At 43.0% G+C, this 1,130,879-nt stretch overlaps 29 protein-coding genes and 4 long non-coding RNA genes across 55 annotated transcripts; 20 read left to right on the top strand and 13 right to left on the bottom strand.

Annotated features, from left to right (window-relative positions):
* The first annotated feature begins 30,563 nt into the window (after positions 1–30,563).
* Positions 30,564–76,014, top strand: MAST1 (microtubule associated serine/threonine kinase 1). Its single transcript, XM_063293007.1, has 26 exons — positions 30,564–30,571; positions 31,457–31,545; positions 32,668–32,743; positions 35,251–35,329; positions 36,623–36,783; positions 41,489–41,564; positions 42,181–42,390; positions 42,700–42,801; positions 47,495–47,627; positions 51,793–51,860; positions 56,052–56,137; positions 58,103–58,311; positions 62,068–62,206; positions 62,303–62,435; positions 63,055–63,220; positions 63,788–63,889; positions 64,218–64,340; positions 65,388–65,497; positions 66,841–67,004; positions 67,800–68,065; positions 70,519–70,725; positions 71,914–72,143; positions 72,321–72,443; positions 72,545–72,681; positions 72,824–73,011; positions 74,649–76,014. Exons 1-26 carry the CDS (start codon positions 30,564–30,566, stop codon positions 75,749–75,751), a joined length of 4,488 nt encoding a protein of 1,495 aa, XP_063149077.1. The 3' UTR covers positions 75,752–76,014.
* A 9,980-nt stretch (positions 76,015–85,994) lies between these two features.
* Positions 85,995–99,741, bottom strand: LOC134490944 (nuclear factor interleukin-3-regulated protein-like). The gene is made up of 2 exons (XM_063294331.1): positions 99,476–99,741; positions 85,995–88,353 (listed from the first exon to the last, which is right to left on the bottom strand). The coding sequence occupies exon 2, from the start codon at positions 87,883–87,885 to the stop codon at positions 86,548–86,550; it is 1,338 nt and encodes a 445-aa protein (XP_063150401.1). The 5' UTR covers positions 87,886–88,353; positions 99,476–99,741; the 3' UTR covers positions 85,995–86,547.
* A 14,167-nt stretch (positions 99,742–113,908) lies between these two features.
* On the bottom strand, positions 113,909–123,113 carry LOC134490945 (uncharacterized). 3 transcript variants are annotated; one of them, XM_063294332.1, is made up of 2 exons: positions 122,991–123,113; positions 113,909–116,420 (listed from the first exon to the last, which is right to left on the bottom strand). In XM_063294332.1, exons 1-2 carry the CDS (start codon positions 123,079–123,081, stop codon positions 115,321–115,323), a joined length of 1,191 nt encoding a protein of 396 aa, XP_063150402.1. In that variant the 5' UTR covers positions 123,082–123,113; the 3' UTR covers positions 113,909–115,320. The 3 variants fall into 3 exon arrangements, with proteins under 3 accessions (XP_063150402.1, XP_063150404.1, XP_063150403.1); XM_063294334.1 differs by having other exon boundaries at positions 122,911–123,024; XM_063294333.1 differs by lacking the exon at positions 122,991–123,113 and adding an exon at positions 120,674–120,763.
* A 143-nt stretch (positions 123,114–123,256) lies between these two features.
* Positions 123,257–124,554, top strand: LOC134490947 (uncharacterized). 2 transcript variants are annotated; one of them, XR_010067261.1, is made up of 3 exons: positions 123,257–123,385; positions 123,556–123,648; positions 124,344–124,554. It is a non-coding gene; the product is annotated as an uncharacterized LOC134490947 (long non-coding RNA). The 2 variants fall into 2 exon arrangements; XR_010067262.1 differs by having other exon boundaries at positions 123,311–123,420.
* A 7,053-nt stretch (positions 124,555–131,607) lies between these two features.
* On the top strand, positions 131,608–153,605 carry LOC134490948 (surfeit locus protein 4-like). 2 transcript variants are annotated; one of them, XM_063294335.1, is made up of 6 exons: positions 131,608–131,760; positions 144,784–144,970; positions 148,537–148,613; positions 150,965–151,008; positions 152,262–152,448; positions 153,135–153,605. In XM_063294335.1, the coding sequence occupies exons 1-6, from the start codon at positions 131,710–131,712 to the stop codon at positions 153,399–153,401; spliced, it is 813 nt and encodes a 270-aa protein (XP_063150405.1). In that variant the 5' UTR covers positions 131,608–131,709; the 3' UTR covers positions 153,402–153,605. The 2 variants fall into 2 exon arrangements, with proteins under 2 accessions (XP_063150405.1, XP_063150406.1); XM_063294336.1 differs by lacking the exon at positions 131,608–131,760 and adding an exon at positions 132,178–132,229.
* An 8,463-nt stretch (positions 153,606–162,068) lies between these two features.
* YJU2B (YJU2 splicing factor homolog B) lies at positions 162,069–170,348 on the top strand. Of its 2 annotated transcripts, none has more exons than XM_063294337.1 (10): positions 162,069–162,134; positions 163,206–163,242; positions 163,741–163,794; positions 165,786–165,868; positions 166,066–166,121; positions 166,918–166,978; positions 167,559–167,701; positions 167,778–167,950; positions 168,752–168,890; positions 169,656–170,348. In XM_063294337.1, exons 2-10 carry the CDS (start codon positions 163,240–163,242, stop codon positions 170,057–170,059), a joined length of 1,116 nt encoding a protein of 371 aa, XP_063150407.1. In that variant the 5' UTR covers positions 162,069–162,134; positions 163,206–163,239; the 3' UTR covers positions 170,060–170,348. The 2 variants fall into 2 exon arrangements, with proteins under 2 accessions (XP_063150407.1, XP_063150409.1); XM_063294339.1 differs by having other exon boundaries at positions 162,086–162,141.
* Positions 170,349–176,528: 6,180 nt separating this feature from the next.
* Positions 176,529–180,700, top strand: C2H19orf53 (chromosome 2 C19orf53 homolog). The gene is made up of 4 exons (XM_063294340.1): positions 176,529–176,730; positions 178,186–178,241; positions 179,266–179,808; positions 179,929–180,700. Exons 1-3 carry the CDS (start codon positions 176,643–176,645, stop codon positions 179,404–179,406), a joined length of 285 nt encoding a protein of 94 aa, XP_063150410.1. The 5' UTR covers positions 176,529–176,642; the 3' UTR covers positions 179,407–179,808; positions 179,929–180,700.
* A 14,382-nt stretch (positions 180,701–195,082) lies between these two features.
* On the top strand, positions 195,083–227,026 carry ZSWIM4 (zinc finger SWIM-type containing 4). Its single transcript, XM_063294341.1, has 14 exons — positions 195,083–195,439; positions 202,305–202,506; positions 214,448–214,804; positions 216,292–216,440; positions 217,134–217,284; positions 218,541–218,720; positions 219,248–219,562; positions 220,044–220,181; positions 220,828–221,082; positions 221,809–221,944; positions 222,302–222,459; positions 222,631–222,794; positions 224,130–224,211; positions 224,411–227,026. The coding sequence occupies exons 1-14, from the start codon at positions 195,263–195,265 to the stop codon at positions 225,295–225,297; spliced, it is 3,351 nt and encodes a 1,116-aa protein (XP_063150411.1). The 5' UTR covers positions 195,083–195,262; the 3' UTR covers positions 225,298–227,026.
* A 171,692-nt stretch (positions 227,027–398,718) lies between these two features.
* LOC134490952 (cofilin-2-like) lies at positions 398,719–399,949 on the top strand. The gene has a single exon (XM_063294342.1). The coding sequence runs from the start codon at positions 398,798–398,800 to the stop codon at positions 399,296–399,298; it is 501 nt and encodes a 166-aa protein (XP_063150412.1). The 5' UTR covers positions 398,719–398,797; the 3' UTR covers positions 399,299–399,949.
* A 74,298-nt stretch (positions 399,950–474,247) lies between these two features.
* On the top strand, positions 474,248–475,036 carry NANOS3 (nanos C2HC-type zinc finger 3). Its single transcript, XM_063293008.1, has one exon. It carries the CDS (start codon positions 474,446–474,448, stop codon positions 475,034–475,036), a length of 591 nt encoding a protein of 196 aa, XP_063149078.1. The 5' UTR covers positions 474,248–474,445.
* Positions 475,037–485,962: 10,926 nt separating this feature from the next.
* LOC134490129 (uncharacterized) lies at positions 485,963–488,937 on the bottom strand. Its single transcript, XM_063293009.1, has 3 exons — positions 487,222–488,937; positions 486,202–486,326; positions 485,963–485,981 (listed from the first exon to the last, which is right to left on the bottom strand). The coding sequence occupies exons 1-3, from the start codon at positions 488,863–488,865 to the stop codon at positions 485,963–485,965; spliced, it is 1,788 nt and encodes a 595-aa protein (XP_063149079.1). The 5' UTR covers positions 488,866–488,937.
* Positions 488,938–499,973: 11,036 nt separating this feature from the next.
* On the top strand, positions 499,974–556,198 carry CC2D1A (coiled-coil and C2 domain containing 1A). Its single transcript, XM_063294344.1, has 30 exons — positions 499,974–500,195; positions 501,664–501,780; positions 505,846–505,978; positions 507,156–507,265; positions 508,815–508,883; positions 511,590–511,727; positions 512,403–512,769; positions 517,949–518,073; positions 519,082–519,154; positions 520,489–520,602; positions 522,157–522,287; positions 523,357–523,429; positions 524,762–524,877; positions 529,260–529,398; positions 533,317–533,489; positions 534,776–534,898; positions 538,176–538,234; positions 539,713–539,829; positions 542,140–542,213; positions 543,132–543,190; positions 543,849–543,900; positions 545,628–545,727; positions 546,550–546,640; positions 547,951–548,082; positions 548,968–549,023; positions 550,955–551,021; positions 552,918–553,044; positions 553,172–553,248; positions 553,438–553,485; positions 554,274–556,198. The coding sequence occupies exons 2-30, from the start codon at positions 501,715–501,717 to the stop codon at positions 554,292–554,294; spliced, it is 3,030 nt and encodes a 1,009-aa protein (XP_063150414.1). The 5' UTR covers positions 499,974–500,195; positions 501,664–501,714; the 3' UTR covers positions 554,295–556,198.
* Positions 556,169–574,303, bottom strand: PODNL1 (podocan like 1). Its single transcript, XM_063294343.1, has 11 exons — positions 573,778–574,303; positions 572,041–572,298; positions 571,781–571,874; positions 571,125–571,189; positions 561,805–561,914; positions 561,166–561,322; positions 560,253–560,368; positions 559,449–560,106; positions 558,865–559,013; positions 558,389–558,557; positions 556,169–557,189 (listed from the first exon to the last, which is right to left on the bottom strand). Exons 1-10 carry the CDS (start codon positions 573,778–573,780, stop codon positions 558,407–558,409), a joined length of 1,761 nt encoding a protein of 586 aa, XP_063150413.1. The 5' UTR covers positions 573,781–574,303; the 3' UTR covers positions 556,169–557,189; positions 558,389–558,406.
* Positions 574,304–574,923: 620 nt separating this feature from the next.
* Positions 574,924–588,685, bottom strand: LOC134490968 (uncharacterized). Its single transcript, XR_010067265.1, has 2 exons — positions 588,556–588,685; positions 574,924–575,091 (listed from the first exon to the last, which is right to left on the bottom strand). It is a non-coding gene; the product is annotated as an uncharacterized LOC134490968 (long non-coding RNA).
* DCAF15 (DDB1 and CUL4 associated factor 15) lies at positions 588,665–613,387 on the top strand. The gene is made up of 13 exons (XM_063294363.1): positions 588,665–588,837; positions 595,997–596,094; positions 596,234–596,369; positions 598,858–598,964; positions 599,534–599,670; positions 600,170–600,340; positions 603,595–604,179; positions 607,361–607,452; positions 608,867–608,995; positions 611,219–611,304; positions 611,695–611,799; positions 612,195–612,310; positions 612,719–613,387. Exons 1-13 carry the CDS (start codon positions 588,721–588,723, stop codon positions 612,772–612,774), a joined length of 1,935 nt encoding a protein of 644 aa, XP_063150433.1. The 5' UTR covers positions 588,665–588,720; the 3' UTR covers positions 612,775–613,387.
* Positions 613,388–618,896: 5,509 nt separating this feature from the next.
* On the bottom strand, positions 618,897–677,723 carry RFX1 (regulatory factor X1). 4 transcript variants are annotated; one of them, XM_063294355.1, is made up of 22 exons: positions 677,500–677,615; positions 674,808–674,921; positions 668,286–668,621; positions 655,246–655,355; positions 650,952–651,035; positions 647,780–647,872; positions 642,912–643,007; positions 637,431–637,526; positions 635,440–635,534; positions 634,472–634,889; positions 629,996–630,177; positions 628,764–628,883; positions 628,227–628,342; positions 626,928–627,046; positions 625,680–625,789; positions 625,178–625,329; positions 624,769–624,866; positions 623,587–623,736; positions 622,378–622,586; positions 622,100–622,253; positions 621,457–621,502; positions 618,897–619,167 (listed from the first exon to the last, which is right to left on the bottom strand). In XM_063294355.1, the coding sequence occupies exons 3-22, from the start codon at positions 668,575–668,577 to the stop codon at positions 619,001–619,003; spliced, it is 2,907 nt and encodes a 968-aa protein (XP_063150425.1). In that variant the 5' UTR covers positions 668,578–668,621; positions 674,808–674,921; positions 677,500–677,615; the 3' UTR covers positions 618,897–619,000. The 4 variants fall into 4 exon arrangements, with proteins under 4 accessions (XP_063150425.1, XP_063150428.1, XP_063150426.1 ...); XM_063294358.1 differs by lacking the exon at positions 674,808–674,921 and having other exon boundaries at positions 677,500–677,723; XM_063294356.1 differs by lacking the exon at positions 647,780–647,872.
* On the bottom strand, positions 636,833–929,006 carry KHSRP (KH-type splicing regulatory protein). Of its 4 annotated transcripts, none has more exons than XM_063294360.1 (20): positions 928,731–929,006; positions 921,733–921,829; positions 920,372–920,410; positions 920,051–920,096; positions 919,413–919,462; positions 918,231–918,302; positions 916,275–916,332; positions 915,444–915,615; positions 915,179–915,277; positions 912,280–912,378; positions 911,783–911,885; positions 910,988–911,088; positions 909,206–909,347; positions 908,967–909,127; positions 908,766–908,881; positions 907,629–907,717; positions 907,295–907,492; positions 906,431–906,508; positions 906,085–906,242; positions 904,133–904,882 (listed from the first exon to the last, which is right to left on the bottom strand). In XM_063294360.1, the coding sequence occupies exons 1-20, from the start codon at positions 928,932–928,934 to the stop codon at positions 904,874–904,876; spliced, it is 2,091 nt and encodes a 696-aa protein (XP_063150430.1). In that variant the 5' UTR covers positions 928,935–929,006; the 3' UTR covers positions 904,133–904,873. The 4 variants fall into 4 exon arrangements, with proteins under 4 accessions (XP_063150432.1, XP_063150430.1, XP_063150429.1 ...); XM_063294359.1 differs by having other exon boundaries at positions 907,295–907,483; positions 907,608–907,717; XM_063294361.1 differs by lacking the exon at positions 919,413–919,462 and having other exon boundaries at positions 907,295–907,483; positions 907,608–907,717; positions 928,731–928,749.
* RLN3 (relaxin 3) lies at positions 693,067–696,283 on the top strand. Its single transcript, XM_063296639.1, has 2 exons — positions 693,067–693,518; positions 696,001–696,283. Exons 1-2 carry the CDS (start codon positions 693,359–693,361, stop codon positions 696,255–696,257), a joined length of 417 nt encoding a protein of 138 aa, XP_063152709.1. The 5' UTR covers positions 693,067–693,358; the 3' UTR covers positions 696,258–696,283.
* On the top strand, positions 704,013–734,778 carry IL27RA (interleukin 27 receptor subunit alpha). 2 transcript variants are annotated; one of them, XM_063294345.1, is made up of 15 exons: positions 704,013–704,044; positions 706,409–706,537; positions 712,274–712,421; positions 713,261–713,427; positions 714,182–714,336; positions 714,749–714,896; positions 715,361–715,440; positions 717,974–718,169; positions 720,553–720,753; positions 721,544–721,645; positions 727,262–727,426; positions 729,459–729,587; positions 732,496–732,586; positions 732,709–732,823; positions 733,840–734,778. In XM_063294345.1, exons 2-15 carry the CDS (start codon positions 706,462–706,464, stop codon positions 734,044–734,046), a joined length of 1,980 nt encoding a protein of 659 aa, XP_063150415.1. In that variant the 5' UTR covers positions 704,013–704,044; positions 706,409–706,461; the 3' UTR covers positions 734,047–734,778. The 2 variants fall into 2 exon arrangements, with proteins under 2 accessions (XP_063150415.1, XP_063150417.1); XM_063294347.1 differs by lacking the exons at positions 704,013–704,044; positions 706,409–706,537 and adding an exon at positions 711,810–711,893.
* Positions 741,820–774,024, bottom strand: PALM3 (paralemmin 3). 3 transcript variants are annotated; one of them, XM_063294349.1, is made up of 8 exons: positions 773,835–774,024; positions 760,177–760,228; positions 755,706–755,786; positions 754,901–755,025; positions 752,204–752,309; positions 750,184–750,214; positions 749,007–749,114; positions 741,820–745,471 (listed from the first exon to the last, which is right to left on the bottom strand). In XM_063294349.1, exons 2-8 carry the CDS (start codon positions 760,219–760,221, stop codon positions 743,082–743,084), a joined length of 2,886 nt encoding a protein of 961 aa, XP_063150419.1. In that variant the 5' UTR covers positions 760,222–760,228; positions 773,835–774,024; the 3' UTR covers positions 741,820–743,081. The 3 variants fall into 3 exon arrangements, with proteins under 3 accessions (XP_063150419.1, XP_063150418.1, XP_063150420.1); XM_063294348.1 differs by lacking the exon at positions 773,835–774,024 and adding an exon at positions 765,671–765,795; XM_063294350.1 differs by lacking the exons at positions 749,007–749,114; positions 773,835–774,024 and adding an exon at positions 765,671–765,795.
* MISP3 (MISP family member 3) lies at positions 785,334–797,129 on the top strand. The gene is made up of 4 exons (XM_063294351.1): positions 785,334–785,407; positions 787,543–790,130; positions 792,388–792,470; positions 796,151–797,129. Exons 2-4 carry the CDS (start codon positions 787,571–787,573, stop codon positions 796,244–796,246), a joined length of 2,739 nt encoding a protein of 912 aa, XP_063150421.1. The 5' UTR covers positions 785,334–785,407; positions 787,543–787,570; the 3' UTR covers positions 796,247–797,129.
* CLPP (caseinolytic mitochondrial matrix peptidase proteolytic subunit) lies at positions 811,043–817,111 on the top strand. The gene is made up of 7 exons (XM_063294352.1): positions 811,043–811,133; positions 812,153–812,254; positions 812,947–813,018; positions 813,644–813,740; positions 815,709–815,896; positions 816,096–816,201; positions 816,669–817,111. The coding sequence occupies exons 1-7, from the start codon at positions 811,116–811,118 to the stop codon at positions 816,836–816,838; spliced, it is 753 nt and encodes a 250-aa protein (XP_063150422.1). The 5' UTR covers positions 811,043–811,115; the 3' UTR covers positions 816,839–817,111.
* Positions 821,127–840,551, top strand: LOC134492429 (afadin- and alpha-actinin-binding protein B-like). Its single transcript, XM_063296598.1, has 13 exons — positions 821,127–821,193; positions 822,510–822,685; positions 824,896–825,111; positions 827,592–827,702; positions 829,497–829,632; positions 830,185–830,260; positions 832,038–832,188; positions 832,297–832,381; positions 833,828–833,967; positions 835,467–835,640; positions 836,758–836,884; positions 839,252–839,423; positions 840,096–840,551. Exons 1-13 carry the CDS (start codon positions 821,127–821,129, stop codon positions 840,223–840,225), a joined length of 1,761 nt encoding a protein of 586 aa, XP_063152668.1. The 3' UTR covers positions 840,226–840,551.
* LOC134492431 (alpha-ketoglutarate-dependent dioxygenase alkB homolog 7, mitochondrial-like) lies at positions 841,701–849,274 on the top strand. Its single transcript, XM_063296600.1, has 4 exons — positions 841,701–841,976; positions 844,388–844,561; positions 846,287–846,411; positions 847,674–849,274. The coding sequence occupies exons 1-4, from the start codon at positions 841,701–841,703 to the stop codon at positions 847,807–847,809; spliced, it is 711 nt and encodes a 236-aa protein (XP_063152670.1). The 3' UTR covers positions 847,810–849,274.
* LOC134490960 (alpha-ketoglutarate-dependent dioxygenase alkB homolog 7, mitochondrial-like) lies at positions 855,643–864,462 on the top strand. 2 transcript variants are annotated; one of them, XM_063294353.1, is made up of 4 exons: positions 855,643–855,969; positions 858,374–858,547; positions 860,281–860,405; positions 861,668–864,462. In XM_063294353.1, the coding sequence occupies exons 1-4, from the start codon at positions 855,664–855,666 to the stop codon at positions 861,801–861,803; spliced, it is 741 nt and encodes a 246-aa protein (XP_063150423.1). In that variant the 5' UTR covers positions 855,643–855,663; the 3' UTR covers positions 861,804–864,462. The 2 variants fall into 2 exon arrangements, with proteins under 2 accessions (XP_063150423.1, XP_063150424.1); XM_063294354.1 differs by having other exon boundaries at positions 855,643–855,939.
* Positions 877,108–891,422, bottom strand: GTF2F1 (general transcription factor IIF subunit 1). Of its 2 annotated transcripts, XM_063294365.1 has the most exons (14): positions 891,277–891,422; positions 890,726–890,786; positions 889,815–889,861; positions 887,014–887,086; positions 885,743–885,936; positions 885,318–885,488; positions 884,492–884,673; positions 883,015–883,159; positions 882,706–882,767; positions 882,016–882,135; positions 881,337–881,410; positions 880,403–880,541; positions 879,364–879,496; positions 877,108–877,628 (listed from the first exon to the last, which is right to left on the bottom strand). In XM_063294365.1, the coding sequence occupies exons 2-14, from the start codon at positions 890,735–890,737 to the stop codon at positions 877,424–877,426; spliced, it is 1,557 nt and encodes a 518-aa protein (XP_063150435.1). In that variant the 5' UTR covers positions 890,738–890,786; positions 891,277–891,422; the 3' UTR covers positions 877,108–877,423. The 2 variants fall into 2 exon arrangements, with proteins under 2 accessions (XP_063150435.1, XP_063150434.1); XM_063294364.1 differs by lacking the exon at positions 891,277–891,422 and having other exon boundaries at positions 890,726–890,908.
* On the top strand, positions 891,976–902,816 carry LOC134490967 (adenylate kinase isoenzyme 1-like). Of its 4 annotated transcripts, none has more exons than XM_063294368.1 (6): positions 891,976–892,469; positions 895,265–895,429; positions 897,799–897,998; positions 900,100–900,213; positions 901,212–901,406; positions 902,684–902,816. In XM_063294368.1, exons 3-6 carry the CDS (start codon positions 897,828–897,830, stop codon positions 902,771–902,773), a joined length of 570 nt encoding a protein of 189 aa, XP_063150438.1. In that variant the 5' UTR covers positions 891,976–892,469; positions 895,265–895,429; positions 897,799–897,827; the 3' UTR covers positions 902,774–902,816. The 4 variants fall into 4 exon arrangements, with proteins under 4 accessions (XP_063150438.1, XP_063150439.1, XP_063150436.1 ...); XM_063294369.1 differs by lacking the exon at positions 891,976–892,469 and adding an exon at positions 893,145–893,194; XM_063294366.1 differs by lacking the exon at positions 891,976–892,469 and having other exon boundaries at positions 894,146–895,429.
* Positions 929,007–938,401: 9,395 nt separating the features above from the next.
* On the bottom strand, positions 938,402–970,038 carry LOC134490969 (mitochondrial adenyl nucleotide antiporter SLC25A23-like). Its single transcript, XM_063294371.1, has 10 exons — positions 969,603–970,038; positions 962,371–962,497; positions 952,522–952,609; positions 951,848–951,959; positions 944,763–944,921; positions 944,196–944,348; positions 943,162–943,269; positions 939,873–940,040; positions 939,484–939,634; positions 938,402–938,818 (listed from the first exon to the last, which is right to left on the bottom strand). Exons 1-10 carry the CDS (start codon positions 969,798–969,800, stop codon positions 938,634–938,636), a joined length of 1,449 nt encoding a protein of 482 aa, XP_063150441.1. The 5' UTR covers positions 969,801–970,038; the 3' UTR covers positions 938,402–938,633.
* Positions 970,039–983,399: 13,361 nt separating this feature from the next.
* CRB3 (crumbs cell polarity complex component 3) lies at positions 983,400–1,000,112 on the top strand. The gene is made up of 4 exons (XM_063294372.1): positions 983,400–983,509; positions 994,362–994,605; positions 997,685–997,752; positions 999,105–1,000,112. Exons 2-4 carry the CDS (start codon positions 994,530–994,532, stop codon positions 999,306–999,308), a joined length of 348 nt encoding a protein of 115 aa, XP_063150442.1. The 5' UTR covers positions 983,400–983,509; positions 994,362–994,529; the 3' UTR covers positions 999,309–1,000,112.
* A 2,408-nt stretch (positions 1,000,113–1,002,520) lies between these two features.
* Positions 1,002,521–1,038,445, bottom strand: DENND1C (DENN domain containing 1C). Of its 4 annotated transcripts, XM_063294375.1 has the most exons (23): positions 1,038,292–1,038,445; positions 1,036,486–1,036,550; positions 1,033,144–1,033,187; positions 1,029,051–1,029,100; positions 1,026,630–1,026,749; positions 1,025,236–1,025,305; positions 1,025,030–1,025,110; positions 1,023,250–1,023,339; positions 1,021,742–1,021,792; positions 1,018,471–1,018,581; positions 1,017,734–1,017,834; positions 1,017,113–1,017,158; positions 1,015,319–1,015,420; positions 1,014,149–1,014,274; positions 1,012,878–1,012,979; positions 1,011,479–1,011,566; positions 1,011,175–1,011,215; positions 1,008,755–1,008,826; positions 1,008,164–1,008,214; positions 1,007,331–1,007,468; positions 1,005,248–1,005,303; positions 1,003,354–1,003,564; positions 1,002,521–1,003,254 (listed from the first exon to the last, which is right to left on the bottom strand). In XM_063294375.1, the coding sequence occupies exons 1-23, from the start codon at positions 1,038,306–1,038,308 to the stop codon at positions 1,002,673–1,002,675; spliced, it is 2,415 nt and encodes an 804-aa protein (XP_063150445.1). In that variant the 5' UTR covers positions 1,038,309–1,038,445; the 3' UTR covers positions 1,002,521–1,002,672. The 4 variants fall into 4 exon arrangements, 3 of the variants coding, with proteins under 3 accessions (XP_063150445.1, XP_063150446.1, XP_063150444.1); XM_063294376.1 differs by lacking the exon at positions 1,025,030–1,025,110; XM_063294374.1 differs by lacking the exon at positions 1,038,292–1,038,445 and having other exon boundaries at positions 1,036,486–1,036,570.
* Positions 1,004,693–1,005,878, top strand: LOC134490975 (uncharacterized). The gene is made up of 2 exons (XR_010067267.1): positions 1,004,693–1,004,796; positions 1,005,050–1,005,878. It is a non-coding gene; the product is annotated as an uncharacterized LOC134490975 (long non-coding RNA).
* A 32,181-nt stretch (positions 1,038,446–1,070,626) lies between the features above and the next one.
* Positions 1,070,627–1,073,968, bottom strand: LOC134492470 (uncharacterized). Its single transcript, XR_010067443.1, has 4 exons — positions 1,073,864–1,073,968; positions 1,073,677–1,073,750; positions 1,073,399–1,073,471; positions 1,070,627–1,070,697 (listed from the first exon to the last, which is right to left on the bottom strand). It is a non-coding gene; the product is annotated as an uncharacterized LOC134492470 (long non-coding RNA).
* Positions 1,073,969–1,090,093: 16,125 nt separating this feature from the next.
* Positions 1,090,094–1,106,865, bottom strand: TUBB4A (tubulin beta 4A class IVa). The gene is made up of 4 exons (XM_063294373.1): positions 1,106,677–1,106,865; positions 1,093,927–1,094,035; positions 1,093,273–1,093,383; positions 1,090,094–1,091,791 (listed from the first exon to the last, which is right to left on the bottom strand). The coding sequence occupies exons 1-4, from the start codon at positions 1,106,731–1,106,733 to the stop codon at positions 1,090,734–1,090,736; spliced, it is 1,335 nt and encodes a 444-aa protein (XP_063150443.1). The 5' UTR covers positions 1,106,734–1,106,865; the 3' UTR covers positions 1,090,094–1,090,733.
* Positions 1,106,866–1,130,879: the final 24,014 nt, after the last annotated feature.

Raw genomic sequence — 1,130,879 nt, forward strand, 5'->3', positions numbered from 1 at the left:
TTTCAAGTTGAGCCTATGACCCTGGAACTCCTGGGGTTGGGGTGGGGGTCTTCTTTCCAAATACCTGTTTAGTATCCAAGCTCAGACAAGACCAGCTAGATGTAATCACTTGCTGAAAGCAGGCATGGCCTCAGTGGCTCCTTATAAATCTATGATTCTACCTCTTATTGTCTCCTACCCATCTGTGTCCCATCCTTTGCATTAAGGTTTGCCATGGGAGGGAGAGTGGAGTGGCAAGTGAATGTATTACAGTGACATCCCATCGTATAGCTCTCTAACTGCAAATTCTGTAGAGAAAGAGGGGACCTCTTGCTTATTTAAGTCCACCTAGTTTGCCCTTCCAGTGTCTAAAGGTATTGTTTCTTTCTGTCAGTGCCTCAAATTGCTTCTGTAAAACAGGATTATCATTATCTCTGATACTGAAAATTCCAGCTTCTTGTGAGATGTATGAGTTGACAGTACCTGCTGGGAATTCTGGTACTTTTAATCCTAATTCATCTGGAGGGCACCAGGTTCAGGATGTGTCAAGGAGCAAATCATGGGGAGCCAAGGAAGCGTAATGTTGCATGCTTGCTCTGAATTCTTAGAGAATGCTGCTTTTTCATTTCTATGCAGTCTCAGTCTGAAAAAAAATATGGGGGACTGCAGAATATATGCCCAAACATGTTTCAATACTAGGATTCAGTGACTCCACAACGTTGCCTTCATCTCGCTCAGAGACTGCCATATAGGCAGGCCACAGCAATTATCAAAAGTATTTATGAATAATAGAATAACAAGCATACCACCCTTAAATCTCCAGATGGAGTTGGCTCTAGCCAGTGGTTGGACAACCTGAATTGTCTTTTTGGTAGTAAAAAGTGCCTTGGAAATTGGAAGATTTTGTTGCCACCAGATAACTGTATATTTTGTGTGTATGTGTATCTAGGGCAGAGTTTGGAGACATCCCCAGGCTGGATCCATTTTTATTCCCTATTTCTTGAATACGTTCTTATACCAAATGAACACTGTCAATATATGCAAGAATGATATTTCTCCATATTCATCCTCCTCTGCTTCCTGACAAAAATAAACACATTTCTAGTAGATAGAAGGTTCATTTACAATGCACAGATAGCAAGATTCAAGGGTTTTTTCCCCATATGCAGCACAAGTGATATCACTGCATATTTTAAAAAAAAAGGGGGGGGAGAAAAAGATGATGCATGCATATGAAAAGGAGATCCAAGAAAAGAAGAATTTTGCCAGTTGAGCAAAGTGTTTAGAAAAAGCATTTTTAAGTGGATATAAAACATTGTTGAATGTTGGTAACCAAGCATCCCTTTTAATCAATCCGTACCTTAGAAGATAAATTTACTATTTCTAGGCTTTTGTTTTCAAGGAATCTTTGGGAGATGTTGATGAAAAAGGTCAAACTGATTTGAATGTTGGATAAGGGAGACCCAGATCAAAATGTTTGCTTAATTGGTGACTTTGTGCTAAATCCTGTTGTTGCCTAATCTACTCTACTTTTCAGATTGCTTTTAGGATAAAATGGCGGAAACCTTGTATACCCCTTTGAGTTCCTGAGAGAAATGGTGGGATATAAATATAAAGTTCTGCTTTTCTCTTATTATCCATTTGAACATTGGAAGGCCTTGGAATTTAAAAAACATCTTAAAGAGTAAAAGTCATAGCCAAGGAAAGCATCCATTTGATAAAATCTACACGTATCTCAGGATTATTAAAATGATAATTCTAGTTAGTTCTTCTCAGTTCTGATACTACACCAAACCATAGTTGGCACAGAAACTATTGTTTAAAGGTTGCAAATAACTGTTCAATTCTTGTTTGTTGACCAGTTACAAACCATGTTGTGTCCCCTTAGTTTAGCCAGATGGATGAGCTGAGACTTTGATGACAAAAGTAATGTTCTGGACTAGACAGGTTATATTTTATCCAAAAATTCAATTTAGGGATTTTTTCCCCTGAAAGACAGGACAAATTATTCACATGGTAGTGATACGTAAAGCATTCATGCCTTAAAAGGCATGGGGTTGCAGTGCTGATCAGGATATAGTACATAGATTGAACTTCGTGTCTGAAAAGAAACTCCTGGGTGCAAGCAGCTTGCCAATTGCCTATTTAGATATTATGCTCAGTGCTCAGAATTGGGGATAGGGCTGTATTGGACTCACGGGGAGGGGGGTACTGCAGTGCATACTTGTGTTTCTTACATTAAGTTGGGATTGTACTGGACAGAATACACCAATTCAAGAAGTCTTTTTCCAGCCCAAGGAAGAGTCTTGCTTGCTGTTTGTTTGGTAATTTGGTTTGGTTTCAGCAAAATATATCATTGTCCCTGATTATTATTGTGCTTTGCTCACCCTCTTTATCCTGGGAGCAGCGTCTGTGGGGTGGGGTGTCAAAATCAGCAAAATGGCAGGTGGAGTATCATGACACAAGCCCTGTCCCTCTTGAACATATGTGTGACACTCATAGAAAAGGGGCCAGGTTTCCCTTGTGACATTCCATCCACCGTCCTGCCAATTTTAGTCCCCCCTGTTGTGAAGAACCACAGAGTTGATCTTGGAGGAGGAATGCAAAGGCTGTTAGCAAAACATGTATTAAGCCAGGAAGACAAGAAAAGGGCATTTAGAGTTGCCCCTTGAAGTTGGGGAAATGCTGCAAGGCTTTCACGATTCTGTTACTAGTTCTCTACACCCATGGATGCTGTTGAAGATAGGGATTGTACTCCTTGAGGACTACAAGCAACAATTTTTTTCCTTAACTTTGCATGTATATATTCTCCCAATTCAAGAGGAAGAACTGGTCCAACAACAATTCTTCAGAATGCTACTTATTGTGCTCAAACATTGCTTCTGTTCCATTTTATTTATTAAGTAACAAATGTACTTAAAAATGAGAGGCAGGGGGAAATGAGGCTGAATATGTAGGAGTAGGTCCTTAAATAAACATTGGTAAAATTGAGTGTTGTATTAACTTGTTGAAAAGCTCCTTATGCTGTTTATTTTCCCTCTGTTCTTGTGTTTGCATGTCTTTATTGTCTTTAATGTATTGTGATGATTTAACAATGTTTTCAATTATCAATGACCAAGGAAAGATCTAATCTCTAATTAGAATTTCTTTTGATGGTCACTAAAAAGGACCACCATACTAAAGATAAGACATATTTAATGGTGCATGAACAGATTTTTAGTCACTCCTGGGTCTGCAGGTTGCAAATGAGGAAGTATCATCAACCACTGATGTGGATGTGTTTGAAGATTGAAGGAAGCCAGGCACATGATATGGTTGCATTGTTCCATTATCAGTCTGTTGATGCTGGAGTTTCTAGTATACTAGAAGATGATTTGAAATGGCAGTGGTTCATTATAGAAGAGGAGGAGGAGGAAGTTGTTATATAATAATAGACAAGATGCAAAGCCTCTGCAAATCTAATTCAGACATCCTACCAGCTTAACAGTTACCCACCACTTATCAAACACTGGAGTAGCTATCCAGTGAATTGTGTTTGCACATAGTAGATAGCTATCTGTATAAAGAGAGCGAGAGAGCGCGCGAGTGTGAGTGTGTACCGGCTTAGGAAAACACTTCAGGCTTATTCCCTTACAAACTTCTTGCTGTAGGACCTCTAGTAAGGTTCCTTGAACCATGCTTGCTAGACCATTTTACAGTACTTCTCCAAGGGAAGCATATTTATTTGGCCTGACTCACACTATACAAAGCCTAATGAGTCATTGAATGAGAAAGAAGAGGTGAGCCAGTACAGTAATGGCCTCATAATGCACACTGTCTTGTGAACATCAGATTAATAATAATGAACGACTTAAACATCTCCCCTCCCTCATTCCATTTGTCTTGGAATTTCCCAGCTTCACTGTACAGAATTCAGCTTTGCTTGCTTTGCCGATAATGTATTTTTCCCAATCCATATTTTGTTAGGTGGATCATGATTTGAGTTAACACTGTTGCAAATGACAAAGTTGTGTTAGCCAAGACTAACAAAGTTGGTGCACTCTCTATACAAGTTGTATTATTATTATTATTATTATTATTTGATTTTTATTCCACCTTTTTTATATATAACTCAAGCCTTCCTGACTGAATGGGGATGCTAACCTTGTCCAAATGCCTGTATAGCCAAAGTCACTGGGGCTACTGTCTTACACCCACTTTCCTGGGTATAAATCATGTTGAGTTTAGTGGGATGTTTTTTCAAATAGACAGTTACACAATAATAAGAAAGGTAAATGGTATCAAACAAAAAGCTGTCTAATCCAAGTGCAAGTGAAAGAATTATACAAAAGGTGAGCAAGGGAAGTCTTTGGAAATGCCTACCAACAGTGAATAGTTGGACAGCAAACTAAGCAAAGATGCAGATTGTCACAGTCTGATATGGTAAGATTCATAGTAGTTGTATTTTGTTCGTTTATTTATTTATTGTATTTTTCCACCACCCATCTCGAAAATGACTCTGTATGTGAACTATATCATAACTGCAATTTAATTTAATTGCATTTGTTCCTTCCATGCCCTTATTTCCAGGTGTAGTTACTTTAATATTTCTCAGATGTTCTCCAAATATTTTTAAAACTGAAGTAAACATCTATAGACAGACTACCTAAATAATTCAGCTTGTTATTTGGGAATATTATTTATTTATCTTTCATCAACATTTGTATGCCTACTCAAGCAACTCTAGTATTTTTTAGGAGTGTATGTGATGTATCCAGCCCAGAAAGCATCTCCTGTAAATGCCCATTGCAGGGCATGTTGGGGCACAGTGGTCAAAAGACCTTTGTGTATCTCAACATCCTCTACATTACCAGTCCTTGAGAGGCTGGACTTTGCAACTCCTGATTTTTTCTCTTTACTGTATGCAATAATGGTAAGAAGTCCAGAACTACAGCTTTGTCACTGGAACAACGTCCTCAAAGCAGAATCATCAGGCTTTCATCAAAAAAAGCAGCCTTTGCAGTATATTTATCCCATCGTCATAATCAATGAAGATGAGATAAATAGGAAAAAGGAGGACCATCATATCTGGGCTGCAAAATTCCCTGTGTCCATTAGATGGCAATATATAGTAGGCTGATCAGTCACCCATAAATACAGTAGGAGTTGCCTGGAGATGTCTTTGAGCTCACAGTGGATGGGCTCATATTATGCTGAGCTATAATATGATTTGTTTGGTTTTGGCTTAATGGGATATGTAACTGAGCTAGTTCCTTCACCATGTTACTATGTGCTGACTATTGTGCACATCTGGCACCAATGAAGGTAAGCTACAGTTTGTGGGGAGCAAACTTCTGGGCTGTTTTTCCCAGCCACCAGAAAGGTGACTAGTCCAAGGTTCCTGGTTTATCTGTTTACTATTTTTGTAAACTCCCCCCCCCCCCATATATACATCTAAGCAGCAGCAGCAGTGTAGACATGTTTCCACATCTGTGTTGATTCTGGAGGTGAAAACAAATGGGGAGAATTGGTTTGTGGCTGGAGCAGCCCTATTTGGGTGCTGTTCTATCCTCCCTTTCTGGGCATGCAGGCCAACAGGAGAGTTAATTCCAAATTAAGCATCTCTTCTAGATCCTGATAATACAGAGAACAGTAAGCAAACCTATAACAAATTTTGAGTAAAAGCTACAGTTTCAGTACTCGATCAGATTTTGCCCAAGATCAAGTTACATATGATGCATTAAGTAAAAAATAACCCAGCATAGAGGCTCATGCAAGTGTGGCCATTCTGTTTTATTTAAAAATATACAGGTTTGGGTGGTTGTTATTTAAGATAAATAACAACTACCCAAACCTGTATATTTTTAAAGTGGTGATTTCTACTTTTTCCTCCCCACCCCTTGAAGGAAATACCCCATGGTTTTGTAACTTGGGCAAGAGGATGTAAAGCATCCCTCACACACCGATTCTCTATTTCCTCTTGTGTGTACAGTATATGCACTGCTACACAAACTATGTTAAGCCATCTAGGTCAGATGCTGCCAAAAGTCTTTTTCCTGAACAGGGTTCTGCTTCTCTTTCTCCTGCCCTTAAGTCTGCAGAGAAAGAGTTTGTGCTGGACTTAACAGGCTTTGCCATTGTGACTCACAGGCTGTGTTCATACCACATGCTAAACCTTAAACTCAACCAGTGTTGCTGTGCATGCTATGCCTAGGCAATAAACCATGTTTTGGCTTATCCTGATTGCCTGGTTCACAGAACACACTAAGACATTAGTTGGATTTCCCAAAGCGCTCTCAACTACCTCAACCTCATTCTAGCCTGGCCCAAGAGAGAATCCAGCATTTCACTGTAGCTTGAAATGAGTCCCTCTTTTGGGGAGATGGGCGGTAATAACATTTGAATAATAAATAAATAAAATAAAATGTCCCCTGCTTGACAAAAAGTAGCAGCCTAAAATAGCCTTTCTGATTCCGTGTCCTCCAAATGCTTTGGATTACAACTCCCATCACCCCAAGCAACAGAGGGCATAATGAGAGTTGTAGTCTGGAGGGTAGTAGGTTGGGGAAGAATAAGAAAAATGTTCCTGCTCTCATTTGAAAATGAAAAGATAAAACCACAGTGTAGCGTGCCTGCATTCAAGAGGGTGGAGCTGGAGGCTTCTGCGTACTGCTAAAAGCTGAATTTGGGCTGGGAGAGGATATGAAGGAGGAACTTGAACATTCAGAACCCCTTTGCTTCCTACAGGCTGGACACCTCAGCAAGCTAGTCCACAAGCCTCTCTAAACCTCCAAACCCCATGGCTGCATGATGGGGATAATAGTCTACATTGGCACTGAGAGGCGTTTGTTTTTTTAAATGACCTTTGTCTTGATTTGTTTTTTTATTATAATTTTTATTGAAGGTTTTAATAGCAATAGTAAAAGCAAATGCAAACTAAACTCAGAGATAGAAGAGATAGAAAATAAAAAGTGAAGAAAAAGAAAAGAAAGAAAAAGAAGATAAAAAAAGAAATATATAAAGAAGTGACTTCCGATCTTCATCACAAATATAAACAAAGTTAATAACTCTTCACCCCCTATAATGTTACAAACAAATACCTCTTCCCATAACCCATGCCTTGTATATGCAAATCCATAAATCATCAACTTCTAGTATCAGCAAAAAGTCTGTAAAGGGTTACCAGAACTTTATAGAAACATCTTATTTTAACCTTGGTTAAACCAACTTTATATTCCTTCCTTTTACTTCTGACAATCTTGATCTTTAATTCATTCCGATGTTGTCGCAGGATTTGGTCTCTCTCCAATTTTTCTTTTTCCCATCCCAAAGGCTTCTTCAAGGCTTTAGCAAGCCTCTTTTGTAAATCCAGTAAAAAGTCATTGTCCAAATCACTGCTTTATCATTTGTATTTCCACTTTGATTTTCAAAGCTTTAACCAACTTCTTTTGTATATCCAGTAGAAAGTCCATATCTGGGTCATTCTCTTGGCTTGTCATTTGTGTTCGCACTTTAGCTACCTTCTCTGTCTTACAATTCACACTTTTTTCATTATCCAGTATTTATGGTTCTAATACTTCTACATCAGGCAACATTTGTTTCATATCTATCATTCCTTCATTAATATCTTTTGGGCATAGTCTGTCCATAGAATTCAGAAATCATCATTGCTGATACCGTAGCTGCTAATTTCTGGCCCCATTCTTCGAAAATCTGAAGTATTTAAAGTGTTATAACATTTTGTGTCATTTTGTAAATCCCCATACTAGCCAAAAACCAAACGCAAGTTTACACTGCTTTTTCTTTTCCTTCTCTGCCTGGAATCTTTAGTCCTCTCTTGTGTCCAATTTCTGAAATCATAAAGTCTCAAATCTCTGATATGACTTAAGATAGACAAAACAATATGGTTCCCACGAAAAGCTGTTTATTTTATACAATTATTTCCAGAATCTTATAGTAAAAGTCTCAATATTCCAAACTGTCTGGACCCTTAATTTGTTTATAGCTTTTTTGGATCAAAGTCTTATTTAGTTTTTGCCATTTACTTCCAATTCTTTAAATTCTTAAACTTAATGGTTAATTTTTCTTTTGTTCAAGAATGAAGATAAACTCACCAGGTGGCTTTTCAAATTTGTCATTCTAAAGATCTCTAATAGCCTTAAGACAATTAAACAGACAATTTCCAGAAGTGATTAGAAAGTGAGGTTAGCAAAAATAGTGTCCTTTAAAATACTCCGCTGTGGTTGTGAACATGATAGCTGATCCCTTCGTCTCCTGGCACTCAAATCTGCAGGAGACCGCTGTCTTGCAGTCTCCTTGTGAGGAGCAGCTGTCTGGAGCACATGTGGGCAATCTCCCATCCTCTCCTTATCTGGAGAGGTTCCAAAGGACCGATAGTTCTTCGGTCTTTAACGCGATCATTGTCTCTGCTCTTTCGGAGATGTCCTTAGTTCACCATGCCTTCCCCTGAAGTCTCATCTTGATTTGTGTGTTTCTGCTTTGTGTAGTCCAATTGCAGCTACACCAAGAGCCTTGTTTTTACTATTACCTTTTGTCTCCGGGAGAAAATAAAAACCTTATAGAAGAACTACTGTAGGTGGGTTTGTCATTTAGCCATTGAATTGTTGGATCAGAAGAAGGCACTGGATGTGTTTGCGGATTCTGGGTAGGACAGATGAGGCCAAGTGGGCAGAGCCAAGCTGGGCACGTAGGTGAGATGTGGATTTTCTGTTGTGTTTTTTTCCCCTCAGTTTCGGGAGTAGGTCCTTTGCTTTTTAACCACAGCACCTCTATTTTGCGGCCTACACTACATATTGTATGAGTTTTACGCCTCAAAATGGTGGGAAATCACTTTCAGCCAAAGTGGTGAGCTCAAAATATCGAATTTGCATATGGCTGCGTATTACACACCTTTGCTCTATTTTGTGTCTGAGGTTACAAAAATTCTGAAAGTTGCAGTCCGTTGTTCAAGGAAGGCTGACCTACCAAAACATGGAAGAGGGGGCTTCATAATAAGAGATGAGTGATAATTGCTAGTTGGTTTCATTATCAAAGGAAAGTACTCATTTTTGCCCTTAAAAACAATTAGAAGTGACTCTCAATAGGGAGAAGTAAACCACTCGGTAATGGCTGCAGAAATACCAATATCAGGATAATGGAGAACTCTGAACTAGTGGCAGTTACATTATTTCCCGCTGCCAGTGAGCAGAAGCCTTCCTGAAAGCACCATGGAATTAAAAATAAAAAAATAAAGCCAACTAACCAAGGAGGTGCAAGGACTCCACCTCAGACCTGTTTTGGAGGTAATAAGTGTCTGATTCCTGGAAATTGCTTATATAGGGCAGAATTACACAATGTTTTCTGGGATGGGGGTTTTCAGAAAGTAAGGGGGGAGGGTCCAGACAAACATTAAATTTGATTGTATTTAATTTGGAATTCAGCTGAATTAAAATTATAGGTAATAGGATTGCAGTCCCACATGTATTAATGGATTTTCATTTGCAATCCCATGAAAAATGACCATATTGTAATGCTTTTGGCAGTTTCTGAAACTTCGTCCAAGGCCGTATGAAGCTTTGGGACACTGGATACCAGGCAGAGGCAACAGAGTCCATTCTGTGCCTCAGGAGCCGTCTTCCTTTGCCTTCCCCAGTGTGCGGCTTTCCAGACACGTTTTCAACTCCTATCATTCCTAGGCAGGGTTGCTTTAAAGAGGTGGCTCGTTTGCAGGCACTTTCCTTTTAGGAAAGATTTTAAATCTCCCTCCCTCCCTCCCTCCCTCCCTCCCTCCCTCCCTCCCTCTCTCTCTGCTTCTCATACACACCCATAGGGTTTTTGATAACTAGTCTGGGCTCTGTATGTACAAAAAATATATAATAAAATAGATTTTTGAGTCCTGCTCTGCTTATTGTAATTATTTATATGACATTTTCTCATCCCCTCAGAAAAATAAACAAGGGAGATTTCAAAAGTGCCTTCCCTTTGGACCCCTCAGGTTAACACAACAATAAATGCTAGTTTCTTTCATACTATATCTCATTATAGACAACCAAAAATGCAATATAAGCATTTTAGCAATTTCCCAGGAATTAAATGTGGCTGTCTGCTGAGACACTAGAAGTAGCCCAAGAAAGAAGGAAAGCAAAAGGCAACAGTGATAGGGGGAGATATGCCCAATTAAATGCAAAATTCCAGAGGTTAGCCAGAAGAGATAAGGAATTATTTTTAAACAAGCAATGTGCGGAAGTGGAAGAAGACAATAGAATAGGAAGGACAAGAGACCTCTTCCAGAAAATTAGAAACATTGGAGGTAAATTCCAGGCAAAAATGGGTATGATCAAAAACAAAGATGGCAAGGACCTAACAGAAGAAGAAGAGATCAAGAAAAGGTGGCAAGAATATACAGAAGACCTGTATAGGAAGGATAACAATATCGGGGATAGCTTTGACGGTGTGGTCAGTGAGCTAGAGCCAGACATCCTGAAGAGCGAGGTTGAATGGGCCTTAAGAAGCATTGCTAATAACAAGGCAGCAGGAGACGACGGCATCCCAGCTGAACTGTTCAAAATCTTGCAAGATGATGCTGTCAAGGTAATGCATGCTATATGCCAGCAAATTTGGAAAACACAAGAATGGCCATCAGACTGGAAAAAATCAACTTATATCCCCATACCAAAAAAGGGAAACACTAAAGACTGTTCAAACTATCGAACAGTGGCACTCATTTCACATGCCAGTAAGGTAATGCTCAAGATCCTGCAAGGTAGACTTCAGCAGTTCATGGAGCGAGAATTGCCAGATGTACAAGCTGGGTTTAGAAAAGGCAGAGGAACTAGGGACCAAATTGCCAATATCCGATGGATAATGGAAAAAGCCAGGGAGTTTCAGAAAAACATCTATTTCTGTTTTATCGACTATTCTAAAGCCTTTGACTGTGTGGACCATAACAAATTGTGGCAAGTTCTTAGTGGTATGGGGATACCAAGTCATCTTGTCTGCCTCCTGAAGAATCTGTATAACGACCAAGTAGCAACAGTAAGAACAGACCACGGAACAACGGACTGGTTTAAGATTGGGAAAGGAGTACGGCAGGGCTGTATACTCTCACCCTACCTATTCAACTTGTATGCAGAACACATCATGCGACAAGCTGGGCTTGAGGAATCCAAGGCTGGAGTTAAAATTGCTGGAAGAAACATTAACAATCTCAGATATGCAGATGATACCACTTTGATGGCTGAAAGCGAAGAGGAACTGAGGAGCCTTATGATGAAGGTGAAAGAAGAAAGTGCAAAAGCTGGCTTGCAGCTAAACCTCAAAAAAACCAAGATTATGGCAACCAGCTTGATTGATAACTGGCAAATAGAGGGAGAAAATGTAGAAGCAGTGAAAGACTTTGTATTCCTAGGTGCGAAGATTACTGCAGATGCTGACTGCAGTCAGGAAATCAGAAGACGCTTAATCCTTGGGAGAAGAGCAATGACAAATCTCGATAAAATAGTTAAGAGCAGAGACATCACACTGACAACAAAGGTCCACATCGTTAAAGCAATGGTATTCCCCGTAGTAACATATGGCTGCGAGAGCTGGACCATAAGGAAGGCTGAGAGAAGGAAGATTGATGCTTTGGAACTGTGGTGTTGGAGGAAAATTCTGAGAGTGCCTTGGACTGCAAGAAGATCAAACCAGTCCATCCTCCAGGAAATAAAGCCAGACTGCTCACTTGAGGGAATGGTATTAAAGGCAAAACTGAAATACTTTGGCCACATAATGAGAAGACAGGACACCCTGGAGAAGATGCTGATGCTAGGGAGAGTGGAAGGCAAAAGAAAGAGGGGCCGACCAAGGGCAAGGTGGATGGATGATATTCTAGAGGTGACGGACTCGTCCCTGGGGGAGCTGGGGGTGACGACGACCGACAGGAAGCTCTGGCGTGGGCTGGTCCATGAAGTCACGAAGAGTCGGAAGCGACTAAACGAATAAACAACAACAACAATTTGAAGGAGGGGAGGCTGGGTATAAGGGTATACAATAGTTCTATCCAAAATGTCCAGGATTAGTGAGTGCCATTGGAATCCAAGCTTTAAAACCGTAGTAATAAATAGACTATTTGACGATTGTACTGGATTTTACAAGTATGTGTTCTGGCATGTGGTCAATATGGAAAATCCAATATCTCTGTCAAAGTAAATTTATATACACACACACACACACATACGCACACACACACACATATACTGTGTGTGTGTGTGTGTGTGTGTGTGTAGATATATAACACTGTTGTACCCAGAGAATCAAAGTACTTTTTGTGTTTTAAAGAAACCTAGTCTCTGGATACAGCCTGGGTCCTATATGCCAACTTCTGAATGCTTAAGCTTTTCTAGAATTCCTCCTCCTATTCCTTGTTCTTGGACTTTTTCTACTTCCTAGAAGGAAGTTCTGGCTCTGCTCCTTTTTCATTTCCATGTGTGACACTGCCTGAATAGCCTTTTCTTACCTGTCTACCATCCTAAAAACAGGTTTGTATTCTGTGGTAATAATTATAATTAAAATTCTGCCCCCATGATAATCTGAACACCCAGGGGAAGAAGTTTCAATGTGGGCACACAGTATAAAGTCAGTTCATTTGCCTAATTTCCATTGTTTGTATAATTTATTCTGGGTTTTTTGTTGTTGTTGTTCATATTACATAACATCATTTATTCAAGACAAGGAGATAAATGTATGGAGGATTTGAGTGCCTCACCGTTGGACTGCAGGAACTGTATTTAGTCACTGCGTGTCTGCTGAATTCTCAGAAACTAAAGTAATTGCTAATAATCACTTTAGCTCCTGAGATTTCAGCAGACTTGCAGTGACTAAATACTTATAACTTCCTAACCATGAGAGGTAGAATTGTGTCTACCCCACAAGGGTCGTAACTGAGGAAATTGAATTAAGTGCAAATCATCATCATTGTCTTTTCTTTTTTTTCTCTGCTCCTGAAATCATAACAAATGTGCATCCTTGCCTCAATCTTCTGAAAACCTCTCTTGTATCATCACAGATTCAGCTGTTTTGTCTTAGCTGCTGCTCTAAACCTACTGGATTTCCTCACCCTCCTTTTGCACCTTGGACTGTGGGCAATTGCTAGTGGAATCTAGTCTGTCTCTGTGTCTCCGACCCGCCTTTATGGTTAACTTGGTTAACTTGGTATAACCGCCCAACCAGAGATGAGTGATGATAAAAATTTAATAAAGAAATACACAAATAAAACAGCGTTCTCAAATGAAGTTGTTGAAGAAAAGAACTGTTGACTAGCTACAGTGACCCGCTGCCTGCAGAACAGCTGGCTTCCATATAAGCAATCCCTTTTCCTTATATTGGTATGAACCGGAATACCCGCTTGATGACAAGGCCATTCAAGAAAAGGGAAAGACTGATGTTGTTTACTGTTTTTCTTCATAGAGAATAGGATGTGAAAACGAGCAGTTTTCCCTACCCTGGCTCTTAGTTTGGAGCAGTAACTAATGGAGATTTTTCGTTTTTGCTTTTGTTTTCCAGAAGGACCTCCCTTTGCCCAGAAAAAGCAGCAGGTAAGTAAAGGATTTTGTATTGATAAGAACATTCCAGAGTGAGAATTATTATAGCCTTGTTGTTACCCCCATCCTGGTAAGGGGGACTGTATTGGGATCTGTGCTGTCTCCCTAACTTAAAGAGTTTATTTAAACTTATGACTCCTGTGGTGGCAAAACCTTCCCATCGCAATGCTTTATGTGCACACAGTGTTTAAAAGCTGCTTACTGCGTGCATGATCCTCTTTTCAGGCTTCACATCCTTGGCAGAAGCTGTATCTCAGCTTTCCCTAATCTGACATCCTCTTGGCTGTGCTGGCTGAGAATTGTGAGAGTGGCAGTCCCAATGCATCTGGAAAGCACCAGTTGGGGACAATTCTTGTCTACACTTGGCTTGGTGAAGAACACAATATGGAACTTTTAAGCATGGAGCACAACTGAAGGAGACTTTTAGCAGATTCAGCAAAGGAGCTGTTCTAATGTTAGTCCTTAAAAGCCTCTTTACAACTAACATTCGGTATTTCTGCTGTTATTATTGGTTATTCTTTTGTTTTCCTCCCAGCCTGCCCGTATCCTACTTTAATAGACGGACTCTGTTATTAAACCCGGTTTGAATACTTACTCTGCGCTGGGGACAAAGGACCTTTTTTCTGAATTAAAGAGCATATTCACCTACCTTTGAATTTACAGAACGTTATAGTGAAATGAAAGTTGCTGCCTGTTTATCCTGCCTCTTTTGTGTCTGTTCTGAGTCACTGCGGAATTATGTTATACCATGTATGTATGGTAGCCAAAGAGATTGGTTGAGTCCTCTGCCTTACCCTTTAACAAGATATTACTTGCTGGCAGGAACACCACCAACTACTATACTAGGAAGGGGGTAGGTCTGAAAGCAAAGGTCTGTCAGTCTGCCTGCCCTTCCTCATAAGGCTGTGGCCACTAACCGCTTCTTGAGGGCAGGAACGCATGATGCCGTTTTCTGTGTGCGCCCAGGCAACGAGGGAGACAACCTTCATCTGTCTTTGCCCCCTTGGAACAAAAACAATGTTTTCCAGCTTGTGCCAGCACAGGTAGTGCTGTCTCGTTTGCCTATGCTATAATAAAGTCACATGCATGAGATGGGCAGCTATAGAAATTCAATAAATAAATAAATAGGCTAAGTGCACAGTGGCAGAAATGACTCCGCCTCTCTGGTTACTGATCAGGGTCCAACACAGCCATTTTGTCTTGGGTTGCTGGGCTGCCTGCTCCCTTCTGAAGGACCTTGACTGGCGAACATCTGGCTTGGCTTGGCTTGGCTAATTTCATCCATGGACCAGTGAAACACTAGATTTTTTTTTTTTTTAGAAGTTCATTGGGAGGCTCATACGAAAGGCCAAACAGTGGAGACCACGTGTCCATAAAGACCCACCCACAGAAAGGAAAGCAGCTGGTTCTTGCTTTCCCAGCATGGCTGTGGGAGGGTGAAGAATCCTCCAATCAGAGGCCATGGTCAGAAGATCTGGACAAAAGACCAGACCATAAGCTGAGGAAATCTGAAAAGAGATGTCTTAAGGCAGCTCCATTTGCACATGGGAGTCAAGCAACTTAAGGCTGCAGTGCAGAAGAGCCTTAGATTCCACTCAACATAACACATAAATCATGAACAAAACTGAGTTGCTGATACTGTTCTTGGGGGATAGTACTTATATTTAGGATTTCTCTCCTTTCCTTTTTCTATGTAGTCACCAGTTGCTGACATGCAGATTTCTGTGTGTTCTGTTTTAGAGACGAAAAGGAGTGTGTGTTGGTCCTGGCATTTCATTATCACACTACTTCAGACTGTTATGGTGTTTTTCTGTTAGGCTGTTTCAGGCTCTACAACATTACAGACCAAGTAACTTTCTTAAAGTTTCACATGCTGCTAAGTCCAGCTCTTTAGCGAGCAAATAGCAAAACAGCAGTAGAAGAGTGTAACACTGGGAGACAATAAAAAAAAGGGGGGGAGGGATGCTATTTTAACTGCAGTATAACTGAGTTAAACCTGTCTCACTCATGGGCTGTGATGAGGTGAAGGAATGATACTACCTTGGTTAAATGCAATTGCGGACATAGCCAGTCTTTTTTCAAATATTTTGGAATATCTTTTTTCCTGCATAGCAACAAGGTTTCACGGAAATCCATTCATGGAATAATATATAGGTGCCTAAGGCCAGGCTTCTGTCTTCACTCTTCTAAGTAGCCTGTAGTCAATCCCCTCACACACATTTTTTGCCATTTTATCAGCAGCTGTGTTTGTATTCCTTAAGAGCAAGGTTTTTTCAGCAGATTCCAGTTGCTCAGTCTGTGCTTAACAGGTAAGCAGTATGCAGCAGTCTCAGAAGGAATAACTAAGGCAACGGACTAGAAACCAGGAGACGGTGAGTTCTAGTCCTGCCTTAGGCATGAGAGCCGGCTGGGTGACCTTGGGCCAGTCACTCCCCCTCAGCCCAACTCACCTCACAGGGTTGCTGTTGTGGGGAAAATAGGAGGCGGAAGGAGTATTAGGTATGTTCGCTGCCTTGAGTTATTTATAAAAATAATAAAGGCGGGATAAAAAATAATAATCCCACCGAATGGTTCTGTTAAAATATTCTGTTTCACTTCTTTATTGTAAGGATATTGTGGGATATACTCCCCTTTTACTTCTGTGGTCAAATGCTCTGAGGTAAATGAGGTGCTCTTTAAAAATAAACTGTTTAATTTAAAAACTAACATGCTGTATCCAGTGTTGGAATTAATGCAAAGTGAACTACCAAAAGAATTTATATGATCCCTTAATATTGTTTGCCCTTTAGCTTTTTGATCATTACTGTTGCCTTTCCTCCATACATGGAGAAATAAATAGAAGAGATGCATAGATAAAAGTGCTATTCTGAAATTCCTCACCCATATAGATTATTTAGCAAAAATTCATCAGAACCTGGTAGTTTGCAGATGTGTTTGAACTGCAACTTTCAGAATTGAAGAAGGCCATGCCAGCTGGGAATTCTGGAAGTGATAATTCTAAACATCTATAGGATGCTAGATGAGAAAAGGCTGCACAAGAGGGAAATTCTGTGGAATTTGTATTTGACTAGTAATCAACTTGCAAAATGGAGAAAATGGGCAGTATGTAGTTAAGGTGGTTCTTACTTATCGTTGTATGCTCTCACCTATTCTTAACCTGATGTTTCCAGCTTTGTGTGTGTTGTGTAGGTTGCTATGCATGCAAGTAAATCTGAAATGAAGGTACAGCAGATAAGAATTGGCTATTGATATCACAAGGACACCTATGGTTTCCCAAAAAAGTGAGGGATTATTCTTCTTAATTTGTTTCTGAAGGGATCTGAGTAGACTTCTCATAAAATGAAAGCCTTGGGTTTGCTCAACATGATCTGTCACCCTTTTCTCTGTTCCAGCTTTCTAGCAGCATCTCTTTTACACAGACTGGCACAGCAGTTCAGGAGAAAATGAGCAGACCAAACTGACCTTATATGTAGGAGATTATTATATAAGATTCCAGAGTACAGTTTTTCACTTTCATTCATATACATGTATGGAAACACCAACTTGTCAGCAGAGACAAAAACATTCAGATGGAGCCACATCTTTTAACAGTATGCCCTAATATTGCCTTGTATTTATTCAAGCAGAGCCACCATGCCCTTCATTGAATCCACTTTACAATGGCTGATTATTATTAGGCAGCCCTTTTTTTGTGACCAGCCATATTAGGCACAAAACTTTTCTCCAATTTTTTATTGCAACCCTTTGCTAGACTGGAACTGAGCTAACAGAGGCTAGAAAATGACAGTTTTCCCCCTTCCTACGCCACAACACACTGTTTGCATTTCAGTTGCATTACAAAGTCAACGTGCCTTTTGCACAAAACTGGATGCCAGTGCTGTGTTTAGTGCATGTTTTTTGCTGCATTTCCCAGCAGTGTTCTGGTTTAAAATGACACTGAGATGAAGTCAAGAGCATTGAATAGAGCAGAAGTGAAGAGCAGAGGTGTTAGGGATAGGTGACCAATGATAGTAAAGGCAGGGAAAGCCAAAGGCAAGGTTTTAGTGTTTCTGAGATTTTGATTCAAGCTTCTGACTCCTTTCCAAGTACTTCTGACCTTGAGGGCTAGATAGCAGCTTTTCAAAAATGGAGGAATTTCCCCAACATGCTTTAGGATGCAATAGCATTGAATGTGGTCCATATGTATGAAATAGCAAAATAGAGTAAGCCAACCTTAAGGCATCATACCTTTAAGAAAGCTTTCTTCATTCATGCAGGAATAAGAATGTGTTAATATTATTACCTTAACATGGAATTACTTTAATATGGAATGCTTATGTGGACATGCATATGCTGGGTTCTTAATAGTGTGGCACATACTTGTATTTCTTTGGTAATACTCTTATATTTGTTATGTTAGCAGGTGTTTTTACATATATCTCTTAAGAAGATTTTCTATGCATTTATGTATTTTTCCCTTTCTGACAACTACAGAAGAGGATGTTATTGGAGGCTGGTATACATATATCAGTGTGTATGGATTTTATTCACTGCCTTCTAGAGTAGGACAGGTATGAATAGTTCACAGCTGGTTCACAGATTTTGTTCTGGATTTGAAGACTTCAACCAGACTTTGTGCAGCAGTAAGAATGGATTCAAAATCTGTGTGTGTTGTGGTACTGTTTATAGTTATGGGAATGAACCAGCAGGAATTGTTGGCCTAAGGCACTCTGCTCACCAACCTCACTATGATGAGGAATTAGAAAATAGAAGGCATTTGTTCTAGTTGTTTTCATTACACACAGACTTTCCATCTGCATGGAAATTTTGTTGTGGGGCTCCTTCATGCAGGTCCCTCTAGATGCTTACCAAAAAGCCATGTTGCTGTCTGGAGGATTATGCCACAAGTCCCCATCCCGGCTGAATGTCTGAATCAGCTTTATGGTGTATTTATTATTGAATTTATTGGTTAGATTTATATCACATCTTTTCTCCAAGAGCTCAAGGGGACATCCATCACATCCTACGAACAGGACCTTCGCAAAATAGGTTGACAGTGTAACAGTGATTATCTTAAGTAATCCAATGAGTTTCCACAAATGAGGGTGAAACTGAACGCAAATCTTCCTGATCCTAATTCAGCATCTTAACCATTACATCACACTCTACTACTCTTAGATAAAAGACAACATTTACTTTTTCTCTCACACTATAAATGGGGGGGAAGCAAAGAAATTTGTTTCTTGCTCACCATTTGCCCAATTAGGAATGAGAACCTGCAGTGAAAAGATGGGAGTGGGTAGGGCAGAGAGGTGCAAAGAAGAATTTGCTCAGTCAAGGTACTGCAGTCATCATAATTGAAACCTACTTGTGGTAGTTCTTTGCTCAGGCGGACAAAGCCTTGGACTGATTTGCCACATGCAGGAATCCCTTTTTGTATTTCAGTTCCCAGCCTATAGATTATTTGCAGTGGGATGAAAAATTACAGCTTCTGCAATCCAGGATAGAAATACTAATCTAAGTTACTGGGTAAATGTATTTCTGAAGTGCTAGTCAATACTGTACTCTCAAATAGCCTTCCCCCAACCCAATGCCCTTCAGATGTGATGGGACTTCAACTTCCAGAACATCCAGACTGCATGACTTTGGGGAATTGTCTCAGTGTATTGAAGAGCTACAAGCCAGCAAGAGAACCCTGCTTTAGTTTATTAGTACAAAATACAAAACACCTTTAAGGTAGAGTCAGAATCTGAACCCAGGGCTTCCTTCAGAGCTCAGGTTTTTTAGCCACTGCTTGACTTCACTCATTATTGGACAGTTGCCATAGTCAACTGCATGGGGAAAAGTAGCTGTGAACAGTGCCTCCTTGGGGTCAGCACTGGGAGTGAGGGGACATACAAATTTAATAAATTCTTATAAATTCTTCTTCTTATTATTATTGGTCTGATCCCAAGCACTGGATTATCATCCACCTCCAGATGATTTTGTTGAGTCTCCCTGAAAATAATGGATCCTCCTTGGAACTACTGTAAGCAGCTTGCATTGGCCAAAAGAATCCCCATCTAGTGACAGGTATACCATTTCCCAGGTTTAGCATTAACATGCAGATCAGTTGTTTTGGTTAGTTGAATCAGCTTCTACCCACATTGGGCAGCTTGAAATCCTAAAATTAAGCAACCAGTTGTGTTCCAACTTTGGGTAATGTGCCATTTTTTTTTCCTGACAACACCTACAGCATCCCATATAGTCAGGCATCTTGTGCATATCTAGAGATGTCCGTAAGCAATCTTTGGATTTTTACAGCTCAGAACCAATTTGCATTCCAAGAAGTGATATATACAGATGTAGTTAAAAAGTAGTATATGGTTTTGTAGAAAAGTGGCATGCTATTCATGCAAAGCAGGTCCTTGACTGGAAGGAATAATGCATGAACCGATCATACACTAGTCTTTGTACCCATCAGCAAACGTGTGTACACAATCCACACCCATATGCAGAGCAGAGGCACTTTCAGTGAGTGTTCCAGCACACATTGCCACTCATACAGCGCCGCCCCCTCACGCCTCCCCCTCCTCTCCCTCTCCATGTGCCCCTCCCTGCACTCCCTCTATTTCTCTGCTCCTCTCTTCCCCCCTCCATTGCAGTTCTCCTTTCTTCTTCCAAAGGGAAGGCTCCTCACACACCCCCACACCTCCGCCCCTGCCCCTGTGGGGCTGAGAAGCAGCTGCAGCAGCAGAGAGCCCTCCCAGACTCACCACTATGGCCCCCCTGGGGGATGATGTCTGAGTCCTTGTGGACAGCGCTCTCCAATTTCTCTATGCCCGATTTCCTTGACAGCAGTATGTTTCGCCGCACAAAAAGGTAAAAAAGGTACCGAGGGGGATAGGAATGTTTGCCTCCCCATCCCTCCATCTTCTTTCCTTCTCCATCCATTGATAGCCCCTCCCCAGTCTCCCCTCTGTTTCTGTTCCTCCATCCTCGCTGCCTCTGTGCTTCCTTCCCCACCCCTCCTCCTCTCTCCATCTCTCTCTCTTTCTTTATTTCCCTCCCTTTACTCCTGCTTCATCCTCATTTTTCTTCCTTGAAATTCCCAGGCTCTGGGGCTATTTGTGTCTGCGAGGGTGGTGGGGTGTGATCCCCCCCCCCAAATCCTGGCCAGGCAGCTCAGGATCCCTGGGGAGGTGGCCCCAGGGGTGGGGCTGCAGTGGCTGGCGGGGGATGTGGCGCAGTTCATGGAGTGGGGGGTGGGGGAAGGACTTGTGAAGATTAGGATGCCATGGCAACAGCCAGCCAATGTATATGAATGGCAGCCCAGCCTACGGAGGAGTGCTGTGTTCTTCCTCTTGCTCTGTCCTTCTCGCCACCTGTCTGCCAGATTCAAGCCCGGGGTGCCCCAGCATCTGAATCATTTGCTCTGTGACCTGCTCGGGGCTGCTGGACAGCCAGATGGATGCCTGAGGATGGTGGGGAGACTGGGGGAATGGGGCTGGGGGGAGGGTGAGAGTAGAAGTGAAGGAGAGGCTGAACTGTCAAAAGACGCAGAGCCAAGGCATTTTCCCCTTGATTCAGAAAGATAGGTGCCTAGAGGCTGAAAGGAAGGGGGTCAGGTGGGGCAGGGATTTGGGCCTCTGCCCTTCATCATGTTTGTGCTATCACAGCTGGCACATAGGAATCTGAAATAGATTCTGATCTTGGAGATGACTGTATGAAAAACAATTTAAAGCGACATAAAAAACTCTTCCCTCTCCCATCTATCACTGCAATTGATAAGTCACTGTACAGCAATAATACTGTTCCCACTGGGATGGGAGGGCAGTGGTGCGTAAAGCATAGCAATGGATGCAGATACTATGCCTATAATATGCACTATGCACCTAATACAACACAGTTGCAGGATTGCTGGTCTGGAGAACTGCTTTCTTATTTCTGCATTTCTGTAAGTGTTATGGCACTGCTAGTGTTTACATTTAGTTCTCTCTGCTGTGCTAAAATACTAGAAATACACATATTTTCACCAGACAGGCTCAGTTTGAGCTGGGTGAGCTGCGTGTTTCAGCGATCTCTCTATAGAGAGTAGGTTCTTTGTTTAAACATTGGTAATTAGAAGGAGAGATTTGGGATTGATAGCTCAACAGAAAGATGAGATGGGAAAGTGGACATATACAGGAGATACACATGTCCTGAAGAATGCAGGGGTATAATTAATATAGACGTGTATGATATAACTCAGCCTAGTGGTCTACAATAATCCTTTGCATAGAACTACAACAGTAGAAGACACTAACAGCAAGTTTAGGCTCTCTTTAAGCACAGAATTGCTGGGAGCCTTAAACAGTACTGTGTTTGCAGCAGAAGTGAGATAAACCGGAGAGGAGGCAGGGAAATACCTTCTGCCCTATTGCTCCATCTATAGGAAAGCTGTGTTCTTCAATAACCTTATTGAAGAATATTCCTAATTTGTAAATTGACTGAAATTGTTATTTATTTCTCACATTTTTATCCCTTTCTTTCTCCAAGGAATTCTGGGCAGCATATGTAAGAATTACCCCATGTTATTTCACAATAGGTTGATGAGTTAGTTTAGGCTGAGAACTGGAAGACTGCTCCCTGGTCACCCAGTAGACTTAATAATCAAGCAGGAATCCTATTGTACTTTAGGTACTGGGCTTGACAAAATGTTTTCAGAAAACAGATCCTGTTACTTTCCAAATCTTGGTTATGATTTCCTTAAGTGTTTGGAACAGGGTTTCTCAACCAGGGTTCCATGGAATCCTGGGGTTCCACGAGAGGTCTCTAGGGGTTCCCTGGGAGATCAGGATTTATGTAAAAAATTATTTCAAATTTGGGCCACTTCACAAGAAAGAGGTAAGTTTCATTCTTTATTTTCAGTTTAAGAACACTGTTAATGCATATATCCAGGCCTGCATATGAAACGAATACAATAATTTTGTAACTTCTGGCCTCTGTTTGAACCTGAATGTGCAGGGGTTCACTGAGGCCTGAAAAATATTTCTTTTTTTATAGAACTTTATCATTTTCAAAATATAATTAAGATACAAAAAAAAGAAGATAGAATAGATAGAGAACAGAACTAAAGAAAAAAGAACAAACATAAAAGCGTTAATAGAAGGAAAACAGAAACGGAAAGTGACTTCTGACTTTCTCTGATACAGATATAGGTCAGTTTACAAGTCTAATCTCTTACATTAGTTAACTTACCATAACATTATTTCTATTACTACAAACCATTTAATCTCTAAAACCCAAAGTCAAAACATCATTTTCTTCTATTACAAGCAAGTACTCCAAAAGTGGTTGCCAAGTTAATATAAATGTAGAAATAGAGTGTTCTCTTATTAAAGCTGTTAATTTAGCCATTCGAGCCAAATCCATTAATTTAACAATCCAATCTTCAGTCGTAGGTATTTGTGGATCTTTCCATTGTTGTGCATATAACGGTCTTGTAGCCATGATCATATGTAACAGCAAAACTCCATGTTGTTTCTCTAATTCCTTTTCCATCAATCCCAAAAGAAAGAGTTCTGGTTTTCTTTGTATATTTACTTTAAGAATCTTTTGAATAATAATACATATTTGATCCCAGAATTTTTTAGTCTTCTCACAAGTCCACCAAAGATGGTAAAAGGTTCCTTCACCCTGTAAACATTTCCAACAGACATTAGTTATACCATTATACATTTTTGACAACTTATCAGGAGTTAAATACCAATGGTACATCATCTTACAGAAGTTTTCTTTCAAATTATAATTCAGCATAAATTTCAGACCTTTCATCCACATATTCTCTCATTGATCCAACGTGATATTATATCCAAAATTCTTAGCCCATTTAGTCATGCAATCTTTGACTTGTTCATCTTCCATATTCATCTGTAACAAAATCTTACACATCTTAGTAATAACATGATCATCATTTATACAAAGGTCCATTTCAAACTGAGTTATTTCATTAACAAATTTATAGTTCTTTTTGTCTAATTTAAAACATTCTACAAATTGCATATAAGTGAACCAATAACATGTAAATCCATCCAACTCTAACATTTCCCTTGCTTTAGTTTTTGGTTCACCCTTCTCAAACTTTAACAGGTCTTTATATTTTAACCAACTTATAGCTCCCACATTTTCTCTTCTAACAAATGCTTCCTGAGGTAACAGCCATAAAGGTACATTTGGAAATAGCCTTACCTTATATTTGTTCCAGATTCGCAGTATGGCATGCCTGATAAAGTGATTTTTAAAATCCTTATTAACTTTAACTTTGTTGTACCATAAATAAGCATGCCACCCAAATCTTAAATCATGCCCTTCAAGCTGTAGTAATTTCTTGTTCTCCAAGGTGATCCATTCCTTCATCCAAAGCAAACAACAGGCATCAAAGTACAATTTCAAGTTAGGCAGACCCAAACCTCCTTGATCTTTGGCATCTTGTAACAGTTGTATTTAGTTCTTGGTTTCTTGCCTTGCCAAATAAATTTGGAAATATCTTTCTGCCATTCTTTAAATGGTAAATCTGTTGACAAAATTGGTAAAGTCTGGAAAAGAAACAACATCCTAGACAAAACATTAATTTTAATCACAGATTTCTTCCCAAAAGAGACAATTGCAATTTCCCCCATCTTATCAGGTCTTTTTTCACATCAGTCCAAATTTTAATGTAATTATTTTGAAATAATATACTATTTTTAATTGACAAAATTACCCCCAGATATCTAACCTTTTTTTCAATCTAAAATCCCTTCCTACCCATCAATAAATATTGATTGGACAGGGTCATATTTTTAGTTAACATTTTTGGCCTGAAAAATATTTCAAGGGTTCCTCCAGGGTCAAAAGGTTGAGAAAGGCTGGTTTGGAGAAATATCTGCAGATTAAAGGCTAGCCCAGATTTGATAATTGCAGCCACATTCCTGGATCATTACTCTAGTCTTCTTCAACTTGGTTTCCCTCTAGATATGTTGGATCTAGTGTGGCACACATCCAGAACAGATGCTTTCTACCTTGTGCAGCACAGCATCTCTCTGCTATTCACTAAAGCAGCCTGACTTTTTTCAGCTTTCTCTGAAAGCCTGAAAAGAAGTGCAGCTCCTTTAATGAGCATCAACATCTTTTATTTAGGCTGAAAAGAGTTGTGCTTGTTCTTGCAAGAGGCCTGGACCACTTCTTCCTAATCATTTTCAAAGTCGACACAGCCCTGGTTGGATCAACCCCTATGCTCCCTAGCCAGCATGTTTCCTGGGCACCAGGACGAGAAGAGCTGAAGATACAGTAGCTTTTATGCAGTCAGGTTTTACTCCCATGTGAAAGGGTAGGCATACCATAATTGGGCTGTAAAGCAGCAAAGAATTATAGAAAGCCACCTCCCTAGGGGTCATCTGGAATTTTACAGTCCAGATATGGTTTGCCTATAAATTATTACCCAATACTTCATTATCCTACATATTCTAGTCCTGTAAATGAGCATGAAATAGAAATAGGGAGTAAAAAGCAATTTGGGAGTAAAAGTTCTAGAAGCAGCAGTATGAAGGAGAAGGGACTTCCAATTCACATGTCCCCTTTGTTAAAAAACTCATCCCACTGCTCTTTTGTATATGCACGGCCTGCCACTAGAGTAAGCCAGCTGCACCCTTTATAAAGCACTATGAAAACTCTGAATGTGAATTGTAAACATGTAATCATATTTTACTTCTGGATATGCAAAGAAAAGAGTCCTCTCTTCAAAGAAAAGGGAACCACTGTTTTGTCCCATGTGCTCACTTTATTCCTTTATACATATGTACAGTATGCCATATTTTTATGATAACTCCTTTCAGGTCAGCTTAGAAGGTTCAACAGAAAATTAAATAAAATAAAAACCAACGGTTATGTAATCAGTAAAAATAATTTATGACATTCTCTTGCAATAAGGTTCTAGCATGGGACTTCTGGAGACCGAGGCTTTTTCTCTTCCATCACATTTAGCATTTCACTTCCCATTGCCTTGCTTCTGCATTTGGTGGAATGTGTGAATGAGCCATTGCACTGAAGATGAACTTTCCATATTATTCCCAACTTAATCCGTCTTTCTCGGAGACAGCTATGAATCATAGAGTGATCAGAAATCACATAATGATTCATCCTATGGTATGTAAATAAAGTCTTAAGAAATTAGGTAAGGAATCACTTAATTCACCCAGCCTGACTAATGTTTCTTCTATGAAGTGTCTGGTAGCACCTTTTCAGACTAGGAAATTTATTAAAAGGCATAAGTTTTTGTGAGCTGCAACTCACTTCATAACGTGCATGGAGAGGCTCCTCCTACAGTGTCTTCTATGAAGCATGTAAGTTCGTATGAGAGCTTCTATAAGATGGATATCTCAGTTAATCAAAAGTTACATGTGAGTCTCCTATTTTTGGAAGCTCGACTGAAATAAAACCCCAAGAGTTATATGGAAATGGCTTTCCTTCACTTTCTTCCAAATGCCATTTTCTAAAACTTCCCAATCTGGCCCACAGCCCTGGGATTTCTTGGTAGTCTAGAGCTACAAAATGTACTATCAGCACTTGAACTAGGCCCCCAAATAGACCGAATTCACAAATGAAATATTAAGCAGTTAATAGTAATGATCTTTGGTTAGACTATCAAGACTTTGCTCTTTAAAAAGAAATTTCACTCCTGCATGGTTAAAATATTACCAGACCCAGCTCTCTTTCTGAGAGGATGAATTATTTCTGAGTTTTGGCGATTTCAGCAACCAGCGCATATGGGAGTTATCAAGCTTTTGGATAGCTTTCCTGTAACCTCAGGTTGCAGAAGATGAAACAGGGTAAGAGTGTCCAAGCTTCATTTCTTTCAGACACAAGAGGTCTACAGTATGCATATAAGCAGTTTTAACTATAGAATTCAGATTTGGAATTAGATTATCTGCAGAAACAAATATGTAGTTTGGGGTTTTTCTTCGATTCAGAAATGTCGACAGATGTCTAGCAGTTATAGTCTTTCTTCAGTTAGATTAGCATAGTTTCAGTTATCAGAGCCTTAATAATCTGAGATAGATACCAGCTAGCTACATGTTAGTATTGTATGAACCAGCCAGGCTAGGGTGTGAGTTGTTGCCTTATCACTGTCTCTCTGGATGGGTATGCACAAACTTGGGCTAAAATGTGATTGGCCAGTTTATGGCTCACCCACTCAGTGTGGTGGGTTGAGTGGATCCAGTCAGTATGAGCTTCCTTTGAAGATGGTCCAAAAGCTGAACTGGTGCAGAATGCAGCTCTCAGGTTGTTAAAGGGGCAGCTACATGGGATTCTACAAGACAAGTCCTCAAAGCAGAGGTTCTTCACCTTTTTGTACCATGAACCCATTTGAGAGTTTAATAAAAGTACAGATCCCTTCTCAGAAAAATATGTTTAAATGCATAAAATAAAATAGCAAACATAAAATTGTAATTTTTTCCCAGCCAAGTTCACAACCCCCCTGAAATCTATCCATGGACCCTCAGAAGGTCTGTGGACCCCAGATTAAGAACCCCTGCCTTAAAGCAGTAAGCAACTAGGTTAAATTCAGGTTGTTGATATTGCTGTACAAATTCCTGAAGAATTTGACCCTACGTAATATCAATGGCTCTGTCTATTGATATTTACCAAGGAGCTCCTGGTTTCAGTTCTACCGGTTGGAATAGCCACAGTATGGTTGTGCAGAATAGGGCCTTCTCTGTGGTCATGTCTTGATTATGATTATAGAATTTCCTCCTAGGGAAAGTCTGTTTGCCTGCCCTATTGTCAAGATTTTAGATGACACCCATTCACCAGGGTGTTTGGGAGGTAATATTACCCAAGGACCAAATTCTCTTTGAATTGATGCCAACTGCTCTACAGTATTGTATGGTTGACTAATGGCAGGGCCAGCACAACATCTCTATTATCCCCAAACACTCTGTCTAACCTAAAGGCAAACATACCCTGAGAAACTTGAAGGAGAGGGAAAAAATCCATAGATAGCTTTAGATGAGTAATGGTCAATGGGCATGAAGATCTTCATAGATGGGCAAAAAACCCTACAACTGAGCTATAGATACAATAATATATGTCATCTTATTGAAGATAATTTTTCAGATTTAGAGATGCATAATCACAGATGATCATTTTGTTGCTTGTGGTGGAATGAAGTCCAATCCATAGGGAAAGTCTCCTACAAGGCCTTGGCTGAGATGAATGTGGGTTGAAAAAGCAAGAGCAATCTTGGGTATGCTCTGGCACCAGGCGTGTTTGCTTCTGCAGGGCTTGTTCAAAGGACCTTTGTGTCATTCTCTCTCCTTTGGTTACCACAATCCGCTATCTCTGATGGTTGGGAGAATTCAGGATAGGACAAAAAGCTATGAAAAATGGTGTGTGTGTGTGTGTGTGTGTGTGGTTTACCTGTTCCTTAACCATTTTCCTTTTGCTCAGCTTCCTGCTGCTCTCCAGGAGTCTGGGTTTTAATACCTATAATCAGAATCCAGTATGCTGTCTGCAAATCATGAGAGCTGACTTCTAATACCATTAAGTAATTTAGAGTGAAAAGTTTGTATAGATCATACACCTGGAGTGTTTACAGCTTCAGCTAATAAAAACTGCTGTTGAGTAGGATTCCATAAATCTCCCGTTAATCATGACCATTCTTACAGACATTCGTAACTGGTCACCTTCACTTTACCCCTGCAGAAAAGTCCTTTCCTCGCTCTTGCCTCTCAATTAATTGAAAAGGATGAAAGGCAGGCTGAGTCTTTTCTCATTTGCAGCAAAATTTGGAGAAGCTAAGAAAAAAGAAGAAGAAAGATTTGTCTTTTTGTCCTACCTCAGTGCAAATAAAATGTGTCTGCCTTCCCCCAGCCCTGAACATTCCATGCTTGCCCAAGGACTCAAAAAAGGAAGAGGGAGTTGGTGGAAATTATGTCTGGCTATGACTTGATTTTTCAGTAGTATCATTTGACATAAAGCAACAGAGTTTGGATGCTCATCAGTTCTTTTTTTCAGGGCCCATTCCTCTGTGTGAAAGTCTGCCCAACCCAAGTCTGACTTAAACAGAGAGAAAGCATCAGGGGCTTTGGGGTCGCCTAGCAGTAGTGAACACCACAGCAAGAGGCAGAGAACCTACCAAATTTGTATGGTCTGTCTCCCTGCTATGGGGAGAGGGATTACACTTCTGTTCTAATAATATATAAATTTGAACTTATACACATACATGGCTATACATAAACCTCTCCCAATATGAATCTATTATTTTCTGTGCTGTATTCTAGTTCTGTAGTTAACTTTGATCATGTACTATGTAGCAGATTTAAAAAAAAACAAAACCTGTCTTTTTGGCTTGCATCCGTGTTAACTATTTGAAAGGATTCATCACCAGTAATAGAACACTATTAATCTTCCTCAGTAGTGTCCTCAAAATGCATTAAACTAAAACCCTCAGAGGAATCTGAGAGTTGTAATTTGACATATCTGAAGGATATCAGTGTTCCCAAATTCAGTTCTGAAAATGATTTCAAGTAACGAAGTTAGAAAAAGAGAGCAGCTATGGAGCCGACAATGCACATAATAACCTTTGGAAAGAGTGTCTTATGCTGATTTGAAACTTGGATTGATGAAATGTGTTCACTCTCCACCTATTTAATGAAAAATAATTTTTAAGAAGACTGAAACCCACAGTTCAGAATGAGAGTGTATATGTGCAAAAGGTTCTGGATTTATTTACAAAGATTAAAAGTTAGCAGGCAAAAGAAGACACCATGTTTGAGGCCTTGGGAAGTTCTGCCAGTTACAAGAGACAATATTATATGGATAAATAGTATGATTCTGTATAAAGCAGCTTCATATGAATTGCGTCTTCTTCTTTATTAAGTCAGACTTCGAGAGGACTTTAAAAGTAAAGTTCTAAATTATCCCCCCTAATGCTTTTGGATATGTTGGACAAGCTACCATGATCCTAACTATGCTGGCTGAGAAGTCATGGGTACTGGTCCAGCATATCTCAAGGGCATCAAGTTGGGGAAACTCTGCTACTGCCATCTGGAAAATATTATTTAGAGTGCTCTAGTGGTAAATCACTCATGGTATTCAGAAACAAGTCTTGTGAATCATTCAAAATTGCCATGTTTATGATGCCACAAGTTTTCTTACACCAGGCTCCTCTTCGTTTCATACTTGATGTGCTTTCCCTTATTGGCTAATATATAGATAAATAGCTGTAGTGGGTGGGCAAAATTGTAAGTAATGAATCTGGGAGAAGTGGCATGCAAGAAGTCTAGGCTGACAGTTATGGTAGACCTTAAATGAATGGAGAATTGAATTACAGTCATTCACCAAGGATTATTGGCAGTAACACCGCATCCTGATATTGTTTAAGAAAGTAGGAAAAGCATTTAGGAGACAAATGGGGGGAATTTGAGCAATTAAATATGTCCATTTTTATTTCCTTGAGTCTGATTAGAATATAGTTTTATGACATGTACCCTCTCCCCTCTTTCCCGTCATAGGACTGGCTTTCAGTAGAGTAATATAGTAGAGCAAACCACATTGACGTTCCTGAGAGCAATTTGAGCAAGTTCATCCCCCTCTTTTTTTGGTAGCATGTACTCACCTGCCCTTTTCCTGTTCAGGTTGTTCATATTTTGTCAGCGTGGAATTTCAACATGTAGTAGATACCAAGACGGCTACACATCAGCAAATAATAGTTCACAGTAAATATCCAGGCAGTCTTTGAACTGCCATGCAGCCTGAGGATCTGACAGCAGTAGACTTGGGCAGACATCCAGCCCTGTCTACAGCTAGTAACCTACACCATAGTGCTTATACAATACTGAACAAGAGCTGGCAGCATAATGTCAAGACCCAACCACTTGCACCTGAGGAGCTATAAGGCAATCCTAGATGGTCCTTGTCAAGATGCACATCTAAATGGTGCCATCCCAAATTACCTATATGTTCTGACCGAGGATCTTTGTTTTGAATGCTTTGGTTATTGTATATTTTGCATTGTACAATATCACAGTTACTCACAGTCTCATCATGGCGGTGTAAAGAGTGGGGAATTGAGTCTTCTGCGCCATGGGTGGAAGGCACTGTTAAGTGACTTTAGGGAGGGAAAATAAGGCTGTTAATCACACTTACAGATGTTATTTATTGATTATTTAAAAATTATGTTCTGCTCTGCTCTGCTACTGAGAATGGTAGCCAGTGCCCTCCTGTTTGTCTTTCAAGGGAAAAAAGGCTGAAAATCTGGTAGTCATAATTGTCAAGAATGGATCCAAAATTTCTAGATTTAAATATTATGCGTGAGAGAGAGCAAGAAAGAGAGAGTCCAGTATTTAGAATTCCAGCTGGAAGCCAGGTTGAAGGAGTAAGAGAACTCAGTAAATCTTTCCTCTTTTGTAGCATCTGTTGATAAGCCCACCCCCATCTGTAATGGTCTCCCATTGCTATAGGTTTGCATCATGCATCAAGTTGGTTCCATGACAGTATCCCTTCTTTCTGTAGTTTTCTTGAGAAATAAAACCTGATGAACAAAAATGGCCTGATCCCAGAAGGAGTCCATGCTTCACTTATACAGAGGAGAGGTCTCTGCTTCAGTCCTCGGCTTCTCCAGTTCAGTTAGGAGGGCTGGGGAGATTGTCAGCTTGAGACCTAGTAGTCAAAACAGGCAACACTGTGTAAGACAGATCAGTGATCTGACTCAGTGGAACAATCCAACTTCATATTTCATTGCTGAGCCAATAATAAAGTGGGAGATTGCAAATGGTAACCATCTACTACGGTATGGAGTAGTCCATCAAGCCGAGCAGGAGATAATTAATTGGCCAAATTTTCCATCTGTGGTCTTCTAAGGAGCTGCTGCCTGGTTGGCATTCTTTATTCATGCACACCCTGATTTAGGCCTTTCTTCTTTCCTGCTCTTTGTACAGCTGCCGAACCAGTAACAGAAAAAGCCTGATCCTGACAAGTACATCACCAACGCTGCCACGACCTCACTCTCCACTCCCAGGTCATATTGGTGAGTTAGGCCCTTGGCCTGTCTGTCCCCTCCTTCTTCCAAGAATTCCAGCCTTGAAGAGCCTCCTGCAAAATTGTGCATGAGCCACAAGAAAACCCTTGGCATTTTAAGTCCTGCTTTTCTGTTCTTGCCTAGGCAAGAGCCTATTCTTTAAATAAGCCACCTGTTAGACTGAGAAAGAATATCTTGTATCCCAATTGTTAATGTCCATACCCAGAATTCATTCAATGTCCTTGTTCGTTTGTTTTTTTTAATCAAGGGCATCTCTCTTTCTCTTTTAATCTTTGCTCTATCCTTCATTTTTAAAATGTGGAATTTCTTCTCACTCCCAGAAATGATCAAAATGGGGCAGGGGGAGGAGGCTGTTTCATATCTAGTTTTATGCTGTAGCTGTTTGCCACAGTGAGGCAATATGTCCACACAAATCCAGAGAGAATTTATGCTCACTCGCACCTTATTCATCCTTACGAGTTTATCTGTGTATTTAGCAACAAGCATGACATTGACTCCAAAGCAGTCCTATTAGATTGATTCAAAGCAGTTTTGGTCTTAAGTAGTGCATCCATCTTTCTGTAATTCTCTACATCCAACCCTGTAATTCCTCCTTTGTTTTTTCATTATTTTATGTATCCAGGGCATCTGCCTTTTTATCCCATGTATATGTTTACAGCTGAGAATACTGTAAAACCATCTTGTCCATCCTTCTAACTCTCTGAAACTGTTGTCTGTCCACTGGCCTGACTTTCCATCTTTCCTCTAATTAGTTGCTAATCAGCCATTTGACACTAGATCATCAATCCATTGCTATCTGTTTGGTCCATTGGTTTGTGTATCCATCCATCCATCCATCCACCCACCCACCCACCCACCCACCCATCCAATGTTCTGTTTCTTGGCTTCCTTCTGTCTTCTATTTTCATATTTAACTTGCTTCTCTATGCCCTTTTCCATTTTGCTAGCTGATTGTTAGAGTTGCTGTGATAATCTTGATTGATTTTGTAGGCCCTTTCTAGAATATGCTGGCTCCTGGAAATAGATTTGATTTGGTCACAGTCCATTAGCAGTCTCATAAAGCAACTTGTTGATTTCATTTTGTGTATTCCTACCCTGTCCTGTCTGCAGGTAGCAGCCCTCTTGACAGTCCTCGGAATTTCTCCCCCAACACACCAGCCCACTTTTCCTTCGCTTCTTCCCGCAGGTAAGAGGAGCCCTCCATCTCTGGCCTCAAGCATAACATGAATTGCATAGAAGCTCCACTGGGCATCCAGACTCCTTTACCCATCAGCTGCTGGCAGTCCACAAAAACTGACTGTAATCCTAATTATTCCCTTTATAGGAAAGAGACTAATGCCAGAATTAGAGTGAGGAAGAATCTAGCTGCTGACCTGCTTCTGGAAGAGAACAAGAAAAGCTAATCTTTTTATTACACACACACACACACAAACAAAACTCCTATATTCTTTTTATCTGCAGTCTTAGGTACAGTATTTGCCTCTTTCCCTCTAATGACCACCACTTCTTTTGGTGATGCCTGGTCTCTATGAGGCACAGTTCAAGCCTGCCCTTGGTAATACAGGAATTAGATGATCCTCATCCGCAGTCTTTCCATATGTAGGTCATCTGAGTGAGGTCCAGTGACTGCAGAGGGAAAGAGTATCCACTTGGGGTAGAGATCAGTTATTCAAGGAAGCTGACCTACTGGGAGCAAGTTGTCATGTTTTGTTCTTGATTCACTCAGCTTCCTGGCTTACCCCAACAAGCCCTCTTGTAGGTTTTGAAGGAGAATGCAGGATTTTGGCTATTATTCTAGTGTTGATCTATTAGGCCATGCCGTCAGGGACATTTGAGGTTATGGAAGAACTTCCCATCTGCTCCCTGCACTCCATCTGCTCTCTGCTCTTTTTATAGACAGTCACATACCACTTCTCCTGCCCACCTCCACCCACAAAACCAAAGGAACAGACTGTGAGCTTCCATCATGCCCTTAGCAAAAATATTTAGTAAATCCGTTCTGGGTTGTTTACGTATTTTTGCTCTGCAGTTTTTTTGCATTGCACCTAAAGGCATGAGTGCTTTTATAACTTAAATTGCTTTATATTTGTGAAACCTACAGTATGCTTGATAAAGTAATCAAATTAGATGGAAGAGGTTGGAATTATATAATTGCAGTCTGGTACTCTATGAATTATTGATGTATTTAATTGATAGTAAAAAGGGGGAAGTATAACATTACAGTCATTATTATGTCACAAGGAATATTTCTGAGAGACAGTATTCTGCATTTCTGGGTGCTTGCATAAAAATACTTGAGCCACATGAATGTCTTTCAGCAGGAAAGAACAAGTCGTATGTGCTTCTTACCACATATACTTTTTCCTGGATAGATAGATTTTTACATATATTATCTTAACTGGCCTTTTATGGACTGCGTGAGGATGATGTGCTCACACTGGACAATAGGCAGCCTGTTCAATGTACAGGACTTGTAAGATTGGAAATCAGCTTTGCAGGCAAATTCCAGAAGCTTTGGGGCAAAAGTTCAAGTCATTGTACAGAAAGATTGTCCATACATAGCCATTCAGGAGTAAAATAGTTTTTCAAGGAGACATGAGATCAACATGTAGATATATTGCTGAATAATCAGTGACAAAGACACAGGGCTGGGCACAGAGTATAGCTCTGGTGGGCCATGATGAACAAATATCCCTGGAGAGAGGTGTGGGAAGCCATGCTGGAATATAAGAAGAAGAATATTGGATCTTTAGCATTTCCAATCTAGTACTTTTCAGTTGGCTGGGAGTGTCATCCTACTTGATCAGTATGGCCAATGCCAACTCATCTGGAAGCATCATTTTAGGGAAGGCTGTTTTAACCACTACTCTGCAATCTTGAAGACATATAAGCAGACTTGCATATCTTTTTCCAGGTGAGGATATAATATAGGATCATGGAGCTCATTCATCATATTATGGTTAAAATGTGAGTGGCATCTGATATTGTCATCCATTCTTAACCCTCCCGTAGCTTCCCTGTGCTGCATTTGTCTTCTTTCTTACTGCATAAAATCTGTTTTATCGCACTCTCCACTGCTGTCGATGGCCTTGGCATTAGTCTTACACGTTTTAAAACAGCTGCTAGTTTTGATATGACCAAGATTCACTGGGCAAGTAAACCTTTATCATAGCTGAGCATTTACTCAGTTTAACATCTGTGGTGGGTGTAGCTTCTAACTGGCTTTTTTCTAAATCTAGGGTTTCCTAGACTGAAAGCAGTTAGGGTTAAACTAGCCTTTGTAACATAAAGAAACTCTTAAAGGGCCCAGAATTTTCATAGAAACTAAATTTGACTACTCTTGCAGTCATTATTTATTTACAGTAAGCAACATTTCTAGAAGAACCAACAAATAAGACACAACTGACTGAAATGTATTTATGACAAGATTGTTTTTCTAATCAGAACTGATTAGACCCACTTAAAGTTTATATTCAGTGGCATCTGCAGCACCACAGTGACATTAAGATAATGATACATGTGACGACGATATCTGTGTGAAAAGCTGCAGTTACGTACTTGCATCCCAGTGTCTGATGGGAGTACATAAATTGCAGATTTACCCGATAATGTTGTCATACACATTATGTGATTTGCCCCCACCCCACCCCATCTTGAGGACTCCCAATTTTATAGTCATCCTGTTATTTTCAGGGCAGATGGCCGGCGTTGGTCTTTGGCTTCCCTACCATCATCTGGATATGGAACCAACACTCCAAGTTCTACAGTATCAGTAAGATGAAAAACTATTTGGATAAAAGGGCTCTTTTATAGGCCAATATTTGAAATGCTGACAGACACTATGCCCAGAGAAATGCTGTATGTGTGCAGAAGGAATTGTTAAAACCAGTCCACTGATTACCAGAGGACAACAGCTCACACAAACAGGTCCATCAAGAAAGTTTTATATGCAGTGTACCCTGCGTACATACAAGTCGTCAAAAGGGACAGGGAAAGAGAATGATTCAGTCTGTGTTGCTGTGGCACGTTAGTGGACTTCTGGGGAAAATGTTTACATAATGTTAAGCTCTCTGAGTTAATGGGTGAGATAATGGAACACAGGAAACAGATTGGATCCATCTGTGAACGTTCCTCCTAATTCCATAGAGCTGGCTGCAGTCACATGTGTACTCTATAATGCTGTATATGCACGGGTCATTGTATGTAATGCCATGTGAGCTTCTTGGTTGCAGATCAACGTGAGGAGTTGTAACTCTGTGGCAGATCATGTGGGTAGCATGCCAGTCACCCCACTTTAATCTCTTGTCATTGCTAAGGAGAAGTGGGCTTCCCGCCAAAAATGCGAAGAAGAGTGCTGTTGGTTAGTATGAACAGCACTGAACTGCATAGGCCAGTAGTCTGACTTCAATGTAAAGAGCTCTAGATTGACTGCGGCAACCCATGTATGTTCAGGTAGTCCTCGCTTAATGACCATTCGTTTAGTGGTGGTTCAGACTTATGAAGGTTCTGAAAAACCGACTTATGACCAGTCCTCACACTTATGACTGTCACAGCATCCCCACGGTCACATGGTCATAACTTGGGTGCTTGGCAACCGGTTCACATTTTTGGCTGTCGCAGCATCCTGTGGTCACATGATCACCATTTTTGACCTTCCTGGCTGGCTTCTGGCAAGCAAAATCAATGGGGAAATGTGATTTGCTTAATGTGGTTTGCTTAATGGCCGTGGTGATTTGCTTAATGGCCACAGCAAAGAAGGTCATAAAATTGGGTTGGATTCACTTAATGACTGCTGTACTTAGCAGCTGAAATTCCAGTCCCAAATGTGGTCATTAAGCAAGGACTACTTGTAATTAGCAGTCAGATTATATTTGGCTTTTTGCCATGTGTTGTGGGGTGCATTGGAAAGCTGAGCATCTCATATAGAGGAACTGGAGACATCCCAGAAACAGTTGTACTTCAGTGTCAGATTTGGAGTGACACCCAAAAATAGATGATAGAGCTGCTGCATCTCAGCATTGGTGAGTGGTCATATGGCCAACTCTGTCTCTTCTGTTCCTCACAGTCATCCTGTTCCTCCCAAGAGCGCCTTCACCAGCTGCCTTATCAACCAACTGTGGATGAGCTGCATTTCCTGTCCAAGCATTTTGGCAGCACTGAGAGTATAACTGATGATGATGGGGGGCGGCGGTCTCCTGCAGTGCGGCCCCGGTCCCGGAGCCTCAGGTAAGGATGGGGCAGCCATGAAAGCCCTAAATAGCAATACCTTGTTTGTTAGGTCTGTGTGCATCACACATTCCACCTTTACTCAGTACTTTTCCTAGGAAGAGCAGCAACAAATATGCTGGAATGGCCATTCTTGTTGATTTGGTTTAGAAAATTCAGAAGACTCTGGATTTGATTCTGCCTGTCATTTTTAATGTTTATATTATAAATTTATTTATTTATTTATTTGTCGAATTTTATTACCACCCATCTCCCCACCAAAGGAGGGATTCTGGGCAGTTTACAGAAACAGGATTTAAAATTCAATATCAATATAAATACAATAACAAATAGACAATAAAAATATAAATATGATAAAATCCAGATGGTTAAAAGTTGTGTTTCAGTCCATGAGTATACAAGATCATCCTAGGGTGCTAGCCATCCCCATGAATTGCTGTTCCCCATCCTGCTCCAGGCATGATGGCAAAACCAGGTTTTTAGCTTTTTGCGGAAGTCCAAGAGAGAGGGGGCTTGTCTCACCTCTGGGGGAAGAATGTTCCAGAGGGTGGGAGCTACTGCAGAGAAGACCCACTTCCTGGACACCGTCAGATGGAATTCCTTTATGGATGGGGTCCATAATATGCCCTCTCTGCATGACTGGGTGGGACGGGTCGATGTGATGGGGATGAGATGGTCCCTCAGGTAACCTGGCCCCATGCCATGTAGGGCTTTAAAGGTAATAACCAACACCTTGAATTGGACCCAGAAGGAGACTGGTACCCAGTGCAGCTCGTGCAGCAAAGGTGTTGCATGAGCCCACCTTGGGCACTTAAAATAGCCCGCATGGCTGCATTCTGGGCCAGTTGTAGCTTCCAGATATTCTTCAAGGGTAGCCCCATGTAAAGCACATTACAATAGTCTATATGGGAGATGACCAGGGCATGAGTGACTGTTCGAAGGGCCTCTCGATCCAGGAAAGGGTGTAACTGGCACACAACACCAAGTTGAGCAAAGGCCGTCCTGGCCATGACTGCCACCTGCTCTTCGAGCAGGAGTTGTGAGTGCAGGAGGACCCCCAGGTTATGCACTGGGTCTGTCTGGGGCAGTGCAACCCCATCCAGAACCAAGGATGACAATTTCCCAGATACCAAGGAGCCATTAATCCACAGCCACTCCGTCTTACTAGGGTTCAGCCGAAGCCTGTTGGTCCCCACAGCCCCCAGGCACCTGGAGAGGGTGGTCACGGCATCACTTACTTCACCCAGGATGGCGATGTATAATTGAGTATCATCAGCATACTGATGATACCTCATCCCATGGTGATGGATGATCTCGCCCAGCGGTTTCATGTAGATGTTGAATAGGAGAGGAAAGAGAACTGAATCCTGTGGCACCCCACAAAGAACGGACTGAGGGTCCAATCTCTCGCTCCCTATCACCACCGATTGGGACCGGCCCTGGAGGAAGGAGGTGAACCAGTGCAGAACTACACTGCCCACCCCCAACTCCCTGAGCTGACTCAAAAGGATACCATGGTCAACAGTATCAAAAGCTGCTGAGAGGTCAAGAAGAGCCAGGATGGATGCACTGCCACCATCCCATTCCCATCAGAGATCATCCGTAAGTGCGACCAATGCTGTTTCCATTCCATAACTGGGCCTGAAACCTGACTGAAAGGGGTCTAGATAATCCGTTTCATCCAGAATTCTCTGGAGCTATAATGCCACCACTTTCTCAACCACCTTCCCCAAAAAGGGGAGGTGGGAGACTGGGCAAAAATTGTCCAGGATAGTAGGGTCCAGCGATGGTTTTTTGAGGAGGGGTCATACCAGTGCCTCCTTAAAGGCCACTGGAAACATCCCCTCTCTCAAAGATGTATTTACCATAGTCTGGACCCAACCACATGTCACCTCCCAAGCTGCCTTCACTAGCCAGGAGGGACATGGATCTAATTGGCAAGTGGTGGAATTTACAGTCTGGAGGATCCTGTCTGCTTCCTTGGGCCCAACAGGATCAAACTTTTCCCAGATAATTGGGTAAGTCCGTTCCCTGGGCATCTCCCCAGACCCTGTCTCATGCTTCAAGTCCAATGTGAAACGGATCCGAGTGATTTTATCCTGCAGATGCCCAGAAAACTCCTCAGCCTGGCCCTGTAGGTAGAGTTCTGGCCCCCACTTTCCCCAGAAGGGATTGGGTGATCTTAAACAGGGCTACCGGGCAGCATTCCGCGGATGCAATAAGGGCGGAGAAATACTGACATTTTGCCGCTCTTACCGCCACAAGATAGGCCTTCACAGCGGCTGTAGCTTGTGTTTGGTTGGATTTGGTCTTTGTCTTCCTCCAGCGGTGCTACAGACATCTCTTAATCCTCTTCAAAACCCTCAGCTCCTTCGTAAACCACAGGGAGTGTTGTGTTTGATGGGACAAGAGACGCTGCACAGCATGATCCTGTCCAAGGCCCTGGCCGCCTCCTCTATTCCAGGCCACAGCCAGGGCCTCCACTGGACCATGCAGCAGCTTCTCGGGGATAACCCCCAGCTCCCTCTGAAACCCAGCCGGGTCCATCAGTTGCCAGGGTGGACCAATCGAATGGGTCCTGCCTCCCTGCAGAGGGGGGCGGCATAGGAGAATCTCAAGATCACCAGGGCATGATCCGACCATGACAACGGGGATAGGTGTAACTCTCCCCTCAGATAATGTTGCCACTGCTCTGACAAGAAAACTAAATCCGGTGTGAGACCACTGTCTCAAATTGGGTCTTGAATAATCTGAGACAGGCCCATGGTGGCCATGAACTCCCAAGCTGCCTCCGAGGCATGCCCCAGGGAAGGCAGATTGAAGTCCCCCAGAACCATAAGCCTGGGGAACTCCACCACCAACCCTGAGATGGCCTCCAGCAGCTCAGGCAGGGAGGTTGCTATGCAGCAGGGAGGCTGGTACAGTAGCAACGCTCCCAACTGTTCTCGGGAACCCAACTTGAAAAACAGGGTCTCACAACTGGTCACTCGTGGAGCAGGGCTCCTGAAGGCCAGTAGAGATTCCCGGATGACAACCGCCACCCCACCTCCCCTGCCCTGTGGTCTTGGCTCGTGCCATAAATGTAAAATAAGTGACTACCATCTGTATACTTTATGAGATACAGAGAAGATCTGCTTTTTAACTTTTTTCCTCTGCATGAAAAACCATTTTCTTTTTCTGTATGATGTGTCTTCTTTTTACTGTCCTTTCTCAACCCTGCATGACTCCAAGCCAAAGTTTTTGAAACAAACTACTCCTGGAATCCTATAACAACTTTATGTATTTAAGAGAGTTAGCTGATGTCTACCACAGTTTTACAAATTGAAACAGTCGGAGATGCTTCTTTGCTACCAGACCTGAAGTTTACAGGGCCTCTTTGAAGTCGGTTACTTTTAGCTGTGCTGTCCTGAGCCCTAAAATAGCATCATCCAAAACATGTATGATCTACTTTTGAAAAGGCAAAATGATAGTTTTAAGGAATGAACTCTGTTTTCTGAAAGAGAAAATGGAATGGAACGTAATAGAACATGCCATATCTTTATCACAAAATAATTACAGAAATATCACTTGTACCAATAAATATGAAATATTCAGATTTTATAAAGACACGGCCTTATGTACACTTAACTGAGAGGAAATCCCTTGTCTTACTTCTGAGAAGATATGCATAGGATTGCACCAACGATTTGCCATTCAGATAAGAGTCAATCTGGAAGCCTGAAGGAAAAGTTAAATTAACTATATTCAAAGGTTCTTGCAGTGTAATTAATGGAATAAAACCTGTAATCAAAGGGCTCTGTCTCCCTTTCTACCAGCCTTCCCCAATTTATTGCCTTCCAGATGTGTTGGACTACAATTGCCAGAATTCCATGCTGGCTGGGAATCCTGGGGGTTGTAGTTTCATGCATCTGAAGAACAATAGGTTGGGAAAGGATGCCATACTGTTTCCAAAGTGGTGGCAGTATTTTTATATTGCTTCCTATATTACTATGCACAGTCTTAAATCAAAGGTTAAACTTTCAGAACAGAAGAAGGATCTCATTTTTCAGGTTTCACTTTTTATTACAACCATACAGGCTGTAGAGGGTGACAGGAACATAAGACGAGATTACCATTGCATGCTTTTCCATCACAGCTTGTTGCTTATTGTCGGCCCTTGATTTTGTTGGTGTGTAATGAATGCTGGTTGTGGAAGTACAGTACACTAAGAGTAGGCAGACTTTGGTATTGTGGGATCTACTTCGCTTTTTTTTCTAGATTGAGGAGGTGACTCCAGATGCAAAATACTGGCTCATTAGGGTGGGTATGCACTTAGGATAAGCACATGTTTAGCCAGAAATTTGTTTTCAGTCCTCACAACAATGTTGCACAAAAAGGCATTCCTTGGGTCATCCTTCCCTTCCACATACACGGTTTCCTTTTTTTCCAACCACCTAATGTCAGAAGGCAGGGTCGTCTTCTTGCACTGCTATTATTAAATAGTTCAGAGGGAGAAACCTTCATCACATGTTGCAATTTACATAGATATCTTTTAGTACACACCTATTTGCCTTCTGCCAACCTCTGCAATACAGTATTTACCACTCCACTGAATAATGTAAAATAAACACAGCATGAGATTTTCAGACAGAATTGAGGGAATGGAAAGTGTAAAGAAATGGAGAAGATTATCACCAAGGACTGATTCATGATTTTTCTTTTGCAGCCCGGGCCGGTCTCCATCCTCCTATGACAACGAGATAGTAATGATGAATCATGTTTATAAGGAACGATTCCCCAAGGTAAGGGTTGAGTAGGAAAGAGCCTAATCATTGCCTGAGGCTGGAACTGTTTTACATGGAAAAAACGCAATGGCCAAGCTAGAGGCAGAAAGATTGGGTCCATCCCCACCTTCTTCTTTTTGACATTTAAATGAATTTGACAGTGAACAGAATCACTTTATGTTGTCTCTTTTTCTCCTGAATATTTCAATACTCCAAGCAAACATATTGAAGAATTGAGGAGGGAGACAAAGGGTACCAGAGTTAGAGGACAACAGGTTCATTGATATTAGAATAGAGTGGGCACATATTTATTTAAGGAAACAGCTCTAATTTCCTGAGTAATTCCCTTAAAGAGGACAGTATAAAAGAATGGCTTGTATGACCCAGATCGATCTCTCTCTCTCTCTCTCTCTCTCTCTCTCTCTCTCTCTCTCTCTCTCTCTCGCTCTCGCTCTCTCTCAATCTCTCTCTCTCTCTTTGATAATCCAGACAGTGTGGTTAATGTAATGCAAAGTTTGGGGGTAAAGATCCCCAGATTCCTTACTGTGCTTCAAAAAAGAATGGGGCCTAGTCTAGGGTATTGGGACTGTCCTTTTTTACCTTATGCAAGAGCCTCAGTTTCTTACCCCAACAGGCCACAGCGCAGATGGAAGAGAAGTTGCGAGATTTCATCAAGTCCTATGAGCCAGACAGTGTGTTGCCCTTGGCTGATGGGGCACTCAGTTTCATTCACCACCAGGTCATTGAATTGGCACGAGACTGTTTAGCCAAGTCCCAGGATGGCCTCATCACTACTGTCTACTTCTATGAGTTGCAAGAGAACATGGAGAAGTTATTGAAAGATGTGAGTGTAAGCAGCCCAGGGAATAGGCAGGATATGCATACAAATATCAGAATATGAATAAAAGTTACAGGCAGCTTCATTCAAAAGGGGTCTGAGAAATCAAGTGGGCTTGGAGTAGCTTTTGTAAGGAAAATTAGATTTAAGTGGGAGAAGTCAAAAAGGTGGCTTGCATGATGTGCCTAGTGAGCTGGTGGAATTAGAGGTTCCAAGTAATAATGAGGTCATTATTTGGTGGGTGCTATGGTCTTTCATGGTGGCAATTTCAGGCTAATTCCTCCACTAATGAGCCATCTCTTCTGTTGCTTGTAGGCTTATGAACGCTCCGAGAGTGAAGAGGTGACCTTTGTCACTCAGTTGGTGAAGAAGCTACTCATTATCATCTCCCGTCCAGCTCGCCTACTAGAATGCCTGGTGAGGCATAGAAGGATGGAGTGTGTGCATATGTGTGCTTGTGCTTAGGAACTGGCAGAAAGACCCACAGTGTGTACCCCTGTTGTCTGTAGATCTTTCCATATGAACACACCATAAGCATATCTTAGTGATTACGTAACATTCCACTCAGGGAAGATCAGGACATAATTAACAGGTATGGAAACGGCAGTATTGCTTTGGGTTAGGGAGAAGATTGCTATGATTTTGGTCTTCCTTTCTCCTTGTTTGTGTTTATTTCATTAGGCCTTATAGATTGCTTCTCATGTTGTGGTAGTTGCTGGGGGCTGCACATGCACACACCTATTCTCATGTGCACAGACACAAAAGTAGATGGAGAGACATGTGTACACAAAGCAGCTACCTCCTGCAGTTATCTTGGCTGCACTGAATTCACAGGAGAGGGGTGGGTGAAGACCCCTCCTTCTCCTAGCGACTGAGATGGTAAGGGAGGTAGATTATAGCTCACCCAGTCCTGCTGTCTTCCATGCCATTCATGCGTGTGCATGAATTCTCCTGGTCTTCGTTTGGAACAGATATAGATCAAAACATGGTTCTGGGCAGAAGTGGTTTGTGGGGGATAAGAGCAGGAAAAAGCCAAGGCTTCGTGTACGGACATCGGCAGCAGCTTTTGCAGCTGAGAGAAAGAACAGAAAGAAGGGATGGGAAAACACTAGGAGCACTGGGTGAGGCCACTGAGGTACGACATTTAGGAAGCCTTTACTACTGAGACCACTACAATAAAGAAGAGGTACAGAAGCTAGTATTTCAGCACCAGCTGAGTGGAGGACAAGAGGGAAAAGTGCTGGGAAGATGACAAAGTAGGTAGGCTGGCACCCAGGCCATGAGGAAGAAGAGGAAACGGGGGTAACATCACCAGCCTTGACCTATTTGCTGTATAATGTCGTTTCAAAGATCCATTCAGTTTTTTTTTTCCCCGTCAAAAGCAGAACCACCAAAATGTTCTGGCTTTTGTTTTTGCTGAACTGGCTGACCAGAAACAGTTGATAGAATGTAGAGAATGCGTTGCTTTATTTTGGCTTTGAAACAAAACATGTTTTCTGTTTCATGCACCCCCTCTTTTCTGGCTTCTGTATTCAAAGGATCCTTTGATTTCTGGACCTTATTGGAACAGAGTCTTTTGGAAAATTGGCAGTAGCTACAGCAGAAATAAATAGGAAAAGTTAGGCAGGTGAGGTGAAGGCCCGGGGAACTACTACCAAAGAACTACAGAAATGCAGCAGAGGTATCGAGCAACTAGAGTAGCAAAGAGCCACCAATGGCGTATATTTGAAATGTTCACAAAGTGATAGGTGGGGAACTGTCCAGCTGGAGACCACCATCATTCTGCAGTCAAATTTTGCTTAAAACACAACAGTGGTAAATTTACAGTTTGAAAGATTTCTTACCACTTATAAAACATTACACTTTCACACATAAAATGCAGAAGATATTTGAAAATAAGCTGGACTGTAAAATGGGAACACAGCGTTGAATACTTTCTTACAGATTTTGTTGTCAGACAGAAGGGCATTCTTTTCTTATTAAAAAAATGGAATGTGCAGAAAAGGATTTAAAATACAACAACCAAATAACCAGACAGGAGGGATATAATTTAGTAATTCAGTTGACTGGAAAGCTTTTTCTTATTTAGGGCCATTTTCCATTCCAGTGAATCCCAGGACATGCCAGTCTTCTTTGCTCCTAGCATGTATCTGATCCATGGTAGAACTTAAAGGCTAACCCATTAGAAGGCACCAAGTTGGTGAGAGCTGCGCTCAAAAACTATTTATGTGACAGAAAATGAAAAAGACAGCATTAAGGGTCTTTTTAAAAGCAGTTAAATCAGTCCAAGGATCTGGAAATAATTAAAGGTGGTAAGTGGAAGGACACATGTCTAATGCAGATGTTTGTGTATTTAGCTCTTTGTAACACCTAAGCTGTAGCAGCCTGCTTTCGGTACTTTTGACAGGCAGGTCTGGTAATTTCATTGCTGCAAAATGTAAGAGTTAAGTTTCTAACCAGTACATGACGTTTTAACTGTATTACTCCAAAGTGAAAAGATGTGCAGTGGATACTAATTGTCTTGCAAGACCAATCTTAGGCCTTAACTGTTAAAGCTTTGAACAAGTTAGGGACTAGCTGTTTGAGGAACCCACCCTGACTGGTTATTGTTCCTAGAGGCTCATTCATTTGGTCTGCGTGAAAGGCTTCTTCCAATCTCCAAATGTGGAATGTCTTTCTTTAAAGATGAGACTGGTCCCCACTCTCTTGGTTTATTAAAGACGAATTTTTTTATCTGGCCTTTGAAATTACTAACAATTGGTTTAATATGGAAGATTGGGGAGTATTATTTTAAACTTGCAGTATGATTGTGTTTATAAAAATTGGGTGTAAAATAGTGCTGGTGATACTTGTGGAATGACAGTATTACCCTCAATAAATAAATCCAGTACACTGATAAATAAACAGCTTATGGGGCATTCCCCATTTTAAAGAAGTGGCTTTGCTGTTTGTCTAAACGGGACTTTCAGCAGAGACCTCTTTGGATAGTGCACCATACTATTCATTGGTGGGACTTAGGGATTTAATTATTGGTGAGACTTTGGATTTTGCCCTAGGCACCAAAACTTTTATCCCAAGTCCCCCGGAGGCAGTGGAGATTTCTTTCAGCTGGAATTAAACCAGTTGCCATGCGGAGAACAGGCAAACAGCCTGTTGTTGCTTCATATATCCCTTTAAATCTGGTACTGAAAACCGGTTCTTTGCTGAGCATGAGTGAGCCTCCACCTAGTTCAAGAATTCCTTCTATCTCCCAATCAGGGCTCTGCCCTTTATCACTGGAGGGCACAGATCATCAACTGGCCTCCATCTGTTTAGACTAGCTTTGAAGGTGCCTGAGTGTTACCCTGACAACACAACAGCCAATCACAGGACACAGTTCCTCAACTGGCCAGTTGCTGCACTGCATTGGCCAGGCTGACGCAATATTTGTTGTGCTGCTCAGAAGCATGGAAGCACCAGAATGGCCAAAGAAGGCTCCTGTTTATGCCCCCCTTTCCTCCAATCTGGAATGAGAAAAAAAAAGCTTGTGTTTCAAACATGGGTTTCAAAAGAATGATGACAGAATATGGTTTTCCCTTTAAACAAAATTAAAATGCTTAGCTGTGTTTGTTCAGCTTCTCTGCCCTTTTTTCCTTTTCACCCAAGTCAGATTATAAATGGAGCTGTAAAGAGGCTGTTTAATTCCTCAAAGCAATCTTCCCCAATGTAATCCCTTCTAGACATATCAGTTACAAATCCAGCCAGCCACAACATGGCAGCAGGACATGATGGGAGTTGTAGTCCAGCTCATCCAAAGAGTGCCAGGTTGGGGAATGCTGTTCTACGGTGCCACGTGTTGGGATAGACAGTCGTAACCGTGTATTCGGCGCCAGGGCTAATTGACAGCTCACTAGCAAAGGGACTCAGAATCTTGTATCCACCAATGACCAGGCAAACGTTTCGGGAAATCCCACAGGCAAGGCCTTCCCTCACTGTTTCTTTTCCACAGCCAGCATTTTGAGGAATATTCCCTCTAAAATGGAGACTCCATTTAGTAATTTTGTAGATTTCCTCCACTGTTGTTGACTTGAGGTCACAATCTTGCTCACAAGTCCTTGTAGCTCATCTCCTGTGATTCAGCTACACAAATGTTTCAACAGTTGAAATCAAAACTTCAGTAACAGCGACTCAACATTAAATTTCACTGATCGCCTTTAACACATAAATTCCCTAACGATCAACAGTGTAAACACATTGGCATCTCAGCTGGAATATACTTGGTATCAAAGAACAGAGCCAGTGGATCCTTTAGCATTTAGCCGCCATGTTGTCTGTATATTATCTACAGTACTGAAGGCCGTAAGCTTCTTCATGCCAGTTGCTGAGACGTGTGTGGCATCTAGTTGTTTGGATTCCATACAAATGTCGTGTTTTCTGAAAATGCGTATCACAGCAGCCAAGTTCTGTGGTCTGCAAAGCCCCGTCTTTTCCTAGACCTCTGTTCCCAAATTGGTATCCTGCCAATTCCCTTGCTTCATATAGATAATGTGAGGGCAAGAGGTGGCACTATGGGAAATGCAGAGCCTGGGAACAGACAAGACGGTTATGAAAATGCAGTGCGACTGCCATCAATAGCCAAATGGACTGTAAGTAACCTGATAGAACATAGCAGCTCTAGCAACTATTCCACTTGATTCTCACTTTTTTCCCCCCTGGGGGCTTCCATTTCGATTTTACTATGAAATTGCCCAACCTCACTCACAGAATTTCACAAGCTGTTCAGCCAATAACCTCCATGTGTAATCACCCATATTTTCCCATTCCGATTTTCATCTTGTTTTCTCTCCAGAAAAAAAACCCTTAAGGAGGAAAAAAAAGGTAGAATAGCTGCAAGATGCCTTTTTGTCTGGTGTACTGAGAATCCTCCATTTAAAAATGCTATGAGGGTAATGTTAGCCTGAGGGACAATGGCTGTTTCAGTCCCTGGGCCTGGTGAGTCCAGTCACCTTTGCTCAAGTCCATGTTTTTAGCATTACATCTCCCTAGCGTGCTCTCTTGTGGTTCCCTGAAACCAATTTCTTCTTTGCTAATCTCCATCCTAACTCTGACCTGCTCTGCTTCCTGTCTCTAGGAATTTAATCCTGAGGAGTTTTACCACTTGCTGGAAGCAGCTGAGGACCATGCCAAAGAGGGACATCTGGTGAAGACAGATATTCCTCGTTACATCATTAGCCAGCTGGGACTCACTCGAGACCCATTTCCAGGTAATGCCACCAAAACTATCTGCCATCCAGGCAGCCTCATCCCTGTATATGTACCCAAGTCACAGTATCTGTCAAATGTCAAGTGATCCTACTTGTGTGTCATTCTTGCATGTATTAGCATGGTCATCTCATAACTCCTTTGGATATGTGGCAATTTGTCATGCTGACTTTTCAATTTAATATTACATGGATTCCACACAGCACAAATTTGTTCTTTTTCCTCAATAAGATTCTTTATTCTTGGGCCACTTTTGTTCCTTCTGCAGCTTTCAGAGAAATCTGTCTGAAGTTCAACTGCCTATTCTACTTAGTGGGTTTGTTGTTGTTGTTAGTTGCCATCGAGTCATTTATGACTCATGGCGACCCTATGTATAACAGAGTGAAATGCTGTTTGGTCTTGCGCCATATGCCTGACTGTTCCAATGTTTGCATCCGTTGTTGCAGTAATTGTATTGATCCATCACATTGAATGTCTTCCTCTTTTCTGCTGGCCCTCGACTTTACCAAACAGGATGTCCTTTTCAAGCAATCGGTCTTTTCTGACAATGTGCCCAAAGTATGAGAGTCTAAGCCTAGTTATCTTCACCTCTAGGGAACATTCTGGCTGTATTTCTTCTAAAACTGATTTGTTTGTTCTTCTGGCAGCCCATGGTATTTTCAGTAATCTTCACCAACACCACAATTCGAATGCATCAATTCTTCTATCTTCCTTTTTTAACCTCCAACTTTCACAGGCATATGTGGCAATTGAGAAGACCATGGCATGAGTCAGACGCACCTTTATTTTTAAAATGACATCTTTACTTCTGAAAACTTTAGATAGGTATTTGATGGCAGATTTTCCCAGTGCAATACGTTGTTTGATTTCTTGATTACTCCTTCCCTTGGCATTGATTGTTGATCTGAGTAGTCTGAAATTGTTGACAACTTCAATTTCTTCTCCATTTATTGTGACATTGTTTATTGGTCCATTTGTGAGTATCTTTGTCTTCTTCACATTCAGGTGTAGTCCGTATTGCTGACTACAATCTTTGATCTTCATCAACAAGGACCAAGTCTTCTTCATTTCCAGCAACCAAAGTTGTATCATCTGCATATTGCAGGTTGTTAATGAGTCTTCCACCAATTCTGATACCCTGTTCTTCTTTGTACATTCCTGCTTCTCGAATTATTTGTTCAGCGTACACTTTGAATAAGTAGGGTGAAAGTACACAACCTTGCCGTACACCTTTTCCATTTTTGAACCACTCAGTATCATTGTTTTCTGTTCTAACGACTGCCTCTTGATCCGTGTACAGGTTCCGCATGAGTACAATTAAGTGCTGTGGAATTCCCATTCCTTGTAATATTAACCATAACTTATTATGGTCCACACAGTCAAACGCCTTTGTGTAATCAATGAAACAGAGGTAAACATCTTTCCAGTATTCTTTACATTCAGCCAAGATCCATCTGACATCAGCAATGATATCTCTCATACTGTGTCCTCTTCTAAATCCAGCTTGGACTTCTGGTAGTTCTCTGTCGATGTAAGGCTGCAAACATTGTTGAATTATTTTCAGCAAAATTTTGCTAGCATGTGAAATCAGCAAAATTGTTTGATAATTTCCACATTCTGTTTGATCTCCTTTCTTTGGAATGGGCATGAATGCGGATCTCGTCCAGTCAGTTGGCCAGGTCGTTGTCTTCCAGACTTCTTGACATAGAAGAGTAAGTAAGTGCTTCCACTGTTGCATCTGATAGTTGAATATCTCAATTGGTAATCCATCAGTTCCTGGAGCCTTGGTTTTCGCCAATGCCTTCAGTGTAGCTTGAACTTCTTCCTTCAGTACCGATGGTTCTTGATCATATTCTACCTCCTGAAATAGCTGAACATCGACTAACTCTTTTTTATACAGTGATTCTGTATATTCCTTCCATCTTCTCTTAATACTACCCGCGTCATTTAATGTATTGCCCATAGAATCTTTAAGGATAGCAACTCGGGGCTTGAATTTTCTCTTCAGCTCTTTCAGCTTGAGAAATGCTGATCGTGTTCTTCCTCTTTGATTTTCTAACTCTAGGTCTTTGCATATTTCTTCATAATATTTGTCCTTATCTTTTCGAGCTGCCCTTTGAAATTTTCTATTTAGCTCTCTTACTTCACTCTTTCTTCCATTAGCTTTAGCTACTCTGTGTTTAAGAGCAAGTTCCAGATTCTCATCTGACATCCATTTGGATCTTTTCCTTCTTTCCTTCTTTTTTAATGATCTTTCACTTTCGTCACATATTATGTTCTTAATGTCTTCCCACAACCCTTCTGGTCTTCGGTCATCAGTGTTTAGTGCATCGAATCGGTTTTTGAGGTGATCTCTAAATTCAGGTGGGATGTTTTCTAGATCATACTCTGGCACTCTTGGACTTGCTTTGATTTTCTTTAGCTTCAGCTTGAACTTAGTGGGTAGGATATAAATAAATCAACACAGTTTAGTTTCACTTCAGAGAGTGGAAAAAGAGATTGGCCAGGATAACCTCTAGGCATATTTCTAAGATCTGAACAAAGAAGTCAAACTTGTTAAGGAGTTACTAAGAATTTATTAAGAAGTCTCCCATAGAAAGGAGAAGGTAAATTGAGGTCTACTAGCAAGTCTCTGGGTCACCATCTTGTATTTAGTGATTGCTGGGATTCTTCTGAAAAATGCTGAAGTAGATGGACTTACGATAGAAACATTTTTTTGAAGATGAAAAACCAGAGAAGCTGATAGTGAAGCCTTAATTATTAAGAAATCCCAAACATGCAGACTTCTTTGTTAAAATTTAAAGTTCGTATGTCCACTATCAGGACAAAAGGAAAATCAGCCTACCTAGTTGTTGAAGTCTGGTTATGATAGGGGATTGGAATCTTTTACATGGCAAAAAGACTTTTCAGAAGACTCTAGGATGATGCTGGATGAACAGCGAATCTTTTCTCATCTTGACTCCAACCCCCAGTTTTCACTGTTAAAGCAAACCTTATCTTGCAGCATCAATTGTTCCTCCAGTGCTTATACATAAAACAGGGTGGCTTAATGAAATTCAGAACCCCCTTGTCATTCTTTCCTCAATTGTAGCTAAATATAGACAATGTAGCCATTAAAAATTGTATGGAAAAACACTGTCATAACATTTCCCAATTTTACTCCTTTCAGACTTTTACCAAACGGAATAGCTTTCTAGTTTTTGTGTGTTGAATTGGGCTGAACTATCTAAAAGTTGATACCTTGATTCCATGACATCCAGGAATGTGAAACTACTACAGGTGGCAGATTCCAAAGGCGGGGTTATATCGCTTGCTTCATCTGAGTAAACCAAAAAACAAACTGCCCACAGGGTGAAGGATTTTGGAATGGCTTCTGTTTTTATTTTTAGGACCTTTGCTGCAGGCATCTGGGCTCTGGATTTGATCAGACTGATGTGCCAAAGGGGGTTGTTAACCCCTTTCCTTCAAGTTGGCCTCCCATTCAAAACTGGCCCTCCATTTCTATTTTTCTCTCAATGGGGGAAACATTGCATGGATTCATCATGTGTGGTTGATCCTGAAACAGGATTGATAATTGTTCAGAGTAGCCTAACTAGGAATCATGCTCTGGATTTCCAGACAAGTAATAATGGAATTCACATGCACATTCTGGAAAGTGGTAGATCAAAGGCCCCAGGTGCTAGAAGGTCTGCTGCGTGTCTCTTCATTGGGATGATTTATTTGTTACTGCTTCAGCTTGAAAATATACATTTTCAGACTGGCAAGGTAGCATATGCTTGTCTGCATCCAGTGTTAAATGTGTGCATATACACATGTGTATTTCTCTAAACAGGATTTCATGAGTGTATTTATATTGCATTGTGAGTGTGAGTAAAATTGCCAGTATGTGCACATCTGCATAAAGAGGTTTTGGCATATCTGCTGTGTGTTGAGCTGCATGCAGATGTGCTTGCAAGTGCATGGTTGAATCTTCTGATTTGCCATTGGAGCACATGGAGCTTTCATATATACCCATCTATACCACATGCATGTGCCTCTGTGTATATGCATGGCTCTGTGTGTGTCTAGGTTTCACCCTTTCTGTGCTTTCATAAATGACAATGGGGTTGCTAAAGCCTTGTTCCCTTGGCTCTCCCTTTGGCTCTTCCCAAACCTTGTTGTCGTCAGATGTGCTGTATGTGGAGGAACACGATAGTGGAGGATCCAACACACCTGAGACAGAGGAGTTCACCGAGGTCAGTATATGGGTCAGCTCTGCCAACCCCATCCTAGCTCTGTGCCACTCTCCCAGTTTTCCTCCACACGGGGACTCCCACAGACACACCTTCATTGCCTTTTGTTCGCCATGCTATACAGATGCCCACTTGGTTGATATTGGAGCAGAGGAGAAAGCGAGCCTGCTGTTGCTACTAGGCCTCAGGTGAACATCTCATTTGTGCAAGAAGAAAGAGAAACTTTCATAATAAGCTGAGATGATGTCAAAATGTGTGACGATGTAATACACAAAAGCTGCATTGATGCGAGAACATAAGTTATGGCACATGTCATAATTTGCACATGTCATAATTTGCCTCTTCTTGTCCCTTGTTCAGAACTACCAGTTTTTGAAATTCAGGATTCTATCTAAGGTTGTGTACTGTTTCTACTGGCAGCAACTAGAAATAAATTAGACATTAATTGTATAAATGCTATTAGTTGGCGGGGGGTGGTGTTACTTAAATAGCAGCACCTCTTCTGTGATCTCCAGAGTACTGTGTTGCTTTGGGTACTGGGGAAGTGGTAGTGTGTTGTTAAATCATTATGTGTTGTATTTTTCATATGTTCATTTAATATTGCGTTTAACTTTCCAAGGTGGGACTTTTTCACAATATTTGTTTATTTATTATTTATTTAATTTTATATCCTGCTTTTATTATTTTTATAAATGACTCAGGGCAGCGAACATACCTAATACTCCTTCCTCCTCCTATATTCCCCAAAACAACCACCCTGTGAGGTGGGTTGGGCTGAGAGAGAGGCACTGGCCAAAAGTCACCCAGCCGGCTCTCATGCCTAAGGTGGGACTAGAACTCACAGTCTCCTGGTTTCTAGCCCGTTGCCTTAACCACTAGACCACACTGGCTCCATGCTTGCATATCTCCTATGTAAATTAATATTTATTCATATGAGAGAGCCGACATCAATTGCATTTCTCTACAGAAGTAAATCCTCCTGAGTTTCATGCAGAGAATGCCCTAGATATATTAATTAAGATACAATTAATATTGTTTCTAAATCAGAGGCCTAATTTCAAAGAGCTGCCTAAGCTAGGCTTGGCTTGTGGAAGAGATTTGCACTAACACATTACCTTTTCCTACTTTTTCCCCTTGGGCAACTAATATGCTGTCTATCCAGTAAATTACCATATTGCAAGTTTCCCTCAGTTTCAACAGCTGTCTTTACAGGTATTGCTTGGGATGAGGAGCAAGTGTTAACTGAAATACTTGCATCCAAACCTCTCGTGGACTTGTTAAATGTTATTTCAAGCTCTTTAGACCTTAGCTTGGTTGTTGTTGTTGTTGTTGTTGTTGTTTTTTGAGATGTTGAAGAATGTTTGAGGTTATGTGCAATGTAGCAAACAAATGCCAGCTTTCCTTCTTAAAATGCAAGTCCATCTTTAATATTTTTTAAATAAAAAGTGAAATAAAATGTGCCCTTAACTTGGATTTCCACTAGTTAATCAACTAAGAATTAAGTTGATCAATCTACTAGCTAAATAAAATAAAACTTGCAGGCCTATTTATGATTTTCATATCACACAAGTTAAAGTTTAAAGCAGATTAAAGTTTGTGCAAACTGCAGAAACCTGATCACCTTTGTTCCATAATGATCAAAGCAGATCCAAGGATGGCAACCCAAATAGGCATTTAAGATGGCAGCAATTTAAAGCAGATGTGGGTTGCCTGCATGCAGCTGTCTAACCGCATTTTTGTGGCACCCCCCCCCCCCCAAGATTGCATTTATGCAATTTTATGGCTAACTCCCTTGTCTAAAGTAGATATTCTGCCTCTCTGGAGGAGTTACTATATCTATTTTTTACTTTAATAAAAATCTGAACCCTATATCTCGGTCATGTTCCCTATAGCTTTTGAGGGGAGGAGTTAAGAAATAAAGAATTTAAAATAATGACTCTCACCCTCAAAAAAGTTGCCTATTTCTGCATTAAAGGGTGTAAGTGAGGCTTAGGCCAAGGTTTCTCAACCTTAGCAACTTTAAGATGTGTGGACTTCAATTCCCAGAATTGGCTGGGGGAATGCTGGGAGTTGAAGTCCACACATCTCAGAATTGCTAAGGTTGAGAAACCCTGCTATAGGCTATTGGTAAGCTGTACTTTTTGATTCTTTACAGTGCAGCTGAAGATGTTGGAAAGCTACTCTTGGTCCTTATGACAAGTTGGCTTTATATCTGGGCTAGCTCTGCTCAGTGGCGACAGCAGCAGCAATTGTTAGGAATGGGTGAGAAAAAGGGAAGAGAAGGAAGATCCACTTGTGGAAGAGAGGAGGACTATGAAAGGGAGGAGTGGCATGGGTGGCCTAGGGACAAGAAGAGGGAGGCCCAGGCACTGCTGGAAGAATGGGAATGAGGCAAGTGGCTTATGAGTAGGGCTGATGGAAAAGTAAACCGCCCAGTCCCCCATGAGGGGGAGATGGGCGGTGAATAAATTTATAAATAAATAAAAAAGAGGGGAAGGTAAGAAGGAAAAATGACCATAGGATTGGACAAGAAACAAAACAGACAATTAGAAGGGAGATGGATTGTGTATGGGTCCTGCACATGTGAGGGAAAAGGAATACCCAGAGTCCCCTTTTCAGGAGAGATGGGCAGTGATAGAAATTTGATTGATTGATAGTTAGATAGATAGATAGATAGATAGATAGATAGATAGATAGATAGATAGATACAGGTAGTCCTTGCTTAACAACTATTCATTTAGTGATGGTTCAGACTTACAACAGTGCTGGAAAGATCGACTTACGACTGGTCCTCATACTTAATGGCCATCACAGTGTTCCCTGCGGTCACATGACCACAATTTGTGCACTTGGCAAATGGTTCACATTTATGACTGTCGCAGCATCCTGTGGTCATGTGATTGCCATCTTCGACCTTCCTGGCCAGGTCCTGGCAAGCAGATCAATGGAGAACCACGTGATTCACTTAACGACTGCATGGATTGCTTAATGATTGCTGCAAAAAAGGTTGTAAAATCGGGTTGGATTTGCTTCATGACTGCTTCACTTGGCAACCGAAATTCCAGTCCCGATTATGGTCATTAAGTGAGGACTACCTGTAGGCTGAAGGTGGAAGAAAAGTGGTAGAAGATCCAGGATGTCAATCTTAGTTGTTGTTTAGTGCGGGGGGTACATTGTTCCTGAATCTTACTAGTTCCCAGGCTAGAACTGTTTCCCTTGCTTGATCTCTCCCATATCACAGTCTGTTAATTATTCAGTGATGGCATATTTGTTTTGGACAGAAAAGGCTGAATAGAGAGACATTGAGGGAACCTCTTCCACCTCCACTTCCCTCTTGGAAATTCATCAAATGCATGATTCTTTCAGAAGCACTGGAAAGCTAATTAGCTGCTCTTTGGAAATGGAGTTAAACTGGCAGATGGCATGAGGTTTTCAGTGTAGTTTTCAGTTTATTAAATTTGAATTTATTTAAATAAATATATTTACACTTGGTTTTTAAACCACAGTGAATCAGCTGAAGTCTTTAATATGCAAGCATATTAGAATGTAAATAAATGGTACAGTAGCAAGGATCATAAATAATAATAAACAATAAAAACTAGCAATCCAAAACTACAGTTCCAGAAATAATAGAAGAATACTTAGGTTTTCACAATTTTCCTGAAGACTTGCAAAGATGAACTCTCAGTAGAAGTTTAAAACTTTACGTAGAATCAAGAATAATTTCTGCCTTTGTCCCTCCTACTTCGTCCTAGTTATACTTTTTTGGAGTGGGGTCTCTACTCATAGTTGGGCCACTGAAAGATCTACTGTGGTTTGCAGCTTGGAAAAGGTTGTGCAGCTTTGCTCTAAAGTTTCCCGTTCTTTACTGGTGAGGATGTGATCAACATGTATGTGACTTGTAGCTCTTTATGGAAGAACAGAGATTCTGCCCAAATAAAAGTTTCTTACTGGGACTTCATTGCTGTTGCTTAACTATGCATTTCATTTGTGCACTTGACTCTTCTTTAGGTTTGATATTTCTGCATTTATAAATGAAACGACCACTATTTCTGAATGACAGAATTCAGATTCAAACGCTGTGTTAGCCTGTGTGTAAAAAGCATCCTAAAAGGGTAAAGTTCTGTTAGAACTGAATTCATGTTTCCATATGGACCATCTGTGGCCTCACACCCAGAATGCTTAATATTGCAGAGTCGTGGGACTACTCCAAAGCCAAAGAAGCCACCAGGAGAAGGAGACTTCGAAACTATTAAACTTATAAGCAATGGGGCATATGGGTGAGTGCACTTACTTAGCCTCAGGCTCCTTGGATCCGTCAGCGGCAGGAAAGGATCTCTGCTTCTGGGTCAGCTCCATAGCTGCAAGTCAAGTCTGCTTCAAATGCTTGCTTGGGCCAGTCATTCTGTTCCCACAGTGGAGATGTAGCTCAGGTGCTCCTGTCCACATTCACAGCAGATGGAACATAAATTAGGACAGCAGTTCAAAGAGACTATGAAAATAGATTATGGTTTTAAAAAAAGTTTAACGTTTGGATTATTTTAGCCTGATGCTGAAGAGACAGTGTAGATACCAGACAAGCCTGTCTGAGGAAGACTTTCCTCAAGGAGGCGCTAGCTTCGCTGGGACTCTATGGGCAATTGGAGGAGACCCTCTGAAGACAGTCAGTGAACATGTGGGAGAAGGTATTCTTTCAAATATCAAGATCTCAAATACAGGATAATTCTGGATTCTGACTTCCCACTGAGAAATGCAGGTAGTCCTTGACTTACAACCATTCATTTAGCAACCTTTCGAAGTTACAACGGCACTGGAAAAAGTGACTTGCGATTGGTCCTCGCGTGACCGGCGCAACATCCCTGTGGTCATGTGATCAAAATTCAGGCGCTTGGCAACCAGCATGTATTTATGACAGTTGCAGCATCCCGGGGTCATGTGATCGCCATTTGCAACCTTCCCAGCTGGCTTCTGACAAGCAAAGTCAGTGGGGGAAGTCGGATTCATTTAACGAACATGTGATTCACTTAACCACTGCAAAAAAGGTTGTAAAATCAAGCATGACTCACTTAACAGCTGCCTCGCTTAGCAACGGAAGTTCTGGTCCCAATTGTGGTCATAAGTCAAGAACTATCTGTTAGCCCCAAATGCTTTTTCTATCTTAAAATATGCTACAGTGAGGTACACTGGACATATGAGCACATTTAACTTCTTCCTGTACAAAGCTTTGTGTAAATGTTAGTTTTCTAGCCAACTAAAAAAGGAGATGAATTCTAATAAGTATGAAGTATCTAGCATCTTTCTTTAAAGAATATGAAAATTAAGGTAGTTTAGGGAAGGGTTGTGGCATGTTGACTCCAAGATTTTGCATTTCTTATTTGTGGCAGGGGAGGGGGTGTTTCCAACTGCCTTTAAGGAGGCGCTGGTACACCCCCTCCTCAAGAAACCATCGCTGGACCATACTGTACTAGACAATTTTCATCCAGTCTCCCACCTCCCCTTCTTGGGGAAGGTAGTTGAGAAAGTGGTGGCGTTGCAGCTCCAGAGGTATATTTTCAAGCTGTCCTTGTTATCTCCCATATAGACTATTGCAATGCGCTCTACATGGGGCTACCCTTGAAGAGTATCCGGAAGCTACAGCTGGTCCAGAATGCAGCTGAGCGGGCTATCTTTGGTGTCCCTAGAAGGGCACATGTAACACCTTTACTGCGTGAGCTCCATTGGGTTCCAGTTTGCTTCCAGGTCCAATTCAAGGTGTTGGTTATCACCTTTAAAGCCCTACATGGCATGGGGCCAAGCTACCCGGGGGACCGCCTCTTCCCCATTACATCAACCTGTCCCACCCGATCATGCAGAGAAGGCAAGTTGCAGACCCCGTCGGTAAAAGAACTCCTGGCCTTCCGGAAGAACTTGAAGACCTGGCTCTGCCACCTGGCTTGGAGCAGGGAGGGGGAGTCGTCATCCTTGGGGATGGCTAGTGCCCTAGAGTGCTCATCACATACAGTGACTGCATTAGATCTGCCATTTGGATCTTATTTATAATTATTATTTATTTGTAACTTGTATTTTTAGATATTGTATTGTATATTTATTATTGATCGATTATTTTGTTGTAAACCACCCAGAGTCCTTCTGGTGGGAGGAGATGGGTGGTGACAAATTGGATAAATCGATAAATAATATACAGACTTTTGGGGCAGAATTTAAAAACGCCTCTTGCTGGCCTCTGCTTCCTTCTTCTCTCTCAGAGCTGTGTATTTGGTGCGGCACAAAGAGACCCGCCAGCGCTTTGCCATGAAGAAGATTAATAAGCAGAACCTCATCCTGCGCAATCAGATCCAACAAGCCTTTGTGGAACGCGACATTCTGACTTTTGCAGAGAATCCTTTTGTGGTCAGCATGTTCTGCTCTTTTGAAACTAAGCGGTACCTCTGCATGGTCATGGAGTACGTTGAAGGTATGCAGCCTCAGAGTTTGGAAGCATGGTGCCTGTGAGATGCATGGTCTTTATGATATTGGTCTCATGTGGTAGTCCATGGGGATCAGTTGTATTGATATGCCCTAGATTCAGGTCATTTGCAGCTTTATCCAAACCGAACTCTCCAAATATAGTCAGCTTCTGTATTCTCTCTCTGATTTGGACATAGGCTGTACTGATTGGGGCATTATGGGTGAAGTTAGTATCTTTGGAAGCAGCTGATTTGAACAGGCTGCATTAGGATGCTGGATTTTATAAAGAAAATATGTTTAACAGGACATTATTTGTAAGAATTCCTAAAGAATATAACAAATATCTTACTAAATATAATAGTGAGTGTGTCAATAAATAGATTACCTACAAAAATGATAGCTGGGAGGTGGGCATAACTCAGTAGTTAAGTACATGTCTTACATGCAGAAGAATTCATGTTCAATCCCTGAAATACCCAGGTAAGGTGAGGGAAGATTTCTGCCTGCAACCCTTAAGAGCAACTGCCCATCTGGATAGACGCTCTTGAGCTAGCTTATCTAATGTATTATCTTATGTAATGTATTGGAAGTTATGGCCATTGCAGTTGTCTCTCTCTCAACCCAGGGCATGTCTGGAAAACATCTGAAAATGCATATTGCTGTTACTTTCAAATAAGCAGATTAGTTGAAAACTCAGTTATAATCTACCAGGAGTTATATAACGGCAGTGAACTTGATACTGCTTTGTAACTAACCAATTTAAGGCAGTAAAATGTATTACAAGGATACACAATTTCTGCAAACAAAAAGGGTGTGCCAGGGTATTGTGTGGCATATCAGGAGAGGAGCTTTAAGAGTTTCAAAGAGTGAAATGCGTACTTTAATCAACTGCAAACCATTTTTCCTCTTAACCCATCCCCTGACCTCAAAAAAATGCAAAAAAGGTGTCACACCAGACAGGCTTTGAAGATCACAAAGGGGATGCTGATGTGGCCACTGGACTGCACTTTTTGCCATGCTGATTTATTATTCATTTTAATACATTCAGAATGATTTTTAATTTAAGAAATCACAGCACACCATCCACCAATTTGTTTTTCCATTAGCAAAATTGGTGCTTTCCATTAGGCAGGAAAAAGAATCATTGGAGCAAGAGGACTGACCTACCTAAACATAAACAGGCAAAGGAAGGTAGGACAGAATTCCTGCTCCCTGCAGGGGATGGAGGGGAAAAAAACAGATTTCCCTTCCTATGGAAGGAGCAAACACCGAAACAGGAACCCAAACAGGTACAGCTGATTGTGCTGAGTTTATTCTGATAATTTATTCTTTTCCTGAAGAGTCAGCATGACAGCAAATACATTTCATAGTGTCACAAGTTCACACCAGCCTTTTAAGTTCTGCATTAAAATTTGTATACGAGATTTGCAGGAAGCACTGCCAAGAATAATGATTAGCAAATCATATTAAGCATAAAATAACATGCATCTCCCATTAACCAAATAATCATAGGTCAAGCTTTGACAAGAAGGAGCTTTCCCAATGGTTGCAGTTAATCCTGTTGGTATCGCTTTCTAAGTCTAGTGTTTCAATTTCTCACTCGAGAGAAAGAATCCGCTGTTAGGGTTCTTTTTTTTTAAAACCAGAATACTTGTGCAGTTAGAAATTAAGATGGATTGTAGCAGACATTATGACTGTGGCCTTCACAAGAGAGTCTGGCATCCTGTACTCTTCTTGCAATGAAGAAATTGTGGTTTGAGATCTGGAGATCACGTAGGCCATTAATGCTGAATATACAGCAAAGGATTTCAGTCCATAAGCATTATCTTACAAACTGTGTCTAAATAAGATAATAAAAGAGGCCAGAGGACAAAAAGAACAGGTGATGAGAGATAAAAAAGAGAAAGATGAGTTTAATTGTTAAAAGCAACAATTAACAATAATTACATCTAAAACAGGAAAAACTAACTGGGCTATTACATCACAAAGGAAGAAAAGAAATATAAAAGGAAGATAAGGACTGCAGAGAACTGAATTAATTACTTCCATCTCTCTTCCCTCTAGAAGATATAGGGCAGAAAACTACCTGCACTGATACTTTCAGAAAGTAAGTCTGAGGCATGGACCTAAATAGGGTAGACAACATAGAAAGCTCTGCACCTCTCTACTTAATTTTCAAAGAACTCAAACATGAAACTGATGATCTTGTGTCAAAAAAAAATATATTCCATAAATTCCCACAGGTTTTCATAGCAGAGGGTGGAAAAGTAGCCAGTGGAAAAAATCTGGGTGGACGGACATCTGGGGAATTTCAAGCCAGTTAGGTTAATGTAAATCACAGATAAATTGCTGGAAGGCATGGTGAAGGATATAATTGTCAAGCATGTAGAAAGGCAAGTTCTACTGAAGAAGAATTAGAATGGCTGGGGAATATCAGCAAGCACGTTATCAAGTAGATATTGTTTATTTAGACTTTCAGAAAATGTTTGACAAAGATTTCTGAGCAGATTGAATAATTATGGAGTAAAAGTTGAATCCCCTTAAGGTTTAGTAACTGGCTGAAGGACAGAAAAACTGTGTGTGCCCAATGCATTTATATTTGGTATTGGTGCTTGCAACTTGTTCGTAAATTGCTGATGAAAGCAAAGTGGCAAGTTTGCTCATAATGTTGGATTATTTAGGTTGGCAAATTAGGAAAAGGAACATTCAAATGAAAAATGCAGAAAATATGCAAATATAAAATGATGCCTGTTGGTAGTAAAAACTCCAATTTCAATAATAGGGACCAAGTCAGAGTGCAGTTTTTAGCTCTATGACTGGGTTTGCATAACCTGTATGTAGCAGCTAATAATGTAGATCTTCATACAGGTTGTTGTTAAATTATGAATTCTGTTCTACAAAATAAAGTGATGGCTGTTAACCTGGATAGCTTAAAAAGCCTATTCATGGGTGTAAGGCCTTATATGGCATAGATCTAAGTTGCCTGGAGGCCGTCTACTCCCATGCAGTTGGTCCTATGTTTTCAGAGGGGCTTTTTCAGGCCTTGCCTCCAGAAAGTTTACAACTGAGAGTCAAGCCAGTTTTTTCTATGGCAAGGCAATTGGAGTCAAGGTTGTTTCCCCCATATTACAGTTCAATAGGGGGCACAAAATGTACTTTTCATCCAAGCCTGTTTGAGGTTTTGATGCTCTTGACTGTGGAATTTTTAATATTTCTGCTTTTATAAGCCACCCAGAAGCATACAGGAGTGGACAGAATATAAATTTGTAAAATTTTACAAATTTTGGTAGATAGGTAGGAAGGTAAATATGTAGGTAGGTTGTGATTGGACAGATTCATGGAAACTATCAGCTTCTACTTACCATGATGGTATGACCCCTAGAATTCTGGCTCACCATAATAAACCAGTATGCACCAGTAACCAAGCTTTCTCAGAAATTCTGGCTTAGCATGCCTTCTGAATGAGGCTGTTATGTCCCATTTTTAGATAACATCAGATAGCATACCCCTGAATATCAGATGCTGATAGACAGAGATGCCTGAAGAAGCTGTTATATATACTCCTGTTTTGTTTGTGAGTTTCCTATAGGCATCTGATTGACCAATGTAGATATAGAATGCTAACAACAGTCTCCAGCATCACACTGCTTACGTTCTTAAGACTGCAAGTTTCAATCAAAGGACTGGAGAGATTAGTAGTCTACTCTCTAAATAGAACAACACCCTCGCCATCTCCCTAACCATTTCACCTTCCTCCTAGCAGGTGGGGATTGTGCAACCTTGTTGAAGAACATTGGGGCTCTGCCTGTAGAAATGGCCCGCATGTACTTTGCTGAGACTGTCCTGGCCCTGGAGTACCTGCATAACTATGGCATCGTCCATCGTGACCTCAAGCCTGACAAGTATGAAGTTAAAAGACAAGGCCTGTCTTTAGTTATATTTAGGAAGTGGCTTTGGTTGGCTCTGTCTGATGTTTGTCCCTCTGGCTTTCTCCACAGCCTACTTATCACTTCCATGGGACATATCAAGTTGACAGACTTTGGTCTTTCCAAGATGGGGCTGATGAGCCTCACCACAAACCTGTATGAAGGTCATATTGAGAAGGATGCCAGGGAGTTTCTAGACAAACAGGTGGAACCCTGATTAAGTCTGTGTGTGATGGTGCGCTGCATATATATTAAGAGTGAAGAAGAGAAAGGCAAATATTCAAAATACACAGCTAAAGCTGTGAGACAATTCTGTGAAAATAGTGCTGCACTATGTTGCAATGAATCTGGTAAATTTTCCATTCAGGTTTTTTTTTTCCAGATTCCAGCTCTTAGGGCATGTTTTTTCATACAAAATACAGAAATAAGGAAAATTTATAAAGTATTGCACAGTCATGATGCCACTTGAATAACTCCCAGGGAGACAAGACATGAGATAATACAAAGTGATATTACAACTGACAGCAAACTTTTTCATTTGTTTTTAATATCTGGTGGGGAGTTTAAATCGAAACTAGCTGCCACGCTGCATGTTTAATGATAAGGGAAAGCCTTGGTTTATTGCTTCATGCTAACAAATCAGTGCCTCTGCACTTAACAAAAAACACAATATAAAATTGTTGTGTTGTATGTGAGGGAGAACATTATAGTGGCTCCCATACTTAACTGAACCAAAAGACAGTATGCACTACACATTGGTGAGATATCTGGCACTCGGTGGACCAGTGTCTCCGATAGCTGAATGAAGACAGGTGTCTTAACAGGTGTGTGGGACCCCTGAATACATCGCACCTGAAGTGATCCTTCGCCAAGGCTACGGGAAGCCGGTGGACTGGTGGGCCATGGGCATCATCCTCTACGAATTCCTGGTGGGCTGTGTGCCATTCTTTGGAGATACTCCTGAAGAGCTGTTTGGCCAGGTTATCACTGGTACGTTGGGGCGAATATTGCTCCCCGTAGGGACTCGTTGGCTACGTACTTTAGAATTGGTTCCACGTTTGCAGCATCTAGCCTACCTTGGCTGATGAAAAGTTGACCAGGGTCAGTGCTAGTAAATACTTGAAGGGGAAACCACCAGGGAATCCCTAGGTGGATTTTAGACTAAACGGACGAGTCGAAAAAAGGGAGGGGGCAGAGGACATACAGACTGCTACTTTACTGCTGTGAAGAAGACCACGTGGAAATTTCCATGAAGTCGCAAGGAGTTGAGCTCATCTCAGAGGAGACTTTGAGCAATGAAATGGGGGAGGCAGAGGATCATGAAACCGAGAGGGAAGCACTGTATAGAACTGATGTTTTGGGGCACAGCAACGCTATGGTTTGCTCCTGCTATCCCATATACTTGAAATACAAATCAATTACGTCGTTTAAGTTGCAGCCACGGTAGGAGGAGCTATTTTGATGACCCCCGTATTTTGGACACTTTTTGACCTGATCTGCTTTCCCAAGCCGCCACTATCAGGTTGCAACAGCCTGTCTCTGCTTCCTTGCCTTCAGATGACATCTTGTGGCCAGAAGGGGAGGAGGCGCTCCCATCAGACGCTCAGCATCTGATCTCCTGCCTCCTGCAAACCAATCCTCTTCTCCGCCTGGGAGCAGGTAAGGTCAGACAAGAAAGTTGGTGAGGTGTGGGTTCAGTGTGTTCCAGCTCATAATGGGAGAGGTGGTTTTTCTTCCTCTAAAATGTTACAACCTTAGACATCAAAGAGCTGACAACTATGGCCTTAGCATGTATTTGGCCATATCGACTAGCTGTTCAGGATGAATCCCCAGCTCGCCCATCCCTTTTCCCCATAAACCATCTCTGGCAACAAAATGCAAATTTCTAAGCTAAGCGTTAACTGCTTGGTGCTTCCTTTATTCTCAGGGTGATTTTTAATCTCGTCCAGTAGAGGGCAGCAAGACCCTGTTTTTTTCTTTTACACAGGTGGTGCCTATGAAGTGAAGCAGCATGCATTTTTCAAAGATCTAGACTGGAATGGGCTTCTGAGGCAGAAAGCAGAGTTCATCCCTCATCTGGAATCTGAGGAAGACACCAGCTATTTTGACAGCAAGTGTTAACCTTGCCTTCTTCCCCTCCCTGACCCTGGATATTTTGGTTAACAGTCTGAGCGAGGCTGAAGCCAGTGCTCCAGCTATCCCTGGCCAGACACCTCTAAGTCAGGACTGTTCACCTCTTTGCTTTTATAGAAAGATCCCAAGTAATTCTGTGTTTTTGTTTCCTCTCTTGATGCAAGTAGCAGCTGTGAGTGAGCAATACTCATCAGGACCACAGCAAGGGACGAAAGGGCAATGTAGCTTAGTGGGAGGATTCTTGTTGGCCAAGCAGAATAGCTAGCTGATATTTCCAGGTAAGGCAGGGGAATGTCTTAGTACAGTGCTTCTCAACCTTGGCATGCTGGCTGTGGAATTCTGGGAGTTGAAGTCCAGACAGCTTAAAGTTGCCAAGGTTGAAAAGCACTGTCCGAGAGAGCTACTGGCATTCGGTGTCGCCAGTGCTGAACCAAGAGCCAGTGCTCTGGCACAGTGGAAGGACATTGCCCTTGTTGCTAGAGAAGGTTTAAAGGATGTCTCTCTCTGATATTTGATGCTGACTCTCTTGTGAAAACAAGATCTGTGAAATTCTGAGAGGAGAAATGTTACTTTTATTGTTCTTGTAGCCTAACTGGTTGCAAGGCATTAAAAGAGAACTATTCCTAGGCATGTGGGAAAGGATACTTTATACAGAGATTTTTTTCACCTGAGGCTGCCTCCCTGTTAGTTGTAGCAGGAGTGTTCTCCTGGGCACAGGAGAATACTCCTTGTCCCCCTTTGGGGGAATTAGATCTGCCATTATTTGGATTGCCTTATGTTTTATATTTAGATTTACTGATACTGATATTTACTGATTATTGATATTATTTATGGTTTTATCGAATTTTAAACTTGTGAACCGCCCAGGGTCCTCCGTGTGGGGGAGATGGGCGGTGATAAAAATATGATAGAGAGAGAGAGAAAGCAAGCAAGCAAGCCAGCCAGCCGAAATATTGAGTAATGTCCCAGAAGTTACATTACCTGGATCTCCATGAGCCTTGCGAGCCCTTCTTTCTCTGTTTAGCCCGCTCTGATCGTTACCACCACATTAACTCCTATGATGATGATGATACAACTGAAGATGAACCCGTGGAGATACGCCAGTTTTCATCTTGTTCTCCCAGATTCAGCAAGGTAAAGCCCTTACATACTGCGGTTCTTACTGAGAGCCGGTCTGGTGTTGAGGGTAAAGTGTTGGCCTGGAAACCAGGAGACGGAGAGTTCTAGCCCTCCCTTAGGCATGAGAGCCGGCTGGGTGAACTTCAGGCCAGTCGCTCTGTCTCAGCCCAACCAGGGGTGGTGGTTGTGGGTAAATTAGGAGGAGGGAGCATTTTGTATGCCCCCTGAACAAAATAAAGGTGGGATAAAAATCTAATAAGTAAGTTTGATTTGCAACATCTTTGCGCCAATGCTATGGAGTACATATAGGGAGCTGGGATAGGCATTCTGTCACCCTCCCAGTGGTTTGGAGCACAACCTGGAGAATGCCAGGTTCATAGCATCACTGAGTTAGAAAAAGCGTTAGGGCAACCAGAGTTTGCTATTTGCTTTGTATGAGCCATGAGATGCGTGAAGAGGTTACAAACAGTTCCCGGTAAATCCAAACCAGGAACTATAATTAGCGGCTTCCAACAAGCCAAGATAAGGAAGCTAACTTTGAACCATAATTCCATAGCCTCATATCCTTGTCTGTTCACCTGGCATTAACCATCTTTTCTGGTTTTAAAGAGCGTATTTGCATATTTTAAGTTAATAAATAAACCTCAACTTCTGAAGCCAAGATTGATTCATCCATTGGTCCAGTGCTAAAATGTGCAGACACTTGAATAATTGTGTGAAATGGTTGAATGCTTCTGCTGCTTCTATTATTAGCCTGCCCTGTCCAAAAGACCACTTGTCTTTGGGGGCATTGTACAAGGTTGAACTGAGACAGATTATGTCTGGAATCTGCATCATGAATAAGCAGATATTTAGTATTGCGATGTTACAAAGAGGGCTAAGGAAGCATGGATTGGGGATAGTCGTCAACAATCCAATGCTAGTTTTTCACTCATACATAAGTTGCCAGATGTCTGTGTTTTCTTACTTACACATTTGCTGAGATAATGTGTGTCTGAGGGGAGTCCAGTTTTAGGAGATGATTAACAGGGGAGGGGAGCTTAATTTCTCTGGTCCTGGCCAATTCTCTACATGACCTCTTCCTGAGATAATTTTTTTCCTCCTTGTTAGATGGAAAGAGTGGTTTGGAATGGACTGAGAAGCAAGTGGAGAATTGGCCAACAGGAAGAGGGTGAAGAAGAAAGGACCATCATTAATTCTTGTGGGGGGGAGAGGGTCATTGTTCCCATCTTGGGAATAGAGCTGAATTTGGATGGGACGGGACTGTGGCTGGATTGTGTCATATATCTTCCACTAATATTTCTCATTAGACTGGTCCAGCCCATTTCTTCCCTTTCTTCTTTGCCTTCCTGCTCCAGGTGTACAGCAGTATGGAGCACCTCTCCCAGCATGAGCAAAAGACTCCAGGTGTCACCAAGCGGGACCAGAGCAACAAACACAAGGACGACAGGCTTAGCAAACGGGAAAGCCTCGGCAGCTTCACGCTTCGAGACAAGAACTGGCGCACCAATTCTCCAGAAATGTGAGTCTCACCTAGGCTGTTCTGCAGGGACAGTCCCTTTCCCAGGCCTAGAGGAGGATATTTAGGGACTGGCTGCGGGGAGGGAAGACCAGTGTGGCATTGAGGGGCTCCTTGGGAGAACTAGGAGCTGGCTGTTGCTAGTCAGCAACGAGGGATGGGAGGTCTCTTTCCGAACATTAATATCCTGGTGATGTGGCAGTGGAAACTAGCACTATTGGCACTGAGGAAATGGATTATATACCTAGCATAATCGGCAGAAACTCAGTCTATTTGTGTGTTTGTGTGTGTGTGTATGTGTGTGTGTGAGAGAGAGAGAAACATGAGAGGTCTGAAAAGTGCTGCTTTTCATTTGTAGTCTTCTCATATTTTCTTATCTCAAAAAAATTGATCGAAGAAGGAAAAAGAATTCAATCAAAATGCCTTTTGAATAGTAGAAATAGAAGCTATCTGTCCAGATGAAACCCAGATGGCTTTTCAAGAAAAAAAAAACTAATAATAAAGTTTATTAGTACTACATTTTGTTTATTAAGAGGGAAGGTCATATTTAAAAAGCTCTTGTTTATTCTTATAGTATTGACTCTGAAGAGAGGAGGAGGAAGGGGGGGGCGAGGAGGAGGGTTCCAGCCTCAGTGATTACAATTTGTTGTCATTGACTAAGGCAAGACCAGTTCATGTTTCGGTGAGCCAGTCCTGATGAAGCTTGTGGACTTCAGTTAACCCTGACAGTGTTTTTTGTAACAGCCCTCAGCCCAAACACGGAGAGGCTAAGCCAGTTTGCTTGCCCCTGTCCTGCAGGAAGCAACTCTCAGCCTCGGAGTCATCATACACTGAGAGTGATTCCAGTCCCCCACTGGGGGCCCGCCGGCGCTTTTCAGCCCTGATGGACACCAACCGTTTTGCTGTGCCATTAGAAAGTGACAACGAGATTCTTGGCAAGGGACCGTTGAAGGCTCCTGCAGAAAACGGATCTGTAGGACCCACACCTCAGTCTGAGGGCAAGGAGACCAAGGAAGGAGCAGGAGATGTTGGACAGTGTCCTGCTCCTGTGGAGGCTGAGGCAGGTGAGTACAGGCCGAGGCAAGGTAGGTAGCCTTTTGCAGAAAGCCCCAGTGCTGATAGGCTAAGAAAAGATGCCACGGTCAAAGGTTTCCTACTTTTGTTGCAAGACTCTGCACTACGGCTTAAACCCGTTTTTGGTCCATCATCATTCTTTTCACCTCTCTTTCCCAGGACAAAAATCCCTCTCCCTTCCACACTCTAGTGAGGAGTAGCGTTCTTGGTCAAAGTGACCTCCTTTCACTTGAAGTACTGGACGGCGCACCACCTGAGCCACCTTTGATGGTTTCCAAGCCCTCGAGCTTCATTTCAGAATACACCTCAAATGTCTATTCAGAGTCTGGCAGGCTTTCCAGTAGATACTGCATCCTAAATGCCCAGATGCCAGCAGGTGTGGAGATCCAACGGTTGGTTTCCCAGCATAGGCATCTGTCTGGAGGGAATGGTAATTTTCCAAAATGCCTGCCGCAGGGTTTGGCTTGAGAAAATGCATACTTTTGCCCTGCCTCCCACTCCCCTGGCAGCACAGCTGTTGTGGGAGTGCATGTTCAAGCAATGTATCTGAGTGGTGGCAATGGATATAACATTTGGCCTTTACTGTGATGCCTAAGGCAGGAAGCATGCTCACGTGCACAGATACAGCCAGAGATGGAAGATTTTGAATGCCCTAAGACCTTCACTTTCCTTCAGAGAGGGATGGCTGTGAGTGGACAATGCCTTCAAACCTCAGTGGCACTGAGGGACACAACATTTCCTTTTACAACTGCATATTTATGTATGTGTGAAAACCTTCATGCTGCTTTTCTTCCGCAGAAGTAAGAGAGCACCCTTCCCGTATTTGCAGGCCTAAAATAACAGTGTCCTCTCCCTGCAACAGTGTTCCCACATCCATTTTATTTTTTTAAATTCCAGTCATGTGTGTTTCCCTTTAGCACAGGGTTCCTCAACCTTGGCAACTCTAAGCTGTGCAGACTTCAACTCCCAGAATTCTGGGAGTTGAAGTCTTCACAGCTTAGAGTTGCCAAGGTTGAGGAACCCTTCATTAGCAGACTCCATTTTTGTGATTTAGTTTTAGGGACCCTGTACCCTTCCCAAACTTTATTTACAATATGGTGGCAATTTATTATGCATAGCCAAGTTTCATACCATTGACCAAAGGTTGGAATTACGTGTTGTGATCCAGTGCTGCTAAGAGAGAGACAGGCCCGCAACTAGGGTCTGTGTCACCCGGGGCAAACATGGATTCCGTGCTCATTTTGGCAACCCCCTCCCCCAGTTGCGGCCCTGGAGAGAGAGGTCTTAATGTGGAAAAGGAGATCCAGGAAACTGTGCTCAGTGAGAAACTCTGCACAGAACAAGCATGGTTTTTGCCTCCTGTCTGAACAGCAAGCCTACTCTCCATCATGCCCAGCTTTTGGTGCCTCACCTGGCTCCTCCACAGCAACAGACTGCTGAGTTGTAAGTGTTCAGTGGCTCCAAAACATCATGTGATTTTTGGAAGCTGCCATTATTTCCTGTTCTGAATTTGGAGTCCCCTGAGGGGGGTAGTTTGCAAGCTGGGTTTTTCCAGCCCATTAAACTCCAGTTCTACTTTACAAGTGCCCTGGGAACTGATGTATAGGTGGTTCTGCTGCTGTGGAACAGAGCCAGTTGTGAGGCCCAACCGCTTCACAACATCCTGTGGTGATTTTATTGAGTCCCTTGTGGAGAAGGGGGATAAGCAGGACCCCATCCCATCCCTTTGCATGCTATCTAAGAGGTCAGCTTATTGAATAGGAAGAAGACAAGGTTTGTAAGAGTTTTGCAGCCCAAGCGTCTAACTGCACGGCTTTAGCTCTGTGGCAACCTAGTTTGCACAACAGCACCTTCTTTCAGTCCATGAGACTGTACTGTCTGTCATGAAGAGCATCCTTGGGAGTTTAGCAATAGCAGCACCAAGGAGGCGGAAGAGCACATTTCAATGTTTAAAGATCAGCAATCATTTGTCATTCCTTTTTCATAACACTCCTATTAGTATGTGGACCAGAAACCTAAGCCTGAACCTTTCAAGTTTCACGATGGTGCAGGGAAGGCCCCGGTGTACATGCACACACACCAACACAAACACAGTCATATCATGATCTCATCTTTGTACTGCATTCTGCTACATGCTGGGTTATATTTCCCAGAATGCTTTGATGATGCTGGCTGGGAATTGTGAAACATCACATCTGGACGGCACCAGATTGATGAAGGCTATTGTTGTGGGAAGGTTTTGATGAGCAGGATTATCCTGGGTGTTGGTTCATTTCCCAGTCATACGAAGAACAGAGGTGGATCTGTAGTCCTCTCAATATCCTCTGTGGGGTGGTGGTGATGGCGGGCAGTTCCTGTGGTGGTGCCCTGTGGCTCTTGTTTGGAGGTGGGGGTCCCCTGAGTGTGGTCCTGTGATCATCCCTCTCTCTCCCCTCCCCAATAGGCGATAAATCAAAAGCGGGTGAGCTACAGCCCCCCAAAGAGCTGGACCCATCTGCCCCCAGAGCTACCAATGACTTGGTGCTGCGTCGGGCCCGGCACCAACAGCTCTCAGGGGACACCGCCACGGCTGAGAAGCGCAGCTCCCGCACAGGGGGCAAGGTCATCAAATCTGCCTCAGCTACTGCATTGTCGGTCATAATCCCCACAGGTACGCCCCTCCTCCTCTTCACCCCTCCCCCTGCACACACTCCCCGACCCCTGGAAGTGGCATCCTCCCTTGAGCCCGACTCGCCCACACATATACCCTCCACTTGCCTTCCGTCTCTGCAGCACCAGGCTGTTCACCACACAGACCACTGACCTGAGACCACCCTCCCTTGCGCTGTGTCCTTCATGTCCCTTCACCCTCCTAAGCACCAAACTCCTCTAGACTCCCCAGTCCCTTGGTAGAGAGATTCTCTTTCCCCATTCTAATAGGGAGTGATACTGAATCTGTCTTCACAGAGTCCCCATAATGGCTGTCTTGTGGCTTTGCATGCTCTACTTTCCCCCTTTGGTTCTTCTAGCATAGTTGCTGGGCTGTGTGTATTCTGCAAAAAGTCTGTCACAATAGAAGCGGGATTCTGCAACTCTTTGTACAGTTGATGCAGATGAAGCAGGTTTGCTTGATAGAAGGTTCTTTGCGTGGCTGATATTTCGCCCTTCAAATCCTCTGCTTCTGTTACTTATGAGAAGAGGTAACTAAGCCGAGGGAGGCACCCAAAGCCCCCTCCCCTGACCAGGGGCAAGGGTCTGATTCAGTCATACCCACTGAGACCTCACTTGGCGCACGTGCAGTTGTATCTCCCGAGTCGTCAAGGGCTAATAATTGGAAAGCTGACCTTTGTGCCAGGGTAGCATATGTGCAGCTTGAACTTGCACCCTACACGCAGCCCTTGTAGTTGCCTGTATGTGTCAGTAGTTAATACTGTGTGCTTAAAAGGGACCAGAAACATCCCTATGGTGCATCGCTTGGGGGGAACATTTCCCTTTCCAGCTAGAAAAACACATCCTGGATTTTGTTCACCTCTGGAGCCTGCGAAAACACTTGGCCCTGTCTCGCTAAACCCTTTCCATGACCAGCCCTCGAGGTTACCTGCCCTCAAGTAGCCCCTCAGGGTTCCAGATTCTGCACTGCTCCCTTGCCAGGAAGTCCTACGGGCTGACAGAAAGTAATAGGAGAGAAAAGTTAGGCTGGTGCTGAGCCCCGCAAGAAACTGGTCTCCAGTTACTACAGCAGGGAAGGCTGGGAGCAAGAATGCTCTTCTTCTGCAAGAGCCCCATGGCGTGCTTGTCCTCTGTAACCATGGAAGGCATCTTCCTTACCTTTTAATTCTCTCTTTCTCTCTCCTTGCAGTGGAGCAGCACAGCAGCTCACCACTGGCCAGCCCAATGTCTCCCCGATCACTCTCCTCTAATCCTTCATCCCGAGATTCCTCCCCATCCCGAGACTATTCTCCTGCTGTCACCAGCCTGCGCTCCCCTATCACTATCCAGCGGTCAGGGAAGAAGTACGGCTTCACGCTGCGGGCCATCCGGGTGTATATGGGAGATAGTGATGTCTATAGTGTGCATCACATTGTCTGGGTAAGAGGGCATTCTGGATTGGCGAGATTTAAGAGCATGAACAAGAAACAGTCCTATACCTAATGAGAGAGACCTTAGCGGCAAGGACTCTCCTTTCCAAGCCACGAACCCACTGTCTTGTGAATAAATGGGACGTGGCAGTCTTGGGAGACCCTCTCTTGTTTTTTGCCTCGGCAGCATGTGGAGGAAGGGGGTCCAGCCCATGAGGCAGGTCTGTGTGCAGGTGACCTCATCACGCATGTCAACGGAGAGCCAGTGCATGGGCTGGTGCACACTGAGGTGGTGGAACTCATCCTGAAGGTAAGCAGAAGTGTGGCAGGAAATGTGGTAAGTCTCTCATGGAACTGAGACCCTGTGCTGCTGTTACTGCCCCACCCCCAGCTTACCTTTCTCCTCCCTAGAGTGGAAACAAGGTGATGGTGACTACTACACCCTTTGAGAACACCTCCATCCGGATTGGGCCAGCCCGCAAGAGCAGCTACAAGTCCAAGATGGCGAGAAGAAACAAGAGAAGCACCAGCAAAGAAGGGCAGGAGAGGTGAGATGCACAGAGGGGATGGGAGGGCAGTACAGGAACAAGCAAGGTACATTAAAGATAGCTCGATCCCCTACATGCTCATAGGGATTTGGGGTTCATCTAATACAGTTCCCTGCTCAGTGTAATTTCTTCCTTCTGGCAGTAAGAAGCGCAGCTCCCTGTTTCGCAAGATCACCAAGCAGTCAAATTTGCTGCACACCAGCCGTAGTTTATCGTCCTTGAATCGCTCCCTGTCCTCCAGCGATAGCTTGCCGGGCTCACCCACCCATGGCTTGGGGGCCCGTTCACCCACCCAGAGCCTGCGCTCCACTCCGGACTCTGCATACCTAGGTAAGAGATTAGGACAGTTCTGGTTGGTAGTGGTGGGGTTGGGATGGGAAGGTAGGATAATGAGAAATGTTTATGACGGATTGACACCTTTACATGCTGGGAGTGTTTTTCTTGGCCTTTGAAGAAGACTTAAGACATAGCTGGGGTGACTGGCTTCATTTCTCATCAAGCTTTATTTTCATAAAAAAGGGTGACATTCCTAGTTCAAGGGTGGGAAACCTGGAATCCAAAGATTGCTGAATTGCAACTTCTAGGATCTTCCCCACCGGCCATAATGGCTAGCATTTGCAAGTCGGCATTACCTGAAGAGCCACCAGTGCCTCACTCCCCACCCCTGAAAGGTTCTGATTTCTGTAAAGCACTCTTTTCCATTTGCCAAGTTGGAATGCCCATGGTGGTCCTCGTACCCAATCCCATGCATCAAGTGTCAGTAAGTTTGATAGAGATCGCTAGGTTCTACTTGCAATTTCCACTTAAAGAGATCATGAAAACTGAGGCTGTGCAATACTTTGGATTTGATTCTGAAAAGTTGCTTCAGAGCCCCAACAAAAGCTGTATGAGTTAATCCAGGGCTTCTCAACCAGGGTTCCGTAAGAGGTCACTAAGGTTTCCCTGGAATATCACAATTTATTTAAAAAATTATTTCAAATTCGGGTAACTTCACATTAAAGAGGTAAGTTTCATTCTTGATTTTTAGTTTAAGAACACTGTTAATGACTGTAATATAGGCCTACGCATGAAACTATATACAAAATATAATAATTTTGTAACATCTGGCCTATATTTGAGCCTGAATGTTCAGGGGTTCCCCCAGGCCTGAAAAATATTTCAAGGGTTCCTCTAGGGTCAAAAAGTTGAGAAAGGCTGAGTTAATCACTCTCACCCAGCCATGTTTTTCCAGCAGTATCCAAACAAATGTGCACAGGAAAACTACAAGCAGGGTACGATGGCTGTCCTAAAGCCTGAGGGTTAGTAATGCTGTACCCATCAATTTCTAGCTTTTTTAAAGGTTAAAAATAAAAAAATGCCCAAAATCTTATAAGAATTAGTGTTCTCTCATTAAATCTTGTGTAATTTTGGCCATTTACTTGTTTTTTAATACCATTTTAAAAAATGGGGGGAGGCACCTGCAAGATGCCATGAAATCATCCTTGCTGATCTCTGTCCTAGCCTCTGGTTGCATGCCACAAATAGTCAGGCATAGGAGGCAACGTGAGTGGTCTGTCATCCAGATCGGTAGTTCTTAAACTACCTGATTACCTCTTTTCCCAGTCTCAAATAATGTCCTTACCCCCACAAAAAAATCAGACTCTCTTGTTTTACACAAGTGTCTTGGCATCAGCAGTCCCAAACCGGATCCTCAACTCACAAACAAGCAATTACAAATTACTCCGTTACCTCCAAGATAGGCCCAAATTACCCCCATTTTAAGAACCACTGATCTAGATTAGTGTTAAAATGTAAGTGTGAGTAACTCCACAAGGGATGTGCCCTGATCAACGTTCACGTGAGCCTGTTAGATGAAGTCCTGTGTCATTTCCTTGCAGGGGAACCCACAGCACCGCTTCCTGGTTCTCTAAGCAGAGTGAGAACGCTGCATGGTACACCTCACCTTTCCTCTCTTTATCCCTTCATAGGTGCCTCTTCCCAGAGCAGTTCCCCAGCCTCCAGTACACCCAATTCACCGGCCACCACGTCCCACCACATGCGACCCAGCACTCTGCATGGCCTGTCTCCCAAACTGCATCGCCAGTACCGTTCTGCCCGTTGCAAGTCAGCTGGAAACATTCCCCTCTCACCTCTGGCACATACGCCCTCCCCTACACAGTCCTCACCCCCACCACTCCCTGGCCATACCGTGGGCAGCTCCAACACCACCCAGAGCTTCCCTGCAAAGCTTCATTCTTCGCCACCGGTGGTTCGGCCCCGCCCCAAGAGCGCAGAGCCCCCTCGCTCACCACTTCTGAAGCGGGTGCAGTCGGCAGAGAAACTGGGCTCTCTCCTCAGCGCAGAGAAGAAGGTGGTGGTGAGAAAACACAGCCTGGAGGTGGTGCATTCTGAGTACCGCAAAGACTTCTACGGGGAGCCCGGCCTTCACAGCCTCGCGGAGTCAGACGGGGAGAGCCCCAGTGAATCCGGCACTCTGAAGCCCCTGGCTACCCGGCGCCTGGGCCGGCAGGAATCCCCCCTTAGCTTTGGGGTGGGAGATGGAGAGGTGGCTTCAGAGGCCAGCGCAAAAGCCCGGGGTCCAGAGGCTGTGCTTGGGGAGTGCAGGAGGAGCCAAGCTGTGCAGACTGAGGAGGCATTTTCAGGGGCCAACCGAGCCCTCACTAAAGCCCTGAGCCCTGTTCAAGAGCACGAGCAAGGCAGGAAAGGCAGCATGGAGGCAGATGTGGCCCCGCGGGGCCCTGTCCCCATCGTGTTGGAGCCGAAAGAGAACCAAGACCCTGGCCCTCCTGGAAAGCCCGCTGCGCTGCCTGCCCCAGACAAGACTGGCTCGCCCAAGGAGAAATGGATCTTGGAGGTGGTGGAAGAGCACACCACCTTGGGAACCTGTGCGAAGACGCCCAGCTGCCTCTGCCCAGAGGGAACCAAGAACGGACTGAAGCGAGGTTCAGCTGAAACAAAGGGGAAACGGGGGAAAGAAGAGCTGCCTGTATTGGCATCAGGGAGCAAGTGTGCAGGAGATGCCCCCCGGCCCCCACCTCCTACTCTGGAGAAGAAGGGGGCTGCCCACTGAAGTAGAGAAAAGTTGCTTTTCTCGCACTCCTGGCCCCCAGGACCACACTGGCAGAACACCCTTGTCCTTTCTGCCTTCCAGCCTTAATGGTGATGGCAGTGGTAACGTAGCAGCAGAAATCTATGCCCATCAGAGCCGGAAGGGGGAAGTCCTTAAGCTCTCTGTGAATAGGAAGGGCAGAGGCCACAGAGCCTCCCCTTTCCCTCAGCCATCCCCTTGTGAATGGCATGTCTACTCTTAAGCCTTGTAAAGTACCTATACATATCTCTCACTATATATATTATATTATAATATTTATATAAATATAAATACAAATATATAAATATATATATATATATATATATATATATACACACACGAGCAAAACTATACATGAAATGGTTAATACTGTGATCACTCCCTTCCCCAACCCCGCACCCATTGTACTGTGCTTCAGGCTGTCCCTTGAAATCTGTATAATTAAAAGAATGGATGTTTAGGAAAAGATACTAGAACTGGAATACGGAACACCAGGCAATGTTTGAATGCAGAAAGTTTTGTTTCTTCACAAAATGCAAAAAGTCTGATTAAAATCCTTGTGGCATCTGAATCTGAGGGCAAGGATGCATGCAAAGGGGAATGTCCAACATTGTGCAGATTTGTCACTGACTGATTGGGATTGGGGTATGGTAGTCAAGAGAGTTGACAGCAGAGGTCTTGGGGCATTGTCAGGGTAGCATTAAAGGAGCTGCAAGTAAGCAGCTCCAGTGTTCACATCCAAAGTTCTCCCACCCACATAACACCTGCTCAAACAAGTCTCCTGTCTGTCTGCTTTAGGTGAGGCTGATTCTTGACTCTATTATTTTGCTTTTCTAATTTCAGTGATAAATTATTGGATTTTATATGCTCCTCAGACGTGAGCAATTTGAATAACAAAATATCAGGCAAAGTAAGTGGCTCATCCTTCAGTTGTGGGGCTGTAAATCTGTTTCACCCTAAACAAGAGCTGATTTTTATTTATGCCTAAATGAAACAAAGCTTGTCTCAAGCTGTCAAAAAGGCAGAGACTACCTATCATGAAGACACGGTGATTTAGTACCCTGAAGCGGTGGATTTGAAGCATAAAAAATATTGAAGGGGAACAGTTCTGATCTAAGGGCATGATCTTTGGGAAGTTTCTCTATGCAAGTTCAATGGAAATGGGATTTGCTCTGGATAATTCTTCAGCGGGGTGGGTGGGGGGTGATGGATTGTGGAAGGGAGATGTCATTTGGAGGTTCTGTATTAGGCATCCAAACTATCTTTGGTTGTCCTTTTGCAGAGAAATGGATGAAACCTCAAACTGCCCCTAGTGGTTTTTGGAAGAGAAATCATGTTTTCACTTTAATATTCTTGCCTCTGGTGGTTACCCAGCACAACATCCCAAGCCATTGGTTTTTTGTGGACAGGCTTTACTCTCCTCTTAATGAGCTCACTCAGTTTCACTCTCAGCTTAACAGACCCATGATGCAAGTGGCTTCTCAGACTGTGATTTTTGGGTTCTGACAGAAGGCTTAACAGACATTGATTGAAGAGAATGCTGCAATCTGAACTGGTAAATCTGGAAGTGCATTTTGAGCTCATTTCGAAGAGGTGCAGGAACAGGTCTCAAAGTCCTGTTTCTATTCCCCTCTCCCTGTTCTTTGGAAAAGGTTGAAATAGCTTACACTGGATACCTGGTGGCCTTCCAGGACTATCAGAAGTAGGAAGAAAACAGACATAGCCTCTGAATTGGCATATAGGGCAGCCTCTGTGTGTGTCCCTTTAGGACAGTGTTTCTCAGCCTTGGCAACCTTAAGATGGGTGGACCAACTCCAAGAATTCCCCATCCAGCCATGCTGACTGGGGAATTTTGGGAGTCGAAGTCCATCCATCTTAAAGTTGCCAAGGCTGAGAAACACTGCTTTAGGATGTAGAACTACCATGGCACTCCTAAAATGACAGGAGCAAGCACTAGGTGGTAGATACATGCATCATGTACCACTAGGTTGCAATAAAGGGATCCTATAAACTTAGGGTGGGTGTTTGACCACATTGGTCAAAATGCATGACATTCGCCATCCTGCCCACTCATGAATTTGTATCATTGGTATTTGGGCAAAGATGTCATTATGCATGATGGTGCTGTAAATTAGCAATGCCATGTTTAAGTGTACAGCTATGATCTCAAATCAGGTCTGCAGCTAACAGATTGTTTATCCATAAGTGGTTTGCAGACACCAGTTCTGATGGAATGGAGTCCAGCCAACGGAGTCCGGTGAATAAGAAAAATAGCCTGTGTTCTCCTTGGTTTCTCTCTGTTCATCCTGAGGCTTGGTTGCTTTGCAGAAAGAAGTTAAAGTCCCAAACTTGGCAACCCAGATTTGGAGCACCCAGATGATCTAGGAGCTCCATATCCATTAGGATTATACCCAAAGTGGTCTTAATGGTAATAGCACTGCTGCACAGATGCAGCCCCTGCCTGGTGTAGCTGCTCGTCTCCCTTCCCCCCCCCCCCAATGCTCTCTCAGTCCAGTGAGCCCTGGAAGGAGAGGTACTCTATGCAAATATCAGCTAAATGATACAAGTCTATTTTCCCCTCCCCCTTTGGCTCTCCTCAGTTCCTTTCCTGTTGTCCTGCACCACCATCTCTTCATTCACCTTCCTTCATTCATCCTGATAGCACACTCCTGTATGAGTCTCTAAGAGCCCCTGCCACCTCCATGCCTCTTCAGTCGTTCCACAAAGCCAAATGCAGTCCCATGGAGCTACCTTGCCTGCCTGGAGCTACACAGCATGGTTTGTAAAGCACCTGGCAAGGTTCATGACAGTTAGATTTTATTTGACCCTAATATCACAGCTGTCCCATACAAATCACTTCCCAGAGAGCTGACCCAGTACTTAGGTGTCAGGTTTGCTCCAAGCAAGTCTGCAATGCAGCATAGAAGGCGTTGAAAAGAAGTGGTGCAGAACTCCTAAATTGCCTGGCAGGTGGGGGGGTCAGGAAGCAAATATGTGGGCGGGGAAAGCATTTTATTTGCAAAGTTCACTTTCCTCCCAAATCCAGAGCTGTGGAGCAAAGCAATTAGAAAGACAGAAGGAAACCTCCACCAGGGCTAGAGCTCCTACCTTGCAGGGAAAGTACTGTATGTATTTGAAAGGTCTCCCTCCCTCTCGGATTTAATGCTTGAGTGCTCAGTGAAAGACCCTGGCTGTCCTGTCATCTGTCTGTACTGTGAATAAAGGCATCCACCCTACCTCCCATCCGAAGGAGCTAGGAAGTGACTGCCACGTGACCTACCTGCAAAGTATTTCTTCTGGACCATCATAACTGTCTCTGGGCTTACGCAGGCAGAAGCATTGTCATGTTAATAAACCAACCTGTACAGCATGTTTGGCTTTTGCCTTCTCTAATCACTGACGGCTTGGGTTTGGAAGGGGCACGGCTGACGGAAAAGCAGATGGTTCAGATCAAAGAGTGCCTGCCCCACCCTTATTTTCCTAAAATCCAGGGACTGGGCAAAACCAGGGTGTGGAAGGAATTAGGCTTGAAGGAAGAGTTGCCCCAGCCAGCTTTGACTGAAGGGGCATTCTCCCTTCCACGTGCTGCCCAAGTCACATGGCTCCTCCAGATAGTTTTCCTGCTCCACCCTTCAGCCTCTTCCCTCCAGCAGCCTGAGCCTGGTGTTGCGTAAGAGCAAGGGCATTGTGCCAGAAGGTTACTGTTACAAACGAGGCTGCTACTGTGCATGTGAGACTCCTCTGACCCGGTGCTCTGTGCCAAGACAACAAAACTGGGACAGAGTTAACCCTATTGGGCCATTCTATCACTGAATGGTTTGAGTGTCCGGCTGGGGCTGCTAGTTCAGCATGGCCAGCAAACTGACTCACTAGACAGTAAAGGAATTCTTGGGTTATCTGACGTGGTTATCACAGGTCCCCAGTCCAGTTGAACGGCTTCTGTCCCGACAAGCAGGAACCACGCTGAGACGAGGAATAACTCTCTAGTGTTTTATTACTGCTACAGTAGACAGAAAATCCTACCAAATTGAAGAAGCGTGAGAAAACCCAGACAGATAAACCCCAAAAGTCAAGGCGGGTCTGTTCTGTGTCTCTTTGAATGACAGCTCAAATCTCTCTACTACGCATACGTTTTCCCCCCTGGATAGGGGCCCCCTCCTGCTCACCATCAGTGCTCATGACAGCTTCATTGGTCACATTGGTGACTCTAGACCTGATTGATTGATTGATTGATTGATTGATTGATGAGGCCTTATTCTCCTCAGTTTTAGATTTAATTAGAACAAATATTCAATATCTGCCAGCCTGAGTCATGCCATCACATGCTGTGGCATCTGAATGACCATGTCTCCCCTCTACTAAGTCTGAACCATCTGAAGTTCTCCCCTGTGCATCTTGGGGTGGAGCACTGGAATAAAGGGAGTTATTAAGGCCTATTTCCCAAACTCACAAAGCAAGCCAGAAACAGCTAATAACTGGTCCACCCCCATACACATCTCTTGATAAACCCAAACACGCCATCTGAGGAATGATGAATGCAGGCTACTGTTCAGAATGTTATTGAGACATGGGGCATGATAAGGGATTTAACTGGCATAAGCCTTGATTAAAATGCATGGGAATCGTGCAAAAGAAGGAAGAGGCAGCATGGCTTGTGCAGGAGAACTTCACCGTAAATGATAATCCCATGTGAGTGAACGAGCAGCTGAAAGTCAATCTGAAATGCTGACAAACATGCTTTTTGGGAAAGTGACAAACTGATACTGGACATGGTGGTACACGTAGCTATTCCAACAAGATGAATGGAGACTGTCAGGTCATAATTTTATATAAAGAGTCCCTTTTGGGGGAGATGGGCAGTAATTAAATTTGAAAATAAATAAATTAATTAAATTTGATCGGCAAAAGGAACTTGAAACTGTTAAGCTCAAATTTTAACAGACCAAAAGTTTTAGTTTGCTCAAAAGAGAGCTAGCTTCCTGTCTCCCTAATTGGAGGTGTCAGAAATTGGCAACACCTTCATTTTGTCAACTTTATAGCTGTTCAATCTACACCATGCTGGCTGGGAGTTCTAAAACTTACTTCCCATAATCTGAAGAGCAATAGGTTGGGAATGGTTGACCTGCCAAGATGTCAGGAGCTCACAGGAGGTATTTGGGGGGCGGAGAGTACATGGCATACTAAGGTTGAGTAGATCCAAAAATGGCACCTTTTTCTCTCACATGTGTTTGTTCTGACATCCTCTTTTCTTTCTCCCTGTCCTCACATAGCAGGCTACTAGGCAAGGGTCTGATCACTGTTGCTAGAAATCTGAAGTGACCACAAAGGGCTTTTGATATTAGGCAAAGGGACAGCTCTGACCCCTAGAGCTGCAAGTTGTCTGTCTCTGGCTTTTTTTTTTTCTTTTTTCTTTTCCTGTTCAATTGCATCTGATTCTCGGAGACTGCTTGGACAAGTCTCTGCAGTTTTCTTGGCAAGGTTTTTCGTAAGTGGTTTGCCCTTGCGTTCTCCCTAGGGCTGAGGGGGAGTGACTGGCCCAGGATCACCCAGCTGGCTTGATGCCTAAGGGGGGACTAGAACTCCCAGTCTCCCAGTTTCTAGCCTGGTGCCTTAACTACTACACCAAACTGGCTTCCACCTCTGGCTTAAACCTGTTCTTTATTCTACAAACACAAGCCAGCCCTCAATCTCTTGCAGAGCATGAACGCATGAGTAGAATGAGGCAATGCCTAATGACAGTTTCCACAGAGGTGCTGGTTAAGCCCAGGTTCACCAGCCATGAGGAGGTGCGGCTGCCTTTCTTGAGACACCCATTTACAAGCCCATGGAAATTGTGCTGTCACCACCTGCCTGACTTCTGTGGTGACTCGGCAATGTCTGGAAGGCCATGGCTTTGAAGGAGAAAAGGTGACCAGGCAGTCACCTGGATCCCAGCAGTCATTGATGATGATCTCATCTAGTTACTGGGTTGTTTTCTCTTGGTTGAGGGAGATTCTGGCAGCTAACGCCTCCTGGCCCAGTTTACTAACACACTTATCCCAAGGGCAAAGAGGCACTGGACTATTTTAACTATTACAGTAATCACAAAGTCTTTACCTTCACACAGCACATCCCCATGAAATGGTAGCAGAACTGTTTTGTGCCCATCTTCCTGGTTTTGTGAGTTTCAGGGTTTACAGACAAGAGGTGTGGATCTGTGTGGATCCCTCCCCTGCTTCAGCTTCAAGGCAAATACTGCAATGGAGATGGAGTTGAAGCAACATTTCATCACATACTCATTTTTTTTCCTGCCCCACAATCATCTCGTGGGCCTGTTTACACTGCTGGATTGGCACTACAAGAAATGGGTCACATGCAATTGAACTGAGTGGACCTTGCATACTTTCTTGACCGGGGAGTGTGATGGCAAACTCCCTGCATTACAAGCAAGCTCCAGTGATATGCCCAGAGCCCTGGCAGAGTGGACCACACTCATCCAGTTTAGCATTTCTAACCGTTTCCTCTTTGGATGTCATGAACAGGGCACAATGCAACAGCTCTACACCACTCATTCCAAACAGTTGATATTAAGAGAGAGATATTAAGAGATACCACTATATAGATTATTCCAACTAGAGCTAGTAGCATCTGACACATATACATATACTGAATTATCTAAAGGTATTTTTCAAAGCCAAGACAATGGTCATCAAGGAAAGCTTGGGAACTATCTGTGAGCTGAAGAGTGCATTGTTACATGTGTAGATTTTATCACTGTCTCATTCTGAATTGCAAGCTACCTTTAGAATTAGACCAGCATCATAATTTTTTAATAAATGTGTTAGAGATGACCAGGATGAATCAGTCCATCAAGGCAATGCAAACGAACAAAAAAAGACACCCTAGTTTCAAAGATGGGAACCACTGCAACTGAAAGAGGTGATAATGAGGATAGTTACATGACCTTTCCTTTTTCTCCTGTTTAAACACATGTGGAAAACCTGCACTTGGCAGACTTTTGTTGTGCAGGATTCCTAGGTCTTTGGAGTATTTCAAAAACATCTCCAGCATGATAATGTTAAATTGAAATCTAGGGGAATAATGCTTGATATATTTATTTAATCAAGAAAAGGAAGATTTAAGTAGCTTCCAATTTTAAATTAGTAGCAGGAAACTGTCCAAAAGGACCTGTCAAAAGGTCTTTTTCCCAGTTCTTACTCAGATGCTAACTACTCTGGGAAGCTGTGTTACTCCAGGTCTGATTATCTATCCATCCAGCTTGTATTGTTTGACTAGTAGCCGTTCTCTGAGATTCATAACTTTCCTATGGCATTGCTTCATTGCAGTCATTGGGAATTTAAACCAGCCTTACCCATCCTGTGTAGGAATTATGGAAGTTGAAAGGGGCATCCTGTTGGAGAAGGCTGGCTTGGGGCAATCGCATTCCTATTTGGCTGTATGTCTTTAATAACATGGTTATTAAACCACTTTAATGTTTCCAAGGTGGATGAAGGTTACTGGCCAATGCTATAGCTAACAATGGGAGTGTACTGTACTATATACTGCCACCATTAAGAAATTCAGGATCTCAGCTGCAAAGGGATGAGGGGAGTACATTTTTGAAAATCATATTAAATCCAACCTCTAAATGTATGCCCCATTTGCTGAAGGATTTTTTTAAAAAGACTCATTCCAGTCTTGAGCATTTTATAGCTTTACAAATTAAATGTATGAAACTTTTTATTTTTTTATTTAAAAGATTTGTACAACCACCCATCTTAAGAAACATAACTCTGTGCAGCTCACAACAACAATAAAAACCATAAAACAATAAAAGCAATACAAACAAAACCTGGCGCCTCAGCCATCCTTCTCCGATGTATCCCGCAACCATCCCCAGGTGCCAACCTCACCCCAACCCAGTGCTCAGGAAAAAGCCAACTAAAAGGGCAGGGGGGGGGGCTGCCAGATCCCAGGGGACGGGTGTTCCACAGAGCTGGGGCTGCTACAAAAAAAACACGCTTCCTGGGTCCTCCTGGATGGCAGCATTTAAGGAAGGGACCTGGAACGTGACTCCCCTATCCAATCTGGTGGGACGAGCAGATACCACTCGCAAATAATTTGGGCCCATGCCATATTACCAGGCTTTAAAGGTGATAACCAGCACCTTGAATTGCACCAGAAAGGAAATGGGAGCCAGTGCAACTTGCACAACAACGTTATATGGGCAAACCATATAATATGCATGCACCCAACACTGCATGCACCGCAGCACTCTAGAGCAGTTGCAACTTCCAGGTGGTCTTCAAGGGCAGCCCCATGTACAGTGCATTGCAGTAATCCAGCCAGGAAATGACCAAGGCATGAGTGACGGTACACTTTCATCCGTGCAAGAGGAACACTGCCACCTCCCAAATATCTGTAGTAGGCTGGTAATGAAAAGAACAAGTTGGCACCTCTGCTTGACTTCCGTTACATCGTCCTCTTTTGAACTCTCCGGATTCCTGCAGTGCCCTTGGAATTTGATACTGCCAAAGCAGCATGCTCCCCTAGCAGTCAGTGCAGAGCAATATAAAAAAAACCAGGGCTCGCCACACCCCCTCTTGGTTCACCCATTCTCTGCTCTCTCTCCAGCGCCAGCTGCTGCTGTTACCATGGCAACACAGGCTAGGCTCTGTGGAGGGGCTGGATTCCCGATACAACTGCTGGCTCTCGGCCAGCCTGAGCTGTGGGTGTGCGTGCGCAAGTGGGGGTGGGGGGAACTAGTGACCTACTTTAGATGACACGCTTTTCCTTCCCCCGGGTAATCCTGGATAATCCTACCCTCACCCAGAGATTCAACCAGAGGAGGAAGTCCAGCTCTGGACAAGAGGCTAATAGCCTTGTCAGAGATGCAGAAAACCAGGTGATGGGTAAGGATTCAAAATAGAGGACAGCATAACTCCATCTATCGCTCAAGCTGTCCAAAACAACTAGCAATCCATATGATGAAGAAATCAAAAACTCTAGTCCAGAGATAATCTTAACATTTTGTCCCTACCCTGTCTCCTTGAAACAGAATTGATATGAAAACCGCTAAATCACGATGCCTTACACATCATTCACCGCTGGCAAATCCTCCAGTAAACTCTTAACAAGATTAAAGGGTGTCTGTTAAAGCTGAATGTTTGGTAAATGAGTCAGGCACTTTTTTGAACTTTTAAATAAGTAATAGGCTTTCCTGAGCCCCTAAACACACAAGCTTCCTTTATTGATAACAATAAATATCCATTTTGTGGGCAAACATCATCTAGACCGATTTGCCAAAAACAGGCCTCTCAGAGTTTTAGGGCATAGTCCAAGGCTTGGATCCAGCAGATTTTGCCAGTTAACCCCAATGTCCACTAAGCAGAGGTCCATTAAATCAAGCATTTACTGTACTAAATACAAATCACACTTTCCAGTGCTCTATTACCAGAATCCTTTCCCTCAAATTAAGACATCCCCTCTAAGAAAATAAAATGCACATTAGGAACCACACAAGTCAAAGCATAGCTCCACCCTTGACCTGACCCCTCATCAACCTATCAAATGTCCAATACTTGTAGTCTTAAATATTTCACATCCACATGGGAGAAAGATGCAATTCCCCCAATGGTAAGGAAACGATTAAAACTGTAAGTCAACTGTGCTATACAACCAGGGAAGACTTGGAATCCTGAACTCAAATAAACCAAAGCAACTGTATTGCTATTTACTGGCACAAGATGCACGAAACATGTTGTCCTGGTATTGACAGAATTACATTAGCCATCAATTGTTATGGTACTAAAGCTTGACCTTTTAAATTCTACACAACCTGAAAGGGTAACTTCCTTGCACCCTGACCTCTTCAGATGCTACTTTCTGGTTGAGGTGAAATCAAAATTTTCCAGAAGCTCAGTGAAAAGAGCACATTGCTAGACCCTTCTTGGTTGGTTTCAAACCCAAATTAAGATTTCCATATATTTATGAAGAATAATTTGTGGCCTGATGCTGATATTATATATAACTTCTAGGAATGCCACTTCAAATCATTGCTATTTTATTAATTCAGTGGCTATTTTCAGTATAATTTCTGTGGTTTTATTCTCCTTTGTGAAACTCTTGGATGGAAAGGCATAATGCAAATGTACATTGGTTGCCTTTGCAAGAGACAGGTACCCACCTCTTACTCTCTTTGTCAATCTTCCTCCACTCCCAAGTAACAGTCAGCAATATCTAAGCATTTCTCAACATTTTTCTGTAGGTTTATTTTAGTAATTAAAAACACACACAGCTTGGTTTGGCCAAGCAATTTCTGACAGAGAAAATACAGTCACTGACAATCCATTTAGGCATCTCTATTGTGGGTATCCAAGAACCTCAGCATCAGTGCAGGATGGATTGGATGCCAACTTTTGGATGTTCTCTTATCTATCACGATTCCAGAATTGCTGTCAAGTTAGAATACCACTAAGCATTTGCCCAGCAAAACACATCTCATCTACACACTGAATTCTGGAGCCTAGAAAGCAGGGGTCCCATCACCCACTACACCTTAGTAATTCCACAGTCTTTTTCTGAGGGAGCCCCACCCTACCCCCCATGTTCAACCGACCTGTCCTCTTTTGCCATCTCATGATCCCTATTCCCCCAGATTCTGAAGCCAGCGGGTCCCAGTCAGTTATGGCCCTCTTCTCCAATGCTCATCTGGCCATGTAGAATTCCTTTCTTGTACCAAAGCCCAGTTCCGTTTCTTCTTCTTCCTTCCCAAATCTTTATCCATACTGAGGTCTTCTTCAAGTGGGCCTGGGGCCATCATCATGACAAGCATCCTCCCACCTGCTGACATGGTCCTTTGAGACTGAGTTATCTGAGGGGAGCCCTGAGCCATGACACAAAAGTCTTTCCAGGTTGCCACTGGAGGTGGGGGGCTCATTCAGAAACAAGGCTTGCCGCACCAAGACTGACATCTCCTCGTGTCGGTCACTGTCCCAGTCTGAGGCCGCTGGGGCTTCCTGGCAGCAGCCGGTTGGAGCAGGGCTAGAACTGGGGAACGATTCATGAACTCCACTGCTGTGCGCTCTGCATTTGAGCCGAAGCTTGTGCGGGAGAGCTGCGGTCTTCACATCGGGATGGGCATCCAATGGCATGGGGAAGGGAGCAGAGGAACATCCCCAAGTGGGTTCTTCACCTTCCTCACTGGAGTAACCCTCAAACGGAGACCTAGGCTCTTCGACTTTCCTCACATGCTCCCCCTCCAAATACGTGGTGGGAGCACTATAGTGCTGGGTCTTTGAGCAGCACCCTGAGTGCGTCCGGAGCTCCCCTGGTGGGCAGTGGGGGTCATGCCCCCCGCAGCGGCTTTTGGAAGCCTTGCTCACACAGCCTTCTGCCTGCTCTGCCTCTTCAGGAAGCAAGGGCTGGGGAGGGGCCACTGCAGTAAAGCCATTGGCACTGAAGAGGATAACACTGCGGGGAACCGAGCCCTTGGGCTCTGGGTAAGGCTGCAAGGGGGCATCCCCGTAAACACGATGGATGGCCTGGGCCTCCTCAAGCGTCTGGGGTAGAGGGCTGTCCCGGGATGAGCCGTCAGACAGGTCAGAGAGAGAGTCCCGGGGGGAATACTTGGCTACCGATGCACTTACGCTATCCCGGCTTGACTGCTCCGTTTCAGACGAGTCCTCAGAGGGTGGGGCTCGGGACAGGGGACTGGAATACAAACCGCTGTTGCCAACACCGTACAAGTGTGCTGGGGCATTGGCACTGGCAGTGCTCAGCTGCTGGCTCTTCTCCATGAAGGCAGTCGTGCTGATGAGGCCAAAGCGCAGTTTTAGCTGCAGCAGCTCTGTTTTCAGCCGCACGTTCTCCTCATTGAGTGCCAGCAGCCTGTTCTCCAGGACCAGGTCATTGAACCGCCGCTTCTCCCGGGAACGCTTAGCAGCCTCGTTGTTCTTCCGACGCTTCTCCCAGTAGCTGGCATCCTTCTTCTCATCAGAGATGAACTCTCGCTTTCGCCTACAGTTGGCATTTGGCTTGCTCTTCAGGGTTCGGGCTCGCTGAATAATGCTGTTGTGGTGGAACTCAGGAAAGTTCCCGGCCACACATAATGTGGGGGAGTTGAGGCTCTCCATCATGGGGTGGGAGGGGGCAAAATGTCCAGATGCCCTTTGTCTGTCGCTGGAATATTTCCCTCAGAACTGTGGCTGCTGTTGCTCCTGCTGCCCCACAGGATGCTTCTTCCCAGCTATGCCCCCAAAACGGTTACCAAGCTGTGTTGCCAGGGGAGCTACATCCACTATGGCTGTGAGCTGTCCTCCAGTTGCTACAGTCGGATGGGATCTGGGCTCCCATCAATGGAAAATGAATTGTCCAATACGAGGAGACCATCTTCCAAACCCTGGCCGAAAAGGGACTGTCTCCAGATTCCTTGGGATGGTTTTGCCGTCCTCAACCTTCAGTTCAGTAAAACCAGAGTGGCTTTGCTGCCAAAATCCTGCAGACAACAGGAGCCGGGATGTGGCTGGACAGAGAGTCCAGGGAAGAGTCCAGGGAAGAGAGTCAACAGCAACTGCCGGGTCAGGCCCAGAAGGCAACAGAAACGCCTAGGGAGGAAGGATATAAAAAGCGGGTGTTACACTTCTGCCTTGTGCTGTCACACACCTCAGGGTCTGTTTACATAATCCAGCAGGTTCAGACAGCATCCCCACAGCCCTTGGGTTACATGGGCCACACCCCACATTCCAGCTCCCCTCAGAAAGACATGTGTGGCTGCCTCCAGTGGGGGGAGGGGTACCCTGCTCCCCAAAGCAGAACTACATCCAGCTGTAATTTCTGCTTGGCACCCAAAATGTATGCCCCACATTGTCCCACCCCCCAGACCCAAAGCATGCCACACCCCAGAGATGCTGCACCCACGTTGTGATCTCTGCCAAACATACAAGAGAAAAACTACTTTTCTAATTGGCATACACCAAGGAAAGACAAAGGAACCACATTTGACCTTTTCCAGAGGTCTCCCACACAGAGTGACACTCATTATATCCTCTTAAGGTCCAACTCTCCTCTTTCAAGCCCATCTTTCCCCTCCGAGATGTCTGCACACAGACATGCCCATATGGACAACGCCTCTCTGATATACCCAAAATGTGCCATTTACTCCCATTTCATTCACAAATGTACTCTCTCGCTCTCCCCCTCACACGCATACACAGAAAGAAAGAGAGAGAGAGAAAGGGAAGGAGAAAGGGAGAGAGAAAGAGAGAGAAAGACAGCCCCTCACTTCTCAAAACATGGGGAAGAAGGGAAGGAAGAAGAGCGGAGGGAGATTACAATAAGTGGATCCAGATCGGGATTTTTAACCTTGAAGCCGACAGATCCAAGGCAGACAATCTTCCAGCCCCCTTTTGACTGCTGAGGAATAGGCCAGCGAGCCAGACCGGTTGTGCAAAGAACACTCTCCCAACCTTCTTGCCACCATGACACATAGATAGGAATGCTGAAGCTCTCCTTCCCGAGAAGGAAAGGCCATGTGTACAAAGTGGCACGCACGCTCCCCCATGATGATGGCACCCCCCTTTCTTTTCACTGCATGTGATCTACGCGCACCAGGCACAGGCAGCAGGAATATAGGTCAGTAAACACTGAATATTTATCAAGCTAGGCAGTCAAAACAGGTCTGATGATTATGGATTGCACAACATTTCCAGAAAAGAGAGAGAGAGGCACAGCGCCAACAACCTACTGGCCTACAAACTGTTTCTTTACAAAGAAATAATAGCAGCAGGGAGGCAGAGAAGACAATATTGGGGACCAATGGGAGAAAATACTGCTAACAATTGAGGCCCCACCCGCGCAGCCTTCTTGATAACTAATCTGTTCCCTGATCAGCCTTCACTAACCTAGCCAACTTAGTGTAAGGGCTAAAATTGCTCCAATTTCCAGCCAGATTCAGCAGTCTCGGTATCTTTTATGGTGCCAGGATTTCTACAGAGAAAGCCATGAATGCACTGTCACTTGCATTATAGAGCAAGTGTAAATATTTTGTGAGTTTTTGTAAAAAATACAAATTTGCCACTTGTAATTACCTGGGTGGAATTAAAATACACGTACAGAGAGAAAATATTAATCTTCATGTTGATATTCGTGTTTTATCCAAGCATCTTCATATACCAAGCATTTCTTTTTTCAAACCTGGACATTTCTTCTACAAGCTATCCCCCCCTGTCCTTGCTCCCCACCTTACAAAAGTTCTTTCATGAACAAAAGAATGCAGCACAAAGCCACAAGGCCCACTGCATGCATTCCAGATAGAAAAGTACATTTACGCAGCAATTCCTACTACTGCCATACCAAACAACCAACTAGACAGAGAAAATGCAGATCTTCAGAGAGCAAAGATCAAAGGGAAGGATGGACTGATATGATAGAACCCCTCACTAAAAGTGGGGATCAAATCTTAGAGTCTGTCAGAGTGGGCAGCTATAACAATTTTAACTAGTAATAATCACTACTACTGCTACTACTGCTACTACTATACGTATGTACAGGAGAACCACAAGATTCTCAGTGTTACACTGGAAATTCACAGACCTCAGAAGATGCTGGTCAACTCTCCCAATGATTGCCCCGCAAAGTGGGAGGCAATACTGATTGTAGAATGTCACCATAAGAACCATTCCCACATATATAAGTGTGAGGATGAGAAAAAGTGGTTCTGTTCTCATCACAGTCATTACATTCTTTACCACAAAAAGATGGTTGATCAACATGGGAGAAGAGTCAGGATTTCCAGTCTGCTTGGCCTTTTTTACTTTACCTTTTACCTTATTTTATTTTGTCTCTCCTCCCAACTCCATCATCTGGTGCTGAATCAAAAGCGTGCAACTGCTATCATTTTGTGCTGTGGTGCACCGAGTTACCTGCCTGCCTAATTCTCTTTGATGCAATTGTCCTGGGCCTGACTGAGAAGAGCAACATCCTCCCTCCAGCTCCACATATTATTTCCTTGCCTTGACCCAGAATGAGAGTTTTCTGGCTAAGCCCAAATCCCACACCCTGATCTGCCTGCAGGGCCCGGCCTCGTGTCTCGGACGGCACATGGAACTTCTACTAAGCTGGATTGGGTGTGTGCAACCGGGATCCTGCAAGCTTGGGCATGAAGAGGAAGCTGACCTACTTCTCCGTTTGCGTCACTGCCTTGGGGCAGTAGGTCTGATAGCCTGCAAAGGAGGTCAGAGAGAAGGACTGCCGCTCACTTTGAGCCCTTGGCTTAGGAGGAGCTGGATCTTACCAATTTGATGCAGTGTAAGAACAAAAATAAAGTTGTATTGTTACATAATAGCAGCAATCAAAAGCAAAGCAAAAGATAAGAGTGCATCAGAACTGGTACCAAGTGCTTTGCATTCACAAAAATGTCACGGGCAGTCTTTCAAATTAAAGAGTACAGTATAACCTTTGGGGAGGCTGCTGAGTCTTGAACATTTTCACTTTAAAAGTCAAGTTCTGTTTGGGGATTTCCTCTAATAAAGGCAGAATGGGCCGAAGTTGTTGGGCACAAAGGAAAGTAATACAAGCATGCAGTAAAATTAACAGTGCAGTAAAGTTCTGTAAATCAAATCTGACTGTAAGCAGAAAAGCACACAGGACAGGACCGATTATCAAAGCAACAAGCCCATACATCCAAAACTACATGCATGTTAGGTTTACAGAACACATTAGACCAGCTTACATGGGACAAGGTAGTTTGTGATTCAACATGTTGTAGGAATCCGGTGTTTATTATAGCTGTCATGATAAACTATAACATGATTTATTAGTTTGGGCACAGCATGATATGTGAATACAGCAACTGTGCTTTGCTGGCCCAGATTTAACTGAGTGTGTTGTGAGAAGTGAGAATGCAGCCGTAATGGCTGTAAGGACTACACAAGCATCTGGGATTAATAGGTACTGGGGCACTGGAAGGCTCTGGCCACCTTTCTTGGATACAGCCTGACACCATCACAGGAAGTCAGAACTGAACTTTTAAACTTGCCTCTATAATGCCATTTCTTTGGCAAAGAATATCAGCTAGATTTGTGCTGGGAAAAACTCCTGTTCAATTCCTACCCATCAACCCTCTCTTTTCAAGGCCCTGAAGCAAAGCCAGTCAAAGAGAGCACTTTCTTTCCTGAACAACTGGTAACCCTAATCAGTCTTTTGGATGCTGGGCTGCCCACACAGAGGATCTAACTTGGTCGAGGGATGCCATCCTCATTATTACAGGTAACTTCCAGAAGGAAGCTCTGTTTGTATGCTGCAGGAAAAAAATAGCCTTTGGTGCTTCAGAAACAAACAGATTTATTACGACATAAGCTTTCCAAATCCAGATCCCACTTTATTAGCTGCCTGATGTATTATTTGTGGATGGTATGCACACCCACCCACACCCACCCATCCACCCCCTCTTAAGATTCTTCAAATCTGTTTAGAGAAGCTGCCCAGATTCCCACAGTCAACTTCACTGTCCCTTCACTATCCCAGTCCCCAGCAACCACCTGGCTCCCAGAACCTAACTGGGTAATAAGTTTCTGAACCAGACCAGGTTCAGAACCAGTGCTGCGATGGCAGTGCTAATATTCCTATGGGTTTGTTTGGAACAGATTTCAAGATACTCAGTTAATCCCAAAATCCCCTGTAAAGGGCAAGCCACTGCTTCCTCCTGGAGGGATGCTTCGCTTTGCTTTGCTCTGCAGATTCCTTCCCTTGACTTGCACCTTCCAAACTATAACTCCCCCACCCCTGCCGTCCCAGGTTCCCTCCCTGCAGGGCTTCCTACACAACTGCTTCGTGATGTAATAGCTGTTGCAGATCGTGTCTCCACTTTCCAAGCAAGAATGTTCTGTTCCTGTCAGGTCTGGAGCTGAGCCACCACCGTTCAGCTGCCTGCTCCCCATTGCTTTCCACATCTACTCTACATTCTGCATAATCAATTCCATAATCCATATTGCTGAGTTGCCATTTTCCCCAGGGTGGGGGGCACCTTCTGGCAAGCAGCTCAGCAGGCAGAAATTTAGCTAACGCAGGTTAAAATGCTGTGATGAGAGGACGGCCCAGCTGAATGTTTGCCATTCCAGTAGTCTGTCCCAAGTCTCAGTCAGGAAAAAACCAAAAACCTTCCGTATGGGGTGGGGAGCAATAGGAGGAACTCTCCAATCTGTGTTGAACAACAGAGGGTTTCCAATGGTCCTGTGGGCAATGGAAAAAGTGACAGGATGCCTCAGGACTAAGTGCCTAGAAAGCTAGGCAGAAATATCAAGATGCCAACCTGGAGATTTATTCTCAGAAAGTGGTGGACAGCCAATCTGGCCTGCAGAAGTAAAGCAAGTGTACAGCTTGCTGGTAAAGGTCAAGTGACTCAAAAGGTAGCGATTGTTAGGGAAGCTCATCCCCAGGCAAAAGTTAAACATTATAGGAAGCACCCTGCAAGCATTAGAAATGGGTCAGAAAATCTAGGCAGATTGAGCATGAGTGATCTAAAGAGTCTGGATGACAACTTTTTGTTGTTGTTGTTTATTCGTTTAGTCGCTTCCGACTCTTCGTGACTTCGTGGACCAACCCACGCCAGAGCTTCCTGTCGGTCGTCAACAACCCCAGCTCCCCCAGGGACGAGTCCGTCACCTCTAAAATATCATCCATCCACCTTGCCCTTGGTCGGCCCCTCTTCCTTTTGCCCTCCACTCTCCCTAGCATCAGCATCTTCTCCAGGGTGTCCTGTCTTCTCATTATGTGGTCAAAGTATTTCAGTGTTGCCTTTAATATCGTTCCCTCAAGTGGGCAGTCTGGCTTTATTTCCTGGAGGATGGACTGGTTTGATCTTCTTGCAGTCCAAGGCACTCTCAGAATTTTCCTCCAACACCACAGTTCAAAAGCATCGATCTTCCTTCTCTCAGCCTTCCTTATGGTCCAGCTCTCGCAGCCATATGTTACTACGGGGAACAACATTGCTTTAACGATGCGGGCCTTTGTTGTCAGTGTGATGTCTCTGCTCTTAACTATTTTATCGAGATTTGTCATTGCTCTTCTTCCAAGGATTAAGCGTCTTCTGATTTCCTGACTGCAGTCAGCATCTGCAGTAATCTTCGCACCTAGGAATACAAAGTCTTTCACTGCTTCTACATTTTCTCCCTCTATTTGCCAGTTATCAATCAAGGATGACAACTAGATGGCAGTAAGAATTAAAGCAGGGCAAGCCACGGTGTATAAACAGAGAGCAAGGCCCACTCCCTCTTCGCACTGAAGATGTTGCCTAGTCTGGCAATGAAACGTCTGCAAGAAAACGACAAGGCTCAGAGAGCACCAAGGACTCCACAGAATTAAAGTTTTATCTATCTCATTTCTGCCACCTAGTGATTGCCTAGATTTTTGCAACCCAGATCTGGTAGCCCTAAAGGAGCTGCTGTTAAGACTTGGGCCTCTGTGTTTCAGTTGACCATAATCATCCTAACCAAGCCACCTTGTTCTGACCTAGTTATATTTTTCCCTTACATTTAGCACCCAGGGACCATAACAATAACATAGTGATGTCAACCAGATTGGTGGCCTGTATTTCTTTCTTTCTTTTTTAATAGAAGGGGTATCTGAAGGGATTATGGTTCAAGCTACGTAAAATCTATCCAAATGGTTAATGTATCTCCTTTCTCTGATTTCTCTCTGCTATTCGGCAGTGCAACCCCAGGGAAATATAGGTCAGCACAGCAGAGCTTTGTGGGCAACAAGCACCCTACAGGTCATGAAATCTCTCCCTACCCCCCCACCCCCACCTGCAATATACATGACACACATTCACATCTCAGTGTCAAATTCCATCCTTCTTGAGCCTCCTTTCGACAGTGGCCCTGCCCAACTTTCCAGAAAAAGCCTGAACAAATGACGTAGGACAATGAATGGCCCAGAGCCAGCTACTCCCAAATTTGGTAACACCTTTTTCATTCTGCACACAGTAGAAAGTAACCACTCCTGTTATGATTGTGACATTTTTTTCATTCCCCATTGAAGCTCATCTTAGTAGTAGAACTCCTAAGACCACGGCTCTACGTAGCTTTGATTCTATCCATGCCAATAACGCCCAAGTGAATTGAACTGCAATGTGTTTTCAGGCTTCAGTTTACACGTTTCCGACAGCATCCTGACACATGGACCTGAGCAGGGAAACCTTTCTGAAATGGAGATGAACCACTGCAGAAAGCTTTCCCTACTTATTTTCTATGGGTTCAGCTGTTGTTTAACAATAAAAGAGTAGACAGGGTTGCCAACTAATCAAAGGGAAAAATAGCTTGGCTCCCTGTTTTGCCTTTTAAAAACAGTTTGCTCTGCACAAAATCATCAGGCAGTTTTGCACACACGGAGTGAACCCTTGTTGCTTGCTGTGGCTGGAACTCAAGTTGCTGTTAAATGCATTTAATTAGAGGGCTGATTTTAAAAAAAAACCATACGAATTACCCAACCTGCTATCTAATGCCAACCAAGCTTCTAGAATTTAGATTTCACAACTGTCTTTGCCACTACCACCTCCCATTGGATGCCTTCAACTCAGCCCCTTGTTTTTGCAAAATCTTGGCCAGCTAAGCTGAGTTAAGCATCCTGAAGCAGGCAGAGAGTTTCTAAAGCAAAAATTGCTCAACCCTCTACAATCATTCTGTACTACACATTAGCATGTATCTACACCCTTACACAGACTGTCTGTGAAATATGCATCAGGCAGTGTGGGGTAGTGGTGAAGATGTGGGTCTAGGAGCAAGAAGACCCAAGTTCTAGTCCATCCTCAGCCTTGGAAACTCACTTGGTGACTCTGGGTCACTTTCTCTCAGCCCAGCCTACCTCCCATGGTGCTTATAGTGGAGCAAAATAAAATGAGGGAATGCTTTGTACATTATCTTGTCCTCCTGAACGAAAGGAAGTATAGAATAAATAAATGCCCCCATGGGTTTATTTACTGATTCCCTGAAGAACTTTTGTGGGATGTCTTGAACCCAGGTCGAGTTAGAAGTTTCACACAGCTACTGAAATGTCTTGTAATGTCACCTTAATGCTTGTCTCTATGGAGCAACTGGGGCATCAGTGCTTAGTGCACGGGAAGGGAGATAAGGAACATCTATACAAGGAATGAAGAGGAGGGCCCTAGATCTCTTTTTCCCTGATTTTCATTTTGGAAGATAAATAATGAAAGCTAATAAAAGAGAATGGGGGCTAAAGATGGGCAGAACAAGAGGTTTCATCTAGAGCAGGGTTTCTCAACCAGGGTTCCATGGAACCCTAGGATTCCATGAGAGGTCACTAGGGGTTCCCTGGGAGATCACAATTTATTTAAGAAATGATTTCAAATTTGGGCAACTTCACATTAAAGAGGTGTCATACTTTGCTTTTAGCTTAAGAACATGGTTACTGCATATATACAGGCCTACACATGAAATACATATAATAATATTGTAGCTTGTGGCCTATATTTGAGCCTGAATGTGCAGGGGTTCCCCAAGGCCTGAAAAATATTTCAAGGGTTCCTCCAGGGTCAAAAGGTTGAGAATGGTTGTTCTAGAAGTTTGATAGCCAAACACCTGCCTGATTCCTATGTCTGCACAGAAAGCAGGTGAAAGGAAACAAGTATTACCTATCAAATGGATTATATGGAATCATAGCCCCTCCTATTCTATGCTTTGCCTCCAACCACAGTATCACAGGTTCCATTCAGCAGCGTGGATGTTTCTTGCCAGCCCCGCCTCTCCAGCAAAGCCTTCCATTCCATTCCACTTCACCCAGGATCCATGATCAAGAAACCTGATTAGCTGACTAACTGTGGGCATAGACTGGGAAGTCCTGGGTTTAAATTCTGCTCATCCATAAAGCATACACTGAGTTCAAGCCAGGTGTAATGGTACGTGGGAAAGACTTGGGAGACGGGGTGACAAAATGCTGCCTAGGGAATGGTCAGATAAGAGAGGGCATAGCCTGCAGCTGGAGAGTGGGTGGGACAAGAGGCTCAGAAGGGACTCTCCCTAGTTTCTCTGGCTGTAAAGCAGACGGTGGGAGAATTGTGCTTCAGACTTGCAAGATTCTGTTAATATAGCCTTATAATAAAGTCGAATTATCTCATCTAGTTGTGTTTCCTGTCTGGTCTACCTGGGAAGGCTGATACCAGGCACTCCCCAAACTACCTTCAAAGGCTCTGGCGAAGATAAAATTGGTGGTGGGATGGGGGAAGTGCTGCAAGCATTGCCCTGAGCATCTTGAAAAAAGGGTAGTATATACTGTAAATCTGATAAATAATATTCGCATGCTTAGAAGTCAGATTGCCAAAAGCATGATTGAAAGAGGGATTTTTGTGTCCTTGAAATATGTCCATCTTAAGATCAACTGGATGGGATCAGTAATATGGATCTGAGAAGTGCAGGTTATTCTACATTAATATGGTAACCACATCTACCAAGTTCACCCAACCCCTTGTGTGTATTTATCCAGCTGAATTTATGAACTCTAGAGCTTGCATATGACTCTGCAGATAGCAGTGTTCACAGCAGATGGTGATGACACCACATGATGACATAGGTGCAATGCTGTTATAGTGCAAAGGCCTTTACTGATTTGTCTCCCTGGCCTGATGTGGGTATGTCGGATGCAGCATCCTCACACAGACATACCATCATTTGCGCTCACCACACACTGGGGACTACCTCGTATAAAGACATTTAATTAATTTGTGACTCACTATAGTGCGTGAATCCAGAAAATGAGTTAAGCCTTGTTGCAAGCCTATTGTGTTTACTTTTGTAGAGGAGGAGGATTTTATGTTTGATTTGCTCAGTGATTCTGTTCATCCAAAATCAGTTAGTTGCACACTACATATTAGACCTATCAGTGTTTCAAATATTTCTGAGTAACACATCATTTTTCTTCAGACTGGATGGTAAAGATAAGTTTTAAAAGGACATGTAAAAGCAGTTTAAATTTAGAAACATTAAGTGTTATACAAAACATAAAAATACATTAAAATGTTCTTGTGTCCCTTTTAGAAAGGAAGAAATGTGTCGCATTAGAGGTGGACTTAATTCTATACAACAGAATAGAAACAATTTGGTGTTCTTCTGTACGCAACACCCCCTCTTCCCCAACCTGGCACCCTCTCTCCAATTATATTGGATTACAACCCTCATCCCTCCTGCCTGACAGACATGAACTGGGAACAGGACAGCAGGAGACCCAGTGTGTGCCTAAAGGGTTGGACTAGAACCAGGTCATGGAAGCCTACCGACTCTTAGCCGAGCCTATCTCACAGGGTAGTTGTTATAGGAATAAAAATGGAGGAAAGATGGGGCATAAATTTAACAAACCAGTGGAGCTGTAGTAGCATATCTGGAAAAGATCAGGTTGAACAAGAATGTTGTACTTTTGCCTGCACTGACAGATTTTGGATTTTTAAAAAAACTTTTGAAAGTATATGCGATGTACCCTGAGTGGGATAGTTGAACCCTTCATTTACTCTCTTTCATTTTTATCCCCTGAGAAGCAGAGTCGGGATTTCCTAACCAGTCAAACAGTAAGCAAGCTCTGTTAGGCAATCCTCCTCATTGTGCATTTCTAGATCATAACAAATTCCACCTACTTCATTGATCTTTGCAAGAATCATCGTAATCAGAAGGAACCAGAGGCCCACCAGAAAGTGGTCAGTGGCCTATAGAGATACCATTGGACCTTCTCTCCCTTGCCCAGCCTATCCGAGGCTACAAGGTTTTGTTTACTTGCATGGCCACAGGCACCCATTATGGAGTGAGGGGTGAAACCTTGCTGGGCCAACCAGTCACTGGATTACAAACTTCCTGTTCCTTATTTCCTTTCCTATGGTCAGGCAGAGAATTTCATTTAGTGAAGAAAGGGAGGAACACTTTCTGGCCTTGTTCCTGCCTTTCTGGTCATACCTCATGCCAAGCTAAATGTGTGTATCCTTGATAATGTGGCAGAGGATCTCTAACATGCTCAGAGGCAATCCGACATGCTGAGGCTGCGAATCCCAAAGCCAAGAGCAGGTTTAAGGGTCTCTGTTAATAAGCCTCTGAGCCCCAGCATATTCAGATCGCCTTGTCAAGGCAAGCCAAGGTACATGTCACTGTTCCCCTGTCGCTCTTCTGAGCAAGTCAAGGGCTCCGTCTTGAAGGCGCCGCCCCCGCCCCCCAGTTCCCGAACCTCCTCAGCTTGGCTGCCTCGCACAATACCACGACACACTCTCGCCCCATCCTAAAAAATGTAGGTCAGTCTGGAAGGGAGGGGAAGAGCTGAAACGTATATGTTGTTCTGTGCAAGAAGAGATTTAAGGGAGGGGGAACCGCACCTCGGGCCCACCCAACAAGGTCTCCTACACAGGGCCCCTCGGCCCCTCCTCCTCCCTCCGCCGCGCAGCACCGCCGTCCTTTCCAAGCGCGGGTCTGCTGGCGCGGAACTTCCCCGACTCAGCCGGGCGCGTTCAAGGGCTACTCTGAACGGGGCTGGAGGGAGGGACCAGAAGCCCAGCAGAGGAACAGCGCCGCATGCCTACTGCCCGCCATGTACCTTGCCCGCAAACAAAGCAGACCCGCGCTCGTCGACAACTCCAGCGCGCGGAACAAACCGGCCTCTCCCGGGAGACCCCAAAGCCGGGGGGCTGCAGTGGGGGAAGGGCGGGGGCAGAGGGGCCGCCGCAAGGCGTCCGCGTGAAATCACCTCTTCCAGGCGCGCCTCGGCCACCTCTCTAGAGAAGAAGCCGCCTCTCCAGCGGCAGAAAGGAGTCGCCGGGCTGGCCTCGCCTTGCCGCCGCGCGTCTTTCGCGAGCTTTGCTGCCGCTGCTGCCGCCGCCGCCGCCGTCGCCGCCCTACTTCTTTCCCCAGGCGAATGTGTGTTAGTAGGTCAGCCGGTTGCATAAGCGCTGCTAAGCGCCTCCGTCACGCTCCCGAAGTCGCCGCACAAAACAAATCGAGGGGAGGAGCGGGGAGAGGCGAGGCGGGCGAGCGGGCGAACGAGGGAGGCTGGGCCGGAGCCAGAGGAGCGAGCGGAGAGCCACGCGGGAGGCGCTGTCGCGGCTGCTGCTGGGGAAGGGACGGAGCCAGCCAGCCGCTCCCTCCTCTCTTCTCCCGCTCGCGTTCAACTCTGGGAAAGAGGCTGACCGTCGCTCTGGTCCCAAAGCCGCGCGGAAAACAAGCGCGTCCGCACCGAGTCCGACCGGCCGCTGCGCTGCTCGCAGGTTCTTTCTCCAAGGAGCTTCCAAGTTACCCGCCTCCGTTCTGACCCGACCTGCTGACGTGTAGCGAGGGCGAGGGCTTGAGCGAAGGGGGAACGGCTCCCTGTCCGGCCGGGCCCTCGGGGGCTCCGCGGTGCCAAGGCTCGCCAGGAGCAGCCAGCGCCGAAGCTGAAGGCCGGACCTCGCCGCTTGCGCGAGAAGAACAATAGCTTAAATCAAGGCCTCCGGCACTAAGCGAGGCAGGCGACATTTCCTACCGGCTAAAAAAGAGGAGGAGCGAGGGCAGCCAGGGAGAGCGCTGAGCTGAGCCTGGAGTCCCGATACCCCCATACCTAGAAAGATCCCCTGGGCTTTGTCCTCTACTTTAACAATCATAACTTTCAGGGCTTAATCCTGATGTTGAAATGCTGAGGCACCCAGTCCATCCATCCCAGCTTTGGAAAAAGGTTGTGCTAGCCAAGGCAGGGGGTCCGAATCAGCTGGAAAACGTCGGGAAACGGAAGAGACGCAACTGCATTTAGTTAAGAAAAGCGCTTCTTTCTGTCTCCCCCATTTTGAACTCAGGAAGAGGGTCCCTGAACTTCCATGACCTTCAGCCCCCACTCCAAATGGGCACAGCACTGTACCCATGTATCATGTACAACTAACCCGATCCCGGTATTACGGGAGTGTGGGGGAGAGAATAGAGCACCATGCGCTGTCTTGGAGAGCCAGCGAAGGTAGAGGGGAAGGAGGTGAGGTGACAGAAGCACCAATATGCTCCCTTCCTTCCTCTGCAGCCTTGGGGAGTTGCTTCGTGAGTTTTAAATCTCAGCTGGTGGGTGGAAAGTGCCTCCCAGTCTGTCTGCGACAGAAGCCATATGCTTCCTCTCAGTGCTGCACACAATTTCAGAACCCCTGTTCCCTTGATCCTGAAAAATAAAAATTGAGCTAGGCTCATAGACGTGCCCAAACTTGAAGAGGCTGTGATAACTTCTGTGTGCTGGCAAAGGTACATTTAATTATATATGCAGACATGCACAGATATGAACTGGCTATGAAGACGTATGTGTGTCTATAGTTTGTTGTTACAGGATATGCACTATGTAACAATAGAGAAATCCCACCCACCCCCTTCCAAGGGGAATAGGGGAAATCATACAAAGTCCCATACAGGGAGCGTTAATGTAACATTTGTATCTCTCTGCTCCAAGAGGTTAAGGGAAGGTGGACTGTATATACCATTCTGATAGATAGTTAGATGGAAACTGAAATTGCTCATTAATGGGAATTCTAAAAGTTATTTCAGCTGAGCAGAGGTTGTGGTTCATGGGACATAGCACTTAGCTGTATCCAATTGCCTTTAACAAATACAGCATATTAAGAACATTTGTTGTGATTATACTATAAAGCTCTACATTTTTTCTCTCTAAAAGCCATCTTGTTTGATATTTTTAAAAACCACGCTTTGGTATAAATTATCCTTCCAAGATTGTTTACGTGGATCTGTAAGATAACGTACAGTAAGAATAAACAGAATTATCAGTACTGTATTAAAAATTAAAGCAGCGCATAGAGCAATATATCAGATAAGCCAATTAGCAAAACTTTGCAGTAGGTAAAAAGCTACTGCTCATCCAGAGCCAATTTGGGAGGCCTTTAGAGTCCATCATGAAGGAGGAGGGACAAAGGCTTCCCTTGACAACAGAGTTGTGGACCCAGTGGATTGGCAGCTTCCTCTCTCCTGCCCCTGAAACTTCCTGTTTGTGAGTCCCCCCTCTGCCCCTCCCTGTTTGCTGAGGGTACTATTTTAGTCAAGTTTTCGAGGGGTGTAATTGGGGAAACGATGGAGCTGATGACCCTCATGGGAGAAAAGTAAAAAAAGGCGCTTAGGAACAACCCCGTGAGTGGGTCAAAGCTTCTCCCCCAGGGTGGTGGGTAAGCAGTAATATATTTCTGAGCTCCGGAAGTCTGGTTTTGCAGGAAAGGATTGGAGAACGTTTTCTGTCTACTTCTTTGGGGTGCAGTGAGAGAGCAGCAAAAAACAACATCTAAAGTCAGGCATGGCTCTGCTCTTCACTCTAGTAGCACTTTATAAACTAATGACTTGGTCCTGGAGTATCTTGAGGTATAATTGAATGTGATCTGAAACATGGGGGGGGGGGGTAGTTTCCTGCCACCTAAACAATGCACCATTCCCTAATTGCAGAGGACGGCCTTATGCTTCCCACAGTTGTTACCCATTTATTGTAGGAAACCCAAGCCTTTCAGATGAGCACATCGGTGACCAAAATCTCACTGCATTCTAACATCTCCCCATGCTCATCAGCATTCCAATTCCAGTACAGTATTTGTATCACTGTATTTGTGGGCCTTGGGATAGTGAGGCCAGAGCTGTGTGGAATATGTTGTATGCACATAATGGACACATTTTGCACAATGTGTGTGTTGCCTAATGTGTGTGTTTCATCTTTGCAGTGGCTGGAATTCAGAGTTTTAACAGTGAGTATGTTATGCTGAGAGCCAGTCTAGTGCAGTGGTTAAGACAGGCTGGAAACCGGGAGACTGAGAGTTCTAGTCCCTCCTTAGGCACAAAGCTGGCTGGGTGACCTTGGGCCAGTCACTCCCTCTCAGCCCTGGGAAGGAGGCAATGGCAAACCACCTCTGAAAAACCTGCCAAGAAAACTGCAGGGACTTGTCCAGGCAGTCTCTGAGAATTGGACACGATTGAACAACAACAACAAAAATTGTTATTTAGAGGTGGGCTAGCTTGTGTTTATCAATGGGTATAGCACAAATATGCATAAGGGAAACCAAAAAATCTGGAAATGTTATGATGCAGAACTGCATTTTCAAGAAACACTTTGTGAATTTTTTAAAAATTGCATTTTTAGGGGCCTCATGGATCCTTTGCAGAAATGTTGTGGACTGCAGGCAGAGACCAAGATCATAATGGAAAGCAGTGTAACAACAAAATCCTAAATGGCAAAATCCTATGCAATTTAGGATTTTTTCTAAAATGAAGACCAAAACATATTAGGAAACAGTAAAACAGGTGACATAAAAGTTGCAGTAAATTTGATAAATGTCCAGAGACTTGTCAGCTAAAAATAAGAAAGTGCTCTGCTTGTCTGAATTCAAAAGGATTAGGAAAAGGATTAGGAGAGGAGTTATTAGGTCAGGTCACTGGCCAGGCAGGAGAGGCAGTGCAGAAGCAAAGCCCTTGGGATCCTGTTTCTGTTTCTTCCAGCGGAATCTCTCCTATGCAGGGACGTTGTTACATTTACTATCTAGAAGCCAGACTGGCAAAATGTTGTAGCAGGTCTTTCATGAGACAGGCAGAGAATATTTATTAAGTATTTAGCATGGGTGAATGGCATTCACTGCATATATGGGGAATCTTTCATATATGATTTCCCAGTTACCATGCATGTTACTAAGTGTATGCATTTTGTGTACTAAGTGTTTCATAAACAAACAATTATTTTAAGAAAAGACCCATGAAATTGTTCTTGAGCCAGAAAAATAAATCAAAATGAGCCCCAGGCAGGGCACCCACAAACTTGTCATCTGTCCAAAAAATCCATCCTTAACCCACCATCCAAGGAAAAATAAGGAAGCTGCAGAACAGAATGGCTACTAAAATGGAACATACTTCCTTTCCTCTTTCATAAGTCAATCCTTGGTGCTGGGGTCAGAATATCCAAATTATGCCCCTGCACAGTAGTAAAATAACGTAATGGAAATAATTGGCCATTTGTGATCTTTAAATGGCACCCCAGGATCTGCTGCCTCAGCCCAACTAACCATAATTCAGGCCGTGGAGGAAACTGAGGCAGACCTTGCTCTTCCCATGGTTGTGAATCTTAGTAATCATTGGGTGGAAGTGCAAAGACACAGCAAACTTGGTGCTTACTCAGCAGTTGGGTAAAACTATTTCTGTAAGATTCTTGTTCCATTTTTCCATGGATTTTTACAGGGGTGGGTTGGTATTTTCTGTCAAAATGGACTCCATCCTTCCTTGTGAAGAAGCAAGACTTAACAAACACCACTTGTGTGGGAGATTTGCGTTGGAAAAACACACCCTTGGCCACCCTTCTGCTGTGTGGCCTCGTCCAGTCCTACCTCTGCATTAGTGCCCTTGGATGCTTCTCATACCATCCTGCACCTGGGCACTCCCATTCTAGTACTTCCCCCTTCCCATTGTCCCCCTCCTGCCCCCCATGGCTCCCCAGCTTTCTCATCTTCCTCCAAGATGGCCACCAACCCTCACCAACACCCCTACTCTGGCTACATTTCGCCCTTACCTACTGTTGAGGAATGACCATCTTCCTTTCTGGTTTTCAGGAAAACAAGATAAAATAATCCCATCTCTACGGTCATATTATAATACTCTTCTTAGAGTTATCACTTAATGAGCTTATAAAAGACTGTTCTAGTAATTCACCTCCTCCTAGGTACATGCAACTCCTAAACTGGTAAACCAACCAGTTTCCCTTCCCTTTCTCCATTGTCTATTCTGTCCTGGGCAGATTATCTGCCAACATTTCATGTAACATTTTAATTGCTAAAGAAATGGTGTCAAGCAGAAAGGGTTGACAGAAATGACCTCTATGAGAAAAAAGGCGATTAATTTGGGGTGGGTGGGAGTCCTGTGGGAAAACACATAGATTTACACCACAGAATTAACCTGTTAAAGCAGCAAGGATGGAGAATCAATGGACTTTTGACTAATGCCATGTTGACCTTGGCTTACTTTCACCTTCCACCACTGCCATCATGCAGGGGATCAGTCCAGAGCTGCCTGTCTCTTCCCCACAGCCTCAGCTCTGCTAAAAGTAGGGCTGCCAGATCTAGGGTGCAAAAATCTGGATGATCACAGGATGGCAGTAAAGAGTCACGAGGTTTCTGCATCTCTCTTACTCTATGAAAGAGAAAAGGCAATGTCGGTAAACAGGGATTTCGAGAGAGACTGGGCAAGTCGCCATCTACTTTTGGCTCTGGCTCTGTGCTCAGCTTCTTTCAGCCCCACCCACCATGCCCTTCTTGGAAAAAATGCTTGCTCACCCTCCTTTGATGATGAGAAGAACCATAATGCAAAGTGAAAGTCAACAGAGAGGAGTCAGCAACCTCAGCAAACTGCCGTCTCAGGATTAGGGCTGGCTGAAGGACTTTGGGATAAAATGGAGGGCCTGGCAATGCAAGGTGTGGTGATGTGGGCTCCTTTGGAGGGCACCAGACAGCTGTGTCCTCCCACACCTTATTTCCTACTCTCCCCTCCCCCTTGTCCACTCCCTGGCCACTTTGTTTTGCCCAATGGGAAGGGCAGCTCTGCTGCAGTTCCATGGGGCAGTGCTGACCTTGGCACCAGCATAGCTGATACAATACAGGCTTGGGAGCAAAGAATGGAAACGGAGCTCAGAGAGTCCAGAGGCAGGGTGTGTAACCAAGGGGGGAGCAGCCAACAGTTAAGAAAGAAGAGTCAAGTCAAGTCAAGTCAAGTCCATCTGGTTCCTTCTGAATGATTCTGCAGTGAGTGTGTTGGAGTTTCTCAATTCTGGCAACTTTAAGATGTGTGGGCTTCAACTCCCAGAATTCCCCAGCCAGCATGCTGAGACATGAAACATGAGAAACACTAGAGTAAGTCATTTGCTTCCAGAAACAAAGTGCCCCTGAATTTTTAAACTTTCACTGCTTGGAGAGCACATTTATTCTCAGAAGCCACTACATAAAAGATTGCTGTGTAGTCTCTTGTTTTCTTCTTCTGTAGCAGCAGAATGTTTAACTTAATTTCTACTTTTTTTTTTTACATCTCAACTTCTGTGTTGAAGATGTAACTCGGTGGCTTTGCTGCAATTGGTTAGCGCAGTGCTTCCCAAATTTTTTCCTTCATTACCCAAAACCGCTTATCAGAAAGTCCTTTTTGCCCAATGTAGGTAAAACACTTTAGGTCAATTTAAATGTCCCTGTTGTGACTGGGTCATGGGTTCGTGTGTCGTTACCCAGACAAAAACCACTTTTACCCAATTTTGGGTAATTCACTCAGGTTTTGGAAGCACTGGGTTAGAGGAACAAGGATCATAGAAACAACAAGAGGCACCTGGCCTGAATAAGCCCTAGTACAAGTTGCTCATGGTGGTTTTATCTATTATATTTGAATCATGCTTTTTTTTTCCTATACTGAAGGCAAGCATTACATCACTTTATTTTAGTAAGGATCTTGGATGTCCAGGTCTTGGTAACTTAACCATATTCTGATGGTCCCAGTGGACTAGAGAGGTTTAGAAAGTGGGAACCTGAGAGATCAGATAAAAATGGGGAGGAATAAAGGAACCGATGGAAGGATAGCCAAGGGGAAAGGAATTTTCAGGGAAAGAATGGGATGGGATGAGCAAAATAAAGCCAAAGTGAGGGGCGGCTTTATTATCAGGGGTGTCCACAGGATAGGATCAAAAAGTCAAGATGACAACTGCAACAGTATGATCAAAACTCTGTCCACTCATAAAAAACTGGCAGAGCTTTGATCACACTGTTGCAGTTGCCATCTTGACTTTTTTGACCCTGCCCTACAGCCTTCCATCCTTCCAAGATCGGTAAAATGAGTACCCAGCTTGCTGGGGAAGGTGATGACTGGGGAAGGCAATGGCAGACCACCCCGCAAAAGTGGCGTCCCCCCCAAAGGGTCAGACATGACTCGGTGCTTGCACAGGGGACCTTTCACCATTTTTTTTTCATGCCCTGCAGACACCCATTTATTGTGACTGTGTAATGCAGAGGACCTGGCATTTCACAGGATATAATAGGACAGGGGTTTGCCCTGATGAGACTGCAAAATAAATTTCAGTCAAGGGGACACAACTGAAGAAATGGAGGAAATGTGCACAAAGCAGAAGAACAGAGAGCAGGCTTTTTGACCCTGAGACTTCCAGATGTGTCACGCTACAATGTCCATTATCCTTGGCCTTGCACATCTGGAGGATATCACATCCTTGGAGGCATGTATGGTTCGTTGTGTTCCCAATGGTGAGTAGAAGTCAGAGAAAGAAGCACCCATGCTGGGCAGGCAGAAGTATTCTTGCGCCCCCTTCTGGAAATTGTCAGCATGGCAACTTTTCTGAAAACTAGTGAGTAAGTACTGTAGTTTAGGCCACTTCACTATCTACTATTAATAAGCCATAGACCTTATCCTTCCAAAGAAATATGTTATTCCAAACAGTGAAGGGAAATGGAGCCCATTTAAAAATGTAAATTAAGAAGTTGCTTTGAGTTTTTATAGCCAGGGATACAGACATTCAAACTTACTCAGTTACATAAGTTTGTCACTCTAGCAATTTGCCACTTTCCTGGGAAAGCGAACATTCCTGGTTCTTTCACCTCTGCAAAAATTATACAGTAAAAGAAGAGAGCTGATTACAGGTTACACTTCTGACCAAGGAGACAGAAGTCACATTTGAAGAGGTTAGATTAGTCTTTAATCCAGAGACCCTTAGGAAGACTTCCACATGCCCTAGCTAGCATGGAAACTGAAGTCTAATACTTGCAGAAAATACCCAGTTGGAGAAGGTGTGGCTGGATTTCTGGACTGCAACAAGAGAGGTGCACATTTCAGAAATGATGGGGCCCTCTTCACAGAGCAGAGACAGCACATAGCATGATGGTCTGTTCTAAGCTGCATTACAGTGCTGCCAGTGCACACTTCTAATGTGTCATTGTTCTCTTTGTCTGTGTGTGTAGACCTATACTCTTTCCAGTATTAAAAAAGTCCGTTTTCTCATCCATTTTCAGTATTTCAACATGTAATTGTGCGTCTGTGCGTGCACAAGTCATTAACAATCTATTTTAATCCCTTTGCATGTTTTTTTCATTCCTATATCTGATACTAAGGTGGGCAGTCAAATGACACCTCGAATTACAGGTAAGTATGGCCTGGGAGAACAAAATGAAGCAGGACATAGGCTGATAGAATTTTGCCAAGACAATTTGCTCTGCATAACAAACACTCTCTTCCAACAACCTAAGAGACGGCTTTATACATGCACTTCCCCAGATGGACAACACCGAAATCAGATTGACTACATCCTTTGCAGTCAAAGGTGGCGGACATCTGTACAGTCGGTAAAAACAAGGCCTGGAGCTGACTGTAGTTCAGATCACGAACTTCTTCTTGCACAATTTAGGATCAGACTAAAGAGATTACGGAAGACCCACAGATCAGCTAGATATGAGCTCACTAATATTCCTAAGGAATATGCAGTGGAGGTGAGGAATCGATTTAAGGGACTGGACTTAGTAGATAGGGTCCCGGAAGAATTATGGACAGAAGTTGGCAGCATTGTTCAGGAGGTGGCAACAAAATACATCCCAAAGAAAGAGAAAACCAAGAAGGCAAAATGGCTGTCTGCTGAGACACTAGAAGTAGCCCAAGAAAGAAGGAAAGCAAAAGGCAACAGTGATAGGGGGAGATATGCCCAATTAAATGCAAAATTCCAGAGGTTAGCCAGAAGAGATAAGGAATTATTTTTAAACAAGCAATGCGCAGAAGTGGAAGAAGACAATAGAATAGGAAGGACAAGAGACCTCTTCCAGAAAATTAGAAACATCAGAGGTAAATTCCAGGCAAAAATGGGTATGATCAAAAACAAAGATGGCAAGGACCTAACAGAAGAAGAAGAGATCAAGAAAAGGTGGCAAGAATATACAGAAGACCTGTATAGGAAGGATAACAATATCGGGGATAGCTTTGACGGTGTGGTCAGTGAGCTAGAGCCAGACATCCTGAAGAGTGAGGTTGAATGGGCCTTAAGAAGCATTGCTAATAACAAGGCAGCAGGAGACGACAGCATCCCAGCTGAACTGTTCAAAATCTTGCAAGATGATGCTGTCAAGGTAATGCATGCTATATGCCAGCAAATTTGGAAAACACAAGAATGGCCATCAGATTGGAAAAAATCAACTTATATCCCCATACCAAAAAAGGGAAACACTAAAGAATGTTCAAACTATCGAACAGTGGCACTCATTTCACATGCCAGTAAGGTAATGCTCAAGATCCTGCAAGGTAGACTTCAGCAGTTCATGGAGCGAGAATTGCCAGATGTACAAGCTGGGTTTAGAAAAGGCAGAGGAACTAGGGACCAAATTGCCAATATCCGCTGGATAATGGAAAAAGCCAGGGAGTTTCAGAAAAACATCTATTTCTGTTTTATTGACTATTCTAAAGCCTTTGACTGTGTGGACCATAACAAATTGTGGCAAGTTCTTAGCAGTATGGGGATACCAAGTCATCTTGTATGCCTCCTGAAGAATCTGTATAACGACCAAGTAGCAACAGTAAGAACAGACCACGGAACAACGGACTGGTTTAAGATTGGGAAAGGAGTACGGCAGGGCTGTATACTCTCACCCTACCTATTCAACTTGTATGCAGAACACATCATGCGACAAGCTGGGCTTGAGGAATCCAAGGCTGGAGTTAAAATCTCTGGAAGAAACATTAACAATCTCAGATATGCAGATGATACCACTTTGATGGCTGAAAGTGAAGAGGAACTGAGGAGCCTTATGATGAAGGTGAAAGAAGAAAGTGCAAAAGCTGGCTTGCAGCTAAACCTCAAAAAAACCAAGATTATGGCAACTAGCTTGATTGATAACTGGCAAATAGAGGGAGAAAATGTAGAAGCAGTGAAAGACTTTGTATTCCTAGGTGCGAAGATTACTGCAGATGCTGACTGCAGTCAGGAAATCAGAAGACGCTTAATCCTTGGGAGAAGAGCAATGACAAATCTCGATAAAATAGTTAAGAGCAGAGACATCACACTGACAACAAAGGCCCGCATAGTTAAAGCAATGGTGTTCCCTGTAGTAACATATGGCTGCGAGAGCTGGAGCTGGACCATAAGGAAGGCTGAGCGAAGGAAGATCGATGCTTTGGAACTGTGGTGTTGGAGGAAAATTCTGAGAGTGCCTTGGACTGCAAGAAGATCCAACCAGTCCATCCTCCAGGAAATAAAGCCAGACTGCTCACTTGAGGGAATGATATTAAAGGCCAGACTGAAATACTTTGGCCACATAATGAGAAGACAGGACACCCTGGAGAAGATGCTGATGCTAGGGAGAGTGGAAGGCAAAAGGAAGAGGGGTCGACCAAGGGCAAGATGGATGGATGATATTCTAGAGGTGACGGACTCGTCCCTGGGGGAGCTGGGGGTGTTGACGACCGACAGGAAGCTCTGGCGTGGGCTGGTCCATGAAGTCACGAAGAGTCGGAAGCGACTAAACGAATAAACAACAAATATCTGATACTAGCTTTAATGCCTATAATGTGCATTCATTCTACTTGGCTGATTCGTGTTTATTTGGAGCTTAACTGATTTATTGTGTTATGTTATACAATATATTATTGTTTTTTTTTCTACGAAGTTGTAAGTATCAAAAAGAAAGTGTGTATCATGAATGGGTGTGCGTATGTGTGTGTGTGTCCATAAATGGGTATTGATATGCAAATGAGGCAACATGGTATGGGCACACCCATTTTTGCTTTGGCCCCTCTCATTACTGACATGTTGCTGAAAAGAGTTCGCCACATCCATCAAGTACCATGGTTCCTTGAAAGATCACTCATTCACTATGGCTGTCCTGAAGCAGCTGATAGTCACTTCCTTTCTTCCTTGCCTTACTGTTTATCCTTCTGCCATAATCCAGGAGTTTGCAGTCATTTTTGAGCTGAAGACTATACTTGTAATTTGAGTAGACAGCCTGAAGTTTCCCTCCAAAAAACAGGAATTGTAAGAAAAACTACATTTGATTTTAACAAATGCATTAAACATAATTACTTTCCAAGCAATTGTTTATTTTATTTTATTTATTTTATTTTTATCCCATCTTTATTATTTTTATAAATAAGTCAAGGTGGGGAACATACCGAATACTCCTTCCTCCTGTTTTCCCCACAACCACCACCCTGTGAGGTGAGTTGGGCTGAGAGAGAGGGACTGGCCCAAGGTCACCCAGCCGGCTTTCATGCCTAAGGTGGGACTAGAACTCTCGGTCTCCTGGTTTCTAGCCTGTTGCCTTAACCAGACCAAACTGGCTCTCTTAAATTAATGTTTTTTTCCTGTCTGTGACAGCATATTATGGTCCAGAACTGTCCACCATCCTGTGATGTACTTACTCAAACTTATATCCTATTCTGAGAGAGGTAGAAATAGCACCTTTTTCATAGAAGTGGCTTTCTCATAGGAAAAAAGGCTGCTGCTGGTAAGGGGGAAGAGAGATCTGGAGAGGTTTGAAATAATTGGTCGGGATTCTGGCAAGAAGGAGAAAAGGTAGCTGGTGATTCTGAGATAGACTAGGTAGTCCTGCACTGCTAAAGATTGGTTTATTCCAGGGAAGGGTCCAGAAAAGACATCTGAAGTGATCCAGAGGGGCTTCAAAACCCCTGAACATGCGCACTGATGGACATTTCGTTCTGACACAGATGGCTTAATGGAAAGCAGAAGCAGGAAAATTATGACCTGCTACCCCAAGAGGGACTGCCAGCCAGCCTACTTAACCTTCTTACTTAACTCTAAGTAGGAAAATGTCAAGTCTCACAGCAGGTAATTTAAAAAGAGCAATGCACACATTTAGTTAACACTGTACATTAAACATATATTCAGTAGAGTGATGTTATTGTTGTTAGTTGCCATCGAGTCCTTTACGACTCATGGTGACCCTACGTATAACAGAACGAAACTGTCATGACCTCGTTGCAAGGCACAAAGAGCCTCACAACGTAGATCATGATCATTAAGAAATAGAGGAAGGAGATAATCAAACTAGGGATTAACACAAGCACCCAAAAGCACCCACACCCATGGACCCATAGACGGCTGAAAAGGAGGACATCAGAAGAACGGAGATAAGCCGCACCTGGTGCCCTGGAGGACCCAACCGACGCCGGGGGACAAAGGAAGACACCGGGAAAACGCCCAGGCAGCCATCAAGGGTCCCATCAAGAGGGATCGGGACAATGCCGGGTGGGAGAGCCTGGGGCAATACAAGCGGGTATAAAAGGGGCACCTCTGCACCACCACCCCCGTTCCCGTTTTTCGTTCTGTCAGCTATCATTCCAATAAACCAGAAATCCTTAATACCCATTAAGTGAGTCTGTGTCTTATTGCGAAGCGAGGCTGGCCCTGACAGAAACGCTGTTCGGTCTTGCACCATATGCCTGACTGTTCCAAAGTTTGCATCCATTGTTGCGGTAATTGTATCGATCCATTGCACTGTCTTCCTCTTTTCCGCTGGCCCTCGACTTTACCAAACAGGATGTCCTTTTTAAGCGATTGGTCTTTCCTGATGATGTGCCCAAAGTATGAGGGTCTAAGCCTAGTTATCTTCGCCTTTAGGGAACATTCTGGTTGTATTTCTTGTAAAACTGATTGGTTTGTTCTTCTGGCAGTCCGTGGTATTTTCAGTAATCTTTGCCAACACCACAATTTGAATGCATCAATTCTTCTATCTTCCTTTTTTAGTAGAGTGATAGTTCATTTTAAAATGCTTGGAGGAGGATATATAAATTAAGACTTTGCTTTATTGTGTTCTTGGTACTTCACCAACGTTTATCAGGAAGGTTATAGAAAGGCAGAAAATAGGGGAAAAGAAAACCTGCTTATTTAGGGGCTGCAATGAAATATTGTCTAAATTATTTTATATGCTTGAGATTGAAACTAGTAACTTGCCTTATCTGGCTAATAAAAACAGAAAAAAATCACAAGAAGGTACTATGCGCTGGCTATAGGATCAACTCCTGTGAATTCACAAAGACCTCTTGATATATATAGTGTCACTTTATACAAATCACAATTTAGCAGCAGTTGGGGAACGGTGCTGCAGAGACATCCAAAGCTCTGGGAGACATAGTTGTAGATTCCTGTCTTGAGACCTTGACCTGCCAGAACAATTGCGTAGAAAACTCTTGATCTGTAGGACATTGGTAGCCCCCAACCAGCACATTTTATCAAGAGATAAGCTTTCGTGAGCTATAGCCTACGTCACCATCACTACTCTTTCTCCCCCCAGCCTCATTCCCTCTTCAAACCCTGCATCAGTTTAACCAGTCCATGCATCTGATGAAGTGCCCTGTAGTCCATGAGACCTTATGCCTTTTGATAAAATGTGTTAGCTGGAATAGCAGCTCCCAGATTTTTTTCCGGTGTTTTGACCACTACAGACTAACACAGCTCCTTCTGCATCAGAAAGCTAAAAAATATGCAACTCCCCCCAGTCAGTCCTTCCATTGCCATCCAGTTCCCTTGGACTACAAGACCCATAACTTCCAGCCAGCACCACCTTTTTCTGTAGCTAGGGAGCTGCCATTACTTTATGGGGATAAAATAGTTTCCCAAGTGAAAATGGAGTCAAGGATTTTCTTGCTCTCAAGGGAAGCTCACTTTTTAACTGGGCTAGATTGGAGATAAGAAAACACCTTGGCTTGGCTATAGTAAGAAGCAGCAGCTTTGTGTTGTTCACTCATGGGCTATTCCCATCCCCAAAGCAAATCCTCCGAAGCTCATTTTTTGTTGGTCTTAAAGGTAAAAGCCAAAAGAAGAAGGTGGGAGAAAAGACTTTTCAGTACTGAAATTGGGTAGAGGGAGAGACTTGCCCCTCCCCATCATGGTCGGATTCAAAATAGGCTTTTAAACAGAGGCTTCTGGTAAACAGAAGCATGACCAGTGGCATACAATAATAAATATGTTTAAAGCATATTTTTCATTCTTCCAGACAGAAGATTCCTAGTACTACAGTCAGAAGCTATTAGGTAGATTTTCATCTTTTTACCCTTCAAGGTTATTCTCTAGGAGAAAAATGATGGAAGAAGCCACAGGAAGGTTACAAAAGTGTTAGTGCTGTGCTGAAAATACAGTACTCATGTCTCAAAAAGGAATACATGTTGAGGATACAGTAATCCATGTGTTTATTAAATCACTGAAACAACAAACATCAAAAACAGACAACTAATCAACTGTTCTTCAGCTGAGTATTTGCAATGTCAAGTTTTCATACTGAAACAGTCAAATATGAATAAAGAAAAGTATGTTGGAACACATGCAGAGTACCTTTAGCATGTTCTCAAACCTCAAGGATAGTCAGGGGGCTTGGTTTCCAGGCACATCTGAAATACTGGGAAAGGCAGTTCAAGACATGAGAAATCCAGAGTCTTTGCCCTAGATCAATTTGCTAACTGATTTCACTGTGTTTACCCATCTTGACAGCTGATGAGCCTGGCTAGAGCATCTGTGTGCTCATCATAATTACTTCAACTTTCCCACCTACAGAAACCAAACAGGTATGGGGAGAAGGAAGCTATAAAAGGCAGCCTGGAATTGACTTGGGCTGAGGAAATACACAGGAACAATTTTATAATGGTTGTCTCCTAGAAGCTCAGATCAGTTAGATGACCACTAATTTTTAAAGGGAATACATAGCTTCATGGAAGATCAGGCTTAGGGTTACAAGATCCAGGATGCAAAAATCCAGGCCATCACTAAATGGCTCTTTGCTGCCATCCAGTGGTCATTCAGAGTTTTGCAGACCATTTAAGGTAGCCATAATCAGACTGTCAATGGTTATTAGTCTTAAGGACTATGCAGGGGATGTGTACCTTGTGTAACAGCTGCTGGGGAGCAACAATGAAGAGCTTTTGCCCTCAGATCTAAGTTTCTAGCTTCCAAAATGCATCCTGGTGGCTGCTGAATTCAATGATCCCTTGGCCTGATCCAGGAAATGCCTACTTTTCAGAGAAGGAAGCATTTATCTAACTGAGGTTCATCTGGGTTAGCAACATCTTTCTTAGGCATGGAAAACAGGACAGTTCCCAAAGACTGACACATTGCTGAGCCCCATCAGTCTTTCCTTCCAGGATGCTAGCAGTAGCTGTGCCCCATTCACCCCACCAAAACTGAACCAAGCATTCCCATGCTAGGTGGTCTCCCATAATTACATGATGGGAAATTCATGTAGATGTTCCTTGAATGTAGAATTTTGGAAAACCACTGGAAAGAGCAAGAAAGGGCACACAGTTAAAAGGAGGAGAGTTTTTCTTAATACAAACCTTTACAAAAAAAATAAACTCATGGGGCTAAATGTATGCAAATAGAGACACGTAAGGCACTGAAAGGTGGGATACAGAAAAAATAAAGATACTAGATTTGGGCTGCATAATTCTTGATTACCTCATGTGGCAGCAAAGAAATGCATAAAAAGTTAGCTCTTTCCTACCATGTAGTGGTAATTCAGATTTTTGCAGCCAATATCTGGTAGCCCTAGGAAAGAAGAGAAGTGACCACCTTCTATCCTTGCTTCCCTCCCTTCAGCTCATCTTGATGAGGATTTGTTCAGAGAACAGTTTTTTCAGTTGGGCCACTTCAGCTGAAAGTGAGGCCAGCTGATTCTGCAGGGAACTATTCTCTGCCTGGTACCCAAGTTCTTGGGGAAGAGGCAGCCGGTCCCCAGGGACTTCTGTTTCACAACCACCCTCAAATGCCAGGATACCTGCAGAACCCCCTATGGCTGGCTGCTCCTTCTGTGTCACCAGCCCCCTCCAGGTTCCTCCTGGTGGAGAAGGTGGGCATTGTCCAGATTGTTCTCCAACTATCTCCTCTGACCCTACTGCCATTTTGAAGCGCAGCTTGTGGGGAAGGCCTTTGATGCTCTCCCCAGAGTCGTAATGGCCAACACGGCCCAGATCAGCTCCATCAGCTGGAGCATCAGGCACTAGGCAGCGCCCCTCATACATGGTTCCTTCCTCTGTCCTGTCACGGTCCTCAAAAAAGACAGGGCTACCCAGGTTGGAGCTGCCGGGGGTGGAGAAGCCAGAGTCCTCAGAGCTGGTAGCTGTCTCTGGACGGAAGGTGCAAGGGCAGCGGGTTGGCTCAGGAGCCACGGGGAAGTGCTGGGGTACAGTGACTGACCGATGGAGTTCACTGGCAAGCGCAAGTGCTGGCTGTGAAGCTTCTCCTGGATCCCGGATCAAGCCAAAGCGGAACTTGAGGGCCAGGAGTTCTGCCTTAAGGCGGGCATTCTCCTCCAGCAGTGCCAAAACCCGTCCTTCCAGGGCTAAGTCGCTGACCCGCCGTTTCTCTCGAGAGCGTTTGGCTGCTTCATTGTTCTTCTTCCTCTTATCCCAGTAACCATCATCCTTCTTCTCATCTGGAGTGAATTCTCGCTTGCGTCGGGCCATGGTTGAGGGCACCCCTTGATCTTTCTGCTGTGGCCCCAGGCTGCCGGCTGTCCTGAGCAGAGAATGGTTTAACAAGCCATTGACTGAGAGCAGTGACACAGTCTCCTCTGCAAAACAAGACACAGCAGTCCGGAGCTCACACACAGGAGCAGAATTTGGAGGTGGTGATAGAAGCTTTGATGGAGGCTGGGCTGGAGGTTCCTCCAAAGGCAGGTCCATCTCCCCAAAGTCTGCAGGATAAGAGGAAGGAAAGGAAATCAGGGCATGTTACAACTGGATTTCCTCAATGAACCCACTTGGGGAATGCTAGCAAGGCCAAAGAGAAGGAAGGACATGCATACACCTAACCTGTTGTTTGGTGGCCAAGTTGCTAGAGATCTCTGTAGCTCTGAATCTTGCGTATATGGGTGCTCCCACAGCTTCAAGGCCCCAATCCATAAGACCACTCACTACAGGAGATTCAGAAAACCCTAACTATTTGTTGCTCTCTGGTGGCTGTTTTGCAGCCCAGATTTGATATTGCTACCCACTATGGAAAGATACAGTCCCATAACATTCCTCTTAGCTGCACTAAATTAACTGAGCACAAAATCACAGCAAAATATAACATTTCTAGAAGATTGCTATGCTTCCATATATCTGGAAGACAGAGAGACACAGTTTAAAATGTTAATATTTATTAGTCATTCCTAAGCTGTTTTTAACTGCAGAGTCCATATTCATTTATCCTCAGAATAGTCATGTAATGAGATAACTTACTATTTATGACTCATCTACAGATGGGCACCACTACCCCCAAGTCCTACAGTGCTGTCTCATGGGTGAGGGGGGGTCCTGGGAGGGATGAGAATGTCAGAAATGTAAGCCCAGAGTACATATTCCCAGCAGGGTGATCCAAGGTGTGAAGGTCATCCCAGCTGCACAGCTAAAGCAAACAGGCACCTATATTGAGCAGCAGCGATATAGGAGGATGCTGGAGGCAAATGATCATTTAAGTGACAACGGAGAAGGCATCAATTCATACTGGGTGAGAGAAGGCAATGGTTAACCACTACTGTACTTTTACCAAGAAAACCATATGGATAGAAACTATTAAACAATTGATGACACAGAGCCAGAGGATGGGCCCTTCAAGTCGGATGGCACTCAACATGCTACTGAGGAAAAGCTGAGGATCTTTCAGAGTACTAATGGTATTTATGAAGTGGCTAGCTTAAAACCTTTGCTGATGTGGCTATGCAGGAAAAGAAAATCCAAAGCTGCAAAGACAGAATTACAGTGGGAACATGGAATGTAAGAAGCATGAACAGGGGGAAGCTGAAAGATTAAATGAAATTACTACAACTTAACATTTTAAGCATCAGCGAACTGAGATGGGCTGGGATTAGACACTTTACTCACACTGCTCATTACTTAGGACATGAAAAATAAGATCACACTGCTTATTACTTAGGACATGAAAAAGAAGGAACGGAGTTGCTTTTATAGTCAGGAAGGGCATAGCAAGAACAGTACTTGGCTACAATGCATTCAATTACTGAATAATATCAATTAGACTTTGTGGACAACCCTTTGATATGATGATTATCCAGATTTATGCTCCAACCATTGATGCAAAAGAAGAGGTTGATGAGCTTTATGATTAAGTTAAATTTGAAACTGACAGAATGTGCAAGCAAGATGCGCTGCTTGTGATTGGGGATTGGAATGCCAAGGTTGGAAATATTGAGAAAAATGTAGTTGGACTGTATGGCTTAAGAAACCAGAATGAAGCAGTAGAACGACTTATCCATTTCTGCCATTCCAATGATTTCTTCATAGCTAACACTGTCTTCAAGCTGGACTGAAAGATGAGTAGGGTTTTAAAATTGGAGGAAAAAACATCAATAATCTGTACTATGCTGAAATCATCATCATCATCATCATCATCATCATCATCATCATCATCTATTAAATGTATATGCCACCTGACTCCCAGCAACTCTGGGTGGTTTACAATTGTTAAACCATTAAAAACAAAGAACAATAGGGAAAAAACCCACAAAAACAAGAGAAAGAACAATAATGGCAAAGAAATAAACACAGAGAGGAACAGAAAGGGGCATCAGTCATTCTCTCCAAAGGCCCAGGTGAAGAGCCAGGTCTTTAAGGCCCTTTGAAACACCAGCAGGAGGGAAGCTGTTCAAATCTTGGGGGCGGGGGGGAGGAACTCATGATCCTGATAGCCAAAAATGCAAAGGAACTGCAAGATCAAATTAATGACAACAAGCACAACCAGCCTCAGAACTGACAATGAAGATATTGAAGTGGTATATAGAAGAAGAAGAGAATATCTGAAGCTCATGTTTGAACTGTAGGTTCTTGGTGCTCTCTGAGCTTGGTTGTTTGCTTGCAGATTTTTCATTACCCAACTAGGTAGAAAAAGAGGATGACCAGCAGCAAGATGGATGGATTCAGTTACAGTGGCGATGGGTGCACTATTGAAAGACCTGAAGAGCCAAGTGAGGGACAGATCATCATGGAGAGATTCTAATAAATCTATTAGTTCTACTAGAAGAAACACCTGAAAATAAGATTAGGAAGTTGTCTATATGCAAAACAGGTCAATCCTTCATGGTCAGTATCAGGGAAATAATCCTGTTTAGGTTATGTTGTGATACGCCGGAATAGTTTTAGCTGGAGGTGATCACTCTGCCCTATACTTGATTATTCCTGGATTCTAGTGACCTGATGAATCTGAAAAAAGCTACTAACTCAAGTAGATGACATTTTCCAACCATCTCTCAGAGTAGCTGACTAGTAATGCATATACTTGCCTTGCCTTAAATACTTACATTTTATTTTATTGTAACTCCAAAATAATTTCATGTTCTACCAGATACACTATGCAAAATACATTTGGCTGGCCTAAGGCTACCTACTGACAGTGGGGATTTTTTTAGACTGCCTACTGTGGGGATTTTTTAAAAAAAAGAAAGATTCTTCAACAGATTAAAAAAAACCAAAATTCAAACAGTAACTGTAATACAACTAATGAGCATCACAATTAAAGCTGTGATCAGATGGAGCATATTCCATAAATAAAACTTAGTTCATGAATGAAGGATAGGGTCTTCAGCACTGCAAACCACAGTGGCACTTTAAACATATGTAAAACACACTAGAAAAATATGTGGCAAAACAGGGAGCAACCCCAGTATAGATTCTACTGTTTACAATCAGCCCAGGTTCTAATGGCAATTAGAAGCTAAGTTGATCTTCAGCCCTACCTCTTTTGAGACCTATCTTCTCCTCACTTTTAGAAATGAGCCAGAGAACTCAAATAAACCATTTCCTTGGTCTGCATTCCAGGCTCGATTGTAACTAGGACACGCTACCATCTCTCCCACCCATAGCTCTCCCATTACCCAGTTTATCTGGAACATGCCAGCCCAAGAACAAGACTAGACATGCTATCCTCTCAGCAGAGACAGGCTGGGCAAAAATCCAGTTCAGTTAACAAAATCACCAGAAATATCTCAGCAACTTTGCCCTCCCACTGCCATCCATACTAATACTTACTGCTGTTATGGGCTGTTCCATGTGGCAGAGTTGAAGTATTTATCCACAAAGCCTTGAACTGGTAGATTTGCAGAGCATAGCTCATAGCCATGATAAGCTGCAAGATGTTCCATGTACGGCGAGGCTACCCATGCAAGTGATTTATAGCTTCATTCAAAGATTGATATGATGATATATTGCTAATGCAATGGCTAGATGATGCTATAAATCATTAACTAAGGGGTCTTCTTGACAGCTGAATTAGTGATATTTACCAGTTCTTTTGCTGGAAGAAAACTATACCAGCATAAAAATCACTGCTGCCACTGGCTACCTCTAGCCTGCTTCAGGAACGATGCCAACAAATGTGTTACCCTTATTTGCAGTCTACAGGGAACATCTGAAGCCAATGGATTCCCCAGTTTTGTTCCCATTCTGAGGGGATCAGTTTGGAGACCAGGTGAGTATTGGGAGAAAGCCATATATGAAAGAACTGGATTCTTCTGTTGCCCAGAATGGCCTTGGAAAACAGTGCCTGGGCCTCAAGACAGGAGCGCCTGCACTAGCTTAAAAATGACAATACTACCGTAGCCTGATCCCATCTCCTCCGGCAGGCTGATTGTGACACCAAGCAAATACCTGGAGATGTAGTTTGCACTCACAGCTAAAATACATCTGGCTTGCTTATAAAGGAAAATGCTACTTTAACACCAGAGCAGCTAAAAACAACAACTTTAACCTGCCATGTACTGTAAGTATGGGTTTGGAATGAGATGAAGGTGACATCATGAGGAAATGGTAATTGGTGGGGCACATCTGGGCCATGGTTGGGTGCAAGTGGGAAAAGGCCAGATGTGCACGTAATATGAAGGAAAAATCCATATTCCTCTTGTGAACATTAATTCTTCTCTTTTTCATGCCCTGCTTGTTGACTGCTGCTTACCCCAAGTCAGTGGAATCTGTGTCATAGGCAACCATTTCTGCAGGGTATAGCTGAGGCCAGTAACCTGTCTAGATAACGATCTGTTGGGCATTAGAGAAGAGAAAAAGGCATTTTGAGCCTTATGAAAAATGGGGGGAATCTTGATTTTCAGGCTGCCTGTGCTGCAGCTCTTGAAGGACAAGCACCATTTCAAGACAGCTACATCTTACCCTGAAGCTAAGTCTTCCTCTGAAAAGAAGACACGCAGACCCAACAAGTAACTACAGTTGTAAAAGGGTGGCTTTTCTATCATTTGGGAAGACAGGGAGTGTGAAATACTTCCACTGGATTAGCCAAAGATGTTCTCCAACATCTGCTCTAACAACATCTAGAACCACAGCAGCAGCACGGACTCTGCACCTGCTCAGAGACATGCTCTGTACTCAAAGCATCAAGTTCTGCAGAAGGTCCAGTGTTTCAGAATAATTTCAGAGCAAAGACAACATCCTTCCGTCTCCTCCAATGTAGGTCTTCCGCAGAGAACGAACGGAGTAGCTACAGAGTGCTGGTTTCCCATGGAGGTTTGAGTATGCATCTAGGTAAGTGGAAGAGAACTCCACAAAAATACACATTCTTGATCAATCCAAGGGATTTTACAGGCACGACGTTGCATTAAATCATACACTGATTCTTTAGTATTTCTTAAAATTTACAGCCCTCCCATTACCACCTGTAGACACTGTATGAGAAGAGCTGTGCTAGTCTATGGTGACAAAAGATCAGGAGTCTGGTAGCACATCTTCTGACTTGCAAAGGTTATTAAAAGACATGAGCTTTTATAAGCTGCAGCTCACTTCATCAGATGCTTGGAGTGGCTAGCCTGATGTAAGACTTCAGTGTGGATGTAAGTTTAGCAACTTCTCACTCAGTACAGTACATCGAAAGGTTTCAGGCAATCTCAGAAGGTCTCAACAAACGCGATGGGTTTTTAACACACTACAATTATTAACTGATAAGGTACTGGTAATCTGTCTCACATGTAGCCTGCAGCTGCGTAATCCATCTGTCTTCCCCCTCCCCCCCCTCCCCACCACTTTATGTCACCACCTGGACAGTTTGTGAAATCACAACATTCCACACACATCACATAAACATATTAAAATACCATATAAGCACATGTTAGCCTTCAGAATTCGTATTATTAAAATAATAGGATATTGTTTAAAACATATCCATCCTCCCAAATTTTCCAAGCAAAGGCTATTTTTTTTTAAAAAACTGCATGGTATAAAATAAAGAGCATGCATTGCGTTAATAAACAGCATACAATATTGTATACCAGAATCATCAGTGTGTAGCTGCACTGACCCAGGACCTCCAAACATCCTTAATTAAAAAAAAAAAAGGAAATAACCAGCTGGGCTTAAACTTGTCTGACAGCTAGCTCATCTTCCAATTCTGCCAAATCCTCTCATCCCCATGACAGATGGGAGAAAACGTTGCTCAGCCATTCAGAGGTAGAAGGGAAGTGCGCTCTGCACATGCTCAAAGGCATGCTCTGTCTCTAACGAGATGGGGTGCTCCAAGACTTGAATGGAGAGAGATCCAGAAATGCATTTCCAGGTCAGGAGCCATTGGGGTGGCCTCTTCCGCAAGGCCAGCGCCTCCTCCGAGCCCGTCCTCTTTCTTTGTTCCCTCGGCAGATCGACGGGGAGAAACCCGAAGCGGGCAGGCCCTGGGATGGAGAGGGACCGCTTGCGCTCTCGCACAGCTAATAAGGGGTTAACTGGGCGCTTCCTTATAAGGCAGGGAGGCAGCGAAGGGAGACCGGGAGGAGAGGAGGTGGGTGGACATAATGAAAAGGGGCAAAGAGGAAGGAGATCATAAAGATACGAACAAAAGCGCAGAGCAATACCGCTCGCCATTGGGAAAGTATTCTGTAATTACGCGCAGAAAGTGTTTTGCTGATCCACTTCCCAACAGAAACAACCCATATCCTGCACTACAGTATCTCCGCATACAACGTCATTTTAACCAAAGTTGTAACTGTTCGTAGCAACGGATCCTCTGAGAGACAGAATACAACCCTACCCACCCATGCCTGAGATCCTCTGGAACAGGAAGAGAGGGAATCAAACAGGAGAGCGATAGGCAACTCTAACACAGCACTTTACGGTAATGGACGCTAGATGTGAAACTATACTCCCCACCTAAACTTACAAGAAAATCGAAATTATGCCACTTTTAACTCAATAAACCTGCTTTCGCCCCTGGCACAAGACAGTCCAAAGTCGTCTGCGGCCAGGCCTGCGTCTCCCTTCCGCCCCGGTGGCGTCACCTCGCTCGCCTGGAGGACGTCCGCTCCGCAGTCTGGACAACAGCGGCCGCAGCGGCAGCTCCGGTGGTTGATAGGCGCCTCCCCAGCGCATCAGAGACGCCCTCGCTGAGCTCAGTTCAAACGAGGACGCCGCCTTACCCGAGTTAACTCCGGCGGCCGGCCAGCTAAGGTCGGCGAAGAGGGAAAGAAGCCGCGAGTAGCAGGCACAGCCGGCGAGCCAGGCTGGTGGCGCAGCTAGTGTTTAACCCTGGGCTGTCTTACGGCCTCCGGCTGCTGCGAAGGAACCTTTTCCTCCGTCCCGTCGGCCGACTTCAACCTTGGCGGGATCCGCTTCAGTTTTTGCTAGAAGCCCGGGATAAAAGCCGGCGCGCGCCGTCCAGAGGCACAGCTAAGCAGTAAGAAGCCGGTGCCTCCTCCAGCTCGGGAATCTGTGAGGACTATCCGCTTTCAAATCATCCAGCTCGGGTTTTCCCCTCCCCTCCCCTCCCCTCCCCTCCCCTCCCCTCCCCGTTCACAAGGGTCAAAGGATCTTTTTTTAGATGTTGATTTTTTGTTTTAAACGCAGCGCAATGGATCAGAAACCCTTGGGAATCTATAGGGAATCCTCTGGTCATCCACCAACTAAGTCCTGTACACCTTCTGCCACCTTGCTTCACAGGTCTGTGTCTGCATTTATATTGGAATTTTTCCTCCTCTGATGCCAAAAAGTATTATATGGCAATACACAGTACTTTGCCACGGAAAAGGATAACATATTTAAAAAGTCAGTAAAAGTTTGTCAAAAAGAAAAGAAAGGATGATGCAACCTGGATTGACTGATTATGTGCCATCAAGTCATTTTAAACTCCTAGCGCCCACAGATGGATTTTCTCCGTGATGATCTGTCCTTAATCTGGTCCTTCGGGTCTTCCAATGGCACACCCTTCGCCACTGTAACTGAATCCATCCACCTTGCTGCTGGCTGTCTCCGTCTTCTCTTTCTTTCCACCTTTCCCAGCGTTAGAGCCCTTTCCAGAGAGCTGGGTCTTCGCATAATGTGTCTGAAGTAGAATAATTTGAGCCTGGTTTATTTGCCACCGTCTCCATTCAGCTTTGCTGGCTGGGGAATTCTGGGAGTCGAAGTCCACCCCTCTTCAAGTTGTCAAGATCGAGGAATGCTGCTCTAGTTTGTCATTTGAGCCCCCTGCTCTAAAATCTGGACATCGCTGCACCATGAGGCAATACGACAGATGTTTCCAGATTATATTAAGCTGTCAGTGTGCCTGGCTTTACAGTATACAGAGCATCCTCTCTGATCTAAAGAAGCTTACAACTTCGGTGCATGGAAAAAAGAGGCTTTGTATTGGCCTTCAGGTTTGGGGAGAACGTTCTGGATGTAAAAGACAGCAAGGAAGAAGAGTGGAGGATTAAGAAAGCGATGTAGCGCCAATGCTTAATAAATGCTCCTCCACCTTTCGTTCACGGCATCTGTGCTTTCTGGGTGGGGTCATGTGTTGGTTTCAATGTTGTATGATACCCTCAGGAAACCTACCTTTTTCCTCCCACCCCATCCTTGAGTTGTAAGAACTCATGAAGAAGTGCTTAAGTGCTTTACTTCTCCTTGGGTGAGAACACACTGGATATTTTGGGACCTTTGTAAAAATATGCTTTATCTCCAGATATGCATGCAGGATCTAGAAGGAGAACCTCTGTATGGTACAATTTCAGGCAATCAGAAACATTGTCCTCAGTGTAGCAGAAGACAGCTAGCTAGCAGCGGTGACACGAGTTAAACCGCTATCGTGCCTAGATGTGCTCTTATATGATACAGTGTATTTTGTGACTGGCAATAGCATGGTCTAGTTGTTGGAAAGGGGCTTCCCTTTGCTTCACTGTCAATCATGAAGATCACGTGTAGAACGTGCCGCAGCGGGGAACATTTTGCAAGAACATCTGAGTATTCTTCTAAGAAATCTTTATAACAATCAAGACAACAGTATAAGAACTAAATTTGGAAACAAACAGGAGGGCTTAGAATAGGAAAGAAGGGGGTATATTATCCTTGTATACAGGAAATATAAGATTGGAAAGGTTGACAGCTGGAATAAAAAATGGGAGAGGAAAACAATTCGAAAGGTGCAGAAAGGACCACTTTGTTGGCTGAAAGTAATGAAAACTTAAAAGTTAATTATGAATGGAAGGTAAAAAATCCAGGATGTCGATTACGGAAAAGACAAAACAAATGTCAGTCTACAATTTGTTTTCCTGGGCTTACATGGGGGGACCTGCAGGGAGGTCAAAACAGTCAAGATGGCAGTCGCAGCATGTTATCAAAGCCCCACCCCTTTTGTACACATTGCATAAAAAGGGTGGGTCATGTTAAAAAAGGGTGGGGCATTGGATGGTTGTGGCTGCCATCTTGAATTTTTCGACCCCCTCCCTGCGGGCACTCCTGGGCTCAAGAATAGATGAACAATATGGTGGAGAAATAAAGAGATTAGTGTCAGGGAGGAGGGCAACGACAAATTTAGGCAAGATGATGAATTATAAAACCACTCCTGTAGGCATGGATCTGATCAACCTTTTGACAAATCTGGTTCTTTCCACTGATTCTCTTCTGTGTACCTACCTTCCCACGGTCAGTCCTTTTCTTGTACCCCATCCCCTCTTCCACCCTGAGAATTCTGGCAGCTTCCTATTAGGTAATAATTTACTCTCACTTTCTAAGAAACTAGACTTGACAGGAGCAAGGTGAAGTGAAAGAGGCAAATAAGGTGGAACAAGTGTAGGGGGTGTTAAAATCACAATTATTTACGGTAGCTGGTCCACAATACACTGCAGAAATCTTACATGACTGCATCTCTTTTTCTTTCATCTTTTTGTTGAAATGTGCTGAGATAAGTAAATCCTATCTGTTACACCTTTGCTCAGTGGTTGCCTGGCCAGCTCCCTGCCTCATTTTATTTCATTTTATTCATTAAATTATTTTCCTTTAAAGTATGGGAAGCTGGCCTGCTGCAAAGCAAAACATCAGCTTTCATTGTTTTCAGTAATGCCTCTTGGCTTTACATGGATCACACAGACATTGTTAGCAATTGAACATTGTAAATGCCTGCAGTCTGGAAATGCCTGTTTGGTCTGGAAATGTGTCCACCTGCTAAAAAGAGAGAGAAAGAGAGGTACCCTGGGGTAATGGACAGCATAATCGAAAGGTCTGGGGGTGTGATGTGGTGCAGTGTGGTGGCGATTCAGATCTCCAGTTATGCTTTTTATTAAATTGATAGTTTATAATATCTACCATAGCGGCCTTATATTGAATGTGCAACTCTACCTACAGCAGCCATTTTTAGAGAGCACCACAACAGGCTCTCAAAATTGCACAGTTGGGCAGCTTGCTTATCCTTGTTTCAGTTTACATATCCTGTCTGCTTGGGAAATGGTGGTAATCCACTTGCAGGGGCAGTGGGGAGCCACTATTGTGAATTCATTCAACTCAGGTATGACATATCATTGTGGAGTCACACTACCTTGTTCATAACATATTCATTCCAGGCAATGCCATCTTCCACTTGCAACCCTCACTTTTATTTCTGTTGCTTTTTTCATTGTGGTACATCTGTTAAGGATGGGCTAGTGGGAAGGGTGGATTTGTTTTTATTTTTGTTTTTATTGATTGTTATGAGCCGTCTAGGATCATTATATGAGACAGGCAGCCATGTATAGTAAGTGCAATAAATAAATTATGAAGTAGCTAGTTTTACAATGACTTTTGACTGGTAGTGCTAGAAATGTTCAGAAAGCAGTTTCTGAAAGTGAAATACATGGGAACCTTGAAAAGATGTTTTCTGTTGTGCAGTATTACAGCATGAGTCCAACCTGTGAACTCAAATAACCCAAAGGAGAACACAAAGAATGGAGCTGCAGATATACTGTAAGGTGTACAGTACAGTAAATGCATAGGTATCCTCAAAACCTACCTGTATGCCCAAGCTTATATTTGTTTTGGCAATACTATTCCAGTGAAACAAAGATTTTGATTCTGCCTTACTCTTGCCCTAGTTACATAAATACTCCTGATCTAGGATGAGATAAGGACAAATGTTTTTGCCAGGTGGAAGGTACTTCAAACAGATGGGCAAAATGCCATAGCAGTGTGCAGGTGCACTTGATGTAATCTTCCTCTTTCCCAGCATTTTTCTGCAAACACGCTCCATGGATTACACAAGGCTTCATTGCTGTTATATAAGGGACTGGCATCAAACCAGGATACCTTGTGCTATAGCCCAGATCATTTGATATCAGCTGGGAAACATCAACAAACACAACAGGGATGGTGATATAGGGAGAAAACAGAGCCAATAGTGTGTAACTTGACATTATCCAGGAATAACAAATACAAAGGTGCCATGCCATCAGGCTGAATATACATGCTTAAGAACACTTGGTTCCCCTCATTCTCTTACCTGACTTGTGAATGGGTAGCTGAAATTTCACTCTAAAAAATTCGGTGAATTTCCAGCCATACTCTCAGGGATGTCTCCATCCACAGAAAGAATTATGAATGTGAAACAAGGAACTATATAATTCTGAAGATGTACTTGATATTAGTTAGGGAGAATCCTGCTTTTGAATTGCAGAGCAGGGAGCCAAGCATGGAATGTGGATGTAGCTGGTTGGGGCAAGGGCAGCCTTAAGGATAAGTAAGGACAACCTAGTCAGTCTGAGCATATCCATCTGACTTCCTTTTTTTCTTTTTTCTTTTTTGTGGCTGCTCTACATTCCACTGAAATGCACTAAAAGTGCCCCAAAGAGCAGAGAGAAAGCTAGTGTGTTCCTTTCCTCTCAAAATGCCTTATGCCACTCTAGGAAAGAGAAAAAGTAGAAAGGCAGAGGGAGGAAGAATGATGAAAGATACACTATACACACACTATAAAGATAATACACACACACGTTCACCCTCTTTACTTGTCTTTTAAAACATAAGAAAGAAAAGACAGGGAGGGTGAACATGTGTGTGTATAGTGGGCTGGGGGTCACAACAGTGCATTTGTTTTGTAACATGCATCAGCATAGAACTCAATGTTCCCAGACAGTTATTTATAGTGTTTGCCACTTCTTACAGCCTGTCCCTACTCCCTGCACTGGGATTAGCTGCTCGTAGCCAATCTAGCTGGGGAGGGGAGAATTTGGATTGCTGGATTCCCCTGTAGGCCTGGAAAGGGGATAGAATGTAGTGCTGTGCAAGATGCTAAAGATGCAGGTGTCTCACAGTTTTATAGACCTAGGCTCTAGTTTTGCAGCTAACAGAATAATCATACTTTCCCCAGTAGTGCAGCTATATATAAGGAGCATCTTAAAACAGTTTTAAAATCCACCTAGAATATATTTATGGATTACAAGAAGAAGTGGAGCTACCCAGAGAGAAGCAAGCTAAGCTAAATCTTCAGTGACTAGGCATGGCCTAACAGTGATTCTAATGATTGACTTTCTTTTGTATAGCTGTGGCTTTCCCCTTTGTTTAAGTACTGTAAAAAGACACGTGCTTCATTTTGAGCAATGCAAAAGCAGAAAAATCTGCATGTTTGTTTGTTCTTCCTTCCTTCTGGCATCACACAATTTTTATTTGCAAAATCATATAATCCTAATGTCAGTGCTGTGTAACCATGTCCTCTAGAGGGCCTTCATTCAGCATTTCTGCCACAGAAATCAATTAAAAATTACCCTGTATTATTACATATGGAATTTAAATTCTGAATTCTAATGTCAGCTTATTTACTTACCCTTTACAAATGGGAAAATGGGAAAACTGTTGAGGAAGGGGCAAAGTCCTCCCAATCCTAGATAAAGTGAAATTTGAACACCACATGAACCAAGCCCAAAATGCAGTACTTTCCCTTCTGTTAGAGAAGAAAAGAAATAACACAGATGTACTGTATTTAAGGAATCACAGAATACTGTAGGTTGAAAGACCCTCTTAGAGAATTTGCTTTAGAATCAAAGCTACTGTGTGTCAATGTATTGTATACCCCAAGAGATCTCTTCAATATACAACCCTTTTCCTGCCCATTATTTCAACAATTTGCTAGTTAAGAGGTTTGTTCTGTGTCTTAGTGTGTATGTGCTATTTTATATGGTAGTGGCAACTGTCAAGAGTATTTGTCAAAAGATATTATGAGGTCACATAAAAGTAGTTGGTTTAACTAGTTATTTTTATTACATACATCTTTTATAGTGCTAAATTGGAAATAAATCTTTTGCCATGTTAGTGTAGGTTATGTTTTACCAAGGACCACATAATTCTATTATGTCCTACTTGTGAACTGAGTAGAAGTCATTTGCTAACCATGAATTGCAGTAGTCTAACCATGATCCATAATATATAGATAACCAAAGCTCTGTGGTTAAAATTTGTTCATATATTAATTTAAAGATGTGTTAGAGAAAAATAAATAAAAAATAGCCAAGTATGAATAGATATAAATTAATACAAAATTTGATCAGGAGATTGGAATATATGTGTTTGCATCTCTGAGGGCAGCCATATGGAAGAGTTAGCTTCGTCTATAGCCAGAAAGAGCAAAAGTAACATGGATATATCATGCTTTTTGTACTTTTCATAAATTGAAGCCTATATACAACATCTCTTTGTGTTGTGTGTGTATATTCGTTTCTTTCAAGCATGCTTTGACACTCCCATGTTGTATGCAGCAAAACATTTTGCTACCGGAGCAGAAACATCAAGTGCTATCCACTTTCTGAAAGTGATGATGAATTACAAATTACAGTATTTTGACACCTCACACCTTTTCATCTACCTTGAAATAAAATATGATATGAACAAATAACTAACAGTTTGAGTTTTTCAAATACTCTCCACTTTGACAGCTTAATAATTTTGTCTGATGTTATTTAGTTATTTATTCAGAGCATTTAGATAGCCACCCAACTCAAATAGTTTGACTCTGGATGACATACAAATATCATTAACCAACAAAGACAAAACACAATGGAAAATTAGGTACTGCATGTTCGGGATACTATATCTTATTTATAAAAATAATAAAGGTAGGATTAAAAAATATAAAAAAAAATAACACATCACATTAGAAACCAACTAAAACAATAAAATGATGACAAGGACTAAAATACACTGTAACTCATCCAATTGGGACTCTACTCATCTTGAACCAAATGCCTGGGTAAAAAGCCAGGTCATGGCTGCTTTTCTGAAGGCATGGAGGGTCAGGACCAACCATATATTGGGGGAAGATTGTTCTTCGACCTTCCTTCCTTCCTTCCTTCCTTCCTTCCTTCCTTCTCTATTTACTCATCTGGCATTCCAAATCATAATCTTCCATATGCCTTACTGTAGTCATCATCAGATGGGTTCATAGATACTGACTTGCACCACCCAACATGGTCAATCAAGGCTTTCACATAACACTTTTTAGTAAGACAGAGAAGATATAGACTTGAATCCGTATGCTAAGGAGAACTAATCATTTTGAGCATATTGGGGGCAATATGCTACAAGTGCAAACCAATGCTCATTTTTGTCCTAAGCATGCTCATGCTATTCTGTGCAAGCATATACCACCATCACTCAGGATCTGAGACTACTTTGCAGGCAAATACAGACTGCTTACATCTCACCAAGTAGGAAGCATGCGCAGAGTGCTGACACACCCTCAGGATATGGTTTTAATATGCCATATGAATGTGGTGATTGACATTATGTAGAAATTTATTCTGCCCTAAGGATACAGCATCAAAAGTACTAAGGATACTGCATTAAAAGTGCTAACTCTTGTCATTTCCTCAGCAAATTATGGGGGGAGTGGCCTTGTACATGTGGTACTACTCTTCCATTACTTTGGCTCTGCTGGCTCTTGAGAAATACTCTGGGTTCTGAGGAGAGGCCAAAGCACCCATTTTGCACTGTTGCCATGGCAACGGGCACAGGGGTCGATAGAAATGAAGAGTCAGCCGGACGTGAGGGTACGATTTCTCACCCTACCACGGGAACGTTGCTCTATCCGCTGCCATATCCTTATGGAACGTTCTCCTCCCCACCCCCCGAAGTAAGGTTAGTTCCATCCCTGCTATAGGTCCGGAAGTCCCTCAAGACCTGGTTATGTCGCCAGGCCTGGGGGTCCCAGGGAACCGGAGACCTCCTTAGATGGCTCCATTGTGGTTGAGCTTTTCATTCTGTGTGGTTGTATATTTTAAATTTTTGATAATATTTTTATTCTTAATAATGACTTTTTATATTTTTATGACTGTTTTTATGTATTTGTATTTGCATGTATTTGTTTTATTGATTGTTGTATGCCGCTCAGAGTCGCTTTTTGCGAGATGGGCGGCCATATAAATGTGATAAATAAGTATCTGTGAGGAAATCCCTGCGTACTCTGCACCGATTGATTGGGTTAGCATTGGAGATGGGAATCCCGCTTAATTTTAGCTCCGGACTTCCCGGACAGGTTGAGTGTTACCGTAAATCCATGCGAGGCACTCTCAATCTGCAGTTTACCTATGTCTATCGTACGGCAACAACCAATCTGGTCTTGTCTCGGTGGGAACGGAGGCTCAAATCCACGTGACCCGTGGGGCGGGGACAAGCAGGTCCTGGTTGTGATTGGTTGGGCGCTGCCCCTCCCACTTTCTCGCGGAGCCCCTCAGCTAAGAGACCGAAAGCAATCGAGCCCGCGTGGGTACCTGGGTCGCGCCTTGGCTCACAATGGCGCCTAACGGCGATTTAATGGGGGCCGCCGAAGATGTTGCTGATCAGGTGAGAATTTCCCCCTTCCGATTTTGAATGGTCTGGCCTGATACTCTCCCATGAATGAGCCCATGAGGGGAACCGTACCACCTTTCTTGAGGATAGGAGGGATATGGTGCAGCATTCCCATTTCCCATACCCCTCCCCATTGCTTCTTGCCTGCGGCGAGACTGACGGGCCGCGGGGTACCGTGCTTGCCGGGAACGGAGGTGCAGACCCTTTCTGGGTGTAGGAAAATATAACTGGCTCTGCCTCCAAGGAGAGCAAACGCGATCTTGGCTATTGGGGCGTGAACCCCAACCCCTCGCTGATGGGTCCTCCCTCTTGAGTCTCCTGCCTGATTTTCGGGAGGAGGAAGACTGAACTTTCTCTCCACACCTCTTTCCCGCCTCCCGCTGCCATCCTGGAGTAACAGGTCGTAATTTCTTCTGATGAGGCAGATGTAGGTATGGAGCTTCTGGATCACCTACCAGAAAGGGTGAGAAAAAGCTCACCCTGTCATGATTGAATCCTACTAGTGCTCTGTTGCGTGAGCTGCACGGGCTCCCAGTTTCCTTCCTGGTGCAATTCGAGGTGCTGCTTATCACCTTTAAAGCCCTATGTAGCATGGGAGCAGGTTATTTACTCCCTGAGAGTATCTGCCTGTCCTACCAGGTTGGATAGGGTAGGCATGCTCCAGGTCCTTTCCCTGAAATCTTGCCACCTAGTGGGACCTCGGATGTGTGCCTTTTCCATGGCTGCCCCTGCATTATGGAACACCCTCCCCCCAGTGTTTTGGCAGGCCCCCACCCTTTTAGCCTTCTGGGAGGCCATCGAGACCTGGCTTTTTACCCAGGCGCTGGGACAGAATGAGCATATCTGGAGCTGATTGTGGGGCATCCTAAGGCGGTGACTGAGGTGCAGGGTTTTTGTTTTTTGGGTATATGATTTTATAGTTATTGGGTTTTATTGTTGTGAGCCTCTCAGAGTTGTGTTTGAGGTGGGCAGCCATACAAATCTGTTAAATAAATAAAAATAAATAAAATTATTCCATAATGAACAGATTTCAAAGTGTGTTAGGCACATTATCTTGATTGTCTTATAACTGCAGTGTAAGGTAGAGCATTGATATGGTATGGTGCAAAGGGGACCTGAAAAGAATTGCTGCCTGCCTAAAGCTGCTCAGTGAATGGACAACAGAGGTGAGACTTTCTAGCTTGCACCTCACCCAACTCTGCTATCCAGCTGTTTTGGTGACTCCTTGACAGCTCTTGTGGTCTTGCCTATGCATTTGTCCTAGAGAGAGAGTATTACTTTTAAGAGAGATTTTGCAAGGCATGCAGTCCATGCCTTATTTAGGCAATCTGTATCAGTTGGTTATGGAATTCAGGGTTGGAACTGATAATGTCAAAAGGTTGCAATCTTTTGCTCAGGAGTAAAAAACTTGCCTCTGGTTCTGTGCCACTTAGGAACTACAGGGCATCTTAAGCTAAAGCAACATATCCTTATATATTGTTCATCTTGACTTCTACCTTTTTTCATGGCATTCAGGTTATGAGAGAGAGCCAGTTTGGTGTAGCAGCTAAGGCATCAGGCTAGAAACTGGGAGACTGTGAGTCTACTCCTGCCTTAGGCATGAAGTCAGCTGGTTGACCTTGGGCCAGTCACTCTCTCAGACCTAGGAAGGAGGCAATGGCAAACCACTTCCAAAATCTTGCCAAGAAAACTGCAGGGACTAGTCCAGGCAGTCACCAGGAGTCAACACTGACTTGAAGGCACACACATACACATGTTATGAGTGTATCAAAGGAGCTGCTGCCACGAGGCTGGGTTCAAGCTGCACCAGGGTTATTTATCCTTGTCTCTTGTATGTGGGCAATACTGAATCCATCTGTGCAGAAGTAATTCCATATACCACAATTGCAGGTAATTTCATAAACCTAATTTTCAGTGTGTGTTCAGAGGCAAGCACCCACTGTGCTTTTCCACACTTTAATTACAGTGGGCATAGGAGAGTAAATTGCATATGTAAGCATGGAGTGGGATGCTCATTTACATCAGTGATTATGAATATGAAGCCAGGCAAGATGGTTTCAGTTCTTCCAGATGGATCTGCAACTAAAGAATGCAATTTTAATGTTTATATAAATGTGTGTATTTTAAATTAGATCTGTCAATCAATTGTCAGGTATATTTTTTAAGATATCATTAAAGAACTTTGATAAGAGCCAGTTTGGTCTAATGGTTAAGGTGCTGGGCTAGAATCCAGGAGACTGTGAGTTCTAATCTCACCTCAGGCCTGAAAGCCGGCTGGGTGACCTTGGGCCAGTCACCCTCTCTCAGCCCAACCCACCTCACAGGGTTGCTGTTGTGGGGAAAATAGGAGGAGGAAGGAGTATTCGGTATGTTCGCTGCCTTGAGTTATTTATAAAAATAATAATAAAGGTGGGATAAAAATAAAATTAAAAAAAATTCTATAGTGGAAGAGTTGTTCTCTTAATCTTTGGGGTAAACTTAACCAAACATATGTTTGGAAGAAAGGCACATTTATTTAACAAGAGGAACAAAACATGCTATGTCCTGCCTTGATGTCTTCTGGCAATCAGCACATTTTGGATATGAAAGATTACAATTTTTCTGTGTTATTTTCAAAACATATAATTTTATTGTAAACTGCCCAGAGTCCCTCTTTTGGGGCAGATGGGCGGTAACAAAATTTGAATAAATTAAATAAAGAGGCCTCTCTTTAAACAAACAAGCATACATGATATTAGTGCAAGACCAGTATATAAGTACAGTATGCACATGATCCATATTGACACTCCATGTTGAATTCACTGTGTCTGAATTGACTGATGCATAAATTGATATTCTTCCTAAAATAATGGATGCTAATGGGTCTTAACTATTATTATTATTATTAGATTTTTATCCCTTTTAAAAATATATTTTGGTCAACTCAAGGCAGTGAAGATACCTAATACTCCTGCCTCCTATTTTCCCCACAACAATAGTCCTGTGAGGTAGGTTGGGCTGAGAGAGAATAACTGGCCCAAAGTCACCCAGCTGGTTTTCATACCTAAGCAAGGCCTGGAACTCACAGTCTTCTGGTTTCCAGGCCAGCACCTTAACCACCACACCAAACTGGCTCTAGATGGGATATTAGCACAATAATTTATAACTTTGAAGTCTAGAAATGTTGACTTACACATTTAATTACAAATAACTGGAATGGTTAGTTTAAATGTCATGTAAAAAAAAGGCCAAAACTGATAAATATCAGCTGCCTCTAATGAGTTTAGTTACTCAGCAAGACTGGAAGGCAAGCATGAATTACATTCCTTCCATATTTATTGTAACTTCTGAAGTTGCTTTAAGAGGACAACTTAGGGCAGTTCATAATTGAATTATGACTTTGATTTAATTGATCAATTATATTTGCATGAGTTCTTTGTATTAATACTTCCATAAATAGTGTTGGGATCCATTTTGTTCAAAGCATTCATTCCTTCTTGAGAGAGAAGCAGGTCTAAGACTATAATAAAGTCTATATAGTGAAAAGCAGGAATGCTTTATCTAAAGTTGCATTTACCACCCAAATTGGGCTAAAAATAATTTCAAATACAAGCCATTTATTCAAAAATATGTTTTAAATCAGTTCATCTAACTAAATGTTGCAGTCATACTACCACTCCATATATTGCTATCAAGTGCAGATATCCAAGAGATCTGAATAAAATGGTATGCTGGCAGAGGGTAAGTAGGACCAGATGCCTAACAAGCTTACTTATTCTTACAGTAAGCCTTTATAGAGGGAGGTAACAGAACATTTAATATTTTAGGGGATTTCATGGCTGCAAAGGAGGTGAGGCCACGTCACAATAGTGAGTGAGGGAAATGGACGGTGTATGTTTCTAACTATAATGTGCCTAATGTAGAGTTTATATTATAATTTCCCATTTCAAGATGGCAGGAAACTGTTCTTAGTTTTGAACAATCATGGTCAGAAAAAGCTTGGAGGGCTGCAAAATGGGGACTATATGTGGCTCTAGAGCTGCATATTTCCCACCTCTGCGTTAAAATGGCAAGTGCAGAGAGTATGTTATACCTCTGCATGCCCACTCAGTGTTGGCCAGAAAATATGTTATACCTTCATCCTGAAAGGGTAAAAAGCAGTCCTCTTTGCTATTAAAATGGATACAGGGGTACTTTGGCTTTATAGGCTAGAATTGTGTAGGGTTTGTTCTCTGAGTTTAATCTTTGACCACCCAAGAACAACAATGTGTGTAGTTGTCACATCAGTACTGAAGAAGGAAAAGCAAAGGAATTGAGCATTCTATTTGTTTCTATCTATCTACCTACCTGCCTACCTACCTACCTCATGTGTATGCTGCACACCTCACAAGGCTCTGAGCCCGTTTCTCATTCCCATGTCAAATTTCATGCGTCATAATTCTAAAGATAATTCTCTTAAAGAGCTCATAGTTTTCAAATATTATATACAGCAGTCAAAGGAACAAAATATGAAGTGTGTATGGAGATGTCAGTTGAAATTGAGCTGAATAACAACGTAGAGGTAAACATGCTGAGAAGAGCAATTCTCAGTGATCTAGAAGTAGAAACTGTTTTCTAGCTTTTTAGCTTTTTCTTTTAAAGCAGTTATGGATGATCCAACTTTGAAACCTTGAATCTTTAAAAACAATCAGTGATACCAGTGTAGGAATTGCATGATTTAAAATGGAAACCCAAATGCAATTCCTGTATCTGCTCTGTGAATTCAGCCTTTAATATATAGTCATAAATGTTGAAGTTTCCCTTGCTTACCAGGCAGATTTGTTTATAGCCTGACCCAAAATCTTGGGAACTCAGTAAAAAGGCAAACCAACAAATACAGTACATTACTAGCAGTATAGTACTGCTGACTAATAACTGAGCCAAAATAGGTTCTTTCTGGATTCTGGATAGGAGCCCGTAAGTGACATAACTGGTTTTAGAGGAATCACAGATAAGTGAATATATTCAGTCCTTTGATCACACACAGAAGATCACTGTTTAAAGTAGATAATTGGTTTCTAGGGAAACAGGTTTTTAAATAAAACAATATCTGGTAGAGTAACCTCTTTGCAATCTGATTATTGGCTAGTGTAATGTTGTATACTCATACAATTATAAATGCTGGCTCTTTTGTCCACACAGTCTCTTTTTGCTTGATTAGGGTTGTTAAAATAAACAACTTACCTTGAATCAGAAGTACAGCTAGATTAAAACAAAATTGTCTGACTTGAAAGCACAGCTAAACATATTATTTGTTGAGAAAGAAAGACTTCCTACAGTAGAAGAACAAGTGGTTCATTGATTAGAATGAAGAATTACAAGTAAATCTTTATGATTTATGCTCATCAAAGCAGATGATAAATACTACGCACAAAGATATTTACAGTACTATTAAAAACTATATTCTACACTTGAGTTAATTCTCATATTATGGGTAATTATTGAAGAAAACTTGAGATTCTTCTTGGAACAAAGCAGACCATGTTGATCAGTAACTGGAAGTAGCTCATCTGAAAGCACTGAATTTAGAAACCGATGAAAAAAGACTAAGAAGTTTGATTGTTAATTGGACAGCCATCTATTCCACAGGTCAAGCTTGCAGGAACTATATTCTTTTTGTATTGGTATGTGCATGTCTACCAACAGGATCTAAGAACAATATAATGCTCAGTAGTAGAGCTAATTAAGTATTGCATCTTGTGACTTATATACTGAAGTAACCTGCATATACAACTACAAATCTATATCTGAGTTACTACATATTAGGGATACTAATTCAATATTCTAAACCAGCAGGCAGAATTGCATTTAGCTCCAAATAAAGGCAGTCGGTTAGTGCTCATGTTTTGTAGGGGGGAAATACTGCGACAGGATGAGAAGGAAATAGCAAAAATCAGCTATGGCAGAGAGTACTGTTTTTTAATTGCCAATTTTAGTTGTGATCATTAAGATGAAACTCCATAGATATGAGAGTGCCTGACTCCCATAGCATCTGCCTGGCTGATCCAATCTGGCAGGGTTGGGGCACTCCAGGTTCCTTCCATTAAACAATGCCATCTATTGGCACCCCAGCAGTGCACCTTGTCTGTAGCAACATCTGCCCTCTGGAATGAACCCCCCCCCCAAGATTTGAACGGCCCCCACCCTACTGATATTTCTAAGGGCCCTGAAGTCCTGGCTCTTCACCCAGGCTTTGGTTAATTTTTTTTTCTTTGTTCCCACCGCAATTTGTAATCTCTGCCATCATTTTTGTTTTGTGTTGTCTTCTTGTTTTAAATGTTTGTAACACTTTTTAACCACCCGGTGTCTCTAGGAGTCAGGCAGCATATAAATTTAATGTTTAAAAATGTCATCTTGCTGATTGTGTGAAAATGAGCCAAAACACCATCAGTAGATTTTGATCTTGCTTCTATCCATTCCTACTCTATTACATCACCTCATTTTATGTATACATTTTAGAAGGGACAAAAAAATATTCAGGTGGGATGAAAAGAATAAACAGCAGCTGGTGGATTAACTATCGTTTGTTTCATTCAACTCTGACAGTTGAGGTGTAATTGTTGGAATTATCAGGGGTCAACTCAGCACTGTCTCACAAGCATAATAAGGGGGTATCTCTAGTAGACATCTCTATTGTGCTTGTGGGACATCACATGGGTCACCTAGTTTCCACTTCCTCCTCCTCCTTGGACTTAGGGATTAACAATCTCCATTACCCTTCTGGCAGACCTGCAAACAGGTTGTAACGGTTGCCTAATCCCAAATACTCAGTCTCACAAGCTCGGGCTTAAAGATAACTGATTTATTAAGGGAATAGTATGCAAATACAGAGAAAGCTGAGAATGAGCAAAAGCGCGCCAACTACAAACTTAAAAGCCTTGCCTGTGAGCAAGTTCCACCCCATCCCTCGTCAGGACGCTCCCCCTCCCAGGTGCTAGGAGCCGTTAGACGCGCCTGGGAAAGTAACCTTGAGCAGGAGCGCAAACCCAAACATACATTCCAAGCCCTCAAAACAACGGAGGGCGAGGGAATGGAAAAATCCGGGTGAAGGAACACGGAACAGAAGATGACATGTGAAACGTTACAATGTTAACAGCACATTGAAATGGGTAACATGACATATTGCCCCCCCAAATGAAGGCTATGGAGCAGGTTTGTCAGGATAGGCAGAGTGAAATTGGGCTACCAAACGAGGGGAAAGCACGTCTGGAGCAGCAACCCATTCAGGATGAGGGAAATGTTTCCAGCGGACGAGGTATTGCAAAGCGGAGCGCTGGCGTCGGGAGTCCAGGATGGATGTCACCTCGAAGTGTTGCTGGTTGTCAATCATGAGCGGAGGTGGCGGAATGGGTTGGGGATGCCAGCGGTCCGACGGCAGGTAGGGCTTGAGTAAACTACAATGGAAAACAGGATATAAACGTTTAAGGTTGTGAGGCAAAGCAAGTTTAAACGTAACAGGGTTAATTTGGGCGATAATTGGAAAAGGTCCCACGAACTTAGGGCCAAGTTTCTTGGAGGGCTGTGGGGATTTGAGAAACTTAGTTGATAGGTAGACTTTGTCTCCGACAGTAAAAGATGGCTCTGGGGAACGCTTTGCATCGGCATGGCGTTTATAAGTAGCCTGGGCATGGAGGAGCGCTTGTTGAATGTTAAGCCATGAGTGCTTGAGAGAGTCAGCCCAGTCAGTAAGGGAAGCTGGCAGCGGTTGTGGATGGGGAAGTTCAGGAATAGGAACAAAATCTCGCCCAAAAACTGTTTTAAAAGGAACTTGACCAGTGCTTTGATGAACGGCATTGTTGTAGGCGACCTCTGCAAATGGGAGTAGGTCGACCCAATTGTCCTGTTGGTAGTTAACAAAAGCCCTGAGATATTGTTCCAGTGTAGAGTTAACCGCCTCTGTAGATCCGTCCGTTTCCGGATGCCACGCGGTGGAAAGTGACTGTTTGGTGCCCAGAAGTTTCAAAAATGCCCGCCAGAATTGTGACGTAAATTGTGTGCCTCTGTCACTCACCAAACGGGCGGGGATACCGTGGAGGCGGTACACGTGGATGAGGAAGAGGCGGGCCAGCTGTTGTGCGGTGGGGATAGAAGCGCATGGGATGAAGTGAGCTTGCTTGGAGAAAAAGTCTTTGACCACCCAAATGACAGTTTTGCGTTGACTAGGGGGTAGATCAACGATAAAGTCCATGGAAATGTCCTGCCAGGGGACAGATGGGGTGGCGACGGGTTGAAGGAGACCTTGAGGTTTGCCTGTTTTGCGCTTTGTTGCTGCACACACAGGGCAAGCAGTAACATATGCTTTTAGGTCTTTGAGTAAGGTTGGCCACCAGAATTGTCGGCGAACAAGGTGAAGAGTTTTTAAATAGCCAAAATGTCCAGCCAGCTTGTCATCGTGGCAGCGCTGGAGTATGGTTTTTCGCATAGCATCGGGTACATAAAGGCGATCGTTGTGCCAGGCGAGATCGTCAGTGAACGTTAGATTGTCTCTATTGGTTTGTAACCAAGTATCTGTTTTAAGGTGGAAAAGCAACTGTTGTTGCAAATCAGATGGAATTGACAAGCGCGGCAAGTGGCTGGACGGCAGAGCGGCTGGAGGTTGCGTTGATTGCGCTCGGGTCTGGCTGCGAGTCACCGCTGCCAAACTTAATTGTTTATCGGTCCAGACAGTGCCTTGAACCGTTGGCCCTGGGCCAGCATCTTGGGGTCTGCGGGAGAGTGCATCAGCCAAAAAGTTTTTCTTGCCTGGTATGAATTTAAGGGTGAAGTCAAAGCGGCTGAAAAACTCAGCCCAGCGCAGTTGTTTGGGACTGAGTTTTCGACTGGTGCTTAGAGCTTCCAGGTTTTTATGATCAGTCCAGACTTCAAAAGGGTTGGAAGTGCCCTCCAATAGGTGTCGCCACGTTTCCAAAGCCGTTTTTACAGCAAAAGCCTCTTTTTCCCAAACGTGCCATCTCCTCTCAGTTTCAGTGAATTTGCGAGAGAGGTAAGCACAGGGTTTTAAGGTGCCAGAGTGGTCAGATTGTAACAAGATTGCTCCTATGGAGAAATCAGAAGCATCTACTTGTACCACGAAGGGTTTAGAGGGGTCCGGATGCTGTAAAATTGGCTCTGTGGTAAAGATTTGTTTGAGCGCTTCGAACGCCTGCTGACAGGCTGGAGTCCATTTAAGGAGCGTGCCTGGGTTCTTTGAACGTCGCGTATCCCCCTGTCCTTTGGTTTTTAACAGTTCAGTAAGGGGGAGGGCAATTTCAGCAAAATTTTGGGCGAATGCCCGATAAAAATTAGCGAACCCAAGGAAACTTTGTAATTGTCTCCTGGTACGGGGAGGCTCCCATGCCACAATAGCTTCTACTTTTGCAGGGTCCATTTCAATGCCCTTAGCTGAAATTCGATAGCCTAGGTAATCAATTTGTGACTGATGAAAGGCACATTTTGACAGTTTAGCGTACAACTCTGCTTTTTTCAATTTAGCCAGTACCCGACGCACCAAGTGGATATGTTCTGACATGGTTTCAGTATAAATCAATACATCATCCAAATATACCAGTACCCCCTTAAATAGGTGGTCATGCAAGACCTCATTGATTAGTTGCATAAAAACCCCAGGTGCTCCGGATAAACCAAATGGTAAGACTTTGTATTGGAAAGCCCCAAGAGGACAGTTAAATGCTGTTTTCCACTCATCCCCTTCCCTTATGCGAATACGAAAATAAGCTTCTCTCAAATCCAGTTTTGAGAAGATTTTGCCTCTGGCCAGATGTGATAACATATCCTTGATCAGGGGCAAAGGATATTTATTTAATATTGAGACCGCATTGAGCCCGCGGAAATCGGTACAAAGCCGTAATGACCCATCCTTTTTTGGCCTGAATAGGACAGGGGCTCCTACCGGGGAATTAGCAGGCTCAATGAAACCCCTAGCCAGGTTTTTGTCAATGAACTCCCTTAGCATAGTGAGCTCTTTGGGAGACATGGGGTATATTTTTGGGTGAGGCAATTTTACGTTTGGTAAGAATTCAATGGAACAGTCCGTTTTTCGGTGGGGTGGCAAGCGATCTTCCTTTTCCCCAAATACCTCAGCAAAATCCTGATACTGATTGGGTAATCCCTCAAGAGGTTGAAGCATTTGCACAGTAGTATACGCTACCCCTGCACCCTCCATGTCTTCCAGTAGGTCCTTTTCGGGTACTTTGTAAAATCCATCCGCAAAAGTCACAGTTCTATGTAGCCAGTTGATAAAAGGGTTTTGTTGCACAAACCAGGGCATCCCCAAGATAACCAGAGGACCCCCCACTGGAGCTACAACAAATGGCAGCTTTTCCTGATGGGAGCCCATCTGCAAGGCTACCAGTCCCGTGGAATGATTGACTGCTTTCCCTCCCGCCATAGTTCCATCCAATTGGGTGAAGATCATAGGTCTTGGCAAAGGAAACGTGGGCAGTTCCAGAGCCGCTACGACATCAGGGTGCATAAGGGAACGGGAGCAGCCCGAGTCTAGCATGGCCCAAACTTCCACAGTTTTGGTTTTTGAGCCCAGTTTAACTTTAACAGTCAGTGTGGGGAAATTTCCACTCACCGAATTGTGGTTACGCCCGGTTTCTTCCACCTGCCCTAGGGCGCCCTTCAGGGCAGGTGGTAGGCTTTTCCCGCCGGCTGCTCGAATTGCAACTCTTCTTCCTCTTCTCCGAAGGGTAGTTCTGGGGGGTCCAGTTCTGCGACGGCCGCTTTCAGTTTCCGCGGTAGAGTAGGCGCAGGCGACTTTATTGCAGGTTTCGTCTGTCGTTCCTCTGGACGACGTCTGGGGCACGATGTGGCTCGATGCCCTTCTTTCCCACATCTCAGGCACTGACCTTTGGAGAATCGTTGTTCCCTTTCTTCTTCCCAGGTTTTCGGTTTGGGGCGGCTGGCCAGCCCAGATGTGCGCGCTCCTCTAGCAAGACGAGATTGTCTAAGCTCTTTGGTATGGGCATAGGTTTGCAGGGCATTTTCTGCGCTGCCCGCCAATTGAATCCACCTGTACAGCATTTTAGGATCATCTCTTCTTAGTGCCCAGCGAAGGATTTCTGGTTCTAGCCCCTGCTTAAACATTTCAATTAAAGTTGGCTCAGACCAGTCTTCTACTTTCCCTGACAAAGCTTTAAATTCCAGCGCATAATTGGCAACTGAGAGGGACCCTTGGTAGAGTTTCCTCAGGGCGTTTTTAGCTGTTTCTTGGGCTAGAGGGTCTTCGAAATGCTGTTTAAGTGCCCACAAAAAGTCATCGAAGTCCTCTAACTCAGTTGCCTCAGCCTGGCACAGTTGTACATACCAATCAGCTGCCCTTCCTCTCAGTTTGTTGGCAATGAAATTGATTTTGCCATGTTCTGACCGAAAGTTCCGGCCCCAATCTTCCATATAATGCTTGGCATTAGTGATAAAGAAGGAGAGCGTAGTGGGATCCCCATCGAACTTCACCCCAAATGGTGGGAAGTTTCTTGCCGGCTCAGCTGGCTGTGGCGGTTCCGCGAATGTCAGCGTACGCCGAGCCCCCATGGGTGGCCGATCCCTAGGAGGTCTTGCCTCTCGCCCCCCCACCTGACGGGCTGATCGAGTCTTGCTTCTCCCCCTGGATGGCAGAGTGCTATGCCTGGGGTACTGTGACGGCTCTTCCTCCCAATCCTCCGGGGTGGGCTCTGCATCTCTGGGGAGATCCTTAAGGATTGTCACTATTAGATCCATTTTGTCCTCCAACGCCCTCATACGAGCAGGAGTGACCGGTTCTTCCAGGGGTTGGTTGGTTACCATCACCCTCGGTGACAGGGGAATTTCGGGCTCCCAGGATAGTTGTGGAGACCCCCTCCCCGGTGCTCTTTCCATTACAATTTTATGTTCACTCCTGAGGCTCTCCTGCATGGATATCAGCAATTCATCTAATTGGGCATCCCGCAGCTCCCGACGTGCTGCTCTTTGCGCTCTCGAGGTTAGAGCTGGCCAGATCCTTGCCGCCTCCCGCTCTTCCTCGCTTCCATCACTTGCGCGAAGCTGATGTTCGGTCATCGCTAGCGTTCCCTCTTATCCAGCGATTGGATGGGGCTAGCGGAAAATGGTTGAAATGATTCTCAGCTTTATGTAACGGTTGCCTAATCCCAAATACTCAGTCTCACAAGCTCGGGCTTAAAGATAACTGATTTATTAAGGGAATAGTATGCAAATACAGAGAAAGCTGAGAATGAGCAAAAGCGCGCCAACTACAAACTTAAAAGCCTTGCCTGTGAGCAAGTTCCGCCCCATCCCTCGTCAGGACGCTCCCCCTCCCAGGTGCTAGGAGCCGTTAGACGCGCCTGGGAAAGTAACCTTGAGCAGGAGCGCAAACCCAAACATACATTCCAAGCCCTCAAAACAACGGAGGGCGAGGGAATGGAAAAATCCGGGTGAAGGAACACGGAACAGAAGATGACATGTGAAACGTTACAATGTTAACAGCACATTGAAATGGGTAACATGACACAGGTGGTGCTGCATGCAGCTCCTCCTCCTACCATCTCGCCTGCACGCAGACTTTCTATTCCACATAGAAAGTGTCTAGAAAGAACCAGTGACGATTAAGTGGTTTCTACTATGAATCTACCTGTATCCAGATCTACTGAATAAGAGTAAGCTATCTCTATTTTTCTTCATCTAACTACTATGTGAAGGCTGAATTTATTTCTGAACGCAATTAAGCTTAATGTGCAAGTTCCTCTTTTGGTTCACGCTTCTACTCTGCAAGATTGCTGTTTGCTGCTTGGAGTTTTTATTAACCTTTAAAAACTCAATCAGTAATGACCTTCTCTGACCCTAATACTAAGTGATGACAATGCATCAAGAGTAAAACTGTATTTTCTGCATGTATAAATTAGGCAAGTGTGACTGCTTTTTAATGCTTAAACATCCAAAGATCCCTTGGCCAACTTTGTTGTTAAAATTGACTTCTGTTTTTGCGGCTCTCTAAAGCTGTTACCCTCTCCCCTGTTTTTCTAGTTCTTGCGTGTGACAAAGCACTACCTACCTCATCTGGCTCACCTCTGCCTGATCAGCACATTTTTGGAAGATGGCATCAGGATGTGGTTCCAGTGGAATGAGCAACGGGAGTACATCAACATGTCTTGGGGAAGCGGTGTGCTTTTAGCCACACTTTTTGTGTTAATCAATATGTGTGGACAGCTGGGTAAGAATTCCTCTTTTGGGAGTTAGGAAGAGGACCGACAGTGATGTGGTATCCTCCATAGATTTGATGCAGAAATTGGGGCCGTGTTTGTTTTTTTGACTTTTTTAGGATGTGATTTGCTTGTGCCTAAGAACATCACTCTGAATGTAAACTAGACTGTTCTTTCTTATTCTTGGTGAATTTTGATGTCTGTCTTTGTGAGAACTTGATGAAGCCATAAGGCCTGAGATAATTGTAGCTGGAAATTATAGTTATTTAGAATAGTGGGTTTACCCTCCCCCCCACACCTTCAGGCTGCATTTAGAAAAACTCAAGTTTGCTAAAATGAATCAGGGTTTTAATAGAATATTTACACAAGTCATATAAAATATTTGAAAACCACTGGGGTAGTGGATAGAGTGTTGGACATAAAAAAACCCATGAGGTAAATAACTTCTGTATTTTATTTCCTTGGTGCATTTCTTCTACTGTTACCAAAATTACGTTTTTCTGTCTTAGCTGAGCATGTGCTTGTCCTAGCTAGAAAATTTGTTCCTATGCATATAGGTAGTCCTCACTTAACAACCCTAATTGGGGCCAGAATTTCCATTGCTAAGCAAAGCAGTCGTTAAGCGAAACATCACATGACTGCACCACTTAGCAATGGCAGTTCCAGTAGTCCCAGTTGCGGTTGCTGGGCCAGGACTGAACCATTGTTAGGCAAAGATGCTTCTCCTGCCCTGCCGCACTCAGCTGTGCTTCAACTCTGCCCATCTGCCTAGCTCCCATCATCTCTGGCCACCCTGCATTCTGCTGGCTACCCCTGCCATCCCAGCTTACCTTCTCCATCTTCCTCCTCCTTGGTGTGGGGGCTCTGTCGGCACTGGGCTTGCCACCCCTGCTACCACCCCAGCCACCAGGCTCCTGACAGGCCTGCCCCACTTCAGCAGTCTCAACCCACTGCACATTCCCAAGCAGGCCTGGTCTGCTTGTCAGGGCTCCACACACTAGATGTGGCTCGCTTCCTCCCTCCTCCTGTAAAGCCTTGCGAAGGGACAGCAGCTTCCAATGCGCTGAAGCCTGCTGGCCAGTTCTCCAGAAGCTTTTCTGGCACGCACTCTGCAGCTCACATTGGAAGTGCTCCTGTAGAACCAGCCAGCGGGCTTCAGCGAGGGGCAGAGGTGAGCCCAGTGCCGACAGAGGCTACCCGCAGGCCATCTGCTCTCTCAGACAGCAGCACAGCATGAAGCTGCAGCCGCCCCAGCCCAGCCACACAGTGTGAAACCCCAGCCCCAGCCGCCCTCACCGCCCTGCACTCCAAGACCTCTGCTGCCCTGTGCTCCACCACCACCACAGCTGACCTTCTCCATCTTCTTGCTCCCTCTGCTGATGAGGCGCGCCCAGCCTGGCCCTTCATGAGGCAGCTGCTGGCCATGCCTTCTTCCTGAGGTCTTGCAAGGAAACCACCGTGTGCCACCTTGGGAAGAAGGCCTTGTGTGGCCAGCAGCTGCCTCATGAAGGGCCAGGCTGGGTGTGCTTTGTCAGCAGTGGGAGCAAGAAGGTGGCAAAGGTCAGCTGGGGTGGTGGAGCACAGGGTGGCAGAGCCAGCAGAGAGCAGGGCAGCAGAGGTGGCAGAGTGCAGGTCAGCCAAAAGGGCAGAGATGAGTGGGGAGATGGGTTGGGGGACTTGAAGCACCCCTGCACTCGTAAGTGTGGGCAGCCTGCCAAGCATGCGAATTTTGATCAAGTGACTGCAGTGGTGCTGCAACGGTGGTAACTTTGGGGACCGGGTGTAACTGCCATTCATTCAGCGCTGCCATAACTTTGAACAAACGAATGAATGATTGTTAAGCAAGGACTACCTGTATACATGCTCAGTACCACTGAGTGAATTAACACTTATTCCAAAATATCAGAACAAAACTGCAGTCTTTAACTTAACTCAGATCTGTACTCCAGTATGAAGCTTACTGCAGAAAGTTGGATTAACTTAAGTTATCTTGAATTTCTTGGAAGAAGAGTAGGTTAAAAAAATAATGCAGGTTTGTTTCAAGGTTAATAAAATAAGGATAACTCCATGTTTATTCTCTTTCACTGGAGAAAGAGTAGAATATTATATGTTATGGTATAATTACAATCCAGAAAAAGTTGTTATTATTTTTCTTCATAAATTGTTATGCTACCCTGTCAAAAAGACTCCTGGTTACACCAGTAAAATGCAAGAAAACCACAAATGTTACTATATTCCTCACATACCCATTAAAATCCATATCACCTTATTAAAACATCTATCAACAATATAATGTTATATTCAATTTTAGGTGAAAAAGCTAAATAATCTTATGCTCATTAACATTGACCCTTTAAATCTTAATTAATATTGATATAACATTTCTATCTATTTTTATCTTTAATGGTCTGTTATCTAAACATTAGAGTGTTAATCTTTAAACAATACTGTACAAATACCACTGTATTGAAATAATGTAATGTAGTATGTATGTTTCACAACAATATAATAAAAATATTATTTGTCAAAAAGGAAAAAAACAATGCAAATCCACCAACAAAAATTAAAAAGCAGGATTGAAAAAGGTGACCCAAGCAGCACCTAAACTGGAGTATGAGAAAACTTACTTATTGCAATTTTAATACAAAGGCTTTCAGAGCCAATTTCAAATTTAAAATATAAAAGTAAAATGCAGAACACAAAACTAAAAATGCAGCTCCGTCAGAAAAAGGCCTTTATTGGGTAATTTTTTTAGCCAGAAAAAAAAAAAAGGAAAAAATGTGATCTTAAAAAGACAGTAAAAGGGGTCAAAATTCCCTTTAATCAAATGCAACTCTGGGTAACTGTATCCATGCCCTTTTTGAACAAAAATGTAGGAGTGGTTTGCCATTGCCTTCTAAGATGTTTTTCCTACTGTAGCCAACATCTCTAATGCTCTCCTTCCCATTGCTAATCAGAGTCAGCCTGATTAGTACTTAAGTACTGGCACTGCGGGTTAAACCACCGAGCTGCTGAGCTTGCCGATCGGAAGGTCGGCGGTTCGAATCCGCGTGACAGGGTGAGCTCCCGTTGCTAGTCCCAGCTCCTGCCAACCTAGCAGTTCGAAAACATGCCAATGTGAGTAGATTAATGGGTACTGCTTTGGCGGGCAGGTAACAGCATTCCATTCAGTCACGCTGGCCATACGACCACGGAAGTGTCTGCGGACAAACGCCGGCTCTTCGGCTTTGAAACGGAGATGAGCACCGCCCCCTAGAGTCGGACACGACTGGACTTAATGTCAAGGGAAACCTTTACCTTTACTTTACTGATTATGTAGCTTTCTAGATTATTCAAGAAGGTAGGAGAAGTCATAAAGGGCCCCCTGATGAGCTTAAGGTTTGTGTGTATCTGTTGTCCTTACTTCATGCAATAGATGGTCCCTGATCCATGTAAAAATAGAGAAGACATATAAATTATTAATAAAATGACTTAAGGCTAAATATTGGAAAGAACCATGAGAGAGATAGTTTCTGTGTTTTACTTTCTTGGTGCATTTTTTCCCCTATTACCAAAGTTACTCTTTTTTCTGTTTTAGCTGGGTGTGTGCTTGTCCTAGCAAGAAAGTTTGTTCCTTATGCATGCTTTGGCCTATTTGGAATTATTTTTATGCAGGTAAGTTGGAGACAGTACATAACAATATCCAAATCCCACAGCCAGAATGTATGCGGCAATTCATTCAAAGGATTTAGATCTTTAGGGGAAGAAGTCTACATTTCATAATCATATTAGAGTTTAATGTATACAGGAATCATGCAGACTTCCTTATGTGTTGCAAAAGTTGATCATATTATGGCTATCAGTATACTTATTGCACAGAAACAAAGTTACCAATTAACATTGGTTAATACATATTAAATGATCATCCAACAATGTTTTTCCCCTATAGCTTCTATTTTGCGGGGGGGAGGGTGTATGCAGAATGTTTTTTTTTTCCATGAATCTTGTGATTATCACCACATTATTCCAAGTTGTTCTACTTTCACCACAGATTTATAATGTGAGGAATAATAAAATAATGTCAGATATATCGTGCAGAGCAGTATGCTGCTGTGGGCTGGAGATTACTTTGCTAGTCCTCATGAGTACACTGCTCAAAAAGAAGGGAAGAAAAGGATTTCTAAGTGGTGGAAATACGAGGCCATTGATTTTGCAAAGGAGAGCATAGGGGCGCAGTGCTTGTGTGCTAAGTCCAAATGTGTAAGATAAAAACAGAAGGGCTCACTTGTACAATAGCGGTAGCTGGAAACAGCAGTCTCTAAAGATGGTACCACCTGTGGTTGCTTTTGTGAACAGAGCATTCTGTTCTTACCCTGCACACATTTGATCTCGCCTAGCATTAAGATGATTCTTGCTATCCCCTGTGCTGCTGCATTCTTTGTCCCATGAAAATCTACCACAATACAGTAAATCCCTTTAAGATACCTTCAGGCTCTTTGTTATTCACAGATTATCATAGCTGTCTTTTTGGAATTCCTCACACCTTGATACTACTGTAGTTTTTTGCACTGTAGTCTTAAATTTCCCAGAAAAGCACTTCAAACATTTCAAATTGTTATTTGAAAGCATCTGAATTCTTATATAAAACCAAGATCATGTACTGGGATATATTTTAAAATTGTTGCTGAAACATGACATAGAGACAGAACAAATAAAAACTATCATAAAATGGATGCAAAATTTGAGAGAAGTAATTATGGTGGACCAATAGGAACAGCTATGGAAAAAAAAAATTACTCCAAGCTACAATTTAAGGGAAAACTGGTATAAAATATTCTACAGATGGTATATAACACTATGATTGCCAAGATAGATAAAGCACAAAACAACAAATGTTGGAAATGTCATAATAAAGAACATATTACAACATGTAAAGGTCATACAAAAAAATCTCAAAAAGTATCGGAAAGAAATATGCTAAAAAAAACCCCACAGATGTTTCTGCTAGGCATAATCCCAGAAAACATAAATGAAAATGATTTAAGATACATGCTGACCACAGCAAGTATAAACCTAGCACAACACTGGAAAACAGATATCTTGCCTAAGATTGGTTAAGACTTGCTTAAGACTAGGAGACTAAAATTGGAGAATATGCTGCAGTGGCAAAATTGACATTATATATCCATAATACAAGTTTAAGTTCAAGCAAGAATGGCTCCCTTACATACAATATCACAGAGCAAGGCAGATTTAGATGTCTGGAATACCTTTTTAGGACTTAAACAGAAACTAAAAACAATCACTAATGCTTGATATATAAAGTTCAAATATCTAAATGATGGCTTGTGGTTGGGGATACAAAGGGAAGGGGGGTTGTAATCCACTTTTTCATTATGATTTTTTTACATTTTAAATGTCTTTTTTGTATCATCTTTTTTTCCTTTTTTCTACCTCCTTTGCATTCCAATATTTGTTTTCATACTCTCTGTATTTCAACATTTTAATAATAAATACATTTAAAAATGGATTTCATAGAAAAGAAAGAAATGTAGTTTAATGGTGAAGGTGTTGGAGCAGCAGTTTGGGTACACAGGTTCTACTGTCCAAATCCAGATGGAGGAATTAAACCATGATTAGCTGCCACTTCTCTTCTCCAGGCTTAAGGCTACAAATTGGGACTCTCCCACTCAGTTGCCTCAGGATTCAGGATTATTTAAGGAGCTCCCCCAACTGCTTTTGAATGAGCTGCAGTGCTTCTAATCATTTAAAAAATGGGGCAATGCCACTTTATTAGTTATCCCAAGGATGACTGAGATCCCGGCCGAAGATGAAAGAGCCAAGCCTAAATCACAGATAGGTTGTATGAATGTGTCCAGATAGCATGCATACTGATACTTTAACAAAGAAAAATGGTGCCTACTCCAAAGGTGAATTCCAGAAACTGGCAATAATTGTGGCAATTCAGCCAAAAAGGTGATAGTGTCCGCATAGTTACTATCTCCCAGCATGTGTTTGTTTTTCAGACAATTGTTTACAGTATTTTATGGGACCTCAAGTTCTTAATGAGGTAAGTAAAGCCCTAAGACACTATGTGTTCTGTCTTCACAAGGAAAACCCGGTTAGATATTTTGGCAAAGATTCCTCATCCCTGTATTCATATAAAGCAAGGGTGCTAATCTTAATTGAAACGTTCTGTGCTTTTTTAAATTCATGCCTGAGAAAAGCCCTGTTGCTAGAATGGTGATGGAAACAATTACTCTGAAATGAGCGGGAGGGGAAGCTGGATCGTCTAGCCCCAGGACAGCAGTTTAGTGATACACAGCTCAGGGACAGAGTAGACCTTGATAATGCCATGTATCTATCTGCTCTGTGATTTCTGCTCTTCAAAAGATTTCCTCTAGATGCTCCTAGCCGAATTCTGTTTCAGTCTCCTTCATTTAGCACTCTTGAATTAAGTTTGTCTCTACATCAGCCCTGCCTATTGAAAAAATCTCAGCTAACCCTGAGAAATAAAGCACACAGAGTATCTGCAAGTGGACTCTTTTACCTTTAACCCTTGAACACTTTGAGGAGGCTGTTGACCAAACTTGTGAAAGGTCATATGTTATGCCTTCACTGGATCCCTGTTCTGTCTTTTATTGTGGTGACTGATCCAAATGAATCAGTCTGAGTCACTTGTAAGCCAGGCTGGCAGGATTGTTGCTAACCAGAGCAATCTGATGTGAGAGCCCTTTGCCACAAGACTTCAGCACCATCATAATAAATGGCCAGGGCAATTCAGGAACATCAGGATGCTGCCATCCTTCCATGGAAGTGTAGTGATCCATCAGAGGAGCTCGCTATAAAAGAGTTTCCCCACTGCTTGGCTAAATTAAGTCAGTGGTTGCCAGAAGAGTATATATTTCTTCCCTCCTTGGATTTCTATGGTCAGGAAGTAGGAGATTCCCATAATGCTTCAGCACAGTTCAAAGTGAATGGGCATCTATCAAGCAGTAAGGAAAAAAAGTGCTAGACCTTCTTGTCCAGCTTTCAAGAAATACTTGCGTATTAAATATGTGATCGCTTTGCTAATTCCCAGAATGGAATTCTTAGCGGTAATATCACGCAGGCCAGAATTATGCGTGTTCCTTAGAGATATATGCTGTATAGAAAAGAACATCAAATGCATCACAGTAAATATTGAGAGGCTGGAACGTAATAAGAGGTTACTAGGGAAAGTCTGGGTGCCAGATATTACTCTGCTACAAAACATGCCATTTAATATTTCTATTCTGGCCTGCAGAATGATACTGGGTTTCTCCCCCCCCCCCTTGTTTGTAGGAATTTGGCTCTTGGGGGTGGATTGCTTTTGTTACTTGCAGAATCTCGCTCTGAGGGGAAATCTATGTTTGCTGGAGTCCCTACTGTGGACGATATCTCACCACGGCAGTACATGCAACTTGGCGGCCGGTTACTCCTTGTTCTCATGTTCATGACACTTCTGCATTTTGAACTCAGTGCTTTCACTGTGAGTGGCATGTCATTTTGTTTATTTTCTGTCTAAGGAATTGTCAGGTATTCACTAGTACAAGCATGAATTAATCTCAAGGGTCTTTCAGTTTTAAAGAAGCCTCCCAGCCAGTGCATTGCAACTGCTGATTGGGTTTGTAACTCCAGGCTGCTGCGATTCCAGGAATAATAAAGGTCAGGAACAGGAGACTCTTCTAGAATTTAAACTCCATACTATGACTCTTTTGCTAAAATATCATTAGCATTCATTATTTCTTTCCAAGGACCATGTGTATTTTATAGTTACCATCATGCTTTGCTGCTGGTACAGAATTTCAGAATCTCATAAAAATAATGAAACAAGTATTAATATTTATGGCTGTAAAATGTATTTTGAAGCATCTAATTTTCAAAATGAATAGGTTTAGAAGCACTGCCTAACACTCTGCTGTTCTTAACATTTGCAGCAAGACTATAGGAAACCATATTAAATAAACGAATATATGTCCATTTGTATAATGTAGAACTATAAGAAGTCACAGAATTTATTTTTCATTTTCATTTTGTCTTGCTTTTTTGTACACTCTGGGCAATCTGAAATCCTGGAGATGTATCTTTGGTACATTTTTGGTCTGGAGAAAACTTGCCATTGAGGCAAGAAGCTGTAATGAGCTAATGTACTGCATTTGTCCTTTCCCTCCCCAGATTTTCCAAGACGTTTTTGGTATGGCTCTTACCATTTTAGTAGCCATTGGCTTCAAGACCAAGCTTGCTGCTCTTACTCTGGTCATCTGGCTTTTTATCATCAACCTGATCCAGAATGCCTTCTGGCACATCCCCAACTACATGCCCCTTCATGATTTCCTCAAATATGACTTTTTCCAGACCATGTCTGTCATAGGTGGCCTGCTGCTTGTTGTGGCCTTGGGACCTGGGGGGGTTTCCATGGATGAGCACAAGAAGAAATGGTGAAGATGGACTGTATAGGATTCAGTGGGAGGAAGGGGAGGGTTGGGAGGAAGAGGGGAGGGTGGATAAACTACTGCTTTTACAACCTGTGTAATCTTCTTTGACTCTCTTAAGGTTTATCATAGTTCACAGTTGCCTTATCAGGGTAGGAAAGCTTTTGTTTTCCACCCTGTCTGAGATATGTAAATTAAAATCAAATTATATATGTATATATTGATCTGATGGTTTTAAAAATTTCATCCTTCAAAATCCCACGGCTTTCTGAAACATTGGTTTTTTAATCTTTTGATGGAAGAGATCTGATGTAAGAAAAAGTAAAGAATAACAAAAAAGAAAGAAAAAGAAAGGTATCTAAAGACGCGATTTCCGATCTTCGCAGCAGCTACAAACATAGCAATTACCATCTCCACCCTCCCATAAGGCATATCATAGTTCCCCTCTTCCCATAAACAAGCCAACAACGCTAAATAATTAAATAATAAAAGAGAATACCTATTTCATTTTGGGTAATCAACTTTGTGTGAAGCACAGAAGCAGAGTAAGAAATACAGGTAGTCTTCAGTTAATGACTGCCTTGTTCAGCAATTGAACGTAATGATGGCACTGAAAAAGTAGATTTGTGACCGGTCCTTGAACTTACAGCCATCACAGTATCCCCATGGTCATGTGATTGTGATTCAGGCACTTGGCAACTGGCACGTATTTATGACAGTCACAGCATCCCGCAGTCACGTGATCACCATTTGCAAACTTCACAGTCCACTTCAGACAAGCAAAGTTAATGAGGAAGCCAGCAGTAAGTTGCAAGTCGCAGTCACATGACATCGCACTTAACAACCACAACAGAACTAATGTAAGTCAGGTGTGGTCACATGACATTTTACTTACCTGTGTTGCATGGTGACCGAGTTGCCGTTCCCAATTGCGGTCATTAATTGAGGACTACCAAGAAATTAGGCATGAGATAAGAAGGTATAGCTAAATTTCATTTATACCATTCCTCTCTATATCTTTCTATCCTTGTTCCAACCATGTCCTCACACCAATTCATTTATTGCCTTTTGTTCCTTCTACTTTCCATCTTTTTTTTTTTTCAAATCTCATCAATTCCATCCAAACACAACTTTCTTAGTGTTCCCCTTACTCTCGGGTGATTCACTCTTTCTTCATATATTTGAATAAGGCAACACCCTTAAAAAACAGAGCCTACAAAAAAGAAAGAAGGAAGACAAGAAGAGAGCCAGTTTGGTCTAGTGTTTAAGGCAACAGGCTAGAAACCAGGAGACCGAGAGTTCTAGTCCCGCCTTAGGCATGAAAGCCAGCTGGGTGACCTTGGGCCAGTCCCTCTCTCTCAGCCCAACCCACCTCACAGGGTTGTTGTTGTGGGGAAAAGAAGAGGAGGAAGGAGTATTAGGTAAGTTCGCCACCTTGAGTTATTTATAAAAATAATAAAGGTGGGATAGAATATAAATAAAGATCTTGGTTATTGGAGAGCAGGGAAATGAAATTTCCCTCTCAGCATTCTGCCTTCCACTGCTTATCACTTGTGTGTAAACCAACTGGAAATTAACCTAGCTTAAGAAATTCCTTTCTGGATTTCAGCCCCTTCTTCTGCTTGGGCCACAGTGATAGCCAGGTGTTCTGTCTGGACCATAGCTAATGTGGCCCCTGGTTGGTGGTTTTTTTCTCCCATTGATGCCAGGAAAGTAAAGGCCAATTTGAACAGTTTTGCTGTTCTTGTCACTTAGGCTAGAAGGGGAAATGTGGCAGAACTCTTCTCAGTTTCACCCCATGAAGAGAAAAAAAACAAGGAATTGCTCAGCATTTTTCATTGCTGACCCTGTTCAAAAAAATAAAAGCACAAGCATTCCACCTGTTAAATTCCCCCCCACTGCCAACACTGGTCCAACCTTTTATGGCAGGTAGCCCCATCCTGTACAAAATGGTCCTGAAAGCAGAGAATGGGCATTGGGGTAGAGGTGGGGTTGGATCCAGATCAGACAAACGGAATGGAGGCCTTTGCGTAAGATGCGATAAAGTGCAGCAGGCAGACTGGACTATCCTGCTTGAGCCAACGGAGTAGGAAAGAAACAGCACTGGATGCAGAGCAAGGAAACGCAGGTGGAGGTCCCCTTCCCGGCAGGCTAGGGGCAGGCTGAGGAGGACATCCATTCCTGCCCTCCCATCCGTGTGCTAAGGCAAGCTGGAAATGTGCATCAGCTCTCATTCAAGTGAAAAACCAATTTTTAAAACAGCAAAGACAAGGGAATAGGAAACCCATAAAGGATAAGTCAAATGGGCATCTCTGGAGAGGGCATGCCACATCATGGTGCCGTATTTGAAAAAGCCATGCCTCTCAAAGCCACCTGGCAGGGGTATAAAATAGGAGCTCCTAATGTAGATCTAAATATAAGCAGCAGCATCTGAAAAAATAAATTGTTACATTTCTTTGTATTTTGAACAGGGACAGAAGTTGCCCTTGTCGGGTCACACCTGTATTAGTAGCCTAACTCTGTTTCGCAATCATTTAATCCTATCGCATTTGGAGTTATGGAAACAGATTACCCCTACACAGGAACAGAGTTGATAAACTGAGAAACTTCTAATAATGCAGAAGCCTTTCCCTGCCCTGCTAACTTTCTTTTTTACATTCCACACCTGTGCTCTGCCCTCTTGCATGTAGCTGCCATAGGAGCTGTCAAACCAGTTTGATGTTCTTACAACAAGGCTTCTGTAAGAGGCCACGACCTACCATCCTCACTGTGTGTTCCTTAGAAGTCATGGGTTACAGGACTGACCTGTCAACAGTGTGCTCACCTTCAGAGGAGCTTTCCCTAATCCAAGTATGTGAGAGATTATACCGTATTATTCAGGTGTCTCTTCAGCCAGGGAAAATAAAAAGTGGAGCAAGTGATTTTTATTGTCTTTGGATTTGAGCTAAAAGTTGAAGCAATAATGGAATGATAACATTTAAATTGCGGGACCCTCCTGAAACAGCCCCAGCGCCACTTTAAATTGTGGAGAAAGCAAAACATATGAAATAATTCAAAGAGAGGCACTTAAACTTTTATATCTATTGTGCCATCTGTTATTTTAATTCTGTTTTCTGAAAACAGATGGGAGACTGCATGACTATGCTTGCATTTGCTGCATTAGGTTATCATGTAATCACGTATTATTGAATAAATTACCAATGGTTGATTCACCTTAACTCAGAAAACATGGTTTACAAATGCTGTGTTCATACACTATGGTAATCCAAATCAAACTACAGTCTTGGCTAGGAGTGATATATCTGCGCTGCAAAACTTTGGAATGCACAAAATGGCAGCAAAGGGATATGGAAATATCTTTGCTGCCACCTAGTGGCTGTACAGATTTTTGCAACCCAGATAAGGTGTGCCTGATGTCAGCATAATGTATGAACCCAGCTTGTGGACTGTGGACAGCCATACAAATGAAAATCTCTATTTGAAGTCAATTAATATGCAAAGTTGAGTCAAAAGCTGATGCAAGGTACCTTCACCCTGACTTCTGTTGTCCTGTTGCCAAGAAGTTTTACAATAATTCAGTGACCTTATTTCTCTGACTTTAAGGCTGGGAGTACTAGTATAAAGCAACAAGCAGCATTTTCTGTAACTCTCTTTTTTGGTTCTAAACAGACATCTCAGTGTGGAAGTGCATACAAATCATTCTGAAAATGTAAACAAAAAGCAGACAGACATTCCTTTTTGTTGAAATGATCTGAAATAATCAAATGCTGTACTCAAAACAAAGCAGGATTCTGGGATTGTTATTTTGAGAGTGAAAAGTAGTGGCCATTTGCTGAAAGGAAGAGAGAAGCCAGTTGAGGAAGATAAAAGATACTATTCAATGTATTAATAATAAGCATTTTTGAAAATTATGCTTCAATATTCCAAATCTCATCATTGGCTTTCAGTAGTGTAACCTAGTGTAAGCCTTTAAAATGCTACAGAATAAGTAGAAACTCCATCCTCACAAACTTTCTGCTGCCTTCTCAATGATGAACCAGTGCCTGGTTGAATTTTTGTGTGATGTACAAACATAGAAGGTCAAAATCTGTCCTATCCCATTCTGGAGGACAGGACATGGACTAATGGATTCAAATTACAGGAAGGCAGATTCTGACCAAATGTTAGGGAAAAAATCCAAATAGTAGGAGCAGTTTGATAATGGAACTAATTACCCAGACTTTTTTTTTCAAGTAAATGACCAATTGCATCCATAGTATTGCTACAAAAAGGGTCCTGTATATTACATACCTGTGTTTTAAAGTCCAGCTGGTATTGAAATTCAGCACATTCAGCTTTTGTCATCACTGCTTTCTCCAAAGTTGATCTTCTTCCAATGTGGCATTTCAAAGGAAGACCCTACCAAAAAAACAGTATAAGAAACCAGTGGTGAAGATGGTTGTAAATAATCTTATGAAGCTTTTCTATCTTGTTTTATAGAATTTTTTTTTACAAAGCACTAAAACAAAAAGGAAGCCTTTAACACTGTATTAGTTAAATACATTACATATTTCTACACTTTTGTCATATATTTGTGAGCATCTATCAGCTACAACTGGAAGCAAGCAATATATCCAGAGTATTATTAAACCTCTTGCCCCTTGGTTTGCTCATTGTTTTATCAGGGAATGAAGGTTTTTGTCAATTTTTCAAAACTGCTTTTTTTCCAAAGAGCAATTTTTAAAGATGTCCCAAGCCACCAGATTTGTTTCTATACTATTCTGGTCTGCAGCTATCTTTTTGGTGCTACCTAGAGCCCTTAATTAATTTTTCCAGTGGGTGAGAAGAAGTGCAATGAATGTGACAGAAAGGGAAATCACTATTGCAAGTAAAAGTTTTGCATGTTTTGTTTCCTTTTTTAGGTGCAGACTAATATTTGCTTTTTATTCTTTCCAACCTAACGGAATGTCAGGAAAAATTATATAAAGAAGACTGATGCTCTGTCTGTCTGCTTGTCAGCAGAATAACTCTCTGGAACAGAATGGAACCATATTTGGTGGGGTGGGAGAAGATGGCAAAGGAAAGAGCAGGGTCAGAAATGGGCCTGATCCAGCTTAGGATGGATGGAAAACATCTCCATGGGAGAGACAGTTGGGCAGAGTCTCAGAATGCTGCCAGCTCCTCCATTCTAAGCCCCCGCCATGTCCCTTCTGGTCATGTGACCCAGAGTGAAGCACATGCAATCTGCCTTAGGCTTCCCAGCGCACATATACATACATAGATGCAACATGGAGAGCAGACACACACACATGCAACACATACGCATCTACCTTGATTTGATACATTCACCTGCATACCCATATGTATGCACCTGCCCTGTAGACCCTCACATGCACACACAAAGGCAACATGTTTTTTCACTGTACAGAATAAGTTCTCTTGGGGCCGTTGCTGGTAAAGGAGCTGAAGAGAATTCCTGAAGCTGTGCTCTGCAGGCTTTCTCTAGCTTGTTTATCTGAGAGCACCACATAGTGGCAATAAGGCATGCCGTACAGAATCTTCAAGGGAGATAACTAGTTTGTTTGCATCGGAACTGACAAAGAGGTCTGCTAAACTCTGGCCTACCAGAGCATATCTAAATGCAAGCTTACGTTGCTTGAGAAGTATAACTGAAATGGTTTTCCACAAACGCTATTGCGAATCCTAACTGATGAGCGCTGAGCACTTTTTGCTGTCCCTCTCAAAGTTCTCATTTTTTTAAAAATACCATTTGCACAAAAGGAAACAATCTTACATGCATCATTCATAAACTATTCAGTTCTTCTCACATTCATGCTTTGTTTATATTGAGTCAGCTTAGGTAAAGGTAAAGGTTTCCCTTGACGTAAAGTCCAGTCGTGTCCGACTCTAGGGGGCGGTGCTCATCTCCGTTTCAAGCCGAAGAGCCGATGTTTGTCCGTAGACACTTCCTCCGTGGTCATATGGCCGGCATGACGACACGGAACGCCGTTACCTTCCCGCCGAAGCGGTACCAATTAATCTACTCACATTTGCATGTTTTCGAACTGCTTGGTGTGCAGGAGCTGGGACGAGCAATGGGAGCTCACCCCGCCGCGCGGTTTTGAACCGCCGACCTTCCGATCGACAGCTCAGCGGTTTAACCCGCAGCGCCACCGCGTCCCTGAGTCAGCTTACTTTAAAAGAAAAACATATTGTTAATTAAATATATAGAATAACATACACAGATCAAATTTCTAAACAGTCCTCCAGTTAAGGTATCCAGTAACAAAACAGGAGACAAGCATGGAAACAAAATTTCTCCAGATCATTATATAACTGACAGAGATGTAACTGTATGTCCATCCTCAGAATATCAATCCTTTTTATTATCATAAAGCTTGGTAAAGTCCTTTGTCCTCACCTTTGATATATAATTCAAAAGAGCAAAAGCATTTATATTTTAACTGGAGATCTTGTCCACTCAGCATTTTTTTATAAGAATTTATGTTGCAACTCCAGAAGTGACAAAAATTGAGTCCTATCAATACATCTTAAGTATAGACTCCTCACTGCAGCCATACTCTCCAAAAAAGACTGCTGTTTTCAAGTTCGGACGTTCACATATTGTTGATTAGTGTGATCATAAGAATCAAATTGGAGATAGTGTGCTATTGCTGTGGAAACAATAATTTCTAAGGTGAGCTGGGAAAGGGAAACAACTATTAACCACATAATATAAAATATTCCCTGTAACACTCTATGGAAGCAAAAGTTGGACTTTGAAGAAGCAGGATAGGAAGAGTATTGATGCTTTTGAACTTTGGTGTTAGAGAAGACTCCTGAGAATACCACGGACAGCCAAGAAGACAAACAAATGGATCATTGAACAAATCAACCCAGAGTTCTCACTCGAGGCACAAATGACGGGGCTTAAATTATCCTACTTCGGACACATTATGTGAAGACCCAGCTATCTGGAAAAGGCTCCAGTGCTTGGAAAGGTGGAAGGAAAGAGAAGAGGATGGCCAGCAGTAACGTGGATGGACTCAGTTACAGTGGTAATGGATGTGGCATTGTAAGACCTGAAGGACCAGGTTAGGGAAAGACAATCATCAAGAAAATCTATGTGGTTGCTAAGAGTCGACAACAACTTGATAGCACATAATCAATAATCATAAAATGCTTCCAAAAATTAGGAACAACATTGAAACTTTAACCCTATTTGTATTCTTATTATCCAAAGCAAGCAACATTATCTGCATCTCACTAGGATTCTTGGCTTAGGCCAAGTCTGAAATTTGACAAAAAAAAAAATCTTCAGCAGACATCTTCTGAAATCCTGCATTAGCTGTTTTCACAAAGGTTAAAATATTTTTTTAAAGCAGTATCACATGAAAACTGGGTGATATGAGGCACAAAAATAATCAGATGTCAATTATTTAAATAAAGAATTCCCCTGGGAAACAAGACTTTTTGCTAGATGTCTGTAACTATTATTTGAACAGGGGTTTTTTTTAATGTTATTTTCAATAAAACATTGCCTTACCCACAAAACCTATTTTGACAAGTCCTAAACCCACTTGCCTGATGCAGCCAGGGTTAGACGGCCTGAGTCGGAAGAAAGACTCTCTAAACTCAATGGGAGAGCCAGTTTGGTGTAGTAGTTAAGGCACCAGGCTAGAAACCGGGAGACCATGAGTTCTAATCCCGCTTTAGGCATGAAACCAGCTGGGTGAGCTTGGGCCAGTCACTCTCCCGGCCCTGGGAAGAAGGCAAGAAGGCATTTCCGAAATCTTGCCAAGAAAACCGCAGGGAATAGTCCCGGCAGCTGCCAGGAGACTCTAATGCACCAAAAAAAAGAAGAAGTCCAAACGGGGTTATTCTCCAACGAAATGCACGCAGGAGGGTAGCTATAAACACAGCTGGATAATAAACGTTCTTCAACTAGAGCTTCGGGTTCGTTTGAAAGAGGAAGAAGAGAGCAACGTTCCGAATTGCTCTACGTGCTTCTTCCTAGAAGTGCGCCTTCCCCAACTCTCCCTCCTGATGTGTTTGACTACAGTTCCCACCATCCCAGAGAGGCTCTTCGAGCCTGCCACTGCCTTCTTGTTGCCCAAAGCATTCAAAGGAACCGCCTGCCTCCCTCCCCGGCCAAGCACCCTGCTCGCCCTTGTCGGCAGAAGCGACCTACGAAAGCCACTCTGGCTGGGACCAGCCACGCGGAAGCCGGCATCGGCGCCGGATCAGGAGTCAAGCTGGCCTGGCGCGACTTGATGATACAATCCGAAAGAGGCGGAGCAAAGAAGAGCAAGCGAAGCGAGAGGGAGGTTCGTGGGGCAACCTCGCGTAGCCCACCCAGCCGTTCCCCTGTGATTACCCCCGTCGCCTCGGTAAGGGCATATTCGGCTAGTATCCCGACAGCTTCGTCTCCATTCCTGACCAGTCCTTACTGGTCATCGCCCCACTCTTTCGGGACGGACAGAATAAAGATCTTTCCCTGGGCAGTAGGCGTCTTATTATTGCTGGGCGTGTAGACCCCGCATCTGGGTGCTACAAATGGGGTACGAGGTTGCTCACTCCCCACTCCCCTGATGACTCTTGAAGAGGGGTGTGCCTTGCTTGTGAGAAGGGGACTGCTTGGTGGGTGTGTCTGTTGGAGCTTTTCCCAAACTGATGTCCTTCGTCCTCTGCATTACAGTTCCCATCGTTACCAGCCAACTGGAGATGTTGGGAGTTGTATTCCGAGACTTCTGGAGTGCCTGAAGTAAGAGGTGATGGATAGACTGTATGGCAGGATTTGCAGCAACACAGTGTGCTTCAGCAAGTCAGTTAAAAGTGTAGGGGGCTGCATTTGTGCCACCAGCTACACTGGTTTATTTTAACCTTACTTGGCTTTTTTGTGATTGTGAAATTATTTATAAGCCTTTTCCTAATAACATACTAGTATTATGCTAATGTGTAAATCTATAATAGGTGACCACATTTTGGAAACTGTTAAGGAGTTGGAACAACCTTCCACAACCTGGTGCTTCCAAATTATGTTGGATATCAACTTCCATCATCTGCTCGCACAACAATTGCTAATTGAGAATTGTGGGGGTTAGTGTCCAACACATCTGGAGGCCATGGATGTGAATTGGCTTTATGGTACACTGTCCTGAAGAACTGTGTGCTAGTAGTATTATATGGTACTGTAAATGCATACATAGATCTCATATGCTTAATTTTGGTATAGGATGACAGATAAAGCCTAAGGCTTCATAAAAGATGTGAGCTTTGAAAGGCAGTTCTGCTCTGGGTCATGGAGAATTGGACTGTTCTTGGAGGTTTGGGGTTTTTTAACCTATGATAGCTTAATAGTTTAAAGGAAAGTGTTATATTCAGAAACGGTGTATGTTTAAATATTAAATATAGGAAGCCAACAACAGGAGAGGGCAGTCAATTTCATTCCCTACTTTTAGCATTTTAGAGGCATCTTGGTAACCATGGCTGTAAATTAGACAAATTAATTCAGATCCAGTAGGTTTCTTAAGTTTTTATGAAACCTTTATCAGATCAATTGTCAGAATTTTTTTTTTAAAAAAGGTTCATTGTTGCATATTTAGACTGTCTGTTGTGAAGCAGTAGTAAAGGAAAGACAAACCTTTCACGATGTTCAGAGGCATACTATTATTTTATGTATTTGTTACTTTACATGTTCTCTATTGAAATTGTGGCATCAAAAGCAGGTTCTTCAGCTGAGACTAGCTGGCTGTGGCTTGGATGCTACAAAAGCTGATGTTTGTTTCCATTTCAAGGAAATCCTAGAAATAACATTCTTTTCTTTTTCTCCAAGACTATCACTCTTGCCTGGCTAAATCACTGTCACCATGGTAAGTGGTTGCAGGATTTTGCAACAAACCCACAACTGCAATTTCCCATCATTCTTGAACCTCTGGGGATAAGTGGAACTCCTTTTGCAACAGATGTAGTTACAGTCTATCTTAATAGCAGCATTTATCCATTTATCCAACCCCACATGAAAGTCTTGTTTCTTACAATCAGGACCTCTGCAGAAGTTTGGCTTTGCTACAAAAGCATTGGTAGCCATGGTGCTCTTGAGGCTGATCTCTGTGTTGTCAAATATGGGCTAGTCCTTAACTTGCAAAAGTCCTTAGAAGCCTATGGCCTCTTTTGTCAAACATTACGATGACTATAAATGAAATGCTTCCCATTAGAGGACTGCTTCCCATTTGGTGGTAATTTGGGGATTGAATCTGTAGTGGTAGCATTTGTATAAACTAGCCTACCTCTGTTTGGAGAATGTTTATGCCCTTCAAATTGCTCAATTTGCTATCAAACAACATGACTCTGTCTTTGGTTTCTTACAGGGGGAAAGAAAAGGAGTCAATAAGTATTACCCACCTGATTTCAATCCAGCCAAGGTAAGAGGTCCATCTGGAATCTTCAAGTAGCTCAAGATTTCCAGGTGGGGACAGCTTGGGATGTTGGATCACAACAAGGAATTTATATAGGCAGGGCTTACACAGGATAACTTCCTATTGGATGGTATACCTACAAGTTAAAGTATAGAGTCAGTATTTGAATGGTGTCGGAAGACTTCAATAAGTTAAAATAGAATTAAATTTAAGGGTTAAAATTTCTGGATTCTGCTTTCATGTATAGGCTTCTTTGTATAATTGAAATACAGGAGTCATTTAAGGTTTGTTATCTGGAGATATCTTGTTATCTTGAGATAACAAACCTCATCTGTGTAGGTAGAAAAGGAATTTCAGGGTGTTTTGGCCATGTTGTTTGTGAGATCCGTCAGAGGCTATTGTGTTTCTCTTTGGAAGAGTGAGCACTATCTCTTACAAGAAATAGACCCCTTATTTGCATTTACATAGTCAACAAGGAGGTGGAAAGAGTATGAAGAAAAGCTCTTTCCTTGACAGGGACAGCCTATCTGCTTCAGCTTCTAATTTGTCCCTTAATCAGCCCAAGTGCAGTGCAAGTAACTAAAGAGGTTTTAACTCCAGGATAACTGAATATTCTATATCTGATTTATTTAATGGTCCCCTCTCATATCAGTGCCTTTTTTCCTAAATTCATACTAATATGTGGGAATCTGGAACAAAGAACTCTTCTCCACAGAAAGAAGATGAACAAAATTAGATTCTTAGGGATTCTTTCACTGTGATTGTTGTTACTTCAATTTATATCCCACTTTTCATAGAATTAAAATCCATGTGCTAAAATTAGGTTTCCTGGTGACCAAGAGTATCTCTGCCTTGTTTTGTTTTAATTTCAGCTTGTTATCAAATTTAGGCAACAGTCAAGGAATCAACTGTTGACTTAGGGCAAGAAGATAGCAGGGAGCAAAGCTACTTGGTATTAGCATCAAATTAATGGCATCCAATTCCATCTCTAGATGATTTCTCTTAATATTTTCATGAAGATATTAAACAGTGTAGGAGACAAATAAACCTAGCATCAAACATTAATTCTTTGCATGGTATCTTCTGGACTGAACTGGACAGGAAGGCCCAAAAGCATTGCAGAACAGTGCCCCAAAGTCCAGTCTTGCGAGTGGTCCAGAAGGATGCCATGGTTAGTTTTACTGAAAGCAGCTAGGAAGTCCAAGGGAACAAGGAGGGCTGCATTCTTCCCATCAGGTTCCTGACATGGGTCATCCACCAAGATGATCAAAGAAGTCTCAGTGTCATATTCTGGCCAAACATTCATCTGAAATAGTTCAAGTATTCAGTATTGCAACACTACCATCTTCTTGTTCACCTTTGCCAGAAAAAACAGTATTTTTTTTTCATTGTTTCAGTTAAGTAACAGAGGCAGAAGGAAAAATATACAAGTGTGTTCAGATCCATCAGAACCCTTGGGCGAATCTTTTGATTGGTCTACAGTCTCTGCTAACACTTGTGTCAAGCCATGTAGACCTTCTGGAGTTATCCCAAAAGCTCCTGCTAAGAAATTAGGAAGATAGCATTATTTACTTGTTTAAAACATTTGAATACTTCTTTCCATTTGAAAAATCTCAAAGCAGTAGTAACACTGTATTTCCAGAGAGTTCCCTGAGATGACCTTAACCTTTGTAACCAAGCCATCAGTGAGCAGGAAGATAAAGTGGAATTATCAGATTATGCAGATTTCCCACATTGGCAGCCAGTTCAAGTATTTGAGTACAAGCTAGAAGAAAGCCTTTGGGAAATTTGGGAACAGTAAATTTTTATAATCCAGGTATGTGGTTGATTTCCAGCTAGAAGTTAAGCAAAAAAAAAAATGTTTTTGTTTCTTTTTGTTCTCATACCACGGCCAACAACTCTGAGGCTTGTTAATTGTCACCAGATATAGGTGGAAAGAATCATGAACGTAACATCTATGTACAAGAAGCTTAACATCCACCTTATTCCTCTTGCAGCATGGCTCCCTTAACAAATACCGCAACAGCCATCCACTGCGGGAAAGAGCTCGTAAACTCTCCCAGGGCATCCTCATCATCAGGTAAGGCCACCTAAACACATCTCTACTTAGAGCAGGAACTCTTGGGTTGCTGGAGTCAAGAAATGCTGACTATGTCCTAGACGTGGCAAGGGGGCATTGGAAACTGCTTCCTTCCCATTCTGATAGGGTTTGTTCTCCCTCTAAGTGAAGTTTTGAATGCTTCTGCAACATGCATAGAAATTTCACTTATTTTCTAGGTTTGAGATGCCCTATAACATCTGGTGTGATGGCTGCCAGAATCATATTGGGATGGGTAAGTGTGGATACATCCTTCAAACAGTTTGGCATAGTAGGTAGTGATTGGGAGTTACATTCAGCAGGATTCAAAAAGGAGCTGGAAAAAAGGAGCAACAATTACATGCAGGAAAGAAAGCCGCTGCCTGTTTGACCTCCATTTAGTTACTCTAATGCCTCCCTTTTTATCAGCTTTTTGGCTGATAGATTTGATTATTATTCAGATAAGTGCATATCCCTTTTCTTATGTTACTTCAGAAAGAAATCCAAAAAGAAAGTTTAGATATTTATCTAGAGTGAATTGGGTGGCATACAGGCTTATGTAATAAGAAAGCAGTAACAGTCATAATACTAAATATAACATGACAAACATAATATATAAATAAATAAAATATAAATATAACATAACATAACATAACAAGAGGAATATAATTCAAGGGCTTGGAGTTTTGAACTCAGTTCTGGGTTGGTGGACTTAGCCTTCCTGAAGCTTGTTCTGGCCAAAAGTGTTGGCTTACAACTTCCTATATCCTCTGGACAGCATGGAATGGGGCACACTAGCTCAGGATCTTGGGGATTGGGGTTGACCTGTCAGAGTGTTTCCAAATTTAAGGACTTGTTCCTGGGGATCAGACAGTCCCTAAAGTCCTCAGTTGTGGTAAAATGTTTTAAAGGCTGGATATGGTGGTTTAAAACACATCAATGATGATTTGTTAGTAACTGCAGACTTCTAAGGTTAGTATGTGATCAGGAAATACCTTGTAGGCATGTGCAGTACACAGGTGAGATGTCCTTTCTTCACCTTGTTTCTGCAGGTGTTCGCTACAATGCAGAGAAGAAGAAAGTTGGTAATTACTATACCACTCCTATCTTCAGGTGGGTGCTCTGAAGAGACTATTGTCATTAATCATTTGGTGGACAGTGACCTAGTGGGCAGCTGGAGAGGATCAATCCAGCAGGTGGAAAAGGCTGCTGGTCAGGCTATATGTGTTCTGTGCTTGCATATCTCACCTAACTTTTCCAGTGATAATCCAAGAATAGCACATTCTTATGACCTAGCTAACTTAGGCAGCTCTGCATGGCTTGCTTTGTGGTACATAAATCCACATCTACTAGCCATACAATAAGCACAAAGCCCCATCCCAGAACCAAAGCTTGCTCAGTCTCTATCTAGCAACCAAGCTGTCACAAGGCACTGCTGAAATATACTTTGAGGCCATTCCCAGAACCACAATTTCTTAAAAAGTTGAGTTCTGGCTGCTGAATTCTGTCTTTTAGATTGAGTGGTCAGTAACCCAGAGCACAGACAGATCTCCTTGGATAATTGGGCTTGCATGGGAAGAGAGAGAAGTTTGGTGTGAACGCAGAAGGGTGGCTTTCTGGGTTTCTGGCATTCATAGCCTCAGACCCTGGTGTCCTCCTTCCCCTTCTTGCTACATTGCATTTGGCTTTACAGGTTCCGTATGAAGTGCCACCTTTGCCCCAACCACATTGAGATGCAGACCGACCCTGCCAGTTGTGACTATGTCATTGTCAGTGGTGCCCGGCGCAAGGAAGAACGCTGGGATGCCGAAGCTAGTGAGCAGATAGTGGCCACAGGTGAGCTTTGGGGACAGGAGCATCCTTGAGCATTCCCTTAGCTGGGCCTGGCTTGATGCGTGTGTCTGATTCTTAGCCCACGAGGAGAAGCAGAAGCTAGAGACAGATGCTATGTATCGGCTGGAACACGGCACACAGGATCAGAGCAAGCTTCAGCGAGCTCTCCCTACCCTCCAGAATATTCAGGAGGCTCAGAGTGCCTGGAAGGATGATTTCGCGCTCAACAGCCTTCTTCGGCGGAAATTCAGGGTAAATGATGGGAAGTTACAGCAGAGGGAGGGGGAAGGATTCCTTTGAATAATCTTAGACTGATGTTTCTAAAGCTTAGTAAATGAGAATAGAAGAATTGCAACAGCATTCCTAGCTGCGGGGAAAACAGGAGGAGGAAGGAGTAATAGGGATGTTCTCTGCCTTGAATTATTTATAAAAATAATAAAGGTAGGATAGAAAATAAAATGAATAAATAATACATTTTTATTTAAAAAGAACTTGATAAACTTTTCAACTTCGTCATTTCCCATTATGATTGTACATCTTATTAAAAAAAAAGAAAAATTCCTTTCTGTGTACATATCTGCTTTCCTCCCTTTCTCCCGTCTTATCTCTATCCTGTTTCTCCTTTTAAAATCCTTTTAAAAACCACATTTTTATTTTCTATGGATCTTAGGAGCATTTTTTTCTTTGTAATAGAAGTATTTTCAATCTCAAGTTAGCAAGAGCATGTTATATTATATTATCCTGTTATATAAGCCACTAATATAACAGTACCAACTTTTATACAGAACCACAGGTAATCAAGCAAAAGACTGAAAAGGAAAAGCTTGGAATAAAGGCTGTGGGCTTGTTCTTACTTTAGTTTCTCTTAAGCTTCTTCAGGATAGCTAGGCTCTGTGGAGGTATTAAAAAAGGTGTTGCTTTCTTCTTGTGTTGGATTTTTCAGCTTTCTCTTTGGCTTCTGCTTTGTCTGCCCCAGCTTAGTTTTCTCCAGCTTCATGGCAGTGGTGGGTGTGCATCATGCATTGTGCTTCTGTCCTCTCTCCCGTCTCATAGGAAGAGAAGAAAGTTCTGCAAGAGGAAGAGAAGAAAGACCTCGCTTTGCAGACAAGAGCAAACCTGAGCATCCCGCTTGTGCAGGAGGCTGAAGAAGATCGGCATCTGGCAACACTCCTGAAGTACCAGAGCCTTGGCTGTGCGTGAAGGGGCTTTTGCAGGGGGAAGGATGTGGGGCTCAAGGAGGGGACTTCCTCACGCAAGAGTATGTCCTTGACAAAGCGTCACATTTTGTTGGCTGCACCAAAGAAGGAGTTTCTTTTAAGAGATGGGTTTGGGTTGCTGCCCCCACCTTTATCCCAGGACAGATAGAGATCCTTTCTCAGCCAAAAGGCCAGTTTTGCCTTGGGCCCACAGGGGACTGTGCTTCTTGTCTTCTTAATCTCCTTCATTATATCAGAGTAAAATAAATGCTAATTTTAAGAAGACATGTAGAGTATTTTGCTGGTGAATTGATTCCATGCCTTTGCTGCTGGGAGTGTACATTTTTAGTAACTGCAGAATTTCTGTCATCTTCCTCCCCTCTTGCAATGATTATTTTTAAGACTTCTCCCCATAGAGTTGGAAAACAGCTCACCCTATAACCCCAATATGGAAATACTGTTACTAGCACAGTGAGCTGGGCTTCTTAACTAGACTTGTCTTAAGTCCTAATAGTTCCAGCAAAATATTTTTGCACTCACTGGCAAGATGCAGCCTTGGAGATAAAGCATACACCTGATATGCAGAAGTGCACATGCTCTGTTCTGCAGGAGCTCAGTTAAGAGAGTTTTAAGTAGAAGGGGATGCAAAAGATCTCTGCTGGAAGCTGAAAGATCAGTACCAGTTTAGTGCACAGTTTGGTTTTTACTGTGTTGCATGCAGTCCTATTTTCTGTCATTGTAGCATGCTTACCTCTTTTCAGCCTACGAAGACAAACAGAAACAAAAACGCAATGAGATTGTGGATCGCCCATGGTTCTCATCCACACAGCTCTCAAGTCCCAAAACCAGTGACACCCTGAAAAAGCTGGCATTTGTTGGGAAATCTCCACCTGGCAAGTCCCCTGTGCCTCTGAACAGCCTGGGTGTTGTGTGTCGGAAACCCAGGGACACCAAGCGAGCTTCCAGTGAAGGGGAGGGCAATGCTTCTGATGCCACAGCACAAATCAACAGGCAGGACAGTGGTGCAAGCAAAGCACTCCTTGACTCTTCCACTACGCCTTCAGGGGGCTTTCAGAAGACTGAGGGAAGCCCCCCCTCCAGTTTTGCCGCTTCTCTGGTTGCAGATTATTCAGACTCTGCATCTGGTTCGGAAGCTGAATTATGAACCAAGTTTACGGGTAGGGAGAAAATGTGGCCGGAAATGGTGTGCAAATCAGTGTCTTTCCCCCCCCCCCAAACAAACAAAACTACTCTTTGCCGTTGGTACACCTAGCAGTTGGGATGCCCGAATAGAAGTGTACGTGAGCATGTGTGTGTCTGTACGAGAGAGCATTACCGGGCAAATTACATTTTGCTGTCTTTTCTTACATCGTCTGTACTTGTTCCCCAATTCTTTAAACATAAGCTCATTGTTTTGTGCCAAATATCATAAAATAAACAGCACTATCTCCTTAGCCTTTCTTCTTTGTTGTGCCTAAAATACAGCAGTTATATAGTACTAATTATAGGTACTGTGTGCCTGGAAGGGGAAAAGAAAGATAAAATGAAGGATCATCTAGATCAATGTTCCTTATGTAATGGTTGCCTATTCTAAAACACTATCAGACTCATGAGCAGGATCACAAAGAGATCTGATTTATTAAAGAATAGTGTGCAGGATCACAAAGAAAGCTGAGAATGGTAAAAGTGCGCCAAATGCAAACTAAAACCCCTTGGTGTAAATGAGATCCCTCGCCCTGTAGAATCTTCCCAAGTTCACAATCCCAGGTGCTCCTAACGGTTTCTGATGGTCTGCGGGAAAAGGCCTTGAACAGAGAACATAACCCAAACACACTCCATTGTAATGAACACACAGCAGCTCCCTCCCAAACAGAAACGCACGTCAGCGCCATGGCATGTGAAACGTTACGATGTATACTGTACATTGGAACAGTGAACATGACATACTGCCCCCCCAAAAGAAAGAAAACACTAAGCAGCAGCCTTCAAAGGGTAAGCAAGGTGGAAACAGCGAACTAAATCAGGAGCATTAACATAGCAAGCAGACACCCATTCAGGATGAGGAAAGTGTTTCCATCGGACCAGATACTGGAGGGTGCCTCAAAGCTTGCGAGAATCAACAACCTCCTTGACCTCAAAGTGCTGTTGGCCGTCAATCATGATCGGAGCAGGAGGAGGAGGTTGGGGATGCCAGTGGGAGGAGTGGTGGACAGGCTTGAGCAAGCTGCAATGGAAAACAGGGTGCAAGTGTTTCAAATTGTGAGGCAGGTCCAATTTAACAGTAACTGGATTGATAAGACCAACAATAGGGAAAGGACCAATGAACTTGGGAACAAGTTTTTTAGAGGGTTGTGGTGACTTGATAAATTTGGTAGATAGATACACCTGATCCCCAATCTTGAGGTTGTGTTGCAAGGAACAATGCTTATCGGCTTGAAACTTGTAAGCAGCCTGGGCATCAGCCAAAGCTTGTTGAATCACCGGCCAGGAATCAGCCAGTTTAACAGCCCAGTCAGAGGCAGAACATGTTTGGGAAGGGGGTTGTGGCAGTTCAGGGATGGGAACAAAGTCGTGACCAGAAACCACACGAAAAGGGGTTTGCCCGGTACTCTGATGGACAGCATTGTTGTAAGCCACTTCAGCAAAAGGGAGTAACTCCACCCAATCATCCTGATGGTAGTTAATGTACGCTCTAAGAAATTGTTCAAGAGTGGAGTTCAAAATCTCAGTAGAACCGTCAGTCTCAGGATGGGAAGACGTGGATAGCGCTTGTTTGGTGCCAATCAATTTTAAAAATGATTTCCAAAACTGGGAAGTAAACTGTGTCCCACGCTCACTGACCAAACGGGAGGGGCTACCATGGAGGCGGTAGATGTGGATGAGAAATAGGTGCGCCAATTGCGGGGCTGACGGGATGGATGCACATGGAATGAAATGTGCTTGTTTGGAAAAAAAGTCTTTTACAACCCAAATAACAGTTTTCTTCTGACTGGGAGGAAGATCCACAATAAAACCCATAGTAATCTCGTCCCAGGGATGGGACGGGCTGGCCACGGGCTGTAGAAGCCCCTGCGGTTTCCCCTCCTTACGTTTTGACATTGCACAAACAGGACAGGAAGCCACATAGTCTTTTACATCGCGTCTCAAGGTAGGCCACCAGAATTGACAATGAACCAAATGTAATGTTTTGACAAAACCAAAGTGCCCAGCAAGTTTATCATGATGGGAACGCTGTAAAATCTCAGCTCTTAAAGTTGAAAACAAATGAGCTAACATGTCCTTCATGAGCGGAAGAGGGTACTTGTTGAAAATTGAGATGGAATTTAACCCTCGATAGTCCGTACAGAGTCGAAGCGTGCCATCTTTCTTTTCCTGGAATAGCACAGGGGTCCCAACTGGGGAATTTGCAGGTTCAATAATCCCCCTTGACAGACTTTTGTCAATAAAGTCCCGTAATGCCTCAAGCTCCTTCTGAGTCATTAGATAAATTTTTGGCTTGGGAAATTGAGCATTGGGAACCAGCTCTATTGCACAGTCAGTTTTCCAATGGGGGGGGGGGGTAGCTGATCTGCTTCCATTTCCCCAAAAACGTCTGCAAAGTCTTGGTATCGATTGGGCAAGCCTTCTAAATGTGCCAAGTTAGGGCATGGCGTGGCAGCCGCAGCCCTTCCAACCCCCACACGTGCAGCTCTCTCCGCTGTAGGAACTTGGTAAAACCCATCTTTAAATGTCACAGTTCTGTGTTCCCAGTTTATATATGGGCTTTGATAGGTCAACCAGGGGATCCCCCGAATTACCAAGGGATTGCCAACAGGTGCTACTATGAATTTTAAAGTCTCACGGTGGCTGCCCATTTACATTGCAACAGTTCCAGTGAAATGGGTTGCCGGGCCTCCCCCCGCTGTTGAACCATCCAACTGTGTGAAGATCAAAGGCTGCTGGAGGGGGAAGCTAGGCAGGTCCAAAGCAGCAACCAGATCAGGGTGAATTAAACACCTGGAACACCCAGAGTCAACCAAAGCCCAGACCTCTGTAGTTTTTGTGTGGGAGCCCAATTTCACTTTTACTGCTAAAGTGGGACAGTCAGCACTCACCATAGCATCCTCACGCCCATCCTCCACATGCCCGCAGGCGCTCTTAATGGCAGGTGGCTGGCGTTTCCCACCGGCTCCTAGAGTCGTCTTCAGCCTCTCCCGAGAAGTAGAATACTTCCTCAGCATCAGCTGCGCCCTTGGCTGCTGTCATCCGCCGTGAGGGGGCGCGATTTGGCCGGCGGCTTGCCTGCTCAATCTCCAGCCTTGGCTTTTGGGCAATCAGCTGCTCGATGCCCTTCCTTTCCACATCGGAGACACTGACCCCTCACGTAGCACCGATCTCTCTCCTCATCCCAGGCTCTATAGCCTGGCCGGGCAGCAGTCGCAGCACTTTGGGGTTCCCTCATGGTGGCTGGTGGTTTTTCAAGTCTTCTGGTTTGCATGAAAGTATGCTGAGCATGCTCAGCCTTGCTGGCCAGACAGATTCATTCGTACAATGACTCTGGGTTGTCCCTACACAACACCCACCGTAGGACGTCCCGGTTGAGTCCCTCTTTAAACTGTTCTATTAAGGTTGACTGAGACCAGTTGGGGATTTTCCCAGCTAGAGCCTTAAACTCCAGGGCATAATCAGCTACAGACAGTTAGCCCTGGGTAAGATCCTTCAGCGCCTTCTTAGCTCTTGCCTTGGCCAGAGGATCCTCAAAATGCAGCTTTAATGCCCACATGAAGTCCTCGAAATAATCAAGTGCAGGGGAGTCAGCCTCACTTAACTGAACATACCAGTCAGCCGCTCGACCCTTCAACTTGGTGGCAATGGCAGTTATCTTAGCCTCTTCAGAAGGGAAGTATGCTCCAAACTGCCTCATGTAACTTTTAGCATTAGTTAGAAAGAAAGATAACTTGGTTGGATCCCCATCAAACTTGACAGAAAAGTCTCTCACCCCCACTCCTCTTGGAGTGGAATCGGCGGCTGCTTGGGCCCCAGGTTACAGTAGCTCTCCCTCTGGGGTGGGGACACTGGTGGTCGAGCCCTGCGGGGTGGAGATTCATCCTGGAGCCGTCTCCGGCCCTGCTCCGCTGGCGGTCCGGATGGGAGGATAGGGGATGGTTGCATGAAGCTGGGATCTCCTCCGCGCCTCCCCTGTACCCCCAATGACAGAGACAGGTTTCTTAGCATGTACTCCATCGATTCTATTTTGGCCTCCATCACTCTTAGCCTTTCAGGGGTTTGAGATTCCTCCCTCCCTCGCATGTTAGGCTGTCTCTCTGTTGATACCGTGGTAGATTCTACGTCTGGGGTCAGCGGGAACCGATACTTCCAGGACACCTGGGACGTCCCTGGCTGGGGTTTTCCCACTTCATCCCAGGTGATCAACTCTGCGGGCAATTCGCTGGGTGCCGGTTGCTCTGGTTCTCCCCCATCGTCAGATTCCTCCACCTCAGGGCTGGAACTTGATTCCTCCCGGAAATCTGAAGGTTCTGGGGTGAGGCTCAGTTCTCCGCTCTTGACCGTCGACTCGGGCATCAAGCTAGCCATCTCCTCAAGTCCCCTGGTCGTGAGCTTGGACTCGGCCATCGTTAACTATTTTCCCTCACAAGAAACTAATCTTGGTAGGAGCTAACGGTACAACTTTGGTGATTCTCAGCTTTATGTAAGGATTGCCTATTCTAGAACACCATCAGACTCATGAGCAGGATCACAAAGAGATCTGATTTATTAAAGAATAGTGTGCAGGATCACAAAGAAAGCTGAGAATGGAAAAAGCGCGCCAAATGCAAACTAAAAACCCTCGGTGCAAATGAAATCCCTCCCCCCTTAGAATCTTCTCAAGTTCACAATCCCAGGTACTCCTAACGGCTTCTGATGGTCCGCAGGAAAAGTCCTTGAGCAGAGCACATAACCCAAACACATTCCATTGTAATGAGCACAGATACAGAGCTTGGCACAAGGTTTCACAGCAGCTCCCTCCCAAACAGAAACGCACGTCAGCGCCATGGCATGTGAAACGTTACGATGTATATTCTACATTGAAACAGTGAACATGACACCTTAAACTTTTTGCTCTCAGCTTTTGTTTGTACTGGTTGATAAATATAACCAATATTTACCGTATTAAAAATTAAAATTGACAAATTTGTAGAATATTGAATCATGTAAAAATAACAATATTAAACCCATTATTAACATAAAATATTTTTCATGAAAAAACCTGTAACAAATAAAAAGTAATAATGAGAAGAGTGATGTTTCAAATTTTTGCAAAATCTTCAATATCTGGCAAATATTTTCGATTTTGCAAACCCCTGAGAGCGTCTTGGGGGATCTCCAGGGGTCCTCAGACCACACTTTAAGGACCACTGATCTAGATCATCTCAAGATCCTTAAAATCCATGTTGTTGGTGGATGAAAGTAGGTATCTGGGCAGGGAGACCTGGTGAAGCAGCTAATAATCTGAGATCTCTCCACGTTTTATGCCATGAAATGTATAATCTCTAGCTGAATCACAGTTTCTTGGTGTTAGGCATATGTACTCATGTCCATGGATTTGTGCCTCAACAAAAACTTGTAATTTTTATTCCTACACTTGTTCTAATTAAAATATAGAAGCCACGGTTCACTGAATGCTGCCTTAACAGGTTATGTTTCCCAGTCTGCAATGTACAAGTTATAGCATGCTCTGTTTTCTTTAATAGGTCTCTGCTATATCCTTGAAGTTGTGAGAGAGACTAACTGCTGAGGGCGCACGCTAAAGCTTGTTGTGTAATCAATGGCCATTTCTTAGAGTGTATCCTCGCAATTTACTAAATGAAAAAAAGTTCACATTACGGCTTAATGTAATGATTGGGTTCAAATAGCAAACTTATTTGGTTTTAGCATAGTCATTATTTGCAAAGAAGTAATGCTTCCTGCATCTGAGCCACTTGATCATTTTATAGAAGGGGTATAAATCTAATTGATTTTGTCTGCTTGTTGAATGTTTTTTTTCTTCTTGATCAGCAGACAGTCCTGCACTGCAGGCAGAGCTATCTCCAGGAGGATGGGAGAACTGAGGCACCAAAGTCGCACTGTCGCTGGAAGAGGATTAGATAGTTAGTACAGCCATGGAATTAATCATGTCAGACCAGAAGACAAGAACTTTCATAAAGAGCAATGTTAGTTAGTGTTGACACTTTATTATTTCAACCTTGCCAAGAGGCTTAAATTCGGTGGTGCTGCGACAAGGCTTTCCACCTAGAAAGCAGAGAGGCTGCCCAGAAATTGAACTCAATTCATGTAAAAAACAAACAAGCCTGCCATTTCTCCGGGAGAAGTGACAGGGCCAAGGAAACTAAAGTAACTACTGTAGTAACCTGGTTACTAGCCACGGGGTCTAATGCCACGCTTCTGGGAACAGAGGCAAATCGCGTCTCCCACAATCCAACTGTTGTCCTATCCTGCTTGTGGGTTATCCGTGAGCAAAGGGTCGGTCGTTGTGGCCCACCAGCGGTTGTTTTTGATGCCGCCGAGAGCGACACCCTCCCAAGCCTCCAATCAAAAAGGGAGCGTCAACGCAAACACCGTCGTCGCTTTAGCTCCCAACTTCGCGGCTGCGCCTAGGCAGCTGAGCCCTTTGGCGGCGGCGCTTTCTATCCCGGCAGCTCCTGGGCAGTTCCGGCTCTGCTTCTCCGCTGCGTTCTCGGGGGCGGAAGGTGAAGAGCTGGCTGGGATCGATGGCGCAGGGCAAGCAGAAGTTCAAGGCGCGCAAGGCGGCTGCTGCGGGGAAGAAGGCGCCGGCTGCCCGGGGACCTCGCAAAGGAGGTACAGCTGGGAAAAGGCGTCGCGGGCTGGACTCGTAGCGCCACCCTTGCTTCGCCAGTAAAACGAAGCCGACTAGGAGCCACCCATCTTTCTTTTGGTTCGTAGGAAGAGAGGGCCTTTTATAGGCTCCGGTTAAACAGGGAAGTTCTACCTAGAATAAGGGTGGCATAGAGTTTCAGAGGGTTTCACTTGTTGTACGTATTTCACTTTTATTGCAGCATCCTATAGCCATGGCTGTGGTGATACAAACCTCTGTCTGCGTTAGCAAGGTTGCCACCACGGCCCTAGTCGAATGAAGCTATAGGTCACTGGGGTCGCCTCATATTTGTGGCGAGCTTGGTAGCACAGAGTTTTGGCTACAAGCTCTGTGCCGATCTTTAGAAAGACTTTTTATTTCCCTGAGGCTTCAATCCAAGAATCCCTTGGGAGTGAAGCTTATGCACAAAAGCTGCTGTTGGCAAAACAGAGGGGCTGATTGAAGTGGTTTAACCCTGACTCATGGATGATAGACCCCACTTTGAGACATGCTTTAGTGCAGTGTTTCTCAAACTTGGGCAACTTTAAGATGTGTGGACTTCAACTCCCAGAATCCCCCAGCCAGAAGTCCACACATCTTAAAGTTGCCCAAGTTTGAGAAACACTGCACTAAAGTCCACATATCTTAAAGTTGCCCAAGTTTGAGATACACTGCTTTAGTGCATCAAAAGCAATGCATCTTACAGGGGCAGGTTGTGGATGATGCCCTCATGCTTCAGATCCCTGCAGTTGTGGGTTCAGGTCCCTGCAGCTGTGAAGCTCCCTGAATGGTCTTTGGGCTGCCTGCTGTCTCTGAGTCTCATCTACCTTAGAGGTTGCCCTGAAGGGGGACGTGGGGGCAGCATCACGCACAGTGCTTGAAGCTGTTTAAGGGTAACACAAATAAAAACAAAGTATTACCTGTACAGGTAAAGAACTGAAGCAGAGAGGTAGCTTGCTTACTCAGCATTAGCAGTTACTTAATGTCTAACTAGGGATTTGAAACCAGCTTTGTTTAGTGCAACTTTGCATGATCCTTAAGGCTGTTGTGGAAGACTTCTGAACACAACCTTTGCAAACACTATTTTCCAATTATGCATTTGGTTTTTAAAAAATTGTTTGAACAGTATCAGTGGTTGGGTAGCACACGGTGTGCTCAAGACCTTTTTCAGAGTGGCAATGAGGACATGTGTTGGACAGATTCCACCCTAGACACCAGCCGCTCCTCCAATCTGGTGCCTTCCAGATGTGGTTGGATTCCTTCACAGCCTGCTATCATGCAGGCTCCAAAATATGGGAAATAGCCCACCATATGTGGAGGGCACCATGTTGGGGAAATGTAATGAATATAATAATAAAAATAAGTCTAATGTAGTTTTTTCGTGAGAGATTAATGCAAGAACAAAACATAATTTAACTGGTATTGGGTTCCTCTCACAGGTCGTGTAATTGCTCCCAAGAAAACACGTGTGATCCAGCAGCAGAAACTGAAAAAGGTGTGCTGTCTCTCATTCTCCATGTTTAAACATGCACCAGTGGCCCTGTGCCAACCACTAATTGCCTTCAATGCACAGTTTGTTTTTACTACAAGTCTGTGTATGTGGCGTAATTCATAGTTGTATCCCTTTCTGAACATGGATAGTTTAGCCAGTTACCTATGATCTGGTGACTATTGCACAAGTGTAGCCCATGGAAGATGGTTCAGAAATTGTGGTGCATACAAAATCTGGCTGCAGAGTTTTTAAGTAGACAGCTGACTGTGAAGATGTTTTGCCTGAACTGATAGAACTTCACTAACATTGCCTGTTTGTTTCTCAGTACAATTGAAAGTGCTGGCATTGACTTCTATGGCCCTCTAGAGATATTGAAAAGGGATATCTATTCCCATAGTACCTTGCATAGATGTTAAGAACATATGCTGATGCTCCTGTAGGCCCTCCTGGTAGGTGCAGACTAGGCTCTCAATATATTGGTTCCTGAGGCCAAATGGTACTTTCTGGCTGGCCTCTATTCAAAATGCATACTTCCCAACCCCAGCAAATACAAATTTGTTGCTGTTGCTGTTGTGTAATACCTAAGGTCAGCTGCACAAAGTAGCTCCCTCACTCTGCATAAATGGCAGAGCTAGATTTGATGATGGGTGAGGGGTTTTTCCACTCAAGTACATCATCTACAAAACTTCCTGGGAATATCACCTGGTGCTTTCCTCCTCTTAAATTTTTGATGCTAGGAAAACCTTTTCAAAAAACAAACCCCTGGAAATATAGGTATTTTTGAATTCAGATTGCTGTTTTCCTCTTTGTTTAATGTAATTTTATGCTGACTGGGTGTGTGTTTTATGAAGGATAACATAACCAGATAACACAAAAAGATCCTGTTTCTTAGGGAGGTGAAAAGTACCTCTGTACTATCCTAGCAAGTCACTTGAACACTTTTAGGATTAAGCAATTACTGCTTAATTGTCATAAGTAGCACAACTGTCATTCTATAAATGGAGCCTTTCTCTTTCTCTCTCTGCAGAATCTGGAGGTTGCCATCCGTAAGAAGATTGAGCATGAGGTGGTAATGAAGGCCGATGCTAAGTTACCCAAGAAACTTAGCGTGCTGAAGGCCCCCAAAGCAGAAACAAAGAAAGATGCAGGCCACTCCAGCCGGTCTTAGCAATGTTTCATGCATTGAAATTGGCAATTGTGGCTTGCAATACCCTTCAGTTTGACTGTGTCCATAGTATCTGCCATTTTGTTAGGTGGTCATCCAGAATGCTGCATGTTTCAGTTGGTGGAGACGAGTTTTTTCCTACATGAGAAACCACCTGGCTTGCTCCTGGCCTGATACTGTATTTGTGGCTAATACAATAGGTATTAGGTCATTTTCAAACCTGCCTTACTCTAGTTTAAGTCTCAACAATTTTCCTGCTTTGTTTTTGGATTTACGATTTCAGTGAAAGCTGCTTTGTTTTCATTCTAGTATGACCTGGGCCAGATTTGCAACTGGCTTAATTGTGTTAGATCAGCAAGGAAGATCTCATGTAAGTATCCAGTGGGGGAGCATAATAACTCCTGGGTTCTTGCCTGATGATTACCTGTTGATGTTCACATCTGCTTTAGTATAGGGTTAGGCAATATGCTGCTCTCCATCGGTTTCTGAATGGCGCTTGCTAGCGTGACAAATAGGTACTAGGAGGAATAAAGTTCACACCAAAGAAAGGCCACTAGATTACCTTCCCTTGCTAGAAATAAAACCCATGTCTATCCGTATGATCTAAATTCTGCAAAACTGAGGTCTAGTCAGATTGTTTTATACATATTTAGAATTGACATATGGGCTATTGTGGAACCACAGAATTCAGTGTGTTTGCATCAGATGTGGATCTGCATCCCTACATTCTGTTTTGAATCAAGAGGCAGAAATGGCAGTCTTGAGCTTACAGTTCTCAATTGTTTGAATGTTAGCCATCCTGGAAAGTAGCTTGGCTTACTGTGAGCTACTGTGTAGCTTGGCTTACTGTGAACTACAGCTACTATGCTGTGAGCTCTCTTGCCCTTTGCCTCTACCTGCTGCCCTCTGATAAGTATAACACGCTAGTGATACTTTTTTGTTTGCTGATTCTTGTCCTTTTTATCCTTATCTCAGCCCTCATCTGCTTATTGCACTTGAATATGATGATATTGCAATTGAATATTTGATATGTTGACGTCATCACACATTTGACATCATTTGCCCCTACCTGCAGATATCCATATTAGTTCAAGAGTGCAAGCTGTTAATGTTTCTATATATTTTACCCCACTTTAAAGTAGCCTGGGGAACAACCCTGAACTATGGTGTATTTTCTAATCAGCAATCCAAAACCTATTTTTAAAGAAGTTTAATTGCTGCAAATGTTTGCTTATAACTAAGCTGTGTCTTTGTATTACATTTTAAAAAATAAATAATCTAAGAAGTACATTCTTAATTAGGTGCATTTATTTGGACTATTCTATCACTTATTCTGTTCTTTGACTATAATGCTTACCAAATTAAAATTACTTAAAGAATGTATAATTCTCCTAAAGTGATACATAAATCTCCTAAAATATTCTGCTTGTGCACTTTCTGGATATTGGCCATTGCAGGCAATCATTTGCTGGATCAAAAAAAGGGGGGGTTGTTTTTTTGTTTCCTGAGCAAATAGGACACGAGCAAAACAAAAATACTTTAAAGCCCTACTGAAGAAAAATGCTTCAGTGCATAGGACTGTTTTTGCACTGTGCTTGAAGGTGAAATTATTCCAAGAACAATCCCACCCTTCCCCTCTAGATTGAAGTTTGGAATGGAGGAAAACAGGAAAGTTTATCAATGTGCCTCTTAGTCCTTTGGAACTGCCGCTTGATATCTTAGCAGCACCCATTAGAATTCTAGTCTGGCCCTTTTCTCATGCAGATTTTCGTCAGTTTATATATATATATATATATATATATAGAGAGAGAGAGAGAGAGAGAGAGTGAGTGAGTTGGGCTTGGGGATAAGTATGTTCCCTTCTCCCACTCCCCCCCCACCCCCGATTTTCATAAAGAAGGAATATAGAGAAAAAAACAAAAGATTGAATGAATGGGGGATGTTCCTTGAGCACAGGATGTTGGAAGAAAGGAGGGAGGGGACAGAAAACCCGGAATTGGTATGGGGACATGGAATGCCATGATTATACCTCTTCACACAAACACTTAGCACCCCAATTTTATTTGCCGAATCCCATCTTATACTATAAGCAGTACTGCAATACTGTACAGATTGCTTTAAAAAACCCCCACACAGAAATAGAATTTTGTGGATGATGGTTATAATGTCGGGGGTTTTTATATTCCCTTGCATTTGAGGCTTATGTAATTCTAATAAAAAGTGGAGCGGGACTTTGAAATGAGAGAGGAAATAAGTGAAAACCCAATTTTAGTCTGGAGATAATCAAGATTTTGTCAATAAGGTAATGGTCAATATTTGTGCATTGTAGGGAAAGGAGGAATTTATATGTGATGGTTAATGTAGCACACCCAATCTTCTCAAGGCATACAGCATCCTTACTGACCTGACCCTCTGCTGTTGCCTGGAGACCAGTGGAACATGGGATAAGAAACTATACACATCAAAAAAGAGTGCATATGCAAAAAAAGGAATGGAACTATTTTCCCCTGCTTTTGATTAAGATGCTAAGACAAGAGGGTGTCAGAACCTTCCATCCAGGCGAGACTGGATTGCCCCATCAACTCCCGGGAAGCCTGATCAATCCCATCAAGAAGAAAGGAACTCTCAGAGGCAGAAATGTTTTTTTCAAAAACAATGTTTTGAGGCTCAGCAGAAGCCAGTTTTGAAAGCTGGAGCAGGGAAGTGTGTATAAATTAGCCTTCTCCATCCTGCTGGCTGGGCAATCCTGGGAGTTGAAGTCCACGCATCTTAAGGTTGCCAAGTTTGAAAAACACTGCTCTAAATCTTTTGGGCCATGATGGCTGGGAATTTTGGAAGTTGAAGTCCAGCTCATCTGAAAAGCACTAGTTGGGGGAAGCTATCTCAATCAACTTTTCCCAACATAGTGTCCTCAAGATGTGTCTCTACCGTCCTTAAATAGAAAATCTGCAATTCAACACATCTGACAAACTAGGTTGAAGAGGTTGGAGCAGCAAATACGAGGTAAAACAGTTGCTTCAAGATTTGCTTCTGGCAGCAAAGACATATATTGAGTTCCTTCTGAACCTTCAATACACGCTTTTACACAGAGCATGCTGCGTATACAACCACCAAACTGGAAGGAGAATTGCTTTGGTAGGGAATCTTTTGGGATACATATCTTTAATATCCCATGACTTCAGAAACAGTAGTGAAAGCGGACCTGCTGATGTACTTTGGAAGAAAAGAAATACTCTTTTCACTACTCTGTCCTACACTGGAAAACAAACGCCTGAAATACAAGCAAGTTCTTGCTGTAGTATGTTGGAATGAATGTTAGTCTATCCTGTGCAAACAGTTTTCAACTAGAATTCTAAAGGATTGTGAAATAAATAGCTGAAGATTGGCCAATTCAAATTCAGAAGCACATCCAGAGAAGCAGGAGTCCTAGCAGGTCACTTTATTTGTCTGCTCCAGGATTTTCTACTCGCCTTAGTAGCAATTGTCCAGGTTTTGGGGCAGTAGAGGTCTTTTTGAATGCCTAATCAAAATCTAGGATTAAATCTCGATCTTTCTGCAGGCCAAGGTATAGCTCTTTGCTTTTACTCCCATAGGATATGTAGAGATAGAAATTCCCCTTTGCTAAGGAGCCACCTGATTGTACACCTAATTGGACGAGATATAGGTAGGGCAGAGGCTTGGGCAGGGATTCAACATAGAGCCTCCTGAAGAAACTGCTAATTCAAATGTGTTTCAGTGTTGGGAATGAGTCAATGCTCCCACTTAATTGCAGAGAGGGGCAGAACTAACCATTCTACGCAGGCCCAAGAAAGAGAACAGACCTCAGCAGAACATCATGCAAAGATAATTGGGCATCTTTCTCTGCAAAAAGTTGCTCTGTGATTACAAAATAATTTACTGTAGACTAGCAACACAATTTGGAAGTTATTGCCCTAGTTTCTGGTGGCTGAAGACTGCTAAGCTTTTCTCAGAAATGACCAGAAGAGGTCAGTGTTGGAGACAGAATACTGGGGTTTGCAGAACATCATTCTGAAAGTTTGTAGGCATTTTTGATGAAATGAAAAGGAATCGCAATCTCTTTCCTTGAAGTTGTGTTATGCATTTTTGTCAGAAGGGTTAACAGATTAATTTACTGAAGCATGGGAGAATCTCTGGCAGAGGACTCACCTTTCCCTAGGTCCTACTGAAATAAAATCATTGGCAAGTTGGAAGAGGCTGTGCAGGCTATCAAGTCCAATTCTAGATGCAGTTGGTAGCAGTTTTCCTGTACCATAAATAGGTTCCTCTGTGTCCTGCACCCTGGAACAATCAAGAATGAGTCTTAACCTTCTCTTGCTTGACATCCCTTCAGTGTTCTTGTGTCCCCTCAATCTCCTCTTCATGCTAAACGTTCTCCATTTTTTCAATCTGCCTTCAAAGGACTTAGTTTCTAGTCCCCTAATCAACCTTAATGTGTTTCTCTGAATCCAGGCAGGAGGGAATTAATTCTGCTTCATTTTTTAAATGAACCATCTCCTCATTAAAACCAATGGGAAGACAGATCCCAGTCCCAGGGGTAGTATAGTTTTTTTCTTCATTGTTGGGAATGGTGATGGGATGGCCCTTCTCTTTTCTAAGTGCTCTTCCATGAAAATAAGTAGCCCAGAGTCCCTCCTTGTGGGGGAGATGGGCGGCGATAAATTTGATAAATAAATAAATAAATAAGTTGTCTTCTCTGCTGATAGAGCAGCACTTTTTCAATCTACTGTATTGGAACAGGCTGCAGCATTGAAATCATTGAAATCTTACAAAGCAATCCTATACATGTCCACTTAGAAGTACATCCTACTGAGTCCTACTTCCATCCTAATTCTTGGAGAAATGTATATATGGTTTCAATCTACATTCCTGTTTGACCACATCAGGAAATCCCTTCAGAGGTATCAGTTGTTTGAACCAAAGATAATTGTTGGCAGTTTCCTCTTTTAGGCTGCTATCCTGTTTTCCTTCCATTTGTGGAAGCTAGAAAGAACCTCTCACTCAGGCCTGGTCTATCACCTATTCATAGGTTAATAAGATGTGTGGGCCTTCCCAGTTGGAGAGAGAACAATGCCACATCAGTAAGGTAGAATGGAAAATCCTTGACTGACAAAGAGCTTCCAAAAGGATTTATTTAAATGGGGAAAGAGACAATAATGGCAAATAATATGCAGGGTGAGAAGTGCTTGTCTGATAAGGCAATTGCTATGTAGCTGGAGGAAAAAACCCTAAAATATGCCTTTGCAATGTGCATAGCATCTATGGAAGATGTACGGGGAGAGTAACACAACTGGAAAAGATTCTCGAAAAATGATATGCACCTACATGCACCTACAACTTCAGCACAGACACCTTCCTTATGCCTTCTGGTTCTTATCACAGAACCAGAACAATTTCAACACATACAATGCAACTTCTTACTCACAGCTATTAAGTTTGCTCTTATACATTCATGTCCTGGCTATTTAATATTATTAATTAGCACAATTTATGTTATTTTGTTTGTGATTATTATATATGATATGTGGTTAAGGATTGTTGGATTAGGACCAGGGAGACCCAGGTTCAAATCCACTCTCAGCCACAGAAGGTCATAGGGTGAAAGGCAGGATACCAACCAACCAACCAACCAAATAATAGAATATAAGAGAAAATCTTATATTGGATCTGGAAAATCATCTAGTTCAAGTGCAGGAATCCACTACTTCAGCATCCCTGACAGATGACCATTCAGCTTCTGTTAAACACTTCTATTGAGGAACAGACCACCACCTCCTGAGGCAGTCTGTTCCATTATTAAACAGCTCTAGTAGTCAGAAAATCCTTCCTGATGTCCAACCAAAATCTCTCCCCTTATAATTTAACCACTTTTTTTTGTCTTGTTTTCTGGAATAATGCTGGACAATCCTGCCTTACCATCTACCTGACAGCCCTTCAGATGGTTCAAGACAGCTATCATGTCTTCCTGCAGTTTTCTATTCTCCAGAGTGAACATACCCAATACTTCCAAACATTTCTAATTTCCTTTTCTTCCTGGTCCCTTACCATCTTGGCTGTGCTCCTCTGGACCCGCTTTAGTTTGTCAATGTCCTCTCCAAAATGCAATATTCTAGACATGGTCTGACCAACACCACATGGAGAGGGACAATGATCTTGATCAACACTTTACTTCCACAGATGCAACCTAGGATTTGGGGGGTGGGGGCAGGTAATGCTGCCCGGTATGGTTTGCTGCCCTATTCTATACTCATACCTTTGAAGGTTCCTATGCAAGTAACGGACTCTATATTTGTCCCTGTTGAAATTCATCTCGCTGGCTTCTGTCTTTTCTTCCAGCTGGTCAAAATCCTCTTGAATCTTGATAGTGTCTTCTAAGGTGTTTGCTATCCCCTTTGTGTCATCTGGAAATCTGATAATCATATTTTCTAACCACTCATCCAGGTCATGGAATCCTAGACTTGGATGGGGCTACAGTAACTATCTCACACCTGCATATTATCTGGAGGTATACCTGTAAGTTTCAAGCCTGGTTCAGTTACGATTGTCAAAAGGCCAGGAGAGGTCTGAACCAATTTTTCAGATTAAAAAAATCACACTTCTTATTGCACCTCAAAGTTATTAAGACTGAAACAGTTGCTCCATTTAAAAAGAAGGAAGCCTCAAGAGAATCATGGCAGCAACTGATAGCAGCTGCTCATTCAAAGCATCCTGCTATTTTCTGGAGCCTGGTAGCTCTGTCTTCTAAATAACACTTTGTGTCCCTCCTCTCATATATCAGCTGGTGTTTAGGAAGAACATTTTGCTACCTTTAACATTATTAAATTTTAATAATTATGAAATGAATTAAATTTGGTTAATAAATAAACAAAAAAAATCCTTGTAGGCCCAGAGAGAGGCCCTCTTTCTAGATCTGGAGTTAGATATGACCTCTTTAACTGCATGGCCCCCAGGTTCATGTTCCAAAATCAAAGGTCTACTGAAAAAATCCAAACCAAGGAAGGCTCCACGTCTGAATTATATGACTTAAGAAATTATAAACAGGAATTTGAACTGGTGGACATCTGCACTGCCTTCCTTATTCATGGCCATAGATAATCCCACCAAGATTCCGAAGGATTGAGGCTTGGCTATTATAATTCCAATTTATAAGACAGGCAAAAAAGATGACTCTGCCAACTTCTTGTTGAGCTAAGCCAGGACTATATATACTAAACATCTGCAGGTTGAATTCCTAGATTGGCTTGAATCTGAATCTATCCTGAGAGATGGACTGTCAGGATTCAGGGCAGGCAGATCTATACTACACACTATAGTGATATAGCATCTGGAAAAAAAGTATTCCATCCAGCATGGTTCATCCCGAGCCATGGCTTTGACTTTAAGTTTGCATTTGATTCAATCTCCAGGACTAAACTGTAGCACAAATTTAAGGATTCAAACATTAATAAACGGATACTTAAAATGCATGAGGATACAAGAATGAAAGTCAGATGTAATGCTCAAGGACTTCTAAACTGGCCCAATATGATGTTGTTGTTATTTTATCCCAATACACACACGTACACATACACAGTACATATACATATTCTATCTATCTCAAGGCAGCAAACATACCTAATACGCCTGCCTTCTATTTCCCCTACAACAACAACCCTGTGAGGTGGATTGGGCTGAGAGAGAGCGCGATATTAATTTTCTATTACATGCTGACAATGTAATAGTTTTCTCCCTGTGTGCCTTTCTATCAGCCTTAAAAGAGCCTTGTCTGCTCTTGTACTTCTCTGCATTAATAATGGGGACCTAGCCATAAATAAATAAGATTGTCGCATTTTCCAAACTTGCAAAAAGTCACAGAACTAGCAAAAAGGAGGGCGTACCATCAAGCACGTCAAATATTTAAATACAGGGATGGTTTTCCAAGCCTCTGGAGCCCAAAATGCCTGTCAGGGTTATGTATCCCAAGGCCACAGAGATCAGCCTCAGCCATACAAGTCTTCTGTTTTAATTGAAGTTCATTCCAGTCACTGTTATTTACAGCTGAGTCTTTCCCTCAGTTATTGTATGGGGCTCAAATAGAACCATATAGCAAGATGGCAAGGTTAGAGAAAGTTCAATTCAAATTCTTGAGAAATATTTTCCAGGTCCCTTGCTGTTGTCCCAGATACAGTGCTTTGTCAAGAAGTAGGAATCACTAATGTCAAATCTGGCCTCTTCATTATCTTTAATAAATTTTAAATTTTGGTTGAAATTATCACATAGCCCAGCTGGATTGGCCACTAACTATGGTAGACAATTCTGACTCCACCTGGGGAAAAAAAACATTTCTAGGAAATTACATTTCTATAGCTTTTCCTGGGATGCTTTTTTGCCGTTGGGGTTACAGCAAGCCAACTTGTAATGGCAAATAAGTCCACTGTATAAAACCCTTCAGATATCTCAAGACTGCTAGGATATGTCCTGTTAGTCTATTTTTTCTGTAAGTTAAATAAGTCCAGACCCTTTAACTCTTCCTCGTACATCTTAGTTTCCAGACACCTCATCGCCTTGGTAGCCCTCCTCTGAACTTGCTCCAATTTGTCCCTATCCTTTTTGAATTGTGGTTCCCAGAACTGAACACAGCACTCTAAATGAAGTCTGACCAGAGCACAGTAGAGGGGAAAAATTACTTCTGATTCTGTTCCTGTTAATGCACCCCAAGATAGTTATTTGCCTTTTTAGTACCTGCATCGCACTGCTGACTCATGTTTAATATGTGGTTGACAAGGACACCCAGATCTGTTTCACTTGTACTACTGCTAAGCCATGTCTCTCCCACCCTATACAGGAGCCTCACATTTCTGCTATCTAGATGCAGAGCTTCCTGTTAAATTCCACCCTGTCCATTTCAGCCCACTGCTCAAGCCTGTCTAGATCTTTCTGAATCTTCTCTCTTTCATCTAAAATATTAGCATCCCTTCTAGCACTGTATCATCTGCAGACTCTACAATTGTCTCAACTTCCTTATCTAAGTCATTGATAAAAGTGTAGAACAGAGCCCTGTGGCGACCCACCCAATACTTCCCTCCAAGCTGAAGTGGAGTCATTTTAATGAGCATTCTTTGGATATGGTCGTTCAGCCAACTCTGAGTCCATCTAACACAGTATAAACCAGCCCATATTTTGCATTTTATGAAGGAAGAAATCATGGGACACTCTCTCAAAAGCTTTGCTGAGGTCCAAGTACACTATGACTACAGCATTCCCCTGACTGATTTACTAGCGAAGGGAGAGGGAAGTTAGTCTGGCATGATTAATTTGGAACAACCCATGCTGTTAACTGTAGCCTGCCTATCCAAGTGCTCACAAACAAGATGTTCGGTCATCTGTTCAAAGTCCTTGCCTAGTATAGATATCAAGCTGACAGGTTGTAGTTTCCCAGGTCCTCCTCCTCCTGCTTTTTGAAGATGGGGATGGCATTTGCTCTTCTTCAATGTTCTGGGTCCTTACCAGTCCTCCAGGAATCTCAAAAGTAGTTCAGAGTAGTTCTGTGACCACCTTTACTTGTTCCTTCACTAGGATGTAATCCATCTGGATCTAGGGACTTGAATTCATTTAAATTAGCCCTTACTGTCTCCTTGTCTGTCCTAAGATGCAGTTTCCTCCTTCCCGGGGTAGCATAAGTATGACCAGCTAGGGATCCATTTCCCTTCTGATAAAAGACAGACAGAAAACAGGAGTTAAGTAGTTCTGCGTTCTCAGCATCACCCATCACTTCTTTCTTCCTGATTGGACCAATGCTATCTTTGGCTTTCTTTTTACTTCTGGCTCACTCAAATGGGGACAAATAGGGAGCAAGTTGTTTGTTATTTTTAGTATCTCTTGTAATCTTCAACTCATTCTGAGCTGTAGCTTCTCTTATAATTTCTACAGTTTCTGGAAACTACCTTGTATCCTTCTTTGATGATGTTCCCCTCCTTCCATGTCCCATTTTCTGTTCAGCATTTTAAAGAGCTCTGCATGTATCATCACTGGCCTCTTTAGAGTTCTCCAATTTTTCTTTCCTGTGGGGATTGCTTGCGATTGCACCTTCAGTATCTAGAACTTCCCATCCTTCGTACGCACTTTCTCCTTAAGGATTTGAAGCCATCAGCTCTGACCTACCTTCTCTTGGAGGTCGCCAAAACCTGCTCTTCTGAAGTCCAGCACATAGGTCTGATCCACCTCAGTTCCTCCTCCTCTGGCTATCACAAATTCAAGGATAATATTATTAATTTTCCCCAAGATGTCAGCCACCCTCCATTCTTCACCAATTCATCCCTGTTGATGTGGATAGCAGACCTTCTTGTTCCTTCTTCCACCTTCTAATAAATGAAGTTGTCAGCAAAAGAGGACAAGAATTTGTTAGACCTTTGACTCTTTGCAGAGTTAAATTCCCAGCAGATGGCAGAATAACTGAAATCTCTGATTATCACTATTGTGTGCCTCTTTGCAAGACGGGTCATCTGATGCAGAAATGCCTCATCTGTATCTTCTGCTGCCCAGACAGTCTATAATTAACTCTCACAGTGGTATCACATTTATTTCTCTCTCCTTTTATTCTTACCCAAGTTCTATCAGCAGGATTTCCATGCTCCATTCCTGAATGTCTATGCAAGTATTTTTTCTTTACTTACAGTACAACATCCCCACCCTTTCCTGTGTTGTGTCCCAATCTTATGTATCATCCCACCAACTTCCAGAGATGCCTGTCACATCCTCTTTGTCTTCCTGAGTTAGGATCTCTAGTTTCTCCTTTTTCTTTCCAATATTCTGTGCATATGTGTAGAAAGATTTGAGGTTTGGAGTATGATCTACTGGTGTCTTTGCTGTAGTGTCCTGTGAAAATCTGAGTCCCCATCCTGGCTTCCTGCTTCTCCCTTTGTGGTTCACTTTCTTGGCCACATATTTGATTCTCGGCTTCTGCTAACCTCCTTTTTCCCCAGTCAGCCTCATCACCATTTGCACAGCCAATTGTTGACTTCTGTTTTCTCTTCCTGTGTCATGGTCCTCAACTGGAAAGATTGATGAAAAAAATACCTGTCTCCTAGTTCCTTTACTTTCCTCCTCCAAGGCCTCATCATTTCCAAAGATTCTTTCAAGGTTTCTTTTGGCCATATCCTTTACCTCCACATGGATCAAGAAAAAAATGGTAGATCATGGTGGGTTTAATAGTCTTAACTTCTCTGTCACATCCTATATATGGGCATCTGGTACATACAGTACCGATAAAACACACCTCTTGCAACATCATACTAGGTCTGCACACACTGCTTAAGTGGGACTCATCTATCACCTTGACACACCTCTTCTTTCTCAGGGCGCCTTTGGATTTCTTGGTTCTGCGAGGGCCCAAGCAATGTTCTGTGGCACTGTTTGCTCATGTGGCTGTCAATCATCCTCTAGAGCGGTGTTTCTCAACATTAGCAACTTTAAGCTGTGTGGACTTCAACTCCCAGAATTCCCCAGCTGGCTGGGGAATTCTGGGAGCTGAAGTCCACACAGCTTAAAATTGCTAACGTTGAGAAACACTGCTCTAGAAGGAAAGCCTGGCACTGATGTGTAAGTTCGACCTGCCTCAAAGGCCTCCTGATCTTGCTTCTTTGGGTCACATGCTTCCACATATTTGCCTCTGCCAAAGTGCTTTCCCCAGCTTTTCTCTGGAGTCCTCTTCACTTCTCTGCCCTTCCAAGAAAGCTTCAGCTGTCCTGTCCAGAACCCATCTTACCTGATGCATTTCAGTGCATCATCTCTCCTCTCAAGTTCCTTCCCATTTTCTTCCAATAATGGAATAAGCTTGCCCTTGCAGGGGGTGAAGTTTGGGTCCTCTTCGGGCAGGAAGACAAACAGTGTGCACACTTGGCAGGTCACCAGAATGCTTCCAGATTGTTTGGAGCCTTTCCTGCCAACTTCCGTAGGCAGAAAAAAATGCAGAAAAAGGTCAAAAAAGAAAGTGCCTCCCCCTTGACTTCCCTTGCTGAACTCCTATCTGCTCCTCCATTATTTAAAAATAAGTTGCTGACAAACCCCTCAGGGGCCTTATTAGGCAGATTTTTTGAAAGATAAAGGGATTAGGTTAGGAGAGCCAGTTTGGTCTAGTGGTTGAGGCATCAGGCTAGAAACCGTGCGTTCTAGTTCCACCTTAGGCATAAAGCCATCTGGGTGACCTTGGGCCAGTCACTCTCTCTCAGCCCTAGGAAGGAGGCAATGGCAAACCACTTCTGAAAAAAAACCCTGCCAAGAAAACTGCAAGGACTTTGTCCAGGCAGTTGCCAGGAGTCAAAACTGATTCAAAGGCATAAAAACAACAACAACAACAACAGGCTTAGGTTACAGAATCTTGGAAACTGGGTATGTGTATTTTAGCACCCCTTTTATCAGTAAGCACATTAAGGTGGAGGCCCCTGATTCCTCTAATCCTCTTTCTAACTGCCTCTGGGTGCAAGAGGAGCTGTTGGTCCCTTCTGCCTGATGATAATGAAGAATGCAGAGAAATTCCTGACCTACAGTATTTTGCAAACCACCATTCCTGTTCCAGGCTCCAAAAGTCCTATTACATACAGATGGACAGTACTGGGCCCATAATGATATGTCACTTAACTCTTCCTTCCAGCTTGACACAGAGCCATTGATGTCCACTCCTTGGGTACAATTATTTAATCAGCTCTGTATCCATTTAATAGTAACATTGCCCAGGCTACATTTTGCCATCTTCTCTTCTAGGATTGCATTTTGTTCCATTTCTTTTCCAAGGAATGTAAAGCTAACCATCTTGTTATGCAGAATGAGATAACTGCATCCTAGCTGTAAAAAGAGTAGCTAATTTTTTTTTTAAGTAAATAAGTAAGTAAGTAAGTGTGACCAGTTGGGTCTGGGTGGGCATTATTTATTTGAATGTTGCTGCAGGTAAAACATTTCTTGATTATAACAAACTGCACAGTAAGGAAATTGTCTTTTCCTTAATACAATAGTTTTCTGTTTAACATAGGACAGCATGTCAAAGTACAATATAGTGACCTCTATTAGTGATTGGAATTTGACCAAATCATTCTTTCAGTAAGTAGATCAGTTTCCAGACTGATCTCTGTTTGAGCCTTTGGAATTATGCACCCAAATCCATTTAACAGTAGACATGAAGAATGTCCCTCTTTCTGTCCCACCCAATATCATAATAAAATACCTTTTTTTGTCCCAAAACAACAGAAAAAAAAATACCCTGATCTCACACATGGGCAATCCTGATGATTTCCGCAAGGCATTGACAGTTCATGAATTTATGGTGCAAATGGGCAATGGGCACCCCCTGAAATAACACATAACTCCAGCTCCTGTCAGCCCAGCTCTTCTTAGCCAGCAACACCAGTGGTGAAACTTAATTCAAACTACAGTTAAGGAATATGCAGAGTATACATTCTCCACCCCTGGTTAGCAGCAGAAGATTTAAATAAGGGCTCTCTAGCCTAGGGCAGTAATCAAATGAATCCTGAAGAGTGATCCTGCGACTGGGATGGAACACCGCAATCATTTGACTGATTAACACACAATATTAGGAACCAGTCAGATGACTGCTCACAGGATCTCTGACTGAAGCACTAAATTCTGCAGTTCTACTCATTAATTTGTACAAAACTGGGAACTCTAGATAGTTCACTTTATGAGTCCTAGGGTCATCCATCTGAGTTGTGAAAAAGGCAGTCTCTACTTGAGATTTCATCACAGCCATTAACTCAAAAGCATCCTGGGGTAAACCACACTCTCTTACAGGAGTCACACAATTTATTTGGCAGCACACAAAGCCAAACCTAAACAAGCCACGTTCTGTCTTAACATGCAGCATGAATCCACCCTCTGTCTCAGCCTGTTTACATCTGCAGCAAAATCCACCTCACTTGGCTGTTCCAAGGAATGATAAGGTATGTGAGGTGTTATAAAAATGGTAAGTATTTTCTAGTGAAGTAGCCAGAACAAGAAAGTTTTCCAGCACCTTAAAGATGAATGAATTAAATATAAGCTTTCCTGGAGGGAAATCCAATTCATCAAATACATCAGGGTGTTAGTCTAAGTTAGCAGGTATGTGTCTGTACACACACATATAGAGAAAAGATATTAAGTAGTGAAGTCAAGGGGGAATGAAATGCCAAAAAGATATTTTGACAATGATGCTAAAATGTGAATGTATGCAAAATAAGTTCAGCGACCACTCACAAAGTGGTTTTGAAGAAATTGTAAACATCCTGGCATTGGTAAGCTAATCAACACCTTTAGCAGGATACCAGACCACACTGAACCTCTTGGTGTATTGAAATTCAGCAGTTTCGTGTTGATGTCTCCTTCTGAAGTCCCTTTTCCAGGAATGGCCACTTTTTAGGTCAATTACAGTTTGAAAGGCTATAATGATTCCCAGTGGAGTCTATATGTGTTTTTTGCTCTTTCTCATGTCAGGTTTGTGTCTTTTTTTTTTTTGCATAAAGATTCACTTATTCATCAACCTTTATGTAAGTCAGCCATAAAATGCCTGCATTGGGCATTTTACAAAATAAAATTAAAACCAATTTTTGACAATACAAGAAAGTTCCCACATTAAATAAAACAATCACAAAATATTTCCTTTTTTAAAAGATCTAATTTTCAAAAGCTTGGCAGATGAAACTTAGTGAACTGAAGTCTGAGTCTGCATGGACTCTGGCAGTTCATAAATAAAGGAAACAAATGAATACACAAATAATATCCTGTGGGATTCTGATTGATATTGCTCAAGTGTGAGTTTTGACTTATTTTTTCATGGGCCCACACTGTGTTTTATATTTCAGCATGTAGATCATTGCAGAAAAGGCACTGTGAATAATGCCAAATTCCCCTTTTGCTACTGCAGCACAGCCTATTCACCTGGCCTATTAGAATCAAAGGGATATTTGAACAAACATTTGTTGGATTGGGTTGAGAAGGAAGGGGATCGATCGCAGTGCTCCAGAGTATGCAGGCAGGAGAAGGGATCACTGTATCCTAAGCAAACTTTGTTCAGAGGACTATTACCTTCAGCGGAGTTTGCTTCTGAGGAATGAATGCATTTCCACCGCGCTCTTAAATTTTCTCGGCATCAGGCTGTCGGTGTAATTTCACTCTCTGTAACAGCCCAACTGACATTTTTTCCCCCTTACGTTCAGTATAAGTCTTCTTTATTTTGTTTTCACCGAATTTTTTTTTAAATACAATAACCACATCAACTCAGCCCCAGACCCTCTTCTTCTAGGTTCCGAGGGGGGCCCGGCAAAGATGAACCCTGGGGAAGTGACGGGCGGGGACGATTGGGTAGAGAGACAGCATGAGCCGGAATGCGGTTCAACCCCCAGCTCGCTACATTGTTGCCATTCCCAGCCGGCATCACAATGTTGTGAATGGAAGGATCGCGGCGTAGGCCCCGCCCACGTAGAACCCTATCTGAAGGGCCTTGGTCTCCTGTCTTGCCCGATTGGCTGGGGGGCCTCCCGACCTTTGATTGACATCTTTTTTTCCAGACAGATCCTATTCTCTTTTTTTTAAAGCCCCACAACATGGGGGCGTGCATTGTTCCTCCTTGATTGGCAACCGAGCTCGGCCAATCTACACAAGTCTCTCCCGTGCAAACTAGCCAATAGAAAGCGGGTGAAGAGAAAAGGGTGGTCCGGGGAACCAGCAGCCGTCGAGCTCATTGTTGTGGGAGCTCCTTAAAGGGGCCGTATCCGCCGCCCACAGAAAGAGAAACGACCAACTGACCGGGCTGGGCCCGGGCCGCCGCTGGTGGGTTTACGGGAAGGTGCTCAGGAGAGGCCGGGGATCGGCCGGGCCTATGGAGCTTCCGCCCGCTAAGCGCAGGTGCGGCGCCCCTGGGGAGCAGCCCGAGCCGGGACCGGGACCGGGCGCCGCCACCTCCTCCTCCCCCCCTTCCGCTTCCACCTCTTCTGCCGTCGAGACGCTTCTGGACCTGAGCGCCCGGCGGGTGGCCGAAACTTGGGCCTTCGAGCAGGTGAGAGGAAGGACAGATCCCCACGGGGCAGCGCGCCACTCTTTGCTTCCCCTCCTGGCCACCCTTGACGTTCCGCGGCCGTGATGCCGGCTGGACCTTGGGAAGGAGCGACAGCCCCGGAGAGTCTCTTTAAACCGCCTCCTCCGTCGCCGCCTCTTTCGGAGGGAGCTGCTGGGGCGCAAAGCTGCCTGCAAGTCTTATCTTCCCCCGAAGTCCAAGTGGGGCTGCTGGAGGGTGAGGGAGAGGAGCCACTCTGCACGCCCTCAGGAGACCGTCCCCGTCCTGCGGTTGAACTCCTTTTGAAAGGCTTTTCTTTTCCTTTTTTCTTCATCAGCCGAGGGCTGGCGTTGGAAGACCGCTTCTTCCAGGGCTAAGCTAGAAATGCCAGCTTCTAAAATTGCTCCTGGAGCAGCCCCCCTGACAATAGGCCGACGTGCACAACGTTATGTGGAAAAGCTTTACCTGCTGACTTGGGCACATCCAAGATGCTGTTAGAAACATAGGAACAGGAAAAGCCGGGTTTCTTTCTTTCCTTGGTTGGTTGATACCTTGAACAAAGCCTAGCCTAATCTATCTCTTTTTCTCTACTTTTTCTTCTATTCTTTGTGCCCCCCCCCAATTTTCTTCAACAACTGTCCTGTTTCTTCTTTAGCTGTAGGCAAAGCCACTTTCTCATTCTTTCTCTTCACCTGCACCATTTCTGTTGCCAAACTGTTACAGCTCTACATACTTCATTTTACCTTCTCTGCAGTCTTGCAGCATCCTCTCCTTGAGGTCAAGTTCTAATTGTGTTTGAGATAATTTCTTTCTTTCTGGGACTCTTCCTTCTCAAAGAGCCTTTGCAAGGGAAGGGGGCAGGTGGTTTATCCAGAATGTGGTAGGTCTTGTGTTTGTTAAATGACAAATACTTGATTTCTCCATTTCTTTCCAGATTGATAACTTTTTTCCCCCTTGGAACCCCTCTTGTTTAATGGCTTGCTTGCTATTGGACAACTTGAGGGGCCACTCCTATTCTCCCACATTTCTTGGTCTGATTCTTACTAAATGTGACTTCTGAAGTCTCTTGACGGACTGGATTACAGTGGGAGAAGATGCTTTAAATGAATATCTTTTGGTTTTCCTAACTTGCCTATATGTTCAGTTCAACTTTTATTTGTGTTTTCCCCCCCCTGTTCTCCAGAAGTTTTCTTAGCTTTTCTTTCCTGTACCAGGCTGTCCCTTCACAAGCTGATGCCCTTATGCTCTTTGATCTGGAGGAAGTGCTTGTGATAACTATTTTTCCCCCAAGGCTTTTTCTGGAACAAAGCATGAGAAGCAGGAGATAGTTGAAACTAAGTAGACATGATGTAGCTGAGAGATCTAGGGCTAGTCCCGACAAAACCCAAGTGAAAGTGAAATCTCGATACTCTTGCAGGTGGGTGGGGAGAAGTTTGGCTTGCTCCATGGGCATTTCTCTCTTTACACTCTCTGCCGCCTTCTTGAAATTGGACAGAGTCATGCTTACCCATTATTCTTGGATGTCAAAATTTGGTTATTTCTTTCCATCAAGCAAAGCATTCTTTGTAAGCAGCTACGGTTCATTCAGGGAGACACCAGAGCATGATTTCCGTGTTGGGCTGGGGAACTAGTCAAACAAGAGTCACTTGTCACTGACATCAGCAGATGAAACTTCCCAAGTCATAGCATGTGCACACCTGAAATGAGAGAGAATGCAGATGATATCTGGTTTGGAAAGTGTTGTTGTTACTATTATTTAGCCTGGGAAAGATTCCATCACGGGATTTAAAAAGAAGTTTCACCGGGGCAAAGTTTCACTGCTTTGCTTTAAAAAACCCGTGACAGTTCTGATAGTAAGGTAGATTTTACTCATCTGAGGATTCAGGTTGCATGATGGTTTTTAAGCAGTTTGGCATAACTTTCCATCTCCAGCAAAGTGTGTGTTTACAGTGAGAACAGAAACATGACTTTTTTTCTTTTTGTCCCACACTCCCATTGCACCATCGGTTTCTCCACGAGACAGGAGAACTTTATGACTCATAATAAATGGGGCTGGGGAAGAGAATTAGGAAGGTGATGAAAGCTGTGACCTCTGTATACTTTTCTCAATTTGGAAGTGCAATTTTTATTTTGAGTAGAGTGGTTGAGTATATTACTGAATCAGAAACTCCTTAAAAAAACCACCTTTTTAACCTGGTACCTCATCCTAAGTTAGTTAGGAGGATTGTCATTATAATTGCAACACCTTTGACTTGAATCTGGCAAAGTAATAGCCATTGTCTTTGTCTGGATCCTCACTCAAGTGGTATGCCTGTGTCTGGCTTTTTCTACCGCAGATATGGAACTTATATGATGGAAGATTCTTCCATTTAAGACCATTTCTTATATAAAGAACATTACAGATTTATAAGCAAGCTGCTTGTAATCTCTGACATTTCTAGGGGAAAAAAATGAAGTGATGTTTTGTCCTAAGAGGACCTACTAGCACTCTAAAGAGAGCTGGGTGAACTCATTTGCACCCTGGTTCAGTGAGAAGTCAGCCTTGGTATGTGCTTATTTGTGCCCATCTCAATGAAACCACAAAATCTCTGCAATGTTTCTTTTATGATATTCTCTATTCCTGTGGTAGCAAAAGGGGAAGTAATCTTACTGTATAAGGGATGCAGTTATATTGGCTGTGGTGCAGTTTAGGGCACAGAATGTGACCTTGATAAATCATGAGTTGAAATCAATAGGGATGTTCTCTTGCTCAGACCCAACGAAAGGCATGGCCACTGCTTTCATGACATTCTTGTTCATTTCATTGGGGTTTATGCAGAAGATCTTCTAATTTGGTAGCATTGATTGTACCTCCAAATTAGTGGGATATAATTCCATGTCCCTTTTCCAACTGAGGCAAGAAAATGTAGTTGAGATTTAGATTTTCTATCTTCTTCTTGTCATTAATATTAAATATGTGACACCATTTGTTCAATCTGGCAGTGCTCTGTGTAGAAAGGATGTGCTCCCTTTCCTTCTCAGAAGACACAGAACCTGGGCATTGTATAATATCAGAATGTAATTAAAGGATAACCTGAATGACAGAAATGGATCAAATATTGGGAAGTCTAAAGCTAGTTCTAACTCTACCTTGTACATTATTCTTAGAGAGATTATGTAAAATATAGTTCTGCAGAAGCATTGGAAGAAAATGGTTTTTCTTAGCTCTAGTGGGCAGGTTGTTTGCTTCCAGTATTAGCACAGAGGATGAGGGTAGCACTAGGAGAACAGAGTGTTAGCTGAGGAAGTTGCATGCAGAAGAATGAAAGAAGGCTGCTGGCAAAGCCTGATTCTAGAAGGATGGAGTCATAGCAGAATATTTCAGCACCAGGATAAGATGTGAAGGTTTGGTTAAGACATCAGACGTCTGAACTGATTGAAAAGGAAGGAATTCAGTAAGCCAAGGTGATTGCATGGAGGGGACTGCTGAAAGGCAGTGACATATTGAGGCTGGATGTGTGCCTTATAGGTGACGTGATATTCCAGAGAATCCAGTTTTTACACGGATTGAATTCATCAAGTACAGCCTAAGAGACTTGGCAAACTTTTGTCCTATAAGGGCATTTCTCTCTATCAAAGATTCAGTTTATAGAAATGTGACAGAAGCCTATAGAAAACTGTGTTTTGAAATTAGATGGAGAATTTTTGCTGGTAGACAAATGGCCACCCTTCCTCTGTTAAGGGTGACAAGGACAGTGATACTCATCCATGATCCCTCTCCTTGTGTGTTGGGCCTGTACGCCTGCCAGAGCTTTCAAACACCTGAACAGGACTCAGGTGAGAAAATAAAGCAATCCATTTAGCACATTTGCATACAGAATCTGGTTTTCTTCATTGTTCTAAGCATTAATGTGGTTTGAGTGTGATGTCAGCCCTATAAGGTAGGCCAGACCAAGAGATTTTCTCAGATTAGTTTATTGGAATGGACTCAAGCCCTGCTTGTCTGATCATTGCCTTGGTAGCAGTTCTTCCTCCTTTCATCAAGGCCATTTCCTATGCTCTCTATGTGTTTTTGGTGTGTTGTGTTGTGTGAATCCAGCCATTGCTGTTTGTAAACTGGGGGTTGTGGCCTACTCTGCTACATGAATCCAGCCAATCTGGTTTATTCAACAAACAGTCCTTAAGCAAATCATGACTTAGCAGAATGTATGGTCTGAGCTAGTCTGTGATTGTCTAAATCATCCTTCTCCAACCTGGTCTGCAACTCCCATAATATCTTCTAGCCAGCATGCTATCTAGGAACTAAGATGTCCTGGGTAAGCTTCTCTCCTTGTTGCTGTCACCACCTTGTAACTAATACAAGGCCCTGTGTGCATGGCTGTCCTTGGAGCAAAGCAAGCAAAAGCTGCAAATTCTTTTATTCTCCAACTTGCTTCAAGTGGGTAGAATCTTTCTACAGGTTCTTATGAAGAAGGAGCAATGCCAGAGGCCTCCAGAGTCTAATGGTTGTCTGTTGCATATGAACCTGGCTGAACGAGAAGTGAAAGCCTGAGGAAATGAGATGAGAATTGAGAAAAGTGTGATGGAGAGACAGTGTTCAAAGACTCTCACGGGCCTAAAGTGCAAAAACGAGTGATGTAGTACAAAATGTAGTAACTTGAATCCAATGTGGCAGAATGAAATTGTACATGGAAGGAAAAGTAGGGAAGTTGTAGGGAATAATGAAAAAATGGAGGAGTAAACTGGGTAAAGTATTCAAAAGTTCTAGATCCATCTACAATAAGACTATTTCCCTATCCTTGTGTTTGTAATCCTCTGGCCTTTTTTCAGTGCGTGCTATTTCCCGCTCTGCCCTCCTTTCTGTTGCCCTTTTTGTAAGTGTCTTTGCAACACCAATGACCCCTGTTATTTCTAAGGATTGCATTCCTCCAGCAAATCATATCCTGGTTAGGTTGTGCAGCATCCTTTCTGGAAAAAGATGTCAGCTCTACCCACTACTTGTAAATTCAGGGAATGGAAAATCAGTACAGGAACCATGTGGGCATTCTTCTACCCCCAGGAGGAGGCTATCACTTTCCAAAGCCTACTGAGGGAAGTGGTTCAGGGGCCAAGGAGTGGGAGATCAATTTCCAACTACAGTATTTAAGTTACTTTAAATATCAAAATGTCTAAACCAACCAGAGCTATTATCACAAGGAGAAGCTGAACCTAACAGGGGCCTTGACTTCCCAGACTGGGAGATGAGCGTGGACAGGGAAAGTCCCAGGCTTCATTTTTCTGTCGTCTCCCTTCTCTATCCCGGCAGTCGTGCTGCTTTGGAGAGGCTGGGGTGCCACTGCTGAGACAGGCTTAGTCCAGACCTCAGCAGGACTCCTTTTTTACCTCCTGAGCAACCAGCTGTTCTCTAGCCACTGTGTGGGTTTTATGTTTCTTGCCCATAGTGGAGGTTACTTAGCTGTTTGCATTCCTCTTTCAGCCCTGCGACAGGCTTGTGGTTTCCAGTATCCCTCCCCATTTCCCGTCATATTCTCTCCCTCTTCCCACACAACCTGAAGTAAAAGTAGCTCAATATTTGGCCCTTCTTCTCAGAAGAGTGGGAGGGAAGGAAGGGTTGAATTGCAAATCCCACTTGGCTACACACTTGATTGGATGCTGAAGTCTAGCAATTCAGTGTGGTTTGTTAATCATATGCCAGAGTGGCAAAATATGGCATAATGCATAGAAAAGAAACCTGTTTTGACCTTATCTTATAGAAATCTGTTCTTTTAGCCACTTTGGAGGCTTCTGTGGAAAGAGAGTGCAAGTTTATCTTGGGGCTGAAGTATTTATCTCCAATCCGAGGATGCCTTGCAAGAGCACTGCCTGGCCTGTCCCCATAAGGACAACCCCGAGAAATGCTGCTCTTTGTTTTTCTAGCCCATGCTTGTATGTTTTCTCCAAAGTATTCATGATGGTTATGACAGTCAAAGGCAGTACTGATCAAAGTAAAGTGAAAAAAAAATCAAAGTTAATATAGCAAAGAAATCCATCATGAAAAGTTCTGGAATGGGGGAGCAGTGCTATAACTTGGCACCTGAAAGCAACTGTTTTGATGATCCGTTGAAGGAAATACCACAATTCAAGTAGCCTTACAGAAAAGGTCTGATCCCAGTTGATGCATCTGATGTGTGGCTGTGAACAGCTGACAGGTTCATCACTCAGGACAGGAGATGACACTCTATCTACCACCACACTTTACTTTTTTGGTTTCTAAAGGCATTACTGTGGGACGCGGTGGCGCTGCGGGTTAAACCACTGAGCTGCCGATCGGAAGGTCGGCGGTTCGAAACCGTGTGGCGGGGTGAGCTCCCGTTGCTAGTCCCAGCTCCTGCTCACCTAGCAGTTCGAAAACATGCAAATATGAGTAGATCAATAGGTACCGCTTCGGCGGGAAGGTAACGGCGTTCCGTGTAGTCATGCTGGCCACATGACCCGGAAGTGTCTATGACAACGCCGGCTCTAACGGCTTAGAAACGGAGATGAGCACCGCCCCCTAGAGTCGGACACGACTGGACTTTACGTCAAGGGAAACCTTTACCTTTAAAGGCATTACTGGAGATGGAACCAGAGTTGGCAGGGACAAATATTTAAGCCTGTGCTTAATTGTTTTGTGAGTTCTTGGTATTTGGTTTGCCCCTTAATTCTGTGAAACAGAGTAATGGTTTTGCTTCCAAATTTTGGTGAGGACATCTGAGAGCTGCTCTGTTGCTACTCAAGATAGGGTTGAGGAATTGTATATGGCCCAAAGGTTCTTTACCTTGGATTCAGGGCAAGAGCGAGCCTCAGATCCCTGCTCATAGCAGCTTAGAACTTCTAATGGTGTCCCTTCCTTCTTCACCCTCTTGTACAGGTTGAAGAACGTTTTTCCCGTGTCCCAGAACCTGTACAGAAACGCATTGTGTTCTGGTCCTTCCCACGGAGTGAACGGGAAATATGCATGTACTCTTCTCTTGGCTACCATCCCCCCGAGGGTGAGCGAGACTCACGCGTGCCCTTTAACCGTGGCTTGAATTTGCTACAGTCAGGTGCTGTTGACCGGGTCCTCCAAGTAGGTAAGTAACTTAATTTTGTTTTGTTTTGTTTTGTTTTAAATCACAATTACACACTGAATTATGGGTACACATGTGGCTGTGCTAAAGGAATTGATAAGCTTCCAAGCAATTGAGTAAGAGGACTTAGTCTGTAATGACTTTTTAAAAGACATCCATGTTTTTCTTGATTGTTTTGTAAACCATTATGCACCTGAATTGGTTTTTTAGTATACAGTTAGAATAAATAAATAAAGGTAAATAAAAACATTTGGTAGTTCCAATGGCTGTGTGTACCTAAATGAACTTGGTTAGATTTTTAATTGCATGTAGTCAGGTATAAAAATTGTATTTCTTTTATGATAATTCAAGAAGGAAGTCCATCATCACAGTTTATGTGTCCAAAATAACAGAGCAGCCAAACACCATATTTGCTTTTGTGAGATCAGAAGAGCAGATTGCTGTACTTCTGTTGTACTGTCATTCTTGAAGTATTATATATAGGGGTAATGACTAAGGCTATAGGGAGTTGAAATCCCAAACCCTTGGATGTTATGATGAAAATAATCTTATTTATTTTATTGAATGTTCTTTTGGATATTCTTTAATTCAGCGAGGGGTCAAGGTGCTTTATAATAAAGCCATGCAATAAAAAAATCCCCTACAACTTGCATGTTACTTGGCAGTCTGACAGAAGAGTCTTAAAAATCAGAAAGAAGCAATCAGAAAGCATCACTGAAGGTTTAGGAAGAACCAACCATCTTTTAAAGGCCCAAAATTGGGAAGTTAATGCTTTCTCACTTAGAAGGGAATCATTCAGCCTGGCTATTGCTACATAGGACCTGAATTTCTTCTAACCTATAAGATGATGGTATAGCTGCTGCTTCTTGCACTAGCTGTACAAGGGCAACCCCTCGTAAAGCATCTGCCTTTGTAGCTGTTTATTCACCTCTATCAACTTCCACAGCCTCTTTGATGTCAGTTGAAAAAAAAGAGGGATGTCATTACTTGTATATACAGCCTATATAAATGCTGATTTATTATTCAGGCTGGGAATACTTGACTAACTTTGGTTGATCTTGAAAAAGCTAAGCAGAATTGCCTTGGATGGGAGACCACTAAGAAATCTGATAGCTGTAGACTATTCTGGGAAGTCACAAAGTATCCTGGAGGAAGACAGTGGCAAACTACTTTTCATTCTGTTACCAAGTAAACTACTTGGATATGTCTGTTAAACTTGAATTTGAGAGAGATTAATTAAATTACAGTGTATGAATCCAGCCAGTTGCTGCTTATCCAGCAAATTCTGATTAAGCCAGTGCTTCCCAAACCTGGGCAAATTACCCAAAATTGGGTTAAAGTGTTTTTTCTTTGGTTAACGACACATGAACCCAATCATAACAGGGACATTTAAATTGACTTAAAGCATTTTACCTACTTTGGGTAAAAAGGACTTTCTGGTAAGTGGTTTTGGGTAATGAAGGAAAAAGTTTGAGAAGCAATGGATTAAGCAAATCATGGCTTAATGCTATGCATGAACGTAGCATTTGAGTTTTCAGATGTGCAATGCCTCAGAACTGGAGAGTGGCGTGCACTTTCTCTATACTGAATAGCCATGTGCACTGACTAATGAAATTGTTCTGGAAAATTATGAAGAAATACTGAACAAGTAATAAGCCTCGCTTGTGCCCCAGTTAATGTGCATAGTAGCTCATGGAAATGTCCAACTGAAGCTGTGCATAGCTCTTGCTCCTGAGCTTGGAAGACTAAACATGGAAGGTTGCCCCCTTCCCTGCCCTGCCTGCTCGCCCAATATCTGCTGCCATGCAGTTCTGAGGAACCATCTAGGTCAGTCTTCTTTGAATAAGAGCAGAATTCCTCATGTTGCCAAATACCACATTTTATCCTTGTGCAGTTAATGTGTGTAATTGCATACAGAGTTTTGATAAGGGAATACACTCATTTTGTTTGGCAAATAAATTTCTTTACTTTCATTATTGGCTGAAGATCCTTTAGGATTGTTGCTGTTTATTGGACCCTTTATGAAAGATTACAGGACAAATGATTATTTGTGTTAGGTAATTGGCCTTCTGCTGGGGGAGAAGGGATCTCTGTCCATCAAGAAAATATTTTTCATTCTCTCTCATGTTACAGAGGTTTCTTTAAGCAATTTCTAGTGTTTTGACTGCAGAAGACTGTAGCTCCACAGGTATTAACAATAAATAGAGCTTGCTTCTGGATATCTCTCAGCTACCCTCTTGTTTATAGACTTCTGTAAGTGAGCTCTGTAGGATGGGCTCCTATAAACAGCCAAAATACCCACCTACACTGTAGAACAAAGGGTCTTTGCTTTCCTCCTTATTCTTTCTATATATTAAAGCAAGTTGGAGCACAAATGTTGCTGAGGCTGCCTACTGCCATAATGATGGAAGTTCATTTGGGAATTTCTTATAACCCCCTCAGCTGACCTCTGCTTTTCGATCCAAGAATCTAAAGCAGGAACGTACAACCTGAGGACTCCAGAGCCAGATGTCAGCCCTAAAAGCTTTAGGCTGCCTGAGGTTCCCTAAAGTAGTTTTTAAATTATAATTTGAATGTGAAGGAACATGATTAAATACTGTGCACCGTTGGAGAGTACTTACATTAACTACAACTTTAATTACATGTCAGTGAGGTCAAATCTAGTATTTGTTGTGGCCCTTTCCATTACGTTTTGAGTGCAGGTCCTGCCTTGTTGCTCAAGAACCAAAAGTAGTCTTCATCCAGAAAAAGTTACACTTTTATAGTCCAGAGATACCATGTTCCTCTCTGAAAAACGGTTTGCTGGACAGTTATTTATTTTTCAAATATCACAATTGGTTTTAAAAAGGGTTGTAGCTCACTCCTATGCATGCCTACTCAAAACTCCCACTGTGTTCAAAAGAGCGTACTCCCAACTAAAGAGATCTAAAAACGCAGTCTGATTTTTTAAAAAATGTCTTCGTGAAGCATAGAGTAAATCAGGGTTAGTATACTAATGAGTGCGTTCCTTTTACTGCATGGTAGTAATTCTGGTACGTGGTATGTGGTATCCCCTCCAGCCCACATAGAGTTCTTGGGAACATGTTATCCAGCTCTTTCCTGTGGCCCTTCCAAATGCTTACGGACTCTGTGGGTCACGAGGTTTTCACTGAGGCATCTTTCCTCTGAGACCTCGTACTGCAAAGCAGCTGCCTGTTTTTGTCTGTATGTCACTTGCCTGAATATAGGAGGAAATATGGAAGTAGCCCTTCTTAGCTGATTAACACAGGTTGTCTAAACAGCTGTAGGCCACATAGAGCTGAGATTAATATTAATATCTACACTGGTTTCTGTTCGCCTTGTGTTAGCTTGGACTTTTCCTATCCTCTAGTTCCTTATTCTCGAGTACACGCTTGAGCTATTCCCTGGAATTCCCAGATTGTGTATGAACTAGTCCCTGAAATTCCTCTTTGGAGATTAGACCTATTCTACGTGTCTTGCTCTGAGAGCATGAACACCTCTGGCATTCTCAATACTTATGTTTTCAGAAGTGCTTGGAAGTGCCGCAGAGATTTTGCTAGGAGATGCCTTGTATGGTGGGTGATGTGCTAGCAAATGCTTCAAAGCTCTTGTGTTCACTTTTTTTTTTTTTTTTGGTGCCTTTGATTCAGGCTTGACTCCTGGTGACTGCCTGGACAAGTCGCTGCAGTTTCCTTGGCAAGATTTAGGAAGTGGTTTGCCCTTGCCTTCTTTCCAGGGCTGAGAGAGAGTGACTGGCCCAAGGTCGCTCAACCGGCTTTGTGCCTAAGGGGGGACTAGAACTCACGGTCTTCTGGTTTCTAGCCTGGTGCCTTCACCACTACACCAAACTGGCTCTTTTTATTTACATTAATAACTATTAAAATTGCATGTGCTTTAATAGGTGAATGTTGTGTTCTGTAACAAAATGGAAGAAGATAATCCTATAGATAATATAACATTTGGATTGGCTCAGTTTTTCCCATAAAACATGTTAACAGCAACCATCCTCTCAGCGGATTTATAGCTGTTGCACGTCACTGAATCTCTTTTCCTTTTTGCTTCAGTTTGAACTCATTATATCCTACCTGCTTAAGCGACAGTCACTTATCTCTACTTCCCGTATAAGCAAGCAAGCAGATTTTTAAGCATCCTATGGAGTGTTAGAGTCCCAAATTCTAGCCATCCATCTATCCATGTGCTGCAGAACCAATTGCAAGAACAGATTGCTCTATGGGGTAAGGGCACAGGTTCCTAGTCTTGGATGGCTAGCACCTGATTGTAGAGTTGCATTCCCCTCTCTTTCTTGTCCCCTCCGCCCTTCGAAGCTGACACCAAGTCTTTTTCCACTAGTAAAAAGAAAGGCCAGCATTGTATGTCTTCTTCACTGCAACACTCCATAAATTGTTCAGAGCTATGGGAAACTACTAGGGCCTAAGAGATAGCATTGTGTCTTGAAATCCAAGGTCATATTCTAGTACTGTTATAAATGTTCAAAACTTGTTCAACAAAGAGTATTTTGTGGAAAGCTGATGAAGTGGCTTAGAGTGGGAGCTGCATAGCAGGAAATCCCCAGTTCCTCTTGCACTGCAGCCGTAAACTTGCTTAGTGGCTTTAAGCAGTCCATTTTTCTCTTGTGCTCACCCACCCTTGTACAACAGGAAGCTGATACTGCCTACTTTAGGGTGATTGTAGGGATTACTGAGTTAATACATCCAGCACATTGAAGACTTGAAATGTACTTCATCAATATGATATATTATGTAGAAATCAGCATACAGATTGTTTGAAGACTCATCCTATGCCCTAGGATCTTGGTGTTCTTGCTGTGGTGCATTCTGTATGAGTTTACTCAGGAGTTAGCTCCACAGGTCTCATGGGCAGCTTTGGCAATTAAGTGTTTTAAGATAACTGTGTTAGCCTTAGTTTACCCAATGAGGTTTGGTGGGTAGCTCTGGCTCTGTAAAGGCTAAGGAGTTTTTCCGCAGCTTGGCTCTCTGTACTTTCTGTACATTCCAGTAGATATAGTCAGAAGAAAAAAGAGAGAGACTGGCTGTATCAGAAAAAAGGCTGATACAGTCCAGCATTTGATTCAAGACTAGTTGCTGTTGGTAGCTCTAACCTCCATCCATTTGTCTAGTTCTAGTTTGAGACCATATGATTGGCCAACACGGCCAACACTGGTTAGGAATTATGAGAAGGGGAGACCCAACCTATCTGAAGAACACAGAGTTACGTAAGAAACATCTAAAACATATTTGACCTTCTCTCCTACTTGGTGCTGGTTATAACCAAGCCATGAAATGAAGAATTGGGTAAAATAATAGTTACACAAAGGGTTTATGCATATGCTGGATTCAGTTAAAAATAAATTGCTAAATTCTCAAGCTAGATGTAATCCCAGTAACACGATAGAGAACAAAATCTGCTCAAATTAACCAGTATCTACATTGTCTGAGGAGGGAGGGAGAAACAGGGTGGTGGTGAGGAAATTCAGCATTTGAAACTCTGTTCATGATGACTGGTAATGAGAGACGTTGAAATTATAAGGTTGGGACATTTGGTAAAGGTTTTGGGGTACCCTTCTACCAGAGTTCGGAGTCTTTTACTTTTGCTGATGGGAGACAGATATCCACTTCTCCAGTGAAACTGGCTTAAAATAATATCAAGACAGGCAAAAGGAAACAGATCCCTATGTAACAGAAATTCAGTAAGATGATAGAAATTTCCAGGAGTGATCCTCAGCCTTCAATTTTCTTGAAAGCCCATGGTAGAATTACACATTTTATTTATTTATTTAATTTTCTATCCCGCCTTTATTACTTCTATAAATAACTCAAGGTGGTGAACATACCTAATACTCCTCCTTCCTCCTATTTTCCCCACAACAACCACCCTGTGAGGTGAGTTGGGCTGAGGGGGAGTGACTGGCCCAAGGTCACCCAGCCGGCTTTCATGCCTCAGGTGGGACTAGAACTCACGGTCTCCTGGTTTCTAGCCCAGCGCCTTCACCACTAGAGCAAACTGGCTCTCCTGAATGGAACCTTCATGGTCAGAGGCAGTGTGCAATTGAAGATCAAGGGCTGCCTTATTCTGCAGTTGACACCAACTTTTGGTTGCTTTCTGTGTCTGGTTGCCCATTGAAAGGCAGCTCCCTGTTTGAGTGACAGCTCAGCTGCAACTGCTCACTGACTGCAAATCTACTTCCATGCCTGCTTCATTTAATTGCACGTTATATCAAACTCTACAGAGCTCAAAACAGTAAATCAGTACTTTTAAGTGGACACAGTTTATACCTCTAGGTAAGAGTTGCTGAATATTATATTGGCTTGTATGAATCATTCTTAATCCTGGCCAAAAGATTAGCTTGCCTCTTGAGTGGAAGAGGAAACAAAATAAAGGATGTACAGCATTTGAATTCAGTGCAAGAACTCCTCTGAGAGATGCTCAGAAAGCCTTCTAATCTCTAGGCTAGCTTTAAGCCTTGCAGATTTGGTATTTCCAAAGTACTGGTAACAGCTTTGCAAAGTAATGAGAAAATGGCTGGATTCCTCTTGGACTGCACTATTCATTCTACAACAGCAAGTCAGCATTTCTTATGTCACTTAACAGGACCTCAGCAGATGGTTTTTGTTCCCTGATCTGACTGCTTTATGGCAATGATTGACAATGTAGTGTCAGGCCAGGGGCCTGCCAAATTTGACGTATTCTCTTTTGCGTTTGATTGACATATGAGCCCTTTGGTTTGATCCCATCTATCTTAAAAGTTTGAACCTGTCATTCACTGGCCTTCAGTAGGAGGCATGCTGGAGCCATCGCACAATCCCATTGTAAAAGCAAGTGCGTTTTACCAAATATTTTGCAGGCGGATTTCCGGATCACCTAAGCCAGGGCACCAAATGGAATTGGCTGAAGACAGACTCTTCCAGAATTTAAATCTAATTTGCAATAAATAGTTCCCTGCCATAAATATAGTAGTCAAAGCAGTTTCATAACACCTCCCCTGTTAATTCTCAGATTCTGGACAGCTGCACTTTAGCTCCCAGGTCTTTTACCCATCAGAAGCTATGATGTATGGTGGAAAAAGTGCCTAGTGGTGTAATCAGCAATGACCCTTCCAGTTCGCAGACTGGTGAAAGAGTTGGCGCACGCTTGCCTATTCCCAATTGGGGCTTCAGAAAGTTCACAGTGTCAAGAGAAATGCAGTCTAGTGAATTTTATGAAGGGACCATTAAGGACCGGATGCAAAACGTTTCAGTGTATGAAGTCTTACTTTTCAGTTTTTACCTAAGGAAAGAATAGCTTCTGCAGCTGACCAGATTGGGTGTTTCAGTTGCAGGTTGCAAGCTAGTATTGTCTATATTTAGCCTATCATCAAAAAAAGCAAGAATCAGATAGTATATTGTTAAAGGATAATTGGTAGGGCAAAGTAATTTGCTCTTCTTTCACTTCTACCAGTGACAAATTCATGGCAGCTTACTCTATTGTACATACTTCATTTTTTTCATGTTAAATAGAGTAAATTTCCTTTAAGAAAGGTTGATATTTGGCAATAGTAAAAAAGGTTGTTGTTGTTCAGCTGTTTCTGGCTCTTTGGGTCCTGACAAGATAATTTCTCTGGCACAGTCGTTCAGTGTTTCTTTGAACTCTTCTAAGCTCAAATGTGTGTCATCAGTGCTTGTATCTAGCCACCTTGTCTTCTGTCAGTCATGATTTCAACTGCCATGCATTTTTTTAAGCATCAGGACCTTCTCCAGTGACTCTAGTCTTTGCATTACTGTATGCATTCAAGTTATTTAAGCTTTAGCTTCACGATTCATGATTCTTTTTTTTAATCTATTTAGTGGTGTCCAATTCTTGGAGACCGCCTGGACAAGCCCCTGCAGTTTTCTTGGCAAGGTTTTTCAGAAGTGGTTTGCCCTTGCCTCCTTCCTAGGACTGAGAGAGAGTGACTGGCCCAAGGTCCCCCAGCTGGCTTCATGCCCAAGTCAGGACTAGAACTCATGGTCTTCTGGTTTCTAGCCCGGTGCCTTAACCACTACATCAGACTGGCTCTCAGCTTCATGATACAAGCATTCAAAATGAGGGAACAGCTAGTTTTGCAGGGCTGCTTGCATGTTAAATGTTTTGAATAAACTCTGTGCTTTTGAAACAGATCAAAACATATTTTCTTTTTGGAAAAAACCCCCCTAAAAGTTAAAATGTTAAAGGCTGTTATTCTGAAGTTGGGCCTGTTTTGGCATAGCAGGACTTGCTTAGGGTTAGCTTCAAATATGCCCAAGGGGTCCTGAATGCAGTTCATTGAAACAAGCTGGAGCCGTGTCATCTACACATGGTTACTGATGCTCCAATGACACAGAATAAATATGGATCATGCTAATATATTATGGTGCTGTAAATGTTGCCGCTTGTAAGGGGAACAGGAAGAAAAGGTAATGTTTTGCTCTAGTACCAAAACCTAACAGCTGTAAGTATACTTGAGAAAATTCTAGTTTTTAATATGTAGTTGAAAATGGGGGTTTGATTTCTGGAGAGTTATATTTTCATTTTCATTTTTTCAATTTTATTTTATTTCGGTCATAGACCAGCATACGAGTTATATTTTCTTTGCCCCCAATTGTAGAAAGTTAGATTTATTTCATCTGTAGTATATACAGCCTACACAGTCCATTCCACATTTGAACATTTTACACAATGCTTCCACAAATTATTACAGTACATAGCGGATCTCTTTCTAAACTGAAACTGAACATAAATGTGCAAAAATTGAAATGATGTAGTCCCCAACTCTTGTACTAAATGATTACATAATCTGGTTCTAGATCCATTATTTTGATTATTTTGTAGCTTCCCTACCTGCAAAGAACACTGTAGGAATGTATACAGAGAGTTCCATGAGCTTATAGCTGACTCCCCCCCCCCACCATGTGGATATGGTATAACCCTGAATAATAAGCCTCTTGTCACAGCTTACTGCATCAGTTTTTCATGCTTAGAGATAATCTTGTTAAGGCCCCTGGTGCCAGTGGGATGTGCCCTTTCGTCTTAAACATTCCACTGTCTTTAAAAGCAACAGTAAAACCCTGTAACTTTACGGCAGCGATTTTTAAGGCAGAATGAACACTCATTATTTGGACTTTTAGTTGTTGGTACAATTGCTAAGAATCTGAATGTGCACATTTAAATGCCTTTTTAAAAATATAACCAAGTTTTAAAAAGTATGAGCTCTGAGTAATTAAAATACATAATTCTCCAAACATCTCTATAATGTGTTTCTCTTACACCAAATAATACAATCAGTCTCTTAATTAGAGCGAACACTGCAATGCCCTATTTGTTTAACAGCAGAGCTAGATCCTAATACTACAAAAACTTAAAAACTTGTTTTCCTTTAGTGATGTGCTCAGTAAATAATAAGAGCTTGATGATGAGAATTGGACTGTTTTATGAGCAATTGAACAGTCATTATGTTTCTCCATTAACTTTAAAATCTATTTCCTGTTTCCAGTTCTGGGCCTCAGTGCCGAGTATGCAGACTTAGTCAAGTGCCATCTACTTGTTGGTTGTTTTTACTGTATAATCTGATATCCCCCAAACAGAGAGAAGTAAAAAACGATAGCTGGAGAGGTAGGACCAGATGCAAAATGGTGGCCCAAAGATGGGAATAATTATTTCATAGAATTGAACACCACTGCATGTTTAACAACTCCCAAGTTTCTGGTCTAAATTTATTAATTTCATTTTAGTTAATACTTTTTTTGTGGTATCATTATCTTAGCTTCCTTTGAATCATTATTCTTTAGCTTAACCTTTCCTATAAGTATACTAGTTAGCTCTTGGCACCTGCTCTGGCTGAAATTCTTTTTCTTTGAAAACGAGTGACCAGCACTACACTCCTGATGAGCTCTTGCGAGAAGCTATACAGAAATATGAATGCTTCCTGAAGCTTCCTGAACGTCCTCCCACCTTGGGTAGCCAAGAATGACATATCCATACTTTGCAATTACATGACACTGTTTGCTCATAGTCATTGTGTGACTGAGCAGGATTCATTTCTTTCTTCATCTATTATTTTCATATGACCAGTTCTTTGCTAATCATTTAAAATGTGGTAGTTCCAGAATATGTGGGTTTCATTCCATTTCTTTCATTCTGCTTGATGAAATAATCCATTCACCTTCCTTATCCCAACTCTAGAGGAAAAGAAAGGCCTATAACTTTCTGTCCTCCAGGTTTCATTACATAGTGTATTTTTCACCAATAAAATATTAGTCAAATAGGCCCCAAGACTGGTCCTTTAAAAACTCAGTTGGGGATGTACCTCTTCAGCCCAGACATTTCTTGTCCTATGCAGCTTCTTCACTACTTTCTGTTGTTCCTTTGACCCAATGTTCTTCTGATGTGATAGGAAACAAATACAGGTGTGTTAGTTGAGAATGATGGAAGCTGAAATTCAGGACATATTTTGGGTCTTGAATTGGAGACACAGCAGTAGGAGAGTATATCTGATGAACAGGACAACATTTGGAATTGTAAACTAATACAAGCTTTTTATTGGTCAAATGAGTCTATTCCTAAGCTTATCAATCTTAAAGGAAGTATTATTCAGGAGAAAAGATGCTAGGGTCCAGTCCTTTATATACTTAAGTAAGGTTAATAGAAATCATGAGTAATGGCATTTCATTTTGCAGTTTTAGTGCAAGAACCTTTTGGGAATATGCTATCTTTGTATTTGAAAACAGAAGTAATATGTCCAAAGATCATTCACATAAAGATCATTTATGTGAATACTGCACCAAAGATTTACATATTTTTAGCACAACATGGGCTGTTTTAGCAAGCGTGTCATAGGCAAATTACCAAAACAGTGCATGTGATCTCTGGTATAGTAGTCAGATCTGTCCTAGGGACATATGCCCCAACTTGGAACGTTTGTGTACACCCTAGATTTTGTTTTTTCCTCCTAGTGTGGTATATTGTATCATGCCTAGACTGTGCTAGGATGAAAGTAATTTTGCAAAGCCGTGGATCTGCATTTTTCATTTCCACGATGAGGGGGTTGGTTACGCTTGACTACCTCAGATGTACCTTTTCCTCTGGAAGTTCCCTTTTCTATTTATAGTAACTCCAAATATAGCCAGTGACTCTCCTGCCCCAGAGGTGAGGGCAAGTCTCACCTGGGTGTAGGTCCAGATCAGGCAGTTAATGTGAGTCACCCATATCAAGCTGGCAGTACTAGCAGAGGATCCTTTCTATGGAGTGACACAGCAGGGTTGGGGGTGTGGCCTTGTGCCCAACTGGTTTGGTGAGGGTGTCCGTTTTCATCATATATGACTCATCCGCTTGGTCAGTACAATACAGCAGCCCCTCCTGTGGCCCTGTTCTGAGCCTTCTGCCTCCACCCCTTTTATTTGGGTGTGTGCCACTTACCCAGTACCCCTTCCAAAAGTACTGAGCTGGATGTACATTGGAGAGCAGCTCTGAACAAGCTCCCAGTTTGGGAGGGATATGATTTTGTCTTCTTCGGGGAGGGTTGATGTGCTTCACTCTAAAGCCCACACCTAGATAACCCGCCGGATTGGCAATACTATCTCAGTAGGACTTGTATTATGATTGAGCTATTTCCAAAACTGTCTGGTTCCCTTGTGGGTCAGATTCCTGGTCAGTCTTCCAGTTTCTGTTCACTGCAGAGTTGTTGTTAATACTTCTGTGGATGACTCTCCCAGTATGGGCAGTGGGTCAGCTTTTGTGGCATTACTTCAGGGTCCTAAGATGTGACACCCTAATTACACCTCAGAATCCGATCCATGTGTGCCCACTCTACTAGTAAAAGTGATCACGGTTGCCATTCGTTCATGCCAGCCTTCTAGACTTGTTTGGACTTTTGCTCCAGGTGGTCAAATTGTAGACTCACTGCTGGTGTTTGTCTTTCTTCCTGAATGCACAGGTTTCCACCTGAGTGGTATTGTGACAGAACCGCCAGGCCCCAGTGAGCCAGAGCACAGTTACCATGTCTCCATCAGTTTTGACCGCTGCAAAATCACGTCAGTGAGCTGTGCCTGTGACAATCGGGACATCTTCTACTGTGCCCATGTGGTGGCCCTGTCCCTACACCGCATCCGGCACGCCCACCAGGTGGAGCTGCGCCTGCCTATCTCGGAGACGTTGTCCCAGATGAACCGGGATCAGCTACAGAAGTTTGTGCAGTACCTGATCAGTGCCCACCACACAGAAGTGCTGCCAACAGCTCAAAGGCTTGCTGATGAGATTCTTCTGCTTGGCTCTGAAATTAACCGAGTGCATGGTATGAAGCTGGGCTGGCCTTGGATCCTGGGGAGAGGCAGAGAATGGCTGTAGTTTGGGGCTCTGGCAGCCGGCCTCCATTACTTGTTCCCAGCCCTGTTTTATCAGACTGCAATGGAGGAGGGAAACCCAGAACCCATTGCCAGGCTTCCTAATTGACGGCTGAATAAAAGCCCCAAATCTCATTCTTTACGGCCACCTTGGGTACCCTCCAAGTGTGCTGCAGTTTAACTCCAATCAATCCTAGCCAGAGGTGGCTGGGAATTCCAGATTGTGTCTAGGTCCCAGTATACTGGGAGGGCACCAGGTTGGGGAAGCAATAAATAAATGGGCAAAGTGTCTTAGTTACAAACAAATACATGTGTATCATAGTATAACAATACCATACTGCCATTAGTAGAACAGTGTGATACAAGGTCAACCTGCCATCACATTCTAGTATCATCAGATCATTATTCAGACGTCCACTGAAAAAGGTCCGCAGATGGCTTCTTATATGGCTCCAGTTATTGTAGCTCTTGCTGTTCCCTCTCTGGGCTTTTGCAAGTTCCAACTTTTATGATAAGCAAATTTCATTCAACTGCACAGGGAATGGATCTTTGATTGGTTCCATTCCATCCATAATAAACTTCTTAAAATGTATATAATCTGTCCTTTGAGATAATCATGTGCTGGTATTGCAAACATCGTCTCTTAATAATGAAAGTTTAAAGACTGATTACTATGCCCCCCTCTCCATGGAGGCATAATAATCATACATTATTATTATGGCATAGTAATTGACGTAAAGTCCAGTCGTGTCCGACTCTAGGGGGCGGTGCTCATCTCCGTTTCAAAGCCTTGGAGCCGGCGTTGTCCATAGGACACTTCCGGGTCATGTGGCCAGCATGACTCACGGAACGCCGTTACCTTCCCGCCGAAGCGGTACCAATTAATCTACTCACGTTTGCATGTTTTCGAACTGCTTGGTGTGCAGAAGCTGGGACGAGCAACGGGAGCTCACCCCGCCGCGCGGTTTCGAACCGCCGACCTTCCGATCGACAGCTCAGCGGTTTAACCCGCAGCGCCACCGCGTCCCACATGGCATAGTAATAGACACCTTAAAAATAATTTACTTTAAAAATAATCCAGAAGACGTTCATCAGAACTCATGTGAACACAGCACCTTTCTGTGATTTGTTAGAGACTGTCCTTTTTCAGGCTACTCTTCAAGTGTAAAAATGGTGCTGCTGCCTTAATCATAATAAATTGATTCTGTAAAACAGTAGCATCTTTTTGTCAGTCTCCCGTAGAAACCTGAAAAATGTGGGCTTAATGAATAACAGATGTCTGAAGCACTTCTTCTGAATCATTTTGAAAGTACTTGCTGTGTTTAGTATCTAGGCAGAAGGTTAGGCCTAGTTAATTTCTACAAAAGTATAATGCCCTCAAGGTTAGGGTTAAGATTAGGAGTATGTAGCAGCTAATACTTTGGCCATCTCCTCCTAGGAGCTCCAGATCCCACAGCTGGTGCAGGCATTGAGGATGCAAACTGTTGGCACCTGGACGAGGAGCAGATCCAAGAACAAGTGAAGCAGCTACTGTCCAATGGGGGTTATTATGGAGCAAGCAAGCAGCTTCAGTCCATGTTCAACAAGGTAAAGGCTGACGTCCATCTGTTACAGAGCCTGCCATCTGTCACTCATCTGTTAGTGGAGCTATGTCACCGTTCTTCCCCATTACCGTGGAGGAAGGATTTTCCCTTTCTCACTGTGGAGATAACCACCACCCTGTCAACAGGAAAGTGATTCCATTCAAAGACCATTTTGTGTAAACTGGGGCTTTATCCTTCAGGGCTGGTGGGAAAGGCCCTCTTCTAGGTTTGTGCTATGGCAGAGCTGCCTGCAGATGCTGGGTTGAGGATGCTTGCAGAGTTGGAGTGAAGAGGCAGCCTGCACTAGGAGGTGATCTGAAAGCTGTCCTATACATATGTAGGCAACATTTACTACATGCTTTAAAATGTAAGGCTTTTAAGTACTAAAGTATCTTGCCTTCAGTGCAATCAGAAGGGGAAGTCGAGCTCCATTTGTAGATGGAAGGTGGGATTTCCACAGTGTTTCATGGCTTTATGGCCTTTTCTAATGTGGTCCCTCCAGATGTGTCAGATTATGACTCCCGTCACCTTTGGCAGCATGACCATGTTTTCTGGAGATGCTAGGAGTTTCACATCTGGAAGGCAGTAGATTGGGGGAAATTGATTTGCTATTTTGACAGGCAACGAAGTTTGGTTGTTGGGTTTTGGGGGGGGGCTGTCCCTCTCCTCTCCAGTTGTCACTTCTGTTTTTCTCCAGGTGCGGGAAATGCTACGAATGCGGGATTCCAATGGGGCACGGATGCTTATCCTGATGACAGAGCAGTTTCTGCAGGATCCCCGTCTGGCGCTCTGGCGGCAGCAGGGAGCAGGCATGACTGACAAGTGCCGGCAGCTCTGGGATGAACTTGGTAGGTGAAGGGCTTGCCTGAAAGAGTGGATGGCCAGGGCTTTTCGTGACATTAGGTGAATTCTGGATGCTGGTGCAGAAATGAAGCTTTCTTCTTTTAAAATGCAAGTTTGGAGGAGAAGTTTGAAAACATGAGGCCAGAGCCTGAAGAAAAGAAAAGCTAGTTGCCCCTAGATAGATGATGTTTAACTCCCCTGTCACATGTTTTGTTTTTCTTGTTCTTTTTTTAAAAGAACATTACTGACTAATTCTACAAACCATTTAAGCTTTTAAAAGTTTATTTATTTTTTCTTAATTGTAGACTTGTGAGAAAGTTACAGGGAATGAGTGTGTACAGTATGACACTTGATGGGCTCTTGACCTGAGAAATTGCCTTAGCTAGACAGGAAGATTGGAGACAAATGTCAAAATGGATAACCTTCAGGATCGTCCTAACATGAGGGTGATGGGAGGGTGCAGGCTTTCCATCACACAATAATTAATGGTGGTGTTATCAGTCTTAAAAACTGGTCCATAGTGAAGTGCGAGCTTTATAGCCAGATTTTTTTTAACAAAACCCTATTCCAGTAGTTCCTGTGCCATGAAACCCAAAGCCTATCGTTCTATATCACTATGTGGGATAGAGCGGAAAAAGCAGGTCATTCCTTAGCTGTGCTAGATCTAAACCACTAGCCTGTGGACAGAATTTTGTCCTGTCCAAGAGGCTGATTTCTAACTTGCCCTTCTTTAGAGAGAGAAAGTGTGTGTATGCGAGAGAGACAAAGAGAGATTCATATCCTGCTTTTCCTCCAGGAATTAAAGGTGGGATATATAATGCTCCCTCCTCCTATTTACCCCACAACAATTCTGTAAGATAGGCTGGGCTGAGAGAGAGTGACTGGAGTCATCCAGTGAGCTGTTAGGGCTGAAGATGGACTTGAACCAGGTTTCCCCATCCTAGTCCAGCAGCTAAACCATTACATCATTACAGTATGTGTTCTTTCCTTTCTTGTTAGCTTCCTGCATCTTTGCTCTGAGTCCTGCTGCCACTCGTTTACTAAATAGTATGCTATGCTGCTATTTCATGCATGTATGCCTTTCTTCCATGCTGGAGCTCTTCTATGGGGCTCCCCCCCAGGACGTTGGCCTGTCCACGGTCTGCTTAGCTTCCACACCACTGTCATTTCATTTGACTTTGGACTGTAATTTTTGGCTCCCCATCTGACTTTATGCCCGTATGCTCACCTGGATATTTGTTACATCCTTTTTGTGTCTTAGGTGCATTGTGGGTGTGTGTGGTTCTGAGCCCACATTGTAAGCTGGAAGAGCGGGCTGTTTGGCTGCAGCTTCTTAAGAAGTGGAATAAGCTGGATATCTGTCCATTGGAGGAGGGTAACTACTCCTGTGACAGTGTTGGCACGAACAGCAGCTTGTCAACTAACCCGAATCGCAGCACAGGTAGGAAAGTCACACTGGAATTCCTTAGTGGGGAAAGCCTTCAATGCCACCTCAGTCACACTCAGCAGGTGGCCGCAGTCAGGGTTGTCATCTGCAATTCTTCTGAGATAAAGCTTGTAAAACGCTGCATAGTCAGTAATCAGTCTTGAAGGAAGAAGACAAAAAACCTGATATTCTTCTGATGGCAAGATTCCATAATTTTTTACTATTAAAAGCTTAGTTTTACTTTTTCTTTTTAAAGATTTACAGAATCAGGTGAACTTGGGATATAGTTGCAATAATAATAATAATTATAACCATTATTATTAACTATATTTTTGCTTGTGTGTGCGTGTGTGTGTGTATTTTTTTCTTGTTTCAAGTTTTTTTCCTTTGCGTGTATGGTAAATTGCTTATTCTTGCTTTCTATTATTCTACGTATGTATATCTGTTTGAAAATGGATCAATAAAGGTATTTGGGTTTTGGAGGGGAAAAAAGATTCCATAGTTTTTCCAACTTCTGCTCTAACTGGTTTCTTCCTTGGCAGCCACTGTCCGGCAGACAGTCTTTGGGCGCGCTATCAAGGCTGCTGAGCTTCGCTGGGGGGACTGCCACCTGCAGAAGATCTTGAGCAGTGATTGCTACGGTGTCTCTTTGAAGAGCGGCGGTGACAAGCTGGGCTTTGACCCCCAAGGCCATCCACTCTGGCTGGGCGATGCCTTTCCCATGGCCTGTGCACGGGTGGATGCCTTGCGCTCCCATGGCTACCCACGTGAGGCCTTGCGCCTGGCGGTGGCTGTTGTCAATGCCATGCGCTTGCAGCGACGTCATCAGCTGGACAGCTACAAGCAGCAGAAGAAAGGCAAGGGTGGCAGGCAAAGAAAGGGGTGGGGTGGGTGGGCAGGGAGGCCAGTTTAAGTCAGGAAGCTTGGTAGCCTAATACCAGATCCCAGCATCTCCAGTAAAGGGTTTTTGGACAGAAGTCCCTGGAGCCTGGGCAAGCACAGAGCTATCCCTGGGCATGTGCAGGTACCTCAGTCCAAGGTCAGGTTTCAAAGGAGAGCACAGGGGGTGAGTGGACATAACTTGTTTAAAGCCCTCTGCTTCTTTAAATAAACAGCGGGAAGAAAGAATGGTGCCTAGTAGGTCTGAGCAGTGGGTGCTGGGGTTTTCTGCCTTTGTTTCATACATCGTTTCTCTAGTGATCATAGATGCATTTGTGTGGTTTTTTTCATTGGCTTTGCAGTGTGTAGAATTGTTTTCAGATGCCCAAATGGGGCTGGTGAAATCACAACATGAGGGTTGACTTCTGAAGAATCATTCCCCGCTTTTTTCCTCCTCAGAGCTCCTGCACAAAGGCACAACCAGCATTACCAACTTGGAAGGATGGGTTGGGCACCCTCTGGACCCCATTGGTTGTCTCTGTCGTACCTTTCTGGAGGCCTGTCGAATGGATGATGAGGGGCTGGTCCTTTTCCCAGGTATTGTGGGATATGTACATGTGGGGGGGACAAGGAGACCAAGTGTGGGGGTGAAATAGCCAATCCTTCCCTAGAGCTCTGCTCTGCTTGTCTTGCAGTCCTAGCCTACACATCTGTCAGCCTTCCAAGTAGACCAGACAGGAAACACGACCAGATGAGCCAATTCTACTTTATTGTAAGGCTACATTAACAGAATCTTGCAAGTCTGAAAGTACAAATCTCCTGCTCTCCCTATTTACCGCCTGATCAGCTAGGGCGGTCCCTTTCTAAGTTTCTTTCTCTCTCTGTTACTCAGTTGTGGGCTCCTCCCCCTTTTATCTGGTCATTCTCTAGGCAGCATCTCTTCCCCGTCTTCCAAGGTCATTCTCACATTCCACTGCAGATTTTCAGGGACCACAATGGTTTCCTTATAAGGGACTGCTTTCACCTGTGGGAAATGGTTCAGACCTTGCTGGAGTGAGGAGGGGTGATTGTCGGATGAGAAAGGGTCCTTGCGTATATGGAGGTGCATCTGTGCAGGAGCTTCTCACTTGCGTGAGTTGTGGTTCCAGGGAAGAGAATGTCCACACTTAAGATAAGCTGGTGAGCTATTGCTGTTTGATTCCTGTCCTTCCTCAGCTGTTCTCTCCGTGTTGTCCCTCTCCAGATTCTCCAGCAGAGCCCAAGAAGGCCCTCTATCAGCACATCCCAGTGCCCTCAAGCCCTGGCGAGTCATACTACATGCTGGCCCTGGAGGTGGCCCTGCTGGGGTTGGGGCAGCAGCGGTCCATGCCAGAGGGCCTTTACGCACAGGACAAGGTGGTGCGCAGCGAGGAGCAACTCATTGGGCTCCTAGATGAGATGGAGCTGGACGAGCGGCTGGTTCCTGTGCTCCGCAAGCAAGCGGCCTTGCTGCTGGATGGTTAGTGAAGTAGGCTTGGGCTCTGCTGCCCCCGTATCCTGAAGATGAGATGCCCATGGCCGTGTCTCTAAAGGCAGGAATAGATGCACTGTGGGAGGAGGATGAGCCTTTTTTTGTCCAGAGGAACTAGATACAGTGAAGCGACTCGGTAAATGAGTTACCAGAGGAAAGGCAAAATGAGTTCCTTCTGCAAACAACTTGAGACTGCTCTGAAATGGACACCCAAGTTACCCCAGTACACTGGAGGCAGCATCTTCCTACTCTCTGTATGCAGTATCAGCACAGTCTAAGCCATCTTGCTTCTGATTTAGTGTTAAAATGGCAAGCTGTGCTTGTATTAAACTTCTGCCCACAGGGCCTGAACCTGGGCCTGGTTACAGCAGGGTGGTACAATTGATGTCAGTGGGCCAAGGCCAGTTTTTGAAAAGCTGGCAGAAAGAGGAGTTTGATGGTTAAGGGTGTACTGGCTTCTTCAAGAGCCTTCTGCACAAACAGGCTTCTGGGATGCTGTTTCTGTGGGGATGGGGGGGACTTGGGGGATGGGGGACAGAACGACTTGGAATACCAACAGGTCAAAGCCACTGTCAACCAGTTCATCATCTGTGTAGAGGTTATTATTCACCTTGCCTAGTTCCTCTTCTCCTACGGAGCAGGCATCTCGTTGAATGCTTTGAGCTGGGTTGTAAGACTGTCGCTGTTAATCAGCTATGTATCTGTTCCTCCTAGGAGGGCCTTTCAGTGGATTCGGCGAGGTGGTGTTCCGAGAGAGTGTTCCCATGCACACTTTTGCCCGTTACCTCTTCACTGCCATGCTGCCCTATGATCCCGAGTTGGCTTACCGTTTGGCATTGAGAGCCATGAGGTATTCATATCCCCTCCTCTTCTTCCGCTGTGCTTTTGTTTCCTCTGCTCTTTTTGCTGTATATTGACTGATTTTCTATGCCTTCTACCACTATATGCCTTCCTCCTCCAGGTTGCTGTTTCCAGCTTCTGCTTAATGCTGCAGATCAGAGCCCCAAAAGCCACGTTTGCTTGGCAAAGAATTTCTTCTGTGGGCCATCTCCTGTTTCTGATTCCCCTCCCCTTCTCATTAACTATTTGTCCATGGATCTGCTTGAAGCTAATCTTCCCTTACTGGGGCCTGCTCATTCCATCTGCTGGTTAATGTATTTTTCTAGAACAGTGGCAGCATGACTTGTCTCCTTCCCATTCTCCCCAGGCTTCCTGTATTGGAGACAGTGTTACCAGCTAATGACATCTTGCACCAGAATCCCCTGGACTCCATGATGGCCAATCGCTTCCCCCGCTGGTTCACCCTTGGCCACCTAGAGACTCGGCAGTGTGAGCTAGCATCGGCTATGCTTACAGCTGCTAAAGGTAGATCTGGTCCTGGAGGAGAGGAGAAGTCAGTGATCTGGGACTCAACTTCTTCCCCTCTGAAAGCAGAAATGGGTTGTTACTCAGGATAGCAAGGGGGAAGACTGGGTCCTGCCTTTAGCCCCAAGGAAGGCATCTCATACTGTGGACTTTTATTATGACTCCTTGCAGGTGACCCCAACTGGCTGCGCATGGTCCTGGGCTCCATCCAGCAGAACATTCATTCCCCAGCCCTGCTGTTCAAACTGGCCCAGGACGCCTGCAAGACTGCCACGCCAGCCAACACGCCTCCAGATACCACCTTACTTAATATCTCCCTGGAGCTTGGCCTGCAGGTGAGGGTACACCTGAACAAATTATGCCTCTGATTCTTTGGGAGGAGTTCCTCAGTGCTACTTGGGTGTTGTTTGGGAAGGATGGTAGTCCAAAACATCTGGAGGACACATTTGGGGAAGGCTGCAGTAGGAGATCTGTAACAAAAAACTTAATCTGTACTCTTTTGTTAGAATCATTCTTGATTAAAGATCTGACACGATTCTGTAATAGATTCCGAATAATGTAGCAATGTATCTCTCTGGCTAGTGACTTATTCGTACCAACTATTTTCTCTTTGCTCAGTTAATTTATTTTCCCCTTCCATGCCTGCTGAAACCATGCTCCTACCAGGATGAATCAGACATTTCCATATTCTTAAGCGGTGTTAGTGTTTATGGTTTTATAAATAATTATAAATATTTATTAATTATTAATTATTAATTGTATTTTTAGAAATAGATGTCATGCTTTCTCTGATGTTTTGTTAACAGATGTTTCCTCCTCAAACTTGTTTTATGTATTCTCCATTTATTGATCTGATCATCACTGTGCCCCCCAATGAAACATTCGGATAAATTGAACAAACTCCCTTGTATTGAGGCGGAGTAGAGGGTTTGCCTGAGAGTGCTGGCTGGGGTTTTTCTGATGTTGTGTTTTCAGGGGAAGAAGAAAGTAGGACGAGCCAGGGGATCATAGCTGGGCTGCTCTATTTTTCTGGATGTGTCAAGCTTGGGTGTTCAGTGCTTGTCATCTCTGCCCTGCTATAAATCTTCAACTGTTTCAGCTGGGCATGTATTGGCAGGTGGTGAGAAATCCAGATACGAGTATCTGCTCCTCCCAGAAACATGCAATAAGCTAGGGTACAATCTGTTCATGCCTTTTTGAAACAGATGGGAAGAGAATTTCTAGGTGCCTCTTAAGGCCTTCGTTCTTAATGGATTCTGGCTTCTACCTTATGATAAGTAGTGGTTATTGAAATGGATCCCTGGCAGCTTGATTGTTGCTGTGACTTTCCTGGGACTTTCCAGTTCTCCTGTGTTGATCTACTTGCTTGGCACTCAGGTGAAGCACAATGCTTCAGTGTATCTATGCTCATCTTTCTCCTGGGAGCAGACATACCATTTCTTAGCAGGCAAGGCATGATACAGCCATTCATTCATCGCTCCTTCCAGATTACACCTTAGAGCAAGGAAGTTGTTTCACCTGAGGGACATCCATGGACACAGATGCTGGGTTGCACAAGCAGCAAACTGTTTGGGCCCTGTGCAGAAGGGACATGTATGGTAGTGTGTGGCTCCCAATATGCCTTGTTTTTTCCTTGTCATTTTGCCCATTTTCCACTGCTTCTCCCATAGGTGATGCGCATGACACTCAACACAATGACCTGGCGTCGTAGGGAAATGGTTCGTTGGTTGGTCAGCTGTGCAACTGAGATAGGTGAGTAAATGGGAATACTGGGCATGTGCTCATTCTGGGGTCTTTTGAGGCTTCCCAGAACTTTAGGATGGGTCTGGCTCTTTTCTGCTTTCCTCCGCATAAGTCCCATGCTGGCTTTTGGTTTTCCCCTTTGGAATGTGTGGAGTACTTGGGGACCTTGTGGCTAACCCCAGTTTTTTCCCACTTTCCCTGCTTTTAGGAGTCCAGGCCCTGATGAACATTATGCAGAATTGGTACACGCTCTTCACACCTATTGAGGCCACAACTATTGTGGCGGTGACTGGGACCACACATGCCACACTGCTGAGGCTGAGCCTGAGTACAGGGCAACGGGATGAGCTGTGCAGTTGCGCCCGGACACTGGCACTGCAGTGTGCCATGAAGGACCCACAAAACTGTGCCTTGCCAGCCCTGACACTATGTGAGAAGAACCACGCGGCCTTTGAGGCAGCCTACCAGATTGTGCTAGATTCGGCAGCCTCGGCTGGCATGGGCCACTCCCACCTCTTCACCATAGCCCGGTATATGGAGCACCGTGGGCTGCCTGTTCGTGCCTACAAGTTGGCTACCCTGGCCTTCTCGCACCTCAGCATCGCTTTCAACCAGGACACCCATCCTGCACTCAATGATGTCCTCTGGGCCTGCTCCCTTAGCCAGTCCCTGGGGAAGGACGAGCTGGCCGCCATTGTCCCGCTTGTCATCAAGAGTGTGCAGTGTGCCCCCATGCTCTCTGACATCTTGCACCGTTGGAGCCTTCCTCCCCCAGGCCTTGCTTCAATGGGTGGAGGGCGCCGTGGGGCCGGAAGCACGGGTACTGGTGGGAAGCTGTTTGCCATGGACAAAGCCCCGCTTTGCCAGCTGCTGGAAGCAGCCATGGCTGCCTACATCAGCACCACCCATTCACGCCTCACCCACATCAGCCCTCGGCACTATGGCGAATTCATTGAGTTCTTGGGGAAAGCCCGCGAGACTTTCCTGATGGCGCACGAAGGGCACCTACGCTTTAACCAATTCCTTGACAACCTCAAACAAACCTACAAGGGCAAGAAGAAACTTATGTTGCTTGTACGGGAACGCTTTGGCTAGGGGGCACTTTGGGGAAAACATGCTTTGACTAAGGGGGAGCAATCAAAGGGACATCTCTTCCCCTTGATCAGAAGCACTTTGGCTTGGAGGGTGGGGCAGAAAGATCGGTTTTCCCTGGAGCACGAGTGTTCTGGATACGTGGCTGGGCAGAGCCTGAATTTGCTGCCTGCATTCAGAAACTCTTTGTCTGTGAGAGCTCTCCTCCCGTCCCCAGAAGTAGAATTGAGCAGGTGGGGCTGGGCTTCAGGCTGGGGCCTCAGAAGTGAGGGGAGGGGGGTCTGCAATTCTGGTGCTGGGCACAGACTCTTACTAAGAGTCAAAGGTCTCTCTCGTTCTTTCACTGGCCCTGTCAGTAGTGCAGGAAGGATCTGAGCCTGAACTTGAGTTGTAAGATTTCCAATTTCAGTATTAACTATATAATTCCCCACCTTTGTTGAAGGCTCTGGGCCCAGTGTGGCCTTGCAGATGGTGGGCATCAAAGACCTGTGAAATTTCACAGCTGCTGTTCTGATCTTATATTTCAAATGCGATAGTGGTGGAGGTTTGACTTAGGTGTGCAAGTTAGGGGGAGATGGGTAGGGTCATACCTCCTCTTTCCTCGTTAAATCTGCTTCTCTATCCCCTCCCTCCTTTCTCTATGGCCCCACACTTCTGTGTATCTTTAGTAACAAATTCTGCTTGTTTAGAAGTGGCTGGGAGCCTAGAATACCTTTACAGGACTGGGGTGTTACCCAAGGCCCTGTTGCCTCTTTGCACCCTTAGTGTTCAAGCAGCTGGTACAAAGTCCCTCATGCCTGAGAATTCCTCAGACAAGACTAGTGAATAGCTGGGACTATTTCCTGCTGGGAGAATTGGCAGTGGAGTTACTATTCGACTTCTAGCACAGATGGGATACATTCTAGGGTTTATCTGGTTGAATTCCACAAAGCGGGTAGACAGACTAGATGTGCTCAGCCAGGCACTTCTTATTTTTCACAGAATGGTACCTTTGGAAGAGACCAGAAAAGCACCAGTCCTCAGCATGGACTCAGTTGCACATTACATTCCTTCCTTTCCCCCAAACTGTCATGTTAATCCACATAATAGCAACTACAATCAATGACTCCAAACCAAGTGACTCAGTCATTCAGTCTTCTGTTCTGACTATACAGATGGAGACCTTTCTGCTCTCACAGATTATCCCAGGCACACCTCCTGACCACCCATACGTCCTCTCACAAATCTGTCAGTATTTCAGCTTTATCTCAACTGTGCTCAGGGGTCACAGACTGGCTCCAGACCCTGGCTTGCATTGCGGGTGGGGGGGGACCAAGGACATTCAAAGGGGCTAGTGTCCTACTCTGTAGCTGTCCCTCTTCAGCTTTGTTTCCAGTTAACGCCCCTCAGACTCCTACAACTGAAGGATTCCTACTCTCTGTCTTCTCCAGCATAGACCTCCGGAGTTGCTGGTAGATAGGCAGTTCATACCTCAAAACGTCTCCCCTCTTTCAGGCCAAGACAATGGCACATGAGACATTTTGCCACTCTTGAGTAACTCTGCCAGGCTATCCAAGAAGTGCACCTTCTGCGTTCCTTGGAAGTGCCGAGGATCTTGAAGTTGCATCTTTTGGAGTGCTGTCTGCATAGTTGGCATCCCTGAAATGTTGCTGCGTCAGGCAACTGGCTGGGCTGCTAATGTAGCTGGCCTGCCTCTTCATAAGTGACCGATGTTCCCCTTGGAGTGGGCGGGGGGGGGGGAGAGTTCGAAGTGGCCACTAGCAGGGTGCTCTGTATTTCCACAAACATCCTGCTCCAAAATCCCACTTTTTTTCTGCTGGATAAAACCTACTCAGGAACAAACCACAACAAGCTCATGCTACTAATTAGATTATTGTGAAGACAAGATTATGTTTAAAAAGTTAATATATATCTATATCTATATCTATATCTATATGAAGAGGCAAGGGGTGCAGGAGGCTCTCCTTTCTGTGTGCGTGGGACCGGGGCTGCGTCCTGTGCTCAGCACCTCTCAGTCCTTAGTGTTGGTGGAGATGTTGGTGTGTTGCACAGCTCCACTTTGGAGCCAGCTAGTCAGTTAGTTGAAAAAAGGGGGGTGGGGGTGGGGGGAGGTTATTTCTTTGTTTTCCTGTATTAAAAAAAAATCCTGTAATTTTGTAATTTTTTTCTATTTATTGAATCATTTATTGTATTATTTTGTAAAAGTTTAACATAAACAGCAACTTTTTTTTTTTTTGGCTTGTCCTTTGGACATGCGGTGTGGGCTTCGTTTCTGTTTCTTTCGCTGCAGGGAGCACAGAAATTACCTGCTCACCTAGGTCAGCCCATGTGAAATTTCTTCAGCTCAGCCAGCAAATGGGTGGTGAAAACACAGGCTGGATATACTGGGTTATGCAATAACTCTTGCTTGAAAACCCATGACTGCACAGTATGTTAAAATTGTGTATTTGAGATAAGGAAGGTCCCCCACCCCCACCCCCACCCCCGAGAAATAAGTACAGTGTCTACGCAGCCTTTTCTTCTACTGATACTGTAGACCAGGGTTCCTCAACCTCGGCAACTCTAAGCTGTGTGGATTTCAACTCCCAGAATGGGAGTTGAACTTCTGGGAGTTGAAATCCGCACAGCTTAGAGTTGCCGAGGTTGAGGAACCCGGAACCCTGCTGTAGACTTAATGTGGAACTGTCAGAACAGAGTCGATTTTGATGACTTTTAGCACTCTGGGACCTTGGACTAGTGCTGCAGCACACCCTGGTCACAAGACAACTCTCCAGAGTGCAGGGGACAAAGTGCAAGGCGATCTATACTGAGAAGGAGAGGCTTTCTGCCCCCCGTCTCAAGGTGCTGTGTGGGACAGAAAGTCCAGGTGAAATCCATCCAGGCTCATGCAGTCTACTCCACAGGTAATTTCTCCACGGGCCACCTTCAGTTGAATGGGACCTGCTGAAGAGAGCTCTGCTTTGGGTCCTTTCAGTGAAGCTTTTCCAGGAGAGAATGCCCGTTGATCTCTTTTTCAGATTAGTTACAGATTAGTTGCCTGCCTTCCTGCTGAGTTTCCCCTGAACACACACTTCTACCTGGCAGAATCATTTCACTAAGGCAGCAGCAGCTCTTTTAGGACGATTGGCAGAAATGTAGCATCAGTGTAACCGGGCACCCCCAGAGAGAGATGTTTAAAAGGTTCGTCTCCTTCCTGAACTTGCTGAGCCAGATGGACATCTTTTAGAAAGATGTTCCAGAACCTCAGCAGAAAAGATCCTGTCTGCTTTCCATCTGCTGGGTTTGCAAGTGATATTTTTTATTACTTGTTTAAATGCTTTGTTTGCGTCAGCCCTCCACACCCTGTAATACAATTAAGAAAAAGTTATTAGGAGGTTAAAATGGTAAGGCATGAGTGAATGTATACAAAAGGATCTTCTAATTTAAACTTTGGACCCCACAATTTTGGGTGTCTACCTTTGCATCATAGGCAGCTTAAACCTACAGTGATCAAGTCTTGTGTTCTGAAGACATGCTCTGGGTTCCAAGTGAAGAGCCAGATTTATGGCTGAGAAGCTATTTTCTGCTGAGCTGGAAAGTTCTGTTCCCTCATTTGAGGTTGTGATAGGACAGTTCTCACCATTTCCCCCTCCCCACCTATGAGGCAGAGATCTGTCCCCCACACCCAGCTCTCAAACTTCTATCTTGAGGTCTGTCCTTGAAGGATCTGGCAACCACGGATCACCCTCTAAAAGCAAAATAGGTGGTAGGAACTTCCCTTAAGAATTTTAACTGCTACCGATGGATCACTGCCATGATCACAGGGGGGAACTGGCCACAAGGGCACCAGCACCTCTTTAAAGGCAGTCCTCCAACACAGGGCTACTGCCATTTTTGTTTTCCACAATGCCCCTGATAACATTGTTTCAGGATGCTGAAAAAATTAAAAGGCCCATCAGATTGCTTCCAAATGCCATCCAGGAAGCCCACCTGGGTGAGGCCAAGCAGAAGCCACTTTGCCAAGGGTCCCTTAGACCTGCCCCTGTGGGTCCTTTTCCAGTTTGGTGGGACCATGATGTCTTCTCTGTTAAGTCTCCCCACCAGAGCTTCTCATGGAACAGACTGGTTTCATTGGTTAAGTAACTACCTCAGTGTAGTGGTTGCCTATTCTAAAGCACTATCAGACTCATGAGCAGGAATTCAAAGATATCTGATTTATTAAAGAATAGTATGCAGGATCACAGAGAAAGCTGAGAATGATTAAAGTGCGCCAAATTCAAACTGAAAAACCCTCGGTGCAAATGAAACCCCTCCCCCCGTAGAATCTTCTCAAGTTCACAATCCCAGGTGCTCCTAACGGTCTCTGATGGTCTGCGGGAAAAGGCCTTGAACAGAGAAAATAATTCCAAACACATTCCATTGTAATGATTCCATATACAGAGCTTGGTACAAGGTCTCACAGCAGCTCCCTCCCAAAGAGAAACACGCGTCAGCGCCATGGCATGTGAAACGTTACGACATACAACCTACATTGAATCAGTGAACATGACACTCAAGACGATTTTTGGCTCCTTTGGAAATGGGTTGGGGTGAAGTCTCTGTCAATTCTGCAATGGTGTCCAGACACTACAAACTCTTTGTTTCTAGTAATACTTTTGAGTGAAACTCAGCAATATCGGTTTGGGTATTTACTTTGAAGTTGCATGGTCCTCAGTCACAGTGGTATAGCAGGTAATGATTAGCACCCAGGTTTAATTATTAGGTGGACCCAGAAGCTGCTTGGGCAGAGAAAGCAAGCAGTTGGATAAGAATGAATCAGCTATTTTAATAAAACATTCCTTTAAATTCATTTTTGAATGGCTGTTTGGATACTTCCAAGCAAATGCTGCCTGATTAAATGCACTGGTGATATCTAATAGCCATATGTTCCTAAACAGTAATGCACATCAGTTTTTATATGTTGGCTGCTATGCCCCATATGCCATCAATTGAAAAAACCAATTTACTATTTTAAATCAAACAAACAAAATATTAATAACATCCCCCAGAGCATGATCCAACCACAATAAAAACAAGCAAAAATTAGTAACAGTTAAAATTAGATGAAAGCTATGAAGTCAATATACAATAGGATATTGTATTCACGGTCACAGTAAAATCAACACCCTAAACCTATAAACCTGGTATCTCTGCCGTCTAGCTTTGCAGTGATGTTTATAATCAAACAGACCTGCCATCTAATTTTACTAACCACCATTCTCAGTATCTCACAACTGCTTCTATCAATTGGTTTGCTTTATTTATTAAACCAAATCAAATCTTCAACTCAAAATATGTGGAGCTGGAGGGGAAAGGGGGAAGAGAATTCCATTATGTCATGAGTGCCGTTGAGCTAAAGTCATCAGCGCAATGGCACTCATGACAATGACAAGGAAATAGGTGAAGGGGGACAAGTTAAGTAGCCATCAACCCACAACGACTAACGGCTAACAGACAATAGATAAACGGATCACGGAGCCACCCAAGCCATCAGCGGCAATGCAACGGGGATCGCCCAGCTGAAAGCAATCAGCAGAAGATTGAAAAACCTGAGGATGGGCGATCCTGGAAACCCTCAACCAATGGCAGGGCAACACATGGGACAAAGGGGGGTGACGTGACCGAGAGCGAGGGGGCGCTGACCGGCGCGGGGTATTTAAACCCCGCACCGGCGCGCTCCTGTCACTCTCAGCTTTTTTCTACCAACGTTGTACCTAACCTGAAATAAACCAGAACCTGCTTTGCAAACCAGCGTCTGAATGTTAGTCAGAGGTAGGCAGCGCATGACATAAAGCTGAGAGTCATAAACTCAGCCTCGCCGAGCCCCACCGGACGACAACGAGCCGAGGGAGGAGTAGACGGCGAGAAGACCAGCAAGATGAGGCCGGAACGGCGCGGGCAAGGAGGGCGAGCCGCGCGGCAAGAGACAGAGGAGGACCGACCGAGGCCAGAGGCACCGCGGACTCCCGGAGCCATGGACGCCCACCCCACCCGACCCGAGCCTCAGCTCCAACCCCAAGGGGAGATGGCGACGGAGGCAACCCGACCGCGGGAGGGAGCAGCACGACTTCCGAAACCAGCGGAGGACCCCGCGCCCCACATCGCACCCCAGCAACGGGCGTGGAGCGACAGCCCCACGGTGCTCAACACGGAGGAGGACGACGGAGACACCCATCAGACGGAGGAGGAAGCGGACTCGCGGCGGAGGGACGATGAACCCCACCGGCAACCCACCCCCGAGGACGCGCCAACGGAACCGGCCCCAGCGGCGGCGCGGGCTGTGGACGAGGAGGCACGAGCTGAACTCGCGGCCATGCGGGCTCAGCTGACGGAACTCCGGACCATGCTCCAGGCGCTTATGCCCCCCACGCCACCCAACGACGTCCCCGCACAAGCCCACACCCCGAGCGAAGCACCGAACCCACACGGGCCAGCGGAGAGCCAGCAGACGGCACAGGCGGCCGACACCACACCCCAGGAAGCGAGAGGCGGGGCCGCACAAAACGCCCGGGCCCCAAAGGACTTCCCCATCTTCTTCGATGGGACCCCCTCAAAACTCTCGTTTTTCGTCACCAACGCTAGGGAGTTCATGGGGAGGCACGGACACTCCTATGACTCCGAGGCCGACAAGATCGCCGCCGTGGCGATCAAACTCCAAGACAGGGCGGCGGACTGGTACGTCCAACTGTACGAGTCCAGCTCCCCCGCCCTCGCCACCTTCCCTGCTTTCATCAACGAGATGAAAAACTACTTCGAAGACCCCCTAGCTAAAGTACGGGCGAAAAGCGCACTCCAGAGACTTAAACAGGGCACACGCACGGTCCCTGACTACGCCCTGGAGTTCAAAGCCCTCGCGGGAAAGGTCTGCGACTGGTCTGAGACCACCCTGCTGGAAATCTTCAAAAGGGGGCTCAACCGCGACGTTCTCCAATGGGCCCTCTACCGCGACGACCCAGAAACGTTACACGGGTGGATCCACCTCGCGGGGAGAGCCGAACACGCGCACCGCACCTTCCTTATGACAACCACGGAAGACACAAACTATGTCGGGAAAAAGGTACCCGCACCACACGGGGGGATGGCCGGCCCCATATACCCAAAAAAGAGGTTCAACCGGGAGCCCTGCGGGAGGTGTGGCAAATTAGGGCACAAGACGGCGGATTGCTTCGCCAACCGACCGCCGACCAGCGCGCCCAAGCCCGCCCCGAAAATTAGCCCCAAACCACCCAACCCGGGGCCGCCCCCTCACCGCCGAATGACCGTGGCCACAGCGACACCGGAAGAGGGCTGGGACGCGTACTGGGGGGAAGAGGACAATACCGACCCCGACCAGCCGGCGGGAAATGCTCCCCGCCTGCTCTGAGACGCGTGGCGAGGCAGGCGGCGGGACAGCAACGCGAACCACCTCAAAGAAACGACAAAAGCTCCGTAATATTGGCAGCAATTCAACTCTCTGCCGGCAACGGAGCCACCACGGCCGCGGCACTAGTGGACTCGGGGTGCTCAAAAAACCTTATCCACCCCGACCTAGTCGCCAAACTCGAACTCCGCTGCTTCCCCCTCCCCACGCCGCTGGCATTCCACCAGCTGGACGGCTCCACAGCGGGGGGGAAACCAGCCACGCTACAAACCGAGCCGGTCACCCTGCAAATGGGCACTCACACCGAGCGCACATCGTTCGTAGTCACGCCCATCGGACGGCCCATTGCAGTCCTAGGGATGCCATGGCTCGCGAAAAACAACCCGCGGATCAACTGGGCGACCCGCACCTTCACATTCGGCGACGGCGAGTATCGAGCACCAGTACCAGCTGGCAAAAGCAACCCCACGGTAGGACGAGCGGAGGCGACCACACAAGACACCGCCGCTACCACTGCAGACCTACCGGAGCAATACGCCGACTTCTCCGAGGTCTTCGGAGAAGCAGAGGCAGACCAACTACCCCCCCACCGCAAGACGGATTGCCGAATCGACCTACTGCCCGACGTCCCCCTACCTAGACCAAAGATCTATTCGATGACCCCGAAGGAGATGGCAACCCTCCGGGAGTTCATCGATAAAAACCTAGACAGGGGATTTATAGAGCCAGCATGCTCACCGGTCGGAGTCCCCGTCTTATTCCGCGAGAAGAAAGACGGGACCCTACGGCTCTGTACCGACTACCGGGGCCTAAACGCGGCTTCCCTGTCCAACAAATACCCCTTACCCCTGGTGAAGGACATGCTCGCCCACCTGTCCACGGGCAAAGTCTTTTCCAAATTGGACCTGCGCGAGGCGTACTATCGCATCCGAATCAGGGAGGGGGACGAATGGAAGACGGCGTTCAACTGCCCCCTAGGCGCTTTCCAGTACAAGGTACTGCCCTTCGGACTTGCGGGGGCCCCTGGGGTGTTCATGCAGCTCATCAATGAGGTACTGCATGAACATCTGTTTAAAGGGGTCCTGGTCTACATCGACGACGTCCTCATTTACACAAAAACATACGAGGAACACGTAACCTTAGTCAGGCAAGTCCTCGACAAGCTCAGAAGGGCGCAGCTCTATGCAAAGCCCACAAAGTGCGAGTTTCACAAAGAGCGCCTAGACTATTTGGGGTATCGAATCTCCGGGGACGGCATCGAAATGGACCCCGCAAAAGTCGAAGCGGTACTAAACTGGGAGCGGCCCCGCAACAGACGGCAACTGCAGAGCTTCCTGGGATTCGCGAATTTCTACAGGTCCTTCGCCCGGGGGTTCGCTGAGATAGCCCTCCCCTTAACGGACCTCCTCAAAACCAAAGGGGTGGGGGACACCAGACGCGCCAAGAACCCAGGCACAGTGCTGAATTGGACTCCCGCGTGCCAGACCGCATTCGACAAGCTGAAAGCGCTGTTCACGACGGAGCCAATCCTCGCGCACCCGGACCCAGAACGGCCGTTCGTGGTCCAAGCCGACGCCTCAGACTTCTCCCTGGGAGCCATCCTGCTACAAAAAGACTCCACGGGGCTCCTGAAGCCATGCGCCTACCTGTCAAGGAAGTTCTCCGAGACAGAGAGGCGATGGCACGTCTGGGAGAAAGAAGCCTTCGCGGTGAAATCGGCACTAGAAACATGGCGTCACCTACTCGAGGGAGCCACCCAACCATTCGAGGTCTGGACGGACCACCGGAACCTCGAGGCCCTACGAACGCCTAGACGCCTTAGTCCAAAACAGGTCCGATGGGCACAATTCTTCAGCCGCTTTGATTTCCAGCTGAAGTTCATGCCGGGCAAGAAGAACTTCCTGGCCGACGCCCTCTCCCGGCTGCCCCAAGACGAAGAGCCCGCCCCAGACACCATTGGGACGGTCCTATCCGCCTCGCAACTGGGGATGGCCGTGACCACCCGAAGCGGCGCACGGAGGCAGCTCGACGCTACGGCGCAGCCGACGGCGGGACAACCGGCGACGGAACGAAGGCAACCGCAACTACCAGGGGGAATGCGCACGGACCTCGCCGCCGCCCTCAAAACCGACCCCTGGTTCCTGGCAAACCCCGGCAAGGTAACAATGGCGCAAGACCTAGCATGGGGGGAAGGCAGAATCTACGTCCCGGACTCGCAACGCCAGGCGATCCTGCATAGGTCACACGACGCCAAGCAAGCGGGACACTTTGGGTTCCTCAAGACCCTACACCTAACACGGCGGCAATTCTGGTGGCCCGCGCTCAGGCGAGACGTAAAAACCTACGTGGCGTCCTGCCCAACGTGCGCTAGGGCCAAACGGGCACCAGGCAAACCCGCGGGGCTACTGCAACGGGTGGCAGAATCCTCCCGCCCATGGGAGGAAATCTCTATGGATTTTATAGTGGACCTCCCACCCAGCCAGAAGAAAACGGCCATTTGGGTGGTGAAGGACTACTTCTCAAAGCAGGCCCACTTCATCCCCTGCACGTCAGTCCCATCCTCACAACAACTAGCCAAACTCTTCCTCATCCACGTGTACAGGCTACACGGATGTCCCGCACGTGTGGTGACCGACAGGGGCACACAGTTCACCTCCAAATTCTGGCGGGCCTTCTTGAAGCTGACGGGGACCCAACAGGCCCTGTCTACGGCTTGGCATCCGCAGACGGACGGAGCCACTGAGGTTCTTAATGCCACCTTAGAGCAATTTATACGATCCTATACGAACTACCACCAGGACGACTGGGCTGAACTGCTCCCGTTCGCCGAAGTCGCATACAACAACGCCGTCCACACGAGCACGGGAAAAACCCCGTTCGAAGTAGTCTCGGGGCGCGACTTCGTCCCCATACCGGAGCTACCTCAACCCCCGGAACCCCAGGTGGACGCCAGCGACTGGGGACGGAAGATCGCGGAAGCATGGCCAGTAATCACGGCGGCGCTGAAGGAGGCACAGGCTGCTTACAAAGAGCAGGCCGACAAGCACCGGCGCCAACAACCGACGTTCCAGGCGGGGGATATGGCCTATCTCTCCACCAAGTTCCTAAAGTCAACCCAACCCTCGAAAAAACTGGGGCCTAAGTACATCGGGCCGTTCCGAGTCACGCAAATAGTGAACCCGGTAGCAATACGCCTGGACCTGCCACACAACCTCCGGAGACTCCACCCGGTGTTCCATACCAGCCTCCTAAAACCGGCGACCACCTCCCGATGGCACCCAAGCACGCCACAGCCCGCACCGCTAATGATCGACGGGCAACACCACTTCGAGATCAGGGACATCCTCGACTCCCGTAAGCAACGAGGAACTCTACACTATCTGGTCAGGTGGAAACACTTCCCCCACCCGGAATGGGTGGCGGCGCACAACGTTAACGCGCCTGACCTGACCAGAGCATTTCACCGGGCATACCCCGACAAACCGCAATCAAGGTCAGCAAAACCAACCCCCCCCCCGCAGGCCTCCCCCCGCCTCCCGTGCCCCAAGGGAAAGGGCCCCCCCCAAGCCCGCGACTTGGGTGGACCTTCCCCCCCCCGGGACTCACTCCCCCCGCCCCGGGCCCACGGGGTGGTGACAAACGATCGCCAGCACCCTCCCCCCGCCCCCCGGCCGCGGGGGAGTGGCAAGCAAGTCAACAGGGCAACCTGGGGGCAACGCCCAGGAGACACAACAAAAGCGACGCACTCTAAATAAGAAAAGAAGGGCCCTACCTGGAGCTGAGCAGCACCCGACCAGCCACGCCTCTCGCCTCGCCGAACTGAGCCAAACAAACAGGGTGTGGTTGGAGCATGCGCACGCCAGGTCAGAACCCGAGCATGCGCACCATGGACACACCCTGGGAAGGCACGTGGTAGAGGGAGGAGCAAAGGGAGGGGCGACAACTACTCCGGCGGGAACTTTGAAAAAAAAAAAAAAAAAAAAAAATGTGGCGTTTTGACAGCTCCATGGGGAAAACCCAGAAACCCGGGGGAGAACACTATTCGGAAAGGGGGCAGTATGTCATGAGTGCCGTTGAGCTAAAGTCATCAGCGCAATGGCACTCATGACAATGACAAGGAAATAGGTGAAGGGGGACAAGTTAAGTAGCCATCAACCCACAACGACTAACGGCTAACAGACAATAGATAAACGGATCACGGAGCCACCCAAGCCATCAGCGGCAATGCAACGGGGATCGCCCAGCTGAAAGCAATCAGCAGAAGATTGAAAAACCTGAGGATGGGCGATCCTGGAAACCCTCAACCAATGGCAGGGCAACACATGGGACAAAGGGGGGTGACGTGACCGAGAGCGAGGGGGCGCTGACCGGCGCGGGGTATTTAAACCCCGCACCGGCGCGCTCCTGTCACTCTCAGCTTTTTTCTACCAACGTTGTACCTAACCTGAAATAAACCAGAACCTGCTTTGCAAACCAGCGTCTGAATGTTATTCAGAGGTAGGCAGCGCATGACACATTATCAGTTACCAAATTAAAAAGTTCCCAAAGAGATTCAGTCAGTAATATTTGGGCTTGTGCAATGTTAGAGATCTTTCAAACAACCCTTGTTCCCTTGCTTTTGCTAAGAACATTCAACAGTCTTGTTCTGTGAGTTGACATTCACGGTAGCTGCTTCCAGATGGAGAACTCCTAACCTTTTCTATCTATTCTGCAGCTCTTCGTTTTTCTCTCAACAGATTTTTCAGCTTTAGAAAAAAGGTAGAAGGGTCATAAATGGAAAATGACTTGGACTATTTTCTGTCAAGACTAACTTACGCAGTAACCTTGTCTCCTTCATGGTGTTATTAGAGGTCCAGAACACTCCCCCCTCCCCTTTACACCATATAAAATTGAGATGTTTAGGTCAAACAGATTTGCCTATGTTTCTCATTCTTTTTCTTGGATTTATCCACCAAAATGACCATCCCAAATTAGCTTACAAACACACAGCTAGTGTTGATTTTATTCCAAAGATTTACATGGTCTTTCCTGGAAAACAGGTTGAAGGAAAACAAGCCACTGAGTTGGTGTCTCCTTCCTCTGAACCAAATCAATCAAGTATCTCCAAAGCTGAACACTTAGACCAAAGTTTCTCAACCGTGGCAACTTTAAGATGTGTGGAATTCAACTCCCAGAATTCCCTAGCCAGCAAGCTGGTTGGGGAATTCCGGGAGTTGAAGTCCACACATCTTAAGGTTGCTAAGGTTGCGAAACATTGACTTAGACTAATGAACTCTTCAGCTCATCACTTCTCACATCTGCCATTCTCCCCAGCCAAAATGAAAAATCAGGCTCCTGCAGCCTTCCACAATCCTTAATGTTACTTTTTCCTTGGTCCACCTAGAAAGATGCCTGGGGATGAAGGACTAAGAGAAATTGTGGGGGTATGGAGGATGAGTGAGTACAGCACGTGGGATGAGTATATTTGCAAACTACTGATGCTTTGGGGGAGGGTTGTTCAAACTGTGTCCCTTGGAACCATGATAGGGTTCTGTGAGACATTAAAGGTAAAAGAAAAAATGTTCATTTAAAGGCAGCCAATTCCCTATCAATACAGTTTTCCCACTTGATCAGAGATTCTGATTTGTTTTTAACTAAAAAAGATTTTGCAGTCTGAAAAAGTTTGAAAACCCTTGCTTTCAGGTGTATGAGAAAAGTTGCTTTGGACAAAGATTTATTGTAGAATCACCATGGCTCATTCATTGGCTTGGGGTGTGAGGTTCACACATTATTGTCATCTGTTTATAATCTTCTGGTGTTGCTTTTTCTTTTTCTCTTCCTGAGACAACTTTAGTCAGAAGGCATCTTGGGCTATCACCAAAAGGCACTATGTAGCTATTCTACCTCTTCTTTATTTAACTATGGAGGGCATAGTTAAATAAAGCACAAATAAAAGCTTTATTTAAAAGCATCCTGTTTTTGGAGAAGGATACATAACTTAGACAACATTTACAGTTGCTCTTAATATGACTCTTCCATTTTTTTTTTTAAAAAAGTGGCATGCTTTGACAAGAGGCGTTGACCAATCAGGCAGGCAGATCCAGTGGATCTTAATCCAGTGTCAGTGAATCTTTTTCAGCAGCCCAATTTAAAAAACAACAACAGAACAGTACAATTAACTTTTGCATGTTAAAGTTTAAAACAGAGAAAATAAAAATGGTACAGTTGACATAACTCACATTGAGGATGCCATATTGTGCTGTCTCTCTAATACAGAATATAGAGCTTCTGAGTTATGCACATGCACGTAGGAAAGGCTACTGATGATAGAGGAGCAAAGGCAACAATGAATGAACAGAAACTGACACACCTTCTACATGGTGCAAATTAAATGCAACATCTTCCTGCAATTTGAATCCATACTTAACTATTTTTGTGCCACTGTTTACAGGTTCAAAATACGAAAACAATGAATATGGCAGGTGTGGACATTAGGACATCCTCTCAGTACTTTGTAACACCTCCTTTGGCAAAAGTAAGGGTTTCCAACATTTCCTGTAGGCCTGCTAAAAATCTGTTTTGGTTTTAGATATTTCTCCCATTCTTACTTGCAGAACTCTTTTAGCTCAGAAATATTCTTAAGTCTCCTTGCACTGTGTGCTTGAGATCTCCCCACAGATTTTCCGTAACATTCAACTCTGGAGACTCTGAAGGCCATTCCAAAACCTTCTTCCTTATTTCCTATAAATATTTTACGACTGATTTGGAAATACAGTTTGGACTGTTACTTTACTGGAATATTCAACCTCTTTCCAGCTGAATTTTCTTCATATTCAGTTTTCTTACTCTGAATCTGCAACTAGCTGCACATAGAGTAAGTAGCCATTCAGATTTGATGAAAAGTGATGGGTTTAACGCTGAATCGTGGAGAGATTTTGTCAGCTTCTGTTCATTTAGGGATTCACTGAAAAACACAATTTGATGGGGGGAAAGGAGAGATAAACTTTTGCATACAGTTATACATTTGAGAGGTAGAAAAGCAATTTAAATCCCAAGTTAGTTAGTTCATCTCCCATTGCAGTTCCATTCCAAACTATTTAAAAAAAAATTTTTAAACCACGATATGCACACGTTAGGCAACCCTTTTGTTCTCCCATAAATATGTTCTGCTTCCTTCTGAGATTTGTACCTAGCTAGCTTTCTGGCATGGGTGCTCCTTAACCAATAGGTGAGGCCAGCTGGTCAGTCTGGATGCCAAATGCTCCTCTAGTTGCTCCGTGGCACCACATGTGGCTCATGCCCTGATCTGCCAACTCAGGCTTGACTGGAGCTCGTAGTTCCATCTGGAAATGTTTGCATGGCCGTATCTTCCCTGAAGGCAGCTCTCATTGGATGACACATACAATGATTCACTGAACTGGGGAGGAAAAGATGGAGGGAAGAAGATACACGCTTGACTGGAGAGAGGATTATCCTGGCAGGATCAGGCCATGTAAGGAAATGCTATGGCTTCCCATCAGGACAGAAGAAACGTGGTTTTCCTATAAGCCCTCCTATTCCAGTGAAAACCTACACAGACTGTGGCCTGATGAGAACTTAGTCAGATCTTCCCACATTAAGCAAGACAGAGATTCCCCACCCCGACTGCCGGATGATATGGCTGTGAGGTTCCTTTGCAGGCCAGCCTAAATGCAGAAGCAGGAGGCCACTTGGGAAATGGGCTACTAAATGCCTTGCAACACTGCTGAAGAATGCTGACCATGTTGTCAGCAGCTGCATGAAGGAAAATGCCTTGGGTCCAAGACTTCTGCTGGGGCTGGAAATGCAATTCATCCCCCAATGCCTATTTTAAAGACTATTTTAAAGAACCCTTGAAAGGGTTCAAGACTGCCACGCCACAAAGCCTTGCTTTCTACCACTTTCTCCCTGAGAGTAGTCTCCTCAGCTGCCCAGCAGAGATTGACCTCCGACCACCTCATTTGGGGGAGAAGCCAAAAGTGAAAGTAAAACTACATCCCCATTAACGTGGTCCACTCCAGGACTGTCACCCCAGTGTACTCCAGTTCCCAGCCTGAGGAAAAGTGTAATTCCATTCTGGCAGAGCCAGTTTTGCTTTCATTTCAGATCTTCCCCATCTGTTTGATGAAGGATCTCGTATTCCTGTCTTCTCCACCAACTTTGAAAACAGAATGTCTGACAAAGGAAAACGCAAAGGGCACTTTCATGCATCAGGCTTAATTTAATTTAATTTAATTATGGGATTTTGAAGCTGCCCAACAAAAAGACTCTTTTTAAAACAATACCTAAAGAAACATTTTCAAATCTCATTTGTTCTGTCTCTTGAACTGCCTCAACCATAGTATTTTAAGCTTCTAAAATATTCCCGTCCCACACAGAGACTGTGTTTTCATCCTGTACATCCAGTTTCATGAGTCATGAAAGGCATTTTTCTATTCTAAAACTGAAATTATATTTTCTGTTTCTGAAATTACATCATGGCCCACGCTGAAATTTCTGAAATTACTACTATGGGACCAAAATACTCAGAGAGATTTCCATTCTGCTATTTTTGTTTAAGATGTCCTCTCCTCTGAAGATCAAATTCACAACATTTAAGATTTTTTCCCGTTGATGTTTTGATATTTGTTTTTATTCTAATGGACTAACATAGTTTTGCAAATATTTTTATAAACAGACCAATTCATTTAAAACCCTGACTTTAACTTATTTTCACTGCACAATCATGAATTATCTCCTGAAAGTCAATTTATCTTGCTTCAAAGACAAAATTATGTCACTCTCTCTGGCTGATCTTGGGATCAATGATCCTGAATATTGCGGTGCCTTTCCCTTCCAAGTGCCAATCCTGCCTATATACAAAAAACTTCAGGACCAGTAATTCTTGGGGAACACATCATACTGGGAAGCACCAATCTCTCTAGGAATTTATAGTAATTTTCTTGCAACATGGACAATTGTTATGCATTCAAGTGCATAATCACCAGACTTCTAGTCTGCAAATGAATTCAGCTGCCTGTGCTTAAACCCACCCTAGTCTGGGCTTTCTAAACACAGAATACATTTGCTAAGTGTATTCAGCCAAAGGCATGTATAAAATATGTTGGATATGATATTAAACCATGCATGGGCATGCTTCCTTCTCTGTGGTTAAAGGGCATATTAATACTTATGTGATATGCTGAAAACTACTGCACACTAAAAAAAATGAGTGGAGCCAATCCTCCACCCAATTGAAAATCAAGTCTTTTCCGACTAACAAATGTTATGACAAGGCTTCATCAAATGCATAGAGCCACACTCCTTCAAGATTGTTAAATTAGAATGCTCAAGTCTATGTATCTATCTATCTAAAGTTGAGGAGAATTTGCTTTCAGCAATTTATTTAATACCCTGGGCTATTTTGTCTTTAATTGGGCCACTTGAACAGAAGACAACACTTGGTGGAGGGGTGCTAGTGGCTGTTCCGAATGGTTTGCCATGAAATTCAGCAGCAAATCACACAATGTGGGGGCAGATTAGGGTCCCGGGGCAGCACCAAAGTCTATGAAGTGGGGGGGATAGTTGTGCCAGTCATATGCCTACCCGTTCACTGCATACTCGGGTCTCTCGGAGCAGTTAGTTGCGCGTGGATTTCGAGAGAGTAGTCTAGGCACTTATAACATCCCCCACCCCACCCCGCGCGTCGTTTAATTGCAAGAGTTTTGGTCTCAAACCCCAGGTCCAAATTTCACTCCATCTACCCTCCAGAAACGGCCTGGGGTTAGCCAGCAACTCCCTCTTCAGGACAGGGCTCGATTTCCTTCAAGGCTGATTGGCTCTGGCAATTCTCAACAAGTTGAGGAAACGTTTGCAGCGGTTTCCCAAGTCTTCCCGAAACACGCTGTGCAATCATTTCCTCCGATCGGAAGGAGGAAGGAGTCTAGGCTGGGCTCCCCTCATCCTCGTCGGGCTCCAATTAAGCGTCTGCACTCGGTCACCCCGGGGCTGCCGCCGCCGCTGCTGCTGCTGGGGCGACAGAGAAAGCGGAGGAGGAGGGAGAGCATTTATCACGGCCACGAGCATTTCAGGCCTTTGTTTCTTCCGACGTAGACACTGCAAGCTACGTGGAACCGGAGCTTTACGTTTTGGTAGTTCGCGTCAACTTGGCAAAGCGACCCGGAGGTCCCAGACTAGAAGGGTCATGGAATCATCGTGAGAAGGAGTCCGACCACTACGCTTTCCCCCTCCTCGGATTTTTTAAAACCAGAGCTTCTTGTTAAACTTCCCCCCACGCTCTCCCCAGGCCGCACAGCGCCAGATGCGGGGCTACGCTAGAGTGACCCTTTGTGTCTTGGCAGAAGTGGCGGGGTTCGCCCACCAGAGGGCGCTGCTCCCACACAAATTCCCAGCCATTGCGCTACGTGCGGCTGGCGCTGCTTTCGCCCGCGGCTGTCCCAGAGCAGCCGCGTTGCTCTTCCGCAGCCCACGCTTTGGGCTCGTCTCATCCGCCGCTGGGGCGGGGCAGCCGGAATTGCACGCAAGCGGGGCGGGAGGTGGACTGTTATTGTTACAGAAGCCGCTCCGGGGCGGGGTTGAGGAGGAGGGAGTCCCCTGGCTGCGCGGGGCTAAGGCCAGAGCGGGGCTGAGCTCTCTATTCCGACGCTGTCCATGATCAGTCCGGCAGGAAAAACCTTTTCGGTTCAGAGCAGCCGGACGTATAGGAGAAAACACCTTGGCTTTCGGAGGCTGCCAATAAGACTTGTCTTCCTCCTTGGCCCCCAGCAGGCGGCTTCCTTCATTTTTGCAACGCAGGGCACCGGAGCAGAGAATGAGCGCGCGGGGGGTGGGGTGGGGGGTGGTGGGGTGGCAAGGTTTGCAGCGTCTGTGCAGCTGCTCCTTCCTACTGCAAGAGATGCAGGCCAGGCTGGGCTCCCCCTCCCCTTCCTCTTCCTCTTAGATTCTTCCCGAGAGATCAGAAGTGCAGCCGCTTCCCCCGCCACGGCCTACCTTTCCCTGTCAGGCTAATCCGCTGATGGCTGCCTGGGCTTTCTCATTGCTCCTGGGCAATGGGCCTCTCGGGAGAGGGCGGGGCAATGCTCTACTACAGTATTCTGCCTTTCCTCTGCAGGCCTGGGGACAGCAGAGCCACAAAGCGCCCTTTTCAGAAGTGTCTCAACCTTTGTGAGCGCAGGGCTTCTCTGGCCAGTGTGTCGTGACCAGTGGATTGAGTGGGAGTGCCTCCGAATGCCATGTTCTACAGCCCCTGCGTGGAGTCAGCACGGCCCCTCTTCCCATTGCAGTCCGCCTGTGGTAGGAAGTGGTTTGCAGCAGAAAGCAGGCAGAGAAGTAGGGGGGGCTTAATTTTTCTCCTGGCTACTTTCCAAAGCTGTTTGCTTTGTAAACGTGGGCCTGAAAGACAGGAGGCGGAAGGGGAAGTTGCATGGGAAGGAGTAAGCACTCCCCTCCTTTTAACAGGCCTCACAAGTAGAAAAATGAGATAAACATATTTTAAATAAATAATAGAATAATGTCTCCTAACCCTCTCAGATTATTTGCAACAAAGGGACTACTTTGCTTGGCCTTTGTGTAGGAGGTGTTGACCTATCAACTGGGTTTTCCATATTGGGAGAAGTCTGTGTAGGTGTTAGCTGAGAAATACCATTTATGCCTCATTCCTAAAATGGCACTGCTTACCGTTGAAGCTTGCTTTGGATGTCTTGCCCTTTGAGCTCTAAACTTTGCTCCCAGTCCATCCCTTCAGAGTATCATTCCAGAGAGTTGCATTTTGGAATGGGGAGAGGGAATTTCCTAAGAAGTCATTCCCATCATCCCTGACCAAAGACAGTTTCCACCATTTTCTGGAGAAAGTGATGAGGATTCACTTGGTATGAAATCAACATGAATGTGTATGTTGATATATGGAGCTGATATGTTGTTGATGAGCAGAGGGTCAAGCTAATCACCTGATCAGCTTTGTTGACTTCTTTTTAACCTATGGAGAAGTGTGGAGCCTTGGTGGATTGGGATGGATCTGGATTCAAACCCTGCTCAACAGTGTCAGCATAGGTAAACCAGCCTAGCTTCATGCAGGCCTTGTAATAACTAGATCACTGATCGATAAATTCAAATTCTAGAGCATGGATTATGGTGGGTAAGAGGGTACTGAAAGGTGCCCCAAGCATGTCTCTGCTCCCCCAGTGCTGCCACCTGGTTCCCAGAAAAACATGTACCCATCCAAGCTTTTATTGTGAAATCACCCTGCCTCGTTCATGGAATTTTATCAGGCCTCTAGATGACTTTCTCTTCCATTTGTAACCCTCTTCTTTCACCTTTCCCTTTCGCTACCAATAGCCATCTAGGAGAAAGGGCAGAATTGCTGCACATATATGGGGTCCCTCTGTCTGGAAGCCCCCTGTGTATCTGTCTTTAAAGGCTCATGCCTGCAAACTTGCTCTTTTCTGGCCTGTGTTCTTGGGCCAGGTCTTTCACCCACTTCGGCATAGGGCTGAGCTGCCCAAGCCAGCAGTTTTGTTTGAATGCTGGGCATCATTCCAGAGCCTGTTTTGATCAGGAGGAGCTCAGCTCAGCCTAGGAATTTGCATGGGAGAAACGAGTGCTCCAAGAGGTATGCAAAGTGCCTGGTCTCCCCCTGGCTGTTTGGTAGCAAGGTGTCATTTGGGGTTTGATGCCATACTTCTAGATGGACTTAACTCCAGGCAGCAGTTCTCTCTCCTCACAGGCCTCGTGCGCTTGGGGAAATGACAGCTGTTGGGGCAGAGATTTCCTTCCTGAGGCTGTGAAACCCCTCAAGGTCCCAGATCCTGTTGCTCTGCTCTGATCTCCAGCCCCTTCTGTCAAAAGCCCCATTTCCTCTCCCCACCCCATGTTCTGGCAGCTTTCTGCTCAGGCTGCTATAGTGAGAGCAGCTAGATTCAGCTTAGAGAGTGGAGGGAACCGCTTACAGGAGAGCTCCATTTTCCACAGGCCTATTTATAGACAAGCATACATCAAAAGACACAGGACAGACAAGAATTTCTGGCGAGGAGGTGTTGTATCAGCTGCTGGGCGGATACCTGTCCTTCCCCCTTCCATGGAATTACAACTACTAAACAGGGGCAGCCTGCTGCCCACATCATGAGAGACAAGCATGTGGCTGGGAGTCCAGGATGCTTTGACAATCGATTTGGGGATTGTATTCACAACACCTCTGCTCAGGGAAGGCTGCCTTAAAGTTGGATTCCTGGTGCAAAAAGCCTCAAGCTGGTGTACCAGCTGCAAGCTGGTGGATTCCTGGTGCAGAAAGCTTTCCCCCCGTTTCTTCTGCAGCGGAATTGTTTGCATACCTCCTTTCAGTATCAAGGGGTTAATGTGTCAGGGAAATCATCCTGATGTGCTTGGGCTTCTTTTCCTCTTAAACAGATTTTGTATTCAATCAACAGCAAAGGAAGAGATGACAGGAAAGCACAGGAGGGATCCAAATGGAAGATGTAAATTAAAAAAACAAAACAAGTGGAAGATGTTTTGTTTGAAACCTGCAAAATTCCAGGGAGATTGTCTGGGAGCATCTTCTGATTTCTGAACTGGGAGAGAGAGAGTAGTGGTTAAGGCACCAGGCCAGAAACCGGGAGACCGTGAGTTCTAGTTCTGCCTTAGGCACAAAGCCGGCTGGGTGACCTTGGGCCAGTCACTCCCTCTCAGCCCTAGGAAGGAGGCAAGGGCAAACCACTTCTGAAAAACCTTGCCAAGAAAACTGCAGGGACTCATCCAGGCAGTCACCAGGAGTTAAGACTGACTTGAAGGTGTGCGTGTGCGCTTGCACACACACAGATTTAGGGCTCCTTCCATTCTGTTTGCCTGGGGTCCCTCTTGAGAGTAGGAAATAGCTGGTTTTCATTCATTCCACAAATACCAGAAGGTGTGATTAGAGGGAACTGGGGTAAAGAACCATGAATAAAACAGAAGATTCTATTACCTTGTGATTTCAACAAGAAAAATATTCCCCATCCTCTCCCACCTGAGGATGCTTTCAGGCCACTTGCCTGAATTTGTCAGTGGAGAAAGGGCAGGGGCAGAGGAGTTTCTGAGTCCCATCTGGGACAGAACCAAGACCCAGGAGTGGTCTTGGCTCATAGGCTAAGAGGAGCCCAGCATCACTAAATTGTGAATGTTCCTTGGGCTGGCTGAAAGCTGAAGTGCCTGTGAAGAACTTCCTTGATCTAAATAGGCAGGACAACCTCTTCCCACTGTGTTTTTATCCTTAATGTTCCCCAGCCCACCATTCTTCTGTCCTGCCAGGCTATTTAACTCCACCTAAAGGTGGTGAGTGTGGATGAGGGAAGGGCACCTGGCTTACTGACTGATCCATTTCTGCATTCACATTCCAGCCTCACCACCATTCACACCTACGGGAAAGGGTGTGGAAAGAGGGTGCTGACTCTGATATGACTCAGAGGGATGGGAACTTTGGCACCACTCCTCCCCCCTAATCCCTTAATTGCAGATGAAGCCTGGACTTGCAGCCAAAGAGCATGGGGCAGCTGTGGGGCGGAAAGGGGAGTTTTCGCAGATCACTCTGGGTCTTTGTGGAAGGTGATTTTGCTTTCTCCTGAATAATGGCTTTTGGTTAAGGTTGCCCTAATGAGGGAAAAAAGGAGTCTGGTCACCTCCTATAAAAAGCTGAAATCTTCTGTGTTGGGTGGAACTTAATGGTAACTCCATGGACATCTCCATATTGTTTTCTTGGTAACAAAAAAGCAGTGGCTGGCCATTGTTTTCTTTCAGGATTTCTTGTTGGTCTCCCATCCAAGAACTAAGGAGGTCCAACCCTGCTTAGCCTCATGGAAATCCAGCAAGGTCAGCTAGGAACTGTTGCCTGCTGTGAACTGCAGTCTAGCTTGCAGAGAGAGATAGGGGGCACTTTTCACAGCAAGGGGATCATAGGTCTGTTTGGGGAACAAATCATTGTTTAAATGCTGCAGCAGGTCTAAAAGGTAGCAGCATTTACAATTGCCCACTTTTTTACTTGCTTTGTTCCTGTGCATTTAACACAGCAGAAAAACTACCAAGGGATGCTGAATTCTCTCAGTTTAACTCTTTCCCCAAAGCTCCCACCCAAACATGATTTCCATTTTTTTTAAATATTCCATAGGCTTAAAAGCAAATATGTGTTCCTTTTTTTAAAAGAGAAGCCAAACCTTCAGGATCCTGTGGCTATACCAGATTCCTCCATTGGCTGAGGGGCTGTGTCCTACCCCAGCAATCCCGCTGCATGATTTTAGATTTCAGGGAGTCACCCAAATCCATCCACCCCCCTCCCCCCAATTGTATTAGAATATCAGATATACACTTTCTAGATCCTCTTTCATCTCCAGGTAAACCTCTTCTTTTTATTCCACAGATGAAAATGAAAAGCCCATAGTGGGAAGCGATTTGTCCACTATTGTTTATTTGCGGTAGTGCACACAAGTTTTTAATTACCTGAAGAAACCCAGCACAGAGATGAGTCAGGAGCAGTCAGGATTTGCCAGGGAAGGTGTGGGAGTTTTCCCAGCTCTGATTTTCCCACCCTCGTTCTTCCAGAGGATTGGAGTGGAGCCCCTGTTCCCTGTCCCCCGCTCAGCCAGGCTGTGGTAGAGGAAAAAAACAGGAGATACAGGCCAATGTAGGCTGGGGAAGATGGGGCCAGTCTCTTGGGTGGTTGTGTGTGGAGAAGCCTGTCAGTCCCTGTGTTTTCAGTTGCATGTGAAGGGCCTGGGCAGTGGCCTCCCACGGGCAGGTGGGGGGAAGACACTCTGCTGTGCTGGGCCCAGCGTTGGGGTCCTGGCGAAACCTGGGCAGGACTCCTGTTCCTGCTGAACTGAGCCAGTTTTTCCAAAGCAACTGAGTATCAGCTCAGTAGGCACGGGAGGCTTGGGCCCCATGGAGGAAGCAGGGAGCTGGGGGGCCCGGGCCCAGTCTCTCTCTCTTCATTGCAGCCATGCAGGAACTCTCGGCCATCTTGAATCTCAGAGAGGGACCATGTTTCTGTTTTCCTTTCTGCTCAGGTAGTTCTCCTGGGATCCCCTCTTGCTGAAGTTCATTGGCAGGACAGGATGCGCAGAGGAGGAGAGCAAGGACTCCAAACGGCGGAACTTAGCCACTGTGAACACGGCTGAACCAAATGCTGTTCACAAGTGAGCTAAGCCCTACCCTATGCAGTCTGAGGAATTCCCCCCCCACACCTGCTCAGTTATTCCCCTGTACACGCACACACTTGTCTGAAGGCTTGCCGCGACTCCTTGCGCTCTCCAGGCTGAGTTCCCCTGGCAAGTGACATCCTGAGCCTCAGTTTATGGAGTTTCCATCCGGATGAAGGAGCGTGCCAACAGTTGGAAATCCCTGGCAATGTGATTCTGAACATCAGGGTGAAATCACATCACCAGGAACCCCAGCGGGCAGCAGCAGCAGCAGGAGTGCCTTGGGGAACCCCACTGGCAGCACTATAGAAAGGAAAAGGAAAAGGAGATTAGGATGGGATGGGTGTTGTGTCTGGCATCCCTCAAATTAGCAGCATTTGCAGCTTGCGAGAGGACAAGAGAGGCTTTCATTTTGTACATCCCATCTCTCAGGAAGTCAGTCACCTGTAAGGAGAGGAGAAGGAAATTGTGCAATGCCCAGACTGAATGGCCACCTGTCGTTCAAAAGAATCCACCCAGATGCCTGAGGCACCAACCAATGGGAAAGAAGGCCATTTGGCAGACCACCACAGTTCCTTGAACAACACCCCTATCCAGATACACATTTGAAAATAGCTTTACATCTATGCTGCAAAAAAGTGTACTTTGAGGTGACTACTTAGACCAGTGTTTCTCAACCTTGGCAACTTTAAGATATGTGGACTTCAACTCCCAAAATTCCCCAGCCAGCAAGGAGTTGAAGTCCACGTATCTTAAAGTTGCCAAGGTTGAGAAACACTGACCTAGATTAAGTTCCAGATTAGGTTAAAAGTGTTCCTGCGGCTTGGTTTGTTTTTAAACAAAATATTATACAGCCAATAGAGTTTTTGTTGTTTATTCATTCAGTCGCTTCCGACTCTTTGTGACTTCATGGACCAGCCCACGCCAGAGGTTCCTGTCGGTCGTCACCACCCCCAGCTCCCCCAGGGATGAGTCCGTCACCTCTAGAATATCATCCATCCATCTTCTGCCAATACAGTTGGGGCAAGGGAATCAGGATAGGTACTAGGTGGTTAGAAGGGAATTCAGCACTTCATTTCTATACAGCAATCTGGACAACAGTGTTGGGGGCTCCCATTAATGTCAGGGAGACGGTTTTCACCCAAACCACCACATGGCAGAAAAGGGTTCTGCCTCCTTCCTGTTCATATTATCTCAATCCTGATGCATGCTTCCATACATCCTGGCTACTTCTTGTTTAAGAAACAGCTACATGCTATAAAGCTTGCCTGCCTTGATTGGTTGCTGTTAGCCCTAGATTGAAGAAGACCACAAAGGTACAAGCCATACTAGAAGCTGATGTTGATAGACTGTGACCTGGGATGCACTCCCTGAAACAACACCCAACCCTCCCTAGAGGTCATACTAATCTGAGAGGGAAAGGGTGCATACACACATGTGGGTAAACATGGGCTGGTTCACCTTACAGTGGTTGAGAAAGTTACTATCAGAGCAGTTTGGGCTTGTTGGCGGGAGGCTAAATTACATATTGGGCAACAAGAGAGGATCAGAGATGGGTTCTCTGTGCCCCAGAGCCAGGTGGAGAGCCCACAGACCAGCTGCGGAGAAAGCAGCAGTGCTAATAAACTAGCAGGGAGGGCTTGTTCAAGAGACTTTGGCCATCTCTGAAAAGTGGAAGGAGCCCATCAGCAGCACCCCACCAGTGGAATTGCCACCACCTTGGCCCAGTTTTCCTTTCTCTCTCTTTCAAGGTAAAGGTGGAGTGATGATAACAGCAGAATGTCACATTCAAATTGATCAACTCCTTGATTTGCATGTGTGACGGATCTGCAAGGGTTGGTTCCCAGACTGATTCAGGTTCTGGAAACCACTATGTAAACAAGCTTCCCCATTATCAGTAAAGACACCTGCCTTGTCCCTGGATTATAGGCAGCTGTTAGAAAGAATATCAGAAGGCCTCCACCTTATGTACACGGGGATGTATTAGTTCTAAATGGAAATGGTTCTGTTGCTGACATTCTTGTAACTCCACCCCTTTCATCTCAACACCATCCTGCTGCAGAGAACTCTGAGGATCTTGCTTGGAAAAGAATCACCATTAGTTTAGGCAGCCTGACAAACCCACCAGAAAGAACTCTCTGTTGTCCCTGACGTAAGCTCAAAATACAATAATTTTGATGGAGGCAGTCCATGCTTTCAGCAGAGAGCCATCAGACTCTTACACGTAGGCAAAAGGGATGGTAAGCCGGCCTCCCTGAAACATAATTATAGCATTTCTAAGGCTTTTGATCCCAGAGTACAGTTTTTCCTGGATTGCGGAACATCCCTTCTTTTACTAAACATGATGGATATAAATAGGACTTTTCAATCCGCCCTCTTTGTTTTGGCCACTACCTGTCTCTGCCAGCATAGTCAACAATGAAGTCTATGGGAGTTACAGTCCAATGGTCAATATATTGCCCACTCTAAATATGAGAGTGGGTATGTGGCTTATATGGAGATGTTTTCTATTTCGGGAGTAAACAAAAAGTAGATTATAACTTACTGTCATGATTTGCAATAGGTCTCCAAACATTTCAGTGATTGGCATAGTAAGTTTGCATGCACGAAGTAAAATCTCTATCCCCACTCCTGGTTAATTTACACCAGTATTTCTCAACCTCGGCAACTTTAAGATATGTGGACTTCAACTCCCAGAATTTCCCAGCCAGCCATGGTAGTTGAAGTCCACACATCTTAAAGTTGCCGAGGTTGAGAAACTCTGATTTACACCTACTGCTTTGCTTTCAGCCTTGGTGCTTCTAATAGGCATGTGCAATGCTCCCAATTCAATTTGGAGGAAGTGTTTCAGAAGATGTGGCTGCTTTAACAGGCTGCATGCAGGGGCCGTGCTCACCTTCCCAGGTTCTCTAAAGCACCTCTTCTGAATTGAATCTGAAGCATCCCAGGGACCTAATTCCTGACCTGGAGAAGAAGAATATTAACTGGATGCCTCTGAATCCCAGTCTGCTGTAATGCAGCTGTGTCTCCAGAATCTTTCTCTGCTTTCTCTAGGTGGAGAAGATACTTGGCTCTATCAGCTGGATCCTTATTTGGATCTCCTTTCAGCCATTATTTTCACATGGACATGAAGGATGGATTTCTTGGTTATACTGAAAAGGTAAGTAGATGCCATAGGGCTGCACCGTAGGAGGACTGTCTGATTTAGAGAAATACGAGAAGTGAAAGCAGTAGGGGTCTTGGAATTGCCTGGGAAGTAGGCTGAGTAGGAACGTGGCTCACCTGGATACCGTTATCCCCACTAGGATCAAACCCATGCAATTCCACTTGAATGATAATCATTTCTAAAAGTAAATCTGTGGTATTAGCATTTTTGCACATCTGTCCCCTTTTTGGCTAATTCATAAATATTAAAATGCTAACATACAGGTGAGAGAGAAAGAGAAAATAAATGAATGAACAGATGAATGAATAAATGGTGCAACAGACTTTCTTCTTCAAGGTAAGCCAACATGACAATTTAAGAATAGTAATTACTTTTTTTTGTAATTTCCAAACTTGTTTTGCAAGGTTTTGCAAAGTGATGCACCTCGTGCTTTGAACACCCTGCAGCTGTCTCTGAATGCTAAATATTGTAAATCCAGGTGAATTCAATGGGACATATATCTTTGCAAGCCTGACATCACTGTTACATCCATGCCACTTAGACAAGATGGTCCACATTCTAATGTTCCACAAAAATCCTGATGCAATTCAACACTGTGGGAGGGAACACTGTGAGGAAATTGACATCTCCTTGATGTTCTTGGGGGAGCACCAAGGCTGTGCCATCTGCTCCAGTAAAGCCCACTTGAGAATAGTAGGGGGTTGGGGAGGAAGAGAGTCATCAAAGAAGATGGGTGGGGGGGGGGGAATGGGGGCCTCCAGGTCTCTCAGAGCGCTTCCTCAACCCTCCTTGATCCTCAGCAGTAGTGCTAAACAACACAGCAGGAGAGGTTAGTAAGTGAAATGAGACTCACCCGAGGTGGGGCAGGTTCAGGCTTTGTAATACTTTGCCAGGACTGCTCCTATGCCCAGTTTCTCAGTAGAAGAGGGAAGGTGAGCAAATGCCCAGTCCCTTCTTCCCTTGCAAATTTGTTTCCAAAACTGTGGGAGGCTAGCACAGGAATTGGGGAGGTGGCCCTGCCTCACTCCAGCCTAACCGGATAGTGGGTCAAGGGCAAGCAGCATATTCCTGATCAGTTAAAAGCAACCCTAAAAATAGAGGCTTGAAAAGCACCAAGACTGTGTGGCAGCTCCGGAAACTCGCTTCCTAGCTGGGTGGGGCTCAGCGCATTTACCAGCTCGAAGGTTTCCTCCAGGCCTCCCCCTGCTGCTGCTGCTGCTGCTGCTTCATTCTGTGCAAGGAAGTGTCCCCTTGGATCATCATCTCCGGCTTGGCAGAGAGAAAAGTGCTTTCTGGACAACCCCCCCCCCCAACTGGTTGAGCAAAGCTTGTGTATCGGGGGAGCAATCTGTTGAGCAGAGTGTGTGGAGAGAATGCCATGGATTGTGAAAATGTCAGTATTTACGAAGTGCTCCAGGTGAGGCTATAGAAGGGAGCAATGCTGGAGGAGGCACTGAGTGTGTTTTCATTGCTCCAGCTGAACTAGAAAACTTCTGGACCAAAACCTTTGTGATATTTGAGCTAGTTGAGGCCAGGAGAACAAAGGTGGTTACAAAACCACAGTCTCTTCAAAGTTGCAGTGTTCTTGTTCCAGCATAATTTCCCATCATATCCCTGCCTGGGACTTCCCCTCTTTGATTCTATTACCAATACACCCACTGGTTTAAGAGAGGGCACAATCTACTTAAAATACACAGTGCGCTCTCTGGAATGAGCAGGCAGTGTCTGATTCTGCCCCCACTTCCAAGGCAGAGCTGCTTGCCTCTGATGGAGCCCAGAATTACACAAATACTTTATTTTCTAATTCTCAGGCACTTTGGCTGTGCGTCAAGAGAATTCCACCATTAGGACCTCTCTCTCCAATCCAGTCTGCAAATCTTTGGGCTGCATCTGGCCGTGGGCAGATGGAATCTGGTTGTGTGCGTGCGCGCGCACTATCCTGATGTAATGTCCTCTTCCAAGGTTTTTAAATACAATCCACCATATAGGAATAGTAACTAGAGCAGTGTTTCTCAACCTTGGCAGCTTTAAGATGTGTGGACTTCAATTCCCAGAATTTCTCAGCCAGCATGCTGAGCATCAAACCATGGATCACCATTTTCAACTGGTGCCCTCCAGATGTGTTGGACCACTTGTAGAATATCAGCCAGCATGGCTGATACATCTGAAAGACACCTGTCTGGAGAAGGCTAGCTCAGAGATCACCTGATGCTCAGCTAACTACCTAATGAATCAACTGATGCTCAGCTAACCCCTAATGAATAAATGGCTGTTCATAAAGGCAGAAGATCTATCACAACCCAGCCCATTAGGTTTCAGAGTCTGAGAACTACAATGCTATGGCATAATGGCTAAGTGCTAATTTAGGATGCTCCTGGAACAGACTTAGGAGGCAGGCTTACCCAAGCCATTCACATAGCCTCTTTAAGGTGCCTTAACAACAAGAAGTGTTATAGTGTGTGTTGTAGCTTGTTGTATTTTAAATACCCCCTTGCAGTGCCAGCAGCTTCTCCAACTCATCTCAGTCAAGTCTAGACGTGCTGGGTAGCAAGCAGCTATCAAGACTGGGGAAAAACAGGCAGAAGCCGAGGCTGCTTTACTTCTTTCTGCATGGATATTTTGAAAGGGCACAGCATGGATCTCCAGGTTACAGCCTGCAAGTCCTACAGCTATGAGGTTTCCATTCCAAGTATTTCATATCACTATAATTCTTCTTCAAAAGCACCTTTTGCAGAGGGGAGGGATTCAATTGAAAGGCAGAAAGTCCTTTGCTCAAAACCAAAAATAGCTAATCCATTAATTTTTCTGGAATTCAAAATTTGGTAATATTTCTACATGTTGGAGTAATGTTCCAAGTGTGAGTCTTGTCTCTTTCTCTGATACTTTGTGCTCCTGCAGGACTCTATTTCATCTCCATCCCTTGTGAGCAACTGAAAGGGCATCCTGCACTTGAACCAATCTCCAGACAGCTCAGCCTTCTCCCCACATGGTATGCTTGAGAGGTGGACAAGTCCTGTTATCCCCATCTGCTCGATGGGGGATCCACTTGATCTTAAGAGCTCCAGGTTGATGGAAGATTCTCTTGCTGACAGTGGTGGAGTCCTCACTGCCTACTTTGGCTTGGTCTGCACATCGAATTGGGCTGTTCCTGGCTGACGGAGCCTCGCATTCTGTCCCTTCCGAGCATGCAGAAAGCTGGAAGCCCACTGTAGCTCTGAGATATGTCAACACTGCATTTGCAAAACTGTCAGGGCGAGTAGCTAAGGCAAGGCAAACTTCTGAATACCTTAAACATTACAAGGGGAAAAAGTAACACCATCTCATTGTGTGGGGGAATATTCTATAAAGGAAAAGATTATTCTTGTTTTGTGCACAATGGCCTTTGACAAGGCCTCTGGGATAGGTCTGAAGACAGGAAGAGCTGCCCATAAATAATACAATCTTTTCCAAGCACTTTTTTTTCTTCCCCCACCCTTTTCTATGGCAATGAAAGCTATCCCATCACAGGGCTCACTCTCCAAGAAGTCTAAAATGTATTATTTATGTTTGAAAAGCAGTGAAAGTGTGGGGCAGACTGGAACATTATGATGTGATGTCGAACAATTCCTTTTCCCAAGCACTTTTAAAACAAGAAGCTCAATCTTGAAGAGCATGCATTGTTCAGGGTGGGGGAATGAAAGTCTCCAAATAAATTTGAGGTTTCTTATTTGTACAGCTTTGTTATGTACTGTCTCTCACATTTTAGGAGGGAAAATAGGGAAGAATGGGAGCATCTTTGAGGTGGGTGGGGGAGTATCAGGAAAGTCACCAAGGCAGCCATAACTGTGTGGTCAGAGTCCTGGCCTTTTTTATGGTCAGGACTTTGATCTTGCCGTTACAGTCTCCATCTTGCCTTCAATTGTGCATATTTTAATGCTTACATGTTTTAATTATTTTATTTTCTGAGAATTGGTCTCATGTGGCTCCAGACCCTGGGAATGAACTTCACCAAGCTAGAAAAATACTTTTCACACAAAGAGCATTTGTGCAAATGGTTTTTAAAAAGGAATCAGCGGACAGGGGGTGGGAGGGGGTGGCAGAATCCAGATCAGGACTGCCACAGGGAGCAAAATGGTGAAATCTCCACTTCTAAATCCTTTTCCCTCTCCACCCACCCACCCCCCATTTAGTTTTTATAAACCTTGTACACAATTGCTAAGGATAAGCGTTGCTGTTTTCTGGAACAGCTGCACAGTCTCTTGATTTTCAGGTATTGGTCTGGGGAATTCTGAAAGCTATAGGCCCATACCAAATGAAGGGGCTAAGACTGAGGAATCTTGACTTAAACGTATGCTTTCTCTAGACATGGTACAGTTTCTCCATAAAAGCCATGCTGCTTCTGCAGACTTTGGAAAGGTAGCAGAAATGAGAAGAATGATGCCTCTCATAACATAGACTAATTGTTTTCTTTAAAAAAATAAAAGGCAAAACGCAGTCCCCAAGTCTTCTGCAAACTCAGGGCAGAGGAGTGACTTATCCAGGACAAATATCAGAGAATCAGGATCGACCCCTGGGGATATCACAATAAAGTCACATAATCACGTTAATTTCAGTCACATTGGCCCTCTTGGTACAGCCAAGAGATGTGGGCAAAGCCATGAATGATCCAATATAAGATTCCACTGCAGTAAACTTGGTCATTTTTTAAACTTTTTTTCCAGTTGAAATTGTCCCTGCAAACTGCTATTTAGTCTGAGGTTGAGGGATTAGATAGCTTGAAAAATACGGTTTTTGTTTTAAGGTTGGGAGACTTGATTTGTTGGCATCCTGACTCAATCCTAGGGCTACTGGATCCCAGGAAGACTTCCCCAGTCTCTCTCTCTCTCTCTCCTGGGTTCAATTCTCAGAAGCCCTAGCCAGCATCACCACTAGCCATCCTGATTTAGAATATGAGAGAAGTCCAGCCTATTGGGACAATACAGTTTGGGGAGGGTTGATTTGGGAGAAAGACGCTTTCAGACCTACTCACTAATACACAGTCCAATTTCAAGAAATGAGAAATTATTTTGTACAACCCAAAGGTATGATATCAAAAAGTTACTGCTACTTGTTGCAAGGAAATAGATATAGGTAGCCCTACAAGTTTGGGAGTCAGATTTAGGCAAGCAATTGGATGATGCAATGTGGCAATCCATATAGAGGCCTGGGAAATTCTTATCTGCTTCAGTGCAGGAATTATATCTTAAGCTCTTACATCACTGGCATTTAACCACTTTAAGAATCTCAATATAACTGCTCTACAAGGTGCTAGAGGTCATAATAAGAAACTTTCTTCTATCTTTGGTGGGAGTGCAATAAAAAAGGAATCCCTTAACAAAATTATACCAATAACCAAACAAAGGACTGAATCCTGACCATCTTTAGGCTTATTACATATATTTGGTGGAAGGAATAAAAAGTTATAAAGCAAGAAGTGCATTGTTCACTTGCTTTTAGCAGCAAAACTACCCATTGCTGGAAATACCTGTATCTGGATACTCCTTCGCTTAAAAAATGGTTCAGTAAGATTTGTCCAATTGTACTGCTTGAGAAGGTCTCTGATAAAAATTACATGCTTAAAAAGCAAGATGGGAAATCATAATTAAATTGAGATTGGCAGGATTTTATAAATGACAAAATATTCATTTCGAATATTCAGAATGTACGAAAAACTTAATCTGCTTACTATAGAATTGTGTAATGTAGACATTATTTTATGTAATGTATTATGATGAAGCTATTTTGTACAATGTATTATTATAAGCAACTTTTTAAATAATGACTGTTTTAAATTTTAATGACTGTTTTTATGTGTTTATTGTTTTTAATTAATTGTTGTATGTTGCCCAGAGTCACTTTTTGTGAGATGGGCAACTATATAAATTTGATAAATAAATGAACAAACTTTATAACAACAAATTAAAAAATGTCTTGTCAAACTACCCTTGGCTGATTAAGCCACAATGGCTGGGTCATACATAATCCTGAGCCATAAAAGAGTTCACAAATTGCAGTGGTTGGACTCATACTTGATACTAAGCAAAACCAAACAAACTACAATATGGCAATTTGTGAACCCAACTAGAGAGTAGTGCAGAGAGGTGGTTGCTGGTGATGGACCGAAAATGCTGGAATGGTCCCGTGTGCAACAGAGAGTACCTAAGCCAGCCTTCTGGAATCTGGCCCGCTCCAGAATGTCACGGACTGAAACTTCTAGCCGAGTTGCCAGTGTGAGTTCCCTGGGGTCATTTTAAAAGAGACAGCAGAGAAGCAACGTTCAATCCTAGAAATTTCCTTCAAAAGGATAAAAACAGTTTTGGCATCCCTGCACCTTTCCTAATGCAGGTTGCTTTAGAGTTGCAATGAGGGCAAAAGATGAGGAAGATTGTGGACAAATGAGCCTGAATTCAGAAATGACAACAGCAACAAAGGTAGCTGGGAAACACCCCATTGCGTTGTGCATTTCAGCTGTTTCAAAGCAGTGTCGTCATGTCCTAGGGGGTTTCTAGAAGAAGAGACCCTAGCTCTACTAATCCAAAGATCCCCTCTGAGCAGCTATGGAATATGTTTTCTGCCCCTTCCTCCCCCTTGACCCCAACCAACTTTCCATAGATGAAGCAGCTGAATATAAAACTACCTGAAGCCAGCATTAAGGGCAGCTTTGTTAAATTTAAGAATTAAGGGCAGCTTTGTTAAATTTAAGAATTGTCATGTAGACAAAATAATGGGTAGAACGTACTCTCTAATTTACCTCTACTGTCTGCAAAGCATCACGGCAAAGAGATCTTCACCCCCCTCTCCTCACTATCTCCCACAATGAGCATCTTTAGAGGAAAAGCATTTTGTATCTGATTAGTACATTTCAGAAGTTAAGCAGGGATGCACCTGATTAGTACTGGGATGGGGGATCACCTGGGAGTCCCACTGTTGTTGGCTAGACCAGGAAGTCAGAAAAATATCCCAAAAGGTAAGAGCGAATGGTGTCCCTAATGGGCCCACGGGTGCTGTTACAGGCATTGGTCACGAGTTGAGCTCAACTCAAGGGATCTTTACATTTTTACTTGATGGTAGCCCTTCCACCTTGAAAGCCTCTATTATCCCAGCCAGAAGAGCTGGAAAGAATCTAACCCCAAAGCCTAGAACTAGCAATCAAATAATTTCAGTTTCAACCATTCAGTCATGTCCGGCTCTTGGTGACTTTACGGACAAGAGTTCTCCATGCAGCCCTACCAAGCATGGCTTCTTTCAATTGTTGGATATTCATCTTGGCATCTGTTTTGATGGTGTCGAGCCAGCGTATTCTTGGCCTGCCCCTTCTTGTTCTGCTAACAATTCCTAGCATCACCGACTTCTTTAGTGACATTGCACATGTGACACGGCCAAAGTAAGTCAGCCGTAGTCTTACCATTTTGGCTTCTAATGATGTGTCTGGTTTTATATGGCCCAGCACTTCTCTGGCGGTTACTCTAGCTGTCCATGGTAAACATAACAAACTACGCCAGCACCACAATTCAAATGCGTCAGTTCTTTGGTCGTCCATTCTTATTGTCTAACTCTCACACCCACACATCATTATGGGAAAGACTGTTGCTCTGACCAGTCTGCCTTTTGTATTTAGGGTGGCATCATTGCTCTCCCAGATCTTATTCATGCTGGCCATTGCAGTGCAGCCTGAAGTTATCCTGCGTTCGATTTCAGGTGTGGATTTGCCATCGTGAATAATCAAATAAGGGCCCAAAAGTATTGCTAATCCAAAACCAACAATTATGGGAGTAGCTGGCCAGTCATTTTTCCTCAGTCTTGTGAGCTCATGAATTAAGCAGAATGGGGCTTGATCGTAACTTAGATAAAAGGCTTCCTGTAGGGCTGTAGGCTAGAGAGGGGGCTTAAAAAAAAAGACAATGGCAAACTGCTTCCAACAAAACTTCAAGGTCGCCAAGTGTTAAAATGGACTCCAAGGAGCCTTTAGGCTCAGTTCAGCGAGGGCACCTTTCCCCCTTTCAGAGGCTGCAGGGCTTCCAGCTATTGTGCTGCTCCACGTCCTACTACAAGGGACCGAAAGTCGGGGTTCCCCTGGGATGGCACATGTATTCCCTGGAGTCCCCAAGACTTTCTTTATCAACAGAAGGCTTTGACTGCTGATCCAGCTAAGTTGGATTGCCTTCAGTGCAAGCACAGACACACTGTGGTCTTCTCCTTCTGGGCAACTGGAGGTGCTAACTGGAGCAGGTCAGGAAATTTACTTTATATTGCAACGTGCTACTATTGCTGGCTATATAATACAAATAGCAATTTGTCTCTCAGCTGAGACGGTATTAAAAGGTCAGCTGGGAAAGTTGCTAAAGTGGATACTAAAGAAGAGACCCCACCAGCACGCTCCACACACGTAAGAGGGTAGTGTCAGGTAGAAAGCTATGTGGTATGAGAAAAACACGGGCTCCCTGGATGTGACATGGGAAACGGATTTGAACGAAACCCCAGGTGCGGCTTTCCTAGCCCCAAGGACTTCCCCTCCCTCCAGCTGCTTCACCACCAGTGAAAAAGACAAGTTCCCCCTCTTGAGGTCTGGGGCACCTATTTATCTCAGCTGCCCAGAAGCAGTTCTTCCCATACAGTCCTGACAGCTATGCTGGCCTGCCTCCCTGTCCGCCCATTGCCTTTTTTTCCACACCAAGGTAGGTTTGACAGAGGGGAGACAGTACTGGGAAAGGTTTGTGATCTACCTGCTACCCCTTTGAAAAACCAGCATGCCATCCCCGCTTGCCAGCATGATGGGACAAGCCAGGTTGAACAGGCCTGTAATGGTTATGTATATAACAGCAACAGAAAAGGGGAACCCAGCATGACAGTTGAACAGCTATCAGCATCTGAAGCAAATGTTCCAATGTGCACAGGGCCTGTTTTCTAAAAAGGAGAACTGAGTGTTCATTCAACTTCCTTGGGTAGTTTTCATCATGCCTTCTGAGTAAAAAGCAGCATTTACTTCTACCTGGCAAACGCCAGTGGCAAGCCTTAACTAACGCCTGGGAATTTGCACGGGTGGAATCCTTCGGAAATGCTTGAGGAAGGCGTGGCCCGTAGTTTTGGGAAGGGGTCGACCACTGCCGGCTCCAACGCCGGCCCTCTGCGGACAAGGCAAAGGTGGAGAGATGGGTGCAGAAGCCACCCCTCTCTCCACCTTTGCAACCCACCACCGAGCCGCCACTGGTCCCCATCTCTCATTTTTAAACGCTCACGTCGCCAGCCCAGCCCTACCCTCCTCCTCGCCCCGGTTCGCAACTTGGAGGCGACCGCGGCATCAACTGGGGGACGAGCAGCCTCCTCGCCACCTCCCCGGATCGCGCACAAAGAGCTGGCAGATCAAAGCGGGCGGCTGCTCGGCTTCTGTTTGCTCTTGAAGGTTACCGACGAGAGTCACGAGGGTGGAGGGTTGAGTCATTGTGGATAAATAGGGAAACCGCGTCCATCCGGGAAAGGGAGAGAGAGAGAGAGATGGGGCGTTTGTGCGAGCGAGCAGAGACTTCTCGATCTCTTTCGCTGGAGGTTGCAGAGTCGTCTCCGCTCTGCTCCCCTCCCCTCCGCGTCCAGTCTCCTCGCCTCCTCAGTTCAGGGTGCTGGGCCGGAGCCACGAGCCTCTGCGGCCTTGCCTAAGAAGCATTCCCCAGGTGCAGCCTTGTCTCTGCTCCTGGCAACTGTGCGGGGCTCGTTCGGCGGAAGGCTGGGGAAACACTGCTGGGTCGCGAGCGCGAGATCAAAGAAGGCCAAACCCTGCTAAAATTGCGATTGTAAGAGAAGAGAGCCTCGATGGGGCAGGCAGACACCCCACCCCCAGTTAACCATCGAAGGAAGCCTGGCTCTTGAGACACATTTTCTTTATACCCAAGTTCTGAAGGGTGATGCCATTTGTAGCCTGGAAATAGGCCTGCAACACTTTGCCCACTGTGGTTCTACAAGTGTTTTTGTGGTGCTTCAGAAACCTGCAAAATCTGTTTAGCTTAGAATTCAAAGTGCACCATCAGACATATTGCTTATTCTTTCATCCTGTCTTCAGCATGCTGAAAGAACCATTTTCCTTGCCAACCAGTTTAGTCGGCACATTTTCTCCTGAAGCACAGTTTGAGTTTAAGGGTTTAATTATTGTAATAATCTGGAGCAAGGAACCTGCTCTCAGTCACACTGTGACTGGCAGATCCTGTCTCAGAGATGGGCAGCTTGTGAGATTTCAGATGTGCTCCTGAAAGCCATTACTTTTTCTTTGTGGACTTGGGAACCAGAAAAGACTTGGGAAGAGAGAAATTCCCAGAGCTGGAAGTGTAGCCAAGTAGGGTTTGCAGTTCCCTTCTCTGAGATCAGGTAAGACATCCTCCATCTTTTCTGGTCCTGTGCTAGGTAACAGTTCCCAGAGTGTCAAGATTTCTTGGGTTCATGCATCCCAAATCAGACCCAGTTTTTCCTTCCCATATTTGACAGAAGCAGTGACTAAGAACTGGACTTGTTTCTTCTTGTTTTTCTTTGGCAGGATAGCTTTGGGGTCTTGTTCCTGCCCCCGTTCCAAGGGCTGGCCCAAACGGGGAAGTGGGCCCCTGATGCCTGCAGTATGGAGAAACTCCAGATCGGATTGTGTTTGGAAAGACCCAGGTTACAAACAACAACGCTTGCTTAATGAAGAGGAGTAAGACTGGTTTCTGACACTGCCAGTTAGAGCAGAAAATACTGGTTGCTTGTCTGCATGACCTGATTTGGTATCAGGCAACTTCACCTACTTGAATGGATTCTCAAGAGCAGCCCTAGGTAAGTCTAGATAAGGTATGGGCCCTGCCCTGTTTAGGCCCTGAAACCTTTTTGCTTACCATTTCTTGTATGCTGATAATGGAGCGGTCTAAGTAAAATAAGCCGCAACTGGTGGCGCGATGCATGCTATTCAGGAAATACATTCAGGGTTCTTTCAGGTCTTGGCACATGGACTAGCCTCAGCCCTATCTAACCAAGCATGACATCAAACTGGCCACAGTCCTGCAGCCTCTTCCTTCATTAGCATACCGAAAAAAGAGAGCTGGGACTTGAGCAGTGGAAGTGGCATTGTATATTTATCTTTATTTCTTTGCATACACATGGCTTGGGTTATCACTGCCAGATGTACTCATGGGCCAGCCCTTGCCCTCTAGTAGCCTCCGGTTCTCAAAAGTGCTTTGCTAAAACTCATTTCAGATTGGTGGATACCCACTGCCCGGGGGGGGGGCGGAGTGGGGGGAGAGCTGGGCTTGCTTCTGGCCTCTGCCCCAAACACTGCAGATGACGGGTTGCTTCCTGCATTTTTGCAGGGTTCAAGGAGCACTGATGAGAGAACCTACCTGGAAAAACAGTGATAAAGCTAGAAATTTACATGACTCTTCCAAATTCATGGCCAGAATCAACAGATGCACCTATTACCATCCCTTCCCTCATACAGTATTTATATTATTTGCTTTGACTGATCTTGGAAAGCTAAGCAGGTTGAGGCCTGGTTAATAGTGGATTGGAGACCACCAGTAAATGCCAGGGTTGTGGCTAGATTGAAAATTGAAAACACATCCCAGGAGAATGTCACGGCAAACCCTGTTGTTGTCAAAAAGAAGTGTCCATAAACTCACCAGAAGCTGAGCTGGACTTCAGGATGATTTTACTTTACCTTCCACCAAACTGAACTACAGTACCTTTAACAAATTCCATCTCCTCTGCAGGTATAAATATTGCCACTGGGTGGGGCTCTGACAGCTTGGACAACTATAAACCTTAAGAGAAGGGAGGAACTGGAGCCTGCAAGTGTTATGGTCTGTTACTATGGCTGAACTACAGTAAGAACAAGTGGCTGCTCAGTGCCATTCCCTCGGTTCTAAACCCCACCCAGGGGCTAAGAGTTGCAGGTGACTTGCAAGGGAGGGAATGGGTTGTCCAAATATTGATGCACAGCCAGCTTGGGGTGCAGTTTCAGTAGTGTAAATCCAGGGCACTTCTGTCAGATTCTTCTTATGCTTCTGGCCAGGACGAAATGGTTGCTTGCAATGGGGAAGGAAGTTGCTTGCAATGGGGAAGGAAGGCAACTCAGAGATATGCCTTAGAGGATCCCAAGTGGAGGAGGTATTAGGGTGCGACTTTGGGAGCTTTGTGAATGGCACAGGTAACGTGGTTTGTGGTGCATCTGAACAAGAGCTGAAAGTGCCATGTGCACAGATGTGGCACAGAAATAGCCTGATGTCTGCTTCTACTGAGCTGTTGGCGGCCTGCTCCTTGTGCAGCAGGTCAAGTCAAACCAGAGAGGGGGAAACTGGTAGGAGACTGGTTCCATGTGTAGCACACATTAAAATAGCACTGTTTCACACTTCAGACTGGCCCTGAGATCTGCTTGTAAAGGAAAGCAAAAAATTGGCTGCCTTCTTCCCCAAACAGCTGCCTTCCAGGTGTTGTGGACTACCTTGCTTTTGTTAGTGTATAAACGGAATTTCTGGAGAGGCAGTGTGGTGGTGGTGGTGGGTAGAGCTCTGGATGGGAACTTAATGGAACATTATGGATTAGCCTCCCTTTGGAAGTAAGGCTGGCCCCCCGGGTGATGGCTGAATCTGGTAAAGACTGAATTATTCTGAAAGATCTTTCATGGCTGAGTGTCATCTCTGAAAGTGAAATTGCCACAATTATTTAATTATGATTTTTATTGTTTGTGTTACGTGATTGATTTCTCTTGGGCATTTCAATTGTTCATAGGTTTTTGTTACTGTAAGCTCGGTTGAATATGAATGGATTCAGTGGCATACACATTTAATACAGAAACAAACATACTTAAAAGCCTTTAGGTTCAATCCTGCATGAGCCATGAAGCTCAGTGGGAGACCACAGGCCAGCCACTTCCTTTCAGGTTAAATCCACCTTGCAAAGCTATGTGATAGTACTATTCTGAAGTTCTTAAGAGTGCTGATCTCCAGTCCTGAAGCTTCTAGATGTGTTAGCCTATAAATCCCACACTACCTATAGGTCCAATAAAATTATGGGGCACCAGGTTAGAAAATACTATCTTAATCAATCCCCCATCTCCTCCAAGAATTCTGGCTGACATAAAATCAAAGCTTTATGTGGACCTTTGGTTTAGAATGTGATCCATCTAACCAGTAGGCAGTGTCCTCTCAGCTCAGTGCTTGGTTCCTAAATAACGATAGAAAATCTGATTCCCACTTTCGACACCAACTGCTTTGAGCTGTTCAAAGACTTCAGGATCTCCCAGCTGAGAAAATTCACAGACTCAGGGAAAGGAATGATGAGGAACAAGAGCGCATATCACAAGTCTTATCTAATTCTGACTTATGTATTTTTGCTTATAAAGTGAAACAACAATCTCCAATTACATCAAATGTCAGGCAAGCAGCTTTGTAAGGGGAGAAATAGGGCTGGCTGAGAATCAACTGTTATGAAACAAATGAAGTGAGAGGCCAGCATACCTGAGCAGCAGAAGACAATCTGTCTGGACATTCATTTTATACATATAACAGATAAATTAATGGAAGACTGAAATATGGCCCATAGAAATCAACACATGTGTTAAAAGAGTGTGTCTAGGCCAATGTGATTTTACCCTTCTGGAACCAAATTAGGTTTTTTTGCGAGGGGCCTGCTCTGACATGCCATTGGAATCCTGTCTGAATATCACAGGCAATTAAATCCAATCTTCAAACCTGAATAGGAGTTCTAAGCAGCCATTATTCTGAGAAAATCCCTTTAAAAAAGCTTCCTTCGCATGCTTCCGTATGTCACAATAGCACACATCATTACTGTAACTATACTTCCAGAAAATATGATTGATGCCCCTGTGTTTGGAACACCCAGCTCTAGATGGGCTCTTAATTTGAAGTACAGTATGACATACTGGCTTCTTGAACAAGTTAAAGGTGCCAGACATGTAAGATCATGTCTTTTAATGAAATGTGCTTATCCCTAGAACCCAAGGCTTGCCCAAGGGAGTTGATTTAGCAGTATGGCTCAGGACAAGTTTTTCCCCTCCCACGTAATGTTCAATTGTGTAGTGGAATTCACTGCCACAAAATATGGCTATGATGGTTGTTGGCTTGGAGGAGGAAATGATGTTGGACTAATTTGGTCTAAAATGGCAGGGAAATCTTTATATACCCGATTCTCTCCTTGTAATTACTAGCTCAGACTAAAATGCTAGATTTCACTCAGTACTGAATCTCCAGATCTGAGACTTCAAAAGGAGATTGGCAACTTTTTGAATGTAAATGCCTGCATAGAAGCAGAGATAGAATATTAATCTACTTCTGGCTAAGGTGTTTGTTTTAGCCCTTGGATTCTAGGTGAGGGTTTGCCTGATAATAACAAAAGGAAACAGTCTTCAATTATAGAAAATGAGAGATTTTTGAAGAAGTGTTCCAGTCTAGACGTCTTTCTGACATGCTGACTTTTTCTGTGCAGGAGAAACTCCATTATGCGTTAACCCATGCTTGTAAAACCCAGACACAAATTATCATTTCACTGACAGACTAGGCTTGCCTTCAAGTAGGAGGGCAGAACAGGGTATTATTCTTGGCGCATGTACAAACAAGCTTACCACTCCATTAATGCATGACTTCATCTTTCAAAAGAAAGATTTTTATTCCATGGTTTCTATAACTAGATGCATAAATGAAGTGCCTTGATCTGATTATACATGCAGGACCGTATTCTGGAATCCGGTGGCTGAATTTGTATGGTCTCAGTTTTAATTGCATGGCAACAAGTAGTGAAGTTTCCTAGGTCTTCAGAGTAAGATTTGCCATACCTTCTCCAATTTTACAGTTAAAGTATCTGAACATTTTCAATGCAATATTCTCTGCCAGCATCTGTACCTAGAGCTATATTGTGGTAATTGCAGGCACACAGAGCTACGGGCAGTCAGTACAAAATGGTGGTTGCCATCTGGAGCAAATTAAATGTGCCAACATCTTCAGTGCCCTGCTGAGATTTCAAGAAAACGCATGTCCCAAGATTTCATTGTTGGTATTGCAAGGAAGTGAAATGTGGCTCCAGACATATCCTTACTTCAAAGTAAGTGCTATTGTTGCCAATGCCCCTTTTTTCCAGGTGAGTGACCATTACCGTTACTGCCTTAATTGCACTTTAAATTTTCTTTCTTTGAATGAGACTTGCTGAATAAGACAGCATATGCTCAAATATGAAGCATGGAACACCCACATATATTGCAAAAATAGACAAAATCCATAAGAATGTGGAGGTAATTTCCTTTCTTTCAGACAACTGCCTCTGCTTCTGAGTTTGACATTAAAAAATGCCTGGTTCTTTCTGGCTCTTGTTTCTATCTTCAGAGCAAAATCTCAGGAAGAAGCTTGGATTAAATGTAGAAAAAGAATGGGAGCAAATTTAAATTCTTCTTGCTCTTATATAAATAGTGTTGTTGCAGTGCCTTAGTCATGTCACTATACTTTATTTTCAGTACATCTTTCACTTCTGGGACCAATTCATGCAATCACATTGCGTCTCAGTTATCTGAAGTACGTGTCTCGTATACACATACACACACACACATTGTGTGTGTGTGTGTGTGTGTGTGTGTATGCTCAATCATGTCCCATTCTCGGACACTGCCTGGACAAGTCCCTGCAGTTTTCTTGGCAAGGTTTTACAGAAGTGGTTTGCCATCCCATCCTTCCTAGCTCTGAGAGAGACTGGCTGGCTTTGTGCCTAAGGTGGGGCTAGAATTCACGGTCTCCCGGTTTCTAGCCTGATGCCTTAACCACTACACTAAAATGGCTCTCATTTGTCATACAAGACTACAAACTTTCTAAAGTTGATTAAGATGCTATAAAATAGATACACGTTTGGTATCCATGAGAAACACCTCAAATGACATTTTGATGGCTTGGCAGGTACACCAGAGAATCATACTGTGTTAATAAACAGCAAACTCCACTGCAAACATACTGTTGTTTGCATCAACTTAAGCATCATGGCTTCCTCCCCAAAATCTTGGGAACTGGGGGGAAGGGGCAGCTAAAAATTCATGTTTAAAATCCTGGACTACATTTCGCAGATTCTGGACTATATTTTCCATTTTCTTCCTTGGGAAGAAGGAACAATCATTTAATATATATATACCAACAAAAGATCCTAACACTGATTATTTAAATCGGGTGTTCCAGACAAGATTTTTATGTAAAATTATTCTGCTTGGTTCACATAATTTTATGCGGAGTACAGGTGTCATCATCTTATCATCCATTTGTAATCCTTCCACAGCTTCTTGCATCTAGCACATCCATTAAAGGGTGGGGGAGAGGGAGCAGAATAGCTGCACAATGTGCTACAATGGGTATTACTATAAGCCAACTATGTGGAAGTGCCATCTAGTTTATGCAGTAATGTTTGAAAACCAGCTGGCTGGTGCAGTGGTTGTGATGTTGAGCTTGAATGAGGACAGTCTAGATAATGGTCTTCGCCTAACTTAGGTACCAGATAGGTGGTAGTGGACAAGTCGCTCTGCTCCTCCAAAACCACACTGAAGAACTGAGGTTGAAATGTCTCTCTATCCTCTTGGAAGGAGAGCAGAATTGGAATTCGAGAAATTCAGAGTGGTTTGCCAGAAATGTAATTCATCCTCTATTGTGCCTGTGCTTTTTTTACATTTTTAATAATGATTGTTTTTATATATTTATTGTTTTAATTAAGTGTTGTACGCCACCCAAAGTCACTTTTTGTGAGATGGGTGGCCATATAAATTTGATAAACAAACAAACAAACAAATTCAGGTAGGAATGGAAAGAAGTAGCCTATATCTGAATCGCTGAATTGGCCTGCCCTTCACTGCTGAATTAAACTGGACAGCAGACAGAGCACAGCCATTTATCCAGTACTAGCCCAGGCCAGGCAGAGAGATATCTGGCATGTCCTAGAGCCTGAAGGTGCTTCAAATGCTATTTCTGCAGCCCCCTAGAGCCCTTGGTACTTAAGTCTGCTGCTTTTTTGAGATAGGGAACATCTTACCTTACCACATCTCTGGCATAAGCATAAAACTGGCTTAACACAGTTAATAATAATAATAATAATTCCACCAACATCCACCAAACAAGGATTGAAGTCCAAAAAAAGCTCTTGTCGATGGGTGCATGACCACTTTATCTATTTTGTATAGTCATCTTACCACAGATAGCCCCTGACCACCAAGAGGTTATCAACCCCTGGCCTGGATCTAGGGAGAGCCCTCTAAGAGAAGCCAACGCTAATATCTTAGATGTTGTTTCCCATGAAATGGAATCAGCTTAATTATTTGTTCTACTTATATCCCTTCTTCCCATTTCCTAAAAGTGCTATAATGAATATTCAAATGATCTCCTCCTCAAAACAAGGTTTAGCTTCAATACTTATGTAGACTTGGCAATTGCAGACTATTCACAGGTCCTTGAGTTAATGGCTACACCTCATAGCAAAAAAGAGCATGAAACTTTGAAGTATTTTCTGAATTGACTGGTCTTGCAAATTATACTTTTGCCATCCTCCCCAACACCCTGTCCAAACAGGTAAGGAGACTTAATATCCCACAAAAAATAATACTGAACCCAACTCTACTTAGGATTTCTGAAACTGAGTTCTCTCAAGTTTTATCCCACCTTCCCCACTGTCCCTTCATAAAGAATATTTTTCCAGTTGCCAAATCCTCCTCAAATACAGCTTGCATTTCCAGCTCCAAATCCTTGTCAATCATAAACACTCTGTAATTCCACAGATATGACTTGGTTCCAGAGAAACTGGCTTGATTTTTGTCTTGTGAACATCACTAAGTCCCATCCTCCATAGTGACATCAATGTATCCATAGTAACTACTGACGACTGTTCTTCAAAGTGGAAGGGCGGAAGGAGATCAAACAATATGTGGCTTAACAATGAATAAGCTTGGCAATACAAACGCACCATGAATTGGTGCCCTGGAGGAAATTGAAAACATTTTGTTGTTTACTGGCCTTCTGAGAGAAACTGGAATAGGTGAGGTGCAGAGGGTGACAGGAAGATAAAGCACACTTTTGGTGTCACCTAAGTAACTCAGTTCATCAGAGGTCATCTTTAGGTAAAGGTAAAGTCTCCTGTGAATTGTGCCCAACTCCCAGTGACTACATATACACATATTGCCAAAATGCAGCAGGTGACCCTCAGATGTGATCAATTTCTATGAAGTGTCTCAGCTCATGGTAGAAGTTACAAGTTCCAGTAAGTATTTTGCATTGAAAGTTCTGGAGGTGGGAGTCTACATAGACAGCTGGATATGTAAGAAGAATGAGAGCAGAGTGTGCCATTGATACAGATGGGGGTGGGTGGGTTGTGTACTGAAGACTTTTCTTCCTGACAAAGTGTTAAGGAAAGGAGGGATTATTCTAAACAAATACAACTTGCCAATCTTGACCTAAACTTTCCCATTGGACACCACTGCCTACTTTGCCTTGAAAACCCCCAAAACCAGAGCTGCCAAAGACATTATTGGGCAATGGTTAAAGTTTCCTTTTCTGATCAGGCTGCAAATTTGGATGATAAACTAGACAAGATGCTTCTCATATGACAAGATGGAGTAGTTGTTTCAGCTACCAACTTGTTCAAAAGAGTGTCAGATGAGCAATCAGGCACATCTAATATATAATCCCACATGAATTTTTTTAATTCCTAGGTCTCATTGCAATAAATTGGAACTCTGTGACCCTAGGATATTTTACCATACATGGTGAAAATAGGAGCAGTAGGATTATGGGGGCAAGGCTGAATGTTTGCACTTCTCCTTTCAAGTGAATAAGGCAGGAATAGGATTACTTTTATGATGATGTTCAGTGTGATGAGCCACTTCAGAGATTTAGGATTTGAATGCCTAGGAGTCACAACTGAGGGTGGTACATTTTTTAAAACATACCTTGATGTGTTGAGCATCTTGAAAGAGATTTCTTTTCCTGATTTAAAGAAGCCACAATGCTTAAATATTGAGCATTCTGGAGGGGAAAGAATGGCTGTAAAGCTACTAGAAGTTTATGAAGAACAAAAGTCATTTTCAGCGTTTAAGATGCAGATTGTAAAAGTGTTAATTTTTAAAAGTAAATCTCCCTCCTTTTCTGCCACTCATCTGCCGTCACAAATATCTCACTATTTAGTGATTCCCTATATGCTGGGATCACTTAGGTGACATTCAGGAAGGTGCAACAATTAATGGTGCTAGACATTATATGCTGTCTACCTGCTTACCCACATACTTACTTACTTAAAGGGAATAATCTACACTAAAACAGTTTACTCCCTGGAGCGCCAGCTGAAATTACCCATAAACCAAAGTGGAGAAACTTTTGTGTAGCTTTGTGAGAAACCAATTACAGAAGTGGAAAGAACTAGTGATGAGTGAACTCTCCTTTGCTTTGTTCAAAATGACTTTCAGTTGAGCCTTTGGAAAATGCTTTCCAAGTCACCTCCTAGTTTGCTATGGTGTGAGGATATAATGCATAGTATTATATTTATTGTTCCCTCAGAAATGTAGTTTGGCTTCACCCACTCATAACAGGCCTTGCTCTCTACCAATTGAGAAACGAGAGAACAACTCAGATCTCAATACAGGCTGGATAGGGTGTGTGCCAGCATTAAAAATAGTCAAGCAAATTGACCCAAATGAAGAATGCCGCCTCAAAAAAAGCTGTGAACCGCACAAATGCATACCAAAACAGATCACTGATCGTTTGGGTGAGATCACCAAGAAGCACTTCCAGCAGCACCCAACGCATATTGCTGAATCTGCAAAATGAATCTGACTAGGCCTTGAACGTTTTCTTGGGTGCTTACTGGGATAATAAGTGTTTCTCCAACACTTTTGGAAATATTCCTCAGCTTAACCATATAGGCTTTCCTCAGGTTAGAGTTTATTCTTATATGTAAATCTGAACACGAGAAGTCAGGACAGCAAGGGATGAGAGCACTTTTGCCTCAGCACCCTTGCCCCAAGGGAGAGAGAATGTTTTCCTGGGTGGGGAGCCTTTTCTATTAAGAACTGCATTCCAGCAGTAGGTGGGTCCGAAGACAGTAATGGGCAGGGTCACCTCTTTCATTCTTTTCTCCAGTCTGTTTTCCTTTTTGCCACCTTTTCAAATAGCACCTTCTCTCTCTCTCTCTCTCTCTCTGTCCTCCCTTTCCTCCTCCACCTCTTCCGCATGCCCTGTCCACTAATTTACCATAAAAGGGAGAGCTTGTTTTGCCAGAAATCTGATCATGGTCTCAGATAGAGACCTTGTGAAATTAGGCCAATTGCATGCTGTGATCCCAGGTAGTCCACCGCTAAATGATTTGCTCTTCCTGTATAATCTTCTTAGGGGAAATAGCATTATTTTTTGATGTCTAAACTTCACTGAAATGAACAGGAGTTACAGAGTGCCGTATCGGCTTACATTGTAAGTAAATGCATTCCTTTCTTCGATTTCTATGATCCTGGTTCTAGCATGTTGTTTCATACTTCCAACTGATCTGCCACCTCATCTCCTTCTCCCAAATACAGTTCTTCTACAAAACCTTGCCTGACCAGTAGTTGTTTTAAGTTTTTCTCCACTGCTGAATGGTCTCTTCTTTCCTGAGCCTCACAATCTTTGGGCCATTTCATTGTATACCTCTGGTACCAGTTCCTAAACAAGTGGGAAGCCAGGAGCCTGGAGTCTAGAAGTATTATTCAGCTTCATTTCTTGATCTGGGTAGTTGCCGATGCTACTGGGCAGCATGTTCCAGCATATTTTCTTTTTGGCTAATTGTTTCGTGCTTATGTGGTACAAAGTCTTGTAAAAACAAGTTACGAATGAAGTCATCTTTGGTCCAGCAATGCTTTTGGCTAGGGGTTTCATTATATTTGATATAACACACACTGACTCTGTCCTTAGATGCTCCTGAGTTGCCAGGTTAGAATGTGGGGTGGGTGGGGATAAGTATTTACCTTTAGGCATACCACTGAAGCAGGAAATGGAGTGGCAGCAGCTGCTTCCTCCTTTTCCCTTTTAGCCCTTCTGCCTGCTCACTTCCAACCACAATAGGAATAATAGGAAGGAAAGGCAGCAGTGGTCGCTGCAACCTGGGAGTGCCAGGCCATCTCTGGAAATTGGAGGTGGGAGCACAATGAATCACTGAACCTGCAGTTCCCCGCACTGCCTGCCTTGAATGTTTCCAGGATGGTAATGGAGTTGGAGCAATGGACCCATATGCCAACCTTGGCCAATGCGTGATTGCACTATCTTTGGCAGCATGGCCTCATCTGCCAGCTGTTCTGATATGTCTGTCGAGCATTAGAGGGGACAGAGATGAGTTAAAAGGAACGTGAGATTTAAAAAAGGAATCGGAGGTCCTGAGGAGAAGAGGAAAAAAGTTGAAATTGCAAATGTTCAGGGCAGGAGAGGAAGGCCTGTTCAATTCATTATTAAGGGCATAGCAGAAAAGGCTGCCCTATTTTCCAAACCAGCACCCACCCAGCTGAGACCGGGCAGGATTCAAAGCAATTTCTGCTTTGGGGATGTTCAGATCTTGCATGCTCTGCTTCATGGTAATGGATCCAGCTGGCATTTTGCTTCCCACGCCTGCCCTAGGCTGTCTGGCACACAATAGGGGTTTTGTATTACAGCTGTATATGGGAAGGGGGGCTACGGCATTACATTAAAAAGGGACGTAAAGATCAAGGGTGAGCCAGAGCCCGGGAATTAGGAATGGGGAATTATGATAGGAGAGAATGGCATATATTACTGGTAGTATTAATTTTTAACAGAACTAGAAGTCAGCTTAAGAACATACAGGAAGAATGTCGGTGTGGCGTATTGTGGCCCATTCAGGCCATTTTGTCTCCTGAGAATAAAGTCAAAATGGAAATGGTTCCAATGTAACAGGAAGGTCTCCTGAGTTGGACCATAAGCAACAGTTGCCCTGACCTACAACTAAAGATTATGATAACAATTAGTTAGCAGGGATTAGTGCATGTGTGTGTGTATGTATTATGTGTGCTTTGAGAGAGAGAGAGAAAGATTATTTTTTTCCCTTGAATTTATTGACAACGGGCATCAAGATGTCCAAGGCTTTTTTGCATTCCACATTGGAAAATGGACAGAACTACCTAATAGAAATGTATTTGTTGGGGGGTAGATTTAATGGCTGTTTCTTGTCTTGAAGCCTTTAATATATGGTAAAATTGCTATGCAACCTAAAGATACATTGAAAAGAATATCTATGTAATGCTTTATCATGTTACTGCCGTGTCTCACTCGTGTGACATATGGTGCACTAGTCACCTCAACTGTGCTCATGCTACTTCTACTTTGGTCTTCTGATATTTTTCAGACCACTTTTATTATTCTTTTATTTATTGTGGTTTCCAAGCAGTATTGATGTGGGGGTGTGCTAACTTTGAATCCTTTCTGCCAGTAAGCAGAAAAGTTTTTTTTTTAATATTACCATCATGGCAGTGTGGTGGGCTAGCATTATTTCTCTCCTTTACAAAATTATTAGCAGAAAATAATAATAAGAATAATGAAAAGAGTGATTAAAAACCCAAAGTAAAGACATAAAATAGCATTCACCGCGAACACTATAATGAATGTATTAATTGCATTTTCTGATACTGTATTATTTTCTGTCTAAAATAATAATGAGTTTTGAAGGCATAAATGCCTGCAGAGATTGAGCTTCCCTTCCATTTTTATGAGGGAGAAACATGCAGTCTGAGAAAAGATGGTAGAAAAGCAGAAAAATGGAAAATGACAATGATGGGGTGCTTCATGAAAGGATACTTTAGTCCTAGCTCCTTCATGGAATGTTATGGTGGTCCACAGACGTCAACCCCCATTTGTAATTCTCTCATGCCTCCCCACTACCTTCATCTTTTTTCTTACCACAGGAAATTCATTAAGGAGGAGCAATAGAATTGCTTCACAGTGTCTTGATTATAGCTCTAGAAGTCCCCTTTTGGGAGACACTATAGATGATGGTGTCACATGGATGCCCAGTATAAAAGTGAGTGAACAAAGAATGTAATTCTGCATAAAATCCTTAGTATGGGGTGTGTGCATGCAGAAGTGAAAGTGTGGATGCATGTACTACATGCATGCATGCATGCATAGATATATTTCTTCAGCCTTCCATGCTTCTATTACTCCTGTCTCTGTACTTTTCCATTCTATTCATTCCCAGCATTCTTTTCCTTCGAAACCATTCCCTTAGACCTAATCTTGCCTCACCAGTTCTCTGGATGAATCACTTTTGTTGTCTTGGACATCCTCGATAATGTAGGCTCACTAAACTCTCAGACACATTCTCCTTCTATTCCTACATCCACTTATTTTAAAGACCAGAAACTCGCTGCCTCCCTCACATCCCTGCGACTGACACAAGAGCAGCCGCTGCCCAGACTTTATCACAAATTCCTTTAGCATGAGGGATGGAGCATAGATAAGAGTTTTTAGCATACAGCTTAGGTGGGGTGTTTTTGTTTGTTTGTTTGTTTGTAATTAATTTTTTAAGAATTAACTGGAATTGAAAATCAGCATGAGTTTTGTAAGCTAGGCTGCCATATTTTAAAACATCACTGAACTCATTATTCTCCAGAAATATGGCATATCTAGGAACAAACCTGGGAGAAGAATATCCCAGCAAATGAACGGGGAGTAAATTTGGAATTGTTTTGTCTAAATAGTTGGTTATCTTCCCAATTTCACTATTTGGTGTGGTCATCTGTGACCTACTTTACAGGACAATCCCCTATTTGAAGGTGTTCTCAGATTGAAGGTGCCCTCAGTTTCTCAATTTGTAATAACATACATTAATTTCATAGAAATCAGTGTCCTTTTTTGTGATCATGCACAAATGGTCATCCTATCTCACTTTTTCTATTCTTATTCTATCAATGTTCTGTGCTTAAAAACTAAATCTCTCTTCATCTGTTTCCCTCACCTTTGTTCAAAAAACCCAAGTAGAAAGTCTTTGACAGTTATAACCCAATCATCTAAACAAAATGAAGGCTTAAAATAACTCCATAAAATGACAACTGCTGAAGTTCGACAGTTAGTCCAGGATTTCAGCATACAATGTCCTTTGTGATAGAAGCAACAAAGAAAGCCCTTTTCAATGTTGGATGAGTTTAAGAACTGTGGACAGAGTTCCTGGATGTTATTATGAAAATGTCATAATTCAGAACAGAAATGTGTTGAATTTGCATTTGCAGAGAGGATGTTGAAGTAATTATATTGTTTGTTGTTTGCCCAGTGGTTTCCCGAAGCGTATCTCCACTCAACCAGATAGTTCGTTAGTTCTCCTTGAGTTGGCCCAGGAATAAATACTTTGCAGCCTGGTCTGTGTAACAACCAGATTCTGATTTTGTCTCTACAACAGGTAAGTTATAAGTACTGCATTTCATGGCTCTCTTGCTGCTTTGTCTTTCTGGGCCAAATTGTATATTTGGCAATGGCCCTATGCCATAATATCAAATTAGACAAAATTTAATTTCATGATTGCCTTTAACTTTAAAAAAAAAAAAGCTATGGGTAAGATCAGGATTTAGACAACTGCATGTGAGAATGGTTCTTTCAAACTTCTCCCTTCTGTTACAGTCCTAATAAAAATTCTCCTCCAGAGCTGCTATTTTCCCAAGTGGGAAGTTGCTAAACTGGGTAGGATAACAAGTTCAGTGAGGATCAATTTTCAGTAGGACTATTAAGTAAGGCAGAAAGCAGAACTTTGTCCAATTGTGATTAGATTCCCTTTCAGGTTTTATTTTGTTTTTAAAATTGGCCTGCCAGTTGCAGCTATATATTCAGTAGCTTCTCAAATTTGCTCCTTTAAAAAATAGCTCCCTTTCTGCCAAAAAGCTGAAGTGAGCAGGTTTCATTTCATGTGCAGATTTGGAAGAAGATGCTGAACTTTTCTTTTTATTAATGTTTTCTGTCAATCCATTTTTAAGAATTTTAGGCTTCAAGTTAAGAAATAGGGTCAGTTGGAGGGGAAAAAAAACATCCTGGGAGAAAGAATTCTTGGCTAGGGGGTTATATGAAACTCAACACTCCATCTCCATTCATGGCTTGTCTGCTCGAAATCATATTTACTAGATGCTTTGTGCTTTACAGCTCTTTGGTGGGGACCAGTGTCCCCCCAAACGCAAACCTGAATAGGTCATTCTGAACCATAATAGGACATTCTGCCTGACACTCAACCTCTTACAAGGGTTGCTCACAACATTTTCCTCCAGTCTGATGGGACATCATCCTTGGTTCCTTGCCCCCGCACGCAAGTGTTGACTGAGCTCAAACCAGAACTTGCAGTAATATTCCACTTGTAAAGGGTCTTTTTTTCCAAAAAATGTCACATTAACATGATCACGCATAATATAAAAATGGTGGAACTCTATCTTTCAGATCATCCAGAATGCAGATCATTCCTGGATTTTTAAAAGACATGTCTTTGTTGCTTTTGTCAATATAAGTATACATGAACAGAAAACAAAAGCCACCTAACTGCCAGAAAGAATGGATTTAAATTAATAAACATTAATACATTTATTAGAGCCATTTTGGTGTAACGGTTAAGGCACCAAGCTAGAAAGCGGGAGACCGTGAGTTCTAGTCCTGCCTTAGACACAAAGCCAGCTGGGTGACCTTGGGCCAGTCCCTCTCTCTCGGCCCTAGGAAGGAGGCAATGGCAAGCCACTTCTGAAAAACCTTGCCAAGAAAACTGCAAGGACTTGTCCAGGCAGTCTCTGAGAATCACACACAATTGAACGGATTAAAAAAATGCATTTATTAATAAATTAAATTAATAAATCAAAATGGTGTATAGAACTTCTGTGCCAAGTTAAGATCTGATGTGATGGTCTTGAATCCAGTTCTGTGAATCCCAATTTGAGATTTTTGCATCAGAGAAGAGTGTAACCCCCTTTCTTGCAGGCCCCTCTGTAGGCCTGAGTGCTATCCTCAGACTAACAGTATCCAGATCATGAGAAGAAAAGTGGCACCCTCCAGATTCCCAGAATTCCTATCTGGCATAGCCTTTAGGATCTGGATACTATAGCCCTAACATCTCTATAGCACCCAAGGTCAGGGAAATTTTTCACATACTGTCACTTCAGACATTTTTCTCTCCCTAAACTGGCCTATTCCGCCCAGCTTTATGTGTACTATCCATTCATTTAGATGTTTGCCTACAGTTAAGAAAATTGACTAGTGCTTACAGATCCTCCTCCTCACCTGAGACCAGCTTCTGAATCCTCCAATTTTGGCTTCTATCAATGGGCTGACAGAGAAGAGGGATTGCTAATGAGCCCTGTGTCATTTACATCACCAAAACAGTGGGAGAGTCAGCTTTGATTGGGTACCATTTTTGGAAGTCTGCTTCTTTTTCTTTTCAGAAAACCATCCATGAAATGTGGTGCTATTTTTAGAAGAAAGTTCTAGGCAGCAGATTAAAATGTTTGTCTCCCGTTGCATTAAAGGCAATGTATTTTGTTTTAGAAACCCACTTTTCCAGTCCTCCTCCTATATGTATTTCTTCTATCCTGCCATCTAATCAGTGGTTACATGGAGGATTGCCTTTTCTGGCACAGTAGTGAGCCTGGTGAATGCTCACACTTCAACATGTGCTGAGATGGATCTCAGATTGCCATTTCCTTGTCCAGTCCTCACTTGGCAAGTTTTCCAGATTACTCTTAAATCACAATTGCCATGTTGGCGCATCCACAAGACCTGCCTATCAGGCGATAAGGAGTCAACTCAACTCACTTTGGGTTTGCAACGTAAGACTATCATATAATAAAAACATTCCCATGAATGGGCTTCTTGTTTTCTTAATGGGGTGCATCAGACACGTGGGTTTGCATTTCCACACAATCATGCAAATCCAATCCCTGCTTTGAATCTTTCAGACAAACAAATAATTGTAATTGCAATGTGCCATTTTATGTGTGACTCATATAATACAGCCACTGAAATGGCAGGAATTAAAAGTGCTGCCATTAGAGCAGTTCTTCCCAAACTTTTTCCTTCATTATCCAAAAACGCTTATCAGAAAGTCCTTTATACCCAATGTAGGTAAAACACTTTAAGTCAGTTTAATGGGTTTGTGTGTTGTTACCCAAAGAAAAACCACTTTTATCCAATTTTGGGTAATTTACCCAGTTTGGGAAGAACTGCATTAGACTATATATCAAGGGGTTCCCAAATGCCCAGATGGGAGATATTTTCTCTGTGCTGAACTGTACGTAAAAGATTTAGCGTAAGAATTTGTTATTTTTGGCCTTCTAACCTTTGGCCTTTTTAGATTTTTCTTCTCATTGAGAAAGGATGATTAGTCCCATTATTAAAATGCAGAATGCTGAAATTTATAATTATTTATAATTATATAGTTATATAGATATATAAATATAAATTACTTGCTTATTTAGAAGACTGTTTTTGTTGTACCGTTTTATTGTTTTATTGTATTTTAATTAATGTTTTATTCCTATTTTATGTAAACCGCCCAGAGTCGCTCTCCGAGAGATGGGCGGGGAATAAATTTGGCATATAAATATAAATAAATACAAAATTATGTAAGCCCCTTGACTGCCATTTTATTTTAATTATTTTAAATATTTTTCAGAGATTCTCACCAGTGAGAAAAACAGAGAAACAGAACAAAAGGTGAAATATCTGGTGGGGGGGGATTAAGAACAGCCTGTCATAAACACATAGGAGTATTATTAAGTAATTATTATTAATTATTATTAAGACAGGCAGTAGGACAAAGGAAGGGAACCTGCCCTGGAAAACGGTAGCTCAGCGTTCTGTCCCCCCACCTCCAGTAAAGTGAGTCGGCCTTGCAGACGGTTTAACATGGTAACCTCGTACTGTCTACTTTAATGGGCATTCTGGTTTGTTTGTTTTCAACCCAAAGTAATTATTCTGGGAGACCTTTTACATGAAAATCACGAGCCGCATGCTTAACTTAAATTGTTTCTCCTCCGTCCGATATCCCTAATAGCTGGATTATCTGAAAACTGAACTGTGCTCTCTGGACTGTTCAGGACCAGTAAGATAAATGGTGCTCTAGATTTCCCAGGGTACAGCTGTCTGTATGTGCACATTTATCAGTCCTGACCAAAGACCACATTCTCTGGGAATCAGTTTGCGGCACCCAGGATTTAATTAAATTTCTAAAAGCACTCGTAGCTGGGGCTGACCAGAGAAGTCAGAAGAGAAAATGCATATGCTTAACTAATCTCTGCTTATTGCTAAAAAATCATGTCCAGTGTATTATATACAAATCGATAAGTTTGTGTTCTAGTCCAGCTTTTTGTTGGATGGAAACAAAGGAATTCATTGAAAATTTCCTAAGAAGTTACTGTAACAAGAACTTGCAGTATACAGAACATACCATATACATAATAATATACAGAAGTATCTGCTCAGGATTCACCCCCATTAGAATTCATGGTTGATTTCCTTTGTGTCCGTATTAAAAAGGAACAGGAAAACTACAAATCACTTCGGAAGCACAGAATGTTTTGAATCAGTGAAATGAAAGAAGAAGAAATGAGAGCAGAAGTGGTAGTACTGTATACGAAGTATTACAAATTCTGCTTCAGCTGTTGGGACTGCCCATGAGGCACAGGAAATTGAGTTTCTCTTTCGTGATCAAGATGATGGCAGCCACATTACCTCCAAGAGAAACTAAGTGGAACAAGGTACAACAGCGAAGGAAAACCTATTGATATTCTTTTCCTCTTGCCCCGTGGTGGATCATAAGATTTCACCAAGATATCTTATATCTTATATCCTGCCAACCTAGCAGTTCGAAAACATGCAAATGTGAGTAGATTAATAGGTACCGCTTCGGCGGGCAGGTAACAGCGTTCCGTGTAGTCATGGAACGGAGGAAGTGTCTACGGACAAACGCCGGCTCTTCGGCTTTGAAACGGAGATGAGCACTGGCCCCTAGGGTCGGACACGACTGGACTTAATGTCAAGGAAACCTTTACCTTTATCTTATCTTAGCAAGATAAGTTGCTAAGTAGGGACTATTAATGCGCAAAAAGTTTGCTCTGGAATATGTAATACAATTATTTAAGCTGGGACATGGCAGCTGAATAAACACCATCAACATGTGTTTTCTCAAAAAGGTAGCAATGAGCAAAGGGCGGGTGAGTTTAACATCCATTCATAGACCAGACTGGATGCCTTAGCAGACTGGAGCATAAACTCGGGAAGATGCGGATAGTCTTTACTCACCCCTAGTATAAATACTGCATGTAAAATTCTGAACACAATTTTGTATAAGTTGCATTCTTCAGTGCCATGCAAAGCAGGAATTAATGGGAAGTGGGATGGGAGAGACCGCTGTCCAAGGCAGGGCAGTGGTGATTCATCCACACTCTCACTGGGCGCCAAAGCCAGTGGAAAATACCAGCTCTGCCACACCCAAGGCTTGCATTCAGACCATTAGGCTACATTCTCTTTAGAGGGTTTACATATGAGGTGCGAGTCATCCCCAAATGTGGCTGAGGCAGAAAATCCAACTGGGACCACTCAGGTGGCTGTACCCATACTGCAGTGGGCTTCTGAGCCCTGAAGCTGCTATGATACTCTAAAGCTGCTATTCGTTTCAACTGGACTTTCGGGAAAACACTTTTATTTCCCACCGAGGCTAGCTTTTCACTCTTCCACTGTAGGGTCATTTTTACGGTTGCCAGTACCAGCCTTAATTCCAATTTAACCTGGGTCTCTGCAGTGCATGTCATTTCTGTAGCTAAGATCTCAGATGATCATTCACATTCCTCTAGAAGGATTCTGATACCCTTTTGCTGTGTTCTTTGTTTTACTGCCTGCTTTTCGTTGCTTCGGCGAATCTGGGCACTTCAGCAGTAAAAAGGCACATGAATTTGAGAATGGTGTATTAAAAGCATTGGCTCTGTCTGCCTACTGGATCAGCTTTGAAACCTAATCTGAAGTTCTGGGTAGGGGTTCCTTTCTCCCCTAGGCTAAACACAGGAGGGGAGACGGTTCTAAATAAAATTAAATATCCATGTTGGAAGGCAATTTTTCTCTTAAAAAGCTGCATTAAAAGATTGTGTGAAAGGAAGGAAAGAGCACACACAAGTGCAGGTAAATTGCCTTGCCTGGCGGATGTAATGATAATTGTGATTTATCGACCAATATTTTGCCAGCGCTACTAGCCACTGTGGTCTCTTGGTTCAACACCGAACTCTTGGAGCTGAAGCATGCCCAGGCAGTTTATCTTTTGATCCCTCCAAACAAAATAAGATGGGGGGTTGTTACTAGGCAAAGCCAAAGGGCAAAGGAAAGGCAAGTTTTCATAGGGAAAGGTATGTTCTCCCACATGGAAAATACTTATTTTTTGCTTTTCAAAGAGATTTTGGGTGACCTGGAGAACAGAATGGAACCACTACTGATCTTGGGCTCCCCATGCTGTCTGGCGCTGAATAGTCCTCATTCCTTCCCCACGCCCCCATTTGTACACTTTATCATGGGCTACACACACAAACACAGAGACTCCCAAACAGTCTTGGCCTGGGCTGTTTAGATACAGTGTGTTACAACAATTTGCAAATAGGGATGTATGAAAATTGGACTCTCAAAGAGAAAAACTAAATGGTGTAATAATACCATGCCCAACTTTATTCCTGCACAAATGCAAGCTAGCTTTTACAGACTCGTGCACTGGGATGCAAACACTGGGCAAAATCTGACCCCATAAGACAGCCTTTTTTTTTTCAACTAAAGGAAAATTGATGTGGATTTTCCTCTTTCATTTGAGACATTGGGAAATGTGAAATATTACACAATTTAATCATCATCATCATCTCAAACATTTACTTTTCATTCAGTTACAGCAATATACTAGAAATATGCCAAACATCTGTGAAAACACTATGACTTCTTCCCCCTATTTTAGTTTAATATTGTAAATGAAATTAGTTTGGATATAACGCTTGTACTGTAATAGCTCCTTTGTAAATTATTTTGTCTTTATATAGACAAATTACATTCTCTGAATTTCAAATCTGAAAAATCAAAAGGAGGAAAAAGCCAAATTTATTCACATTCTGTTCATTCCATTGATTAAAATCTTCCCTCACCAATTAAAATGAGCCGTAACAGTTAAGCTGCTGGAAACCTCATCTGATTAAACTATTAATTAACCTAAACAAAGCTGGCAACTGATGTCTAGCCATCCTTTCTCAGCCCTAAAACCTTGAGATGCCACTTCACAATTCACAAAGCTATCTTTTTTGTCATGGTTATTCCAACATTATCCCTGTATCTTGCTAGTAGGTTATATGAAATGCAAAAGGGAGAGCCATAATCACAAAGTCCATGCAGTGTTTTATGATTTTAGATAATTAATCATTTATCAGTGTTACTATTACATATTACGATGAGGTGAGTATGGGGAAGGAATTCATAGAGGATAGCAATCTCAGCTCTTACAAAACAAACATCTCTTTATATGTTAACTGTGGCAAACATCAAAGTAGACTTGGTTAAAATAACCAGAGAGGACTTTTCTTCAGTGATAGAGGTTGAGAATTGACAAGAATAATAGTGACCAGCCAACTCAGATGCCGTTACAGGTCCTTATTTTTCCACAGTTGTACAATTTAGCAATGGGCCTTAGAAGCCATATGGCAAGGGCATTACTGTTTTGGTACCTTTCCTATTCTCAAGCTTAAGCAGGGTCTTTACAACTGCTGCAGGATTCAGATCCTGAAGAAATTAGAGGATTTGACCTGTCAAGTTTTTGTACCATTTCAGAAAGGATGGTGCTCCTATTGGAAGTGGCGAAAGATTAAATGGTATCTGAACATCAAGAAAGAAGCCCCCATCTTCGTATCTTCTAAAGAAATTTAATTCCTCATCATGACCTTCATTGAGCACAGGCTGCTCAGATCCTCCCATGCTCAAAAGTTTCCATGAGGATGGTACATGTTCACCCATTGATTATTTTTTTCCCTGTCCAGGATGTGAATCCTAGATTTCCACCATATCCAATCACTGGAAAGTGACAGGGCTGTAAGAAATGAAGTGGCGGCGAGACTCTAGGGGTGCAAATTAGCAGTAAATTAGCATTTGCACCAGAACAGAAAAGAACTCCAAGTGCTCAGAGGCAAAGTATTCATGACACAGAATCATGATCAGATCTGAAATCTCTTTAAAACACCAGACATAAACAGCCTTCATTGGGGTTTTCCATTGGGGAGGCCTCAGCAGCTTTTGGAGCACCCACTATTGGGCAAAAAAAACATTTCAACACCTATTTTCCCACCACAGTTGCCCCAAAGATGGTGATCATATGACTGAGATAAGCTTAAGAAACCTTTTGGGAGATCAGGCCTGGCTTTCCTGCATCATTTTTATTTTGGCCCTTTGAGGAAAGAATAAAGGAAGGTCCTAATAAACAGAAATAGCCTTTTCATGAAGTAAAGCAGAGTTGCAACTCAAATCTGACATGAATGAGACACATTTTCTGTAAGCGTAAATTAAATAATTTAAATCATGCTTATGAAGAAAGCCTTAGTGGCTCTGCCCCACAGAAATCAGCGGTTTGGCGGGGGCTGCTTAGGTTCTCCATCTCAAGCACTAAAATGTCTTGGGTGGACCGTAATGCTGAAAAGTTGCAGGGTCTTGACATGAGCTGAGAAAGATGAAGTTCAGCTTGCCCTGCTGCACAATGCCGCTGTCAACCCCTGGATATGCCAGCAATGCCACAAGTCTCCTATCAGTAAGCCTCTCTGGGCTTCAAGAATGGAAAATATGAGAGGGAGTGGCGCTGAAATTTGCAAAGAACTGTCGTTCCCAGCAGAAGCAATTTTGTGCAGAAAACAGAGAAGCGAATCTACAAGGAAAGAATGAATCATTCTCCCAACGGGTGTGAGCCAGGCGGAGTGTGATTGGTGCCATTTGAGGGTACCCCTCGCTGGAAGTGCCCCCACCCAAAACTGATGCCTCATCATGTTCCAATTGTCCTTATATAACTTAGCTGTGGGCGGTTACACAACCTCACAGGAGACTCAACAGAGGGGAAGCCATTCAAGATTCCCAGCCAAAGATACGTCTCCCTTTCCTCCGTGTGCCTTTGTTTACCAGATTCATCAGGAAAACTGAATTCTTTATGTATCAACTGCCACTTGAAGACTACTGTTTCCACATGCGTTTTCTGGCCTGGATACCATTTCAACCTGAACACGCTTTTCACAGTATCCCGATTCCTCTCCTTCCGACATCCCACCATATACCGAGGCTGGAGAAATGAGCTATTATTATGGAGGGAAATGCTGTCCCTAAAGGAGAACCAACAGAGTGCAGAATGAAGGCTCTCCCCGCCAGCTGGCTCAGAATCACCACCATCACCACCACCACCACCATCCCTTTCCTTTTGAAAAGGAAAATTGTATTATGCCAATAGAGATTTCTACTTCAACAGAAACTTCCTCAAGGATCTTCAACTCTGCCTGCTTGCTCTGGAGGGGTACCCCTTGCTTACCGAAATCAAGAAGCTGGGGAGTTTATCTTAAAAGTGGGGAGTTGCCCCTTTTCCGCCCCAGTTGCTGCAACTGACAGTGTGGGGTGAAGCAAATGCATGTGTGTGCCTAACTGGGAGAGTAGCAGCGCTTGCTAAATCCCTTTTTCCACCTGGAGGAGAAACCTGCTAGGGCTTCCGTGAGAACTGAAAGAGCAAGAATCCAGTTTAACCAACTTTTCTGTTCCTTCCGCTTACTCTACAGTGGAGAGGGGGTTAGGCGTTGATCTCAACTGCACCAACCTCAGCCAGAGGTAGACTCCCTGCCTGTGCCAGCAAGTCCTGATTTGGACCCCACTCTCTTGGATCCCTCTCCCTGCCCACCATAAACCAGTTGCTCCTGATTTACAGCCCTTCACAAAAGGGAATGATTGATAACCCAAGGCCCCTCTGTTATGAAATCAAACATCAGCTAGGGAGATGTATTGCCACCCTGGGAGAACTTCTAAACTACATCCAGTACATGCTGAGATACCAGACTTGCAGCCAAAGAGCCAAGTTGCAAAACACAGAGAAAAGTACCAAAAAAAGTTATCGCTTACCTAGCCCTCAGGACATGCTGTGCAGAAAGGACTCAGCCCGCAGGCCTCTTGCTGTATAATTCCACCTTGAAAGAGAGAAGGGAAGAAAGGGCAAGGAAAGAGAGAGTGTGCGCGCGCGTGCGGTGTTTGTGTCCAGCTGCCAAGAATCTGAGCTGGGAACTTACCACGTAAAGTCACTGACTTTTAGTCAAACAAGGGAAATCCTTTTTAAAACCTTGGCCCCGCCCAGGCCAGTAATTATGAGGCAGACAGACGGAGGAGGGGCCTTCTTACTGTAATGTGTGGAGTCAGAATGACACCCTTTCATGTCTGCAAACTGCAGACAACCTTCCCGCTCCTGAGTATTTGGGGCCGAGGCAGTCGGTATTTAGGGAGTCAACATGATTATGGGTTAGGAGCGGGGGGGGGGGGAGTCAAGGTTATTCTGGGACAAAAGAGAGTTGCTGAGCTCCGGAGTGGATTCCTCAAACACGCCACACGTTTGGTCTGGAGCTGGATTCTTATCCGAATTGCTGTACTGTGAAGTTTTTCATTTATGACTGGTTCAATTTTTGTTGTTTTGAAACTTAGAAATCGAGATTTTTTTTTCCGGAGTGGAATGTTGTTTTTGTAGCTTTCCTTTCAGGCCCAGCAAGTCTTAAGAAAGAGGAAATGTACACCTGGCCTTCAGGCTGCTGGAAGAAATTTACATACCATGAGTGTCCTGCTTTATATGTTGCCCAGCACGTAAAAAAACCCAGATTTCAGAAGGAGACAGGGTCTAACTGGAAGGCTTGGTTTCTCTGTGTAAGAATGTGTATATCTATATCTTTTTTTATTAAGAATCCTTCAGTCATTCCAGATTTTAGAGGCCACAGACTGAGCAACAGGCGTGCTTCCTCTGTTACAATTAGATTAATTAAATTAATTAATACAATTAAATTTAATTAATACAATTAAAATTCCTTTTTTGAACAGTGTACCTGATTAGTATGTATTTTTTAATTTGATGACCATAAGCAGTTTGAGTACATTGTCCATATGTACCTTCTCCTGACTCACTTAATTTGTTACAGTTGTTTGTTTTCTGTTAATAGCAACATCTGGTCAACCTGAATTTTCAGTCCAAACAATATCAATTGTCAATATGGTTTGACTGGGAGAACTGAATTCAAACGAGGGATGCTTTTCCTGCTGGACCAACAAAAGGCTTACACGTTTGCCTTCCAGTCTTCCGCTGCTTCCGGATGAACAAAACCAGCCAGGCTTTACTGGTGTTTTACTGCTTGTGCCTTTTTCAAGTGCAAGTTTTCTGGGCTTTTAAGATGCAGGGTGTGATCTGGCACTAATTATGGGCACAGCCCCGCCTCTGATTCATTTCAAATGAAGTTCATGCAAAACTTGTTCTCGCTGGATTATGTACGCCTTTGATATTTGCTTTATCACTTCAGAAAATCTATTGGTTAAAATGAACTTCCCTTGGATGAAGCTACTGGCACCTACTTTCTTGCCAAATATAAGCAAGAAAATATTTTGAGATCTTTCAGGTTCATGAGTCAGATCTGAATATTTCTGGGCAACAATCTCAGAGGAAAAACTACAACATTTGACCTGAAGTATCAATTGAACATTTCGGGTTAGATTTGAAAAACTGGAACCAAAAGCACAAATGTGAAGTCTTGATCTGAATCAGTGACAATGCACATGGCTATTTTTATATTAGCAGGTACTAAACAAATGACAGGTTCTGTTGGCACAAGAATGTGTATTTTACTCCAGTCTTCCCAGCTTCTCAACAGAAAGTTGAAAGTTTTCCAAGGAGTAGGTTCATCTTCTTGAGAAACTCAAAAGAACAAAATATTCCACAAAAACAAAACATTGGATTGTTTTAGCTTCATCACCTCCTTAAACAAACAAAAAGTGTCCTGAGCTTTCCTTTATATAAGTTTTTAGTGTAAGGATGGTCCCTTCATTGCTGTATCACTTCTAGGAAGAATAAAAGCTGTACTTAATGAAATTGCCAAGTACTTATGCACTGACAAGGCCTCAAAGGAATACAAGAGCACCCTCAAAGGACTCACAAGCATCAGTGATCCATCATCCCCAACTCCTTACACTTGATTCTGGAGATCCTCTATGGTTCTTGAGTGACCAGAAGTAAAAAAAAGGGTAAAGACTCAAACTTAGCAATTTCCTAAATTCCAGGTATGTTTGCCTCCATACTTTTAAAAGAATTGCACGGAGACAATTTTGTGTAGCAGGTCCTCAAGGGAACATCACTGACAGTGTTCTCTGACCACTACTGGATGTCCAGAGCAGCTGGGTAGGGTAGAGGAGAAAGAAAGAAGTAATGGATGTTCAGAGTAAGATAATATTTTAAACATCATTGTCTCTTTATTTTTAATTAATAAGAGCAGAGGCAGTACTTCAATTTCCCCTAGGTCAGCCTAACCACCTTGACGCATAACAGAGCTCTCTGTAGCAAATTCTGGGAAGTCTTAATTGAAAGGCCAAGAATCTCTTGCACATCATTCTCTGCAATTCCCAAGATTCTTTAAGGCAAGCCATGATTCTCTTAGTAATGACTATGATATGAGATTTAAAACAAAACAAAACAAAAAGTTCATCGCAAATCCTGTATCTTCTCTATTATCCTTATTCTTTCTATGGTTAAGTACCGCCACTGAATTGTGTCTGAATATCTTAAATTCAGGGGCAAAATGTGCTCCCAAAGACACCTTTAGAAAAAGCTTCAATTGTTTCAAAATGCACACAAAATGTAATTGATCCTGCAGAGCAAGGAAGCAGATATAGCTGGGACTGATGCCTCTGTCTCTCATGTGCACACACACACACACACACGTACATAATCACTGTCATACAGCATTTCTGATTCTGTGTGGACTCTGTGTGGAGATAAAGTGGCAGGAAAGGCTCTGTCCAAGGCTGAACCATTTGCAAAAGTCTGGCGGCTTTGCCACCTTATAGGGACTACCTTTCCATGTAGCGTTTAATACAGTACACAGCCTCATCGTTACAGGCAACTGTTATCTAGTACAGTAGCATAATTTGGGGGGGGGGGAGGTAAGAAACATGTCCTGGCTTGTGAAGACCAATACAAATGGGGCAAGTCAATTTCATCCTTAACATGATGTGCTTTGCTTTTTGCTTCCCCTCTCAACCTATGGGGGTCTTTGAAAGTTACAAAGCAACATGCATGTCCCAGATGGCTTAACTCTGAAAGGATAATTCATCTGCTTTAAGGATACTCTTCCTTAAGCAGAGCTCTGCTCCTGGCGCAAAATGTCTGGCAATAGCCAGGCTTTGAAAACAAGCTTTCAAAGTAGTCCTCCAGTCTGCCTGCCTGTACAAAGCACACCTTCTGCCTTGCCGTTGCAAAACAGAGAAGCCAACCTAGTATCCCCAAACAAAATGGGTTAGGGTCCAGTACCCCCATCCTTTCCTGCAGCTCACCCCACCTTCACCTGCTCTTCCACATGTGGGCATTTAGAACGACAAAGTTGTTTGTGCCAGCTTCTATTGCTATCAATGGAGCTGCTCAGGGTCTGGTTTTCCATTCCACAGAAGCTCTGCCCTTGCCTTATTTTTCCATGTTGAATCATGAGGGCAGGAAATTCCAATTTTTAAAAAAAGAAAAAGCAAACAATTTATTTTTTTGATGGCTGCACCTAGTAGTTCTATAGCAAATCCAGAATGGGAAGATACCCTTATTGGTTATGGTGTGTCCAGATGGTCCTTTTTTGTTACCTCTAATCACATCACACATGAACATATGTTATACATGTAAGAAATGAAAAAAAACTTTGCTGGAAATTTGTGCAGAAAATCTCTGGGTGTTTATGGTGATGATGCCTTAGAGAAGTCATGAAGGATATTGCTACCAAGGTTGATGCTATACTTTTCATAATACCTACAAAAATATATGATGTACTACTTTATAATACTTATAATTCTGCAGAAATTTAAGACAAAATTCCCATCATCCCCATGATTACCATGCTAGCTGGGGAAAATGGAAGTTATAGTACAACTCACCTGGTGGTTGCCAAGTTGAAGAATACTGGATTAGGAGAACCTGTCCTATTACATGTAAATCTCTGCCCATTTGTCCTCTTCAACTATCTTTATACAAAGGTTTTGCACCAATTCAGAATCACTTCTGTTCTGTCTGATCTTACGACATTTATTTTTCATTCTGAGCATGTTTAACTGAAGTAGGAGCAAACTGGTTTTCCCACCGGAATCATTGCAGCTCTGCGGTGCTTATGGGCAAGGCTGGCTCTGAGCTAAGGCTGAGTAGGCACCAGCCTAGGGGCGCCATTTAGGGGGTTCCAAAATTCAAAAGACTTCCAAAAGCCACAATTAAAAAAACGCAAAAACAGTAATGGCATACTCTGTGAGGCAGGGTGCCCACTCAAGGGTTAAATATAATTTCGCAGAATTGTTGCCATATGACAACAATGGGTGCTGATATAATTAAAACTGCTTACTGTGTAAATTGGGTAAAAATGTCTAAGAAAAGATAAAAATGTCTGAGGCTGAAAATCATGAGTAAAGCTCAAAAACTCAAAGAAAAAAAGGAACAAGGGGGCACCTTTTTGAAATTCCTAACAAAATCGGAAAATGAGCCAAACCACAGGGGGTGCCAGAATATGACTTTGCCTAGGGCGCCCAAATGTCTAGAACTGGCCCTGCTTATGGGAAATCTATTTTCCCACTGATTGTATTTTCCCACTTACTCTATTTCCAGGCTCCAGGACTCTATTCCTCACATTCAGGCAATCTTCAGCATCCGGGGTGTGGTGCCTATTTGTAAGTATTGTACAAATAATTTCTAAATAATAAATACATAAATTTCTAAATAAATAAAGTACTGAATCAATCTCTCTCCCCCTCCCCACTTTCTGGCCAGCACAGAAACAGGCAACCATGGTTACATCTATTGGGTAAATATATTTGTTGCAAAGTTGCTAGTATGTAATCAATTCATTATTATGGTTTTAAGAGACTTTTAAATTCAGGGGAAGGAATGGAAGCTTTGCAGCCAGGAAGTTTCTCTCATCAACCAGCAAAAGGTGTTCTGCATTCTGAAATGAGGGGAGTTTTGTTACTCCAATGTGAGTGATGGCTAAGAATGAGGCAGGGACTGAATGTCCTCTTTTGCACTGGTATTCCATTGATCAGCAGGAGGGAGCGCTGATTCTCTCATGGCGTTGTAAGCATTTCAAGGTCAGCCACAGTGAAGACAGGCACATACCTAACTTCAGATTGCCTTGAGAGGGATCAGGGGCGGGGAAGTGATGAGGTTAGGAAATGCACAAATATCCACCAGATCAGGAAGGGAAGGTGTGGAAGCCATAGTGCCAAGTCGATGGAGGAAGGCTTAGCAATTCCCTACCTGAACGCTGCTTTTGATCCTATTTAGACTGCTCCCCACCATTCTTCTCTTTTGACATGGGGGGACATATAAAAATAAAAACAGCTTCCCAGTTATGTCTCATTTGGGCCAAAGAGTGAGGGGCTGGAGGTAGACCTGCTATTACCAAGAAATGTTTTTGTATTTTCAAACAAACAGGAACTGTTGTGTGGATTAGTAGAAATGGTTCTCCTGCCTTCATCCATCCCAGTGATCTCATTCCCAGTGGCATCCCTGAAAAATAAAGGCCACAGTTGCTGAACTCCCATCCCTCCATTGTCTGTCTGTGTCCTTTCCCAGCATAAGATCGAGGGCAAACCCAGGAATTCCTTCCTCTGTGTGTTTTTGTCAGGCCAGTGGTCCCCAGCTTGCGTCAACTCTGACTGAGCTCAGATTTCCTTCACTGCGATAAGCATAAGCGGGCTGTGCACACACAGAGAGATACACACACCCTCCCCATGGCAACGCTACACACACAGACATTAAACAGTGTTTTACTTCGGAAGTCAGCAAAGCCACGGGACGTCACTGTGGTTGCTGCAGTTATGCGAGGCCTATAATATAACACTTAATTCAGGACAGGTTCCCTGGAGGGGAGTGGCAAAAGCTATTTTGTTTTCTCCCTGCTAAATACAAATCTCTGTAATCTGAGCAACCTTTCTGGCTGCTGCCTCCCCCTCAGCTCCAAATCCCTGAATGGCTGTTTTTTTTTTTGTCCTTTCCTTAGCAACAAACAGTGTTATTGATTCTGGGATATCCCCTGCCCCTTTTTTTCATCCCCCAGATGAAAAAAAGATGGTGTAGTTTTAATTCTTTGAATTTTCATAGAAACCTCACACAACCTGACAACTAGTGAATGAGTCCCCCATCATTTTTTCTTGTTCTCCCCACCCCGCCACCCCCCCAATGCTATGGTTTCAATTCTCTGGCTTTTTGTTTAGAAAAACTTCACACAAGGACTATAGCTCCTAGCAAAATCCATTCTCATTGTAAAGAGCTTTGCTTTGGAGTGTAGGAGAAGAAACAAAGTTTTAGCAGACAGGGTGTGCATTATCCTACTACAGGTAGTCCTCGTTTAGCGACCACAATAGGTACCTGCAACTCAGTTGTTAAACGAAGCAGTCTCTAAGTGGGATGTGTGTGGCATTAGTGTCATTTGACCCCATTTCCATGCCCTGAAACTCATTTATAGATTTGTATCTGCCAAGTGAGAATAAGAATTCATACATGTGATGATCGACTTTCCTCCAGATATGTACGGATGAAAGCTCTGAAAATTCCCATCCATCATAAGAATCCTAGTCTCAGAGTATCTTGGAAAAGATTGGGTTTGGGGAAAGTTAGTTTGCTATAGCTTATCTCATAATGAATTGTTGCTTTAGCCAATGGCATCATCATTACTGATGCATCATCATTATTAATATGAGTAACGCTGACATCCATGTTATAAAGATATCATGGAATAATGCAAGTCATGCTCTGTAAAGATTGGTTGTTTGTAGTAAGTTTTGCATTTGTTATATGAACAGTCAGGAATGTAGTTATCCCATTAATTCTTAAGGACTGATTACATATCACATGTTAGCACATGTTAGCCAAATTCCAATGCTGTTTTGTTGGAAAAGGAAAACTATTTGAAGAAGAAAGAATTCAGAGGAACATTGCAAACTGGGAGAGAGGGAAGGGCATTAATCCCTCTCCCCAGGTACAGTTGCTTTGCTCTAAATTAGGGGAACACACCTTTTCAGGGACAAGGCCAAGCTTGGCCTTTGAGAGGCAGCATTCCAAAAATGATGGGGTCAAAGGAAAAAACATGAGACTAAGTTAAAAACATTTAATTAATTTTGAAACTAATTAAAATTTAATTAAACTAATTAATTAAATGATTGCTCCCCATATATTTAACAATCCCCCCCTCCCTAATCACACAGACAATTATAATTTGGTAGCAGCTTTGGTAACCTTCTGGAAGCTTTGCCCTAAATTTTGTGGTTACAGTTAGTCCTTGCTCTCTAGCTCCAGTAGCTTTTCCCCCAAAGGCATTTCAAAAATACATCTGCTGTCTTATCTAGCATATAGTTTATTTACCTTTAAAAAATCTCAGTTTTCTACGTAAAATACCTAGTGCAAGTGGCTAGTTAACCCTACATAAGCAGTGGTAGCCTGATAGAGGCCATAAGTCACATTATAAACTGAGTTTTGGGGAAAAAAATGTTATTTCTGCTCCTTAAATGACAAGCATTGTCTTTTGTTTTCTGGAGGATGGGGCCCAGTGCAACAGTTTGGCAGTCTTTTGTCACTGAGACAGAGAAACTTTTTTTAAATTGCAGTTTATTCCTACCCATCAGAAAAGAAGAGATCACATCAAGGTCTCTCCTGTCACGGACAGATCTCTGGGCCAAAATCTTGGCTCAAAAGGAATCCGATTTTCTAGGCCAGGGGTTTTCAATTTTTTTTCAGGTCATAGAACCTGTTAGTTAAAAAAATATACCTGGAACCCCTGATCATGAGGCAAAGCTCTAGCGGGAGAAAACTGGCTGTGTTTGAATGAACGTTTTTTTCCCCCTTTCCCCTTTCCCCCCAGTCTCTATGGAACACCACTGAATTCTCATAGACACCCAGGGTTCTGCAAAACAGCTTGAAAAACGGCTTTAGATTGAATGGAGAAATGTACAGAGTGGTGATTTTGGATGATTTGGCAATGGCCTTCAGCACTCTGGTCTTCACAGATGTGTTGACATTGCAACTCTCAGAATTACGGTTGGGTGTGTGAGGGGATGGACATCAAATTAATTGATTTTACAAGGGTCTTGGAGAAATTCATGGAGAATAAGGGTATCAGCTACTACTAATCTTGATGGCTAAGTGCTGCCCCCAGAATCAAAGGCAGCATATTTTCATTGCCAGCTACTCCCCAGCTTTACTGGGGAGCCAAGAGGAGTCAGGCTGCTGCTCTCCTGTCCATGCCTGTGAGCTTCCTGGAGGCACATGGTTGGGTAATGTATGATTCAGAATAGTGGATTTGATGGGCTTTTAGCTTGATCCAGCAGGTCTTCTTTTCTGTAATTTAATTTTTCTGAATTGTCATAATTAACATCACATCTTGTTTGACCTGGAGAGGTAATTAAAGGCAAGTTTAGAGAAAAGTACTAAACTGTATTTGACCTGTAAAGGGCTTGATTCACCTGGCAATAAAATCTCAGTTAACATATTTTTAAACGTTTGCATATTTTGCTTACTACTTTTTTTCTGAAGCCCTGTATCATTTGTCTGTGATGGCTTAAGTCTGGATAAGGACTAGGTCTCTGAAATCAATTAACACTAATCTAGTCTAGCTTCTGGAGAGCCAGTTTGGTGTGGGCTAGAAACCCAGAGGCCGGGAGTTCTAGTCCCACCTTGGGCACGAAGCCAGTCACTCTCTCTCAGCCCTAAGGAGGAGGCAATGGCAAACCACTTCTGAAAAACCTTGCCAAGAAAACTGCATGGACATGTCCAGGCAGCCTCTGAGAATGGAAATAAGGGGTCAACAGCCCTGTTCATTTGTAAAGCTTCTAGGATAACTGGCAAGGTCAAGTGTGCCAGTCCCACCTCCCAGCACCCTCTGATTTCCCTGTGTGGATCAGGGAGGCCTGCAGGGGACTTTTGCTCACATCTGTTTGGATACAGATTGAAGGACCCATCATATCCCAGAACTGGCCCTAGGAAAACACATTTTAATCCTCATTTCATCCAGAAAGTTCACTAGGTGATTTTGGGATAGTCTGTACCTTGCGATCAAACAAAAAAGCAACTTTCCAATTGAGTAAATAAACAAATAAATGGGTGGATGGTCATCAAGTTTTCCAAGTGGGTAAACGGTTCTATTAATACTTCAGAATGCTGGTAGATCCTCACCAGCTTGATTTCCCTGTTCAATAAAGTAAAGTTGGGAACACAGGAGAGGAAGGCAGCCTTTCCCCATTTGCACCTAATCATGACCTGGCAGCATCTTTTCTGCCTATACCCCCATGTTGCCTTCTTCTCCTTCCCCGCAGCCCATGAATGGGAAAGCATTTAGATGGTACAGGTAGGAAAGTAAGTATTTTCCTCTTGTTCTAATTCCCTCCAAGGACAGCCCCAAGGTTGTAAAATTGTTTGACTTGGTTGCTCATTATCTTGAAGGAACGTGAGGTGACTGCAGTGACTTGAAACAGAGGCAATAAAGACAGGATAAGAGTTGGCAATGGGGACAGCCCATTTCGTGCTGATAGTTTGCCGCCAACTCGGACATAGTGGGGAGCACTCTTACTCAATAGTAGGGAAGGACCTTGAAGATCATTGGAGACGGAACAGCCTTTGTACTCCTCCTCTTCTGCTCGTGGACATTCTGTCTGTTAATCTCAAGAACTTGCAACACCAGTTGAAAATCTGCCTTGACTGAACATTTCTAACTCCCAACCCTGGGAGAGGGGCCACTTACTCATCAGAAAAGTGGGAAATGTTTCACCAAAAAAGATAATAAATGTGTCTTCAGATTTGCAGTAAATATGAACCTGCTAATTTTATGCAGAGATGTAAATTTATTATAAATATTTGCTCTAGTTTAAATAGAATATTATTCATTTCACTCTAGGAGGAAGAACTTTGCTCAGGTGACCCATGTGCCTGCTCAGGTTAGGGCTGTCAGGCCAGTTACTCAAGGCATTTTTTCCCAATTTTTTCATGTTTTATTTTTGACAAACTGCATATTATAAATTTTAAAAGAATAAAGGAAGAAAATAATGCAAAGACAAGTTTAAAAGAATATAAAATTACAAGATACAAAAATAACTATAAACAGTAAAATACGGGTGCATAGTCAACAAATCTAAAATATCATATGACTAATAATATTCTAATACATTATTTATAAAAGCTTATAACTATTAGACATTTCATACCCATTTTCTAATCAAAACATTTAAATGTACTTGGTTAACACAATTGGGGTCATCAAAAAAAAGGAGAAAGAGAGGAAGACTATGGGTGATAAACAATACATTAAAACAATAGTGTAAATTATGTGTAGAACACATATGTCAAATTAAAATATCAACTCTAAAACCCAAATTTTGGATGTGGCACAATTCTATATCTAAAATTATAGTTTAAAAATGAGTTCCAAATAGAATTAAATTCTATATCAGATTTAAGTATGAAGTTATTCTAGATATTAAGTATGAAGTTATTCTAGACATTACTTTTTAAAGTATGAAGTTACTCTAGATATTGAAGCATACTTCCACAATTTGGTTAACCATAGAAGGGACCAAAGATCTTTTTCAATACAAAAAATCAAAAAGTCCTTGCCACTATTAACAATATACAATGCCAATTCAGTATATTTTGAAGGAGTGTATGGTTAAGTGAACTTTTTATTAATTTTATTGATATTTTTATTAATCACAGGGTGAATGGGATTACAACTTTCAAAATTTCTTCCATTCTGTGATGGAACATTTTCTTTATTGCTGACCTTTACAACTTTGCCACCATGTGTGGAAAAGGGATCCATTCTGTTCATTACATTTCCAGTATTTTTTTGAAAAGGAATTACTCATTTTAGCAATCAAGAGTGTAATGATGTACCATCAGTAAAACATCTTAAACCAGTTCTCTCTGAGCACAATATCTGAGGTCAGTTTACTTTCCTTTTTCCATTGAAATTCTCACTGTTCTATTTCTATAACTATATTCAAATTCTGCATCCATTTAGTTATACAATCCTTGTCTTGTTCAGGTTCTGAGTTGTATTTCACTAATACATTATAAAGTATGCCTAACAAATGTTCAATATTATGTGTTATAAGATTTTCAGATGCAACCAAGTTTCTCAATATTCCCCCTTGTTTTCATAATCCTTTTGTTGTTGTTCTGCTTATTTGATTGTATTGGAACAATTAAATGTAGAAGAGCACTTTGTGGAGACTTGAAAGATCTTAACTTTGTCCTATTTACAGTACAGTATTGAAATCTGAACAAAATTTTGCTCTCTTCACTGGGCAACTTTCTTAGTGCCTTCATATTTGTAGTAGTAGACATTCAATAGCTCGAGGCATTGTTGATGGGTAAGTAACTCTGCTTGTATTTCCCTTCTTATGGTACTTTAACTTGTATGTGGCCATATCTCTTAAATGTCAGTGTTGACAGGATGGGAGAGATCAAGTCCAAGGCTATTAGTGTGTGTGGTATATCAGGATTCCTCACTCTTGCACTTTCTTTTTAACATCTACATGAGACAATTGAGTGTGGTCATCCATCTATCTGAGGTCAGGTATTGTCAATATGTGGATGGTACCCAATTGTACATTTTGACCCCAGATTGTACAGGTGATACTGTCAGTTTTGAGTGTCTGGAGGCTTTGGGGGCCTGGATGAAGAGGAGTAGTCTCAAGCTCAACCCTGATAAGACTGAGTGCCTGTGGGTTTTTGGTCAACCCATGTTTCATCTTTAGTCCTGAATGGGATTGCACTGGTACACAATTTGGGGGTCTTCTTGATCTCACAGTTCCTCTTTGCGGAGCAGGTGGTTTCATGCAAATCCATCTTATGTGTCAATTGTCCCTTAATCTGGACTGCGAGGCTCTTCAGACAGTCACATGTGCCCTAGTGACCTCATGAATGGACTGTTGCAATGTACTCTACATGAGGCTTCCCTCAAAAGCCACTTAGAAGCTGCAGCTTGTCCAGAATGCAGCAGTAGAGCCAATTACGAGCATGCCTCATCATGCCCATATAATATCTTTGCTCTATGAGCTGCATGGGTTACCAGTAGACTTCTGGGTACAGTTCAAAGTGCTGTTTATCACCAATAAAGTTTTCATGGCTTAGAGCCTGGTTATCTAAAGGACCATTTGGCTTCTGTAGTTTTTGCCCAGCCTGTAACGCTGGACAGAATTAGCATGCTCCATGGTCCATCCATTAAGCAATGTCACCTGACAGTTTCTAGGAAGTGTGCCTTCTCTATCAAAAATTTGCCTACTGGAATACCATCTCTCCTGAATAATGTCTGGCTCCCCAATTGGCCATGTTTAAAAGAGAGCTGAAAACTTGGCTCTTCCCCCAGGCCTTGGAATAGAGTGAGTGGCTGGTCCTGTGTGTTTTATTGTTTTTTAAGGTTGTTTTTCAGTCAGAGATCTCAGTTTTTAATTGTACAAGGGTTAAATGAAAAGTTATGCCTCTATCTCCACAGATTTAGTTTAAATAGAGACTTTTTAATAAATGGAATAGGAAAATAATCCTTAAAAGGAGCTCTCGTTACTTGCATTTACTTCTCCACATGAATGCTACTATTTGCTGCACATTTCTGCCAACAATAGACAAGCTTCTTAAAGCCATCACAAAGGAACTCCACACTCCATCTCATCAATCAGGTCCTGACAGTTACCTCTTGTTTGAGTCGAACAGATGCCCACAAAGGTATTCCTTCAATTTTGAGAAAAGATGGAAGTCACATGGCCCAAGTCTGGATTGTATGGGGTAAGATCCTACTTTGCAGTTGCCTTTTGGGTGGCTCATAAGGTGTGAGAGTTAGACCTCGCCAACTATAATCCTTTTTTCTAGTCCATCCTTTACTTTCATCAGCACATGCCCAAATTAGGTGAGTTCTTGCTTCAAGGTTACGGTCAACCTTTACTTAGTCCAGGAGTGAGTGACTGATTCTTCCTGCAACTCACGCTATTCTTCATAAGACAATTGGTAACTGTGTCCAAATCCATAATTCAGAGGTGTCTATCTTTCACTCTATCTCAGAGTCCAGCTTTTACAGATCTGCATCACCACTGGAAAGGCTGTTGCATTAACTATTCTGATTTATGTTGATGGTAAAAGAAAATGAGATGATCTGTTTTCATGTCTTCATTATCAGCTATCATTTCACTAAGCATTCAGGCTAATATTACCTGTTGTCTTAATATTTAACATTAACTCAGATATGTTTGCTTTCCATTTTTATTTTCATAGTGGAATGTTCTGAGTCTCCTTTACTTTCAGTTAATAAAGTAAAATATCATCTGCACATCTCAGATTGTTAATGTTTCAACCTTCAGTTTTATTCTAGCTTTCATTGCTTCCAATCATGCCATTTTTATAATATAATCACTGTATATGTGAAATAATCTATATATAATATGCATCCTCGTCTCATTCTCTTCTATTTCAAATTCCTCTGTTTCTCCAAATGCAATTTTCATAGTTGGTTTTTGAGCACATAAGTGACTAATAACTCAGAATGTCTAGAGCAGTGTTTCTCAACCCTGGCAACTTTAAGATGTGTGGACTTCAACTCCCAGAATTCCCCAGCCAGCAGAGTTGAAGTCCACACATCTTAAAGTTGCCAAGGTTGAGAAACACTGCTCTAGGGGAAGAGATAATTTCTAAGGGATTGGAATTAAATGGAAGTGGTAGGCTTCCACTTGGTGAGAGCTTTTGCTGCTAGCTCTGTTCCCACGTCTATTAGGCTCCATTTTGCCCTAAGCTACCAGAGATCCTGGATGCCCTCTGATTCTACCTGAGCCATTTCCTTTCTCTGGCACTTGACCCAGCTTAATCTCCCAGATTGCTCTCCCTGAAACTCAGAGTTGAGACTGTGGAAATAAGGCTGACAATTGTACAAGCTTTCTGCAAGAGATTAATTCAGAGCTTTTCACTCTTTCTCTTCTTTTCTTGCATAAGATGTACATCAAGGTCGTATCATTGCCAAGCTCATGGAAAGAGCCAGCTCAAGTTCTTGAAAGTGTCTGTTTCAGCCTAAGAGTATGGCGTGTGCTTGAAGCTCTCCCATGAAAATCAGTTGAATCGGTTGAGGAGTATTTCATACTGGCAGCGGCATGTCTCCACTTTCTGAACATTCTGAAGTTCACCGTTTTGGGGTTTTTTACCCATCACTCTTTCTTTCCTGTAAGGAATGGCATGAGGAAAGCGTCTAGGAAATTTTTCTCATTATAAAAGAATGTCCGTATCCAGTGGAATGGGGCTAAAACCAATCAAAGGAGTTAATTTTAACCAGAACATGAGTAATCTTAGCCTCAAGGAGTTGGGAAGACCAAAACTAGGGTATCAGTGACCCAGGAAATATTGGGTCTGTGCTTCTTGGGAAGGAGGACAGGCATTTTTCTTCTTTGGTATGCTGGTTCAATTAAAAATCAATGATGTTACTGCTATTATTTATTTTGTTAGTTAGTTAGTTATTTGTTCATACACTTCCTAGTTTTATATCCTGCCTTTTCTCCAGGATTTCAACAACAGTGGTAGAGAGTATTCCTTCTGCTATTTTTTTCCTCTCACTGCAGCATCCTTGTGAAGTAGGTTGGGCTAGAAAGAGAGTGACTAGTTCCAAATAACCCTGTGAGCTTCCATGGCTGAGGGTGGGCTTGAACCTGAGTCTCCATGGTCCCAGCCCAGCACCTTCGCCACTTCATCGCATATGAAAATCCCCCCTTTGGTGCTGCAGGAAGGCATGATAGGAAGCTCTGCCATGGTGGAAGTGCTTCTACAGGTGGCAACTCTAGGGTAGAGGGTGACTTTTTGGTGCCAGGAGACCTGGCATGGAAAGGCCTGATTCCTCTCCTCCTTCCCCATTGCCCCTGCCATCCATATGATGGCTTTTTGGCACAGGGGGACAGTGCTGACCCTGACCTAACCTCAGGTGGCCAATAGGAGTAGGGCAGACCCCTGCCTCTAAACTTTCCTTGGAAAGATTTCCACAGATTGACCACTCAGCAGAATTAGAAAAATACTTTTGCAATACAGCAATAAAGAATGGGCTGGGATTGCCTTTGTAGTGGGCCAGGATGGTTTGAGGGAGATGTTGTCCATTCATGTTCTCAGCAATGGGTGGGGTGATGGTCATCTTTGTGGTGGGGCAGCAGGATGTGTAGATGGGCCCTCTGTTTCATAGACACACAATATATCTACCATCTATTGTTTCCTTTATTAGTTTGGGCTCTTACATTCCAGCTTGTGATCTTCCATCAGTCATGGAGGTCAGCAGATGAGCCCACAAATACTGATCTCTGCCACCCATCATAGATTTTGTCAATCACGACACTTTTAGGAAGATAGAGAAGGCATAGACTAGGTTATTAATCATGCTCATGTCTCACGCAGCATTTCTTGCTAAAAGTATCAGTATCAGTCAGTGATGGCATTTTTTTCCAGTATACCATAAGAACAACCAAAGCTCAGATTTACCCCAGTTATTAGTAAAGAATTATCAAAGTATCCAATGTCAGCTAGGATCTCTAATCTAGAAACTATCTTGCTAACCAACATAGTATTGTCTGCATTCCACCAGCCCAGAGGTACATGCAGTATACCATCAGACACCCAAGCAAGTGTCTGCAGCAGGGGTAATAACAAGCAAGATGGTGGTCACAACATCATGATCAAAGGTTCTGCCCCTTTTGTACCTGTACAAAGGCTGAATGCATTTACAAAGGGGCAGGGTTCCAATTAAAATGTCATGACCACCATCTTGCCTCTTTTGATCTCCCTCTCCCGCAAATACCAGGGCAGTCAAGGTACTTCATCAGGACAGAACTAAGTATTCCTACAAAGGCCACAACAAGTGAATGAAGGCAACATCTCTGCCTAATATATGGTACTTATAGGTCATTTAGCTTAATGCTGGGAACTGTTGATAGACCTGGTATTTCATATGTCAGAGTGCAGCATAAGCAAAAGGATGGCCCACAAAATAGATTGGTTTCCTTGTAACCACCTCCTTACAGTCATGCCAGCCACTGGAAGAAGGATCAAACTTTTTAGAACTAACAGTCTATATGGGAAAAACAATATTTGAGGGAGAACAAAATATGATGTGGCCTGTGAACAAGAGGCTACAGATGTAACAGGGCCCAGTCTTTCTGTTAATCAAAGGGAGGCAGCTGCCCCAGAGAACAGATTCTGGGTGTTTGAAAGAGCAGTAAATGGCTAGTTATTTAATTTGTTACTTTTGTACATAGATCCAAGAAGGAAGATGCGGAAATTCCCAAGCCTGAGATTTCGAAATGCATTTAAAGAAATGCGCAATTTGACCTAAATAGCATTTCCGGAGAGTTTTGAAGATGAGTTAGAGAGATGAATATTTTCCAAGGTTGACTGTACACACAAACATTGTTATTGCCTCTGGTGAGACAGATTTGGTAAGGTTATGAAAAAAAAACAGTCCAAACTTGCAAAACCTGTTTCTCAAATACAGAAGTGGAATGAGTGTAGACACACTGTAAGCCACAATTCCCCATTCAAACCGCTTTCAACTCCCTGGAGAAAGGAAAACAAACATTACAGTTGGCCTCTAATCTTTCTCTTCACTTCAAGCACCTGCAGAAAGGTCTACGCATCCCAGGAACGTGGTTGAAGGTTGGGGTGTTTTTGCCTTTTGGTTTCTAAACTTTTTGGAGCTTGTCTTCTTTCATGTTCTTTTTTTTTCCCTGAAGCCAGAAGAAGAAAAATAGGGAGAAAGGCTGGCTGGGTATTCTGAGAACAAAGGAAAGGCCAGCTTTGTTTGCCCATCAGATTCTGTAAGTTCTAGCAGAAGGACTTTGCCAGCAGAAGGACTGACTGGCTGGCTGGCTGGGGGTGGGGGGTGGGGTGTGTGTGGAGAAACACATGTGAGAGAGAAGAGTTTCACATGGTTGTGACTCACTCCTCCAGAGGCATGCTGCTCCAGACAGTTTCCCCGTTTGGTTTTTGTTTGGTTCTTCTGTGCAGAGTTGCCAGCTTTTGCTCTCCAATCAGAGAAGCTGGACAGAACTTGTCACTCACACAGGGGAATCATTTCAGCTTCAGTGTGTAAGACTGGAGGGACCTTAATTTCTAAAAAATATGCCTGGTCAGATGGGTGACAGACAAGGCTTGCAGAGGCTTCCAGGTTCTACCTAGACATCACAGACTATGCAGCCAGTCCAGCTGTGTCCCTTCCCCAAATACTTGGGGGGGGGGGTCCCAAAGGCTCCCTTGCTGTTGCTCCTCTGACGATAAAAGCTGAAGGTAAAAATCAAAGAAGATTTTTGGAAAAGCCAAAGCAGAGGAAACCTCATTCTCTCTTAAGTGCCTCCAACAGTTGTAGCATATACATTTGGAATTAGTTAAAGCACAGTGCGTGCCTTCTTCTGATCTGAGATGTACACACAGTCTTCAGATACACAGGCACAAACCCACAGCAATCAAAGCACATGACACTGTTTGTTGCCTGTGGGTTTCCAACCTTCTCACATGCACATGGTACGCTTCCAAATGTTGGATACTGCAATTCTTCCAGCCACATTCATTCATTCACATGTGAAGCAGGGACAGACCAAAGCCATATTTTTACATCAAAAAGCTTGTGTACTAATCTCTATACCACCTTACACCTGTGGGCCATAGAACTCCAGCTTAACTACAATGTCAAAAGTGAGCCAGGGTTCGGGAAAAAGAAAGGTGAAGCAATGAAAGCAAAGGAAACAGGGAGGAAGGGAAGAAGACATCTTCTCCAGCACCTACATGCAACTTGGGAAATAAAAACCAGACTCATAGATGGGCCTTTATCTCTGCTGGCCATCACAGGATTCTTTCTGATTCTTTTCTTTACATCACAGGTTCATTCAATGACTGCAAATCTGGAGTTTCCATGGAATTAGAACATATACTTTACAGCAAACCTCCACCTAGTACCCTCCATGGGGCAGGAAGGCTGGTCTAGGAGATCTGCAATCTCCAAATGGGTTTGAAGTTGTTAGTACAGTTGTTTTCATTCATGCTGATTCCAGAATGCTGAGAGAATGCTTGAGATAGTTGGCTTCTGAGATAGAAACACCCCCGCACTTCACACTAAAAATGTAATTTAAAAAAAATGCTAGCAACCCCATTCTCCCCTCCCCCAAGTTGTATTGTTATGATGAAAAGTTTGTTTGTTTGTTTATTTCTCAAATTTATACTACTGCCCATCTGCCCCCAGAGGGGGACTCTGAGCAGTTTACAATAAGTTAGTCAATTAAAAATTAAAAACAATAATCATAATAAAACATAAAATAGAACACAATACAATATAAAAATGAAAATAGAAGATAAAAAACCAGATGGCTACAAAAGATCGTAAATATAAGGAGAGGTGCCAGCCATCCCCAAGAATGACTACCTCCACCCCAGGCATAGTGGCAGAGCCAGGTCTTCAGGGACTTCCAGAAGGTCAGGAGGGATGGGGCTAGCCTGACCTCCAGTGGCAGAATGCTCCAGAGGGTGGGTGCCACTGCAGAGAAGGCCCGCTTCCTGGACCCCGCCAGGTGGAGTTCTTTTAACTGATGGGGTCCGTAACATGCCCTCTCTGCATGATCGGGTGGGATGGGTTGATCTGATGGGGATGAGACAGTCCCTCAGGTACCCTGGACACATGCCACTTAGGGCTTTAAAGGTGATAACCAACACCTTGAATTGGACCCAGAAGCAAACTGGTACCCAATGCAGCTTGCGTGGCAAGGGTGTCACATGCGCCCATCTTGGGGCGCCAAGTATTGCCTGCACGGCCGCACTCTGGACCAGCTGTAGCTTCCGAATACTCTTCAAGGGTAGCCCCACGTACAGCGCATTGCAGTAGTCTATGTGGGAGATAACAAGGGCATGAGTGACTGTTTGAAGGGCCTCCCGATCCAGGAAAGGGCGTAACCTGTGCACACCACTAAGTTGTGCAAAGGCCCTCCTGGCCATGACTGCCACCTGCTCTTTAAGCAGGAGTCGTGAGTCCAGAAGGACCCCCAAGATACGCACTGGGTCTGTCTGGGGCAGTGCAGCCCCATCCAGAACTAAAGATGACAGTTTCCCGGATACGGAAGAGCCATTAACCCACAGCCACTCCGTCTTACCAGAGTTCAGCTGAAGCCTGTTGTTCCCCATCCAGACCCCCACAGCCCCCAGGCACCGAGAGAGGGCAGTCACAGCATCACTTACCTCACCCGGGATGGAGATGTAATTGGGAATCATCAGCCTACTGATGATACCTCATCCCGTGGTGACAGATCTCACCCAGCGGTTTCATGTAGATGTTGAATAGGAGAGGAGAGAGAACCGAACCCTGTGGCACCCCACAAAGGAGGGGCCGAGGGTTGGACCTCTCACTCCCTATCAACACTGATTGGGACTGGCCCTGGTGGAAGGAGGTGAACCAGCACAAAACCACACCGCCCACCCCCAACTCCCTGAGCTGCCCCAAAAGGATACCATGGTCAATGGTATTGAAAGCCACTGAGAGGTCAAGAAGAGTGAGGATGGATGCACTGCCCCCATCCCGCTCCCACCAGAGATCATCCATAAGTGCGACCAATGCTGTTTCTGTCCCATATCTGGGCCTGAAACCTGACTGAAAGGGGTCTAGATAATCCATTTCCTCCAGCATCCTCTGGAGCTGCATTGCCACCACTTTCTCAACCACCTTTCCTCAAAAGGGATGGTGGGAGACAGGAAGAAAATTGTCTAACACAGTAGGGTCCAGTGATGGTTTCTTGAGGGGGTGCACCAGCGCCTCCTTAAAGGCAGCCGGGAACACTCCCTCTCCCAAGGATGTATTAACAATTGCCTGGGCTTAACCACATGTCACCTCCCAGGCTGTCTTCACCAGCCAAGAGGGGCATGACAAGTGGTGGCATTGACAGTCTGGAGGATTCTGTCCACTTGCTTGGGTCCAACAGGATCAAACTTCCCAGATAACTGGGTAAGTACATTCCCTTTGCATCTCCTCGGACTGTGCCTCATGCTTGGAGTCCAACTTAGAATGGATCCGAGTGATTTTATCCTGCAGATGCTCAGAAAACTCCTCCGCACAGCCCTGTAGGTGGGTCACTGGGCCCACCTTCCCCAAAAGGGAATGAGTGATCTTAAACAGGGCCGCCAGACGGCATTCTGTGGATGCAATAAGAGCAGAGAAATATTGACATTTCGCCGCTCTTACCACCACAAGGTAGGCCTTAATAGCGGCTGTAGCTTGTGTTTGGTCAGATTCGGTCTTTGTTTTCCTCCAGCGGCGCCCTAGACATCAACCATCTTCAAAACCCTCAACTCCTCCATAAACCACGGGGAGTGTCAGGTTGGATGGGGCAAGAGAGGCTGCAAGGCGCAATCCTGTCCAAGGCTCCGCCCTCCTCCCTATTCTAGACTGCGGCCAGGACCTCGGCTGGACCCTGCAGTAGATCCTTGGGTATAACCCCCAGCCTCTTCTGAAAACCCACTGGGTCCATCAGTCGCTGGGGGTGGACCAATTGAATGGGTCCTGCCTCCCTGTGGAGTGGGCAGTATAAGAGAATCTCAGGGCCACCAGGATGTGATCTGACCATGACAATGGGGACAGATGTAACTCTCCCCTCAGATCACATTGCCCCTGCTCTGACAAGAAAACCAAGTCTGGTGTGAGGCCACTGTCCCGAGTCGGGTCCTGAATAATTGAGACAGGCCCATAGCTGCCATGGTGGCCATGAACTCCCAAGCCGCTTCTGAGGCATGTCCCAGGGATGGCAAATTGAAGTTCCCCAGAACCATAAGTCTGGGGAACTCCACCACCAGCCCTGAGACAGCCTCCAGAAACTCAGGCAAGGAGGTTGCTACGCAGCAGGGAGGCTGGTACAGTAGAAACACTCCCAACTGTTCTTGGGAACCCAACTTGAAAAACAGGGTCTCACAACTGACCACTTGTGGAACAGTGCACCTGAAGGCCACTAGAGACTCTTGGATGACAACAGCCACCCTGCCTCCCCTGCCCTGGGGTCTCGGCTGGTGCCATACCTGAAACCCAGCCGGACACATCTCCAAAAGGGGTACCCCTCCTTCCAGGCCCAGCCAGTCTTGGTGATACATGCCAGGTCTGCCCCACTCTCTGTGATCGAATCACATATGAGGGGGCCTTGTTGTTGACTGACCTGGCGTTAACAAGCACAAGCTGGAGACCAGGGCCCTCAAGGATCTGCTGTCCAGGGTCTGGGTATGAACCCAGAGGGCCGGAACATGCCACTGGTAACAAACACTGAGGGTGTCTTCCCCTAAGCTGCTCATCCTCTGGTTCCCATCATAGCATCCCTGGCCCATCATCATCTCAATAGTATAACCCACCCTACATCCACCAGAGTTTCCAGGCCCAGGTGCCTCCAATCCTAGACTTCCAGAGTCCTTGGACTGAAATAAGGCTCCCCTCCCCCATGCACGCATCCTTCCACACAATCATTCAAACGCAGGGGATGGCAGGTCCCCCAGCGCACCAGCTCCTGCTCTCGGTGCTGTTAGGGCCTAACCATCACCCCCGCACTCCCTGTGCCCCCACTCTACCTCTCTCACTGGTCAACGGAGGCACCACAGCCACTCCTACCTACCTCCTGCCTCTCACTCAGGGGTGGGTACTCTTCCATACTACCATAATATCCTGGACTCCCCCTGCATCTCTCACACCCAGGAGGGAGTGCCACACTCACACTGGAGGGACCCCAATAGCATTCCACCACCTCTGGCTAGGTTGGGGGGGATGACCATCACTCCACTCCAACCTCGCTGCTCCTCACTGCTGGGGCCTCCCGCAACATGGCCCACCACACTGGCTGGGTCACCTGTGCTGCTGGAATCTGCAGACTCCACTCCTCATTCATGGGATGCTGAGGTGGGGCCCGAAACCATAAAAAGTCACCCCCCCACCAAGATCTTCAACTAGTGGGCTCTGACAGAGGGTCCCAGGGTCCCCAAGGCTCATTGTCCCCCTGCCGCTGAGCACCACCTTGCTGGTTACACCCCAGTTCCCCCACTGTAGTCCACTGCACAATAGGGGACTCGTGCTGCCGGTCGGCCCCCAGTGTCCAATGTCCTCTTCCAGGGGTGCATCCGCCACCAAGGCTGGCCTGCACTGGGACCCACTGCGCCGCCAAGGCTACTCCACCACTCGAGTCCAATGTCCCATCAAACTGACCCGCTGTGCCGCCGAAATCCTCCGCGTCATCGAACCCACTCTGCTGTGCTGGGATTCGTCGTGTCGCCAAAGCCAGCTCCCACACTGAGGGCTCTCCATCCCGCCAAACTGCCAAGCCAGAGGCCCACCACTCCACCAGCCGCCCGCCACCAACAGCTTGTGCCACCGGGCCAAAGACCCGAAAAACACCAGGCCCACCAGGCCCACCACTCCGCACCACCAAAGGCTGCCAGATCCCGCCAAATCTTCTGCGCCGCAAGCCTGCCAGAGGCTGCCACAAACTGCCACTCTGTCTGGTGGCTCCATCCGTCTCCAACACTGGCAGAAGATATTAGAAGCCGGGAAACCCTCCAGGGCTCACAAAACCCTCTAGGGCTCACAAGAATTCTCCCCAAAGCCCCAACTAATAACATGGGGTCTGGGGTCAGGGCTCAAAGGAGACTAGGATCCTCCCCTCTCGGACCAGCGGTCAGAGCAGCGGTCGGTGTCTGTTCCCCCAGTCGCCATCTTGAAAATTTATATGAGGGATGGGACTTTGCAAGCAAAGAAGTACTTTACAAGAAGAAGTTCTCAAACCATCTTGACATAATTCCTTTGTTCTATTTAAAAACTTCTGAAGGTGAAACAACAGTATATTGGGAGTTTTGCATCTGAGACCTTCTTTCAATATCTCTAATCATGGTTGCAGGCATTTGGTAGTGGGGATGAGGTGAGATAAACGCATCTATTTGGGGGGAGCATGAATCAAGGTAAGCTGGATGTGGTCAAACATGAAATGGCAAGATTGAACATCGACATCTTGGGAATCAGCAAACTACAATGGACGGGAATGGGCGAATTTAATTTAGGTGACCATTCTATCTACTACTGTGGGCAAGAATCCCTTAGAAGAAAGGGAGAAGCCCTCATAGTCAATAAAAGAGTGGGAAAAGCAGTACTGGGGTACAACCTCAGAAATGACAATGATCTCAGTTCGAATCCAACACAAACCACTCAACATCACAGTAATCCAAGTCTGTGCCCCAACCATTGATGCCAAAGAAGCTGAAGTTGACTGGTTCTATGAAGACCTACAGCATCTTCTAGAACTAACAACAAAAAAAGATGTCCTTTTTATCATAGGGAATTGGAATGCTAAAGTAGGAAGTCAAGAAATAACCAGAATAACAGGCAAGTTCGGCTTTGGAGTACAAAATGAAGCAGGGCAAAGGCTAATAGAGTTTTGTCAAGAGAACACGCTGGTCATAGCAAACACTCTTTTCCAACAACACAAGAAGCAACCCTACACATGGACATCACCAGATGGTCAATACCTAAATCAGATTATGTACTTTGCAGCCAAAGATGGAGAAGCTCTATACAGTCAGTAAAAACAAGACCTGGAGCTGACTGTGGCTCAGATCATGAGCTTCTTATTGCAAAATTTAGGCTTAAATTGAAGAATGTAGGGAAAACCACTAGACCATTCAGGTATGACCTAAATCATATCCCTTACGAAGATACAGTGGAGGTGATGAATAGATTTAAGGGACTAGATCTGGTAGACAGAGTGCCTGAAGAACTATGGACGGAGGTTTGTAACATTGTGTAGGAGGCAGCAGCTAAAACCATCCCAAAGAAAAAGAAATGCAAGAAAGCAAAGTGGCTGTCTGATGAGGCTTTACAAATAGCTGAGGAAAGAAGGAAAGCAAAAAGCAAGGGAGAAAGGGAAAGATATAACCAACTGAATGCAGATTTCCAGACAATAGCAAGGAGAGAGAAGAAGGCCTTCTTAGATGAACAATGCAAAGAAATTGAGGAAAACAATAGAATGGTGAAGACTAGAGATCTCTTCAAGAAAACTGGAGATCAAGGGAAGGTTTTGTGCTAAGATGGGCATGATAAAGAACAAAAAAGGTAGGGACCTAACAGAAGCAGAAGAGATTAAGAAGAGGTGGCAAGAACATACAGAAGAACTATACAAGAAAGATCTTAATGTCCCTGATAACCATGATGGTGTGGTCACTGACCTTAAGCCGGACATCCTAGCGAGTGAAGTCAAGTGGGCCTTAGGAAGCATTACTAACAACAAAGCTAGCAGAGATGACAGTATTCCAGCTGAGCTATTTAAAATCCTAAAAGATGATGCTGTGAAAGTGCTGCACTCAACATGCCAACAAATTTGGAAAACTCAACAGTCGTCACAGGATTGGAAAAGGTCAGTTTACATTCCAATTCCAAAGAAGGGCAATGCCAAAGAATGTTCAAACTACCGCACAATTGTGCTCATTTCACATGCTAGCAAGGTTATGCTCAAAATCCTACAAGCTAGACTTCAGCGATATATGAACCAAGAAATACCAGAAGTTCAAGCTGGGTTTTGAAGAGGCAAAGGAACTAGAGATCAAATTGCCAACATTTGCTGGATCATGGAGAAAGCAAAAGAGTTCCAGAAAAACATCTACTTCTGCTTCATGGACTACGCTAAAGCCTTTGATTGTGTACATCACAACAAACTGTGGCAAATTCTTAAAGAGATGGGAGTACTATGAAGACCTACAGCACCTTACCTGTCTCCTGAGAAACCTGTATGCGGGTCAGGAAGCAACAGTTAGAACTGGACATGGAACAATCGATTGGTTCAAAATTGGGAAAGGAGTATGACAAGGCTGTATTTTTCACCCTGCTTATTTAACTTATATGCAGAGTACATCATGAGAAATGCTGGGCTGGATGAATCACAAGCCGGAATTAAGATTGCCGGGAAAAATATCAACAACCTCAGATACGCGGACGATACCACCCTAAATGGCAGAAAGTAAAGATGAACTAGAGCCTCTTGATGAGGGTGAAAGAAGAGAGTGCAAAATCTGGCTTGAAATTCAACATTAAAAAAACTAAGATCATGGCATCTGATCCCATCGCTTCCTGGCAAATAGAAGGGGAAGAAATGGAAGCAGTGACAGATTTTATTTCCTTGGGCTCTAAGATCACCGCAGACGGTGACTGCAGCCATGAAATTAAAAGATGCTTGCTCCTTGGGAGGAAAGCTATGGCAACCTAGACAGCATATGAAAAAGACATCACGTTGCCAACAAAGATCCATATAATCAAAGCTATGGTTTTCCCAGTAGTGATGTATGGCTGTGAGAGCTGGACCATAAGAAAAGCTGAGCGCTGAAGAATTGATGCTTTCAAACTGTGGTGCTGGAGAAGAATCTTAAGAGTCCCTTGGACTGCAAGGAGGTCAAATCAGTCAATCCTACAGGAAATCAACCCTGACTGTTCATTGGAAGAACAGATACTGAAGCTGAAGCTCAAATTCTTTGGCCACCTAATGTGAAAGAGAGGACTCACTGGAAAAGACCCTGATGCTAGGAAAGACTGAAGGCAAAAGGAGAAGGGGACAGCAGAGGATGAGATGGTTAGATAGCATCACCAATGCAATGAACATGAATTTGAATAAACTCCGGGACGCAGTGGAGGACAGGAAGGCCTGGCGTGCTATGGTCCATGGGGTCACGAAGGGTCGGACACGACTTAACGACTGAACAACAACTATCTATGAGTGAGGTGACGGAATGACTTAAGGCTTATTTGAGCAAAGAAGGAAGGGGTGAGATGGAAGAGTTTGCTAATGAGGACATCAAAACATAAAAGTTCCATTCAGTCTTTGGGATCTTCCCCACTTGTACCTAACCAGCCACGAACATATTCCAGCAACCTCCATTTTTTTGCTCAGTGCCTATGAAGTCTTTGTTTCACCCTTAAGATGTCCTTAGCTATTTCAGTACTAGTAGTATTTCCTCCTTCAGCAAAGGATCGTTACCTTGTCGTGGTGCTGGAGCTTGAGCACCTCAATGATGCCATGAGCTAAACCGTGAAGGGCCACCCAAGACGGGAAGGTCATGACAGAGAGGTCAGACTAAATGCGATCCCTGGGGAAGGTAATGGCAACCCACCTCAGTATTCTTGCCGTGAAAACTAAATGGATCAGTACAACCAGAGATATGTCGGTATACCATCGGAAGATGAGACCCCCAGGTCGGAAGATGGTCAAAATGCTACTGGGGAGGAACAGAGGATGAGCTCAACTAGCCCCAGACGTGATGACGCAGCTAGCTCAAAGCCGAAAGGACGGCTAGCGGCCGACGGTGCTGGTGGTGAACGGCGAATCCGATGTTCTAAGGATCAACACACCATCGGAACCTGGAATGTAAGATCTATGAGCCAGGGCAAATTGGATGTGGTTATTGGTGAGATGTCAAGATTAAAGATAGACATTCTGGGCGTCAGTGAACTGAAATGGACTGGAATGGGCCACTTCACATCAAATGACCACCAGATCTACTACTGCGGACAAGAGGACCACAGAAGAAATGGAGTAGCCTTCATAATTAATAGTAAAGTGGCTAAAGCAGTGCTTGGATACAACCCAAAAAATGATAGAATGATCTCAATTCGAATTCAGGGCAAGCCATCTAACATCACAGTGATCCAAATATACGCCCCAACCACAGATGCTGAAGAAGCTGAAGTAGAGCAGTTCTATGAGGATCTGCAGCACCTACTGGACAACACGCCTAAAAGAGATGTTATTTTCATCACGGGAGACTGGAATGCTAAGGTGGGCAGTCAAATAACACCTCGAATTACAGGTAAGTATGGCCTGGGAGAACAAAACGAAGCAGGACACAGGCTGATAGAATTTTGCCAAGACAATTCACTCTGCATAACAAACACTCTCTTCCAACAACCTAAGAGACGGCTTTATACATGGACTTCACCAGATGGACAACACCGAAATCAGATTGATTACATCCTTTGCAGCCAAAGGTGGCGGACATCTGTACAGTCGGTAAAAACAAGGCCTGGAGCTGACTGTAGTTCAGATCATGAACTTCTTCTTGCACAATTTAGGATCAGACTAAAGAGATTAGGGAAGACCCACAGATCAGCTAGATATGAGCTCACTAATATTCCTAAGGAATATGCAGTGGAGGTGAAGAATCGATTTAAGGGACTGGACTTAGTAGATAGGGTCCCGGAAGAACTCTGGACAGAAGTTGGCAGCATTGTTCAGGAGGCGGCAACAAAATACATCCCAAAGAAAGAGAAAACCAAGAAGGCAAAATGGCTGTCTGCTGAGACACTAGAAGTAGCCCAAGAAAGAAGGAAAGCAAAAGGCAACAGTGATAGGGGGAGATATGCCCAATTAAATGCAAAATTCCAGAGGTTAGCCAGAAGAGATAAGGAATTATTTTTAAACAAGCAATGCGCGGAAGTGGAAGAAGACAATAGAATAGGAAGGACAAGAGACCTCTTCCAGAAAATTAGAAACATTGGAGGTAAATTCCAGGCCAAAATGGGTATGATCAAAAACAAAGATGGCAAGGACCTAACAGAAGAAGAAGAGATCAAGAGAAGGTGGCAAGAATATACAGAAAACCTGTATAGGAAGGATAACAATATCGGGGATAGCTTTGACAGTGTGGTCGGTGAGCTAGAGCCAGACATCCTGAAGAGTGAGGTTGAGTGGGCCTTAAGAAGCATTGCTAATAACAAGGCAACAGGAGACGACGGCATCCCAGCTGAACTGTTCAAAATCTTGCAAGATGATGCTGTCAAGGTAATGCATGCTATATGCCAGCAAATTTGGAAAACACAAGAATGGCCATCAGACTGGAAAAAATCAACTTATATCCCCATACCAAAAAAGGGAAACACTAAAGAATGTTCAAACTATCGAACAGTGGCACTCATTTCACATGCCAGTAAGGTAATGCTCAAGATCCTGCAAGGTAGACTTCAGCAGTTCATGGAGCGAGAATTGCCAGACGTACAAGCTGGGTTTAGAAAAGGCAGAGGAACTAGAGACCAAATTGCCAATATCCACTGGATAATGGAAAAAGCCAGGGAGTTTCAGAAAAACATCTATTTCTGTTTTATTGACTATTCTAAAGCCTTTGACTGTGTGGACCATAACAAATTGTGGCAAGTTCTTAGTGGTATGGGGATACCAAGTCATCTTGTATGCCTCCTGAAGAATCTGTATAACGACCAAGTAGCAACAGTAAGAACAGACCACGGAACAACAGACTGGTTTAAGATTGGGAAAGGAGTACGGCAGGGCTGTATACTCTCACCCTACCTATTCAACTTGTATGCAGAACACATCATGCGACAAGCTGGCCTTGAGGAATCCAAGGCTGGAGTTAAAATCTCTGGAAGAAACATTAACAATCTCAGATATGCAGATGATACCACTTTGATGGCTGAAAGTGAAGAGGAACTGAGGAGCCTTATGATGAAGGTGAAAGAAGAAAGTGCAAAAGCTGGCTTGCAGCTAAACCTCAAAAAAACCAAGATTATGGCAACCAGCTTGATTGATAACTGGCAAATAGAGGGAGAAAATGTAGAAGCAGTGAAAGACTTTGTATTCCTAGGTGCAAAGATTACTGCAGATGCTGACTGCAGTCAGGAAATCAGAAGACGCTTAATCCTTGGAAGAAGAGCAATGACAAATCTCGATAAAATAGTTAAGAGCAGAGACATCACACTGACAACAAAGGCCCGCATAGTTAAAGCAATGGTGTTCCCTGTAGTAACATATGGCTGCGAGAGCTGGACCATAAGGAAGGCTGAGCGAAGGAAGATCGATGCTTTTGAACTGTGGTGTTGGAGGAAAATTCTGAGAGTGCCTTGGACTGCAAGAAGATCCAACCAGTCCATCCTCCAGGAAATAAAGCCAGACTGCTCACTTGAGGGAATGATATTAAAGGCAAAACTGAAATACTTTGGCCACATAATGAGAAGACAGGACACCCTGGAGAAGATGCTGATGCTAGGGAGAGTGGAAGGCAAAAGGAAGAGGGGCCGACCAAAGGCAAGATGGATGGATGATATTCTAGAGGTGACGGACTCGTCCCTGGGGGAGCTGGGGGTGTTGACGACCGACAGGAAGCTCTGGCGTGGGCTGGTCCATGAAGTCACGAAGAGTCGGAAGCGACTAAACGAATAAACAACAAAAAAGTGTTTCCTCCCATAAGCAAGCAACAAGCCATGGTGGTTTTAAGGTAGGCACAATCTGACCATTTGGTCAATGACACAGTCAAGTGATTCCTGGGATGGAATCAGCCTGGCAGCTATTGTCTACTCTAGGCTGGTGCAAAGACACCACTTCCCCTCTGGTCTTTGGGTACTGTCTTACAAGGACATTCTAGTTTGGGCAGTGGGAAAGTCTGGATCTTTCAAATCAGGCTTTCCCCCTTTTCCAAGCCAGTTAACCTCTGGCTTGGAGATCTAGCTTTGAAAAAGAGATCTGCTCATCAGTTTTGGGAGCTCTCCTGTGTTGAAAAGAAGCCCCACTAATAGCTGACTGGCTCTAGGAGACTGCATGGTGAAGCAGGAGACCCAGCCCTCTCCCATTGGCTGCCTCTTAGCCAGACTTCTTCTGAACATATTGTGCAAAATATGGAAAGGTGGGAGCCAGTTTCTAGAGAGGACTAAACCTATTGGTCTAGACATCTTTGAAAACTTGGCTCCTCTCCAGCCTCATTGCCATCCCTTGTTAAGGAGAGTAATTGGTGGGTGTTTTCCCTCCAGCTGGTGATGTTTGCTGGGAAGAGAAGAAATTAAAGCCAAAAAAATCTACCGATAGCTTTACTATACTTTCCCAATACACAATAAATAATAATACCATTATTTGGCAGAAATCTAGAACATTTGCCATAGAGGCAGGTTAAGGATCAATAGCAGGGCAGCAAATTTTACAATGGTATAACTTCCTGCTGGTTCAAGGACTAGTGGACAGTATGGAACAGCCCTCAATACTGCAGGAAAAATTTCAGCTTTGCTTCCATTTCAAATAAACTGAGCCAGATCCAGAAAAAAGTTGATTAAACTCTCCAGACAAACTGACATTGTGCAATCTGGCAAATCCAGAATCAGCTTCAGAATGGCTCCGAATTATCATGTGACGGTGTACTTAATTCCAACATTCTGAGGATGCATATGTCTGTTTCATGTTATATCCTCAGAAATGCATTTTGCAAGAAATATGAGTGTACATTTTGAAATTAAACACCGAATCAGCCAGTATTAGATTGTGTCCAATTTGCAAAACAGTTGGTTTATCACTGCTTAATGGGCTGCAAGAACCAGTCATCTGATTGGTGAGTACAATGCAGACGTTGGCTTTATTTAAAGAGAAGTATTGTCCTTGAAGTTTGTCTAATCAAACCTGTGTGTGTGTTCAAGAAGGGCTGTTAATTTAAAGCCTGGGACCCCAGAGCATCCCTTTTAGGCCTGCATTGTTGAATCTGAGGTTTCCATGAGTAGAGCTACCAGTATGAGTATACTTGCAATAGGCTACTTGATGCAGCCTGCGGAAGGGTAGAAGGGTAGTTGATAGTTCTCTCTGAGGGCTCAAGAAACAGCAGAGATTTTGTCTCAGGTGGACAGGGGAAAGCAAGATATGAGTACAATAGGAAATCATTTTTTATTGGAACTGGATTTTGGAAGAAGGCAGATTTTCCACTTTCTGCAGAGAATCCAGTGATTACATCACCCTAATCTGATGGCGGGTTGCTGGGATTCCTTGCCTTATCCTCGACTTTATATGGCAGGAACACTCTCTCTTCCTCTGATGGAAATGGAATTTCTCCATTGCTTGGAAGAGAAGGAACATGAGCAGTGTAGAATAGTCTCCTCCTTTGACACACAGGAATGAGTTGCTGGAAAGTCGGGGGATTAGTTATAGCTTCTGGGAAGGGCATGCTATGTGCATGGAAAGGCATGTATTGAATCAGTTCTCCAGTCATAATGTAAGCAAGAATCCTAGCTAGCAAGTATAAATAGAGTGTTAGGTGGGCCATGATTACCACTGAGAAGTGTGGCAGCCCAGTTCTGCTTCCTGGAAACAAAAATGGCATTCTGGGCCTCATTGCTGGCCAATAACCTCTCATCAAGGCAGATCAAACTTGTAAGTTTCAAGAAATGAGGTATGGGGAGGGAAAAAGGGAGACAGGCACATCCCTAATCCACACCAGCCTTTCATAAACTGGCATGTGTCAACATGTATGCATACTCACAGTTCTTCCCAAATTCTGGTTTCATTTTCTTGTCACTCCCCATCTTGTAACCTCTCCATCTTGCAAGGCTGAAGATGGGAGGTGGATTAGTCTCATTGGCATGACCATGCTGCTGAAGATGCTAGCAGGACCTGGAACAATCATGGCCTAATTTAGTGACATCCTCTGATTATGTGGTGAATATCCCTTTTACATGGTTTGGGCTGTGGGCCTCCATTATGAGTCAGCACTGATTTAGATTCCTTGTTTGCCTTGCTATAAATACAGGCTTGTAAAAAACTGTTCTCTTGTGAGCTGCCTCGTTATTCTTTCCTTGGCAGAGTCTCGGGATCTTTGGTTTGAGGCCATACATTACACTTTCAAACAGAAGAAACCTGGATCACTGATGATAGAGTAAGTGTTTGGAATCCATAGACTGTTTGTGTCTCTGATAAGTGAGCAAATGGTATAGATGTGGAGAGGGTGATTTACTAACTCTGAAGTGCTATGGTAAGCAATGAGGCTTGTGAGATGCAGCATTTGGGACATTCTCCTAATTTCCTTTCCAAGCCTTGGAAGGAGAACAGGGCCTTTGGGTTTGTAGTGGGTATATATTTTCAAGGCAGATAAATTCCACTTGTGGCTCATGCTTAGTGAAAAGCTTGGGAACAGCTGGTCCAGTGAAGAGTAGGAGGGAAACCAAGGATCAGAACTTCTAAGTTTGGAATATATAATGTGCTAGTTGCCAGATCAGCTCTCTGTGACTCTTATCTTTCAGACAACATATAGCCTCTTAGATGGCATGACAGAAGCCAGCAAGCCCATGAGCCAGACTAAAAAGGGCTCCTTCTATCACAAAACTTTTCTCTTACGCCCCAGCAGCAGGATCAAAAAATGCCCAAGTGCATAGTGACCGACCAGGTCCAAGCTTTCTTGGATGAGGTGCCTTTCCATCAGATTTTAGGCCTGGTTGTGCAGATTGGCTTTGATCTAAGTTGAATTGTCAGTTCTGATTTGACAATTCAATCTGATGCAGAAAATTAAGTCAATTCAGTTTCATGTTTTGATTTGAAATGTTAAATCAGGCCAATCTGATTTTCTGAATCAGTTAAAAGAAGGCTTTTTTCATATGCAAAAGCCCTTATGAATTATTATATCAATTCGGAGGTCTCCAGTTTTGATTTGATATTAATCATTGATCCAGTTTGAAAAATTGATTCAACAAAACTTGTTTCAAAACAAATCATTGGACCTAAACTTTGCACAGTGCTACTGGTTATAACATTGAAAACAGCCTGAAACAGCCATCAGCTGTAAGATCATTTCTATCAGGAGAATAGCCGCAGCTCACAAACACTGAGGCCTCTGAATAAAACTGGATAGTCAGAAAAGGTGCTACCAGATTCCTTCCTGTTTTCTGCTATCTTAGACTAACACGTCTCTTCTCCTACAGTGCCTTCTATCAGGAGAGAATGCAGGTAGTCCAGTTCTGTGGACTCTCCTGGATTTCTTGAAAACTTTCAGGGCCATCTGCCACAGGATCCTGGAGTTCAGGGTTGGTAGGACTACTTGCCCTGCTTCCAAATGGCTGCTTTCAAAAACGATGCTGGGAGATTTGTGATCCACTTTAGGTCTCCCTTGAACTCCGTTGCCTGCTTGCAATACCTTTGAATCCCAACAACTAATTATGAGTTGGGATAGAAATGGACCCCAAGAACGAGATGGAGTGAAGAGAGCTGCTGGACTAGTGAAACACTGACATCTTCCTCCTCCTGTGAAATGCTGGTTTTTATTTTTGCTTTCCTTTTTACAAGTTCACAGGTGGAATAATCTTAACCAAATGAAATTGACAAGAGTTCTACCAGTTTCTCTTTGTAGCCTAAGCAACCAGAAGAACAGTAAAAGATTAGCTCTTCTTCCATTATGTTCACACATTCACTGATAGAATGATAAAAGAGTGGACTGTCCTGTCAATTGATAATAACAGTAGGAACAATATTCAATAACAACAACAATAATAATAATAATAATAATAATAATAATAATTTTCTGTGCCTTCAAGTCAGTGTTTACTTCTGGTGACTGCCTGGACTAGTTCCCGCAGTTTTCTTGGCAAGGTTTTTCAGAAGTGGTTTGCCCTTTCCTCCTTCCCAGGGCTGAGAGGGAGTGACTGGCCCAAGGTCCCCCAGCTGGCTTCATGCCTAAGGTGGGACTAGAACTCACGGTCTCCTGTTTTTTTAGTCTGGTGCCTTAATCACTACGCCAAACTGGCAACCAGCTAGAGTTCTAGTCCCGCCTGAGGCATGACAGCAGGCTGGGTGACCTTGGGCCAGTCCCTCTCTCTCAGCCCAACTCACCTCACAGGGTTGTTGTTGTGGGGAAAATAGGAGGAGGAAGGAGTATTAGGTATGTTCCCCGCCTTGAGTTATTTATAAAAAAAATAATAAAGGCAGGATAGAAAACAGACAAATAATAATAATCTAATAATAGTATGTGGCCTCTAGCCTCCAAAATATATGTAATTTCTTGTACTGATTTCATATTTCTGTTCTATGTTGTAAACAGAAGTGCCTTTAAAAATGATGCTGAAAATTCAATTAAAGCAAAATATTGCTTTCTGAAGTTTTATTATAACCGCATAGTTTGACAACTGTGGATCTTGCTATGTGATTGAACACCTCACCCTATGTGTACTTAACCCTGCCTATCCAGAAAAGCCCTTGTTCAACTGCCCTCAAAAGGAAGGGCATTTTTAGTGATGGCCCCCGTTCTGGAACAATCTTTCTAGGTAAGGAAGTTTGCCTTGCACCAAAATTGCTATAATGGACATAAATTGCAGCTACCTAAATTCTATTTAAATACAAATATACATACATACATGTTGTCTGAGGGTAAGTTCTGCATGCAGAGCAGTGGAACAGTCTGTGGAAGCTCTGGGTTCTCAATCTCAGGAGGCTTTTGAGAAAAGGCTGTATAGCCCCCTCTCTTGGATTGTTTAACTGGCTTTCCTGTGCATTGCAGAGGGTTGGGCTAGATGATTCTTGTGATCCCAGCATAAAATTTTTGTGCCAGGCTACTTTTTTGTTTTTATATTTTAGCTTATAAGGTTTAGCTTTGGCTCCTGTATCTGGTTATAGTTTATTGTGCTGTGTCGATATATGTCTATTTAGTTTATATTGTGCATGATGTTACTTTTACTGTGCTTGTTTTTAATGGTATAATGATGTTAAGGTTATATTTTAAGTTGTTCTGCATGAAATCTATCCTATGTGGTGGTTAATACATACAATAAAGACATGTATAAACAACAGCCCAATAAGAGTAGTCGGAAGGGGAATGAATATAGAAAAAATGAAGCCATATATCCCCTCCCCACAGAGATCTTCACTGTCCATCAGTCCATCACTGGGAACCACGAATGTGACAGCCTGACATTCCCAACAGACATCACCAGCATGTAATCAGCTGTATGTTTTAAAATACAGCTACTGCTGTAGCTCGGAGTTTAGAAAGATTAAGGAAGCAATGGACCTCTGCAGTAACAGTCTTGAGATTCTCTCAGATCTGAGTTTAAAATTTGGAATTATTTATAAATAGAACCAATGGTAACATGGCTTCTCCTTTTTAGGGAACAATGGATCATCTCTCTGACAATGTTCCACATATTTGTTCTTTGCATGTAAGGCTACACAATCATTCCAGATTCCACGGTTTTAGCCAGCTTGCCTTGGTTCTGATTGCAAACATCAGAACAGCCAAGGGCTAGAGACTTAGGAGATTCTGAAGAGTTCAGTGGCAAAATGTCAGTTTGAATCACTTTCCCCACATTCTTCTTATCCTTTTTATCTTTTCATTCTCATAGAAAATGCTCAAGGATTCTCTGCACTAATTTTTCCCATCAAAGTCAATAGCCCAGTAAATAGGAATGTGTAAGAAACTAGAGATGTACAAAATATACAGTAAGGTTCTGGGTACAGGACATTCCAATGTTCTCCAGAACATTTCATTTCTCCTCTGCACCAGCTGATCCAGCTTTTCCAAGGGTGGTCAAGCAATTTTGCAAAAGGCAATCCTCCAAATTTGTAATAGTTATAGTCTCCCAGATATGGCCAGCCTGTTGGAATATCATGTTGAGGACACTGCAAACTGCTTCCATTTCAAAGGGCTAACTTTTGGAAAACTGCTGGACCACCATTGGAATGTCTAGATTGGTGGGGTCCAGAGGAGAAATGAATTATTCCAGACTTCTCTGGAATATTCCATCCCTGGAAGCTAGGTTTTGCAGATTCCTAGAGAAAACACTAAACACTGTGTGTGTGTGTCTGTGTTATATTTTAACTGATTAGTTGAATGAAGATCCAGATACCTGATTGTTTCAAATACTAAACCATATTATATGGGTTCCCCTCCATCTGTGAGGCCCAGGACAACTGAATCCTTTTCTCCATTGGTCACTCACATACAAAGGACCACGCCAGGGTCCCCCAGAGCATGAATTCTTCAAAAGATGGTTAATGTTCCAAATAAGGGACAGCTGCTCTCAGGAATCTGTCGGTGCTTTTTAGTTTACTGTGAAGCTCGTAACTGGGGTGTGTGGGAGGCACTGCCATTAATAAGGACACAAACGCTCACTGTTTTTTCTTGGAGTCCAACTCCAGTAAAATGTGAAACATGCCTTAGACCACCAGGATGCTGTTCACAAGCTTGAGGAGAGGGGACAGGAATAATCAGCCTTATACTTGGACACCCAGAGGTCCTTTATTGGTTGAACCTTCATCAGAAGAGGAAGGAAATGTTCTTGGAAGAGCCGTCAGTATTTATGGCCTGCCTTTTCACAGGCTGTTGCCAGTAAAACAGAAGGAGCCCCATAAATTGGTGTCTACTGCTAATAGAGGATGGAAGAAAAAAGAGTGTGGATATTTCCCATGAATTTCTATGTGAGCCAAAGACCTCCCTTTACTGTTCTTTCTTATTTATCTTCAGCATAATATAACAGAAACAGAATCAGTTTCTAGCTTCTGTGCATGTGCCCAAACGTACATATGCTTGCCTCCCTAAACAGGAAGGATTGTTCATGTCTTAGAGATTCTTGCTCAATTATGGAAGGATAATTATGTTATAGCAAAATGTTCCATCCAATCCATTTAGGATGTATAACTTCAAGGAGAATTTTCTTCTGCAGAGTGAACCATGTTGCCTCTCCCTACTGTTACCCTACTTCACATCAATCTTCCCAACCTGGTGCCTGATGCAGTTGTTTGACTACAACTTCCATCACTTACAGCCAGCAGTATGAGAATTATGAAAGTTGTAGTTCAAAACCTTTGTCAGGCACTAGTTTGGAAAAAGCTTCTTTAAGCAGATGAGTTTATTGGATATTAAAAAGCAAAGTGAGTCTTGCTCAAATCATGCATCCACATATGGTCCATACTTTCTTTGTCCTAATGTGGCTGATTTTGTCATATTGCATCATACAGTTCTACTAATACCTGGGTAACAGTTTACATGCTGCTTGCAACTTTATCCAATTTAACATTTACTCAGGGCCTTTGAAAGGCCCACGGCTGGCAAACAGGAGCAGAGTGGGGCTCATGATGTCACAAGCTCTCAGCCAGTGAGGGCAAGGCACAGTTGGCTTCTTTCCCAAGCATTCACAATCAGTCTCCCTCAAGCTCTAAATTGGAAAGAAGACTTCTGTGTATGAACAAAACAAAGCAAATATATTCCCATCAGCCTTCCAATAGGTTTGGAAGCCTTCTTCATTGTATTATGTCCCTTTGAAATACAGAAAATTTTGTTGTTGCTAACTTGTTCCACTGATGAGCTTGAGACAAGGGCACCCAACTTTATCTGGACTGGAGTTCTTGGGTAGAATGCATCATAAATTGGTGATGATTCAGTGCCATTGTAAGTGATGAAATTGATTGCAACACCCATTTCCATTTAGGGATTAGTAAATTCATGTACCTCTGAATGGTGGCTGGAAGTTTTTGAACTATATGTTTATTTGCTTGTTAATTAAAATCTTACTTGTTTCAGTATGTTGTAAGCTGCTTGGAGGCTTTGGAAATGGAATGGCATATAAATTGAAATGAATAAAAATATATGTACATCCACAGGAAAGTCGTTGAATGTGTCATCCCCTCTGTGGGAGTACCTCAGGCAACATACAATAATTTATTAAGAGTGTTTATCACAAGGCCATTATCTGCATTTCATATTCAAGGGGAGTTGGCAACCTATACGCTGCCAATAGCATCAAGTTAGATGTTGGAGGGCAAATTTATGAGAATGCCCAGTTGCCTATGCCATGGGGGAACATAGAACATCATGCTTGGTCTCCCTGAAGCCTCTGAATTTACAGTATAAGAACAGAGCTATATAGGCTTGTTTTGTCCTGGCAAATCAGGCGTGTGCATCTTCCCTCTGCCATCCTCCTTTCTGAAGCCAATGCAGAAGATTGCATCATAGCTGGGACATCTATGCACATCCTAAAACAAAAAAATGGAGAATTGGGCATTCAACAAACATTTTATTTCCTATCAGATTTTCTGCTCAATCATACTACAGCCCAGCTTGAGATCTTCACTTTATATTTGACAAGTCATGTGAAAGAAGTCAAGATATATGGTGGTTGCCCCCATTTATGTTTGTAGGGGCAGGAGCCTTGCTGTTCTTATCAGTAACCCCAAGGCTGATGAAATGCCATTACTTTGCCCCATTTCCTTACTGCATTAGAGAAAAATAATGTTAACAAGGTGAGGTCCACAGATAAAAGACAAGTACACATCCTGATTTCTGAGGAATGAGACATGGAAACAATTATCAATTTGTCTTTTGGCTGCATCACCTCATGTGAATAGAATGTGTTCTGGGTTAATACCAAATCAGAGATCATACTTTTGTGCAAGGGAGGAGTCATCTGTTCTCCTGCATTCCACCACCTAGACTTGCTTGGAGCCTTTCGTTCTGTAGAAGTTAGAAACCTCCAGGCAAGGGGATGGATTATTCAACTAAAATTTTGACTAAGGAACCAGGATTTCCTCTGTACTTGGTACTTTTCCTCCTGTGATCTAAGCAGTGGCCCAAAAAATCCAGTTTACATTTCATCCACTCACTGACAGAATGCTGAGTTTATATAGTTATATTTATTTATTTATCTAATTTGTCCCCACCCATCTCCTCCCATTGGGGGACTCTGGGCGGTTTACAACAATCAATTAAAAACAACAACCATAAAATACACAGTATAAAAATACAGTAATAAATAACACAAATAAAGGTAAAAATAAAGAATCCAGGTGGCAAAAGAATCTAAAACAGTCCAAGTGTGGGAGGAGTGGTCTATAGCAACCATCCCCATGTAAATCTATTGCCCTCTCCACCCCAAGCGAGGCGGCAGAACCAGGTCTTCAGACTCCTCCGAAAGGCCAGTCTCACCTCCGGGGGCAGCATGTTCCACAGGATGGGAGCTACTGCAGAGAAGGCAGTATGACTAAAAACAAACAACGTCAGGCAAACAAAAAGGGATTGCCAGGATGCTACAGGCAAATGCATGATTAAGGATGCTTCCACTTCCTTACTGAGAAATAGCCACACTTTGTTCACTCACTTATCCACACTATGCTGTTGTCAAAGTCCTCCTCTCCTCTCTTCTCCTCTCTTCTCCTCTTCTCTCCTCTCTTCTCCAGAAAAGTGTCTCTTTTTTAATTAAACCACAACATTTTTACAGGGGTAAAGGCACTTCTACATGGAGGTTTCTCATAGCTCCCAAAGCAAGGCTCAACCCCTTGCAAGCCCATGCTGTTGTTGCTATTGAGCAGATGAGCCTGTTCAGATGCAGCTTCAGAGTCATAATTTATTTCCCAAGTTTCAGCAGGTGACGCTGGAATTCTGCAGAAGCTTGGGGGTGGTGGGATTTCCACTGTTGGGAACCCTGTCCTTATCCTGCCCTCCAGGATGTCTAGATGGAGGGAGCAGAGCCCGGGGTTCTCCATTGGTCAGCTGGAGGGAGCATGACTGGCTTATGAGGAATTCCCAGTGATTGTTGCAATAATAGTCATGGGGTACTGTGAGAATGGTTTGAGGGCTGCGTGAGGTGTTTGGAGAATAGCAATAGTGGTTGTATAGAAATGCCTTAGTGAAGGGGGGAGAGAAAGGAAATGTATTAATTGGGCAAGCCCTCTGTACCTCTTTCTTATTACCTTTCCTGGCTATACCATTTAAGCCAGAGATGGGCAACTTGTGACCAAAGGCTTCATGCAGCCCCTCGGTACATTGTTCGTAGCCTCCAGCACCCTGAGAGCATGCCACCCTGAGAGAATTTGGTGGCAAAATGGCCAATTTTCAACAAATTGTGTTTTCAGCTTTTTTCCAAATCAAGTATGGAAAAGTAAAAGGGACACTTCTGGGAGGCTTCCATTCCTACCCTTAAACCATTCTTAAACCCCAAAACTGCACCACCATAATTTGGTCATTTTGCCGCTGCAAATTGGAAGCTTGATGTGGGGCCATTTGTACTTTTTATAGGGCTTTAAGTTTGGGAATGGAGAGGCCTCACAGTCTCATTCTCAGCAAGGAAGCAGGAAAAAGGGGCTGACAAATTTCTGCCCACCCGTTCCAGAGACATTACTGCAATCTCAGGCACCTGTTCTAAACATTTTGACCTCTCATCCCTTGCTATCCCCTGATATAAGCCAACATATTTATTTATTTATTTGATATTTTGATGTGTGTGTATGTATGCTTTTTGCTTTTTACTTGAAACTGATTAAAATATTCACAGAATAATAATTTAATTAACAGTAGTAATTAGGCAGCACAGTAACAAACTGCAACCCTGGAGCACCTTAAAAGGAAGGGCAGGTTTATACCACCAAAGCCCATTTACTCTTCCTTTTTTCTAGTGATCAGGAAACAGTAGGGAACAAGGTAAAATAAGCAGGAAATTTTTAATGCACAGCACAATAGCATATGCTGTCTTTTGCCTGATGACATTATAGAGATTCCCCATTTCTGGGCTGAACCCAAGAACTTCTGCAATTTTCACCTGTAGCACCATTTCCTTTTATCGCTTCTTTCAGCTGTAGGGAAGAGAAAAGTGAATCAGAAAGTGATTCAAGTCTGTTCAGGGAGCTTAGGACATTTTATCACTGCAGCCTTCAGCTGCTTGATTTCTGCACGTAAGGCAGATTTCAACCCTTTCCTCTGCTTTGGCCACACTGATAATCTGGTCTTCTGTCCGGACCCCCGCTTGGTAGAATCCACTGCTTCTTTATCCTTCTTGGACCAGTAAAGACAAGAAAGAAAATACCCTTTTACACTCTTCCTGTCCTTGGGCTAAAAGGAGCAAGGGGCAAATGTCATTTTCACCTGGTTAAAACAAGTTGTCCATTCTTTCACTGTTCCGGGGGGACAGTGACCAGTGGGGAGTGGGTGTTCCTGCCACCAATTGCAGTGGAGGTCTTTGTCTACAATCAAATGAAGCCCAGCAAGAGAACTAAACTGCAACACTTGAGCTGACCCAAGTCGGAAAACACTACTTTTGACAAGGGGAGGCTGGCAGAGAATAACATTCTGCATTCCTTCTCGTAATTCAGAAATGCACAGCCCTATCCAAGAGATTACCACCCTGGTTAATGGACAATGTAAAGTGCAAAAGGTAGGTTTCCTTCAGAAAACTGACATCTGGGCCAAATCAGGAGAACAGACAGATACATAAGTTTGCAGGAAAGAAATATAAGCAGGCAATGTAGGATGCAAACAAGGGATTTTAGTTGATTATTAATAATGTTATTAAGACTAATAATATTTTTTAAATGTATCGGGAGCTAGGGATGTAGTTAAACAATGGAGTGAAGGAATCCTAAAGGAGAATACAAACACTGCAAAACAAGCTGTTTTGCTTTTCCCTTCACTACAGAAAATGTAGAGCAGGTACCCATTTCTGAGCTGATATTTTCAAGACAGAGTGGTAGAACTGAGCCAAAGAAAGGTGACAACAGATGAAATTTTGAAACCTTATTAACCAAATTAAAAACCATTTACCAGAACCAGATGATGGCCATCCAAACATTTTTAAGGAAATCAGATGTGAAATTGCTGATTTGCTAACTAAAAGATGTAGTATGTCCTAGCATTAGCCTCTACACCAGAAAGTAACCAACTTAACCCCAATTTAAAATAAAGAAAAAACATCTGGGGATAATCCCATTAGTCTATTTTAGGTAAAATAGTGGAAAGCAATATTTAAACTAAAAGGATCAAACATATAATAGGAAAAGCTTTGCTGTAGAAATATCAGAATGGATCCTGCAAAACTAATTCCTGCTATACTTTTTTTTTTATGTTCTCTGAAATCGTAAGCCATGGATAGAAGAGATGATGTACTATTTCCTTGGACTTTTAGAAAGGTTTTGACAAAATGCTCCAAATGCGCCGAAGTTCCCAGAGCAGATTTAGCACTTTTAGGACAAGATGAGAAGCCCGCTTCAGATTCAGTAGCTGCTGGCTAAAAAACAGGAAGCAACTGTAGGAATGCATGAACAGTTTTCCCAGAGTATAATGTAGGCGCTAAGTCTCCCAAAATTCTGCATTGGACCTTGTGTTTTTTTTAACCTGCATGAAAATGATCTGTGCTGAGAACAAACAACTCAGGGCAGAAGAAACTTAAAAGGCATAGGCTGAGAATGAGACTTCATTTCCTCCTGGAGAAGCAAGCGCATGTGTGCACAACAAACCCCGCTGATTGGCAGGCAGCCTTGTTCTAACAACTCCAAAAGCAAGAGATGCCCTTTCTAGGTAATTACTCTTACCAGATGCCAGGATCTTTGGGGCTGGCATGGTACCCAGCCCTCCCACACACCCAGACGGGACGCATTCCAAAGGACTGAGTCAGCAAGGCTCTGTGTGTGTGTGTGTGTGTGTGTGTGTGTGCACGCGCGCGCATGTGCAGGGGGAATTGCATGGAGGGGTTGTTGTTTTGACTATTATGGGATGTGGCTGAGCAGCCCTTTAGAAGATACAGCCTCTGAGACTTTGAAACTTTGTCACTCAGAAGCTGGTGACTGAATCTCTCTCTCTCTCTCTCTCCCTCATTTAGAGTAATCCATGTCCTGTCCTAGTGCTTTACAGACCATCAATGCAGGTCTGTGGTGACAACTGTCACCACACAGCTCTCCAAAACATACCAGCAGAGGGCATCTTCCAATGATAACAGCAGTAGTCTATGTCATACAGTAACTAATGGGTAATGTTTCTGCGCTCACTACTCTATTAGATTTATCTGATTTTCTGTCCCCCAACCTGAGAGACAGGCACTGCTTTTCCTTCTACCATAAAAAAGTCTTTTGTTCATTAAAATCCAATGTGAGCTCATCTTTACCTTAATCTCCCAATAAAAACACCTGTACAGAAGTTGTGTAGTGTGCAAAATCACTTAAATTGATTAGTCAATTGAAACAGAAAGTGATCAATAAAAACATCTTTAATTAGCAGGCTTAACAACCCTAAGCCATTGCAAAATATATTATAGGGAGCTGGAGAGAAACACTGACTTTTGCCTAAGCATTTTCTAGCCATCAAATCCAGAAAAACATACTCAGAAATAAATTGTAATACCCATACAAATTCATATCATCTGATTTAAAGTGGTGAGTACTATGATGGAATTACCACAATTTGGTTATAGAAAAGCAGTGCTTCAGGGCCCTGTACAGTTGATTAAAGTCCATTTTTAAAAATTTATTAGGAAGGTGCTGTGGTGGCTCAGTGGTTAAGACGCTGAGTCAGAGGACCATTAAGGTCGGCAGCTCGGCAATTTGAAATCCGAGAGCGCGAGCTGCATAATGGAGTGAGCTCCTGTCAACTTGTCCCAACTCCTGCTAACCTAGCAGTTCGAAAGCATGCAAATGCAAGTAGATAAATAGGCACCACTTCGGTGGGAAACATAACAGGGACATGAAAGGAGCCCCCTTGGGTGTCCCCTGGGCAACAGTGACATTACTGGCAAATCCTTTCAATACGACACGAAAAAAAAAATATTAGGAAGGGACTGAGACTCCGACCAGCAAAGGCATTCACAAGTCATACTAAACTTGACTGAAATCTATTCTTTCCTGAGTCAACATTACTGAGCCCAAAGCTCAACTGCATGACATCTTCAAGATTGCTACCCGTTGGATCCTTCTAACAGGCAAATTAGGGTATGTCCTTACAGAAACTTTCTCTGTTCAGGTCACAGCAATGCAGTAAGCAACCCTATCTTTTATAAAAAGAAAAATGTGCAGGCATATGTACGTACAATTCCAAATTGCAGGTGGGATAATACATATTTCTCTTCCTCCCTCTCTCACTGGTTTATAGTGTGTTGGTAGAAAGTGTTTTCTGGCCATAAGCCCATTAGTGAATCAAGGAATTCAGCAATGATCTAATACAGTAATTTTCTGTGCTAGGCATAACAGTAGGGCAAGAACTCAGAACTTCTGATCTTTCTAACTTCCTCCCTCCTACATACTGTTCTGTTAACCACACCTTAACAAAGTGACCAGAGCTAGATGGCATCACTGGAAATCTGTAAATGTTGGTAATTAAGATGAGGCCTTATCTGCCATGTTATCCCAGGTTTGCACTGCAACATCTCTAGGGCAATGTCAGGAATCCTCTAAGCTCCTTTTACACAGTTGTTTGGTGTGGCAACATGTCTTTGGATGGTGTTGTTGGTTTGTTGGTGTGAACAAAGATGTATGCCTGAGAGAGGGAAGGAGGGAGAGATTGCAAACCCTCTGCTGCTTCCAGATTGGACCCAAGCCAGAAACATCCCATGTTAGTTTAACCCACACCCTCCCGGATTTGTGTGGGAAAATGGGATGTTTTAATCAAGTTTCTGATCCAAGACCTTATTCACTGGTGTCAATGTTTTCCTTTTTTATCTTAGCAGTTTGACTCCAGTAATATGCCTGGATTCTCTCTGATCCTCAGCACAATATGTGCGATACCACTCAGTCCTGGTAATTCCATCACAGCAAAATAAAAGCAGGCAGATCAGAACTGTAGCATACATATAGTAACAGACATTGACAAGTATTTTTTTGGTCCCCAAGAATCATCAGAGTGAGAGGGCCCAGGATGCATCTGAGACATAAATATGGTTCATTCACTCACTCACTGAGCTTGTGTGCAACCCATTTCTGAAGACTGGGTACCTATGACCCCCAAATCTGAAATACATATAAAAATAAAGAGGAAAAAAGAAATGGAAACACAGTGCACCCATGAACCCCACCTTCCATTACAACACACCTTCTGTGCATGATGGAGCAGGTAGGTCTTTACAATTTCCCCAAAGTCCAAAAGGAAGAAAGCTAGCCAAATCTCTGCTGGGAAGGACTTCCAAAGAGTTGGGGTAGCTACTGAAAACAGCTACTTCAGAGGCCCCACAGATGACACTCCCACAGGGATGGGACCTGGAGGGAGTTGGTCCCTGCTCCAGGACCATATATAGCCTTGAGGGTAACAACCAGCATGCTGAGTCACACCTGGAAGCCAACTGCCAACTAATAAGGCTCCAAAGCAGGAGGATCGCCCAAGTAATCAGGACATACCCATCACTGCCCAGGCTGCTGTAGTCTCCAAGTGTTCTTCAAGAGCAGCCCCATGTAGAGAGTGCTACTATAGTGCAAGCAGGAGGAAATGGAAGGTATTTCTGGCTTTCTGCAAGTTCTGTGTAACACACAGCAGTTGGACAGTACTATAAAAGCTGGGTTTGTTGGCATCGCAAGAAGCCCATCACCCCTTCAACTTGTCCTCCCAGCAAATGATATTCAGAGGCACATCATACCTGGCTGTGGAATTTTCATTTAGCTATCATGACAGATAGCAGCTTCCAGGTTTCTGGCTCAGGAATCAAAATATGTCTTTCCAGAGCCCACTATGGTAATAGCCATAATCACATCTTGGGGCAACAAAGCCTTAAATAACCTGATGCATATTTACCTAGAAGTAAGCTCTATTTCAGCCAGTAGGACTTCCTTTTGAATAAGCAGGCTTAGGGTGTAAATGTTAATTATTCAGTAACAGGATGTTCTGCAGTCTTCTGACAATACACGTAATTCTGTCTCTCAAAATTCCAGGGCACACCAGCAGGATATGTAGGACCCCCTACATCCCCCAGATTCTGTTGCCTACCAGCAATATATCTCTGCATTGACATCATTCTCTGCTTTGTTGAGCTATCTTCTCTGTATATGAGAACTGTGTGTGAGAGAGAAAAATACAGAGAAAGATAATGTTTGCTTGTTGATTTCATATGGTCTTGTCCACATACTTTGAAAGTAATTTTAAATTATGGGACTCAACTGAGATAGGATGGGATGGAAGTCACTGCAATTTAATAGTTTAAATAAATAAACTAATTAAAAGGAATAATACTCATTTTTGCATGTCTGTGAAACTAACAGAAAGAGGAAGGATGTAATAGTTTTGAATGATGGTAGTCTGATCTTGTGGAGTTGATGAATACATGCAGGAAAGTGAAAGTGTAGCTTTAGTCTTGAATGAAAAGGCTAAAATGTATGTAAAGAATGAAATGGTGTCTTAACTACTGTGGGTGCAAATGAAAGTAGGAATTTATAGGTTGATGAATTATGCATCACTGAATGGAGATAATGGAAGAACTAGAGATGAATTCTGGGGAACATTCTGAATGAAATCTGTCCAAGGGGAAAATATTGGATATTTATTTAAATATTATCTATTCACAAGTGCTTTTATGCTGCTCTAATTAAATAAAAAACTAATCCAAGAATGCAGTCTAAAAGAGGATATAAAGTTTTAAGATTAAAAACACAGAGAAAAAGCAGTGATTTTGATGGAAATACAAAGTTGTTTTTAGAAGTGGGTGAAAGGGCTAAACATGGAGCTGCAAAGAAAGGGAATTAAATTAAAAATGAAAGTGATAAAATGATTTGCGATGAGACTAAGCTGAGGAAATGATGGAAGAAGTATTTTTCAGATTTGTACAGGAATGATAGTAATATCTCAACAAGTGGAATTGAAATGAATGATATAAAATTAGTGTCAAAGAAACAATTGATGAAAAGGAAGTCATAAATCCGGTGAGAATATATTTAAAAAATAGCAAGGCTGCAGATATAGATGGTGTAATTGGAGAAATATGCCTGGCAATTAGAAGAATACTATTAGTGTTTCCCTATACAAAGGGAAGTGTTGCAAGAATTAAAGCTACTGGGGGATTATTTTGTTAAATGAACCTAGGAAGATGTTTGGCAGAATTCTGATTGAAAGGGTGCAAGAAGTGACAATAATAAAAAATTGGGAAGTGCAGTGAGGGAGTGTCCAGACCAGATTTTTGATCTTCATAAAGCCATTGAGAATTGTATGAATGTGAGAAAGTATATTGCACATTTCTTGATTTAGAGAAAGCATACAACGAAGTGAATAGGTTGGAATTATGGAATGCGTTGCAGGAAAATGGAGTTGAAAGTTGGTTGTTGAATGTTGTATATGATGGCATATGATGAAAGTATTGGTATATGATTGATACATGATGAAAATAAAGCATGAATGTAACAAATGGAATTCTTGATGAATGGTTCAACACTGAATAGGAAATAAGGCAAAGCAGCACGATGGCCTCTTGATTCTTTAAGGTACACCTGTCGTTTATAGATAAGTGTACATGGAATGCTTGAATGTACCATTGGAAGACCTGAAGCCAGGTTAGGGACAGAATGCCATGGAGAAAATCTATCTATGTAATCGCTAAAAGTCGGTAATGGCTTGATGGCGCATAATCAATTGATCAATATGGAATGCTTATGTTGATGTCAGAATTGCATTGGTTAAGGACAGGAATATAGCTTTGTATGCAGACAATGCTGTGCTGTTGGTTGAGAATGACGGAATTGCAGTGAATGTTGTATAGATTGTATAATGCATTGAAGAGTACCCTAATGTCTTGCAATACTTATGATATGAACTGTATTTTGATCTTTCACTATTAGTGAGATCCTAGTGTAATTAGCCAAGTTTATGGATCTACTTTGAAGAAAGTTACTTCTACTAGCCCTTCTACAGAGTGGGGCCTTTTCCCTTTAATTAGATTTATAAGAAACTGGGTTAAGTGGGACTGATTGGCTATTGATAGCCCAACCCATTAAATCTGAAATTGCTTCTTGGACCTGATTTTAAAATTACTGTAGGTTCATTATCTTTCTGCCCCTTTCGTGTGTTTTTAAATTTAAACCATAATTTAAGCCTGTGCATTGAATACCACATGAATTCCAAGGTCTAGCTTGTAAATATATTAACAAGATTTTTTTCTCTAGTCAAGTTGGTTTATGAAATTCATCCAGGATGTCCTTTATTTCCCCTTTCATTTAATTTGGTGCTAGAACCGTTGGCCTCTTTTATTAGACAACTGAAGGATATTTGGGGTATAAATATCCTTTGAACTAAAGACAAATTGGTACTATATGCAAATGCAATTTTAAGTCTGGTTGATTAATCATCATTGTTTTCTAACAACATTGTGAATATTATATAAGAGTTTGGTAAACTATCAGGTTATCCAATTAACTGGAATAAGTCCAATAAACTTTCAACAGGATCTAAAGTACTGTATGTGTGGAAATTTGTAAACAGATATATAATGTATTGTTTGAATTGTTTAAATATATCAAAATAATTATTCCCAGAGAATAACACAGTTGAAAATTCCTATGATCTGTGCAGAAAGATAAATGTTGTTGAAATGAATACTACATCAAAATTGATATATATTGTTATTAGATTGTTAATATCTCCTAAGTGTTTTAAGCAGATTGGTAAATTATTCAGACATTTTTATGGAATGGCAGAATGGGAGCTTTAATTTTCCTGAATTTCAACTTCATCATCAGGGCTATGTTTTGACATTTATTTATTTGTGGAATTCTTTGTAGAATTTTTCATAAAAAACCTTATGGCCACAACTAGAAACTTATTATTTGACCACTTAGTATTTTGGCAGGAACCTGGTTTCCCTTTTAGACAAAGTTCTATTGTTTTTCCAGGCTGCAGGACACATTTTGGAAGTTTAAATTTGATCCTTGAACACATGAAAATTTGAAACTTTGGGATAATTCTAATTTGAAAATTGCAGGTCAGTGGAGTATTTGGGCAGATGATGTTATTTACTTTAGATCAGCTATTGCTAATGTCTTACAGAGCATTTGATGAACAGCCAAAATAATTGGGTTACTTAAAACTGCTGAATGGCAGTATATCCAATTAAAGCTTCTTTTGAACTCACAGTTTGGACCTGATGCACTAGCAGCTTCTAAAATTCCTAATTTACTCTCATTATTAAAAAGTGTTTTGGAAGATTTCAATCCTACTGGTCAAAATAAACCTACAGTGGAAGCAAATTATCAAGACAGATATTGGTAATTTGCAAGAAATTTGGAATAAAGAGTTGAAGTAGCCAGTTTTATTAAATTATTTAATCAATTATTAAATCAATGGTCTCTTGTTTTAGAGAATGTTAAAAATGTTTCTGATGATCTTAAAATGAGACAATTCACCAAGAAATTATTTTTTCAAGTTTTTTGGATGCTTCAATAGATGCTTAAGGAAGGCTGAATTTTTATCACTGGGGAAAAGGGGACTTCGACACACATTATTTGACCTGTTTTATGGTTGTCCCATTTTACTTTAATATTCATATTATTGTTTATTTGATTTGGGGTAGAGAAATAAGTTTTAAAGATATTACTGTTTTGTTGAATAAGTACCAAAAGCGTGGAATTTATCAATTTATGAAGAACTTTGGATTTATCAAGCATGGGTTGTAGCCAAAGAGATAGTTTTCCTTTGCTGGGAACATATTGCTACTTTGGGGTTGAAATCTGGATTGAAGAGATGTGTTCACTCACTGCTTTTGAATTGGCTTTTTATCAATATAATGAAAGGTAGACCAGTGTTGTTTTATGTAGTCAAGGTTCAGGTTATGGCTTCAAATCTGAGTTCAGTATGTGTGTGTGTGTGCATGTGTCTATGTGTTTTCTTTTTATTAGGGGTGTGTGTGTGTGTATGTATATATACATACACTTATTTGTTTAATAGATTTATTTCATTGAAGAGCTCAGCACACGAAGTCCACCTGTTTTTCCCCACAACAACAAGGCAGTGAGGTAGGCTGGGCTGAGAAACTAACTGGCCCTAAGTCTCCAGTGAGCTTCTATGACTGAGGGTGGATTTGAACCTGGGTCTTCCCAGATCATGTCATATATGTTGTGTAACAGACAATTTTAGAAAGTAAGAGAGGTGGTGCCACTTTTCTTTCTTCTTTCAAAATCCTTCTCAAAGCTTATCTTTTCTGTAAAGACTTCAGAATGACTCCTTGTCCCATGTCCTACAGAGGAGTTGACAGTAAGGGATCTACAGATATCAAACTGCTCACAATATCCTGATGGTGTTAATGAAATTCCCAAAGGAAATAAAAATTAATTTCAATTTTTTTAAAAAAATGGCTGAAATTTGGTGAATTTTCCAAATTTCGTGAGATACAGAGGTTCTCACATGAAGGCTCATGAACTGATCAGTGGGAATACCAATACCTCTTATAATTATTTATTTCATTTATTTGTTTAAACAATGTATACAGCCGTCTACCTCTCTTGGCTTCCTAGCCCAAACCCCTGGGGGAACAGCCAGGTATTTAATGCCTCACAAGGGCCAAGAGGGTCAGGGCCATCTAGATTTTGGGGAGGGGGGGATGCGCTCCCCTGCTAGAACCTTCCAGCAAGCTCAGACAGGGAAAGTATGGTGCCTAGGTCCACAAGAGGACACTGCTGGATAAATAGGACCTGGAGCATGCCCACCCTGCTGGTTCTGGTGGGATGTGCCGATAGAATCGAGGACAAACCGTCCCACAAATAATTACTAAGGTTTCTCTTGCTGATCCCATGAAGTTTGGGTGAGATAAATCTTGCAATCTTGCAAGATCTCTGGGGCTTTTTGGTTTTGCATCTGGCACTTGAAAAAGTTGCCAACTTCCAAGCACCTGTAATTAATCTTAAACATTCCCTTAAGGTGAAACACCCACAGTTTGCTTTCCTGGTTGCCCTGCACTTTCTTTCCCTGTTGTTTTGTTGATGAGGATTGGGCAACGTTTAGCAGCTAAACCCATATAGTGAAAGCTGAGCACCATAACAGGTGAGATGGTGACTCAGTCATCGCTCATGAGTGGGTAGGGACCGGACTTTCAGGTGTGTGTTCATTTTTTTTTTTAAACTGGCAGCTTACATGCTGTTTTGTTTCCTGCCAAAAATCGGTAAAATGTTGTACCTCCCTTGCTTGGATGACAAAACTTAACAGTGCAGTTTCTGGGATGGCACAAAAGAGGCTTGAGGTGCCATCACAAAAAAGTGCTTGGGTGTAGGGATTTGTAGAGAGGATCCAGCGTTATTTCCTCAATTTTTAAAGAAAGAAGTTTCAAAAAAACCAACTGAGAGTTTAAAGCAGACTGTTCTTAACCCTTCCCCATTTAATTAATTACATTAATTAAGAGAATTACTGTAACTTAATTTTTTCCCACTCAATCTTTCTCTGCTCCAGGTCTCTCTCTTTCTCCGGCCATATTAACGTGCAACCCATCTGTCCTTTTGCTGGCAGAAATATTTGGAGGCCTAAAAGTTGGTGTCCTGATTCTGAGCCCTGCTTTACCCAGTGAAGCCTGGTGGCCTGCACTGTCCTTACAGTTTTAAAGCAGGATAAATTAAGAAAAGCAATTGGTGGATTTCCTCCGGCATTGTTTCCCCACCCACTGAGCATCACCTGTGGGTGGGAGAAACAACTGCCAGTCACTCTCCCTAATCGGGGCAGGGCTGGGGAAGAAGGCAGGATTTGATGGATGGCTACACCCGTCAAAGCAAGAGGTCCTCCTGCGTTACCAGAGTGCTCCTGCATACCTCATTGATCGGTGCGTTTGATTGACAGCAGGGGGACAGCCCCTTCCTACTTCACCTTCCAACCACTCCCCCCTCCCGATTCTGTCAGCTGCTTTCCACGGAATTTTTAAAGTTGGGTTTAGTGCTCTTTTGCAACAGCACTGAGCCCATTTTTAAAAGTAGCCTGAGAAGCAGCTGACAGGTGCTTGGCAGGCCATGCAGGGAAGCAGGAGCTCTACCAGTTCAACCCACTTCCCCTTACAGGGCCGTCAGCTGTTTTTCAGGCTGGCTGATGAGCACTGGTAGGTCAAGACAGACTTTTTTGGTCTGTCAGGTCCCCAATTCAAGTCGAAGCAGAGAGAGTGGTGCCAACTCTTTATCTGTCAGGCCTACCATCACACAGAGCTAATCTGGGTAATCAGAGACTTGGTAAGTAAATCATAATAGTATTCATTAATAATTAAATTCAGTACTAATTGCTGGCAATGTCAGGTGGGGGCTTTGAACCTGAAACAGCAGAGAGGGAGAGCGCCACCTGTCTTTCACAAGCTTCGCCATGCAGGGCCTTCCCCTCTGCTGCGCCAGTAGTTGGGTGATCCAGGTCTCCACGCCAGGGAGTGGCTCGGAGACCTGCTGCGTCCAGGGGACAGCCTGGTTGGAAAGATCCGATTCCATCCCAAATGGCCATGGAGGACAGGGCCCAGCAACCCCAGGGAAGGGCCATGTCCACGGTGGTCCAAACCGGCCAATAGACGCTAGGCAGAGTTCACCCCCTAGCAGCCTCAGCCATACCGTAAATGATGCATCCTGGACAGCGTCCACGGCAAGCATTGTGTCAAGAGAAGAGGGAATCCGCTGCTGGAGCAACCGAAGTCTACATTAAGCGGCTCCTGCTCTCACAGTTCTTGGCTGAGGATGAGACAAAGGCGATATCAACCAAGGTATGTTTTTTATTGGGTCACGTTTGTGCCACAGTTAGAGGGGCACGATGAAGAGTTCTTTCTCTTACACATGCACAAACGTGCACACACCAATTCCGTCTGCAAAGCTTCAAACATCTCATTGCTAAATTGGTTACTACATTCGGGGCAAACTGAGGACAAGCCTTTTTCTTCATCAATTCATCCTGATAGGAAAGTGGCCACCCAGGCTGTAGTCAGGGTGCCCTGAAGCATGAATCCCATTTAGTAAAGATTTGGCAGGGTGGAGCCTGAGATCTGTGAGTGCTGGGGAAGAAGGGAAGAAAAGCATCTTTCCCTACTCCCCGAGAGCCACTATCTGCCAAGCTGGGCTTGGCGGAATCCGAAGGACAAGCGGAAGTGGAAGGAGGTTGTTGCTTTGGAACAACTAAATCCCACTCCATTTTCTGCTATTATCCCGTTGCTTCCTGTGGCTTCTATTGCAAGCAGCCTTTACTCATCTAAGCTGGTTATTGTTCTATGAACAGCGTCATGGAATTCCTTGTTTCAGCCTAAGACCTGATAATACAATAGCATCCTATAATTATAATAAGGACTTCTAGGGCAGGTCTACATACCAGTCTCCCCAAACTTGTACATTAAGCTATCCATGGTCTCCCCCAAGGAGTACTGGGATGAGTAGAAGAATTTTCTGTGACCATTATCTTCTAGTGCAGAGCAGGTACTTCTATAGCATTTTGGCATGTTTCTAGCTAGAAACAGCTCATAACTTGAAACCAGAACACCCAACTTTCTATTGCTGAGCAAAACAAGTTGGATTCAGAGTAGGCTGACCATATTTCCTTGAGATAAAAACGGGACATTGGGTTGGCAAAATGGGGCAGGGCTGGGCGATGGGCTGGATCAGCAGGCAGGAACTTCTCGGGCTGGAAATCTTTGGATTCCTTTGTTTGCAAGAGGCAAGGCTGGGCTGGAGAGTCTAGTGAATGGTTGTCCCTGACAAGCCGTTCCTCCTCTGGGTGTGCTTCTATGTTCTTTTCTTCCCGCCGTTTCAAGGCAGGAGCCAATCGGCTCGCCCTTTGATCACTGCCTATCAGCTGATCCTGTTTTTTCCTTTTTAGGTTTCCCGCCGGGTTGAGCTCTGCTGCTTTTTTCCCGCTGTTTCTGCTGAGCTCCCCCTCCTTCCACTCAAAGTCAGACTACATTCTGACAGGTTCACAGGAACTTTCAAATTTTTAAGTAAGGTTTTTAAGAAAATGGGACAAAATGGGCATTTATATTAAAACGACAGGACAGTCTGGAAATGTTAAAAAAAATGGGACTGTCCCATTCAAATTCAGAGTCATTTGCCAGGGGAGCTCTTCAGCAGAAAGGGGGCCATCAGGGTGAAGGTCCTGTTTTTAACCCTACCCTGATCTGGCCCTGACCCAGAGATCTGTTCATAAAGAGATCTCTTCTCATGAGGGAGGGGAATCTTCTGTTTTACTCGAGTGAAGACTTAGTGGGAGCTTGTAAAAGCTTTGGGATCTGGGGTGATGAAAACAACTAATGTAACTGCCAAGTAATTACTGTCACTGTTATCTACTATGATCAAGGGCACTTCCTTGCAGACAGCCCTTTTTAGAAGGTCATGCCTAACCCAGATTTGGTTTTTCTAGACTAATTCCTCCTTGGGATATGATGTGAAAGAACAAGGCAGGCCTGGAAAAAGGAGAAAGAAGGCAGCTCCACCTCACATGCTTCTGGTGCCCAAGGGCAGATCTGGGGGAGCCCTCACTTTCTGCCCTAGCATGTTCTGGATTAAACAAATAAGCGGGACTCTGGCCAAAAGAAAAGCAGCTTGTCAGTTGCCACCCTTTAATTATAGGAAGGTGAAAGAACAAAAGCGTCGCTCTTTTATGGGATCAGACGGGTTTTTGCACGCACCAAACCAAGCTGTGGTTGCTCAACTGAGAAACAAAGAGTAGCCCAAGGAAGTCAGTGTTCTGGTGGCATCTTCAGCCTGGGCTGAATTAAGATAGCCACCGCCAGGATAGGTTGGCTTTGGGTGCTGAGGAGCCTCTTGATTTACTTGTGAGGAAGGAGACCCATGAGATGCACCGTCTCAAAGGACTGAGCTTTTCACACAGGTTTATTTCAGTTGCTAAGACATCCAGTGCCTGGAGAGTCAGAGCAACAGTCAGAGCAACAGCAATTACTGATGTACACCAAGAAGGTTGGTTGGAAGTGAAGCTAATCGTTTATTTATTTATTTACATGATATGTTTATTGCCTAAATTTGCTAGGACTCTAGGTAGTAGACAACCCCAAATTAGTAAAATTTTGGCTCCATGCTCCAATGGCTCTACACTGATTTCCAGAAAAGCCAAGTTTTTACAAGCTTTCCAAAGGCCATGAGAACTGGAGCTACCTCACCTCAGGGGGAAGGAGAGGAGCATCCGCAGAGAATGCCTGCTAAAGCCCCTGCCTGTTGGACCTCACAATGTGAGGGAATCCTCAGTAGGCACTCCTGGGTCATGCAAATATGAGGTATAATTCCAGGTGTTGATTGTTATCTACAAAGCTTTATATGGCTCAGAGGGTCTGGACATTTTTTTTCCTTTCGAGTAAGATGACTCCTGGGAACTACAAGGACAAGTCCATCCAGTTTTTTAGGCAGCATTTTCAGAACTTGTTTGTTCTTGCCTTCCTTCTAGGGCTGAGAGGAAGTAACTGGCCAAGGTCACCTAATTGGCTTTGGTGCCTAAGAGGGAACTCAGATTTCCTGCTCTTAGTCCACCACTTTAACCACTAGATCAGGGGTTCTTAACTCTTTTATTTTACAAACCCCTTTGAGAGTCTGGTGAACCTATGGATTTCTCAGAAAAATGTATTTGTGTGTGTGTATGTATGTACTATATGTATGTATGTACAGTGTGTGTGTGTGTGTATATATACAGTGTGTGTATGTATGTATGTTTGTGTGTGTGTATATATATATATATATACAGTATATACACACACACACACAGTGTGTGTGTGTATAGTGTTAGAAAGGAAACCAATTCAATCTCAATAGTTTTATTCAAAATGGATTTTGCATCTATTTAATCATACAATCTTTGACCTATTAGGTTCTGAATCATATTTCACTAATAGATTATAAATTGTACCCAGTAAATGATCAGTATTACAAGTTTTAAAAATTTCAAATTCACTCAAATTTCTCAGTATTTCCTCCCCCTTGTTTCCTCAATTCTTTTGTGGCTGTGCTATTTATTTGAGAATATCCCAGCTCCTGCTCACCTAGCAGTTCAAAAACATGCCAATGTGAGTAGATCAATAGGTACCGCTTCGGCGGGAAGGTAACGGCGTTCCGTGTTGTCATGCTGGCCACATGACCCGGAAGTGTCTACGGACAACGCCGGCTCCAAGGCTTAGAAACGGAGATGAGCACCGCCCCCTAGAGTTGGACACGACTGGACTTTACGTCAAGGGAAACCCTGTTTCCTCAATTCTTTTGTTGCTGTGCTATTTATTTGAGAATATTGGAACCAACTGAGTGTGGAAGAGCATTGTGTGACAAAAGACTCAAGAGTTCTTAGTCCTGTTAATAACAGTCTTATAATCTAAACAGATTATTGTCTCCCCATTGAGCAAATCACCAATCCTTTAATGGCTGCCTCCCCCAACTAAATTCTGCCCACATGATCCAGACCAACAGGGAGTACCTATCAGGAGGAACGATGTGGGAGAGAGGCACAGAGGTGGGCATTCTCACTGGCTGCTCCCCCACTCTGGAATGGCAAGAGTGGCCCCCACTGTTGAGGCCATCTGGAGAGTAGCTAAAACCAAGCCTCTGGGGATTAAGCAGCTAGAGGAAGATCCATGCCATTACTGTCTGTTATTGTTTATGCCTTGCATTACATTGTTCCTTGTACTGCATTGTACACCTCTGAAGCCACTGGAGTGAGGCAGTCTACAAATCTTGTTGTTGTTTATTCGTTTAGTCGCTTCTGACTCTTCGTGACTTCATGGACCAGCCCACGCCAGAGCTTCCTGTCAGTCGTCAACACCCCCAGCTCCCCCAGGGAGGAGTCTGTCACCTCTAGAATATCATCCATCCACCTTGCCCTTGGTCGGCCCCTCTTCCTTTTGCCCTCCACTCTCCCTAGCATCAGCATCTTCTCCAGGGTGTCCTGTCTTCTCATTATGTGGCCAAAGTATTTCAGTTTTGCCTTTAATACCGTTCCCTCAAGTGAGCAGTCTGGCTTTATTTCCTGGAGGATGGACTGGTTTGATCTTCTGGCAGTCCAAGGCACTCTCAGAATTTTCCTCCAACACCACAGTTCAAAAGCATCGATCTTCCTTCACTCAGCCTTCCTTATGGTCCAGCTCTCACAGCCATATGTTACTACAGGGAACACCATTGCTTTAACTATGCGGACCTTTGTTGTCAGTGTGATGTCTCTGCTCTTAACTATTTTATCGAGATTGGTCATTGCTCTTCTCCCAAGGATTAAGCGTCTTCTGATTTCCTGACTGCAGTCAGCATCTGCAGTAATCTTTGCACCTAGGAATACAAAGTCTTTCACTGCTTCTACATTTTCTCCCTCTATTTGCCAGTTATCAATCAAGCTGGTTGCCATAATCTGGGTTTTTTTGAGGTTTAGCTGCAAGCCAGCTTTTGCACTTTCTTCTTTCACCTTCATCATAAGGCTCCTCAGTTCCTCTTCGCTTTCAGCCATCAAAGTGGTATCATCTGCATATCTGAGATTGTTAATGTTTCTTCCAGCAATTTTAACTCCAGCCTTGGATTCCTCAAGCCCAGCATGTCGCATGATGTGTTCTGCATACAAGTTGAATAGGTAGGGTGAGAGTATACAGCCCTGCCGTACTCCTTTCCCAATCTTAAACCAGTCCGTTGTTCCGTGGTCTGTTCTTACTGTTGCTACTTTGTCGTTATACAGATTCTTCAGGAGGCAGACAAGATGACTTGGTATCCCCATACCACTAAGAACCTGCCACAATTTGTTATGGTCCACACAGTCAAAGGCTTTAGAATAGTCAATAAAACAGAAATAGAAGTTTTTCTGAAACTCCCTGGCTTTTTCCATTATCCAGCGGATATTGGCAATTTGGTCCCTAGTTCCTCTGCCTTTTCTAAACCGAGCTTGTACATCTGGCAATTCTTGCTCCATGAACTGCTAAAGTCTACCTTGCAGGATCTTGAGCATTACCTTACTGGCATGTGAAATGAGTGCCACTGTTCGATAGTTTGAACATTCTTTAGTGTTTCCCTTTTTTGGTATGGGGATATAAGTTGATTTTTTCCAGTCTGATGGCCATTCTTGTGTTTTCCAAATTTGCTGGCATATAGCATGCATTACCTTGACAGCAACATCTTGCAAGATTTTGAACAGTTCAGCTGGGATGCTGTCGTCTCCTGCTGCCTTGTTATTAGCAATGCTTCTTAAGGCCCATTCAACCTCACTCTTCAGGATGTCTGGCTCTAGTTCACTGACCACGCCATCAAAGCTATCCCCGATATTGTTATCCTTCCTATAAAGGTCTTCCGTATATTCTTGCCACCTTTTCTTGATCTCTTCTTCTTCTGTTAGGTCCTTGCCATCTTTGTTTTTGATCATACCCATTTTTGCCTGGAATTTACCTCCAATGTTTCTAATTTTCTGGAAGAGGTCTCTTGTCCTTCCTATTCTATTGTCTTCTTCCACTTCCGCACATTGCTTGTTTAAAAATAATTCCTTATCTCTTCTGGCTAACCTCTGGAATTTTGCATTTAATTGGGCATATCTCCCCCTATCACTGTTGCCTTTTGCTTTCCTTCTTTCTTGGGCTACTTCTAGTGTCTCAGCAGACAGCCATTTTGCCTTCTTGGTTTTCTCTTTCTTTGGGATGTATTTTGTTGCTGCCTCTTGGACAATGTTGTGGACTTCTGTCCATAGTTCTTCTGGGACCCTATCTACTAAGTCCAGTCCCTTAAATCGATTCTTCACCTCCACTGCATATTCCTTAGGAATATTAGTGAGCTCATATCTAGCTGATCTGTGGGTCTTCCCTAATCTCTTTAGTCTGATCCTAAATTGTGCAAGAAGACGTTCGTGATCTGAACTACAGTCAGCTCCAGGTCTTGTTTTTACCGACTGTATAGATGTCCACCACCTTTGGCTGCAAAGGATGTAGTCAATCTGGTTTTGGTGTTGTCCATCTGGGGAAGTCCATGTATAAAGCCGTCTCTTAGGTTGCTGGAAGAGAGTGTTTGTTATGCACATTGAGTTGTCTTGGCAAAATTCTATCAGCCTATGTCCTGCTTCGTTTTGTTGTCCCAGGCCATGCTTACCTGTAATTCCAGGTGTCATTTGACTGCCCACCTTAGCATTCCAGTCTCCCGTGATGAAAATAACATCTCTTTTAGGCGTGTTGTCCAGTAGGTGCTGCAGATCCTCATAGAACTGCTCTACTTCAGCTTCTTCAGCATCTGTGGTTGGGGCGTATATTTGGATCACTGTGATGTTAGATGGCTTGCCCTGAATTCGAATTGAGATCATTCTATCGTTTTTTGGATTGTATCCAAGCACTGCTTTAGCCACTCTACTATTAATTATGAAGGCTACTCCATTTCTTCTGTGATCCTCTTGTCCACAGTAGTAGATTTGGTGGTCATTTGATGTGAAGTGGCCCATTCCAGTCCATTTCAGTTCACTGACGTCCAGAATGTCTGTCTTTAATCTTGACATCTCACCAATAACCACATCCAATTTGCCCTGGCTCATAGATCTTACATTCCAGGTTCCAATGGTGTGTTGATCCTTAGAACATCGGATTCACCGTTCACCACCAGCACCGTCAGCCGCTAGCCGTCCTTTCGGCTTTGAGCTAGCTGCGTCATCACCTCTGGGGCTAGTTGAACTCATCCTCTGTTCCTCCCCAGTAGCATTTTGACCATCTTCCGACCTGGGGGTCTCATCTTCCGATGGTATACCGACATATCTCTGGTTGTACTGATCCATTGAGTTTTCACAGCAAGAATCCTCGGGTGGGTTGCCATTACCTTCCCCAGGGATCGCATTTAGTCTGACCTCTCTGTCATGACCTTCCCGTCTTGGGTGGCCCTTCACGGTTTAGCTCATGGCATCATTGAGGTGCTCAAGCTCCAGCACCACGACAAGGTAACGATCCTTTGCTGAAGCTACAAATCTTACCTGTAAATAAAAATAAAATGGAGCACACAGGATCAACATGGGAGAAGCAGTCTTCTAGATACCCACTCCCAAGCCAAATAGAGCTTTATAGGAAACAACCTGCACCTTGAACCGCTCTGAGAAAAATATAACTAACAAGCACAGCTCCTGCAGCAGAGATGGGACATGGCAGTACTGAGTCTGCCTCTAAACAGACAGGCCCTGCATTTTGCACCAGCTGAAATTTCCAAATGGCCTTCAGGGGCATCCCCGTGTACAGAGAATTAAACTTGTGTCCTTTGCTGTCTGCATTTCTGAGGCTTGCCGAAATGGGCCCTGCTGGTCTCCTCCCTGCTGTGTCACCATCACACCTGCTGGAAAATGGTACAGGAGCTCAGCGTCAGTTAGCTGACTCCAAGATGCAGAAGGATCCCATCTTAGCCTGGGATGTTTTCGGGGCCTGGGTAGAATTAGAATACTTAGCATGCATTCTTTTTTCACTGAATACAGTTTTACGTTTTATAACAGTTTTGCGATGCTTCATATCAGTCACCAATAACCACATATCAGGAGTGATAAAGGTACACAAGGCAGAAGTCCAGTTAAAGGAAATACTAACAAGAGCCAGGGTGATACAGAAGAAGTTTGAATGCCATCAGTTGAGCATTTTTCTGGGTGAGTCTAAAGGCACAATTAGCAAAAATGGAGGTGCTCTAACCCAGTTATGTTATATCTCCCTACTTTGTCACTATTGCTTTTTTCCTAGGAATAGCTGTCAAAGACTTTGGTTATGGTAGTATGAGCTGCCTTTATTTGGGATGCCATACTGGGGATGTGCAAAACATTTGGAAACAGAGGCTTTGCAACATGCAGGAAAGCAAATGAAGGACATCTTTTCAAACTGCTAAAGTAGACCTTTGCAATGCTGATAGAGCTGCTGGGCAAGCTGCTTTGGAAGTGTGCACATACCTGTGGAGACAATCAAGAGTGTGGGTAGCAAGTCTGGGATGCAAAAATCCAGATGCCAGCAAAGGGATATAGGAAGAAAAAGTTTTTTAATGATATAGTATACAAAATAAGGAAAAATAAGTGAGAAAAAGATCCCAATGGGCAATTTAGTCTAAAATTGGGTTCTAGGTCTGGAAAGGTTGCTCATATAATCAATCTCATGCACCTAAATGCAGGCATATAAGCAATAAGTCACTATGCCTAACCTGTCATTCTATATCAATGTTTCTCAACCTCGACAGCTTTAAGATGGGTGGACTTCAACTTCCAGAATTCCCCAGCCAGTCTTGCCGGCTGGGGAATTCTGGGAATTGAAGTCCACCCATCTTAAAGCTGCCAAGGCTGAGAAACACTGTTGTATATGCTGTGGTTAAATCATAGGAATTCTTCTGGGGTTTTTTAGATGCAGATTTTCCAGCTTGGCACACTCCAGATGTGTTGGACTATAACTATCTGACTTCTACCAGGTTGAGAAAGCCGTTTTTAGTGTCTCTTGAACAAAAGCACCCACATTGTTCTGGAAGACAGGTTATTGTGTAGGAATAGCAGAGGAAGCCATGAAACAGCGATCCTTGTCAGAAAGATGGCCCAAGTTACATCTTCATCCAGAAACTGTTAAAGAGTTGAATTCAGATCCCCCAACTGCCAGTTCTAAGCCTTTTACAGTGGTGGAGAGCCCCATGATACATCCCTGCTCCCCGTCCACTGCAAAAATGGAGCCTCTCTTCTGTTTCCATTTTGTCAATATACACGGGTCCTTTGGCTCTGTCTGCAAAGTATTTCAGCCCCAGCAGGTAGCCACCAGACATCAGAGGTGATGAAGCAAGCTTGTTCAGCCATCTAATCAGGCAGACTGGCAGAAACTAGAGATAGTCCTGAGATAATGTCATGGTGACTATCCTGAAAACAGACTTACAAAAGTGCAACACAAAGGAACACAGAGCCTTTTGGAGGCTTTCCGTAGAAGAACCAAATGATGGAGTCCAGGGAGCTGATGCCTGAATGCCTCCCTAGAAATAAGGAATAAACATCTTTTCACAGTAAAAACATTAGAAGGGTTTTGGTGTGTATATATCTCCCAACTTATCCCTACAACTATCCTGTAAGGGCATGACACTACTTTTTAAGACTTCTCAGTAATATAATTAGATAGTAGAAGCCCTTCCTTTAGCACAACATTCTTTAGCCTGTAGGCATCAAAGGATACACAACATATCAGCAGTAACTAACAGTACATTCCATTTGGCGATATTTCCTTTTCAGTTTTAGATAATCACGCACGTTTGCAAGGTAGTACATGAAAAGGCTGGCATTAGAAAGGGCAGCAAGCCAGGCAGTGGCTCTCTTAGTCTTACTATTTGTCATTGGTTTTGTCTGCAACCCTACATTCTTTGACCCCTCCAGGCACTAAGATACTTATCACCTGCCTAGACAGGGTTTAAAAGAATAATCAAGAGAGAGACCTATGACAGAATCTGTGACACTCCCTCTGCCTGTTCTGATTGCCAGTTTTTCTGGGCAACAGTCCTGTGTTTGAATGGCATTCCTCCTAAGGGAGCCCTGTTCCTATTGCTACTGGAATACTACAACTGAGGAAGTGATGCACACGGACATGAAAACATAGCTATGCCAAGGCCCTGCAAATCCAAGACTGGCTTCTAGAAGGAAGTGGCTTCGGTGGGAAGGATACGTCATTCCAAGCATCCACCATGGCGTGTTGGAACAACTATTGACTCCATGCAGCAACCCCAAGTAAAGTCTTTCAAGATGTGCCCTAAAGTTGCCCCAACACATGTTGGTGCCATGGTGGAAAATCCAAGCCAAGGGATATTTCTGTGGGGTGGGGGTATAAGTGGGTTTTGTATTTGGGGTTATTTTTGTAAACCGCCTGGAGTCACTGTGACTTAGTTGGGCAGCCATATAAATCTCTTAAATAAATAAATCTCACACCAGTTCACTCAAGACAGCCTGCACCAAATCTGTGGATCTTACCCTGCTTGATGGGACCCTGAATAATGTGGAATACCTGGAGTAGGGCTTAAAGTTCTGAAGAGGGATGGGACTCATTAGAGGCTGGGTGGCTGCTTTTTCTCCACATAGGAGGGATTGAATGTCTCCCATCTCATGATTAGATTTGAGGAAGATGCCCCATCATCCAGATCTGAAGTTGGAAGAACTTTTTTTCTAATGGGCTTTCCTTGTGTGCTGTTTTAGAAAGAGAGGCCACCCATTCCTTTTTGTTAAAGCAGCTGGATTAGAGGCCCAGTCCAGGGCCTAGCAGCAGCAGCAGCATTTACAGAAGTGGGAAATACGTAGCCCTGAACTACAATTCTCACAAGCCCCTGGCACCATAGCCAGTTATGTGGGATGCTGGGTATTGTTCAGCAACAGCTAGACTGTCAGATTTTCCCTGAAGTCTGCTATATCTGCAAATGGCTGGGACCAGGTAGGTGTTGTATAGGTCCAGAAGGTCAAATACAAATTGCTTCAAAACTGTACACTCCAGGGAGTTTCCCTTCACAAATGTCTCTGGAACAAACCAGTTTCACTCTTGTGGATTTCCAAGGGGCTTGAACAGGAAACATAATTAACCCAGAGGACTGTGCTACATGGCTCAGATCTGTCTGCTGCTCTCGATGGCGCCCGAAATCTGCTGCCTGAGGTGACTGACTTACTTACATCCTGGCAGGGTTGCCTCAAAGCCTATCTAATCCTTGCAAACCACAGGACAAATGTGTTGATTCCTTGCATCTGAGCAACAGAACTGCAGCATCTGAGCAAGTGGCAAGAATGGTTTGACAGAACATCCTGCAAGGTGATGCTCCCTCCTGCAAGACAGAGCTGGCTGAGCTTCTGGCTGCTATCAAGAGACCAAAATGCATCTTGGGAACATGTGGGCAGGACCCCTGGAATCTCCCCCCAGCCCTTCAGTATGCTTTCTGGAGCAAAATCCATGCTGCCCATCTGCAGTGTTTAATGGAGCAAGCTGGCAAGCTGCCAATGGAAGGGAAGTTCTGGTGTGTGCTATTAAAGGGATTAAAACTAATTCCTTAATATAAGCAGCCATATATGGTCAACTAGGCAATAATAGGCTGTGGAATGAACCACACACGCCCAGAAGCACAGGGAGTCCCCTCTGCCTAGAATGCATTGTTGATTTCCTGGTGCGAGGGGCAGGCCCTCCGTCTCAACAGCCAGCCATGCCCAAGGCACAGCCCTCCATGCCGAGGGCAAAGGATGGGGGCTCTGGGCCCAAAGGGGAGCCCTCATTTGCTTTGTCACTGTGGGGTTCGGGGAAGCTACCACCCTCTTCCTCTCCACCTCTCTCCATTTTGTTTGCTGTTGCCCAGCAACCCAGTGTTTGTTCATACTCCAAAAGGCTGCCGCGTGGGGGTGACTCATACAGCAGCATGAGTCATAGGGAACAGAACTGTCTCGCCTGGCCGGCAGCCAAGCTCAGGCCTTGCCAGTCCGTGGCTCAGCCTGTGCAGCTTCCCGCCGCTGCTCTGGGCTGTGTCTTCTGCTTGCATTTTCTCAGCAAACTTGGGTCCTCCGCCTTTGTGTTTTGCGTTTGTAATGCTTGGAATCCACACTGTGGAGGATAGAAAGTTCCTCACCATTATTCGCCTAGGTTTTTCAGGCAGCTATGCAGATGCCTGCCCTGAACTAATGGTACACCTAGAGATAATTCAGCAGGTTACCATAGTTTTCCGAGGGTAGTAATTCTGGAATAAGTTCAGAATACTCCTCCAGGGAAGAGAGTGTCTGCTGCATCTCCACGCAACTTGCTGTCCCCTTCCCTACAGTCTCAATGGGTAATTCTGCTGTAGCTCTGCATGTGACGCCTGTCACTTTGCATTAACTGTCCATAAAACCTGTGCATGGCCGTTTTTGTTTGTACTTTTAAATCTAGCAGGAAGCTCCTCACTGGCCCAGTTTCCACAGTAGGCCTAAACCAGACAACCACAAATCCAGTCCTTTGGCTGAAGTGGAGAGGTTTGGTTATTCAGTGACTCTTTTTCCAACTCTTTTTCTTGGAAGACCCAGTAAGCAAAGCAGGGTAAATGACTCTGTTTGGTTCCCACATTCCAGCTAACTGGGTGGTTAGTTTAGCCCTATACAAAATGTGATTGGTTTGGGGCTCAGTCTAAGCTCCTGAAGATTACTGACTGGGTCAGCTGACCTCTTTTTGGTGTTTTCCCACAAAACACTATCTTCCCCATCACCCCAGTTAGGCACATTGTCAGAGCAAGCTCACAAAATCTAATGGCAGAATTGCCCCAATTTACTTAACATCCCCGTGAGCTTCCATAGCTAATCCTCATACCATTAATTATAGTACAACACAAATCCAACAGAATGAACTGTAGTCCACAAAAGCTTATGTGGTAATAAATTAAACATCTTTAAAGGGCCACCGTTCTTTTTTTATTCGAAATGAGACAGACTGCCTTTGGGTATTTTCATTTTCTGTTACCTTCCTATCTCCCTTTTCTTTTCCTCCTTTTATTTCTGACTGTGACCTACGCACCTACCCAACTGGGCACAGAGCTTTACAGGGGTCTCTTAAAAGGTCCTTCTTCCATCATCTGGAGATTTGTAATCCTTTCATTTAGTGAGCTACAAAATGGAAGGACCTGATATTCCAGAGGAGAGAACAAGGACATTTTTCAAGAACTAATTATTGGAGGCTTGATGAGTACTAATAGGATACAGTTTTGTGGAAAGCTGCATCGACTCAGAGGGGTAAGGATCACTGGGCTGTATAGTTTGGATGCTACTACCACATTTCAAGAAATATTTATGCCAGCTGCAAATTTGGAAAGTTCTACTCTGCGTGGCCCCGGATTGTGAAAAGCTTATTATTCTGGCTCAAATAACAAAATAAAGAATTAAATGTAAAATATATACAGTATATAGTACTGGACATGCTCACTGTGTAAGAAAAAATTGTGACAGCTGCATGATGCCAATCTTCAACTATGTGAAATGTCCTGTCTTGTTTTCATCTGCCATTGCTGTACAGAAAACCACTTGGGGTCACATCCTTCCATTGTCCTTTCTTGCCAGATTTGTCAATTTGTGGCAAATTAGTTTTCAAGAAATTAATCTACATGATCAGAAAATGAGAAACGAAGTGAAACAAATGCTGTCAGACTCTTGCGGTTTTTTTATATACAGAACAGATTTGAGTCTCAGATGCCTGTTCATGTCTTCAGTATTCTGACAACTCATTCTACTAAAGCAACATTGTTTAAGGGTGTATTTGTCTATGCTACAGATTTGATCTCATTTAAACAATCATTCTCTGTTTCTAAAGAATATTGGGTACTGCAGTTTTGTGCCAAAAGGTCAACTTGGCATTTCTAGTAAAGAATCCCATGCTTTCCCTCAAACTACTGTTATATTATTCAAATCAAAATGCAAAAGGAAATGAAAGCAAATTAAATAGGCTTACCAGATGTGGCTGCAAAAATCCAGGTGACTAGATGGCAAATTTCGTATCTTTTTTTATTATTATTTATTTATTTATTTATTTAAAGCTTTATTAATTTTTCAAGGTATAATTAAAATACAAAATATAGAGTACAGAGCAGATAGAATACAAAACTAAAAAGAAACAAGAAAAACTAAAACAGTACAAGAATAGAAAATATAAAACATAGATGACTTCCAACCTTCTTCAACACAGATATAAAAGCATATTATAAAAAGTTAATCTCTTACTATTAACTTTTTATAATATGCTTTTATATCTGTTACATTTTGCAACATTATTTCTGTAAAATCAAACAACTTGATGATCAAAACCCAAAATCAAAACTTCATTTGGCAATTTTAGTAACTCCATGTAGCCATCAGCTGGTCATCTGGATTTTTGCAGCCCAGATCTGGTAACCCTATTTCCCTTTCCCTTTCCCTAACTTAAAGCTACCGCTGACTATGTGGGAATAGAAACCAACAATCGTTGCTATGGTATTCAAGGTGCAACTAAGAGGCTATCTATTGTGAATTCCCCAGCTTCAGGAGTATTACAAAATACAATAGGCAGGACTTGTAAGAAAGACTTTTAAAAAAAAAATTATATGCACTGGAATGTTGAAAAGTCTCAATAGCCTAGTTGGGAAGAGGAGGAGGAGGAGGCCAAATGAATCAGCCTGAAGAAACACAAGAAAACATTGGACTGCAATGATTTGAAACATTATGACCTGGATTGATAACCAAACAGATGGCATTTCCAAAGGATCAAAGAAATGAAAGGGACCTTAAAAAGTTGGAGGCAATGAGGATGTGACCTACTTTATACAGATACACTCATTGCATTTAGGACCCTTCAGCCCTCCTCAAGTAATTCATTTCCCGTTAAGCCACATGGCATAGCTCCTCCTACTGGCCAAATGCTGGAGCTGCAGCACTCTCAAGGGAAGGATGGAAGGAGGACCACATTCATGCCCAGGACGAGAGAACAAAAGGGAATAGGGGGGTAGAGGTTTGCCCAGGCTAACCTTATGTGAATTGTGTTTTTATGTCTACATGTGGGGAGAAAAAAAATCCAACTGTTTCAAAATCCCTCATGGAAATTTGCAACGAGAAAGAAAAAAAGTCACATGAGCCTTTGCTCTGGGATTGCAAAATCTTCCTCTCCTTTGAATGTTACTCTCTGAAGGAATTCTTCGTGGGGAGAAAAAGGTGTCAGGTCTGGATCTGTACTGTACAGCTTTTTGATACAGTGTTGGATTACAGCCTCAAGTAATCTAAAAAATGTGAGCCAGGTTATCATCAATCCCCAGGTATTAAATTCACAGCAAAGGCACCCTGCTTTCAATGTCAGTTCTTAGGCAGTAGAAACATAATCCACTGCACTGAAATTAAATTGGGCATTTTGCAGTCCACTTGACTACTTTCAGTAAAGGTAAAGGTTTCCCTTGACGTAAAGTCCAGTCGTGTCCGACTCTAGGGGGCGGTGCTCATCTCCGTTTCAAAGCCTTGGAGCCGGCGTTGTCCATAGGACACTTCCGGGTCATGTGGCCGGCATGACTCACGGAACGCCGTTACCTTCCCGCCGAAGCGGTACCAATTAATCTACTCACATTTGCATGTTTTCGAACTGCTTGGTGTGCAGGAGCTGGGACGAGCAACGGGAGCTCACCCCGCCGCGCGGTTTCGAACCGCCGACCTTCCGATCGGCAGCTCAGCGGTTTAACCCGCAGCGCCACCGCGTCCCTTTCGCGTCCCTTCCGCGACTACTTTCAAGTAACAATTAAATTCAAATATATTAATGTATCAGGACAGTAAGAATGAAGAAAGAGGGTTATCCTGATCATTGGGATTAACCTCCACTCCCTCTGCAGACGTTTTACAGGGCTTTCTGCACAAGTCCTCTTTCTGCCCTAGCAAAATCAGTGGATTTGAGAGTAGGATTCCAGACTCTCAGCCCTGGGCATATATGTCTTCTGTCTTCCATTCTTCCCTTGAGTGCTGCAGCTCCAGCATTTGGCCAGTAGGAGGAGCTATGCCATGTGGCTTAACTGGAAGTGAATTACATATTTGAGGAGGGCTGAAGGGTCCTAAATGAATTGAGTGTGTCTGTATACAGTATATGACATCCTCACTGCTTCCAACCTTCTAAGGTCCCTTCCACCTCTATGATCCTTTGGAAATGCCATCTGTCTGGTTTTCAATCCAGATAATCTTGATCTGTTGGAAAAGTACTATCCCACTACCTTGAAAATAAGCATTATTTATCAGCAATGTAGAATTCCCTTCTCTGTTGCCGCTCACCTATCCCATGAAACAGGTTCTGCACTGCAAAAGCTTTTGCCACATTTGTAGCAGTAATTCTACATATACCTACTGTAATCAAACATATTCCCACGTTGAGGATCAATCTGTTAAAAGTAGAGTCCCTGTAGCAAGGTGTTTATCACTCCAAGAAATTTTCATCCCCTTCCATCTGAGTTCCAGGGAGTCTGGATGGAGCTGTTCCCCCCAGGGAAAAAGAAAAAGTTCCATTCTGGGCAGGTAGCCTAAGCCTCCGCCATCTCTCTTTTGGAATGGGGAGATGCCCCCCTCCTTCCCCATATCTTTGGAATCAGAACAGGAGGACTAGATTTTTAAGCAAATGACTCCAGTTTCCCATTTTTACCCAGAGTGATCTTAGAATGCCTGGGGCTATTACAAATCTCTCTCTGGGCTAACAGTGAATACAGGATGTTTATTTTAGCCAATAGAACAACATGAGTTATTTCAGGCATAAGATAGCTGAAGTTAAAGGCAGCCTAGATCTACATACAAGAGGTACCAGTCATTAATTGACAAACAGACAAGAAAGAAAGAAATGGAAAATGTGAGCAAAAGTAAAGCTACATAGTTAAGCAAAGCAGAACTGATGCATCTGTCTAGCTTTTCCTGCCAACTTTACCCTGTTGGTTCCAGTTCTGCCAGGACTTTTAAATAGAGGACCCAAGTCCCAGGCCAATCCAAGAAATCTGCTTCAACAGTCCTAGCAATTCTGAGTTCCTACAAGCAATATTAACAGGGGGAAGAGAAAGATCTAGTTGCTTCTCTCAGGCCAAATCCATCCTGCCACCTCTCACAGGAAGAAGATAGTGGCTAGATATTTAGCATCGCCAGCTAGCCTACAAAGGGGGCTGATCTCGGAAAAACCAGCAGAGTTGGACTCTGTATTCAGATGGTAATTCAAGGGCTTCAGGCTAGATTATGAAGTCAAAAAAAATTCCCAGAAAGCTGTGCAAACCATCGTCATATTGCTATTTATTTATATATTGAACTTCTATGTCATCTTTCTGTTGATTCCAACAAAGTGGCTTACAATAAAAACAATAAAATAAACAATAACAACAATACATAGCATAAAACTGAACACAACTACAATTAACATTAAATTGTCAGTGATATAATTAACGAGTAAAAGCTTGGCAAAAGAGATGGATTTTTATCTAAATCCTGGGAGAGCAGAGGAGAAGCACACCTCCTTGGGGAACATTCCATTATCTCTGAGGAAAGGCCCTTCCCCATGTAGGGGATATTTGAGCTCCTGGCAGTGGGAACATCTTCAGAAGGGACTCTCCTACTGATATAAATAATTGGATAGGTTCACAGAGGGAGGAACAGTCCTGAAAACAATCAGGCCCTAAAGCATTTAGGGCTTTAACTATAACACCAGTATCTCAAATTGTTCTCAGCAAGCAACTGGTAGCCAGTGCAGTTCTAGTGCAGGACACTAATATATTTCTGATTGTACCAGCATGGGCATCTGCTGGGAAGGGGAGGCAAATAATGACCCATACATTGTGATGCAAATGGCTTGAATTACATATTTATGCCGTATCTTACGATGCAATACAAAATTCCACCTTCTGAGCAACGATGTCATGACACACACATGATGATCCTTCTGACATCATTGTGGATTGCTGTCAGTACCACTGGTCAGCAGGAGTGAAGCTTGACTTAAAGGAGATTTTATCAGTTTATCCTTGGTTAGTTGACAGATTTACTATAGCAAAATATTGGAAAACTAAAGGACATCTTTCTTTGGATTAATGGTATTTAAAAGTGTGGGAAGTAGCCCTGACTGAAAAATTAATATAATAACAGAGCCTTAAAATTATTTAGCTAAGGATTGTTTTACTCACAGTTAGTTTCCATTTTTCATTTATATTAACAAATAATTCCTAATAAATTACTCCATCTACATAGATGTCTTTTTGGACAGAAACTTTGGATAAGGATGTTTAAAATTCTGTATCTCTCCTTAAGGTACATATCCATACTCCCAGTATTTACTCTGTTTAGGTTTTTATGTTCTTTATTATACTGTCTTTATTTTTAATATTTTATTGATATACTATTTACATAAAAATAAACATTAAAAGTACTGGAAAAAAATTACAAAACCTAAACAGCACAAAGTAGTAGAATGGAACTTCATTTACAATAGTAAAAGTAGTATAAAAATAATAACTGTGCAAAACCACTGAAAATGTTATCAGTAAAGGGCATGAGGACAGATTAATCTTGACAGACTGTTAACGGATAAGAATAAAACAAATTTGGCAGCTGGGCTATTCATGTGCTTTTTAAAAACAAGGAATATATCTGCTGTATGACAAAGGGATCCAATAGGAGTTTTTCTTATTATTTTTCCTGGTCCTAGACAAGGCATAGAAAGCAAAGAGCAGCATCCAGTGATTGCCGTGATGAAAGATTGCTCTATTTAAGGTCTTTACAGCATATGATCAGTCCTTTGGATTTTTGCTTGTTTGTTGCATTTCTGTACATCTGGGTCCAGGTCTGGAACCTGATGCAGATGTTTCCACTGAGGAATCACATGCCCTTAAGAAGCAGACCTCAATGACCATAAGGCTGCCGCAAGCTGAGGATTGAGAGAACATTTTAGGCAGGTCCTGAAGGCAGCTCCACATCTGGCTATGCAGAACTTAAGACATGTGTTACCATGACCAGATTTGTTATCTCCAACCATTAGCAAAGCTGGTGCATCGCCAATTTCTGGCTCGAAACTGAGATGGCTACAGCTGTCATTTGGGCATTCAGAAAATGTTTGGTCAAGGAACGTCTTCAGATGGCCTTTGGGGTTCACGGAGCAGAGCACTTAAAGATCACTTTTAATGATGAAAGATTTGGCAGTGTTTTTACAGCATACTAACTAAATAAACAGTTTTGCTTAATTCTGTGCTCATGCCAGCCTTCCCTAATCTATTATGTTTGATTTGGAATTGCTAGGGCTTATGGGAATTGAAGTCAAACCCATCAGGAGGCAATTTAAATCAGATTAGAGAAACTTACTTGTCCAGTCTAAATTCTGGCTTCTTTCTGACTCACTCACAAGTCATTTCAGTCCACTTGTCCAGCTTCCTGTGGAAGTTTGTTATTGTTTTCAGGCCTTTTCCTTTGTTTGGAAATTATTTTGGGTAAAATGATCAATCTGGGACGAATCTCATAACAAGCTTCCCACTGCATCTCAGAATCTAAATGGAGACGGGCTTTTCCCAGAGTATCTTTCCATTGTGGCAGGGAGAACTGGAGGAAAGAGGTGAAGGGAGGGAGGGGGCTGCATGGGTGAAGCAGCTGATCAAAGCCATGAGATGTGGCCAATGAGTCACTGTCTGAGAAAGCCCTGGGCGAAAGTTGAGCCAGAAGAGAAAAGGGACCACATGGCCTTTGTAGGGCTGAATTTGACTTCCCAGATGAGAAGAAAAACATCCTGATTTCACACACATCTCTCTTTTTGCATACTTTGCCAGCCCATTCTGTTGTGTTGTTTCTCAGGCCAGCCCCTCTTCCAGAAGAACAGTCTTGAGTATTTCTATGCCTTCGATATCAAGAATTCTTGAAGTCTGACATGTATTACGGGGTAGATAAGCACCTGCTTCTTCCCTGTCACCTCCCCCAGTTTACTTGCAGCAACTGAATTCCCCTAATGGAAGACATGATGGGGAAGGATGGCTGGTAAATGAGTCAGAACCAGTTGATGTGCCAATGAGTCACCAGCTGGGTGTGTAATGGCGACAGGATTCCCGCTCTACACATACAAAGGCTCTTTGATACAGCTTGCACAAGGTCACTGCCTCCCTTCTTGTTTCAAAGCACTCCTCCCTTCTCATCGCTTCTTGACTGCCCTGTTCTTGATATTGGAGCTGCCAAACTAGCAGAATGCTGGCAATCACAGTAAGAATGCCTACACTGTGCTCACCCTCATCTGCCCAAATTGCAATTGATTAAGAGATTGGGTACCATTTAAATGCACAGGATCATGCAGATTAAATGCAGCCAGAAGGAAGACAGCTTTGCCTGACTAACCACTACATCCCGCTCCCAACCTGGCTACCTCCGAATTTTGTCAAACTGCAATACTCGGTATTCCTAGGGTGCTGGAAACTTCCAGCATTGCAGTCCTAGCTTTTTTGGAGGGTACCACTGAAGCCATTAGTGGACAGCTAGGACCACTGAATGGAGCAGAGCTTAACACAGCGAAAGATGAGCACAGAATTTTTTTTTAATCTAAAATAGCATTAATGAGCACGTTAGAGAAATATAGGTTATTGATCTTACATACTTAGCCCACCCAAGCATAAAGAATTACACACTTAGACAAAGTAGGTTCAAAAGTAAGTAAACAAAGTCTTACTGATTTTATATGGTCCAGTTAGATCCATTCAGAAAAATTATCCTTGTTTCTTCTTTCTTTTCCATAAACTGAATTGACCCTCAGCCCTCATTGCTGCTGAAGGGTGCATGCAGAAAGGGGGAACCTCCTTATTCAGGGCCCATTGCATGTGGCCCAAGATGGAAGGAACAGCAAAGGGTGCTTCTTCCCAGATGGAGAAGGAGGAAGAGGAAGTGAGGAATGTGTGAGGGGCAACAAACAGCTTCCTCCAGAAGCACATGGAGAATTTGCATCCTAAAACGAACTCATCTACATGCTAATGAGGCATGCTGATTTGCTGATACCTCCGACAACCACATGGGAAAAGTTGGTGTATATTGTATTTTTTAAGGCTGCGCTCCAGAAATTTTAAATGGACATCTACACTTACAACCAGTATCAGATTGTGGACACCTGCATCATACAGATATACTCTTTGGTATACCCTTGAAAATTCAAGACAGATCTAGTTTGAGCATGGATTATGCCAAATATTTATAAAATAGAGAAAGGGATAGAAACTGCAATGTGAAAGACCTGCAGAACTTTCCCCCAGACCCCTAAATATTACACACCAAGTTGTTTTTCCTCTGGATAAAGTGTTGTTTGTTTTGTTACTATTGTACAATTGCTGTAGCTTAGTAGGAAAAAAGCAGCTGAGAAATAGCAAATGCAATTTTAAAATATGTGGTTTCATGGACCTTCTCCCCATATCTTACAGATTCAAACTCTGTATCCAAACATAGTTATTTATTTGATTTATACCCAACCTTTCTGCTTTAGCAAGTACTTGGGGTGACAGGATATATGTAGATATCATGTCCAAGCAATATTTCCAAACTGTTCTTGTATATATGTCTCATGCAGAATTTCTAAGTGGATCAAAAGGTGGAGGAGGCATTGAGCCAACTGTCTCCAGTCATAAATTCATTTTAGGTTGCCAGCCCAGGATGCAGGAAAACCTTTGGGATGAGAGAGCAATAAGAAGTACATGTTCTTTAAGTGAGCCTTTCTAATTTTGTTGTGGCGACTACTTTATATCTGACCAAGAAAGAAAAGGATGCTGTTTTTTATAAAAATTGTGCAGATTAATCTAATGCAGTTCATCAAATTTTAGCTAGATAGAATTTCAAATAGAGAATGTCTCCAGACATTGGTCTTAAAGCAGGACAGATGGCTATCATTCTGCCATGCCAGTTCAGAATCTGGACACTGTAACTAAGTATCATATCTGATTCTTGATTCCCTTGTTATTTCCACTGCAGCTTGAAGGGAAAATGCAAAAAAAAATAAACTTTGCACCCTATCACCAAGTATTTGATATTTTCTGTATATAAGGCCTCACTGTGAGATCACCTAAATTCAGCATCAACCATCAGTGGAAGAATAAAAATTGAATATTTGGGACAATGGGGAATCTGCAGTTTTCCAGGTCTTGATGAAAGTTCTCAGCAGCCTCAACTGACAGGCCAATGTTCCTCAAATTGATCCTTCAGCTGCTAATGGAGATGTGGTAATACATTTTATTGGCCTTCTAGCCCAAGAACAATAAACTATGAACCATGCACAGCAACTTCACTGCTATAGTTCCTCCCACATCAATTCTAATCCCAGTCACTGATGTTCAGATATCCAGTTTGGTGAGACACATAATCACATGGCACTTTGAATCCAGATGCTAGACAATGAACTAATTCTCCATTAGAGATCCTCAGCCTCACCTTCGAAGTCTACAGTTCCCAACATTCCATGAGAAAAGGAAGAATTATTGTGCCTACCTCTCCACTCATGCACTGCAGCCTCTCCAGCAAAATGATATTGTGTTGTCCCAATGTAGATACCCTACAAATTTTGTGGATGCTGCGCAATTTTGAAAGCAACACAAGAGGGGGTTTGTTTTGTTTATTTGCAAAAATATGTGAGCTGGTGGAAATGCTTTTGAGGTGAGCCTACACAGAGACAGCAGGATACTTTGTATCTGGACACCGGTGGACATACCACACCTTGTACCTGTGCTGCTCACTCCCTGTCCTCATGCCTGATGGCACTGCTTTTCCTCAGCTTGATATCACCCTGCTTGCTTTCTTGGCGCCTGGTTTACCTTGAATAATTGGATTTCTTGAGCTAGGAAGAAGCCCAACCTTAGCTGCAAGGGCTGGGGAAAGCGATGGGCAGGAAACTCCCTTTGATGGTGAGTCAGGAGGGTGGTGTTATATCCGATGGACTTAGGCTTGCAAGCACAATATGGGAGGGAGAGAATTAATGAGTGAATCAGAGGTTCATGGAGCCTCACCATGCATACAGGAGGAACCAATCCTTCACAATATCAGGATTCTCCAGATGTTTATTACCCATCATCACCCAGAATGCCAAGGTCAGCAGCCTAATGCTATCATGTTTTTTCTTAAGTGCCACATATACTGTATAGAAGCCTTTCTCCATGCAAAAATAACCGCATCATAGGGGCTAGCCTGCTCAAGCAGGGGCTGATGGAGGAGGTATTAAACTTCTTCCGGCATTTGGTCTGAAGATGGATTCCCATTGAGAAGGCTGAAGCTAAGCAAAGATCTCATCCTCTGTCTTTTTAGGTTCTTATTTGTTCCCATGTCTTCCTCTTATGTGGCTTTTCTGCATATTTACCAAATGTTCTGGATGGGCTGGGACAGTCATTCTATGAAAACCTTCCATTGTAGGACCTTTTAACATAGAACCTAGTAGAGCCAAGTAGAGAGGATGTCTTAGCGGAAGCTTCTACTGGGGTTGGACCCATCTCCAGCTTCCTGGGAGCATCCTGGAAGAAAGGAAGAGAGCATCTCCTAGCTGGCAGGGTATGCTGGGCTGTTCATCTGACAACTTCTGTTTGAGTTGTTGGGTCACACAGGATAGAGTCCTTTATGAGGGAGGGAGGGAGGGGAAGGGGTGACAAGGATATATTATGAAGATGCCAGAAAGTACAGGGCAGCTGGGGATTGGGGTGGTTCATGAGCTGCCAAATAACAGGTTGGGGTTCCTGACAGACTGAAACCACTGAGATTATTTGCTTTTATTTTCAAAAGCAGTTTACAGGAGTGAAGGGCCTTGTTTATCCAAAACCATATTACAGTATCTTTCTATGAATTGCATTAGAACTGAAATGACTTTCCTAAATTTTCCCATTCATATCCTTTTTATTTAAAAAAAAGATGACTGAAGTGACCACATCCTTGCTTATACAATAGCATTTTATTTTTAAGGATGCTTAAGTGCTCCAGTCAAGAGTTTAAATTCCCCTGGCTGCTGATGAACTTTTGGTCTAGTTCGCACAAACTCATGATAAAACGGGGAATTCAGAACTACTTTTTCGGAGTAGGGGTGGTGTTTTATTATTATTATTTTAACTATAGCACAATTTGTCAATTGCTGTGAATGAAAGTTTCAATAGACTGGGAGACAGAATTTTTCCAGCTAATGAAACAGCTAAGAAATATGCATGCTGCAGAAATATGTAACATATGTCATTGTCCAAAGTTCTGGTAATAAAAACAAAACACCCATTTCACTGAGTCCTGATGGCAGTTCCTTTCAGCAGTTGTCACTTTTCTGCATTTGTCGACTTCAAACCATGAGATTGCTGACAGTATTGTAAAACTGCTGAAATATGTCTTTCTGGTTCAGGGTTCTTTCTAAAGAAGTATGTGGGTTTTGTCTCAGACAACAGCTCTGTAGTGATTAGCAACCAAAATGGGATTAAAAAACTTCTACCTAAGTGAAAAAGTGAAGAGAAAGTGTATGTTGTTGGCTATGTATATGATGATTTTTAGTAAGAGAGAGAAGTTATAAACTAGGTTACTAGCCTAGGTTGCCATCATGCCACATGTAGCATTCCCTGCTAACAGGAAGGACAGTCCCTGTCAGGTCTGACACATTTTGGCCAGTATGTCACAGGCCCAGTTTTATCAAATGTGCAAGTATGCATACTGTCCAAGTTAGGATCTTGACTACTTCACAAGCCAACATCCTGTTCTCTGTATCCCACTAACTGGTCCATGCAGGGCACGGACATATACTCAGGATGTACTTTAAACAAAACAAAAGGCAATGTATGATGTGATGGATGGGAGCAGTGGAAGCGAAGATGATTTCCAAGGATATATAGGTGTGGTTTAGTGAATTGGCTAGTATAAAATAGTTTTAACTCTGTTTCCTTTGTTTTCTTATCTCCTGCCTTTAATTTTTATGTCTTATTACTATTTTTCTTTTTCTGCACTCTGCATATTCCCAATATGATGGGTAAATATGCATCTAAGTAAGCTGTAAATGTCATTTAGCATGCCTGTGTGAAAGGTGAAAGGTCCCCTGTGCAAGCACCGAGTCATGTCTGACCCTTTGGGGGGACGCCACTTTTGTGACATTTTCTTGGCAGACTATAGCGGGGTGGTTTGCCATTGCCTTCCCCAGTCGTCACCTTCCCCAGCAAGCTGGGTGCTCATTTTACCAACCTCGGAAGGATGGGAGGCTGAGTCGACCTGAGCTGATTACCTGAGGATCCAACTTCCGCTGGGATCGAACCCAGGTCGTGGGGAAAGTTTTGGTTGGAATACTTCCACCTACCACTCTGCGCCACACGAGTCTGTATGCCTAGTTGCATAATATTTAGTAAAGCCTCTTTCCTTTCTTTTTTAATAAGAACTTTATAAAGTTTCAAGTAAAGATAAAAGCTACAAGAAAAAAGAACTACAAAGAAAAAAAATAAAAAACTAAAAGAATATAGAAACACAAGAGAAAATTTTTCAAAATTACAAAAAGAGGTGACTTCCAACTTTTAACAGCAAGGATATACAACAATTTTCCATAATCAATCCCTTACTCTATATTAAACCAAAATCACATTATTTCTATAAATGATTCCATCGGCACATTATAAAAATCACTAAATACAGTTGCTCCCTTCCCTTATATTAAAAGAAAAGAAAAAATATAAACCTCCTAATCAACTTCCCCCCCAAAGATAACATTTATTTAATTATTTCCTTCCTACTACTATTAGTAATCTTAATCCAAAGATAAATGAGATCAGCCAAACCCTAAAAGCAGTGCAAATAGATATTCTTAAATCTTTATCTCACTTCAAAATAGACCAAAGCATTTACATGTCCCCACAATGTGCAGAGAGCTTTTTTCTTACAGAAATCAAACAGGCCAACTGCCCCCCTCAAAAACTCCGACTTCTCTTCAGGAAACCTCCCATATATAATGACCCCTTCTTTTCCAGGTCATTCCATCAGAAGATCAATTTCACCTATGGCTTGCAACTCAATCTCTCCCTTTAATTTCTTCAACTCAACCATCCAATCTTCATCCAGCATTTCAACAGAAGTCCCGATCTCACCCTCAGAAGACACATTTCTGTTGCTGTTAAATTCCTCAGTTTCATACATGACATCCCCAACCAGATGACACATTTTAGACCTCATGTTTTCCACAATGTCCTGAATGCCTTGCATAAAAACTTAGTAGGAAACAGAAAGAATCTGTTTAAAATATTGTTGGAAGTCAGAGAAAGTCTGTTTAAAATCCTCCATGTCTCAAGCAGTAGATTATGGCGCCCCCAGGAGCTTAACCAGCGAATGTCAAAGATATGAAAAAAATCCAAAATGTGTTTACATAAGCAAAAGTGAGATATGCAGACAGTTTCCCAGGGAAAGTAGAAGCAGAAAACTGAAAGTTCAAAACAGCTGATTCAACGTGTAGGAAAATGCTAATATCTTCAAATTAGTACAAAAATAATAACAGGGAGACAATTATTTACTCCCAATCCTCAATATTTGGATGGAAAACAAAGCCCAAAACTGAAAAATATTTTTTTTTAAAAATTAATCCCAAAAATAGCAATAAGCACCAATAGAACCCACTTCTCCTTGCTGTAGAAAGCCTCTCTTACGGTATGGGTACTTAAAATAAATATAAATTGGGTGATTTAGAAATGGGGTGGCTGGTCTTAGTGTCTGTTTAAGGCTACAGTGCAGCTTGGAAATGATGATGTCCCAGCCTCCCAGCTGCTCTTACCAGTCAAATGCAAATGCTGTTTGCGATCTTCTGGCTGCAAGCAGCTGTCTGGAGGACAGATGGGGTGATTCCAAGTGTTTTCCTTTTTCTGGAAAAACGCTCCTGGGCATCAGGAAAAACCTGCCTGAGCCTGAAAAAACTGCCATGTTGTCAGTTCTGCCCACTGAGCCTGTGGGCACAGCTGTTCAGTCTGCCATGTCCCCACTAGAAGTCTGGTAAAGCCTCTTTCCTTGATCCACATGATTTTCCAGTTGATAAAAGTTTGAAGAAAGTGATGAAAGGTAAGAACTTTACAAAAAAGACACTTCATTTGGTAATGAAACAGGCAGAAAGATACTCAGGCATCCGTCAAGGCAATGATTAAATATGTCTCATATATTTGGAAGGGTCTTAAATATATGGCATGGTCTTCAATGCCATTTCTTATTTCACTATTGTGATTATAATGTACCACCAACTTATCTTTTTAATAACCACTTTCTTTGCAAACACTTCTGTTCTAAATTTTAACAATTGTGATGAACAAAATGGGTTTTAAGATTAAAAAAAAAAGGTAAAATATTTGAGTGTTAATTTGACAAATATGAATTGTATGTTATTTCAAAATAATTAAGTTATGGAATGAAGTTAAACAAGATATGTTAAGATGGGAAAACTTAAAATTGTCATTGTTGGGGAGAATTTCTGTGATCAAGATTAATGTTTTGCATGGAATTTTGTTTCAGACAATACTTGTTTTGACAACTGATGTACCAATTAACAGCAGAAAGACATATCTAAATTTGTGTGGCAGGGGAAAAAACCACGAGTCAAATATAAGGTGTTACAAGATGCTAAATAAAGAGGAGGTTTGGGTTTACCTGATTTGAAATTATACTTTGCAGCTTGTTGTTTAGTTTGGATGAAAGAGTGGGTAATGCTGAGAAATAGATTATTGAAGTTAGGACACAGTTTGAGGTTTGGGTGGCATGGTTATTTGTGGTATGATAAAACTAAAGTTAATGTAGATTTTAAAAATCATTTTGTCAGACATGCCATATTGAGAATATGATATAGATAGAAATCCAGGTTGTGTCTGAAAATACCTTTGTGGCTTTCACCAGAAGAAGCATATTATAGAAGAGAAATTATATCTAAACATAAATGGTTAACTTATGGTGACATATTAGAATTTTATTTTAAAGAAGCAAGATTGGCTGCCTGCATGCTGATGGGCCAAGTGCATGTACCGAGAGAGAGAGAGAGAGGGAGAGATGCTTTATTACAGCCAAGGCCAAGAACAGGCCTGAGAGATGAATGTCTGATGGATCCCTTTGGTTACCTACCAACCTGGCAATGAAGATCAAGAGATACCCTTGTGGAGGCATGCTACAATCGCTGATATTCCCATAAGTTGACTACTTTTATTACTGGCCAGTCTAAAAATATAATCAATTCATTTAGCAATATGAAAGTCCTCCAAAATGTTAAATGGAGCAAGAGCCCTTATGAATTTGTTCAGATGAGACCAAACAGCATACTGTTGATTTATATCATGGTAAGGATAGATAGAGAGCGAGTTTGGTGTAGTGGTTAAGGCGTCAGGCTAGAAACCAGGGGCCTGGGAGTTCTAGTCCCACCTTAGGCCCAAAGCTGGCTGGGTGACCTTGGGTCAGCCACTCTCTCTCAACCCTGGGAAGAAGGCAAGGGCAAACCTCTTCCAAAATCTTGCCAAGGAAACTACAGGGACTAGCCCAGGCAGTTGCCAAGAGTCAACACTGACTTGAAGGTACACAGACACACACACACACACACACACACAGATAGATAGATTATTGCAAAGAATAGCTCTGTGCACATTACAAGTTTTTAATGCTTTAATTTAGTGTCTAAATTTCAAAATTATTGATCATGTTTCTATCAAGCAGGCAGATTATTATTAGTAACTTCAGGTACATTAAGTTATGGGCATACCATAATTCACAAGTTAATTTCCCTTGTATTTTATTGATTTTTATCATGTGGTTTCCCAGGTCCTCTTTCCATTCTGGCTGTTCTTGGACCAATTCTACTTGACCTTGACAATAAAACTGCCTCCTTTATTCCGTATGATTATATTCTGTGGGCTGTTTTCACCACTGTAAATTGGTGGTCTTTATGCCCCATTCCAGAGAGGTCTCAGTGACTAGTGTTGTACTTCTGGAGAGGGGAATCAGATGCTTCTTCAAAAAGGAACACTTGGTCCATTGTCTAACAGAGGGCTTTCTATTAATAAATCCCATGATGAAGGTAATGCTTGTGGTAATGCTTTTCTCTGCTGTGTATTGAAACAAGCAAATTTCCAGGCTCAAATCCACCAGCTGGGTAATTTCACTTTTCAAGTGGCAGATTGGACCTACTCCTGTCTGCTCATATCTACATTATCAAGAACTCCCGTGGGATGGCCTCTACTAAACTAGAACTTAAGTAAAAGAGGCAAGGACATTCAGATGGACTCCCTTGTTGGAGCCCTTTAATACTGGGGAAGCATTGGTTTCCCATTTCTAAATGGAAGCAGATTATTGTACTATATATATCAACTGATAACCCCATTCCAATAGATAAGATGCTTCTGTAATATTTATTAAAAAATAAATCATGTGTACTGATTATGCCATACTTGTTGCAAACATTTATATCCTGCTCTTCAATCTAAAAACCTCCTAGAATGGCTTACAGGCTAATAAAAACCAAACAGATAAACAGCTTAACAAAGGCTTCCTGCAGCTTTCATTAGAAACTTCATCCTCCGGCTTCTGCCTCTGAATGCTCCTTGTTCAGGACTGCTTACCCTTGAATGCCCTTTAAATAGTCAGTTTATGTTCCATATGCAAAAGTCAAGAGGGTTTTCCTTTAGTTATTGTTTTCTTCCCTTTACCTAGGTTGTATCAAATTGCAGAGTAAAGCGATGACTGACTTGTAGATAATCTCCCATGAACACAAATTATTTAATTAAGGAGCAATGGAAAGGTTAATTCATCAAAAATCCTGCTACTGAGCTGAGCAGAATAGGGGCAAAAGTGTCAAGGAGAAAGCCTTTCACTAAAGATATGGTTATTCCAAACCCCCCAAAACACTTGTCTATTTCCAGTGGATGTGGCAGTGCTACAACTGTGCTTTTCTACAAAACGTGACCCGCAAATCAAATCGAAACAAAAATGGGAAGATACACTTAGTAGCAATGGAATTCAACAGGGTGGCAATGACAGCATTTAGGTTTCCTCTAAAAGGCATGCACTGAGGAAGGCAATTGCAGGTCAAATTTTTGGAAGAAACCATGAATTCAATGTATTCAAATCAGTTCTCATAATCCTAAAAGCAGAAACCTAGTGAAAACCAGAAAATATCTCCTTATTTTGGATCCCTGCAGATCACCAAAGCCATTAAGCCCAAACTGATGCCAGCTGCAAGTGATGGCTGTCAGGGAAGTGAAGAGATGGATTGCACTTGGAAAAAAAGATTAAAAATGCAATTAGAAAGGAATAAAGCAAGAGAGGAGAGACTGGAGAGAGAAAAAGGAGGAAGAGGAGGAGGTGGGGGGTGACTGAAGAAATATCCACAATAAAAAAGCATATTCACAGCAGGAGCTACTGTAAGTGTACCTGTATCATGTTCGGACCCAAGAGCTTCTGACTGCCATTGCTGGCAAGGAATTAGAGGAAAGTGTCTATGTGTATCAAAGAACTGGACTGGATTGCTGAGCTGGCTTCACCATCCTCGGTCCCCCCAGTCTGTACATTGATGCCTCTGTCCAAAAGGGACTTGCTGATTGCTGTGCGAGCTACAAAACATGACATTTGCTTCAGTAAACATACGACATACAGCATTTCCCTGGTTTCTTGCATTTTGGTAAGGGGACAGAAACAAAAAGTTTAACCCCAGCAGCTTCAGGGGAAGGTAGATCCACTGCATGCAAACAATGGATAAGAGCCAGCAAAATGGCCTCCAAGTGCCCTGCTTATATCCAGTGGCCTAAACAGATGCTTCTCATGATACAAGCAGAGGCCTCGTCAAGCCTGGAGCCTTGTTCTAAGTGACAAAGACACAATCCGAGCACAGCAAGGGAAGCCAGTGCTCGCTTCTCCTCTAATTGTGGCAGGAAACAGAAAAATGTTATGAGGGCTGAGTGAAAAGCAGGTGGCAAATGCCTCAGGAATGTTCCAGCAGACTGGCCAAGAAACTTGGGCATTGCGTTTCCTTGCCCTCTCCCCCCTTCACTCTCTCTGCTTTGCTAAGTGGAGATGAAACATTTTTCCAGAGGCAAAACGTAATATATTTTGGTTCCAGGAAATGGGGTCTTCCAGCTGTTGACCCCCTCCCCTTAGGCCTTGCTTTTGTAAAGCTGTTTCTTCACACACAGGCTTCAGCCAGGACGGAGAGGCGCTGCAAGGAGAAGCAAGAAACCATCCTGGGTAGATAGGAAGATAAAGGGCCACAAGAAGAATTACTTTACTTGTGAAGGTGATCCCCGTTCCTCGCAGGCCAAACCTAAGTTGACCAGCTGATCAGATCATGAAAAAGAGGCGATGTGTTTGAAGAACAAAAGGCAACGTTTGGTCATGGTGGAAGCAGGGATAATGTTCAAGGATAGAAAGAGATGGCTTTGTTTTATTTCCCAATCATGGAAGAAGTTTGGGGGGAAAAATAATGTTTATGTGCATCTCAGGTACGTTTGCAAAACAAGTGCCTGAGCCTGATGCCCACAAAACAATAGCTGAGTGGGAAGTGAGAATGCCACTCTGAGTTCTTCTATCAGCGGTATTTACTTCTTCCTCCTCTTCCCCTTGTGTATCTTCCAAGTGGGCAGCTCACAGCCCAAGGAGCACATTAACTTCAGGAACTATAGAAGTGAAGTTGACCAAGTAGAACTGGGTAGAGCTTGATTTGGATTATCACTTGACGATAGAGCTCACTGGAGAACCTCTTAGTGAAATCTTCTGTTCAGGATTATTGTTATCATGCATACCAATCACAGTATTACTTTCAAGGAGAGCAATATTATACAAAGTACAGAAAAAGAGTGAGAAGAAACTAAAAGCAGGAAATAACAGAAAGGGAAATGTAACTAAATCTTGTTTGCACAAACATCATTCACTGTAATTATCCATCTCTTTCTTGAAAATTATCCTGGCTTCCACCACAACCAAATATTACTACTTACGTTGCCTTTTGTTCTTTAAACATTATCACCTCTCTCTTTTTCAAGATCTTATCAACTCCAGCCAACCATAACTTTCTCAGCCTTTCCCCTCCTTTTAGTCCATTTACTCCTCCTTCATAGATTGGTTTTGCAATTCAATCCTTATTCATTCTTTGTATATGACTAGTCCACTTCAATGTACTTTTTTGTACACATTACTCACTTTTATATTCGATACACATTTATTCCTCAGCCATTCATTCTTGCGTCTAACTCTTCTTGTTTTGCTGGATACACTTCTTAAGTAACTTACTCCCACTTCATACTGATGGAGTTTTTAAAGGTTAATAAAAGAACTCCAAGCAGCAAACAGCAATCTTGCAGAGTAGAAGCATGAACCAAAAAGAGAACTTGCACATTAAGCTTAATTGCGTTCAGAAATAAATTCAGCCTTCACATAGTAGTTAGATGAAGAAAAATAGAGATAGCTTACTCTTATTCAGTAGATCTGGATACAGGTAGGTTCATAGTAGAAAGCAATCATCACTAGTTCTTGGTAGCAGAGGATGTTTGGGGGAGGGCTGCATTCCTGCAGCACCTCCTGCTTGCATGTGTGCCAGAAGGGTAATGGAGATTGTTAATCCCCAAGCCCAAGAAGAAGGCGGAAGTGGAAATCAGGTGACTCATGTGACATCCCACAAGCACAATAGAGATGTGTTTGCTAGAGAGACCCCCTTATGCTTATGAGACAATGCTGAGTTGACCCCTGATAATTCCAACACCTACAACTTACTTTGATGTACTGTATCTTCCCATATGTTCAAGTAAACTTCATATAGCAAAGGGAGCAGAGATAAGTTCCTACACACCACCATTTTTGCTTCTTTCAACAAATATTCATTCTCACAATAGATCACATGTTACCTGCTGCCTTTCTACCAACATTTGCAAATTTCCCAACTTTAGGAAACCTTCTACCAAGGTACACAAATTCATCTGCTTACTTTAATTTCTCATCATTTATGTATAAATGGAAATGTTCATTCCATTTTCCTTATCAACCACAACTATTTTATCTTTGATATATTAATTTATATCATGCCTAGCACTTGCTTCAAATCATGTGAGTTTTCAGATAAAAACACAACATAATACATTCATGCCCCTGACCAATAGACCTCTAATGTGTCATAAGCATTCCTTATATCCATAAATACCTTAAACAACCAAAGGGACCTCACATTACCTTATCTTATTGTTCAGTTATTCAGCCACTGTGATTCTTTGTGTCACAATGGGCATCATTTCACCAGGCATCTCTGTCAGCAACTGCTTCTTTGACTTATTCTAAGCCCACATGTGTCATCAAAGATGGCATCAAACTACCTTGACTTCTTTCAGCTCTTTTTAAAATTGTCTTTGATTTTCCCAAGCATCAGGATCTTCTCTAAACGTTCTTCCCTTCAAACTGTGTGTTCAAAATATTTAGACTTTAGCTTCTTTATTAGTGCTTCTAGTGAAGTTCTACTTCATCTAGGACTGAATGATTTCTACTGTGCTTGCAGTCCAAGGTATTTTCAACAATAACTTACAATATCATCAACCTGAAAATTTCTACTTCTATACAAAACCCACAACAATCTGAATGACACCAATTCATACGTTTTCACATGTATTTTAGACTTTTCTTTCTAAGTAAGTGTAATGATTGCCTATCCTAACAGATTCAGACTCAGAAGCAGGAGCTTAAGAATATCTGGTTTATTAAAGAATAGTATGCAAATACAGAGAAAGCTGAGAATGAGCAAAAGCGCGCCAAATACAAACTAAAAACCCTCGGTACAAACGTAATCCCTCCCCTTGCCCAACCATTTCAAATCCCCCCCCCCCCCCAGGTGCTGGTAACCGTTTCTGCTGATGTCCTGGGAAGAAAACCTTGAACACACTGGATAACCCAAACACATTCCATTCCCCTGAACACAGATAACAAACCCAGCAGAAGGAGTTCACAGCCCCCTCCTAGACAGAACACACATCAGCAATTTAGCTTGACATGCAAAACGTTACGATGTACAATGCACATTGAAACGGTGAACATGACATACCGCCCCCCCAAAACAAAGGTAAAATATCAAGGAGCAGGCTTCAAAGGGTAAGCTAAATGAAAGCGTCTAACTAAAACAGGAGCGTTAACGTTGTGAGCCGCCACCCATTCAGGGTGTGTGAAATGCTTCCAGCGGATAAGGTACTGAAGTGTGCCATGTAGCCTGCGAGAATCAAGGACTTCGTTCACTTCGAAATGCTGCTGCCCATCAATCATGATCGGAGCGGGGGCGGGGAGGCTGGGCACGCCACTGGGAAGAGTGGCTGACCGGCTTGAGCAAGCTGCAATGGAAAACAGGATGCAAACGTTTCAGATTATGAGGCAAATCCAACTTAAAAGTGACCGGATTCAGAATGCCAACAATGGGGAAATGTCCAACAAATTTTGGTGCCAATTTTTGTGATGGCTGCGTGGACTTTATGAACTTGGTGGACAGGTAGATCTGATCGCCAACTTTAAAATCAGGCTGAACATCTCTGCGCTTGTCAGCTTGCAATTTGTAAGCAGACTGGGCATCGGCCAAAGCCTGCTGAATCACCGGCCACGAATCAGCCAGTTGAGCCGCCCAATCAGAAGCAGAACAGGGCTGGGTAGAAGGTTGTGGTAACTCAGGGATGGGCACAAAAACCCGTCCCAAAACTACACGAAAAGGGGTGTGTCCAGTGCTCTGATGGACAGCATTGTTGTAAGCCACTTCAGCAAAAGGGAGCAAATCAACCCAATTGTCCTGCTGGTAATTTATAAATGCCCTTAAAAATTGCTCAAGGGTCGAATTTAAAACCTCTGTAGATCCATCAGTCTCAGGATGCGACGCAGTGGACAATGCCTGCTTGGTGCCCACCAATTTTAAAAATGATTTCCAAAATTGGGAAGTAAACTGTGTCCTGCGGTCCGTGACCAAGCGGGAGGGGCTCCTATGGAGCTTATAGATGTGAATTAGAAAAAGGCGTGCCAACTGTGGGGCGGAAGGGATAGAGGCACATGGAATGAAATGGGCTTGCTTGGAAAAATAATCCTTTACTACCCAAATCACTGTCTTCTTCTGGTTGGGAGGAAGGTCAACAATAAAATCCATAGAAATCTCCTCCCATGGGCGGGATGGGCTTGCCACTGGCTGCAGGAGCCCTTGCTTTTTACCCCCTTTACGTTTTGACATGGCACACACAGTACAGGAAGCCACATAGTCTTTTACATCACACCTCAGAGTGGGCCACCAAAACTGGCGCCTAACTAGGTGCAACATTTTCACAAACCCAAAATGCCCAGCTACCTTATCATCATGAGAGCGGGTCAGAATTTCAGCCCATAACTGTTCAGGCACGTAGAGGCAATTTTGCTTCCAAGCTAACCCACTGTCAAATGAAACATTGTCTCTGTTTGCCTGCAACCAAGTATCAGATTTCAGTGCCTGGAGAAACTGTTGTTGCAATTGAGAGGGAATCTGTGTCCTCCTCCCTGCTGGTACAACTGGGGTTTGAGGCAGCTGTGCCCTGGTTTGGCTGCGTGTCACAGCCTGTAGACCCAGCTGTGGCTCCGTCCACACAGTACCTACAATCTCAGTTGCGTGAACAGAATCTTGGGGCAACCTAGAGAGAGCATCAGCAAGGAAGTTTTTCTTACCCGGAATAAACTTCAGCTGGAAATCGAAACAACTAAAAAATTGAGCCCAACGAATCTGTTTGGGACTGAGCCTCCGGGGGGTGCGAAGTGCTTCTAAATTTTTATGGTCAGTCCAAACCTCAAAAGGACATTTTGCCCCCTCTAAGAGGTGGCGCCATGCCTCCAAAGCTGCCTTTACTGCAAAAGCCTCCTTCTCCCAAACATGCCACCTCCTTTCAGTCTCAGAAAATTTCCTGGACAAATAAGCACACGGCTTCAAGTGATTGTCAGAATCATTTTGCAGCAAAAGCACCCCAATTGAAAAAATCAGAAGCATCCACTTGAACCACAAAGGGTCATGTGGGATCTGGGTGCTGCAAAATGGGTTCAGCAGTGAAAAGGCTTTTAAGTTTTTTGAAAGCTGTCTGGCATACTGGTGTCCAATTGAGTACTGCCCCCGGGTTCTTCACCTTGCATGTGTCCCCCAACCCCTTTATCTGTAGCAAATCAGTAAGGGGCAAGGCAATTTCAGCGAACCCCTGGATGAACTGGCGGTAATAGTTGCTAAATCCGAGGAAACTTTGTAATTGCCTTCTAGTGCGTGGGCGTTCCCACCCCAATATTGCTTGAATTTTTTCAGGGTCCATCTCAATTCCCTTGTCAGAAATCCTATACCCCAAATAGTCAAGGCGAGTTTTGTGAAACTCACATTTGGACAGTTTGGCATACAGTTTTGCACTCCTAAGCTTGTTTAGCACCTGCCTAATGAGGCGTTCATGCTCTTCTTCAGTCTCTGTGTAAATCAAAACATCATCCAGATACACCAATACCCCTTTAAACAAATGGTCATGTAACACTTCATTAATTAATTGCTTAAACACCCCGGGTGCTCCCGCCAACCCAAAAGGCAGGACTTTGTACTGAAAGGAACCCAATGGACAATTAAAAGCAGTCTTCCACTCATCCCCTCCCTAATGCGGATGTGGAAATAGGCTTCCCGCAAATCCAACTTGGAGAAAATTTTGCCCTTTGACAGATGGGCTAACATGTCTTTGATTAACGGCAGAGGGTACTTGTTTGATATTGAGACTGCATTTAATCCGCGGTAATCTGTACAGAGTCTTAACGTGCCATCCTTTTTGTCCCAGAACAGTACAGGGGCTCCAACTGGAGAATTCACTGGTTCGATAAATCCCCTGGCCAAGTTTTTATCTACAAAGTCCCTGAGTGCCTCAAGCTCTTTCTGAGTCATTGCATAAATCTTCGGCTTGGGCAGTTGAGCATTGGGGACCAGCTCTATCGCACAGTCAGTTTTCCGATGAGAAGGGAGCTGGTCTGCTTCCATCTCCCCAAACACATCAGCAAACTCCTGGTATCTATCCGGCAATCCCTCCAGAGGGGTCCCCGCGAAACTTGGGGTGGCTGCCGCAGCCCTCCCCACCGCAGCACCAGGAACTTGGTCCACGGTAGGGGCTTGGTAAAACCCATCTGCAAAAGTTAGAGTCCTGTGCTCCCAGTTTATGTAGGGGTTTCTTTGGACCAACCATGGAATCCCTAGGATGACTAAGGGATGACCAACAGGTGCCACTACAAACTGCATCCCCTCATGGTGGCTACCTATTTGCAATGCCACCATTCCTGTGAAATGGGTCACTGGTCCCCCCCCTCACTTCTGAACCATCCACCTGGGTGAAAACCATGGGTTGCTGAAGGGGAAAGCAGGGTAGGTCCAAAGCAGCAACCACATCTGGATGCATTAAGCACCTTGAGCACCCTGAGTCAATCAGCGCCCAAACCTCAACAGTCTTCATGCGGGATCCCAACTTTACCTTCACATTCAGCGTGGGACAGTTAGCACTCACCAAGACATCTTCGCGCCCATCATCCACCACCTGCCCACAGATGCTTTTCAGAGCAGGTGGCTGGCATTTCCCACCGGCTCTCTAGGATCGCTTTCCTCCTCTCCCCCGAAATAGGGTACCTCCTCAACCTCGGTCTCCCCCTTGGCTGCCATCATTTTCCTGGTCAACGATGGCGATTTGCCCGCCATTTTTCCCGACCACTCCACTGCCTTGGCTTTGGGGCAAGCAGCCGCCCTGTGCCCCTCCTTCCCACACCGAAGGCACTGGCCTTTGGCATAACGCCACTCTCTCTCTTCCTCCCAGGCTCGATACCCGGCTTCACAGCCACTGCAGCGGTTCGAGGTCCCTTGACGATCGCCGCTTGCCTCGCCACCCTCTTTGCCTGCAAAAAGGTCTCTTGGGCATGCTCAGCCTTCCCAGCCAGCTGTATCCATTCATACAGGGTGTCTGGGTCGTCTCTGCCCAACGCCCACCTCAGGACCTCCGTATTCAGACCCTCTTTGAACCACTCTATTAATGTAGATTGGGACCAGTCCTCAATCTTCCCAGCCAAAGCCTTAAACTCCAGGGCATAGTCTGCTACTGACCGCTGCCCCTGGCTGAGCTCCTTTAAAGCTCTTTTTGCTCTTTCCTTGGCTAAGGGGTCTACGAAGTGCAACTTCAATGCCCACAGGAATTCTTCAAACTCCTCCAGCTCAGGAGCTTCGCCCTCGCATAACTAAACGTACCAGTCAGCTGCTCTCCCTTTCAACTTGTTGGCAATGGCATTCACTTTGGCTCTTTCTGAACGGAAATACAGCCTGAATTCATCCATATAACTCTTTGCATTGGTGAGGAAGAATGACAACTTAGTTGGATCCCCGGCAAATTAGACGCCAAAGTCTTTCACTCCCGCTCCAGGCGGCCCCTGTCCCACATCTGGTCACCCATTCGCACCCCTGCTTGCTGGGGATCTCCGATCTCGAGGTGGGGATTTTGTGAGCCGAACTCTGGGAGGTCTCGCCTCTGCCCTGTGCCGTCTCCTGCCTCTCTCCAGCTGTGGCGCCGCAGGTGGGGGGGAGAAGGAGAGGAATACCTAGTGCTTGATTCCCCTTCGCTCCTCACCTGGGGCCCCCATGCCATTGACCATTTCTTGAACATATATTCCATCGACTCCAGCTTCGCCTCCATAACACTTAGTCTTTCAGGGGTTTGAGAGTCCTCCTTCCCTCGTTCGTCCACCTGCCTCCCCTGCATCCTTACAACCATTGGGGATAACGGGTATCGCTGCTTCCAGGACATCCTGGATGTCCCTGGTAGAGGTCCCTGCGCCTCATCCCAGGTGATTAGCTCACCTGGCGACTCTCCAGTGGTTTCGGGTGCCCTTCTTTCTCCAGCTTCCTCTTCCTCCAAGCCGGAACTTGAACCCTCCTGGTCCTCACATAGTTCTGGGGTAGAGTTCCTCTCTGTTCTTCTAACCGTGGAATCTGGCACCCCCTCACTCGTTTCGCCACTTCCACCGGTCTTGAATTTAGGTTCTGTCATCGCTAGCTCCACTACCTCACAGATCAAATCTGGAAAGAGGCTAACGGTAAAAATTTGGGATTCTCAGCTTTATGTAATGATTGCCTATCCTAACAGACTCAGACTCAGAAGCAGGAGCTTAAGAATATCTGGTTTATTAAAGAATAGTATGCAAATACAGAGAAAGCTGAGAATGAGCAAAAGCGCGCCAACTACAAAACCCTCGGTGCAAATGTAATCCCTCCCCTCGCCCAACTGTTTCAAATTCCCCACCCCAGGTGCTGGTAACAAGTTCTGCTGATGTCCTGGGAAGAAAACCTTGAACACACTGGATAACCCAAACACATTCCATTCCCCTGAACACAGATAACAAACCCAGCAGAAGGAGTTCACAGCCCCCTCCTAGACAGAACACACATCAGCAACTTAGCTTGACATGCAAAACGTTACGATGTACAATGCACATTGAAACGGTGAACACGACAGTAAGCCTACACATTCACTTTCCTACACATACTGTATATATCAACTCCATTCTGTAAGATAAGATCACATTCATTCACATAAATTACATCCTTCCCCTTTCTTTTAGTTTCACAAACCTACAATTACACAATTTCTTTAATTTCATTCATTAATTTATGCACTTTACAATTTACTGCTCTTATATTGCAAGTTACAATCTTCCATATGCCATGGTCATCACCAGTTGGGCCCATAGATGTTGACCTCCTCTTGGCATCTTGGCTTTGTTCAATTGAGGTTTTTGCAAAATGCTTTTTAGTAAGAGGAGAGAATTAGATTAGGTTACCAGCCATAGTCATAACCATACTAAATGCTGCATTCCCTGCTAATAGTATGGACAGTCCGCATCAGTTCTGGCACAGTTTTGGCCAGTAAGGGGACAACGAAAACATCAGCTGTGCACTGTGAGAATTGTGAGGCCCAGTAGCTACCTAAGTCCAGCTCTTGTTGACACAGGCTTAGTTTCTATTGCTTGCATCTTCAATAAATAGGACCAACCATATCTGGGCTGCAAAAATCCAGAGAGCCATTAGATGGCAGAGAGATACAGAAAATGAACTCTAGCAGTCATCCAGATCTTTATAGCCCAGATCCTGTAGCCCTAGGATACTGGAGGGTAGCACAGCGACTTGTTCATATACACTGGTCAACTCTGGAGGCCCTTTCTTTGATGCCTCCTCTGCTTGATAGGTAGCTGAGGCTCGGAGAGAGAGACTTTTCTCCATTGTGCTGCCATGATTATAGAATCCTGTCTCTTCATAGGGGCTGCTTAATTGCTATGCGTCTATTTTTATTTCCCCAAGCTTTTAACATTTGGGGCATTTTCTTTTTAAACGTCTGGTTCTTTTATTGATAGTTTTATTCAGGTCTTTGTGGGTGAGTGGATGTGGAATTTCAAAGATCTTTTAAAGATCTTATAGTTCATGAACCTCACTGGAAATTATATATTTCAGAGCAATCTACAAATTGATGATCTAAAAAAAATGAGATATTTGAAAAGGTGTGTAGAGACAAATATAGAACATATAGAACAGCCTTCCCCATTCCTGCTGGCTATGAATCTTGGGAGTTGTAGTACTAGGCTGAGGACAGTGGGTAGAGAATATTCAAAAAATCAGGGCTGCTCCAGTCATTACAAACAGCTACGCATAGGGTGAGATCATAAGGGACATGCCAATTTCATTCAGTCTTCGTGGTCCCATCATTATAGAGCCTATAGCGAGCTTTCTTTCACTTTCTCTTTTTGTTCTTTGTGGGGAGTACATCATTTGGGCAACACTTATTTAAATATTTACTGAATTCTTCTATTTTCTACTGGGCATTTTTTGAGGGGGGTAACTTTTTAACGATTAGTGTCTTCAGGATTTCTCCATTTTTTTCTCACTGTGACTCTCATGGAGAGTTTGTGGGATTGTTGTTGTTTACTTTTTGTTGACTTTTCAAAGCAGGATGTAAATACGGTAAATAAAATGCAATAATACTCTCAGGCCCCCAGGGAGGTGTGCATGAAAGATGCATGCTAATCCTGTGTAGAAAGCATGCTTTGGACAAGGCAAAGTCAGGAAAGGGGAAGAGAAGAGGAAAGTGTGTGGGTTATGGTTGGAGAGAAGGCTAAATATAGCCCAGACCACAGCAATGTTTTATGTGGCCCATCTGGGGTTTCAGTCTTAAATTAAGTTCTGTTTGGCAGCGGGAAGTGGAAAACCGGAGCACATTTGAGTAAGAAAAACGTTTGCCTATCAAAGAGGTTCATTGTACCCTATGGCTGTTGGTTTGTGAAAGAGCCACAGCGGTATGGGGGTGGGGGAGGGGTGGGGAGGGGAGGGGGAAGCCTCCTAATGCCTTTTGCAGCTGAGAGCCTTGGCCCGACTAAAGTTCAAGGAACTCATCGTAGGTACAACCTCGTCCTCCATCAGCGTTGCTCTTCTGAAGACCATGCCAGATGGAGAAAACCTGGGGGCATGGCCGACTCAGTTTTGTGAAGTCAGTTGTTATTCTGCTACATAGAAATACTCAGTGGGGTCTGCGTTTCAAAAAAAAAAATGCAATGGAAAATAACTGTTAACCATTCCAAATTCTAATTCTTGCAGCTCTTTTTTTTCTATATCACACAAATCTCATGATTCAACATTATCAGCCTTCCTTTTTGCTTTTGTTCCTTATCCGCTGCCACAGTTCCATATCTTTTACTTTGTAACTTCTTGCCTGATGAAAATATGATTTGGATTCTCAAATATTTATGCAGCCTTTTTGTTGTGATTCTTCTTATGGTGGCCTTATAAAAATAAAGAACTGTACTATGGATTGGGAAATTTTCTTACGCAGTTTAGTAGTTCAGTCTGCTTATTGCAATCACAAATTCACACGTTTTTTATGGCCAACGCAAGCTTGCTTTCTGCTTAAAGATTCCTCAAGCTATGAGCCCAGGACATATCACTACCATCCATAACATTTTAAAGAAAGTAGTTTTGTTGTTCTTTTCCATCTGACTTTCCACCAAATCCAATAAAAAAGTAGAAATGGGCATTCTCCAAACCATAGAGACAAAAGCCCTTTCTCCAGCCTTCTAGATGTGTTGGGACGATGACTTCTTTATAGCAAGGCATAAAGTCCACCCAGCCTCTTGGATAAGCATCAGACTGAGCAAGGTTATTCTAGAAGATGCCCTTCCTCGTGGGAGGGAAATACCTTTGAGCAATTTAAAGAGGTTTTTTGTTTTCTTTTTTACAAATAAAGAGGAGAGGGCAAACTCAATGAGGCAGGATTCCCAGCTACACTGAGACCAAATCCAGACCTAGCAAAAATCCATCTTGCTGGAGGAGACTATAGCTAAAATCCAGCTGCATCATTACAGGGACCATATTTATCAGCAGGAGGTGAGTTCCTGCCCTGGCATGTGGATGATGCTGATGCAAAGGCTCAAGGACTTTTTTCCCTTTGCTACCACAAATGCCATCTAACATTTTCCTCTAGAAATTGCTCCTTCCTTCCTTCCTTCCTTCCTTCCTTCCTTCCTTCCTTCCTTCCTTCCTTCCTTCCTTCCTTCCTTCCTTCCTCCCTCTATAACATGGGGCAGCAGTTTGGTACAAGTTCTTAGCCAACATGGTATGTCTTGTAAGCTCCGAGAAGCCCTTCCTCCGACACATCGCTCATGCTTGGCTCACAGTGAATGATTCATTAGGAATAGAAGAAAAGAAGCGCCAACAATTCCAGTGCTTTCCTCTTCTTGGCTTTTGTGGGGCATCCTGCCTGCCCCTCCTCTCTCTTTCCCTGAGACCAGGATGCTTCCTGCTACCCACCACGCCCTGCAGTCACAGCAGCTGGTTCCTTTCTCTACTTCAGTTGCTTCCTGGGCTGCCAAGAAGGACTCAAGACAAGCAGGTTCCCAAGGCAGTGGTGTTTTCCGGTGGGCACCTTCCATCTCAGAGGAACCCTGTTTCAGAGCAGACCCTGTCTCATTTCACATCACAGGGCAGGGTTGGGGTGATGGCGACAAAATCAGTCATGCACAAAATATGTTTTATTTTTATTTATTTACCAAGTTGTAGGCCACCTAAATCACCTAGGTAACCATGCAGTTGTAGGAGTCTCTGAATGCCTGGAAATCATGGGAATTTCATGGGAGGGATCCATACTCCCCCTCGAGGTCCTGAAGCAGGTGCTCCCCAAGAGTGACCAGCGCAGTTCATTTCCATGCCTTAAGCCTGAATCCTGGCTGAAACGTGTCTAGATGATTGGTGTCTGCCAGGGTTCAGGCCCACTGTAGCTGTAACAGCAGCCACCCACTCTCTCTCCCACCTTACCTTAAAAAGGCAGGTTGGAGATGCTCAATAATTATTGAAGACAGCCGAATTCAGCGATGGCTTCATCGCCTTCAAGGCTGGCAATATCACCCCTTCCCTCACTTCTGTGCTGCCTCGTGGACTAACGGAAAGCACATCAAAGCGGCTGTCTGAATGAACATCGACTCTGATTTGCTGGGACGAAGTCTTGTGAATCCATGAAGCTGGCAAAGCAGCAGGTTTGAATTATGTGGAGAAAGGTATGAAGATACATAAAGAAATCCATCCCTCAAATTTTAAAAGGCTAAGATGGCAAGCTATAAAAACAAAAGCATCCATCTGGGTTCTTGTGGGGCGGCGTGTATTACAAGCCAGTCTTGAGGGTTTTGATCCACTAGTGAGGCCACTTCTTCCTGTCTGTGGTACAAATTTGGACCACATTTCCTTTCTCAAGCGTAAATAGGTGGTCCATGAAATGGGAGTTTTATGTTTCTCCTCTCTCCTGAGCCACAGGGTATGTTTTGTTGGAAAATTATAGTGGGTAAATCCCAGTTTAGTCTGAACACAACATGCTCCTAATCAATCCCTCTATCCAGATCAGAGCAAGCACAAATTCCACTCAGGTCTGCTAGCAAAAATTTAGCTTGATGTTTGTTTATTTAGTAAACATCAACAAACATCAAAAACAGGATAAAAAAAGCAACAGCAGAATGAGAGAGATAAACAACAGGGAAGAATTCTCTATCATCTATATCTATCTATCACCTATCACCTATCTGTATCACCTATCTATCTAATCTATCTATACCTACCTATCATCTATCTAGCTATCTATCTCTACCACCTATCATCAAAACACACACCACTTCCCAGAGCCCCTGGAAACAACAGTGTGGGTAATTAGCATGGATAGACCCAAAAGGTTTAACCCTTTTATGTATGTAACAGCAGAACAGAGATCAAAAGTAGGGCACCAGGTGATGTTCCACTTCTCCTCTGTTCTGTGCCATTCAAGAAACAATTTGGTGGAAGTATATAGCCAGCTTTCCCCACCTCATCAGCTCTGTGCACCAACTTGAGTGCTGTAATGGGCTATAGCGCCAAGCATTGCTTCATGTGCCAAGCCCCAGTGCTCCTCTGAGGAAGCGGCCTGGGGCATTGGTTTGGTAGGTGCAGCTGCCACCATCTCATCCGTTGGGCGATATCTTTGCTTGGCTTGCCCCTTCTTTTGCCTGTCCTTCACAGTGTGCAGCTTAACCCCTCTGTGCCTCAAATTGGGTCTGGACTGCTTTGTGTCTGCGGTTCTAACACATCCCATGTTATCCTCAGGACTGGTTCTTTTATTTGAAGTCTAGCTACAACTGAGCAGCCATGCAAGTTCCCTGCATGGTTATTCTGCAGCATAGTAGCCATCCTCTGTTGATGGCAGAAACAAATTATGCTTTGTTTCTAGCTGCACCAGAAGAGATGAGAGAGAGACAGAAAGAGAGAGAGAGAGAGAGAGATCCTGCAATTTATTTCCTATCAGATTGATCTGCCACCTAGTCCAAATCTATCCAATATGTTTTGAATGAATAGTTACAGACAGTTTTAAATCCATAGTTCCTTTTAAGAATCTGCCTGATTTTTTTACTGCTGTCCAGTCCTCTTGTGCTGGCCCACTGACCTTTCTGCCCAACAGTCCAACTGCATTGTCTATGGCAGGTCTACTCACAGTTGTGATGTATAGTAGCTTTCCCACAGCTGTTCTACACTTCTTATTACTTGCCAACTTGTTTTGGTTTCCTCCTTTGTTTAGAGGTCCAATTTCCATTGGGTGTACATGACTTCTTTGCCTCACTGAGACCTAGAAACTTTACTAGATCTATTATCTTTTGGGTTTGATCAGCAAGTATGCTCCATTTCTGTCTTTCATCAAATCAGTTTCAAGATAGTGTCTAATATCCCCAAGATGTTTTACTTCCACATTTAAATGGTTCACTATCGCCAAGCTGTCTCTTTTGTCCTGAGAATATACAATTAAACAGTCAACATAATGAAGAATGTACATGTGTTTTCTATTTTTAACTCTTATATACAAGAATTCAGAATTCCCCTGTTCAAAGCCCATGTTTTGCAACTTTTGATTTACTGTATCAGATCATACTTTGACTGTTGCTTTAGCCCATATATGGATTTTTGCAATTTACAACCAGTTTTTCTTTTTCCGGCTGTTCAAAATTTGGTGGCTAGCACATAAAAATCACCTCTTTTGGATCACCAACAGAAGGGCTATCTTAGTATCTAAATGTTCCTTATGCAATTTTCTAAATGCTGCTACAATGAGTAGAATTCTGATGCTTGTATGTTTAAGTACAAGTGTACAAACTTTGTCACAATCCTTCTCATATTGTTGTGGGTGGCCTTTTGAAACTTAATCTAGCTTTATGGCATTGCATGTTTCCATAAGCATCACATTCAGATCAAAAGACTTACTGTTCAGCATTGGAAAGACAAACATCTGGCTCCAAATATTCAGTGGTTTGCAGAATTGATGACTATAGATCAATATGGATGATCAATATGGATGACTGTAATAAATCATGGCTTCAATTTTTTTCAGCTTTTTTCCTTTCTTTTATAATTTTGTTTCTATTTAGTTAATTAAAAAAACCCTCACTGATGCTGGAGATGTAATAAATGTGAAGGAACTCTAGTGTACATGTTATGGTTGCATTCACTGGTAGTTGCTTATTGACTAGATGTTATTACTATGGAAAAAGTTAAGGTTCAGACAAGCTAAGATGTATATTCCAAAAATTGGGATTTATCCAATTATGAAGGACTTTGGATAACTCATGCTCGGATAGTCGTAAAAAAAAGTGTTACGTTAATGTAGCAGCTTCTAAATGTTGGTTTAATGAAATTTGTCAAGCCTCAGCCTTTGAAGTAGCTCTCTTTTGATGAAGAGGCAAGATCAGGACAATATCATTTCATTTGGTCTAAGTTTAATTCAGTATTTAAATATGAATTATCACGATTATGTTACGTTGTATTAAAAAAATGAAATCTTGAAAATTTGGATTCCTGTGTTTTATCTTTATCTTTTTATTTCTTAAGAAGCAGTATAGAAAGAACACTGACTTTTTAAAATTCTGGTGTTGGAAAAGATTCCTGAGAATACTATGTTCTGAGTTCTGAACAGGCTCAAAATCAGACGTGTTATGCAAAGACCTACTGTAGCTCTCTGGGGAACTCTCTCTCTCTCTCTCATCTATCTATCTATCTATCTATCTATCTATCTATCTATCTATCTATCTATCTATCTATCTATCTATCTATCTAATCTCAGCAGAAGAGAGGTGGAAAGTAGGACCCCAGATGATCCCCCCTCTCTTCTGCACCATTAAAGAAACAGTTTGATGGACAGGGATGATGTATCCAACATGTTTATCTCTGTTGCCAGTGGGTTGGGTGTCCCTGCTTTTAAACACAGACACTCTTTGCTCAAACCCCAGCAGAATGACTGTAGAAGTTTAGCTATGATATTTAAAACTGTGGTTTGAATCAACAGTTCTTTCTGGGTAACTCCAAGCTTTTTTCAAAGCTTCACGTCTTTTTATATAAAGTTCTCCTTCTTGTGGTTCAACAAAAACTTCTTGGAGAGGCAACTTCAAACAGCGAGAAGAGGAGAAAAATTGCGATTTTTGAAGCTAACTTTGGAAGAGCTGATTTGAGAGTCTGACTCATGTGTTTGTTTTTTAAAATACCCTTAGCAATGCTAGGAGAGGAATTGGCGATTGGAACAATTTAGTAATAGAGCACAATACACTTCTCTATCATGCTGTAAATCTTCCAGTGAAGTAAATCTTTTCTAACCTGTAATTGTAAGCTATCAGTTCAGTTAGCAGCTTGGGGGCAGCTAAAAAGTAGAGAGAAGTGATTTACAATTTTTTTTTATCCCACCTTTATTATTTGTATAAATAATTCAAGGCAGGGAACATACATACCTGATACTCCTTCCTCCTCCTATTTTCCCCACAACAACAACCCTGTGAGGTAAGTTGGGCTGAGAGATAGCAACCATCCCCCAGCTGGCTTTTACCTAAGGCAGGACTAGAACTCACAGTCTCTAGATATCTAGCCTGGTGCCTTAACCACTACACCAAACTGGCTCTCATTCAAAGTGGTTAAGATATTTTCATACCAGCTAGAAAGCAGAAATGCACTTAAATCAGGACACTTCCATTCTTCAGAGAATGGCATTTTGGAGCTTGCCTTTAATGGGTCCAGACTGTTCTTTTTTTCCAACCGCTTACAACACTGCCATAGCACGTAGGCAGACAGGAGTTGTTCTGTACTGGTTAACTCCTATCGATCCATCCACAGCCCCATGTTTAAAAAAAAATGGGGTAAGCATTTTGTTTCTTCTTGTGACGAGTCTGGCTTCCTGATTACAAGTAATCAAAATTCTGTTTCTCTGTAACACTGATGTCTGTTCAACTTCCTGTTTTAACTGCCAGCATCAGCATAGAGTCCTTTGCTCAATGCATTTCAACAAGTGCTTTTTTTAGATATTCAAATTGATTCTGTACATTCCCTGCCCACCCCCCATTTCTCATTTTTCTGCTAATACAAAATTACCTTGGTCTCTTTACTAGAATCAGTGGAATGACCATCACTTTTAATGACACAGACGGGTGTTTAGACTAGGGCAGGTGGCTTTTTTCAGACTGGGAAGCCGCCACCTTCTCCTGCTGCTCTGCCTGGGGCTGCAGGGACTGTGGCTGGGGATGTCAGGACATCATTGGAGTGAGCATGGCTGACATTTTGGGGCCTATTTCTTGCCAGTCATGGGGCTTTTGAGAGGTTATACCCCTTAACGTTTGACTGTTAGATCCCCAATGAGATAATTTGGCCTGATTCTTTGGGGTCTTATGAGTGGCCTGGGTGGCCTTAGCTTTTGCCTCTTTATTCCCTAAACCTCAAAAAACACATATGGACTCCAAATGTTCTGCCCACCCATTCTGAGGGGAGCCGCAAGGGTGTTTCTGGAGGTTGCACACAATTCACAGGCTGTGGGTTACCTGCCCCTGGTTGGGAGAAATAACCACAGTAGAAAAAAGGGCATTCTATCATGGCCACTGCAATTCTACCCTACAGGGAAATCTAAGGATGTTCTTTGGTAGTTGTACCAATGTTTTGCCCATCTGCATTTTAACATTATATCATTAGATAAACATCAGAAACGAATTCAGGTTACAAACTGGCCTCTCTGTGCATGTTGAGACAGTATCAGGAACACCAAGGATCAAAGGTTAATATTTGAATACTCTTGATGAAGTTCCTGCAGCTAGTGAACATCTTGAGCATCAAGCGGAGCCAGAATTTTCTGTGCGTGCATAGAGTGGGCTAGCAAGGCTTGGGAACTTTTCCAATCCCAGATAGTCTATGCAGCACAATCAGGAAATGTCAGAGTCAAGAATAGGATGTTAGACAGTGTTGGGTGTGTCCAGTGGTATATTTGTCAGCATGGGGTTTGGACTAACTGCCTTGATTTATTTTTAATCTTTGTTATTTTTTTTAATTTATTTTTCTATCCCCCCTTTATTATTTTTATAAATAAATCGAGGTGGGGAACATACCTATTTACTCCTTCCTCCTCCTATTTTCCCCACAACAGCAACCCAGTGAGGTGGGCTGACAGAGAGTGACTGGCTCAAGATCAAGCAACCGGCTTTCATGCCTAAAATGGGACTGGAACTCTCAGTCTCCTGGTTTCTAGCCTGTTGCCTTCACCACTAGACCAAACGGGCTCTCTTTGTCTGTTAGCTTATTTAGTTACTACCTTTTTGCCAAGGAATTCAAGAGAGTTAATAATTTCATACTAAAGTGAAGAAAAGTTACCATAGACAAAATTTGTCTGAGGTCACTGAGGTTCTCTTTAGGAGAGGACAGCATGAGACTTTTGGACTAGACTGGACAGGACTGACCCCAGTCAGTTATCCTGGGAGATACTGTGGCCCCCATCTTTAGCTTCCAAAAGAAATCTCTAACAAACTTAGACAACCATACCCTTTTGACATCCAAACAGCAACTATCTTGTTAGATAACAGCAAAATAAAAGGAAGGCAAATATATCCATCTAGTGCCAAGGATCTATTAAATGAAAACATTTAAATCAGCCTTCTCCATTCTCAAAGGCCCCAAATGGGCTAGCTGAAAGTTCTCATGGTTAATCCCGAGCACTACTTGGTTTAGTCCAGCAGGAACAAAGTCACCATTCAAGTAGAATCAAGGAAAGGGTGGTGTTCTGCTGCTGGAAAGGGGGTTGTTAGAAAGCTGTATATTAATTGTGGCGTCTCATCGCCTTGAATGAAGTTGGGCAAGGGTTAATTGTAAGGGAAGAGTGAACGGGTTTCTGTATCCCTGCCAATTACTTTCATTGGCATTGTACTGCAGGCTTATGACTTCAAAGGGCAACTTCTGACATGTTGCTCAGCAATACGTTGCCTGCAGAAGAATCAATCAATTAATTTAATTAATTTAAGGATTAATTTAAAAATAATTAATATTTTATTGCCAATTTTAAGAAAATACAGTACAGAGAAAACAGCTTACAACAGCAAATCAAACACACAAACAAAAGACAAACCATTAAGATTTTTTTAAAGGTAATATTCAACTGTCCAACTGATAATCTAAGCAATGATTAAATTCTACTACTAAAACAAGCAAAAGAAGAAAAAAAGAACAAACAAAAACCTAAGATTAACCTATTAAATAAATATAAATTGGCTAAATATATTACATATATTTGCAATAACAAAATATCACTTATCCATAAACATTTTTCTATTCTTGTAAAATATTATGAAATCTATGCCAGAGAAATATATTGTGTCATTTTGGGGGGACTGGTAAGAAAAAATAGCTTTTTCAAAAATTGATAAATTGCATATTTTTTTTAAATTCAATTTTTGATGTCTGCCTTTCCAGTCTCCCAATATAATTCTCTCAGCTATTTCCCATACCTGGTATAACCAAAGTTCCTCAAAAATGGTCAGATTCCACAATTTTGGAATATAATTCAAAATAACATTCACAACCTTTATATGAAAACTTTTACCCCACAATTTACTTGTATATGGTACTATAGTATTCCAAAAAGGAATTAATAATGGGCAAGAAAAGTCATATGGGTATTGTACCTCAAATTTCATACATTGCCAACAAAGATTTTCAAAGTTTGTTTCTTTATGGTCACAGATCAAAATACAGTATAAAACAACATTAAAAAACGGTGAACTAAAATATTAAAGAAGAAGATTGTAGGTAATACCTTCTAAAACAAGATAATAAAACAAAGCTTGGTTGCACCTGAAATTTCCCTACTGTGATCATGATTGAGCGATGTTTTATCACATTTTTGAGATTTCTGAAAATTGATTGGCTAATAAAAAAGGATGTGTTCTCTTCCATAGCACAGTTGGAATGATTAATGAGGGGGGTTAATATTAATGCACAATACCATGTATGGTCTTCAGCAAAGGATCGTTACCTTGTCGTGGTGCTGGAACTTGAGCACCTCAATGATGCCATGAGCTAAACCGTGAAGGGCCACCCAAGACGGGAAGGTCATGACAGAGAGGTCAGACTAAATGCGATCCATGGGGAAGGTAATGGCAACCCACCCCAGTATTCTTGCCGTGAAAACTAAATGGATCAGTACAACCAGAGATATGTCGGTATACCATCGGAAGATGAGACCCCCAGGTCAGAAAATGGTCAAAATGCTACTGGGGAGGAACAGAGGATGAGCTCAACTAGCCCCAGACGTGATGACGCAGCTAGCTCAAAGCGGAAAGGAGGGCTAGCGGCCGACGGTGCTGGTGGTGAACGGCGAATCCGATGTTCTAAGGATCAACACACCATTGGAACCTGGAATGTAAGATCTATGAGCCAGGGCAAATTGGATGTGGTTATTGGTGAGATGTCAAGATTAAAGATAGACATTCTGGGCGTCAGTGAACTGAAATGGACTGGAATGGGCCACTTCACATCAAATGACCACCAGATCTACTACTGTGGACAAGAGGACCACAGAAGAAATGGAGTAGCCTTCATAATTAATAGTAAAGTGGCTAAAGCAGTGCTTGGATACAACCCCAAAAACGACAGAATGATCTCAATTCGAATTCAGGGCAAGCCATCTAACATCACAGTGATCCAAATATATGCCCCAACCACAAGTGCTGAAGAAGCTGAAGTAGAGCAGTTCTATGAGGATCTGCAGCACCTACTGGACAACACGCCTAAAAGACATGTTATTTTCATCACAGGAGACTGGAATGCTAAGGTGGGCAATCAAATGACACCTCGAATTACAGGTAAGTATGGCCTGGGAGAACAAAATGAAGCAGGACATAGGCTGATAGAATTTTGCCAAGACAATTCACTCTGCATAACAAACACTCTCTTCCAACAACCTAAGAGACGGCTTTATACATGGACTTCCCCAGATGGACAACACCGAAATCAGATGGATTACATCCTTTGCAGCCAAAGGTGGCGGACATCTGTACAGTCGGTAAAAACAAGGCCTGGAGCTGACTGTAGTTCAGACCATGAACTTCTTGCACAATTTAGGATCAGACTAAAGACATTAGGGAAGACCCACAGATCAGCTAGATATGAGCTCACTAATATTCCTAAGGAATTGCAGTGGGGGTGAAGAATAGATTTAAGGGACTGGACTTAGTAGTTAGGGTCCCAGAAGAACTATGGACAGAAGTTGGCAGCATTGTTCAGGAGGCGGCAACAAAATACATTCCAAAGAAAGAGAAAACCAAGAAGGCAAAATGGCTGTCTGCTGAGACACTAGAAGTAGCCGAAGAAAGAAGGAAAGCAAAAGGCAACAGTGATAGGGGGAGATATGCCCAATTAAATGAAAAATTCCAGAGGTTAGCCAGAAGAGATAAGGAATTATTTTTAAACAAGCAATGCGCGGAAGTGGAAGAAGACAATAGAATAGGAAGGACAAGAGACCTCTTCCAGAAAATTAGAAACATTGGAGGTAAATTCCAGGCAAAAATGGGTATGATCAAAAACAAAGATGGCAAGGACCTAACAGAAGAAGAAGAGATCAAGAAAAGGTGGCAAGAATATACAGAAGACCTGTATAGGAAGGATAACAATATCGGGGATAGCTTTGACAGTGTGGTCAGGGAGCTAGAGCCACACATCCTGAAGAGTGAGGTTGAATGGGCCTTAAGAAGCACTGCTAATAACAAGGCAGCAGGAGATGATGGCATCCCAGCTGAACTGTTCAAAATCTTGCAAGATGATGCTGTCAAGGTAATGCATGCTATATGCCAGCAAATTTGGAAAACACAAGAATGGCCATCAGATTGGAAAAAATCAACTTATATCCCCATACCAAAAAAGGGAAACACTAAAGAATGTTCAGACTATCGAACAGTGGCACTCATTTCACATGCCAGTAAGGTAATGCTCAAGATCCTGCAAGGTAGACTTCAGCAATTCATGGAGCGAGAATTGCCAGATGTACAAGCTGGGTTTAGAAAAGGCAGAGGAACTAGAGACCAAATTGCCAATATCCACTGGATAATGGAAAAAGCCAGGGAGTTTCAGAAAAACATCTATTTCTGTTTTATTGACTATTCTAAAGCCTTTGACTGTGTGGACCATAACAAATTGTGGCAAGTTCTTAGTGGTATGGGGATACCAAGTCATCTTGTATGCCTCCTGAAGAATCTGTATAACGACCAAGTAGCAACAGTAAGAACAACGGACTGGTTTAAGATTGGGAAAGGAGTACGGCAGGGCTGTATACTCTCACCCTACCTATTCAACTTGTACGCAGAACACATCATGCGACAAGCTGGCCTTGAGGAATCCAAGGCTGGAGTTAAAATCTCTGGAAGAAACATTAACAATCTCAGATATGCAGATGATACCACTTTGATGGCTGAAAGTGAAGAGGAACTGAGGAGCCTTATGATGAAGGTGAAAGAAGAAAGTGCAAAAGCTGGCTTGCAGCTAAACCTCAAAAAAACCAAGATTATGGCAACCAGCTTGATTGATAACTGGCAAATAGAGGGAGAAAATGTAGAAGCAGTGAAAGACTTTGTATTCCTAGGTGCAAAGATTACTGCAGATGCTGACTGCAGTCAGGAAATCAGAAGACGCTTAATCCTTGGGAGAAGAGCAATGACAAATCTCGATAAAATAGTTAAGAGCAGAGACATCTCACTGACAACAAAGGCCCGCATAGTTAAAGCAATGGTGTTCCCCGTAGTAACATATGGCTGCGAGAGCTGGACCATAAGGAAGGCTGAGCGAAGGAAGATCAATGCTTTTGAACTGTGGTGTTGGAGGAAAATTCTGAGAGTGCCTTGGACTGCAAGAAGATCAAACCAGTCTATCCTCCAGGAAATAAAGCCAGACTGCTCACTTGAAGGAATGATATTAAAGGCAAAACTGAAATACTTTGGCCACATAATGAGAAGACAGGACACCCTGGAGAAGATGCTGATGCTAGGGAGAGTGGAAGGCAAAAGGAAGAGGGGCCGACCAAGGGCAAGGTGGATGGATGATATTCTAGAGGTGATGGACTTGTCCCTGGGGGAGCTGGGGGTGTTGACAACCGACAGGAAGCTCTGGCGTGGGCTGGTCATCTATCTTCCTTCTCTCAGCCTTCCTTATGGTGGAAGGGTTCACAACTCCCACAATGGGAAAAGGACCAACAAACATGGGAGCCAACTTCTTCGAAGGCTGAGGGGTCTTAATGAACTTAGTGGAAAGGTAGACCTTATCACCAACTTTAAAATCAGGTTGAAGGGCTCGTCGCTTATCAGCATGCAGTTTATAGGCAGATTGGGCATCAGCCAATGCTTGCTGAATCACCGGCCATGAATCTGCCAGTTGAGCAGCCCAATCAGATGCAGAGCAGGGCTGTGTGGGGGGTTGAGGCAACTCAGGAATGGGGACAAAATTCCGTCCAAAAACAATATGGAAAGGGGTGTGTCCTGTGCTCTGATGGACGGCATTGTTATAAGCCACCTCAGCAAAAGGTAGCAGATCAACCCAATTATCCTGCTGATAGTTGACAAATGCCCTCAAAACTTGCTCCAGGGTCGAATTAAGAACCTCCGTAGATCCGTCAGTCTCCGGATGCGACGCAGTGGACAACGCCTGCTTGGTGCCCACCAGCTTCAAAAATGCCTTCCAAAATTGGGAAGTGAACTGTGTCCCACGGTCCGGTAGATGTGGATTAGAAAAAGGCAGGCCAATTGCTGAGCAGACGGAATAGAAGCACATGGAATGAAATGGGCTTGCTTGGAAAAGTTGTCCTTTACCACCCAAATCACAGTCTTTCTCTGACTAGGAGGCAAATCCACAATGAAGTCCATAGAAACCTCCTCCCAAGGATGGGAGGGGCTGGCCACCGGCTGCAGCAGCCCGTGAGGTTTACCCCCCTTCCGTTTTGACATGGCACAGACAGGATAGGAAGCAACATAACTTTTTACATCACGTCTTAATGTGGGCCACCAAAATTGGTGGCATACCAGATGCAAGGTTTTGACAAACCCAAAATGACCAGCCACTTTATCATCACGAGACCTAATCAAAATTTCCCTTCGCAAACTGTCAGGGACATAGAGGCGATTTTGCTTCCAAGCTAAGCCTCTGTCAAATGTAACATTGTCTCTATTCGCTTGCAACCAAGTATCAGATTTCACCTCTAGCAGAAACTGTTGTTGCAATTGCGAGGGAACTGGCGTCCTTCCCCCAGCCGGTGAAACTGAAGCTGGAGGCTGCTACGCAGGAGTTTGACTGCGTGTGACAGCTTGCAAACCCAATTGGGGTTCTGTCCACACTGTACCCACAACATCAGGTGCCTGGACCGAATCCTGGGGCAGGCGGGAAAGTGCATCAGCCAGGAAGTTCTTCCTGCCTGGAATGAATTTCAACTTAAAGTCAAAGCGACTAAAAAATTGAGCCCAGCGGATCTGCTTAGGACTGAGCTTACAGGGCATACCGAGCGCTTCTAAATTTTTATGGTCAGTCCAAACCTCAAAAGGACATTTAGCCCCCTCTAAGAGGTGGCGCCATGCCTCCAAAGCAGCCTTGACTGCAAAAGCTTCTTTTTCCCAAACATGCCACCGCCTCTCCGTCTCGGAAAATTTCCAAGACAGATACACACACGGCTTCAGGCGGTTGTCAGCATCCGCTTGCAGCAAGAGTGCTCCAATTGAAAAATCGGAAGCATCCACTTGAACCACAAAGGGTTTAGCGGGATCAGGGTGTTGAAGAATGGGTTCAGCAGTGAACAGGCTTTTGAGTTTGTCGAAAGCCAACTGGCAGTCAGTTGTCCAATTGAGCAATACCCCCGGGTTCCTTACCTTGCGTGTGTCCCCTAACCCCTTTGTACGTAACAAGTCAGTTAGAGGCAACGCAATTTCTGCAAACCCCTGGATGAATTGGCAGTAATAGTTGGAAAACCCAAGGAAACTTTGGAGCTGCCTACCGGTGCGCGGGCGCTCCCACCCTAATATGGCTTGAATCTTTGCAGGATCCATCTCAATGCCCTTGTCAGAGATCCTGTACCCCAGGTAGTTAAGCTGAGTCTGATGAAATTCACACTTAGAAAGCTTAGCATAGAGCTCAGCCTTTCTCAGTTTGCTAAGCACCTGTTTCACTAAGCGCTCATGTTCCTCTTCTGTTTCAGTATAGATCAAAACATCATCCAAATAAACCAGTACACCCATGGACAAATGTTCATGTAACACTTCATTGATCAATTGCACGAACACCCCTGGTGCCTCCGCCAACCCAAAAGGCAAAACTTTATACTGAAAAGAACCCAGTGGACAATTGAAAGCAGTCTTCCATTCATCCCCCTCCCGTATGCGGATGCAGAAATAGGCTTCCCGCAAATCCAGTTTAGAGAAGATTTTCCCCTTAGCCAGATGTGCTAACATGTCTTTTATTAACGGCAGAGGATATTTGTTTAATATCGAGACTGCATTTAATCTGCGGTAATCTGTACAAAGTCTCAATGTCCCATCCTTCTTCGCTCGAAACAAGACGAGGGCACCCACTGGCGAATTTGCTGGTTCAATAAAACCCCTGGCCAAGTTTTTGTCCACAAACTCCCTCAACGCCACCAGTTCCTTCTGAGTCATGGCATAAATTTTCGGTTTGGGCAGTTGAGCATCGAGGACCAACTCTATCGCACAGTCAGTTTTTTGATGGGGTGGGAGTTGGTCCACTTCTTTCTCACCAAACACATCCGCAAAGCCTTGGTATTGCTCTGGCAAGCCCTCCAGTGGTGTGACAGTGAAATGCGGGGTTGCTGCCGCCGCCCTCCCCACTGCAGCCTCCGGAGCATCGTCCTCCCCAGGGGCTTGATAGAAACCATCCCCAAAAGTCAAAGTCCTGTGCACCCAATTTATATAGGGATTTTGTTGGACCAACCAAGGAATCCCCAGAATGACTAAGGGATGCCCCACAGGTGCCACCACAAACGGCAGCCCCTCACGGTGGCTGCCCATTTGCAATGCCACCATGCCCGTGAAATGGGTGACCGGTTTCCCCCCTGCCGTAGAACCATCCAGCTGGGTGAAAATCATGGGATGTTGCAGTGGAAAGCTGGGTACCTCCAAAGCAGCCACCACATCAGGGTGCATCAAGCAACATGAACACCCCAAATCGATCAATGCCCAAACTTCAACGGTTCTTGTGCGGGAGCCTAACTTCACTTTCACGTTCAGTATGGGATAGTTGGCACTCACCGAAACATGTTCGCGCCCGTCCTCCACCACCTGCCCACAGGCGCTCCTTAGAGCAGGTGGCTGGCATTTCCCGCTGGTTGGTGTAGTTCAGGCTCCCCCTCGCACCCGAAGTAAGGAACCTCCTCCACTTCAGTTTCAGCCCTGGCTGCCTTCATTTTCCTGGGTAGGGAGGGAGATTTCCCCGTCGGCTTCCCCGAATGATCATCGGTCTTGCTCTTCGGGCACGCTGCCGCTCGGTGACCTTCCTTTCCACATTGGAGGCACTGCCCTTTCGCATAGCGGCGCTCCCTCTCCTCCTCCCAGGCATGTTGACCAGACTTTCCAGTGGGCGCAGCAGGGCGGGAACCCTTGCTGAGCCCGGAATATCTCATCACCTTCCTGTGAGTGAAGATCTCATGGGCATGCTCAGCCTTCCCTGCCAGCTGTATCCAGGCATACAGGGTATCTGGGTCGTCCCTACCAAGCGACCACCTCAGGACCTCCATGTTCAGACTGTCCTTAAAGAGCTCTATTAAGGTAGATTGGGACCAATCCTCAACCTTCCCAGCCAGAGCCTTAAATTCCAGAGCATAGTCCGCTACTGATCGTGGCCCCTGGCTAAGCTCCCTCAGCGCCTGTTTTGCCCTTTCTTTAGCTAACAGGTCTTCAAAGTGTAGCTTCAACGGCCACAGGAATTCTTCGAACTCCTCCAGTTCAGGGGCATCTGATTGACATAACTGCACATACCGCTTGCAGCCTGCCCCTTGAGCTTAGTGGCAATGGCATTAATCTTGGCTCTTTCTGAACGAAAATATGGTTCCCATTCATCCATATAACTCCTTGCATTGATAAGGAAGAACGATAGCTTAGTTGGATCTCCGTCAAATTTAACTGTAAAGTCCTTAACCCACACTCCGGGCAGTCCCTTCACCACAGCTGGGCGGTCGGACTTTCTTTTAGCTCCCAGGGATCTCCACTCTCAAGGAGGGGACCTTGAAATTCTCACCCTTGGCGCCCTTGCCTCCTCTCTGTGCCGGGTCCTACTCCTTTCCTCCAAAGAAGGTGGGGGCGAAGAAGGGGACGAATGCCTATTACTAGACTCCTCTCTCCTCCTCTCTCGGGGATCCCAGTCCATTGATATTTTCTGAAGCATAAATTCTATTGACTTCAATTTGGCCTCTACCAGTCTTAAACGTTCAGGGGTTTGGGAATCCTCCTTTCCCTCCTGCCTCACCACAGTTGGGGAACTCGGGTACCGCTGTTTCCAAGACGTTTTGGACGTCCCTGGTAGGGGTCCCTGTGTTTCATCCCAGGTGATCAGTTCGCCTGGCGACTCGCTGGTCGATTCAGGGGCTCTTTTACCTCCAACCTCCTCTTCTCTCAGGCTGGAGCTCGACACCTCCCAAATTTCGGAGAGCTCCTGAGTAGGGACCCTCTCTGTTCTTATCACCGTGGAGTTGGGTTCCCCCTCGCTCGATTCCTCGCTTTCCGTGGTTTGGGGATTTGGTTTGCTCATTGCTAGCACTTCTCCCTCACAAAATAAATCTGGAAAGGGGCTAACGGTAAATTTTTTGAGATTCGCAGCTTTATGTAAGGATTGCCTACCCTAATAGACTCAGACTCACAAGCAGGAACTTAATGATATCTGATTTATTAAAGAATAGTATGCAAATACAGAGAAAGCTGAGAATGAGCAAAAGCACGCCAAATACAAACTAAAAACCCTCGGCTCAAACATAATCCCTCCCCTCGCCCTGCCGTTGCAAACTCCCCCCCCCCCCCAGGTGCTGGTAACCGTTTCTGCTGATGTCCTGGGAAAGAAACCTTGAACACACGAGATAACCCAAACACACTCCAATCCAGCTGCTAACATATAACAATCCCACGAGATGGAATCCTCGCCCCCTCCCAGACGAAACACGCATCAGCCAAATGACATGCGAAACGTTACGATGCAGCAGTAACATTGGAACGGTGAACATGACAATGAATGAATTTCAACCTCAAGTCCTGTGGAAGAATCATGGAAATATTCAACATTTTGAGGAAGCATGACCCACATGTCCTTCTTTCAACAAACAGGTTGAACTATTTAGATTAAGAGGACTGCTTGGGTGAATTCATACGGCATGCTAAAATGGAGTTGGCTCATTTGTGGTCCACATATTGTGGAAACCCAGCCATTATCTTAGCAAGTTCTACGAACCAAGCCACCACATTAAGCCATAATATGATTCATTTGTGAATGTTAGGTGAATATAGCAATGCTGTTTTGTTAACCTGGTTAACACAGTCTGTGAACCCAACTCTTATGCATTTAGTCTTGCACTTCCTAAAGACTTTTGTTGTTTATTCATTCAGTTGCTTCCGACTCTTTGTGACTTCATGGACCAGCCCACGCCAGAGCTTCCTGTCGGTCATCAACACCCCCAGCTCCCCCAGGGACAAGTCCATCACCTCTAGAATATCATCCATCCATCTTGCCCTTGGTCGGCCCCTCTTCCTTTTGCCCTCCACTCTCCCTAGCATCAGCATCTTCTCCAGGGTGTCCTGTCTTCTCATTATGTGGCCAAAGTATTTCAGTTTTGCCTTTAATATCATTCCCTCAAGTGAGCAGTCTGGCTTTATTTCCTGGAGGATGGACTGGTTTGATCTCCTTGCAGTCCAAGGCACTCTCAGAATTTTCCTCCAACACCACAGTTCAAAAGCATCGATCTTCCTTCTCTCAGCCTTCCTTATGGTCCAGCTCTCGCAGCCATATGTTACTACAGGGAACACCAATGCTTTAACTATGTGGACCTTTGTTGTCAGCGAGATGTCTCTGCTCTTAACTATTTTATCGAGATTTGTCATTACTCTTCTCCCAAGGATTAAGCATCTTCTGATTTCCTGACTGCAGTCAGCATCTGCAGTAATCTTCGCACCTAGAAATACAAAGTCTTTCACTGCCTCTACGTTTTCTCCCTCTATTTGCCAGTTATCAATCAAGCTGGCTGCCATAATCTTGGTTTTTGCTAAAGACTAAACTATTGCTTATATACTGTTATACTTCATACGGCTAAGAGTTTTTTCTAATTTTTGGCAAGTTAAAATACCATGGACTGCCAGAAGAACAAACAAATCAGTTTTATAAGAAATACAACCAGAATGTTCCCTAGAGGTGAAGATAACTAGGCTTAGACTCTCATACTTTGGGCACATCGTCAGGAAAGACCGATTGCTTAAAAAGGACATCCTGTTTGGTAAAGTCGAGGGCCAGCGGAAAAGAGGAAGACCTTCAATGCGATGGATTGATACAATTACCACAACAATGGATGCAAACATTGGAACAGTCAGGCATATGGCGCAAGACCGAACAGCATTTCGTTCGGTTATACGTAGGGTCGCCATGTGTTGTAAATGACTCGACAGCAACTAACAACAACAATAACATATTTCAGTCTAGCCCCAGTGTAGATGTTGCTGTAACCCAACTGGAGAACATCATGTTAGGGGGGCTGCAGTTCCTTTCGGGCCTTGCCAGACGCGCAGCGCCAGCCGAAGCCGCCGCAGAGCTGGCGAGGTGAGGAAGCCGCCGCAGCCGCCCCAGCTCAGACCACCAAGAGCGCTGCCACCGCCCCCCTCTCCTCTCCGCCATGTCGGCCCTGTCCCTCTCACCCGCCCAGTGCCATGGCCTCCGGGGTCACTGTCTGTGACAAAGTCATCCAGGTCTTCAATGACATGAAGGTGCGCAAACACGCCCCCCAAGAGGAACAGAAGAAATGCAGGAAGGCTGTTATCTTCTGCCTGAGTGAGGACAAGAAGAAGATCATCCTGGAGGCAGGGAAGGAAATCCTGGTGGGCGACCTGCGAGATACCGTCGATGACCCTTATCTGCACTTCGTCACGATGTTGCCCCTGAGTGACTGCTGCTACGCCCTCTATGAGGCTACCTACGAAACCAAGGAGAGCAAAAAGGAAGATTTAGTCTTCCTCTTCTGGACACCCGAGAGTGCCCCTTTGAAGAGTAAGATGATCTATGCCAGTTCTAAGGATGCCCTCAAGAAGAAATTTCCAGGGATCAAGCACGAGTGGCAAGCAAACGTCCTAGAAGATATAAAAGACCGCCAGAGCCTAGCTGAGAAATTGGGCGGCAGCTCCGTCACCAGCTTGGAGGGCAAGCCCGTGTGAGGACCCCCCCTTTCCCAGGTCCCCTGTCATGCCAGTGTCTCTGGAGCTTCCATGTTAATGGCTCCATGCTACTATTGGGGGGGTTGTGGGGGGTTCTCCTTTTCAGTTCCATTCCAGTTTTCTGCCTTCTCATCTCCTCGGCCTGGTGCTCTCCTCCTGTATCAGCAGCTGGCTTGCGGCCCACAGCGGCTGTTAAAACTCGCCAAACGTGCTACAGCTTTTTCACTCTCCATTCCAGCTCCCTCTCTCCCCACCCCCCCAAGCCCTTGAGGTGACATTCCCGAGGGGGCTTCCGTTCTCAGCTTCTTCCTTTGCCCGCTGAGTCCATCTCCTTCCTCCATTCCACTCCCGGTTGAGGATGGGGCAGGCAGTGGGTGAGCATCGAAAGCTTGGGATGGGGCCTTTATTCCAGAGTTAGTCCATTTCCAGTGTGTTTAAAAAAAAAATTTTTTATTGGTCTCCATATGTGTGTTTTGGGAAATTGTGGAATGGCGACTGCATTCCCAACCCTCCCCCTCCCCTGTGATTACTTCCCCCCCCCCCCACTTCTTACTGCCATAGTAGCTCTGTGCTTGTCTGTAGTACTGTGCACAAAATGAGATATTGTGGAAAAAGTTGCACCCATCTCTACGTTGGGGTGGAATTAACAAACTATGGAACATCATGTTAGAGAAGATTGGTTTGGTAATTCATGGATTAAACAGTGAGTATAAATTACTATAAAACACTGGCAACTAAATCAGACTTTCATGCCATCTAGGACAATATCTTGCCTAGAAGACCCAAAGCAATCATGTACATGAGATTCCATTCTTCAGAATTATCCTGCATCAGAACCAACTGAGATTAACCACTTCAGTTTATTAATAAAATGCAAAGGAAACAGAATTGCAGCCAACAGGAGAGAGGAGGTAAGGCACAGCTTCTAACTGAAGATTTGTACTAACTGGTATACGGAGGATCCAAAGTAAGAGTCAATAGATGAGCCAGGAATAAAACATCTCCTCTGCACTAGTGCCAGAAAATGCACCATGGTTCTAGAGATTGTACAAGTGAACTTCAACTCAAGGTGCCCAGCACAAGACTGTTGAATGTTCATGGACTTTTAGATGTCAGCTTAATTAAAAGGCATTGGTTGCCACAGTTTATCAGGAGGAGGGACACTAATAAACCACCACAACCAATTGTTTAAGCATGATTTCTGCCTAGAAGCAAAGTAGGTCAGATAGAGGCTTTAAAATATTATTTAGTTTTTTGAAATTAACTTGCCAAATTCCAGCATTCCAAAACAACTCTTTCTGACCTAGTTTGAGGCATCAAGGGTTTTATTTATTTATTTATTTAAAAGATTTGTATGGCCACCCATCTTAGACCACAACTCTGGGTAGTTCACAACAATAAAACCAAAAAACAATTTTAAAAACCTACAGAAACCCCAAAAAGTCCGAGTGCCTCAGCCATCTTGCTGGGATGCCTCCAACAAACCATTCATGGGCTCCCATCTCACTCTACCTCAAAGCCTGAGTAAAAAGCCAGGTCCTGAAGATCTTCTTGAAGGCTAAAAGGGTGGAGGCCTGCTGGATTGCCAGGAGAGGGTATTCCACAGGGCAGGGGCAGTTATGGAAAAGGCAAGCTTCCGAGGTCCCACTAGGTGGCGATATTTATGGGAAGGGACCTGGAGCATGGCAACCCTATCAGACCTGGCGGGGTGGGCAGACACCCCCAGGGAGAGGCAGTCCCACAACTAACCCAATGCCATGCCATGTAGGGTTTGAAGGTGATAACCAGCACCTTGAATTGTACCTGGAAAGAAAGTGGGAGCCTGTGCAGCCCGTTTAACAGCAGTGTAATCTGGGCAAACTGAGGGCACCCAACACTCTACGTGCTGCCATATTCTGGACTACTGTTGTTGCAAATTCTGGGTGGTCTTCAAGGGCAGCCCAATGCAGAGTGCAACTGGCCTGCAAGAATAAGATAAATTCCAAATGATACAATAGTAAATGCAAATATTAACAAACATATTTAATCTGTACTGGTTTAATCCAGGATTTCTCAACCTTGGCAACTAGAAGATGTGTGGACTTCATGGCTGACTGGGGAATTCTGGGAGTTGAAGTCCACACATCTTCAAGTTGCCAAGGCTGAGAAACCCTGGTTTAATCTATACACACTTTGTTCAGATATAGACTTTTCCTCTGGATCTTCCTTAGGAGAAAACCATCTGACCATCCATCCTATTTCTTTCAGATGTTTCCTTGTCAACATGGTGCTGACCAAATACTGATAATTCATTACCTCTTTCTCCTCTAAGCAATTCTTCACATCCCTATATTTGTTTTTTCCTTTCAAAGGGAGGAGAGATGTTCTAATGAATTAAACCGTGGTAGCCCATCTGAACCATGAAGTCCTGTTGATGGGCTTCTCAGCCAACATTTTCTAGATTGATATTTGTTGCCTGAATTTTTCATGAAGAGAAAGCAGTGGAGGTTGATTTGGGCTGCAGCAGCAGTAGCAGCATTACTGAGGAACACTGGCTTTGCATTTCCACCCTTCACTGAAAAAGAAGCAGCTGGCACAGCATGTGGTTACCACTTGAAAAGCTAGGCTCCTCTGCAAACTGGCTCCACCACCCCTCGGCACTGGAGCTGAAAATTCCCATCCCACTCCCTGCTTTCAAACTCTCCCTGCCCTCCAGCAGGTCACCTGAGGTCTGAGAACAGCACTGACGTGTGATGGCTGATTCCAGCTATGGGGTTTTATGAAGGGCTTGTCCCTACAAGACACCCTGCCCTCAGCTACAACTCATATGCAAATATACATCTTAGAAACACAATCGCCTTTTTGATTCTCATGATTAAGACACCACTCACAGAGCTGCGTGTGCAGCAGAGCCATGGCAGGACACACAAACATCTCACCGACTTTCACTTTCAGTGAATATGAAGGAGGGGGAGGGGAGGGGGGGGAGGGCCCCAGTGCAGTGTAGTGGTGAAAGTGTCGGACTACGAGTGGGGCAACCCAAGTTCTTGTCCCCCATCAGTCATGGAAGCTCTGCTCACTGTTACTCCCTTTCAGCCCAACCTACCATACAGGGTTGTTGTTGTTGTGGGGAAAAATAGGAGGAGTGAGCATTTTGTATGCTACCTTATGGTCTTATACAAGAGGTGGGACCTAAAGCTAATAAATAATAAATAAATAAAAATTAAGGAATAAGTGGGTAGAGCCCAATGGTGTGTTGGAGTGCAGAGGGTCCCCCCCAACCCTTCATCAATTCCTGCAAGTTGTCACCAGCCTGGGTGGATTTCCAGCCTAAGTGCGGGGAGGGGAGGGGAGGGGAGGGGGGCCCTGAGGGTGTCAAGTGGGGAGGCAGAGCGGGCCAGGTGACTGTGTAGATTAGGCACACGATGGTTCCCCCTGCCCTGAGCTGGAGAATGAGTGGCTCGGCCCTGCACTGAGGACATTGGGAAGTTGAAGACTTGCCTCTTCAATCAGGTGACAACTTAGTTGTGACCACCTGGAACAAAACATCTCACAAGTTGCCTTGCTACCTCTGGCAGAAGGTGGAACAGGTTTAGCTTTATGACAAAGTGCTGCCAGCACTGAGCTGGCCAGAGACATCTCTCTGGAAGTGAGCTGAGCAAGGCTCCCATCCCTTACCCTCCCGTTGCCCTCCATGGTGCAGCTAGAGCTGAAAAACAGACGTGTGGCAGTTAATGAGAAGCCTATGAATTCTTTCTGTATAGGCTCACTTAAGACTGCATGTTATTAGGCGTGAGAATACAAGCTGGACTATTATTACAAGAATGGAATACTGTGCCACCTACTTTTTGTACTGGGCTCTGGCTGTGGCTTGTGCCCCACCCTGGAAAACTAACTGAAAGGAAATGCAGCCCTCTGGCTGAAAATTGCTCCCCATCCTTGCTCTGCCTTCCCCAGGCCAGTGACCTGCAGAGAAATCAGATTCCACCTTCCATAATCTTAGGGGTTGTGAGAGTTGGAGTCAAGGGGCTTTCTGGATGACTATTCCCAGGCCACAAAGGCTCGCTTGGTTGCTACATGAATGCTCATTTTTGTTGTAACTCTCTCATATTTGAATTGCCTTTTGGAGAAGCAATGCTCCCCTCAGAAGAAGAAGGGCAAGGAAAAGCTCCTGCTAGTCATGTTTGACTTCTAGGAATTTCATGGACATGTTTGTGCAGTTTTCTTGGCAACAATATAGAAATGGTTTGCTACTGCTTTTTCTCTAAGATAAGATTCTGACATCCCAGTCTAACCTACAGTCCCAGGGTTTCTGAGTGGTCTTCCATCCAAAAATTAACCAGACCCAGGCCCTACCTGGCTTCTTGAAATCAGCCCAGATTGGCCAGATGCTGCCATCTAGCTGGTCAGTTCTTTTCTTGGATTTATGCAATTGGGATCCCTCACACCTCCCTTTCCCTAGATCAACTTCCTCTTCCCCAGTGTTTCTCAACCTTGGCAGCTTGAAGATGGGTGGGCTTCAACTCCCAGAATTCCCCAGCCAGCAAGCCACACATCTTCAAGCTGCCAAGGTTGGGAAACACTGTTCTTTCCCTTGGCTATGCTGGCTGGGGATTATAGGAGTTATAGTTATATAGTTATATAGGATTATAGGAGTTGAATGCAATACTGGGTCCTATTTAGGGAAGCTTGTAAAGCAGGAACCCAACTACAGAGGCTTGAAGCAAATCTGCAGCCCATCATCCCGCTGCGTGCCAAGAATGGGATGTGCTGGGACACTCCCCACTGTCCTTGTTTGCACAGATCTGTGGCTTCCACAGAAGCCCAGCCCAAGAAATACAAGCTGCTATGAATCATTGCAATATTGGATTAGATGTCCCTTTCTGCAGATGGCTAATTCAAACCATTCCCCAAGTAACGCCTTCCAGCACATGTGGGTAGGCGGAGGGGCTTCTGCAGAAGGACCGAATGGGGGTGGGGGAGATATAAAGCCAGGATTTACTGAATCTTTGTTCTCTCTTTTTGGCTCTGCTTCTCTGCCGCCAGGCAAATAACATCACTGCATTTATCAATGCCTCAGTTTACCCCCTAGTGAAATGGAATTAACAAACCCATGTGTTTGGTGTTGTTAGCATATAATTAATGAAAGACCAAACCAACAACCCCAGACAACTATTCAGCAACTGGCCTTGCATTCAATTATGCTCTCAAAAATAAATAAATAAATAAACAAATATAAACAAATAAACAAATAAATAAATAAATAGGTTTTAAGGTGAATTTTATCGTAAACGGCCCAGAGTCCCCCTTTTAGGGGGCGATGGGCGGTGACAGAAATGTGAATAAGAAAGAAAGAAAGAAAAATTGCAGGACCCAAGTCTGCTAGCCAAGACTGCCCCCTCTTGGCCCATTTGGGCTAATGCTAGCACATTGCATCCTTGGGCTGGCTCAGAGGGCCATGACTTTCAGCTGCAGAGCATGCATGTAAGCTACAGCTGTCCTAGAAACACCTACCCATTTATCTGTCATGGCTTCCTTCAAGGAACTCTGGGAACTGTGGTTTAGTGAAAGGGCTAGGAGGTATCCATTGGAGGCCCCTAGCCTGTTGACAAAATTACGGTTCCTGGGGAGCTGCAACCACAGCAAAGGGCACCAAACCACAAAAGCAGCTGTGAGGGATCTCACTGAAGCCAACCCAGAACATGGTTCTATTATTGCACTGGCCAATTCGATGCAAGCAACGTGAGCAGGCAGGGCTCCCCTCCTGCTCTGGTTCTTCAACAAGACAGCTAGAACTAGGCAGAAGCTGCCTGTCCATTGTGGCTACAAGCTATTCCAGTCAGTCCATTTCTAGCACTATCAGCTATTGCAGCTATTCATTTCTTCCCGCTTTAACTAATTTTTTTAATGAATGGGGGAAATGGAAGGAACAATGAGAAAAAGATTGGGAGCAACAAATGTAAGACACATAAAAAGAATTACGGCCATGTTGTTCCATCAGAGGAAAAAAGTCCAAAATGCACAGTTGGGTATTACCATTATTTGGACCACCAAAAATGGGGGGAAAAACAGAAGTGTACAAAACGCCAAGCTCTCAGTATACCCTGAGAGCAGGATGTTACCAAAAAAAGGTGGTGGGGGAGGCAGAAATATGGAAGAGGCAAGAATACTGTACTCAGAAAATTAGACTAGGGATTATAGCTGTGAGATTTATAGATCAGATGCAGGGTTCATCCTCATGTTCCTCTAATTGCAGCCCAAAGATGACTCACTACCTATTTTCAGGGACAGGTCCTCAAGACGTCACCTCCAGCTTATCTCCAGACCGCTCTGGAGACAGCCTCTGGATTGTTCTGCTGGGACTTTCCCTCTTCTCCTGGCCCAACGGTGCTTCGTGAACAATTCAGGATGCCTCGGTGACAGTGATGTGGCCAAAGGCTGGGATCTGCTCGGGACCTATTGCTTCAGGCTGGTTACCATTTTGGCTTGGGCTGCAGAGACCTAAGGTGGAACCACCCAATGCTTTACCCCCAATTCAGGTAGGTATTACACAGCGTCCTTATTTCCATAAGCACACTTGTCTTCTGGAAGACCAGTGCACCTCTTTTCAAAATAGGTGTTTAGCAGTCTTGGGAAAGACTGATAGACCTGTCTTAAAAAAGTAAGTACTGTCCCTCTGGTTCATTTAACCCAGGAAAGAGAGCTAGATGCTGACAGCACTTTCTTGCTGCTTCCATCCCAAATGAGTGCATTACAGATTTGCAGCTGCTTCTGCTCGCAAGAGGTTTGATGTAGCTGTACTTTACCCTGTTCTTCGTATACTTCAGGAAGGTGGCACCACTTTGCCTACTCAAACACCATTTTGCATAGTGCAAGGGATCCTTTCCCAACCTTTTGACCCTGGAGAAACCCTTGAAATATTTTTCAGGCCTCGGGAAGCCACTGCATGTTCAGGCTCAGATATAGGCCAGAAGTTACAAAATTTATTATATGCTTTTCATGGGTAGGCCTGTATTATAGGCATTAACAGTGTTCTTAAACTAAAAATAAAGAATGAAACTTACCTCTTTAATGTGAAGTTGCCCAAATTTGAAATTTGCACTTTAGTTTTTAAATTGTGATCTCCCAGGGAACCCCTAGTGACCTCTCGCAGAATCTTCAGGTGCCACAGAGCCCTGGTGGAGACACCTGTGCTGGGGCTGCCAGTCATGGCTGGTCACTATCCCTTGCTGCCAGCGCTGTGACCCCCATGCAGCACTCATTGGCTTGGGATAACCGGGAGTGGGGTCATTGACGAGACTTTTGCCTGTTTTCTTTTGAGCTTTTCCTGAACACAGTCTCTTCATTGCTGGGAAGGTCAGAATTGTTGTGTCAAAAAAGAAAAAAGGAAAAAAACCATCACTCCTGGCGAGTCAGTGGGGCATAGGAGAGGCATGAGATGAAGTGGGGCACAGACCGGTAAGGTCACTCCTGCTCCACCCTGACCTGTCAGCTGGAATATTTGTGGTACAGGAATATTGCTCCTCTGGAAGACTGTCATTCCCATGCCAAAGAAACCATGTTCACCTGGGTGACTTGACATCTTCTATCTCAGGCAGACACATGGAGTCCCCCCACCCCCCACCTTATTTATTTATTTATCTATCTACCATATTTTTATCACCGCCCATCTCCCTCATACGGGGGACTCTGGGCGGTTCACAATAAAACAGTTTAAAATTCAGTAAAATCATAAATAGTATCACTAATCCTTAAATATCAATATCAATAAATAAATATAAAATGTAATGAGATCCAAGTAATGGCAGATCTAATACCACCCAAAGGGGAACAAGACTGGCCTCCGCAGGACTAGGGAGCCAACCAACCCCAAGAGTGGCTCCTCCTCTCCCCACTCCAGGCACGGTGACAAAACCAGGTCTTCAATCGTTTCCTGAAGTCCAAAAGATAGGAGGCTAGCCCCACTTCCGGGGGAAGGGTGTTCCAAAGGGCGGGAGCTGCTGCAGAGAAGGCCCGCCTTGCCATGTTTGGGAGAGCAGTTGGTGGCTGATTTTCCCCTGGCAAGGGATGCTGGGTGAGAGTGTAAAGAAAGCCAGGGACCCCACCAATCACTTTCTTGAAACTACTCTGCATTCATTAAATCTGTAAGGACAGCACTATTCTCCAGCCTCACATTAAAAGTTGGCTGAGGGGGCAGTGCAATTTATGTTGACCTACTTTTATGCAGGCTCAAGGATGGGAGGAATGCCCGTAAATAAACTGTGAGGAAGTCCCATCAGTCTCAAGATGGTGTTTGTAAACTGAATGATAGACTATGGCACCTGGACCACCATACTATCACAAAAATTCAGCGAGAGGATTGACTGATCAAAGCCTCACCTCTTTATTGGCATATTTCGATAAGGCCTTCAGGATCTCTGTTGAAGTGAGAGAGCTTTAGATAGAAGGAAAAAGGGAATTTAGTAAAGAAGACCCTTTTCTGTTAGTTATGGCCCATTTTAATAGTGTGGCTACAGCCAAAGTATGATGCCAATTTAACTCCATCACTAATAAAACATTATAACTTGTAATGAGCTTATATCAAATCCCCAGGTCTGGCACAAGAGGGCAGCATATGCTTGGGAAAAAGTATATGATTTCATTCAAGGGGAAAAGTAGTTTTGCAATTTATGATCAAACAAACAGGAAAACATGCAAAAAAAAGTGTCAATGTTCAGGTCCACATTGAGCCTGAACTAGTTCTCACTACCTGCAAATTATTATATATTATTGTTATTTTAATTGTTTACATTTTAGAAGGTGCCTAGGGTTTTGGCTGCAATTGAGGCAGCCTAGAGGTTTGATAAAAATAAATAAAAGCAAATAAATAAATAAAGTGGCTGTGTTTATTCTGCACTTGGCCCATATTCAGAGGTTCTTTCACTGCCATTCCACACATGTTCCCGATGTATTGTCAGCTCCACAAATGTAATGGAAGCTTTCCTTTGTGTAGATCATGCTTAAGAAATGTACCCACTGCTGTAATTGCAGAGTGAAACACATGTGTAGGGCTGGAGAAGGCAAACATGAGCAGTTGTAATGAGTTCCAAGTTTTATGGTTTTAATGGCTTGAGAAGCTCGAGTCAGCCAGATGCCTGCCAGATGCCTCAGGAGATGAATTCGCCATCAGTCTTCTGAGAGTTGTAGGACATCCAACTGGGGAATGCTACTCTGAAGAGAGGAAACCAGTTCAAGCTCTGCTTTGTGTATTTGTCATCCATTTCAGCAAATATGTGTAAAATGATAAATAACCTTTCACTGAACAACTATCATTACAGGCAGAGACCCAGTTTAGGGTGGGACAAAAGTTACACACGCAAAAAGGGGCCAAGCTGCATTTTTAGCCTCTCCTTAGGATCTCAGGAACCAAACATTTCATTGTTCTATGGAAACATGTGATCTGGGCTCCATAGAGGTTTTTTTTTTCTCCCTCCCTTTCGTTAAATAGCAAGTGGGGATGGGTATTTGTGTATTTTGGAGATGTGAGAAAAGTGGCTGCTTTAGCCCTTCCACCCATCAACCCCCTCAACTGAAATGCATCATCCTGGTTTGGGGGGCAGGCTTAAAGAGCAAGACATAAAGCATCCATTTTGCCTTTAAACACTCCCCAAAATAAAACTTGGCTCCATCCACCTGAGGGACTGACACTGTGGATCAAGGCACCCCCTGGGCTGTCCATTTTGCTCAAAGGTGAGGCAAATGCACCTCACCTACTTGCTGAGATCTTGGAGAAGCTAGTTAGATGGGCCGCATGGTTTGACTTCCCCCAAGGCAGTTTTAGTTGTTCATAGCCCCGTGTATGAGCCTGCATTGCATCATGTGCATTATGTTGTGTTGTATATAGTTGTGTGGCTACATGTGTGTCTGCTTAAGGGTGCTGCATGAATGAGTTTGATTGCTCGTTTGCCTGACCTGATAAACTACCCTGGTGCTTCTAGCATTATCCCCCTCTAAATGCGCTGTTGCTTTATATGGCATCTGAAAAGCACGGTTCCTGGAATTTTCTTTTCCCATTAACAAGAGCACCTTACTTGCAGGGTCAGGAAGATGACTTTATGCAATTAGCATAAGGGCACTTCATCTTCGAAACTTTGCAGGGGGTCCGTTCATTCCGTAAGCTCAGGGCGTCAAGAATGTTAATCAGCCATCACTTCTCTGACTGTTAGTCTTCTCACCACCTCCCATTGGAGTCAAAAATAGCCCAGGTTACCACAATGGCTCCATTCCCAAACAGCTGCAGAAGAGATGGTTGAGAAGAAGCCTGTGTTCAGCCGTGCCTGCTATCTTTGCACATCACAGCATGTTTGAAACCAACCGAGCCCACCACACTGTCTCTTCCTCGGCCAATTTCTGTTTGGCTCCCCCCTGACCCCAGACCACAGGCTAACGGTTTCCTGCTTCTTCCAATGTGCAGCATCCGGGACACAGGGCCTCTTTCTGAATACACGGATACACAGCTGCAGCTGCTCCTTGCTGTGCAAGGAAGCCGCATGCATATCTGCACTGTTAATTCAGGGGTGGGGGCGGGAGAGTGGAGGTAGGGATTGTGGGTTTAGGAGAAAATCAAGTGGAGGGTTAAATTAGGAAAGGACTGAATCTCACAAGATGAAATTCAAAATAGAAATCAGCTCCAAAATGGAGGCAACCTGGTGTGATTTCCTCTGCAGGCCTTCACGGCTCAAATGATTGTGGAACTGCCACCGTTGTGGATCATAACATTTAGCTGACAAACCTGTTATGGTTTTAGGAGCATAAAATTAGCAGATCTAATTGTCAGATGTTGACTGTTTTTTCATTCCATTCTAATCAGGTTTCAGACCTGGAAACAGGAGACAGCTCCGGTGAATAACATACACTGGAAAACACAACATTTTTAGTTCTTCTGGGCCTGGCAGCACAGGCCAGTAGCACTGATTGTATTATCCTTCTGGACACTGGACTTGGAGACAAGGTGTCAATCACAGTGGTTCTAGTCTTTCCTGGAGGAAATGTCTCCAAAAGTAGCATGGGGAATTTCTATTCTTCCTTGCCAGGATCCTATGGAGTCCATCTGTTTTTAACATTTACATGAAACCGTGAAGAAGCCATCCAGAGGTTGGGACTGAAGTATTATCACTGTGCATATTATTTATTTGTTTCTACATCTTAGTTCCTTCCATGCGTCCCAGGAAAGCTGTAGACCTTTTGACCAGTTTAGAGATTGTTTGAAATAGATGGAAATGAACACGTTGAGACAAAAACAGTGTTGACATTTTGCTCAGGAGAACTACTATAAGTACTCTAGAAGGAGGGTTACACTTGGTCTTAGTTATAGTTAAACTGTCCTTGAAAGACCACGGGCACAGTTTTCACTAACCAGATAAGCAGGCTTTAGCTTAGATTCCTAATGCCAATTTTGATCATGTCTCAAAAAGATGAATCTTGCATCAGGTGTCCATGTCCTAGTGGTATCCACGCTGGACTGCTGCATGGAAATGCCTGACCCTTGGTGGAAAACAAGGCCAGCTCAGTTGTGATAGAAAGAAGGTGGTTGGAACATGGTGATCCATGTATTTTTAAGCAGCTTTCATGATACTGGTTTTGAAGCTTTAAATTATTTGGGTCTAAGTTCTTTAAATGACTGCCTAAACACTGAAAAAAAAATCACAGAAAAGGACAATGGCAAAATGCTGCCAAAAAAACCCAATGGACAAACTTGAAGAGTCCAAAAATTAAAACTTTACTCTTACTCAAAACCAAACTGTCTGCCCTTTAAGATCAAGAATCAAGATCCTTCTCTCTCACTGTCCTTAGAGAGATCTTAAGCTACCTAACAAAAGAGAGAGAGAGCACCTCTCCTACAATGGGCTGGCCCTATGGAACACCTATCCATCTTCCCCACCCCTTTTACAAAAAGCCCCAAGGATCCTATTAATTCTTTCAGGCCTTCTGCTTAATTCCTCTATCTGGTGTTGTAGCTGATTGTAATATTGGAGATAGATGCCTTAACCAGTGATGTTTGTAGCTTTTACCAATGCTGTACCATGCTTGTAATGTACATGGTTGAGTGTTTTGATGCTATAATATGATCTTTATCCATTTTATGGCTGGAAGTTGTCTTGGAGCAGTTTTTATTGTCTTAGATGGCTGGGGATTGTTTCAAGTGGATAAAGATGTTTGCTGATTTGGTCATACTGGGAGTAGCAGCAAGATCAGCAAGGTAAACACAAAAATCCACTTCGATAGCCACCAGCGCTTGATTCTCGTATCTACTACTCGGTCCCATGATTCTGACTTTCTCAGTGCCATTTCTTAGCCACACTCACAGTGATATCTTCTCTTCATTAATTAGTCATGTGACTGATGTGTAACTACTCAGTTCCAAAATATTGTACGCATGCCTGTATTGAATATATATCCCACCCTTTTCTTTATTCTAACATTCAAGGTGGCTTGGAACTATCTAAAATCCAGAATATAAAATATAACAAAATGAATGCATTTAAAACCAAAATCCATGTTTAAAATAATTAACTACCAAAGCTTTACCATCTCCTTAAATCCTGGGAGAGTGAGACATAAAGACATCTCCATAGGAAGCAGGAAGTCTGGGAGTCCCACAAGACAAGGTGCTTTTCCGTGGGCCTGATAGTTGAGCTTCTGGCCACAGGAGCTTTTTCAGAGGGGTCTAAAAGGATGCATCCTTGGGATGGTCATGCACTGCTCCAGTTGTGATTATACTCCTATATGTCAAAAAACAGTGTTAAAAGTATAAGAATAAGTTGGCCTGGTGATTATTTCTTTAGGAAAAGGAATGCCAATATCAGTCCTCATAAGGAATGTTAAAAGGTCATCAGCAATGAGATGCTTCTACTTCTACTTGGGGATGAGTGAGGGATTTAGGAGTTAGACATCCCAAAGGCAATTAACAAGCCATCCAGGTGTAGGGACAATGCAGCCACTCTGGAAGACATATATGGGGTCCCCTTACCAACCTTCACCCAGACTGAAGAAGCTACTTGGACAAGCAGCGAAACGTTTCAACCAAAAAGAAAGAAATCCAGTTGCCATAACTCAACCTACAGACAGATGCTTCTACTGTTTGTTTGCTTTTTTAAAAAAACAATATTTAAAATGTTTGTAAAACAAAGTTATGAGTTAGTTCAGCACCATCACCATCTTTAATGAGAGCTTGGTGGCTTCTGTCTCAAGCTCGCTGCTACTGGCAGCAATATTCATGGTTTAGCAGCCTGCCTTTGCTTTCGTCTGGAACGGAAAGCTGAGCCACTTGGCTGAATGAGCTACAAAGCAGCAGTGGCCACATTTGCTGACAACATCAAACTATATAGGTGGTTAAAACAAAATGGAAGTGTGCAAAGCTCCAAAGGGAAAGCTAGAAACTGGGAGATTCAAAGAGCAAATGCGGTTTCACATAAGCATGTGTAAAGTAGTGTAGTTGATTTCATATACATTCCAAAGGCATTTACTGCCTTGCTAGGAATGGTAATCATATCCATGAGAAGTAAAATCATAGGGTTGGATGGGTCCTTGGAGGTCTTCTAGTCCAACCCCCAGCCCAGGGCAGGGATCCTCATACTATCCCAGACAAGTTGCTGTCCAACCATTTCTTGAAAACCTCTACTGATGGAGTATCTATGGCTCTAGGAGGCAGGCTGTTCCACTGCTTAATAGCTCACATGGTCAGGAGAGCTATTATTTTGCATTTGAGTCTCTCTTTTGAAGATTCCACCTCTTGGTTCTTGTCCTACCTTTGGGTGTTATGGAAAATGAATCCATACCTTTTTCTCTGTGACAACCCTTCAAGTATTGGAAGACAACTATCATGATTCTCCTTTGCCTTCTCTCCTTTAGTCTAAACCAGTGTTTTATTCCCTAGTGCTGGCTGGGGAATTCTGAGAGTTGAAGTCCACCCATCTTAAAGTTGTGAAGTTTGAAAAATACTGGTCTAAACATACCCAGTTCTTTTAACCATTCTTCATAGGATTTAGCCTCCAAGCTCCTCACCATCTTCGGGGAGAGTTCTTCTCAAGGCATCTTGATAATGTAGAGTTGGTAACCAATGCCAACTAAGTGCACAATAAATAATATGAATAGTACCACTGTGTAAAACCTTTTTACCTCTCAAACTCATGTCCCATTTCAGCAGGCGTTGGCAATCAGCAACACAATGTCTATTCAACAATGAATTCAACCGTACTTATTCCTGGAATAACAGCACAGCTCCTGCAGCACACACAACACTCTTCTCTTCCAGAGGAATGCTAGGCTGCTCCTGATGCTGTTTCTCCTGCTTAACATTGCTTTCCTCCCTTGGGCAGGGTAGAAGGGGAAGGATGAAAGAAGGACTCTCATTATCTAATGCCAGGCTGCCAGGATCAGACTCTTCTTGTCCCACTTATTCACTGGTGCATCAAATTCTGCTTTCAGCAAAAATGTGTTTACCACATGAATCATACAGTATGAAGGAGAAAGCAAGGCTACGTCATGTTTCAGTTGCAGGGAAGTTCTAAGTTTCCTGATCCCAGCTTTGAGACGGAGTAATTTCGGCAAGTGGGACTCTTGCCTTCATAGTTGAGAGGTTAAACTGGAGAGGAAGTTAGGAGAGCAGCAGGAGGTGTCTAACTGGGAGCCAGTGGGACTGGTGGGACTGCTGCCATCCTAGCAGTAGTTGACCTTTCTACCAGGCATCTAAGAAGCGTTGTTTTTTCTTAAGCAAGATCAAACAGCTGAACACAGATTCCATTCTCAAAGCTGACTTCTGCCATGTGCCTGTCTTGGCTGGTTTTGTGGCTGGGAGCACAGAGGGACACTGTGTGGGTGGACTGACCAGGCAATGGCCGATGGGCTGCTGACACTCCTGGGACTACCGTGGGCTCAGCAGCAGTCCCAGACATATGGCCAAGGAACAGATGTGGTTCCTGCGGTGTGGTGACAAGATCATACATCTCCTCCTGCTCAGTTGTTTTCTGGTAAAGGAAAAGTGGGAACATGAACTGAATCACTGTGACTGAAGGCAACACCCTTTGGGGAAGAGGAGAGAGGAGATTTCGTTAGGGTGGCAGTGGGATAGGTTTAGTCATGGCCTGAGGAGATGGCAGCCTGTCCCTCAAAGTGCTGCCCATCCATCAACAATTCCATTCCCACAAGGAAAATTCTCTACTGGGAAATAGTGAAACATAAGTGTAGTAGGTAATTTCAGGCTTGTAGTAAGAGGAACTGGCATTATGGAAGAGGAGGAGGAGGAGGAGGAGGAGGAGGCAGAGCATTGTGAAATCCTTAATTCTGAGAGGTGCAACTATACCAGCAACATCAGCTAAATCTGCAAAGCCTCTTTGAAATCCAAACAACCACTTTTCTTCAGTAGATAATTCAGCTATGGCTCAAGGTGATTAATCTGTGCCATTTTTAATTGATGAAGGCTAGCTTAAAACTGAAGGCAAGTTTCAACAATGAAGTATATTATGAAACAAGAACATCAGTCTGAGTTTGCTTTGTGTTTTTTAAAAAAACACATTGATATCACAGCACGAATAAACAATTAGACTTCCCTTAAAGCAGAAAATTATATTAATAATAATTATTATTGTAAATAATTTAAATAAATTAAATTGGCAATAAATCACTAGTTATTACACAAGCTTTAAAATATTGATACTGCAATAGGAAGGAAATAGAACTTTCCTTCAGATAAGGTGATGGCTTTTGCTTCTTGCAGGCTTTTCAATTATTCAAAAAGTTTCTGTACTGGAGTTTTGTAATATGCCAACTTATTTGTGTGTTTGTTTATATATAAATAAAAGTTATTGATGAATCCCACAATTAACTGATTAAGCTCCATGTTCATGGAACTGTGGATGAAGATGATGGCCATTTCAAGCCTGTAACCTTAAAAGATAAAATATGCTCTCAGCCTCTTCCCAGTGGTTTCCTTCAAAAGGAAAGCTTTAACCAGCCTTCTGAAAGCTGGCCAAACACTTGCTCCTCCTACAATCTTCCCAAGAAATTGGCATCCCAGGACAGGGCCAAAAAATAATACATCTTTCTACATAATTTTGAGTCAGCTAACTCAAGAATAGGCAGATAAAAAACAAACAAACAAACAGACTACTGTGCTGGTAGATCTTTGGGTAATCTGTAGAGATCAGCAAGGGATCCTGATTGTCTAATATTAAGATGCAACCAGTAACAAGCCTGCCTCCCTCGCCCACCTCCCCACCTAGCATTAGCTGTTGAAAAGCAGAGCTCAACTAGGAAAAAGTAATGGATTTTTGTCTGAAAGAATCTTGAGCATGACTCTGGTCCCAAGCACAAAGTGCTCGGTCCTGGACTGAGCATGTGCTCAGAATCACCTTATGGTATGCCTTAATATTCAGCATACGTCACCCACCTGTGTCTCAACTCTACATCTGGCTGCAGTTAGTGTGAAAAAAGAACCACAGGTTTGCTCATCAGTAAATCCATCAGTGAATCAGATATAGGCAGATATAGCTTTCCTCTACCTTACTGACCCCCATACACAGCTACTGTATGTTTGTACTGTATATTGTATGTAATACCATTTTTTCAAGGTAACATCTCATGAAAAGGACTTCAGTCCATGAAACGAATTACAGTCTACCAAATTTCTCATATAATAAACCTGATTTCTTTTTCAGATGCCAGAAGACTGTTGCTGTTTTGGCTGTAACAAGCTAAAACCATTTTCTGCCATCTTTGTGACAAAATTCTCTTTTTAAAGTGTTTTAGACATCCAAAGGGTTGAGCTTTATATCATAGTACTGTTGGCAAGGATCTGTCAGTTTGTTAGCTGTCCAAATGTGAGTAAAGACCATGGCCATGTGTCGCCCTTTCTATGAGCCTCAGACAAAAGAAAGAAAGCAAGCGTGAACCCCACTGGCCACTTCACAGCCATTAAAGAATTTGGAATCAGAGAAATTTGATAAAGAATCTGGTGTACTTTCCGAAACAGCTCATCACTCTCCCCCATGATGGTCGTTCCTCAACAAACATTAGAAGAGCAAGAACACACTGATCAAAAAGCACAATATTGCCATGAACACCAAGAGCAAAAGAGGGATCTCAAATCTTCCTGGGCTCAGCAGCACACTTCCAAGGCTCAGAAAATTTATTTATTTATTTATTTATTTATTTATCCATCCATCCAATTTGTCCCCGCCCATCTCCTCCCTTCGGGGGCCTCAAAATGCCACAGGTACCCCACAAAATGGCTCCCACATGAGTGTAGACCAGTGTTTCTCAACCATGGTAACCTTAAGATGTGTGGACTTCAACTCTCAGAATTCCTCAGCCAGCTGGCTAGGGAATTCTGGGAGCTGGAATCCACTCATCTTAAAATTGCCAAGGTTGAGAAACACTGGTGTAGACAATCACAAAATAGCAAGAACTGAAAAAGCAGCATCGAGGAGCTGTTTCCTACTTAGTCTTGTATGATGTGAGGATGGGACCTCTCTGTAGTTCTTATCAAATCAAAGCTTAATGGGAGCTGTATTATTGGCAGCATAATAATGTCACAATTCCATTGCTTGTCAGCACTGCCATGGTACAAAACCATGGATGTTCCTGATTTTTGCATAGAACAACAGAGCCACTATCCAATTGCATAATGTGCCTGTAGGTATGTGAGGCTCAGAGGCACTCTGAATTGTTCCATCAGGCCAGCAAAAAGAGATAGGATCAAGAAACTGTCCCCAGGTTGTTTCCCAGAGATAACAGGAAATGAAAAGAACAGAAGCAACCTGAGGGACAAATCCGAGATCAGCAACTGCAGGAGAACAGAGATTAGCCAAGTACCAGGCACAAAAGACACAGTCCAAGAGTCCAGGCACAAAATCCATCACTCAGGAGCTGAACAATTTGGTTCCTAAGGCTATACCAGGCAGACATGGTCACAGACTGCAGACTGAAGCCTTTCACACTCATGCTTTCAAGGCTACACCCAGCCATTAGAGACCAGCCAGCAGAAAAGGTGATGTACGAAACATGTTTCTGTGTAGACTTGTGTCTCTTAAAGAAAATTTTCCTGAGGACAAGTACTGGGTGTCTGCCAGCTTCATGACTTTGAACCCCCAGGCATTGGCTACTTATGCTCAGTGAGGTTTCAAGCTCTTGGTTCAGGTTTGTAACACTGGATAAGTTGATTATGTCTCAGTGCTTCTCTTCTCTGGGTGCCCACCCCCCTTGAGAAGTGTTTAATTGAAAAAATAAATAAATAACAAGGCATAGAGAGCAGAAAATATTGTAGGAGATGTAATAGAAGCCCCATCATGGACTGTTTTGCCATCATCAACAAAACAGTGAATTTGTAAATGTTATTTCAGGTATTAGTAAATATTATTTCCCAAGTCTTCAAAAGCCAAAATATGGCACAGCGGTGTATTCACAGTCCATAACTTCCCTAACTCAAAGTAAGCAGCAATATCTGCACACTGCCAAAACAGGACACAAAGCGTATCCCAGAGTGAAATCAGAGTTTTGCTTGTGTCATAGCATGTCTACGTGATCATCAGAGCTGTAGAGCAAACACCAAAGAACCATCTTGGGCAAAATCATCCAGACCTGCCCCTCTTTCAATGGGTAGGCTTGGCCATTCCCCAAAGGCCCTGAGCTCCAAGGCCTCACACAGCTGGACGGAATGAGAGTGAGGAGATTGGGGTTAAGAGTCAAGGCTCTCTCTTTTGCACATCAGTTTGAATTGCCCATCCATGCTGCCCTGCCACTGCCTCTGAAGGAACACCTGGGCTTCCAAATGTGGCCCTGCATTATGCAGTTGCTTTCCTTCCCTTGGGATATTTTCATTCTGGACAGCACTGTCTTGTATTGGCAATCTTCCTCCCATCTTTTTCCCAAACATGAAAGCAGTGGGCAGCCAAGAGGTTTCCAGGGGAGAAGCAGCATTTTGCCTCCACAGCCTCTCTGGCTGCTTGCAGGGAGCTGGACGGGTGAGGTCATGTCACCAGACTGGATGAAACACAATTTCCCCACCTGTTTTGTCTCTGTCTGTTCTGGGAGGGTTGATGGTGGTGGTATTGGGAGGTTTAAGGAATGAAGGGAAGCGCATTGTTACACACACCAAGTATCATTTTATAACCATATGGACCAGCTGGGGCTCTTTATCACAGGACTCCAACATCAAAGCAGAGGAAATTTGGAAGAACAGTCTTTGAAAGAGCATAATTGTTATTTATCTTCACTTTGCTGGCACTTGAGGGGAATCATTAAGAAGCAAATAATTAAAAACCTAGATGTGGGAAATAAACTTAAAAGTGCCCAGGCTCAGGGAAGGGACTTCACTGTTCGTGTAAATACAGGGTGACTGACTTAGAATCCAAAGGAAGACAGAGATGTTGACGCCTTGCCCCTGTCGGAAAATCTGCTGTGTATTTTTAAGTTTTTCAAAATGCATTTGCCGCTGAAAATAAATTGGATTCTCCTAAAGTACCATGTATGGTCACATCGTTATTGCACAAGCAGTCTGTTTCTCAGCTATGATAATTATAAGGCAACTTTTACTGGTTAGATTTCACCTTTGGAACAGCCATTTCTTAACCTGGATAAATTGTTGGATTGTGCTGTGATTGTTACGGCTGGCATCATGAGCCAGCTAAATAGGTAGATTTTTTTTTCATACCTTTGATTAATTGGTTACATCTGTGAGTACAATTAATTCATTATTCTCAGTACAATACTTACCCAAACTGTGTCAGATGCTTTTTCACAAATGAGAGAATGATGTGTTTCTAATTTCTGTTTTGGGCGCTGTAATAAACATTTCTCTGTGTGTGTTAACAGGTCAAGGCTGCAAGTGGGATCAGCAAATGGACAGTTGGTGGGGCCCCAGCCAAAAGTGAGAGGGGCTTCCCACCCACAGCTTTTCTATTTCTCTCTCTCTTTCCCCCCTTCTTTCCCTTCCCCTCTTCCTTCCTGAAGCAGACTGTGGGTACCCTCCAGATATGATGACAGGATGGCTGTGGGATTATGACAGTTGGCGCTTAACACATCTGGAGGCTAACAGGTTGGGGAAGGCTGGTCTGGAACCTGAGACCCACCTCATTCCATCTAATTGTTCAAGGACAGGTTCCATACAGCTTCTCTTCTCCATCTCTTTTCCATTCCTTAGCCCAGTGTTTCTCAACCTCAGCAACTTTAAGCTGTGTAGACTTCAACTCCCCAGCCAGCATGGGGAATTCTGGGAGTTGAAATCCACACAGCTTAAAGTTGCTGAGGTTGAAAAACACTACCTTAGCCTATTTCCCCGTGTGCCTTTTTTTTTTTTTATGTAGGTTTCTTCTCAGGCAGGAAGCCTGTAGCCCAAGATGCTGCTTTTTGAAACATCTTCTTAAGACCCTCACATTCTTTTTACAATGAATTCTCCTCCCACTCCCTCAAATGCTCAAACAGCAGAGTTTCTGAAGAGGAAACCACAGCACTTAAATTTGCTTCAAGCTGCTTTAACATTGGTTGATGTGTAGATTAGATGCATCCAGGAGGCTTTAGAACAAATGCACCAGATACAGGGAGAAAAGTGTGCATCTCACAAGAAAAGAAAGAAAGCTGGGTTGTTTATTTTTATTATTTATTTATTTATTTATTTATTTATTGGATAACAATAAAAGAAGACAATCTGGAGTTTGGGGTTTGAGTTTAAAGGACTATGCACATTGCAGACAGAAAATTAGATGTCATGCCTGCTGATCAGGCCTTACTTTACTTTATTGTAGGCCAGAGTTGCTAATATTTTCTCTCACAATGGTCCTGTGGCTTCACAGTTGCATACTAATATTAGGGCTGGGTGATTATGGACAAGACCCCTACCACCTGCCAAAGCTTCAGCAGCTGCTGGGACTTGAGCCCAGGGCTGGCAGTTGGCATAGCTGGGCACCTGCTGAGGCTCCTGGAGACACTGGAAATGGTGCAGTTGCCAATGGCTGGCAATCTTAATCTGTGTACAACCCTAATGTGAGCATGAAACTAAGTCAAGTTGATGCGCCTAGGGAACAATCAGATAAAAGAGAAAGGAGCCTGCAACAGAGTAGCGGCCAGAGAAAGAAACTTAGGAAGGACCCGCCCTGATTACTCAGGCGGTAAATAGGGAGGGTGGGAGATTAGTACTTTCAGACTTGCAAGATTCTTTTAATGTAGCCTTACAGTAAAGTAGAATTAGCTCATCTAGTCATGTTTCCTGTCTGGTTTACCTGGGAGGGCTGACATCAATCTTGCAAGTCTGAAAGTACCAACCTCCTGCCCTCCCTATTTACTGCCTGAGTAATCAGGGCAGGTCCTTCCTAAGTTTCTTTCTCTGTTGCGGGCTCCTTTCTCTTTTATCTGATTGTTCCCTCAGCAGCATCTCTTCCCCCCACACCCCCGTCTTCCAATGTCGCCTTCACATTCCATCCCAGGGGATAAGTAGAATGGCTGCCACAGCTCACGTGTTCCACTTCCTCCCACTGCCTTCTCTGGGGATGATCTGCTCCAGAGATGGCAGAGAAGACCCTCAACCATCGAAAGCTCTGGCAGGTACAGGAGGGGCCTGGGAAGCCCTCGGCCCCAAGACATGCTGAAAGATCACCAAAGGCGCTGTGACAACCATCAGTTGTTGTCAAACTATCTATTTTCCAGTATTTATAACACACCCCACTCCTGATGGATTCAGGGCAGAGAGCAAAAAGATAAAGCATTCAGTAGGCAAAAGTGAGCCTAAATAAGATAAAATCTTATAAACCCAGTGCCTGAGAATAACTCGGAGTAACTAACAGCCAAAAGCACATTCAAACAAGCTTTAGCTTGTTTATGAAAGATAAGGAGGATTGGGGCCCTCTGTGGCTCCAGGAGAGTGTTCCCCTGAGTGGAGCCACCCCTAAAAAGGCTTTTATCAGATCTATGCCCCACATATCTCACCAGCAGCAGGGACCCTCAATAAATAGACAGGCAGACTGGGTTCTGGCCAGGCATTGCCTGATATCCATTGTCCTTTCCTGAATGATAGTCTTCCAGATCATTGATTACAGAGCTTTGCCTGGGTGAAGCATTCTTGCCTCTGTTCAAGCCAAAACAGAACAGGGCATTTGTCCCTGCGTTGATTGTCGCCAGTCTAAAAGGCAGACTGTGGACAACTGTCCTGCCGATCAGTACTCTCTTCTCTATCCCCAGTTAAGGGCATATAAGAATTAAATTATACAGTACTGATTTTAACTATTAGGATTAATGGCTGGCTGTCATGGTTTCATCCTTTGACAATAACTACAGCAGTGGCAAGTTGCAGCTATGGCTGAAAAAGCCATAACAGTGTCAGACATCCTAAACAAATAGTTTTTGCAGCATCTCAATTCAACAAGCTTTTTGTGGCGATGGCTCATAAATTCAATGAAAAATCACTAAGTGCTAGTGTTTTCAGGTGTGTATGAACTGGCCCTGAATAGCTCCTGTATGGGAGGACTTTTCTCCCTTTGTTATCAGCTAGAACCTGGAATTCTCCAGTAAAGTCAAATGGTGGGAGAATCAAACAAGCAAAGAAATTAAGTTCTCTGCAGAGCATATAGTAAACCACTAGAACTGATGTTGAAAGACACAGTGACGGCTGCTCTTGTGAATTATTAATATTGTTTTGGCATGACATGCTGAACACAACCATATTTTAACCTCATACAAACCTAGCCCATATACTTAGTGTTGTAGAAACCCAGAAAATGGGATGAACTGCAGAAAACATTCTTAACTTCGAGTAAGCAACTTGTGCAAACATACCCAGGGGCTCCTACTAATCAACATTGCTTAGCTACTAATCAGAATGGCTAAATAGTATATCTGGTATCAGAAGCCACATTGCTGGTTGGCTGCCATGGGAACAGCATGGTGGGATAAATCACCCTTTGGACTAATGCAACAGGCCTCTTCTTAATTGGTCACCTCCTATGACAAAATGTTCTCTTTGCACTGGATTACTTTGGCTAACTTTGGTCTGGCTGACAGTGAGTTCTTGGGTCAGGCAAATTTTTCTGAGCCCTCCTGAGACCCCCTTGATGAGGATGCTGCGGGTTGATTGTGGGACTCTCTATACGCAAATAGTGAGCTTTTCTTTGAAGAATGACATGCCTTCCCTTAAAGAGACAGGAAATTAGAGTTCTCACTTCTCTGTGCTGTGCTTTCTGCTTTACCTATGTAAAGGCTCAGTGTTGAACTAGCCTGGAGCGGACGCAGGTGTATCTGGATACCAGCGAGATGGGCAGAAGGATGCTTGGCATAATTGTGAAAATGAGACATCAGAGCACAAGAGAACACCAACAGAAAAAGCAAGCCACTTCTTTATGCTATTTAAATTCTGGCTTCCTCTACCAATGTGTTCAGGGTGTATCCACCTCCCCATGTTAGCAACACAGTTAGGGATCTGCAGGTATTTGGATACACAGTGGGAAAGATGCTTCAGGCCTGACATGGGCATGCTGTATCTTTCAGTAGCACCTTAAAGAGGATGCACAAAAGCCCCATGGTCCCAGGAAAATATATGTTTGAGTTCAGGAGGCATTAAGAAGGTAACAATAGTGTGGCAATACATACTTGCAGCTTTGAATCTCACTACTGCACATCGCTAAACACAAAAATTTTGTGAAATAGGTTAGGCTGAGAAGGGTATTGGCTGTCCTAAAGTTACTCAGTGATCTACATGGCTGAGTGGGGATTGCAGAGCAGTATTAACCTTAATAATTAATCTTAATCTTATTAATCTTAATCTGAAACTCCAGCCATTGTCCCTCAGTGGCTGAAATGATGTATTGCAAAGCCATGGGCACCCAACTTTGTCTCATCTGGGTTCCTTCCTCACAGCTGTGTTAATGTGCACTTCTCCAGTCCCTGAGTTGGCAAAAACCTGTGACAACATAAATTCCATTGACCCAACAGCCAAGCCCTAATTTGCCTCAGTAATGGGGCCAGTGAGTGGTGCTGCCCTTACAGTTCTGATATAGGGCAAGTTAAGGAAAGCAACTGGCAGTTTCCCCTGGCTTCATTTCCCTTCCACCCAACATGCAAAAACAGCCTCCAGTCATTCTTCTTAATGCGTATAATAGGGTTGAACAAGTGTTGCACCTCTGCACCAGTGGCCAGTCAGTTCCAATATTTCTGAATATGGGTTCAGTAGTCTTCTAAAAGTGCTGTAGACCTGATTTTAAGCACAGATCTAATGCTCTTCTGGAAATACACTAAAACTATGCCCCAAACTAATCCAGGTGACAAGTCACAGACATGGAAGAGAGGTACAGCGATGGCTTCCCTTTACTTCATCCCATGTCCCTTCTCCATGTCACCAAGCTGTCAGTTGGCCTAGTTTTGAACATGGCTTTAGCAGTCTTCCACAAGAGCAGTAGACATGTGTACAGAAATAGCCCAAGCATTGTAGTATGTAGTACAACTGAAAACAGAATGCCATTCAGCTGGAAAACTGAAGTTCAGAACTTATATACACTGACTAGAATGTGTACCTGTAACTGAATGTGGAATAGAGTATTTGCAGTTTGCTGCAAGTGATGACAGTATGGAGTGATGAAGGATTTCCGTTCATATTGCATATCTAAAAGCTCCTTCCCCCTCCATCCAACATTAACAGACATGGAAGAGGGGCACAGGGCTGAGAGGGAGGGGGGATCAATAACTGTTGGCAACGGGTGGCAGTGGGCATCAGCATCTGGAAGTGGCCTTTACAGTACACAAAATGATGTAGAAGTAGAGCCAGTCTGGGTAGTTGTTAAGGCACCAGGCTAGAAACCAGGAGACCGTGAGTTGTAGTCCTGCCTTAGGCACAAAGCCGGCTGGGTGACTTTGGGCCAGTCCCTCTCTCTCAGCCCTAGGGAGGAGGCAATGGCAATCCACATCCAAAAACATTGCCAAGAAAACTGCAGGGACTAGTCCAGGCAGTCAGCAGGAGTCAATGCTGACTTGAAGGCACCCCCCACAAAAAAAGACAAGAGCAGCATCCCCTCCCGCCCCCAACCAATAAAAGTAAATCTATGGCCATGAAGGAAAACATGTAATTGGTGGCTTACTCAAGCAGGATCTGGCTCCCTTTCTTGTTTTTTTTTTAATCACAGACCTAGTGCTCTTTCAGAAGTGTGCCAAACCCATGTTTAAAAAACAATGTATATAAGAAGCCTCCCTTAGTACCTGACCGGCACTTTCTGATATGCCAGCCAGTCCTTAAGCAGGCAGATGACTACATCATCACCAACGGAAACAGCGAAGCATTGTAGATCAGGTCCATGACAGGAGGAATCAGGAGAAGAGGGGAAACATTACTTTAAAACTGGAACAGTTAAAAACGAATTTAAGCAGGCTCTGCGGTGCGCCGAGGATGAGACAAAGGCAACGTCATTGAACATGTCCTTTCAAAGCCGCGGGATATCTTTGCGCCGTGGTTAGCGGGCCGTGGGGAAGATCCCCTGTTCTCTCCCTCAGTCGCGGTCACCCGCAATTTTCGAAGCAGCGAGCACTGATGCCATGCCAAGTAGGAGAGTGACAGATCGGCGCCAGGACACAGGGTTCGTTTGGAGCGCTACGGGAAGGAAGGGAGGAAGGAAGGAGGAAGGAAGGAAGGAAGGGCCGCTAGAAGAGAACCGCATCCGCTCACCTTCTATCAAGGGGGCTTCCACAGAAGACGCTTCCCGGGAGGATCGCGGGGGGGTGGGGATTCTAGACGGCGCTGCAGTTCTAAGCCCACCCCGCCCGCCCCCACCCCCAAGGGCGGCCGTGGTTGCTGCTCCCTTTGATACGACCAACGGCTACTCCGCGTATCAGTCCTCTTCTTTTGCTAAACTAAGGCCATCCGAGGAGGGTGGCCAACTTTTCTTCCTCTTAGGCCTTGACCTCCAACGCTCCACCTTGCCAAGGAGCCTGGCGTTCAGAAATCCAGCGACTGGAGTTTTGTCCATGTCTTTATCTCCACGCCAGAACTAGCGTCACCGGCTTCTTTCCCGGGTATCAGTCCGAAGTGTCTGGAAATGAACTGGATGGCCATCGGTAATGGTATATAATTCGCCTTGGGAAATGCGGGTTATCTGGACGCGCGCCCGTCTCTCCTTCTTTGCCTCCCTCCCTACCTCGTGCGTCCGGCGTGTTGGGGGTTAATGTCTGGTACTTGGCGAGCTCGTCTGCAAAATCCTCCCTCTGATATCCAAGACCGTTCTTCAAAAAAAGAAAATCAATCTTCAGGGCCCGTGGCCAATAAGAGGAGTCCTGGGCGTACCAAACAGCCAATTGGGTGACACGATTTGCGCCGATCTGACCCACCCTATCTCTTTCCTGAAAACTGCCCACATATGGGATGTATATGTAAGACGTCTACATATTTCTCTGTAATAGCGAGGGGTCAGATCTCGACGTAGATTTGAACGGAGACCGGGAGCGAGGGGGACCGGCGCTGGATCCGGAGAAGAGGGAACGCAGCGAGAGAGTAGGGCACTGGCGCCTAACCTCGAGTCACCTCCTGTGCAAGTGTTCACAGGGACAAGTCCAGAGATCAAGGGCGCCAGGAACTTCGGGGGAGGGTGGGGTTTTTTGTTCCCCGCGCAACAGTGGCACCCCTTCCCACTTCGTCCAGCGTGGGCATGGCGCGCGTTAGAAGGAAGGGATGCCATCAAATGGTCCCACGCTTGGGAAAAGTCAGCGGCTAAGCGACCTCCGACGGCGCACAAGGCGGATCGGGGCTGGCAGCCGCCCCGCGTTTTACAAGCACCCTGCGCGCGAAAGAAATGCACCTTTCTTTAGCGGGAGAAGCGGCCGTTCGGCGCCCCACCCCAAGGCGCCTCTCCAAGAACTTTCGCCTTTCCCTGCCCGCAGGGTCTCTGCAAACGTGAGAAGGAGGGGGCCTCGCCCTCCCACCGACCCTTTTCCATCTGTGTAGTCGAAAGCGGCTTGCTGGGAGTGTGACGGCGAAAGAAAGACGAGCCACCACCCTCGCCTCGCCTCTGTACGAAGTGACACTGGCCGCGACCCGGGAGGAAAAGACACACAAAGGGAGAGCCAGCCAGCGGGCGAGCGAGCGGAGCGTCTTTACGCGCACAGCTCTCGCCCCGCTCCGCCCCGGCGCTACAGAAAGCCGTGAGTACGACGGGCTTCGGACGGTCAATTGTCCCCTTGAAGAATCTCGGAATGTCTCTCTCTGGCTCTCGGAGAGAGCGCCCCGTCCGCTGCTCCCCCCCACGCCCCCCACGCATCCAGGCGCAGGCGACGGGGAGGGAAGGTCGCCGCCGCTCCCTTTGCCTCTTTTCTGCGGTCAGGATCAAGTGGGAAGGCAAAGCCGCGTGACGGCGCGCCCATCGGCCTTAAATCTCTTGGTCGGGGACTGCCCTGGACGGCGAGCGGGCGGGAGGGCAGGGTGAAGAAGGGACACCTCTCCCCTCTGTGGGAGGCGTAGACGAGGAGGAGAGGCCGCGTTAGCACTTGCTGTTAGAAGTCGCGTGCTTTGAACTCTTCATGGTATTTTTTAAAACAACTTTTCTTTTGCATACTTAAATGGGGTGGGTGGGGAGCGACGGACTTCTCAAACCAGAATAATGTCGCTTAGGGGGGAAAAATGGAGATGGTGAAATTGCTCTTTGCCACAGACTTAGAGTGCAGAAGGTACTGAAAAAAAAAAGTGTGGGATGGGGCTTCAGAGAAAGCATCTGGGGGCTGGTAAAAAGCCTCCAGACTAAAGCAAAGCCCTTAAGACTTCTGTTGGGCTATCCTGATTCCATGAACAGGCAGGAGAGCAGTGCTGAAGTTACACACAGCCTGAAGCTACACTGACAAAACTGGTGTTATATGTGTTGGATGGTGGGATAGTTCTGGACCACAGTCTCATAGCTACCATCTTGTCTTTCTGCCCCCTGTTATGCTGATCCCTCCCAACTTCTGGGTTAGAAATCAGCAACTGGAGCTCTCAAGCCCAAATCTGGCACCTGCAGGATCTTGGCAATACTGCTGAAAATGCTATCATCTTGAGCGTCACACCTTTGCATTCTAGGAGAGCACAGCCAAAACTCTTGGATCATACTGTGCAATTTTGCAGGAGTAGCAACACTGTCAGGGCTGGTCTTGCTATGCCAATTGTCACCCTGGCATGTTTGGTGGACACAGAAGTAGCTCTTGGGCACCAAAGTCAGTATCTGTCAACTTAATTTTGTTGTGCCTAATGGATTGAACGAGTTTGGCCCAACCGATACTGAGTTTAGCACCGGCACCAAAGTCCAGTCCTTAGCTACTGTATAAGCTTTGAAAAGTTCAATCATGTACTTGGATTGTGTCCATGATGCTGCCAGGGGAAGTTGAGTAGTGTTTAAGCTACAATCTTAAACTTATTTTCCTGAGAATAAGCTCTAAAGGTATTCAACGGATGGATTTGAATGAAATGCTGAACCTCATATTGATTGACCATCTTTTAGTCTAGCATGTTGTGCAAATCTGGCTCTTGTGATTACTTTATGTTTCGTTCTGCTTGCAAACTCAGCAATTGGAATCAGTCTGTAAACCATGGTTAAGTTAAACACAAGAAAACATGTCGTGCAAATATAGCCACTGAGATGGAAGTTCTGATTAGGTAGGATTAATTTTGAAAAAGCCAGAATTGTGTCTATGATGCTACCAGGTAGTTGAGTTCAGCCTTCTGTAGGGATTTTAACATCTGCTCATTGAACACATGTGGTCAGGTTGAAATTTTTCAACTTTTAAATAATGGGACATGGTGCTATTCTGTACATGTTCAGATCAACCAACTCTCCTTCCTTCCTTCCTTCCTTCCTTCCTTCCTTCCTTCCTTCCTTCCTTCCTTCCTTCCTTCCTTCCTTCCTTCCTCTTCATAATGCAATCAATATGTTGCTTTGTAGGATGAACTGATCATGCAGTGATATGGCTAATGAAAGCAGATTATATAGTGAATATATAGCAGTATGAACTGTATTTTTATCTGCTTCTTCTTAACCAGCATTAGAAACATAACTAATCCAAGAAGGACCAAGCAGAGTGCATGGATCCCAGCTGGTATCTCTTTACTGCTTATCATTCTGTTTTTTTTAACACCATCATTATGTGTGCCACATAAAAAGGGGTGAGGTTTTGGTTACATAGTTGTGGCCACCATCTTGACCTTTTTGACCAGCCTGTGGACACCCCAGGGAGAGATGAAAAGCCAGATATCAGCAAAAGTGAGGGCAACAGTGTAGGCAGACAGACAGACAGACTGGAAGTTTCCCATTAGCTTTCTGACCTAAGAGCATAAAGCACATCAAATCAATGAAAACAGCTTACTGTATATATTTACAGATCAGCCAAGAATTTTTGGTGCCAAATGCACCCAAAAATATCAGGTTTGGCTTATCTGTGGATTGGCTATCCACAAGTGTATATATGGTAATACTTTTTAAAAGTACCCATATTTCCCGTACGTACTAGTGTATAAGCCCATCCGCAGATGAGCCCATCCGCAGATGAGCAGTCATCTTGTTTTGTGATTTGTTGGCTGTTCCCACCTATTTTGAACATTTTTAATTTACTGCATATACTCATGTATAAGCCCATCTGCAGATAAGCAGACCCTTGAATTTTTAACCAAAATACCATGAAAAATGCAGGTCAGTTTATTCACAGGTGGTACATTTTTCATGGTATCTTGGTTAAAAATCCAAGGGTCTGCTTATCTGCAGATGGGCTTATACATGAGTATATGCAGTAAATTAAAAATGTTCAAAATAGGTGGGAACAGCCAACAAATCACAAAACAAGATGACTTCTCAGCAGAAGCAGCATTAACATACACTATGGTACCAGTTCTTTAAAATGCAGGAAAGGTCTCCTCAAAAGGAAATCCCATTGAATTCAGTGAGGCTTACTTCTACCTAAGGTGAGGGTTGCAACTTGAATTTATAGGCAAAAGTGGAGACACTGAGGTAGGAACCAGCACTAGGTTGAGGGGTGCCTACTCCTGGCCCAAACTAGTCTTAATCCCCAGGAAGGAAATACTGTATTTCTCTTTCAGAAGAATCTTGATATAGATCCTTTTCAGATCCCGAAGACCCCAGAGCTAAGACAATACTTCTTCTTCCATCTGATAGCTTCTTCCCAGGCTGTGTTTAAACATCTAAGGTGTGTACTGGTTAGCCATCTTTGTAATGTGTGAATGAGTAGATGCTTATTTTAGGGACAGATCTGGCACATTTGCTGTTCATGTGTCTTGGAGATGTGTCTGAGATGTTACAAAGATATCAGAGGCTGTTTCCCAGAAAGAACATTAAGAACGTGTGTAGAAAAAATATTGGCCAGAAAGAAGACCCACTATACTTAATGCTCCACCACTCCAAATAGAATCTGGCTGACAAGAATACAAGTGTAAAACTTGTAATTTTATGTCTTGCATTGTTCAGTTGCTTTTAAAGACTTATTTGATGACAGAGGCAGCCTTTTTGATGGGTTTCATGGAATAAAACCAATGCTGCTTCCCAAATTAACATTGTGAGCTGTATGCTGGAACTCACTGGAGCTAGCTACCACGCCAGATGCCAGCATGGAAAGCATCCAGATGATCATGTCCACTTTTCTCAGTTCAATGCTTGTTTGGCAACTGAGTCATACAGAGATAATATAATAAGATCTGGAGGAGGGATTCTGCTCAGTAGCCACTCATTAAGTTCTGTAAGGCTGGTTTCTTCTTGACACTGTTCCCAACAGTGTCAGTTCTTTGAAGCTGTCCTGTATCTGATCAGATCAAAATAGATGTTTTAAATAAATAGCAAAATGGGCATATCAAAAGTCAAAAGTCTTGGGACTGGGGAAATACAGTATGATTGCTGCATTAATTAATTAATTAAAGGTATCGCATTCCCCCCCACCCCAATATTTTCCAAGTATTCATCACTCTGAGCAATTTATAGTGATATAAAACATAGTCCAGTGTAAAAGATAGCCACAGCAGGTGGCAGCACTCAGCCAACCTTGGCTGATCTCAGAAAAAGACTAAGCAGGGTCAGACCAGTTTAACATCTGAGTGGGAGATCACCAAGAATTCCTAAGACTGGGAAGCTGAAAATAAATTAGTGAAGAAGGCAATGGCAAACTGCTACCATATTGTTGCCAAGAAAACTACATGGATCTTGTTTTCACCCATTCGCCAGGATCTTCATCTTTGCAATATAAAGTAATCCATGCAATTAAAAAAACACAAGTACAAAAGTAATAACATTGAACACAGAAAAGGCAACCTTTAGACAGCAAAGAAATACTTACAGTGTCTTCATCAAAACAGTTGAGATAAAACTATCTGAGATTCATAGTGAAAAGTGTTTCACAATGTTGGTGCAGCTGCTGAAGAAAAAGTTGTTTCAGCCTCCACCATCGGTGGGGAACACAAAAGGACCTCATCTTGTGATCTTGAGAACCTTAGCACCGGTGGGGATGAGATGTCCTGGGCCCAAGCCGTTTAGAGCAGCTGTCTGCATCTTAGGGAGTAAGTCCCATTGAACTCAACAGGGCCTGTTTTCAATTACCGTGTCTAGAAGCAGACAGCCTGTGTTCAAAGTATTTTATATATGTGATCTCCATAACCCTTGATGGCTTCATTGTGAGATAAAATGGAAGTTGTGATTCCCAACTGCAGACTGATAAGGACAATGAGATTCTGAGAATGGCCTGTTCAAGACAACTCATAAAAGAACTGTTAACTTTGCTCAGACTTTACACTCCACCACTGGCTTCCCTAGGGCCTTCTCCCAGGTGAGAGGTTCTCTTCCACTGCAGCTTTTGGGGTTGTAGCTGATGAAAGTTTGAAGGCCTTCACCTCTTAGCCTTTGCGCTATACTCCACTAACTTTATTTCATCATACTGTTGGGCAAACTGCCCAGGCCATGCGGATTTTGTACTCCTTACAATTTAATCTGAGAGTGGGGAACTTAATGCAGCTTGAATACAGAATTAGCTTGGAGCACATTGCCCTAAGGAACCATGTTTGGTCACACCCTGGTCACTGCACATGTGTAAAGCCCATACCGGAAGGAAATCCTGGGATCTGCAGTCCCAATACATCTGGAGGGTGCCAGATGGTGGAAGGCACTAGAACTGCCAATTTGCTTTTGGAAAAACAAGCAGGAATGCCCTGTCTTTTTGGGAGGCAGCCCACTCCCCAGACTGCGGTTATAATCCCAGAAGAGACAAGTTAGATTTATTTATTTATTTATTTATTTAATTATATCCCTCCTTCCTTCAGGAGCTCAAGGCATAAGTGCTCCCTCTGCCAGTTTTTCCAACAACAGCCCTATATGGGCTGGGGCTGAGAGAGAGGGACTGATCCAGTGTCACCCAGGATGCTTCCATGGCTGAGGTGGACTTGAACCTGGGTTTCCCCACCTTTAGTCCAACACCTTCACCACTACATCATACCCACTCTCCCAAAAAAAAAATGCCTATCATGCAAAAATCACTTCTGCCAAACCCTTTTGGCCTTTCCAAGTCTATCATTTTTTTTCTGACTCTAAGGAAACAGATGATTCCCTGGAAGTATGGGTGTTTTCTGATTTCAGGGGGTTGATTATTTCGGAGATAAAATAGCTCCCCTTCTGAGAATTCCTGGTGAATGTGAACTACACTGGCAGTGCCAAGTCCTTCTGAATGACAGCGACTTCACATTTTCTGGAAGAGAAGAGGGAAGTGTTATAAGCAGGAAAATAAAAGTTGATCGCATCTGGAGGAAGGGCTTCCTTTAACAATTTTGTAGGAGTGAGAGTTGCCCTTCTTTGATCATTGGGAAGAAGCTAGTGAAATATTTTATCCCAAATGGATTTTCTCCCCCTCTATTGGCATCTGCTTCATGATTCATATCTATTTTCAACCAAATTTCTAAGGTCCTTTGTCTGCTACAGTTTTAAATCAGTTCCATGGCTTTGGGGCCAGGATGGCTTGTCACCAAGACTCCTTGCAGATCATGCAAAGGGTAACTTCCAGAAGGTCTAGTAATCAGGGGAGACCCATGCTTGTAGATGCAGTTGGGAAGAGGGGCTCTTACATATTTTACTGGCTAGCTGGAGACAGACCACAAGGAAGGGCCAGCAGTCCCCAATCATATTGATACCCCTATTTTCAGAGGCATGTGGGTGACCATTAGTAGACAGCAAAAATGTGATCTCTACCTAAAGCCTTGGAATTACTCATATCTTGTAATCATAGCAGTAAATTAAAAGGAGGGGAAGCTTTGAACCTCTCACAACCTTCCCATTCAAAAAGCGACCACAGAAACTCTATACTTTTCTGTCTGAGTTCAGACATCATATTCTGATGTATTCATGTGTTACATGAATTCAGTCATTGTGGTTTGTCAGCCATTAGTCAAGCTTTGTGAACCTTGTTGTTTATTCAGTAAACTATGCTTAAGAAAAGTGTGGTTTAGTGTGATGTATGAACTCAGTTACTGTAACCAACACTCATCTTGCAGTGTTCTTCTTGGCCAGGATCAGTTCCTTTAGGCTGTGCTACATTTCAGCTGTAGTGTTTGAAACATATTTTTATAAAATAAAGCCATCCTTTTTTAAAACCATTGCTTTAAATGTAGCAGGAAATCAGAGTGGGCATTAAAACTCTCATAACACCAGGCAGACTGGCATAGTAAGATCAAGTGGTGTGGCCAGGGAGATTTTCATCTTGCACTAAAAAACAGGAAGATGAAACCAGACAAATCTAAGTGTGGGTTGCCATTATAGAGAAGATCCTGTCTCCACTCATCACCTGCCTGCTGTCAGATGTTGGAGGAACACAGAGCAGAGTTTTCACATCCCTTCTTAACAACTGAGAAGCACAGGATGTTTGGGAACTTGGATGGTTCCAACATATTTAAGTCAGTATTTTGAACTGTGTTCGGACTTGGACTGAAAACTAGTGTTACCTGTTTTCAAAACTGGCAAGATAGGCTCAAGTTGTCTCATCGCATTTAATAGCTATGCTGCTGTATTTTGCCCTGATGGCAGTTGTAGACGGCATTTAAAGACAGCAGCGTGTATACTGTATTGCAGTACTGTAAATGATATCTTAGGCAAGTTCCCCTGCCAGAGAACGTTATGGGTAGACACTGAGTCTGCCTCAGGGCTGGAGAATTTGTGATCTTCCAGATGCTCCCATCATCCCTGACTAATGGGCATGCTGTTTGGGTACTGGAGTTCAAGAACATATGGAGGGCCATAGATTTCCCATCCGTGATTGGATAAAGAGAGACATATAGACGGATGCTCAGCATACTGGAATTTGCTTCAGAAACAGATGAACAATGCCAAACATTATTCCACTGGGTGTTGTATGTCATACTTGACAGGATGGCTTCCCCAAGTCTCAACAGTTTCTCCCAAGTTAAGCCACCAAGGATCTTCTCCAAGGAGATCCTGAATCTGAGATCTTATATTTGCAAAACATAGGTTCTGATATATACACCACTTTCTTTATCAGCTTCCTTTCTCAAGAAAGCCCTTCTCATCTAGCCCTAGCAGCCCCTATTCATAACCCGGTCACCTCCAGAAGGATTTTGTTAAAACTCCTGTCACTCCGTCCAGCACGGCAGCATGCACAACTGGTGGGCATCAGGTGCAGGAAGGTTGCTGCAGCTTCTGGACCTGCATCTCTGTTTGAAAGCTGAAACACTTCAGAGGCTGCACTGTTAGGTTGCTGAGCTCACATAGGTTTTGTCGGCCAGCCAGACCCTTCATTGGCAGATTCACGGAGAGGGAAAGCAGGGGCAGGGGATCCTTTAAGTACCCTGACAGCTTCTAGCTGTTGAGGAGAAAGAGCAAATCAGGGGACTGCAGACAAGCCAACCTGAGAACCAGCCACCATAAAACGTTGTGGTGTTTGCTTTCTCTCTAGCCTTAATTCTCTTTCAATCATTTGATCTATTTCAGGTTTGTGGCGAGACATCTGGGACTACAGAGAGCCGTTGTTGTGGAACAGCAAGCTAAATTAAATCCACTAAGTCTGATAGATTAGCTAATATATTTCAGTAAAAATAATTTCCATACGAGGTCAGGGAGAGAGAAGGATCAGTTGCCAGATATCCAGTATCTTTACTTTTATTGTTCAGAAAACTGGAAAGTGGGAAGACTGTTGTGTTTTCCTAAGCAATTGCACAGCGACATTGGATGTTACCTTATTCTGTTTGGCCACTGACCTTAGTATTTGGTAGCTAATCAATGTTTTCTTCCCTCTTGCCTGCTGTCTGACCCTTTTCTTTTGACCTGTAGATTCTGGAGATTGGACATGGAAACCCCTGCATGCATGGAAGGCCACAAAGCTTTGATAAAGGATCATCTATGTTTCTATCTCTTTGTTTTGGTCTCTGGGATGTAGAGTTTCCCCCCCTAAATTAAAACAGGGGGTGAAATATAAATTCTAGAATAGAACGTTGGGAAAACTTCCTTTGTGTAACTGCGGGGTAATTGATTTTGCTTGCCATTCTCTTAGGCAAGGCTTGCTTAGGAATATAATTGGGCATTATTGGCACCAGGGCCAATTCTGTGCTTGGGTGTGGTGTGGATTGTAATCAGGGGTAACTCTTCTTCCATCCTCAAGCTGTAGATTGGCATAGGAGGGGAAATCAGAGAAATAGAGGCCTCAGTGCTTTAGTGGTCATATTCCTTTGTTTATTTCTTTATTGTGGTTTGAGATTTCATCCTGCTTTTCTATAAAAAGAAATATCCAAGGCAGCAGACAAATGAGTAAAAAGGAAAACAACACATTAAATGATCTATTTCAACAGGGGGAAGGGAAGACTATGTAACCACCACTGCTTTTATTTTTTTTAAGCAGTTAAAAAGTTATTTTGAAAGCTATACAGATGAAAATGGCCACCAGAAAAGTGATCTTCCTGCAGTGATGGATGGATGCAGCCTGTATTTTCTTAAGCTTGCTTCAGTCCCTAGGTCAATCCTACTGTTAGGCAGATGGAAGCAGCTGGTTTGGGTGTCTAGTAATGGCAACAAGCTTTAAGACAAGCAGTGCTCATGAGATTTTCTGCTTGAGCACCAAAATAATAGCTCGTCTTGATTTCTGGAGCAAGTATCTTTTACTATATTCCATTTTTTGGTCACCAACCATCTTGAACCAGCCCTGGACCCTCTTCTTGGAATACTGTCTGGAAATCAAGGAGCTAATGTATTAAGTGAACTGCTAAAGATTCAGGGAAGCAAATACCTCCATGGATATTCTGTGCCTAAAGCATCGGTCTATTATCATCTCCTTATATCTTCCATGTTCTCAGACATAGCCGATATAGCTTCCATAAAAGCCCCATAAAATTGCAGTTACAGTAAATCCAATCTTTCTTCCATCAACTCTGGGAGAAGACTCTATTCTAGAATTCTGCAGATCACAAGATTTCAGGTGATCTTGGTGTTCTAGGTAAATAAGAATGGAAACTATTTCCAAAGATAAAACCACCAAAGGCATGTAAAGAGGGTTTGCCATATTAGCAAAATGTGCCAGGAGAAGTGATAGGAGTTGAAGGGCAGTGAGGTATTTGGAATGTACACAAAGAAGGAGTCAAGCTCTATCTAATTGATTCCCAGGTGCACAATCTTCTCTTTGCCTTAGACATGAATTACTCATTTCTCTGGCAGAAAGTTACAGGTTGCTGCCCTTATAAAAACCTTTCTCAGCTGGTTTGTTGGGAAATGAATGTTCTGTTGTTCTCCTCTCCAAAGAAAATCACCTGTAGGGACTGCTCAGAAGTATTTGTTGCTCAAGGGAGGGCTGTGAGCAAAAGACATATTAAAGAAAAATATGCAATCTGATAGCCATCGAGACACAATTTCCAGAACTCCCTATTCCAATGAGCTGCTGAATAATTGAAGCACCTTAAAAGCACCTTTATAGATCTCTTCCCAAAGAGTAGGAGCCTTTGCTAATTTCAAGAATCTTGGTTCCTTTCCTATCCTTAATTCTCCTTCTTTTCTTTCTCAGAAAGGCATTAGAATGCTTACAATTCCTCTTTGGGGCTTATAGTCAGATTTGGAAAAGATGGGGTTTGGAAGAAGATGAGCTGCATATGTGCAAGTTAGTGGTGATGCTTCTTACTGAAAAGACCGAAGGGGAGATGCATCTCTTCAACCATACTTAGAAATGTGTCGGAGAGAGGATTGTGGCCTTTCAAAACATGTCTGTCGCCTCTTCATGCTTTAAGTACATGTTGGTGATATACTGTAGGTTCAGATGGCAGTTTCACCCTTGGATAGATGGATAGCCTTTTGTATCAGGTGATTGATTGGTTGATTGATTGATTGATTGATTGAGTGCCTTCAAATTAGTGTTGACTTTTAGTGACCATGTAAATAGATTTTCTCTATGGTGATCTCTCCCTAACCTGGTCCTTCAGGTCTTCCAATGATGCACTCATCACCACTGTAACTGAGTCCATCCTTCTTGCTGCTGGTCATCTTCTCCTTCTCTTTCCTTCCACCTTTCCCAGCTTTCTTGTCCTCTCAAGAAAGCTAAGTCTTTGCAAAATATGTTGAAAGTATAATTTGAGTCTGGTCATATGTTGGCTAGGGAATTCTGGGAGTTGAAGTCCACACATATTAAAGTTGCTGAGGTTGAGAAACATTGATCTATTTGTTCATTTCTTGACTATCCATGGAATTCTCAGGAATCTTTTCCAACACCAGTGTTTGAAAGCATCAATACTCTTCCTATTCCGCTTCTTCAAAATCCAACTTTCATTTCTATAGATTGCCATAGGGAAATCCATTGCCTGCATGATTCTGATCATTATAGGTATGGACACATCCCAGCATCTGAATATCTTTTCCAAGGCCTTAAATGTTTCTCTGCCTAGTGCTAGTCTGCAGCATATTTCCTGACTGCTAAGTCCTTTACTGTATGATACTTTATGTATCAGCTATAACAATCAAAAGACAACCCATCTTACAGGATTTGGGTTCCTACTGCAAACAGCTGAAAAGAAACATTTCCCACTTCTGTGTCCCTTTTTCAATCAAGTCCAACAGTCCTGTGATTGTACTCCCTCCCCCACATTTCATTGCCTTAGATATAAAAGGAGTGAATTTTGTGTCTTGGCTTTGTAAAACATTTGTTTTGTTTTTAGTGTACAGTATTCAATATTACTCATTCACCATTGTGTTGCTTCCCTAATTTGCTCTGTATAAATCAGGGTTTCTGTAGTTTCTGGCAGCAGCGGTTTTGACCCAATGTGTCATAAAGCAACAAAAAGAAACAGAAAAGTTTTTTCTCTCTAGATTCTTCTAGTCAATGAATAAAAACACAACAATAAGGTACACTGCTGAATGAACACGAGTGTAGTATTGATGCAGGATTGACAGTGGGAGGGAAGGAAAGTTATACTGCCAGAAGGGAGGCAGATGCCAAGTTAGAACTAAAAATTGGGAGTTGCCCACCAGTATTGGAAAATAAGCACTCACAGCTTTTTTTTTAGCAAAGAAAACTGAATGGAGGATAGGCTAGCTATCACCTGACTTCTGTTCCCCCATCCCCACCCCTTTCTTCTTGCTTTGGAGAGGAATACTGTAAATCCTCTAAGTGTTTCTCCATCTTGGTCCACACAGCTTAAAGCAGCCAAGGTGGAGAAACACTGCCCTAATGTGTGGGGTCCCTGTGGTGGTGTGGACTGTACCATGTCCCTGACATTACCATTCCCCTCATCTTCCCAGGCTGGCATTATTGACTGGCACTGTGTAGCTTGGAACAGCAGATGTTGTAAACCTAAATAATTTCATCCAATCCCCAACATACCAGTAATACTTCCCATATAGATGTGATTCTGGATATGGTTGATATAAGCATTTACTGTAGGTCCCATTCCAGTAAGTATGACACTGTAGAATCAGTAGCACTGCCTTCTAGCTCAAGCTTTCGTTTTAGACATTTACTTCATCAGTAGCTGCAGTCTGCCAGGGTTGGCTCACCGTTTGGTTTCTACCAAGTCTACCTCCTGCCCTTGTTGCTTCCACTGAAGATCTTGGGAATCCTCAAATGCAATGTTTGGACTTCTTAACTGGACTATTAATCCTATGATAGGGTGCCTGTTCAGGAAATGGGTGTTGGATCCTGGTAAGGGAAGTGGAGTGAAAGATGAATTTGGTCCACGGGATACGATCTGCCAGGAAATTCTCTTACTGGAGTCCCACTGCAAGGAACAAGTGCTGCTTCTTCTTCTTCCAATGGGAAGTTCTTCTGCTGGAGAACTCCCTGGGGGATTGTGCTCCATTTTAATTGGAAGGTGTTGTTTCATTGTGCACCTCAGCCATCAAAACAGCCATCTCATGTCAGCCATTTAATGCCCTGTGCTGCTGGGTTTTCTTCCCAAGCAAATACTTGCCCCCAGTGTCCTTCCGCCAAAGCAGGCAGGAGCAATGCCCGTATAAAATTGCTGTCCTGGCAATAGCAGTGCTCGTAATTTGCCTTCCCAGAACGTCCCTTGCAAAGGGTTTTCCCCCTCTTCTCTCTGAGTCCCCGTTCCTTAAAATATACACTCAGTGATCTCATCACAGGCCAATCACAGGCAAGTGGAGCCGTAGCTGTACCGGGCAGAGGTATAGGTTTGTGGAATCTTTTTAGAAAACGTTAAAGAAGTGTGGCTACGGAAAGGCAGAAAAGAAGAAGTCAATATTTATAGAAATGTCTTTTTAAAAATTCCCTCAAAGGGAGTGCCAAGTTTCATATTCCCTGCAAAGGGAGTTTTAATTGAGAGGAGAGAGTAAGCTGAGTGGTTGTTTGGAGGCAAATGGTGATGGCAGTCAGCCAGGTCTCCTGGATCTCTTTTGCTCTGTTGAACCAAGTGGAATATCATTACAGGAAGTTGCTGTAGGCCAGATCAGACTATTCATTTATCTAGCCTATTATAATCCACTTTGACTGTTGGAGACGCTCCTGGGTCTCAGGCATGAGTTTTCTCTGTCACCCGCTCCTTGTGGCTTTTAAAAGCATGTCTAGTATTGAATCTGGAACATCCGGCAAGCAAGGCTGGTGCTCTTCCATGTGGGCTGGGCTCATGCATCACACTAAGCTGCCATTTGGTTTGTTTCATGTTGGTTTCCTCTCTTTATGATTTTGTGTTCTAAGTGATTCCAGCCTATGATGACTTCTCCAACAAGTCATGATTAGAGGTCAGGTTAGACTGATGTGCAAACCTAGTCATATTCTGCCCCTCAGCTGTATCACTAAGCCAGAAGAAATCTACAAATCGCAGCTCTGTGCCTTAATCTACTTCTAGCATGGAAGCTGCAATGAAGTTGTTAGCTGAAAAGAAACTGAATTTTTCAGGGTACTGTTCTAGACTTCTAGCTATGAATGTTTTCCTGAAAGACAGACAGCAGGATCTGTAGGGTGGAGTCTACATGAGCAAGATGGTGGAGCCCCACCCCTTTGGAACATGTATGCAGCATCAACACATGTACAAAAGGGGTGGGGCTTGCCTGGTGATCCTCCATTACAGTTTTGACAAACACACCCCCTGTGGACGCTACTGAAGACAAATCATTGCTGAAGAAGGATTTAGATCTGGACTGGCTCAGGCCTAGCTTCATCTCAATGGCTGTTGGAAAATGCCACAGAATCCAGTATGTGTTACAATAAAATATGCTAATGAAACAATGTTAACTCTGAGATGTTTCAGCCAAAAAACCCAAGAAGAATTGAATATCCTTACTGGGATGATAGAAATTTTGAAATAGTACATACGTTGGTAGCTACGTGCTAACACCTGGAATGGAATGGAATGGAATGGAATTGTCAACAGAGCTAAGGGTGGCATATGTAGATCATACGTAGATGTGGTTATGTAAAAATGCCTAAAGCACTTTAACAAATTAAGATAACCTGAATCTTATGCCAGAGAAAAATTATGTGCACATATAAATTTCTTGCTGGTGTTTCCTAGTTCGTTCTGTTTCAGCCAAGTGTAGGAAAAGCCATGAGTTATGCAGGACACTCCCCACTTCTCGCTGTATTGGACTATCTTTTCAGGCCTGAAATTTCTTCTCACAAAGACTGTATACAACTGCAAATAGTAGAAATTTGCCTAAACTACATTCACTACGACTTCCTTTCCTGTTTCAATTTCCTAATCCAAACCTCACCCCTAACCCCCAATCATGCCATAATCCTAAGACTCCCCAGCACTCCCTGAAGGTAAAGTGTTGGAGATCCTTTTTCAGCAGACCTTTTCCCATCCGAATTGCCTTCTGTACTATCATGTGACTTGCCTTGTGCCAGCCACCTGGGCCAGTGCCCTGTCCTCCTGGCTCTGAGTGTCCTCTGTGGGTTGAGACGTGCCTTGTACCTTCTGAATTCTCACTCCCTCAGATTGGATTCAGTCCAAGCCACACACAAGGCCTTTCCGTGCTGTTGAGCTGAAGGATGGTCATCCTTGGGTCAGCAGAAAACTATACTAGCATGAAATTGGTGGTCCCCATTGCTGATCCTGGCTGCTTCTACTGGCTGTGTTTTCAGGCACTGCAAGTCACCTGACTTCCATCCAAGTCTAACAGGCAGCCCTTCAACAGAGAGAGAGAAAGGGGGAAATGCTCCTTTAACCTTGGTACTGCTAAGGACAATCTAAGGTTGTTTCAGTCATGGGCTGCTGGTAATGAAATGAAGGCAACATCGTGGGAACATGGCAGAAGAAATTGTTTTCAGGACAGGGTTGCCCCATGGGGAGTCAAAATTGAGAAAAGGCCCATAATATGGGAGATCCTTTTACATTTTCTTTCTTAAGAACATTGGTAGGCGGGGTGGGGATGGGAAAAGTTCCAGAGGCGTTCAGAGTACTACTGTTTGCCACCCTTTTCCCCATTGTAAACAGCTACCCTCCAAAACTGTTCTTCTCAACAGCAGATGATGTGGACAACTGTCTCAAAAGACTAGTAATTTGGCCCCTGAGACTTTCTGGGGCACAGGAGCAGAAAAAGTTTTGCCTTATTCTTCACTCCTAAGACGTTAATTTAACCCTGGTAGGTTAGAATTGTACAAACAGGAGACATGGAAGACCTTTTTCTCTAAATGTGGGTGGCTCCCTGGGATTCCTCCAAATCAGTGTTCCTCAGCCTTGGCAGCTTGAAGATGTGTGGACTTCAACTCTGCTGGCTGAGGAATTCTGGGAATTGAAGTCCACATATCTTTAAGTTGCTTAGGTTGAGAAACACTGCTCCAAATTCATGGACTGATCTTGACTAGAACATAATCACCTCCTTGTCAATTTCACTACCAAAAAAAAAAAAAACTTGAAATAAGGCAAAATTACTCTGGAGGTGTAGAGGTTGTTGCATTCTGTACAGTATGTGCATGTATGTGTATGTGTGCTTAAAACTAAATTTGCAGGTCATGAAACAACCAATTTTCTTAGCCATTAACTAGAACAACAGCCACAATTATCACACATGTTCAAACCAGAAAAAAAACCCCCACTAAATGTGTATCAGATCCACAGACTGTAACTGCAATGCCTTTCTTGGCTTCTGCAGATTACATCTCAGTATCCTCTAAAAACAGCAAAATCAGATTGCCCAGAGATGTTATGTTCATGCCACAAACATTGGTAGCTCTAGAAATGTTTCTATATAAACCAAAACAAAACCTTCCCACATCCTTCTTTGTTAATAATGTCTGGCCTGAAAAGAAGCATCTTTTGTAGCACTTCCCTGTCTGGTCAATGGGAGACCTTTCTTATTCACCTCAAGTAACTTTGCAAGTGAGCCTGCAGGAGAGGAGCCAGGACAGGAAATGAACAATGGCAGGATGTCTATCATGACTTCTATCTGAAGACTGTCTGTGCACATGCCTTTTGGCAGAGGACAGTCCGTGTTCCACTTGACGACAGCTCCTACATTTTCCATAGTAGCATGCCTGTGGGAATATCAAACCTTTCTGAATCTTTTCCCAATTTCCTCTATGAATTTGTCTAGTAGGCATCGCTAAGAAGGCCTCCCACACTTCCTTTTTCTGCTCATCTTACTTGTCTGGTCACTGGTCAGGAAGATGGGGATGGCTGAGAAACCGATTCTGGAGTCCTGAACCCCGTACGTGTGAGCAAGTGGATTAGCCTAGCATTTCCAACAGGGCTCCCTTGCACTCACAGTAAATTGAAGTAAGATCATATACCTTGATTTTGCTGCACATTTCTTTTTTGCTCCCTCACTCCTCTTTGGATTATTCTGTGCCAGAGAGTAAGTCAGTTTAAGAAGGCCCAACTGGGAATGAAAGAGACTTGCTGCTGCAGCTACAGAGGTCTTTGCAGATGCCCCCTTCCCCACCCCAGAGGCTGAGAGGAATAGACCCACCTCCAGCAACAGACTGTCAAAACAGAAGGTGGGGGGGCTCTTGTCTGGAAGCTGCAGCTGCTGTGCCTTCCAGTCGTCTGCTGGGATGACAGACTGCTGCCGGATAGGTGACAGGAGGGGAGGGACACAAAACCAGAGAGTTCAGTCCTGCCTCTTCGAAGATGCACACCCTGGCATGTCTGGGCTGCCTTCAGATGTGCTCCAGTGGATCCACCAGATGCCAGGACTGAATGTACTGTTAGGAAATGGAGTTCTGTCCCAGGTTCTGCATGTTGACCGGTGGCATGTTTCCTCCTTAGGAAAAAGGACCAGGGAAGGGAGGTGGTAGGTTTCCCCTCTCAATCCCTATCTTGCCATTCTGGTGTTTGGGACTCTACCTGTAGGTCTGTACTGAACCTTGATAAAGTGTCCAGTGGCCTGTTTTTCAATGAAGCCCTTCAATTCCTTGACAAAAAATAAGATCAGCTTTATTTTGTCCATTTTCTTGCTTCTGCATTTGTTCTGTTTGCACTGAGAGGCAAGATTCATATTTTAAATAATTCATATATATATATATATATATATATATATATATATATATATATATAATAAAATAAAAAATGTTTGCATACATTGGGAGGGTGTTGCAAAATAAATACATTCAGTAATGTCTTATTAATGCTGGGACATTTTGTGCAAACATAATTTCAAATGGCATTCAGTTTTATTTTTAGAGATTTACAAGGATTTAATAACAACATAAAAGTAAGGCATATTTAATATGTTAATTCGAGTCGCTGTACGTGTACAGTTGCTAAGACCCATTGAACTTAATGGATCTTTGAAACGTATTTCAGAATCCTTCCATACACAACATCATTTAATAAATAATTCACATTGAATTAAAAATGTCCTGTGGATGAATAAAACCTGCAACTAGGAAAGTAATATTACAAATCCTGAGTGTGCTTTTCAGAGTATTTGATGACATTTGAGAATGACACAGCTTTAAATAATAGAAGCAGGGGCTTGAAGGATACTCAAAGTCCTCTCAAAAGTGTGTACAGAAAGCTAGCTGTTCTGTTGGAGAATCTAACCCACAATATCAGAATCCTTTCAGACTTAGCTATATGTATCTGTAACAAACAGGCCTATCTGGCAGGAGCACCACCCTGCAACCACATTTCCAGGTACAATACCAAGAATTTGGAACAATGTAAGTAGTCTCTAAACCTGAAAGGTTCTAATGGAACATGAATGGCACTCAACTTGCATCCAGATATTTACAACAGACCTGAAATAGGCAATCGTTGTGTTTTATTTGTAGAGAATCTCCCACTGGGGGACATTTTAGAGTGAACTGGTAGACTGGTTGATTAGATTTAGAACCCATCTTTCATTCAAATGTCCTACATAACACTTACATCCTCCTTTGTTCCCTCCCAACTACAGTCCCTATGTGATAGATGGGGCTGAGAGAGAATGACTAGCTCAAAGTCACCCAGGGAGCTTCCAGAGTGAGCCTGAACCTCTGTATCCCTGCCCCTGGTCCATCACCGTAACTATGACACCACCCTGGCTCTCAGTGAATGAGTGGATGCATATTTAACCCTTTTCTTTCTTGTTATTTCACTGCCCTCCAGCAAGTTCTTTCTACTTTGTTGGGTATCAAATGTGTAATTGCAATCATGCTATTTTAGAAGTGCCTTTATCTAAACAATGAAAGAAGAAATGCTTGCTTCTGAACACAACAAAGATCACCCTGAGCTTCTAGTTAAAGCCTGGGTCAGCTGATGATTCCTGTCAGTAGACATTTGATGACAAGGCAAACCTGGGTTTTCTGTGGGTGATGAAACAAAACGCCTTCAGTCCTTGAAGCTTCATGTTTGGAAGATCTGTATTTGCAGTAGGAGAATAGTGGGTTATATACTTACATATCCATACACACACACAAAGAGCTTTTGTGAAACCCTGCACTTTCCAAGTCATTGGAAATAACCTATGGGGGCAAGACACTCCAGACAAAGCATCTTTCCAAGCATTTCATGAAAGCATGTAAGATTTGACAACCTCCCTAGGCAATTTGTTACATTCCTGAATTGCTCATCCAGATGACAACTTCCCCCTGCCCGCACCCATCCCCATCTGTTGGTGTTAAGCTAAAGGTAGGTTTGAATTAGACTTGGACTGTGACAGGATGGCTTGTTCCCCATTTTTCTTGATTGTCTTGAGAAGAAAACATTTCTGAAGAGGAATGTGCACAGGCAAGAATTTGATTTTTTTCTTTAAATGTTGTGTTGTTGGAAACAAATGATAAAAACGGATGCCGCATAGCCTTTAGCTATTTAACTTCAGTTGGCTTCCGTTCTGCATGTACGTTGTCCCTCTGGCCCAGTTAGGATAATACTAACCAAAGTAATAGGATTGTGGTGAAGAATTTGGAGTCGTAGAGGATCTGGAAAGAGTCTTGAAAGGAATGTATCTGATACAACTCTCTGATCCAGGCAAGAATCTATAAATTAGCAAGACCCATGAAACCCTTGGAGCTTTCCAAAGCATTGGTTATATGCTGGGGCTTCTGAGAGGAAGCAGTTTGAAAAAAGCTGTGCTTGGCTTTCCTTGATGGATATATTCGTTTCTTTTGTCCCCCGATCACCCCTGGCGGTGGAGGTTTATGGAATAAGAGAAAGCTGTTCCCTAGACGCACAAGTTGGGCGACTACAAACAGCAGCCCCTCCGACTCTTTTCTGCAGCTTCAGAAAAGGCACAAACTGTCGGGAATGTCATTGATTTTAGTTTACTGCCGGGAAAGGGGAGCTGTTCTCCCTCCAGTGTCAAAACAACCAGTTGGCTGAGCCTCTTGCACCTTGACTTTGAAAGGAGGCCTGCTGCTGGCCCTTCTGCCTGAGGCACAAAACGTCTGGGGCTGCCTGGGACTCTCCTGCCAGCAACAGCAGGCTCCCTTCAGTTCAAGGGCAGTTTCTGCTCCTGGGCGAGTTCCCGCAAGGCGGCTTCTCCATTGCCTCCCGGAATACCCTGGCAGTCAGGCCCTGTCCGGGGAAAGAGTCCCCAGTGCTGCAGTTCCCTGGCGTCTACCCCACCTCCTCTCCAGGCTCCCTGGGATTAGGGGGCCTGCTGGAAACTGGGGCAGAGACTTGCCTTGCTTTCTTAAGCTCCTTACTCCCTTTCTAATTTGTTGCCAGGGCTGAATACATTCCCAGAGATGGCTGTCAGCAGAATGGGCAAATCCAAGGCAGGGGGGCTCATCCCCTGCTGATTAATCCCGAGCTTCTCCTGAATCGCTGCTCTTAATTCAGTAATTCAGGCCGTGCTAAGCAGAGATCTCCCCCCCCCCCACGGGCAGAATTTCTCTGTGTATGCATGCAAATGAATTCCTCCCTGACATATTAAAGGGAACAGCAGAAGTTCAGCAGAGCCTCAAAGCCACAGCTCAGAAAGTCTGACACCTGAGAATGGATTTTGCAAATCAATGAGGAAGGTGTGGGAGGGAACCGGGGAGCTGCTGGGGGCTCCCCTCAGTCTTTTGGAGCCAGGAAGAGGGGAAGGAGGAAGGGCTAAAGCCCTACGGGGCGGCGGTGGCCGGCTTAAGGAAACTAGAGCGGGCAGCTGAACGTTGTATGTTGTTCGGTGTTATTTGGGGGATCAAAGGTTACAGTGAAATTTGCTTCTTGCTTTATGCGCAGGTTTTTCCCACTTCACCCTCACTAGAGAGCTGGGGGGAGACAACGGAGCCGTTCAAAACAACTTAGTGCTACTTGCAGCACATGTGACCTGTACCAAGCTTAGATTATCCTGCAGCTAACGCTCTTTCAGACATCAGCAGTACAATCATATAAGTGGGTGGACAAAGGGATTCCTTCAGACTCAGAAATTAAGCCTCGTTGAGATCAGTAGGCCGTATTCCAGATAACTGGCTAGAGGATTTCATCCTAAAACAGGTAAGGGTCTTTTTGTCTCTCTTAGAAGAAGATTTTTCCAAATAGCTTCCATTCCTTTGGCACGCCTCAAAACTCTCGAAGATTCCTCTAATAGCAGTGATATGCTGAGTAATTTTAGGTATGCTAAATGGTGGAGGGCCTTAGAGAGGGATAGGCAATTTGTGCCTCTACAGTTGTTGCTCAGCCCACAAATTCCAGACAGACTGGCCAGTGCAGGGAAGTGTAGTTCAGCAACATTTAGAAGTGTTTTTCACACTTGGCAAGTGTAAGATGAGTGGGCTTCCAATTCCCAGAGTTCCCCGGTTAGCATGACTGGCTAGGGAATTCTGGGAGTTCAGGTCCACACACCTTACAATTGCCAAGTTTGAAAAACACTGATTTAGAAGGACACAGGTCACCTATTCCTGCTAAGAGTTTGGAAGGGAATTAGGCCCCCTCAGTACATGGTTGGGAGATGCACTACCATGTTGTGTATGACAATGTATACAATTTGCATATTAGAACAAAAACAATTTAAAATGGCACAAGAAAGGCCTTTTGCTCCCAGGACATAGGGAATACTGATGGGAAAATTCTAGACTAAGCCACCACATTTTTGGGATAAGGAATTACCCAATTCACACTGAAGGCCAAAGATAGAAACGATGCTTTTTGTTACTTTTCTTGGGAATGGGAAGAAGAAAAAGGGCACTCTGCTACCCAAATCATTGTTCCCCTCAAGCTCCAGATTCTTTCATTGTTTTTTATGAACTCTGTCACTTCCCCCACTGGAGGGGGGGTAACAAAGAAGAAGTATGAAGTGTGGAAAACTGACAGATATTTGACTGGTTCAGGAGCAGTTGAGACACAAAATGTTAGAGCATCATCAGCTGAAAAGAGGAGTGAGAAATGGAGGGCAGAAAAAGAAATTAACCTCTCTGGAGGATGCATATCGTAAGGTTTTTTTAATACCTTTTATTGTTTGTTCACATTTTAGGAGGGAGGAAAAGAAGAAGACAGCTCTTCTTTTTCTACACCCTCCCACTCAAAAATGTTATGTACCAAACGCTGGTATTTCGGACTGGCCACCAATTCCCACCCTGAGCCTCAGGTGCGTTGCGTCTGAGAGGCACACACGGGGGGGGGGTCTCTTTCCCCTCCATCCCCCCCGCCGAGAAGTCTGAATGGCAGCTGCACAAGATTCCTGTCTGTGGCTGGGGGCCGGGGGGATACGCTGCAAAGTTTTATGGCTGCCACTGTTCATCGCGTCTCTTTAACACTATCTTGCATATTTGGCCACACGCTGCAAAAAGTCAGAGAAGTAAATTGCAGGGTGCACGCCTGTGTGAGTGTGTGCGTGCGTGTTAATACAGGGTTTTGTTGCTGCAGCCTGGCTGTGTCTAGACAGCTGCTCCCCACCTACCCGCCCGCCCACCCCCACACTTTATTCCTTCTCATTCATTTTCTGATGGGACTTCAGGTTACAAAGTGAACCCGCAGCTGGCCTGAGCGGACTGAAAGGCCACTGGCATCCCTTTCATCTGTCTTTTGATTTCTCTTGGACGCGCTCTCCTCTCCTCTCCCATTCTCTCCTGCCCTCCATCTCCTCTGAAGCAGCACATAAAAGATCCTGGGTACCTTGCCCCTTCTAACAGCGTCTCATCTCCAGGTGTAGAGTGGTTCCCCCTCCCCCTTTTTCAAAAATAAGGTTTTAAACTAAAAATCCTGCTCTCCATCTTGTTTTGGTTTGGGTTCCCCCCCCTTTTTTTTTAAAAAAAGGAGTCTAGAGTATAAGCTTGCTTTCTTTCTTTTTCTTTTTCAAAATAGAATTGCCAAGTTGGTCAGGAAGAACAATAGTGGCTCATGTCACACTGACTCATAAGGCTAGATTTTGGTATGGTGTGTTGTATGAACACACCTGTTACTTTTTTTGTAAATCACGTTTTATAGCTTAGCATGTTGTACAAATGCAGCCAGTTGCAACCTACCAGGAAACTATGATTAAGTTGAGTTGCACAGAATCCTCTCCTTTCCCCCCTGCTATTTGATGTCCATCATTCCAGAGATTTGGAATGCGGGGGTCATCATGATGCTGGTAACACTCAGCTCCACCTCTCTTTTCCACCCGGATCAAAAGAAGCTGAGCTGATACTTGACAATTGCATGGAGGTAGCGATGGCATGGATGAGAGCCAAAAATGTGAAGCTGGATTCAGATAAGAGAGAAGTACTGGGGATAGGTCATTCTCAGGCCTGGTAATTAGGATGATAGCCTACTAGGCCAAGCAGCATTCTCTCCAAAGGAAAGGGTATGTAGTTTCCCCAGTATCCGGCCCGGTGGGCTCAGCTCCTAGTATGGAGACCAGAAGTAACCACCTCAGTGGCAGGACCCCAACTTTGGAATTTTCTCTGGGGAGATGCACAAGTGGCTTCCACGCCATTCTTTCAGGAAACCAATGAAGATAGTATCTTCACTGAGGCATTTTTTAATTTATATGTTATTTTACTAGACCTATATGCTGTTCCAGTCCTATCTGACCCTGAATGGCTTACAGACCTCCAAAATAAGATGAAAATGAAATATAACAGCATAAATATAACAAAATAGTAAAATAACAATGTGGTAAATAACAACCCAAAAGCCGAGAAACAATCCTAATACCATCCTCATCGGGAGAGACTGAAATGACCCCCTCAGCCCCTAAAGTCCTTCTAGAATAGCCAGGCCTTAATGGTTTTATAAAAAGCCAACAGAGTTTGGGCTCCCCTGGTATCAGGGGATATCAGAAAAGGGATTCCAGAAAAGGGGTCAGCGACTGAGAAGGCTTTACCTGGGATCCCTGCAGATGTCATTCCCTAAGGGTTGGGACCCAGAGAGAGACTTTTCTTCTGAATTTCAAAGGACAGGCAGAGACTGCTGGAAGAGGGCAGACCTCCAGATATCCATGTCCTGAACCATGAAAGGCTGTAAAGATGACAACCAGAACCTTGAGTTGCACCCAGAAACAAACTGGTAACCAGTGCAGGGCATGAAACAGCGGAGTTACATGGGGTAATGAGCAGTTATGGGCTTGAGCTGCTGCACTCTGGACCTGTTGCAATTTTCTGGTGTCCTTCAAGGGCAGCCCCCTGCAGGGGGCTTTATAGTAATCTGAACATACAGTAGGTGACCCAGGCATGAATCATGTGGGACTTATTTATGGGATGACAAATGCTCCAAAAACCTGTTATCCCTTTAGAAAGTACTTTTTAAAATGAACCTTTGAATTTTGTTGTATTTTTACAAATTTACACTTTTTTGGATTGTGGATTTATTGTTCATGGTTTTAAGGTGGTTCTTATTGTTCTTTTGTAAACTGCCCTAGAGTTCCCCAAGAGAAAGTGCAGTAGAAAAAGAGTCTCAGAAGAGCCCTGCTGGATCAGGCCGTAGGCCCATCTAGTCCAACATTCAGTGGCACACAGTGACCAGCGAGATGCCTTTGGGAAGTTACTAGTCTGGACTGCAGGCCAATAGCCCTCTTCTCCTGTCACTTCTCAGCTACTAACAGTTAAGGCATCCAGCCTATAAAATGAAAAATAAGTAATTGTGCAAATCAAGGCTGTTAGTACAATGTGTGAAAACAGTCACTGACCTCTGGTCTTTATAAGGAAATAGGGATTTGCACTTCTGTCTCCCCATGTCTCTTCCACTGTGGCAGATAGTTACCCACTGTGCAATGTTTTCAGCGTTATAAGAATTAGGGCAAACTGTAGTTGGATTCCCCATAGGTACTTCTTCCTGTCTCACAGTCAAGAGAAGCAGCAAGGACATGATGGGTATGGAATTGATGGGGAGCTTCTTGATCCAGGTTCAGAAGATTTGACATTTCAGAGGTTTAGCTTCTTCCTTGTCAATAAAGCAGTAAAAAGTCCCAGCAAGGAGTCAGTAGCACCCAAAGGGCCTGAACTCTTTTCTGTGTAGTTTCAGAGCTATTTTCTGACTGGGTGCAGATATGTGAAGCCATGGTTTATTTAGTCAATAAACCACAATGGCCGGGCTCATGTATCACGCTACGCTACAAGCCAGCAAACTGCATTGTAGCACAACCTGTGAGTCCAGTTACTCGTAGACGAATATCATCTGCTCCGACTGCTCTTGGGCAGAGTGGAGATTCTCTGATGCCTGATCCTTTTCACTGTGGTGCCGGGGCAGAGACATGTATCCTTCTGCAGGTAGAGCCCATGTTTTGCTTCTGAGCCACGGTCGCAACCCTTGTCAGTATTTCTTGCACACTCCCATGTTGAACAGTTTCCATGCCAGAGACACCAGAAGAGGCATGGCCATTCCCTTGTTCTGTCGAGGGCCCTCTGCTCTGCGCAGCAAGGGCAGCCAGCTTCACTCTGAGGCTCTGCTCCCTGAGTTTCAGGATTTGACCCCCAGAAGACCCTCCCCATTACAGACCTGTGTCAATTGGCAGGTCATCTTCTGCTCAAAAAAGAGCCATTACTTCTTATTATATGAGTATGGCATTTGGAAGCTTGAAAGCTCTCTTTCTTTGCATTCCCCCCCCCTTTTCTTTTTTTGCACTAATATTTTAGCCAAGTGAAAAGTGATTCCAGCCTAGATTCAAAACTTGCCTCATGCATGATGGTAGTTGACACTGCTCTTGTCATTTGTCAAAAGTGGCAGGAGCTTGTGGAGACCCATGAGTCTGGCATCTCCCATAAGGTCAATCCCCTGCAGGACTTGGGGAAGAACCTCCCATCCCCAAAGACTTTAGAGAATTGTTGCTGCCAACTAGTATAAGCAACAGAGCTTGCAATGTTTCAAATTCATCCAAATTTAGCATCTGTCTGCTTAAGCAGCAACATTTTTTTTTCCTGGCTACAACTGCTGCTGCAGAGTCTAAGGAAAAGACACATTTGTTTTAAGGAAACCAAGGTAGGTGGCCCTGTCTGTTCTAAAGCACATTTTCTCCTTCAAATTCAAAGTAAGAAATATTGAGCTACTTAGACTAACTGGTTAACCCAGTATAAGAGAGTTCTGTACCTTGATATGCTGCAACTGAGACAAGGGGGAAAAGTATCCAAAGATGTTGGAAGGTGGGACTTTACAAAGCTGGTGTAAAACTATTTACTGCAGCAACAGTGCTGGGGTAGATCTTGAAGTTCAAGATCTCATCACGACAGTCCTTAAAGTAGCAACCGTAAGAAGAGTCTCCAAAAATCAGTCTCCTGTGTTTTCAGCAAATATACAGATGGATAAGAAAAGTCTTATCCATCTTGACTCAAACTTCATAGACACATTCAAACTTCATAGACACATTCATGTAGTTTTCTTGGCCTACAATAGTTATGGGCCAAAGAAACAGCAGCAACAGTACTTAGCTAAATACCCAGTGTTTCAAAGCCAGAGGAAGACAAAGTACTAGGCACCATTCCCCTTCATGCTTGCTCCACTACATTATTGATCTGCTTGAATTCTGATTGCTGAATCTTTGGCCTATAACGGTTAAAGAAGCAGGATCCCTAATTTGGGGAGTGGGGGGTGGGGTGCAGAGGTGGAATTGGTATTGCTGATCCAGAGGTCAGGATTCTGCATTCTGCTATTGCCACACTGACCATAGAGCTTGAGAGTTTCCGGTAAATCCATACATCTTTACATGCCTTTAAACTTCCTTAGACCAACTTTCTATTTAAGTAGTTGTATGCTGAGGTTGGCAGCTGCCATCTGTTGGCCAAACTGTGTAATGCTGATGGGGACAATGGCAAAAACTGGTCTCCATCATGCTCCATCAGTTTGTTGTTGTTCTGTTGCTTCTGAATCTTTGTAACAGGATGGATAACATTTTGCCAGTTTGCTTTTTGTGTTCTTGTATGCTCATGTTTGTGCTATCAGTGATGTTGTCCAGCTGTCTTCTGTTGGCTTCTTCTATTGCCTCTGATTTTTTCACCCATCAGGGTCTTCTCCAAAGACTCCTGGTTCCTGTAATAGGTGTTCAAAATACTTAAGCTTTAGCTTCATCATTAGTTCTTCCAGGGAGCTGTCTGTTTTTATTACATCTGGAATTGAATGATTGGTTCTTCTTGTGGTCCAAGGTTCTTTCAACAGTTTTCTCTGGCACCCAATTTATAGGCATCCATTCTTCTTTTGGGTGGTCCAGCTATACCTTGTGACTGGGAAGGACATGGCCTTAACAGTACATACCTCTGTTGGGGGTGTAATGCCTCTACACTTAATATTTGGGGTACAACTCCATTTGAGTAAGACTTCTGTATCAGAACTGCAGAATTCTAGACAACTACTAAATGACAACCAAGATATACAGTACTGAAGACTAACTTTTTGTGGATGTGATGGCCATGTGGATTTCTACAGCCCAGATATGATAGCCCTATATTTGACCATCAGTTTTTATTTCAAATGCAAATAAGCAATAGATCCCTTAGATCCCTTAGACCAGGGTTTCTCAACCAGGGTTCCGTGGAACTCTAGGGTTCTGCGAGAGGTCACTAGGGGTTCCCTGGGAGATCACAATTTATTTAAAAAATTATTTCAAATTCTGGCAACTTCACATTAAATAGGTAACTTTCATTCTTTATTTTTAGTTAACTGGCAACTGTTAATGCATATATACAGGCCTACCCAGGAAACAAATATAATAATTTGGTAACTTCTGGCCTATATTTCAGCCTAAATGTGCAGGGGTTCCCCAAGGCCTGAAAAATATTTCAGGGGTTCCCCCAGGGTCAGAAAGTTGAGAAAGGCTGCCTTAGATACTTGGTTCTGTAGTAGAGTTGCTCATAGAAGTGACTTACCTTTTGTATTTAACAAGCTACAGTATATAAATGATATTATCATTTTAAATTCTCATTATTGTGAGTTAAACCTGGCCTCTGTTTCTCTTTGCAGACAGTTCTTCTGGGTCTTCCTGACCAGCTGTCTCTTGCATGCAAAGCATCCACTGAGGAGTTGGCACGACAAGCTTGAAGCCAAAGCATCAGTGGAATTGCAAAGGATGGGAGGCAGGCTGTGGAAGCAGCCCGGCTGTTTGCTAACTTCTCTCTCTGCCTAGATGTTTTACATTCTTCTCTTTGCATCTGGTGGGAAGACCAATTACTAGCCAGCCTTAAAGGATCTGGAAGACTGATTCCTTCTCATCTAGTCAGAAAAAGACAATAGAATTAACAGGATCAGTACCCTAGATCGGCAGTGCCAGTCAGAATATTGAAACCAACAGTTTTCTCTTGGGAATTCATGAGCAAGGAAATCAATTCCATACCACCACCATTACTACTCCCTGATCCCTCAAAAGGCAGAGTACAACTGGCTGCAATCATCTTCACAGAAGGTATAGCTTATTAAATGTTTATGAGAATTCCCACCAGTGGGAGATCAGAGGAAGGGTGAGGAAGCTTTCCTTCCAATGTTTCAAAGGAAAAAACTAGATTAACTGTAGTTTTACATACCCCACAGTGGAGTTTGTAATCAATTAACTTGGTTCACAGATTATGCTGATGGGAGAGGTCCACAACTAATTTCCCACTGCTGTAGAGATCTGGTGTAGAATGCTTTAAATAGTAGGGAAAGATCCCTTGTATATTTGGGTAAGGGAGTCTTGCTTGGTAGAATTGGAATAGTATTCTTGGTTTCCTTAAATAACCCTCACTTTTTGCTGTTCAGAGTTGTTGTTTATTTGTTTAGTCGCTTTCGACTCTTCGTGACTTCATGGACCAGCCCATGCCAGAGCTTCCTGTCGGTCGTCAACACCCCCAGCTCCCCCAGGGACAAGTCCGTCACCTCTAGAATATCATCCATCCACCTTGCCCTTGGTCGGCCCCTCTTCCTTTTGCCCTCCACTCTCCCTAGCATCAGCATCTTCTCCAGGGTGTCCTGTCTTCTCATTATGTGGCCAAAGTATTTCAGTTTGGCCTTTAATATCATTCCCTCAAGTGAGCAGTCTGGCTTTATTTCCTGGAGGATGGACTGGTTTGATCTTCTTGCAGTCCAAGGCACTCTCAGAATTTTCCTCCAACACCACAGTTCAAAAGCATCGATCTTCCTTCGCTCAGCCTTCCTTATGGTCCAGCTCTCGCAGCCATATGTTACTACAGGGAACACCATTGCTTTAACTATGCGGACCTTTGTTGTCAGTGTGATGTCTCTGCTCTTAACTATTTTATCGAGATTTGTCTTTGCTCTTCTCCCAAGGATTAAGTGTCTTCTGATTTCCTGACTGCAGTCAGCATCTGCAGTCATCTTTGCACCTAGGAATACAAAGTCTTTCACTGCTTCTACATTTTCTCCCTCTATTTGCCAGTTATCAATCAAGCTGGTTGCCATAATCTTGGTTTTCTTGAGGTTTAGCTGCAAGCCAGCTTTTGCACTTTCTTCTTTCACCTTCATCATAAGGCTCCTCAGTTCCTCTTCGCTTTCAGCCATCAAAGTGGTATCATCTGCATATCTGAGATTGTTAATGTTTCTTCCAGCGATTTTAACTCCAGCCTTGGATTCCTCAAGCCCAGCATGTCGCATGATGTGTTCTGCGTACAAGTTGAATAGGTAGGGTGAGAGTATACAGCCCTGCCGTACTCCTTTCCCAATCTTAAACCAGTCCGTTGTTCCGTGGTCTGTTCTTACTGTTGCTACTTGGTCGTTATACAGATTCTTCAGGAGGCAGACAAGATGACTTGGTATCCCCATACCACTAAGAACTTGCCACAATTTGTTATGGTCCACACAGTCAAAGGCTTTAGAATAGTCAATAAAACAGAAATAGATGTTTTTCTGAAACTTCCTGGCTTTTTCCATTATCCAGCAGATATTGGCAATTTGGTCCCTAGTTCCTCTGCCTTTTCTAAACCCAGCTTGTACATCTGGCAATTCTCGCTCTATGAATTGCTGAAGTCTACCTTGCAGGATCTTGAGCATTACCTTACTGGCTTGTGAAATGAGTGCCACTGTTTGATAGTCTGAACATTCTTTAGTGTTTCCCTTTTTTTGGTATGGGGATATAAGTTGATTTTTTCCAGTCTGATGGCCATTCTTGTGTTTTCCAAATTTGCTGGCATATAGCATGCATTACCTTGACAGCATCATCTTGCCAGATTTTGAACAGTTCAGCTGGGATGCCGTCGTCTCCTGCTGCCTTGTTATTAGCAATGCTTCTTAAGGCCCATTCAACCTCACTCTTCAGGATGTCTGGCTCTAGCTCACTGACCACGCCGTCAAAGCTATCCCCGATATTGTTATCCTTCCTATACAGGACTTCTGTATATTCTTGCCACCTTTTCTTGATCTCTTCTTCTTCTGTTAGGTCCTTGCCATCTTTGTTTTTGATCATACCCATTTTTGCCTGGAATTTACCTCCAATGTTTCTAATTTTCTGGAAGAGGTCTCTTGTCCTTCCTATTCTATTGTCTTCTTCCACTTCCGCGCATTGCTTGTTTAAAAGTAATTCCTTATCTCTTCTGGCTAACCTCTGGAATTTTGCATTTAATTGGGCATATCTCCCCCTATCACTGTTGCCTTTTGCTTTCCTTCTTTCTTGGGCTACTTCTAGTGTCTCAGCAGACAGCCATTTTGCCTTCTTGGTTTTCTCTTTCTTTGGGATGTATTTTGTTGCCACCTCCTGAACAATGTTGCGAACTTCTGTCCATAGTTCTTCCAGGACCCTATCTACTAAGTCCAGTCCCTTAAATCGATTCTTCACCTCCACTGCATATTCCTGAGGAATATTAGTGAGCTCATATCTAGCTGATCTGTGGGTCTTCCCTAATCTCTTTAGTCTGATCCTAAATTGTGCAAGAAGAAGTTCGTGATCTGAACTACAGTCAGCTCCAGGTCTTGTTTTTACTGACTATATAGATGTCCGCCACCTTTGGCTGCAAAGGATGTAGTCAATCTGGTTTCGGTGTTGTCCATCTGGGGAAGTCCATGTATAAAGCCGTCTCTTAGGTTGTTGGAAGAGAGTGTTTGTTATGCAGAGTGAGTTGTCTTGGCAAAATTCTATCAGTCTATGTCCTGCTTCGTTTTGTTCTCCCAGGCCATGCTTACCTGTAATTCCAGGTGTCATTTGACTGCCCACCTTAGCATTCCAGTCTCCCGTGATGAAAATAACGTCTCTTTTAAGCATGTTGTCCAGTAGGTGCTGCAGATCCTCATAGAACTGCTCTACTTCAGCTTCTTCAGCATCTGTGGATGGGGCGTATATTTGGATCACTGTGATGTTAGATGGCTTGCCCTGAATTCGAATTGAGATCATTCTATCGTTTTTTGGATTGTGTCCAAGCACTGCTTTAGCCACTTTATGATTAATTATGAAGGCTACTCCATTTCTTCTGTGGTCCTCTTGTCCACAGTAGTAGATCTGGTGGTCATTTGATGTGAAGTGGCCCATTCCAGTCCATTTCAGTTCACTGATGCCCAAAATGTCTATTTTTAATCTTGACATCTCACCAATAACCACATCCAGTTTGCCCTTGCTCATAGATCTTACATTCCAGGTTCCAATGGTGTGTTGATCCTTAGAACATCGGATTCGCCGTTCGCCACCAGCACCGTCGGCCGCTAGCCATCCTTTCGGCTTTGAGCTAGCTGCGTCATCACGTCTGGGGCTAGTTGAACTCATCCTCTGTTCCTCCCCAGTAGCATTTTGACCATCTTCCGACCTGGGGGGTCTCATCTTCCGATGGTATACCGACATATCTCTGGTTGTACTGATCCATTTAGTTTTCACGTTAAATTTGTAGCAAAGTATGGAAATGTGAATCCAATAGTAACAGTTTTTCTTTTGTTCATAGATTAGCTCACTTATTGTAAATAGGTTGAAGGAAGTTGGCCAAAACTGGGTGAAACTGTGAAAACCTTTTCACATCCTTTCATATCCTGATCATGTCATAGCAGAAGCTGAAGTGAGTTTATAATGATTATCCAAGGATAATTAAAGGTGAGTTTTCCCCACTGGGGATATTAGTTTTTCAATCCTGCTTTGTTTTATATATTTGTGTATCCTGTGGTATTTCCAAGAACATTCAGGCAGATATTCTGGGAAAGCTCAGAGGTAGGCTGTGTAAGCCAGTTCTTACTCAATATGACTGCCATAATTTAAAAGTTTTCACAGCAATTCCATGTAAGACATCCAAATCCATGCAGGTTGGCTGTCACCTCCTGTCCCATCACAATCCGCCACGTCAGAAAGGAATTTAATAGCCAAAGACTTTCTTGAACTAGAATATTAAGGCTGAGTCACATCAGACAAACCAGAAACAAAAAGCATGCACACTTATGTAGTAGGAGATGCATCTGCAGGAACTGTTGTAATTATTATTTGCTTATTAAAAGTTTTTCACCCCAATCCCTGATTAATAGATTTTTAATATATTAGCACATGTAACACATAGTGCTGGTGAGAATTAGGGAGTTAGCCCTAATCATCTTCTGTGCACAATTCTTTGTACCCCATCATAATATCTGTCCCTCTCTTGCCACAAACTCTCCTGCTACTTATTTTTGCCCTATTTGTGCATAATCCCACCCCCTTTCAACCTACTGCTCACATCACCAAGGCCACTGAGCTACTAAACATTGCCCTTCAAGGGTAACAACTAGAAAATCATTGCCATGTCTAGGATAACTATTGATTTAGTGCACTGTTAAAGGCATTCCTTTTTTCATTTGGACTATTTATGTATTTATCTACCATTATTAAGCATTTTAAAGAAAGAATATAGGCAAGAAGAAATAAAATACATGTAAAAAGAATAAAAGAGGAGAAGGCAAAGAGTGAAATGTGAATAGGTAAACCAGATATCCTTAATTTAAACTTTAATGGGGAATTTTCATTTTTTTTGTTCAAAAAGTTATATATTTTATAGTTGTATGGGTAATTGGAAAATGGTAATTAGTGTGGCATTATAAATCCCTCATTTGGACTTTTCTTTGTGTTCCTCCTAAACCAGATTGGAGGGGAGGAGGAAGTGATGAAGTAACAACGGTAACTTGAGAAGGCCACTTCAAAAATGAAACCCATGGCCCCTTATACAGAATCAGTTATTTAAAGGGTGCCAAGCCCCAAGCCCCTTCCAGACAACTGCCAGTTTAGTCTAGTGGTTAAGGTGCTGGGCTAGAAACCAGGAAACAGTGAGTTCTAGTCCTGCCTGAGGCATGAAAGCCGGCTGGGTGACCTTGGGCTAGTCTCTCTCTCTCTCTCTCTCTCAGCCCAATCCAGCTCACAGGGTTGTTGTCATGGGGAAAAGAGGAGGAGGAAGGAATATTAGGTATGTTCGCCACCTTGAGTTATTTAGAAAAATAATAAAGGCAGGATAGAAAAAATAAATTAAAATTAACTGCCCATGGCCACCCAGGAAACCAGAGAAAACCCAGAACCTCTGTTCAGGTAGCCTCAATATATGGAGGGATGACCAAGCAAGCCCAGGCCTCCCCTATCATTCTAGTTAGCCTACAACTCCGGCTTCCCTCCCCATTTACCATGGCTGCGGATGAAGTTGCTTGTTTGGCAGTTTATTTTTATTCTTTAGCTTCATCTCCCTCCTTTCCTCCAGGAGATTAAGGTAGCTTATGTGGGGATCACCCTCCATTTTAACCCCACCACAAGAACCCCCTGAGATAGTAGGGTTGTGAAAGAGAGACTGGCCCACGGTTCCCTTAGGGAGCTTCCGTGGCTGGGGTGACCTTGAATCCAGAGAGGGGTGGGTGGCCTATGGCTACCCCTGCTGGTGTCAAGAGGAGCCATGTGCAATTGGAAGCATAATCGATCTCCCAGGCGTCTGCAGTTGTTCAGAGGGCCTCCAGGAGTGAAGCAGCCATTGCCAGGATGACCTCTACACATGGAAGACACAGCGAATAATGATGGAGGAGCCGTGGTAGAGCCACTGTTTGGCTCCTCTTTCACATGGGTCTCCTCTAAACTTGCCCAAACAACTGAACTAAAGTAGTTTTGTTTGGATTGGAAGGATAGATTGGAAATATTTAATCTGAAAAGAACAAACCTCTAAGCTAGTGGTGACTCTTTACAGTATTTTTTTTTAAAGTAGCATTACAAGGCTGTAACACACTTTTAGCGGAGCCTGATTTTGCCAACACTTGTTTAGAACTGTACTGCAGGAAAGGGATTTAACAAGAATGAAAAGGTAGACTGCCAAATAAGAAAAGGGGAGATAAAATGGTGCCCATTGTAGAGATGAAAGAAAATTGAGTTGCAGAATATGAAGCATTCCACTATGTGACAGTGCAGATCAAAAGCAAGTTTCTACAAATGGTAACATTATTTTGAGCAAACTGACTGAAAAAGATTTCCTTTACTCAGGGAAAAGAATCCAGCTACCTAAGAACTTGGGAATTAAATATCCCCCCAAATCTTATGCTAGCTTTATGCTCTTTGAAAACACTGTCTTTAGATGCTCATGAGCAATATGTTATTGTTATTACTATTGTTATTGTTATCATTGCTATTAGGCATTACGTGGGGTTTCCTTGCTTCAGCAAGGAATAATTAGGCTGCCAGGAGGAGGCAGGCTTGTTAAATAGCTGTTTCAAGGGCTTCTAGCCTTCTTTGCCTGCTCAGTGATTGCTGCCCTTCTTGGAGCTGTCAGCTAAGATGACCCAGAAAAGGCAGGGGGGTTGCTTAATCATTGACTAGCTTTCAAGGAGAGGGGGAAGATTGATTAGAAAGCCCAAGAAATGCAAGTTTGGGCTTGCTGATCTGTCTGCAGTTCACACCTGCCAAGCAGTTACCAGCAGCAAAGTGGCTGGATGTTGTATCAAGAAAGTGATAGAAGAAAGCTTGCTTCTTCATTGAAAGGGGCATTCATGGGGGAAGGGAACATAATCTCCAGATGGTAGTTGTTGATAGGAGACAGCTCAGGTATTTGCTGAGCAACTCTGTCCCTGGTTTTGGGCCAAGGGCAAGAAGGACACAACAGGAGCCCATAGGCACCCATTTCTCCCTGGAATATTGCAATGTCCTGGATTCTTTCACATTGTTTCTCACTTCTTCCTGTGGAAGGGTTGTCTTCTTCTTACAACATATTTTTATGGGCTTGTCCTTCTTTACCTTCGCAGTGATCCCATGTGGTTGCCAGGTTAAGGAGGGTTACCAGATCTGAGCTGCAAAAATCCAGATGGTAGCACAGAATAAGAGTCTGTACCTCTCTGTAGCCATCTAGAGGTCATCCAGATTTTTACTGTCCATCTCTGGTAACCCTCACTGAGAAAAAGATGGCTGATGAGTTTCATAGCTGTTGACACCATTCTGTGTTATGCACTGTCTCCCTTGCATTACATGGGCTTCAAAAGAGGGAGCAATAGAAAACCAATTGCTAGGCAGAACCACTGGACACAACCTGTATCCCAATAGTAAGAAATCTCTCTGGAACCAGTTAGGTCTCAGTAAAGTATTTCATTTATTGAAAGATACGGTACCATTGCCTCTGCATCTAAAGACTCAAGTAATTGTATTTCCACTGTCCTCTTCTTTTATCAGACCCAAGTCCCCACCTTCATTTGAAACTGAATATTTATAACTGCCTTCGGTTTTACAACATGGGGTTCAGCAACATTCTTCACTGCCCATTGGCAGATAACACTTTAGCCACAGCATTCTGGTGTCAACTTGCTCAGTCTGTGAAGTTTCTAATTCTTGCTGGCTCTGTGATGTTTCCAGCTCTCACTCACATCAATCAAGTCTCCCCACTCCCTCCTTTACAATCCATGACAGAGGAAAAGGCCCAGAAGAGGGTTTTATGACTTCTGGGGCCAAACCTCTGACACAACGAAGATACTCCGAGAATGATGCAGCAGTTCCTCAAAATCAATCCAGGCAAATATTAGTACCACCATTAGTGCATTACCCCATCCATGCACCAGCCAGTGGCTGTTAGCCAGAAGGATGTACATTTGGGAACAAACTGACAATCAGATGTTCCTCAGTGGAAACAGCAGGTCAGGTGCTGTTTCAGCTTTTCTGATTATACAGAACAGCTTGCTTGGCACAAAAGCCACATACAAGGAAACTCAATTTTTTTCTTTTACCGGTAACTACTCTTCTTTGACTCCACCTTTTGTTTGTTGCTATGTGACAAGACAGAAATTCAGCAGGTGAAGCTGTTCACTATTGCTGGACTTCCTTGCTGTATTAAACTGACCAGTTTAAGAGTATATGTGTATTTGTGTTGCTTTATCTATCTTGTAGCTGGGCAAACCACAGAACCTCTGTCCAAAAATGGGTTGAGCAGGTAACTTTCCAATCTGCAAAGGAACAAGATGAAATATTTACAGATTGGAGGTACTACAACTTTGCAAGAAGGATAAAAGGTAACTTGTGCCTTTTTTATTTTACAGATGGGGTACTGGTGCTAGGAGAGCGTTCCAACATCCTGTAAAATCTGTGACACCGTCCAGTGGGTTGAGTTGCAACTCCCATTGTCCCATGGCTACAGATAGTGGTATTGCATATCAAAAGATATTGATGGTAGGGAACCAAGGGTTTTTGGGGTAGTGCGGGAGAATGCTAAGCAACCTGCTTCAGGGATACTCATTCTCTCTCTCCGTCCCTTCCTCCCTCCACAACTGACAAAAGTTCTCAGGGAACATTCAACGCTGTCGGTGAGTTTTGTCAGTGGGGTCAAACCATCGACTGTTGAGTGTACCCTGCGGCCTTTGCAGACACTGGAAATGAAGTTGCTTCATTGAAAGACTACCACACTGGTTGAGTAAATTGGTGGCTTGCTCCCATCAGTATGTCACTCTTCTGACCCAGACTTTTCCAAAGTCATTTATTTTGCCCCCTTCTAATCCCATCAGAGGGGCACTTGTTTATGAGCCAAGCCCTCCCCATTTCCTCCCAACTCTTCCTGTGATCCTCCTGGTTCTGCTGTGAGCAAAACTCCAAATCTGGAGATAAAGAGGATAGTAGATAACAGGAGGATAGAAGAGGACTTGTGGCTACTCTTTTCCCTGAGTGATTTAAGAGCTTGTCTTGGTTGCAAATCAGCAAGTGTATCCCCCTTAACTCTCTTCCTCACCCCCACGTTGTTGGGGATGGTAAATTCTCTCTGTGAAACCACTACTAGAAGAATCTTCTACCTACTGGGCAGAATCTCCAAAACCTACGAAGTCACAATCAACATTCATTCTGTCGGTGGGTTGTTATGCTGGAGGAGAAGCTCACTGATCAGTGAATGCAACTGTGGCTGGAAAAGACACTTGGACAGCAGATCCATCAGGATTGCAGAGCAGCAAGGTGCTTTTCACAGTCTGCCACAACTGGCAAAGAGGGGAAGCAAGTAACCATCCTGCTGTTGCTAAATCTTAAGTCCCATGAACCTTAGCAACATAGCCAATCATGAGGGGTGATGGAAATTGTAGCCCAAAGTGTGAGAGTTGCAAAAATTCAGAAGGGTTCAAGGCCAAGGATTTATTTTTTCCTTAATAATTTAATCTCTCATACAGGTGGCATGCTGGGAGATTTGCTTCCATGGGTTAGATCTTGTTCTGCATGCATGCTCACTTCCAAGCGATGGGAAGTACTTGAGCTTCTACCAGCCCATCTCCAAGGTTCCATTTCCTTAGAAAGAGAATGTGGGAGGAATGTAAGAACAGTCTTAGAGACCAACCACCCATGATAGACCTGTCCTCAATAAAGGTTGTTGGTCCTGATATAGGTCCTTGAGGAACTCCACCTCTGACTTCTCCCCATTGAGAAAACTGCCCATTTATTTCTCCTCTTGGTCTGGTTAGCAGTGTCTAAGAGGACAGGTCCCATATCCCATAGCTGCTTGGTTTATTCAAAGGTCTTTCATGAGAAACTTTTAAAAAAAATCCAAGTATAAAATGACAGGGTCACCTCTATTAATTTGTCTGTTAAAAAAAAGAAAAACCCTCCATGCTGATTTTGTTTTAACAAAGCTTGTTCTTCTACAGTAGATGATGATGCAGATGTTAAGCTGATTGACCTGTAATTTCCTACATCACTACAGCATTCCTTTTTAAAAGTTGGTGCCACGTTGGCTAGTTATTTGACCCTGAGCCTGATTTGAGTGACACAGTTTTGCTGGGAAGTTAGCATTTCATATTTGAGTTCTTTGTTACTGTGTAGACATTGTAAGAGGAGAGCTGGGTACATTATGGAGGCAAAAAATAATAAGCCTGGTAGCACCTTTTCCAGCTAACAAATGTTATTAAAAGGCATAAGTTCATCTCATCAGAAGCCTCTGGGGAAAAGTGCTACCAGATTCCTGATTTTTTGTTTCTATGCAGTTTTTCAAGATGTCTCAGGATGCCTTTGCTTGTTACTTCAGTTTGCTTTAGTTTAGTTTCTGATTCCCTCCTGGAAAAAGTAAATATAAGTTCAAATATCTGTCCTATATCTTCTGTAGCCATATAAGTCTAATAAACAAACAAACAAAATGGATGCAAAGAATTCAGCCAATTTCTCTGCCACCTTCACATCCTCCTTTGTCGTCTGAGTCCAATTCCTTAACTGTTTTTCTGTTTTGAATATCTTTAAAGAAGGTCTTACCGTTCTCCTTTTTGTCATGCTTTTTTTTTTTTTTTGGCATTCATTATGAAACTGACACTGATTTTGTGCTCCTTTCTTGTTCTCCTCTTAAGGCAGGCTTTCCATTTCCTGAAGGACGTCTTGTGAAATTGTACTGCTTCCTGGACGCCAGTACCACACCATACTGGCCTCTTCCTGAACTGGGCTGACCCTTTCTTACATTGTGGAATCCATTCTAAGCTGCCATTCAGTGGTTGAGGTTTTAAGTACCTTCCAGGCACTATGAAGAGATTTGACCTTCTTGACTTTTTCTTTCAGTCCCACAAATTCCCTCAGAGGTTTTGAGAAGTTTTGACAATCTTTTGGACTCTCTGTTGGATCCTGCAGGCCTGTAGCCCACTGCAGTTTCCCAGCTGGGTATATGCTAAATGTCATAGCATTACAGTCACAGTTTTCTTTTGGTTCCACAACAGTTACACCTAAGTAATGAGCAGCTCATGGTCACTACAGTACTTAGGATCATGTCTAGGACTTCCTCCCTGGCTCACTGGTTGGTCCAGGGGCATTATCTGGTTGGTGTGGGCTGTTCATGAGACATAGTAGTTGATTTTTTTTTCTAGGAAGCTCTTGGCTCAGCCTTCAGTTGGACACATTGGGCAGCACATTCAAAAGGGCAAAGGGAAAGCAGCACAGACCTCCTGAAGTGCCTGGGCCTCATTTAGGGCAGGGTTTCTCAACCAGAGTTCCATGGAACCCCAGAGTTCCGCAAGAGGTCACCAGGGGTTCCCTGGGAGATCAGTATTTATTTAAAAAATTATTTCAAATTTGGGCAACCTCACATTAAAGAGGTAAGTTTCATTCTTTATTTTTAGTTTAAGAACACTGTTAAGGCATATATATACAGGCCTAAACATGAAACAAATATAATAATTTTGTAACATCTGGCCTATATTTGAGCCTAAATGTGCAGGGGTTCCCTTAGGTCTGAAAAATATTCCAAGGGTTCCTCCAGGATCAAAAGGTTGAGAAAGGCTGATTTAGGGTAGCTAGACATTTGGTTTTGTTTTTTTTTATCATGGCCTGAATATGAAGGCACCAGGGTGTGTGAGGATAATTGAAGTTCCCCATTATTACAGTGTAGCTGGAGACTCAGGTTAGTCTATGGTAGCAAAAGAACAGAAGTGGTCAGGTATTACAAGAACTTTTCTTTTGCATACCTCCCCAATTTCAATATCTCAAGATTACTTTCAGTATTTTTATCAGGTGGCTGAGAGTGTCCTTAAATCCAATTTACATGTGTGGGCAGAACTCAGTTTGAATATTGATCGGCTACCTTTCTCATGTTGTGCACCAGCAGCCTAGATCCATCTTGGTTCAAATGCAGCCTGGTTCTGTTGCACAGGCTTGCCTTTCCCAAAATGTTCCTTGGTTCCGAACAAATTTTGGTATCTTCTGGTAAAAATAGTCTTTGTGATTAGAACTTGTAAGTCACAACCAACCAACACTATCTCCCCTGGATAGTCTTCTGGATCCTGGATTACTTCGAGAGAAATTATCTCCTGCGTGATGTTTTGAGATTTTTTTTTCATATTCCAGGCTTAAACCCCACCCTTTTGAGAATGTGTGTGTGTGTGTCTGTCCAAATTAATAAACATTTGGAAACATTCAGATGTAGATTTGGTCTAATCTGAAGGTGGCTGCTTCAGTCCGAACATTTCTGAAATCTTCAGATCTGCCTGATCAAGTTCATATATGCAATTTACCTGGAATCAGTAGTGTGAGTCTCATCTGTATTCCAACCAAGCCATAGGTTACAAAACAAGCACTCTTCTTTAGATTGAATACTGAGAACAATACACCACAAAAAAGGCAGTGGGACAGTGGTGTTGATGCCAGTTCCAAGAGGAAAACAGAAGGCAGGAAGTGTTACCTCCCCCACCCCACAACTTTTACTTCTGCTGTTTCCACCCATCATAGCCTTACCTAATCAATAAATACTCTCTAGGAATCCATCTAAACCCACATTTGGCATGCAGTATTTAATTTTAGGATTTTCCATCATGTCCAGGTTTTCTCTCCTGACCTACCTTTAATACTTATTTTCTGTAACAGACTAAAGGAGGCTGAAAGAACTCCCAACCCAACACGTTGACATGATATTTTACAGTAGTTGGTTCTTAAAAGATTACTGTTCTTTTCCTTTGATAAAGGAACTTACTTTCTTGCTTTGAAAATGTACTGAGGCATAAGGTTCAGTGTGGTCTCTTCCAAGCTGGTGCCCTTCAAGTGTGTTGGCTGGAATGATGGAAGTGGAAGTCTAATACATCTGAAGGACATCAGCTTGGGATAAGAGACCACTCCTATAAACTGCAAATATATTTATACAGGGCAAAAAATAAATGAAAGAGAAGAGGATAGGTCAGAGTTTCCTTAGCCCTGGGACAGATAGTATAGGAGCCGAAGTCCAACAGTTGTGGAAGATACTAACTTGGAGAAAGGCTGTTCACTGAAATTATTCTGTAATTCCCAAGGATTAGTGAAATGCAATACAGCTCCATCTATATTTTAAAAATACTAGGCAGGTGGTGACAGTATGGTGGTATTTTGCCTGTCCTGCAAAATTTTAAGGAATCAGCAGCAAAGATAGCATTTTTTTTGGTCAACTGCTAGAAGACAAAAGTTCATTTTTTTTGGTGGCATTTCTATCAGTCTTAATGAAAATATTGCCCAAGTGTAGATTTTGTTTGTTTATTTAGAGATTTTATATGGCCACTTATCCGACGTGTGAACTCTGGGAGGTTAGCCACAGAAAACAAAAGCAATAAAATCAAGTCTCTACTACTCAAATAAAACACAACATTAAAATAATCATAGTATGACGATTGTAAAAGTCAGTCACACACACCACACCCAGATTGGGTTCATCTAGCATTCTGGCTCAGTGACTGGAGGAAAGCCAGGTCTTCATAGCCTTCTGGAAGGCCAGGAGGGTCACAGCTTCCTGGATCCTGGGGGGAGGCTGTAACATAGGCCAGGCACATTCCACCCCCCTTTTCAGATGGCTGCTGGTGGAATCAATACAAAATCCAATTCTCTCTTCCTCCCCCCTCCACAGAAGAGAAGAGAAGAGAAGAGAAGAGTAAAGAGAGAAGAGAGAAAAAAGAAAAATAAAATAAACAAAAATGAAATATACTGTATATGTAGGGGGGGAGGGCTTCCAATCTTCTTCTTGGCAGTTATACATACAATTCTAATCAAACCACTCTCTCCAAGATTTCATCATAATTCCCTTCTTTCTATAACCTGATTTTTCTAATCATCAAAACCCTAAGTCACAAAATCATTTTCTTTCTTATGCAAAAAGTCCATAAGGGGTTTCCAGTCATTGATGAATGTCACTAATGACCTTTCTCTAATCAAAGAAGTCTCTCTTAATCTACATTTTTATACAGATCCGATATTCACAAAGACATCTTCCGTTAGCTGCTGTCACTCAGGAATGGGGCTTTGGTGATACAACTGATGATGGATTTATAGAATCCTGTGATCACAATAGCAAAATTGTAACAAATATATAAATCCCATTCATTTAGTGGAATCCATGTGAAGTTGGAGAGGAGGAACAGGGGTGTCTTCCATCTAGTCCTGTCTGACTCTAGTATAGTTACTGAGAGATACTGAATTCCCACAGGAAGAACCCACCGGCCAGGGCTTCTCAAATGCTGCAATCCCATGACCCCCTAGGATGATAAAACAACTCTAGGTGACACCCATCCATGAATCAAACTAATGATTTCATTAGCTGCACAAGAAATGCACATACCACTTAATCTTCATAATTACATTTTAATTTTTCTATCTAGTAAAACAGTGATAGAAGTTTAAAAGCGTTATAAAATCAGACCATCTAATTGGAAAGAAGCAAAAAAGGACACCGGTACAATTTAAAACCATATTTAAATGGGAAAGATTAACTTGATTCCCTTTGCATAATTCCTGAAATCTAAGTTTCATTTTGAGACCAGCCACTTTCATTCACCAAAGTCAAAAAAGAGGAGGGGACAAAAGGGTGTCTCTTTGTTTCTTTTAAACTGTTTTTGAAATGCTGTGGCTTACAAAAGGCTGGTCCGTCCAGGGCAGCTGCACTGGTAGAATCATCTCAGCCCTTTTCTTTCCCTTCCAGCCTCACACTTGGTGCTTGTAAATCCTTCCCACTGCAGCCTCACAGCCCCACTCTCTTCCCCTCTGTCCTACTGTAGTCCCCTTTGCAGAAAAAGCTTCAGGTCAGATGGTCAGAGCTTGGCATGGAGGTCCTCTGAAAGGCAAGCAAGTAAGAACACTCCTGCTTCATACTGGTCTACGGTTTGCATTCATCACGTTCTGACATCAGATGGGTAAGCCTGCATGAAAAGGAGGTGCAAGCAAGGCGCTTTCTGATGACTCCACTCTCTGAGGAACACTGCCCTAAGCCGATAAAACAGAGTGCCTACCAAATACTATTTTTTAAAACTGTGCCTGATTACTGTATATTCAGTTATAGTTTTGGTCACAGCAAAGACTTTTGTCAATGTCATGGCCCATGTGCTAATTTGCATCCTTTGCACGATGACATCATGATGCACCTGACATTTGACATCATTGCTGAGTGTATATTAGAGGTCAAAATAAAGAATATTCTAGTCTTTTATCAATTAAGATATTTACTTTGTTTTTTATAGTAAATTTTATTCGGTTTCAAAGAAAGAATAAAAACTACAATAAAAACAATAAGAAGAAAAAAGAAGAAAAACTAAAAAAGTGCAGAAACACAAGAGAAATTTTTTTTCGTAAAATTTACAGGAAGATGTGGCTTCTGACTTTTAACAGCAAGGATATACAAAGTTTCCATAATCAATCTCTTACTCTATATTAAACCAAAACATCAGTTAAAACTACATAAAAGGAAGAAAATCAATGAATGCCATAATATATTTACAATCTTAGTGAAAATCATGCTATACAATAATAAAAGCCTAGAGCTTGAGCACCTCAATGATGCCATGAGCTAAACCGTGAAGGGCCACCCAAGACGGGAAGGTCATGACAGAGAGGTCAGACTAAATGCGATCCCTGGGGTAGGTAATGGCAACCCACACCAGTATTCTTGCCGTGAAAACTAAATGGATCAGTACAACCAGAGATATGTCGGTATACCATCGGAAGATGAGACCCCCAGGTTGGAAGATGGTCAAAATGCTACTGGGGAGGAACAGAGGATGAGTTCAACTAGCCCCAGACGTGATGACGCAGCTAGCTCAAAGCCGAAAGGACGGCTAGCGGCCAACGGTGCTGGTGGCGAACGGCGAATCCAATGTTCTAAGGATCAACACACCATTGGAACCTGGAATGTAAGATCTATGAGCCAGGACAAATTGGATGTGGTTATTGGTGAGATGTCAAGATTAAAGATAGACATTCTGGGTGTCAGTGAACTGAAATGGACTGGAATGGGCCACTTCACATCAAATGACCACTAGATCTACTACTGTGGACGAGGACCACAGAAGAAATGGAGTAGCCTTCATAATTAATCGTAAAGTGGCTAAAGCAGTGCTTGGATACAATCCAAAAAACGATAGAATGATCTCAATTCGAATTCAGGGCAAGCCATCTAACATCACAGTGATCCAAATATACGCCCCATCCACAGATGCTGAAGAAACACACCTAAAAGAGATGTTATTTTCATCACGGGAGACTGGAATGCTAAGGTGGGCAGTCAAATGACACCCGGAATTACAGGTAAGCATGGCCTGGGAGAACAAAACGAAGCAGGACATAGGCTGATAGAATTTTGCCAAGACAACTCACTCTGCATAACAAACACTCTGTTCCAACAACCTAAGAGACGGCTTTATACATGGACTTCCCCAGATGGACAACACCGAAACCAGATTGACTACATCCTTTGCAGCCAAAGGTGGCGGACATCTATACAGTCGGTAAAAACAAGACCTGGAGCTGACTGTAGTTCAGATCACGAACTTCTTCTTGCACAATTTAGGATCAGACTAAAGAGATTAGGGAAGACCCACAGATCAGCTAGATATGAGCTCACTAATATTCCTCAGGAATATGCAGTGGAGGTGAAGAATTGATTTAAGGGACTGGACTTAGTAGATAGGGTCCCGGAAGAACTATGGACAGAAGTTCGCAACATTGTTCAGGAGGTGGCAACAAAATACATCCCAAAGAAAGAGAAAACCAAGAAGGCAAAATGGCTGTCTGCTGAGACACTAGAAGTAGCCCAAGAAAGAAGGAAAGCAAAAGGCAACAGTGATAGGGGGAGATATGCCCAATTAAATGCAAAATTCCAGAGGTCAGCCAGAAGAGATAAGGAATTACTTTTAAACAAGCAATGCGTGGAAGTGGAAGAAGACAATAGAATAGGAAGGACAAGAGACCTCTTCCAGAAAATTAGAAACATTGGAGGTAAATTCCAGGCAAAAATGGGTATGATCAAAAACAAAGATGGCAAGGACCTAACAGAAGAAGAAGAGATCAAGAAAAGGTGGCAAGAATATACAGAAGACCTGTATAGGAAGGATAACAATATCGGGGATAGCTTTGACGGCGTGGTCAGTGAGCTAGAGCCAGACATCCTGAAGAGTGAGGTTGAATGGGCCTTAAGAAGCATTGCTAATAACAAGGCAGCAGGAGACGACGGCATCCCAGCTGAACTGTTCAAAATCTGGCAAGATGATGCTGTCAAGGTAATGCATGCTATATGCCAGCAAATTTGGAAAACACAAGAATGGCCATCAGACTGGAAAAAATCAACTTATATCCCCATACCAAAAAAAGGGAAACACTAAAGAATGTTCAGACTATCAAACAGTGGCACTCATTTCACAAGCCAGTAAGGTAATGCTCAAGATCCTGCAAGGTAGACTTCAGCAATTCATGGAGCGAGAATTGCCAGATGTACAAGCTGGGTTTAGAAAAGGCAGAGGAACTAGGGACCAAATTGCCAATATCCACTGGATAATGGAAAAGGCCAGGGAGTTTCAGAAAAACATCTATTTCTGTTTTATTGACTATTCTAAAGCCTTTGACTGTGTGGACCATAACAAATTGTGGCAAGTTCTTAGTGGTATGGGGATACCAAGTCATCTTGTCTGCCTCCTGAGGAATCTCTATAACGACCAAGTAGCAACAGTAAGAACAGACCACGGAACAACGGACTGGTTTAAGATTGGGAAAGGAGTATGGCAGGGCTGTATACTCTCACCCTACCTATTCAACTTGTACGCAGAACACATCATGTGACAAGCTGGGCTGGAGGAATCCAAGGCTGGAGTTAAAATCGCTGGAAGAAACATTAACAATCTCAGATATGCAGATGATACCACTTTGATGGCTGAAAGCGAAGAGGAACTGAGGAGCCTTATGATGAAGGTGAAAGAAGAAAGTGCAAAAGCTGGCTTGCAGCTAAACCTCAAAAAAACCAAGATTATGGCAACCAGCTTGATTGATAACTGGCAAATAGAGGGAGAAAATGTAGAAGCAGTGAAAGACTTTGTATTTCTAGGTGCAAAGATTACTGCAGATGCTGACTGCAGTCAGGAAATCAGAAGACGCTTAATCCTTGGGAGAAGAGCAAAGACAAATCTCGATAAAATAGTTAAGAGCAGAGACATCACACTGACAACAAAGGTCCACATAGTTAAAGCAATGGTGTTCCCCGTAGTAACATATGGCTGCGAGAGCTGGACCATAAGGAAGGCTGAGCGAAGGAAGATCGATGCTTTGGAACTGTGGTGTTGGAGGAAAATTCTGAGAGTGCCTTGGACTGCAAGAAGATCAAACCAGTCCATCCTCCAGGAAATAAAGCCAGACTGCTCACTGGAGGGAATGGTATTAAAGGCAAAACTGAAATACTTTGGCCACACAATGAGAAGACAAGACACCCTGGAGAAGATGCTGATGCTAGGGAGAGTGGAGGGTAAAAGGAAGAGGGGCCGACCAAGGGCAAGGTGGATGGATGATATTCTAGAGGTGACGGACTCGTCCCTGGGGGAGCTGGGGGTGTTGACGACCGACAGGAAGCTCTGGCGTGGGCTGGTCCATGAAGTCACGAAGAGTCGGAAGCGACTAAATGAATAAACAACAACAAAAGCTAATATCTAGCCTTACAAATAAGATATACAGAACAGCCCTCCTCTAACCAGGCAGGTTAGAAGGATCAGAGTATTTATTTGTCCAGCTGTAGAACTGTCTTCCCTGGCTAACTAGCCCTAACAAGTCAATCATCTTTTGGGGGTCTTTTAAACAACTTTAAAGTAAAAAACGAAAAAAAGTAGCCCTGCATCAATTGGAATGTGGTGTTTAACTTTGTATCATGCAGAGGTTGTGTTGGTTTCTGTTCACTTAAGGATTCACTGCAATTTATACATGATGTATATGTGTATGTGTGTGTGTGTGCCTAAAGTTTTACATGAAGGGTGTATTTACAAATATAGCTGTATATTTACAAAAAAAAGTATGTTTCCTTGCCAGAAATAGACTAGATTCTGCTTACTGTCAGATACAGAAACATACCACACTGTTACTTTTGACTATTTATTTATTTCTCAAATTTTGCCCCCCCCCCATTTCCCCCCAGAATTTTAAACTCTGGGCAGTTTAAAATTAAGGCAAAAAGTTAAAAACAATAATACCATAAATAATGTATAAAATATAGATACAAATACACAATATGCATATAAAATAAAAAATAAAATCCAGATGGCAGCAACAGATCTAATTCAGTTTGTCTATATGCGAGGAGCACTCTAAGGCGCCAGCCATCCCCAAGAGTCACTAGTCCCTTTCCTGCCCCAAGCAAGGTGGCAAAGCCAGGTCTTAGGTTCTTCCGGAAGGCCAGGAGAGATGGGGCCTGCCTCACCTCCAGGGGGAGAATCTTCCAAAGGGCGGGAGCCGCTGCAGAGAAGGCCCACCTCCTGCAAGCAGTCCACAATGTATTTCCCTTAATGCTCTCAGGCCTAAGCCCAAGTATATGATAGTGGTTTAAAGCCCCCTGTGACTGAAAAGGCTCAGGGTTTCAATCACACAAATCACCCCTTTTACTATTACTACCTGTTATCGTTGTTGCAAAGATGAATCGGTAGCAGGCATGAAGACAGAATCAAGCCAACTGCCCTTAAAAGGGGAGCAAGTAATGAGATACAGAAAACAAACTCTTTACTGCTCACTAGTGGTCCTCTGGACTTTTGCAGCCCAAATATGATAGTGATTAGCAATACAGTTTGGTTTTTTAACCCATTCAATCATGTCTGATTCTCAGAGACTGCCTGGACAAGTCCCTGCAATTTTCTTGGCAAGGTTTTCAAAAGAGATTTGCCCTTGTCTTCTTCCCAGGGCTGAGAGGGAGTGACTGGCCCAAGGTCCCCCAGCCGGCTTTGTGCCCAAGGCAGGAGCAGAACTCACCGTCTCTAGCCTGGTGCCTTAACCACTGCACCAAACTGGCTCTAGCAATACAGTATTCATGTACAGTCTGGAAAATCTCCACTTGCTATGCCAATGAATTAGCCAAAAAAAATAATAATTAAGTATTCTATTTTAAAAACTTCTGCTCTAAAGATAGAAAAAAGCCATCTTTAGAGAGCTTACAAAAACATAACCCTGCTCTCTGGGTGTGAGTGTGCCTGTACAACACAATTAATAACACGGGGTTGGTATATTTTATAGTGATTGTATAATTTTGTGACAATATTCTTTTAATAATCATTTTATCTTTTTATAATGATTGTTTTTATTCACTGTTTTTACCTCATTGTTGTATGCCACCAGAGTCGCCTTGTGTGACATGGGCAGCCATATAAATGTGAGCAATAAATAAATAAAAATAAATAAAATGACATTGCAGCATTCCAATAGAAGGTGGACAGGAACTTTAGAAGCAAGCAGTTCTTCAGATGGAAGGATTTTTTTTTAATCACCTTTTGGGCTAAACTGATGGTACTTGTTTTCGAAGGATGGAATCCACTTTTAACACACACCTGAAAAAGAACCTCGTGCGCCCTCGAACTCGCCCTGCGACGAAGGCCCTTCCTCCCCGGTGACTTATAGGGTCTTCCAGCATCCTGTAGCCGTCGCTGAACTGATATAAAGCCTCCCCGTTCGCCTTCCTTTGCGCGGAGGCTCTTGGCCAGGCAGCTGAAGAATTTCTTTCGAAGTCCGACCTCCCCCCTCCCCTTCCCCTTGCTTTTTTCTCTCCGAAATCAGACTTTCCGGCTCCAAGCAATTGTTGGGGGTGGCGACCGGCTGCTGCTGAGAAGGCCATTGGCTCCTCCTGGGAAGCCCGAGGGTCTCCCGAGTTTAAACCCGCGGACGTCCGGGCGGGGAGGCCCAGTGGGCAGAGATGAGTCCTGCAGGTTTCCAGCTCTGGAAGGATTACTTCCAGTTGGCGAAGCTGGTGGAAGGGATGAGCCGGTGCAGCCGCTCCGAAGAAGAGCCCGGCCTGCAGGGGGCGGAATTCCCGCCGGAGCAGCAGCAGCACCAGCGGCGGCAGCAGCACCAACTTCCCCCGCGGCGTCCGCCGGTGGGCGAGGCTCCCCTGGACCCGCGGAGGCCAGATAGGCTCGGCTGCTCTTTCTGCAAGCAGAACGGAGAGTCGCGGTACATCTACGCCTCGCATCGGCTGAAGGACGAGGCCGGCCGCGTGCAGTGCCCTATTTTGAGAAAATACACGTGTCCTCAGTGCGGAGCGTCGGAGGACTTCGCCCACACGAGGAAATTCTGCCCTTTAACCAAGAAGGGTTACATGTCCGTCTACACGACATGCATCAGGAACTCTGCTGGGAAGAGGAAAAAAAAAGGCAAGTCGCCGAGAAAACGAGCCGGTGTTGCTTTCCCTTCAATATATACTTTATATATTAAAAAATCGTTTTCCCCCCATCCCAGATCTGAAGGCAACCGAAACGCATCGGCAGCGGCTATAATCAGTTGGTGAGTACCGGGGATTCCTTGTAACTACAGGAAGGACCTAGATATCGGCCGATTTCCTTTGCCTATTTTACCTCTGGGTGGTATTTTTAATGCCGTCTTCCCATCCCATCCCAAAACCCTCAACTCCGCGCAGGGACGGGCCGACTCCAGGCTTATAGACACTTCATTTAGAAATCCAGGAGTCTCTGCCTGGCGCAAAAGACAAGCCACATTGCCGTGCTGTGTCCATGACTGGCTTCTGCGGGCTGCCCATTTTACAGCGTCCCCTCCAATTGCGGCTGGTTACCCAAAAGATGATCCTGGGTTTTGGCTTAAGGTAATACGTGGAACGAATAACAGTAGCATGTTCAACAAATTGGACCTGACCGAATTAATTGTCGGATTCCCAATACATGATTAGTACAGGCCCAGCAGGGAGAGGAAATTTGAATTTCTGAGCGGAAAAATATATTATTGATTTGCGGGGGGGGATGGGGGGAGGATCTGAGATCTAGTTAGCAACATGTTGCAGAATTTTGGATTGTATCCCAACTATATGCAGGGCCTATGTTTTTTATCCCATAGAGGAGCCTGTATTTCTTATTCTGATCTGCACATACAAAAATACTAAGTATTTAACTGTTTGAAGTTTTAAAAAAGTTACTTTGGGAAACCTATGCTTCCCAAAGTCCTTCATATTTTTCACCAGGAGACCAAGAGCTATGAGATACACTTCACAGTACACATGATAGGATGCTAACATCTGGAGTTTTTATTGAGAGAGAAATTCTACTTATTTTGGTAGGACATACTGCCTAGTAAATAAGTCTATGATTTGATCCAGAAAAACAAGAAGGGAATGTGACGTGATAATCACCACATTAAGGTGGAAGGAGAAATGTTGGTGACTACCAAGTCAGGCACAATTAAAAGAGATGCAATAGTTCCCACTTGTCAATAAGTTTCTGGTAACACCTCTTAAGTATTTTTATTATAAAGCAAAATCTTTTGTGAGCTGCAGCTCATTTCATCAGGTGCGTGGAATAGCTTAACTGTTGTAAGATTTAAATACATTGGGATGAGCTGAGGGGGAAATGAAGAGGAAGACAGGGTAGTTATGCAGATGAAGTTTCCATGTGAGGCAGATTACAAGCACCTTATCAGTTAATCACTGTAATGGGTTAAAAGCCCATTGTGTTTCTCCAGGCCTTCTGAGATAGTTGAGCTCTCATCAAGAGGTTTTAGACTATCTCATCACTCCACTGTGTTGGAAAAGGCACTTTGTTCCAGGACTGTTCCTCTGAGATGTGTAATGGAACATCCTGGAAGGTTAAAATGTTCTGTTGTTACTTTGTCCTTGTTTTTAGTCCTGATGTCAAATTTGTGTCCATGTAGGACCCAGAATAGCATTGCTGACAGATCCCATTAGAGAAAGAGTGTGTGAAGTTGCCTCTAGCTCTGTGCAGAATGCTGTTGAGATCCATGGTAGTGTTGGTGTCAATGTCGGGGCAAGGGGTTATCTGGGTTTGTTGCTGCCTGGTTCCTGTGGTGGTATCATTGTCCTGTTATTTCTTGTTACTTGTGAGAATCTTCTTCAGGTTGAGTGGTTGTCTGTATGCAAGTATGAATGTCATGACAAGTGCCTGCGACAGTGCAGTGTCATTGTTCAGTGTGGGTTGTAGCTTATTAGTAATGCATTTGAGTGTCTTGGGCTGTGAGCTGGAGATGTTCAATGGTGTTCTGTTGTACTGTTTTTGTGGTCTGTCTTTTAATGGGTCCTCCCAAGTAATTGATCTGGCTCTATTGATTTGTCTGTTGATCTTGTTGGATGTATAGTGCAGTCTCCTGAATGCATGGTTGAATTTCATTAGTTGAGCATCTGTCTAGTGGGTCAGAACAAATGCAATTGTCACATAAAGCATGACAATTATATAAAAAAATTCCCTTCTCACCCCTATGGGTGGTATGAGCCAGTTTGGTCTAGTGGTTAAGGCAATGGGCTAGAAACCAGGAGTCTCAGAGTTCTAGTCCAGCCTTAGGCATGACAGCCGGCTGGGTGACCTTGGGCCAGTCACTCTCTCTCAGCCCAACTCACCTCACAGGGTGGTTGTTGTGGGGAAAATAGGAGGAGAAAGGAGTATTAGGTATGTTCGCCACTTTGAGGTATTTATAAAAATAATAAAGGTGGGATAGAAAATGAATGAATGAATGAGTCTTCCTCAACTTTGGGTCCTCTACCAGAGGCCTGGGAGTTTAAGGGTTCTGCATAGTATCTTAGCTGTTCCTAGCATTGTACTCTTCTGGACAGAGAGCTCTGATGTTGTCCCTGGGATCTGTTGGAGCCACTCTCCCAGCTTAGGAGTCACAGCCCTGAGTGCTCCTACCACCTCTGCGACCACTTTGGCCTTCACCTTTCACATCCTCTCGTAGTTCTTCTTTCAGGCCCTGGTACTTCTCCTACTCCTTCTTCCTGAGGTTGCTGTCCCTTGGCAGCGCACATCTATCACCACCACTGTCTTCTGATCTTTGTCTACTGCCACGATGTCTGGTTGATTGGCCAGTACTTGCCTGTCTTTCTGGATCTGGAAGTCCACAAGATCTTAGCCCTATTATTTTCCACAACATTCTGTGGAATCTCCCATCTGGACTTGGGAGGGTCTAGCCCATACATTGTGCAGATGTTCCTGTACAGAATGCCAGCTACTTAGTTCTTCTGTTCAGTGTATGCTGTTGCTACCTGCATCGGGTCCTGTCTAGTCTGGTAGACCGCTGCTTCTATGGATCTGGAGCTTAGTGCCTGTTCTTGTGTTGCTATAATCAGTGCCTCAGTGCTATCTTTTGGTCCAGCCCTTTCCAGCCACTGGTAGGATTTCCCAATGTTAGCCACCTTAGCTATCTGTTGATGGTACATCCCATGCAGGGTCTTGTCTTGCCATGGCATTTCCTCTGCTTGATCTTCCTTCCATGTCTGCTGCTGCCTCAGGCATTCTCTCAACAGCTCATCTTTAGGGGCCATCTTACTGATGTATTCCTGAATGCTCTGGGTCTCATCCAGGACAGTGGCTTGGACGCTCACCAGACCCCACCCTTCCACTTTCCACCTGGTATACAGTCTCTGGGTGTTGGACTTAGAGTGGAAGCCTCTGTACGTTGTGAGGAGCTTCCAGATCTTCACATCAGCAGCCTCCATGTCCTCCTTTGGCCAGCTCCCTATACCAGCAGGGTATCTGATGACTGGCAGGGCATATGTGTTGATGGCATGGATCTTGTTCTTCCCATTGAGCTGGCTCTTCAGGACCTGTCTTATCCTTTGGTGGTACTTGGAGTTGCTGTCTTCCTTGCCTCCTCCTCATGATTCCCATATGACTGTGGGATACCAAGGTACTTGTAGCTGGTCTGTATGTCTGCTGTGTGGCCCCCATCAGTCTTAACTACCTTCCCTCTCTTTACTACCATCCAGCCACACATCTCTAGTCCAAATGACATCCCAATGTCCTCATTGTAGATCCGTGTCAGGTGGATCAGCAAGTCAACGTCTCGTTCACTCCTGGCATATAGCTTGATGTCATCCATGTAGAGGAGGTGGCTGATGGTAGTTCCACTCTTGAACTTGTATCCGTATCCAGTCCTTGTGATTATCTGGCTGAGGGGGTTCAAGCCTATGCAGAACAGCAGTGAGGACAGTGCGTCACCTTGGTATATGCCAACTTGATGGCCACTTGTGCAAGCTGTCTTGAGTTGACTTTCAGTGTTGTCTTCCACAGTCCCATTGAGTTCTTGAGGAAAAACTATATAGGACTATATAATTTTATTAAAGAAATTTTTAACAAAGTAAAAGCCATAAGAGAAAATAAAGAGAATAAAGAAAATTAGTGAATTAGTGAGAATAGTGAGAGGAAGGAAGGAAGGAAGGAAGGAAGGAAGGAAGGAAGGAAGGAAGGAAGGAAGGAAGGAAGGAAGGAAGGAAGGGGAAAGATTGTAAACAAGTGGCTTTCAATTTTCTTGACAGAGGTTATAGATACATTTATATGTTGCCCTCTCTCCCTAAGGTCACATCATAATTTCCTTCTTTCCATAAGCTACCTTTTCTAATCTTCAAACTCGTAAATCACAAGTTCATTTTTCTGTTTTTTCAGCAAAAAGTGCATAAGGGGTTTCCAGTCAATAATAAATGTAGTTGTTGATCCTTCTCTAGTCAAACAAGTTAATTTCTGTTAGTTCTGCCATCTTCACCAACCATTCCTCTGTTGTGCGTATTTCAGAGTCTTTCCATTTTTGTGCATATAATAGTCTTGCAGCAGTAATCATATATAAAAATAATCTTCCATGGCTCTTTTCTAACTGACTATCCTTTAATTCCAACAAGAAAATTTTAGTTGAATCTCTGGAATTCTTTTATCATTGTGTATATTTGAACCCAAAATTTTATGGCTTTTTTACAAGTCCACCAGGCATGATAAAATGACCCTTTGTGTTGTCCACATTTCCAACATAAATTTGAAGTACCTTTATACATTCTAGGCAATCTTCTGGAGTCACATACCAACAGTACATCATTTTATAAAAATTCACATAGACCATATTTTTGTGTTGCTAAACTGATGCCATGGAAGCCATTGGTTTAGGTTGGGGAGGTCTAGGTTCAAACCTACACTCAGCAATTCAACAAAGGGGATCAGTGGACTGGATCAATGGCCCCAGTCACTATCTCTCGGACTAATTACTTTGCAAGGTTATTGTGAGGATACACTTGGAGGTAAATTACGTGTATTGCCCAGGCTACAGGGTAGCCGCTTTCAAAGGGCAGCATTGATTTGCCAACATTATTTTTTTGGTGATTTGTAACCCCAAAACAAACTTCTCTAATAAGTATGGTTGAGACTTTAAAAGTCTGCTGTTGTCTTTGTAGCTCTTTAGGCAGACAATGCAACCAGGAGTGTGGTCATTAGAGAGGGCTGTGAAGCAAGGAACTGATGGGAAGAAATTTCTGTGTGGGATTTGGATGTGTGCTTACTTAATGGGGGTGATCCTGAAAAAGAAGTGTGCACTTGAGGTAATTAGGTCAGTGCTAGGCAAAGCAGGTTTTCTGTGCCCTGGGGTGAGAAAAGGTGAATATTTATGAAAACAACTCTTAAGTCCCATCTTAAGACTGGCAGTTTATAGGCTTAGGGCCCCCTCATCTTTGCTACACAACTAGAATCTTAGGGAAATTACTTTTTGCACTGTATTAAATTTGTCGTTGTTTTATGACTGTTTATGTTGATCTTGTTTTGTGAAGGGAAGACCCCATGTCATTTTCTCAAAACTCCCAAATGCAGAGTCCTTTTGCATCGTGCATATTTCTTTGGACTGCCTTTAAACAGAGCATTTAATCATACGAGTCGCAACCTGCTGTGTATAGTCCAGAAACATATTGCCTCATTTGCTCATCTCGAGGACTAGGCTTGAGTTAAATCTGTGCCTGTTAACCAGAATTAATTATGCTTCTTTCTGGGTGAAGAAAACGTAATTGAAATTAAAGTGGTGTGTATATTATTTCTTTCAGGTATCATAATAGCACTTTTCTGAAGAGTGGAGAGGCTGTGGGACTAATCACTCATGTGTAGTCACTGATGCCCAGAAATCAGTTCATAAGCAACTTGGAGAGAGATACAGAAATGGCTAGCTAACAGATCTGATAGAAGCAATACATCACAGACACCTCTGATAATTAATTCTCCCAGCATCAGCACAGCTGACATCAAGAAATCCTTGTTTTTCCTCCACCTGCTTTCATGTTTTGTTGCAATTATTTGGTTGAGTTGCAAGACAAATTTTATATGATATCCTAAGTCTAAATGCCTTCATTCAGTTGTTGTTTAAAGTTCTTTATATTCATTATTTAATGTTTTCTGTTTATAATTGTTTCAGGTTTTAATGTATGCTTGTTTTACAAGTTATTCTTGTTAACCATTTTTTTGGTTTTTACTTTGTATATTTATTATTTGTTGTTGTATGAATACCATACATAAAAATATTTAAAGAATATTTTTCTTTAAATCCAGAATAAGAAAAGTAGGCATTGTTTTTCCATGGAATGGAAATACTTAATACCCAAAAATACTTAAGTAAATCCTATGCAATGGAATTTCCCCCCCCCAAAAAAAAACCTTAAGTAAATCTTACACAAAAAGATTTGTGCAGGAAGCAAAGAAATGCTGCAAAATAAACAAAATGAAGCATCACAATTGGCTAAGTTGTGCATTTAAAGAGTAATTGTTTCAGTTGGAAACATCTAGATTTGTGTTTATCTCTGGCCTTGTAATCATTATTATTTAAAAGTGCTCCACTTTGTTTAACTTGTGCCCAAATAAAGCATTCTGATTTCCCTCCACCTCCAACGAAGTGAATTCAGCTTGGCCTTCCTTGATCTTGTACTGTCTAGATTTCTTGTAATTCACATTTTGATATGTAATTATGGCAATTGCAAAGCTAATACATTTGGATGGAATCAAGGCTTATCTAACTTATTTATAAACTATTAAATAGTTAAACCAGAATGTTACACACAATTATTTGCCATATTTTGAAATGTGACTGACAATGTTTGGTTTTTATTTAAAAAGCAACAGAGATGCTACCCTTCTGCATGACGAAATTGTGGCAGAGAGTTCACACCCAGATAATGCTGCATCTTAAGAGATGGGAGAGCAGTGGGAAGGTTTTATTATTTCAGGACTTTGGTTTGAATTCTTCTCACAGCTGAGGTAACCAGCTAGTTGCTGAAGGAAAGGTAAAATGTATTCTTTGTTAATCCAGTTTGTTGAAATGAAGAGTAACTGTCAGTTGAAAAACAAATACATGACCCCTGCTAGGCTGACATAGCTAAAGAAAACTGTGCCAAACAGCAGCAGAGCAAACATTCTTACAAATATTGAGGGGAATAACAGAATCTACATGTTATAGTTCTCTCTTCTTTTTCACTGCACAAACCATACTTGTCATATTGTTTGTGCTGTGCGACAGGAGCTTCCCATGTTGTTTGTTTCTCCGAGACTTCAATCTCTTGAGGGAATCCAGATCTCGGTGTGTACTCATGATCAACCGGCTAAAAAGAAGGTAAACAGACAAGGCATTCTCATTGTTGTGCAAACGTAACAAAGAAGCAGAGTCTGGAATTCAAAGTTCCATTTAACTGACTACGATTAGTAGTTCATAGGCCAGCACTCCATGAACGTGTCTTTCTCCACAAAACTATATAAATTCCTAACCAATTTCATCCTTTGAAAAGAAAAGAAAAAGCAGATAGACATCCATATAGTTAACTTCTATTTTGGTAAGCTTCATGTTAGTTGAATGAAAAGTGAAGATGCATTTGTAATAGTCTTGAATCCAGTGATAGTTAATTTCTAAATACTAACTGTGCTTCTTTTATGTTATGGAATAACTCTTTAGTTGACTTTTTTCTACACAAAATAATCTTCCAAATGCTTTTGATTTTCTGTGGTGGGAAGGCGCTACAGTTGCTTGTTTATTTTGGGGTGGGGTTGTACTTTCCTCTACTTTTAGACAGAGGGAATGAAATTTATCAAAATACTGTCTGTCTGATCTTATGATTCCATTTACCTATTGCCATTGGTTATACTATTACGATTAGTGGGCATTTAGTCTCACCGAGGAATATCTTAAACATATTAGTAATGTTCAAACATTGGAAACACAGTAGAAACCACCTTTGATATAAATGAGGAAGAGTCTGCTGACACCTTTTCAGACTAACTAATTTTAGTAAAAGGCATGAGCTTTTGTGAACTAAGGCTCATTTCATCAGATGAACGGAATGTAAGATTTAAACTGAGATGGGGGAAGGGTGATTTTGCAGATGTAGGTAACATGTGAGACAATTTGCAAGTCCCTGTACCTTATCAATTAGCAATTCTACTGTTTTAAAAACCCACTGTGTTTGCTGAGACCTTCTGAGACAGCCCAAAACCTTTTAATGTATGTGGCTTTAATCACCTCTTGCTGGATTGGGCTAGTAAAGTTTCTTTGTTCCAAAACAACTACTTTGAAGTCTCTATTGAAATGTCCTGGAAGACTGAAATCTTCTGGTATTACTTTATCCTTGTTTTGAGTCAAACTTGTGTCCATTAATTATTTGCTCAAAAGCTGCTCTGTTTTTCCAATGTGGAATCCAGAAGGGCACTGCTGGCATAAGGAAGAAATGTAAAGGAACCTCTAATCTTGTATGTGAAGTTGTGTGGGCTTGTGCTGGTGCTTTGGTGTAAATGTGGGGGCAGAGTGGGGATACGTTCGTTGTGGGGTCTGATTCTCATGCCGGTATCATTTCCTGTTGTTATTTCTGAGAGCTCGCTCCAGGTTTGGTGGCTGTCTCTATACCATTATGGACCTGCCACCCAGTGCCTGAGAAAGTGCAATGTCATTGTCCAGTATGTGTTGTATGTTTCAGTGGCTTGAGCTCCAAGTTATAAGTGACAACCAGTGGTGTTATGTTATTCTGTTTTTGCACTCTGGTTTTTAATAGGTCTTCCCTGGGAATTAGTTTAGCTCTACTGATTTGTCTGGTGATCTTTTGAGTAGGAAGTTCAATCTTATGAATGGCAGGTTTAATCTGCGATAACTACAGGTAGTCCTCGAGTTACAATGGTAATTGGGACCATAATTTCTGTTGCTAAGCAATGTAAAGTGCAGCATCATGTGACCACATGGCTTCCTGGCAGTCCCTGTTATCATCGTCTCACCGGTCATTAGGTGAGGGCCCACCCCAAGCCAAGCTGTTCCTGGCTTGGCCCCTCATAGCCACAAGCCAGGTAAGGTAAGGGACTGCCTCTTCTTCAACCCCACCCACCCATCTGCCCCCCGTCTCTGCCCTTTTGGCCGCCTGCACAGCAGCACTCCTCAGCGAGCTGTTTGAAGAACAGTGGATGTGGCCTTCTTGTAAAGTTTCAGGAGGCCTCAGAAGCCTTCTGAAGCATTGCGAGAATGGCATGTGCTGTTTGGAGAACGGGGCGAGTGGCCTCGAGAAGGCCTGGCGTGGCCAGCAGCTGCCTCACATTGGGCCAGGCCAGGTGCACCTCATCAGCAGTGGGAGGAAGCCAGCATAGGTCAGCTGGGCGTGGCAGGGCCTGTGGAGCGCAGGATGGTGGCAGTGGCTGGCCACAGCATGGACTTGAGGCAGCACTCCTCAGCAGCAGCACTGGGGCTGAAGTAGAGGCCCGGGAGCCGTGGCAGTTGGGTGAGACTGCTGAAGGCCCCAGGCCTCTACTTCAGCCCCAGCGCTCCCACCGAGGAGTGCTGCTGTGCGGGGCGGCCAAAAGGGCAGAGATGTGGGGAGAGTTGAAGCATCCCTGCAGTTGTAAGTGTGGGCAGGCTGCCACGCGCCTGAATTTTGATCACGTGACTGTGGGGCACTGCAACAGCCATAGCTTCAGGGACCAGACGTACGTACCATTCATTTAGTGTCACGATAACTTTGAACGGTCACTGAAAAATCATTCAGCGAGGACTAGTTTTATTGATAAAATGTCCAAAATTGTGAATGGAGCTAAAACCTAATCACATGTTCACAGTCCTGCTGATATAACGTTGCATGCTGACTGCTGAAAAACTGCAATTATTGCTCTGTACAGGTAGTCCTTGCTTAACGATGACAGTTGGGACCAGCAAGTCTGTCGCTAAGCACCATGGCTGTTAAGGAAGACATCATGTGCTTGAGACATGAGATTTTACTTCCGCGTTCTCCATTAACTGTGCTTGTTGCAAGCCAGTTAGGAAGCACACAAATGGTGATCATGTGATCACAGGATGCTGCAGTGGTCATAAATGCAAGGATTGGTTGCAAAGCTGTTATTTATACACCATCATAACTTTGAATGGTCACTAAATGAGGCAGTCGTAAGCAAAGAATACCTGTACCAAGAATGGAAAACCTGTGGTCATAACCTGTGGCCCTTGGCATAATTTCATGTGGTTGTCAGGCTAATTTCAAAGATGTCTGAAAGTGATAAAATTCAGAAGCTTTGGTTAAAGGACCTCTCCCTACTATGGCACTTGATACATAGAGGCTGTAATGGGGCTATAAAAAAAAAGAAGAGGGAAAAGCACTGAGAAAGCAGGCGGGGGGGGGGGGGTGAAATCAGTGGCTGATCCACTAGTCCAGCCCCATCCACCACTGGCCTTCAATACATTGCCTCAAGAGAATGTAGCCCTTAGGAAAAATGCTGCCCACTCTTCTGTAACCATAATTTGGCTGGTGTAGAAGTGATGCAATTGCTATGGACATTATGAAGGTGGCTGCCTGTTACATTTAACGCTTTCCGTCTATTAAAGAGCTTCATGTGTTTTATAACAAAGAAATATGTTCTTACTTGAGATTAGACAGTTCTTTAATTAGTCCATAAACAACATCTGTTGCATCTTCCTGTTTGGATGGATCACAAATCTTCTCCATTTCCTCTCTGATTTTTTAAAAATAATAATATGATAGAAGAATTAGGGCATCTGATCAGTGACATATCAGTGGTTTTCCAATATTAAAAATACCTTCAAATGTTAAGTGACTATCAGGCATCACACTTTTCAAAACAATTCAAGTTTTAAGTACATTTTAAAGTATACTTTCATGTTAAGTACATTTTTAGCAAAGTGCTTTTACCACCAAATCTTAGATACCTTACACACAAAACTTTCTGTTCTTGTCCACAAATGCCTGGCATGGGACAAAGCAGCAGCACAAAGCTACCAAACATTGTTTTTATGTATTTGCATGTCAGAATTAGGCTTTCCTATTCCCCATATTTGATCTTATGATTAGTACAAAACAGTCCTCTCCTTCCCCTTTATATTCACTAGCACCCTGCTGAGCTAAAACAATTTACTTTACACTCAGCGTAGACATCCTTTCTAGAATAAGCATTTTAATTCTGCAATTTGTTTTTATTGCTTTTTTTCTTTAACAGTCTGATACAAGCCTGAGAAAAGGGGTAAATAAAAATGGAATTTTAGCAAAAAAAAAAAAAAAGTGTGTACACATGCTGTGGGTGAACATACTGTACATACACAGATGCATACATCTGTGTGTGTGTAAACAAATACACACAAAATGCAGTCCTTTGCTCTTGAAACAAGATGAGCCTAATTAGGCCATCTGAAATGCAAAGTAAGAACACATTAGGAAATTCACATACCTACCTAGCGTTATTTGCATGCATTCTAGTAGAATCAGGGGGTAGTGTTTTATTTTTTCCTTGATTTCTTGTAGTGTACTGATTACTTATGTCCTTGGAACATGACTGTAAATCATTCAGAACACATGTCTGAAAGGAAAGAAATGCAGGAGTACAAGGGTGTACGTAATAAAGGATTTACTTAGAGGTGAGGGTGCTGTTTTCATTTTGTTAAATCTATAATTCTGATTATAGGGTTAAAGGGAAAAATTCAAAGCAAGTATGCTAGCAATCCATCTCATTGAGATTTGATGTGAGGTTAAGCTGTTTGGGAGGGATGTGTTGTATGGCAAGAGGATAAATTTTGTGGTTCACATTTCAGAGGATGACCTTGGAAGCGGGGGATGCTTGCTGCCTAGGGAGCGATAAGATAAAAGAGGGAGGAGCCCGCAACTGGTCTACTCGGGAGGCTGACATCAATCTTGCAAGTCTGAAAGTACAAATCTCCCGCCACCGTACCGCCTGTTACCCAGTTCAGTAGGCAGCATCTCCCCACCATCTTCAAGGTCATTTTCAGATCCCTTTACACAGTAAGAGGGAAAAAGGCTTTTTTTTTTAATGCACCCTATGCTGGAAGGGAAGTTTGGAGTAATTAACTGAGAAACTAAATGAAAACTGGGACTTGGTTTGACTTATGATCTCAGCAATTAACTGCAGCGCTTTTTAACGTTTAACGAGTATTCAAATTTATATTAAATGCTGAAAAAATTGCACCTTAGTTTTAATGAAACTACTGCAGTTTATAAATGATATCCCCTGCTTTAAGGATTCAGCCTCAAAGACCATTTTAGTTCTTAAATAACAAGAATCTAAGTTACAATACTGTATATAGTACATTTCTTCCCAAATCAGTATGAGATTGACTGTTAACTGTGGAGGACCTCAGTACTATTAATAGCATTAATCAAATCGCAAGGCCTCGTCTGTTCGGTTGAATAGCGATTAATAGCACTTTTTAAAATTTTAGTCATAGTAGTCAGCTTACTTTCTGTGACAGAAATTCAAGGCTGTGGCTTTCCAAGATGCACTCTAATTGAGTGTCAGGCAGACATTCCAGATCCAGAGAAAAGGAATCTGGGCAAAGAGAATATGCTTGAGCTACCATGTCAAGACCACTTGGTGCACCGATGCTGGAATCTGTCCCACATGCAACAAAAGACCCCTGGACTTTTGACAGAGCATTCGCTTCCTTACTGGGGTCGCCCAACACCTCTGGTGGAGGAATCTCTGCAGAGAAAAGACTGCTTTCCACCTGGTCAGGTTTGCTCTTGCTTCTTTCACACTGGGCCGATTCTTCATTCGCCATATAGATGTCACTGGAAAAGAAGGACTTTTCTCTTGGTTTTGTTTCTGCCTTGGAAACCTTGACCACTGTTTTCTCAGCAACACTTCTGCTTGACAATGCTTCCATAATACTGTCTGTAATCAGATTGTTTCTGTTGAATTCTGATCGCTGCATATTAGACACCAAATGTTCAGAACAAATTGTCTTCTGGTTTGGGATCAGCAGAGTAGGAACATTTGGCTCAGTTGAGTTTGGTTCAGTTGAGTCCTTTCTGCAAACAGTGTCTTCCCCTGAGATATTTTTGCTTTCGGACAGAACATCCTCCTCAGACTGTGGGGAAATCAGGCTGCCTTTTAAAATGATCTGGGCACAAGTCGGTTCAGACTGATCTACTTCCTTTTCTAAATAAGGATGTACAGGCTGAACATATGGAAAGTCTTTCCCAGAAATACTTTGGTCTTTGCTGTTAGCTTGCTCTTCCAGAATTGCCTCTCTTCTGCAAGGAGTGTTTTCTACTGCATCTGTGCTTCTAATGCCTTTCTCTACAGGTTTGCCGTTGGTCTCCAGGTTCTGCTGATCAGTGGCCTTTTTAGTAAGTATGGATTTATAACATGAGGCTCCAGATTCAGGAATTTCAATACTGCTACATGCACAATTGTCATTTTGTTCTTCAGCTTTTCCACTTTTATCTGGAACGCTCTCTATTTCTTTGGCATCAGCATCTCTCTGTTGACCTGCACTAGCTGTACACAAAGAACTGTTCAGTTTTCCTGATGTAGGAATTAATATATCTGTTATAGCTGGAAGCTGAATCATGCTGGTCGCCCTTTGGGTTTGGTTGTCCATGCCCTCAGGAGAACTTGAATCTTTCCTGTTTCCATATCTAGTCCAGTTGGGGTCGTCTGTTTTGCCTGCTTTCAAGATAACCTGCCTAGATTTATTTTGCTGCATGTTTGTGTCTGAACTATCCAGACACTCTTCTTCAGGTTGAGTACTTTTAATATGGTCAGTAATCCTATCTTCTGGCAACATGTCTACGTTCATCTGCTTAACCAGTTGGCTTTTAAGTGGCTCCATAGGGAGAGCTCTCTTTTCAGAATCATTCACATCATTATTACTTGATGCGCATGGAAAAAAGGAAACCTGCTTTTGCGACACTTCTTTTTCATAGCTGCTTGCTTGTGAATTGGGTTCAATCCCTATTCCTCCTTGAGAATCAGATAATCCTGATGTGGCATCATTATTGTTTATTTTTCTAATCCCATATTTATCTTGCATTTTTATATGTAGTCTTTCATTTATTTTCTCACAATGAGGGATTATATGATCTCTACCACTCTCCATTTTTGTCACTGATGATTCTGCAGATGTAATTGGGTTCTGAACAGTATTTACTGCTGTACAAGATACATTTTGATCCATGTGTTGACCCTTAAAAGAAAGAGGTAAAAAAAAGGTGAGTAGATAAAAAAAACAATGCAAATATTTAGCATTTTCTGAATATTTTTTCTCTAACCTCATAAAAAATGTTTTTGTTTAATTATCCAGTATTTCTATTTTGCCCCTTACTGTTACCACTTCCAGGTTTTCTTACAGTAACTGTGAAAAAAATAAAAACATTAAACACAAATTCAACATATAAGCAAACAACATAAAAAGTACTATAACGAAGTCTTTAAAAATCTTTTCTGGATTAATTTTTATTGTATTCCTATTCACTCATTGTTTGCATGTTCCTTATTTTGTGAGCTACCCAGAGACAGTTGGAGTCAGGAGGCATCAAAATCAAATACATAAAATCATGCTGTATTCCGATTAAAATTAATCATAAAAAGCCCTTTAAATAAAAATATTTTCATGTTATGCTCAATGTGAACTAGCTTCAGCAATGCATCTACAAAGCTTCATTATTGCACAAATAAATGATTGCACAGAACTGCAGAAAAAGTTCTTAGTTATATTTTTATTACTTTTGAAATACTTCTTTTTCATCCAACCACAAGGACTTTTTTTTACTGATGGCAAGTATTGATTTCATTATACTGTCAAGAAGCAGAAACTTTGTTGCTAATACCAGGTTCATACCTCTTTTGTCCAAATTGTTGTAGTTTCCTCAAAATTTCTTTCCTGTCTTTTAATCAATGGGTTTTTTGACTTTGTAAATGTTGGTACCAACTTCCCACCCTATAGCCAAGAATGAGACAGTCATATATCTTACTTACTCCCTCAACAACTTTTAAAATTAAACGAAGTATTCATTTTGGCCCAATAAAACTGCTCTGTATGCATGAAGATTTTGCTTAGCAGTAAAACTAAAAAAAATACAGCATTGAAAAACCAGTTAGCTTGGTTCAGTGATCCAGGAGAAGGTTTTTCTGGCAGAAAGAGAAACAATTTTTGCTTTTCTTCCCTTCCCCCTATACCTCACTGGGCCAGTTCCCATGCTATTAATGGTTCCTCTCCATTCTCACCCTCCAGAGTACAGAGGAAGTGAAAAAGAGTCCCTCTTTTGGGGGAGATGGGCAGTAGCAAAATCTGAATAATAAATAAATAAATAAAAAGTTGAATTGACATTAAAATAATGTAACCCAACCCTGACAATCTCACATTTCACCCAGATGCCTTTAACTAGCTTCCAAAAGGCTATTAATGGGACCAACCTCACTTCTAAGGGGAAGCCATTTCAGAAGACCGGGTCTATCCAAGAGAAACACCTGGGGGTCTTGGACCTCACCTTCCCAGGAATGGGGCATTATCAGCCATTTATTCTGGTAGAGATGCCTCAGATGTGGCAAATCCAATTGGAGGAGGTGATCTCTGAGGTATCCAAAACAGCACTTTGAATTATACCTGGAAAGCTACTAACAGCAAGCCTAGGAGTCTGCAGAATTGGTGTTGTATGGCCATACCACTGAGCACCTGACAACACAGGCCACTGCATTCTGGACCAATAGCAGCTTTTGAGTGGTCTTAAAAGGTAGCCCCATTTAGAGGGTGTTGCAGTAGTGGTAATGTGCAATGATGAGATCACTGTAGCAAAGTCTTCCCGCTCAAGGTCCGCAACTGGTATATCAGCTGGACCTGGACAAAGGGCCTCCTGGCGATGGCCTCCACCTGCTCTTCCAACAGTAGTTATTGAGTCCAGCTGTGCTGCTCCCTCAAGAGATACCACCAGAGTAAATAGAATATATGTGGTGCTCAAGGATTTACAATTCAAGAAAAACTTGAGAAGCATCCTTCCTCTGACACCAGGTGTCATCAGCAAACCACTGCTATAGAACTCCCAGCAGGAAGAAGAAGACAGCAAAGGTCAGCTGGAGGTGGTGGGGGGCAGAGTGCACGGCAGCCAAAAGGGCAGAGATGGGGGGAAAATAGGTGACCTTGCAAAGGGCCAGCAGCTGCCTCGGCTGGGTGCACCTCATCAGCAGTGGGAAGAAGAGGATGGCGAAAATCAGCTGGGGCGGCAGAGGGCAGCAGGGGTAGGCCACAGAGGAATGCAGGGCGGCCAAAAGGGCAGAGATGGGGGAGAAGATAGGCAGGGGGAGGTTGAAGTGCATGAAGTGGGATGGAGGCAGTGCATCCATTCTTGCTCTCCCTGACCTCTCAGCGGCTTTCGATACCATCGACCATGGTATCCTTTTGGGGTGGCTCAGGGAGTTGGGGGTGGGTGTCGTAGTGTTGCGCTGGTTCACCTCCTTCCTCCAGGGCCAGTCCCAGTTGGTGTTAATAGGGGAGGAGAGATCGGCCCCACGGCCCCTCCTTGTGGGGTGCCACAGGGATTGATACTCTCCCCTCTCCTTTTTAACATCTACATGAAACCGATGGGTGAAATCATCCATCTCCATAGGTATCATCAATATGCTGATGATACTCAACTATACATCTCCATCCCAGGGGAAGTAAAGTGATGCTGTGACTGCCCTTTCCAGGTGCCTGGGGGCTGTAGGGGTCTGGATGGGGAACAACAGGCTTCAGCTGAACCCTGGTAAGATGGAGTGGCTGTGGGTTAATGGCCCCTTGGCTCCTAGGAATTTGCCATCTTTGGTTCTAGATGAGGTTGCACTGACCCAGACAGACCCAGTGCATAACTTGAGGGTCCTCTTGGACTCACGACTCCTGCTCAAAGAGCAGGTGGCAGTCGTGGCCAGGAGGGCCTTTGCGCAACTTCGTGTTGTGCATCAGTTACGCCCCTTCCTGGAGCGAGAGGCCCTTCGAACGGTCACTCATGCCCTGGTCATCTCCCATATAGACTACTGTAATGTGCTCTACATGGGGCTACCCTTGAAGAGTATCCAGAAGCTACAGCTGGTCCAAAATGCAGCCACAGGGGCAGTTTTTGGTGCCTCAAGATCAGCACATATTACTCCCTTGCTCCGCGAGCTGCATTGGGTGCCAGTTTGCTTCCAGATCCAATTCAAGGTGTTGGTTATCACCTTTAAAGCCTATAGGACATGGGTCCAGGTTACCTATGGGACCGTCTCATCTCCGTTACATCAACCCGTCCCACCCGGTCATGCAGAGAGGGCATGCTATGGACCCCCTGTCTGCAAGAGAATTCCATCTGGCGGGGTCCAGGAGGCAGGCCTTCTCTGCAGCAGCTCCCGCCCTTTGGAACATCCTTCCCCCAGAAGTCAGGTTGGCCTCCTCTCTTCTGGACTTCAGGAAACAGCTGAAGACCTGGTTTTGTCACCATGCCTGGAGTGGGGAGAGGAAGAGCCACTCTTGGGGCTGGTTGGTTCCGTAGTCCTGCCGGGACTGGGGTGGGAATTAGATCTGGTCCCCTTTGGGTGGAATTAGATCTGCCATCACTTGGATTTTATTATATTTTATATGTATATTTACTGATATTATTCTGATTTTATTGTATTTTAGACAGTTTTATTGTCAACCACCCAGGGTCCCCCGAGTGGGGGAGATGGGCAGTAATAAAAAAAAATACGGCAAATGCTGCAGTTGTAAATGCAGGTGGGCTACCAGTGCCAAATTTTAATCACATGACCGTGGGGACGCTGCAATGGTTATAACTTCAAGGACAGGTCGTAACTACCATTTGTTAGGCACCATCTTAACTTTGAATGGTTGCTGAACAAATGGTCTTTAAGCAAGGACTACCTGTAAGCTTTGGAAGGAGATAACCTCCAGGTAAAAAAGACAACATGAACTGCAATTGTACAGTGAACTATATACCATGATGTCGCTTTTGCATTGAAATTCGAGTATACTTACTTGAGAAGAAGGTAGTACAATCTTAGTATAATCTAGCTCTTTCCACTCAGAACAAGCCTTAACTGCCTTGGCAGAGCTGGAAAGAAAAAACAAATTCAGATTTAGAAACAAATTACTAATTTAAATCTGTCCAAAAGAAGCTTCCTACAATTGGCTCCCTTCCTGTGAATGAACTTTATACTTGGCAGTTGCGAAGAAGCAAGAACACATCTGTTCTTCCTATGTTCACATCCTATTTTATTTTATTTATTTTATTTGTATTGCATATGTGATTAAATATATTGCAGTCACAGAAATTCTGTATTTGCCCCCTTAGCTTGATTAAAGAGCATCTGCATTATAAATTAGTTCAAAGGGAAAGAAACTTGAGAGAATTACCATAAATAGAAAGTGGCAGGGTGTTTTGGTACTTTTTTAGTTACCAGTTGTCCAAAGCTGCATGTATCAGTGAATATCCAGCCTCCCGAGGTCTGCAGCTTCCCTCGTTTTCCATTCTTCAGTTAAATCCCAAAGAAGAAAATTGTGAGGGAGCTCCTTCCACTGGACTTTTTCACTAAGAAAGTTTATTATGAGGAGGAATTACTGTAGACCGGTGTTTCTCAACCTTGGGAATTTTAAGAACCTGGGCTGGCTGGGAAATTCTGGGGGTTGAAGTCCACACATCTTAAAGTTCCTAAGGTTGAGAAACACTGCTGTAGACTATCGCCTCCCATTACAGAAAATAATCTATCCAGTTTCACCATCCATAAAATTGATTAGGAATGATAAACCATTTGTGTCAAATTCAGTTTCAAACCTTGTACACCACTTTGTGATATTGTAATGGCTTCTCCCAAATCATGATATGTAAATAGCAAAAGTATCATAATTTCTTCTATTGTTTCTATTGGGAATAAATGTAGTTTAAAACCTTACTGCTCCCGTTCCAATATGATAAACTTGAGAGTTATTTTGAGTCTATCATATCCATTATTGGTTGTATTTTAGGGGTATGTATGTGTAATGAAAATTAGGTTCTGTCATGTTGAGCGAACCAATTGTTTATAAACAATTACAAGCATTTATATGGGAGTGTCCTTTTAATCCTTTACCTACTTTAGCAGAAAGGAATTAATCTATCATTGTTTTACAGCTACAAAAATACTGAAATAGAAATTATGAAGCAGTGCATTGCATAAATACCAGAATATCCAAGTTATTGAATTAAAAACGTTATCAGGAAGAATAGGAAATAGGATATTCCCAACTTGTTCTTCAATAGTAAAGTTGATTGATAGGGCAAAATTTTAGCTATCTGATATATTAAATGGATGATTCAACAGTCGTTTTCCAAATACAGATACATTTTACTAAGGTATGAACTGATAGGAGGGTGAATTTTGTAAAAACCAAAGCACAAAAGACTATTTAACCTGTTGTTTGTTTCTTCAATGTAGTAATTGCCAGGTTGTTTGGTGTTAGAATAGTATGTTTTCAGGAATTGCTGAGCATTGCTGAACCCTTCTCAAACACTTTAAGGACACTCCACAGTGAGGTAGATTAGTCTTGTGGTCCATAAAATACGTTGAAGATAAAATTGTTTTAGAGGTGCTCGGGCTGTTTTCCTGATATTCCCTAACCCAGTCTTGACCTTTCCAATTTTTAACTATTTTTTATTATTTAAATCCATTCATCAGAGGAAGAAACATTGGTTTTTGCAGGGAATCATTATAGTTTTACATACTGCAAGTGGCTACAAATCAATTTATTGGGAGTTGTCAGGCACCAGCCTCTCCCACTAAACTGGTAACATTAAACTAGAAAAGGGAAAAATTTACTAACCAGATCAGTGAATTAGCTCTATTCACTGTTCTGAATGGTGCTACCTGCATTAATCCTGCTAGAACCCAGTCTGTAGTTGACAGGAATGTGACTATCACAATTGTCCACTAGATTACAGCTCACTGAATAAGCATGTCTGAAAGAGTCTGTCTAGACCAATCTTCCCACTTGGTGCCTTGCTTTTCAGATGTATTTGGATAGGCTGGCTGAAAATTCAGGAGTTACAGTTCTAAAATATCTTCAGAGCACCTGGTTGGGAACACTGGTTTGGAATTGGGTATATACAGGAGCATTTTTTTCTTCTTAAAAAGTGGGGGAGGAGAGGGTGGATTACCACTGTATGTTAACAACCACAATTCATATATTTTTTTAAAAACACTATATTACCTTATATCCTGATCTTCCAAATTTTCTTTACGTTCATCATATACTCCTGCTGTAGAGGGAGAGTTACTAGTCTGAGAAGCTTGAGTTAACATTTCTAGATCACTCTCTCTTGTCAACTGCGTTTTCCTTCTAAGGTTGTTTTTTGGTTTTGGAACGCTGTGCTCCTTACTTTCTTCTTTTGAGAGAGGGAAAAACAAAACCAACAAATTGTAATGCAGAAGAAATAAAGCAAACCGTGTCTGTATAATAAATAGACTAACCAAATGAAAGTGAATATTTTAAAATCCCATTGATTAAATTAGAAATATTATGGACAGTATTATGCATAATACTGTCCATAATATTTGTAACTGTAATGCATACAGTTCCTATTAATATAAGACTTAAATGACCTATGCTTAGTTTATTGATCCATAAACTATCAACATTAGTTCTAAATCTGACAGACATTGCATAGTATTCTCATTGTATCCTTGGACAGATCCTGAGGATTAGGGAAAGAATTGAAAATAAAAATGCCTACATAGTAATGCCCTTTTACTAAATTATATCTGCATTTGGAGTATTGTGTTTAGTCCTAGTTGCCATATTTGAGGAAGGATATAAGGATACAATAAAGCTGAAAAAAGTACAGAAGAGGGCAACCCAAATGACTGGTGTGGGGGGCGATAACCTTTGTTATGATAAAAGGCTGGAACATTTGAGACTCTTTTGTTTAGGAAAAAGGCAATTGAGGTGGGACATGATTTGAGATTTATAATGCTGGTATGGAGAAAGTGGGTCAAAAGGATTATGGTTCACCCAGTGAAACTGATTGGAAGGAGATCTAGAAAAGACTAAAGCAAGCTCATTTTCACACAGTGCACACTGCCTAAATTCTACTAGGATTGATGCACTAGATAAATTGCAGAAGTAAAAATTATATTTCTGGAATTCATTATGACAACATGTGTGATGACCACTTTCAAACTGGATTGGGTAACTTCATGGAGAGCAGGTCTTACCAGTATTGTGTTCTTACTGATTTTGCAGACTCAGTGCACCTCTGGATTAGGGTAGCCTGCTTGCAAATACCAGTTACAGGGGAGCAAGTGTGTGAGTATCCTACAGACATCTGGTTGGCCACTGTGAGAACAAAATACTGGACTAAGAAGGGCCTTGGCCTGATCCAGCATAACTATTCTTGGATTATTACATATACATGCACGAGAGAGGGAAAGGAAGCACTGTATACGTCTGAGTGAGTAAATTCCTATGTATGGTCTGAGCAGCAATATACTACTTTTTCCCTATGGAAATTGAATTTAAAAGGACTTTGACAATCCAGTGCTATGCATGTTTTCCTGAAAATAATTCCACTGTATTTCAAAGTGGGTTTACTCCCAAGTAATGGTGTATTGAGGGACGCGGTGGCGCTGCGGGTTAAACCGCTGAGCTGTCGATCGGAAGGTCGGCGGTTCGAAACCGCGCGGCGGGGTGAGCTCCCGTTGCTCGTCCCAGCTCCTGCACACCAAGCAGTTCGAAAACATGCAAATGTGAGTAGATTAATTGGTACCGCTTCGGCGGGAAGGTAACGGCGTTCCGTGAGTCATGCTGGCCACATGACCCGGAAGTGTCCTATGGACAACGCCGGCTCCAAGGCTTTGAAACGGAGATGAGCACCGCCCCCTAGAGTCGGACACGACTGGACTTTACGTCAAGGGAAACCTTTACCTTTACCTAATGGTGTATCAGATTGCAGAGTAATTTATTATAGAACAAATGTTTCACTGAAAATAATCTGTTTCAGAATGCATGGATCAAGAATGGAGAAACTAATATTTCTGACAATGGCTATATAGTACATATACTGTATAGATCAGGATAAATTGCAAATTAACACGTTTTAGGTTGTGGGATAGAAGAATGAATATCTGTACCAGGTTTAAGATTAGGTGAGACAATACCATTTGTATTCCTAAACTGATACTCACTATTTATTATTTTAGCTGTGCGTTTTTTTAAAACATGCTACCCCTCAACAACTACAGTAGCAACCTTCATCACTGAAATTTTTTTAAAAGGATTGGATTGAATTTACATCACTGCATTCATTCACCATAGGCATCCTGTTTAATTGCTTCCTCTCATTTCTTTTACTTGAAGCTAAATCACAAGTTTCCTCTACTTTTTTCACACATTTTCCCAAGTTTATTTAGCTGTGGATTTGCTGGACAGATAAAATTGTGAAAATTCTGCATTAAACTACTAGTTTTACTAATTAAACAAGATTTTTAAAAAGCGCTTCTAGCTGTAGAACAGAAAACATAAAAATGGGAAAGTGAACAAATACGAAATTAAAATGCAATAAAATGTCTGGTTTGGACACATTAACAATTTACAAACATGTCATTTTTTTCTACTCTAATTATCTAGAATGTTTAACATAAATATATACACATTGCTGGAACATAAAAGCACAAAGAACAAACAATTATTACATCTTCAGACAAAGCAGACTTGTAGTGAAAAAGTTATATATACTTAGCAGGAAGATACTTGACTGCCATATCATAGATCCAAATGCATTTTCTGGGATTCCATATATTTGGCTTAGTATGTTGGGTGATAAACCCAGCCACTGTGGTTTATCAAACCATAACTAGTGTAGAAGTGGACAATCTTTGTCGTATATGTGCCCCCACCATTCTCTTTGCAGCTCAGAACGCTTCAACGTTAGAGGACTTGAACCCAGTACTGAATGCCTTAATATTCAATCTGATAGTTTTATAGCCTGTTTTTCCTGGCTATTACACTGAAAAGGAAGTTATATTGGAACATCCAGTCAGGTATTAAAAATTTTAATCAGATCTTGAGAAGATATAAATAATATATAAAAGAAAAAATATCATTATTATATTTTATTACCTGAAATTTGAGTTTTTCTCCTTTTACTCATTTTAAAGAAGCTTGGTAAATTGAAATGAAAAGGAAGTTTCAGCCTTGATGACAGATTTCTGTTTAAAAAAACAAACCCACATTACTCTATTGGATATTATACAAGATTTCATATTATGAAACATGAAACTTCTTTTTTTAACATAAACATTTCTGTTATATTTTTCATGGTTCAATATTAGAATTTGAGGGGAAAAAATTCTGATATCTCAATTTTCTATTTAAAACTGAAGTTAATCTTCCTAGCTTGCTTTTTTTTCCTCCCTGAGGGAGTGAGGAAGAGGCAAAAGAAGAACAGCCACCACCCCCTTTTTTTCTTCTTCCTAGCTTGTTCTTTCAGGTGCAGGGTCCGCATTTCAGATCAACCGAATGTTGACCCATTGGTTGTGACAGGAATTAATTGACTGACTTGTCACCCAAGCCTGTGACAGGAATTAATTGACTGACATCACCCAAGCCTGATGTCATGGGTGAAGAGAGAGTGACTGGCCCAAGGTTGCCCAGCTGGCTTTCATGCCTAAGGCAGGACTAGAACTCTCAGGCTCCTGGTCTCTAGCCTGTTCCTTTAACCACTAGACCAGACTGAAAGACTCTGCTGATCCAAATTGTTTACCTGCTTAATGGGACCTACTTTCTAGAAAGAGTGAGAAACATCTGAACCTTATGCATGTTTCCTTCACAGAAATTCTCAGTTCATTTTTTTTAAATTTCCATTGCTTGTAGGGTAATTGGCTTATTAGAAAGATTATGTAAAGGGCACCATCAGATTAATACAAAACTGATGGTGTAACAAAGCATGATGCAGATGTAGATGAGGTAATCAGATCTGGACTGAATTTTTTCTTATTCTGTTCTTTTTCTCCACATGAAACCATCCTTAGTGGAGAAAGGCATCCTATTCAAGAAAACTTACATTCTTTGCTTTTAAAGTATTCACATAAATATTTTCCAAATATTCTGTAAGAAGCACTTGCAAGTCACATATAATTGTTTTTAAGTTTTTTATTCAAGAATAACTTATGTCTGCAGCCTGCTTAAGAAAGCATCTTTTTAAGTCCATCAACCTTCGACTCACCAATTATTATTACAGTAGGATTTTATCCTTAGAACCAGTACATTTGGAAACTGCTGTATTGGCCTGTTACATTACGCGAGACAGATTTTGCTTACTGAAGTCCAAGGGAAATATCCAGAAATTACACTGCTTTTCCATGCGGGATTTGTGGAGGAGCATTTACAAATTATTATTATGTGGTCCCACGTGTGTCGAAGAGCCTAAAAGGATACCGGCTGCTTAAAACGACAGTCTTTTCCCGCCAAATCAAAGCTCACCCTTTTCTCAACCGCGTTTTAAACTGACTGCACCTACAGCAGCGATCCCTGTTTCACTCATCGTTCTAGTCGTGGCTCCTCCCACTCCTTTCTTCAACGCCACACCCCTTTCTTTACAAATCCCGCCCACTCCTTAGATCGGCAGGAAGGTAAACATAGAAAATGCAGAGTAATACACCGTCTTGCTTGCGGTGCTATTTAAGATTTCATCTTAATTCAGGGTAGCAAGGAGTTTACATTCCTGGGGACGTTCAGAGCTAGTTGTTACAAATTGCTCTGCCTTTTTCAGCGGGACAAATAAACTATATTAGAAAGCCTTCGCGAAGTATTCTCTCACTGTTTCACCAGTTCATTTGGAAGATGGAAGCGATAAGGTTGAACTAAATTGTAAGGTCGTTGCATCATCGCACATCTTTTACCGACTTCTCTTTCTCAGCTTTATGGAGAAACTAACAATACGCGGGATGATGCATCCGGCCTGTGCCCAGACTTCCCAATCGGTATAACATTCAACACCAACCCCCTTTAATAAGGGCAGTTACATCCGACTGTTTTGCCCCTCCTGACGCAGGAAGCAGTTGGCAATATTTCAATTTTCAGAAAAGTCCTAGTTTGCTCCGCTGCATCAGGCTTGAATTTGGGACTCTTTAAGAAGGTCGGGGTATTGGTCCTTAATTTACGGTTCCATTTTCAGGGGTTGAGCAACCTATTGCTGCCAAATAACTGCAGTAATACAGCTCGCGGCTCTCTCTTTTTTTTTTTTGACCCTTTTAACGGGAAAAACCTGCCAACGGCTCAACAATCAGCAAGCGGATTTAGAGAGAAAAAGGACCAACACTCGCGGACGGCTGGCAGTAAGCCAAAGAGAGCAGGTACCGTAAAGCAGGAAGGGTATTGCCGCGAGCATCAAGGCAAGGGAGCCGTAAAGCCAAGCGCGGCGTCGAGGGCGGCTGCAGAAGGGGAAGCAGGAAGTAAGTGTCTTTGAATACAAAAGGGGAAGGGGTGACGTGCCCCCCTTTTGCGTTACAGTAGATGTGGCGCGGCGGGGAACGGGGTGGAAAGGTCGCTGCAGGAAAGAAAACAGCGGGGAACCCGCAAATCAAGCGTATCCTGTTAAACCTTGATGTGCATTTCCTTGTTACTTATACAAGTGTCCTGTAAGCCAGATCGGTATTGCGGTTCGTATATTACCGATAGGGAAAATCGGGATTTCCGTTGTAGAGGTTTGAACTAGGGGTAGTTGTCCTGATCCGTGGTACGGACAGGCCAAATTGGAGGCCCTTACTTGGGAATAAGCCCCCAAGAGAAACCCCATTCGATTTCAGCGGGTGAGCCTCAGTACTCTACAATATGGGCTGAATTATCTTACAAGGACAAATAAAAAGTACCACAACAAATGCATAAGTAACAAGGTATTGCCTATGAAATGTGTGGAAACGTGAAATCCTACCTGTTATTGTTAAGGTTAGCTGTAAAACTAACCTGGTAGTTTTAGCATAGGTTGTTGAGGGGAATAAGATTCTGGAAAGGGGTCTCATGTATGTTTCTGGAAGGTCTTTCTGGAGTTTATTTGTAAGAATGGCAGGTGCACTGAGTTTGGTGATGTATATGTTTTGTTGTTTATTTGTGCAGTCGCTTCCGACTCTTCGTACAGTGACCATATTTTCTTGGAAAAAATAAAGGACAAACCTGGAAAAAGGTCAAATCTGAAAGAGGATCATAAGGATAAAAAAAAATGGTTTCTGTTTGTAACTTTGCTTTACAAAGGAAAATTCAAGAGCAAAACCAAGAAAATAAATGAATAAATCTAAGGGAGAGCTTTCTGATATACTGTCCTTTATAATAAAGGACATAGGGTCACTATGTATATAATGTCATAATAAGTGTTGTTAAAATTGATACCCTACATAACTCAGATATGCTTATAAATAAACACACATGGATTTCAACAGCTTGGCAACAGGAGAATGTGGGAAATATTTGGGTGTGGTGGCAAGGAAGCAGGTGCTTCTTGATTTAAAACATGGTTTCGTTTTACAGTCATTATGGATGGCAGCGCCTAGGCATCCTTGGCTGATCCTGAAAAAGCTAAGATAGTTGTACTTGGTTAGTACTTGGGTGGGAGGACACCAGGAACTTCTATAGCTATGACCTAGACTGAAGTAAAAAGAAAACCTGGAAGGAAGGAATGGCAAAACACTTCCATGCTGTTGCCAAGAAAACTGCATGGGTGTGTCCATTTACTAATTGTGAGTTAGACGCAACTCAAAGCAGTCTTTATACGTCATTTTACAAGGTATTTATTTAACTATCTCCTGCTACATGAAGCCTATGTGGAGAAGGAAGTGAGGGCTGGACAATAGAAAAGGGAGATGAGATGGATGATGGGAATGTGAGGAACAGACAAGAGCTTATGGATGGCTTTCAAAATATCCTTAGATCCGTCTGTCTAATGCTATCTTGCACTTACTGAGGGCATAGTAAAGGAAAATGAAGAACAGGAAGCCACCACCACCACCTTCACAAAGAAGCAAGGGGACTGCTGCAGCCAAACAAGTGAGTCATACATCTCTTCTATCCTTTGACACTAGAGACTTTAGGAAGGCCCTGAAGTCATAGTTCTGTCACCATGCCTGGGGGTCCAGCAATGGTGGGGAGCTTTTACAGTGGCTGTGTTGAGCTGATGTAAGGATAGATTCTGCCACTGATCATGACTTTTTGTTTTAAATTGATTATGGGCGGTTGTTATATGTTTGTATATTGGTTTCTTAATTTGTTTTTATTGGATTGTTTTTTTTTACCTGTTGGGAGCTGCCCAGAGTCACTTAGATGAGATGGGCAGCCATACAAATTGAATAAATAACTATAATAATAATAGCTCCAAATCCCTACTGTCCTATTTTTGTTGATTGTAGGTCAAACCTTCTCTCTCAAGAAGCTTTATAGCAATAATACAGGAAATACTGTAGTACTAAATACTGACAAGAGTGTTGTATGCTTTTTATTGTCATGGTTCTTGAACATGTAGTCTAGTATTGCCTTTGATGGTCCACCAGAAATCTGAGCATTGATTTCTGCTGTTCCTTGTGCAGGAAGAGATGGCATATTTTGTGAAATAATCATATATACCAAGCAAGATTCCTAAATACCTATCCCTAACATAGTGTGACTCTACTTGACTTCTGAATGACAGCTTTAAGCCATTACAATTAGGCTGCAAAAGAGGGAGTCAATGTTTTTGGCAAGAGCACAATAAAGAAGGCTCAAATCCCACTAGAGCTATGCTTTGGGTCAATTAAAAAAACAATAAAATACTTCTTTTTCTTAGAAGTTGTTGGAAAAAGCTTACCCAGTGCCATAAATATATTGATGCTGATGTTAAATGTCATGGGCCTTTTAGTTTAGAGCAGACCTGTACAACTTGTAGAAGGAAAGGGTCACACTGATAAATTTTAAAAAATCTTGGGACACAAAGGAATAGCTGGTGATCTAATCAGCTGTTCAGCAGCTAGCAGTGTGGTGGCAGTGATGGAGCTGGTGGGGTCGATGAGGCCTGGAGAAATTGGAGGCACTCAGCAGCATGTCTCTTGGGGCAGTGGTGGCTCCTTCCTGGGGGTGGCAACAATGGGCAGCAGTGGATTTATTGAGTTTTCAAAAAACACCGGCAGGTCACACAAGGCTCCTTGGCAGGCCACATGTTGTGCAGGCCTGGTTTAGAGGGTCCTCGGTTTATATTCTAATGTTGTAACTGACTGTAGTATTTTATAGTATTGTTGTCTACCCTATATATATATGGCATTTAGTTATAAGTACATGATAAATATAATTACTACTGCTATCAAAGGATCCAGTACACTCAAGTATATGTGTTTAGGCATACCATATCCAGAAGTAGATAGAAGTGTAATGTTGAAGGATCAAACAGGATCAATCTCTGCCCTTACCCAGGAACCTTGCTGGTCTGCCTTCTGAATTGGTTATTTCACACGTACTTTCTTGTACCACTTATTCTAACTGAGTTAGCATCCTATGATCTTACAGGAACAAGGTTTGGAACATTTAAGTTTAAGTTGAATTTGTGCAACTTCAAGTTAATGATTTATTATTTAGCCTACCATTCTTCACCCTGGTGCCCTCTTGATGCTTTGGGCTACAAAATGCTGAATAGGACTGATGGGCTTTGTAGCCCAGCACATCTGGGGAACACAAGTGTACCTGTTTTAAGCAGCACTTCCTTCAAGAGGCTCAGATTGATTGGGTTTCAAGATGGCCCAGATTGTCCCCATAACTATCAAAGAGATATGGAAAGTTATGTTCCAATTTTGTTTAGTAAGAACAGATGCTGCAAGCAAATTTACATCTGTTGTTTTGGTTGGAGCAGGAAGTTGGATATAAAAGAAACTCTGACAGGAGAGCCAATTTGGTGTGAGGGCCAGTTTGGTGTGGTTAAGACTAGAAACCAGGAGATGCTGAGTTCTAGTCCCGCCTGAGGCACAAAGCCAGCTGGGTGAGCTTGGGCCAGCAACTCTCAGCCACAGGAAGGAGGCAAGGGCAAATCATTCCCAAAAAATCTTGCCAAGAAAACTGCAGGGACTTGTCCAGGCAGTCACCAGGAGTCAACGCTGGCTCAAAGGCATATGCACATGCACACACTCTCTCTCTCTGACAAAGATAAACTTAACACCTACACTGGTTGTAAGAAAAATAATGTTGCAAATTTTCCTCTTCAGGAGATGATTTCAAAGTTTAATAAAGATTTGGGTGTGGTTTCAACTGAATTCCCATTTGGCTCCTCCCAGCCAATGCAAGGAGTCCAGTGGGTGGAGCAAAATACCTAATAAAAAGCAATTACCTGTCCTGCTATTGATTTGAAAATCTTTCACATATGTATCACAGCAAGTGGTGCTCAGCCTCCCACACAGCAAGTTAAGACTTACAGTTGGCTACAAATTCGGTGTATATTCTGAGGCACATGGTCAGAATAATTTAAATATTAGAAACTTCCTGTGGTAATAAAAAGAACATGCTAAACCTCAATTCCATCGTTTCCATTTTTATGCCAAATATTCATTTTCCTTAAATATACTTGCCTGGGACTCCTGCCTCTTCCTGCTTAACGACTCCTGCAGTCCTGGGTTTACAACGGCTGCTGGGACTGCTGTCGCTAAGCAAAGTGGCCACATGATGTCGTGCTTTACGACTGCATCCCTTAGCAGTGGAAATTCTGGTCCCAACTGCTATCATAACCCAAGCACTACCTGAATTCTCTTGACCAGATGTTGTGAGCAACAGCAAGGGCATATAAATCAATAAGATTTCCTCCAACATCAGCAAGATATAAAGCAAATGTGATTGCTTTACCAGTATTTACTTGTAATGAGCAAACTCTCTTTGGTCCACACTGGATTGGCTTGCAGCTAGCACTGACCAATTTTCTTGGAATTGGCTTCTTTTCCGAACCAGTCTGCCTTCAGGGATTGAGCAGACCCTCCTTCTTCCCCAGCCATTCTCAGATCCCATCCCACTCTGTCCTTTCTTTACATCAACACCCTGGGTGTCTCTGTCCAGAGCAGTGGTGCTCCAGCCACGATAAAAGAGGAAGCTGGAGATCAACTGAATCACTCCCTTTCCTCTCAGATGATGTGCTAACATCACCAGAAGAAAAGCTACAAGAGTACCAGATATGGATGGGAGGAAGAGTAGAACTCTCTGTTTCCTTCTCATTCCAAGGCTGGAATGGCAAAACCAAGTAAATGTCCAAGCGTGAGGATCTGTGAGTTGTCCAAGGAGAGATTTTGAGGCTCAGGAGAGCTGGGTAGGTAAAGCAAGTGTTTTTGGACCTGGCTTTTAACTACAAATTAATCTGGGGGCTTACAAAGCTCACCACCTTGAATCAAGTTTTACAAGGCCTTTAAGTTTGTACTTAGTCCATCTGGGTGAGTTTCTCTGGCGTCTCTAACCCTAACATAACTATTTTTCCAAATACGTATTTGTGATTATTCCTGCAAGCTAGTAATGAATGCTGTTATTGCTGCAGAAAAACAAAAGTGTATGTTGGGACAGATTTTCATCCAACTTCCATGTATTAACATCTGCAATTTTATGCATATAGATAACATCTTTGGAGTTTTCATTAAACCCGCCTTTCTTTTTGTACAGCATCCAGCTTCATTTAATAAAAACTTTAGTAGAATCTTTGCTGTGTCACACATGATTAAGTTATTTTAGAGAGAGTGTGCTGGATCAAGCCATTTTGTTCTTATAAGAGCCAACTGAGTGCTAGATGGAAGCCCTGAGTACTCTTCTGGTACTTCCTCTAGCAGATGTAGTGAGCGTAATGATTAGTAACCTTTGACAACCTTATCATACATGAATTGACCTAATACTTTTTTTTAAGTTGGCTACTGATAAGGCTACATCTTAGGATAATGAATTCCACAGTTAAACTCTGCTCTGGGTAACAAATTACTTCCTTTTATAGGTCCTCAGTCTCCCTCCCTTGAAATGCTAAGTGTTTCCTTATAGTGAGATTAGCACCATAAGTATTTATCTATGAAGGAAGAGCTAACCTCGTTAAGAAAGAAGCTTCAGTAGTTTACCTGGTTGAATCCTGTCCTGTAGATGGGCCTGCTGATGGATTTCTCTCCTGAAAACATGATGGCTAGCAATGGGGAGGATGATCAGGAACTGGAAGCTGAATTCCTGGCCATTGTTGGAGGTCAGCCAGATCCCAAACAGAAGCCAAATGGAAAAAGTAAGTGGACCCTGGGCCTTTGTTGGACTTCGTTATAATTTAAAATAGTGATATCCATCTACAGGATGGATATGTGTGGGCTTTTTTTTTTTTTTTGTTGCTGGGACTTCTGCTGCTTTCTTGCATCTTTCTGGAATTTTATTTATTGTTGGTATTTTTGTGCTCGTCTATTCCAAAACATCTCCAAGTGGCATACAACAGGTCAAAAATATCAGAACAGTAATTCGTAAAAGAAAACCTAACATCCCCCCAAATACTGTCCTTCAGAGCCAGGTTTTCACCTCTTCTCAGAAACTCAGTAGGGAGGAAGAAGTTCTTATATGTAGGGACAATCTATTGCATGAGAGGGACACCGCCACTGAGAAAGATGGAATGGACCTCATTCATGTTTTTTTTGGATCTCAGTACTTCTGTTCAGATACAGTATTCAGGAATACAAAGAGCTCACCATATGAATAACCCAGTCAACAGCACTCAGATTAAGTCAGGACTACCTGATTACCACAGATACAGCATAATATTTGCAGGGAGAAAATCTTCATGTCTGGATTTTACACACGTTGGCTTCCACACAAGCAAAGATCCAGGATTGTCATGGTCCTTGCTCACATGGAATCCAATATATATGCAGGTATTTCCCCCATAGACACATGTGATATTCTAAGGAAGCCAGTGCCATTTGAACAATGTTGGTGGGATAATAGAGAGTATTCACATGGTGAGTTCAACCTGAGTTTGGATGTCTGACTAAAGAGAGTCCAGTAGCAGTACCCACATATAAACAAGAGAATAAATCTATTTGTGGCCCTCTATGAATATTTGATGCCAAAACAAATAGACTTCAAGCCTCTCTTGGGCATTTGATGAAAGATCTACTTCAGTCTTGCAAGTTTCAGACAAGTACGGTCATCCCTCTAGAGTTCCTGCTTTAAGTTTGCCATCTTGTGTATCACAGCTTTGTGATTATGTATTTATCCATTTTTTCCCCTCTGCTGTATTTATGTAAGTTGCAGATCAGTCCAAAACTCCTTTCGGATCATCCTTTCCATGCTGGGAGAGGTTGGTAAAAGCCACAGTACTGCAGAGCAAGTTGAGGAAAACTCCTTTGGAACCATCTTGAGTTGATTTCATGGCACATGAGAGTGACTGCTAGTTGCCAATTCTTTTTCTTTCTTAGCTCCTTTGCCAATGGAGGCTATTGAAAAAATGGCTGCTCTCTGCATGACGGACCTTGATGAAGAGGAGGGGGTAGAAGAGGAAGATTTGGAAGATGATGATGAGCTAATGGTAACAATGCCTTGGGATCTACTAACACCCAGTCACTATGTTATATTGTCAAGAAACATATTCTGTTAGAGGTGGAAACTAAAGAACTGTAGTTTAGAACAGTCTTTTCCTGCCCTGGTTTCATGCAGGGGTGTTGGAATCCAGATGTGATATCAGCTTCCATAATTCTCAGCCAGTATGACCAAGTCCGAGAGCCAGTTTGATGTAATGGTTAAGGCTCCAGGCTAGAATCCGGGAGCCTGTAAGTTCTAGTTCTGCCTTAGACACAAAGCCAGCTGGGTGACCTTGGCCCTGTCACTCACTCTCAGCCCTAGGAAGAAGAAGGCAAGGGCAGACTGAAATCTTGCCAAGAAAACTGCAGGGACTAGTCCAGGTGGCTGCCAGGAGTCAACATGGACTCGAAGGCACCAAAAGAAAAAAAAATTACCAAGTCCACCAACCTGGAAGGTGCCAAGGGAAAGACTGGAGTAAAACGGGGGAATAAAAATCTTTAGATTTTATTTATTTAAGATACATGTTTACACCATATTCCTACATGAATTCTTTGAAACAAGAATGGGTAAAACAAACTGTGGTGCTAGTGAAAGCTGCAGCTTTGGGTGGGATGTTGAAGGAGAGTTACATGGAATCAATAAATGGCTTTGTGCAGGAAAAAGGAAGGAAGGAAAACAGTTGAGCTGGCACGAGAGAAAGTGGGAGTTGAGGTGAAGGAATTTCAGTAACGGCAAAGTGGGAACATTCTGATCGAGAGCAGTGGTCAAGGAGATGTATCCTGAACATTATGTTATGGAAGGGGAGGGATTAAATTCCCAGGGGCTGGGATAAGTGAATAATGTGGGATTTTATATCTTTCAGAGCCGAGCATTGAGCAATAGGTAATATGGAAGATTTTGAATGAATATTTAAATTGTTAGGATAGTCTAGGTCAGTGTTTCTCAACCTCAGAACTTTAAGATGTGTGGACTTCAATTCCCAGAATTCCCCAGCCAGCATCTTAAAGATGCTGAGGTTGAGAAACACTGGTCTAGGTAGTCACTTTTGACTGAAAAATAGTATTAGAAGTTTTCAGCTGAACAAAATAAGTTAGAACAATTTCAATGCCTTCCATAGTAGGAAAAAGAACATGCTTATCCTTTAAATCAATGGCATTGTCTCAGTTTTTCTGTCAGATTAATTTGGTTTGAATATAAAATATGCTTAATTTTCACCTATTATTGCTTCATGGAGTCTACAGCTCTATAAAATACAGAGGACTGCATTCATAGAAAATACTTCAGAGAGTTTCTTTAGCAGAAATTATCTGCTGAGAGAATTGATAATAGTTTCTCTTGCGTTCAAGAGAGGCATCAGTTGTTGCAGGGAGGAGTATTACTGAAAACCAATTAAATACATCTTGAATCAAAAGACATCTGTGTTCAGATTAGAGTTGATTTCTAGTTTTTGGGTTAGGACTCACTGTAATCTTCAGGTGGCCCTGAAGTGATACGGTAGGATTCTTTTGCTTAAATTCAGCATGTAGTTTTAACAATACTTTTTCCCTGATTGGTAGGCTGAACTCACTGAAGTACTGGAGGAAGGTGGTAAGGCCCCAGATATTGTGGTACCTGCTGCTACTAAGGTGCGTATTTTCATACCAATTTGGCTTTACTGCTCTTGCCTGCTTGGTGGTTACCTTTTCAGCTGCAACTGAGGGAAAACTGAGTTTTATTTTGCTCATGCATCACTAGTTCAGGAGTTGATCATGAACAGACACTTCTGTGAGGTCTTTGATGTAAGTCACTAGGAGCTTCCATCTTTCAGAGATCTCATTAAATAATGTCACTGAGACTGTTCCTCCCCATCCAGATTCCCTCCAGGCACTACTACAGAGCTTGACAGCATTGCTTGGCCAGCCAAGGTTTGCTTGTTTGTTTGTTTATTCAATTTATATAGCCACCCATCTCAAACCAGTGATTCTGGGCAGCTAACAAGATTGTCATGTACAACTAAGTATCATCAGCATATCAATGATGCTTGACCCCAAGCTGATGGGTAACCTCTCACAGAAGCCTCATGTAGATATTGAACAAGAGGAGTGAGGGCATTGGGTTCTGCAGTACCCCACAGATCAGGGTTTTTGGACTCAGTCCCTTTCCTACTCCCCAACACTGACTGGAACCTTTCACAGAGAAAGGAAGAGAACCACCCCTTTCCCTGCAGACAGTCAGGAAGGGTATTATGACTGATGGTATTGAAAGCTGCTGAAAGATGAAGAAGAGCCAGGATTGGTACACCACTCCTATTCTGGTTCTACTATAAACTATTATGCCATATCTATACTATGCCATGGCCTGAATCCAAGTCCTGATAGTGTGCTTCTTCCAGGCCCTCTGTTACTGCAACCTGACCATCTTCTCAACAGTCCTCCCCCAAAAGGAGAGGTTGGGGATTGGATGAAAATTGTCCAGGATAATTAGGTCTACTGATGTATTCTTGTGAAGGGGATGCAGTACAGGTAGTCCTCAACTTACAACCATTCGTTCAGTGACTGTTCAAAGTTACAACAGTGCTGAATGAATGGTGGTTATGACTGGTCCTCAGTTCCAGCCATCCCAGCACCTCTGCAGTCACCTGATTGCAATCTGGGTACTTGGCAACCAGCTTGCACTTACAACCGGTTGCAGCACCCTGTGATCACCATTTGTGACCTCTGCTGGCTTCCCCAGAATGTCAGTGGGGAAGTTGGCAGGGAAGGTTGCAAGTCTCTGGGGTAAGTGTCCCCCACCTGCGCACCCTTCCCCAGCACCTCTGCGTTTGTGCCACACTGGCCATTTGCACACCCCACGCCCCATCCCTGAGCCTCCCCATACCTCCCCACCACTCGTGCACCCCTGCGCCTCCCCCACGCACCCTCCCCAACCCTCCCCACACCTCCCTTGCACCCTCATGCACCCTCTCCAAACTTTTCCGCACTTCCCTCGCACCCCCGTACACCCTCCCCAACCTTCGCCTCCCTTGCACTCTTGCGCATCCCCTCACACCCTCCCCAACTCTCACCACACCTCCCTCACACCCCCTCACACTCTCAAATGCCCTCCCCAACCCTTGCTACGCACCCCTACACACCCTCGCCATGCCTCCCTTGCATCCCCATGCACTCTTCCCAACCCTTGCCACTCCTCCCTTGCACCCTCACACCCCCCCTTATGCCCTCCTCCACCCAGCAGCAGCCATTTACCTGCCTGCTTGTGAGCTGCCTGAGACTTGCAACTTCTTGCCAGCTTCCCCACTGACTTGGTTGTGGGAAGCCAGCAGGAAGTTGCCTCACCTAACAACCATAGGATTCAGTTAACAATGGCAAGGGGACTGCTGTCGTTAAGCGATGTGGTTGCTCTTTTCGATCGCATTGTTTAGCAACAGAAATTCAGGTCCCATTGCCGTCATAAGTCAAGGACTACCTCTATTGCCTCTTTCAGGACTCACAGAACCATCCTTCTCTCAAGGAAGTGGATTCTACCTCGTGGACCAACTCCATGTGACTTCCCTCATCCCACCAGCTAGGAGGGATGAGGATCTAATAAAGGTGGCTGAGTTAGCAGTCCTGAGAATCCTGTCTACTCGAGAGTAACAGGATCAAACTTTTCCCAACTAATGAAGCTAACCCTGCTCCATCTGCCCACAAACACACATCTAACAACCTCCCCAAATTCCTGGAACTCACACTGTCTGGCCTCCCAGTCAACACATCACCCCTCCAGACACCCATCTTGAACGCACTTACGCAGCGATCTTTAGAACAGTGCTGTAAAGTCCATAATGATAAATTTTGTTGTAACTTTTTTCCTCTTGTCTAGAGAATGTATGTAACAAAAACTAGCAACAATAAAGCCATACCTCCTAAGGCCAAGAATATAACAATAATTTGAATTAAGTCAGTAAGGATACCAGAATTAAAAAGCTCATCAAAAAGGAAATCAGAAGGCTTGTTTGAATAGTTGTTCTGCAAATTTCTGGGTGAACAAAAGAAAATAAGAGAGAAAGGGAGAACGGCTCTTCTCTTTGCAATAGTCAGAGTGTATGGCTTTGATTCCAGGTTAGTAGCTAGCCTGTGCTTTTTCTGCCAGGAATATGATTTTCCTTCTCTTTTATATTGCTGTTTATGATTTACAGCACACAGGCAGGCGGCTGTTATTGCTGGAGGGGGAAGAACATGAGCATTTCCCTATCCTGTATCTGGAACTCCTGGGTCAGGGCTCAGGTGTACATTATGCTAGAGTTACTCTTCTGCAGTTGAACTAATGTTGGCTTTCCTTAAGAAGTAAGGATTGATGTTGTGCTTTGCCAGGCATATGATGCTCCAGCTGCTTCCAATGCATCTGAATCCATTTTGCTGGAAAGACTGGCCATGTACAAGGCTGCAGTTGTTAATGCAGAACAAGCGGGAGAAAGCTCCAAAATGCGTCGCTATGAAAGAGGCCTTAAGGTAAGCCACTGAATATTGCTAGGACAGATATCCTAGATCTTTAGTGTTTATTATTAACATTAATAAGCATTTTTTTAAAAAGTAATCCCTTGTACAGACATGCCCAGATTACAAAACAAGCCATTCAGAATCCACCATTAATCACATGCATTTTGCATTTCATTGCCTAGTAGTAATAATGAGCCTCTTTTTAGTGCTAGTTGTGAGAGGGGCAAGCGAATGCCAGCTCTGTACAGGAAGACTAGGGTAGGAGTATGGTTAGCCATTAGGTTCTTACCTAATCCAATATAAGAGTTAAACCCTGTACAGATCTTGACAAGGTGCAGAAGTAATGGGAAAACTTGGGTAAGGCTCTGAAGAGTCTTGGAGGTATCAACGAAGTATAGTAGATATGGCCAGAGAGAGGAAACCCAAGATAATGATGGAATCTTGACAGATATGGAAAGAGTGTCACTTGAGCAGCTGATAAATAATACAAGAAATGCTTCTTTCTAACTTCAGTGGTAGATAACCACTGTTTCCCATGTGGATTCTATCATCATATCTGTCTTGAAGACCCTTGTGGAGTGGGTGAAGTATGTGGTTGTTACAAACCTTGTCCTTCTACTGGTGGCATAGTCAATTTATGGGGGAACCTGCAAGGTGCTGTTATTATATGAAGTCTTTTTTTCCCAGACTCTAGAAAACTTGTTGACCTCTGCAAGGAAGGGCAAAAAGATTGATGAAGATGAGATTCCTCCACCAGTAGCTACAGGAAAGAGTAGTAATTGCCAGCAGGCTGCTTCTTTGAAGACCACTCCAGCCTCACAGCCCTCCGCCCCAGAAGGAAGTGCAATGTTAATCAACCACTTTACTCCAGAGTCAGCAGCTGCACCTCTTGAACAGTCACCATCTAAATCATCCCCCATATCACAGCCGACTCCCAAAGTTCTACCGCCAAAACTTCCAAAGCCAAAGATTTCTCCAACACCTGGTCTGCCACTCAGGTCCCCAGGAACACCACCAGAAACATCTGCCCCATCAGCATCTTCCCTTTTGTCAGGTTAGTACTGAACAAGACTACCCAGCTTAAGATGACCAAGAGAGGAAAGGCGTGTTTGTTCTGTTGAGAAATTTGATTTTCTGTAGCACAAACAGAGCTAAAGCTCAGTTTAGCTTTGCTTCTGGATCCAGTACTACTTTTTAGGTAGCTGGGTATAAGATGCTCCATAGGACTAGTTAAAATGCCACAGGCACATGACAAGCTTTCTAGCTCTCCAAAATCTCCCATCACCCTGGTCAGCCCCAAAAATAGGAAAGGAGAAAAAGCAGTAGAGAAATCTGGTATTTTTACCAGGTATCATGACTATGAGGTCTATAGCAGATTCTCCAGGATGGAAATTGCAGACTGACTAAATTAATCAATCATGAGGAGTTGCAAGACCTACTTTTTGGTAGTAATAGGGCCAGCAGAAGGGAGACTTAGGTACAAATCCCGTTGATGCTCATTCATTTATGAAAATAAAATGGAAAGAAGTCTGTGAAGGAAAATTAGAATACAATTACAATAAGATGTTTTGCTGGACTTAAGAGACCTCAGTGGATTAATAATTATTTTAGTTAAATACTTGTAGTAGCAATATAGGAGCTCTCTTCTCTTAGGTCTAGCTGTATTACCTTTCTTTTGGACCATTATTCATATTATTAGGATCTTTTTTGTTAATGTTCAGCATCTTAATGTCAGAAATATAGATTTGATTTAGCCTTTCTTGTATTTTGAATTGCCTTGAACATAATTTAGCACTAATTTTATGTAGCTAGGATTCTTCAGTTAGTCTCACCAGAATAACTCTAGCCAAGATAAAATGTGGGTTTTGTTCATCGACTGGGCCTGATAATAGCAGCTGAAAGGATTAAAAAAATGATAGAATCAAAGTAAGATTTATTTTTGTTCTTCTCAGATCCCATGCATTTGATGTCTTGTGTTTGATATAAACCACTTTAAAAAATCTGTTGCCAATCATAAACCTTTGAAGTTGGGCCATAGCATAAATCACAGTAAAACCTTGTGCTAATATTTTCTTTTGGCAATGCATAACCTAATCACTGAGATCCAAAGAATAGCTCATGTACTCATGGCACATTCTTCAGTCCCTGTTCTCATGGCAAAGTTGCTTTTGAAGCAGAGGCGTCTTTTGAAAAGCAGCCTGCCATATTTCATGATGGCCTGCTAATCATATGGGGAGGGAATGGAGACATACAACGCTTGAAACAAATCAATGAAGGTCCCTCTTCGCTTATTCCCAGTTCATCAGATCTCTTTGACAGAGAATTGTGATCAACCACTAATTTCTGATATGTGGGGGGAAAAAGAATATTTTGTGCAGCTTTTCCCAAACCAAGTACAAATTTGTTTGCCGTAATACGAGTATACAAGTAAACTGCAAATACATGTGATAGTGACATGTTCAAATATTTACATATTTCTTGGTTAAAGTATAGAAGCTGGAAAGTATAATAGTATGCCACATGCACACCCTTCAAGTCATTTTTGACTCCTGGCAATGGCCCCCAGAATCTTTCAGAAGGGCTTTTCTTCCTAGGGCTGAGAGAGAATGATTGGCTCAGTCACCCACCTGGCTTTGAGTCTACACTGGGAATAGAACTCACGGTCTTCAGATTTCTAACCCAGTGCCTCAACCTCTGCACTATACTGGCTCTACACATAGATGCTTACAGATTATAATATAAACTCACTAGTCACTGATAGCTGATACAATCAATATTTTGTAAGCATTTAATTTTTTAAAATTTCATATTGTTGTGAAAGAAACGTTTAGAAAAAAAAGAAAAGCATTATACAAAAAGCATTTAGGTAGCCCCCTTTCATTTTTCCTCCCATCCTTTCCTTCTCTGGATGCTTTCTGAATTTAGTTAAACTTTAATTATTATTAACTTAAAAATGGAAAATTCTGTAAAGTTTTTTAATAATGATTTTATTAAACATAGTTAAACAGGTAAAAACTAATACAAACTACAAAAAAGAAAAGAATAAAAAAATAGTACAGGAAAAAAGAAAAAATATGGAAAGAAAAATAGAAAATAAAGAAAAAAAGAATATAGTAATGAAAAGTAGAAAGGTCCCTGAGTCATTTTCTGACTCCTTGGGGGACACTGCTTTCGCAATGTTTTCTTGGCAGACTGTAGAGTGGGGTGGTTTGTCATTGCCTTCCCCAGTCGTAATTACCTTTCCCCCAGCAAGCTGGGTACTCATTTTACTGACCTCGGAAGGGTGGAAGGCTGACTCGACCTGAGCCAGCTACCCGAGAATCCAGCTTCCGCTGGGATCGAACTAGTGACTTCCCCCTTCGTCACAAGAAGTATAAACAATTTAAAAAACTTATCACCTTCTCTTAAAGTACAACAACTATCTCTTTATCCCCTATCTCATCTGTAAGCAGATCCTTTAAAACCTCGTCATTTAGTCCTGGTCAGCAAAAGGCCATTGAGGAAAATTCTATAAAGTTAACAACAGTCATGAACCTCGTGCAGCCTGAAACTCAACAGATGTTAATTAAAACTTTTTTGGAGAGAGGGGAGAAGTGCTTCTTCAGGTATGGGAAGTTGAAATCCAGGCATCTTAAAGTTGTTGAGATTGAGAAACACTGGCCTAAATTATTATTATTTGGGGGTAACTTAACTTTTTGCGTGCTCAACGTTTTTTACCTTCTGTGCAGGTTTGATGAGTAGTGTGCATGCACATACGCCCACCCCTTAGAGCAAGCATGTCCAGCCAGTGGCCCACAGGCCACATATGGCCATGAACAGCTAGTAACGTGGCCCCTCCAAAATCATAAACTTTTAACATTATTTTGCTATATTTTTGTGACTTGATCGCATGGTACTCAAGCACGGACTACATAGGTAGAAACAACGGAACGCTGTGTAGGGGAGGGGGCAGTGGAGGGCTAACGCCACCACTGCCCGCTACACACATCAGCTTGTGGCGACTTGGCGTTATATATAATATGTCAAGCTACCTACACGTGTTCTGTGACGACAGGCGTTTATTGTTGTTATTATTAAGTAGACATGTAAGTTTTCTTGTTTGATTATTAGCCTTTGCTTTGTTTATCTGCTTATCTAACAATTTACGATGGGCTTGTTGTGTTAGTTCTTAAAAAATAAATTTATTCCTAAATAAATTTATTCCAGCATGGCTTCAACGGAAAACAGAACCCAAAAAAAGAAAATAAAAAAAGAAAAATCGCCAACGAAGGAAGAGTATTCAGCGAGAAATGGACAGACGAGTACTTTTTTGTCGAGACAAATACTAAGGCACTATGCTTAATTTGTAGGGAAAATGTGTCAGTTTTCAAAGACTACAATTTGAAAAGGCATAATACAGAAAAACACGCTGCCAAATTTGAAGCATATCAAGGAATTTGTCGTAAAGACAAATTAGAGGAACTGAAAAAGTATCTGTCGTCTCAACAATTTTTTTAAAAAAGTCACAGCTTAAAAGGACTCTGTTATAAAAGCTGGCTATTTGCTAGCAAATCTGATTGCAAAAAAATCAAAACCATTTACCGATGGTGAGTTTATTAAGTAATGTATGGAAAGCGTGGCAGATATAATTTGTCCTGATAAAAAAAGCAATTTTTCTAAAATCAGTTTGTCTTGCCAGACTATAGCCAGGCAAAGAGAAGAAATAGGAAAATATATCGAAAGAGGTTTGAAGAGTAAAGCTGCTAATTTCAAACTTTATCCTTTGGCGATGGATGAAAGTACCGATGCTACAGATACAGCTCAACTTGCCATTTTTATTAGAGGTATTGATAACAAATATAATGTCACTGAAGAAATGGCTTATTTGGTACCATTAGAAGACACAACTGAATCTCTTGATTTGTACAAAGCAGTAAAAATGACATTAAAGTGATTTTCTTTAACCATTGTCAACATATCTGGTATATCTACTGATGGTGCCCCGGTGATGGTTGGTAAAAGTGAGGGACTTACAAGATTGATAGAAGACGATGCAAGTGCCACCAGCAACGCACATCTGATGAAGTATCACTGCATTCTAAATCATGAAAACTTATGGGTGAAAGCTTTAAAAATGGATAATGTCATGCAAATTGTCATCAAAGCAGTGAATTTCATAAGGGCCAAGGGACTGAATCATCGCCAATTCCAGGAGTTCCTTAAAAGTATGGATGCTGATTATGGGGACATCTTTCACTTTACAGGAGTATGGTGGCTAAGTCAGGGTAAAATGCTGAAAAGATTTTATGATTTGCAAAATCAAGTCGTTTATGGAATTAAAAAGAAAATTTGTCCCAGAACTTGAAGATGAAAAATGGCTCACAGATTTAGCATTTTTGGTGGATTTGTGACCGCTCATTTAAATGAGTTAAACATGCGTTTTCAAGGTGAAAACCAACTTATCGCTGCAATGTTTCAAACCATAACAGCATTTGAAATGAAACTTAAAAGTATGGCAAGCTCAAGTTATGGAAGATAATTTTATACATTTTAATATGTTGGCTAAACACAGTCCTGTGAACAGCGAGAAATGTGCAGCCTTGCTTTTCGGTTTGATACAGGAATTTGGGAACAGGTTTCAAGATTTCTGGAAAAATCATCAATATTCTGGTATATTTTCGACTCCGTTTTCAGTCGACATAACTACATTACCTCCGAATTTTCAAATGGAATGCACAGAGTTGCAATCAGACATTCAACTCAAAGAAAAAATTGATCAAGTTTCTTTACTGGACTTTTTAAGTCCTATCTTCCCAGAGAAAAATGTCCTTTGTTTTACAATCATGCCTTATTCATGACATCACTTTTTGGCAGCCCATACATTTGTGAGCAACTATTTTCAAGGATGAAGCACATGAAGAGGAAAATTAGAATTAAAATTTCTGACGAGAACCTTGCAAACTCACTGAGAATTGCAACCACCTTCATCGAACCAGACATCGATGCATTAGTTTCACAAAAACAAGGTCAAATATCCCACTAGTTTTATGTTGCCTTCTTTTTTAAAACTTTATAATAAAAATATTAAAAAATAAATGAAGTTTTATTACTTATGTACATTAACTGTATTAGATATTTTATGTGTGGCCCAAGACAATTGCTCTTCACTCAGTGTGGCCCAGGGAAGCCAAAAGGTTGGACACCCATGCCTTAGAGGGTACCTCGATTGTGACAGCTTCTCTCTCTGTCCTCAGATGCCCCAAACTCCAGCACTCAAGCTGTCCTGCAAGCCAGAGTACGGGAATATAAGCTGGCGGCCCTGCGTTCTAAGCAGGAAGGCAACATTGAAATGGCCACCAAATATTACCGCCTGGCGAAGGTAGGTGTGTTTCCACAGTAAGGTCACTGTGGGTTTTTTTAAAAGGAGAGAAAAGTAGTCCTTGCTGGGAAAATTAGCAAGGAAGAGAACATTTCCTGTCTCTCTGCCTGCCCTCAAAACTGCTGTTATATCCTGCTGGGTAGCTTAAAGTATACATTGAATTAGGCTATAATGTGGCTTGTTTGGTCTTGGCTTGGCATAACATGCAAACCCAGCTGCTATACTTCGTAAACCATGTGTGATCCAATCATGACTTGGTGAACAAATTATAATTTGGGGCAAGGTATGAACCAGGCCAATCTATGGAGCAGGAACAAAAGCCAGGATCTATATAGGTTGGGATTTGCTCTACATTCTAGGATGGCTCACATTCAGGTATATCATTGGATTCTGGTTACCCTGGAGTGCCTACTGCTGAACACATGAACTACTTCTGTTTGGAGAACATTTTTGGGATTATCCAAAAAGACTTACACATGATGTTTGATGTGAGTCACTTATTATGGCTGACGTCACTAAAATTAGGAGGATGACATTACCTGAAATGTCCAATTTTTATTGCAACCATGCAAAAGCAGCCATTCAGATAAGAGCTTGTGTAGAGTTTTGGCTCAAGGAAGGTCTGTGTTCAACACTTGACTCCTGCCTCTGTACTGCAGTTCTTCTTTCAGCTTCTCCGCTCTGGATAACGGGGATCTACCTGGCAGGCTGGTAGGGCAGGTTACAGAGATAATGAACGTGGAGTGTCGCTGTATCATGAGGCCAGGAAAAGCCATACGGTGGGAAAATGATGGACAGGATGTGACTCAAGTGCTGTATTTTCCCTCTTGCTTTGGAACTTCTCTGGTCACTCCTTTTATGAAGTGGGTGGCAGGATTCACATTATTTGTTTCATGCTTTCTTCATCTAAAGTTCAACTGTAAAATTTAATTGCTTAATCACAGTAGATTTTTATCTGAACATGTACAGAAGAACAAACACTTAATTGCTCATGTTCATATTTTTCAGAGTTTTGAACCTATTTTAGAATCTCTTAGTAAAGGAGAAGCTGTGGATCTCAGCAATCTGCCGCCACCTCCAGGTGAGAATGGAAAATTGGCTGCGTTTGCCTAGGTGTGTCTTATGCATGATTTTTGTTGTGAAGTTGAGTGTTCAGAACATTCCCCAAAAAGTCAAATCGGATGCCAGTGAAGATAGTAAGCCTTCGTTCTTTTAGAATTTCACTATCAAATGCCTGCATTGAAACATGAAACACCAGTTGAATTTCTAGCTGAAAGTAGGTAGAAGCTTATTGATTCGTTCCCTAATACAAAGTATGAAACAATGCCCAAACAAGGTATCAATTAGTTCTTATAATCACTAGGCATTCTAAAGGTGAAACACAGTTCTTTACCAAAATTCTGGACTAATCCATGAGTGACAAATGCTTTTCATCTAGATACACGCAGGGAAGTCGATACAGCTGTTAACTGCTCAGCAGTCTTCAGGATACAAATATTTTCAATTCTGAGTTATAGTTTTCAATAGAAGTAACTATTAGGGAATTCAGTAGGACTTGCCCATGATTGCACAGTATATATTTCTGATTTACTCACAAAGGTATCACGAAACATTAAGGCATGTTGAATTGTAGCAGTTTGCATGGCAGGTGTTCAGGACTTGTAAGGAAAAGGTGAACATCTAGTAGAATTTGATTCTTCTTTGTGGCTTCTGTGTGGTCCTAGCTATGACCAGTGAAAGAAGGACAATTTTAATTTTGCAGTCTGTCTTAGCTTGATACCAATTCTCATCTCATCATTTCAGGTTCTTGGCTAAGAATGCGAGTTCACTGTTTTTGTTTCTAACTTTGGCAGATATAAATGAAATGGACCCTAGTGTTGAACTGTTTGGTCTGCGATTTGGGGGCGGTGTTGCTGGTGGCAGGGAAGTATTAATCAAAGATATGTGGATGTCACTCTGTAGTGTCTGCTCAATGGTGAGAACTGAGAATTCTCTTATGGCTGGAGAAAGGAGATGGAACCCTCAAGATTCATGTTCTGCTCGGACCTTTTATTTACCTACAGGATATATGTCCTGCCTTTTATTTGAATGATCTAACATCAGTCTGGATTGTATGGTTTGTATTAATGCAGATTCTCAAGTCATATAATTCAGAAATTTCATCCAATAGCAGAGACCAGAGGGTGCTTCCCTTCCATTCTATTGTGCCAAGCAGCTACATTGGAGCAGAAAGTATTGTGAATGTATATTTGAATTGCTCAGTACATCTGGAGTGCCCAAGTAAGGATGGGCTGGGAGGAAGAGATAAGTTAGAGGCAGGTGTTGTAATTGCATCTTTCCTCCTGAGTTGAAATACAGAGTCTCTTTATTAATTAGCTTCTTAACTTGTGTCAGTTGGTTCTCTGCTTTCCACAGATCAGTTATCCAAGGAGAAGTTGTCCTCGCGTGTACAACAGACTCCTGTGGCAACCGCAACACCTCTTGCTCAAGCGGTAACTCTTCCAGCCCAAGGAGTCTCAAGTGCAGCTGGTAGGAACCCCAAAACACTTCCTTGTTTTTTCCACTTCTTGACAATAATGCTTCTTCGTTTCTTTATCTTTTATTTCAATTTATATGGCTGCCCATTTCAAATTGATTTAGGTAGCTAACAACAGTTAAAAATACCATAAACAACACGTAACAATAGAAATAATATATACATAATCAGCAGCTGAAGCAACAACCAGAACAACCGGCAACAAATCAATACAACCATTGCACAGGCTCTGCCACACATCTGGATCCCCAAGTTCAGTGACACAACCACATCTTTAAGGATTTACAGAAAGCCAGCAGAGTCGGGGCCAATCTAGGGGAGGGGGGAATGATGATCCAAAGCACAGGTACCACAAGGAAAAGGCTCTCTTCCTGGATCCCACCAGATGGCACTCCCTAATAGATGGGACTCAGACCATGCCTTTGCTGCCGCACCTGATAATCGGGGAGAGGTGGTCCCTCAAGTAACCTGTCTCCATGCCATGAAGGGCTTTATAGGTCAAGCCCATGATACCAGAATAAGAGACTGGGGCTGTGTTCCCTGAGAGCGACTGACCCCCCGTCTCCCAGCATACCTTCCCAATCCCTCAGCACAGAATTGTGGTGTGCCCTTAACCACCCAGAAATCCCTTCCTCCCCCAAGCCGTACCAGCCGGCCCCTGAGTTAGGGGGCCTCTACGTAATGTTTGTAAGTTTATTTATTTATTTATATATTTTTATCCCGTCTCTTGCACGGAGAGCCTGCAGTTCAACTTGACATATGTCTGAAGTGTGGAATATGTTGCTGCTTCATTTCCTTTCTGTGTTCAGCTTGGTGACTTTCCTACCGAAAGACACCTTGCTTCAGGGTACAGTCTGGGCCTCTCAGACCTGATGTCTCTGGAAGACCTCAAATCAGGTTCTTCCAGAATTAATATACCTGAGACTGGGTGGTATTGTGTTTGTTTGTTTATTTGGGTGGGTGGGTGGGTTGGAGGCACACTTTTTATCTTGACTTTTTTTTCCATAAGTGAACTCCAAGCATCACAGAATACATTAAAATAGGTAATCAGACGTTTAAAGACATTTGAACAATGAGGGAATGGAAAACGAATAGAGGAAGTTCAAGGAGCAAATATAGCAATATTCATGGACACCTAGCTTGATTTAGCTGTGAAAAGAGTTCAAAAATTCCTGAGTCTTCCTGGCAAATCTTTCTACTCCGTCTGTGTCATATTAAGACCCAGCAGTATCCTATTTTCTATGTAAGATATGCTTCTCAAGTTAAACCTTCCTTTGAGTTCCTGTAAATATAGCTGAGGGAAATTTTGTGTCCTGCATTTAGCTTTTAATATGGAGAAAATATTGCTTCTCGGCGGGGAGCACACTCAGTCATATGACCTTCCACCCTCAGCCTGAAGTGGCCCCACTCAGGTTTAGTATCTAGTGATCTAAGCAAGCACTTGTCTGCATGTCTTGCTGGGTTCTTGAAGGCATCAAGCTTTTACAAGGTATGTGGTCAACCTTTTCTGCCAATGTGCTGCCTAAAATTCTACCTTTGGTTTCCAGAGAGGCCAGCACCCCCTCGAGATATGATGGAGGCCCTGCAGCAGAGGATGGACAGGTACAAGACTGCAGCAGCCCAGGCAAAGAGCAAAGGAGAGGACAGGAAGGCCAGAATGCATGAACGGATTGTGAAGGTGAAGGGGCCTGCCCATTGTGACCTTGGATGCTCGTTTTGCTGCACCATGTTATGGAGCAGAAGCATGTAACTGGGAAGAGCACATACGGCAGGCTTGAAATGCTGGAATGTGCCCTGAAGTGCTTTTTCCTACTGTCTCCCTGTGAAAAGATACGGTGGAATTGTAGGTTCTATTAATTGCCAAGATACTGCAGCCATGCAAGATCCAGGTTTTGTCCAAAGGAGGAGCTGGTGAAGACTAAAGCAGCTCAATGCTTTTGTCAATATTCAGTGTCTGAGACCAGTATATAATGCTAGTGTCAGACATGCCACTTGCATTGCTCTTTAGAGAAATGGCCCCTAGTGGGCTACTCTCAGAACAGTTATAGTTTGCTCTCCACTTTTTCCCCCCGTTTCTCCTGCTTTTAATTCTTCATGGGAGAAGGAAGCCTCTATACTTTCTGCTTCTTGAAAAGGGAACTTCAGCTTGAACTCCTTCAGGAATTCACCACTCTGGACAGAATGTTAACAAGATAAGTCTCTGAACAAAGCAACCTATTTATATATTTTTTTTAAAAATACACATCCCAAAGGGAATTGCAGAATAGCCTCACAGTATTCAAGTGGCATGCATTAAAGAGCCCCAGTGGCCCATCATCAAAGAGCACACTGGAACCGAAGAGTCTGCTGCTGCTCTACATTGCTTGCATTTGATGCACAGTAGAAAGATTTCAACTAATAACCCCTTTGGTGTTGTTGACATTGACAGTGGCTGCAAAGCAAGCCAGGCCAGGCCTTCTAATGAAAACATATTATAGCAGCCTTCTCCAACAACATCCAAGATGTGTTGGGCTACAAATCCCATCTGCCACTGCCAGCATGATAGGAATTACGTGCAATTTATCAGGAGAGCTGCTATATTCTCTCTCAGCACTATTGACTGAATGATTATTTGAGAATATTCTTGATGCTCATGATGAAGATAAAAACATAATAAGCAACCATTTGGACAGAACCAATCTTGTCATACAAAGATCATGTTCTTAAAGTAAGTTTGTAGCTTATTGATTGATTTTTTTTTCTCCCAGCAATATCAAGAGGCCATCAAAGCTCATAAAGCAGGGAAACCCGTGGAGTTTGCTGACCTTCCTGTGCCACCAGGTATTTTATTTCCGATATTGCTTGTTGTGGTGTTTGCTTTAGGATTCCTCTAGCCTTTAGGTATCCTTAGGAAAGCATGTCCAGGAGCATGACAAGTAATGGATTGCACCTCTTCCCACTACAGGTAGCCTTGCCCCTTTTGAAAACTCCCCTGCATAATATACTGCTCACAGTTAAAGAAGGAACACATCAAGGAGAGCATTTTAAGCTCTGCCCACTCCTGGCTATACAGGAATCTATTTATGTATGTGAGAGTTTTATTTGCAGCCTGAAGTGTGTTAATTCACTTCAGGTCTTGCTTTGCTTGCTTAGACCAGATTAATGTTCACATGAGTGCTGGTCAAGACGGTTTGGTCTTGCCATCAGCCTCTGTGAGTGGAAAGTGCTTCCCAGAACAGTTTTAGGGAAGCTTCTTTGCCGTTCATAATTTTCTATTTGGAGAATTAGTGATCCTCCAGAACACAGTTTTGTAACAAAAGGTTACAAGGTGGTGATAAGGTGTAATATATTGTTGCAGCCAGCCTGTAGCATGCTAACAGAAGCACCCTCTTCATCTGACAGGAAGAAAAGGATGCATCTGATAAATGCTGTCCTCTTGAGGTAGCATAATGCAATAACACAAAATAACTCCTGGTGTTTTTTCTAGGTCTGACTTGGCCAGTGCCAACCTAGTGCCATCCCGCAGTGTTGAATTTTCAGTTTCCATTATTTCTGGCTAACGATAACAATTCTGGATGGAAACAATGGAAGCTGTAATGTAACGTATCTGAGGGGCCTCAGGTTGGGAAAGGATTTCTAAGGTTTCTCAAGCAACTGGTATCAAAATAGCTGATAACCATGTGTATCTCGTTTCCACTTATAACGGCAAAGGCTATGACCTCAGTTGTGCTCTTCTTTAGCATGAAAGATTCAAGCCTGGCATACCACTTCAGCCCATTGTATCATTACCAGGGACTCCCACATATAACATAGCTAAAGAGCTTACAAAGAAACTCAGACACCTCACAGAGGAGAGTGAACATTCCATCAACACCCCACTACAGTGCCTCCAGAAAATCAAAAACCTCAAAATAGAAGAAGATGAGATCATGGTCTCATTCGACGTTACAGCTCTTGAGGATGGTATCTTGGAAATCCAGTTGTAGTCTGTGGCACTCCAAGTGGACCAAATTCTGTGGTTTTATTCAAATACATGCCATGGAGTAATTGATTCCTCAGTAGTCAGTGAATAAGTGATTGCCAAGTAGCCAAGAATGATGTTAAGCAGCTGGCAATGATGCCATATTTACACCAGTCATTGTTTCACCTTTAGTTTACTATCATCTTTGGCAGGTTTCCCTCCCATCCAAGGAATGGAATCTTTGCCAGGAGATCAGAGTTTTGCTGGGATCCTTGAAACAGCCGTGAAACTAGCAAACGAGGACGAAGATGCAGAAGAGACAAAAAAGGTTGGACCGTGTATTGGGCGAGATCTTAAATGCTTTCCTCCAACAATATGTGTGGCATGGTTGATAGAACTGGGTATAAATTGGGAGTAGCTAAAAACCACTAATATTCTGCCAAACCAAGTGTATATTTCCACCTCTTTGTACCTGCCACCTTCTCTGGGTGGAATTGATTATACTTGTTTCCCCTTTTTATTTTAAATTGTGTAACCAGCTTAATGAGCCTCTTAAAGCACCTTCAGCAATTGCACTTTACTACAATAAAAATGTCAAAGTACCACCCAGACCCACAGCAGCCCTTCATCTCTGCTTTGATTGGCATTGTTTGTAAGAAGTGCCAGCAATACATTGCTGTTCCTGCCACCTCTTCCTAGAGCAGTCCAGGAGGAATGGAGCCTCTATCTGACAGGAGGACTGTCAAGGTTGAGAAGCTGCTACAGAGGGGGCCCCTTTTCTTCTGCAGGTGACAAACTTGCAAAAGACAAAGAAGTGTCCTCTAATTATCTTAACGTGGGAGGAAGTTCAGTCAAAATGATCTAAGTTTCTCCTTAGACCCAAAGACCATCTTGAATAGGAACATCACGCCATATTGTACCTCCTACTACGTTGCAGAACTAAGTTGCAAAGCAAGATATGGGAAAAGATGTCCCTTCATCTCCAACTCAGGAGTGCTAAGTTGATTTAGTCAGTGTGGCAAGTAAATGTGGGAAGAAGACAGCTTTGCTAAGTCTCTGCTCATTTTCACTCCTGCTTTTATATCACATGCCTGGGAATTGAACTTAAATGCCAGAGAATTCCTGGAAGCCTTGCACTCAGACCAAGCATCCATCAACACACATATAGGTAAACAACATTTACATACCATTCAAAAGATATGATAGAAAAGCCAAAAGACCAGAACACCTCCTCACCAGCAATCAACACCCAGATATGCAAAAATCAGCACTAGGATTAACACCAATGAACCATCAAACAGCACAATACACCCTAATCAAGGAACTATTAACTCAGGCAATCAACCAAGCAGCAAACAACAGCCCAATCAAGGAACTCCCAAGAAGAGAACAACACCCCCACCAGCACAAGCAGGGCAAGCCACGGTGTATAAGCTGAGAGCAAGGCCCGCTCCCTCTTCGCACTGAAGATGTTGCCTAGTCTGGCAATGAAACGTCCACAAGAAAACAACAAGGCTCAGAGACCACCAAGGACTCCACATTGAACTTAATGTCTGTAAGATCTATAATGTTAAATTCTGGGCCTGGAGGAAAACCCTGACATTCCTAAAAGTAAGAAAGCCAAAAAAACACTGAAAAAAGCCTTGTAAAGTCCTCACTTTGTTGAATAAGCACTGAGATAAATGAAAATCCTATATATCAGGGCAGATAAAATGATAAAAACGAATGTGTTAAAAATAACAAACATTTAAAAATGGTATAGAGAGTTAGTGAAAACGTTATGTGAAAGAGAGTCTTGCACTTTAAAGAAAACTGAATTTAATGCAGTTTGTATCCTAGCAAGCAGTGATTTGGAATCTAAATAAAAACTAAAGGGAACAAAAGCCAGCCCATGAAGATAGTATAAGAATATATATTTTCCCAGCAAAAGTGTGACTTTGTATGTTTGGCTAATTATAAAAAAGTTGGGAGGAAAGCAGTTTATTTTTGAACATGAGATTATTTGAATATAGGAAGAAGTGTGATTTAGAATTGCAAGGGTGTTTGGTGGAAAGGTGATAGAAACAGAAGGCTTAAAAAGCAAATCTGAAAGTTTTTTAGGGAGCATTCTTAAGAATTAAATCAGAGTAAAAAAATACCAAGAACTTTTATGAAGTGAGATATGGTTGGGTAGGTCAGCTAGACTTTGGATTCTGCAGCTGTCCCACCCACCACCAGGGAGGGCACTAACTGATCTCTGGGAGCAATCTATTGCCAAAGGTTGGAACAATGTCTCCTGCCCCCCTCCCTGAACCTCTTATTAGGGGACCCTTGGCATCCCAACTCAATACATGCATGCTTGTTCTACTTGGAACAAGTCCTGTAGGAACATAAGCGCCATGCCATTTTCCACTTTCCCCTTCAGGCAAGATTCCCAATTAACAGGGAGGGCTGGACATATTCTAAAAAGAAGGGCTCACCAAAAAGGCTCTTACAAAAGATCAGCATTCTGCTTGGCCTGAATGATCTAACAGAGGGCTCTCCTATATGTTCTTGAAAGTGAGGTGGCTTTCTCCTAAAACAGCACTTTAGTAGTGCTTTAAAAAAAAAAAACTATGGTTGGCAAGGTTGAGAAAAGTAGAAGGGGAGGACAACAGGTAAGGTGGCTGGAGGGGATCAAAGAAATAGCAGGACTTTTCTGGCAAACATTTGTACAGTTAGCAGGAGTCAGGTCTGTCTTGATGACACCTGACTAATTCATATGCACTATATATTCCTTAAGTCCAAATATTTGAAAAATAGTTATTGTTCTTTTTTGCAGCTCCACTGACAACAGGATCATGCCATTTGTGTAATCTAGATTTTAGCACTGAAAGCCACATCACAAGAGTGGGTAACCGAGAGCATTTCAGATGTTTTGGGTTAAAATGGTTCTCAGGCCTGGCATTACGAAGGTGGTCTGTTCTGGATGAAGCAGCCTTCCTTCTAAAGGAACTGATGTGTAGTTTGGGAGCTGTGCTTAATGCCAGTCTGCCACTAGAGGCACAGGTGACATTATTGATAAGGAGGATCTGTGCCCAGTTTCAGCTAGTGCACCAGCTGTGACCCTGCCTGGATCAGATTAGCCTGGATCAGAGATTTGTACCATAATATAACCTTGACTGAATTCCCACAACGTATTCATCCTTTGACTGTCTTTGGAAATGCTCTGGAAGCTACAGCAAGGGACTTGTTAAATAGGATAATTGGGGCCACATAACATTGGTCTTGAAAATGGTGCGCTAGTTGGCTATGAATTACTGGGCTTGGCTTAAAATGTTAACCAAGAGTGACAGATCCCAATACCATCCATCTCATGTATTGCAATCAGCCAGGGAGGCCCTGCTTATGGCCCATTAGTGAGTTTGGCTCACAGTATAATGGCCAAGAGTAGAACCTTCCCAGTGACAGCACCCCCATTATGCAACTTTCTCCTGAGGAGCATTTGGCTGCCTGCCCTCCCCCACCCCCACCCCCATTTATCCCTTTTCACACAGGATCAGCTACTCTGGGACCTGGATATCTTTTAGATTGCCTGATATTTTGCTTTCCTTGCTTCTTATAGTGAACTTATTTTAATTTTAATTTTTATTGTTTTTAAACATTATTGGTTTTATTGTGATGGTTTCATTTAGTATTGCATTCATTTATTCATAAACTATGTTGGACTCCTCTAAGAGGAAGAACAGTACAGAAATAATGTTCAAAAGAAGGCAGAAATAAATTTTAGAGCCATCTTGATAGGTTAGAGGAATGGGCTAAAAAATAATAGAATGAAATTTAATAGAGACAAATGTGAATCTCTGTACATACAGGAATCAGAAAACAAGTGCATATACAGTATGTAGATGGGAAATACCTGGTTTGGTAATAGTATTTTTGAAAAAGCACTTGGAATAGTCATTGATCACAAACCGAATATGAGGAGGCAAGGTAGTCTGGATGGGAAAAAATGCAAATGCAGTTTTAGACAGCATCAACAGAAGTCAGAGGAAGTAATTGTTCCACTTTGTTCTGCACTGTTCAGACTCACTTTGAGTACTGTGGCTGGTTCTGAGTACCACACCTGAAGACGAGAAAGTGGGAGCATGGATGATCAGGGCTGGGCAGTAGAGCCTGAAGGGAGATTTAAGTACTGTACGTTTAGTATGTCTGCGGAGTATGTTTAGCCATGAAAAAAGATGACTGGGGGGATTTCCTAGCACTTTTCAAATACCTGAAAGGATGTGACAGAGAGGTCAAAGCCTGTTATTTCTTGTTCCAGGGTGCAGGAACAATGAATAATTAATTTAAATTATAGGAAAGCAGATCTCAATTGAATTTTAAAAGAAAAAAAAATGAGGTAAGAGCAGTTTGATAGTGGAACCAATTTCTTGGAGAAGCAGTGGGTTCCTTTTCCTTGGATGTGTTCCTGCAAAGGCTAGATAGCCATCTGTTGGGGATGTTTTAATCTGGATTCTTTCACTGAATAGGTGTTTGGCCTTGCTGATCTAAACTGCCCCTTCCAACTCTAGGATTTTGTGATTTTATTGCAGTAACAAATGTTCCAGTAGACACACTGGAAAGCGTCTGCCATATCTCTAATATAGTTTGGACCTTTTAAACTGTTGAATATACCATTGACCACTCTGTTAGACTGGTGCTGAGTCACATAAGGAACTACTTCATAGCCATGACTCCTTGCTGTTTCAGCCTGACACCTGCGCAGCAGCATCCAAGCCAGCCCCCTCAGTGCAGCTGAAGCTGCCACATCAGCCAGGCCCACAAGCTGCCCCTGCAGCTGCAAAGCCAGCACCAACTGGTAAAAGTGCCCCAAAGGTGATTGCAAAAGGTAGGTGTGTTTTCTTACTTTACTCATTTTCTTCTTCTTCTGTGTCACCTTGCTGCTGGTGTCCTCAACCCAGTAAGCAATATAAAACGGTGGCTTGCATTCTTTGGAGTGCATTAGGATAGCGAGTCAGAGAGGGGAGAGGAAAGCAAGCAAACTCAAGTATCTCTTCTCTTGCACTGTTCTGTGATGATCAGGTGGATGACCAGGATGGACAACACTTCTCAGGGAATTTCTCCCATATTTGGGTACTGGTGCAACTCTCCAGCTGCATATCAGCCTCTAGATAGGTGGGGCAAATCTTAAATGGAGTCCATTTTTAACGTATAGAAACATGTATTCTTTTTTCTTGTGAAATATCATCGGTAAAGACTGCTGGGATACCACACAGATAAAATCACATTATACAAACTAGCCTTTCTTGTACTGGCTAGGGATTATGATTTGAAGTCTAACACATTTGGGATGCACATTAGGAAGGCTGATAATATACAGTTGATTGATTGATTGATTGATTGATTGATTGATCGATCGATCATGTGTCATCAAGTTGGTGTCAACTTATAAAAACCACATAGATAGACCTCTGGGATGATCTGTCCCTAACCTAGCCCTTCAGGCCTTCCAATTGTGCACCTATTGCTGCTATAATTGAGTTCATCACCTTGCTGCTGGTTGTCCTCTTCTCTTTTCTTCCATTTTTCCCAGCATTATATTCTCAAGAGAGCTAGGTCTTTGCATAATGTGTTCAAAATATTAACATTTGAGCCTGGTCATTTGTGCCTCAAGTGAGAACTCTGGACTGATTTGGTTATCCATGGCATTCTCAAGAGTCTTCTCCAATACCAAAATTCAAAAGATAGGATTTTCTCTTCTGGTTCTTCAAAATCTAACTTTGGCTTCCATAGAGTATCACAGGAAAAACCATTGCTTGCGCTATTCTGATTTTTGTAGTATAGACGCATCCTGGCATCTGAATATTTTTTCCAAGGCCTTCTTTGCTACCTTATCAAGTACTAGTCCACAGCAGATTTCTTGACTGCTGGTTTCTATACTGTGGATGATAGATCCTAAAGCTATCCACCGCTTTGATATTTTCGTTATCAATTCTAAAGCTGATTACTGGAACAGCTGTCATTAGTTTGGTTATTTTCGTATTTAATTTTACTTCCATTTTTTTCACTGTGCCCCTTGAATTTCATTACTAGAGCTTTCAAATTATTTGCATTTTTAGCTATCAAAGTAGTATCATCAGCCTAGTGCAATTATTGATGTTCCTTCCTCCAATTTTAAAACCAGTTTATCTTCCAATCCAGCCTCCCTCAATTCAGTATATAGCCTCCCTCATTTCAGCATATAGGTTAAGTAAATAGAGACAGAGTATACAGCCTTGTGTCATTCCGCTGTTGACCTGGAACCAATCTGTTTTGCCATGTGGCTTCCTGTCCTGTGTATAGGTTTTGAATGAGAACAAGTGTTTTGGGATTCTTATATTCTGAAGGACATTCCATGACTTGACATGGTCAACACAAAGGCCTTTCTATAAGCAATGAAGCACTTACTGACATCTTTTTGGTATTCTTTTGCTTTCTCAATTATCCAGCATGCATCAGCAATAATGACTCTTGTTCCTTGGCCTTTTCTAAAACCAGCTTGAGCATTTGGCATCTTCTTTTCCATGTAAGGTTCTAATCTGTATTGAATTATCCTGAGCATTATTTTGCTAGCATGTGTCATTTTCCAGACTTGCTGGAATAGTCTGGTTAGAACCTTTACTGATTCTTCTTCTGTTGCTTACCATATTTCTGTAGATATTCCATCAATTCCTGTAACCTTCTAGCTTGGTAATGACCAGTGTTGGTCTAACTTCATATTCTAAAATTAGAGGTTCTTGTAAATAGGGAATATCTGCTATATAGAATTTCAGTATATTTCTTCCATCTTTTTTTAATCAGTTACTGTTTATCCATTGGTGTCCTTTAGCATACCGATTTGAGGTTGGAACCTCCTCCTGAGTTCAGAGATCTTTTGGAGGTCTTTGTTTTTCAATGTCTATTTCCATTTTCAATGTCTTTACAGATGTCTTTGTAATACTGCTTCTTGTCTCTTCTAACAGCTTTCTGAAATTCTTCGTTTAATTGCCTTCCTGAGATCTTTGTCTTTCCCGGCTTTAGCTTCTCTTCTCTTCTTGGCAATTCCCACTGCCTGTTCTGACGTCCAGTTTGGTTTCTTGTTCTTTGCAGTCTCTTTTCTCATTTATCCTTAACAACTTCTTTGATTTCATTCCACAGTTCCTCTGATTCCCTATCAAAGAGGTTCAGGACTTCAAAGTGATTCCTGATGTTCTCCTTGAAAATGGTGGGTATGTGCTCAAACCATGCCATGGAAATTGGTTGGCTTTGTTCTTCTGCTTTAGCTTGACTTGGAATTTGCACAGAAGCACTTCATGATCTGTTCCCTGATCTTGTCTTTGGTATTATAACTGAGCTCTTCTATCTCCTTGCACCAATAATATAGTCAATTTGATTTCTGTGTGCTCTATCTGGTGATGTCCATGTATATATGTATCATTTTGATAGTTTGAAAACTGAATTAGCAATGAAGAAATCATTGGATTGGCAGAAACTGATAAGTCATTCTCCACCTTCATTTCTTTTTTCTAGGGGATATAGTCCAACTACATTTTCTTCCTTTGTTTCCAATTTTGTCATCCCAGTCTCTGTCAGCCCTTCAAGATAGACCAGACTAGGACACCAGACTTATGAATGCTAATACTACTTTTATTATAAGGATACAGTAACAGAGTCTTGCAAATTTGAATGCACTTCCCCCTCCCTTTATCTAGGGAGGGTCACATCTGAGACACTTTCTCATTTCTGCCCCACACTCAGATTTCTTTGTCTGACCATTGCCTTGGTTGTGTCTCTTCCTCCTGTTCCTCAAGGTTATTCCTACTGCCCATTACAGTCTCCAACCAGCATCAGCACCAGCACATGTTGCTTGTATATTCTATTGATTTCAGATTGAATTTGGCCATAAAACTTGTCAACCTTCTCTTCTTCTGCATTAGTAGTTGGAGCATAAACTTGGATAACTGTCATATTAAAGAGTTGTCCACAAAATCTAATGGATATTATTCGGTCATTGACTGCACTGTGATATCAGTGTGTAGTTGATGCATTTAATCTTTCACTGCACGTCTTTCCAATGTTCATGCTTCTTACGTTCCATGGTTCTCCTCGTAATTCTGTCTTTGCAGCTTCAGTTTTTCTTTTACTGTATGACAACATCAGCAACTACATTACCCACTTAATAAACAGCATTAGTACTCTGAAAGATCCTCAGCTCTTCCTCAATTGCATGCTGACTGCCATCTAACCCAAGGGGCCCATCATCTGGCACAATGTCATCAATCATTTTATATTGTCTATCCATGTGGCTTTCTTGGTGAAGTTCAGGAGTGGTTTACCTCTGCTTTCTCCCATGCAGTATGAAATTATGCCTTTGCTTTTGTCACTAATGTGATTGTTCCCCTTCAAAATCTTTCTGTATCACTTCTGCCCAATAACTGGTGCCTACATGCTTTAACTAGGCAGCTAGGATGACCTTCACATTGGGTGATCCTGTTGGGAATATATACTCTTGATGTATACATTCTTCACACACAAATACATATCCGCCACAGTGAGGCAACATAGTAAGCAAGGGGACAGATTTACAAACCTTCAAAACACCTTCTGAGGACATGTCCTCTCATGCTACCAATGTGTTGTTGTTAAATGGCAACTGTTTTGCACACAGCATGACTGAATGGATTGTATGATGAGTGTCCCTCATCCACATGGAATCCCTTTCTTGTGCTTACCAATTATTCTGAATGGGACATGTTAGATTTCCTCTGCTTGCCCTTCATCCCTGCAGCTCAACAGCAGCTGACCTTCCTGGAAAACCGGAAGAAGCAACTGAAACAGGCAGCTCTCCGAGCAAAGCAGCAGAATGACATTGAGGGGGCCAAGCTGTTCTTATGCCAGGCCAAGGGGCTGGACCCCATGATTGAGGCATCACAAAGTGGGCTCCCAGTCGACATAAGTAAGGCAAGTCGTTTCCTGTCCATCTAGGGGGAGAATATGTCCCTTTAATTGGAGATTATCTATCTTGCAACCTTAAAATTTGTTAGCATCCTATTTGTTTAGCACAGTCTCCTTCTAAGTGTGAAGCAGCTTTGATGGCAGAAATTGGAGTGTTTGGCTTGTGAGACTTTCAAGAGAACTTCATTTAAAATGAGTTGGCAACTTTTTCAGTGCAAGCAAATGCCTGAAATCTGATGAGATTTTGGTGATCTCATGCAAGAATATTGTAATCTCTGGATTTTGGCCAACTGAAATGTTTTCATTTAATTTGAGTGTCTGCAGGCAGGATTTTACACTGTTTTGCCAATTCTGATTCTTAAAGAAATGGGAGCTGTGAAAATCTTCATTTCGGTTAGGCATGGCTTAAGCTTTCAAATGTACAATCAGCAGTCATCTTTGTAAGAAGGATCAGACCAACAGAAACTGGACCAGATTAAAAAGAATTGGTCTGACCCAGCAGGGCAGTTCTTGTATTATGTCAGGCATGGAAACTGAATCCGATTGGTGGGCTGGCCTCCACCTCCATGGACATGCCAGATAATGCTAGGGGCAAGGCTTTTCCAAAGGAAAGCCCCATCTCTGGGCAGAAGCTGCACCCCAAGCCTTTTTCTGTCCAAAAAGCTGGTGGGACACCATTGCTCCGAAATCCTCCTGCAGAGGGGGCTTGACTTTCTCTTTGAAGTGGGAGAATGGAGCCTGGGCAAAGTGTAACTGATCCTCTTAGTGCTGATCGGTTTTAACTCTGTCCTGTATTTCCCCTTTGAAGGGAAAGATGAGGTACAACCAAAACAGGTTTAGGAAAAGTTGAGGGGACAATGGAAGCTTCACTTGAAGCTCTGCAGGTCAGATTGGGCAATGGGCTGGGATCTGAGCCCCTTGTACTCCCTGTATTATATCCCTGTGGTCTCTTGTCAGAAAAGGGCCTCCTGCTAGGCATCTTCTTAAAGTCTCTGGTTGGAGCAGAATATTTCTGCAGCTCTCCTCAGGATAAATGCCTGAAGTGTAGCAGTTCATCTAGATGCAGGTTCTGATTTCAGGCCAGCTGACCGAGTGCCCCATTTCCATTGGGCATTTCCTCTACAACCTAGGAAAGCCTGTATCAGTATTTTGTAGTGATTGCATTGGCTTCAGTAAAATGGAGCCCCAATGTCCTTTCTGCTTGTTGGGATAAAAAAAGTGGTATCTGTAGAGGCAGTAGCATTTTAGACGTGGTTCATTCCAATGCTTGCTTCCTTCTCTTCTTCATTTAGGTGCCCCAGGCTCCCATGAACAAGGAGGAATTCATGCTTGTGCAGCGTAGCGGGGCCAACATCTCCCCAGGAACAGCTGCCCAGTACACTGAGCTTGTGAAGCTAATGAGACAGCAGCATGAGGTACTGAAACACAGGCTGAAGCCTGAAGGAGGCATCTCATCCTAGAACCCAGAAGAGGTTCTAGCTGTAAATAGTTCTTCCTGGACCCTGGAATTGTAGTTCGTTTCATTCTTCGCCCAAACCATTATTCTGATTATACCTTTCAGGTCTTGGGCAGAAATGATGAGGAAGGGTTGTGGCCTAAAGGTCCTCTCTCCAAATGTGCTGGACTTCAACCCCTAAATTATTCAGGGAGCTGGCCTGGGGTTACAATCCAGTACCTCTGGAGCAGGATGGCTTTCTTAGAAGCATCTGACTGACCACTCTTAGAAGCAGGACTCTGGTTTAAATGCATCCTGTGTCAGATCCAGCAGAGCTTTTAAGGGAGGCAAACTTTAATGGTAGCAGCCACATTTGTTGTTTACCTGTCTTCTCGGTGTGCACGCGTGTGTGCGTTTGCGGTGGGAAGTGAGAATTCCATCCAAAAGGATGTGTGGAATTAGGTGAGAAAACATCTTTGCATTCTTCAGGCAGTTTTTCTCTCACCAAACTCATTTTTGGTATAAACTGTGTTCAGGTTAAGAGTTAAGGTGGTAGACTGGGAGTGGGTGGAATTGTTTCTCTACTTGCATGCTCCTTTTGTTGTAAAAGTCCTACTTCCTACATAAGTGGAGCAGATGCCTGGGCCAAGCTGAGCTTGGCCTCTTAGGTTGTTTACACTTCAAAAGGATATTAGAGATGTTATGATGTGTGTAAGGAAATAATTTATTTGTGGGAGGCTCAGTGGTTTTTAAAATCGGAACTTTAAAAAAGAAAAGGAAAACTGCCCAAAGACATTTCACTTGATCTCACTTGGTTGCTGCTCAGTTACATCCCCCTTTTTTTTTTATGAACCAATGGACATCATTTCAGCAGGATTGTCTGTTAGTAGGAGCTATTCTGAGTATTTGTATAAGCTCACACTGACACTATCAGAGGGAGTATCTAGCAGCCTTGTCTTCTGTTGGCCCCTTTTTGATTGCCTTTGATTTTCCCAAGCATCAGGATCTTCTCCAAAGACACTTCTCTTCAAACTGTGTGTCCAGAATATTTAAGCTTTAGCTTCCTTGTTAGTTTTTCCAGTGAGAAGTCTGGTTCTGCTTCATGTAGAATTGAATTAGTTGGGTTCTTCTTGTGGTCCAAGGTATTCTCAACATTCTTCTCCAGTACCACAATTCAGAGGAATCTATTTTTCTTTGTCCAGCTTTCACAGCCATGTGTTACAACTGGCAAGGAACAATGTATCTATTTGTTGTCAGTGTGATATTTCTGCACTTTGCCTAGATCTGTCATATTGTTTCTTGCCAGTACAGGTAGTCCTCGCTTAATGATGATAATTGGGACCGGCAACTCCCTCATTAAGCAACACGGTTGTAAAGTGCAACATCACGTGACCACACTGACTTACGATGGCAGATGCGGCAGTTCCAGTTGCCATTGTTGAGCAAATCCTGTGTAGTCATTACGTGTGGCATCATGTGATCTCCGTTTGTGATCTCCTGCTGGCTTCTCCACTGACTTTGTCAGCCAGCAGTGAAGGTTGCAAGTGGCAGTCATATGACTGCAAGACGCTGCAACCATCGTAATTACGAGCCAGCAGGTGCTTGAATCATGATCACGTGACCACAGGGATGCTGCTACAGCCACAACTACAGGGACCAGTTATAAGTCTCCTTGTTCAGCACCATCGTAACTTTGATGGTTGCTAAACGAGTGGTTGTTAAGTGAGGACTACCTGTAGTAGACAGCTTTTTATTTCATGCCTATAGCCACTCTCTGTAAATTTAATCTGCCTGTCTGGTGAGAACATCTCAAGAAGGCGTAATACTACTCTGACAACATCACAATTGCCTTGGTTCATGGTTCTGATAATCCACGTATAAATAACTTTGCAGCATCAAACTTCCTTTTTGCCTCTAGCCACGGTAGCTGAATATCCTTTTGGCTTTCATCCTGCCACGTCATATCCACCAATACTACTTATATTTCCACTCTGCTCTTCCCCCATCATTTGCTGAATACCTTCCAGCTTGAAGTATCATACCAACATGGTGTTCTTGCCGTTTCCTGTTCCACTGGATTGTATTTAGTCTGTTCCTCCATCTGTGACATGCCCATCATGGGTGACCCTTCTGAAGTGTGCGCTCCCAGCAATATAGCCTATAACATTATTGGGCTGTGCAAGCCCCTTCACCTCTATAGGGTGGCGATCCCTGCAGTTTCTGAAACACTATTTGTGATCTTATAATCTGAAAATATGTTCAGCTCATTTGTACATGATATGAAACAACTTTCACAGTGGCTTGGTTTCATGTTTGCTGAGCCCAAACCACACTGCATGATGTGTTGTTAGCCTGTTGCTTATCTCTGTGCACATAGGGATACCAATTCATTGAATTCACTTAGGGTGAATAAACTGTAGCAGTGAGATAGGCCAGCAGAAGGTGAAACAAGAACAAAATCTGAGGACAGTATTACTTTATGCTCCCCCCACTATAATTTGTACGGTATTCATTTGATTCCATGATTTGCAGTTTTCTGAACTCACAGAGTTATCCAGAGTTTATTTAGATTTTCTTGTCTCTTTCTGAACCCATGTTGTTCGTCCCCTCCTCTGTTCCTTGTCATATTTATATGCTTCATTCCACAGACGGTGCCTTGTCTCACACTGTCTTTGATATCATCCTTACACTCTGATCGGTCAAGCTTAGGCTTGTACTGTACTTTCTCCCTTGTTGATACTGTTACGCTTTTTCCTTTAGGTTGCTTAGCAGAAAGCCAAGATGGTGGGGAAAAGGTGGAAATAGTCTATTTCCCAGTTCTGTGCCCTCTTTTGTGCACTATGCTCATCAGAAAGTGATTGTGGTCCGGTGATCTCTATCTAAAGAGATCTAGTTCACATGCATCCTACTGGAGTGGGTCACATATGTGTCTGTTGGTCTTTCCACATGTTCAGTTGGACAGCCAGTAGCAACTGTGAATAGGTTGTCCACAAAGCCCAAGATAGACTTACTACAGCTACCGGTGGGGGGATGGATTTCATCAAAAATACATGAACAGGCTCCTGGGTTCCATGAGAAAAGAGGCCGCAGACTCCAGTCATATGAGGGCTCCAGCTTGCATAAGAGTTTGGCTTACTAAGGGGAGGTATGTGAGTTTTGCTTGAAGAATTTTGAATGGAGAGGTGGATGACTTACAGGAGAGAGCCAGAGCTATCACATGCCTGTCTCTTTCTCATGTGGCTTCCTTTTTGTTCCAGATGTGCATCAGTTACTCAAAGCAGTTCACCCATTTAGGGAACATCACAGAAACCATCAAGTAAGTATGTCAGTAACCTTACCAATATGCTTCTCTTCTTGTGTACTGTTACACGAATGTCACACTGGCCAGAAATGTCCTTGTTGTAATGAATATTCCTTGGGCACTTAAGCCATTGAATAGACTTCCTTTGGATTTAAGAAAACAACCTCAAGGATTCCTGAAGGAAATTATAGAATAATTAAAGGTAACAGTGAGTCTTTTGCATTAGGAAAAAATAACCAGTAACCAGGAGAGGCCAAGTCAGACATGAAGCATGATTTCCATGCCATAGCCTCCAGGTTTAGCCCCCAGCATCTCCCAAATAATCTGGAAAATACTACTGTTTAAAATCTTAGGAAACTACTCCCAGTTACTGTTGACACTAAGGAGATTTAGTTCCTAAATCAAAAGTAGGAATTAGAAAACAAGGTGATGTGATGTTATTTATTTGAGAAAGTGTCTAAATGTCTGGGTATTTTCCTATCTTCTTTACCCCAGAATATGAGAATGAGACTAAATTTTCTAGCAGTCGAGTGTCCTCTACATATGTTGGACTAAAGCACCCCCATCTTCCCTATGCATCCCATCTTTTTCTCCACTGTATATAACTTTTATAGTGTGACTCATGGTTCATATGCCTAATATATTATTCAATGTTTGGTAAAATTTGCATATGCTAGACAAATCTTGGGGCAATATTGATGCAAAGCTTTCTGGTTTGCATGGAATGTTCTACTTTCTACTTTCCTGATGCAGTTTGCAAAACATAGCTTGTTCCCAGACATAAGGATCCACTGTCAATTAGCTGTGGTTGGAGAAATTCCAGTTTTATTCACTGTTTTCAAATAATACTGCTTCTGTTTGCTGGTGTCAAAATTAACTGGTTTAAACTGAATTCTCTGGGCTTTTTCAGGATCTTTGGCAGCAATTGAACTGTTCTCAATTTAATACCACTATATCCCTGTCTATATTATTTATTTTATTTGTGTGTGTTTGCTTTATTTGTATTCTGGCCATTCCTGAAGGCTTTTTGGAAATAATGATGTCTCATTAGGGCAGAGAGTTTCTGATTTTCTTTGTATGATCCAGTACAGGCCTTCACTGGTAATGGGAAAGCTTGCAGCTTCTTGTTTACATAATGTTCCCAAGAACTTTTATCAGTCTGGGATCAGGGTTGCTAGTTCGCTAAAAGCTAATTTTTAGTTGGGATCTATAATTACCTATTCTTGTTGAATGCAGCTTTCTGATATAGCCTGTTCATTGCTGTGACATCTTCAGTGTATTCCTGCTTTTATAGCTCAGTCAGCCACAGTATAAGTTGACAGCTTTGCTTCAATGGTCATTTCACATGCTATAATATAATCTCCGCACTTGTACCGTGCAATCCATTGTGTAAATCAGCTGTTAGCATGCCATCCAGCTGAGCCTGTGTAGGATGTCTGGTTAAGTTTCATGAGTCAGATATAAACTAGATGTTTTGGTCTTCCCCTCTCCAGATTTGAGAAGATGGCTGAAGACTGCAAAAAAAATATGGAGATCTTAAAACAAGCACACGCCAAGGGACTTCCACTACCAAAATATCATTATGAGCAGCGGACTTTCAGCGTGATCAAGTGTGTGAGCTTGTCATGATTTTGGCGATTTGTCCCTGCTAGGTGCCAAATTCTTTTCAATTCCTTTCTAGTCAGAATTGGTTTCAGGCTTTGGATGTGCTGAGGACATTTTTCTCAGAGCCACAATTAACCCAGAAGAGGGCAACCCAATCTTCATAAGAAGAATCTGGCACATTTTAACGTTTGGTTGTGCCTGCAGGTTAGAGTGTGGGAACGAGCAAGAACTACCCACAGATTAAACTTGGGTAGAAACAGCCCCAGTTTTTGAGTTTGGTATATTGCCAAATTGACTGGTAGCATTTTAATCGAAGCATCGAGATAATACCATTGAAGGTTCCAAGAATCTGAAGCCCATCATGGTTTAAACTGATCCTGTGAGCTGTTTCTGTAACCTGGATGTGTTGCAAACTTGCCAGTCTCTGAAGTGGTGCTGGAGCTTTAAAGCAACATCCCCAGATCCTTATAGCAGGGATTGGTAATTTTTCTCTGGCATGGGCTTTGCATCTGATACTTTGAAAGGGGCTGGAAGCCACAATAGGAAGATACCCATCTAGTGCTCCTAACCCTTTAGATTTTCGCTTTTTATATATACAGTGCGTGTGTGCGCGCGCACGCACGTGCCTGTGTAATGTCTTTTAGCTTTGTATAATTTGTTTAGATTTTTATTTTTACTCTTGATGTATCCTATATGCCTTTTTAATGACTGCACGCAATCTTCCTTATGCTGGCCTATGACTGTAATAAAGATTTGATGATTTGACAGTAGTAAGGGGGAGGACACAAAGGTTAGGTGCTTATCATAAAGATAGATGGCACTGGTTTTCCCTTTTTTCCCTAGGTTGCTTTGAGGGATGATGGGCATCCCTCATCATGGGGCTTTTCCCTGCAATAGGTCTAGCTCAGTGTCTTTAGCACCTACAACAAAAATTGAAAGCAAAGGGATGTAGGAGTCATGGCAGGTAGCTAAATGAAGGTGTCCAGTGTGCAGCTGCTGTACAAGAAAAAGAAATGCAAATTTATTTACAGCAATCAAACCAACTGGAAGTAAGTCTATGGGTACAGTAATGCCTTTACAGCAACCTATGGTACAGCTGTGTTTAGAATACTGTGTCCATTTCTGGTCAAAGCACCTGTAGACAGATGTTTTAGATCAAGAAATGCAGCCAAAAAAGGCAATTGACATTATTAAGGGCTATAATATCTTCCTACAAAGAAAGACAGTAGCAACAGCAGGTAAGAAGACACACAATAGAGATATATATAAAAACATGCATGGTATAGAATATGTAGATAGAAAGTCCCCCCCCCCCAAAGTATTAAAAATTGAAAAAAATCAACGAAGTTTTGGTGGCAATAAAAGGAACTGCTTTTATATATAGTGCATAGTTAAACCATGACATTTGTTGACACTAGATGTGATCATGGCCACATTTTATTTATGGAGGTTAAATCTACCAGTGGCTGTATATAATTTCCTGAATCATAGGCAGCATATTTCAAATACCAGCTTATGGAAAAGGGCAGTCGCTGTCTTGTCCATTCTTAGGAGCTTCTAAAATGAACTTGGTTGCCAATATGTCATCCAGACTATTAGACTAAAGAAATTCTTGGCTTGAAAAACCTGCTCTTCCAGCATGGTTTCTTGTGAATGTCAGGAAGAGAGCCGCAGCATAATCCTGGATGAAAACCTTAGGCCGTTCACTGACTGTGCCTTGGGTGAAGTTGTAAGAGTTTGCTTATTGCAAGGAAGCAAGAGAGATGAGGACAGAGAGATTCTACGTCTTGATACCTGTCCATCTGGGCTTGTACGTAACACCCAGTTTAGGTCTCAGCAAGCAATTTGCAGGCTGGCACAGATTTCTAGATAGTGCTTCCTGGTGTTGCTGCTTACCCCAAGCCTGCAAGTCCATTCTCCAGTACTGGTTGCTTCAGTTAAACAATGAGCCTGCCTAAGGCTGTCTAAATAGCCTCGTGTGGTGCAGGGTTGTAGGCAGCAGTATTGCAAATGAAAACTCTCCCCACGACTGGAGTTCGATCCCAGCGGAAGCTGGATTCTCTGGTCAACTCAGCCTCCCATCCTTCCGAGGTCGGTAAAATAAGTACCCAGCTTGCTGGGGAAGGTGACGACTGGGGAAGGCAAAGGCAAACCACCCCACTATAGTCTGCCAAGAAAACGTCACGAAAGCGGCATCCCCCCAAAGGGTCAGACATTACTCAGTGCTTGCACAGGGGACCTTTCACCTTTCACCTTTTTCAATGCCGACTAAAACTATTTGCTCCCCCACCCCATCTTTTTTTTTTTCCTTTCAGGATCTTTCCAGAATTAAACAGCAATGATATGATTCTTTCAATAGTGAAAGGAATCAACCTCCCAGCTCCTCCAGGTAATCCATAAAATGTGCCCTGGTTTTGAGACTATCAAGACTGGGGGAAAAGACTCTTCATAATGCTGCCATCCTTTTTAACGGCCCTTAAAAAGTGGCTGACCTCTGTCTTCATGTGTTCTGTAAAATTCTGCTCCATTTCTTGCTCCACCTCTCTGGATTACTCTTGGCTTCCTAAGGCCAAGTGACTTAGGATGGCAGAAGCCAAAATATTCATGCCAGTGTTCATCCTCTGCATTGGTATTATAGTTGATTCTTGGAGAACTGGCTCTTCCCAGTAGATTGGCAAGGTGGGTGCTTAAAACTATGGTTGTATTTCTGTTGCCTTTTTTCAACAATGTGGCTGTCTTGAAGAGCTGATTTCATGTATTCATTCAGTGTATGCCCTGCCTTTTGTTCCCAAAGAAAGCACAGAACAAACAGTATAAAAGAAATTACAAAATAGCAATAGACCTCATATAAAATTACTGGATTATCTCATTTCAGGTACTATCCTAACTGCAATAGGTAGAACATTTAGTCAAAAAGAACACAATCTTGTTGATCTCTGAACAAATCTGTTGCAAACATTGCCAAACAAAATAAACACGTGAAAGGGCATCCTTCGGCAATTATGTCCAATGGACTAGATTCCATTCGTGCTGACTTCCAGGTTACCAAAGACTGAGCTTCTCTTGTAGAGACCACCCGCATATACAAAAAGGGAGAAAATACATTTCTGATCCTATTTCTGTTTGAGATGTTGGTCTTCATGTGGCAGATGATCATGTTTGTGGTATGAAATGAATGTCTGTAGCTGCTGTCGTGCAAGGTTGCACTTTGTGAGAATAGTTTCTGGGGGTTGGTTTATTTTTAGCTTTTAGACATCTATCGAAAAAATTCCTACTGTTCGCTATATTCCTGTTACCTTTTTTTCAGGCATATCTCCTGGTGATTTGGATGCTTTTGTTCGCTTTGAGTTTCCTTATCCTAATATGGTAAGTTAGTACAGGTTTAAAAGCTAGTGTTTCATCTACATGGAAGTCAGCCTGTCTGAGCATCCCCTACATTCATATACAGCACCAAAGGGCCCTAGCCTTTTTGAGCTTATGGAAATATTTTGGAGGTGTTGTTATGGGCAGGAGGCTATTGTAGGTACTACAGGCACAATGGCAAAGTGTCGAGAAAGGTGTAGCATGTGATAGTAGCCATAGTATTGCATTAACAATCTCATTGTTGGAAAGTGAAAGAAACCTTTAATCTGTTTGTAATTATCTCCGCATAGTATGTCTCAGCAGGTGACAGCATCTGACTGATCTTGTTTGGGTTTGGAAGCTAAGCAAGGTCAGGCCTGGATGGGATGGGAGAAGTCTAGGGAATGCCAAGTTGTAGGCTAGACTGCAAAGTCAGAGCAATATCCTGCAAGAAGACAATGGCAAACAACTTCCATGTTGCTGCCAAGAAAACTCCATGGACATCTCCATGAACTCACCAGGAGTTAATGAAGAGCCTTTACCTTTGCTTATATGTAATTCATGTGTAGAAAAAAATACATTCAAAGGATAAAGCTGCTTGTGTCAGATGGCTATTGGAGCCCTGCTAATTCTCAAGGAAGTAGTGATTCTCATTGCCTCTTTCACATTCCTGTGTTTTTAGGAGGAAGCTCAAAAAGATAAGACCAGCGTGATCAAAAACTCCAACTGTCCTGGTAAATCGCTATATATGAGCTTAAAACCAAGAGAGTGTACAAATTTTGCCTTTCCAGATTTAAGTTAGAAGTGCATTGGCAGCTGGTATTTGGAAACAAACCAGGTTTTAGTGTTTTTCTTAAAGCTGCAGTGCATAATCCTTTATCCTCCTCCACTGCATTTTAACCCCCCCCCCCCGGTTAATAGCAAGATAGATACATGTGACTTATTTGTGCTGAAGAGGAAAGGTTAAAATGACCTTCCCTCACAGATTTTATTTGTTTCCTTCTTAAAGATGTGACTTTAAAGTCTTTGGCATAATGTATTCTTGAGCAGTAAGAATACGCCCCCCCCCCAAAAAAAAGAGACAGAAACAGAGAGGCAAAGGGAAGGGGCAGAAAGCCATAGTCACTAGAGAAGCTTAGTAACCTGAAACGTCCACTTGTCAAAAGAACAGAGCTGCATGTGAACAGAATGCTGATAGTTCAGATCCTAGAGAGAGAGTAAGGGTTTGTGGACTGTATCCTCAAAAGTGTCTTTGGAGACCTTTCCAACTTCAGACCCTTCAGTTTGCAATTGGCTTCAGAACAAGCCAATTCCTCTTGAACTCCTCCGATTCCTCTGAAGCTGTTCTTACCTGGAGAGTCCTTCAGCAGATATGGTTGTTTGTTGGCTGAGAAGGAATGATCAATAGAAATTTGAAGGCAAAGTTCAGGGCTGTTGGTTCTGAGTGATTCAGAAAAGGCTGTTGGAGCCTTATTACTGGCGTGGAGTTGCTAGGATTGCAACAGAATCTTCCTTCTTGATAGACAGGGCTAGAATCCAGAAAGCATAAAGGATTTCGGGGAAGCTGGGACAGAGTGGGGAAGATAGTAGCCAAGCTTTGCCTGCATTTCTTGGAATTTGCTGACTGTTACCTTTGGGAATGTATTTCCTGCAAGCAAGGAAAAGGAACGATTCAAAAATATTCCATGACTGTCTTCTCAGTCTGTTGCTTGCCTTTCTGTCAGTTTCTGCCTCCAGTTCAGAATATTAGAATTCAAATTTAAGTTCCCGAAAGGTTTGAGTCCGGTTTATCTGAAGGGTTACTTCCTCCCATATTCACTTACCTCTGTGTATTTATCCAGAGAAGAGTGGGTGTTTTCAGTGCCTAAGCCCCAGTTACGACATGCCTTCCTCAAAGAGAGACTCAGCTGGTGTTTTTACAGCAAACAAGCGCTTCTCTGTTTTCCCAAGTTTTTGACCTTTCCATGATCCTTTTAAGACCCTTATGCATGTATTGCTGGTTTTACTTTAATTTTATTCTGGGACTGTTTTAGTTCATGTTAGGTTATTTTATTAAAAGTCCACAGGCAGTGGCCAATAGCTTTTAGAAGACCCACCCAACTATCTGTATGCCAATTTTATAATTCCCCAGAACTCTTCTTCAAGTTAGGTTAAAAAAACAAACTAGGACTACTACTTTTCCTGCTCCTTACTTTTGGACGATCTGTTGTCCTGTTGAAGAGTTCTCAAGTAGAGCTTAGGCATCTGCCTCACAAATTAGCATGACTATGTTTGTTTGGGTCATTGATTTAGATGTGTTCAGTGCCTTTGGTGGGGGCGGGGTAGAAAAAAAGACTTGAATCAAGGTCTGCAATGCTTTCAGCCTACCAGGTAATGCGACATGATTCCTCCCCATGAAGGTTGCTATAGACTTGCATCTCAACCCAGCTAATCTTTAGGTTTGCCATTTTCCCTTTGGCAGAATTCCAAGAGAAGTTCAAGCTGTTTATTAATCGGAGCCATCGAGGATTCAAGAGAGCCATTCAGTCCAAAGGAATCAAATTTGAAGTTGTCCATAAAGGGTAAGCAAGATGCGTCTCAATGCCAACTGACATTTTTGAAATCAGAAGTCTGGTAGCACCTTCTCCAATTAACAGAGTTTATTAAAAGATAACAAACTTTTGTGATGAAATCAGCTACAGGTCACAGCAGCTTATGCCTTTTAATAAAATCTGAAAAATCGTGTGGTTGGTGTTTCTGGAATAAACCAGAGAGCAGGTATCAATCCTGCTTGGAAGATGAGCCTGTGAAAACCAGAGAGGTATTGTTTGCAGAGCTGCTTTAGATGCCAGTTGGTATCTGTGTGCACAGGAGAATGGCAGCTGGGTCCCACTAGTGTGATGTACATCTAGGGCCACAAGCTTAATTATATTTTCCATCAAAATCTCAAAATATCTACTCAAGGGGAATGGGGAGAGGTGTATGTGCCTTCAAGTCAGTGTTGACTCCTGGTTACTGCCTGGACTAATCCCTGCAGTGTTCTTGGCAAAGTTTTTCAGAGGTGGTTTGCCCTGGCCTCCTTCCCAAGGCTGAGAGGGAAGGACTGGCCCAAGATCCCCCAGCTGGCTTTGTGCCTAAGGCTGGACCAGAACTCTCAGTCTCCTGGTTTCTAGCCTGATGCCTTAACTACTACACCAGACTGGCTCTCTACTCAACGGGGTAGATCTTCCAAAAGCCAAAGTCTGAATTAGGCCTTTGGGTGATGTGTGGATTTGACCATTATGAGTCATTCAAAAAACCATCATTAAAACAAGCCATAGCCAATAAGGCAGGGTTGTTTTGAAAAGGCCCTGTGTATATTTTTCTGAAATGGAATGGGATTAATTATTGCTGTTTCTCTCCAGGGGGCTATTCAAAAATGACCGTGTGGTGGGAACAGCTCAATTGAAGTTGGAAGCACTGGAGACCACTTGTGAGCTTCGGGAGATTTTAGAGGCAAGTCTTCTCTTTTCATGAAATGCCAAGGGCAATATTCATGAAAATCTGGGCCCCATAACTGAACTATATGTAGAATAGATTGGGCAAGCTGCTTTTGCTTGAGCTCTCAGTTCCTATTCAAGACTTGCTGAAATGTTTTTTTTTTTTTTACACAACTTTGGGATTTGTGTAAAAAAACAAACTAGCTTGGCTGGCTTCAAAAATGGGTTGGACCAATTCATGAAAGTCGAGGGGATTTATGGCCGTTAGCCTGGATGGCAGTGTGACTGCCTCTGAAGGCTATCTGCTGGGAGAGTGGTGGGCTTCCTTGGGCAGTTGGTTGGCCACTGAGAGAACAGGCTGCTGGACTAGATGGGCCAGGGATCTGATCAACAGGGCACTGTTCATGTTCTTGTGCTCCTTTTCTGAGCTTTTGAAGTAAGCATTGCGCTTTAGCCTTCTGTGCCAAAGTTCAAGGTCTTTTTAGTTGTAAAGCTGTCAGTCCCCTTCATTGTCTGCTTTCTGTTAATCAAAACCTTTAAAACTGGATTAAATTTATTATTTCTATCTATCTTTGTGTAGTTTTAGGTTATTTTATTCCTACTTCCAGGGAAGCTGCTTTAACCTATTGCAGGCAAAAACTAGCCCCTGCGTCACTGAAGACTGATAACCCTCCTTGTCGTCACAATGCCTAAAGTTTCTCTGTGGTTCCAACATTTGTTAATTGATTTAACTTTGTATAGCATAGGTAACTTAATGGACAAGCAGAGGATACATAATTGAAGGCATCTAATGAGTCTCGGGGACTTAAACTAGGTCCTGATGAGGAAGGGTAGTTCACTCACTCCCTGAGTGCCAGCATGGTGCAGCAGAGTGGGTAAAGTCTTAGATTAGGATGTGGGAGACCTGGTTCTACTCCACCGGCAGCCATGGAAGCTCCCTGGGTGACTTTGGGCCAGTCGTTCTCTCCCAGCTCAGCTTACTTTACAGGGTTGTTCCAGGAATAACGTGAAGTCTCCATACAAGTCTCCTTGAACTCCTGGAGAAAGATGGGATAGAAAACAAATATAAAAATGAATTGGTGTCCCGGTGTACATTAAAATAGCAGGTGTTTTTCTATTTTTAATGAACATGATCCATTCATTCCTTAACTGGAGTTGGAAGAACAGGCTGAATGGTTTTATGATGCATGTCTAAATAACGTGGACTCACTGGGGACTCTGATTCCATGTGGAAGTGATGAAATGTATCTTAGAGCCTTACCGCTTCGTTTGAAGAGATCCGTGTCATATTTGTAACCACCAGTCTTCTCCTGTTCCGTTTTCTAGCTTTTGGATGGTCGACGGCCCACTGGAGGCAGGTTAGAAGTGATTGTCCGCCTCAGAGAGCCATTGACGTCCCAGCAGCTGGAGACCACAACAGAGAAGTGGCTGGTCATTGATCCCCTCACTGGGCCACCAGTAAGAGCTGAACCACTGTGTATTCTAGAGGCTTTTTTCACTGACGGCAAAGCAGTTTTTGAGTTTCCCTATGTATGGCTTTGCCTAGAGTTCTGGCCCCTTCAGAGCTTTTCTGTAGTTGAGAATCCTGTCTGAGTAAAGTTTGATTGTATTGTTCCCTTTGGTCAGAGTACAATTCCATTTTCCAGCTGCATAACCTGAAGCCAAACCTCGGGCCACGTCTTTAAAAGGAGACGTGGACTGAAAGCTTCACATTCAGGGGGTTTCTCCTGGCTTAAATCTTCAGGGCCTGCAGCACTTGTTGCTCTAATGAGGTGGCTTTCTGACCTCAAGGGCAGTTTGTGAGATGTGAAGTGACAGACGGTATCCAGTCCTGTGTGTTCTACAGATCTAAGGGGGGGAAAATTGCATCAAGGTATCCTGAAGTCTGTAGTGCATACAGATCTGGCAAATGTGAGAGAGCTGGCTTGCATAACCTATTTTGCAACTGTTAGTTACTTTGTATATTGTATTCTGATTTTGCAAGTATTGGTTGTGTTAGGAGATACCCAACAGGGCACTGAAGCTCTGTCTTCTACCCCTTGTCCTCACCCCTTGAGATTTCAGCAGACCTTGTTCCACACCATTTCAGCTCTATCTTCATAACCCATCAGAACTAGAAACTCACTCCTCCATCTTTCAAATAAAACTTGAGATACTAGGAACCTGAATTCCATGCCCAGCACCACACATTCTCGCTTATCTGCACTGCTGTAGAATTCTTCAGCGTGTCTATAACCCTATGCTATTTTCAGCTTAGGCTAATGGTTCGTTTCATCCTGAGATCTCTGAATGGAAGTCACCATTTTTGCAAGAAGACTTAACAGGCTCTCTTTCCTTATATAGGCTGCCTTTCCCAAACCTAAGACAGCAGTAGCTCCTGTGAAAGACATAGGCAGTAGGTAGGTATGTCTTCTGACTGTGCTGGGGTCTTCAGATTTGAATTCTACACACAAAGATCTGTGAGGACATCTTCTGTCTGTTCCGCAACTCTTTTCCTTGATCTTGTGGACTTTGTTCAGCACGTGAAAGTGAATGCAAGGCATGAGGGTTCAACTGAAAAGACTAAATAGGTCCAAGGTGGCCACTTCAGAAGCAGCTTCTGAGTACCGTTCAAGGAAACAGAATGGAAGGTAGGCTAATTTGCCCTGGGAACACAATCCACCAGGAGGTTCTCTTCTGTAAGCCTGTTACCATAGATTTTGTCTTGAGTATGATTTACCATAGAAAGGAAGGGAATGCTTAAATGTATAAATAGGTAGGAAGCCTACCAGAGCATAACTGATCACTTTCACAACGGTTGCACAGCAAAAACCTTCCCAGTGGATTGTGTCAAAACCAGATTTTGTTTTCTCACTCTGCAGCACATTGGCTGCTTGTGCTGCAGTCCAAACAGAACTCAGTAAAGAAACAGTCCCCGTGAGACAAAGGCTGTCTTCAATTATAACTCAAAACATACTGGATCATGCCTGTCTATTGAGTAGTGCTTGTACAAAGAATGAAGCAGGAATTGCATGGTCCAGGTTGGATACTGCTATCAAGCGTGTCAAGATAGCATCTTATGGGAGTTTGTAATTGCACTTCTGAGCCAATGAGATCCCTCATCATGTAATATATGATCTGTAACTACACACACACACACACACACACACACACACAGCTACTTGCATCTGTGCACACTCCTCTATGTAACTAATCATAATAGATGAGAATCAAGAATCATTTTGAAGGTAATATGCAGGGCAGAGAAAGCTTAGTGCTTTTCAAATTCATCTTTCTTAACAGTATACAAAATTGATAGCCCTGGATCATACTGGAGGCCTGACTAGTTTAGCTTCTTGTTTACCACAGGGACCGGTTAGAGGCTATAACATGGGAAGCCCCAGTCTCATTCAGTGCTTTGTTCACCAAACTATGTTAGCTCTGTGTCATGCAGAGGGCCTGAAAAGCTTAGCCATCCGAAATTTGTGTGAAATAGCAGAAGGGAGCAAGCTGAAAGCTTGGATGTCCAACCCAGGATTCAACGTTCAGATTAGCACCTTTTGCTCTGCAGTAATTATTCACAGACTCTTTTAATTTCCTTCCAGGACATCCATCTGCTCAATACTGTGGCCAAGCCAACCCTCTTCTTCTTAGGCTCGGGATGCTTCCTTGAGTACAATATTTTGCTCCTCTCTGGTTAAGAAAAGAAGTGCTATGCTAAGCAGGAAAGGGTCTTCAGAGGAAATACACATGCTGAATAAGTAAATCAGAGTCCACCTGGGGCATTTTGATGCCTACAGTAGAAAATCCAAAGGGAATATCTTCCCACTGAACATATCTTCCCACTGGGGAAACTGCTCACACAATTTACTTCCCGTGAAGCTTGTGAAATAGAGTATCTTGGTGGATTGTGCATGTAGAATAGCTTGGTTTGCCTCCCATTCTGTTGCCCTTTAATGATACCCCAGGTCAACTAACTGCTCCATGACATCTATGAGTAATTTGGAACAAATCTTGCCTTGAGAAAATGGAGAAAGCCTTCCCCAGCCTGCAGCTGTCACATGTTAAACATATATCAGAGCTGTCAGGAAACAGTGCATGGAAGTCCCCATCATGGACAGTTCCCTAAATAATGAAATTATTCTGATGCGGATGCCGATTCTTCCCTTAATTTCCTAGCATCTGGCTGGGGCTTTTTGAAGGGTGTGAAGGGCTGGCATACTTTTCCTCTGAAAGTATGCTTTCTCCAAAGGTAGTGGCAATGGTCTTTGGTTTCTGTTTCATGGGCCTTGTCCTTTGTTTCTGTTATTGGCCAATTCTGAGGTTATGCTGTATTTTTTTTCCCTTCCAGCAAGGCAGCTTGTTCTCTGCAGAGCTTCAATATATTAGCTTCTGACAAGGAGAGGCTGGAGAAAAAGGTCAGTGATGGGGGGGGGGGGGGTGCGCGCGCGCATGCATGCACGTGCACACACACAGGGAAGAGGTGAGGCAGTCATATTGTACAACCTCAGCATACATTGTGCTTTGATTTAATTTACACCAAAAAGCAGGTCCCCAATTTTCTGTGCTTCAAATTGGATGGATGGATGGATGGATGGATGGATGGATGGATGGATGGATGGATGGATGGATGGATGGATGGAAGGAAGGAAGGAAGGAAGGAAGGAAGGAAGGAAGGAAGGAAGGAAGGAAGGAAGGAAGGAAGGAAGGAAGGAAGGAAGGAACTCAGTTTCATAGCAAGGGGGTTTCTTTTCAGTAAGTTCAGTAAATGGGAACTGAGTAGCCCTAAAATTCTCAAATATTTCCCTGTTTTTCTTACATTAAGTGAGTTTGGCCAACATTCAATATCCAATCGCTATATTGTTTTTTAAGCTGTAAAAGTTTAAGTAGTTTCCAGTATTTAGAAAATATTCACCTTGTATGATGTAAACTAAATCTTGACAGTGCAAGATTTATTTGTAATTCTGGTCTGTGACTGTAATAAAAGATTGATTGATTGATCTTGACGGTGTAAGAGACAAATATGTAATAGGAAGAAGACAAATAGTGAACGTGTGGGGAAAATTCTGGGGTTTAGTTCTGAGCACTTTTTTTATAGTTCCAGGGGGAAAAAAGGTCATAGGGATCTTCCAGAGTAGAATTGCAAACCAAGTATTATTTGCAATGCACATCTACACACACTTATACACACAGTCAGAATACTCGTTCTTGTATAGCATGGCCCTGAGCAGAGCATTAGCCACAGCTGTAGTATAGAACAGTTGTTTTAAAAATCAGGAGGTTTCTAGGAAACTAGGAAAGAAATCTTGATACTGCCACCACATGCTGATAGTTCCTTAAGAAGAGATATGTATGTAATAGTCACTTTTAAAATCATTTCACATTAGTGGCATTATTAATTATCTGAAGTGCTCTAGGACTAAATCCCAAGATAATCAGGGGAACTGTCCTAATGCTCTAGAATAATACTTACAAATGCTATTTAGAAATAATCTGAAATCACTTTAAGTCTACTCTGCTTTGAGTATTTATTTCGGGTGAATGTACAAAAAAGGGAGAACTTACTGAAATATTTTGCTCTCTTTAGAGCAAATTGGGAAGGCTTCAGGTTCTAGATTCTACTTTTAGTACTCTAAAGTCTTAGTATTAAAGAGTTCTGAGTCCCAGAATTTGTTGACAAAGCAGAACTGAATGAACACAGCCCTATATAAAGTTCCACTCCTGGACACTTGCCTCAAAGTATTCTTAATTTTAGAAGTTTACTTTTAGGGTAGAGTAATTCTGTTGTTACTATTGAAGAACTGCAAATCAAAAGTCTTTGTTGAACTTCTATAAACTCTCCAAGTATTACAGAGAGATCCATATTTATCTTTTGCCCATTCTTGCTGTGGGACACTTCTGTTTGCTGCTACTGCTGCTTCATAATCTATGTTTTGTTTTATTTTAACAGTAAGAAAAATATAACTAGCTTTTAGATTTGTTTTATGAAACAAGTCCATCTTTCCTAAAGTCTTTTAAAATGGTGTGCCAAACTAAAAGAGGAAGAAGGAGATGTAAGTGCTCTCCTCAAGGCCTTTTGTGTTTTGGCTAGAGTGCTTGGTGTCTGTGTCTCTCTCCTTTGGCACTTATTCAGGAGAGTAGCTCAGAAATGCTCTGAGGCTGGAGAAGCAGACACTTCCGAGGCTGATAACTCATCCTGTTTGACAATTAACCTGCTAGAACTTGGTCTCAGAATATCTTATTGTATACATGTGGTTTGTGCACTTTCAAATGATTTTGTTAGGGATATACAAACACCCTACTTTTGTTAGCAGATAGTGGCATACAATCAAGCTGGTCAGCCACCACCCAGTGACCTGATACAGCAGCATCAGAACATCATTCAGAAGATCACCTGGCAAAAGTCCCAGCTGCAGCGTGGAGGAGCTGCAATCATGAAAGGTATTTTGATAGGAAGGCTCAGCTATAAAACCTGTCTCTCTCCTCTGGATTGACCTTGGTATGCCAGTCAGTCCTGACAAGGCATCCAAGCTAGAGTTCCTGACCATGTTTGATCTTTATTCTACAGAATATCTGACTCGACTGGAGCAGTACCAACAATGGTACACAGAGGCAGCAAGGCGCCTTGGAAATGAAGGAAAACGGGTATGGATTGGCTTTGTAGCACAGTGGTGGGTGGGAGGGAAGAAGACCCATTTTCTAGCTTTTGAGCACCATCACTTTTGGTTTACAACTGGGGGCTACTTATTTAAAAGAGCATGGAATCTGTATTGATACCAGGACAGTCTGGACACAGGCATCAACTAAACTGCTGTTTGCTGTACTATTTGGCAGGAGGCAGCTAAGGATGCTCTTTACAAGCGCAATCTGGTGGAGAGGGAGGTGAGTAGTGCCTCCAGGTTGTTCTTTTCCCTGCCCAGCTGGTCAGTTAAGATGGAGACAAGTCTGGAACCTTTCCTATCTTTTGTCATGGGGTCCCCTTTGAGGTCTGTTCTTTCTTTTGTGTGGTAACAAATGGTTTTCCTGAAGGATTTTAACTAGTACAATTTAACTGAGTGTTTGTAGTACAAAAAGTGTTCTACAAATGATAAGGGCCATTTCCCAAGTCCTCCTTAGGCAAAATGTTCGCCACTTTGGGGTGCAAAGTTGTTCATGCAGCTGCTGCTGGGCCAGGACCTTCCTCTTGTCTCCATAGGTATAGGCATGCTGATTGCTGGGGTCTTCCCAGTGTAAATGGTTGTGTCACTTCAATGGCTACATTGTGCTAACTGCACTGGTTTCCAAGCTGAGTCCAATTTAGAATGCTATTCCTTACTTTTTGAGTGAGGTTTTTAAAGTACTGCCAGTTTCCACAGATAATTCTTAGGTGACTTAGTTACCAGACATTAGGCTGGTGGTTGCCAGAGAGACAGTCTTCACAGCAGTGCTTATAATCTCAGAGTGCCCTCCCTGGAGAATTTTTTACCTTTTTGTTGATTTTTATGCGGCTTATGATCAGCCTTGGGGAGATTTGGTATGTTAGTTGTCTTATAAGTGTAATCACTTTCCTTTGTGTTATGTACACCTGAAAGTCTGATTGAAGATAGTTTATGAATGCCATGGATAGATTAATTATCTATACTTTGTCTTTTCCTGGAAGCATTGATGGACCTACATGTTTTGTCTTTCAGCTGCAGAAGTTTCAGAAATGAAGGAGTGAAGAGCTAAAGTCAGAAAGCACTTAAATCACCTAACCAAGCAGCTATGCTTTTAAGCACCGTCTTTTCACTGTTAGGGTGAAGGGTAGTGGAGAGACCAAGATGCATAGGCTGTATGCTGATGGATCAGTAATGCCACGCGTTGATTCTTGCTCAACTGAATTTGCAGAAAGCTCTTCCTAGGCTTCACCATATCTAGAAAGGTGAAGTTTCCCTCAGTTCCCCACAAGTACATGTAACCCTGATAAGTGAAGAGAGACAATCCACGTGACAGGTGCCTTATAGCTACATTTACCACTTCTTCCTCTTTTGCGCTAGGTGCTTTGCACTCCATTTGAGCTCTGATTTTTTTGCCTGATCTAATCTAACCCCTTCTTGGTGGTCAAGGAGATCTAGTTGAGATGCCTTGTGTGCGAAGTCTTGTATGCCCATCCCTGTGTGATTCCAGTTTCTAAATCTGCCTTGTATGCCAGTTGGGATGGAAGTCCTGTCCATGTGGTATCCTCCTCTACTGGCCAGGGGATTTAATAGGTTTAGATGCCTATTGTAGACATCAATTGCAGTGATGGAAAGACTCCAGAACATCCCAAATTAACTGAGTTGGCCTAGTTAGGAATTTGGCACTTTCAGTGTGTTTAATGAGGTCATTCCAGAAGCCATCTAGTCTGCATTCATCTCCTAAATTCTCTTATAGCTACATCTGCCATTCTGTCCTCTTTTGCACCAGGCACTTTGCACACTCTATTTGAGCTTTGATTTTCTTGCCCTTATTTGTGTATTCTTCCACTGACAGTTGAATAATTCACTTTTGACTCATCTAATCCCTTCTCAGTGGTCAAAGAGATCTAGTTGGGATTCCTTGTGTGTGCAGTCTTGCATGCCTGTGGGAATCAAGCTTCTAAATCTGCCTTGTATGCCAGTTGAGATGGAAGTCCTGCATATGTGGTAGCTGACTAGTCTGCCCCTTATACAATCCCTGTCATGGAAAATTATATAGCCACAAGACTCGCACTTTTTGATGGATCTGGACCTCTAACATACTCTTTCATTGTTTTTTCCTTGCCTTGGAGGGGCCAAGGGAAGAAGCATCTATGAGAATGCTGAAGGAGATGGTTCCTTTTTCTAATGCATAAACAGTAGCAGAGCAGTCCTTCTGCTAGGGAAGGAATAACCATTCAGTTCTGGTGCACAAACAGCTTGTGAGATTCAATCATGGCACTCTTATGCAGGTTAGATCTCCTCATAATATATTTAATTATACTATTTTATTTCTGTTGAATAGGAAATGGTGTCTGATAATCACCAGTCCATGATACATTATACAGAGAGCCTGCATCACTTAGCTCCCCTTCCCCATTCACAAATGTTTTCAGAAACAGAAGAAATGCTGCTGAAACCTGTTGGGGTACTTTTTTTTCCTGTAAAGTCCCTTTTGACAGATGGAAATGTGACCTTTCCTGGTTCTTTTTTCTACAATAGATTGAGTATAAGAAATTAACTCAGGATTGTTGCTGCTGCTCAGGATGGATGAGGTGATGAGCTGTGGGTTATATCCAGATTGTCTTCCCTGCCTTCGCCTACATACCTTTTAAAACCAAATTTTAGTTTAATTCTAAAGAGGATAAAAGAAAAATAAATGTACTATGTACCCTTTTCTCCCCTGACCCATTTTCACAATCTCATTTTTTATAGAAGTGCCTGTCTGAAATTATTGTTCAGCCAGAGGCTTTCAGAGCCAATGTTAAAAGCAAAGGCTGCAAATCTGTGTTATGGCTTTATTTTATGTATAAGATGACATAAATATATAACATTTTTAAGGGAGGGAGGGGAGAGATTGTGTTTAAAATAAAAATTCTATAATGCACCAGTAATAAAACCTTCTTCAAACTTTCTTTTAATCTGGATTGTGTTTATGCCTCTGCTCAACAGTAAAATGTCATTCTTATGAATTCTTGCAAGTAATTCCATGTATTTTATCACTTTAGATTTTTTTTCAGCATCTACAAAAAAGATATCATCTCTCTATAAAAATGGTTTATAGCACAAAGTTTATACTAACACAAGTTTAGCTTATGTAGTCTGGAAGTCTGGAGGTCATTTGATACTAAAATAATTTAGTTTCTATGGCTTCATCCCTGATGCAGGCATAATGCCTTTGATCTTATTTAAAGCTATGTTTTCTATGGAAAAATACAAGTTTCATTATGACTTTAGTTCTGAAATGATGGACCCCTCACTTCTTTTGAATGTTGCCCCAAGTCTATTCAAACATTTGTAAATGTGGGAAATCTAAACACTGGCTAGTAATTCTGCATGATGGTGAACAGTCTAGCTGTCATTCCTATCATCTTCTCTGCAAAAAGATTGAATGGGATTTGACACATGGGGAAGAAAACCTTTACATATGCAACTTCCTAGCTCTCTGCAGTACCTCTGTTAACAGATTGGAAACACACATATGAGAAGTGATGCAGAAGAAGGAACTGAGGGGAAGTGTTCCACTGAATATTTTATGTCCTAGGCAATGTTGCAAGTGAGTGCAGGGGGACACACTAGCTTCATCTGGGTATGACTGCCACTTTAGTTCCAGGGAAGCTTAGCCAAGCCAAATGCAGAACCACTGGGTATAAGCATCCAGTAATGGCTACCAGATTTTCTATAAATTTTCTATAAAATTTAACAGTTAAACTGAGCATTGTTGCTAAGTTTTGCTCCCAAGAAAAGCAGCTTGCTGCACTGGCTTTGTTGTATGTGGCTGGCTGAAACCAGAAGAATAAACACTATACAACAAAACCCCCAGAAGGTGGCAGGCAGGCTGGCTGGCTGAGGCCATATGCATCAAGAGGCCCAAGGAAGCAGTGTGGTGCAAAGAGAATTCAGGATGGTAATCTGCAGAAGAAAGAGGTTCAATCAGCTGGGTTTGATATCCAGAAAGATTGGCTATCTTCATACTTGTAACATGGGATCTTCTGCACATACGGAAAAAGCACTGACAGCACTACTACACACACAGGTTGACCTGCATTATTGAATGTCTGGGAAGAGATTAGGGTGGGAAGGGAAAGCTCAAGGTGATAGAAATTGCCACACAAACCTACTTGAATAATGAGATCCTCATCCAAGGATCTGTTGTGAAACAAGCAGGGAATTATCCACCCCTTTTCTGTAGGGCCTGGCATAATCTTTTTAGTGCTAGGTGAAGACATTAAAAAATTCACTGCAGCTTCTGTGGATGTTCAGTTTCCTGCAGCCTTATTCTGTTCTACTATATAAATACTTATGAAGCACTGGGCTTTTCCCCCTCTCTCAGCCATTTTGGAAGCTATACTAAAAAGCAGTGTACAAATGCTGTAAGTCAATCACCAATCTATCTGTGACTGGGTTGTATCACCTTAAATTGCAGGTGGCATTTACATGATAGTATTATTCATACATGAGAGCCAGTTTGGTGTAGTGGTTAAGGCACCAGGCTAGAAATCAGGAGACATGAGTTCTAGTCCCACCTTAGGCACAAAGCCAGCCAGGTGACCTTGGGCCAGTCACACACACTCAGCACTAGGAAGGAGGCAATGGCAAACCACTTCTGAAAAAACCCTTGCCAAGAAAACTGCAGTGACTTGTCCAGGCAGTCACTAGGAGTCAACACTGACTTGAAGGCACCCCCCTGCCCCCCCCCGTTATTCATACACACATTTCAGTTAAGACAACTACCATATTAGGGAACAGTACCATCTTTCTTGTACTTGCTGTGTGATAAGAATGAAAGTTACTTTGTATGTTCACATGAATCTCGGTCAACTTTAACTTTGGAGTCCAACTTTCAAGCATACATTCACTGTCCCAGAGATAATTCTCTATGTCTTTACCATTTTACTGTGTAAACTGTTGCAATATTTCAGCTCTTCTACAGTTCAAAACTACAGGGAATCTATTATCAGTGATGTGTTATAACTGCATTATAGCTTTTTGTTTTCAGATTTTTTGATCTTTAAGTCACTTCCCAGAAATTTCTGATTCCAATGAAGCTGAAGAATGGATAAGTGAATGGAAACATATAAGTTAGGCCCATGGGGAGCTTTAAATCTAACCTGTTCTAGGCTGCCTTCCTAGGTGCCCATTTGAGTATGGACCCAGCGTTCAGCTTGCAGGAGAGAGATGCTGATAGGCCCTGGGTTGCCTGTCAGGTCTACTACTTCCAGGAATTTCAGGTCTGCAAATGCCACTTCTGACACATTGGCTGCCAATAAGTGATTGGATCTACAAAACAAGGAGGGTAGAATAATGTTACAAGAAGAAAAGGGGCCTGACATTTTTGGTTCTTCAAGATTTTTGCAGGGTTTGGAGAAAATTCCAAAGGAGGTTTAATTCCTATTTTCATTTAAAATACAGACAATAATTTATCTTGTTTGAAGTTGTTTTAAAGAGAGTGACATGCATACATATGTCTATACATACACACACACCCAAACTCACAGATCCATAGTATTTTATGAGCAGTAAGCATGTAATATTCAGTTATCTATCCATTCTCCTATAAAAGGCAGCTAGTTGGTCTTTCCTTTACCTGAGAGTGATGACCCGTATGTTGGGTGTTGTGAGGAAGGTCTCAGCCACAATGACAGCAATTCTGTTGTGTTGCAAGTATAGATATTCCAGTGATTCCGGAAGGTCTGGTGGAATGTATGACAACTCATTGAAGCTCAGATCCAGGAGCTGGGAAAGCAAAACGCAGGAAATGTTGAGTTTGGGCCTCATTTAGGACGGCAAGAAATGGAGATGAGAAGCTATCCTCCTTCATGAACTTACTTAATCTGTCATTTCTGCATGCTTTTATAATGCAGTGTATAAAGCAGCTCTTCCTTTTCTCTGTCCTGAGCCCATAACAAAACCACTTTACTAGATGAACTAAATATTATGATAGGACGATATGCATTTGCAATTTCAAGTTTAATTTTGCATGTATGTGTCTACATTTGTTTCAGCTTGATTTTGGATGTAAATTCCCAATTTGCTTCTTAGGCCGCACTACTTACAGCATAGAAGTTTATTTTGAAAAGCTGTACCATGCTGCTGTCCTAAAATGAGCTTTTTTAGTCACAATAATACACATTGTGCAGTCAACCTCCCTCCCTGTCCTTTTTGCCTCACCTTGAGCCCATGCAGTTCATGCCAAGTGCCTGGAGAGATACTGCTGATCTGCAGGCGGTTGTGTGCCAGGTGCAGCTCTTTGAGCATGGTGAGGTTGACTAACCGTTCTGGAGAAAGAGCATTAAGCTGGTTCTTCTGAAGTTTGAGGACTTGAAGACTGGCGGGCAGCCCAGCAGGGAGAAGTGTGAGCATGTTGCCAGAGATGTCCAGAATTTCTAGGCGCCTAAGCTTGCGGAAGGCCAGGCGGTGGATGTGGGCACTATAAAGCCGGTTGTAACTGAGATTGAGCTCAGTCAAAGCATAAGTGGCCACGAAGTCATTCAAGCCAACGCGTGCAATCTGGTTGTGCAGCAGCATCAAGGACCGGACACGCCGGGGAAGTCCAGATGGGATTCCATCTAGCTGATTATTGTACAAATGAAGTGTATGCAGGAAGCGCAGGTGGGCAAAGGCCTCTGGGTGCATCCCTGAAGCTGTCAAAGCATTGCTTTGCAACAGGAGATACTGCAGGCCTCGCACACGGCTAAGGCGCTCAGGTGGTAGTCCCTTCAGGCGGTTTCGGCCCAAATGTAGTATTACTATGTTGGCAGGAAGACCGGCAGGCACCTCTGTCAAGTTGTTGTTGGAAAGATCCAGATATTCAAGGCTCTTCAGCTTGCTATAGAGATACAGGATGCCTGATAAAAAGCCTAGAATGTCTTCCAATGCCCCCCACCCTAGTAAGTTGCCTACTCAGAATCCAGAAGCCCTGACTTCAAACTACTGCTCTCTGCCACAGCCAGTCCTACTTTTTACCATTCTTACCTGAAGGTGGAGTGGCCCAGGCCCTCACTGGATAGATTATTGTTCTGCAGGTAAAGCTCCCGGAGGCGCCCCTGGCTGCTCAAGGCCCCTTTAGGGATACGAGAAATGTGATTATTCTGCAAAAGGAAGCCTTGTGGTCAATGAGATGCCCCACTCTCATTCCCCCAACAATCTAGGGAGGGGTGACAGATGAGAATGGCCAAAAAGCTCTCATAGTATTGCCATCATGCAGAAGCTGAATAAATAGGAACTGATGGAACATACATAGCTGGAATGTGGTGACTAACCACAAATCTGGCAGCTTTCTCAAAATCTCCTTGGCTTTTCAGGCCAGTTTGTATTGAATAAAGAAATCAAGAGGTAACCTATTTCCAGGACAGATTCCAGCTGCACAGAAGAGCCTATATGTTTGAATATATTTGCTCATAATTAAAACTTAGTGAACGTGAAGAATGTGCATGTTTTTCATAGTTAGACTTTTTCTATACTCAAGTAATACAGTTTCTCTAGGTATAGAGTCTTCAGACATGGAAAGTGTATTTGGCATTCTGAACTGATACATTTCAAGAGCAGCTTTCATGATTCTGCGGTTATATATGTTAGCCCATAACTGTGTTTCCTAAAAAGGGTTAGTTCTGACAGTCAGTTAACACTTCTATTTAGCACAGAAGACAAGATCTGACAAGGAATTCACAACATACAAAGGACTGGGAGCATACATGTTATGCCACTTTCGGGTGTTCTGCAATCCATTCCAGGCACTCCACTGCAAAGGCTGGGCTTGTACAATTGAGAAACTGAGTTTATCACAGAAAATTGCATTCTTTTTGCTAACTGCACTCTCTCTTAGAGCTTTCCATATTGTTCCAGCCAATCTTTTTTTCTATCCTGACAGGATATTGCAACTACAAACCTGCAAATGGAGGCGAACAATACCGCGGGGCAAATTCTGGGGCACGTAGGTGAGCTGGTTGCTGGAAAGGATCAGGGTGCTGACAGCATCCGAGCCATTGAAGGCATCAAAGGGCAGACCTGTGTTGTTCAAGTGATTGTTGTGCAGATAAACAGACCTGTGTGGAGAAAAAAAATGCAAACGACACATTAAAAGTGGCCTAGACCAGTATCACAGAGTCCTAGAGATGTGTTGGCACCAAACTATCTTGATGGGATAGAAGTGAAGGATTGGACTTGCAGGGCATATTCTCCTCTTCTGAGTTTTCCATTTTCCAAACAGGCACAATGGCCAACCAAGAGCCCAGGGACTACATACAATCCTTACCCTATTTGTCCTGGTTTCTGCCATGCCTTACAGGGTTTCTCTGTGTGCCTCTCTCTGATACAGCTTTCCCTGCTTAGTAATTAACGCCAGGTCTTCTGCTGCTTCCTGAACAGAGAGTGTGATTTCCAGGTGCCTTGGCTTTTCAGAAAATTGGTATTCTTTCCCCCCAGGGTGCCATTCTTGTTACATAGTTTTACAGGAAGTTGGCCAGCACCTTCTAGTGCTGGCCTTGCTTCTACTGAAATGTGGGATTTTTTTCTAGTCCAGCTTTACCTGAGACCAGGCTTATGCCCCAAAGTGAGTGGATAGATGCACATCAGGTTGTTGGCAGCAAGGTCCACAATGCGTAGTGTGTGTGGTAGGAACTGTGGTGCCACTGCCAGCTGGAAAAAAAAAGTGAAAATATGTACTGAAGGAGGATTTTCTCATTTTATGCATACAGTTGGAACATGGAAAGTGGGAAGCATGAACCAGGAGAAACCCAAAGTTGTCAAAACAGAAGTAAGATGTACTAAATTGCATGCTTTAGGAATATGAACTTAGGTGGACTGGGACCGTGGAAGCATGACTGAGGACATGAAAGAATAGGAAGGAATAAATTGGCCAAAATATTCCAAAAAGACTTCACTAAGTGAGTGTTCAGCTACAATCCAGCAAATGACAGGATGGCATCTATTAAAAATTAGTGGACATTCAATGAACATCAATGCTGTATAACCAAATGCACCTACTACAGATACAGTGGTGAAAGACACAGCAAACCCATGGCAAATTGTAAGAGGTGCTGAATACAATATCAAGATAGATGTTGTACTACTAATGGGTGATTGGAATGAAAAAGTTGGAAGAAAGGAATTAGAGGAAAAATTAGATTAGGTAAACACAACAATGCAGAAACTAGGTTAGACAGAGTTTGGTGAAGATAATTCTGTTTATTGCCAACCCCTGCTTCAAATAACATAAATACAAGAACAAAATCAACTATATAATAGGAAATAGATGGAGAAATATAATTCAGGCCAGGTGTCATGTTCCAATGTTGCCGGTACATCGTAACGTTTCACATGTCATTTGGCTGATGCGTGTTTCGTCTGGAGGGGAGGAGGATTCCATCTCGTGGGATTGTTATATGTTAGTAGCTGGATTGGAATGTGTTTGGGTTATCTCGTGTGTTGAAGGTTCCTTTCCCAGGACATCAGCAGAAACGGTTACCAGCACCTGGGGGGGGGGAGTTTGCAACGGCAGGGCGAGGGGAGGGATTATGTTTGAGCCGAGGGTTTTTAGTTTGTATTTGGCGCGCTTTTGCTCATTCTCAGCTTTCTCTGTATTTGCATACTATTCTTTAATAAATCAGATATCATTAAGTTCCAGCTTGTGAGTCTGAGTCTATTAGAGTAGGCAATCATTACATAAAGCTGAGAATCCAAAAATATTTCCGTTAGCCCCTTTCCAGATTTATTTTGTGAGGGAGAAGTGCTAGCGATGAGCAAACCAAATCCCCAAACCACGGAAAGCGAGGAATCGAGTGAGGGGGAACCCGACTCCACGGTGATAAGAACGGAGAGAGTCTCTCCTCGAGAGCTTTCAGAAGTTCGAGAGGGGTCGAGCTCCAGCCTAGGAGAAGAGGAGGTTGGAGGTAAAAGAGCCCCTGAACTGACCGGTGAGTCGCCAGGCAAGCTGATCACCTGGGATGAAACACAGGGATCCCTACCAGGGACGTCCAAAACGTCTTGGAAGCAGCGATACCCGAGTTCCCCAACTGTGGTGAGGCAGGAGGGAAAGGAGGATTCCCAAACCCCTGACCATATAAGACTGGTGGAGGCCAAATTGGAGTCACTAGAATTTATGTTTCGAAAAATGTCCATGGACTGGGGTCCCCGGGAGAGGAGGAGAGAGGAGTCTAGTACTAGGCATTCGACTCCTTCTTTGCCCCCAACTTCCCCGAAGGAAAGGAGTAGGACCCAGCACAGAGAGGAAGCAAGAGCACCGAGGGTGAGAATTTCAAGGTCCCCTCCTCGAGAGCGGAGATCCCTGGGAGCTAAAAGGAAGCCCAACCGCCGAGCTGTGGTGAAGGGACCGCCCGGAGTGGGGGTTAAGGACTTTACCGTTAAATTTGATGGAGATCCAACTAAGCTATCGTTCTTCCTTACCAATGCAAGGAGTTATATGGATGAATGGGAGCAGTATTTTCGTTCAGAAAGAGCCAAGATTAATGCCACTAGGCTCAAGGGGCGGGCAGCCGATTGGTATGTGCAGTTATGTCAATCGGATGCCCCTGAACTGGAGGAGTTCGAAGAATTCCTGTGGGCATTGAAACTACACTTTGAAGACCCGTTAGCTAAAGAAAGAGCAAAACGGGCGCTGAGGGAGCTGTGCCAGGGGCCACGATCGGTGGCAGACTACGCTCTGGAATTTAAGGCTCTGGCTGGGAAGGTTGAGGATTGGTCCCAATCCACATTAATAGAACTTCTTAAGGACGGCCTGAATACGGAGGTCCTGAGGTGGTCGCTCAGCAGGGATGACCCAGATACCCTGTATGAATGGATACAGCTGGCAGGGAAGGCTGAGCATGCCCATGAGACCTTCGCTCACAGGAAGGTGATGAGATATGCTGGGCTCAGCAAGGGTTCCCGCACTGCTGTGCCCACTGGAAAGTCCGGTCAACGTGCCTGGGAAGAGGAGAGGGAGCGCCGCTATGTGAAAGGGCAATGCCTCCGATGTGGGAAGGAAGGTCACCGAGCAGCGGCGTGCCCGAAGGGAAAGACCGATGATCGTTCGGGGAAGCCGTCGGGGAAATCTCCCTCTCTACCCAGGAAAATGAAGGCAGCCATGGCTGAAACTGAAGTGGAGGAGATTCCTTACTTCGGGGACGAGGGGGAGCCTGATCTACTCCAGCCGGCGGGAAATGCCAGCCACCTGCTTTAAAGAGCGCCTGTGGGCAGGTGGTGGAGGATGGGCGTGAACATATCTCGGTGAGTGCCAACTATCCCACACTGACCGTTAAAGTGAAGTTAGGCTCCTGCACAAGAACCGTTGAAGGTTGGGCATTGATCGATTCGGGGTGTTCGCGTTGCTTGATGCACCCTGACATGGTGGCTGCTTTCCACTGCAATGTCCCATGATTTTCACTCAGCTGGATGGTTTACAGCGGGGGGGAAACCAGTCACCCATTTCACGGGCATGGTGGCGTTGCAAATGGGCAGCCACCGTGAGGGGCTGCCATTTGTGGTGGTGCCTGTGGGGGGTCCCTTAATCATTCTGGGGATTCCTTGGTTGGTCCAACAAAACCCATATATAAATTGGGTGCACAGGACTTTGACTTTTGGGGATGGTTTCTATCAAGCCCCTGGGGAGGACGACGCTCCGGAGGCTGCAGTGGGGAGGGTGGCGGCAGCAACCCTGCATTTCGCTGTCACCCCACTGGAGGGCTTGCCGGAGCAATACCAAAGCTTTGTGGATGTGTTTGGTGAGAAAGAAGCGGACCAACTTCCACCTCATCAAAAAACTGACTGTGCGATAGAGTTGGTCCCCGACGCGCAACTGCCCAAACCAAAAATCTATGCCATGACGCAAAAGGAACTGGCGGCGTTGAGGGAGTTTGTAGACAAAAACTTGGCCAGGGGTTTTATTGAGCCAGCAAATTCGCCAGTGGGCAACCCCGTCTTGTTTCAAGCGAAGAAGGATGGGACATTGAGACTTTGTACAGATTACCGCGGATTAAATGCGGTCTCGATATTAAACAAATATCCCCTGCCATTAATAAAAGACATGTTAGCACATCTGGCTAAGGGGAAAATCTTCTCTAAGCTGGATTTGCAGGAAGCCTATTTCCACATCTGCATACAGGAGGGGGATGAATGGAAGACTGCTTTCAATTGTCCTCTGGGTTCTTTTCAGTACAAAGTTTTGACTTTTGGGTTGGTGGGGGCACCAGGGGTGTTCATGCAATTGATCAATGAAGTGTTACATGAACATTTGTTCAAGGGTGTACTGGTCTATTTGGATGATGTTTTGATTTATACTGAAACGGAGGAGGAACATGAGCGCTTGGTGAAACAGGTGCTTAGCAAACTGAGAAAGGCTGAGCTTTATGCTAAACTTTCTAAGTGTGAATTTCATCAGACTCAGCTTGACTACCTGGGGTACAGCATCTCTGACAAGGGCATTGAAATGGATCCTGCGAAGATTCAAGCTATTTTGGGGTGGGAGCGCCCGCGTACCCGCAGGCAGCTCCAAAGTTTTCTTGGATTTTCCAACTATTACCGCCAATTCATCCAGGGGTTCGCAGAAATTGCATTGCCTCTCACTGATTTGTTACGTACGAAGGGGTTGGGGGACACACGCACGGTGAAGAACCCGGGGGCATTGCTCAATTGGACACCTGAATGCCAGCTGGCTTTCGACAAACTCAAAAGCCTGTTCACTGCTGAACCCATTCTGCAACACCCTGATCCCACTAAACCCTTTGTGGTTCAAGTGGATGTTTCCAATTTCTCAATTGGAGTGCTGTTGCTGCAAGTGGATGCTGATGACCGCCTGAAGCCCTGTGTGTATCTGTCCCAGAAATTTTCTGAGACGGAAAGGCGATGGCATGTTTGGGAAAAAGAAGCTTTTGCAGTCAAGGCTGCTTTGGAGGCATGGCGCCACCTCTTAGAGGGGGCTAAATGTCCTTTTGAAGTTTGGACTGACCATAAAAATTTGGAAGCGCTCAGCATGCCCCGTAAGCTCAGTCCTAAGCAGATCCGCTGGGCTCAATTTTTCAGTCGCTTTGATTTTAAGTTGAAGTTCATTCCGGGCAAGAAAAACTTCCTGGCTGATGCGCTTTCCCACCTGCCCCAGGATTCGGTCCAGGCACCTGATGTTGTGGGTACAGTGTGGACAGCACCCAATTGGGTTTGCAAGCTGTCACACGCAGTCAGACTCGTGCGCAGCTGGCCACAGCTTTGGTTTCACCGGCTGGGGGAAGGATGCCAATTCCCTCGCAATTGCAACAACAGTTTCTGCTAGAGCTGAAATCTGACACTTGGTTGCAAGTGAATAGAGACAATGTTACATTTGACAGAGGCTTCGCTTGGAAGCAAAACCGCCTCTATGTCCCTGACAGTTTGCGAAGGGAAATTTTGATTAGGTCTCATGATGATAAAGTGGCTGGTCATTTTGGGTTTGTCAAAACCTTGCATCTGGTGCGCCGCCAATTTTGGTGGCCCACATTGAGACATGATGTAAAAAGTTATGTTGCTTCTTGTCCTGTCTGTGCCATGTCAAAACGGAAGGGGGGCAAACCACAAGGGCTGCTGCAGCCGGTGGCTAGCCCCTGCCGTCCTTGGGAGGAGGTTTCCATGGATTTCATTGTGGATTTGCCTCCTAGTCAGAGAAAGACTGTGATTTGGGTGGTAAAGGACTACTTTTCTAAGCAAGCCCATTTCATTCCATGTGCTTCCATTCCGTCTGCGCAGCAATTGGCCCGCCTTTTTCTAATCCACATCTACCGGATTCACGGGAGCCCCTCCCACTTGATCACAGACCGTGGAACACAGTTCACTTCCCAATTTTGGAGGGCATTTTTAAAGCTGGTGGGTACCAAGCAGGCGTTGTCCACTGAGTCGCATCCGGAGACTGACGGATCTACGGAGGCTCTTAATTCGACCCTGGAGCAATTTTTGCGGGCATTTGTCAACTATCAGCAGGACAATTGGGTTGATCTGCTACCTTTTGCTGAGGTGGCTTATAACAATGCCGTCCATCAGAGCATGGGGCACACCCCTTTCCATACTGTGTTTGGCTGGGGCTTTGTTCCCATTCCTGAGTTGCCTCAACCCTCCACACAGCCCTGCTCTGCTTCTGATTGGGCTGCTCAACTGGCTGATTCGTGGCCAGTGATTCAACAGGCGTTGGCTGATGCCCAATCTGCCTATAAACTGCACGGCGATAAGCGACGAGCCCTTCAACCTGCTTTTAAAGTTGGTGATAAGGTCTACCTTTCCACTAAGTTCATTAAGTCCCCTCAGCCCTCGAAGAAGTTGGCTCCTAAGTTTGTTGGACCTTTTCCCATTGTGGGAGTTGTTAACCCTGTCACGTTTAGACTGGATTTGCCACACAATCTGAAACATTTACATCCTGTTTTTCATTGCAGCTTACTCAAGCCTGTCAACCACTCAGATCACTGGCATCCACAACCCCCACCTCCTGCCCCGATCATGATTGACAGACAGCAACATTTTGAGGTGAAGGAGGTCCTTGATTCTCGTCGACTATGTGGCACTCTACAGTACCTTATTCGCTGGAAGCACTTTCCCCACCCTGAGTGGGTGTCTGCCCGTGATGTCCAATCTCCTCTTTTGGTTCGCCGCTTTCATCTAGCTTATCCTCTCAAACCTGCTCCTTAATGTTTTTTGGGGGGCGGTATGCCATGTTCACCGTTCCAATGTTGCCGGTACATCGTAACGTTTCACATGTCATTTGGCTGATGCGTGTTTCGTCTGGAGGGGAGGAGGATTCCATCTCGTGGGATTGTTATATGTTAGTAGCTGGATTGGAATGTGTTTGGGTTATCTCGTGTGTACAAGGTTCCTTTCCCAGGACATCAGCAGAAACAGTTACCAGCACCTGGGGGGGGGGAGTTTGGAACAGCAGGGCGAGGGGAGGGATTACGTTTGAACCGAGGGTTTTTAGTTTGTATTTGGCGCACTTTGCTCATTCTCAGCTTTCTCTGTATTTGCATACTATTCTTTAATAAATCAGATATCATTAAGTTCCTGCTTGTGAGTCTGAGTCTATTAGAGTAGGCAATCATTACACCAGGATCAGGTTGTACATAGATAATAAATTATTGCTGTCAATATATGGGTCAAACTTTGAAAATTAAACAGGCTAGGTGTACCAGCAAGATTTGAACTGGTGGATAAATTATGTGAAAGAAAATCTAAACTAGGAGATCGCTGAGCAAGTGAACACTGGGAACTAACAGGTGTCTGTCAGGGCAGTTTAACAGGGAGTCAATAACAAATCTTCACCTAAATCAAGAGTCAAGCACTTAGCTAAAATGGGAGCCTAAAAAAAGAGAAGATGAAATAAAAACCTTTCTACTGGTAGTACTCTAAGAAGAAAATGTGAAAATGAACAGAGAGGAGCCTGCAACTATGACCTGCAATGCTTGTAGCAGGTCTTTTTGCCTAGAAACAACTGGGGATAAATTTGCAGCAAAATGCAAGCGCCAGTCAAAGACCTGAGGCTACACTACAGCAGATGAGAGAGGCAAGCCTTTATCAGACAGACTTTGCAACAGAAACGCACAGTGGAAGCAACCTTCATATGAAGACGAAGAGAAGCAAGGGCAGGGGACAACAGTATCAATCATAAGCAAGAGAATTAGAAGATACCCTACATTTCAGGAAGTCAGGAACAGTTTTGGGGCCCCTGAAGATGAAACAGGTTCTGAGAAGACTTTTCTTTCAAAGGATGGAGGAAAGCACAAGCTATACCTGACTTGCTGTTAACCAGCAGGGAAGACTCAATTGAGAAAGTAGACGTTGCAGATACGTTGAGCTAAAGTGACCGTGTAAATGGTGGAGTTCGTGATTTTAAGAGAAATTAAAACTGAGCATAGTCAAACACATATATTGGATTTGAAAAAGCAAATTTTAATAAACTCAGAGCAAATGTAAGCAGGATCCCATGGCAGAAGAGGCTACTGGGAAAAACAGCTTAAGAAGGGCAGGAGTTCCTAAAGAAGGAGATACCAAAAGCACAATTGCAAATTCCAATGATGAGGAAAAATAGTTAGGCTTCAGAAAAGGCAGAAAGACACCAGATAGCTAATATCAAGAAGGATTATGGAGAGAGCAAGAGAATATATGAGGGAGATTTGTCTTTTCTCTCTCTCTTTTTCTTTCTTTCTTTCTTTCTTTCTTTCTTTCTTTCTTTCTTTCTTTCTTTCTTTCTTTCTTTCTTTCTTAAATATATATGGCCACCCATCTCATGAAAGTGACTCTGGGCAGCATACAACAATGCAATGATGAATATGAAATATATTAAAGGTAATAGACATGACAGAGCATCTAATTGCTTTGCTCAGGAACCTTTACAATGAAAAAGCTCTTATTTTACTTTAAAAGTGTTGAACTCCATCTACCTTCCTTCCTTTCATATTTTTATTCTATTTTTTAGAGAGAGCTGTTAGGGTATTATCACTGTTCTATAACCTGCTGCTTCTTGTAAATCAAGTAACAAAGAACTATTGCAAGAAATGAATTCAGTCATGAAGTTACCCTCAGTGGTATTAGTTGGGAGGTACAGTGGGACTCCATGCATGCATCCTAACAAAAACCCAGTCTCTAATGAGGGAGAGGCTAATCTGTTTCCTATTCACAGATCAGAACCCTACTATCACCAATAGAGTTGTCGAGTTTCTATTTGTGGTAATTTCTACAAGAAGGCAGAAGATGTCCTAATCTTGGAATGATGACATAATTATTTTTTATTTTATTATTCCTATTTTACTGTATTCCTAATTTATGATTCATGCTGTTTTACAGCAGTTAATTCAATTCTCCCCATTCTCTGGTTTTCAAGTCCTAATTTTGTAGGTTTTAAATAACTTTTCTACTGTCTTTGTTGTATTTGGCTACTGCTTCTGAATTTGAGGTTGTTTTTTTTTTTACTTTGCTGGTCATTAACCCAATTAAATATATTTGGATTTGGAAGGTAAAGGCATGATTCTAGAACAGTGCATGTTAAAGCATGTATGGGATAGAATATTAACCTAGGTTTAATGCCTGGCTTGAGATTTGGTTTAGGAGAGGAGAGAATATGGAAGGATTAGAAAAAAGGTTGAACAAATAGTCAATCTGAAAATTAAAAATAATTTGATGGGATTTTCTACAATAATAGTTTTTCTGAATTGATTCAGCAATTCGAAAATCCAAATAAATTAATCCAAGAAATCCAATTCAAATTTTAGAAATCCAAATGGGGAGGGAGGAGTCCTATCTTAACATTAATCAGGTCTGTCGCGCTTAACTTTTTTTTTCGATCAGCCAAGGAAGTTATGCATTTCTGGAAAAAGAACCTTTGACTCAAGATTGATGCTTAGCAGCTACACAGACACATCCAGGCAGTTTTCTTGGCAATAATATAGAAGTGGATTGGCACTGCCTTCATCTAGGATTCCATTTTTACTTCTCAATCAAGCCTACAGTCCTGGTATTCCTTGATGGTCCCCCATCCAAGTACTAACCATGTCAAACCCTGCTTACTTTTCTAAACCAGCCAAGTCTAGCCAGGTGAGGGAAAGTAATGGTCATGGATACTACCCTGAGCCCTTTGAAGGAAAAGTGGGAAAAATATATTACTATAATAATATTATAATATAATAAATTTATCATCAATGACTCCTTCTTTTAAATTATCTTAGTTCTTATCCATTAACCATTTGATTTTTATATAGAAATCTCACAGCCTCATTTTTTCATCTTGTGGCTCTTTAACATTTCCCATCTTCTTTGCTTCTGTTTGTGTTTTTCTGTGCTTGTGCATGTAAAAACCCACATAACTACACTGTATGCTCTGCACTTATTAATCCTAAACATGCTCACCTTGTTGTTGGCCAGGTAGATGTATTGAAGTGACTGCAGGGACTCAAAGGCTTCATCTGGGAGACCTTAAAAATGGGACAGACTAGAATAAGGTCTGTATTTGAGATCCTTGCTAAGCTGCTGTGTTAGTTAGACTTCTTACCCCATGTAAGGCCTCTCAATATCCACTCATCTCATGCTCAGAAAGCAAGGAAGATTGGTTGCAATCTCCTGCTGATGCAGCCAGCTCTGACTGGGACCAAGCTGCTATTTATCAGCCTTTCCACACAGAGCACCCACTTACTCCTGCAAAATGTATCATTTATTTTAGTTCTATCCCACCTTTTATACAGGAGCTCAAAACAGCATATATAATGCTCCCTCCTATTTTTTCCCCACAACCACCCTGTGAGATAAGGTTGGGCTAAGAGGGAGTTACTGGCCCAAAGTCACCCAGTGAGCTTCCATGTCTGAGGGTGGACTGGCCTTCTTGGTGCTAGTTCAACTTTTTAACCCTTTATTCAATGAAAGAAGGGGAAGTGATACTTCCATCCATCAAGCCTTTGTTCTCTTAAAGGGAACAAAGGCCCCAATTAGAGGGCCACTACTGTTTTGCACATTAGAAGGAAGGGAAGGGCCTCCTGAAACGCAGGGAATACCAGGGAATGTTTGCTTACCATCAGAGGTGATCAGATTGTCGTGGAGATTGAGGGTTCGCAGCCTGGTCAATCGGGATAGTTCACTGTAGGGCAGCTCTTGCAACTGGTTATTCTGCAGAAGGAAGACCAGCAATGGATAAGATGGGTAGCAAGGCATCCACATCACCTCTGAATTGGGTCTCTTCCTTCTCTGAACACCTGCAGTTTCTGAGAACTATTCTTTTACCCCACAGTGCAAAGCTCATTAACTGCCCCAATAGGTCTCAAGGTACCATCACCTGCAATGAAAGATGCTGGATGTCTGCAGAGATATTGCTGGGGAAAATGTGCAGGTCAAGGCCACCGCAATCCACTGTCTCCTCTGTTGGGCAGCTGCATTTGGCTGGGCAACCAGATACATTCTGGGCAGAGTCCCCGCAGGGCTGGGATGTTGACAGTGGCAAGTCATCATCTTCATCTTCCTCCTCCTCATGGTTTTTCAGCAGAAAGCTGTAAGGAATACTTGCCAGAAGTAGTAGAAGATGACCACTGCACAGCTGCTGGGGCAGAGGAGGGGGCTAATCAATGGTGCTCTGTATAACATCGTAACATGCTTTTCTTTCAATGCTTCTCCTGTCTGCTCCACTGAGTAGGCCAGGAAGCCCCACTCCCCCTTTCCTCTCCCAAGTCTGTTCCACTGGGAACTTAGAGTTCCTTCACAGTACTGAAAGGCCTTAGTAATTGAAATTGGGGTAGCTGAAAGGCACAAGGGTGTTTATCTCTCCCAGGGGGTATTTAGCAAGTGATTCTTTTTAAAATAGAAGGTGACAGAAATATTACATGCAGGATAGGAAAAACAGAGGCCTGCACTAAATGTTTGGGTAGAGTTCATGCACACATGGAATAGTATCAGAAGTGGTGGGAGTGGGCTTATAAAAGATTGTCATTAAGATGGTGCGGAGAAAAGCTTTGTTGACTAATTATTGGGGCAGGGGGAGCAAATGCAGACACCTTAAGCCTTAGGAGGATGAATTCCAAGCAAAACCTAAATGCAGAAAAAGTGCAAGGGAGAGATCATCTACAGCACTGCATTTGTAAATGTGTAAATCAGAGACAGCAAAAGAGCAGAAACTACGTTGATATTCAAGGGGTTTCTATGAAAGGTGCCACAGTACAGGGGACAAATAGGTTTTGGGGATGATATAACCTGGCTGAAAGCAGGGGTTGATCCAAATGACCCATTTAGTTACCTCTTTCCTGAGCAAAAGTAATGCAAGCTAGTAGTCCTGGCCCTAGTTCCTAGAATGTCTTTTTGTTTTAAGTTTTTTGGGGGGGCGGGGGAGACTTCTTCCAATGTCTTTTAACATCTTTATGACCGATTGAATTTCCATAGGCACAGTCTCTTCCAGATTGCATTATAGAAATAGAATTAAATAAATTATCAATCTACAAATACCAGATACCTGTAAAATTTCTGCCTGATACTGCTGTTAGATAACCATATGCACTGCAAAGAATTTTCATACTAGTAAGAACCATCCCCTGTTTATTCTGGCCACACCTGCAAATCACACCTAAACACTTGGCACTCCTGAATTCGAAATAGCCTGTTTCCCAGGTAACAATTTCGAACTTGGTTTATTCCCACTTTATCAGTCGTCATGCGTAATAGGAAATGGGGAATCCGTTAAACTTCGAACAAGAGTGATTATAACATGTAATTCATACGAATTAAAACAGCCTAACTGCACTTCTGCGCTCTCACGCAACGGAGGTAACACATCTGAATTAAGGAGCCTAACTAGCCACATCTCCGCCCTCCCATTCAAGCATTTATGACCTGTCCGTGAACCTCCTTCCTCCTTCCTCCAGTTCAGCCCGATGGGTGCGGCGGAACGTACACCGCGCCGGCTCCGGGTCGGTGCCGTCCAAAGCCCGCTCCGCCCCTACGGGCGTCTGTTGTGCAGCTCCCAGGCGCCTGGCTCCCGGGTACCACGCGGTAAGAAACCTCCCGGGCCACGTTCATGCTTGCTCACCATCGCCCTGCTTGGCCGGAGCCGTCTCTCCTCGGAAGGATGTCACGGATCGCTAATGGGATCTAGACCTGCGGAGGGCGGTACCTCTTCCCCCCCGGGCCCTGCGCGATCGCCTTCCTTCTCTTTCCGAAACCACGCTCTTTTGCCTACAGGCGGCTTACGGAGGAGCCCCGAGAGCGCACGAAAGAAACCCTCCTCCCCTTTCTTCCCCTAAGGCGCCTGGGACGGACGGACCTGCTCCCGCCGTGCTGCTGTCACTTCTGCGGGGGGACGGGGAGGGTGAGGGAGAAGAATAGTATGTTTCTTTCTCTTTGTTTTTCATCCGATCAAAGTCGGGAAGGAGGGGCTGTTATTGCATAATGTCCACTTAGCCAAGGGAGGCTGGGGGACTGCCAGCCAGCCGCTACTCTCCGAGTGCGGATCAGCTGCGGTTTGCCTGCCGCGCGCTGTTTGTTTTCCCTGGCGCGGTGGAAAGTTTCTGCTGCGGCCACAAAACCTCCAAGACATCCCTTCAGCTCTTCCTCTGGATAGCTACGCAGCAATACACCTTCGCTTTCCCTGTTAGACCTTGCAGCCCACCTCAAACCAGTAGCAGAAAACAGTTTGTTCTGATCTGAATTACCATCGTGTATCATAGTGAATATTCAATACCTCTGAGCCTGTGCCAAGTGCCACCGCATGCTGTCAAAAAAGGCACTGCTGAGGTGTCACTATACGAACTGCCTTGAGGCAGGAAAGCAAGGCAGGTTTTTTTGGTGACAATATCCAAGTGGTTTGCTGTTGCCTTCCAAGGTATTTTCTGACTTGCTAGCGGGGGCGCAACTAGGGTCTGTGTCACCCGGGGCAAACATGGATTCCACGCCCATTTTGGCGCCTCCCCCAGCATGGCGCCCGGGGCACATGTCCCGGTTGCCCCCCCTAGTTGCGCCCCTGCTTGCTAGTCTAGCCTGTTGTTATTCAGTTGCTCAATCACTTCAAGACCTTATTGTCTGCTATCCAATGAATAACTGCACCCAAGCCTGCTTAGCTCCCAAGCCCAGATAAGGTCAGCCACATGCTATTACCTGCTAAGACCTGAAAGTACAGTCTTTCAACCATCATAATGTCTACTGTAAAATGCTAAGGTAAATATCACAATGAAGTTAATGACATATAAGATGGCAATTATATTAGCATTGTATGCATTTTTGTACAGATCCTGCTTCCAGAAGCACTTAAAAGACCTCTATGGAAGTACAGAAATCTACTTCTTAGACCGCGACAGCATGAATGTTCTCACTCAGCCAGATGGCACCAACATCTGCTTCTTCAGCTCTGGAAGAGAAACCACAGAACACTGTCACTTCTGCCTTGAGATTTAATAGCCAAATTTAATTTAGTCACCAAATGTCCCAGTCTCCTCTCTTCCCTCCAAATGCACACACTTAGGAATACCACAGATCAAACATATGGCATCTTGGCCATATATTTAAGAGCATGCAACTCAATATGGGGAATAAAAAAAGGCTTATCTTCATTGTTTGTCCTGAACATAACCATTCCTGCTAAGGCTGCAAGACATTTGGATATTATTCCATTCTATGGAGTTAAGTCTTTTGAGGATGGAAACAGACCCTTAGTGATTTACTGTCTGTCTTGACAATTACCCTTTCCTCTCAGAAGCCTAAAATGTTACTAGCAATGCTGTGCCACATGGAATCATACAGTAACCTTAAACTAAATCATGGTTGGTTTAACCAAGTTATTGAATAAACTCCAATCTCTGGGTTCAGTCAACTAAGCCATAATGTGGTTTCTTTGTAACTTGGTACGTTCTGTGAACCCAGACACAGCCATAGGTTCAAACTCTGAACCAGAGCCAGATGCCAACACCATTCTGTATGCATTCTGGCAATACTAGTATAGGATCTAATCAATAATGTCACCAAGAATATCAGGCTCCTACACTTGCTCATCTTCCAATGTCATTTATTTATTTTATTTCCTGGGCCACCCAATCACCCAATATATTTTATATCAGATATAAGTCTAATATCACTAATGGCGCTACTCAAAACCAGTGCTTTAACATTAACTGACCTCAAGGTGGCTAGACTCAAGCAAAGTACATCAAGGGTAGATTTCCCCATCAAAGAGGTGAGTACAATATATCAAAGCGTTCAGCTCTTATCTCCTGTGGTTTGAGCAAAGACAAAGGATTCTGTTTTAACCATCCAGTGCAACAGTTTCTTTTATGCCCAGCAATAATTTCTTTACCTTTGGCAACCACATATACCTACAAATCAGTGGCACAGCCATGGGACTTTGCATGGCTCCACAACACGCCATCTTCATAGCTGACGTAGAAAAAACTTCCTCAACTCTTACCCCCCAAGACCCCTCTTTTATTTGAAATTCACTGATGAAATTTTCATCATTTGGACCCACTGAAAACTTAGCCTTAGTATATCTACAGAACAAGCACACTTCCTTGATGCCACAGTAAAACTATACAATGGACACAAACACCACATTATACAGAAAACGTATACTGTAGATCTTCATGCATATCTATGTGCTTTCAGCTTCTGCCCAGAACATACCACCAAATCTATCCTCTATAGTCAGACTCTGAGCTACAAATGTATTTGATCTGACTCACTCAACAGAGATGCTCAACTGATGGAATTAATCTAGGCATTCAGGAGACTGAGCTACCACCCAGTGAAATCAACAGACAAATTAACAGAGCCAAATCGATTCCCAGGGACGACCAATTAAAAGATAGGCCACAAAAACAGAACAAGAGAACACCACTCTCCTCACCTACAGCTCACAGTTCAAGCCCTTCAAATGCATTATATAATAAGCCACAACCCATACTGGGGAATGACACTGCACTTTCTCAAGCTCTGGGTGGCAAGCCCATACTTGCACACAGACAACTACTCAACCTGAAGCAGATTCTCACAAGGAAAACAATAGGAAAATGATACTACCATGGGAACCAGACCTTGCAACAAACTCAGATATATGTTTTGCTCCTACATTTACACCAACAGCACCACGACAGACCCCAAAACCTTCACACAAAATTAGAGGGATCTTCCTATGCTCTTCCTCTGGTGTGACATATTCGATCATCTGCCAGTAATGCCCATCTGGACAAACAGGTCACACTTTGTGCAAAAGAATTAATGGACACAAATGGACATCAGGCCTCAAAACAGAGACAAAGTAACACTTTCCAAGGACACTTTATTACAGATTTCAAAGTAGTCATTCTGGGAAAAAAGAAGCTTTACCAGTACAATCGAGACTTACGTATCAAAAGGTTTCAGGCTATTTCAGAAGGTCTTAACAAACACAATGGATTTTTACAACATTGCAACTGTTAATTGATGAGGCAGCACTTACAACTTGTCTTACATGTAACCTGCATCTGCATATCCACCCTGTCTCCCTGCAACTTCCCCCCTCACCTCATCCCAATTTAAATCTGACATCATTTAGCCATTCCATGCATCTGATGAAGTGAGCTGTTGCTCATGAAAATTTATGCTTTTTAACGATGCTGGTTTGAAAATGTGCTATCAGGCTTCTTCTGACTTTTGGCTATCATATATTAATATGGTTCTCATCTTGCAACAGAGAGCCAGTTTGGTGTAGTGGTTAAGGCCCCAGGCTAGAAACTGGCAGACTGTGAGTTCTAGTCCTGCCTTAGGCACAAAACCAGCTGGGTGACCTTGGGCCAGCCACTCTCTCTCAGCCCTAGGAAGGAGGCAAGGGCAAACCACTTCTGAAATCTTGCCAAGAAAACTGCAGGGATTTGTCCAGGCAGTCACCAGGAGTCAACACTGACTCAAAGGCACCCCCCTCTTGCAGTGCCAACAAGAGACAATTATCACTTTTTAAATTTCATTTCCTTTTTACTTCAATATTTGCAATTGATCCATCCACCCAAAGTTTTATCTAGGTGCACCTATCTCAAGATAACATTAATTACATCTGATGAAGATGATATAAAAGTTTATTCCAAAATAAATAAATACCTTAATCTATAAAAGACTAGAATATTCTTTATTTTGACCCCTAATGTACATCTCTGGCATTAAGATAAGTGTGACTAAAAACAGGATGTTGAGCAGACATCTCTCTCTTTTTCTCTCTCAAAACACTAGAATGCACAATCACTCAGCAAAATTGATGGGTGGTTGATTCAAGATAGACAAAAGGAAGTTCTTTTTTGCACAACGTACAATTAACTGTGCTTGAATTTGCTGCCATAAAATGTGGTAACAGCCACAGGCTATTTAAAACAGGACTACACAAGTTTGTGGAATAAAAGTCTTTCAACATTAGCTATGATTGCTTAAAGGAATGTCCATATTTAAAGGAAGCTTACCTCCAAATACTGGCTATTGGAGAATAAGCAGTAGGAACGGGCTTTTGCACAAGTGCTCTGTTTGTGGGCCTTGTGCTCTGCAGTGGCATCTGGCTAGCCATTATTAGAATCAGGGAGCTGGATTAAATGGTCCTAATCCTAATGGGTTCTTTGTGCTCGAATAACATTCCCCGCAGGAAAACTCATTCGGTATCTTTAACAGATGCTTGGAAGGAAGTTGTCCTGGGTTGCTTCTTCCATCATTGTAGCTGCACCAGAGAAGCAGCATGATTAAAAAACCCAAGTTCTGCTAGCAAATGAAGTACTGCACCCTAGACATACTATGGTATAAAGCAAAGCAATTGCAATTTTACTGAAAGCATCCCCAGCCTTTCTCTCTCAAGGCTTGATGTGTCCCAAAGGTGCCAGGCAACTCATCTTTGGGAAGTAATGAATTATGTAATGAGACAGTCTGTAAAAAAGAGCTGGTGGTTCTGGTTTTTCTGACTGTCATGCACATTTATACAACTCTGAATATTGATGCCCAATATTCCCAAAGAAGCTGGAACTATCACTTGTAATTTCCTGAAAATTATGTATAAGAGAATGCTGTAAAGTGATGGGCAGGGGCTCAACTTTACTTGGCTCCTACATGAGGTTTAATCTGAACCATGGCTAAGTTCCAGAAGTTCTGTGCCAACACTCAGCCCCAAAATACATAAGCTGGATGTTAACATATTTACACTGCAGTGCTCAGCTATGTATATAAACTGTCTCCCAAAACGGTAAATTAAAACAATACATCTTGTGATCTGTTAGGCCTTATCCAGACATTTCTTCTAGATAAGGAAAAATTACTGCAATTTAGTACTCTGTGTGTGTGTGTGTGTGTGCGTGTGTGTGTATGGGTGAAATATCAAGCCAGCAGCAAGTAGCAGCATCTAGTTGAATTCAGTTGAGACTGAAAAGCTAAACAGCGTTGGATCTGGTTGGTTCTTGGATGGAAAAACACCAAGGGAATCCTGGAGCGTAGGCTAGCTTGGAAAAACAAAAGTACATCTTGAAAGTAGGCAGTGACAACCCATTTCCTTATTATTGTCAAGAAAACTACACTGATGTCTCCAGTTAGTCACGAGGAGTCAGACTTGACTTGAGGGAAGTTTTATTTAACAGAGAAGCAGTAGGCATACAGCAGATCTTACATCAACTCTAAATTTATTCCTATTTCTTATAGGATACACTTTTCTTCATGGCCTCATATAGCCAAACATTACTCAGTTAACATACTGAAGTTCGCCAGGTGTTTCAACCCCACCCCCCTTTTGGCAGTTTCAGCAGGCACCAAGATCAAGAAGTTTAATACATCTGTGACAGACAGCTTACACACAGTTGCATTTGGCTTGATGAGTCACAATCTATTATGAAGTTCAGTCTGAAAAGGGCAATCTGTTGTTTTCAGAAAATGGTCTAGCACTGAAAAGTTTAGCTAGGAACACAAAGATTTATTCTAGGAATAAGTCCTATCAAAAAAGGAAAAATCCTTCCAGTAAACATGCATAGGATTGCACAGTAAATAAGCCAATGATCTCTGTTTCCCCAAATGGCCAAATCCTGTATCGCATGGGGTGCTGTTAAGAACGTTCAGCAACAGAACCTTTATAAATTACGCCCTTCCTTTCTAGTTATGCCCTTTCCTGGATCAGGAGGCCCTTCACACAGTCACTCATGCCCTGGTCATCTCCCATATAGATTACTGCAATGCGCTCTACATGGGGCTACCCTTGAAGAGTATCCAGAAGCTACAGCTGGTCCAAAATGCATCCGCGTGGGCAATTTTTGGTGCCCCTAGATCGGCACATATTACACCATTGCTTCGTGGGCTGCATTGGGTACCAGTCTGCTTCCAGGTACAATTCAAGGTGTTGGTTATTACCTTTAAAGCCCTTCATGGCATGGGCCCAGGGTACCTGAGGGAGTGTGTCATCCCCATTGCATCAATCTGTCCCACCCGATCATGCAGAGAGGGCATGTTACAGACCCTGTCTGTAAGAGAATTCCATCTGGCGGGGTCCAGGAAGCGGGCCTTCTCTGCAGTGGCTCCTGCCCTCTGGAACATCCTTCCCCCAGAGATAAGACAGATTTCATCTCTTGTGGCCTTCCGAAAAGAACTAAAAACCCAGTTTTGCCACCTTGCTTGGGGTGGGAAGGGAAAGGAAGTTAACCCCTGGAGATGGTTAGCGCCCTAAAATGGCCCCTTCAGATACACGTGAGTGATATTCCAACTATCATCGTCATCTGGATTGTATTCTGTATTTATGTTCAGTATTATATTTGTATTTATATTTATTTATGGTATTTTAATGCTTTTATCTCTGTTGTAAACTACCCAGAGTCCCCCTTTGGGGGGAGATGGGCGGTGGCAAAATTTAATAAACAAACAAACAAACAAACGTTAAATGAAACAAAGATGGTGTGGTTTCCAGAAGGCTAGCCATATCTGTCTGTTTTAGCAAACCCAAAAAAGAGTCTTATGATTCTTTGAACAGTAACACTTCTATGGATTTTAGCATACTCTGTTTTCTGGATTTTGTATTAGTTAGATTAACCCAAGGGACGCGGTGGCGCTGCGGGTTAAACCGCTGAGCTGCCGATCGGAAGGTCGGCGGTTCGAAACCGCGCGGCGGGGTGAGCTCCCGTTGCTCGTCCCAGCTCCTGCACACCAAGCAGTTCGAAAACATGCAAATGTGAGTAGATTAATTGGTACCGCTTCGGCGGGAAGGTAACCGGCCACATGACCACGGACGGGTCCTTAGGGACAACGCCGGCTCCAAGGCTTAGAAACGGAGATGAGCACCGCCCCCTAGAGTCAGACACGACTGGACTTTACGTCAAGGGAAACCTTTACCTTTACTTTACTAGATTAACCCAGTTATCAGGTTGGAGAAATACCAGAAGTGTTACAGGGTTAAGCTTAATTTGCCAGAAAAGGGATTGAATTTTCTAAAGATTGCCAAACAGTAACATCTGACTAGCTGGCTTGAAAGTCCTATTTATAACTTCCTTTTCTGTCTTGGCTAAACTGATGGAGATATAAACACACTTTTTTTTTTTTGTTATTCAGTATTTTGCTCTCGGTCCTTCCATTACACTCTCTCCTGTTTGTCAGCATACTCCGCACTGTGACAGACCATGAGGTATACAACTATGACTTCATCAAATGATATCTATAGTACTGAAACATATATTCCAACATTATCAGGTTACCAAAATAAATAAAATAAAATAACAGAATATTTTTACCCTCTGTCACAAAATATTGTGATAAGGAGTTGAGCACAAGGCAAAGATTGGATTAAATACAAAATTCACATACATGAAATAGGTTGAGAGAGCATGGAGGTTTTGATGGAAATAAGTGTGTGCAAATGGACAAAACAAAGTTGTGAGAACCTCAGATAAAATTGAGGCTGCATTCAATCAACATGCTAAGTCAAATGTGCTTGTTTGTTACTGTATGAGCCAAACCACTGTTTGTAAACCATAATGTATGATATAGTGTATTATGCAAACTCAGGTAACTGTAATTTATACAATAAACTGTTAAAGCAAACCATGATTTAGTGTGTTATGTGATTGTGCTCTAGAAAAAAAAGAGATTTTCACTAATAGCCAGGAACACAAGTGTGAACATAAGAATATAAATTTGAATATGCAACAAAAAAGAGAGATAACAAGAGAGGCAAAAAGCAAATTACTTAATGGAAGATTGACAGAATAATTGGAATCTCTGAACTTGAACAAACCAATCAAATACAGTATATGTTTATGTTAAGTGTTCTAAGTAAAGCTCTCTGTTGTATATATAATTAAATAACACAGTAGTTATGCTTCACAAATGAATGGAAAGATAAAGGGTGTGGAAAAGGCTATACATTTTTTTTCTTTACTGTAATTCTGAAAGCTCAGTAAAACATAACATTTTAAAAAACTGTGGGGTAAGATGAGTGTCTTTGTATAAGAGGAGGGAAACTTCCCTGGCAGCAAAAATATATTTAGAAAAGCAACGCTCTATGTGGTTGAAGTAAACCTTACTGAATCTTGTATGGTTTATTCCCAAGTAAGTATATATAACAAGGCGGTCTAAGGCTCGCTCTCTATAAGCTGTAAAATATTATATGTCACTGCTGTAATTGAGAATCTAACCCAGAAATCCTAACTCCTGTCTGAGTTTCTTTGTTCTAATTCATCAGATTCAGTTTTCCAGTCTGGGAGGAAGCCACAGATGGCAATCAGTCAGGCCCTTCATATGTTCTAATTTTAAGAGGTTATGGTTTAAATCCTGAAATTTTTGTAGATTATTGCCAATTTCCTGTGTGTTTCTCAATATATAACTAGCTCCAGCCCAGTATTGACACTACCAGGATTTCTTGGGCCAGACATCAGAATTCTTACAGGCACAGGCTTTTTTTGGTCCAGTTAAACATCTTGACTTAATGGCTATGTTTATGCAACACATGAAGCCACAATCTATCAATCACATTTTTGATGCAAGCCTTAAAAAATGGGTTAAATGAGCAAACTACAATTGAGTTAACCATGGGTGTTATGAGAACACACCACTGAAACGTATCTATATACAGACTATGGGCATATCCACACCACTTAAGCTGCTCCTGTCCTATGCTCATGCCAGTTTGATTCTAAACCAGCTTAATCTGGTCCAGACTGAGACACTGTGGCAACAGTTTACAAGGTATTCAGTCTAGACTGCAGGTTACCACTTCCTTCCATTGGATACTTCCAAAGCTGCTCTATGGATGACATTCCACAGTCTGCCCAAAATATGGATGACCTGTTGGCCTTTAGGAAGGCCTTGAAGATCTAATTCTTCTCCCAGGTACTGGACTAGGTGTGGTGTTATCGGAGCTCATTTTTAATGATTTGAATGTGAGTTGCCCCTAGTCGATGTGTTTTAATGATTTCTGCTCTTTTTTAGCCCTCTGTTAGCCACCCAGAATCACATGGCAAGAAGACAGCCATACAAATTGAAATAACAAATAAATACATTGTCCTGCTCTGTACCTCCCACATTTCTTTTCCTTAGAATCAATGGCCAGCTGCTTTCCTTTTTGGATATATATCCTTTTATATATATAAGTAAACAAAGTTAAGTTGAATTTTTATATATATAAAAGCACTGAAATGCAGATACATGCAGACACAACAAGCAGCTAAAAAAATTATCTCCGGCATGCACACTGATGTTTCTATACCTCCATTTACCAGTGCTGCAGAAATAACAGAGCAGTTAAGATCTTTGGTTAGCATAGAGGTTACTGGTTTGAAATCCAGTGGGAATTTCTTTTTTCTTTAATGACAGCTTTTCTTTGCTCAACTAGGTAGTTTCCCCCCCACTCCTGTTTTTTAAAAATAAATCCTGAGTTTTATCATTTTAACTCTTTTTCAGTAACCTGAAATAGCAGGGTTTCATGCCAGCTTCCAAAGAACCCAAACAATACTATGAGCTTTCTGGGAGCTATGCGTAAAACTCTCCCACCTCAGGGGACTGGGAAACTGGGAAAATCCTTGACATTAAAAGAAAAAGAAAAGGCCTGGGGGAAAACTACCTACCTGTGCTCAGTGCAAATCTTAACCACTGTGCTATTACAGCAGTGCTGATAATAAGGAACGGTATAGAACCTCTCTGAATGCATGATAAGCATTGGCTCAGCTGAAGAAGCAATACTTCTCAAAATCAGCCAATGCACTGCTGAGCTCAGCCTGCAACCAACTGAAGTGTTCTAGCCCAAACAAACAAGAGCACTTAAGGGAATAGAACAAGGAAAATATACTTTGGAAATGGAGAAAAAAAGTGCCTTGAAGTTGTTTTGAAGGTGAATAGGGGATTAATAGAGGGTGACATCATCCACTACTACTGTGGAAAAATGGCTGCCTACCCATTCTGGCAACAGGGTGGCCAGGCAGTGCAGATAAGCCCTAAACAATATCTGCAAAACAGTCTTGGCTAGTGTTAGTAACCTGTCCCATCTTCATTCAGGCACTGTTCAATATATTAAAAGAAATTTCCACAGTCCTTAGTTTGACTGATCATCACTTGGTGCCGTTGCAAATCTATCTTTCCCAGTTGAAGGATGACAGAAGCTTGGGAAACAGGAATTGCTACATCCTTGTAACTCCAACTACAACCTGCTATAGCACTTGCTACTATCAGGAGGGAAATTTAAATTCAGGTGATATGACAGAGAAGTTCTTTAAGCAATTTTTGTACTTGTATTCATCAATCAGTATGTGCATTTAAAAACAAAACACATGTATTAAGAAGCACTAGCTACAGCATTTACAATAATAGAGGGCACTTCAAGTTAACAGACCAAGTGGGAGCTTGTGCAGTTTGGGAGAAATAAATATTTTTAATATAAAATAATTACCGTGATTTACTTTGGGCTCAGATCAGTACAGGATACACACAGGATACACACTCAAACAAATAAATACTGTAAAATGGGTAGCTTTAGGAAGTTTCTGTCAGTATGTATGATCCTTGACATTACCATGCCATTACAAATAAAAGCAGGTCCATAAAACAAAAGAAAGCAAGTTAAGTCAAGCAACAATTACATAGTTCCTAACAGAAGTAATGCAAGGTAAGGAGAATCAAATGGTTTCTCAGCCATTGGAGCTATCCTACCATCCATTCTGCAGAATTTAAGGCTTTCTAAATACACAGTTCTTCAGCAAAGGATCGTTACCTTGTCGTGGTGCTGGAGCTTGAGCACCTCAATGATGCCATGAGCTAAACCGTGAAGGGCCACCCAAGACGGAAAGGTCATGACAGAGAGGTCAGACTAAATGCGATCCCTGGGGAAGGTAATGGCAACCCACCCCAGTATTCTTGCCATGAAAACTAAATGGATCAGTACAACCAGAGATATGTCGGTATACCATCGGAAGATGAGACCCCCAGGTCGGAAGATGGTCAAAATGCTACTGGGGAGGAACAGAGGATGAGTTCAACTAGCCCCAGACGTGATGACGCAGCTAGCTCAAAGCCGAAAGGACGGTTAGCGGCCGACGGTGCTGGTGGTGAACGGCGAATCCGATGTTCTAAGGATCAACACACCATAGGAACCTGGAATGTAAGATCTATGAGCCAGGGCAAATTGGATGTGGTTATTGGTGAGATGTCAAGATTAAAGATAGACATTTTGGGCATCAGTGAACTGAAATGGACTGGAATGGGCCACTTCACATCAAATGACCACCAGATCTACTACTGTGGACAAGAGGACCACAGAAGAAATGGAGTAGCCTTCATAATTAATAGTCAAGTGGCTAAAGCAGTGCTTGGATACAATCCAAAAAACGATAGAATGATCTCAATTCGAATTCAGGGCAAGCCATCTAACATCACAGTGATCCAAATATACGCCCCAACCACAGATGCTGAAGAAGCTGAAGTAGAGCAGTTCTATGAGGATCTGCAGCACCTACTGGACAACATGCCTAAAAGAGATGTTATTTTCATCACGGGAGACTGGAATGCTAAGGTGGGCAGTCAGATGACACCTGGAATTACAGGTAAGCATGGCCTGGGAGAACAAAACGAAGCAGGACATAGGCTGACAGAATTTTGCCAAGACAACTCACTCTGCATAACGAACACTCTCTTCCAACAACCTAAGAGACGGCTTTATACATGGACTTCACCAGATGGACAACACCGAAATCAGATTGACTACATCCTTTGCAGCCAAAGGTGGCGGTCATCTATACAGTCGGTAAAAACAAGACCTGGAGCTGACTGTAGTTCTGATCACGAACTTCTTCTTGCACAATTTAGGATCAGACTAAAGAGATTAGGGAAGACCCACAGATCAGCTAGATATGAGCTCACTAATATCCCTCAGGAATATGCAGTGGAGGTAAAGAATCGATTTAAGGGACTGGACTTAGTAGATAGGGTCCTGGAAGAACTCTGGACAGAAGTTCGCAACATTGTTCAGGAGGCGGCAACAAAATACATCCCAAAGAAAGAGAAAACCAAGGAGGCAAAATGGCTGTCCGCTGAGACACTAGAAGTAGCCCAAGAAAGAAGGAAAGCAAAAGGCAACAGTGATAGGGGGAGATATGCCCAATTAAATGCAAAATTCCAGAGGTTAGCCAGAAGAGATAAGGAATTATTTTTAAACAAGCAATGCGCGGAAGTGGAAGAAGACAATAGAATAGGAAGGACAAGAGACCTCTTCCAGAACATTAGAAACATTGGAGGTAAATTCCAGGCAAAAATGGGTATGATCAAAAACAAAGATGGCAAGGACCTAACAGAAGAAGAAGAGATCAAGAAAAGATGGCAAGAATATACGGAAGATCTGTATAGGAAGGATAACAATATTGGGGATAGCTTTGACGGTGTGGTCAGTGAGCTAGAGCCAGACATCCTGAAGAGTGAGGTTGAATGGGCCTTAAGAAGCATTGCTAATAACAAGGCAGCAGGAGACGACGGCATCCCAGCTGAACTGTTCAAAATCTTGCAAGATGATGCTGTCAAGGTAATGCATGCTATATGCCAGCAAATTTGGAAAACACAGGAATGGCCATCAGATTGGAAAAAATCAACTTACATCCCCATACCAAAAAAGGGAAACACTAAAGAATGTTCAAACTATCGAACAGTGGCACTCATTTCACATGCCAGTAAGGTAATGCTCAAGGTCCTGCAAGGTAGACTTCAGCAATTCATGGAGCGAGAATTGCCAGATGTACAAGCTGGGTTTAGAAAAGGCAGAGGAACTAGGGACCAAATTGCCAATATCTGCTGGATAATGGAAAAAGCCAGGGAGTTTCAGAAAAACATCTATTTCTGTTTTATTGACTATTCTAAAGCCTTTGACTGTGTGGACCATAACAAATTGTGGCAAGTTCTTAGCGGTATGGGGATACCAAGTCATCTTGTATGCCTCCTGAAGAATCTGTATAACAACCAAGTAGCAACAGTAAGAACAGACCACGGAACAACGGACTGGTTTAAGATTGGGAAAGGAGTACGGCAGGGCTGCATACTCTCACCCTACCTATTCGACTTGTATGCAGAACACATCATGCGACATGCTGGGCTTGAGGAATCCAAGGCTGGAGTTAAAATCGCTGGAAGAAACATTAACAATCTCAGATATGCAGATGATACCACTTTGATGGCTGAAAGCGAAGAGGAACTGAGGAGCCTTATGATGAAGGTGAAAGAAGAAAGTGCAAAAGCTGGCTTGAAACTAAACCTCAAAAAAACCAAGATTATGGCAACCAGCTTGATCGATAACTGGCAAATAGAGGGAGAAAATGTAGAAGCAGTGAAAGACTTTGTATTTCTAGGTGTGAAGATTACTGCAGATGCTGACTGCAGTCAGGAAATCAGAAGACGCTTAATCCTTGGGAGAAGAGCAATGACAAATCTCGATAAAATAGTTAAGAGCAGAGACATCACACTGACAACAAAGGTCCGCATTGTTAAAGCAATGGTGTTCCCCGTAGTAACATATGGCTGCGAGAGCTGGACCATAAGGAAGGCTGAGAGAAGGAAGATCGATGCTTTTGAACTGTGGTGTTGGAGGAAAATTCTGAGAGTGCCTTGGACTGCAAGAAGATCAAACCAGTCCATCCTCCAGGAAATAAAGCCAGACTGCTCACTTGAGGGAATGATATTAAAGGCAAAACTGAAATACTTTGGCCACACAATGAGAAGACAGGACACCCTGGAGAAGATGCTGATGCTAGGAAGAGTGGAGGGCAAAAGGAAGAGGGGCCGACCAAGGGCAAGGTGGATGGATGATATTCTAGAGGTGACAGACTCGTCCCTGGGGGAGCTGGGGGTGTTGACGACCGACAGGAAGCTCTGGCGTGGGCTGGTCCATGAAGTCACGAAGAGTCGGAAGCGACTGAATGAATAAACAACAACAAATACACAGTTCCCTGTAAGCAGAAGATTAGTTAAATTACAGAGGGTTAGAATCGCTCTTTGTCATGCATTAAGTTTCTACTCCATATTCCTTTGGTTTGTTAAAGTGGTCCCATCTGAAACCACACAGCCCATTCTAATACCTCAGTACTCTATAACGCCTTGTTTCTAGTCCACTCCTTGCTGTGGTCCTTGCTTGAGAGGATGCACAGGCCGAGCCTTGTTACTACGGCAACATAATTCTTTCTTTCTCTCTGTCTTTTCTATCCTGCGTTGCGTCTGAGAACTCAGGGAGGCGTAGCCTATTCTCGTTCCCTTCTGAAACTGAAAGGCAGTTTCGCCAATAGAGATCCAGCAAAAGATCTGGCAGGAGTGAGCGCTCGCTTAAACTGTGACTGTGCGGTGGGACAGGAGAGTATTGTGGCTGAGTGACAGTTATATTCACCAATGACGACTAAGAGAAGAGACGAAGTTCCGCGCAAGATCTAATCGACGCTTGTTCACGTGTGAAGGCTGGCCAATTAGCAAGGGCAGAACGGCGTCGGCGTGGGCGGTCTCTCGAGGGAGGAGAGGGGGCCGTAGCGGCGAACGGCAGAGGAGGTGGAGGAAAATGGCGCCGAGCTCGAAATCGGAGCGGGGCGCCGCCTCGGGAGGAAAGCGGGGATCGGCGGAGTTGGGGCGCGGGGCTCGGCGGGAGCACGTCGTAAGGCAGCTCGAGCGCATCAAGGTGAGTGGAAGCAGCAGCCGGAGAGGAAAGGGTGGGTTGGTGCTCGGAAGATACCTAGCTGGTGGAGAAACAGACGGCGAGAGAGGACCAAAGGTAAAGGGATTAATGTCTCTATAGGATTAATGTCTCTATAGGAAGGAAGGCTTTGGTAACGCTATTTCGAGCATTACGGTGAAAGCAGTTTGCGTGGTTCATACCTGGTCCTTACTTGTGTTTGCCGGCGGTTCGGCTGCAGTCGCTCTTTGACACCGGGGACGCGTTGGTTCTTCCACGAGTAGCTAAGGGAGCAAGTGAGTTGAGGTGCGGTAGGAAGAAGTTGGGGGACAGGGAGCGGAGTCGTGGCGAGGGACCCGCAGCCGCTCTGACCTTTTCCTTTCTTTATCTGTACCGAGTTCTGGTTTGCCAAGTTTTGTTTCACCGGACTTTTCGCTTTACCGGACTCTTCTTAATGCGTGGACTGGAGAAACAGAGGACGTTGACTTTGACATGATCTGTGACCAACATTGGTTTATGTTTGTGGGAAATCAGGGAGAGGAGGTGTGAATGGTCGGTTGCTAGATCATGGAAGCATGGCACCCCCTCTTGTTACTGAGTGCAGGAGCAACCGGGGAGATTCCTATGATCTGTCGGAGGAGTGAGGGTAGTTGGTTGGGTTCTATGGCCTAGGAGGATGAGTATCAGTGCAGGATGGGGTTGGAGGGAGATGAGACGACTGGCAGTTCCATCAAGGTCGTAGCAGATAGAAACCAACACGGAAATCCGAGGGCAGGCTACTCTCAGGATCAGTGGGGCTGATGGTTGAAATTGGTCCCCCCTGCCAGCCCTGAGTATTCATTTTTGATGCCAGGTCACTGGATCCTTGGTGGCCCTAGACCCTGACTGCTGTTGTTGAGTGGGAGGTCAGTATGTAATAAAGCCACCCTTATGCATGATTTGATCATGGACGAAACAGCCAATTTGGCATGTTGATTGATACCTGAGTGGCCCCAAATGGGGAGTTCTTGAAGATATGCCCACCTGGCTTTCAAGTTTGGCACTGGCCTTAAGGCCAGGGGAGGCTGCGTGGGGTGATGATTGTCATCTGCAGTGCTTTAATGGTTTTCAGGGGCTTTGCTCAGCAAATAACCAGATGTGAGACTCTTTAGCTTAAGTTGGGCTCTAGGGAGCAGTTTGATTTGTTGCTACTGTACCAATTTCTGTGACTGAGCTGCTTGATTCCATTGCTGAGATGGCAGTGGGGTACCCAAAGCATTTATGTATTCGATTTGATGCTGCACAACTCCAAACAAGTTCTTGGAGACTTTTAACTTGCTCCCAAATGACATTGAAACTGGAGCAGTTCAGGGTTTCATGGCAACTATAGACCTGACCCTAAGTGTTGAAGGCCCAACATGTTGCACACAAGATGTGATTTTTATCTTGGTATAGTTGCAGCATAATCTGGTGGTGGAAGACACTACGGTCAGTCTTTTGCCATGGTCTGATCACTCTCTGATTGCTCTTCAACTTACCACCACTGGCCTCTCTCCTTCCCCCACCCTTAGGTTTTTCCCAGAGGATCTGGTAGACAGTTCAGTTGAGGTCTTAGTTATTGCCTGGAATGGGCATTTGATGAAAGCCTTGGATCAGATTGCTCCTATGCGGCCTCTCACTGTGCATTGATCCTGGGGTGTTCCTTGGTACTCTAAGGAATGAAACACCAGAAGAGATGCCTAGAACACTGCTGGAGGAAGACCAAGAGTGAATCCAACCAAGCACAAATGAGAGCCCATATCAAGAAATACATTGTGGCAATAAGAGTGGCAAAATACTGTTATTTTTCTGCTGTTATTGTGTCCATCGATAGCCAGACAATGGCCCTCTTCAAGGTGACCCATTCCCTCCTGGGAAAGGATGAGTCACAGGGCCACGTGCATAGCCACTGTGAAGAATACTCTAGTCTTCTGGTGGATAAAGTTGTTCAGATTCACTTTGAGCTGGATTCCAACTGGACAAGTCTTGCAGAAGTGATGGAAACATGGTTTTGCCTGATTACTTGGGACAAGTCTGAATTTGTAATTCCTGAGGAAGTAGACAGAATTCTTGACTGTGAACACCTGCTTATTGGGTCCATCCAGTTCAGGGTGACGGTGATTCCACCAGCTTTGAAGGAGGCAGTGGTATGCCAACTCCTTAATAAACTGTCACTGGATCCAACAGTTCTGGACAACTTTTCTCCAGTCTCCAACCTTCCCTTTCTTGGAAAGTTTGTTGAGAAAGTAGTCAGGCTACAACTTCAGAGGGCCCTGGAGGAAATGGATTATCTGGACCTGCTTCAATCATGTTTAAGATTGGGACATAGTACAGAGGTGGCTTGTGGGTGACCTCTAGCTGAGCTGGGACAAATGTCCTGGGTCTTCTTGATCTTTCAGTAGCTTTTGATAGCATTGACCGTGGTATCCTTCTGGACTGCCTGCAGAGGATTAGGAGTGGGAGTTCTCTGTTCTGGTAGTTCTCCTTTGTTCATGGTTCTGGCTGCTTTTGGGGGGCGGGATTTAGTGTGAAGCCCTAACTTGTAGGATGCTCTGGCTCTTTCTGATTAACATCTACATGAAGCCACTCGGTGAGGTCATCCATTGATTCAGGATTGAATATTATCAGAATCTAATGATACCCAGTTGTATACAGGGCAGCAACTGGGGGGTGGGGAAGCAGGGCATGTGCCCAGGGTGCTGTGTGGGGGGGGGGCGGCAAAATGACAAAATAGTATTTGTATACTGAATGTTTTATTAATTTAATGTATAGTAGAATAATAAAACTTGTTAACACCTCCCTCACCAACCCATGTGGGGGGCACGGAATCCATGTTTGCCCCGGGTGACACAGACCCTAGTTGCGGGCCTGGTTGTATATCTTGACCCCAGGCCTACCGAACAGTACTTTTGAGGTATTCTCCCAGTGTTTGGAGGCTATGGGGATTTGGATGGGGAGAAACAGACTCAAGTTCAACCCTAGCAAGACTGAGTGGCTGTGAGTATTTGAACTACCTAGAACTGGAGATTTTCCATCTTTAGTCCTGAATGGTGTAGCACTTCCCTATTTGGGATTGGTGTACAAGTTGGGTGTTTTTTGGACTCATAGCTTCTACTCAAAGAGCAGGTGGCAGCTGTGGTCAGGAAGGGCTTCTCACAGATTTATCTTGTGCACCAATTGTTCCCATTTCTGGATCAGGAAGCTCTCCAGATTTCATAGTCGTCTTGCCTGTAGACTATTGTAATGCATGGCTGCTCTTTGAAGACCACTCGGAAGCTGTAGCTGGTCCAGAATTTGGCAGCACAGCACTTATCAGCATGCCATTTTATGCTCATTTAACACCTCTTCTCTCTGAGCTGTGCTGGCTAGCAGTAGGCTTCTGGATACGATTCAAGGTGCTGGTTATCAACTATAAAGCTCTTCATGGCATAGGGCCCAGCTATCTGAGGGACTGAATGTCTCCTGTAGTATCTGCCCATCCTGTTAGATCACAGAGTTGGCATGCTTCATGTCCCACTGATTAAAAAAATGACATCTAATGGGACCTAGGAGGTAGGCATCTACAAATGCATCTAATTTGTATTGCCTGTATCCTGGCATTGTTCAAACAGGCCCTTAAAACCTGGATCTTCCCCTAGGCCTTGGGTTAGGTTGGGTGGTGGGTCCTTGGTGTATGTTTGAGATGATATTAATTTTTTTTTTCCAGATGTCCATTTTTTTCTTTTTCATTGTAGTTGTAAATTTGTTTTTAATATTGTACATTGCCCAAAATAAAGGGCTTGCAGACATATCTACAGAGCTGGGCTTGAACAAGCAAAACCCTAACTTAGTTCAATCATTCAGCCAATAATTCTGGCCAGATTATTCTTTTTCCCTGTGTAACCTATCTGGCATGGTTGTATGAGGATAGGAGCTATGTGCATGTATAGATGCAGGGTAAAGATAAAATAACATAGACAATTATGCTAGGAGTAGTACTGTAGCATAACTTCCCTCTTTGTTTGACGTTATCCTTTTCTGATTAGTCTTGAATGCATTTCGAGTTAACTTCACTAACTGATTCTTACCATTTTTGTCTTTTCATTACTTATTTCTTCCATTCACAAAAAGTTACTTGAGGTTGGGGGCGGGGGGAGAGGAGATTATTTATCAATAATAGTGACTGAGGAGTCACTAGTGAACATCTTTGTCCATCTCTACAGTAGTACTGTTGTTGACATGATTGGAGAGTTGTATTGGTTTGTATATGAGGACATTTTAATATGTCCTGGACTTTCATAACTGAGTGAAAATCCAAACAATTAACTGAATAACTGAATGTCAATACATGTGTCAGAGGAAAAGCAGTCTATAAAAGCCTCAAATTCACCCAGACTTGAAAAAAGTTGTTCATTATTGAGTGGTTGGGTGAAATATTGCAAGTTTAAGCTATAGAAGCCATATCTACTTTAGGAGAGCCAAAAAAATAAAGGACATTGCTTAAACTGCTGGAACCTGCTCTAAGAAGGGTTGTGATTATACTCTAGCATATCTCTTGACTGTTAAAGGCACAAATTGGCTGCTTCTAATCTATTTTTATTCTGTTGGGCCAGTCTACCCTTAGAATGATCTTTTGAATATAATCAGCAAAATCTATGCTCAATATGTGTAGCTCTATGATTGGATTGAAGATAACAATATCCTAGCTGACGAACAGGCAGGATTTAGGCCAGATCTACTATAGACCAAACGGTGATATTACAACACTTAATAGAGAAATATGTATCCAAAGGCCCTCTCTATGCAGCTTTTGTAGAGCTTAAGTCTGCATTAGATTCCACATCAAGAGAACTATTGTAGAAGAAACTGCTTTCTACCAACATAGACAATCACATACTTTTATTGATATACCAGACAACCTATGACCTGTTAGGTCATCCTTCTTTCCACATATAATATAGGCTGGTGCTGTTTCCCCTCAGCAGAGCCCCTGTGAAGCCCCCTCTTCCTCCTCAGTTGACCTGTGGAACTTTGCTCTGGGTAGGGGGAACAAAGGGAGCAGTGGACCATGAGGAAAACTGCAACCCCATTATCCATCCTGGTGTGTCCCCAAAGGCCCCCTCCAGGGAGGAAGAGGGCTCACCTGTCAACTGCCAGTATCTCCCAGCCAGCCCTACCTCACCAGGAAGCATCCAAGTTGCTCCCTTGTCCTTCCCTCACCACCCTCCACTGTTAAGAGATTTCAGTTTTTGGCCTTGGTTCCAAAGCAGCCAATCACCACTCACCTGTTGGGCCTTGCTGCCAACTGATTGGGTGCAAGGGCCAGATGAAGGAGGAAAAGAGGGTGGGGATATGCCCCTCCCATTTTCCCTTGAGTCATGTAGCCTACAGGTTTCTGAGAAGTGTAGTCTGAAGTCACAATCATGTGACTGCAGTTAACCATGGCGATGCTGCAATGGCCACAACTTTGCGAATAGAGCTGGTGTGAAGATCCTTGAAATTTCAATTCTAAGGGAGTCATGGGTCCTGGATTTTAGACACATTCTTTAAGTTAGCCCATTTGAGGTACCTTGCTCCAAAGATTGTTGCCCCATGATACACTGTTTCAGCCACTTGAAGGTGACAAACAGACAGACAGGAGAGTTTTAATAGTATATAGATAAACTCTATAGTAATAACAATCTGGGGGTTAGATGTGGTTCCCAAGGGCAGTTAACTAATTCAGTCATTACAGCATGAGGGTTAAAGCAAGGTTGCATCCTTGCTCCATTACTTTTTAACTTTTATATAAACTCAGTTACAGAATGCCTCAACAAAGGCAACTTTCATTCTCCAAAACTAGCCAATGGATGCCTTTCCTGTATGGTTATTTTGTCATTGTCTGTGATAGGGATGTACAGAGTCCTTAGATCCTTGGTTCAATATTGTGAGAAAGAAAAATTGATAATAAATTATCAAACAAAAATTCTGACCTTTAACAAAAGATCTAAAATTCATAATTGGTATCGTAATGGCAGTAACATAGAACAAGTCAAGTCCTTTGACTACTTGGGAGTTACCTTTCATTCATCAGGATGCAGAGACCTGCACCTGGCCCACATATCACAGGTTTCCAAAGGAGTGGCACAGCCATACTGTGCTTTTATTCCTCTGAAACTAGACACTACATTCCAGCTGCCCTGAACTATTTGAGGCAAAAGTTATGACACAACTACTATATGGGATTCATCTGGGGCCTTAACTAACTTAACTGCAGCAGAGGGGGTACAATCCAGATTTTTAAGATAAGTCATGCAGGTCCTCAGATGCGTGTCAAATACAACTTTAAGATCAGAACTAGGAATTACAAGGATAGAAGCCAGGATCTAGATTGCTATCTTTAACTACTGGCTAAAACTACTGTTTAACCTAACAGGTCTGACATTTCTGGTGAGCAGGGATAACTTCCAATCTACTTGGAAGATAGCCAACAGAGAAAGCCTATGGCATATTTAATGAGGCAATAAAAAGGATGGGATACGATCAGGGAAAAAGTTCACTGAAAGAGAGATCCTTGACACAGAATGGCAACAAGATACTGGTTTAGCACCAAGGCTAAACTTGGAGACTGTCTTTTGCCACCAATCCAGCTGACTATTGCCAATCCCTTAGTAACCATAGCCATCGCGGAGCATTTGCCCTGGCTAGAGTCAACACACTCCCTTCAGCAGTCATTGATGGTAAATACCCAAAAACAAATTTCCTTCCATGAATGTCTTTATCCCTGTGCCTCCCATGGAGCATGTGCAGTCCAGTTGCATTGTAATTTCTACTCAAACTTGCTTGATGTATTAATTCCGCCCCTCACAAAGGAACTCCCAAGGAGAAATTATCACTAGTATGTCTCCTACCTTCTAGCAGATCATACGTTCACTATAACGTAGCCAAATGTTGCCTCACTGCCGTGAGCGTGAGGCAGCAAATACTGTCTAAGAAAATTGAATTTCTTCAGAATGTCGCCTCTTCCTCTCCTTTTTCTAAACCTTTTAATTTCTTTTGTTACTTTTATCACCTTTTATGTATATATGCATCTACGTATATATGCTGGCCAAAGATCGTAATAAAGTTTGCCACTACTATGCTAAAGGAAGTGTGTATATATTTGAGATCTTTTGATGTCTGTTTACAGATCAGTGGTCAGTTGTCACCTCGTCTCTTTCGTAAGCTGCCACCCAGGGTTTGCGTGTCTCTGAAGAGCATTGTTGATGAACATTTCTTGTGTGCTGGGTAAGTTTATATTCAGATCTTTCTTTGAATTGTTATGGATTAGTTATTTTTCTTGGTGTGAGGTGATTAGCTGCTCATGTACATTACTTATTTGAAAATCCTGCAGTCTGACCCTGGCTTGCCTTTTCTTGCATTGCAGACATATTTTCCTCGGGTTCTCTAAGTGTGGGAGATACGTCTTGTCTTATACCAGCAGCAGTGGAGATGATGATTTCTCTTTCTACATCTACCATCTCTATTGGTGGGAGTTCAATGTTCACAGCAAACTGAAAATGGTATGGACCACACTGCATACGAGGTGTACAGGACTGAGATATCCCCATGCCTTGTACAGTTACAAAGTTTGACCTTTTGTAATAAGCCCAAGTTTAATTTTTGCTCTATGAAAGACTCAAACAGCGCAAAAAATGGAAAAAGAATTGAAATGAGAGTGATTTTCTTTGTACTGGAGCTGCAGATGTGAGCCTTGTGTGGATTTCTGAGTGGATTCATATGAAACGGTTGGATGCTCTGGCTTGTGACAAGAGCAGTAGAGTAACAGATACGGTTGTGGAATGCTCCTGCTGGATCTTTGCTATTATGTGGTTTTATATATCCTAGTGACTGTCGTATATTGATTTCTTGAAATGTGGGTATTTAAGAGCTTCGGCTTGCCTAACAAAGAATTTTTAATGACCGATTAGAAAAGCAAATGGTAATGCCTCATGCCTGTAGTTTATATACTTCTTTCTGGTGGATAATCAGGAACACCTGGGACAGGATATTTGTGTTTGTTTCTAATCTTTAGATATTACTTTTGTGTAATTCAAAACCAGATGGGAAGCTTTCTTTGTAACCTATTCCAGAGTGAATTTTATTTTCCTAATAGCCAGTTGTACAAAAAGTATTTATGGTATTTCTTTTTACTCTTTTTCCTTTCTTTAAAAAAGGAGCTATTTAAAAATCATAAAGCAATTAAACATGTTAATAAGCTGCTAGAAGATGACTAATTGTCAATAAGAAAAATTAAACAGCACCATCAGAGGTTAAAAAGAAATCAGCCATTGTGGTCCAGTGTTGGATGTTGGATTAGACTAGGCCGCAGGGATGATAAAATATGTAGAGGACATTAAACATCATAGTAGCTGATATTAAAAATAGCACAAAAAGGACAATTACAAAGAGAAACATCTCCAAAATAAGGAAGAGGCATAGCTTTTACTTCAATATTTTAAATGCAGGATTGTTTTTCCCCCAAAAAAATTCATTTAATAGATTTACATCTATATGTCTGTGGCATATCATAAAGTAAAACAATTCTGAAAGTATTGTTTTGTTTTGTTTTTAATTTCAAAACCAGTTGCAGGGGGAAATCATTCTGGTCTTGAACATTGTTTTGTTTTTTAAGGAAGATCACCATTTAGTAGGAAGCTGGGGAAGGGGAGATAGTAAGACTGTAATCTCTCCCGACAGCTAATTCTATGGGTAAGCATTAACTTTTCAGTAGTCCCAGATAGACTACAGGCCTTGGTAGTATGGTTGACCGAACCTCTGTTTATATGAAGCAGATTTATATGAGAAGAGGCAGTTCTTCAGATACCTTGGTATAAAGCCATAGCTGTAGTGTATTCTAAATGGCTGAATATCAGATTTTCATCTGTCTGTCTGAATCTGTGCTTGATACTTTTTCACCAATTTAAGTCTTAGTTTGAGCTTTGACAAATTAGGGCAGTAACATTTCTGAAGAACTGTACAACTTACATTGGAGGTTACAATCTAATTTAGCCAAAATAATATCCTCAAACTTCTTTAGCATTTTAATAAAATATTATAAATTAGCTTCAGTCATTTATATTTTGGCCTTTCCATGTATGCACTAGTTTATTGCACCAAATAGTTTATTGTGCTAGTTTATTGAACTCCAGTATTAATAAAAATTTAAATTAATAAAAACAAATGCCCAAATCTTGCAAGCCTGGCAACGTTTCTGTGTTCCTTCATGACATATTTCAAAATTTTAGATGAGAACTTTTAGCCAAGATCACTAACATTTTAATTTTTTAAAAAATGATGTCCATATTCACATGATTACTCCTGATTCCTGGACTAATTGCTGGATTTCTGGGCTGGTTTATGTTTTGATAGTATTTGAATATAAAATAGCCACCCTTAACAATATAGAGAAGAGTTTTAAAATCTTATTTAGATCAGATACACATTAATTCCCCTCTGAAACTGTATTCTTAGTTAAACCAAAATATACAACAAACAGCTATGCATCCAAAGACTCCTGCAACTGGAGTGCAGAGTCTTTGTTCATCCTCCATAATTTTTGTCCACCCGTCAGGACGTCAGTTACCAGATGATAGTTGAAGAAGAGTGGGATTTTGATAATTGGGCCCCCGCTTTCCCTCTGCATTTGATTCAGATAGTATTGCTTCATTTTCTTACTGAGTCTAGCCTTGAATGTGTGCTAATTGTATGTGTAGGTCAGAGCCTTAGTCTAGTCAGATTAAGCATAGTCCTGCTTCATACTCTTGGCAAATGCTAAGTAACCAGCAAGCCAGAACAGGTTGCATTAGCTGTCTTTTACAATTTGGTTTTCTTTTTCATGTAACTAAATTTGGCAACAATTAATTCTCTGATGCAGGGCTATACAGCCTCAAAGCACATTGGGATTGATGTTCCAGATTAATACGTTTTTTTGTCATTGTTGTTGTAGTTCCCAATAATCTCTTTTCAAAGCAAATCTGTATTCTACTAAGTAACTTCTTGTTCCTTCAGGTCCGTCAGGTTCGATTATTCCAGGACGAAGAAATCTATAGTGACCTTTACTTGACTGTATGTGAATGGCCCAGTGATTCCTCCAAGGTCATTGTTTTTGGTTTCAAGTAAGTTTCTTTGGTAAAATAAGCTTTGAGTTTGAAAGCATTGTGTGCTATATTCTTAGGCAAACTCATTCTGCTTGTTAGAGGCATTCTAAATTATACTTTTTGTTCCATATTAGCAATGCTAAAATTTCTTGGAAATTTTTAGCATTGCTAATATGGAAAAAACAATGCTTTTTTTTCGTATTAGCAGTGCTAAAAATCTAGCAAATCAGACACTGATTTGAAAAGTTTGGGAACAGACATTATCCCTTGAGTTGAGTTTTCAATACTCTGAAGCATTGCAGAGTACAAACAAGAATATATCTCTCAACTCTGAATGATTACAAATTACATTTATGAATTTTGCAGAGTACCATAATGTTTTGTTACCAGTGGTTAAATCTGTATTCCTGCACACTAGAAAAAACGGTCACTGAATTTATTGAGGATTAATTTGGGGGTTTGCAAGTCTGCCAGATGCTTTTTAAACAGGTTTGGAGTTCAGTTTGGAAGCTAGAACTGAAAATTAGAGATGCAAAAATGTACATGGCCTTGTCTGAAAATGACCACTATTACTTCTGTCCTGGTAGTACTCGTTCAGCCAATGGCCTCCTGATGAACATGATGATGAGTGATGAAAACCATCGAGACATCTATATCAGCACAGTTGCTATGCCTCCTTTTGTGTACTGTCCCAGTTGCCGGGACATGGCCATTGTACATCCAGGTAAGTTAATCATGAGTGACAGAGGGGAATCTTTTACATTTAATAGCAAATAATTGGTATGCAGAGGTACTGATTAAAACTGTAAGTAGGAGAAAGAAACATCTAGAATCTGGCTAGAAAAATGCTAAGATTAATGCATCATCTCTGTATCATCAGAGTATTATTGTTTAATAATCATTTAAAAATATTTTCATACTTGTGCACAGTTCCAGTTTTCCAGATATGATAGAAATGAAACATTCCTTTTTATGATGCTGTTAATCAGTGGGAGTAATTGTAACTGAACTCTTATCAATGGTTTCAGAGAGCTTATTTTAGAGAATTAGCATGACTTCACAACTCAGATGATATGCATTCTCCAGAGATGCTCATTACCCCACCTTGGAAGTTTAATTCAACAATAAAAATATATAACTAGAATCTTCCTAAGGAGTGCTTTCCCAGCTGATGAGAGTTTTTTCTGGGTTGGTTCTGATGCTCCTTTGCATATACTTCCCAGGTGACCCAAATGCCAAATGCTTGCAGCATGGGTTCATGCTGCACATGAAGTACCAGGTGGTGTATCCTTTCCCCACCTTTCAGCCAGCATTCCAACTCAAGAAGGACCAAGTGGTGCTGCTTAACACCAGTTATTCTCTAGTTGCCTGTGCTGTTTCTGTGCATACATCAGGTAAGCAAATGGGGAAGGGTGTGTGTGTGTGTTTGCATGTGCGTGTGAGAGAGATGTGCCAGTATATGAATTCTGTTTTCTTACTACAGCCTGCTCATTCTGAATCCACAGCTATTTTAAGACTTAGCTTACTGAATGATAGGGCTTTTGATAGCTTTCAAGACATGGGACATTTCTAGTTCAACAGCTCACACCCCTATCTGTTCATATCCTTTTGTTAGAACTTTAACTTAACCCTTAGTGTTTGTAATGTTATGCTTGATCCTTTCTTTGCACGTTATATTCATTAGGGCCGTGTAGGGCTTTTGAATGAGGCGCTTCCCTGTGTGCAGGAGCACAAACAAAGCACCTCACTTCAAATTATTAAAGCAGCTGCATCTTTACTGAAGAAAGTGAAGCAGCTGTCTATACAGAGACAACCAAGGACAACATCCAAAGCAGCTACGTAAGCCTTGCAGAAGACACAGTTGCCTTCAGGATATTAAGAGAGGTACTCGGTTTGTGCTGCTGCATGCCATGAAACACTTCATCCAGATACTTTGCACTGTACTAATACTCAGCCTATGCTTTTAACATTTATTTTTCATGTTGTCCCTGCAGATCTATCTGGACAGCAATAAAAAATGCCTCATGTTTGCATGAATTACTTCCATATTTACTGCTGACAATGAAATAGAATATATTTTAAAATCAGCAGTCTAAGTACTCATAAGAATTCATACCAGGGTGAATTCTCTGTGTTTTTTTTAAAAAATTATGTTTATATTTCACCTTTTCAATAGGGTTTCAAGGGACGCGGTGGCGCTGCGGGTTAAACCGCTGAGCTGTCGATCGGAAGGTCGGCGGTTCGAAACCGCGTGGCGGGGTGAGCTCCCGTTGCTCGTCCCAGCTTCTGCACACCAAGCAGTTCGAAAACATGCAAATGTGAGTAGATTAATTGGTACCGCTTCGGCGGGAAGGTAACGGCGTTCTGTGAGTCATGCTGGCCACATGACCCGGAAGTGTCCTATGGACAACGCCGGCTCCAAGGCTTTGAAACGGAGATGAGCACCGCCCCCTAGAGTCGGATTCGACTGGACTTTACGTCAAGGGAAACCTTTACCTTTAATAGGGTTTCAGAATAGTTAAGAAAATAGTAAAAATAGCCATCAATCTTAAAAATATAAAATGACAGTATTTAAAATTATATCTAGGTGGTAAAACAGCTATAAAGCCGATAGGAAGAGGAGGGAAGGCTTTATTAGGTTCTAAAAAGAATAGTCTGCCAAGAAAACGTCGCAAAAGCGGTATCCCCCCAAAGGGTCAGACATGACTCGGTGCTTGCACAGGGGACCTTTCACCTTTCAGAAAGATGACAAAGAATCAGGCAAGCCTCTTTGGAAAGGACTAGGTGTGTATAGATCTTCTTGCATTTGAATTGGTGTGAATTTGATCTGTTTCAGGCATGCAGTAGCCGCTTTTTGTGTGAAAAACGCTGCTTTGAGCAATTTGGAAGTGTTTCAAGTTTGAATCAGAGTGTCTCACACTTGGGACAGGGCCGTTTCAATTTCGAAACTCTTCCAAGGTGCTTGAAGCAACCCATTTTACACTTGAAACAGGTGCTTTGAACACAAAAGAGCATGTTTCAAATTAGTTCAGAATGTTCAATGCTCCACTAAAAATCACATCCTGAAGAAAGGCTGCCACTACCTTAACTTGAACGTCATTTATTCAGACCATTTATGAGAAAAGGAGCAGAGCTGGGAAGACTCCTGGAATCAAGAAGAATGTTCTTAGAACACTGTGGATAATCAGTTTTCTTGATCTGTTGAAATCACTTGGCAGATCAGTTCCACTCCATCTGTAATTTTGTGGAAACCCTGAATTTGAGATGCACCAAACTTCTTTGGCTGAGAAACCTTCAAGCCTCTCATGGGGCTGTTCATTATGGCAGAGTTTATACAATATGTTTGACAATAATGTGATATATTTGGTTTTAACTAAGCATGTTGTGTGAACTTAGGATGCTTTATTCAGTCAACTGTAAATATATACACCATAACTTAGTGCAGTGAATGTGAACCAGGACTCTACAAGAAAATTAGGTTTACCTTATGAAAATTAGAGTTTATGCCTGTATCACTGAGGTAACAACTTGGATTTGAAACTTATTCCAGCTTTTGAATCAAGGTGTTGGTAGGACTTTATAGCTCTTTGAAGGCAAAAATGTGTTTTGGATACATAACAATGCAAACATGGCACCTGTCTGCAACTCCTTAAACCATTTGTCCCTGGATCATGCAGCAGTTGTGAAGGGCATCTGTGTGATCCTGGGAAAAGACACAGCTGCATTAAGGAGTTACAGATAATGGTGCATTCACACTGCCACAGAGTCCAAAGAACCCTTTTACATTTAAGCCTGAAACACTGCACAGCTCTAAGTGTCATACCAAGAAGATTGTAATAATTATTGATAATGCATGTGTGGATAGGTTCTATAGATTATAAGGATCTTCATTGGGTGGATATGCAATATATAGTAGGCCTATCAGAATCAAGTTGGATGTGATCCAGATCAAATCATTGAGTAAGTCAGGAGTTTTTATCAGAATAAATCATTCTTTTGAGATCTCTGGGAGTTTTTGAACTTTTAAGTTCAAACTGCACTGTTTAAGAGCAGTGATAGGCAAGTCTTGCCCGCACTGGTAATATCCCCAAATACAGCATTTCAGGTTCCTCATAAAAATTAATTGGAGAGGGGACTTGATGCCCCTCTGCCCCCGAATTACCACAGCTGTTGAAAATCAAGGATTATTCAAATACAAAATATGCTCTGGACTTCTGTTCAAGACAAGCTTGCTACTAGCTGTTTTCGTAATTGGTCTATGTAACTCAGTGTTTTCTCTGTTATGGATCTTCAAAAGCAGTGCAAGAAATGGAAATTATGGTGCTTGTGCAGTATGTATGATCTATCTCTGAATTAATTTCTTTGATTGCTTGGTCATGGAATGCTCATTGTCATAGCTATTGAGTCTATATTTTTTTAAATAGCTTTGCTGGAGAACAGACTAAAGCCCAGCTCGTCAGTGGGGAAGGATGACAAAGGCATAGGTGACGCAACAAACATACTGTATACATACTGTATATTCATTTATTTATTGGTTTCTGAGTAGATTTCAGTCAGCAACATACTACTAATAGCCCTTGAAAATGTTGAAGATGTGCTGTAGAAATTGTGCAGCACTTCTGATTTTGTTGTTGTTGCTTCCTTTTAGACGACAGCAACTTCTGCCAAATCCTTTATGACAGGAGTCGCCAGACCCGGCCCCCTGTTGTGGAAGTCAGCCACACATCACTTATCTCACCTTGTCCTGCGGGCTTAGAGGAAGGGTTGGAAAGAGACAGCTGCTCTTGCCAGAGTGGGACTGCATTGATGCAGCCTATTGCAGTGCCTCCACAGGACATAGACACCCACGTCTCACCTGCTGTAGCTATGGCAAAGGAATTTGTTGCAGACATCTTCCGAAGGGCCAAGGAAGCCAGAGGCAGTGCACCAGTAGAAGAAGAACAAGAAGCAGCAGCCAATGGGCTCAAGTGCCTCCTTGACTCGGGTGCTCTGGGCCAGGATGCTTTAGGCTCTTGGGATCTGAGGAAGACTTTGGAATCTTGCTTGCATGGCAGCGTTGCTCATAGTTCCACATCATCTGGGACTGGGAGCATTTCTGATATGGGGAACTCCCCCAAAGAATCTCCCATAGCCAATTTTGAACTGGAAAGTCTGCCAGCTGAGCCAGGCTATGTGAACTATACCAAACTGCGCTATGTCCTGGAGCCCAGTGATTCCTCTGAGGCAGAGGATGGTGAGTGGTGAGTGTGGGGAAGAATTCGGTAGTAGATTTTGGATTTCTGATGTCAGGATTTGTAGGCATGACCCAAAGGTTAGTGAAAAAATGGACTTCCATATTCTCCAGTGGATAGGCACTCTTTCCCATAGAGTCTCAGGTTGTCACCCACACTGCATTTGAACAAGGGAAGGCTACTTCCTCCAGCCTTGGGAATGTCTCCTGCACCATCCCCATTGTACAGCCATAAACAATGGCTTCCTCACTGTGTCACCTCTTGTTACACGAGTTTTCCTTTCTCACTTCACCCAGCCTTTTAAACTAAGGCTAGCAGAAGATAGATGCTACAGCACACCTTCATGAGCATTCTTTTTATCCAGAAATATCCAGCACAATGAAACAGATTTAAAAGTTGCTCCTTATAGTCTGTCTGTAATGCTGAAATGCAACTGTTCTGAGGCATGGATCCTAATTGCCCATTCTATTTGTATAACAGCTAATAGATCTAGCACTGACTCATTTATAATTTTGGGGCCTGCTACAGCCTGCAGCTTAAAAATAATATCCATGATTGAGTAATTTATTCTCATACTGAGAACTTGAAGAAAAATATCACTGGGATGTGATAATATTGGGTGTACATGTTTATTAGTCCACCTATAGTATTGGAAATAAGTATCGACAGACAGACAGACGCAAAAAAATCAAATTCCTTGCTAAAAAAAGTTGAGTTCTGTGATCTGAATCAGTTAAGCAGGAGTGCTGGTATAATTAACTTAGATAATGTATTGGCCATAGGAAGGAGCAAGAAGCTTCAGCCTTGGGCCACCGAAATGCCTCCCTAGTTCTGCATCTCAGAGGCCATATTCCCATTACATGGCTGATCAAGTCATCCCTTTCCCCAAGCAATTGATCTTACCACACTTCAGCAGGTCTGAGTTGGGATGGCTCTGACTGTATTGTCCTTTTATAGTCCTTTCTGCTCATGCAAAACAGCTTGGAAAGCTGTCATTCCTTGTGCAAGTATGCATTTTTGTGCAACAGCACACACAAAAAATATTGAAAATCCACATGACATGATGGGTGTTGCTGTTAATAGAGTTGAGGGCTGAAGATATTCCCCCATCCATTTCTGCCATTTTTTACTCACATACCTTTCTCATAGAAATAAGTAATACCCAAAGGTCTTAGGAGAAGGAGTGCCTTTTTCCTGGCCACTTTGGGTGGGGGGGAGTTACATTAGCCCTCCCAAAACTGCAGCTCTTTGTGCTTAATGATTCCTTTAGTGTTAATTGGCTGGGTCAATTTGTGCTGTTTTCCCATTCAAACTAAGCCCCTTCCCACAGACACAGTTCAGCATGTTGTGCAAACAGCCAAAGTGAAGTAGAGGGATGCTTCTTTCTGCCCGTCATTCCCATACAATTTCAAACCTGTTGAAATTTATAATAGATTCTGTGGATGTTGTTTTATATACCCTGAAACATTTCTTTTTTTATGTGTAATGCAGTCACAGGTTGTTCACTGCTCTCTGTAACATGTGAATGGTGGAGAACTGCAGTATTTTTGCATGCATGGATTTTGAAACTTGTCTAGGAAGAAAATTCTGGACCTTGGCCATTCTGAGAGATCTGATCATTTCTGATTGTATAACATAGTTAGGGTACTGCATTTTGCTAATATTTGCTGGTTCTTAAATAATTGTTAGACCAGCCAGAGGAATATGGAAAGCAAAAGTAAAGATACATTTTTGAGAAACTCTGCTTCAAGTGAGAATCCTAATGGTATCAGGCTGTGGGCTTTGTGCTTGAGTTGGCTATGACAACATGGTTCTGCTGACGGAGAATGCAGCCATGATGCCATTTTACCAGATGAATGTTTTTGGCTGCATCATGGTATCCCTTCTCATAAAATGTACCTCTCTTATCTGCTATCCATAGGAGTTATAAAAAGGCATCTTGTGCATCTAGCCGTCTACTGCAGTCACACTTCTGTCCTCTTGTTAGCAATGTGAATGCTATAATTGCCTGGCACTATATGAAGGCCAGGAAAAACTGAGAAAAGCTTATTTCCTTCCGGTTGCTTTGTTTTATCCCTTTAACCCTGTTTTCCCTCGTGTTCGTTCTAGCTTTTCACGTCTCTAATTGATTGATGCATTTGCTCTCTTTCTTGCCCAGGGGAGAGCCATAGTTATTTAATCAGCCTATCAGCCAATTCCTTTGCTGATAAAATTTCTGGTTTTCTTAAAAGCTAAAATTTCAGTCTCTGCATTGTTAGCCCTGCTATGTATTTAAATATTTGATGTATACATTTTTGCCTTTTACCATTAGAATGCAGTCAGAATAGGCAGAAATTTGAGCTGATACATTGGCTGGAGTGTGTCTGATTTAGTTTTACAAATTTAATAAGAAGAACTGGTATGTGCAGATGGATTTGTGCAACAGGTTTTTCTCCATATAACCAGCAAGTGTTTTTTTTTTTTAAATATTCATAGTGACAAGTTCCTCTTGAATACAGTACAGTTCATGTACTGTGTTAAAAATTGGAATCTGGGAGAGATTAATGCTGACTGGCTGCTTTTCAGAGTAGATTCACAAAGTGTGTTCTCTTTGCAAGTTTTATCATGGTACCCTGCCAGAACTATGCAGAACACAAAAATAAATTTCGGCAATGAAGCCAGTCAAGTAGGCAACTGCAGATTGAAGTCTGTTAGTTCTTTCTATTCTACAGTGCAAACACTTGGCCTGTTCAAAAATACTAAAAACATAGTTTAAGTTATTTTATTGTTCATAAATTTGTCTTGAACTCTAGTGATAGGACATTTTTAGAACCTTATTTGGATTGAGGCACTATATAAATCATATAAATAAATTATCCAAAGCAAGAATATTAGCACATGGAATTAGTAGTTACAAGATATGAGAAAACCTAATATAACAGATTTGAAAAAAGCAAAGATCTACCAGTAGCTATTGGGTGCTTTGGAATAATAACCACATTAGCCTTAGATAATCAAAAGGGAGACAAGATCTCTTTGAAGCATCCTGTTCCAATACATCTGCTTCTTCTGGTTTTGGTTCCCTTTTAGGGTTTTTTAAATTCTGTATTCTTGAGTTTTCTGCAAAAGATCTTTTTGAAGTCAGTTCTTTTGGTGCTCCATGCAGTTATTTTTTACTTGACTTCACATTGTTTTTCATTTCAGAATATGAAGATGACAAAATCTCCTTGCCATTTGTTGTGACAGACCTCCTAGGAAGAAATTTGAAGCTCTTGAAGGAGAAGGCTGTTTGTCAGGTAAGAGTCGTTTCTAGGAATCTCCTGATCCTAGAGAAAGAGATGTTGCTCTTAGTTTGGGAAAGACCATTAAATCATTATTCTTGAGGAAATCTGACCTCATTAATAATGACTTTTTTGTAATGCAGCCTGATTAGTTGAAATATAGTGGCTTTGTTTAGGGAGATGTCTTGAACTCATTGAGTGATTATTTAAATCAAATCAATTTGCTTTTCAGCAAGCTTCCCATTTACACTTAACACATTCAAATGTTTCCAGTTTATATTTTCAAGCACCTTTGGTTTAGTTGCCAGTTTAACAAACATTATGCAGTTTGTTTGATTTTATCTTAGGTTGTTATGGTCACTATAGTATAGTTAATCATGGTTTATGGGTTGTGTGAGCCCAACCAGTTGTGGTTTATTCTGTAAATGATGGTTAAACATGGCTTAGCATGTTCTGTGAACTAGACTTGTAATTTATCAGTTAGAGGACTTTCATATAAGGGCTAGACCATAGCCAAAATATATAAAGACTACAAAATTAACTTGATGTGTGAATGGGAGTGATTTGCCAGTCTGTTAGATTTGAAAGATGTTCAGTCTTTACACAGGAAAGCAGTATTTAGCTTAGCTTATATGTGGAGTTCCTGGATTCAGTTTTCAGAAGTGATACTTTTGTCTTTTATATGTTGTGTTGTATTCCAGTTAAAGTTTGAACCTCTCCTGGAAAGAAAAGTCCACCATAATTGTTTATTTAAATGAAATTTTAAAGCTTCCATTTAAAATAGTTATTGAGGTTGATTCTGTCCAAATCAGAGAGGGGAGATTCTATATGTGAAAGGCAAAATAATCAATGTGCAGAAAAGTATTACCTATAATACAGTATTTAGGCAACTATTGCAATAACAGCATACTAAACTTTTAAGCAGAATTCATTAAAGGCCCTAGATGATACTTGATCTGAAATTGTGAAATAAACAATATACTTTGAAGACCAATTGTAATTATCATGTTTTCCAACTATGCACCTGCTCTTCTTCATATTCCCCTCTCCCCTATAGATATGTGTTTTACTAATCCTTGCCATAATTCAAAGCTGTGTTAGATTCCAAGTTCGTTTTGTACAATACTTTATAAATAAGAGTTTGGAGTAACTTGTGGTGGCCAGGGACACTCAACAGTGTCCAGATTTTTCTGGCTGCCAGTTTAAGATTGTGTAGACTTTGCACAAGATAGCTCGCTGATAGGGAAAAATGAATTGGGACAGGGGACTATTGATGTTCTTGGAGTTGGAGGTTTAAAAAGAGGAGTAGTTATATTTGTTTGTATACTGACTTTCTGAAAATTAAAAGCTGTCTTGCTAAAGAGTAGGCTCTGCCAGAAACGATTGGTACAAATTCTTCCCCCTGCTGTGTCTCTCTTTGCCTTTCCAGGGCCAATATTTAACAGTGGAGCAGCTGACTTTGGATTTTGAATATGTCATTAATGAAGTGATTCGAAACGATGCTTCATGGTCTAAGCAGTTTTGTTCCTTCAGTGACTATGACATTGTCATCTTGGAGGTAGGAATATGATAGGTTTATGTTTAATATCTTATTTTAGAACAGAATGTTCCTTTTGGTCTTGAACAAATCTATTACTGCTTCTTGGCTCTTTAAAAAAATGCAGATGCTATTCTCCAATCTGACATCTGAGGAAGGACTTGATTATCTCTGGCTAATTTTAGATTTCTGATTTGTTTTTGAAGATAATGGGACATACACTTTAAATACTTAAATCATTTTTGGCTAATATTCACTATAGCAGCACCTTCAGCCAGAGCGCTGGGTATTGACCTGCAAGTTTACCCCTGCCCCTTGACTGTCAACAGAGCTTGAAATAGTTATATCTAATTAAACATGGAAAGATTTCTCTTATTTATCCTTAAATAATAAAGGCCCTGACCTTTCACGAAATTGGTCCATATATGTCATGATTTGTTTTTGACTACAGAATGGGTATGAGACAAGCTGCTGCTGCTGTCTGTCTGAAAAGAAGGAGTGGAAATGGACTCCCTGAGGATGTCACATGGTATAATTAAAAACAGTGCCAATGGACAGTGTTCTAGACCAGATTTTTTGCAACATACTGCCCTCCATAAATGTTGGACAATATTTCCTATTGAGTCATATTTACGATGTCCATTGCATTAATAAATGGGAATTATGAGAGTTGTATTCTGCCTCTGGAGGACACCTTATTAAAGAAAGAGTGTGCTAAAGAATTACTGCATTTTTACAGTCCAAGAGGAAGAGCACATAGTTAAGAGGAGAGAGGTGGTTTCCCTGCAGAATTTGAGCTCATCCCTAATAGAACTTGCTTCTATTTACATTTGATAATGGCTTTTTAACACAGATGTTCCCAAAGTAGCTTACAGCTAAGGTAATAACATGCATGTGCATTTAACTGTGGAGAGTAAATCTTAACTATTCAGGAGAGTAAAAAAGTCTCATGGTTGCAACTGTAGACAGACAGACAGACAGACAGATAATGTCCATCTTGATTTATGGAAAAATGCTTCTTGGAGAAGAACCTCATAGGTCTTTAAAAAAGAATAGAGAAGATGAGCATTTCCTGAAGTAGTTAGAACTAGAAATGCAGAAGATACAAATTCTGAGAACTCTATAAAACTATCCATTCTTCTTCCAATCCAGCCATTCTGGGGGCGGTCTGGAAGTTTTTCGAAACTTCCTGTAATGCATGATGATTATGCAATGTGGAAATCAGACAGACATGAATAACAAAAGCTAGATATCTCTTCTAGCAGTAAACACAAAGGATGATTTGGCTCACAAAAACAATTCTGGGCTACAGCTGCAATCTGATCAAGCTACAACAGCAGTCCAAACAAGTACAGCACTGGGATCAACTCTTCTTGTCTGCATTGAGCTTATATTGACCTGTTCTTAGTAAGAGTTCTCAGCAGTCCGGTTTATTGGAACAAAGAAATAATGATTTTAAAAAATCAGAATTTCTGTGGAACAAGGCTTTGAGTCATGCTTCCATCATTAGTGAGAAGATAAATGTTCCCAGTATGCTTCATGTTGACTATTCTAATCAGTAGTGCCAAGTGTTATTTAAAAGCTCTGGTTTAAGTATTGTTGCCTGATTGTATTCAGTGCCAAATTGTACTGTCTCCCGTCAGTTCTAACCTTTCCTGTTCAAGGTGGCCTGTGAGTATCAGTTTATGACTTACGCAGATTGGAATAGTAAGGAATGTAAAATTTGGAATAAGGTTGTACAGGCAACATTTAATTGATATTAACAGTGTGATGATTTTATTGGGGATTGCTGGCTCATTTCACCCTACACAACATCTTCTTGTGTGTCATTTCAGAATGGCTGATTTGAATAGAAAAAGAACTTTACTTCAGAGAAGTCTCTGACTAGTAAGGGGCAGAGAAGGGAAACATTTTTATCATTCATTCAGAAAAAACTGACATAGATGATATGGATAGCTGACCAACTGATGGCTTGTATCTCAATGTTTTGAAATTCCAGGGTTCCTGCTTGCAGTACTTCTTTCTATTTTGTGACAGATTTAAAAATCCTACTGTGTGTCTCATGTAGCACAGGGACTTGGAATGGCCTAAGAAAAACCTTGAGAGAGTCCCCTTTGTTTTCTTAAGTTCCTTTCAACTTTAGCCTTGGGTTCACCTTAGATAAGCAAATAAGAATGGAACCTTGTACTCCAGCCAAGTGCAGCATATTCAGTTCTTATCAAGCTGTTAAACTTGTCTTTTTAGGTGTGTCCAGAAACTAATCAAGTCATCATCAATATTGGACTCTTGCTGCTAGCCTTTCCTTCTCCAGATGAAGAGGGACAGCTCAGGTGAGTCCAGTCCCAGGCTAGGCAGTTCTTTAAATCTGTTTCCAGGATTGTGTGGCTGCTGCACAAGCCTTCCTGCAGCAGCCATGCAATTCTGGAAAGAGGCGTGACTGCTTTAAAGAGCATAAAGAGAAGTGCTGTGTTCACGTTTCTGCATATTCTGAAGCATTACTTCTAGACCAAATCTGAAGATTTACACAGTTCTACCAGATATTTAAAATACTATATCCCAGGTGTTAAAAGATAATCTTGATTGTTTGGTGACAGTGTATGGTACCCACATGTGCAAAGAATTTCTTGGGAGCAGATGCATAAGGTTGGGAAAACTATGTTGAGACAAGTAGGTGCATTATTTGTCTTTGTGGGTCGTCTAATCTTTCTTACCATCTGCAGACCAAAGACATACCACACCAGCCTCAAAGTAGCATGGGATCTGAATACTGGCATCTTTGTCACCGTCAGTGTGGGAGACCTCACAGAAGTCAAAGGGCAGACCAGGTAAAACAGGGTTGACCTGCTACTTTCCTGGGGATATATTTATCCTTGAATTATTTCTTACCATTTTTCTATTGCAGTCTTTTCAATGAAACTCAGTCCTCCCGTTCTCTTTCCTCAGACATTTGACAAGGGACATATTTTCCTTTCTGCAAAGATTTTTCAAAACATTCCATTTTGCTTCTCCCCATGGAAGTGAATGGTAGCCATTGTTTTATATTGGCAGAAGTAAAGGATTAATTAAATTTAAATTACAGTCTGTCACTTGTTCTGATGATCCTACATTTAAGGGCAGGTTGAGGGAAAGATTCGTGTTTTTCCATGATTCTAAATGCTGTCAAAACGACCCTGTGTGAAGTCTGGGCTTACTAACTAATCCTAGTCCCTGCCTCTCTAAGTGGCAGTGTATGGAGCTCCTACCGGAAAAGCTGTGTGGACATGGTAATGAAGTGGCTTGTACCAGAGAGCAGTGTTCGCTATGTCAACAGAATGACCAATGAGGCCCTTCACAAAGGTATCTTCTGTCTTTCTCTTTTGAAGGTTTCGTTACAGTTAGTGGATTCAGTTGGCTGACCAATATTGACATAACAGCTAGCTTTCAATCAAAGAAATGCATGGTGCTTTCTGTCTCTGACATTCTTCATGAAACGATTTTAGGATACTTTTTCTAGAAAATTTGTAATGCTAAACAGAGGAGGGATGTCTGTCTTGATTTTGGGGTATTCCTGTTCTTTGGATGATCATGGCCCATGAAGTGGTGGCAGTTAATTACCTTCTTAGTTTCTGGTTTCAGAGAACAGAGTTCAGAAATTCCACCCAGGATGACTTTATAATACAGTATAGCTGGTTTTGGAGAGACTTGTCTTTTGATGGGTGGCAAGGACACTAATTCCTGGCTAACTTTTTTTCTTTGTAACTACAGGTTGCTCGTTAAAATTCCTAGCAGACAATGAGCGCTACACATGGATTGTCTTATGAGACCTGGTTCAGAGGCAAAACTCACATCGGTTGTTCATTTTCTGCCATAACTATGTCCAGTTCAACTACCTCCTTGTTAAACAGTTTTAATTTTCCCATTTCTTGAGGGTAGATGTTACCCAGATGCCCTTGGAAGCATTAGACTTTGTGAGTAGAATCACATCCTCTACTTCCTTGTTGCTGTATTGGGTGGGGTATGTGAACAAGTAAGGTTGCTTGAGACTCTGAAAAACATACCTTTACTTGCAGACTATGTTTATTGTTTGGGATGGCACAACTTCAGCTGATTTAGAAAAAGCAGAAAGCAGTTGCTCAGCCTTCTATAGTAATTTGTATTTGGTGAAACTGCAAGGGATAGGTGGGAATATCCTATAAGATTTGACTCCCCTCTAACGCAAGAACAAATTATTCCAAGGCAACAATATTGCTTAAGGAGACCAAAACCCCTTTCCTGCTTCAGTGTCATTTTGTATTTCAGTTACTTCCTCCATTTTCCCCTTCCCAAACAAAAATACCACCCCACCTCATGCACCTAGTGGATGGATCACAAATGTTTTTCTCTGTTTTCTCTCCAGCAGGTCTTATTTCCTGCAATAAACATTTTAAACTGAGACTCTCTCTTGTTGTTTCTTTTCCTCTTTGAGGAAAAACTTGATAGGGATTCTAGCATCACAACTGAGAATTTTCAGACAAGTTGGCACTGGGGAATATTTACTATCTGGAAAGCCTGTGCAAATTTAAGATGCTTATTGCTTGTTATGCAAGGATATTCCAGTGTTCACAATGGCTATGATGATAGCTGATATTCTGTCTTTCTTTCATGGTGCATCTAGGATCCCTACATAGTCTGTCCATGCTTAGATCTGCCCAGTTTGAGCAAAGGGTTTCTGAATCATGTGACTTCAGATTGTCCTCCATCTATTGTGAATCTCTAGTTTCTCATTATGGTCCAAAAGAATGCTGTCTTCAAAGAGGGGAGCATCATTAGGATTCAGGATGGATGTGAGAGGAAACATTATTTCCCTTTTACTTGTAACCTTCACTTCGAATCAGAGGTAGTAGTCCTCATGAATAGAATTCACATGTTAGCAAAAAACATCACTGTAGTAATTTCAAACCCTAAGAAATTTAATATAAGCTTCTTCCACTTTACAGTTGTTATGACTAATGGCCTTTTTATATAACTCCAATAGAAGCATGCTTGCCTGAAAGCCTCTGGCTAAAAAGAAAATTATATTGCAGAGGCTATAGTCACATAGAACATACTGAGAAATAGCAAAAGGGAGCCGAACGGCATCTGGTTGTCTCAGAAAAATTCCCTATAAGGCTGTGCTCATTCCTGTTAAAGTAGCTTCTTAAAAGATCAATTGTATGCATCTATTTAAGTAGCTCTGCTGGGATGGGGCACCAGGCAATGAATTTCGGAACATGATTTCAGATGTGGTTTTATTCCTCTTTGCTGTTTGTTGCCTCTCTAAATTGTATCAAGGGAGGAATATAGCTCTGATCCTCTTTATATTTTAACATTTAATTGCTTAAATCTGCAGTCCCCAAACTGTGCGCCGTGGCACTGCTGCAAACTCACAGGGGCACCATAGGATATTTTACTACTTAATAAGCAGAACTGTTAGTGAATCTGCTGCAGCATCTGTGGGCACCATGGTGCACAATTTGAGAACCACTAGGAGTGCCATGAACTGGGAAAGTTTGGGAACCTCTGGTTTAGATACAATTAAGGCTCATCCAAGTCATAGAGGTTGTGTTGGGATTGCCAAGCAGATGTCCTGACTTTAATTTTGCACACAAGGGCTAAAATGTGAAGTCATTTTGGCAAGAGTAAGCAAGCAGCATCCTAGGCAAAGAACACGGCTGAATTTATTTCTTAAGAAAGAACTACAAAAGGTAGAAAACAGCTGTTGCACTCTAGACTACACACACATACATCATCTGACCACAGGCACTGCCCATCTCATGGACCCAGGACACCTACAAAGCTCTTCAGACTCCACTTGAAGTCTATAGTACAGCTAAAGCTGCTGCTGTTGCCGCCGCACAAAAGATTGACACAAAATATATATTTTATACAATATGTAGATTTTGCAATAAACATCTATATCACAGGTTTAAAACACTGGAAAAATTGAACAAATAAGGCCATGATGGTTGAAAAACCCAAAAATATCAAGTAATTTATCTTCACCAATCTCACAATATTTAGGTGGTTTATAGAACAAGAATTAGTTATTACATATAAAAGCACAGATATTTTTGTTTAAAACTAGAATATCTAATATTCAGTTACAAACCAGAAGAGTGATTACCTTGACTAGAGTAGCAAGTAATCAGATCTGTTTGCTTAGTTACTAGCACAGAGAGGGAACAGGACTGGTTTGTGTGGGCTACTAAATATACTCAGCAAGTATTTCTGCAGTCTGCAGTATCCAGACTGAGCTGGGCTTGCTAACAACTGTTCCTAGCTGCTCTGCAGCCAATTTGCTTAGTGGGTGGAGATAATCCTGGTTCAGAGGAAAAGGATTTTGTTGTGTAAGGCAGCAACTGAATACAAAGGTAAGCTTATTCATGTTGTTGGTCTTGTGTGATTGGTGGATCCAGCATTATGCACAGTTTATAAAGAGGGAATAGCTAGCTCACAGAAGCAAGATTTTTGCAAACAACTAGATCCATTTTCTTTGCCAGAGTTAGGACTTTTGTAAAGCTAAATGCCAATCTGCATACATTTCAAAGAGCAAGGACGGGGGGAAATGCTGGAAAAGAGGAATCTATTTCTCAAAACCTGATTAGTGCCTGTCCCTTGTAGATATCATTGGTTGTCTCTGTTGGAGCATGAAACATACTGTTCACTGATGGATATACCCATATACCCAACAAACCAAGCTATGCGCACATCCGGGACAACGGAGTTGAGATTTTAGGTATGCCACAAGTAACATACTGTAGAAACAATGGACACCATGTGCTGCTTTGCTACAAATTGTTTATGAAAATGGTAGATGAGCCAGGTAGGGTAATTAAGGTGCTTCGCTGAGAGACTGAGTTCTCATGCAAGGGGGTATTGGCTCTGGCACCTCTACTAAAGGAGGAAAGGAGAATATTTCTCTGTCTTTTGCATCTTGCAAGTGCCATCTATGCTGTAATTCAAAACTAAGGGGTGCTTTATGTGCAAAAATTGTCCTTGAAGGCAGCATTTTGCTTCAGGAGCAAAGCAAAAAGGTCCAAACTTGTGTTTTTTCCTCCACTCACTCCCTTTCAAGATCATGCCGCTTCACAGCTTGGGCTATTTGTTAGGCTTACGTATTTAAGAGGGACCACAATTTGACTTGCACATTTTGTAGCAAAAGGAGTTGGACAGAAGATAACTTCATGAGTAGAATCCTGAAGTATCTGATCCTGGTGCTCTAATGTCACGTGCTGCTAAGCAAGCTGCATTTGTATCATTGGAGCCTATCCTGGACTGAAGTTGGATCAGCTGCTTGCTTATTTAGCTGAGGATGGAAATAACACTGCAAAAATTAGTTTCTTTCATTATGGCTTCCACTGTGAAGAGGTGTCCTAAGGAGGAATAGCAACTGGAGGCCATTTGCCTGCAGCACATACCCTTCATAGACTTGTTTTCTTGCTCAGTGAATTTAGATAAACCAGAAATGAGCTGTCAGCCTGACTTATCAGACTGAGTGCTTTTATATGGAAACTTGGGCTAAATGTGTAGCATGTAGAGATGGGCTAAGACCTGAGAAGCTACAGAAGTTTAGATTGTTTTGAACAGCCTTCCCTGCCCATCTGTATCATTCAGAAGCCTACAGATACTCCTTTTGACAGACATAGCTAACAGACTTTTGCAGGGGAATTATTACAGTAGTATCATTGATTTGGATTCAAAGATCAGTAGCTATTACTGCTTAAATAATTCTCTAGAAAGCCTGCAATCAGCAAATTATTTTCACAGAGTCACATATACTTTTATATAATCTTTAAGATTTAGTCAAAAGGTGAAGAATGGCACTGTAGTAATTTTGCCCAGCTGCAGAATAAAATAGCATCTGTTGCTAACGGAACCCAAGTCTTCATGCTCACTTCTAAATAACTCTAAAGTCAAAACAATTTCAGTGTGGTAAACTATGAATCACGTTGACTTACAATGATCACTTATGCTATCCTATGCAAATAGGAAGGAAATCTGTATTGCTGATCCTCGTCTATGGTTTTGTACTTACTTATACCCCAGATGTTCTCTGGTCCGTTTTGCTTCCTATTTCTCAGCACATTGCCAATGAAATGTCTGCATATCAGTTCAACCAGTATAATTTCTGTTGAATTCTCTGTTCTAGTTATTCTGCAATAAGGTAATGGTGGACTAATAGAAGTTTAGGCTGAGATGAATATGCACCCTGTTCCATTCTTATGTAGATTGTAGCAGCTCCTACACCCACATCCTATTTTATTCCTGTGTAGCAGGCAATCTTTGGACTACAAGCACTTCAAAAACGATTAACCCCGCTCCAATCTCCATCATTGTAATGGCCTTAAGAAGGCAACAGTGGGGTAAATGTTTCTAAACATTGTTCCTGGTCAATAGAAGGGCAGCCCCAGCAACTGCCAAGGCTAAGTGTATTTTTAATGCCATTAGCTTACGAAGTAAGGCTTCAAAAATAAAAGGTATTAGCAAAACAGGTTGAGTTACTTATGTCTGATGTGCTAGCAGAGTTCAAATGGCTCACTTAGGCTGGCTTCATGCTAACAGCAAGTGTGATTTCCTGACATGTCTCAGGTAATACCAGAATCTGGCCAAGAGCTGGACGTATATCACAATTGTCAGAAGAAGCACCAATAGTCTGAAAACTGCATACAAAAACTAATCAGGGATAATAAAGCATATGAATAGAATGCTGCTCCTGCTTGCCACCCTGCTCCCAAAAAGTAGGGAAATAGAAACAGAAAGGCCTTGCAGCAGAACTTCAAGTGTACATTAAGCATCTGTAAATTTAGATATATTTAACATGAGGCTCAATTTTTTTAACAGTGGGCCTGGGATGAATTGTCCAAGAGAAATAAGCACTGGACAATCTAAGCAGCTGAAGAACCAGAAAGAGCTCTATTACAAATCTAGAAATGGCAGACACAATTTCCAGATGCATCAACTGAAACCATGATGCTGAAAGTTTTTTCCTTCTAAAAAGAAAATGTAACTGTTAACCTGAAGCCAAAATCTTGCTGGGCCAGAAAGACAGGTACAGCCGATGGCACATGTCCTAGTAATGATCATTATGTACACATCTATGGCAAACCAAACTTGGATAGTTACAGCTGCACAGTGTATGCTGCCCTATTCCAAATAACATCACCCCGCTGAATAGTTCAAAGCCCAGTTTGCGTATACTGTACTGAGAAAATCCACTTATAGATTCAGCCACTGCCACAGAAAGCTTTAAGAAGTCAATGCTGATTATTACACAGAAACTTTCACCCAAGCTGGAATAATTCTTGCCCTACACCCAAGCATTGACTATCTCTCTCCAAGCTTCTGGAAATCCAAACTCTGTTCCAGCAGCCTTGAGAAATATAAGACAGATGCTCAGCACCAAGAAACAGGTGGACACAAGGAGTTTCCCACAATATAATGACATTCAGCCTGATCCAACTAATGGACAGAATCACTCACCAAGAATCAGTTTCAGTGGCTCAACTAACTGAGGTTTGCCAGAAACTCTGCATATCATACTTCGTGCCAAGAGGCAGAAAAGGCAGGCCCTTGGTAAACTGGGGCCAATTTTATAATCTAGAAGCATGGGCTTTATGCATTCCCAGCAGCATAAGCTGGGACCATGCTTGGTCAAGCACATAAATTCCCTTCAAAAGTCAGCCATGGGTGAAGGGGTCATGGTTTAAGCCAGCTTCAAATTACCTATGGTAATCAGGGAGGCAGCTAAAACTGAAACTGGCCCAATCAGTGAAACCATGACCAGCCCACTAACCAAGCACCCCAGTGCTGCCAGTTAATAGGCAGGCTTTTAGGGTGAGTATTCCTGGGCTCTTACTTGGTTTATATTGGGTACAGGTAGGCCAGGGAAGGGGATGAAATGAAAGCGCATTGCATACCACTCGGAGACAGGGAACAGCACATCTTTATCGCAGGGCAGCACAATGCAGTGCAAGATGCACCCTGGCCTCCTGCTGGCCACTTAGTAGTCAGTCCCTCCTTTATTTCTCTTTAACTGGAGGGCAGTGCTTGCACAAAGATGCCCCGTGAATCTGTCCGTGCCAGTTTCGAGGGTGGCTCCATAGACTCGGCTGTTAGGCTGCTGGATTCATTGGAGCTAAGGGACAATTCTTGTGGCATCTCCTCATCGCTCTCCTCCTCTTCTTCCTCTTCCTCATCTAATTCAAAAGAAGAGCCAGTTACAGCAATCTGGGGCACAAAGCCAGTTAGACCCTGAGCACTGAGGCACTGAGACTTCATTTTCTTAGGGGCTGTCTTATTACCAAGCAGTCACTTCAAAGCTGAGTACCCCTTCAGTCACTTCTGCCACAGAGAAATAGGTTGGCCCTAAACTGATCAAAATTGCTAGACTTCAGACACAGTGGCTAATTACTGTAGAGGGAAAAAAAGGATGCCAGGGATAAAATTACCTACCTTGCACACCACATTTTGGGATCAGAAGGCAGAAAGAACGAAGACTTCAGTCTGAATTGAGGGTCAGACTGTAAACATTGTGTTGACCAGTTAGCAATTTCTTAGCCACAGAATGGGCTAACGGAAAAAGTGGACTCTGGTATTGTGCTGGACTCTTCTGGAATTTTTTGTTCTCACTCCCCTCTCTTGCAATATAATGTATTTGAATAATAATATACCAACTAATGTTTACAGAACAACTTCTATGGAAAATTTTTCTAGCAAATTAATCAGAACACAGTAAATCACAAAAAATGCTATTTCTCTGATAATACAAATATCTTGTTAGTAAAATCAATTTACAGAAATTCATTAAAATATAAAGAAACAGTGAAACATGAATGGATATTAATTTTAACATCATTTATTTTCTAATCACTGAAGATTTATTATTTTAGTTGAAGACTTTTCTGCCTATCATGACTCTCTCACTGATTTTTAATAATTGTGCTACTTTAACAGATGTTATTAATTCACTTGATGTAATTAATTCCCCCATTTTAAAATATTAATAAATCAAACATCAGTTGGTAATGTGTTCTTGATATCACAATTAAAAGTTGTAATACTACTGCTTTTGGATTACAAGCTGCCATTTATTATTCTGAGTATTCTATTTATATGACTAAATCTGAATCTTTGGCTGTGACAATCATATGCTGAATGCTGCTCACATGTTCATTCTTTATATGTCAAAAATCAACAATAAATTTAGAATGTTATTTTAAGTAAAATAAATTGACCTAATTATATATTTTTTAAAATATATAATTTAAATTATGTATTTTTTGCCTCTGCTTTTAATACTGACTTACAGTCATGGGAAAAAGTAAGCACACCCTCTTTGAGTTCTATAGTCTTATGCACCAGGACATAAAAATCATCTGGTCCTTAGCAGGTCTTAAAATTAGGTTTTTATCATGTCCTGATACGTAAAACCATAGAACAAAAAGAGGGTGTGCTTTTTCCCATGACTGTAAATGATTTTTACTCCATCTGTCTTGGCAGCAAAAGACAAGTAATAAATCCATATTAACACTACCATAAGTAATAGTAAAATTCCAAGCTGTAGTAGAATAAAAACTCATCCACAAAAAACTTTTAAACCAGGAGCAGCACAATAAATGCCATAAAATAACATTAAGAACTTACCTCATCTTAATAACAACCCCCTTCCCCCCAAAACTGAATTCAAATAGCTTGTTAGTAGAACAGAACTGAAAATGTGTAATTTAAAACCTTAAAGGTTGTGTGATGTCCGGGTCTTGACCCCAGCTTACCACATGATGTGAATCCAGCCAATGCAATTGAAATCATGGTTTATGCCTTATTGTGTTATATGAACCCAGCCCATTTGGATATATTCAATCAACTATAGTTAAAGTGTGGCTTAACACAAAATGTGAACTCAACCACAGAAAGGAACAGACACATAAGAAATGCAGCTGGATCAAAGTCTCTGACTGCACTCTCTGTGCTGAGTTTGAAGCCAAGAGATCTCCCAGGTGTGCAGATACCCTTAATTTCATCCTATGAGCTAGCCCTGTACATGGACAGCAGGAGGACTCATTCAGCACTGTACTGTGAAGCCTTCCAGGAAATGAGGTAAATGCAGACCACCCAAAGGTATGCAGCACTGGAATCTAGCATGTTCTACATGCTACCCAAGCAGCATTCCCACACTTGGATGGCTGACATAGGTTCTGGATAATCACTACATGAAGTTCCATGGATCCCTCTCTGCTATGAACTGTCTTCCTCTTTCAATCTTGGTATCAATAGCCTAACCCTAGACAGCCAACTTGTACTGGAGCAGAATCAATTTCAGGCATAGCTCTCTGTTCAGTGAACAGATCTAAGTACTCCCCTGCCCCCTAGAGCTGCTTTTTCACACAAATGGAAGGAACTAACTCTCATTTGTAACGGAGAGAGTAATGATCCCAAGCAATCTAACATTAAGCAAACAATTGAGTCCTTAAAGAGCTAGACAGTACCTTTATCTGGGTCCAAAGGATTCAAGGAACTTGCCAGGTTTGCAAACTTAAAAAGAAATAAGAAAAATGGATAAGCAATGATGCTCTCTACAAAGAGGCAGGATTGTGTAGGGAGAGACATAGGAATATACAGAGCTGCATAGCCCCACAATACAGTCATACAATTTTCTTTTGATAACTTCTTGCTCCTGAATGCACTGCACAGCAGATCCCACTGGCTATAAAGCATGAGTATAAAGATATATGGTTATATATGTATTGTGTATTTATTATTTATTATGTATATTTATACACATTTATATACATATATAGATATATGGTTTTTCATTTATAACTATGTTCTGGGTTTAGTGGTAGCAACTGGAGACCCAGCCTGAATTAATCTGGCATCTCCTATTAATCAAAACCACTTCAAATACAGAGCTACTACAAAAGTACTATCAGATCAGAAGGACCGATCCTCTGACGTAGAGTTATAAGGCAGCTGAATTTATATAAAAGCTCCATATAATAAATACAGGGGAAAGAGTTGAAAACACTTCTTTAATTAGGACACCTCTGCCAAATGGATGATAATCAGAGCTTGCAGGAACCCTCTTTCTGCCAGCTGTTCATTCTTATGTTCAACAACCACAAGACCTACCTCTCCCATGACAGCTATAGGAGTCACGCCCTTGGCCTGAGCCACACGATGTTCTATCAGGTAGTACATATATTCATCATAGAGGAGGCGGATGAGATGAAAGGAGCCAAAACTGGCTGCACTTCGCAGGGTCAAATCCCGAATCACCATGGAGCTGGAAAGAGAAATAACCCAATGATGTACGTATCATTGACGCAACACACCATGGCTTGTTAATTATATTTATAGCCTGGGCACCAAGGAGCATGTCTAACATCTGCTTCCCACTTTCTACTTACCTATAGAAGGACCACTTGAGAAGAAAGAGTTTGGCAGCTTTGGGAAAGCTGGGACTACCATGGTAGGGTTTTAGGACTTGGCTGACTACACCGTCCAGCCACACTGCCCACTGCTCCAGAGAGTTCTGCTGCTGCAGAGTCATTTTGAAGTCTTGCTCAAGTCGCTGTACCACACGATCCTCACACCGGCACACCCATGAGGCCTGCTCCTTTGGAGGAGCAAGGAGAAAGAGAAAATTCTTCAATGTAATTGCTGCACACACACCCTGCCCCCCGGGTAAGTCAAAGACCAATCCAAGATGGCATAAAAGAGTTCTGGAAACAGAGCAGCCAAAGTAATTTGGTACTAAAAGGCCAATAATATGGCTGTTATGAAATATGTTTTCTCTGCCTAAATGATGAGCCATGAAAAAGATCCAGTGGCTCACGGACTCTAGATTTTCCAGAATGGTTAGTGGGAATGAGGATCTTTCCTTCTCTCCTCACAGAGGCCATCTGGGCTGCCCTGTGAGGAAGACCAACAGGTCCCTCCGCTCTGGAAGTGATGGTAAGATCCAGTGCCTCACGGACTCTAGATTTTCCAGAATGGTTAGTGGGAATGAGGATCTTTCCTTCTCTCCTCACAGAGGCCATCTGGGCTGCCCTGTGAGGAAGACCAACAGGTCCCTCCGCTCTGGAAGTGATGGTATCATTTGGGCTTTCTTGAGTAGCCCACTCCCATCACAACTGGCCATTACAGGAAAGATGAACATTAAGAACTGGTGCCTGAATTACGATTTTCCTTTTCCTTCTGTAAAGTGTCATTTAGATGGTAAACCTGGCAGCATGGATGGTCTGGCTTTTACCCTTCTAAAACCCACTCAGGGAAACTTCAGGCTGAAAGGTAGGGTATAAACACTATAGAGAAACAAATGAGAAAACAACTTTGATAGTGAGCTTCATGAGGCAAATTCAAACTCATTTTTTTGAAAAAGAGTGCTAATCTAGATGGGCCTAGCAAATTAAATCTTATGTCTGCATCTGATGGAACTCTTATATTGGCTACTCAGTTCTTCAAAAATAATAGCAACGAAAAGCCTTTGTGATTAATAGTACCCAGTCCAGCTGAGTCAACAGGAAAATGAAACATTTCTATTTTCTAGTTCCAAATGGAAAAGGAAGAAAAAAGACAGCATGGCTGAACTAGGGCATAACTATGCAGCTGGTTACCTGGACATTAGCAAAATCAACCCGGTTGAGGTCACTTAGCATCTGATTAATTTGAGCTGTATTCTGTAAAACAGCCCGGGCAGCCTGGGCAAGATGGTTCAGAGAGGTGTAACGTCGCAGGGTCTGGGCAAAGGCACTTGCGGCAGCCACCTGAGAGAGAAAACACAAATGACACAACTTTTTTTCTCATAGCTGTGCTTGGTGAGAAGGAACTAAGGAGCCTGGAGACCATTAAAAAGAACACAGTGGCAGCCTGGCTAGGAGGGCCTTTGCACAGCTTTGGGTTGTGTGTCAGTTGCGCCCGTTCCTGGACCGGGGGGCCCTGCTCACGATCACTCATGCCCTTGTGACCTCCAGATTGGACTATTGCAACGTGCTCTGCTTTGGGCTGCCCTTGAAGAGCATTCAGAAGCTTCAGCTGGTGCAGAATGCAGCAGCACAGGCAGTTAATGGCATCGGTTTTTTGATGCATGTGACACCAGAGCACCATGAGCTGCACTGGCTTCCAATGTGCTTCTAGGTGCAATTCAAGGTACTGGTAGTTGCCTTTAAAGCCCTTCATGGTTGGCGACTGGGTATTTATGGGACTGTTTCTACCGGTCCCACCCAGTCCAGCAGGAGAGGCATGCTCTGGGAGCCATCAGCTAAGGAGCGTCAGCTGGTGAGGCCCAGGAGAAGGGCCTTTTCAGCCATGGCACCCACCCTGTGGAACATTATTCCACCTAAGATTAGGTTAGCCCTGGCCCTGCTGGCCTTTCGTAAGGCCCTAAAACTTTGTTTTGTGCCTGGGACCCTGGGAGGGTGATAGAGCCTGCCTCTTGGCTTTGCTGATGGTTATTTATGAAGCTCAGCTGCTATTTTTTTTTATTTTTATTGTATATTATCTATTTTATTGTAAGCCATCGAGATCATTTATGTGAGAAGGGAGGCTATATAAATCAATCAGTCAATCAAATAAATAAACTCCAAAAGAAAACGGGAAGACGAATGTGATACACTGGCTTCAAGTATGCAAAGGAAGTGTTAGTGGTGTTAGCAGTGTCTATCAGTCTGCCCTACCACAGACCTCAGGCTCCAAAGAATACCACATTAGAATCTCCTACTATTAAAAAGAAAAAAAACGGAAAACATCCAAAACTGATCCACCCTTCCTGCCACACAACTTGATGCTCTTTGACTCACCTTCACTCGGACCATCTCTTCTGGAATATTCATCATAGCATTTGTCAGCCAGCTCTCCAAACTTTTTGCAAAGTTTCGGATTGCTTGTGTCAAGGCACCTGGAGCAGAATTGGAACCACAACAATCATTCTGCTCTAAAACAGGCAGTTTCAAGGTGGTTGGCATTCTTAAGTTATGGAGGTACAGTGCGAGTAAGCAAAGACAACCACCTAGAGATGACTTAACTGCTTCCATCTCAACCAAACAAGATTGTCACCCCACCGATCACAGGACATGAGGTTAAATTCACAATGTGAGAAGGGGGAAGAACCCTTCCAAGAGTTGAAGTTTCTCCTTCCACCACTGGTTGCCCTAGGTTTGTCATAGCCCGTTATTGGCTGAAAACATGAGCCGTGCACAGTAAGCTTACTCGGAATGGGCCGGAGCACTTCTGGGATGAGGACCTCCACCAGCCCCTGGTATAGCAAGTTGTCACAGTCTTTTGTCCATTTGAGAACAGGCTCATACTTGGACAGTATCACCAAGCAGCTCTTTGGGAGACGCTTCTCTGCTTCATCATGGCTAAAATAGCAAACATACATATGCCAAATTAACAAAGAATCACCACAAAACTGCAACTCATTTTTGCAGGATCCAGCATGTCTGCCAGCAGTTCTTCCATAGGAACAATCAATGAGCGGGAGAATATATTTCCTAATTAACTTCCCTTTCAAAGTTAACGTTTCATTTGCCCTGCCAACAGTCCTTCCATAATGGAATCCACCAATACTTTTAGGTACCAGGTTATAGGACAGGGGTTGGCAACCTTTTGGGGCTTAAAGGCTGCAATTAACCTTTCTGGGAGGGCTGTAAATCGAGTGGGCCACATTGCACACGTGGACACGAAATGATAACTTTGCAGTCATACTCACATAACTATAGGGGTGGTTTCACTGGGCTGGTTCAAATTATATCGCCAAAAAGTCTTCCAGAGTGTCTCTACCAGTGTGAACTGCAGGTTTACCATCACATCGACAATAGCCTGAGGAGAAGTAGTAGTTGTATAATCCACTGCATACCGTACTTCTTGCAGCAGTACAAGCTGAGACACACTACATCATTGAGCCCCAAGCCTTACCTGGCTGAGTCAAGCCACATTCCTCCCTGCTCACTGCCTTTTCACTTCCCAGACCACTTTCCCAGCCTGCCATTGGTTAAGAACTTTCCCCACCAACAGCTCTCAAGACTAGACTTGCTCATCTTGTGGAAATTCTGGCAGCAAAAATCCCTTTTAAGCCAAATTCATCCAACAAATTTAAGCCATGTCACTTCCAAAATTAGTTGTGAAAAAGGATCTGTTGTAGCTGCCCTGCAGAACATTTCCACATATTCAGACCATCACCAGATTAGTGGCAATTGTAAAGAAGCTTGAAATAGGCAGAATACTGCAGCAGGATAACTGTCCTAAACTGTCACAGCTGAAGAGCAAAATAGAAATCTTTTCACGTAAATAAGTAAAATAGGGTGAGAATCTAGTAAGGGAGGTTCAAAAAGGTTGCTTCTACTAATGACTAGCCTGGAAGCAGCCAAAGCCATTCCTGTCCTATAAACCTGTACAGGATGCTGGATGATTATTCAATGCCAAGCCTGCCCGGGAGTCACACGATTGCCTGCTATTTCCAATCCTTTTGTTGAACAATCATTAAATGGGATTCTCTAGGATAGGCTAAGTAATTTAGTGCTTCTAGGTGTATTTGATTACAACTCCCATAATCTGCTAACAAACTAATGGAGCCAGTGTGGTATGGTAGTTAAGGTGCTGGGCGAGGACTGGGGACACCCAGGTTTGAGTGCACTCTCAGCCACATAAACCATTGGAAGCCTAATCTATCTCACAGGGTTACTGTAGGGAAAAACTGGAGAGAAGAATGTTATATATAGTATGCTGCTTTGAGTCCTAGGAGGAAAGTCAGGATGTAAATCCAACAAATCAAGTAATAGAAAGTAAAATACATACTTTTAAAAGTTTGTGTGTGTGTATGAGGAGAGGGGTGTTCGTGTATATGTATGTTAAAATTAAGTAAGATAAAATAAAGGATGTTAGAACATCTGAAGGATTTCAGGTTACCTACTCCTGCTCTAGTGCCTCCTTTTGCTTTCCGATATGTTCCCTCACGTACCTCACAATGTTCGCGATAGAGCAACTGGAAAGCCTTCACATCTTCAGCCCCAATACCCTCAGGGAGATTCTTCCCTTGTAAGTCCAACTCTGCGAAGTCAGGCAAGCTGCGAGAAGCATCTGCAAAGAGGAAGGAGAAGTCAGTCCAACAAGTTCAAGTAACCCCTAATGAACAGCTACACTTTTCTATCATTTGTCCAAGTTTCAGGTGAAAATTTGGGTTTCATTTGAGCTAGGATCTAGTTTCTTTGAGATATGAGGAAAACTGGATGCCATGGCCCCCTATTTTATTGACCACAGAAATACAGGTAGTCCTTTTTCCATGCAGTACTGTACTTATGCTTGCCTTTAATTTTCCCCCAGTTTTTGTTTAACTTAAGTAGAGACTTGTATGGTGCCATGCATGTTCCATCCTCTGCCTGTCTGATTTTTAATTACATTCAACAATTACTGAATGCTGGTTTACTGTTTTTAAAGCAGCTGTTTTATAAAAAATCAGATTTATATACAGTACTGTACAGTAATAAAAGTTGCAGTTTACCACAGCAGGAAAAAAAAGTTACAGTACAGTACTGTGTATAAATCTGATTTTTTATAAAACAGCTGCTTTAGAAACAGTAAACCAGCATTCAGTAATTGTTGAATGTAATTAAAAATCAGACAGGCAGAGGATGGAACATGCATGGCACCATACAAGTCTCTACTTAAGTTAAACAAAAACTGGGGGAAAATTAAAGGCAAGCATAAGTACTACAGTTCTACAGTACAGTACTAAACAGGTTTAAAGGTACAATACTGTATAGCACTGTACCTTGAAACCTGTTTAGTACTGTACTGTAGAACAAAGATTCCAATGAAGACCTTACAGTAAAAGTTTTTAATAACCAGTAATATTAGTTGAAAATAACAGTAATATTAACTGAAAATAATACTACTGTAGCCATAGAAGCATTTCCATAGTCATGTTTTGGTGGAAAACATGTGACTATCATACTCCGCCCCCCACAATACTGCAAAGTAACTCCTGGTTCGCTTAACAACTGCACCATTCGCTTGACAATTGAAGAAAACCACAAGCCCTGATCTTGAATCCCTTAATGACCGCTGTGGCTCGCTTAACAACTGCGGTAAAAAAAGGTTGTAAAATGAGTCTGGCTCACAACCATTATGACTTACAACCAAAAATCTGGGCTCAGTTGTGGTTGTTAAGTGAAGGCTACCTGTACACCAAAACAGCCATGTAAAGGATTGCACGTATTCTCTTCTGCCTCCTACTCACAGTCTCAAGTCTCATTCTTACCTAAGAACTGCTGGTACTGTTGCACTTGGGCACTGATATCAGATAGCCCTGAGGCCTGTTGCTGCCCCACAGCTACTCCATTGGTCATGCCCTCCATCTTTTGAATGGGTTTGAGCCTAAAAAGCAAAGTAACTCAGAGTCAAGGCATTTTGGAACAAAAGTAATGGTGAGGAAAGGGCATGCATGACATCAGGACAGGTGTGCAGTGATGCCCTACCAAAACTGTACTGAAAACTGGATGTAGATAGAACGGAAGTTGTTTCAGGATTATGCACTGCCCTCACACACAATGGTAGGGAACAGTGCCAATCAGGAGGTTCCAAAGACAAATCATGGAGGCCACTGCAAAGCCCAGACAGCCTGGAAAAACTTAGAAGTTCCAACAGAAGTCTAGAAAACCATCACAGTCATACCACTGATCCAACTGGCTCAGTATCAGATTTCTAGGGCTTTGGGCAAGTTTAGGCAAGGATCTTTACAACCAATGAACGTGTGCTCTGCCACTGAACTCTGCTCTTTTCCTGTACAATATCCTACCGTTGCTTCTGAGAAAAAGGCTGTTGCCTCATGGCCAGATGTTGCTGGTCCTCCATGAGCCGCAGCAGTGGAGAATTGGCTTTGATGCGCAACCCATAATAGTGGTATTTAGAATTCCCCCTGAAAGAAACATGAAAATAGAAGCCAGTATATAAATTGCTTGGACCACAGCAACCATGCACTATTGAGAAAAGCCCTTCCTGCCTAATAAACTTGGGTGAGTGGAAAAGGCAATACAAATACTCTAGCCAGTGTGGGGAAGGGAAGCAACAGGATAGAATAATATTATGGGTAGGGGAAGTCTGCAGAGTGCCTTACTTAGATGAGAGAACCCCCTGCCCTCCCAGCATTTATATGTTTGTATTTTTGGAGTAGGGAGAAAGAAAATCTGGAGTGAAATACTATAGGATGAACTTCAAGGAAAGAATACAGAATAAAAACTAGCATTATAAGGAGTTGGGAGGGTGGGTTGAGGTTCAAATTAATCTTCTGTCTTGGATTCAAGATCTTGGGCAAGTTAATTCTTTTCTGGCCTTACCAGCTTGCCCTTCTGTGAAACTGGTATGTTGTGACTGTCTATGACCATCATGGAAATATGTAAGGTAGCCATTCATTGACAGTGCCTTTAACTTTTTCACAAAATTTCAAGGCTGCTAAAAATTGTGGGCCACTGATTCAGTAAAGTTGGTGAAGTATTGTAAATACTCCAAAATGTTGAACATGCTGTTATTATTCACTCAATATTACCTAGTGAGTTCATGACTCGAATGAGATTTGAACCTGCATCTCTCCAGCCTTAGAGATTTGAGAACACTCAATAACCTGGTTATTGAATTAAACCATTTAGAGGTTAGCATCAAACACTGTACCATAAAATGATCAAATGGCAGTGGTTCACATGCAAAGCTAAGGTATAATAAACAATTCAAAATTAAACCAATTAGGTTGTATTGTGTGAATGCAGCTGCTAGGTTTATCTGATTAATCGGGTTTTGTGAACCCAGCCAGTATTGCTCTCCATAATTACATAAAAACCATGTTTTATCACTATTCCAGTTCCGCGCAAAACAAATGTTTGTTTCGGTATGTGTCCTCTTAGTAGATGTCAGAATGAAAACAGAAGCACAAAATATATATACAATTTTAGCCAATTTAACACCTGTGATATTTTTCCTTTCAAACTGGTTGACAAAACACTTTTGCATCAGTTACACAGCGCTCCGTCCTTTTACCTAGTTCCAAGCCGGCGAGTGCGGAGTCCCATAAATACTGAGCGGATCAGCTTTCCAAAAGATGCTGCGTTGACTGGCTCCAGTTTCTCCTCCTGACAATGCAGGAGGTAATGGCAGTACAAGGTACTGCGAGGAAGGCTCACACCCTCAGCAGTCTCATAGTTATCCAACAGCCACTGGACCTACAAAGCAACAGGTGTACTATTTACAGGTGCTGCAACTTCCTTCCCAAGCCTTTAATGTTTCCTGTTGTAATTATGATTTAACATAGTAAGACTTTTACCACAAGCTTTTGAATTAATAGTCCAAACACTGCCTTGCTAAGAAGCCTGTATGTTTCTTTATTTCACTTCCATCCTGACTCAAATCCCCAAATGATACAAGATTAAAAATAAGATGCGCATCATGGTCTAAAGAGATCAAACATTTCTTTACAGGCTTTAACTGATACTTGCACTAAAACTGCTCTTTCCATTAAATAGACGACATTTTCAAAAACCTCACTATGTTAAAGGTCTTGGATTGCTTATATCCATCACACTATTCCCTTTTGGGGTAAACAGTGTTGTGCAGAGTGCAGAAAGTGTGTAAGAAATAGCAAGCCAAAGAAATTAAAAAGATGTATAAGAAAGTGAAAAAGAAACATAGACTAGTTTACACCAACACCGTTCACTACACTTCCACCTGCCTTTCTATCCTTGCGTCTTCCACATCCATACACCACTTATTACCTTTTGTTCCTTAGACTTCTCACCTCACTTTTCAGGATCTCATCATCCACTCTTCCTTTATCCATTTATTTTGCGATTCAATCCTCATTCATTCTTGATATATAACAAACTATCTCAACATATAGGTAGTCCTCACTTAACAACCCTAACTGGGACCAGAATTTCTATTGCTAAGCAATGTGGTAATTAGGCAAAACATCACGTGGCTGCACTACCTAGCAACAGCAGTTTCGGTAGTCTCGGTTGTGGTTGTTAGGCCAGGACCTCACGCTTCTCGTGACCTGCCATGCTCACTTCTGCTTCAACTCCACCCACCCGCCTATCTCCCCACCAGCTTTTGGCCACCCCTGCTGCTCTCCACTGCCCCCAGCTGACCTTCACCGTCTTTTTCCTTCCACTGCTGACAAGACACACCTGGCCAGGCCAGGCACGCCTTCTCAGCAGCGGGAGGAAGAAGATGGCAAAGGTCAGCTGGGGGCAGTGGAGTGCAGGGCGGCAGGGGGTGCAGGGTGGCAGGGCATGCAGGGCAGCTGAAAGGGTAGAGGAGAGGTGGTGGAGGATATGCAGATGTTGAAGAGTTAAAGCACATCCTACGGTCATAAATGTGGGCGGGCTGCCACGCGCCTGAATTTTGATCACATGAATGCAGAGGTGCTGCAATAGCCGTAACTTCAAGGACTGGGCATAAGTACCATTTGTTCAGCGCCATGATAACTTCGGACAGTCACTGAATGAATGGTCATTAAGCAAGGACCACCTGTATTTATTGGATACGGGTTACTCACGTCTGTATTCAATCCGTGTTCATTCAGCACTCAGTGTTCCTATCTCTTCTTGTTTTATTAACGTATTCCATTCCCACTGCATTTAACTTACTTTCATGTGACTCCTACTCTCATTTCCATACAACAGTATGGGCAGAAGCATACTGTTGTACACAAACATTTTGCTTATTTTGACAAACACTGATTACTTGCGACCTATCACACAGTACCCAGTATCTTTCTACCAACATCTGCATGTCTTAACATTTCTCCGTCTCTAGCAAATTTTCTACCAAGGGACATAAAATTATTTGCTGGCTCTAGTTTTATATACAACTTGCAATCATACGCTCAATTTTCCTTGTCAGAAACAAGTACCTTGGTCTTAGATACATTCATTTTCTGGTCCCTACCCCGAAGTTGCATCATATGTGCTGCAAATCATTCAGGTTCTGAGCCAGAAACACAGTATTATCTGCATACGCAAGTATGTGCGTGTTCATGTTCCTGGTAAATTCACTGCCTACCTTCACCACAAGCATTCTGTTTGTCTATAAATACATAAAACCACCAAGAAACATCACACACCCTTGTCTTACTCCCTGCTGAATGCTGAATAATGTTATAAGCACTCAGTGTATTCTCACACATGCTTCGCTCTCATCAGCAACCACACTTTGACTCCATGTCACGTAACACGTTCCACAACCCGGGACAATTCACTTTATCATAGGCTTTCTCGAAATCCAGAGGTACCTGCTTGCTTCCTTCCTTGCTCTTATTTGTGTTCTCATTGATCTACTGAAGAGTGGAAGTCTGATCTGCACATCCACAGCCCAGCATCAAGCTCAACTGTTGCTTATTGTCATTCTGGCACCAATGCAACCGTAGTTCTGCCGAACACCTTCCCAAGCACAGCTAACACACTGAGCCCCCGCGGCGTTCGCATTTACTCTTGCTTCCTTCCCCTTTACAGAGGGGGCCAGTGACAGCAGTCTTCCCATCATCTGGCACAGATACAGTCTCCACACAAACATGGAACACGTTGTACACCGCTCCTTAAAGGAACTACATCCGTATTTTAATATTTCTCTAGTATCCACAGTACACCTGCAGCCTTGCCATTTTCAACACTCTCATACCATTAATGACTTCTTTTTCATTGATTTTTAGACATGGACATCTATACCATTTGTTTCAATTCCACTCTTTGACACATCACTGTCACTCCTATTTAAATCTCTGAAATAACCTTCCCAACCCGTCCCTTACTTCCGTTTCATCCCAAATTTTCATCACTTTTATTTCTATTTCTATTTGCTGTCCTGTTTAGACCTCTTCACCCACTTCCACAACCAACTTTTGGTTTCCATCAAAATGACTCTGTATTTTGTCTGCCTGTACTACTTTTAACTGTTCCTTGCTCTTTTTGAGAATGTTTTCAGTATATTTTTCTTTCTATGCATGTTGAAAGGTTTGGACATTTTCTTTCTATGCGCATTGAAGGATTTGGTCAATGTCATTTGGCAGATCAGTGTGAAGGGAATGTATTAATTATAATGGTTCTAAAGAGAGGGAGACAGAGAAGAGAGTAAGCATCTTACATACTTATGCACAATGTAATGAAAATTAGGCCACAACTAGTTCCAAAAATAATTAATCACCTCCCCCTTGTGGCCTGAAAGGAGAAGGCATGAAATCTGGGCTACAATCAGTGGGCACAAAAAAAGTCACTCTGTTATTCTTATTGCACTGTCTTGCTTCCTCCAAGCATCCGCTGGGAGATAAAAACAGATTCACCATCCTTGGTTGTTGTAACTGGTGCAAATCCCAAAGGGAGACACCTTGAGTGAACTCCCCCCAGACTTTTTCAGATTGCAAAGTACAGTCAGCCAAGAAGACCACAGAACTGTGCAGCAGAAAACACTACCAACAGCAGTAGCACCTTCCATTACGCCCAAAAATAAAACTAAAAAACAACAACCGCCACCAAGAGAAAGTTTAAAGAAATTCTCAAGCAGGCTGAGAATATCACGGAAAAACAGAATCCTCTTTAGCAGAAGAAACCTTGTAAGAAATTGCTAGAGGGCTTAAATCAGCCCGAGGAACTGTGATTTTAGGCCATTTATTAGTGTTTTGTGGGGAGATTAATTTTGAGGAATTAAAATTCTCTTGATTTTGAGGGAAAAAAATAAAATAAAAATAATGCCACCAAAATCTCAAGGTGGTGGGAGAGTATAGGTAAAGGTAAAGGTTTCCCTTGACATTCAGTCCAGTCATGTCCGACTCTAAGGGGCGGTGCTCATCTCCATTTCAAAGCCGAAGAGCCGGCGTTTGTCTGTAGACACTTCCATGGTCGTGTGGCCGGCATGACTAAACGGAACACCGTTACCTGCCCGCTGAAGCGGTACCTATTAATCTACTCACATTTGCATGTTTTCGAACTGCTAGGTTGGCAGGAGCTGGGACTAGCAACGGGAGCTCACCCTGTCACGCGGATTCAAACCGCCGACCTTCCGATCGCAAGCTCAGCAGCTCAGCGGTTTAACCCGCAGCACCACCACCACTGCGGTGGGAAAGTATACCTTGGAGTATATTCGGAATACATACCTAGTTAGCATAATGTGTTACCCATAAGTTTGTTTATTTATTTATTCAATTTGTATAGCCACCCATCTCACCTGAATGATTCTGGGTGGCTCACCACAGGTGCTCTTTTCAGGAGTTGAAGATGTAACCTAAAAATAGCCCAAGGCTCTTGTAGTTGCATCTTTAAGTATGATGTACTTACTCAGAGAGACCAGTAATGGGCAACAAGTATGCTGAGCTCTCTTTTAGGGAAGCCTGCCAACAAAATACTGCTTCCCCAGAATACAGGCATGGAAAATCACTGCATCAATGGGACTAATTGCACTGACAGCAAGAAAAGAAACTTCTAATTCCTTTGAATCAACAAGCAAGCATCTTAGTGGAAAACTTACTGTTGCAGGAGAGGCACGGGTGGTGTGTGAGTAGGACTGGCTTGAACTTCCCAGCATGTAACCTCCTTGAATCACATAGGTCCCTGTGCTGCTGCTGCTGCTGCTGCCGCCACCAGCTCCTCCTCCTCCTCCTCCTCCTCCAGCAGTGCTGCCGCCACCAGCACCGTTTCCTCCTGCTGCTGCTGGTGCTCCTCCTCCCCCTCCTCCTCCCCCTCCCCCTCCTGTACTGCTGCTTCCACTTGGATTGGCTATGATTTGTCCTCCAGAAACATACATAGGCACAGAGCCACTGCTGGCCACTGTCTGCGAGGTTGCTGGGGTGGAGACCTGTGTTGGGGTGTTTTGTGACTCATAGTAATTTGCTCCAGCATTCTGAGTATAGAGAGGGGTCTCTGTGTAAGGGTAAGTACTGGAGCGTCTGAAATGGAAGAAACACAGTCAGATAAGCACAGACACACATTAGGGGAAAAACATCAACCTAGAGGAGGAAACCTCGGCTACATATATCTAGAATTGTACTATAGGCACAGACGAGGAAAGCCCAAGAAGCAGGAACACCACTGGCTATAGATTTATTCTTACAGAGGTTTCTATAAAAATACCAACAATTGCGTGCCAGGCATCCTGTTCTTGCCAGGTTTTCTCTGGCATGTAAACGGTACTTCTACTCCATCCTAATCCACTTTGAATAACGTATCAGATAGGACTGGGGCATAATAAATCAATTAATGTTTAAGGTATTGTAAGATTCTTACTTAAAATATTTTCAGTTCCAGCTTTTTTTGGAGAACAGTAGTTATCTGTATGGTTTAGACACCACATGGAAACATTTTGCCACTGTGTGAAAAACTATGGCATGCCATTTTTGGGGAGCAGTGGTCTTAGCAACCCGAATCTGACCAATTAAATCATTAGGCTCAAGCCTCAGGATAGCATATGCAAGATAAGCCTGACCTCTTTACACTCACATGGTACTTGCTGTATAGCTGGCGTCTCCTCCTTCCACATACTGAACCTGATTAGGATAGACATGCTGCACGGGAACCTGCTGGAGCTGCTGGACCTGAGCACATAAGCAGCAGGAAGGAAAGGAAAAGCACCCTGAGATGAAGGAGCGAGGCCGTGTTTATGGCACCTTTCCCTTTTGTCCTCCCAGCAGGCTTCTCTAAAGCAGGGGTGGGCCACCAGAGTCTCTCTTAATTCCACACACCCGCATTGCCTTTATCTTGTATCTGACATTCTGTTACCACAGATTCTCCGACCCAAGGCTAACCCCCACCCCAGAATTTCTATGGAATAAGGACTCTGTGTGTCAGTAAAAGACTGCAGGTCCTCTGATTAGACAACGTAAGTTCAGTGGGACAACCATTAAGAAAGGAATGTTCCTTCAGGGCAAAGCAGATTTTCCCACATGACAAGGCACAAAGCTGTAGTAAAAAAGTGCAAGTACAATAAGCATATTTTCACAAATATGCATCATACAGTTATTCAAAGCTATAGTTGGCTGCAGCTGTTTGTACTAGGTTTGCCCTTCCATAATGTGTGAAATGGCCCTTTACAAAGATGTTGCAGTGCTTTTTTCTAAATTATAAGAAATTATTTTATATGACTAGAATTTCAGGATTCTGCTTTCTTAGACTGGATCTTGTTCACAAACCCAGAATTAACCATCTGAAATCCTGACTAGCTATAACAAAACTATACTTTAATTCCCATGTCTTGAAATCCCACCAAAATGTAATGTGTTTATTGGGTAGGGTACGTATTTCCCATAAAGATGTGAAAGCCAGAAATGGAGAAATTAGGAAAACCCTTAGGGTTTTTCCCCCTTATTCCCCCAGGCCATCACATTTCCAATGTCCCACGCTCCCTTAAGACTCCTATATTTACCCTTTATTTATGTAAAGCAAAATCAATTCTAAAGCTGAAGAGGTCCAAGAATTTCAACTCCTCTGGCAGGATATGGGGAAGGAAAAATGGCTGTTTGACCACCACCAATGATTAAGATGAGAGTGCTTTTGAGGCGCAGAGGAAGGGAAGGATGCTGGTTTGCTCTGTTTTCTGTTACTTAAGAAGTGATGTGCACAGGGCTTGCTATTCTTGGATCTCGGTTACTGCCCTTTGCTGGACCTACTTTAAGCGCTGTCGCTGCTGTTCCAAACACTAGCACCTGAGGGACTCTCTGAATCTTGACTCTCTGGTCAGAGCTGGAGTGATGAGAGGAGAGGAATGGCAGCTGCTCTATCACCACCTTCTGTTGTGGCAAGAGGAGTGGCTGAGGAAGCATGCGGACCAGCTCCACCCACTGCTCCGAGGCAGAGTCTAGTGAGTGCATGTAGTGGAGCCTGTGCTCCGGGCCAGGTAAACAGCAGCTGGTCAGCTGGGGTGCACTGCTGCTGCTGCTGCTGCTGCTGCTGCATTCTAGGGAGAGGCTTTGCTGTACTCCTTGTTGCTCCTGCTGCTGCGACTGCTGACTGCTCTTAGAAGGACCACTGTCTGCATTCTAGACAATAAACAGAAAGACTAAAGCAATCAGAGCTAGAGGAAAAAAACAAGAATGTAAAGGTTGAGACTGAGGACAGAAGGTCCCAGTACTCTGGCTATCCTATATTCTATAAAGCAAGAGGGACCTTACAGATCAAGAAACTGGCACAGCTCAGGGCCTTTCCCCACTTCACTGTTCGGGCAACTAGAGTTGTCACTGGCAGGAACCTCTGGATGGCTACAAATCACATCCACAAGAGAAAGGATGGAGGACAGGGCAGACTGATCCTGGATCAGGAAGATTACGATCACTTGAATGAAATAAAGATAAGAGTATTGCTGCAGAAGGATTAAAGACAGGGCTTTAACTCCTCTGGCATTAGCTAGCTAGCTCAGAGGGCAGCAAGCCTCTGTGGCTGCAGGTTACAAGAAGTGGAAATGTAGGCCAACCCAAGAGCAAAAGACAAACACTTACCTCTTGAGTAACATGAACCTGCTGCAGCCCTTGCACTGCCAGTTGTTGCACTGTACCTGCTTTGGGAGTTGCGGGAGTTGTTTGCACAACAGATCTCTGTGGAGTGAAATACACCAGAGTCCATTACTGTTCTTTGGGAGACAGTTTGGTGTGGTGGTTAAGGCACCAGGCTAGAAACCAGGAGACCGGGAGTTCTAGTCCTGCCTTAGGCACAAAACCAGCTGGGTGACCTTGGGCCAGTCACTCCCTCTCAGCCCTAGGGAGGAGGCGAGGGCAAACCACTTCAAAAAAAACTTTCCAAGAAAACTGCAGGGACTCGTCCAGGCAGTCACCAGGAGTCAAAAACTGACTTGAAGGCATGCTCACAGACACACAAAAAATGGTGAGCGGCTACTAAGACCTAGAATGATTTATTGGATTTTCCATGAATGTCCTTTTTCTATAATACAGATAGGGTATTCTACAGCAGTATGTCTCCCTCTCACTTGCTCTGCAAGCAGAATTAGAAGATTCTGATGTGCTTCCTTTGGGAGAAACTAGTTCCGCCCCCAGTAGTGGAGTAACAATCCAGAAAGCTCAAAGGAAGAGTATTTGAAAAAGGTAAGAATAAAGGATATATCTGAGAAACCACATACAAAAAAATTGCTGAAATTTATTGGGGCCCTGGTAATTTGTTTGCCTGTGTTTCTGTGCGTGTGAATGTCTGGGTGAGCTGGATACCCTGTTTCCAGTGTAGAAAAAAGGACCTTCACTAAAACTTCAATGTACCATTTTTCTACAGTAAAGCCAGGTCATTCCACAGTGGGATAAACATCTTGAGTTTACATTTGGAAGGCCCCTAATTCTTGCTAGGAATAGCTTTCTGCAGCACCTCCTGCTGAGGAGAAGAGTAAGAGTTAAACTTAGTGTTTTATAGAGAAGGACACAGAAGACCATGTGGTAGATGTCTGTTGAAAGTGAACAAAATGCTTACATTTCTAGTGGAATGGATTGTTCTTCCTTGTGGGGCAGGCTTATTCTGAATCTCTTATGCTTATTTGATGCAAACTTGATTCACCAGGAGATCACAGTTGGTGCAGCCAAGGGGAAATGTTGCGAGGCCATTAGAAAACTGTGAGAGACTCTGAACTTCAGATCTTGATAACTCCATTTGATGTCTAGTTTATGCCAGTGTTTCTCTAGCTGGGTTTTGGGGCTGGGGCAGAAGGAAGTCCCAATGTAAGACCAAACTGACATTGAGAACGAAGGTTGGGCCTAGGCACTGAGCAATGGATGATACAAAATTCTTTCTTGGCCAACAGTGCACCTATTTCTACGGCTATTTTGAATGCCTTTCCCATGTTAGGTGTTTAATGGCTACTTTGTGCATGGGCTTGAATAGGGTTCTATTAGGGCTTGAAAAACTAGCTGGATGTTCCATGATAGATACTGATAGATTATGGATGGTATTAGCAATGAGTCAGAATCTCTTGATGTGAAGAGGGACAGAGTTTCATTGATCCCTGGTGTCAGGACAGAGGAGTGCGCTGACACCGGACTGTGGAGACAGCTTGGTTATAGTCCATCTTTGAAATCTTTTGGTAGGAAGACCAGGACTTATGGGGTAGAGGCTGATGTTGATGAGATTCCGTTCCTTGGGCCACCTGCAGAAAGCCTGGCATGTAAGCACATATATGAGAGTGGTGCGACCTCCTTGGGATTAATGATTTTGTTGTTATATCCTAGGCTGGCAAGTTGACCCAGCACAGTCTCCAGGTGTACAGTTGTTAGCAGCTGGGATCTGGGAAATTAAATCCTCTATACGTCAGCAGGTTGGGTGAGACCAGCAGGATCCATGATTGGGATGCTGAAAGGTTGACTAGGTTTGAATACCAAGATGATCTAGGCAATTGGGAGTTTCACATCAGTTTCAGGAGTCTGGACATTAGCAGAAATGGGTGGAAGACATATAGTAGGTCTTTGGACCAGGGGGTGATGAGGACATTTGTTGCCCCTCCTCCCTGGTTTGGAAAGTGTGAGATAAACTACTCCATCTTATGAATCACTGGATTTGCTAGGAGGTCCACTGCTGGCCTCGCAAAGATTGAAACAATTTGTCAAAAATCCCTTGGTACCGAGACTAATTTGGTAAATTTCAAGTCTTAATGGCTGAGCTAGTCTGCTGTTGTGTTGTGGATTCCCTGGATGTATTTTGTCATGACAGATGATGTATTTTTCCTTGACCCAGCATAAGAGTTTGGCTGCCTGCTTCCATAGATGCCTTTATATACTAACTCCCTCTCTCCCATCAGTGTGACTTTAGTGTCATAATGTCTGTTAAGAAAGAGGAAGACATGCTGGCTTTTTAAGAAAGCCTGGAGCATGCTCAGAACTAGGTGTGTTGTGCATAGCCCCAGGAAATTTATGCTGCTTTGGGTTTCCTCTTCCATTCCTTAGGCTACTAGGCTGCAGTCTGTAGTGAACTGGATTGACATCTGTAGTGAACTAGACTTGGTGAGGGGGCATATGTCCTTGCCTTTGAACAGGGCTTCTGAGAGCCACTACTTGTGGGAATTCCTCACCCTCACTAGGATCACCTCTGGGTTCTTTGGGCTATTGGGGATGAGCATCCACTGAAGGGATGCCATACATCTGAAGAATGGGGCTAACATCCAACATGAAGGGGGGTGATTGGCTAGCTTGTTCATGCCCTGCTAAGCTCCTTATTTTCAGGGGGATGAGCTAAGATTGAGGCTTTAGAGAAGATGGATGTGGCAAGGGAGGTCCTTATGGCTAAGGCTGTAGCCTTGTGCAATCTGCACTACAGACTCTATTCTTCTATTCTCTAAGTGTTTTGGAGTGTTTTCTATTTCTTTTGTTCTGGCTCCTGAGACAAGAGCTGCCATGGGAATATCAAGTAAGAAGAGGAGGTTTAGGGCTGCCTGTGGGAAGAAGTAGAGCTTAGAAACCAGTGACTCCCCCTCTCTTCCCACTGTGCCTCAAGGATTTTGTTAAAAGTCTCAAGAAAAGGGAGACATGAGGAAGGGATGCTTGCTACTTGAATAGATCCAGTGGGTGATCCCTGGGAGCAGAGAGTTTTGGTTACCTCAGTCCTAAGAACTTTCAGACTTTCTTGAATAGTTCTGGAAATTCTGACTTCTGGAAAAGCCTGGTTGATTTGGGGCCTGAATGTTGGTACTCTGCCTGATCTAGGGACAACTCCAACCCCTATCTGACTGGTCCTGGGGAGTGGTATCTGAGTCATATGTCCCGTGGGTGGGAAACGTGGTAACTCTCTCTTGCTTGGTAGCGTATCTGTTCGCCCTGTGGAGTTAGCCTGTGCTTTACCCCTTGCAGTGGGGGTGTGGGGAAGGGGCATGAAGAAAAAAAGGAGCATGGGAGATGGACAACAGTGCTGCTACCTCCCCCCACTCCTTTTTCCCATTTGTGGACCAACCCCAATATGGGGTTCTCATATTACCCCTGAGAGGAGAAAGGTCAGAGGTGGCAAGACCACAGCCTATCTAGTGACCACCCGGTCATTATCAGGAGTCTCCAGTGTGCAAAATGTATGAAGCCTTCATGGATAAGGTATTATTTGGCAGTTGAGCCATTAAAGCACCATTGTTCCTTCTGTGAAGAACAGATGGGAACTGGGCAACCCGTATCATTTGTTTCTATCCCCTCCCATGCCCAGGTCATCTGATCCTCCTGGGAAGAGCTGACAAGCCCTTGATATGGCGAGTAACATGCAGCTGTGGTTGGCAGTTCAGTGGCTGGGGTGCACTGATTATGTTCTCCTGTGTGGAGATGGCAGGAAAGGAGGGTGTGTGTTGTCACAGTGCTAAGAAACCAGTCGTCTTGCTCAGCTCCAGCCAACAAAGCAGTTCTATCCATAACCACAGACAGCAAGTGTCCATGAGTTTAGTGATTATGGGTCTTCTCATTCTAATTTCTAGGTAAATATAGGAAGGAAAAAAGAAAGAAACAAGGAAAGTCTGGCCACTAATGGAGCCCTAGTTGCATAGATGGCTAGTGGAGTTGGCAAACCTGTATTCTCTCCAGAACAAGGTACAGCCAGACCTGGGAATGCAGCTGACTCCTCACACGAGAAGCCCTGTCAGAATCTACTAGCTCTGCCTCCAGAACAAAGGAGAATGAGATATCCCATTGTAGAATGCCTTGGCTCAACTGTAGGAAAATATTTTAATTTTCCAAGAGCAGAGAAGTTTATTTTTTTCATCATGAGAAGATTATACAAGTTCCTTTGGTTGGCTAGTATTCATCAACTAGGCTCTACAGAGGAACTTCTGAAACATTATTAGATGGCTATGTATTACATGTCAAATAACCTAATTGTAAAAAAATACAGGGTTTGATCCCTATGGAAAACTAGATTTACAGAAAATGTAAGTGGCAGATTGTTGGCAAAAACAAAATTCCTAAATCTGAGATGCCATTTCTTTTTGGCCTGGATTAACTACACAAAGCAGTGTAAGGAAAGTTGTAATCCTCTACATCACGGTTTCTCAACCAGGGTTCCATGGAACCCTAGGGTTCTGCAAGAAGTCGCTAGGGGTTCCCTGGGAGATCACAATTTATTTTAAAAATTATTTCAAATTCAAGCAACTTCACATTAAAGAGAAGTTTCATTCTTTATTTTTAGTTTAAGAACACTGTTAATGCATTTATACAGGCCTACACATGAAACAAATATAGTAATTTTGAAACTTGGTGACCTATATCTGAGCCTCAATGTGCAGGGGTTCCCCAAGGCCTGAAAAATATTTCAAGGGTTCCTCCAAGGTCAAAAGGTTGAGAAAGGCTGTATTATGGGAGAAAAGTCTATGGAATTCTGCAGGGCTTTATTTTTGAAGAGACTTATACAAGGACAGATTATAATGAAGGAGAAGAATGTAAAGAAGACCTTTCAAAATTATTATCTTCAGAAAAATGCCTTTAAAAGTGCTGCTTTTGTTTGGGCATACACTATGAATTCAACACAATGCAATTAATTTTATATAACAAAGCTATTCCCCCACCCCTCACATGGACAATATTGGTTCTTAAAACAAGGAGTAATAGGATACTATTGTTCAACAAGCAAAACAACAAAATGTTTCACAAAAACATTTTTATTAGCTGTGAAACACATATAAAACATACAATCTGCCATCGGGAGAAGCGGACATGAAACAGGAGTGGGCCACAGAAGATGCTCGCATGCTTGTTAGGAGGACTTACACAAATCTGGGAGTTGGTAAGATATCACTACCATGAAAGGAAAGGAAACTGTCATTAAATTCTGAGTTATATCCAATGAAGTACCAAATGAATGGTGGGCTGAAGTTTAAAGACTTCCAAGTGTGCTTAGAAATTGTCAGCAGGCAGCAATTTAAGAATCCAGGCTAACACCTTATTGGGCTTGAATTCTTGTCATCCAAAAAACAATTACTGAAACTGGGGAGGACCACAAGTCTGATGCAAGCAAAAATACAGCACCTCTTGTGCAACAGGCACTTGCTGGACTCCGTGGACCTGCAGCTGCTGTACTTGTCCTGGTTTAGCGGCAGAGCTACTGTTCTGGACAGGGGAGCGCTGAAAGGCAAGGAGGAGCACTTTACCCTCTCTGGGTATGGACAGAGGAGAAAGGCACAACTGCACGATGGATTATATTATATTTTTACAATTCATGCTCATTTGGTCTTAATTAGAAATCAGAAAAGTTCTTCCAAGTTGGAAATACTCCTTTTCTGGGAACAATTTTTACACTATCCAAATTAAAAATAAATAAATAAAAAGTTGTGTTTTTTAAAAAAAAGTTTAAAAAAAGCAGGTATGGGGAGAACTGAGTAGCAACCTTCCATTTTTCAAGTACTTTTTCTGTAAGTCTGGAGGGGTGGGTTTTGACATCAAAGATCAAACATTCTTGACATCCCCAGATATGGTCTCAACTTCTAATACTGCCCCTGTGGTTTGCTTCAGATCAAAACAGAATAGTCTCAAACTGGACATTTAAAAAAAGACAACACACAAAAACCAGTTGATAAACTGACTTTCAGTTTTAAACTACGAATGTATTAGGACAAATGGAATACAAGGCTGCTAAATTAGATGTCATTAACAAGTCTAACATAGTATTTTTCATGATTCTGTCAAGATAATTAGTGGTTAACTCACCAACCAAGAATCTAAGCAGCACTTTCAAAATAATCAAACATATTGTGATAAGCCCTGACCCTATTAACCTTCTGGAAATCTCTTAAAACATGATTTTTCCAGCAGCCTTGGGGACCCCATGGAAACAGGGAGCCCACAAGATGGTTCTATTGTGTACAGGATGTTGGTCCATTCTCCTGTGGTCTTATTTATATCTATGTTTAATTGTGTTTAACGGCTGTTTATACTTGTTTTTAACTCTTTGTTTTATTTATATTTAATTGTGTTTAATGGCTCTTTATACTTTTTAACTCTTTGTTTTACTGTATGTTGCCCAGAGTCATGTTTGTGAGATGGGTGGCTATATAGATTTGATAAATAAATAATTAAATAAACTAACTCTGATGGCTCAAAAATATTATGTATATGAAGTGAGGAGGAAAGTTGTATTGTCTAAGTTCAATCGCCCACCCTAAGAACCCAAAAGAACATCTTCATTAAGAGCATCACAGCCACTTCCTCCAAAGCAACAATAACCTTATTTATCTCCTCTTGGATTGTGCTATATGCAATAAGCCAAGAAGGAGATTGAAGGATGAAGCTGAACTAATCGAATGATAGGCTGAACCTCTTCAAGAACTTTTTGATGTAAGGCTACAATAACTGAAATCCATGTCATAACAAAAGACAGACATTACTCCTGACACAGACTGATCTGCAAACTAATGGACTCTTAATGCTGAAACAGATACAAGCAAATTTATCCTCAACAATCATGTCACAGCAGCTTTCAAAGATTCTGATGTCACTGTGTGCAACTGGCCCCAAGAAAATCTGTAACTCATGAATATAACAGTGATATAGAACTACAGTTCCTTCAACACTATCCCTGCCACAAAGTGGGCTCAATAATATGCTCTTACCTGTGTTTGTTTGGATTTGCCCTGAGATTTACATCTCGAGTTCTAATAATCTTCCCTCCTGTTTCATTGTCCTAGCTCACTGGTAAGTCAAACTGAGCTCTGCAAAGTGAAAGCTTAGGAATGATCATTTCCATAACTCGAATCATCTCTGTATCTCGGAAACTGACTCGTGTTTTGAAATGAACTTCAAGTATACAGAAAAAGCCTTGATTGAGGGCAATTTGGAATCCAGCAGCAGATCTCTTTCCACTAATAACCTTGCAAAAAGTGGCACCATGAGCCAAAATCTCAACAAAATACAGCCTCAAGTCCAGTTTGATTAATATAAATAAGCAAGAAAAAAACCCCAATAAATAGATCACTCAAGTAAGCAGCATACAGATAATTCCAAATAAATACATTCTATTGATCCAAGCAATTCTTTTAGCTTATGGCTTAATTTGTAAGACTCAGAATGTAGAATTGATTTTTGTTGAAAAAGGAGAAAGAATAATTCAAAAACTCTGCTCAAACCAGAACAAATTGTGTTATATATCTCAATGAGTTCAGCACAATTAATTTTGCATATATGTTTTTAGAGATTGACCACCTGCCAATGAAAGCTGGACAAATCTGGATACTATCAATATTAGGGGGCTGACTTCAGATTACGGGGTTGTACTGAATTCATCTTGATGCATTATACTTTGCAAAAATGATCCTTTCATTTGGTTTTTTAAATCTTGCCTTTTTTTGTTGCTGTTGTTCTTCACTTTTACAATGTTCATGCTTATAGTGAATTGATCTTTAAAATATGCTGGGGTTCCTCTGGAACTCTCACCAATTGTTTTTATTAGTGAAAAATGGCAGCACTAAATTATCATAAATTACATTAACATGCAAGATCAGCATAGCCAATAATCACCAACACAGATCTTTGTGATTAACATAAAATATTGACCCACACCAAGATGGTTCCTTTAGGCAATATTAGAAGCAATAATCATCTACCAAAGAGAAATCATCTACCAAAATACTGATGTCTTTTCCCCTCCCTCCCCACTAAAATTATTTAAGAAACAGAAGGCTGAAATAGCTCTATACAGCCTAAACTATAAAGGTCAGTCACAGATAATCTCTTTTCAGTCATGCATGTAGGTAACTGCAGCAGATTGGTACTTACATACAAGTAGTCCTCAACTTACGACAGCAATTGGGACTGGAACTACTATCACTAAGTGATGCAGTTGTAAAGCATGACCACCTTTCTTAGCGACGGCAATCCCTGCAGTCCCAGCAACTTCTGACCTTCCCTGCAGGCTTCCCCATTGGCTTTCTGGGGTAGCTGGCAGGGCAGGTTGCAAATGGCAACCATGCGATTGCGAGGTGCTGCAACCAGTCATAAGTGTGAACCGGTTGCCAAGCCCCCAGATTGCAATCACGTGACCGCAGGGGTGCTGGGACAGCCAGAGCTCCGAGAACTGGTCATAACCACCATTCATTCAGCGCCATTGTAACTTCAAACAGTCACTAAACAAATGGGTGTAGGTTGAGGACTACCAGTATGTATGATCACTGAGGCTCTGATCAATTTCCAGGCTAGATTATTGACAGACTGGAATCCTTATCATTACAATTCTTCTTCTGCTTCTAAAACGTGTTGATTCATGCTCTGTACCAACGAATTACTTCAATGCATAGAAACCCTAATGGGCAAATGTTGATTCTACAAGAACTATGTTAGCACAGCGTAGCATAGTTTTGGTCCACACCACATATCATTCCCTGGAGATGGAACAGATTCAGAAATTACCAGAAAACTCTCAGGAAAGGAACTATCACATTGTTTTGGTAATACAAAGCTCTCTCTCTTAAACTATCCTCCCTGCATAAAATGGATGAAAGTGACCTTACACAGCCTGTTGAAAGCATTGTAACAACATAACATATATGCGATAGACTGAGAGCTCTAAAGCATTATACTAATTGCTAGGATTTATTATTAAGAATTAACATTCCTGAAATCTTGGTGTAAATAAGATAACAGCAAAGATCAAGTGCAACAATGTTCATTTCAAGAGGGTTTATGCAGAAAATCTTTCAATAAATATGACACTTCAGGAGAGATTTATCTGTCTCCTAATCTTGCCCATAATGAAAACTGAAATCTAAATCCCAGACTTACACTATCTTGGTGAATTTCCTTTCATAAGGAGTACAATAAAATGGGTTTCAGATAGGAAATGCCAGATTATTAACCACCTACAAAACTATGGAAGGGGTTGAGAAAGAAACCGAGGAACAACATTCACCAGAATTCTCTTTCCCTAATGTTACAGAAGTTAAAAACCGCAAACAAAACAAAACACCCTTCCATAGTGTCAGCAGGGGCACTTCATCCAGCAGGATTCATATGGAGCTATCCAAGGTTCTGTTTCCTGTTGCCTGCTTAATAGCGCTTCAGTCTTGAATTTGTTTCCTGTGTTTTTCATTGTAGCTGTGAAGCACTTTGAATTCAGTTCCAAAATGGTGCTTCAGGTGTTTCTGAGCATATGGATAAAAATGCAGTATCAACTTCAACTTTCTAAAGCAGCCATGTTTTTTTTGGGATCTTTATCCCCTTTGATTACGTACAGCTGCTTTAAAGTGTTTTGAATAGGTGCTACATTAACTTTCCCATTAATTCTGAAGTGCTTGTTTCGAATCACATGCAAGTGATACCTTCTACTCAATTCACTTGGCAGTCTTTCTGCCTGGATCTGTCCTATTCTGCCTGATCTCTGCTAATTTCAGAATGGAGCAGACAAAAAATATTAAGAAGAATGAGTTCTTTATATAGTCTTTTAAAACAATTAATGCAATTAAATCCTGCAGCCACCATTTTACTGTCAATCCTCTCAATTGTAGATACAAAAGGACTTATTTTTCATATTAAAAAGACTGTAATCAAGCTGTTCATTATTATGTTTGATTATATTTCCTTAGAGGCTATTTGATTTTTAAGTGGCTAGCCATGTGTTGACTTTTTTCATAGTCAACAGTACTGCTGGGGTAATAAAAATATACATTTATTTTTCACCTAATTAGAAAGTAAGACAGAAACTTCATCAGGACTGACTCACTAGGTAAAGGAACTAAAAGCAGGCAGAGAAAAGAAAGCAACAAAGCCTGAACTGGGAGACAGATGAGAAGATGAACAACACCAAAAGGTAGCAAAAGCCAAACTGCAGTTTCTTTGATGTACAGCAAACAGAACATCTACATATACACTTCACAAAACCTGCAAAATCTGAATATTTGATCACTCACCTCAGGTGAAGAATGGACTTGTTGCACACCATGAACAGCCAAAGCTATTGACCCTCCTTTGCTAGTTTGTGATGTATTTTGTACCACAAGCCGCTGAAACAGTTGGCATAAAAAAGGCCTGGTTATTTTCAGAAGAACTATGATAAGTTGAGCCAGTGATTAAGAAGCAAGACTAACCAGTAAGTTACTAAGTACCATTCACTAGGCATTAGCTGCCTGTTCACATTCTGTACATTCAGTAGATAGTGCCAAAAATTGCTTTATCATTAATTTGTCTCAATTTACACTTATACTGCTAATTGCTTCCTGTGTATATACAGACACAGAGATACACAGACATTATATTATACGCATATGCATGCAAATGTTCCTTAAAGACTGGCCCAATTATGTCTGTTTTCATCATTTCCATAGGCCAGTAAACAAGCCCAAGCTTGATAAAAATAATATCCAGGCTGTACCCAAAGCAGCCCCAAAATATTAAACTGGTGAATTACTTACACCAAAATATTTAAGTGGTGAATTGCTTCACCAAAAACAATCTCAACTCAAACATTCGTGAGGATTCCAAGTACTCAAATCTATAAACTGGATTTAATCCTTCCCATAATGCATGTATAAGATCCTGAAATATGATTTTCATTAGTTAAAATGCTGCCCAATGTAATACCTCCAGTTTTTTTATTAGATTTACACCCCACCTTTCTTCCAAGAGCTTAGCACAGTGTATATAGTTACCTCCTCCAATTTTATCCCCACAAGAACAATAATTAGGCTGACCGTGTTTCCTTGAGACAAAAACGGGACATTGGGATGGCAAAACATGACGGGGTTAAAAAGGGGACATTGGGATGGCAAAACAGGGCAGTGCTGGGTGATAGGCTGGATCGGCAGGTAGGAACTTCTCCGGTTCACTTGGGCTGGGAATCTTCAGATTCCTTTGTTTGTGAGAGGCAAGGCTGGGCTGGAGAGTCTAGTGAACAGTTGTCCCCGACAAGCCATTCCTCCTCTGGCTGTGCTTTTACATTCTTTTCTTCCCACCGTTTAAAGGCAGGAGCCAATTGGCTCACCCTTTGATCACCACCTATCAGCTGATCCTGTTTTTTTCTTTTTAGGTTTCCCACCAGGTTGAGCTCTGCGGCTTTTTTCCTGCCGTTTCTGCTAAGCTCCCCCTCCTTCCACTTAATGTCAGACTGCATTCTGACAGGTGCATGGGAACTTTCAAATTTTTAAGTAAGGTTTTTAAGAAAACGGGACAAAATGGACATTTATATTAAAACGACAGGATGGTCTGGAAATATTAAAAAAACGGGATATATGGTCAGCCTAACAATAATAAACAGTACATTGAGATGAAAAGTAATTAATGGCCCAAAGTTACTCAGTGAGCTTCCATGGACTACAGCTATCCATGGTTTTATTCTGTCTCCTCCTCCTTAATATTTATATGTAACCACTGGACAAGGTGAACTGAAACAACGAAATGAGGCACCACCAGTATTGAACTCAGCGGTGCTGCTCTTGTTATATAACTCAAAGGAAACAGTTGACAGTCTTGAACTACATTTAAGGCTGATACAGGTAGTCCTCGCTTACCAACTGCAATACGGACTGGCAACTCTGTCACTAAGCGGCACAGTTGTTGTTTTTTAATATAATTTTTATTAAAGATTTTCACACAGATAAAAGATAAATGTGAAATAATATAAGGTAAGATTAAAAAAAGAAAAAAAAGAATAAAGTGAATTCTTCCATGGCTCCTGGCGCTCTACTCATGAGTCACCCACAGGGTCCCTTTGGGTCCTGCAGGTGTCCTCACAAGAAGCTTCCTTCCAGAGCACAAGTGGCGATCTCCTGGTCAATCCTTGTCCAGAAAAGCTCCACTGGCCCAGGCTTGCCACCTGGTCAGTGGTCTCTGCCTTGGCATCATTTCTGCTGTTCAAAGACACGCCAGTCCACCATTTTCTTCACCCAAAAGTCCCACTAAGTGGCGTGGCCGTTAAGCACATCACATGACCCATTGACTTTGCTTGTCAGAAGCTGTCTGTGAAGGTCGCAAATGGTGATCACATGACCCTGGGGCATTGTGACCATCGTATATGTGAACTGGCTGCCAAGTGCCTGAATCGCAAACATGTAACCGCAGGGACTTTGTAATGGCTGCAACTTCGAGCAGTTGTAAGTCTTGTTTTTCAGCACAGTCATAACTTTGAATGGTCGCTGAACGAGTGGTTGGTAAGTGAGGACTACCTGTATTGCACTTAATGAAGTGAGCAAGTTGAAATTAAACCAGGCAAGTTTGGAGGTGCTGTTGGTTGACAGGAAATTGGCCCTAAGACTACATTTCAGTCTGTTCTGAATATGGTTGTGTTCTCCCTGAAAGAAGAATTTCACAGTCTGAGAGTGCTACTTGATCCTCAGCTGCATCTGGATCTCAAGGCAGTGACAATAGCAAGGGGAACGTTTATAAAATTATGTCTAATTATCATCTATCACTTTCCTGAGCCAAATAGCTTCTATGCCTTTTGTGTTTTACATCAGGCCACACTTGAAAGAGTGTCCACAAACTTCAGTTCTCAGCACCTTTGTCAGTTAGGTTGATGCAAAAGACATGAACTGTATTACCCTAATGTTGAAAGACCTGAACTGGTTGACGTTTTGGACATGATTCAAGATACTGGTTTTAATCTTTGAAGTCTCTACTTTTTTCATCTTTACAAAGTAAGTTAAGACTTACCTCTCCAGCCTTTTGAACTATTTAAAAATATCAATAATAATGTATCTTAATCAAATTGTAATTCTTTGCTTAACCTTTGTTAATCTTTTTCAACATTATATGCCATGTCTTTCTTTCATATGGAAAGATGAGGTATTAATCTAATTAATTAATTAATTAATATGCATTTTGTGGAGACTGTGAAAAATGTCTTACTACTCAGTGGTCTTCACAAAACAATTCATGATATTCCTCGGGATAAACGTGCTAGCTTGAGGCAGTAGCACAATGCAGCTACATCTCATAACAGAAACAGATCTATAAATACAGCACATTTTTATGGCAACATATGAAACACTCACATATTGTCCAGCAGGCAGGTTGCTGGATAAAGGAGAGTGCTTCAAAACAGCTCCAATTGTTTGTAGCAGCATCAGTAACAGAAGTGAGACTCACCTGTTGGGGAACTTGCACACTTGTAAGCTGCAGAGGAGATACTGTTCCAGGTTTTGTTTGTACACTGGCTTGAACCAATAACCTCTGCAAACAAGAGCCCAGGATCCAAAAAAAAAAAAAAAAAGACAGTACCCAGCAATGGCAGAAAAACTTTTAGCCTTAGTTACTTTTAGCACTTAGTCCTAGTCAGAGATTTGGAAGTTCATTATATAGTAAAGCCAGTAAGATATTGGTATCTGTATTTCAGGAAACCAAGACAAGCTGAGTGAAAACCCATTGTTGCAAAAGAGTTTCAGAAAAAGAATCCCACTTTCAATTTCAGATCTTCTGGTTCCCTTGTCTCTTCCATTATAATTAAGAACAAAACTCAAAATACTTAAGCAGAGGGCTGGAGTGCAGATGGAGGAACTCATAATGAATTGGATTATACAGCTTTTAACAGGCAGAATCTCTTTCAGGCCCATTTGAAATTCTACCCTGTAGCAGTGCATGTAGATTCTTTTCAGTTTGTAGAACTTGAAGATATGGAATGAGTGTGCAGAGAGCTAAGGGCCACCATGCTCAGTCCTTTCCCCTCCTGGTAGATTTACAGTCAGACTGGAACTGGTTCCATGGTTAAGAGAGGTGATTAATGCTTCTTTAAGCATGGTGTATGACCATACATTCTTAAATGAAACTGTTGTAAGACCTTTGCTGAAAAAAGGCCTTCCTTGATCCAGAGATCTCATTAATTAGAGGCTAGTCTCTATTATTTCATTCTTAGGCAAGATATTTGAGAAACCAGTAGCCTTGCAACTCCAGATACATATGAACTAATTTTCTGGAACCATTTTAACTGGAAATTTGTCCAGATATGGTACTGGACTGCTTTGGTCATCTTGGCTTAAGATCTATGGCAGAGGTTTGATGGGCGAGTTCTCCTAGATTTCTCAGAGGCTTTCGGTAGTACTGATTTGGTATCCTTCTGGACTGTCTGCTTGGTTTGGGCCTCAGACACACTGTTTTGCAGTGGTTCTGGTTCTGCCAGTCAAGATGTGTCCAGAGGATAGAGCTAGGGACTACTGCTCAATACTCTTACCTTTGACCTACAGTTGTAATCAAAATTATTCAACCCCCACTGCAAATCAGGTTGATTGTCAAAATGTACAGACTTTCAGCTGTTTGCAATGAACAAATCAAACAAAAGCAATTGAAATAGCTCAGCACAACAAATGCTTCAAGTGGTATCCCCAAAGTCAACTGAAAATGCAACTTATAATGACTTCTCCAGTCTCAAAATTATTCAACCCCTTCATGGCAAGCATCTTCAGTACTTAGTAGAGCACCCTTTGCTGTTATGACCTGCTGCAAACGAGATGCATAGCCAGACACCAGCTTCTGGCAGTGTTCCTGAGGAATCTTAGCCCATTCCTCATGAGTAATGGCCTCCAGTTCAGTAATATTCTTGGGTTTGCGTGCTGCAACCGCCTTCTTCAAATCCCACCAGAGATTTTCTATGGGGTTCAAGTCAAATGATTGTGATGGCCACTGTAGAATCTTCCAGGACTTCTTCTGCACCCAAGCCTTAGTGAAATTTGAGGTATGCTTGGGATCATTGTCCTTTTGGAAGTTCCAATGACGCCCAAGCTTCAGCTTCCTTACAGATGGCATGACATTTTCTCCTAGGATTTCCTGATACTTCAGTGAATCCAACTTGCCATCCACACACTGCAGGTTTCCAGTGCCAGAGGATGCAAAGCAGCCCCAGAGCATCACCGAGCTACCACCATGCTTAACTGTAGGCAGAGTGTTCTTTTCAGCGTATGCTTCGTTCTTCTTCCTCCAGACATACTGCTGTTCCAGTTTTGTTTCACTGCTCCACAGAACAGAATCCCAAAACTTCTGTGGCTTATTTATATGATTTTGAACATATTGGAGCCGACTTTCCTTGTGCTTTTGGGTCAGTAGTGGTGTACGTCTTGGAGTTCTGGCATGGAAACCTTGTGTGTTTAGTATGCGCCTTACTGTGCTCACTGAAACCTCAGTGCCTGTTGCCACCAAGTCTTGCTGCAGGTCTTTTGCAGTCACTCGAGGGTTTCTCTCAACCTGCCTTCTCAGAAATCTGGTTGCAGCCATTGACAGCTTCCTTTTTCTGCCCCGTCCAGGTAATGTAACCACTGTTCCCTTAACTTTGAACTTGCGAACTATGCTTCCAACAGTGTCTCTAGGAACATTCAGTGCCTTCGTTATCTTTTTGTATCCTGTTCCTTGTTTGTGAACGGTGATGATCTCTTCTCTTACCTTTCTGGACCATTCTTTTGACTTAGCCATACTGTATTTCTAGCATACAGTCAAATGTGACACTCAACAAACCCCTAGCCAGATCAGGTATTTCATGTGTTCCAGCTCAAGCACACTTGGTGCAACTACTGAAGCTCTTGATTAGTTGCATCAGGTGTGCTTGAGACAACACCTGTTTTGCATACTGTATGTGTGCTGTTGTGATGGATTCTATTCAGGGGGTTGAATAATTTTGAGACTGGAGAAGTCATTATAAGTTGCATTTGCAGTTGACTTTGGGGACACCACTTGAAGCATTCGTTGTGTTGAACTATTTCAATTGCTTTTGTTTGATTTGTTCATTGCAAACAGCTGAAAGTCTGTACATTTTGACAATCAACCTGATTTGCAATGGGGTTTGAATAATTTTGATTACAATTGTATATATAGTATCTATCTTTTCCCCTATGCTATTCACCATATACATGAAACTGCTGGGGAGAATATTTGGAGTTTGTACTGTTCTCAGTATACTAATGACACCTAGTTCTACTTTTTCTTATTTTTCTAATTCCAGGGAATTAATCAGTATCCTTGAATGTTACTTAATTTTGATATTCAAATGGATGAAAGAGAACAATTAAAACTAGAGAAGATAGAAGTGCCTTTTCCACAGCTGCCCCTACCTTGTGGAGCACCCTCCTCCACCCAGCAATCTGGCAACCCCCCACTCTTTTAGCCTTCCGGAAGGCCATCAAGACCTGGCACTTTATCCAAGCACTGAGGTAGAGTGATGGGAGCCTATGGATGGTGGTTGTGGCATCCCAGGAGATGATTGAGGTGCTGGGGGGGGTAGTTTTTGTTTTCATGGCTTATTGGTTTTTATGGTTTGTAGTTTTATTATTGTTGTGAAGCACCCAGAGTTGTGCTCCAAGATGGGCAGCCATACAAATATTTTAAATAAATAGATAACATAGAACTGTTTTTGGTAGGGAAAAAGCTGGACTCTGGAAACAAAGGAAGGCTTGTTCTGGATGGGGTTGTACAGCTCCAGAAGGAGCATGTTCAGAAATTACAGTTAGTGAGCCAAATGTGATCCTCCCTGAACTGGCTGGCCTTAGCAATATTTATCTATGGCTTGGTTATAAACTGTTTTGACAACTGCAATGAGCTATATGCAAGCTATTCTTAAAAAGAATAGGTTTCAGAACCTGCAACTAGTACAAAATATAACAGGTAAATTACTGACAGTGAAGGGATACTTATACTGAAAGACTTGCATTGGCTACTAGTTGCCTTCCAACAAAATCCAATACATTGATATTGACCTTTAAAGCATTAATTCCTTGGTGGAAGGTCTAACTATTTACAGTATAACTCTCCAACAATGAAGCTGCCTGGTTACTTAGATTAGCAGGAGAGACCTTACTGATCTTTTGAAGGTCTTCCTGTCACTAGAAGACTGACAATTTTCCTGAGTGACTCCCAAGCCACGGAGCACACTCCCTAGGGCAGTGTTTCTCGACCGTGGCAACTTTAAGACGTGTGGACTTGAACTCCCAGAATTCCCCAGTCGGGCTGGCTGGGGAGTTCTGGGAGTTGAAGTCCACACGTCTTAAAGTTGCCACGGTCGAGAAACACTGTCCTAGGGGAACACATTTGACTCTCATTCCCTCAGTGTTCAGGAAATGCATCTCTTCCACCAAGCTTTTATTAATTTATATCAGTGTTTAATTCTGATATTAACTGCATTAAAGTTAATGTAGCTTATATTTTATATTTTTATCATTTTAAGCCATCTTGATTATTGAAGAAACAAAAAGCTAGGATAGAAACAAATAAACATTTCCTATTCTTAGCTACTTTGGAAACCACCCTACCCAATATTCCTTTTGTTTTTACTCATTATATCCCATGTTTCTTATACTGTTATGAATGAAACCTAGAAACATGAGTCAGACTTCCTCTGATTGCTTTAGTACATCTAGTTACCTATGTCAACATCAGGAGCAAGACCCTTCGTTGAGCCACATACCTGCTGAGTAGCCTGGACTTGCTGAACCACCTGAGTTGGCACTCCTGACTGTGTGGCTGTGGACCCTGGACTGGACTCTGAAACGGTGTCACTGGGCCTCATGGAGCCTTCTATTGAAAGGCAGAAATATATATATATATATATATTAGGCAAACTTCCTGAAGAAAATCCCAACTTTCCAACTACATCTCAAAAATTTCACAAAAAAAGCAAAATGAAAGGAAGGAGCAGAAAACTGAACCCATTCCCTGAAGCGAAGGAACAGCTAGCAATTTTAGTATTCATTTAGTACTTAGGGGCATGTGAACAACATGAGTCCGATACTGTCCCTACAATCTAGCTCCCTGAAAAGCTAAAGTCAGGATGGCCCTTCTTTTGGAGGAGAAGAAGAGATTAGATTGACATCACTTGAGGAGGCTTTAATTTGGATTGGGCTTGGTGTTCAAAATGGCTTCCTCCAACTCTGTAATTCTATAACTACATATTTATGGACTGCTGCCTATCCAGAGTTTTGGCACTAGAATATTAATAAACATCTGGATCATACCGACAATTAAATACACAGCGCAGCCAGCTTCTAAAATCAGAACAGACAGTATTATTCAAATGTAGCAATTCCGTTTCCTCACAAGAATACTGTAATCTCTACGCATGTTTTCAGACTTCGGTTGCCTTCTGCTTCAAATGCACAGATCTTAGCTTGTTGAGAAAAGTCTGTATGAGTTCTCTCCAACATGCTACTGCTGGAAGCTGTCACATTTTCCCCTCAGTCTATCAGTACTCTTTATTTATCTGTTTGTTTGTTTATAACTGTAATACAGCAGTCCGTATATATTTACTCAGAAATGAAAAGATGACTTCCCCACTCTATTGCTCCTTTATCACACAGTCTTATGTTTAAGAGTCGTACAATATTTGTAGTGATATGGCAAATCCCTCTCCTCTCTTTATTTTAGGAACTCCTTAAAAGTTTTATTTTATATATTTATTTATTGGATTTATTTACTGCCTCAATCTGAAGGACTCTATGCAATGTACAGGATCCAGTTATACAATAAAAACAATAATATAATTAAAAATGATTAATAGAAACTATATAAAACTCCTTGGGCCACTGGTTCCACAAACAATCAATCTTCAAAGGCCCTTCTGAAAAGTCAGGATTTCACAATCCTCTGGAAGGCCACGAGACCTCATGAAGCAGGCTATACCACAGGAGGGAAGATGCCCTCCAACTGCCCCTCAAGATAGGAGGTGGCCTTCAGCAGGCACTCTCTGGCCATCTGGACTGGGTGGGCAGAATCTATCTGGGAAAGGTAGATCTCTCAGACACCTCCTAGACTGAATACACTCTTAGTATGTCACTTGGTGCAACAGTGCTCAAGTAACCCTTTTACAATAGTAACAACCCAAAGCTTGCTTACCCTCACCCCAGTAAAGTTCTGCAATTTTTAAAACTCCTTTGTCTTGCGTGGTTTTTATTTATTTGCTAGATGTTTCCTTTCTATACCCAGCCCTGGAAGCATACTTTTTTTCTGAAATGCAAATAGGAATATACTGTTTCTGGTGCAGCAAGCCTACTCCTCTATATGCAACTGCAATTACATCAGGAAATTGAGCTCCTGGTGTTCAATGTACCCTCAGTGAAGTTATCGTCATAAAAAACCTATTGTTTTCTATTTTCTGAAAATGCTACATTTCATTCCCCTCCTGATTTTGAGATATAATCCAAGGCAGTGGGTACATTTCTTTTCCAAAAGCAAGGTCCAAAGAACTACTGTGATAATCAAGAAGCTTCCTATGCTGAGAGCAGAATCCTCTGCTTTGAACACCTCCTTCTATGCTGTAATTCTATTGGCCACAATGGACTTGCAAGAAAGCAAAGAAAGCAGCTGATGGTAAAGATCTACCTCTGATATAGGCCAGGCGGTACTAAGCAGAAATCCCTTCAGAAGTACTTACGATCAAAAGGCATTGCATAAAGGCAATCATAATACATGATGAGGCTCCTGAAAGGTTTCAGCTCTAACTGCTGTTTTCCTTGAAAATAAAACTGGCAAGGCTTTTATAAACTGGAACCTTGGCCAAGTAATCCCCATTAGTTCCTACTAAAGCTCCAGGCAGGTTGATTTCGAATAAACATTCGCATCAGAGTAGGTACATTCTCCGTTCTTCTCAGGATTGGGTGGCGGATGCCGGCTGTTCACCCGATTGTAATCGCAAAGGAGCAGTTCACATTTCACGGGTATCTCATTTGACATGCTCAACAGGAGGGGAGAAAGGGAAGAGGAAGTCACACTGGACCATCTGCATTGGGCTTCTGGATGTATTTATGTTCTTAGAAAATACAATTTAATATGCAGGATTTCAAAACTGTTCCCTTGAAGTACTCTTGCAATTAGAAGAATGATCAGTACAACATAATCAATATGATTGTGCAAATGGCTGACTTGAAAATTGCTGAACCACACTGCAAACTTCTCAGTGACAGACCAGTTCCTTTCAATTCATTAAAAGAATCAGCATCTTGTAACACACACTTTCCCCCTCTGTGCCATCTAGATATGCTGGGATTTGTAATGGCACAACTAATCATTCAACGTTTCTTGGAGACTCCAGCTGGGGAAGGTTTCCTTATATGTGTTCCCTGAACTGGTTTTAGTTTTGGAAAGTATGAAAATCCTATATATTCTGTTATCTCTAATAGCAGACAACTTTATATTTAGGGCAGGAATTCTCACAATGTCATAATGAGCCTCTCTGATTTGAAAATCTAGATAAAAAATTAGGCTTACTTAAAAATAACCAAAACAAGTCACCTGGAAATAGTAGTTATTCTCTAAGATATGAAAGCAAATAGATGGAATCAGGGTCAGAAAAGAGGGGCCACAGAAGTGCCTGCTAAAAATACGTTAAAATAGCATTGCTTGAAGCAGACTTCAAGTTATAGGGACAGAACTTTATAAGGCTTTACATTCTGCAAGGTATGTCAATGGACAGACATGACCATTTTTTACTAGGTCCACTTCCTAGAACCTTAATATTGCTTATTAGCATTATATCAATGATTTAAGCTATCTTTGAGATGCCAAGAAAACACAAGCCACCTTTATCTCCTGTAGTAGTTGCAAACTAAGTTTCACATCTTAGGTGGAAATAGTCTTTTCTGATCTGCAGACTACAACTAAGGAAGTCAGTTGTTTGTGTCTTTTGCCTGAAATACTTGTGCAAAAGGAGTGTAAGTATATATTTTATTTAAGGTATAAGAGCATAACCCAAGTTTTAGTTGTTAATCAGTAAATAGTTTTAATAAAGGTGATGTGTTTTGGTCTGTATGGGAATACTTGGGATCCCATAAATGTGTATCTGGATGGGGAAGAACAGACTTTGGCCCATCTTGACAAGACTGAGTGGCTGTGGCTGTTTGGCCCCCAGGGTGGGGGACATTTCCATCTTTGGTCTTGGATGGGGTTGCATTTTCCCATTTGAGACTTATGCACAACTTGGGGGTCCTCCTGGACTCACAGCTACTGCTCATAGAGCAGGTGGCAACTGTGGCTAGGAGGGCCTTTGCACTGGTACATCTCGTGTGCCAGTTACATCCTTTCCTCCATCAGGAGGCCCTGCATGCGGTCACTCATGCCCAGGTCATCTCACAATTGGACTATTGCAATGTGTTCGACATGGGGCTGCCCTTGAAGACAATCCAGAAGCTACAGCTTGTTCAAAATACAGTGGTACAAGCAGTAATAGGTATTTCTTGTTGTGCCTGTGTGTCACCACTGCTACGCAAACTGCATTGGCTGCCAGCTGGCTTCTGGGTGCAATCCAATAACAACAACAACAACAACAACAAATGATCCATCAGATTCTTCTGGCTAATGAAGGCTGATTGGGAGGTGTCAGCCTCCTTGATGGAAGGGGTGGTTCCACCTCCCTTGAAAGCGATGATGGTGTATGCCCTCCTCAAGAAGTCATTGCTGGACCCAACAGTTTGGGATAACTCTCCACCCTTTCCAGGTGCCTGGGGGCTGTGGGGGCCTGGATGGGGAACAACAGGCTTCAATTGAACCCTGGTAAGACAGAGTGGCTGTGGATTGATGGCCCCTCAGGTTCCAGGAAGTTGTCTTCTTTGGTTCTGGATGGGATGGCACTTCCCCATTCGGAGCCAATGCGGAACCTGGGGGTCCTCCTGGACTTGCGACTCCTGCTCGAAGAGCAGGCGGCAGTTGTGACCAGGAGGGCCTTTGCACATCTCCGGGTGGTGTGCCAGCTACGCCTGTTCCTGGATTGAGATGCCCTCCAAACAGTCACTCATGCCCTTGTCATCTCCCATATAGACTACTGCAATGCGCTCTACATGTGGCTACCCTTGAAGAGCATTCGGAAGCTTCAGCTGGTCCAGAATACGGCTGCGCGGACAGTTATTGGGGCTGTAAAATCAGCCCAAGTGACACCACTGTTACGCGAGCTGCATTGGGTACCAGTTTGCTTCCGGGTCCAATTCAAGGTGTTGGTTATCACCTTTAAAGCACTACATGGCATGGGACCAGGGTACCTGAGGGACCGTCTCGTCCCCATAACATCGACCCATCCCACCTGGTCAGGCAGGGAGGGCATGCTACAGACCCCATCAGTAAAGGAATTTCATCTAGCGGGGTCCAGGAGGCGAGCCTTCTCTGCAGTGGCACCCACCCTTTGGAACTTCTTGCCCCCGGAGTTGAGACGGGTTTCCTTGCTCTCGGACTTCTGGAAGAAACTGAAGACCTGGTTCTGCTGCCTTGCTTGGGAGGGGGAGAGTGATAGCTGGTGCCATAGCACCTCTTAGTGATTGTGTTCCATCTCCACTTGGATTTTACATTTGTTTTTATGTATATGTCAATGGTAATTTTAGGTGGTTATGTTTTTAGTGTTATTTTATTGTAAACCGCCCAGAGTCCCCCACTGGGGGAGATGGCGGTGATATAAATTTAATAAATAATAATAATAATAATAACAACAACAACTTTTGTCCAGTCGCTGATGTTTCCTCTTGGGGAAGATTGTTGAGAATATAGTTGGGCTGCAGTTTCAGAGGGCCCTGGAGGAAATGAACTATCTGGACTCTTTTCAGTCAGATTTCAGACTAAGACATAGACAGATAGTATTATTTATGCTTGCTGATGATCTCTAGTAGAGCTGGTACAGGGGTGGTCCATTTGTCTTGATTCTCCTTGATCTCTCAGTGGCTTTCAATACCATTGATCATGGTATCCTTCTGCACTATCTATGGGGATTGGGAGTTGGGACATCATGATGCAGCGGTTCTCTTTCTTTCTCTGGGGGTGGTTCCAGTTGGCATCAGCACAGGTGGAGAGATTGAGCCTGAAGCCCCTAATTTGTGAGGTGCTACAGGGTTTGACACTATTACCCCTTTTATTTAACATCTACTTAAGGCCACTGGGTAAGGTTCTGTATCAGTTCAGGGTCACATATTATTTTGATCATCTTGATCCTGGGCTGACCAAGTGATCCTTCAAAGTTTTGTCCCTGTCTGGAGGCTGTGAGAGGCTGGATGAAGAGAAACAGACTCAAGCTCAACCCTAGCAAGGCCAAGTCACAGTAGATATTGGGTCCCTCAATCCTGGAAATTTTCCATCTTTAATCCTGGATGGGGTAGGACTTTTCAATTTTGGACTGATTTATTACCTGGAGCTTTTCCTGAACTTGCAGCTCCTTCTCAAAGAGCATCTTACAGGATTCTGCATATTTGTTGCAGGCTTTTCTCCATAAAAGAAGCCTTATAAATTTAACAAATCAATCAATCAATCAATCAATCAATCAATCAATCTATCTATATTTATGTATTTGCTTATTTGTTTCCTTTTATGCACTCTTCTCTGAAGAGGAACAAAGAAGATACAGCCCTCTAATCAATGTCAACCTAGCACATCACTTCCAGACATCAATGCTTTTATAAGGTAACAGTCATTGAGATTCATACCTTGGCAAGTCAACATCATTTACTAGAAGGCACTTGTGTGAAAGGCAATCATGGCAACATAATCTATGTTTCTCCTATGCCATTCCCCTCTGTGAGGCAGGACCTGTTCGATTGGTCTGCCCCCAGCGACTAATGGACCCAATGGGGTTTCAGAGGGAGCTGGGGGTTATACCCGAGGACTTGCTGCATGGTCCAGCCGGGGCCGGGGCCACCGCCTGGAATAGGGAGGCGGCCGGGGCCTTGGACAGGATCGTGCCTGTGTGGCCTCTCTTATCCCATCGAACCCGATACTCCCCATGGTTCACAGAGGAGCTGAGGGTTCTGAAGAGGATTAAGAGATGCCTAGAGTGTTGCTGGAGAAAGACAAAGACCGAACCCGACCGGACACAAGCTAGAGCTGCGAATAAGGCCTACCTTGTGGCAGTAAGAGCGGCAAAACGTCAGTATTTCTCCACTCCTATTGCATCCGCAGAATGCCGCCCAGCAGCCCTGTTTAGGATCACCCAATCCCTGTTGGGGAAAGGGGGTCTGGAAAATCATCTACAGGGCCGTGCTGAGGAGTTTTCGGAGCATGTGCAGGATAAAATTGCTCGGATTCGTGCTAAGCTGGACTCCAAGCGTGAGACAGAGTCTCAGGAGATGCCTGGGGAACGTACTTACCCAGTTATCTGGGAACAGTTTGATCCTGTTGGACTTGAGGAAGTGGACAAGATCCTCCGGACTGTAAATGCCACCACCTATCAATTAGATCCATGTCCCTCCTGGCTGGTGAAGGCAGCTCGGGAGGTGACATCTGGTTGGGCCCAGTTGATGGTAAATACATCCTTGCAGGAGGGGGTGTTTCCGGCGGCCTTTAAGGAGGCACTGGTGCGCCCCCTCCTCAAGAAACCATCACTGGACCCTACTGTACTGGATAATTTTCATCCAGTCTCCCACCTTCCCTTTATGGGGAAGGTGGTTGAGAAGGTGGTGGCATTGCAACTCCAGAGGATCTTGGATGAAGCGGATTATCTGGACCCCTTTCAGTCAGGTTTCAGGCCTGGATATGGAACAGAAACAGCATTGGTCGCACTTATGGATGATCTCTGGCGAGAGCGGGATGGAGGGAGTGCATCCATCCTTGTTCTTCTTGACCTCTCAGCGGCTTTCGATGCCATCAACCATGGTATCCTTTTGGGTTGGCTCAGGGAGTTGGGGGTGGGTGGCGTAGTTTTGCGCTGGCTCACCTCCTTTCTCCAGAGCCGATCCCAGCCGATGTTAAGAGGGGAGGAGAGATCAAGCCCATGGCTCCTCCTTTGTGGGGTGCCGCAGGATTCAGTACTCTCTCCTCTCCTTTTTAATATCTACATGAAACCACTGGGTGAGATCATCCGTCTCCACGGGATGAGGTATCATCAATGTGCTGATGATACTCAGTTATACATCTCCATCCCAGGGGAAGTAAGTGATGCTGTGGCTGCCCTTTCCAGGAGCCTGGGGGCTGTTGGGGTCTGGATGGGGAACAAAAGGGTTCAGCTGAACCCTGGTAACACGGAGTGGCTGTGGGTTAACGGTCCCTCGGTTTGGAGGAATTAGCCATCTTTAGTTCTGGATGGGGTTGCACTGCCCCAGACAGACGAGGTGCGTAACTTGGGGGTCCTCTTGGACTCACGACTCCTGCTCGAAGAGCAGGTGGCAGTCGTGGCCAGGAGGGCCTTTGCGCAACTTTGTGCTGTGCGCCAGTTACGCTCTTTCCAGGATCGAGAAGCCCTTTGAACAGTCACCCACGCCCTGGTCATCTCCCATATAGGCTACTGTGATGTGCTCTACAAGGGGCTACCCTTGAAGAGTATCCAGAAGCTACAGCTGGTCCAAAACGCAGCTGTGCGGATGATTTTATGTGCTTCAAGATCAGCACATATAACTCTGCTGCTCTGTGAGCTACATTGGGTGCCAGTTTGCTTCTGGGTCCAATTCAAGGTGTTGGTTATCACTTTTAAAGGCCGACATGGCATGGGGCCAGGTTACCTACAGGACCATCTCATCCCCATTACATCAACCCATCCCACCCAGTGATGCAGAGGGGGCATGTTGCAGACCCTGTCTGCAAGAGAATTCCATCTGGCAGGGTCCAGGAGGCGGGCCTTCTCTGCAGCAGCTCCCGCCCTTTGGAACATCCTTCCCCCGGAAGTGTGGTTAGCCCCCTCTCTTCTGGAGTTCAGAAAACAGCTGAAAACCTGGTTTTGTCACCATGCTTGGAGTGGGAAGAGGAAGAGCCATTCTTGGGGCTGGTTAGTTCCCTAGCCCTGCAGGGACCAGCCTTACTCCTTTATGGGCTGAATTTGATCTGCCCTTACTTGGATTTTATTGTATTTTATATTTATTGAATATTGGTATTATTTATAATTTTATTGAATTTTAAATTGTTTTTACTGTGAACCATCCCCCGTGTGGGGGAGATGGGCGGTGATAAATTTGATAAACAAACAAACAAACACATAAATAAATGTAACAGTCATTGAGATTCATACCTTGGCAAGTCAACATCATTTACTAGAAGGCACTTGTGTGAAAGGCAATCACGGCAACATAATCTACTTGAACCTGAGCCAAATCCATACTTGCAGAGATTTGTTCAGTTCAAATCCACTGAAACAAAGGGAAACTGAAGGAGTAGCTATTTAACTTTAGCATGAGCCAGAAAAGAAAGTGACCAGACCACAAAGGCCATTTTCTTGACCTGTCTGAATGTATTTGTAATTACAAGGGGCAAATAGCAAAAAAGGGGACAATTAAATGATGAGTTGCCTACTCACTGAGTCAAGGAAATTATCAATAACCATTTAATAAAGGATATGAAGCAACTCAGTTGGACTATCTATAGTGAATTTTAAGGTTGTATTTATAACCATCTCTCATTTTTTTCAGTGTAGCTGAAAATCAGCTTCTATTTGCTGGATGAAACAGTCAGTGTAACTCAAAACCCTGTGTATCCTTATATCAACAAAAGGTATCACCTTAACCCTTTATTATCTCTGATCTTCTCCAATGCACATGTGAAAGTAGAATTCAGCATACATTGAAAAGGAACCCTTAAGCTGAAGGAAGATTGATTTTTAAAAACTGAATAAATTCATATAAAATAAATACCTCATTAAAATGCAGAAGAAAGAAATATCTGCATTTAAAAAGAAAAACAAATAGTTACTACTGCAGGGTAGTTGATCTATGGCCTATGGGTTACAGGCATTCTCAAACCCCTTTCTTACTTTTTTTTAATAATAACTTCATTACATTTTAGAACAAATAGGCAAAATCTAACAGAAATTAATAAAGGAAGAGAAAGAACAGAAATGCAGGAAAAAAAGGAAAAGAACAGAACAGAAATAGGAAAAGGAAAAGGAATAACTCCCAAGTTCTTTTACAACAGATATAGGTAAACATACATTAAACTCTTACTCTAAGATTACAACATAACATCCATTTTTTCTATTGTCAACTATTAGTACTCTAAGCCCCTTTCTGTGTTCCTCTGGACTCCTAACCCAAATCATGCTACCAAATATAAGTGGCAAGTTGAGAGGATTTCCTGTTATTTAGTGCTTGGAGAAGATGTGCTAACTTTCATTCATGCATAACCTCAATCAAAAACAATCGCTGCAAGCAAACCTGGTATACCCATTTTTGTGATATTATTGTGATATTGTGATACTACAAGGCAGCTCCAAAACAACAACAACATTAAAAGTTCAACTTCCAGATGCCAAGCGATTAACCATTTATGGTGTACAAAGCAACAGACACAGAATATAGGAAATTGTACTACTTGAATTTTTATATTTAACTCAAATTTTGCTACAATAGACTCTGTTCTTAACTATGGGTCATCCTTAACTCAGGGTGTTCTTAACCCAGGTTCTACCTGTATTCTGTTATTATATTAGTTCAGACAGCTTGCTCATTTAGCCCAGTAACATCTGCTCTGAGAGGAACCAGCTCTCCAGGAAATAAGGTCTTTCTCTCAATTTCTTAACTTAAAAAAACAATCTGCAAGCCCACTCCCTCCTTTGTACTCTGTTGACTTCCTCAAGACACAGTGAAGACTATTATAGCCATGTACAGTTTCCATTTATTTCAATCAATCTGCACATGAGAATATTACTGGACAGATTTTCCATCCTTCTCTAAACTCCCTGCAATCTACAGCAAAAACGTGTGGAAAATTCACGTAATATGTGGTAGTCATACAAGCAGCTCAGGTTTAAATTCCTATTTGTGATAAAATCCAGCTGAAACTAAATATTTTCATGTAAAGGTAAAAGATATCCTTATGTCAAGTCTGTCTCGTGATGATTTCATAACCATGTCTATTATTTATTCATTATTATTTTATTATTTTTATTAAACGTATTATGGCCATCCACTCTAATAGATTCTGGGCAGCTTACAATATCGAAACATACAATTAAAACAGTAAAAAACCTGAAACAAAACATGACAGCCTGGACTAAAAACAACTATAACAATAACTGCATATGCAATTTTAAGCAACAGTGCCAAAATTATTTGCCATTACTTTTTTCTGGTTTTTTTTTTACTTTCTAGTCCTGCCTGCAAGCCCTGGAATTCCCTGGTGGTCTCCCATCCAAGTATTAACCAAGCCCAAACCTGCCCTAGCATATTGGAAGCAGCTTTCATCTAGGGTCAGGCAGATGTTGCAATATTTTCAGCTATTATTAATGTAAACAGAGCAGTTAAGCAATCTATTCCATTTAATTCCAACTGGCCTGGAATCTCACCCTTGCAGGTTCGTGCAGGGCTCTGATGCAGAGTTCATGTCGTATCTTCTAAAACTTCAGACACAGACTGATATTCCTGAACAACTATTGAAAATATATGGGCAAATTAACTGTCTACCATAAAAATCTGATTAGTGAAAGAAAAATCCTGTTGCATACAACAAAGGGGGAAGGGGTTCTACTCTCATCACCATACCCAAGTTCTAAATGCAAATCTTCATTGTTGATGCAAGATCCAGAATGAATTTGTCGAGACTATTCCGTATTTGCTAATTCGCCTACTCAAAATTTATTTTTAACCGCAAAATCAATACTTGTGATGCTTTCGCAGTCATTCGTGGACAAGTAGAGCGAGGAGAAATATGAGTCACCCGATGAGCACGTTCCCTGCTGAGGTTTCAGTATTCACTAATTCAGTGTTCATGGCAACTTCACACAACGTAACTACCACAAATAATGAGAATTAACTATATATTCAAAAAAAATGGACACCTGTTCTTAGTAGCTGGTAGAGAATTAGAAAATATATTTAAAGACAAATTAAACGCTGGGCCTGGCAATCCTCAATGAATGCAAAAACAGCTCTCTTGCTTCAATTGACTTTTGAGAGCCAAGTTTAAATCCAAATATAAATTTATTATCTGGCCTGAGCTTTCAACATGGAATAAATCACATATTTCAGTACATTTAAAACTGTTTACAATAATCTTTCACACCAGCACATACATACACACTACAATGGAACAACTCTAAAATATAGTGGTAAATTTAAGAGAGTTGCATGAGAGTAACAAATTACTACTTGAAATTCACCTTACTCTTCTTCTAGTAAAGATAAACCAAGAAGCAATGAAATGCTAATCACACAATTATAGATTTAAGGAAAGTGGAGAAATTTTCAAATTATAAATACACTCAGTTGCCTAGATATGCTATGGGATCTCCAATAATTATAACTTTTGAAGGGAGTATTTCACAAATATATTTCAAAGCAGTTTAAGGGATTCTCTTCTTGAAGCAATGGGGAACATTTCCTAAAAGCTGCCCAGGAAGGATATTGCCAGCTACTACTGTCAGTATGCCCTAATTGGTTGAATCAGAAATATTTGACATTTGGGCTGATTATTCCTTCACTTGATAGTCTTTACAGAAGTGGCAGTGATAATCAATGGCTTTCACAAGCTCCCTTCCTTGAAAGCTGTACAGGTAGTCCTTGACTTACTACCATTTGTTCAGCAACTGTTCAAAGTTACAACGGCACTGAATGAAGGGACTTCAAATGGTCCCTGAAGTTATGGCCATTGCAGCGCCCCCATGGTCACATGATCAGAATTCAGGTGCTTGGCAGCCCACCCACACTTAGGACTGCAGGGGCGCTTCAACTCCCCCCACCCGTCTCCCCCATCTATGCCCTTTTGGCCTCCTGCACTCTGCGGCCCCTGCCCTAGTTGACCTTCCCCATCTTCTTGCTCCTGCTGACCAAGCATGCCCGGCCTGGCCCTTTGCAAGGCAGCTGCTGGCCACACGAGGCTCTCTTCCCAAGGTTGCGCACAGTGGTTTCCTTGCGAGACCTGAGGAAGATGGCTTCATGTGGCTAGCAACTACCTCACAAAGGGCCGGGGCAGGCATGCCTCATCAGCAGTGGGAGCAAGGAGACGGAGAAGGTCAGCTGGGGCAGCAGAGTGCGGGGTGGTGAGGGCAACTGCAGCTGGGACTGGACTGGGGCGGCTGGGGCTTCCCAGGGCGTGGTGGCTTTGCACCATGCTGCTAGACAGGCTGGGGCTGGGCTTCGCATGGTGCAAAGGGGCTTCCTGGCATACTGTGGCTCTGGGGCTGCAGAAAGCTTGCAGCCCCAGAGTTGCGGCATGCCAAGAAGTCCCTGAGCTGCAGTGTATTCTTTCCCCGGCCTTCTTGAGCTCACGCTGCACCACAGCACACCCCTCCCACAACTCATCTGTGGCCTGCACTGGCCCTCCCAGGCCTTCCCCACCCCTCCGCAGCACCCCCATGCTCCTTACCTGGGACTCTTGCCTCTTCCCACTTAACAACCTGCGCACCTTGGGGTTGCGACAACAACTGGGACTGCCCGGGATTGCCGTCACTAAGCAATGCAGTCATGCGACATTGTGCTTTACAACCCCACTGCTTAGCTACAGAAATTCCAGTCCCAATTGTGTTCATAACCTGAGGACTATCTGTAAATACACTGCATTTTGAAATGCAAGCTGTCATTCTTTTCTGGCAATTTCCCCACTCTCCTTCACCCCTTAAGCACTTACCAGAAACAGTCACTACAATGTACTGCTGTGGGGCTGGTGTTGGTGTTTGTTGTCCAGTGGGTGGAGCCTGTGTCTGAGAAGTTGGGATTTCTGAGACATACTGTTTTGGAGTTGACTGCTGCTGTTGCTGCTGGGCACCTTGCAATTCCGCCACATACTGTTGTTGAGTTGCTGCTGCCACCACCACTGGTGTTGTTGTATTTGCTGTTGCTGCTGGCTGTTGCTGAGACTGTTGCTGTTGTGATTGCTGTTGGGCTGCCTGTAATTCGGTAACGTAAGCCTGTGTTGCCATGCCAACAGTGGGGAAAATGATAATAAATAAGGCTTTTTTGCTTCCTTTCGTTGAAGAAAAAAGGAAAAACAAATAGAACAAAAAAGAAAAGAAAAACAATCAATTATAAAGCATTCTACAGACAGAAAGAACTCCCTACAGTTCTATTCACTGAACAATAACTTAATAACTCACCATGTTTAACATCTAATTGCAGTCAATTACAGAAGAGAATAGCAGCAGATACGCTCATCACTGCATGTGGAAAATTAGTCTGGAAAATTAACAATGCAGAACTCTAACGTATAATCCACATGACTGCTCAAATCATATTTTCAGAATTCTTCCTTTATGCAACACACAAACCTGCTCACAATCCTCAGAAATTCAACATTCTTACAGTGCTCAACAAAGCTAGTTATGACAAGAAATGGGGGACTGAGTATGGTATTGCAAGACTGGAAGTAGGCTGCAAACTTGCAAGATCCAGAGTCAAGTTGTTCTCTATTTGTCACGTTCTGCTCCCACTGTTTCTGGTATGTTAAATAAATACATAATGATGTGTCCTCACCAATTTTGTAAACTTCCATAGTATTTTGTACTTCTGTTTTTAAATAAATTCAGTAAGCCCCTATGGACAATATAAAATCATATTCTATTTGATTTTATATGTGCAAAAACCACATTAATGATAAATCCCACAACTGACTACCGTAATCACAAACTAGTATTGGGGATGGTCAAGTGCTTCAAAATAACCCTTTTTATTGTCTAAAGCCATAAGAATAATGGACAGAAGTCTGCAGAAAACTTCAACAGCAATGTTCAGGATAGCCTTATGTTATGCAGTGAGGCTGTGTAAAGCCCTCAAAAGCTGCTTCATACATGAGGGAGCATATACAAAGCTTCTTGAATTGTTTAAGCAGCTGTGTCATTTCCAAGGCTCACATAACTAATTCAGAAGCTGCTCTTGGATTTCTCTGCATGTGTATGGATGCACTGATCAGTCTTCAAATGGTGAAAAAAAAAAAGTGTTAGGATTGTAATTGGAAAGAAGTAGGGTGGAGTAATGACGATTTTGCTCAGCAGTCTGAAGAAAATGTCATTAATATCTGAAAAATTGATATACTTCAGATGTAGCACAAGAAATGGGCTCAACAGCCCTAAACTGGGGCTTTGGAGTTGAGTTTTGATATTTAGTGACTGTGAAACTGGAACAAATGCTTGAATTGGTATATGAAGTTTTAGCCCTTGCCCATCTTGGCTTATAAGAGCTAAGAGATGGAGCAGATCCTGGGACTGATGCTGGCTACCTTGATAAACATAGGAATGTGGCTTGAAGAAGACTTTCCTGGACCTAGAGATATATGAGAAATACCATCCAGTTGATAATACCCCCTCTGGTAAAGATCCTCAAAAGCGTAAGAGCTAGCCGTCTTCCAATGTTCTTGTAGGAAACAAATTATCTAGACCAGGGGTCCCCAAACTCTTCAGCTCATCAATCCCTTAATGAAGTTTCAGATTGTTCATCAACCCCCAAACATTTATTATATGAAAATAATGTAATAAATACTACTTTAACTAATAGTACTACAAACAACAAGGACAACAACAATCCCTTGGATAGTCCCATTAACCTGTGGGGGGTCAATACTGACCACTTTGGGGAACTCTGATCTAGACTGATTCTATACTGGTTTCCAGCCAGGATTTTGACTAAGAGGCAGATGACTAACTTCAGAGAAGTAATAAAATGTGTTATCCACATTGATGCTGTAAGATTGTATTTTCTCCCAATAATGTTACATGTACTGTATATATGGAACCACCACAGTTATCAAGCTTTTGAGTCTGGACTAGATTAATATGCCAAACTCTATTTCTTCTTGTCATCCAAGTCAAGGCCAGCTCTGAAGTTACAGAATCACTGCCTGAAATATAATAGGCCAGCATCTTGATCCCCGTTTTGATCCCTACCACCAGTACCAGCTACTTGGTCCCCACCACCCATACCTAAAAATGCCATCCTATTTGGATTTAACTTCAGCAAGTTAAATTCAAATATGATGGCATCTTTAGGTATTAGTGGTTCCCAGGTTTTGAATCAAATATCTTAAGTCGGATTGCCAGTGAACCAGAATGCTTTGGACAGCTTTGGTTAGCTCATTATCATTTTCTTTGGGCAGGGAAAGCCTGGCCACAGGAGTTCATACTCCGGTAACTTCCCACAAGCAATGTGCTCAGTAGGCAAAAGCTGCTCCTTCTGCAGAAGATAGCAACTAGATTATTCTTAGGAACAACATACAGAATTCATATAATACCTGTTGTAAAAGGATGTTACTAGGTAGCACAAGTAGCACTTCTGCTCTAAGTTCAAGATTTTAATAATGAAATTTAAAGCTCCAATCAGCTTGGGACCTCAATATTTCAGGGTATATACTTGCTTAGATATTAATGTCTGCCAAGAATATTTTACTCTTCCTCATAACATTGTGAGTGGTACATCATACAAAGCAGTACCTTAATTACGGAATGCCGTCTACTCAGAGGTGCAATGATACTGAACTTGACTTTGTTTTGCCACCACGTTAAATCCTGACCATTTACGCAATACCATGAGTCTTACTGACAGCAGCTACAGTAAGTGTGTTTATATTTAATTGTTACAGATTTTTAAAAAATGTATATTATATAATTGCTCTTTTGATTGCACTTTCAAGGCATCTGTTAATGCAATTAAGTTTTGGCCAGTACAGGCATCACAGCAGAACAATGTAGAGGCTATTTATTTATTGGATTTTTATTCCATTTGTCTTCCAGGAGTTCAAGGAGCATACATAGTACACCCTCCTTCAATTATTCTTCACAACAACCCTGTGAAGTAAATTAGGCTGAAAGACAGTGACTAGACAATCATACTCCAATGAGCATCCATGCTTGAGAGTAGATTATACTGTGCAACATGCCATTAAAACTTGTACCCTCATTTCCATTTTGAAGTGAAAAAGACCCAAGTTACATATCACTCACTGCATGTGTAACCCAAGCCGAATTTGTTTAATAACTTTGCTCAGCTATGGCAGAGGGGCTCCTTTGCCTTCTAAATTACTCTTTGCAGCATGCAAACTTGAAAGTACAGAGGGTTGTTTTGTTGGTGAAGCAAGAGATCACATTGTTATTGCTTTAAGAAGACTGGTTCAAGCATATAAGCAGTCACTTGCCTGCATCCCTGATAATTATTGCTCCCAGGAACCAGACAGGGATGAAACAAGGTTCCTTTATTCCCTCAGGCTCTTAATAGGTCACACTAACACAAACTGGCTAGCAGTAAAAAAAAGTATTCATAATTCTTCTGCACTTGTTTGCCTGAATGGATTAGCATCCATTAGCACTGGTATTTATGGCTTCTAATTTCATATCTGACTTGAAGTGTCTTCTACAATCTATCTGGAATTATTTAAGTAGTCTTGGATAAGGCTGCTCTTCTCAGACAGCCAGACAGTATGATTACTGTATAATCATAACATTCTTTTCAGTAACAGAGCTTAACTATTTGTCAGGAAAATCAGAAGCTGCCTTACTGAATCAGAATAGTGGCTGTATATAGCCCAGCACTAACTACTTTTGACAGTATCATTCCAAGGTCTCAGAAGTGAAATCCAGTTCCCGACTCTTCATGATGAACAAAAAACCCTCTCTTTTAACGAAATACACATTACAAATTATTCCAAGTCAAAGTGACCAAATACTTAAAAATACAACACTGAAGCTTAAAAACTATAGGGCTGGTGCAGAGTGATGCCCACAAACCACGATAGCTGTTGTCAGGAATGTGATCACCCTGATTTCAAAAAAAAAACTTACTATACATACAGGTAATATCTTTTTTGAGATTTTATTTCCTTTTGGAAATGCACTATTAGCCAGACATCTCCTTTAAACTAAACCAGTTGCATGCACGCACAACAAGGCAGTATGCTGCTTAGACTGCATTCCGAAGATTCCAATAGACTTACTCTTCTTGTAGGAGCCACACTTGAAAACAACGTGGCTGTTTTTAGAACCCAGAGGATTCAGACCTGATCCCAAGAGGGATCACATATTCATGCCTTTTACTGGTACATAAGGACGTTATCTTTGAAAATCAGATTCTTAGCTAGTTGCTAGCTCCAGGGTCTGTACTGATACTATTGGCTGGGTTGACACATTACACTGCCCATTAACCATGGCCTACAAATTATAATGGCCAATTCACCCAATATGCCAAGTCAAAACCAAGCATAATCATAGTCTGACGTAGCTCAATGTGTGTTTCCATTCTATTGTTATTTTTCACTGTTACATTTGCATATCTTCCTATGGCAAACAAACACACCGCTCCACTGAATTTCACAATTAAATGGGGAGATTAAAAGAGACCCTGCATGCAACTAGTGGAATCATTATTTTATAAGGTACAGTAAGCAACCCACCATCCACTGCAGAATGTGATTTGGCAAAGCATTTAATATAAGGGCACATGCTAAATTTCTCTTTCAATGTGCAGCCATTCTCTAAGATAGAATGCAGGCATCCTATCCATTTCTTTAGGTCACCAGCTTATGGAGAACCCCGTATCATTTGCAATATAATTTATGAAACAGGCATCTATTTTCCTGCAATTCTGATTGAGAATGGCATTAATAACTTGAAACATTCAATTAAACTGAATCTTTCACAAGATTTGCTAAGCTTGCTAAATCTAAAATTCACCAGTGTTTAAGAGTGCTCAAAAAGATACCTGTCTACAGCAGAAAATGACATTACTATATTCTAGATGGAAAACATTTTAGGAAACACTTCAGCAAAATCCGCTAGGAAGATTTCCAGCACAGACAGAGCACTACTAATGGCACCTCTGCTGAATGGAAGGGTAATTTTCCTTTATGCGTAAACATATATCGACATCTCAGGATATAATATCTCTCTCTCTCTCTCTCTCTCTCTCTCTCTATTTATTTATTAAATTTCTCTGCTGCCCATCTCGTACACAATGACTCTAGATGGCTTACAAAGAACAAAAATAAATATAACAGCATATAAATACAAATATAAATATAAAATATAAAAATATAAAATTCAAAATTCAAAATGGGAAATAAGATCTTATCCTGGCACCCTCACAGGGCCAACCACCTCCATGAATAGCTATCACCCCTCCCATCCCAGGCCAGTGGCATAACCATGTTTTTACTCCCTTTCGAAAGGCCAGGAGAGTGGGGGCCCCTGGGTAGCTTGTTCCAGAGGGCGGGGGCCACGGCAGAGAAGACCCTCCTCCTGGACCCTGCCAATCGGCAACCCCTCATGGACAGGGTCCGTAACATGCCCTCTGCCTGACTGGGTGGGACGGGTCGATATAGCGGGGGTGAGGCAATTAGCCACAACTGAGCTAATAACAACTCTTAATAGTGGAGGAGAGTTCAGAATCTGCTTCCTACACATGCTTAACATAGTTTTCAGCTGCAGGGAGAAGTTAAAATGGAAAAGAAGAAGATTTTTACAAAGACTTCTCATGCCTACCCTTGTATGCTTATCTTCTTCTGAAATTTTAAAAATTATTATGTGGGAATTTATGCAAATGTTACAGAGAATCCACAAAGATTCAAAAGGCTTTGTCTGTTTATATGTGTGAAAGAATGACATTGCCTAGGCATTGTAGATTCTTATGCTGATAGCTACGATCATGCCTAAACTGCCCCAATTGTGTTCACAGGATACCCTCTCCTGAATCTGAAAATGTCTCTAAAAGTTAACATTTGTATACATCCAAACACAACCGTTCTATAACAGAACCCTGAAATAATCTCTTAAACCTCACCAGAAACTCAGGAGCAGCATATCATGCCACCCAGTGAGCAGAATATAACCAGATTGCTGCCATATACCCTACCAGAAATTTACCTCTGCCTCATCTGCAAAGTAGAAGTAGCAACATGGGTATAGATGGAGCCCACACAGTGAATAAGAAAAGGAATGCAGCATGGGCAAAAACAGTGACAGTCTTGTCGTTTTTCTTAGAAACACTTTCTGCCATAGCAATAGTATATTACCAGTGCCCAGATGAAATCACCTCTAGGACTGCCATGCAACAAGACCTATTGCAATTTATCTCCCCCCCCACACACACCGACATGCAAAGAACTAGATAGTTTTGACCACTGGATGTTTTCAGCTGAACTCAAAACTAAATATAGACAATATTTTAATAATACCTTTTTCTTGGATGGAATGGTTATCACATGTAGCCAAACTGCATATTCCAGTAAAAATGTTGTATTATTATATTATATGGCATGTAGTTCTAGCTGACCTGTAAATAATTGAACCTGTAATAATAAAGGCCAACATTACTAGTATAATCTAGACTCTCAAAAAGAATCAGAAATTACAATTATTACTCAAGAAATACAAACCAAAAAACCACACACACAAGCACAGCAATTACATGCATAGTACTTATTTTCTATTCTGCCTTTCCAAAAGATACAAAGCAGGTGAACACCTACATCTTTCAATAGCTTTTGGATTTTATATAGCATAGAATAGATTATTCCACAATTATTCTTACTCCATTAAATGAGAATTGCAATGCAATGAACTGTGAAACATATGAAGTTGATTGACTGAAGTTGACTGAAACTTATGAAGTTGACATAATAATTTCCAAATGGTTATAATGGCCGTCTGGTACTGTATTAGAGTGCTAAAGTCTACCTTGCCCAACAGCAGCAGGATCAATTTTAAAATATTTGAATTTGGTTGCCACTATGCAACGTAGACACCATTCTTTAATGCTACAATAAGCACTAAAACCCTGCCAGCCACCCCTTCACTTTCTGTTTGGTATCATAACTTTTGGTTGAAAGGAAATAAAGGGAATAAATGGCAGAAACTGTAGTTTTCTTAACTGCTTCAAAAGCAAATTAAGAGAGCCAGTTTGGTATAGTGGTTAAGAACCAGGCTAAAAACTGGGAGGCTGTGAATTCTAGTCCCACCTTGGGTGAATTTGGGTCAGGCATTCTCAGCCCTAGGAAGCAGGCAATGGCAAACCACTTCTGAAATCTTCTCAAGAAAACTGCAGGGATTTGTCCAGGTAATTGCCAGGAGTCAAAGGCACCCCCAAAACAATGCAAACTAAAGTTTAGATCCAATTCAACCTTAAATCTATAAAATCATTAGACATAAGATACTGTTATGACATCATAACAGTATTTGACATTCAGTATCTCTAGAATAGTAACATTTCACCTTAGTTTAGTTTCACTTTCCAGACATTTTGTTGTGTTTTGTGAAAAGCTCCTTAAAATGTAAAGCAATTCAACAACTTTTGAAATAGGAACTGTTGTTTAGTACCTAAATTAATATCTAGATCTCTCAGAGTGAAGAAAGTGAACTTTAACCTGTCATGGTATGTTAAATAAATATTAAGAAAATAGGAAAGAATCCATTCATATTTCTGCACTGAGAGGAATAAAAATACATAGATGACAAGTCTTAACTTCCCTATCCATAATCATTCTTATTTACCTTATTCTTAATATGTTAACTTATTTACCTTATTCTTATCATTACTCTCAGCCAACTGTGGGGTGCTCTAATACCTAGCCACAAGCACAGGAGGCAAATAATTTTACCTAAAGCACTCTGAAACACACACCCCTGTGAAACAGCATGGTTTTTTGATATCCCTGATATATTATGAATTTGCAGTAACATTTAACAGCAATGTGTTTGCCTTATTTGACGATTCTGACACAGTGTCAATTCCATAAGCTGGGGTCAGCAACCTAGCACATACAGTTGATTCACACTGTGATTTCTATCTATTCAGACTACCTTTTATTCTTAAAAAACATTTCCAGTCCTGAGTTACCAGAGAATAAAAATGAGAACTTCTGCATAAAACTTGCTTCATCAGTGAGCAACAGGTTTGTCTAGAGCACAAGGCCTAAAAACTCTGGTTTCAAAATCTTCCAGCACTCTTAGCAGTATCTGCTCTAAATATGGTAATATATTTTATGTTGTGAAAAACTAGTGGTATTCCTATACAGTACTGCCTATTCCACGGGTGGGCAACCTTTCACCAGAGCAGACCTGGAGCTTTATTGAGAGCCACAGAGGATAGGGGCAACAAAAAAATTAAAAAATAAAACACTCTCCCAACATAACTCCCAAATTCTTGAAAACAATTAAGTAGCTCCTTACTCAGCAGCTTCTAGTCACAGATTGTCCTCTTGCCTAAAAGTGACTTTCTATGACCTCTGGCCAAGAGTCTTCCCAGCTCTGCTACCTAATCTCTTTTTTTTAATTTGAGGTTGAACCCACTAAAGGCAATCAGATGCTCTATAATTAACCTATGACCTTTCCTCATGGGAGTTATTCCACCAAATAGCTTCCTTTTCTAAGACCAGGATTTAAATTAAAAACCTTTAAATTATTTTAAAACTGTGGTATTTTTTATTAATTCTCATAAGAGCCACTCCTTTGGATCATTAGCGCTACTACGCAACTTCACCAAGAACAGCTCATGCTCGTGACGTCACCGCGACTTTATGACGCTGTTTGAAGTCAACCATTCTCTCCTCTTTCCCTCTCCTGAGCAATCGTCCGCACCCGCCTCTCTCTAAGTGTCATTGGCCGCCCTAAGCGTTTCCACCCGCTCCTATTGGCCCTCTCGCCCACCAATCACCGGGGAGCGTCAATGCTCCTCCTTTCAGGGCCTGGGCCCTTTCCCGTCAAGCCCTGTTTGGTGTGGCCGCGGTAGGGCCCAACACCCTACCGCGGAAAAAAAAAACCCTCACTTTTCCGCCTCACTTTTCCCGACTATTTCGGGAAAGCAAGAAGGAACAACAGGCTTCGCCATTTTTTTGCGGGAGAAGGAAGGGGAACCGGACTCGAACCCACCTGGACCGTCCCGGCCCCGCGAGGCCTCGTCCCCTGAGGGGAGGGGCGGGGACGTTGTCGCGACTATCGTGCTCTCTCTCGATTTTGGCGGGAATCGCGCTGAGGCAGGGAGGGTGGGCGGTTGTTGTTGTTGTTGCCGGGCTTCCTGGTCGCCACGACTACGGTGGCTATGGCGCCCTCCGTGTTCCCTCACCGGGGCAACTGTTGCTACCCACTTCGGTGCGGGGAGGGGGGAATGGGTGGTGCCTGAAGTCGATTGGACGGTGGCTAAGATTTATTGGGGTGTTCGGCTGTCAATCACTTCCCAGCATTTCCTTCTTTCTGTTGATTCTAAGCCTCGCCTCATTCTGGAAACTTCACTCTTCTATTGGTGAATCTAGTAATCCTAACTACGGATTTGATTAGGAACCTGTCATTCTAGCAGAGGGGTGTTTCCTGAAGACAGCACGAACGAATTAGGAGCTGGCAGTTTCCTACTGGCTAGGTGGCTTTTCAATAAGCCGTGGGAGGGGTTGAAAGTCTCGATTTAGCTCAGTAAACGCATGCGTAACTCCTTGACTTCCGGGAAATGCAGTTTAGATGCTGCAAAAGGCCTTTTCTGACTGCTTTAAAAACAAGTAGCTGAAGTGTAACGGTCGTAGTTAATTGCACTTTCTACCCCTTGAATCGTTGTACTGGAAGTGATTCTGTGGATCACACCAAGCAGTATCTGGTTTCCAGGATGGGCGATCAGATGGTTTTAAGCAAACCCCACCAGCAGGACGGGAGAGAGCAATTGCTCGTTCCTGCTGCAACTCTCCGGCTGGCATTTACAGGCAACGGTTTCTGATTCTAAAGATACCGTCAAGCAGTTATTACTAATTGCGATTGAAAATCTTATTCGCGTTTGACATCTTGCCACAAATGCAGAAATTTCAGTAGCCTTGTTTGCACACACCAAATCAAAACAGCCAGCTATATTTTAGCCAGGGGGAACCCGGTCTATGTGATTAATCCAGGGCGTTGTGCAAACCCAGAAAACCGAGTTGAGACAACCTTAGTTCAGTCAACTATGGGTAATTGTGATGTGAATGTTTTTTTTTTAAATCCAGGTGATCAGTAGATGGCAGCAAAGAGCGACAACACTATTTTGCTGTCGAATATTGATCTGGTTTTGCTGCCCAAATCTCAAAACGCTGCTAAATTAAGGCCATTGTCGGTTACCTGGATCAAAGCCTATTGCCTTCGCCTCTCCCTTGTGAATTTCAGACCTTCGATGTTGCTTGAGGCTGACAAGCCAAAGAAAAGCGAAGGTGTACAGAGTTTAAATTGTAAGTCATCACAGCATACAAGACTGTAGAATAACATCACTACTTTTTGTTCAAATGAGAAGGGAATATTAAGTTTTCATGTTTGAAAGCGTTTATAAAATGCATATGGAGTTGTGTATGCAGACAACTTTGGCACAGTCTGAAAAACTGTTTAATAGATAAATTGAAAGCAATGAAGAGAGATACTAAATAACTTATATTCCTGCATCATACCTGCTCTTTAAAAAAGGTCATACCCTACTGAAACTAAGCCAAAACAACTGCAACTGAACTCACATTTTCCCTTGTCACCCATACCTTTTCCTTCCTGCCCCCTCAATATCTTTCGCTTACATCATGTTTTTCTTCTAGGTAATCTAGCTGAGGTATTGGTAGATCCTTTTTATAGAAGACTGAAAGAAAGCTAACTTTACAACATCTTAGATATGCTTCATTTTCTCACAATGCTTTTAGATTTCATTTGCTCCAGTGACATTTCAATGCACGGACACAGTATACTGAGAGATTGTCACACCTGAAACATTTGGATTCCAGGTACAGAAGAGGCTGGTATCAAAGTTAAACATAAATAAAGAAAACTGAGTTCATTGAACTGAATTACTATGGCTATGCTTTAGGTAGGCACCATGTGAATACCTCCCTTGGTTCCTGTAAGATTTCTTATCCCAATGGTAGTGAATGGGCAGGTAAGCTTCTGTTCCACATTGACAGCCACCCATATTTTAGTTTCAATCCACATTCAAGCCAGCTCCGGCATGACTTGGAGTAATGTAACAAGGTTACTCCTTCCTTTCTACTAGTTAGAAAAATGTCTGTCTTTTCAAAATTCTCTCAGCAGAAGTTGGGAACCAAGACAGAAAGAAAAAGGCATTAAACAGACTTTATTTAAATTTATGGGTGATACGATCATATGGCTATATTGTAAATATTCTGGGTATACAATAAATTGGAGTAAATCAAATATGTAGGTTCCAAATTTAAATTTTTTATACTGTCCAGAAGCTATTGAATATCTAGAGATCACTATGCCAAGGAAGATAACCAGTTTAATGGATAAGAACATTTCAAAATGTATCACTCAGATGAAAGAGGATATTAAGGAGTGGATAACAATACCCTCAAGAGTGTGGAGAATTAATGCTGTGAAAAGAAATTTTGCATCTGGAGTGAAATATATTTTGAGAACAGTGCCTATGTTGGTTTCACTTAAATATATTCAAATAGATTGAAAAGTTAATGGTTAAAATTTTAAGGAAGGACAAGATACCCAGGATCTCCTTGTTAAAATTCTGTCGTATGATGATGTTAGTTTTAATTTTCCTGATTTTAAACAATACCATTGGGCTTGTTCGTTAACCCCAACATTATTGTAATGGAAATGTACCACTGTGAGCTCAGCTTGAAAGTTGTTTGACATCTTGGCAAGTTCTTGGTTCTAATTACAGTAGGAATTCAGTTGCTTTTCCAGCACTGGAAGCAGTCAGAGGTATTTGGGGCTTACTGGGCAGAAGATTTAAGTTAGATTGTTTTCCTCTCGAGGAATTTACACTTTGCACTAACTTTTATTTTAAAATGGCTGGTAAATATTTGGGAGTGGGGAACATGGGCTCATTATCCTTAATCGACAATTAAGTAATGATACCTTTACACTTTTGAGAGTTTACAAAACAAATAAAATTTTCCTAGACAGGCTGAATTGCAATAGGTACAGTTAAAACACTTGTTATGTACCTGTGTTTTGCTCATATGACTTAGTAGTGTGAGAGGAATAATATGAAAGAGTACTGTTTAAAGAAAAAAACCCCTGTACATGCCTCAAACTCATGAGAGAAGAAAAGGGAGTTAGCCACAGAAGGGTGAACAGACCCTGAACACTGATAAAATTGCTTAGGTTAAGAATTTGTAGCTGATTGTGTGTAGGATGGCTGGCCAATAGAAATATGTGTTTGGTATAGACCTTGAAACAAGAATGAGAAAGGGGGTGTGGAAAATCATCCCACAGATCCATAAATCTAGTAACTAGTTCAAAGTGTATGAGATAATGCTAAATGTCTGGGAAAACAGGAAGATTGTGAGCTGAGCCCTCGAAGGAGGGGGAGGACAGATAGGGTATAAAATTATTGATTTTGGATACATTCAGGGTTCCTTCACACAGGAGGGAACCCGCCTTTGCAAACGCGTTACCAATAAACTCTTGTCTCTGGATTATCGAACCTTGTGGATTGAAGTTCTTTTGGGAGGTTTTCCCGCTGACAGCCTCTAAAATTCCGGTTACTGGATGTGAGAGAGAGAGCTTTAACTGAAAATTAACTAACGGTTTTTAACTACCAAATTTTTAAACAAAAATAAATTTGGACATATGCAAGGAATTTAGAGTGCAGAATTGCAGTATCCTATGTTATCCAGTCAATGGCTTCAGGATATTAGATATGTTTTCTATGAGCTGTCGATCGGAAGGTCGGCGGTTCGAAACCGCGCGGCGGGGTGAGCTCCCGTTGTTAATCCCAGCTCCTGCTCACCTAGCAGTTCGAAAACATGCAAATGTGAGTAGATCAATAGGTACCGCTTCGGCGGGAAGGTAACGGCGTTCCGAGTCGTCATGCTGGCCACATGACCCGGAAGTGTCTATGACAACGCCGGCTCCAAGGCTTAGAAACGGAGATGAGCACCGCCCCCTAGAGTCGGATTCGACTGGACTTTACGTCAAGGGAAACCTTTACCTTTACCTTTAACACTTATTTAGTTCAGCAAAATATTATCTTCAGGGTCTGTCCCCCTTAGCAAAAGTAAAAAAGGTTGGGCTCTCATCCTTTTTATGCTGGAAATGAAATTTGAAGGAACTTTGGTACACTTGTTATAGGCATATGCACGTTATTCCTTATGGTTAGATTTCATTAAGTTTGTAAGGCTACCTAATTCAAAGCAACTCTGAGTGGTGTAGAACAAATAAAAACAGTTATCAAAAGATGAAGCAATAAAGAAGGTTTGTCATACTCCTACTCTTGAGGGCTCCACTATCCAAGTTAGTTCGAAGTCTGATAGTAAAACCAGGTTTTGAGAGCTTTTTAAAATAAGATTGGAGGTCTGGGGGGCTAGACAAATGTCAGGATGCATGCTGTTTCAAAGGGTAGGAGCAGTGATAGCAGTGACTTCCCATTAGATGACTTTGTTTTATTGACAGGACCCAGAGCATACAAACTCTGTCAGGTTGGACAGGATGGGCAGACACTATGGCAGAGAGACAGTTCCTCAAATAGCCAGACTTTATGATCACCAGCACCTTGAATTGCACCTGGAAGCCTAGATGTTAGATGGGCATACTTAGCCATGCCCATAGCTACCTATGCTGTTGTGTTCTGAACCACTTGCAGCTTCTGAGTGGTCTTTTATGGCAGCCTTATATAAAGCACATTACAATAGTCCACACACAAGGTGACCAAAGCATCATCATCATCATCATCATCATCATCATATGACTGTCCAAAGTATCTCCTGGTCCAGAAAATGGTACAATTGGCAAACAAGATAGATCTGTGCAGCAGCCTTCTTGGCCACAACTGCCACCTGCTCCTTGAACAGGAGCTGTGAATACTAAAGACCCCCAAATTGTGCACCAGCCCTGAGTGGGGAAGTGTCACCCCAACCAGGGATAAAGATGGATAATCTAGAGATCCCAGGGTCTAAATACCTGCAGTCATTCTTGCTAGGGATCAGCTTGACCTTGTTCCCCATCCAGACCCTCACAGCCTCCAGACACTGGAATAGGTAATTGACAGCTCTGTTTGATTGACTCAGGGTTGAGATATACAACTATGTATCATCAGTGACACTTATCCCAAATTGATGCATAATCTCACCCAGCAGCTTCATGCAGATGTTCAACAGAAGGGGTAAACATGTTGAACCTTATGGCACCCCACAGAGGTGTGGGGCTTGATCTCTCCTCCTGTCAGCACCAATTGGGATTGACCACTAAGAAGGGAGAACTACTGAAGTACCATGCCCTCCCCATAATGCATGTAGGCAGTCCAGAAGAATGTCATGGTTGGTGGTATTGAAGGCTGCTGAGAGATTGAGAAGAACTAGGATGGTTACACCAATCTCATTCTGGCTTTGCCAGAGGTCATCAAAAAATATTACCAGTGCCATTTTGCTATGTCCTTATCTGAAACCTGACTGAAAGGAATATAGCCAATCCATTTCTTCCAGAACCCTCTGGACCTAAGCCTGACCAGTAAAAAGGCATGATTGGAGACAGGACAAAACTTGGGTCCAATGACAACTTCTTTGAGGAGGGGACACCTGCCTTCTCCTTCAAGAACAATGGGACCAACACTTCCCTCCAGCATGGACCCAACTACGTGCCACCTCCCAGGAAGGCTTAACAAGCCAGAAGGGACATGGATCTAGTAAACAAGTAGCTGGGTAGCAACCCTGAGTATCCTGTCCACTTCCACTTTACAGGTGCAAGCTCTTCCCACGTAACTAAGCTTCAGTCACCTTCAAAGGACCAGCTTGGAATCCAACTCCAAGCAAATCCTTTTACTTTATCTGCCAGACACCTAGAGTTCACCAAGTTCACCATGGCTCTGCAAGTGGTCTTGTGACCCTCCCCAGCAAGGAGTGAGTCACCTTAAAGAAAACTGCTGGGCAGATATCGGTAAATGTGATAAGAGCAGAAAAATAACTACATTTCACCACTCTTATCACCACAAAGTAGTCCTTATATGGGCTCTTGTGCTTGGTTGACTTCTCTTCCAGCATTTCACCTCCCAGAGTTCCTCAGAGAACCAAGGAGCTCTCCCAGATCAATGCACAGTGAGAGGCTGCAAAGGAGCAAACCAATCTAAGGTCCTCATCGCCAACCCATTCCAGCCAGTGACTTAGGCAAACCCCAAGTTCCCTCCAGAACCCTTCTAGATTCATCAGTCACGTGGGGTAGACTGATCTAATAGGTCCCACCTCCCTGCAGAAGGAAGGAGTAGCATCAGTAAGCTGAAAAGCAATCATGGTTACCTGACCATGAAAAAGGAGTGATGGTAATGTACTCAACTGACAGATCATATCTCAACTGAACCAAGACAAAAATCAGACCCAACATGTGATCCCTCCCTCCACCCCCCACAACATGTGTCAGACCCTCAATAACCTTGCCACACTTGCTGAGGCAGCCATGAACTTCTGAGCTGCCCCTGACTCAACACCTGCTGGTGGCAGATTATAATCTCTATGGACCATAAACCACAGGAACTCCACCATCAACTCAGTAACAGAATCCAGCGGTTCAGGCAGAGATGTTACCAAGCTACAGGGAGGCCAGTACAAAAGCAGCAAACCCAGCTGTTCCCTAGTGCCCAGCTTCAGCCAAAGGGTCTCACGTCCAGTTATATGTGAAGCAGAGCCTCTGAAAGCCAATAAAGCCTCCTGGATAACAACTGCCATCTCATCCCCCATCCCTGGGCTTGCAGCTGGTGCCAAATGTGAAACCCAGGTGGACACATCTCCAAGAGAGGAACTCCTCCCTCCAAGCCCAGACAGGTCTTGGTTATATATGCCAGGTTGGCTGCCTTATCCAGAATCAAATAATGGATGAAGATAGTATTATTAGACATTGACTGGGATTCAAAAGCAACAGTTGGAACCCAGGGCCACCAATGATCTGGTGTAATGGGCGGTAAAAATAATCTTGAGGAACAGGAGGAAGAGCCTCACCCAAGACAATGGTCAGACAGAAGAAATTTGAGTCTGAGGCAGAAATGTAATTCGACAAAGCATCTCAGGCTTGACCCTCCCTAATTCTCTCGAAGATAAAGGGAGGGAGGGGGGAAGCACATTCAGACATGCAAGATTCTGTTATTGTAACCTTATAATAAGACTATAATAAAAATAACTGTATTTTTAAATAAAATAACCTTATAATAAAACTTACCATAAAAATAACTATAGATCAAGCATTCATAACCACTGTTTCACCACCTTGATCTGTAGTTCAGTCTTCAGCTGAATCTCCAGCCCAGAAGCCAGCCAGTTCTCAAGGTGAGCTTCTAATCAAGCCCCCAGCTGAAGCATCAGGTCAGACTCCCAACAGTCTGGCAACTTCAGAGCTAGGCTGACTATACGTCCTGTTTTGAACGGGACCGTCCCGTTTTTTCACCATTTCCCAACCATCCCATAGTTTTAATACAAATGTCAGTTTTGTCCCATTTTTTAAAAACGTCGGAACCGTTATAGGGAAAAGCGGGAAAAAATTGAAATTGAATTGGAAAAGGAGGCTGACTTGGCAGTAGTTCTCAATCCAGTGGGAAACCTAGAGCAAGAACTGCAGGAACAGCTGATTGGCGGTGAGCAAGGGGAAGAGTCGCTGCCGCCAATCAGTGCAGTGGAAGCTGGTCGGAAAAGCGCGCCCAGCAGAAAAGAAGCCAAAATGGTGGGAAGAGAATAAAAGGGCGTGCCAGAGAGGAACAGGTTATCAGGGACAACTGTTCACTAGACTCCTCCATTCCTGTCCTCCTGTCCCAGCTCGCCACCGCCCTCAGCCCTCCTGCAACCTCTCCGCCCAACGCTACCCCTGCACCAGCCTCTCCGGACCCAACCATTGCTGCACCTCCCCCTCCTGCACCTTCCCAGCTTACTGTCAATAACGTTTTTTATCGTGTTTTTCGTGAATACAGAATGTTACATAAGTTTAACCCCGTCCCATTTTGCCATCCCAATGTCCCATTTTTGTCTCCAGGAAATATGGTCAGCCTATCCAAAGCCCACTAACTGGCTGTGTATCTCCACTCCACTACTGTTGCTGTCATCACAACCACTGTTGTTGTCACCACTGTAATTATACCAAAACCCAGTAGGGGTGTGTGAACCCACTCAAACTGTCCAACCACCCCCACTCAACCTTTTATCCATTTCTTCTTCCTCTGATCACCCTGTGTCCAAAACAACCCCAACATGTTCAAGGCACCTCCCCGCACCAAAAAACAAACAAACAACCATCCTGAAAAAATATAGGCACCAAGCCCACCAAATATAATCCATAGGTATTCTCACTATGGTGAACCATGATCTTGGAAGGCAGGGTTAGATATGTTTTGTTAAATATATTCCAGAAGTATGGAATCTTTCAATCTATGAAGAACTGTAAATATACCAAGCTTGGACTGTTGCAAATAAAAGATTATTCATGAAAGAATGCTTGTGTCCCAGAATCTAAAAGGTGGCTTAACAAAATTTGTGATCTCTCAGCCTTTGTAGTGAAGAGGAGGCAAGACCAGACTGTATGATTCAATGTGGTCTAAATTTAATTCTTGTTCAAAATTTTAATCATAAAGATGATGAGTCCCTCTAGTGAGAGGAGATGGGCGGTGACAAATTTGATAAATAAATAAATAGTTGAAATTATATAATTGCAGTGCTTATGCATGTGTGGGTATGTCTTTTCTATATATATTAAAAATTAAGTGCAGTTTTTGTTTTTTGAGATTTTAGGCTTATTTTGTTGTTTAGTTTTTTTTTAAAAAGCACTCCTTTTTTCCATTTCTTTTGTCCTAGCTAGTTTAATATAGGTTTGTTTTCCTTCTCCATTTTCCTCACTGTATAATAAAAATACTTAGACATTTAAAAAAAGGGAGAGAATGGTTTCTTTTGATAATCCTAGTCACATGCCTCAACACTATATAGACAGGAGGAGGCCCTACAGCATTTCCCCCCTTTTTTACTTAGTAATTGCCAGAAAGTAAAGCAGCAGGTAGAAGCCCTACTTCTCTCACACCCCAGAGCTAGTGAGGAGGATGCCAGCTGGCATGTACCTTAGAAGGTGGTGCTAGCAAGAACTACCAATCTGTTTCTCCAAGGGGCAGGGGGCAAGAATGCAGAAGTCTTCTAGGAGAGGAAGCCTGAGACATCCAGTTTTCTGATGTTAGCCCTTTGAGGTAGTCCACACAAGAAGCACAACCATGAGTACTAACTCTATCTTTATTGTAAGGTTACATTAACAGAATCTTGCAAGACTGAAAGTATTCCTCCCCTCCTTTCCTTTTACTCTCTGGAAAACTAGGGAGGGTCCCTTCTGAAAGGCTTCCCTCATCCTCTCTGTTTCTGTGGACTTGAGATACCTTTTGCGTTATGGTTGTCTAATCTGCAGCTCTTCCATCTGTCTCCCAAGGTCATTCCCATATACCATTACATCTACTCCATGGCTTCACCAAGCCACTCAAAGCTCATTGGGGCCCAGAGATTCTGGAGATAATGGTGATGCTTCCAATTTCCTATTCCATTTATTTGTAATTAAAAGAACCCTAAAGTAATTAAGTAAGTAAATGAATACAGTAGAACAGGTGACACATGAAACCTGGCAAGTGCTGAGTGAGGGGTCTACAAGCATATGGGTGCCCACTAGCACCACTCTGGGGACACAGGCTCTACCTCATCCATCTTTATAGACAAGTCTTTTGATTGTTCATTAAAACCTGGAGTGATAGAGAATATTTATTTTTATTTATTTACTATCCATGTCATGAGTACTGATGGCGAGCTGGAAGGGGCCTCTATCCAGGGGGGAAAATGCATGCGTAGTACTGAGGAATTAAGCAGCCATTCAAAGAGACACAGATCAGACCCGCCTTAACTTTTGGGGTTTATCTGTCTGGGTTTTTCCCACGCTTCTTCAGTTTGTTAGGATTCTGTTTTATGTAGCAGTAATAAACACTAGAGGCCTACTCCTTGTCTCAGTGTGATTCCTGACTGTTAGGACAATCCCGCCTTTATTATTTTTATAAATAAATCTTCCTCCTCCTATTTTCCCCACAACAGCAACCCGGTGAGGTGGGCTGAGAGAGAGGGACTGGCCCAAGGTCACCCAGCCGGCTTTCATGCCTAAGGCGGGACTAGAACTCTGTCTCCTGGTTTCTAGCTCAGCACTTTAACCACTGGACCAAACTTGTATCCTACAGGGCTGGAAAATTAGGAGGAATCTTTCTGATTTGTCTACTCATAGTGTTTCATCTCAGTCTATGGCCACCTTGGCAGGCTTTTGGCAATGTTTCTGCAACACTCTGGCCATTTATGGGTTACACTAGAGCAGTGTTTCTCAACCTCAGCAACTTTAAGATACGTGGACTTCAACTCCCAGAATTCCCCAGCCAGCCAGTCCACACATCTTAAAGTTGCTGAGGTTGCTGAGGTTGAGAAACACTGCCCTAGAGTGTTGCATGAACTCAGACTTTCTGGTTATTTATTTGATTTATATGCTGCCCATTCCGGGAGGTTAGTTAACGAGTTGGTGTGTTGTGCAAACCTAGAAATGTAGGTGAATTAAGTTGGCTTTCAATAAGCATCCCGTGTGATCACAGGCGTTATATACACCCCAACACTATGGCTTTCAAAATTCCAAATGTGCTCCCAACCCAAAAGTTTCCTACTCTTCTTTTAGGAGGAGATACGTTGCATTTTTTATCTAAGATCGGAGTTCAATGGGAACAGGATGAATACAGGCAGTTCATTTTTTAGATTGATCTTGCACAGGTTCCAGGCTGGGAATGGAATGCTCCCATTCCCACCCTTAATTCTGAGAAAAAGAATAAACACTGTGGCTGAAATCCAGCTATTTTCTTCCTGCAAATTTCTGAGACGTGATCTTGGAATTTTGAGGCGTCATAAAGAGGGTACTGAGGGGGCCACAGGCCACCCACTACTACGTTATATGGAATTTGCATAAATGGTTTATCTCCAACTTTACTCCTTTCAAAAAGAACCAATCTTTTACCTCTAATTATATTAAAAGGGACGTGGTGGCGCTGCGGGTTAAACCGCTGAGTTGCTGGGCTTGCCAATTGGAAGGTCGGCAGTTCAAATCCGCGTGACAGGGTGAGCCCCCATTGCTAGTCCCAGCTCCTGCCAACCTAGCAGTTCGAAAACATGCAAATGTGAGTAGATTAATGGGTACCGCTTCGGCCGGCAGGTAACGGCGTTCCGTTTAGTCATGCCGGCCACATGAACACGGAAGTGTCTACGGACAAACACCGGCTCTTCGGCTTTGAAACGGAGATGAGCACCGCCCCCTAGAGTCGGACACAACTGGACTTAATGTCAAGGGAAACCTTTACCTTTACCTATATTAAAAGTACAACGCTTCTTTGGAAGTTAGAGTCAAAATAAAATGCACATACAGCAGACAAAGCAACAAACTTTGATGGCAATGATAGATGCATTCTGTAAACTTCACAGAAGGCACAAAAAGGAGGTTACCATATCTGTGTTGCATTTTTGTACCTCTTTGCTGACGTCTAGGATGATCCAGATTTTTACAACCCAGATATGATAGCCCCTTTTTTCCTTGTTGCAATTCTTTAAACTTTATACTGTGTTTCATCTCTCTAATAGTTCCTTCAGTGCTTCAGTATTTCCAGCACACATACAGGCTCTGCTTGCATGCTTCTGGTGGGCTGTTCTTTGTGAGGGGAGGGGAATGTTTGGTTGACACGCCTGTGTTTTAAATGTGGTTAAAAAGCTAAATATAATACTTTTGAACTACTGCTTTTTTCTATGTGGTGCAGAAGTGGGAAGATGAATGTTTTGGCAAAGTATTAAGAAAGGGAAAAAACTGATTATAAGGTGTTAACACAGGTTGAGAAGAAGAGGCATAAAAATAGACAGTAGCTAAGATAAAACTCATTACCTGAGATGTTCCTTTTAGCATTTAACTAAATGCTAAGCATTAAGAAACAAAATATGACTGACTCCAAGTCCCGGACAGGAACAGGGATTGATACTTAAGGCTACCAGATCTGAACCGCAATAGTCTCTAAATGGCAGCAAAATGCTAACTGCTTGCTTCTATTTAGAAGTTGTCTGGATTTTTGCAGATCAGATCTGGTAGCCCTAACTGAACAGATATGGAAGTTCTTTCACACAAAAGTCAATTCCTAGTTCTTCTAAAAGCCCAATTTAAGTGAAAAAGGCTTCTTACTTATTATTGTTCAGCCCTATGATGAAGCCAGAAAGAAACCCACAAGAGAGAAAAATAAGGACCTATAATAAGAAGGTGCCTATTGGGTCAACCCAAAGGTCCTGTTTCCCAGAAGTCTTCAGCAAGGGCATACAGGCCATATCCCTCTGACTTCACTGTCTTGCCCTGATCTTAAGAAGGGTCTAGATCTGTTTGTTTTCGTCTGAAATGTTACTCTTATCGTGCAGCAGACAGCAAGCAAACTCAGCACTTGGGCCAAAGTTTATCTCTATCCCAATTAAGCCTGGATGTGGCATTTGATATGATGTACCCATGGACGAGGCTGCAGCAGTCTTTTTATCATGAAAGGGAAGAAAAAGGCCTCCTATCTCTAGCAGGCTGAAAGGCAGAATTTGGAGAGATAAGAAAAGTTCAGTGGTGTTCCTGCTACAAACATAACATGGAAGGTATTTGCATAATGGCATTTTATGAAGAATTTTAACAAGCCTCGGAGTCTTATTTGACATAGATGGAAACAAATCTACACTGCTGATGTTAAGCAATGGATTCAACACATGTGGGTTTTAAAACCAATTTTTGAAAATGTATTTAGATACTAAAAATAATGGAGCAATATGGTCAAGATTTAATAATAAGTATAGGGGTTGGATTAATTTTATATGGATCCTTTTTTCCACTGTAATGTATATAGTTTTTTAAATCATACTATCACTGACGTTTTATTCTTTTTGCTTTTTATACTTCACTCATTAAAAAATAGCATTAAAAACATAGTATGAAAGAGATCTTGCCAGAAGAGGGTGGGATGTATAAATGCTATAACAGCTGTAGAAAATGGCTCATTTGGGGTGCTGTTAAGAGCAACAGAATGAGAAGCAGGGCTGGTCCCGCTTAAAGCCATCTGCCAGGCGATACTCCTGCATGAAAGCTACTGAAATTAATTAAAGCAAAGAGACAGTTCTCTTGCACTTCCTGTTCTCTTCCAATTGGACTAGCATGTCAGGCTCTGCCTGCGATCCAGTAAAGACAGACGCTAGCGTAGGCTTAGGTTCTGGCTTTATTGAGAAACAGAGTGCATGCCTTTAAAAAGCTGAGAGTGAGGGGAGCGCGCTGGAACGGGATTTAAATAGCCCGCGCCGGTTAGCGCTCCACCCCACCTTATTCCAGGTGCGTCCCACGAGTCCCACCGGTTTCGTCCTTGTCAGATGAGAGGTCGTTAAGCCCCTCTGCGCCCCGGGCGTTGCCTCGATCGCCTTCCTGAACGGTAATGATTCATTGCCAGGCGATCAGGCTCTTAATCCTTTGACAGCTCGGGCGTGCCTCTCTTGTTGTTTAGTCAATTGCTTGTTGGCAACTTTGTATCGCTGTCTTCCACCACCGGTCTCGGTTGTTACTTAGTTTCCTGCATCTGTTGCTTTCTTTTGTGTTTCATAGTTGCCTTTGCCTTAATCCGCCAGGGACCCATTTCCCTGTATTGTCACGCGAGCCGTTGCGATGTCACAAGCATCGCAACGGTGATCGTGACATAGCAGCATTGAAGAATTCCTGGTATATTGTGTCCCAGGATCATCAGGGTATGAGGGAGGGATGTGTAAGTGGCATTTTTACCCTCTGTCTTAGTCATGGAAGTCTATTGGGCCAATGTGAGGAGCGGGAAACTGTTCCTATCAACTTTGAAAAAAAAAATCTGAACCAAAGGAACAAACCAAGTTTTCCATCCTGTCTTCCCCTCAGAAACCTACTGCCTGTTGCCACTTTCTGCCTTATGAGCTAAAATAATCTGCCTGGTTTCAGTGTTTGTAGAGGGAGAGAGATCTAGCCCTAGGGCTGGGGTTTCTGGGTTCCTTAGGGCTCAAAGCTCTTCCGTTTACAGTCTACATGAGAACCCTGAGGGAGGTCATCCAATAGCATGGTGTCAGGTATCATCTGTCTGATATAAAATCATCAGATTTCATATCTTGACCCCTGGCTGACCAAGTGATGCTATTGATGCGCTGTCTCAGTGCCTGGAGGCTGTTAGTGTCTGGAGGGAAGGAGGAGGTTGAGGCTCAACCCTAACAAGACGGAATAGCTTTGGGTTCATGGATCAGTTGTGTTGGAGACCTGGCATCTTTAGTTTTCCATGGGGCTGCACTTCCCCAGACAGAACTGTTGCATAAGCTGGACTCACAGCACTTGCTGGAAGAGCAAGTGGCAGTCATTTTCTTAGATCTACCCCATGGACCCTTTCCTGGATCAGCAGAACTTGCCCACAGTTACTCATGCCTTAGACACCTCTCACTTATTGCAATGTCCTCTGCATGGGGCTGCCTTTGAGGAGCATTGTCTAGAATACAGCCGTAAGGGCAGTTATGAGTGCACTTCAGTATGCCCATGTGACAACTGTGCTCCATGAGCTGCACTGCTTACTAGTGAGCTTCTGGGTGCAATTCAAGGTGTTTATTGTCATCTATAAAGTTTGTGGTCTGGCTCTTTAAGGGACAGCTTTCTCCTATTCTCTCTACCCATCCCATATAAGATCACAGGGTCAGTATGCTTCAGGTCCCAATGACTAACAGTGTCATCTTGTGAAACCCAGAGTCATGCCTCACCCTCTGGAAGACCATCCCCCCAGAGGTGGTTCATATGATTCCTCCCTTGCTGTCCTTCAAAACAAAACAAAACAAAACTAAACTAAACTAAAAAACACACTGAACAACCTAACTTTTCAAAGAGGCCAGAGGCCAAGGCAATTTGTGACCCAGGCGGGTGGGTAGTTGGAACATATCCCTCCCATGCATTGTATCTCCATATTTGATTTTATATTTATATTTTAATGAAGTTCAACACTGTACAATGTCTTGAGTCTCCCGACCTGATGGCCTTATAAATCCAATAAAATAAAAATAAAAAGAGGAGAGGGAAGGGAAGGGAAGGGAAGGGAAGGGAAGGGGGCATGCTGCACTTTGATCTGGGGCACCATTGCTGAGGATAGCACTAAGTTAAAAGACTGACAGAGGTATGTAATACCACAGCAACTGACTCTATCCTGGTACATTGCAGACACTTGGGGCATAATTCCCAGCCACTCCTGCCAAATGACCAAGCTGACCAGGGGATAGTGGGAGATGTAATAAGGGTGAGAACCCTGCTTGCCTGCCTTCCTGCTTCCATCTGTGCACTTGGGACATAAAGGTCTTCTAAATGCCTAGATAGTTATAGGGAGTCTTGGAGAGTTGTTCTGCCTGTTCCTGTCCCACTCTTGCTTTCGGCATTTGCATTATCTTGCTGAGCATTTTCTCTGTATGCACTACATGTGCATCAGTCCCTGCCAAGAAAGGCCAGGTAAGCGCTGAACACAATTCCTTATCTGCCAAACTGATAACAAGAGAAAGGTTATCTCTGATTAGTGAACATCCTCAATAAGCCAAGTCCTCCCCCACCAAGAAAGGTCTCTACCCCCTCCTGCTGCTAATTGGGGAGATAGCCTGAAAGATGCTTGTGTCCACCTGGAGATATAAAAAGAGCTCAGGTACACTGAGAGAAGCTGGCAAGAGGGAGTTGTGCTGCTGCAGGGGACTCCCTTCCTGTATCGCAGAGCTCAGTCATGCACAAGTTCCTCCTGGCTCTGGTGCTTGGGGTGCTGCTCTCAGAGAAATGGCTGGTGAGTGAAGCCAGGACACCCCCCTATGGCGTTAAGCTGTGCGGCAGGGAGTTCATCCGTGCTGTCATCTTCACGTGTGGAGGATCCCGCTGGAGACGAGCAGGTGAGCAAAGGGGATGCTGGCAAACTTGGGCTTGAGGGTAGTTGTTAAGGTAGAGCAGCCTTCCCTAAGGCGATGTCCTCCAGATAGGGAAGGACCATAGTTCCTAAAATTCCCAGCTAATGTAGCCCTCCATAATGGAGATATCAGGTTACCACCTCCCAACACCCAAGTACCCTTCAGAACATGGGTACTTCACAGAGGCCTTCACAAAGGCCTAATCTTTATTTGGATAATTATACTTCCCATCTTTTTGAAGGAGGAAAATCAAATGAATCACCACTTCATAAGATCTAATTAGACCAGATTAAAACAGATTACTGTATACCAATGAACCAGAAAGCTCCCATTCCAGACCCAGATCCAGAAGTATGAGATGGGCGGTAAGCTGCTTCATCTCAGATAATGAGTATCATCCTGCTGGACATTAAGGAGATTCCCAATTCAAGGCATAAATATGTGATACAAAATGGTCAATCCTTCTATTCCTATGTAAAGAAAAACTGATGTCAGGTTTGAGGAAGAGTTAGAAAAAGACAGTTGTTCCCTAGGTCTTGGTTTCCAGTCTGTAGGAAGCCAGACTGCAGATATAAGAAGAAAGCCACAAATTGTACAGTTGAATTTTCCACATTTGGTGAAATCGCAGTTGTCAGCACACCCAGAGGGCAATGGATAAGTCTCACCCTGGGAAACTGCCTTCATGATCAAGGTATCTGCCCTGCCAGCTAAGCATCTGAGAACTTTAAGAAAGCCACAAAGGGAAGAAAGCTTTTCATTCACAAACTGCTGCTTTAGAAAGGAGTTATAAAAAGATGCAAAGAATGCTCTGACCAAGGTGGGATTGGGAGGCATGGGACAATTGGGCTGCCCTGAGAACTAACCAAAATTATTTTGTTGTTGTTGTTGGAAACATGGGCATTGCCTGAACACTCCAAGATAAGTTTACCACTGCACCATGCATTTGAAGCTGTTCTTGCACTGCTTCCTGTGTGAGTCTGTATGCTGCTAGTTAGTGTAAACTTGCAAGAGAATATAATGGCTTTCAGTTAAAGAACAGGAAAGGACTAAGCAGCTGCTGCTCCAAGGCAGGACCATGCATTTTCTAGCCCTTTGCTCCATCATCTATGGCTCAGGCTGTCTGATTCATAGCCCAGAGTGTGCTTCCAAGCAAAGGGTAGCTATGCTGTGGGAAGGCACATTCAGGGAAGCTGCCCTGCCATTTACCAACAGACTTACTCCACTTCCACTATTCAGTTCGTGCAGGTTGGGTTACAACTCCCATTACCCTAGTCAGTAAACCCCTTGCTACATGGGGTGAGAGTTGTGACCCATTCCTTCCCAAGAGTGTCAGTTTGAGTTTAAAAGTAGGTATAATTGGTCCAGTTGAAATCCTACTGTATAGGAAGGGACTTGATTGTTCATCTAGGGCAGGTTTGTCCTAATGGACAACGTAATAGTAGACAGTGTAATAGCTGGCTGGTAGAAGGCACTCCTGCACAAGACAGGAGTCTTTTTCTGCTCTACCAGGAGATGCTGGAAACCAAACCTGGGGCCTTTTGGGTGCAAAGCTTGGATACCGTTTGAGGAGCACATGCCATCTGCTACTGAAAAGAGTGCACAAGTAAAGAAAAATGCAAAGACGAAGGCACATCAAAGTAACATCCCTACTTCAGCTGGAGATAGCACAAGTCCTTCCTAAACTTTTGTCCATTTCTTCTGCCCACCATTTCCTGTCTATTCAAAATGGAAGTTACACATCTGAAAACAGCTGGGGGTGGAGGATGAGGAAGTAATTGCAAAGCTGTAGGTGAGGGACAAGTCAAACATCCCTGTACGGGAAACTAAATTGCAAGCATTTCCTTCCAACGTGACCCCCTTTTGAATGTGCTTTTGACTGCACAAAACAGATCTGTTGGCATTTAAATTGGCATACGGCACTTCCCCACCACTGTTCTGAGGCCCAATCCTGCACTGGGCAGTTTAAACTAACCCACAATCACCTTCACTTCCATTGACCTGGATATGTAGAAAACACTGCCATCCAACCACCGCTCGCCCTCTTCCCCTTCTGTAAATGTGCTTGAAATACTGAGACTCAAGCCCTTATTTGGAAAAGGCATATCTGAATGGCTGTATCTGAGTATCTGCTAACCTCAGAATTTGTTCAGCCTTCTGCTTCAGTGCTATTTCAGATATTACTTTATTTACTTACTAATACAATTAACATTAACACCAAAATTAATTAATATTCCCTCAGACAGCCCACAAAGCATTTGTTCCCCAAAGGTGTTACAAAAATGCAGGTTTTGCTACTTCAGTAGAGGATGTAAGTATGGGGGCAACCTAGATACTTACTCAGCTTCATCTGATGCCTGTTACTTTAAGACATCCTGATTCAGTTGAAATCTCAGCAGTAGTATTGGTCAGCTGAGCCCAGTATCTTGCCTCTGGTCCCCCACTTTCCAATGTTGCCTTCTCATTGCAGGAAATCTCAGTGCCCTCCTTGGTGGAGATTCTGCAGAAGCCTTTGATGCAACATCATCATCCAATGAATGGAATCCAGTCCATTCCTCCCCACAGGATCCCTCTGACAGTTATGGGAGCTGGAGAGGCCAGCAGAGCTATGCCCTCTCTGAAGAGCCCTGGCCTTTGGCTCGTGGAGCCCGAGATATTATGGCAGGCCTGAGCAATGCCTGTTGCAAGTGGGGCTGCAGCAAGCGTGAAATCAGCTCTTTATGTTAGATAGCAGTCTGCGCTTATTGCATGTGTCCTTGGTTAAAAAATAAAATAAAATAAAACAAGGAAGTATGCATCAGTTATTTGTGAGCTTGAAGTTTAACCAGCATGCATTCGAATGCTACATAGCTAGCCATGAATTCCTCCATGAAATATTCATGCCTTTCATCAAGGTAGGCACTGATTCTCAAAGAAGCCTATGGATCCCACTTATAAACTGATGAAGTGCTTTGCAGATTTCATGTGAACGCCTTGTTGCACCATTTCCTTGAATTTTAGAACCTCAGTGAGCCTCAGACACAACCAGAATGAACAGTTACATTTCCTAGCCTCCCATTCCACTCAGCTAAAATTAGTAAAGCTGGATTTCCTGGAATGGCTGGGGGCCAAGGAGGGTTCATAACAGAAGCAGAGAATGTCTAGTAGAAAAGTATGATGCAATGGCTTTCCTGAGTGTTTGGGAGGGTCGCAAATTTTATCTTACGAACAAATTTCTGGGTTGGTATTGGAGTCAGTCTCCCAACCAACAGCTTTCAGGTTGGTGCTGCTTCCATGGCGTACCCATTTTTCCTCTTAGAGAAGGACTAAGCCTGCTTCTCTGAGATTCAAATGACCCTATATCAAAGCTGAAAAGAAAAAAAAAAGATGAAATGAAACAAAATAATGAGATGGACTGTGCTGACTCAAACAGTTTGGTCTAATAGGTGGGATCATCCAGCTGGGATCTGTTTTGTTTTGGTGACATCAGTGCTCCTCAAATTAGAAACATCGCAAGATGTTTGCCTAACATTTCCAGGCAGCTGGACAAGTTTATCATGTGAAATGCCTGAAAAAATTGAGAAGAGCTGAAAAGGTTTAGGGAAAAGTCAGTGACATTTCTCAGATTATTTGTTTAGTCGCTTCCGACTCTTCGTGACTTCATGGACCAGCCCACGCCAGAGCTTCCTGTCGGTCGTCAACACCCCCAGCTCCCCCAGGGACGTGTCCGTCACCTCTAGAATATCATCCATCCATCTTGCCCTTGGTCGGCCCCTCTTCCTTTTGCCTTCCACTCTCCCTAGCATCAGCATCTTCTCCAGGGTGTCCTGTCTTCTCATGATGTGGCCAAAGTATTTCAGTTTGGCCTTTAATATCATTCCCTCAAGTGAGCAGTCTGGCTTTATTTCCTGGAGGATGGACTGGTTTGATCTTCTTGCAGTCCAAGGCACTCTCAGAATTTTCCTCCAACACCACAGTTCAAAAGCATCGATCTTCCTTCTCTCAGCCTTCCTTATGGTCCAGCTCTCGCAGCCATATGTTACTACAGGGAACAACATTGCTTTAACTATGCGGACCTTTGTTGTCAGTGTGATGTCTCTGCTCTTAACTATTTTATTGAGATTTGTCATTGCTCTTCTCCCAAGGATTAAGCGTCTTCTGATTTCCTGACTGCAGTCAGCATCTGCAGTCATCTTTGCACCTAGGAATACAAAGTCTTTCACTGCTTCTACATTTTCTCCCTCTATTTGCCAGTTATCAATCAAGCTGGTTGCCATAATCTTGGTTTTTTTGAGATTTAGCTGCAAGCCAGCTTTTGCACTTTCTTCTTTCACCTTCATCATAAGGCTCCTCAGTTCCTCTTCACTTTCAGCCATCAAAGTGGTATCATCTGCATATCTGAGATTGTTAATGTTTCTTCCAGAGATTTTAACTCCAGCCTTGGATTCCTCAAGCCCAGCACGTCGCATGATGTGTTCTGCGTACAAGTTGAATAGGTAGGATGAGAGTATACAGCCCTGCCGTACTCCTTGTCCAATCTTAAACCAGTCCGTTGCTCCGTGGTCTGTTCTTACTGTTGCTACTTGGTCGTTATACAGATTCTTCAGGAGGCAGACAAGATGACTTGGTATCCCCATACCACTAAGAACTTGCCACAATTTGTTATGGTCCACACAGTCAAAGGCTTTAGAATAGTCAATAAAACAGAAATAGATGTTTTTCTGAAACTCCCTGGCTTTTTCCATTATCCAGCGGATATTGACAATTTGGTCTCTAGTTCCTCTGCCTTTTCTAAACCCAGCTTGTACATCTGGCAATTCTCGCTCCATGAACTGCTGAAGTCTACCTTGCAGGATCTTGAGCATTACCTTACTGGCATGTGAAATGAGTGCCACTGTTCGATAGTTTGAACATTCTTTAGTGTTCCCCTTTTTTGGTATGGGGATATAAGTTGATTTTTTCCAATCTGATGGCCATTCTTTTGTTTTCCAAATTTGCTGGCATATACCTTGACAGCATCATCTTGCCAGATTTTGAACAGTTCAGCTGGGATGCCGTCGTCTCCTGCTGCCTTGTTATTAGCAATGCTTCTTAAGGCCCACTCAACCTCACTCTTCAGGATGTCTGGCTCTAGCTCATTGACCACACCGTCAAAGCTATCCCCGATATTGTTATCCTTCCTATACAGGTCTTCCATATATTCTTGCCACCTTTTCTTGATCTCTTCTTCTTCTGTTAGGTCCTTGCCATCTTTGTTTTTGATCATGCCCATTTTTGCCTGGAATTTACCTCCAATGTTTCTAATTTTCTGGAAGAGGTCTCTTGTCCTTCCTATTCTATTGTCTTCTTCCACTTCTGCGCATTGCTTGTTTAAAAATAATTCCTTATCTCTTCTGGCTAACCTCTGGAATTTTGCATTTAATTGGGCATATCTCCCCCTATCACTGTTGCCTTTTGCTTTCCTTCTTTCTTGGGCTACTTCTAGTGTCTCAGCAGACAGCCATTTTGCCTTCTTGGTTTTCTCTTTCTTTGGGATGTATTTTGTTGCCACCTCCTGAACAATGCTGCCAACTTCTGTCCAGAGTTCTTCCGGGACCCTATCTACTAAGTCCAGTCCCTTAAATCTATTCTTCACCTTCACTGCATATTCCTTAGGAATATTAGTGAGCTCATATCTAGCTGATCTGTGGGTCTTCCCTTAGTCTGATCCTAAATTGTGCAAGAAGTTCGTGATCTGAACTACAGTCAGCTCCAGGTCTTGTTTTTACCGACTGTACAGATGTCCACCACCTTTGGCTGCAAAGGATGTAGTCAATCTGATTTCGGTGTTGTCCATCTGGTAAAGTCCATGTATAAAGCCGTCTCTTAGGTTGTTGGAAGAGAGCGTTTGTGATGCAGAGTGAATTGTCTTGGCAAAATTCTATCAGCCTATGTCCTGCTTCGTTTTGGTCTCCCAGGCCATACTTACCTGTAATTCCAGGTGTCATTTGACTGCCCACCTTAGCATTCCAGTCTCCTGTGATGAAAATAACATCTCTTTTAGGCGTGTTGTCCAGTAGGTGCTGCAGATCCTCATAGAACTGCTCTACTTCAGCTTCTTCAGCATTTTTGTGGTTGGGGCGTATATTTGGATCACTGTGATGTTAGATGGCTTGCCCTGAATTCGAATTGAGATCATTCTGTCGTTTTTTGGGTTGTATCCAAGCACTGCTTTAGCCACTTTACTATTAATTATGAAGGCTACTCCATTTCTTCTGTGGTCCTCTTGTCCACAGTAGTAGATCTGGTGGTCATTTGATGTGAAGTGGCCCATTCCAGTCCAGTTCAGTTCACTGACGCCCAAAATGTCTATCTTTAATCTTGACATCTCACCAATAACCACATCCAATTTGCCCTGGCTCATAGATCTTACATTCCAGGTTCCAATGGTGTGTTGATCCTTAGAACATCGGATTCGCCATTCACCACCAGCACCGTTGGCCGCTAGCCGTCCTTTCGGCTTTGAGCTAGCTGCGTCATCATGTCTGGGGCTAGTTGAGCTCATCCTCTGTTCCTCCCCAGTAGCATTTTGACCATCTTCCGACCTGGGGGTCTCATCTTCTGATGGTATACCGACATATCTCTGGTTGTACTGATCCATTGAGTTTTCACAGCAAGAATACTGGGGTGGGTTGCCATTACCTTCCCCAGGGATCGCATTTAGCCTGACCTCTCTGTCATGACCTTCCCATCTTGGGTGGCCCTTCACGGTTTAGCTCATGGCATCACTGAGGTGCTCAAGCTCCAGCACCACGACAAGGTAACGATCCTTTGCTGAAGGTTTCTCAGATTGGCTTGGTGCAATTTTACCTGGAATGATCTGCCGTAAGACCAAACCTTTGAGAAAATGTATGTAAATCACACTAACATCATATTTTCTTCTGCAACTGGGCTAAAGAAAGGAAGATTGACTCTTGGGGTCTATTGATTGCTGTATGCCAGCTGTCCCATTGACCTACATACGTTAGACTACAACTCATGCTATCCTTAGTCAGAATTATGAGAGTGGTGGTCCAACACCTCAAAAGGATGCACAGTCTGGGAATGAAATGGTCAATTGCCAGAGAAAGCTTCACACTTCCCTCCATCCAAAACATTTTTCCGCCTGTGGAAATCCAGATCAGCATAAGTCTGCAAATCTGCAGGTGAAAAAAGCTGCTCATGATTGATTTTCAGCAGTGGCAAATGTGAAACATGGCTGGGTAGCTAAAGGCCTAAGTACCTTCTTCCTGTCCCCAACACTTTTCCATTCCTGATCCTTCCCACCCCAGGCTCCACTTTTCTTGGCAGTCATGTTTTATACATGTATAACATTTAACGACTGGGGAAGGCAATGGCAAACCACCCCGCTATAGTCTGCCAAGAAAATGTCACAAAAGTGGTGGCCCCGCAAAGGGTCAGACTTGACTCGGTGCTTGCACAGGGGACCCTTCACCTTTTCATCAACACTTAATTGTGTATTATACATGTGTAACATTTAACACGTATGCATGCAGGCACTCTTGTGCCAATCTGATATTAAATTTAATTCATTAAATTTATATCCTATCTGCAAGACCCCACATTCTGTACATCGTACTCTCTTCTCCACTTTCCCCGTAACTTTGATATTTAAATTTCACAATCCCCTTCCAAAACAAAAGCCTCCTAGCCATGGGCTTACCAAGCCTTTCCACTTACTTCAGAGTTGACTTTTCCCATGCAGATTGCAGCCATCATACTTCTCATCCCTACGTAGCATGGTGCTTACCTAAAGTGTTGTCTGAATTCCTTGGCTTCAAAAGTTGATTCCTGCTAAGTAGGATAGCTGGGTGATCCAAGTTTGGATCAGTCATTCTTAGCTGATTCCCAGAAAAGCTAAGTCAAGTCCCAAAGGCCTTGTGGAACAGCTAAGGATTTATGGGATTTATGAGATTTCAGAAGGGTAGAAGAGTGGGAACTATCTCTGCCTTGGGTAACAAGCTGTTCCAGAAGAGGGAATCCCCTACAGAGAATGCCTACTTTTGGGCTCCCACCTGTTGCACCTCTTAATAGCTAAGGACCTTCAGCAGACATTCTGTACATCCTTAGAATGGGCAGGCAGAATCTGTATGAGGTATGTGATCTCAAAGATACCCAGGCCCTGAGCCATACAGGTAGTTCTTGTTTAGTGACCGTTTGCAGTTACGATGATGATGAAAAAGTAGCTTTGCGACCAATCCTCGCATTTACAACCTTCACAGGTCTGTAAAGGAAAGGAAAGCTGAAGTAAGATCATAAGCACAGTTGCAGTTTCACTTAGCAACCACTTTGCTTAATGACCAAGTTGTGGGCCCCAATTGTGGTCATTAAACAAGGACTCCATTTGGGAGATGACATCGCTGTGAATGACCATCTTCAGCATCCCATCCTAAGTAAGGCTGCAATTGGTGGGCCAGCTGGACCTTGGCAAAAGATCTTCTGGCCACAGTCTCCACCCATGGTGTTTTAGCAGGAACTGTGTGTCTAGGAGCAGCTTCAGACTGTAAGCTTCCTCTTCACAGGGGAGCACCCTCCAACCCAAAGGGAGTCACAGATGGTATAAAATGGCAGGATCAGTGGGCTTCCAAATGAAAGTACAGTCTGTTTTGCTTGGGTTGCCTTCTTCTGGGATGTTTTTTCAGCTTCCCAGTCCAGCTCACAGCCCAGGGATTCCCTAGAGGTTTTCTCCCAGAATTAATAATTTAAATACAGGTAGTCCTCGACTTACAACCATTCATTTAGCAACTGTTCAAAGTTACAATAGCACTGAAAAAAGTGACTTACAACTGGTCCTCACGCTTATGGCCGTTTCAACGTCCCTGCAGTCATGTGTTCAAAATTCAGGCACTTGGCAAACGGCATTTATTTACAACAGTTGCTGTGTCCTGGGGTCACATAATTGCCATTTGTGACCTTCCCAGCTGGCTTCCGACAAGCAAAGTCAATGAGGGAAGCCAAATTTGCTTAACCACGTGATTCACTTAATGACTGTGGCGATTCATTTAATGACCGCAGCAAAAAGGTCATAAAAATTGGGTGTGACTCACTTAATGATTGCCTTGCTTAGTGACAGAAGTTCCAATTCCAATTGTGGCCATAAATTGAGGACTACCTGTACACAAAGTTTTTTGAGAGCAGCCAGGGTGTTTGATATTGCCTCTAAGCTGGGCAGACTCATGCTAACCAAGCAGTGACTGGCACTGGTTTCCTGGCATACATATTAAGTGCAAGGACAATATTGGCTAATTACAGCATTCACTATAAGATGTAATGATGGTCACAAAGTCAAAGAGCCATTAAAGAAAAAACCTATCAGACCAATTCATGTGTTCCAAACCTTGTGAAAAAAAGGGTAGGGAGCTAACAAGCCTAACACATAATGAACTGTGTGTGATTAGAGTGGGGAATGACATGTGTTTATAAATCAGCTTTTTAGTTTAGCATGTTATAAAAATCCAAACTAAGTGGAAGCTACCCTTCCAATAGCAATTTTTTTTTCTCAGTCAAAAATGGGAAACCCAGTTCATTCTTGCAACCCTAACCCCAACGGAGAAAAATAAGCCAGTGCAGTAGCTCATGCATAGATGCAGCAAACACACTCCTCTGCAAAATCCTGATTGATGCATCCAAATATCTGGAGGAACTGGTCTAACTGCACCTAATGGCCATAATTCTGTCCTCCTCCCCTACTGGGACATCAAGACCAGAACTCTAAACCCGGCAAACACGGGACAGGTAGTTTATTTGTTACAGCACATCAGTATGTCATCCCTCCAAATTACCGTTGCACCTCTTATAAAGGGAAGCGGGGGTCGAAGGAATCTGCATCCAGCCACCGGAACATAACTTTGAGCGGCACGTGACAAAGAAGGCTCGGAAGAGTCCCGACGAGCGTCGGTCCTTACTTTTTTTTTCTCTAGCGGTTAGCCGGTTATACGTGCTTAATGGGAAAAGCAACAGGGCTCCTTACCGCCCTTTGCACTCTTACTGGGACCATATGAAGTCGGCCTGCCCTCGCGATGCACCGCCTGCAGCTGCTCCGAAGACCTGTCCTGCGGCCCCCGGCAGCCCGAGCCCGAAGCCCAAGGGCGTGAGTAATCCCGACGCCTGTGCTGCTCTGTGAAAGCCGTCCGAGTTCCTCCTTTCGGTCTTTTGAGAGCGCGGCGGGCGCGGAGGAGACAGGCGGCTTTCTCTTCCCTCCCGGCCCTCGGTGGTAAACAGACCTGCATCAAAAGAGGAAATGGAAAGTTTGCGAGAAGCAGGCTCCTCTTTCCGAAGCGGCGGTTGCCCCGCTTCCCCCGCCACCCCGGTTCCCTCGGCTGGGCCGGGGGCGGAGCAAGCGCGGCGCGGAGGGCGATGGAGCGGCGTGATTGGCTTCCCGCGCCTGGGGCGGCGCCGCCCGGGAAGAGTTAAGGCCAGTGGCGAATTCTTCTTTCGGGTCCCCGGTCGGCGGAGCTGAGAACGTTCGCGATGGGGAGCGCGGGCGGCTGATGGTGGTAAGCGAGCTAAGGGGAAACGGCTCCTTCTCTCTTCGGGAAGAAATTGCTTGGGATTTTCTGCGTGCTCTGAGGAGGAACGATCGCCCTGTTTTTGTTTTTTTTTCCTCTTGGATCTTCCCAAGCCATTGGGAACTTCCCTTGTGCGAATAATTCTCCGATTAAAATTAGCTTCCGATTGGTGGCTTAGATAAAGTGGAAAGGGGATGTTTGGAGTTATTTCGTGCAAGTGGGAGCGAGAGGGCAAATTAAACAAGCGGCTGTCTGGTCCCAGAAACCTCTGAATTTCCAGCATTGGCACACACGAAATGGGGTGGTGACAAGGAGGAGTACGTTGTGAGACCCCCTCTCTGTTTCGTACGAGGTGTTCGATCTCCAGTCTGGAGGTTGATTTTTCTAGCTGGAAGGCGTTCATAGCAATCAGCCCGAAACATTGGAGCCAGAGGAAATTAGGGATGTGGCAGCTACCTCAGGATGTCCACAGGCACTGTTTCGAATCTACAGGCAATAGGGAAGATAATCTGCAATTATCACATCTGCCAACAGTCTGCCTGGCCTGTCTGCTAGGAGAGATCCACCGTCAGTCTGGTTTGACCTGGCTTGGAAAGGTCCGTATCCCATCAGGGAAACAGATTCCTGGAAGTCTTTTTCCTTTCCTTTTTCATTAGACTTGTAAGTTAGTGTGTAGCACCATGTGACCTTAGGCACTTCATACATATGAGTACATCCTATCAACCAGTTTCTCCAAATTTGGATCCAGATTATGCTCCCACCCTATGACACCGCTCAGGAAGCCATTGAAGAGCTGGCTATTCTCCCAGGCTATGGGGCAGGTTGATGGTTGAGCCCTTTTGAATGGGGGTTTTATTTCTTTGCTTATATGTTTTTGGGCTACATATAAACTCTTTTCTTTTATGGTATTGTTCTTTATTTTTATGGTCTTCTTTATTTTTATGGTATTGTTATTTTTCATTGTAAGTTGCCCTGAGTCATTAGAAGTTGGGTGGCTTCTAAATTGATTAAATAAATAAAATATTTTCTGTGCATACTTGTACCATTGCAAAAACTCTACGAAGGGTTTCACATAACGTGCTAAATTATAAACCAGAGTTTAAAAATGGCTGGGCTCACGTAATACAGTGAAAAAAACTACAGCTTAGCATCATATTATGTGAATCAGGTGTAACAGGATAATATGGTGTGTGAACATAACCACTGCCAGAGAAAAGGCCTGGGGAAACTCCATGTATCTGCTTCATGTGTAACTGTATTGTGCTAACCCACAGCTGCCTTAACCATATTTTGCTGAATAATCTTGCTGTGTTCATACTTTACATGGTTTGCTTGGATTTGACTTAGTTGGGTTCACAAACTATGCTGTTAGGATTTGTAAACCAACCTATGTATGAACTTAGTCTATTGTAGTTTATTTATTCAAACTACAGTACACTGGCTCCTACCCAATGGCTGCCCATCTTGAGCCATGTTCCTCTTCCAGACCTCTGGCGGAAGAATGCTCTTCTCTGAGAATATGAAAGGACAGTTGATAACCCCAAGCTCCCCATACATGGTGATATAGCAGAATTAGGAATAAACAGATTGCGATCTAGGCATCCACCTGTGGCTACTGCAAGGGAATTGGCTATAAAAAATTTTCATCTCCTTGATTCCTGGAGGCAACCTTGGCAAAAAGCCTGCCCCCAGCACTGTCAAAGCCTACCCTTTATTACAGTGAAGCTCCTGCTTTTGATCAGCCACGCAGAATATGGTCAGCTATCAATAGAGTGCGCACTAATCATGGCAGGTGTGCAGATTCCCTGTATAAATGGGGTAAGATACCATCTCCAAGGTGTGACTGCGGGGCTGACAGGCAAACTGTTAAACACATAATACAAGAATGTAAGACTAGAGCCTACGATGGGAACTTTGCTGATTTCCTGATGGCAACTGATGCTGCAAAAGACTATATTTGTAATCTTAAAGTTTGTTTTTATATACCTTTTTATATTCCCGTTTTTTAAAATATATTTGTAATATCTATGATGTGCTGCCATACCATAAATAAATAACAATACACTGGGTGAGCCCACTGATGGTTGATTATAAAAGTCAGGCAGAATGTGTGAATTCCTAGGTAACCATTCTTATTTATTATATTGGCTAAATGAGATTTCCACCCTTCATCCATTGCTATGGCTTATATTTTGAGCAATATGGTTATTCAGTCCTTGTAGCGTATTGCCAACAATGAGTGGCACAACGGTTTCCCAACCCTCACTCTGTTCTTCGAATTTGGAAATGTTTTGTTTTCTGCTCTGTTACTTTAACTACTTATGGTGGAATAATTTTCTTTTAATGCTACAGAGGCTGAGCATTTCTCCAAGGTGCTCCTCCATGTCACTAAATGAGTCAGCACCATGAAAAGCAGATGGGGTGTTGCAGGGGTGCTGCTTCTGCTGCTTCTAGCCTTTAAGGTCTCTGGGCTGAAAAAAGGTAAAGGAGAAATATTATCACTTCCCTTCAATAGGTCTGTTTCCAAAACACCTCAGCTGAGCTCCTGAGGACAGCCAATATGCTTGGCTGTTAACCCCAGTTAATGAACATGTGTGCTGAACCATTTTTAACTGCTGTGTGGAACTCTTTAAATGAGGGTTTAAGCCATATCCCAAATAGCTGCCATCTTGGATCTCTGTAACTCAGGTACCGTTCCTCAGATTCGTTGTAAGTTGTGGATCCAGTTTAAAGGGATTCAAGATGGCAGCCATTTAGGGCTCCAATGGTTAGAGATGCCTAAAACTTCCATAAAAAACGGTGTGGGGGTTAAAATGGTGGTATGCATGCATTCCCTGGGTTTGTAGTTGGATATGTTGTGCAAGTGTGGCTGTAATCTTGCATTTATACATATCTGCAGCAACATTGGGAGTAATTTTCTGTAGTGCTATCCTCTTAGTTGCAGTACTTGACTGAATCTTTCCTATCGGAATCTATTTTTTGACTGACTTTGTTGGCCAAACTCAAAATGTGGAAGTCACTAGCTCTTACACATTATGCTAGAAGATGAGCATGCTGGCTTAGGTGCCACACTGGCTCCCAACTCTCTTTTCCACTGCCCTTTCCTCAGAAATATGTTGAGTGCTGATGTTTGAATGCATCTCTGCAGCTTCAAAGCTGGGGGAAAAGCTACTAACTCATAACAGGGCAGCATGTAATTTGCTGTGGTACATAGAGTTAGTAGAGCCTTTTCCACACATATTCAACATCTCAAAATTATTGCATATGCGGACACCTTACAGTCCCATGAGATGGCACCACTGGCTAAGCAGCTGCATTGGTGAGTGAAGGCAATAAATTTCCTCAGTGTCTTTGAGTTGATATCTTTTGGACAAAAATGTCAACAGTATGGCAAAGTCACTCTCTCTCAGCCCACCCTGCCTCACAGGGTCATTGTGGGAAAAAAATAGGAGAAGGGAGCACTTTGTATGCCACCTTGACTCCTAAATGAAAGGTGGGATATAAACCCAATAAATAAATAAATAAATTGTCATCACCTTGGATAAAAGACCAAGCCTGAACTCTGCTTTCAGTATAAGAAGTTCCTGCTAGAAAACAGTAAATAGGTAGAATCATGTCCCTGCTGGCCCAGTGTGCTTCTGCTTGCTCGATAAGGGGTCATGGAGTCATAAATATTGGGTTGTGCATGTGGCAGTGAAGGCTTTGAAACCAACTGATTGAACTGTGGTAGTATCATAGACTCATCTAGATATACAACTATCTTTTGTTATAAAGGAAGCAAATTATATGAGGCTGGACAAGGATTATTTGGAAAGAAGCATTAAGGGAAGTTCATGAACAGGAATTCTGGAGACAAACAGGATGAAAGAGGAGGACTAAGCAGGCCCTGGGATAGAGGAATCTGACTGGAGAACTAATGGAGGAAAGTAAAAAAAGGCTGTGGGGGAAGTCCTGGTTTTAAGGACAGGAGAGGTAAGCTGTCTCTCTTGGCAAGACAGTTTATGATTCTTGGTATCCAAAATAAACAGAACAGAGTAGGTAGTAGTAGAGGCATTAGACTGAAGGAATTAATGGGAAAAAAGTGGGGTCAGAACAAAATAAAGAGTCTTTTGGACTTACCACTTATTCATTCTAGATGTTTTAGTCTAAATTTATTTGTTATTTCATTCAACGTAGGTGCCATCTGACTCCAAACAGGCCTGGGCAGCTCACAATATAATAAAGAATAAAAAAGTGATTCAAAACAAGACAAGCTGGGATTGGGTTGCTTGATACAAAAACAAGCAAAACACATCCAACAAGGGCCTCCATCCATCCTAGCCATGCTGTCAGAGGCTAACTAAGGTTGTAACTCAAAACATCTGGAAGATACCAAATAGGGTTAAAGTGACCTAAAAAGAGAAAGGGTTGTGCCTTCTATTGGAAGGAAGGTGACTAAGAATGGTTGGGTGGTTGGGACTGCCAGGAAGAAAAAGAGTATTTGGCATGATCAAGTCTAGACTATGAGCACTTCCTATGTCTTTCTAAAAACTGCATATTAACTGTTGGTCTTTATCTTGGCTTGTAACATTTTCATTTAACTGAAAGTGTTTCAAGCTTAATAGAATTGAATATTGGGTTGAAATGCTAAATCATAACGTTCTAAATAAATTATAATTGACTGGGTTTACACAATGTACCAATCCATAAACTATGATTTACAAACAAAAGTAGAGTTTGTACAACACTAAATCAAAAGCAGAAAATGGCTTTCTGTAGAAATATGTATATAGTCAATGAGGTGGCTCCAACCACTTTTAATGATTACTTGTTAGATCAGTCATGAAGAAGGCCTTCCTAAATCCAGATGATGTTTCCATAATAACAGTCTCATCTTTGAGTAAAAGGCTTAAGAGGTATTTCTAGATTCCATTGGTTACTTGTATTCATTCAATCTAAAGCTGAATCACAGGTAACAATACTGCCTTGGTCATCCAGGTTTAGAAGAAGTTGCTTGATTATGTTAATGCTACTTCGTTAGTGCAAATGATAGGATCAGTGCATATACATTCTTTTCCTATCATTAGTGAAATATTAAGCAGCTATGCTGGGTAGGAAAGGGCAGTAATAAAGATAGCATGTACATTGAACCTTCAGATATTCTGTTGTCCTCAAGTGCAGAGGAGGATTTTTCCTGATACATGTATTGAAGCAAGATTCAGTTGCTTCTCCAATCATTATTTATATGTAGAAGGGGAGAGAACATACCATCCTGTCTATTCCCCCAAGAGCAATATATCTTGAACTTGCCCTGTGTACTAGAATTTCCCACAGCACAGTAACTATGCTCTAATAAATGAGTTACAGCTAGGCTTGCATAGCACATACTCTGCAAATAAAGAAGCCACTCCTGGCATAGTGAGATATGTGAACTCAGCTAGAATATGCATTCAGTCACTTGTGACTAGGGACCTTGATGGATCTGTGGATGTATATCTTCAGACCTCTATTTGCTAAGGAGAGGCAGGCAGGTCAGACATGCTTGTGTAACTTCCAGACAACAAGAAGGAGCAGGACTGTCAAATGTGTGAAGACCTATATTGGTGGCGGCTGCTGCAGTCACCACTGTGGCCTCCCGCTCTTTAAAACCCACACAGGAAATCTGTCAAGAGCCTGAAACAGGCCTCCAGAGTAGAAGAAATGAAGCAGGTGACACATTTTCAACCCATTAACCCTGATCTTTCTTTCTCATTGAATGATAGCAAAACTGTATTTAGGGTTTATGTTTGGAACGGGTGGCAAAGATAACCTGGAGAATAAAGAATTAAATCTTAGGGGAGAGTTGAAAGTATGGGAAAAGAAGATTGGTCCATTGATAATTGGAAAGAGGTAGAGAAGGCAGGGATTAGCAAACTGTATGTTCTAACTCTATTCATCCCAGACCTCAGTTTGCTCTGAATTTGTTTTCAATGTTCCTTAAATAAACATAATATTATTCTCAATAATACCCTGAAAGGGATTGAACAATAATGGGCAATCTTGGCCTCCAGAGGGCCCCTCCTCCTGACTACTAAAAATTGGTAGAGTTTCATAATATTTTAAGGTGGAGAACACATTTACATTACATTTAGTGTAGTGCAAACACTAAATAGGCTTAATGCTGTTCTTAAAAAGGAGGGAACGTTAATTCTGGTCCCATCCTTCTGTGTGATGCACTGCAGCAATTCCCCTCCTGATATTACATGTGGCCTGTAGCCTTGGACATTTATGCCTTAGTATCTTCCCTTTCCCTAACATGATGGTAGTTTATAATTTTGCATATGTCATCATTTTGAAGAAGAGTGTTTTCTGCTATTTGTAACCACAGTCAACCCCATTTGCAATTCTTTTTCTTGACAGTGTAACTCTTGCTGCATCCATTTTGAATGGCCATAATCATAATCCTAGTACTTGGATGACAAAGAAATAACACATATAAACATTTAATAAGTTTAAAATTAATGTTTCTACATAACAAAACAGATAAAAGATAACAGGGACTCCCAGCAATGTTTAGCCATTTAGTTACTGTTGCTCATTGCAAGATCCCATCAGATTCAAATACAATTCAGTTGTATTTAGAACATTCAATCCATGGAGGTTCATTATCTTTGTTTCCCTCTGTAGATGTATGTAGCACAGGTCTGTCCACTCTTGCTACAGCACTAGAAACCTATCGGGTGAGAGCAGGCCTTAATTCAATCAAGACTTCAGCTTTCTCAGCTCTGTGGCATAATTTCTCTTTCTTGGGGCAGCCCAAAAGTGCAAGCTTGTTCTAACCGCAGCTCTGCTCAGCCACTAAGTATTCTCAAAGAAGAGGGATGGTAATTGATCCCCTCAAGTTTTTCATTCTGGGCATGCTGGATTCTTTTTTCTTATGGCTCTGATTATAAATGGTGCTGAATTATTTTATTTGCTGCTGTTGGAAGTCTCTAGGGAGATTCCTGGAGACATCCTTCCACTGGCCTTCAGCTGCTAAGGTGGACTACCTAGCATCTGGTTGGTACAATGAGTTCTAGGGCAGCTGTTGAAGTGGTAGCAGGTTAGGATATCCAGGCTGAACTCCACTCTGTTTCCTGCCTTTGCATGCTCTTCTGGGACCTCTTCTCCCAAGTCATGCCATAATTAGGTTACAACAACTTTTGCTAGCCTACTTTCTAGCTATGTTAGGATTGCAACATGCTCTCTGGGAAGTTTGGAGTTGCAGTCCCAACACCTGAGATCAGAGTTAGAGAACGGTTGGTTAGGAGGATCCTGAAAATTATTTGGTTTTGATATCCCAGACAGTAACCATATTCACACTATGCAATATGCTCCTCTCAGTTAACTTGAATCAAGGTTTTCCCATGGTGCTAGGCAGCATGTTCCCATATTCCTCTGTTGGATATTCATTTGTTCAGACTAATATCTGTCTTCTGATTTTGGCATGCAGTTTGAATTCCCCAAAGACTGCTTTTATACCTCCCTTTCCATTGCCAGTCAGTTGCACGGGAAACAGGCCATGTAAGTGAATAAAACTACACACAGTTCTGATTTCCCTTCTGTTCCTTCAAATTGTGTTCCTGCAGTGGGAACCATAGAGCCAGTTTGGTGCAGTGGTTAAGGCATCAGGCTAGAAACTGGGAGACCGTGAGTTCTAGTCCTGCCTTAGGTGCAAAGCCAGCTGGGTGACCTTGGGCCAGTCACTCTTTCTCAGCCCTGGGAAGAAGGCAATGGCAAACCACTTCCGATAACCTTACCAAGAAAACTGCAGGGACTTGTCCAGGCAGTCACCAGGAGTCAAAAAACTGACGAAGACACACATACAGACACACAAAAGGTGGGATAATGAGAGGGGCAGGGTTGGAAATTCAGTCAGGTGAGATACCTACAGAAGACCATCTGGCAGGCGTCTGAGGTTTCATGTGGGCTGCAGGTTATTGGCATGTAGTCTAATGATCTAGCAAGAAATAACCTTTCTGTGCTTTGTACTGCCCAGACAGAACAAATTCAACTCTGAGCAATCACCATCTCTTGGGTTTGGCTGTCTGCTTTTGTAATTTGGGGCTGACAATCTGGGCATATCTTGCAAAATTGTTATCGTGAAAAAAAATCATCTAAAAGTTCATAACTTCTAGGCAGCTATAATCCCTTCCCATGAAATGTGTCTTCAACTGCTGTAATTTGGAATGCTGATTGGTGATTCTACTCTGTTTGCAGGTGATCCAGATGCCACTATGGGCCTGCAGTGTTTCCAACCATTTCTCAGCAACATTGTGAACTGCAGCTGGTTGACCTGGGAATCTCAAAATGCTAACGCCACCTATGTCCTTCACTACCAGAGTATAAAATTGGGCAAAATGCTGCTGTTAGTGAGCCCTTATACTGACTTATAATACAAACATCCAAATTAATAAATAAGTCATTGTCTTTTTCAACTAGGACCTTCTGTGTTGGCTAGTGTAACCTGTTGGCTAAATGACTTCATTTAGGAAGTGCAGAGATAAAAGGGGTAACCTGTTAGGATTTTACAGCTTCATGAATGAAGGTTTTGGCCAGATGGACCAATATTGGAGAGGTGTGGACTATTTTAAGGAAAATAGTGGAGAGTTCTCTACGTCAGTTGATCTGGGTGGATTGGAAGCTCTGTCACAGTTTTTCCAAAATGAGTGTAGGGTCTACCATCATAAACAGCAAGTGTGAGGAGTGGAGAATGTAAGAACTTTGAATATAGAATTTGAACTTTTTATAGATGTTTAGTGCACGAGAAAGAAAGTGGAATCATTTCTAAATCATGATTGCATTTTGAAAGCTTAAAAAAACTTGTTTTTAAGATTTCAGACCCTGGCTTAGGGTTTTCCTTCCTTCCATCTGCCTTAGCAGTTAAAAATTCCATGTAGAGCCAATTCTGTAATTGCTGCCACCAGGCACAATCTGCAGTTTTGCAAAGGTTAAAAGGCAGAGAAGGTTGGAAGTCAAAAGGGCTAATTGGAAAAGGGCTTGCAAGGGACCAGAAAAACAGTTCTGCTGGGAACATACTTGGTTTTCATTGTTGTAATAAAATGCTTCTGTGCCTCTTCTTTTATTTGCAACTCTTGAAAGTTGCCTGCTTGGGCAGGATGGCTGGATGGATAGGAAATAGCAAATGTTTAGTTTCCACTTATATGAACTATTGTTAGATGTCTGTGTCTGCTTATTTTTCTGAAGACATCTTGGCCAAGCACGCTCAGTGGTAGCCCAGACGGGACAGAACTGGCTGGTTATTGAACAAAGGAACCTGACACAGGGAGACGACTACAGTGTCTGGATGGAAGTTCGCAGCGCAGCAGGGACTGCTGTCTCCAAGAAATTAAACTTCAGCCTGGATGACATAGGTTAGATAAACTAAGCCAGAGAGCCAGAATGCTTTAGGAATAGATCTGGGCAAACAACCATCACCTTTTGCTCCAAAAAAGTACCTTGCCTTTCTTGCCAATTTGTGCAGGCCTAGTGTCACCCCCCTTTTGCTTGCCACTCTCCTTGTGTGTACTGACACTGACACTCATAATCTCTCCAGTCCCCTCATGGCAGCCATAGGTCTATAAGCTAACATTTTTAATTTTCTACCTCCTAAGAGGAATTGCATGGGGCAGATAGCAGACCTCTGTATGATTGTAAGCTCAAAACTAGGGTCCAAGCAACATAAGAGGGATCTGGATTTGCAGTAGAACTGATACCTTAAAGATACCTTGACTCAGTTCACACATTTTGAAAAGCTATGACATGCTTGGCTTGCTTGTGACTTAGAGTTATGTGAAAACCTGGTCAGTTGTGGCTTATTCAATAAACCATTGGCTCCTTGACTGACATGATGAGAGCCAAACCAAGCCTTTTTCATGCATTGTGCTAAGCCAAGATTTTCTAACCAAGGTTTGTTGAATATGCCAAGACAGCCCTATATAGATCACTAATCCATTGTCCATTATTTCACACATTGTGCCTGATCAAAAATAAACCATCCATATTTTGGCTTAGTGCAGTGTGTGTGTAGGTCAATATTTTTGTCGTTAGGTCTGGGAGTCAGGAGTAAAGCTGAGTGATAAGGCACATGATTTCTGCTTTCTGATCATCTCTTCCCTCATCTTTCAGTGAAGCCCTCTCCTCCTGAACTGGACGATGTGGATCCGGATTGCTCTGAAGCCATAGTGACATGGAAGACCCCTCACTGGTCTGAATTGCAAAATGACCTACCTCTTACTTACACTATTCGATACAAGACGTCCACAGACCATGAGTGGACCTACGTGAGTCTGTCTTGCATTTGTGTCCCATTTTGTGTATATATTGCTTTTCTTTCCCATCATATCAGTTATGACTATGAATATCTATCCCATTGAACTACAGCTGGCTTTGCCTAGAATTTCCACCTTAACCAACTGAAGACAGTGTCCAGAAGGCCAGCTCCAAATCCTTGCTCTAGCTGTTACATGTTGCTTTATATCCCAGTGCTAAACATGATAGGTATCTACATCCAGCATGCTCTCCTGTTCTTGCCATGTCATATTAGACTTGCTGCAATTCTGATGGAAATTTAGATGGAGGTGTTTTTTTTTAATTTTTGTTTTGACTTGGGTCATTTGAGTGACCTTGTAGAATGGATTGATGGGATGTTAATATAACCACAACAATATGAGTATGTTCCATTCCCACCTGCAGGAGAGCCATCTAGACCAAGAGAACCACGAATTAGATGACCTGAAACCATTCACCTGCTATGAGGTGCAGGTACAGTGCATCCCAAAAAACAAAGAAGACTTTTGGAGTGAATGGAGTTCTCCCAAATCCTTCTGCACCTGTGAGGCTGGTAGGCACAATTGCGGATGAAGCAGAAATCCATGCAATTAAAGTGAATGCAGTGGCATCACAGCAGAAATCTGGCTGATGTGTACTTTTTCAAAGACTTGTCTGTTGCATTCACACAATGCATTTTGAGACAAATAGCAATCTTAGGTGTACAACTCAAAGGTATAATTTTATTATTATAAAAGATTATTGAGAGTGTTAGCATTTACTGAATGGTTGGGAGGAGTCCATTTTAGATTTCCAGTTTTCTGTTGGGTCTACTGGGTTGCTATTCATTGCCTTAGAGCAGCAAGATCTGGGTCCTTATCCTTACTGGGATTATTTTTTCATTTGTATCCTTACGTATTATGCACACTGTTCCCTTTTCAGTTGTTTCTTACCTTTATTCTTTGGGGGAAGATCTGCGGGTGTCTGGCTGCCCTGTTTGTTCTCACTAATTCACTGGCTCCTTTCTGATTCTTTTAGCTCCTTTGGGTCAAGTTGATGTGTGGCAAAAAGAGTGTATTTCTGACCATCAAAATCGAAGCTGGTGCCTGCTGTGGAAGGTGAGCTGGATCCTGTTTCTTAACCATATAGCATTCCTCTCCCTGGGTTGCAGGGCAGGTCAGTTTCTTTAGGGCCAGATCAGAATTTGGGCAGAATGTGGCTATCCAGACATTTATTTATTTTATCCAATTTGTATGGCCTCCCATCTCAAACAAGTGACTCTGGGCAGCGAACAATCATAAAATCAATCTAAAACCAAATTACAATCACAGCACTAAAAATTAAAAACATACAGCAGCGGAGAAAAATATTACAATCCATAGATGTCAACATAACCAGGAAACGGGGCCTTTCACACACTTGGGATCCCAGGCCTGGGCACATAACTGGGTCTTCAAGACCTTACAAAAGGCCAACGGTCAGGGCCATCCTAATCTCCTTAATTTATTTTATTTTAAGAACAACAAACCAATTTCTACCAAGAAGAATGATTTTGCAATCTGTATGAAACATGCAGATCAAGCATACCACTACCACACTTCTCCTTTTTTTTTTTTTCCCTCCATAAATTTTCTAGCATTGGCTAATGAGATGCAGAAGGAACCAATGGCACCAAGGCCACTTTCTCAACCACTAAAGAGCTCAAAAATGCCAGTTAATATTTGCATGAAGGGAGCTCTGTGTTTTCAGGACAAGAACATTCCTGTCATTTCCTAATCCTTTTGTAATCTTTCTTTGGTCTATGTAGGTAGAATATATCTTTGCTGCAAATTTGAAAGTAGTCGTTTAGACTTTAATAGATTTATCTATTTGTTCCTGTCAGAAGCATCACAGTTAGAATAAGGCATACTATAAAACATAGAATTTAAAATGTAAAATATAAAAGTTAAAATATATAAAAGTTAAACAGATCCTGCCCAGAAACAGATCCTGCCCAGAAACAGATCCTGCCCAGAAACTGGCAACATTAACTGTGTTCTCTTGTGCTGTCATGAGACCCTCAAAGGTGCATTGGTCAGGGCACAAAGTACAAGTGCACATATGTGTTGTTGCCTGCGTGTCTCCACAGTCACAAAGGGCAGAGGCCACCGGATAGCCCCATTTGTTCGGAGTATCTCTGGATCTTGTTATGCCCATGCGCAGTCTGTTCAGCGATTTCCATACTTCCCAACTTTTGCCAAACCCAGGTGCCAGCTCCTTTAATAGATGAAATATAGATGAAATTTAATAGACTTTAATAGATGACAATCGGTACTTCAGATGCTGGGGAAGCATCTATTAACTCTCATCAGCTATCAAATAAGAGCAAGATAAATGTGCTTAGGGTTAAATCTAACAAAACTGACAGAACGAAGATGCAGTAATAAACTTAGGAGTCATAGTAATCAAAATACACTTCCCAGAAACTTGGATCTAGTTTAGCCCTAAATATGCATGCCTAGGATACCAAATTTCATTTGAGAAGTACAAACCAGAAGTTAGTACTAATAATACTGACTGGCCTTAAACATTTTGTAAAATATAAAGGCAAGAAATTACTACCACAATCTTGCCCTGGAACATGCATGTTAAATTCCATGTTATAAGGCTTGTATTCCATCTGGAGCTGAAAGCCTATTTGATTCTCAGTCTTGTGCCTGCTTTCAAAGTCCCTGCAATATAAAACTGGACAACTTGGTCCTATTTTGGAAGTATGTTTTTTCCATTGTGAGCAACTCAAAGGTCAACATGCCAATGAGCAGCTGTCATCAACTTTGTCTTCTTTCATTGGACAGTGAATAAAAAAACCTCAAAGGGCATGCACTGACTCTCATATCCAGTTTTTTTTTCCCTTCAGTAAAATTAAGTTACAAAAGACTAGGAAATTCATTTAAGTAGGCAGTTAGTCAAAATGTTTATCTAGAACATTTTCTGGACTTGACCTGCGAATTGCCCTAAAGTGCATAGATTTGTCAATCATTTCCTTCTCCCAAAGCAGCTGCTGGGTGGCACTAGCAAAAATCAGGTCTCTTTTATAGCTCCTGTCTGACCAGTTACTTCTGCTTGTCTGCATCCTCAGCCTCTTTGGGGCAGCTGGACTTCCCTGGGGCCCAAGAGCAGCTTCTCAGCTGAGAGAGATACAAGCAGCCAGATCTGGGGTGAGGGTGGAGGGTGCAGAAAAGGCCAATATTTTTGCTTGCTTGGTCCTTGGCATGAAAAATGTTGAAGCACCTCAGGGTCTTTTCAGCACCTCTTGGTAAAACTTTCACTTGCCAGCTTCCTACCTTTTAGAAGAATCTGGGAGGAAATTCAGCTTCTGCACATTTTCTGAATGTCATTTTCTTGCCAAAAGGAGTGCAGACAGTTATTTTTTAACTTTTAATTTTTGCACTGTTATGCCTCTTGTCAAAGGCATAGACTCTTCTGTTGACTAAAAATAAGCAGTTTTCACTGGGATGGCTTGGCTGTTGTGAGCAGAACCTGTGGGGGTGTCTGGTTCAGGAGAAGCAAGGCGTGATTGATTATGAATTGGGCCACTTCAGCCCTGGTTTATGTTCTTTCTACCTACCTACCTTTTTCTTGATTGTGGGAATTCTGCCTCCCTTTTTACAGGCACTGGATCCAGAAGCAGCCCAGGGAAAGATCCTTGATTATGAAATTATCTTCCAGGACCGCAACAAAACACTCCACAGAATGAGTTACAATTGCTGTGAGGCTTTGATCCCTATCACTGCACAATACGCCTCAATAGCGGCACGCAGCTCCATTAAGATGACACTCTGGGCCAATCTCAGCTTGGAGAAAACAGGTGCACCTCCACAATGCACAGAGGGTGAAACAGTCAGTTCTCTCTTGCCCAGCATCCTGCCTTCCTCATCTGAGTCATCTGATTCTTAAAGAAAAATGTGTGGTGGCCTCCTCCCCTTTTACTCACAAGCTATTCATTCCTGTTGCCCTTTCTTTCCTCCACCTTAAGAAAAGATCCTCATATATTTTGTATCAGGCAGTCAACCACTTTGATTCTCTAAGTTTAGAGGTGAAATTCCCAGCTAAATGACATCATCTGAAGTCCTGGTTATACTTGGATGGGAAATCACAAAGAAATCTGAGGCTGTAGCGAAACTGGGAATTCTTAAAATGTTACCCATAAATTACTTTCGTATTGCTGCCAAGAAAACCACACTGATGAAGTCAGCAAAGGTTCAAACTTTGTGAAACCAAGTAGGGTTTTTTAGAGGCCAGGTAAGTTCCTGATACCAGACAAACTGAACAGCTTAAGAAGGATCTGTCCACATGAAGTTCCTTCAAGTCAATCTTGAGGCCTGGTGATGATGTGGAAATGTTTGTGCCGTTTTCTTGACAACTGTATAAGTAGTTTGCCATGCCTTCTTCTGAGGTTTGGGGTTTTTTAACTGATAGACTCCTATCCAGGTACTAACCAGGTCCAACCATGTTTAGCTTTCTGAGATCAGCTGAGATCCAAGACTTAGGGAATTTAAAGGGTGCAAATTCATGGGGAAGAACTAAAGCTTTAGCTAAAAGGCAGTGTAGAAACGCAGCTAAATGAAAAGGTCTGTGAGGGAGGGAAGAAAAGATGTTCCCTGTTACCCAGAAAATAAGGATTTAGAAGAGGTAAAACACTTATTTTTTTGGTCAAACACTGATATCACCAGGATGAAGCCAATCCACATATTTGGATAACTGTTGAGTAGAACTGTGGGACCCAAGGTGGAAGTACCAGCAAATGTAAAGGTTTTAATGAAAGCGGTTTTTAAATCCTTGCTACTGACCCATCTGTGACTGAGGCAGGGGTTGTTGGAGAAGGGGCTAAACATCAATAGCGGTGACTACACTGCTCTTGCTTATGGAAAAGCAGCATGGGCTATGGTGGCTAAGGGGCTGGCTTGGATTTTTATTAGCTGCAAATGGGGAATTTGGGGCATGGTGGAGGGAAATAAGCTAAAGATTATCTGTGTGTGTGATTTTACATAATTATATTAATAGGGGGTGGCTGGGAGAAAAACCCCTACACTCTACAGCTGCAGGAATGAGTGGAAGTGGAGGTGTTCCATCCAAAATTGTTCAAGTCTCCTTTCTGGTAATGAAAGGACCAAAAGCAGAAGACTTGTTTTCTCCCCTCTGTCTTTTATCAGGTCTAGGCTAAGAACTGAGAGCCAATTTGGTGCAGTAGTTAACAGTCCCGGGCTGGAAACTGGGAGACAGTGAATTCTAATCCTCCTTGGGCTTGTAGCCAGCTGGGTGATTTTGGGCCAGTCCCTCTCTCTCAGCCCTAGGGAGGAGACAAGACAAACCGCTTCTGAAAATGTTGTCAATAAAACTGCAGGGACTTGTCCATTTTAGTCAAGACAGACTTGATGGCATACACACACACACACTTTGAATTGGCCCACCAAGCCTTCTTAGGAGGTTTTGCTGAAAGCTTAGCAATGTATTACCATTTTCACGTATGTAGCCTTGCCATAGGCGCTTTAGTGGAAACCTGCAGAAGCAGGCAGAATAAAGTGGGAAGGATCAAGTTCCCCATATAGTGGAGGAGGAGCCACCAGCTTTCTTACTGTCCTTGTTTATTTCTCCCATTGGTGGCTTGGCTTGGCTTGGCTTCCCAAATTCTATCCCAAACTGGTGACTGAGAGAAGTCAAGGGAGATAAACAAGAGGGCAGAAGAGTCTCTTTGGTTCTCCTTTGTTGAGTGCACATCAGTGCTCTTCTGCTTTTGCCTGCCCTCACAGCGTAGGCTGTGTTTCTTGCATAGCTCTAGCACATGGTGCAGGGGCTTGGCTTCCATTTCCTGGTTTTGTGTGGTTTTTGCCCATTTAAACCCAATCACCATTTCATATTGGCTCAACAGCAGGGGGCAGTCGTAGATGGGAGATGCATGCCTGCAATTTGAATGACCCAAAAAGGACTAGGTTTTAATATTCTGACAGTACAGCTGACTGGATGGAGTTGGCTTAACCCTATGCAAGATTGGGTCTGCCTGGAGCTAAATCTAACCCCAGTCAATTCAAGATTCTTTGATATTCTCCCAACACTCTAGCCGTCTTACTGACTGAGATAAGCGTGTTGTGGGAATGCAATTAATGGGATTAATTTATGGCTGGCTGTTTGGATGATAGCCAGAGCCCTGGGCAATGTCCTACATAATGATGAACTGCCTTGCCTTTTCCTAGAGCTCCCAGGCCCTGAGGGGGTGCAGGTGGTGGCCTTAGAAGGTCTGGGTCTCAACGTGACGTGGAAGCCCAGCACAGATCCTCAGTGGGTTCAGCCTCAGGAATACGTGGTCGAGTGGAGAAAAGAGATTGTGGATAATGCGGGAGAGTTGCTGAACTGGAGTCGCAGGCTTGGAAGCAGTACCAGTGCCCTATTGAGAGGTGAGATGGGCAACCTCGCCTGCAGGAATGTTATTTATTATGTACGGAACAGCTTTGGGAATTCCTTGGTAGCTTCAGGACTGTGGAGAATAGAAGACTTAATACATACCCTCTTTCTCTTCTGTGTGTATTTGTGGTTGCCTCTTCTGCTACCACTGACCTGAAAATTTCACCTCTCTGAAGCTGCTACTTTCATTTCCAGAAAAAAACTTGTTTTGTTCCAGAGGAGGCTTCCTTAGAAAGGGAAGCAGCACCTACAGACAAGCATGTGGGGTTGTGGGAAAGGGAGGTCTATAGCAGGAAAAGCTCAGTGCATTAGATCCCCTTCTTCTCCAAGGCTACTCAGGTTTTGTCAGTGATTAATTGCTTTCCGTCTAATGAAAGCCATGAAATTGTGCTTCTTGAATGCATGAACTTTACCTTGTCTAGTTTGTCCCTTCATTTCTGCCACGTGAACTGAGTAGAAGGCAATTGGGACATGGCATCTTCTGGGAGACTGGAGTGAATTTCCTCTGTTGAGAAAACTGGGTGTCCTCTGGCAAAGGAGATGTAGAAAGTTTTCCAGCACTTCCTGGAATCTCGTATTTTGTTTTGCTTTCCTGCAGAAGCAGGTTAAAGTGGAGCCACATGACCTTCAGCTTCTGAAGCTTTATATATGCCTTCTGCTGGTTTGTGTACTGAAAGGAAGGAAGGCCTGCTTCGCTCTTAGCCTGTTCAGAGAGAAAAGCGGGCTAGCAATTGTCACTCACTGAGGATGCTCCCTAAACCTTGTTCCTTTCCTCCTCCTCAGGCAACTTCAGTCCCAAAATACCATACCTTGTGTGCGTGTATGGTTTGTATGCTCATGGGAGAACTGCCTCGGAGCCTGTACGAGCCTATTTCAGAGAAGAAGGTAATCTCCATGGGTGCAAGGGAGGTGGGTTACTAGTGGGGCCAGAATTTCCCCTTTGATTCTTTCAAGCTTCCAAATAAACTTTCCTCCCTGCATCCTTGTAACTTTAAGTAGCACAGCCCACATCAGGTTGGGTGCTGACTAGCATCTCTGTTTTAGCCAGCATTGATGATCTTTGCTACTGTAAAAAACCGGCTAAAGTATGGAGTATCCATATTTATATCTTTAACAAATTCAATATAGCTAATGCCAGTGGCGAAGGAAATTTGCACTCAAGAATAAACTATATACTGCAACTAGATTCAAACACTGTGCTGATCTGTATAGAAAACAAGCTATGGTTTGTTGGACAAGCCAGAACTGATGGGTTCATGCCTCTATTTATTGCTATTTACATGTCACTTCTCATTTATGTATCTCCTGAAGTAGTTCACAACAGTAGTGTGAAAACAGTGCTATAAGTAAAATCTGTTTAAAAGACCAGTATTGGTGGGAGTTAGTAGCTGCAGCTGCTTAGTATAAAAAGATGTGGTTTTTAGAGGGGACTGGAAACATGCAAGTGTTGCCCTTTTATACTGTATAGATCAGGCTGTTCTGCCAGATCCATGCCGCAATAGCAAGGGCCCACCTCCAAGTGACAGGAAACAGCAGGCAAAAAACCACTGCATATCAAGGCCTCCTCTTAGAGTCATGGCTGTTCTGCAGAGCTGGTAGAAAGGCATTGTTTTTCATTTTTTAGCTAAGTAACAGAGAGTCCTAGAACAGATTTGCTTAGATTTTCTTTTCCTTAGCCTTTTTTCTTTTCTTTTTCTGCCCAAGAGAAAAAGCCACCTAAGGTCATCCTGGGGGGCAGGGTATCAAAAAAGCCAAGATGCGACTATGCGATTGATGCTCCATTCCTTTGTATGTGTGAGCAATGTTGACCCCTGTACAAAAGAGGTGGGGCTTCAATCATGTTGCAATAACCACCTCGACTTTCTGGACTTCCTCCCCCAACTTGAATGCCACCAGGCCACCTAGTCGTAGAGAACATAGGCAGTGAGAGATTTAATGCTAGACAGTCTTAATGTTACTCCTTGGATGCCACCCAGCACCCCTGCCAGAGCAGCAGCTGTTGTTGGGAGTGGGGCACTCTCCAGGTGACTATTCCTTTGGGATCAAACCACAGCAAGGGCCAAATTATTTGCTTTAGATATCTGCATGCGCGCACACACACACAATTTATCAAACTCACATGCTTTGAATCGTGATTGATTTGCATGGTGCTGGAGCTTGAGCACCTCAATGATGCCATGAGCTAAACCGTGAAGGGCCACCCAAGACGGGAAGGTCATGACAGAGAGGTCAGACTAAATGCGATCCCTGGGGAAGGTAATGGCAACCCACCCCAGTATTCTTGCCATGAAAACTCAATGGATCAGGACAACCAGAGATATGTCGGTATACCATCGGAAGATGAGACCCCCAGGTTGGAAGATGGTCAAAATGCTACTGGGGAGGAACAGAGGATGAGCTCAACTAGCCCCAGACATGATGACGCAGCTAGCTCAAAGCCGAAAGGACGGCTAGCAGCCGATGGTGCTGGTGGTGAACGGCGAATCCGATGTTCTAAGGATCAACACACCATTGGAACCTGGAATGTAAGATCTATGAGCCAGGGCAAATTGGATGTGGTTATTGGTGAGATGTCAAGATTAAAGATAGACATTCTGGGCGTCAGTGAACTGAACTGGACTGGAATGGGCCACTTCACATCAAATGACCACCAGATCTACTACTGTGGACAAGAGGACCACAGAAGAAATGGAGTAGCCTTCATAATTAATAGTAAAGTGGCTAAAGCAGTGCTTGGATACAACCCAAAAAACGACAGAATGATCTCAATTCGAATTCAGGGCAAGCCATCTAACATCACAGTGATCCAAATATACGCCCCAACCACAAATGCTGAAGAAGCTGAAGTAGAGCAGTTCTATGAGGATCTGCAGCACCTACTGGACAACACACCTAAAAGAGATGTTATTTTCATCACAGGAGACTGGAATGCTAAGGTGGGCAGTCAAATGACACCTCGAATTACAGGTAAGTATGGCCTGGGAGAACAAAATGAAGCAGGACATAGGCTGATAGAATTTTGCCAAGACAATTCACTCTGCATCACAAACACTCTCTTCCAACAACCTAAGAGACGGCTTTATACATGGACTTTAGCAGATGGACAACACCGAAATCAGATTGACTACATCTTTTGCAGCCAAAGGTGGCGGACATCTGTACAGTCGGTAAAAACAAGGCCTGGAGCTGACTGTAGTTCAGATCACGAACTTCTTCTTGCACAATTTAGGATCGGACTAAAGAGATTAGGGAAGACCCACAGATCAGCTAGATATGAGCTCACTAATATTCCTAAGGAATATGCAGTGGAGGTGAAAAATAGATTTAAGGGACTGGACTTAGTAGATAGGGTCCCGGAAGAACTCTGGACAGAAGTTGGCAGCATTGTTCAGGAGGCGGCAACAAAATACATCCCAAAGAAAGAGAAAACCAAGAAGGCAAAATGGCTGTCTGCTGAGACACTAGAAGTAGCCCAAGAAAGAAGGAAAGCAAAAGGCAACAGTGATAGGGGGAGATATGCCCAATTAAATGCAAAATTCCAGAGGTTAGCCAGAAGAGATAAGGAATTATTTTTAAACAAGCAATGCGCGGAAGTGGAAGAAGACAATAGAATAGGAAGGACAAGAGACCTCTTCCAGAAAATTAGAAACATTGGAGGTAAATTCCAGGCAAAAATGAGCATGATCAAAAACAAAGATGGCAAGGACCTAACAGAAGAAGAGGAGATCAAGAAAAGGTGGCAAGAATATACGGAAGACCTTTATAGGAAGGATAACAATATCGGGGATAGCTTTGATGGCGTGGTCAGTGAACTAGAGCCAGACATCCTGAAGAGTGAGGTTGAATGGGCCTTAAGAAGCATTGCTAATAACAAGGCAGCAGGAGACGACAGCATCCCAGCTGAACTGTTCAAAATCTGGCAAGATGTTGCTGTCAAGGTAATGCATGCTATATGCCAGCAAATTTGGAAAACACAAGAATGGCCATCAGACTGGAAAAAATCAACTTATATCCCCATACCAAAAAAGGGGAACACTAAAGAATGTTCAAACTATCGAACAGTGGCACTCATTTCACATGCCAGTAAGGTAATGCTCAAGATCCTGCAAGGTAGACTTCAGCAGTTCATGGAGCGAGAATTGCCAGATGTAGAAGCTGGGTTTAGAAAAGGCAGAGAAACTAGGGACCAAATTGCCAATATCCGCTGGATAATGGAAAAGGCCAGGGAGTTTCAGAAAAACATCTATTTCTGTTTTATTGACTATTCTAAAGCCTTTGACTGTGTGGACCATAACAAATTGTGGCAAGTTCTTAGTGGTATGGGGATACCAAGTCATCTTGTCTGCCTCCTGAAGAATCTGTATAACGACCAAGTAGCAACAGTAAGAACAGACCACGGAACAATGGACTGGTTTAAGATTGGACAAGGAGTACGGCAGGACTGTATCCTCTCACCCTACCTATTCAACTTGTACGCAGAACACATCATGCGACATGCTGGGCTTGAGGAATCCAAGGCTGGAGTTAAAATCGCTGGAAGAAACATTAACAATCTCAGATATGCAGATGATACCACTTTGATGGCTGAAAGCGAAGAGGAACTGAGGAGCTTTATGATGAAGGTGAAAGAAGAAAGTGCAAAAGCTGGCTTGCAGCTAAACCTCAAAAAAAACAAGATTATGGCAACTAGCTTGATTGATAACTGGCAAATAGAGGGAGAGAATGTAGAAGCAGTCAAAGACTTTGTACTTTTAGGTGCGAAATTACTGCAGATGCTGACTGCAGTCAGGAAATCAGAAGACGCTTAATCCTTGGGAGAAGAGCAATGACAGATTTCGATAAAATAGTTAAGAGCAGAGACATCACACTGACAACAAAGGTCCGCATAGTTAAAGCAATGTTGTTCCCCGTAGTAATATATGGCTGCGAGAGCTGGACCATAAGGAAGGCTGAGAGAAGGAAGATAGATGCTTTTGAACTGTGGTGTTGGAGGAAAATTTTGAGAGTGCCTTGGACTGCAAGAAGATCAAACCAGTCCATCCTCCAGGAAATAAAGCCAGACTGCTCACTTGAGGGAATGATATTAAAGGCAAAACTGAAATACTTTGGCCACATCATGAGAAGACAGGACACCCTGGAGAAGATGCTGATGCTAGGGAGAGTGGAAGGCAAAAGGAAGAGGGGCCGACCAAGGGCAAGATGGATGAATGATATTCTAGAGGTGACGGACTCGTCCCTGGGGGAGCTGGGGGTGTTGACGACCGACAGGAAGCTCTGGCGTGGGCTGGTCCATGAAGTCATGAAGAGTCGGAAGCGACTAAACGAATAAACAACAACAAAAATATCCACAAATCTGAATTTACACTAAATAATAAATAAACTACAGGTAGTCCTCAATTAACAGCAGCAATTGGGACTGGAATTTCCATCACTTAGCGATGAGGTCATAAAGCATGATGTGATGTGACCACATCACTTAGTGACAGCGATCCCAGCACTTCCCACTGCCATCATTAAACGAGGATTGTGGGTTGTTAAGCGAGTCACAGGCCGCTTGCAAGCAAGCCAGCAAGCAAGCAAGGCGTGGCATCAGCACAAGCACGGCGAGGCCAGGGGTGGCTGCTGCCAGGCGTGGGGAGGTGCAAGCAACTTTCTGGACCAACTTACAACCTTCCCTGCTGGCTTCCCCATTGACTTTGCTTGTGGGAAGCTGGCAGGGAAGGTCACAAATGGCAATCGTGGCTGTGGGATGCTGCAACCATCATAAGTGTGAGCCGATTGCCAAGCGCCCAGATCGTGATCACGTGACTGAGTGGGTGCTGTGATGCCCAGAACGTCAAGGACTGGTCATAAGTCTCCTTTTTCAGGGCCATTATAACTTCAAACAGTCGCTGAATGAATGGTCATTAAGCAAGGACTACCTGTATTAAGGTGTTTTGGCTGCTGTACAATCATTCTCCAAAGGGCCCTTTTGGAAGAATTTGGTCTTCATTTCCTCTCAGAAGGCCATCAGTGCCAGGGCTTGCCTAGCTTCTGGAGGGAGGCTGTTTTATAATATGAGTGCCATGGTAGAAAAACCATGTTGTTATTTTTTTCATGCGAACTAGGAATTTTGGAAAAGGCTATTGTATTCATTATATAGAACTTTACCTACAGGGTATACCAAAAGTCGGGCACCAGAGATAGACTCATAGACAAATTACATTAAATGTTTGAATTGGTTGCCATTTTCTTTTTAAACACTTCCTTTGATGCATGACCTTTGAGCATTCCTCAGTACAGCAATATTTTCTCTGATGTTCCCAAATTCCAATGTGATAGTCTCCTTTGGATCATCTATTGGCTTATGGGACCTGATTTTGGTACCCCTTCTATAATGCAGTAGGTACTGCAAAATGCCCTTGTTACAGTGTGGAAATGGACTGTAGGCACTGCCCACGTACCAAAGCACCAAGCCTGTTCTTTAAATCACAGCTTCTAATTCCTCCTTTGCTTTTCCAGCACCATCAGCTGGTCCCCAGGTATGGCAAGATAGAAGACTTTCCTCTACTGCCACTATCATCTCTTGGGAGGAGATTCCCTTGGCAGACCGCAACGGGCATATCATCCACTATACGCTTTACCTGAAGCATCTCAGCTCAGGCAACCTTACGGTACACCCGCCCAGTGAGTGAGACTCCAGCCTAAGTCTCACTTCATAGCTGAGGAGGAAGCCACTGAGTCCTCCTGAAATTGCTTCTCTCAAACTCGTTACAATGCTCTACATCAGCCTTCTCCCTCTGGGGTCCTCCGGATAGGTTGGTTTACTCCCTTCAGTCCCACATTAGATGGAGATAATTCAGCACTTCTCAAGGGCACCAGTCTGAGGCTACATGATATCCATAGCTTTTTGCTGGAATGTTCACTTACAAAAGGTTTGTGGGGTCCAGCAAGGTTATCCTGTAACATTTGGGGAACAAATAGTCATAACAAGGGGAGCCACATTTGTTTGCTCTCTTTATGTAACAAACGGGGGGTGGGGGGGAGTCTGATTTGTTACAGTAAAAAGTACATGTAGCTGGATATGTTTCTCCTTATTTGGCTCTTCCTTTGGAGTCTAAAGTATGTCTAGAACCTTAGGGGCAAAATCCCCTTATATGAGAAAGCATAGAAAGGCATGAGGAGTGGTTTTTGGCTCTGCAGCACATCTTTTCTGTGGAAATCAAACCCAATCCTCCAGTAGCTCCCCAAAATTACAAACAGGATTCCAGCTGATACTATCCATACAGGTAGTCCTCGGCTTACGGCCATTTGTTCAGTGACCATTCAAAGTTATGCTGTTGAATGAATGGTGGTGAAGACCGGTCCTTGGAGTTCTGGCCGTCCCAGCACCGCAGTGGTCATATAATGATGAACTGGATGCTTGGCAACTGGCTTGCACCTATGATCAGCTGCAGCACCTCGTGATCACATGATTGCCATTTGCAACCTTCCCTGCTGGCTTCTCCAGAAAGTCAGTGGGGGAGCTGGCACGGAAGATTGCACGTCTCTGGAGTAAGTGTCCCACATCCGCACACCCTCCCCCAGCCCCTCTGTGCTCATGCCGTGCTGGCCACTCGTGTGCTCCTGCACACCCTCCCTGATCTTTGCTGTGACTCCCTCACACGCTTGTGCACCCTTGTGAAACCTCCCCAACCCTCCCTGCACCACCCTCCCTGAGCCTTGATACATCTCCCATGCACCCTCATGCACCCCCCCAAGCCTCACCATTACTCCCTAGCACCCTCGCACAGCCCAGTGCACCCTCCCTGAGACTTGCCACACCTCCATCACACCATCGTGCACCCCCTTGCACCCTCCCCCACCTGGAAGCAGCCATTTACCTGCCTTTTGGCCTGCTTGTGAACCATCTGGGACTTGCAACTTCCTGCCAGCTTCCCCATTGACTTGCCTGTGAGAGCTGGCAGGAAGTTGCCTTGCCTAACCACTGTGGGATTCAGTTAACGACAGCAACCAGGGCTGCAGGGATTGCTGTTGCTAAGTGATGCGATTGTGCTTTATGACTGTCATCTAGTGACAGCAATTCCAATCCCAATTGCTGACATAAGTCAAGGACTACCTTTCAATGTGTGGCAATGTAAGAAAACAGTAACATTCAACATACACATGGGAGGGAGAGGCATGCAGAGATCCTGATCTCATTTATTTATTTATTTATTCATTCATTCCATTCAATTGTGTCTGATTCTCGGAGACTGCCTGGACAAGTCCCTGCAGTTTTCTTATCAAGGTTTTTCGGGAGTAGCTTGCCATTGCCTCCTTCCCAGGGCTGAGAGAGAGGGACTGGCACAAGGCCACCCAGCTGGCTTTGTGCCTAAGGCAGGACTAGAACTCACGGTCTCCCAGTTTCTAGCCTGGTGCCTTAACCCCTACACCAAACTGGCTGTCCTCCTCCTTATGCCTTAGATTAAATGTGCATTGTAAGGCATCCTTTTCCGAAGGACTAGACACCAAGTTGGGGAAGACATGGAATTATTTTTTCCATCTGTAAAATGTAAAACTAGCCAGTGTAATCTTGTCTGGTGTAAAACTAGAAGTTAAACTAGCTGGGGTTCTAGACTCTTTCTGTAGCTTATCCTCCACCAGTAAACTCTGGATGATGGGTGCTGATTGCCATCTGCCTAGGATAGACGTTAATTTTTTTTTTTTAACATTACAGTTAATGCTAGGAAAAGAAATTATACTGTCTCGCATCTGGAGCCAGGAGCAACCTACCACCTCTGGATGACTGGATCTACATCAGCTGGAGAAGGTGTGGCCAGTGCTCTGTATCACTTTAGTACATCAGGTAGGATGGACTGCTGGAAGTTCTGTTCCTTATACCAAGCTGGAATGTTAACAGGAGACACTGTGGTAACTACAGGAGCAGGAAAGATTGTGATAAAACTGGCTGTGAAATAGCACTTTAGAGCAAAAACTGCTCTAAGAATTTTGATCCCCTCTGGCTGTTAATTATAGGTAGTCCTCGACCTATGGCCATTCATTTAGCAACTGTTCAAAGTTATGAAGGTGCTGAATGAATGGTGGTTATGACCGGTCGTCAGAGTTCCGGCCATCCCAGCACCCCCACAGTCATGTGATCGTGATCTGGGCACTTGGCAGCCAGATTTGTACTTATAACCAGTTGCAGCGCCCCGTAATCACGTGATCGCTTATTGCAACTTTCCCTGCAGGCTTCCCCAGAAAATCAATGGGGAAGCCAGCAGGGAAGGTCACAAGTCACTGGGGTAAGTCTCCCCCACCCACGCACCTCCCCCAGCCCTTCTGCAATTGCACTGCACCAGCCACTCATGGATCCCTGCACACCCTCGTGCACCCTCCCCAACCCACGCCATACCCATGTGCACCCTTCCCATCCCACACTGCGCCTCTGGTGAACCCCTCACACCCTCATGCACCCTCCCTGACCCTCCCCCGCACCCCTATGCACTCCCTCACTCCCTCCCCCACCTGGCAGCAGCCATTTACCTGCCTGCCAGCCTGGGACTTGCAACTTCCTGCCAGCTTCCCCACTGACTTTGGTTGTGGGAAACTGGCAGGAAGCTGCCTTGCCTAACGACCATAAGATTCAGTTAACCATGGCAACTGAGACTGCAGGGATTGCCATCACTATGCAATGCGGTCATGCTTTACGACCACATTGCTTAGCGATGGAAATTCTGGTCCCAATTGCCGTCATAAGTCAAGGACTACCTGTAAAGAGTTTTGGATGCAGGTAGTCCTCACTTAGCAACCACTCGTTCAGCAACCATTCAAAGTTACAATGATGCTGAACAAGGCGGACTTACGACCGGTTCTCAAAGTTGTGGCCATCACAGCATCCATGTGGTCAAATGATCGCAATTCAGACATTTGGCAGCTGGCTTGCAATTACGATGGTTGCAGCATCAGATGGTCACATGACCACCATTTGTGACCTTCCCTGCCAGCTTCCCACAAAGTCAATTGGGAATCCAACAGGAGGTTGCAAGTCTCTCCCATAAGTTGCTCCCGCTCCTCCTGCTTTTTTCTCCTGAGGAGCCCTGTGTGGGATGGGGATCTCATATTTCATAGTGCCCACCCACATTACCCGCCCACCCATACTCCATAGTGCCTGCCTGCAGCACCTGCCCGCCCGTGGCACCCACCTACCCATACTCCATAGCGCCTGCCTGCAGCACCTGCCCGCCCGTGGCACCCACCTACCCATACTCCATAGCGCCTGCCTGCAGCACCTGCCTGCCCGTGGCACCCACCTACCCGTACTCCATAGCGCCTGCCTGCAGCACCTGCCTGCCCGTGGCACCCACCTACCCGTACTCCATAGCGCCTGCCTGCAGCACCTGCCTGCCCGTGGCACCCACCTACCCGTACTCCATAGCGCCTGCCTGCAGCACCTGCCTGCCCGTGGCACCCACCTACCCGTACTCCATAGCGCCTGCCTGCAGCACCTGCCTGCCCGTGGCACCCACCTACCCGTACTCCATAGCGCCTGCCCGTGGTACACGCCCATACTCCATAAAACCTGCCCGTAGCACCTGCCCACCCAAACTCCATAGCACCCACCCACCCACACGCCATAGTGCCTGCCCATGGCACCCGCCTGCGGCACCCACCCACCCATATTCCATAGTGTCAAACCGCCTGCCTGTAGTTCTCACCTGCCAGCCTGGGATGCAGTTTCAGTGACATGAGCAAATGCTTCTGGATTCCCGCCTCTTCCTGTCATGTTCACTGTTTCAATGTGCCTGGTACATCGTAACACTTCACATGTCATTTGCTACTCCCGTATTTGATTTGTAACACTTCACGTGTCAGTTGTTAATGGCGTGTTTGATTTGCAGGGAAGGGAGGCTGCCATAGCCTGGACTGTTATCTCTTGGTTGAGGGAATGGAACGTGTTTGGGTTTTCTCAAATGCTCAAGGTTGTTTTCCCAGGACTGGTGAAGACAGTTACTGGCACCTGGGAGGGGGGGTAGTTAGAACGGCTGGGTGGGGGGAGGTCTTACGTTTTGAGCCGAGGGTTCTTAATTTGTATTTGGCGCGCTTTTGCTCATTCTCAGCTTTCTCTGTACTTGCATACTAATCCTTCAATAAACCAGATTTCATAGAGTCCACTTGTGAGTCTGGCTTTGTTAGGTTAGGCAACCATTACACTTCCCAAGTCACTGTCACGTGAGGTCCAACGGCAACAGGGACTGCCGAGATTGTTGTTGCTAAGTGATGTGATCAGGTGACATTGAGCTTTACAACTGCATTATTTAGCTATGGAAATTCCGGTCCCAATTACTATTGTTAAACAAGGACTACCTGTATCTGCATACTTCTGGGAGGCCCTTTTAATGGATCATTGCAACCTAATATCAGCAGGAGTTTGAGGCACGTTTTTTAGAAGTGTGCCACTTTTACTTCATCCTATTAGAGTGAAGAGCGCCCCATTCTCCTTGTAGAAGAAGGTAAGGTTCATCCTCTTATGGTATCAGGGCAGCAGGGATTGAGTACAGTCAGTGAATGACAAGTTTGAGCTTTTTATCACAGATGCGTTAATGTTATTCTTGTAGATGTTTATATTTTTACAGTGGATGTTTTATGGTTGATGTTTTTGTCTTGTACCATGGAAGTCATGAATTGTAAGCAGCCATGAGGTGGAATGGAGTTGGCAACATATCAATTTGATAAAGTCATAAGTCTTGATGTTGTCCTTAAATCTTTTGCAGTTTTTCAATGGCAGAGCATCGTGATAGTTTTCTCACTTGTGGTCATCCTGGTTCTAACAGGCTCCATTGTACTGCTGTTTAAGTACAGATGGTAAGTAATGAAAGGCAAGGATGCAGGCATGGAGAGTGGATGGCTCCCCTGAGGTCTTGAACTGGTGCCTAAGTGCTAACTGGAATCCTGCGCAAAGTCATCTCTGCCGTCTCTCTTTGTAGGCTGCTGGGCTTCTGCCATAAAGTTATGCCTCGGTGGTGCTGGCAGAAAATTCCAGATCCAAAGCACAGTGGGATTGCCATGGAGATGAATGAACAAAGCACTGCACCTGCCATGGTAAGAAGCAACTGGATTTTTAAAAAATTGCAGGAGTTGGTGTGCATTTGCAGGGGGTGCTAAAGGGGAAGTACTGTTTTCCTTTGAGATTTTGTGGATTCATCTGCCTCTCTTTCTAGATGGTCCTAAGAAGAAATAAAGCCAGCAGTAGGTTACTGCTGTAGCAGGTTGTTTAAATAGTCATTGGTTGAACATAAAGCCCAGGCCAGCTACTTTGTACATTTGATCAAGGCATTACTTTATTTATTTATGTTTTAAAATTGTATTCCATCCATCTTCTGTGTGGATTACTTAGAGTGGCTGGTCAAAGCAGAAGGCTATGCCCGTTCATTGTGCTGAAGATATTTGGTTTTCTTGTCATTTTTTAATCTTTATTTGCCATGTTTCTGAGCTTTGATCCACAGCTGTACCCTAAAAATGTGCTCACAATTGCATCTGCAAATGTATTCTCACAATTGGACACTTTCCCCAATTATGTAAGAGTGGTTAGAGCTGGATCAGAGGTTAGAATCCCTAACCCAGCACCTCCAGTTTTGCATTAGAGTACAATTCCCATCATTCACAAGTGTGACGAAATTTGGGAGTGTTGGAAGTTGTAGTTCAGTACATCTGAAGGGAACCAAGTTGAGGAAAGCTGCTGTAAAGAGTAGGACAATAAAGAGTTCACTTTCTCACAGATAAGAAAAAGATAGATCCATAGTTTTTTTGTTTTTTGCCTATCCCAGCAGAAACAGTGGAAAAACATGTTCCCTTCCTCCAATATTTCTGCTTTTTATGGAGAACTCTGAAGAGGGGAAGATTGATGGTGGCCCCAAATGCTGGTTGGCTTTTGAGCTATGTGAACTTTGGTGAAGTTAAGTTGCTTGGGAACTTGAAAAAGAGGGGTCAGTTATTTAAGAACTTTGCTTTAGAGATGATGCTTTGACATCCTGAATGGGCTTTGCTGTCCCCTTAGGTTTCCCTTGTTGTCTGAGTTTGTGTTAGGGCTTCCTATGACTTTGTTGCATTTCTTTCAGGATACCCTGACCAGATGTTCTGCCCAGTTTACAGAAATTATGGACATTGCCCAGATATCGGAACCAATCCCTGAGCCATCTCCGCCACTCGCAAGACCAAATGCTGTGGTGACTTCTGGTTATGAGAAGCGATTTCTTCCTACTCAGGAGGAACTCTTGAATTGGATTGAGCTGGAGAGAAACAATTCTCCATTTTCTGGGGACTAAGGGAAGGGGAGACGTGATCTTTGGTGCTACTTCTGATGCAGCTGCAGATCAAGCTTCTCTTGGAAGGATCATTCCTTGGGCTCTTGGAGCTTCTCTTGTGCCTTTGGATCAAATGACTGAATGGCCTTTTAACATCCTTTGATCTGCTTAAAACAAATTGGCAGTGAGCTTAAGCCAGAGACTACAGTGATCTTACCGAACCTCCAGGGTCTTCAAGACTCTCCTGCTGACTGAATACTCTTCTGATCTCTGCGCATCACCAGAATATGGGATTGGTAGAAGTGTTGGATGGCTGGCCCTTTCTCTAAAGATGCCCAGTCTAGCCCTTCCCCAGGTGCCAGAAGCAGGGCCTTTGTGGCTGTAGCCCAGCAGCTGTGAAATTCCCCCAGCTGGAACTGAGGAAACCTTCTTTTCTACTTTCTGCCAAGGAGGGCTGTATAAAACTTTACTGTTTAAAGAGCAGGGTGATTCCCCTTACCCATAAGTTATTGCTACTTATAAACTGTTTCAGTGTAGTGGCTAAGGTTCTGGAGTAACCACAGAGAGACCATGAGTTCCAGTCCTCCCTTAGGCTGGGTGGCCAGTCACACTCTCTCAGCCCAACCCTGCTTACAGGGTGGTGGTTGTGGGGAAAATCGGCAGAAACTTTAGGTGTGCATCTAAGGTGTACATTTTGAGTTGGCCAGAAATAAAGGCAGGATAAAAATCTAATAAATATTTGTATATAATCTATTTTGTAGTTCACCAACTTTTCTTTTAAAAAGCAGCAGCATATAAGCACTCTTAAAGGGCACATTGTACTTAAGCAGCCCATTGTGGAAGCTATCCCATCCATACAACTCTTTCCTTTGTGGAGAAGACGGCATGTATTTTCCTGCTCTTAATTTCTCAACCTTTTGATTATAGGAAACCTTATTGCAATGTTAATTTCCAAGTGGTTCTCCTGGCCATAGCAGTAGGTCGAACACTGGAAAGCCATGCTTCTCTCGCTCCAAAAGTCTTGGGGGTGGAGCTTCATCTAATGGAAAATCCTATACGCCAATCCCTGAGCCCATATGGAGCAGGAGAGGTTAGTGCCCTGTCGTAGAGTGGGCAGGTGCATAGTTTGTTCTTTCTGATTTCTTGCTGGATCAGATCGGTACCTCAGCAAGGCCAGTAAATTACAGACAGTAAGCGGCATGGAAACTGTAGTCTCCTACTCTTCTATAAGAACAGGGGATCAGAGAGATTCCTGCTTGGCTGTCGTGGCTGGTAAATGGATATCCATGTGTCCATTTCCAGTGCACTGAGCTGATCTTATTTCCCAAGGGACCTGAATCACCACCAGTCATCCCATTTTTTTTAAAACCCTGAGAAATGGACCCAGAGTTCTCACTCAAAGCCTAAATGACCAGGCTCAGATTATCATACTGACACATTATTGAAAGGCCTATCTCTCTGGAGAAGTCTCTAATGCTGGGAAAGGTGGAAGGAAAGAAAAAGAGGACGGCCAGCAGCAAGGTGGATGGGCTTAGTTACAGTGACGATGCATGCACCATTGGAGGACCTGAAGGACCAGATTAGGGACAGATCCTCCAGGAAAAAAAATCTATCTAATCACTTAAGAGTTGACACAATCACAAGACTTGGAGATAAAGTTACCAAAGAAGTTCCAAGGCAAAATGTCTGAGTAAGATATGTCCGTATTGAAAAGGGCAAGCAGTCAGTCATTGCTGCTTACATCATGACATATCTCCATGCATCTTTTAACTGTAAATGCATATGCAAGCACAAATATTTGGCAGTACTAACCAACATTTTAAATGGTAGCATTATTTCCCTTTTTGCCACTAGAGGGCAGGACAGTTCCAATATTTTGGGTATTTTTGGCAATTGATTACTTTCTAAAAGTTCTGTTTTACAAATACCTTCTCATGGGTCTTTTCACTTTCAAGCTTGTTCATGAGTTCCATTCAGCATGCTACAGTTATTCACTTTGCCTGCTTTTAAGATGCAGACTTCTAGCATCGTGATGGGATCATTTCTCATTTCATTCTACGAATGGCCTTACTAAAAACAAATGTGCCAAAACTGAGCATAGAGTTGAGAGCACCTGTCTGGCATGCTCACTTTCTGGCTCCTGCATCAGGGGAGCCAACTCTTTTGGGACAGCAGGCACATCTGGAGTTTTGAGAGCATGCTGTGGTGCGTGTGACCAGTCACAAAGCAGCCATCTACTTGAAGATAAATTAGGTTGTCCTTCGACACCTCCTCTGACCCAGATGGGGTGCTATCCCCCACTTCAGATTACCTTTTTTTTTTTTTTTAACAGGTAGGCACAATCTCCCAACCAAGCCTGGGATGCAGTTGCCCACCATTTTTATTTGTTAAAAATGCCTTTGATGTTTATTTCTATTGGAATTCCCAATTTCTGTTGGAAGATAAACTCTCAAAATCCTCCATTTTCATACCCCCCCACCCCCATTATTCTCATAAGGCAGTTTCTGCTGGGAGACTACATATTTATTTGCTAGGTGGGTCTCACATTTTATAACAGTAAACAGTATAATTAGGTGCATGGGGCTCCAGAACAGTTCTAGTGTCTCTTGCATGTTTGTATTGGTTATGCTGTCCAATAAAATTCCAGCTAATAGTGATTATGCTGGCTGGGAGTGAAGATTGTCACTGGGTTGTGTTAAGCTATCACAAATCTATAGTAGCATAATGTTTGCTGCCTTTGCTTGTAATTCCTGGCCTGCCACAGGTAAAATGCCAGCCAATGGTGCTGTCCGTCCTTATGGTGTACAGGACACAGTAAGGGCAGGGATTGGTGGATTCCCCTGGTTGTCTCCCTCCCCTCCCACCAAGCACCCCTAGGTGGCAGAAAAATGTTCACTCATCACTCTTTTTAACGGGGGCTGGAGGCAGGTTTAGCTCCAGTCTTTCGCACAGGTGCATTCAAAGGGAGCTGAGCTAATAGAGAGGCTCCTTTGGGACACAGATTTACTGCTAAGCTGGAATGGCCCTAAACTTGTGCCCCAACTCCCACCTGATCCCCAGAAGAGAGGTAAGTCTTCATTCCCACCAGCCCAAACAACTGACTGAAGCCAGCATTCTTGATTTTATTTCACAGGGCTGTCCTATGTCTCTCTTCCCCCACTGGCTGCTTAGATGCTGTTCAAGCAGATCTAGGTCTCCAAGCCAGGGACAGAGTCAGATGCCTGTCAGGAACAGAGCACAGTTTGAAATAACTAGTCCAGTGTTTCTCGACCTTGGCAACTTTTAAGGTGTGTGGACTTCAACTCTCAGAATTCCTCAGTCAGCCATGCTGGCTGGGGAATTCTGGGAGTTGAAGTCCACACATCTTAAAGTGGCTAAGGCTGAGAAACACTGGTCTAGAGGGCTGTAGGTATTATTTTGTATGGGGCTCATACTAGAAGCTCAGGTCCTCCCCTCAGTGAGGGATTTATATAACTTTGTATTTCAGTGATTATATTTACTATATATTATAAGGCCTGTGAGTTCAAATCCTGGTTAAAGAGTTGAAAACAATATATCAGACTTAATGTCTGGGGGCCACCTCAGGCTGACAAGCTCAAGAAAGGACGAAACTGGTCATATATTGCCTCCTAGTAGTGATCAGAAAGTGTAACTACTGCAATACAAAGGCAAGTACTGTAGTTTAATATAAAATAAAGTACCAGGTTTGGGAAAGGAAAATATGCTGGGCTGCAGTGAGATTGTCATGTCAAAAGTAAAAATGGTGCCCCTTTCCTGCAGGCCTGACCAAGCGTGTACGTGAAGGTGACACAAAATCAGTGCCTGCCATAGTGGTGGCATTGGTAAAGTGACTGCTGTCACGTTAAAGCATGTGGCATTGGAATTTGGGGGAAAGAAGAGTTTGGCAGCCTTGCTAAAGGGCAAGTCCAGGTAGGTTAAGCTGGGAAGAGAAACTTCTGGGCTCACTTTTCTCAGCAGGATTTAGCAAAATCAAATGGTCCTCTGTCTCCTTTGTGAACTGTCCATGAGAAAAGAGCCCCTCACAGACCTTGGGTGGAAATAAAAACAATGAGCTGCTTTCCCAAAGCTGGCAAACCCACTGCCTCATTGGGTGCTAAACAAAGGCTTGGCTCGATCAATGTCACATCTCTCTTGTCAAGCTACTGAGCCTGCATGATCCAGGAGGATCTTTTCCGGGAGCATTTCTTCCAAGACCTTTGTTGAATTCCTATTTTTGAAGCACCAGTTGGCTAGAAATTGGATGAATCACTCTGCACCCCCTCCCCTGCCTAAGTCTTTCATGGCGAATAAGGCTCAGGTATGGCTTCGTTGCACACTGTGAATCCCCCACCACTGCCTTCCATCCTTCAGAGCTTGTACTGCCTGCATTGTACTACTGTAACATAAAAGGAAGTTGTATGTTGCCGTAAATCTCCACAGGAGACAGCTCCTATGAGAAAGTCAAAGCACCTGTTGCTGAAATACTACATTGGGTGGGAAAGCCAATGAGAGCATCACTTTGGGTGGTTTCCCATGTTGTCATACAAATTTTGCAGGAGTTTGAGGATGCTGCTGCGAGGAGTATGGGGCAGGAATATCCTACAGGCAAAGTGGCCAGTAGTGACATGGGATTGGTGCAAACATCACAGACAGCAGAAGGTGGTTGTATATGCAGACAAGAATGGGCAGAACTAATTATGGGGCTCAGAAGCTTCCTTTCCTGTGGATCTTCTCTTGTATGTCCTTGGTCAGTTTGAAAGGGAATGTGTGTGTGTGTGTAGAAATATATGCCGTAGTCTTACTGTGAATTTTAAATGTATTATATCTGCCCCCAAATTAAGCACTGCTTCTGCTTTTACTCAGATGCTGCTTCTGTCCTTATACTGACACAAGACAGTGGGCACTTTTTGCACCCACAGCTCAAACTTCCCTAAATCAAAATAAAACCCCAAGGATTTGTTTGGTGAAGTTGCACACTTCATGCCATCAAAACTCAGCAATTTTGCCAACCAGCTTTGGTGGTACAATCTGGGTTGGAGCCATGCATGACACATGGATGGCTGATTCCTGCCATATAAACAAACACCATCTGCTTTGCTTTTCCTCGACTGGTGGGACTTGCTGTCAAGACATTCACATCAAAGGCTTCCAGTGGGAATGGCGAACTGAACGGCTGTGCCCGCTGGTTCAGTGGGTGGAGTTGACAATGCGGTAAGTTTTTGGGGGGCTCAGGCAGGTTTTCCTGAAGCCCGGAAATGTTCTCCGATCAAGGAGAATACCTGGAATCATCCCATCTGTCCTCTGGATGGCTCCTTGCAGCCAGAAGATCACAAACAGCGTTTTGCTTTCGATGGGTAAGAGCCAGCTGGGAGGCAGGGATTTCATCACTTTCCAAGCTGCGCTGTAGCCTTAAAGGGACACTAAGACCAGCCACCCCATTTCTAAACCACCAATTTGTATTTTTTTTTAAAATCTATGTACCCCAAGAGAGGCTTTCTACAGTGAGAAGCTGGTTCTCTTGGTGCTTAATGTTACTTTTGGGATTACTTTTTTTAAAAAAATCTTTTAAGTTTGGGATTTTGTTTTCCTTCCAAAGGAAATTCCAAAGATTGAGAGTAAACAATTGTCTTCCTGTTGTTATTTTTGTACTAAATTTGAAGATATTAGCATTTTCCTACATGTTGAATCGGCCGTTCTGAACTTTCAGTTTTCTGTTTCTACTTTTCCTGGGGAAGTGTCTGCATATCTTAGTTCGCTTATATAAACACATTCCAGAATCCTTTCATATCTTCAACTTTTGCTGGTTAAGCTCCTAGGGGGTGCCATAATTTACTGCATGAGACATGGAGGATTTCGAACAGATACTTTCTGACTTTCACCAGGATTTTAAACAGATTTCTTCTGACTTCTATCAAACTTTTATGCAAGATATCCAGGACATTGTGGAAAATATGAGATCTAAAATGTGCCGTCAGGTTGGGGATGTGGTGGATGAAATTGAGGAATTTAAGAGCGATAGACAGGGTTTTTTTTAAGACTGAGATTGGGATTTTTATTGAGATGCTGGATGAAGATTGGATAATGGAGTTGGAGAAATCTAAAGGAGAGAGTGATCTGCAAGCCATAAGTAAAATCGATCTCCTGGTGGAATGCCATAAAAGAACCTGGAATCTTTGAGGGGGGGCAGTTGGGCTGTTTGATTCTTTCAAGAGGAAAGCTCTGTGCACATTGTGGGGCTATGTAACTGCTTTGGTTTATTCTGAAGTGGGATAAGGGTTGAAGAACATTCACCTGGTTTGCTTTAAGGATTTGACTGATACTACTTGCCTTAAGAGATTTGGATTTACCATTTTGCATTGGCTTTGTTTTTTGGGTTTATTAAGATTAAAATCGTTAAAACTATTGTATTAGGGTTAAAGAATGTTCACCTGGTTTGCTTTAAGGATTTGACTGATGCTACTTGCCTTAAGAGATTTGGATTTACCGTTTTGCATTGGCTTTGTTTTTGGGGTTTATTAAGATTGGGATTATTAAAATTGTTGTACTATTAAGTATAATAGCAGACAACTTACGTGCTTTTTAATTTGATTATTATAGTAGACAGAAAAGTATAGAATAGTGGTAGGAAGGGAATAATTAAATATTTTTATCTTTTGAAGAGGAGAAAGATGTTTAGGGTTATATGAACTTTTTTCCCCTTTATTTTAATATAAGGGGGAGGAGTAACTGTGCTTAGTGATTTTTATTATGTGTTAAAGGGGAATGACTTAAAGAAATCATGTGGTGTTTTGGTTTAATATAGAGTAAGAGATTGATTATGGAAATTCTTTTGTATACCTTTGCTGTTAAAAGTCAGAAGCCACATCTTTTTGTAAATTTGAAAAAAAATTCTCTTGTGTTTCCGCACTTCTGTAGTTTTTTTCTTTCTTTGTAGTTTTTTTTTTGTTTTTTGTCGTTTTTGTTCTTCTCTTGAAACCTAATAAAGTTTACTATATTAAAACAAAGACATTCGCGTCAAAGTGCTTCATCCGCCTCTGGCCTCCCCGTATACCAATATGTTATTGTCATAACGTAGTGGACCACAGTACACACTGTGAGGAAGAGAGCTTCCCCTTCACCACCATCACAGTTCCAAATCTTAGCTCTGCCAGGAACACACCTGGTATATCTACATTACACATCTCAAACTACTTTGGCTGCTATTTCTTCTCCCCATGAGACACTTGGAATGGGAGCCCTGGGAGGAAGTCCGTCAAGGCAATGCTTACGTGTGCTCACTCACTTGCAACGCTTCAGGTCTGGAATAGAGCAGCCCTAACCAGAAGGAAAAAGCCAAAACTAGTTTGGGCAAGGAGAGGCACTGCGTGACATTTTAAACAAGTTATCTGTTCTTTCAGCCTCTGCTTTCCTCGCTCAGTTTCTGCAGCGTGATGGAGCACTGACCTACTTAACTGGATTATTGTTGAGTATGACTGAGATTGCATGGGGTGTACTTTCAGTGCTTTAAAAGCCATATATAAACACAATGCATTGTTATTTATTATTCATGATAAGCCCTTATTGGAAAAGGGGAGATGGTGAAGTGGCTTTTAACTGCTGCCTCTTTCCCAGGACCAGAAAACCTGGTGCAAGAGACAGGATCACCAACTCTTCACCCAGTCTACCCCCAGTTCACACCCGGGCTTTGGTTATTGGCACGAAGCTGATCATCAGACAGCTCTGCTAGACTGCCCCATTTCCAAGTCCAAGATGCAAATCTCATGTCCCTATCCCAAGCAGAGTCACAGGTCTTGCTTGTCATTGCATCTGACTTTAATTGAGAATCTTTCAGTATTGGCCAGAAACTGACATGTAAAAGGCTCTTACTGGCTTAGGTGGTGGCCCTAACAGAAGTTATATCACTAAAATTAAAACAAAGTGCATAGAATAAACAGTCACTGGAAGGAGGAAGTGGAGGGCTGGGGGGAGGGCTTGTGACCTGGCAGGGCACAAGCCCAGGCTTTTTATAGGAAGGGAAGAATCAGAGCTAGGAAAGGCTTCTCAGTCCTGTCTTGGGAGGTAGAACATTGAGTCTACCCTACACAAGATCTTGGCTGGAGACCACATTTAGGAGAGAAGGTTCCAGTAGTGCCTTGTCCAAAGTCTCTGCAACACACCGCCCATTGGCAGGGAGTCCTCTTGTGTCTAGGGGTCAGTGCCCTGCACGATTAGTTGTGTCCAGCTGGCCATCTTAGCAGAGGAACAGGAGGTGGGAACAGGAGGAAGGCATTGCTCAGTGTCTGGAGTGGGTCCAGATTGATTTGGTGAGTCATGCCAACTCAGCGGAAGGGGTTCAGGCACATGCGGAGAGTGTGGGTGGCAGGAGTTCTGCATGCATCTTGTAGCCTTTGTGTCCAGCCCTGTGAAGGAGTTGTGGAAGCCTGTAGGTTCGCAATGGCACATAACTCAGGTGTTTTCCAAGATAGGAAAATGCCTTGCAAGCCAAAGGAAGAAAAGATGGATATGCCCGTATCTTGGTTTGCATGTTATAACCCTTGTGCACATGCATGTGCATTCTAAGTGTGTAATGTACGTGCATGCACAAGGATGACATGCAGGCACATAAACTATAAGTGGAGGGAATGGTGATAAAGTTCAAGCATCAGTGTTTGACAGTGCCAACAGAAATGCAGGTCTACACTGCTAGTGTATGGAGAGGCGTGCATGCTGCAGGAGAACGTGTGGGCCTACACAATTTGCCCAAGCAGGGCATCCTTCATTTGCTACCTCCTGGAAAGCAGGGAGGAGAGCTATGAGATATCAATAAAGAGAAACAATCCTGTCATTGAACAAACTCTTTCTGTGACACAGCAAGCCTTCCATGGATCCATCTATGCAACTTGCCTCTGAGTCCCTCCATGGAGTGTGTACTGTATGCATGTGTGTGCATGCGCATGCATGAATGTGTGAGATGCCTACACTACATGATTAGCAGGGCATGTTAGCACTTTCAGAGCCTGCTGCTAGGGCCAGATCAATGACACCTGTTCTCCTCAACTGGGTGAGAGATGCCAAGCTTACATGACCAAGCAGCATTGGCACGTCTTCTGCTTGCGTCTGTTCTGCTCCTGCTCTTGACCCTCCCCCTGGTGTGATACTGCAGGTTGGAGATGGCATGAGGCAGGATTGGCATCAGTGGTGATGTAGATTGGAGCCTCCTGGACTGAGGCTCCATGATGCTTTTGGATCCCAGTCTTGGACTGCTGCTGATCTCCTAGAGAAATGTCCTGTGGGGCTACTGTGGTTTTCAGCTCATTCAACAAAGGTTGTTGCTCAGCAGCAACGTTTTCTTGGATTTCAGTGGTTTCTGCTACTCCTGAAGCCAAATTAGCATCTCTGTCGCCTTTCAATTCCTGATTCTTTGAACTTACAGCTGCATCCAGGAGCGGTTGAGCAGAGTCTTGGTTCGAAGTCAGCAAAGCATCAAGAACAGTTGTCTCTTGCAGTACTGGACACTGGTCTTTGTTAGGTGTTGCGGCTTGATCCAGCAATGTAGGGATCTCTTCCACATGAGATGGAGAGATCTTTCCTCCAAGAATCTCTTCTGTTTCTTCAAGGGAAGAGATCTGGTCCTGCAGAGAGGCTGACATGCGCTCCACTACTGTTGGCTGGGCCTGTTCTTGAAGTGATATTTCTGGGAGAAAGGAGGTCTGACTTTGAAGTGATGTATGAACCTGATCAGTTAGAGATCCTCCTACCTCCTGCAGAGAAGGGGTCTTGCCCCCCAGAAATGTGGGTTTCTGGTCCTGGAGGCCTAGTGGAATTTGGTCTGGCCCAGTTGTTGGTGTCTCCTTGCCTTCATCCTCAGATAATGGGATCTGGCCTGAAGGAAATTTATCAGTCTCAAGCAGAAGCACTATTTGAGACTCTGTAACAGTTGGCATTTGGACTTGCAAAGCTACTGGAACTTCTTCTTCCAAGGAAAAATTATTGGCTTCTTGAAGGGATGTGATTTGATCAGGTAGAGGAGAGAGTTGATTAGTAACAGAAGGGGTTATATTTGGAAGGGGACCTTTCATCTCCAGCACGAGTTGTTCTTGGTCCAGAACAGTTGGTAAAATCTGGGGGGATCTCTGTCCTTCATGTAATGAGGAAGGAATCTCTCCTGGCAGAGATGTGAGCTGGTCTGGAGAGGTAGGCAGTATTTGGTCTACTACAGAATCACTATATTCTTGAAGAGATGTTGAGATTTGGTCCAGATTTTTTCCATTAGCTTCATGTACAGATGATGGGGTCTGGTCCAACAAGACGTGTTTAGCATCTTGAGAAGTAGTATCACCTTGTAATAAGAATGCTTTCTGCTCTGGAGAAGAAAAATGGTCCTGCAAAGATGATGGATTTGACTCCATAAAGGATTCTGGCAGTGAAGATGGGATTTGACCTAAAAGAGAACCCTTATTTTCTTGCAGTGAAACAGATTGGTCCAAAAGGGGAGATGGACTCTGATTTGGTAATAATGACTGTTCTGACTCTAGGAGTGGAGTTTCAGTCTCCTGAAAAGATGGATTCTGTTCTAGAGGGAATCCTTTAGTATCTGGCAGAGAAGGAATCTGATCTGATGGAGATGAAGTCATGACTGGATCAAGAAGAGACAGCTTAGCTTCTTCCGAAGTGTTCAAAATCTTTGTTTCTTGCACAGAAGAGATCTGGTCTGAAACAGGTTGTCTGGTCTCCTCCCCCTCTCCTGCTTCCCCCAGCATTATTGTCTCTGATGCATGGCATTCTTGCATCTCCTCCTCCTTTGTGTGATTTGCCTGCTTCCCTGTCACTGCTTCTTCTGCAGCAACATCACAGACTGCCAGGTCTCTGGCAGGCTCTACCTCCTTTGCATTTTGCTCTGGTAGTTCTTTCTGCCCCATTTCCATCAGAATTGCCTCCCTGACCAAAGAGCCTATCTCATGCTCACTATCTGCCTGCTTCCTGGGGGAATCAAGGCAGATAGTCCTGTCCTGTAGAAGGCTGGGAGGATTTTGCTGATCATGGGAGGTTGGGGACTCTCCCTCTGGGCCATCACGGCTACCAAAATCACTGTCTGGGCAGTTTTCAGTAGCATAGCCAGTCTTCTTTTGATCCACTACATTGCAAAGAAGACCTGAACTACTCCATTCTTCACAGTCATTCCCCATGTTATCATGGTCCCCCAACTCTTCCTCTTTCCTAATGAAGCTCTGGGTCTGCCCAACAGCATCCATGCTTCCCACTGCCTGCCCCAAATGATCTCTGATGACCATCTTTTCCACTGCCAGCTTTCTTTGGTGGGCAGCAGGGGCTTCACTAGAATCCAAATTCTTCATAGCAGGAGCAGCCTTGGTTCTCCCTTGATGAGGTTGAAGGCCCCCACTTTCCATAGCCACAGGGTTTACTTTGACTCCTGTTTTTTCAGAGCTGCCTTCACTGCCAAAAATACCTTTGGAGAACAAAAGGAAATGTCAGACATTCTGGTCCTGATATATATACTCTTTTTAAATACTTCCAATAATACAGAAGCCAACCTTCCTCAACCTGGTGCCCTCCAGATGCACCAGAACTACAATTTCAAGAATTCTCAGAGCTGATTTATGTTCACTGGGCATATCCACCAAACAAGTCATACTGGTTTACAGTATAGATAATGGTTTGCTGTATTATGGCTCTCCCCACCCCCAACCCCTTCCAAAAGCTGGGACTTATAGGCTGTGTGAGTGATAGGCTTCTTGACCAAAGCATAGCTTCAGGCTGACGTGGGAAAGGAGATTCATATTCAGCTGGTCTACCTTTGGGATGATGACCAATCCCCTTTGTCCCTAGTTTGGACACAGCCCTTGCCGGTCTTGCAATGCAGACAACTCACTTGAAGTTAAGCTCCAGCTTCTCAGTCCAGAAGAGACAACTGACAAACCAAGCAGTCCCCACAATTTGGTCTGTTTGTCCTCTGATAGCTTTTCCAACTGCAGTTATACCACCTACATTCTGACTGGGTCTTGCCAGTCTTAACACTGCCTTTCTTCTCCCCTTTCAAGCTCTTGGTCCCATAATTTCAAAATCTCACTTTTAAGAACAGTTGATTCATTTGCTCTCCTTAAAAACATAAAGGGGAGAAGTAAAGAAACATCAATATTCTGACTTCCAATCAACTCAGCTTGAACACTGCCCATCTCCCCATTGGGGGAGATGGGTGGTGATATAAATTTATTTATTTATTTATCTATTTATTTATTTAATAAAATTACTGGAATGTTTCTACTTCTCTGCTTCACAACACAGCAAGATGCCAGAGGCACAATGTGTTGAGAAACAGCAGCATCATGCCTTCCAGAGGATGATGGAGACAGTAGTCGAGCAATCTGGAGCATAGGGAAGACTACAGCATCCTGAGTGGTGCAGAGGAAGCTATAGGCTGATTCTAGAGAATACACCAGGACATTTTCTTGCCTGAGACTCACTGAACTAATTTAGGTCTTACTTATTTATTTGAATTTATAGACAAAGATCAAATCAAGTACATCAGAAACCAAGTATAAATATCAAGAAATCTGCACAATTTGATATATAAGCTGAGTATCTAATAGCAATAGCAACTGTAATAAATTTGGCAGCTCTTCTGGAAATACCCAGAGACCTATCTGCTGTTCTGAACTGGCATGAAGATGGGTTAGGAAAGGTGTTATTAATTGAACTCTCCACACTACACGGGAGGGGCAGTGCAAAAGCATGTGGGAGACTTCCTACTTCTTCTAACAAACATGGGGAGGATGTTGATACATCTACCTTCTAGCAGTAAGGAACACAAAACATAGTGGGTAATAGTCAACACTTTTGTATGAGATGGGCAGAGAATATTTGCCCAATGTTAGCATGGGAGAATGACCTCCTAAGCAGGCCTGCTTTGTAAAAGGTGGAGCTTTACTTGGGTCACTCAGGATACTGACATTGAGGACCCTCCCTTTCAGCTCTCTCTAGGCCAGCTGATGGTCCATACAATTATGTAAATCTGTGTGGATGGTAGTCTTCCCTGAGCATATAAAATGGCCCTGCAGCATCAGGGAGGCTAGAGTATTACCAAAAGACTGGCATATAAACCGTAGTCTGGCTTCTCTTCAGATCTTGGTTTATAGATCTGTGCAGTTGTGCCATTTTCATTCATTTCAATGAGGCTTGCATCAGAGATCTTCCCTAAGGAATTGTGCATTAATGGGAGGAGAGAATGCAATTTAGATTTTCTACTTCAGGCACCAAAATAACTTGGGCCAGACCTATATAGCAGATGAAGCAACCTTTGACTTAGCCCCTTAATCTCTGTTTCCAAATCCAAGGTATAGTCAGCTGCATTTACTTAGATCTATCTCCCCATCTTTGTCTAATCCCCACTTCTCTTACTTACAGTTCCTATTCTGCAAGTAGCCTCCTGGGTAGGGTTTGTCTGCTAGCCAAGAAGCTCCAGTAAGTGCAGTTACACTGATGACACTGAAGAAAGTGCATAAGAACTTTATCTTTCCAGCACCACTTTCATGTGATGGTGTTCACATCTGAAAGTTTCAGATAACTCTTTCCACACAAGATGTCCCTTCTACCAAAGAATGCTTACATCTTCCATATGGAATCTGTGCATGTTGCAGAAACTACAGTGCACATCTATAATGGATCCCCTGTGTTTTGTAGAGCATGGAGAGACAGGATGAATCCCACAGGTTCATCTTAAAAGCACCCTCTGGGGAAGGACACTGTTCTTTAGTCTTCTGGGTTAAGTAGGAAGGGAAGGGAGAGAGAAAGGAGGAGTGGGCAGAAAGGGGGGGAGGGGCGGGAGATACCACAAAACCAGAAACACTTTTGGCTAGCTTTGGCCCAGAGTGACCACAGCCTACATGTCACCCTTGAAGAGCATCCCAGAGGGCAAGCAACCTTCAGCAGAATGTAACATATAAATGGGAAGGGGAAATATTCAGCCTAACGTTCCCTACACATTCCATTCACACTGATAGGAAATCCTCACAGCACATCCAAGAAGTCTGTAGAACAGTGCCCATTAATATGGAGACTATCCGAAATACTTACTGTAGTATGGGTTAAAAGGCACGTTGGGGAAAGGCAGGTTATCCCATCTATCCTTAGAAACAACTTCTTTTACTAACTGTTTAGTAAGGACATTTTAAAGTATCTCCATTAATGGGGGCTATTTTAAAGTTGTGTTTTGGTAAAAAACAATAGTGCTTGTGTGCAGAAGGAGGGAGTTACCTCCAATCAGGTGCTGGTCAGAGATAAGATCTTTCTGATAGAAATGGGGGGGGGAGCAAAGGTCAGGGCTTTGGCAGAAGGGGGAGGAGTTGTCTAGATTCCTCAAGGACCATGAGACCCTCATGCGGCCTGCAGGCTAGACATTTCCCATGCAACAGATTTTAGGAAACAGTATAGGATAAATAATCATTTCATGAAGTTGGGCCTTACTAGAATTCTGCATAAACCTAAAGTGCACCTAATACACACTGGATTCTCCCCCATGGTTTAGCATTCGAGTGGCCTATCACAGCAATGAGCAAGTCTGTCTTTCAGAGATTAATCTCTCCCGTTAATGATCTTCTCAGCAAGGAAGTCTGAAGTGCTCCTGAGCTCCACAGGATTTCATCTGTCATGAACCCTTGCCAAATAAAGTATTTTTTGCCATCCCCACCACCTACCCCAATTGCTCTTCTAAAACAAGAGTGAACCTTCAGAAGTCCTGACTCCAAAAGGAGCGGTCCGCTTACAGTGGAAACCAAGATTTTTTGTCATGGCAAATTTTCTACCACTCCATATCAAAGTCCATGTTTGCAAGAAATCATGTGACAGATGCAAACCTGCTCAGCAGTTATGCCTATTGTCCTCTTGGCTCTGTGGAATTTGGACTGTAGATTTTATCTTTATCACCACCTAAGGATCTGGCCTGATCCCTTACCTAATGGCAGATCTTGCCAGCTGCTAATACCCACCATCTCCTGACATGTCTCCATTCTCCAGTTGTTCCTTGGTTGTTGCCTGCATGGGCTTCTGAGGAGGAACAGAAGCCAACTCAAGTTTGGTCTCAGTGATATTTCCCTCTGTAAAGAAAGCATTACTTTCAGTTAGGTTAACCGGGTCCCTTTGCAGAGGGAGCGCACTGGAGCAAAAGGATGTTTCGTGTAGCTCAAAAGGTAAAGCCTAGCGAAAAAGCAACCTGGGCTTGTTGGTACCCTTGCTGAGACTGGCAGTTCAAAGTCAAGCAAAGTCAATTCTTCCAAGCACAGTTCTCACAAAGTCATATTTAACAAGATTTATTGAGATGAAAGGGATACATTTATAAGAATTTCAGCAACTGAACTATTCCCAATTTAGAACCAATGTACTCTCAATTTTTTTTTAATCCATTCAGTCGTGTCCAATTCTCGGAGACTGCCTGGACAAGTCCCTGCAGTTTTCTTGGCAAGGTTTTCAGAAGTGGTTTGCCATTGCCTCCTTCCCAGCTAGCTTTCTGCCTAAGGCGGGACTAGAATTCATGGTCTTCTGGTTTCTAGCCTGGTGGCTTAACCACTGCACCAGACTAGCTCTGATTACCCCCAATACATTGGAGCAAAGACTTCCTTAATTCCTTTCTAAAAGCTTTCCTGTGAACTGGAAAGTGGGTGGTTCTTTTCACTGATAATGGATAAGCTTGCAGGTGACTGTTGACAGAACCATCCCCTGAATCTGTGAGCTAACAAGCCATATGGATACCTGTGCAAATAATAGTTTGTCCTTTAGTTTATTCATCCTTTTGGTATTTTAGCCTGGTGAGAGAGATTAAAAACTTAGAAGTTCAGGTCAGAGACCACAAAATCTTGAGGTCATATGAGATAAAACGCTACCATTCACTTGGGCAAGGGACCCTTTAGGCTGATCCATTAGTATGAGTGTAGGTCTAGGTCTGCAAGTACTGGACAATTCTAAAGAGGACATAAAATCATTAATTGTGACTCACAATTAATGCAGCCCAAATTCTATGTAATGACCCATCTCCTCCATTAGTTAGTCTATACAAATAGTCCTATTTATTTCAATCGCAACTGCATAAAAGAATTCCCAGGCTGATTGTGCCCACTGTGATAAGGTACGCCAGACAATCTGCATCTTACCAAATGGAAAATTACTCACTTTCTGGAGAAGAGGAAGATGTCCCATCAATCTGAAAACACAAGGAAGAAATTTGATACAGTGATAATCAAGGAAATTTCACATGAACTAAATATACTTTATCTAATCTAATTTATTCTCAGAGAAAGCATTGTCACCATGATGAATAGGAATACAATATTTTTCCTTTTCGAGGTTAAACTTGTGGGAGGGGGCAGGAATGAAGGGCATTTGCCAGATTGCACCAAAAGCCTTTGTCCAGAACCTGGACACCATTTGCTCAACACCCCTCAGTTTTGTAACTCTTTAAAACAATGGGCTCATTGCTTGACTTAACAGGTTGTGTATTGGTTCATTCCTCATGCTACCCCAAAGGGCCAAACCTAAAGCCCCAAGTACCAAATGTGGCCCCCAAAAACTGCACATCACACCTCGGAGACCACTAAAAAATTTTATTGCATTAATTTTTTTTAATGTAACAGAGGATGAAATTATATTAATTATATTTATAGCTTAAATTAAATTAAATCAAATCAAAATTACTTTTTGTCTGCTACTTTTCAAAATGAGGCTGCTGGCATAGTATTTAAAATTCAGAAGTTGCCCTCAACCTGCAAAAGTTTGTGCAAAGGCAGATTGTTTGGTCTCAGCATGTTCTGCTGTAACTTAGTTGCTACATTCACACAAGACAATAAACTGGAGTTCTGCAGAATCCTGTTGTATTATTCATGAAGAAATAGAGCCTGTTGTTCAAATGCTCCTGCTTAGGTCCTTTTCCATCAGGAAAAGCTTCAGCAATCATGAATTCACCATCAGCATAGCTTCCAAAACAAGGTCTTGGATTGTTGCTCCCAAAGACAAAAGTCATAATTCAGCTTCAAACCCTGGCCTGTCCAACTGTAAGAGTTTTCTTCCTGGTGAAAACCTTGCTTCTGATATCATTTTCACTGGCAGAAGAACAAAATGAGAAGCCTCCTGAGCCTGAACAATGGAACCAAAGGCTTCAAGGAACATTATCAGGAGCCTCATTTCCAAAAGGGGATGAGACCAGAACAAAAACTGGACTTGATCTGATTTCATTTACATTTGAACATACTTACAATGAAATGAGATGGATTTATTTAATAATGTAGAAAGCAAAGCAGGGTCAGCTGTTCTTAGTACTTGGACGGGGAAAATCAGGAAAATCCAGGACTATATGAGAATTTTTTTTAAAAAGCAACACTTGGAAGAAGGCCATGGCAAACCACTTTGGCATCTATGTTGAGACAACTGCATGGATGTGTCCACGAAAGTCACCAGGAGTTGGACACAACTCAAAGGCAACTATTTTTTGATACAAAGGCTTCTTAGGTATTTGCATCTTCTGTTACATTAAAACTACTGGGTGACCATTTCTGGAGGGTTATCTCCACATGCTTGTAAACCTTGAGGCTGCAGAGGAAGGCTATTGATCTGCTTATATCTACAGCGATACAAGTCATAACTGTATGATTAGACATTTACAATATGGACAATGTGGGTCCAGACGGTCCAAAATGCATGTTTTGCACATATTGACTGTGGCTAGCTGCTGTTGTCACATTACAACTATCCTGTGGGCCTTATTAGCAAAGGTTTCCAGATGCAATTCAACATGCTAGTTTGGACTTATAGGCCTAGATACTTTCAGAACCAACCAGAATTGGCCCGTCTGAGAACCTCAGTTTTGTGAGGTGATGGGGACTGAAGCCAGAAAATACTGTTTATCAATCTAGGTGCTTATATCCTGGAACAGACTTCCTTTAGGAGCTAAGCTGGCCTTCTGGGGATGGCCTTCTGGAAGACAGTGAAGGCTGTCCACTTCCCGTGGATCTTTAGGGAATATTGTATGCCATCTGGAACCAGATTTTATTAGTCAGTCATTTAATCTGACATTATGTATTTTTGTTTGATATTAAATTGTATTGCACATTTCACCCTGGATGTTTTACTACGTTTCTCTGTTGTTATACGCTGCTGTGAGGCTAAAAGATTTGGCAGCATTCAAATTAATAAATACCTTCACAATGCCATCCAGTGATGCCTGCTTCACCTCCTTCAAAGATGGTTGCTGCTGTCCCTGGGGAAGGTCCACATTATCTAGGTGCTGCATTTGAGACTGGAGACTTCAGAGAGAGAAAGAATGAGATATTAGAGACACCGTTCTATGGCCTTTGCAGACTGTAGAGGAATGCAAGAGAAGCACTTTAAAGCCCATTGGTATTGAGATCAAGGTTCTACAAGGTTCTAGATGGGGAACCTGGGATCCTCTAGAGCAGTGTTTCTCGACCTTGGCAACTTTTAAGGTGTGTGGACTTCAACTCTCAGAATTCCTCAGTCAGCCATGCTGGCTGGGGAGTTCTGGGAGTTGAAGTCCACACATCTTAAAGTTGCCAAGGTTGAGAAACACTGATCTAGATACTGCTGCACTCCCAGCATTCCCAGGGAGCATGACCACTGGTGAACTGAAGTTCAACAGCTTCTGAAGGGCGAGCATTTCCCCATCCCTATTTTAAAAGAGAAGACTCTTTTACTTGGAAATCGATGGACTTGGGCACCATAACCCATGCTTTGATATCTTTTAGAGCAGATTATTATAAATGTTCTACTGGATGCCTGTTTCTGATGTGTTCCTAAAATGCATCTGACCGCTTTCTAAAGAAAACAATCAACAGTAAGCTTGGCGCTATGAGGAAGCAAGAAGGCTCTGTTTCTTATCGTTTGTCTTTCTCCACAAAGTGGAAGAAAGGCTTTATCTGCAAACTTCACCCGCATGAACTTTCAGAGAGGAGACTTCAGATTCCAGCTGAAGTATACAGGAATAAGAGAACAGGGAGAGCCTGAGGTCCTTCAGATGTTACTGAACTCTAATTCCCAGATCTATTGGGCCAGGCCTTCACCACCCTTCGCGTAGAATTTTAAAGATTCAAACCAGCTTCCTGAATTCTTTTGTACTACTACACAGTACAAGCTGGGTTTTGACATAGACATTTGCAAGCTGCTGAGACAGCTACAGATTGGATGTATTTATTACTTCAATGTATATGACTACTCAATTAATTATTGTTTATTGATTTGATATTTTTGTTTTGTCATATACTATTATTATTCGATTCATAGTCTGCACTGGAGAGCTCCTTGGTGACGTAGCAGGGCAGAAAGGTTAAAATAGGTATGTCTCATTGTTTAAGTGGATTTCAAGTCCCATTCCCTATTTGAGAAACAGTTCACCCAGCTGTCTTTTAATACTGTGAGTGGAACACTATTACTTTCTTGGACAACTGCTGAGTAGTTGCTTAAGGTGTGTGCATGTGAGAAGACTCTGCTACATTTACAATGGGACTTACGTAGGTTCTCTTGTTGCTTCCCACCCTCCTCCCAAAAGGTAGGATTTATATGAGCCAATCTTGATTCCAGTATCTTTGTGGTTCAGCTATGTAGTTTGCTTGGCAACAGCCCAGAGTGGTTTGCCAATACTTTCTTCCAGGATGTTTTTCCAACTGTCTAGCCTAATCTAGTCTAGTCTAGTCTAGTCTAGTCTTGGCATTACCTGGTGGCCTCCCATTCAAATCAATGCTGCTTAGCTTTTTCAGATCAGCCATGGCTGCTAGGTGGTTATTTTTGCACTGTCTCAGGAGTGCTGCTGAATCATCACTCAACTGAGCATTCCTATCCTTCTTCCCTTCAGCTCCCTCAGGCCAGACAGTAGTTTTAATTGAAACTACTGTCTTGTGTGTTGGTTTCCCCCCGCCCCCCCCCCCCTTTAGTTCAGTTTTGTTTTTAGCCTCTTCCGGAAAGAGAGCTCACAGAGGCAGGAGGGAGACACCAAGTCCCAGCTAAGCAGCGCTTGTCCCCAGAGGACCTCAATGCCATCATCAGCTCTATCTGCAGCTCTATCCAAAATCACAAGTTGTTGTAAACGTTGCTCTTTATATATAAACCAACACCAGAGGAAAAGTCTCTGCCCAGAGTGGCTTACAGATGAAAATGTGATGCAGGGAAACAGAAGGGGGAGGAGAAAGAAATGGAAGCAAGTTCAGGTAATTAATGAAGTCAGGAGAAGATGGTAGGCTCCATTCAGTCATTTAGGCTTCACAAAGAAAAGCATCTTGAATTCGAAACTGGGCTGAACCTTCATAATAAAGTGTGCAAGCTCTTGAATTGCAGGTACCAAAAGCATGAGTTAAGAAGAGGAGCAGGTACAGAGTTCTGGAGAAATCAAAGCTTGCATATTTCTGAGGCCCTTCTCCTGGTCCCCAAAGAGGCACATGCATTTGGCTACCCTATGGCCCTAACCCTGGGGAATTCTTCACAGACTGGGGAGGAAATTCAAGGGAACAAGGAGGGTGACAGATGGCACATGTGTTCTGGACAGCAAGCATTAAGTGTAGCAGAAGAGTAAAGGAGCTGTTTGTTGAGGGAGCAGGAGACCCTGAGGCAGCCATGGAAGAAAGGCCACAGGCAGGATTATCTGAACGGCAACTGTGCCCAGCTACTCCATAGCTGCTACAACCCAGAGGTGTTGCAGATGGAGGAAGTCTCCTTCAAGCAGCAAAAGATTACCTTTGAATGCCATTTCCCTTACATGTCTCTTGAAACAACCATTCTGCTTTATGAACTGACTGTTCCTTGGCTGGATGAAATTATGGGAAGTGAATCCCATCTAGTTACTGTAATCCCAAAGCTCCACATCCACCATCCCTTAGGACACACCCACCTGGACAGATCTTGTTCTAAGTCTTGGACGCGAGACTGTGCCTCCCAAAGAGAAGACATGTAATCCTTGTCATCAGCAGGTATGGATGTTCCCTCCATCAGCCACCGATCACGCAGGGATTTCCTCTTAGGACAGACAGAGAAGGCATTGAGTGTCCACTTTATACTAGACATGCACACCAGGTAACCACGTGGGCTATCAGGATGCATCAAGACAAATGAGTTTCAGTCAGAAGCCCATGCATAGGTACACATACATGTATTCACTCCTATGCTTGTTCAGCCACACCCATATATATGGTCATACACAAATGAAATTACACGTGAAGCTCTGTGGCTTGACCGCAGATGTTGGACACACCCACCAGTGCAGATACTCCACTCCATAATGCACACATTCTTTCCTTTTCTCTCACCACCACCCCACACATATAAGCTTGTTCTGGGGAAAAACTGGAGGTCCTGGAGGAGAGATGGGATAGAAAACTAACAAATAAATTGGCTCAAGGCAGAGCATCAGAAGACTGCTGAACAAAACTGAATATAGGGCAAACCCAATCAGCCTTCTCGAATTGCCGTGGATGTACCTAGCCCCAAAGGGTCTGTATGAACCACAGCTCGGTGGGTGCATCGCTGCCTCTTCCTTCCCCTCAGTTTGGTGTGGGGGGACCGGCTGTCGCTTACAACCACTTTCCTTCCCCCTACAGCCCCCACCCCCACCCCAATCTTTTGGCTTCTGATCCTTGCACAGCCACCTCCACCTCTCGCTGGTCCATCCATTCCTGTATCCCCTTCGTGGATGGTACCTTGAGGCGTTGGACTCGCAGTCTCTCTTCCTCCAGCTCCCGCCGGGTGGCTAGGATGCGCTCCTGCAGCCTCCGCCGCTCCTGCAGCAAAGCAAAAGGACCGGGGGGGGGGGGAGGCGGAGTGAGGCGAGGCGAGGCGAGGCGAGGCAGGAGCCGCCCTGCAAAAGGGCGGACAAAGGGCCCGCCGCGGAGGGAGGCAGGGCGGGACCGAGCCCACGTGGGCGAGCGGCAGACCCGGCTGCTTGTTTGCCTGGCCGATCGCGCTGCCGTGGATTAACCCCAACAGAACCAGCCTCGCTTGAACGGAGCCCTCTTCCGTTGGGCTTTCCGGCGCCTTATCTCCCCGTTCGACAGGAGTCCCTCCCGCAGCGCTTGATCGCTCCCTTCTGCGTTCCTCCGCCTGGTTTGGACGACTCCCGGTTTGCACAGGCTTCGAAAACTGCCCAGCCGCGCAATGCGTGCACCCGGACTCTGAAGTGCTTGCCCTGTTGAAAGCATCAACAGGGAGCGGGGGAGGTGGGGGACAGCGGAGTGGGGGAGACTGCCGTGTCCCCTCAGCCCTACCAGCGGCAGTTTTGATTTCGTTTTATCAGAAACGCCAAACACCCTGAGAACAGAGAGCGCGCCTCTTTTTGCAGAAAGCTGCTCAGAGAAGGAAGAGTTTGCGGCAGCTTTGATGCCAACCATTGTATTAGCATAGATTTCCTATGAGGGTTTTTTGTGTGTCTTTTTCTATTTCCTATTCTGTTTGTGTGTCTTTTTCTATTCTATTTCTATGCACTTAAGAAATTAGTAGTGGGTGGTCTGTACACAATTTAACTAAATACATATTTTGATTTACAATATAAATATTAAAACAGTACCAAGTTTTAAACTACCAGAAAACAATGTAACAGAAATCAAAATATTTAAAAACTTCAGAATTAAATATTTAAAATGACAAATTAATATTGCACATTATGTATCTTTCTACAGCCACTGGATGATCAGCCCCTCCAGGTAACAGGAAGTAATTTTTTTCCCCACCAGTTAGGAGTGAGGGTATCCTTGGGAAGGATATTTCAGAGTTTGGGTGCAGCCACCCAGAAGGCCCTGTCCCACTGTCCCAACTAAGGTAATGTGTGCATGACATATTGTCAAGTTAAGGAGTGAACATCTTCCATAGTATACATGGCTTTAACCAAAAACAGATTTACCATGTTTTCAGAACCTGGAGCAGTCACTGTTTAGAGATTATGGAAACCAGACTTCATAAGCAAGGATCAAGGATCGATTCAAATTTAACAGAAACTCAAAATGGTGGGTGTTTCAGGTTCAAACAATGCAGGGAGACTAAGTCGTTGAACAAGAGTCATGCACTCTATGTGACTTGTGTTAACAATAAGTAGCTTTATTATGAACTACTTGTAGCTAGTAATATTCCTCCTATACTTTCGAATATGTATATTTTATTTTTCAGACAATGCCAATAGGCTAATACTTTGGAATCCTTTGGAATTTGAACAGGTCTGTTCAGATCTATTTTTATTTTTAAAATCTGTGAAAGCTTCCTTTTATTCAAAGGGATGAGACTTCCTGGTGATTCGTCCCATTCGTATCGACAAGAAAGTGAAGGGAGGCAGGGACCATTCCCGGAGTTTTGTTTTAATTGCTGGAAAAATGATTCTATAACAGGAAGCAAAGACGTGGAGGTGGGATTGTTAGGAGAGACTCATTCAAGAGGAGAAGGTATTTCCCTGCATGTTGAGGTTGAATGGCATTGTGTGATGGGTGATGTCCACAGGCATGTCTGTCTGGAACATTTAACCACTGAGGATGGTGCTCTTTCTTTTCACTGGCAATGACTTTCTAGGATCCAAGGATCTTCCTCCTCTTGCTACCTGAGATCAGTTACCTAGGAATGTCATAGATTTAATCTGGAGCTGTGGGTACTTTACGGATGATCTACAGAAGTTCCCATCCTCGGATAAGAGGAAAGATGAAACACCTGCCTGCCACATTGGATTTGGAGAGCAGAAAAGAAACAGATCTGATCCCCAGTATACAATCCATCAGCACTTCTTGAAAGGAATGGGAATTGCATCAGATCATTGGGAAAACATTCTTTTAATGAGAACTTGAGCAGGAGACTTGTCTATGATCCATCATCACATATGCAGGAGGGAGGTGGTGTGGTTTGGTTTGCCTTGGGCTGCCCTTATTTTGGGGCATGCTTGCTTATAGGTGAAATGGGATTCTTATCTGCATTGGTGTTGGATAAATGAAAGTAAGGAGTGGTGTTGACTTTGGTTTAATTGGTGCCAGTGAATACCAGGATATGATTTCTATTTGGGTGTGTACCTTATGGAGGCTCTGCTTTTTGTGTGCAAAAGAGTACTTGCTGCTTACAAAGTCTGGGTGTGTACCAGACACCTTGCTGCAGACATATGGCCACTGATGTGTCTGTTACTGTGTGCATACTCTAGATGCCTGTGCATTCATAGTGCACAGGATAGTTCACAGCCTCCTCTCCCTGCTGCCCTCTGCTCTGTCCAGATTTGATTCCTGCACAGAAGCATCAGCTAAAGCAATTCTTATGACAGTAAATATCTGCTACACTTTCTGGTATGCAGCATTCATGACAACCTCATTGTCAGGATGGGTGCATGTGACTCCACACAAGGGCAGCCCGGCTGCATCTCAGGAAACAACCCCAACCCAATCCCTGCCTCTTCCAAGTCTGGGCAAGGCTCCAGACCTCTCTCTCCTTCTGTTTGGTTCAGGATGAAGCTATTGTCTGATGAATTATTCATTTGTTTGAAGAGAAGATAAGCCAAGGAAAGAGACTCAGGTTACCCCAGGTTTCCCATGGAGCAGGGCAAACAGCCCATATTTAGCACAAACCCAAAGCCACCAGGCAAAGACTGTAAGTGGAGAAGAACAGCTGGCCCCTCTGTCCCTTCTGCTGGGGACATTCCTGTCATTTCTTTTAGCCCTTCCTTGGACAATTCAGGAAGAGTCTGGCAACTTCTCCCAGCAAAAATAAGTTTTAATGAAATCTGGATTGGAGCCCTTATTCTCTGGGAGGATACCCTCCTGTCTCTCCCCATGGGACTAGGAGGAGGATCTCAGAAATTTCATCCCCAGCAAGGCTTCTTTTTTAATGAATGGAAGGAATTATATAGTTGCTCCAGGTTTGTAAACAGCCACTGGCAGAGTGAGGATGGAGAATTGTAGTTCATACACTATTTCAGTAGCCCTTAAATTAATCCAGATGTGCTGCTATTGTTGTCCTTCTAATCTAAGATAGAAATTAGGTCTACATGTTGCACTAAGACATAGTTTGCTTAATCATAGTTTGCTGATCAATCCACAATTTGCTGAATTCACCCAATATATTAAGCCACAAAACATGATTTAAAAAACACAGCTGGGTGTGTGATATATTCATGCCTATTTTGCCTCATTGCACAGCCCACCCCCCCAAAACCAATAAAAAACCCCATGGTCCTTAACCTCAAAAGAGTTCTCCACTGGGCCATTTTAAGGCAAAAAATCTCCAGCTTCCTTCCCCTTGCTTCTGCTCTCCAAAAAACCCTTCCTTTGCTGTGTTAAATTTGAAACAAACCAAACTATCCTGCTGCCCAACTCATAAGGGACCTGGAAGACAGTGCCCAAGGACTGGAGAAGAAGGGACCACCCCACACCAGGCTAAAGTGATCAAGAGATGCCCAGTTAGGGATCACCTGACTGACAATGACCACATGGTTGGTGAAGCTCATCAGATACCCATGGCAAAACTACTGCAAACTGTTGCTTGCTTAAAGGGGGAAAACACTAACACTGTAACAGCTAAGGACAACTTTAAGCTACCCCAGATATGGGTTGGTGATGAAAAAAGGACATGGCAGGGAAAAAAAATAACAGGCTTGTGGAATGGTTAGGTGCCAGTGGAGAAAGGCACCAAATCTCCCATCCAATCAGCAGAGCCTGCTAGAATCACATGCTATCAACATTCTCTCCCCCTCCCCCCTGCAGAATTCTTACCTTTATTTTGTTATTCAGGAGGAGATACAATGTCTGGCAACACTCACAGGGTAAATGGCATGATGACCTTAGTGAGCCACCCAGAGGATTGATACATATCATAAACCAGCCTTTGACCCATGTCTATTCCAAACTAAAACTACATAATATGAAATTCTGAGCTGCATGAGCATTATATAAACTGCATTGAGATTCACATCCCATCTCTCTATGTCCAAGCTGGGCCCACAAGAACAACTGAGTCAAGCTATTATGTCTATGAGCTCCATGTTTTGAAAATAATGATCTGACCAAGTGGGCCTGCCAATCCACACTCCTTCCTAATCCCCATCTTGGGACTGTGGATGGGAGGGCATTCCCACGGGGGGCAGCAGTAGGATCTTGGCCGAAAACTTGGAGCACCCCCTCTGCATAAGTGCCGCAGGAGAGAATGGAAAACACTTACCGTAATGGCTTGCAGCCGCTGTGCAAATAAGGAGCTTTCTGCCATTTTCCTTCTGAAAGACAAACAGAACCTCTTGGGATGTGTCCAGAGGACGCTGGATGCCAGCATTCACCATCTCATCCTCTTTCCTCCCCTAATTTCCATCTCACAAGTTCTTACATGCTCTGTTCCCTGCCCTCTAATAGACCTGCCACCCAACATCTTGTCAGTGCCTTAAAGGCTTTCAGCAGCAAGCCCAGGCACGGTAGGCCAGTTGGCGTGCAGACGGATTCCTCTCCTCTAACTTCTTCCACCACCTGACCCACCACTGTGTCCCTTTTTTAATGGAGAAGCAGCATCCGTACCATGTGGAAGGCATCCCAACATGGCTCAGCTTAGAGAGGTAAAATATAATGTCAAATGTCAAATTGATTTTAAAGAGAAAGAGAAAGAACATCCCCAAAGATGTGTACTCAGACACATCTGTGTCATATGTGTTCCTGGGACAAGGCTGTGGTTCTGGGAATCTGAAGGTACTAAAGGCTCCACCAGGGGTGTAATGGTCAATCATGTGCTGAGAATGCTGCATTAATCATCCTTCTGCAGGTCTGCAAGTGTCTCTTCTCAGACCACTATTATCACATATAAAAACATGGCAATGCAAAACTCTGCATATTCTACAAAGGTGGCTGTAAACTGGAAGTGGGAAACACACAGTCCACATGTGATACACTGTCCTCAGCCCAGAGACCCCACCCCCAACTTAGACTGCATGGACAAATTACAGCATTAATAAATTACATTAATATGATTTTCAGTGATCACTCTGGAAAATCCATGTCTGTATGTCTGTAGGTCTGTCTGTCGTCTGGGGGCAAGTGATTGGGCTGACAGATACTTGAGAGCATGAACTGTTTCTGTCCCATGCCCCTTTGTTCCCTTTTAATGTCAGCTTCAGCAATGCAATTGCACATTTTTGCACCAAAAAATGCCTGCTCATGGATGCATGGAAAGGAGGAAGGAAGAATTTGCATTTCTTATGGTATGAGTATCTGGGCTTATCAAGTAGTGTTTTGCAATTATGCAGATATAATGAAGATTGAAACCTCTTGTCTTTATGTGCCCCCCTCCCAAAAAAAAGGGTATCTGGGCACAACACCAGATCCACAATAGGAACTGTCTGCCATAAATATACAGTTGGTGGAGAACTATTAGAACCAGCAGTTGCAACCCCACCATGTCTGCCAGAGCCAGAAAGCAGATAATCACTAGATAGGCTCGTAGGAGGAAATGAAACAAGATAGCCATGGGTGGCATATAGATAGACTGATATTTCAGCCAATTAGCTGGCACAGAAAATCTGCTGACATAAGCTTGAGTTCCTTTCACACAAACCCTTTAGGCCCATTTCACAACCAGAAAGATATTTTCAATTTCAGTACAAGTTTCATGTTTGCAGATCCTGCCTGTCTTAGCACCTCCTGTTTATTGGGATAAGGAAATGAATGATCATCCTTTCGTAAGTCTCACTTGAACATCCTCCCTCGATTGACGGTGTCAATTCTGTTCTCATAGGAAGCTTTAGTTCTGATTACATCTTTTTTTTTAAAAAGGACAAAATAATATTTATAGTATATATAGAAACAGAGACTATTCCAGGGGATTTAAGAAACAATTTGTTACTAGTAATAAGATTGCAGTTAACAGGAATTAATAAAACAGGCAAGACCTGGAAGATATGTTACTTAAAGAGGCACAAGTCCTAAAGAATTTCAATGGTACTTTGTCTTCTATATGGGATAGAGCAGTGTTACAAGTATATGTTATTTATCATAGCTGCAACCATAACAAAATAAATTAAACCTGAAAAAAACATCGGAGGATAACACTAGAAATGCTGGACTGCAATTTTTTGACAAACACTGAATTCTCCATACAATGAATGAAAGATGCCAATGTCTCCCTCCTCTTCCCAAAACATCCATAATAGAAGTAACCTTGATCTTTATGAAGAAGCAGTTTACTCAGACTAAGGAAGGCTAGAATTTGAAGCTTCATTTAGATGAATTTCCACTGGCTTTCACCCCACCATACAATCAGTAAAGATCAGCAACCATATGTAGGATCCAGACAAAAGTGGGTAGGATAGGGGAAGAGGCCTGAAGAGCCCCGAAAGCTACTGAATCAAGATATAGGGGTGGGTAACTCAAGGGAACTAACTGAACATTTCATATGTCAGTTTTGTCTATATAAGATCAGCCTTTCTCAGCCTCCAGATGTGTTAGAAGCACAATTTCTCTTCTGGCTGGGAATTCTGAGAATCCTACCACAAGCACCAGGGCAGGCTGAAGATGGTGAAAACGAGTGTTGAGGCCCTTTGTCCTATGTGGTTTGCTCCAACTGCCCATCTGCAAGAATATCACAGGACTAGCCATGATCTCACCCACAGAAGGGAGGCTACTAGGCATAATGCAAAAAATGAGAACAGTCACTGATCAGTACATGAAATTATTCAGGTTCACCCGCCATGGATATTTTGGCCATGGAACCTGGCTAGAATGATCAAGGGAAGCAAGATCCCTGGGCCAGCCTTTTTCTTCTTTCATTCTCATAAACTGGCTTGTCTGCTAAATCACTAAACACACAAACAGTAAAATATGTCTTCTGTATTGCAGATTTTTAAAATTAGTTACAGATGCTGGCTGATGATTGACTAAATCATTGAGTACCTACTGGCTGTTTTTGTAAACTGCTAATTTCTGAGAAATCCTCAATAGCTGGGAATCCTTTTCCAGTCTATGTAATTATTTCTATTTATATGATGGTGAGAACCCAGAAGGCATAGATGCAGAAAATGACTTCTCTCTCACAAGTGTATATAGGGTTGGGAGGAAAGCCTGAGTGACATTAAGCAATTGCGACCTAGAGACAATCAGGCACAGGTGTGAGTTGAGTAAATCTCTGGTACAACTGCTCTCCTGGACAACAGGCTGCATCTGCATCTACAGGAGTCACTATTTGCTTCCAAAATGTTTTCCTTTCCTCGTTATGTAAAAAAAGAAAATGCTACAAAAACATTCTGTACTGTATGTGCTGCACATGAAATAACCATGTTTTCAGGTAATATATTTGGAGATCTGACCTTTACCCATTCTCCTGACTCCAGTGTTGCTCCAATTTAAGACGGATGTCTGCCTTACAATGATGCTAATTCCCTTTAAATTATAATTTGTTTAAATCATACTTTTCAAAATACAATGTTGAATCTGATCTGAAAGAAGGCATGATCCATGGGGAAGATCACCAGCAGGAATCCAAGTGGTATGAAAGAGAGCTGCATATATATGTGTGTGTGTATCTGTGTGCATAAACACACACACATTCAGAAATGTAGTTAATGGTTGTAAACGTAACCAAATAAGTAGACACACATACTGTCTAAGAACAAATGAACCTCTCCCAAAGGGCATGATCAATGTCTGTCTATAACAATGTTTCTCAACCTTAGCAACTTTAAGATGGGTGGACTTCAACTACCAGAATTCCCCAGCCAGCTGCTGGCTGGGGAATTCTGGTAGTTGAAGTCCACCCATCTTAAAGTTGCTAAGGTTGAGAAACATTGATCTATAAGAAGTACATTCACAAACAGGGATGACAAGAACCAGAGTTTTAGACCGAAGCAACTTGCAAAGAGGTGCTTCTTACAGACACCAGAGACCCCCAGGCACATATAGGCAGACATTGTTCATGGAACCTATCTGCCCCTCTGCTCTCGCTCTCTCTGAATCTAGGCTGTTTACAAGTGCTCAGCATTCAGTCCTGAAAGATCTGAGCCCCTGATCCTGTGGGTGTCCTCCCATTGAAAGGAATGCTGAAAAACTGTAGAGCCGTGTGGCTTTCTGTCATATCAGCATGTCTCTCTCTGACCCTGATCGGATGCCCACTTGTCCAACAGACTGATTGCCTGTTCTTTGGCAGAAGGGAGTTCAGCCCTTTTTCAAAAGAACATTTGCCTTGCCTGCTTTAACTCATGCTCATTAACCTTTCACTGGGCACTTATGCAAGAGGCCAACTTCTGCTCAAAAGCCTGCCCTGAAATGGCTACTTTGCTCTCTGGGCTGCCTCCCACAAGGTTAATATCCCAAACCACCAATTGTGCTGCTTCAGAGGAAAGGGAGGCTTGTGGTTATTCCAAAGGTCACAACATGGATGAGAACAGCCAAGGGGGGCAGCAGCTGCTTTCAGACTGCTACTGGTGCCAGGCCTCCAAATTAGGGTAAAAGTGACTCCAGCATCATCCAAGCCAGCAACCAAAAAGGCTTGGACCAGCCATACAGGTAGTTCAGTGGCTGCCTGGGTGGTAGACTTAAAGGGGCACCTTTGAATCCATTATTTGCATGCATAGAACTGTATCTGGTCAATGGTGTATTCCTTGTAAAACCTTCTAAACAGGAGTTGTTCACAACCATCATCATGCTACAGTGAGGGTTGTTTCCCCTCTTGGATTTTTCAGGTAGACACAAAACATTTTTGCATCTAAGGAACATAGTACACATACATTCCCCTCAACAAAAAATAAAACAATTATTAAAATAATTTAAGAGTGGACAGTGGAAAAAAATACAATTCTCCGTCATGGGAAAGTGGTGCTTGAACTACATCAGAGTTCTTTAACATGCCTCTATTACTACTGCTACTATATTATTAAATGAGAAAGATTTACTTTAATTTAAAGGTATTAATTTGTACAGGGACTATTTGCTTGGACAAATCAGCAATTAGTAAATCCAACCAAAACACTTTGGAGCTCAGTAAAACATTTAAGAACCCGTTTAGCTCCCTCACTGAATTCAGTAGGATTCAAATGGCTAAGTCCTGGCATGATCAAATCCTTTCTGATGTAAATATATACTGATTAAGAAACTATACTCTGCAAATAGCCCAAAGACCCCTTTGTGGCCCAGCAGAAATTTGAACCTGGATCATATTGATTCAAATCCAACACTCTCACCATTGCAGCATAGCAGTTCTCCAAGATTCACTATTACAATCTTTCCTATTATTTATTTATCTGTGTTTCAAACATCAAAGCTATGTTCCAAACTATGGTTCCAAGAGACCAGGCATTTTGCCAACTAATCACCCATATCATTAAATTAATGTATATGACTGAAATCACAACATCTATTTCCCTAGAACAATGGCATGCCATCATATACTTCAGAATTTTACTGCAGAATACCCTTCCCCTGCTGAATTCCTGACTATAATTCTTATAATTCCTAGTCAACAAGGCTGATATATATATGTATATGTATATATATATGGATATATGGATAACAGCCTTGTTAACTGGGAATACACACACACACGAAATAGATAATAAAAGTGATACCATAAACAAATAAGGAGGCCAATATTAGATAATAATCTAATAATTAGATTGATTAATTAGATTAATTAGATAGATCAAATGTCAAATAATGCTTGCATAAAGAAAATAGAATTTACTTGCCTTCTGAAACCAACTAGAGTCCGTCAGGCAACTCTAGGAAGCTAATTTTGCAACTTCAATGGGGCAAAAGCACTATCTCCAGCAGGAATTCACCAGCAGATCTCAAAGGACCAAGACATGGAGGCTGCTCCAGTAGAGTCAAACTGCAAAGGTCTTTAAGGGAAACCACCAACTTTCTGAACTGGGCACAGAAACTTGAAAAGTAGTCAGTGCAACTGACGGAGTAGTAATTATGTGCTCTCGGCAAAAGGAAGTGGTCAGACGCACAGTGCGCTAGCTGCAGCTTCACAAAAATGTTTGAAGGTACACCTCATTTCATACACTGCAATCCCTGATCCTTCAGGTTACAAAAGCATGACTTTCATTTGGTGGATGAACTATAAGATTATGGAGATTCTGGGAACATTAATGAGTTTCCTTAACTAACAGCAAACTGATCATTCAAACGGAAATATGTCAGAGTTTTCTGTCCAGGTGACTTCTACGTTAGTTACAATCCATTCAAATGACTAAGAATTTAGCTAGGACTCTGGGTGACTATATAGACAAATGCCTACCATCTTAAACTGTAGCTCTTTCAAGAACAGTTCAGTGATTTCTTCAGTCCAATTCTATCCACCTTATCTGTTGTCTTCTACTTCTTGCTCTTGTGTCAAACTTGCCAAGTTTAATCATTTTTTTCTAGTCCAGCCCCTTGCATCACATGTCCCAAATATGTGAGTTCCTGCTAACTGATAATCACTTCAAGGAAGCAGTCATTTTTTATTTCATTAGAAGATGACTTACAAGCAAGTCCAGGAGAAAAAAAGGAGACTACATTCTTCTTTTCTCTTAAAAATCCAAATGCATCTAATGGTATAAGAAATGGGTAGCTTCATCATTCTTCACAGAAGGGCTACCTGGATCAACATTTACTCTTTTTCCCAGTTTCATGGGTTGCCTATACAAACTCACACAGCCTTAGATATCTGACTGGCTGCTACTGGGAGGATTACATGGTCTTGGCCTGATGTAGCCAGAGATACTTCCTATTTCCTAAACAATTCAGTTTGATGGAACATGAGGAACTATAACTGCAGGTGCTTAGCAAATACATTAACAGTACATAAAGCAGGCAGATTTGGGGCGTTAGGAGTATGCCCCACGTGCAGACTGTATCTCTGGCAGGGGCATTCTGGCATGCTTTACTTTATCGATTCAGTGTAGGCAGTGGTATAAACTCCAGAGAAGCTACACACTCTGTGCATGGACTCCACAAAGATGATCCATATGAAAGTGCCATGTTCAGAATAAGTAGGCTTCTTACAGGCCAGTCTTCTCCAACTGGGTGCCCTCCAGAGACAACATTTTATTCCAAAGGTATGAGAAGTCAAGACGTTTCCCAGTCTAATAAAGCTATAATTCCTAGCAAATGTGGGCATTTGCTCATAGGATAATGGAAACTGTAGCCCACACATTTGGGAAGCACCAGATTAGGGAACACTGCTATAGAAAGAAATTACCATTTCCTCTTCCAAAAATCTTACAATTATTCCCAAAGTGGGACTATACCCTATCACCTTTCTGAACTGTCAAAAATTCCCTGTAATATTTAATAACAATAATCATGCCTGTTGATTTTTTTCAAGCAGCCAGGTATTTCACATACATAATCTCAGGTCACTTCCTTTATGTCATGCTGGAGTTTGGGAAATTTTACAACAAACTTTATTCATAATTGCACATTTGAACAGGTGTCAGCCCTTTGAGGTAGACCAGACTAGGAAACCAATGCCATGTAGGTCAGTACTTCTTTTACTGTAAAGCTATAGCAACAATCTTGCAAGCCTGACTGCACTTCTCTCCCATCCTCTCCCATCCATTACCTTCATGTGAAATGGGAGGGGCTCATCTGAGATGTTTACTCACACTACTTTCTTGGCCTGGGCTCAGCCCCTTTCATCTGATCATTGCCTTGGGAGTGGTTCTTCTTCCTATCCTGCAAAGCCATTCCCTCTGCCTTCCCCAATAGGGGGACAGTAGAACTTGTACAGGTATTGTGAACAGGAGTAGGAGCCCCAAGGAACTCCCATGTGCCGGAGTCTCAGGCTTTATAACAGCTTTCCTCCATTTGACACCCTTTGGATGTATTGGGGCTGTAGCTTTCATTGGCCATGCTAGCTGACAATTCTGAGGGTTGTAATCTTTACATATCTGGAGGGCTTCAGAGTGGAAAAAGCTGCTTTTAACAGCAGCTCAGGACACCCATATCAAAATGCTGCTTTTGCCAGCTGAGAGGAAACCAGTGGGAAACTTGTTTCAGCAAGTACAAAATTACCCATGTACAGATTTCACTCAGCCAGACAGGATCTGACACAAATTCTAGTGGCTCAAACTATGACCGTGCTATCTGCCACCAATCTAGATAAAGGACCATTTTGCAAACTGGAGTGTCAATAATGATAGGGTAGACAGATTTCTGCTGCTACTAAGGTGACAGTGCCTTCAGTGATTTTGCATGAGACTGTTGGTGTTGAGCTTCCTCTTTTGACAGCTTCCCGTCATTTTGAATGGATCTGTGCACCAACGTATCCCAGAGACTTATGCCCTGTATTAATTAGCAAAGTCCACAGATAACATTTTAATTTCATGCCATGGGTACCAGAGAGTCTTGGTTCAGCCCTGGAGCTAGATGCATCATAAGTGCCAACTCTGGGTATGAGGTGCTGTTTTAATGCCTTGGCAATTTCAGCTGCATGAATATCGCAGAGCCCCTTCCTGCCAGGGACTGTTGGCATTTTTACACTGCTGCCAAATGGACTCCCTCCTTCCTGCCGTGCTAAGTGGAGTCTCTGCTGCATCAGCAGCGCCAAAGATTGGAAACCACCATAGCTCCTTGAGCTGTATCCCAGGGAGGTTCTTCTGTGAGGCCCTTAAGGAGGCAAGGAGTGGAGAAGCACCTTGGGAAAAGAATGCAGGCTGCTAATGCTGAGACCATGCTTTCTATACAGTACCTTGATCCGGCATCCATAATATGACTGACACAGGATGCTTGTGAAGGTGAGCAGCTAACAGTTGTGAAACACTCTTCAGATAAGAATGCGTTCAACATTCACCATCACTCTCTTCAGTTAAAAATCTTACATTTTATTCCAAAGGTATGAGAAGTCAAGACGTCTCTCAGAAAAGTAAAGTTCTGGACAAGGTAGACCTAGAGCACATGCTCACATCCACCTAATGCAACACAAACACACCCCACATGGCACATTTATGCCTTGACCTCATGACATTCCTTTCATGCCATCCCCACCCCATAGCTGAGGCACCTCTAAGTAATTTTTAGCTGTACCAGTTTTGTTTTCTCCCTTCTCCCAACACAATTTTTGCCATAGACACCTTTGGCTTGGGCTGTAGAAAAGAATGGACAGCTGATTTCCACAGGAGCGTCTGCCTGCAAAGTGTCTGACCAACACTGTCTGAAGCACTTGTCACATCTTACACAGACTTCTTAAAAAAATGGGCTTAGTTGTACATGGTCACTGCGGCAAGGTTATTACATGCACAAAGATGGAAAAATACTGAAATATCCACAATGGAGGAATGAATTGTGAAGATGATGGAATTAGCAGAAATGGTAAAATTGACCTGTTTGATCAGAGACAGGACAGTAAGCACGTTTATTAAGACTGGAAACCTTTTATGGACTTTTTACTGAAAATGGGAAAAATGATTTGGTGATTTATGGATTTGTTGATTAAAAAGGGTTGAATAATGGGAAAAAGGGAAATATGATGTACTTTTAAAGAGGGAGGCATGAAGATCTGTTTGCTTGTAACTGCTGTAAAGGAGATTGGGAGTCGCTTCTTTATATATTTTTCTTCTCCTGTTTCTATTTTCTTTTTCTTTCTTATACTTGTCTCACTTTTTCACGTTACTTTTTCTCCTTTCTTTCTTTCTTTTCTTTAATTTTACTTCATATTACCTTATGTTTATCTTTTAATCTGAGAAAAAGCTTTAATAAAAATTATTTAAAAAATGGCCTCAGTGCTCTTTTGAAACAAAGGCAGATTAAGTATATGGCTTCTATGCTGTAGAGAAGTCAATTTAAACCAGGAAAGAACTGTGTATTGCTGCTTTATAAACCAGCTGTTCTGTATTGCTGGTACTGTCACAAATGCATGTATTATAGGTTTTCCAATGCTTCTGCTAACAAGTAATCTTATGTGGCTGACTTTTTACTGTTTTTATTAGTTGGTGGGGAAACCATCTTGCCTACACCATTCTGTCTCCATGACTGTCCATAGCCTACTCCCAGACACTCCTGGCCATGAGGATGGAACTGGATTCCCTGTCAGCGTTGCCATATTGTTGCAGCACTAGTCAGGAATGGCGCTCATTTGTTACTATCACCCCCCTCCTGTGTCCCTACTCTATGCCTGCAACTTCTCAGCTAGGCTATTTTTTGACATGGGTTTAAAAAACAGGTCTAGCACTCTTTCAGAAGTGCACTAAACCCATGTTCTAAGATGTTCTGATCAAAATAACTGAGAGGTGCCTAACCACACATGCCAAGCAACACTTACACGCACCTCACTCTGCTCCTTCCATTGGGAAGAGCAATTGGTGGTTGTTTTCCTACTGGCAGGTAAGAATTGGTAGGAGAGGAAACAAAGTCAGATGAATCTACCAATGGCTTTCCTTAACTTATCCTGCATTAAAACTGTAAGGACACCACGGATCACCAGCTTCATTATTGTGGCAGAATAGGGCTCAGCTCAGCAACTGGGGCAGCAAATGTTTTGCTGGCATACTTTTTGGTCAGCTCAAGAACTGGTAGATAACGATGTAATGTGTCATTGCAAGCAAGATAAAGCCCCCAAAGTAATTAAAGACGCAGTTGGAGTTTATGTATTGCAGAGCAAAACACCTTTAGGGCTTAGAGGAAGCAAGCAAGCTTTTTACTCTTCCAGAAAGCACTGGAAGGCAATCAGTCTTTCTCTTGTGCAAAGATTTGCTAGCCCCTTCCTTCACTTTGCATGGGCTTCTTCATGACAGCTGGAAACACCAAAGCAGTGTGCACGATGCATTTAGCGTGCTGTAGAAACCCATCCTCCTGTTTTTAAAGGCTTCAGTGAGCCACACAGTCTTATCCGTACAGCAGGTGCCCATTGTGTCTCTGCTGTGATAAACTCCCTCTACTGGGAGCTTGTATCTCTGCATAAGTGGATCATTTATCCACTCAAGATTTACTGGGTGAATTATTGCTCTGGAATTGCTTACTACTAATGAAATGGCGTGTTTGGAACAACGACTCACCCAGTGACAGAAACAGAGGGATGAAGTCTCAAGCTGAACAGAGCCTCCAATTTTAATTCAGAAAAAGGTGTCTTGGTTATTAGAAACTTGGAAAACTATCATACCAAGGCTGCTTTATCTAGCATGGATAAAACAATGATTAACAGGATGCAATAGATTTTTTAATATATGGTTGCTTATCAACCTTATCCTTTCAGAGGAACTCTTTAGATCATGGGATGGCAAATGGCCAACTAATGAAGAAAAAGGAAACAATAATCTTCTGACGGACATAAGAAGCACCACTTTTTCATCCAGATGCTGGAATAGTGGCAGCAAATAAGCAATGGGAGAAGATGGGCTAGATTAATGATTGTGGGAATGTTTACTGGGTTGTTATCCAGAACAGGACTGAAAAGCAGCAGTCAATAACTAGAAACAGCTTGCCAAGAAAGCTAGGCTTCCCATCCTATCCAACTACTTGGGACGGTGGTTGCTAGGATATTTGGATTTCAACCAACCCTGAAAGTATGAAAGAGACCCAAGTCTGTTTTCACTAGAGACCCTTACTATATCTCAGCCCTTGCTCTACTGATCTTGTTGGGATGGTGATGTGAGGTCCTGATTCTTGTAGCTGTCCTGTCTGGCTAGGAAATCTGTTCTCCTTACTGGGGTAGGATGACTATTTGGAGGGTGTTAATTAGCTGAAGAATTGTCAGCAGCATGAATTTTCCTCCCACTCTTCTTAAGATACTGTAGAGGAATCACTCCAGGAAATTTACCAATGACTAATCAAGGCTGGCTAGACACTTCTCCTTGAAAAGGAAAGGGAAGCACAATGAACTATACATACCACGGCTCTGTGACAGCTTAAGAAAGAAAAATCTATTGTTGGCAGTATAGGAAAAATTGGCATAAGATTGTCTAAATCTTGGTCTGGGATTTTTAATGAGATTAAAAAAAACGTTTGTGTTTCCAGGTCATTCAGAGCCAATGTAATCTGCAAGTGAAGAAAACGTTCATCATTCTTAATCCTCACTAGAATATCATCTCCAGACAAGGCAACGTGCAAGCAATGAATACAGTGTGTAATGTAATGAGATTTTTATCTCTGACAATGCAAGAAGAGCTAGCACATTAACCTGGATTTCAACCCTCCCAAAACTGGGGTATACAGTGCATTTGAATGCATGTTAAGGCTAGCCTTTGCAACAATGTTCATACAAGCCCTTCTGCAAACAAATCTAGTCCTGTTCCCCCCCCCAACCCCAAGTTACCTCAATTTCAGGAAGAAAACATAGGGTTTCTACCATTGTATCCTTACATGATTACAAATACAAAACTCTTCCTGATATACTGTATTTCAGATCACCTGGAGAGCTCCAGAATATGTTGAACTACAACCCCCAGATGCCCCAGCCACTGAGGGTTGCTCAAGTAGCTCAGTAACATCAGGAGGGCCACAGTTTCCTCTGAATGTTTCCAAGGGGGTGGAAGAGGTCCAGTGAGCAGGTGGAGAAATGAGCATAGTTACGCAAGATTCAAAAGGCCCGAAGGCTCTCTTTCTACTCTAAAATGCACTAAATCATTCCAAGGCCAAGCCAAGGACAAAGCTGCTCCTGAACACGCAAGAGACAAGTCTACGGTGCACTTTTACACTTGCTATATTGGTCTGGCATAACTTCCATCCCCTTATTGATATATAATTGTTAAAACAGAATCAGTCCATGTGGCCACTATACACATACCTGTGATAAACATAACCTTGGTTTACCAAATTAACCCAATTTTCTGGATTTACATGACCACTGAATCCCAAACCAGCTCATGGCTGGGTTCACACAACACACTGAGCCAGAAACTAGCCAACTACATTTTAATCTAGCATGTTGTCCAAACTCAGCCTAATGTTCTTCTTCCATGACCATATCCAGACCTATGAAAGTCTAGAAAGGGGTGGAGGGCTTGAGGTTTTAGTTAAACCCCACACCCACACAGAATATGCACCCAGCAGGACATTTGAAGGATTTTAAGGGTAAATCACCTATAAAAAGTCATCTTTAGTGTGCATTCTTCAAATACTTATGTATGGAGAACCTGGGTGTGGTATCTTCCAGCAGTCACCCTGCACTGAGGCTATTCCCTTGAAACTTCATTTGTAGCCTAGCAGTGATACCCCAGAACACATGTCCTGTGGGAGTCCATATGGTGTAGCAAGTGATGTCATACATTTCATGACATCATTGTAAATTATGGGATTTGCATCATTTGTGCAACAATATCATGATGCATGTGAATTATTGTGGCTTCCACTGTGGCAGTGCACCCATAATGAAGAAAATGGAAGATGGGAGTTCTGATTAAAAAGAGGTACACCTGCTTCTTTGACAATCCCTTGTACACACAAACAACATCTGCAGCTGTTTGGAACATCAAGGCCACCCTTTCCTTAACAGACTATTTTTACAGCCCTGATTATTTTCTTTGCCCAGAAGGGAAGCACTCTAGGATAGGGCTTTCCCTGCTGAGTGACTGGAGGTAAAAAGGGAAGGTTATAATTTGAGCAGAGCAGCCTGACGGTTCCCTGTAGAACAAGCTCCACCTGCCATCTTCCCTCATGTACAGAATTTTTAAAGGGATCAACAGCTGTCCCCCTTTGCATCTGGTCACAAATGGCAAATGAGATGTGGGTCCTTTGCAAAGAGGGGGCTTGTAGGAGTAACCAGCTTGGTTCATTTTTTTGCCCTTCCTTCTGTTGGATGTATTGCTCTAGCCTAGTTTTAACCCAACAGCCCAGCCTGGTCATTCTGCTCTGCTTTTTCTCCTTCCCTCTCTCCAAGCCCATAGGCCACCACCTACCAGAGCTGCTCAGCCCTGTGTTTTTCCTTACCTTTCAGTAACAGAGGTCCAGCAAGCCAGCAGTCTTTCACAGAGTTTCTTCTGGTGCAGAAGGGAGTAGGTGAGACCAGGGATGGGGGGAGCTTCTGTCCCACTCAGTGGGATGCAGTCAGAAGAGCAAAGTCAAAAAACAAACGCATCTTTTAACATCCCCACCACCTTAGCAGGGCCTGACTTTGCTCCAAGCCTTTCTTGTGTGCATGTGAGTGGCTGGGTCAAAAGACAGGAGGGGAAGAAGACTCTTGGGAGCTGGTCAGGCCGGTTTCAGTTCAGAAGAAGCTGAGAGGCAGGCAGACTTGGGCGAAGGGAGGTGAGTTTCCCCACAGGCAGCACCAGCAATGCTGGGCCCTGACGCCCTTGAAAACCTTCCCCCCCACCCCCACTGCTGGGTCAGTGACTTATCAGCTGTCTAGCTGAATTATTTACCAGCATTCCTGGGCTGCCTTGTTAGTTACCTTCTGGTTTTGTGTCCTCCCTCTGAGACCATCTTACAGCCAGAAAATGAGAGACATGCGGCTGCCACTGGTTCTCAAATGGTTACACGCCAATCATGCTTAAAACCCCGTCCTTAATGGTAAAGCTGGCCATACGCAGCTCCTGTGGGACTCTCCTTCTGGGTCATCCTGTTTCTGCCCAACTGACGCCTTTCTCCTGGTGCAAAGCTCTCCCCAGCTCTTTTATGGCTTGGTGAAACAAAGCAAAACAAAACAAAAAACAAATGAAATGGCCAAAGGCTTTCACTTCATGAAATCGGCTATGCCCACAGAGGCTTATGTTACAATCATTTCTTTTCAAAAGCTCTTCAGCTACCAGAAGGCTCTGCAGTTAGGTTTTCACAACACACCCACAGTTTTCAAAAGTACCTCAATTTTCAGGGTTTATATGATATGGCTGCAAACATGTGGATGACCATTAGATGGCGGCAAACAGATACAAGACTAATTCTTTGCTGCCATCTTGCTGTTCCCTGGATTTTTGCAGTATACTCAAAATCTGTTGTTTTTCAAATATGAATTAACCATGCTGGCTGAATTCATATAGTATATTGGGGTAACATGTAATTGGCTCATGTGTGATGCAGTATATTTAGCAGAGTTAGCTTTGTTATTTTTGTTTTAGCACACTAAAAATCTGGTGTAGTGGGTAGGATGTTGGACTAGGACCAGGGAGAGCCAGGTTCAAGTGTTCCCTTTGCCATGGAAGCTTAATGGGTGGCTTTGGCCTGGTCACTCTCTCCACCCAATCTACTTCACTGGATTGTGGTTGTGAAGAAACATGGGAGAAAAATGTTGTGTATGTCACCGTGAGTTCCGAGAGAAAAAGCAGGATAGAAATTGAACAAGTAAAAAAACAAAATGTCTACTTCTTGGGAATGGGTTCTACATATTAGTCATTCTTGCTAGATCGAGCCTCACACCTTCCCCCCTAATACGCTGGTTTCCAACACCCATAATTTTATTTATTTATTCATCCATTCCATTTTTAACCTACTGTAATTCCCTCAAGATTCCTAGCAGTTAAGAATCAGTATATAATGTTAAAACATTTACAGCAACAGCAAAGCATCCATGGTAAATTAATTACAGTAAATAATAACAACTGCATATAACCTTTTTCATATCAGCTCAACACATTCAGCCTAGATGGTGTCATCTTATCCTACAAATGTTCTTGGGAAGAGCTCATTTTTAGCATCTTCTTAAACAGTTTCACAAAGTTCATGCAGCTAGAGAGTGACAGGTTTCTCTATACCAATTGAAAGATAAAGTTTTCAAAACACAGATTCCATTTTCATCTACTAATTCTTCTAGATCATCTATCTTTAAAAGGCACAAAATCCTTTGTTGTTTTTATGGTGATCTAAAGAAGGCTTTTGTTAAAGCTCCCCAAGATCACGGGGGGGGGGGGGAGGAGGGAATCAGCAAAACCCATTGTCTTGTCCCCAGCCCGTAATCTGGGAGAAGCGATCATATATTCCTCCTGAATTGCATTTTACCTCCTCTTCCTGGTACTCTAATTCTGTTTAGTGTGCGGTTTTGTGAAGCTAACCTATAGGCTTGAGGTTTTGTATATTTCCTGTTATTTGTCTAGAACAGCAAATTCAAATCTTAAAGCTTTTCCTTGCATCTAATCAGCGCACAAACACGCCCTGACAACATCTTTTCTTCCGCTGTATTCCTACAATATGGCCATCATCTAGTCCCTAGCCCACAAGTGAGACAGATGTAAATTGTCCATAACATCACCAGTAGTATTTCCCCGCTTGTTCTGCCACCATCTAAGGTAGCCCTCTAATGTATAGATGTCATTAGACGTGATCATCGTGCTTTATACTGGAGAGAAGTCACTTGACTGTAATGCCTTGAAAGACTCTAACAGAGGCAGAATAAGAATTGGTAATTGGAACAGCAAATTTCATGCTGATGTAGTTTTATGTTGACTCAAGGATGGGTGGAGAGTGCTTGAACTCAGCAGTGGGAAAAGACAGTAGACATAGATCAAATGATGAGTGGAATAAGGAGTTAATGTATCCATTCAGGGAATATAATTTATCAATTCTGTCTTGTGTTAATTCCCTGCAAGGAAGACATTTTGATAAATAGAAGCTAAGAAGGCAAACATTTCTCTAACTTCTCGCTGTCATCTAGTGGTCATCCAGGATTTTGCAGCCCACATGTGATAGACCTGCCTTAAATCCATATCCTCCGCAAAGGATCGTTACCTTGTCGTGGTGCTGGAGCTTGAGCACCTCAATGATGCCATGAGCTAAACCGTGAAGGGCCACCCAAGACGGGAAGGTCATGACAGAGAGGTCAGACTAAATGCGATCCCTGGGGAAGGTAATGGCAACCCACCCCAGTATTCTTGCCGTGAAAACTAAATGGATCAGTACAACCAGAGATATGTCGGTATACCATCGGAAGATGAGACCCCCAGGTCGGAAGATGGTCAAAATGCTACTGGGGAGGAACAGAGGATGAGCTCAACTAGCCCCAGTCGTGATGACGCAGCTAGCTCAAAGCCGAAAGGACGGTTAGCGGCCGACGGTGCTGGTGGTGAACGGCGAATCCGATGTTCTAAGGATCAACACACCATTGGAACCTGGAATGTAAGATCTATGAGCCAGGGCAAATTGGATGTAGTTATTGGTGAGATGTCAAGATTAAAGATAGACATTCTGGGCGTCAGTGAACTGAAATGGACTGGAATGGGCCACTTCACATCAAATGACCACCAGATCTACTACTGTGGACAAGAGGACCACAGAAGAAATGGAGTAGCCTTCATAATTAATAGTAAAGTGGCTAAAGCAGTGCTTGGATACAACCCCAAAAACGACAGAATGATCTCAATTCGAATTCAGGGCAAGCCATCTAACATCACAGTGATCCAAATATACGCCCCAACCACAAATGCTGAAGAAGCTGAAGTAGAGCAGTTCTATGAGGATCTGCAGCACCTACTGGACAACACGCCTAAAAGAGATGTTATTTTCATCACAGGAGACTGGAATGCTAAGGTGGGCAGTCAAATGACACCTCGAATTACAGGTAAGTATGGCCTGGGAGAACAAAACGAAGCAGGACATAGGCTGATAGAATTTTGCCAAGACAATTCACTCTGCATAACAAACACTCTCTTCCAACAACCTAAGAGACGGCTTTACACATGGACTTCACCAGATGGACAACACCGAAATCAGATTGATTACATCCTTTGCAGCCAAAGGTGGCGGACATCTGTACAGTCGGTAAAAACTAGGCCTGGAGCTGACTGTAGTTCAGACCATGAACTTCTTCTTGCACAATTTAGGATCAGACTAAAGAGATTAGGGAAGACCCACAGATCAGCTAGATATGAGCTCACTAATATTCCTCAGGAATATGCAGTGGAGGTGAAGAATAGATTTAAGGGACTGGACTTAGTAGATAGGGTCCCGGAAGAACTCTGCACAGAAGTTGGCAGCATTGTTCAGGAGGCGGCAACAAAATACATCCCAAAGAAAGAGAAAACCAAGAAGGCAAAATGGCTGTCTGCTGAGACACTAGAAGTAGCCCAAGAAAGAAGGAAAGCAAAAGGCAACAGTGATAGGGGGAGATATGCCCAATTAAATGCAAAATTCCAGAGGTTAGCCAGAAGAGATAAGGAATTATTTTTAAACAAGCAATGCGCGGAAGTGGAAGAAGACAATAGAATAGGAAGGACAAGAGACCTCTTCCAGAAAATTAGAAACATCGGAGGTAAATTCCAGGCAAAAATGGGTATGATCAAAAACAAAGATGGCAAGGACCTAACAGAAGAAGAAGAGATCAAGAAAAGGTGGCAAGAATATACAGAAGACCTGTATAGGAAGGATAACAATATCGGGGATAGCTTTGACGGTGTGGTCAGTGAGCTAGAGCCAGACATCCTGAAGAGTGAGGTTGAGTGGGCCTTAAGAAGTATTGCTAATAACAAGGCAGCAGGAGAAGACGGCATCCCAGCTGAACTATTCAAAATCTTGCAAGATGATGCTGTCAAGGTAATGCATGCTATATGCCAGCAAATTTGGAAAACACAAGAATGGCCATCAGATTGGAAAAAATCAACTTATATCCCCATACCAAAAAAGGGAAACACTAAAGAATGTTCAAACTATCGAACAGTGGCACTCATTTCACATGCCAGTAAGGTAATGCTCAAGATCCTGCAAGGTAGACTTCAGCAGTTCATGGAGCGAGAATTGCCAGATGTACAGGCTGGGTTTAGAAAAGGCAGAGGAACTAGAGACCAAATTGCCAATATCCGCTGGATAATGGAAAAAGCCAGGGAGTTTCAGAAAAACATCTATTTCTGTTTTATTGACTATTCTAAAGCCTTTGACTGTGTGGACCATAACAAATTGTGGCAAGTTCTTAGTGGTATGGGGATACCAAGTCATCTTGTCTGCCTCCTGAAGAATCTGTATAAGGACCAAGTAGCAACAGTAAGAACAGACCACGGAACAACGGACTGGTTTAAGATTGGGAAAGGAGTACGGCAGGGCTGTATACTCTCACCCTACCTATTCAACTTGTATGCAGAACACATCATGCGACAAGCTGGTCTTGAGGAATCCAAGGCTGGAGTTAAAATCTCTGGAAGAAACATTAACAATCTCAGATATGCAGATGATACCACTTTGATGGCTGAAAGTGAAGAGGAACTGAGGAGCCTTATGATGAAGGTGAAAGAAGAAAGTGCAAAAGCTGGCTTGCAGCTAAACCTCAAAAAAACCAAGATTATGGCAACCAGCTTGATTGATAACTGGCAAATAGAGGGAGAAAATGTAGAAGCAGTGAAAGACTTTGTATTCCTAGGTGCAAAGATTACTGCAGATGCTGACTGCAGTCAGGAAATCAGAAGACGCTTAATCCTTGGGAGAAGAGCAATGACAAATCTCGATAAAATAGCAGTTAAGAGCAGAGACATCACACTGACAACAAAGGCCCGCATAGTTAAAGCAATGTTGTTCCCCATAGTAACATATGGCTGCGAGAGCTGGACCATAAGGAAGGCTGAGCGAAGGAAGATCGATGCTTTTGAACTGTGGTGTTGGAGGAAAATTCTGAGAGTGCCTTGGACTGCAAGAAGATCAAACCAGTCCATCCTCCAGGAAATAAAGCCAGACTGCTCACTTGAGGGAATGATATTAAAGGCAAAACTGAAATACTTTGGCCACATAATGAGAAGACAGGACACCCTGGAGAAGATGCTGATGCTAGGGAGAGTGGAAGGCAAAAGGAAGAGGGGCCGACCAAGGGCAAAATGGATGGATGATATTCTAGAGGTGACGGACTCGTCCCTGGGGGAGCTGGGGATGTTGACGACCGACAGGAAGCTCTGGCGTGGGCTGGTCCATGAAGTCACGAAGAGTCGGAAGCGACTAAACGAATAAACAACAACAAATCCATATCACTTGGCTGAATGTTTGGATCTAATTTCAGATGTCCATAATGGTTATGAACCAGTCTGCCTGTCTGTTTGCCTGATGTTAGATCAAGGGTGGGGAACCAGCATGGCTAATGATGAAGGATGCTGGGAATTGCAATTCGGCAACACTGGCAAGGTCACAGATTCCCCTGTCCTACTGATGCGAAAGTCCACATGTAGACATGTAGGTGTGTTTTGCATATGGAAGGCCCTAATTCAGTCCCCAGTGTTCCTAGGTAGTGCTGGAAAGAACATCTGGCTGAACCTCTGGGGAACTGCGGCCAAGGCAACGTCTTACTGAAATGGAAGGCCAATGGCCTTTTTGTTAAACTGTCTTTTTATGGTCCTGGGATGCCTTGCAAGCATGCTGTGAAGTTATTTTAATCAGTATTCTGTGGAGGAAAGATAAGAACCACAAATGAAGGCCTTCATAATCACACAGTACCTCATCAAGTGGTTAAGCTGTTATGTATTATAAGGTCTGCAAATTCTGTCTCATAAAACTGAACCCAGTGCAACTGTATGGGCTAGGACCAGCCGCATTAAACCTGAACAATTGTCACTGTCCTCATTTCTGTTCCTGTCTTCCTTACAGATGAATAACAGTTGGGAATATTTCTAATTAATCCTCTTGCGACCCCTGCTGGCAAGCAAATATAGCTCCTGAGTTAAGTTGCCTTCTTTCCACATTTCAGCTGCTGCTATCTCCGTATTTCAAAAGCATTGCCCCCAACACACACCCTGTTCTTCCTTAATCTCACTATTTTCCACAGTTGTTTAGTGGGGAAAGTGCTATAGCATCTGATCTTTCAGAATAAAATGCAGCTCTGCAACTACTGAGTCACACTGTCTCCAACCATGGAATTTTACACTCCTACCTCTGATATCAGTTTTTCTTTCGCCTCAAAGTTCAGATCAGCATGCCAAACAGAAGGTGTACTATTCTCCCTTTTCCAACCTGGTAATTAAATGTTAGCTTCTCTTCCTAAATATCTTGAGCCTTAAGAAACAGGTGGAACTTACATTAAAAATAAAGATATTAATAAAATTGGTTAAACATTGCTGTGCAATCTGATTTATGTTTTTCAATCTATTTCTCCATACATTTAACATATTGTCTGATAGAACAATTTCTCCTGTGTTTTTTTTCTCGTTTTCACTGCCCTGCAATCATTAACAGAGGTATTGCATTTTCATTTAATGTTTAAGTGATAAAGAAAGAAAATGCTTATGTTCAGGCATTCAGTAGAATACCATTATTGCTGTTTCACTCTTGCTTTCAGTAGATTTTCAACCTGGTCTCAATAGAATGGAGCTACACAAGTTGAGCCTTAGAACCTATGAAGTATGGTATCTCTGAACATATGCAGAGTGCCACACCTGGGTTCAAGGAGAACAGCATCCAGGTGAGAGAGCATAAAATCTGACTCCTGATAGAATCTATCCTTCCCACCCCATTAAAGGTGCTTGGTCACCTATTTTTATTTTTGGTCATCACCAAAAGCATTTTTTGTTTGCATAACATGCCTGTGACACCTTGAGGTTCATCTCTCAGCAGTATTAAGCAGCTTAGTCTTCTAAAGACAGCTGTGTAGCAAACACTGCCCCACCAGGACAGGTCTGGTGATTAGCGAGACAGAAATAGAAATACATTGATCTAGGTTAACTCACAGGGTGTTGGGAAGAAGGGAGATCCACAGACACAGTACACAGCAGAGTCAGTTCCCTGCACACAACTAGAATGTAGGATTCAAGATATGGTCCCCAGAATCTTTGCAAGAGTGCTGGTGGGCTAACATTCAAACTGTACACAAAAGTGGATTTGTGAAATTATTGGGTCTTTGTTTATGTTAGCGTCCTGGTGATGAGAACGTTCTCTTTTTCAGCGTATATATTGGGTCCCTACTGGCATCATCATTTATGAATGCACTTTGGCAGAGAGACCTTATTGTTCTCAAGGCACCATAGATAATACTTTACCCTTCTAAAATGGAATAAATTCTATTAGTATGTCCATAACCGTGTATCCTGCTCTGTGGCCATTAACATCAAAGACTAATTACAAGCAGACTGTTTCCTTTTTACTTTCCTGTATGCTTTGCATTCTTCCCTCCATCTACATATACACACCCTTGATGAATAATTTTCTGCAGTATTGTCACCAGCACAATCAAGTATGTGGGAGGCAATTAACCGGGCGCCCTCCAATTGTTCTGGATCACAGCATTAATTTCATGTCCAGAAGGAAAAAAAATTAAAGTAGAATGTGCTGGATTATTTGGAAATCAAAGTGCCAGTATATTTTTTGAACCTCATTTGGCTTTCCTCTCTGGACTGCTCACTGTTTGGTGAGGCAGCCCTGTTACTGGTTGCTCCATCATAGAATCTGACTATTTCCTGATTTCATCCCAGTATATAAACTAGCCTTTTGCAGATAGACTGTTGTGTCATTTTGCTACCTGCCTGCCTCTTTGGGTGTGCTTGGATAAACAGTGGGGTTTCTCAGGTGAAATAAACTAAGTGAGTTGGGGGATTCTTACCTGGGGGATGTAGCAGGTGGAGAGACCGACATCCTGAAGGTCTGACAAAGAGTTGAACTACCCATTATGAAGCAGGTGGCACGATGTGTAGAGCACTCTCTCTATTGCAAATCATCTGCTTATATTTTAAGTGTTGTTTTGTGAAATTCACTGTCCAAGGATGTGTGTCTTATGGCTGTGGCAAACCACTTCTGAACACATTGCCTACAGGAGTTAAGTAAGCCTTGAAGGCAAAAAAAGAGGTGGTCATCATCCTATTGTGGCTTAACATGGTGTAGTGAAGCCAGCACGTAGGTTGTAGATTGTTTGGTTTTGTCTCTGTGCAACATTTGAATCCAGCCATTGGGCTGAAGTTATAGCAAAATGCAGCATGTGAATCCACCTATTGTGGCTTAGTGAACCAAACATGATTGAAGCAGATTGTGGCTTAATGTGATGTGTAAACCAACCAGTGGTATAAGGATATATAGATGTTACAAATACCTCAGTGTTTGCTTTCATTTGTGAGTTATTGGGTGGGTGTGGAACGTGGGTCTAATCCCAAACCGTGCTGCTGGGAGCTGCAGTTTTCTGCTATGTGGTTCTCGGTGTGGATCCAAAATATCAGTCACTTCCACTGTGCTTTATCTCGGGAGGCTGGTCCTAGGATCCCTTGCAGCACACTGTGGCCCAGATCTCATCCTATAAATTGTTCACCCCACACATTAAGCCAAAATACCATTCGCTTGGCTTTGTCTCACTGCATTGTGTGAAGCCAGCCATTGTGTATATCCAGGCTTTCTGGGTACAGGAATGTGAGATATCTCAACCCACTTAGGGCTTCATTGGCACCCTCACTATTTTGCTTTGAGAGCTTGGTACAGTCAGGCTTACTCTGTGTATAGTTGACCTTGGACGCTATGTGCCTCTTTCCTTTGGTGCTTTTTTCCCCTTTTCCATTCACAAAACTGATCCTAATCTCCCCAGGGTGACGTGAAACATTTTGAAGGAACATTTCCTCCTCATTGCTACAGGCTCTAGAATCTGGATTGCTCAGGTTTCAGCCTGGGTAGTAATAACGTATTTGGGACAGGAGGTGACTTTGCCATACCTCAGTCCCCAGAAAGAGCTATGTGGAGCTTGGCACCTCCATAGACTGTGCCTGTCCTGCCCCCTCCCCTTCTCTCCCTTCCCCTCCCCTCCCACTGCAGCAATCTGGCAGGTGGATCCAGCCTCTGCCAGGCAGCAAAGGGTGACTCAGTGAAGCCTCCCAGTCTGACTGTTAGTTAATCAAGTCCTTGAGTGTCCTCTAATTCCACCAAACAACAGAACTTGATCTTTCTTCCCTCTCTCTTTCTGCCTTTCTGTCATCACCTCCACACCATGGGGAGAGGACCGTCCCAGGGCACAACTAATCCAAGCAGTTGCTTTAAGCAGCAAGCCGTAAAGCAGCCTCCATGATTCAACAGAAATGCCTCAGGATGCTTTGCAAGACACAGAAGAATTGGGGTTCAGCTCTTAAATCACAGAATGGAGCTTCTTGGGGGTAGCAGGTTTCTAGGCCAACCTTGAATTCTTGGCATGGTTCTCAGCATGGGAACATCCCCAATTCAGATTTATGACCTGGGCTTGACAATGTCCCCGGACTTCATGGTGTGCCCCAAGCCCATTTAAGCATACAAACCTCTCATGGCTCAGCTTTTTTCTTTCAATCTTCTTCTGTTCTGCATTTTTCTCAAGCCAGGAGCATGGCTGTTTTTAGCTCTCCTGATCTATGCTAAGAGCATTGATGCTATATTTGAGTGACAGTAAAATAATTCAGGGGAGAGAGGGAGATGCTTGGGAATGCTTGCTTATGAAAGCACTGCAGGTAATATCCAGTTAGGACTGACCTGGTATCTGTGGTGGTAGACTTGTGACCTTCCAGATGTCATCGGACTACAATCCCTATAGACATCTGAACAAACCAAGATAGTGTCAAAATGACACATGCGTGTAACATCATGACACAAACTCCACCCTTACCTATGTGCATCCTGATGTTTGATGCAAGTATGTAAGTTGTGGGTTTGAATCATGATGTCTCAGTGTGCATTTATGATATGCATTTTCTTACTTGCCTCTGAAATGCCCCTGTGGACTCTTTTGACAGTTAGGTTGTGATGGAAAGCAAGTAGCACATTTTATACCTAAATAAGAAAATAGAAAGCTGTAGCCTTATCTTGGGTTTGTAAGGATGATAAAATCCGGTTATTGTGGAAGGTGAGGAGAGTTTTTCCATCCATTGTCTCCACATCATGGTTTAGATGGGATTCCCAATTTATTTGGGCATGGCATCTCCCACTGGGGAATGCTATGGGCAAGGAGCAGGAATCTTATCTGTGAAGGGACAGAACAGGAATGGTGATACAGCTGGAAAACAAAAAACTACTTTGCACTGAAAACTCAATTTTTTTCCTTTTCCTGTTTCTGTAAGAATATTGGCCAGGAATTCTAATTGGCAGAAAGTGTAATTCTTCTCAAATATATGAACAAACACAACCCTACCCCCAATACTTTGCTGGGTCACAACACCGGCCCACTAATTTAGCCACCCAGTTCCAAGAGCAACCAGCCAGTTGCCTCCCCCAAATTCACAAGCAGAACAAGAAGGCAATGGTTCCCCCTCATGAATGCAGCACTTGCTTAGTATTAAGAGCTATACTATTTCTGTACATGGAAGCTCCATTCATCTCATGGCAAAGAACTTTTGACAGGCAAGAGTCCACCTTGGCTTTTTAAAGAAGCCTAAACATGTTCTTGCATAAGGTTGATGCTTAACACTGTGGCCAGCTGCCTGTGCTTGGTTGTGCACCTGCGTTTTGGGCCTCAGGGTTATACATTTTCTTGGCAATTCTTTTTGTAGTTGTACAGAGGAGGCTCGGCTGAGTGAGCCTTGCCAGCAGATTAGCCTCAGGAATGTAATTGGCTGAGCATAAAACACTGGGAGGCACTAAGCGCTCAGCACAAAAGCACCGGGCGGCATTTTTGGCTGGCTGGGACCGAGCAGGGGTCTAGGAGTCTGGCCAGGTGGGCTCAAGAGCATCAGAGACAGGTAAGACGGGTCTCAGCTGAGCCTCTAAGAAACCACTTACTGCTGGGCATTGCTTCAGGAAAGAAGGGATGAAGGAGGAAAAGGGGCTTACTAAGCAGGCGATCACGCACCGTGTAACCCTCCTGAGAATAATGGGAAGGGGGGAGTGAGAGAAAGAGACCAATTAAGGACATATTTATTTATTAGATGTATAGCCTGCCTTTATTTTGTATCATCAAGGCTCCCTCCTTATTTTCCCCACAACCACCGCTCTGTGAGGTGGTTTGGGTTGAGGAAGAGCGACTCGCCCAAAGTTACACTCCATGTCTAAGGGAGAACTAGAACTCAGGCTCCCAGTTCCCAGTCCAGCGCCTTAACCACTATACCAGGCATGACATTGGACATCTTCCCCCAAACTACTGTCCCCTTTATCTATTCACCATTCCCAGATTTACAACTTGTTGGCTGGGGGACAAGCACAGCATCAAAGGCATCCAGTTGCGGATCGCCTCTCTTTGACAGCTGTTGCTCTCAGACAAAAGGCCTTTGTCACTAAAGGATAGTAAAGTACTTTTTTTTTATCATGGATTGAAATATCTTTAGCATCTAGTTTTGGCTATATCTAAGAACAGGATTTCCATTTCCCTCTGCTGAGCTTTCTCTTTCCCAGCTCCTACATCTGAAGCTCATTGCTGCAGAAATGTTGTTGTACCTGCTTTTCACAAAACTGAAGCATGATCTATCCTGGCAGATGGAAAACTTCCTTAATTATACAGCTGCAAGCTTTTAATTGTATCAGTGGAAGGACTTGAAACTGGATTATCTATGCAAGGCAATCTGCTCTACCCCTTAGCTACCTGAAATCCATAAAGCCAGTAACTGGAGGGGTGTAATGAAATAAAGGGACTTGTGGGGCTCTGAGGATCTGGAGGTAAGCCAAACGCCTGTTGAGATAGCTGAAGAAGGAACTTTTAAAACTGTTTTTTTTAATTCCCAGAGCCAGAGAGGGAAAGAGATGGTGTAAGAGCATTTCCTCAAGTACTAGCAGAACGCTCTTCTGACCCATGGACAGTTTTTATGGAAGGCAAGTCTTGATCAGTGCTGGGACATCTGCTTTTCGTGGGAGCATTTTGTTTCATGCACAATTCTAGAATTGTCAGAGACTGTTTGTTTAATATTTGTCAACATATTCCAAAAACGGATCAGGTGATGGATCAGTTTTGGATGAAGCTAAAAGTTCTATTCAGTTTTCCAGGCAAGTTTCCTTTTTGTGTCCAAGAACATGTGGGAAGAAAGATTGGGGTAGAGGGGGAGACAAGTTGGTACCCACTAGCCTTCTGAAATCCAAGGGGAATGTAATCCCTCCACATGGTTCACTAAGTCCAGTTCCTAACCAGGAGGGAAGTTAAAAATTGGTCTGGTTCCTGGGAAACCAAAGATGTCCACCTACCTGGCCATGCTGATTTTTGCTGTTCTTCTGAGCCAGGGTGAATTCACAAGGTTTTTCATTAAAACTGCAACCTTTTAAAATGATTTATTCAAGCTATAGGGCTAATGTTTTGCTGTTCCAGTCAACTGCATAGGGAAACAACAGAAGGAGCAGAAAATACTTCAACAGGAGCAGCCACTGCTCTGCTATCCTCAGATTCAACACTGAATGAATTGCATCAGAATTGAATCTGAAAATGAAGCATGTGTTTTTTAAATCTAATTGGTAGTAATTAATTTATGGATGGCTTTTGGTGGGGGAGGGAGTGCCAAAAAGACCACCACTATTATACAGAAATTTGTAATTTTAAGCAACACAGAGTTACAGCACTCTGTGTTGCTCCCCACCAGCTTTTTGCAGATTTGACTGTCTTTTGGCCTTCCACATTCTTTTCTTTTATTGTCAGGAGGGGGAGCCATTGTCTCATTATTTCTTAAAATCAGGAAATACAACAGCATCTGAAAGGCTAACAAATATGTTATTACCTGAATTATCAACATGAAAATGTGTGAAACAATAAAATTATAAGGCATTGATGCACCACAAGAACCTTTATTGTTTTTGCTGTGATTGACTAATGTGCCTGCCCAGTTGGAAACTCATAAGATGAGGGGAATCCCTGAAAAGTGAAAAGCCACATTAAAGAGATGAATGTCCTTTGTTCTAGATCTGTCGGAGGAAGAACCATTTCCCACATGACCACAGAAGCATTATTCCTGCCTGCTTTTGACACTGGGGTGGGGCACAGCAACCAGGAGAACTCAGAAGTAGATGAATTCAGGCAGATGGTGGGAAGCAAGGACATTGCCAAGGATGTCTCCATAACCACTGAACCCGATAATCCCTTGATATCTCCACTTGAAGATGCCATCAGTCTCATTGCCAAAAAAAATACACTAGAAGCATCATCCAACTTAACACAAAAGGATACCTCTATGGAGAAAACCTCATCTCCAGTCATGCTTTCTCAAGAAATTAATATGGCACCTGTCTACAACCAACTAAATCAGGGGCAGGATGATAGCCAGATCAAAATGCCAAATATCTCCTCAGAGCAGCAGAAAGAAGAAAATACTTCATGTCAGCTGGCACAAGGAGAGACTAGCAGCCATCCTGAGTGTCATGACAATATTTTAAATGTCTTCCCAGAGCACTCAAATGGAATCTCAATACAGGAGGTCCAAGGGGTAGAGAGCAGGCTATATCACTGCTCTGATAAGGTCCCCATTGTGCCTGCTGATTTCCTGCAACCTCTGGAATGTGTCCAAGAGGCTATAAAAAATCCCCTTGTTCATGATGGAGCTACGTCAGATATTGCTTCAGAGCAACAGACATCCAATGACGTCTCAAATCAGCCAGACCAAAGGATAGAAGGTGATGCTGTAGATCATTCTGTCCAATCTCTTGAAGCATATTCAGGTTCACCAGAGAAACCAGAACTTTCCAGTAGCCCCAAACTAACTCCTGCCTGTGGAGAGAAAAGCGAAGCTCTCACTTCATCTAAATCTCTCAACTTGTTGCTTCTGGAGACCAATTCTGAAGACCAAACTGGGGAGAGAGAATGTTTTATCTCCAATCATTCCAATTTTGATTTGACTGCTGAACTTCAAGGAATATATCATCCTACCAACATTCATGAACAAATAAAGCCAAGCTACCAAGAAATTACAGAGATAGATAATGAAGAAAAAATGCCCAGTGGGCAGAATCATCAGTTACTTTTAGCTTCAGAAGACTTCCAGGGTCATGTCAATGGGCAGTTTTTGAGGAAATCCTTGGAAGATAATGTCCAGGCAACTGAGGAGCAGGTCACCCAAGATTCTTCCTGCAGTCCGAATTCATCTTCCCTGGCATTAGCAGACTCTCAGCTAGCTGTTGACTCATGCTGTCAGCAGAGGGCATCAGGTACAGGTTGTGACACTCTTCCTCGTAAACTGCCAGCACAATCTCCTGTGGCAACCAATGACTCCTCTGGACCTGCCCACCAGGGCCTGGCTCCTGTATGTGACAGGCAAGACAGGGAAGGATTGACTATTCATGAATCAAGAGAAGCCGGCAACAGTGATCAGTCCCAGGGTGAGGTTGGAACAGAGTCTGTGCTGGAATCTGAGAGGCAAAAAGAAACAACCAGGGACACTGAGCCTGGAGAAAATACCAGCCAGCCAGAGGGGGCAGAGAATCTGGCTGGTGCCAACAAACTGGACAAAGCCTTTCCTGACTCACAAAGCCTGACTAGTACAAGTGATCCAGCTAGTCCCAAAGAGGCAGCTTGTGCAATGGTTTTAGCCAGTGCTGAAGATCTGCTAGATGCCAGGAACAGAGCAAACTCTCAAGGTTTAGCTAATGCAACATATCCAGATATTGCTACAGAGCATTCTGGCTCCAGTCCAACACCAAGGGAGCAATTACTACTCGATGCTACAGACCCCACCAGTACCAGAGATCTGGTGAGTCCAGCAGATCCAACTCCTGCTGCATCTACTGCTGAGGAGCACTCTGTGACTGAAGGATCAAACTGCCCCGCAGACACGATGGGCAATACTACCCATCAGCCTGAGAACCCTTCTCACACTACTGAGACCCCAATTGAGCGAGAAATCCGTGTACACCTAGAAAGGGAAGAACTTCTACGGAGGGAGAGGGGCCTGGCCAGCTCTCGAGGTGCCCAGGAATATGTGGAAGTGTGCATCAAACCTATCCTGAACCAAAGCATGACATCCTCCATAATGCCAAAGGAGAAGGAGCGTCAGTGGGCTGGTGTCCAGATGCAGCGGGAGATTCAACGGGAGTGTCGGCGTGAAGAGGACCTTGTGCAGCTGGGCAAGGTGAGAGGCACCTATGACCGTGGTATACCCCAAGAACTGCAGGAGAAGAAGATGATCTTTGAGCAACATTCCAGCCCTGAGACATCAGACTTCAAAAAGATGGTACACAGCAGCAGCAGCAGCAACAGCGGCACGGAAGGTGCAAGGGGGCTGACTTTTGCTGAGGGCAGTCGCATGCCCAACGTGATCATCCTGGACTCTGGTGTTCTAGCACAACCACAGCAGCAGATGCCAGAGAACACCTCCTTGGCTAGCCCCTTCTTCTGCTTGCATGCCAAAAGCTCTCAGTCTCTGTTGGAGCAGGAGGTCCAGGAGGTCCAGCAACGAGAACGGGACCTGCAGAGGCTGAGGTATGCCCTGTATGGCTCAGCATTGCCTTGCCAGCCAGCAGAAGACTCAGATCAAGTTGAGGAAGTCCCCTCCCCAGCAGGTAAGTACTGTAGTGGTGGAGGGGTGGGGTGAAGAGAGAAATGAAAAAAGGACCACATGCTTGGCTTTGACTCTAAGAATCAAAGCCAACTGGTGGTCCTTTTTCACTCCTCTCTTAATTTTTCCCCCCAAATTGTTTTCCCCACCCTGTTCTCACTCAAATGGAGCACAGCTCCCCTTATCCCAGCCCGTGTATGTAGCACATTTGGAGAACACCAACTTGGGCAAGACTGTATTAAAACATATGAATGAAAGCAAATAGAACCTGGGTGAAACAGAGGGGCCAGAAAAAACTAAAAGGAAGTTCTTCAGGGACAGATCTTTAATTGAATAAGCAAATAGTGGAATTCACTCCTGTTATAACAGCCAACAGCTTAGATCAATTTTCTCCACTCTGAGGACTTTGAGATGTATTGGGATTATAGATCCCAGAATTCCTCATTCATTTGTTGGAGAACAATAGTCTGGGGAAGATTGGCTAGATGGCTGTAAGGGGAATTGGGTCAATTTATGGATAAAGCCATCATTTTTTAGAAGCAGTATAACTGTGCACAGGTATATAAGCTGGGAAACAGTGATGTTTCAATGAGCTTTCTGTGCTTTCCAGAGGCATCTGGAAACTGGTAAAGGTAGGATACAAATCCAGATGGGTATTTGCCCTCTCACTGCAGGCTTTTTGGAGGTTCATTCATTCTGGGACCAGCTTGTTTGGTGTCAAGTGGTTAAAGGGCTTGACCTGGTCAATCAAATCATGCTCCAGCGATGATCTCACTGCATGACCTTGAAAGAGCCGCATGGTCCGCTTCCTCTAAAGTAAAGGAATGTAAAAAAATGGAAGCCAAATGGAAATGCACAGAAACCTGAGGAAAAAAAGTATCTTTGGGGAAAGGATTCTGAATGGCTATCACTGATCAATTTTTATGCCATTTGTTCAAGCTTGAAGAAAAAGAGAAAAAACTAATGTTATGATCAGCTGTGATGTCATAGAATGCTACACTTATGCCATAGAATTCTGTATTGTTTTAGTCTTGATTTAGTCCATGTTTGCCAGTAGCTGTTTTACACATTTCTCATCCTAAAGCGAGCAATGCATTTCCATTCCTCCTCATTTCATCATGATAAAATGGGCTGATGATAATAAAAGTAAACCAGGAGCAGACAATCTGGTCCATCCAAGTGTTTTGCCTTCAGCTCCATAAGCCCCTGTCAACATGGCCAAGCTCTCATAAGCCCGTCAATATGGGCAAGGAATTGTGGTAACTATGCCGTGACTGATGCGACAAACGTTTTGTCACTTCTCCCTTGTGTCCCTCTGCTGATGCCTATTGGTTAAGCATGTTGTATGGCCTGCAGCTGATAACTGGATGTCCCACCTCTTGTTTTGTGCCCTTCATGACAGCTAATGTGATGCAGTGATGAAAGAACGTTGGACGAAGGCAGGAGAATTTGGGTTCAAATCCCTTCAGCCGCTGACCTTGCAACTGTCAGTTTATCCCAGGGCTGATACAATGTGAAATGTAGCATGAGAACTTGGCATCCAGCAGACTTGGCATGTGTATCTAGAGGGTGGTAATAGGTTTCTAGGGTATTGTAGCAAACACTGGATTGAACTTTAACAGGCGAGACTGAAAGAGAAAGCTGGGTGTGAAAGTTTATGGCCCTGAGTATATTCTCAGAAGGTACAACAGGTGCAGAACTCATGGAGGAAATGGGGCAGAAGCACATGAGGAAGAAGGACCCCTTTCTGATTTGTCTGCGGCAGTGGCAGTGCTCAGGCCATGCTGTCCCCCGTCATATATTATGCCTGGCCATAATGTGTTTTGGGATTAGGTGTATTATGCAAACCCAGTGATCATAGCTCATAATCTGTAGCTTGTTTTTAACATGATGTATGGATCCTGCCAGTTGTAATTTATTTAATAAACCAAGTTTAAATAAATGTGTGAACCCAGCTACTGCCTGAATTTAAAGCCCTTCCCTGTTATCGGTTATTCAAGCATGAGAAAAATAGTTCTGCATATGCTTAGGCAATTTCCCTGCTGGGGACTTGTAACATCTTCATAGCATCCCTCAGCTGTTGTTGAAGTTATTTACTATTGTTGTTATTATCACTGTTGTTATTTTGGCATAATGATGGGCAGATGGCTCTAGAAGTTGCTGCAAGCTGCTAGTTGGGGAGAATGGCCACAGAAACATCGCCATGCTAATGAGACTGTGCGGCTGCTGAGGCTGACCTGCCTTCCTTTCTCTGTTTGCAGAGAGACCTTCCTGCAAGAAGCTGGATGTCACTTGGCCCCCTCCAAGCACTTCAGAGAACAACCAGGTGAATGGCCTCCATCAGGTAACAAGCATGGTAGCCAGTGGTCCTCATAGCTATGACATGTCATTTGTGTTATGGAACAAAGCTAGATGTACCAAGCTCCTAGTGCTCCCAAGTGTGTATGCGGCATAGAACTACATTCCTATAAGAATGAAGGGGCACAATCCTCCTGTCTCACTCATGGATTTTTTTAGACCATCCAGTTAACTTTTCCTTATTTCTTTTCCAAACTCTCCCATATTTTCCCACCATCTTTCTTTGTCCCATTAAAAAAAAATCCATGAATGAGGGTAGTACCGGGAGCCATCACTCTTGAAGCACTTAAAGTAGTAACAGGCAGGTTAAAAAGGGGGAAGACTTGTAGGAGATGTTAACCATGGATCACCATATTCCATCTGGGTCCTCACAGTTATGTCATATTGCCCTTAGCTCTCCTCTCAGGAATACAGGTGGCTATCTCAGTACAGGTCAACATTCAGGCTCCTAGAGCTTTTCTGCATTCTCAATCTGCCCCCTCCTCAACGTATGGTCTGTAACGGGTCCAAAAGTAAGGGATGGGTGAGGATTACTAACATTCCTTTCATGACCTCAGAATAGGACCAAAGTTTCTAGCTCTTTTCCACAGTTTTTGCAATTCCCCAACCCAGTCCAAAATGACTTAGAAGGATTCTGTTGGTATTGACCAGTCTGGCCCCACTTACTTTTACCACATGGTTCATGCTGTGCTGTAGAAATCCCAGTACAGCCCTGGAACCAACAGAAATTGTGAATCTCTAAATTATAGGCTGTCTATAACCTCTAACTTATCACTCCCATCACTTCCAGGCAGCACAGTGGTATTGTCAGGGGTGATGGGCTTTGTGCTCAATATACACCTAGGAATATTAGGGTTGAAAGAGGAGGCTGCTTTACTCTATACCAAGTTTTCCTGGCTGCACTTGGAGATGCTGGGGATTGAACCTGGAACTATCTGATTACAAAGTATATGAATACCATTGATACAATGCCATTCTATTATTTTACTTTCTCCTTGTTCCTTCTCTTTGCTATCTTCTTCATTGTTAACACTGAGATTCGAAATTCCTTGGAGAAAAGAAACTTTGTTGTTCTTGTAACCTATGCTGCTGTTCAAAGCTCTGTGTTTACTGAATAGACTATTTAAAATAATAGTTAGGGCCTGCTCACTGTTTATCATGGGTAGCTTTGGTTTGCTGTTGCAGCTGATATCATCTGCCCATGTTCCTTCCCCATAACCCAGAACATTATCACATATGATAGAAGTAGTTGCAGGATTGCAACTTTGCTAAGAATCTGCTCCTTTGCAAAGATCAGACTCTGAAATTTACTTTGAAATATATGAGATGTTTGCTTGGGATGGCTATGGTTTACCCAAGTCCCATTTTATGGTATGGTGTGATTAGTATGGATGGAGCTTTTCATTAGTACATGTGAATCTGCACTGCTCAACTCCTTCTATTGCATGTGCCTCTTTAAGAGAGACAAGAATGGCACAATACCTAATCTACTCATAGCTGTAGTTTATCATACAAACGGTAAGTGGCTCAGGTTTGTCATACTCCTACCTTTTGCAGAGAGAGCTGCACAATATAGTATCTTTTGCAAACTGTTCTCACGGAACAGACCTGCATGCATCTCTGCAGAACACAAAATCCTTGCTGCTATTTAAACAGTGGGAAAAATGCTGATCCCCCCCCCTTTTGCATATCTCACCCCCCCTTTTTTTGTACAAAACTTCAATGGACTCATTGTAATACATTTACATTTGTTTCCTTTGCCCTTGAAAGCAACAGGGAAATAGAAATACTGTAATAGTAGTGCTGAGCTGTTATTCTGAGGAATCTTCATATCTTATCTGGCTGCAAATATTAGAAAGAATTGCACATGCTTCAGTTTCTTTTTGTCATTTATTGATATAATCTAAAAACAATAGCAGTGGCCTTTCAGGTTTTTATGTCTGAAATTCCAAGAGGAAACAACAGGCTGGTTACAAGATTGAAGGGGCTCTATGGGGCTTGCTCATGAACTTCCTTTTTATGTTCCCTTTTCCTGCCTGGGCCTCTCCCCTTTCCTACTTGTTCAGAAAGGAGAACCCATACAAACAGAGTAGGATCCTGCAAGTGGCCTAAATGGCCAACACGCTGCTGCCAACACTGGAGGACAAGATGATACCCTGTGCCTCTGCCGGACCAATTTGGAGCTTATTTATATGTTTACTTATTCAACATATTTCTATCTTACTTGCTTCCAGTCAAGCCAATGGAGGTTCACAATAAAGATACAATAGAACAACCATACAATTCAAAAACCTCGGGTCTTATAAAACATCAGGTCTGTTATAACCTCTGTAAATACCAGTCTTTTACACTGGGGCTGTTAGAAACGCTGTTAAATGAAATAACACACTTTAGACTGCACAGCTCCAGCCCTAAAAAACCCAAGCAATATTTTTCAATAACTTATTTGGAGCAGTGGAGGATTGCTTGGGTTTAAAAATAAGTTTTTAACCTCTTCTTAAAACAAGCCAGGGATGGGGTAGTTCCAATTTCTAGAGGGAAGGAATTGCACGAGGCTGGTGCTGTCACCAAGAATGCCTTACACCTGATCAATTCTTGGTGAGCCTCCCTCTGGGTCAGTTCCTACAGTCAGTTCTTACAGGGAGGTCAGAAGCAAGCTGGTAATAAATCTCTGTGCACCTTAAATTTGGCTCAGAAAATTACAGGAAGCCAGTGCAGCTTTGCCAGAACAGGCGACCCATGACCTCATCAGGAAGTACTTGTGAGAAGCTTCATCATCAAAAATTAGGTGAACTGTGGTCCATCGGCAGATTAAGATCTAGCTTTAGTCCATAACTGCTGTACATCATGGCATAAAACTGAACGGGGCTAGGATTGTTATACATCAATCAATCACCTTGCCAGCCTCAGCTTTTGAAAGCTTGCTTGAGAGTCTAACAGCTGTAAAGAAACAAACTTACTTGGCCCCAGTCTAAAGAATGTAATTAGTATCCTGTTGTTACCTGAGTCTTTTTACTAAAAGCATGTGATCTTTCTTATGTGATATGAGAACACATGGCATTCTCTGCTCCCGTTTGCATTAGAAGGAGAAGCAGATCCTGTCTGGATTTTCTTCTTCAAGTGCTAAGGCAATAATCTTGAACACATTTACAATGATGTGCACCCACTGAATCCAGCCATGTGCTTCAGATTCACTGCACATACTTGCAAACTGGCAAATAGAAACCACAACTCCCAAACAACAGTGGCATTTGTGGTGGCACGATTTGGATGTTTTTTCCCTTTAAGAGCAGATCTAGGAAGAAGCTTAATTTGCAATAAAGCATACAAAGGGTACATTAGGCCTGTTTTAGGTCTGTGATTCAGTTTTATGAATGAATACATTTATGGATTACTTTTTGAACAATCCTAGGATCATCCATCATTGCCCAGTAGAAGCAACTACTGATGTTGACAGTGCAACTAAATTGTATTCTTTGGGGGTTGGGAAGAATAAACATTAGTTTAATAGCAAAAATGGTGCTGAGTGTTTTCCTTTGTTCAGAACCAGCCATGGCAACCTTCTTGGACTTAGTTCACATACTTGCATTTTTCATGTGTTTCTTGAACCTCACAAACCCTTGTTTCCTCTTTCCCCTTTTTCTCCCTCCCCATTCAACCCCACAGGTGGAAAAAAGCCCTCGACTTCTGCGTCGCCAGAGGAGTGCCTTAATCCAGCGTTGGGAGTCTGGAGCTATTGGCAATGAGGACAGCCAGGATTAGAGGTCGCCACAGCCTGAAGAGGCAATGGGTTTGACCTCCATTCATAAGACACACGGGTTTCTCAAGGAGTCCTCCACACAAGCATAAGTGCCGTGTACAAGCATCTCTCTGGAGCCCATCATGTTCTCTTTCCACTCAGCCTTTTGATTTGACAGAAATGCTCCAAAGCCTGTCTGCATAATCAGTTTGATCATGAGCAGAAAGGATGTTTATGGTTGGCTGCCTTCTCCTGAGATTTAAATTGGAGCGAGAAGGAAAGTCTATGTGTTAGACTGTCAGCTGTCTTGAGGGCTTATATAAGCAGAAAGATGGGGTATAATTTTAGTAAAAAATAAATAAAATTAAGCTCCAAATCCAAAGTGTTACAGTTCATATTAGTTTCGTATTAATGTAGGCACACCTGGATGGATGCTGGTGTCTCCTTTAGATTGCTTTCCACTCATAGCTCTTTCCTACGGTTTATAGCTTTGATCCATAGGGTCCCACCACATGCAGATTTTTCTGAGTGGCTCCATGGAGGTGGAGGTACGCTCCGAGCAAGGCTGGCTACCATGAGGATGTCTAGGTATACAAGGGGGAGGAGCACCTTTCACTTTTGGGGCTTGGCAATTGACTAGTTGCATCTCTGGATACTTACAGTATCCTCAGGAAAGAAATGATACGAGATCACCAGTTCCTATGTGGCTGATTTTGTCCCTAGGTTTGCTCATATTCAACATGTGGCACATGGATTTTGCCCTTGGGTATTTATATGTTACAAAAGCATATGCTAGGATTAAGCAGTTTATAGTACTCCAATTCATAGGGGAGAAACCATAACAAAATATACCTTCGCAGACCTCCCCTCTGCTACTCGTTTTACAGGAGATGTTGGATTCTGTCTATCAAAAAAACAAACAGAAGATTGTTTTGTATAGGGGTAACCCCAAATTGTTGACTTTTATAAGTGCTGCAAGAATCTTGGTCTCTAAGAAATGGACAGAAAAAATCTTTCTGTAGCCCTTTAAAAAGAAGAGTTGTCTGAATTTTTCTCACTGAGAAAATAAAGGACAGTCATTTTTCCCCCAGAGCTAAAAGCCATTTAAGGGAAAGAGTGAACCTGCTTAATTAACTGTTATTTAGAAGGCTAAATCTATACTAACATTTCCTTCTGTAAGTAAATGGATTTTATTCAATTAATATGGCATTTAATGCACAATAAAAGCTAACTGGCAGAGGAGCCCTTTGCCTTGACTATTATGCCTGGGCTATGCTTCTGCTTTATGGCAACAGAGGAATGATTTTGTCAACATCTCTAGCTTAGAAAGGCGGAAAAGGATCCCATTTCATCTGGTTGGAGTGAGAGTTCTCCACAAAGGCTTGGTTTGCTGAGGTCATTTTACTGGTCTGACTCATAAAACCACATTGTGGGAAGTGACAGGTGTGGGGCTTACGAATATCTACAAGCTGCTAGAAAGTGGGTTTGGTCACAGGCTCAACTCCTACTAAATTCTTCCCTTGCCACACCTTTTGCTCAGTTCTGCTGCCCTTCTGGGATGTGCATATTAGAGGCAGTGTTTGATTAAATAAAAAGTGAAAGACCTCCACCCAAAGCCATACTTTCATCCAGTAGATTTATTCCTGGCAGTGCCAAATCCAACGCTGTAAGCATTTCCTAAGTATTTACCCTACCACTTCTAACCCTACCATTTCTTAAAATCATTGTGGAAAAAGTTGCCTTTGTTAGTGCCACTTGTGAAACAGTTACTTGGCATCAGGACAACGCAGCAGCCACTCCCAAACTCTGAAAAGCACTCCTTCCTAAACTCCTTCCCTTTGAAAACATCCATTTTTCACTCAGGCTTTTACATGAATGAAAAATAGTTGTTCATGACTGTATGATCCGTATGTTTTGTAAACCACTCTTTGATAGTTGGCATTCTGTAAATGTTTAAGTAAATATATTCTGCAGTGTAGAACTGAAGAAAGCATTTTCTAGCCTAAATGAGAAGCTCCAGCTAAAAGCTGGAGAGAATGTTCTATGGCAGCCTTTCTCAACCTTTTGACCCTGGAGGAACCCTTGAAATATTTTTCAGGCCTCGGGGAACCCCTGCACATTCAGGCTCAGATATAGGTCAGGAGTTGCACAATTATTGTATTTGTTTCATGTGTAGGCTGGTATATATATATATGCATTAAGAGTGTTCTTAAGCTAAAAAAAAAAGAATGAAACTTACCTCTTTAATGTGAAGTTGCCCAAATTTGAAATAATGTTTTAAATAAATTGTGATCTTCCAGGAAACCCCTAGTGACCTCTTGTGGAACCCTAGGCTTCCACAGAACCCTGGTTGAGAAAATCTGCTCTATGGGATTAAACTGGTTGGAGTTAGGATTCTTAAACCCCAAAGCTGCCACTCCTTCTGTTCTCTAGTTTTTGAGAAATTATGACCAACTGTAATATTTAACAGTAATAATGACCTTCCCAGCCTCTTCTCTTCTATACACACACAAACACACCAGGTTTTGTACACTTGCATGTTCTGGAGAGGGAGCCAAGAATAGCACTGGGAGTTAAAGCTGGAAAACAGGTTCTTGAGATCTTTAAAGCGTGTATGAATGCTGGGTGTTAAAGCTCCATGGAGAGAGTGTGAACCTGTCACAAAATGACTGCAAGTGGCCCCAAAGCAAAAAGGAAAAGTGGGGCAGAGAGCCTATGGTATGCCAGCCTTAGGAGCAAAGCGGGCACATGACTGAGATGGGAGGGACCATGTGTATCCATGTGGAACAAGAAGAAAATGATGCCATACTGGTCACACAGTTTTGTCACTTGCATAACTGACACAAATTACATCATTTGCAACGTTTATATAACAACATTGTGGCACATGTGATACCGTTGTCTCTTTTACTGGATGCCTATGAGTGGGACTACATCCTTTTCTCTCTTACATATACATAATGGGGGAATGGATGTAATCTTCTGGCAGGTGTTTCTTTGCAAATCAGGAAATAAAAACAGGTGGGTTAAGCCTCTACTAGTCTAATCCACTTATTTTACTTTTAAAAATCCCTCCAGAAGTGGGGGTGGGGGCAGAGATGCAGAAGGGTTTGATGAAATAGATAAACCGCATTCCTTCTTTCAGTAGCCTTCTAAAAAGAATAATAGAAGTGTTCATTAAAAAAAATAATAGCGGGGGGTGGGGAATTGTCAGTGCTACATGCAGTGTATCTGAAGTACATTTGTCTAAATAAATTAACACAAACAGAAAAAAGACCAGTATATTACAGCACATGGGTATAATAGGGTTTGGGTAATACTTAGGATGTTCATGTTCTCTCTGATACAGAAAAATCATGCTTTCTACCATGATTTTCATGGCTGATGATATAATCAGGGGGGCAGAGCTAAGATTGTGGGTCCTTTTTCCTTGGTGTTTATGGTTTTTTCTCTAGACTTGGGCTTAAGCCTATTTCAGGCTCAATTCCCCATGAATTTTGGATTGCCACTGAAAATTAGAGGAATACCACCATCATTATATGGCAACTTTCTGCTGAATCTTGGCAACATGATCTTCACAGGTTCTGAAGGCCACAGAAAAAAGCTTCAGGATTTCCATTCTTGTTGTGTATGGATGGATAAAGCAACATTAGAAGGTGCACACACCCTTTTTCATGAGTCAGCACTGTGAAGGCCAAGAGAGTAGGTTTTAATAGCAAAGCTTTTAACATGGCAACCAGAGAAATGTCTTTTCAGGCATATTTATGCAGTTATAGTACTACTCCAAAATGGCTTGTTTCTTCCTGAGACAAAATTATGTCATGGACTATGACCCACCAAGAACTTGGGGTAATAAACATTGTTGTTGTTTATTCGTTTAGTCGCTTCCGACTCTTCGTGACTTCATGGACCAGCCCACGCCAGAGCTTCCTGTCAGTCGTCAACACCCCCAGCTCCCCCAGGGACGAGTCCGTCACCTCTAGAATATCATCCATCCACTTTGCCCTTGGTCGGCCCCTCTTCCTTTTGCCTTCCACTCTCCCTAGCATCAGCATCTTCTCCAGGCTGTCCTGTCTTCTCCTTATGTGGCCAAAGTATTTCATTTTTGCCTTTAATACCATTCCCTCAAGTGAGCAGTCTGGCTTTTCCTGGAGGATGGACTGGTTTGATCTTCTTGTAGTCCAAGGCACTCTCAGAATTTTCCTCCAACAAATAAAATAAAATGAAATAAAAAAGTAATAAACATACTTCTGAACAAATAGCCTGCCCAAGGAAGTGAGTGGATATAAGGCAAAGCTGAATATATTTCTCTAAGCCAATCATCCTCATTATATTCTTCAAACAAATATTTAAGCAGGGAAAGGAAGAATTCTTGGAGTTAATAGGTTTCCAGTTATTATTCATATTCTTGGACAGCTTTCCCAGTCTGGCTGGAAATTGGAGTTGGAGTCCAATGTGTTTGGAGGCAATCTGGTTGGAAAAGAATGGTCTTCTTATAAGCAAAGGGGTATGAAGGCAACTCACCCACATACTCTCAAGCTGGCTTGAGATAATTTGCTGCTTCTCTGCTTTGCAGTGAGTCAACTGGGCAAGTCTCCTGCAGAGCATTATTGCCAAGGATGCTAGAGTCTATGCTTTCATACCCCAGAGCTCTATTGGTGCCAAAGAAGGGCTGTCTTATGTTTTGTGAGGTGCTGTTTTTGGGCAAGGCTCTACACTCCCCAAGGTTGATGCTCTTCTTGGATGACAAATCCCATTGCCCTCAGTCAGCCCTGTCAGTTCCAATTGGGGGTGATGAGAGCTTCAGTCTAACACTCTGAGAGGGCACCATCTTGAGAAGATAAGAGTTATAGTAAAAGTGGACAGATATCCTTGCACAACTTCATAAATGTATGCAACTTCATTCAGAAAAGATTAAGAATCCAGCTTTATTTATCATTGTTTCAATAATTTCCAGCAGCCACATTAGTCAGGGGCAGTGGCAGTGCAGCAAAAGCAACAACAAAATATTCTTTTATCAGTGTGTGATGGTCTCTCCCACATTTCTCTTTCTAAAAAAATAGAGTATCTAAAGCAAATGCAATATTAAAAATAAATACAGTATGAAAAGTTGTTTTACCAACATCTCTTTGCTTCAGTTTTCCGCAATATTGGCAACATATCTGAAAAGCACCAAGTTACACAAAGCTGACATATTGCATTCTTATATTACTTCCATATCAATGTAATTGTGATGATTCCATCCAGGGAAAATACAAAATAATGATTTGATTATCATTCCCTGAATAGATAACCTCTCTCAGAACTAATTCCCAGTGGGATAGGTAAAGGTAAAGGTTTCCCTTGACGTAAAGTCCAGTCGTGTCCGACTCTAGGGGGCGGTGCTCATCTCCGTTTCTAAGCCTTGGAGCCGGCGTTGTCATAGACACTTCCGGGTCATGTGGCCAGCATGACGACTCGGAACGCCGTTACCTTCCCGCCGAAGCGGTACCTATTGATCTACTCACATTTGCATGTTTTCGAACTGCTAGGTGAGCAGGAGCTGGGACGAGCAACGGGAGCTCACCCCGCCGCGCGGTTTCGAACCGCCGACCTTCCGATCGACAGCTCAGCGGTTTAACCCGCAGCGCCACTGCGTCCCTAATTCCCAGTGGGATAGGATACCGTTTATTAATCTAGCTAGAAACTGAGTTTTCCTTAATTATTCCTTAACAGAAAACATTCCAGCACTACCTGTGCAGAAATCATCTATAACCTTTGTGCCACAGGAACAAGAGCGTACAGATAAAAGGCATGTTTTTCTATACCGCCCTTTTAAAACATATTGATAGGATATCAGGGATTAATTTAGAAATAATGTCAGTAGTCATTGCGACCAATTGATTTTCCATTTAAGGCTCTTATGGAATTGCCAGAAGTAATGCCAATTTTTGTGGCATCCAGTTTTTACTCTGAAGGTGCCCTGGGGAAGTAGAGAAAATGTTATTTGACTTTTCCTTCTGTTTTCTGGAGCTCTGTATACTTGTTCAGCCTTAATTCTACCACAGTATGCTACTGCTTGGTAGCAACAGGGTTAGAGAACCCTCGGTGGTTACCCAACTTGATAGACTAGGTGCTCAGGAAGATATTTGACAAGGAACTTTCCAAGGTTGGATAAAGACAAGACCCCGCTCTCCTGGACTTCTGTAAAAAACTAAAAACCTGGTTTTGTCAGCATGCCTAGAGCAAGAAGGGGAATAATCATTCATGGGGATGGCTAGCGCCCTAGAATGGCCTTTTATACTCCTGGACTGAGATACAATCTTTAGCTATCTGTATTTTATCACATTTTATATTTTTATTGCCTATTTATATTTATTGTTTTTATAATGGTATTGAATTTTAAACTTTTGTTTGTTGTAAACCGCCCAGAGCCCTCCTTTGGGGGGGAGATAGGCGGTGATAAAATTCGATAGATAGATAGATAGATAGATAGATAGATAGATAGATAGATAGATAGATAGATAGATAGATAGATAGATAGATAAAGTTCTGTCTTTTCAGGGGAAACAAAAGGATACTTGAAAAACAGATTGTATGGGATAGCAACCAAAGTGGCATATGACGGTAAAATAATTTCCCCAGAGCTCCACCCCTGTAGTGGGAAGTAAACTTTGTGGAGTTCTGAATTAAATACATTTAAGAATGCACTTCCAAATACACACATTGCTGTTATAAATCTGGATATAGCTAGAGTCATATTCTGGGGGCAGGGTTGTAAAACAATACCAAAAACAAAATGCAACTTCAACAAAATTCTTCTAATTGGATATTAAAGGGGGAATAAATCCACCATCAGAGCCACAAAATTGGAGGTGGGGAAGGAAACATTAGTAGGGAAGACAGAAGACCTAACCAGCTGGGGAAAGAAATTTTTGTAGATTACTACCTGGTGTTATGCATTTATCTGAAATTAAGAATGAAATTAGTCTTAAGAGTACGCCCTGGTCATGCTGGTTGTAGCAAGCTGGAACACACAGTGAAGAGAGACAAGTTGTTATTTTTGTGCCCTGGCCAGTCTTGTTGAAGCCTGAGACCTTTGCACCCCAGGCATAACCTCCTCCTTTCTTTATTAAGTCTGTTGCAAGCTGAAGGTTGGGCCTTTCCTTTTTCCTAGAAGTGTCTTCTTTCTCCACTTGCCCTTTATAGACACACTATTTTGATTAACTTCTTGAAGAGTTTTAAGGACTCTTGAAGTTTGTTAGAAAAAAGGGGGAAGGAAGGACAAAATTATGGATTATTTTGTGACTGTTGGTTCTGCTAGGAAAGAGATGTGTCTATGTGTCGGTTTGTGTGTATTCATTCACTCACTCACTCACTTTTCTTAGCCTTTGCCCCACTTGGTTGTAAGGTCTGTTGATTTGCCCTGTTGTTGTTTATTCATTTAGTTGCTTCTGACTCTTCGTGACTTCATGGACCAGCCCATGCCAGAGCTTCCTGTCGATTGTCAACACCCCCAGCTCCCCCAGGGACGAGTCCGTCACCTCTAGAATATCATCCATCCACCTCGCCCTTGGTCGGCCCCTCTTCCTTTTGCCCTCCACTCTCCCTAGCATCAGCATCTTCTCCAGGGTGTCCTGTCTTCTCATTATGTGGCCAAAGTATTTCAGTTTTGCCTTTAATATCATTCCCTCAAGTGAGCAGTCTGGCTTTATTTCCTGGAGGATGGACTGGTTTGATCTTCTTGCAGTCCAAGGCACTCTCAAAATTTTCCTCCAACACCACAGTTCAAGAGCATCTATCTTCCTTCTCTCAGCCTTCCTTATGGTCCAGCTCTCGCAGCCATATATTACTACGGGGAACAACATTGCTTTAACTATGCGGACCTTTGTTGTCAGTGTGATGTCTCTGCTCTTAACTATTTTATCGAGATCTGTCATTGCTCTTCTCCCAAGGATTAAGCGTCTTCTGATTTCCTGACTGCAGTCAGCATCTGCAGTAATTTCGCACCTAGAAGTACAAAGTCTTTGACTGCTTCTACATTCTCTCCCTCTATTTGCCAGTTATCAATCAAGCTGGTTGCCATAATCTTGGTTTTTTTGAGGTTTAGCTGCAAGCCAGCTTTTGCACTTTCTTCTTTCACCTTCATCATAAAGCTCCTCAGTTCCTCTTCGCTTTCAGCCATCAAAGTGGTATCATCTGCATATCTGAGATTGTTAATGTTTCTTCCAGAGATTTTAACTCCAGCCTTGGATTCCTCAAGCCCAGCATGTCGCATGATGTGTTCTGCGTACAAGTTGAATAGGTAGGGTGAGAGGATACAGCCCTGCCGTACTCCTTGTCCAATCTTAAACCAGTCCATTGTTCCGTGGTCTGTTCTTACTGTTGCTACTTGGTCGTTATACAGATTCTTCAGGAGGCAGACAAGATGACTTGGTATCCCCATACCACTAAGAACTTGCCACAATTTGTTATGGTCCACACAGTCAAAGGCTTTAGAATAGTCAATAAAACAGAAATAGATGTTTTTCTGAAACTCCCTGGCCTTTTCCATTATCCAGCGGATATTGGCAATTTGGTCCCTAGTTTCTCTGCCTTTTCTAAACCCAGCTTCTACATCTGGCAATTCTCGCTCCATGAACTGCTGAAGTCTACCTTGCAGGATCTTGAGCATTACCTTACTGGCATGTGAAATGAGTGCCACTGTTCGATAGTTTGAACATTCTTTAGTGTTCCCCTTTTTTGGTATGGGGATATAAGTTCATTTTTTCCAGTCTGATGGCCATTCTTGTGTTTTCCAAATTTGCTGGCATATAGCATGCATTACCTTGACAGCATCATCTTGCAAGATTTTGAACAGTTCAGCTGGGATGCCGTCGTCTCCTGCTGCCTTGTTATTAGCAATGCTTCTTAAGGCCCACTCAACCTCACTCTTCAGGATGTCTGGCTCTAGCTCACTGATCACACCGTCAAAGCTATCCCCGATATTGTTATCCTTCCTATACAGGTCTTCTGTATATTCTTGCCACCTTTTCTTGATCTCTTCTTCTTCTGTTAGGTCCTTGCCATCTTTGTTTTTGATCATACACATTTTGGCCTGGAATTTACCTCCGATGTTTCTAATTTTCAGGAAGAGGTCTCTTGTCCTTCCTATTCTATTGTCTTCTTCCACTTCCACGCATTGTTTGTTTAAAAATAATTCCTTATCTCTTCTGGCTAACCTCTGGAATTTTGCATTTAATTGGGCATATCTGTTAATATATTGTTTTCTACTACAGATTAAGGTTACTATGGTAACTAATCATTTTGGCCGGGTGCAGATGTTGAATTCAACTATCCCCTTTTCGAATGTTAATTTTTGCACCTGGGGAAAGAAGAACTTGCTTGGAGTTGTTTTAGTTTCTGTTTCCTTTCTGTGTAGGCATGTAGAGTTGAGTTAAGCAGCTCTCACTGAGGGCCTGCAAGAATGCAGAAGCTTTTAAACACGTTTTGCTTTCTGTAAATAAAATTATTTTTATAGAAATGCCTGGTGTGTGACTTTTCTGATCTCTCCTGGGCCAAAGGCTTTCCCAGCAATCTGCCAACAATATCTCCCCCTATCACTGTTGCCTTTTCCTTTCCTTCTTTCTTGGGCTACTTCTAGTGTCTCAGCAGACAGCCATTTTGCCTTCTTGGTTTTCTCTTTCTTTGGGATGTATTTTGTTGCCACCTCCTGAACAATGTTGCGAACTTCTGTCCATAGTTCTTCCGGGACCCTATCTACTAAGTCCGGTCCCTTACATCGATTCTTCACCTCCATTGCATATTCCTTAGGAATATTAGTGAGCTCATATCTAGCTGATCTGTGGGACTTCCCTAATCTCTTTAGTCTAATTCTAAATTGTGCAAGAAGAAGTTCGTGATCTGAACTACAGTCAGCTCCAGGTCTTGTTTTTACCAACTGTATAGATGTCCGCCACCTTTGGCTGCAAAGGATGTAGTCAATCTGATTTCGGTGTTGTCCATCTGGTGATGTCCATGTATAAAGCTGTCTCTTAGGTTGTTGGAAGAGAGTGTTTGTTATGCAGAGTGAGTTGTCTTGGCAAAATTCTATCAGCCTGTGTCCTGCTTCGTTTTGTTCTCCCAGGCCATGCTTACCTGTAATTCCAGGTGTCATTTGACTGCCCACCTTAGCATTCCAGTCTCCCGTGATGAAAATAACATCTCTTTTAAGCGTGTTGTCCAGTAGGTGCTGCAGATCCTCATAGAACTGCTCTACTTCAGCTTCTTCAGCATCTGTGGTTGGGGCGTATATTTGGATCACTATGATGTTAGATGGCTTGCCCTGAATTCAAATTGAGATCATTCTATCGTTTTTTGGATTGTATCCGAGCACTGCTTTAGCCACTTTACTATTAATTATGAAGGCTACTTCATTTCTTCTGTGGTCCTCTTGTCCACAGTAGTAGATCTGGTGGTCATTTGATGTGAAGTGGCCCATTCCAGTCCATTTCAGTTCACTGACACCCAGAATGTCTATCTTTAATCTTGACATCTCACCAATAACCACATCCAATTTGCCCTGGCTCATAGATCTTACATTCCAGGTTCCAATGGTGTGTTGATCTTTAGAACATCGGATTCGCCGTTCACCACCAGCACTGTCGGCCGCTAGCCGTCCTTTCGGCTTTGAGCTAGCTGCGTCATCACGTCTGGAGCTAGTTGAACTCATCCTCTGTTCCTCCCCAGTAGCATTTTGACCATCTTCTGACCTGGGAGTCTCATCTTCCGATGCTATACCGACATATCTCTGGTTGTACTGATCCATTTAGTTTTCACGGCAAGAATATTGGGGTGGGTTGCCATTACCTTCCCCAGAGATCGCATTTAGCCTGACTTCTCTGTCATGACCTTCCTGTCTTGGGTGGCCCTTCATGGTTTAGCTCATGGCATCATTGAGGTGCTCAAGCTCCAGCACCACGACAAGGTAACAATCCTGTGCTGAAGGTTGATTTGCCCTGCACTTGACTAATTCACATAACAAAGCCATCAATGCATGATGCAAGGAGGGTTTTGTCAGCTGTCTTGTTGCAGAGCCTGATGCTGTTCAGGGTTGAGAGGGAGTGACTGGCCCAATGCCACTCACTTGGTTTCCATGCCCAAGGGAGGACTAGAACCAGAGTCTGCCTGCTCCCAGTCCAGCATTTTAGCCACTACATCACACAGGCCCTCAAAGGCTTTGATATAGTATGTAATGACTCATGCAGTTTCTTCTACTTTGGATGGTGTGCATTTCCCTGCTCTTCTTAAGACTTAATGAATACTATAAGCTTGTTTACTGTGAAGCTTTACAAGGGTCTGCTCAAAGTCTTCATTGCCTACCTAAGATTGTCAAGTCTTTAATAGCATCATCAGCTGCACACAGATACTACCTTTGCATGACATGCTGAATCACAAACTCACCAAGCACATTTTAGCCTGTCTGGTATGCACAGCCTGTGTTCCAGCTTTACAATTCAGTGTGTCTTACAAACCTAGAAAGTTGGGTTAACTGAGTAATTTACTACATGTGTCATGGAACGCAGCTATTAACAGTTGAAAATGTTTATTCACAATTTCTACAAACTGGTACCCTCTGGAAATATTGGATTTCAATTTTCATAATCCACAGGTTTCATAAGAGACAGATTGATTGAGGGTTAGATGCATTGAAACACAATTAATTCATAAGGCACCAGTTTGTGGAGAGCTGCACTAGCTAGCTTTTGCACATCTTTATTTTTGTGGGGTTGAATGTTACACCTGTTCGTGCAAATTAACAAATTAAGAGATATAATCCAACTAGAGAGAAAGAGAGAGCAAAAAGACACCATTCCAGTTTATGTACTTTCACCAGTTCAATCTCCACGTTCTTGGTTCTCAAAGCAACGTTCCATATACTGTGTCTTTACTCCCACCCCCTTTCAGGAGACTAATACCATGAAACAGGGGCATGAAATTCTTTAGACTATTACATTGTTGAGCAGTCTTCCTTCCAACCTGTAATACCTTATTTGAATAGGTAAGATGGTTGCCTGTGTTTGAACAGTACAGTAGGTATGTTTATAACTACAAGTCAGAAGGGAATTTTTATTGCTAGTGCATTTTGAACACCCTCTTGCTTCTGAAGGCAGCATAAAGCAGCAGTAGCAGCAGCCTTTTGTATAGCTCGTGAAAACAGGATATCACCATAAACTTTGAATAAACTATTATATGTGACAGAAGAGCATTACAGAGGTAGGAAATTTCAGCTTATCGCCTGTTGCTGGGATGTACTGTATTAAGATGTGAATTTTGGTGGGAGAACAGGTTAACAACACAGAAACCTATCTGTGAAATGTAGGAGGGCACATTCTGGCCTTGATTAGAGACATAAATTTTGGATTATCACTGTGTTCTGTGTCTGGACTGAATATGAACACAGGCAGGAATTATTGCAGAGTGAAAGCTTTTCTGTTGCTCTCCTTCCATAGAATTGTTACATGAGGAGCAGATTGCACCATAATGTTATTTCCTTTGTCCTGGATTTGCGGCCAAGGAAAGCTTTGACAAGCATCAAGAGTATCCCAGGCTTTTTGGCCTTGACCATCAATGATGAGAACTGAAGAATGAATCTGACCAGGAGCAAGGAGCTGTGCGCCATGAGGGTGGGGTGTTTGTAAGAGCCTGGCCAGAGAAATCTTTCCCTGATTTTTAAAAAATTAAACCCTCTTAACTTTCTGCCAAAAATGTATATCAAAGTTATAACACAAGTTAAAATAAAGTATGCTGAATCCCTATTGCACAGGGAATACATTTCACCAGTTCCAGAAATCTAGAGGGGATGATACTATAAGGCACAGATTCATTCAGCTACTTGTTCTGAGCAAAAGTTGGTATTTGAAAAACTATTTGGAACCTAGTTCCACAGTATAGATTTCTGCTCAGAATATGATTCCTTTGTAAATTCAGGGTCTTATCAAGACCTTCCAGGCCTGCTTGACTGCTAAGGTTGCTTGGCTGGAATGATTCTCGGATTTGGATTTCAGAGTTGTTGGTCTACGTTCCAGAACATTTTTGGACATTAAGGGGTTAACAAAACCGTGATAAGAATTGCAATTCTTACATATTGTGCTCATTTATACGTAACACATCCCACAATTCTTAGCATTAATTTATTTTGAAGTGCCGATTTAAGTCTGTTCTGTTCCATTCCAACTTTTGAATCATCCTTATTTGTTTGTTTATTTAAAAAATTTATGTGGCTGCCCATCTTAAACTAAACTTTAGGTGGCTCACAACCCAAGGATAAAAACAATACGTAGAAACAATGAAATAAAAACATTAAAACAAAACAGAAAACCCCAAAAAGACCTCTTAAATCCACAAAACCTCTCCCTAAAGACAGCCTGGCACATTCTTGGAGAGTGGACCTCTGTATGCTGCGCAAAGCCTGGTATGCCCCTCCAGCTATTCATTCCTGTCTTGGAAGAAATGCCTATCAAGATCTTTTCTGGTCTAGGTTCAGCCTCAGGCTTGGCCAACAACTGTCATGAGAGAAAAATAAGAGTCTTTGTGATAATCTTCGATCTGATTCCTGGATTTCTTAGCAGATCATGGAATCTTTTTGGAGCACTGGAGGGAGTTGAATATTAGAGGTGTTGCTTTCAAATTATTCTGCTCTTACCTGGTTGGATACTACCAAAAGGTGGTATTAGGAGACATCCCTTCAGTCCTTTGGAACTTGTCCAGGGGATAAGTGTCCCCAATATCTTTCTTATCTACCATACTACCAAATGTCTGTATAAAGCTGCTGAAAACTAACTGTTGATATATGAGTTTGGAGCTAGACACCACCAGTACAATGAGCTATACATAAATCTTTCCTGGAAACCTAAAATTGGGTATCTCCAGAGCCCTGTGGTTGGATGTGGGAAAATAGCTGAAGCTGAATTTAGACAAAATGGAATTGCTGCTAATTCCAGGCAGTAGATTTCAGAATTCAAGGAACATGGCTATTTTGGAAGGGGCTAAATTCCCCCTTAAAGAACAGTTTCTCCCAGATCTGGCATTTTTGCTAGACAACCACATAACATCTGTGGCAAGGCTGGCCTTTTATCAGCTTGGCTGATAAGCTTGCTGCACCCTTACCTGGAGAAGAGAAACCATACAGAAGTGTGATATCATCACTTGTTGAAACAGCAGCATTGGCTGCTAGTAGCTTTCTGAGCCTCATTCAAAGTGCTCACGGAGGTGCAGACAGCTTATATGGATGAGGCCCAAGTTACCCGCAGGACTGCCTTTCAATACAGTTTCCAATGCACTTTCAGGGCCTCAGTGGGACCCTTCTGCTATTTCTGCTACTAGGTACATCTAACCCCAACAGCGAAACTTGCATTTTCTGTGGAATAAACGATCTTTGGAGTCGAGGAAGGAAAAAATAGTGTGCAAGACACCCCACACGTGGTTACTTATTGTGAGATGAAAAGAGGAAGGGCAACACAAGAGAGGTTGTGATTCTCTTGCACCCTTACTTTTGAGTAAACGCGTATATGGCTCATGCTTGCCAATACACATTAAACGCCCTATACAACAAGTACAATACAAAACAGTCTTTACGAACGGAGATAGTTCAGTATATAAATCAGACTGCGAGAATGTGGAGGCGCTTATTTACATCTGTGAGAAATTGAAAAGTTTTCCGTTACCAAGGGAAGTCGTAGAAAAAACAATTTAAGCAAACGGTATTAGCCTCTAGGCACGCCGGCACTACATTTCCCATGATACAACACGGCCCCACGGCGTGTGCGACGGATTGCGATTCTACTCCACCCCGTTTCCTAAGTCCTCATCAGGTGATTCGCGCTCTCTGAGAAACACGTGGGAAGCAGTGAAAGAAAGATCTTCCGGGGCAGAATGCTGCAAAGAATAGTGGTGAGGGAGAATGCGTGTGTAGAAATTTTTGTGGGAGCAGGTCGCAGCTGGCAATGGCCTGGGGCGCTCGGATGGGGGAGTGGAGTGGGAGATGAACCCCTAAAATGATCCTTGGTACGGGACTTGCCCCGGCTTGAGCTTGTTTTAAGTAATCTTGGAAATAAGCAACGGCGTTAGAGAATTAAAAATAAAATTAAACCAGTCAAACCACACTCTCCCCAACATCTAGTTTCCAAGTATTACTGTTCAGATGTTTCTGAAAACCAGAAGCAGGATATGAAATGAACCTTTATCCCTAAGTTGGTAGATCTTTTTTTTTCCATATAGTTTTCTATAGTTCTATAGTTTTGTTTAATCCCTTTGAAGACACACTCATCTAATGGTTCCCACCTTGTGGCAGCATAGATAATGTGATGCAAGAAGGTATTATTTGTTTTCTGTGTCAGGAAATTACAAATCTTCATGTTCACAGGGTGATTGGTGGTTGATTATTATTGCAAATGGAGAAAAATCTTACTTATTAGACTGCCTTAGCTGTCACTGTCCAGATGAGAATTATGGGAGTAATTTGAAATGCATCTTGGTCATGCCAGATTACTCTTACAGGCTGCTGTTTCTGATTTTACACACTTCGTCATCCTTCTCATAGATACTTTTCTTTTCTGCCCTTCTAAATAGTAGGCCATAGTTACATTGGTAGCTTAGAGTTACTTTGGTATACAAATTGATTTTTAAAAATGCATTAGGTTTTCCACATAAAAAGGACCCAGAGAACTAATGTTTTGCTTAGCTCTTTGAAGCCCTTTCAATCAGGCAAGATATTTTGCTCCCCTCACTTTCAGGATGTGAATTTGCATTTGTGTACACCTTCTGTAGGTAGGGAGCAGGTGGGCCCCCTGATAAGCGTTGTTAACAACTCTCGAGAAAGAGACTCAACTGGAAGTGGAAAGCCTGGCTGAGATGATAGATCAGAAATGGCAGACAAATGACTGTATTTAACTACCCATTCCTCTTTCTAGCACCCCGTACGGCTGGGATGCCACATCCTCTCTTTGTCCCGGAGCCTCCATCAAACTCCCAGGGGTCACATTCCCCTCATCCCTATTGTAGTGGAACAGACGGTAAGCAGACTAGCCGGTGGGCATCGTTTTCTAAATATACAAATATGACAAAGGAAGCAGATACGGAACTAGACTGTCTACTTTCTGTTGATAGATAAGATTTTACTTCAGGCTCATGGCAAGTCGGGGAAATGGGGAGGAATTGAAGCATGGTGGTGTGGGCCCATCATTGCAAAATTAATAGAGAACTAATAACTTGAACTTTCTTCAGAAAATTAAGTATTATTGCAGATAGACTTATCTGTCATTCCATTCTGTTTACATTCCTTGACCAAATGTTTGTTCCTTCTCACTGAATGAGATAGATTATTGCCTGTACATTTTGCCTTCTATTGCCTTGACACTTAAAAATGGTCATGAAAGGAAGATATCATGAATGAAACATGCAATTAGCAGAATGACAGAAAATGCACCAACACTGCTTTAGAATCCCTGATACTTTGATGACTCTGTTTTGGTCCTTGATCCTTCTTTTAACTCCTTCCTTTGTACTCATCAATACATAGCTCTGTCAGTATCTTTCAGGGCTGCTTTACTCTGGTTCTGCATGATGAATCTTGCCTCAGAGTTAAACTGAGCACCAGTAAACTGTTTTCTTTTTAAGCAGTGTCTGAGTCCTCTTGCAGGATATCAGGACTCTTCTCCACCACTGGATCTGGAGTGTACTTGTCCTGACCTTTGGTCTGTTTCAGGGCCGTGGTGAGCGAGCCTATGACATCTACTCTCGGCTTTTGAGAGAGCGCATTGTCTGTGTGATGGGCCCGGTAAGTGCATGAACTACTTCCAGAGTGGGCAACAAGACCAGACTGTCCAATATTTTGAGGAACTTGTTCCTACTACCCGTACGTGAAAAATGTGTGGGTAATGCCTGCTGAGATCTCAGTAGCTAGAAGGAAGCTTGGGGAAGTTTCCTCATACCAAAAGGCAGGTCTTAGGCTGCTCCATGACTAGCAAATCCAGCTGAAATTATGCAAACATGAGAAACATGAGAAAATAGGCAAACTAGTTTTGTGTAATCAAATGTAGTGTAGGATTTGGAGTACTTTTGACCATAAAGTTGATTTCTTTCTCTCTTTTTTTTAAGCTCTGAGTACAGGTTGTATTGGCTTTCCTTAATTAATTGATTTCCAGTTATTGATTTTTTTAGTCCCTTGGATTTTAAACAATGTGTGCCTTTGGAGCCCCAGATCTGGGCCACCATCCTGAAGCCAGCTTTTCTCTCTTTAGAGGGACTTTGCTAGTGAGATTTCCTTTCTAGCTGTGGGCTGGCCAGCTCAAAGAAAGCAAAAAGGCTGGGGAGTTGAATTTACTACTCAGGCTAGCAAGGGGGCTTCCTTCAGCATGGGCTTTCCCTAATATTATCCATTGCTTTGTGTGTTCTCTTTACAGATTGATGATGGCATTGCAAGCTTGGTCATTGCACAACTGCTTTTCTTGCAGTCAGAGAGCAATAAGAAGCCCATCCACATGTACATAAACAGTCCGGGTGAGTGGTAGTCAAAATTAAGGAGCTACAGAGGAGTACATTCTCTCCTTGCTAGCAGCTCCACCTGCCTGTATCTTTCGTTTTGCACAAACAGGGTTAGCTGCTTTCCTTATTCTAAGGCCACATTTTTTCCTTGCTGCTGTGGTATCTTTTCTAAGAAAGGCCATATCAGGGACCTTTTCCTTTTTTTTTATTATAAAACTTCATTAATTTTCAAAGTATAGTTAAAATACAAAAGATAGAATACAGAAAAGATAGAATATAAAACTAAAGAAAAAAGAGAAACTATAAAAGTGCAGAGTTAGATAGAAAACAAAGAAAGAAAATGACTTCCGACCTTCTCCAACACAGATATAAATGTGTATTATACAAATGTAATCTCTTACCATTAATTAAACCTTAGTAACATTATTTCTATAAAATCAAACCATTTAATCATCGAAACCCAAAATCAAGACCTCATTTTTTTCAGACACAAGCAGAAGTGGTTTCCAAATAGAAACAAATCCAGACACAATATTTTCTCTTATCAGCACTGTTAATTTCATCATTTGAGCCAATTCCATTAATCTAACCATCCATTCTTCCATTGTGGGGATTTGTGGATCTTTCCATCTTTGTACATATAAAAGTCTTGCTGCTGTTATCATATATAAAAGCAAAGTTCCATGCTGTTTCTCAAGATGTTTATCCATCAATCCCAAGAAAAACAGTTCTGGTTTCTTCTGTAAGGCCACTTTAAGAAACTTTTGTATATTAACACATATTTGGTCCCAAAATTTCTTGGCCTTCTTACAAATAAGTTCCTTCACCAAGAGATGGTAAAAAGTTCCTTCACCAAGAGAACATTTCCAACAAACATTTGTTACCCCATTATACATTTTTGACAATTTATCAGGAGTTAAACACCAACAATACACCACTTTATAAAAATTCTCTTTTAAGTACTTCAAAGTAAATTTCAAACCTTTGTTCCACATATTATCCCATTGCTCCAACGTAATACTATAGCCAAAATTCTTAGCCCATTTAATCATACAGCCTTTAACCTGTTCATCTTATAAATTCATTTGTAACAACATCTTAAACTTCTTTGTGATAACATGTTCGCCATTTGTACAAAGTTTCGTTTCAAACTGAGTTATTCCATTCACAAAATTAAAAGTCTTTTTATCCACTTTAAATCATCCTGACAGTTGCATGATCAGGGACCTTTTCCCATGGCCTTTTCTCCTCTTCCGTTTTCTAGTCCAGCCTTCCCTAACATGATGCCCTCCAGATGTGCTGACTTACAACTCTTACTGTATCTCAGCCATCACTGGTCATACTGGCTGGGGTGTAGAGACTTGTTACTAATTTGGAGACTGCCAGACTGCAGAAGGCCACTCCAGTGGACACAGATAAAAGTTTTAGGAAGTTTCTCCCAATGTGGCAGTGAGCTCTGTGTTGGTTTCTTGAGTCCCTCCCTGTTTCTTCAAAGAGTGCTTCCCCATTGTTGTCTGTTTCCAGTCTGCTGTGTTCCAATTGAGGCGGATGAGTTGTCCGTGATCCCTGTTTTTGTTCTGCTTTAGAGTGTGGAACTTGCTGCGGAAAAATTGTGAAGTTGGGATTGGTGGTGCTCAGCATTCTGTGTACAAGCCGTAGCTCCCCGAAGATGTAATAGTATCTGTACCCTGCCATAAACTAACCACACTGACTGGTTTTGTAGAACACACACAAGCCATAAACTAGCCAACCTCATTTCAGCCGAGGATGTTCTACAAATCCAGCTGTAATGTTCCAAGGCAAGCATTTCCTCTCCCAGCCGCCACTGTACCTCTCCTTGCTAGGCTTTCCTTCATTCTGTTTGTAAGCCTTCTTAGCTATCCTCAAAAATGCTTAGGTTTTTTTGGAAAATAAAGGTTACTAAGGCTGTTCTATCTATATTTGAGAGTCACAATAGTGGAATAAACTTGGTTCTCCCTGTAGGTGGTGCAGTGACATCAGGATTAGCTATTTATGACACCATGCAGTACATCCTGAACCCTATTTGCACATGGTGTGTGGGGCAGGCAGCTAGCATGGGCTCTCTGCTGCTGGCTGCAGGATCACCAGGCATGCGCCACTCCCTGCCGAACTCCCGCATCATGATCCATCAGCCCTCAGGTGGGGCCCGGGTAAGTCTGGCTTTGCTGCTTCCTGCCAGGGATGTCTGTGTATTCCCATGTAGCCATTGTGATTCTGACCTGCACCGATTGCACAAAGTTAGGAATGGGGATGGGCAGGGGCATGAATGAGATCATATCCTTCCCTCCCATACCTCTGGTCCTCATTGCTGTATATTAACGTATATTTTCTATCTGCCTCCACTTCCAGGGCCAAGCTACAGACATTGCCATCCAAGCTGAGGAAATCCTCAAACTTAAGAAACAGATCAATAGCATCTATGCCAAACACACCAAACAGAACCTGGATGTGATTGGTAAGCAGTTTGATCCCTCCGAGGCTGAACCATAACTAGTTACTCCACTGCAGGAAGGAGGGCTGTGGAAGAGCCAAACTTAACATCCTGTCAGTAGTAATTGGCAAGCAGCTAAGTAGAGGAAGGCCAGCCTCCTGCTTGGATTGTTTCCATTTTTTAAAGTCAGTTTTTTCAGACTGCAGTGTGATAAGACGGAAGCCCTTCGTTACACCACTTTCCAACTGTCCTTCGCTTTGGCACCTAGAGGAATTTCAGGGCTTGGGGAAGATGCCTGTTCTGCAATTAACAGAGTACTTTCTTCCTTTCTTTCCTCTCAGAAATTTCCCTCTCCCTAGGAAATCTGGGAATATATCTGAAGCTGCCCTAGTTTCTGAAACCTAGCATGGGAGTACATTAGTAAATGTACCTGTGAGTTAATGATGATCTGTATTTTCCCAAGACCAAGTTAAAGTGTGTTACCTTCACAGAGGCTGCAATGGAAAGAGATCGTTACATGAGCCCAGTGGAAGCCCAGGAATTTGGCATCTTAGACAAGGTGCTTGTTCATCCTCCACACGATGGTGAAGATGAGCCGGAGCTGGTACAGAAAGAGACTCCGCCTGCACCTTCTGTCTCCCCTTCCTTGGCTGAACCCTGAGGGATCCACAGACTTGTTTAGCTGCTTTGTAGCATTATGGATTGTAACAGTGATGTCAGCCCTCTGAAATGGAAATAGGGGCTGGTTGGTCAAACTCACTGCGGTCGCAGGGAATCTCCATCCGAGTGGTTCTTCTCTTCAGGACTGCTCCATGTTTGTAGGAACTGGTCTCTTGACTTTTTCCTCTCTGGGATCCAGTTGTTATCCTACCTGTCTTTTCTTTCCTAATTCACAATATTCTTTAATTAGTTTTAAATTAAACATGGACCTGTATGGTGTGGACATTCTTCATTTCTTGTTTTTTAATCTTTCCTTCTAAAAGGATACTGTACTATGTAAAAGCCTATCTTGAGGATTTTTCCATTTCTGTGTGTGCTGAGTATAGCCAGTCTAAAAATACAACTTGTGGACAAAAACTATTCAGGCCATGAGTTGCAAAACAGACCAGTTTGCACACATAATGTCCATAGCAGGTAATTTTTTCCAACACCTTCTTAATTAATGTTGTCACCTGCTCTCTAGTTGTTTTGCAGATACCCTTTTCTGATCTGGAAAAGGTCCCCAGCTGTTATCCAGACTTCACCCCTACCAGATAAAGATCTTACAGCTGGAATACTGTTATAAGCTGATTTGTAATCCTATGTCACAGTACTCATGTAAATCAGGTATATTTTCTATAAGTGCAAATGCAAGAAGGCTTTTATCAAGCAGTGTGTATTTATTAGACCCTGAGCATAGATTCTTGTGACTCAAACAAGTAAGTATGTGGGGAATCGTGCAGATGTTCACAGTTCCCCAGGAAAGAGAATAGAAAGAACCAGAATGGTCAGTTCCTTCTTTGTTCCTATGGCATCAACCACAGTGGTCTGTCTTGCTGTACTTGTCATTCCTAAGTGATCACTGAAAAACATTAACTCTGTTTCGTTGAGCTGCCATCCTGCATGGTCACAGTACATAAGATCAAGCAGTTGCTCCTCCTAAGCTGCTGTGAAAAGAAACCATTTGGTTGGCAATGATAGATAAAGGTGAGTTTGGCAATCAACTACTAGGACCCCGATTTTTGGTAACACATATAGAACTCATAATACAGCACCAAGGCACAAGGTGGATTGTTTGATTTTGGCTTGATACATTGTACAAATGAACCAGTTACTGCTATCAGTTGGTCATGAATCAAAGTTTAACATGATACATGAACAAGGTCCTAGATGAGCATTTGTCTTGGGATATATTACATCAAGCTGTTGCAAAAGATGGCTGTGTAATAGAAGTTCCTGGCTGTACCTACTGGTCTTTTCTCTGGGAAGGTGCGCAAGGGAAGTTTTTAGATGTTCCAACCTTGGGCCTATGGATGTTCTTGGAGTACAGCTGCATGGCCAGTGATCATGGGTAAGAAGTGCTTTAGTCCGCTGATACTAGGGAACCCAAGTTTGGAAAAGCTGGATCTTAACAATTCATGCTGCAAATTGGAAAGGCTAAGTTCTCATTTTAAATATTTATTGTCTGAGGCTTCTGATGCTCCAACCTAGGTGTAAAATGGAAGATGAGAAACAGGGCTTTCTAAGGGATAGCACACTGACTACTAATCTCCAGGGACTTGTCTGGCATCTGACCCCAAGCAAACGTGTTCATTTCTTCAGGCCTTTTAACCTATTAGTTTTACATCTCACCTTTCATTTAGAAGCTCAAGGCAGCATACACAGTATTTCCTCTCTTCATTTTTCCCCACAACAGCCCTGTGAGGTAAATTGGGCTCATCCTGTGAGCCTGGACCTTCCTAGTCTTGACCCTGTGTCTCTTGCTTAATTGGTTTCCAGTATTCATGACCCTTATTTCTGCCAGGTGGTTTATTCTTTCCCTATTAAAAGATAGGGATAAGAAGTTCTTTAAACTAAGTGAATAAATAGAGGGGAGGGCATCTGGTAGTCTAAAGATAAGGCCATTCATTCTCATCTCAGGTTGCTCTAAGTGTTAAAGCAGCTACAGCCGACTTGGCTCTGTCTTCCAAGTCATGCCTTCTGCAAATTCGATCATTGAGCTTTAAGGGTTTCTCACAGCTGTTGTTTTGGTTTCCTTGCGGTAGAGCAGATTGTGAAAATGCTGACGTTCGTCCCTCACCAAGTTGGAGGAAGAGAATAAGAAGGTTGCTGTTTTCACAGTTTATCTACAGTACTTCAAATCGCAGATATCCAGCGACTCAATGTTGGGGAACTACACTTCCCAGCATGCCTTTAAAGCAGAATCCCCCGAATTCGGATTTCATCCAATAGTGAATCGCGCGGCAGAGGGGCGGGGACTTTAGAAAAGGCGTTCGAAGAAAGCCTAATTGCGGGCGGTGGGTCTCGGCTCGCTGCAGGAAGGACGGCGTGGCGGGCTGTTTCGCCAACCGGCGTTTGAGGCGGCTCTAAAGGGCTAGATTAATTATGATACTTCACCGTTGAGATCGCGTTGACTGATTGATACAGTCATTTCTGTGGTTTAATTTTAATTATAGTTATAGTTTTCTTTGGACGGTTTATAAGCACTTGATTATTTGGAGAACGAGGCTTATCAGGGGTGGGTCTAGATCTTTCCTTCCTTCAGTCAGTCTTTGGTTTTAGTATTTGCGTTTGTGTGAATGAGAGAGGACTGAATAAGGTTGCTTAGCTGGCTGAATGTGATTGTGACTGCTGCCACAATTTGCTAAACTAGAATGTAGCCAGCTTGTTGTGGTTTGTGGTAAACCCAGCCAATTATGTTTTCATAAACGATTGTTACAAAAACTCTGGTTTAGTGTGATGTCAACTCAATTCCTTATGGTTGAGTTGGCTATGGGTACATGTGCAAGACAGGGAAACTGAATGGTTTCTGCCCCTGAAATTTTGACCTGGGTGTTCTATGGTTGAGCCTTTTCATGCACAGATCAGAAGAAAGACACACCTTAAAGAAAAAAGTTTTACTGTAAACCACCCAGAGTCCCTGCTTTGCAGGGGAGATGGGCGGTGATTAAAAAAATTGATAAAAACAAAACTTTCAAAAGTTTTAGCCACTGCATTCTAGTATATTTTTGGAGAGAAGAAAAGCACCAATCATATATATGTGGATCCTTTAATATTTGTTCTCCCAAATTAATAAAATAGTTGGAAAAGATGGCAATCATGTTTCAATCTGATACAGAGAGAGTGAACAGATAAGGAGGCTGAGGAACGTCTGGATATAAGCCCTTTACTCTCTGCTCATATTTTTGCCTTGTAAAATTTTAAAAGTTGGGATGTAAATACATTAAATAATAACATCAGCATACAGTATGATCCATATGCATACTGTCATGCAGCGAAGTGCTGTACATTCAAAGGAGACCCTTCATTCTGAATAGTTTAAACTAGCCCTTCTCAACCTTCATGGATATTCCATAGAGTTTTCTTAGCAACAGTAGGAACTGGTTCTCCCTTTTACCGTTAGGGGATTTTTCTGGCTTCTCAGCCCTGGGATTTCCTGTGGTCTCCCATTCAAGTATCCACTCACCATAACCTTGCTCAGCCCTTCAGTATCAGCCAAGGCCAGGTAGTGGTGAATGAACTTGTTCCCATTTGTCACTGGCATTTTTTAACCATGGAGTAGCATGCCGAAGTGGGTTCTGATCAGGGCAGAGTAGAATGAAACAACTGTGATCTACACTCAGGCAGACTAACGCAGTGTTAATGCTCCTCAAGTTAACATTTCCTCTTTAGCAGCTGCCTCACGCTGCTGAACTTGTGTTCATCTTTAACTTGTGATTGACAAGGACATCCAGAGTCCTTTCACATGTACTATTGCCAAGCCAGGTCTCTCTGCTATACTGTACATTTTCCTTGTTAAATTCCACCCTATTCATTTCAGCTCACTGCTTAAGCCTGTTTAGATTTTTTTGAACCTTCTCTCTTACATCTAAAAAAGTAGCCACCTCTCCCAGCTTTGTGTCATCTGCAAACGTATAAATCTGATAGAATGCTTTGCCAAATGTCCTGGAAAATTCTCTTCATAATGGATCTTTAGCTAAATTCCAGAAAATACACATTGTACAAATACGTACTTTCTTAAAGATAAAGTTCTAATACGTTACCAAGAATTAACATTTTAGAAATACTGTAAAATAGGGCATTGCAGTGAGACCCGGTAAAGCAATATCAGCAATTAGTAGTAAGTATAAAAATAGGATATATTTAAGTTGCTACAGTAGGCATTGAAGAGATTTGATGACTGATTCTCAGTTGATCTGATCATGCTGCAGAGGAATGGAAGAATTTTTTGCTTTTTTAAAGGTGTCTGAATGAATGCTGAGGAGAAAATGGAACCTTTGAGCATCCCAGCCACACCAACAGCAGAGCTGTTAGCTGGTAACTGTCTAATCCCAATTGGAAAAGCATTTTAGGAGCAAATATTTGTTAATGTTTAGTTCTTCATCAGAGCTTGCTAATTTTGTTAACTCCATTTCACCTTTCCTTTGGGAAGTCAAGAGCAATGCATGCTGACTGCCCTGTTCTTAGAATAATCCAGGGAGGCTGACTGATATTTTGCAGTGTGTTGTCCAGGCAGTCTCCAAGAATCGGACACGACTGAGCAGATTAAAAAGCAAAGCTGCTAGAGGAGTAGTATGTTAATCTGTTGTTGCAGAAATATGTACACTAGGCTCACACTACATATAATACATTCCAATTGTGGGCGTTTGACTGAATACAGTATGTTAAAACCAGCTGTTGGGGTTAGTAAGCCACAGTTTATGGATGAGCATGTTATTTGAACCCAACCAGTTGTAGTTTATTTGGTAAGCCATGGCTGAATGTGATGTCTGAATCCAGTTGTTAAACACCAACACCCCAAACACAGGCACCTTGTAAGTCTCATTGGCTGAATGGAGGTTTGGGTGTCCATAATCCTTGTCTGACAATCTGCTACTACAGCAGGTTGGTTCTTGTGCTTGCTGCTTTATGGCCACCAACTCCTCCTCCTCTGACAAGAAAAAGGGGTGTCATTGAAGTGTCTGCATTACTGTAGCTGGGAAGGAAGTCTAGGCTGATTATTGGAAAGCTTGGGGTTATAGCTTAGGTGCCCTGAACTACAGTTAATTTCAGGAATGCCATTGTTCATTCCACATTCCCTTGATCTGAGCTCAGCTCTTGATTAATTTCATAGATAAGTCTATATAATTTTCCCAACAGCAATACAGAAGTGATTTGCTGTTACCTCCTTAGGGGATATTTTTCAACCATCCAGCCTAGCTTACAACCCTGAGTTTTTCTAGTGCGCTTCCATCCAAGGGCTAACTAAATGCTTAGCATTTTTTGGAAGGGGAATCACTAAAGTTTGGTAGGTGCTGCCATCTGCTGTGCTGTATGTATGGGTACATAACTCGCAATCACTGAAAATGGTACAGCTATATATGCCTGTGTAAGTGGATGGCTTGCATTCAGGCCTGCCCCTGGCTGTATATTAGTGCATAAATATATGGAACAAAAATAGTGTCTTTTGGGTGTGAGCAAGTTGCCCTGGCATTGCTTTTCCCTATTCTTAGTCGTTTCTTCTGTCTAACAAAGTTTCATGAGTAGTCCCCCAACTATGATACTGACTCTCAATATCCCTCAGCTCCTCTTTCTTCGTAATTGTCAAAACCCCATTCAATCTTTTTGTGTTTTATTTGTCCTTTTCCTTGTAGATGAACAGTGCTTCATAGGCAAGTATATATGTGAGCTGGGCTTTGCATCAGCTGAATCTGCCGTCAGTCCAGCCCGCTTCACTGACTCTTTGGAGCCACAGGGAAGCCTTCATGACTTAGACAATATTGTCTGCTGGAGTGATAATGTGGATTACTGTATCTCCTACCTCAATAAGGTAGGCATCTTCTGGGAAAGGAAGAGAATGTGTGAAAAGGCATCAAGCCTTCTAAATGTTGATATGTCCTTCCACTGCCTTTGCTACTGTTCATTTGGTTTTGTCAAGCTTCACAAATAGCAGCAGGCAAGATTTATTTATTTATTTTCTATCCCGCCTTTATTATTTCTATAAATAATTCAAGGTGGTGAACATACCTAATACTCCTCCCTCCTCCTATTTTCCCCACAACAACCACCCCGTGAAGTGAGTTGGGCTGAGAGCTTATCTCTCATATGCTAGCTGCACTCCTTTTTAAGATACTTCCAACATTTTGCTACTGACTCTTTTTGTTGGGGACAACTTTGAACAATGAGCTACCGAGACTCAATGATTCAAATGTTTCTTTCATAAATAGGTCCTGAGTTCTACTTTCCCTTTGCCTGGCTGCTGGAAGATAGTGCTATTTTGCCACCATTTTGTAGTAGAAGGTGCAGAAAAGAAAGGGAAAAACGGAAAGAGAAATAGAAAAGAAAGAAAAAATAACTATAGTAAAGAAAAAAAGGAATATATAAAGAAGTGACTTCCCACCTTCATCACAGGTACAAACAATTTTAGTAACTTATCACCATCTCTTAAAATACAACAAATGATCTCTTCTTCCCATATCCCATCTCTTATCTATAAACAAATCCATAAAAGCTCATCATTTGAGTCTTGATGTCAGCAAAAGTCCATTAAGGGTTACCAGAGATAACATCTATTTTAACCTTGATCAAATAAACTAACTTTATATTCCTTCTTTTTACTTCTAACAATATGGATCTTTAGTCTCTTCAAATAATGTAGAACTTGATTTCTTTTCTTTTTTTTGTCCCTTCTCACAAAATTCTTCAAAACTAACAAGCCTCTTTTGTAAATCCAATATAGGAAAATTATCCAGGTCACTCTCTTGGTTTGTTGTTTGTATATTTCTTTTAATTATTAAGACATCAGCCAGTTTCTTTTGTATGTCCAGTGTAACATCTTTTTCCATATCATTCTTCTAGCCTGTCATTTTAAAATCCACTTTCAACTCAGCCTCGATCTTGTCAGGTAAAACTTGTTCCTCTTCCATAACATCTTTTAGACACAGTCTATCTATAGAGGCAGACACTCTTAAAATTAACTTCTGGGTCCATTGTTCAAATATATCCTTCAGTATGTCCAATGTTAAAATATTTTGCTCCATTCTGTAATTGTAAATTGCGTTTATGTGTTCTTCTCCTTTAATCATAATTTCTAGTTCCTTCTAGTTCTTTCTGGTGTCCAATTTTTAAAATCTTACGTTTTTTAAAAAGATTCAAAACAAAAGCATTTTCCTACGGGAAGGATTCTTTATAATCAATTCCAAAATTTTATTTCAAACTTATTTGAACCCTTAGTCCATTTGTAACTTTCAAAAATCAAAGTTTTAATCACACTTTTACTGTATATTCCAATTTTTTAAAAAGTTCTTAAACTTGTAGTTAAAACGTCTTTCACTAAGGATTGCAGGAAACTCACCCGGTGAGTTTCTAGCATAAGCCTATAGGCTCTTGACCTGTGTGGTAATCTTCCCAATGTGAGAAAGGCCTTTCCTTTTAACTTTTTTTTTTTTTGCAGTTACTGCATTATCCTGGAAAAAATGCATTTAGGTTTTGGAACTGTAGGCAGGTGCTAAATTTGTATACCCAGGAACTCCAAAGCATATGAATTGGCTGCATATGCCTAATACTTAGTTTTAAGTGTGCAACTGACACGTGATCATTTGCTGAGCTTTTTTAAATATTAAGAATCCTGTCCTTTTTGTACATAACATTCGGCAGAAGGTCAATTTCTAAGTGGTTGTATCAGCTTGCTAACTGAAAGGCTAGACTAAATAATGTACCTGTAAATAGATCTGTTGGTGAGGAATTTCAATGAATTTCACTCCTTTTGTATTTGTAATTTTAGTATTTTGATAATGCTGAGAACAAATCCAGATCTGGTCAATGTCTTAAGGTCTTAGAGTAAGCTGATTCCTTAGAATTGTACTGGATGCTTGAAAAAGGATTGCTTAAAAACAGTGAGAATAACTTGATCAAGGGACAGCTACAAAAAGTGAGCAGCTAACTGAAAAGCAAATAACAATGAGAGGAGAGTGAATGGAGCTGAGTGGTCCTTTTATGCCTTGACTAACTCTTCTTTGCTTCAACTGTACATTTGCCTAGGAGTTCGTAGCCCTGGGATTCCCTGCCCTTTATAAGGATGATGGTTCTGGAGATGGTATCGAGCACGGCTTTGATGCCCTGGAATTGGTTAATGGTGCTTGCAGGCTGCTGAACCTGTATCAAAGTGCATCATCCAAGCTAGCTGACATGGAGACAGAGGAGATGCGGTGGGATGGAGAGCTGGATTTTCTGAGGGAACAGCAGGGTAAACTCAAGGTCAGAGCTTCCAGATTCCGTAATGTGTGTGGCCTATGTATTAGCTAATATCAGTGATTAAGAGAAGATGCTTTGGCATCCAAACATTTTAAAAACCAATACCTATGGCAATATCTACACATGTGAAGCAAAATCCACCAAAAAAATTTGTGCACAACTCTTTTGAAATGAACAGGAATTCATGCAACAGAGTTCATCCTTCCAGATAGCTCACTAACAGGGGCAGCTATGGAGTATTGCCCTATTTCTTGCATGCCTGCCCAACAGCTCCACCAGAGTACCTTTCTGTTTACAATCTTCAAGTCCCAAAAACTACCAAAAGCAAAATACACAATATAAATGTGGATTGCTCAGACGTCCTCTTCATCCTAAACATCTATTTCCTGGTGATGTAGACTCTTCTTTCTGTTCCATTATATTTGTTTTCCCCTAGGAGATAGTTCTGCTGGCTCTATAGCTATGGAGGTAGGATGTATTAGATTTCTGTTTATATTTGTCCCAAAGGATTAGGTTTATGAACTGGCTGCATCTCTGAGAATTCAATATGACTCTTTGTCATAAAACTCTCCTACTAACCTTAATTTATGGCTGTAATATCTAAAATAAAATCATGTTGATAATAAGGTTAATGTGGATGCTGTTAATGTATTAAGTTATTTATACCGATCATGGCACTGTACTCATAAAATTATTCTGGAGTAAAGTTTAAAGGGTAATCAGGGATGTAGAAAATGTCATTTATATCTCCTAATTTGTAATATGGGAATAATCAACCTTTTTTCTTTTTTGTACAGATTACTGACACATTATATATATATATATATATATATATATATATATATATATGTGCATTTATATTTATTACGTTAATTTAATCCATCTGTGTCTTCTGAGTTCAGTTTTCCCATGGGCAGTGAACATTCTAAGAAATCTGAAATGCATTTGACACATATTCTGGCATTTCTATAGGCTCATAATGAATATCTATTAATCTTAATATTCTAAATGGAGCAAAAATAATTGTCCTTAAGCAAAGCAAAATGCTTCCTAAGATTTTTCTAAGTAGTGGCAATTACTTGATTAGTTAGATATAAACAATTTGTGAAAAGTTCCCTAGTCAAGATTATGGTCGTCAATAGCACACTCACTGGAAAAGAAGATTTCTGGATTATGCAGCATCTGTCCTCACAATGTTATAAACTAAATCTATAAATAGAAGTAGCATGTATCTCTCTCTCAAGCTGTCCATTGCCAATACATGGTGATTGTTGTGTAGTATCTTTCCTGATGCTTGCATGTTCTAAAGGGGGATGCATGTGAATATTTGACATTTCTTAGAAGACTTCAGTTGTATTGCAGTTCACTGGATTCTTCTGTCTGGGCACAGGAACAGCTTTGTACATTGCTCTGATCCTGCCTACGGTCCCAACCCGCATAATTTTGTGTGCATGCTGGGTAAAGCTGTGGATTTACTTGTAATCACACCACAGGTGGAGAGGCCGGTATAATTCTGAGCCATTAAGGACATGGACAGTTGCATGAGTTTAATTTAAACCCAGCTTGCTTAAAAGCTCCTTTACTTGCTTGATTATTGATATCATAGATGTTTTCACACTGTCCACCTAACCAGAAAACTGTCTCAAATGCAAAGCTTTTAAAATTTAGTGTTGCCTATGGACACAAGTAAAAAAATGGTATATACATGAAAGTCACAACCAGAATGTAGTTGCCTTTTTTCCCACCTTCCTTTTACTCATTGCTCCAAAATATTATGAGGTAATTTCTTGGAAGTACTCCAGATAAGAATATCCACACTAGGTTTGCATTAATTACCAATGCAGCGGTAGCAGTGAATTGTGACTGTATTTGGCAGCAATTGATATGGAGCAGCTGTGGGTTTTGATAAATTATTTCCTCTTCTGTTTATATTAATAAAATTATTGTCATTCAACTGATTAAAACAGGCAGCTTTCCATTTCAAATGCATATGATTTTTGGCAATTGTATTTGAATTTTGGCAGAGTTATTAAAAGTCTGCCAGAATTTCACTAAATTCATAACTGACCATGTCACTGGCCCTTTCCATTCCATTCATTCCTGCAAATAAAAAAAAAAATGAATGTCAGTCTGTTGTTGTCTTATATGGGAAAAAAAGAGAAAGCAGAGACCATGGCGGATGTACACTCTTCTTTCTTTAAAGAGCATTATGTATGCTCTGTCCCCAGACTAGACAGGAAGCATCCTTTCTCTATGCTTGCAGTCGCTGTTGATGCTGTGCCTATTCTCCAGTTAGAATATCATTCCTAAAGAAACTGTAATAACTACACTAATATCTTAGTTATCCCTGTTCTGCAATATAGTTAATGAAGTAATTCATATTTGGGGGGGTGGGGCGGGGCAGAAGACTATAATAAAACTTCCTCTTTGGGTCTAATTCTTTGCTGTGATTGCTTCTCTTGTCCCCCCCCCCCACCTTATAGGAACGGGCGGAAGCCCTTGAAAGGGAAATTGCAGCTGGGCAGAATAAGGAACAGCAGCTTCAAAGCAAAAATAAACATTTGAATGATATGCTGAAAGAAGAAAAGGAGGAGGTGAGTGAGCTAAGGGAAGAGTGATTGAGTCAGTCCTTCTCATGTTGAAGGTGAAGAGTCTGTTGGATGTCTTTGCTCTTTAGTTAATTTAGTTAATGCTGCCTGCTGGGAGGCATTAGGCACGGGGGTCTCGTTGAAATGAATGGAAACTACACAAAAGCATCATGGAGGGATGTGCAGGTCAGCCTCCCATGGACTGCTCATCACATCACTCTTGGTCCCTTTGGAAACTTGCCAGCTTAGCTAATTATTTCAAGTCTTTCATTTTGAGCCCTAGACACGATCCCATCTTCTAGTTTTTATTTAATAAATTGTATGTTATTGGACGTTGTAAGGCAGACTTCCTGATCCTGATGAAATGTGTTGAGCCTAGAACAGTTGGAAATTCTGGAAGTTATAGCCCCAACATATCTGGAAGGCACAGACTGGAGAAAATAGGTGTAAGAAACCGGGCTAATGTTTGAAGTACTTTAAATGCAGTACAGTATGCACAGCAAAAGAATATTGTATATCATTAAGTTAGGCTTGACTTGACCTGTACACCCACAATCATAATTCAGACAAGTATATATACTGCAAATGACATTTTGGTCTCTATATGCAAACATAAACATTGTCAAGACATCATTAGCTAAAAGTATCTATACTAAAAGAACAGTTGGCCTCTCAGCCCATCCTGTGTCTCTTTTGTACAGATAAGTATTTATTTTTTATTTTATTTATTTTTAGCCCACCTTTATTATTTTTTTATCAATAACTCAAGGCTGCGAACATACCTAATACTACTTCCTCCTCCTGATACAATGACGCTGACAGATTTGATTCATGATTCTGTGTATTCATATCCTAATATAGTTATTGATGCATCAAAGCATCTAGGCACTGTGCAAAGCCAGTAAAAGTAACATTAACTATCTGAAATATATTAGTCTTAAATTGTAAGGGAACAGATATTGGCTTGTGTAGAATTCCATAGATAACAGTTATAGCAATAGTATAAAGACAAAAAAACAGAAGAGACTCCTGGTTTAACAGGTAATAATAAGGACAAGATCAGTGCAAATTGAGGAGTATCAGTCAGCAGGCACTACTAATAAAAGAACATAATAGAATCTAGTATTTTACCCTATCGGAAAAATTTCTAAAAGGTATCTGTGATCAGGAAAAAAGGCTTAAGATGGAACAAAGAAGGCACTGTTGAGAGTTACTTTAAAATGCAGTAGGGACAAAATACATTATTTCTTATTCTTGAATGTTATTTTTTAACAGTCAGCATATGGCAGGTTTTTTATATTCTTGCATCCTTTCTGCAGAGAAATAATGTAAACTTCTTGATTCATTCAGTTTGGCATTAGGTGAATGAGACTTGATTTTAAAATACTTTATTCTGAATATCTACAACATTTATACTTGATAATTTTGTTACCAATCAGTGCCTTAAAAATTGTCTAATAATTACATTTAAAAACTTCATGGAAATATGCTATACTTGAATAAATGTGTTAATCCTTTGCCTTCCTCCTTTACCCATATTGTTCCCCCAATACAATGCTTTTTCATTTGTTTGTTTGTTTAATATATTATTGTGGCCTGAAATTTACTGGCCCACAGGGAAGTTTCTGTCTTGTGCATGTGTGTGAGAGAGGAAGAAAGTTGGTAGTAATCTATTAGAGGAAAGACCACTTGGATCCTGGGATTGCTTCCTGGAAAACCTGAATGTGGTCGATCCAGGGAGCTGCAGAAAGACCCTAGCTGCTCTCCCAGTTTTGGATGTAAGTGTGGTTGTCCCAGCAGGTCACCAAGCTCCTCAGTTCTCTGGCTAACCAGAAGAACCAGCATGGCCATGAAATGAAGAGAAAGGAGCAAGAACTGCTTCGACTGAAAGACAAGATGAGCCAGATTTTAACTGACAAGAAAGACAAGAGGGGGAGTAAGTGAGTAGCTACAAGTGGGGGATAAATGGTGCTAAAGGAATACTGAATAAGAAATTAGAGGCAGGACCCATTAAAAAATAAATGTTCATAATGTTGTTGTCTCGGATGCGGAGTGTAGGTTTAGCCCAGCTATCAGTGAACGCTAACGCACGTTAATTATATTTGAAGTAAAACATAAACAATTTATTAAGGAATGCATAGGTCAGGAAAGCCCTACCACCATCTCAACTCTATCATGACGACTGGGAAAGCACCAGACAGACTCAGGAAGTTTCCTTTCTCTGTTAAACACAGAGATTCATTTAACCAACAACTGACTAGATGAGAAGCAGACATAAGGACAGACTTTCTGTTGAAAGATGTTAAACTGGAGAAGTTTCTTTTGCAATTTAAATAGCAGAAATGAAAGGGAGTGGTACTGAGCTTTTGCTAGCAGAACTTGAACTATAACAGATTTTCACCTCTAATTTTGGCTGTCAAATCTGGGGAGGGAAGCTGGGGAAAGTCAGTGGATTCACTGCTCAAGCATATGGCTTACTATTTCCTAGCAATTGAAATTCTCAATGTCCTTCCTCGGACTCATGGCAAGAGGGCCACCTGGAAAACTGGGAGATCCCTGGGCAGGTAAGTTGCTGGCATTTCCCTCTACCTATTGTTCAGGAAGATGTGGCTGTGAAAAACCATTGGAAGAATTTGGCCGATCAGTTGGAGTTAGGATAAGACCTGAGATTTGGGTGACATGGATATTTGTGGTACGACAAAGCCAAGGTTAATTTGGATTTTAAAAATCATCTTAGACGTGCTATATTGAGAATATGGGATAGATACAAACCCAGGTTGTGCCTGAAAACACCTTTGTGGCTTTCAGCACAAGAAGCATTTTATAGACAAGGAACAATAGGCAAACACAAATGGCTAACTTATCACAAGATACTAGAGTTTTGTCAAGGGGAATGTAATACAAAATCAAGAGGAGAACTGGTGGCAGAGGGATATAGTTGTCAATGGTTTTCTTATTTACCATTATTAGAAAGATTTGAAGTAGAGAAAATAATTTATGGTTTTGAACATTGTAAGACTGAGTTTGAAACAGAATTGGGTACAAAGGATGAACATGTAATTCCTAAAATGTATAAACTTTTACTGAAATCTGAAACAGAAGAACAAGTGAAAGAATGTATGATAAAGTGGGCTAAAAATTGTGGATATACAGTATATACAGATGGAACAATGGGAAATATGTAGTTGAAAGGACTGAAATTTACACGATGGTTATAACCTTAAAGAGATTTTTATAAAATGATGTGCCATTGGTATATGTTACCAGAGAAATTGAGAATGTATAAAGGAACTTCAAATTTATGTTGGAAATGTGAACAAGAAGGGACATTTTATCATGTTTGGTGGACATGTAAAAAGCTAGAAAATTTTGGATTCAAATACACACACTGATTCAGAGGACTTTAAAAATTAATATATAATTGAGACCAGAGGTTTTTCTGTTGGGATTGATGGACAAACGGTTGGAAAAAAGTCACGGTACACATGGTAACTGCAGCGAGATTATTGTATGCACAAAGATGGAAACATTTGGCACTACCCACAATGGAGGAAGGGCTGGTGAAGATATTGGAACTTGCTGAGATGGCTAAATTGACTTCTTTGATCAGAGAAAAGTCAGTATCTATGTTTATTACTGCCTGGAAACCTCTTATGGACTTTTTGTATAAAACAGAAAAAAATGAGTTTATGATTTATGGTTCTGATGATTAGACAGGATAGATTACAGAGAGAAGAGAGTTCTGTTGTAACCATAGAGTAAGAGGTAAATTTATAATTGTACTTATAATTGTTGTACTTCTTTAACTGTTGAAGAGCAGAAGCCACTGCTTTATCTTTTTTCTTTCTTTCTTGCACTTTTAGCTTTCTCTTCATTTTCTTTATTTTTCTTTTCTTTTTCTTACTTTACTTTGTATTAGTTTTTATCTTTTATTTTTTTTAAATAAAATTAATATTTTAAAAAATGAAGAATTTGGCCTATTGACAAAATTATCAGGTTACTGTTTAATAAAAACTTAGAAAGTTACCTTATTGAATATAAAGTCAGCTTCAGCTAGTTTTTATTAGCTATACAAATTGGAAGCAATTCTCCAAGATTTCAAATGAGGATTTCCTCCAGTCTTACCCAGAGATATCAGTTCCTAGGATTTATTTACCACATGCAAAAAAATTGTGTATTTGGTGGTTATGAGTTGGTAAGTAAAGAACATTTAGCTAAATGCTGGCAATATTCTTTTTAACACATTACACATTTCAATTGATAAGGTATTTATAATCTGTCTCACATGTAACCTCTGTTGGCATAACTGTTGGTGTATATTTTTGTCTTCTACTGTCGTAGAAAGGAGGAAGAACTGTACCGCATCCAATTGGCCAAGCAGGAACAACGGGAAGAGGGGCTGGCTTCTGAGAATGCCAAATTGAAACTGCTCCTGAATGAAGTGAACCAAGACTTGGAGCAGATGCTGGCCACCGATGGGGGCAATGCCAGAGTAAGGACTTCATCCTAACAACTTCTAGCTGTTGGTAGCTATAGCTTTATCTTCTGGTTGACCTCCTTCAACCTCTTTGGTGTTGGTTGGTTCGTTTTTTGTCTCCAGGGCACAGAGCAAAGTTGTCCATACAAGTCCTTCCAGGAACAGTGGAGCACGCTCAGGAATACCATAAAAGCTCTTCATAGCCAAGGTAGAGTAACTCCCACATCACATTCTTCAAAGAGAATTTCACTTCCATTATGATAAAGATAGATGCTAACTTCAGTGGATTTTAAAGGCAATTGCATATATTCATGGAGGGGACATGAGATAAGAAGGTACACTTTTTGCAATTCGTTTATTGTTTGCCACTTTGAATGATTTACTTATTTATTTAAATTTATTGGCCGCCCAACTCCAGTGGACTCTGGGCGGCGCACAAAACTAAAAAAGACATAAAAACAGCTAAAAATACTAAATCAACAGGCAGCCTGGACTAAAATGCCCTAATAAAACCCAAAATAACAAATAATGAAATTGGCTGAGAAGTAAATAATAATAACAAACTTAAAATGGAATGTTGGCTTTTCTGGGCCTGTTCAAAAGTCGGATCTTGTTCTTCCCTCTATTTCCAATGTACGCTTGATGTTTAATTAGTCTAAACGGCGATACACATGCACAGAGGATACCAAAGGTTTGCAGCAGCACAGTAAATAACTGGAAGGGAAGAAAGGCCAGAGGAGAATCCCCCAAATCTGAGCCTATCCAATAGATAGGGACTACTACTCTCTGGAGTACAGAGGTAAGCTATCTGCAGGAGCAGCTGGAATCTGGAGCAGTAATGCTTCACCCTACCATATTTTTGTAGTAGTCCATAAATGATTTAACAGCAATATATAAGCTAAGAGCAGCTGTAAGACATTGTATGGTGCTCTGGAATTGCCAGTAACATGGTGGTGTGTGAAAAATCTCCCCTTGTTGAACTCAGCTCACAAAGGCAAAGTTTTGCCAGCTTGACATGGCATGTGACTTACCCCTTTTGTTGTAGTGAGTCTTGTTGCTGGTTGGATCTAATCCAAAAGCAACTTAAGTACATTAAGTGAAAGAGCCTCTCATTCAAATACATTTACTGAAAACAAACATAGCTGCTTATATCAAAACATGGTCCAGGATTCTTGCTAGACTCCAGCGTGGCTTACCAGTTGTTATGAAGCAAAGGCATAGGGTGACAGGAAGGCAACCAGTGAAAAACTTCCCACACATCAGATTGCCTTAAAGGATTTAATACCACCTAAAAAAGGTGGCTGTGATTGCATTGCTTTTTAAAAAAAAATGCACAAGATAAATGCACATTTCTGATCCTGTTTATGCCTTTAAAATTTGACAGAGTTTACAAGCCTATAAGGTAGACCTCTGATTGTTTTTGTCATACAAAAAAGAATAGAGATCGATTGGTGACACTAAAGGGCATAGAGCCAGCTGCCCAACTATCTTAACCAAGCTATACTGGTGTCAAAAAATATTTAAATATGGTTTCAGTATTTAAGTTTTTATGTATGCCCAGTAAGCTTAAATTGCCCTAAATTTTTCCTAGTCCAGGTTCTTGAAGGTAAAATATACATCCAGCCAGTCTCTGTTTTTATTCTTCTCTCCCCAGATGTGGGTTGCCAAATGTCCAATGGTGATGGGCAAAACCCTGTCGTCATTGTGACGTACCATGACAAGGAAATAATGAAACTAAAGAAAGAGATTGAGGAGAGCCGAGAGCTGATTGTGCTGCAGCAGGAGTGTTTACAGGTAAATGGCTGCTTCTAGTTGCTTTGCCCTCCTCCTGGTGCTCCTGGGCTTTTGTGCAGGTGGGATATCAGAGTCTGGTAGTCGTAAGAATAACTATTTATATTTGGAGTTTACTCCCTAAGGAGAAATTCAGGGATTTTAAGCAACCCCATAACAACAGATGACCTCTGGAAATTCTATCCAGTGGCTTTAAAGCTGATCTTTTGATTTTTTGGGTGGCCAGATATATTAATTAATTAATTAATTAATTAATTCGAAATATTTATATAGCTGTCTGTTCGGGTGGCCAGATATATTAATTAATTAATTAATTAATTAATTCGAAATATTTATATAGCTGTCTGTTCGGGTGGCCAGATATATTAATTAATTAATTAATTAATTAATTCGAAATATTTATATAGCTGTCTGTCTTGTACCAGACTCTGGGCGGTTCACAACCAACAGTTAAAACAACATCTGTGTTCAATAAAAAAAATATTAAAACCTGGCACCATAGTTAAACTTTCACATGCAGTCCACCACAAAGTCCTCTTCTCAATCTCACCCTGTTGCAGCGCTTGGGGGAAAAGCCAGGTCTTAAGTGCTTTTCGGAAGGCTGAAAGAGTGGGGGCCTGCTGAACGTCAGGGGGAGGGGTCTTCCATAAGGCAGGGGCTGCCACTTTCTGTGTTTGGCAGAGTCAGCCCTTCTATATGCAGGTGTGTCTTTCCCCCATGTGTTTGCTGTCTCGGTATGGTGATCTGTTGAGCCTGTGGAGGAGAACATCTTGTCAGCCCATTAAACCATCTGTGGAAAAATATGTCTTACGTGCTTCTGCACTCTCGCTGAGTACAGATGTCCTGCCCTATTGTCTGGAGTCTTTTCCACCAAACTGTAGTAAATAGTTGTGGTACATCGATGGCAGCTACTTTTTCTCCTCTCTCTTTCAATACAGTATTTATAACTAAAGAACAGGTTACTGTATGTACTCTGATTAATTTGACATCACCTACTGTAGTTACATATTCAGTTACTGAATTAACAAATACAGATTATTTATTTGCATGTAACTTGCCTTTCTCAATGAGGCCAAGGCTGCCAAGTATGTAATTATTTTAAAAAGCAGTTTAACAACACAGTAAAAGAATGTTGTTATAAAATACCCAAACGCTGGAAAATGTATTTCCTTCTCATAGTCAGGGCATTTCAGAGAAGAAACGCTCGTTCTCTTTCCTTCTATTAGCCTTCTAGTTCCCTCTTGTGGTTCATGGAACAAAAGATACTCTGGTCATCTGTTTAATAGCCTTGTTGTTCTTCCCAAGAATTCCTGGCAGAATTCTCATCACCCTCGCCAAGGTATATTCCAGAATTTGCTGAGGAAAGTTGTAATAGTTAAGCTAGTATAAAACCAATACATAGTAGGTCTGCAACAAAGACTTGCCCTGTCCATAATGGAAAACTCACGTTTTTGAGCCCTATGGATCTATTTGTAAATTTCACCCAAAGTAACACTTTTCAGGAGCAACTGATGGCTGCCTCCAGTTCAGAGTTGCCTGCCTACCTGAAGGGCTCTTACTTCTTAGAGGAACAGCAGCAGCTACAGGAGGAGCGAGATCTGTTTGAGGAGCAGAAACAGACATTTGAAGTGGAACGGAAGAACTTCACTGAAGCAGCCATTCGGCTGGGATGGGAGGTAGACAGCTGTCCCCTCCCCCCTTGAGTCCAAGCAGATAATTTCATATCATAGCCAACAGCAGCAATTCCTCTTTAAAACCTACAGTAGATTTTCATCTTCTCCCTTTGTGTTTGGGGGTATTGCCTTATGGTAGCCCATAAGAAAAATCCAGTGCCTTTGTTAGAATCAACAAATATTCATGGGCAGAGGAGAAGCAACAGAAATTCCTGAAGGAAGGGGTATTGCTAAGAAAATTAACAGCACTTGCAGGCAAGGTGCAAGGCAGTCATACTTTATTTTAAATTCTACAGGTGGGAGAAGTGTAGCACAGGAACTTCTCTCTTCACCTTGCTGCACCCTCACAGCTTACTGGTGCAAGCTAGGTACATTTCCTGTACCTAGGCAACAGTGCAAGCAAGGGAGAAGAAATCCTAGAAACCATGGCAGAGGGAGCATCTTGAGGGTCTTTAATGGTCAGGCGGCTGAGCAATTCTGGACAGGGCTAGATGCAATAATTCAGAGTACTTACTGAGATACAGGCACTTAACAAAAGTTCTGAGGGCAACAGGAAGGATTTTAAACAAGGCATGCTTGTGATCAGGTCCAGGTCAAAATCTCAGCTGAGCTCAATCTGAGAGGTGTTTATTAGAACAACGGAAAGGCAGAGAGGGAAACCTAAGGGTAGAGGAACAAGAAGGAAGAAAATACAGAGGTAGGCTTGTCCTTTTCTAAAACCCAACATTGCTGTAAGGGAAAATGAGAAGAGGCAAAGCTAAGTAGAAGAATAAAATGTAACACAATGAAAGATACAGAAATATAAAATGTCTCAAAGAGTACCCTCTAGGTGTCACTCAGTGTGCCCTCTTGTTGGTCTGAATAGTTCAGAGGAATCTTGGAAGGGAAGAAGATTGTGGCTGCTCAATGTTTTGGGTTCAGCTTCACATGATTCTTTGGCATGCATACAGAGCATTCGTTTAGAGCACCTTAAAGCCACCGCACAATCCCAGGAAAAGACAGAACTGATTTAAGGTACTGTGGGCAGGCGCTGTCTGCATAGTCCAAAGTATCTTCTGGAGCCTGAATCCAAAGCACTGCAAAGTCCTAATAAGTATATTTCCTGTTTGTTTCTTGACAGAGGAAACGATTTGAAGAACAGAAGGCTCTGTTCCTGAAGCAAGAATTCTTGAATTCATTGTCAAAGTTAGATAGGAGAAATACTAAGTGGCGGCTTTCTGCCCCACTTCCTCTTGGAGAAGAACAAGGTAACTATGTTGTTCCTCACAGGGTTGTTGTGGGAAAAATGGGAGGAGGGAGTGCTGTGTATACCACTTTGAGTTCCTGAAGGGAAGACAGAATCTAAATTGAACAAATAAACAAACAATATCTTCAAATAATTTCCTGTTTTGCGTGGCACTGGCCACCTACAGTCTTTCCTAGGATGGATATTTAAAATGGATGATACATTTAAAACAGCCTTTCCAAGCTTCCAGATGTTGGCTGAGGATGATAGATATTGTAGCCTAATACATTTCGAGAGCATCAGGTTGGGTTCTCTAATATAACCATGATCGGTTCTTCCATTTTGTCAAGTAATGTTGTAGAGCTTTGCTGAAAGAGACTCAAATTTCCTGGCATGTTCAAGCTCCATGAATCCCAAAACATGTGGCTTGCATTAATAGCCTGAGATCTGTAGAGGTTGCCAGTTACCTTTCCCCTTTTCCTTCATCGGGTCCTTTGCCATTGCTGGAGGACATGTCTCCATTTGGACAGACTCTACCAAAGGCAGTTGTAGATGTGCTCTGTTTCTACCTCGGGTTTCAATTTTTTTTGGCATTCATGCTATGAATGAAGCTTTGCCTTCCCTCCAAATCCTCTATACCTTGTAAATAGGGACAAGGGCATCTTTGGCCCTTTGTGGAGTTTACCCAGTGTCTAGAAGAAGGCATTTCACTTGGGCAGGGCCTCTGTTGCAGAGCAGTGAGCCTTTTGTACTGCCCCTGTCCTCTGCGAAGCCAGTGCAAGGAAAAACAATCCTCTCCCCTCTCAGTATTAATTGCTGTTCATGGAGAATTTTGGGAGAAAGCATTTGATGGCATCTTTCCCAGTCCTCTATCCAAATGTGTCAGAAGGCAATTCCCTAATCCCAGTATAGCATGGCTGTTGGAAGGTGTATTATAACACATTTGGAAAACACCACTTTGGGGAATGCTGATCTGTGACAAGTGGTGACAATGAGATTATACTGATGAATCTCCAGGCCTCCAACAATCTGAGCTGCAAATGATTGATGTATCTCTATCCATCTCCACAAATTGTTTCCACATTCCGACTCTGGAATTTCCATAAGCATTGCCCTTCTCCTAACGGGAGTGTTAGGGCAATTTTTGTTTTGCTCTGGAGGACTAAAGAAAATCTGTTCTTCCTTACTTTATACCACGCATGGTCCCTGCTTTATTCCCTCTTCTCTCCCCTTGTTCTTGTGTTGCCTTCTTTTCTATCCCCAAAGCTAGTCACTTTTTCTGAATCTATTGTGGTGCCTTCTCCATTCTAATTTCATACCTGGCCTCCCATCTCAAAACATTTGGTAATGTCCCAAGTATTTCAGTAACACTGTTGCTTGTTTCAACAGAAAGGGGCAATGATCAAGGGCTTGGATCACCTTCCTTACAAGAAAAACTAAAAAGTTCATGTACTTGTTAATTGAGAATGAAAGTAATTAAAGTTATGGAACTTCATAAAACTACCATAATGTAGACAATGTGCTATTTTAGTACATAGTGCTAAAACCTGGATCACCAAACATATCTGTTGGCCATAATTCAGGAGATAGATAAAAGGATTTGCTTTATAAAGCATGTTGTTTACCTTCTAGAATACACTGCCACCGTGTGTGATAGCCAAGGTTTTAGGTGGCTTTTTAAAAAAATGGATCAATTAAGGTAGCTCACAGCTAAGGTGGGCAACTCCCAGGCTGACAAATACCTTCTCATTTGCCATTGAATCTCAGCAGCTTGGATAAAATGTCTTGTCATAGCAAAGGATCAGAAATTTTAAAAATGGAAATTTGTCAAAAATATTTCGAATAGCATGCTTTTAAGACATATGGATGAATTTTATGTAAATTTGTGCTTCAGAAACATTTTTGGATTGATCTAGGCACTTGATAAGTGTGTATATGGGTGTGAAAATGGGGAATGGTGGTAAAAGTATTATGAAAGTGTACTATGTCTAAATTGTTTTTGACATTTTATAGCTTTTGAAAGTTCCTAATTGGTTATTTTTATTAATATATGTAACTTACTGATTATCAATTTCTACCTTGCCCTCTTTTTATGCTCTGCTTCTCCTTTCCTTTTTTCATGCTAATCATATCATCTGGAACATTAGTGAATACAGCCATTGGCCTGAGAAAGATCAACTAAGCTTAATGTTCTCTGTGGTAGCAACTTACCACTAATGTCAACTGTGGGGAGGCAGGAGGGGGGAAGAACAAGAAAGCCCAGCTTGTAGGCTTCCTGAGAAGTCTATATGCTGCTGTTGGCAACAGGATGCTGGACAAAGTAAATATTTGATCTCCCACAGCAGACTTCAGAACTTCTGCTTCTGTCTTTTTCTTTCTTTGACTGTAGACTGTGAAGAGTCACCCAGACTAAAAAAGTGGGCCAGACCCATCTGTACACCGTACCCCAAGTTTCTTATCACGCCATGCTGCACCCCAACAGACATCTTTAGAAGAAAACAGCTTTCCTGTAAAACTGGTAGCCCTGTAATATGCAAGGAGCAAATTCTTTCAGACAACTGGTAAGATTCTAAATTCTTCCTGGCCTTGTGGAACAATACATTTGAAGTAGCTTTAAGATCATGACCCTTTCCTGTTTGGGAATACCTTCTAGCTTCTGTGATTATATCTAGATAGTGTGTCTGTTTACACAGAAGGTAATATGTCTATATCTGCTCTTGTTGGGGTGTGTCCAAGTTTTAATTTGCTTTGGAACTTTTCAAAAAATGATCTTTGATTTTAAAAATGTTCTTAGCATCTTTACTAAGTATATAACTTGGAATTTGACTATTTTCTCTGTTTTAGGTTCAGCTACTTTGGGGTGTATTTCCAGCTGCAGATGAAAGGCACTTATTTTCTGGTGGTGGGAAGAGGGAATGACAGTGAATGAGGCTCATATACTGCATTAAGTAGGATTGTTTTAACCAAGGCATTCTGAATAAACAGGATTGGGTTCAAACATCATGTTAAACTGAAACCAAATATTACATTATAGCACAGTGCATAATATATAATCACAGTGTATGAATTAATTGCACTGATAGAGACTGATTTAGGGTTTTAAAAAATATCTGTTATGGAGTCCTTTAATTAAATCTTGCCCCTTTTCCCATAAACTGGAAGCTGTTGAGCTCTCTGGATTTGGAAGGACCTATATGGAAGAGTAGAAGTCTGTCTGTCTGTCTGTTTTTTAGGCCAAATTCTCCCCAACAGCTCAGCAAAAGAAGGGAAAGCTACCAACACACGGCTTGCCAAACAGAAATGGCTGTGAAGGATGATCTCCAGGATGATTGTTTGGATCACTTCCTCAACAGCTTCTTCTAGGGATTTCTTTCACCACACTACTATTAATTCAGTTTCAATGCCTGTTGCCATGAAGGCTACGTGAAATCAAACTTTCTGTCCTTTTCAACTGAAATTGAGAAACACGTTTCCTTCCTTTATTTGTATTCTAGACATAATGTATTGCTTCTGCATAAGAAAGGTCAACAGAAATAAATATCTGCATTGAAATGCCTACATAAAAGCTAGGCCTACTGAGAACTGCTGTTTTGAGATGCAGCTGAGTTTTATTACAGCACAGAATATACCAGTGAAAATAGTTTTTATGAACATGCCAGCGTAGATTTGTTAAATTGTACTTGTTAACATTTGCATCTCTGTATGCATGTGAGGAGAGGGGCAAATCATAAGAACAAAGTAGGTTTTCTTTGGGTGTTCCTATTCTGTTTTAATAAATATATATTTTAAGAATGTGTGGTTTCTGTTCTAATTTTCTGTTTTAAAAATAGAACAAACATTTTGTTCTGTCTTAAAATAAAGAGGGTTGTTGTATGCTTGCAACCAGGTTCTTAAATGTCAGCACCTCAAGAAGAACAGAATTCCAAGTGCCTTGCCTAGGAACTATATACAAATATTTGCAATGGTCCAAGTATTTAGAGTGATATCACCTCTCCGTTCCTTTAAAAATTGTGATTTCCATACTGATGACCTAAAAATAATTTGATTATGAAGTTGATCAAAGTCTTTTTCTTCAGTGACATGTTTCTATTTTCACAATGCTGTGGGGACAATGAAGAGCAGCTGAGGTCTGGAGTATTTTTGCCTTGAATTTTACATTCATTGAAATGAAGTAGACCTGGATTTCACACTGTCTGAATGAGAGACTGCTCAAATCTACACATACCAGTCCAAATTTTACAAACAAAAATACAGGAATGGGCAAAAGAGGATAGTTGCAGAATCCCTGTCAGCCCATATCTACGGCTTCAGCCTATGGCTCTCCCCACAAAATAAGACTGCTCTCAAAAGGTGATCACCCATGGTTTAATTAACCCTTTCTTTTTAACTGAATCCAATTTTATGGCTTATGACGTTAAACTAAAATGACGCTGCCCAGTTTGCAGTTAAGTGCATCATGTGACCATATCTGTAAGCTATATAATATAGGAGGAGCTTTGACACTAATGATATTTAATGGATAGTGATGATTGGGATATTCTGCAGGTTCTTTTCAGTCCCGGACAGGCAGCAACGGTTACTGATTTACCAAGACTGACCTAAGTGCCAGGTTTTTATAGGCCAAATAAAGCCCCTTGACGTAGCGTGACGTGCGGGCGCACTGACATAACTTTCCAGCCGCTCTTCTGAGCTCATGAAGGGGAGGCATCTCGAAGCGCGTTCTGCACCACGTGGGCGCCTGCTCTTCCATAGGCAAAAGCAGAACGTCAGCATGCAAATGAGCGGAGTTCGGCCCGTCATGCACTGCGGGCGCTCGTCTTCGTGCTATCCTAGCTGTGATGCTGTCGCGCGGCCAGATTGCCGGGCGGCGGTTGCTATGGCTTCTGTCGAGGCCCGCGCCGCCGCCTCGGGCCTTTTGCGCGGCAGAGGATGCGCAGGTGCGGCTTCTGCCGGCCGAGGTCCGAGCGTCGAGCGAGGCTCTCTGGCGAAAGTTGAAGGCCGGCGGCGTTTCGGTGACGCCGGACTTCCTTAGCGAAGAAGAGGAGGCGTTGCTGGCTCAGGAGCTGGAGCCGCAGCTGCGCCGACACCGCTATCAAGACGAGCATTGGGACGGGGTGGGTGCCTCTGCGTCGCTTCGAGGAAAAGTCAATAGGGCTCGTTGGCCCGACATCTAACCTGACATGTAGTTGGCTTAGGATCGGCTTCGTGTTTTGTGAGAGCCTCGTTACTGACCTTTGCGCCGTTTATGGTTAGGTGTGATGGGTGAACTTGGCCAGATGGTGACTTTTTCAACCAACCAGTTATTGGGGTGAACCTAGGCGTAAGGTGTTTTAAGCTTCCTAGTTTAGAACATATGTGGAGAGACCAAGTAGACTTGATAGATCTTATTAAATGTGCATATGGTTTCCCAAATTAATCACACGTTCTGGGCTTGCACAACGTAATAAACCATAAACAAGCCTCATGGACTGCTTTGCCCAATACACTAGGTTGAAATAATGCTAGCTAGTTTGTAGTTTAGTGTGTCATGTGAGCTCAACTAACTTTGTGTGTTTGTTCACAAGATGGGAAGATGGGCATTGTTCTAGCTGGCTTTGTAGGATTATTAGATAATGTGGAAGAACATACATGTAAAAGAGGTATCTTGCCCACCATATTTAAAAATAACGCTTTATATCCCAAACACTATGATTCAAACAGTTGTACTATCGTAAGCAACATGGCCATTGTAGCCTGCTACTATTTTTATTTGTTCCTTTTCTCACTGGAAATGGCAGGGATTGACCTTGAAGCCATCTGCAGGCTGGGCATGTACCCTTCCTCTGAATCTTGATTTCTTGCATTCATGCCCTTGACCCAGAGCTGTTGCTAGTGGCTACTCTGGGATGAAGCTATCGAAAGCTGTTTGCTGTGGTGGCTATATGGCTATCTCCAGGATCAAAGGCAATATGTCTTTGATGCTTGTTGTTGGGATGGTACAGCGGGAAGCTATGCATACCTTGTGGGCTTCTCAAGGGTTTCTGGTTATAACGCTGGGAAACTGCACTCAACATTATGGAAGTCCTTTATCTTAGCTGGGTTAATGTTTTCTTATCATTTGTGACTGAGGCATGGACACGATGAACCATCACAGTTTAAGTACTCAAGGTTCAATAAGCCAGAATAATCACATATCCAATCCAGATGTTGTGCTGTTTCTGGATTAGTAATGTAAGTTTCCACTGAAAGAGGTTGGGATATGGGAAGATCCAGCATATTAACTATTGCATCCCATCCTGCCTATGTGATAGGTTTCTGCATTGCGTGAAATGATATCAGAAATATACTTTTAATTTAGATGTCCTTTTTAATGGATTTGGCTCAGACATTTAATTGCCATTCGCAAACTCAAGCATGTTTTTTCAGTGAATAGAATTTTAATTTGATGGAATGTTTTTATCCTACTGTTTTAATATGCATTTCTTGTTTATGTGTCCTTTTTATGTGAAGCATTTGGAAAATATTATACAAACTATTAAATAAATAAATAAATTAGACCGATCGACCGATCGATCTGGGCGGTATCTTACTGATGTGAACTAGCTCTTTACTAGCAAATCAGGATGTGGATATTAGACCTATTTCTGGTATTAAATCTGATTCCGCTACTGGAAATTCATTGTTTAAATGTTCCTTCGTTTGCAAATAAGTGTGCACAGATCAACTCTTTAATCTAAACTCTCCCTCCCGCGCTCGCTCTCTCCCTCATCTCCTACCCATCTTTCCCCTTTACAATAAGAACAGCATTTTGATGGTTCAGGAATACATAATTCTACAATCATGGATTGTAAAGCTGTGTCCATTTCTCACAAAGCGTACATTTATTGGCACTTGATCAGCCAGTTTAAAACAAAACCTGATAGTTTTGGTGCAGTTTATTTCTATAGCAAGGATTGTTCTTTTGTATCTTCCCTAAACCAGCGGCTAAGAATGAGATGAATTTTGTTGGTTCATGGAAAAATCCAGTCCTTGACTGAGTTCACACATGCTAAATTGTGGTTTGTTTAGAAATAGTTTAATGAGAAAGCCGCAATTGTTTGGGTACACACAACGTAATAAGCCATATTAAGCAAAAGCCAAACAACAGCTTAGTGGGTTTGGTGAGCCCAGACTTTCGGTTCTGTTGCAGTCCAATTGGGAAGGACTGATAGGTGAAAAATATCAAATTTGCTTGCTCGTCTGTTTGTCTGTCAAATTTTGTCACCGCCCATCTCCCCCAAAATTGCTTATATTCCACATCTTTCTTTAGAAGAAGCCTGGTGCCGTATTCTCAAACTAATTATTCAGTATTTTTTGGTGAGCTGTTTCAACTGAAATGTTTGGGTGAGGCAATGCAAAAAGATTGTCTGTGACATTTGGTGATTCATCACTTAGTGATTACCATGTGAGTCCATAGTCATCGCAGGAATGCATATATGGATCAAGTGGTAGATGGCTGTCTCGTTTTCTTTCTAGATATTCATATTCTCTCTTTCCATTCCTGTAGGCCATTCATAGGTATCGTGAGACAGAAACATCATATTGGAGCAAAGAGTGTCATGAGATCTTGCAACGGGTCCGGAACGCTGCTTTTCCCCCAGGAGGACCACAGCTCACTCAAGTCCACGTCCTGGATTTGGATAAAACCGGCTACATAAAGCCGCATGTAGACAGCGTCAAGGTAAGATAGCATAGAATATATAGAGGGAATGCCATACGTGGCTAAAAAGTATTCTTTTGTCATTGTTCTGGTAGTTAGGCTGTGGTAGCTCATAGAATTGCATGATGGACCTTGGAGGAAGACTTGACATGTCGTTGCACGTACACTAAACTATTTTTATTGCAAATTATTTCAGAATGACGTTTATTACAATTGCTGTGAAATTCACCTTTCCTCTTAACTTGAATTGTTGATTATTGTTAAGAAAATTTTCTCATCAGGGAAAGGGTAAATTCTTTACCTTTGGGAAAGTTACATGATAGGAGTCTTTTGGCTGAATTTCTTGAACTTCCTTGAATTTCCAATATCAAGGGTCAAACATTTTTCTATAGCCCTAGTAGACTTCAGAAGAAGCAAAACTGTTTCCCCAGCATCTATAGGCATCTGCCCTTTGAGGAATGGCAATTAGCTGAGGTGCCATTGTTGCTGCTTTAATCCTACTAGTCAATTCAGGATTGAATGTATAGGCTTACTGCCCTTATCCTTATGTCTGGAAGCCAGCATCAATGCATCTTGAGATCATCAGATTGGAAGGTTGTTTTATAGAGTTACTTGGCAGTGGCAAAGTTGCATTTTAGCCTCCTTGATCCAGAAAAACAAATGCAGAATGAAGGGAGCAGCAGTTTTAGAAATGGATCAGGTTAAGTAAGAGGAGATCCCAGAAAGGGGCTATGAGTTGAAGGGATATTTCTTGGGAGTAGTGCAAGAATCCATTAATTTTTAGCCGCGTCCCTGAGTTCAGTTTGTTTCTCTTGAAAAAAACGGTTGACTTTGTTTCTATACCCATACATGATGTACCAGTGACCCTTAGTTGCTAAGACTGAGTTCTGTGGCATGCGGGTGTCCAAGGCATGCTACTTGTCTGTCTGTCTGTCTGTCTGTCTATGTTGCTGTTCTCTCTTGAAAGGCAGAGCTAGGCTTTTCACACTGTGGACCATGTTTCTTCCCTGAGAGCCTTTTTGATGCTACATGGCAGTGGAGGGTGGGTCCCCCAAGTAATGTGAGTAGCCCCAGGGTTGCATGCCGATTACCATCATAAGCCAGATAATATTTTTCAAGGAGATGAAGCTTTTTGGCTCTTAAATCAATAAAAATGTTTACATAATTCTTGCTTCTACTGTACAGAATACTGTCTCTGTTTGGACTTGTGCTTCTAGCACACTGCATTTCACAAGTGACCTGTCCATTTCCTAAACAGCTTGTGTTTCAGTACTTAAACATGTAATTCAAGAATTTTACACTTCAATCAGCAGGTGAGGTTCATGTAAAGAAATGTTTTTCTATTCAAAACAATTCCCTGAAATACAATATTATCCATGTAAGCAAGAAGGCTTCTAGCTAGTAGTCTTCCTACTGTGCCATATCTATCCATCTGTCTGTCTGTCTATCCCCACAGAATTTGGTACGGTGAGCTTCCATACTCAACTTCAATTTAGTCAATAGTCTAAGTTTATAAGCTCATTGACGACTAGACTTCAGTCTCTGGAAAAGAAAGCCTTTTTAAGTTTGGTAACTTTTCCCACCCCACAATTCCCTAGTATTCTTTTTCTGAGTAATGGAAAAAAGAATGGCTGTGTCCAGTTGCAGCATGAGACTCAGGCCAACTTGACATCCTAGTATTAGTTAAAAAGCGACAGGTAATTTGTATTACCCTAATCTCGTAATGTTTACATTTCCTTTTGCCAGTTCTGTGGCTGCACCATTGCAGGCCTTTCCCTCCTGTCCTCAAGTGTAATGCGCCTGGTTAGTGAACAGAATCCACAGGACTGGCTGGACCTTCTGCTGGAACGCCGATCTCTCTACATTCTTAGGTAATAAAAATTGCTTGGTTAGGTGATCAGGCTAAGTGACCATCTAGTCTAGCATCTAGTTTTCTGGCAGTGGCTAGCTAGATGCTTCTGTAAACGCGTGGTTTATGGAGATACTGTTTCGGTATATGCACTCCTGTGTAGTTATCGTGTCTAGTGGCTTTTGATAGAGGAATTCTTCCACGATATCCTTCCACCATCACTTCTTGGAACATACTCTGTTCCCAGGATCCGTCTTGGGTTCAACACATACTCTGTGCTGCAACTACTAAGAACACAAATTCTACCTTGTGTAGGATCAAACAAAAAGGCATCAAAGGCAGGATTCTTTGAGGAATGCCTCCATCAGTTTGGGACATGCTGTACTGACACTAAGTAAAGATTTCACTTGAGAATAATGAGTCAAAAACACTGATGTTTCTCCATAAATATGACAAACAGTTCCTGCCATTGCCATAGTTGTAAACCATCTTACTGAACCTGGCGCTCTCCTAATATTTTAGACTACAACTTCCGTCAGCCCTGATAATTGACCATATTAGTTAGGTTTGATAGGAGTTATGTTCAGTGCATTTAAGGGGTACTACACTGGAAGAAAGTGCTGTAAGTTACGCATTTGACATCGAAAGATGGGTCAGTTTATATGTAATAGAAAAATACGGTTTTCTGTGACAGGTATGCACCATCATGGGTCTTGGGCTTGTACACTCCTTCTCCCTCTCCCTCCATGGCTGTAAGAGGAGACGGGAAATGTCTCTTTCTGTGGTTAACAAGTCACGGTGCCCTGTTACATCAAAACGTAAGGAGCAGTGGTTTGTTAGAACAAACCAAAGTCAAGTTGTAATTTCACATTTAGGATTGTTCTATCAAATTGCAGTTCCCTAACTTTGGAGTGTTAATGGGAATCCGCTTTGTCTGTAAGCAAGAATTTGTGTTGCTTCCTTGCAGGTGCTCGGTATTGAAGAGTTGTCCAGGAAGTAGGAAACTATAATATCTAATCTGATTGAATAGCTTACATAAATTAATGAGGAGCCGTAGCTGTTCACGTACACGAAGTAGTCTGGGTATAAACTTCACTGAGAACAGAACTAGAGATACCTTTCAGGATTGCAGAAAGACCTAAGACATGAAATGCCAAAGTTTTGTTTCTGAAACATGAGACTTCTTTCCAGACTGTTAATTGTGCATGTCATGCTTTGGACAGAACTCCTTTTGGGGTTATGGTAACTTACTGATGTCTTCTCTGATGTCTTCTTTGAATAAAGAGGGCCTGCTCGTTACGAATTCACTCATGAAATCCTTAAAGATGAGGAGTCCTCTTTCGATGGAAGGAAGGTCCCCAGGGAGCGAAGGATCTCTGTCATCTGCCGAAACCTGCCCTTCCCAGGAGAACCATCCTAGAACTGCTAGCTGATACTGTTGCTCCGAGGTGGAATTTAGTTTGCTGTCGGATTGAAGCGGAGCTCCTTCTGAAGAAGCTACTCTGATGCTGTTCCGTGGGGCGTTGTGTTGGAAGCTTTCCTCCATGCAGTAAAAGGAGCCTAAAAATGTACGCAGTCTCAGGAAGCGTTCTGCCTCTTGCGCCCAACCGATAGGAAGAAGGAAGCCTGCAAAGAGCTGGCAAAGGGACCTGTCTGAAATGAACCACAACACTGCTGATCTCAGGGAATAACATTTTTTCTGTAATGTGTATTGCGGCAGACATAGGTGGGGTGAAATTAAGAGTTGAAACGTAGAGCTTTGTCGTTAGGGGATACCAGATTATTGTAATTTTTAAATTCTCCTTTAATTGCCTTTCCAGTTACTGAAGTATTGAGCGTTGTTCTCTTCTCTGCTCAGTATTCAGTATCACACATGCTGAGCCTCCAGACAGTGAACTTGGCAGGGCAGATAGACAGGTGTTCTCCGGTGGTTTGAATTCTTTCTAACAGAGATTGGGCTGAAAAGGAGAATTACATTCTTGATGCTTGTGGCTTACAGATGCAAACAGGGTCTAAGCTAAATGCCGATTTCGGGGATGGTAAGAAAAGATACTTGAATTTTGCATTTTCTCATTGTTGGTGCTACAACTGAATATGCTTTCATTTCTGTGAGTTAAATAACTTCAAAATGATTCTGACAGGGAGGTGTCATAAGCACAAGATTAGCCTTAACATTTGTGTAATCTAAAAATAAATAAGTGATAAGGCTAAGTTAGAGTGTCTGTAAATGAGATCTGGTCTGTGGGAGGGTATTTGATGAGTGGGAATACCTGGAAAAATTTCCACAACTGATGTGTGTCCCCAAAATGCTATGAAATAGATAGCACTTACCTAGTCTTTGAATAATTTGGGACACGGTAGAATATGAGAAAGCTAGGACTGAACCTGTTGTCTCCTGTTGCTCACGTCTGGAATCCAGTTTTACCTACCACCAGAAACCCCTGACTCTCCATGTCTGGCCCCATCTCTTCCTTGTGTTTCTATTTTATTATTCTCCTCTCTCCATTTGCTAAAAAAAACCTCTCTTGAAACCCTAAGTTAATATCTGCAGTATTCTTGACAGAATACTATGGTGCACTCTTATGTCGCTGAACAAAAAAGGGCTCAGTTTGGTTGGGATTACTGAGCAATGTTTTTGTTTTTTGAAAAGAAGTACTGTATGTTTTTTGTGAAGAATACAGGCATGTGGCTTCAGTCTGGTTTTGACTGTGTATTTTCATGATGTTTTGAATGACTATTTATTTGCCCTAATTTGGATCAATAGTCAACACTAAGCTGTTGTTTGGGATATCCAGTAATGCAAAAAATGTCACCTCCCAGTGACTGATTCTGACCCCAGAACCGGAGACGCTGTATTTGTCCTTGCTTCATTTTTATTTTATTGACACCAGTACATACATATCAGTCAATCATTCATAATGCAAGTTTGGGACTAATAACCTCAGCCTTTAATTAATTAACAGCACTTGCAGGCAAGGTGCAAGGCAGTCATACTTTATTTTAAATTCTACAGGTGGGAGAAGTGTAGCACAGGAACTTCTCTCTTCACCTTGCTGTACCCTCACAGCTTACTGGTGCAAGCTAGGTACATTTCCTGTACCTAGGCAACAGTGCAAGCAAGGGAGAAGAAATCCTAGAAACCATGGCAGAGGGAGCATCTTGAGGGTCTTTAATGGTCAGGCGGCTGAGCAATTCTGGACAGGGCTAGATGCAATAATTCAGAGTACTTACTGAGATACAGGCACTTAACAAAAGTTCTGAGGGCAACAGGAAGGATTTTAAACAAGGCATGCTTGTGATCAGGTCCAGGTCAAAATCTCAGCTGAGCTCAATCTGAGAGGTGTTTATTAGAACAACGGAAAGGCAGAGAGGGAAACCTAAGGGTAGAGGAACAAGAAGGAAGAAAATACAGAGGTAGGCTTGTCCTTTTCTAAAACCCAACATTGCTGTAAGGGAAAATGAGAAGAGGCAAAGCTAAGTAGAAGAATAAAATGTAACACAATGAAAGATACAGAAATATAGAATGTCTCAAAGAGTACCCTCTAGGTGTCACTCAGTGTGCCCTCTTGTTGGTCTGAATAGTTCAGAGGAATCTTGGAAGGGAAGAAGATTGTGGCTGCTCAATGTTTTGGGTTCAGCTTCACATGATTCTTTGGCATGCATACAGAGCATTCGTTTAGAGCACCTTAAAGCCACCGCACAATCCCAGGAAAAGACAGAACTGATTTAAGGTACTGTGGGCAGGCACTGTCTGCATAGTCCAAAGTATCTTCTGGAGCCTGAATCCAAAGCACTGCAAAGTCCTAATAAGTATATTTCCTGTTTGTTTCTGGACAGAGGAAACGATTTGAAGAACAGAAGGCTCTGTTCCTGAAGCAAGAATTCTTGAATTCATTGTCAAAGTTAGATAGGAGAAATACTAAGTGGCGGCTTTCTGCCCCACTTCCTCTTGGAGAAGAACAAGGTAACTATGTTGTTCCTCACAGGGTTGTTGTGGGAAAAATGGGAGGAGGGAGTGCTGTGTATACCACTTTGAGTTCCTGAAGGGAAGACGGAATCTAAATTGAACAAATAAACAATATCTTCAAATAATTTCCTGTTTTGCGTGGCACTGGCCACCTACAGTCTTTCTTAGGATGGATATTTAAAATGGATGATACATTTAAAACAGCCTTTCCAAGCTTCCAGATGTTGGCTGAGGATGATAGATATTGTAGCCTAATACATTTCGAGAGCATCAGGTTGGGTTCTCTAATATAACCATGATCGGTTCTTCCATTTTGTCAAGTAATGTTGTAGAGCTTTGCTGAAAGAGACTCAAATTTCCTGGCATGTTCAAGCTCCATGAATCCCAAAACATGTGGCTTGCATTAATAGCCTGAGATCTGTAGAGGTTGCCAGTTACCTTTCCCCTTTTCCTTCATCGGGTCCTTTGCCATTGCTGGAGGACATGTCTCCATTTGGACAGACTCTACCAAAGGCAGTTGTAGATGTGCTCTGTTTCTACCTCGGGTTTCAATTTTTTTTGGCATTCATGCTATGAATGAAGCTTTGCCTTCCCTCCAAATCCTCTATACCTTGTAAATAGGGACAAGGGCATCTTTGGCCCTTTGTGGAGTTTACCCAGTGTCTAGAAGAAGGCATTTCACTTGGGCAGGGCCTCTGTTGCAGAGCAGTGAGCCTTTTGTACTGCCCCTGTCCTCTGTGAAGCCAGTGCAAAGAAAAACAATCCTCTCCCCTCTCAGTATTAATTGCCGTTCATGGAGAATTTTGGGAGAAAGCATTTGATGGCATCTTTCCCAGTCCTCTATCCAAATGTGTCAGAAGGCAATTCCCTAATCCCAGTATAGCATGGCTGTTGGAAGGTGTATTATAACACATTTGGAAAACACCACTTTGGGGAATGCTGATCTGTGACAAGTGGTGACAATGAGATTATACTGATGAATCTCCAGGCCTCCAACAATCTGAGCTGCAAATGATTGATGTATCTCTATCCATCTCCACAAATTGTTTCCACATTCCGACTCTGGAATTTCCATAAGCATTGCCCTTCTCCTAACGGGAGTGTTAGGGCAATTTTTGTTTTGCTCTGGAGGACTAAAGAAAATCTGTTCTTCCTTACTTTATACCACGCATGGTCCCTGCTTTATTCCCTCTTCTCTCCCCTTGTTCTTGTGTTGCCTTCTTTTCTATCCCCAAAGCTGGTCACTTTTTCTGAATCTATTGTGGTGCCTTCTCCATTCTAATTTCATACCTGGCCTCCCATCTCAAAACATTTGGTAATGTCCCAAGTATTTCAGTAACACTGTTGCTTGTTTCAACAGAAAGGGGCAATGATCAAGGGCTTGGATCACCTTCCTTACAAGAAAAACTAAAAAGTTCATGTACTTGTTAATTGAGAATGAAAGTAATTAAAGTTATGGAACTTCATAAAACTACCATAATGTAGACAATGTGCTATTTTAGTACATAGTGCTAAAACCTGGATCACCAAACATATCTGTTGGCCATAATTCAGGAGAGAGATAAAAGGATTTGCTTTATAAAGCATGTTGTTTACCTTCTAGAATACACTGCCACCGTGTGTGATAGCCAAGGTTTTAGGTGGCTTTTTAAAAAAATGGATCAATTAAGGTAGCTCACAGCTAAGGTGGGCAACTCCCAGGCTGACAAATACCTTCTCATTTGCCATTGAATCTCAGCAGCTTGGATAAAATGTCTTGTCATAGCAAAGGATCAGAAATTTTAAAAATGGAAATTTGTCAAAAATATTTCGAATAGCATGCTTTTAAGACATATGGATGAATTTTATGTAAATTTGTGCTTCAGAAACATTTTTGGATTGATCTAGGCACTTGATAAGTGTGTATGTGGGTGTGAAAATGGGGAATGGTGGTAAAAGTATTATGAAAGTGTACTATGTCTAAATTGTTTTTGACATTTTATAGCTTTTGAAAGTTCCTAATTGGTTATTTTTATTCATATACGTAACTTACTGATTCTGACAACAAAGGCCCGCATAGTTAAAGCAATGGTGTTCCCCGTAGTAACATATGGCTGCGAGAGCTGGACCATAAGGAAGGCTGAGCAAAGGAAGATAGATGCTTTTGAACTGTGGTGTTGGAGGAAAATTCTGAGAGTGCCTTGGACTGCCAGAAGATCAAACCAGTCCATACTCCAGGAAATAAAGCCAGACTGCTCACTTGAGGGAATGGTATTAAAGGCAAAACTGGAATACTTTGGCCACATAATGAGAAGACAGGACACCCTGGAGAAGATGCTGATGCTAGGGAGAGTGGAAGGCAAAAGGAAGAGGGGCCGACCAAGGGCAAGATGGATAGATGATATTCTAGAGGTGACGGACTCGTCCCTGGGGGAGCTGGGGGTGTTGACGACCGACAGGAAGCTCTGGCGTGGGCTGGTCCATGAAGTCACGAAGAGTCGGAAGCGACTAAACGAATAAACAACAACAACTTACTGATTATCAATTTCTACCTTGCCCTCTTTTTATGCTCTGCTTCTCCTTTCCTTTTTTCATGCTAATCATATCATCTGGAACGTTAGTGAATACAGCCATTGGCCTGAGAAAGATCAACTAAGCTTAATGTTCTCTGTGGTAGCAACTTACCACTAATGTCAACTGTGGGGAGGCAGGAGGGGGGAAGAACAAGAAAGCCCAGCTTGTAGGCTTCCTGAGAAGTCTATATGCTGCTGTTGGCAACAGGATGCTGGACAAAGTAAATATTTGATCTCCCACAGCAGACTTCAGAACTTCTGCTTCTGTCTTTTTCTTTCTTTGACTGTAGACTGTGAAGAGTCACCCAGACTAAAAAAGTGGGCCAGACCCATCTGTACACCATACCCCAAGTTTCTTATCACGCCATGCTGCACCCCAACAGACATCTTTAGAAGAAAACAGCTTTCCTGTAAAACTGGTAGCCCTGTAATATGCAAGGAGCAAATTCTTTCAGACAACTGGTAAGATTCTAAATTCTTCCTGGCCTTGTGGAACAATACATTTGAAGTAGCTTTAAGATCATGACCCTTTCCTGTTTGGGAATACCTTCTAGCTTCTGTGATTATATCTAGATAGTGTGTCTGTTTACACAGAAGGTAATATGTCTATATCTGCTCTTGTTGGGGTGTGTCCAAGTTTTAATTTGCTTTGGAACTTTTCAAAAAATGATCTTTGATTTTAAAAATGTTCTTAGCATCTTTACTAAGTATATAACTTGGAATTTGACTATTTTCTCTGTTTTAGGTTCAGCTACTTTGGGGTGTATTTCCAGCTGCAGATGAAAGGCACTTATTTTCTGGTGGTGGGAAGAGGGAATGACAGTGAATGAGGCTCATATACTGCATTAAGTAGGATTGTTTTAACCAAGGCATTCTGAATAAACAGGATTGGGTTCAAACATCATGTTAAACTGAAACCAAATATTACATTATAGCACAGTGCATAATATATAATCACAGTGTATGAATTAATTGCACTGATAGAGACTGATTTAGGGTTTTAAAAAATATCTGTTATGGAGTCCTTTAATTAAATCTTGCCCCTTTTCCCATAAACTGGAAGCTGTTGAGCTCTCTGGATTTGGAAGGACCTATATGGAAGAGTAGAAGTCTGTCTGTCTGTCTTTTTTTTAGGCCAAATTCTCCCCAACAGCTCAGCAAAAGAAGGGAAAGCTACCAACACACGGCTTGCCAAACAGAAATGGCTGTGAAGGATGATCTCCAGGATGATTGTTTGGATCACTTCCTCAACAGCTTCTTCTAGGGATTTCTTTCACCACACTACTATTAATTCAGTTTCAATGCCTGTTGCCATGAAGGCTACGTGAAATCAAACTTTCTGTCCTTTTCAACTGAAATTGAGAAACACGTTTCCTTCCTTTATTTGTATTCTAGACATAATGTATTGCTTCTGCATAAGAAAGGTCAACAGAAATAAATATCTGCATTGAAATGCCTACATAAAAGCTAGGCCTACTGAGAACTGCTGTTTTGAGATGCAGCTGAGTTTTATTACAGCACAGAATATACCAGTGAAAATAGTTTTTATGAACATGCCAGCGTAGATTTGTTAGATTGTACTTGTTAACATTTGCATCTCTGTATGCATGTGGGGGGAGGGGCAAATCATAAGAACAAAGTAGGTTTTCTTTGGGTGTTCCTATTCTGTTTTAATAAATATATATTTTAAGAATGTGTGGTTTCTGTTCTAATTTTCTGTTTTAAAAATAGAACAAACATTTTGTTCTGTCTTAAAATAAAGAGGGTTGTTGTATGCTTGCAACCAGGTTCTTAAATGTCAGCACCTCAAGAAGAACAGAATTCCAAGTGCCTTGCCTAGGAACTGTATACAAATATTTGCAATGGTCCAAGTATTTAGAGTGATATCACCTCTCTGTTCCTTTAAAAATTGTGATTTCCATACTGATGACCTAAAAATAATTTGATTATGAAGTTGATCAAAGTCTTTTTCTTCAGTGACATGTTTCTATTTTCACAATGCTGTGGGGACAATGAAGAGCAGCTGAGGTCTGGAGTATTTTTGCCTTGAATTTTACATTCATTGAAATGAAGTAGACCTGGATTTCACACTGTCTGAATGAGAGACTGCTCAAATCTACACATACCAGTCCAAATTTTACAAACAAAAATACAGGAATGGGCAAAAGAGGATAGTTGCAGAATCCCTGTCAGCCCATATCTACGGCTTCAGCCTATGGCTCTCCCCACAAAATAAGACTGCTCTCAAAAGGTGATCACCCATGGTTTAATTAACCCTTTCTTTTTAACTGAATCCAATTTTATGGCTTATGACGTTAAACTAAAATGACGCTGCCCAGTTTGCAGTTAAGTGCATCATGTGACCATATCTGTAAGCTATATAATATAGGAGGAGCTTTGACACTAATGATATTTGACACTAATGATATTTAATGGATAGTGATGATTGGGATATTCTGCAGGTTCTTTTCAGTCCCGGACAGGCAGCAACGGTTACTGACTTACCAAGACTGACCTAAGTGCCAGGTTTTTATAGGCCAAATAAAGCCCCTTGACGTAGCGTGACGTGCGGGCGCACTGACATAACTTTCCAGCCGCTCTTCTGAGCTCATGAAGGGGAGGCATCTCGAAGCGCGTTCTGCACCACGTGGGCGCCTGCTCTTCCATAGGCAAAAGCAGAACGTCAGCATGCAAATGAGCGGAGTTCCGGCCGTCATGCACTGCGGGCGCTCGTCTTCGTGCTATCCTAGCTGTGATGCTGTCGCGCGGCCAGATTGCCGGGCGGCGGTTGCTATGGCTTCTGTCGCGGCCCGCGCCGCCGCCTCGGGCCTTTTGCGCGGCAGAGGATGCGCAGGTGCGGCTTCTGCCGGCCGAGGTCCGAGCGTCGAGCGAGGCTCTCTGGCGAAAGTTGAAGGCCGGCGGCGTTTCGGTGACGCCGGACTTCCTTAGCGAAGAAGAGGAGGCGTTGCTGGCTCAGGAGCTGGAGCCGCAGCTGCGCCGACACCGCTATCAAGACGAGCATTGGGACGGGGTGGGTGCCTCTGCGTCGCTTCGAGGAAAAGTCAATAGGGCTCGTTGGCCCGACATCTAACCTGACATGTAGTTGGCTTAGGATCGGCTTCGTGTTTTGTGAGAGCCTCGTTACTGACCTTTGCGCCGTTTATGGTTAGGTGTGATGGGTGAACTTGGCCAGATGGTGGCTTTTTCAACCAACCAGTTATTGGGGTGAACCTAGGCGTAAGGTGTTTCAAGCTTCCTAGTTTAGAACATATGTGGAGAGACCAAGTAGACTTGATAGATCTTATTAAATGTGCATATGGTTTCCCAAATTAATCACATGTTCTGGGCTTGCACAACGTAATAAACCATAAACAAGCCTCATGGACTGCTTTGCCCAATACACTAGGTTGAAATAATGCTAGCTAGTTTGTAGTTTAGTGTGTCATGTGAGCTCAACTAACTTTGTGTGTTTGTTCACAAGATGGGAAGATGGGCATTGTTCTAGCTGGCTTTGTAGGATTATTAGATAATGTGGAAGAACATACATGTAAAAGAGGTATCTTGCCCACCATATTTAAAAATAACGCTTTATATCCCAAACACTATGATTCAAACAGTTGTACTATCGTAAGCAACATGGCCATTGTAGCCTGCTACTATTTTTATTTGTTCCTTTTCTCACTGGAAATGGCAGGGATTGACCTTGAAGCCATCTGCAGGCTGGGCATGTACCCTTCCTCTGAATCTTGATTTCTTGCATTCATGCCCTTGACCCAGAGCTGCTGCTAGTGGCTACTCTGGGATGAAGCTATCGAAAGCTGTTTGCTGTGGTGGCTATATGGCTATCTCCAGGATCAAAGGCAATATGTCTTTGATGCTTGTTGTTGGGATGGTACAGCGGGAAGCTATGCATACCTTGTGGGCTTCTCAAGGGTTTCTGGTTATAACGCTGGGAAACTGCACTCAACATTATGGAAGTCCTTTATCTTAGCTGAGTTAATGTTTTCTTATCATTTGTGACTGAGGCATGGACACGATGAACCATCACAGTTTAAGTACTCAAGGTTCAATAAGCCAGAATAATCACATATCCAATCCAGATTTTGTGCTGTTTCTGGATTAGTAATGTAAGTTTCCACTGAAAGAGGTTGGGATATGGGAAGATCCAGCATATTAACTATTGCATCCCATCCTGCCTATGTGATAGGTTTCTGCATTGCGTGAAATGATATCAGAAATATACTTTTAATTTAGATGTCCTTTTTAATGGATTTGGCTCAGACATTTAATTGCCATTCGCAAACTCAAGCATATGTTTTTTCAGTGAATAGAATTTTAATTTGATGAAATGTTTTTATCCTACTGTTTTAATATGCATTTCTTGTTTATGTGTCCTTTTTATGTGAAGCATTTGGAAAATATAAGTTAACCACCAGTGTTATACAAACTATTAAATAAATAAATAAATTAGACCGATCGACAGATCGATCTGGGCGGTATCTTACTGATGTGAACTAGCTCTTTACTAGCAAATCAGGATGTGGATATTAGACCTATTTCTGGTATTAAATCTGATTCCGCTACTGGAAATTCATTGTTTAAATGTTCCTTCGTTTGCAAATAAGTGTGCACAGATCGACTCTTTAATCTAAACTCTCCCTCTCGCGCTCGCTCTCTCTCTCCCTCATCTCCTACCCATCTTTCCCCTTTACAATAAGAACAGCATTTTGATGGTTCAGGAATACATAATTCTACAATCATGGATTGTAAAGCTGTGTCCATTTCTCACAAAGCGTACATTTATTGGCACTTGATCAGCCAGTTTAAAACAAAACCTGATAGTTTTGGTGCAGTTTATTTCTATAGCAAGGATTGTTCTTTTGTATCTTCCCTAAACCAGCGGCTAAGAATGAGATGAATTTTGTTGGTTCATGGAAAAATCCAGTCCTTGACTGAGTTCACACATGCTAAATTGTGGTTTGTTTAGAAATAGTTTAATGAGAAAGCTGCAATTGTTTGGGTACACACAACGTAATAAGCCATATTAAGCAAAAGCCAAACAACAGCTTAGTGGGTTTGGTGAGCCCAGACTTTCGGTTCTGTTGCAGTCCAATTGGGAAGGACTGATAGGTGAAAAATATCAAATTTGTTTGCTTGTCTGTTTGTCTGTCAAATTTTGTCACCGCCCATCTCCCCCAAAATTGCTTATATTCCACATCTTTCTTTAGAAGAAGCCTGGTGCCGTATTCTCAAACTAATTATTCAGTATTTTTTGGTGAGCTGTTTCAACTGAAATGTTTGTGTGAGGCAATGCAAAAAGATTGTCTGTGACATTTGGTGATTCATCACTTAGTGATTACCATGTGAGTCCATAGTCATCGCAGGAATGCATATATGGATCAAGTGGTAGATGGCTATCTCGTTTTCTTTCTAGATATTCATATTCTCTCTTTCCATTCCTGTAGGCCATTCATAGGTATCGTGAGACAGAAACATCATATTGGAGCAAAGAGTGTCATGAGATCTTGCAACGGGTCCGGAACGCTGCTTTTCCCCCAGGAGGACCACAGCTCACTCAAGTCCACGTCCTGGATTTGGATAAAACCGGCTACATAAAGCCGCATGTAGACAGCGTCAAGGTAAGATAGCATAGAATATATAGAGGGAATGCCATACGTGGCTAAAAAGTATTCTTTTGTCATTGTTCTGGTAGTTAGGCTGTGGTAGCTCATAGAATTGCATGATGGACCTTGGAGGAAGACTTGACATGTCGTTGCACGTACACTAAACTATTTTTATTGCAAATTATTTCAGAATGACGTTTATTACAATTGCTGTGAAATTCACCTTTCCCCTTAACTTGAATTGTTGATTATTGTTAAGAAAATGTTCTCATCAGGGAAAGGGTAAATTCTTTACCTTTGGGAAAGTTACATGATAGGAATCTTTTGGCTGAATTTCTTGAACTTCCTTGAATTTCCAATATCAAGGGTCAAACATTTTTCTATAGCCCTAGTAGACTTCAGAAGAAGCAAAACTGTTTCCCCAGCATCTATAGGCATCTGCCCTTTGAGGAATGGCAATTAGCTGAGGTGCCATTGTTGCTGCTTTAATCCTACTAGTCAATTCAGGATTGAATGTATAGGCTTACTGCCCTTATCCTTATGTCTGGAAGCCAGCATCAATGCATCTTGAGATCATCAGATTGGAAGGTTGTTTTATAGAGTTACTTGGCAGTGGCAAAGTTGCATTTTAGCCTCCTTGATCCAGAAAAACAAATGCAGAATGAAGGGAGCAGCAGTTTTAGAAATGGATCAGGTTAAGTAAGAGGAGATCCCAGAAAGGGGCTATGAGTTGAAGGGATATTTCTTGGGAGTAGTGCAAGAATCCATTAATTTTTAGCCGCATCCCTGAGTTCAGTTTGTTTCTCTTGAAAAAAACGGTTGACTTTGTTTCTATACCCATACACGATGTACCAGTGACCCTTAGTTGCTAAGACTGAGTTCTGTGGCATGCGGGTGTCCAAGGCATGCTACTTGTCTGTCTGTCTGTCTGTCTGTCTGTCTGTCTATGTTGCTGTTCTCTCTTGAAAGGCAGAGCTAGGCTTTTCACACTGTGGACCATGTTTCTTCCCTGAGAGCCTTTTTGATGCTACATGGCAGTGGAGGGTGGGTCCCCCAAGTAATGTGAGTAGCCCCAGGGTTGCATGCCGATTACCATCATAAGCCAGATAATATTTTTCAAGGAGATGAAGCTTTTTGGCTCTTAAATCAATAAAAATGTTTACATAATTCTTGCTTCTACTGTACAGAATACTGTCTCTGTTTGGACTTGTGCTTCTAGCACACTGCATTTCACAAGTGACCTGTCCATTTCCTAAACAGCTTGTGTTTCAGTACTTAAACATGTAATTCAAGAATTTTACACTTCAATCAGCAGGTGAGGTTCATGTAAAGAAATGTTTTTCTATTCAAAACAATTCCCTGAAATACAATATTATCCATGTAAGCAAGAAGGCTTCTAGCTAGTAGTCTTCCTACTGTGCCATATCTATCCATCTGTCTGTCTGTCTATCCCCACAGAATTTGGTACGGTGAGCTTCCATACTCAACTTCAATTTAGTCAATAGTCTAAGTTTATAAGCTCATTGACGACTAGACTTCAGTCTCTGGAAAAGAAAGCCTTTTTAAGTTTGGTAACTTTTCCCACCCCACAATTCCCTAGTATTCTTTTTCTGAGTAATGGAAAAAAGAATGGCTGTGTCCAGTTGCAGCATGAGACTCAGGCCAACTTGACATCCTAGTATTAGTTAAAAAGCGACAGGTAATTTGTATTACCCTAATCTCGTAATGTTTACATTTCCTTTTGCCAGTTCTGTGGCTGCACCATTGCAGGCCTTTCCCTCCTGTCCTCAAGTGTAATGCGCCTGGTTAGTGAACAGAATCCACAGGACTGGCTGGACCTTCTGCTGGAACGCCGATCTCTCTACATTCTTAGGTAATAAAAATTGCTTGGTTAGGTGATCAGGCTAAGTGACCATCTAGTCTAGCATCTAGTTTTCTGGCAGTGGCTAGCTAGATGCTTCTGTAAACGCGTGGTTTATGGAGATACTGTTTCGGTATATGCACTCCTGTGTAGTTATCGTGTCTAGTGGCTTTTGATAGAGGAATTCTTCCACGATATCCTTCCACCATCACTTCTTGGAACATACTCTGTTCCCAGGATCCGTCTTGGGTTCAACACATACTCTGTGCTGCAACTACTAAGAACACAAATTCTACCTTGTGTAGGATCAAACAAAAAGGCATCAAAGGCAGGATTCTTTGAGGAATGCCTCCATCAGTTTGGGACATGCTGTACTGACACTAAGTAAAGATTTCACTTGAGAATAATGAGTCAAAAACACTGATGTTTCTCCATAAATATGACAAACAGTTCCTGCCATTGCCATAGTTGTAAACCATCTTACTGAACCTGGCGCTCTCCTAATATTTTAGACTACAACTTCCGTCAGCCCTGATAATTGACCATATTAGTTAGGTTTGATAGGAGTTATGTTCAGTGCATTTAAGGGGTACTACACTGGAAGAAAGTGCTGTAAGTTACGCATTTGACATCGAAAGATGGGTCAGTTTATATGTAATAGAAAAATACGGTTTTCTGTGACAGGTATGCACCATCATGAGTCTTGGGCTTGTACACTCCTTCTCCCTCTCCCTCCATGGCTGTAAGAGGAGACGGGAAATGTCTCTTTCTGTGGTTAACAAGTCACGGTGCCCTGTTACATCAAAACGTAAGGAGCAGTGGTTTGTTAGAACAAACCAAAGTCAAGTTGTAATTTCACATTTAGGATTGTTCTATCAAATTGCAGTTCCCTAACTTTGGAGTGTTAATGGGAATCCGCTTTGTCTGTAAGCAAGAATTTGTGTTGCTTCCTTGCAGGTGCTCGGTATTGAAGAGTTGTCCAGGAAGTAGGAAACTATAATATCTAATCTGATTGAATAGCTTACATAAATTAATGAGGAGCCGTAGCTGTCCACATACACGAAGTAGTCTGGGTATAAACTTCACTGAGAACAGAACTAGAGATACCTTTCAGGATTGCAGAAAGACCTAAGACATGAAATGCCAAAGTTTTGTTTCTGAAACATGAGACTTCTTTCCAGACTGTTAATTGTGCATGTCATGCTTTGGACAGAACTCTTTTTGGGGTATTGGTAACTTACTGATGTCTTCTCTGATGTCTTCTTTGAATAAAGAGGGCCTGCTCGTTACGAATTCACTCATGAAATCCTTAAAGATGAGGAGTCCTCTTTCGATGGAAGGAAGGTCCCCAGGGAGCGAAGGATCTCTGTCATCTGCCGAGACCTGCCCTTCCCAGGAGAACCATCCTAGAACTGCTAGCTGATACTGTTGCTCCGAGGTGGAATTTAGTTTGCTGTCGGATTGAAGCGGAGCTCCTTCTGAAGAAGCTACTCTGATGCTGTTCCGTGGGGCGTTGTGTTGGAAGCTTTCCTCCATGCAGTAAAAGGAGCCTAAAAATGTACGCAGTCTCAGGAAGCGTTCTGCCTCTTGCGCCCAACCGATAGGAAGAAGGAAGCCTGCAAAGAGCTGGCAAAGGGACCTGTCTGAAATGAACCACAACACTGCTGATCTCAGGGAATAACATTTTTTCTGTAATGTGTATTGCTGCACCCCAAACATAGGTGGGGTGAAATTAAGAGTTGAAACGTAGAGCTTTGTCGTTAGGGGATACCAGATTATTGTAATTTTTAAATTCTCCTTTAATTGCCTTTCCAGTTACTGAAGTATTGAGCGTTGTTCTCTTCTCTGCTCAGTATTCAGTATCACACATGCTGAGCCTCCAGACAGTGAACTTGGCAGAGCAGATAGACAGGTGTTCTCCAGTGGTTTGAATTCTTTCTAACAGAGATTGGGCTGAAAAGGAGAATTACATTCTTGATGCTTGTGGCTTACAGATGCAAACAGGGTCTAAGCTAAATGCCGATTTCGGGGATGGTAAGAAAAGATACTTGAATTTTGCATTTTCTCATTGTTGATGCTACAACTGAATATGCTTTCATTTCTGTGAGTTAAATAACTTCAAAATGATTCTGACAGGGAGGTGTCATAAGCACAAGATTAGCCTTAACATTTGTGTAATCTAAAAATAAATAAGTGATAAGGCTAAGTTAGAGTGTCTGTAAATGAGATCTGGTCTGTGGGAGGGTATTTGATGAGTGGGAATACCTGGAAAAATTTCCACAACTGATGTGTGTCCCCAAAATGCTATGAAATAGATAGCACTTACCTAGTCTTTGAATAATTTGGGACACGGTAGAATATGAGAAAGCTAGGACTGAACCTGTTGTCTCCTGTTGCTCACGTCTGGAATCCAGTTTTACCTACCACCAGAAACCCCTGACTCTCCATGTCTGGCCCCATCTCTTCCTTGTGTTTCTATTTTATTCTTCTCCTCTCTCCATTTGCTAAAAAAAACCTCTCTTGAAACCCTAAGTTAATATCTGCAGTATTCTTGACAGAATACTATGGTGCACTCTTATGTCGCTGAACAAAAAAGGGCTCAGTTTGGTTGGGATTACTGAGCAATGTTTTTGTTTTTTGAAAAGAAGTACTGTATGTTTTTTGCGAAGAATACAGGCATGTGGCTTCAGTCTGGTTTTGACTGTGTGTTTTCATGATGTTTTGAATGACTATTTATTTGCCCTAATTTGGATCAATAGTCAACACTAAGCTGTTGTTTGGGATATCCAGTAATGCAAAAAATGTCACCTCCCAGTGACTGATTCTGACCCCAGAACCGGAGACGCTGTATTTGTCCTTGCTTCATTTTTATTTTATTGACACCAGTACGTACATATCAGTCAATCATTCATAATGCAAGTTTGGGACTAATAACCTCAGCCTTTCGAGAGAATAATTTGACAAATAAATTAAAACAACCGCAACAGGAGGAGCTCAAATAGGGAAGGAACATGGCAAATGCCAGTCCTCCTTGAATTCAGGGAAGAAATAAATTAAATGATTTAGGAATAACTGTAAATATTTTGGATGGTTGTCTGAGCCTTTCAGATCTAATTTAGACAGGATTCAGTCAAGCCAGCAATATGTTTAAGTGCCGTGGATCTGGGAAGAGTGGGAAAGGGCTGATAGATGATATGCCCATGCTCAGGAAGGTACTCCTTGCCTCCCACTAAGTAGGAATCATTCTATAGGGTTGCTCTGTGCTTGAAGTGGAGGGATGTAGGCATCACATGGTGGGGCTTCTTGCAGTTTTTTCTCTTAAAAGCTTGTGTAAATGCTGAGGACTGGCTTGAGATAAAGTAATGGTGCTTTGTTCTACAGCTAAATATACAGTCATGCTTTGCTGATGCCTTAGAAGTCTCTGCATCCATTCTCCCCTCCATAGCCATCAGCCCACACAGCCACAGGCAGAGGCTGAGAGTTTCTCCACTTCATGCCACTGGTGGCTGTCATCTAGAAAAGCTACATTCTCGTAGTGCGTGGGACGACAGCAGGGGTCTTTCACTGCTGGGGAGATCACACTCTTCTGCAGCAGAATTGAGAGGGTCAGATCATGATTGCTGTGTGCCTTGGGACAGGTCCCAGTGCAGTACTTGAAAAGGATGGTCTCTTCAGAGTTGTAGCCCAAACCTAGATCTTTGATACGAACCAGCAGGCTCTGTTGTCGACATTCTTGTTCCTCAGGTCTCTCCCATGTATGCCTCTTTGGGCGGATCCCGGCTGGACCAAAGAACAATGAGTTTGGGTGGTATAAAGAGTTCTTCTGGAGAGTTGTAGCACTGGTGAATGTTCCTTTAGAGGACGGGAATGGTTCTGTAATGAGAAGAAGAGAAGTAGAATGACAGGAAGAATGGACATCATCTTACATATCCTTTGTTGCAGCGATTTTGGATAGGATCAGTAGCCAGTAGTGGATTTACGCATCTGGAATGCTTAGGCCCTATATTCTCACCAGGAAAGGATTGTCTGTAAATTGCTCTGAGAGTGTGTAAGTCTGAAGGGTACATTTTTTTAAAAAGCTGGAAATAAGTAGTACATTTTGCTTGGATATAATACATCAGTGTTTAGCCATTGATTGTTTAGATTAGAATTACCAAAGCAATCTAATTCATGCTGATGGATAGAATCAAACACAGTATTTTGATGCCTGCAACAAAAAATTCCAAGTTATTCTCTTCCCTTTGCACATTTGATATGAATAAGACGTTAAAACAGAGCAGAAGAGACAGAGGATGCTTCCATATCAAGCACTCCTAAAGTTAGTAGTTCTGAGTATTGTGCGTCTGTTTCATCTTTTCATTATTGGTTATTTTGTGGAAAAGAGAAAGATGGAAGAAGAGCTGGGAAACAAGGAGTGTTACAAATAGAAGATGTAGTCAGGAACGACATAAAGCAGTGTGATTGTATAATAAAAAATGTCTGGAAAGACCTTCAGAAGCTTTCCTATCAATGTTAATGTAGTCATACCTTAATGGAGTTAGTGCTTTCTCCGTGGATGATACATTACTGTCAATTTCTGGTATCTCTGGATAAAACAAGAAACACCATGGAGAGTAGTAGAAACAGATCATGGAGAGCCAATGCCCAGGAGTAGACTAGGTGGTCTGCTTTACATGCCCCAAAGTAGAAATATTCAGTGGATTAATTCATGTGCGCACACTGCTTTAGAACTGATAATGAAGATATCAAAGTGGTTAGCTTCTGCCGTTTAGGATCAACCATCAACAGTAAAGGAACAAGCAATCAAGAAATATGCTGCAGACTAGCACTTGGTAGAGTAACAATGAAGGTCTTGAAAAAGACATTCGATGACATGATGTGTCTATACCTACACAGATCAGTATCGCGCAAGCCCTGGTATTCCTTGTGATGCTCTATGGAAGGGAAAATTGGACTTTGAAGAAGCAGGGTAGGAAGAGTATATTGTGGACAGCCAAGAAAACAGAAACTGGATCATTGAACAAATCAACCCAGAGTTCTCACTTGAGGCACAAATGACCAGGCCCAAATTATCCTACTTCGGACACATTACAGGAAGGCTTATTTTTCTGGAGAAGGCGCTCTCGCTGGGATAGGTGGAAGGAAAGAGAAGAAGGTGACTAGTAGCAAGGTGAATAGACTCAGTTACAGTGGTGATGGTGCATCATTGGAAGACCTGAAAGACCAGGGTAGGTAGAGATCATCATGGAGAAAATCTATATAGTCGCTAAGAGTGGACACCAACTTGATGGCACATAATCAGTCAATCAAAATTGCACTCACTACTCTTTCAGTGTCATCATCATCATGCCATCATTAGGTCATTATATTATGTCATAATATTAAACAAGGCAGCCAAGAAAGTAATTCTTTTTCAGTTTTTGCATATCTGAGAAAGAGGTGAGGAGTGAGGTCGAGTTAGCTGAAAAAGCCATCCTTAAAGAGCTAAAATAAAGGGTGTTGAGTGTAGATTAGACCACATAAAGTTGGGAGCTATTAGATAAAGACTTCTAGGGATGGATTTCATCTGCAACAATGGTACAGATGAAAGAGAAATTACTAGCATCCCTCTTTAGCATTGCCACTTTGAATAATTCCGTTTTTTTGCTTTTTTTTTTTTTTGGTAGATTGAGCTATTGTGATATCCGTTATTGAATCCCCAGTCCCGTATAGCATGGCCATGAATTCCTGTAGTCAACAAAGAACAAACAAAACAGGCTGCCTAATAACAACATCTATATAGTTTGAAGTTTTCAAAATATCTTCTTTCAAAATAGAATATCTTCTATGACTTATGAGCTGATCCTGGAGTGCACCTTTTGGATTTTATACTCCCATAGTAGGACTTTGAAAATCTGTAAAACTCAAGAGCGTAAGCAATGATGTCTGGAACATATAGAAGCTGGGTTTACATGATGCACTTACCTTGGTTACTGAATTAACCCATTTCCAGGTTCACGCAATACTCTGAATACATTGTAAGCTGAATTTGCCCAATACATTATACCACAGAAAATATAATGAAGGTAAAAAAATAGCAAACTATAAGTTGGGGAAATGCAGCCTCTGGGCCTTCAACTGACCTGGTTAAACACGATGTGCCAACCCAGCCTGGAAATTTGCAAAGGAGTAGGTACTTGAACCTAGGCTGCTTGCTTAAAGGGTCAGTGAGCTCCAGCCCGCCAACTGCAATAGCCTTTCCTTCATCACCACTGTTGGTGCCCTAATGCATGGCAAAATCCATGTCTAGGGGAAGCAAGTCAGCATTAGTAGGGGTCTTTAACCAATTTCCAAGCAGTTGTTGCCATACCTAGTTGTCTCTGAAATACGTCTCTGATCCAGGTCCCTGACTTTTGCATCCTGTTGTTGCCATCAGTGGTCTGGAAAGATGCTGTTTGGATCAACAGGATGAGAGAGAGACCGTAGAAAAGCTGAGATGTGCCCATCCCTTCCCCAGTGAGCAAGGTCAAGTTCTATAGGGAAGATAAGTCTTTCCCTTCCTTTATATCTTCTTTGAAAGAGTGGGCGGGAGGGGGAATTGCATGTAGACTGGTTGGAAGAAAAATATTAACCCTTGCACCTTTAGACTGTTAAAGATCATGCAAGACAGGGTTCCTGCACAACAGGCTTAGAGGCTCAGTCCATAAATCATAATTGATGAGATCTGTATGCAGGATGGGCTCTCCAACAGCCTGTTAACCTTGCCTCTAGATCTCTGTGGGAGCCTCCCAATCAAAAAACACTTGATAGCCATGCTTCAACATGGCAGGCTTCCACAGCAGCATCCTTGCCAAGAAAATGATTGAGCCAGCCTGACAATGTGCAAAACCAAAGTGGTCACCTGGAGTAGTAGCAGCAATATCCTGAGGGTGCACTAAAAAAGTAGTCTCCTTTGTAATGTTACACCAATTTGAAGTCATGCACAGTCCTCCATGTCTTCACCAGATATCCTGGCTACAGCTCAGGTTGTGTCTTTTGCTTGTGGCAGTGAAACACCTCTGGCTAACCCTGCCCGCAAATAGTGGCTTTCACATGTTGGAACTCTTGAGTTTTTGTCAAATATATTGCATTCTGAAACAGTTAAACCTTTAAAGAGCCCTAAATCCTTGAATAGAAATTCCTGGAGTTGATTATGCCCAGACCTGCTGTGGTGAAATGCCTTTGAGAGGAGTTGGTAGGAGTGGGGGAGAAAGGAAAGGACTACTCCATAAATTATACACGTATGGAACATGCTGAACTGACTGTCTTGGTCCTGGCTTCAGAGACATAGTCTTTAGCTATGTGAGATGTCCTGAAAGAGGGACTCCCTTTTTGTGTGCTGATGGTTGGTAGGGAGATGAATCCAGGCCTTCCTCTTGAGAGAACTGGAAGGTTCATCCCAGAGATATTTAGGCCATTTTGGACAAAGTATAGCACATCTCCTATCCTTTCAATAGGTTCTAGGAATCAGCTCAGTGAGGTAGGTTGGTAGCTTTCTGGAAATCTCAGCTTCTTTTCTTTCTGCTTTTTTAAAAGCAGGGTTCAAGATTTCAGCATTGTATAATGGCCCATATTTCCCTGACTCTCTGTCCTGCTCCTTTACTTTAATCTAAGCTCCTTTATATGCCAACAAGCCCGTTCTTTTCTCTTAATTGATCATCATTACTGAAAGAATACACACACACACACCCCATTATACCATTGTTGTGGTATAATATATACCATTATACCATATGTACCATTATACCATTGTTGTGAATGCCAGCTGTATTGATCTAATGATTCTTTCAGAGCACATGGTCAGTGTGGGACAATACATTGAGAGGAACCTTAGTTTTAATTCTATCTAAACCAAATGAGGAAGGGATACACTGCATAGGGTCAACACCCTCCAGGTCCCATCTAATTGAGAAAGCCATCTGACAGGACCTCAAAGACAGGCATTCTCAACAGCTACCCCGTTTTTTTGGAACTGCCTCCCTATGGAGATTGGGTCTACTCCTACTCCCCTGAGTTTCACAAGAGCAATTAAAACTGGCTATTTCATATAGCCCAGGAGAAAGGCATGTTGTGATTGTTGGAGTGAACTAGCAGGCACATGACTTTGTATAATTCTTTTTATATTCTTTTTTGTGATCTGATCTGATTTTTGATATTTTTAGGGTAGGTTTATTATTTTTTGAGAATTTTTCTTGTTTTTATGATGTACCTTATCATTTGCTGCTCAGAACATTCAGAAATTTGCGGCATGCAAATAAAGTAATAATAGTAGAAGAATGGTGATGGTGATGGTGATGGTGATGATGGCATCTTTCCTCCAGGGGACTCTGGCAGTGTTCTTAGAGATATCCTACCATATAGCATGTTCAGAGAATGAGAGAGAGAGACATCATCCCAAATAAAAGGGCAGACACTGAAGCTAGAGAGGGTGTTGGGAGCGCCATGGTTTTTGTTTGATTCTGCTATGAGCTGAAATACTCCAGATGCTATTTCCAAACCGGCCCACCATTGTCTGTGACTTAGCAGTTCTTGCCATTGGCCAACGGCTGCTGCAGCTTCAGGAGCTTCCCCTTGGTGTTTTTGGTATGGTTTGGGCTTCTTTTAAATTCTGAATCTGCTGCCTCCATGGCTGCTAGCATTCCTGAGATGCCGAGGGAAAGGTCAGCAAAGGAAGAAGAGGAATTTGGGGTAGGCGAGCCGTCGTCTGGCTGTCGGCTTAGCCCAGTGGTGTATGGAACATCTCCTTGAGCCTCAGTGAGGCTAGGTTTGTATGTGGCATGATAGAGCCAATAAATCATCATCAGGATGACACAAGAGGGATCTCTGCTGTCTGCATTTGGTCTCTCCAAGCAGTGCATTCCTTCCACTTGGCATTGTGCATACCACAACAGGACCCAATGGAAGCTTAGCAGGAGTGGAAACAGTCTGGAGGATCATGAGAGCGGAAGAACGGACTGGAAGCAAGCTAGGATACTTGTGGTCAGGCCAAGGGACCCCTATCTTTTGGGCCAATGGGCTCATTTGGAATTTTGAAAATATGTTATTGGTGTTCCACAAAATGTCTGCTATTATGGGTGTGGCCAGTTGTAACACACACATTTATCAAAACACCCTACCCCTTTTATCCTCTCGGGATGCTTCCTACCACCACAGTTCACCTTTGTCTTTCTTCAGGGCAGATGTCAGATGGGCACACTTTGCAACAAAGCATTTAGGTTCAGTCCACTATCATTTTTTCCCCCCTAAAAATGCCTCTGAGGTCTATATGGGATTCAGATGTATTTCTGGATTATGCTTGAGGCTGGTAATTTGCTTTGCAGCATGTTAGCTTTCCCTTCATTGTTTTTTTCAATTAGTATACTATAAGGGAGGGCTGGAAGCCTATTAACTACCAGGAAATGTCATTATTTGGGACCCAGAAGTTAGGACTTGTGTGGAAGGAAAGACAGATTCCACCTGCTCTTGTGGAAAACAATGAGGGTAATCTCAGTTTGACTAAAAAATCAGGAGCTCTGTGTCACACTGTAATAGGGGTGGTGGCATAACAGGTCAAGAAGACGGTTTTCAAAGGAATCTAGAGAACTCAGTTTTTCTCAGACTTTTGCTAAGGACACAACATTGAGAGTCATTCTCAGTAATAGAATGACAGTCATTTTTGGAATGACAGGCTACTCACCCTTATTGATCATCCTTTCAGTGTGCAGGCTATGTCTAGATTATACGTTTTTGTACAGGCTGTAGGTGTGGTCCAGTGAGCCTTTATAAAGCTCTTATAAGGACTGAATATGATTCAGGCACCCACCCCCCACCATCCCATGCCACAGTCTTCAGAGGTTTCACATCACACAACGCAGAAAGAGTTTTCAAAGGGCAAAAGATTGAGAGACCAATTTCTGCACAAGAGGAATCACACTCTTCAGTTTTCACAGCTTTCTGTTGTTTTGGGAGGGGGTTGATTAATGGGGGATGAGGGAGATATTTCCCCAAGCTTAGAGCCAGGACACCTGGAATTAGATGCTGCCTATATGTTTTGCGTTGCAAATTCCATTACCTTGGGCAGCGGATGGCTGGGCTGGTTGAAGGCTGGTTGAAGTCTAATGCTTCCGGAGTGGACCTGACTGTTTAAAGCAATCTGTTTAAGGAGGAGTCATGGTAAGTAGCCACCTGCCCCAAACAACATTTCATCTATTTTCAGTTTTATTAATCTGCTGAATAGTGGATTATAACCTGGCCTGCATCTCATTAGCCTACATCAGATTACAGCAATTTGCTCAGTGCTTCTCCTTTGGCCCGCAGTGCTCACAACAGACATTGTGGATCAGGCAAGTCTCTCATTGTGTGGCAACTTTCTCCTTTGCCTAATACCACCATCTGGTATTAGGGATATATATTGCTCCAATTATTTATTATAATTAATAACTTTTCATAGATAAAAGGCATGATTTTATCTAATTCAACTTTCTAATGCCTCCCGTTGGAATTCTGGAACGTGTAATCCTACACATCTGAAGGGTACTAGGCTGATATTCTAATACATAATAATAATAATAATAATAATAATAATAATAATAATAATAATAATAAACCTTTTTTTGGATCAGGCAAAAATATATATAAAAAACCATCCTGTTTCCAGCAGAGGCTTGAAGACTGATACTTCTTGGAAACCAATAAACAGAGCATGAAGGAATGCTTGAAAGAAGGGAAACCTTTTGCTTTAAAAATAAAAAATTCTTTTCCATTGTGAGCATGTGCTTGTCCTCTCCTAGTTCCTGAACACACATCTCAGTTTTATTTCCATTCACCCACTCCCCATTTTCAAACTTAAAAGTAAGAAGCCTGCTACTGTCAGAAGGATGAGTTGCAGCAAGTAGATTTGCAAGAAAAGTTCCTCTTTCTTGCTTCTTCCTGGCTCTTGGTTACAGGGAGGCAGCTGGTTCTAAGTAGCTGGTGTAAACCCAGAAAGATTGTTTCTTAAATACAGTGGCTTGCTCCTTAGTGTCCTTAATATTTTCTTGCCTCCAGCCTTGTGGGTCACTTTAGACATAGACAAGGACATCTGACGATGCTTATAGTATGACATATGATATGCTGGTGTACTTCTTTTGGCTCAGGAATCTCCATATTATCAGCATCTTAGCAAGTATATATCTTGGATGCAAATAATGTGTTTCCCAATCACATGGAGGTCCCTCAGCTTCTGTACTATTAGTAATAAGAACAAAACAGAGAACATATATTCCTTATCTGTCAGAGAGTTTGCTTACAGTCTGGGAGGCCAGGCTGAAGTATTTGAGCCTGACCTAACCCTCCATATGAACGCCGTTTATTGCAACTATATTTTACAATACAGCAAAGCAGTTGAAGCACAGGTGGCCCATTTCATTAGTAGAAGGAAGTTCTCAGTATCATTTTCCTTCACCCCTAATGCTCAGGGCTCTAGATAGGAGGTAGGACTGGTAGAACTTTTAAATGTTCCATAGGAAATGAAGGTTTCCTAGGCAGCAGAGGTGAACAGTTTGAATGTGCTACAATTACCAAGCCCTTATGAGCCTGAGGTCTGGATACCTGCAAGGCTGTTTTCCCACAGGTATCAGCTCATAGGTTAAGATATGGAAGTCCTTCTCTAAGTGCTCCTACCTTCTGAAGTTCAGTGAATAGCAGTTGTGGAAAGAAAGTTGTTGGCACTGAAATTCAGTAGAAGACTTTAACTGGTATTTTCCTTCATATTCATTCAGTGTCAGATGCAAATCATATTGTTTTCTGAAGCCTCTTAAAATATTGGTTTAGGGGGTAATCCTAAATTCTGGGGAGAGTAGCTGAGGGGCAGGTGGATGGTTCTTTCAGCATTCATGGGTGGGGCCTGCCACAAAAGACTCCTTGCTCAGCCTAGACCTCTCCTGTCATCAGGGCAAAGTCATGTCAGATGTTGCATGGAAATCCAGTCCTACCTCCTATCTAGAGCCCTGAGCATTAGGGGTGAAGGAAAATGATACTGAGAACTTCCTTCTACTAATGAAATGGGCCACCTGTGCTTCAACTGCTTTGCTGTATTGTAAAATATAGTTGCAATAAACGGCATTCATATGGAGGGTTAGGTCAGGCTCAAATACTTCAGCCTGGCCTCCCAGACTGTAAGCAAACCCTCTGACAGATAAGGAATATATGTTCTCTGTTTTGTTCATATTACCTTGCAGCCAGAGAAAATGTGCTTGTGTGCAAAGATGCTGCATGTGCCTATTTTGGCATAGACACAAGCACTGTCAGCAAGCCTGGGTATCAGGAGGTACAACTGAGCCCCTACAATGGTTGTGTTGATTTGTAACTGGTGAGTTTGCTTTTACCCCAACGGTGGTTTATATGTGTGTCGCCATTTCTTGTTTTTTAATGCTGTTTTTAATTATTGTTAGCCGCCCAGAGTCACGAACTTGAAATGGGTGGCTATATACGTTTAAATAAATAAAGGATCCCACTATGTCTGCCAGTTTGTAATAGTCTCTAAATTAGTCTTCACTCACAATACTAAATCTACCTTTTTCCTGTGAAGTAACACATCAGGATGAATTGATCCTATTAAATAAATAAATAAAGGATTAATTGACCCTAAGGAACATGCAATATTTTATAAAGTGCTTTTATGGATTTCAGAAGCTCCTAGTTTCATCACTGAAAACTAAGCATGGCGTATATACTGTATGTCATCCACATACAAACCCAGGTAGAGTAGTTATAATTGTGCAGTGGGAAACTAGGACAAGCAACATTTCTCAATAACTCACCGCCATTATTATCCAATTAAGGACTCCACTGTGCACAGAGCCCCACATTCCTTTTCAGTGATGTTGCATTTCCTTGTTATGTGGCATTTAGATTGCTCTGACAATACGAACTGTGCTTAATACGAAAAAGAAACCTGGTTCAGGTGCCCTGGGCACTGGACCCACAAACACACTTTCGCCCTTTTAGGTTGTTTCTTTATCCTTAGAGGAATCATAGTGAAGTTCAGCTTAAGTTGCAAAAGAATCTTTGCAGGGTTGGCCAATTGCAGCTGCCGTTATCTTGGTAAGAGCTGAGAGGACTGCGTGCAACTTAAGTCTGCTCACTTCAGTACAGAATGAGACTTGGTGCAAATTCTGTCCCTGACAGACCACGGAACTACTATACTTGCAGGCACAGTGACCCACTGGCCGGCACTCATCCCTACTCCTGAAACAGCTAGAAACCTTTGTCTCTGGGCAGGTGTTATCTCAAGCCAGTTATTTTTAGCCTGGACACCTAAAAATTTGTTCTACTGCCAATGGAGACCGCAGTGGGTAGTGGCATGGAAGGAGCAATGTGAGGAATGCTGGTGTTGTTCCAGGCTGGGAGATAGTGGATTTCCTAAGATAAATCACATTTGGACGCTTGATGCTCCTGAATTGGTGATGGATGAAGACACGATATTAAAATGGCAGGAAGCAACTAGAGAAACTGCCATTGCTGTTTATGTGAAGAAGAAAAAAAGGAGAGGAAAGCCACAGCTGTAAAAAGGCTCCAGCTTGGTTGGGAAGCTGCGAACTTGGGTGATTCTCCTTATGCCTATTGTGCATAGACACAAAGCAGCTGTCTGCAGGAATCAAAACAACCGCTCTTCAGCAGCAGCTGTACCAACTTCCAAATAATGTTGTAGAAGCATAGTTTTCGATATACAGAATGTCTTAGGCAGCATCATTTTAAAGGGTATTTAGGGAAAGCCAAGGTGCAATTCACCTCAAAGGCCCCTACATCTTTTGTGGGCTCCTTGCTTGTGCAAACTAAGTGACTACTGCTATTAGCAGTTTAAGGGGTCATGAAAAGCATGAAAAAAACAACTGCTGGGTCGATGTGGCAATTTATGCTGTAATTACTTAAAATACAAAAGTTCTTACTCTTACAATATAGTTTTGTAGCACATGCCACTATTTTAGCACAGCTTTCTCCAACTTGGTGCCCCCTGGCTGTGCTACGTTGGGTACACACAGCATAACATGGAATGCTTGGCTCTAAGAGTGGGACTTCGGTCTGCCATTTCCACTGCCAGCCCTTCACTGCTAAAGCACTAGAGAAGCAGGGACTGGGGAGGCCTGGCAGGCTGCTGGCATTTGTAAAAGGACTACAAGCCAGAGTAGCAATGTGGTTGCAGCACCAGCAAGCGCACAGTTGTCCCTTTAGTTGCTAATTGCTTTTGGTTTAAGTCATCAGCAAATAGTGCTGATGTTCCCACAAAACTGGGGAGAAGTAGGTGGTCCCTTACAGCCTGTCAGAACCCTCTTTGTGGGCCTGGGTCTCCCAGAGTAGATAGGCCCAGAATTTTCATCCGTTTTTGGATTTGCTAGGCAAAATGGGTCAATCAAACCTTGCAGGGGCTTGAGATATGGATTTCAACCCCTTTGAACTCCCCAAATGTTTCCCTCCCCCCATGGATTCTGTCCCTATCTGCTTTTGGAACGCGACCCTGACTATGGCACACAAAGCCACTGCGCATCAGTGGGAGTTGTGGTGGGAGAGTGCGGGAGTTCCCGTTCAGCAGAACTGTCATCCTTTCCTTCTTCAAGAGCATACAAATAAGCTAAAATATTTCGCACAGAACATTTTTTAGCAGATATGTCACAATAGGCCGAACATCGCAGAGACAATTTGCCTAGATTACAGGAAATAACGGTGCAAGACACAGCCATCGAAACGGTGGCAAAAGCATGACTTTGTGGCATAATAGCTTTCCAGGCAGTTGCTTTGCTCAGGTGATCCCTACAAAACAAGTGCCCAAAGTTAACTATTTGCCTAGATGGCTGGCCTCCAAAGAAAGGAAGACAACCCAGCAGTCTTTGCATACACATATATGTAGAGGGGGTGCTGTTTAGCCCTGCATCCTCACTCCTCCCTGCTCTGATTAGATACCCTAGACAAGCTCCTACATGCAGATGGGCCTCCCCTCTTCAAATCTGGATAGGCTGGAGGGTATAGAGGGCTGCATGTGGCCTGGATATGCACAGACCCCATTTGGATTGCTCCAAACTGCTCTGTGGGAATTGGGAGAGCCAGGAAACAACCAATACTGCCTCCAGGCCTAGCAATGCACACTTTTATGCCCATTTGACCTTCTATACAAAGCTACGCAGAGTGATTCCATCTCCACTGTGCCCACGTCCATTACACTTGGAGAGTGCAGTTTAGGGGCACGCAGAAATAAATTGTGCTAGACTGCAAGTGCACTGCAAATCAAATTGTATGAGACAGTCTGGCAGACCAAGTGAAGTGGAAACACCGTTTTCAGATGCCTCTACAAACTCTCCTCCCTCCTCCCAAACGCTCCACTGATCAAGAACTCGTTTTTTTGTTTACCTTCTTCCGAAAGATCATACAAGGAATTATAAATTCCTTCAAAATGTGAAACTTTAGAATATATGTGTGCAAATCTGTGCAATTTGCAGCATTTATTCTCATCTGCTCTAGGCTTTGAAATCGTAAGCTCAGCTGAATTTTTTTGCGGCAGACTGAAAACAATAATGCAGGAGGAAACCGGTCACAGCAGGGTGTGTTGTGAGCAAAGTCCTGTCTCCAGTTGCCTGAATGTACAATTTTAGACCCTGCCAAAAATATTAAATGAAAAAGTATGTTTTTAACCTAATGGTTTTCTCTCCAAGTCTCTTGCTTTTAGGTAGAAGAGGCAAGATGAACAGGAGAGATTCTGAGGGCTCCTCCATGCCAATGTCCTTTCCTCCCATATAAAAACAGAGCTCCCACAGCCTAACCTTAGCTGCACCTTGGCACTGAGATGGGTCAATGCTGCTGCCTGCACACGGTTCAGTGTGTGGTAGTTTCAAGGCAGAGAATAGTGGTTTCTCTACTGCCCTTTCTCCTCATCTTGCATCCCCATGAATCACTCTCTTGAAAGCCAGAGAGGGATGGCTAAAAACAGGCGTTGGGGCTGATACTCAGAGAATGTTCTTTTAAAAAGTTCTTGCTATAAGAGTATCAAGTCATTGCTATTCCTATGGCTAGAAGACTATTTCATGATAAGAGTATGAATGAGCACAGGGGTTGTCTGTCCTCCACCTTCCCTCTTCTGAGCAGCTTTTAATTTCCATGATTGGGCCCTGCTTGCTGCTACCCCAAGAAACCTGTCCTTCCTCTCTTCCTCTTCACCACAGGAGAGCACCTTTAGACACCTCACAACGCTTCACTGGTACAGAGGTGGGGAGAGAAAGATTAATTCTCCCCCTGCTCCATGCTGGCCTAGACTGATACATTATTCCTGTTTCCACCAGAAGTCCAATGGAAATGCACAAAACTGCACCAGCAGCTGAAAACTGCCCAAGACAATTGCCCCAGAATACTTAGCAGCTTCTACCTCAGCTGACTGCAAGTCAGCCAAGCCCTTTCACGTGTGTGCCTTCTTCTGAACTGCCTTTTCCCATTTTCCAGATTGGAAGCTGTCTTCTGTTTTTCCAGGGAAAACACTACTCTCACGCTGGAACATCTTGCACTGGCTTCAGCCTACCTCAGCAGTGGGATTCCTATCCGCTGGAAGCTTTATTGTGAAGAGACATCCTCACCAAATGGCAAGTTGTTTTCATGCCACGCTAAACAGGTTGTGTGGATGAACAATCAGGTGTGCAGGACACAGGTTGCAATCTCCAGGTCTTCCAGGAGAAGAATAAATACAGGGAACAGAGTGTAAAAGATGTCCATGTTTATTTCCAAAAATGGCAGTGTCTGTTAACTCTCTTTCCCATACATCCCTACATCTCATTCAAAAAAACGGCATCTTTCAGACCCCACAACAGGCTATGCCAAACTCCTCCCCCACATCTGCCACTCCCAATCTCCAGAGGACATTTGGGTGAAAGTAAAGCAGTGGCTTCTCCCTTTCCCCAAAAGGTGCAAATGCCAATCCCATGGTTTCAGCTTCCCGCCACCAGAGCCAGTGGGTAACCGCAAGAAGCTCAGAGCCAGCTGGCAAGTACCCAAGGGCAGCATAGGCCTGGCCCTCTTCATTCCTTAAGGAAGAAGTGCATCTTGTCATTGATGTTCTTGCGCTCAGGGTTGAGGCGCTTAAGAATTTGTGCCAGTACATTGACTGTCTGTTCACTGCTCAGTCCAGTCTTCTTGGTTTGGAACTTCTTTAGGAGGTCCTTAGTTGTCATGGGCTTGCGAGTGAGGTATCGGCGCACAGCATCTTCTGTCAGTTGTACATCACTGCAAAGAGGAAGCAGGTTAATGGACCAATCCAGACACCGGCTATAGTTCCAAGTTGACTGATTTTGAGTTGTACACATCAGGAAGGCACCAGGTTAGGAAAAGCTATTTTGAACCTTATCAAACACTTCATGTGGCTTTATACTAAATTTTGCACAAAGAATCCAAATAGTTGCCACTTAAATATTATTGATGTTTCAAAGACTTTTGTATCAATAATCCAGGTTTAAGCAGTCTTTTGACAGCTGGGGCAAAGTGCCAGTAGGGCACACAGCAAAACACTGGAAAACTAAAATATATCTTTCCTTGGAATGACAGTATTTAAAAAGGTGAGAAATTGCACTGACTGAAAACTTAACACAAATTATAAAAATGTTTCAGATAAGATCAGATTTGAATAAAATAATCCTTAACTCTTTAGGAATATAAATAAAATATTTTCCAAAAGACTACCTTTACCTACACAACTGTCTTTTGGAGCAAACCTATCAAATATAGTTTTTTACAGTACTATTTCTCACCATGCTGAGCATAATCAGGGCTGGTTAGCACTTAGATGGAATTGCTCTAGGGAATACCAGACAAGACTGGGAAACTGGAAAAACATCCTGAAAGGAGGCAGTAGCAAATCATTCTGTATTGCTGCCAAGATTTTTTTTTTATTTTTTTTCTTTAAAAAAAAAAGGGCTATTGAAATTTTTTTTAAAAATAGTATCTTTTTATTTATTTATTTTAATTTAATTTTATATCCTGCCTAAATAACTCAAGGTGGCGAACATACCTCATACTCCTTCCTCCTCCCATTTTCCGCACAACAACCACCCTGTGAGGTGAGTTGGGCTGAGAGAGAGTGACTGGCCCAAGGTCACCCAGCCGGCTGTCATTCCTAAGGCAGGACTAGAACTCTCGGTCTCCTTGTTTCTAGCCTGGTGCCTTAACCACTAGACATATATACCATGTCATCTCAAGTTTTTATATTAATATTTTCACTATTGATGTTATTTCATTTTAAAAATTAATAGGCAATTTCTTGATGACCGGATGCCACACAACATTTTGATGTAAAGCAGATAGTTCAATACCACAGAAGCAGGCAGAGCTGGGTTTTTTGTTTTATTCCCTGCAATGGTATGGGAATATTGGAGAATTTGTTTGTTTTATAAGGGATTGTTTGGGAAAGTTTACACATCGTTTTTTATATTTCCTGCTTCAAAATGGCAGGAAATCATTCTGTTAAGTTTCAGCTATCAGGTACAAACAAGCCCCCAGAAGTTGCAATAAAGGGAATCCCAGGGGAACAGACTACCCATGGCGCTGTAAGGCAGCTGGAGTCCAAGAGAATTTGTGGCTTGCCTGGTTCAGTCACTGAGCCAGGATTCACACAGAAGGATTTCTCCTTACTTTTTTTAGACTTGGTCCAAGTATGATTTGTTTGGTTTGAGCAAAGTGCTATGTATAATCCCTACTATTTGTAAGTCATGTTTAAAACAATGCATACTCTTAAATCACCAAGTCATATCATAAGTAAGATTTAAAGATTTAAGATAAATGCCTAATTTACATGTGATGAAGTTTAGGTGTTCAAAGCCCTTTTTTCATACACATTCCATACACACTGATGGGATATTATTGTTGTTGTTGTTGTTGCTGTTGTTTTGTTATTATTCCAACCCAATCTGCCACACAGAATCCTTGCTTCCTATTTCTGCTCCCCAGTGGCTATCCATATACTTACCCACTGCTGGGTGTTGATTTGCCTGACTGTGGCTGGGGCGTAGACTTCCCAGATGCGGTGGCAGCCTGGGCTCCAGCATCCATTTTCAACCTCTTAGCCGCAGGGAGCTCACTGGAGCCTGCCTGTCGCTTTCCTGTCCAAGGAAAACCAAGCCAGGTAAACTTCAGAGCTCCAATTCAGAAGCACCTTCCCCTTCTACCCGCAGGGGCTCAACCTTGGTTCATTCTCTCCTGGCAAATGATTCCAAGGAAATGGGCCCACACAAGGACGGATGGGAGAGTTGCTACGGAAGGAACAAACCACCTGGATGCTTCTGCTAGCTTTAAGTCAGTCTCAAGGCATGACTCAATTCAGTGCCAGAGCTATTGAAAACTCATCCCCGTCGAAGAAAACTTCTCAGCCAGAGACAAATTTGTGCTCCTACCCCAACGTCTGAACCTTTGCAGAATTTGGATTTTTAATGTTTAGTTCAATTATCCATGCTATGAAAATGATTTGGAAGGAATGCTCTGGAAGCACCTCTGTACTACTCAATAAAGTAGCTTTTTCAGGCTTCCGCACAAACACAAAAAACGGCTGCGAATGTCATTAAGAGTCATCTTAATTTTAATAAGAGCATTCTTAGAACCTCTTTTCAGGTTTATGTAGAAGCCTGAACAAAGTCCAGGCTACTTTCGTGAGTAGCACACAGGTGCTGCGTTCACAGGAATTCCAAAGCACTTCTTCCAAACCATTTTCCAGGCACGCACAGCTCTGGTCGCTACCGGAACAGGGGCTGAACGAGATACGAAGACTGGGAGAAGGAAAAGACGGCCACAAAGGAAGGGGCAGTTAGCTGAGCAGGCTTAGCGATCTAGCTACTGAACGCCGGTGCTCGGCTGACGCAGGCGGCCTGCGCGTTTTCAGGCTCTCTCTCTGCAGGTAACGCTTACTTTGGAAAGGAATCCTCCCGCATGGCTTCCCCCAAATAAGCTGAGTTTAGAGCGCACACACATGGGCAAGGAGACAGGCAAGGTGAAATTCCCACCCACGGCCCTACCTTGCTCCAGTTTGTTGGCCGCAGCCCGCAGCATGGATGAGGTGCTGCCGGCATCCACCGAGGGCGTCCCTGGGCGGCTGTTCCCTTGTGAGCTGCTGGCCGAGCCCTTGCGCTCCTTCTTGGGAGGTGTCTTCTTTTTCTGTGAAGATGGCAGGAGCAGGGGCTCAGCTGCATGCCACTCTTCTACCCAGCGGTGCCTGAGCCTGAGCCTCTTATGCTGTGCTAAAATGCCTTCTGAGCAGATGAAGCATCAGCAAGAATTGCTCTGCTAGGAGCAAAACAAAGCTGGTGCTCGAGGAAGCGCTCCAGGTAAGGAAGGAGGGAGCAGCAAAATAATCAGACCCGGGCTGTGGGATCCAGAGGGCCAGTTCATGTTTGTTAACTAGCCACCGCAGGGACACATTCAGGCGAGGAAAGATTCTTGCCCACACGTTTCTTTGTTTAACCCCCAAAGCCAGAAACTTACATAAGCTGGCAGCCAGGCAAAATGTTTCATAGAGGGGTGACTTCTATCCTTTAATTTGCAAGGCTGTCAGGGAAACCAGGCAAATGAGTGGAGGTACAGGGCTGAGACAATAACCTGTAGGGCTATGATCTATCCAGTGAAGGTAGGGTATGGGCCCAGTTCCAGTGCAATCTAAATTATGCACCACATGCAAATACAGTTGCCCATCCAGCTGAGCTGCAGACAGATTAGAGTGGTAGAAACAGGAAGAGGACTTTCATGTCGGGCCTTTGTCCTTGACGAAAGCTCTGTTCTAACTACAAGCACACTGGAAGTATTCTGTGATTCACAAACCAAGCAAGAGAATCAGAGAAGAGAAGGGATGGGTTCCTGGAGATGCCAGGGAAGAGCAGCTGGTCCCCCTGCAGGAGCCAAGTTCTACGTTACCTACCCCGTCCCCTGGACAAAAGAAGCTGCCTCTGGAATTACCATCATGAAGAGAGCTGAAGACGCTTCGCTGTCGATGTCACTGTCCTCCGATGTCTCGGACTCATCACTGCTGTCTGCAAAGCACAGTCAAGAAATCAGTGGGAGCTCTCCTGCCTTCAAGGCCACCAGCCACACTGGCCTGAGGGTGCCGAGCTGCTATTGGCTCATCAGGCCTGTCTCAAGAAGCCTTCATAGCTTCTGCAAAGCTGCTTTGCTCCAGAATAAGGTATTCAACTTTTCCCCACGGTGACAAGACCAGAGCAACTGTGCGGCTGCTCCAACTCTCAGTGCAGGCGTTGCTGGAGATTTATTTCAGTGGCTACGTGCAGTAAAAGAGCTGAAATTCCACAGCAAGAAAAAACAGAATTTGGCAGCTGATATAAAATCAGGCCATTTTAAAAACGGATTGCCATGATATGCTATGCAAGCCACTGGGTGGGCCTCAAATTCAGTAAGTTATGCCCCCCACGCCGGTATTTTCTCTGGAGTCAGCAGAGTTACAGCCTGTTTTTCTTGTGGAAACATAAGGCTTAGGAAAATTCGAATTGTATGCTTCATGCAGGGTTCTTGATTCCTGTCAAGTCACACCACATATAACCAGTTCTGTTTTCACTTCTCAAGCCTGATTTATACTTCCCTGTCCCAGCCTCCCGTCACATTCAGCTTCAGGCTTCAGCACCTTTCTTTTTCTTTTTGTCCTGTGGAGTGGGGACCTTCTTCTCCTCCTCCTCCTCCTCTTTCTCCTCTGCAGGCTTCTCCTCCTCACTCTCTTCACTGCTCTCACTTGCTTCATCTATGCCTGAAAAACAACATGGCTTAGATCATGGAGGGATCAGACTGTTCTTGGCTTGTCTCTGACCAAAGGCTTTTCGGTGAGCTTACCTTAAGAGCTCCATGCCCCAGCTGGTTTCCTTTGCCCAGGATGAGGAATGCATGCACTAGGGTGCGTAGCCTCTCTTGGCACTATAGCAGGTCTCAGCCACTCCAGACATAAGCCTTACAGGTCAGTAGGTCAGGCTAACGTAATGGGGATGCTGCTACTTCCCTAAGATTTTCTAGGGAAACATAATTTAATGCATGGACGTGGCGATCTAGGGGCCTTTAGACAAAGGATCCTGGGCAGCTTCTATAAACTCCAGTCCTCAAGGACGTTCCAGAAAAAACGTGACTCATCAGCTCACCTAATATGCGTAACAGGCATCTGTGCTGACTGCACAATAACTACACAGAACCTAACTCAGACACAGCAAGGTACCCCACAGAATGATTATCAGGATAAAATGCCTTGCACGTTTTTGAAAGGGCCAGTTACCTTGTCATTAAATTTGCTCGTTTGTATATCTGCTATTGGCCGGATTCAGCCACGTACCTTTTGGGATGTCTTCTTCTTTGGTCACCTTGGGCTTACCGACCACTTCCTCTAAGGAGCTGCTGGAAACGACAGAAAGAAGCCCCGATTCTGAGCAAAGCAACGCTCTAAATTGGCAGTGGGGAACACAGTCTGTTCCCACACAGAGACCAAGAATTAGCAGCACACCCAGTAGGGCATCCTCCAGACGGATGGGGCTCCCAACACAGCCAAAGCAGATGCTGGAGAAGCAGCAGCTAAGCCACATTAGGAGTAACCACGTAACTGGGCAGAAACATACCCCTCTTCACCCATCTTAGTGGCATGTACCTTGATCCATCAGACATGTAGTCCACTTCCTGGCCCTCAAAGTCTCCATCATCACTATCTTCAAAGGCTTCGTCATCTGATCCTTTCTTCTTTTTCTTTTTCTTGGTTAGTGGTGCTTTTTTCTTGGCTTTGGCAGGCTTTTCACCTATGGAAGGATGGCCCATATCATCCATTTATTTTCTTACGAGAAACATCTCAAAGCCAAAATCTGCAGGCCATTTTGCCCAAGGGGAAAAACATGGCAAACACAAACTGCAAGCTAGTGTAGAGACATGGCCGAAAATTGTTTTTAAAATGAAAAGAACTACAGAAGAGCTTGGGACAAAGGAGGAGAACTCACCTCATTTTTTACAGGCATGGCATTAAGCAGAAGGAAGTCCACAAATACCAGATGCAACTCATGTACATGGGATTTACTACTGTTATGACTCGACATCTTTTGGAGGGACTATACCACCCCTTGTTGCACAATCCCAAGATGTCAAAAAGCAGCAGTGACATGGTCACAAGAGTGACTGCACTTCAATAGCTGTACAGGTAGTTGCCACTTAACTACCACAAATGGGACCAGCAAGTCCGCTGCAAAGCAACGCAGCCATCACGTGACTGCTCCAGACTTACATCAGTTCCACTGCAGTTAAGTGAGAGATCATGTGGCTGCAACTTGCAACTTTACTGCCAGCTTCTCCATTGACTTTGCTTGTCAGAAGCCAGCTATGAAATGGTGATCATGTGACTGCAGAATGCTGCAACGGTCGTAAATGCACGCCATTTGTGAAGCGCCCACGTGGTGATCACGTGACCATGGGGATGCTGCAATGGTCATAAGTTGGAGGACTGATCACAAAGTTACTTTTTCAGGACTGTTGTAACTTCGAACAGTCACTAAATAGGGCAGTCGTTAAGCAGGGACTACTCAGTCTGTACATGGTTAAGTACATCAGTGGTTAAGGCATCAGGCTAGAAACTGGGAGACCGTAAGTGCTAGTCCTGCCTTAAGCACAAAGCCAGCTGGGTGACCTTGGGCCAGTCACTTTCCTCAGCCCTAGGAAGGAGGCAATGGCAAACCACTTCTGAAAAACCTTGCCAAGAAAATGCAGGGACTTGTCCAGGCAGTCACCGAGAATCAGACACAACTGGATAAAAAAAACTCAGTCTGTACCCCCTTCCTCCCCCCAAATTATAGGTCTATCATAAAACCTTACAGAAATTTCCACATCTTCCCAGGTTTCCCCAATCTGAGGAAGGTGCAGAATGACTGCTTAATGGGGCTAAGGATAAGCCTATCTTTAAGCAAACCAGGACCTCCTCCTTCCCCTGGATCCCAACAGCTGCAATAGCAGCTGTTGGGCCCCTCCTCAGAAAATTTTGGCCACGTTGTCTATGAATTCTGAGAGATGATCCACTCATCTAGAGGGCACTCAACTGCAATAGGGACTACTCTTTTCAATCCCAACCTCCCCTCCCCATGCCGCACCATCAGTGTCACTGAACTCGCTGTCATCCGAACTCATCTCTAGCTCATCTTCCAGGTCATGGATTTTTAGATCGCTGCCCTTCTTTTTGCCTTTCTTCTCCTTCTCCTCCTCTTCTTCCTCACCCTGGTCCTTCAGCCGCCGTTGCTGCATGATGCTGAAGTGGTTTAGGACTTTGTTTCTCCTGCAGATGAGGAGGAAGATCAGCTAGGCTCAACCAGATGGCCTGATAAAACTACTTGGGAGAGAAAAACTACTTGCAAAAGCTCTTGCAAAAAACTTGTTTGAAGCCTTAAGACTCCAGCTAGTTATAGGACAGCCTGGGAGCGGGGAACTGGTTCAGTTTCTGGCTTTTTAAGAAGAAATAAACTTGTGGTACAGGATGAAAAATGAAACTGGCACCCTCAAACATCTCGATTTTACTTCATGCCACAGAAATAGGATCTATAGTAGCATTTCTATCCTTGTTATTGGACTGTAATGACGTATTTGTTTGAAAGTAGTCTTTCCCAACATGCTGCTCTCCAGATAGATTGAAAATGCTTCTCCCAGCATTCCAAGCCACTGGGGTGACGGTCTAAAGGCTAGCCTTCAAAGGATTGCATTGCAAAGAGCTGGTGTTGCATGGCAGCTAAAAGCAAAAGCTCTGATTTAAATCTATCTACCATGATCACAGTACTTAACTTTAGCCAAGGTGTCTTGCTACAACAATTCCTTGCAACAAGAGGAAGGCCAATCAGGTTGAACAAAGCTGTACTAGCCTTACAGGCCTTTCTGAGGCTAGTTCTTGATGGGGCATATGCAGGAATATCATCTTCCAGCTCTCACCTTTCCCATTCCTCCTCAGCTTCCTCTGCAGTCAACGTGCGATGCTTGGCCATAGGTGTAAAATTATACCAGTTGTTGACTGGGAAGGCTTCGAAGGCACCATCTGGACACTGAGTGAAGATGTAATAGGATGTGTTTTCAGTCACACCACCCTTTTTCACTCCTTTGAACCTGTGAAAAAATCCACACGAGGTAACTTCAGGATTTGAAGCTGAAACAATAAGAGAAGGCCAGGAAGAGGGGCAGACAATCCTTTTGTATGCACAACTTCATGCACTTTCCCATCCTCCCTGAGTAATCTACTCTGTTCCCGACTCACCAATCTGGAGTGCTCCTACCTAACCATTTCCCCAGTGAGAAGGAACCGAAAAATATTAGCCCACCTTCTAAAGCCAAGGCCAAGACTGGTAACATCAACTACTCACTTGCGTCCAGCCTTGCCATTGACTTTCAGAATCCAAGGTTGATCCTCAGGCTTGAATTCCTTCAGGATAATGCCGTATTTCTTGCGCCTTGCCTCCTCACGCAGCTTGCGGTTGAACTCACTGCCAGCTCCAGACTCCGGCATCTCTTCTTCCTGGTAGATCTTCTTATTGCTGAGATCTCGCTCCATCTTTGCCTGAGGAAGACCAGGAAATAAAATGGCAAGGAAAGCCCCACTCCCTCAGAGGAAATGGAAGGATAAAGCTGTTTCTCAGCAAGTTAATAGCCTTTTTCCATGATGTATGGATTTCCTAAAACTAGTTCCCTGAACCATGTATGTACTTCAGAGCGTGCCTTATTTCAGTTCAGCTGCAATCATATAATTCTGAAAAGGACGACTGCTGTTCTACTGAAGGAACATGTACATGCAACAGGAATCTCCACAGCTATGAAGGCCAAGGACCTGCGCTACTGAGTTGTTGTAACAAATCAAACAAATACGTTTTCTTCGGATGTTCCAATTTAAGACCTACATGGCTTCCAAATGCCCTTTTTTCACTCTCTCCTCCCTCCATCACAATTTGTAATCTTGATTTCAGCAAAGATTCCTAAATGCCCACATATAATAATACATAATGCAGCAGCACCAAACGTTTTTAACTATAGCCCTTCACAGGCCTTTGTCATTCTTCCACAGGAGACTCGCCAAAGAAACTCAGAAAATAATAGATGCAAATGAAACTTTTTTTTGTTCCGGTGATTGCTTGGATTAGTCCCTACAGTTTTCCTGGCAAGATTTTCAGAAGTGGTTTGCCCTTGCCTTCTTCCTAGGGCTGAGAGGGAGTGACTGGCCCAAGGTCCCCCAGCTGGCTTTGTGCCCAAGGCAGGATCAGAACTCTCGGTCTTCTGGTTTCTAGCCTGATGCCTTAACCACTACACCAGACTTCCTCTCAATATCAAATAACAGAACATCAAATGTTAAAGCAGACTAGAATTAAACATACAAAGCCTCAAATTGCCATTAAAAATAATTAAAAAGGTCACAAGAAGGGAGAGCCACTACTGAAAAAGCTCCTTCTCCAGCACAAAGAGTGATCTTTTCAACCAGCAAAGTTTCTGAGGCCGATGTGGAAGCATGCATGAGGTCCTATCACCAAAGACAAGTAATCAAGAAATCCTGTTCAAAACTTTAATGCTGGATTTGTAGCGGGCAAGATGCAACCTCTTACTGCCCGATATGTAAAAACTTTACCCACTGAGTACAGGACCCTACCTGGTGCCAGGTGGCAAAGTTGACCTTGTCAGCCGCATTGAAGGCCATAATATTGTATTTCTTGGAGGTGCTTCTGTGGAAACAGGAGAGGGAAATGAATCAAAGCAGGGTTCTGCATCTCTGCTGGGCAAAATGGAAATGTTTCACTGCAATGCCCTTCCAGACACTGAAGAGGAAAGGATGGTGGTAATATTAATAGAGAAGGAATGTATGACTACTAGCAAATTGCTTGTGAGATATTTTCCCCATTCTGCAATGGACCAAAAGGTGCCTGCTAATGGCCTTTGGGAAGGTGTTGCATAGGTTCTGGGTTACCTACAAAAAGCATATTGCCTAGTGGTTCAGAATAAGCTATACAATCCATCATAAACTTACTGAAGCTTCACACTGAATTCTAGCTTTTACAAATCTGGGGGGGAGGAGGAGAAGACATTTTACCAAATAAGGCATGGTATAAAGGAAGTGTGCATTCTCCCTCCGATTTAATATAGTGCACTGAGTTAGATTAGGACCAGTGGCACCCAAATTCAGCTCCCTCATTAAGCCACATAAGCCCACTTGGTGACTTCAGGCCAGTCATGATCTCTTAGCCTGGTCCACCTTAAAAACTTCTTTCAGGGACAGAATTGTGGAAGGAAGTGGTACAAAGTTGCTCTGACCTCTTGGAAGAAAGGAACGGAAAGAATCTTAATAGCAGATCTTTCAGTTTAGATGCAGAGCACGGAATTCATGGGTTTCCTCACACAGGATGTAGGGGTGACTAATGGGCCAAGCCTTAAATTAATAAAGAATACGATTACCAAGGGCCATGATTTTGATGGTTATATATTATCTCTGATATTGGAGCCAGAGGGTTTCTGAATACCAATTGCTAGGAAACACCTCTGGGAAGGGGCTTGCTGTTGCATTTATGGGCTCCCCAAAGGCATCCAGTTGATCATAGGGGGCAAACGTGGACTAATAGGTCTTTGGTCTTACCTAACAGAGCACTTCCTAACAGCCCGGCTGTAACATATAAAGGCCGCTGGATCTGGCAGACCAAGGGAGTTCACCACATGTACGACACTTATCTATGTTCTGCCCCACTAAAAAACTGCTTTGGGCAGAGGTTTGCCTGGCGGTCTTTGTATTTAGCTGATCATGGTTGATCTCCCAGAAGCTAAGCAGGGCTGGCCCTGATTACTAGGTGAGAATCATAGATCTGCTGGCTAGAGGGGGAAGTCAAAACACAATCAGGAAGAAGCCAGTGGCAAACCATGTCTGTAACACTTCCAAGGAAACCGCATGACCTTAGTTGCCTTTGCATCATCCATGACCTCAGCCCCCCTTGCAGGAGCTAGCTGACTGGCCCTTTCTGTTTTATTTGCAGGAGATACTTACTACAACCCATTTTCACTTTACAGAATCTGTCGGGCAGCCACAGATGCAGCTGAGTTGGAACCTGTGACAGGAGTGATTCTGGTTTGTGCCTGCTCTACACCAGAAGGGGAAGATATATGAAGTAAATAACTTTTCTGCCAGCCATGGTTCCAGACTATGATTAAAACTTAGCACTTGTACTGTAACCTTGAGCCTGGAGAGGGTTTAGTGTGTCAAACAATTGCGTCCCAGGACATCCCATGCAGAGGGAGAGCCTTGTCCAGACATACGATCAGTAGACCGCTGAGGACATACGGCTCTTGTGTGCCATGTATTGAAACTAGAGATTTTTCTCACAGTGGGAGATTGGTTGGCGAAATTAATGGATCTGGCAGAGATGGCGAAGTTGACAGCATTGATTAGAGAAAATAATTTGGCTGAATTTGTTTCTACGTGGAAACCGCTTTTGGGCTTTTTACTTGTATCTGAAAAAAATGAAGTTTTGATTTTGAGTTTTGATGATTAGGTTGTTATAGCTTATAGAAATACTGTTTACTAGGGTTAGAATTAAGTAAGAGGTTAATGTATTATGTATTATATATTATATATCTGTGGTGGTGAAGGTCAGAAGTCACTCCTTTTGTATCTCTTTCTATCCCCTTCTGCACTTTTTAGTTTGTCTTTTTTCTGTTAGTCTCTTTTCAATCTTTTCTATATTTTGTATTTTATCAATACTTTGAAACTTTAATAGAGTCATATTAAAAAAGAAAGAAACTAGAGATTTTTCAGCACTATGTTGTAGGGCAAAGTGTGAAAGACCATCAAAGGCTCTGGGTACCAAATATGTTACAGAATAAAGAGACAGCCTGGTTGCAAAGCCGTAGCAGAGAAAGCCTTTCAGAGCGAATTGTGTGGCTTGTGAACGTTGAACCTCTGAGACCACAGTGTACAGGTCGTTGCTGCTAGCTAAAACGCCAGTCAGAGGAATCCTCTCTGCACACCCGTAGGCCCCTCACTGAGTGCTGAAAGCCATCCCTTTCAATAGGCAAGAAAGTATATCAGAAGCTGTTAGATGATGCAGGCCTTCCAGTTAGCTTAGCTGCTCCACATCCCAGAATCCTCTTCTGTCCTGACATTTCATCACACACACACCCACGCCATTTCAGAACCAGAGCTGCAAGCAGTGCTCTTGGCTCAAGGTCCTGGCTCTCAAGTCTGTAGATCTGCTTAATTAATTGGCTGGTGGGGTGGGGTGGGCTGTGTGTGTGATGTAATACATTTACCCCTGAAATGGCAAGAGTAGCAAGCCACTCTTCTATTCCTTGCAGCCTCATTTAATGTTAAGTTGTACCTGCATGGATTACAACAAAATATTAAAACTACAGAAAAAGTTAAAAGAGAGGAAATGAAATTAGATGCTGAGAGAAAAAGTGTGTACTTACTTGGGTACTCGGACAACATATTCAGTCACTCCCTGGTTGCTGGTCCCCTAGGAAAGAGAAAGCAAAGAAACTACGTAAGTACAAGAGGAAGCAGATAAAGTGGCTGGCCAAGCTACCTCAGTGCATGTCAAAGAGTGGGGCTGACACATGGGCATTAAAGGCAAAGAGTTAGTATTGTGAGTATAAACTTCTTTAACCAACATATTTTGACCTGTAGAAAGTAAACAGCATCTTTACTGCATGGAAGCCATAGGCCCTGATGACAAAAATCATATAAAATGTCCAAGGATTAAGGCAAAGTATATTCTCATCCCAACAGGAAGCCCACCTACTTATCAATGACTAAGACTGACCTGACTGTAGATTTTGACAATCTCAGAAATGCATGGGAGGAGAAACATTGCTGAGCCAAAGAAGGTCTATGCCCCACCCTATAGATAATAGGTTTGGATTCATCGCAAAATACTATGTACGAAGATGAAGCCTAGCATCAAATCAAGGGTCAAAACAACAAAGGAAGGGAATCATATATACAGCTGCTTCTTACCTTGAGCTACCTGCCAGGTAGAGGAGATAGGTGGGCAAAAGATTTGTTCAATTTCCCTGTCCTGATGTCCTCCAGATGCTCTGGGCAATGATCCCCATCATTTCTCAATAAAATGGCCAAGGGCTGAGGATCATGGGCATTGCAGAGGACAATTGGCTGGGAAGGGCTAAACCAGATGAAGTTGCAAGTGGAATTTTGGACAGTGGCATCCTAATTATGAGTGGGCTACGTAACTTTACAGTATTCAGGGTTCCGCCCCCCCCAAAGGGTTTCTCAGAGGTTATGTAGGAAAGAATCAAGATAACCGTAGCATCAAATGCTGTTCAGGCAACTCCTTATCTGACTGTTCCAAATGAGAACTCACCAAAGAAGTCATTTCTGGAAAGCTGAACGGGTGTTCAACCAAGCTTTTGCAACAGCAGGTTCTACAGAAGAAAGAGGATGGCACAGTCAGTTCCATAAAAGCCTGGGAACAAAGTTAGTTGCAGTATCAGGGAAACGTTTAAAAGGCCAAGTGAGCAAAGAGGAGCAAGGGGATGCTTTAGCTGGGATTGCCTCTGCTTGAGACTTTACACAGAGGCTGGGTGCTTTCATACTGAGAAAAGCTCTGAAAAAGAAGCACAGCGCTCCCGATGGTTTCCCTTTTTTTCTTTAAGGTAACATATCGCAGACGGCCCTTGATCATGTGCAGAAAGCTTCTTGCACTGAAAGGTACCGTCTCTGCTTTTCTTTATAAGGAGCATATTGGAGTATATTTCGTAGAAAGCAAATGACTATTTTAAACCCGAATCCAATCCAGCTCGGGGACAATCCTAACTGCTTCCCCTCCGTTCTGGCTCAGATCTTTCTTCGTGAGAGGAGCCGGGAACGATGATGCCAAAACCCAACTGGCAACTAGAAGAAGGTGAGCAAGACCTCCGCGCCCGGACGCCTAAGCCCCTGCTAAGCCGGCTCGAGTCGGGAGTGGGAGCGGCTAGAGACGGAAAACGGCGCTGGAAGGACGTCGGGATCCATTCCGGAGGGAAAGAGAGATCCAGGAGCCAGGACGTCTTGATCGACCAGACCGGCCGGGTCCTTCTCCCCGGCGACTCCCTTCTCTTCCCGGAGGATCCCCCGCTCTCACCTAACAGCGTCAGCCCACTCCAGTTCCCCAAACTCGCATGCGCAAACCTGGCGGTGGCTAAAGAGGAAGTAGACGTTGTGGTTGTTAATAAACTTCCGGCATCGCGTCGCGGATTAGTAAGAGCCCCGGTGAGGAACGCAGCAGGCGCGCTGAGTGTTACTCCCGTGTTGTTATGGGTCTGCGGAGACTCAGGGCTTAAAGCGGCTGTCAGCGAAGCTAGCCAAGGGAGGGTCTGGCAAGGCTCCCGGCTCTGAAATGCCAAGGGGCAAATAGACTTAGGGCGGGCGGAGAGGACGCAGGGACTAGAAAAGCCGTCTCTCCCACCCTTTGCGAAGGAAACGAGCCGGGTGTGGGCGTCGGGCCCTTTAAGGGCGGTGAGAAAGGCGGGGTCGCCCAAGTTGCGGAAACACGCTGGGGCTGCAGGCTCGGGTTTCCCCAGGTGAAGCCCAACCCCACTGCATGCGCCGTAGTGCCTAGACAGGACGCTGTAGTCGGCGCTGCGCTGCCCAGCCTGATATAGGGGCAGACGCTACGTCGTTGTTATATGATTGGCTTGAGCCAGAAGGGCAGAAAATTCGCCCCCTTGACTTTCCTGGACCCCTCAGTCATTTTCCAGTTTTCTGGATACTTGGCCAGGACAGAGCCGAGAAAATGGCTCTGGCCCGGCTGGGAAGTAGTGCCCAGAAAGACTTCGGCTTGCAAAGCGCTTCCCGAGAACTGGCGGCTCAGGAAATACCAGATCCGATTAAAGAAAAGGTGGGAAATGCCTTCTCTCTGGAAAGGGCCTTGATCGGGAATGCCTATACGTTCCCAGGCGGGAGCCAGAGGTACTACGCAAAAGGAGCCTTGCCCGGAAGCCCTTGGCCTCCTCCAATCCTGGACTCCTTAAATTACAAGGAAGTGGCCCCAGGGTCCCTCTGGTGTAAACGCAAGGGGTCACAGGACTGCCCTCTCAGTCTTAATCCAACTCCCCTGATTTACCAAGGTGAGTTTGTTGCAAGATGCCTCCTAGGAAATTACGAATTTTGTTTGAATGTTCTTGGGGCGTGATGGAATCACTATCAGTGAAGAGCTGTTTGGTGTGAACGTGTAAACATGAGGGCTGGAATCAAATAAATGCCGGATGAGTCTTCACAGCCTCCTAAAAAACGTTCGTCTCAGATTGATATTAAGCATCCTCCCCAGGAATGCTGTCTTGAGTTTAAGGAGCTTTTGGTGCCCGGGGGGGGGGGGGGGGGGGGCTTCAAGTCAATGTTGACTCCTGGCGACTGCCTGGACTAGTTTCCAGTGGTTTGCCCTTGCTTCTTCCCAGGGCTGAGTGTGACTGGCCCAAGGTCACTCAGCTAAATACAACTTGGTGAAGGGAATTCAATCCTTCCTTCCAACACGGTGTTTGTTTTAACGTGATCCTTTCTTTGTAACGTGTTCTGGATAACAAAGTCTAATCAAGATTTTATGCAACGGTTTTCAAATCAGCACAACTACGTACAGTTCTTTATAGAGAACGAGAACCCGCAGTTCTGCCCATTCCGCTTAAACGCTCCTTCTGAATTCTACGTGCTTCCACTCTGCTCGCGTTCCGTGAAGGCTTCTAGCCTGAACCTGAAGTTGCAGCTGCGTGGAACTTTCCAGTTTAAAGGAAAGTCTCTTTAGTGACCACTTGTCGGAATATGAGCGGAAGCGCCTGTTCCTCTCGGCGGAAGTTGTGGGGTGGGCTGTGTGCGTTAGCGTGCGGTCGTTGCTTCATTTGGAGCGCTGGGTGGGGTGGTGTAGGGAAGGAAATAATTTATGGTTTTTAAAATATGGCATTGTAATTTCGTGTCAGGCTTTGCGTTAGGAGCCCATGCTACATAGAGTGATCAAGATAGGCGGGGGAGGGTAACTCCCTTTCATAGAAACATGGAGGTGAACGGAGCCATTTAGACCCCGCTGAGTCTAATCCCCTACTCAGCGCTGGAATCCAAACTGAAACAAGAAATTTCAGAGGAAGACATGGAATATTTATTTATTTATTTATCAAATTTTATCACCGCCCATCTTCCCCCCAAGGAGGGACTCTGGGCGGTTTACAATAAGATACAATAATATACTTTTTAATTCATGTTTGGGCGTTAACAGTTCCCTTACCCAACCCTTCCTTTGCACAACTGTATTAAGTTAGACCAGGCTAGGAGAGAGCAGATCGGATCAGTTTTGTGGTTCGTAGAGATTTGAACCCAGGGCTCACATTTTAACTATTACACCATGCTGGCTTCTAGATATATCTCCCAGCCAGCTACAGATATATACAAAGCAGTTCATATATATATAGTGAATGGCTTTGTGCGTATCTGTAACTGGTTGGGAGAGTCACACAGCTCATTTTTGTCACAAAAGGTAAAACCCTGTTTCTTAACTCAAAATAAATATTATTTTATAGGAATATAAAATACACCAAGCTACACACTGTATTAATATAAACTACTGGCAGGATATAAATATAAACAGTTTTAAAAGGATGAAATGTGTTTCATATTCAGAGAAACCTGGGAAAAACTTGTTCAGATTGCTTAAGTCTTCTTAGCCCCTGTACTGAAAACTAACCAATTCAGATGTTGACAAAAACCATGCCGGTTTTTGTCAACATCTGCAAATGTTGACAACTGCTGCAAATCAGAGGTAGATTTGTCCTCAACATTATTTTGACTACATAGCATTCCCATGCACAAAGTGTTCATGTTTATTGATGCCTTGTTAAATTCTAAATGCTGGAGGTAAAGCGAAGAATAGCATATGCAATTTCGACAAGCAGCTTCTCTTTAAAGTCATGTTGACAATTCCATGAATTTCGGACCAGAATATTTCAATAACAGGAAAAGCCCAAATCATACAAACTAGTGTTTTGAATTGTTTCTCCAAAGCAAAGGGATTATAACATGCTAATTAAACATGCTCTAGGCTGTTCAGTAGAACAAATTTTAATTGCTCTAGTAATTATATTTTAAAATCAAAATAAATTTGTTTTAAAATACCCTTTGCTGATTTGCAAGGACAGAGCATTTATGCTTATTCCATAGGTCACAAAAGTATTTAAAATAATTTTTTTCCGTACTACTTTCAATCACTGGTAAAAGGAATTTACTCCTTAGGAACCTTACTAGTTCTAAAATATTCAAGAAATACAGAGTTTCAGAGCCAACAAATGAATTTCCAAGTAGCAAATGCTTAGGTTGAATCAATGGCCAAGAAGCATTTTGTGGTAAACCAAACTTAGTTGTGAGGTTCAGAGATTTAAAAAACTGAACAGAGCTTAGCCAACTCAATGCTGAAAAATCCATTTGCTTGGAAAAGGAATGTATTAGCTAACCAACGATTCCCCATAAATGCAAATCTTTTGAGAGTGTTTAACTCTATAGGCCTTCTAAGAGGTGATCTAGTGTATATTTTGACCTGAGGACTCCAGTTTGCTCAGTTTACTTCTCTCATATAATGGAGTATGTGGCTCCCTGGTTAAAACCACATCACCAGCTACTGGGCCAGAATTTCCACACACAATTCAAAGTAGTGTTATGACCTTAGAACAGCTTGAGACCAGTCTTTGAAAAACCACATTCTACCATGTTAAGTCAGCCTGGGTTTTAAAATTTTCAGGAGACCTACCATTGCTGGGCACATCAGCAGTAACACCAGACTACTTTCTCCTCTCCTGCTTAGCACTGGAACTCCTTGGCAAGGGAGGCTCATCTAGATCTGTCTTCATTGACTTCTGCTGACAATGATTTGGTTTTATTAATTTTACAGGGAAAGCATCCCCTATGAAGACTTTCCTGTGTAGCTCTGAACAAGAATGGGAATTACTCACTGTGTGCATCTACCAAGCAAAAGGCTTCATACTGACAGACCAGCGATGACCAGTAGGAATCACTTGCCTTCTTTGGGACCATTTTGCTCCAGTAATATGTTCAGGTAATCCAAATTTTCATCTATTTGATTACATGAACTCATTCTTATAGAAGAACCCGTGCAGGAAGGAACAATAGAAATCAAAGCAGGCTGAAGAAAGAGGAACCAAATCCTGCAGGTACAAGGCAGCTGGGGAAGCCAAGGATTTTTTGCTCCTACAAGGTATCAATCCATTATTCACCCCTCAGTAATTGGAGTTACTGAAGAGTAGCAAACAAGTCAGTCCTGTCAGTCTACCTTGGCATCCTTTGGTTCTTGAAAGAGAATTAAGCCAAGGAGAGATGCACTTCTTTGTGAACACAGTTTAGACTACTTGGATATTTTCTTCAATGCAAAATTGAAATATTAGTTACGCCATGAAGAAATAGTTTCTCTGTTTTGAGTCTTTAAAGCCCTCTGTTAATACTAGTAAGAATGCAACAGCTGACCTACCACAAAAGCAATCTGCCCCTTCCAGCTTTGCTGGCTCCAGGTTAGATACGCTATGACATCAGATGTCTGTGACATCAGAAAGAGAACCTAGGGGAGTCACATGTCAGCTAAGCTGAAATGGCCAAATTAGTTTTGTACATCAGTTTGAAGTCTGCTGGACAGTGTCTGGAGATCCTTGGGATGAGCCTTCAGAATGGGGATTTGCCAGGGTAGTCTTCCAAAATCCAATAAACCCTTGAAGAGTGAACTGAAAGGTACTCAGTTTCTTCCTGTTCTGTGCATGCTGTAATATTTCAGAATAGTATATGGCAAGCATTCTAGTCACTAGGCTTCCTTTGGTTCTGAATACTTGCTCTGGGATGGGGAGGGCTATTAGCTGGAAACCTTCCCCAATACCGCATCCACAAGGAATGTCTGCAAGCTTCAGCTGAATAAATATGCAAATTCTAATTCATCCAGTAGGGCTTGGTGAAGAGTATTTTCCAGGGAATCATGCGCTATATGGGCGAAGCTGGTCTGTCTCCCATTTTGCTCTTCTTAATGGGACTTCTGTCTGCCACTTGATGCTGCTGCCTCTCCAGCATTGGTTCTTTAGCAGACCTCACATTTACACGCTCGTGTTCACAAACCAAAGTAACTGCCCTTGTGTAGTTTCTGTTTTACAAGAAAATAGTATGGTGGAGTGTGCCCAGGAATAGTTAGGGAGAGGATTGGATTTGGATTTCTTCAGTCAGAGGCCTCCAGATGTGTTATGCAAGAACTCCCATCATTCCCAGCCATTATCATAATGGCTGTTTTGGAACAGCCCTGTTCCATCTACCTAATGGCAGATGAGCAAAGACCTGCCTAATGACACAGAGAAAAGAAGATAAAAGCCTGCAAACTAAGAGCAGCCACTTGCTCCCTTCCCAGGACCTTTTAGATCAACTGTACAGTCAGCTCCTTGGAACTAACCAAAATGACACAAAAGAGTGTGCAGACATTCAGACTCTTCAGAATTCTTCATCATGGCAGGAGGTTACTGAAATGCAAGGCAGAGGAAGAAGCAAGAGAGTCCTAAAATTAGACCAGATGTTCCAGCCTCAAGGTTTGGAGTTGAAACTTAAGACTTGACATAAGGCTGGTAGACTGAACATATCTGTTGGTGGTCAGTGGCAGATTTCACTTAGGATTCAGGAGAAAGAAAATGGAAGCATCTTGCTCAGGGCCATTAGAAAAAGTGGCTCGTGAGCTAAGTCATCCACCTGTGATGGGACACAAGGCTTGCACAGCCAGCCTCTGCAGCTGAAGTCAAACCCTTGAAGAGATGCTGTTGTGGGAATCTAAATTATTGGCTGGGAGGCACTGACACATTACCCCACTATAAGGTAGCTGTGTGCGCTCAGGTCCACTGAGGTCCCAGCTAAAGAGCAAAGATGTGTAGCAAAAGATGGGTATCATTATCATAGCTTTCTTTGGCATGCTGCTGTTGTAGCTGCTTGACCACCAGTTCATTCTGCCAGGATGAGAAATGCTGGTTTAGGTCAAGACCTACAAACATGCACTAGGCAATAGAATTTTGAGCAGGGCTGAAAATTGATCTTCAAGATCAGACTAAAATGTTTTGGTTGGTACTGGAGGGAAACATTTACATAGAACTCCTCCTTGGCAGTTAACTTGAGGCACGATGTAGAAAGTTCTGAACAAATCCATTGAAACTCAGCCACATGCTGTTGTCTGGCTCCTTTTCAAGTTCAGTGGAGCTTGTGGAAAAAGGCATTCCGGTGGATTGTTCACGCTGGACTAGCTCTATCTACACTTGATTGCATTCAAAACCTGTAAGGGCCCCTTTGCTTCTAGGTAAGCTGCTAGGGGTCCCACCTTGCAAAGTGCAAATGTCGCTTAATAGAAACTGCCTGAGGAATGCATCTTTCCACATGACTGTCTTTCTTTTGCTGCAGGAAAGTTGAAAGACTCTATCATCATCTTTATGATAGGAGGTCCTGGCTCTGGTAAGGGGGTGCAGAGTATCCAGCTATCTAGTAGATATGATTTCTACCATGTGGCTATTGGAGATCTGCTGCGGGAAGAAGCCAGCCGGAGCACTAGCAAGGGCAAGGCCATTAGGGACTTCCTGCTGAAAGGTGCTATGGTGCCCTCGGTAAGGCCCTATATCTATTCAGTGCAGAATCCGTTTCCATTAAGAACGTTTTAAAAACCTGGACTAGATGTAGGCTGTGCTTTCTTCCTACCAGAATGAATAGATGGGAGCCAGTTTGGTCTCTGGTCTTAACTAAGGCAATGGGCAAGAAACCAGGAGACTGAGAGTTCTAGTCCTGCCTTAGGAACGAGAGCCGGCTGGGTGACCCTGGGCCAGTCACTCACTCTCAGCCCAACTCACCTCGCAGGGTTGCTGTGGTGGGGAAAACTGGAGGAGGGAGTATTAGGTATGTTCACCACCTTGAGTTATTTATAAAAATAATAAAGGGATAAAAATTAAATAAATATAAATTAGTCATTACTAAATTAAGGGCTATTGATTTTAGTGAGACTAACACCTGACTGACAGAGTTTGGATTCAGTCCACTCTGTATGTTGCATTTTAAATAATTAAGCTCACTACCTTCAGAAGAACAGGATTTGCATAGAATAACAACTCGCAGCATGATTATAACTACCTAAGCAATATATTTGAGCTAATATTCAGTTCATCCCTTTCATTCTCATCCTGAAGATGGGAGATGCGTGTTTTGATGTGTTCAGAAAATCTATCCATGTGATAATTTCACTATCAATTAGTATGCTTATGCAACTGAGATTTCGCTTCCATTTGAACATAGTCGAGATTATTTAGAACTGATTACCATCTAACATAGTGCTAGATGTGCCAGATTTTGAGTTAGATACAACCCCTTGGCAATTCAGAAGCCTGCATATTCTTTGGCAGAATTTGTGTTAGCGAAGGATGGCTGATTATCCTTTTATAGTTGGTGTTTTTTGAGATCAGTTCAGCAATAGTCATCAATAATAAATTTTTGACAGCTCTCTCTGCAATCAGTTAAGATAGCAGATGGATTTCCCTCAGAGACATTTTACATTATAAAATGGAAGCATTTAACATTCCAGCCTTAAAGGCCGTGACTAAGATTGAGGCAATGACTGAGGCAACCCAGTGGGAACTGGGTTATAATGGGAGGTTTTTTAAAGCTTTTTTTTTTAGCTGTGGAAAACCAAACAGATGGCCTGTGTTTTTGTTTGGTTTTCTTTTAAGATTGGCAGGGAATCATGCTGTGATTTGACAGTTTTCTACCAGATTTAAGGGGTGCAAACTTTGGAGGCTACAAAAAAGGGGCGGTGGGCACAACCCTGCCCATTCTTGCTGTGATAATCACCAAGCTATAAGATACAAGACATGACCCAACCATGGTGATGTATTTGAGATCTCACTGACTTCAATCAAAAATCAAGTCAGGTATTAAGAAAGGTGACTTGACTAGACCGTTCCATCCACCACAGCTGTTCAGAAAGGCAGTAGGGAAATGGAACGTCTGGAAACGTGGCTGAGAATGAAGCCACTGCAGAGCAATACTGGAAATAATTTTCATACCCAGTTTGTGGATTTCCTGGAAGGATTTGGCTGGCTACAATGGGAACATTGCTGAAAACAACTCTGCAAACTTTCAAATATTCCATTGAAATTGTAATTTTGCAAAAAGGCTAACTAGAAATTTAAAAGCCAGCTCTAGTTTTTTTTTTGGGGGGGGTGTCATGCATGTGGGCACCCTGTAAGATGATAGGGACCCTAGTTCTGTGATTATCACCACTTTCTGATTTCCTGGGTCTATATTGGGAGGGAAGTAGTATGTATATTGCACTTTTCAAGGGAGCCCCACTATTTAGAGGCAATGATAGCCCTTTCTCAGATTCTTTTATTTTTAATCCTCCCTTTTCCTGATTTTCAAAGTCCAAGAAAGCTGCACATTTTGAATAAAAAGGCTCAACTTTTTTTTTTGACCCACTGCCATAAAATTTTGGATACCAAGAAGTAGTTGGTTACACAGCACCTCTTGAGCAGGTTACTTGTCTGGCAGGATGCTTTCTAAATCTGTAAGCATTTGCTAAAATGGATTTCATAGACTGCTGCCTTCTTCTGCATTCCCACCAAGAAGATTCCAAACTGTGTTCCATATGCTGAAAGGAAGATAGAGCGGTATAATTGGCAAAATTAGGATCATTGAGACTCAAGATGCTTGTCTTTCTAGGGCTATGTCTTGGACCTGCTGACTGACAAGATGCTAAAAGCTGAAAACTCCAAAGGATTCTTCATTGAAGGCTTCCCCCGAGAAATCAATCAAGCCAGGATGTTTGAGGAAATCGTAAGTGCAGTCTGGGAGGGGGGATGTGAAAGGATGGCTTAGTTTACAGTGGAGGCAGGCAACCTGTAGTCTTTCCAGTGTTGGGACTTCAGTCTGCATCATTCCTCGCTGTTGCTCATGTTCATAGGCTTAGGAACTGACAATATCTTGCCCATACCTGGCCTCAAGAGATGAGAATTCTCCATAAGATATCATGAGTTGGAACAGGAGTCACTGGATAAATGGGAACATGAAGCAAATATTTACTGGTAGTATACTGGTTGGCTGAACACAGGATTATTTGTTCTGTTTTAGCTCTAGGAAAGAACCTGAAATGGCTTAGTTTAGACCAAAAAAATCTGTGTTAGATATTAATGAAAAGCTGAGGGGAAAGCAAGGATGCTAAGAGATGCAGATCTTGCTGCAGAAGGTGTTGTGAAAGTGTAGGGTAAGAAATGTTCAATTAATTCTCACACTGCTCTCCCCTACTGAGTATTTTATTTCCATATGGCCATTTCTAGGTCAGAAAGAGAATAGCACCTCAAATAATTTTAACTGTGAGGCGCAAACCTTCTGAAAACTTTGTCACCTACAGTAATCTTTTGATTTGCTCACAAACATTTGGCTATTTAAACCTAATTTTATCAGTTAATGGGCCACAGATTAAGGCAAGTACGAGGTAATGGAGTTTATCCCTGCCCTGAAGTTTGCCCTGCTCAGGCATACTGCCCCCATCTGCACTTTCAAACATACTCTTCTCATTGTCAGTACCAGCCAGCCTCTTGCCAACAAGTTTGAGTCAGCTTTTGCCTGCAAATCTTCCAATCAGGCAAACTGGCCTCCTTTTTCATATCCTTTTGCCACAGAGATATTCAGAGCACCTTCCTCCTGAAATCCCCCTGAAATTTAAGTAAGATATTTTAAGTACTGGCTTCTGACTATAGTCTCCTCCATTCTCATCTAGAAAAGGATTTCAGGCCAAGCATTGAACTGACCAACTTGTACCATCTGTATTACAGGTGGGACGTTTGCCCAACATTGTTATCGTGTTTGACTGCTCTACAGAGACCATGATCCAGCGGCTGATGATCAGAAGCCAACTGGGCCAAAGAGTGGATGACCATGAGAGAATTATCCGGCAGCGACTTGAGACTCACTACACACTGTGTGAACCTGTCCTCACCTACTACCTGCAGAAGAGCATACTCCGGAATGTAGGTCCCTATCCTTTGCCCTTTCCCCCCGATCCCGGGCAAGGAAGGCCTAGCTGCTCGGGATCGGATAGCCATGCCCAGTTAGATTCTGTTTTGGACTAAAGCAACACTTTCTGACAAAGATGCTCTCTCTTTCCCATTAAGAGAGCCACCTGTGAAGCTGGGCCCACCCAAATGATAGCAATTAAGAGGGAGGAAAAGGAGGATGTGACATGATGTAGTATACTTTTTACTTTTGGAGTATTTTAACTATGAGATGTATAAATGTTTTAACATATTGCTATTATGTAGATTTGCAATTTACTCATATACATTCCTTGTAGCACACAAATTTGTACTTGGTTTGGGAAAAGCTGCACAAAGCAATTTTTTCCCCACACAGCACATCAGAAATTAGAGGGAATACTGCTTAGAGGAAAATTAAATTTGCCGCACTGGGTATATTGTATTAGAAGCAATGCCTAGTTTTATTATTCTTAATAATGTATATATAGAATATTAAGAAATATGTGGTGGTATTGCAGATATTTAACTTGTATTTTGGTTCCCTCTGTCCACCAGCATGCAGTTCAAAAGAATCCTAGATTTTCTTTAAATGTGTTGCTTTTGATCCAGTAAAGGAAAAGCGCTATATAGTATTCTTAAAAGTATGAAAAGGGTAATTATTTTTTCCTTTAGAATAGCTAAAATAATCTTTCTAGTGTCATAATTTGCTCTGTCTTGACAGCATAGCATTTCACATGAGCATATCCTAATACCAGTTAATTTCATTATTTCTTAAACCAAAATTATCACAGTACACTCTAAAAGGCTATTTTAGCATAACATTAAATATGGGAGAATGAATTGACAGTGCAGGCTAACTAGCTTTTACAACTTTCAGATTGTTTTTATTCCTCTCAAGGTCACCCAACAGAATTGACTGAAAATAGCTTCAGGATAAGTACAGAAAGGGCATAAGCCATTTCTGAAGATGTTGCCTAACCTGGCAATGAAACATCTGCAAGAAAACAATAAGGCTCAGAGAGCACCAAGGACTCCACAAGCCATTTCTTCACTGAAATCACATTTAGCTTAGTAAATTAACTGTCACAAAGGTCACTAATTTAGGGTTTTTTTTAAAAAAAAAGTTTGGCCATAACATCTTGGGATAATCTCCATGTTCAGAGGAACGTATTTCTCAGTATAACAGTGGTGTTATTAAAAGAAAAAGAGCTTAGAGAGGCTGGATCACTCCAGACGAAGTATCTAAGATATCACTGCTTTTGTATTTGCAGATCCTTGGGGAGGAACCCCCAGAAGTAGTTTTTGCCAAGTGCTGCGGTGTTGTTGATGACGTGATAAAAGCAGCTACCTCAACTGTATAGCTATTTAGTTCTACAGAAAAAGTTTTTAAGCTCTGGTCCATTATCATGCCCTCCTCAGAATTTTTTTTTTTTTTTTTTAATCAATCCTGGTTCACAACTGCATCTACCTCACTTGATAATTTGCAGCACAATGAGTGAACAGAATCCTTTTCAAAACTGCTTTGTATGGTGATGTATTCAAACGCCTAGGTTAATCTACCTCCATCTTGCAATCCCCAAGAAAAGCCATGATTGCAAGTGGTTCTCAGTAAGCAAAATTTACTGCCGGCCACCATGTAGCAGCCAATGAAGTTCACAACCACAGAATAAAGGGAAGCTACTACTGCAGCATATACAGAAGATGTGATCTATACTAGTAGTTCTAGTTTATTCCCTTAATTAGTACTGGGATCCTCTTTCTGGAATTCCTCAGTCAAGCATACATTCCCACTTGTTTAATTTATCTCTAGAATCGGTGGTTTGTATTTTCAAAGGGTGTTATCTCTCCAAGTGATTCTTCTGAGGTAGCAGGACTCCAGGATAAGCCATTCTAGGAATTACTAAGCAGCCATGAGGATTTTCAGCTGGTGTTGACACGTATTAGGAACATAAATAGATATAATTATAGTTGGGCGCTTTCCCAGCACACCACTTTTGAATTGTAATATATACTTTTCACAGATCTGAGGTCACAAATGAGTAGCAGCAGGAGATGCAGTGACATTTTAAAAACAACCGCTTATTTACCCATCACTTCTGTTAAGTTATGACTAGTGCCCATGTCAGCAGATACTTGAATGTCTTGCATTATAGCCACTCTTCACATTTCTTTCCCTTTCAACTCAAAAGAAAAAGCTCAGCATCTGTAGTCCTCGGTCGAGTTTGGTATAGTCCTTGGTCTCTTTCTAAAATCCCTCTGCAATACCAACTCAGACTTTGAAGAAATAATTTATCCTAGCCTATCATAGCAGGGGTGGAGATGAGGGACAGGGAAGGAAACCAAATGCTGAAGAAAATCATTCTTTACTGGAAGGAGTACCCTCATGTTTATTCCCAAGTACCTTCTCAGGTCCTGCAAAGCATTTCAGACCAAATTATCCAAATGGATCTAACGATGAATAATCTGCTAGGGGGATCCAGCCACTGGTGCCAGATGCTGGAAAATTCACTTTTATAAAGTACCCCTCCCATATGCTGATGCTTAAGAATCTTAAACTTTACAGTGCAGTACATACATTGAATTTCAAGATCATCACATGCCAAACCACAATTCAGTCTACAGAACCTCATTAAGAAATAGCATGCCCCTGCTCACATCAAATGTCTGATCCCACTGCCCTGGGACCTATTTTTGGAAACACACACAGTTGCATCAGAGACTTTAAAACAAAAAAGCATTTTATTCAACAAAAATGCACAAATGCCTGCTCAAACTATAAAAACACAGGAAGCTCTTATCATGACCATTATCAGGCTTTTACAACAGCTATATTGTGAACAAACATCAGCTTCAAAAAACCCTATAGACAGAGAGAGAAAGACAGACACCACCCAGCAGACACGGGGGGATGTTTTGTTATCATTTATTTGTGAAGTTAAAAACGAGCGGTAAAAAGTAAAAATTTGAGCATATAATTGTTTGTTCCAATTTCCTCTTGAACAGACAAAAACACGACAGATCAGTCCCAGCAGTGGAGAAATGGAAGGGCAGGGATGGGGTTGTCTGAAACACCAACACCTTTGTCCGAGGAATGTTCCAACTCTAACTAAAAAGCAGAGTGACTTTTCCTTGTAAAGTTTATTTTTAAAACAGAAAAGAAAAAGAAGTGTTACCCTGAAAACTGAGGTGCGTGTCAGGCAGGATGGGGTCTGGTGGAGGCGGTTTTAGTCGGCTATCTTCTATGGCTGCTGGCTCAACATTAGGATTGGAGATCTGGATTTATTTTAAGAGAGACGTGAAGGCGGCACGGCCAAGATTCCCAGAAGAAACCCAGCAATCAGAGCGAACAGGCCAGTTCCCTTCCCACCCTGCCACTTCCTGCAGCAGCAGCAGCTGCAGCCGCCGCCACCTCTCTCTCCAAAACAAAAAGGTTCTCGGAGATGGGGAGGGTCACATTCAGCTCACTGAGCCTGTGGAAGGGAGAAAACACGACAGGAGCCTGTCACTGAAAAAGGAAGCAAGAGAAGGTACCTACCCCCATGGTTTCAGGTAGGGGACCCGTTTTGCTAAAGCTCAGAGGACCCTTGAACATTACCAAATGTTTTTCCAGGTACAGTAATACAATATAGAAATAAAAACAGTACACAGTGAAGAAGGCAGTATATGCTTACTATGCATGCAATTCTGTCTCTCTGGCCTATTACTAGCTCATCATTTGGCCTCATCCCAAAGGTCACCATCATTCAATTTAGCAATCAGCTGGGCAGCACAGAAATGAAACTGACAGAACTTCCTGTTCATCACCTGTCCACTGTTTATTAGGGAGACTGTGGAATACTCCAGCCCGATTGTATTTTAGAGAGCCTATTCCCCTGGCCAGCCACTGAGACAACAGCTTCTCTCATCCTGAAGAAATGCCACACAGAAAATGAATGAGAAAGGGCCTTCAAGTTGACAGTTTTGCTCATCTGCCAGTGACTTTCCTTACAGAATATGCCAGTGACATTAGCCTAGCAGGGGTTGGGCACACTCTGCAATTCCACAAGCATATTCACAGAATTTAGTACTGGAGAAAAAAATAAGCGTACCTGAGAGCTCCTGCTTTCTGTTCTGAAAATAGTGATCAAGTTTTCATGGTTGTGAAAATACATTTGTAAAACACATTGCAGGTATTTTGAACAAGAGAAAGGTCAGGCTTCTTGGAACCTTTGTACCAATGGCCAGCAAGGTGTGTCTGTAGCCAACATGGGCACACTGGTTTGATGTACCTGCAGTCTATACAGGCTACACTTGGGGGGGAAAAAACAACTTAGGGTTCTGATTTACACAAACACATTACATTAATCTCACCCATGAGCAAATGCTAGAAATGATGCACAAGGTCACTCTCTCCCTGTGCAACCTACACTGGCAGTTCAGTCTGATGGCAAGAATGTTACCTAATGTCTCAATGTGAGCTAATTTACTTATATTTATATAGCTGCCCCCCTTGTCAATGGATGGTTGCTGGTGCTAATGGACAGAAACTGGGTGCCCTGCACCCCAGATGAAATAAGAGTACCAAAATATTAAGCTAAATTGAAAAGTATACGCATAACAACCACCCAGACAGAAGAGATTACATTACAGGAGTCGACTGCTAACTCAAGCCCCAAGCTCCTTCTTCACTCACCTGCTGTCCCTGCTGTGTGGGGGGTGGCACTGGTCCACCAGCACCAGGCGTCTGTCCATAATAGGCAGCCTGTTGTCTGTAGTATTCTGCCCATGCTGCACTATAGTCCGGTTGAGGTCCTGGTGGTGCTGCTGGCCCTGCCCCAGTCGCTACTTGAGCTGCTTCCAAAAAGAAAAGAGGGACTGGCTATCCCGCCCACACCTATTCAGACAACCCCCCCATTGGCTCAGTGCAACATACCCCCACATACGAACGCACAGAGCAACCCAAAACCTTTCAAGCAAGCATTCCAAACCCAATCCAATTTGTCCCAGAAAACCTTGTCTATAGTATTCTGTTATCTCACCTTGCTTCTTATAATACTCCTCCCAGGCTTTTGTGTAGTCCTGCTGGGGGGGAGCTCCAGGCTGCTGGGGCTGCTGGCCTGTAGGACAACAAAGTCAAAGGACCACAGGACTTGGTCACACACAGCTTTTGACTATCCAAGAGGCATTTTCCCCTACGGAATCCAGAATTTTAAAAGGAAGGGTCTCAACTGCCCATGGCATTAACTACCAGCAGTGCTGGCAGTCAACCAAAAATTATGGGTGCAAGAATCAAACAGGAGAGGCTGCAACCTTGAATGATTTCATAGTGTGTTCTTAGAAGTAATGCAAGACAACTACAGTTTATCATACTTCTGGAACCATGGGAGAGATGCTCATCATTTATAAACTCATAATCAGGAGTTATCACGTGCAGGCACCCACTGCCCTGCCTAAGTCAAAGAAAGTCCAATACTGACAAAAATATTGGGGAATCGTCAGGCAAGACAAAATTATCCTGAAAGCTATTCCAACAGATATGGAATAAATAACAAACACTTATGTACAAAATCAATCATCCTGCTCCATTAAAAAGAAAACACTGGATCAAGATACCCAGTTATTGGGACCAAATTATATCACTTTGTTTTCTAATGTGTATTTTGTCAAAACTTTGCTTGCGTGAAAACAGACACTTGAGGTTTAAGGCACGGACATTCAGACTAATTCAGTTCTTTCTGCCTAAACCAAAAGCACACAAGCCACAGGTAAAGGAAATGAAGAGATTAATAGGTAGAGAAAAATCCTGAAGTGTACTGAATCAAGCCGTTACCTATAACCCTGGCAAAACAACCCATTAATGTTCTTTTCCAGCAAAAGAGAGAAGCACCTCTAGAGTCAGTTACCTAGTTTTTTGTAGTACTCCTCCCACGCTTTAGTATAGTCCGACTGTCCAGTGGGGGGTGGCTGGGGGGGCTCTCCTTGCACCGGTGGTGCGGTGGGGGCTGGCGGTGCTCCTGGAACCGGGCCAGGAGGCTGCTGGTAGTAGTGCGAGTAATAGGCTGCCCAGGCAGCGTTGGGGTCTGCGGCTGCTGCTGCTTTACCTGGAAACATTTGACAGTCTGAACACAAGCCTGGCAGTTCCTGAAGCCACAAATGTAGTTTGTAATCCACTCTGATGACTAATAGTGAAGGGGTTGTTTAAAAAAAAAAACACACCAAGCCCTGACAAATACTTACTTGGGTCATGAGGAGCAGGAGGTTGCCACTGTGGGTAGGCATTTCCCCAACCTTGAGGTGGATACTGAGGTGGTGGTGGTCCCCCAGGGCTGAAAGAGTGTGGGGGGGGGGAGGTTAGCATGCTGGGTCAAATATGAGGCTGTAGCAATGGGGATTTTGAAGTAGCAAATGGCCCAAGAAGTTACTCAAGGAGCAATAATACTACTGCTTGGAGAAACTGGAGAACTCCCCCTTCTGCCCCAAGCAGTACAGGATTTCAAGGTAACCGTCCTTTAGTGAACAGGGAGCTCTGTTGCCATTAACACAATTTGGTATCAGTAAGACAAATAAATTGCCAGTGGCCAACAGAGAGCCAGTTTGGTGTAGTGGTGAAGATGCTGGGCTACAGACCACGAGTTCTAGTCTTCCCTTAGGCATGAAAGCTGACTTTGGGTCAGTCTCTCTCCCTCAGCTCAACCCAATTCCCAGGGTGGTTGTTGTAAAGAAAATAGGCAGAAGCCTATTTGAGTTGAACAAAATAAAGGCAGGATATAAATCTAGCAATAAAGAAACATTAAAAATAAGTAGCTGACTTCTAGGAGGAGGCTGGCATGTTACTTTTTGAGAATGGTTGCCTGCGGTACCTACGGTAACTACAAACTACCAAACTAACCAACAGTATTGCAGCACAGCCATATGAAACGGCAGCTTGTTTTTATATTTCCACAGTAATAGTTCTCTCTATGCATTGCATGTAGAATAGCTCATGGCCAGAAGGGTTGCTGGCACCATGTGCCAGCCAAGAGCCAAATCACCCTGTGAAACCTTTTGTACAGCTATTAGGCACCAACATCAGGACACACAGTGTAAACCATGCTTCCTTCCCTCAGCAGCATTATTACATAACTCTTGGGATGCAATTCTTTTCTCTCCATTCACCTAATCCCTGAAAAATCCCCCAAACAGGAGAAGGGGTTTTCATCAAATAAAGTTTTGCCAAAGGGGACTTCCTGTTTCAGCTGAGCACTGCAGGAGACAGGACCTCCCAGACACATTTCATTTAGACTTACACAGATTTCTTTCTAGGTTCTGATTTCAGCATCTTGGCTACAACCAACAGACTGCAAAAGGGATCAAACAGAAAGAAAAAGTACTTACTGAGGAGGTGCACTGGGTGGTCCTTGACTGAAAGGCCCAGGGTTGAAGGGACCCATGGGTGCTGGTCCAGGAGGTCCACCAGGTCCAGGCCCTGGCCCAACGGGGCAGAGGGGACCCTAAGAAAGAAGCATGTAATCTGTCAGTCAGAACTGCCGCATCAAAAACAGGAGATCTCTTGTGCAGCTAGAGGTGGGGAGTTACCTCAATCTTCTCCTCAATCAGCTGTTTGGCATGATCAATCTGCTGAGGTGAGCCACGGATAATGAATAATTTGAAGTTGGGGTCTCCATTGGGTGGTAGCTGCCGAGATATTTCTACAAAGGCTCCCGTCTGCTGATTTATGGCCTTTACATTTTCCCCACCTGAAAAACAAATGGAAGGTAGCAACGGGATGCTTGATCCGTGCCTGCTTGGGACAGCTCAAGAAAGGAGATGCTCACCTCTGCCAATGACCAGACCACATTTGTGCGTAGGTATAGAGAAGGTCATCTCTCCTCCTGGAGGCCCCCAGTTGCCCTGCCCTCTGCCCCTACCTCTGCCTCCAGGAGGCATTCCCGAGCCTGGAGGGCCTGGTGGGCCACTCTACAAAACAAGAACACAATTAACTTGAATGAGGTGGGTAAAGCAGAACCAAGTATTGCACCTGAATTTCTAGAAGGGAGGGCTCTCACTGTGTTGTGAAATGATGCACTAAAGAATTATAGTAATGGTGTTACTTTCCTGAAAGAGATCATCAGAGCACTCAAGCTGCCCTGCAAGTCAGCTTGATTTTTCACCTGCAGGGTGTTCTGCAAAAAGGTTCTGAGCATGTTCTAGGACTAGGGTGGGCAATGACCCACGTTCCATGGACCACATGGCGCTCCCTAGAACCTGGTAGAGCCCCCAAAGCCCCTTCCTAAGCTGCTCTGGCAATGTCTGCCAGCCTTTAATTTAAAGGAGGGTTTACTTACAACACCACCAACAATGATAATCAACAGGAGTACACACATGAAATGTTTTATTTAGAGCTTGGGACAAGGGAGCCACTTGGAATATTCCATCAGAACATTCTGCATGGGTATATGGCAGCTGGACAAAACTCAGCATGCTTTTGATGCTCTTTATACAACGTAACTGGAAACATCTTGAGTATTTCAGACATTTGAAAACACAGGAACTTGGAATAAGCCCCTGCTCTCTCCCCTGGTCCCTGCTGCTGTACTAGTTAATCTGAAAACTTTTTAGAAAATAAAACAAAACAATTACAACTGACAGCAGAACACAACAATCACAACACTCAGAATGGCCAAAGCACTTGTAGCTGCCCAGTCTTATTCTAAAGGCAGATCAAAACCAATGTGTTTTGTCTCAAAGTCACAACCAAATCAGTATTTTGTTTTGAACTCAAAACAAGGGTTTTAAAATCAGAACGCTTTGCATTCTCTTAGCAATAGTAAAATTCATCTTCCGATACAATCTCAGTAACAATAAGTAATGATAACAGTAAGTCCACTTGGGCTTCAGTTTGTAAGAATGTAATTCTATTTGCATTTGTAACCACAGCAGCACAAACACACTCGATCCACTTTTCAGCCAAGCCCCACTGAGAACAAGATCCCCAAACCAATTCAAAAGGTCAACTATGAGTTTCAACTTGAAAAAAAGAATGTTGCTCAACCGTGCTCTAGGGCACAGTTTGTGAGGCAACAAAGGCTGCATAGTCTGCATCAATGAAAGTGCAATGGGGCAGAGATTCCTAAACACAGAAAAAATCCTTGAAGGAACTATGTTTGAAAATCTGATAAAGGATATCTTTCTCAGTTATATATGACAGAAAGAAAATATTAAGAATTTTAAAAAACTGTTAAAAATCAAGTGCAAACCAAATCCCAGAGGTTATAAAACATCTGCTGAAGTTCTGATATCTTAAGATGCTTTAGTGCCTCTTCAGTCAAACATGAGTGAAAATGTTTTAAACTTATATATTTACTGTAACAACTTATAAAGCCACCCATTTCAACGAGGTGACTCCAGGTGGTGCACAAAACTTAAAATCAGACCCCCCAGTAATTTATAACGTATTTTTAATATTTTGTAACAATTTATATAGCAATCTACAAAAACATAATATAAAAGCTTAATTAATTCTTTGCAATTATTTTGTTTCCAAGATGAGCTCAGCTCAACCAAATGGCAATTCTAGCACTCTAAGGGGTGAGATAAACTCCCAAGGCCTGTCATACCCGAAGACTCTGGAGAAGGTCATTGATAATCCTGGCAGCATGTTCACATCTGTCAGGAGGACCCATGATATGGGCAATTTTCTCAGGACCTGTCCCATCATCTGAAATGACAGCCAAAACAAGTTCTACATTCAATTGGAGTTTAAGAATTAGTACGCTTGTCTGTGAACTGGGGGGGTGGGGGGGTACCAAACATGCATTAACATTCAACAGCCCTCCATCCAATTTATGATTTCCTCCTCAGCAGCAAAAAGCCCCTTTAATTTCATGGGAGGAGAACATGTATAGTTCACACACACAATCACTAAAAAAAATGTAGATATGGGATATACTTTAATTGCCAGAGTCCCAGGCTAGGAAAGACTCCTGTCCAAAATTCAGGAGACCCGTTCCAGTCAGCGGAACTACAACAAACTAGATGGACCCAGGCTTTCATAGGAACTTGCCATGTTTCAGTCCCAACTTCCTGAGAAACCTGGTTTGTTCCAAGTTTGAACAAAGGAATACAAAGTTCTATAGATTTTCAGTTATGTAAAATGTCTCTTACAGAGTTTACTTAGATCACAACTGAGGAAACTGCATCCCCCAATTTTCAGAAGAGACCACTGCAGAAAATAATTTCACACAAATAGGAACGAAAGCAAATTTGAATTAGCAACAATAGTGATAAACAAATGAGGATTTCTGCTGAAGAAGCATGGACAGAGAGAGAAGGCGCACAAGAACATGCCTGACATTTTACCATGCAATGTGAATACAGGCTATGAAAGTGAAGGAGAGATTGGAGCTTCTCACCTTGCTTGAACTGGATCCGAACTCCAGCATCGTTCTGTATTTTCTTAATCATCTCTCCACTCCGCCCAATGACCACACCAACAGAATGCCTGGGGACTGGGACCTAAGCAAATTCATACACATCTTATTTTATTTATTAGATCTGTACGCTGCTGAATCTCCCCAGATTTGTGGCAGTTTAAAACAATAAAAATCAATTGAAAAAACAAAAATTAAAGCATCCATATATATAAACTACCCAGAACCTTCATCTGGTAAAAGTAATAAATGCAGCTGATGACCTATCAATCACCAAATACCCTCAGGGAAAGCTTTGTTTCCGCCAACATCTGGAACGGAAGGAGCTAGTTTTACTTCCAGAGAGCGCTGTTCCAAAGTATAGATACCACAACCAAGAAAGAGTGTTAAATAAATGAAATATTGCTTTGACAAGGGATTAATGCCCAACTGAAGCTATTTTTTCCATTGCCCTAGCAAAGCACCAAATATGTTCTTACATCTATTCCTCCACCAATCCTCGAACCATATTCATTCCGGTCACCAAAGCCTCCCTGGTCCCTCTCTCGTAAGATGTCCATTACCATTTCACAGGCTTGCTGCAAAGAAAAATTAGCATTAATTTTGGAATGATTTGGAACACGCCATAGAATATTTCACCTAAGAAATGCTAGAATTTCCAATGAAGAAGGCCTTTGTCTGAGTGTTATCAAGGAAGCTGGGCAATTCTGGGTCACTGGTAGAGTACAGCTGTAGATAACACATGCAGAGATTTGTCGGTGATCTTATGAATTGGAGAAACAAAGATAAGAGGAAGGAACAAACTGAAGGGCAAGGACAGAGATTTAGGACAGAACAAACAAGGGAGAGTTTTTAAAAGGTGAGGTAAACTTTATGGAAAGGGAGGGAGTTATAGGTCAGTGTAGTCCCAGATTCAGGCTCTGAACCCTCCACTGAAAAAGGTCCTTGGAACAGGGAGAGAAGATCCAGCCAAAGCCTTCAGTTAAGTCACTGTCAACAGGAAGAGAAACCAACAGATTATGCAGGGCACTCATCTGGTCCAGGAAAAAGCCATACGTTCATAGGAAGGGATCCAAGAAGAGGTGTTACACAGCATTCAGACTGACAGAGCAACTGAATGTGTGCGTGTGGTGGGACAATCAAAATGCAGCAAGAAAAGTGCAATAGTCAAAGAGGAAACCACTGGAACTCTAATTGAAAAGACATTTCACCAAGTTATTCAGCAGAGATGGCAAGAAAACATTTAGTAAACTGACCAAATATTGTAAAGTAATAGTTAGCTAAAGCATTAATCTTTTTTAGAACCCTGCTACTGACCCCTGCTCTGCTACATGCCACCAACAAATACAAGCTAATGTATTAATGAACAAGGAAATCCTCTTTGGCTTTTATCAGGCTGTAGTTTTAAAAAAAAAGGTAAAACAACTGTATAAAACAAATCCAATTCTTAGTAACAATTGTGCTATACAGGCAGGCTAATTTCAACTGTCAGCTACAACACGGAAAGGATGCTTCTTGGTTCTGATGCAAGCAAATCGAACCATGGGGTAGCTCTGAAAAGAGGATTCTGCCTTTGATCACTGCTATATCAGAAATCCCTGCCTTTTTAGAGGGTGATCAGCAGAAAAAAACTTTGCTTTGCTCCTGGAAGCTGGAAGGCCAGAAGGTAAACTGCTTTCATTCCTGCTAATTAAATACATCTTAATGAAATGAAAAAAAAATTGCCACCTACATAGTGACTGGTTGGATGTACATATCTTGAGACAGTAAAACAAACATGTTCATGAACCAAAGACCCTTTCCTCCTCAGTGCACTTTCTGGGTAGAGCAGCCATTGCTTTCCATTATATCTGAACTGAAGAATCATAGTTTCTAAATTAAATGTAACAGGAAACTGGCAGTGTTGAATTGTGCTTTTAATCAAAAAGAACAAAGCGCACAGGCAACCAAAAAGAAATGCCCATATGCTTTAAAAATGAGAGTCTTAATGGATATCTATGGTATGATAAAGCTAAGGTGAATGTGGATTTTAAAAATCATTATGTTAGATGGGCTATTCTTCGAGTATGGAATAAGTATAAATTCAGGTTTTGCCTGAAAACACCTTTGTGGCTTTCAGCACAAGAAGCATTTTATAGATGAGAAATGGTAAGTAAACATAAATGGTTAACTTACCGTGGTATGCCAGAATTTTCTCAAGGGGATTGTAAAATGAAATCAAGAGAAGATTTGACAACAGGAGGTTATTTTTGTCAATGGTTTTCTTATGTATAATTATCAGAAGGATTTAAGGTGGATAAAAGATTTTATGGTTTTGAACAAAGTAAGACTGAGTTTGAAATAGAATTATGTATGATGATGACATGTTATTGCTAAAATGTATAAACTTTTGCTGAAATATGAGACAGAAGAAGAACAAGTGAAAGAAAAATGGGCTAAAAAATTTGGCTATAATATACATATGGATCAATGGGAAAATATGTGGTTGAAAGGATTGAAATTTGCATTATGTTCTAGCCTTAAAGAGAAGTCTTATAAAATGATGTATCATTGGTATTTGTCACCAGAGAAATTGTCTAGAATGTATAAAGGCACTTCAAATCTTTGCTGGAAATGTGAATAACATGGAGGGACATTTTACCATGTCTGGTGGACATGTAAAAAAGCCAAAAAAATTTGGGTACAAATCATACATTAATTCAGAAGATTTTAAAGGTTAAAGTACACCTGAAACCAGAGATTCTTCTTTTGGGACTAATGGACAGGCAATTAGAAAAAAGCCATGGAATTTTGTTTTTATATATGACAACTGCAGCGAGACTATTATATGCTCAAAAGTGGAAAGGTTCGACATTACCCACAATGGAGGAATGACTGGTGAAGATGATGGAACTAGCAGAGATTGCTAAATTAACTTCTTTGATTAGAGAAAAACCAGCATTTACATTTATGGCTGACTGGAAACCCCTTATGGACTTTTTGCATGAAACAAAACAAAATGCACCTATGACTCGTGGTTTTGATAATTAGGAAAAAAAACCAGGGTAATAGAAAAAAGTGAACTTTTTTTTTGTAACCATAGAGTAAGAGTTAATTTTGTAATAGTAATAGTACTTATATTTGCTGCAAAAGAAATCGGAAGGTTCTTCTATTTCTTTCTTTCTTTCCTTTTCTTTCCTCTTTTTCCTCTTTATTAGTTTGTGTTAGTTTTTATGTTCTTTGTAAAAGTTTTAATAATTTTTTTTTAAATGAGAGTCTTGAGTGATACAGTGAATTCTTGTAAGTCCATCACAGTAAAGGGAAAAATTAAATTACTCCCAACCCACCCAAACCCAGGCTGATGAAATCAATAAGTGGAACAGACAGAGTCTACCTTACCTGCACTTTGTATGGGTCACCAATTATTCGAAGAGGCTTATCTACATTTGTGTTTTGTGAACCGTCCTGAATTAGAATCATTTTCACTCCAGCCCGTTCCTACATCAAGGGGGAGTAAGAAGTCAAACAGGTTGCATAGCTGTCTAGAATTCATGTAAGCCCTTTCCCCTTACACGCAACTTAAACCAAGTCAACAGTAGAGGAGGAGGAGGAGGAGGAGGAGATGATGATGATGATGAGGCTAATTGTAAAACATCAGTCTCACCTGCAACTGTTTAATGGTCTCTCCTCCTTTGCCGATCACCAGGCCTGCTTTCCCAGCTGGGATCATGATTTCCTGTACTGTACCATTCTGCCCATTGGCATTATCATGGAACTGACCAGGTGGCCCACCACGCCCTCGAGACACAATATCATCAAGCATCATCTTTGCCTTTCTACAAAGAGGAGAAAGAAACAACTCTGAATGATGGCAAGTTACAAGATTCTGAACCTTTCCTCTCTGACAACAAAGATTTGAAATGGAATTCCCAGCAATACCTTCCAGCCTGAAAACATCTACAAATCAGCATGTTCTATGTTTGTTCCACAGCTTTGTGCATACAGCTAACAGAATTCATTCCAGTTGCAAACATAATCATTTTATTTTTGCTGGCCAGCTATGAACTTGCATTTTGCATTTATTTCAGTTTTATCCCTGCTTCTTCAGCAACTACAGATGTGCCATAACTGTAATACTCAATGAAGATTTTAGTACCATTCCTCATGCCAGCCTAGCAAAACATTCCTCTTAAGTAAAATGCTTCTCTACATGCAAGACCAAAGTTAGCAGCCACTTGTGCCTTTTAGGTGCTGGCTGCCCAAATTATTATTTCTTCCACATGAAAGGCAGCCTTCTTGATTAAAAACACAGTTATCTATTTACTAAAACAAATTCCTGAATTAAATTGTTAAAAGAGCGGGAGGGACATAAAACTGGGCCAGTTCAAGCAGAAGCTGGCATAAAAAAAATTAACAGCATGGAACAAAACAGCTTTTGCAATAAAAGAGATGCTTTTCTTCCTGAAAACACAGACAAAGACCAAAAACGACTCACTGTACAGATTCTGGTGATCCCGTCAGAGAGACACTCCGCTCTGGTAGTCCTCCACTGTCTGTAGGGGAAGGAAAAGCCATCAGAGGATAGTTGTCAACTTCTGTCCATGTCAGTATGTTTTCCCAAAGAGTTTGAGCCTTCCTCCAATCATGTATCATCAAAAGGGGCTGGGATAGTTGGACAGGTCTATAAAACACAGCTTGCACTCCCTACAAACAGGGTTCTGGATGTAATTGACTGGTCTGATGTTAGAAGGAAGCAGCACGCAGACAGAAAATGTAGATTACAAGTCTTAACAGCTGAAAAATCTACTGCATAATTACAGGCAGTTCCCAGGTTACACAAGACCTGACTTCTGTGAATTTAACTTTGTGCAAGGAATATAAAAGATAGTGGTTCCCATGTTTATGTCTGCGCAAACACGACAGCCAACCTACACAAAAGTCAACTTGATAAGTGGTCCAAGAACAGAAGGGTATTTAAGGCTGTATTAAGTCAGCCCTCAATGAAAAAAGCTTTCTGGCTGTACTCTGTAAGAACACCATGCATATGCTCCCATTTTGACAATAAGTTCTTTTTCTAGGATTCGTACATCATAGTACACCGTAATGTAGCTGATTTGATTCTGGTTTAGCACTAATGTGGAAACAGATATCATGGTTCATAAACTATGATTTAAGACAGTATGTGTGAAAACTGACTTATGCAACCAACTATGATTAAGCAAACCATAAATTAGCACAAGGCAGGGCAATCTATGTGACTCCGAAGACTCAAGTGATCCTTGAGAAATAAAAGTTAGGTACATCACAGTTAACCACCACCTCCAAAATGCAGCCATTCCCACATCTCCACCCATCTTGGAGACCTCAGTTCCTTCCCTCCAAATGTTAAATACAACTTTCAGCCATCTAAAGGTGGCCTGCTCCTGGCAATATGTGAATGTAATCACAAAGCGTATCAATGTACCACTTATAATACTAACATTGAAATTCCCTGCTGGTCTTCCACTGAAGAGTTGCCCAGAGTTGAGGTTTACAACAAGAACAACCCACAGCCTGTGTGCAGCCTCTGAACATTCTTTTTTCAGCCCCCTGAAACTGCACCAGCAATATTTAGAGACAAACAGGTGTACTTTCCCACCTATTTTCAGCATAAAAATATCTGAAGCTCTCCCATGACATTGAAAGACTACATTCTCCGGCTCTACTAATTGCATTTACTTCCTGAACCAAACTCATTTGATGAGCTCTGCGGCTGAGTCCCAGTCAGAGATACCATTAGATTACTGCCCTACCCACTAACACTCCTCTGATTGTCCAAAGGAAAAGCAAAAATGTGGCCCCAATTCCAGAAAACGATTGCTTGCCATAGCCCCAAGCTAACAACAGCTTTAGTCATTACATCCATCCATCTTCAAGTAGAGGATTGGAAAGGAACAAATGGACACTTGTGTTACATTATGTTTAACCATATCCTGAGGTCACTCTATGCAGTTTAGCATAAAGGACAAGTGCCAAGAAACGTGCTTTTTATGCTAGTAGTAAGCTCAGATAAAGATGGTGTATTTTTTCATGAGGATCAAAGAGAGGTAAGATAAAATGACTGTTTAATGTTACTACTTAAAACTTCTACTGTTTGCATGACCCTACTGCTTAATTATGCACACACGACTCTATCTGCCATAGGTTTTGGAAATAAATCTTCAGAAATTTATATAATCAATGTTCATGACCTCTGAATGGTTTGAAATATGTCATTATCATACATGAGACTCAGAAGAAACACTTTTTGTATGTTCTATAAACCCTGCAGCTACAAGCCCTTCTTTGACTGATGGGGAATGAGACACCAGCAGAGCTAAACGATAACATGGGGTTGATCTTCCTGCACTTTCTACACCTGGAAGTGCTAACCAAATCCACCTCATACTTTGTTCTATGATTTCACACCTACCTGGTGAGATCTGTACTTTGCATCCAGAGTCCTGCTGTATTTTGTTGATCTGCTCGCCACCTCTTCCTATGACTGTAAAGCAAGGAGAATAATGCTGAGAAAATCTTGAGACAGAAGTAGAAATGTTGTCTTCTAGCAGGTTAAATGTAATGTATTTTTTCATTCTTCCTCACAAGGGATAGGAAGGAGCTTTCTGACTTACTGGAAAAGCAGGCAGATCTTCAGCAGACAGAGACAAACCCAACGTAAATATATTTCTATTCTAATTAGGTGTATGACTTTTTCATTGTACAAACTGCATTAACACGTCTAAACTCAAGACTGCATTGTGTGCATGGAAAAGTAGTCGAATGGAGCATTATTCCAAGATTCCTTCAATTTCACCATTTACAGAAGGAATAAAGGAGGGTAAGTGCTTCTCCTAAATGTACAATTCAAACAATAGGAATTGAAATAATGGTCTCAGAGGCAATAGAAAAAAAAGATTAAGTTACAAGAACCAGAAAAGTACCTCAGCACCCATTCAGACAACTTCTAGCTTTCAGAGCTTGAATGCCAGGCCAATTTAAAGCTAGGGCTTTTGAACCAATTGCCTACTGGGAACCAATTCTCTCTTGCTTAGTTAAAACTCTGCTTCAGGCAGTGTTTTGCAGCCACCATTCCTTCTGGCAAAGGGTATCTATAATCACTCACAGAAAGTTGATGAATCCAAAGCCAAGGCCACAAGCAATCCAACAAGGAATTCTGAATGCCTGCTGCACGCCTAGCCTGAGTGTCCAGAGTGAATCTGTACTGTTGATTGACAACACCCCCCTCCCCACAATCCCTACGATGGGAAAAGCTCACACAACATCTACCTCAAGTTCTCCTTAGAAACCAGCCCTCACCATTTAATGAAGGTAAAACTTGCTGAGACTTTGTAGAGCAGAATACCCACCCGGCATCGCTGGAGCAATCTTCCACACACAGCTCTGAGCGTACAAGGAAACGCAAATGCCTGTCATCTCGCCAAAAAACCCACACAAATAGGGCTACAAAGAAACAAACCTGCCTGAGCCTTCCCTGTAGGAAGCTCAGCCAACTGGCATCGAGAAGCCAAAGCAGCACTGGTTAGTAAAGGTGAAGTAGCAGTCTTTCAACTATGGCAACAGCAGGTTTCTCTGCTCCCTGTCTAATACTCACTGAGTCCCACCATGCCATCAGGTACTCTGTACTCTTCAGTCACTGTAGACCTGCAAGGAAAACGGTCAGCAGCTTAAAGTAAGGAGTGGGAGAGTTACAGAAGTGGATCTGGGGTTCACCAGCATCCATCAAGAAACCAAAAATGGAGAGCTTTCCTCCTCCCAAAAGGGCAGAAAGGAAGGTGGCTGAACAATTAAGCACCGCTTTGCGGAAATCACCACGTGCCGGTGCACAATGCACCGGCACTGCCTGGCAGGACTCGTGAGCAACTAAGGGGCCCAGAGACCACTCCAGCAGCATTTGCAAACAAGGCTCTTCAGACAAAAGTTTCAGAAACAAAAGCTATGAAACTGAAGCTACACAAAGACTTGTCATACCTCAGTCATGGCCAAGGAGCACAACGCTTCACTACCTAACAAGGCATCCAGGTGCCTGGAACGACTGGTCATCCAATTCACGTCTCTCACAAATCTGGATGCTGACCTCCACCTAACAAAAGCAGCCTTCTCTCTTTGGGGCATGGAAATGCTGCCCCTTCAGAGGCAATCTGAACCCACAAACTCAACCCTGAAGATTGGTGTAACCGTTCCAGCTCAAATACTGATGGAGAAAGAAAAAAAGGCATATAACTAAGTTACCTTGAGGGAGGGTGGATCGGTCCAAGCTGAGGTGGTGGAGGCATGGCTGGAAAAGAAAGGAAGAGTGATTATAAACCCACACTCTAAAAAGTAAGCTGTAAGTCAGCCATTGGCAACTCTAAGATCTTAGTTTTAAGGATAGTCCCCGCAAAACACAGATTTTATCTTTCTCAAACCAACTTACAAAACCCTTCTCAAAAATGTAGTTTATATCTTATCCCACTCTTGAGCATTAGAAAAAGGAATGTGAAAAGGAATATGAGTTAGTATGTAATTAATACAGATCTTTCCCCCAGCGATTAAAAAATACATTGTACTTACGTTCTGGCTGGGGAGCCATTTTTTTGCTCTCTGGCTGATCTATTAAAAAACAAAATGAAAAGAAGATGGATCCAAATTCTTTTCAAGAATTTCCTTTCTCTTCTGCTATTCAGAATGAAGCTTCAGGACAGCAGCTACAAGAAAATCCATTTTGGAGACTTCATAGGCTAGAGTGACTGTAGCACCCCCATGACTTTTATCAACCAGGGATAGGGAAATGGACAGAAGCTAATCCTCATCTGTCTGGGTGGACTAGATAATTTCAGGAGATGAGGCTTGAAGGGGATGTCCCTGCCCAATGGCAAAAACCCAGTCCTTGATGTCATTTATGTTTTTCTCATGACTGAGAAAACAGGCTACTGTATCATCAAGAATAAAGCATTCTTATGCAGGCTGTCATAAGGAGCCAGCACACCCACTTCTATCTCTGCAGGCTGAAGCAGTGAGTCCTGGCTCAGCACATGCCCTTGCACAGAGAAGCATCAGTTCCCCTGCACTTTTTCCATCTAGAATACCTACATGTGTGGAAGTGCATGCTTCCCCTCTGGGGACTGTACAGGGTAGCCAAAACAGAGCTAAGCTGGAGCATCTCAAGCAGCTTTGGTAATCTTATCTGTTCAGCATCTGTTCCCTACAGAAAGTAGAGGGGTGGATCTTGGCAATGGAAACAGGCCTTTGGGAAAGATGAGGAGGACTTTACAGAAGGCTCCATGGACCAAATGCAGCAGCCAGCTGGGCTGGAAACTCCTTCTCCAAAAACTCTTTATTTGGTCTAGCCTCCATTCATTTTTATGGAATCTTTGCCTAAATCTGCTGCACAAAGTGGAATTTATATGGGCATCTCCACAGCCTTTTATCCATGTCTCTAGCAGCTGGTGAGGCTCAATAACTGTTTAAAGGAAGGGACCAAACTGCAGGTAGTCCTTGTTTAATGACTTGTCCAGTGACAGTTCGAACTTACGATGGTGCTGAACGAGTGGTACTTACAACTGGTCCTCGTACTTAAGTCGATTGCAGTGCCCTCGTGGTCACATGATTGCCATTTGCAACCTTCTTTGCCAGCTTCCTACAAGCAGTCAATGGGGGAGCCAGGAGGAGGGTGCAAATGGCGACCACATGACATCCTCACTTAAAGGCCCACAACAATTTGCTTAATGGCAACCAGAAGTGCCAGAATTTGTCGCTGAACAGCATGGTCATGTGGTGCTGCACTTTACAACTGTGTCATTTAGAGATGAAAATTCTAGTCCCAATTACTGTTGTTAAGTGAGGACTACCTGTGTTTATTTAAATTTATTAGCTGCCCAACTCTAATGGACTCTGCCCTTTACTCTGCCCTACTCAGAGTAGGCACACAGTACCTCCATCTTCTAGTTGTCTCTTCTGACCACCAAATCCAAAATCAGGTGTAGTGTTATTCACAGTTGTGGCTGAATCACCCCCAATTTTTGCTGCTATCTAAAAGCAAAATTGACACTATGATTACAACATAATAAGCCATAAGCCATGAAAAGAATTAAAAATAAAATTGTTAATGCAAAAGTCTTTGAAGCACAAGAAACTTCAAGTCATTAAATGTATCCCAAATCTGTTTACTGAATAAAAATACAAAGGGGCTTAAATTAAACAAATTAAGTTGAAAAAACTTGACACAGCGATTCAAGCTTTAGACTCTTACTATAAAGTACGTACTTTACATGGCCCTGCTAATACAATTAGAAATTTAACTAGGCAGCAACATCTTATACACTGACTGCTTGCTAGGCCAGACCCTCTCTGTTTCTCTCCTCCCCGCCTTATTTGACTCTGCAGTAAGGATGATCTTCCTACAGACACACTCTTACCTAGATCCATTCCTGACCCCAGCTCTCCCCTTCCATCCCCATTTTTGGTTGGTTGCAGCTGCTATCACCTTTTTAGCTTTAATAGTGCTGCATAGGTACTGTTGTTGTTTATTCGTTTAGTCGCTTCCGACTCTTCGTGACTTCATGGACCAGCCCACGCCAGAGCTTCCTGTTGGTCGTCAACACCCCCAGCTCCCCCAGGGATGAGTCCGTCACCTCTAGAATATCACCCATCCACCTTGCCCTTGGTCGGCCCCTCTTCCTTTTGCCCTCCACTCTCCCTAGCATCAGCATCTTATCCAGGGTGTCCTGTCTTCTCAGTGGCCAAAGTATTTCAGTTTTGCCTTTAATATCATTCCCTCAAGTGAGCAGTCTGGCTTTATTTCCTGGAGTATGGACTGGTTTGATCTTCTTGCAGTCCAAGGCACTCTCAGGTACTAAAGAGGTTGAAAAGAACACAAGGAACAATTACCTGCTGTAATAGCAGTTGAAAAGAGATCAGTAAATTCTTTTGCTGTGTTGGCAGAGTGAATGGCCTGAGCCCATCCAACACTGCAGCCATATTTTTTGAAAGAGAAAGGGTGTGGCCTCCAAGAAAGGTATTAATAGGACCTGCAGAGACCTGTTGAGCTAGGCAGCTGAAGTTCAGGATGGTAGGAGAAAGATAATGTAAAACAGTAAGAATTTTTCAGATAGAAGGAAAAAGGACAGTGGAAAGTTAAGATTGGGAAGGGGGAAGTTCATAGAAGAGGCTCTGTGGATGTAGACTCTCAACATTTTTATAGTACGGCATTTTATTGTATGCAGATGTCAGAAACATCAAGGCACTTGGTTGGCCAACTACAGGAACAGAATGCATGATTAAGAAGGCTTCTAGCATAATGCAGCAGAGCTCTTAAGATGCTCCTGCTTCTTTGTTCATGTTTTATTGAAGTGATTAAAATAAATATCAATAATGCCCACTATGGAAGTTTACTATAAGATTTTTGGGTCTCAACTCTTCTGGGAGGGTTGGGGGTTTTTTTGGCCAAAATGACTCAGCTTGAAATAAATGAGAATCACTATATTTTGCCAGCAGAGTATCCAATTGTGTGTGATCCACACAGATTGCCTTGTTCTTTCTAGGCTAAATCAACAGTGGTTATACTTGATCTTTACAGGAATTGAGATGTTAAAGCCATCCATCCATCTATCCCACCTATATTGGTGAATCTGGAATAATTCTTGGCTTCTTTTTTTAACCTGACACCTGTTTCCAAAACGTTTTAAACACTTTTTGTAAAAATGGACATGACTTGAAAGTACAGTCATGAAAATAACTGCTAACCTTGTTCTATATACTAACATGGAGATGGGAGACCTGGTAACCAACTTCTCTATAAGCAGAACAACAAAGATCAATGAATAAATACAGAGTAATAGAGAACACTATATATTCAGGTTATAGTAAGCAAAAATAATGCTTTTCTACTATACCTAATGATTACAGAATCATCCTGAGCAGTTATTTAAATTAAACTTAGCCCACATTGCTAGGAATGAGCCTTGCTAGTAGCAGAACCAATTTCATAAAAGTATTCTTCCTGGCAAGATACACTAGATTTTGACACTTTAAGCAACAAATTTGGAAGTGATTCTGACTTACTCTTTAGTTCTAATGTAACTATAGTATTACTACTTAATATGACTAATTGCAATGTGTCTTGTCCAGATATTGGCTGTGGATAATATTTTAAGACTAATGATTTTACAAGAAGGGATGTGTATTTTAAACATTTTTACTGATTTTTACTTTATAATTTATTTTTAACACAAATGAAGGAACTGCAACAACACACTGCAACAGAGTTTAGTTTAGTTCTAGGATCACAGTAATTCATTCTTAATCTCCAGATTCTCTCCTTCAGCAGTTTGCCAACACCCTGTGTCCCTGAGCTCAGTCACTCCTTCTTAAACAGTATGGAGGGTTTTATTGAGGTAGGGCATTTAGGATCCCCCCTCCTCCAGCCAAATGTCTGACATGAATAAGACCCAGGAGTATCTTGAGTTTTCTGATGCTTCCCTTGGCCATGGAAGATATTTTTAGGATTCGGAGGCATAAGAAATCTATATGTAAAATTTTGCTACTCATAATCTGAATGCTATTTCTGCCACAGCTTTATGAAGTGTTATATCAAATATTTATGTATATATAGAGACTGCCGTAACAGCTACATTCTAATGGGTACCTTTAATGTCATAATGAAATAAAAACTGAAAAGATTCAATGAAGCAGGGGAGGGAAAAAAATCAGCAAGGCTTCCATTTTTTGGTTGCCAAAACAATCTTAATCAGAGTTCAGAAAAGTGAAGTTTAGAATTACCTGGATTCAGAAGATAATGGTTGCATATTTTTTAGGAACGATCAAACTGTACTGAAAGCTACAAAGTTGGAATATGGAGTTTTTCATTCTGTTCATCAATTCAAATGAACTACTTATTAGGAATAATGAAAATCATTCTGTAGCTGGGTAAATACATAACAGAGCAACCAATGATATGGAAAACCTCTCATTGCAACTGAGTATTTAGCTGTGATTGGCTGGTCTTATCAAGAAGGAGAAGATCTGCTTTACTTTCAAGGTAGATAATGCACTGCCTCAGTATTTTGAAAAAAGGGAAACATCTTTCCTCTGATTTTTAATCATTCAACAGATTTAGCATTAATTTTACTGTTTTTAATCTGGATTTTTAAACTTTATATTGTTTTGTTTTACATTTTGTTAGTTGTCTTGAATGCTCATCAGAGCAGAAAGATTAAGATATAACAAAGTAGAAAGAAAAGTGATTTGCTGTCTAAGTAGTTAAACAGTATCAGAAATCTTTATCAACAAATTAAATAGTGATCAACACAATAACTTCATCAGCATATAACAAACACTAGAAATCAAAGGAATAAACAGACCATGAGAACATAAAGAGCTAACAGAATCTAGTGCACAGAGCAGAGAGGCGAGACTGGAGGTGGGTAGACCACAAACCCTAAATACAAAGGTTCAAAAAAAAAATTAAATAGAACCCAGTACCAATTGACCCCTAATGCCAAAAAAGAGCAATGAACAGTTTTTTGTATATGTCCCCTATTTTCTAAGCATGTATTCACTGCAGGAAAATTAGCAGCATCAGTTGGAATACCAAGAAAAAAATAATGGAAACAGTTGGGCTTACAACTAGCCAATTGCAATGGATATGCAAATGGAACTAATATGACAGATGTGGAAGGGGAAATGTTAACCCCCCATGGAAGGATACTCAGGATAAAGAATTCTGACACGTACTGTCCTTGTTCAGATGTCCACCAACCCATGTTTTGGTGTTATGTGAGTTAACCCTGTGATTGCAAACTAAATCCTTTGTGCACTTACAGTTTAGATACAAACATAGCTTGCTGTTTATATCCAAGCCATATAGATTATAGGTCATCAATATATTAGAAGCACTAGGATATAGAGTCCAGAATTATGGGCCTGTTTGTTGATATTAAGCTACTATTTGGTACCATATCCCTGACTTATCTCACTGTAACCTTAAAAATAGCAGCAAGCCCAAAATAAAGACCAGACTATGTTGAATTCTTAACTCAGAAAAATTGTAGTATTGAAAAAAGTAAACGGAACAAAGGATATCTAGAGGGCAGAGTCTGAAACAAGGAAGTCAGCAAGCTATTTCAAAGGACAAAACAGAAGAAAAAAGTTGTGCTGATTTCGTACCTTAGCAGTAATGAAAAAGAACAATGAAACCTGATAAGAAATATGCGGACAGAAAAGGAAAAAGTTGTAGTAGGAATGCAAATTCCAAAGAATAATGAACAATATCTTCTTCAAGAGAGGAATTACAAAAAATCCCAAAACCTAAATTTCATAAATATTATTACGTAAGAAAAAAGTTATGATCAGACTCAGATAATTCTAAAATGATTGTAGTAGCATGTTCAAAACTGATGGCCAAATGTTTATTCATTAATTGAACACATTAGACTGGCATCAACAGAGACTGAAAACATCTATTATAAAAGAGTTCAAGCTATTTCCTACAATGCCATATGCAATATGGTCCAACCTGCTAATATGCCATTAATTTCAATATGTCTTCTTGAAATTCAGCTAAGTCGGAGACAAATTTATCCCACTTTTTAAATTCAATTATTTGTTGAAGAAATATTACACTCTTGAACAATACAATATTTTTTTCAGGATAGGATTTTGAAAGTTTGCAGATCAACCCAAACAGTTTTCTAAACAGTTACCAGTTGCTACCCACTTAAAAAATTATAGGCAATCATTTTTATATCTAAATGTAAAGTGATATATTTCTGTAAGGCTCTGTGCAGCAGTGACTGGCATAGAGCTTTATTGATGATCTCAAGCTAATTTTTCTCCCTCTAGCTAATCTTTCTTCACTTGGGCTGTAATGATCATGAGCTGCCCCATGTATTCTGTGCTTGGTGAAGAACAATTAAGGGATAAAATAATCCTTGAAATACTCCAGTGTGTCTCTCCTTCCTAGAATAAGCAGCACAGAAAACAATAATCTAGTAACAATATTCTCTAGGGTATGAACTTTGATTCAAAAGACACCATACAGAAGGAATCCCTTAATACAACAGTAAGCAGAAACCTCAGCATACAGGTGTTTCAAGAATGAAACTGGCATTAAATGAAGCTTGCAATTTTCATAAAACCAGTTTGCTCCCCTTGAACTACTGTATTTCTCTTAAATCATCAGTTTTCTTCCTTTGCCATAAAAAGCTAGTTGATCTATAGATGAACCAGAACATGATAAAAAAGCGTAGAGGCCTAAGGTAATAATATAAATTGAACAAGTTCAGGCTACACATGGAAATTATATTTTTCAATACCCCACAAATAAGCTATCCATATAAAATGCTTTCTGTAAATAAAAACAAAAACCACCAAAACTTCCCTGTGCAAAAAATGAGGCAGAAAGGCTAAAACAAGGTCTTCCTGAGTGTGCTCACTTTTCTACTTGCAAAGATGTGTTAAGAAAAGAGATGGTTCAATGGATAGAAAAGTACAAAATAAAAGACTATTACAAGAGCAACAGCAGCAAGACGTACTCCCATCACATATACTTTGTGAGAAATGGAAAGAAATTAGAAGCTTTAGCTGCTAGTTTGTATTGCATCCACATTCAGCAAATTGGGATCCTGACTTGAGGGCAGCTTTGCTGCACTTGGATGAAAACTCAAGGAAATGCCTTAAATATTATCACCCAAAGTGTCTAATTTTGTTCTCTCCTATAGGAAGCAAAAAAAAAAAAAAAAGCAAGCACAAACCTTTGCTTCATCAAAAATCACTACTATATCTTCAACCTTGCATATGTTGGACATGCACTGGGGGACATTATTTCTCCACCCTTCCTTCTTTAGGATAAGCTATATAAATTCATAGCTGGAAGAATGGATTGTACTACTGTACTCTAGGTTGCAGGTGGAGTCAAATTTTATTGTCCTGGGCCAAAACCACATGATGCAAATAGAGGATTAGCACACAGTGGGCAATGTCAAAACTAAAACAGTTCTCCCTAATCTACTCATTTTTTAAAAAGTTCCAAATACAATTTCAACTCTTCTGTTTCTCTAATTGGTAAAATTCATTCTCCCATCTTTTTCTGAGGCATGCACACACCCAAGGGATACAGCAGGCAAACACATACTGTACTAAACTATCGTTTCAGAGTACATAGTGGATATTTTTAGGGGCTGGCCCAGGGCATTAGAATGAACTAGCACATGCGGGAAAGCTATGTTTTAGGGGGAGATGGGCAGTGATAGAAGTGTGAATAATAAATAAAATAAATAAAAGAATGAATCTCTAACGTATTAAAATATAGATAGCTTTCTAGTGCTGGTCCAATACCAAGAAGTTTAAAATATTGGTCTCTTCTGCCAGTAAAGTGGTACACCCCGCAAGTATCCCCCCATTTAGCCTAAACAGCCTGGGAACTTCCTCCTTGTGATAAAGATCAGGAGGGGCCTGCGGACCACTCTGCTAGCTTTCGATTGGCAAATAAAAAGAAAAAATGAAGAAGGCAAGCTCCTCACGTTCAGCTGATGGAAACACCGTTCTCTATTCCCGGCTTGGTTTCCTAGACAGAGACTCAGGAATAACCCACGTGCGCCGGGTTTCCACTTCCCTTAAAGGAACCTTCTCTCAGGTAAAAACCAACTCCTCGCCCAACACTCTTCGCTTTCTGCCACCCTGTGGACGCAGGCTCCTCCCCCTTCCCACGGCGCGTCAAGTGGCACAGTCCAGAACTCTGGTCACCTCAGGAGTCGACTACCTCAGCCTATGGCCCACACAGAGCCGCCGATCTCCAGCTTCCACACAGCACAAGGCCTTTTCCGGGACAGCCGGGAGGGATGCACTGCTCCTTGCCCTCAATTGCCGCCGCCCTCCTCCTTCTTCTCCTCCCGCGCGATCGGGTCTCCACTTCCCATCCACTTCAGCTCCTCACCTGCCGGGCGCGCTGAACCGCATCGGCGAAGGCGTCCTTACGGATCCCGCCGGGTCCGGGACCCGCCGCTCCCCCAGCCGGTCCGGCTCCGACAGCGCTGCCTCCTCCGGCTTGATTTGGAGGTCCGGCAGCCCCGGTTCCTCCACCCGCGCCCGGCGGCCCAGCGGAAGGTGGTGGAGGACCGCCGGTGCTATAGTCCGACATGGCGGCAGAAATGAACGCGGCGGCAACGAGGGCTCAACGCGGGAACCAGGCCGAACGCTCTCCCCCCTTCACACGCACGCACGGCACGCCGGGAGCACGAGAGGCGGGACTCCGCCCCATTGTCCCCGCCTCCTATGAAAACCAGTAATCCGCGGGATCGAGATGAGTGACAGAGCAGAGAAACCACTGAATATGAAGGGGAACAGGCGGCTTGGCAGCCCGATCTATCAGAAGCGATGAGAGGCGGGATCTGCTGTTTGAGTGTCAGAAGGCTACTCGAATAGCAAAGAGGAAGGCGGCTCCTGAGGGTCTATACCAATTGGAGAATGATAGGGGCGGAATAAGTGGTCCATGCTGAACCAACCGGAGTAGGAAGATAGCTCAACCCCGACCCTCCGATTGGAAAAACCGCGAATACGTCATTGCCATCGAATCAAGGCAACCAATCCGGCAGGTCCATTCTGTCTTGCGGCTGGGTGGAATCCCGCTCGCCGACTGAAGGTTGAAAGGCGGGATTGAAGTACGATTGATGGAAAAACCAACCACTCCTGTTCGGTGACTCTTAAGAGACACCTCAGAACCAACTGAAAGGTCCTCTAGTGGAGCCGCTAAAGTACCGAAGCGCGCGTTTCGACCCTCCGACGATTATAGAGAGGAGAACACGGAGCCGACCACGATTGCCCCAGAGGTAGAAACCATAGAGTGAAGGGAGCAGAGTGGTACACTTCCGCTTTATTTCCGGGGGTCAAAATCCATTGGTTGGGAGCTCAGTGAGGTGGTGGGGCGTCTTGTGATTGGCGTGCCGCTCGGCCAAACACATCACAGAAAGCACCTTTTGTCTTCCTTCGAAGACCGCAGGTGAAGCTGGTTGTGGGAAGGAGAGGACGCGTCCTGCGAGGAGTGATGCTCGTAGACTCTGGAAGTTGCAGGCTGAGCTTCTGGGAGGCAGCGAAGCTGAAACGTCCTTGCAGAGCGAAAGCAAGAGCTGTTCGTGGAAACTTCCACTGCTTCCCGCCGTATCCCCCCAACAGGTACCAGCAGCAGGAGAACGGCTCCTGATCCAACTCCGGTCTTACTATCTTTTGCGAAAAGATCTAATGCGCATCGAAAGGCTGCCAGTTATAGCCAAGCAGATAAAGTGCACGAAGTAACTGGGAGTCGAGCTGACTTATTTTGGATAAAATGCTGCGGTTGCTCCCAGATCCTTATTTGTGTGAAATTTCGAAAGAGCTGAATCAATAAAGCGAATGGAGACTTAAAGCGTTGACTTTTAAAATGTTTGAAGACAGACCTATTTTACTGATCAGCTCTAAGTTTAGGTGCACCTGAAATTAAAGATAGAGTCATATATTTGTGAAGTGGGGATAGTGTGCTTTTCAGAATTCCCTCTAATAAAAGCCATTTTTTCTGTCCAACAGCACACAAGGCATAACTGTACGTAACGGGTCTGAGCTGCTCCAGCCCACTTCAACAGAATCTCTTCTTTTATATGGAGTAGGATATTTTTTAGTACCAAACCGCACCAACACACAGAACAAGCAGCTTTGATAAAAACAAATAAGGGAATAGATCTCTATGCTCTAGCATAGCTTTAAGCAACATCAAACATAGCTGCATCGTATAAAGGGCAGTCTGTTGGATATATATGTAATTTTGGACAACACAAAGCTAGTTGTGGGGGGCAGTGCCCCAGATCTTTCACGATAATTATTCTTTGAAAATAGCGTGAATTAAGTTTCTGTGCTTATTTTTATAAGAATTATTGTTCACTCTGAAGAACAGAGTATCCCAATTACAGACACAGTATGATAATGGAACTGTTTTAATCTTAACATTTGGTGTGTGTTCGCACGAATAAATAAAAGACTTCATCAGTCCAGAATCTCCAGTTATTTAGCTTCATTGGCTGACATGTATGTATGTATGTACATGCATGTTTATATACTACTATGAAGGATTTATGCAATTACAAATAAAAGTACTGTAACATAGTAATATAGACATAATATAGAAATTGTCACAATAAAGTTTTAATGTCATCTAAAAAGCAGTGCCAAGTAGTCCATCACTGTTTATCAAAGTCCTGCCAAAAGAACCAAGTATTTCTAAGTCTCCAGAGTGACTTGGATTCTGGGATGGCATAATTTTGCCACCACACTTAATTCTGTGCATTTCTCTCATGTGTTCCCTAACTTCTCCCCCCCCCCCCCCCGCAACTCTAAGTCCCAAACAATGCAGTATTTCCTTATAGAAAGGTTGTTCTAGTCCTTTAGCTATTTTAGTTACCCTTCAAGGAGCCTTATATACTGTCTTTTATGTTTGATGACTAGAAGTATGCACGTTACTGCAAATGTGGTTGCACCACAGATAAAGGCAGCATGATTAGAGCTACGTGACCTGGGCTGCAAGAATCCAGACAATGGCTTGATAACAGCAAAAAAATTAAGAAAACTTTCAGTCATCTAATTGCCATCTGGATTTTTGTAACCCAGATCTGGTAGACCTAATTATGATATTGGCAAGTTTACTTTTTATTCATTTCCTAATTATTCATAGCATCCACTTTGTAATTTTCACAGCACTCTGAGCCATAATGATCTGGTTTACACAGTACTAAATCATGAAACCACAATTCACAAATCCCAAGGATGGGTTCACAAATCACATTAATTTAAGATCAAACTCACTAAGCACGAGGTACAGTCTAGGGAGATGCCAGGGGGATGTACTTACTCTGTTATCTGGGAAGAGTTTGATCCTGTTGGGCCTGAGGAAGTGGACAGGATCCTCTGGACTGCAAATGCAACCATGTGCCATCTTGCCCCTTGCCCCTCCTGGCTGGTAAAATTGGCCCGGGAGGTGACTTGTGGTTGGGTCCAGGTGATGGTTAATACATCCTTGAGGGAGGGGGAGTTTCCGGCTGCCTTCAAAGAGGTGCTGGTACACCCCCTCCTCAAGAAGCCATCCCTGGACCCTACTATACTGGGCAATTTTCACCCTGTCTCTCACCTTCCCTTTTTGGGGAAGTGGTTGAGAAAGTGTTTGCGTTGCAGCTCCAGAGGATTCTGGAGGAAATGGATTATCTGGACCCCTTTCAGTCAGGTTTCAGGCCAGGATATGGGACAGAGACTGCATTGGTCGCACTTATGGATGATCTCCGCCGAGAGCGGGATGGAGGGAGTGAATCCATCCTGGCTCTTCTTGACCTCTCAGCAGCTTTCGATACCATCGACCATGGTATCCTTTTGGGTTGGCTCAGGGATTTGGGGGTGGGTGGCATAGTTCTGCGCTGGTTCACCTCCTTCCTCCAGGGCCGGTCCCAGTCGGTGGTGATAGGAGAGATCTGCCCCTCGACCCCTCCACTGCTGGGTGCTGCAGGGTCCGGTTCTCTCTCCTCTCCTATTCAACATCTACATGAAACCACTGGGCGAGATCATCCGTCAACACGGGATGAGGTATCATCAATATGCCCATGATACTCAGTTGTATATCTCCATCCCAGGTGAAGTAAGTGATGCGGTCTCCACCCTTTCCAAGTGCCTGGGGGCTGTGGGGGTCTGGATGGGGAACAACAGGCTTAACCTGAACCCTGGTAAGATGAAGTGGCTGTGGGTTGATGGTTCCTCTGTATCCAGGAAGTTATCATCTTTAGTTCTGGTTGGGGTTGCACTGCCCCCTTTAGATCCGGTGCGTAATCTGGATGTCTTCCTGGACTCATGACTCCTACTCAAAGAGCAGGTGGCAGTCGTGGCCAGAAGGGCCTTTGCACAAGTTTGTGTTGTGCGCCTGTTATGCCCTTCCCTGGATTGAGAGGCCCTCCAAACAGTCACTCATGCCCTGGTCATCTCCCAGAGACTATTGCAATGCGCTCTACATGGGGCTACCCTTGAAGAGTATCCAGAAGCTTCAGCTGGTCCAGAATGCGGCCGCACGAGCAGTTATTGGTGCCCCAAGATTGGCACATGTGGCACCACTGCTGCGCAAGCTGCATTGGGTACCAGTTTGCTTCCGGGTCCAATTCAAGGCGTCAGTTATCACCTTTAAAGCCCTACATGGCATGGGGCCAGGTTACCTGAGGGACTGCCTCATCCCCATAACATTGACCCACCCCACCCGATCATGCAGAGAGGGTATGCTACAGACCCCGCCAGTAAAGGAATTCCACCTGGCGGGGCCCAGGAGGTGGGCCTTCTCTGCAGTGGCACCTGCCCTCTGGAACATTCTGCCCCCGGAGCTGAGACAGGCCCATTCACTCCCGGACTTCTGGAAGAACCTAAAAACCTGGTTCTGCCGCCTCGCTTGGGGTGGGAAGGGCACCAGTTCATCTTGGGGCTGGCTATTATAGATCTCTCCCCAACAAACAAGATCTACGCTGCTGGATTTTATATTTTTTACTCTATATTTATTTTATTTTTATATTTATATTGTAATTTATGTTTTTTTAATTTTGATCGTAAACTGCCCGGAGTCCCCTTTTCGGGGGAGATGGGCAGTGATGGAAGTTTGAAATATAAACAAATAAAATAAACTCAGTATTATAGCAGCTTAGTACAATGTAAAAAGCCAACTAAATGTAAAAACCCATTGCTAATTTGCCACGGTCAAATGAGAGCAGCACGTGTGATTATCTTTGCCCTAATATGCGTCATTTCATACTTGTTCCATTTATGCCATTTTAATATCCATTCACTTTGGATGAACATATCATTTGTTTCATCGGATTTGTTTTCTTACTATTCTAAAATTATTATACACCATCAGCACATTTTATTTTTCTCAGCACGCATCTCTAACTTCAAAGCATTTATTAACTAGTTAAAATACATTCATCCTAATGTGGATCTTTGAGAGCCAGTTTGGTGTAGTGGTTAAGGAAGCCTTTCTCAACTTTTTGACCCTGGAGGAACCCTTGAAATACTTTTCAGGCCTGGGGGAGCCCCTGCACATTCAGGCTCAAATATAGGCCACAAGCTACAAAATTATTATATGCATTTCATGTGTAGGCTGGTATATATGCAGTAACCATGCTAATAAAGAATGAAACTTGCCTCTTTATTGTGAAGTTGCCTGAATTTGAAATAATTTTTTAAAATAAATCGTGATCTCCCAGGGAACCTCTAGTGACCTCTCGTGGAACCCTAGGGTTCAGAAACCCTGGGTTAAGGCATCAGGCTAGATATCTGAAGACCATGAGTTCTAGTCCTGCCTTAGGCACAAAGCCAGCTGGGGGACCTTGGGCCAGCACACACTCAGCCCTAGGGAAGAAGCAAGGGCAAACCACTTCCAAAATCTTGCCAAGAAAACTGCAGGGAGTAGTCCATGTAGTCACCAGGAATCAAGACTGACTAGAAGGCACAAAAATAATGAACAAACAAACAGTGGATCTTTGGGGCATCCTATTTGCATGTCATTAAATATGCAATCATTCCTGCTCTGCTTTCTGTTCTCTAACCAGCTTTCAATTTATAAAATAATTCTTATCCTATGACCTTTAAGTTTGCTCAAGTGAGAGACTTCTTTGGTGAGACTTTGTCAAAGTCTTCTGAAAATTGTAGTAGATATATTTGTGGACAACTGTCAAAGAACTCAGATAAGGACCTTTTGCAGAACGTTGATGATTCCTTGTCAGCAGGATATGTCACCCTGTATGGTATTAATTTTATCTTTAATGCTTTCCACAAATGTACTCCATCTTTAGTCCTTTTATTGGAGTGACACTTACCTTCTAAAACAGCAATGGGATGACCATGGGCTACATGAAGCCTCAGCCATTTTTCTGTGATCTCTGAAACCCCCATGATCACACAACTCCCCCCACTTCAAGTATATTTTGCTTTCAACAAAAAAATAAAAATAGATGTATTAAGCCTATGTTGGAAAACAATGGCAAAACAGGTATCATGGCTTCTGGAGTGTTTATATTTAATTCATTTCACAGATACCAAGCCAAGAAACAAAGTTTAGAAAATGTATTGTTTTATTTTTCTCTTTGAAAATTTAACAAAATGCATCAGGAGCACTGGCAGACATATAGAGATCTCTCACTGGAGTTAAGATTCAGGCAAGATGAGTGTCTTAGTCATAAGTCAGATATTGGTTTGTTCGGTCCCCCAAAACAAGACACTTGGTTGAAGCTTAGGTTCATATTTGGTTCTATGTGGAAGTGCAAACTAGGTATCTAGTTTTTTGGGGCAAATTTAGAGGTCATCTGATTTATCCAATGACCTTCCCGTTGCTCAGTCCAAATGGCATCTCAAAAAGTCATCAGACTGTCGGTCAAAAGTTCAAAATTACTATTGAATTATATGCTCTACAGCTATTTTAAGCATTAAGAAGATACCTCCTGGATTAAATGGAAGACCTTTGTTTAACTGAAGATGCTGTTTCCCCCCATGACCAACCAATCCTCTGGAAAACCGTTACATAAGATATCCCTTTCCCACTTTGTTCACCAGCAAACAGTATTTAGAGGAATGACATCTGTGATCATGAAGATACTGAACAGCTATCATGGTGAGCTGTCATGGATAGATTATCTTTTAATGCAGTGCAAGTTGGTTGCTACTGCTACATGTTAGGTACAATTGCTGGCAGAGAAGCATTTGAAGACCATCTGCTCTAGCCTGTTGCTTCCATTCCTGGATTCTCCAGATGTGTGCCTTTCCACATCTTGGAATATGTCACAATTAACCTCATGCAAACCAGAGATTCTCCTTTCTCTTGGATACATGTGCAGCTGAATGGGGAGATGAGACAACGGCAGCTTTCCCACTTGCTTTCACCTTCTCCATCTTCTTTCGCCTTCTGTGCAGCACAACAGAACCTTCTTCCCTACAGCCAGCAGGAAAGGGACAAAATATAGGTATGCAGAATGGGTGGCAGAAACAGCCACTGGTAGCAAAGCAAAAAGATACAGAAGGCACTTCCAAATTGGAACTCAGCAATTCTGCCCCTTGTCCTTACTGAATCATTCCTGCAAACTGGGTGTAGGAGGGGCCAGAGCTACCAGCCCAAATACCCCAAAATAATGCTGGAGCATGCCAACTCTTGCCTGCCCTACTTACCAAATCAATACACCAAAGCAAATACAATTCTGGACATGTCCACTCAGAAGTCCTATTTAATTCATGACATTAATGTGAAATAAATGGGTATAGGATCCTACCCTTACTTTAATAAACTCATAAATATATTTCCAATGAAAACAATTTTAACATTTCCCAAGTGAAAGCAGCTTAGAAAGGACATGATCCTATTGTGCAAGGCGTTGCACTTTTCTCTATTCTTCATTCTGGTCAATCATTCCTCACCTTTCTTTCTCCCTGGAGTTTTTTTATCACCCCCATCCTGGTTTCTCACTCAGACATTTAATAACCAAATGAGGTAGATCTTACGGAACTGCAAGCTCACATGTGTGATCAAAATTCACTCTTATACGCAAAGTGGACTGTAAAGGGCGTCCCATTAAAAGCTCTAAAGTGGGGCAAAATTCAGCATCCACTGTCCTTGGCACCACATCTGAAGAAGCTGCATCTTATCAGCGCTTTCAAAAGGAACCAGAAACCCTGCCTTACTTGGAAGAGGTCCTTTCTATCTGTTGAATAAGTTACTTTTTCTCAAATGGGAGTGCCAATTCCCTATCCTGATTACTTCTAGCAGGTAGCTGAAACTGAAGCAGCACTCTAGACTGACGAAGACATAAAACCTCTCCCATTTTTGAGTATCTATTTGTTGCAGATCTTCCCCTCCCACCTCACCAACTTACTTCGAGTATAACTCCAACCTTGACACACACACAAATAATATTCCAAGGATATGATTTAAATTCTGAATGTCACAGGTGGTCTTTTATGAGTGAAGTTATGCCATTTAGTATATCCACTATTACAGATTTCCTCAACACATTTGGCTGGAAATAAGGGGAACGGTAATCCAACATTTTTGGAAGACATCAGATTGGAAAAAGCAACAGCAGCTCTTGAAAAGTGACAGTGGAATAGATCTGTTACCCTCCCATTCATTCATGGCTGTGACCCTCCCAAATGCAACTGGTTGGTGTGAGAAACTGCACAGAAGCAGGGGACAAGGAGTTTGAGAAGAGGCAACGGACAGTCCAGGTGTGAGAGAGGTGGGAAAATAGGTTTTCAAAGAGACTCTACCTTAACAGCTTTTAAGATTCTGTATCCACCCCAGAACAGCATTACAGATATATTCCTGAAATCCATGTTCTTCTTGCTTGCTTAGCTTTATCAGCCAAGTGGGGCTTGACAGTTGGCCACCACGAGATAGAGAATGCTGGAATCCATGGCCTTCTCCAGTAGGACTCTTCTTCTGTCCTAGATGAGCACCAAGTTTCCCATTTGGAATGGGAAGACCCTGTGGAACATTTAGTGAGAGACTGGCAGAGGCAGAGTTTAGCTGAGAAGAGGATCTGTGGATTGAAGAGGTCATACTCTATAGCCCCCATCCTGCCTTTTCCAGCTTTCCAAACAAAAAGGAAAAAATGAATTCCTAACTGCAACGTAATTCAGCCGGTCATAAATAAATGAGGAGAGCAACACAAAGCAGAGCTCGAAGAAATCCTGGATGCATGGCTTCAAGGACCTGAATTATGGCATTTCTTAAGCAACAAAGCCAGCATGGCTAGCGCAAATATCTCAAAATGAGCAGAAATGTGTACACACCATATTGAGGGATCTCAGCAAAGTGCTTTGACACTTACCACAAAATAGTAGCCCTTTCAGCATTCTCTGCTCCCTCAGAATAGAAGGAGGGATAAAATGGGAGAGGCTTCAATACAGCCACAGAGGTCCAGGCAGAGACAGCAAACTAGCCTTTTAAGTTAAAAACAGTCAATGTGCAAAATATACACAGAGCTTCCATAGTAAAGATACAAGTGTGCCTGGGCTAAAATGCAAACACCTGGGCTCCAGCACCCAAACAGGTTCTAGGAGGAGGAATGGAAGAGGAGTCAAAGGGAATTCAGTGTTGCAAATAGAAATGCTAAAGGTAGAATGGAATCAATTGGCCAAAGTCCTCAAAAACTCAGATACTCATGTTGCTGAATGCCCGCAGAACTAATCGGTGGACTCCAGGGGATAATCACAGATATTCCAGTGCTGCCAATGAATTGTCTCTGTATGTATTTTCTCCAGTGCTGGAAACTGCTAACAGGAGTTGGTGGGGCTATTTGCCAAAAGTCAACCAATTTCACCAGCAGTTGCTTGAAATCTGGCAACACGTCCACAGTAACCATTGTCAACTTAGCTGCTTTTCCGCTGAATTATGACGTGGCTGGTAGTGTGTCACGGTTCTCATATTCAGTGGTTGGGGGAGAAGATTCATATGCAGGAGTAGCAGGTTGCTCCGAAACAAGTCTGTTTGATGAGACCATCTCTGCAAATTCCAGAATGTGGGCGGGAAAAAAAATCTACCTCCAAGAGGCCACAAGGTTTTTTTTTCCCCCCAACCAAGGCCTCCACAGGGAGAACTTGGTTGTTAGAGAGCAAATTGGCTCTTGTTTATGGAGAACTATACACTTTTGGTGAAGATGGCCTGGACCCAATTACTCCAAACACCCTCTAGTTCTCCATTTCACAGCATTTGGAGCAGAAGAGGTACTTCCCCACCTATTGCTGCCTTTCGAACACCTTTCTTGAGAGGTAGGTCCCCTGCACTTCAGCGATGCAGGGCCCTCCTTCATCTGGATGTTACCCCCAGAGCCTGCTTCATGTTCTCATACACGACGTAGCTGATGCTGACAGCAGGAATAACCTTCATGAAATTGGGGGCGATGCCACGGTAGAGGCCCAGTACCCCTTCCCGGGAAAGGATGTGTCTAAAAAGACCCAGCATGGTTAGCTGTGGTGCACCCTCAATTGTTGCTGCACAGAGACGGTGAAAAAGAAAGGAAAGGTTAGTAAGATGCCTGTCACAACATACCCAATAAGGCAGGTGAAGTTCAGAGACTACTGTCTGGATAGGGTCACCAGGTCCTACATGGCTTAGACTCAAACCCATGGGACAGAGCCTGAGAGTTTGTGCAGAGGAAGAAGGACTGGCAGATCAAGGCTTGAAGTATGCCAGAAGTAGAACAGGGCCCAGAGATATAATCTCGTGGAATTGGGACAGAATCTAATAGCTGTGTCTAGACTGTCAGAGTAGATCCTCATTGTCTGTATAGTAAATGGTAAAAGCTGAAACAACAGAGAAAACAGCCTGCCTTCCACTCATTCTGGCCCCTCATCTTGAAAACCTATTCTTCCTTTTTCCTGGAGGAGCAACCATGAACATGCATGTCAGATTTGAAGACTTGTTAATTTTAAGGCTGATTATGAGGCCCAGGATGAAGGTTTTACTTACCTTTTCTATCTCATTTTCCTTCTCTGTTTCTTTCCCACTGCTCTCCCCTATGTCCACTCCTCTGATGCTAAGATTTCATGCTTAATTTGCCTTCCTGTAATAGTTATCCCACCCATAATGACTATCAGTCTTCTTTTTAGAGATGGAACCCATGGAGATGAACCCGTGGAGGATGCTCCTTTCTTACCTTGTGCCTGCATCCGGGTTCGCACCAGGGCTAAGGGATAGCTGGCAATTTGGCCACAAGTACTGGAGATGGTGCCACAGGCCAAGAGAACCAGAACTCCTGGGTCAGCGGTATTCTTGCTGTACTTCTGTAACCAGGTGTTCTTCAGTGTCTGTGGTGAGAAATGTGAGATGGGTGTAAGGTGATCTGGGAATTCAAAGCCGAGCACAAAGGACATTGTAGAAAAGGGAGGTAAGCCACTGATGGGAATCCCCTTTTACCCGTGAATAAGAACTGTCCCAAGGATGAGGAGCTGATCCTCATAAAATGTTCCAAGGGAAAGAGCGTGTCAGCCTAGCCTCTTCCTTGGATAGCTCCCTCATTCCTTGAGCCCACACCCAGCCACTGACCTCATAAACTGCCAGGTCAATACCAGCGTAGGGGATAATGCCCAACATATTTGGCAGGTAGCCCTTGTAAAAGGCAGGAATTCCTTCCTTCTGCAGGATCTGCCTGGCACAGTCTGCCACACCTGAGTACTGGCCTGTCTTGCGGAGGGCCAGTCGTGTCTTCAGGACCTGGTAGGGAGGGAAAAGTTGATGAACTAGGTTTTCTGAGGGAGACTGGGGAGCCAAATGGACATAAACAAGAAAACTATCTTGAGAAACATGCATCTGTTTCTTCTGATTTTACACCTTCCTACACCTAATTTCAAAAGCCTTCTGCAAATGGTTAGTTCAGAACTGTGGCAAGTATTATTTTCTTTTTCCTGGTGGGATGTCAATTAAAAAAAGAAGGTTGGCCCTGACCATCTTGGTTATGATCCATCTCATGCTGCTCTTGGTGAACGGAGAATGGGGCCCCCTACCAAAAAGGATAGCTTTTCCAAGTAGAGAAATAGTTATCAACCCAGTTCTCTCTACCTAAACTGACAGTGTTTTTCCATCATTTTATTTCTGCCCCAGATCTTGTACTTAAGAATTCCTAATTAGGAAAAACAGATTAAGCAATCTATTCTATCTGAACTGGGTGAGGCAATCTCTTTACCAGGTTAAACACCTGAAGTCGGTAACAAATCAGAGGAGGATAATATACTGAATTTCTATTCAGATCAGTAGGGTTGCCCATGATGGGCATTCCTAATTCTTGTGAAATGTGGAATAACCTACCTCTGTTGGGCCATCATACTCTCCACAAAGGATCAATTTTTTAGTTAGGATACTCTGGGATACTGGATGCCTCTTGCATGCTCAGGCTGTGGTTGTGACCAAGAGTACATTTTACCAACTTTACGTGTTAACTTTGCCATTTCCAGAAAAAGAGGAATCAGAATACATGCTCTACTCTCCTCTTATATCGACTACTGCATTGGCTACCTCTGATAGCTATTTGGGAACTACAATTCAACTAACCGTATGGCAGGGCCAGGTTAATTGCAGAACACACCTAAGATTTTTTTATGAGTTTTGCTGATTGAAGGTTTATGTTTAAGCTACATTCAAGATGCCACTGTTCAGAGTCAGGAGAACTGAGACAGTACTTTCCTCTACATGTTCCTGGCAACCTTGTAAGAGCTAGAGAGGGAAGTCCTTCTGTAATTCAGCCACTGCTGAATAAGCCATTTTGATGATAGCTTCTGGGTGTTGGAATCAGATGCCTAACATATGGAACATCCTTGGCTCTTTTAATATGCAGTTTCTTATGTTTTGTGGGTTTTTTTTACTTAAATGCTAGGTATGATTTTATGTTATCTTCTTTTACTGTTTCTACTTTATTGGTGCTTTATGTTATTTGTATTACTGGTATTGTAACTATACCATGTCTTGAAAATCATGATGACTGAAAGCAGATTAAAAATAATCTAAGTATGTACAAACAAGCAAAAGTTGGGTTTTGGCCTGCAGATACTTCTTCCTGGATAGCAGCTAGCTAATATCCAGGATAAATTGGAAATGATGACTCATGACATTCATCTGGCACTGGCACTAAGATCACTCTGTGCCCCTCTGCTTCCTGAACACATGAAACTAAGATAGAAAGCAGATGCCTCTTGAACTACTATCAATTTTGCCTGAGTTTTCCCACGAATGTATGAATGTGCTGGGAAGAACAGCTTGGCCATAGCCATCCTTGGAGTGCTCAACTTTCTCCTTACCTACATTAGCTTTATGTAAACTACAAGTCCAATTCAGAAAGCTTATCTCAAATTGGCATATTTGGCATACATACACTATTCATTTTATAACAGAAAGATGTACTAATAGACTAATGGGAAGGGTGCTAGAAAAGAAGAGCATGCATATTCCACACATATATCATGATCATACTTTGAGTGAGCTGTATTTCTGAGCCTCTGCCAGCAGTTTTAAGATGGAGTCCACAGTTAGGTAAATGCCCTTGCCTCTCTTTTCTTCCTTCCTGTCTTTGAGTAACTCTCAGTATGAGATTAAGGTTGCTATTTCCTCTGGGCTGGGACTTGACTGGCTTATGTCATTATATAAAGCACCACATGCACTGTTAGTACTGTATAATTAAGTAAGCAGACTGAACTGTCATTCCTAACCAGGAAATCACGGAAAAGCCATTCAGTAAAGTGCGGCTCGGCACCATCAAAACAGAATTGTTAGCACCATCATAAAACTACAGTTTTCATATATTCATTTTTTTCTCTTCCTAGCATTTTTCCTGCATAAGCAGGGTCTGTTTTTTTCAGATCAACCAAATGTTGATTCATATTCATATTCTTTATTCATGTGAATCTACTTATTGCCATCTGCTGGATAGTGCCCATATTTGCTTGAAGCTCCTAATTTGGTATATCATTTTTTTCCTATTGCCATCATCACAATGGACCCGTATTTCCAATGACTTCACTCACTTCTTAATCTAAGCAGTCTTCTGTAATTGAATTTGTGCATCTCTTCTGATTTAATGGTCAGTTCACAACAAATGATAAGGATTCAGGAGATGCTTTTGTAAACAGAAACCTGCAAACTCCTGCATTATCACTGGAAAGTAACACCTCCTCACAAGCTGTTAGAAAAAGACTAAGGAAGTTATCTATCTTAGAAGACATCTAAGAAAATTACTGGGGAATAAATTGGTATTAAATTGGAAATAATTGCTGAAATTCATGTAACCTTTTTATCTCAATAAATCATGTTAAAGAAATCTACGAGAGTCTTGCTTTCGGGAATTACTCTCAGTTGAGGCAACAACCAAAGAGCGTGGCCCTTCTCTTGTTCCTGAAACCCCAGAGAGGAAATGTAAAGCAGAAAGCCCTCCTTCAGTTACTACAGAAGGGAATTAGAAGACATCTCAGATGAGTGCATCTGCTTATCCAGTCACCGGCTTGAACAAAACGGTTCAATGTAGTTCCCCATTTTTCCAGAAGCAGCTGATCAGAAGATTGATTAGCTTTTATGCAAGACTTGCAAATCCAATGCATGCAGGGCAAGAAATTCTATACAAGGTGGTGGAGATCGGGGCACTCTATGTAGCAAGCAATGTTAAGTGCAGATCCAAGTGGGAAATTACTCTATTTGGGCCTTTTCAGTCAGCTGAAGCCCAGTCTTGACCCTGCGTTGATGTTGGGCTCGAACACATCCCTATAATTGAGTACATTTTTGATAAAAAAGTTACTGGTAGGTAGAGGATGTGGCCCTCAGACACTATAGTACCAAAGAGGGGCAATTTTACCTCCATGGGGTATATTATCGTCTGCGCTGTGGCCCCAGCCAGTGAACCAGCAATAAATCTCTCCTGTACTCTCAAGGTCTCCTGCTGCCCACGAATTGCTCGCTTTATCTGCAAAGAGAAGCAATGGATTTAGACCCTCAGAGATAGACTGGAGACTCCTCCTCTTCCATCCTAATTAACCAAATAAGGGCAACATGCACAAGCAAATTACTACATCTTATAACAGGGGAATGGTATGTTACTGCACTGAGATACCAGTTCCTGTAGGGATTTCAGTAATAAGCAAGAGCCTCTTAACAGAACTACACTTCACGATAACTTGGCTAGATCAGTTGCTTCCTTTTGCTGAAATGTTGACATTTAAGTTGGGGGAGAAAAATGTTGGAACTTGAGGAATCCTGCCTTTGGTATTGATTTGTCTGTTCCTTAGATTTTCTCCAGGAGTGCAAGACAGTATGTACAGGACTTCCTTCTCCAGTTTTATTCTTAGAAGAGACTGACATTAACAACTTGCCCCAAGGCATCCAGTGAGTTCCTATAGCTGAGGGCAGAGTTGAACCTGAGGAGCCCCATTCCTAGTCCAACATCTAACCACTAATCTGTTTGTGACAGATTAGCAAGGAGAATGTCAGAGAGAAAGCACACTATTTGGCTCCGAATGGACTTCTACTCCTGCTGCAACAGCAGGCTTGTGAACTGGGGGGCATTTCTGGACTCACGGCTCCTGCTAGAACAGCAGGTAAAAGCCTGGTCAGGAAGCCTTTGCCCACATTTGGCTGATGTGTCTCCAAAATAGGCAACTGTCACCCTTTGCCTTGCTGCCTCATGGATGGACTAGTACAATTTGTACTATATAGTATAGACCTGCCCCTGGAAATCATTTGGAAGTTATGGCTGGTACAAAATGTACCATCCCAGTTGAGAATGAGTGTCATCCACTGTCATGTAACACCTTTACTTTGGGAACTGCATTGGTTGCTGGTCTGCTTCTGGGTATTAGTGTACACAACTGCAGCCACCTTCCAAGTCCATACCTGCTCGTAAGCCATGAACTTGATGGCAGATTCGGGTGCAATCTTGAGGACGTTGACGCCATTGCCCCGCCACAGAGAGCGCAGGCCTCCCTCATGAATCATGCCTTGCAGTCCACCGAACACATTCATGTTGTTGTTCTTTGAGGCATGGACCTGTAGGTAAGGTGCAGACACAATGTAACTCCCTGCCTCCTCCATGAGGTGGTCTTGTTTGATGACCTAAGCAAGAATAACCATGTACCATACGGGGAGAAAGCAATGAAAATATTGCGGTGTTGGAGGACTATTGTTTCATATTTTGCAGCACTGGAAAGGTATTTCAGGATTTCACAAGGTAGCCTTTTGGAGAGACGATGAGGCAGGTGAGAAGTCATCCAGCACACAAATGCTGTGTATTTTGCACAACACTAGTCACTGCACTTACAAAGACGACATTCTATTTTCCAAGAATCCCCCCCTTCCTCTGCATTTCTCTCCCCCGCAGGAATAGCTGCTGCTTTCCAGGTACCACTGCAAGGCAAAACCCCATTCCCCTTCCTTAGCCCCGAATCCTTGTTAGCTCTTTGCCTGCATGAAAACTTTCAGTCGATCCAACGGGGCAGTTCCAGTCCTAGAGACAGCACCAGCCATAGCTCCGGCTATGAGTTGTTTCCACCATATCCCGGTTTTCTTCTCTTTCTCAGAAAACTCATCAGGAACAGTGAGGCACTCCCCAATGTCAAGGACCTGTCAAAACAGGGAGTAGAAACAAGGGTCAAGCACTTTGATTCAGAAATACCACTGGGAGAAATATCCTAGGCTAGAGTCAAAAGGAATGGGCAAATATTCTAAACAAACTCATTTTCAAGTTTCACCATACTGAACTTAAACACTGTATTGATATTTTGGATTTTTTTGTTTTCATATTGATCGTCAAAATCCAAGCAGATTATAAGGATGGGCAAGTCCAATAAATATTAAAAGCTGGAATTAAAGATGAACCCAGGGTCAGAACATGCTGGGGATGACTAGTATGCATAACTGCTCAAAAAGAAAGCTCTGTTCCCACCTTCCTTGTGAAGAAAGCTCACAGAACACTTTATTTCCTTAAACTTTTTTAACCAAGTTAATTCACTCAAAATGAATTCATGTTCTCACATTCCGACTTCTCCTCTTTTGCACTGACATGCAATGCTTTTGGGCCTTCCTACACTCCCGTTTCTAAACAATTCTGATTATGGAGTTACCCAAGTCTGCGTCCCATGCCAAATCAGGGGGTGTAAATCACAAATGGAGCTTTGCCTGATTAGCTGATGACCTGTTGTGAATCCTGTTCAAAGGCAACTGGAGGTTAATACTGAAAGCACTGTGCTCAAAGACTCACATGACTGAATGAAATGAAGATGAAAATCAGACTGGCACACACATACAAGACTATTTTGCGAAGAGCTAAAGAAATGGCATGGACTATCATATTAAAATAGTCATAAGCATCATTGTACATCCTTACTTAAACTAGAAAGTAGTAGTCAAAACATCTACACCCGGTCCCATTGGTCCTCTCTCTTTTGGCGTTAATCTTTAGGGGTTTCCTTTGTCATACTTTCTTCCTCCTTTTCTCAACATTACAAGTTTAAGTTTTTTTATCTGCTCTTAAGGATGAGAAATGAAGTAATCAAAAAGGAGAAACTAGACACTGAATCGTGGGATTATAAACTGGATTGTGTAAATACAACACAACCTCTGCCATGAACCCCTACAAATTCAAAACACAGCCTTCCTACCCAAAACGTTCCTTCAAAAACACCAAACACAGCTTCTATTGTGAAACAATAAATTCACTTAACATCACTGTTATTTTAAAGGTCCTGGTAATGCACAGGACTGCAGGGAACATAATAGCACAATTAAACTGGGATAGTAAATGGATTTAATTCCAGCACAAACACCAGAAACACCAGATTAAAATATCTTCTCAATCAGGTAGCTCACAGATGACTTGGGGCAAGAATAGGTTCACAGGGCTATCTTGAGGGTAAAATGTTACTATGATAAGCTCTCTGGAGGAAAGGTGGAATAAAAATACTGTATAACAAACCAATGAATTTGTCCCAATTAATTGCAAGATTTTACATAAATAAACGAGTTGCTTCAGTGCTTATCAAAAAATGAAGGGGGAATAAGGCACTGTACAGAAATCATCAACTCCTTTTGTTGTGCGTGTGTAGGGTCTGATTAAGGGTTAAAGGTCAAAACAGACTCAAGTGCTCCTTTTTTGTACCAACATCAGAAGCACAAACTCATTCTGCATGGAACCCAGTTTCTATAAACAGGCCTGCCAAAGTCCCTGTACCTCTGATTTTATCAAGAGCTATAATCAAAAACAGAATCAAGGGGGCTCAGTGAAGCAAAGGGAGGGGTAACAGACCTAGAAGCCTGGTCTCAAGGAATCTAGAGTACAGAGCAAAAGAAAGGAAAATATTGCAGAAGGAAGCATTGCCAAGCCTACCAGGTCAATGGGCTCCAAGCCTCTGCAGTGTCTGTGGTCAGCCTCCCACAATTCTACCAGGGTCAGCAGCTTTGCATCACCATGGATCCCTGAGGCATCGGGGCCCTTCCTGATAGGAGAGAGCTCTTCCATGGTGAGTATGCATAGGCAAGATAAGAAGAATGCAAGAAAGGGATGCAATCAAGCCCTACAGCAATCTTCTAATGGGATTGAAGAGAAGAGCTAAAAAGGAGTGGGGAGGGACTTGGAAGAGTCAATCTTATCAGCACTTCTGGATTACAGTCACATGACAGGAAAGAGACCTATTCCAATCCAAGCAGAAAATCAGAAACACAGAAAGAAACAGATCCTTGGGAAAGGGTGGACCTGAGACATTTTGGTGCCCAAAAAAGCAAGTTCAAATGAAGCCTGGCTCCCACCAAATGGAATGCGGGGTTTTCCTAACTTTGAGATGAATGGAAACTGCACTCTTTTATATTCTAACACAAACTCTTATTCGTTGAAATTGGACTTTCGCAGGAGACCTTCCCATGGATTGCAAACATACTCCATACATCTCCCCAAGCCTGTCAGCACAGTGAGTTCTTTAGCAGTTTGCTACAATATGAGAATGCATTTGCTCACATGAACTGTCTTTTGGTCTCTATTCCATTCTAATCAATGGATTCCTCACTGTTTTCTCAGCACTGGGAATAAGAACTAGAATTCCAACTATATTCTATCCTTATCAATCTCAAAGTACAACAGAGAACAGAAGAACACCTCTGCTGAGATCAGATGAACAGACATCCTGGTTCTGCCAAGACAATCCTGGTTTGGGGTAATCCCCACCCCAAATTAGGAAAACATTAGTTTCTAGGAATACATCCAGCAATAGCAGGATAAGCAGCAGGAGGTTTTAGCTGCAAGACCATCAGCAGATTAATGCAAGTCGCAATGCAGGAAACAACTGTCACTTTACCACACATTGAGCCTACAGCTATTATCTCTGGGCTGCAAACATCTGAAGTTAATTCAAATTAACCATATCAAATTTATTCAATTTGATATGGTTGCCCACTTCAGAATACTATACTCTGGATGATCAGTAGATGGCAGCAAAAGTTGATGTTTTCTATATCTTTTTGCTGCCATTTAGTGGATGTCACAGCCTAGGTACTTGCAGTCCTAATTGTGCCTGCTAGAATCTTTAATGTTATGGATTAACAGTAATAAACATAAATATATACATAGTAATATTTTCTGGTTTTTACTCTTGGAAATCTAGTCACCCTACGCTGAGTTTAATTTAGAATACATGATGGCTGGTAGTTTTCATTTTCCTTGAGATATGACTAGGCTGCATGCACTCATGACTAGGCTGCATGCACTCTCTATTCCATTCTAATCAATGGATTCCTCATTGTTTTCTCAGCACTGGGAATAAGAGCTAGAATTCCAACTATATTCTATCCTTATCAATCTCAAAAGTACAACAGAGAACAGAAAAACACCTCTGCTGAGATCAGATGATCAGACATCCTGGTTCTGCCAAGACAATTCTGGTTTGGGGTAATCCCCGCCCCAAATTAGGAAAACATTAGTCTCTGTGGCACTTTTGACATATCCTAGTAAAATCCTACCTTCTCTGTACTCAGCGCATGGGCTACAGATGACTTGGTGTTCAAATATAAACTTTAATCTGCCCTATTCCAATCAACTGATGAGATTAATATGGTGAGAAGACAGAGAACCCTGGCCAGTAGCCAGCCCAGAGATGTCAAATTTTCAGATCCTCTTTTTCCTAGACCTGTAATGAAGCAGTCCCTCATATGGACACATGTATTTGGAAACCCAGATCAAAGTCGAACATAAACTTTGAAATGGATACGCTGAACTGTTGGCATATTGTAAAAAGGAGTGTTTTCAGGCTCCATTACAAAGCCCACAAGAATTGCCTAAGCCAAACAGCACCCATTCCAAGGAGAGGGCCTATTAATCAAAACTAAAGATTAAATCAAGGCTAGCCACTCCCGCCCCAGGAGAATTCTACTGTGAAGGATCTATTCAAATATAATCAAGATAATTCTTGCCCACAGCAAGGTGCGTATGGCCTCTGCTGTAGGAGTGAGAACACCTGATGGCTCTACTATAAAAGGATCTTTGATAAATTTTCCAAAAGAAAAGGAAAGGAATTCCAAGCATGTGGTCAGGAAAAATCCCAGCATTCCTTGAGAATTCCAGGTGGGACAAAAAGAGCTGATTGGCAGGGGAGGGAGGAGAGAAGAGCTGGTTTAGATAGAAGACAATACCCGCCCCCGCCGGCTTCTGCCTCTCTGTTGCTGCTTCCTACCTGGCACCTCTAGCTGCAGCCCCCTCCCCTCCCTCTTTCCCCCACTGCCATGCCTAGGATGTGAAAGATCCTGCCTCATCACTTCTATGCAGATTCTATACAGAGGTATGTCCTCCTCTTCCTCTCTCTTCCAATTATCCCTCTAGTCACATAATTTCCTCCACATGTCAGAATTACCCCAGAGGGTAGGACCAGAACCAGTGAGTTAAAACCACAAGGAAAAAGATTCAGGCTAGACTTCAGGAGGAACTCTTGACTGTACAAGCTGTCAGCCAGTGGAACAGGCAGCCACGTGAAGTACTGTAATGAGTTCTCCTTTGCTGGAGGTTATTCTACTAAACCCTGTGCTGAGCAGGGAGTTGATGATCTCTAAGGTCCCTTCCACCTTATGATTCTATGATTCATCTTACATTCTATGTTTCTATATAGAAAGGCCAGTTGAGTAAACTTGTTCCCCTTTCCTGGCATTGTATGTCCATTCTTAATAAACTGTACAGGTAGTCTTCGCCTAATGACAACTTAGACCAGATTTTTGGTCGCTAAGCAAAGCGGTCGTTATGCGAATCCAACCCAATTTTACCTTTTTGCAGTGATCATTAAGCAAATCAGTGGTCGTTAAGTGAATCACATGGAACCCCATTGATTTTGCTTGCCAGAAGCTGGCCAGGAAAGTAAAAAATGGTGATCATGTGACCACAGGATGCCGCAATAGTCATAAATGTGAACCAGTTGCCAAGCACCCAAGTCATGATCACATGATCAAGGGGATGCTGTAACATAAGTGTGAGCACTGGTTGTAGGTTTTTCAGCACCACCGTACGTCTGAACCATCACTAAGCAAATGGTCATTAAGTGAGGACTATCTATATCATCTCAGCATCTTCGACTTTTTTCCTTTCCCATTTTTCTAACTTCCATGAGTATATTCCTTGCTTATGTCACAAGATCCCTTTAACAAAGTGTTTTTCAAACTTGGCAACTTTAAGATGTGTGGACTACAACTCCCAGAATTCTAGGAGTTGAAGTCCACCCATCTTAAAGTTGCCAAGTTTGAAAAACACTGCATTAATGTTTCCCTACATGTGCTTACAGACTTCAACCCCAGCCAGTTTCTGCAGCATTCAGGGAGGCAGCAAAGGAGTCAGAGAATACAAGATAAATTTCAAGGTTAGCTGTTTCATGGATAGGACTGACTTGCCAAGGCTGTACGGACTTCCAATTTCTTTGAGTGACAGGACCACTCAGTTTATAAGATTGATTTCCTTGCAGGAAAAAAAAATCCAAAATTCACAGTTGCATAATGTTTTCATACAAAGGAATCTAATTGCTTTCAAATTCAGCCACTCAGTTTTGCAAATAAATAAAATCCCCCAAATTAGGATGGGCGTTTTAGCCATGAGGGTTGTGGTTTAAAGTTAGCTTTGAGATGGAAACTGTAGACTAAATGTTGTTTTAGTGCAGGCAACATAGCGCTTATGAGCATCCATTAGCATCCATACCGTGCCTCAAATTAAATAAAAATGGAAATTAATAATGCATTTTAAAATCTAGTAAGAATGCCTACAACTCTACTATTGGACTAAAGCGTTCAATCTACAATTTCTCTCTCTTAACAAAGATGATCTATCTGGCCATCAGGACATAGAACAAAGGCAAAATTCTTGTTGTTCAAGTTTCTTGAAATTAGCAGTGCCTTTCATTTGTTACAAATCACAGGAATATTATGACAGGAGGACTCAGCAAGGTATATGGAATACAAAGGTTATTTTGCAGTTCCAGAATTCTGTGTTCGAACATTTTTAAACGGTGCAAGCATCTACAGACATACAACTTAATTGTGTTCAGGGTATTTAACAGGAGTAGGGTGGGAGGAAAAAAGAGGCTGAGGTGGGTGGGTTAAATATGTATAAGTCAGAATACCTCCCATCATGTCTTGTCCAGCAGTGTGGATGGGATATGGCAGGATTCTTTGCAATGAAACACTGAAGAGGACCAAACTGTGGGGATGCTACCCTGCAGTTCCACCCGCAACAAAAAACAGAGAAGCAGGAACATAATGCAAAAGAAAGCTCATGTCTGGATAGTCCTCAGTCAAATAATATACGCTCTAAAGAATCATCAGTTCCCCAAAAGCAAACAGAGTATCATCCCTGAGCCCTTCCCACCAGTTTCCCCTTAACAAGTGGCCTCATTTGAGGATCCCTACAGGATATTAAGGAGAATGCAAGCTCTATTCATAAGACCCCCAATAAGAATTTTAATTTTGGGTCCTCAGGATGATGTTGGCCCCAGTGCCACTCAGATGGTCCCTGGTAGGGACCAATGGCAGCTGTAGTCCAGTAACATCTGGAGCCCCCCCCCCCCCGAATGAGTGGTGGAGAATAGCCTGCTAGCCCCATTCAAGCCCTTGGTGCTCTTTATGACCCTTTTCCTCTCTAGTAGAAATCTAAGCCAGGGACTTCTAGGACACCTAAGAAGCTGCTCTGAATCCCTTAAATTGAGACAGTCATTCAGACCAAATATGTGGCAATAATCACAGCTGGCTGGCAGTACTCAATTCAAACTGGGAAAACCCATTAAAGAACTGCATTAGTGGCCTATATGAGAAAGATATTAATGTTCTTTTCCCCAAAGCTATGTTCGTACTGTATTCAATATCTTTCCAGGCCCAGGACTCAGAGCAAAGAGAAGTGACTTGCCTATGGACTGTTCGCCTCGTGGGTGCTGATTTCTTCTATTCCTGTAACTCCAGCTTGCCAGCTTTCCAAACAGGGAAGAGGGATGGCAGAGACAATAATCCCAGGCCTGGCTAGGATGGGAAACATGGCTTACCATTGAGTGCTTCCAATAGTGCACAATCTCTTCCATGTTCTCTAATGGATTGAGGATGAAGTGGTCTCGCCACTCATGCCAGTCAATGGTCATAGTGCCATCTTTGTCGATGCTGCAAAACACAAGCCAACACAGGACAAGGAACTATATTGGAATAAAAGGTCTGGTTTACTCTACCACTCAATAGAAAAATGAAGCCTCACTGCAGAAACAAGGGGGCAACTTAAACAAAGGCAGTTGTTTGTTCAAATTAGCAGCTGAGGATGCAAAATGGAAATTCTAGTTCCAGCTTTGAGGGTGAAATCTCTCTGCAAAATGCTCAGAGAAGCAGTCTCTTGAAATGTATTAAGTGGTGACACCATCACCAGGGCTTTACAGGACACTATTTTAACTTTCCACTATTCTGTGTCAGCAGCACAGGGAAATCAAAATGTCAGTGCTCAGATTCAGGGAAGGCATTGAGAGCTGGCATTATAAACCAGAAGCCTCTGATCATCCCTGAGCATTGTCCTCTCCTCCCACACCTTAGTCCAGCTGGCCAACAGAAATGAATGCAACCACTGGAAGGTTTCATTCCAACCCAGCAAACTGAGACCCCTCTGGAGCACCTTTCAGGTATCCTGGGATGAGGAGAGAAAAAGTAGAGTGCAAAGCAAGAACAGTCAGAGTCTCACCTGTGCAAGATTTTCTCTGCTTGCTGGAGGGAGATGTAAACTCCCAGGCTGTGGAAAGTTTGCTGGATCTCAGAGACATCAATCTGGCCTGCAACATAACACAAGGAGCATGGCTGTCAGTCCGGGGGATTAGGGCTCAGTCCAGGATGCCAATGGGTTAGGAGAAGCCTAGAATGGCTCTAGTAGGAAGAGGTGAGCTGTGCTCAAAATTTCATGGGGGAGAGAGGGAGAGAGAGAGAGAGACAAAGTCAAAGGACTAGTGGGTTTGGAGGGGTTCTTGAACAGGTGGCAATTAATGATGGGTAGTTCTTCCTTGGCTGCATATTGCAAGTGCAGGGAAAGAGACTTCATAAAGTCAGTCATCCCAGCCTTCCAGATCCCCAATATTTACCCCTCTGTGAACTAGGACTGAAGAGGAGTGAGGGCAAGTGCTAAAAGAGCCAGAGGACAACCAACTTCACAGGGCTCTGCAAAGGACCAAAAGGGAGGCTGCTGGTTGGATATTGGTGGGCTGTACCAGAAGAGAGAATGAATGAATGACTGACTGAAGAGGGAGAACACAGAGCAGCCAGTACAAATGAGTGCTGGGCGAAAAACAAAGTCTTCCTAAGCGAGCATAGCTGGAAAATGGGCTCACACAACATTGTCAAAGACAGATCAGCTCAGTTTCTACAAGTCCATGCTTGTAAAGGATGGCGTGGTTAATAGTTGTCTCAATGTTATGCCCCAAAGGCATCAATCTGGTCCCAGCTTGAGGAAATGCTTTGCTAATATGAGGAACAGAAGCAAAGCAGTGTCAGGTCTGGGTGGGGTACTGGCCAAAAACAGTTGGACAATCAACAAGCTTTCTCCCTCCCAAGGTTTGGAACAGAGAGGTGGAAAAGAGAGCGATGCTAATTGGTTCTACTGTTCTTTTTCTATAGCTTTAATTTTCCAATTAGCATTGGGAGCACTTTGTAAATAAAAATATGGATGGATTAATGCCTGCATGTATTCTCAGACAGAGCAAGGCTTTCCTCACCATACCTAAAAATACTAGAGGCAGAAATAGAAAGCTGGGTGGTTAGTTTTGTTCTAAACAAATCACATTTTGTACCAGATATTTGAGTCTGATTAACATGCCTAAGCAACATTTATTTGGAATACAACTACAGTACAAGCCAAGGGTGTAATCAAATTTATGGCACCTATCCTCGTAGTTCCAACCACTATGGCTTTCCCTTATAAATCTCTACTAAAAGCCCACAGGTCAGTGGTAGAGAATACGCTTGAGATACAGAAATTCAATCCTCCTGGTTAGGTTCACACATTACATAATCATAAGGTAGTTTATTATGGCATAGTATTAGTAAGATTATGGCTTAGCATTCTGTGTGAACCTAACCAACCTAGTTTATAACCATGTTTTTCAGCTTAGTCATAAACATAGCTGCTAGTGGACTTAGAACCTTCTTAACGTGCTATCTCATACAGGCATTGGGCTGCAAGCTCCTTTAATCTCCTAGTTAGCAGAAGGAACTGGCTGGGGATGATGGAACTGGGAACACAAACATTTGGAGAGCAGCAAGTTGGGTAATATTTACAGAGGATCTGCAGGATTCCCACAGAACAAGACAATCAATTTAGCCTTGACTGCCCTTGTTATCAGCCCAGCTGCTGCAACTCTTTACTTGGGAAGAGTAGAAAGCATTTGCATAGGAATTGGGAGAGAGAGCACAGTCCAACAAACATCAGGGAACTAAACTTTAGACAGCCAAGAGTGGGCAAAACAGCAAAGACTGTGCAGGAAAGTAACTGCTGAAGGAAACCAGCCATTTTAACCACCTCCATTTTTCCATTTAAAAATTCTGAGTACTCCCATTTTCACAGGTAAACTAGCATGGTTCTGACTCACAGAATCTTTTCCCACTTGGAGAGCTGAAGCATTTTCCACCTTTACCTGAGCAAGCATAAAACTATGGCATGACATCTGCTGACCCCATCACCAATCCTCATCCTGCTTATCCTTATCTTGCCTGTGTTCCATCCAACGTGGAGTTTAGATGGAGCCTGAACATAAATGGTATTGGGACACCTATAGAACTAAGGATGACTTAAATCTGTCTCACTCATGGGCTGCTGAGGATGAAATGAAAGAAACTTCATGGGGCACAGCCCACCCCTTTCAAAAAAGGATGTTGCCAGGGGATGCCTGTGACTCCTTAGGTGCACGTGGGGAAAGGGTCAGAGACTGTGTGCTCAGTACAACAAGGGAATAACACAAACAGGTCAAACTCTCTTCTCCCAGGTTTTTTTTTTAAAAGTGACTCGGGTCACACAGCCTGCTCAGGTATGAAGTGGTCTGGATCAACATTTTATGCAAACCCAGACATTATTATTTGTAACCCACTGATTGTATGGCTTAGTGTGACATGGGAACCCACTCTCTGCATTTAGCTTGCCTTCGCTGGGGAGTGGCAGAAAAACATTACTTGGCCCTGGCCCAGAGTATACAACCCTAGGAAATTAATCCCTGAAACGGGTTGCTTCAACCCAGTAAGCTGCTTGGGGATGATGGGAACTGTAGTCTGACACATCTGCATAGGCCAAGAAAGGCTGCTTTAATCAGGTACTAGAAAAAAGTCAAAATTTCCTTCAGAACAATTGTATAAAGAGCAGTAAATGGTAGAAATGGAAAAACTGCCTGATTTTGTAGGAGAGAGGTGTAATTAGATGTACCGCATAGTTTCAATTCAGAATGTTTAATTACCCCAGAGATATCAGAATAAAAATAGGAATAGAACATTGGAAGCACAAAATATGTCCATTGTGTTCAAAACAAGAATTTCAACCAGGCTAAGACAGGATGCCCATCAGCTATTCTTCTGTGTTTAGTGAGCAACTATGGGGCTAGTAGGTGCCTCTTTCCCATTTGTTTTGAGATCTGGAAATGTAGTTCCTCACCCATGAAGACAGCTTAAAAAAAGAAAGCAATGTGCACAGTGTTTGCACTGAGTTTACTATAATTAAAGGCTGTGGTGAGGAAAAACCCTCAGACAGATAAGCTATTTGTATCAGTTCTATTTGCAGCTTCTCATAAATGGGTAATAATTATGCTGGATTTAGCCTGAAGAATTTATTTATCTATCATATTTATATAGCCGCCCATCTCACAGAATGTGATTTTGGGCGGCATACAATAAAAAACACATTAATAAAAACTAGCAATTAAAAAAAATCTACCAAGAGCAGCACCAATTGGGATTACAGGTAACAGAGGAGCAGAGAGAGTTGTTATTATAGGCAATACAGCCTCACTAATTCATCCCTTCCTTGAGATCCCCAAGCCTGATGACACAACCATGTTTTAAGGGACTTCTGGAAGGATGTCAGGAACGGGCCAATCTCTCCTCAGGGAGTGATGTTCCACAGGGCGGGTGCCATGGCAGAAAAGGCCTGTCTCCTGAGGCCCACCCTGTGGAACATCTTCGTGGATGGGACCCACAGCATGCCCCTCCTGCTGGACCTAATGGGACAGGCAGGTGTAATCGGGTGGAGGCGGTCCCTCAAATAAGCCAACCCCATACCATGAAGGACTTTAAAGGTCAAAACCAGCACCTTGAATTGGACCCGGAAGCAGACTGACAACCAATGTAGCTCATGGAGCAGAGGTGTAACATGTGCCGTTCTAGAGGCACACATAACTGCCCCTGCTGCCACATTTTGTACCAGCTGAAGCTTCCAAATACTCTTCAAGGGAGGCCCCATGTAGAGTACATTGCAATAGTCTATCCAGGAGGTGACCAGGGCCTGAGTGACTGTGAGCAGAGCCTCCCGGTCCAGGAATGGGCACAACTGGTGCACAACACGAAGCTCTACAAAGGCCTTCCCCTCTCTGTGCAGGAGTTGTGAGTCTAGGAAAAACCCCAGATTGCGCAGCAGGTCTGTTGGGGGCAGTGCAACCCCATCCAGTACCAAAGATGGCATAGTCCCTGAACCGGAGGGCCCCAAAACCCAGAGCCGCTCAGTCTTGCCAGGGTTCAGCTGAAGCTTGCTGTTCCCCATCCAGACCCCACAGCTTCCAGGGATCAGGATAGGACATCAACGTCATCGCTTAATCTGCCAGGGGCAGAAAGATATAATTGGGTATCATCAATGTACTGATGATACTGCACCCCATGGTGGCAGATGATTTCACCCAGTGGCTTCATGTAGATGTTAAGGAGAGGAGTGCATTGAATCCTGCAGGACCCCACAAAATAGGAGCCGAGGGCAGGATCTCTCCTCCCCAATCACCACCGACAGGTATTGACTCCGGAGAAAGGAGGAGAACCAGCACAATACACTGCTGCCCAACCCCATTCCCCCAAGCCAATCCAGAAGTATACCATGGTTGATGGAACTGAAGGCTGCTGAGAGGTCAAGAAGAACAAGAATGGATGTGCAACCACCATCCTGCCTCCACCAGAGATCATCTAAAAAGCATGACTAATGCCGTTTCCGTCCCATACCCAGGCCTGAATCCTGACTGAAAAGGGTCCGGATAATCTGCTTCATCCAGAGTCCTCTGAAGCTGCTGTGTGACCACCTTCTCAACCACCTTCCCCAAGAAGAGGAGGATACTTGGCAAAAATTGTCCAGTATGGTGGCATCCAGCGATGGTTTCTTATGGAGGGGGACAAACCAATGCTTCCTTACGGATTCTAGCCTTTTTGAGTGTACGCTGTTTTCAAGACCCCCTCAACACGCACATGCATACACACATGAGAACATAAGCAGTGGCCTACTGGATCGGACCCCTGGCCCAGCGGTCTGTTCTCACAGTGGCCAACTGACAGCACAAGGAAGCTCTCTAGTCTCCCAGCAATGGGCATACAAGTGTGAACTGTTGGATGACCATGGGACTTACTTTACTGAGAATCATATTTGAAAAGTTTGCCAAAAGACAGTCTAGACTCTGAAGGCCCCCTCAGTTTTGAAGGGCTGGCCAGTCTAAGTCTGTTTTAATGATAAAGGTTCCTAGGAAGGGACTGTGGGTGCCCTGGGATGACTATCTACAGGGACTATGTGGATTGCAGATGTTTAAATGTTTGCTCATCTTTCCCACAATGTTGAGTCTCCTGATTTTTTAATTTAAATTATAGCAATTATTTTAGAATTTGCATGTATATTAGGGCTACACAATGCTTTGGATTCAGTGGGGAAGAAGTGCTTTGGGACACAAGGGAGCACAAACACAGTACCTTCTTCCAGGTTCTTTGGGCTACTCTGGGAAATTTCCAGCTTCTCTAGTAAACCGCAGTCAGTTGTGTTTGCTCTCCAAATATTCTGAAGTGCCTCTTCCAAACTGAATCCAAAGTTTTTGCAGCCCTAATCTCTCTCAATCCCATTTTATGCAAATCATCGTATTACATATTAGTTTTTTTCCAGGGTGTAAAAGTGGCCACCCATATGAATTTAGAATCCTGACTCAGTCCTGCAGCTCCCCTATTTCTGGATTTATAAGCTCTGCCTATTCCAAGACTCAGGGCAGATAATAATCTATTATTCAACCTACCTCAGTCCTGGTTTCTAAAAGCCCATTTGAATGTAATTAAAATAAATGTAACTGATTTAAACACATTGGTTAATTAATCTACCAATGAAGTTGCAGAGGCCTCAAATATTTTTCTGCCAGGGATATTATTTTTGAACATGCACATACAGTACACAGTCTAACAGGGATTGTCTGAGAAGAAGCATTCCTCCTATGTATTGAAGAAATGGCGTATCTATTGTCATTGCATATATAAGCACTTTTATTGAAAATAATCGTTTTTAAAAATCAGTTGCCTAATGATATTAAAAAGATGCAGATGTTTACTTAATGTCATCTTAAAAGCAGTTAATCACTTAAATGCTGCAACCCTAATAAAAATATTTGATATTAGTCTGAACGTTCCTTAGGTTCAGCCTTTGGAGAATATCCACGAAGTTTTGCACAGTTAAACCCTGACAAGCATTAGCCAGGACAGGCCTGCACTAAATCTCACTGCAGTAGTCTATCTTGGAAATGATGAAAGGTAGAACGATAATTTCTAAGTTTATGTTTAAACCCAGTGGGATATTTTGTTTGTGTGCATTATTATGTTTAAAAACAAGCAATACCACACATCACAAGGTATTTTTGGAACCAGATCGTAGTTTAGAAATAATGCTTTCTCTGGCATTTTTCAGCCCACAGTTGCTCCCACACAAGTACATAGCCAGCTCTCTTAACAAGAGAAAGGAAAGGATGAGAACATTGCCTCCTTCTCTCTGTGCTAACACAAGGAAAAACCCTGAATTTCTGCTGGATGGGGTGGAATGATAGCCAGTCAATGGCCCTTAATGATCTCTATTGGAATTTGGGCCAGAAACAAACCTGTGTGTGAAACAGGCTGATAGCATCATTCAGCATCATCAAGATGACTATTGTTGGCTTGAGTTAGAGAAAGAACACAGTTTCATCAGACAGAGGGATTACTGCCTGGGTTCCAAACCATCATCATCTATTTTAGAAGAAAGGGCAAGGAGATGGAAGTGGAGGCCAATGTTTCCCAAATTACCTTAGAAAACCAATTATCTGCCTTTGTGTGTGTATGGCCTTGTGAGAAACCCAAGACTGGTGGAAGAGCATCCTTCCCAAATTCCACCAATCCTGCTGTCTCCAAATGGTGCTTCTTTCACCTCTCCCTAAGGGGCCAGCTTCTTACCCTTCCCTGTGGACTGCAATGTTTATTTTTGTCCCCATAGGAAAAGCACATGAGAAATGACACTGAACAACCAGCAGAACTGAAGCAACAGACTTTTTTTCCTTTTCACAACTAGTACAGTCCTTTTAAAATGAACAGATTGTTATGGATCAGGCTCACACATCACACTAACCTCTGGTATGCTGAGTCATAGTTAGTGCTAAATCACAGTTAGTGTATGAATAAAGTGTAATTGGCTGGCTTCACCCAATGCACCAAGACAAACTATGGTTTACAAACTGCCAGGGCTGGGTTCACATTTTGTACTAAGCCATTATCTGGTTTGATTTGAGCTTAGTGTGGTTTTGAGGATGTGAGAAAATTGCCCATCTGTACTTCCTGTTTTTCCTAGGAGTCCTCACAATTCAAGACAGACCTGCTGACTGGAGAAGCTGGCTACTCAAACAGGCTTCTCACTAAAGCAAAAGACCTTCAGCTGTGACGTGGCTGTGGCCAGGGAAATAGAATGCGTAGCAACCTTACAAAGAACAGGGATGACTCTCCAGCAGTAGCTGAGAGGGAGCAGGTCAGAAAAGAACATGCATAGTTTTGCATTGACTGCACTAGATGCAGGCTGCTGAGACCTGGCTGAAACCTCCTGATTCACTCCCAATCTGTTGGACCCTGGGGCCTATTTGAGCAGGCTGCTTCTCCCAAACAGTTCTCATCAATCTGCATATCTAATTATCAGCTTTAAATCTCCAGTGCTAAGCCTCTAAAGAGGGTTGACAAAGAAACTGTTTTTTATATTGGCCTTTCTCCCCTGCCCTTCCCCTTGCTTTATTTTGATGCTAGGAAAAACTGCACCTGCTTAATGTTTGCAGACCAGGCAGCAGTTCAAAGACATGGCAGAAAGACCTGTAAGTAAGGCTGCAGCTTGAGTTGAAAGCATTTAATGAAAACACAAAGTGCAGGGAAAAAAATTGCAAGCCAAAGGGGAGGACCCTTATGTAGTAGGAAGGTACACAATCCCCAGGGCTGTCTGACAAGGACTTCAAAAAGGGGTTCATAACAGCAATAGAGAAAGAATGTGTCATGAAGACTCAACTAGAGCTTAACTCTCACCCTTTAGCAGCAGATTCTTTTAACACAGCCTTTAACGAACTGGTCTGGGCCATTCTGGCTAGAAATTTCAACTTGAAAGCAGTTGGGGAAGCTAATCTGGACAATTTCAAACTCAACCTTCCCCTTTTCTTTTTCTCCCTAGTCACTTTCACAGGCCAGCTAAGAAAGTGACTTGATAGTTTCAGACTTGTTTTTTTATTACTCAGTTTCAAAGGTAGCTAGAAAACTAGGTTTTGTGGCATCCTCATCCACCTCCTCACTGGTTCACTGTTTCCAAGTATCTTGAAGAAAGGAGGGAAAGGCCAAAGTGGAATTTGACAAGCTGTGTGTTAGGTTCACTTTCATGTCTCCTTTAAAGGAAAAAATGCAACTCTTGCACAATAATAACAGCATGTCTCTATCCAGCTCAGGAACATCTTCAATTTCAAAAATAAATGAATAGGATGTATTTATGCAACCACACTGCCAGATCCTATCAATGTTAACTTAGCGGCAAGTGCTGCTGGGTTCACTGGGATTTATCTCTGCTTTGTATGTTTGGAGAAACAACTTGCTTGGCAAAACACAAAATAGTTCTGTAACTAAGAAAACCATACAGAAAGGAAAGGTTTTTCAATTGCACATTTTAAAAATCTGGGGTTGTCTCTTTTCTTCTTCATCAGCTTGGTTTTTTTCTTTTTTTGTTTTGTTTTGGTGGATAAAAATGACAGATGTAGCAGTGTGGAACCGATGGGCTCATTATATATGGATGATGAGCCCATCCACATATTCTATACCATAACTGCTTTGCCTAGAACTACACATATTTCCAGGCATATGAATTGGAGAGAAATGAGCAGGAGATGCGAGAGTAACATGCTGTGACTTCATGGCCAAGTACAGCATATATTGCTAAGCCAGGTAGTGCTTAGTTTTGCTCTTAAACCTGGATTGATCATCTCAGACTGCCCTACAACAGCACCCTGCCCGATAACAAAAAAAGATTGGCTGGATTGCATCCAACTAGACCAGAAGGAGAAGACAGACTGCACTAGGCAAAATCTGGCATGTGGCTGCTTGTGTGTTCCTCTAAGGATTATATGAAAGGGAACACAGAACAGCTGGGAAGAAGAGCCAGCTGAAAGGGTTTGCAATTGTCAGGTATAAGTTGAAGGAGCTGGGAGCATGACAGCAGCACATGCAAGTCCATCCACTGTTTGGAGCTAAGGCTTCAAGGAGCAAGGAATGCCTGGACTGTGTCTTAGAACTGTCTAGAAGTTAACCAGCCATCCTTCTTTTAAGGAAGCAGAACAGAGCAGGCACTTCCTGGCTGTTGGAACCCAACCCATGAAAAGAACAGAAGAACAGACACTCTGAGGCTCTTATATCCTGGATCTCTACCTTTGCACCTGGGCATCAGATATCAGCTGAGACCCAAGTACTGGGGCTAGAGGTGCATCAAAGAAGAAAGAAGTCAAGATATCTGGCCTTCCTTTGTTCCCAGTGAAGAAGATATAGAAAGATGGTATTTCTGGGCAAATGTGACATGGAAGGAGGTTGCATAAAATGGGTTAAGGTGTTCATGAGTTTGGCAAACCACAGTATGACTAGGTTACTACTCCATGCAAGCCTGTAGCTTGCCTTAATAATAATTTCTTGAATAAGCCACAATGGCTGGGTTCATACAACATGCTAAACCAAAATCAAGTAACCTACATTCTGGCTTTAAATGCTATACGATCCCAGCCTATAAGGCTGGAAGGAAGGTTTTTTTTTTTTTTAAATTTTAGTCTTGCTCAAAGAATGCAGAATACATATACGTGAAATATTTCTTGCTATTTTGAAGGACATTTTAAAAAGGCAGGCACAAGGGTTTAATTAATGAGTCTGTGACCCAGACTGTTACAGAAAAGAAAAATGAAGACCAAATTGACATGATTATAAACCAAATACTACACATCAGTTAGGCCAGAGAAGATTCTAAAGAAATGCTGACTCCACTTTAGGCTCAGGCAGAATAGAAGTCATACTAACATTTGAGGGAGTTCCATACCATCATTGTTGCGATCCAGGCTGTGAAACATCAGCAACAATTTCCGTTCACGCTCCTGGAGGTACTGAGCAAATTCGTCAAAGTTGAGCTCTCCATCATGGTCTGTATCACCCACCCGTAAGATATCCTGCAAGAAGTGGCAGCAGAGTGAGTTTTAGAAAGTAGTTGAAGAACTGCAGTTCACAAAAGTCAATGTTACAATTTCAAAACATCTTTCAGGCACTGCATGAGGAAGGTAAACATCTAAGTGGCTGTTTTAATGTACATTTTCCCACTATAGTGCCCTGGTGATGTAATGGACTACAATTCTAATGTTTCACAGCCAGCGCAACTGGAAAGTACATCTAATGCATCTGGAGAATACCAAGTCGGTAAAAGTTGATTTAATGGATTACACAATCCACTTATCACAACAGATATATATACACCTTACCCTGTGCAAGAGTTGTCAGGGTACATATGTGTATATTTGAGTGTAGATATCATCTTACATCTTTTATATCCTTTGGTTTATACTGGGGGTGCATGCCTACATTTCACTGTTAAGAATATGTTTATATCCCCAAGAGAAAATGCACAGATGCTACAAGTCCACAAACCAAGCACCTACAGTGAATTATTGTGCCCATTACTGATGACATTTAGTCTTATAAAAGGTTTAAAATGTTCCACATGTAATACCTAATTATAGTCCCTGTTGTTGACCTGCAAAGGAAATAAGTACCTTTTGCCCTATATTTAGCAAATGGTGAGGTGGAGAAAGAACCATTTCCTTAACGTGCCAAGTGATTTCACGGCAGAGGTGACACTTGTTCTAGGAATTTCCTGATTCATAGCTTCGTCTTTTAGGCAGCGCTTGCGGTAGTCCGTGTGTAAAAGACATCAGGGAGAAGGCTAGGCTGGAATCTTTCTTCCTGACATCATTGCTTTTGTGTAAGGGGAGCATTTTATGATGCAACTCCTCTCGGTACATCTGCAGTCTGAAACTATACGGTCCAAACACATGGTGACCTGCCACTGATTTGCCTCAGGGCAGGGAATGGCTTCACTGAAAAGAAGATGGTGTCCCTTTCTCTGTCTCCTATGGGAGGTCTCAGAGGCTGATGGGGAGGCCTGCAATGGGGAGGGAATGTCCTGGGGGTGAGGGTCTTGCCTGAGAGGAGACAGAAATTCTTGGGGAGGCACCATCTTTGCTCACAAGCTAGTTAGCATAACTTTGGTTGTCACTCTAGTTTGCAACATGTTTATCCATCATTGCTATTTTATCTCCAAGAGGCTTAAGTGTAACCTGAGCTGCAAAGTCATGTAGTTGGACAAGGCCAAACTGCAGGCTATACGCAGGTCTGCCAAGCCAGACAACACGGACTACTTCTGCTGTTGTGAGTTGGAAGACAGAAGAAGTGACATGAAGTAATTTCTAGTTTCAGGCAGCTCAAAATGTTGCAAAATATTTTGTACTTTCACCACAGCTTTATTCATGAAGGCAGTATCTTTGTGAATATAAACACATGGACAGTGGGGGCCAGGTATTATTAAAAAAAAACCTGCCTCTCCAAGGTTTTCTCTTCATCTGAGGATAAATGCATAGGTGGGAATGAAGATGGAATTAACAGCCCCTCCTTGCCCAAACTGTTAAAATGCAATAGTATTTTTTAACAGATCAAACTAAGAAAACAGAATAGGATAGCTTCCATAAACTGCTTTTTGAACAGGGTTGGCAGTTTATGAGATTATAACAGCCCCCTGCCTCCTACTGTGGTGTGAGATGACAGAGCCATCACATTCACCACTGCCAGGAAAGTTCAAGTGATACAATCTAAACAAAGGAATTAAATGAATTAAGATGTAGAAACTGAGGACCACCAGGAATTTGTTTCTCTCACCAAATACCAGCCCATTAAACATTTAATATATTCACAGCGAGTGTCCGTTTACTGGAACCATGGCTTTTCATGGATGGGGGGGGGGATTGTCTACCATTTATTGTCCTTATTTGATTTTTACTGTAATAATTGCAACATCCTGAATGTGCTGATCTTCCACTCTTGCGCACATAATCTCCTGATAGTTCTTGCCTTCCTTATTCACAGTAACAACCACTCTTTCTCTTCTTTTTAATATTCCATGCCTTCCCTTTTCAGACTCTTGACAACCTTCCTCCCCCACCAACCCTGTTCAATTATTATGCAAACAACCAATTTCCCAGGTTTAAGCAGTTGGCATGATGCCAGCTCCAGTTCTGTCTGACTTGGTGAAATCATGTTTGGTCTCACTCCAGACTGGTAATATCTATGATTCATAAAGTTGGAGTGCTTAAGAAAGCCAGACATCGCTCAGGTGGGTTAGGACCAGTTTCCAAAAAGAAAACCAAAGAAAATGAAGGTTGCATCTGCCCCAAAGCAAGTGGACAGGAAATTCAAAGGCTTATTTCCCCCCTTTTTGTAAATAAAGCAAATAACCCAGAGTCTTTACTTCTAATTCTTTTGGCTTGAACAGCAGGATGGTGTTCTCACACACTTCCAGTGCACTCACATGACCAGCCTGGGCAGGAAAGGAAGCCAGACAAACCAAAGGAATGTAAACACAGAAGTATGAAAATAGCCCAATGCCACATGGTTTAAACAAGCTGTGAAACGCACTAATGACTGCAGAGCTTACAAGTTGAGTGCCTGACTTCCCTCAAACTATTCCCAATTTTTGAATGGATGCTCTTTTTCTGATGCCCATAGTCTAGCATACATCCAATTATCTGGCTGAGCATATTTTAGATGAATTAGAATAAGTCTGTAATTACATCTCACACCACGACATTGTTTGTTGGTTTAGTTCACAAAGCACAGTAAGTCATAAACTATGGCTTACAAATCCCCAAAGTTGGGGTTACACAACACGTTGAACCCAACCCGAACCACATTATAGCTCAGGTGCTGTGAAGGCAAGATGTCTTTCCTGCAGTTATTGTACCAAACCTGGCAGCGGCACAACTGCATCTGAGTTCAAACACTGGCACAATAACCACAATGGCCATTAGTCAAAGTGATGTCCCATTCCACCACAACTTGGGGACTACAAACAAATGGGATGCTGAGTTAATGTTGGCTGTCCCTTCCCTAATAGGCCTATTCAGTTTTGCTTCTTATGCCAAGCCCCAACATTAAGGTGTATTTAATGTTTATTATGGCCAAAAGACCCAAATAGACAACAGAGTGGGATACCACTGAGGGAAGGGGGAACACGGACTCCTTGAAGGGGAATAAAGCCATGATAACGAGCCCTGCAAGATGATTATGCAGAGAGTGCCTTCCTAGATTTTTTTTTTGGAGTGGAGAGTTTTACAAGTATATCATTCTGCAAATTTTTTGCGTAAAATGAGAAAAAGAGGTGGTGTGTTAAGGATGTTGGTCTTAAGATGATAAAGCAAGTATGGTGGTCCAAATAGAATGAAGGGGCAGATGAAGGAGGCAGCAGTAGCAACAGCAAACTATACCTCCCAGAAGGACTATCCCAGATGGGATTTCTCATCAACAGTGTCCCCATAGGTCTAGAGCAGTGTGTCTCAGGGGTCCGCAAAATCAAAATTATTTGCCAGATATTGAAAATATTTGCAAAAATTTAAAGCAATGCCATTCTTCCCATTATTTTTATTTGTTAAAGAATATAGGGATTTTTCATGAAAAATATTTTGTGTTAATATCTAATGGGTTTAACATTGTGATTTTTACATGATTCAATAAATATTCTATGAACGTGTCATTTTAATTTTTAATATGGTAAATATTACCCATGCAAAGAAAGGCTCTTTTGGAATCCTCCATAATTTTTAAAAGTGGGATGGGGTCCTGAGAACAAAAAGTTTAAGAAACACTGGTCTAGAAGTTGGGGAGGCTGTACAAGATATCTGTAAGGCTGCCTCCACCTCCTTCTTTGGCACTTCTACTACAGAACAGAGCAGCTAAATCAAAATGTAGCTTTTGGATATGAACTGAGTCTACTCATTAGTTAATTTGACTTGCAAACTAAGCCAACACTTAACTGCACTGACAGCAACAATGCATCCAAGAGCTGCTTTAGCCGATTGTATGCTGAAAGGTACATCTCAGCGTGCAAAAACACACAATCAATATTGCACAAAATGTTTCAGAGTGAACAATCTGAGATCCAGGGAAAGTCTGGCCCATCCTGAACACCCCTTCTGTAGTTGTTTAAATGCATGCTGAGGGTAAACATTACAGTATTAACATTCCTTGCCCTTTCTAGCAGTTTAAATTCCCTTTCCACGTTGTAAGTCATCAAAGATACAATGCTTAATAACGATAAAACTTTAACAATATTCTCTATCCCATGGGACTATTATTTTGGAAAACTATGTAAATGTGTCTGCAAATTCACCAAAAAACTAAGTTTAAACACTCTCCCTTACACAGATTTACTTGGAAGTAACCCCCCCCCCCACGAATTTAATTGAACTAGCTTCCAAACTGACCTGTTAGTCTGCAGACACAAACTCTCTTAGGACTACTTTGTGAATTCTACTGAGAAAACTAAAGAGTTTTTCATATCCGGCTACAGCTATATTCTTGGGCCCAGAATCCACTAACTGTCCATTTTAAAAATGAAAAAGAAGTTTCTGATTTTAGATTTTACCCTATCTGCCACATTTTATTAATTGACTTTCTTTTACTTCAGAGAATTCACTAAATCTAGGCACTGGTTGGATTAGGACTGTCTTCTTTCTTTTTTAAGCTGGTAGTTTCCTTGGCAACCCACTTTAGCTTGGATTTAATACTGGATTGAAAATAAAGAATATGAACTGTCCAATTTTGAAGCAGCATAGCTGCAAAGCAGGTCTGTGGAATGTTATTTTGTTGTCTCATACCATGGTATCAGAACTAAGACTAGTTTATACATATATATATATATATATATATATACATACATACACATACTCATACATACACACACACACCTCTCTCTCATCTACAGGATTTGTAATCATTCCCATTTGTGTATCATCTAGGCATTTGATAAGCAGAATTGGGGAAAAAACCTCCAGGGGAAATGCACAAACTGTGACTTGGTTTACACAACATGGTTTATTGAATAAAGCACAATTAGCTGGGTAGCCACAACACACTAAGCCATACTATTTTATTTACAAGCCTAATAGCTGAATTTCTGTAACATGGTAAACCCAAACTAAAAAACCTACTACGTGAATCAAGCTATTGTGTTCTGTAAATCACATTTTATGGCTTAATGGTATGAATGAAATCAGCTACTGAAACATATTCAACAAACCACCATCAAAATAAGTAAACCTAGCCAATGACCAAGCAATCTCATGACAGGGCTACTGCAGGTGAACCAAAGAACCTGTCAGCAGCAGTTCGTAGAACCTAAGAGACAAAACTGTGAAACTGCCCTAGGTGAAAACTGTTGACCATTATTATTCATTTTGCTGACCCTGAATAGTGTTTCGCTCACCTTTGAAGGTAGTGAACAGCATCAAGGTTAGTATTTTTCCCCATGAAGAACCACAGACACTCTTTTTCCAGTGTAATGATGCTTTCATACCTCTGTCCTCCCTTTGCCAGTTCCTTTTCAATGGATTCCTTGCAGCACTGCTCTAAAGACAGCTTTTCCTGCAGTTGCTTAATCTGCTTGTGTATGGGGGGCTGCTTTAATGTATTTTTAATGAATTTGCAAAGAGTGAAGATGATCCCTTAAGGACTCCAGAAGGGAGCAGTAAAACAGCCACTGGGGAAAAGCAAGGATCTCAAAATACATGCACTGTTCTAAGGGGGGTCAACCGCAGGAGAACAGCCCTTGTATTCCCTCTTCCCACAGCTCCCAGTACAATAATGATAACAGTTACTAATCACCACTAATCTGGTGAGTGGAAGTATCCAAACAGCCTTTCCCTTGCATTCTAGGTTAATTAGGCTATAACTTTCAGCATGTGCTTCCAAAGGATTAAGGCTTTTCATTATTGCCCTCCCCAGCCAGAAAAACCATCCAGTGAATGTGATTACTGTGCTAATTTGTATAATTTTAATTTTAAGTGAACAACACTCCTTGGATTTCATTGCTACTGGCCCCACTGCTTAGCTTTTTCCTCTATGTCTACACAGCTGCCAACTGAAGCAACATTTAATGCTTCAGCTGAAGTGGACTCTAATCCACAGCAGCTTATGCTTTTAATACATCTAAGTACCACAACTCACCTACTGGTTTTGGATTAACAATGCTGCTGCTGTAGAAGTCTGTCCAGGACAGCCCAGTTCTAAGAAGCCTGTCCAAAGCTAACAGTAACTGAACCCAAAAGCCCTGCGTCTAACTCTCTGCATACAGAGCTGGTTAGGCTTACTCGATGCAGGCATTTTACAGCAGAGACCTCTCATTACTGCAAGTACTCTCAGGGTTGACCTGACTGCCCAAATAAAAGCTCCCTACAATATATCAGTTGTACAAACATGTCTTTGCCCCAGCATGTGTTTCTCAGGGTGACCAGGCAGAAAGGAAGAGAGGACTTCGGTATAGTACAGGGGTGGGATTTATCAGGCTCGGGTGAGAAGCTGAAGCCATCCGATTCCCCTCTTCTAAAACGTGCTGAATACCTAGGGGAATTCAGTCCTTCTTCAGAGCCGCCTCCCCACAGACAGCTTCCTCTTAGAAGACGGGCCTATCTAATTACCACACAGCTGGTCTAGCTTCCAAGCACCTTACCCTTCCATAATTCATGTGCTATTCCTTTTTGCTACTTCACTCGTGCCTCCCGATTATGGGGGGGATCGAGGGCTTTTTCTAGCAACAGAGTGACTCACAAGTTAAGCCTTCCTATTATGCAGGGACCGCGCGCGCGGGAGGGGATTCTATGGATTCCCTTTAGGAGGTCTGCACGCACTAGAAGAGGTCATTCTCCAGCAACTACGCACGGAATCAGGCCCTCACGGAGCCAGCGAGCTCCCCGGAGGCTCTTTCTGGGACTGGGGCAGCCTTTGCAGCTTCAAAAAACAGAAACGGGACGAAGTCAAGACGAGCTCACGGGCGGTTCTGGGGAGCTGGGTGCTGCAGATATAGCAGCGGATGGAGCCTGCAGCGCCCAGAATCTGGCTCGAGTAATCCTATCCCCTGTCAAGCACCATCTGTGCCTCAGTTTCCCCCTTGCTTAGCTGCAGGCTGCTTATCTAGCGCCGGATGGTGCTCCGTCCAGCCTGCCTGCCTCCACTCACCTGCTCGGCTTGGGAGCCGGCCTCCATGCCCATTCGCGCCAGGCCCTCGCGAAGCTCGTTGATGTCCACTCGCCCATCCTTGTTGGTGTCTAGCTGCTCGAAGAGGCTGGCCCAGCGCTGGTGCCGCTCGGGATCGCCGGAGCCCTCTTGGAGGGCCACTTGCTGCCGGGGCCCAGATCCTTCGCGGGGCGCTAGCATGGCACTTACTCTCCCCACTAGACCCCCGTGAAGGGCGTCGTCAAAGGCAGCACGGCTGTCGACGACTTGCCCTGTAGCCCGGGTCGGATTCCATAGCGTCGCTGCCCTTTGCACGCTCTCTTTCTTTCTTAGCCTCGCTTTGCAAAATCGGTCCCACCCTCCCGCACAAGAGTATTTAACAATGCGTTGGTTAACGTCGCCTCCCACAGCCGTTTCCTCCTCCCCTTGAAATAAAAAAGAAGCTCTCTGCAATGATGGCAAAGCGTTACGCCGGCTTGAGAAGGAAGGCAGCACGTAGCAGATCCTGGGATCAAACCAACGCTCAGGCTCCCGCGGGTCAGGTCTCCTTCATTTGCTAGAGGAAGGGCTATGCAATGAGCCTTGCTGGCTGAGAAACTTAGCAGGAAGTCTTTTCTCCGGTTTGAATGTCGCCGCCACGGCGAGGAGGAAGAAAAACGCGCCTTCACTCCGCCGGTTCGTCCTCTCGTACTTGTGAACATAACTCTGGAATTTGAACCTGGGCCCTGCATGGAAAGCTTACACTTTAGCGTTGCGTGCCAAAGCTCAAGATCTGCATGGGAGGAGGGGGGGATAATTCGCTTTAGGAGTTTTTGGAAAGACTGGACTATATTGTGAGGAACACCAGGAGGCGGGTTGCTCACGTTTCAACCAGCCCCTGCCCTGAAAGCAGTTGATGCCTCTGTTCTCAGATGGAGCTACCCCATGGTTTGTTGACTAAGCCATAGTTAACTAAGTGCATACAAAATGTTGAGTCATCAATGTAAAAACTGATTTATGAAACACACTACTGTAAACACCAAGGAAGCAATAAACCATGTTATGGTGTGGTGCCATGTGTGAACTCTTTGGAGTGAAAATACTTCCTTGCATCCACAGATGAAATCTGGTCCCTGTCAGGTTTGGTTATGGGCCATAGCTGAGTGGTACCATTTGAAGTTCCTTGTTGGCATATTTCAGAAAACCCTAGGCTACTAGAAAGAGAACAGTCTTCCTGTACTGATCCCAGGCCTGAGATTAACACAGTGTAATTTACTGGTGGGGCCCCTGTTGTATTTTTTAGTCTGGGATGCCTGTCTATGCAGATTTTAACTGTTTTAACCTATTTATTGTGAGTTGTGTAAGCTGCCCAGAGACCTCTGGAGTGGGTGGCCATACCAAATCAAATAATTTGAAATTGAATTAAAATTGTGTGAGGAATAAATTCTGTCAGACGGGCAATAATGTTAAAGGCCAAGTTCAGGCCAGACAATTATTTTCTGGTCAGCCAGCACTCAAAGGGACAGATGAGTGGTTAAAAGCCATCCAGCTGTTTCTACACCCTTATTGTTGACCGTCTCAACACCTAAAGCAGCGGGTGCCTAATTTTAGCCTCTTTTTCCAAACAGTGTATAAGAAGTCACCTCGGAATTTAATTCTTCTGGCATCATCAGCAAACTCGAGGAGCAAAGTGAGGCCTATGGGATACTCAACCTGAAATTGCTGCAGCTTCCCATTGCTCAGGTAGACTGCTCCTGCTCATCCCCTGGCTCCTGCTAAATAGCAGGCGGCCTGAGAGTCACATAACCTTGATCTTCTCGTTCCATTGCATATATTCCATGACTGAAAGGCCAAGTCTGTTGCAGACTGAAGCTATTGGAAATGGGCCCAAAGGATGCTCAGATGGTGATGCTCTCCTTGGCCTGTTGCCCTGACCAAACCTCTGAGTAAGCTGTTATCTTATTTTCCATCTACCTCTCTGAAATGTGTACAATTATTCCAAGCTGAAAAGAAAAACATCAATTATATACTACTGTACTTTAATAGCTGCTGATACATTGCCTGATCTCAAATGTCCCTTTTGCATGCATTCCACTATCCTGGTGGCATTCCTGAACTCATCTTAAATAGCTAAGCCCATTTCAATAAAAATAATACAGTACAGCTAGATCTTGATTAGTTCAGAAAACGAATCCCATAAAGTAGTCGCATTATTCACATTTGCACTGTTTGAAGTTATAGTGATATGTAAAATGCAGTAATTGGTTCCAGCTTGACAGAAACAGACAATGAAAAATTTTAAACATAAGTTTTGATATGTTTATTAATAAAATACTACAGTAAGGGATAGCAAGAATATACTTATAATTTAAATATATTGTTAACAAAGTCAGAGTAGTTATAGAAAGCAAAATAAAAACAAAAAAATTGTACCATAGATTCAGGCATTCTGATATCATGTCCTGTTTTAGAATTGCTATGTCATTCAATCACATCAAATATTTAATGTAATTGTAAGCACTGGCACATTCAAGCATTCACACAATAACAGTCTAGAGTCCAAGCTCCTTTTACTGTTTTAATGAAGCGAAATGATCAGCACAAGAGCAAAGCTGCAAATGGAAAGTTCCCGCGCAAACCTACATTTAAAAGTACATTCACATAATTACTTTTCCCACACTTCCCATTAAAGTATGTCACCCCACTTCTCCATCCAGGTGGCTCTCTGGTGTATCTCCTCTCTCTGGCCTTGACGTGTGAACACCATAAATTCCTAGCCATAATAATCCACTTCATACTCTAACCCAACACCCCCTCCCATCTGGCGACACGGAGTCTGTTCCCAGTGATAAGAGACCAAAGGAAGATGCTCCGATAAGGGGTTCTGTGAACCTTTTGATCAGAGGGATCTGACAGTAATAATGAGCATCTTCTTTCTTGCACTTCTTTTTTTGAAGGAATCTTTCTTTGGTTCATTTTGCACACACGAAGATAAGCAAGTGCAGACTGAAGTAGCAGCATCTAAAACCCCATCCGTAATCAGGTAACCTCAACTGCTCATGTGCTAGCCTTGCAGTAACTGAATTTTGGCTCACTTTAAATGCACCCTGGTATCATTGTGCAATTCGCATGAAATGTAATATTGCATTATTCGAACTCACATTAATCACGACCTAGTTGTATTGTAATGCTGCCTAGCATAACATAAAATCCCAAAAGTGCCTGCAGCTAGTAAGATTTCTTCAACTTGCTGCTATCCCAGTGTGTTGGACCTCTACTCCCACAGTCCCTAGCTAGGAAGACTTCAGCACATTTCACAGTAGTAAAATGCAGAGGTGAGCTTTCTTTCATTGGTTTTGTATTTCTTCATTTGAAATGTCTCCAAACTGCTTTTTGATCCAAAGACCTTCAAAAATGGATCGCAACAACCATCCGCAACATACCCCAATAAAGGGATTTTCAAACTTTTTCAAGCTATAAAACATGTTCTGGAACCTCTCATCAAGAGGCAAAGCTGTAATGATAGAAACTTAGCTGTGTTTGAGTGAACGTTTGTTTTCTCACAGAACCCCATCAAGTTTCCATAGAATCTCAGGGTTCCATGGAACACAATTTGAAAAACTCTGCTGTAATATACACAAATAGGAAATAAAAACAAAATAGAGCAGTGATGTAAAACAATGGGGTGAGGAGGGAGAATAAGTAAGGATGTAACTGAATAACCAGCAACAGTCTTAACATGCTATAAAATCACTGTTAATGCTGAGTGAGGTCTGTTATGGGACAAAGTTTCTTAATTTAAAGAGGAATCCTGCCCTGTCCCACCTCTTAGCTTCTCAACCTACTCTTGTCAGGTTGAAAAGAGTCAGAGGAAGTATATGGCACTAAATTATATAAGATGTATACAGTAAAGGTACTTCTAGTCAATGTTGGAAATGTGAAAAACATGAAGGGACATTTTACTGTGCATGGTGGACTTGTGAAAGAGCAAAATAATAATAATAAAAATAAAATAAAAATGGAAACAAATACATATGATCAGGCCTTCTCAACCTTGGCAACTTTAAGGTGTATGGACTTCAACACCCAGAATTCCCCAGCCACCCATGCTGGCTAGAGAATTCTGGGAGTTGAAGTCCACATATCTTGAAATTGCCAAGGTTGAGAAACTGCATATGATAATACAAAGAATTTTGAAGATTAATATTGAGATGAAACCGGAGCTCTTTTTATTGGGACATGGATAGGCAATTAGAAAAGACTTATGGAAGACTGATTTTATAAATGGTAACTGCTAAAAGATTAAATACCCACAATAGAGGAATAGATTGTGAAAATGACAGAACTAGCCAAGATAGCAAAACTGACCTGTTTGGTCAGGGACAAAACAATAAGTACTTTTATAAAAGACTGGAAACCTTTTATGGACTTTTTGCTGAAAATGGAAAGAAATGAAATGGTGATTTCTGGATTTGACGATTGAAAAAAGATTGAATAAGGGGCTGAAGGGATGATTCTAATGTTAAGGAAGGAGAAGGGATAATGAGTTTGTTTGTAACTGCTGTAAAGGGCAGAAGTCATTTCTTTAACTAACTTTTTTTCTTTAACTATTCTTTTCTACACTTTTTCTTTCCTCTTTTTCTTTCCTTAAGTACTTCTATATTTGTCTTTTAGCTACTGTATCTAAAAACTTTTAATAAAAATTAATTAAAAGACAAGAGAGAGAAGAGTCAGGGGAGGTGATCTTTCAGGAATCTTGTCCCAAGCCATATAAGGCTTTGCGGGTAATATGGGCAAGAGCTTCAACTATGTCTGGGAACCTTCTGATGATAATCAAGAATGGTGAATAACGGTATGTTAATGATGTGGATATAAATAATGCAAATAAATGAACACTGAAGCTTCTGAATGCCTTTTGAAGGTAGCCCATTGAAGATCTTTGGGCAATAGTTTAGCTTTCCTAGCCTGACACTTTCCAGGTGTGTTGGGAGGCTGGTTGGAATTACAGCCCAAATATATCAGGTGGCAGGAGGCTGCATTAGTCCAACCTGGCCTCTATCAGAGTTGCATTAGGTGTGCAGGAAAGTGGGTGGCTGCAATGGTGTTTGCTCTGGTTCAGTTCAACTTTCTAGGATATTTGTTCCATTGGTTGTGAATGAGGTTGGCAAACTTGGATTTTCCACATCAAACCATTTAATCAATTTCTAGCTATTTATAGCTCCCCACGTAGCTTAAATCCATTGAAAAATTAAAGGTCCATCTTGTTCTATGGAGGCTGACTCATACTAGGTAGAACAAAGCAGCTATTTGATCTTAGAATGTAATGTTTTTTTATCGTATGGCATAGCAGTTCGGTGTTCATGCTGCTTTTTCTTGCTGGGAAATCCTTGTGAGGTCCAGTAGCCAGACTGTAGACTATTTAGCCGTGATAAGTCACGTTGCCCAGGGTGCACCACGAGGAAGCTAGTCTACATTGCACCGAGTTGGCCTGAGAGAGAGTGACTGGCCCAAGGTCACCCAGCCGGCTTTCATGCCTAAGGCAGAACTAGGACTCACAGACTCCTGGTTTCTAGCCCAGAACCTTAACCACCAGACCAAACTGGCTCTCTTAGAATGTCATGAACAGTAATGACAGTACTGTAATAGTAATAATAATTTAAAAGTAGATTATTGTTGCATTTTTAGCCAGAGTGGCAAAAATCTAAATGACCATTAGATGGCAGGAAAGAGTTAAGAGTTTTCTGTATCTTTTTGATGCCATCTAGTAGTCATTTGGATGTTTGCAACCTAGATACGCTAGCCCTATTTTACTGCTCAGGAAAAAGGTACTAGATCCAATTACCCAGTCCATGAGAGCCTGCTTCCTTTCTTACTCCTTGTACACTAAATTAACTGCTTCCCACTAATCTGTAATTGCATGTAATTGCTTCCACAAATCAGCTGGACACACGTTTTCATTGTTTCTTTCTTACCCCCTGCCTGTTGCTGTCGTTAGAGTGTCGTAAGCACTTGCACATTTAATTTCTGCTTTCGTACATACAGTACCTTGCCTCCAGATCCTTCAGCCTTGAATGTTTGTTCTTTTTTATTGTCTGATAGGGCAATTTGTCTGGGATGGAGAAGAGGCAAAGAGATGTTAATCATGCATGCTTACACCTTCCCTACCTCCTTGCTGTGCATGCAAAACTGAAATGTGAACCCATGCATTGCCCATGAAGCCTGCTTGGTTCTTGATTGGAGCCGTCCTGTTTGCTTTCCCACCCAAGCCTTCCATGGACAAACCACAGAACTGCTGTTAACTCTGCCATGGCTGAACGAAAAGACAAATCTCACCCCTCTATTTCCAACTGCTTCTCTGCTTCTTTTTGAATTAACTGAGAGTACCTCTGTCCCTTGTTGCAGCCTGGCACAGAGGGGATCAGGCATTTAATGCCCACAACACTTCCTTTAGAAGATCCAAGAAAGGATTGAGTTATTTAAAAAAATAAGAGGTGGGTGGGTAGGCTTTACTTGTACAGAATAAGAAATGTTAATTTTCCTCAAGCCTTTCTGATGATAAATAAACTTTTCTATAAGAATATCAATAATAACAGATGTATTATCCTTTAATAAATAAGAGCCTTGATGGATCATACCAAGGGTATACAGTGAGCGTTTTATTCAGGTACAATATTGCAAGAATGGTCTGGCGACCTCAGTTTTACTCCTAGTCCTCAGGACTGGCATTGTCTGATCTCTAGACTGTTATTTTCACAGCTTTATCTGTGCCACAAAATGCAAGAGAGCAAAGAGGGTCAGTTCATCCTTTTGCTGAAAATTCTTATCGTTGCAGCAACGGCCAGGGTTTGGCAGGGATTGTGACCATGGATAGGCTTCTGATCCAGAAGTGGCAAACTGATGACCTGCAAGCAGCCTCTGATCCTGAGTTACATTTCCTTTGGCCCTCCCAAGCTCGACTTAGCTGGAGTCTGTCCAGTCGTGAGGTGGCTTGCAGATCGGGATAGTTTACAGCCAATTGTGTTTGAACAGATTTTGGACAAATGGACAGTTGCCTAGTAGTTAGGGCCATCTGAGAGTTTGCCATTGTTAGCTGAGATGAGAGTTCTGCCATTCCAAAGTCATTCTTCTTCTTACTCAGTGGCTCCAAGTTGACTGTCTTCCTCCTGTAGGTAAGTTGCAAAAAGGATTTCCTTCCTGCTAATTTAGTCCACCATCTTTTTCCTACCAATACTGCCTTCCCACTCTTGATCCCAGCAACTGGAAGTCTGCAGTATAGTACAGTATCTTAGTATATCAAGAGTGGGAAACTTGATCCAGGCCAGACCAGACCCCACCTTTCCCAAAGGCCATGATAATTACCTTTCAGAAATTTTTCCTATGCTTCAAAATATGCTTCCCCACAGTGAATAATGTGTCAGATGTAGAAGTCTTTTCCTCCTTTTGCCTATCCTGGATATTCTGTTAATTAAGTTCATTGTATGGCCTTGGGTAGCATGAAAAAGATTTATTACGCACCTTGATTTACTTTTCCTTTTATATTTAATGGACTTTTCTTTTTGAGGTACTGGGGGAGAGGGGGAAGCCTTTGATAAATGCATAATTTTGAAATGTTCTCTGTTTACCTCCTTTACTTGTTTAATAGTTTTATATGTTGCCAACCTGTTATTGTTGTAAACTTAAACTTTTGCCCCAACTAAAAATATTTATTTTTAAGGCTACAAAGGAGTATGCCCCATTGAATTCAGCAGGGTTTGAATTTTGAATAGGCCTGTAAATAACACATTTCTAGCCTTTCTGAATATGGAAGATGCTTCAGTGTCTTGAGCAATTTGGTTGTCCCTTTCTACATCTTTTCTAAGTCAGTGATAATTACCTCAACCTGTGCCCTCCGGATATAATGGGATTCTGATCCAGAACTCACAGGGCTAGCCGGGAAGAATTCAGATTCCAATATGTCCGAAAATCTGAAGATTGGAGAAAACTGCTCTGCAAAATAAGATGTCTAGTGTGGTAACCACCAAAACTGAACTAGTTAGTTCATGTGAAGCGCTTTGAATATTCGAAAGCACCATATACCTACTCCTTGTTTAGTGACTGAGTTCCATTCCAACGCCCAGGTCGTTAAACAAAATGGTTGCTAAGTGTATACGTGACAGAGAGAGATGCTGCAAAGATCACTGGTTGCTGCTATCTCATTCAGATAAAGTTCTCTTGTACCGCTATGCTGGTGTTACTCTCACTATGTGTTGTTGTCAGGAGCACATAATTTGGTTGGAAATGCACACATTGGTTGGGAAATGAATTTTTTATTACTGTTTATTTCCACTGTATTTGTGAATGGTCGCTAATCGAGGCAGTCGCAAAACGAAAAGTGGATGTACAGTTAAAAATTTTTTTGTATTGATGATGATGATTGATGACTAAGTAGAGACACAGCTTCCTGTTCTTCTGATATCAGCTCATGTTCTTCTTTCTGACTTCGCTGTTTTCACCCCATATCCTGTCAAATAGTTCACAACTGATTCATGAGCGTTCCTATTGCTGCTGATCTTGAAATACTAAAAACACAACACAAGCCAATCTCTCTGACCAAGAGGGAAACCCACATTGGGTCTCCAAATAGTGCCCCACTTTTTAATAACCTCATGGTCTATGAAGAGGATGAGCAGTCAAGCAGCGAAGGTCCCCTGTAATCAGTTAAAATGAGCTATGAGACCCTAGTAAGAGGTATGGTGGCATGGCAGAAGAGGGGTCCAGGGGCTGGAAGAAAGTATTCCACCAATGGGAGATTGATCCTACCTCTAACGCTGTACTGCTCCACTGCTCCGACCCTGGAACCTGTTGAGCATGTTTCCTGCAGACCCAGAGCTGCACTGGAACTAATTGGCTTAGCTGCCCTGTGGAGATGAACTGTAGCCAATCTGAGAACAGTGCAAATCCCCCCTGTGGAGTGCTCTCTCCTAAATGGAAAATTAGACATTTTGTTCAATTTGAAGCATTAACTTTCTATTCTTTTTCCACTTGGATAGAGACGCAGAAATGTCCAGCCACCCAGTTGAGCTTCTACTTCTTTTTCACTTTGAAGTGAGTTTTATGCCTTGTCATTTTGATCTCAACTTGTAGTCAATCTGTTTACAGCCCAATCTGATGAGTAAGTTCAGTGTACATTGGAATGCAACCTTAGGGCCAATTCCAGAAGAGTTTCCACAATAACTTCTTGCTACAAATTCAGCAGAGCTCAGGTGCCCTAAAGACAACAATTAACCATGGTATGACTTTTTTCATAGGCAGATAGCTCCTTCATATGTTGTTTTGCATCACAGGTAACTTCATTAGTTTCATGAGTATATCTCTGTAGAAGAAGGAACTTTGTACATCATAGAGCTGCCTTTCATAAGGACCGCAGCTCCCGTAAGTCCAAGTCAGCATGGCCAATGACTACATGGGCTGGGAATTTTGAGGATTAGTCATTTGGAGAGAGTCAGCCAGGTAGGGAAAAGGTTAGAATGCAAGGTCTTGCTCTATGGATGAACAGCTCCTAGCCAGGTTAAGGACCTCTGAATTCAAGCATTTAGTTTCAGTGAATTGGGTTTAGGATTAAAAACCTAAATTTTGCTGTGTTTCCAGATGAGAACACACCGTAGGGATCTATGGCAATCCAACTCAATGCTTCCTGAGGCTCTTCCTCCTGATTCAGTGCATAATTTGTATCAGATTTTGAATCAGATTTGAAACATGTGCAAATGGCTTCCCCTCCCTTGGGGGTGTCCTTTCTCCTCAAATAATACATGACATGTTTAATCATGCAACAACACTTTAACTCTAGCTTGATGTGCAGCTTTGGAATTAATGATTGCAAATTTGTTTAAATTCCCTTTAATATTTCACAGACTGAAAATGAGAAACGGGACAGCCTACCCATCTCCCATACTACCCATGCATTTTGGGCAGGATTAAATCATACCTTCAGGGCCTAGAAAAGCAAAATTTTATAGTACGTATTGCGGGTTAAACCGCTGAGCTGCTGAGCTTGCTGATCGGAAGGTCGGTGGTTCGAATCCGCGTGACGGGGTGAGCTCCTGTTGCTAGTCCCAGCTCCTGCCAACCTAGCAGTTCGAAAACATGCAAATGTGAGTAGATTAATAGGTACCGCTTCGGCAGGCAGGTAACATTCCATTTAGTCATGCCGGCCACATGACCACGGAAGTGTCTATGGACAAATGCCAGCTCTTCGGCTTTGAAACGGAGATGAACACCGCCCCCTAGAGTCGGACACGACTGGACTTAATGTCAAGGGAAACCTTTACCTTTACCTTACCAAACTGTAGACCTCTTAATCTCTAGAGTTTTAGGAAGCATTTTAAAGAAGGGAATGCCAACCTCTAATTGCTCATTTTTTATTAGATCATCTGTTCATTTTGCTCTATCCCACACTCCCTTCCTACAGACTTGATGAAAGTAGTACTTGGAATACAAATTTCCTTTTCCGAATGTGATGTACTAAAGGAAGAGAGTCCCCATAGGCATAATTCCACCTACTGTACTTTAATTTCGGTACCAGCCTAACGTGAGCTCTGGTCACATGTAGTGCTGAAAAGTGGACCCCGTCGGTTCTGATGAGGGATAATGTAGAAGCAAAAGGATCAGGTTTTTAAATTAAGAGCAAGAACACACTTAAATTAAGAGCAAGAATACTTCTCTGTGAATAATACATTCTAGTCAGTGGTAGATGCCTGTTCCAAAATGAAAAGCCGTCTTTGGTTGACTTTTCACCATGGGTGCCAAAAGAGAAAGCAAGGCTCCAGATTTAATTTCAGAACGTATAGATTTGCAGTTTTGCCAGTGAATCCTAATAAAACCACCTGCAATTAATATGGTGCAGTTTTGAAATGATTGTAGCAGTGGGCAGTGAGAGCTCTGACTTCTGTTACTTGAGAAAAGGACATCCTTTGGCTCGTCTGTAAATTGCTAATGGACCGTTTAATGACAGCCCAACTGTAAATAACCAGAAGCCTAGTTTATTTGGGCAAGTGAGTGGAAATAACTTTCTGACTATCACCTCTGATCCTAAGTCCCTTCTTAAATTTGATCTCTAGTACTATCTTACCTCATTATTGAATGAGCTTTTAAAGTCAACCCATTGATGACTAAGCAGGGATCTTCATATCACATTAAATCATCATAATTTGGCTGGTTTTAGTAGAATATGTGTGAACCTAAGCATTCACTCCTTTCATTCCAAGCTGTACAACATGCAACTTTCCTTTTCATGTCTTTGCCACCGCTGTTTTATTTTTGAATAGATCCTGCTTATTTCAGGAGAGAGAATCCCAATGGGTTGTACCCTGGTTTAATAGATTAAGAGGAGGGAGAACCATTTGAATTTCCTACTGCCTGCACCGTAATGTCATATCGTAGTGCTAGGTAGTATAATTGCCTTGCCCTATTTGAGTGGGTGTATAAGATCCATATGCATGCATGCCATAAAGTGGATACTGTATTGTAAATTATTGAACTGCTTAAATTGAAGGCAAAGGGTATTTTCCTTTGTCTCAGTTACCCAGTCTGAACTTACACCATGGCCCAGGCCTTGGTTCCTCTGAGTATAAGAAGCTTTCAGGAATTCCTGTGTGGCTGCATGTTGAGATTAGAGAATGCAGTTCAGGGAAAGGGCGGCCATCCTATAGCCCAGATTGCTTTACAGAGTGGTTATTTATTCCTGGTATAAGCTCTGCCCTCGTATCTCCTCAGGCCGCAGCACCCTGATGGGACCAAGCAATATCAAGAGTTCATTCATCTGCTTATCATCAAGATCCTTCTGTCATTTCCACAGTCAAACAAGTGGGCCTCTGCATCCAAAAGAAAGATGCAGAATGCAGAAATTGGGGATGGTGGGGAAGGAGCATTTCAAGTTGTGAATACGTTTAAGCAGCAGATTTTAAAATGAACTTCCTCAACCCTGGTGTCTTTCGGGGGTGCTGACTGGCAATTCCTATAATTATCCAAGAGAAATAAATGGAGTTGAGGCTGAAAACAAGTTAAGGAAGGTTCCTCAAGACTCACCATGCTCCAAATTCTATAAAATCTCAAGAAACCATCTAGTTTTCTAATTCTTACCATCTTCTGACAGCACAGTCATTTACTCTAGTTTACAGCCACTATGTTAGCATGCCCGATGGTGTGGAATTTGGCCTCAACAATTTCTGGGAGTAGCCACTAGTCCTTACAGAAAGCAGTTCTTCCTTCTTGGGAGTTTACTTCTCATGCCTGATGTCACACCTACCCATCCCAGTTGGACTCTAAATTGCACATACTTTTGTTCTCCACAAACCTGTGTGACACTCTTACCATCTCCTACATTTCTTACTTTTTTGTTTTGTTTTGTTTATCCCTTTTTTATATATAACTCAAGGTGGCAAACATAACTAATTCTCCTGCCTCCTATTTTCCCCACAACAACAACCCTGTGAGGTGGGCCAGGCTGAGAGATACTAACTGGCCCAAAGTCACTATCACTATTTCTTTTCTGGGCTGAAATATTTTATTTACTTATTACAGTACTTTGTACTTTTAAACCATCCATTAACTCTCTGGGTAGTATACAGATATGTCTGAATATAAGTTACAGGAGTACTTACATACCTAATTCATGTATACTCAGTGGTCTGCCATGCATCTACGAAGTAGACCAGATAGTTTTATGCTAAATACTATTGACTAAGGTGCCCCAAGATTCTGTAAGGGAGTCAGTTTGGTGCAGTGGTTAAGGCACCAGGGTGGAAACCAGGAGACTGAGAGTTCTAGTCTTGTCTTAGGTGCAGAGCCAGCTGATGACCTTGGGCCAGTCACTCTTCCTCAGCCCTAGGAAGCAGGCAATAAAAACCTTGCCAAGAGAACTGCAAGAACTTGCCCAAGCAGTTGCCAGGAGTCAAGACTGACTCAAAGGAGTGCGTGCGCACGCACGCGGACACACACAGAAAAGCACACAGACACACAAAATTCTATGGTGCATCAGATTAACGCTTCCTTTTGGTCGGTGCAGATGCAGAATGCTGCCACAAGGGGGAGAAATTCCATAGGTGAACAACATTAACAAGTGGCAGGTTAAGGTAAAGGCGTCCTCCAACTCAACCCTGACTCTCTCCATGTACGGTAGTTTTCTTGGCAACAATAGAGAAGTGGTTTAGGCAAGTGCCATTGCATTCTGGGATTTTTGCTTATTCAGTCCTAACCTACAGCACTGGCATGGCTTGAGAGTTTCCCATTAAAATACTAATCAGAGCCGAGATCGGGTGCTGCTCTCTGCTGTGCCAAGCGTCAGATTAAAAGTTTGTTTAATTAACATTAATTTAATGTTAAAACAGCTATTCCTATGCATGCTTACTCCGTTTTTTTCTTCGTTCAGTGACATTTACTCTTAGGAAAGCGCGCCTAGAACAACAGCAGGGAAAAGAGAAACCCGGTGACGCTTGTGACCATTTTAATGTGATATTCCCGGCTGGCACTAAGACTGCAGTCTCCTCGGGGCACACCTGCGTCGTTTTGTTTACGGTTCTGTAAAGTAACGTGCTTAACAATGCTATGCGGAAGCTAGCCGCATCGAATGGGCGACAAAGCAAAACACGGAATTAAGGCAGGGACCAGCGAGGAAAGGCACGCGCGCCCTGACTGGAAGAAGCCTGGAAGCGCGAACTCGGGGGACCGTTCCCCCGGGGCCGCGTTCCTTTCTTCTGATTCGCAGAGCAGCCAGACGAGCGGGAGGGGGCGCCTCACCTGGCTCAGGTACTAGGGGGGAAGTACCTGTTGCTTTGGGATCACGTGCCTCGGAGGGGAGGCGGCGGCGGCGGCGCTGTCGTCGTCGCGGGAGAGTGATTGCTCGGTCAGAGCGAACTCTCGAGCCCAGAAGTCGCCTGGCTGGCAGCTCAAAGCAGGTGAAGAAAGGCGGGGATGGGGGGGGGGGTGCGTGCTCCTCGGGGCTTGTGGGCTTTGGCATCCCCATCGGCGAAGGCTTGGAGTGCCGTCCAGGAGAAGGAAGGGAAGCCTGTTTTTCCTTCCCGATCCTCCTCCGAAGCCGAGGGTGGTTTTTTTTTTTGCTTTCTCTTGTTTGTTTTTGGCTGGGCTGGCGGGGGGGGGGGTGTCCATTATTAGGCCGGTGCTTGCGCGGGTTTTTCCTTCGAGCGAGAGCTGTTGGCACGCGCTGCCTGGACCTTCCGAGCCCTGCGCCAAAGGCTACTTTGGCGGTTCTCCCCTAGAACTTCCAGCTGTTCCCCGGGAAAGGGCCGGCGAAGCAGGTGCCTGAAACGCGAAGGGAAAACGGCTCCTCTGATCCTTGGTGTCCTGTTCAGCGCGCCCCAGCAGTAACTTCGGCTGGGGAAGGAAAACTAAGCCAGCTTCTGCGGGCATCTGGGAAGAGATCCGGTCGGTTACTGCTGCTCACCCTTCGGGCGACTTCGCTGGGTTGTGCTTCCTAAACGGCGGGTTAACCATTGAGTGGCCTGCCTGCATTTCTCGCAGTCCAGCCTGGGAAACTGGGTAGAGATGGATCTTGTCTTCGGCTGCCTTTGCGATCGGAATTGAGAACTGATCCTAGACTTGCAAGGAAGAGGATGAGAAATTCAGAAATTCGTCGGCTTCGGGGATTAGAACCGTGCTACACAGCGCGGTTGATGCAGTGAGTCTTTCTCTCTGTGTGTTAAGCGTTGCCCTGGTCTTGTAAAAGAAAAGGCTAGAATTCCCCTGATCCCCACAATGCATTTTACAGTTGTATTCTTCCATGTACAGTATAGAGATATACTCATAAAGTCACCTTCTGTTTTTAATTTCTCTCTGACCTCATTGTTTATAATCCCCCCTCCTCTCTCTTTTCCCTAACTCTGTGCACCTGATGAAGTGGACTGCGGCCTAGGAAAGCTTCTGCCATAAGCTGTTTGTCTGTCTTTGAAGATGGGACACAATTCTAGACATAACTGTCTGCCTAAGCATGTGCCTTTAAGGCCGTAAGCACTTTGCGGAGAGCAAGGGTCGCTGAGCCGAGCATTCTTGCAAGCAACCCAGCAAAGTAGCCTGTGGAATAAGGCCTGCTAGACTCTGGTTTACTTTCTGCTCACCTCTATCTAGAGTGCAGAGGACAAGATTCGTGAACAAATAAAAGTGGTGTCATTGGCACAGACAGGAGGTGGAATGTGAGCAGGTGTGATTTTTTTGCAGTTGCTCGAAGTACTGAGGCCTTGGGTCCCTTTGCATCTGGTCACTCTGGAGGATTGTTGTCTGCAGAGGGGGAAAACGTCTTTTCTTGCCTTGCCAAGAGAGCTGGTCAGGATTCTGCAAAATTCAGTTATAGGATGACCAGCGAGAAGGTAACTTTTAATAGGAATTGTGAGAATAGAACTGCAGAAATTGTGTTAAACTTTTGGCTGCACAGAAGTAAACATCAGATCAGATTAAAAAACAACGTGGAAATCTGTGTATGTTGTTCTCTCTGGCTGGATTCTCACAGTGTTCTAAGCCAGCGGTTCTCAAACACTTTGGCCTCAGGACCCCTTTGCATTCTTAAAATGACTGAGGGCCCCAAAGAGGTTTGGTTTATGTGGGTTTTATCTATTGATATTTACTGTATTAGAAGTTAAAACTGAGAAATTTAAAAATACTTGTTTTACTTTGTGGACTCCTTGAACACTTGAAGAACTGCTGCTGTAATCCATAATGTGATTTGATTTAGGCTTGCATGAACTCAACCACTGTGGTTATAAGCCGTAGTTTGTGGCCCAGAGCGATATGTGATGCTTGTTGCAACTTACCAAATAGAGCATAGTGTGTGAAGCCAGCCTCTTGGTCCCTGTAACTGTGGTTAGGATCAGAACGGGTTGCCAGGGTTTGAAATCATCAGGTGGGCAGGTGTGTGCTTCCTTGTGCTGATGGGCAGGGCTCTCGTGTGACTTGACCGGGCTTGAAACTTGTACTGCAAATCAGGAGGAGGAGGAAAGGGAAGGTTTGCTCATATCATGCAACCCTAAAATTACTGGCAGCCTTGCACTGCGTTTTGCAAGGGTGGAACTTTTGCTTGGACATTGCTTCCTGGGGGGTCTGAAGACAGCCATATCCGAAACCTAGGATGGCCAAGCTCCTTTCCTAGCTACACTCCTGTGCTTTTAATTGCCAAGCAGAGGTCTAATAGAGTGAAGCCTGCCCAGCAAACATAATAGAAAGGTTTTCTGCTAAATCCTGCTCTTTTGAAAATTTGAAAGTGTAGGAATCATAAGAAAAAACAAAACAAAACAAAAAATAAAACTCGTTTTCTCTCTTCCATGCCTTGAGTTGGCAAGATTCATGTGAATATGCCTGTGAAATAATAAGGTTCAGATTCTCAGAACTTGGTTGCTATTAGAGAAGGTAGATCAATTCAAAACAAAGTGGAAATGATAGGGGATATCCCTAGGTTCTGTCTAACGCACAGATAAGGCAACTGAAACTCTGGCTATAAAAGATACACGCTTGGTATAAACCATTCCAGTATAGTTATTCTGTGATTAGTCCATGTTGTGCTTGTTTTAGAAAAAGAACTTCAAAGATAGCGGCAGAGATTTACTTGCCTGGACTTCTGGAAAGGCTCAAGGCCTTGCAGGGCAGAAAATATCAGTGGCAGCCCTCTTGACTCACTGGCAGAGTACACACAGTACACTGAATCGTAGGCCAACATCCATGGCTGGGTTCACACAAGACACGAAGATAAAACGTGGTTGGCTAGTTTGGGGCTCACCATCTCTTTGTAAGGGAGCTCAGCTCCACACCATGATTTCCAGCAGCATGAGATCAACTTGTCTTTCTTGCACTGAGTTGATATCACCTCCTTTTGACCAGTGACTCATAAAAACTTACTAAAGGTCATGGGAATGAGTCTGTCTCACAGCTGACTTTCTGCTCTAGACTTCTAGCTTTTGAATGTGGTATCAGAAGGAAGAAGAGAGAGAAAGAAGCTCTGAGTCAAGAGGCGTTTACAACTGCAGACTTTCTGTGTGGAAACACCACAGAAATTACTTCCTGCACCTGCTCCAAGGAACTACTGTAATGTAAGGCAGTGCATTTCAACCTTTTATATCTCAAGTCCAACCAATCAATCAGAGAACCTAGATCCCATCATAGTAGAAACAAAACACCCACTTCATTTCATTGGTGGTAACTGCTAAGGACTTACTTAAAGTGTCAGTGATTTAGCTGTGTTTCCACAGGAACCAAGCTAAAAGTGGTGCATTTACCATCTTTTGAGATCCACTCATGTAAAGGAGTTCTTCCACCCTAGCCAGACATCAACATGAGTTAAGCACAAAGAGAAGTCCTTCCTAAGTAAATCATTGGGAATTTTATGAAAATAAGGATATAAATATTTCGAAAGAGCTGGCTGTGATAGACTGTTAAAGTGCAAGCAACACAATATCTTGTTGACACCCAACGGCTAAAACATTTGTTAAGCTTTTTTGATGCAGGAAATATTATTTGGAGGTATTAGAAGTAACTACGTATTCACATCCATATTGGCTGGGGGCAATACTGATATATAAAGTGAGAAGTACTGTAAAGTAGGATTATAAATGTGAATAGCTGTCTTATTAATAGCAGGCAATTCAAAAGTTATTCTTGGGTGAACTGATTATGATTTTTAGGCTCAATTCACACATTACAGTAAGGCATAATGTAGTTTGTTTGGTTTGGGCCCAGCATGTTCCATGAACCCAAGTGATAATGATTTATTCAATAAACCAGAGTTAAACCAGGTGGTAGTATGATCTGCAAGCTACAATATAATTTGGTTGTTAAAAATGTGTTTTGGCTCCAGCTTCTAAGGATTGTGATTGCTGATGAAATGTAGCTCAATCCTTTTGCCACAGAAGTTACTATATTGTTGAGGTTTTTCTCTTCATGAGTGGCCACCTTAAATTACTCACAGGCTGGGATGATTCCAGTGTAGTATGGTGTGTGGACAGAGCCACTAGAATCGGTAAATCATGACTGATGGCTTAGCATTATAAATAAACTAAGCCACTATGGCTTTTTAAACAAATCGTGGTGAAGCCATGGCTTAGCATGACATGTGAATCCAACCAGGGTGCCCTGAGAGGTTGAAATGTTTCTCCACTGGGTTTTAAGTACTGCTGTTTCTACAGTCAGATTTCTATTATCTGCGCTTTGCTGAGGGAAAACAAATGAATGAACTGAAAAATGGCAATATTTGGTAGGGAGAATCTTCATGTTAAATGGAACTTCAGTGTGCTGAGGGTGAATATTTTTGATGCCAGATATTGGAGAAAGCCATTTTGGTGTAGTGGTTAAGGCACCAGGCTAGAAACCGGGAGACTGGGAGTTCTAGTCCCGCCTTGGGCACGAAGCCAGCTGGGTGGCCTTGGGCCAGTCCCTCTCTCCCAGCCCTGGGAAGGAGGCAATGGCAAACCACTTCTGAAAAACCTTGCCAAGAAAACTACAGGGACTCATCCAGGCAGTCATCAGGAATCATACACTGACTTGAAGGCATTCCCCCCACCCTGAAAAATGGAGACAAGCACGACAGTTATCACCATCAATATCTGTTTGTAGACATCCCAAAGGCATTTGATTCATTCTTTGGAAACAAAAGCTGTAGGAGATCTCCAACCTGGGTCCATCCAGATGATGATGGATATATTCTCTGAGAAGACTTGGGGTCTACTTCAGGGTCATGATGAGAGGAAGCCAATCTGGGTAGTTTTTGGTTGGTCCTCTGGTAAAAATCCTTCAGTTATGAATGCTATTGCTTCCTTCATCTCTTCAGCTTTCTTTATTAAAGGAAAAAATATCGCAGTTGTTCCTTTCTTGAAATGTTCAGACTGAGATTGTTTGAAAGTTCCATAGAAATTTGATGTTTAATCAGATAAGAGCAGGCAACCTTTTTTCATCCTGAGGACTGCATACGGCATGCAGACAGGCTTTCTGTGTACCGTAGACAAAGAGATATTTCTCCCCTGCTCAAGGAGCAGGAGAACAGCTTTTGGGGAGCTGGATTGCCTTAGGGATTATCAAGTTGATGTGGGCTCTGAGGAACCTTCCCAGCTGGGATGGCAGAGAACAGGAAGAGAATCTGCTTCTCTCAGTCTGCCAAATGGGTGATTTGGGCTGGGGGATGCTGGTGGGCCTGGGCATGGGACCATTATGGCAGGGGTTAAAACTTCCCTTCCATGGAGGTCCTGATTAGATGCTGTTTCTCCCCCCTCCCCTGCTAATTGCAGTGGGGAAAAAGTAACCTTCATAAAGATTGTAGAGGAGGAAGAGGTCTTGACATGCCTCCATCAGCCATCCTTATCAAGATGGCTGTTTCTGTAATGCTGTGACCTTGGATTTCCGCAGTCCAGTATTTATTGGAAGCGTGCCCTTGAGCCTGATCAAAGCAAATGGTGGTTAGGTCCTTGGTGCCCTGAGCAAGCCCTAGAACAGATGACAGTGGGCAACCTTGCAAGCTTTCCTTTTGGCAAGTGACTATTGAGTATGGCTACCCTTTTGATAAATGGGCAAGCTTTCCTATACCATCCCTTTTGCCCATGGTAGACCTTCAATAAATGTGTCCACTGGCTCTCAAATTACACCCACTTTTATCTGTGCATAAAGTAGGGTGAGTAAAGCTTTTAATGTGCTGTGCAGAGGCTGCTTTAAAGTTACCATTCATGGAAGGTGAAACCACTATCACTGTCACATGTGCACTTTTATGCACAAGGAACATAGGCTAAGAAGTAAACGCCATAAACTCTATCCACTTGCTACAGAGCTGTTAATTAAATCTGCATCTGGAGTAATCCTCGCTATGAAACCTTTACAAACCTAAGGTCAGATTAATTTGGATCCTTTCAGTGTAATCAAGTTACATTTCTCTTCCCAGAGAAGGGTGTGTGGGTGTGCGTGTCCAAAGGGCAAAGTGGAGGTAAAAGCTGAAAGTTGCGCTGGGGGAACAATACAGTATTTCTTTGGGCAGGCCTAAAATAGCTCTTTAGGTCTCAGCTACTGTGTATTAAGTAACAGAAGGTGCTGCCATAGGGCATGGTATGGCTTTCAGAAATGACTAGCGGTGTATTCATTGGTGGCTACTAGCTACAGTGTTTTGTGTGCTTCGTGGCTTGTCTTGCTTGGGAACTTTTCCAGAGCATCTTATGGGGTGGTTGATGGCAGAACGCCAGATGAGGTGGACGTGATCTGACTCAGTAAATAAATTCCTCCAGTATGCCGGTTATGCAATCCAGTTTTGCTTTCCGCCCAGGAAATGAAGCAATCGCTGATGTGCACTCCCATTGAACTAGCAAACTGAAAGTATGTTCTTTCCTAAAACAGTCTGCCAGGCAATTGATGGGGTGCATGTGGGTGAAGAAATCATGCAGGGACCTTGCTAGTGGGGAAATGGTATGTTCTGCTTTTTAGAAAAGAAAGAAAAGCTTAACATAAATATCCAGTCAGAAAGGTTTGAAATTGTTGCAATGGGTTAAAATAATTAAGAAGTGCAAAACCTCTGGGAGAAAAAACAAAACAGATGAGTTTTGTTAAAAGATCGATTTGTAAAAACATAAGCAGCTGGACTTTCCTGTTACTGGCTAGATGCCCAATTTCTGGAGAATATGGAGCCACCCCCCATCCTATTATGCTGTTATATCAAAAAACAAAACCCAATTTCTCCCTCGCCCCCACCCTGACAAGCCCTGAGACCAGCCCTACCTGAGGTTGTAGTACAGAATAGTGAGCAATATCTGTCCTGCACTCTTCTTTTGAAATGTTTAATTAACTTACCTCTTGGTTAATTGGCTCCCTGTGAATGTGAATTAACTCTTTTGGGGAATTTATTCCCACCCTCTCCTGAAGATTTGAGGAAAGATCTCACTAAATTTCCTGAATCAGGGTCCTCCACAGTTCCCTTATCAGTCCCAGGGGGCATGCTGGTTATGGCCTACATGTAAATTATTGACTAGTCCTTCTGGAGAACACCAGGCTGGAGAACTCTCATTGCTCTGTGTCTCTGTTTGGTTTTACCCACCCTTGCTGGGCGATATGAATCAAAACATACTTTGCTCAAAGCCTTTGAACTGAGGTGCAGTTCTGGGTCTCCGTCCAGCTTCCATTGTGCTGCTCCTCTAAGAAACATCATTTAAAATAGGGGTGGGCACCCTGCAGGATGCATCTAGCCCCTCAGCATTCCCCAATCGCACTGCTGACATTGGGAGTAAAAAGGTCAGGTGTTTGGGGTGGGGGTGTTGTTGCTCCAAAAATAAGAGCCCAACCAAGTATGGCAAAGCTTAATGTGCCGGATTCATTCCTTAAAAATAAAAGCTCCCCCCAAACTAACAAGTATAGGAACTCAAGTTAAATGTTAGTGCTTAGTGTTTACATGGCATCTTTCTTCACTTCTGTCTTGAGGACCTATCATTGCAAGGCCGGGCAATATTGTTATCATTACTGTCTGTGAATTAGCGGGTGGCTTCCTTAAGTCCACTTAATGAGTTCACGCCAGAGGTGAGTTTTCAACTGCCCTTTCTGGTACACTACTCAGGTCCTCATCCTCTGTGATATGTTTGTTAACTATAGCCCCATCCTATAACTCATTTGTGTTACTCATAGATTTCAGTGGAACGAGTTCTAAATGAACATGTGCATGAATGTAATCCTGGCCATCTGAGCAATAGCCTGTCTGCTTGTTATGGCCCAGAGGGCAGTGTGGCTCATTCTCCAGCAATCGCCCCAGCACGTTCCCCTTTTCCATCCAGAAGGGGATTGAAACGTGCCTTAATCTGATGTTTTTATACACATAGGTGGAAGGGGGAGGGACTTTGGGATGCTGGGTTCACCTGAGGGAGAGCAACAAAAAAGGTTAATAGTGGACTATATAGCTGGTGGAGTTTAAAAACCCTGTGTGGCTGTATAGTTGGATATTGAGAAAGAGTGAGAGAACAGAAGTACTGAGTTACGGATTTGGAGTCATTTGCTAAGACTGCCATGAATGGCAAGAAAGCCAGAGTCCTGGTCCTGGATGAAATTGACTGCTTCCTTGAGCTTTTATTCAGCAAGCAGAAAGTCAGATACTTTGGGCACGTGATTTGAGGGGCTGGTAGGCTAGGAAAAATATTGATGCTTGTCACAATGTTCAGGGAAGTAGAAGGGGAAGGTGGCGGATGTAATGGATAGATGGGATCAAGGAGGTAATTGGAATGTCCTTGGAAGAATTACAGATGGTCAACAGAGGGTGTTTGTCCATATAATCACCAGGGTTGGGCCTGACCTAATAGCACCTGACTAACCAACTATATAGCTAGTCATGGATGTTGAAGTACTTCCTGTCCTAACAGCCAGGAACCACGCTGAGACAAGGAATAGGTCTCTAGTGTTTTATTACTTCTCTAACAGAGAATCCTAACAAACTGAAGAAGCGTGGGAAAACATATAAACCCCAAAGGTTAAGGCGGGCCCGATCTGTGTCTCTTTGAATGGCCGCCTAATTCCTCAGTGCTACGCATGCGCTTAACAGCCTGGATGGGAGCCCCTTCCTGCTCGCCATCCTCACTCATGACATCTCCATCTCAAAGAATAGTGTATGTCTTCAGCAGCCTTCTCTAATTCACTGTCCTCTGGATGTTTGGTGAGAATGGGAGTTATAGGCTGATGCCTCCAGATGGTATTGGGTTGAGAAGGCTGCTCTTGTACCTAATGTTGAGAATGAGGAAATAATCAGTGATGCTTCCAGGCCGAGATAACAGTATATGGCTGATTTTGGGGGAGACCAGAAGATGCTCGTGTTCTGATTCTGAAGGCAGTTTTGGGGAGGATAGCAATAAGCAAGGATCCCCAGACTCCCTTCAGGCAGCTCAGCTTGCCTCATGTGAAATACAGAAGCAGCACTTTCATCTGAATGGGGTTTCTCTAGACTTGATCAAATCTGTTTTGATTTTTGCAGCTTTCAATTCTTTAAACACATTACTTTTTAAAAATACTTAATGACTTAATATATAAACAAGAGGAAAAAATTATGTAAGAAGAAATAGAAAAAAACAAACAAAAGTAAACTAATAAGAGAAAAACCTGTTAGAATAACTAAATATAAAATGAGAAACTCAATTCTTAAACAACAAATTAAAACTCAACCACACAGAGTACTATTGATAGACAGTTCATATGTAGGCTAGTTCATATATAGAAAATGAACACATCTTCCGTCCAGAGATTTATGTCAGGTGCAATAGAATAAAACAATATTTTTAGTTGTAGCCCATGTGCAGGAAAGGTAAAGTTCTACATACTTTGATTTTTCAAATGTAACTTAACATCACATTCACATCTTTAATCTTACTTGTTTTCTCAGCAACTTTATAAATATTAAACCAAAATAATGACACAAGATAGCAAGCCCAAAATGTGTGAGTTGTGTCTCTTCCAAAATACTATATTTCCAATATACAGAAGTTGAAACCCCATCTGTACAACTTATTCTCTGGTGTATCTAATAATCCCAAAAAAGAATCTTTGGTTGTGTTAATCACATTTTAAGATTGTAAGATAGGGCTGTTTTATTAAAACAAGATATTCCAGGTCTTTGTTCTAAATTACTTTCAGGTTTCCCATATCTATCTAAGTACTATTTTTCAATTATACATAAAAATTAACTGTTGTTTGGGAACCTCCAACCATCCTTCCAACAATATTAGTCATTTAGGAGTTTGGGGCACTGCTAATGCATGTCCCAAATTGTAACATCAAAAGAAGATTTAATTGATTATATTGCTATTTTGCTGCTTTACGCTGTCCATATTCAAGGTGTTAACATTTAAGCCATTTTTTTTTACCATGATCCGTTGAATGGGATATGGAACAGAGTCAGTCTTGTAGATGAGAAAAGTAATAGTGGCTTCTTTAGCCGATTGATTGATTGATTATGTGTCATTTTTGACTCTGAGCAACCACATAGATAGATTTTCTCCATGATTAGCCAATTACTGGTTTGTTTTCACTCCTGTTTTCGCTGCTCTTGCTAGAATCTATTGGATTCAGACAGAAGTTGGGCAGAGCTCTAAAGCAAACCAGTAAAAATCCAGCAAACTACAGATCAAAGCCATAGATCTTGTTAAGCCTCAGTTGTAATAAATAAACTAACAAACAATAGTGTCAAACTCTGGCTTACTTCTCTTAAATAGTCCATGTGTTATTACTGGTACCATCAAGAATCACTCTAAGCCATTATGGCTGAATGCAGTGTGCTGTACCAACAGGAAGGAGCAGAGTATTCTGGCTTTCTTGCATATGTGCTCAAGTGCCACTTGGGTTTGCAAAGTATGTTGCTTGTTTACATAAGTGTATGCTTTAAAATGCTTTGGAAGACAGTTGAAAGAAATTAAGTGCATGCAATGTCTCCCGGCAATAAGTTTATGAGTAACAAATCACGGAGCATCACTCCTACAGAGGAATATATTACATTGCTGGACAGACTGGTATATTGTCCCGGTCTTTGCATGTGAATGTGGGGCTGAAAAATGGTCAGAATTGCCATTGGGGAGGAGAGCAGTCAGTGGCTGTATCAAAAGATGCAGCAGGTCAGTTGCAGTCCTGTTCCACACCCCTATTGACTTGTTCGTTCAGGAGAACATCTAATTGACCGTTTGCTCAATGGAAGAAATATGTCCTGATGATTCCTGACAGTCCTTGAGTTGTTGTACTAAGACTGTGGCAGGCCCAGATTCAAACCTAGCAGTTGCCCAGATATTTGCGTATCATTCACTTTTTCTCTTTCTTTTTCAGCAGCAAACAAGCCTGGTGTCTCTCTCCCAGGACTTTCTTGCAGCAGAAGAACTGCCTGGAGTGTGTGGGAAGTTGCTGCAGTACAGACAGAAAGTGGCAGCAGCCTTTCTCCTGAGGCAGTGGGGACCTCCGCTCATCCTGCCCCTCTCCCGGCTGGAGAGGTGGGCGATGGCCGGCTCTGGACAGCTTGCACTCCTTCTGACAGTGTCTCTCCAATCCCTTTTGCAGCCTGCATTGGGTCAGGGTGGGTGAGCTACCTTTGCTGCCATAAAGGAAAAAAGAATGGGCTGGCTGGAGTTTGGGGAGGGAATCTGGCATCTCTGCTGGCTGGTGGTTGGTACGTCTGCCCAACTGCTAAGTGATTGCCCCAAAGAGTGGATCGTGCCCAACAGTCAGAATGTCTTCTCTAAATTACTTTCCCCAGAACAACCAAACTCTGTTTCTGCAAAAAAAACCTCCAGCAAATTCTAGGAATTCTCTTTCTAGTCGAAGTATGGTTGGCTTCTATTGACTGGCTTTATTTTGGCAGGCATCCAATATGACATCTCAGACTGCACAGTATTTAGCAACAATGCAAGGTCCGGTTCAGATAGCGCTCAGTGTAAGGTGTCATTATTGACAGTACTTGTTTTTATTTGATTTGTTCCACTTATCAGCCACCTCAAATGCTGAAGCAAGTCTAGGGGATAGGCAATAAATTCATGAAGACACTGAGGGGAAAGAAAAACAAACCGAAGAAAACCAATCAATAATAAATGGGATACCATTAAATACCATGTTGGGAGAAAACAGCATAAATATAAACAAATTAAAATACTCAGTATCAAATCAAATGTGGCGTCACAAATCACCCTGCCCCAAGGCCCGCTGAACAAAGCCCGGTCTTCAAGCTTTCTGAAAACCCAGCAGGGTCCGGGCTCTGGGCAAAGCAGTCCCAACGGGCAGGGGTGGCTACAGAAAAGGGCTGCCCCGAGGCCCTGTTAGATGCGTGTTCTAGTGGAGGACCTGGGACATCTGCTATCCCTGCCTATTTTGAGAAAGCTCCATTTATTCCATCTTAACCCCTGAATGTGTGTTTGATTGTTTTGCCTACCTTTCACTCTGAACTGGATTTTAGTACTTGGTAGAGTTTGTTTGTTTGAATAGAAACATTTTAATTTTCTTGTTGAGTTTATTCTGTTGCAGAAGCAATCTAGGGAGAGCTTAATCCATAAAGGTAGCCTAGAAATAGTTTAAATAAGTAAATTATATGGCATTATGGACACCATCTATTAAATTTAAAATGTCTTGTGGTTTGCCAAACAGAGATACAAATGCATATTTGGAAAATATTTGACACCCACATTGGCAGAGGGGACGAGCAAATTGGTGTGCGTTCAAAGAGGTCACAGTCACACATGTGCCTTGTTCTTATAGTTTTAGATTGGAGAACTGCAACCTGAGAAAGCCATTAACCTTAGGATTTCTGCTGATTGAAGTATAGCTAGATGTTAAAGCAATGGATTGTCTAAAAGCAGAATTTGCCTTCCCTTTGTGGCTGCCCCTGAGCTCTTTGGCTCTTGGCTAGAGCTCACCTACAAACTGCAAAGCAGTTTCAGGGTATGGCTCAGGCCCCTTCAGGCCAGGGAGTGAGATCTGGCTCAGAATCCACTCCCATCACTGTGGGTGTGGATTCTCTGAAACTCAGAGGGAAAGGCGGCTGAAACCTGGTGGCTCCACCCCGTGCCTTGCCTTCTCGTGGCTGGAGCAGTGCTCAGGCCAAGACAGAAACGGAATGCCTGGGAGCAGAAACCGTCTAAACGTGAGCCACGCCTGCCCCCAGAGCAAGGCGAAAGCGTGTTAATGGAAGTTTCTTAAGAAAAACTGAAGCTGGCAATTCAGACCCTAGTGCTCATGGGAGCCCTTTCTTAAAAGTTGCATTCTTGGGTGAGACTTGACAATCCTGTTAGCATTCAGGCCACTTTTAAAGGGAACTTTCATGGAGGGAGTATGTAGTTTGAAAAGATCGTTGACTCCTGTGACGGAACAAAGCAAACAGATTGGCAACTGAGTTTGAGAATGTATTTACGTAGGCAGGATTTGAACTCATTTAAACTCCTGTGGAAGTAGCATATCTATGTTTCTGATTCCCTAATGCCCAGAACATTAACTTGGGTGTAAACTGGGCAGGCATTGTCCCAGCAGAGAGTCCCCAATGCCTTAGTGGTTGTCTAAGGATCTGGTGGTGAGCCTGAATGTTTGAAACCACCAGAACCCAACTGGCATTTGGGAATGAGTGAATGATTGAGGCTATTCCTTGATAACCTTTTCTTTCTGCTGCTGCTACCTTGGATTTCCCTTGGACATTTGTCTCTCCCATACACAGAACTAGCATACCTTATTCTTTTTATTTGGTCACCAGAAACAATCCAGGTGAACAGGTTGGAACAGATGAACCCCGCATTCACCACCTTACAAAGGTGCCTGTGTACATTATACCCTTATAAGGTTTAGCCACTAGGTGGCGTTGGACTTAGTTGTGTATGGCTGGATTTAAAAAATTCTTCCTTGGATAGATTTGATTTCCTGGCTGGTGTGTTGTTAGGGGTCAGCTTAGAGGAAAGTCATGAGTGAAGTGCCGTTGCATTGTATTCTAAGCCCTATGATGTTCAACATTTTTGTAAATGATTTCAGTGATTCTTTAGAGGGGAGGTCCTGCATCTAGGTCCAAAATCAAAGGCAGCAGAGTAGAATGGCAACACTAGGTATGAAAAGTCTTGGTGCCATGGTTGTTGACAAGCTGACCATGATCCAGCAATGTGATGGAGCCACTAATAGTCAGGGCTAACTTCCATTCAGCTGTGCTCTTGCTGCATCTGCAATACCATGTCCTGTTTGGGGTTAGACGGTGTTTTAAGAGGAATTGCAGCTGGAAAGTCCAGAGAAAGGCAGCCAGGATCATGAGGGACATGGGCATAAAATCCCACGGCAAAACAATTAAGAAGTTGGCTATGCAGTATTTAGTCTTGAGAAGGGAAGATTGGAGTGCTGTGGTATCAGTTGTCAAATATCCAGGGGGGAAAAACCTAGAAGATGGAGCGGAGTTCTTTTTTGTGCTCCAGAGAACAGAAATAATGTGTGGAGGCAAATTAGGCTATCCCATTAGTCACCGGTTTTGAAGAGACTGGAGAGCTTAAATGGTCCCCAGTCTGGAGTGCTGTAGCTTTGGAGATCCTGTGTGGAGGATGTGTTGGACAACATCATCTGCAAGGTTTCTTCCATGGCATTAGAGCCAGGCATGAGGCTCTTCCTATATTTCTAATTCTGTTTTATTCTCGCCCAAGGTACCTCCGCTGACAGCAGCACAGTGGGACCGACGTCAGCGCCACCCCCTCCTTCCTATGGCCTCTCGGTAGGTGTCTTGGGGTGTGAGCTGAGGTACTAATACTTCCTGAGGAAAAGGGGGAGTGACACTAGAGCCATTTCCCTTCTTTCCAGTGAATAGGAAGAGGACATATAGAACCAACTGATGTGTCTGCTGTGATAAATAGGGTGACCGTGTGGCCCATCACCACGAGATGGTGCCCATGAACTCTCAAAATGTTCAGTGGGTAAAAAGAGAGACAAATCTTGAAAGATGTTGGTGTTCTCACATGAGTACTTACAGAAGTCTGACTGTTTTCAGTATATTACACCCAAGCATGAGAACGCATTGGCGGGGGGGGGCTGGATTTGGCCTGTGCTTTTGTTATTGGAGACAAACAAGAATGAAGGACCTTGCACAAGGCCAGCATCTCCGCTTTCCGTCTGTCTGTCCATCCATCCTATCAGAATTGATAAGGGCTCTGAGCCTGAAAAAAAGCTGTGGCTGCTTAGTGAATCAAACAAGGAAGCAGCATGTCTTTAATGTAACTCTTAAAGCAGCTGCATCTTTTTTCAGCTTCTGCAGCAGCTTTAAAAACGACAGTCTGTTTCTGTTTTAGTGGATGGCAGAGGCGCTGGACTTGTGTGAGATCTCTTCTAAATCATTTCCAAAAGCGTGCAGTGGCTCAGTGCATAAGCAAAGCTGTGGCTTTGGGTAGTGACGTTTTCTACAGGTCCTCGAGTTATGACCATTCATTCAGCGACTGTTCAAAATTATGATGGTGCTGAGTGAGGGGTACTCATGAAGTTGTGGCCGTCACAGCCCCCCCGCAGTCACATGATTGCCATTTGTGACCTTCCCTGCTGGCTTCCCACAAGCAAAGTCAGTGGGGAGGCCAGCAGGGAAGGTCACAAGTTGCTCTGGTAAGTTACCCACTACACTTCTTCTCCTGAGGAGCCCCACGGTGGAGCATGCTCGCAGCACTCCCCACCCTCCCACAGCCCTCACCAGCCCACCTGTGCTCCCTAGTGCCTGCCTGCGACACCTCCCCACAGCATCTGTGCACACCCCCGTGCTCCTTACCTGGGACTCTTCCTGCTTAATGGCCCAAGCAGTCCAGGGGTTACAGCGGCTGCCGGGACTGCCGTCACTAAGTGATGTGGTCATGTGATGTTGTGCTTTACGACCACATCGCTTAGCAACGGCAATCCCAGTCCCGATGGCCGTCCTAACCCAAGGACTGCCTGTACAAATGTGTTACTGTTGATCTGGGCAGTACGGGCTCCAAAGCGTCCAAAGGGTGGGTAGCGGTGTTTCTAGCGTGGGGCTCTGCCCTGCTCTGTTTTTGTGTTGAACAGCGACTAACTCTGCTCTCCCTCCTCAACTCTTCCTCTGTGCAGAAGGCAGAGCTGGAAGCTGCCATAGCCGTGCCGTGTGTTTTTGGAGGCCTCCTGCTAATTGGCCTCTTGGTCTTCATGGGACTCAAAATTCGGCAGAAGCGCCAGACAGAAGGGACCTACCAGCCCAGCAATGAGGAGCAGGCAGGTACCCGTGTGGAACCTCACACCAACCTCAAACTGCCCCCGGAAGAGCGACTTATCTGACAGAGGGAAAGGGGGTTCAGTTTTGGGGTCCCGGCTTGGAAAAAGCTGCTTAGCACACCGGACTGAAAAAGGGACTGAGAACAGACCTGCCGCTGTGAAGCTGGAGGGTTCCCTGCATGGTCGGCAGCATTCCAGGCTGGCTGGCTGGCTATGAATCGCTGTCGATGGGAGAAGCCCCAAATGCCAGAGGGAGGCCCTGGAGGCACCCCTGGAGCTGTGATGGGTAGAGAGGCAAGATGGGAGCCTGCCCTCCACACCCGGAAAGGAAAGGCCACCCTGACGCTGTGGGAACTGACCATGCTGGTTGGTTCCCCTCTGTTTGCACTGTCCTCAAGGACAAGCCTGCTTCTTCCTAGAATGGGACCCACGGGGACTGACTGTGCAGCCAGTATGAATGTTGGTCTTTCTGAAGAGGGAAGGATGGTGGGTTGGGGTAGGAGGAGGGCGGCTGCTCTTGGCCGGACGGGTCTGCTCTGGGATGGTCTTGCCTTTTAAGCGTGTTTTTAAAAACTATGTTGTCCTGTGCCTTTAAGAATGCCAGTGTTCAATAAAAGCCAATCTCCCTTTTATGATGAAGGAAAAAATGGCACCATTTGGTGGACCAGGGGGAGGTCTTAATGCACTCGGTTGCTCAGTAGAAAGGTTATTCTGAAACAGTTTAAATGCATAAACGGAGGGCATCACCCACACCAAGTAATAAAATGAAGCAAACCTTAGAAGATGTGATCCAATCTTATTGTTTGGGTAATCTAGAAATCTTGCTGTGCCTCACACATCTTAAGTGTGCTGTTTATTCATTTATTATTCAATGTACATGCTGTTATTCTTCATCATCCTTCTTCAAGGCACCTCAAAGTTGCTATGCTTTTGAGATCTTGGGTGATTCGATTTGTATCTTCACTTTATTTTGTATAACTCAAGGCTGTACATATAACACTCCTGCCTCCTGTTTTCCCCACAAGCACCACCCTGGAAGTGGGTTGGGCTGAGAGAGAGTGACTGGCCCAAAATCTGGCCCCAAATCACCCAGCCAGCTTTCCTGCCTAAGGGAGGATTAGTTTTATCCCCTTTACTGTGCCTTGGACAGAATGCAGGCAGTGTTTTTTTTTTTAATGCAGGTCTCTTAGTGATGAGTTACGTCTAGAACAAGGGCATAAAGAGACATCCAGGTTCTGTAGTCATTTATCCAAGTTCAGGGGTGGAAAGCTGGTTAAACTTGCAAAGGAAAAACTTACAAAGGAATCTCTTAGCCTTAAGCAGACACTAGGTGGCAGCACCATATCGTACTGTTCAGTTGGTCGTTTAGCCCTTGTAACTTTCCAGACACACTAATAGAATTGTGGGCTTGGAAGGGAGCCCAAGGCTCAACCCTCTGCAGTATGCAGACAACCCAACTAAACCATCCATGAAATGTGGCTATCCAGCCTCTCCTTAAAAACCTCTAGAGATGAAGAAGCCTCCACCACCACAGACTGACTGTTCTACTATGGTACAGATTTTACCATCAGGAACTTTTTCCTTGTATTTCAGAGACAGATAAACGACTCTGGTGTTCTTGTAAAGACTGCTATGCATCCAACTTATTACTGGGAAATAGAATTTTTAAATATAATTGGTATCTACCAATACTATTTGTGTGTGTGTGTGTGTGCACCTTCAAGTCAGTTTTTGACTCCTGGTGACTGCCTGGACGTCCCTGCAGTTTTCTTGGCAAGGTTTTTCAGAAGTGGTTTGCCCTTGCCTCCTTCCTAGGGCTGAGAGTGTGACTGACTGGCCCAAGGTCACCCGGCTGACTTTGTGCCTAAGGCGGGACTAGAACTCACCGTTTCTCGGTTTCTAGCCTGGTGCCTTAACCACTACACCAAACTAGCTCTCGTAATACTAATTACAGATAAAGTATAATTGCTCACTTTCTACTTTCAGGCCTCCTGTTTGTTCATTTAGCCCAGTAAATTCAAGGCAGATCCCCTCGGAGCCCCTGGCTTGAATGGGGATCTGCCTTGGAAGCTGCAGCTTGCTTACAGGGGTTCACAAAATAGAGCTGTGCAGTTCTGAAAAAATTGTAGCATTGGCCACACTTTCTGCTCTTGTGGATTCTGAATGAAATATAAGCCTGGAGGCCATGATGAAGTTTTCAAGGCCAAACTCCAATTTTTGAAGAACTTTTACCCATCCTGTTGCCTTGAGTTTTTCTGTGGAGTTCTTGATTCCCTCTGGGCTTGGTTGTTGGGTTGCAGATGTTTCATTACCCAACTAGATAACACAGTCAGTGCAAGGACTGATGATTCCCTTTAAGAAGTGGTGGGAAAGCAAGTGCAAGTTGTGCTGGATCTCTGAAAGGATCCCTTTATTCAGGATTGGACAACTTTAATGTATGTGTGCATGTATGCGCAGTGAAGGCTGCAACGGGGTAGGTAATTTCATGTATTTCTTATCTTAAAATAGCAAGAAACAATGTTGCCTGTAGCCAGAAGCACTTGGGAAGGTTACCAGAAAAGGGCTCTATCTTAACAGAATGGCTAGTGTCCAATTGTGGGAGTTGATCCAATACAACCTAGAAGCTAGACTGAGGAAGTCTTCTATAAAGTCACCCACTAGAATTTTTTTTCCTTCAGGAGTAACTTCACCCTTTTATGACCACTTAAGACTTAAGGGTTCTTACACTACCTTAACACTGCTTGATAAACCAGCAGCTGTTTCTGGCTGCTTTTTTGTAATTATTTACATGACAACTAGACCTAGAAAGGGCTTATCATATTTCTTCAGTACTGCTCTGATGGATCCTTGGCTTTATCAACACAGAGGGCAAAGGACTAGTTCACAGCATACAGAAAAACCAGCTGATGAGGGAGCTCTCTTGCTCGCTCGCTCTCTCATACATACACACCCATCATCACATCTTACACTTTAGGTAATACTGCTTGATTTTATTTATGGGCATTGATCTTCAGTGGCTTATTCATGTATGCAAACTGTGCCACAACAATAGCAGCTCATTCTCATGTTACCTGCTTTTCCTGACACACTGCTTGAGAAAGGTTGACATGAAAAGCCGTCTTCCACGCTTAGCAGCGGAAAGGAGCTCTGCCCAGTTCAACAAATTCATTTATTTAAATGCAGTTCTCTCCCATTGAAGTCCTGTGAGTTGGCTGAAGATAAACTGAGTGTTCCTTTCCCCTGTGCTATTAATAGACCCCCCCCCCTTTCTGCTTCTAGCAATAGTTTTGATGTGCCCGGACAGATGAAGCCCTTCTATCATTGCTGCTCCCGCTGGAAAGGCCTCCAAGTTCAGGGGCTTATTGTGACTCAAACACAAAGTTATTTTCTCTTAAACATACAGCCAGTTTGTTTTCAGGATGCTCTTTCAGGATGCCTCAAATCTTTTCTTCAGTTCCAGCACCCTAGGCTGTATCAAGGGCCTAGAAACTGACGGGGGCGGTAAGCTGGTGACCCTGCCTAGGATGTTCTTCTTTGCCACAGAGTCACTGACTTTTGTTTGTAACAGGCTTGCAGATGATGGGATGGTGAAACTACTAGCAACCAATGACTCTGCCTCAGGGTTCTCATTGGTTGGGGGCTCAAGGGTCTGGTCAGTCCTACATTCCTGTCCCAACTTGGTAGCAGTGCAGCCCTCTGGTGTAACTGAACTAGGAATGGCAGCTTCAGGATCTGCCTTCTGGGTCAACGCCATTTCTGATGGCTCTTTGCTAGACTCCTGCAGGGAAAGAGTTGGGGTGTCAGGACCAGGACTACCTTGCAGCTCAGGGGGACTGTGGTCCCACATCTCATTACTTGTGCTTGCAGCTCTGGCAGACAACAGCGAAGTGCTTGACATGTTCTTTTCATCCAGGTAGCCCAGGAACACTGTATCCTCAGATAGAGGGTCATCAGCATCACCCTGTTCTTCACACAGGGCTTCGTAGAGGGCGTCTCCACTGGGTCTCAGCTGCAACAGGTCAGGAGGGGGCAGGGTTAATATCCACACCTTTCCCATGGCAGCTGCACATCTTTACAGGTACCCAGAATCTGAGCTGGGAGGGCTTACCTTCATATAGAAGTTCTCCTCTTCAAGGTTACTGAAATCCAAGCTGCGGGTCCCGTAGAGAGGCTGTTGAGCTTGGTTTGACTCCAACAGGTTTAGTGTCTCAAAAATTTCACCTAAGAGGTCAAACTTCTCTGCATTCATGTAACTTTCACCTCTCTCACGTTCCAGAGAGGAGTCCAGGGAAGGTGGTGTGAAGGGGGTAGAAACATCCCTGGAAAACAAACATTTGAAAGAGCTTGACGTATAGGTGATGCCGTTACTAAAATACCGGAGAAACGATCTTATTAGCAACTGGATTTAAGTAAAGGTGGCGCTGCGGGTTAAACCGCTGAGCTTGCCGATCGGAAGGTTGGCGGTTCAAGTCCGCGTGACGGGGTGAGCTCCTGTTGCTAGTCCCAGCTCCTGCCAACCTAGCAGTTTGAAAACATGCAAATGTGAGTAGATTAATAGGTACCGCTTTGGTGGGCAGGTAACGGCGTTCTGTGTAGTCATGCCGGCCACATGACCATGGAGGAAGTGTCTACGGACAAATGCCGGCTCTTCGGCTTTGAAACGGGGATGAGCACCGCCCCCTAGAGTCGGACATGACTGGACTTAATGTCCAGGGAAACCTTTACCTTTACTAGCATTTGCTAACATGCATGCATTTCGCTTCTTCCTCTCTGACCTCCTTGTGGTGTTGCTCATCGAGGACTGTATGGCTACTCTCACAAAAAGTGCAAGGAAACTAAAAAGCAGATGAATATGTGTTTTAAAGCTGAGAGTCAAAGGCAATACTTAGGGAGAGACCACATAAGCTAATCTCAGGCTGTGTTTGCACAATACCACCAGAGGCGTCCACAGGGTGGTCAAGCAGGGAGGAGGCAAATAGAAAAAGCAGCATCTTGTCTCTGCCTCTTTCGTACATGTGGTGTGATGCCGCATGCAGAGCTTGTGAAACCAGAGGGCAATGCCCCTTTCTTCACTTTGCAAAAGCCTCCAGTCCTGCAGATGCCTCTAGGCTTTCTATATTTTTTCTGGACACAGGCCATGTGTAGACCCTCCATAGATCTCCTTCCATACTCTTGAAAACTCCCCACAAAGATGTTTATGAAATAAAACTAAAGGTGTATGTTTGGTTTTGTTAAAGCAGGGTGGGGCTCCTGCATTTGCCCAGAAGTGGAATTCTTGACAAGTGGCATTCATCTAAATTTCATACTGCCATTTTTTAAATGAATTTAAGTTAAGCTATTTAGCTGGAATGTAGTAGCAGGAATAATAGTGTAGGCTTGACTATCTCACTACAGAAAGTAGTTATTAATCTCAACATAATTCTGAAACATGACAACTCTTAGTGTTTGTCTTGTTTCCCAACAATTAAATTTTAACAAGACTTATACCTAGAGATGGTGTGTATAGCGTTGAAGTGTGACAGTTTGAACTGAACACAGTTTTCTTGACATAGTGTTATGAGTATGGATGGTGAGCGGGGGGGGGGGGCTATCCAGGGGGGAAAACTCATGCGTAGTTTAGAGGCTTTGAGCTGTCCTTCAGAGAAACCCAGAACAGACCTGCCTTGAGTTTGGGGGTTTATCTGTCTGGGTTTTCCCACGCTCCTTCAGTTTGATAGGATTTTCTGTCTACTATAGCAGTTTAATAAACACTAGAGACATTCTCCTCATCTCAGCGTGGTCTTTGCTTAAGCCAGGACACATAGCTCTTCCCCGCTTTTTTTCCCTGTGGTTTGTGCAGAAGTGCTTCCTTGCAGACTGAGCTCCTTTTTCCACCTCAGGCATCAAAGGCTCTTGGGACTGGCCTGACACACATACAGAACCCAGCTATAAAGAAGAGCAGTTGTGAGAATATGAAGAGCTGGTGGAATCCAGCTGTCCTCCATTTGCTTAGCTTGCCTTACCTTTGAGCCTCCAGTTCTGTCCCACTGCTCGGTCTTGGTGGTCGCCTGGGGCGAGACTGAAAAGAAGAGAGAACCTGAGTCACTGTGGGACGCTGGACTTGTAAGGGATCAGCTACCTTTCTCTGTTCTTTGATGGGACAGGCAGTTCTGTGGAACCTTTCCTTTGGGATCTAGAGCTATATATTCCTCACTTGAGTCATCACAGCAGGCTGCCCTATACTGATTGCCCTGCAGATATGGTCTGGGACTTCAGGTCTCAAAAGTCTCTGCAATGGTCCTGCCATCTGGGGATTCCTGGGGACTGGAATCAGAACATCTGGCAGATATCCAGTTAGGAGAAGACTAGTTGGTCTAGTAAGAGGCAAGCAGAGTCTAGTTATACTTCTGGGAAGGGGTGGGGGGCAAGGATTTCCAATATATCAAAAATGCGGTTGCATGAGCCACCATCCTTTGATATTCCTTCAACACTCTTAATTGCCAAGAAGAGCAGTGGCATATAATTCCCTTTCTCCAGGGTTAGAAAATGAATGTCTGTGAAGAAAGTTGCAACAGAAAGAAGGCTCCAACTCTGCTTCTGTAGATTCTCCCACTTCTGTCCAAAGAGAGCCTTTGTGCATGATTTCTGAACCAAGCAATCATATACTCTGTGTTTTGCCTGCATCCATATAGATGGAAAGAAAGCCGCATCTGCAAATATTTTAAATTATTTATTGCCCTTTACCATGAATTTAAAAGGAAGCATGCACCTGTCTGTTGTAAACATTAAGGCTCTGCCATAGAAAATGTCTATAGCAGACTATAGGGTAAAGGGTTTCCCTTGACATTAAGTCCAGTTGTGTCTGACTCTAGGGGGCGGTGCTTATCTCCGTTTCAAAGCCGAAGAGCCAGCGTTTGTCCGTAGACACTTCCTCCGTGGTCATGTGGCCGTCATGACTACACGGAACGCTGTTACCTGCCCACCGAAGCGGTACCTATTAATCTACTCACATTTGCATGCTTTCGAGCTGCTAGGTTGGCAGGAGCTGGGGCTGGCAATGGGAGCTCACCCTGTCACGTGGATTCAAACCACCGACCTTCCGGTTGGCAAGCTCAGCAGCTCAGCGGTTTAACCCGCAGCACCACCGCGTCCCTTATAGCAGACTATAGCAGACTATAATTCCCAAGATTATTCAGGGGAAGCCATTAACACTTCAGCTGACACAGAACAAGTTGTTTTTGTCTTGAAATTTTAACTGTATTTTTTATCCTGTGGCACTGTTACTTCCTGCTTTATGTAGAATACTTTGGGATTTTGAACATTAGAACTGAAATAAACATTACCTATGTGAGTTCACTTCACATAAATGCTCTTCTGAATTTTCTTGTGCAGCACACAAAACCTCTTTGTAGTTGGCTGCTATTAATATTACAGCTAACTTCTTCCTTTCAGCCCCAGGGCACAACAGGATAAAACTGCAGTTCTAAGCTTGCTTGCTTGCTTGCTTGCTTGCTTGCTTGCTTGCTTGCCTATCTATCTATCTATCTATCTATCTATCTATCTATCTATCTATCTATCTATCTATCTATCTATCAAAGTTTATCACCACCCATCTCCCCCCCCCAAAGGAGGGACTCTGGGTGGTTATGAGAAGATAAAGGCCAATAGAACGTTATAAAATATTACAAAGGCCTATTTTGTAAGCCTTTGGTTGGCTGTGATAAAAGTACTGCTTTTAAGCTCCAAGCCATATGATTGAGAATGGGCCATACAAGATATGGTGGCCTTAAGGTAGCATATACTTTGGATTCCTGTTCCAAATATTTACTCCTGTTCTACTCCCCGCTACTGATTACGCAAGTTGCACACATTCAAAACTTCCTGCCTACTTCTTCACCAAAGATATGCCCTTTTCTGTTTCTTTTGAGTTTTGAAGCAAGTGGTCCAAGAATCATGGGCATGTTACAGAGGACACCCAACATTTGCGCCATGCAGTAATGGGCACCACTCCTGTTCCTTTGCTCTTGTTCATTTCCTTCCTCCAAAGCTCCCCTGATCTGGCCTCTTACTTTCTCTAAGCCGTTAACATTTCCATTCTCCCAATACCTTCCCGAAGTGCTGGGTGATGGGCAATCGCCTTTGTAGGTTCTCAGACTGTTTATTTCTGGTAGGCAGGATGGGACTGGAGATCTGACTGTAATTCAGGGAATGTTCCTGCTCTCTGTACTGGTGTAGAGCTGAATCCTAGAAGAAAACAGCATAATATGGATCGGCCTTTCTCAACCTTTTGACCCTGGAGGAACCCTTGAAATATTTTTCAGGCCTCGGGGAATCCCTGCGCATTCAGGCTCAAATATAGGCCAGAAGTTACAAAATTATTATATTCGTTTCATGTGTGGGCCTGTGTATATGCATTGAAGGACAACTTGCAATGCAAGAGACATAAAATGAAAGGAAGCTACGCAATGACTCAATGAATTGCATGCCATTACTCATAATAGTTATGGTGATCAATATCCTAAAAAAATGGCAAAATAGAGCAAACTCTTGGTAAAATACAAGACCAAGCCTCCTTCTAATTGACCTTGATTCCTAGTGAGTTCAAGGACATGGCTGTGTTGCTTTCTAGGCAACAGCATGGATGTGGTTTGCGATGCTTTTTTTTCTTTTTGTTTGTTTTGTTTTGTTTTACTTTCCACTCTAGCCGATTGTCCTGGTATTCCCTGGAAGTCTCCCATCCAAACACTAAGTCAGATGCTGCTAAATTTTTAAACTTCTCCACATCAGCTATGTGCTGCCTTCTAGCTGGATGTTAGTATACTAACTACTTTTTAAAATGGATTTATTCCTATTTCTTCCATCTGTTCTCTCCCCTCTCCCACCTTTATAACAATTTAATTTTTTTAAGGAAAAGTTTGGAATAGGAAATTGTTTCTTACCTTTAGGCGGCTCCGCATGTTTTTCAGCCTGATTTTGGCATGACCTTTGGCCTGGAAGATGCAAAACAAAGTGATGTATATAATTAAAGAAAATTTAGAGGGAGGAAGGCAGGCAGGCAGGGGCCATCCCAAGAACCAGCTCAATTGCTTTTTTCTTCCCCTCGTTCCCCCAGAGCCATTATTACCAAATGTTCTGTGAGAAGGTTCTTAAAGGTATATTCATTTGTTTGATTGTAAAGAACATTTGTTATACTGTGCTGTACTTTTATTTACAATTGTTCTGGAACTGAGCTTGACTCAAAGGAGACTTTATCTGAATTGCTTCTAAGATATGCATATCTATCTACAGGACTTTTATCTCTACCAATCCACCCATGCACATATATGCTCCCATGTTTTCTTTCCTTTTTTTCTCACAGTTGTTTTTTATTTTGCCATTTGATTTTTTCTTTTCAATTCTGTTCTTTTAGTTTTGCAAACAATACATCTAAAAACAAATAAATAATATTCTTATAAGCCATTTTGGGAGAATCCTGAAATGTGGTGATAGTAATGATAGTAATGATGATGAAGATGATAAAATTGCCTTACATATTTGTATGCACTCTTGACAGCTGGATTGGCCTTATTCTTCATAGTACTTATCAGGGCTCCTCCACTTTTCTAGAGAGAAATGAACAGACATGACTATTAAGAGCAAGGCAATCAATTCCCATTCAATTGTAGCTATTGAAAGAAGACATTCAAGGAGCACCCTGGTGTCTGAATGAGTGGAAGAGCAAAGGGAGCAACTTATCAAAGGAAGTTCTACAGCAAAACCCAAGTGGACAAGGAAGCTCACCCAGGAAAATGGTGCTGAATTTCTAACACTTTCTAATCTGAATTTCTAACATGCAACAGGTCCCTTAAGCAGGATATTTACAACAACCTCCCTGTAAAGTAGATCAGAATTACCCTCATATTGGAAATATATGTAGGGTATCTTTTGGTATGGCCCAAAGACTTGGTGCCTGAAAAGTGGGTCCATGACAAAATTCGTATTGAGGACATCCTGATCTCATAGCATTTCTCTTTAGCCAGTACCTTACCTCAACTAACACTGGGGATCAACATGCAGTTTTGGGGGGAAATTCAGGGAGCAACGTCTTCAGCCTAACCTGCCTGGAAGATTATTAAAGTTCTGATTGCTACATGGCAGAGCCCTGCCCCCTAAATGGCAACCAGATATTCTTCCAAACAAAACTAATCAAAATAAAACCTCAGAAACATCCAAACACTGTGGATGGCACTGGGTCAGAGAAGGCTCATTTTAAGGGTAGAAGACATCCAAATTTACCTAAGGAAGAACAACTAACTGGCAAGCTCTCCTGTGGGAATACAGTAATACTCTGCAGGAGAGCTTCTCTGTAGACTGTTCTTCACTGGGTAGATTAGACGAAGATACTCACAAATGGACTAATAAACCATGTCACAATAAATGGAGAAGAAATTGAAGTCGTCAACAATTTCAGTCTACTCGGATCAATGATCAATCCCAAGGGAAGTAGTAATCAAGAAATCAAATGGCTTATCGTGCTGGGAAAATCTGCCATCAAAGACCTATCTAAAGTTTTCAGAAGTAAAGATGTCAGTTTAAAAACAAAGGTGCGTCTGACTCATGCCATGGTCTTCTCAATTGCCACATATGCCTGTGAAAGTTGGAGATTAAAAAAGGAAGATAGAAGAATTGATGCATTTGAATTGTGTTGGCGAAGATTACTGAAAATACCATGGGCTGCCAGAAGAACAAACAAATCAGTTTTAGAAGAAATACAACCAGAATGTTCCCTAGAGGCGAAGATAACTAGGCTTAAACTCTCATACTTTGGGCACATCATCAGGAAAGACCGATCGCTTGGAAAGGACATCCTGTTTGGTAAAGTTGAGGGCCGACAGAAAAGAGGAAGACCTTCAACGCGATGGATTGATACAATTACGGCAACAATGGATGCAAACTTTGGAACAGTCAGGCATATGGCACAAGACTGAACAGCATTTCATTCTGTTATACATAGGATCGCCATGAGTTGTAAACAATTTGACAGCAACTAACAACAACAACATGCCTAAAATGAGCCTTCTTTAACTCACTCCCATCCACATTTGTTGCAGTACTTTTCTCATGATCTATAGATGATGCCTAGAAAGGTGTCCATGCCCAGATCAACAATGGTCACTCATAGCAACTGGAGCTAGACTTAGGCACAAGAGACATAAATTCAAGTTGCATTCTGCATTATACATGTGTTGGAAAAAAAACCCTTTTAACATCCCTTTTCTCATCATTAAATGTATTGTTCTCTTAACAGCAATAATAATAAAAATAAGAAATAGGCTTAGTTGACAAAAAAACACATGCTTCTTACACTAAGTAGAACCTACGTGTAATCTTAAAAGCTCTAGCGTTTGCTCAGACACATTTTTTTGGTCTTGTCTTGAATGCATAAGAATATCTGGCAAGGATGGAAGTGAGGCATTTTCTCAAATGCTGCAGGTCTCACTCACATGCCTAGCTCTTTTGCATCCAGGTTATTTTTAAGAAATGGATAAGTAGGAATAAAGATATTGGTCCAGGCTCATTTACCCAGCTAAACATTAACTCCTTTTCACAGGTTAAACTCCTGCAGCTCTTAATCGTCTTGAATTATGGCATATGAAGAAAATGTGGTAGGAACCTACTTACAAGTATATTAGAGGAATGTCTTTCAAACTGGTTTTTCATTTAGGGTGACTGCATATGGGCTGCAAAAATCCAGACAACTACTAGATGGCAACAAGAGATCTTTGCTTCATCTAGCAGTCATCTGGATTTTTGCCATCCAGATCTACTTTACTGCAGGTTTATTGGAACAGCTTTGTAAACAAGAACAAATTCAGCTTAAACAAACAAAAGATGGGAGCCGCAATAATTAGAAGACATAATTGCTACTAGAAGATAAGAGTCCCTCTTAGATGAAAATGTATTTCCTTACCTTGAGGCTCTCCACCCACAGCTGATAAGAGTGCATACTACCTAGGAAGGAAGTGGGCACAGGTGAATTCTCAACCTGGCTGCAGGCCCTTACAGAAGATGGGCCTTGAACTGCATATTCAGAATAATGTATGTATCTGACATACAGTGTCAGCTATCTCCCAATAGTTCTTGCTTTTTTTTTTGCTTTTTTAACAACAGTTAAAAAGTAGCCCACAAAGGAAAGGATGTTAGGAAGAGCATAAGGGTCTTTGCATATCCATTGTCCCTGAACAAGGAAACAAAACAAGGTGGGTCTACATTACCTGGGGACAAGCTGCTGTTGATCTCTTGCTCAAAGAGATCAGAAAAGTCCTCTTCTGCATTTAGCTTCTCCAGACGGTCATTGATGAACTGACAGCATTGAGAATGAATGCAAGATTGGAGAGAAATAGAAAGAAGGATTTCATTAGAATAAATAGGAAAGAACCATCTTCCACTGAAGAGAAGTATTTAAGGTATTCAGAAAAAAATAAGGTAGCATGCAGAGAAGCACTTAATGTCTCATCCTCCTTGGAGACAACCAAGGAAATCAGTGGGAATATGACAAGTCACCTTAAGAAGACTGAATTCTAAAAAAAAGGATAAGATGAAAAAAAATTGTTTTTTATTTTATCTTTCAATTCAGCCTTCCATCCCAATACAGCAGAAATTTGACTGGATTAAATATTCTGGCAAAGGACTTCATTGATTTGCATAGAATTTGTAGGTACCGTAGTAGGTGACATACCCTCTTTGCCTATAACTGCAAAGTGTATATTCCCTGTATGTTGTTATAAAACTGGAATGAAAGAGACCCTGTTTCATTTTTTCTAGCTGCCAGCATTTCACAGATCTGAGCATAGAGTACCAGGCTGTAAGCCTAGAGCTGCATCCAAGATCTTTGCACACTGTCTTGTGGGACAGTTCATCAGATGCATGTTTGTCACCCCAAAAGACAGATTAAAGACAGCAAAGCTATGGTGGATTAGAATTGAGAAGGCCCAGGTGCAAGATTATACTCGGCATTAAGCTCTCTCAATGCTTTGGGCCCATCACTCTCACTTTTGGCTAAAAAAGAGAGAGGATGAATCATCAAGAGCATTGATTTGTTGGCCTAAATATGGGATAGGATATAAATAAATGTATGAAAACAGTCCCTGCAGTTCAGAAATACTAATATTACACAGTGATAATTATAGAATAGCATTAGCAAGGAAAACTGGTAGGGGAGGGGCAGGCTGAGGGAAAATAGTGGGGGAGGGCAAAAGGAAATGAATATTGTATGGACATGCTTCATTGCCATGTGGTGATGGAAGACTTACTGTAAGCAATGAAAACAGCAGCATAATAAAAAGAATAAATTGTCAAAATTCTTGGACCCAATGTGGGTCAATCTGTTATGAAGACATGTGTCAAGAGGATGTACGGGAATATCTCTGGGTGGTACCAAGAGGTGGCTATATGGGGCGTCTTAAATTAGAAGAATGGAAGAGTCAGACAAGGGCTCTTTGCTTGCATTACTCAGGAGTCTGTACGTGGCTGAATCTCTTCTATATATGCATGCGGGTTGGTTTGTGAAAGTTTTTGCTTTGTGGGCTGAACATGATGGCAGTCCATTTCCCTCCTCCCCCAGTGTTTGCTTGGAAAGCTAGCTGGGAATCCACCAGGTCTGCCATTTTGTACCTCCTTGAAGAGCTGCAGGTGCACGGCCCGCTGGAGGAAGTCCTGCATCGCACCGGATCCCTGCTCTAGGAAGCTCTCCTGGCAAAAGGATATGTCCTTTCCCTGTTGAGAAAGATGGATCGGGAAAGGAGCGGTGATAGCAAGTGTGTGACTGTGGTGGATGGGCAGAGACTCAAAGACCGGGATGAGGGGGCTGAAAGGAGAAAGTGGTAGGGAAAATTAGGGCTGGGGGAAAAAAAGAGCAACATCCCTGGAATATTCTTCTGGATGACAGTAATTCCAACAGTGGAAACCACAGAAGATGGTTGCTTTGAGAATTTCATTACAGATCTATCCCAAGCAATGGCTTTCGCTCACAATCCCAGATCCTAAGCCAGTGTTTCTCAGTGTAGGCAACTTTAAGGTGCATGCTGGCTGGGGAATTCTGGGAGTTGAACACACATCTTAAAGTTGCCAGCGTTGAGAACACTGCCCTAAGCAGTTTCTATCCATCCAGTGGTACAAAAGTGGGCGCTATAAGTGAACTTAACTGAATGGTGTTTGCAATGGTGCTGTCATCTCTGGTATGACCAGACATTGATTTACTTCACTGAAAACCCTGTTCTGGTATTAGTATGCCTTCTTTTCATTTTTAAAAACCCTTTATAAAATATAATAAAAGGGCACTGCTGCATGAGACAAAGTTTCCTTTTTTTTAATGGCCCATTTGTATGAATATCCTTCCCTTTAGTATTTCAGAAAGTATGGAAAAACGTGTGTGAGAGATGCCTGGGACAGACTAACCAAACTTTACTGAGAACTTTTTTTCATTAAAAAAACCTGCAAACCAATTTACCCTTGGCAAAGCTTAATCTCTATTTAACATTTTAGTCCCCTTCAACCTGTGAAGCTATCATGCTGCTGCCACCACCCCATAGAACTTGGAGGCTCAAACAAAATGCAGACAAGCAAACAAAGGTGGTGCCCAATTACCAAAAATGGCCAGCCCCAAATTTGTTTTTGTTTACATGTATATTTATTTTTGGTTGTTTTTTTAAAGGACGATTCTTACTGATTATATTTTTATTTTTATTGATTTATTTCATGTTGTAATTCACCCCAAAACGGGATGGGGACAAATGTGGAAGGAAGGAAGGAGGGAAGGAAGGGTTACATTCTTTCTTATGTCTCTCCGTTCTTCCCTATCTCCAAAGTTTCTGTGGGGAAAAAGGGAGCTGTGTAGAACTTCCCCTTCCAGCTGGGGGGCTGAATGAACAGGAGAAACCACTCACCGGACTACAAACGAGTCCCTCACGATAGCTGCCAAAGAGAAGTGCCTGGGCCCTGAGGAAGGCTCGTGCAACTCCATCCCCAGTGGTTGCAGATTGCTTCTTAAGCTGGAATTTCAGTAGGGAGACCTGGAGACACACAGAGAGAAGAATATATATTCATCTTAAATCCAGAGGCCTTTTCAGATACTGACTGGGTTTACACATTTGTATGAAGCCAAGGTTCGTTTTAGCCATAGTTTTGTGTCTAAACCGTAATAGCCCGATTCACAGCCAATGCTAAGCTAGAAAGAATGGTTTACGATCAACAATGGCTGGGTCTACATCTGCTATATCTGTAACACAGTCACAGTCATACAACAGGCCCCAGCTGTCACTAGAGCAGTATCCTATCCTATGTGTGATGGCCTGTTCCTTTTTTTTTTTTTTTGTGATCCATGCCAATGTAGTGTAGGATGAAGGTGTCAGACTGGGCCAGATCATGGAGTTCATTGGGTAACTTTGGATAAGACATTCTCCTTCAGCCTAACCTACCACACAGGGTTATAAAGGTTGTAAAGCTTGTCCTGTACAACCTTTTAAACTTTTAGGGGAAAGAACTGGTATAAAAGCTATAAATTTTAAAAAATGAAAATTTGGACCTTAATGGAATCATAGGACCTTTAGTAGGATTACCAGATCTGGACAAAGCAGAACTCTGAGTGACCACTAGATGGCAGCAAAGGAATACAGAAATCTCTCACTCTTCCAGATTGTTGCAGCCCAGGTGTAATGCCTTATTGAGTCCTAGTTGATAGTAAACCTTGCCTACCACTGACACCAGTTCAATTTTCCTAATTGTGGCTAGCCAGTTTTGCAACAATAGGAAAATATTTTAAAGGTTCCATTTGGGAAGTGTCCCCTCTTCCCGTTTTGCCAGTGTTGTTTTCAGAAAAGGAGGGGGCAAAAGAAAATATGCACAGCTACACATAAATGCTTTAATTAGTGTAAAGTGAAAATGAAACATTTGAAATTAAAGTTCACATAATTTAAACTTACATCAGGACAAACCAGAGTGCTGGGCAAGGAGGGAAAATGCTCCTTATGTAGAGAAAATAAAGCAAGGCTCTGAGTAGTCATAAGGATGTCAAAACACCTGCATTTTTGAAAAAGGCTCAAGAAAGGAATACTAACAACATCACTTGGGAGATTTTCCAGGTCTTGGAAGGGTGATTCCATTGTGTTGCTATCAATGCTAAGAATGACGACATCTTCCAGGGCTTTGCTCCTCACGCTCTAGAAAGAATTGAGAAACAATGAGAAGAGCTATTTCCTAAATCTTCTTACCTTTAGGTAGCCTGGCTCACAAGGGTCACCTGCTACTATGAAGATGATGGAAATGAAGAAGTGAATGAGGCCAAAGGTAGAAATGCTTCAACCAGCTGCTAAAAAAACCTCCACGGAGCAATCAACCAACCCTCACAAGGCTGCCCTGACTACAAGCAAATCCAAGCAACGCTGACTTCTGGGGATGTCAAAGAAACTACACTCTGAAAAGGGCACCCCCGAATCCTTTGCAACATCAGGGTACAGCTCGGAGCTTGTGCAAAATAGCAACAAGATACTTAGAGGTGCCTGGAATAAAGGTGGAGGGCAGAAGCAACAAAACAAAAGAATTAACTAAGCAAAAAGCACCTAATGTCCAGGTAAAGGAAAATGGGGGGAGAGCAAAAGCTTCTGGCTATATCACTTTGGGTTTTTTTGTTTTTGTTTTCCTGAACTGAGAAATGCTTTCCATCCATGCCTGGCCAAAATTCATTCTATTTAGATCAGATTCCGTGACTCAGGAGGAAGGGCCTGGGAAGAGAGCACATGGCATTTGCCTGGCTGTTCAGTGGGGAGCCTGGCTGGACAGAATGGAGCCCAGTGGCTCCCTGTGAAGATGGGGTGGCACCTGATATGTCAGGGGTGACAAGTTTAGCTTGCCTGATGATCAGAGACAGAGCTTGACAGGCACGGGAGCAGACTGAATTCCTATCAAGCCATCTTGTAAGAGCTGTTGCTTCTGGGTCCTTCCCCTGGGATGTAAGTCCTCCTCTCACAGCAGAAGCAGGACCTAAGGCAGCCTTGGCTCATCTCAGAAAAGCCAAATAGGGTCAGACCAGGTTGAATACTTGGGAGGGAGAAGAAACATCAGAATGGTAGGCTAGACTGGGAAGTCAGTAAATATCCCAGAAGGAGGCAATGGCAAATTAACCACAAGGAAGCTACATGGATGTGTTCATTTAGTCACCAAGAGTCAACCTTGAGACTTTATTTTTACTTTCTCAAAAGGCTAAACTTCTGTAACATCAAGAGCAGGCAATCTTATACCTGCCGTATTTAATAACTTAAGTGAAATCTGCCCTCTGCCACATATTCCAGAACGTAAAATATTCCTGTATGAGAACTTCTTGAAGTACAAAGCATGCTAATGAGATTTATGAAGGTGAATCCACAATTTCCAAAGTAGTAGATCGTGCTTCTTGTTAGTCAGTGGAAGGGAGAAGATGCTACAGTATTTAAATTCTCTGCCTGAGGTAGACCTTGGGCTCAACCTCATTCTGGTTATATCCCACTGGTGGTAAAATTTGCTGGGGCAAACTCTAACTGATCCAGCAGGAGAGTGAAGTATAGGGAAATACTTCATTTAACACCTTGCATTCAAAGGGAACTGCAACTCATGTCAAACGAGTCACTTGTGCAGAATGGGCAGCTGTATAAATGATATAAAATAAATAAATATATAACGTCTCTCCTAGCTGTTAATGCTCTGCCATTGTATGTTAGAACTGCTTCCCTCCATGCACCTATTCACAGAAGGCATTGGTTCCCTGCCATCCTTACAGTGATGTCCTCCTGTCCCTTTATCTTAGGGGCTGGGACTCAACTTCAGCTTTGTTAAACCTGCCCATTTATCCTAAAGACAAGATGGCTTTGCGATCTCACCTCCATAAGGCTTGTGTGGACTCCAATGAGATAGGGCATAGGGGCACTGTTGATGAAAGAAAGAAACATTAGAGCTAGCACCAGATATTTGTGGGGTCCTAGCAGGATAGGCCTCCTAGCTCCTGTTTTTCTCTTACAATACACTGTGACAGCTTTCCCCAGTTGAATGTCCTCCAGATATATAATTTCAAGTCCCAGTTTTCTTCCCTCTTTTAGAAGTGCTGTTGCCTTAGGAGGCCAACATCTTCGAGGGGGGCAGGATCGCAGGGGGGGGGGGGAGAAAGAAAGGGCTGAATTCCCTTTCTGTGCAGATCTCTGCAGCACATGAAGTCTTTCCTTCACAAAGTCTTCCCTTGAGATTTAAACAAAAAGTGGCCAGCTGAGTCCAGATGATTGTACCACAAAAGACAGGTTCCTCACATATATTCCTCAGTCACCTCCTCATTGATGCTGGTAAACCCAAGAACTGCAAATTATCCATACGAATTTCCTTAAAATACTCTTTGGAGAAAACATCAAAAACATCAAAAATGTACAGGGCGGGGAACCACAGAAGCCTTTGGCATAGGCTGCTCAACCTACAGAAGCTGACTTTTAACTGAGGAAGGTGCAGTCACTCACCAGCAGTAGTCAAGGAGGTGTGGTGGCAGTGCAGGGATAAAGATGTGCTGCCAGTACATAGGATACAACATGGAGGAGGAGGCCTGGATGCAGGCTGTCAGCTATGGGGAGATGAGAGACACGCCTTTCATTAGAGTAGAGACTGACGGTGCTTGAAAGCCGAATAACGAGGCTGGCTTTTGCATAATCCTTCTTCCCAAAGTGACAAGTGAGTAGAACTTTCCCTGCTGTACGGATTGAGAGAGTAGCAGCTTCTCTAAGGCCATCTAGTGAGTGGATGGCAGAGCTGAGATTTGAATCAGGGCCTCTTAGCCACTACACAGGCAGGGATAGTAAACGTGGGGGTGGAGGGAGCAGGTTTGTGTCTGCTGCTTACCCTCTCCACATGCTAGATCGTCCTGTTTCCTGGCAGCCCTGCTTTTGGCCTTAGGGAGGAAAAGGCCCTATGAGGATATAAGGATAGCCTGATACCGAACGTGCAGCCCCCAAGCGGCACAGCCAGCGAATATGCCCCAATTCTCTTTTTACACGGGGAATGCAGTTGATTGGGAAGCCTCATCACAAGATATCAGATCACAGGATCCACCTTTGAGCCAGGGGAGGATCCTTTGCAATTGGAAGAAATGCACATTCCTTAGCAAGCTTAATTGCAATTTCTAAGGCCTTCCCACCCAGGTCTAGCCAAGGCTTAGCTTTGAGCTCCCTGCCTTGTCTTTTCTCCACCCGCTTGGCCTCACCGTGCTGAGCTTGCTGCTGGTGAGCAGGATCCGCCGCTCATGGAGGAGGCTTGCGTAGAGGTGTAGCATGTTATTCACGTCCACCGCCACAACAAACTCAGTCAGGTTTCTCTATCGAGGAAAGCCAATGCTTAGTTGGGCTCTCTGGGAACAGCTTCAGCAACCAAATCCCTCCCTCCCTCCTCCATTTCCCTCTGTTTTACCCACGGCAACACAATGGCTCTTCCCTTCACCACTTTTACTTGGCCCTGCATTTCTGCCACCTTTGTTAGGACCCGGGCCCTATGCTCTTAACAGGAGCCTGACAGCAAGGAAAACTCAACTGAAACAGAACATAGAAAGCTGCCCTATGTTAAGTCCATCCGTTGAGATTGCCTGAGTCAGCGCTGTCTACTCTACAGGGACAGCACCATAGAGTGTCCAGAAGAGATTATTTCCATCACCTGAGACATGATCCTTTGAAACTCAGTTTGGGATGTTCTATTTGCATGTTCTTTCACTGAAATTCAATCCCTCCTGTTTTTCTGCCAGGAACAAACTCAGTCCTTGCACTGTTTTCTCTCATGCAATTGTTGAAGGCACCGTGGCAGCCTAGCCACGGAAATGCAGCCACCCTTGATATTACCTCTATTGTTTGTCTGTTGATTGATTTATATTTATCTGTGCTGAATCCTTCAGCAATCCCAATATAGGGGCAGAAAATACAGTAAATATGAAAACTTTCATGGTAAATCCTGAAGCAACTCCTTCCCAAAACAACAACAATATGCAAACCAAATTAAATAATATACCAAAACTGTTAATACAGTAGCAGCACTTGTACTCTAAAGGGCTTCTGGAAAAGCCTGGATTTCACCAATTTCTGGAAGGCCGTAACCAAAGGGGCCAATCTCATTTCTCATGAGAGGCTCTTCCATACCATTGCTAACTTGACTGAAAAGTAATGTTTTGTGGCCTCAGCCCCCTTAGCTCACAAGAATGGGGCATCCACTAGCAGTTTTTCCCAGGAGGCTCATCTCAGATAGGTTAACTGTGGTTGGAGCAGATAGTCATTGCAATGCCATTGCACCAAATCATATAGGGATTTATAAGTAAAAAATTAACCTTTTGAATTGCATTCAGAAACTTATTGGCAATCAGCGCAGGGCCTGCAAAATAGGTGTAATCTGTTCAGAGTGACAAGGGCCAGCCAAAACATGGGCCATTGCATTTTGAACCTACAGTTACAGAGTGGTCTTCAAAGGCAGCCCTATGTATAGCACATTACAGAAGTTTAACTAGGTGGTGATTAAGGCATTAGTCACATTAGCCAGGTCCTCCTGATATACTGCAACTAGGATATCAGACAGTGCTTGCTGAATGTGCTCTTGGCTACAGCCTCCATCTCTGCATCCAGCAGTAGGCATGAATCCAGGAAGACCCCCAAGTCAAGGACCAGTTGCTTAAGGGGCTTTGACACTCCCTTGAGAGACTACCCTGGAGTTGACAGATGCCAGCAAAGAACAAACACAACCCCATTTTGCTTGAATTCAACCTCCTTTTTGTTCCAATTAGATGCTCATAGCCTCCAGGCACTGGGGCAAAATTTTGATAGTATCTCTAGCTGGAGCCAGGGTGGCAATATAAAGCTGATATCGTCAGCATATTGATGGCACTGTACCCTGAACCTCCTAATGACTTCTCCTGTCTGTATCATGTAAATGTTAAACAGCAAGGGTAAAAGGCTGACTCCTGTGGCACCCCACGGAGAGGCAGCCACTAGGCCAACCTCTCCTTTACCACAATCAACTAGAACCACTCACTGAGGTAGGAGTAGAGCCACCGTACAACAATGTCTCCAATTCCCAGCTCTGCAGCAATCTAAAATGATACCATGATCAATGGCACTATGGTATTGTTCTAGATCCCATGATGCCTTGTCATCTCTCTTTACCCACCCTGCATGATACTTCCACTGTCACCAATACTTTCCATGTACCTTCACTGCATATCCATGATGGAATGCCTAAGGGACCTTGGGGACACAGAGGAGGCAATAAGTCCTTCAAGGCAGGAAACGGAACAGATTCTTGAGTCCAGGGTACATTAGGTCTAAGTTACGTGGGAACATTACTCTGGTGGTCTTTCAAGATTAATGTCAAGCTCTGCAAGCCTGGCAAACTCTGGAAAGAAGAACCACTTGGATTTCTGGAAAGATTTTTATTGCTAGTAGGGTAAGGTAGTCCCGCCTTAGGCACAAAGCCAGCTGGGTGATCTTGGGCCAGTCCCTCCCTCTCAGCCCTGGAAAGGAGGCAAGGGCAAACCACTTCTGAAAAACCTTGCCAAGGAAACTGCAGGGACTTGTCCAGGTGGTTGCCAGGAGTCAAGACTGATTTGAAGGCGCACCCCCTGCAAAAAAAGTCTCTTGTACAAACTATACCTAGTGCAATTAAGGTGGAATTACTCTGATTCTCTTTCTCACACTTCTCCCCTTACCCTGGACTCAAGAATCTCTTCTGTAACAGCCCTGTTTCCTTCCTTAACTGTCTGGCTGTGATTCCAAGGTCTGTTAGGATATTCCACCCAGACACCAGCTCCAGCCTCTTTCAGGAACTGCCCTCTGGATCACTTCACTATCCCACTGTTTTGGGCTCTTTGTTAACTTTCGTCGCTATTCTTTTCCCTCCCACGCTTTGCAGCCTCCAGCTGCACTTCACTGGACCCCTAACACCTAAAATGCATCTTATAAACCTGTTATTGCTATTCTTCCCCCAAAATCATCTTATTTTCTAGCGGTGATCTTGCTGCGTGGTAAGATGAGGTGACTGCTTCAGGAAAAGGCTTCTGGATGCCAGTAAGTGAGACAGCACCGTGTGACCAAGATTATGCCTCTTAAACAGGGTCAATGTTTGCATGGCCCTCCCTAAAGGAAACAATTTACCAACGGCTTTTCACAAAAAGCCTGCTGGATTAGTGTTGCAAAGGAATATTTTTCTTTTTTTTTTTGCCCCTGCTGCCTTCTTCAGGATCAACCATCTGTAACACAGCTAAACCCAGCTCAGATGAGCTGACTTCCAGAGTCTATTTTTAATGCCAGTCCTTCACTCTGAAATGTTAATCAAAAAATAGTTCAGAGAAACATGTGCAGTGATTTCCACAATGTAATCACACCCAGCCCTGCAGATTTGTGATTACATTGTATCTTTCCAGACTTGGTACTTCTCACTTAGAGAAAAGTTGCCCCTACAAAACCACACATCTTATATTCTGTGACAGAGCTGCTATAACTTACGTTGTCAGGGATGGTGGGCAGTTTGCCAGGATCAGGGGCAATGAAATAAACCTGGAACAGAGAAGGAAAGAATTGATTTAATTTAATCTAATCTTTCAGTTTCGTTATGGCTGCCCTCTCCAGAAGACTCTGGGCAGCTATATTTAGAAGCAGAGCAGTGATAATTGTGGCATTAGTTAATGCAAGCAACAATCTAGCTACATATGCAAACAGAAGGAATCTAATTAAGACTGCACGCTACATTACATTATAATATCTCACAATATTTTCATTTTTAATTAAATGGAGACATGGGATGTTGTCATTTAGTCAGGGAAATATCATAAGGAGTAGTGATATTTGAACTTTTCTTCTATGTGCTGTGCATTATTTCCCCAGTTTAATTTCTCTTCCCAAACCTCCAAAGCTGGAAGGAGAAAGGAAAGAGAATAAGAAATTATAGATACGATGCAGGCAAATCTTTCCCTCATTCCCAAATTGTACCTCACCATCTTGTTTGGGGAAACAGTTCCTGCCCAAGCAAATTAGCAGTTAATCAGATTACCTCTTCCCAAAGCTACACTTATTAAACAAACTCATAGGGAAATTGAAGCCCATAAGCCATCCCTAGATCAAAATCTGCAAACTTCAGAACATCCTGAAGTCACCCTGCCAACATTTGCTGGTGAAGCTAATTCTTAGCAACATGACTTCTTCAGTGAAAAATGTAAAGATAAGGATGGGATAATGCAAAAGGCACTCATTTGGACTATTGCAGTGCCCATAAGTTTGAGATAGGTGGCCTTATAAATCAAGTAAAATCCTACAAATCAAGTAAAAAAATTCAATGTATCAAAAGATGAGCTGCATTTTTTTCAGCCTACTTCCTTGAGGCCATCAATGCATTACTGTATAGGTTGTATCTTATACAGGCCAGAAAGGGTTGCACACCCATAAGGTAGTATGCTCCTGGGCCTTGGAGACAGTGTTTGATCCTTCTGAACGGAAAGCAGAAACAGTTCTAGGCATACTCTATGCATACAACAGAACGAGATGCGAACAAGCTGGTAGAATCACGATCCTTTCCCCACTGGATGGTCTCCAGATGTTTTGGAATGCAACTCCCATAATTCAAGAGCTTATATTGTTAGAAAGGAGGGAAGTTGAAGTCCACTGCATCTGGAAACTGAATTAAGATCATTTTAAGAAAAGAGACCCCATTATGCTAAAAAAGCAAATAAACAAAGTAAATCAATCAGAGGACTAGAAAGCAATTTCTGGACTTGGGTTAGAATCTTCCTCATTCTTTTCTGTTCTTTTTATTCACAAACGTTTAATGTGGTAAGCTTTAAAAATGGGAATATGATTTCTCCCACGTGCAGCTTCAACTGGAAAAGCCAATTCTGCCTCCCTTGGTTGCATGCATATACCTGGAGATAGCAGTTACTCCTTCAGGGCAATAGTGACATCATTTCCATAAACAAAGGAAACATAGGTAAGACCACAGCAGACCTCAGATTGCGACTCACCAATGCTGTCCCAGGGTCCAGATCCCTATTTTTGTTTTGCCTGTTCAGATCTGTCTCAGTAGAAATTTTCAGTTTAGATGCTTTTGGGTCCTTATAGAACAAAAGGTGATTGAAAAGGAAGGAAAGATGTGATGACTATTTTGAACCAGAGGCCTGGAACAAAACTGCAGTTAATAAATGGAGGCCATCAAGTCTCTACTATTACAAACCTTTTTCTAACATGCAAATCAGAATCTTTCTACAATCTGAATCCTTTGATTCAAGTCCTGCACTCAGAAACTATGGCAAGCAAGCCTTCATGTTCTGTGTGATAGACTTCCAGATTTTTAAAGCAGGCTATCATTTCTCAGTCTTCCTAACACCATGTTTTCCCAGTTTCTTCCATTTTGCTTCTTAGGACTTAATTTCTTGCCCTTTGATTATTCTCATTGCCCGCTACCAAACCAATTCCACAAATCCTTCCTAATGTGTGAAGTCCATAAGTTATTTACTCACTAACTTAGGATGGAGTCCACAACTGGACATAATACTTGGAGACTGACCAGCGCAAAATAAAATGGGGCTACTCATTCCCCTGACAGGGAAACGATACTTCTCTTAAAAGAGCCTAACATTGCTTTTACCGTTTTTTTTTTTGCAGCCAAATCACACTACTGGCTTATATTCCACCTGCAGTCAACTCCAAGGACTTTTTCAAAAGTTCTGTTACTGTTGCTGTTTGGTTGAGTCCAATTTCTGTCTGCAGATGTGCACATCCTGGCAGTCTTCTTTTTTTTTGAACCATTAGGCAATTATTTTTTGCCCAGTGAAGATGGAAAGGCTTCCTTCCCTGGTCCCTGTGGTATTTCACTCATTTTCCAGGTAATTTCCCAGACCAGTCTTATCAAGAAACCAATCCATCAGTTTCACAATCCCCTCTAGTTCAGTTTTCTCTGCTTTTATAAGGGCATTGCATCTTTGTCCAGGAAGAGAAATGGACAGTTGCACAACATGGAAAAACTTTGCATGTAATAGTCTGTAGAAGTTACTCTTCTCCAAAAGACCCACCACAAAGGCAGTCAGAGACAAACCTCCTCCACACCCATCGAGGGGAAAAGCATCTAGGTGTGACAGTGATGGGATACAACACCTGAGTGGTTTTACTCCACTGTGATTTCTGCTCCAGATAGGGAGGTTGTTTCTATTTTAAACTATTCAGCTTGTAAGTAATAAAATACTGACATGAGCGTAAATTCACAAGCTGTCGAAGGATATCTTATTTCACTACTTGTTTGTTCCCATTCTCCATTCCTTCTGGGGGCCAACCTAGAGATTAATGTATCTTTGCATTATTAAGCAGAAGGTATTTTTTAAAAAGTGTAACGGTGGGCCAGGTGGGACAATGGCAATTGAAAGGACTATAGCAGGCAAGAGAATTTAATCCTGAAATTTACCTAATGGAAGGTGAATCCCCCATTAGTATCATTCCAGCATTGACGGAAAGTTTTCCCACAGGATCGAGGAGAAGAGAGAAAAGATTAAATCCCTAAGCCTGTTGTGGGAGTCCTCCCTCCAGCTGATGCTAGAATTCCGTATCTATTTTCTTCCTTGTGCATATCCTGACTCACTCCTGATTTCTTATGGGGTTCAACCCTCATTTGTCTTGTGTGTGTAACTGCACTTGTTGAACTGGTGCAACTCCCACACGGCTGCTTAAAGTGACTAAAAACGGATGGCAGCCTTGCTGAAAACTGTGTTAGGACTGTTGCCTTGGAACAAAGATTTGAAAGGGCATACTTACAAATTCAAGGGTGATGGGGCTGCAGAGGCTAGGCACAGGGTGGAGATACAGTGCAGATAAGAACTCGTCCAGCTCTGTGAACTGGCAGTGGAGACAAAGGCAGAGGTTGTATCCTTGAATGAAAACGTTAGGAAGAGGGACAAGGGGGTAGAGGGTCTCTGGAGGCATCTCTGACCCTGGGATCGATCCAAGGCTCTTACTCTTACCTGATTTTTGGCTATGTTTTCCGCAATGTAGTTCAGGATCTTGTAGAAGACTTCAAACCAAGGTAAGTAACTGAAGGAAGAAGCGACGGCAGCATACGAAATGATTTTATTGAATGCATACGCCTTGTGTGCAGATATTTCCCTGTTTGATCTCTGTCCATTCCAGATCAAAGTACTTCAGGTGGCTGAGAAAGACCCAGGACAGGCAACCAGATATCCTCCAGGTGTTCTGGACTATAACTCCTGTACAGTAACTCCTCACTGTTGGGTATGTTGGCTGGGGTTTATGGGCATTATAGTTTAAATACCTGGGAGGGTGGTATTGAGTTGCCAATCCTTAACATACTACACCTGCTGCAAAAATACAGATAACCACTAGATGGCAGAAAGACAATTTTCTGCCTCTCTTTGCTGCCATCTAGTCGTTGTTTCAGTTTTTGCAGCACAGATACAGTATGACTCCTGTCCTAAACAGTCCCTTCTGGTCAGAGAAACAAAGAAACAGGTCCAATTCTGTATCAGGCAGCTTCATACGTTCCTACTGACCATGGCAGGCTATGTGCTTTTAGGAAGTACAGTATTTCATCTGTGGTCCTGTAGGTCAGAGGCTCCCCATTGCTATCATATGGGCTAATTTTATCACAGAGAGAAAGAACTTTCAAACGCTCAAAGCAGCACGATAATCCCATTCTGCAAAAGGTGGTGGTGGTGGGGCTAATACTAACCCAGAGGCCACTGATGGCCTGTGTTTACTCGCCATGCTTAAACTGTTCATTATATTAATTCATTTTCTGAGAATCAAATGGGCTGGATTTGTACAGCATGCAAAAGTTTCCACGCCTTCACCCTCAAGGTTAAGATAATGAAACTTAACATGCACTGACATGATCTTTAAATTACTTGGTTAACAGTATTGTGTGAACACCGTCATTGCGTCCATGCAAAAGCAAGATTCCAGCTGGAAACTTTGTGAATCACAGTATGATCTCTTAACCTTAGTATTATTACTTGTTTTCTAGAATACTTCTTACGTACTCTCTGCAAATAATGATTTGAGTCTCTTCTGCCTGATACACACCTGGTGCTTTCTAGCTAAGGAGACAGTGTATTTTAGCAGCCAACAACCCAGAAGGCTAAAGGAGAGTTGGAGGCCTTTGCGCCAGTGACTTACAGGATTTACCCGAAAGGCAAACCCCATTTCCCCCACCAAGAGGAAGATTGGCGAGAAAGACCTGGTTTGCCTCTACTGCTGTATTCTCCCTGAATCTTGTCTTCCCTTCAGGAATAGATAATTCCATGCTTCAATAGAGTATTTCCACAATGCTCAAGAAGTTCAAGGCAGCTTCCAGCTGGGACTTACTTGAAACCTCCCACCCAGGAGGAGCCCCTCGTACCTGAGAAGGCACAGGCAGGTTCGGAAGCCGACGGCCAGCCGGCAGAAACCAAAGCGCTGCTTCCCCTCCATGTCGGTGAGGGCAAAGGTGAAGTGCTGGACTGTGGGGCACTCCTTAGCCCTTGGTAAAAAATGGGGCAATAGTGTCAAGGAGGAACATTATGATGGGGAAGAAAGCAACAAAACATCCAACAAAGGCTGACCAATTTATTACAGCATAAATTGTGGTAGGCACTGCCCACGTGGTTATGTTAATTATATTCATTAATTAGTGAAAAGGGTGGGATGAAAATGTTCAAAGATATTTTTAAGGGGGGCTGGGCTTACGGAGTAAAATGGGTGCCTGAAAACTTGGCTAAAGGGACCCATCATCCCTTGAAATGTTTAAAAAAGGATAAAAGTGTGCTAGATTGGGTGTGTGTGTGTTATGGAGTGTTATGGATACCTTACGTCTTTTCAAACCATGCCACTTATTTTGCCCTTTAAAAAGCCCCCAGGCCTGCATGAAGTTACCAACCAACCCTTCTTGATATTTCCACTCTCCAGCTCCCTTTGCACTCTTTAATGCAGATTTTCCCCAACTCTGGCTTGAAAGTGGAGATTTCCCTTCTTTCTTTCAGCTGAAAAGCGCTTATAAGATGAAAACTTCTCCACTCCTGGAGGAGCTTTGTTCTTTCCTCCCCATCCCCCCATTCAGTTCTGGGGAGGGTGTGTTCCTTCTAAGGGGAAGAGTCGAACCAGAATAATGACTCATTAGAGACAGAGGAAGCACCCTTTTTTGAAGTGTCAACACTTCTTCCTGCAAGGAGTGATTGAACAATCCACCGTAATGAGAATTACCTCTTTTCAGTAGAGACAGAATGGAAATAGGTACAGCTCAGTCTATATAGCAATGTGGGAGACTTTTCCAGCGCATGAGAACTTTATGCTTACGCTAGGCCTTTTATTTTAGTTTATTTCTTATTTGAGAATCACTGCTCTAAGATCAGTAACTGATCCTGGGAGACTAAGTCTGCTCGATCTGGACCTCAAAAATCCAGAAGACCATTAGACAGCAGCAAAAAGTATGAGTATTCTCTATTTTTCTAATGTGACTTAACAATCATATGGAGTTTTCTAGCCCAGATCTGAAATGCTCTCCCCCTGGTTTGGTAATGTGGTTTTGCATGAATTAGATATTGATTTGTGTCTCTTATAGAATTATTGATAATTATTGATAAACAATGACATTTTCAATGTATCACAGAACGACTACATCTTCTTTTTCATTATTGTTATTGTGGTTGATACTACTGATAGGATTTAAGGCATTGCCCACATATACAACTCATTCATGTAGGAAAGAGACATTGTGAATGATTTTCTATCTCTCTAAATGCAGCTTGTTTCAATACAGATAGGTTCATTTTAGGGCCAGTTTAAGGAGTTAGTAGTATATAGAGAGAGCCAGTTGGGTGTGGTGGTTAAGGCACTGGGCTAGAAACCGGGAGACGGTGAGTTCTAGTCCCACCTTAGGCATTAAGCCAGCTGGGGACCTTGGGCCAGTCCTTCTCCCTCAGTCCTAGGAAGGAGGCAAGGGCAAACCACTTCATCAGGTGGAAGCAAGCTAGGGGAAGTGATCTGAGGGTGTAAAAACAAAAGGCTACTGCTGACTGACTTTGTTTTTCTGACCGTGGTGGTGGTGGTGGTGGTGGGAGCATGCCTTGGGTCAATGGGGATTTGGGGCATATGGATCTACTCATAGGCTTACACAGCTCCTTATTAGCCAATGGGTAGATCAGGCTAATTGGACTTTAGAGCACACAGGTCTTTAGCTACTACAGCTCTGTGTTAGCCTCCAGGTAGATTGGGCTCATGGGTTTTCAAAGAGTCTGATCTAATCATTGGCTAACACAGCTCCTTGTTAGCCAATGGGTAGACGGGGGTGACAAATCATTTTCCGAAGCAGGATTTTGTTGCATGGTGAGTGAGGTGGTTCTGTTCCTAGATCATTTTATCAGTGCAAAGGGCTATTACAGTACTTTTAAAGCACACCGTCTCTTCCTCCTCACCCTCCATCCTAATTTTCAGGAGTCCATCTGCAATGTTAATCTAGAGCTGTGTGTAAGAGAAGCATCCAAATCTGGTGTTGGACTGGGCTGCTAAAGTCTGGCCCTGGTTCACAGGTATGGTATATCTGGGAACTATCAGGTTAAACATAAACACATGAAGAGACCAAGTGATGTATCTGCATATCTGAAAAAGCAGACTGACCGGCTTGCAGAAATCAGAAAGCAACACTTTCTAATGGACAGAAGATTGCTCATTAAATCTCTGTTAAAGGCAGTGGTTGATTAAAAAGTCAACAAACTTAAATTGCAACAGCACATCTTTCATGCTTAAAGTACATGTCTGAATAAGCTGGAGAACCTCCACTGCCTACCTCTTTATATCAAAGGGGAAGCAGAACTTGGGCAGCATCTGGATTGATTCCTATAGGAAGAAGGAAGAATCTTTGATCATTATGGGACATATATGAGCCTGATCTCAACAGTCTCTCACACAAGCGCAAGGAAGAGTGACCAGGAAATCACTTGCATAAAATATGGAACATCATGCAAACCTATCCATGAATACTCAGAAGGAAATCCCAATTACTAAATTAGATTCAGACTAAATTATTCAAATGCCACAAGTTAGTCCTACAGATTTCATGAAGGAAGTGTTTTTATGTTTATAGATTGCCTTCATCAGCCAGTTGCACCTCCCTCAGAAAAATTCCTTAAGGATGGGGACATTATGAAATCTTCCTGTGCTTTCATTGTATGAGAATAATACCAGGGGCCCTCTGACAGAGGCAATTCCACAACCTACTGTGTTTCAGAAGTTTATGTGTTTAGGCTTCAGGAACTTATATTTATGGTGGAACCATAACATATTATCTGAAAAGATAATTGATCACCCTCTTATTTTATCTTCAAAAGATCTAATATCAGGCAGGCTTTTGAATATTGTTGTGAATCTCCTAACCACCATGCCTGGAATCTTTCCCCCCATAACCATTAAAGCTGATGCTCTTGGCCAGTTTAATTGCTGGGAGCATGTTCATATACAGTGATTAATCAGAATATCAGAGAAACCAAACTTGTCATGAACAGTCTACATCCTAGGGCATGACTGGCCTTAAAATTATTTAAAGTAAATATTTGCTGGGGATTATAGTCTATATGCTCTTACAGGTAGTCCTTGCTTTACAATGGTAATTGGGACTGGAATTTCTGTCACTAAGCAATGTGGTTATAAAGCATGATGTCACATGACCGCACTTCTTAGCAACGGCAGTTCTGGCAGTCCCTGGTTACCATTGTTAAGTGAATCACCATGGGTCATTAAGCAGGATTTCTGACTTCCTGATGACTTCCCCATTGACTTTGCTTGTGGGAAGGTGGCAGAGAAGGTCACAAATCATGATCACATGACCACAGGACGCTGCAACGGTTGTAACTCCGGGCTGGTTGCGGAGCACCCAGATCATGATCATGTGATTGTGGGGATGCTGCAATGGCTGGAACTTCAAGGATCAGTTGTAAGTACCACTTGTTAAGTGCTGTCGTAAGTTCAAACAGTCTCTGAACAAGTGGTCATTAACTGAGGACCACCTCTATTTGATTGTCTAACCAATAGGAGCAGCAAAAATATAGAAAAGCAGAAATAAAACTTAGTCCTGTCTGAACCAGGGTTCTTTTTTTATCGTAGCTCTTACAAGAGCCAGTTTGGTCTAGTGGTTAAGGCTCCGGGCTAGAATCTAGGGGACTGAGAGTTCTAGTGCCACCTCAGGCCTGAAAGCCGGCTGGGTGACCTTGAGCCAGTCCCTCTCTCTCAGCCCAACCCACCTCACAGGGTTGTTGTTGTGGGGAAAATAGGAGGAGGAAGGAGTGTTAGGTATGTTCGCCACCTTGAGTTATTTGTAAAAAAAATTAAAGGGATAGAAAATAAATAAACAATAAAAAAATATATACCCATCATGCTATTTGCTTTCAGGGTAAGAACATTACAGAAAGTGCAGAAAAGGAATAAGAAACAATCACTCTAAAAGGTAATGGCATGTAATATTTATCCATAAATACATTAAGTAACCAAGGAGACATCACACATCCTTGTCTTATTTCTTGCTCGATGCTGAACGGCTGAACGTTTTATTTTCATGCGTGCTTTACTTTCCTCAGACGCAGCTGTTATCATATTCAGCACCTAAACCTTCAACTCCATATTCACCCCCCAAATACCATAATTTAAGCCTATCCATTTTATTCACTTTCTCTAAATCAAGAAATGTACAATAAACTTTCTCACATTCCTACTTTTCTCAAGGGTCTGTTGAATGGCAAACATCTGACCTGCATACCTTCTGCCTGGGATAAAGCCACATTGCACTTCTCAAGTTTTGCATATGACATTTGCAACCTTTGGTACCCTTTCAGCCACAGTTCCTAGGCACTCTTAACAAACCAATCTCTCTCTAGTTTTCCCATTCACTCTGGCACCTCTCCCTTTGTATACAGAAAACTACAGTATAATGTCGGTTTCCAATACTCAAGCACAGTTACATTCCTCACACTCTTCATTAAGCAACTCCATAAGCAAACTATATCATTTTAACTATTTTCCAGTTATACTATCTACACCTTGCAATTTTACCATTTTCAACATTCTCACAGGATTAATTAGAATTAATTGAAGGGTAGAATTGAAGTAAGTGCCATAAATGGATACTAAGAAATGAATTCTTAGTATCCATTTATAGCATTTACTTCAATTCTACTCTTCAACATGTCACTATAATTCTTGTATGGATCAACTATTCCCATACAAATCTCTGAAGTACTCCTTTCAGCATTTCTTCACTTCAGTTTCATCCCAAATAATTTCATCACCTTTATTTTAAATTCTAATCACTCTGCTGGAGGCTCTTTATTTATTTCTCTTTTCTGACTTCCAACACAATTTTTGGTAACAACCATTCTCCTATGTGTATTTTCCTCTGCATCTACAGCCAATTTTATTTAATTATACGATCAAGGGTCCTTTTTCATACTTACAACATGTATAACTCAAAATACTTGAGTGTCTCTCTGTAACATGATTTGTTTCACTCTGTTCCAAGCAGTTTCCACAACCTCTTTTCTTATGTCCATTCCATTCAGTTAGGAGAGTGATTTGTATTTTCTCTTCCTGCATTTGCTCTATTTTTACTCTAGTTCCTTTCATTTTCCTTTTCAAAGATCCACTCCTGGCACTGCCAAAGAACAGTTCATCTCACATTCAGAACCTCTCATCACCCTTGTATCCTTCACTAATCTCTCAGGATTTCATCATAAACAATCAAATCAATTAATTGTTTAGATTTATATGAATTGCTTTGCCATGTGTTTGTATAATAGACTTAGACTTAAGCCACGTAAACAGATCTTTTTCTGAGCAAATACTCGCCAAATAATCTCTGTTCTCATTGATTCTTGGATCCCCAGATGGCACAATCACTTTTTTGTACTTTCTCATTCAGAATGCTGTATAAAGCCCCCCATATCTCATCTCCCAATTCTTCTGTTTTCACCATTCTTCAGAACATAAAACTGCTTTTACCTCCAGCCACAACAACCTAGATGGCACCAGTTCATATTTTTGACATACAGTTTAGTCCTGTCATTCCTAATTAAATCTGTATCTTCACCAACTCCTTTCTATAAGATCTGACCACCTTCATTCAGATTACATCCTTTCCCTTTCTCTTAGTTTCACAGGCACACAGTATATCTCTTTTCCTTTCTCACATTTCATTTATTATCAATGTTCTTGGTAATTTACTCCTATTACATTCCAATCTTCTATGTGTCTTAGTTGTCACAGGGACCCATAGATATTGACCATTGCTGTCCAGCTTGGCTTTGGTCAACTGAGGGTTTCACATCATGTTTCTTAGTAAGACAGAGGTGTTGACTAAGTTACCATCTTTAGTTGTATCTATGCCATGGGTAGCATTCCCTGCTAACATTTAGAACAGTTCAGGGACATTTTGGGATTTATTTATTTATCCAATTTATATACACTTCAACTCCAACCAAACTGCAGTTTTACCCTGAGCATGCTCATAACATTCTACGCAAGCTAGCTTCTTAATCTAGATTCTATTTTCCAAGCTTGTGGCCTGTATCCTATCAAGTAGGAGGTTTATCTAGTACACTGGTACACATTCAGGATTCCATGATTGCAAATGAGGGCATGTTTTTAGTTTATAAAACCTGGCTCATTGTAGAGGTCAGGAGCTTCAGTGAGTTTAGCTGTTTGTGCTGGCAGAAAAAAACAAGTAGAAGTGAGCAGGCGGCATGCACTAGCACTCAGCATATTCTTGATAAGATGGGATTTCAGAACCACAGGAGGAGAGGCAGAAAAAAGTGGCATATATGCTTGTGCTGATTTTTGGAAGCAAAGAATTTAAGAGCGGATAGCTATGTAGCAACTCTATAAAGGAGACAGACCTGGTCATCAAAGTCCAGCGGGAATTGTCTACCGACTTTAGGATCTGCACAGAAAAACAGAGAGAGGTCAATACACAGAACCCAGGCACAGCCATTTTAAATGAAAGCAAGGATTCTCTGAATGAACAGGAATTCCTCTTAACACTGTACTCTAGTTACACTGACTGCTTATTCATCAGTAAGCCTCTGTTCACTTCTATAGAATTCCTATGCTCCAGCTGTTCTTATTTAATAGGAAGCAATTTCATTTTTTGGTACCTATCCCACACTGGAACCTATTTTACCATCACCCATTCCATGTTTAATGAAATTTTGGGGATGTCTCTTTTGAATGCTTTTTTGTGAACTGCACAAAGTTGTTTTAGATTCAGCTCTTTCTTCTGGATGCGTGCATCTGTAAAGTTCTGACACAGTTGACTCAATAAAATTCTGACTGATGCATCCAGATGCAATGCAGATTTCAGATTTATTGATGAGGTGTAAAGATGTCAAGCAAAAAGCCACGGCCAGAAAAGTTCTCACACAGCTACCTGATAAAAGACACATAGCATCTTGACAGTGGTGCAATGTAAGTGTTCACTCACTGAGCATAAATATCACCTTTGTTTTCTTTGAGGCATCCAATTCGGAGACAGTATACCTATGTTCCATACTGTCTGGGCTCTTCCCCCCAACACAGTTCAAATGTTCTCCTCCCATCTGGAGCTGGCATAAAAGTAAGCCAGTGTAATCTTTCTTACCCACATTGCTAGTCTCAACTGACTCTTTTCTGGCTTGCAGAAACCTAACCTAAAGATTTACCCCTCTTACATTCCAATACTGTTTTCCATGAAGGGAAAGCTTCCCTCCTCCTGTTTTCTCAACATCAGCATCTGGCAGGAAAACTATTAGACAGTCACACCCACAGGGTATATCATCTCCAGAACTAGCTCCCCTTTCACCTGCCACCTCCCACAGCATGGTGGTCAGCTGTCTGGCCTGGGATTGATGACCAGTGAAGGGGAGGGGAGCTCTTTTGGTTTGGACAGCTGAATAGGCCCGAATAGATGACAGTCCAAACACAGCTGACATGTGTGTTTGTGCATGTTGCATGAGCCAGCTCTGTGTGTGTGTGTATCTGTGTGTGTGTGTGTGTGTGTGTGTTCCTTCACACTGCAATCTCATTATGCCTGTTAGCTGTGCTTTGGACTGATTTTGAACATGAGTTTTGCACTCTTTTGGAAAAGCAGTAAATGTGTGTTCTAAAGCAGCCCAAACCACAGCTGATGGGCATGGTGGACAGGACACCAGGTTAACGCATGAAACAGCAGGCAGAAAGCCTTCAGTCTTTGACCTACTTTACCACCCAGCCAGTCCTCCACTGCTACTGCTGATCTGCTGCAATTTGGGCTGATCTAGCCTCCCAGTGGTGGATTGGCTGTTTACAGTGGGAGAGCCTGATCTGAAAGAAGACTCTCTCAGTTCCCAAAACAGACTGGCCTGGAGTATAGAGCTCAGAGACTGGAGGAGAGGAGCTACAAGTACCCACCTAAACTGGCCAGTCTGTGCTGGGCTGATCTCATTTGCTAAGAGTCACTTGATTGTACCACCAACTGAATGGCTGGTGAAACATGTCAGATTGTGCCTAGGATAATATTACCAGGGCTTGTGGCTGCTTACGGGGAAAAATGCTACTTTGGCACTGGGAACAACTAAGGCTGTCTGGAGTATGGGCTGGGAATGAGATGAAAGCAATGCCATGGAGGCAAAGCAGACAAAAGCACATGCATGTCATGGTTCAGTACAAGTGGGGAAAGGCCCAAAGTCCTTTCTGGCAAATCCTCTCAAAAGAAGTTAAGCTTCCACTGAGATCTTGAGAACTCATCCGGAAGAGACAATATGATAATGGTGAGCTAATGGCCCCTATTAGGCATACGCTACTTATATTTCATCTGCTGAATATCAGCCTCCTCAGAAAGACACTTGAATTGGTCACCAATTGTTAGTAGTTATTCCAGGGCCACCACTGGCTCCTGGCATTCTCCTGTTCTTTGTCCCCAGAGCAGCCAAGATACCCACTTCCACTACAGTTGGCAGTTGCACTGTTACCACAGGCTTTAGGGGCAAAATGGGTGATTAAGCTTCTGCCAGGTTTAAGGCACTAATTCCACTCTGTAACTCTAGGAGCCACCCAAAGTGCCGGGTGGCAGAAACTTTCAAAGCTGGAGATGAGGAGCCACATTGCCATTGCCTTGAAAAGACAGGAAAAAGAGTTGCAGGATTAAAACCTTGGGTCTAACTTCAGTCCACTTTGGCCTGCCTGATTAGATCTAGCAGGAAGAAACTTTGGGGAAGCTTGGGGAGCGGGGAGGACTGAGGCAAGGAGGTGCTGCTTTTCTGTTACAGAACCAATATTGTGGAATAGCCTCCCTGTGGAAATCAGGTTGGCTCCCTCTTTGATGGTTTTCTGCAAGTTTCTAAAAACTGCTTTTTCCCCCTGAAGAGCCTTCCCTTGATTTGAATTGTTGCTGCCATTTTTATTCTCTTTCTCTTTTTTGTAGTGTTGTTGTATTTTTAATTTTTCATGGGGTTTGTTTTGTACTTTTGGAGTGAGCTGCTGAGAGTTGTTTTTTATTGTGGCAGCATAGCAATATGTTTAATAAATACGTAAGAATAAATAAATAAAATATTCCTGGGTGTTGTTAGAAAAGATCTTGAACTATATGTATGGCTTTCTAATTCCTTGCACTAAATCTACTTATCCAACCTTCTTGAACCTGCTTGAAGTACAAAAGGAGGCAAGCCTAATATTGATTAATTTATTGATTAGGTGCATCAAGTTGTATGTGCGTGAGAGAGAGAAAGAGAGAGGGAGAGAGAGAGAGATTTTCTCCTTGAAGATCTGCTCCTAGCCTGGTCTTTCAAGCCTAGTAGTTGGGTTAAAAAGCTTGACACCCACTCCACTGAGTCTTGACATCATCAACCATACCCTCTGGGGCCTTCAGAGACTAAATATTCTTTGTTAAAAAGTGTGGCTCCTTGCCTCATGAAAAGTGTATAGCCTTCACTGAACCATAATAGATGGGTTTGCACATCATCCTAAGCCAAAAAAATAGCTCAACCATGTAACAGGGTAATAAGATGTGTGAAGAAGACAATATAGATTAGAACAAGGTTGCAATAGCAGGTGGGCTGAAAAGTGAAGAGGCTTCATTTTTGATCCAACTATTTTCAACACACACATGTAGTCAAGGGCTATCTCAGACTGTATTATAAATCTCTCACACTAATGTATATATTTTTATTTTCACTTACTATTAAATTGCCCTGAAAAAACCATTGCCCAACATAATTGAAACTTACCATCATCTGCAAGTGATGGACGAGCAACTTCAAAAAACAGATCAAATATTTTCTGTGGATTTTCCCTGAGGAGACAAGAATCCATGGATTCAGTAGCAAAACACAGAAGCCACATGAACTGAGAGAAGCCTGGCCTTTATATTGAGGATCTAAAAGAGTTAGAACAAGATAAAGGTATGGAAAAAGATAAAGGTATGGAATGGAAATAGAGATCTTTTGCTAGACTACATATGTTCATAACTAGATGTGTTGGATTTCAGTGGCCTCAACCCCCCAGCCAGCACAAGCAATGTCCAAGCTGTTCTGAGGACATCAAGCTGGGGGCGCTCTTGTAGAGCTGTGCTAGTTTAAGTCTCACTGCAGCATGGTACTGTGAGGGTATGTGGGAATGACGTTGGGAGACAGGAGGAAGAACCACAGATGGGATAACTGGCATGTAAAAGATGTTTCAGCCCACAAAAGGAAAAGGGGTGTGGGAAGCCTTTCAGAAGGGACCCTCCCTAGTTTTCTGGAGAGTAAAAAGAGGAGGGGAGAAATACTTTCAGTCTTGCAAAATTCGTTTTAATGTAACCTTAACAATAAAGACAGAGTGAGTACTCCTGGTTGTGCTTCTTGTATGGACTACCCCGCAGGGCTAACTGGCACCTACTGTTAATATTGTAACATATGTGGTCCTCCCAGCCATTTTTTTCCACTCATGGGGTGACAGCATGATAGTAGTTGTATGACAGACCTAACTGAGTCTGCTGCTATCCTGATTAAACATTCACTCCCTTATACTGGTGGCAGATGATCTGGGATGCACTGGTCAAATAGGGATGGCCATCTTTGTAAGAACCCTAGCCACTGTGAAGAAAGCTATAAGGCTATCACTTCCTGCCATTTTTAAAGTTACCCATTTTACCAAAAGAAAAAAGAAAAAGAAAGAGTGAAAAATATTCCAGATGGTGGTGGGCCAAATGGGCTTGGCACCACAAAGATGAGGGAGGCTTACCCACATCATTTCTTTCTACCCCATTTTGCCCCATTTCCTATTTAGTTCCATGTGGCAAAGAAGTATAAGAAGCAGAGAAAAGGAATTTATAGAGAAGCCCAATTTTTGTGAAGACAATCCAGGCCAGAAGAGAAGACATTTTAGCACTAGAATAGCTGAAGGTATTTAACCCTCTTTCACTCATGGGACAAAATAAAGGCAACATCATGGGGAGAGAACAAAAGAAAATGTGTTTCCGGGACGTGTTTTTTTTTTTGTAATTAGGTAGCAGGGCAGAAAAGTCCCTAGAGCAGTTTCATATGTAACTGGCAATCTCCCTTCAGAGATACCACCTATCCCCATTTCTGGGCTCTTAAAATCAATTCCATTTCTCCAAGAATCCTACTACATCATGAACAAAATTGTTTACAAGCTAAGAGATTCTGGTGGCCAGCCACGTACCATCTCATTCAACTTCAATACTTTGGGGAAACTCTTCAGCATTCCTAGGTCACCTGGCTGACTCAGCAAGGGCCTCTGTAAGAAGTAGGTTGGGGTAACAATATTTCCAGAGGTGCCAGCAAAACAAGGCAAGGGTGGAAGGGTTGTTTCACCTCTTACTCTGCTATACTGCAAAGGATCTTGCTGAGATGGATCTCCTGCGACATTTGGAGGAGCAAAATGTTTCTGTTTCCCAGCAGGTCAGAAGATCAGAGATCTCGACTGACTTTCTGCACTACGAAACTAAAGCTGAAGTACAATTAAAGTGAGTGGACTGTTATGATAGGCCAACCCCACCCCGCCCCGCTCCTGAATCTGTCCCAAGGTCTTACTTGATCCGAGACCCCATCGTCCTTGGCTCATTCCATCACTGCCACCTCACTGAAGCACCAAACAAAGATCTTCCTTCTCATCCAGACTGAACCCCTGGAAACTAAAAATTGTTCCAGAGCTCAGTCTGGTACGTTTCAAAAAGCAGCATTTCCTCTTGTGGCTTTTTGTTAGAGGAAGTTTGTGCCCTGTGACTGCCTTAGCTCACTGCAGACTGAAATGCTTCAGCTGGGGACGGAAAGGAGGTATGGTGACTCTTAGGTTGGTCCTTTCTGCTGTGTTGGTGTGTATCGTTGCTTTCTTGTCCTTCAGTCAAAATCACCACAGATTTTGAAGGCCAAACAAACTTCTTAATAAGCAAAGCTATCTTCTTTCAAGACTTTTGTACAGTTAAATAAATGCAATTGTCTTTAATAGCTGAGGGCTCGTGTAGAGGCAGAGATTGTTTTATTTTATGTGTGTGTGCATGCATGCAAGAGAGAGAAAGGAAAAAGCAGGGGTATTTCAGCAGAGGCAACAAAGGAGAAGGAAGTTTCAATTTGTGCATCTGAAAAGAACAACAATAAAATTTTGGATGTAGCAAAATGCTATTAAACTTGAGAAATGGGCAATGCTGTAAAGTTGGAATACTTGGTGGTCCAGCCCCAGCAGACCAATGGACAGGGCAACATTTCTTCATGAAAACATCTATATTTGATCTGGTATCAATTTATAGAGGTTCTCAGAGGGTGACGGCTTCACTAGAATTGCCACTGGGAGAACTTCTTACAGATTGGCCTGGTAGCCACAGCCAGCTCAAGTGGCATGGGAAGACCTGTAAGAAATCTAGATGGGGAGGTGGCAATCACGAGGCACTTCCCTGCTGGACTCTGCAAGCAGTTCAGAACCACCTTTATATCTGTATGATAACACAGTTTGATGCAGTTTTTTCTGTTTGTTTGTTTAGTGGCTCCACTGCAGTTTATTTGAAACTGGAGCAAAGCTGGTGCCTTTTTTGCAATGCCTTGGCTCAGCTGAACTTGTTGGCAACATGTTTCCTCATTTGCAGGAATGCTTGCCTCACCCCACTTCTCAGTTTCTGGGTTGATATTTTTCAGTAGGAAAGATGGCTTGATGCATTTCTAGCTTCTGCTCAAGCCTCCTCTCACTTGGATTTTTTTTTCTACATGGACAAACGAACGCATACAACATGAATGAAGGACATGGATGAAGTGTGTATATATGCCAACAAGTGTGTGCGTGTATGTGCAAGCAATTTATTTTATTTCTCTTTTACATGACAGGTAGTAAAAGCCGCTGGGACAGGTAATGGGGGGTTTTTTGCTCCTTGATTCCAAGGTTCTGAGGTTGGCTATAGTGAAGAGGGTTTGAAAAGTAAAAACGCTCATAGAACCAGAATTAGAAGGGGCGATTTAAGCCACTGAATCCAGTCTCCCGCAGGAATCAATTCAATGGAAACGTACCCAACAGATGCAGAGTCTCTTCTTGAAGATATTTAGTGAAAGAACATCTACCTTCTCCCTCAGTAATTAGTTTCGCTGTTGAATTGCTGAGACCATTAGGATTTTTTTCTTTTGGAACTTGCCTTCCTGTAACTTAAAGCCATCGTTTCATGTCCTGCTCTTGAGATTGTATTTATTATGTATTTCTTAAACAATTCAAATCACCCAATTGGCAAAGCTCTCTGGGCAGTTTACAGTAAAACAACGGTAAATGAGCCAGTTTGGTCTTGTGGTTAAGGCAACATGCTAGAACCCAGGGGACCGAGAGTTCTAGTCCTGCCTCAGGGATGAAAGGCGGCTGGGAGACCTTGGGCCAGTCACCCTCTCTCGGCCCAACTCATCTCACAGGGTTGTTGCTGTGGGGGAAATAGGAGGAGGAAGGAGTATTTGGTATGTTCGCCAGCTTGAGTTATTTATAAAAATAATAAAGGCGGGTCAGAAAATAAATGAACGAATAAATAAATAAATAATCCAATCAAGGAGCGCACAATTCTCTGGGGTGAGATCTGACCTTGTCAGAAAGCGAGACCAATGACACAAGCATCCAAGGGAAACCAGCTAAAGCTACCACTTTAGCCTCTAAGTGTAAAATCAAACCCAGAAGCATCCCAACTCCCTAACCCCCACAATGACAGCATCAGGAGAGCAAATACTTTAGGAGACAGAAACAACAAAAACTTTCAGAATGGTCTTTGTTGATTACAGACATGGGCTGGAAATAATTCATGTGGTCATCTGGGGAAAGGTCTAGGGCGGGCTGTTACAACTAGTTTTAACTATTTAGGTAGAAATTATAATAGTGTAACACATGGGCCAGTGATTCAGGGTTTCTAGATGGACAGAGATATCTCTGCATAAGGAGTTTTCTGAAACGTGCCCTCCAATATAGCTGAAGGTAAGATGTAGAATTGCAATGATACAAAGGCTCTGTGTGAAATTCAGTTTGGTGCAGGGGTTAAAGGCACCAGTCTAGGAACTGGGAGACCGTGAGTTCTGGGCCCACCTTAGGCACAAAGCCAACTGCGTGACCTTGGGCCCATTACTCTCTCTTGGAAAAAGGTGAGGGCAAACCACTTCCAAAAATCTTGCAAAGAAAATGGCAGAATTTGTCCAGGCAATCGCCAGGAGTCAACGCAGACTCAAAGGTCCAAAAAATAAAAGGGGGGGGTGTCTCTGGAATGTATTAAGTGTGAGCAGATCAAGATACACTGCTCATTTGAAAAAGGTCTCACAGTGTCCTAATGGTATTCCAGCTGGTATTTTGCTATATTTAATTTGCACTTATGTCACAAGAATCCTTCGTTCAAAGCTGCCCCAGCCTGTTCTTGCCCCAGTGTCAGCAGCACCTCTTGCATAAAACCCAGTTTCTGAAATTTGTCTCCAATATGCTGTTTCAGGAGGACTGGACTTTCGGGTTGAAATTTAATCTTTAGTCAGTATTTGGTAATAATATATGTGAAAAAGATTTAGGGGTTGCACCTGATATATTGAATACGATTCAGCAGTGTGATCTGGTATGTCAAACATTCAAGAAACTGGGGAAGAGTTGCCAGTATAATTTCCGTGATCAAGGATGACAAGCAAACTAAAAAGAAGAGGAAACAGGCATAGTAGAGGGGAAATGTTGTAGCTGTCTTCTAGCCAGCAATGGTCCTGGAGATGGTGTTTCTGCTTCTTCTTTGGTCTGCCTTCTTTCCAGCTGATATTGATGAGATTTCAGTCCACATCTTCAAGCAACTTCTGATAACGTCATGCAGATATTCAAGACAATGGAAAACAAGAGAAATCTTTGTAATAGTCTATAGGCCAGTGGCCACAGGCTGGAACTGAAGTCCCTGCAGCACATGCTTAGTGACAGCTTATCCAAAAGGCATGATAAAAATCAAACCTCCTAAGTGGAACCCAAGCAAACAATCTGATGGTTTTGAAAACTGGTGACGATCGCAACTGATGTCCCAAAGGCTGCATGTACCATGGGTGTAGTCCTTAGCATCTCCCCACCGTTCTCAATAATTGGATTTTTTAATGTGAGGGAAGGAGAAAAAATACTCAGTATGGGGAGCAACTATATTAACTTTATTTAATTAAACTAAAATCACATGTAACTTTTAAATTTTATTTTGAACTAGACAACCCGTGACCCATTGGTCATTGTTTCAGAGATATTTCTTTACCAAATTCCCCAATGTCTTCAACAATGGCAAAGCTTCTAATGTACTGCCATCACTGGAAAAGTTCTTAAAAATTCAGGGAGATATTCAGAGATGCCTCTGGCTTGAAAATAGCCCATGTCATTCATATTGAACTGTATAGCCCAGTCAAACATCAGGAGTTGACCACAGGAAATGTTCATGACATTTTGTTTTATGTCATAAAATGTTTTATGATCATTTTTATTTCATAAAATGTTTTATAAAATTTGCCAAATTTCAATGCCATGGGAGTCATGGGTCCTGGATTTTGGATGCATTTTGTAAGTTAGCCCATTTGAGGGACCTTGGTTCAAAAACTGTTGCCCTACGATGCACCGTTTCACCCAGTTAAAGGTTACACATAGACAAACAGGAGTTTTAGTAGTATATAGATAGATGAAGGACACTTAGCTTTTGTCTTGGCCCATCCATCCACTTCTTATACTGCCTATTTGTAAGACGAAGAACAGCGCTTGGCCTGAAAAAGTTTGGGAATCAAGGCAATTGCACAATTACATTAGGCTGCCCTTTCCTTTCTTTTTTTCAAGAGTGGTCTCCCCATTGTTTTATTCCTAGAAGTGGGAACTATTTATCAAGAAGAAAATTACCTCCATTTAATTGGATGTAATAGAGTATCTAATGTAATCATTTTCTGTTTTTGTTGCCTAGAATAGTTTCACATGATACATTAATTGGACACAAGAAAGAGATATCTCTGACTGGAAAGTAGGTAGCATTCCTGTGTTTCTCAACCTCAGCAACTTTAAGTGGTTAAGAATTCTGGGAGTTTAAGTCCACACCTCTTAAAGTTGCTGAGGTTAGAAACACTGGCATATCCAAATGTCTTATTTATCTCCACTGATAATAAAATATATCATGAAGGCAAACTACCCCTTTCCCCCCAAAATCTAATCCTTTTCCTACCCATTTAGTTAAAAATTGCCCTTAAAAACAAAACTAAAATCATACTCCAACAGTGTTTAAAGCCATTAAGAAAACCTCCCTAAATTCCAAAACAAATGCAAACCCGCCCCCCCTCTTAAAATGTAAAAAGCAAGTGCAAAGTTATTTTAAAGTTATATCATTTCTTCAACAAGCATTATTAAATTTGAATAAGTAAAAATTATATAGGATAACTAATAAATTTGATTTTAGTAGAAAAATGTGGTAAAGAACCATCCTTCTCTCTTACTTTTTTAGGAAAGCAAATATTTGCATGTTGTTGGTTTGTTTGATAACAAACAAAGTTGGTTTTATTATTGCTTATCCTAGTAGCGTGTCTACAGATTCATACTGAAGGCAAACAGTAAAATGATTTGTAAATTAATCACCTATAATGGGAAGGGTGCATTTAAACTCAGGTGTATTGTCACTTTGAGGTCAATAAGGCTATGAGAATCAAGTTAAGCATACCCTTTAGTATTATGCTTAATTTGATTTTCATAGCCTCATTGATCTCACTTTAGCATTTGTTTAAAGGCAGAGTCTATCATTTCAACTCATCCTCCAATTCCAGAATGATTGCTTTCCAGTGTGCATTCTTTTCCATTGAACTTTGACATGCTTCAGCCACACATATACTTCCTGGTCTTTCTAGGTGTAGTCCATCTTGGGCCAGCAGTCATAATTAAGGTAATGCAGGCCATATTTTTAGAAGCAAAACCTCTCACATCAATACATTCTCCATAGCCAGCCATTCACCTGAAGTATTCTTCTTCCTTTTTCTATCTTTTTCTATCAACTGGAAGGATGGATAAGAATACCATCTTAGCCCCCAGGTTCCTCAGCTTCCTTTCTAAAGCTTCTAAGTCTAAGGCAGCCTTTCTCAACCTTTGACCCTGGAGGAACCCTTGGAATATTTTCCAGGCCTGGGGGAACCCCTGCACATTCAGGCCCAAATATAGGCCAGAAGTTACAAAATGATTATATTCGTTTCATGGGTAGGCCTGTATATATGCACTAACTGTGTTCTTCAACTAAAAATAAAGAATGAAACTTGCCTCTTTAATGTGAAGTTGCCCGAATTCGAAATCATTTTTTAAATAAATCCTGATCTCCCAGGGAACCTCTAGTGACCTCTCATGGAACCCTAAGCTTCCACGGAACCCTGGCTGAGAAACCCTGGTCTAAGGTAATATGGTTGTAGTTGCTTTTGGGAGCTATCAATTTCCCCGGTTAAATTCTTTTTTCAGTTTATGAAAAGCTCCTATGTTTAGAACAGTAGATCCATGACAATTCAAGAATACAGGATAATGCTCAATTAACTAAACACTACCACATTTAACCAATGACATGGCTGTGGGGATGTCATGATCCAAGCTCTGATGCGAGTTTGTAAGTTGCAAGTTTTGCATCACGGTGCTGTGACACACACCACATCATTTGCCTCCTCCCTCTTGCCCCTCCAGAGACACCTGTGTTCCTGCATTCAGATCAGCCACAATTAAGGCAAACCTTGAGAGTTAAGACAATTTTGCTTGTTTCTTTCATTTACTACTATTTTGTGTTTTTTAATGTTTTGCTAATAAGCCTCCATTTTTGATAGAATAGGCACAAACCAAATTAATTCTGAATAACTTTTAACATGGGAATTGATCCCCGTTCCTTCTATCTCTTCAAGAAACGCTACCTTGTTTAGCTACTTACATGGGCTTAGTGGGACTGTAGGACACAGGTGGAAAAATTAGTGTTCAATGCTTGCTTGCTACCAAGGCATGTGGTTAAGTTTCAAGAGGATGTTCATTGAACAGAAGGTAGAAGGCTTGCTAGACTTGGCAAGGTGTTTGGGTGGGGGGCTTGCTGTGCTTGGAAAAACAGGAAGGTTGGTTTCAAAGTGATGGTTTCAGAAACCACACAACAACCTAGTTACCCTGGTTATGAGACCACCAGTTGACCTAGCTGTAACCTAAGGGCTAATCAACATAGTAAAACACACACCTCTAAGGTGGGTGGGGGGTCTTAGAAAACATAGAACATGCTAAGGGATATTATGGGATAGTATGTAGCACGTAGAATTACTGCGCAAGTGCTAAAAGAAGTAGCCCATAAAGAAATTTTGTTGCCTTTATTTCCTTGCTGGAAAACATATAAAAGGGAAGTCAGGTGTGGTGTTCGGGGCTCCTGCAGTTGGGCAGGAGCCCTCTCTTGTTGCTGTGCCCAGAAATAAAAGAGAACAAAGGACCTTCCCACCTTGGTGTGGTTTATTGGGTGACAATGGGCGCCGAGTCATGGGCCTTCTTGGCCAACAACTGTTACTCTAAACATTTCTGCTGGCCTAGTTGCCTTGCAAACATAACACAACTGCAGTTTCATGACTGAAATCTAGGCTTCCATGTTATGACCCTTCACCCTTCTGAGGACTTCTACGCCACCCCAGCAGATCATGCTGTCAAACAGCTCTTAGTCGGCAGCCAATCTGAGCTGTACATTGTCCTGAAAACGAGCTTTGATAGAATGCCTCTGGGAAACACATCAACATGCATGGCTTGAGGTGAATCTTACTTGTTTTCTTTTTGGAATAAAATCAGTGGCACTGTTTATACCATTAAAATATCACGGTTGAGCCTGTTTTAGTCACTTAAACGAAACATTTGTTTCCACTGCAACATACACAGCAAATGACAAAGCAATGGTCTTTCTGTAGGTAGGCAAAGGTGCTACAAAATAAATGCAATCTGTAATGCATTTGAACTTCACAAGTAAAAAAGAACTTCACCCATAAGCACTGTTTTAGAACTTTGTAAAAAAAAAACTTTTTAAATTGCTAATTCATTAGCAATAGATACCATTGCTTTAGAGTTATTCAAAAGTTCTTCCATATTTGTTTATTTGAATATGTTACCATCACCATAAATCCATTCACACATCTGAAATCTTGTATGCTGGGTGCTTTGCTTCTTACTCCCATTTATGTTCATGAAACATGATATGATGTGCTCCCCCAAACACATGCACACACATGCAGCTCTGTGTACACAGAACTCTATATCCTGTATCTTTAAAAATATTTTGCACTTTATTAAACAAAACAAAATAGTGATAGTGCATTCAGGCTCAAATGTAGGCCAGAAGTCACAAAATTATTATATTCGTTTCATCTGTACACCTGTATATGTATATGGATTTAGTGTTCTTAAACTAAAAATAAAGAATGAAACTGTCCTGACAAGCAGGAACCACGCTGAGACGAGGAATAAGTCTCTAGTGTTTTATTACTGCTACATTAGACAGAAAATCCTAACAAACTGAAGAAGCGTGAGAAAACCCAGACAGATAAACCCCAAAAGTCAAGGCGGGTCTGTTCTGTGTCTCTTTGAATGACAGCTCAAATTCTCGCTACTACGCATGCGTTTTCCCCGCTGGATAGGGGCCCCCTCCTGCTCACCATCAGTGCTCATGACAGAAACTTACCTCTTTAATGTGAAGTTGCCCAAATTTGAAATATTTTTTAAATAAATCCTGATCTCCCAGGGAACCCCTAGTGACCTCTCATGGAACCCTAGGCTTCCACAGAACCCTGGTTGAGAAACCCTGCTCTAGTAAAAACAAATCCATGGGCATCTAGGGGAAGGGATGAAGCCCATGTCATAATGTCACAATGGAAATTCCACTACTCAGGGACTTGTGGCAGTCACTGAGATGCAAGTACTTAACAGCAAGATTGACGTCATGATGTCACTGTACACTTGCCATCATTTTTTATTATTGTTGCTTGCTGCAGATGCCACTGAGCAAATCTTGACATTGGCTTGCTATTATATAAGATGGCAGGTTTTTATCTACATGAATAGCAGAGCATGTATTAACCCTGTTTGCGTGAGAACTTGTGGTTTGTCTATATGACTCAAAATGCAAATTAGTGAAACCAGATCACTGAAATCTAGCCTAAGTAACTAAAGTATAAGGAAGTGAACTTGCTCCTGACTGGCATCATCAGTGGAATTACATATTTTCATGCTGCTCAGCAAAACTTTCCTGCAAGTAGAAAGCTGACATAACATGCCAGACAACATCATTACTTCACATTGGAGGGTTTTTTACTTCAGCAAACTGTATATAATTCATGATTTCAAGGCACACAAGCCCCAAAGAATGGGGTGAGATCCACTGCATGCCCTCCAACAGTTGAGACAGAATTGCAGTTTTTCCCACTTGACAAGGGGGAGAGTTTGTTATGTACTTTTTGGAATGGAGTCCCCTGAATGCTCTTGGCTTGAATAAATAACTCTGGCCTAGAAGGATAGCAGCCTAAAACACATCGCAAGAACAAGGTGAAGAACTCATTGAAAAGAAGAGGAGAGCTGGCTGCAGAAGCAGAGCACTCAATGCTCAGGAGAGCATAGACAAAGTGGTGGCCTGGGACCATACCTGGTAGCCCTCATCCCACATTGTACTGCTTCAGCTGCTTCCCCCAGTAGATGCTGTTCAGGGCAATTCTGTGGCTGGCAAGTCCAAGGCCCTAATCTATGTCAGTGGTAACAGTTTATACAGTTTTTAAAACCCCCACTGATTTATGAATTGTTTAGGGGGAAATTAGATAATTAAGGGAGGAAGACTAAGTAAAAACTAATAGAATTGAAAAACAAATAAAACTTTGGCATACAATAAAAGCGTTGGGAAAAAGTGAAGAATGGAAGAGGGGGAAAGAGAGGAATAGAAGTTTAGACTGGAAGAAAAGATCAAAGATGTGTATTGTTAATAAAACTGGACACAGTCACACAGAACCATGTACATTAGGTATGATTGTAAGCAGAAGTGAATATACATCTCTCTCTCTCTCTCTCTGTGTGTGTGTGTGTGTGTGTTTCCCCCTTCCTCCACCCACCCTATCTTCAATCATGAATTCACTATTCCAAAGGCAGTGACTGGGACAACCAATAGTGGTCTGTTGGTTTGAGGGCAGAGCTATCAAACAATGAATACTATAGTCCCTCTTTCTTCCCTTCCCACCAAGGTGCTTTATACAAGCAGGTTCAAAATGCTTCATAAACTTTCCTCCTTTTGCTGTGATTGTCCTAGCACTCTCCTTGGCAGTCTCACAGAACTCCTGAACTACATATCAAGAGATTCACAGAGGGTTTGGAAGCAGAATAGGCCAGCTCAAACGCTTCAGGACTGCTCGATTCTTCAATAGAGTTGAGCTTTGCCTGGAATTGATACACAGTCCTAGCAAATACCAAGCTTGCTCCCTCTTCTCTTCCTCTCCTTCCTTGTCCCCTTATTAGAGGTTTCTTCCCAGGCACCAGGGGTTTTTTAGATGTTTTCATATTTTTAATTCTGACAGCACGTATTTATTGCATTTGTGAGTTGGACTGTTTGTTGTTTATTCGTTTAGTTGCTTCCGACTCTTCGTGACTTCATGGACCAGCCCACGCCAGAGCTTCCTGTTGGTCGTCAACACCCCCAGCTCCCCCAGGGACGAGTCCGTCACCTCTAAAATATCATCCATCCACCTCGCCCTTGGTCGGCCCCTCTTCCTTTTGCCCTCCACTCTTCCCAGCATCAGCATCTTCTCCAGGGTGTCCTGTCTTCTCATGATGTGGCCAAAGTATTTCAGTTTTGCCTTTAATATCATTCCCTCAAGTGAGCAGTCTGGCTTTATTTCCTGGAGGATGGACTGGTTTGATCTTCTTGCAGTCCAAGGCACTCTCAGAATTTTCCTCCAACACCACAGTTCAAAAGCATCGATCTTCCTTCGCTCAGCCTTCCTTATGGTCCAGCTCTCGCAGCCATATGTTACTACGGGGAACACCATTGCTTTAACTATGCGGACCTTTGTTGTCAGTGTGATGTCTCTGCTCTTAACTATTTTATTGAGATTTGTCATTGCTCTTCTCCCAAGGATTAAACGTCTTTCCTGGTTGCAGTCAGCATCTGCAGTAATCTTTGCACCTAGAAATATGAAGTCTTTCACTGCTTCTACGTTTTCTCCCTCTATTTGCCAGTTATCAATCCAGCTGGTTGCCATAATCTTGGTTTTTTTGAGGTTTAGCTGCAAGCCAGCTTTTGCACTTTCTTCTTTCACCTTCATCATAAGGCTCCTCAGTTCCTCTTCGCTTTCAGCCATCAAAGTGGTATCATCTGCATATCTGAGATTGTTAATGTTTCCTCCAGCGATTTTAACTCCAGCCTTGGATTGTATTAAACACCAAATTGTCATGTTGCCGTTCCGATGTTTATGGTTCCTCGTAACGTTTCACATGTCATATCTGCAGTTGCGTGCCTGCCTGGCCACGCTGGTAAATTTCCTTTGTGCTGATTTGTGATCTTCTGGAATGTATGTTTGGGTTATCTCTGCTGTTCAAGGTTACTTTCTCAGGCCGATTCTAACGGTTGCTAGCGTCTGGGGTGGGTGGTTGCTATGCTAGCCTGAGGGGAGGGTTTGCAACAGGAGCAAGGCTTTTTAAGTTTGTAATTGGCGCGCTTTTGCTCATTCTCAGCTTTCTTCGTACTTTGCATACTATTCATTCAATAAATTAGTTTTCTCTAGTAACTACTGATGAGACTCCTTTTATTGGAATAGGCAATCATTACATAAAGAATTGGCTACTCTTCGTGAATTCATAGACAAAAACTTACAACAGGGCTTCATAGAACCAGCCAATTCACCAGTGGGTGCTCCAGTACTCTTTAGATCAAAGAAAGACGGAACTTTAAGACTCTGCACGGATTTCCGTGGGTTAAACGCAGTCTCCCTATTAAACAAATCGCCCCTCCCGGTCATCAAGGAAATGTTAGCCCACTTGGCGGGGGGGAGAATCTTCTCTAAATTGGACTTAAGGGAGGCGTATTATCGCATTCGCATTCGGGAGGGGGATGAATGGAAAACAGCTTTTAATTGTGCATTTGGGGCTTTTCAGTATAAAGTGTTACCGTTTGGATTGGCTGGGGCACCTGGGGTTTTTATGCAATTGATAAATGAGGTCTTGCACGACCACTTATTCAATGGGGTTTTGGTCTATTTAGATGATGTGTTAATATATTCAAAAACCATGAAAGAACATGTGCAATTGGTTAGGCAGGTGCTAACCAAATTGAGAAATGCTGAATTATATGCCAAGCTATCCAAATGTGCATTTCATAAAACACAAATTGATTATTTGGGGTATAGGATTTCAGATAAAGGCATTGAAATGGATCCTGCCAAAATTGAGGCTATTTTGGTGTGGGAACCCCCACGCACATGCAAACAACTACAATCGTTTCTCAGATTTGCGAATTTCTATCGTCCATTTTTACAAAATTTTGCTGAGATTGCCTTACCCCTGACTGAATTACTCAAAACAAAGGGTGTAGGAGACACCCGCAAATCAAAGAATCCAGGGACACGCCTAAAATGGACGCCTGCTTGTCAACAGGCGTTTGACCAACTCAAGCGACTGTTTACCTCTGAACCAATCTTGCAACACCCTGATCCTGACAGACCATTTGTGGTGCAGGTCGATGCCTCAGACTTTTCTATTGGTGCCCTCTTATTGCAAGCCGATGAGCAAGGACAATTAAAGCCTTGTGCTTATCTGTCACGTAAATTCTCTGAGACAGAGAGATGCTGGCATGTTTGGGAGAAGGAGGCTTTTGCGGTTAAAGCCGCTTTGGAGAATTGGAGGCATCTATTGGAGGGGGCGGCACACCCTTTTGAAGTGTGGACTGATCATAAAAACTTGGAGTCCCTTACTGCCTCTCGCAAGCTCAGCCCTAAGCAAGTGCGATCGGCTCAGTACTTTAGTCGCTTTGATTTTAAACTCAGATTCATTCCGGGAAAGAAAAACTTTTTAGCTGACGCACTGTCGCGGCAACCCCAAGATTCGGGAACAGCCCCAGATGTGGTGGGCACCCTCTGGACAGATTCCCAAATGGCACTAGCAGCAGTGACTCGCAGTCAGACGCGAGCGCAGCAACCTGACACTTCTGCCAGTCCTAGCGCGATACATGTATCCGTTCCTGCAGATTTGCAACAAAAGCTTCTGGCAGAGTTGAAATCGGATACTTGGTTGCAAAACAACCAGGGCGAGGTTACTTTGAAGCAAGGTTTGGCATGGAAAGATGATCGCCTCTATGTGCCTGTAACCTTGCGCAAAACCGTGCTGTTCAGGTCTCATGACGATAAAACAGCTGGGCATTTTGGCTTTACAAAAACTATTCATCTAGTGCGCTGACAGTTCTGGTGGCCAACCCTGCGGCGAGATGTGAAAGCCTATGTCAAGTCTTGCCCTGTCTGTGCTACTGCAAAACGAAAAGGGGGGCGACCTCAGGGCTTTGTGCAGCCAGTGGCCAATCCCTCCCACCCCTGGGAGGAAACCTCTATGGACTTTATTGTGGATCTACCTCCTAGCCAGAGAAAGACTGTCATTTGGGTTGTTAAGGATTTTTTCTCGAAGCAAGCTCATTTCGTCCCTTGTGCGTCTCTACCATCTGCACAACAGCTGGCACGCCTCTTTCTAGTTCACGTGTACAGCTTACGCGGTAGCCCCGCCCGCTTGGTGACTGACAGAGGAACACAATTTACTTCACGCTTTTGGCGGGAATTTATGAAGCTATTGGGCACTAAACAGGCGTTATCCACGGCTTTCCATCCTCAGACAGATGGAAATACTGAGGCTGTTAATGCCACGTTGGAGCAATATTTACGTGCTTTTGTTAATTATCAACAAGACAACTGGGTAGACCTCCTGCCGTTTGCTGAAGTTGCTTACAATAATGCTGTGCATCAAAGTACTGGGGCGGTGCCCTTCCGTACTGTGTTCGGGCATGACTTTGTCCCTATTCCTGAATTGCCTCCACCGTCTACCTCACCCACCTCCCCGACCGATTGGGCCTCACAATTGGCAGATTCCTGGCCAAAAATACAGCAAGCTTTAGCCGATGCTCAAGCCACTTATCAACGACATGCCAACGAAAAAAGGGCACCACAACCTGTTTTTCAAATAGGGGATAGAGTATACCTTTCCACCAAATACATCAAATCCCCTCAACCATCCAAAAAACTGGCGCCCAAGTTCATAGATCCATTTCCTATTGTTGCTCAGATTAATCCTGTTACCTTTAAGTTGGACTTACCTCACAATCTCAAGCGCTTACACCCTGTTTTTCATTGCAGTTTGCTTAAACCCTTCGTGGAGTCTACCTATTGGCATCCTGAGCCGGCTGCACCTCCCCCCATAATGATTGATGGTCAACAACATTTCGAAGTCAAGGAAATATTAGACTCTAGACGTTTCCATTCCACTCTGCAATATCTGATTCGATGGAAGCATTTCCCTCATCCGGAGTGGGTCGCTGCACGGCATGTGCGCTCTCCCCACTTGGTTGCTCAGTTTCACGCTGCTTACCCTGATAAACCCGCGCCTTAACAATTAAGTTTTTTTTCTTTGTGGGGGGGCAGTATGTCATGTTCCCGTTCCGATGTTTATGGTTCCTCGTAACGTTTCACATGTCATATCTGCAGTTGTGTGCCTGCCTGGCCACGCTGGTAAATTTCCTTTGTGCTGACTTGTGATCTTCTGGGATGTACGTTTGGGTTATCTCTGCTGTTCAAGGTTACTTTCTCAGGCCGATTCTAACGGTTGCTAGCGTCTGGGGTGGGTGGTTGCTATGCTAGTCTGAGGGGAGGGTTTGCAACAGGAGCAAGGCTAAAAAGCTCATTCTCAGCTTTCTTCGTACTTTGCATACTATTCATTCAATAAATTAGTTTTCTCTAGTAACTACTGATGAGACTCCTTTTATTGGAATAGGCAATCATTACACAAATACAGAGTTAATACGCTTCCCTCTGGCAGTACTTGATATTAATCAAGCTCTAGAGACGACTGACATTTCTGCACTTATTTATTTATTCATTTATTTGTCAAACTTCTATTACCACCCATCTCCCTCTTATCCAGAAAAATTCTCTCAGTCTACAATAGGAGATGCTAGTACAGATTATAACATGCTAACATACAGTAAAACAGGAAATCCATCATTTTGAGAGCATGTGACAGGCATACTCACAAGATGGCTGCCACAGTAGGATGTTTCTCATTCACAAAATGGCTGCCCTAGTCGGCATCACCAGGCAATCTGGTAAATATGCTTCCTTCTTTCTGACTCCTGAAGAGGTTCCTTATAACCTCCTGGCCTACCTTTGCCTACTGCCAGATAAAGCACCAGAAGTGAAAAGCCACAGAAATACCCCAGATGGATCTACCTCAAAAGGCTGATATTGGGCTGCAAATTTATGTTCTGAAATGCATGTGAGCCTTACATAGGCCTGAAAACTTTCTAAGATATAATGATGATACTGTACTGGTGGATAGCGCTTTTGCAGAACCACAGCTTGCCACCTTTTTTAAAACATTAGAAATCAAGAGACAGGTGAACTGGCAGACCAAAGGCAGTTTTCTGAGAGGATGTCATTGCTCATGGATGCCACACTGGGGAATTAGTCCCAGATGAAACACTGAGAACAAGGTGGTGTAAGAAGTAACAATTATACTGTAATAATTGCAGCCTGCTGTACTCAACTTGGCTACAACTAGGGGATTTCTGCCGATTCTGGAACTGATTTCATTCTTGTGTGCTTGTCAAATTATAAAATAGCATTCCTATTTATTGTTTTTTAGAATTTCTTCCCCACTATTATGTGCATTAAAAGGAATAAATGAACCAAGTTTTGAGGTCTGAAAGAACTTCCCTAGTGTTGCACCAGAGATCCTTTTTTTAAAATGGAGATGCCCGGATTTGTACACTGGAATTTCCACATGCAAGACGTGTGCTCTGTGAGGTGGTCATTTCCAAAAAATAGTCAACAGCAGATTATTAGTGCATTAATTCTTTAACTGAAATTCTGCCCTGTCTATTCACTTGAGAACTTTTAATATGTTTTCCTAAACCATTACATCATACTTAAAAACTTCTATAATAATTAAGAGTGTAGAGGTGAGTCAACCTGGTGAGCATGTCCAAAACTGCTATGCAAGAAGAGAATTTGAAAACACAATGGTACTGCCAGATAGTTGAGTAGATCCTATGACAGGGAGTATAACCCAGAACAAGGCAGGAGAGTTTGGAAGTAAATAGATCTGATACAGAGTAGTAGGGGTTGGCTGGAAAAGAAGTTAATTTGTGGAGCCTGTAAGGAAATAAGAACTGAAGATCTCCAGAAAGATGGAGGGAGTGGGACTTAAAGTTGGGAAAAGATGAACTGTGGACATAACGATTCAGAGGCAGCCCTCTCACACAAACCCAAACCAGGAGAAAAAGGAAAAAAAAAAAATTTGTCTTTTTTGATGCCCCAAAGGGAGGAAAATTGCTAGTTAGCACATCTCTGTTCCTGGAAGTTTGGAAGTAGGCTTGATCAGAATAAATTCTGTAAGACATGAAAATGACTCTTCTTCTGAGATTCTTTGGAGTGAGACACTCTAAAACCAAGGACTGGTTTCTGAGTTACAACAGAGGTAAGGTTTTAAAAAGGCATTAAATCTTAACCCCCTATGGTCAAAAGTCTGTTGTTTCAACTTTTCTTCATGAGCAGCTTTCTGGCATTTCAAGGGGTTAATCCCAGAGGGCTGCTGTTCTTTTGGTGGGAGATGTTAATTAGGTAAAACCCATCTTTCCTTCTCTGGATGCTGGGGAATGCAGCGCTGCTGCTGTATAAGAGAGGAAAATTGAAAAGGGTGCAGCTTCTTCTGGGCAGATGACAAAAGCTGCCATCCTCTCTCTTCCATGGCTCAAAGCCTGCTGCATCTGGTCTCAAGTCCTTTGGCTGCTCTGGCCTGTCTCCCTCTCCTTTCAAAACCATCCCAACAATCAATACAAATGAAAGGTGCTTGAAAGTGAGAGAGGGAGAGGGGCTCCGTGTGAGCAGGGAGAGAGGAAATGGTCTCTGGGTCTTCTGACATGAATCTGCATGATCCCTCCTGTCCACTGGGAAGTGGGGAGTAGGACTCACTGTCCCAATGTAGGTGGATTTGCTCCTCAGCTCCAGATCTGCTTCCCAATGGACTGACAGGCAGCACTGATTTCTCTTCCTTCTCTACTCTCAGTAGTATGCCAACACCAACATTCTTGCTGATTTTAACACCACATTTACTCTTTGATCAGAGGCAAACTGATGAAGAAACAGAATGGAGAGAACACATGAAATAACCTAAGCAACAAGGTCAAAAGTAGCAATTCCACCATTTATTAAACTACTTTAATACATTTACTAAAAATGGAAACCGCCAATGTAGGGTAAACGTTGCTATGTGTCAGATCCCCTGATCAAAGGTTTCACAGAAACCCTTATCGGAGCATCTTCCATCATTTCCTTCTCCCAAGTTGCCAGATGGGAGGGGTGTGGAGTTGGAGTGTAAAGTGGTTTATTATGGCTATGGAGCACATCAAGGACGCGAGGTTGAGATATGCCAGGAATACCATCTGGATGGGAGGGGAAGTGACATGTTTCATGGGAAAGGGGACTAACTAAGGGGATGCAGTTTTAAGTTAGGTTTGAGTGGGAAATCTTTATTCGCAGCTTGCCTTCTGTACCGTTCATTACACTTCATTCAAACAGTTAAAGGAATTCCAGTCTCCTGACTGTGGTTGTGTGAATGCTCGAATGATCAGGTGCTGACATTAAGCTGCGAATCCATAATTTTGAAAACTCTTCCTGAGCAAGTAATCAGCTGAGAGTTGACGAACCATGCCTAAACATGGAAAGTCCAGAGCTAAGCAGCCATTGCCTCTACCATCATCGGAGAGGACCGTGCTGTATGCTAAAGCGGAAGAAGAAAAAATTGAGATGGAGGAAAGCTCGGGGAGCAGAGACAGCAAGTGCTAGATGGAACCCCGGCTCAACATGATGGAGGTGGAAAGTGCCCTCCACTCCCCCAATTTCTTGAGAGAGCCTCAGACACCGAGTGTTATTATAGAAGAACCACAGGTGGGTCCTTCCCAGATTGGTGCCAGAGAAGAAGAGGGAAGGGCCCCTCCACACGTGGAGGCACAAGTAAGGGTGCGGAGTCCGGGGTCACATGGGACCATTCCAGACCTGAATGGAACTCCACAAGAAATGTGGAATTTGGAAGCAAGGATGTCTGCCATGGAAGTGGTGTTGCAGCAGGTATCAAGAACCCTGGAGACCATAGCATACCCCTTGGCAGAAACCTCAACTCAGCTATCCAGGGCAGCATCGCCAGACTCACGAGGAAGACGGCGTACTCTAACCCCAACCCGGGATTTCGAATCCCCAGTGAGGCGCAGGCAGAGTGGGGGCCACCCAGAGAGCCAAGGAGATTGGGGAAAAGCGCTGCTCAGTGGGACGACACAGGGTGCAACCCCAAAGGACATACAAGTTAAATTCGATGGAGACCCATGACAGTTGGCATTCTTCCTGAGAAATGTGTCCATATACATGAAGGAATATGGCTCTTACTTCCCCACTGAGTACAAGAAAGTGAGCCAGGTGGGCGCCAGACTCCGGGGACTGGCAGCTGAGTGGTTAGTGCAATTGCACGATGCCATGGCCCCAGAACTGGGCAGCCTGCATGAGTTCATGAGGGCACTGAGAGACCAGTTTGAGGACCCACTGGACAAGATGAGAGTGAAGACAGGTATCCAGCAACTTAGGCAAGGGGAAAGAACCATGGCGGAGTATGCCATGGAGTTCAAGGCTCTTGCCAGAAAAGTTATGGACTGGTCAGAAACCACTAAGATTGATTACTTCAAAGGGGGATTGCAGCCAGAAATTCTGAGATGGGCACTCTGCCGTGGAGACCCCCCCACTCTGAAGGATTGGATCTGCCTTGAAGGAGAGGTAGAGAATACCCAGTACCAGTTCCATTGGCAGCTCTGGGCGCAAACGATGGGAAGCAATACAGTAGCCCCAAGTCAATTTCCTTTCACCCAACAAAGACAATTCCATGACAAGGATGATTGGAAAGACCAGCCAGGGAAGAAAGGCGGCTGTTTCAAATGTGGGAAGGACACCCACAGAGCAGCAGAATGCCTAGAAGCACTGAAAGGAGCAACCAAATCAACTAAAACCCCACTGACCAGATGCAAGGCAACAGCTGCAGCAGCGCTGGCCCGAAAGGATCCAGACATGAAGTCTCTAATTGACTCTGGTGAAGACTCTGAACAGAAGGAGCTGGAGCCGGTGGGAAATGAATTTCACCTGTTCTAAATCGCACCTGCGAGCAGGTGGAAACTCCAGGGCACAACATGCCTACTTTGAACATAGTTGACAAAGAAGACCCTTTGGTGAGTGATGATTGCCCCACCTTGCTGGTGAAAGTAGAATTGAAAAACTTAAGGACCCGGCACAAAGCCATTTTGACAGCAATGTTAGACACAGGGTGCACAAAATGCTTAATACACCCTGCTTTTATTGACACACTGAGCCTTAAAACTAAGAGACTTAAAAATCCCATTATTTTCACTCAGATGGATGGCTCAGTCGCCCATGGGGGTCCCGTGGAATTCCGGACTGAGACTTTGGCCATGTGGTTGGGGGGGCATAAAGAAACCTTGCAATTTATTGTGGCCCCTATTGCCAACTATTCTATTGTACTGGGACTCCCGTGGCTAAAGAGTAGAAAGCCACAGATCGATTGGGACTCAGGTGCCTTAGTTGTTTAACAATGGAGTTGGCAACCTCTTTACAGTACTACAACCAGAGGGGGAGGTAGCTGGCACACTCCTCAACCACAACACCCCGGTTGAACCTTTGGCACAACCCAACATTCCACCTGAATATACACTTTCTTGATGTCTTCGATGAGAAGGAGTGCGACCAGTTGCCTCCTCACAGAAAAACTGACTGTGCCATTGAAATAGACCCAAAGGCTGAACTACCTAAGCCTAAAATGTTTGCCATGTCTGAGACTGAGAAACACGTTCTCAGGGAATTCATTGACAAAAACTTAGGGGGTTAATTGAGCCTGCCAATTCACCTTTGGCAGCCGCGGTGCTTTTTCGGGCGAAAAAAGATGGCTCTCTGAGACTCTGCATGGATGTAATGATTGCCTATTCCAATAAAAGGAGTCTCATCAGTAGTTACTAGAGAAAACTAATTTATTGAATGAATAGTATGCAAAGTACGAAGAAAGCTGAGAATGAGCAAAAGCGCGCCAAATGCAAACTTAAAAACCCTCGCTTCAAACCCAATCCCGCCCCTCGCCCCACCATAGCAACCACCCCCTCCCAGGTGTTGGCAACCGTCACCCATCGGCCTGGGAAAGCAACCTTGAAGACATGTCATAACCCAAACATACATTCCTGCAGAACAGCAAGGAGATTACAGCCTGGCACGGCTGAAATTCCCCTCCCCGCAAATGACAGACACGGAACAGGAGAGTGACATGTGAAACGTTACGATGTATTCAAACCATTGGAATGATGAACATGACATATCGCCCCCCTTAAAGAAACTAAACTAAGCAGCAAGTTCATGCAGCTAGGCAAAATAAAGACGGGCGAAGTGATTTTACAGTGTGGGACACGCATCAGCACCTATACATAGGAAGACACGCATCAAAGAATCCACATGTGAAACGCTCCCATTCATCTCTACACAAGATCTAAGCATTGGCATGAAAATATTAGCGATGCAGATATTAGCATTGAACATTGCGATCATGACAAAACGCAAGGAACAGGTTACAGTGGTTAAACAGCATATAAATGCAAAAGGCTAAACAGCATGAGAATGCTAAAGCAAACCACAGAGCCCCGCCCCTCCACTCAGTCCGGAGGGACATGCTTCCAGCAAACAAAGCCCTGAAACCCACCCCTATCTCGCCCGAAATCCAGGATTTCTCGCTGATCGCCAGCCTCGCTCGGTGGGTCCACCTCCTCCGCCCTCAGTGCGATGAATGCGTCGCCTTCTTCCTGGGGCCCCAAGGCGGGCTGTCTCACCTTGGCCTCTCCGCTGCATCCCGCCCGGCCGCCCTTGCTCTCCACGCAGCCCAGGCCCCTCGAGGCCGCACCCTTCTTGGCGCTGACGCAGGCAGGAATGATGCCTCTCTCCCGCCGCGCTTGCATCCCGTGGAGCAGCGCCATCTCCAGCCACAGGAAGTTCCTCATCCAGTCCCGCTGTGCCTCCGAGCACTCGCACCGCAGCTCGGCTTCGGTCAGCAGGAACACCCACCACTCCAACGAAAATGCCGACGTGCCGCCCTCCTTCGCCGGAACCATGCAGCCACGCCGCGTCCCAGCCCGGGCCATCAAGGATGCCAGCCACTCCGGGGACCACACCGGGGCGCCGCTCTCCACCTCCAAACCCATCCCCGACTCCAGAACATCGCTACCGGCCACCGCGCTGAGGTCGCTCCCCCGCGACTCTGCCCGTTGCGGCCTGACCCGCCGATCAGCGAATTCCACCTCTGGAAACGTGGGGTATTGGGGTCTCCAGGTGGCATGAGCTAGCCCCGACTGAGCTTCCGCCACGCCGTCCCTGCTGGAGCGCTGTTGGGCCCCGATTCCTCCATCCATTGTTAAAGTCATCGCTAGCTCTCCCCTTCACCAAAGGCTTGGATGGGGGCTAGCGGAAAATTTCATTATGATTCTCAGCTTTATGTAATGATTGCCTATTCCAATAAAAGGAGTCTCATCAGTAATTACTAGAGAAAACTAATTTATTGAATGAATAGTATGCAAAGTACGAAGAAAGCTGAGAATGAGCCAAAGCGCGCCAAATACAAACTAAATACCCTCGCTTCAAACCCAATCCCGCCCCTCGCCCCACCATAGCAACCACCCCCTCCCAGGTGTTGGCAACCGTCACCCATCGGCCTGGGAAAGCAACCTTGAAGACATGTCATAACCCAAACATACATTCCTGCAGAACAGCAAGGAGATTACAGCCTGGCACGGCTGAAATTCCCCTCCCCGCAAATGACAGACACGGAACAGGAGAGTGACATGTGAAACGTTACGATGTATTCAAACCATTGGAACGATGAACATGACAATGGATTACCATGGAATAAATGCCATCCCAATTAACAATCAATACCCTCTTCCCTTAATGAAGAACCTGCTATTGCACCCATTGAAGGGAAAAGTGTTTACCAAACTTGACCTCAGAGAAGCTTACTTTAGGGTTCAAATTCGGGAGGGGGATGAATGGAAAACAGCGTTTAATTGCCCTCTCGGTTCCTACCAGTACAAGGTCCTCCCGTTTGGGTTGGCAGGGGCCCCTGCAGTGTTCATGCAATACATCAATGAGGTCCTCCACAAGCATTTGTACAAAGGGGTCCTGGTTTACTTAGATGACATTTTAATTTATTCTGACAGCTTCAAAGACCACGTTCAGCTTGTCAAAAAGGTCTTACGCAAGCTGAGAAATGCTAAACTGTATGCCAAACTCTCTGAATGCAAGTTCCACAAGTCTCAGCTGGACTATTTGGGCTATCGTATTTCCTCTAAGGGGGTGGAAATGGATCCTGCCAAAGTCCAAGACATCATGGGGTGGGAACCCCATTGCACCAGATGCCAACTTGAAAGTTTTCTAGGTTTCGCGAATTTTAACATAAATTTTATACCCTAATTTGCTCAAATTGTTTTGCCTCTCACTGACTTGTTAAAAACTAGAGGGAGTGGGGAAACCCGCAAAGTTACCTCCCCTGGGGCCAAACTTGCCTGGACATCTGAATGTCAAGCAGCTTTTGACAATTTAAAACTGCTTTTTACTAGAGAACCCATTCTAGCCCACCCAGACCCAACTCGCCCCTTTATGGTACAAGCAGATGCTTCTGACTCAGCTGTTGGGGCAGTTTTAGTTCAAAAGGATGAAACTGAGTTCCCCCGCCCCTGCGCTTACCTCTCACACAGATTTTCTGACTGAGCGCAACTGGCCCATTTAGGAAAAAGAGGCTTTTGCTGTAAAAACTGCTCTCACACACTGGAGGCATTTATTAGAGGGTGCTCTTTATCCCTTTGAGGTTTGGACTGATCATAAGAACCTCCAGGCTTTGCAGACTCCCAGGAAATTAAATGGCAAACAAATTAGTTGGGCTCAATTTTTTAACCGTTTTAATTTTACCCTCAACTTCCTTCCGGGGAAGAGGAACTTTCTGGCTGATGCGCTTTCTTGCCTCCTGCAATATCACACAGCACAAACTCAAATTGTAGACACAGTTTTCTCTCAAAAGCAGCTTGGACTAGCTTGTGTAACACGCAAACAAGCAGTAGCTGGGAAAGTGAAAGTGCAGGCTGATTTAAAAGAGGAACTGCTTTGAGTGCTGCCTAATGATCCCTGGAAGGGACGCGGTGGCGCTGCGGGTTAAACCGCTGAGCTGCTGAGCTTGCCGATCGGAAGGTCGGCGGTTCGAATCTGCATGACGGGGTGAGCTCCCGTTGCTAGTCCCAGCTCCTGCCAACCTAGCAGTTTGAAAACATGCAAATGTGAGTAGATTAATAGGTACCGCTTTGGCGGGCAGGTAACGGCATTCCGTGTAGTCATGCTGGCCACATGACCACGGAGCTGTCTACAGACAAACGCTGGCTCTTTGGCTTTGAAATGGAGATGAGCACCGCCCCCTAGAGTCGGACACGACTGGACTTAATGTCAAGGGAAACCTTTACCTTTACCTTTAACGATCCCTGGCTACAACGTAACAAAGCCCAACTAACTGAAATTGACGTCTGGTATTGTAACAACAAAATCTATGTTCCTGAAAATCTTCGCCAGATAATTTTGCACCGCTCCCATGATATTAAATCTGCAGGTCATTTTGCCTTCACAAAAACTCTCCACTTGGTGAGGCGCCAATTTTGGTGGCCCTCCCTTTGTGCTGATGTGCAGTCCTATGTCACATCATGCCACATCTGTGCCCAGGTGAAGAGGAAGTGGGGGAAGCCGCAAGGACTGTTACAACCCGTGGCCTCCCCCAAGGCTCCATGGAAGGAAATAGCCATGGATTTTATTGTGGATTTACCTGAGAGTAAAAACAAGACTGTAATTTGGACTGTCATTGACTTGTTTTCCAAGCAGGCTCATTTTATACCTTGTACTAAAATCCCAACTGCTCCGCAATTAGCCAAGCTCTTCCTCAAGCTTATCTATAAAATTCATGGGTGTCCCATGCATGTAATTTCTGATAGAGGTGTCCAATTTATGTCCAAATTTTGGTGCACATTTTTGAAATTAATTGGTGTCCAGCAGTCCCTCAGCTTGTCGAGCCATCCGGCCACTGACAGAGTGACTGAACGAGCTCAGTCTACTCTAGAGCAATTCTTGCGCTGCTACATTAGCTTCCAACAGGATGACTGGGTGGACCTCCTGCCTTTTGCTGAGGTTGCTTATAATAATGCCGTTCACCAAAGCACTGGATTTTCCCCTTTTCACATTGTTTATGGCCAGGACTTTGTTCCAATACCTGAACTTCAACTGCAACCCATGCCTGACTTCTCCATAGCCGACTGGGCTGCACAGATTGCCACTAATTGGCCGGTCATCCACCAGGCATTGCATCACACACATGAAACTCAGAAAAAATTTGCTGACTTTTACAGACGCCTGGAGTGGAAATTTAAAGTGGGAGATCTGGTTTATCTCTCTACTAAATTTTTACGCCCCCAGCAACCCTCAAAGAAACTTGCTCCCAAGTTTGTTGGACCTTTCCCCATCACTAAAGTAATTAATCCTGTGACTGTTCAATTGCAATTACCACCCACCCTAAAAAGACTTCACCCTGTTTTTCATTGCAGCTTGCTTAAACTTGCACCAGACCATTCAAAGTGGCATCAGCCTGCAGCGACCCCTCCACCCATCATGGTCGATGGCCATCAACATTTTGAAGTTAAAGACGTTCTGGACTCTTGTTTTTTCACAAATATTTACAGTACTTAATTCAATGGAAGCATTTTCCAGATCCTGAGTGGGTTAATGCATGTCATGTTAATGCTCCTCTTTTAACCAAAAAGTTTCATGCTGAGTATCCTTCTATGCCCTCTCCTGCCTAGTCTTATTGTTTCATTTATTTCATACCTGATTTTTTTTTTTTAGTCTGTCTTGGGGGGTGGTATGTCAGATCCCCTGATCAAAGGTTTCACAGAAACCCTTATTGGAGCATCTTCCATCATTTCCTTCTCCCATGTTGCCAGATGGGAGGGGGTGTGAAGTTGGAGTGTAAAGTGGTTTATTATGGCTATGGAGCACATCAAGGATGCGAGGTTGAGATATGCCAGGAATACCATCTGGATGGGTGGGGGAGTGACATGTTTCATGGGAAAGGGGACTAACTAAGGGGATGTAGTTTTAAATTAGGTTTGAGCAGGAAATCTTTATTCGCAGCTTGCCTTCTGTACCGTTCATTACACTTCATTCAAACAATTAAAGGAATTCCAGCCTCCTGACTGTGGTTGTGTGAATGCTCGAATGATCAGGTGCTGACACTATGGGGAAGGCAAAAACCCCACTTGCTGAGTTTAATGGCAAATTATGGGTAAAATTCCTTCCCAGCCCCATCAACCGGTGACTGACTTTTGTCCATAGCAAGGGGATGGTATGCACCCTAGCGGTCTTTCTCAGTGGTGCTGCAAGTTGTTCCCTGGCACGGGAAGAAGGGCTCAAATTCCTCAAAAGACATAGAGATATCAGGCAGTTGGTTACTCTGCTCACAAGCCTTGCCTCAACCTTAACTGGGAGGAAACCCATCAGTGGACATTCCTCCCTTCATGGGAAGGTCCTCTGCTTTTGGCTCCCACCCCAGAGTTGTCGATAACAAAGTCAACTCTGGCCACCACAAGTCCCACCTCATCAGAGGAAAACCCCAGCCCTCTTCCCCTGCTTTCCCTCCACTGGCCTCTATCCTACACTGGGGCAGCTGTTACCCAGCTTTCCTCACTGGTCCATCAGGCAGAAAGGCCTTCATACTCGGGGGGATATTGTTGCTGGCTACAGCCTGCTACCAAGCACCAGACAGCAGCCACCAGCCCATGTTGAGAGCGGAGGGAGAAGGCCTTTCACAATAAACCTTTCATTCTCTGGGCAACTCACCTGACTGCAGGATCCTGATCACCCAGAACCTCATCCACATTTGCAAAGACAAAAGTTAGACCAGAGCATCAAAATGCATCCTGCATAATTCCTTCCTTCCTTCCTTCCTTCCTTCCTTCCTTCCTTCCTTCCTTCCTGCCTGCCTGCCTGCCTGCCTGCCTGCCTGCCTGCCTGCCTGCCTGCCTCTCCCACACGTCTAACCCAAAGCTGTTCCTCTTGTCACTTTGAGCAGGCACTGAAACAGGTGACCTATAGAGGAAAGGAGGGAGAAAAAACACACCACTGTCTCTTTCAAAGCCCGCTTCTTGACTGAATGCAGCTGTAACTCCAGAATTCCCCATGTTGGGAAATCAGGTTTCAACTATGCATCGTCTCACGAACATAAAGGGGAGGGACTCTTCTTTTGAAATGTGACTTTTATTATGAAGTGTGTCTCTGCTGTGTTCGTGGGGAGTGCCGGTCGCCTGACTTCCTGTTTCCTCCTCTCTGGGCCCCTTGTGGCCAGTTCTCCATTTTGTTTCCTCCCGAGCAGATGTGCATGCAGCAGAAAGTACCTCACATGAACACACCGGAGTCCCTTTCTTTCTTAGTGTTAGTCTATCTCTACTTGTAACCAAGATCTACTAAATAAAATGTGAGCAACCTTTACTTTGTTTTTACACTACAATGTGTGAAGACTGTTTTATTTTTCTGAACACTAATCAAGCCTTTCCTGTGCAAGTCCTTTTTTTTCTGGGACACTTCTACTCTGCTACAATTGCTAAAAATGCTGCCTGGAGTTCTGTTACTCACATTCCAGACTCCAACACCCCGCACCTTTGATCCTGAGGGAAACAAGAAGCCCAGCAAGAGGACTACAGGCTCATGCCTTGCCTGGGCTAAAGAAAGTTCCATGGCCCAAACAGGCCAGAGACTCTGTGGAAGACTGCAGGGAGGTGTGCTTTTTAGGCTGAAACATGGCTATCCCTGGGCAGGAGAAACCCTGAACTTGGGAGATGAGACCTCCTGCCTGATGGCCCACAAAGAGGCTTCTCTTTCTGTTACCAATGAACATAGCAGCCATTCTCCACACTGAAGCCTGCTTGCTCTTAAAGTACGAAACGCAGGTGAACACTTTCATCTCCAACTGCCCCTCCAGGATGGGGAACTGAATTTAGGAGAAGAGGCAGAAAGGCAGAAGTGGGAGATCGCCAAGTGCTGTATGCATCACCCATGCCTCTTACCTCTAGAGCAGAATGGGAGCCAGAGAAGGGCTCTTACCAGGCGCTTGGTGATCTGATGAAGAAGGTCCTGCAGGCTGTAAGTCCCCCCCACCAGGAGGGTGCCTCCATTGGAACGGTGAACATGACACCAAGGTCCCAGTGGAGAGCCTCTGCCAGGTGCCGCGGAGTAACCTTTGCCAGGGCCGCAACTGGGGGGGGGCAAGCGGGGCATGTGCCCCGGGTGCCGCACTGGGGGGGTGCCAACATGAGCACTGGGGGTTGCCAAAATGTGTGCTGTGGGGGTGCCAAAATGGGCATGGAATCCATGTTTGCCCCACATGACACAGACCGTAGTTGCAGGCCTGACCTTTGCTGCCTTCAAACAAAGAGGAGAGAAAAAAGCTGGTGCCATTCTTCTCCTGCTTTCCTTGAGCAAGTCAGCAGGCCAACCTGCAACCCTCTTTTCCCAGGTGAGCCAGGCCCTCGCTTTTGCCACCTCCTCAACATCTTCCACATGCATCAGCACCGCAATGAGGGTGTGGATAGCTGCTCTCCCCTCAAGATCTTTCCAGTGCTGCAGAAGAGGCCAGATGTACTTCAAGGCCACCCACTGAATGGTTGACACCTCCTATAACAGACGAAGGAAAAGGCTTTTTTTCTTTGCCAAGCAAGGAGTGGGTCCCATGTAGCGTCACAGTTAAGGTTTCCATTGACCTTTTCCTCTTCTTCCAAGCAAGAGGGAGCTGAGGACTCACATGGTGGAAGAGCAAGTGGTACTGGGCAGCCAAGAAGGCATTCAGGGGTGTCCAAACTTCCTCTGTTTGGAGGCCGAGCTGCTCTGCCAAGCCCAAGAACTCCAAGGTGATGGCAGAGCTGTCACTGCAGAGCCCACCAAGGATTGCATGGCAGAGTTCCTCAGGGCTCATAATCTGCAGAGAAAATGGGAGATCTGAAAACATTTCCTCCAATGTAAGAGAGAAGACAATCCTAACCTTTCCTGATCACGGTTAGGTGTCTTAGCTAGCAACCTACTCTCAACTCTGAGAGAGATCAAAGAGAAGATGGAATGTGAGAGCAGCAAGCCATCCTCATCCCAGGACTGAGTAAAAGGAGGATGTGCCACCTCCCCACATGCTCCATCTTGCCTAGACTAGGGGTTAGATCTCATCCTGCAGTAAGAAGGCCCACTGGCTGAATCTGTTTAGGGCGACAACACTGTTGCCATCATTCTAAAGAGGATGTGCTTGCAGGAAGGAAGCATCCTCTACAATTGTTCCTGAAGAGGAGGAGCTCCGCGTTTGCCTATCCCCTGTGGGCGAGGGCCACTTACCACCTTGTAGTTCTCACAGAGATGGAGAAGACCCTTCCTGCTCAGTTGGCGAATGGTCAGGCTGGGGTGTTCCAGCCAAGCCATTAGGAGCTTCCAGGTCTTCTCCATGGGGGCTTGGCTCTTGCAGTTAGCCAGCAGCTGAAAGAGAGCAGAGCAGTAGAAGGCCTGTCAGTGGCCAGAGGAGGAAAGAGGAGTGAGCTAGCTTCACTGGGGAGAAGGTGCCCAAAAGGCCCCCAGGGAAGATGCTTCACCCTTGCTCTTTGGGGAAGCAGGAATATGCTTCTAGGCTCCCCTGTAGCAGGGAAAGCAAGAGAGATCACTTTTGGAGATTGGTCCCTCCCAACGGGACCTAAAGGTGGTCTGAGGCAACTCCCATCTTCTCCTCTGCTTCACCTTGGTCAGCCAACTCTCATTACCTCCCTGGCTCAATCCTAGAGACTAAGGGGGGGATTTTCCCACCTCAACAAAGAAGGCCACTGCTGCAACCGAATGCTCCTTTGCCTGCTGCTTCTCCAGGACAGAACTCAGATGTCTCTGGAGGCCGCACATGGCAGGACAGGAGGTCTCAGTGCGGGCCCTGCAACACACCAAAGCTCTTTTGAGAAAAATCCATCAGATGGACAGGCCAGGCTGGGCTTGAAGAGCAGAAGGACGATTCTCTTTGGGGAGAAAAGCTGCCCTTTGCCCTCTGACTTATGTCACCAACATGGCCACACCCTGGAGGCAGTGGTTGGGGTGGCACAACAGCTCCCTGCAGCTCTCTTCCAGGGGTAGGTGTGCCACCCTGACCAGCAGCACCTGGATGGTGTCAACCGTCTCCCTGGAGAGGAAAGAAGGCCAGAGTCACCAAGGCACAATCCCGTAGTCTGAGGGGCAAAATAAATCCTTTGTGTGACGCCCACAGGGAAACCTCCCTCGGCAGGTTCTCTCTCTCCTTTCCCTGGAACGCCATGAGAAGAGCAATGAGGGGAGGGAGCTCCCGAGGGACCTTTCTTCTTCCTTGCAGCTGTTTGTCACCAAACTGGATCAGCTGCATCTGTGTGAGTTTGCCCCTCCACCCCACCCTAAGGGCATTCCAGAAACATCACGGACGCCACAGATCATCCAGAAACATCTAGAAACATCACAGAGGCCACAGATTCCATTTTCTTTCTTTTCCTTAAAGCTTCAGGACAGACCTCATGAGAAAAGCAAGGTGCCCAAGCTGGGAGCTTTTTTTCCTGGGGTCTGTGCAACACCCAGCCTATCTAAGGGGTGGACTTGCAGGGCCAGAGAGGCATTGCTAAACCAGAAGTGCAGCTTGGACGTGTGAAGGGAAAAGAAGGAAGAACTCCAAAGCCCAAGAAGGAGAAGGTGGTTTCTCCTTCCCAGTGCCACTGCTTACTCCAGAGGCAGATGGTCCCCTCCTTGTGCTGATGTATTCTGCTGCCTGGCACCTGTGATGATGGTATCCACCAGGCAAAGCAGCACTTCAGGGAACCAAGCCTCCAGCATCATGGGGCACTCCTCGGACCGGACGACCCATGAGCCTCGTCACTCTGGCCTGAGGAGAGAAGGAGGGCCTCCCTCAGCCACAGAACTCCTAAGGAAAGTTGGCTAATGGAGCACACCCTGCCTCTTGGTAGAATTGCTCTCTCTGCCAACCCTCACCACCCAAAGGGCCTCCCTCCCTCCCTCCCTTCCCAAACTCATTCTCAGCAGAATTCAAGAAATGCCTTCCCGTTTGCCTGTGCAGAGCCCATAGAAGCAGGCAAGAAGATGGCATCTCCAAGAGGGAGAGGTTGAAGTCTGAGAGGTACAAGAGGACCACCTCCTTCCAAGCTCTACCCCTTACCGTAGCTGCAGGAAGAGGATGGCTGGACTGTTCCTCTCCTCGAGGCAGCCAAGGACCATCCTTCTCCTTGGCCAGGAGCAGGGACAGAACCGCATCCCCACAGCAGTATGGTGAGGTGATGAAGGCCCAGAGCAGCTCGCTGCAGATGCTGGGAAGAAAACTGGGAGGAGACCATGTCAGACCCCTCTGCTTGTCCCAGGTCCACAAGGAGAAATACGGAAGGGTCAGCCTGATGCTGGACTTCCCTGGAACTCAAGGGAGGAAGAACCCATATCTCTGGCTACCTCCATGGGAGCTCTAACAGGCGGTATGTGACCAGTTCTGAGTTCTTCTGGGCCATGACTTGTAGGCGGTGCACAACCTGGCTCAGTCCGAGGGAGGGAGGAGAGGCCAGGCAGCAGATCTTATCCAGGACTTCCTGCATACGTAAGAGAGAAAGAAAGAGGAAATGGAAGGGGATGGTGAAAGGCCAGGTGTTCCTCCAGGTGTAGGCTGAATTGGAGGTTGCAGGAATAGATCCTTCTCTGGGGAAGCCTTCAGTTTAACTCTGTGTGTCAAGCCTTACTTGACATTCCTGCAAAGAAGTTGACTGCTTCTAGGTCTGGGTCTGAGTCCCTGTTGAATTAGAGGCCTCTTCCTCTGGGGACATGTGGTTGAGAGGAGAAATACAGGATGATAAGATCTAGATTAGGGGTCAGTTTGTGGAACGGGAGTCATAACTAAGGTTCTGGAGGAAGACAGAGAAGTAGAGCTAAGATAGAACCGTGCAGGATCTGACCAAGGGCCCCTCTTTTCCCTGGACAGATCCCTCTGCCATCAACTGGTTGGGTGACATTTTGTCTCACACCCACAGCACACCAGCTTCCCCGTAGGTCCTTCGCTCCACTGTGAGAAGGAGAGAAACATTTCTATCTGCAATAGCCACCATCTTGCAAGGCTTCCACCAAACACTGTTTTAAATAAACGAGCAGAAAAGACCTAATGCTTTTCATACGTGTGTTCCTGGAAAGGGGTGGCAGTTCCTCAATGGTTGTACAGACGAAAATAGGGCACCTGTTGGGCTCCAGAATAAAGAGAAGGCCTATCAGACACAGGATGCCTGACCAGAACAGTGCTTCAGTTGCATGATACATCTCCCAAGTTGGAGGAATCCCCCACCGCACCCCACCCATCCCCCCAGAAAAGTAGGCTTTCTATGCTTGGCCTGTTAAAGCCCTGCCTGGAAGCAGCAGGGTGCCGGAGAAGATGAAGCAGAAAAAGAGAAGGTGTGGGCAGGGTGTTGCATCTATTTAGGCCACCAGTCAGCTGCAAAGGGCAGCTCATTGCAGCGAATGAGCCAATCACATGAGAGCTTGGGTATCCATTTCCAGCCTGTGTAAGTTGCCCCAAGGGTCAGGCTTTCTGTCACCCCAGCACCCCACAGCACCCCTGCATGGTACACTCAGGGTAGGAGAACTGAATTGAGGGCCCCCCTCCCCATGGCCCTCCCCAACAGAAAACAGTCTGCCCTTCTTTACCCATGTGCTGGAAGAGATGTTAATGGAGATCTCTTCAATTGTGTAGGTCCCTTGCCTCTTCTGCTCTGGTTCCTCATCTTTGGCAACAGAATCTTGCCAAAGTGAGCAAAACTAGCAATACAGAAAGGCAAAACACCAACACGCTAAGGCGGCTTTGGCCTGACCCTTTTGGATGGTTGCCCAAGGTCTTTGATGCTGTGAGAGCGTTTCTGCTCCTGGAATGCACTCCCTCCTCCTTGCCCAGCTATCTCCATATCACCTTCCCCCTCAGAAAGACATTCCATAACAGCTGGCCTTCCATGGGGGTTAACCTGAGTCATTCTTCCTTTTATGAGAAGCAGGTGTTGAGAAGGAAAGGAGGTGGATCTCCCTGAGAAAGTGGCTCAAACAGGCTTTGGTCCTTCCCCAGTTGGCCAAGCAGCAGCCCTTGCTACCCGGCTGGGCCAGAGAGTAAGATGAGAGGGTTGTTTTCCTTTTCCCACCCTTCCCTTTTCCTTTTGTGCTGTTTCATTTAAAGTCATGCTTTGGACAATCAGAAGCTTGCTTACTTTACTGTGCTTTAAACATGTGCTCCATGTGCAGGTGCCTTCATTGTCCAGTCCCCCCTTGGCCCCAAATGGCCCCTCATCCCATTGATGAGGACAGAAAGGCTTCCTGCTCAGGGGGTTGAGCATGCATCCCATAGAAATCTATCCCTCCCCTCAGCAGACATTTCTCATAGGATTTTTTCTTCTGGATGGTACTGCAGCCGTTTTCTTGGGGGCTTCCGAATCCCTTAGCTAAGAACAGGTACCTTGCCGATTTGGGAATGAACTCCCCATCTTCAAAGCTGTGTGCTAAGGAACCCCCCTGGACTTCCATCGAATCCTGCAAATGACATTTGTTCGTATTCAGACATAAATCCAAAGCTCTCTGCATCCCAATCGGATGGCTAAAGCCTAGGGCACAAGGTTTGATACCAGTGCCAACAGGAAGAGTGCATTTGGAAGCCTTAAGGTCAAGAGGATATATAATCATCTACAGATTGATTTTTAAGGGGCCATAAACCCTCGTACATATTGCAAACCAGCAGACACATAAAAGGGGGCAGGTTAGAAACCCAAGTGTTTTTTTTTCTTTTCCTTTTTTCAATTTTTTTATTCTCCTTTTTGACTTTTTTATTTTAGTTTTTTTAGTACATCAAATTTGCTAAACTTGTTTTGTATGGTTCACTTATTTTCCTTTATCAACATATATACATACTCATACTCAGATATGCAGATGATACCACTTTGATGGCTGAAAGCAAAGAGGAACTGAGGAGCCTTCTGATGAAGGTGAAAGAAGAAAGTGCAAAAGCTGGGTTGCAGTTAAATCTCAAAAAAACCAAGATTATGGCAACCAACTGGCAAATAGAGGGAGAAAACGTAGAAGCAGTGAAAGACTTCATATTTCTAGGTGCAAAGATTACTGCAGATGCTGACTGCAACCAGGAAAGACGTTTAATCCTTGGGAGAAGAGCAATGACAAATCTCAATAAAATAGTTAAGAGCAGAGACATCACACTGACAACAAAGGTCCGCATAGTTAAAGCAATGGTATTCCCAGTAGTAACATATGGCTGTGAGAGCTGGACCATAAGGAAGGCTGAGAGAAGGAAGATCGATGCTTTGGAACTGTGGTGTTGGAGGAAAATTCTGAGAGTGCCTTGGACTGCAAGAAGATCAAACCAGTCCATCCTCCAGGAAATAAAGCCAGACTGCTCACTTGAGGGAATGATATTAAAGGCAAAACTGAAGTACTCTGGCCACATAATAAGACGACAGGACACCCTGGAGAAGATGCTGATGCTAGGGAGAGTGTAAGGCAAAAGGAAGAGGGGCCGACCAAGGGCAAGATGGATAGATGATATTCTAGAGGTGACGGACTCGTCCCTGGGGGAGCTGGGGGTGGCGATGACTGACAGGAAGCTCTGGCGTGGGCTGGTCCATGAAGTCATGAAAAGTCGGAAGCAACTGAATGAATAAACAACAACATACTCATACATATATACATACAAATATAGATACACATACAACAATTAATAGCAATGTGGAGACCTTAATATAATGTAATTCAGCTTAAGTTCGAACCTTATCATAAAACACCTTGATGTATGCTCTTCCTTTATTTACTTACTCATTCCTAATGTTATATTTAATTTTGAAGAAAGGGTTAAATAACTGTAATGCTTGTAGTATTAATATCCAAAATTATAATTAATATTGATAGAGTATTCAGTTATCTATGTACATTATTCTAAGGCATCCAAATAACAGAACTTTAAGAATTTCAGTTTATTATATAAATATTGTTGTACTGAAATAATCAGAGCCTTGTGTGGCGCAGAGTGGTAGGTGGCAGTATTGCAACTGAAACTCTCCCCACGACCCGAGTTCGATCCCAGTGGAAGCTGGATTCTTGGGTAGCTGGCTCAGGTCGACTCAACCTTCCATCCTTCCGAGGTTGGTAAAATGAGTACCCAGCTTGCTAGGGAAGGTGACGACTGGGGAAGGCAATGGCAAACCACCCCGCTATAGTCTGCCAAGAAAACGTCGTGAAAGCGGCGTCCCCCCCATAGGGTCATACATGACTCAGTGCTTGCACAGGGGACCTTTCACTCATCACACTGAAATAATATACTGTATTAAAATTGAGAAGATGGAGTAATAAGTGGTCTATATGGCTAGATTTAATAATATGTTAAAGGATTGAGCTAATTTTATATTAATACTTTATGAGTATATCGCTAATTTCTTCAATTGTCACTCCGTTAATTAGTATTTTGTATATTCTGTTTTATTATATTAGCAGTTTTATAATTTTGTTTGGACATCATTAGATTTTCTAGTTGTTATATTTTACCAATAAAATACTATTTAAAAAAAAGTTTAAGAGGATGCTGCTTCCAGAATAAGGACTGCCTGTTCTCCAAAGAGGTTACGCTCAAGATTGGGTGCTTGGCAACTTTTCACAAAGGTTCTTCCACCATTTGGAAGACACATCCCTCTCTCCTTTTGCCTTGGAGGGGGTCAGGAAAAGGGGGGATGCTTAGGCACTCAGCCCCTTCCTTGGTCACCATTTCGTCACTGGATGTCCCTCCACCAGCCAGAACCTGACGTCTGGCAGCTAGATTACAAACCACCCATCAGGAATCTTGCACTGAGGGCAGGGGAGAAGCCAGGCATGGAGGCTGGAGTAGGGGCAGACCTGGGATGCCCTTTCCAGATGGTGGGGAAAATGGAGGAGGAAGAAGCAGGACCATTGAGGGTCTTCAACCCAGGAGGGGAGGAGCATCCGGAGGAGGTTCAGAGCAGCTGCGCCTTAATTGTGCCAGGGAGAATTACGCATGTGGGGTGGGAGGATTGCTGGGAAAGGCTCTCCAAGTGTTGTTCCTTGCCCTCCAAGCCATAAAGGTCTTTCCAGGAATCCAAGGGGCTCTTGTTCTTGAGTTTGCCAGCCTGGCTGGGCTTCCCAGGTGAGAATTCCTTCCCCTTCCCTGGACTTGAGGTATGAACTCCCACTGGCCATGTTGCCAAACCTTCCTTACCCCTGAGGTAGAAGCGGTGTTCCCATCATGAGTGTTCTCCTGCTTCTCGACTTGTTCCTGTGCCTCTTGGGTCCTGACTGGAAGAAGAAGGTGAGATGTGGAAGAACGTCCAGCTAGCTCAGCCTCCCCTTTCCAAGACTGGCCAGTCAGTCCGCCTTTTTTTCTCTTGCAAGCTTCTTTTGGACAGGAAGCAGCCTGGGGGTGGGGGCTCCTGCAGACTCTTGTGGCCTGTCAATGGTGCCCTGCCAAGCCCGGGGTTTGGGAGAAGGACTTGGTACCTGGTAAGGGGCACAGGAAGGTCTTCTACTCTGTTGTCCACATAGCAGCAAAATGGACACCTTTTCAAGGTGTTCTGTAAGGAGAGGGGAACAGAGGAAGAGACCTGAGCTAAGGGAGAGAGAGTTGGGGCCCTTGACTTTCTCCCTGCTTTCCTGGTTTCTTGGCAGCTGAGAGGGCCACACTCACTCTGAACAGCCTTCATAGCACCATAGCAGAGGCTGGATGGTGTGAGGAGAGGTCACCAGCAGGAGAGGCTCAGAGGAGTGTCTGCCAGCCAGTGGGTAAGTCTAGAAAGGAAGTGAATAGCCTAGGTGCTGGCTAGTGGCTTTATAGGTGGGCTCGGAACCTTGTTCCCTCGGCAACCGGGGAAACAGCCCCAATGGCCACTTTTGAACCTACACAACGATGGTGGCCCTATAGGCAGGCTTGGAACCTTGTTCCCATGGCTACTGGGGAAACAGCCTCAACGGCCACTTTTTGAACCTACACAAGGATGGAGGCTCTCTTGAGGCCAGGAGTGGCTGGGCAGCCCTGTGGCTGACTCTCTTGGTGGCCTTGGCTTTTGCCTTTCATGTGGGAAGCTGTCTGTGGGCAACACAAAAGCACAATCACAATCATGGGTGGCACAGAGCACAGAGAGGGGCCAGACATGCCAACTTGCTTCTCTGCTAGGCCTCTTGGCAGTTTGACCTTCCTTTCCCCTTCAGGGCAGCACAGCCTGGTATCTCCTGCCCACCACTTAGTGGGGTCTGAGTCCTGTCTGCCAAGGGGAAAATTCCCTTCTTTTCCTGTTGTGGGGGGCTGGGGCAGAAAGTGGCAACAGAGTTTGTGGGGGGCATACAAGAGGGGCAGGGTGGCCTCTTCAATATCATTCAAAGCCACCTCCCCTCTGTGCCAGCCAGCCTGGAGGTGCTGGTGGTTGTGGAGGAAGCCCAAGAAGGCCACCAGTCACTCATCAGCGATGCAGGCCAATGGCTGTGTTGCCTAGAGACTCAGATACCCCGAGTTTGGCGTGGAGTTGATAAAAATTTGGTCCCTGAATTTGGGAGAGACACTAACTTTGCAAAGTGTTTTTTTCCTATTCGAAAACATGAATCGCATAGCAATTCAGGCAAAAACAAAAGTATTTATGGGGGGATGTCAAGTCCTTTTATAGGGCACAGAGACAAATGATACATACATTTGGTATATGTGATACATCATAAAGCAAGTAATTAAACAATAAAAGACGATTACATGTGAGAATTGAACAATAGAAAACATTGATTTTAGATAATATTCCACAAGTGGCAAATTTATGGGTTATGTCACTCCCTTTCCCAGCCAGGTTTGTATCTTTTAAAACTTCAAGGATTTTCAGAATACGCTTTCTATTGTTTAGTTGCTGAAAAGGCTACTTTTTGCACATAAAAGAAGAAAGGGTTTTGGGTAAAAGGATAACATGGATGCCATGCTAAAATGCTAGTATCACCTTTATTAAAAAGCTACTAATGGAGCCTAAAAATTTTAGGTAACAGCTGGTGGGGGCTGCAGAGGAGGTGGGAGATCATGGGAAGTGAGAACTGTGAGATGGGGAAATCCCCTCTAGCCCTTCTAATCTTCAGATGACTGTACCAGAGCTGAAGCTCCTCCTGACCCTTTTTACCTATCTGCAAACATGAAAGATGCGCATGAGTTTCTTGAGGCAGACAATGCAGCCCATTTCCACATCAAAGCCATGACCTGGAGGGATCTGAAGGAGCATCAATCCCCTTTCCAAACTTTGAACAGCACCACAAATGAGGGAGCCACCTCTGACAACTTTCCGCCACTGCTTCTACAGGCCTGGAGAAGGTGCTTCTAGTTCCCTGATCATCCGGGCTGCCTGCCTTTCTGTTGCAGCCTTTGCATCTTAGCTAATTTGTTACTGGAGGCAAGGGCAGATCCACACAGGATCAGGTGGGACCATGCCTCGGAGGCCCACCAAGTCTGTCTGACAGGAATCCTGCGAAGGGAAGCAGAAAACGAAGACGTTGCTGCTATCTGTCATGTTCCCGTTCCGATGTTTATGGTTCCTCGTAACGTTTCACATGTCATATCTGCAGTTGCGTGCCTGCCTGGCCACGCTGGTAAATTTCCTTTGTGCTGACTTGTGATCTTCTGGAATGTATGTTTGGGTTATCTCTGCTGTTCAAGGTTACTTTCTCAGGCCGATTCTAACGGTTGCTAGCATCTGGGGTGGGTGGTTGCTATGCTAGCCTGAGGGGAGGGTTCGCAACGGGAGCAAGGCTTTTTAAGTTTGTATTTGGCGCGCTTTTGCTCATTCTCAGCTTTCTTCGTATTTGCATACTATTCTTTCAATAAATCAGTTTTCATAAAGAACCCCCTTGTGAGGCTGAGTATGTCAGAATAGGCAATCATTACACTATCTTTTAAAGGAATGATACCTGGAATTGTTAGGCTTCATCATTAGCTTTTAAGGAACGGTGATATTGGCATTTCTAACATGGCAGTCTAGGCCTCTTTTCTAACCTTAGGAAAACATGTTTTTCTTCTTGGCCAAGGCCCTTTCTTCTGGTATGGGAGAACTTTCCTTTTCAGCAACTACAAGAGGGAGCATATTCTGAAAGTCCTTGAATACACTTGCAAGTTTTAAAAGATACAAACCCCGCTGGCAAAGGGACTGATGTAACGCGTAAATTTGCCACTTGTGGAATGTTATCTAGAATCCATGTTTTTTATTGTTCCTCACATGTAATCCATGTCTTTTATTGTTTGATTACTTGCTTTGTGACGTATCACGTATACTGAATGTGTGTATCATTTGTTTCTGCACCCTATAAAAGGTCTTGACTCCCCTTAATAAATGCTTTTTGCTTTTGCCTGAATTGCTGTGTGATTCCTGTTTTCAGGTAGGCAGAAAGCCACCTTTGCAAAGGTTAAGTTGTTTTCTCTCCCAAATTCAGGGAATGGGTCTTCAGCTCCATGCCAAACTTGGGGTGCCTGAGTTTACAGGCAACAGGAATACTTTATTTTTGCAATAATAGTGGGCCAAAAATGAGGAAAACAGAAAAAGGAGGGAGGGAGGGAAGGAAAGAAGGGAGGGTCAGCCCAGTGTTTGCAAGGAGGTTGGCAGAAGACAGGCAGCTTAAAATTTCTCAGCTAAAAGGCTAATTTGGAAGATGCAGGAAAAGGGATCTTTGAGGGCCATAGGTTGCCATAGATGGCAGGAGGAATAGAAAGCTCTTTCTATCCTTCTTGCCCTCTGAGTTCTAGTGGAAGTAGTCCCCCACCTTTTTTTTGTTATAATTTTATTAAAGATTTTTTAAAAAGAAGATAACAACTAATAGTAACTAATATAAAGTGAGAAAAAGAAAAGAAGAAAGAAATCAAAGAGAAAGCTAAAAGTGCAAGAAAGGAAAAAAAGTAGTAGAAAAATAGAAAAGAAAGAAAAAGGATACAAAGAAGTAGTTCCTGATCTTCTTTACAGCATTTGTAAGTACACTTAAAAAGTTACCTGTTACTTTATGGATACAGCATAGCTCTCTTCTTTCTATAATCTATTCTGTCTAATCATTAAAACCATAAATCATAAGTCTATTTGTTTCTGTTTCAGGCAAAAACTCTATAAGGGGTTTCCAGTCAGCAATAAATATAGATATTGTCTTTTGTCTGGTCAAAGAATTCAATTTAGCCATCTCAGCAAGTTCCATCATCCCCACCAAGCAAGTTCCATCATCTTCACCAACCATTCTTTCATTGTGAGTAGTGCCAAGTCTTCCCATTTTTGTGCATACAATAATCTTGCTGCAGTTATCATGTATAAAAACAAAGTTCCATGACTTTTTTCCAACTGTTTGTCCATCAATCTCAAAAGAAAAACCTCTGGTTTCAATTGTATATTAATCTTTAAAATCCTCTGAATTGGTGTATGTATTTGAATCCAGAATTTTCTAGCTTTTTTATATATCCACCAAACATGATAAAATGTCCCTTCTTGTTGTCCATGTTTCCAACATAAATTTGAAGTGCCTTTATACATTCTAGACAATTTCTCTGGTGACATATACCAAAGGTACATAATTTTATTAAAAAATCTCTTTAAGATTATAACATAATGTAAATTTCAGTCATTTCAGCCACATATTGTCCCATTGTTCCATCTCTATATTTTAACCAAAATTTATAGCCAACTTTATTGTACATTCTTTCACTTGTTCTTCTTCTGTTTCAAATTTCAATAAAAGTTTATACATTGTAGCAATTACATGTTCATCATTTGTACAGAATTCCATTTCAAACTCACTTACAGTGTTGAAAACCATACATTCTTTTGTCTACTTCAAATCTTTCTAATAATTCTAAGTAAGAGAATCATTGACAACTATATCCCTCTGCCACCAGTTCTTCTTCTCAATTTTATTTAATATTCCCCTTGACTAAGTTCTAGTATCTCACGATAGGTTAGCCATTTGTGTTTGCCTATTATTTCTTGTCTATAAAATGCTTCTTATGCTGAGAGCCACAAGGGTCTTTTCAGGTACAGCGTGGATTTGTATCTATTCCATATTCTCAGTATGGCACCTCTAACATAATGATTTTTAAAATCCACATTAACCTTGGTTTTATCATAACACAAATATCCATGCCCCCCAAATCTCAGGTGGTGTCCTTACCCCAAAAGCATTCTATTTCTCAGCAACACCCACTCTTTCATCCAAACCAAACAGCAAGCTGCAAAATACAATTTCAGGTCAGGTAAACCCAATCCTCCTCTTTCCTTTGCATCTTGTAACACCTTATATTTAACATGTGTTTTTTTTTGCCACACAAATTTATTTATTTAATTTCTATAGCTGCCCTTCTCAACCAAGTGACTCTGGGCAGCAAACAATTCTAAAACAATTCAAACAATATAAAATAAATATATACGGCAGCTGAGAAAATTATCTTAATAGTTATCAGTATAGCCGAGAAACAGGGTCCTTAATGTGAAAGGCCAACAGGGTCAGGGCCATCCTAATCTCTGAAGGGAGGATATTCCAAAGGGCAGGGGCTACAGCAGAGAAGGCATGTTTCCTGGTCCCTGCCAGCTGACATTCCTTAGCTGATGGGACCCACAGCATGCCCAACCTACTGTACCAAATCGGATGGGTAGAAACTATTGGGAAAAGATGGCCCCTTAGGTAACCAGTCTCAAGCCATGCAGGGCTTTAAAGGTGATAACCAACACCTTGAATTGCACCTGGAAACACACACACCAGCAACCAATGTAGCTCACACACCAGTGGTGTTACATGTGTTGTATATCCGACACCATTTACTACCCATGTAGCCACATTCTGTACCAGCTGAAACTTCTGAATGTTCTTCAAGGGCAGCCCCATGCAGAGCACATTGCAGTAGTCCAAATGAGAGGTTATGAGGTCATGGGTGACTGTGAGCAGACCCCCCTGGTCTAGGAATGGGCGCAACTGGTGCACTACCCAGAGTGTGCAAAGACCTTTCTAGCCATGGCTGCCACCTGCTCTTTGAGCAGGAGCCACAAATTCAGGAGGACCCCCAGATTGTGCACCATGTCTGTCTGGGGCAGTGCTACCCCATCCAGAACCAAGGATGGAAAAGCCTTGTCTCCAGAAGGTCCAAATACCCAGAGCCACTCAGTCTTGATTGGGTTGCATTGAAGCCCATTGTGCCCTATCCAGACCCCTACAGCCTCCAGACACTGGGACAGGACATCCACGGCATCACTCAGAGGGCCCGGGGTGGAGATATACTGTAATTTTTTTATTCATCAGTTCTGTTTGATCTTCTATTTTCATACTTTTTGTTAACATCTTCATCTTCCATTTATTAATCTTAAAACCTGCTAATGCACCAAACTCTTTTAATTTGCCCATTAATATTTCAATTCCCTTTAAAGGATCTTCCAGAACCGACACCAAGTCATCTGCAAACGCCCTTAACTTATAAGTTTCTTTTTAAATCTTTACTCTGACAGTTCCTTCATCTTGTCTTATATCTCTCTTCAATATTTCAAGAACCAAAAGAAACAACAGAGGGGACAATGGGCATCCCTGTCTTGTTCCTTTTTGTATCTCTTGGGGTTTTGTTAAATCTCTATTAACAATTATTTGTGCTTTCTGTGAAGTATAATTCAATCTTAGCATTTGATAAAGTTCTGTCCAAAATTCATATCTTCCAAAACCTTGAACAAGAAAGCCCAGTTCAAATTGTCAAACTCCAATTTTCTCCATCTAAGAAAATCAATGCAGCTTGTTTTTTATTATGTTGCTCCAAATATTCCAAAATGTCCAACTCATTTCTAACATTGTCCTTTAACTGTCCTTCAGGTGAAAACCCACATTGATCCTCATGAATAAATTCTTGCAAAATTATTTTCAGTCTCTCAGCTAAAATGGTTGTGCACAACTTGCACTCATTATTCAATAATGATATTGGCCTACAGTTTCTTGTTAAAGTCAAATCTTGTCCCTCTTTAGGTATTAGTGCTATATTGGCCTCTTTCCAACTCTCTGGCATTTTTCCTACCTGTAGGATAGAATTCATCATGTATTGTAAAGGTTGTAAAAGTTCATCCTCAAAACATTTGTAATAGGAACCTGGTAATCCATTTAGTCCAGGAACCTTTCCTAGTTTAATCTTTTTTTATAGCTTCAGAAACTTCCCTTATTGTTATAGGTTCATTCATAACCTGTCTCTGTCCCTCTGTAATCCTCAGTACATTTTGTTTCTTTAGATATTCATTTATTTTCTCTAGCAAGATGTCTCTTCCTTTATATAAATTGGAATAATATTGGTAGAATGCTTTTTATATGGCCACATTGTCCATTAACACAATATTTCCCTCTTGTAATTTCAATATCATTTTCTTTTCTTTTTCTTTTTGTATTTTGTATGCTAGCCACTTCCCATTTGCAAACTCATTTTTTTTCTTTACATAATTCATTTTTATTTCCATTTCTCTTATGGTTAACATAGATAATTGTCATTGTAAAAGTTTAATTTGTTGAGAAATACTTATTGTCTCTGGAAATTTCTTTAATTCTTCTTTTCTCTTTATTTCATCCAAAATAGTTTGTGTTTTCTCTTGATTCTTCTTTTTAAGTTCACTATTATGTTGTATAAAATAACCTCTAATAAAAGTTTTACTTGCATTCCAAACCATTCTTAAATCAGTGCCTTTATCTACATTATTTTCAAAAAATTATTTTAATTCCTTTTAATAATCCTCCACTTCTTTCTGTAGCAACAGTTCATTCAGTCTCTATCTAAAAGAATTAAATTTTCTTTTGTAAACCAAACTCACAGGGTTATGATCCAAAAAAGTATTTGGTAATATCTCTACTTTAGAAACTTCAGTAGCCAAATTCTTTGAAATTCAAATCATGTCTATTCCTGAAAAGGATCTATATCTTTCAGAAAAGTAGGTATACTCTCTTGAATTACCATTTTTCTGTCTCCATATATAACCAGCCCTAAATTGTCCATCAGATCAAAATCAGATCAGATTTTGCTTCCCTTCATCTTTTATTTAATACAGCTTTTACAACCTACAAATATTCTTAACGCTGCATTCTGAACCAGCTGGTATTTCTGAAGACTCTCCAACTGCAGCTGCAGGTGGAGCAGATTGCAATAGAGCCAATTTGGCCCAGTGGTTAAGGCAATGGGATAGAAACCAGGAGACTGAGAGTTCCAGTCCTGCCTTAGGCATGAAAGCCAACTGGGTGACCTTGGGCCAGTCACTCTCTCTCAGCCCAGCTCACCTCACAGGGTTGTTGTTGGTGTGGGGAAAATAGGAGGAGGAAGGAGTATTAGGTATGTTCCCCGCCTTGAGTTACTTGTAAAAATAATAAAGGTGGGATAAAAAAATTGGTAAAACAATGATAAAAAGACAACACAACTTGGTCACCTTCATGTGAAATGCCTTCAAATACTGAAAAACACTATCTTGTCCTCCTTCAGTCTTCTCTTCTTGATTTTAAACATGCCCAATCCATCATCACTTTTGATCCCATTTCAGTTAATTTGAATCCTTCTTAATGTGTTGTGACCAGAACAAGACACAAGGTGGGGTGTGACCAATGCAGAACAAAGAAGACCTATAACTGTGTTGGATTTGGAAGTTACAGTTCTATTGAAGCAATTCAAATTTTATCTTTTTTTGCAACAACTGTACAATGCTTACACATAGTCAACCTGATCTACCACAATTGCAAGATTCTTCTCAGACACACTATTGCTAAGTCAGATATTTCTCAGCTTGTATCTAGGTGTTTGATTCTTTTCCTATATGAAGTGTTTAGCATTTATATCTTTTAAACTACTTTATGGTCGTTTTCACCTAATTTTTAAAGCTATCAAGATCATTCTGTATGTTAGGCTTCTTCTAACACCAAATGACTATAATGGGTTGTCACTACCCAATTTTGGGTCCACTGAAATGTTAATAAGCATTTCTGCTATGTCTTCCTCTAAGCCAGCGTTTCTCAATCTTAGCTGAATTCACAGCCAGCATGTGGAAGTTGAAGTCCATGCATCTTGAAGTTGCTGAGACTGAGAAACACTGTGCTAAGCCATATCCTGATTGCAAAGATCCCAAGGCAGGAACTAAGAACCTCTTGATTACAAATAGCCATATCAGCAGGATTTTGTTCTAGAAAGAAGATCACACAACTAGACTACGGTAGGACTAAAAATACTGGGCTGCAAAAATCCAGATTATGTTGCTGGAGTTGCGCTGACTTCCAGTGGATTTGCAGGAATAATTCAAAACCCTCTGTGGCTTGTGGCTTGGCTCCTAGGTATCTTTGGGACCATCTTCATATGGAAGTCACCTGCTGTACCCTTCTTAGTAGAGATGCTTAAGATCCTCCATATGTAGAAAGTGAGAGGATTTAAAGTCTGAAAGCCATGTTTTTCTGTGCTAGCATAGCATTCTACCAGAAGTCCAGTCAGCATGTACCTGGGATGGAATCTTTCCATAAGGCTATGAAGACAGAGCTCTTGTGTAGGACTTTGGAGACTTAACTGTTGTGCTATTAGTTGGGATTGATGCCAGAGTTGTATTTGATTGTTAGGTTTGTTTGCTGTTTGTACAAATGAGTGTTTTAATTCCAGTTTTATTGTATATCTGCTTTTAGTGGATTACACTGGTCTGTCAATAGAAGGAAGGAAGGAGGGAAGGAAGGAAGGAAGGAATTGTTGGGAGGTGACTGGTTACAGTGACCAGATAAATAAACAAAGGGTTAGAGTGGTTGTCCAGAGTTTTGTAACTCAGATACGGTAGCCCTAAATTAGACAATGAGTCATCATAAGGGAGGGAACTCATCTCATGCCAAGGGAGGGCATTCCTTCTGTCCCCCTCAACTGCTGAGGCAGTTCTAAATAAGATGCCACTCTGCTGGTTTTACTCCCCCAATTCTCCCTCCTGTTGTGCTCTCCATTCCTCCTCCCCACTTTATCACACACTTGTCAGACACTAACATTCTCACTTCCTCCCCCTGCTTTTCTTTTAGCTTTTGAAAGACTAGACACACTGCATAGCAAAGTGAGGCATCTTGGGAAGGGAGAAGAAAGGAAGAGAAAGATTGTGGGCAAGCATGACTTGATTTTTGCAAATGTGTTTGCAAAACTGACTCCTTCCTGTTGCAGATGGGACAGTGAGGGGGAGAGAATGACACCCTTCTATTTTATTAAATGCTTCTAATTTAAGAGCCAAAGGAGGACCTCCCCCTCATTCCAGTACAAGCGGATTTACCCAGACCTTTAGGCTGCCTTGTGAACATAGCACTCAAGACAAGTATGTAACATGGATAGTCAAACCAGTTCCTCAGGAGAGGCAAAAGGGCATGGGAACCCTAACTTTATTCCCTCCTCCATTTCTCATTGATCCAGTTCAGCTTTTCCTTTTGTTTTTAATGGAGTGTAACAGCACTTCATCCACCATTGGTGTCAGCATTTTTATTGTTGCCCCAAGACGAGTTAGTGAAAGGAGTGTTGGGTAAACATGGTTAAGTTGTTTTCACAGAACCTTAGAATGTCAGTTGAAAATGACTTTATTGAGCTAGTTATAGTTCAGCCTCCTGCTCAGTGCAGGAATTCTCTTACCATCCCTGACAGCTAGCCATCCAACTCCCAGCTGAAAATCTTCAGCAAGGAGGACCCTCTTCTTTTCCATGCAGACTGTTGGGTTGTTTTCAGCGATTACCCACAGGAAATGCCTCATAATATTCATCCTGAACCTCTTTTCACTTCAACCTTTTGGTCCTCTTTGGTTGTTATTCTCACAGGCAATGGGTTGAGACTTCCAAAGAGGGTGTTAATTACTGAATTGCCTATGGTTTGTGAGTGACATCCCATAATCTTCTGCAACTGGGCAAGAACTCTTGAAATGCACTTGAGTTGCATGCCCTTCATTTGTACTCTTAAATCTCTTGTTGCCATTCCCACAGACTGAGGTTCTTGTAGATTTGCAAATTGTCAGGGATTAGCTGTTCAGTATTATTTTTCTTTTATCTAAGTAACAGAATAAATTTCTGTTTATGCAGCCTTTCTGGGAAACTGGTTTATCTCACAAGGAGAATGGATGGAATAGCATAGGCAATACCTCCAAAATTAGTAGAAAAATGCCTTTGCAGTAGTCTTTTTCTTTTCACTGTGATGGAAATGAGATCTGCAGCAGGGCCTCTGAAGAGCATCAAGCTGATGCATTGTGGGGATGGGAGCTATAGCTTGTGCGCCAAAGGAAAGACCAAGTTACAGTGCTCTAACAGGACAAAATCCAAGGTACCCTGTGAAGTCCCACTGAAGACCCTGTGGAGACTTTGAGTTGCATTTGATGAAACCTGGAATAAGATGTATTCTAGAGGTCAGTTAACCACTCCTGAGCTGATAAACCTATGTCATTCTCTGGAAGAAAAATTATTTCTGCTCACCAAATTTGCAGGACAAGGAAAAGGGTTCTTGCTTTGTTTTACTGTTGGCAATTTAGTTTTTTATTTCCAGGAGTTTTTAAAAATGGGGCAGTATCATCACATGAATGTCTAACTTGTATCTTTATCTTGCATCTAAGTATACTTGAATAACAACTTGGCCAGGAAAAAAAAAGCCATTCAATCAACACAGCACTCAGAATCGGGAACCTTCTTTTCTAGCAGATTGATACTTTGGGTGTGCTGTAAGCACCAGGAAGATTTGAGCAGGGGACTCTGTGAAGCCAGAACAAATAAAGAGATATGTGGCCTTAAAGAAACACACAGGCATAAGCTTTTGTGAGCCATTATCGACTTCAGAATATGCATCTTTGGTTAGCAGGTTCATATAAATACATGGCCAGGAATTGGAAATAGTGACTCAGAAAGAAATTATATGCAAGAAATATAGACAGTGGCAACTGAAGCAGATCTGAATAATAGACCTCAGGAATTTTCAAATAGCAATAGTAGCACATAGCACAATTAACTGAATAATGCTGACTTAGTTAACATCCACAGCCAGACAGGAAACGATGGTCTTTATTCAAACCCAAATTGCCTTAAGGTGCATTGTAATCAGGGTGAAGCTGCTGAGTGCACAATATGAATTTGCCCCACCTAATCATGCTGAAAAATTTTCTTTTAAATTACAGATGGATCATTTCTGTATTAAGGAGGAAATAAGGCCTGTGAGCAAAGCACAATGCTTAAATAAGGTAAGTACTGGCTGATTTAACAAAGGTAATTTAAGGAAGGCATTTGTTGTAAGTGTCTGAAGGCTTCTGAATTTAAAAATAACTTCTGATTCAGCACACATTTTTACAGTACTAAAAGTTATGGACATATACTTACGGTCTTGGCAAAAGGATTATTGAAGATTATATCAGCTGTGAGATTAGTCACTTTTCAATCTTAAAATTAGTCCTGGAAATACAGCAGTCCATCTGGCAAGCTCATGCGGTCTTGGTATGGTCAAAATTAATACTTGTCAAATACATGTTTTTTTCCATGGCCATGAGGATTAGAAAAAAAATGAAATATTGGGGCAAAGAAAAACACCTTTTTAACTATAAAGCACACAATACCGATCAATTTGCTTTGAGTTCAGGGCTGCAGCCATAAGAATGGAAGATTTGCCCCATGGAGACAAAATCCACACCCCTTCCTGGAATTGTCAGCTTGCATTACTTAACAGTAAAGTCAGGGCCTGTGAAGCCGTAAGAGGGACTCATCCAGACAATGATCTAGTGGCTCAGGTTGGGATGTTTATCTGCTTCACCATTTTCAGCAGTCCCTGTAATGAGTGCAAGAGGACTGGGATAATTGGCAAGCACAAGACATCTTTTATAAAATGTGAACTTTATTATCAGTTAAACATAGGGTGCCTCTAGTCATGTTTGAGCTGCTGCACATTAATCCTCCCTGTCAGCCCTTTGAGGTAGTCCAGACAGGAAACCAAAACCATGAGTACTAACAGTACCTTTATTGTAAAGTTACAGTAACAGAATCTAGCAAGTCTAGAAGCACTTCCCCCCTCCCCTGCCTTTACTTTCCAGAGGACTAGGGAGGGTCCCTTGAGATGCTTTCTCCACCCCCATCCCTCCTTCCAGCTCAGATGTCTTATCAGATTGTTGCCTAGGCTGTGGCTCTTCCTCCTGTCTCCCAAGGTGATTCTCACAGCCTATCACACCCTTCCTTTGCATACACATCTACATACAGGTTCCTCCCACCCCAATATCCTGAGCACCATTATACCCCTTCAGTCTCAGATGTCTAGTGTCAGCCTGATTGTCAAAATATCTTGGTGCTTGGTTATGTTATCACCAATATCCAAATACCTAAAAAATGGGAGGGAGCGTTGTGTATGCATGCTTGATCTGAATGCCTTTCATTGGGAGAAAAGCCCAGCTGTTTCTCTGGAGGTATGGTTAACTATAAGAAGTCCCTGAGAGGGAGAAAAAGCATTAACATTTGTGTTACTTTAAGTGAATCATGCTGAATATTGCATTGCCTGTTGAATAGGATGGCTGGTAGAGAATCAGAAAGCAGCATTATGGAAACTGACAGGTCATTGAATTGGAAATCTGTAATAAAGGACAGTGTGCCACAGTGGCTGTTTTGCTCTGTCATGCGAAGGATGAGTGAATCACTATCTCCCATCTTCAGTTTTGTTTGGTTGTGCATCTCACTACTGTCACAAGAATGCCTTCAGCCTTTGGACTAAGGTACAACATGGGCCCCAGTGGATCCTTGGCAAGAGAACTGCCCCTCTGGTTGCTTCCCCCATCAATATTGTTCAGGTGGTGTTTGGATTTTTATACACTGAGGAACAAAATACTAAGCTTGCCATGTCTGTTTCTCATTCTGGCTCCTGCCATTCAAATAGGAGTCGATGCCACATAAGGAACATAAACAAAATCCAAAAAATAGCACAGGTAGTGCCCGATCACACTCGTCTTTCCAGCCCACACAGAGAGGCACATTGTGATGCCTGAAAGCCCATGGGGTAGTGAATTACAATGCCACCTCTTTGTACTGGGACAGCTGACACCAGATTCCATTGATGCAAGGTCAAAGAGGATTGATGCTGGGAGACAATTGGAGATAAACACCAGCATTCCTGGTGCAGTACTGTGGAGGCCTAGTTGAAAGGCCTAGAAAAATGTTGCCAAGCTAGTCTTTTCTTGGTAGCAGTCATTAGTGAAACATTTCTGCCAAATTTCTCCCTGTGATGGCATATTAATGATACCTACCCTTCTAAGACAGGTTTTGACAATCCTCCAAGCCCACAAGGGAAATAACACTTCTCCCAACTTTTGAGGTCAAAAGAGAGGACTATCATACAGTGCAGAAAACTCACAAAGCCCAGATTTTTTTTCCTGCAACTTTTTCATCAAATTCAACATTACCCTTTTAGGAGGAACGAAGGGCAGCTAACCAGCTACATGGAGGAAAATGAAGCTCAAGAATAATCCAATTAGAATTAAGGGTTAGAAGATTAGAAGAATTAAGGGTTAAGAGTTTATCCCAAATGGGCCTCCCACTTCAGTTAGATGATAAAAACAAGCAAGTATTAAAGAAAATTATGGAGACATACCCAGAGGAATGTATTAGCTGGCACTGATGCTTCTAGGACATCAAATGTAGGCCAATAAAAGTGTACTCTGTAGGTACATTTGCATGCTGAAGACCATGGATTTCTCCTCTACAGATTGGAGAGCAGTGCTGGAGGATTGCTAACTTCAGAGTGATGCTGCCAGAGTATGCCAAGTGGTTCCTTAGCATAAGGCCACTTCAACTATCCATATTATGCTGCAAATCTCATTTTCATGCCAAAAGCAATAAACTTTTATCACAGCATCCAGCACCAACCTTGACAGAGTATCACTGCCTTTCGATCTTACTTTCCCTGTTGCCTACCAACTACGTCCAGCATTATTGTGCAATGGGTAAAGGATTCAAAGTGCTTTTGCATAGTAACATCATAGGTTTTATATAGTTTTTAATGGTAAATAAAGAGGGTAATAATGCAATAGCTGGGAGCAGTGACGTTTTGCAAGAAGTGTAAAGATGTTACTCCCATCCTCTTTTATCTTTAATATAAAACTGGCTTCAGATTAACAGGAGATAACAAACCCAAGAATCCAAGCTGCTGGGTTAGTGTACACACATCCCCTCCATGCCTACAGACACACCTTACAAAACTTAACAGAGCTGTTTTCCTGCCTTGAGGGTCAGTGAAAGCCCAGCCATTTGCCCCTGAAAATCAGAAGGGGCAAGTTTCACGGTGTCGAAGTATATTGGGGGGCTGTTTAGCCCTTGGAGGCACTTGATTGAGGCTATCATGAACTGTTAACTTGGTTGATATCACAACTTTACTCTCAGGGAAAAAGGAGATGAGTGGGGGAAATGCTCCTACCTTTACCTTCATGGAAATCCCTCATTTATATTAATATTCTTATTTATATCTCAAATTTCCTTCCCTAGCTCAAGGTGATTTGCCGAGGGATTTTTCTTTGTTTTATCCTAACAATTATCCTGTGAGGTAAACTGAGGTGAAAGAGAGCAACTAGTCCAGAGTCACCAAGGGAACTTTCATAGCAGAGGGTGGATTTCAAGCTGGATCTCTCTTGTTCGAGTCCAGCACCTTAAACGCTATACCACAATGACTGTAGGCATTATTTGCACATATTTAAATATTTTGGGAAGGTAAAAACTAAGAGAAGCCAAGATTCTAAGGAAGCCAAAGTTTGCATCTCATGTTAGCTAATGGTATTGTCCAGGATGCACTGATCCTTACCAAACAGTATTTTTTCAGTTAATGGTCCATTGGATTCTGGAGTTGAAAGCAGTAAAGAGGTGCTGCAGGGAAATTTCAGTGTAATTACCCCACAGGAGCTGTACTGTTGATCAGGCAGTCACACCAAGTAGGGAAGACATAACTTGTTCCACTACCTGAACCTGCTTGCTTTGCATTCTGCTAGTTGCCCCACCTTTGCATCTGCTGTGAGACTTTTATAGCCTCAGACGCTTGTGTGAAATTGAATCAGTCTATAGATTTTATCAACTGTACTTACAGGCTGCTCCACTCAACTAACTCTGATCTGCCTTCCAAGCTCATCTCGTGGATGCCCCATAACCTACATCCCCCTTCCCTCATAATAGTAGTCCCAGATTTGAAGCACAGACATCGATGCGTGCACTGTTGGGAGACTTGGAAGAACAGGTTAGGGATAGACTATCATGGAGAAAATCTATCTATGTGGTTGCTAGGAGTAAAAAATGACTTGAGGACACATAATCATCATTAGTCGGGTTAAATCTTCAGAGTAAAGCCAAAAGACAATCACCTTTCCCAGTTCTGAGGGTCATACTGCCTTTCCATCTGGAGAGGCAGCACAGCATAGTGGTTATGGGGTTGGACAAGTTCAAGTCCCAACACAATCATGGAACCCACTGGATAAATTTGGGTTGCTCTGTCTTAATTCAGCCTACCTTGTACTGTTGTCAGGAGCCTAATAGCAGCAGATGACCAAGGAAGGTAGGCTTGCACAGTCTCATTAATTAGGTTTAGTGCCAGGAAAATGGGTTAGGCTACAGAGTCTTGGAAACTATGAAAGTATAGTCCAGCCTTCATTTATTAGTGAATACATTAAGGCAGAGGCTTTGTGAGCTGTTCCATCCTTTCTCACAGACTCCCTCACAGAAACTTGCTTAAGGGATAACGCTGAAATGCCCATTATTTTTAAAACCTTTTTTCTTCTCTAGGCTCCAAGAATGCTCTTACAAGGATTGTTGTGGGGATAAAAATTAGAGGAGATCATCACCTTGAATTCCCAGAAAAAAAATGGTACATAAATGCAATACATTAATAGACACAGTGAGCAAGTCATGCATATAAAGGGTAGATTTAACAAAACAATCTCTGAAACCAACATTAGCCTGAATTATTATTCAGTAGTTTATTGTGGAGACATACAATTCTTTGATAGCAAACACACTCAAAGCGGGGGACTATGTTTCATGCTAAAGGACAGTGCCCCATCCCTCCTCAGCCCCCCTGGTTCCATTAATCTTTCCTTTAAGCCCAACATGGATGAAGAAACCAAAAACAAATGCAAGTTACGAGTTAGCGTGTACTCATCTTTGGAAACAAAAATTCACATGACCATACAGAACACTCAAGACAGACATCACAGAGGGAAGTGCATGAGATATTGGGCAGACGGAAAAGAAAGTGGGGGGCAGGGAGAGAGGATAAGATGAGAAAATATGTTGGTAGTGCTTTTAGCTAGAAACATTACCACTGGCTGCTATTCCTGAATACAACTAAGAAGCCTCTTCTTCCTCCCCACATCAATACAGTAATTCCACCTTGCAGAATTTGAGATAGGCAGGCAGGCAGGCCTTAAAAGATACTGCTCTTAACTCCTTTAGGCTGGCATAGAATGTTCCAAGTCTATGCCAGTGCAGGCAATATGGTCCAATATGGTTCAGACGACTGGTTGGAATAAAGAGGAGGAGTAATGGGCAGGAAAAGAGAAAAAAGAATAGAGTAGAGTAGAGTAGAGTGATCTTCATGCAACTTCCTCCTCTGCCTCCTCTTCAAACTCTCCTTCTTCAGCTGTAGCATCCTGATATTGCTGGTATTCCGAGACCAGGTCATTCATGTTGCTCTCAGCCTCTGTAAACTCCATCTCATCCATGCCCTCACCCGTGTACCAATGGAGAAAAGCCTTGCGACGGAACATGGCTGTGAATTGCTCTGAGATGCGCTTGAAGAGCTCCTGGATAGCTGTGCTGTTGCCAATGAAAGTGGCTGCCATTTTAAGGCCACGGGGTGGGATATCGCACACGGCTGTCTTGACATTGTTGGGGATCCATTCCACAAAGTAGCTGCTGTTCTTGTTCTGAACATTCAGCATCTGCTCATCCACTTCCTTCATGGACATCCTGCCTCGGAAGACAGCTGCTACTGTCAGGTAACGCCCATGACGGGGATCGCAGGCTGCCATCATGTTCTTGGCATCAAACATCTGTTGCGTTAGCTCTGGCACAGTCAAGGCTCGGTACTGTTGGCTTCCACGACTGGTCAGAGGGGCAAAGCCAGGCATGAAGAAATGGAGGCGAGGAAAGGGAACCATGTTCACAGCCAACTTGCGAAGGTCAGCATTGAGTTGGCCAGGAAAGCGGAGGCAGGTTGTCACACCACTCATGGTAGCAGAGACCAAGTGATTGAGGTCTCCATAAGTGGGAGTTGTTAGCTTGAGGGTTCGGAAACAGATGTCATAGAGAGCCTCATTGTCAATGCAGTAGGTCTCATCTGTATTCTCCACCAGTTGGTGTACTGAGAGGGTAGCATTGTAAGGCTCCACTACTGTGTCTGAAACCTTGGGTGACGGCACCACGCTGAAGGTGTTCATGATACGGTCTGGATATTCCTCACGAATCTTGCTGATCAGCAGGGTGCCCATCCCCGATCCAGTGCCCCCGCCTAGAGAGTGGGTAAGCTGAAAACCCTGGAGACAGTCACAGCTCTCAGCTTCCTTTCTTACTACATCCAGGACAGAATCAACCAGCTCAGCTCCTTCTGTATAGTGGCCTTTGGCCCAGTTGTTCCCAGCACCACTTTGACCTGAGCAGCAGGAAGCAGGGTGGGGGTGGGGGGAAAAGGATAAAGATATTTGGTTCATTGTTTGCCATTTGCAATGATGAGTTCAAGGAATGCTTGCCCACAAACAATATTTTCACTTGCTCTCATACACTTTTTTCTCAAGTCAAGCTTCTTCAGCTTCTAGGGTTACCAGATGAATCAAATCATCTCCAGATGAGAGAAGAGAAGAGTGCTAATATGATGGACTCAAACCCAAGCATCCAGCCTCTAAAATCAAATAGGGCAGGACCTTGGTGGGCCTCAAAGAAGGTATCCACAAACTTTTGGGCCCTATGTTGCTGTCCTCAGTCCTACTGCACCAAAAATGCTTTCTACATTATGGAACATTACTGATACTCCTCCACTGTCAAATCAATTCAAATTCTAGATATGGTGTAATCTTTTGTTGATATGTGCAGAATGCAAACTAGTACAGCAATAACTGAAAGGTGTTGCTGTGTTATTTTAGCTTCTTTCTCCAGGCACACTACAAAGTGGTTTAAATTAAGAGTTGCTTTTGCAGAATTAATGCTGTTGCTGGGACACAGCAACACGCAGCTTACCATTGACTAGAAATGCACTCAAGATCTCCGCATTCATCCTCCTCTTTACCCCAGAGCAAAATTTTAAAAAAATACTTTGAACATCTACATACCAGATGGTCAGTGCATATAAAAATCTACATAATGGTCTGAAACAGCCTGAAAATGGCATCCATATAACTCCAAGTGCTATTAGTTGTGCAAGAGCCTAGTTCAAGTCTGATATCATAACTACACAACAACTGTATTTCAGTTAGAATCTAGGCCCAGAGTTACTTGCTGAGATGGGCGGCTATAGAAATCGAATAAATAAATAAATAAATAAACAAACAAAATTTGCTTACTTGGGCTACAGTTTATTTAGCATGCCAACATTTAAATACCCTAGGAACTTCATATGAAAATATTTGTGTGATCTTGGCCTGTCCTACTTTTGTTCCATTTGGGTTTGAACTTCACTGGATTGTAGAAACATATTAACAATGAATATTGCTTGTTAAAGATATACAAGTTAAGTTGTAACCCTAGGGTGTGGAATCTACTGTCATATCAGTCAAGACTTATGGACATGGCCTAAAGAGAATTGCTATTCAACACTGGGAAAAAAAATAGCACTAAGTAAATCATACACATCTTTGGAATAGTGGTAACAATATATATTATGTTCTCTGACAATTCTTGAACTGGGTCCTTTTCAACAGCAGATCAAGCAAATCTGGTTCAATAACACTGAAATGATTAATTTCTAAACAACAGATGCTTTGTAGTTCTTTTTGTTATACATCATTAGATTTGTAATTAATTGTAAATTAATAATTAAAACAAAAAAGAGCATGAAGAAGCATGTTATTGCAGCATGCAAAATTTCTGGTCTAATATAACTGGACAGTAATTGCATAGTAACTGAACAATGTTCCTTACCAAAGACGAAGTTATCAGGCCTGAATATCTGTCCAAAAGGTCCAGATCTTACAGAATCCATGGTTCCAGGTTCCAAGTCAACCAAGACAGCTCTAGGCACATATTTGCCACCTAGATAGAAAAATAACTTTGGTTAAGAATCCACTTAGTGGCAACCACAAACATTCCAACACATTTAATCTAACATGCCATGTCTGATTAAGATCTGCTTTCAGGGTTATGGCTGCTTAATTGTAGTAGCACTGCAGTATGAGCATTTGGTGATCAGGGGGAAGCAAGGATACTGACAGATCTAAAATTAGGGAGAATGGCTGGATTCATAAAAAGGACAGAGCTGACAGGGAGTGACATGACAGTGACTGATAGACTATATCCTGGACCAAAACTGAAACTGCCACACAAAGCAATAAACTGGTTGGGTAAAACACCACTCCTTGTACCTCGACACTGCACTTCTGCTCAGCAAATGGCATGTTTCACTTAGGAACCAAAAATGAACTGTTGATTTATTTTTTCCACGTAAAAAAGAATGTATCAGATAGAAGGTAATGCTGGGGATGGGAACAGAGGTGGGGCAGAAAGGAGCTAATCTTGAACTGAATGGAGTGGGCAAAGAGAGATGTCTCTGGAGCTCTGAAATGTATGGAGCCTTACCTGAGGCCTCATTGTAGTAGACATTGATCCTTTCCAACTGTAAGTCACTATCTCCATGGTAGGTGCCAGTGGGGTCTATGCCATGTTCATCGCTGATGACTTCCCAGAACTGTAGGTTTGGGGAAAGGACAAACCACTAGTGACAGAACCAAATCCTTCTGAAAACCAGACTGAGCTCACTTTAACGATAAGGTCTCACTGCACACTTGGACAGCTTCTATGTGAGAGTGCAGCGGGACCATATCATCGATTCATCCTAAGGGGCTTGAATAGTAGACTGAGCCCTGTTAGCAGGGAGGTACCATCTGGGTTTTCCACCACAGGTGCCAGAAGCACAAAGCCATTTTCCATTAGTCTCTAGCACAGCCTTGCAAAGCAGACAGATACATTTCTTTACAGCTGATGGCATGTGTCAGTATGCACCTGTTGCATAGGAGAGCAATATGACTGGGGGTTGGGGGGGGGTAGGCTAGATGCAACATGGCCCCTTACATCAGATCACTTTGCCAGTCAAATGGCATGTATTAGATTTGCTACCAATTATCTCAAGCACTGGCGAGGCAAAGGTATCAATTCCTCTTCTCTCAACAAGCTCTTATCTGTCAGCCTGACTTTCAAAGGAACTTGTGAAATAGACAGCATTCAGTTCCACAGAGACGTCAACCAGCCATCTGGTTTAGTACCATGGCTTTCAAACTTTCTACCTTCAGGGTACAATTTTTGCAAGGATCTGATAGGTAATCTGAAAGACTCACACTCCAGGTCATACTACACTTGGTGCAACAAGAAATTCATTTTTGACACTCAGCCCACTGCAACTCCTCTGCACAGCCAAGGACAATCTTATTAACGTACAAGGGGAAGGATGCCTTAGACAGTCACAACAAGGTTTTGGAAGGCAACGGTGTGCAGGACGCTGCCTGTCCTTCATCCCTTAAGCATCTGCTGCTCTGCAGTTTCTACATAAACTCTCAGAAGCTTTACTGCGCTTCATGATAGGATTGGGTCTGTCACCACAAATCCTAAACATTCCAGGATTTTTCTGAAGCCCATCCTGAGTAGGGAGAAATTAATCTTTCCTCCTTATCCAAAGTGTCCATTCTTAACTCGATTTATTTAACTGGGCATATATATGATAAAACATACCCACATCTCACCTGTCCATTATCTGCAGCTGGAAGTGATAACTTTTTTGGTGCATCAGTGGGCCATTGTAGGTCTAACACAATACTTTCTATAATCTCAAAAGCACAGTTTCTCCAACACAACCTCCAGTTGTTCAAGGTGGGTTCTCTGTCCTCTAGACTCCAAGGATGAGCCCCACCCACTTGCAGGATCTGTGCACCAACTTCTCTCTCCTCTTTCCTGGGAGAAATCCTAGTGGATGATTGCAAGAATGGGATGTACTGTATGCTCAAGGAACTTATCTTCATATCAGAGAATTAGATTACAACAGGATACTCTTAACTGTGTGTTAAGCGTAGCTTAATCAAGAATATAAAACCCAACTACTTGTCTGAACCATCCCTAGGAAATCAACAGTAAGCTAAAGATTAGCTTTGTGTTGTTTAAAAATTGAAGTTGAAAAGTTATCTGTAAAGGGAGATTTTTAGTTTTCTAGTTAAGAATTGATTTTTGGCTTACATCTTATTTCTGTGCCAGCAATAGAAATGTAACTATGTGAAAAACAAGGAAGCTAAGGGCCCCAGGTACCTTCCGGCAATTGTAATTTCCTTCGAGGAAGGGAGAAGCCAGATAATAATACAAAGAGATGTGTTAAGAGTACAGTAAAGGGATCATTTTATAATACTTATAATAGTGAAGAAATATACACCAGGGGCAAAACAAGATTGTGGTCCTCAAAGTTTGGATCTGGCCGATTACTTCATTGCTGACATATAATTTGGGGATTTTCCTGCCTACGCAAAGGTAATTAGTTCTTCATGATTCATAATGTATTTTTTCCTATATAATCCTCTGCAAATCTGTATTTGGGGCTCTTGGTCTGACTGGCTGTGAGCCCAGTTGTCACTGTTTTAGGGTACTTCAATAAAGTAATTTGTTTTGGGTTTCCAACTATTTTGGCTCATATTATAGTGGATTAGTTTTTTTCTACAACAGCTTTCTCTTTCCATCTCTTCCCGTTATACTCACTGATGTTCTTCATTTATAAGTGTCTGTGCTATTGGGTACAAATGCTTTATAGCTGTGGAAGTATTTAGTTTAGCTTCTTTGTAGCTATCATAAATGCTTTGCTTCTTGCAGACCAGTGGCACTTGGGAAGGGGAGGGAAGCTTGTCTTTTTGATGGCATTTTGCAAAGCCTTGCTTTAGCCTCCTTTTGCATGGGAAGAGAAAGAAAACATTTCTTTCCCCCCCTTAAGCTTAAGGAAGAACCACCACTCAGTAGTAAGGCAGATGATACTTTGCAGACAGAAGGATCCATATTTCATCCTTGATACCTTGAGGTAGGACAGGTATGGTCTTTATCTGTAGTCCTAGAGAGCCACTGACCAAATTGTTGGCAATAGTGAACTAAGTGAGCCATAAGTGAAACTGATGGATCAGAATGAAGGTCTGCTGGTCCAGTATCATGTGTCATAGTATGCTGAGCTAGTTGGCTTGGCCAAATGCTCAAGAAAGCCAAACAAGTGGAACATTAACACAACCAAACTACTTTTTTCACTCATGGTGGCTTCACACACAAAGCCATAATTTACAAACCACAATGCTAGGCTCGCTCACCACACCGAGCAAAAGCCAAATGAATCACATTATGACTTAGCAGAAAATAGGAACTCAGCAACTGTAATGAATGCCTATTCTAAAACACTCTCAGATTCATGAGCAGGAATGCAAAGATATCTGATTTATTGAAGAATAGTATGCAGGATCACAAAGAAAGCTGAGAATGATAAAAGCGTGCCAAATGCAAACTAAAAACCCTCGGTGCAAATGAAATCCCTCCCCCCATAGAATCTTCCCAAGTTCACAATCCCAGGTGCCCCTAACGGCTTCTGATGGTCTGCGGGAAAAGTCCTTGAACAGAGCACATAACCCAAACACATTCCATTGTAATGAGCACAGATACAGAGCTTGGCACAAGGTTTCACAGCAGCTCCCTCCCAAACAGAAACGCGTGTCAGCGCCATGGCATGTGAAACGTTACGATGTACAGTGCACATTGAAACAGTGAACATGACATACTGCCCTCCCAAAAGAAAGAAAACACTAAGCAGCAGGCTTCAAAGGGTACGCCAAGTGGAAATGGTGAATTAAATCAGGGGCATTAACGTGGCGAGCAGACACCCATTCAGGATGAGGAAAGTGTTACCATCGGACCAGATACTGGAGGGTGCCGTGAAGCTTGCGAGAATCAACAACCTCCTTGACCTCAAAGTGCTGTTGGCTGTCAATCATGATCGGAGCAGGAGGAGGAGGTTGGGGATGCCAGCGGGAAGAGTGGTGGACAGGCTTGAGCAAGCTGCAATGGAAAACAGGGTGCAAGCGTTTCAAATTGTGAGGCAGATCCAACTTAACAGTAACTGGATTGATAAGACCAACAATAGGGAAAGGACCAATGAACTTGGGAGCAAGTTCTTTAGAGGGTTGTGGGGACTTGATGAATTTGGTAGATAGATACACTTGATTCCCAATCTTGAAATCGTGTTGCAAAGAACGATGCTTATTGGCTTGAAACTTGTAAGCAGCCTGGGCATCAGCCAAAGCCTGTTGAATCACTGGCCATGAATCAGCAAGCTTAACAGCCCAGTCAGAGGCAGAACATGTTTTCGGAGGCGGTTGTGGCAGTTCAGGGATGGGAACAAAGTTGTGACCAGAAACCACACGAAAAGGGGTTTGCCCGGTACTCTGATGGACAGCATTGTTGTAAGCCACTTCAGCAAAAGGCAGCAAGTCCATCCAATTGTCCTGATGGTAGTTAATGTATGCTCTAAGAAATTGTTCAAGGGCGGAGTTCAAAATCTCAGTAGATCCATCAGTCTCAGGATGGGACGAGGTGCACAGCGCCTGTTTGGTGCCAATCAATTTTAAAAATGATTTCCAAAACTGGGAAGTAAACTGTGTCCCACGGTTGATGACCAAATGGGAAGGGTTACCATGGAGACAGTAGATGTGGATGAGAAATAGGCATGCCAATTGCGGGGCTGACGGGATGGACGCACATGGAATAAAATGGGCTTGCTTGGAAAAAAAATCTTTTACAACCCAAATGACAGTTTTCTTCTGACTGGGAGGAAGATCCACAATAAAATCCATAGAAATCTCATCCCAGGGATGGGACGGGCTGGCCATAGGCTGCAGAAGCCCCTGTGGTTTCCCCCCTTTTCGTGTTGACATTGCACAAACAGGACAGGAAGCAACGTAGTCTTTTACATCGCGCCTCAAGGTGGGCCACCAGAATTGACAACGAACCAAATGCAAGGTTTTAACAAAACCAAAATGCCCAGCAAATTTATCATCATGGGAACTCTGTAAAATGTCAGGTCGTAAAGTTTCAGGTACATAAAGGCCGTGTTGCACCCATGCCAGACCGTTTTCAAAAGAAACAGTGTCTTTATTAGCTAGCAACCAAGTGTCAGATTTCAGCGCCTGGAGAAAGTCTTTCTGTAATTGGCAAGGAACTTGCACTTTCCGCTTCCCAGACTGGGCTGGGGGCGGGGATGCCTGCGCACGGGTCTTGCTCCGGGTGACAGCAACTAAGCCCAGTTGTGGTTCAGTGAGAACAGTCCCAACCTCATCTGCCACATGGTCAAGGTCCTGAGGTAAACGTGACAAAGCATCGGCCAGAAAGTTTTTCTTTCCCGGAATAAATTTTAACTGGAAGTTAAAGTGACTGAAAAATTGAGCCCAGCGAATTTGTTTAGGACTGAGATGCTGGGGGGTGCGAAGGGCTTCCAAATTCCTGTGATCAGTCCAAACTTTGAAAGGGCATTTAGTGCCTTCCAGGAGGTGACGCCAGGCTTCCAAAGTGGCTTTTACAGCAAAAGCCTCCTTTTCCCAAACATGCCACCGGCGTCCGGTTTCAGAAAATTTTCTGGACAAATAAGCGCAGGGTTTTAAGTGATTTTCAGAATCTCTCTGTAACAATATAGCCCCAACTGAGGAGTCAGAAGCATCAACTTGGACCACAAAGGGGCGTTCAGGATCGGGGTGCTGTAGAATAGGCTCAGTAGTGAAGAGGGTTTTTAACTTCTGAAATGCTGCCTGGCATTCAGGCGTCCAATTCAGCACTGCCCCAGGGTTTTTTACTTTGCGTGTCTCCCCCAAGCCCTTGGTACGGAGTAAATCAGTGAGGGGCAAAGCAATCTCAGCGAACCCCTGGATAAATTGGCGATAGTAATTACTGAACCCGAGGAAACTTTGCAATTGCCTCCGGGTGTGGGGACGTTCCCAACTTAAAATCGCCTGAATTTTTGCAGGGTCCATTTCAATGTCCTTGTCAGACACCCTATAGCCCAGATAGTCAAGTTGGGTCTTGTGAAACTCACATTTGGAAAGCTTGGCATAAAGTTTGGCATCTCTAAGCTTGCTTAACACCTGTTTGAGGAGGTGTTCGTGTTCCTCCTTGGTTTCAGTGTAAATGAGAACATCGTCTAAATAAACCAGGACCCCTTTAAACAAATGATCAGGTAATACTTCATTAATCAATTGTATGAAGACTCCGGGCACCCCTGCCAACCCAAAAGGGAGGACTTTGTACTGAAATGAACCCAGTGGACAATTAAAAGTGGTTTTCCACTCATCTTCAGCTCATATGTGGATGCAGAAATAGGCTTCACGAAGATCGAGCTTGGAGAAAATCTTGCCCTTAGACAAGTGAGCTAACATGTCCTTCATGAGCGGAAGAGGGTACTTGTTGCAACTTGAAATGGAATTTAACCCCCGATAGTCCGTACAGAGTTGAAGCGTGCCATCTTTCTTTTCCCGGAATAGCACAGGGGCCCCAACTGGGGCATTTGCAGGTTCCATAAACCCCCTTGACAAATTTTTGTCAATAAAGTCCCGTAATGCCTCAAGCTCCTTCTGAGTCATTGGGTAAATTTTTGGCTTGGGCAATTGAGCATTGGGAACCAACTCTATTGCACAGTCAGTTTTTCAATGGGGGGGGGGGGGGGGAGCTGATCTGCTTCCATTTCCCCAAAGACGTCTGCAAAGTCTTGGTATCGATCAGGCAAGCCTTCTAAATGTGCCAAACTAGGGCGCGGCATGGCAATTGCAGCTCTTCCAACCCCCGCACGTGAAGCTCTCTCCACTGTAGGAGCTTGGTAAAACCCATCCTTAAAAGTCAGAGTTCTGTGTTCCCAGTTTATATATGGGCTTCGATAGGTCAACCAGGGGATCCCCAGAATTACCAAGGGATTGCCAACAGGTGCCACTACAAATTTTAAAGTCTCATGGTGGCTGCCCATTTGCACTGCGACAGTTCCAGTGAAATGGGTTGCCCCCCCCCCCCGCCATTGAACCATCCAACTGTGTAAAGATCAAAGGCTGCTGGAGGGGGAAGCTAGGCAGGTTCAAAGCAGCAACCAGATCAGGGTGAATTAGACACCTGGAACACCCAGAGTCAACTAAAGCCCAGACCTCTGTAGTCTTTGTGCGGGAGCCCAATTTCACTTTTACTGCTAAAGTGGGACAGTCAGCACTCACCATAGCATCCTCGCACCCATCCTCCTCCACCTGCCCACAGGCGCTCTTCATGGCAGGTGGCTGGCATTTCCTGCCGGCTCCTTAGAGTCATCTTCAGCCTCTCCCGAGAAGTAAAATACTTCCTCAGCGTTGGCTGCCCCCTTGGCTGCTGTCATCCGCCACAAGGGGGGGGGCGATTTGGCCGGCAGCTTGCCCGCTCAATCTCCAGCCTTGGCTTTTGGGCAATCAGCTGCTTGATGCCCTTCCCTTCCGCATCAGAGACACTGACCCCTCGCATAGCGCCGATCTCTCTCCTCTTCCCAGGCTCTATAGCCTGGCCGGGCAGCAGTTGCAGCACTTCGGGGTCCCCTCATGGTGCTGGTGGTTTTTCAGGTCGTCTGGTTTGCATGAAGGTATGCTGGGTGTGCTCAGCCTTGCTGGCCAGACAGATCCATTCATACAATGACTCTGGGTCATCTCTACACAATGCCCATCATAGGACGTCCCCGGTTGAGTCCCTCTTTAAACCGTTCTATTAAGGTTGACTGAGACCAGTCGGGGATTTTCCCAGCTAAAGCCTTAAACTCCAGGGCATAATCAGCTACAGACAGCTGGCCCTAGGTAAGATCCTTCAGCGCCTTCTTAACTCTTGCCTTGGCCAGAGGATCCTCAAAATGCAGCTTTAACGCCCCCATAAAGTCCTCGAAATACTCAAGTTCAGGGGAGTCAGCCTCACTTAATTGAACATACCAGTCAGCTGCTCGACCCTTCAACTTGGTGGCAATGGCAGTTATCTTAGCCTCTTCGGAAGGGAAGTATGCTCCAAACTGCCTCATGTAACTTTTAGCATTGGTGAGAAAGAAAGATAACTTGGTTGGATCCCCATCAAACTTGACAGAAAAGTCTTTCAGCCCGACTCCTGTTGGAGCAGAACCGGCGGCTGCTTGAATGTTTGGGCCCCAGGTTACGGTAGCTGTCGCTCTGCGGGGTGGAGATTCATCCTGGAGCCGTCTCCAGCCCTGCTCCGCCGGCGGTCCGGGTGGGAGGATGGGGGATGGTTGCGTGAAGCTGGGACCTCTGTCGTGCCTCCCCTGCCCCCCCATTGATAGAGACAGGTTTCTTAACATGTACTCCATCGATTCTAGTTTGGCCTCCACCACTCTTAGCCTTTCAGGGGTTTGAGATTCCTCCCTCCCTCGCGTGTTAGGCTGTCTCTCCATTGACACCGTGGTAGATTCTATGGCTGGGGTCAGCGAGAACCAATGCTTCCAGGATGCTTGGGACGTCCCTGGCTGGGGTTCTCCCATTTCATCCCAGGTGATCAACTCTGCGGGTGATTCGCTGGGTGCCGGTTGCTCTGGTTCTCCCCCATCGTTAGATTCCTCCACCTCAGGGCTGGAACTCGAATCCTGCCGGAAATCTGAAGGTTCTGGGGTGAGGCTCAGTTCTCCGCTCTTGACCGTCGACTCGGGCATCAAGCTAGCTGGCTCCTCAAGTCCCCTGGTCGTGAGCTTGGACTCGGCCATTGTTAACTATTTTCCCTCACAAGAAACTGATCTTGGTAGGAGCTAACGGCACAACTTTGGGATTCTCAGCTTTATGTAAGGATTGCCTATTCTAGAACACCATCAGACTCATGAGCAGGATCACAAAGATATCTGATTTATTAAAGAATAGTGTGCAGGATCACAAAGAAAGCTGAGAATGATAATAGTGCACCAAATGCAAACTAAAAACCCTTGGTGCAAATGAGATCCCTCCCCCCGTAGAATCTTTCCAAGCTCACAATCCCAGGTGCTCCTAACGGCTTCTGATGGTCTGCGGGAAAAGTCCTTGAACAGAGCACATAACCCAAACACATTCCATTGTAATGAACACAGATACAGAGCTTGGCACAAGGTTTCACAGCAGCTCCCTCCCAAACAGAAACGTGCGTCAGCGCCATGGCATGTGAAACGTTACGATGTATACTCTACATTGAAACAGTGAACATGACAGCAACTTAAACAGAAATACAGGGAAACATCCTTTCACCATTGGCCGCCAGGCAAAAGGATCTGTGGAACTCTTGAAATGTCTAATCTTATAAGTGCTAATACTTTCTCATTTTTGGCATATTAACTGGGAATCCTGTCTCCCAGCCAGAGTAATGAATGCTGCTGCTGCTACACAGTGCTCAACAGACTGATCTCTCATTTAGAGTTCTTGCTTTAGATCTCAGTTCTATCTTAGCCTCTACCATAGGAGGATTTAAAACAATCCGTTCTGAAGTTGCTGTGATCCCACCTTAAATAGAGGAATTCAGAATATTGCTTATTTCAACTGTGCAAAACAAGGTTTCTCAAGAACATAAACCTGCTCATAATACTAAATTAACTTAGTGCTGCTGAAAATGGGAAGAGAACATGGGCTCATTTGTGTTTCCAGAAATCTATTCTACTGTGGGTTCTCATTTTTGCCAGTAGAGTCTACTTATTCTCAGGAAGCCCTCCATTTAAACATCCCCACTTTCCCTCAAGGTGCAGAAGTAGGGGAGCCCTCCCTCTTGTCTGGTCTACTCCTTGGCCTTGCAGGCAAGGCAGCTTGTACAGCTGGTTCTCCCCACTTAGTGCCTACTGCAACCCAGCTTTAAAATGGAATCACTGGGCCATTCTAGCCTCTCGCATTCTGCTGCAGCATGAGTGGCAGATTCTATTTATACCAATTGCCAGGGAAAGCAGGCAGGGAGGTGGGGGAGGAAAGCAAGAATTTGCTGAGGGAGAAGACAAGGGAGATGCAGAAGCTGCCATATCCCTTAACTTCCCCCTCTACATGCACACCTCAGAGAAAGCAGCCAGTGCAGTACAGAGAAGGAAACACTGCAGTCATAAAGCCAGCACATAGGCAAATGGCAGGACTCAACAATCTCCTAGATTGCTGATGAATTCTCAGTATCTCCATCAGTTACCAGGCACTTGCTAGGCTGCAGGAAAGGCTTAGCAGCAAGGACACTGTCCTGTTTGGACAGAAGTCCCCCTTCTCCAGCACTCCACTGCCCTTCATTTCTCTCCCCAAATTAGGAAGAGAAAACAGAGATTTCACTCTCCTGGTTGCCCAAAGAGGATTCTATAGCAGATAACAAGGTTATACCGGTGGCAGAGCCTTCACATCAAGAGAGATTGTTCATTTTGACCAACAACAGCCACTTCTATTTCACAGCAGAGCTGGCTGGGGAATTCTGGGAGTTGAAGTCCACACATCTCCCAGTTGCCAAGGTTGAGAAACACCGCTCTAAAGGCTGAAGCTTCTGTAGACACCAGCTTGGTTCTGCAAACTGGAATGGTCTGGCAGTCACCCCATGCCACTACATGAATGGTGGGGACAAATCCTCTGTCTCCAAGAAAGTACCCTGAAAAGTGTACATGAGCCTTTAAGGGAGTGAGCTGCTGTTTTTTTTTAAATAAAGTTTTCAGAACCTCACAAGATTTAGCCACAGGTTAGGTATCACTTGAAGAGAGGGACAGGGAGAAAAGCTGCTCATTTTGTTTAGAGGAACCCCAGCACAATTTCTGAGGGGCCCTGCAGCAAGATAGTTGCCAAACAGATGGATCAATCACATGCGATGAGCAAGGACACCAGGAATGGGAGCTGTTTGTCAGAAAGACAAGGATGCCTTCTGAAGAAGTAGCCCAGCTGGTAAGTGTCTCTTTCCAGGGAGTTACAAGTTAGCAGCTCAAGGTTATTCATAGACTGATCCATCCCCAGAGACAGCTTGCTGAGCTTTCAAAAAGTAAGATGAGCTGAGCAATGGTGACTCATGGGCAATCTTACTTCAGACTGCAGGGGAAGGCTCACACAAGGGAAAACTCATTTACATAGCTAATAGGCAGCCAGGAAGAAGCAGCGCTCTCCCCAATATTTAGGTTTCTACAAGGAGAAGGCAATATTCCAATTATTTATTTTTATTTATTTATTCTTCAAACTTCTATTATCGCCCATCTCCCCCAAGAAAGGGGGACTCTGGGCAGTTTACAATAAATTACACTAGGTGAGCTCCCCTTTGGTGCAGTCTTAGGTGGAACAGCCCAGTTTTACCTGCTCTGTGATAGGGAAGCCTCAGCTGAACTGTTAAGTGATCTCCTGGGCGGACTGGTTTAGTAACCATCCAGTCCCTCCATCGATGATGGGAGGGAGGAGGAAGAACAAGGTTCACTTTTCTCAGATATCCATAAACTTTCATTCTTGATGGGAAGGGTTACCTTATTAACAAGGGTGGGGCAGGAGAAAAGGTGTGCTGTGTTTCTGATCAACTTCCTCTTTTCCTAGAGCAGGTTGGTTAACCCAGCAGTTTGTGGATACAAATTAACAGAAAAGAAGCTCAACTTTCTAAGACAGTTGAGGGATGGCTACAGCTTTCTAGAAATGCTTAGGTTTTGGTGAAAGATCCCCTTACAAATGCCACATGTTGGAATAGAAGTCCCATCATGGCCAGGCAGAATGGATAGAAGGAGCCGTCATCCTGAACAGTGAAGGTTGGGGAAAACTGATCCAGATAACATACTGGATCCCGCAGCATCCTTTCCAACAGAATTAAGGTCAAGATGCAACTACAGGTGGTCCTTGTTTAGTGACTGCCTTGTTTAGTGACCATTTGCAGTTACGATGATGAAAAAGTAATTTTACCAGCCCTCACATTTATGACCTTCACAGGTCTGTAAAGCAAAGGAAAGCTGAAGTACGATCGTAATAAGCACAATCACGGTTTCACTTAGCAACCACTTTGCTTAACAACAGAGTTGCCAGTCCCAATTGTGGCTGCTAAACAAGGACTACCTGTATGGCATTCTAAGGCAAAGAGGAAGAGTAGATACCAGATGCCTTTGAGTGTTTCTCTCCATTCTTTGCCATTGGCTATATTGGCTGGGACATGTGGTTTTGGAGGGCACCTGGCTGACTACCTCTGATAAGCAAAGATATCCCAGTCCACTGCTAGTTGTGAGAACTATGGTTAAGATACTGAGGGCAGCCAGGCCATGGGAAGAGATCCAAAGGCAGAAGTAATTTAAACAGTTCTGAGAGTGCTTCTGGAAGGCAGAACACAATCTCAGAAGCATCCTAAAATAAGAGCATGGCACACAGGCATGCTCTAACCACTGTGCGCCAAAGGAGGAAATGTCTCAAGTTTAAATCAATAACAAGTCTTGTAGTGTATGCTATGCACCAGCCTTGCCTTGCCTTGCCTGGCATCTTACAAATGTGCTGCTGGGTTATAATTCTCCTGGTTTAGCCAGGTATAGCTCAACCTATGTGGAGGGGACCAGGTTGGGGAAGATTGCTGGCAGGCGTTCGCTTTCTGCATCAAAGTACACAGTTTATCCTACTGCAGAAGAGCTTCTTACAGGACTTAGTTTTGCACAAACTCAGCGACATTACAGAGGTTGCAAGAATCTAAGTGCGATGAAGTCGGTCAGGATAACACCGAACTGACTGGATCTGCATCAAAAGCTCGGGGCAAACGTGCCTCTTGGCAGACTGCGCGGAACGCGTCTCGCGCCTGATCCTCGGTCATTCAAACACCACGTGAGGATCAGTTCGCTCCCGGCAGAACCGAGAGAGGTGGGCGCTCGCGCTGCCCGCACCGCCTTTGCTGGGATTTCTTCAGCCGAGAGGGGACGGTGGAAGCCATGTTGGCGGCCGCATTGCAGAGAGATCCGCCCACTCCCGCCACAGGTTCCCGGTTAGAAAATGCGGCACAAAGAAAAGAAGGCTTCCCTGAAGGCTCTAAGCACCCAAGTCTCTTCTCTGCCACCCCGCGCTTTCTCGCCATTCCCCAATCTCCCCACCCTACGCTCCAGGCACATTCCGGCAGGGAGCCATTACGAACAGGCATTCCCGAGGAGGAGGAAGAGGACGGGAAGACAGAGCAGAGCAGCGGAATTCCCCGCTCGGCCTCCCAGCGAATCTCAATCACATTGCCCTCGATGCCCCCCACCCGCCTCGATCCCGAGCGAAAGGGCACTATTAAGCTCTGGGAGGCCACGGTAGCCCCATTTCCTTCCTTTCTCTTTCTGATCGCACCCTGCCCGAGAGCCAGGACCCCCCACCCCGGGCTTTCCCCTCTAACCTTGGCCCCGATCTGGTTGCCGCACTGGCCGGCCTGCAGGTGCACGATCTCCCTCATGGTTTGTCGACGGTTGCTTTCAGCTGCGCGTAGGCTCTACTTTCGACTTGACGACTCCACGTCTCTCCGGATTCAGCCGGTAATGCGCCTTAAATGGGGCCCCGCCGGGAAGGGAAGGGCTGTTCTTGCAGCGACTGCGCATGGGCTGCGGTTGGCTGCCAATGCCGTCGCCGCCACCCTCTCTCGCCGCTTTGCCAGGTGGCAGCGCGCTGTGCGTGCGTCTGGCGCGTCTCTCCGTGAGCCGGGCCGATTTCGGCAATCGAGAGCCGCCTGCCCCGTCGACGTTCAGGCCCCCTTCTCTGAACTCCTAGATGAGAGACGCTCGAAGCCTTTGCCGCATCTCCGCAGACAGTCTCTTCCGTTCTGATCGGGGTAGATGTACTTTGTGATTCTACTTGCCAGCACGTGTTAACTGCTGCTCCTGCAGTCGGGTATTTACTTCGGGTCTGAGGATGGGGCAGCTTCGAAGGGGATGAAAAAGCAAGGAACTTCTCTTGCTACAATATGAACGAAAGCTGAGCTGAAGTAGACATTTAGCTCTGAAGGTGGGATCTAGTTCAGTGTTTGAGGACGTGGAAAAGGTGTGTGTCTTTATCTGATGTACTAATGTTCTTGCTCGTTTGCCCTTGTTTATTAGTGCCGTACTTGTCCTAGGTGTGAGTGAATGACTACCTGGATCCAAGGAGTGGTATATATGTCACTGGAGTGTCAGCAGCCTTAAAAAAAAATCAGTACTATGTCTATTTCTGAAAAAGCCTTCCTTGGATTTAGATGTTCATATGACCTATGGTCCAAGTTGCAGTAGACCATTTTGGGCAAACTTTGAAAGTATATTTGTCTTAGTTTGTCTTACTCTTTTATCTTTGTGTTTGTAAACTTTAATAAAATTGTTACTGATTTGAAAAAAAGAAACAGATTAGTATCTATGCAGCTTGGAGCACACTGCTAGCAAACAAAGTAAGTGCGTCCAAATCTTGTAGATCCCTGATTATCCTGACTCATTTTAGTCTGAATTCGGTCCAGTCATGTTTAGGTTACTCTATTGGTTAACCTTCTGCAGAAGAGGGACATGAGGACTCTAAATCCTCTGAGTCTGCTAGACTTTTCAACAGTTTTTGATACTGCTGATCACAATATTTTAGATTGTCTTATGCATTTGGGGTGATGGTTTTACTTCTCTTTACTAGGAGAGTTACAGATAATTACAAAGTTTGACTGTCTCTCTAAACCCTGGTACCTATGCTTTGGAGTCCACAACATTTTGTCCATGATGCTGTTGAACAACTTTACAAAGCTAGCAGGAATTTGGGAAGTGAGACAACCTCAATAAGTGGCTGATACTCAGGTTTATTTTCAATAACATCTGAAACAGGATGTTTTAAACCAGCACTTTGATGAAGTGGTATCTTAAAGGCCAACACATTGAGGTTGTCTCACTTCACAAGACAGAGACTCTAGGGATGGGTCATTTCCAAGTACAGAAATTGGGGAACATAACCATTCAGATTGATTTCACTCCCTAAGAACAGATTTGTAGTTTTGGGTGGTCCTGAAGTCAATTATCATTCAAGATCCATGTGACTTCTCTAGCTAGAAATGCCTATTACTGTGGTTCTCAACTGTGCACTGTGAGGCACTGCAGCAAAATCACGGTGGTGCTGTGGAATAGTTTAAATTTTCAAGGGAAGCAGAACTGTTAGTTATTCTTAAGGACACCATGAACCAAGAATGTTTGTGAACTCCTGGCCTATTACCATTTTTCAGGTGGCATTCCTGCTACACCCTTTTCTGGTTGGGAAAACCTGGTTATCATCATCCATACTTTAATAGCCTCATTTTGGATTTGTCTAATGCCCTCTGTGTGAAGCAGTCCTTTTGCTTGGTTTGGAAGCTCCCCCAGTTTGAAGGATTTAAAAAATGAAACCTGAATTATTAGAGGAGCGCAAGAAAAAGGAACAATCCGGTCCTCCTACTATCCCCAAATCTCTTCTTCTGTCCAGAGTGAGCTAGCTGGGCTTGGGACTTACATGCCCCTTTGCTCTCCTTCTGTAATTCAGCTAAAAATATTAACCCAGTCAGAAAAGCATTTCCTGAAATGAAATAATCTTCAGCTTCCTTTGGCAAGCCAGTAAAAAAATAATTAGTGGCTTGTGGATTGCTCCAATCCTGCTGCCTGCAGGCTTTCTTCAAATGGGAAGCAGTGCCATAAGCGAGCACCTCTGTCTCTGCTAAGCTGGATGAACAGACTGGTGTACTGCGTGCTTATGTGATAGGCTAGTCAGAGGGTATTAATTACCTGGGCTCCAGGGTATCTATTATCCTATTACATGCTGGCATAAATGGAAAACCCAAAACAGGAGAAAATAAAAATTAGAAGGGCAGGAACTGGGATTTGTTTTCAAAGCACAAAAGCTGCATGTATTTCCTTTTCTTTTTTCTTTTCTTTCTCCTTCCCTCCCTCCCTCCCTCCCACTCAACAACTTACACAACTGGGCCTAAAATCCTGTTATAGCAGTCTGTAAATACAAAGGATATTCTCGAGGTGACGGACTCATCCCTGGGGGAGCTGGGGGTGGTGACGACCGACAGGAAGCTCTGGCGTGGGCTGGTCCATGAAGTCACGAAGAGTCGGAAGCGACTGAATGAATAAACAACAACAACAAAATACAAAGGAATGTTAGAGTGACAAAAAAGGAGAGTTAGATGACTCACTGCCAGTTTTATTCTCCCATTATGTCAAGTACTATCCACGTGAAAAGCATGCCCAAGCTTCTTCCTAGTTCAGAGAATGATGTTTCTTGAAGTGTGGAGTGAAAAAAAAATCAAGTTGGTGGCAGATGTTAAAAAGAGGTTGTGGATGCAAAGCTGCCCTTTTTACTTTTTTTGACCCTCCCCCCATGCCCTTGCGAGGCCTCATGAGGAGAGCTAAAAAACCCCCCAATTTTCTTCATCTTTTCTGTTCATGACTCATTTTCTTCTTTCCTGCAGAAGAGTTTTTGTTATTCTACCTTATTCTCCAGGTGCATTTTTATGCACTTTGAGCCACTTCTGGCCAAGCTGACTTTTGCTTGCTGGGGATTTTGCCTGGAAAGACGCTAAGTCCAGTTGAACAGCCGTTGTTCCCCTGGTTGGTGGGCTTGACTTTGTGGTGGGGGATCCAGAAAGTCCGGATGGCAGCTGCAACCATGCAACCGGTCCCACGCCTTTTGTTATTTGTGTCCTGTGTGAGTGCCATTGTATTTCACATAAATAAATAAATCATTATAGATTTGTGGGGCTATAAATCCCAGAATTCTCAGCTGATATGGCCAAGTTGGGGAAGGATTATTTACAACAACTCTGTATTGTAGACCAATATTATTTAATCCCTTACTGAAATTGATGATGGGAATTACAGCCATCTTGTACACTTCACACAGATGTTGATATTAAATTATTTCTTAAAATAACCCTCTAATAAAGAGCTTAAGAACCGTCATCTTCTTGCTCTTTCATCTTCTTGTTCTTTCACAACTAAATAGAATGTGGCAAATCCAGATCTCCCCTCAGTGCTACACAATGGATGTGTTTTGTTGCCAGAAATGGACAAGCAGTACAGCAGTTACAAAATTCCTATTTCAATTTCACTTGTGTCTGTCATCTGAATTACTCACAGTCATGTTGAAAACAGAGAATATAGCAAGCCAGCCAGTCCCCAAACCAAACAAAGCATAATATGTAGCAATAATACACCCATTAAATGGTTGCTTCCAGCTACACTCAACAGATGAGGCTTTCATCCAGAATCAATCAGTGGAATATGGATGCATTAGTTTCTGTTCACCGGCATCCAGATACATTGTACTTATTTTTTAAACTCTTCCTTTATTCAAAGGAAGAGACCAGAGAGAGAGAGAGAGAGATTTGTGCATTAGCCTTTGGTTAGGATAAAGCAACAGGAACAGCTAGTTTTCCATCTGAAGAAGAATAGTTAAGGATGCTAATCAAATATCCTTTTAAAGGAAGATGCCTTGCAAAGATGCTTGAATGATGCTTTATCAACTGATGCTAGAAGATCTTGCTGGGAATATCCAGTTCTTTCACTTACTAGAACACATATTTATTACTTTCCTCTAATATTTTCCTCTTTTTGCAGGACACATTAGGAGAGATTTTAAAAAGGGTAGGTGGTCACATATGGTATAAACATCCTGTGGAAAAACCTTCCACTAGCATATAGGTAACAAATGCTGCTATTCTGTCCCTTAGAACGCACTGGCTGGGGAATTCTGGGAGTTGAAGTCCACACATCTTGAAGCTGCCAAGGTTGAGAAACACTGCCTTGGGGCCTCTGTGATTCAAGGCCTATGTATTTTGTATTGCAAAATATTACAAGTGGAAAATCTGCTTGAAATATTAATATGGATTGTAATGATGCTTGATTCTTTACATGAGCATAGTTTAAGAAATCTGAATACTTCCTAAGCAAGGAGGAGAAAGGGAGAGAGAACAGAGTTTGTATTTTGAATTTGAAAAGGATTTGATGGGCAGTTCTAACATGGTTGAAAACTGTTGTGGGATGCCATTGATCTCATCTAGTTGAGAGTCAGTCGTTCTCCTGTATGCTGTAGGAGTGGCTATTTACTGCCCAAATGCTCTGCTTTAAATGCGGCAGATATTACAAAAATGCCATTGAGTCTTCATCAGTGTGTCTTCATCCAAGCGGAATTGAATCCACAAAAGATGCTCCTGAAATTGCCAGTGATTCAAGGAAGTAAGCAAACAGTCAAATTAGCGGTAATCTTTTCTGAATGAAATGCAGAGTGTCTCCTGGTTGTGGGAATTAGGTGAAATTACATGCCCAGGAAGGTATCTTTCTATGTAGATAATCTGAGATAGCAGAACTGAATTCAGTATCGATTTCTTAAGGTTCTCCTATGGTCTCTGTGAAGATTATTGTTCTGCACAGAAGAGGGGGTTGTATCAAATCAAGTAGATTTTCCAAGGGATATTATATTGCCAGACCTACAAGATAGACCAGGTGTCATGTTCCCGTTCCGATGTTTATGGTTCCTCGTAACGTTTCACGTGTCATATCTGCAGTTGCGTGCCTGCCTGGCCACGCTGGTAAATTTCCTTTGTGCTGATTTGTGATCTTCTGGAATGTATGTTTGGGTTATCTCTGCTGTTCAAGGTTACTTTCTCAGGCCGATTCTAACGGTTGCTAGCGTCTGGGGAGGGTGGTTGCTATGCTAGCCTGAGGGGAGGGTCCGCAACGGGAGCAAGGCTTTTTAAGTTTGTAATTGGCGCGCTTTTGCTCATTCTCAGCTTTCTTCGTACCTTGCATACTATTCATTCAATAAATTAGTTTTCTCTAGTAACTACTGATCAGACTCCTTTTATTGGAATAGGCAATCATTACATAAAGCTGAGAATCTTTAATATCAGTCCGCTAGCATCCATCCAGTTTCCTGTGAGGAGTTTAATTAGCGATGACTGAAACTGCCCCAACCTCAACCACCGGCTCGGGGGAAAGTCAGCTCTCCAGAGGTGGGGAACAAGAGCCCATGGGACCGCGGAGAGAGGGGACTCTCACGCCAGGGTCGGATGACCTCTCCGAGGCAACGGATTCCAGTTGTGATACGGAGAAGGCAGTGAAGTCAGTGGTAGTCAAGAAGACGGAGGGACCCTTGTATGGGTCGCCACCAGCCCCAGCCAAGCCGGTGTATTCCTCGCTGTTTCCGACCGTGCAGATCACCAAAAGGACGAGAGCAGTGACACCAACAGAGATGGAGATGGAGAAATCCCAGCAGCTGGAGGCGAGGATGAAATCCATAGAGGATTTGTTGGCAAAGTTAACCTTTACCAGGGACACTCAGAAAAAGAAAAAGACGGGAGGTAAAGAAGGTAGTGACTCGCCTGACACCTCCGCATCCCCAACCCCCCCCCCCAGTAGACAAACAGGGAAAGCCACGGAAATATTGGGGGGGAGGGCCCCCGCCGAGCAAGCCTCCAAAGAAAGCCTCCTTACCTTCCCCAAGTAGGGAGCAGAGGGAGAGAGGATGGAGCCGGGAGGGGGGGAGACGTGTGAAAGTTCGACTGGCAGAGGCTCAAGAAATAGCGCCAGAGGTGCAGGAGGAAGAGCCACCACAGCCACGAAAGGCTAAGCAAACAAAAAAGAGACACGATAGCCCAACCCGGGTCCGATATCGAGACTTTAATGTGAAGTTTAATGGGGATCCTACAAAGCTGTCATTTTTTTTGACTAATGCACACAGCTATATGGAAGAGTTTGGGAGCGTGTTTCGTTCTGAGCGGGCTAAGATTAATGCTGTCGCGACCCAACTAGAGGAGAGGGCAGCAGACTGGTTCGTGCGACTGGTTGACATGGACGCTTTGGAGTTGGATTGCTTTGATGATTTCATGTGGGCAATGAAAATGCATTTTGGTGATCCTCTAGCTGAGGAAAAAGCAAAGGTAGCCCTAAGGGAGTTGGTTCAAGGCTCCAGATCAGTCTCGGATTATGCGCTGGAGTTTCAAGCACTCTCCGGCAAAGTAGAGGATTGGTCTGCCACCACCCTTGTAGAGATGTTCAAAGATGGACTAAGACCAGATATACTACGATGGGCAGTTGTACGGGACGACCCAGCAACGCTGTATGAGTGGATACAATTGGCTGCGAAGGTTGAGCAAGCCCAAGCTAAGTATACTCAAACTAAAAGAGGTCCCAAACAACAAGCGATGGGGAAACCTACAAGGCCAGCAGCTACTGCTAGCAAACCAGTGAGACGGTCGTGGCAAGAAGAAAAAGAAAGCCGTTTTGCCAAAGGATTGTGCCTGCGGTGTGGAAAGGAGGGGCACCTGGCAGCTGCATGTCCCCGCAGGAAACCAGAGGAACGGAGAGACAGATCGGGGGGGAAATCACCAGTGGCACCGAGGAAGCTGAAAGCGACAGTAGCAGAGCTGGTGGAGGATGTGGACTTGTTTTATGGTGGGCAAGACGAAAAAGAAGCCTCCCAACCGGCGGAAAACTCCAGCCACCTGCTCTAAAAAGCGCCAAGGAGCAGGTGGAAGAAGAGGGGTGCGATCATGTCTCGGTGAGTGGAAATTTCCCAACGTTGACCGTGAGACTTAAGCTCGGTTCCCCTACAAAAACTGTGGAACTATGGGCTATGATTGATTCGGGATGCTCATGTTCCTTAATGCATCCTGATGTAGTAGCTGCTTTGGAGTTACCCACCTTCCCGTTGAAACGTCCCATGATTTTCACCCAATTGGATGGATCTATATCGGGGGAAAACCGGTCACCCAGTCTACAGCGTTAGTGGCTTTGCAACTGGGTAGCCACTGGAAAAAGTTGCCCTTTGTGGTGGCACCGGTGGGTGGTCCCTTGGTCATTCTGGGGATGCCTTGGTTTGTTCAACAGAACCCTAGTATAAACTGGGTACACTGAACTGTTACTTTTGCAGATGGGTTCTATAAAGCCCCTCCTGGGGATGATGAGGAGGAGGATAGCAATGTGGGGAGGGCAGCAGTGTCAACGCTGCATACCCTCGCTGTACCGTTGGAAGGGCTACCGGACCAATACCAGGACTTTGCCGATGTGTTTGGGGAGAAGGAGGCGGATCGGCTGCCGCCTCATCGGAAAACTGACTGTGCCATTGAAATTCTTCCCAATGCAAAGTTGCCCAGACCAAAGGTATATGCAATGACCCCAAAGGAATTGGCTACTCTTCGTGAATTCATAGACAAAAACTTACAACGGGGCTTCATAGAACCAGCCAATTCACCAGTGGGTGCTCCAGTACTCTTTAGATCAAAGAAAGATGGAACTTTAAGACTCTGCACGGATTTCCGTGGGTTAAACGCAGTCTCCCTATTAAACAAATCGCCCCTCCCGGTCATCAAGGAAATGTTAGCCCACTTGGTGGGGGGGAGAATCTTCTCTAAATTGGACTTAAGGGAGGCGTATTATCGCATTCGCATTCGGGAGGGGGATGAATGGAAAACAGCTTTTAATTGTGCATTTGGGGCTTTTCAGTATAAAGTGTTACCATTTGGATTGGCTGGGGCACCTGGGGTTTTTATGCAATTGATAAATGAGGTCTTGCACGACCACTTATTCAATGGGGTTTTGGTCTATTTAGATGATGTGTTAATATATTCAAAAACCATGAAAGAACATGTGCAATTGGTTAGGCAGGTGCTAACCAAATTGAGAAATGCTGAATTATATGCCAAGCTATCCAAATGTGCATTTCATAAAACACAAATTGATTATTTGGGGTATAGGATTTCAGATAAAGGCATTGAAATGGATCCTGCCAAAATTGAGGCTATTTTGGTATGGGAACCCCCACGCACACGCAAACAACTACAATCGTTTCTCGGATTTGCGAATTTCTATCGTCCATTTTTACAAAATTTTGCTGAGATTGCCTTACCCCTGACTGAATTACTCAAAACAAAGGGTGTAGGGGACACCCGCAAATCAAAGAATCCAGGAACACGCCTAAAATGGACGCCTGCTTGTCAACAGGCGTTTGACCAACTCAAGCGACTGTTTACCTCTGAACCAATCTTGCAACACCCTGATCCTGACAGACCATTTGTGGTGCAGGTCGATGCCTCAGACTTTTCTATTGGTGCCCTCTTATTGCAAGCCGATGAGCAAGGACAATTAAAGCCTTGTGCTTATCTGTCACGTAAATTCTCTGAGACAGAGAGACGCTGGCATGTTTGGGAGAAGGAGGCTTTTGCGGTTAAAGCCGCTTTGGAGAATTGGAGGCATCTATTGGAGGGGGCGGCACACCCTTTTGAAGTGTGGACTGATCATAAAAACTTGGAGTCCCTTACTGCCTCTCGCAAGCTCAGCCCTAAGCAAGTGCGATGGGCTCAGTACTTTAGTCGCTTTGATTTTAAACTCAGATTCATTCCGGGAAAGAAAAACTTTTTAGCTGACGCACTGTCGCGGCAACCCCAAGATTCGGGAACAGCCCCAGATGTGGTGGGCACCCTCTGGACAGATTCCCAAATGGCACTAGCAGCAGTGACTCGCAGTCAGACGCGAGCGCAGCAACCTGACACTTCTGCCAGTCCTAGCGCGATACATGTATCCGTTCCTGCAGATTTGCAACAAAAGCTTCTGGCAGAGTTGAAATCGGATACTTGGTTGCAAAACAACCAGGGCGAGGTTACTTTGAAGCAAGGTTTGGCATGGAAAGATGATCGCCTCTATGTGCCTGTAACCTTGCGCAAAACCGTGCTGTTCAGGTCTCATGACGATAAAACAGCTGGGCATTTTGGCTTTACAAAAACTATTCATCTAGTGCGCCGACAGTTCTGGTGGTCAACCCTGCGGCGAGATGTGAAAGCCTATGTCAAGTCTTGCCCTGTGCTACTGCAAAACGAAAAGGGGGGCGACCTCAGGGCTTTGTGCAGCCAGTGGCCAATCCCTCCCACCCCTGGGAGGAAATCTCTATGGACTTTATTGTGGATCTACCTCCTAGCCAGAGAAAGATTGTCATTTGGGTTGTTAAGGATTTTTTCTCGAAAAGCTCATTTCGTCCCTTGTGCGTCTCTACCATCTGCACAACAGCTGGCATGCCTCTTTCTAGTTCACGTGTACAGCTTACACGGTAGCCCCGCCCGCTTGGTGACCGACAGAGGAACACAATTTACTTCACGCTTTTGGCGGGAATTTATGAAGCTATTGGGCACTAAACAGGCGTTATCCACGGCTTCCCATCCTCAGACAGATGGAAATACTGAGGCTGTTAATGCCACGTTGGAGCAATATTTACGTGCTTTTGTTAATTATCAACAAGACAACTGGGTAGACCTCCTGCCGTTTGCTGAAGTTGCTTACAATAATGCTGTGCATCAAAGTACTGGGGCGGTGCCCTTCCATACTGTGTTCGGGCATGACTTTGTCCCTATTCCTGAATTGCCTCCACCGTCTACCTCACCCACCTCCCCGACCGATTGGGCCTCACAATTGGCAGATTCCTGGCCAAAAATACAGCAAGCTTTAGCCGATGCTCAAGCCACTTACCAACGACATGCCAACGAAAAAATGGCACCACAACCTGTTTTTCAAATAGGGGATAGAGTATACCTTTCCACCAAATACATCAAATCCCCTCAACCATCCAAAAAACTGGCGCCCAAGTTCATAGGTCCATTTCCTATTGTTGCTCAGATTAATCCTGTTACCTTTAAGTTGGACTTACCTCACAATCTCAAGCGCTTACACCCTGTTTTTCATTGCAGTTTGCTTAAACCCTTCGTGGAGTCTACCTATTGGCATCCTGAGCCGGCTGCACCTCCCCCCATAATGATTGATGGTCAACAACATTTCGAAGTCAAGGAAATATTAGACTCTAGACGTTTCCATTCCACTCTGCAATATCTGATTCGATGGAAGCATTTCCCTCATCCGGAGTGGGTCGCTGCAGGGCATGTGCGCTCTCCCCACTTGGTTGCTCAGTTTCACGCTGCTTACCCTGATAAACCTGCGCCTTAACAATTAAGGTTTTTTTTCTTTGTGGGGGGGCAGTATGTCATGTTCCCGTTCCGATGTTTATGGTTCCTCGTAACGTTTCACATGTCATATCTGCAGTTGCGTGCCTGCCTGGCCACGCTGGTAAATTTCCTTTGTGCTGACTTGTGATCTTCTGGGATGTATGTTTGGGTTATCTCTGCTGTTCAAGGTTACTTTCTCAGGCCGATTCTAACGGTTGCTAGTGTCTGGGGTGGGTGGTTGCTATGCTAGCCTGAGGGGAGGGTTTGCAACAGGAGCAAGGCTTTTTAAGTTTGTAATTGGCGCGCTTTTGCTCATTCTCAGCTTTCTTCGTACTTTGCATACTATTCATTCAATAAATTAGTTTTCTCTAGTAACTACTGATGAGACTCCTTTTATTGGAATAGGCAATCATTACACCAGGTGGGTCAAGGAACAGATGCCAGGTGGGCCTAAAACTACATCTGTTATTGTAGTTGGTTATTGTAGCATGATTATGCAAGTCTGAATATGCTTCTCCTCCTCTCTTTGATATTCATGTGAATTCCTGTGTGTGTGAGAGAGAGAGAGAGAGAGAGAGAAAGAAAGGAAGATGTTTTTGGGGGGCCCTCCTCATCTGGGCTTCTGTAATGTTTATCTGCCAGTTGTCTTGGTAAAGGATCTTCCCTCTCTCTACATCAAGGTCATCCTCTTTATTCTCTACATATATTTCCCAGATAGGGGTGCTGTAACAAACCAGCAGGGAGGTGGGATAATTCCAGACTTCCCTGGCAGACAACTTGTATTAAAAACCATAAGCTTTTGTGAGCTGCAGCTCACTTCCTGGGATGCATAAAGCAGCTAGAATGGTGTAGGATTTAGAGTGGGGTGGGGAAAGGAAGGGAAGGGAAGGTGGTTATGCAGATGCAGGTTACATGTGAGAGAGTTTGTGAGACATATTATCGACACTTTATCAGTTAACAGTTCTAATGTGTTAAAAAAAAAACCTGTATTGTTGGGACATTCTGAGACTGCCTGAAACCTTTTGATGTGAGTTCAGTAATTTCTCATTCAGTGGTGTTAAAGTCTCATTTTTCCAAAGCAGTCACTTTGAGGTCTGCCTGGGAGGTGGAAATGTTCTGATATTACTTCGTCCTTGTTTTGAGTCCTGATGTCAAGTTTGTGTCAACTAAGTGTTTTGTGCAGTTTGTCCAGTTTGTCTTATGTAGAATCCGGAGGGTCACTGCTGGTAGATTATGACATATAACACATTAGAGGAAGAGCATGAGAAGATACCTCTAATTTGTATGTGTACTTGGGACACATGTTGGTGTAGATGTGGAGGTAAAGTAGACATCTGGGTTTGTTTCAGGTTCTGCTTCTGTTTAACTGCACTATGGCAGATGGGGAACATTTGAACAAGAAATTCCTTTATTAAGCTAGATCTCTAGATATAAAAGAAGGGTTTTATTTGGAAAAGGGAAATATAGGAAAAAGAAGGGAAAGCAACAGTCACACACAGAATTCCAAGTAAAATAAATACAGTCAGCCTTAATTAACTGGTTAGTTACGACTTCCATTAGGGGACGCGGTGGTGCTGCGGGTTAAACCGCTGAGCTGTCGATCGGAGGGTCGGCAGTTCGAGACCTAATCCCAGCTCCTGCTCACCTAGCAGTTCGAAAACATGCCAATGTGAGTAGATCAATAGGTACCGCTTCAGCAGGCAGGTAACGGCGTTCCGTGAGTCATGCTGGCCACATGACCCGGAAGTGTCCCTAGGGACAACGCCGGCTCTAAGGCTTAGAAACGGAGATGAGCACCGCCCCCTAGAGTCGGACACGACTGGACTTTACGTCAAGGGAAACCTTTACCTTTACTACGATTTCCATTTCAGCATGTTCAGGATTCATGGCAGAATGTATAATGGGAAAGCCTCCTGTCTGGATGTTCCAAGACAGGCAATCTTTCTTCTCCTTTTTCTTTATGATCACTCATTTTATAGAATTTGGAGGATATGTGAAGGCCAGCTTCTTTGGGGAGATTGACTGTTGCTTTGCCCAATCAAGGAAAACGCTCCACCTCTGATGGCTTAGATCTAGCCAGAAAATCAGAAGTCATCTAATGACTAAAGCCCCTTCCTAAATACCCTCAGAGGAATTACAACCTCTAGTCTTTACCAATTGTGCCCTTGTATAAATGGGCTTCTCCGGAGAGGCTTTCTGAGGAAACCAAAGCTGTTAGGGTTTGTCTGCAGATGGTCAGTTTACCAGATGCTTTAGGGGGCACTGTTGTACCACACTTAAAAGCTAGGAGTTTGTCACAGGTGCTCTTCTGGTTTCTGACCACAGACCAGGCAGCTTGCATTTTTGGCTTCATATTGAGTCTTTTCCCAAGTTCCCAGATTCTTCCTCTTCCCATCAGAATTCTTTTTTCAGCTCTTCTCTTGAGGAAAGTGCCTCAAAGGACGTAGATTCTTTGCTCAGCAAAAGAGCCAATGACAAAAGAAAAGAAAAATAAACATCTGGGCTCAAGTCCAGGTTATGGGTTATTTAGCAGTCCTTTCCTTCTCTGTAGACTTTTTCCTTTCTTTCTGTAATTCTGAATTTCTGCATTTGCCTCTTTCCTGCTTTTTGCACTCAGTGCCATCTTCCATGTAAAACTCCTGGTCTCTCACTGTAGCGATAGGTCAATAAGAAACAAGTTTATACTTTGATCAGGCAAATCCCTGATAAGCTTTTGTTTTGCAATAGCAGGTTGCCCACACAGCCTAGAAGCAAACCACCAGTATGTGTCATGCTAATTGGTTGCATTCACTTTGATTGTGTCAGGGGGTCCATCAGTGCTCCAAGTCTAGCTAAATATACTTCGTCCCGAACCATCACAGGTGTGTTTCCACTTGTTGTTTCTTGGCTAACAGATCTCACGAATGAGAGGAGCTTGTTCTATGGTACAATCTACTTCCATACCACCCTTCTGTTGGGAAATGCTTAATGAGACATAAAAACCCTAACAATAGCAGGAAAACCATTCTAAAACATTTTAATTTAAAAAGGCAATTTAAGAGACGCACTTGAGGAAACAGTTTGAATTCTTTTGCTGAAAATTAAGGAAAAGATTGCCAATTGCAGCTCTCAAGTAAGAGCAATCCACAGCTAGAGAGGCACATAAGAGAAGGCTCTTTCCCAGGTGAATGGCCAAGAACCTTCAGTGGAATTGTCCTCCGTATGGCCTCTCTTGCAGATCTTAGTGTCTGAGAAGGTCTGTCGAAAGATAACCAGCACTTTAAATCAGTCAAGTTTTAAATTAGTTCTAGCTAGATGTACTGGGAGTTGGTGCATGTAGTGAATGAATTCTGGTGAACTTCAGGAAAGAAGCAATATTTCAGTAGTCATTTTGAGATTATAAATAGTTTCCCAGCATGGAGCTTCATTCCTTGTCCTCCTCCATAACATAACTTAAGCGTGCGTGTGTGTGTGATTGTTCATGTGTATTATCAGCCCAAATCATTCCACTGCATGATGAAGGCCTCTTGGTTGAAGGTTATGGACCATAACTACCACCCTTGTCCAGTATGGGTTGGTAGAAACTGTAGATTTTTTTTGGACTTTCCAATCTAAGTATGAGTGGGAGTGACTGACCCAAAGTCACCCAGTCAGCTTGCATGCCTAAGAGAGGACTAGAACCTAGGTCTTCCCACTCCTAGTCTAGCACCTTAGGTCTTCCCACTCCTAGTCTAGCACCTTAGGTCTTCCCACTCCTAGTCTAGCACCTTAGGTCTTCCCATGCCTAGTCTAGCATCTTAGGTCTTCCCACTCCTAGTCTAGCATCTTAGGTCTTCCCACTCCTAGTCTAGCACCTTAGGTCTTCCCACTCCTAGTCTAGCACCTTAGGTCTTCCCATGCCTAGTCTAGCATCTTAGGTCTTCCCACTCCTAGTCTAGCATCTTAGGTCTTCCCACTCCTAGTCTAGCACCTTAGATCTTCCCACGCTTAGTCTAGCATCTTAGGTCTTCCCACTCCTAGTCTAGCACCTTAGGTCTTCCCACTCCTAGTCTAGCACCTTAGGTCTTCCCACGCCTAGTCTAGCACCTTAGATCTTCCCACGCTTAGTCTAGCAACTTAGGTCTTCCCACTCCTAGTCTAGCACCTTAGGTCTTCCCACTCCTAGTCTAGCACCTTAGATCTTCCCACGCTTAGTCTAGCATCTTAGGTCTTCCCACTCCTAGTCTAGCACCTTAGGTCTTCCCACTCCTAGTCTAGCACCTTAGGTCTTCCCACGCCTAGTCTAGCATCTTAGGTCTTCCCATGCCTAGTCTAGCACCTTAGGTCTTCCCATGCCTAGTCTAGCACCTTAGGTCTTCCCACTCCTAGTCTAGCACCTTAGGTCTTCCCATGCCTAGTCTAGCATCGTAGGTCTTCCCACTCCTACTCTAGCACCTTAGGTCTTCCCATGCCTAGTCTAGCATCTTAGGTCTTCCCACTCCTAGTCTAGCATCTTAGGTCTTCCCATGCCTAGTCTAGTATTTTAGGTCTTCCCACTCCTAGTCAAGGGACGCGGTGGCGCTGCGGGTTAAACCGCTGAGCTGCCGATCGGAAGGTCGGCGGTTCGAAACCGCGCGGCGGGGTGAGCTCCCGTTGCTCGTCCCAGCTCCTGCGCACCAAGCAGTTCGAAAACATGCAAATGTGAGTAGATTAATTGGTACCGCTTCGGCAGGAAGGTAACGGCGTTCCGTGAGTCATGCTGGCCACATGACCCGGAAGTGTCCCTAGGGACAACGCCGGCTCCAAGGCTTAGAAACGGAGATGAGCACCGCCCCCTAGAGTCGGATTCGACTGGACTTTACGTCAAGGGAAACCTTTACCTTTACCTTTTACTCCTAGTCTAGCATCTTAGGTCTTCCCATGCCTAGTCTAGCATCTTAGGTCTTCCCACTCCTAGTCTAGCATCTTAGGTCTTCCCATGCATAGTCTAGCATCTTAGGTCTTCCCACTCCTAGTCTAGCATCTTAGGTCTTCCCATGCCTAGTCTAGCATCTTAGGTCTTCCCACTCCTAGTCTAGCATCTTAATGACTATGCCATACTGCCAACCCCCTACAATATTTTAAAGAAACTGGCATGCTGCAATTGTATTTTCAATGATATCTGTGGCCCCAAATATGACCCATAAGCTGCAGCATAGGGCTTTGGAGATGGAACTACCCTCCAAAAAAGGACAGAAGCAAGCATCTGCGAAGATGGAAGAGATGGTGGGGAGCATTCTCCCCTGAAAACCTTCACATGTGTGGATGTTTTTTGACTGATCAATTCCTTCATGGTAGTCTTTTTGTGAGAGTGTCCAAAGGACATCTATCAAATTTTAAATGTGCCATCAGCTTCCAAAGGTTGGAGACATCAAAGCTGATCGTAAAAGCCACTCAGATTTTTTTGTTTCCACATAGAACAATTATTTTGTTTGTTCCACACAACATCCTCCCATGGCATTAAATCTGAAGTGGCAAAATTACAAGTCTATCAAGGTATTTGCTCTACACAGAAACAGAAAAATGTTTGCTTTAACCCCAGAACAGTTCAAGCTCCATTACAAGAATGAAACTAGAAATTCTACCTCTGAAGAATGTGGATCAGCCTAGAATTATCCTTCCTACCTCTGTTCCTCACCCTTTAATTATAAATATTGCTAGACAATTTATTATAAAATAAGCAGTGATACAGCTATATAATATTAGGCTATGGTCTCAGTGAATTTTAAAAAGGGTACCCTTCATACAACGATTAAAATTATTTGAGAATAAGCATTTTTTGGTGTAGAAAATACTGTTTCTGATAAAATAATAAAATAAACATTTCTCTCTCTCTCTTTTAAAATAAGGGTACGGGAGAGGATGCTCTATGGAACAGCTTCAGCTCTGATGCCAATGTACCATGCCAGAAATGGACATTGGGCCAGTAGAGAGAGTTAATGTTAGGATTAGAGTTAGGGTGGCAAATTCAACCCTGGAAAGTGTAAGAAATCTCTGTATAATGGGGAAAGAGAGCAGCTTCTGAATTGCATCCTGTTAACCTATTTTTTAAAAAAATGTGTCAGTACTATGGGAGGAGAAAGTTTGGTATAGTGGTCAAGGCATCAGTCTAGAAACCTGGATACCTGGATACTGTCATGAGTAATGATGGCGAGCAGGAAGGGGCTCCCATCCAGGGTGGAAAATGCATGCATAGTACTGAGGAATTAAGCATCCATTCAAAGAGACACAGATCAGGCCCGCCTTAGCTTTTGCAGTTTATATGTCTGGGTTTTTCCCATGCTTATTCAGTTTGTTAGGATTCTGTTTATGTAGCAGTAATAAACACTAGAGAACTACTCCTCATCTCAGTGTGAAACTCACTGTTAGGACAGATACCTTGAGTTCTCATTCAGCCTTAGGTACAAAGGCAGCTGGTTGGCCTTGGGCCAGTCACTCTCTTTCAGCCCAAGGAAGGAGGCAATGGCAAACCTCTTCCGAAAAACCTTGCCAAGAAAACTGCAGAACAGGCAGTCATAGGAATTAACATGATGCAGCAATACCAAAACAAAAACAAAACATCCCCCCCGCCAAAAAAACTGTGGGAAGGGGAACTCGATCTTTTCAATTAATTAATTGTTAAGAATTGACCATTGAAATAAATTGAATTGGACCATTCAAAACTACAGTGACAGATGCTTTTAAAGGAAAACAAGGGTGGATATCATGTGTGGTACCAGAAGATAGCACCCAAGGCCTCACAGACAGGCTTCTATCCAAAGTTTAAACCAGTTATTCTTCTAGAGGGAAACATGAAAGTACTATGAGAAGCTAATTAATTAACTAATTAAGGACTCTTGGCTTGGCTCCTTCCAGGCAGGCTTCTCTGAGGCAGGTAATTCTACTGTGTCTGCCTTGGGAATGGCTGACAGATGTAAGTCAGAGCTACCTGCTGTTAGAGGAGGTCACCTCCCACACCTTGGCAGAAATCAATATCCTAGGCAGAATCCTTTCTTCCAGTCAATAATAGTGCTTAAAGCATTAGCTCACACTGACACAGCTGGTGGTAGGCAATCCAGCTGCCACAGTGCAAAAAAAATTAAAGAATTGGGGGGAAGGCTGTTAGAGTGGTACATATTTCTAATTTTAACTCAGGAAAATGGTATGTTCCACCAACCAAAATATTTAGAGGCCTTGTGTGGATATGCTCACACAACACTTGGAGCCATTTTAACCAATAACCAACAAACTGGGGCTGTGTAGTAGTTTATGGTTCAGTGTATCAAGTGAACCCAGAAAATTGGTTAAAACTATGGTTGTTAACCATGTGCTAGGATGTCTTGGGAATGTAACCATAAGATAAGGCAATTTTTTTAAAAAATTGAAGATGATCTGATAGTCCTTTTGCATATTATGATAAAATACACCCCCAACATCACTGCTAGTCAAATACTTTTTCAGATTTTTGAAGGACTACAAAAGCCTGTAAAACCTGTTTGAGAAGACATGACAGTGGGAGGAGGAAAGGACAAAAAAAAAAATACTCTAAATGCAGAGCAATGATGATTGATCAACTTACTCTAAAGCAGCATAAATTGCCGACTTTCTCTAACCTTAATTTCATTATTTTGTGCTTGACATTTTCCGATGGATGTTAATTCATTGCCAGTGAGGTGGGGAAAATGAGAACCAAATAGAAAGGTCAAAAGCTGATCCCCTACCGAAGCTGCCCTGAATAACGCCTCTTTATAATAAATGGGAAAGTTCCTGAAATTGCCTCTGGATAATAGTAATTACTCAGACATTCCATAGGTCCTGTATGACTGGTATCAAGGAGAATCTTTTCCCAAGGCATCAACTTCACCCCAGTTATGAGTCTACCCTCTCAACAGGGATATACCCCAACCAGCACTCTGTGCCTGAGCAGTAAGTGAATGGAAGGCCAATTCTGGAAGAAGCAGACTGGGTTCATGGGATGATGATGATGATGATGATGATAAAAAAAACATATTTCACCTTTCTCTTATATAAGCACAGAGGCACTCAAGGAGTCTTGCACAATAAAACAAAATACAGATGTTCACTTGAGCAAGCCCTGTGAGTTGAGCAGTAGTAGGTCTGGTCTCCCTGTTAATTATGTAGGTATAACATCAACTCTCATCAAGCCTTTAAGCAGCCAATTATAGCAGGATTTAAGTGCAGGTGGTAAGCAACCAGAGGCAACAATTTAAAAGAGACTTGTGTGTGGAAGAGCCTGATGGCTACTGTGGATTGGCAGTAATGCCATCGAAGTGGGTATAGCCACGATTTCCCTGAGTGAGTTAGGACTGGGGCATTTCATGTTGGTTGGTTTAGAGTGAAATCTTAAATGAAGGCGTACATGCTGTTTTTTTCCCACCCCCCTGCTGATTCACCACTGAAAACAACACTGTCATCAACATTGAGCTACATGATTTCTGGGAATCACATGTTGCACCCTCCCCATTTTCTAGGGCAAGAGTGCCCTCAGAGTTGCAATGCTTGTTTGGATTGAACTCCTAAACTAGCCTTCTTGAACCTCCCAACCTTCAGATTGGCTGGGAATTGTGACAGTTGCAGATCCACACATCTGAAAAGTCCTAAACTAGGGAAGGCTGTCTTAAGGTATGGTGAGCACCAGGCCTATAAAGCTCTTCTGTTTAGGCTGCTTGGGCCATTTAATTAAATACTTGCCTATTCAATGCTTATTGCATTTTTTCTTCCCCTCCTTTAAGATCTCAGGTAGGCACATAGTTATTTATACAACTATGGCTATATCCTTACCACAAATAAAGAAGGAGATTGTCTATGACAGTGTTTCTTAAGGTGTGGTCTGAGGACCCCTGGGGGTCCCCCAAGACTCTCTTGGGTCCGCAAAATCAAAATTTTGGCTAGAAATTGAAGATATTTGCAAAAAGTGGAAACAATGTCACTCTTACTATTTTTGCTTAAAAATATAGGTTTTTGTCATGAAAAATGTTTTATTTATGTTAATATATAATGGGTTTAATATTGTTATATTTAAATGATTAAATAAATAAATATTCAATGAATGCATCAATTTTAATTTTTAATATGGTAAATATCAATAAATATAACCCATACAAACAAAAGCTCTTTTGTGTTCCTCCATAATTTTTTACAGTGGGAAGGGATCCTGAGAGCAAAAAGTGTAAGAAACACTGGCCTACGATTTGGCATAACTATGTATAGTTTAGAAAAGGGCTTTATACCAATCATAGACCTGTCCTAGACATATTGTACCTGGCTGCAATATTTATGTTACGATAGGATGGCAGGAAAGACATCTAGGGGTTGCCTAGATTTTTTGCAGCCCAGATGGGGTATATCTGTTCCACTGAATTTCCTGTCTCACCCCACAGAGGTACAGGATACACCTGCTTTTTTCCCCACATGTATTGGTGTGTTTTATTTGGAAAACCTCTTGTGGTGCAGTATATAATTTTGCATGCCCTCAGTGCTTACCAGTATTACTCGCTTAAGTCAAATGGTATTCATAACTGAAGATCCCAGCAATTTCTGACTGAAAAATTATATTTCACACAAGCCTTTCTAAATTTGCTGGTACTACTGCTTCATCTACAACAGCCACTGGCAATAAGTTCCATTGGTTAATTGTGTATTGCTCTACCCTTGTGTGAAAAAAGAAACCAGGGAAACAGACTCTGTTCCATCCAGGTTAGAAAGATGAGCCTTCTCGTCATTTTTTTTTTACTGCATTGGCAAGCTCAGCAAATCTCCATGGGCTGATTAGGAAGGCTTTCCCCTCTGCCTTCTTAGCTGGAGGAAATGTGAGGGAGGCATCAGGATTCAGCAGGAATACAAAAGATTAGTTGTTCTGCAGTATCGCTTGAAACCTGTCTCTTGAAGCCAGGATGGAACCGCCAGCACAGATTATGGGGTGGGGTGGGGTGGGGGTGAACAAAGAAATTTCCCAGACTGCCCGAAAAAAGAAAAAAAAAACACACTTTAACATCTCCCCAAGATCTTTCCTTTTTCAGAAAGGCTTGTTGAATTGAAGGGAAGGATGAAACGGGGTACCGAATCTACAATTCCAAAATGCAGCATAACAGGAGGCATAAAGAATTTTGAAATGCCAGTCAACAGCAACATTGTCAAATACAGACTGTGCTCAGGCAGATGGGAGCACGCTACACACAAGGAAAAGGTTGCCAGCCAAGTTCCACGTCAGGTGCACGTCAGCTACATTTGCACAGTAAGATTAAGAACAGGTTTAGCATGGGATGCAAACGCCAGAACCCAACCAGCAGTGGGGCAGGAGAGGGTTTGCTTTAACCTAAGCAGCCCTGGCATTGTTCTGGGTTACACTGCCCTTCTCTGCTTAGGCATATCATGAAACCAGCCAAATCCAGTCAACTGCAGGGTGGTTTCCAAACCCTGCCCAGTCTGTCTCCCAAGAAAGTGAGTTGAAGATACAGAGCAGCCAAAAAATAAAAAGCAAACCTCTTCATTATTATTGCTGTTTGTGAGATTCATATCCCACCTTTCCTCCAGAAGCTCAAAGTGGAGTCATACTGACATTTAACTAGCTTGTTTTTATTTCTGTTTGGCATGAGGGTGGGGGGATAAAACCAGAAGATTGAAGTTTATAATTCCACTCCAACAGCCCTCCAGAAAATACCTTTGTTTGGAGTAGGGGGAGAAATAAGAGAAAGCCCCCAGATAGTTTTTTTTTAAGTCCTTGCTTATCAGTAAAGCTTCCCAGGGTCTTGGAAACAGGTGCTCCAGACCCTGGTCAAGGTCGGGTCTTGCAACCTCGGTACCATGGAAACATGGTCACAAGGTTTGAGGGCCAGACTTTGATAAAAACTCTAGGAGTGTTCTTTTGATTTCGGGAGCTTCTGTACAGACTCAGGACGCTGGGTGCTATACACCCATCCTTTGGGATTATTCTCGCTACCTTGGTCAGGAGGCTCCTGGCAGCAAAAAGGGAATAAAGGTCACCTTGCTTAGGTATGTTATGATTTCTTTCATTATGCTACTCTTTTTATGCTTTTGTATAATCTGCCTAAACTGTGTTTCTGTTTAACGTTGTTTGCTTAAGTTTATAATAAAGTTTAAAGTTTCTTTAGCCACTGGCGTGCTTATTGTCTCTAGTTCTAAAAGAACCAATTGCCTGAGTGCCTGACCAGTCCTTGGGCACTTGAAAGAACAACCTCTCGGGGAACCCTAGGGTGCCCCGGGACCCTGGTTGAGAAACCCTGTGCTAGACTATACAGAGAGGATCTCTGTCACCCTTTCAGATAGCAGGCCCTGCTCATTTACAGCAGAAAGGCAGAAGCCAGAGCTATGCTACGGGATTTATAGGCTGTTCCACCATGTCTGAGACTTGTGATTCTCAATGGTTTTTGTACAATTCCTGACAAGTTGCTTTTTTTTCCGTTGCCAATTCCAGAAACAAAAATTGAGGCTATTACGTGCCTCATCCGTTATATATTTCCTTTTCCACCTCATCTATTGTGTACTTCAGTACTCATCCTGAAGCTACTCCCGATCCGCTTCCTGAGGCAGTTTCTGGATTTTATAGCCAATTCTTTTTTTTTTTCCCCCCTCATACGCTCCATTTCAGGCTCAGTTTTCAGCTTATAACACTGGAGCTGCATTGGACTGACAGGCTGGCTGTGAGACTGTATGAGGTGGCAACAAAAAGCCGCATTACCAAGGCATGGGATGGGAGTGGGAGGGTGACCCAGAAAAAACTGCTTTTCCCCAGAATGGAAATGAACTGGAGCAGGGCAAGACCATGTGTCCCTTACTTTAAAAGCTGGAAAAAGCATTACAAGAAAGAGGCAAGGAATCCAGCAGAACTCTTGCCTCGCTGCCTTCCATGATTCAAGAGGTTTCTTAGGTTTTTCAGGAGGACAAAGAAAATGTCAATACTACCTGTTGACCGGAGGTGCAAGCAGAAGCGCTGACAGGAAAACTTTCTTTCACATCCCTGCAACTCTCTGTTCTTTCTGGTGCCTTTTGACAGGGCCCTGCACTTTGCATATGAAAAAGCCCATGTAAATGGCTACAACAAAAGTGAACAGTGTTGTTTGTCCCTACAGCAAAACAGTAGCTGTACTCAACGCTGGGATGGACTTGGCAGTGCCAGCTTAGGACTATTTCCATCCCATCTTGGCCCCAGAGATTGCACGCCTCTCCCTCCCCCCACAGCCCCAGTCTGTGGATAAAGAAACCATTCAGCATGATCTTAAATGGAGGCAGCAGTTCTCCCAGGAGAGAGATTGTGATGAAGAATGATAAATTGGGGGTGGTGGTGGTGAGGGAGAGCTGGACTGCAAAAGGCAGGCATCTTGACTATGCTATCCAATTCCCTTGTGAGGGAAGCACAGGCCGGCTTGTGCTCTGCCAGGGAATGCAGGCCCTGCTGTGGGTATTATCTGAATGGCTGTTACATACAGAGGTCAGGGAAATGGCACTTTGCCCATGCTATACAAACGTGGAAAACAACAGCTGATAAATTGCAAAATTGCAGAAGGAAAAGATTAAGATTCCTCAATCTGATGTCTTCCATGTGTTGGATATACCCCATAATCGTCCAACAGACTGGCTAAAGGGTTGTAGAGCTGGTCCAACCTATCTACAGGGCATTGGGTTGGGGAAGGATGGCAAAAATGTACACACAAGAATGTAGAACCTTTCTTCTGAATCTATCTATCTATCTATCTACACACACACACACACACACACACACACACAGAAAAGTTTTAACACTTCAGACTGAGCAACTTTCATGGTTGAATATCATGTCACCCGTATGCTGAGGAAGCAGTCTCCCCACTTAGAAAACAAATGTGCCAGGGAAAGGCTAGAATACAGCTCTTCCCTCTGTCATCAGCTTTTTGGCGTGGCAAGAAGAGTGACAGGAATATGTTAATTTAAAAAGTTCTTTTGGGATAGTCTCCCCTCTTCTTGGAATCAGAATGAAAATAAATTAAGAATTATTGTGGATTCCAAGAGCTGAAATGCTGAGTTCATTTTATGGGGATACAGAAAGTCTTTCTTCATCCCTGAGTTGAATTTTATGATTCTGGTAGGGCCATTAAGTTGCTAATGGGAATCACTTTTCAAGCAGATTCCCCTGAGCTACATGGAGTAACAAAAACTCCTCATCCCAAAGTCTCATAATAGTGAAACAAATTGCCCATGCCCTCCATGTTTTTAGTACATGTGCTCACATGCATTTTCTTGTGGTTTGCAAGAAAGCTGAGAACTTTCCATAGTGGCAAGTTATCTGAGGGAAGATCAGTTATAGTAAAAAAAAAAAATGCAAAGAAAAGCATTGAATGCTTCCAAAGACTTCCTGGCTGTCTTGCTGCTATTCTTATGTTGCTTTTTAAAGCTCATATGATCTGTGGTGAAATGAGACCTTGTCAGCCATTGTGCAACAAGGTTCTTTCCCCAATCACTACAACCATGGTTGCATATTACTGGGTTGGTTAGATTAGGGGATAAGTTATAAACCAGCACACAGGGACAAGCTCTGGGAACAGGATGCTGAAACCCTGTGGACAGAGGAGACAAATAAAGGTGGTTTGGGCACAGGAGGCCAGATGAGGCAAAAACTCACCCCAGTAGAAACACGGACAGCCCATAAGTTC

The sequence above is a fragment of the Candoia aspera genome, chromosome 2 (genome assembly GCF_035149785.1).
Source record: "Candoia aspera isolate rCanAsp1 chromosome 2, rCanAsp1.hap2, whole genome shotgun sequence".
Lineage (NCBI taxonomy): Eukaryota > Metazoa > Chordata > Lepidosauria > Squamata > Boidae > Candoia > Candoia aspera.

What these genes read in the sequence shown, in the direction of transcription:
- MAST1 (XM_063293007.1), top strand. An exon ending in TCCACTCCCAGGTCATATTG is followed by an intron (nt 31,546 to 32,667) that starts GTGAGTTAGGCC and finishes TCCTGTCTGCAG; the next exon opens with GTAGCAGCCCTCTTGACAGT. An exon ending in ATAAGGAACGATTCCCCAAG is followed by an intron (nt 41,565 to 42,180) that starts GTAAGGGTTGAG and finishes TTACCCCAACAG; the next exon opens with GCCACAGCGCAGATGGAAGA.
- LOC134490944 (XM_063294331.1), bottom strand. Translation starts at nt 87,885, where the DNA reads ATGATGGAGAGCCTCAACTCCCCCACATTATGTGTGGCCGGGAACTTT.
- LOC134490945 (XM_063294332.1), bottom strand. Translation starts at nt 123,081, where the DNA reads ATGCGCTGGGGAGGCGCCTATCAACCACCGGAGCTGCCGCTGCGGCCG. An exon ending in ACGTCCTCCAGGCGAGCGAG is followed by an intron (nt 116,421 to 122,990) that starts GTGACGCCACCG and finishes CTTATCCTGCAG; the next exon opens with ACTTTGGGGAGATGGACCTG.
- LOC134490948 (XM_063294335.1), top strand. Translation starts at nt 131,710, where the DNA reads ATGGCGCCTAACGGCGATTTAATGGGGGCCGCCGAAGATGTTGCTGAT. An exon ending in GACCTCAAGTTCTTAATGAG is followed by an intron (nt 151,009 to 152,261) that starts GTAAGTAAAGCC and finishes CCTTGTTTGTAG; the next exon opens with GAATTTGGCTCTTGGGGGTG. An exon ending in TTGAACTCAGTGCTTTCACT is followed by an intron (nt 152,449 to 153,134) that starts GTGAGTGGCATG and finishes TTCCCTCCCCAG; the next exon opens with ATTTTCCAAGACGTTTTTGG.
- YJU2B (XM_063294337.1), top strand. An exon ending in TATACCACTCCTATCTTCAG is followed by an intron (nt 166,979 to 167,558) that starts GTGGGTGCTCTG and finishes TTGGCTTTACAG; the next exon opens with GTTCCGTATGAAGTGCCACC. An exon ending in TTCTTCGGCGGAAATTCAGG is followed by an intron (nt 167,951 to 168,751) that starts GTAAATGATGGG and finishes CCCGTCTCATAG; the next exon opens with GAAGAGAAGAAAGTTCTGCA.
- C2H19orf53 (XM_063294340.1), top strand. Translation starts at nt 176,643, where the DNA reads ATGGCGCAGGGCAAGCAGAAGTTCAAGGCGCGCAAGGCGGCTGCTGCG. An exon ending in CCGGGGACCTCGCAAAGGAG is followed by an intron (nt 176,731 to 178,185) that starts GTACAGCTGGGA and finishes TTCCTCTCACAG; the next exon opens with GTCGTGTAATTGCTCCCAAG. An exon ending in AGCAGCAGAAACTGAAAAAG is followed by an intron (nt 178,242 to 179,265) that starts GTGTGCTGTCTC and finishes CTCTCTCTGCAG; the next exon opens with AATCTGGAGGTTGCCATCCG.
- ZSWIM4 (XM_063294341.1), top strand. Translation starts at nt 195,263, where the DNA reads ATGGAGCTTCCGCCCGCTAAGCGCAGGTGCGGCGCCCCTGGGGAGCAG. An exon ending in AAACTTGGGCCTTCGAGCAG is followed by an intron (nt 195,440 to 202,304) that starts GTGAGAGGAAGG and finishes CCTCTTGTACAG; the next exon opens with GTTGAAGAACGTTTTTCCCG. An exon ending in GGGGCTGGTCCTTTTCCCAG is followed by an intron (nt 220,182 to 220,827) that starts GTATTGTGGGAT and finishes GTCCCTCTCCAG; the next exon opens with ATTCTCCAGCAGAGCCCAAG.
- LOC134490952 (XM_063294342.1), top strand. Translation starts at nt 398,798, where the DNA reads ATGGCCTCCGGGGTCACTGTCTGTGACAAAGTCATCCAGGTCTTCAAT.
- NANOS3 (XM_063293008.1), top strand. Translation starts at nt 474,446, where the DNA reads ATGAGTCCTGCAGGTTTCCAGCTCTGGAAGGATTACTTCCAGTTGGCG.
- LOC134490129 (XM_063293009.1), bottom strand. Translation starts at nt 488,865, where the DNA reads ATGGAGAGTGGTAGAGATCATATAATCCCTCATTGTGAGAAAATAAAT. An exon ending in TTGAATTTCTGTCACAGAAA is followed by an intron (nt 486,327 to 487,221) that starts GTAAGCTGACTA and finishes CTTTCCTTTCAG; the next exon opens with ACATGTGTTCTGAATGATTT.
- CC2D1A (XM_063294344.1), top strand. Translation starts at nt 501,715, where the DNA reads ATGAAGAACAGGAAGCCACCACCACCACCTTCACAAAGAAGCAAGGGG. An exon ending in ATGCAGAAGAGACAAAAAAG is followed by an intron (nt 524,878 to 529,259) that starts GTTGGACCGTGT and finishes TTGCTGTTTCAG; the next exon opens with CCTGACACCTGCGCAGCAGC. An exon ending in AGCTTCGGGAGATTTTAGAG is followed by an intron (nt 546,641 to 547,950) that starts GCAAGTCTTCTC and finishes TCCGTTTTCTAG; the next exon opens with CTTTTGGATGGTCGACGGCC.
- PODNL1 (XM_063294343.1), bottom strand. An exon ending in TCTACCTGGCCAACAACAAG is followed by an intron (nt 561,915 to 571,124) that starts GTGAGCATGTTT and finishes TTTTTTTTCCAG; the next exon opens with CTGGCAGTGGCACCACAGTT. An exon ending in GGGCATAAGCCTGGTCTCAG is followed by an intron (nt 561,323 to 561,804) that starts GTAAAGCTGGAC and finishes TTCTCCACACAG; the next exon opens with GTCTGTTTATCTGCACAACA.
- DCAF15 (XM_063294363.1), top strand. Translation starts at nt 588,721, where the DNA reads ATGGCGCCGAGCTCGAAATCGGAGCGGGGCGCCGCCTCGGGAGGAAAG. An exon ending in GGCAGCTCGAGCGCATCAAG is followed by an intron (nt 588,838 to 595,996) that starts GTGAGTGGAAGC and finishes GTCTGTTTACAG; the next exon opens with ATCAGTGGTCAGTTGTCACC. An exon ending in ATGACATTGTCATCTTGGAG is followed by an intron (nt 608,996 to 611,218) that starts GTAGGAATATGA and finishes TTGTCTTTTTAG; the next exon opens with GTGTGTCCAGAAACTAATCA.
- RFX1 (XM_063294358.1), bottom strand. Translation starts at nt 668,577, where the DNA reads ATGGCAACACAGGCTTACGTTACCGAATTACAGGCAGCCCAACAGCAA. An exon ending in AAGTCCAGGCTACTCAGCAG is followed by an intron (nt 651,036 to 655,245) that starts GTATGTGGCTCA and finishes TCTTGTTTGCAG; the next exon opens with AGGTTATTGGTTCAAGCCAG. An exon ending in TTGATTTTGCTAATGTCCAG is followed by an intron (nt 622,587 to 623,586) that starts GTAACCAGCTGC and finishes GCTCCTCCAAAG; the next exon opens with GAGCAGGCCTCATGGGTGTG.
- RLN3 (XM_063296639.1), top strand. Translation starts at nt 693,359, where the DNA reads ATGCACAAGTTCCTCCTGGCTCTGGTGCTTGGGGTGCTGCTCTCAGAG. An exon ending in ATCCCGCTGGAGACGAGCAG is followed by an intron (nt 693,519 to 696,000) that starts GTGAGCAAAGGG and finishes TTCTCATTGCAG; the next exon opens with GAAATCTCAGTGCCCTCCTT.
- IL27RA (XM_063294345.1), top strand. Translation starts at nt 706,462, where the DNA reads ATGAAAAGCAGATGGGGTGTTGCAGGGGTGCTGCTTCTGCTGCTTCTA. An exon ending in TACCAGTGCCCTATTGAGAG is followed by an intron (nt 720,754 to 721,543) that starts GTGAGATGGGCA and finishes CCTCCTCCTCAG; the next exon opens with GCAACTTCAGTCCCAAAATA. An exon ending in CCTTACGGTACACCCGCCCA is followed by an intron (nt 727,427 to 729,458) that starts GTGAGTGAGACT and finishes TTAACATTACAG; the next exon opens with TTAATGCTAGGAAAAGAAAT.
- PALM3 (XM_063294349.1), bottom strand. Translation starts at nt 760,221, where the DNA reads ATGGCAGAAAGCTCCTTATTTGCACAGCGGCTGCAAGCCATTACG. An exon ending in TTAGAACAAGATCTGTCCAG is followed by an intron (nt 752,310 to 754,900) that starts GTGGGTGTGTCC and finishes CTCTCTCTGAAG; the next exon opens with TCTCCAGTCTCAAATGCAGC. An exon ending in TGGAGACATGTCAGGAGATG is followed by an intron (nt 745,472 to 749,006) that starts GTGGGTATTAGC and finishes TGTTCTCCAAAG; the next exon opens with GTATTTTTGGCAGTGAAGGC.
- MISP3 (XM_063294351.1), top strand. Translation starts at nt 787,571, where the DNA reads ATGACCACAGAAGCATTATTCCTGCCTGCTTTTGACACTGGGGTGGGG. An exon ending in GGAAGTCCCCTCCCCAGCAG is followed by an intron (nt 790,131 to 792,387) that starts GTAAGTACTGTA and finishes CTCTGTTTGCAG; the next exon opens with AGAGACCTTCCTGCAAGAAG. An exon ending in AGGTGAATGGCCTCCATCAG is followed by an intron (nt 792,471 to 796,150) that starts GTAACAAGCATG and finishes TCAACCCCACAG; the next exon opens with GTGGAAAAAAGCCCTCGACT.
- CLPP (XM_063294352.1), top strand. An exon ending in CATGTACATAAACAGTCCGG is followed by an intron (nt 813,741 to 815,708) that starts GTGAGTGGTAGT and finishes TTCTCCCTGTAG; the next exon opens with GTGGTGCAGTGACATCAGGA. An exon ending in ACAGAACCTGGATGTGATTG is followed by an intron (nt 816,202 to 816,668) that starts GTAAGCAGTTTG and finishes TTACCTTCACAG; the next exon opens with AGGCTGCAATGGAAAGAGAT.
- LOC134492429 (XM_063296598.1), top strand. Translation starts at nt 821,127, where the DNA reads ATGAATGCTGAGGAGAAAATGGAACCTTTGAGCATCCCAGCCACACCA. An exon ending in CCGATGGGGGCAATGCCAGA is followed by an intron (nt 832,189 to 832,296) that starts GTAAGGACTTCA and finishes TTTTGTCTCCAG; the next exon opens with GGCACAGAGCAAAGTTGTCC. An exon ending in CAAATTCTTTCAGACAACTG is followed by an intron (nt 839,424 to 840,095) that starts GTAAGATTCTAA and finishes TCTGTTTTTTAG; the next exon opens with GCCAAATTCTCCCCAACAGC.
- LOC134492431 (XM_063296600.1), top strand. Translation starts at nt 841,701, where the DNA reads ATGCTGTCGCGCGGCCAGATTGCCGGGCGGCGGTTGCTATGGCTTCTG. An exon ending in AAGACGAGCATTGGGACGGG is followed by an intron (nt 841,977 to 844,387) that starts GTGGGTGCCTCT and finishes CCATTCCTGTAG; the next exon opens with GCCATTCATAGGTATCGTGA. An exon ending in CGATCTCTCTACATTCTTAG is followed by an intron (nt 846,412 to 847,673) that starts GTAATAAAAATT and finishes CTTTGAATAAAG; the next exon opens with AGGGCCTGCTCGTTACGAAT.
- LOC134490960 (XM_063294353.1), top strand. Translation starts at nt 855,664, where the DNA reads ATGCTGTCGCGCGGCCAGATTGCCGGGCGGCGGTTGCTATGGCTTCTG. An exon ending in CTGCGTCGCTTCGAGGAAAA is followed by an intron (nt 855,970 to 858,373) that starts GTCAATAGGGCT and finishes CCATTCCTGTAG; the next exon opens with GCCATTCATAGGTATCGTGA. An exon ending in CGATCTCTCTACATTCTTAG is followed by an intron (nt 860,406 to 861,667) that starts GTAATAAAAATT and finishes CTTTGAATAAAG; the next exon opens with AGGGCCTGCTCGTTACGAAT.
- GTF2F1 (XM_063294364.1), bottom strand. Translation starts at nt 890,821, where the DNA reads ATGGAACTGACTGTGCCATCCTCTTTCTTCTGTAGAACCTGCTGTTGC. An exon ending in TATGTTGTCCGAGTACCCAA is followed by an intron (nt 887,087 to 889,814) that starts GTAAGTACACAC and finishes CTGTTTCCACAG; the next exon opens with AAGCACCTCCAAGAAATACA. An exon ending in AATGGCAAGGCTGGACGCAA is followed by an intron (nt 885,489 to 885,742) that starts GTGAGTAGTTGA and finishes ATTTTTTCACAG; the next exon opens with GTTCAAAGGAGTGAAAAAGG.
- LOC134490967 (XM_063294370.1), top strand. Translation starts at nt 896,052, where the DNA reads ATGGGGATTTGCCAGGGTAGTCTTCCAAAATCCAATAAACCCTTGAAG. An exon ending in CCAGGATGTTTGAGGAAATC is followed by an intron (nt 900,214 to 901,211) that starts GTAAGTGCAGTC and finishes TCTGTATTACAG; the next exon opens with GTGGGACGTTTGCCCAACAT. An exon ending in AGAAGAGCATACTCCGGAAT is followed by an intron (nt 901,407 to 902,683) that starts GTAGGTCCCTAT and finishes TTGTATTTGCAG; the next exon opens with ATCCTTGGGGAGGAACCCCC.
- KHSRP (XM_063294359.1), bottom strand. Translation starts at nt 928,934, where the DNA reads ATGTCGGACTATAGCACCGGCGGTCCTCCACCACCTTCCGCTGGGCCG. An exon ending in ACCTTCTCCAGAGTCTTCGG is followed by an intron (nt 909,348 to 910,987) that starts GTATGACAGGCC and finishes CTTGTTTTGTAG; the next exon opens with AGTGGCCCACCAGGCCCTCC. An exon ending in GGAGTATTATAAGAAGCAAG is followed by an intron (nt 906,243 to 906,430) that starts GTGAGATAACAG and finishes TTTTGGAAGCAG; the next exon opens with CTCAAGTAGCGACTGGGGCA.
- LOC134490969 (XM_063294371.1), bottom strand. Translation starts at nt 969,800, where the DNA reads ATGCTAGCGCCCCGCGAAGGATCTGGGCCCCGGCAGCAAGTGGCCCTC. An exon ending in CCGGCTCCCAAGCCGAGCAG is followed by an intron (nt 962,498 to 969,602) that starts GTGAGTGGAGGC and finishes CACTTCTTGCAG; the next exon opens with GATATCTTACGGGTGGGTGA. An exon ending in AACCCGGATGCAGGCACAAG is followed by an intron (nt 938,819 to 939,483) that starts GTAAGAAAGGAG and finishes GTCTCTGTGCAG; the next exon opens with CAACAATTGAGGGTGCACCA.
- CRB3 (XM_063294372.1), top strand. Translation starts at nt 994,530, where the DNA reads ATGGCCGGCTCTGGACAGCTTGCACTCCTTCTGACAGTGTCTCTCCAA. An exon ending in GCAGCCTGCATTGGGTCAGG is followed by an intron (nt 994,606 to 997,684) that starts GTGGGTGAGCTA and finishes TTCTCGCCCAAG; the next exon opens with GTACCTCCGCTGACAGCAGC. An exon ending in CTCCTTCCTATGGCCTCTCG is followed by an intron (nt 997,753 to 999,104) that starts GTAGGTGTCTTG and finishes TCCTCTGTGCAG; the next exon opens with AAGGCAGAGCTGGAAGCTGC.
- DENND1C (XM_063294374.1), bottom strand. Translation starts at nt 1,036,570, where the DNA reads ATGGATTCTTGTCTCCTCAGGGAAAATCCACAGAAAATATTTGATCTG. An exon ending in TCACCCAGCACTTCGGGAAG is followed by an intron (nt 1,005,304 to 1,007,330) that starts GTATTGGGAGAA and finishes TCTTCTTTTCAG; the next exon opens with TCTCGCCCCAGGCGACCACC. An exon ending in ACAGAACTGGAGGCTCAAAG is followed by an intron (nt 1,003,565 to 1,005,247) that starts GTAAGGCAAGCT and finishes TTTGTTTTCCAG; the next exon opens with GGATGTTTCTACCCCCTTCA.
- TUBB4A (XM_063294373.1), bottom strand. Translation starts at nt 1,106,733, where the DNA reads ATGAGGGAGATCGTGCACCTGCAGGCCGGCCAGTGCGGCAACCAGATC. An exon ending in GCAACCAGATCGGGGCCAAG is followed by an intron (nt 1,094,036 to 1,106,676) that starts GTTAGAGGGGAA and finishes CCAAACCTACAG; the next exon opens with TTCTGGGAAGTCATCAGCGA. An exon ending in GCCTGATAACTTCGTCTTTG is followed by an intron (nt 1,091,792 to 1,093,272) that starts GTAAGGAACATT and finishes CCTGCTGCTCAG; the next exon opens with GTCAAAGTGGTGCTGGGAAC.